This window comes from Thamnophis elegans, chromosome 6 (genome assembly GCF_009769535.1).
Source record: "Thamnophis elegans isolate rThaEle1 chromosome 6, rThaEle1.pri, whole genome shotgun sequence".
In the NCBI taxonomy this organism is placed as follows: Eukaryota; Metazoa; Chordata; class Lepidosauria; order Squamata; family Colubridae; genus Thamnophis; species Thamnophis elegans.
Window position 1 is genome coordinate 29,378,092 of NC_045546.1, and position 1,102,848 is coordinate 30,480,939.

Consider the following 1,102,848-nt stretch of genomic DNA (forward strand, 5'->3'; position numbering starts at 1 on the left):
GCTGGGAAAGATTGAGGGCAAAAGAAGAAGGGGACGACAGAGAATGAGGTGGCTCGATAGAGTCACTGAAGCAGTCAGTGTGAGTTTAAATGGACTCCAGAGTAGAGGACAGGAAGGCCTGGAGTAACGTTGTTCATAAGGTTGTGATGGGTCGGACATGATTTTGCAACTAACAACAATAGGATAATTGGCTCCAGCTATTGTATTAAAAACCTCTGTAAAGCATTTTATTCATCAAATATATTAGAATGCATGGGGGGGGGAGAGGAAGGGGTGGTACAGAAATGCATCACAGTGACATCATTATATTTCTTCTCCTTTATTATCATTTGTCAATTTGAAAAAGGAGCCGGGAGTCACAAGTTACGCTAATTGGCACATTTGCTTTATTTTATTTTATTAAACAAACTGGGCTTGTATTCTCATTCTGTGTTTTTCCCTTTTCTCTCTCTTTTTTTTTTGCTTTGTTTGTTGTGTCTCCTATAGTTCATTCCATCATCACATTGAAATGGGGAGAAAAGAAAAAAATGTTTGTTCTTTTTTTTCCCCTCTCTTAACTCACTCAATAGGTTTGGACTCCTCAGAGGAACATAACATTGCACACACACTTGGAATAGAGAAAAGGGGAGGCGAGAGAGAGAGAGAGAGAGAGAGAAAGAGCGCACTCGTGGTGGGCAGACAAACACACACACACACACACGCGCAGATCAAACAATTCTGATACAGTGCAAGAATTTTCCCAAAATGATTGAATCATCATTACCAAAAAACTCGCCATAACAACACCAAGAAACAAAATGTTTAAGCCACACTGTTTGACTGGGATTTTTCCTGCTTTTTTTTCTTTAAATGTTTGCCACACAGAGAGAATAGAGGTGGAAGGGGGCAGAAAGGGACAAGGGGGACAGACAGATTTACAGGTAAAGAGGGAGAAGATTGAAACCAGGAAGGGAGGGAAGATACAGGAAAAAGGAGGGGGGAAGGGCAAGAGGAAGTCATTTCTTAATGTTCAGGCATTTTCTTGGTCCGCCTTGCTCTCATCTTCTTTCACTTCTTCCTGCAGGGCACTTTCAGATGGTTTGGTTTCTTCTACAGCATCTAAGAAGTATAGATAAATAAAATTGTCAAGGAAGTGTATGGACAGAATTTGGTAGTTTCGTTATTTAAAAATATTGGAAATAGTTTTGCAGAGTACAAACTAAACAATTTCCCAGGGTTGTACATAGTCTTAACAGCATTGCTTTTGTGATCACTAAACTGAGCTGAAGACAAATTGCAGGTCTTTTTTTTTTGTATATTGGGTGAGTGGAGAAAGGGTTTGAAGGACAAAGTGGGAGTATGAAACCTTGGTCACAATCGCAGTATCAGTTCTTTCACTCAGAAAGCTTAGTATCATTTTCAAACAATCTTTGTAGTACATAACTTTCAAATGCAGTCCTGACATCGCCTGTAAAAGAATGCAACTTTGCAACCAATGCAAGCTGTTGAACCCTGTTGTTATGTGGAATCTGAAAAGTTACCTGAGCTCTCGAATTTTCACCATTGGCAGGTAAATTCCATTTTACCTTGATTGGCACTCTTCCTGCTCTTTTTTTCCCATGCAAAGAGCCACAGGTGTGTAAATTATTGCCTCCATGGAAATTATCTTGCATTTATTTCCAACAGTTATCAATATGATGGATAAGAACAAGGATTAAGGATAAGTAAAACTCTAAAGGCGGGTCTTGACATCGCAACTACACGACATGCAATCTTGGGGCTCCAGGATTGCTGTCGATATCTCTGTTGCTGGATGGTCCTTTTTGGATCTAAACCATTCTGAAGGAATGGTGATAGAGAAGAGCATGTCCTGCTGATCTCAGGGACATTGCAAAGTCCCTGATTGATTCATGAGAAAGCTCTTTTTGCCAGCTACAAGAGAAGCAGCCAAAATGGCTACAGAAGGTTGGGACAGACCCCTGAAATGAAAACAGAACAGGAGAGACAGTGTGTCAAAATGCTGAGAAAAATCTTTATTATTAGAGAAGAGAAAACCCAAAGACATAGAGTTAAAATAAAATTGAAGACAGAAGAAAGCAAGTGGTGAATTAACCCTGGTTTAAAACTTATCGTGTTATCTTTTCCACTTTAATTTTGTTTGTTTTCTATGGATGGACTTTTTATAAATGCCTCTTACTTTTAAACTGGACTGGTCTTTTTTTTCCTTCTTCCTCTATACTTTTCCCATTTTTTGTATTCGTGGATTAAAAGTCTCTTTCCTCGCAAGGCTTGTCCGGATCATAATCTTTAAACAATTTTTTCTCCTCTTCCAGAGTTCAGAGCTTAGAGAGAGAGGCAAAAACAGAGAGAAAAGATGTAACACTGCCCTCTAGAGGCTAGAGGCTTGGCAGCATCTGATATTACAAAGATTTTGGTTTTGTTTACTGAAAGGGTCAGTGGAAAACGTTTTGTTTATACAGTGTTCCTTTGAAGGAAAGAGAAAGCTTTGACCTGAAAAATGTCACTGAAGTTATTTGAAACCTAGCAAAAGCCTTGAATGTTTTAGTGGCAGTGTTTATAACCTGGAAAAATGGCACAATATGAAGAAGAAAAGGAACTAACATTGCAAAGAATTATGTTAGAAGTTCAAAAAGTTTTAATAACCACAGAGAGAATTGACAAGAAACTTGAAATTATAGATCAAAATACAGAAAGTACGGAGGGAAGAGTTGAGAATACTTTTAAAACAACGTTGAAATTTGAGGATAGAGTTCAAAAAAACCCAGAGACATACGAAAGTGATAAGAAAATTGTTGACACTGACAGCAAATTGAGAGTAGAGGGAAATGACAAGTGTGAAATATGGAAAGGAGAGATAGATGAACTGGAACTCTATCTCAGATGTCAAAAAATAGATGAAGAAAGGGGATAAAATTTGGCAGAAACAATGAGAGTAATTTCGGCAGAAGCGCCAATGATTACAAAAGTCAAGCTGATGAAAGGAGCAGATAGAGGGTTTCAAATCCTTATAAGATATGCAATGAACAATAAGTTGTCAAGAGAAGTTCACATAAGACTTATCAAGAAAACCGAATATAGACTTTACAAATGGCAAGAGATATTGGACTACACTATTTCTGGAAGGATACAGGATGATGAAATGAAATGTCACAATAAAACTTGTTAAATGTAGTTAAATTGTGAGTACTATGTATAAAACAAAGTAATAATAGCTATAGTCAAATAAATGGTCAATAATGATAATAAAGCATTTATATATACTAGATTTATAATATGAAATTTTATACAATACTGTAAGTGATGATATGGAGATGATGAAAAGTCTTTTTATAAAAGATAAATAATTCTATATAGAATAGAATATAAAGATGTAATATCATTGGATGATTTCAGGATGATGTAATGAAACACCATAATATAAATTTACTTCAAATTTAACATGCATCATATAAAAAGGATGTAATAATAGCTATGCTTAATGGATTCTTAACAATTATAACAATTTGTATACCTGCATATTAGATTGATGATACTAATAATGGAAAAAACATGGAATTGAACATTATTAGAGAATGTTATCTGTGCTAAAATAATAGAATAGAATAGGATATAAAAAATCTTTATTAATGGATATATTGAAGATAATATAATGAATCATTATAATATAAATGGATACATATTTAGAATACCTTGTTTAAAATGGAGAAACAATAGTGATAATCAAACAAATGAAGTATAATAATGTATACAAAGATATTTGATTGATAATATGTGATTTTTTATAAAGCTTGTGATGACTATGGAAAGGATGCAGAAAGACCTTGTAACCAATCGACACACTGTACGCAGTTGAATAGGTTTTATGTTATATGTTTTGTGTGTTTGTGTTTGTTTGAAAATAAAAAAAATATTTTAAAAAAAGTAATATTCCCAGATATCTGGATTCCTGCACAGATGCTTCCAATCAATGTTGGAATGTTGGGCTAGATGGATTAATGAAATGTCTCTTATAAATCAAATTCAATTGTTCTCTTTTATGCTTATGTGTTTTTCAAAAGACCGTGAAACCAAGGTGATTTTTATACTAAATTAATTACATTGCAGCTATTAAAATTTAAGGGAACCTTAAGGCTAGCCTTTTCAAATAAATTCTTCAATTAGCATATAATTTTCTAGAGAAAAATATAAGAAAAACAAGGTGAAGAAAATGTATTCTGATTTAGAATAATCTTATCAGTTCAATGAATTTGAATTGGGAAGAAATCTTTGAACTAAGGGATTTAATTTGTTCCAGCTCAGCTAGAGAGCCGAGGTGGCGCAGTGGTTAGAGTGCAGCACTGCAGGCTACTTCAGCTGACTGCAGTTCTGCAGTTCGGCTGTTCAAATCTCACCGGCTCAAGGTTGACTCAGCCTTCCATCCTTCCGAGATGGGTAAAATGAGGACCCGGATTGTTGGGGGCAATATGCTGACTCTGTAAACCGCTTAGAGAGAGCTGAAAGCCCTATGAAGCAGTATATAAGTCTAACTGCTATTGCTACTGCTATAAATTATCTTAAAATCTATATGAAATCCATTTGAAGCATATATTCAAGTTTTTGAATTTTTATATTTTTGCTAAACTTAGCCTCCCTAAATTTCACTTTGGAAATAATAAATATGATAATAGCCTATAAAAACTATTTGAAATTCAGTTCGAACGTAGACATCCCCAAAACATTTTGTTCTGCATTGTTTAATATACGATTTTAATATAAGAAGTTGTCTGTAAATACCATAAATTACAAGAAATTTTGTTTCTGTTCTTTACCTGTTTTACTAGTTTTTCCTCTAAACATCTCAGCAATCTATATTTAAGTGAAGTATTTATTTCTAATTGCCGAGGCTTCTATACTTAGAATACTATCAAAACTGTATTAAGCATACCATAAGTAAAGCTCCATACAGCTGTCATGCTTTCAAATATATAAAATTTAAAATTGAGTTCTAAATGCTGATATGCTCTCTTCAACATATGTGGGTCGCTGTATAGAACAGACCTTGAGTAGGTATAAACTAGCACAGTTTCTTGAGAATGACTACTACTTCCGCACTATGTGGTTCTTTTGAAAGGCAAGGTTATTGTGGATAAGCATTTATTACTGAATGAATCACAGCTATGAATATAAATGTGGTTGTTTGAAAACCAAGATGGGCAATTTTGTTTCCAGAAAGGGCAGATTTCTCAATTGACTCCAACCACATTATATGTTAATGGTTTATAGGCTCCGCTCCAAGTGCTTCTACTGCCTTACACTGCTGAAATTAGGTTAAATGGATTTCCGGTAAAAGACAGTCTCCTGGGATCTGCCCAGTTCTTTTTGTCTTTCTTGGATTAATTAAATTGGAATAGACAACGACACACTGCCTTTGTTACATTCCCATTCTTTCTTTTTGAAGGCTGATGGCTTTTGGCCTTGGCTTTACATTTGTGGTGACTTTAGAATGATTGGACATAATGGCAGTACATAAAAAAAATTTAAAAAATCATTTGTAGCTCTATGGACTCTGTATAATAGGAAGCTTTGTTTGTAAATTGTTTTCACATTTACAGCTGACCTCATTCATTCGGAAACAACTATAACAATTTCTTTAACATTCAGCATCAACTTCTTGATTGGCATTTCTCTCTCCTGACTTTTGTTCAGATTATTAAGTAAGTAGACAATTGTCTTACACTCACTTTCTCTATCTGCACTTAGAATCTGCACTTGGTTTCTAAGAAAATCTGTTGCTCAGCATTTTACCATGCAAGTGTCTTGCAAAGATGTGTTGCTTTTCGCTATGAGTAGTTAAACAAAAGTTTTGCCCGAGAAAGACAGGCCTATTACTCCTATTGGAAAAGAAAGCAGACCTATTATTTATTCATTTAAATGTATATTTCTTCCTCAGACAGGATACAATACATGCTCTTGCAAAACCACTATAGACAAACATTAAGGTCAATGCAAAACTACTTTTAAGTAGAGCAATAATTTTATAATTTATACATTATACATTTATAATGTATACGAATTATACATTTACACATTTATAAAATGTGTTACACTGGAACATAACATCCCAATTTAGCCCAATTATTTCTTGCAAAGATCGTTTAAGCAATTCCATAGCAAAACCTGCTGTGCACATTTTCAGGGGGGGGGTCCCTAAGAAAGAAGTTATTTTGGAGTGCTTGAGAATTCTCTGAGTGTGGTTTTGTGCTTATTTCATTTTTTGATTGGAAAGAAGAATTAGATGCTGTGCTAGAGATGTTTTCCACCAATCTAAAGACCTCCTGGCTTACTGCACATTCTGATTGGGGAAAACATATCCTGTAATAGGAAGAGTTTCCCCATAATCTTTCCATGAGATTCATATGAATTATAGAAAGCCACAGAGGCTATAGACTGCTGATAATTGTTCAATAAAAATATTCATCTACTTTTCTTCAACTTCAGTCAGCTTGTAACTAAGTGAACATTTTGTTCTTGGTACTACTATGTGTGTGTATGTGTGTGTATGTGTGTGTATGCGCACGCGCGCGCGCACACACACACACGCAGAGTGGTGGGTTGCCTATTTTTTTACTACCGGCTCGGCCACACTCCCATGTGAGCACAATGCTTCTGTGCATGGACAGAAGCGTCCGGGCGGTTGGGTGGAGCCTCCCGCCAGCATTACAACTGGTTTACCCGATCTGGGCCAAACTGGGAGCAACCCACCTCTGACACACACACCCTTCATAAATATCTTACACTTTGAAAGAAATTTCAAAATCAAATTCTTTTTACATCAAACTGAAGTACTAAGGGAAAAATCAACCTGATTGGCACTAATTATAACAGTTAATTTATGGACAAATGAAGCCTCCTAGGTTGCACATTCCATAGGGAGGCAGGGCATTCTAAAAATGACCTGGAAAAAGGTTGTATCCCTCCACCTCATTTTTAAAGTACAATACCATCTTAAATATTACCTCTTTTGCAAAAATTCTGAAGTTGGAAGGGGAGATAAAAAATATGAGGGTGAGATATTCATTCAGATATTCTTAACTTATTTATTATATTTTAATGCCTATTTTATCAAAATCTAATTATATATTTTCCATAAATGTATTATTTTACCATTTTTTCATGTACAAATTCTGGAAAAACACTGTAGTGTTTTCTCACTATCTTTATTTGTCCCACATAATGGAAAAGGTTTTAAAACTCTAAGACAGAGGTGGGGAATGATAGCCCTTTATGATTTTATGGCTGGTTCAGGAATTCTGGGAGTTGAAGTCCACAAGTGATAAAAGGGGCCTTATTGCCCAACCCTTCTCTAAAAGCAATACAACAAATTATTCTCACATATTTGTATGGAGTCATGGCACTTTAAGAATGATCATACATTGATAAGAAAAGATAATATTGTGTGAATTCATGAGAAGAATTTTAGATTAATGCTATTACGATAATCTTGGGCAAAGAATATAAACTTCCATGCCACTATGGAAGTAGAACAAATTCGATGGATTACACCACAAACTTGAAACCATAGTGGATTTGTAGAGCTGACAAAATTGTTGGAAAATATTTTTTGTGTTCATTCAAAAACCTGTACATAAATAATTGGAAAACTCATTTTATTTATTTATAGCTTGTACCATTTTATCTGGTGTTTGCACCTTAGCATTGCAGAAGATGCTGGGGCCATTCTCCCATTGGTAGAAATTGCTAACTTATCCTACCTTCTAAATTAAAGTGAAAAAATATTCCCTCTCCTCTTTTCCAGGTATTGGGAAAAGTTCCCACTTGTAAAAAGCTGACACGTTATTCTTTTAACATCACAGCTTATGTATAAAACATACATAATGGTGACCTTCCATTTGTGATGAAGACCATTGAGTCTTCCCTAATCGCTAGATATTTGCAAAACAAAGCTTTTCAAAAAGATTTGATAAACAAAACAAAATCCACACCCCAATCAGTGTGGTTTTTCATAATGATACGAAAGGCAAATTATCAGCCAATCATTGTGTTAACATTTTTCTTTCAAAGTTTAAAGATAAAAGAAAGACCATCAGTCGGAAACTTTACCTTAAAAAATATTTCACTATAGCATTATTCCATTATTTTCAAAGACAGAAAATGGAATTCAGTTATATTGCACACAGAGTTGTTATCACATTTCTTAGAATACAAATGAGAGAAAGTGCACCTTTTTTGCGCTATCCTAATAGATGCCTGTCATTTTCTAACCCATTTACGCACTCTTTTACAAACTCATCTAAGCACCCATCTCCCTGCTTCCCTAATGTGAACAGTTGGTTTGTTTCAGATTCTTTCCCTTCCCACTTTCCTCTTTTGAAACCTGTGGAATGGAATCTCCATACATGTACATCTGTAGTAAATAGAAAGGAAAGAGGTGGCAATGCAGACATGTGCTGTATGTAAAGGGTCGGGAAAGCACAATGAGAGCAACATTGCCAGGCATTTTGCCTATGTCTAGACACCAGCTGCCTTGTTGCCATGGAAATCCTCCAACTTTGGCTGATGAGCAGAAGCAGTAATGCCTCTCCAGAGACATCACTCAAAGGGGTGGGGTGTGGGTGTGAGAGAGGGAGGGGGACAGAGACAGGGAGAGGGGAAGGGAGAAAGATGTTATTTATAAATACAGAGCCTCATCCCTGTTACAACAATATTCAGTTTCTGGGAATGTGGGAATGGTAGTTTCACCCATCTGCTTCCAAAGCCACTTGCATTACAGAGAGAAGCCTGACAGCTGAGCAAAATATTGGGGAAATGCTTCACTGCTCATTTCTGAATGCTTCCTGCCCCCTCCCTACGCTGAGTGCTCATTCACCAGTACCATCAAGCTTCTTCCATCAGCAGACACCTTAATTGTACTGAAAGAAACACTCAAGGGAGGTGGAAATGGCAGACTGTCAGGTGCATTTAGTGCTATTCAGGGGGAAGTCTCTCCCTGATGAATGCCAGTCTCTCCCTCTTTCCATTTGTTCCTCAATTGTGAAGAAAAATAACACCCCTCTCTCAGCGACTGTGGTGCTGTCATCTTGAAAGCAAATTTCATCAACACTCGTATTTTAGTTCACCCAGCAGGTAGGTGAAAGCATGCAAATGCAATGGGATGGAGTGAGATGCACAGCAGCATAACAAGAGCAGTAGTTCAGGTAAGACACCAAAACACAATTTGTTATTCTCACACATTAAGAATCGGGATATAAAAGAACAAATAAGAATATTTGTTAGATTAAGCTATTGGCCAATTTAGCCCAGAATTTAGTCACAGTAGCCAATAGCCAACCAGTTACACTCTTTACAAGCACAGAAAGGAAAATGGATATTACTTTCACTACAGTGAAAGTATTTACTATTTATAATACATTGCACCTAATTCAGTGGTGGGATGCTGCCAGTTTAACAACTGGTTCAGTGAGCGCGCACTTCACATGCACACACGCTTTGCATCCGTGCACAGCACTGAAAATGGAGCATTTAGAAGCTCAGCTGTTGCTTACCTCTCAAGTCAGCAATGGTAAGTAAAACAGCTGGGGGAGGGGAATCAGCTGTGCCATGTGACTGAGATGAGCTAGAAAGCAGGAAATAAAGGACAGGACACAACAGGGGTGGGAGGGTGGAGCTAGCTGATCATCGGAGCTACCAGTTCACCAGAACCAGTCGAAACCAGCTGAATACCACTTCTGATCTAGTTAGAGGTAGGAAATAGCCTCCAAAATTATCTTGCATGACTTTGTCCATTCCTCTCAAAGCCTCAGATTATACCAAATTTCACTTCAATTGTACACTGTAGAAGTAACCATCTTTATGAAGTATGCCAGCCCATCCTTCTTCTCAGCCTAACCACTTCTTAATGCTATTGATCAGAAATTTCAATCAATTCACTAAGCAGCATGGAGAAAGATGATTAATGAAGAAATACAAAATTGACTTTCTGTGGCAACCCAGACACAAAAGAGACTGCCTTTGTGGGATGGTCCTTTATCTTTCCTTCTTGAGCAAGACTTCTGAGAACATTTTCTAACTGAGATGAAGAGTAAAAGGAACACACCTCCAATTTCATGTATAATAAACAACACTAGTTACTTAAACTTATTTCAACAGTGGCTATGAAACAGAATTTTCAACACATTCGTGTTTTACATCACTTCTGGATTGCTTTCAGGTTGACTAATCTTAATCTACTATTTTTGAGCTAATTTGGTTTATTTTTTAATTTGGTTTAGTTTACTGACATTGCTGCACACCTGGCATTTTTATTTTGATCACTGTAGGTTTAATTAACTTGTTAGGAAATCCAGTTTCTTCACTTAAACTTTTACTTCTAGGCTAAAACAGCCATTTCTGTCTTCTTCTTCCCAAACACAAAGAGGCTTAGTTTCCTCTTTATGAAGCATATCCTTTATTTCCACTCTCCACAACCTAGCTTCAATAACATGCGAAAAGTGTCTCCTTACAAATTTTCTGGCATGCTATTATTATTTAAGTGTTGCAGCTTATTGTCGGGAAAGGACGCAAGTTAAATGCATTTGATGAAAGGTAGCAAAGCACACACAAAGTCACTGGTGTTACTTTGTGACTGGAGGGGGGCACCTCTAGGAATCGATACTGACTGGATGACATTCTTGTACTTTTCTCTAGGACAATTGGAAAGTTAGAAGGGATTAGGTAATAGTGTTATCTGTATTCCAAAGTCACCAAAAGTGAAGACAATTGAAGGTCAGACTGAGCTTTGTGAGCATTGGGGGGTGGGGGGCGTGGAGATGCCAATGGTGTGAAAGTGCAGAACTGTCAGCAGCGACCATAATTATATTCTCCTATATTGCCTTTGCTGCTGAGCCAGTCATAACACTTTGCTTAGTGGTAGGGCTTGCCCCATACTGGAGTCATTGATCAGTAAATCTAATTGTGGATGATGGATATAACACATTTATATAACCGCACTGAAGAAAATGCAATTGAACATGCACTCCAAGTACATATGTACAAATAATAACTCCCCAGGAGATAGGCATAAATAATAGGTATTTAAATATTCACCGAAACAGGTAACCAGAAAGAATGATTTTAAAATGTCACAATCTCAATCTGAAAAAAAATATTACTTTTTGGCCATTATTCTACATTACATCATTTTTTGTAAATGGTCCAAATTAGTTAGTTATAGTCAGATAGATTATGGTTATAGACAGACAGAGCTTTGAAATGTTACATATTCTAGATATATCAAAAGATATATATATGATAGCTAGTCTTTGCCTTACAGTCATTTCTTTAATGACTGTTTAGAGTTAAAACGACACACATGACTTACAAATGGCTGCCCATTTACAACTTTTACGGCATCCCCAGTCATGTGATGAATAGTCAGGCACTCGGCAACCAGGACATATTTAGGACAATTGCAGTGCCAAAGGCTCATGTGACTGCCATTTGTGATCTTCCCAGACAGTTTCCAGAAAGCAAGGTCCATGGGGAATCACTTAAGGACTGCATGATTCACTTAATGATTGCATTGATTTGCTTTACAACTCTGGCAAAAGGTCATAAAATCATGACTCGGTTAGCCATTGCCTTTTTTAGCAATGGAAATTTTGGTCTCATTTGTGGTGGTAAGTCAAGGATTACTGGTATCCCAAAACATTTCCTTCATCTTCAAAGTTTTACTTTTAAAAATATTCAAAACAAAACTCTAGCGGATATTAATCAAATATCAAAATTATTGTTTTTAAAAAAGGGGGGAGGGAGCCAGAAGATTTGAAAATAGTAGGAAGATTGTTTTCTGGAAGTCCCAACACATTTTAATCAGATGTCTTCTGTAGGAGAACAAATGTCAAAACAGCAAGTTTTACTCTTCGAACACATGCAGATACTAATCAGAACATCAGGTAAAGGTAAAGGTTCCCCTAGCACATATGTGCTAATCGTTCCCAACTCTAGGGAGTGGTGCTCATCTCCATTTTAAAGCCAAAAAGCGCTGTCCAAAGACATCTCTGTGGTCATATGGCCGGCATGACTAAACACCAAAGGTGCACAGACCATTGTTACTTTCCCACCAAAGGTGGTCCGTATTTTTCTACTTGCATTTTTACGTCCTTTCGAACTGCTAGATTGGCAGAAGGTGGGACAAGTAATAGGGGCTCACTCTATTGCGCGGGGCTAGGGATTTGAACTGCCAACCTTTCTGATCGACAAGCTCAGCCACTCTTCAATGTTTGAAAGAATGATCTGTATAATGTCCTCTTGGAGGAGACAGGAAAATCCCAAAGAAGATTAAAATTATGCCAAGATGGCTTCTGATTCAAAATAGATGCATAGAGATATAATGGGTTATGGACTCCTAATGATGTGTTGTTCTACTAGAAGCACCTGCGGGAGATTCCTACCAAGTCTGGTTCTGATTTTATCAAAACCACAGCTGTGAACTATTTTTCACAGCATGACTATATAAGTCTAGATATGTTTCCAGCTGTGGGCTGACATCTGGCAGATGGCAAAATAATGCAGCTTGTACGAGACCTTGAAAAACTATTTTTACCACATGTGCTTGCTTTATACGGATTTTTTATTTTATTTTCTAGCCATTTGACATGATTATTTTTAAATTCTAGATTGTGTTTGAAAACTGTAAGTATTTGAGCTAACTTGGAGACATGGAGATTATTTTTAATCCAATATAGCACTGTCCTCTTTCCACACACTTGAATCAAATTTCAATTTGCCAATATTAGCAAATCTTGATACAGAATGAATAGGACTTCTATATAGTTGTGAATGATGTCCAAAATTAGGTTGGAGGAAGTTTTCCTGCCCAGCTTTTCAATGAAAAGTTAATGAAAACCCTTTTTAAATAGTTCTGCCTCTGCCCATTTTTTTAAAGCAATAGACCCTTGCAGACTTTTCAACCTTTTGTACTATTGCCAGTTTACATCTTAAAAATTTAATGGAGGTAAAGGTTACTTTAAAATCTTATAATAATTACTTTGGTTATCCCATATTACAGTGGTTCCCAAACTTGGCAACTTTAAGACTTGTGGACTTCAACTCCCAGAATTCTCTGCTCTCAGCTCTGCTGGCTGGAGAATTCTGGGAGTTGAAGTCCACAAGTCTTAAAGTTGCCAAGTTTGGGAACCACTACCATATTGGTTTCTAGTGAATTTCTTGTGCTGTTTTCAATGCTGAATTTATCAAATATTTATATGTATATTAATGTATATTAGCTGTATGTAAATTAAGCCAGTTTGGTCTAGTCCAGGGGTGTCAAACTGGCGGCCCATGGGCCGGATGCTTCACGCGCAGGCTATGCCCATCCCAGCTCCGCAAAGGGAGAAAACATTGAGCTACGTCATGTGACAACAACTTGATGCCGTGAGTTTGACATCCCTGGTCTAGTGGTTAAAGCACCAGGCTAGAAAAGTGTGAAACTGTGAATTCTGCCTTAGCCATGAAGGCCAACTGGATGCCCTTGGGCCAATAATTCTCCCTCAGCCCAACTCCCCTCACAAGGTTATTGCTGCAGGAAAAATAGGAGGGGGAAGGTTTGTTGGATATGTTCACTGCCTTGAGTTATTTGTAAAAATAATTCAGGTAGTATATAAATAAAAACAAACAAACATACATATAGGCAATTAATGCATAATAAATAAATAACATTTAACACTATTAACAAAAGCTTATTTCAACAACATTTGTCAGGTAATGTTTATGTGATATTTACGTGACAGTAAAAAAAAAAAAACTTCTGGGACTTCCAAATAATGGTTCCAATGATAGTCTTCCATAATTATATGCTATATAGTCATCTGTGTGTTTGTGGACAAACCATGTATTGGAATTTAGAAGTCCAACTACAAGCTATTGCTAGAAACTGGAAGAAATAGATTTCATCAGAAGTCCAAAATTATATTGATCTCTATCAAGGAAAGATAAGATGCTGGGATAGGTGATAAAAATATTTTCCCTTCTATATTTCTTAATATTTTTACCAGACTGAGTATGAGTTCTTTAATGATCTCAAGATAGCATGTTGCTACTGTCTGTAGTAAAGAGGACAAAGGTAATGATGCCAGCTTAGGATTTCAGTGCAATTGTTATAACAACCTTCTGATGCTCAAACCTAAAGATATAATCAATGGATTATTTCTGAGCTTCCTAGCAGCCTTGCTGACAAATGGCCTACTTGGAAACAATTTTGACTGTGTTAAGAGCATAGTATCAAATGTGTCAATGATCACAGCAACATTTACACCCAAACTATATGGGGGAAAACTACATAAACCTAATGGAATTGATTTCAAAATAAACATTTTTTAAGCTTGTAAGTCAATGTATGCCTAACTGCTGATTCTATTCAACACAGGTAAGTAGGGATAAAATACATTTATGAAATAAACATTAAATTAAAAACAGCAATTAAAAAGAAGGGAAAGGTGTACGTTGTAGCATCAAAGCAGCAATAACTATTTTAAAAATCATTATTTCTTAGACTTTTTATAAATCAGGTTTCTGTTTAATGTCTGAAAACTTTGGGTGTTCAGACTAGAGAGTCTCCAAGAAGGATATAATATAAGCTGCAATTATTCTTGAAAAGGACTTGCTCATAGTGGTGGCTCAACACAATAAATAGAATTTCATGGTATACTGAATTACTCATACAGTAAAAACATGAACAGAAGATTTCCAGATAGAGATTTTAAAAAATAAGTAGTACTCTAAAGTGAAAATAAATAAACAGGTAGCCAATACAGATGAATCAAAAGTTGGAGACACTGGATCAGTCCCTGCCAACAAATTGGCAGTAGCATTTTGCACAAATTGTATGTCCGGCAGTTACTATATCAGGAAATACCACCCTATTATATACACTGGGACATACCACTTAATTTCTTGAACAGTACCATGGTAAACACTGGTCTAATGAATTTCAGTTGGATTCCTCTTAGATGGTCTAGGTGTCACTTATGACATTTCACTTTCTGGACCTCAATTAACCAAGAAGCACCCAAGATTAGTGCAGAGAGATGCTCATGGAAGCAATCCAGTCCAGGGTCTCTATCACATGCATGTTAAAGGCTGCAGCTAAAGCCTTTGCCAGAGTGTCTTCTTTTTCTGGAAGCCAACATGGTCCATACATGGCCTGGGCCACTCAAAAAAGGCCTCTCTCCTTGTGAAAGTAGGTGGTCCCAATGACTCAGAGAACAACCCAAAAGTGATCCATCTATGTCCATAGACTGATGGTGATGTCCTCCAATAGCAATAGCAATAGCAGTAGACTTATATACCGCTTCATAGGGCTTTCAGCCCTCTCTAAGCGGTTTACAGAGAGTCAGCATATTGCCCCCAACAATCTGGGTCCTCATTTTACCCACCTCGGAAGGATGGAAGGCTGAGTCAACCCTGAGCTGGTGAGATTTGAACCGCTGAACTGCTGATCTAGCAGTAGCCTGCAGTGCTGCATTTAACCACTGCGCCAACATTAGAGCGCACTGCAACTGTCTCAAGACAAAAAGATTAATTGTGAAACTTCTGGAATGTTTCAGCCATCTATCATTTGGGACAGATTGATAGAAGCCTCGACCTCCTGAGTTGTCCTGCCTTTAACATCACTAGTAGGTTAAAGTCTTCCAGGATCATTACCCTCAACTACCAAACTGGCAAAGGAATACTGCAGCTCAAGCAGGGAGGATGCTAGTTACCAGGAAGGATGGTAAGCCAGCAATAGCCCAACTGTTTCTGAAGGTCTAATTTAAGCAAGAGACTCACATCCAATTGTCTGTGGAGCAGAATCTCCAAGCGCTCTTGATTATTCATGAATGACAATTTAACTCCCTTCCCTGAGGTCCCTGGTGCCAAATGTGAAACACAGGTGGGCATATTTCTGAGATATGCCATCCCCATTGGGCCACCTAGGTCTCAGCATGCCAGACTGGCACCTTCATCCACATCGTGGATAAGGGCAGATTTATTATATGCTGATCAAGCATTCAAGAGCAGCAGTCAGAACCCAGGCCTACTGATTTATATACCTGGTCCTAAATGTTGAGGGTCACTTTCAAACAGTGTTTCCAGCATCTCCAAGTGCAGCACACACACACACACACACACACACACACACACATATATTCATATATATATATATATATATATTCATTCATTTTTACAATGAGTTCTGCCTTCAACAAGTTTTCTAAACAAAAACATATACTTTCATGTTCATGAAAAAAACCCAGTTCATTTCCAAATCATTTGCTTTTTGCTGTAAACACGGGTTAAAATGAAAGCAGTAATATGCTTTCTTTCACCAGTTAATCCTGTGTGGGAGTAACTTAACAGCAAATGTCACTCTTCAAAAGAGAAATATGTTGTTCATCTGACAGCAGATGTCATCTCACAGTGATCCTGACATTAAAGCTCTACATTTCCTTAAATAATTTTAGGAGCAACTAAACTAGCACTTGGTAGTAATTCAAAGTGTTCTTTTAAGTCTGATAGCTCACCTATGTAGCAGTAGTAGAACATATTCTCATCAAAAGTAGATGAAAAATATTGATTAAGTTCACATTATGCACTGCGCTGTGGTATATTTATGATATTTATCATGATTATTTGGAAAATCTAATTGGCTAGACGTGCAAAACAAGATCAAATCTAATAAGACACAATACATATGAGGTTTAACCTTCAAGATAGTAGGGGTAATGTATTAGTAGACTAGAGTCAGCCACATTTATATTATGGAAGTCTAGAAATTTTCAAGAGATGAGACAATTATGTAACATTCATATTTTGGGAATATCTTTTTTAAGTGCTCTAAGTCTATTTTAAATGTTTTTGTTTCAGAGCGACAGAAAAGTACCATGAATTTTCAACAAATAGGATTGTGGAGTCTCAGAGCAATTACATAGTCCTAGACAAATAATTGCCTAACTAAAGTAATTTTTAAACTTCTTGCTGATTTCATGTATTTTAAAATGTAAATGTCACCTGATTTTAATTTGGTGATTGTTGAAGTCACCGAATTCATTTTTTTTTAAAAAAAAAATTGAACTACCACAGTGAAGGGATTCATAGAAAGTTACAATTTCAACAACAAAACATTCACTCTATAAATAACTTTTACATAACAATAAATAGTCATTTAACTTCTCTGTTAAAAGTTTCCTTTGTTGGTAAATGATACAACAATATAGAGTAGAAATGCACTTTTGGTTACTAGAGTAATTGAATGGAGAAAATTGTATTTGTCAAACTCCTCCTACAAATTGACGATAACACTTTCCAGATGTGCTGAGCTTTTTGGTTTGACCCAATTGATTTGGAATTCTCAGGCTTCCATTATAACTGTGGGATCCCAGGTTGGGGAAACCCAGCAGAGAAATATTGTTTTAGATCAAAAGCATAAGTATACTTGTATATAGACTTTTGCTTCTGATCTAAAAATAATAATAATTCCATCTCAGATTTCACGAACCCGATATCTCAGGATATGTAATGTGTGTGTGTGTGTGAGAGAGAGAGAGATAATAATAGCAGATTTGTTTCTCCCATATCCTTATTTAATTATTAGAAGATTTCTTCCATCAGCTTAAACCAAATAAATGCCACCCATTCCTGTAAATATTACTAGCTAAAGGAGTGCATGAGTGGTCACTGCTTGAAGAAGAATTGTTACAGAACAAGTTTCTATGAGTCTACTTAGACGGTAATTTACAAAATTCAATACAGCTGGCTTTCTGTAAAGGGAAATAAGATTACAGTTTTAATCAGATTTCTTGAGATCTTTTTTCCAGTATATTTGTAGACTATCATTACTCTTATGAAAAGAATACACCAAGTGATAAATACATAAATCTGCTTCAAACCACATACCTGAGAAATGCTACCTCTACTGTGAAATACTGCAGTAAGAACTATGAAAAAGACAGATAAAGATGCAGCTTAATGCTGTTTCTCACCATGATAATCTTAAACACAGTAATGCACAAAATAAAGTAAGATGTCATTTAAACGAAATACAAATAAAGAAGAAAAATGCATAAGGATTTCAGACTAAAAGAACTTACATTGTTTCTTGTTGCTTTTAGCATGACAAAATGGAAGTCATAGGTAGATGTACGTTGTTCTCACCAAAAGCAACAATCTGTGTTTCTTCCTTCGCTCTCCGGCTTGAGACTTAATTAAGGTGAAACGTGTGGCATGACATCACTGCACTGCAAGTTGTCCGACCCCAGCAATCATCAAAGCCAATGAGGAAAAGCAAAGGCAGAACAGCTCGCTGTGCAGTGATGTCACAGTTGCATCATTTATTTCCCATCACTGATATCTGGCCATACAGACAGTACGAGATGATGATTTAGGATACAACTTTTAGAGCCAACAATGATATGCAGTCTGCAAAATATTGTACAATACATTTGGGGAGTCTGTATTCAGCAGGAGAAACTTTGATATATTAAAAATATATATATTTTTTAAAAATAGTATTTCAAATGAAGAATGCAATGTATACATACATTCCACAAGTTGTCTTTAAAAAGCGATAATAATGTGAACATTTCTAAAGCATTTTTTTTTTTCAAAATGTTGTAATGTCCTACACAACTGGCAATTGCTGCAGCCTGTATATTTAATAAACATAGTGAAAAAAAACCAAGATACCACATTATAGTTTCACCAATTACTGTATATACATTTTCTCACAAAGCTTTTGTGTTCAGTATTTATTAGGAAAACAAATGTCATAAAATATAATTCTGGTAGAATCAGGATGTTTACATATAAATAAATGCAACAGACATCCTTTGAAAGCCATTTTTGTTGGTTACTATCAAAATTTGGCACGTAAGTTTAGAGTTTAGAGTTTAGAGTTTTTTAGAGTTTTATTAGAATTTGTAGGCCGCCCTTTTCCCTGAGGGGACTCAGGGCGGCTCACATAAAACCGGGAAAGGGGAATACAGACATCAAGATAGAAACATATAATAAAATGGTAGGCAACATACATTCATCATTCGGGAGGGGCAACTATCCTTATCCCCAGGCCTGACGGGCGAGCCAGTTCTTCAAGGCTATGCGTAAGGCCTGGACGGTGGAGAGGGTACGAATCTCTACGGGGAGCTTGTTCCAAAGGGTCGGGGCTACTGCTGAGAAGGCCCTCCTCCTTGTGGTTGCCAGCCGACACTGGCTGGCCGATGGGATATGGAGGAGGCCTAGTCTATGGGATCTTATTGGTCGCAGGGATGTAATTGGCAGAAGGCGGTCTCTCAAGTATCCAGATCCACTGCCATGTAGGGCTTTATGGGTGATTAATAGCACCTTGAAGCGCATCCGGAGATCGACAGGCAGCCAGCGCAGCTCGCGGAGGATAGGTGTTATGCGGGTGAATCGAGGTGCACCCGCAATCACTCGCGCGGCTGCGTTCTGCACTAGGATTTATTTAGAGATAAATCCAGGGAAAACTTCACTCCTATTGCTTTTTAGCCTATTATTGTTGTTTCAATTAATATTGTCATTTTAGGATATCTTTAAAAAAAAAACCAGTAATTGCACCAATACCTCTGTGGCTCTGTAGGAGTTCAGATAGTTTTATGCTGATCATGCTGTTACTTTGGCTTCCAGTCGAATCCAACAATTTAAATCTTTTAAAATTGCTTTTAAGTTCCTTTTACCCTATGTAATCTAATACATTTATTCATAATAACATGAATCCATTATAACCTGATCATAACTAGGGCATGATTGTGAGAAAGCACCTGTGGTCCCTAAATGGGCACAATGGTGCACAAGATGAATCTGTGCAAAGGCTCTCCAAGCTGCATTTGCCATCTGCTCAAGAAGGAACCATGAGTCCAGGAGTTGTTGCACACCAGTTCTGTTGATGACACACCAGCAGACCTCGGAGGGCCAAAAACTCACTCCATTTTGCTAGGTATGAGTCAAAGCCAGTTCTTCCCATCCAAACCCTTACAAACCTGTTTATGGGCAATTAACTAATTCCAGGACAGCATCACTGCTAATTCAGGGTGAAAACTTAGATATACTGATGATACTGCATTCAGTGCAATACATCTGCCAGCACTCATGTGGATATCAAAGAGGAGGGGCAAGAGATCCAACACCTAAAACATCCCATGTTGCAGAGACCTAGAGTTCAATCTGAGCCCATTCATCCCATGGAGTTGGTCACAGAGAAATGAGGAAAATGACCACAAAACAGTTCCTCTCTCCATTACCAAACCCTAGACACAATCCAGAAGGTTAGTACCAAAGTTGCTGAGAAATCCAGGAGACCTGTGACAAAGCCATCATGTCCATTCCAAGCTGAAACCTGACTGGAAAGGTCCTGATAGCCTGCTTTATTCAAGGCACGCTGAACCTATTATCTTCTCAATAACCTTTCTTAAAAGAGGAAGGTTGTTCACTGTACTATATTTATCTACTGTCAGAAATAGCCTCTTGAGAATATATATTTTTAATTCTTTTAATTCTTCAAAGCAGGTGATACGTTATCAATACTATCCGTTCATTATCAATATAATGGTTTATAACTTGAAAAACATCCTTAAATTTCAGTGAAATGGGAGTATTAGAAGTGAATCTCCCAACGGTTTATATATTAAATAGCAAGCAGGCAAGGTAAAAATCTGATAAATGCCAATGGCTACTCTCAGAAGCCATAGTAAGTTTTGAACCAATGTAAGGTTCGCATAGCCTTACAAGCACCAACAAAGGATACAAAGCTGGCAGGAATAGTCAACACCCCAGAGCCGTGATGACAAACCTATAGCACACATGCCAGAGATGGCACGCAGAGCCCTCTCTGTGGGCACATGTGCGCCATCGCCAACTGCTCTACTGCTTTCCAGCGCCCATGCTGAGCTTCATGCATGCTGGTGCCCTGGAAACCCGAAGACCAGATTGCTGGTGCGCATGCATGTGCTGGAAACCTGAAGGCTAGGTGGCACAGTTTCTGGGTTGCAAGTATGCACGCACATTCCTGTTTGGGCATTCGGTACTAAAAAGGTTCGCCATCATTTCCCCAAAGATAGGCTCCAGATCGAGATGGATCTTGACAGACATGAACACTGGGCCCTATCTAACAAAATTCAATTCAATTCAAAGTAAGGTTTTACACTTAGGCAAAAAAAAAAAAAACCCAAATGTACAGGTAGAGCTTAGGTGAAACATGCCTCAATAATAGCAACTGTAAGAAGGATCCTGGAGTTCTAGTAGAGAATCACTTAAATATGAACAAGCAGTATGCTGCAGACGCAAAGAAAAAGCACCACTGTAATCCTAGACTACATTAGCATAGGGTTAGAATGCAGATTACCTGAAGTGTTAGTACAACTTTATAATACATTGATAAGACCACAGTTGGAATACTAGACCCAGTTTTGATCACAATTGAAAAAAGATGTTGAGAGCAGTGGTGGGTTTCAACATTTTTTAGAATCTATTCTGTAGGTGTGGCCTGCTTTGTGGGAGTGGCTTGCTGGCCATGTGACTGGATGGGAGTGGCTTGCCTGCCATGTGACCAGGTAGGCGTGGCCAACTTGTAAAATGTGGTGAAACTCACTTAACAATGCTCTTGCTTAGCAATCAAAATGTTGGCTCAGAAACTCTGGCATTTGAAGGACACAAGTCTTAAGCTGTCAAGTTACAAGACCTTGCACCCCTAACCCTTTAGAAAAAAAAAAACACCAGGGCTGTTCAAACTTGACAGCTTTAAGACTTGTGGACTTAAAGATTGTGGACTCTCAGAATTCCTCCTCTCGCTCTTCATCTTGATGATGTGCGGACAGGCGGGAGGAGGGAGCTGGAACCGGTTCTAAACGGCACTGTAGATTTGTGGAACCTCTTCTATAGAAGAGGTTAGAACTGGCAGGAACCCACCCCTGGTTGAGACTCTGGAAAGTGTGCAGAGAAGAACAACAAAGATGATTAGGGAGCTGGAGACTAAAACATGTTATGATTTTTTGCGGGAATTGGGTATGTCTGGTCTAATGAGAAGAAGGACTAGAGTGACATAATAGCATATTCTAATAGACTTCCACAAAGAAAAGAAGTTGAACCTATTTTCCAAAGCCCCTGAAGGCAGGACAAAAAACAATGGATGGAAACTAATCAAGAAGAGGAACAACCTAGAACTATGGAGAAATTTCCAGTCAGTGAGAACAATTAACCAGTGGAACTGCTTGCATTTACAAGTTGTCGGTGCTTCATCACTGGAGTCTTTTAGGAAAAGACTCGACAGGCATCTGTATGAAGTGTTATAGGGTCACCCAATCAAACAGGTGGTTAGACTGGAAGACCTCCAAGGTCCTTTCTAATTCTATTATTGTATTCTGACTTTATTTAAAATATAAAAATAACTAATTCTCATGTAAAAGCAGAATCCTGCAACCTTCAACTTGAGATTCTTATTACAGCTAGTTCATGATTAATGCAAGTTTGAATAATGCAATATTCGATTTCATGTGAATTATAAATTGATACCAGGTCATATTTAATATATACCAAAATTCAGCAAATGCAAATGTAGAACAGGTACAGTTAAGACTTATGTACGTACAGTTGTCATTTGGGTTTTGATGACACTATAATTTTTATGTGCACACAATGAAGACGATTCCATCAGTGGAAAATAGCAATGTGCTAATTGAAGGAGTTTTCTCTGAAGGATTTTCAAGATGTCTTTTGCGATGTAAAAGTTGTGAGGCAAAAAAAAATATGGATGCTGATCATAATCTTGATAACAGCATGCAAATTCTGCAATTAGGAGATAAAGCACCTGAATCTACCAGCATATATATGAAGATTTAAAGAAAAACAGTTCAATCTACACCTTTAAAATATTTTAAAAGAATAAATGTTTTCAACTTACTATATATTCCTTGTATCCTCTAGTGTTATATTTCATTAATAAACATTTTAAAATTTCTGTTTTCATAAATGTATATTTCCATAGAGCTGGAATCAATTTCCCTGTTTTCCATAGAAGTATCACTTTGAATAGTTCAAATAATGTGACCATTTCATTGGATTAATTATCCATACTAATTGAGACCAGTCTGTTTTGAAAACTTCTAAATAAATGACTTTTTTAAAAAAAATGGAGGCCAATAGGAACTATCTAAGGATACAGAAGATTCAACTTCAGAGGATCCTTAAGGAAATGGATTATCTGGACCTGTTTCAGTCAGGTTTCAGATTCAGATATGGAACGGAAACAAATATGAGATATTGGTCACACTCATGATCTCTGATGAAACAGGGATAGAGGTAGTGCATCCATCTTTACTCTTCTTGATCTCTCATTAGCTTTTGATAGCATCAACATTGCATCTTTTGGGGCTGATTTAGGGTGTTTGAGATGGGTGGCATAGTTCAGAGTTCACACTCCTTCCTCCAAATCCAGTTCCAATTGATAGAGAGGAAAAGGTCCAGCTCACAACCATTGTTTGTGGCATGCTGCAGGCTCATTGCAGTCTTTTTTAACATCTTCATGAAAACACTGGGTGAGATTATCCATCACCATGGAATGAGTATCACCAGTTTGCTGATGATACCTAGTTCCACCCTGGAAGCTGTGGGAACAACACACTTCAACTGAATCCTGATAAGGCAGAGAGGCTGTTGGTAGTGCAGATAGCAATTGTGGATAGGGGGATTCACTCAACTAAATTGGGAAATTTTCCACTCAGTTACTCATGACTGTGTGAATGTACCTTCCACTTGGACTATTGCAATATGTTCTACATGAAGGCCACCCTTGAAAAGTATCCAGAAGCATCAGGTGGTGCAGAATGTGGCCATGTGAGCTATATTGGGTGCCCAAAGAAAGACCCATGTAATATCTCTGCTTCGCAAGCTGTATTGAGTGCCAGTTTACTTTAAGGACCAAGTCAGGTTTTAATTATGACTTAGAAATATCTAAATAGCATGGAACCAGGCTACCTATGGTTACATCATCCTGTTACATTATCCCATCCCACCTGATCAGGTAAGAAAGGTATGTTACAGACCTCCCAAAAATTCCAACTGGTGAGGTTCATATAGAGAGCCTTCTCTGCCATTGTTTCTGTGAAACACTCCCCCCCCCCCAGAAGTAAGATAGGGCCCCACTCTTCTGACCTTCCAGGGTGCATAGAGGAACAGACAGCCCTGGGGCTGGTTCGCATTCTGAAAGCCTCTCCATATTTTTAAAATAATTTTAACGTTCTTTGCCTCCTTTAAATTTCATATATGTTTTTATGCTTTGAATATTTCATTGTACACTGCCCAGAGTCCCTCTCTGAGAGAGATAGGTGGTGCTTAAATATGATAAATAAATAAATTGAAGCTATCATCCAAGCTTTTGGAGATAAATCATAAATATTTCTATATTTCTACGTCGTAACATTGAGTTTCCAACAAATGGACAAAGGACAGCTTCTGATACATACATATTTAAGATGACTAGTTGACAATCCCAATTCTCCCCATGAATCCCATTACTGTAACATGGATTTAATCAGCAATGATGGTGTCAGGCATGAGAATTAAAGGATTAGAAAATCTGTGGCTGCTGCAATTGCCATTGAGTAATGAATTTTAAAAGTAATGACAAAAGGGTTAGATTAATTTAACAATAGATCTTACAAATGTTCTAAAAGTATTTCCCATGGTATAATCCTATTACTCATCCTACAGAATTAAGAAAATCTTAGTAAAGGACTGGATAGTTACAAATGAGAAATATTTTTCATGTATTTGGAGGGACTGTTTTATTGTTGCTGGTGCACAGAGTGCACTAACATTAAAAGAAAATATCCAAGACTCAACTAAGTTATTAATTAAACTCTATGTAGGATGATGTAGCAGGGCAGCAATTCATCCCATGGTCTCACTCTTCCTTTGACGTCCTTTCCTTTGTTTTGTCATTTGCCCAGACACAAAGGCAAAACCTTTAATGATTGCATAGACACCCATTCTGCCAAATCTAATAATTACTATCCCCCAAAAGCCCAGAAGGGGAATATTGAGCTCTTGTGCTGAGTCATTGAAGCCCAGGTGTGAAAATATCATAGTAATTACTTTTGAGTCATGCTAACAGGCACATTTAATTAGTTCTGAACCAGGGAGATAGGAGGAGCAACAGGAAATTTAACAATAGAGAAATAAATTATTGCATTTTGAAATAGATGATTATTTTTTATTTATTAACATACTTGTCAAATTTTGTTTTGTAGAGTTTCTCACAAGACAAGAAGGTTCTCAGCAGGTGAATTTTTTTAGAATTCACTACCTATTCCAGGTCTATTCCATGGGTTTATTATCAGTACCTAAAAGAAAAGTTTACCAATATAAACTTTGGTGACCAGTTGCCATAGTAACAAAGCTGGTGATCAATGTTGCCCTCACTATTTTAATGCAGAACAAAACCTCTTTAATTGTCCCGGCTTCATTACTTCTCCACTAAGTGTAGCCTTTTTACTAACCAGTATCTGGAGCATGGAAAGAAGTAGAATTGGATAAATGCAGTCAGTTGTTTGGAATGGCATATTTAACATATTTAATCTGTCAAATTGTTCAGTTCGGATCACATTCACGGGAAAATTTCCTGTTCGTAATTCCATGATTTGTCAGTGGAACTATTTCACCAGTCTAATTTTTCACCAGGTGAAAAGTACTATTTGATCCCAAATAGTTTGGCTGACAGGTCAAAAGGGCAGAAGAGGCACAGGTGAATGGGTAGGTAGGAAATGATCATGAGCAAGTTTCATCTTCTACTAGTGCTGCATTGGAATAGCAGGGAATCCAGCTCTATCCCTTTGGCTGGAAACACTAAGACGTAACACATAGATAGCCATGGAACTAGAATGGAGTAGGCAAAAAAAAACAATCACATTGCCCTGTTAAAGTAATAAAAATAGTATAAAATACAGCGATACAAACCTCTTTCCATAAACCTCAACAGCAATGCCACCTCCCCACCCCCACCCCAATAAAAAAAAACAGGACCAGAATCAGTAATGCAAAGGGGACGTGCATAAGCGCACCTGCCTGTCTACCGTCCCTGTCCTACTGTACTCATTTCTTATGTTTATGTGTATACTTGCTTAGATTTATACGTTTATGTTATATTCATACTTATACTTGTTTTCTCATACAGGCTTGACAAACCAAATAAAATAAATAAATTAAAAAAAAACCACAAAGCTTGGGTAACCCAGCCTTGTTTGAAGTTCATAGCAAAGACAGCTGTAATCTGGTAGAGCCTTCTTTCTTTCTTCTCTTTCTTTTTATTCTTTCCATTCTTTCCTTCTTTTCCTTCCTTCTTTCCTTTTCTATCTTTCCACAAAATAGTGTTCAATTCATGTTTAAAATATAGGTCTTATGCTTTTTAAAGAGTGCTAAACCCCTGCTTATAAGGAGCCCAAGTAAGACCTAACAAGCATTCCAGAAAGCACCAGTCAAGCATAACATGGGCAGATGCCTCTGCAGAAGACAGATGTATGTTCTTCTGTAACACACACCAAAATGGCCCTGGAGAGTAATTCTTAACAATTAGAAGAGAGAGGGCATGCCTGCAGCTTCCTAATGTAGCAATAGGAGTTGGCAGATCCCACCTTGGTCAACATTAGCAACCACATCATTGATGAATCATGCTAAATCGGTCCATGACAAGAATTATGTCAAATTATATTTTAAAAAATTATAAGGATGGGTCATAAAATTAATGCTACCTAAATAGGCTTATGCCATGGTTGGAGAAATGAGAATGAGCCCTACATCTCGTTTTAAACTGTAAATTGAAAAAGAGATATGCAATTGATTACAAAATAGGTCTGTGCAAATGATTATCGTTTTTCATTTAAGAAACTAATATAAACAGAGCCTCTAAACATAGTGGCATCAGATTATTTATCAGTTTACCATTATGTCTGAAACAAACAGAATTTGTTTCATGCTGAATCTACGTTCTGTTATCCACTTCTACTTTCCTTTTAATTTATTGTCTGAGAAAAAGTTTTATAGAACTGAAAAACTTCCATATTGCTCCTTAGTAGGAGTCAGTAAATGTGTTGGTCAAATTTTGTGTTTTAAGTTTAAAACATTATACCTTTTTTTTCTTCTTGGATGGCAAATTAAAGTATTACATTTTCACATGCCATTCTCTTTCTTTATTTCTTTACCTCTCTCTCAAGATGATGGCTGTTTGTAAACTATAGATTATTTTAATTAGGAATTAACATAACCTAAAGTGACAACTAGAGAAACACAAGACGTCAGAAAGAAATAATGAAAAGCAGTATCAATATTGTGTGTTGTGCTGTAGCAGCTTGATTTTCTCTCAAGGTTTTCTGTTGCTGACCAATCAAATGGCAAAAAAAATCTTCCAGACATATTGCACTTGTTAAATAAAAAAAGGAAACAATCTGTTCTATCCAAGGAATTGATAGGCTTTCTATAGCAGGAGTTTTCATAAATTAAAGGCCATTACATTAAAACTGATTGTGTCAGAAGAAAATGGAGATGAAGCTGATTGCAGTATTATAACCTCTCAGAATTCTTAGGCTCCTTTTTTAAAAAAAAATAAACTTTTCACAGCAAAAGTCTGAGGTGAAATGTAGAAGAATGGATAGCCATTATTTTTGTTGCTAAGTAATTGGAATTATTGATTTCGCAGTTGGAGTAGGAAGGGATAATGATTTGCATTGTTCAATTCTGTGAATAGCTGACTTTCAAAAGAGAAAATCTAATTGGCTATCAGCCCCTGCCAGCATCTACAATTTGTGTTGCTAAGATGTATGCAATAGCACTACTAACTACTACATGTATTTAGTGATTTATCCCATTGTTGAATAGTTTCCATATTTTCATGAGATTTTAAAAAGAGAGGAATGTGACAACAAAGGGCCAATTTATGAGGGATTTGGCTGGATCCATTTCAGTATGTATTCATTTTCCTAAACTCTCAAATCTGAACAATATGGAAGTTACATAAGTCATAACCTCTTGCATAAGATCTTACATGTACAAAGATTTACATGACTGCCACGCCTTAGAGAAGAAGCAAAGGGTCGACTTTCAACATTAGAAAACTAAATTATAGTTTGGATGGAGGACCATAGGGCAACTGCTCCATTTGTTGGTCCCAAAATAAACTCTACAAAAATATTATATTGCCTGTGGTATTTAACAATTGTTCATAGGAAGCTATATGAAAAAGGCTTGCATATCATACATGCAGTTTCTACACCTGAAACAACACAGATTCCTTTAGATCAAAGGTCCTGAATAGTGACAAGAGATCCTTTGCTTTTTTTGAAGTTACCGTATCTCATTTTACTGACTCTAGCCGATGTTTATGATGTTGACAAGAGTTCCTTAATTCTATAGCTCTTTTGCTCAAGAGATAAGCATGTTTAAAAGTGGATCTTCATTGGGTTGCAATTTAAATGATGACACCCATCTCCCAGGATGAAATTTTAAAAAAACAATCACTATCTGTCTAGTTCTCAGAAAGCAATGTGGAAGCAAGAATTATTCACTGTGTTTTGTTTTGTTTAATTTAATTCATCTTTGTGCTCCATCTTTGGTCACTTGCAGCAGGCGTGAGCTGGCTTTTAAGTAGCTATGAAGAAGTCCCTTGATAATAGAACTTTTGTGCAAATTGTGATCAAGCCATTTTAATAAGATGAATTAAATGAATTTCTTTCATTTAATTAACACATCCATAAGTACACTTATTAAGGTGTCTCATTAATCTCGTATGAGATTATTAGAATCCCACTGATAACCTGCTACAGATAGTACTCTATTCTTAGTAATATTATTCATTCAGACTCTCATGTAAAGCTCAGTATAAAATATTATCTCTAACAAAATACTATTCAAAAAACTACATAATTAAAACTAAATAACAGCAAATAAATATAAAATAAAACACTAAGGAAACTTCGAATCCAGTGTCTGAATAGAGGATTCCTCCAGTGTTTAATGTCCATTAAAATGTTGACAAAAAAGATAACTCAACCCTTATGCTTAAAAGAGAACATAATGGGCATTAGGCAACAATTCCATAATAAACCTCACATTTTATTGGTGTCAACTGATGGAAGTAAACATCCATGGATGTCAGCAAGAGGCCAAATCTGAAGATGGTGGACATAGCATCACAAACCAAGCCTCAACATACATCTAAAAGGGGCAGGATATGGATCTCATGAAAACTAAGAAGTTGGTTCCATTGACTGATCCCTTCATCCTCATTTGAGGCAGAAAAGAGTTTTCATTTATTTCATTTGCGTAACTACTGTTTCTCCTTAACAAGCAGTACAATGGATTGTATAGGAGAAAATCATAATGGAGAGGTGGAATTAGGCACTAATGAAATCTATATATTAAGCATCATAAATATGCATTCGTTTATTTGTAAATATCATAGTTTTGTTCCAGAGAACAAGGCATAGTATGTCCTCCTCCGATATTTCTCCTGCAAAGTAGACTGGACTGAGAATTAGTGATTGATATACTGTCATACAAGGCTGAAGAGGGTTTAATCTCTGCATTTCTCTGATCCTAGTCCAACATCTTAACTACCACATTATCCTGTAATGTGTACTGAATCTTTATAACATTTGATATTAAATATAGTAATACCATTTTAAGAGACAGATAAAAAGGTAAAGGTAAAGTTCCCCTTGTACATATGTGCTAGATGTTCCTGAATCTAGGGAGCGGTGCTCATCTCCGTTTCAATGCCGAAGAGCCAGCGCTGTCTGAAGACGTCTTCATGGTCATGTGGCTGGCATGACTAAATGCAGAAGGCACACCAAATGCTGTTATCTTTCCACCAAAGGTGGTTCCTATTTTTCTACTTACATTTTTACATGCTTTCAAACTGCTAGGTTGGCAGAAGCTGGGACAAGTAACGGGAACCCACCCCATTACGTGGAACTAGGGATTTGAACCGCTGAACTGCCAACCTTTCTGATCGCAAGCTCATCATCTTAGCCACTGAGCCACCGCATTTGTAAGAGTCAGATACTGCTAGTTAAAATATTCACAATACTAAAACTAGCATGTATTTCTTAATAGGGACAAGAGAAGAATAATATAAGTAGAGTCATGCAAAACAAACTGAATAAAAATTAACATACAAAAAATTCATGCAGGGATTTTATTATAGATCCACGTGCAACCCACACCTTGTGAAAAAGAAAATTATCACAGACAGATTGCATATTATATTTAATCCCTGTAGTACTGCCACAAGGAAAGTGGTGTTTGCTCACTTAAGAGTAATCTCTATAAAGATTTCTGGATTAAATGGAGTGAAATGGAAAAGAGTACTAAATTTGTCCAGTGTGATAGCAGCTCTAAAATGAAGGTTTGTCATAGATATAAAGGTCATGTTATCTAAATTTGTAGGGTGTAGATTTTTGTGTACATTTTTACACAGCAAAAATACTGCCTGGAAACATGTGCAAGAAATACTTAAATGTTTTTGTCCCTTATTTTCCAATATGTGTTTGGAAATAATTTGTGGAAATTGGTTTCTCTGTGAAACTGGTATGGAAATCAATGTGATTCATGGATTACTGGAATGCAGAATAAAATATATGTTCATAGGATTATTTTATTATGAATGTGTAGGAAGTTTCCCACTCAAGTTAAATGCTTTACGTTTTTTTAAAAGATAAGTACCCGTCCTCTTACTTTAAAAAATATCAAAGCTTTTTATGAAACAAAAGTTATAATAAGTAATTGCAAGTCACCCCTTCCCTTCAAAAGCTATGCTTCTTTGAGAATATCTGCTGGAACTAAGGGCCTTGTACAGTTTAGGGCTGAGCTAAAAGTGGGCAGGGGGCCATCCTTCTAGCATTTTCTTTCTTGGGTTCATTTTCCCCCTTCTGTTGATGTTCCCTTCTCTTTCTACACACCTCTTTCTCTATATGACCTTTTTTCCTAGAAAAGGTGAAGGAAAGCTTGTTTCTAGAAAATTTATGAAAATAATCTAATCAAGCCAAAGGCTACACATTGCCCAACCCTAATAGAATGTAATATATTATTTTCTTTCAATAGATCCTATGGAGTATTTCCTTCAATTATGCTAAATGTACTCAAGGAAACATCCCAGAGGGTTTTGTTCTGAGAATATGTACCACAATTCCATCTTGCTTCAAGTCTTTCCTAATGACTTTTCATTCTAAGATACACATTTTTCTTATAACGTTTTTTCCAACAAAACCTGAATATTCATATTCTGTGGCCACTGTCTGAAAAAACCATTACACTGATTAATGTAAAAATATAAGGAATCCCGGAAGAAATAATCCTTAAAAGATGGGACATAGATAATAAGAGAATGGGGAGAAACCAAACTAAGTAATTTTGCCATTTTGCTGACATCTGATTGAATTGACATGTCCTTCAATCTATCCCCTTTCATGAAATATGTTTCTCAGACAAAGGACAAAGAAAAGGAGGGAGCTCATATGTTGTCAATGTCACTGATGAGATCATAGTCTTGGATTAGAAAACTGAGGTAACTGCAGAAACACTGTAAGAAAAAAAAGGTTGAGCTGCATTTACTTTTTGTATTAGTAATAGCCAAGTCTCAGTGGCTAGCCAATGTTACTGGCTTGTAGCCATTGAATTCATTTATTTATTGGCAGCTTTCCACAACCAATTACATTGATAGCTTTTTTTGCTCAGTGACTTGAGACAATATTGTACACCATTTTTACAGTAAGAGTCAGAACCTTTTGAGGAATATCCATGAATTTCCACAAAAACTCTTGTTCCATTTTTTCCACTTCAAATGTTTGCACTTTTATTTCTTTTACAGCAATGTAGGATAAATTTTATAGTGCTCTCAAACCATTGAGATAAAGGAGAAGAACTCACATTGTAGAAAATAAATAAACAGAAGGAATTGTGAAGAGACCAAGTAAAACTGAAATTTCTCTTTCAAAATATGTCATCAGCATTTCAAAAACAAGTTCTCTTAAGTGTTTCTCTTTGAATATTCAGATGCATTTTCAAGATTAACAAGATGCCATTCCTAGTTATGATGCCTCTAATTCTCCCTTCCTTGCTCCTGCACCAATCATTTAATGCACCAGAAATATGTGGGAGATAAAAGGGAAGCAACATTCTTTGATACCAAATCAGAAATATCAACTAAAAGCACAATTTCTCTGATGGGAAACCATTACATGTCAATTACCATTTAGAGAAAAGTTCTAGTTTTGTCCTTGGTGGAAATAATTTTGAGATTGTGGGAACTGTGTATTCACCCACTGGAAGCATACATATAGCATTTTAGTATGAATCCTATACTGTTTATGTATTGTCTACTAGCTATCGTAAAATTTTATACCCCTGCAAGAGATAATGTCCATCAAACAAAAAATTAATAATGAGCCAACTGTGCATAAAAAGATGAGTTCTATAGAGTTCTATAAAATTCAGAAGTATGGAAGAGCCTGACTATCTATGAAACAATGGGACAAGGATACTCTGTTGGAGACCACAGCAAGCAGACTTCCAGTGGCTGTCTCAATAAAGCTAACCTTCAAGAACCAGTGGGAAATACTTGCAGGACCACCTCTCCTCCACTGTTTCTGCTTAGCCTCCAGATGTAGTAAGAAGTACATACCCTGGGTCCCTTCTGTCAAACAGTACAATTTTGTTGAATCCAAAGGTCATGTCTTCTGTGTGGCACCATCTGTCCTATAGAATAGCACCCATCTTGAAATCTGGATGGCTCCAGTTCACTTAGCCTTTTTCATGGCACTGACAAACTGCCTGTGTTGTGGCCCAGCAGGAGCCGTTGAAGCTGGCACCAGATTCCAACAGCGAGGGGCCCTATAAGTCAGCCCTGGAGGATGTGGAGGACCCTGGACAGGGTTCTGACTCCGAGCAAGGTGCAGAGATACTGGTTGGCCACCAGGTGGTGCCTGAGCCTTGGATCAGTGGGGAGGAGACAAGGGAGACTGATCCAGAAACTAACAGTGAGTTGTTCCGGGATGCACGCCATCGAAGAGCTACTCAGCATCAAAAACAATTATGTAATTACAGGAGGTAATTACGCTCAGCTGATGATCATTAGGCTCCTCTCCAGACTATAAAAAAGACTGCTTGTGCCACGCCCTTCTTGCAGAAGTCAACGCTTTGACTAAAGAGAAACTAACCTGGCAGGCTGGATTGCTGCCAAGATTTGTCGGACTTGCTGCCAAGGTCCTTATCTGTTTGTTTACTTGGCTTTCAGCCACCGAGAGTCTGGTCTTGTTATTAAAGGACATTCTCATTAAGCGTGTCTCGGCTTTCGTTACTGGACAGAGGAGGGGGTCGGAACAGCCTGTTTCCCCTGGCATTGTCCAATGTGATTAGGTGAACTGATGTTGAAATGCTGATGTTTTCTAACTGGTTTTTTTTTTTAAACAGTCTTAGAATTTATGTGATATATATACCCAAGTATAGTTGTTGTTTTAAGCCCTGCATGTCACTCAGAGTCGTCGTTGTGAAATAGGTGGCCATATAAATTATTTAAATAAACTTTTTGCTTTGCAGTTTTAAAACTGCAACAAATGAACTCTGCCTTTCTGTTTACATCTGAAATCAAATTACTAAACAGCTAGGAAAGTATATAGAATAAGTGATTGGACTTCAAAGGCTGTAAAGGATAAAAAATAATATGTAAGAAACAGAAAAGAAACTAGTAACATCCATATGAAGTTTGAACCTGCTGTTGAATGAAGAAATGTTGACAAAATTGACAGGAGGTTGTCACTGTTTTAAAATCTGGTGTATAGTTTTGCCTCTAATCTGTAATCTGAGACTACATGCTGCCACTTAGTGGAAATTAAGGAAAATAATGTCTTTAAAAAAAACAATTTTTGCTGTTTTTGGGAAAAATGCCTTAGAAAGGAGTGGAAATGGGAGGGGAGGGCAATAGTTCATGTATCCATAGAGATTACAACAGGTAATCAGCTCATGGGTAGAAAGATATGTATATATTTGTTTTCACTATAAAACAGCATCATCATTTAGCCATTGTTTATCCACTACAGGATGAAGGTCTCTTCTGCATGTTTCCAACCAATACAGTCTTGAACTTTCCTTTCCCAGTTGGGCCCACAATACTCGCTCTATCTTGTTTTAGGCCTCTTTTTTGGATTGTTTTTAATCAAAATGAGATCCATTTTATAAGACTGCCTTAGAATACTTGCCTTCAGTTCTTTTTACTGTGTGACCAGCCCATTTCCATTTTTTTCACTCTTTTGATGGCATCGATATTTTTGTTTGTTCTCTAATCCACATGCAGGTATTTCTATCTTGTCTTGTGATGCCTTCAAGCATGTATGTTTTCATAGGTCTTTGTGCCACTCTTAGCTTTTGTACTGATTGTGAGGTCAGTGTCCATGTTTCGCTGGCATACAGTATATTTCTTTTCATTCTAATTATAGCTCATTATCATCTGATTTTTTTTAAAGAATGTAATGATCGATTCATTACACTTGCATTGATGCATTATTTCTGGGAACCAAATTATTAATTCTTCTAACTTGTTGTCATTTCTTTCCAGTGAACCTAGTATCACTTGATTCTCTTCAGTTGCCTCATTTATTTAATACTTAATCCCCCTACTATACAAAATTGCAAATAATACAGATATACAGTACATCTGTCCTATTATTACATTTTGATCCTAACAATCCATGTGTTCTATATTAAACAGTATAATAAAGAAACAGAATGTATCATATGAAACTTACTAAATTATTCCTGAATAATGGCTTAAAGTTTTGACAAACTTGTGGAAATAATCTAAACAAGAAATCATTAAAAAATTAATCTTCAAAATCTCTGCATTTATCTCAATAGTGTTTATAATGTGTATCATCCCATGCATAATAATTTAATTTTTCTATAAACTTTGTTCTATTTTGTGTGGGTTCTGTTGTTGAAGCCAGGCAATAGTCATCCAGAAGCCTAAAACCACCAAGTTGCCAAGTCAAGCTACAGGAGAGAACAATAAAATCACAAATACAGGGTTGTGGAAACATTCTGCAGCATGTTTCCTAATGGGCTGTAATCCAGCGTCCATTTATTCTGTCACACTGTCACTGAACTAAATGATACGTATTCCAAGAAAACAGGTTTGCAAATTTACTGATTCCAAATTCCTTATGCAACTTTCCTGCCATCCTTTTATTCCAATTTCTGCTCATAGTAAATTGCTTTTGGCAACTAGAACTGCAAAGTTTATTATTCATTCAAACACTATGCCCTTGTATAGTCAGCCAGAGGAGACACTGATTTCTCATGAGATGTAAAGACCAATTTGAAAGAAAGTGATTCAAAATCATATTTGGCCCATATCCACTGAAATCATTTGGAATTAAGCCAAAAATCATCCAGTTTGGCTACTTATCCTACTTTAGACTTTCAATGGTTATCAACCATTGAATGTGTGTTCCCCTAATTTCAATAGGTAATATTATTTACACAGATCAAATGTATCAGTCATAGAGACAGTGCAGGTACTATAAATCTATTTTGGCATTATATTTCCTACTAAAAAGGCAAGAGCCTACTCCACAGTTATCTCTGGATACTTGAAATATTAATTTAACTCTTTTGTATAAATGTTATTTCTATCCCAGATTTACAGCTATTTCAAATCAGGATGTTCAGGTATTTTTACTGATTAATACACACCTACCCTTAACCTTGATATTAACACAAGGATTTTTTATTTTATACCCTTACTATGGAGTTTACCATTCAGATTCCACTTTGATATATGACTGTCCATTTTATTCCACATTAATCTCATCAGCAGTCAAATTATGGGTTAATTCCTCATTTGCTCACTACTCATCTGTATTGTAAAATAGCTTACTCACATGCTGTTATAGCATACCTGTTTTCGCTTCATTTTGGCTACTCACTGCCGTGTCTGTTTGGGGTTGCGCTGTTGCCTTGGCAGTAGCATCTTCTGCAGCACTAGGGGAGACGGCAGTGGTGGCAGTAGCAGGCACATCGGCTTGTTTGGGTTCCTCCTTGACTTGGGCTTCATCAGCCTTCAAGGATGGTGAATTATCAGTGGAAGCTTTAGTGGCACTTTCAGTGGCAGCAGGATCAGGCTTTTCCTCCAATGGGGTAGCAGGAGTAGTGGCCTTTGTAACAGGTTGCTCTGAGCCACTGTTAGCAATGCCATCTGCCTGCTTTTCATCTGCTGGGGTGTTTTCCCCTTTGCTTTCATCTCCAGGTAGGGCATTCTCAGTTGGAGCAATTTCTGTAATAGTAGGTTTGCCATCTGCCAGACCATTGGCAAGGACTTCCTTCTTCTCTCCACCTTCAACATCAGTAGTCGGGGCATCTCCCTTCTTCTCTCCCTTGAGCTTTTTCCTTGTTATGTGTCCACGGAAGCTAGCCTGAATTTTGATGGCTGCCTTATGAGCTTTATCTTCTGGTTTGATGCCATCTTGTTCAATCTTTTGGTCAATGTCATCATTTTTTTCAACCTTTGAAATGAAGGGGAAATGAAAGAAAGGTAAAATAATTAATTAACAATTAATTCAAAATGTCTCCACCAAGCAATAGTGGAATAATAATAAAATGATAGTTGTTATATTTACATAACATATTGCAAAGGATGCAATAACACAGTAGCATAAAAGAATGAGCTAGTATTCTTTTTTCTTGAAAAATACAAAGTTCACAAATGTACAAATGTTAAATTGCTAATGCCCAAATAATTGAAGTATAAATATCTCATCCGCCCCATGTTTTATAAGGAAACAATATTGATACATATTACCATTTAATCTGGATTGCTATTATGCTGTAGAATTCAAATTACTAACAGTCTCACAACAACCAATTTAAGTAGTATTTCTGTTTCAGCATTCTATAAAAGTATTGTACAGGGAACCCAATTGTGAGGGTATGATGTACAATATTACAGTAACTTTTTCATCTTATTAAGCAGCTACAGGCTTGTGGTTCTTTTTTTTATTCCGTGTCTAGCACAAACTAATAGAAATGATGATAGAGGAACTTATTTATATGTGCAATGTTCACACTTGAGATGCAGTTTTGTGCATCATACCTTACATAAACATATCCCATAAGATTTTTTTCTTTTCTTTTTGCATATTAGCAATGTAGAACAACTCTGATCAACCTGAACAGCAATGGGAGTCTCTTTGGAACAGTATTTCAAGATACAAGAAAACATTTTCATAATTTTTAAACCCATTCAAACATACAAGAATCTAACATCAATTTGAATGTTTAAAAAATGGTAAAGATTTCTTCAAGTCAAACCTAACATGTAATTTCATGGTTTTGTTGGAAACAATGAGGAAGTGTCTTGGTCACTGCCTCTTTTAGTAGTGCTAGGAATCTTCAACCAAAAACCATTAAGCTACTACTTCACTTTCCCCTCAGGGAAAAGGGCGGCCTATAAATTATAATAAACATTCCAAACATTCCAAACTTTTTTTTCAGTTTAAATATTTTCTTAAGGAAAAATTCTGGAATAGGTTTCAAGGATAGAGGGAGTCTATTGTAGCCAATATAGTTTTCAACATTGTTTTAAAAGTGTATCCAATCTTTTTTATTAATTACAAAATCTTTAAAACAGAGAAAAAGGAAGTGATTCCATAATCCTCCAATTCCTTTAATATTTAAAAGGTAAAGGTTCCTCTCGATATTTGTGCTAGTCGTTCATGACTATAGAGGGCAGTGCTTATCTCCCTTTCAAAGCAGAAGAGCCAGAGCTATCCAAAGACGTCTCTATGGTCATGTGGCCGGCATGACTAAATGCTGAAGGCACACGGAAGATTGTTACCTTCACACCAAAGGTGGCTTCTATTTTTCTAATTTCATTTTTACATGCTTTCAAACTGCTAGGTTGGAAAAAGCTGGGACAAGTAACGGGAGCTCACTCTGTTATGCGGCATTAGGGATTCGAACTGCTGACCTTTCTGATCAACAATTTAGGGTCACAGCCACTGACCCACCGGATCCCTCTTTAATAGTTGCAAATATACAAAACACACTATTTGAATTACATTTTCTTACATACTTAGCTGGAACAACTATTTGCCAAAATAAACAAATAAAACAGAACAGGAAGAGTATATCTTTAGTGGAAAACTTAATTTTATTCAAAATAGAGAGCAACTGCTCACATAAATATACCTATATAACTCAATGTATACATAGCTTGCAAGAAAAATATTGTTAGTTCCTGTGACCTTAGAGGGAAAACCAGGTAATGCTTAACCATTAATGCAAAGCTTGTAAATTTTAGATATGATTTTCTTCAAATAGCTATTGCCCCAATGTTAGAACACAGCAAACGTGTAATGTATAAATGTATAAACGTCAGAGTGAAATATGTAACCTTAATAAAAATGACAAAAGCCCATGATTATTATTAATTTCCCAAGCAGAATATTTTTCTTAGCTTTTTTGCTGAGATAATCCCATTGAGTGAGGAGTCCAACTTCCAGATGGAAAATCTAAACATCCCATGAAATTAACCAGCTTCATGCAAGTGCTACATATTAACTTGGTCATATTTTTTGTCTGTGGGAAAAAAATCATGTAATCATGACAAGCAGTATTAGATCTGAATTAGATTCATCTTACAAAATGCTGTGAACAAAGGATCAGATCTAGTAGAAGAGAGTGAAGCAAATAAAACTAAGTCAGTTGGATTAGAAAGAATATAGCCATGATTTTAACCAACAGTTGTTTGAAGTGGATTTGAATATATTAGTTTGTGAAATTAGATCTAAGCCAATACGTTTTCTCTCCATTACATATTTGCAAAAATTAAAATTGGCACCCAGTTTGAATGCATGGAATGATTTGGTGGAAAAAGTCACAAAAATAGAATATATTATTAAAATGCACTTTGAAGTATATAGGATCAAGGTTTATTTACATTTATTTATAATTTATTAAAACTGTTCCATCCTAAAAATCTCTAAGCAGTTCATTAAAAAAAAACTTGTAGATTTTTTCATAATTAAAATGAGCAAACAACCCTCTGAAATTCATCATTGGTTTTAGCACCCTTCAGCTAATAATGGTCAAATACCAACTTATTGAAACATATAAAACTAATAGACCAGAACAGAAACAATGTTAATAAAAAATATACCTGTTACTTACATATATTTAATGTAGCAGGATTCAATCTGTGTTGGTCACTGGAACCAGAGAGTTAGTCTTCAAAGCTTTTAAACTCATCTGGAGCCCATCTTCAGAGAATTTCTCTCTCGCTCTCCAGAATACATTTTGCTAGAGAGGTTTCCTGAGAATAAGCTCCAGCACAAGTCCAAAAGCTCAGAAGACTAAACCACTGGTCAAGGTGACTGACCCAGATTGGTACACGTATATTCATCTTCATTTGTGATATTTAATATATGTTATTGCTGTTCTCATATAATTCTCTTGTAATATATTATTCTGGTGTCAATAAATTATTCTAGTTTTTTATTTACTAGAATATATAGATGCCACTATGATTTAATCTAGCTTCATCATCTTAAAAATGTTGCATTAGTTTTCATTAGTCTTGCCACATCAGTGAGAAATCAATAAGTAAAACTGTAAATAGCTTTGCATTTGTTTCATTTGTTTATTATTTTATAGAATGAACATTTTGTTTTTATTTATTTTTGAAGAAAAAGTTTATGAGTCTCATATAAAAACCATAATCTGATCCAGGTATGGTAAAATAGGTTTTAATGAAAACAGCTTTTGAAAATAAACACGTGATTTGGTTTCTGGCAGGAATTTCCAAATGAAAGAAGTTCAATTAAGAAGCAAAGAATCAAAGAATTAATGATAAATATTTCTGACCATAGATTATGCTTTGATTAGTTTCATATTTAGTCTGTTATGACTTTATTTTCTGTCAGTTACAAGTGCTTCTTTGCTGTATTTTAAAACTAAAGATTTAAACACCATGTTCTCACTGCAAGTTTCTATGACTTCATACCAGTGTGCCTATTAGTGTGCAGTAAAATTGATTTTCCTTCTAGATGCAATGTTAGTTCAGTGGTCAGGATCATCAACTCACTAAAGCAACCAAGAATAATATACTATATTATTACTATACTATAACTCGGCTTTCAGCATCCTTCACTATTAACTATGTACAATTGAGTAATTATTCATCCTTAGTGGATTTTTTTTAACAGGATTCTTGGCTGAATGTTGCACTTAAGGCCTTTCTTCCCCTATTATTAAAACCAAATGATTGGCGCTCTTGAAGTCATGAAGTCTACCACTCACCATCACCATTTGGTTATCTTTCATATACTTATGAAGTTTGTAGGTGGATTATTATTATTCACAGTCAGCCAGATGTTCAGACTGGATTTGGTATTTTTATCCACCTATCAAGTCTTTCCCAAGGACTTGGGTTAAGCAGATGTTGATGTTTTATGTTGTTATGTTCAAATTAGCAAATATATTTACAGTAGTTAAGATGATCTCTTAATTGCATATTTTCCTTTATAGAGTAGCCTGGCCATATTTATCAAATTATTAATTATAACTTTTTCTCAAAAACTATGTAGACTTCTGGTTCATTTCTAGATATGATTCAAACTGCCAGCTCTGACTTAAAGGTCTAAGCTGCTTAGTACCAAGTTATTTGGGTAAACATTTTGTACTTGCTGATCATTATCAGTCTTTCTTAGATGAGGTGATGATGACAAAAGACAGAAGCTCTTTGGTGGTAGCACTATGTCTTTTTAATTTCCTTTCCAAAGAACTGGTCTTGACCGGAATGATTCTTTTTCTGCAATAGTTTTAAGAGCTTTTTTCTTTGTACAGGCTTTCAAAATATCAGATGAGATTTTATTCTGTATTTTATCTTCTATTGTTCTGTCAAACTTTTAATTTGATGTTATTGCTTCTTTGTAGGATAATCCAAGACTAAAGGTGAAGAACACAATGTATTCCTTCCTGTCATCTGTTATTACCCTGAAATGTATTTGTTTAATATTCCTACATTAACAGATTGTTTCTTTGAAGTATGAACAAAATTGACAACCTATAATGATGACATGGTTTATTGCTTAGATTTTGAATTCTGTTTTTCTTCCAGAAGCCCAAGGCAAAGTATTGTCCAAATTATCCTCATTTTTTTTCTCAGAAAAACAACAAATTAAGCTCAGAAATAGCAGTCATCTTCAAGCATTCATTTCATTTAGGCATTTCTTGAACAGAATTTAAATGTGAGTTAAGCTGTGTTCTGACTCCTAGAAGTTCTTTTGGATGCCTTTTGTTGAGGTATACATAATTAACAAAAGGATGCTAGAAAAAGATCTGGAACTCCTACTTATCATAATTCAATACATGTTCTTCATGTCTACTATTAAAATGCTACTATAGGGATAATGGCAAAAGAAGACAAGTATACAAGTGCACAGCAGAACCTAAATGCTATTCTAATATTTTTAATGTATCAAAGTACAAAATCCTGCTCTAGTATCATGAATGGAATATGACAGTAAATATTTAAGCAACTCATACACTATTTAAGGACTTGTATAACATTGCCCTCTCTATGTAAATCTACTGGAGCAGCTGGACTGTATATTACTTAAAACCTTTTATTCATTTTCAAGTGTAATCCCACATGTAATACATTATGGCAATGTTTGCCAATCCTACCAAAACTGATTATAGGTTGTCTAAGACACTGGAGTCATTTGTCTGCCCAGGAAGTTCTAATATACCAAATCTCCTTTTTCACAAGATTTATGTTTATTTTCATGGCCCTTCACTGGATTTAAATCTAATAAAAGATTCAGATCTGTACAGTAGTTAAGGTATCAGACTAAAAACCAGGAGACTGGATTGTTCTGTTCTCTTCCTGCCGGGCACAAAACCAAAAATTAGATGACTTGGACCAGTCACTCTCTCTGAGCCCTAAGATGCAGACAATGGCAATCCACTAACAAAATCTTGGCAAGAAAATTGCAGACTCTTGTCCAGGAAGTCACCAGGAATCTGATTTGAATGCACGAAAACCAAAGACACTAAAAGCAATTAGCTGATATTGTTATTTATATCTATATATAGTTGTTTAACCATAGGATCCTATCCTGTGGATCCTATCCACAATCTCTCTAATTTTCCTCCATAAACTCAACCCTATAAAGGTAAACTTGTATAAGAGAAGGCAACTTGGCTACACCACCCCATGGATTCCATGGCTGAGAACGGACAAAAGATGCAATCTTCATACTGCAAAACCTGTACTTCAAGTGCTAAGACAACCTTACCTTACCCAGAACCTCCCCATAGATGATGTACAATATCAAAAACATCAAAACATGTGGTTCAACTGCCATAAGGTAAAACGAAATTAATCTGCTTTTAGAAACTGATCATATTCCTTTCTAATCCCTCCCTCAGAGGTTTGAATGAATGAGATGAGCCACTGCTTCCTTCATCATGATTCCTTTCTAGCTTCAAACTAGTAAAATAAAATTAATTCTACTTCCTTGCCTACAAAGCGTAATGGAAACAACTGACCTGGTGAATGATGATTACAGACAACAAATGTTTCAATGCAAAAAATGCTTTTATTTTTTCATGACTGACTTTTTCACTCAAAAGGGTTTCATTAGAAACGCTGTCTTTGCTACCTAGTTCTTCATAATTTCTGCCACTAAACTCAGGATATACAAGCAAGTAAAGAATTCAGCCCAGTTGTGAACAAAGTTGTGGATCAATTCTCTACCCTGAAATGATAAACAAAATATAAGTGTGGGGTGGGAAAAGTGACTCTCTAGATAGTTCTGAAATACACTTCTCAGCATCCTTTATTAGCTATGGTTGCTGTATTGTGACAGTTGCAACATCTGACAGGTGTTTCATCCCTTGTATTAATGATCTGTATATTCCATACAAATATCATAAACAATACAGAAATATCATGTTTCCATTAAAGAATTATTCATTTGGATTTTAAAAAATAATATCTTCTTTCATGACCGTTTGAGATTTTGATATATTCAAGGACCTTAAGGGGGGGGGGGAAACACGTGGTAATATTCTAGTCCAATCTCCCACTCAAGCAAGAGACCCTTTAAGGTATATGGCTGTCCAGTCTTTTCTTAAAAACCTCCAGTGATAAAATACCTACAAATTCTGAAGGCAAGCTATTTCATTGGTTAATTGCCAACATTGTTAATTCCAGGTTGCTTGATTAGTTTCCATCCATTGTTTCTTGTTTTGCCTCTGGTGCTTTGTAAAATAAGTTGAAACACCCCCCCCCTCCTTTTTGTGGCAGCCTCTCTAATACTGGAATACTGCTATCATGTCACCCTTAGTCCTTTTTTTTCTCTAGACTGGCCATACCCAATTCCTGCAAGCATTCTTGACATGTTTTTTGTCTGGGTCAATCACCTTTGTTGCTCTTCTTTTCACTTTTTACAAAGTCTCAACAACTTTTCTGTAATACGGTGACCAAAACTGGATGCAGTATTCCAGGTGTGGTCTTACTATGGCTTTATAAAATGGTACTAATACTTCACATGATTTTGATTCTATGCCTCTGTTTATGCAACCAAAGATTGCATTACCTTTTTGGCTGCTGCCAAACACTTCAACCTCATGTTTAAGCGATTGTTCACTAAGACTCCAAGGTCCCTCTCACTGTTTTTGAGGCAGATTTTGCCTAATCTGTACTTGTACACAGTTGTCTTGTCTTCTGGGTTATTGGCTATTCCTGCCAGCTTAGTGTTATCTGCAAATTTGAGGAATTCCCCTTCTATTCCCTCATCTAAGTCATTTATGAAGATAGTGAAGAGTACTGGGCCTAAGATGGAACCTTGTGGTACCCACTGCTTACTTTCTTCCATGTAGGCATAGTACTATTAAGGACTACACGTTGAGTATAGTTTTTCAGCCAATTACAAATCTATCTGGTGGTGAAGCTGTCTATCCCACATTTTTCTAGTTTACTAAGTTGTGTGGTCTACTTTGTTGAATGTTTAGCTGAAGTCTAACTATACTATGTTCACAGCATTTTGCTGGTGTACTAATTTAGTCACTTTGTCAAATAATGAAATAAATCAGTTTGGCATGATCTGTTTTTAACAAACCCCTGCTGGCTACTAGTTCTAACTTTATTTTTACATGATCACGGATCTATTTTTTTTAAATTATTTTTTCTAGTATTTTCCCATGTTAGGCTAATTGATCTGTAGTTCCCTGGGTCTTTTTTTCCCCCTTTTTTTGAATATGTGAAAAACATCAGCTCTTTTCCCTGGTGCTCTAAGATTTTTTATAAAGATATGGTACAATGGTTCTGAGATAACATCTACTAGCTCCTTCAGAACTCTGGGGTGTAATCCATCAGGTCCTGGTGATTGATATTCATCAAGCTTAGACAGGTGTTCTATTACCATTTTTTCTTATTTTAATTTTTATTTCTAGTCTGTCTTTTACAGTTATGATTTTGGTAGGTTGGGCTATAGTTTCATTTTGTGTGAAGATTGATGCAAAGAATGAGTTAAGCAGCTCTCTTTCTCTCTATTATCTGTTATTTCAATCAATCAGAATAGAGCTTGAAGGGACCTTGGAGGTCTTCTGGTCCAACCCCCTAATAAGCAGCAGATCTTGTGCAATTTCAGCTTTTTAGTGGACTGTTTCCTTAATTTTTTTCTTATTATTTATATGTTGAAAGAAACTTTTTTATTATTATTATCTTTGACATTTATTGCAAGTCTTTGTTCATTTTGAGGCTTTGCTTTATTGGCAGCCCTAAGCAAGAAAGTTGCTGTTGATAATTTCTTTCAGACAAAACCACATCACGTATATGGTCTAAAGTACTTTATACTCCCATATTGGGAAGAAAAGGCAGTTTTTGTTAACTTCCCTATTTATCACCTCTGCCAATATCAGTTATTCTACTTGTCCATTGTTAATTCCATTCTCCAATTAATATGATTTTTCTTTCCTTTCCTTTTCTAAGTTTCTGCTAAGTTTTTCTTGTTCTGGCTCATGAAGTATATTTATGATTATAATTTCCCATTTCAGGAAAGACCTCAGGGACTCTATTGACATATTTACTAATATGTCAATAGTATCATAATTTACATAATTTACTATGTGATTGTCTGGATCTATATATGGAAATGAACAGCAATTATGAGTCTACTTCCAATGTTTTCATTCATCAAAGAGCATATAAATTACTGGAGAACAGCAGCACTCCTTCAGGTTCAGTTAGGAAGGCAGCAATATCACGACAAAAGAGGTATCACTGAAGGAAAAGAAAGGTTATCAGCACCATCATCTCCTAAAATAGGAATAAAATAAAGTCATACATTATAACTGCATATGTCAGCATCGGTGCCCCAGTTGAAAACCGTTTTTCATAACCCTGTTGAAAGAGAATAGCTTGTTTTCACTCTTGGAAAAAATAAGAAAGGTATTAGAAAATAATAAATACAAATAACTTGCATGTGCTCTTTTAAATCTATCTCCTCTCTTTATTTCTTTACTGAAGCTTGATATAGCTTTTTTGGGGGGGGCAACATGGCCCTATTTGTCAGGATATTGAAAAACAGTCAAACTTCATAAAACGTTGTTTCATATGTAATCATTGGGAAAATAAGGTGAAAACGAAATGGTCCTTATATTGATTGCTACACTTAAACTTAGCAGAATATATTATTACTGATATACTGAAAAAGAAACATCCTCCAGTATAGAACCAATATCACTATTCATACCTACCTACCTACCTACCTACCTATATAGTATATGCAATCAAAGAAACTGTCCTGGAATGAGAAAGCAGGGAATAGATGAAACTACGTATATGTTTGCAGATAACTGCAAATGAAAAACTGAGAAATCCAAGAGAAAAATATTCTGCCAATTGTATAAGAATATGGACACATGAGGCAGGAAAAAAAATCACACCTTTTGAGGTGTTGAAGTAATTTAGCACCAAGAACATTTTCACTTAACCTAGCTAAACAGTGTGAGGCACGAGGGTAGAAAATGACAGCAGCTTCCATCTCCACTATGTCACAGTATGCTAACAGAATTTTACATGCCAAGATGATGTTTCTACTTGAAAAATAAAAAAGAACCACGAATTTTACTGATCCTAAAGTACAATAACTAACTGGGGAAAAAATGTGAAGTATGGAAAGTGGGCCTTCCATGTTCTTGATATTTAAAGCAAACCCTTCTCTTCCAAATGCTTTGGACCTCAAGTGTCTCATCTGATCTTTCAGCTAATATTAACATATAATATAAACTCTCATTTTCTGTTCAACTGCATTATGATTGATATGAATGATGTCTAAGCTTTTCAGCATCAAGTGCCAAACCTGGAGTACACCTGCTTGCTGGACCACAACCCAGAAGAGAACAGCTTGTCCGGCATGCATGTGCACTTGCCAGCTGCTCTCTTCCAGGTTCCGGTGAACGCATGGTCTTCAATCGGCTGTGCTGTGTGCATGCACATGATGGAACCCGGAAGAGCAGCTGGCGATGGTGCACGTGCCCTCAGAGAGGGCTCTGTGTGCCGCCTCTGGCACACATGCCATAGTTTCACCATCACGGTGCTATATGATTCATATAAGATATATTATTTGAATTTATTTCTGTGGATCCCGCCACCTATATAATGATTCTGATTCAATATGTCTGTGGAAAACTACTTCTCAGATTTATAAACCATGTCAAAACAATCAAGAGATACACTGTCCCATCTTTACAAACAAGAGACAAATTTATTTCTATTACACTGAAACACCACACAAGCAAAACAATCTTGTTGCCTAAACATAGGTTTCTCATTAGAAAGTAAAGTATTGACTAGAATCCTTGTGTTTTTATTTTACCTTTATTCTTAATAAATCTTAATAATCAAGAGCTCAGACAAATATGTTCTCTGTATTAACTATTCCCAGCCCAGGTTCATATAAGAATGTGATGATAGGGCTTGTTAGACAAACATAAATTCAGATAAAATTTTGTCACCTCTGAGCCATTAACACATCAGTTTTTCAATCTGAAATCTTAAGGAGAAAATAATTTATTTTATTTGAATTTTATATTCTGTTTTTCACTAACCACACAAAAATGGTAGTATAAAAAGGTAAATGGATCAAATGATTTGTAAAACACAAATAAAAATTTATGGAAATAAAACAGCTTTTGTAATAGCATAATAAATCAATTCTAAAAGTGCAAGGATATATGTAGAAGAGAACAGGTGTTTAATAAAACCCAAGATTATCCAAGGTCTATATAACCTGTAGAACTTCCCCAATATTTATTTTTTCATTTTTGTGTATAGACAACAAATAAGACTATTTTAAGACTGGGTGGGCGAGAGGGAGCAAAGAGCGGAATTATTATTTGAATCAAACCTAACCTACACTGTCACATTACATCATGTCATTATTTTTCTGTATTTAAAGAAAATATGTTTGTTATGCATATAATTTCTAAAAATCATTCACACTGAAATGAGATTTCGTTATCGTTAGTCCTAAACTCAGAATTATATTATTGGTTGATTTAATGTACAAATATATAAAACAAAGAGAGTTCTCTTTTCTACTTTTTCTATATCATTTAAATCAGTGTTTTCAAATTTGGTAACTTTGGTATTTGTGGACTTCAAATTCCAATACTGAATTCAATTCTGGGAATTGAAGTTCACATATGTTAAGGTTGCTATGCATGAAAAAAAACCACAACTACCTGTTTCCCCGAAAATAAGACGTCCCTGGATAATAAGCTCAATCAGGCTTTTGAGCGCATGTGCTAAAATAAGCCCTCCTTGAAAATAAGCTGTCCCCAAAAATATTGCATCACAGCAGCAGCCATGAGGTGACCATGTTCGCTGCCTCCTGCACCTCAAAAATAATAAGATTTCCCTGAAAATAAGGCCAAGCGCTTATTTCATGGGTCAAAAAAAAAATATGGTAAATCTACCATGTCAAGTGGATAGTGAAGAATTCTCTTCCCACCCCCAATAATTTGATATTTAGTTGTTTCTCAAATTTCTACACATATGTTTCACCTTACCTAGACTCCTTTCAGTCTGGCTTCAGGCTGGGATACAGAACAGAAACCGCTTTGGTTGCACTGACCGATGATCTCTGGTGGGCCAGGGATAGAGGACATTCCTCTATCTTGGTGCTTCTTGACCTCTCAGTGGCTTTCGATACCATTGACCATGGTATCCTTCTGCGACAGTTAGAGGAGTTGGGGGTGGAAGGCACCGTTTTACGGTGGTTCTCCTCTTACCTCTCTGACAGGTCGCAGTCAGTGTTGGTCGGGTGACAGAGGTCAACCCCTAGGCCCCTTAAATGTGGGGTGCCGCAGGGTTCGGTCTTGTCCCCCCTCCTATTTAACATCTACATGAAGCCGCTGGGTGAGATCATTCGACAGCACGGGGTTAAGTATCATCAGTATGCTGATGATACACAATTATATCTCTCTGCCCCGTGCCAGCTCAGTGTAGCAGCAGACATGATGTGCCGGTGCCTGGAGGCTGTTAGGATCTAGATGGGGGTAAACAAACTCATGCTCAATCCCAACAAGACTGAGTGGCTATGGATGTTCCCCCCGAAGGACAGCCCACATAGTCCATCCTTGATCCTGGGGGGTGAAAACTTACACCCCTCAGAGAGGGCACGCAATTTGGGGGTCCTCCTGGATTCACAGCTGACACTGGAACATCATCTGTTGGCTGTGACCAGGGGAGCCTTTGCCCAGGTTTGCCTGGTGCACCAATTGCGGCCCTATTTGGATCGGGAGACACTCCAAACTGTCACTCATGCCCTAGTCACCTCAAGGCTGGATTACTGCAACACGCTCTACATGGGGTTACCCTTGAAAAGTGTTCGGAGACTGCAACTAGTCCAGAACCTAGTCCTTGAACTAATTCAAGAGCCGAGGTGGCACAGTGGTTAGAGTGCAGTACTGCAGACACTTCAGCTGACTGTTAGCTGCAGTTCGGCAGTTCAACTCTCACCGGCTCAAGGTTGACTCAGCCTTCCGAGGTGGGTAAAATGAGGACCCAGACTGTGGGGGCAATATGCTGACTCTGTAAACCGCTTAGAGAGGGCTGAAAGCCCTATGAAGCGGTATATAAGTCTAACTGCTATTGCTATTGCTAGAATGCAGCCGCGCGAGTGATAGGTACACCCATGTTACACCTATCCTCCGTGAGCTGCACTGGCTACCCATTGGTCTCCGGACGCAATTCAAGGTGTTGGTTATTACTTTTAAAGCCCTACATGGCTTAGGACCAGCATACCTGCAAAAACGCCTACTGCCACACTCCTCCCAGTGGTCGGTAAGATCCCTCAGGGTTGGCCTCCTTCAGATGCTGTCAGCCAGACAATGTCAGCTGGCGGCTCCCCAGAGGAGAGCCTTCTCTGTGGCTGCTCTGACCCTTTGGAACGAACTACCCCCAGAAATCCGGACCACACCCACTCTCATGGCCTTCAGAAAAGCTGTCAAGACCTGGCTTTTCCGGCAGGCCTGGGGCTGTTGACCTCATTGTTGAGGTCCAGCCCCGACTGAAATGAGTGTATCTGTGTCATTTTAACTTGTCTTATTTTATTTTCACTTTCTCTTATTTTCTTTCTTTTCCCTTCTGTAAGCCGCCCGGAGTCCTTCGGGATTGGGCGGCCTATAAATAAAATTAAACTTACAAATTTACTAAACTTACCTAAGCAAGACTGGGCAGATATTAAGTGTTCAACTTCAAATATTGCTTTCAAATCCTGGTTAGTGGAATAAAGTTGACAATGTTAAGTTCAGATGATATGGAAAAAGTGAAAATAAAACAAGTGGATAGTATAGATGCTTCTCTCTAGTTACTATTTCATGCAAAGCTGCCCACTGTTTCATGCTGGTTGAAGAATTGGATTTGATTCAGTTATCTCAACCTCAGTCAAACCATGAGAAGGCAGTAATTGAATGGACCTTATGTTGATTAAATTTGTAGTAACAACAGGATTGCCATTGTTTATTGAAGTATGTAAGAAAACCCAAAAGGCTGAAATAACTCTTGGGATTACATTGCAGCTAATTGGTTCATCTGCCATGAAGGGAAGATATTGCTCCATCTGATTGTTTCGAATACTGAACAGGCTTTGGATGCCTTCTGGCCTCCATGTGTAAGTCTGAACAAACAAAATATGACAGCAGCTTTACAGCAAGACACAAAGATAACTAACTTAATAATGAAGGATTCTGATGTCCAGTTGAATGGAATATGTATATCTATGTTTCAAATCAAATAGCCCCAAACAAAAGGAAGCCAAAGAAAAACCAAATAATACAAACTTGCAGCTCGCAGGTATATGAAAATGATGCTGTCACACTAGCCTCTATCCTTGAATCTCAGTATACGCTGATAGTGCTGATGTTTTCACTAAGTCTAATAAATAGAATATGCTGAGTTCAGCAAAGAATCTTCCCCAACCCTTTTTTATTTGTATTTTTAATATTTCATGTCACTGGATATAAGAATGATTAACTTTCCAAATTTTTCTACAGGTTTCTTAAAATCAGATAAATATCTCAAGCAGTTAAAGAAAAGGAAGTTAGATGATTATTTTTCTTTGTTTAAGGAAAATATGTTGGTTATGCATGTAATTTCAAAAAATTATTCACACTGAAGTGAGATTTCATTACTGTTATTCTTAAACTCATAAAGTTGGTTGGGGGGGAGGGAATCAGAGACCTGGTTGTCTGCTTATTTCCTCAGAAGTAGCCGGTCAACAAGAAGTTTTCTAATGTGAAAGAGAATAAGAATGATGAAAGATCAATAATGATAAAGAGCAGAAAAGTTGGGTGAGTCTCATAGCAGAAAAGGAAAGAAAATGGGCAAAAGGAAGAAGAAAAATGAACAGTGAAATAGAATGTGTGAAGAAGAGGGAAGATTGTAATGCTAAAAGAGAAGTTCAAATAGGAAACTGAATACAAATTTGCCCAAACCAGAAAAACAAAATGGTTGCTGCTTTTGTTAGCATGATTCATTGTGTGCTTTTACAGTAGTTCCCAGATATCAGCCACATTGGTCCCAGGGATTGCTATGGGTTCCAGACACTTCTTCATTAAAATCTCCCTTGGCTAGCCACGTTTCCCCTCCAAGCACAGCTGGTGGTAGCGTGCCTCCATGGAATTAGCCTTGTCAGAGAGAATATTGATTTGTAAGTTGATGTATTAATGCATGGCTGCTTCGGGCAATGTTTCTTTCTCCAACCAGGATAATACCAACCTATTACTAAACAGTCAGGGAGGGTGTAGGACTCAGTGGTTGATGGGAGGTAGAAACTTGTTCAATAAAGGCAGCCTCTTGTAGGTGATTTTGCCATGACATGCCCTTCCTAGTACTCCCTGTGACCACTACAGTTCCCAGGGAACAGAACTTCCTAATGTAAGATTATAATTATTCATAATTTTTGTTAAATGGTTTTGATTCTGGCCTACCTTGTCCATTTCACAAGATTGGTGTGTGGATTAAACTTGAAACTATATGCATACCAAGCTGAACTGCAGGAAATGGATGCAGAAAGAAAAAAAGGGGGGGGGCATAGACAATAGTAGACAAAGAATAGCAATAGCACTTAGACTTATATACTACTTCATAATGTTTTACAGGACTCTCTGAGCGGTTTATAATGTCAGCATATTGCCCAATCTGGCTCCTCATTTTGCTGACTTTGGAAGGATGGAAGTCTGAGTCAACCTTGAGTCCATTGGGATTCAACCCTTGACCCTTAATCCTTGACACACACACATACACAACCTAGAACTAAGAAGAAATTTCCTGAAAGTTACAATTAATCAGTGGACTTGCCTTCAGAAGTTGTGGATGCTCCAACACTGGAGGTTTTTAAGAAGAGCTTGGACAACCATTTATCTGAAATGGTATAGGGTTTTCTGCTTAAGTGAGGGGTTGAAGACTTCCAAGGTCCCTTCCAACTGTGTTTTTCTGTTAGAATCGAACTTTAGGCTATGGGCACAGTTTTCCTACAATACTGTATTCTAAAAGCTGCATCATGAGTTTCTTAAGCCACCAGGAATAATCATGACTATATTTGCACATCATATATGATTCATGTATCATATTATAACTCAGCACCCAAAGAAGCTAAGGCATCAATTCTACATTAAAATAGCTTAGACAACTCTCTTAATAAAATCAATAAAATTAGTATTTTTTTATATAAAAGCCAACATCCTATAAATTCACTAAATCTTATGAGCTCTCATATGAGAGCTTGCAGAATTTTATTTTTTTATGAGATTTAAGCTACTGTTAAAAAGATAAATTGGGGGGACAGTGGGCAAACTATAGTATATGATCATATAAGACAGGCCAAAGACACAGTCTTGGAACCTGTGACTAATCTAAAGGATGTACCAATTTTGTTCACATCTGCTTTTTCTTTTACCAAAGCTCCAAGGCTATCTTGCCTCACCAAAACAATCTTAGAATATCACATCTGGAATTAAGTCGTGGAGTTAAAATCCCAGCTAGAAACTAATAGACAGGAAAAAGTTTTAGTCTATCTTTCTGTCTGTCCGTCCGTTCGTCCGTCCATCTATCTATCATCCATCCAGATAGATGATAGATAGATAGATATCTATATAGCTAGATAACTAGATAGATATAAATAGATAGATGGATAGGTGGGTGGATGGATGGATGGACGACAGATATAGAGATGTAGATATATATATATATTTTGAGTGAATCCTCAAGATGTCACTAGATCACACTGAATGAAATTAATGTATATCTTTTTTCCCCCTCATCAGGATTTTGGCAAAATCTGCTTTTATATAATTACTTTGCCTTGTAAGTAATACTGACAAAGATGCCAGTAGATGTGTTCCTTTAAATGTCTTACTGAAGCTGTTATTTTAAACTTTCAGTCTATTTAAAAAAATACTTAACACCATGAGGCTGCTCAGGTTCCTCAAAACGGGCATTTACAAAGATTGTATAAATTTGGCAAAGGTAGTGATATGATAGAAGTGCCTGTCCTTGACCTGCTAATCTGGCTATGCCTTCTAGAAATCTCTACTGCTTCAAAACTTCTTCAGTTACCACTTTGGTTTACTGGCAACCCCAGCATAGAGTAAATGATCTCTGTGCATAGATGGGGCTCATTTTTGCTTAACTATTATCAGATCCAATTTGACACTTAGTGTGAAGCAATGCACATTGGAGGAAGCAAAGATAAAGCTAATAACATAGGTGCACTAAAAGGGCTTGAAGTGATATCAGCTAAACTGGAAATAAATTGTGATTGTGTTTTGGTGAAAGAAACTCAACTTATGGTTTGGCAATGGTAGTGAAATAAGATATATTAGACATAATTAACTATTAAGAACCACGGTGACACGGTGGTTAGAGTGCAGTCCTGCAGGCTACTTCTGCTGATCACCAGCTGCCAGCAGTTTGGCAGATCGAATCCCACCAGGCTCAAGGTTGACTCAGCCTTACATCCATCCAACGTGGGTAAAATGAGGACCCAGATTGTTGGGGGCAATATGCTGACTCTGTAAACCGCTTAGAGAGGGCTGTAAAGCATTACGAAGCAGTATATAAGTCTAACTGCTATTGCTATTTTTTTAAAAAAGGTATGTCTGTATGTGTGTGTGTGTATGTGTGTGTGTGTGTGCGGACGGGGGGGGGTAGCCCCTCATGCAGGGAGAAGGGCTGCGCCCGATTCTCCTTCTCCTCAGACCACTGGACTCCACATGCCGATTTCCCGAAGTAGCACTGGCGGTCAGTTCCTTCTCTTTGAGAGCCTTGCAAAATGTCAGAAAATTCCCCATTTTGCAAGGGAATTAGTGAATATGTTACATAATACACATTAAAAGAAACAAAAATATTTTTATTCTATCAGCAATTGGGAGGAGCCAATTTGCTTCCAACATTAAATGTCTAAGGCTGTTCATACTAACCCATTCACATGTTCCAGAAAATTCTGTTAAAGTTCAACATTCAAATGTTTGAATGATAGTGTTTACAGCTAACAAGTATACACGGTTCAGTACATAAACACACCTGAATCCATCTAAAGTAAAGAAGAAAAACATTTAAGGTTGCCAAGAATCAGGTGGCATACATATTTAATAAATTATTGTTAAAACAATACCTTGTTTTCTCCTTTAATTCTTGCCTGATATAGGGCTGAAATGGAAACAGTCTTCAAGATAGAACAGCTAGCGAGGTGAGGTTTTTTTTAAATCAAGGGCCTTGCAAAGAAAGCAGTTAATATGACACAGGGGAAACAGATTACCTGGAGGAAATAATTTACCCCAAACAAACCCAGACTGCTTGGGGCTGAAACCAATTCCCGCAAGCTTAATTGGCTGTATCAATTAACACAATTTTAGACTTTGTTTGTTCTATGTCCTACAGGGGTGTCAAATTGGCGGCCTGGAGGCTAGATGCGTCACACTTAGGCCCCGCCCACCCCAGTTCTGCAAAGGAAAAAATGTCATGAAAATGTCACGTTACGGCAATATGATGCCATGAATTTGACACCTGTGTCCTACTGAGTCCTTGTGTCTTTTGATTAAAGACCTAAGAAGAATGTAGGGATGGTTTTAAGAGAGGAGTAGATAAATTCATGAATGGTATATAAATGAATAATTGTCATCCATATCAACCTAGAACAGAATTTTTTTGCCTTTTAGGACTGCTTTTCAAAATATCATTCAATAGGACAAAGTCCTGAACAAAAGGGTTTATTTCATATTAATAAAATAACATTACATCAAATGCGGTAAATAATTTTTCCATTCTGTCACATTTAAAAAATCAAACTTCTTTGGAAATTTGAAGGGTCTAGGAATGGAACCAAAACTTTAGGATCGGAGTAAGGAACTGTATGCAGTTCTAGATTCTCTCTGTTCTGTAGAATCCTTAATTGAGAGGAAGTTAACCAATTGCTGGAAATGAAATAGTGAAGTACATTTTGCCTGCTTCATACTTTTTCAGTGTCCAGTGTCTGGATCCAGCCCACAGGGTGCTTAGAACTGGTCTGTGGGGCCGACCTGGTAACAGCAAGGGCTGACCCACATGCAGCCCTCCCTAGCTCTGATTTCACTGGCAGAGGATTGAAATAGGACATCATGGCCAAAAACAGAGCTCAGGTGGCCCTGACGCGAGTGACGTCGATCTGGCCATGCCCACCCTGGCCGCCAAGGTCAAACATAACCTTGATGTGGTTCTCAATGAAATATAGTTTGATACCTCTGCAGTAGATGTATAAATGTGGAATAATCTTTTCTATAATCTTTCTAGTATAGGAATCCAAATTATAGAGCTCCAAATTGATACTATTTAGTCTCCACTTGAAGTGGAAATCTTCTGGACAATTGACTCCTGTGATTAAGTGCTTTTGTTGTTAGAAAGTGTTCCTAACATTCAACTGGAGTGTACTTTGGTGTAAATGAATGCCATTATTTTAGATTTAATTGTCCTGCTTTCTGGAAAAAGCAGAACACATCTTTGCAGAGTGTTTGCGGAGTGCTTTCTCCCCCAGCATTCTCTTAAGAATAAACATACCAAGTTCCATCAAATTCTCTTTATAAGGTTTAGTTTCTGGTCCTCTGACAATCTTCATTGCTTTTCTGTGAATCCTTCCTAGACTAGGGTGAACAGAAAAGTTCTTGGGATTGTGTTCAACCAAAGCATCTGGTTGCAATGAGCATTACATGGAGCTGCTCTTGAAGATTAGTCATAAGCTACATACAGTTACAGGTTGCATTTCAGTATGCTCATATAACAGTCAACTTCATCTGCTGCATTGGTTACCAGTAAGCTTCCAGTAAGCAATTCAACGTGCTAGTTATCATTTCTAAAAGCCTTGATGGCATATAGTCTCGCTATCTGGAGCCTCCCCTAGCCTACCATTTCTATTTGTCCCATAAGATTTGAAAGACCAAACATGCTTTGTATCTTTTCTCCTAATGAAAGTTATTTGATAGGACTTAGAAGTATGTTGTCTGTATTTTCTTTCCTTTGTAATGACTTCCATGTTCTGTCTCTACAAATCTTTAAATGATCTTTAAACACTCAATTTCTTCTCCAAGCTCAGGGAGCTATTGGCATTTTAACCATTCAGAGAATCATCTATCTTGGTTATTGTTTGCTTTCTCTGTTATATTTAGCACTGTGTGATGTTATTTGGTCTTGTGTTTAAGTATTGCATTACATTTAATTACATGCTGCCTTAATTTCTAAGCCTTTATAAATTTATTAAATATAAAGTATTACCTTCTATGATTTGCAATATTTTCAGTTGATGTAGGCCTTACACTATATTCACTTTTTTTCAGCCACATTACATTGCTGACTTAGCTAATATGCTAAGATCTTTTTCACAAGTATATTACCAAAGTAAAGTAAAGGTAAAGCTTCCCCTCCCACATATATGCTATTTGTTCCTACCTCTAGGGGGTGGTGCTCATGTCCGTTTCAAAACCGAAGAGCCAGCGCTGTCTGAAGACATCTCCGTGGTCATGTGGCTGGCATGACTAAATGCCGAAGGCTGTTACCTTCCCACCAAAGGTGGTCCCTATTTTTCTACTTGCATTTTTTACATGCTTTCAAATTGCTAGGTTGGCAGAAGCTGGGACAAGTAACGGGAGCTCACTCTGTTATGCAGCACTAAGGATTCGAACAGCGAACTGGCGACCTTTCTGATCGACAAGCTCAGTGTCTTAGTCACTGAGCCACTGCATCCTTACTTACTAATAACCTATATTTATATTTAGAAGGCCTGGTGGCACAGTGCCTGGTATGGTTAGAATACAGTATTGCAGGCTACTGGTGCTCACATCCTAGAGTTCAATCCTGACAGGGCTCAAGGTTGGCTCAGCCTTCCATTCTTTTGAAGTCAGTAAAATGAAGACCCAGATTGTTGGGGGCAATATGCTGACATTGTAAACCAGAGTGTGCTGTAAATTACCATGAAGAATTATATAAGTCTAAGTACTATTGCTATTCTACTTCTTTTTTTTAATCTCCCTGATGAAACAAAACTCTTTACACTTCCATTCTGTTTCTTTCAGCACGCTTCTCTAGCCCACCTCCTAGGAGATCAGTAATCTAATTTTGTGTCATGTATCAATATATTGAGCATTTCCTTCACTAGAATGATCTTTGTTTAATTTAATCCTGGTGAGCTTTTGTTATGTTCTGTCCTAGTGAATTGCTGGATGCTTTTTTGTTTTCTAATCACACACTACCTCCCCAATTTTTTGCCTTCTGGAAATGTTTATATTGCAAGCTCTCTGCGTTTCAGGTGGAATGGCCTTTACTGCACAGGGATTCTGATGAAGCCACATATCCTCATGTTAAATCATATTTTGCTCATCGAATGTATATCCTTTCTGCTTTGATTATACCTCCTCCTTTTCATCTGTCATTAGAAGTCTGACTTTGATCACTGAAGCCACATTTTCCCCCAGAAATGAATGAACAGTCACTGTAGCAGAAGGAGCTAATGAAACACAGGATGCTTATAATGAGGATAATTAGGCATGTTGCTAACTTGGTCAGAATAAACATGTGTGTAGAGAGCAAACTACAAAAAGTGAGCAGAAAGCAATGAAAATCAGATCAAAAAGAAATTACCACATGAATAGAAATAGAACAGGAAATTCTTAAAGCTGAATGAATCCATAACAACTTTCACATTCTAATAAAAACTAGCCCAATTGGGTATTAAACATGTTAATATAATATTATATAATATGAAGAAATGGGATAGCACTATCCCTGTCCATAATTTGTATTTATTATAGTAAATATATTATGTATAAATGTATGTATTATAGTAAACACAGTTTTTTTCATTATAGGGAAACACATTAACATCCAATAATGTGATAGCTTCTTTAGTATCTGAGAATCGAAATGCATACAATATTGTATGATTGGTCTGCAAATCTCTTTGCTTTTATTTTGCTTAAAAGTATGAGAAATCCATACAGATTAGATCCACAGTGGACAGAAGAAAGAGATAATTCCCGGCTGCAAATTGATTTAGCAACAATAAAACTAAGAAAATTGTTCCATATATTTAAAATATATATGCACAATATAGCACAGTGACAAGTACCTCATTTAAATCCATTTCTGCTCTTCATCTCTGGAGATTTCCTCTAAATTTCTTTGTGGAAAGCTAAACTCTTGTTTTTCATTTAGCCACTGAATTTCTAAGATAACCTTCACTCCTAAACTAAAGCTGTCCTTTTCCATGGCTCTGGGCACAGAGTTAAGGTTTTTGAGGTCTATACCACTGATATCTTTTTGTCAACACGTGCCGAAAGTGTGCATGCCCATCCCATAATGCAATGTATACACAATCCCCCGGTGTGTCCCATCCCCCTGTGCATGCATGCAGGACCCCCTCCCGCTCCCCCATCCTGTTTTGGACCTAGCTTCCCTGCAGCTTCCTGGGACCAAAAATGGCAGGGGGATGCTGCCCGCCCACGCTTCTCCCCACACCCTGCACGTGCAACCCCCCCCACAGACATGCATGCACATCTCCCACATATCCCCTGCCCCCCAAGCATGCATGCACATCTCCCACATGCATCATGCCCCCCCGCTTGTGTGTCAGAGACACAAAAATCAGCTGGCCGGCAGGAGGTGTGTGCACATGTGCAGTGGAGCTGAACTGGAGTGGCAGCTCACATGCTTGCAGTGAGGGCTCCACATGCCACCTGGGGCACACTTGTACAAGAGAACAACGAATGGAGTAGCCACCATTTTCAGAAGAAATTCCCTCTATGTGTCTTTAAACCTTCTGTAATGATGTTACATCTGTCATTACTAATTTTTTATGGAATTATTCTAGCATCTTCAACTGCTCTAACCTCATCAAGAATTGAAACATGAGTCTAGACTCTCTGAGGCTGAATGAAGATGAAATAGCCTGTCATACATGGTCATACTATACCCACATTTCTTCCATTCTCTTGCTCCTTCCCCAGTTGCTGCTGTTGTTATTAAACATTTGTATTGCCCAGTTGTTTTTCCTTGTCTATAGTCTTAGCTACATGATCCTGTGCTATAATTGCATTCTTACCAGAAGGGCAAACTAATCCTATCTTACTATTCCCTTGCAGGAAAAGGCAAAAGATTGGGGACCTTTTTTCTTGAAGACTTGGTGAAGTACCATGTAAATATCATACAGATACCATTCAAAATTCAGCAGAATTAGACATCCAAGGAGGACATGGAAAAGAGAGTTGCCAGAAACACGGGAGACAAACAGGAAGATGACATTCCAGCAGCAATAATGAGTTTTTGGAAATGTGTAACCAGGCAAGAGAGGATAAACTGGGAAGTCCATCTCCATTGGAATGGTGAGATTTGAAATTTTAGTGTGGAAAGCAAGCTTCAACCACCTAAAATAGTTGTATCATCCTAACCCTCCAATATAAGGTTCTCAACTCCAGCAGGGTCAACAAAAACTCTACCAAGGAATAAAAATGTGGTGATAGTGGGAGACAAAAGCAATTATGTGCAAGTCAAATACGTTATTGTGACAAGTATGCTAAGTTCCAGGTGCTGGGTTCCTTTTTTATTCCTTGGTAGAATTTTTGTTGACCTTCCTGGAGTTGAGAATCTTAGTCAAAGCTTGCTATCCGCACCAAAATTTCAAATTTCAGGACGTGGTAAAAATATTACCCCCCTTTCCAACTTATCCACTACTTATCTACTTATGGACAAAAAGTAAAGCAAGTTTGTAAGTGAACATCTGGCAATGGATGTTACCCTACCTGGATCGGGAGGCCATTCAGACAGTCACTCATGCCCTTGTGACCTCAAGACTGGACTACTGTAACGCGCTCTACATGGGGCTGCCCTAGAAGAGTGTTCGAAGACTTCAGTTAGTCTAGAATGCAGCCGTGCGAGCGATTGTGGGTGCACCCAGGTACACTCACGTCACACCTATCCTCCGCGAGCTGCACTGGCTACCCATTAGTCTCTGGACCTGCTTCAAGGTGGTGCTGGTCGTTACCTATAAAGCTCTACATGGCATCGGACCTGGGTACCTGAGAGACCGCCTCCTGCCGATTATCTCCCATAGACCGATTAGATCTCACAGGTTAGGTCTCCTCCAGATTCCATCTGCCAGCCAATGCCGGCTGGTGACTCCCCGGGGGAGAGCCTTCTCTGTTGCAGTTCCAGCCCTCTGGAATGACCTCCCCGTGGAGATCCGGACCCTTACTACCCTCCCGGCCTTCCACAAAGCCACCAAGTCCTGGCTGCTCCAGCAGGCTGGGGGGGCTTGTGAAACATCCAGCCCCACAGAAATTGTGAATGTTGCGTCTTTTTTTAAAGTGTTGTCTTTGTCTATTTATCCCCCTTCCCTTGTCTGTTGTGAGCCGCCCGGAGTCCTCCGGGAGTGGGCGGCATACAAGACAAATAAAATGAAATGAATGGTATCCTGGAGAAAAAAATGGATTTCTAGACCATGATATACCAACATAAAACAAAAATAAAAAAACCCTCCTAGGCAAGAAAGATCTGTATGTCAGAAAGGCATGAATACATGGAACAAGACTTATAAATCTTATCCAAAGGATTTCAAATGAAATAATAAAGAAAAAGGAGACAACATCACAGACTGCTAGGTATTGGAAACATACATGTACTTGCATATGGTAATGGAGGAAGAATGAAACAGGAAAGAGTACTCAGAAATCCTAGACACAATCCAGTAAAGGAGACCAATAAGCATAACACAGAGTAACAAACTGCAGGGAAGGGAAACAAATATAATCTGGTTTGCATCATGCAAATCTGCTTAGTTTGGAGTGAACTGATCAGAATATTTCTTCAAAGGAAAACAACACAGTAAAAAGATTTATGAAGAAGCAATATGAAGAAATCCATGTCTCTGAATAAGAGATGTCTCTGAATATTACTGCTTATAGGCAGTATTAGTCTGCTCATAATACTATTAGAGAATGCTAATTGAAAAAAATGATAATTGGAAATGTTAATAATCATCATAATGTTCATAGAAGAATATTAGGTTCTCTTCAATTGAAAAAAAATGATCAGCCGTGAATATTTTTCAAGTAAGATAATTTTTTAAAACTTGCATGCCACCTGACTCTCAATGAATTGTTGGTTACATACTCATATTTATTTAAAATGATTTCCTAAATTCATCTAATAAATAGACTATTTCTCAATAGTTTCAAAATTAAATGAAATATTTTATTACATATTGTTTTTATAGTTTATCCATACATTTACATTTCTTGTATTTTGAGCAGCTTAATACCACGCCCACTCAAATATAGTATTGTATTCCTAATGCTATTATTAAGCCTCTAAAATAAACCTTTTGCAGATGCTTACATCTTGCTAACACAAGGCCTTTTCTTGGCTGAAGTATGATTGGACCATCTGTTCACTAGCAGAAGGCATCTCAACTGGTTCTGAAGTTCTGAGGACAGGTGGAATTTACACTCACTCTTTGATTGCTTCAAATGAATAAATATACAATAAAAATGGTTTCCTGCTACTACTTACTGCTATTCCATTATCTAGTAGAAGGAGCTGTCTTTCTTTGAATCTAAAGAAAATTCCTTTTACTGTACACATTATTTTTATCACGATGCTAACCATTAGTTTTCCACAGGAGTATTGTTTTGTTTTGTTTTGATTTCTGATTTACCACTATTTTAATTCCCATGTTCTTCTTGTTTTGTAAATCACTTCGACCCAGGATAGCGAAACTGTGGCACGCAGAATTCTCTCTGTGGGCATGCAAGCCATTGCCCCAGCTCAGCTGCATCGTGCATGCGCACTCACCTCCCACCAGACAACTGATTTTCTGCCGCGCATGCATAGGTGATGGGCACATGTGTGGAGCTCATTTTTGTTGCAGGGTGCACACACACCCTGCAGGGGGCACACACACACACCCGCAGCCCATTTTTGCTTCCAGGAGACTGCAGGGAGGTCTACTAGGCCCAAAATGGAGGGCTGGGGGGGTCGGGTATGCATGCAAGGGGAGCAGGGCATGTAGTGGGGGGTCACACATGCATTGCATCATTGCTTTCAGCAGGCGACAATAAAAAGGTTAGCCATCACTGACTTAGACCCTTATTTGGATTAGAGCCACATATAAATAGTAATAAATAAGAAATAACTAGGGGAAACCCAAATAGACTTCATGAAACAAGCTCTGAGATAGGGTTTGGTCCAGTGGTGAAATTCAATTTTTTTTACTACCGGTTCTGTGGGCATGGTGTGGCTTGGTGGACGTGGCTTGGTGGGCATTGCAGGGGAAGGATACTGCAAAATCTCCATTCCCACCCCACTCTGGGGCCAACTGGAGGTGGCATTTGCCGGTTCTCCGAACTACTCAAAATTTCCACTACCAGTTCTCCAGAACCTATCAGAACCTGCTGGATTTCACCCCTGGTTTGGTCCAACTGTAATCCTCTTTGTTTGCAGCTGAAGCAGAGGAATTCAAGTGGAGCCAGTTTTCTTCAGAACTTGTCTTAGAAGTGAAACTCTGGAAACCAACTCTCCTAGTTAGGCAAGATGGAACTCTAGGAAAAGAGAGACTCATATAAAAAAAATCAACAGGACTTCATTCTCACAGCAGACGCCAACACACATGCATAAATCCAGTAATTTATACAATTGAACAGACACTAAAAATATTGGCTGTTGGTCTGTTGATCTTTAGTTTAACATAATGGTTTCTTTGAACATTATTCACATTGTGCTATATATGTGAACTGCATTTGTATTAAAACATTTCGTATTTTGTTCTAAACTATATATGATTTATTTTATATGTTTCCCATTTCCTACCCAACATCTGAAGAAATAGATTGCTATTTTTTCGTATACATTTAGCCTCAAATTGCCATTCATCAACAGTTGTGCTCTGCGTATAACATATAACCTAGCTTTCAAGATATTTTATATTATATTCAATGAAACTGGCTAAAGATTAACTTAGGAAGTCAGGTAATATAAAACAATCTTCCTTAATCTATAGCCTCAAGTATCATATTTCCTAGTAATTGGCCACTGTGGAGACAGAAATGAAGACTAGGTACCAGATAGACCTTTGCTACAGATTCAATCTGTACATATGTAATGAGGTTGCTCATACACAGAAAATTTCAGGCATGCTTTTTTCCTGTTTCTTCTAGCTCAAATATCACAGCACTACAGTATAAGGCAGTGATGGAGAACCTATGGCACTCGAGCTCCCCCTCACATGAGTGCTTCCATTTCAGCACTTGGTGCCAAAAAGATTCGCCAACACTAGTATAAGGCAACTAAACAGGGCACTGAAAATTGAAAACTTGCTTGGCTACCATATTTGTACATAATTAGATCCCACTTAGCCTTAGGGGAGTTATGAAGTCATGAAGGAGAAATGCTGAACAGCTTTTCGAACCATCCATAATCAACTGCTGTTCATAGTCATTTAAATATTTATATCTAAATATGTGCAGAATGGATGAGTTGCAGGCTATTGATTATTCTACACACACACACACACACACACACACACTTTTTTAAGGAAAGCAGACATAGGTCAGTTGCACAATAGTTGAAACACCAAAAGTATAGCTCATGCAAACCCCTATCTATGCAATGGGCAGTATCCTGACATGGACATCAACTACAATTTCACCAGATTAAGAACTACTAATATAAATTGTTATTTTTTAAAGTCAACTATAAAATTTTATGAAGTTGCAAATGCTGCATTTCATCACATTCTTGAATGCATTCCCTTGCCAGTGGCCTCACTTTGCCCCTCTCAAGCTCGATAATGAAACAGAAAAAGGTTAAAACAGGGGTCCTCACCCTCCGGTCCATGGACCGGCTCCAGTATGCAGCATGCCAGAAACAGGGCCATGCAAACAAGTGATGCCCCATCTGCAGGCAGCATGCAAAACCATGCCCCCTCAAGTCCAATGAAAAACCTCTCTCAACCGCTCTCCCAAAAGGTTTGGGTTGGGGGTGGGGGAGTTCTACTGGGTTAAAAGTATATTTCTGTTTTCCTCAAAACAAACACTCTTTTTTGTGTTCACGTTTAGCATTAAGTTGCATTTCTTAGCTAGCTTTTTCAAACAGCAGTACCAGAGGATGGCATTTATTATTATGAGGACCAAACCTACAATGTCCTTGCAATAATAAACTCTCTTTCTTGGCTGCACCGTAAGGATAATGGCTTTAGCTATGTCGGTGCCCCTCCAAGCCAGTTACTGCTCCTTCCATAAATCCCTATGAAGAGAAAGTATTGATTCAATCATGGGTCATGCCTCGACATTACAAGAAAGGCTTAAAAGCCTTCCCTGAATCTGGATGTTCTGATGTGATTAGTTCAGCTACAGTGTTACTAATTAGATAGCAGAAGGAAAAACATAAAGGAAATTATTAGGAAAACAACTTTAAATTCCTGATTTAGAGCAGCAGTGCAATTATGGTTATCTTATCTAGAAAAAAATGCTCTGACAATGGTATTTTTAAAAAGAAAATCTTTTTGGGGAAACACAAGACAGAACAGGCTTAGGGAAAAAAGGATGACTAAGGAAAACCTAACCAGTTTTTTTCTTCTTTTGTAGAAAACATGATCAGTGTGATAAGAGTAAATAAAACAGAATAACCTTTAAAAATTACAGATCAGTCTTATTACATGCAAGAGAGACGAAAAGAATGACTTCTTCACACATATAATTAACTGCAAAACTCATTTTCACAAGACATTTTTCCCAACAAAAATAAAATAACTTTATGGGGATTAGGTCAAGGGATAGCCACAGTATTCAAATTACGCTACCATTTTCTGAGACTGCAACTTTCTGTCAAATGTTGAGGATTAACAGCGGGTGATGGTTGATGACATTATGTTATATTGAATCAATATTGAATTCAGTAGTAAATTCAATTCACACCCAACTTCACCTCTTAAGAGACTACAGATTACACCTGTTTGGAACATGCTTTCTGACCTCAGCAGATGGGATGATGTACCTTTAAATCTGTAGGCAGAAATGTATGCAAATGCATCTTTTGCATTGGTTTAGTGCAATGAATACAAATTAGTTGTTTAAGCAGTCTGAAAATGGACCAAAGGAAGGAAGAAACCAGTATGAACATAGGAACACTGAGAAGGATTTGAAAAATTTGAAGATGACACTAGTAACTTAAAACTAAGATCACATTTTAAAGAGGAAGCTGGATAGACAAAAATCCAAAAGTCAAAACCAAATGAAGAGTAGGAGGACACAATACTACTAATTTTCTGAAAAAGAATAGCACATTTATTGCACTAACTGCAATACATCCATATTTTCCCTAATGAATTTTTTCCACATAAGCAAATCAGTATGGTTTCATCATGGAAAGATGCATTATTGTGGATGTGGATGAGTTGTCTGTGTAATAGAAATCTAAAAAAAAAGACCTAATAATGTAAAAATTGTCCTATAAACTAAAAACTCTTTATCATCCATATATCAATTTCCACAAGATAAAATAGATACTGCCTATAATAATGCAAACCCTTGCCTTCACTAGGTCCTAGACATCCATCTTCATATCCATATGGATGGATCAATGGGATGTTGAAAGTGGGATGTGACTTGGCATAAGAGTCCATATAATTGCAAAACCAAATCAGAGTACAGCTGATTCTCAGTTCTCATAGACAATAATCTTCAAATCACAACACTATCTTTTAAGTTGGAATACATCTCATAATCTTTATCCAAGATGACAGAAGATTCATGGAACCAATCAATTAATCAACCATATAAAAATATTAAAGACAAGATGATGCCACAGTATGTCTGTTAATATTTTATGCCAGGGGAATCTTTGTTGTCTTTGCTGCTGATGCAATAAATTAACACAGTTTAATATAAAGAACCATTATTTTCTAAGAAAAATAAACTTTGCTAAGTATGTTTTATTTATTCTCTGTCCTGAATGACTCAGACATGTAAAAACTGGAAGGCCCAGCTCTTTTTCACAAGCTCGCCTCTGCTTTTTCCTTTTTTATAACATTTTCCCCACCCACCTCTCACCCACATACACCAAACACCCACACAACACATACACACACTCATTAGCTTTTGCTCCTTCATTTTCACTGCATCAAGCAAGAATGCCTCTTGATTGACTTGAGTTACAGCTGGTAACTAATGTTTTGTACATATTGAAGAAAAACATTTTGTGGGCTTTTTTTCTTTCATAAAGACTATGTGACCCAGCATTTGAGAACTGTGAATAGTTATGCAATGTTAAGTACATTTATAACTCAGATTTCCATCCATTTCAGAATCACTGAAAGAAAGAATTACATGAACAAAAAATAAATAAACTCAGTGGAAATCCAACAGGTGAATGTAGTGCAGGAATAAGCATTTTGCTATTTTCACATGCTGGCTGTAGATCAGAAATCTCTCTTTACCAGCATTAAAATAGAGTATACAAATGGGGAGTCCATTAATGTATTCAGATGTCATTCAGGAACAACAAGCATGTACTGAATATCTTCACAAAATCCATAGCTGCATCTCTAACTAGCAAGGAATTCTGAAAGTCAGTTAGACATTTTGAAGTCATCCCAGTAATTAAAAGGGGATGCACTTCTGTTTGGCTGAGAATTATCTGTGAATGATGCAAGCACATGGACCCCTCCCATCTACCAGGTACTAAAGCAGAAGGGAGGATCTACCCAAATTATCCCCAGTTGCATCATTCATATGAAGATCATCACCCTTGAGAATACACTTCAGGAAAGATCCCACACATTTCAATAATATGCACAATATAGGAGGGAAAACCTAGGGAAGATACTTTAGTAAAGTAGTAATCGATTCATTTCTTTACATTACAATTTCACTACTTTAGGGATTTTTTTTTCTTTAGTCCAGAGGTCTGCAAACTTGGCAACTTTAAGACTTGGGGACTTCAACTTCAAGTTGAAATCCCCAAGTCTTAAAGTTGCCAGGTTTGGGCACCTTAGTCCAAAATTAATGAGAGAAATATTTTTTCTGAGGAAAGAGTAAGAAGAAAAAGATCCAAAGGAATCTTATTTTCCATTTGCAATGAGAGAAGGAGAGGGAGGGGGAAGAAGGGAGGGAGGGAAAGAGAAGGGGGGGTGACAAATTGTTTTCAAAGAACTCTTTTTTGAACTCAGCTGAGCAAAAACATGTCCATTTTATATCTTATGACCAGTTCAAATTTTGACTTGCATATGAATCTGTACTTCTTATGGCTCCCATGTACTGACCTCCATAGCTTGGATTTTTTTTCTCCATGATGTTGATGTATCCAGACCATTCAAAAGTGCCTGGTGTTGGAGAGCCTTTTTAGCTTTTATTTTTATTTTCTTCACTCCCTTTTCATGCACAAGAATACTGTATGGACAACTGCACAGAAGCATTTTCTCTTACACTGCTTATAATGCATATGGCTAACTGGTGTGAAAGCCCCCTAATCGCATAAGCAAGGCTAACAGCTCAGGCATATGATTGTTTTGCATTAAAAGCCATGGTGGCACATATATTCAAAGAACACGTGTAGGTTTTTTTTTCATTTTTTAAACAAGAAAACCACTTAAATTTGTACAGAAAATGATGGTTTTAAAAAGTACATTTAAAATATTTTTAAAAACTCTATACTTTTTCAACATACTTGTATTATATACAGTACTATAAAATAGTTAAGATATGCAACAGTTACTTTTTATGGGCTGCCTCGCAGATTGCATATAGTAGATTGCATATATATGGCACTTGCCACACTAGTGCCATATGTCCCATCAAAATTATCCCCCAATAGGTGAGTAAAACTGAATGATATGATGCTTTCCTATACACTGCCAAACCCAGTATGATAGCAGTCCTTGGTAATTCTCTGTCCCACCCATAACACTGAAATCACATGACATACATAATTTCATAAGCTCCAAAGGACTGGTGTATTTTTTTTTTCATTTTAAAATGCTGATCAATGGCCCCACTATATGTATTCTCTCTCATTGCTAATGATGAAGAAAATTTATTTATTTTGCATTCCTGAAAACAGCCACTTCCAAGAATGAAGCAGAAGGCAGCTGATGGCCAATGCAATATCCTTCTTTGAAAAACTGAACATCCTATTGATTTTCCTTTAACCCCATTCAAAATAGGATGCTCCAAACTCTCAGATGACTCCTCGGGAAGAGGAAAAACATGCAACTGAAAAAATTGCTAATTGATGTGGGTTTGTTAGTAGTTTTTTTTTAAGCCTTGCAATACTGCATGCCTGAAAATTATTGACCAAAACGTATTTGGTTTTAGAGATTTGCCAGGCTTGCAGTGTGGAACCTGCAGCTTATATTTATGCAAGCAATTATTTCTATATGCATAGAATTTCATGAACAGGAGATGCAGAGCCTTGCAGCCATCCACTACATCAACATGCAGGCAGAGCATCTGTATGAGACACAAAACCTGTCTGTCAGTTTATGAACAGCCTACTCCTGTTCCCTGCAGCAAGGAATGTTTCATACACTAATCACAGCAAAACAAGATGATATGTACTCTCATACTACAGAACTGTTTTGAAAAGGATATAGTGTATCTGCAGCCAAAGTAATGTATACTCAACTCATAATCTGAGAATTCTGCCTTTAGGAAAATCACATCATGTCATCCTTGCAGAGAGGACAGCTGTTGGCTAAGCAATATTTTCTATATGGGCTTGATACATGCTTTTATTTTATTATAAATAAATGACTTGGGGAATTTTCCCAATGACCAACAATAACGAATATATGTATCTCGATCTGAAGAATTACTTTCTTCTGCATGCACAAATATTTGTTGAGTTTTGAGCATGATATATTGCATGCATGCTCTCTCCCCACACCTATGACTATAGATTATTTCCAATATTTTATCAGAAACCCTAAACCTATGATGAGTGCTATTATAGAATGAATACTGATAGAAAAGTTGTGCTTGCAAGAAAATAATGGCATATTCCACTAATCATCTTTGTTGCTTTTTACATTATGGAAGAACTACATTCAATAAAGCCTCCTGGGATCTTCATACATGCAGTGAGAGATGGCTTACAGTAAGTGATTTATGAAAAATCAATTTCTATAATAACTAAGTAGTTCAGAAAATTTCATAGGGAGAGAGAGAGAAAAGGGAGAATCAAGAGTTAGTGTTTCCATTTGATTTATTAGAAGTCTTTAAAGACATCAGGGGGGGGAAAGGAACACATAATCTGCCAAATCATAAAAACCATGAAAAACTTGCATGCTGAAATTAAGAAGTTGTGAAAAATTACCTAGCATCACTAGCTGAGTTTGATTTCAATTTATGATGAATGAAATTGGCTGGGTTCTACTGGCTTATTATTATAACACACTTGCTGTAATAATCAGGTGTCTGCTTCCTCTTTTCAACACACTCTATCCCTAAGGAGAAAACTGTTTCACCTCTTCATTCCCTCCTCTCGCTTCAGCATTGAATGGTATAAAAGCAACACCCCCCATGAGTTTGCAATCTTTGTAGCATTGAGGCAGAATTCAGTTGTTTTCAAATGGGAGCAATAGGCTAGTATAATATAACCTCCTGTCAGAGTTGACTCTGCTTTTTTCTTCCCATTTTCATTATTATTATTATTATTATTATTATTATTATTATTATTATTATTATTATTTCTGGCATTTCTAGTGTAAATAGGCAGAGCACTAGCTGTGATAATATCCTCTAGTTTCCTTTCCAGTTACATTACATGATGATGCAGATGATGAGGATGAGGATTGTGATGATAGATAGATAGATAGATAGATAGATAGATAGATAGATAGATAGATAGATAGATAGATAGATAGATAGATAGACAGACAGACAGACAGACAGACAGACAGACATACAGACAGACAGACAGACAGACAGACAGATAGATAGATGATAGATACAATCAGACAGACAGACAAATGAGTCCTGCTTATCCTTGCTGCTCATGTGGAAAAGGAAAGAAATGCAGGCTTTCTCCTACTTCTTTCTTCTACCCCCTCCCCTTCTTTCAGTTTCATGGGTGTGGCATAGTTCAGACCACTCTTTCTCTTAAGCATTAATGTATTGAAACCAGGAATATATTAAGATAAGAATAATTTCAACTACAAGTGAAAATACAACTGATATTCCATTTTAATCCCTCATTTTGTTCACTATTGAGCATCCCACCTACTTATCTCCTCTATACATACATGCATACAGGAGATACTGTTTCATGGAGAAGCATGTCTAGTCAATTCCTATCTCCAGACCCAGAAAGTCATATCAGCTTCAGGGATGCATGATTACAATTGTCCAACTCCACAATCCTATTTGCCATCTGCAGTACCTGTCAGCATTGCAAGAATGTGTTTTGAAAGCCATTAGGGATATGTTAAAAATCAGGCTAGTGCCACTGTAAGGTCAGCAGGTTTTGTCACTTCACTACAACTTACAGACATTGGTTGGGACAAATGAGATGTATACTAAAACCCAATAATATTATAGAATTAAATGTATTTATATCTTAAATTTACCTTTATAGGATTCAATGTATCTTACAAACACATGGGTATGGACCAATGTAGACAAGCACCCTATACAATTAACATACAATTTCTGTTACTCGCATTTCTAAATCCAGGAGGGATTCCCTAGGTAGCAAGGAGACCTCCCTATGATTTAGAAACACCCACTTCCCATCATAGCAATTTGATGGCATCACTGTTATTTAGCTTTCCTTTTCTGAATGGCTTTAGAGAAAAGGGAGACAAGGGTCAAATAGGGATAAGGATCTGCTCTTTTTCAGATGGGAATTTTATGCAATGATTTAAAACTTTTTCCAGTTTTTTTTTTTTTTTTTTGATAAATGTAATTGGCTTATGCGTATGCAAAATGCAGTATGGCTCAAAGGGTAGGACTGGGGATACATGTGTATGTGGGTGTGTCAAAGTTGAAGTTGCACTTCTATGTGCAGTTATAAATATGTGAACCAGAATATACATGCCTGGGTGTGTCTCTTTGTGTCTGCCAAAAATACATTGGTTTATACATTGATAAGTATGTTTAGATCTATATAATTTCCGACTGTGTTCCTACATTTATGAAAATGTGTCACATAAAGAATGTATGAGGAAGTTTGCCTTTTGATTGTGCTTGTATTTTTATGATTTAGCAGCTTCTTTGCCACAGATTCATATATTCATTAGAAAAAAATCATGGGAAAAAATAGGATTTCTAAGGCAAGAAATAGATTTTTCCCATATCTTTTGTAGCTCCCTTTTGAGAAGATAATTGACATAGCTTTACAGCCTAACATTTCCAAACCTTGAAGGGATTCTACCTTATTCGAACAGTTACTAAGCTTCACCATTCACTGTGTTTAATTTGTCTTTCTGTCTGCCTTCTACCTCCTCCTCCCTTTTTTTCGCCCCATAATCTTCTGCTAATCCATGTCTCATTTCCATATTATTTCAGGTTTTACTAAGTGCAATATGAACAGAAGTCCCAAACATGTATGGAGAATAACAACACTATTGCAAAGGGAAGTTCCTTTCACCAGCCCCACCCTTGTGGTTTACCAGACTGCCTTTCCAACAATATTCTGCTTTTACATTTTTTTTAATTAAATATATATCTACAGTAATTATTTCAACAAAAAAAATTATAGAATTGTATCATTTTTCTTTATTGTTATAATACTGCATTAGGCAATATCAGTTTCTGAATGAGTAAATTTTCTTTCACTGAAAAAGTGCATTTTGTCTATAAGAAGCATGTCCTAAAACCTTTTTACAGATACAGATATCAAAAGGCCAAAAATCCCTTATGATTTCAATAAATCCATGGGGAATGGCATAAATCCATACTATTCCTCATAAAGCAGGATTCTGAGTACATTGATGATTCTAAGGAGAGAGAGTTTGGCATAATAAGTATTCTGACAGAAGAACAGAAGGACTGAGGGTATTTATGCCTTTTTTAATTCTGGCTCATCCTTGTTTAATGGTCAGGTGCAAGATGCCTTCCCAATTTCTTCACAATCCACCTCTCCTGCTATTAAAATAAATTACATGGGACCAATATCATCAAAATTAGGTTTCCACCAAGTTAATTCCATTTCATCTTTCCTATCCCATCACAGCTAAGACCTAACAGAGGCGTGGTCCTCTATCTCTTTACCAGATTGTGCACAGTTGTTCAAGTGCTTCTGGTATGAAAATTTGTGAAGAAGAGCGAATTCTTCTTAGCCATTTCTCCTTACCCACATCAAATTTCTCCTAGCACTTTACTTTCAGCTTAGTAAAATGTTATCATATTTAGGAGAAAAAGAAAATAAAAGATAACAAATGGTAACTCTCTTCTCATTTACATTATCTTACAATGGAAGATGGGGAAACACCCATGATTCAAAATCTCTATACAGCACGCCCTTTAGGATCTACCACAGCTAACACTAACATACAAAACCTTTCTTATATGTTTTTGGAAATATTTATATCATATCTTCAAAAAGAATGGACAGAATTGGAATTGCTACCCTCCTTCCTTCAGTTCAAGCCAAAATCAACTCTCTCCTCCTTGCAATCCAGATCTTCCAAATCCGAAACAGACCATTCTAAGAAATTCCATCTTCTTCCCCCACTTCCCCCCCTCTCAGGTGCTGCTTTTAGGGGGAGGGGGTTTCCCCCTTGCTTCTCCCCAATTCTGATCATTACACAGCCTTCCCACCATCCACCTTCTGACTCCACAGGCAAAACATACACAAAATACACACACACACACACAAACCATTGCTTTCATGGAAGGGGTGTGTGATCTCAGCCTTCGGTGCAAAGATGCTTAAAGAATTGCAAAGGAAAAAGCCTCTTAGAAACAGTTGCCTCTCCCTCCAAATGTCTGTTTGTGTGTCTGTCTGTGTATACACACAGACACACATTCAACACATACAGAAACATTTTAGCCAACAGCCTAGGAATTCCCCCAACAGATATATAGATATATATATTTTAAAAAATCTTCAGCTCTACCTGTTTTGTTCTTCTCATACAGCACAGCATGATTGTATTGTCCCCTTCTTCCTTGTGGTTCCTTCCTCCTCTCTCCTTTTTCCTCCTCTCTCTTTCACTCTCTCTTATCTCTCCCCCACCCTCTCCACTCCCTCCCCTCTCTCTTTCTCTCTCCCCCTCCTTCCTTCTTACACACACACACACATACACACTCACGGACGCACAAACACCGACACACACACACACTCTCAAACACACACGCACGCAGGCAGACAGCAGGGCAGTTAGCAGTATCTGTAAGGTTCACCGCTATTGCTCATCACACATGCTGTTTGCCCGTGCCTGCTCGCTCGCTCGCTCCCTTTCCCTTTCCCAGAATTGTTCGCTGGCAGCTCTCGGTGACTAGACTTCTCCCCACCCCCCACCTCCCACCCCCACTATCAAGGCAACCACCCCTTTCAGTCCTTTGCCAGCCTCATGAATGTTTAAACATATCCAATCTGGACCCAATTACCCAGCGACTTTCCCACTCTTCAGAGATTGCGAGGAAAAGGGGGAGAGGGAGGGAAGTCCATTGCAGATTGTTCGGAGGGGTGTGGCAAGGTATGGTGGTCGGAAGGCAGCTGCATTTCTTTGTGCTTCTTTAAAGAGAACAATAAATAACTATTAACACATCACACACGTAGAAGAAGAACAAACCAGGGCTCTAGACACCAGCAGAGATTTGTGTGGTGTGTGTGTGTGTGTGTTTATAAATGTCCCTCTCAAAGAAGTATTTGCATTACATGTTACAAGCATATGCATGTTGGCTGTGCATGGACAGAATATAGTTGACAAAACCCGAAATGTCCCAATAGCCCTCAAGCATATGTGCTCCTCATTTGCTACTTCTCTAGGTACATTTTCTAAGCTCATCCATTATGCAGCATTAGGGGGGGAAAATCCATGTGATGTCATTCTTTAAGTACACAAATCTATAGGCACACACTAGGAAGTCTTTCAATAAGATTTTTAAAAAATTCAACTTGTATACAAACTATGAAGTTCTTAATCCTTCGTACACTGAGAACAATCCCCACTTGACAGAGTGACAAGATGCATAAAATCAGACAAATATGGAGCAGGATTTGGTTTATCCAGTCCAGCCACATGGTCTATTAAAGAAATTAAGAATCACAGTACTCCAAGCAGACATGCTTAAGATATCTCAATTCTGTATCAAGTTCTCCAGTTCAACTTCTGTCCAAGGAAGTAGTCCCATTTACTGTGTGTATTGCTTTTACCATTATGTTATGTAATCTCTGAATGTTGTACTAAAATCTACCTTAAAGAGAATAAGTCTCTACAGGTAGTCCTTGACTTAAGACAACAATTGAGTGCAACGTTTCTGTTGTTAAGTGAGTTTTGCTCCATTTTACGACCTTTCTTGACACAGTTGTTAAGTGAATCACTGCAGTTGATAAATTAGTAACGTGATTGCTATGTAAATCTGGCTTACCTATTGATTTTGCTGATCAAAATGTTGCAAAACGTGTAACTTTGTAAGGTCACTAAATGAATTCTTCTAAGTTGAGGACTACCTATATTCATTCGTCCTTGCTTTGGGGTTATTAAGAAGTATGGATTAACTCATATCTCATCTGTAGCACTAATAAATGTATTCAGTCATTAGCCATCTATCATATATTTGTTTCCTGCTAAAAATTAAAAATAATGGGGAAAGAATATATATTTTATTCAATTTTTCCTAATGTAAAAGGGTAAAACTTCCTATTATGAAAAACGTACAATTATAGAATTAATATCATTAACTTTTCCTTAATGTATACACTTGGTAATATAATTTTTTAAAAAGTTAATTCAAAATGGTCTTTCTAAATTACAAGTAGTCCTTGATTTACAACAGTTCATTTAGTGACCATTAAAAGTTACAACAGCACTGAAAAAGTGATTTATGACCATTTTTTTAGAGAGTACTATCATAGCCACTAGAGTTTTCTATTGTCAACTTGTCATTGCATATGTGATTTTCATGGCCAAAATTTCATTACCCTATTTTGAAAATAAAGCTAATGAAGTGATAATTATTGGCCTTTTAGAATCAACTGTCAATCATAAAGGAACCAATGGTAAAAAATATACTTCAGATAACACTCATAAGGTAGCAATGAAGGTGTTGGTAAAGATATCTAGATATCTATAAGGCAGAATTGTGCAGAGAATAGTTTTCCCTGTGATACTCTATGGAAGCCAAATTTGGATCTTGAAAAGCAGGATAGAAAGATTATTGATGCTCTTGGACTTTACCAGAATTCAAGATGATTCAAAGTTCTTCCAATTTACACATGATACACTTAAATAACAGATGGAACTTTCATCATAGAGCCGAGGTGGCGCAGTGGTTAAATGCAGCCCTGCAGGCTACTTCAGCTGACTGCAGTTCTGCAGTTCGGCTGTTCAAATCTCACCGGCTCAGGGTTGACTCAGCCTTCCATCCTTTCGAGGTGGGTAAAATGAGGACCCGGATTGTTGTTGGGGGCAATATGCTGACTCTGTAAACCGCTTAGAGAGGGCTGAAAGCCCTATGAAGCGGTATATAAGTCTAACTGCTCACTGCTATCATTTTTATGGATACCATATTATTTCTTTTATAATACTCTAAATGCGCTGGTGGAGAAAACTCCTGGGAGCACCATGCTAAGAAAATTAACAAATGGATGATGGAATAAATAATTCTACAATTCTCCCTCAAGGTTCAAATGACCAAGGTCAATTTATCATATTTCAGATACATTCTGTAAAGACCCAGCTTTCTTGAGAAGTCTATAATGCTGAAAAAGGTAAAAAGAAAGAAAAAGATGACCAGCAATGAGTTGGGCAGACCCAAATATAGGTAAGCAATGGTTTAGCCATTGGAAGACCTGAAGGACACATGACGACAAATCATGTTTATCTACCGGTATGTGGTTATCAAGAATTTACTCTGATATGGTGTAAAAAAGATGTGGAGACTCGAGAAAGACTACAGAGAAGAGCAACAAAGATGATTAGGGGCTGGAGGTTAAAACGTCTGAAGAACAGTTACAGGAACTGGGTATGTCTAGTTTAATGAAAAGAAGGACTAGGGGAGACAAGATAGCAGTGTTCCAAGAACAAGAACAAGAAACAATGGGTGGAAACTAATCAAGGAGAGAAGCAACTTCGAACTGAGGAGCAATTTTCTGACAGTTAAAACAATTAATCAGTGGAACAACTTGCCTCCAGAAGTTGTGATTGCTCCAACACTGGACATTTTTAAGAAGACGTTAGATAATCATTTGCCTGAAGTGGTGTAGGGTTTCATACCTAGGCAGGAGATTGGACTAGAAGGCCTCCAAGGTCCCTTCCAACTCTGTTATTCTATTCTATGATGGTATATGTTCAATTAGCCCATTCAATGATATGTCCAAAACTGTAAGTGATATTATAGATTATTTTTTGCAACTGTGTCTCAGTTCAACCTGTGATTGTATAAGATCCTGAAGTCTTTTTCATATCTTCTATGGTCAAGCTAGGCAATACCATCTCTATCTTGTATCTGCAAGCAGTATAACTTATTCTCAAAATGTTATTTATTAGCTATCAAAATTATTTAAAAAAAATCAAATGTATTTGTTAAGATTTTGATATAAGGATTTGCTACCAAAATAAATGCTTTCCATGCCTGTGTTTTCTCTTACTTTTACAAACATAATTAGAATATTCAGTTTCATGGGTTTTCTGAGAAACTGATGCATGATGACTAATTCTAGAAATGTGAAAATTTATGTAAGCCAGGAAATCTGTGGATCAGAGCCATTTTGAAGTTAGTGAAATGAAAGTTTAAATAAAATCAATTGCTCCCCTGTCCCCCATGCAATTCTCCCTTGCCAATAATACATCAGCCAAAACAAAGATCATTCAGATGAAAGCAGTCTTTCTTAGCCAAATGAATTCTAGAGCTGTATTTCTACCCTCATTATCCTGGCTGGGAATAAGAGTTAAAGTTCCATAATGTAGGATTCCTGTTGAAGAACACTGTACAAAATAATCAACACACTTGCAAGTTTATGACACAGTTGAAGCCTAAAAACCAATGGTGGGTTTCCATTTTTTTTTACTACCAGTTCGCATGTGCGTGATGCTTTTGCACATGCACAGAAGCGTCTAGGTGAGCGGAGCCTCCTGCCACCACCACTACTGGTTCACCTGATCAGAGCCGATCAGGGAGCAACCCACCTCTGCTAAAAACATGTAGTCTATTGAATTCAATTAAAATTAAATTAATTAGAAAACATGTTTAGCTCTATTCTGGTTACCTTACTATTTTCAATCCCAGACCCAGATATGTAATTTATTTTGGAAAATGGCCAGCCATCATAGTGTCATATGGCTCCTTCAGAAATTGGGCTTGATCAGTAGTGGAAATAGGATGGCTTCATGTGCTTCCCAAGTTTCCTCTTGAAAGCCCTGGAAATTCTTCCATCTCTGAAGGTTTCTGTCAGCCTCTGCTTCGCTTACTTGTTATCGGCTGCCATAAAAATGGGGAGCGTGGGGGCATGGTATTTGGGATGGGAATAAATGGTACAGGAGGTGATATGGAAAAGGGAGTTTTCTTCTCACCATCTTCTGCACATGCTGGTGGCCAGTATTTGGACCTGGACAAGGTCAACTGTCCTGAATACCAACATGATGATGCCTTTTGGAGATGCAATCCACATGACACCTAAGTGAGTTGCAGATTGGACACTGGGGTGGGGTCATTGAAGGGAGGGGGCTGGGTTATCATTTGGTATGTACTTGTTCGTGCCTTTCTGGTTCAGATATTGCTTTACTTCCATTGCTATCTTTTCATAACCAGTAAAACTATTTTAATTCTATAAACAATGGAGTTGGCAGTTTTCTTTCTTGGTGGCACGTCTGACAGTTTCATTTCCTTACCTTTTGAAGCAGGGCTCTCAAACTCATGGCCCCAAGACTAGATGCATTAGATGTATTCAGCTGCTCCTGACCACTTCTGGAGAATTGGTAGCGGAAATTTTGAGTAGTTCAGAGAACCGGTGAATGCCACCTCTGACTGGCCCCACCCCCATCTATTCTCTGCCTCCCGAGTCCCAGCTGACTGGGTAGAAATGAGAATTTTGCAGTAACCTTCCCCTGAAGTGGGGAGTGAATGGAGATTTTACAGTATCCTTCCCTGCTACACCCATCAAGCCATGCCACACCCACCAAACCATGCCCACAGAGCCATTAGTAAAAAAAATTGAATTCCACCACTGGACCACCCATGATAGCAATATTCCAGTATTTGAGAGGCTGCAACAAAGAGGAGGGGTCAATTTATTTTCTGAAGCACCAGAGAGCAGGATTAGAAACAATGGATGGAAATGAGCATTTTGCAGTAACCTTATCTTGGAGTGGGGTGGGAATGGACATTTTACAGTATCCTTCCTCTGCCATGCCCACCAAGCCATACCCACCAAGCCATGCCATGCCCACCACATCACACCCACAGAACCAGTAATAAAATATTTTGAAATCCACCATTGGCCCATACCCAGTTTAGCAAAGGGTGGAAAGTCACTGATACCCCTGTTTTGAAGTAATAAACCCATGAAGTGGGTGAACATAAACTATCAAAAATAAATCACAGAAAAGGAAAGAAAAAGTACAAAGGACACAATAAAACCAGCTCTACAAATATATAATAAGATGACATCTACTTTGTCTTCAGCCATGCCCTCTATTGTCTTCATTTTTTTAAAAAAGTTCAGACCTTGCCCACCACAAAAATTGACCACTGCTGCATTTCATGGGAGGATATGAACTATTTTATCCTATTTTCTCCAAGTGATTGGATGACATATAAACCCAGCAAAAATAATTAAAAACTAACTAAATAAATTATTGAATGTAACATGCTTTAACATTTATGACTGTTAATTAAAAGATCTCTTCAGCTTCATAATTTCTTTTCATTCAAAACATTATTTTGTACGTTGGCAAAATTTTCTCTCTTAATTTTGATAACAAGCATATATCTCTTCCATCCTATAATAGCTTTGTCCCATGGCATTATGTAACAAAGAAGAAATACTCTAGTGCCATTCAGTCTATTCTTAGTTCTAAACAATTCACTGTTTTAATTGTGCATCCTTTTTACGAAATTGTTGGTTTCCGTCTTGAAAAATGTCATGGAATTCGAGTTGAGGAAAGTTCTTTCTGTGGAAATGAAGTTGGCCTTGATTTATCTTCCTTTTTAGTATCAGATCAACATTTTTACCAGAAATCTTGGCTTACTTCATGCTAGGAGACATGTCCTATCTTTTATTGCTTTATGTGTGAATTTTTTCACTGAATTGGAAGTGAATTTTGTTCAACGTTCTATACATCTTTAGCTTTACAAGAGTTGAACCAAAAAGCATTTAAAGTTTACTTAGCAATAGCAGTTAGACTTATATACCGCTTCATAGGGCTTTCAGCCCTCTCTAAGCGGTTTACAGAGTCAGCATATCGCCCTCACAGTCTGGGTCCTCATTTCACCCACCTCGGAAGGATGGAAGGCTGAGTCAACCTTGAGCCGGTGAGATTAGAACCGCTGAACTGCAGATAACAGTCAGCTGAAGTGGCCTGCAGTACTGCACCCTAACCACTGCGCCACCTTGGCTCTTAATTTCCTTGATTTCCTACCATATGATTGGATAATTGAATGCTTAGAAATAATAGAAGTCATTCAGAAGGCAGCAAGGCACAGCAAGTGCTGCTTCTGCAAAGAAGCTGAAGAAATGGTGGAACACCTTATTATCTGCTGCAAGAAGGTTGTACAGACAGACTACAAATAACGGCATGGCAAAGTAGCAAATGTAGTGCAACCATCTGCTTATCCCATGTCCTTGGAAAGGACTGGATAGCTGAATAAAACTGCCAAGCCCAGTCTAAACATCTGACTGATTAGGGACAAACCCCAGTAATAATGATGATAATCTATTGATTAGCCATTAGTCCCTATCAGACTATATAATATAAAATACATAATAGTAGTAAGACCGTAGTAGTTGTTTCAAAGATTGTCAAATCTATCTAGAAAATACTCTAGCAATCTATCAATCTGAATCAGCATTTTATTTTTTATGCAGAAAAGATCCAGAAAGAAGTGTATCACCTTGCTCAGAGATTCATATTCTTCCTATAATTGTTACAGTAGAAATACTGTTCGCATACAGTATGCCATAGCACTGTGAAAGAAATTAAGTAAGTCATGAATCATAGTGTCCAGATCTGACATTTTCAGGAATAGTCACCATCTTAGCTCTGTAAATGCTTTTGACATTGACATATAATCATCATCCAAGTTCTGGAATGAATCCAGGAACATACACAAATTGTGAACTTTTAACTGTAAGAACATTCTGACTAATCAAGAGCATTAATTGTTCTCATCTATTTCATTATCAATATCAAACACTTATTTAGAAGTAAAATATTTTTCCTGGAATTGAACTTGAAATAGAATGAATACACCACTCATATCAGTATCCTCATGGCACTGTAATTTTGAACTCTGGACAATCTCCTCAAAGTTTAATGTATGTAAGATATGTATGTATGTATGTGTGTGTGTATATACATACATACATACATATATATATATACATACATACATACATACATACATATATATATATATAGCACAGGTTCAAATCCCAGTAAGGGTATGGCTAGCTGATGAGAGCTAACTTGCTTGAAATAGATCTATACTAGTCTCCCTTTATTTATTTATTTATCAGCACAAATGCAACACACACACACACACACACACACACACATACACACACACACACATACACAAACACACACTGTATACACACACACACCACTTAAATATCTTCATGAGCAATTCTGAGATTGATTGCTGTATATGTTATTATTACTTTGGTACTTTTTATATTTAATTTTAGTCTCACATTTTTCAGTATGTTCCTTGAGATTTATTAGTAGAATTTGCAGATCCTTTACATTTTTGGCAATTGGAACAGTGTCATTATTATAGTACATGTTATTGATGTTTCTTTCTCAGGTTTTGAAGCCCATCTTCTTCCATCTAAAGATAAAGGTAAAGGGTCCCACTCACACATATGTTCTCTAGGGGGCAGTGCTCATCTCCATTTCAAAGCCAAAGAGCGAGCGCTGTCCGAAGACATCTCTGTGGTCATGTGGCCGTCATGACTAAATGCCAAAGGCGCACAGAAGGCTGTTACCTTCCCACCAAGGTGGTTCCTATTTTTATACCTGAAGTTTTACATGCTTTCAAACTGCGAGATTAGCAAAAGCTGGGATAAGTAACGGGATTTCACTCCATTGCACAGTGCTAGGAATTCAAAGCTCTGAACTGCCAACCTTTCTGATCGACACGCTCAGCATCTTAGCCACTGAGCCACCGCATCCCTTAATCTTACCATCTAGCTAGCATTAATATTTAGTATATTCAGCATATAGGTTGAATAAATTAGGAAAGTGTTTTCAGCCTTGTTGCACTTTTTTGGCAACAAGAGAATCTGTTTGCCATATTCTGTCCCTACAGAATATGGCAAATAGCTTCCTGATTTACCAGGACAAAGAAATATTCTTTTTTATAAGAACAAAGAAATATTTTGGATTCCCATTTTTCTAAGTAGTTTCCACAACTTAATATGTTTAATACAATCAAAGGCATATAACCAATAAAGTACATATTGATTTATTTTTGGTATACTTTGACTTTCTCAATTATCCAGAATAAATCAGAAAACATTACATCATGTTTCATCCTTTTTCTAAATCTAGGTTGAACACCTGCATATGTTTTTCTATGTACAGCACTACTTCTACAAATCTGCATTGCATGATCCTAAATATTATTTTGCTAGTATGTGAAATAAGGATGATAGTTTACACACATTGTTAAGTCCCCATGTTTTTTGTACTAGAATGTAGATTGGCTTCTTCTAGTTTCTTGGCTGGTTTTTCTCTAGATTTGCTGGAATTGTGTGAAGTCATGGGGAGATCAGAAGATTCAGGCCGTTCAAATTAGTATAATGATCTATTGCACGCTTAATCTGTCTGCAAGAACCTGAGCTACTAACAGCCAAGTGAAATTAATGGGAATTAAGAAAGGCATTCAGGGTGGGCTGGACTTAGATCTTTGTGGGCACACAGGGACTCATGACTGATTATGCATTGGACACCTCCCTCGGGCTCAGCCTTGTCATCTCTACACATAGCTTAATAAGAACTGTCACTGATTCTTCTTCTATTTCTTAGTATATTTCTCAAGGTATTCCATCAATTCTGCAGCCTTCAAACTTGGTAATGCCATGTGCTGATTTAATTTCTTCCAGTATTAGAAATTGTTGAGAAACACAGTATCTTTTAAGTTATTTGGGATGTTGCTTTCTCTTTTGTATAGTATTTCTATCTATTGGTACTCTTCCAATAAATTAAACTGATAGTATTACTAAGATTTTGATTGTATTATTTTTCAAACAGTAGCAATTTGGTTGCTCATTTTAATGATTCTGATTGGAACAGGGTAAACAATTTATTTTGCAGAGACGATCATTTCTACAGAATTAATTTTGGGACTCAATGTGTTTTAAGGCCCATTAATGGATGGCGCAGGGTGAAATCAACTTACCTTTGCTACCCGTTTGGTAGCAATGTGAGCGCTCGCACGTGCCCCTTCCATGCATGCTCAGGACAGGATGACCTTGATATTGAGTGCACCTGCAAGTAGAACAGCGAGGAGGAAGAATCCGCTGTGCCATGTGATTTAGATTAGCTATAAAGCAGGAAAGCCAACAATTCAAGCTGATACAAATCGTGCCCCACAGCTGATCATCGGAAAAACTGGTTTGCCTGAACCGGTAGCATTTTTACTACCAGTTCACTCAAACCGGTCTGAACTGGTAACATTTTACCCTGGGATGGCACTGAAATGCAGTGGGTGAAGTGAATGTTCACAATGGGCAGAACCAATTCCCTTCTCTAATATCTGTCAGGTTAAGTTATTTAGGGATTTTGCAGATGAAAAAAACAAAAGAAGATTGAAAATATTCAATGCAAAATGACTGCTTATAGTATTATAAGCCATAGAAAACAAGCTTTCCATATTTTTTAAAAAAATATTTATTTAGTTATTTTTCTTAATGTTAAAATGAAAGTTGGTAAAGAATAAAGTGTTTATTACAAATGTAATAAACAATGTTTATTACAGCATTTCAGTAATGTGTGTGCTTAATCACAAACTCGAATTCTGATACAGATCTAGTTCTAATTATAAGATGAACTGATTAAGCAACAAGAATCTTTAGTAGAGCTCAGGATGCTAAGATGCTCATTGGTTAATGAAATATAGCAATAGCTATAGCCCTTAGACATATACCAGCATGTAACGTGTTAACATTTACATATGAATGTTGCCAAATCCAGACATTGTACTCCCCCCTTTCCCTATTTGGTTTGTTAGCCGCCCTCAGTCCCCTCGGGGAATAGGGCGGCATACAAGTTTAATAAAACTAAAACTAAACTAAACATTGTAATGAACATTCAGAAGAACTATGCTACATTTCAGTTACCACCTTTAAACATTCATTAAAATAGCTCTGGGATGTTTCAACATTCAAAGATAGAATCATTAACATTTACATGTGAACATTATTAATTTCCAAAAATTGCATGTTCACTATATGACACAGAAATCTTGGTAGTCACTGTTCTGTCTTCTTCCTTCTTATGGAATCACAGCCCAAAACCTTCATAACAAATCCAAAAGAACAAAGCAAACAAAACATTAGGTAAAAAAAGGAGAAAAATTAAGTTGGAAAACCCAGAAAAATCTCAGGGCCTAAATTAAGATAATTCATCACTAACCCAAACTGCAAAATCTTATTTGGCAGCCTTGACAAGCAAAACAAAAATTAGCTCCTCTAACAACTGAGTCTACATATGCTAATAAAAAGGAAATATAAAACATCAAATCTTCCAAAGGAATTCAGGCCCTGAGATATGAGGTCATAAATATCTCAATAAAAGAAACAATGAATATGAATCAGGGTCTTAATTGTGTCCTGAGTTACAAAGACAGATCTAGTCTCCCATAGAGATAGTATAAAAATATTCTTCAAAGCTAAAGATCCCACAATACCTCCGGTTGTATATATCTGGTTAATGGAGTCCATATTTATATTCATTTATCTACTATAATCTAAATATCTTTTTTCTGGTTGGTTACAGAAACTTCAGACCCACATCAGCATAAATACAAGAAGCTAGAGTTTTTTCTCCCAGTGTTCATCACACATAGTAGTGTTGTTTCCCCCTATTATTAATAATAATCAATTAAATTTTAGTCCCATTCCCCTCAGGGTTAACTGATTTTTCACATGTATTGCAAAGCTGATTGTAAATATTGCTTTTGTTTGTCTCAAAAGTAGAATGTAAGACATGTGATGGAATAACAATTTTTGATGTCTAATTGTTACTATGACTCTAACAATTACATAGTTGATGGAAATAAAATAATTTAAAGTACCATGCAGTTTAAAAATATACACTATTAGGTGAAGTAAACCTGGTCTTTAATTTCTGTTCATGGAGAATCATTCAAAGTTTTGTCTTTATCAGTGATGAGTATCTTACCAAGAAATGAGAATCAGTTTATAGGTGACAAATATTATTGCTTTGAAACTACATAATTTCTTCCTTAAACTAGATTTAACTTATGTACTGTAACAAATAACAGTCAATGTAATAGAAAAATACTCTTCAACTTTACCCCATTCAAAAGTTCTTGGATTTCTGGAAAAACTCATGCAAATGAGTTAGAGTACAAGAGGAGGATAAAGTGGGAAAATCTCATTTTGTAGTATCTAGTTTGATATTTCTGTACTGTGTTATTCAAAAAATATGTCATATGAGATATGTGGTGCTGTCCAGATATTTGGATCAATTCTCATTAACCCAAGCCAACATGGCTGATGACAAAGCATTGTTGAAGCTATAATCTACAATTTCTGAGGGCAACAGGTTCCTTTCCTGATTTTGAAGTATGTTTTTTCTGCATAGCTGTTAAATGAATAATATATCTCCAAGATATGTAGAATTTCAAAATGTAGGAGAATTTGATTGTTTCAAAAAGCACAAGGTCACCAATTGACTGTTTAAAATGTAGGTCTTTCTGCATTTTACTTCTTTACCCAGCTTTATATTAGCTCAATTTAGCTGTTTCTGATTTCTAAACCTTCCAAGTTTTAGTACAGCTAAATTATGATAAACTCAGATAAATATTATATTGTAAAGAAATCAACTAACAGCAAAACTATTTATTTATCCCATTCAGTGCCTATGAAATGTTGGACAATCAGAAATAGCTAAATAAAATTGATGCCCTTGCATTGTTGCACTGGGGAAAATTGTTGAGAATAATTTGGACCATAAGAAGAAAAAATAAATATTAGATAAACTAAAGCCAGACTGCTTACTTAAAGCAGTATTAAGACTACAACTTAAATACTTGGAATGCATGGATGCAAAAACAAGATTATTGACAGGGAAAAATCAATGCTTGGAAATATTAAAGACAATAAAAAGAGCCTAACAGAAAAGATATCAGCATACTATCAGTGGTGACAAAAGCATGAGCATATAACAATACAAATATGGTTTTATACCAACAAACTGTATAAATACATGATGTCTATCAGATCACAAAATGATTGAACTGAATATGATTGAAACATGACAACATACTATATGATCCAAGTCCCTGAAAACCTTGGCTCCAACCTTTGAATTTCTATTGTAATGCAAGGAATTACAATAGATGCAAGTGTGAAATACATATCACTTTTTAATCTAATGCAATTTTAATAAAATTTTAAATCAAATAACATTAAACTTAGCTTTGGCTCTGCTTGATTTTTGCAAGCCCCAGTATTCTATCCAAAGATCAAAGACAGCTCTCAGCCCAAAATATAGGTTTTATTTATTTTATATAGACATACAGTAGATGGTAGAAATAGATATAAATAAATATCCCTTCACACCGAAGTGAAATCTGTTTATCTATTCACATTTTCATATTTTCAAACTGCTAGATAGGCAGGAGCTGGGGCAGGTAATTGTGTGGCACTTGGATCTCAAACCTAGGCTGCCAACCTTCCAGTCAGCAAGCTCAGCATTTTAACCACTGAGCTATTGTATATCTCTATCTATCTCTGTCATCTCTATCTCTATCATTTATATCTATAAGCAACTTTGGATAGGTAGGTAGGTAGGTAGGTAGGTAGGTAGGTAGGTAGGTAGGTAGGTAGGTAGATAGATAGATAGATAGATAGATAGATAGATAGATAGATAGATAGATAGATAGATAGATAGATAGATAGATATAGATAGATGATAGATAGATAGATAGATAGATAGATAGATAGATAGATAGATAGATAGATAGATAGATAGATATAGATAGATGATAGATAGATAGATAGATAGATAGATAGATAGATAGATAGATAGATTGATAGATAGATAGATAGATAGATAGATAGATAGATAGATAGATAGATAGAGATAGAGACATCTCCATCCATACTAAGCAAGAAGGGCATCACAGACAGACAGACAGACAGACCTATCTATCTATCTATCTATCTATCTATCTATCATCTATCTGTTATGCCCTACTTGCTTACTATGAATCTAACCATATGTTAACATAATCAACAGGGATTTTCTTGTATTTCAGTACATTTGATTTAATTTGACACAATATTTTTAGGAGACTCAGCCTAGGTAAAGGATATAGCAAAAGTAAATCAATCCTTTATTTTTTCCTATAACAGGGGTGTCAAGCCAAGGCCTGTGGGCCGGATCTGGCCTGTGGGGTGCTTAAATCTGGCCCACAGGGCTAGCCTGGAAATAGAACAGAACTGATCCATGGTGCTTCTGGCAGCCAAAATGGGACATGGGGGCTGCACACACCCCTTCCCCTGCACCCCATTCTGGCTGACAAAGTGCTGCAGGAAGCATCAGAGGCTGTCCAGGCTGAAAATAGGACACAGGGGCCACATGTGGTCCCTCATGACCCATTCTGACTGGCAGGGTGCTGCAGGAAGCGTCTCTCCCATCTCTCCCCCCCCATCTGACCCATGGAGGAGAACTACAATGTTGATCTGGCCCTCGAAGAAATCCAGTTTGACACCCCTGTCCTATAGGCATTGCTTCTTCAGGAAGTCCTAAGCTAAATTCCCCAGACATCTAATCTCTTTACAGTCTTCGATTTAGTAGAAACTTGTTTTTCTGTCCTTTTGCTTAACCTCTCTACTCTGCCTTACTTCATGTTCAGAAATATCAATGATGCCTTTTTGCACAGGTTTTTTTTCTTTAATGAGAAACAAGGGATAGAAGAAATTGTAAGAGAACCAGCAGAATAATTTAAAAACATATTTTGGGTATTATATGCACAACCTTTATTTGAAATGATAGTTACCGAATCACTGGAATTCTCTAACGCAAGACATAGTTAATAAATATTAGATTTAAAATATATCTTTTGGGAATTGGCTTGGTTGGTGATGGAATGAGTGTTTGTAACCCTTAAACATATGCTGGATACCTGTGTTTTATTCATACATTATAGATCAAAGCTCAGGCTTAATTTAAGATACATTCATCTGAGATATTTTTTAATAACTTTCCCTTGATTGAAAACAGTTTTGTGGCTCTAGATTATTTATTTGACAAATTATTTGTTTAATGGTTTTATTATCAAATAAATGAAGAGGATGAGGATAATTTCCAATGCAGAAAAATATATTTAAATTATAATGAAACACTGATCAATATTTCAAACAATTGTCCCTCAAGACAATAATATGACAATATGTCAAAAATAAGTACAAATCAACAACTCCTCTAAACAAGATTTAATTGTTTATTTAACTTAGAATCTCTCTCCCTTCTCTGCAACCTAACAGTTTTGGAGGCAGGCAACAAATCCCAGAGAAAGGATGAAACTGTTTCAAGACATTGGCTTAAGAAGAAAGGTTAAGGGGAAAACAATGCCTCAGAAAGAATAAAACACATAGATTTTGATGTTTTGATTGATTCTGACCATAAAGACCCAACTGAAAAATTATAATTCCCACTCAGTATTATGGGATTTTTATTATCAATTCTTTACTCAGATAGTGAATTGTAAGTAGATTTTGGGGAGCCTTCAGACGAATTAAGTTACGCAGTTATGAGGCTTTTATAAAGGGTTAATAAAAGTGTTATGGGAAGTTTTCTATAATTTTAATGGTGTGCGTATGCGTGCATACACACACATATGTATATCCGTGTTGCTTTGATAACTCAGTTTGTTTTGGTACTACTGTTATTTTTAGCAATGTTAATGTAACATCCAATTCTTGGCTAAAAGTGTGAAGGCCCAGGTTCTAATCTTCTTTCTTTAAGACATGAAAGCTAACTAGGTGACTTTGAGCCAGTTTTTCTTTTTCATCTCTACACTGGGAAGTCAGAAAAGTCCTACCTGTCAATGTGTACTGGACCAGTGTGTAAATTGTGATCATTCACCTTCATTGAAAAGGCATTCACTCAGTGGTGGGATTTAGCCAGTTCACACCTATTCAGGAGAACCAGTTGTAAACTTTCTAAGCAATTCGGAGAACTGGTTGTTGAAAGAAATCTCTTTTTGTTTTGTTTTTTTCCACTTTACAAGGCTAATCCTGTAAGGAAGGCAGGAAGGAAACATTCTAGTGTTGTTTCTAACCTAATCTTTATTGCCCTCCTTACAGAAACTGCCTCTCCGATTAACCCCTTTTACATTGTAACAGCTAAGGTGAAGTGCTATCGATGTGAATTATATTGATTTGACCACACTCACCCAGTCATATGACCACTGAGCCCCGCCTACCCAGCTGGTCATTAGGGCAGAAAACCGGTTGTTAAATTATTTGAATCTCACAACTGCATTCACTATACAACAGATTTATTTAGGTTGTTAATATTAATGAACTTTCTTATTTGGGTACTGGCCATCTAAAGAACCTTGGCTGCACTAATGGAACAAGGTATAGATTTTTAACAACTAAATACAAAAGAGGGAAAGTTTCAGTTAAATTCAGCGCATGGTTTGTATGGACAAGTCCAGATCATGTTCAATGCTTCAAATATCCCTATAGTTTTATATTGTCAACCTTAGGAAAATCACCTTTGAACAATGCAACTGCTAAATCGATAATTATGTAAACAACTTCATATGAAATAATCTCAGATAGGTGCCTTTAAATTGAACTAAATTTTCTCTCAGAAATGTTGCCAGATTTATTGTCAGTAGTACAAGTGTTACAGGGACGCAGTGGCTCAGTAGCTAAGACGCAGAGCTTGTTGATCGAAAGGTCAGCAGTTCAGCAGTTCAAATCCCTAGCATCATGTAACAGAGTGAGCCCCTGTTACTTGTCCCAGCTTCTGCCAACCTAGCAGTTCGAAAGCATGTAAAAATGCAAGTAGAAAAATAGGGACCACTTTTGGTGGGAAGGTAACATCGTTCTGTACGCCTTTGGCGTTTAGACATGCCAGCCACATGACCACGGAGATGTCTTCAGACAGCTTTGAAACTGAGATGAGCACCGCCCCCTAGAGTCGGGAACGTCTAGCACATAAGTGCAAGTGGATCCTTTACCTTTACAAGTGTTTCAGGCAGAAGTTGCTTATTATGGATAGATCTAGAACTCAATCTCAGTCCAGGACAGTAGTAAAAGGTAGCTTTTCCATATGCATTTAGGACTGCCCCATATCTGCCTAGTGCACTACTATTCACTTAGAAATAGAAAAGTCTATCATGACTATCTCTCACACCATGGTAGAAGTGGCTTTTCAAAATGTATTCATAAGAACATGACTACATTTTCTAAACAGTAGCCTGAAGTCTGTTTGCCTATTGGCAACATCCCTATTTCATCAAAGGCATTTTAGAGCTGAATAGCTTCTTGAAATATGGATAAGTGACACCAGCAAACAAATCATTTTTAACCACAGCAACCAAGCTGCATTCAGTGGTTTCACTGGGTCTTCTAATTTAGTTGAAGGATGCATGAACAACTTGAACTATAAGATTAATCCATAATATAGGAAACTGTTATGATCATCAAATGTAACACACTGCTATGTGCATTCATGGAGGGCCGTTTTGTAGGTATGTAAACAAATACCTGTTTATATGAACAATGTAAAGGAAAATCATTCAGCCATATATTTTTGAAATGACTTTCATAGAGATGTGCTTATAAGATTTATAGTCTCTATAACAGCAAAATACACTGGCAGATCCTATCTAATACTGCTTTTGGCAAATAAAAAAAATATTACAGAAGCGTAACTAAGGATCTGTCTTCTTGCTATAAAAGCTCATAAACAGTGCATAATGGCCTAAATTTTATCCTGGCTCATATGAACCATATGATTATTGGATATATGTTTGTATAAAGTTAACCAGTCTATCTGTTTTTTATTCACATTTTAAACGTTTGTCATTTTTATGCCTGTTATTGTAAGAAAAAGATTCAATTGAAATGCTATTTACACTGTCTTAGCTTTATTAGACTTCCTTAGATGTTTTATCTGAATTTACTTCAGCATTCATTTTACAGCAAAATCTATGTCATACTTTTACCAGGTCCACTTAATGTATAAGAGAAGGAGTAGTTTAGGAAATGTTGAAAAGCACTTCAAACTATCATCATAGCCCAGAGCATCCTAAAAAAGTAAGCATAAGGATTGAATTTACTGTGATCTTAAATGTATATTTGAATTCAGCCTGCACAGATTTTAAATGACAGGTGAATTTAACCCTTTGCATCTGTAGCAGTCCGGGGTGGGATGGGGGAGGGATCAGTCTTCTGAAGGTACTATTTATGATAAGTACTATTTCTATTGATACCAGTACAAACTTTACCTCAGAGCTTAGTGTCTGGTTTTCTCCCTAGAATTCAGATGGATTAAAGATAGTTATACGCCCTGTAGCATAATTCCTATCAAGGGCAGGAAATCAGGAGTCAAAACATTTGAAATGAATATAGGTTTATTGCATACTAACAGTCTGAACTACCAATAGTCAAAGCAAATTGGCGGTAGATAAGAGTCAAAGGAATTCAAAGTGGGCTGGATTTAGATCTCTTGTGGGTATGTAGAGACCCAAGCCTAATGAATTTATTGACCCCTTCTTAGGGCTCAGCCTGCTCATCTCTTACATCGCCAATGACATCACTGACTGTCACTGACAATTATCACTCTTCACCACATGGGTTTCAAACTCGATCAGGACACATGCCGATTGTGACATATCACAATGTTTTTTGCAGAGCTAGGATGGGCGTGGCCTGCACATGACATATCCAGCCTGTGGGCCACCAGCTTGATAGGCCTGCTTCACCAGGTCTCCAGGGCACATTAAATCTTCCTTCTCTCTTACTGTCCTTCTCAGTTCACAACCATTCCTCTCCCTCTAAAGATATGGATTCCACTTGAGATTTTCTTCAGAATCACAAAACAAGGTGAAAAAAGAGATAACAGTTCAACTTGCCACAACTTCAATTATTACCAGCTTCCAGGAGCAGTAGTTTACTTTTTTTTTTTTACTTCCAAATGCAATATATAGACACAGTTTAGGTGTCTTCTAAATTGTATCTTGTTAAACAAGATTGAAAGACAAAGTCTGCTTAGAGTTGCATTTGAGCCTGCTGGCATCATCATTTAGACCACCTCAAAATGGTTTGTCATTGTTTTCTTGCAGTGTGTTTTCAACTTCCCAATATTGCTTAAATCTTAGCATTTCTTAGTTGTCTCATATATAGCTTATGAAGTGATCCATTTTAGGTCAGCCAAAAAGTGCTGGGCTGAACGAAGTTCTATTTGACAACAACTGCCATTGTTTCCTTCCCATCTTAATCTGAATTCAATTAGCTTTCTTACTTCCAGTTTTTATCTGGAACCAGATACTAAAAGAACATATGCCTAAAACTGTGCATTCTCTCACTGAAAGTCTTTAAACATTTACCTCTCTTCTAAGGAAAGCACTGAGAATCTGTGAAAAGTTACAGATGTGATAGTGTGAATTACAGTGGAGTTTGGAAGTAAAATGTGACTATTTTGCATAAGTATTTTCATGTTTTAAAGTGTTTTTTTTCATCTGTGCTTTTAGTTTTTAATTTTTTTTAGTGTGAATCAAATGTTGCATATGCTTGAGAAAGCTAATCCCTAGAGCAGTACCTGGTAAAGTTATTAATATTTTTAAGTAAACCAAACCTGCTGCAGGTTTCTCCTCCTGTTAATCCTTTAATTAGCCATTTGTATGGAAGAGAATTTAATGCTGGATATCAGCTTCAGCTTTGTGCTTATTAGGCAAATGCAAATTTATATTTAAAAAATATCTTTAAAAGCTTTCTAGAGGGCTCTACTGAATTTTCTGGTATGAGACAATGTCAGAAGAAAGAACATTGGAAGAAGTAAATCCTATAGTGATTATGAGAAGGTTTGTTCTACCTATTATAGTTCTTTACAAATGTTGCAAATATCTTGAAGAAATTCAGATTAGTGAATTGTTCTTCAGTCTTCATTTATAGAGACCTTTCCTAAATCTGGTACCTTGTTTTCTTAGGAAGAAAGATTCACTGCATTTCGGCCAATAAATTATGTTTCTAAAAACCTTAAGTGATATGTGTTAGAGAAGAGACACTTTTATGGTAGCAGAGTTTTCAAGATGAATCGTTCAATCTGCTAAGGACGTGGCTTGCAAAGAAAACAAACAAAAACTCCAGGGCTGACCATCAAAAAACATGATTCAGTATCTGAAATTATTAATTACTACTTTTCAGGTTGGTAAAATTGATTAATTAAAATCGAATCCCAAGAATTTATTCAGTATTTTTGTATTTTCATACAGACTCTAAATTAAGGGATTATTATTCCAATGGATATAAAACTGTTGGAAGAACATAATTCATAGACAATTCAAAAAACACAGACTACAAGGAGTAGTCTATTGCACGATTGTACAATACAACGATTGATCAATATAGGAATCTGTTACATTGTTTGGTTGCTTATTATTATGTCCTTCAAAGAGTGTCTTGCAATTGATTTGATCACAGAGACATTATAAAAGATTTGACATGGAGTGAGAATAACATGTGTAGAGAAGTTAATAGATAATATTCCGTTATTGGGGCTTTCAAATTTTAAAAAGGCTTTTGGTGTGGAATAAAAAACATAAAAAGTAGAACTCTTTTAGACTACTCTACTGGTTTTATTTTCCCCTTTTTTCCTATTTCAAAGCAATGTACATAATGGCCTGTTCAGCAATTGTTCTCTCAGCATCAATTTTATTAAGTATTTGGGGTTGAGAGAAAGTAGTCAAAAGGCACAAAGTAAACATTCATAGCTGATGGAGTTCAATTGGTCTCTTCGATCCTAGCCTAACACCTTAAGCAATAAACCTGAACTTCCGGTCTGGCGTCACGCTGGAACGGGCTGCTGACAGACTCTCTGTTCGGTTCGCCCGGTCTTTCCACGAGCGTGGCCGTAATAGGCAAGGTCCCTTCGAGGTGCGAGGACCTTTGGAGAGGGGAAACCTCTGTGCAGTGGAGGGTGAAAGGCGATCTCCTCCCACGAAGCAAGAGGCTCCCTCAGAGTTCGTGCAAAAGAGGTCGGCTGATTAATGGCCGACCAGAAGGCGTGACTGCCAGCCACTAATAAGGAAGGGAGAGACAGCTGCAGGGAATATATAGCGGACCAAATGACGGTAATCACAAGATCTGACTTAAAAGCCTAAACCTAAAAGATAAACAACTTTACTGCAATAAATACAGATACGTGTGTGGGCGCATTTATCTGCAGCGGCTATTAAATACAAACAGTGAACTTTTGTGAAAGCTGATTGACGTTGTGAATAGAAGAAGACAGGCTTTGGACTAGTTAAATTTGAGGATTAACAGAGGACGAGACGAAGAAGAGAAGCTGGATTTGCCTGCCTGGGAAAAAGGAAAGAAGTTTAATCACAAGGGTTTGAAGTACCCGGTGTCATATTACAGCCAGAGACAGCAGAAGGAAAACACTACACTGACAACAGGAAGAGATTGATGGGTGAGTTCTAAATACTTTCTGGCCTCTCCTGCACCCTGTCGTATCACGCTGAAACGTTTCTCTTCCTGACTCTCCCAGATACTATAGAATTAACTGAGCCTATATTTCACAGCCCTGCTCCAGCTTAATTACCCTGTATGTACCCCGGGCTCTGTATAACTACTTAAGCAGCACTCAGAAGGTACTAGACTTACACCTTATAGGGGAAGAGCTGAATTAAAGCAAATGGCAACGAAAACAGTAACCTTAATTAAAGGGAGTAAAAAGCAAACTCCCCTATCTACCCCGGTGAGGGAAAAGTCCCCTGAGGGCAGGCAAACGGGAGATAAGGCAGCCCCAACCCTGCAAGACCAGGAAGTAACAATGGACTCCCTACAAGAGACAATATTGAAGATGGGGGAAAGTGTCGCCAAAGGCCTGGAGGGAGTAAAGAATGAAATGCGTGAAGTAAGAAACAATATGGGAAAAATTGAGGAACGTATAGGAGTAATACAAACAGCGCTGCTGAAAAATGAGCAGGAAATTCAAAATGTTAAGGGGAGAACGGAAATAGCGGAAAAAAGGATAGACAAAGTGGAGGACAATCTGGAATCTATAAACTCAAGCCTGGAGGAGGCCATCCTCCAGCTAGAATTAGAGCGATCAGCATATTATTTAAGACTACAAAACGTGGAGGAAGCAAAAGATGAAAACCTCCGGGAGCTGATTGGAGAAATCCTGGGATTAGTCCTCGGCAGGCCGAAAAAAGAGGTTATTAATGATCTGGACGAAGCCTATAGAGTCAATACAGGCTTCGCGAGACGCCACCGGCTTCCGAGGGAGATCCATGTGAGGGTGTTGAGAAGACAGCTGAGAGAGGACATTCTAAGTACAATAAGAGGGGACTCTCTAACATACAAAGGTAAAGAAATTCTCATCTTAAAACAGACTCCACGGAGAGTCAGAGAGAAGAGAAGGAAATACAACTTCCTCTCCACACGTTTAAACAGAGACAGAATTCAGTTCAGATGGCTCCTTCCAGAAGGAATGTTGATAACATGGAGGGAAAAGAAATACCGAATAGATACCTTGGCGAAAGCTCAAGAATTCCAGGAACTTTTACTAGCAGACGATGAGAGATTTAATAAAGAAGGACTTTTAAGACAGGGGGACACTATAATTGAAACTCAACCAGAGGGGCGGGGGCCAGGAGAGGCCAGAGAACGAGAGAGATATGGCAGAGAAGATTCGAGAGCAAGGTCACCCATCGAGACTCGATCCAAAGGTGCCCTCAAAGCGAATAACGTGTAAGGGAATTGAAGAATGGGAAACGAATGTACTATCAGCTAATGTAAATGGTCTTAACATAACTTCCAAAAGAAAACGAGTACTGTTGGATCTAGTGAAACAAAAGTTAGATGTAATCTGTCTTCAGGAAACCCACATTAAAGAAAAATACAATAACCTGTTGGTCTGTCCAAAACTAGGTAAAACATTCTGCTCGTCAGCACAAACCAGAAAAAGAGGAATTGTGATGTATATAAAAGAATGGTTGAACCCCAAATTAATATATGCAGACAAAGATGGTAGGGTATTAATGGTGGAGATAATTAATGGTGGGAAAAAAATTTTACTAGTTGGAATCTATGCCCCAAATCAAAAACAAGAGAGATTTTATATTAATCTATATAAGAGGATAAATGAAATAGAGTGGCAAAATATATGTATTCTAGGGGATTTCAACGCTATAGCAGATGGTAAGATGGACTATAAGGGTACCCACAAGAAAAGCACAAGAAGGAAACTACCGTCTGCCTATGTAAATATGGTGAAGGATTTAGATCTTTATGATGTCTGGCGAGCAATGAATGACAAGATGCAACAGTACACGTTTTACTCCCATCCACATAATTCATGGTCCCGTATCGACATGGTTTGGTCAAACTCGGAGCTACTCATGGATACTGTAAATATTGAAATAATAACCAACAAGTGGGCCGATCATCACCCAGTCTTATGGCAATGGAAAGGGAAGGCAAGGATAAAAGCTAGGTGGACATTAAACCAGAACATACTACAAGAGAAACAATTTGTACAACAAATAGAAAAGGAACTGGGCTACTTCTTTAAAGAAAACGGTAAAGAGCAGACCTCAATACAAAATGTTTGGGACACGATGAAGGCAGTTGTGAGGGGAATTTCCATAGCCTATATAATAAGAAGAAACAAAATGCACAGGGAAAAACTTAATACACTGAACAAAGAACTAAGAGAGACGGAACTGCTGACCCAGAAAGAGCCAGAAAATAGTAGACACAGGGAAAAAGGAGAGTTAATTAAACACCAAATAAATTTGATCTCCCAAGAGGAAATAGCACAAAACATTAAGAAAATGAAGCAGAATTATTTTGAACATGCAAATAAAACTGGGAGATGGTTGGCCCACAAAATAAGAAAGGAGAAGGTCAAAAGAATTATTAAACAACTGTATGACGAGGAGGGGAATCTGAAACAAGAAATAGGAGAAAAGAAAAAGATAGTACAGAACTATTATAGGAAACTATATAAACAAGACGAAATTAATGAACAGGACATTAGAAAATACCTTATAAAGCAGAAGCTTCCAGTCTTGTCGGAGGAGATGAGAGAGATGCTCGATAAAGAAATTACACAAGAAGAACTGAAAAAGGCCATTCAAAAACAAAAAAACAATAAAACACCTGGGCCGGATGGGCTCCCGTCGGAAATATATAAAAAACTTCAAAATACCATAGAAGACAAATTATTAGAACTATGTAATGATACATTGCAAAATGGTAGGGTCCCAAAATCATGGGGGGAAGCCTACATTACCCTAATACCAAAGGAAGAGGCGGACAGTAGCAAGGTCCAAAATTATAGACCCATATCCCTGTTAAATGCAGATTACAAAATCTTTGTATCAATATTGGCGGAAAGACTAAAAATAATATTAAATCAAAGTATCCATTCGGATCAAAACGGCTTTCTCCCAAAAAGACATATTAGAAACAATACAAGAATAATAATGGACACCCTGGAATTCTATCAAACAAGATCCGAGAAACAACTCGCATTAATCTTTGTCGACGCTCAGAAAGCCTTTGATAACCTAGATTGGAACTTTCTAATCACTCAACTAAAAATGATGAAATTTGGCGATAAATTTATTAAGATTATAGAATCTATATATTCACGGCAATCTGCAAATATTATAGTCAATGGGGAACTAACGGAGAGGATACAAATTGGAAAGGGTGTTAGACAAGGGTGCCCGCTCTCCCCACTACTATTTATTACGTCTCTAGAGGTCCTTTTAAATCGGATAAGATCAAATCAGGAAATTAGGGGCCTGACCATAAAAAAAGAACAATATAAAGTACAGGCCTTCGCGGATGACATGGTCTTTATCGTGGAAGACCCCTTACTTTCAGGACCGAATTTGATGAAGGACATTGAGAACTTTGGGTGTGTGGCCGGTTTAAAAATAAACAAGGAAAAAACAAAAATGATTATAAAAAATTTCCCCAAAAACCAGATTGGAGAACTAGAGGAAACAATGGAATTAAAGGTAACTAAAAAAATTAAGTATTTAGGGATCTGGCTGTCTGCGAAGTGCTCTTCCATAAAAGAAGACAACTATGATAAGTTGTTACAGAATACCCAAAAGGACTTAAAAACCTGGTCAAAACTACAACTATCACTGATGGGAAGAGTCGCAGTAATTAAAATGAATGTTCTCCCAAAAATCCTCTACCTATTTCAAACGGCACCGGTTAAGCTAGGGGAAAAATTTTATAATGATTTGGACAAAATGATTCGTAACTTTATATGGAATGGTAAAAAGCCCAGAATAAAATATATGCACCTGCAGGATAAAAGAACTCAAGGGGGAATGGGATTACCGGAATGGAAAACATATCATCAAGCAGCAACAACTATGTGGATAAAAGAATGGGTAATGTTAGCTAATAAAAGAATCTTAACAATAGAGGGCCACGACCTGCAATACGGGTGGCACAACTACTTATGGTGCGAGGGAAATAAAATCCACAATTATTTTAGTAGTCACCATTTAAGGGGGGTATTGATTAAGGACTGGCTCGAAATTAGAAGGAGATACTATACGCAACTACCTAAATGGATATCTCCGACGGAAGCCCTGATATACCCGAATTTGATAAACTTGGATAAAATTGTTACCTACCAACAGTTGCTAGACGACCAAAACAAACTAAACCCCAGGGAAAATTTGGCTGATAAGGGAATAAACATCGATTGGTGGCCATATCTTCAAATTCAAAACAAACATAAATTCGATCTAGCACAACCTGGCTTCCAGAACAAGAACCAGGAATTAGATAAAATTTTAATTGGACCAGATGAGAAATTAATTTCAAAAATATACAACTGCTTACTGATTCGAAAAACGGAAGCAGAAAGAGTAAAAGAAGTCATGGTAACCTGGGCCCAAAACATCGGCCACTCAATAGATCTAGACGACTGGGAAAGAGTCTGGGAATGGAATCTAAAATTGACAAAGTCGACGGCCTATAAAGAAAATATATATAAAATGTTCTACCGCTGGCATCTTCCACCGACAAGACTGGCGAAAATGTCTTCAAAAGTTTCAGCCATATGCTGGAAATGTAAAACGGTGCTGGGCACGTACTACCATATGTGGTGGACGTGTCCGGTAGCCAAAGCATATTGGAAGCAAATACTAGGATGGCTGAATGGAATCCTGTCAATTAAACTATGCTTTAAGCCGGAAACTTTCTTATTAGGAATAATAGATCAAAAAATTTGCAAATCTGACCAATACCTCCTAGTCCATATTCTGACAGCGTCAAGGATTGTTTACGCACAGTGCTGGAAGAGTGAAAATGCCCCCACCAACACTATGGTGATGAATAAAATTTTAGAACTAGCAGAAATGAACAGACTGACGATGCGAATTAATGACAAAGAAGACACAGACTTTTATACAGTCTGGGAGAAGCTATACAAATGGCTTGATGAGTCAGTGAAGACCTAGACATAAAAAGAGATAGCTAACTAACCTATCACGATTAAACCAATAACTCAAATGAACAATATACAACAACTGAGAGATAAACGAAAGGAGAAATGTATCAGGGGCGAGAACCCACCGTCGAGCAATTTTGTCACGCTACAATGCTGGGAAAACTTTAAAAAGCTGATAGGAAATTCGCTATAATTACCTGCATGAAATTAGTGATCAAACTTCATTTTAGATGAGGCGAGAAGACGTATAATCCTTGCCTCTTCAAGCAAGGAAAGGGAAAGAGAACCAGATTGTCCTCAGCAGAGGAAAATACGCAAATGTAACAAAGGTTAGAAGGGAGGGAAGGAGGATAGTAGGGAAGTCTGGATGGAGAGGAGAAAGGAGAGGAATAGGAAAGGCAGAAGAAGGGGGGAAGAAAGAGGAGGAAGAGAAAGAAGAGAAGGGAAAGAAGGTGGGAAGAAAGAAGGAGAGAAGAAAGAGAAGAAACTGGGGGAGGAAGGAGGGAGGGAAGAAGAGAGGGTAGTAAAGAGGGAAAGAGGGAGGGAAAGAAAGAGAGAAGGAGAGTTGAAAGGAAGGAGGGAAGGAGGGAGGAAAGGAGGGAGATTAAGAGAAAAGGAAGGAGGAGGGAAAGAGGCAGGGAAGGAGGGAAGGTATGTGTGAAGGAGGGGGGGAGCGAGGGAGGGAAAGGAGGGGGAAGGAAAGGAGAAAAGGAGAAAAGAAAGGAGGGAAGGCAGGGGAGAAGGAAGTAAGGGGGGAGGGAAGAAAAGAGGGAGGGAAAGATACCTAACCTTTGATGTTTATAATGATTTGATAGTATGGGAATATCTCGAAATGTAGTTGTATTGTTTTGTTACAAGTTATGGATGTTGTATTTTCTTTTTACCAATAAAATCTATAAATAAAAAAAAAAAAGCAATAAACCATCCTAATACCCTCCTCAGTTTAATCTATATACAACATTGTTGGACTTTTGACTGTTGTGAAATAAATTGTGGCTTATTCAATGACATAGTTTAAAAATCATGATCTAATATGATGTATAAATTGGGGCATCATTTGAATCCAGGACTCTTTTTTTCCTGTAATAAACAGCAACTCAGTCATGCTCTTTAATAGCATTAAATATTTGTAATATGAACATTTTATATCCATTGTACCTGCTATAAAGACACTGTACAGAGAAAAGGTTTTTTTTCTCATTTTATCATACAAATCCCCCAGGATTATATCCAATAAAGCTAAATGATGGTGATCAAAGCAAGTGATCAAACAGACAAAGGAAATGCTTCTTCACACAACCACAGTTGAATTATGGAATTCATTACCCAGGATGAATGTACTTAACACGTGCAGTTTTAAAAGGCAGTATATATTCTTTTTACCCAAATCTTTGACTCCAGTTCTCAAATCAGAGGTGGTATTCAGCTGGTTCTCTCTGGTTTGGGGCGAACCGGTAGCAGCAGCTGCGGGAGGCTCCGCCCACCCACCCCGGCGGTGCACATGTACAGACGTGGCACATGTGCTCATATTTGCGAACCAGTACGGAAAGTAAGTGAATCCCACCACGGTTTCAAATGTTTCAGTACTTGTGTTCATGCAATGTCAGACACTGATTATTTAACAGCTGAGCTAGTAACAGGACCACATTTTTAAAAAAATTGCAGGGGAACAACCAAGAAGTCGATATACCAGAAATCTCTGTGAAGATAGAGAAAAGCTTTGATTGCAAAGAAAAAGTAATTTTTTGGGGTGAATATCATTCTCTTGAAAATTCAGGGCATTTAGTAAGTGGTTAAAAACTGGAAATCTGAACTCAAGTCTCATCTTTGGCAGGAATTGATTTGTGGCTTTCTTTGGGCTCACAGCCTCCATTTCTGATAGGCGAAAAGTGATATTTCTCTACTTACAGCTTTGTTGTAAGGCTTCCTGACTATGTGAGATAAACTGACATTTTGGTACTAGTGCTACAGATATGCTAAGTCTTAGCATTATTTTTTGGTAGTGTCTTTGTGGGTAAGTATGATGAAAATAAATCAAATTAACACTTATCTGGATAAAAATAATAATATATCATTCTTCTCTCCCTTTTAATACATGCAGAGAGACGAGGGGATTGGCAAAGCTATATGCTCATTGTGATTATCAGAGCATACCCACGCCATCATCTCCACGGAAACACAGCATATTTCTAGGTGAAGCATCACCAACCTGTTGCCAAGGAAACAAGAGATGCAAAATCTCAATGACATTCTATTTTGAAGCATTCAAGAAACCTTTGAAAAGGGCTTTAAAAACTGCCTAGGAAGGGAGCGGAAATTACAGATTCTCAACAACCACTGTTTTATTCCTGGGTTATTCTGTCTGCTCACGTCACTCTCTTCCTGCAGTTCTCTGCTGAAGCACGAAAGCAAACACTGTGAAAACAAAAGTTTCATGCACTCAAAAGGGGAGGAAATGAAAATGGAGAAATATGCATTTGTGCAGGAATAAATATACATTAGCATGGAGACACAGAGAGATATTTCCAACCAAGAGTCTCCAGAAATGGTAGGATAGGGCCCACCATTTCTGTCTACAGTGTTGGGATGATATAAATTGGATTGTACTTTGGAAAAAGATGAGAATACATTGAACAGTGGGATTTATGTTTTCCTTGCCTTCTTTTGTTTACTGTTTTATTTACTGTTTTATTTAGTTGATATTTTTAAGATTTCAGCTATTGTATGGATTAGAAAGTCTTAACATCATCATCATCACCATGATCAGAAGCAAACATTGAGGTTCCCTTCTCATAAGAAAAGCCATTTTGGGACTGTTTATGTTTGTGTGTGCATTTTCTACAGAGTGTATGTGCATACATTTGACCACAAAAAAACTGTTTGACTAAAAACCTTTGAAATGGTTCATACAAATAAGGATCAAATTCTAGAAGGGAGGGGAGGGGAGGGGAGGGGAGGGGGAGGGAGGGAGGGAGGGAGGGAGGGAGGGAGGAAGGAAGGAAGGAAGGAAGGAAGGAAGGAAGGCCACCAAGTATTGGGTCTATTACTAACTCAAGTTATAAGGATGGAATTATTATAATGGTGGCATATGTTATTTCCAGTAAGAATAGATCTGCGCTCATAAAATGTCAAAAGGTTGATTCCCCCCCCCCTCCAACTTGGAGTGATTTTCTATGACCTATAAGTAGAACTTCAGTTTAAAAAAAAGGGAAATGAAAACTAATGTATTAGAAGAAAGAGGTTTGGTTTGTCACTTTGGTTGCTGTGCAGGAAAATATTAATGTACAGGAGTATTCAAAATAATGAGGTCATTTACACACAATCCAAAATGCTGTGATCTATGACATTAGTATTTAACAATATTCTTTATTTTATATGTGAAAGCTCCTGAAAACAACATGCAGAATTATATCCATTTTCTTTACATTAATTGGACAGAGGAGGGAAGAAAGTATGCTATATGGGAGATAAGGTTTAAACTTATTAGATAAATACGTTTGTCATAGTGATTAGTACACTGTGGTTTAAAAGGGCTATGCTTTGAAGAAAGAATCCCAGCATATTTAAACATTAAAATGTAATCCATCCAGGCAACTACTTTGCTAAAAGATAATCCATTTCCAACAGCTTGGGAAAACAGCTGGATTTTTAAGAAGGTTTTTAATTGTCTGGGACATACTACTTTAGAGATAGAAATATTATTTATTTTATGATCAATTGAAAAAAAACCATTTAATCATTCTGATGTGCTTTTCTGGTTTGGGGGATGGGATCCAAAGATAATGTGTCTCTTTTAAATAATTAAATAAATAAACATTAAGAATTTTCAGGGATGGTAAGATTTTCTCAAGCTGGTAAAAATACAGACATAGAGATTTGGAAATCTACCCAAAACCCACTTAATTTTTGCCCTACTTGGACTAGCATTATTATACAAAATAAAATGTTTGCTACCATCCTTTTGATCTTAAAACTAACTCCCATGTTTATAGTTACCGGTACTTACTACTTATTATTTATCTCAATCTAGGGTCTTCCTATTCCTATAAATTTTGTACAATTATTGCATCTTATTTAATTGTGAACTCTCCTATCTCAATATTCTTAGCTGTACATTTTCTTTTCTGGAAAATTTCCTAATCTTTCTTATTTTTAATGTTTAGGTCTTGTAGCCAAACACAGCCCATTTAACACCTTCTTCATTCTTTTTCAGTCTTGATATGGGTATAGACCTGTTCATATTATATCCCCCCCCCCATTTCCAAGCACTTGCTGTCCTCTCTTCCTGGTTTATGGAATTCTACCTTGGAATGTTTCCTGCGGTAGATTTGCTTTGGTTGCTTGTCAGAAGATGCCAGCTCAGCAATACTTCCTGCCTTTTGAATTTGGCTGAGTGGGCTTGCTTGTTGTTGCCTGTTTCAAGGCTTGCTGTTCCTTACGTCATCTTGGTATTCCAGCTCAGATGCCTGTCTTCCGATTGGAGGTTTTCAGTTTCCCTGCACTGAGTCTTCCTAACTCAATTCATTTGTCACCACACCCCCACATGCAACTAGGTTTCTTGTGTTTCTTGTTCATTTTATGGGAAACACTCCCCAATTAAGGAGAAGGTAGAACTGCTTTAAATGTCTTCACCAGGCAGCCTTGAAACTTTTGGTCTCAGAAGAGAAGGAGATACACCCACTCATTATAACTAAATCTCCATCTGTTCTTATGCCTTTACTTTGACAATTGTTTTTCAGATTCCTCATGCAAAACAGGAGGCAACTGGCCTTTCCTTCTGAATTGACATTTAGAAGCTTATTGGACCTTAATGGCCTCGCTTAGTAACCAGTCTTCCAAACTGATAGTAGGATAGAACTAAAGTCATAATGGATTTTCTCAAGGACCCTTATCTTATGGGTTCAAAAGTCAAGTAATACAAGTCAGCTAAATGACAGATTTTGCATTGTTTTTACAGAAATGCATTTGTATTCTACTCAAAAATATCATGAGCTGCAATTCTGAAGTTCAAGGCCTTCTGGCTCCATTGTTTACATATCCCATCTGCGTGTCTATATATCTTTGCCAGTTGAGGATAACCTTTCATCCCCCAGTTGAAGTTAATTCAATTAATGAATAGCTATTATCCAGAAATATTATGTTTGTCTTTGGTTACAATAACCTATGATGATTGCTGCTGTGAATTTCCAACTTTCTAAATTTTAGTCCTGGATCTTTTACCTTATGGCAGGTGTGAGCAAACCCAAGGAGTTTTCTGAAGGATATTCATTGTAGATATTACACTATCCCACAATCATTCCACAGTTATCATGTTTATTGATAGGAAAAGAGAAGTTATGTGGACATTGATTTGTTTTGGATGATACCATATCAGTAAATAAAAATAATTCAAATCTTATAACTCATTATATGAAAATTATCAATCTGACAGAGTTGTTTTAGATGTATAACAACATTTCCCTATTAGACATAGAACAGATAATAAGCATTGGAACCCTCATGTAATTCTCTCCTGGTGGAGTTTTACAATTGCAAATGTTGGGGTTTAGTCGAGAGGACTTGCCTTTATAAGTTTTGAAACTTTTTCACTCCAGTTTTGGAAGTGGATCTATCTCTCCTGTTTTTATTTCATTTCACACACATACAATAAACCTGGCAAAACCCAAGGAAAGAATTTTTTAATTTTCTCTACCTTTTCATCTTCTACTTCTAATACAAAAACCCTTTTCCCCTTGCCACCATCAATTATTTTGGGGAGGAGGGATGATAGGTGTGAAAGAATGTGGGTTTGACTCACAGAGGAATGCTGAGCTATTATAGAAAAGATATTTGAGGCTTGGGAAAGTAACGAAGTGTGAGAAAGAAACTCAAAATGACTCCATCTCTAAATTACAGAGAAGCTTTGACAGTTTTCCAGCTTCTGTTACAGTATGCTAACTGCATTAAATTACATTATAAGATTCCTAACAACTCTTGTTTCCTGATCTGACCTACTTCAAGAAGCTGACAATAGTCACATTGTAATTAGGATGTGCTTTACCAAGTCTCAGCTAGAAAGCAACATGTAGCAAAAGGTCAATAAGCTATTGCTGAAGACAAACATCAATTTTTGCTAAAGTGTAGGAATACTCAAGTGGTGGGATATGACTGGTATGCCCCAGTACAGGCGTACTGGTGCCTGCTGGAAGCACCAGATACCATTCCGAAATGGTGCTCCGCAGGGCCCACCTGCCCGCCCGTTCTCCTTACTAATATTTGAGCCAATCGGGACTTCCGCACATGCACATGGAGCGTACGCTGCCTGTGCGATGCTCCACCGAGCAGCTGGAGCATTGTGGAGCGTCATGGGTGGTAATTACGCATGTGCGTGTGTGTGCATGCTGCGCACGTGTTGCGTGCGTATATGTGGTGGATGCCCAGCCCCATTGCACCATACTGGTTGCAAAGGGGTCCGAAACCCACCACTGGAATACTCCTACAGAATGAACACTGAGATATCCATATAAATTTCAATTAGTATTTCCATCCAATGTCAAAGCTGAGTGTAAAAGACTGAGTTTGGGGTAGAACCTAACTTGATGTGAACCATCTCTCTAGAAATGAAAACATGTTGTCTAATAAATGTTAAAATATTGTATAAAATACAATATATTTTAAATACCGCATCCAATTTTGGTCACCACATTATAAAAAAGATGTTGAGACTCTAGAAAAAGTGCAGAGAAGAGCAACCAGATGATTAGGTGACTGGAGACTAAAACATATGAAGAACGGTTACAGGAACTGGGCATGGCTAATCTAGTGAAGAGAAGGACCAGGGGAGACATGATAGCAGTTTTCTAATATTTGAGGGGCTGAAATATAGAGGAGGGGATCAAGCTATTTTCCAAAACACCTGAAGGCCAGGCAAGGAATAATGGATGGAAACTGACCAAAGAGAGTTTCAACCTATAAATAAGGAGAAACTTTCTGACAGTTAGAACCAGAGGTGGGATATGACCAGTATGCCCCAGTACGGGTGTACCAGTGGCTGCTGGAAGCACCAGGTACCATTCTAGTATGGTGCTCCAGAAGGCCCACCTGCCCTCCTTACCTGTATTTGAAGCAATCAGGGCCAATATGTTTTGCTTTCTTGAGAAGTGGCTAATAATTATTTGTGCTCATTTCTTTCTCTTTTTTTATTTCTTTCATTTTTTCTTCTTTCCTTCTCTCTTTTCTTTCTTTCTTAGACTATGTCTCAAATTTCTTTGGACTTTTTCATGACATTGCATTCTAGGTATATAATCCTCCAGGGACCAGTTAGATGAAACTATTTAGTAAAAAAAAGTTTATCTCATAAAGCTATGCAGGATTAGGTTATTACTTTGATGGATGACTATTAGGCTGCACTGGGAATTTAAAAAGAAAGCATTAATGAATGATGACCAAAGGGAGAAAAAACATGGAAGTGTCTATGAAGTTACCAACTCAAAGAAACTATATTTTAATATTCTGAAGGAGGTCTTCATGAATAATATCAAGAAATGTAGAAAAAAATTGAGACCGTATCATTGCAGAAACACAGAAGTGGCAGCAAGTTTGTCAATGATTTATGAAAGATAAACAGCATTACTTCTTTTTAATGCAAATTTAGAGGCCACCTAACTCCTTAGTGACTCTGCATGACTCTGTAGTAATAAAAGAAAAAAAATGAAGATATAAGTAAGACTAAACATGGTCAAACAGAAAAATAATATACTAATCAATTTGGCAGATGTAACGAACAAACTTTCATACGTGGATATGAGTTCATCAGAAAATATTAGGAATAGAAGTTAGGTATGAAAATGGGGGGGGGGGGAGATCTCATATGATTTCCATAGTAATAAAGTAAATTATGTGGGTTTCATGATGAAATCACAATGAGTCAAACTTAACACAAGGGAGAATTACCTTTGCCTGTACAAAAATGGAGAAAAATATTTAAATTGTTGTCTTCCAGAACAGTTTTTCCTTAGGTTAAAAATCATGTTCTTCTTATTGCCTTGATCCCCAGACCTGCACAAGAAAAAAAATTGAGTGGTAAAGATATAGAACAACACATCCAGAAATAGGCTGAATTATAAGCATTATTTTAGCTTAGGATATCATATTTATTAAACAAACAAATTAAAATTAAATGGAACAGTGATTAACATTTATTAATGAGAATTCATGCTCATCAATCAGATGTTGCTCAAAATCCAAAACATATGCAAGATAAATATAAGACTATCATTCTTATACCTTGGAAACCTCACTAAAGAGAGATTTAATTTGACCTTTCATTTTATACCTGGCATATATTAATTCATTTTTTAATATCTTCTAAACTTTATGATGAAATATCCTTGCTTGCTCATTGTATGTGCACTCACCCAGTGGTTTACAATGTCAGCAAATTGTCCCCAACAATCTCATACCCATTGTAAACTAACATCAAAAGAAGCAATGGAATTAAACAAATCAAACTATCTCTATCAAAAGCCTCCAAATAAAGCAAGCTAAACATAATCTATCTCAATGCATACTCTCAGACCAAATGTCCAATCAAAAGCACCACATTTATCCTGAAGGAGGCATCCATCTCACCAGAAATCAAATTCTAGCGTGAAAGAAAAAAGAATTCATGGCTTGGAACCAAGTTATCTGAGAGACTGGTTTTTTTGCATTTTTTTTTTATTTTTAAACATAAAAACAACATAAAAAATTATCATCCATTACATACAGCATGTTTTTTGGTTACAAGCATTTTTGCATCCATATTTTCAATTACATATACAATCACAGATTTTCCGTCTAATATAACTTGATACCTCATTTTCACTGTACAGCATATATTCAATTACGATTAATATTTCTTTTTTTTCAACAAACCTAATTCCCTTGCATTCTTGATTGTGTGTTTAATAACAATATACCTTTATGTAATCACTTATCTCATTCTGAATATTTTTACAGTACTGAGGGACTGTTTCTTGCTGGTCACATCTACCTGACCCACCAGGGCAGGGAGGCAAAGAATGTTGCGGGTCCCATCCCCAAGGAGATGATTGGACCCAGAAGAAGGACCTTCTCTGTGGTGGTTCCCTCTCTCTGAAACATCATTTCCTCAGAGATAAGAAATGCCTCCATTCTAACATTTTTCCAGAAGGCACTGAAGACCTAGTTCTGCCAGCCTGGGGAATGCACAGTGGGATGGAGCCCATTAAATGGTTCATTGATGTGTTGTCACTGGGATGGGAATTATTTTATTATATTTGTTGTGTCCGGACCATGGCAACTGTGGGGTGTAAATCAACACCAGCGGTTGCCAGGATTGGCTAAGACGCGCAGGCGTTGCCAGCAAGACCTAGCATCATTCTAATTGGTTGCCGGTTTGACAGTTGCACTATAAATAGCTGTCAAATTGGAGTTGCTTGTTCTGTTCTGTCAGTAGGTGCTGTTAACAATAAACGTGTTCTGTTCCTGCACAAATCACCTCAGTGAATCTCCTTCAGCTGAGAACGTAATAATATTATTTTATTAATTTATTATATGTTTATTCTATTTTATTAGTTTTATTGTTTTATATATGAGGTTCTTATATTCTCGTAAGCCATCTTGAGTCAGCAGAAGCGAATAGGTGGCAATATAAATTTCCATAAATAAATTAATTAATTAAATAATTCTGGTAAGGTATACAATAAAGAATAAAGTTCTTCAAACAAAGTTTCAATATCCCATATTTCTTTTTTTAAATGATCCACTTTTAAAATAAATAATGGTTGAATTATTACTATTGTCAGATTCTTTACTGACACATCAGGATGTTGGGAAATCATAACATGCAGCTAACCTGCTATTTTCCTCAAGCTATAGTAATCACTGTCTAAAGCTGAAAAGAGCAAAAGGGAAGTACTGAATGTGACTAATTCTTTTAAGGCAATGTTCTCCCAGAAAAACAATTATAAATACTAAAGCTTATTAGTTTTGTTGAACTACCTAATAGAACTACTCCATTTTATTGATGTCCAATAAAGGATATGAAACAGTGGTGGGATACAACATACCTGTGCCTGCTAGGAGCACCAGGTACCATTCCGGAACCCCTCCCCGCTCTCCTTACCACTATTTGAGCTGATTGGGGCATTTGCGCAGGTGCACGGAGTGTATGGCACCTGTGTGATGCTCCGCCAATCTAATGTTCATATTATAATAGCCTTTCATTTATCTAAGATAAGTTTCTGCTGATATAATATAATATTATATCCATAATATTAATTAATTCACATTCTAATTTAACAATCATCAATAGATATGCACTGGGAAGAAAATAGTTTTCTGTAACTTAAATAATCTCTTTCAGCTCATGGTAAACTTAGGCAGGTATAATCTATGTTTGGATAGGCATTCACATGGAAACTCCAGATATTACTTAACTAAAGAGCACTGCACACCAGAACAACTAGACACAAGGACAGTTTTTTCCCAAATGCCATCACTCTGCTAAACAACTAATTCCCACAACACCGTCAAACTATTTACTAACAGTGCATTACTATTATTCTTCTCATCCTTCCTATTACTTATCTCTTCCCACTTATGACTATAATCTTCTTGCTTGTATCTCTGTGATTTATATTGTTTTACTTGTGCCTTAGTATGATTTGATTGCTTATTTAAAAACCTATGACTATCAGTAAGTGTATCTTATGATGCTTGATGAAATATTTTTTCTTTCTATGTACACTGAGAGCATATGCACTAAAGACAAATTCCTTGTGTATCCAATCACGCTTGGCCAATAAAGAATTCCATTCCATTCTTATTCCAATTTTTGAATCTAGAATTTCTCTAAGGGCTATGAGAAAACATTAATTTAAAAGTTTCAATTAAATAAATTAATAATTTAAATTATTTTTAAAAATTAAAGCTTTCCAAAATTAACACAAAAACTCACAAGGTGCAGGAAAACAATTATAAGAAGCCACCCATAATCACATTTCTTTTTCAAAACCTTCCAAAATAATGTTTCAGCTTTGGTCAAATAGCTAAAAGTATAATTTGGCAGCTTGATGAATTCCATCTGAAAAGACAATTCATAAAATAGAATTCTACAAGCCAAAAAACCCACCTTTTTTTTGCTAAAGCTTAGATAGCAAAATAAACTTTATCATATAAGAACTCTGATGATACTAGAAAAGATCATATTGAACAAGTCCTTAACATACTTGAATCTCAGACTTTAGATTTTGAACCCGTCTTGATTCTGGTTTATTGGTGAAGTTTCCTCATAGCTTGAACAAAACAATTTAATTCTTATCCATGAACATTCTTAGTGATAAAAAAGTATGTTGTCATTAACTCTTTGTAACTATTTCCCTTACTCTGCATTTTGTCAAATGAAAAAACGACTCACTAAAAGCTTTAGAAAAGTGGAGTAGACAAAGGAATGACAAGGTATAATTTTTAGACATTTTTAAGTGGAGGAAATCAAGTTTATAGAACAGATACAATAATATATAATGACAAGTTGTAATCTTGTACACTTCTATATGACTCTTGGATATAAATGTGTTTGAAGTGAAGAAATTCTGCCTGACCTTAAATTATTTATGTCTAATGTTATTGAATAAGAACTATACATGACAAGATCACAATTTTCCTTACTACTTCTGGCTTTCAAGTGATTAACATTAATCCATAGAAGGGAAAGTCCATTACTCCTATAACTAAGAATAAATTTCCTGTCAGTAAGAACAATTAATCAGTAGAACAGCTTGCCTTTAGAAGTTGCAGGTGGTTTTAAGAGGAGATTGGACAGCCATTTGTCCAGAATGGTATAGACCTGGGATGGCGAACCTATGGCACTCATGCCACAGGTGGCATGTGGAGCCATTTGTCAGGGCACGCAAGGTGTTGCCTGTCAGCTGGCCAGCGCACATGTGCGCGCTGACCAAATTCAGCCTTTTTTAAAGCCATTTTTCGCCCTCCCCAGTCTCTATAGGACCTTCCCTGAAGCTTCTGAAATGCTAAAAAAGACCATATGGGCAAACCGGAAGTTCAGGAATGGACTTCCAGCTTGCTCGTAGGGTCATTTTAAGCCCTACGGAGGCTTCAGGGACCTCCGGGAGGCTTCCTTGAAGCCTTTGGAAGACTAAAAAGGACCCTATCGGTTTGCTCGTAGGGTCCTTTTTAGTCCTCCAGGGGCTTCAGGGACTTCGGGAGACTTTCCTGAAGCCTCCGGAGGGCTTAAACCGACCCTAAGAGCAAACTGGAAGTGATTATAAAGCCCGGGGAGGGCGAAAAAAGTATGCAAAAATGGGAGAAGCACTTCTCATGCGTGCATGTGCACTGGGGGGGTTGTGCGTTGCATTATGGATGTGGCATGCCCTTACACGACCCCCCTGCGCTCTCCCCCCTTATGGCACACGAGCCAAAAAAGGTTCGTCACCAATGGTATAGACTCTCCTGCTTGAACCGGGGATTGGAGTAGAATCATTCTAAACTTCACTGTAAAAAAACTATTTTTGTAACAGCGTTATCAAAGTCTGAAATGATCTGCCTGATAAAGTTGTCTCAGCTATAAATTTTCACAGTTTAGCCACCCTCCAGTCCTTCCGCGCCACTTTAAAGATCTGGCTGTCCCGGCTGGCCTGGGGTTAAGATTGTAGCCCCACCCGAACTGTGTGACTGCTGTGCTCTTTTTTTTTAACATGTTGTATTGTCTACTGTTTGTCTCCCCCCCCCCTTTTTTTGAATTGTGAGCCACCCTGAGTCCCCCCAGGGAAAAGGGCGGCATACAAATAAAGGAAACTAACTAAACTAACTAAATTCACTTCGGTGGACTTCACTTCATACTTAAGAAGTCCGTAGAGTACATAAGTGCACTAATGTGCCTATCATCCCTGTGATTGTATTTTTATAATTATTTCTGTTTTTGTTTTTGTTTGACAAATTACAATAAATAAAAAATGAAAAATAGCATACCTCCAAGTTCTCTTCCAATTGTGTAAGGGAACTCACAAGATACTTTAACAAACCATAAGTTGTAACTGAGTTCTTGAATGTGTTTTAATGTTCTTCCCCCATAAAAAATGACAAAGAACAGATTCAAATTCCTGAATGAAAGATGTGTAAATGACTATAATTTTAAATTCAATTTTTGGCTAATTTGATATTGCTGAGGTAAAGATAATTTTAATTTTGGCATTCAATGCAAATGAATATGTATCTTTTTGTTAACTATTCACGGGGCATAAATTGGAGGGAATAGAATCAGAAACTGAGCCGTGGTGGCATAGTGGTTAGAATGCAGTATTGCAGGCTAATTCTGTTGACTCCCAACCACCAACAGTTCAGCAGTTCGATTCTCACTGGCTCAAGGTTGACTCAGCCTCCCATCCTTCCAAGGTTGGTAAAATGAAGACCTTGATTGTTGGGGAGGGGGTTAATATGTTGATGCTGTAAACCACTTTAGAGAGGGTTGTAAAGCACTGTGAAGTGGTATATAAGACTAAGTGCTACTGCTGTTCTAGAAAAGTACAATTAGCAATTGATATACTGTTTCAGCATTAGGAACAGCAGAATGAGCAAGTCAGCTAAAGTGTACGACATCATTAGCAGCTTAGCCAGTTCTAATTTGGTCAGATATTTGTGGCTGTGAAATTATTCTACTACGAAAAAGTAGTAGAATTTATTACAAAAAAAGAATAATGAGTAGGCTAATTCCAAGCCTAAAGAGCCTACAAATAATATAATATAGCAATAGCAATAGCAATAGCACTTAGACTTATATACCACTTCATAGTGCTTTAACAGGCCTCTCTAAATGGTTTACAGAGTCAGCATATTGCCCCCAACAATCTTGGCTCTCATTTTACCCACCTTGGAAAGATGGAAGGCTGGGTCAACCTTGAGCCAGTGAGATTTGAACTGCTAAACTGCAGCTAGTAGTCAGTTGAAGTAGCCTCCAGTACTGCATTCTAACCATTGTGCCACCTCGACTATCTGTATGATATTCTTTCAAAATTCATTGAAATACCTAAGGCAGGGGTATATTTTTAATATGAGAACATTTGCTATTTATAAAACATGGCTATAACTACTATCGTGAGCCTGCTTATGAACAAAGGTCAATCCTGTAACCCTTTTGCTTTGTGTAATTACCTCTGTGCAAAACAACCCCTCCCCCCAAAAAATCCAAGAATGTAATATAAATCTACTTATTTAATTCCCCAAAATATCTGCAGTATTGACTTGAACAGATTGAAATCTTGAAAAGTGAAAGAGTTTAAAGATGTTGAGCTCTAAGGTCTGAATTCTAAAGTTCAAGAATATTTATACCTTAATGTCACTTGTTATTAGATTTTCTCCCCTAAGTTATTCAAAATAATACCAATACAAGAGAGTCTTCCTTAGAACCTGACTACACTGTCTGTCTTTTGATCCATGCATATATCTAGCCATTCTCTTCTATTTCTCTTCTCCTCCTAATCATTGAACCTTATTTGTTTCTATTCTCTCCAAGTATGCAATTAGACGACATCAAACATAAATACTGTTATTTTCCATCACAGTGATTGGTTCTGTTGAGAATCATATCCAGTATCAGAAGGAGGACACAAAAGGGAGGCTGATAGCAATTAGCAAATGAAGGAATAAATAAGAATGAGACATGAGAATCTGTAATGTGGTCACTGGCAGCAATCATGAAAAATAAGTATTTAACCTTAGCTGTTCATCTGATTGCATTCATTGCCTGCCTCTGAACAGTTCCAAGCAGAAGGATTTAATATACATCTGCTCCATCATTATTCTTAACTGTCTAAATTGCCATAATTTGTCAAACGTGATCATATTTTCATAAAGTTACACCTGATTCATTGTAAGACTTTTGCAGTAGGAATTTAGTTTGTATTCCTGCACCTCTTCCATTGGTATCACTAAGGAGATTGGCCTCTGGTGTTTTTTGCATAACAGTTTCACAATGAGAAAACCTTATTAATTGAATCAGTTTTTTTTATTTTCCAATAAAAATATAGAAATCCTTTTAAGATGAATGAACATGACTGTACTTCGGGTGCTACACAACTGGTCCTGAATTGCAGCTATTTGCAGCCTTCCACAATCATATGATTTGCAGCATCCCACAATCATGTATTTTATGAAGGTTTTGCTTAAAAATGGCATTTTTATTTTCAGAAAAAATAATGTTGGTTTAGTGACTGACACAAGGTTATAAAATGAGAGCAGTTCTGTGACTGGCCTGATCTATAAGTTATGACCATGATGGTCAGAACCATCCAGTGGAGGTCATCTACAAAATACATACACATACTAATAACAGTCAAGTAATATGTAAAAAAAACCCTTCAAATAGGAAAGGTGAACATTTCTCATGATTAATCATGTCCAAAGACACTTCTGTAGGCATGTGTCTAGCAATTACAATTAGGTAACTTTATAGATAAATATTAAAACCATTACTTATCAGATTTATACAGCTGCCCCTAGGCTGAGCCATGCAGTCAAGATTATAAAAATTTCAATAATTCAATCAGTAAAATGCCATGGCTACAATCATTTGTTTTCATCTACCATTTCTGTTTTGGAGCTGGAATTCTGTGTTCAGCAAACATCCTCAGGGTCTTTCTGTCTTTCTGAACCTTCTTGATGTTGATTTATGACCTCCTGTTTTAGGTTCAGAGACAGAATTGAAAACAAATCCCTCATGGGAAAATGGCATTCCAAAATTTAAATATAATTTAGAAAATTGAGTACAGATATTTTGTCAATTTTAACTTTCTAACTTGTTTTACTTCAGAAGGTGTCTCAACATTTTTTTCTTAGATTTGAAAAACAATTGGCTAAATATATGTAGATGTATCACATGTCTTACTTGCCTTTAAGATTTAGTTAGGCAATGGAAGGTCTGTAGAAAGAAATATTAACTACTGTGAAATAATTGTCCTGCAATTCAGAGTTTGGGGAAATTTTTCCAAAATCCCGAGTGTATATATGTGTGTGTTTTAAACATCTTAGACTGAAGTAAGCAGATTTCAGCCAATAATGATCATTATAATGTCCATAATCATTTCTAGCAGCTCATTTCTGGCCTGATCCTTGTCGGTTTTCTTCTACAGGAAAAATTCTTTTTTTCTGGTAATCTTGTCAGGAGGTACAAGTTATGATTCAAGAGAACTGCTTACTACTGTAATTATATTTTCTACATCCCTAGATAACTTAAATGGACCCATTAATGACAGAGACAGACAAGTTTATAAAGACTAGAGCTATTTCTTCATGTTTTCTGAAACCTGAGGCACTTTCATAAAAAGCTTTTATCATGCAATCATCATTCCCTATTAACAAATATAAAGGAAAACCTGGACATCTTTTTTCATTTGCAAATTTCATGTGTACTCCCACTGCTGCCTTTGTCTTTTTTTCTTCTCACAAAGTCTCTTTTTTTAAAAAAAACCATAATCAAAGCACAATTATTATTAGCATCAGGAATCATCCATATGGAAGCACTCATAATTCACTAATTTGTTCTATTTTTCAAGATAGATGTGCAAATTTTGCAAAGCCTAAGATGCTGCCAGTGTAAATTTAATGTGCCCAATGCTTATACGTCACAAAGAGTGGACTGTTCCAAATATTAATTGTTATTATTCCATCTGGAGTAACAAAATCCATGCAGCTGGCACAGTCCAAGCCAAGGTTTCTACAATAAACTGATACTAGCTACTAACCATTTAATTCATGTTTAGAGGAAATCAATTATATAAAATTAATTTGCACTAGAAAAGAGATTCTCACTCCCAGATTTCGTTACTTATTTTCTAGAAGAGCAACAACATCCATCGAAAAAAACTGAAAACTGAAAACACATGTTTGGCTTCACCTGCTTTATCAGAAGGTTATTAAATGAGAACACAAGTGGTAAAAGGCTAAAAGTGAATATGTGAATAGACTCAAGAAAGAAGACCATAAAGGGAGAGACAGGCACCTTAGAGACTTATAATTTTGCAAGAAATGCAATAGACAAGCTTGTATGTGATGCTACTCAAAACCTGAGGTGATTTTACATCAATGCAAAGAGTATGGAAAGCAGATATGGAGAATTAAAGATCACAACTCTGGAAAATGTGATAAGCACTGTGTGATTCTTGAGGATACACAACAACTGCAAACTACAATTTCTTCAGAATGAACAGAGTAAACAAAAAAAAAAGAATGAAGGTATGATACTGCATATGAAGAATACACACACACAAAAACACACACACACACACACACACATATACATACATACATACATACTTGCACATAAATTCTACCAGAATGTGGAAATCCTTTGCAAAGTTTTGGGTAAAATTAAAAAGGGAAAGAAACACAAACTTTATTATAGGGGGAGTTTTTTATAGACAACCTAGAAAGGCAGAAGATTCAGATGATTCTTTTATATCAGATAACCAGTATTTTAAAGAGGCACAATGTAGTGAAAATGTAAGATTTCTATTATACAGATTGAAATTTAACTGCCAAATTTCAGGCATCCTTTATTGGACATGTATTATTGTGTGCTTTTCATTTTCTAGAACACAGGTATAAAAACTTACAGCATCAAATTGCCATCACATCATGTTTTGCAGTGTTTTCCCCCTTCACGGAGATGGGTGTGGCCTGCATGTGATTAATCTGGCCCACAGGACACCAGTTTGACATCCCTGTTCTAGAAGGTGGAAGAAAGAACAAGAAACATGGACCTAATTTTCATCAATAGGAAGGAACAGGTTGCAGAATGAACTGTCACCTTGAAAAAAAGACATTGAATACAATATCCTACTCTGGTTTCTCTTCAGATCGTATAAATCTTTCGCCTTTTAATATCCTTGAATTAGTAGTATCCTGAGGAGAAGACCTGAAAAAAGTCAGATTTACATGTTGGATTTCAAATGAGTAGACTTTGAGGGAAGTGTAGTCTATTCCTATGTTTTGAAATCCTGAGAGGGAATGGTGAAGGAGGTAAGCCTTATAAAACAAGATAATGAAGGCATAATCACAAATCAATTAAAAAGATTCCAGATCATGTGAAGCAATTATTTTACTATGCTCTGGTCAGATATGTCATGAAATACTGCATTCGGTCAGTTTAAAAAGAACAGGGATAAATTGTGCCATATTTAGAGGAAAACTACCAAGTATGGAAGGACGTGGTGGCTCAGTGATTAAGACACTGAGCTTGTTGATCAGAAAGGTTGGCAGTTCAGTAGTTTGAATCCCTAGCGCAGCATAATGGAGTGAGGTCCCGTTACTTGTCCCAGCTTCGACTAGCGCATATGTGTGAGGGGAACCTTTACCTTTACCAAGTACTAATAATTTAAAGTATGTTAAGGAAGTCACAAGAGGAACAGTTAAAGAACCTGAGTATGGATAACACCAGAGAGATAACATAATAATCTTAAAACATTGAAATATTATCACATTAAAAAGAGAGAGTAGTGTGTATTCAGTATTGCTCAAGGCAGAAAACTATACCCAGTGGATTAAAGCTACAAAGTATGCTAGACATCAAGCGGAACTTCCTGACTGTGTAAGATGTCAGCCAGTGGGACAGGCTGCCATATGAAATAGTGAACTCTCTCTTTTACTAGAGCTCTTAAACAAATCCAAAATTTTATGTCAACAAAACATGCTGTGCAAAAAACCTCAGTCAGCAAGTACATAAGTGGGGCCATTTTTATTTCATTTTATGACACAATGCAATAGAAAAAAGGAATCACCTTGAGGAACAGGATGACACAACCAAGTCAACAGTCAGATAAAAGAAATTGGAATGTGGGGTTACAAGACCCTCCCTAGTTCTCACAAAGATGAAAGAAAGATTTCCAAGTTGTTGTCACTGTAACCTAATAAAAGTACTATTAATACATGATTTTGGTTTCCTAGTCAGGTGTCCTTGAAGGACTGACACACTATTTAATTGGAGTTGATTCCAAAATAACTATCATAACTTGGATTTTTTTCAATCCTCAATCAGCTACTATCTCGAGTCCCTTCAAACTGGATGTTCCAACTTTCAACAACTCAGCTATATAAGAGCCACAGTGGTGCAGTGGTTAGAGTGCAATACTGCAAGCTACTTCTGTTGATCACTGACTGCCAGCAGTGTGGCAGATCGAATCTCACCAGACTCAAAATTGACTCAGCCTTCCATCCCTCTGAGGTGGGTAAAATGATTGTTGAGGGCAATATGCTGACTCTGGAAATCACTTAGAGAGAGCTCTAAAGCACTGTGAAACAGCATATACTGTAAGTCTAAGTGTTGTTGTTATTGCTATACAGTATCAGACTTAAATATCCAGGATAGTAGTCATTTACAGTTTGAAAAAAATAGTAATCTTAAAATCTTAATTATAGAGTAGTATTACGAGACTTTAGCATATACTTATTAATTCTTATTTAGATTGTTATGCAAACAAGCTCCGTCCCTTTGTCTATTATTTTTCAGTGGCTAAATCTTTGGAAACCTCAATCTGAAAAAGGATGGGCCAAAATATAAAATAGCTTCTTGGTGTGTTTGTTTTGCTTCTGGGAAAATATAATTTCTGATATAGAAATTATTCAGAAATGCTGTGTTTTGTTGCAAAATAACTTTACAAATGTAGAAAGAGATGCAGCAGGTTTTGTTCTCCTAATCATAATATTGGGAAAGGTAATTGTGGGAACATCGCGCTGGCCTCAGAGTCTTGCTCATACAGTTCCGCTAAATGGATTACAGATGATCTCATTCCCAGATGTGGGTCACATTCCATTAAAGGCAGGCTGGGTGCCAAGTGAAAGTGGTGCATAGATGGCAGCTATGATTGAAGGCATGTGCTGTCACTTACTATTGCTGTTGGTGATCTAACTATCTGCTCATAACCCACAAGATTTTTCACCCCACCTCCACACTTGCAGACACATCAGTCATTTTCAGTAACTGTATTACTGTGAAAATCAAATGGCAAGGTTTGACAGGAAGGGTAGCGCATAACCTTTCCCAGCCCAAATACCTGCTTCCATTGGCAGATTTTTCTAATCTTGGCACCACAGCCTTCTCCAGTTCAAAAGTATAAATAGGATGAATTGTTCTGGTCTCACAGCTTTTAAGGAGATTGCTTTGTCAAGACTCGCCTGCCTGAAACGCTTATTGTACTGGCCTAGTATCTTATAGAAGAGCAAATGGTACATAAATATACCTTAATAATAAAAAAGTATAAAAGTGTGACTCATGTCTAGCTCATACTAATACAGGTAATAAAAAAATATGTTTTATTTATTCTAAATGGAAAAATGGTAAATAATGCTCCTGCATTCTCGTTTTATAGTTTGTAAAAATTAAGACTTTTTTCTGTCTCCTTAATTTATTTTAACACATGCAAAAATTTATGTATGGAAAATGTCTATGTTTAAAGCAAGTGTCATATACAGCTAAGCAAATGAATATTTTTTCTGTATGAGCAGAGAATGAAAAAGCTGTATTTTCTTGGCCAGTTTTGGAAAGCAAGCATCTTTTATGCAAATATGCAGTCAACAGAAAATATCTGGCATTCTTTGAAACAACTTGAAAGAAGCAGACCGTGTTTTCTTGAAATATCCCAGCAGCAAAGGCTGTGCACCATCTGGTGCTTCTGTCGGTTGTAGCTCTCCAAGGTTCAAGTTCTACTTTATTCAGACCTCTATAATTCTTTCCTTCTCAATGTTTAACCAAAGAAATCCAAGCAGTTTGAATTTAAAGGTAAATTTATGGGATATTTAATTGCTCATTGATTTTCAGTTTAGAAGTGAGTTCAGGTAAAATTCAATGTTAGAATCCATGGTTTGAATATTAGGAGAATCAGTTGAAGATTTCAGCTTCAGCTTCTGAGCTTATAAATCAAGTAATGGTATCTTGTTATCCTAGAAATAGTTTTTTTTTTTTAAGAAAATAAAGAAACAAAGAAAACAGATGTGAAAGGAATTGTAAACCCACAAGGATTACATGACAAAATGTGAAAGGTGAATCAGCCTCTCAATTGCCACACTCTGAAAATACGAGTAAAGAAGGATATCAGAAATAAGGGTGGTTAGTTCTGGTATGGAGGTCTGACCCAATGTGCAAAATCGAAGAAGATAACATATAAAAAATATCTATCTTTTTAAAAAGCCCTTCTCTTGGGGTGAATAATGCTGACTAAAAATTATTCCTAATGGTCTAAAAGTCAGCTAAAGCCCTATCAAAATCTATCACATCCTCTTCCTTTTCAAGTAACCTTCATTTGATTTTTCTCATCCTGATAAATTTCTCCAAGGTTGAGACAAATTCTACTTTCCAAGTTGAAAAGAGATAATAAAGTCATAGTATTTGACTATGGAGAACTTAAATCCACAATGCTCTGTTCTTTTCCTGAACATAATCTGCATTGAAATTCTTCAGCACATACTTTATCATTCATACAAAACACAGAAAATTAACAACTTAATGGGACTGGATTGTTTGAGTATTGTAGGATAATGCCTAGAAATAAAGTAACATTCCAGAAAAATCATAACTAAAATGTCAAAATTTTATAGGCATCTTCTAGGTAAACTTTCCTGCCAAATACCACAATAGATATGCATTTTAATCTATCCTACCACTAAAATGATTGTTTATTTTTTAAAAATATACTGTAAATAACTTGGTTTAATACAACCCTGAATTCCAATATGATATTTCAGTGGAAAACAGGATAACAGTGTTGGCAGGGATCTTGGAGTTCTTCTAGTGCAACCCCCTGTTGAGACAGGAAGCCTATACCCATGATGACAAACCTATGGCATGCGTGCCCAAAGTGGCACACAGAGCCATGTCATCTGGCACGTGTGGCATTGCCTGTTCCTCTTCTGTGTTTCAGGCGCACATGCACATATAACGATCAGCTGGCCTTCGTGAGTGCGGCAATGCCGGAAACTGGAGCAGCTGGTCTTCCATTTTCTGGCTGGCATAAACATGAGTGCCGGCGAGCTGATCGGCATGTGCGCATGTGCAGCACTAACCAGAAGATTTCCCAGTTGGTGTGCATGTACATGTTGGACACCGGAAGTTCATTTCCCAGCGCGTGCATGCCCCCTGGCCAGCTGTGCTTCCTGGTTGCAGCCCAGATGAGTACGCATGAATTACAAAGCATGAATATGCCAACAAAGTACTCCCTTTTCAGCACTCAGTGACGAAAAGGTTCACTGTCACTACCTTATACCATTTTAGACAAACTTTTGTCCAAACATTCACAATTTCTGGAGGCAGTGATTAATTGTTCTGTCAGGAAATTTCTCCTTAGTTCTAGGTTGCTTCTTTCCTTTATTGCTTAAGGTAGGATTTGCCAGGCAAAAGCCTAATTTAAATCCTGATCAGAAGAAAGATCAGAGAAAAAACATAACTGGGAGAGATGGTGCATGGATCACTATTATCATATAGATTTAATAATATAAATATAATAATAATACCAGGCACCACATAAATACTACGCATACTGGTGCACACATTGTAGAGAGTGTGAAGTTCCCGAAGGATGGATTCCAGCATGAGTCCAAAAGCTCGGAAGACTAAACCTCTTGTCCCAGTGGAATTAGAGCCTACAGCATTATCCTGGGACATATTTGCCTTCATTTGAAAATAAAACCATTTGTTTTATTTTTGATAAGTCAGTCACTGATTTCTCAATAGTCAAAATATGATTCAAGATTTACTACTGTTAATTCTGCAGAATTGTTAATTCTTAATATGCTCTTATTCATTTCAAAATTAATCTTAATGTTTCATGTTCAGAATACACATAACTACTACAGTGCTATTATGTGATCAATTTATCATCTTTGAATTCTGCTCTTAGGCTTCCAAGAACTAATTGGAAGAATAGAAGTATATGTAATGTAGCGATTAAGAAGATGGACTAAAATCCACATGTAAATTCTGATAGAAATTCACTGGGTGACTTGAGCTGCTCACTATCTTAGCCATATATACTGTATATATCATAGGAGGTATATGAGGCTTTCCCCACAGTTGTTATGGGAAAAGATATTGGAGGAAGGACTACTTTATATGTTTCTTTGAAATCCTGTTTGAAAGGCAGGATATAAATCAAAAAATTTTTTAAAATGTAGTTTATTTATGTGAGAAGAGAAGTGATTTATTTTACAGCTGAGCCTTTTTATGGAATTCTTCCATCTTCTATCAGAAAACCAAGCCATTCCAAATTTGGTATAGAAATAAGGTGTTCCAATATTATGTTTCCTCAGCTCACCCCCTAAATTCCAGTTAACTATTTCTACCCTTTTCCAGGGTACTCCAGTTTCTTACCCCATAAGTTTCCATATCTGGGTTTGGACTTGTTTTTTTTCCTCCTCACATAAATCAGACAGGTTTTGTATGCTTCATTCTTATTTGTCTGGCATTGTGGAGAATCCTATAATATGCTGCATTTTTGCTTTTGTTTTGTTTTTTCATCTCTTTTTTTTTACTTCCTCCAAACTGTTATGGTGGAATGATGTCTTCCTTTATTTTGTTGATTTGAGGGATGGTTAACTATCCGATTTTGCATGTAGAGCAAATTCCCTGCCTTTGTTCCTTTATAAGAGAATACTCTTTCTTCATTTTGATACTCTTTCATGCTTTCAGTCTGTAGGCAAGTTTATAATTGCATTTTATCAATGAAGCATTTTAAGCTGCCACAGATATGAAAAGCTTTTTGTGAAACATATGTTGGTGTTGAATGTGAATAGTGAAAAAGTTTGTAAGAGTAAGCATAACAAGGCATTTCTTTTCTGTGTGAGTGCATGTGTGTGTGTGTGCGTGTGCGTGTGCACGCGTGCGCATTCAATTATTTATTTATATTTCATCTTTATCCGTCTCCCTCAAAAAGGGGCTCTGGGCATTGTTATTATAATTATGATTAAATTAATAACAGTAATTCTTCTATTCATGACAATTAGACAATCAAATAAACTCAATGCACTCACAAGGAAGCCAGTGTGTGTTTATTTGGAATAAGATACATTAGAATGTGAAAGCAGAAGTCATAATACCAAATATCAAATGTGTTCAGTTCTTTAGTACAAGTGTTATTAGTTCCAATATGACTTCAGATGCATACAACAATCCATGTGGGGAAAACCTATATAGGTTTAGTTCATGAAAGCAGAGCTAAGCATTATACTAATTAATGATATTATATTACTAATAGAAATCTTTTTTTTTATACTCAAACCTTTTGCAAAAGTCACAAGAAGAATCTTGCTATTTTTCCAATCAATAAACTGGGCAGAGGTAAACAAGCAAAAACAATTAAAACTGAAAGAGAAGGGAAGCTAAAAAGGGAGATGCTTAAGAACATAATTCTGCTCCAGCTTAACTCTTATTCAGTGACTATGGATTTACATTTTTTTTCATGCAGTCTGCACAGTATTCCAGATTGCTTGCAAGATAATATGCACATCCAGGCCTTGTACACACAGTTTATGTCCAGGTAATCAGCGAAATGCACAAAGGTCAGGATCTTTACCATACATTGAATAGCTGTCTGAAAAAAGGCTTAGTCTCTTGATATCCTCTTCTGGTTTGTCTCCAAAAAGAAACAAATGTCATCATCTACTCCTCATAATTAAGATTATAGTCATAGTGATTAAACTTCAATTTGAATTTTAAAAAATGCATGTTCTGATGTGATTCCCCGCCTTTGCCCTTTGCATTTTACAGCTTGTATTCTGGATGGAGCTGGCACTCCATAAAAAAGCAGCTGTATGGCTTGTGAATTCTTCTCTCACACAAATTGAATCACTGTAAGTTGAGAGGGTTGCAGTGGTTAGGATGTGGTCTCTCAGCATGTGGGAAAATTCAGGTGCTTGGCAAGCAGCCTATATTTACAATAACTGCAGTATACTGAGTTAATGTAATGACCATCTCCCAGTCAGAATATGTAATATGCAAAGTTAATGGGAGAAGCCCTGATTCACTTAACAACCATGGCAAAAGAGGTCATAAAAACAGGCACAACTGTCTTAATAACTGCCTTGCTTAGTGATAGAAATTATGGTAATAAATTGAGGAGTATCTGTAAAATGCGATTAAATCTAATTTTTTAAATAAAAATCTCATTTTCTATTCATGTATGAAGTAGGTTGAATAACTAACTAAGCTGATTAACTAACTTTCAGCCAGACTACAGAGATATTTATTAAATAGGAAGGCAGGAAAAAATGGATCCTTTAGGAATAATATCGCCGGTTTGAAAGCACATAAAAAGCTGTATTTTGTGCAATTAAAGAAGAAAGACATTCAACAGTGACATCTTTTTTAGATGTTATATTTGGATTTATGGGACTTAAATAATGTGAGACTATGACTGTCAGCCACTTTCCCTCCTTCTTTTCTCACCCAGCTTCATTTATTTGCTTATGGAGAATCCATACTGCCTTTCACTCCCTTTCCTTAAACCACTGCCTCTATTACCTTTATATCATGTTCTAATCACTATGGAAACCATAAAACAAGCAGCTGGCTGCTTCACAGCGAATGCCAAAATCCTTTCAGGAAAAAATCATTGTATACAACCAGCAGAAAAAACATGAGTTCTTCCTGATGTGGAGTTTTCTCTATGCTTTCCAAAACACTGCTGCATTTAGCAAGCAAGAAACTTGGGTTAAATGAATACCAGCCAATCTTTTTTCAGACCTAAAGAGTGAGCCACCTCTTGGGCAAACTGTCCATGTTAGTTCTGTGTGGGACATCACCAGATCTAAAACTGACAGAACATATGGGGTTCAATTTCCACGTCCATCATCTCTGCTCCTGGTCATTGACTAATTAGTTTTCTCTCGTTGAAATCAAGGTCTAAAATGGGCATCTTTTTGCATTCATAAGTTATAGGTTATGTAGAAAAATCATGGAATAAAACAGCAAAACAGTCTAAAGGCATGCATAATTTTAATAGTTCCTAAAGCTTTTCTGAGTCCAATTGGGTTCGTGCTGGGGGTTCGTAGAGGTTCAGGAGAACCTTTAGCTAAGATTCTGTGCAATTCAGAGAAACCACAAATCCCAGTTCTGGCTGGCTCCACCCACCCCACCCCTTCCAGGAGTCCTCACACAGCCTATTTTGGATAAGTGCAGGGCAAGCCTACCGGAACTTTGGGAAGGAAATGGCTGCATATAAGGTAGACTGGCAGGTCCATATTCGAAAAAGGAAACATTTCCAAAATCTCAGAACCAAGTCTTTGAGAGAGTTAAGGGCCTCAGAAAGAAATAGGATGCCAAGACGACAACCAAAATGGAAGTGACTCAAGAAGATCATTTTTCAATAACAATAGTTCCTGCCCTTTGAAATTAGTTTATCCCAGTATCTCGATCTGCACCTCTCCCATTGTTTAAAAGGGCCTCTGGTGAGGAAGAATAAGAACCCTCACTTCAATGCACTTACCATTTTTATCTTTATTACTTATTTATTTATTTTATTATAATTTGGTTTTTGAATTGATTGTTGTCAGCAGGGTTCTGCCTGGTTGCTGGGTGGACATGGCCAGTTGTTGGGTGGGCACGGCCATGGTGGGCCTCCTGCACCACAGTGGGGGGAATTTTTACCTTCCCCAAGATCTTAAAGCTTTCCTTGAGCCTCTGGGAGGACCAAAATTGCCTCCCCCGGGCTCCAGAGGACGTCCCAGAAGTTCTATAATGCCAGAAATGGGCCCATTTCCAGCCCTCTGGAACTTTCCAGAGACCCATTTTTCCCCCTTCCCATGTGGGCCCTGCATTTACCTCACATCCAAAATGGACCACATGGAGACTTCTGGAAGGGGCCAGGTGGTAGGAGGGGCAGGATAGGGCCAGCCAAGGGAGGGATTTGGAGGTACTCTGAACCAGCCATAACATTAGCTATGGGTTCTCCAAACCCAGGTGAACCCGTAGTAGCCCACCCCTATTTGTGAGCCATCTAAAATCATTGAGATGTAAGAAGCATCCAAATTTTGTAAAATATTATCATTGTCATTCCACTCAGCTAAGGGGTTTGGGAAGTGCACCTTGCCTCTATGAAAGTGGATCTCCTCTGTGTTAATATCCTGATTTTGAAACTGTTTCCATCTTCATTATTATAAGTGTCAAATTGCAAAGTTTATGTTTGACTATTTTGAGGAGAATTCAGACATTTAACAATTGAATTTACACCAATTTACCTTTGCTATCATTATAATTTCTGGTTCTATTATAAAGTCATATTTAAATGCATGTATACTTTTTATATACATCATCCTGATATTATCTTTAGCAGAGAAGTGGTTTATATTGTATTTTAAATAAAAGTAAGGAATGTCTTAAGAAAAGGCATGTTCACTGTAATTAAAATTGCTATTAATCTGTTGGGAAACCTCTCAAATAAAAGTAAGGAATTTCTTAAGAGAAGGCATGTTCACTGTAATTAAAATTGCTATTAAGTATCTGTTGGGAAACCTCTCAAATTTGCTAATCAAGAAAAAGATGATTATTTTTTTCCTATCAGCTCCTTGACCCAATAATGATTTGTATATTTATGATTTCTGGATATGATTATGATAATTTGTGAAGTTGTTGTATCTTGGAGAACAATGCTACTGACTAATGCAAACTTCGTAGACCCAATTTTTCTATTGTTCATGTCAGTGGTGAGTTTCAGGTGGTGCACCCCGGTACGGGTGTACCGGTGCCTGCCCGGAGCACCGGGTACTATTCCCAAGGGCCCACCCGCCCGCTCAAGCTCCTTACCTGTATTTGAGCTCTTTGGCACCTTTAAAATGCACAATACATATTAACAATAAAAATTCTTTCATCACACAATCAATTTAATACGTTTTTTTCCTATATGGTCCCAAGACATATGCCTAGAATTTCTTACCTCATTTTTCAAAATGCTTGTAAAAGGATTCTCTGTTCCTCTTCATTTGTAAACTAGAACACAATCATTACTGTTCCAGTAACGTGTGCTCTTCATCCTCAGAATTGCAAATTATCTTCTGTATTCATAACAGTTCTTCAAAATTTCAGAATTTATAGACAGTGTGCTGTGAACAGTAGCTTTAATGGTTTTGAAAATATGTATAACATCTAAATGAAGCCATTGGGTGAGGTCATCTGATGATTTGCAGTGTGGATCATCAGTATGCTGATGATACTCAGCATTATATTTTCACTGCAGGTTGCCTGAGTGATGCTACGGAGGTTCTATCTCAGTGCATGGAGACTGTGGAGGCGTGCAACAGGCTTCAGCTCAAGCCAAGCAAGACCGAGTGGTCCTCCTGGATCTGAGGACATTCTGTCTTTGGTTCAGGATAGGGTTGCACTGTGCAATTTGGCCTGGTGGCCCAGTGCCCAGTCTGGGGGTCCTCATGGATTTGCAGCTGCTGCAAAATAGAGGAGCCGATGGCAGCCATGAGTATGAGAGCCTTGGCACACTTTTTTTTAAATTTTATATCAGTTGTACCCATTCCTGGACTGGGGAGGTGTGCTCATAATCACTCATGCCCTTGTGTCCTTCAGATTAGACTACTGTAATCTTCTCTAAATGGGAACACCCTTGAATAATGTTTACAAGTGACCCTTGGAGAAGAGTATCTGTCTGCATTTGAGGGCAGTTCATAAATTCCTTAAATAAATAAAGACTATTTACAAGCACGTGAACCAGTGGTGGGTTCCGGTTGCAATGGGGCCCAATGTCCACCACATGAATCTGTGCAGTGCACGCATGCATCCTTACCTCTTGCGATGCCTCTGTGAGCCTCTGTGACACTCCAGCTGCTCGGCGGAGCGTCACATATGCACTGTGCGCTTCGTGCGCGTTGCCAAGATTAAGAAGTACAGTATTTTCCTAGTCCATTTCCTTGGACTAAGTCTGCCTTTGTTAATTGTGAGCAATGCTTATTTCTTTTCAGCAAGAAAAAAGCAAAATGGGGCACTATGTTAAGATGTAGAAATAGTTGGGGTCTGATAGGATTATTAGCCGCCCTGAGTCCCTCGGGAATAGGGCGGCATACAAGTTGAATAAACATTCCAAACATGTGGAGTGGAAAACTGAAGCTGGCCTCTGTAATGTTTTGTAGCATCAAGTGAAATTATTCTCATCATATTTCAGCTCCAAAAGTACAGTATATTTACAGGGCAGTGGGTTCAAGAAAGCCGCAATGTAGATTTAAAATTAGTTACTGAGGTCATATGCTAATTGAAACCTTATTAAATTATAGATATATGAAGGATGCTAAACACTGTATTCACTATTTTAAATGATCTTGGCCACTGCAATTCCTGTTCCTATAGCAATTTTCCTTCTCTTTGTACAGAGAGAACCATTAGTCACATAGTTAATTTTAATTTTTTTGCTCTATGTTTAAGGGGCAAAGGGCTTACCCTTAATGCAAAGCATCTTGATTTTTTTTCTTTTTGTAATTACCCTTGTTGCTTCAGTTCCTTAGTGAAGGGATTCTTTTGGTTCTGCTTTGCATACTTCTGTAATGCTTTGGAGTCGTGCTATATGTTTACTTATCCATTCTTTCAGTGAAAATCTTGTGTCCCACACAACTGTCTTGGAATTTTGGATAGATCAATAAAAGTATAAATTGGTCTTTTTAGTACTTGTCACTATAATAATAAATCAATGTTGAAATAATATGAAACTGCACTTTGGCTTGTCATGTTGGTGTAAATCAGAGGTGGGTTCCTACCAGTTTGGCCCGGTTCAGCGGAATGGTAGTGAATATGGCGGCCTGGATCACTGGAACCGGCAGCGACCCAGGCCTGCCACGCCCCCAAACCAATTACCCGGTCAGTGCCATCAGTGCCATCATCTTGTTTTTAGTTTTTAAGTTCTGTGCATGCGCAGAACAATTTTAATTGAACTGCACATCCAGCATGCATGTGCAAAGCACATGCACAAAGAACTGGTAGTAAATAGCAATAGCAGTTAGACTTATATACCGCTTCATAGGGCTTTCAGCCCTCTCTAAGCGGTTTACAGAGTCAGCATATTGCCCCCAACAATCTGGTCCTCATTTTACCCACCTCGGAAGGATGGAAAGCTGAGTCAACCCTGAGCCGGTGAGATTTGAACAGCCGAACTGCAGTCAGCTGAAGTAGCCTGCAGTGCTGCATTTAACCACTGCGCCACCTCGGCTCTTCAAAGCCAGCCGGAACTCACCCCTAGTGTGAATATATGTGAGATTTAGGAAGGGAAGTAAGAATGTTTTAGACAGTTGGGGAACAGTTATCGACCCTTTGAGACACACCCATTTACTGTTGACCCTTTGAGACAGGCCAGGTCAGGAATTGGCTTCTACTCAAAATACAAGAATTCTGCTTTACTAATATAGGGACATCACCAGAAAAGAATATCGGCAAACAGTCCAAATCTGCAAGGACAGAGTCAGAAAAGCTAAAGTTCAGAATGAACTAAGACTTGCAATAAATGGAAAAAAATAACAAAATGATATTCTTTCAATACATAAAGCACAGAAAAAGTCAAGGAAATGATTGGTCCATTAATGGGTGAAGATGGCAAGAAGGTGATGGGCTTCTGCTTATCTGCTTAATTCCTTCTTTGAATCTGCCTTAATGCATAGAAAAAAATAGTCCAACCTCTTATCGCTGGAGATTTGCAAGAAAAAAATTGGACAACCGTTTGTCCAGCGTGAATAAGGAATCCTGCTTTGGGCAGGGAGTTAAACTAGAAGACCTCCAAGTTCCCTTCCAGTTTTACAATTCTACTATTCTAGGTCAGGGATGTCAAACTCAAAACCCAGGGGGACAGATCTGGGTTGTTGGAAGAAATATCCTTCTGGGTTCAATTCCAAGTGGGGAAAAAGGCACTGGATTCATCAAAGTTGCTTGGAAAGAAGGTTAATTGATGATGGACTGGACCACATGTTTTGAGGTCCTGGGGGAAAAAGAGGGATCACATGCCTTGAAGATCTTGAAGAAAGAAAAGGGAGAGATGCTGAGAGTCCCTGGGTTTTACATCCTCTCTTGGGCCCCACCTTAGAGTTTCCTATTCCTGTACAAGAAATGTATCCCATTGGCTTTCAGACTCCCAAGGGGCAGGGATTTTAGCTAACTTTGTAGGCTGTCTGTGTCCCAGGCTTAGCTGAACCTTGCTGGGTGATGAAATCTCCCCAGCTACAATGTGGTGAGTTCTGTTGCTAGATGGGTAGAGTGCTAATCCTGTCATGTCCTGAGGGCCATGCCTTAATCCCATCACCCTGGAGCTGAAGAGGGGGGACACAGGGAGTTGCAGAAAGCTGCTTTGTCTTTAAAACATGTTTCTCCTTTTCTCATCCCAGGAAATATAATATTCTCTTTTTAATATTTCCTAGGATATTTCATTTTTTAGTAGAGAGGTGGATGCTAACTTCCTTCAGGCAAGATCTGGCCCAATGGGGCTGCCCTGGAAACAGCGAAGGACCAGCCTGCAGTGACTCTGCCAATGAAAACAGAGCTCTGTTCTCACCAGCAGAGGGTTGCAGGAGGCCATCACAGCTGAAACCGAGCTTGGGAGCCCGTTTCTTCTGGCAGAGCATTCAGGCCACCATCGGCGCCCCTGACACGAGTGACGTTGAGCTGGCCATGAACACGCCAGTCCCCAAGGTCAAACACAACCCTGATGTGGCCCTCAATGAAATCGAGTTTGACACCCCTGTTCTAGGCTACAATAACAGAATATTGAAAGCCTTACTGTAATCTCTTCCTTCTGTCTTATTCCAAAGGAAGCCGGAGGATGGCTATCTTGTTTTCCTGGGCTGAACCCATGTTTGCTGACAGCTATCACAATCTTCTCCAAGGTCATCTTTGTGGTTCTCTGCATTCAGTCCCTCAAGCACATCATTATCAGCTCTGTATCCACACAGCTTGACAACGCTTCCAAGACTGAGAAAGGGAGATACCCATAGTTCAAGGCCTTTTCTACTATAACATCTTTGTTCTCTAATCATCTTTAATTTTCTTGCTTGTGGTAATGCTGAGATTACTTTTGAGCAATTGGTTCCTTTTTTCATGATAAATGGGATAGTATAGACATTACATCATACCGGCATGCATATCCATTATGTTTTTCTCTTTCTGGGTAAGCAACATTATGCAGAAACATAATTATAAGCAATAATGAAAATTACACTGGCATGTACTCCTAAATTATCAGTACAAGCACATACTGTTGATCTCAGACATGTTAGCATTTGTTTTATTATATTTTTCCTCCAAGGAGCTCAAGATGACCTCTATCTCTCTCACACACACACATGCACACACATTTTTACCATAAACCTTATTCCCAGTGCTGTGAGATAGAATCCTGGGGTTTAAAGTTTTGCAAAAAATCTTTGTCTTTGTTCTTACAGCATCAGAAATACATTTTGGGTGGGAAATTAAGAGGGTTTTTCTCTGGGCTACTTCCAAGTTTTGCTTAAGGAAGTTCATTAACTCCTTCCCTATTATCTTTCTGCTAACAAGCCAAAATATTTTCATTCAAGTATGTCTTAGTACATAGACAAATTTACTAGTGAATTAGGTTTCAATCAGTTGAGGTCTGTTTATTATAAACAAACATTATTACAGCTAAGATCATAGCAAGTTTATTGATTCAGCCAACAAAGAATTCCATTCTTAAACAGAAACAATTTGTATGAAATGTTATTTCATGTGGGGAAGGGTGAGTTTTAAAATGGAAAAGAATCACAACCAGTCATTTGAATGAAAAGTTCAATAACTTCCCTTGAAGTAACTATAGACAACTTTTCAGAATAACAAAATGATAGAGTTGGAAGGGACCTTGGAGGTCTTCTATTCCAACCCCTGCTGAAGCAGGAAACCCTATACCATTTCAGACAAATGGTTGTCCAATCTCTTCTAAAAATCTCCAGTGTTAGAGCACCTACAACTTCTGGAGGCAAGTCATTCCACTTATCAATTGTTCTGTCAGGAGATGTCTCTTTAGTTCTAGGTTGCTTGTTTCCTTGATTAGTTTCCATCCATTTATTTATTAGTTTCCATTCATTGCTTCCATTCATTGTCCTGTCTTCAGGTGTGTTGGAGATTAGGTTGCCCTCTTTTTCATTGTGGGAGCTCCTTAAATATTGGAACACTGTTATCATGTCATCCCAGTCCTTCTTTTCGTTAAAATAGACATATCAATTCATGCAACTATTCTTGCGTGTTTTAACCTTCAGTCCCCTAACTATCTTTGCTGTCCTTCTCTACACTCTTTTTAGAGTCTTAATGTCTTTTCAAAGAACATAGGTGGGTAATATAGAAGACTGAGGAGCTCTAAAAACAATGATAAACATTTTAACCATTTTTAAAATATTACTCTTCCCATATAATTCTTGGAGTAATAGCATTGTCTTTCCTGTATTGTTTATATTGACTAGTGTTACTTCCTTGTTAATGAGGGGAAGGGAAGTGCCACTTCCCACTTAACCACAAGCTCTGAATTTGTTCTCATTTTGTGTGACAGCATTTATCTTGGACTTCAAATATTTAACTGCAATTCTGTGTTTCTTCCCGCTAGAAAGTCATAAAACTAACCTAAGATCATAGCTCCTGACAAGAAAAACTGAAGTCCTGTCAGGCAGATGCTCCTTGCTTTCTAAAGTAGGAAAACAAGAATATTATGTAGTTGTTTGTTTATGCAATACTATTTATCTATTATTTTACTCTACTAATTCTCCTACTGAAAACAAAAATATTCCTTTACATATGTATGGTTGTGATACATTCCGATAAGAATGAGTAACAAAGTGAAAATATGTTACAGAATCTTTGCATTATTTCAGGTCCAAATGACTAATATTCATTCAATCAAGAGATTCAACAGCAATGAAATTCAGAGTTGACTGATGAGGAAAATGTTAACAAATCTTTTTCTTTGTATTAAAAATTACTGAGGATTTGCAACCTTCTGCTTGAGCGGTCTGCATATCTGATGACTTCACTGAGTGTTGAAGTCATTTCATATTTTGGAGGATGATGGGAATAAATCCAGGAAATGTATTTAAATGATGTTTGTATAATAAATCCCATCAGCACTGTGAATAAGGAGAAAGGAATGGCAAGATACAAAAGAGTTTGTTTGTATGTCCACAAGCGTGTATGACTGTGAGAATGAAACTGTAAAAATTGAAGCCATAAATCATATCTGAGACCTCTCTGGAGGTCTATAAATAGGAAACCCAAAGCATTTCCTTCTATTTATTTTGTAAGTGCAATAAACTTTATCAGCTTTTAGTATTGGAAACTCCTGCAATATTGATGTGGTCTTTACTTTAGGAGTTATTTGTAAGTTGCCAGGAGGCTTATGAAAAGGAAAGGAAAGGAGAGGGGAGGGGAGGGGAAGAACTGGATGGGAGGGGAGAGGAGAGGGGAGGGGAGAGTTAAGGTTCCAGTGATGGAGTATCCACTATTCAGAAATGAAGATAATAATAAAGGACATAATTGACTAGAAATCAAATATGAGTAAATAAACAATATTTACAATTGTCATAACATTAAAAATTCATTATTTCATTGATTATTGTAAATATTTTATTTAATATATAAAGCTGAAATTATTATATATCATCTTGGGAAATATTGTTAATCTTTGTAAAGTTATAAACATTAGTATTACTCACTGATACTGATGATACTGATAATATCACTACTAATTAAATCATCTAAAATAAATGCACATGCTCTTATGAGAAAGGAAAAGAAGAGGGGGGCTAATTCTAAACTTTGTTTTTATATACTATAATAGCAGCTTGATTTTTTTTCTGCAAGATATGGAAAGATTACCAATTCCCAAAATTGAATGAATGGATGGTAAAGTTAATGAATTGACTGAATGGCAAAACTAATTATTTTGATCAAAGATAAGACATCAACTAACTTTGTTTCTATATGGAAACCACTTTTGGAGTTTTTGCTTAAAACTAAAAGCAATGAAAATTTAATTTTGGAATTTGACAATTAGAACTGTTTGTAATTATAGAAATGCTATGTACTATTGAATTTTAGAGCAAATGTATTTAGATACTCTAATTGAGAGATACTCTTTTTCTATTTTGTTTTCTTTTCTTTATTCCTTGCACTTTTCTTGCCTTACTTCTTCCCTTTTATTTTTATTTTCTTATATCTTTTGTAGATATTCAATAACGTATATAAAGTTTTATTTAAGAATCTGAATAATTATGTGTATTTCTTTCCGGGACTTTTGAATATTTTACAGCACCACCACATATAATAAAAAGTTTGGTAATCTTTCCTCTTATACTCAGTTAGAAAAAGAGCAGACATATTACAGAGCTCCTTGTGCAAAGATTTCCTCATCAATTTATACAAGCAAGCCCGGCATATAGTGCAGAATGAAGCCAGCTTAATTTTATGGACTAACTTCCAATATTCACTTACAGTCCTGGAATCCTATATGCGTGTTCAAAACAATAATGTAGAATTAAGGGAAACATTCTGCTCATTAAATAGCTGAATTACAGTCTAGGAACTGTTAAAGCACTTAACTAGAGAATAAATTCCATATTTCTATATATTTTAAGAGGAGATGATAAAGAGAATTGTCCTGAGCCACAAACATAAAAAAGAAACCATAATATGGTTTACTACTTAAAACAGCCAGATGAGCAACACTTTCCATTCAAACATTTAAAATATAGAGAAGTCACTGAGAAAACTATAGTAGTCAGAAATTCATAATATGGTTTTTTGTCATTTTTTATAAATCCTAAAATAGGTTTAACTTAATTTATAAAGTAAAATCCATTTAAAGATAGTCCATTTCTGCTGTAAATAAATAGCACAATAAGCCATGAATTACTGGATATAATAGTAGTGTATTGTCATATACTACTGTATAAAAATGTAAAAAATATCATTTCTGCATAATATAATAATAGTAGGAAAGGTAGCAGCTTGATATACATCCTTTCTGATAACATACCGTAGAGAAATACAGGTAGTTCTCACTTAGCAATCATAATTGGGACCAGACACTATCATTAAGCGAGACATCGTAAGACCACAATGGACTTATAAACTCACTTCCAGTGTTGTCATTAAGGCATCACATGACAGACTTCACTTCTGCCATGGTTGTTAAGCAAATCACCCACAGTTATTAAGTGAGACATCGCATGAATGTGACTTGTGACTTTACTGCTGCTTTCTCAATTGACTCTGCTTGTTGAAGCCAGATTGAATAAATGTGCACAATGCACAAATAGCAATTAGATAACTGCAGGTTGCTGTAACAATTGTAAAGGCAAGAACCAGTCATAATTTCCAGCGCTGTCATATGGATGGCCACTTAACAAGGCAGCTGTTAAACAGGTTTTCCTTTTTGGCTCTAAAAAGAGAGAAGAGTTGAAAAAGTCTAAAAGCAATTACAATTTTTGGCAGTTTGAATCCTAATCTTGCACTGAATATATTAATCATTTCTGAATGATTTTATTCTGAGATCTGGCATTGGTGTTGCATTATACCCAATAGCTGGGATTACAATAAGGGCAGTTTATATTCTCCTTCAGTTCCTTCTCAGATAAATATTTTCTTCTTACCCTTCATTAAATCTTTGTTTTAATATAGTTATGTATCCATAGAATGCATCTCATTATAAGTTCTAAACAAGCAGTCTAAAATTATTGCATTTATTTCAATATTCGCCTTAAGAAGAACTCAGTACTCCCCATCCCAACAAGTCTCCAGTGAGATGTTAAAGGTGTCTCCTAATTAAACCATGCAACTCCCAATTGACACTGTGGCGCCAAAGCTCAAAATTGCCCCATTCTGACATACTCCAGGGACAGTCTTAACAGGTTCAAACACCTTGCAGCTACTCCTTTGACAGACTTCCTATGTACACGTTAGTACCTTTGTTATTAGTATTTTCAGTTGACTTAATTTTCCTTTCAAGGCTACAGACAAAGGAATGAGATGAGACAGAGGTCATTCTGCAAATGGCCAGAGGGATAGAAATTAAAGAACTGTTGGAAGGACAGTTGACCCCTGAGAGTGGGAATTCACATGGTCATGAAGCAGAATTATATATTTCTATTTGACTAGTGCTTATCAATCACCATGTTTAAAATGTTGCATTCTATCCACAATTGTTTATACATCCTCTTCTGTACATTGTTTAGGTATTTAACACCACCATGATGGTCAACCTACAAGTGTGCAAACCATGCACTTTCTTCAGACACTATAGGACTGCTCAGCTACATCATGAAAAGCAGCCAAAATGTTAAATTAAAATACGTTTATTAAAAACTATCATGAAAATTTCAGCCCAATAAACAAAGAATAATATAGAGCAGAATATTCAGAAGCTCTGAGATGAGAAATGACACAAGAAATTTGAATCTGGCTCCCTTAGCTGTGCCTTTTTTTTCATTTCCCCCCTTAAATTTAGTAAGTTCCCTTCTTCTGTCTCTGCACAATAATCCTAAGGGCTTTTTGACAGACCATTTGAGATTGCTAAGACCTGCCTTGCCCTGTGGTGAGAGCCAAAGTGGCGCAGTGATTAGAGTGCAGTACTGCAGGCTACTTCAGCTGACTGCTAGCTGCAGTTCAACAGTTCAGATCTCACCAGGCTGATTCAGCCTTCCATCCTTCCGAGGTGGGTAAATTAAGAACCAGATTGTTGGGGAAAATATGCTGACTCTGTAAACTGCTTAGAGAAGAATGTAAAGCTCTATGAAGCTGTATGTGTAAGTGCTATTGCTACATTGGGGTTTTGTTGGGGTTTTTTTCTTATAGGTTTATAATTCCATGGTGTTTTTAATTGTTTTTGCAATGATTATACACAACTCAGAGTTTGCAGCAATGAAGGGACATAGTGATCCTGATGAGTAAATCAGTGAAGTAAGAAAAGAATAGGGCTAGGCACACAGATCTGCCATGTAGGCTTTCTGCATTCAGCTGGGGGATCTGAAAGCCAGATGTCCTTGCATTGGCTAGAATTAGATGCAACTTTCAATGCTTAGAACTTGAATACAATGGGGATCTCATTAGTAGTAGCATTATTTTCTACCCTTCCTCCTATTTTGTCCACATTTTGAACTCTTCATTCATTCAAGTGAATGTATGAGCTGTCAGGGTTCCAAATAACACCGCCAATGAAAGAAGAGTCCAAGGCTTGTTTCCTCAAAGTTCCATTTTATTAAGGATGTCATATTGACACATCTGGAAAAACCCGAATCTGAAAGTTTCCAGGTATTCCCCACCTAAGTGAAAGTTCAAGACCCTACCCAGCACCCACATGTCTATCACATGATCCAATCAGGTATCTTCCAAGCCAGTCATCCCATCACAGCTGCAGGGCCAGTTGACCTTGACTTTCTGAGAAAGAATGTTATTATAGCTACATATTACCTATACTCTGTATAATCCCCCTCCCATTTTCTCACAGTAGAAAATGTGGCAGGCCTGAAATCTAAAAGGTAAAAAGATGGCTTCCAGGTCTGACAGGAGCAGGGCAACATTGACTGTTTCTTTGAACTGGAATTTTAAAACCAGACATTAACTCTATAAACTGCACTTGAGTTTGAGGTAAAGAAGCTCAATTGATGTTCAAAACAGAAATGATTTTAAGACTTCCTTTGAAAGTCCACCAGTGTAAATCAGGACAGAAAAACACATTGTAAAGCATTAGATGAAGAACACATTTCACATTAGTAGCCCAGGAGGGTTCCTTGGCTCCACCTGGTTGCTAGGATACATCTTTGCAGAACTCTAATTAGGTGCACAATTCGTGTTTCTTAAATTTGTAAAGATCATAGAACTTATTTTTAATGATTCACACCTAATGATTATTTTTTTTAAAATGCAATAAAAGGAATACATAATATTATATTGTTGTTTCTTTTATTTTAATTCATTTATTATCATTCTTAATGGAGTATAGCAGCTTGCACTTGATGGCATAGTTCATTAATATCTGGACTGAAAATCTCTTTAAAAGCCAGCATAGTATTCAATCTATTTTGATATTTGGTCTTAGTTGTAATGAGTACTAAATCCATTTTCCATAAAGATTAAAGCTTTTTGAAAGAAAAGGTGGAATGGGCATCAATACCTTTGAGGATATTTACACTTTCAAAATATTTGGAAAGAGTAATGTTCTACAGTTTTATGAAACACTTCTCTAGATGGCTTCTGCTTTTGAACACTTGTTGCGCTGTTAAGAAAAATGGTTTGTTCCTGGGTAGATTCCTTATAGTTGCAGATAGATACATTGTTTAGCATGAGCACTACTTCCTCTTTTTATTTGTCTTCAAATGTACTAATTTATGCATGCAGACAAGGCAAGACTTTCTATGCTCAATATGTGTTATATATCTAGTCACACATCCTTGTATGAAGTTTCAAGGAAACCCAAATCATCATTTGTAAATGTTTGTCTATACAAGTATGTGCGTTTTTAATAATATAATTCAAATATATATGCAGTTCAAAAAATGGGTGGGCAACATATGTAATTGGTGGGCTGTGAGATCATGATCATAATTATAAGAGACATGAGATACGGCTACAACAATATGATAAGAGAAATCTGAGTTCCAAGCAACAATAAGGATGTAGAAAGCTTCTCAGAGCTGATTCTCTAATTCCCTGGAATGTAAAATCAGCAGAGTGAGAAAGTTCTTTCAGACTTGCAACGTTATTGTAACCTTGCAATAAAAATAACATTAGTGGTCTTGGTTTTGGTTTCTTAGTCTGGACTACCTAGAAGGTGGATAAAAAATGGTCCTTGGAACACATATAGCCCTTGCCAAAATTTCTGCCTAATTTAATGTGACTTAGTACTTGCAAGAATAGTTCAGAACCTTACCCAAGATAATCAAGGTGATGGATGAACTGTGTGTGTGTGTGTGTGTGTGTGTGTGTGTGAGTGAGTGAGAGAGAGAGAGAGAGAGAGAGAGAGAGAGAGAGAGAGAGAGAGAGAGAGAGAGAGAGAGAGAGAGAGAGAGAGAAACGGACAGTGGTGAAGAATGAGAAAGTGTAAATGAGAATAGTGATGGTCACACCCACTTTGGATTTTGTTTCTGCCTACTTAATGCATATGGCTTGGACAGATTACTCCATGGATTACCATTCTGATCCAAAATGATGGGATTGATAGGAGTTTCACTTCAAAACTTTGCCTACTGTTTGTCCTGGTGTAGAAATTTTAATCCAGCAAGCTGTTGTTAACTTCAGTACTCACATAATAAATAGGACATTCACTGACTTAATGATACCGTATGGATACCTGGCATGTTTTCTACATATATGGATATATGGCAACTCTTTCTGTATAAGTGGTTCTTGTTCAACAACCACTCATTCAGTGGACATTTGAAATTACAATAGCACTAAATGGTAAGACATATTACCAGTCTTCTTAGTTGCAACTGTCACAGCAGTCTTGTGATCACATGATCATAATTTGGCTGCTTGGCAACCCACTTGAAAGTATGACATTGAAAATGTGATTACTGTTTGCAAATTTCACTTCTTGAGTCTGACCAGATAAGTGAACAGGAAGCCAGCAGGAGATTGCAAATGGTGGTCACATGAAGTTGTATCTAATGATCCATGGGATTGGCCTAAGATGGCAACTGGAACTGTGGGCACTGCCATCATAGGTTGGTGGGGTCATTTGATATTATGCCTTTATGAGTGTAATGCTTAGTGATGGAGTTTCTGATACTAATTATCAATGTAAACTTGTAGCTTACTTCAGCAGCGCTTCCCATATTACTATTGCATAATCTATATTAAGTCTGGAGAAAATAAACCCCTAATGATATGAATTTTGAGTGACAAGTATAATGAGGAATATAGAAGACTTTTAAAATCAAAGTCAATGTTCTTCATACACAGAGTCTCTTCTGTTTAAGATATTAATGAGGAGATATATAGCACAAACTGAGTATGGCAAATATATGATACAATGCTTTAAAAAACTAATAAAAAGGTTCTGCATCTCCACAAAATGCAAGAGAAACCCACAAGTATAGATTCAGCATGAAATGTGGAAAGATTAATACTTTATGATAATAAAATATATATGAAGAGGAAAAAATGGCAGGCAAGCTTTTCTTGCATAGTTAACAATGTAATTTGTGTGTGTGTGTGTGTGTGTGTGTGTGTATGTATGTATATGTATATGTATATGTAAATGTATATGTATATATGTGTATGTGTATATGTGTATATGTGTATATGTGTATATGTGTATATGTATATATGTATATATGTATATATGTATATATGTATATATGTATATATGTATATATGTATATATGTATATATGTATATATGTATATATGTATATATGTATATATGTATATATGTATATATGTATATATGTATATATGTATATATGTATATATGTATATATGTATATATGTATATATGTATATATGTATATATGTATATATGTATATATGTATATATGTATATATGTATGTATAAAGTCACAACGCCCGGTATGCCCAAATATGGGAGGAAGATCACTACTTCCATTCTCTGTCCTTCGGCTCATCACAAGAGACCATCCAGACAGAAACCCAATATTTTTTACTGTTGCCTTTTTGTTACATTTGTTATATTTGTGCTGATAAATAAATAAAGGGAGACTAGTATAGATCTATTTCAAGCTATTTAGCTCTCATCAGCTAGCCATACCCTTACTGGGAATCGAGCCTGTGCTCTATTGCCTCTTAGGCAGATGTGTTAACCACTCAACTCCTTATCAGCCAAGCCAGAGTGAAAGGTATATATTTATTTGACTTTACAGAGTCGAGCTCTGTAGCTCAGTGGTTAACACATCTGCCTAAGAGGCAATACAGCACAGGCTCGATTCCCAGTAAGGGTATGGCTAGCTGATGAGAGCTAAATAGCTTGAAATAGATCTATACTAGTCTCCCTTTATTTATTTATCAGCACAAATATAACATACATACATACATACATACATACATACATACATACATACATATATATATATATATATATATATATACACACACACATACACATACACATACACATACAAATACATATACATATACATATATATAGCTGCTACTATGTTGCAATATTTTCAGGGAGGACTTATTTTGGGGGGCAGGGCTTATTTTAGCACATGCACTCAAAAGCCCAGTTGGGCGTATTATCCCAGGAGGTCTTATTTTCAGGGAAACAGCGTATTGAAGGGTTAGGGTTAGGGTTTTTATAAAATGTTAAAAGGTTGCTTTTGTATTCTTTTACAATGTTAAATATATAAGCCATTATATTTTTGCCTAAAATGTGTAATACATTATAATGTTTTTGCTAACTACAAAATGTGTTCAGTAAACAGAACAAAACAAACCTTTGTTATTCCAAAGTGTTTACAGGAAGCTACATACAAGTTAGATAGGAAGCCATCTGCTCAGACGAAAGGTACCAGAAAAACCAAATTAGCGATAGGGGCCTCTCAAGTAAATGTCAAGTTGATCCTTTAGAATATGGAATGATGAAAGAAACAATGTAAATGAATGGCCAGGAGGTGGGAGTTTCTGAGGAGTAGAATGTATAAAAGGTATTGTTTGAATGCTATTCTTTGCTCTCCTTGTACTCAATCCATTTGAGAGGAGACCTGGAGGCCACCTTTGCAAAGACTTTTTATTTTTCTGTAAATAAACTTTTTTGAATTGTGAACCAGACTTTTCTCTGTGTTGTGAGGATTTGATAATTGGGTTTTTATCTCATGGTATATATGTACAGTATGTGTGTGTGTGTGTGTGTGTGTGTGTGTGTGTATATATATATATATATGTGTGTGTGTGTGTGTGTGTGTGTGTGTGTATGTATATGTGTATATATGTATATATGTATATATGTATATATGTATTCATGTATATATATGTATTCGTAGATTTTCATGTGTGTAGGTATGCTGGTCTTGTTGTATTTTGGGTCTTTTCCCGTGTACAATACTCACACAGACAGGGTTCAAAAATGGGTGGGCAACATATATAATAGGCTGTAAGAGCATAATCATACGTTCTTCTATGATCAACTACGTCCATATAGGTTTTCAATTAAAGCAAGAAGAGGGAAAAGCTCACGGTCAAAATTGTCCATTGAAACACATAGATTAGACAAATCGTAATTCTTAGTCAAATCATTTCATTGCAAAAACAAAATGCTTAACATGCAACCTATTAGTTGTATGGAAGAACAATGAGTGGAGATTGACAAACAATCAAAAGCTACATTTGACCGAAAATACTGGGAAATCTTAACAAAGTTGTCACTGCAATCTCGCAACTACATTCTTACATAGGAATATTGTCTAATTTTATAAAAAGATTTAAAAACAAAAATAAATATTAATACAAACTAAAATCTATATTAATAAAGTAAGAAGGAATGTGGATTGAACAAAGACTTCAGGATTCTTAGTGTAAGGTCTTTTAAAATATATATAAAGAAACTGAAATCTTGTGAGATTATCAAACCTTTCAAACAAGATGTTGGCAGATTTATTTTCCAATATACAGTGAATTCTCATATGAAATTTCACAAGATGTCATATGACAACACCTCATGGGGCCTCCTGTGAATCAGGAGTCTAGTACTATTTACTATTAGTCCTGCTAAAACAATTTCATTAATTTCATCAACTTAATCTAATAGGAATTTTCAAGATTATAGAGGTTATAAATTTAAGAATAAATTCATTCTTAACCTTCTACTGTGGCCTTAATTAGAGTTGTTAATAATATTGCATTGCAAGCAGCAACATGGTATTAGATTCAATCTTACACTCCCAGCATTGCCCTAATGGTGTTCAAGCTCACCTGATAATTACAGCAAAAGGAAGTATGTTTGCTCAGTTTCAACATAGCTAATTGACAGGGTTTCACAGCACATCTTGACACAGAAATGATATAAAATTAATCAAGAAAACTACAACAATTTGTGAACTTCCTACTATATACTATCAGAATACATATGCAAAGAAACTGTGGAACAAGTTATATCCATCTTGAACTTTTTAATCCACTTTATGTTATAAACATGTTGAAATATACAATGCCAGCTAGTCTGAAGAAAATACCATTTCTATAGGAAAAGCTTTTTGCAATACTAGTTAAGGAGCAATATGAGATATGGCAGGACTTGCCAGGAAAGAACTGACATGAGCCACAACAGTAAGAAATATTGGGACATGATTATAAAGTTAAATAGTGACCCGAGGAAGATCCAATAGTATGACAGGATAAAAATAAACTGTGGTCTATCAAAAACTCTAACCCTAAAGGGCAAACCTCCAAATTATAGAAAAATAAAATGAATCAGTAGGAACATCAAGAGAATAACACAAGTAAACAATAATAACTTGAAGAAAGAGTGAATAGATCACATTGACTGACTACAAACAATAGCATACCAAAGTAGCAATAATAGTGCATTGAAATATCTGCATTTGCAATAATTGGTTGGACCGCAAAATTGACAAAATAATAGAAAATAAAAAAGCTAAAGTGCTTTGGACTTTAAAATTTAAATGGACAGGCGCCTGCTGCATAACACACCAGGCTTAAGATTCGTCAATACAAAAAAGTCTGGATAGTGGACATGACACCACCTGAAGATAACAGAAAGAATTGGAGAAAAAATCACAGATACAAAAATAAATAGAAGTAAAACCACTATGGCAAAAGAAAGCAAAGATAGTATAAAGCAAAGTGACAGATGCTTTAGGTACAATTCTAAAACATCTGGAGCATCACAATCACCATGACAAAATCATTATCAATCAATTGCAAAGGCAGCTTTTGTTGGAACAGTTTACATCACACCTTTAACACCATCAAACGCTAGCTGGCTATTTCTGGCCCTAGAGGACTCAGTAGGTGTACAAAAATGCCTAATCCAGTCTACACATCTGGCTGAAATGAAATTATAATAGTGGTAGTGTTGGTAAATATTGTTGTTAGTAATTAGCAGTGAAGCAAGGGGATGCTATGACACAAATGAAATTCAGCAAAATTATTGGGCTATCTACCTTTTTGAAGGATGGGAAAGCGTAATGTCATTTATAGCTTGTCCCTAACCTGCAAAATCTAACTAAACTTTCATATCAAAAATATTGTTTTTCTCTCCAGCAATAACAGCAAGGAATTCATTCTGGGTTTTTTTTAATTGCATCCATTAAATTTCATTCGAATTGTCAGTGTATATTCTGCCATCTCGACTTTCTGCCTTCTATAGCCATACTGCCCAAATGATGGAGGAATTGTAAATGTGTTATGGACTATTGTTTCTTTCATTCTTTCACAGAATAGAAAGCAATTGGTGCATCGGTAGGAAAGAAAAAGAAACCGGCAAATCATGATGTGCTAAATGAAATCCATCACTCTGGCCAAAACCGAAGAAAGAACAGAAATCCAACTATTTTAAGCCACATTTATTTCCATCTGATTTTCATATGGGAAACAACATCTAAAAGCTGTAGTAGTGTTCCTCAATCTCAGAGGCTTTGTTTGGACTTCACCTTCAGGAATTCCCCAGTCTGATCTAATGCTTTCAATGCCTTTGGCCTCAGTAACATTCTAACAGAGCAGATAAAGCATTTTGGAACAGGCACCAAGAAATGGTTTCTGGAACTCTTTAATCAACTGATAAAAGGCCAAATTCTGAATCTTATTCAATACATTTAAACAAGCACTGAGGCTCATGAAAAGATAGGCAAGAGTGTCTATCAACCTCTTGGCCTCATTTGACAGAGTTCACCATTACATGTTGCAATGGTAGGTGTTGTGGTCCGGCAGGAGCCGTTGGAGCTGCCGACAGACTCCAACAGCGTGGGGTTTTATGAGTCGGCCTTGGAGGAGATGGAGGACCCTGGACAGGGTTCTAACTCCAAGCAGGGTGCGGAGAGACTGGTTGGCCACCACGTGGCGCCTTAGCCTTGGATCAGTGGGGAAGAGACAAGAGTGAGTGATCCAGAAAACACCTGTGAGTTGTTCCGGGATGCATGCCATCGAAGGGCCACTCGGCGTCAAGAGCAACTGCGTAATTACAGGAGGTGATTACGTTCAGCTGATGCTCATTAAGATCCTCTCCTGATTATAAAAGAGACTGCTTGTGACACGCCCTTCTGCAGAAGTCAACGTTAAGGACTAACAAGAAACAAACTTGGCAGGCTGGATTGCTGCCAAGTTTTGTAGGACTTGCTGCCAGAGTGCTTATCTCTTTGTTTATGTGGCTTGCAGCCAACAAGAGTCTGGACTGATGAAAAAACATTCTCATTTACGTTGGTTTCGGCGTTCGTTTCTGGACGGAGAAGCGGGAGTCTGAACAGGTAGGTATATAAACTTAAGCAGGATTTCCATATAATACAAATTATCAGACACACTCTGCAAATTATCATTTCTATACTGAGCTTTTAAGTAAATGCAGATGGTGGTGTAAAAGGAACAGCTTATCACAAGAATATATGCCGGCTCTTTTCAACATCTAAATGAAAGATCAACCAATCCATCCAAACAAAAGAAAGTTCACTTACATTGACGAAGTAACCTTAGCAACACAGGCAACATCACAGAGCAGTAATACTCAGGTCAGGCTGTTCCAACTATACTATCAGGATACAAACCAGGAAAGGAGTATTAAATAGAATGAGACACAGATGAACCACATAAAATATCAGTTATACCTCACAGTGACAGGAGGTCATGCATTTTATTTTAAAACATATAATGTAAGAAACAAATCAGTGCCTGGAGCAGTTGTCCCAATACTTGCAAATTCACTTGGAGAGTTCGCCCAGCAACTGCCAAAAACAGTTATCCCTATTATTCTACTGCTGTATATTCACTCTGTATGAAAAAATCCCACTTGAGAAAGAACCATTGAACTTTTACTGAACAACCGCTCCAAAATTATATCATTCATTTATAGTTTGGTGAAACAAAGAACATTGCTAATTTTCACTGGAATATCCCTCCAGACATCTAAACAAGTGTAGCCAGTCAGAATAAGAAACCAGAGGAAGCTAGCTGTCATTTATATAATCACATCACAGAAGGGAAACCATTAAGGGCATAGAAAATCTTTCCCAGACAAAAAAAAAAAGCATTAAATGCCAGAAAACCTCTGCTTGAAAGGCACTATGGCAGATGTAAGTTATTAAAAGGGTGATCAGAGCATCAATGCAAAAAAGTATTTCCCTGCTGCATCAAGGAAGGAATTAACCCTCTGAAAGAGCTTGGCCCCCTTCACATCCAATGTTGAAGGTATACAGTTCTCAATATCAAGTAGGCTGCACCGCTGGAGTTCCAGTTATGGTGAGATGCAGATAACTAAACATTTCATGCTTTTCACCATTGAACTGTGTTCAATAATAGAAATAAATATATTTTGAAGAATGGGCACAAGATCAATAACTTATGGGATTCAGCCTTTTTTCATTTTTAAATTTTATTTATGGATTTGTTTATTACACACAAAGACTATCTTAAATAGTTCAAATGTTCTTCACACTTATCCAAATCTGAATTCCTATAATATAATCCAATTTCAAAATGCTGCTATAGATTAGCCAAACGTAAAAATGCTTTTGTCTCTAAATCTTCTTTATATTTGCATTATAATATTAGTGCAAAATTTAAGATGAACATCATCTTGCATTCACCGGAAAAAAGCATGCAAATCCAGCTCACTATTTAACAACTGTGTTGGATTTTAACTAAATATTGCTAATTTTATCATCATTACTTTTTATCATCATTAATCCTATGAATGATATAGCAATGGTCTTGTTTATAGGCACTTAGTCAGAAACACTTAAATAGTCATGAGCTACTTCAAGCAATTTCAAAGTGCTTTTTTCAGTAATCAACAAAAAAGTCTTTTTAAAAAAACACCTTTGAAGTTAATGGCACTTGCTCAAGCATTCCCCTCCCTGGAGTTGTTCTCGAAGGGAAATATAGGCAAATTCCTTTTGAAGCAGAATATTGTCCCTGTGGCATGTGTTTAATAAAAACCAGGAAGGCCAAGTCTTCCAGGGAATGTGGAGGATGAGACAGCCAGAGTTTAAGTGAGCTTTTAAGTCTTAAGTTTTAATTTATTTATTCTCTTTTTGAGAATAATCTCTAAAGTGATTTCTTATGAAACATTGTCTTCCATTGCTCTGAGGGAGGATAGAGTAAAAGAAACAGAAAGCCTTGTAAATTATCTGAAAGCCCTGGAAATAAACCTAGTTACGGTAGTTTATTGGCATACCTGAAGGCTCTTCCAAAATGTGTTGGTTTGAACAATCTGTTTGAAGATTACAATTGAACATAAAGAAACTGAAAGGGTGTGAAATTTGATATTTAAACTAGACAGTGTTCCTAATATTATAAAATATTATAAAGAGAATTTTCAATTTCAAACTATGCTTTTAAAGTAATAGCTCCCTCATTATAGAGCTCACAGAAGTGAGCATTTACTGAAAGTTGTTTACACACTGGTGATGATGAGGGAAAGGCCAAGGTACTAAAAATTGTTCCTTACTAGTAATGGCGACAAACACAAAGGGTCACACCCAATAACTGGAAGTGAGCGCTTGTTCATGGAATCTGAAAACCAGTCAAGAATTATTTTTTCTACAACCCCAATAAACTCTGGTGACCAAATCAGTGACATTAAAAAATGGAAAGAAGAACAGCCTATTGTGTAGATCACCAGTGTCAAACTTGATCACGTCACGTGACATTCTGTGATGTATCATGACATTTTTGGCTTTTGTGGATCTGGGATGGGTGTGGCCTGTGCGTGATGCATCCAGTCCACGAGCTGCCAGTTTGACAGGCCTAGTTGTACATGGTCTTTTGGCCCTTTTTGCTCTTAGAGACATATTACCAACATTACAGATTACAAGAATTTCCTGTATTCAAAATATTGCTGAAGGAAAAAATAGCTATTGCTGAGAAATAGCTAAACTCTGAGATTATGAAAACATACCCAGACAATAACATACTTGCAGTACAATCATGTACAATAAGAATTCAGCCTGTAGCAACAAAGCTCCTTACCAAGGCAAAGTCAATCTCCTCCAACCACATCCTTATTAACAAATGAGGCAAATTATTTGAGGAGTTCACAGGATTCTTGTTTTAAAAAAATTAGAGAAGTATTGAGAGGACAACAGAGGTTTTTAACAACTTTTCCATGAAGTGGTAATCTGATTTATTACAATTGATAGTAATACATTTAATAAATACCTCAACAAACTGTATTCTTCTGAGGACTAAGAGAAAAGTTTCATCTATAATTTCACCCCCTTCTAATCTTAAAAGCTCTGAAAATGTGGGATCAATCCATGAAACAATGGAAAATGTAAAAGAAAGGGAGAAGAACAAAGGTAAGACAACATGGGACAAAGCAGCCAAAACCACAATGACAGATAATATAGCCTTACAATCTCAACAGCAAACAGATTCAGGTGTTATATGAAAACAATATAAATGCCTTCCCAAGAGACAGAAAATAATATTACCCATGCCATGGTGATCTATAACCCTTGCATCCAGGTCAATGTATTTTCTCAAGAGCCAATCACAGTGCCATTCAGCAGTTGATTATTAATTGTTGAATAGCAAGTAGGAGATCCAAATGTGTCCCTTGGATTTAATAAGCAAACAAATCCAAGGCTGAAATATATCAGATAAAATCACACCATGATGTGGGTGACACCTAACCATTATTAACGTAGTTCAGTGGTAATTTAATTTAATTTATGTTATTGTATACAATATATTATACCTATTCACCACAATGTACAGGTATTGGAGCCATCTGAATAATTAAGACAATGTCCATTAAGTTTTTAGATCTTCTGTCATCTGTTTCCATGCCCCAACTAAAGTTCTCTAGTATACCATAGTATTACATACATTAATATTCAGTTTGAAATATTTTAGTATTGTTGCAGTTTTATATACTGTCTTAGCCATTATCATTTTAATATATATAGTTAAATAGCATGTCTCTTACAGAGATGTATGTAATTGCATTAATAGTTGACTTTGAAATCATATATTGGCTCAAAGTTCTATTTCTGAATTACCAATGCTTGGCCTTGAGACTATATACAAATCATAAATCATGGGAAAAACCTTTATCACTTAATGGAAATTTACTGGTATTATTATAATTTTAAAAATATACCACAGTAGAGAAATTGGTTTCTTGAGTGCTGTTCTGCCCTAGATTCTTTGACTTTTTATTCTGAATTCCTACACTTTGTTGTGTAAGACCTTTATCATAGCTCTTTCAAGCTGGCAGTTCTTTAATGAAAAGGGTTCCTTTTAGTAAATAATTTTGACGCATCTGAGAAAGTCAAATAGGTGGAAGAATTAACAAAATAGGAAAAATACTTTTTAGCTGTCCTCATTGTGGTGACAGAATTTCAGAGAGTTAGGGAGAGCGGAGAAAAAGAATTTTTAAAAGAAGAAAATGAAAAAAGAAAAATAAAGAAGAAAAAAGAAAGCACAACAGAAATGCAACCCAATTTTGTTAACTTATCATTAAACTTTGACCAAATGTACTAGTATTGATCAGTTTTCATTATGCCAGTAGAAAGTTCATTTATAGACAAAACTGAAATATACTGTCTTTTGAAGGGTAATCGTCATGTTGAGGCAATCGATAGATGTTCATAGAATTATCAAATTCCAAATGTACTAAAAAGCTTGGTGTATTCTAATATGCCCATAAAGAAAGATACAAGCCAGAACTGGTACTTCCATGGACTTTCCTCTATAGTAAGGATGTCTTTAAATAATAATAATACTGCTCAGAGTCGCCTTGAATAGCAAGATGGGTGGCATATACGTTTAATAAAAATGATAATAAATTATTAGGCTGTTAATAAATTAGGCTTTTATGAAGCCCTTAGGGGAGAGATTTGCTCTTATTTGCTCTAATTGGTTTGTATGCATAACTATATTATTCATTCTTCTTTATTGATTCAACTTTCTATTCAATATTAATTGGAATTTTGCATTCATCATCTGTTCCTTTATTTAGCTCACTTTCTGCACATCATCAGAACTAGATAGACTTTGTATTTGAACTAAAATGAAAATGTGATAAAAAGTCAGTACAATCTAAACATATATTTTAAAAATAATGTTACTCAAGCATGATATGAAATCATCATCAGGTCTGGTTCAATGTCTTTAGTGAAAACCTAAAGTTAGATTAGGGGTATAAATTCTGATTAATTAATAAGCAAAAGACAGATATAAGATATGCTTATTTTACAATTCACGTAATTGCAAAATGGGTTTTAACATGGCTCTATCCTAATAGTTGTCATCAATCTTTCATAATGTGGTTACACCCAGCAGCAGTATTGCACAGAGCAGCTATGATCCCAGAGTACTACTGCAGCTATGTCAATAATAATTGTACTGTGAACTGTTTTTATGTTCTTAATCCAGACTTTTTCAACCTCATGACCTGCAGATGAGACCATCTGTCACAATTCTTATATAGTACAATTACTGGAAAAGTACCTAGGGTACTCGATGTATCCCTAGCCCATACAACAAATGCCTTTTAAGATGTCTTCAGTTCCAAAAGCCATACAATGTGGACGTTGTAATCTAAAACATCTAAAGCAGGAATGTGAAACTCACGCCATCACCTTGCCGTCATGTGATGTATTGTGACTTTTTTTATTCTTTGCTAGGCTGGGGTGGGCGTGGCCAGTGCGAGATGCATCCAGCCCAGGGGCCATGAGTTTGATGTCCCTGATCTAGAATATACTAGCTTACCTGTCTAATGGAAGTAATTTCAAGGGGTTAAAGACATTAGTTATTTTATTTTTAGATTTGAAAATGTACTTTCTGCAATCTGATGGTGTTTTTTAGTGGACGGAGATTGTTGTAAACCTGCACTTTTAAAATATTTTCAAATATTAGGAGTTGATTAATTACATATGCTTCTATGTAACAACATCAATTAATTTGATTGCTTGGTTACTAGTTTATTTATTTTCCAACATTTTTATGTGGTTTACCCATCCAGTTTTAAGTGATATAAAATAAAAAAAATGAATATACCCATTCTAAACACAATACATTGTTTTGTCCATTTCTATGTAGTTTCTCAGTTCTGTTTATACCTTTGAAAATAATTTTCAATTGAAGATGGATCATTATGCGTACCCTTTGATCAGTACCAAATGTTGGATGCCTTCCATACCTAAATTATTGTTAAACACCTTCAGTTACCCGTACCTGGAATGTTCAAAAATCAAAATATATTATCAAATCAATACAAAAACAATGTGGGTGTTTATATTAGATCGACCAGTGGATAATAATGAGTTTTTATCATTTTGTGTATTAAAACAGAAATACCATTTGTCAGTTGCCACCTCCTGGCAGTATTTACAATTACAACATTTATTGACATTTCAATTTGGAGCAGCATTTTCAGCCTCAAAGACACCTCACTTATTACAGAGGATCATTAAATCCTATGAGGCTAAAAAGTCCACAATCAGTCTTTATAAATATTTATCAATAAATCAATTTAATTGGCAAATTTGAAAGACTGAATGGAATAAACAATTGGAAACACCCATTTTGTCTAAACAAGGGAAATGCCTTAACCTCAGTACCAAAAGTTGATGTCTTTTAGATTAAAATATATATAGCAAAAATAATAATTTGGACTAATTGGTCCCCTTCTCAGTTATATAGAAAAAAACTGATTAAATTATCATGTTATTAGATATGCAAGCAGAATAATGCTTCTTTAAAATATGTATGTAAAATATATAAACATATATTATGCTGGACAATAACAATCAAATATAGTTATCTTATCATAAAAGTTTCATATATATTTATATATGCATGAGAAACCCTTACATGGGTTTCTCATGCATATATAAATATGCACCCATATATGGGTGTATACACATAATTGTATTGTTTAAAATATTTTTATCTTTGTTCTTCATGAAATACAAGAGAACTAACCAAAATTAAATCAGTCAAAATCCAACAATTACAGAGAGAGGGACTGAAGGCCCAAAGTCTCAGCATCTGTAATAATACCAGAACCACTTTAATAATAATATTGACATTTATATGTGTCTAATTATTGCCTAAACACCAATCAGTGAGAAAATCCCTGTCTAGTTGGTATGTCTTGTGAATACAAGAACTATGAGAGAAAAATTAATTGCGTGGGTTAAGACTAAATTTGCCACAAATTCTAATATTTACATATACGATATTAAAATAAGAGAGATAGATCCATAGACTCTGATAAGAAGCTGCTGCTTTCTAGAACTTACCAGTAAGCTATTTTCTTTCTTTACAATAATTTTTGTTTTTCCAATTTGTCTCCTTGGTCCTATTCAAGGAAAGTAGCTGCATGGTATTTTAGCTTTCCTGCAACATAGAAAATGCTGATGTTTTCTATTGTTTTGCTTTGTTCAGGCAATTAAACAAGTAAGCACAATTTGGTGTAAGGCTATGCATTGGAAGAAATCATTAAGTGCAAAATGGCAGTGAAGCTTTTTTGGTTATATAAGACCAGTGTCAGCTTGGGATAAGACATTTGTTTTTTTTTCTCTCTTTGTTCCCATCTGAACAGTCAGATGTTTGCAGATTATCTTTAAAAAGAACCTTTCAGCATTAATGGCAAAATGGGGGAAGTATGGGAAGGATCTCAGGCTCAATTGAAGATGCGGAATCCCATATTAAGATTTTAGTGTCACATTACTTAGCATGGGGCTGGAGAGAGGAGTAATTTTACTTTCTTTTTTATTCTTTCCTTCCTTATTTATTAATTTCTTTTTTATCTAATAGAGGAGCAATTTTGATGCATTGTAATAGACCTATGCAATATTAATCTCAGTATTAATCTTTATGCATTACCCAGTAAACTAAGACTTCTAATGAAAAAGTATTTCATAAAAGCACATGTCTTCATGTTTTTCCTTTCTTGTCTTGGTTTACTTTACTTTCCTTTTCAAACATCAGGTCAGAGGTGATATTCAGCTGGTTATCTCTGGTTTGGGCGAACCGGTAGCAAGAGGGTCCACTTACCTGCCCCAATTTAACGTGCAAACACTGTGCATGCGCAGAAGGTTATTTTCTCCTTAGCCTTTTTTCACGAAAGCTGAGAAAATAACATGTAATTTGTAGTTTCATTTTGTACCTTTGATAGGAAGTGAAAAAAAAATTAATTAAAATGTGTAAATATTTACATTCATTTTCAAACAATAACAGAAACTTGCTGTAAATATATTTTATCAAACCTGTTTTTAATAAAGGTAGGATCAATAAAACCTTTGAGAAACCTTTTCATATTTTTAATGCACTGATACTTTTTTTGTTTGGTGGTTTTTTTTTCTTTTATTATTAAAAAGAAATTTAGGCATACTTTAAATTACTGACTGGAAGTGAACTAATGTGTACACAAACACTGGTGTATATTCAGAAATGACTTTGGGAAAGTCACAGGCAGGGGAATTGTCAGATAAAAGATAGCTTAGTCCACAGCAGTAAAGTGGGTATGGCAGATATTTCAGAAGAGAACTTCCTGGGCTAGGAAAGGGGTACAGGTGAAAATTACATTTGTCTGCTTTCTGTCTGGACTACTTTGCAAGACTGGTAAATAGATACATAAGAAAATACAGACGGGGGGGGGGGACCCAGTCCTGGCCATTGATGCAGGAAGCCAACCTGCTTTGCCACTGGGTAGAAGCCCACCTAGCATCCATCAGAGCGAAACATATATTGGGCGTCTCCAATGTCCAAGCAGACTGGTTCAGCCACTCCATAATAGACCAGGCGGAGTGGCGTGTCCATTCAGACCTCTTCCATCTACTCACCCGCTGATTTGGACTGTCAGTCCTTGACCTGTTTGCAACATCAGCCAACCATCAAGTCCCCAGGTACTATTCTAGGTTCACAGTTCCAAACACAGAAGGGATAGATGCCCTCAGATGCCAGTGACCCAGGGGCCTCTTATACACATTCTCGCCCCTCCCACTTATCCAATGGGTGGTCTGCAAGATGTTGGAACAGGAGGCAGAACTCTTACTGCTGGCTCCCCACTGGCTGCACCATCCCTTGTTCACCAACCTCATGACCCCATCAATCTTTCCGCTGTGGTGTATTCCACAGTTGGAAACTGCCTTCCACCAGGGATTTAACACCCAGACCCCCAGTGGCTACAACTAACCGTATGGCAATTGAGCAGCAGGCCTTGACAACTGACCATCTTTCCCTCAACATCATCGCTACTATAAAGCTTCTTGGAGAGACTCAACAATATATAAGAAAAGAACAAATGGTAACATCATTCTACTTATTCTTTGGCAATTTCGTGCACAAGTTACTCTGTTAAATTTCAAATTCCTTCATAACCCTTAAAGAAAATCTGCCTTTTTCAAAATATGTCAAAAGTATGAGAAATATGCCAAATCTTTGAGCAATAGTTCTTCCCATTAGTCAAGCCATTCACCACCAATTTTTACCCCCTACAATGAGGAACCACATTGTTGCCCCTTGAAATGCTGTTTCTGAGATTATATTTCAAGTGGAATTTTTGGTAGGAAAAATTCTTCCCTATATATTCAATACATTTTTTAAAAGATTATTTTTCATAGTTAATAATCTCCACGAAGTGCAGTCATACTGTAAAACATCTGCAGTCAAACAGTAAAAACTAATGGAATAAATATTCCCTGATATATTATTAACACAAATAATCCTCTCATAATGCATAGTAACCAGAGCATAAAGAACATCTATTCATCATTATATACTTTCCTGAACAATTATGTTTTCAAATGTTTCAGAAGAACAGTAATGTTAATACCAATTTTTGGATGGAAACTGTTCTGTAAGGTACATAATATTTCTGGAAAACAAACATCACACTCTCTTGGTCCATAGGTGGATTGATTCTGTTTGCAGAATGTCATATTGAAGATATTTGAAATTAGGCTAGAACAAGAATAGGATATGCACTGCTTGTACACTAGATATTTAACCAAAAAACCAAATATTTAACAAAAAATATTTTTCATTTTGCTATACATTACATTTATCAACTTAGTGGATGTGATAAATTAAAAAAGGAAAACTCATGTAAAATCTATATAGGTGATATTAAGATAGTGCTTACTAGAATTTCATTCATCTCATAAAAAGCTAAGGAAAAAAACCCCAGGAAAAAAACAAATACTGCTTTTGATCAAGTAATTTTTTTTTGAACCAATGGGATAACTTTTTTTCCTCTTTTTACACTCTAATGAGAAATCACTCAAGTAAAATAATCGTAAGTAAATTTAGCACAAAGACAAGGATGCTTACATTACATTTAAGCTTAGAGTTCAGTGCTGGTTTAAACAAGAGAGGGTTTAAACAAATGCATAAAGAATTATACTGTCAATGGCTAGTAAACATGGTGGCATAAAATTTCTAGTCTTCAGAATCAATATGTTTCTAAATATCAGGTTTGGCTAGCAACAATACAATCACAATTTACAAGATTTCTGGTTTGGAGAAAGTGTTTCCCACTACCCCTTTAAGAAAACAAAGAAAAAATTATTAAACCCACAGGATTAACTGGTTTAAATTTCTGAATCTTTTGAAATGAATGTACACAGGAAGCACAATGTTGTATGTTAGAGCATTTTATGATTGAGATGTGAGAAAGGTTGTTACATTGGTGCAAACATTTTTAATATATAATGCGGGAAATAGAGATGTTTGAAGTTAAGGCTAAAAGTAGAACATTGAAGCCTGAGGAGCAGCTCATAACCCACTCCAAATAAACACAAATTAATCTCTCTTGACTCCAGTGCCCTTCCAGCTTCACTGGGCATGGTGTCAAAGAGTTATTGGAATTGTAATCCAAAACATAGATGGAGGGCATCAGAGTATGAGTATGATTACGCTTCCACTTGGTTGTTATCACTCGGTAGGTGTTGAAATTGCGCTACATTGTTTACATTACCAGACATCACCAAACTATTATGGTGAGGTCTTGCTCACAGACACTTGAATAAAAGCCATCTTTAAAATTTGATAAGTATGGCCATAACATTAATTAAACTTTCTAGGCTAGAAGTAATGAGCTAGGCAGTGAGCTAGAAAGACACATTGCTTTGGGGGAATGGCTTCCATGCTGGAGAAAGATGTATATTCCCCTGCTTGCCTGTGTGCGTGAATGCCTGCCTGAAAATTATCTGAATGAATCACAGCAGTGCATCTGATCTCATCCTTGGTTGTTGTTTTTAATCTCCTTGCTGATTCTGCTTTTTAAACGTAGCCAAAGAAGCGTGTCTAAAAGAAAAAGAAGGGATGCCAGCCAAACAAAGATGTACTTAATGCAGATGCCATTAATAAATCACTGTTAGTTAAGATATAGATTAGGTGATGGGTGGCAGATGGGAAGAAGGAATGTCAAATTGCTTTTCTCATATAGATTATTGGATTAACAAGGAAGCAGCGGGTGTGTGGCAAACCAGTGTAACAAATTACCATTAAAAAAAATGGAGCTCATTGCAAGCTGGTAATAATGCCATGTCAGCCATTAGCTCTCTGGAGAGCTACTCAAAAGCAGAAACATCCATCTTCTGAAAAAGAGATGGCGACTGGCACTTTAGGATATACACGAATGTAGTTGGCTCCAGTTTCATCCCTCCTCCCTATTCTTCACAATATATGCCTGCAAGAGGTTATGATGAAACATGATGGCTAATAGCACGCATGCATCTAAAAGTGTCTTAGAAAAGAGCCTGTAGTAGACATAAATAGGGGAAATAATTCACTTCATTCAGTGAATTTCTCTATTTTATTATGGACAATATTTGGTTAGCAAAGAATGAAATAAATTGGATCATTCTTTTCAGTTATAAAAGAACAATATTTTGTAGCATTATATTTTCCATTTATCATTTCTCATCTTCCTTGTAGTATTCTTAGGCAGCATCCAGATTCAGTAGTGTTTGGTTTCAAGAACACAAGTGATATTATTTGGATAAATATCTTACAACCTCTATAGATGCTGGTTTTGTGCTATATCTAGTCACAGTCTCTTCCAGCAAGTGTTAAAATTGGAACTAAAACTGTCATGTCATTAAAGACTTCATTACTAATTGTCATGGCATCTTTTTAAACTCTATCCACAAAATAATAGACACTGAATAGTCAGTTTTTTATACAGATAGTTTTGTACAGATAATCTAGGTGAAATGTTAATATATTGCTCGCCCATGTATGATATGCCACAGATAATTGTGTCTTGCAACTACAGTCATAAGCCTTGATGGTCATAAAACAAGTAATCACATAACTGTACCCAATTTTACATCAATTTTTTCAACAGTCATTAAGCCAACACCACAGTCATAAAGCAAATGCTGCAATCATTAAGCTAATGCCACAATTGTTAAGCAAATACATTGTTCACTATAGGCTTTTTTTAGAAATGGGAATAAATACCCTTTCCAGAAAAGAATCATAGATAGTGATCATATGACCACAGAACACTGCAAATGGCCAAAAATGTGGGCTGGTGTCCGAGTACCAAAAATGTGATCATGTGACCATGGAGGGCAACTATCAGAACCTCAGAACCACTTCATAAGTGCCTTCTGGTGGATTTTTCATAATTTTGAACTGACTCTAAGCAAACATTCATAATCCTATCTTCCTATACAATGCTATATTTTGGGGGAAAAACAAGCACTAAAGTGAAACATCCAAACATACATTCGTGAGTGGTTTCTATTGCTATTATCTTATCCTGTACTCTATTGCTAGTAAGGTAAAGGTAAAGGTTCCTCTCACACATATGTGCTAGTCATTCCTGACTCTAGGGGCAGTGGTCATATCCGTTTCAAGGCTGAAGAGCCAGTGCTGTCTGAAGACGTCTCCATGGTCATGTGGCTGGCATGACTAAATGCTGAAGGTGCACAGAACGCTGTTACCTTCCCACCAAAGGTGGTTCCTATTTTTCTACTTGCACTTTTACATGCTTTCAAACTGCTAGGTTGGCAGAAGCTGGGACAAGTAGCGGGAGCTCACTCCATTACACGGCACTAGGGATTCGAACCGCTGAACTGCTGACCTTTCTGATCGACAAGCTCAGCATCTTAGCCACTGAGCCACCGCATCCCTTGACTATTTCTATTAATATTACTATTACAATTTTCTAAACACTCCCAAAGGTGTTTTTTCAAGTGGACTTTGTTTTTCTCTGAAGACGTTTCGCTTCTCATACAAGAAGCTTCTTCAGCTCTGACTGGGGTCTGGTGAGGAATGGAAGATTTATATTTTTGTTGTCTACAGGGAATATCCCCAGAAAGCCTCTGTATAAACATGCAATCTTAATACAGACTTTCTGTCAAATGTATGGATTTCTGGGTGTGAATTATTGCATGGTTACAGTAATAATAATGTTCCTACATGAATTACATACCTTTGAAAATAAATTAGTTATTATGCATATTTTCATTCACTGCAATGTGATCCAAAGCTTTGAAAAAAATGATAAAGGTTTTCCCTTTCCAGTCATGTCTGACTCTATGGGACAGTGCTTCTCTCATTTCCTACCTGAGAAAGCCAGCATTGTCCAAAGACACTTCCATTGTCATGTGGTATGTATTTATCTACTCACATTTGCATGCTTTCAAACTGCTAGGTGAGCAGGAGCTGGGCAAATAACAGGAGCTCACCCTGTCACCCAGAGCTCAGGTCTTGAACAAGAGTCAGTTTTCCAGCTGACAAGCTCAACATCTTTAACCACTGAGACATCATATCCAATCAAAATAGGTAAAGGAAGACATTTATTATAGATTTTAAAGTCCATAGGAGCAGTTGAGTTCAAAAAATCATGAAGCACTGAAGAAAGAGCAAGAAGTTGAAGAATATCTGTTGAACAGGACTCTTATAACAAAGATTTATGAGTTGGTATCATAGTTCAGAATTGCTTTTTTTTTTTTTAAATATATTTTATTCATTTTCACATTCCATTTTACAATCACTTATATACAGGGTATTTGCTATAAGAAAAAAAAAGAAAGATAAAGAAAAAAAAATAAAACAAAATAAAAAAGAAAACACAACTCATCATTCACAACCCCACCTGACACTTCCATCCTCCATACACCCCATCTACCCCCTCCAACTTTCCTTTCCTCCCTCTAACACTCCCCTCCTACTTCCCTTCCCCCTCAAACCTTCCTTCTCCCCTTACTCCCAACACCCCCTCCTTACATTCCCCTTACTCCTTCCTTACTCCTCCCTCTTCTTTCCCTCTACCTCCCTCCTTGGTGTATGCCTTTATTCAAGTGTTGTTTAATCTGATAAAAAGTAAAATAAACCAAGGAAAAAAAATATAAAGAAAGAAAAGAGAAAAAAAAAGGAAAAAAAAAAAACAACCGTATATAAGTGCATTCTTGTTCTTATTGAGACTATGTTAACACCCACCCACCCACCCCCCATAAATCCCCATCCCTAATCCTCCCGACTTCCCAGGGCCCACACCTGGCACTGCCTTCTATCTAAAGTATCTTGTGTTCGTATGGATTAAAAATAAAAGTAATATATTAAAGGAAAGAAAAACAAGAAAAAAGAAAGAAAAGAAAAAAGAAAAAAGAAAAAGGAAAAAAAAGAAAAAGAACTCTTTGTGTTAAGCTCAGCCCCCCATCTTTATCTATGCTTAAATAGTGTAAGTCATTCTATCTATATTTTATTCTCGTCTCTTGCTTCTTTGTTATTTACCCCAACCTCCTGTAGACTCTCCCGTTCCTCTTCCTTAACCTTGTATTCAGATAAACATTAATACAAATTTGTATAGGCATCAATATACAGTCTAACTCAAAAGTAATCCCTACCAGTAAAATTTAAGCAGCGTGGATCATTCCACATATTCAAATATTACTTTACAGAAGAATAATCAAACTTTCCCTTCTAATAGGATTTAAACAGCGTAAATAATCTTTCTTAACCTTATTTTCAAACAGTAATTCAAAATAATCTAACCAAACCTTCCCTTCTTAGTAAAATTTAAGCAGCGTGGATCAAGTATTACTTTACACAAAAATCAGTTTACATTCTATCTTAAGATGATCCCGACCGGCTTTCCCTTCTAATAGGATTTAAACAACGTAAATCATTCCGCATGCATTTTACCCTCATCCCTTGCTTGTCTGATATTTACCACTATCAAATTTATGCAGACATTAGTTTAAGATCTAGCTCAAAATAATTTCACCAAACTTTCCCTTCTAATAAGAATTAAATAGCATGGATCATTCCACATATTCAAATAATACTTTCAACAAGAATCAGTTAACCTTCTGTTTTAAAAAAATAATCTCGTCCAGCTTTCCCTTCTAACAGAATTTAAACAACATAAATCATTTTGCATCCTTTTACATATATACATTCAATATCACCCCACCAATATACGTAAATCATTCCGCATGCATTTTAACTATGCATGGTAAAATGCATAGTTCAGAATTGCTTGATTGCACTTAATTTTTCAATGGACTGCAGTCCTCTTGAGCACTCATTAACATTGCCAGGATTCTTAGGTAACCTATCTTAGAGTGAGACTGCCACAATTCCCTGAATTTCCCAGTTCTCCAAATACCAGGCACCTTAATGAAAACTATACCAGGACCAAATCATAGCTCAAGCTGCCATTGAAATACTGCAGTTGGAGTAGAATAACATTTTGCTTGGTTAAAATAAAAAACTGGCTCAGTATACAATTTGCCGGTCCATTTGTGTCACCTGAGGATACCAAACGGCAGCTAACAGATGTTACTGAATGAAATTTGAACTGCTAGAAAATTATTGATGATAATCACCAAGAGAATTACTACTGCTGGAATTCAGCCAAGGATTGGACAAAATAACACATGCGTACATGAGCAACTTGCTGTAAGCTATCTTCTCTCTTTGATAGACAGTATGTGTGAGAAAACATTCTGATTTCTGTACTATAGTAAGATGAAACTGTGGTGATTTCAAAAACATAATGACATTTACCTATTCCAATTTCATTTTCTAAACACTGTGCCTGGCATAGTACAAAAGTATAATATGTTCACCAGGTATATCCAGGTATTAGTCTGAAACCCACTAATTATATTTGATCACATAAATAAATCATATTATTTGTGAATATAAACTAATTAAACTTTTGTATTTTGCATTATCCAAGATTGAACATATAAGCCAAATTAGTTATTTTATTTTTTCTTATCTCAATGTCATATATTTGCCAGAACAGACTTTTCCGAAATACTGTCTAAAAGGAAAAAAATCAATCTCTGCTGTAGCATTACAACCTGAGAGTTTCTACAATGAAAAGCACATTTTTTTTTCTGTTCATGGAGCAGGACACACAGACTGAGCATTTCCACAGATTACTGCTAGTGGACAATGTTCACAAACATCTGTTTGTTGTTTCATCACTGTAGGTTTTTAAAAGAGACCGGGCACCACTTGTATGAAATAGTATAGAGTCTCCTGCTTGAGTAGGGGGTTGAACTAAGAAGTCCCCAAGGTCCCTTCCAGCTCTATTCTATTTTAACTTCTATTCTAACCCTCCAAAGCAGCAGCGAAGGTGGGTGGATGGATTAGTTTTAAAAATGACAGTTGAATAAGAATCAAAATAGCTAACCTCTTCAATACGTTTGATGTTCTAGGATCACAAAAGTTCAAGTATGCTTTTGAATGCTGGCACTCAGTCGTTATATACAAGTGTGCAGGAGTACCCTGGAAGACAACTGTATTGAATGATTGTGTTTCTTGATAGTGACAGTTGACCAATGGGAAATTTCTGTTTTTTTGTTTCTTTTTCAAGTCTCCATGAGCTTGGAAACAATATATTGAGTTATAAAGATATCTACATTAGTGTTCAGCCAGGGCATTGAAAAATCCAGGTGTAAGTCTCCACACAGAATGAGTAACATTGGGCCAACTTGTTTGCTATAGAGGAAGTAAAATAAGGGAATCATAATATAAGCCACGAAAACTCTTAAGGTTAAAATGCAAAATGTAATCTAAATGTTTATGTTTAATGCATGTGCATTATTTAAATATTTTAATAGCTGTATTTTTTCAGGATTCGTTCTAGTTAGGAGAAGCAAATATTAGGTGGATATATTCGTTTTTCCTACCAGTTACTATTTAATTTAATGAAAAATAATTTGATTTGGAAATTTATTTCATAAGAAAAATGTTGGTCACATCCTCAAGGGTGGAATATAATAACCCTTCACATATTTAATTATGAGCAGTCCAAGGGGTTCTGGTTTCAACCTACAGGCATCTTCTCAGTGGCCTGCTGATTTTCTAGATGCCCATGTTTCAGTTTGATTCCAGAGGAAAATATCAGATGACAACTCATTTCATGACACTTTCTCTGCAATAATGAAACAGTTTTATGTACATGACATTTTTCCCAGTAGAAATTGAGAAAGAGTTTCTTTTCTCTTTGAGACATTCAGAAAAATCTTCCACCATACTAGTTAATTTCTTTCTTTTCTTGAGCTATGGTGGCACCAGAGGTGGTTGTTCCAGTTCAGCCCAGTTTGGCTGAATTGGTAGTGGAATTCAGGTCTGGGTCGCAGAATTGGCAGTGACCCAGGCCTGTCACATCCCTAAATGGGTTCCGTCACCACCGCTGGGCCACCGCCATTTTGGTTTGTAGTGACTGCATGTGTGCGGTTCACTGTAAATTGTTCTACAAATTGTTCTCCACATGCAATTTAAATTGAACATTGCATGCGCGCACAGTGCACATCTGGAGCATGTGCATGTTGCATGCGGGTTGCAAATTGGTAGTAAAACTGGCAGCAACCCACCCCTGGGTGGCACAGTGGTTATAATACAGTATTGCAGGCTAAGTCTGTCAACTGCTAGCAGTTTGATCCTGACCGGCTCAAATTGACTCAGGCTTCATCCTGATAAAATGAGGACCCAGATTGTTGAGGGCAATATGATGACTCTGTAAACTGCAGAGAAAGTGCTGTAAAGCAGTATGAAGCAATATATATAAGTGTTATTGCTACTGCTATTTCTTGTTGGTGATAACTTCAATAGTTTGGTTCTCATCATTTCTTAATACCTAATCAAAGTAATTTTAATTCTGTGACTTGTAACATTCCAAAAGAATTGTTCTTTATTTAATCAGGATATCACAAGACAATTCTGCCATTTTACTTTATTAATCTTTTAGCAGGTACTTCTACACATATACATACACTTCTATTGGCTTTATAATTCCACTTACATCCACAATATTAAAACTGGTAAATCACCTAACTACGTGACATGCAGTACACCTAGTCTATGAATATTTATTCACATCTTTTAGGAAATATATGGGAACCTAACACTGAGTAATTTTAGTTTTTATGTTATGTTTGAAACTGTTTGAAGCAACATGTTACAATTAGATAGCTTAAACGATTTCCTTGGGAAATTATCATTTATGTTGTACCCTCTAGTGGTGAAAGTTTGCCTTTCTCTTCACTTTTCAGATTTCAATAATATTTTGACAATTATTGTAGACAACTGAACAATGTTCCAATATTGGATCAAAATACTTTAGATTTCAATCCTTGACATAATTTAGATCTTAATCCTTGAGATATTTGAGAAATATGTAAATTAAGAATATATCATTAGATTATAAATTTTTCAGGGTGGTATTGCTTATTTGTTAGGGGCTCTGGTTAGAGGTTGGGGTTTTGTTGAATTACCATTTTTAATAAATGTATTAAGTACCTAAAAGTTAAGCTAAGCTTTTTTCCCCCTTGCAGGCCTTTATCCTCCTGCTTATGCCAGGCCTTGACAATACAGTATAAGATTTGGAAGTAGGCTGAGACATCTATTCTAATACTTTTCGCTATGATCAATAAGTTGTGCAAAGGTTGTGCAAATCAATACAACCTGCTAGTGTTATGAGAAGAAGCAATTATAGTTAGAATTAGAAGCAAGGACAGTAAAATCAAAGAGACTTGGACATGAGACCAGATTGATGGAAGACTTAAAGCCCAAATGTATAAGGCTGCTATTATATCCATACACAAAATGTATATAGGTTTTAATTGGCCAGGGATTCCTAGGAAACTTAGTTTCCATGGCAATGTTGCTTCAGCATCACATATGAAAGTGCATTTCCATTTATCTTTGAAATGGCCCCAATCAGTAAAACAGTAGGACTCTCAAATCTAATTTTATGATGTACAAAGCAGCAAATGTAGGGCAAGGTAGCAATTAGGTTGTAGAAAAATGTTTAAGTTCATTTAGTATTTAATTTATGAAACTGGCCCCATGAGCCTTGATATTAAATCAGTCTGGGATCAATTTTGTGAAAGCTGACTGCATGATACTTTGTGTGTATGTGTGTGCTGGCAGAAACAATGACCCGAACCCCACCCCCAAGCTTCAGTTACTACCCAGTGCAGTTAAATACATGTTAAGCCTCACTAATGTATTCCCAATATCTATTTGATAGCTATTTAACATTAAATACAAATCATATTTAATCAAACACATATATCTGTAATTATAAGTAATGATAACAGTACTGCGTTCTGCTTCTATAGTTGCTATCCTATATTCATTTACTTGGGAATTAGTCTCAATGGAGAAGGTGTTACCTTTGAATAAACCTGCACAAACTATTGTCTTATGTTTATTTATGACCTATGTTTCTCATTAAATGGACATTATTTTTGTTTCTTAGCTAATATGGATACAATTGCCCCATAAAGAACTTTGCACTATAACCAAAGAGATCTCAAAGTTTGGTGGTAGGTTATAAGCTTGTATATAGGAGGACTAAGATTCAGACCATAGCGTTTTCAATTAAAGTAGCAAGTAGAAAATGGTGGGGATGGTATAGGGATTATAACATTAGATACAAAAAATTTGATAACACATAATGCAACTATATCTGTTCTTGTATTAGAAATATTTTAGTAGAGCTAATACATATTTAACCAACTATATATCAGATTAGAAACCAGGAGACTGTGATTTCTAGTCCTGTTTTAGGTAGGAAAACCAGCTGGGTGACTTTGGGCTAGACCAGGGGTGTCAAACTCGCGGTGTCATGTTGTCATAATGTGATGTATCATGACTTTTTCCTCTTCGGTAAAACAGGAATGGGTGTGGCCAGTGCATGACACATACGACCCACAGGCCATGAGTTTGACACCCCTGGGTTAGACTCTGTCTCTTAGACTTGCCCACTTCACTGGGTTGGTGTTGTGGAGAAAATAGGAAGAGGAAGGAGTACTAAGCATGCTTGCTATCTTGAGTTATTTATAAACAAAATGAATAAAATAAAATAAATGATTAAGGCTGGACTTCTAGGACTGAAATCTCAACATGTCTAAAGTGAAGAAAGTACATGGACACATTATGCTGGATATTTAAAAACAGCAGTTGAAGAAAAGAGGCTCATCATTATTTAATCATTTATTTACTTTTTCAACATGCAACACACCTGATAAAAATAAAGGGGGAAAAAACCCTTCAAATATAAATATTCAAAAAAAGAGAGCATAAGATAAGAAGATCCTAAACTCACATCCTAAACGATTTTCCTTGGGTGCCTAGCTTCATTATTTGAATGACTAAGAATATAAAGATTATTTTGAATCTTTCTCATTTTATTTTGGGATCCTAGCTTATCATATAATTTGACTATGACGTGGTGGGGGGGAGGTTCAGTCATTGTTTGCTTATTAGCTTGTTTGTTTGATTTAAGAAAGTGATATATGCAAATTAACTTTTTGGTACCTTTTCCCCCTTTTTTTGTCTGCCTCTCATGACATTGTATAAATACTACTCTTTGTGCAAGGTGAAACATGACTTCAAATTCATCAAGCTATTTTTAAATGACTAGTGTTAAAGAATTTCCTTGGTGTCACACTCTGTATAAGTGCTTAAGTTTAGATTTGAAAAAAATCTTCCTTCCCAGGGACTTACTTTTATTAATGATTTTCATTCATCATTGCCGTAGAAGAACAATATCATTCACAACCTGTCTGGACAGATGAAATTAGGTGTTTATGAAGCAGTCTAATACTGGTTTCCCCCAGGGGCACCATAGGAAAGAAATTAAATAGCTTTTTGTTTGTCATAAAATGGATGCCATTCAAAGATGTTTCTACCTTCTTTTAGTTTTTTTTTAATTTTGTAAAATTATCTATTCAACCTAGAGATTTTTCTTTGTTTGTACCTAATAAACATATAATAGCTGCTTTGTAATCTGCCCGTGCTGGAAATAAATTATCATTTAATACAGAAAATTACTGGAAGAATTAATGTCCTCTTTTTAAAAAAAAGGTTTGCAGTAAAGCTAGTGACAGAAATAAAGAAAACATGATATAAAAAGTTTTCTCCAATTCAGTACCTTCCAGATGAGTTGGACATCAGTTCCATAATTCCATCTGGTTTTGCTCACTGGGAATTTTGGGGAATTGGAGGACAGCAAATTGAGGATGTATGGTAAAAATAATTGATTTGTGCATGGTATTCTTAATTACAATATCAGATAAATGACATAATGCTTTGATACAGATTTCTGCTACCAAATTCTTACCTGATTCCATCAGTCAAAATGCTTAATTTCTTAGTGGCTTAATATTTCCTTGTATAAACATAACCACATTTATAACAAGACAGCTGTAAACATTCCAGCTAACCAGAAATGTATAAAACTCTTCATCAATGATTTATATATAAGTAATTTAAGAACCAATCCTCAAAAAGAGAGTTGCCAGCACAGAAACTACAAGTGATTCAATCCATTTGAAAATAAAATTAAATAGAGTTAGCACAAATAATCCCCTCTACTTAACATTTATTTTTTCTGTACTGCTAACATTACAATTTTGTGGATACTTTTAGATAACTTCAAGTACTTATAACCAGGTTGATACATTTCTAGCTGTAAATAAAAAATGGTTTCCTGTGTCTCCGGTAAGTTATCTATTTTTAAACTGATGGTTTCAAGAACACCTTCTAAAATTGGGTATATTTCAGTGTGTGGTCTTTAAAGGTTTTAGGAATAGCTAATGCTAACTCGAATCTAGAAATTTCAGTCCACATCTCTGATGATAGGCAGATTGAGAGAGACTGTGACATATTCCAAGATTTATGAAGATAAATAATTATGTAAGCATTACAAAAAGTGAATATTAAAATATCTCCATTATAGTCATTGTAATCATTGCTAAAGGTTTTGACATTCTCTGACAAGAAGATGCTAGCAACCAAGAAAACACTTTTCTCTTTTTCTAACTCAGTAAATCATAGCTTTCTTCTCAGCAGTTTCCATTTATTTTACATAGTAGTAACAAGATCTACCCCTTTGGCACTTGCCTAATTTATCATTTGCAAAATGCAAGTATAGTGTTGTCTCAATTGTTTCTTTCGACTTAAAATGTTTCAATTTAATTACTGGCTTAATCTTCTCCTAGTATTTGAGCTACTATTATCTCGACTTGTTTTCCCTTTAATTCTGTGTTGTACTAATATTTTGTAGAAAATCCTCCCAACACTGGAAAAGCAAACAGCTATTCAAACTTCTGTAAATAATGAATGGAATTTGCTTGAAAAGTCATATGAATGAAAAGAGTGAACATTTTCTCACAGTCAAATCCATTTCACTTGTTCCCCATATCCATTCTGGGCATTGCCTTCTCCTAGTAATTTTATGCACACTCACATTTCCGTGAGACTGGTCCCAAACAACCCCAAGATTTCTAACAGTGAAAACAATTGGTTCAGGAAAATCAGGTGTTTAAGCTGATATAACAATAAATGTAGTCCTCCACTTAACAACAGTTCATTTAATGACCTTTGAAGTTGCAATGGCACTTTAAAAAGTGACTTAGGGCTTCCTGGGAGGAGCCTGCTGGTGGTGGCAGCAAAAAAATCAGCTGCCTCCGAATTCCTGGCTACGTACCTGTTTAGAGGATCTTCCATCTGACATCTTATCAGGTTTTCTTATCCTTCAGGCAAGAAGGAAAGAAGAAATTGTTTTGCTGGCAAATGCTCTTCGATTTTTGCAGCTTTTGTGCTTGCAGGGAAAGGGGGGCTAGCCCAAGGCAGAACAGCTGTCCGTGCTGGGAACTTCAAACTGCCTTGTGCAGGACAAAGTAGGTCTCCCCCACTCTGTTCAAAGTTTTGTTTGATTTAATCTTATCACGAGCTGAATCCATTTCCGTGCACAATAATTGTTTATCAACATTTTAGCTTCTTTTCTTTTTCTTCTCCGAAAAATTATTTACTTAGAGGCTTTTAAAATGGCGCCGAGCAGGCTGGTTTCTCCGGTAATAATGAACACTTTTTGTTAATCCTCACAAGAATTCACAAGAATTCAAAACAAAAGAGATTGCTTATCATATGTTTTGGTTTCACAATAGGCCAGCAGAAGCTTTTTAATTAGTTATATTTCTACAAGAATTTCACTCCTTCATTAACTTTGCTTATCTGGAAGTTAAATGGTGATGAATCTGCTGAACGGTCTTGTTACAATGTTTACTCACTGAAAGTTTTGCCAAGCCTTAACTTCAAAATAAAAGGGGAACTCAGCCTCTTTACTTAAAGCTGCATATTCAGGCAATAGAGTTTTATTAACTGCAGGCAGATAAATTTTGAAATGGCTTCAAAACCAAATATTAACTTGAAGTTGTAAATTTTTTTCTTATTACTATTCAAAATACCAGCTTCAATTTTGTAAAAGGCTTTCTTATCCAGCTGCGTTACAAGATGGTGATTTTATAGCTTCTGTGTTTGATATATGACACACTCAATCAGCTCTATTCTCCTGAAGACTTCTCCTTATTAACTGTTAAAAGTCTATAAATAGTATCCCATTTAAAACCGAGGGGAGCAGAGACTTTGTTTGTGCGTTTTTTATAATGGCTCCCAAATCGAAGCAGTCTAAGCGTTTCCTTAATAATACATCTCAAGAAATTGTTACCAAATCGCTGCCCTTGCCTCCCACGCCCTCTACTGGAAATCTCTTAACGCAAGAATTTCTTTTTGAAACCCTTAAAGAGTTCAGACAGGAAATTAAACAACTTTTATCGGACTTATATGATAAACTGGACGCCAAGATTGCTCAAACAAGGGAAGATACGATCAGAGTTATGACTGTTATGACAGACTATGTTTCTGAAATGGAGGACAAATTGGAACTTTTGGAAAAAACTAATTCTAATTTGACATCTAAAATTCAAACGTTACAACAGGAAGTTGAAAATGCTCAAAAACAACTCGTTATGATAAATTACAATAAGACTGCGTTTGCAATAAGAGTCAGAGGATTGCGTGAAAAGGAACAGGAGAATTTGAAACAGACCTTTTTTGAAGCTTTCAGACGTTCGGTGGGAAGTCCGGGATTTAACTTTGATTGGCAGATTCAAAAAATTTATCGCCAGAACTCGTGTGTAGCAAAACAACGACAGCTTCCGAGGGACATAATTATATATTTCACCACAAGAGAATCCAGAAATGCGATAATACAGAAGTTCTACAATAACAGGCTGCGAATCGATGGACAGGACTTGATTGTTTTTAAAGAAATACCATCTCAAATATTAAGAGCAAGGAGAGACTACACTTTCTTAACTGAAAAACTCAGAGATTCTCAGATACAATATAAATGGGAAGTGCCATCTGGTATCACAGTCACATTTGAGAACCAAAAATATCGTCTCAATTCTGTTTGCGAAGCCCGAGATTTTTACTACAAAACTCTGAAGGCGGGACTTCCTGATTCACCCGGACTTGGAGAAAGGCAAGAAGAAGGAGAAGAGAAGCAGCGGGACACATGGCTACAAGGCGGAGGGTGTTGCTTTCCCTTTCCGGAAGGGCAGAAGAGTAAAGAATAAAGATCCAGCTATGCCTTTAAAATACTTCTTAAATTTTTAATTTGAATAAAATTTCAGGACTCCTGTCTGGTATAAAATGACAAAGCTGTATACCGATGAAGAGATATTGAGACTGAAAGAAGCGGTGCTGAATTTGGACATATATTGTATGGGACTTATATAAGACTTGTTTGAATCTTAATTTAAACTGCGCATGATCTATTCTTTGGGGCGAGGAGAGCGGAGATCATAGTTTTCTTGGATTGTGGTTTGGGATGAATGGAGTCGGGTGCGTGGGGTAGATGGAAGGGTAGTGAAAGTTCAATTAGATTACCTTGATCCAGAATGTAAGCTGATTTTTGTATAAATTGTTATTTGAATACAAGGTTAAGAAAGATTATCTGGAGAGTCTACACGAGGGTGGAGTAAATATGAGAGGAGCAATGGATGAGGATAAAATATATATGCAGACACGGGTAAAGGCAGAATGGGAGGTATAGAATTTATATGCGGAAGCAGGTAAAGACATTGTTTAAGATTTTTAAAATAATGAGAAGCTGAGTTTAATGTTAGAGAGTATATTGACTTCTCTTTCTTGGGGGGGGTTTCCCCCCCCTTTTTTTTCCTTTTTATTATTCTTTTCTTTTTTGTTCTTTATTTTTTATTATTTTTTATTATTTTGTAACTTCTAATCTATTTGGTTTCAATATACTCCAGACTTTGCTTGATAAAGAACGATGCCGGGAATGGGACCTGGGAAGTCGGAAGGGGGTCAGGGAGGGGGGTTCAGGGGGTGGGTGGGGGGGAGGGTGGAAACATAGACTCAATTTTCAGAACAATGAATGCACTTGGATACTGTTGCTTTTTTTTCTTTTTTTCTTTTCTTCTTTCTTTTCCTTTTATTTTTCTTTTGTTTTAGTACAAAACAAATAGACCAATGAATACTAGAAATACACCGAAGCGAGGTGTAGAGGGAAAGAAGAGGGGGGAATTAAGAGGGAGTGAGAAGGGAATGTAAGGAGGGTGAGATGGTGGGAAGGGGAGAAAGGAATGGCTGAGGGGGAGGGGAAGTAGAAGAGGGGATTGTTGGAAGGGAGAAATGAAAGTTGGAGGGGTAGAAGGAAGGGTGTATGTAGGATAGAAGTGTTATGAGTTGTTTATTGCTTCTTTTTTTTTTAACTGCACAGTATTTAAGTGATTGTATAAAGGAAAATGAAAATGTAATAAAAGAATCTTTGATTAAAAAGTGACTTAGGACCATTTTTCACCGTTGCAGCATCCCTATTGTCATGTGATTTACCTCCAGATGCTTGACAACTGGTTCATATTGATGAAGTCCCCAGTGTCCCTGGGTCATGTGATACCCTTTTGCAAACGTCTGGCAAGCGAAGTCAATGGGAAAGCCAAATTCGCTTAACAACAGTGTTACTAATTTAACAGCTGCAGTGATTCACTTAACAAATGTGGCAAGAAAAATCGTACAATGGGGCAAAACTCACTGAACAAATTTATCACTTAAGCAACATACATTTTGGGCTCAATTGCATCCGTAAGTCAAGGACTACCTGTACTGGAGTTAGACTTGCTAACAGTAGCTGGAGCCCATTAATCTTGAATGTCTTTTAAAGACAGGGGAAACCGAATTCCTCAGTTCCTTTTTACAAAAGATTCCCCTATGCAGGAACTTCTTCTAAGAAATGTCTTTTTCTTTGCTATCTCATAGAGAGGGAGAAAGATGGAAAGAAAGAAATCCCTCTCAGTGTGCACTTCCGTTCTGGAACAATTTCACTAACATTCACTTCTTACATGAACACAGTACATCACCGGCTTTTTGAATTTCTGACTATCCACTGATTCTTACCACAGAGATAGTTGAATACCTTGTTAGATTTGTTAGATTTTTTTTTTGCCAGAACTTTGACTCTTGGCTAAAAGAAGAATATAGCTACTGCTTGCTTCTCTGTGACTCAGACAGAAGACTAGACTTAATTTATGATTTGTTTAGCTTTTTAATAATACTAAAAGCCAGTTTGATATAATAATTAAAGGCATCAGACTACATTGTAAATTTTAATCCAAACTTAGACACAAAGCCAGCTGGATGACTTTGGGCTAATGACTTGCATAAAAAATATCATAATAGTATACACTCATAGAAAAGCTGTAAATCAAAATACATTGATTTTTTTAAAATTGTGATGTTTCTGATATTTTTATAATGATATCTTTTTTTTTACTAGTCTTTGTCCAAAAATAAAGATGAAACTGAAACTAATTTGCTGAGCAATTATAGCTGTTAGATCTTTGTGATTAATGATTTGGTCTGTCTACAATTATATTGAAGCTGACTTAAATTGTGAAACCTATTGAAAAACCATGAGTGCACTAGCTATTTATCACTGCTGCTACAATCTGAGCAGCAGAATCTCCTCAAAAGGTGAGTCTGGAAAGGTGGCTAGGATGAAACAAGTACACAGAAAATCCCTAGGGTTCCTGCATGGGGATAAGTATAGTATAGTATAGTATAGTATAGTATAGTATAGTATAGTATAGTATAGTATAGTATAGTATAGTATAGTATAGTATAACATAGCCTTTATTGTCATTGTACATCAATGAAATTGGTTAGGTGCAGCATTCATAATTATGCTTCTTTTAAAGACATCAGTCAATGAGTGCACAAGCTTCTGTAAACTGGTATGAGTGGTATAACTAATTTTGTGTTAATGCTGAGGGATTCTAACAAAATTTTCATTTGATTAATTGTTTTGGAGCTATTGAAGTCCTGCAATTCCAGGTTCCTGCTAATTGATTGTCTAAGCTTGCTTCCCTAAGTGAATATGCTCCAGGCTACAGTTTCCAGAATTTCCAGATAGTACCTCTAGCAGATGGCAAGATACCAGATTATAGAAGCCTTTGCATAGAGATATTTTATTGTTTATTTTAGTTTTCATATATTATCAGAACAGAATATATATCTTCTCCTGTCTTGAAATGAAATTGCTGGCTAAACAATAGAACAAGTACTGAACTAAAAGTTTTCTGGGACTGGAGGTAGAAATAGAGAATTTAAAATTCCCAATTTGCAGTAAGAGATTTCAGAATAGTAAAAGAAATTACTGAGGAGATCAAGTTAATTGATAGATATACAGTTTGCAAACAGTTACAGTATATAAATATTTGTTTAGAAACAGGTTTTTAAAGCCTCACCATAAGCACCACATATCTTTGAAAAACTCCTAAATTGAATTAAAAGAGGGATACAATCAAGATCAAGTGACGTACTAAGACTACTTTATAAAGTATGAGTAAGACCACACTAGAATACTGCTTCCAATTTTGGTCACATTATAAAAAGATGTTGAAACTCTAGAAAGAGTTCAGAGAAGAGCAACCAAGATGATTAGGGGACTGGAGGCTAAAACATACGATGAATAGTTGCAGGAACTGGGCATGGCTAATCCAGTGAAAAGAAGGACCAGGGGAGATATTGTTCAAATATTTGAGGAATTGCCACAGAGAGGAAGGGCTCAAGCTATTTTCCAAAGCACCTGAAGGCCAGACAAGGAGTAATGGATGGAAATTGAACAAAGAGGGATTCAATCTGGCAATAAAGAGAAATTTTCTGACAGTGAGAGCAATCAACCAATGGGACAGTTTGCATTCAAAAGTTGTGGGAGCTTAATCACTGGTCTTCAAGAAAAGTCTGGACTGCCATTGTGAGAAATGGTGCAAGGTCTCCTGCTTGGGCGGAGGGTTGGAATAGATGAACTACAAGGTCCCTTCCAATTCTGTTAATCTGTTATTTTTTAAAAAATAGGGTGGTGAATCTGGAAGGAATGTCAGAAGTTCAGCCTGAGCAGTAATAATAGCCTCACTGTCATAAAACATAAATAATTAGTTTTTTTTCTGACTTGTTTACAAAAGGTTCAAAAGTTGTGACAGTGAGCTATTAAAGAAAACTGGTATGCAATCAGGCTAGGTCTCAAAATATCCCTCACCATCTTTTTTTTTAAAGAAGAGAACATCAAAAGTCACATTTCATTTGCTGTTTTAAAGCCCTGACTTACTTTTCAGTCTCTGAAATTTGCCACCAATATTGAGGGAAGCAATATGTGCTCTCCCCCCCCCCCAAGACAAGGCATAAATGGGCTCAGAAAAGGACTTATAGCAATTTCATAGCTATCATCAGTTTTAAAGCTTAGTTGTCAATATTTAATATCTAGTGAAAAAGTTCCTCATTAATATGATCTATTTGTGAGAAGCAATGGTATGAAGTTTAAAGGTTGGACTTAATAAATTATGATTTATAGGGAGAATAGAAAGGCAATAGTCACATCCATTATAATACTTAGTTCCGTATGGAATGGGGCATAGATGTTTTCCCATAGATGTTTTCCTACATTGTATTGAGCTACATATTATGCATTACAGAGATTCCCAATTGTGAACAGGCTTTCTTATGCGCTATTTCTGAAGTGGGATCAGAAATTTTACATATCACAATTTCCAATAACATTATGATACTGATCTACCTGTATACATGACAATAATGCCAAATTAACTAAAGCTTGGCACTTTATGTTGAATCCAATCTCAGTGTAACTTTTAAGAAAAAATATATTGCAATTTATTGCAATAGCTGACTCTAAGGACTGCAGTCTTTGTAACTCTAAGGGAAAGAAAGCTTTTCCCAGAAAAACTCTTCGGTGACAAACAATGTATATTATGAAAACATTCATACTCTTCTGCAGGGCTAAGCAATAAAGTCTGAGAGTACATATGAGAGTTGTTCATAAATAGGTTAGATCTGCTGTGCTTTGGACCAAAATGTAAAATTCAGAAATATTAATTTCATAAGGTGTATCAGTCAGTTACTGACATCCTGAAAATGTAACATCTATTCTAAAGCAAATTAGGTAACATAAATTACTGTTCCATATTTCAGGGGTGACGGCTCTTTTCTTTTGTAAGATCTAGTAGAATGAAATACTACCACACCGACAATCTTCTCCTGTTCAGCACAAGTCACATCAATCACATTAATTCTCCAGGGATGTCAGTTGCTTCTCTTTATACTTTTATCAGTGAAAGTAGAATTCTTCTAGTGTGATATATCCCTAACAAATAGAGCATACTGGAAGTACCTCTGAACCTGATTAAAACTGTACAGAGAGATAGGAAGTTTGATTTGAAACAGAGATCAGATTCAGGGTCTTTAAGTTTCTAGTCAAGATATAATGTGGCAAATTTTCATGAACCAGATTACCCTAACACAATATGTTTAATGTACAATTTGATTTTTATATGGTATAGATTGTTTGTCTTTCTTCCAGAATACAAAATACTTTTTGATATTTGCTGAATTGATTAACTGTTACACAATTTTACGATTTATTTTATTGCAAGTTTAGCAATAATAACAAGTGTGAAGATAGATAGTCACAAGAGAAAAGATGCCTTGTACTTTATTACACAGAGAGTCAAACATATAACTATCAAACTTTGGACATAAATCATATCTCAAGACCGTGCTAGGCTGTAATCATGACTAAACAGAGTCAATACAGCATTTCTTCTTTAGTGCTAGTTACTATAGATCTGCTATCACTGTTTCAATAACCTTCTCCAAAAAATGAAAGGTAGGAGACCAGCAAATATTCAACTTAGTGTACTGAATCCCGGTATAGTCTCTGGAAGGGGACACACTACAACTAAAAGATAATGTACAGTTCCACTTATGGAAGAAGGATTTTATACAGTATAAGGTAACTTTAGCAATATTATAATATCTATTACTGTAGTGATGGAAGAATACTGAAATTTTCACAATGGCGGAATGGGTTGTGAAGTTGTCAGAACTGATGGAAATGGCAAAAGTGACCTGGTTGGTCAACAACAAAACAGTACACATTTTTATGAAAGACTGGAAACATTTTATGGACTTCTTCTTTTTTCCTGAAATGGGGAAAAGTGATGTGATAATTTATGGATGTTGTGATTGTAAAAAGTTTAAATAAGGGCCTGAAGGGATCTTTCTAATACCACAAGAGAGGAAGAATAATTAGAATATTTGTAAATATCTAAAATAAAAGTCACGTGTTTTTTCTAATTCTAGTTTCTTTAATTATCTTTTTTTCTAATTTACAGTCTTACTTTTGTTGTGGTCCGCTGGTGGCCTGTGGAGCTGGCAGCAGAGTCAGACAGTGAAAAGGTTGGGGAGGAACATGTGCCAGTCTTGAAGTCTGGGACAAGGCTCAGACAAGGGCTCTGCATTGGAAGCAGAGAGGGAGCCAGTGCCATCTGGTAGTTATGTGCTGCGTCCGGAGCCTCCGAAGTTTGACATCAGCGAGACAGAAGAACAGTGTGAGCCTGTTCCCAGTGTGCACAGGGGGAGAGCTGCCAAAAGGCAATAACAGTTAAGACAAAAATGGTGACTTGGGAGTAAGGCTTGGAGATGATTGGCCCCTCCCATAAGATATAAAAGAGGAGCAAATGGATGTGAGCCTTTGCAGGAAGCAATTAGTTCATCTAGTCAGTTTAAGGTCTAAGAAGTCCTATTTTACTCTGTGCTACATTTGGCCTTGCAAAAGTAATTGGCAATTAGGTCTCTGGCAGCATTTTGAGGGAGATAAAGGCGGGTGCTTATAAACATTATCCTGAAAGACTGCGGCAACTCGATCAGACATCTGTAGGACTGTTTACAGACTGTTTGTGAATCATTATGGATTGTGAATGACCATAATTCACCACTGTTTAAATAAAAGAAGGTTTTTGAGACTAAGATTGTGATTTATGCTTTCTCAGGGAGCCTAGGTCAGAACAGCTTTCTACTTCTTTACACTTCCTGTCTTTCTTTTTATATTTTTTCACAGTTTTAATTACATGATAGATAGATAGATAGATAGATAGATAGATAGATAGATAGATAGATAGATAGATAGACAGATAGATATTAGATATAGATGATAGATAGATAGATAGATAGATAGATAGATAGATAGATAGATAGATAGATAGATAGATAGATAGATAGATAGATAGATAGATAGATGTTGATGATTGACTGACTGACTATGGGAAGTTTCTTTCCCATATAAAAGCACTGATAATTTTCTGGATCCAGATGTGAACCAAGAACCAAGAATCCTAGCTATGGGTGAAATTGGATTGTCTAAAGAATACCCTATCCAGTTCTTCAGAGTTCATGAACTAAAATTAGTTTCAGGTAACATAACAAAATGGTTCCCTAGTCACTATTCAAATCTCAATATGAGATGAATCAAAATTTTAGCAAATCAGAGCCACTTTCTCAGAAAAATGCTGTAGAAATTGATTAAAGTTGCCAGGAAGAAGGTCATAATATTGACCTGCCTCTAGAAGGAAGTTTGTAGCCTATACAAGGCTATTGATTGACAAGGAAAAATAAGATTATCACATATCCATGTTTGGTCAAAATCACTTTTCATCTTCCCCCACAAGTGCTCTAGGTGTCATGCTTCATTTCTGGCAGTTCTCCACCTTTTGTTTAGAGCTGGACTCTCAATGAAAGGGAAACTGTTAGCCCAGAAATAACAGTTAATTCTTTGGAATCTACTGAAATCTTGATAAATGTGAGGATCTATTATTGCATTCCCTGCTAGACTAGATAGACTAATATAAAATCCAAATTTATTGGTTTCAGTATCTGAGCAAGAAGAAATGACAGTCTTTGAGATAATAGTCAAATTCAATCAATGAGAATGGATTGATGGGCTTACAAAATGCGAGTGATTCATGAAAAGCTTAGATGTTAAAACTCAGATTCAGAAGGATTTAGAATCAGTGAAGACTTAAGAGTGTGGAAGGAAAGGAGGAATGATAAATTAATTATCTTGAAAAGTGTTATGACCATTTGGTTACAAATTTGTAACAAGATGGAGAAATTAAACCAGATGTCATCCCCAAAATATGTGCTACAAATCAAATCAAAACTTTATTATGATCATATACCAGCATAAATATGTGGTCCATTTTGTTCAATAGCAACTCTAAAATTAACATGGAACATAAATGCTATATTATATAAGCTGTATGTGTGTGTGTGTGTGTACATGTGAAAGTATATGTGTGTGTATCTGTGTGTGTCATTCATTCATTCTAGGCCATCCATTTCCAAAAATGTGATTATTTTGATTATGAAAGTACTTAATTTTAACATTGCTTTGATTACCATGCATCCCCACAAATAATACTCCTATTTCCTCCAAATTATATTCTTTTAAGTATCAATATATAATTATATTTTGGCATTTCAATGCCATTTCACATTCTCAAATACAAATATTGCCCCACAAATAAATTGATGAATATTTGCCATTTATCAAATTCAAAACAAAGATATTGTACTGCTATGAAGCACATTAAGGGTATGTATTCCTGAGTGCACAATAACTTTCATCTCTGTAAAAATATATCTAGATATAAGTCCTACAAAGTTACTTTTTGTAACAAAAATGAAATGTTTGTTTAAAAATTACTTTTGTTCTATTCCAGAAACCCAATGAATCTCATAAAGCATTTATGGCAACTCAGGTTAAATAGGAGCAATTACATTCTGAACATAATCTGAATAATCTTTGAAATATATCAGTCAGAAATAATGGAAACTGGAAGTTTATTAGCTCATTGGTTAAAACAACAAAATCAAGGAATTAAGATACCCACACACAATATTTTGCTACAAGTGGACATTTCCTGGGAGACACTGAATTGAAAGACATTTCTAAATAACATAAAATTAAATTAGCACAATTATTGTCACTAAAGAAATAATTAAATCTATGACACTGGGGGGAATCTGGTCCCCCAATTTTCCAAATTAATGGCATAGAATTTTTCTAGATTCATTGGCATCTTTATTATCAGAAGCTAATCATGCATCATTTTATCTTAGATATTCTCCTTCGTTTTATGAGACCCACACTATGATATTATTAAGGCCAGAGAAAAATCCTATTAAATGTGCAAGTTACAGACCAAATATAACAGTAACATTAGTTAGATGATTATGGACTGTAATATATTCCACCAATTATCCATTACGGTCTCAATGAAGAAATAATAGATAAGCATTATACTTTTATATCTTTCTCTACATCTTTTTCTTCTACTTTCTTCTACTTTTTTCTCTTATTGCACTTTTAGCTTTTTTTGTTATTTCAGCCTTTTTCATTTTCTCTTGTCTATTTCAGTTTGTTTTAGTTCTTATTCTGTTATGTTTTTCAATTAAAAAAAAATCTATTTACATACCTAAAGACACTTATTTTACCTAGAAAGAAATTTTCACTTGTGCTGTTACCAAATGGATTCAAAATATATGTTTATCATTTATCAAAATGTCTTTATAGCCTATTAGACGACAATGCAATATGTTTGTTGAATCATTTAATAATGATTAAATATATGTTTAATAATAACTTTAGGAGTTGAGTTACTTTAATATTAATATTATATATTATATATTTTAAATATCCTATTTCCTTTTTCCCCCTTATATTTCAGGTTTTTTTTCACTAGAATATATGTATACTTTTATGCTACCATCATTGAGGTATTTTTGTTGTAGTAGTAGTAGTAGTAGTAGTAGTAGTAGTAGTAGTAATAGAAGTAGTAGTAGTAGTAGTAGTAGTAGTAGTAGTAGTTCACTAATAAAAGCATTTTATGTTTTTAAAAAGCAAAAGACTCCAATTCCAAATAAGTGGAGGTTATAATAGTATCAGATTTAACTTCCTGGACTTGGAAATTCACAAGGTTAGTTACTTTAACCAAAAAAACAACAACCCCTGCTCCTTGGAAGGAAGATTCTGACAAAATATTATATTGCAGAGGTATCAGAAGTGTGTATTGTCAAAGTCATGGTTTTCCCAATTGTAATATATGACTGTGAAAGCTACCACATACAAAATGCTATTTTAAAAAGCTGAATAAAATTGTTTAGTGTCTCTTGAACTCCAAGAAGGGCAAATCCTTAAGTACAAAATAAAGAAAAACCAGCCTGTTTATTGAAAAGCAAGACAGTGAAGCTAAAGTTTAAATATTTTGGACACATAATGCAAAAGAAAGTGTCTTTGGAGAAGCTCCTATTGCTTGGAAACCCTGAAGGCAATTGAAAAGAAGCTGACTGAAGAAAGGCAGCTGCATGCTAACCCTTATAACAGAAACATGAGTTTATAAAACCTCAGTGCTGGAGGTATCACAACCAATCCTAGTAAACTGATATCCTTTTGTCAGGAACAGCCAGAGGTGATTGATAGATTGAATAACAAGAAATGCCTTAAAACACACCTAAAGTCAAGTAGCAAAATATATACAGTAGAGATCCTGCACAATAATGACAGAGTGTTATGCGGTCTTTTCCCCCTTTACATATTTAAGATATACTTCCATAGCATGGGTGTCAAACTCGCTGCGTCGTGTTGCCATCACGTGATGTTCCGTGATGTTTCTCCCATTTGTGAAGCAGGAGTGTGTGTGTGGCCTGCATGTGATGCATCTGGCCTGTGGGCCACCAGTTTGACATCCCTGTTCTATAGAAAGGGTTACTACATTGAGATAATGTGCAACTCAGTAAGCCTTATAATTCTAAATGTGATGCACTTAAAAAAATATTATCCCAGAGGTGCTTTTGCAAGGGGCAACTAGACTTTCTGATTTTTCTTTGAAGATGTTTTGCTTTTCATCCATCCTTCTTCATCAGCTGAAGTAGCTTCTTGGATGAGAAGTAAAATGTCTCAAAGAAAAACCAGAAGTCCAGTTGCCTCTTGAAAAAGCATCTTTGGGACAGTCATGACCTGGATGACTGAGAATCTCCATAGACATTTACAAAAAGTTACTTCGCAATCTTTGTGGATTCCTATATTGAAAATCACTCTCACCATTGAGAGTGGTGTCTTTATCTGTCTGGCTACTTGTAACAATTAGTATAAATATAACAGCATGCCCTCACTCATCTAACCCCTGTTGAGGAAGGGGAGTCCTGAATGCACACTAGAAACATTCTCAATAAAAATATGCTTTAGTAAAACGCATGGTGAAATGCAATTTTTTTTACTACCGGTTCTGTGGGTGTGGCTTGGTGGGCATGTCAAGAGAAGGATACTGTAAAATCTCCATTCCCTACCCACTCTGGGGCCAGTCAGAGGTGGTATTTGTCGGTTCTCCAAACTACTCAAAATTTCCACTCCCAGTTCACCAGAACCTGTAAGAACCTGCTGAATTTCACCCCTGGTACAAGACCAAATGTCCAAGTTTCCAAGATGTGTCATCACACCATTTAAGGTACATAGTAGATGTGGTGGGTTTTTTTATTTAGGGTTGCCTAAAAATTTAAGCTACTTTTGCCTCATGGCAACAGCCAATGTTTTGTTGGCAAGATTTTAGAACTGGTTTACCATTTCCTCTTTCCTAGGGCTGAGACACGCACACACACAAACACACACACACACACACACACAGAGGGGGGGAACATATATATTAGTGGTGGGATTCAAAAATTGTTACTAGTTCTGTGGATGTGATTTGGTGGGCATGGCATGATAGGCATGGCTTGGTGAGCATGGCAAGGGAAGGATACTGTAAAATCTCCATTCCCACCCCACTCCAAGGGAAGGATACAGCAAAATCCCCATTTCCTCCTGATCAGCTGAGACTCAGGAGGCATAAAATAGATGTGGGCAGGACCAGTCAGAAATGGCATTTACCAGTTCTCCAAACTATTCAAAATTTCTGCTACCGGTTCTCCAGAACTGATCAGAACCCACTGATACATATACATATAAAAGCAAGCCACTAATAAACTTTAAATGTACATGCCAGGGATGCAAACTTTTTCATAGTTCCATTAGTCAGGAACTTTTTAGTGATATAAAGTTCATCCTGTAAAATTCATTGAAGCCTTCAACCATCTTAAATGTTAACTTGAATAAGAAATATAATCACTTTTGGGAAAAATATGTTCAATTTAAATGCATAGAACTAGATAATGTCTAAAGGCAATCAAATGAAGAATGTATGTAATTTCTGCTTGATTATTTTTTAGTCTGATTTCAACTTTTGTATCCCAAACAATGATAAAAATCTATAAATCTAAAAACAGGGGGTATCTATCAGTTAACCAGCATTCCAAGAAATGACACTTACTTTGTGTATTTATACTGAAAAGAGTTTTTGGTTTTTACTTGTGTTTTTCTTCTGCAATATAATTGCTAAGGAATTCTACTAGATTTAGCTTAAAAAAAGTCAATAGGCAACTAACACTGAAATAGCTGCCCCTTCACAGCCTTTCAGAAACAGTTTTCCCCAATTTATTTGAAGAAAAGAATTTCAAATCAATTAAGAAGAGAATTCATTTATTTTTTCTATTAAGATGTGGTATTCTATTCTAATAAATTTCCCCATATCCAGTTATGTAAGCAGACAGAAAGAATCTATGAAAACAGAAATAAAGCTGCAATTTAAGAGACCTGAATCTCATTTCTTTGGCATGCAATTAATTTTGTGGTACCCTCTAACTATTTCAAAAGAAAGACTATTGTTTAATTTATTGTACATATTTCATGAGCCACTGCCTATTTTCCTCATTTGTTTCAGCCCAAGGCTTCAGAAGGCAGAAGTTTAAATCTTACATCAGGTGCAAGACATGTTTCATTTAATAGCACAATAGGATGACTACAGGAAAGTCAGGGATTTGATGAGATATTAAATCAAGATAAACACTAATGTTGTAGACATGTCAATCTTGACACACAAACACCACCAACAAAAAGCAAAAAGAAACATGTGTCTTGAACTCTAGCTAAAGTTGGTATATGAATAAGAAAGACAGCAGTAAAAAAAAAATAAACCCAAAATATTCAGTGACATCAAAACTATAATATCTTATGCCATGAGAGGGAAAAAATACAGGAATTGTATTGGTAATTTTATTATATATTTTCATTTAAATTGTACAGGTACACAAATATTTACAGATTGTGTTTGTTTCATTCAGTGTGTCCATATTAATGTTGGAGAACACACCACCTTCAACTGATATGACACATTATTTGGAATCATGAAGACATTTCATAATAAAAACATCCAACTGTTCAGATGAATAATTTGTTCTATATTTTAGTCATTAGAGCCACAATTATTCCTTTAAATTTAGGTTCTGAATATCATAGCAAATTAGGCAGGCCATCTGCTGGTGGTTTTTAAATGCTTTAAGTTATACTAATTTTTTTTTTAGTCTGGTCAGTTTTTGCTCCTAAATATGGATAATACCGAATATTGGCAGAACCAGTATTATGGCAAGTAGATGGCAACAGAGGTGAAATGTTCATTGAGAGTTATGTTAAACTGCCTCCTCTCTCACAGTGGGGACTGTGTTTTCCAGGCTGCTGGAATGGATCATAAAGCTAAATGACTTTCTGTAGCAACATCCCAGCATAACAGCAAAAAAAAGTTTAAAGTTATGGACATCTTTTCTCAGTTATTGAAATAAACCTTAATAAATTAATTTCTAAGTAAATCTTCAAAGATAAAACCACCTATCTAAATATTCAAGAAAAAATAGAACACACTGATCTCTATGTTCTCTAAAGAATTTCTAACAATTTCCTAAGATCATGTACACTGAAGAATAGCACAATATTTTAATTGCTGTCACGGAAAGTATAATGGAAATTTTTATTCTAGCATCAATAATGGAATCTCCAGTGTATGAAAAGTTTACTTGTAAAAAAAACCTGCTATAGAGCTTCAGTGGTGCAGTGGTTAGAGTGTAGTACTGCAGGCTACTTCTGCTGAGTGCTGGCTGACTGCAATTTGGCAGTTCAAATCCCACCAGGCTCAAAGTTGACTCAGCCTTCCATCCTTCTAAGGTGGGTAAAATGGGGGCAATATGATGACTCTGTAAACCGCTTAGTGAGGGCTGTAAAGCACTGTGAAGTGGTATATAAGTCTAAGTGTTACTGCTATTGCTATAAACTTCCTTTGTTGGATAGGACAAGCATATTTTTAAAAAGATATGGAAAGGCTGTACTGCCAACTTTTAGCAACATGGTGGGCAAATTTTGGCAGCAGGATGTTCCTCTTTCCCCAAAAATAAAGAATAGAAATTGGACAGAGAAGGATGAGTTTTTCCCATCATCATAATTTCAATGCCCCCCAACTACCCTCCCCCCAAAACAGCTTATGTGCTAAAAGATTTTGTCCCTGCCTTTTTAGATGACATCACTTCATTACTAAATATTTGAAATCCTAGAACAGCCCCAACTTTGACAAGTTACCCAGGAATTTCTTTAAAAAATAATCATTAAATCAATTGGGAGAAGGCAAGTGGAGGGGAGGAGAGAGGGAGGGAGGGAGAGAGAGAGAGAGAGAGAGAGAGATTGCAAATTTACTTGAAGATCACCAGTATGTGCATTCATTTTTCTAAATTATTATCACTTCATCATTAAGTTGCCAAAAGCCTTTCACTAACAAAAAGAATAAAGCTAATACACATGCCTGCACTTTTCCCCTCATATAAAGAGATCACATACTTTCAGAATATTTGAAGTTTTTGAAACTCTAGCTTATGAGCAAATATACACAATTCAAACTTAATGAATAGTTCTACTTTTGCCAAAAATAATACCAAAAACAATATTGTACTTATATTGTGTATTAGGATCATGAGAATCTGCCAAATTCAATTTGGCTTTGAGACCAAAGACACAAAATTAAATTCAGCTATGAAATCTGAGTTTCAAACGTGACAAGATGCAATTCAAATCAATTTGGAATTTGATTTAAATATCAAACCATAAGCTAAAATGGGGAAGCATCAAAATGCTTATTCCTCCTCCTCCCTCTTTGCCTCTTCCTCCTCCTTCTCCAAAATCTGATAATAGATTGTATACTGTCAAGGTGCACATAGCAGCAGAAGTTTTACCACAATAATTTCTTTCATTATTTCTTCTGTGATTTTGTAAGGCATTAGCAGAAATTAGGAAAGCCAAGCTGTAGCTCTAAACTAGGGCTATCAAAACTCCGGCCTATGGGCCGGATATATCACGCACTGGCCACACCCACACCCAGTTTTGCAAAGGGAAAAAAAGTCCTGATATATCATCTGATGCCGCCATGATGATGTGAGTTTGACACCCCTACTCTAAACTGTCTGTCATAGCTTATACAAAAGTTTTGTGTATAAAATACAAAAGGTGACTTACTCCAATTCAATTAAAACTTTACAACACAGTTTTTAAAATAAGCTCTTACAGTAATAAGGATTGAAAAGCCATCATTGATTGACTGATTGGAGACTGGCAAACTTGTTGGTATAACTCACTGACAAGGTTACTCCTGTAAATTAGATGCTACTAAAACATCTAATTTAAAAATTACTTCTTAAAAATCTAAAAACTATATAAGTACAGATATAATGCACTATAATATAAAGAAATTAATTATATATCTGCAGTCTAATGGCATGTACCCAAACTCAAATCTACTTGGGAGAAAATCACTCAGAAGTCAATACTGAAGCAGACATGTAGTATTAAAAAAAAAAAAAAAGGATTTTGCCTTATTTTATTTTACTTTATTTTAATGGGAGAAGGAAGGAGTTGAATTGAAAGCAGTGAAGAACTGCTGATAGGTTTCCAGTCATTTCCACTCCACACTCATCAGTCATCAGAGACTTACAGGATTATATTAAAGGTCAGACAAATAGAATGAGAGTTAAGAGTAATGAAAAAAGGTATGTATATAAGATAGCTAGAAGATCATACAAGAGAAAGATCACCAGATAAAATATCAGCAACAGAAAAATCACAATTATCTAGAAATGACCCAGCCTAAACATATTACATCAAGAGAATAATAATAATAATAATAACAACAACAACAACAACAACAACAACAACAACAACCCCTCCAAGGAACTTTACCTTGTCGTGGTGGAGGAGCTTGCACACTCTAGTGATCCTAAGAGCTATGCTGAACAGGTGCAACCATATCAGACAGGTCTTAGGTGAAGGGCCAGACAAAATTTGCTCCACAACCCATTCAAACATGGTAAATATGAGAAAAATGAAATTTATGCCAGCTGAACCATCGCTTGCATTTACAACGGTTCTGTTGGATGCTATGGCTCCTGCGCATTCTGCACAAAATGAGCTACAGGGCTCAGCTCCCTCTGCTAGGCAACCAGGGCATGGAGCTGACAAGCTACTGGAAGAAAAAGCAAAAAAGTGAAAAATCTGGACTAGGGAAGAAAACTTCTCTATTATGGAAGCTTACTATCAGTCTCAGCCAGAAAAACATGGATTTCAAAAATGAATGTATCAGATTTGGAAGGTGAACCACATGGACTGTGATATTTGTGAACAAAGGCTAATGGACCAATGATGTGTAATTCTGAGCCACAAATTTTTCACTACAGCAGAAATAACAGGAATCGAAGAGAAAGCAACTAATGGTCTGAGTATACCAACAAAGAAGAGTAACATCAAGAATGATTTGCAGACTCAAAAGCAAACTGAGGAAGAAAGGGAGGAAGAGGCCGCTGAAATGGATGAAGATAAAGAACAAGGAAGCACTGAAGAACAAGCACCAACAGATAGTGTTCAATTAGCTGAGAAAATAAAGCATCAAATGGAAGATGCTGAAAGAACACGTTTCCCAAAGCTGAACCAAGTGAACTGGAAAGAATTGAGAAATGTACTAAAAAAGGTCAATGAGGCTGTGCAAACCATTCAAACCAGTACATTAGCTGAAACAAACCAGCTGATGTATGCAGCAGCCTTCATAACAACCAAAGAATTGGGTTTGAAAATACAAAGGAACCAAAGAGACAAGAAGAGGAAGCCTAAATGGAAAATTCGGTTGGAACTGAAGATCAAAAAATTTAGTGAAGACTTGAGCAACTTGAAGAACCTAAGGCAAGGTCAGCTAAAGAACAAGCAGGGCAAAAGCATCCTGGAAGCAAGATACGTTTTGGAGAATAAAGAGATTGTGATAGTAATTGAAGAGCTGAAGCAGAGGGTTGTTGTCATTGCTGAAAAGATTAAAAGATATGAAAACCGAGTAACTCAATTCAAGGAAAACTCACAGTTCAGAGCAAATCAGCACCAGTTATATAAGAGCTTAGAAAGTGGAGATGGAGTAACAACAAATGAAAAGCTTGATAAAGAGAAAGCTCTGAAATTCTGGAAGAATTTGTGGGAAAACAACAAGAAGCACAACAGAAATGCAAAATGGATCAAGCAGGTTGAGGATTCTATTAAAGTACATAAAATTGAAGATGTGAAAATAACAAAAGAAATGGTGCAAAGGCAGTCAAGAAAAGTGAAGAATTGGAGTGCACCTGGACCAGATGAGCTACATGGTTTCAGGCTAAAGGCACTTACAAGTGTGCACGAAAGATTGGCAGCCCAAATGAACCAGATCTTTAAAATACCTGAAAATGACAAATGGATGACAACTGGAAGGACATTTTTGATCCAAAAAGATAAAGAAAAAGAAAAGGAGACTGGAAACTCTACGCCAATCACCTGTTTGCCAACAACATACAAGCTCCTTACTGGTATCATTGCAAACCAAATTTACAGATACTTGGAAAGAAATGACTTGCTTCCTGTAGAACAGAAAGGATGCTGCAAAAATTCAAGAGAAACAAAGGACCAATTGCTGATTGACAAGCTAATCCTAAAGAATTCAAAGAAAAGACGAACCAAGCTGTTCATGGCTTGGATAGACTATAAGAAAGTGTTTGATTCAGTTCCCCACAACTGGATCAAGGATTGCCTGAAAATCTTTGGAATCAGCAGCAACATACAAAAATTCATGGAAACTTCAATGAACCTCTGGAAAATGAAGCTTATGGCTAATGGAGAAGAACTGGGTGAAGTTGAAATTAAATGAGGCATTTTCCAGGGTGATTCCCTTTCACGCCTACTTTTTATACTCTCAATGCTACCACTGACAACCATTTTGAAGAACGTGAACTGTGGATATGAACTTGCAAAGAAAGGACTGAAAATTTCACACTTGGTCTACATGGATGATTTGAAGCTGTTTGGTAAAACAAAAGCTGAAATGAATTTATTAATTGAAAGCACAAAAGAATTTAGCCAAGGCATTGGAATGCAGTTTGGAATTGACAAATATGCAACAATGGCAACCAAGGCAGGCAAGATCCTAGAAGATGATGGAATACAACTTAAGAATGAAGAAATGATAAAGGCAGTAAAACCAGAAGAAGGCTACAAGTACTTGGGGATTTTAGAGGCCTCTGACTTAATGCATAATAAAGTCAAGGAATTAACCTCAGCCAAGTACATTCGATGAATTCACAAGATATTAAAGTCCAAGTTGAATGGAAGAAACATCACAAAAGCCATAAATACTTGGGTTACACCTGTAATTTGATACTCTGCAGCAATAATTGACTGGACCCATATGGAGTTGGACAATTTGGACAGAAAAACAAGGAAGCCTATGACAATGAATCATGCTTTGCATCCTAAAAGTGATGTTGACCGATTGTATCTACCAAGAGGAGAGGGTGGTCGAGGACTCCTACAAGTAAAACAGACTGTGGAAGAAGAAAAAAAACAGCTTGAATGATTACATTCAGAAAAGTGAAGAACCAATGATTAAGGAAGTAAATAAAGGACGCCTTTTAAAGACAACTAAGTCAAAAGCTGATTATAAGAAAGAAGTAATTGAGAAGCGAGCTGAAAATTGGAAAAACAAAGCTATACATAGCCAATACTTGAAAAGTATTGCAGGCAAAGCTGACCAAAAGCTAACTTGGAACTGGTTAAGATCAGGAGTACTGAAAAAAAGAACAGAAGGGTTTATTTTGGCAGCTCAAGAACAAGCCTTAGCCACAAACTGCATGAAGGCAAAAATTCAACATGTTACCAGCAACAGCAAATGTCGCCTCTGTAATGAGAAAGATGAGGCAGTCGACTACTTGATCAGTGGGTGCAGCAAAATTTCACAAACCGACTACCTACAATGCCATGACTGCGTTGCTAAGATCATTCACTGGAAATTGTGCCAAAAGTTTGAATTTGAGTACAGCAAAAACCACTGGGAACATCAGTTTCAGAAGGTTTTAGAGAATGAGAAAGTCAAGATGTTGTGGGACTTCAAAATTCAGATTGACAGGCACTTGGCCCACAACACATCTGACATAACAATAGTTGAAAAGAAAAAAGTATGGTTCATTGACATTGCAATACCTATCTGGAGATGCACGAATTGAAGATAAACAGCAAGAAAAAATCACAAAGTACCGGGACTTGCAAATTGAAGTTGAGCCTTTGTGGAAAAAGAAATCATGTGTTGTCCCGATTGTAACTGGAGCCCTTGGAGCAATACCTAAAGGGCTACCTCGCTATTTGAAAATTCTAAATTTACCTGACTTGAACAGTCTGACTCTGAACTTATATCCTCTGACGTTACCTTAACAGTTCCTAGGTCCTTGGTTAGGACTCGAGCTGTTGAGTTACCAACCATCCCCAAAGGCTGTGAATCTCACGAAAGATTAACATAATAATAATAATGATAGTAATGATCATGATCATGATGATAATAATAATAAAAATACTGCCTCCTCATCCATCCTCATACATTTTATTGGTCAACAACTTAAAGAATTTATCATGTCACTCAAGGTTTGACCATATAATGGGGGGAAGGGACTGTAAAAATGTTCAAGACTGCAAAATGAGAAAGTCAACTGAGGCTCTAAATCATCTTTGAACCTTTCCAAAATTATTTGAAGATGACTGATCTGATTCAATCATAGCTGCTTTCATGCAAACAATCTTTTAAAAACTCCATAAAACTCTATTGTTTATCCAGTGAAAGCAATGCATTCTTTGTGAAACTGTAAAACAATGGGTTATGCAAATTTAATCATACTTAATTTATTGTCTGTTAAAAGTACCAAATAGCACATTTGTTTGGTTGCTTTATTAATCCAGTGTATATATTCTAGGAAACCATAGACTTGATCGTACTTAAATATGACTAGTATGTTTGACCCCTGAAATAGGCACTTGGCCTTATTTTCGGGGAGGTCTTGTTATTTTTTGAGGTGCAGGAGGCAGTGAGGGTCATCACCTCATGGCTGCTGCTGTGTTGCAATATTTTCAAGGAGGGCTTATTTTCAGGGGAGGGTTTATTTTAGTGCATATGCTCAAACGCCCAATTGGGCTTATTATCCAGAGAGGTCTTATTTTCAGAGAAACAGGATATGACCAGCCAAAGTCCATGTATAGTATTATGTCTAGAACAAGAGATAAATATGACTGTGCCACAGTGGAGTAAGATGGTGAAGAAATAGGCAACCAGGCCCAGGGAGGAACAGTGAAGGGGTTGAATATGTTTAACGTGCAGAAGAGAACACTGAGAGCAAGCATGTTACCAACTCTTCAAGATTGTCATATGTAGGCAGGGGTGGGCTGCTGTAGGTTTGTGTGGGTTTGGGAGAATCTCTAGCTAAGAATTTGCCCAGTTCAGAGAACCTACAAATCCCACTCCTGGCTAGCCCCACCCACACAGTCCCCATGCGGGGACTTGAGATGCCAGGTAAATACAGGGCCTGTGCGGAGGCTCAGGCAGGGGAAAAATGTCCCACCCCTGTCATGGTGCAGAAGGCCGACTAGGCGTGGCCACCATGGCCCCCCCCTCCCAGCAACCAGGCAGAGAACCTGTTGCTAAAATTTTTGAAGCCCACCCCTCTATATAGGAGGAAGATAACTTGTTCTGTCACCCCAGAGAGTAGAACCAATGGGTTGAAACTTTAGGGAGGTATATTTGGGATAGATATCAGAAAGAATTTCCTGACAGTAACACTGTCATTCAGTGCAATAGTTTGTCTTGTGAAGTGGTAGATGTTCCTTCACAGAAGTGGTGGGATTCAAATAATTTAACAACCAGTTCTCTGCCCTAATGACTATCTGGATAGGTGGGGCTTGGTGGTCATGTGACTGGGTGGGCTTGGCCAACTCATGGTCACTCAGGTCGATGGGCGTTTCACCTTAGCTGTTACAATGTAATAAGGGTTAACCGGAAAGGCAGTTTCTGTAAGCAGGGCAATAAGGATTAGGCTAGAAACAACACCAGAATGTTTCCTTCCTGCCTTTCTTACAAGATTAGCCCTGTAAAGTGGGAAAAAACAAAAAGAGATTTCTTCCAACAATCGGTTCTCTGAACTACTTAGAAAGTTACAAACCGGTTCTCCCGAATAGGTGCAAACTGGCTGAATCCCACCACTGCTTCACAGATAGTGCCTAACCAGAAGTCAAATGGCCATCTGTGTGCAAGATGTTAGCTGGTCCTTTACTAAGCAGAAGATTGGATTAAATAAGTCTTTGAGATACAGACATGTTCACACACGGAATAAAAAGGAACAAACATTATTTTGTGCAAAAAATGAAGTGTTATTCTATTTATTTTTCATCATCAATTAAAAAGAAATGTTAGTAAAACGTGATTAGGAGATGCTTAAATTTAAGACACAATGTATATACTATTAAGTAAAAAAATGTTCCTTTAGGGTAACAAAAACTTCCACAGTCTCTTAATAATGAAAGAACCTGAAAGCTTAGTCACTGCAGTAGCAATCAGTGGCTAGCATAAAACAGGATGGGGCTTTAGGGCCTTTCTCTGCATATACAGGGAAAACAGAGAAAGAAGTCCACACCACCTCCTAGGAGCTGGGTTGCAGTTTCCATGGCAACCTCACATCTGATTCAGAACTCTTAATGGTCACCATGGCAACAAGTGTCTCACTTGCCATTTCCAGAAAATTGACAGGTATTTAAACAGGAATCATCTTACCATACCTAAGGAGGCAGGCTTAAGACTACACCAGGAATCACACCAAAGCTCCAGTCTATCCTGGTTGTATCATTTCACTGACAGATGGTTCAAACGATTCCACCTGTAACTATGTTTGAGAGTGTTAGGTCAATGAATTCTATGCTCTGTTGCTATGTTCATAATGTAGCAGAGGGGAAGGCAGGTTTCAAAACAGCGAGTGGCTGGTGTAAATCTCTAAGCATAGAGCCAATGAGAGCAGGAGAGGCCCCCAAACTTCATCCTCCCAGCTAAACACCTACATTGCCAGTTATGCTTAAATTTCACGTGGTGGCAAGAAAATAAATTGTCATATCAAGAGAGAAAGTGGGCATAAATAGAGAAAAGATTTGGGAGCAGGACAAAGATTGCCAGGAGAGGACTTTGGACCCAGTACTGGCCAATAAGTAATAGTGAAATGCTTATAATTTAATCTTTCAATATATAGTAAGCAATTGAAAGTCACAGCTGCTTTCGTGCATTTTCAGCCTCAAGGCTGTGTGTAGCCATTGTATCTGCCCAGGGTTCACAATTCAAGGATTTCTATGGGAGAAAACAATAACAAAAGGCATTACAGTACTGCTGACCTCAGCAAAATACAGACAGAATGATGTAGTTGCACATGGCAACCATAGTACCTTAGCTTTCTTCTCTATCATTGGAGGTCAGAAGGGACCACCAATCTTTGCACACCTGTCAGGATGATCACCATTTAAATTTTCAGCTTCAGGAGTAAGCTGAATTGAAGTGTCTCTTATTGCACTTGCTAACAGTGTTAGCATACTAACCTCTTTCTGAATAACTGAGTTAAGGACTAACAAGTAAAAGAATTTAAGGAAAAATAATCTTCTTGTTCTTTACTCTTCTTCTAAGCAAGCAGAACTAATTTTCTTTTAAAGCAATCAAATAAAATCTGCATTTATTGAAGACATAATTAGATAAGCATCTAGAGCAGTGTTTCTCAATCTTGAAAGCAGGGGTGAAATCAACTTACCTTCGATACTGGTTCGCAAATGTGAGCACGGGCGCATGCACAGAGATGTGATGATGTCTGTGTGGGTGGGCGGAGCTTGCTACCAAGCAAGCCTGCAAAGGTAAGTAGAACAGTGGGGGGATGGAATCTGCTGTGCCAGCTATTTAGATTAGCTACCAAGCAGGAAGTCTGCTGATTCTAGCTAATATAAATCATGCATCATAGCTGATCATTGAAAATACCAGTTTGCCCAAACCTGTAGCATTTTTTAAACTACCGGTTTGGGTGAACTGGTAGCATTTTTACTACTGGTTCAGGCGAACCGGTCCAAACCGGTTGCATTTTACCCCTTGCTTATCTTGAAAGCTTTAGGATGTGTGGACTTCAATTCCTAGAATTGTCCGGCAAGGGATTTTTTTAGTAAAAATTTTAATTTTTTCATTTTCATAACATATAATCACATGTATACTATTACATAGTCAATATCATTTGTATTATTAAATTTTTTCATCAATTCATCTTACCATCAACTCCCAAAACACAATTATTAGCTCTTCTGCTCTCCATACACCATATTTGTCCTGATCCATCACTTCTTCTCCCTCTCTTCTCCTCCGCCCTACCTCCTTTCTTCCCTCTGTCATCCTTCCCTACTCTACTTCCCCTTCCTTTCTCCTTCTCCTCTCCTCCCTTTCCACTCCTCATTTCTCTTCTCCTCTTCCCTCCTCCTTGCCATCTCTCCTATTCTTCTCTTCATCCCTTACCTCTCTCCTTTTCTTCCCATTCTTCATTTCATTTTCTTGGTGTATTTCAGCTTCTGAGCAAGCTCCATTTTATGTTGATGGTATTTATAGATCCTTTTCTATATACATATTTAATTTTAACATATATTCTCCTCCTTTCTTAAAAAAAATAGAACAAAAAAGTATACATATATGGTCATTGTACTTTAAAAAAAACCGCCTAATTTTGGTTGAGATGTAGACCTGGTTACAATTCCCAGCTATTCTCATTATTATCTTTATATAATTATACATCCTTACACACGCCCAGTTTGTGATTCTGTCTTTAAATCTCAGTAATTTCCCATTGTAGATATATTCTATGTTCCCTTTCCATTTTTCCATATCTTAGATTAGATTACCCTTAAATTGTCTATAAATGACAAACTTCACTTTTCAATGTTCATTACAATTCCCTTAATCTATTATGTAAAATGACAAGCAGTAAACATTTCACTTTATTCATTATCTTAAAAATTCTATATATATCCATGTTTCATGTATTTTAACCCATGTTTAGTTATACTTCTGTTATCATTTTCAGTCAATTCGCCACTCAGTTTAATTATCATGTATAAAAGTGAAACACAAACCTCTTCTTTACAACCTTCCCATATCAGTTTCATAATTATCCATATCCCATATATTTTGGCCTTTGTTAGTTATCTTTCCATTATTATGTTCAACCAGTTAGCAACTTTATTTTATTGTCATATTTAGGAATAAAACCCTTATCTTGCTTTATATTTTCCCATATCTAGATATCTGATTTTTTTTTCATAGTAAGTCTTTTGTTCCACTTCTCTGTTCCTGTTTTCTCCCTTTTCTTTATTTTAACACCTCCACTCCCATCAATTTTTCTCACAAGACTTTTTTATATTTCTCTTTTTTGGGGCATAGTCTCCTAGTTCAATTTTCCTTATGCCACTAACAACTCCCAAAGCCACTTTTATCTGCTTTTTATTCCCTTTTGTTGAGATACAGCCTCTTTTTACAGTTTTCTCTATACCACTACTAAAACTGATGAAGTTTTTTGTCTGCTTTTTATTTCTTTCTGTTTCTCCCCCTTGATATCTTGCCCCCTTCTTCTTCTTTAAATTCTTCTTTAGATCTCTGCTTCCCTGAGTTCAGAATTCTATTTAGGCTTTATCTTCATGATTTATGCATATTTTTTATAATTTCACATAGTTCTTCTAATTCCCAGTTTTCCATGATGTCCAGTTCCAGAGTTATAGTTAATTATACAATTCTTGTTTCAGAGTTCTAATCCACCTTAAGTTTATCTACTTCAACTGCTCTGGGGAAAAGGAATGGGAGCCATCTTAGTCTTTTGTTCTTCCTTAATATCCGGTTCCAAGATTGCAGTTAATTATACAAATCTTATTTCAAAATTCTGGTCCACCTTAAATTTAGTTAATCCAACTACTTTGAAACCAGAAGAGAAGCTGACGCCATCTTAATCTTTTGCAGAAGAGAGCAGAAAAAGAAGAGAAAGGAGAAGAAAAGAAAATCTTCATATTTCCCAGGTCTTGAGACCAATGTTTATTCTTTCCTTTAATAACTGCTCAAAATAAATCACTTGTAGCAAGCTTGTTTCCAGATTCTGATTATGGCAGTTTATTAATTAAAACTTCCTGCACAGTCAAGGTTATCCATTATCAGTAAGAAGCCAAACTTAGAGTTTATAATTGCGTGGGTTTGTCACTTCTCTGCTTTCTATCCTTCTGTCCGAAAGCATCCAAAAGTGTTTCAAACAGAGCTTCTTGGGTGGCTGGTGTTACAACCCTCCACCTTTCTTTCTTCCTTTTCTTTTGGAGAAAGCAAGTCCCAATCTGACCATCAATATTATTTATGTTCTGAAGATTTCTTTCCATTTTCCAGATTTAATTTATAGTTCTGGGTTAGATAAATTTTCTTAGCCTTACTTTCATCTCCTCCACTCCGCTCCTGTTCCATTTGCTTTGACAAAAAGCCAACATCCTGTCAGCCATGTTGAAGGCTTTCACTCCGACGCCGATTCATAGGCAAATCTCTGACCTATGAGGGATCTGTTGCTTCCCTCAGGGTCTGGTAAGATGCTGCCCTTCTTCACCCCTGCCTCCAGTGAGGGCTCTGATCCAAAAGGATATTCGGGGATGGTTTGTCAGACAGGGTTCATGTGAGACTCTTAAGAGCCCACACACCCCATGTCTGTCCAACTGGAGAACTTCCTGTTGAATCAAATTATCCAGCAAGTTGAAGTCAACTTTAAGGGGGCAAGAGTAAGAAACACTTGTCTAGAGTTATGATTGTGCAGGATTGGGGCTGAATTGAGAAGACTACAGGATCCTGCAACTCCACCAGGTAAGCAAGCCCTAGCAACTTGCAAATTAAAGTCTTAAGAGTGTATTTATATAGCGATAAGCTGCTAGAAAGAAATAATGTTGTTCTTCTGTTCCAAATATCGACCCAACTGTAAATTCATCTGAGTCAGTAAATTAAATCCCATGTATTAGATGGGAAGTCAGCTTCCCATGTAATACATGGCCTTAAAGAAGGAAGACAAAGCTCTGTTTTCTATTCTCATTCTGTTTCTATTCAGCCTATTCAGTTTTAATTCCCCAGAAAAATAAGACAACAGAAGCAAAGTACAGAAGCAAAAGAACAACATGTGGGGTATACAGAGGCTTGTGAAGATAAGTCACACATATATGTTATACGCATTGAAAGTCTCCTGTCATTTTGAAAAGCATGCATTTAGTAAAACTGAATTGTAAAACTCTAAAACACAAGTAGATTCCATGTAGGAAATAAGCCAGCAAGCTACTGTATACCTGTCAAAAGATTAATCCATTTAACAGGAGCATGAGATATTGTGTTCCTTGGAGAGGGGTGCATAGTAAGAAGTATACCCAGCATTTCGTCTCTATATACAGTAGAAATAAATATCCAAATATAAATAAATAAATATGTGTAGGTTGATCTTCTCTTCTAATATATCTAGTCAATACTGTTTCCTCTGGCTGGCAGCAGCTCTAGAGTATCACAGCAAAAGGTTTTCATATCAGGTCCTGTCTTTTTTTCAACTTGAGAGTACCAAGAAATAAGTCTGGGACCTTATTTGTGTGAAGAAGAACTAAAAGATCTTGTTAACCACTTTTTAAGTGTCATTGACAACTTGCTGCCTTATGTGTAATGTTATTTCAGAAATTCCATTTTACTAACATATCATTTTACTAATTGTATCTGGGAATTTGCATCTTGGCAAATTGCAAAGGATATAATGTCATTATTATTAGGAAATAATATATTAAATTGTCTTTGTGAATAGATTTGCATTTGCTTTTATGTTCATCAAATTGTTTGAGAAAACCTGTATTATGAGTGGCACCATCTCATAATACAATATGAATCTGAATATTGCAAATGCTCAAAAGATCTGTGTTCTCAAAGCTGTAATTGTGATACATTTGTGCTTGTTCTTGTTTCATCAAATACGTCTAATTTTGAAAGTAAGCCATATACTATCGATGTACTGTATTAATGGCATTGATGTATATTCTGAAAAGATAACTTATGAGGTCACACAAATGAAGTAGTTTGATTTGATTTGATTTTCACCGCATCATTTTTAGGAACATGAGATTTATTGACCTTACAATCAGACTCTTTGTACAATACTGAACATTGCTCTAAGTTAAAAATAATTAGCATTTAACAAGAGTTTGTTTAACATTAACCTATCAACTTTATTTCTGCAACTGAATAACAGAATAACAGAGTTGGAAGGGACCTTAGAGTTGGAATTTGACCTTCCAAATGATTTACACCATCCTATTATTTGTATTATCTATTGCCCTTCAAAAGTAAAACACAAAAATTAGACATAAAAATACATGCATAAATTGTAACTTAGATTCAAATAATTATAAGAACCAAACAAACAATAATGCTTATTTAATTGCCATTTTCTTACTTTTCTAAAGGTCATACAAATTTTCTACTATTCTCAATATACATTTGATTAGCATTTTCAAGAAAAGTTCTCAGTCAAATTTCCTAAGAAAGGGGAAAGAACTAATATTATATTTTTAAAATTATCAAGTTAACTTCCAAATATTCCCATGCAAAGAATGTAAAACATCTCCTTTCTGCAGACATTCCTTACTCACCAAATTGTTGAAATCTTATAAAATTATCTAAACTATCACATGGCATTCATGATATAAGCAAGTTTCTCTTCAATGAGATCTTACTGAAATCTCAAAAGAATTTGCATGAAACTATGTTCATATTTCTTCCACAATGGGAAGCTTGCATTTTCCAGATTTCCAAGTGAGATCTTTCATACTTAATTATTTTATTAAAAGTACTTTTGGGGGGGGGGGAAGAATGGATATGCCTTGAGATAGTAGTTAGAGTAGAGGTCATTTGTGTGACCTCATAAGTAGTTTTTTCTTGTTTAAATTCTGTAATATTGATATATAATTTTTTAACATGTGGTGTATATAGCCAGGGAAGTCAATAATGCTTTTTACCATTGAGTAGGTCTGTCAGCCAAAGATTGCTAGTTTATTTTGTTCATGCATGTGTGCTATCTATGGTACACCACAGGGGGCGAAGTAGCTTTGCACCAGCTGGCTAGCAGCATTTAGGGAATATTGGATCATCCAGACTATTTTCCGCAAAGCTTGCCTCGCATCCATTCAGGTCTGGCACTGGTTTCCACTTCCACACAGAACGTTGTTAACTTTTCCCACCAAAGAGTATTTGTTTATCTACTTGTATTTTTACATGCTTTTGAACTGCAATGTGTGGAGGAGGTAGGGGCAAATTATGGGAGTTCACTCTACCACACAGTGCCATGAGCTCAAACTCCCAGAGTGCTGACTATCTCTGACCCAAAAAATCCAGCATTTTAGGCTGCTGTGTCATCACACTCTCCTCTAAAAATAAATGCAACATTTCCAAACCTGATCAGTAACTAACAAGGATATGAACCTGCCATCTGTCATGATTACTCAGAAGAAATAAAATATCATTTTCACTTTCTAACACATTTTTTTTGAAAATGTTTAAATTCTATTCATGAAAAATTCTGCAAATATGGAGAATTCAAAAACAAAGATATACTTACCCATCTACACTTGCCTAATTCATTTAGTAAACCTATTTTCCACATGCCTCAAAATGAGCCTGAGATCACCTCAAATGTGGGTTTATCCAATGGGTATTCTGAAAAATGGAAACCATGTGATATTTCTATTTCACACAAGCAATGTTTAGCAACAATTTAGCATTCTTAGAAATCTATATTGTATGATAAGGTTCAGACACTGTACATGATTCTGTTTAAGAAGGAAGGTGCCCAAGGAAATATGAATATGATGCTGGAGCTACACAGTATTAATAGATGGCCATTGAAAGAGAAAGTTGGTGTTACATATAAACTGACAGGAAACTGCATAGATACCTGAAAAATGCATCAGAGGAAACAGCAGTATTGTTCACTGACGTATCAGCTGGTAAGTAATGGGAAATATATCTCTTTCAAAAAAAATTGTTCTATTTTTATTTTATTCAAAAAAAGTTAAAATACAAACACTAAACTTTACATTTTTCCCTTTCAAAAAACAAAGAAAAGACATTAAAAAGTGCATTATAAAACCCAACACATATACACATATTATCCCCACTAGTTGAATAGTGATTAATATATTAGAACAATATTAGTTTCTCAGCTCTTGAGAAACAGGCCCCCAAAATTTTTAAACTATTTGCAAATTATTACCCTGTCATGGATGAGCAGGACTTTCCAATTGCTTTTAGAAGGAACTGGAATCTTCAAGATTCCTCTTCCCAGATGGATTGATGGCCTTCCAAAAGTCATTCCTAAATGTTTCCATTCAAATCCAGGGAGTAGCACTGCCAAAGAAACAACTTTGGCAGCAAAATTGGCAGTTTATCGTCAGGAAAAAGAAAAATGCCTACCATTCAGCAGTCATCTTGGGCAGTGGCGGGATTCAAAAAAATGTTACGATCGGTTCTGTGGGTGTAGCTTGGTGGGTGTGGCGTGGCTTGGTGGGCGTGGCTTGGTGGGCATGACAGGAAAGAATACTGTAAAATCTGTGTTCCCTCCCCATTCCAGGGGCAGGTTACTGCAAAATCCCCAGAGAATATATGGGGCGGGGCCAGTCAAAATTTCCGCTACTGGTTCTCCAGAACTGGTCAGAACCTGCTGAATACCACCTCTGATCTTGGGGAGGAGTCTCAGAAATGTATCTCTTTTAAATTCTTTGTATTGTAATATAAATATAGATGCAAATTAATGTGGTGTTGGACTGCCATTGGGAAGATCCAGATCAGCTACAAAAATGACTTTGGGCCATTCATTTTCTCAGTGTCGTCTCTGTGGAAAAAAATAGAAATACCAATATGATCTATTGCAGTGGTGTGTTGTCAATTTTTTTACTACTGGTTCGGGCATGCGCAGAATCGTCTGGGTGGGTGGGTGGGTGGAGCTTCCCGCCGCTGCTACTACTGGTTTGCCCGATCTGGGGCGACTTCTGAGCTATTGAATAAAAACCACAATATAAACCTAAGAAACAAATAAACTAAGCTATGAAACAAGAGTTTATTGAGAAAAGCATCAACTCCAAAAGGCTACTAAGGGAAATTTATGATCAATAATATGGATTAGCTACTATTGAATGGCCAGCTTCCCCATTGGGAGGTCTGAGAAATGCAATGGGCCCGGTAATAATGAAACATGGACAAGGCATACAACACAAATGACTTTTTCCAGATTTGGAAATATTTTTTTAAAGTTTCTCTGTGTGAGAATATTAGTGACATATTGTTCTGCTTATTCAGCATTTTTTCTGTATTTCTACCTTGAAGTGATAGGAAATCATTATATTAGATTTTGGCAGCTATGTCATTACCATTTGTTTGGTAGTGTAATGAGAGGCAGGCTAAGTGCATAAAAAGGGGGCTTCAATTGTATTCCATATTTTACGCTGTGTGGTTTTTTTTCCTCCCAAAAAATCCTTAGTATGCACAGTTTCCATTAGTTTTAACTCCATTAGCTTTAAATCCAGCTGCTTAACTTTCAAGAGAATTGTATAATCCTCTAAACCATTCAGAGGCTCACAGCTTTGGGATAATCTTCTAAACATGAAATGCTCTTTTGTAGATCAGAATAGTTGTGTGTTTATTTATCTACCTGAAATATTTAGCAGTAGCTGTAGGGAATGACTTACAAGCAAGATGGCACAAAGCAAAACTAACTTTTTTTCCCCCTTCCTACACTTGTAGCGAACCCGGGAAAGAGGAAGGGCAGGAAATTGCTGGAAGTGGTTTGTGGAGGAAGCTGTTGTAGCTAAACAAAGCCTCTAGGGAACACAAAGATATCAGAAGCTGTGAGAGAGCCAGCCGGCTGAGGGATATGAGCAGGTGGGGGAGAAAATGCTGCTGAGAGAGCAATGCTGGAAAAGCTAATAAACCTTGCCTGTCAGAAGAACTATATGACAGGCAGACAGGCAGAGAAAAGACTGCAGAGAAAAGACACTTCCCTTTTTCAGTTGGACTATACAGCAGTGTAATCCATTAAAGCTTGACAACTGTCTAGCCTGGATCTCTTCTATATAATATGCTTACATTCCACCAAAGGAGCAAAGAAGCAAGATAGTAACAGAGAAAGAGAGCTGAGTAAGGGAAATCTGTCTGAATTCTGGAGAGGACAGATTGGCTACTATGAGAAAAAAATGACCAACAAAAGTAAGGTAGGACTGAGAAATACCCAGACAGAAACCAAAAGCACTACAAAGTCAGGGAAACAGCAACTTATTTTCCATTTCACAAAAGGAAGAGATGGGAGAGACGTAAGTACATTTTTTTGCAAAAGTAGATTTGCTGCTTTGAAAAAGGGTAGCCTCCAATGTGCTTAGGAGAAGCAGCATTTGCCCTCATCTCTGCCATTTGAAAGGACTAGTCTTAGCATCACCAGAATAGAAAGGAAACAGCGCACTCTACCACATTAACTTCCAATATTTTACTGGGTGGGCATATGGAGAGATAGAAACGGGGGGGAGACATTGGTGGACAGAGAGACAGTCAGACAGACAAAGACTCTCCAACAGTTCAGAATCCCTTTTTAGTTCAATTCGGTGTAATTAGATTATTCCCAAAAACTGAGACACAAACAGCACCCCAAGAGAGACTTGGTGTTAATTTGCACTGTTCTGTCACAAAACCAAGATTATTAAAATGCCAACAACAAATTGAAGTTAAGGTTTTTAATTAAACTAATTTAAATATATATGCTAATTAAAATTTAATTTATTATCAAGTTTTCATGGGTCACAAAAAAATTCATCATATTTGTGGAAGATGGTCTTGGAAAATATTTACATATATATTTGGTAGGGATATTAGTCAAATACAATGTGAGAAATAATTTTACTTATGAATTGTGATAATTTAAAAAGCAATAATAGTGTTGCTTTTGATGCAGATATTCTGACGATGATGAGATGGTGTTTAGCATATCTAAAGCTTCTAGCTTCCAAGTGTCTGTTTATTCCATAAGAAATGGGGTGAAACCTCCTGATAAATTCAAATATTCAGAATGAGAATAATTTTTGAAAAACAGGTCCACACTGATGTCAGAGACAGAGTATCCCTCAGAGTTTAAATGTTTCTTCCAGTAGATTTATTTATTTATTAAATTTATATATCACCTCTTTCACCCATAAAGTGATACTGGGCAACTTACAGACAGAAAAACTATAGAGATAATTAAAAATTTAAATCCTATATAAAAATCTATGTGTACCTAAGGACCTAAGAATGATTAAGGTAGCATCGTAAAATTATAGGCAGTTTGAAGCAAGGTGAAAGGTTTGGGGGTGGTGTTTTTTTTTTGTAAAATAATAATGTTGAGGTCTGATATATATGGAATATTTGGTTATATCAAGGAAGTCCTTTAGGTATTGCTCAAATATTCAACTTCTATCTGCTAGACCAGGGGTGTCAAACTCATGACCCGCGTGCCAGATGCGTCATGCTCTGGTCATGCCCATCCCCATTTTAGAGAAGGGAAATAAAGTCATGTGATGACAATGTGATGATGTGAATTTAACACCCCTGTGCTAGACATAGTATTTCAATTGTTTCATCCTTTTTACTTGAAATCACTGTTGTTGGTTATATGTTGAATTTTCACCTTTATGCATTTAGTTGACAGCGCTTATTCTTGAATCAGTAAAATAAAGACTTTACTTACTTTCTTTCACACTCCTGATCTTAACCAACTCCCTGTGGTTTTTTTCATTAGCTTTGCTTTATATATCCTTCAAGTATTGACCACACATTGGCTTGTTCTTCCAATTAGCAAATTGGTTTTCAAGTTCATCCTTCCCCTTTGTTGTTCTCAAGAGTTTTCCATGTTTCCTTGCCTTCAACAAGGGTTCTTGGCTTTTTTGATGTAGTCATTCAGGTCACGCCTCTTCGTCCTGCACAATTTGTCTTATCTGTAGAAGTCAGTTCCCTAAGCATCTAAGAATATAAGTTGTTTCCAGCACTATAAAAGCTGACTTGTTAACTTTGAGGAGAGTCACTTTTTCTCATCACACAACATCAGGCTGTGATGTTTTGAGATGAAAGACTCAGTCAATTCCTATTGCAACCAATGGATCAACGCTTGCTTGCTCTGAAAAAGGCAGACCAAGCAAGAAATGCTAGGGAGAAAAAAATATTAAGACTATATATTGTCACTACCCTCAGGAAATTGAAGTTGTCTCAGAAAACATATTAAGAAAAATGATAGCTGGATTATGCTTAACAATTTACCTGGTTATGTTAGGGGTGGATAGAGGCTATTATTAATTCTTCCATGCCTCAACACTTTCAAGGACTCATCTGTAACACATATTCAGTAGTTCATTGGAGCCAACCCCATTTGGCTGCTCTTTCTTGCAGCAAACTCTGAACAAAAATCATCTTGGAAACTCACTGTAGGAAACTCACCTAGCTAGTTTGCATAAAACTGAGTTGTGGAAATCTGAAATTGATCCTGATTTTCCTCTAAATTTCTCTTGTAAATTCCTTTGACAGCAAAAATGACTGATTGGCTTCAGGTTACTGTATTATTCCTGGCTGAGACAAGCCTTGTCCCAAACATTGTTTGAGATATACAACATCAGGAAATAAACTCAAAAATGTTAAAATTCTGCTTCACTGATATAAGCTACATTAATTTTAAACAGAAAGTCTAACAGCACTTATCCTTTTTATTTTTTCATTTTACCAAGAGAGTCAAAATGAGGCAACTTTGAGTTTCTTTCTCACACTTTCCTGTTTTCTGAGATTAAACTCATGTTTATTAATGGTTGCCACATACAAAGGCCATCTCCATGCTACTTTATGTCTATGTGAACTGTTTCCTGAAATTGCACAGGATTTTATATAACCACTTCCTGTTGATATTGAAACAATGCTTTGGTAAGTTTTTCTGATCAGATCCCACTGAGCGTAGAGCCCACTGATTTAGCAGCCATTGAATCAAACAATGACATCTTCTAAGGTTCCTCCTCAGCCAGCACTGATACTTCTTTAGCCAATATGGGTGCCAAAAAGAGGGATACATACCTTCAGCCTGAGAATCCTGCATCCCATCGAAGTAAACATCTTTTGAGCAAACAGCAAGACACTGACTCTATAAGCAAGCCAGTGCCTCATTATTGACAACAGATGAGCCAGGAAAACCTCAGCTGTGCATACTTGGCAGCAAGAGGGTTTAAATTGTGCAGGGACTGCCTTTCATTGTAGGAAATATCTCAAACACTTGATTTTGTGTGTTTTTGTTCTAGATGCCTTGGTGTGTTCCTGACTAAGCCACTAGTTTTTTTTTCTCAAACCTTCTGAACCATTTTGAGTTTCTGATTATAAACTGTCAGACTTTGGATTATGTCTTCTTCTCAAGACTTTTGTAAGCTGCTGTGCACATGCACACTTTTCCTTTTTTTGCAACTCCTCTTCTGTTGCCTTACCATTGCCTGTCTGTTGCCATCTTTCCAGACAAGCTTTCTAACACTTCACAGACCTGGCTACAAATGGTCTTCTACAATTGGTTTGTTCCTGTCTCCACATTTTCCTTGTGCCTCTCAATGTTTTTTCCTACTTGCTAAATTTTACCAGGCTCCCTCCATAGCATCTCTTTTCCTGCCCACCACATCTGCAAGTTTTGCCTCAAATGCCCACATTTTGCCTGACAGTTGCATGGGTGTTTTTTTTTCTCCTTTGCTGAAGCCAGGAAACAAAAGAGAACCCATTCCTTTTCAGATCATGCATCTGTAACTGCCACCCTCTCAATTGTATTAAGAAAGAATTCAATATGGGTCCTTAATTTTGGAATTTCAGTAGCTTTAGAGCCTCCCTATTTTGAGGTAGGGAAGAAGGTCCACTCCTCTGCCAAGATGATGCAACACTGGTGGGACTAATCTCAGGAGGGGGGAAGAGCCTACCTATTGAGATGAGGTGGAACAGTTCCTTTCATGGTGTGTAGACCATCACTTGGTTCTTAACATAAATAAGACCAAGGAGCTTATAGTGGACTATAGAAGGAATAGATCAGACATCCAGCCCTTGCTTATCAATGGAAACAAGTGGAGCATGTGGCCAGTTTTAAGATTCTGGGTGTTATCTTAAAAGAGAACCTAACCTAGGGCACTCACATAGCAGCACTGGTCAAAAGGACCCAGTAGAGATTATACTACCTGAGACTTCTCAGGAAACAACAACTGACTGAAAAACTAAACTAAACTGAAAAACTAAAATAGAGAGTATTTTAACTTACTGCATCTGTGTATGGTTTTCCAATTGCACAGTGGCAGATAGGACAGTACTCCAGAGGGTCAACGTCATTGCTCAGAGGATCATTAGTTGCCATTTCCCCTCTTTGGAAGAGCTTTATAGCTCCCACTGCCTTATAAAAGTTCAAAACATTCTTAAAGATCCATCTCATCCTGAGCACACATTTTTTTTAACTATTACCATCCTGTACCATGGTACAGGATAATAAAAACAAGGACAAATAGGCTGAAAAACAGCTTCTATCCCAGGGCAGTAACCATATTGAATTCTGTGGTATAGTGCAATATCGGATTTTCAATTTCAATTATATAGAATGTAAAGGATGTATGTTTGTGTTTTTATTTTTATAGTTATAATGTGCACTGAAGATAGCATTTAATTTCGTTGTACCATGTGCAACGACAATAAAGTAAACTAACTACCGTAACTAACTAGCTAAATAAGAGCAGCTACTTGTATGCCTATGGGTATTTGGATCATTTGTTTAAAGATTGTCAACTAATTTTCCCTCTCTAATTTCTCACATTGTAGTCTATCGCATCTCTTGATTTCTCTCCAATACCTATTTTATTCTTGGTGGTTCAACATTTTAATCAATTCGTTTCATCTATGATATCCCTACCAATCAAAGCCTCTTAATTTGTTGCACTTGGTTATATACTTAAGGGCAAGATGATGACTTCTCTCGCATCCTTGGAGAAAACACAGTTGGTTGTCTACTTCTTTTTCTGAGCCTGACTTAGACACGTTACCTGGCTATTTATCTGAAAATGAGGTGGCCTGAGCAGGAGGATGATATAAGAGTATTATCAGAATATGGGAAATAAAAGAGTTGCTAAACTATGGGAAATAAGGAACAGTTGGACATATCAGTTTTGTCTCTTAAGTGAGGCCTCAATGTATAAGTTAGGAAATCTATGGGAAAGAAATTTTACTTTAATTGTCTCACTAATGAATGGGGATTTCTTATTTTTCTTATTTAGTTTCCAAGATTCTCTTATCTGTTCCCTTCTCCATGCATTAAACCTGATTAATAAAATGGTGAGAATCTTGCTTCCTTGGTTATGCTCTGCTGTTGAGACAGTACAGGTGATCTGTTGGACACCTCTATTTATTTTATAGTCATTTCTGTTTTCTGCAAGACTGAATTTGAAATACGTATCTTGATCATATATGTAAATGAATAGCAATATGAAGAATATTAAATATAGTTTATCATTTAAACAAAAGGCAATATGTGCAATGTTTGCTAACTATTTTTGCACAAATGCAACTATGTAAAAATGGAAAGCCAACTTTTTGCAGTCTGGAAGTCTTCCCTGGCTGCAAGCCCTTTTGCTAATTATCATAATAAGTAAATATTATTGGTATTCCAAATTGTGAAAGTTAAACAATAATACAATCACATTATTTTATGTCAATAAATTATATTTTCAGAAATAAATAATTTCTTCAAGTTTCATTATACAAAAGAAAAGATTCTCCAAGAATTTGTATTCTTCTTTACTCTGCTAAATCTTTAATAAAATGTGATTGATTAACATTCAAATGCAAACACGGAAAACTCTATCGACCCCCACACTAATCAATGTTTCCAAGAAACCAAAAGTCCCAGCCAGCGAATTTGGATTGCTTACAGCCAATAACAGTTCATGTTTGCATTCTGATATTTTTGGCTTAAGGCCTGCAACTGATGGATCTGTACAATCTGATGCGAGACAAATATGTTTAGACCTAACTTCAGGTTTACTGTGGAATTGACTAAAGATAAAATGTAGCACAATCATTTGAGAAAATGTGGATTTCCTTAAAGCAAGGATAAAGAAATGTTGCGCATTTTCCCTAGAGTTCTTCCAGATTTCATGATTGTGATTTTGAATGAAGTAGAAAAAGAAATCATTAACTACATATAATAATGCAACAAGGCCTCTGTTGCCCATGCCATTATATGCTGAACCAGATGCAGCTTTTGAATGCTCTTCAATGCATACAGCTTCATGTACAGTGTGTTCCAATAATCCAGTTGACTAAACCATAAGTAAATACAAGCAATGACTCCCAAATCTAAGAAATGGTACAGCTGATACACAAGATATATTTACATTCAAAGGCCATATTGGTCATGTCTGGGACCTGTTCTTGGAACAGGAGCCCTGAACCAGCAGAATCCTAGATTGCACTAATGGCTTTGACTGGGGGAAGGGGGATAACCCCAGCTATAGTTAAAATATGTGGGGCACTCTAAACCTATAACTACTATAACCAGTCTTGTCATGATTGAGCCCAGTTCTTCTCTATCCAGACCCATACATCTTCCAGACATTGGAAAACAAAATATCCACAGTATGATTTGAATGGCCTGGAGCAATGTTATATAATTCAGTATCATTGGCATACTGATCAGGGGTGGGTTCCTGCCAGTTCTAACCTCTTCTATAGAAGAGGTTCCACAAATCTACAGTGCCGTTTAGAACCGGTTCCAGCTCCCTCCTCCCGCCCATCTGCACATCATCAAGATGAAGAGTGAGAGGAGGAATTCTGGGAGTTGAAGTCCACAAGTCTTAAAGCTGTCAATTTTGAATACCCCTGGGTTTTTTTTTCCTAAAGGGTTAGGGGTGCAAGGGTCTTGTAACTTGACAGCTTTAAGACTTGTGTGCTTCAAATGCCAGAGTTTCTGAGCCAACATTTTGGTTCTAAGCAACAGTGTTGTTAAGTGAGTTTCACCACATTTTACAAGTTGGCCACGCCCACCCAGTCACATGGCTGGCAAGCCACTCCCACCCAATCACATGGCCAGCAAGCCACTTCCACAAAGCAGGCCTCACTTACAAAAGAGGTTCCAAAAATTTTTGAAACCCACCACTGATACTGATGATACTTGGCACCATGCTGGTGGAGGAACTCATCCAGCAGCTTCATTTGTCTGTTAGCAAGCTTAAAATTGAGTCCTGGGGCACCTCACAGGATATCTCACCCCTCACCATATTAACTGAAACCAGTGTTGGAAGACAGAGGAGAACTGCTGAAGAACTGTGTCTTCCGTTTTCAACCCTCTCGGAAAATCCAAGAAGATTCTACTGGTATGTAAAGACACTAAGATCATGAAAGGCCAAATGGATGCATCAACTCCATCCCAGTTCTGCTAGAGGTCATCCAGAATATGATTAATGCCATCTCATTGTTATATCCCAGCCTGAGCCATTCCTGTAATAGGTCCAGATAATCCCCTATCTCCAGAGCCCTTTGAAGCAATATCACTGTTTAAACAACTTTCCCAAAAAAGGGATGGTTGGAGATTGGGCAGAAATTTATGGTCTCTTGAGTAAGGGGTGAACCACCTCCTCCAAGGTCACAGAACAATGGAACTGTTCCTTTCCATAAAGAAGCATTTATGCCCAAGTTTAAAAAAACAGGCAAACAGAACCCCTTGTGCGTCTGGTCCCATCAATCCCCATGAAGCTTCTGAAAAATGCACATCTTTCTTGTCAAGGAGATTCATAGGGTCATGGAGGATGCACAAGGGTCTGCAAGAGGGGACATGCTAGTCTGGGAAGTGCATGGGAATAGGAAGGGAGTGGAAGAGAGATGCATCATGGGCATGTGTGCATGGGAGGGGTACCAAGTGGCTTGTGGGATGCACATGCAGAGGGGCTGGGGGAAGGAACACACGTCAGGAAGACTTACCCCAGACTCTTGCAACCTTCACTGCATGCGTCCGCATTGACTGTCTGGGTTGCCAAACACCCAAAGCATGATCCTGTGATTGTGGGTGTGCTGGAAGAGCCAGAATCTGAGGACTGGTCCTAACCATCATTTGTTCAACACAGTTGTAACTTTGAATGGTTGCTGAATGAATGGCCACATATCAAGAACAACCTGTAAATTAAACCATTGATAAGAATAAGCTAGGGATTAGGAAATCTGATAAGGAGAATAGGATTTAAAATAGAAAAGCAATGCCGTCTTGCAACGTAGAGAGAGAGAGAGAGAGAGAGAGAGGAGAGAGGAGAGATGGAGAGAGAGAGAGAGAGAGAGAGAGAGGAGGAGAGAGAGAGAGAGAGACGAGAGAGGGAGAGAGAGAGAGAGGTTTGTACAAATGACTAGTCTGATAATTTCCACGAAATTGAACAATTCTAAACACAAAGGTCACTGTCTACTTATTTCTTTAAATATGACTGCATATCTCAAACAATGACTCTTGGTGGTATACTGAGATTAAAAACCCAACAGTTAAAACAATATCCCAGTGAAGCCAAAGTAAATAACACCTTCCAATCATAAAATTGTATTTATTATATTTATATATTTATTATAAATCATATTAACAACAAACTAAAGGGCCAGGGCTAACTGAATCTGCAGGATGCTGTTCTACAAGGTAGGTCCTGCCACAAAGTAGGCACTACTCCTGGGACAAGCTGGTGTCGTTTGATGGTTCTAATGGGGTGAGCACAAACACTGTAGGTTAGAATAACAGATTTAGAAGGGGTCTTGAAGATCTTCTAGTCCAACCCCCCAACTTAGGCAGGAAACACTACATCACTTCAGACAAATGGATATCCAACATCTTCTTTAAAACTTCCAGTGTTGGAACATTCACAACTTCTGGAGGCAAGTTGTTCCACTGATTAATTGTTCTAACTGTCAGGAAATTTCTCCTTAGTTCTAAGTTGCTTCTCTCCTTGATTAGTTTCCACCCCATTGCTTCTTGTCCTATCCTCAGGTGCTTTGGAGAATAGTTTGACTCCCTCTTCTTTGTGGCAGCCCCTGAGATATTGGAACACTGCTATCATGTCACACACACCCCAGTCCTTCTTTTCATTAAACTAGACCTACCCAATTCCTTCAATCGTTCTTCATATGTTTTAGCCTCCAGTCCCTAATCATCTTTGTTGCTCTTCTATGCACTCTTTCTAGAGTCTCAACACTGGGAGACAGAAATGAGTTTCCTAGTACTATGCAATTCAGAACTGTATAGATGGCCACCAGCACTTTGAGCCACACCCAGAGGTCTACTGGGAGACAGGGTAGCCTATGGAGCAGCAATTTTATATGGACATAGCAAGAGACATTTAAACTACTCATACCACATTCTAGAACTGCTGTGGATTCCAAGAGTTTATCCAGAGATATTCCATGTAGAATGTATACTGTATTACAGTAACCCAAATGGAGGAAATTTAAGGCATAAGTCACTGTGAGCAAGGAGAATAAGCAGGCGCAATTGGTGCACAAGATAGTTCAAAGGTTCTATTGGCCATGGTGGTACCTGTCTTTGAGTAGGCATTGAAAGTCCAGAACTCCAGTTGACTAGGGAAGCATTGTACCATTTTGTTCTATTACTTATATTAAATATACCCTTTATTTAACTTATTAATAGTAATACTTGACAAATTATATATTCTTTTGTTGTTACCATTCAAACAAACTAGTGCAGAGGAAAGTTCAGAGCTCTTAATCCAGTGCATGCCCTACACCTTGGCATGAGAGCCAGATATTAATAACAGAATAGTTTCAGATTTAATTAATACTAGTGTCACGTTCCTGCATTCACATTGCATACAAACAGAGATTCGGTTTGTTTGGTGAAAAACTTTTATCTCTATCTAAGAAAACTATTTGATAACCAGCACTAAATGACACTGATACAAAGGTAATCAAATCCAAGTCAGTTCTAACCAACCTAACACCATTACCCATGTGTGTGTGTGTGTGTGTTTGTGTGTGTGTATGTATGTATACCATTAGCCCACCAGCTCCAGTCAGATGACACCCCCCCCACCATCACTAATCACCATAACCCACACCCTCAGCCACACCCCCACTCAGTGTCATCGTAGCCTCTTTCCTGGTTAGCTGCATCCAAGCAAAATAGTTACATCAGAGTAGGCAGTCGCACCCGAGTAGAAGAGCCACATGCAGCTACAGGCTCAACCAACATCAGAGAGACAACATCAACGTGGCAACGTTAGTGGTGTGTAAGCATGGCCGAGCTGGCGTGGTTATGGACAGGGTCCCCCTCAGACGTGGGTTCCTACCGGTTCGCACCGGTTCAATAGAACCGGTTCGTCAAATCTACGAACCGGTTAGAAGAGGTTCCACCAGTGGACCCGGAAAGCAGGCCACACCTACAGAAGAGGTTCCAAACTTTTTTGAAATCCACCACTGGTCCCCCTGGATGGCAGCCTGAGGGCTGACAACTAGATTATTTACTAAGATAAAACATTTTACTATAAAGAAAGAGGGGGTAGGAATTTTACCAAGAGGAAGCTTTGCAAGTCCTCCTTTGACTTACTTTGTTCATCAGTACGAATTTCAACCTCCTGGAAGACCTGCATTCAATCTTTCATAAAGAAGGTTGGTGTTCCCATACCCAGTCTCCCTCAAAATAAAATAAATAAGCTGTGCAAGAGGAATGGTTGGTCTCTCTCACAGCTATAGACAAAATGGCCAAGGGGATGCAGAGCCCACCAGCCAGATAAGAATGGTTGCCTAAAGCAGGTCTGCCCAGCAGGTTTATGTTGAGCAGATATCATTTTTATGAAGATTATTTCTTCGTCCACCTTAAAATGTTCTCATGAGAAGTTTTCTGGTGGGAAATAAGACAAAACACAACTTCCAGGCCAGGGTACCTTATATCATCTTCTATTGATGTGAGAACATAACCTCTCTAAATGGTTAATAGGACATCTTCACACATAAGCCCAGTGCATCAAAGTTGAACCCTACCACGTTGCACTCTATTGAAAATATTATAGAACAAAAGCAGCCCACTCAATACCTGGGGAGTTCTGATCCCCAGCAGTTGAAATTGGCTTTCTGGAGCAAGCTAGATATAGGAAGTACAGGACAAATAGCTGTCACCTGGCCAATGAAGTTAGGGTCGGTACACATGTAAATATATTGGTTCTACATAAGACTGGAGGGAGACTAGACCCCTGTTTTGTTCAGGGATCTACTAACTAAAGGCCAGAGTTTTCATCATTTAGGTAGATGTTTTGACTGCAATCTATACAAAGTTAGAATTTGGCCTTAAATATGCAAGATGAAGGGCAAATAGAGTTTTTAACACAATAACAATACATATTTTCCTTAAATTCTGGAAATTTCAGCTTTAACTAACATCAAAACTGTAAGTATATCAAAAGTTAAAATAATATTAACTTTATATAAAAGATGGATCAAAACTGTTGCCTTTGCAGTTCATGTAATTTTACAGCAATCAATGGAGGATTTATTTTTACAGCAGTTTCTTTTAGAATATGGGTTAGGAATATGAGATACATCTTTACTGAGCAATTGGTTGGCCCTAAATATTGACTTGACGCGCACAGAATTTACTTTTCTGTTCTGAGACAGAGAGGAACTTATGGCAGACATGAAATTTAGTTTGCAGCAATACCTGAAAATTATGAGCTATACAACGTCTTGTCTCCATACAAGTAATAAATAATTTTGACAAGCTTGCTAGTCAAAAGGCACTGAAGGAATACTTTAAGAGCATTTTTCCACAGAATTAAGATTTCCACATTACCTTTAACTTGCAAAGGAGTCAAGCTAGAATCTATTCTCATGTCATCTGAAGTTTTTTTTTAAAAGCGCCAAAAACAAATGGCTCATACAAGGCAATGGGCCATTTGTTAACTGTATGGGCCCTAATGGCTGCTAAAAAATTATCTTAATTTTTAATGTTACATTTTATTTGAAGACATTGAATAGAGCTTCCTGAACACTTCTGAACTGAAACTTTAACTGACAGAGTAGTCTCCTGGCTTTAAACTGAAAGATATTCATTATCATAACCACTTACACATTGAGTAATCCATTGAGTCATTATCTAATATTTGCTCTTCATTGTACCAATTCTATTTGCTTGCATGCATTTCTGCTTATGACAGAATGCACACACATACCACACACTTCTCTGAATGGTTTGTGAACTTTTGAGTACCAAGCTATTGTCAATACCAAATATCTTATTTCATCCACAGTAATAACACATATATATGAAAGAGAAGCTTTTGCACTGTGCGGTCACTGTAGTGCTTTCATCTCCCCTGCAGACAGCTCTGGGGAAATGGGAAAAAGATTTACCTATGTGGAGGAAGTAGCATTTTGTTCAGTTTTGTTCGACAGAGAAACATGAGGACCTAATTTACAACCTGAAGAGATCCTCCAGCAATCAACAGAGCCCAGATTATTGCTTTTCTCTTCAACTTGTTTTCTTCATAATATCTTTGAAATAATGGAGTCTCACGGTCAAGCAGAATATTTTAAGATCAACCATGGGAAGTGATTTTTATTAAGTACACAGCATGCTGAAAGAACATTTCATTCCTCACGCATAAGGCTGACAAAAATCCTCACCCTGGGAGGTGATTAGAAGAAAGTTGCAATGGCACCAGTGAGAACATTTTTTCCTTAAGGGTAATTCCCAGTTGTGGGAAATGGAGAGGAAGAAGAAGAAGAAGAAGAAGAAGAAGAAGAAGAAGAGAATACGAGAAGAAGAAGAAGAAGAAAGAAGAAGAAGAACGAAGAAGAAGAAGAAGAAGATCAAAATATCTGAAATAGTGGCTGTTTACACTACTAAAGTGATATCTAGTTTGGTTTTTTTTTGGTATCATCAATAATAGAGGAAAGCCAACAGCTTCATTACTTTATTCTTTTCCAGTATTATCTCTCTTGTTGTTCCTCACATTCCACCAACTGAAAGCTATTGGAAGGCTTCTGCTCTGGATTCTGGATGCCTGTTCCTTATCTTTAGGCACCATGTAGCAAATTTTCATCCTGGTTTTGGGAACAGCTACTCTCCTTCTTCCTCTCTGTATTGAAGCTTTCTCAATCGTGCCTGGCTGAAGCACAAATAAGAACTGTCACAGCAATTTGGACACTGAAATGGAAATACCAAAAAAACCACGAGACCCTGGCTGTCTGAACATTTTGAAAGCTGAAGCTTTTTCATTTTTGTGTTGTTTGTTTGTTTGCTTGCTTTTCTTTAGAAAACACTGCTCAATATTCTCCAGGGTGCCCATGTTTAGCAGTTCATGTTGACCTGGGGAACTTTGCCTCTTACTGGAGTGAAGAATAAACATTTCCTAGCGGAAGCATATGCTGTTTTATTATCTCTTTCTGGTCTAGGCATTTTAGACTAGGCATGATTACTCTAGGCATATCCAACAGGTTCCATATGGAAGATTGAGGAGTAGTTTCAATCAAGTCTATGTCAAGGCTGTGCTGTTTCTGTATACCTATTCCATTATTTCTGTTGTCATTTATTAAAAGGCACTAGAAAGCCTTTATTCAACAATTTCAATCAGTCTGAATATTGATAACTGTACATATGTTTATATTTTAATCTTTATACTACTCTAAGTATAAAACTTTATTATTGTCTGCCCATGTTATGGCACACAGTTGGTTGACTTGAGTGCTGTCATTAAATATTGAATTTCTATCCTAAATTGGTCAATTTATTAATAGAGGGATTCAATAAGCAGAATGGACACTGAATGACTGCCTTCTATTTCTATATCATTTTGGTGTCAAGCATCAGAGATCCTAAAATAGATTTTATGTTTAAAATTGCAAGCAACTGGGATCTAAAGATAGATTTTTTTTGTAATATGTTGTCCTGACTTTGAAACTCCTCAGGGGCTTCAGAAAAAAGATCTATCCTCTTTAGATAAGGAGCAAAGCCATTTATTTCTCCAAGCTTTTTGAATCAATTGCCATCTTCCCTAAGACCTATTCTTTGATAGTATCATCTGTGTCATTATGTTTCTGATTTTTACTACATTTAAGATATTTATTTGTTAAAATGTGTGATATAGCAGTTGGTCTGATAACCTGTCAAGAGAAAGGTATTACTTCTTTGGGATTCATGTTTGGACATGATGGAAAGGATCCCATGACTTTGGAGGCCATTTACAATTATCTCTTTCTGCTGATTAATATGGAAAGAAATGGCATAGCACTGAAGACACTGCAAGAGACTAGGAAGGAGGAGAAGAGATAGGCTGAGAGCAATAGATAAGATCTTTTTCTTCTTCTTCCTGTTGAATATATAACCCATTAAAAGAGGAAGAATGAAAGTAATTGGCTACATGGATAGTGCTAATGGGAATAGTTTGTTCTTGTTGTTGTTTTACAATGGGATGCATTTCTGCTGCAAGGGATTCTTGCAAGGCATCTCACAAGAATTGCAAAGTATGTGTTTGGAAGGCAACTTGCCAATCTGATCTGGAAAAGCTTCAAATAGAATTCTCTAAGGAAAAGAGAAGAAGCCAGAAAGTGGCATGATGCTGACTACAGGGAATGGAAGTGGGTATGATAGCTGCTTTTAACCACTTAGGGATATCTGAAATGGAATAGCATGGAAATCTTAGTAATAAATAAAAAATGCACAAGAAGTGAGAGCATCAACCATAATGAGCATGCAAATGCAGGGAAGACTAGGTCCAAGGATAGAACACATGGAAAGGGAATAACAATGATATCGTTACTATGCATTATGAACCAGCAAGTCAAACGGAACACCTGTTTAATGCCTTCTGGATCAGACTGCAGAATTTTCAGTGAGGAAAGATATCAAAATAATGGAAGATTTTACTCTGTGGACAGGGACATAGTGGGTCAGTGGCTAAGCATCTGAGCTTGTCCATCAGAGAGGTCGGCAATTGGTGGTTCGAATCCCTAGTGCTGCGTAACAGAGTGAGCTCCCGTTACTTGTCCCAGCTTCTGCCAACCTAGCAGTTCAAAAGCATGTAAAAATGCAAGTAGACAAATAGAAACTATCTTTGGTGGGAAAATAACAGCATTCCGTGTGCCTTTGGCATTTAGTCATGCCAGACAAATGACTACAGAGACGTCTTCGGACAGCACTGGCTCTTTGGCTTTGAAATGGAGATGAGCACCACCCCCCAGAGTCAGGAATGACTACTACATGTGCGAGGGGAACCTTTATCTTATCTTTTACTCTTTGGACATCTGATCTTTCTGTTAGAAAGTTTTTTCTATCATTCAGTCAGAATTTTTTTACTGTAGTTAGTCTATTACTCAGTATCCTGAATTCTAGAATGATAGAAAACAGGTATTGACCTTTTTTAATATCACCTTCTTTCAGTAATTTTAAAAGTGCTGTCATATTACCTCCAGTCATCTTTTCTCCTTCAATCTTTCTTCTTTAGGCCTTTGTTTCTAACACCTTGACGTTCCTCATTGCCCTTTTCTGAAACTTTGCCAATTGCTCAGAATTCTTTTAAAGTGTAGTGCTTAAAGACATTTCTTAAAGTATAGATGGTTTCATTTTACGCCTTTTTGAAACATTTGTTCTCCTCTAGTCATGTGGCACTTCACCTCTTCTTTAGACATACTCAAGAATAATATATAAGCTTTCAGCTAAGCTATCATCTATCTCTTCAGTATCCTAGGATATAATCCATCTTGTCATGGGAATTCAAAGTTAAGTAAAGAGGTATTACTGGAATGTATTATCACTAATCTCTAGCTTCAATGCTGCCCTTTCATTCAACACTTTATATTTTTCTTGTGGAACATAATTTCTTATTGGAAGATAAATCGTTAGTTATGAACAGTTCTATTTTAAAAGATAATTAGATTGTAGAATGTAATAGGCATGTTCTATTTTCTATTAAATATGGTTAGGATGAAACCAAGTCAAGTCAAGATAAATAAACAACAAATGAGCCAGATCATTATGGTGCATATATAGTACATGACCCCCTTTTTTACAGCTTTCATTCTTAAAAATAACTGAGCTTATCTGATGATAAACAAAGCTAGTTTTATTCAAGACAAACCATCATATTCAGAAATAATAAGTCATTTTGGTTTGCATATGGAAGCATATTCAAATTTTTCTCTGCCCTACATGAGACTATATATGTATTTTCCTCACCACAAGAGCCCTGGAACATAAATTCCCTTTCCTTTCTTTAAATTAAAATGTAGCATAGTGCATAGAATTGGGTCTTATTCAAATCCTAAATATTGTTTTAATATCTGGATAAGGATAGAGATAGATCTATTTTCAAGTTATTTGAGGAACTGCTGGTTTTTAGTGAGATTTCACCTGCTGTTTATCATCAATGTTACTGAAGTAATTACTGCTTTGAGCAAAGTAGTCATTGCATAGGAATAGGATTGTGCAACACATACATATCTAGATGCTTGACAAAATAATTCACATTACACTTTGATGTACAACTTGAAACTAAACTAATTCAGTCCAAACTCTTCTAGAGAGGTTTTTGAGTTGTCATCAGGCACTGATTTCATCCAGTCTATGCTTGGACCATGGTGGGTTTCCATTTTTTTACTACTGGTTTGCTTGTGCGCGTGCGCACACTCGTGCATGCACAGAGGCATCCGGGCAGGTGGGTGGAGCCTCCCGCCGTCACCACTATCGGTTCGCCCAATCTGGGCCAAACTGGCAGAAACCCACCTCTGGCTTGGACTCACTTTCTTTAAGTTCCTTGTTACACAACCAGTTGAATTCTGATCTGAATGGTTCTCCTGCTTTCAGAATTCTGAGTAAGAATTCCAAAAAGTTTCATGTCAAAAACAACCTTTCAATTTTAGTTTTTCTCTTTTGGGGTTTTTACATATTATCTACAATAATCAAAGCTCGAGAATATTACTAGGTAATGTATTGTTTCTAAATATTTAATGTTAAAATAATATATCACAAGTTTGAATGCAATCTGAGGCGGAGGACCATCTATTTGAATTGTGATATTTTCATTTTTGCTCCATGTACTCAGGATTGTGAGGTAGTTCTGGGGTGGGTGAAAGGTGAAAGGTGTGCCATAATTGCATATGTTAAGGGAGAAATATAAAAGTGCAGAAGGACCCAATTTGGTATAGCAGTTTAGGCATCAGGCTAAAAACCAGGAGACCCCTGAGTTCTAGTCCTACCTTAGAACATAACGCCAGCTGGCTGATCTCTCTCTCAGCCCCACTTCCAAAATCTTACTAAGAAAACTTGGGACTTGTCCAGGCCATTGCCAAGAGTCAACATTGTCTCAAAAGTAAAATAAACATAAAAAGTGCAGTTGGAAGAATAGATGTGGCTCAACAGCATGTCCTCTGACTTGAAGCCCCTGAAGATGTGTAGCACTAAAATGGGGAGAACACTATTTGGTGGAGTTTAAAGGAATTAAAGTTACAAAATAGAGCCTTTTGTCTTGTAGATATTTAAGTATCCATTTCAACTCCAACCCCCTCAATATAGGCTCTGGCATAATCTCCATTTGGAGTCCGTCCCCTCCTTTGATAAATTACATTGTCACTGTTATTGAGCTGCTAAAAGTTGTTCCTCTTGTCTTGGATAAAGAAATATGGTGAAGAAATTACATATGGGCTAAAAAGCAGTTCTGCCCTCTTTTGTATCTGATATGTCTCATTCACATGACTATGTCTCATTCACATGACTATGTCTAGACATAGACTAGAAATGACAACCTTTTTATAACATTGCAACAACTACTCAAATTAAGCAATGAATTTACATTGATTGTGAATTCACATTCATAATGAATTCACATTCATAATAGGGGATCAACCTATGCATAAGAAATGCTACCATTATACAATAATTTCTGATATGTAGAATGCATTTATACTCTCCTTTCCTTCTTTCTCCATATAGATATTATTTCAAGATTCTATTGTCCTTGTTTCAGCCTTCCATGGATTGCTCACCATTACAGCCACTGGGACATTATGACAGAATATGACAAGATATACCAGCTATAATTTTCCAGAGAAAAGTGTCCCATCTTTCTTGAGCAGGTACTATGACAGCATTTTACATCTCTTTTGTAGTCTTTTCCAGTAAAGGCTTTTAACTGTCATACATTTCTCTGTTTATCCACAGTCATAAAATACATGGATGTTAGAGATAAATGATTTTGTTCCATTTTTGTTATATTTCATTTCAGGTAAATGAACATCAAAGATGTTAAAATGAATAGCTGCAATTTAACGTAAATACCATTCTATAATGCAACATTAATTCCAAGGTTTTCATCTTGAAAGTATTTACATTTTATTCCCTATTTTCATTTTGTGATTATTCCATAATATCAATTTTATCTTGATTTATAAAATAGTTCTTTAATACTTAAGTTGCCAGGGTATTTCAGGGGGTTTTTTATATTGTTCTATGTTTTTCACAGCATTTAATTGTTGTTAGCTGCCCGAAGTCATGAATTTGAGTTGGGAAGCCATATACATTAAATAGTAAATATTTTTTCTTTCAACTATGGCACACCACTGTAACAATTACAGCATTCAATTACTAGATGATTTTATTTCTAAATACTTAATTTGGGACTGAATCACTTGGATGATGAACTTTTAATTTCAGAAATTTAAGCATTAAAATGTATTAAATAACCCTCTAAAAATCATATTAGATTATCGGTCAGCTTCCCTATCCCAAAAATATGCAAATGGTCTCATCATATTGGCCTCTGTTAGGCACAAACCAAGTTTTTGCAGAGCCTGATAATTTATAAGTATGTTTGGTATTTGATTTGTTAGGTTTCTTGATTTTGAATTTATGTTTGCATTTAACTGTTAGATGTCCAGCATTTTTTGCTGTATGTAATTTTAAATAAATAAGATTGACCGATTCTCCAAAGCACCTGAAGGCAGGACAAGAAGTAATGGGTAGACAATCATTGAAGAGAGATCTAACTTAGACTAAGAAGAAATTTTATGACAATCAGATATGTATATTTACACACATACACAAAACCAATTATACTTGCTGGAATGAGTTGAGTCTTAAAAACAAGTCTGCTTCACACTTAAGATCCATTGTATAATATCCATTAATAATGTGCCAAAATTCATCCTTTATTCCCATTAACTGATTGTTTCTCATGTAATTGTATCATTTTTTGTACTTGAGTACAGGGGTGGTTTGCTGCTGGTATTACTGCTGGTTTGCTTTGTGCAGGCTTCGTGCTGCGAGCTTGTGCGCAATTGCCTGTAAATAGTTCTGTGCATGCACAGAACATTTAAAAAGGACAAAAAACATGCTGGCAACAGCAGCAGTGACCGGGAACCAGTTTGGAGGTGTGGCCACCTTGGGTTGTTGCTGGTTCTGCGACCCAGACCAACATTCCACTAACGGTTTGTCTGAACCAGTGCAAACCGGTAACAACCCACCTCTGCTTAGGATTCATGCAAAATTAATTAAAAGCAGGGCATCCACAAATTCATATTCACTGCTACATTCCCCTTCCATGCATATTCGCACCTGGATTCCTCATTCCAAAATAAGTGCACATCTGGTACTTTAGATTTTGTTGCCCAATCTCCAGCCCTAGCCATTACCTTAATGAATAAAGGCAGCTGCCACACCCGTCTGCTTGTATAAAAGAAGGTTAAGGAATCATGAGTTGACATAACAAAAAGGGTCTTAGCTTTATTTATAGATGTGAAATAAATTGTCCTCAGCAAGTCAAAGGTGTAAATCAGGCTCTATCTCCATATACAGACACATTAAAAAGAGTTTAAAATGAATGCTGTTCTTAAATGCCACTTGATGGTGCAGGCTTTTTCCTAGAAAGAAAAGATCACTTTATTTATCCTACTTTAGGGATAATGTTGCCCCCTCTTGATCACGTACTGAAATGTCAAAAGGCTATGAACTTGAAGTATTCTAACTGTGAAGTCCATAAATGAGGTTACAGCTGTCCTATGCTAGTCTTTACATTCAAGTATGTTTGAGAGTTAAATAGAGAGATTAAGGATTCAGCAGTAATTTGAAAAAAAAAACCATCTTTTTAATCACTCAGTTTCACTTTAATTTAACCCCATCTCAATTACTTTCTTCTACACTCCTGCAGGACTGTAGACTTATTTGAGTCCTGGATCCTTGCATTGAAAATAGTGCAAGGAATGACAACAGCAGTGAAGCTGTTTTATAAAAAGGAGAAACCACCCTTCTAATTAGTCTACTGGAAGTATCTTTTAAAAGACGTCCTAAGTTTCCCCACCTTTACAAGGAACAAATTTCTGACAAATTTGGTAGAAGGTCTAATACATTGGCATAGAAGAAAATGTTACAGTGTTTGGTTGACCCATTTTCTTAATCTAAGCAAGGACTAGTATGTATACATATAATTGGATATGAATACCAAGTCACTTCATTTTGAAATGTATAAGGATATCATTGTTCCATCTGAAATACCTCAGACCATGGGGAAAATGCTCCCAGTTCAGACTGGTTTGCCTGAACTGGTAGTAAAAAGCCTACCGGTTCAAGTGAACCGGTATTTCCAACGATCACCTGTGATGCACGATTTATATTAGCTAGAATCATCAGATTTCCTGCTTTCTAGCTAATTTAAATTGCGTGGCACAGCCGATTCCCCTTCCTGTTCTACTTACCTTTGCAGGCATGCTCGGTAGCAGGCTCCGCCCACCTGCCCAGATGTCATCATGTCTTGTTTTTGATGGTCTGCACATGCACAGTATGTGCAAAATTGCTGCGTGCGAGTGAACCATGCACACATACACACATGCTCACATTTGCAAACTGGTAGTGAAGGTAAGTTGATTTCACCCCTGCCTCAGACTTTTCCAACTATTCTGCCTGACCACTCACAAAAATGCAAGCACAGTTCAACTACTTAAAAAATTCTCAACTATCACAACTTGCATTGCTGTTCTTCTGATTCCTAAAATCCAAGAGGTAAACGTTTGGAACCAAGGGGAAAAATAGTTGAAATAATCTCAATGTCATTTTTGTCAGAAAAAAGGTTTTATCAGAACATTGGAAACACCCACAAATACTGTAGCTATTCCATGCTCCAGGTGAATTACACGAAAAGAGAAATTAGAAAAGAAAGAAAAGAAAAAGTGAATTTTTAAAAGTGAAGTAAAATATGACAACTGGGAGAAGAATACAGTATATAATTTTAAGAATACATAATTATAATACTATATAGTTAATGCAAATTTTCAAATAGAAATATTTTTCTAATGCATTTATATGACTGTCATGTTTTAATCTACTGTACTTTGTATAATTGAATCCCATATTTTATTATGTTTTTCCATGAAAACTTTGCTTCTATAGACAATTCACTATAGGTGGCAAGTGTAATCAGGTTGTCAATCCATTGAACAAATGGAGTCATATATTTATTTTTCCAATGTACTAGGTGTATACTTCAAAAGAATATCATTGTTTGAAAATTTTAGCCTTTGTTGTACAAGCACATTTATACAGTCCTTTCACGTAGGATTTAGTTACCGGTAAATCTAGGACACTGTAAAGACAATTGTTTTAAAGAAGCATAAGCGTCATTATATATCCAACCAAAATGCTGTCATAGACAATCCTTTTCTATACAGATGTAATAGAGTCTAATAAATTTTAAATATTATTTATTGAGAAGCGCACAATCACCGAACCAGTTGTTAAACCGATAAGATCCCACCACTGCCTCCCTGGAGGAGAAAATGCTAGCAAAGACCAGAGTTCTAAAAGGTTTGGAATGCTGGCATTCTCTAGCATGTTTGCCAGAGTTGAGGCCTGTTCTTCCAGTATGTGGGAGGATTGTCCTCTCTGTATTGAGGGAAGGAGAAATTTCTTGGCATGCTGGGGAAACAGACCTCAAATTCATCATACCCTTCACTTACCTTCCCTACCAGCTTCCCTATTAGATTTTTGGGGAAGTCAATAGAGAAGATTGCAAATGGCGATCACATGACCCCAGAGCATTTGATAACCAGTTGTAAATTTGAACAGACTGCTAAGCACCCAAATGCAGTCATGTGATCTGGGGTGGCCTGGCATGACATCTTACGATGACCGGAAATGCTTTGCCAGCTGTAACACATGTTCCAAGGCCATCATCATTATGAATGATCATTAAGTGATCAGTCATAAGCCAAGGATTTCTGTGGATAAATTTTCTCCATGACGATCTATCCCTAATTTGGTATTTCAGGATTTCCATGGTATGCTCAACACACTTTAACTGAATCCATTCACTTTTCTGCTGATCATTCTCTATCTTTCCTCCTTTCCCAACACTAAAGCCTTCTTTGGAGAGCTTGTTCTTCTCATGATGTCTTCAAAGCTTGCATTTTACATGAGATGCACACAATTAAATATAAGATTAGTTTCTTCCTACATGCCAGTTCAGATAAACCTGTTAAGCTATTTTCTTTATAAGCTTCATGTATAAATATGTTAATGATCTGATTATGTAAATACTGTGCCATTCTACACTGATGTTGTAATCTTTTAATACGCTTTTACCCTGCTATAACCTGTAATAGCATTGCGTTTCAGTAAGAAAAAAAATTATAATATTTTTGCCTCAAAGAATGATTTAAGAATTTTAAAAAGATTAAAGAAATCTATTAGTATGGAGATTTGTGTTGCTTTACCATAGAGCTACAACTCCTGTTGATCTAATACATCCAAGGTTGACAGAACAGTAAGATCGACGAGCAGCAGCAATCTTCTGTTCAATCAGTTTTTTCTGTTTGTTTGTTACCCTACTAGTTTAAAGCAGCAACAACAATAACATGTAAACAATAACAGGTATTCAAGGAAAATATATTTTAAAGCATTCCAATGAATTTTCTGTTTTTTATTCCAGATTGTGGGTATTGGAAGGTATGGGGAAGGAGCGATTTAGATGTATTAAATCAACTCTTATGTACTATATATTTTATGGTTTCCAACTTTGAAGATTTTTCTTTCTTTCTTTTTCTTTCTTTCTTTCTTCTTTTTCTTCTTTCTTTCTTTCTTTCTTTCTTTTCTTTCTTCTTCTTTCTTTCTTTCACAATATATGTATTCTGCCCCAACACAAGAAGCTAAATGATACAAATTGGTTCTTCCATCAACAAATGAGATGGAATGTTGTATTCTGCCTTCAATATTGAACTATCTTCTCTAACCTCAGAGGAAGGAATGTGATCATTCCATTAAGATACAATTCCAGTCAATAACAATATTAACTGAAGTTGAATGGAGATAAAGTCAGTGAATCATAGAAAGAATGACATTGAAAAAGACAACTACACAATACAACAACCTAGATTTACAATAGTTCATTTAGTGACCGTTCAAAGTCACAACAGTTGGACTGTCCTGTGGGGTCATGTGATCAGCTTTTCCCAACTTTCTGCAAGCAAAGTCAATGGGAAATCCAGATTCACTTAATAACAATGTTACTAGCTACTAACAAATGCAATTATTCCTTAACAACAATGGCAAGAAAAGTTGTAAAATGGGCAAACTCCCTTAACAAATGTTTCATTTAGCAACATAAAGTTTGGACTCAATTGTGGTCATAATTCAATAACTACCTATAGGAAGGGAGGAAATATCTTATATTTCCATTAGTGAATCTTCAGGAACAGAAAAAGCTGAATTTGACAAGAAAAAGTTGAAAACATTATGTGTCAAGCTTTCAGAGAAAATAATATTGAAGTTGCACTAAGCTTGAATTCAAGCTGTAAAAATTATTAGACAGGAAATGGCTGAATATATTAGCACTTTTAATAGATACTTTGAGAATGGCTGTTAAATTAAATCTATGGCCCCAAGCAGTGCTTGTTATTGTGAATGAGATTCTTTATGGACATTGAATTGAAATTTATGGGATTAACATTCACCGCCCAGTTCTTGCAATATTTGTAATCTTTTGTATTTTGCAGGCTCAGCTCTGCCACATGAATTCTAGACAAATCTTGGTATTACAGCAATATTTCTCATCAGCAGGCAAGCTAATGCATTTTATACTATGTATATGCTGTTCTGGATGTGGCTGGTATTGGGAAACAGGGTCATTTGATTTAGCAAACTGGTAAGTGAAGCAGCCCTGGCCAGCAGAATACACTGACAGAGGCATCTTAATTGCACAGCTCCCACTTCACTGTTGTTATTAGGCCCAATAAGGCCGAGGAGGACCCGGTGGTAGAGTTCCAGAACCATACATCTGAAATCATGTTTATTACCATTTTAATTATCCCAATATATGTACATCAGGGGCAGTGTAATTAAGACAGTGCAACCCAGGAGAACAATCTGACAGTCTGTTTGCCAAATGCCAAATTATGGGAATAGAGTGCTGTGCACCCCAGGATTCTCATTAAAAAAGTGTCATATGCCCTTGAAAACCCAAGGACTGATTTTTGCAAACAAAGCTGGAAGCCAAGTGGAAGCAGATTTACACATAGAATGGACAGAGAAGTATATTTTGGATAATCACTTCCAGAAAAATGAAGCAAAAAAGAAGTTATGGACAGTGAAATATTACTCAACCCTGAATTTCAAATATATGGAAGTTGCTTATCTCAGCCCTCTATACATGTTGAATTTGAGAAACTCCTTATTCTCACTTCCTACATTGTGCTCAGCAGAACTAGTGAGAAGCTTTACTTGTCGTAAAAATGTATTTTTACCATTAAAAAGGAAGATTGCACAGTCAGATTTACAGCTGATATACTAATTTATGGAACATACCAACCATTTTTGGCCCCAGATATATTTTGTCAGCAAAGCTATAACATGAGCAAAGTATATATACTACACAGTGTTGGGATTCAATTTTTTTTATTACTGGTTTCTGTGGGTGTGGCTTGGGGCATGACATGGTGTGGTCTGGCTTGGTGGGCGTGGCAGGGAAGGATATTTAAAATCTCCATTAATCCCTCCCCACTCCAGGGAAAGGTTACTGCAAAATCCTCATTTCCTCCCCCAATCAGCTGGGACTCGGGAGGCAGAGAATAGATGGGGCGGCCAGTCAGAGGTGGTATTTACCGGTTCTCTGAACTATTCAAAATTTCCACTACCAGTTCTCCAGAACTGGTCAGAACCTGCTGAATACCACCTGTGTACTACAATGAAAAGCAAGAAATAGAAAGTGTGTGGCCAGGAACATTAGCATCAGGGAATAGAAGAGTAAAAAAATAAATGGAAGGAAATGCATCAATGAATTTTACTATTGACCATGCTGTGTGAGATTTGCTGAAACTTGTAATTTTTCAACATCATGTGGGTCTCAGATTGTCCATTCCTGTATTTAAGATTAAAATGCTTTTCATGAAATCTGTTTGTTTTCATTACCGCAAATTAATAGCTTCCCAACCTTCTGTTCCCCAGATGTATTGGATTTTAATTTCAGAATTCTCCCACAATTATCATTTTTTTATTTTATACACCAAGTTGAACTAACTTGTCAACCTGTATCAGTGCAAGAAAGGAGACAAAAAACAAGATCATAGTAAGATAGAAAAGGGTAGAGTCCTGAACATTCAGGTACAGTATTTCTGAATGGAATTATACATATGAATTTTACATAGGGTAAATCTGGTGCATTCCTAAAGCAGATTGCAAGTGAAACTGCAAGCAAAAGATAAATATAGTTTCTAGCAAAGGTAAATTTTGCAACTGTTTGTTAATAGCACTGAAAATTTAATCAGTGTTGTTTTTTCTCATTTGCATAATGAAGTTGGATTTTCAGTTTGCAAATATTTAGTCCAGACTGCAGATTTGCTACATTTTCCTGCACTCTCATTGGACAATTGCCCTTCTGTTGTGCCCTCCCGCCCAATTTTTCATTTCAGGAAAGCACTTGACAGTTACTTTCCTTCCTGTGGGAGATCTTACTGAACATATATGTCCTGTTTTCCTTTAAATAAGACCTCCCCGGATAATAAGACCAATCAGACTTTTGAGCACATGCACTAAATAAGCCCTCCCCGAAAATATTGCAACACAGCAGCAGCCATGAGGTGACCACGCTCGCCGCCTCCTGCACCTGAAAATAATAAGACCTCCCCGAAAATAAGGCCAAGCACTTATTTTGGGAGTCAAAAGAAATAAACCCTGTCTTATTTTTTGGGAAACACGGTACTACGATCAGTTTTAAATAGAAAATCCTTTCCTGTCATTCTTTAGTCCTCATCTCTTCTGCAGCAGTGATTGCTGCCATAGCATAATGATTATAACACCTTCCTAGTATATAGAAGATGTTTGTCTTAAAGCTCCACACAAGTGGGCTTTTTAAACAACAACAATCTTCTTTCCATGAATTTTCCACTTTTCTATAGACCTTTTCTCCTCTAATCAGTCTTTGGATACCCTGTTTTGTTTGTTCAGCCACTTGAGTTTGTTTAGTACATTGATGGAGTAATTATTTATAAAAAGCCCAGACAAAAAAAAAGGTAAGGAAAAGAAAAATAATAATTAAAATGAACTATTTCTATAATCATTTATATGCTAAGAAATGTTTTAACTATCATGCAGTAGAATTGCAGAAAAATCATAGCTCAAAAATATTAGAGATCTAGAAAGCTGAACCACTAATTCAGCTGAGAGAACATTCTTATCTCGTATGCTCATTAGGCATGGCTAAATTTCTTTCGGCGACTTCCTTAGGCTTTTTAAACATTCTGAACACTATTCCGTGGAACAGGTTGTACTCATCCATGTCACCCATGTCCATTTCCATAGCCACCAGCAATTGCACATCATTCTGTGATTTTTGAAGACAGACCCCATATTGTTCTTTGGACAATCAAACAAGATTAGAATTTTGAGATAATGATCAATGTATATAAAACCATGCACAGCAGAGTGGGAAAGATACATTTTTCACATTTTCTTACAACACTAGAATTTAATTCCCCTGGCAACAGGAAGGACAACCGGCCAGAAGTTGGGGTATTTCCACATATCTCATTGTTCTATTGGGATGCAGGGAGCATTAGTAAGCGAACACGAGTATGAAAGATATTTGTAACTCCAGTCTCTTCTTTAAAATGGCTAATTACCCACCCACTTAAAGATATATCTTTTTTTTTTTTACTTAGGAATGTGGTAGATCATATGTCCAATATTCTACGCATAGCCTCTGTTCCCTTAATTGGGCAATTTCTTAATTCATAACAGCCAATTGGAGCGTTAATATCAAATTCAAAACATGTCATTCATGTCTGAGGAAAGACAGGAGAATAATAATATAATAATAATAATAATAATAATAATAATAATAATGATTATATTCAACGACTATGGCACAAACCAGCAGTGGTAATTCCAGTGGTAATTGGCACACTGGGTGCTATTCCAAAAGCACTGGAATTACATTTAAAACAGTTAAAAATTGACAAAATCACCATCAGTCAAATGCAAAAAGCCGCACTGCTTGGATCTGCACGCATATTACGAAAATACGTTACGACGTCCTAGGCCCCTGGGTGGGGCCCGACTAGTAACCAATGCCAAATCCGGCGAAACAACTGGCCGCTGTGATACAATTGTAAATAATAATAATAATAATTTTTTAGCTGCTGTAAAAAAATCGCGCAGACTGATTATAAATTGCGGCACAATTCAGTAGCACAAATGATCCATTGGAATTTGTGCAAAAATTATAATATTAAAACAGCAACAAACTGGTGGGAACATCAGCCTGAAAAAGTCACCAAAAATCAGATGGTCAAGATCTTGTGGGATTTCCGTATACAAACCGACAAAATACTGGCGCATAATACACCAGACATCACACTGGTTGAGAAAAATAAGGTCACAATCATAGACATCGCAATACCAGGTGATAGCAGGGTCGCCGAGAAGGAACATGAAAAAATCGCAAAATACCAGGACTTAAAAATCGAAATTCAACGACTATGGCACAAACCAGCAGTGATAATTCCAGTGGTAATTGGCACACTGGGTGCTATACCAAAAGCACTGGAATTACATTTAAAACAGTTAAAATTGACAAAATCACCATCAGTCAAATGCAAAAAGCTGCACTGCTTGGATCTGCACGCATATTACGAAAATACGTTACGACGTCCTAGGCCCCTGGGTGGGGCCCGACTAGTAACCAATGCCAAATCCGGCGAAACAACTGGCCGCTGTGATACAATTGTATAATAAATAATAAAACAAACAAACTATGCTTTCAGAAAATACTTTAGCTGTATCTATTTCGTTCAAATTTATATTTAATTCTTAGTCACAAATCTCAAAGTTGAATTACAAACTGAAGTGTAAATATCAATCTCTGATTATTCCAATATGACTTTCTCTGAGGAGAAATGTTGCGTTTCTTTAGCAGGTCAGTTAAAGATCAATAACATTTTGAAAGAAAAATATTATTGAATTATTTTAGAAACTCTGTAAGTATTTTATGCATTGTTAATAGTTAATAGTTAATCAAGGACTAAGCAATTAAGCATCTTTAATATTTAGCTCAAAGGTCAACCTGAAGAAAGTCCCATGTTTACCTATTATTTCAAGACTGCTGAAGTCTTAGCAGGCCTTGAACATAATCAGGTTACTAGTAACTTGTTCAAAAGGAACAATGCCATCTAGTGTTACGTGCAAAAGTAATCACATTAAAAGTGCAAAAAATTTACTTGAGATCTTTTTTACAACTCTGAATGTATAGCTGAAAGAAGAAAACTGGAATAGATCAAACTAGTTTATCAAGTTTAGCATTGAATGTCTAGTTCTGTAATGTATTCATTAAGTCTAGAATAAGAATGAAGAAAAGTGGTGAGTTAGCATCTAATTTGTATTGGGGCATGAAGTTTGTAAATCACCCTATGTCTCAATGTAATTCTCCTAGGATTTCTAGGGGAACAGGAAACAGAAAAGCATAAGCACCATGAATTCTGATTTTATGTTTATATTATACAGTTTTGTATTACAAAAACACTTAGGCCTCTTCTATGGAAATTAAACCTGCACAATTCTTAGAATTCCTGTTTGTTCTTGCTGCCTGAAAATAGACAACGGTACTGATGTCAGAAATGAAAGTGTATTTCCTAGAAGACAGACTGGGAGCTGATATGCTAACACAGAATATCTAGCATTAGCATCCTACAAACAGAAGAACTTGCCAATTTAACAGCAACATGAGCTGGCAACTAAAAACAGTAAGTATAATTACAACAGAACCCGGAAATGAATAACTATTATTAAAATAACATACTTTACTATTTTTGTTTTAAACCTGAACCACAGGTAGTCCTCGCCTTACAACCACAAATGGGATCAGAATTTTCTGCTTTTCTCTTTTCTAATAAAGGAGAATATTTGTAACTCAGGGTTGACATGACGGGTTCTTGCTGATCTCTGAGCTTGCTTGTTTTCATGCAGACATTTCATTACCTACACAAGGTAACCTCAAAAGTACTCATCAAGCACATCACCAGCACTGATGATATTAACTAGTTGGGTAATGAAAAGCGTTAGATCGGGTGAATGGATGAGGCAGACTCAGGCTAACAGTAACCATAGCTCTTTATTAAGTGACAACTATATACAATCCAGCAAATACTCTGTCTGGCAGCAGGCCTTTTATAGGGAGCTGTCAGACCCTTTGACCAATCAGATTTGAATACTGTTCCTGCCAGAACAGAGGACCTTGGTAGAAACTACTATACTGATTGTCAGTATGTAACACCTCTCCCCCTTAGTTGGGTTCATCCAACTTGTGATGTAGTCACGCAGGTAGGCGAACTTTCTGGTGGCTCGCCCAGACCTGCGCAGTTCAGTCGGCACTGAATCTTCGGTCAGGTTGGGTGGACCTGTTGTCTCCCTGGCTTCGCCTGGTGGAAGCTCCTGGAACTTTCCACAGGGCACGGCTGGAGTTTCTGGAGCCAGTTCGCTCGGAACTCGTTGCAACCCTGCAACATCATCAGATAAGTAAGTAACCCCGGTACCTTCGGGCTTGAGATGTCTGTGGAAGGAGTGAATTAGTGTTCCTTTTGGTAGGGCTTTGGCTAACTTGTGCAGAAGTTACCTCTGGTTGCCTAAGATTGGATTAGGAGAGGCAGCCACGGAGTTGGTCAAGATGCCGCCTCAAGGTTCGACCGTCCTCGAGCTCCAATTGACGAGCGAGGTGGTATGGTAATGCTTGTAATCGTGGCAGGAATCCAGAGCCCCCCGCCAGTGTAGTTGTGGGTGTAAACTCAATCCCTTACGCTAAAATGTCTACGTTTGCCGGTCAAATCTGGGGACATCGCAGCAGAGTAGTTTGGGTGTAGCCGTTGTAAGGGTGATCTAAGCCGGCGACCCATTAGAAGTTCAGAAGGGCTTCTCCCGGTGGTAGCACATGGCGTGATATGCTGTATAAGGAGGAATTGATCAACCCTTGTTTGCCAATCTCCTGGCCCCATTCTAGAACCCCATTCGGCTTCTTTAGCGGATCGCACCATTCTCTCCACCTGTCCATTACTGGCCGTATTAAATGGAGCGACCAGGGCATCCTGATTCCCTGCTGTGCTAAGAAGGTCTCGAATTGCATGGCCGTAAATTGGGGCCTGTTATCCGAGACCAAGACATCGGGCAGACCATGGGTGGAGAAAAGTCTCCATAGTGCCTTGATGACCGCTTCTGCCATGGTAGTGGCCATGAGGACTATCTCTATTTTGAGTAGGCATCCACAACTACCATAAATACTTGGCCGTGAACTGGGCCGGCAAAGTCAATGTGCACCCTAGACCACAGTGCTTGAGGTTGCTCCCACTCCTTAGCGGGTGCCTCTGGGGGAGCTGGTCTGGACTCCTGCCATGGTGTGCAAGTAGCCACCCATTCCTCAATCTCCCTATCCATGTTAGGCCACCTCATGTAACTCCTGGCCAAAGATTTAATCCAGATGATTCCAGGATGCCCCACATGCAAAGCTTCTAATACTGCTGCTCTTCTCTGCACTCTTTCTAGAGTCTCGTGGCGACCAAAATTGGATGCAGTATTCCAAGTGTGGCCTTATCAAGCATTATAAAGTGGTATTAATACTTCACGTGATCTTGATTCTTTCCCTCTGTTTATGCAGCCTAGAACTGTGTGGGATTTTTGGCAGATGCAGCACACTGCTGGCTCATATTTAAGTGATTGTCCACTAGGATTCCAAGATATTCTCACAGTCACCGCTATTGACAGCACACATACTGTACATTTTGTTTTTCTTGCCTAAATGTAGAACCTTACTTTTTTCACCATTGAATTTCATTTTGTTAGATAGTGCCCAATGTTCATGTCTGTCAAGATCCTTTTGCATCTTAAGCTATCTTTCGGAGTGTTGGCTATTCCTGCCAGCTTGGTGTCTGCAAATTTGATGAGTTCCCCATCTATCCCCTCTTCCAAATCATTGATGAAGATGTTGAAGAGTACTGGGCCTAAAACAGAGCCCTGGGATACCTCACTGCATACCTCCCTCCATTTAGATGCAGTTCCATTGAGGACTTCAGGCTGAGTGCGGTTGGTCAGCCAGTTACGAATCCATCTGGTGGTGATGTTGTCCAACCCACATTCTTCTACTTTATCTAGTAGTAGGTTATGGTTTACTTTGTCAAATGCCTTACTGACGTCCAAGTAAACATGTTCAATAGTTTTGCTTAAGTATTTATTTTAATATACGATATATTGTACAGGTAATTCCTCATCTTACAGCCCTTCATTTAGCAGCTGTTCAAAGTTTCAACAGTACTAAAAAAGGGATTTACAACAGGTCCCCATACTCATGATTATCGCAGCATCCAAATAGTCATGTAACATGACTCATATTATCAAATTTCGGGCACTTGGCAACCAGTTTTGATTTACAATGGTTGCAGTGTTCAAGAGTCATGTGATCACCATTTGCAATTTTTCCAGCCAGCTTCTGGCAAGCAAAGTCAATGGAGGAAACCAGATTAATTTACCAACCAGATAATTCATTAACAACTGTGGTGATTCACTTAAGAACCATGGCAAAAGTCATAACTTTTTGGGTGACTCATTTAACAATGTTTTGCTCAGCAACAGAAATTTTGGTCCAAATAGTGGTCCAAAGTCAAGGACTATCTGTATGTCATCCTGTAAACTATTTAAAATGATGGGGAAGATAGATGTAATAATGAGGAAAGAAATGAAAAGGTTTTAAAATTAATTGCTACAGCAGTTGCTGGGAAACACTGCAAAGTAGGTTGGAAATTATCACATGATAACTTTAAGTGAAAGGTTAGCAGTAAAAAAAAATTACTGCACAAAACAGCAAATTCTTTCATTCTGTATATTGATTTGAATAAATGTGGAAAGATCGGTTTGTCCAATATGAGTTTTTCCAGCAGGTGGAGCTCTCTGGTTTCCTTTCTGCTCAAAGCTGAGAAAGCAGCTTCCATTTGCTCTCTTCAACAGACAAAATTATATTTTCTTCTTAATTTGCTTGTGACGTTCAAACAAACAACAACAAATGCATTTCACTAAAATGGAGGGACACAACTATATTTCACATCAATACATTTGGTAAAATGGATTACATAAGAGCTGTGATTTATTATTTATTTATTAAACAAATTTGTAAAGCCAGATATCTACCTGACAAATAGTTGGGTAGTGAAAATACTGTATAAAAATCATTAATAATAAAATGCAAACTCAAAGAATGACTAAGACCCTTCCATTAAAAATGCAAAAAAACTGTACCATACCTCTGTATTGGAACTCCCAATTTAACTGCCAGTGCCTAGGGCAGTGATGGCTAACCTGTTTGTTGTTGCATGCCAAAAGTGTGTGCAACAGCATGACAGCACACGGCACATGTGCCCACATCCATAATGAAATGCATGCGAGACAACCCCCTGTGCGCCCTGCCTCCTGCGCATGCAGCACCCCTGCACTCCCACACACATGCAAGTGGGACCCCCGAACCGCATTTTGGCCCTAGCAGACTCCCCCCATACTCCCCCACCCCACACATGCATGCATGACACCACCCTCTGCGCATGCATGTGCGTCTTCCACATGTGCCCCACCCCCCCGTGCATGTGTGGCTGTTGCTTGCATGCATGGTGGAGCTGAGCTGATGCCGCACACAGGTGGCACATGTGCCATAGGTTTGCCATAATGGTCCTAAGAGAACTACCAAGTTTTTATAGCCATTGGAAAGGCCAGTAAGGTTGATATTGTCTCTATTTCTGGAGAGAGACTGTTTCCTAGGGGCAGATGCCATTATAGAGAAGGGCTCTATATTTCTTAGGGCTCACAATGACTTTCCCCCACTTATGGGATCTGGACTCTCCAACATATAAATGGGAAGAAAAATACAGGTAGTCCTCAACTTATGGCCACAAAATTTATCTTGTTAAGTGAGTTTTGTCCTGTTTGTTAAGTGAATCACCGCAATTGCTAAATGAATAACATGGCTAAGTGAATCAGGTTTCCCCACTGACTTTGCTTGTAAGAAGGTCACCAAAGGGATTACACACTCCTGGACACTGCAATTGTCATAAATGTGAGTCAGTTGTCAAGCATCTGAAGGTAAGTCACGTGACCATGGGGATACAACAGTTGTAAGTGTGGAAAACAGTCATAAGTCATTTTCTTCAGTGATGTTGTAACTTTGAATGGTTACTAAATGAACTGTTGTAAGTTGAGGACTACCTGTAACTAATCTGGCCCCATGCAATGCATAGCTTTAAAGGTAAATAATTATCAGTTTTAAATGCATTGTCTACAAAGAGCTACTGCAGCTCATATAGCAGTAATGTAGATGTAGTAGTGTGTGCCTAATACTTCATGTGCTGCCAAATTATAGACCAGTTGAAGGTTCCAAATGCTTTTCAAGGACAACCCATATAGTGTGTATTATAATTTATTTATTTATAAAATTTATAGGCTGCTTGTCTTATCTCAAGGTAATCAGGACATAATTTAGGCATTAGTGACTGCGGAGTCTTGATTAGCACAACTGATGTACAAGGTATATTTCTGCAAATTTCTGGCTCTGTTTGCCCCCTGACCATTGAATAGTAGCCATGAATACAGAGAACCTCCAGGCTATTAAGTAGATCTGCCTGGAGAAGTTTAACCCATTTAGAGTAAAAAATGGAAAATCACGAGATATGGGTTGTCCTAAAACCCACAGTGACTTGTCAGGGTTGAATAGAAGACAGTTCCTCCCATCTATGCCCACATAGTTTCTGGGTCAGGGGTGGGTTCTGGCAGTCACTATTGCCAGTTATTTTACGGGCGTGCTGCGTGCGCGCATGTGCAGTACAATAAAATTGCTCTGCGCATGCACAGAAGCAAAAACAAGATGGCAGTACCTACGGTGCTGCCGGGGGAACCAGTTTGGAAGCGTGGCAGGAACGCTGCCAGTTCCAGTGACCCAGGCCGCCAAACCACTACCGGTTCAGCCGAACTGTAGGTAGGAACCCCCCACTATTCTGTGTTCTGTAAGATCAGGGCAAAAGCATACAACTGTATGCCATCAGCATACCCAGTTCTATCAGATAATATCTGTTTCAGAAGTACTTTGTAGATGTTAAATAGGAGCAGGGGTGGTATCCTTCATAACAGAGGCCGAGGCTGGACTTCTCCCTCCTACCAACACTGACTGCAAACAACCTTGGGAAAGGAGAAAATCACTGAAGAACTGTGCCTCCCACTCCCGAGTCCCTGAGCTTAAATATTATGATTAAAGAAGGCTAGAATGGATCTATTGACTTCATTCTGAGCCTGCCAGAGGTAATCCAGAAGCATGATGCAGCATCCCAAGGATACTCTCCATTTTCTTGGGAGAAATTAGGTTGAGCTCAGCCCAGATAATTAGAGCCATAGTTATCTCCATGGAGCCATCTCAGATGGAATCCATCTCCAAGTAGATCTGAGCAACCATCAGATGCTGATAATAATCCTCATATCAAACCTGCTAGGGACTATCTATCCACTTTGCAAGGTAGTCCAAACAGGAAGCACCCCCAGGAGTATTAGGTCTAACTTCATTGTAAGTGAGTCCTTGGGAGAAGGAAGGCATATAAATCTAATAATAATAATAATAAATCAAGTTTATTGTTTAACATAATCTTGCAAGTCTCACAGTACTCTCTCCCCTTGCTCTTTACAGTCCAAGAAACTAGACAGGGTGTCTTCTGAGAAGTTGGCCATGTCACCATTACTTTGTGGACTCAGCTGCCTTATCTAAGCATTGTCTACTCTGCTGCTCTTCCTCTTGCCTCCTGCCATTTCCAATATACCATTATAATTTCTGTCCCCTTATTACCCAAGAGCAGTCAAGTAATCTGAAGCAGGATTACATGGCACTATCTGCGGTTGCAAAAGAGGTGATGAAATAAGCATGTTCCGCAGCCCTTATTGCCAGATGGATCTTAATACATGCTCTTATCTGTGCTCTATTGGACTTGCTCTTTGTCTTTCCTCTGGCAGCATTCTAGCTGTCTCATCCATGACTTCATTTCCCAGAGTGCCTCTGAAAACCAACTCTGCAGTCAAATCTCGGATATTGTCAGTTGTGTCCTATGATAATAGAACTATCTAGAAATTTGCTCTTTGGCAGAGAAGGAAAATGCAAAGATGAACCACAATGCTGTCAGGACTGACTTTTACCAGAAAAGTCTCCATCTATGCTGATTTCCATCCACAAAGAAGGTTTTGCACCATTTCAATTAACATTAACAAACCTGGGAGTGTATTGATTTTCAGCAAGCTCCTATAATTTGAGGTGGTTGCAATCAAGTATTGTTGCAATAATCTGCTAAAAGGTGATGTATTTCAGAGACACAATTCTTCAACCTTTTTTTTCTAATGAAGAAAGTAAAACATGTACGTTAGCTGTTATACATTTCCTTTTTGAGTTTTTAATAATTTACTTAAACTCTGTTATTCTCTAACATGGTTGCAGTTTGCATTCATCCATCTCTGTTACAATGCAAACCCACAAAGTAGGTCTTATAGACCAAGTGTAGCCAGGTTGCCTGCAATTCTTTTCCATCATTAAAAGTCAGGATGGGTATGGGGCAAAGTTTCCTCATATTTTTGCAATATTTTTCTTTTATTGTGCCAAATGCTATAGTACAGCTGTGAGCAGTTTTTCCATCTGTGACCTCAACTTGTGTGAACTGCTAATAGAATAAAAAGTCTTGTGTATTGCTTTAGCTAATAAGAAGAGTAAAAGGCAATCTGAAAGGAACAAATTAGTGCTCTGTGCAATTATCTTTGTTTCATTACTTTGTTTGAACACAGTGCTGGAGGAGTTGAAATTCTATTCATCCTTGATGGACAACCCAGATAAAAAGTAGGATATTTTCTTATAGAATTACAGTACTTTAAATCCTGACTCAACTAAAATGAAGGTTAGGAAATAACTAAAGGCACTATAATAATGTCTGAAATGTTATACTTGTTTGCATTATTAATAGTTACAAGGTCCTTCTACTTGCATAAGCTGTTGCATCACTTTACAAAAAAACCAAGGCTTTTGAAAGAGATTGAAGAATATTTTCAGACAAAGATAATGTGAACATTCTGGCTCATTCACAGAATTTATGTTGAGAAATTTAGATGATCTCATATTTATTTGGTAACTGCTTTTTCCATTATTTGTTCTTTCTAGTTATGAAAGGGGGGGGGAGGGGATCATAGGAATTGTGTCTGAAAACACTCCAATAATTGATCACATGGAGATTCAGAAAATGGATTGATTCATTTGCATAACTACAAAAAAGAAGAGTGAAGTGTCAAGTTTTTAGTATTGCATGTCAAACTATGTACTTACTGCTATAACAGAGCATGTATAACTGTTGCTTTTACAAACCCAAATGAGAATAATTTGTTGTAAAAAAAGACACAACAGAAACAAGAACCTAAAACATGTAAAGAGATATCTAGGCCATCACATGCCTTTTTTATAAGAAGGCAATCCTTCCTTTTCTCCCCTGCTTCAAATACAGTTCTAATTATCATATTTATGTATTTGGAGGAAGAGTCCAAGTTATTTTGGCTGGATCTAGTTTTGCTTTCCTCTCCAACCTTTTTTTTTTTTTTGCTGAAAAAAAATCCCCTGCTTGTGCTAATGAGTTTGTTTCAGTAGACATATTCATTCTTTGTTCTTCTGGAGTCTGTCCTCTTCCTGCACTACCCTGCCTCCTATTTTCTGCAAACTGTAATTTGGGCAATCAGAAATTGCATTTTGTTTTTATTACATGGGATAGTTTTATAATATTCCAAATATTTAGAGAAAAGATAATGCTTCTTGAGTAAGGTTGTTCTGTATTTGGTACAATATAAATAAGATAACTTCTTTAAAACATACTGAGGCATATAAATTAATATGTTGAATGTATGAGACTGTTATTGTGAAGTGGTGGCACATTTGCAGATCAGTTTCTGGGTAGAGAAAGTTTATTTTGCACTTCTTTTTTACTGAAACTTGCAGCACAGAGCACACAGTGTAATAAAATTAGAGATGAGTTCATAGCCTGAGCTTTGGTGTGTCATGCTGCCCTTCTTAAAGAAGGAAACAATTATGTGTCTTTCCTGTCCACAGATTTCCTGGAATCTTGACCATCACTCTGTGAAAAAAATAGGCACAAGCTTAGCCAATGGCTGGCAAGTGATGTGAGCCATGGTTTGGCTTCATGCAGTCTTTGGCACAAACAAAGCCATCAGTTTTTTCTCTCACATTGAATTAAAAATTTCTCCCTTATATTTTGAAGCCTCGAGCAACGTAGGTCTTACAGATTTCAATGTACTATTTTTCCACATATATCCCGTTGCAAAGTGTATCTCTTTTTTTTTGAGCTGACAACTTGTAGCAAATTAAAGTAGCAACATCCTTTTTCCAATATGATTTAGAAATTCCAGAAATTCAACATTGCCTAGAGCTTGAAGCTATTTTGGAGTGCAGCTGCATATTTCAGTTGCTGCACTGATTGGTGAGCAGGGACTCTTTAAATACTAGAGTTAACATGAATGATGTACAAAGGAAAGTGACACAAAAGCCAGCCATGTTCCTTAAGGGAGGAAAATTCTTCATGCAGTTGTAAATAAGCCATTCTAATCTACTGCTTCTGATTCTTGATGCAGCACAGCACAACTAGCATGGTCATTGAGAATTCCCAGCAAACACATCTGGTGACACTAGGTTAAGGGAAGGCCTGCCATAAACCAATGAATTTACTTGAATTGCAAGGAACTCAATAAATTGGATCTGATCTTAGCTTTATCATTTTAAAGTAATGTTTCTTTCTATTTTTATTTCATTAAGCACTAGTAATCCCAACCCTGCAGTACTGGGGTATTAAAGGTAAAGGTACCCCTCGCATGTATGTGCTAGTCATTCCAAACTCCAGGGGCAGTGCTCATATCCGTTTGAAAGCCGAAGAGCCAGCGCTGTCTGAAGACGTTTCTGTGGTCATGTGGCCGGCATGACTAAATGCCGAAGGCATATGGAACGCTGTTACCATCCCACCAAAGGTGGTTCCTATTTTTCTGCTTGCATTTTTACGTGCTTTCGAACCACTAGATTGGCAGAAGCTGGGACAAGTAATGGGAGCTCAATCTGTTAGGCGGCACTAGGGATTCAAACCGCCAAACTGCCGACCTTTCGATCGACAAGCTCATTGCCAGCAAATAAATTACTTCTAATATCAGTGGCAGCATACTTATAAATGCTGATTGTTGGCAAATAAGAAAAAAATCCACAAAGAACGTGATGCCATTGTGTGAAGGAGGATGCTAGACTTGATAAGACCTTAGTCTGGTCAAGTATAGTCTTTCATATTTTCATTTTCTTGTCAGAAATGTTTTCATTTGGGTGCTCTTTTTATACAAAAGGCAGTGCTGTTGTTGTTGGTGGTGCTGCTCCCTGAAAGACTCCCTCAAAAACAGGTTTACCATGAGGTTAATATAAGCAGTTACCTTAGGCAGCAAGTGCTCAGCCGTGGTAGTAAAACACTGTAAGAAAAATCTGCTTGACTTATAGTTTGCCCATTAATTGCTAATTAATAGGCAAATTTATTTTACATTTCAGGAAAAAAAAATTGGCTGTACCTTTATATCACCTTTAAAGCTTCTGTGCATACAGCTGGCATTAGCTTCCAATTCCACTTCCAGTTTTGGTGTTGATCACTGTTAATTTCTACCCTCTGTCAGATATTAACACCACCACCTCCTTCTTCAGAGCATAGAATGCTAATTAACTACTATTTCATCCAAGCACACAAAGAAAAAAAATAAAGTACAGGATGTATTCACCTAAAGTACAAAGTATAAAAGTTTTACTGATCCACAACATCCTATTAATTGCAATAAAAAGAAAATAAATTATTTTTAAGTAGATGCCATTAATGGCCACGTAAATCAATTAGAATATTTGGATTCACATAATGCCTGGTTATCCAACACATATCAAAGACATGTACACTTAAATGCAATTAGCTAAAAGTAATTATATGAGCAGTTGCAGCTATTGGGTATGTAGGTTTAACTAGAGGTGACATGATAGCATTTTCTAAGGGGCTGCCACAAGGAAAAGGGAGTCAATCTATTCTCCAAACCATCTGAAGGCAGGACAAAAAGCAATGGATGAAAACTAATTAAGGACAGAACTAAGGAGAACTCTTTTGACAAAATAATTAATCAGTGAAACAAATTGTCTCCAGAAGTTGTAAGTGCTCCAACACTGGAGGGGCAGGGGATTGGATTAGAAGACCTCCAAAGTCCCTTCCAACTCTGTTACTCTGTTATTCTGATATGCTTTTTCTACATGCTGAGAGTAGGTGTCTACAGGGGTAATCAGAGAACAGACCATAGATGGGGAAGGTAGCCCCTACCTTACTAGTATCTATCTCTTATAGTTGGTCACTAGCTCCTCAGTGACTCTGTTATTTGAGTAAGGCATCTCACTTGGCATGGGTAACTGGGACCTGGGTGGATCTAGAGAGAGGCCTCCCCAACCAGAGAGATATGTCCACCTGGATTTTGAATCTGGCATTGGTCATGACCCCATAATAAGGATGTAAGCTTATAATTTAATAAAGCCCTAATGGCTTTCAGGGTCTTTGTGCTGCAGATGATTAGATAGAGAAATCCTGTGGTGGAAGCTGAGCTCTAAGGAGAAGTTGAGTTTGTTGCTGTACCAGCCTTCCTGTTTAAGCAGCTCAATTTCATCACCAAGAGAACGATCAGTCAAGAAAGACAATGATTGAAACCAAATGATTATGAATAAAAGCCCATATTAGAGGCTGCTTCATAATAATAAGAGCAGAAAAACATCTATTTGCACTTTATTTGCAATCTAGCTGCATCTACAAAGACAAGAAACACCCCCCCTTTAAGGCATTAATTTTTTTACATAGATGGTTTGGACTTTAGGTTCATAGTTGGAGTGAGATCACTGAGGAACAGTGTTGATCGGTTACCTGGAAAGGGTTTGATCCTGGAAATCTTTAAGAATTAGAAAGAGTCCTTGGACTGTTAACCTTGCCACCTGTTAGATCCATGTCTCTCCTTAATTAAGGCTTCCTAAGGACTAACATGTGGTTGAAGCCTATGGATTGGTGACTTTCTCTGTGAGGGAAGGGCTGGTTTCACCTTTCTTAATGGAAGCTGTGGTGCATCCCCTCTGAAGAGGCTATTGCTAGATCCAAGATTCCTGGATAATTTGTCTAGTGTCCATCTCCTTTTTCAGAAGATTGTTAAAAGATGGTTAAGCTGCACCTTCGCAGTTCATTTTTTAGTTGTGCTTCCAGCCAGGCTGAGAGGACAATCACACTTATTGATAACCTCTGTAGGAGCTGGGATGGGATGGTGCAACAATCCTTATTCTCCTTTATATCCCAGCAATGTTCAATATCAATCAATCATTTTATCTGTCTGGATAAACTAAGGAGATTGAGAGTGGATGGTATAAGGATTGCAGTGGTTTGCCTCCCATCTCTGGTTAGTTCTAATTGTTTAATATCTATATGAAGTCACTGGGTGATGTCATCTATTGGAGCAATGTCATCAGTATGGTAATGATATCCAATTCTCTCTCTCTCTCTCTCTCTCTCTCTCTCTCTCTCTCTCTCTCTCTCTCTCTCTCTCTCTCTCTCTCTCTTCTCCCTGTGTTTGTGTGTGTGTGTGTATGTGTGTAAGAAAACACTACTTCATTATCCCATTCCATCCCCACACAGATACTCGCTGCATGTGTATGCTTGCGAACAAGATCACAGTTTCCATTTTTTAAAGTACATTTACTACAGGAGCATTTTGCTATTAAAGAGTTCAACATCCAGGAAATGAAGGTGAGTGCACAGGTAAAAACTTGGATTATGTGGGTTTCCTTGACAACTGGAGGATCAAATTTGATGCGAACTATGAGGAACAATTTAGAACTTTGTCCAGCCTCTCCCACTCCCACAGTTTACATTAATACCAATCTTTTCTGCTAATAAACTGTTGTTTCATTACATCATTCTCTCTGCTTCTTTTCTCTGACCTGTGCCACAGTATTTCATACCATATGTTTACCCATGATTCAGCAGAGTGGTCTGGATTCAGAGAATTCAGGAGTTTGGGACTCTGAACTAGGCACTGGTTTGCTGAAGCTAGAACAACAACAATTCTCTTGATGGAATTGCCACACGGACACATTATCATTCTGGCAAAGGTTGGTGTTGCATTGTGGCCATACACGCAGGGTCATGACCTATGAGAGAGTCCAGATAGAAATAAATGCATTCTGCTTTTCCTTAGAATGGGAGGGCACTGGATATAGCCTCTATGAGCAACAGTTTCCACTCAATTGCTACATCACTTAATGAAATATTATAATCCTTGGCATTGTATGTGTTCATGGACTTCTTGTTGGGCAATAAGCCAATCATGCTGTCCACTATTATTACAGCCTTGAAAATGTTTGGCAACAATAAATAATGAGCAGAAGCAGATAATAATCTCATCATATAGGAGGAGAATAGTGTTGATTTTAAGAGATCATCCAATTCAGACATGAAAAGGCATTCAGTATTGACCTGTCTTCTATCACACAGCACTTGTGGCATGGGCGGTAAAGGTCTCTCTTTGTGGTTTCACTAGACCAGATACTTCTGGGCGGTTTGCAGGTATGAGATATCCCTTGTTCGTGGAAATGTCATGCATGGCAACACAGGAAGGAATGAGGCTTTCTTCTCGGAAACCTGCCACATGCCAAAATGGCACTAATGAGCCTTTAGACATCCAATGTTTTGGAAATGCTTGAAAATGCATTTATTAAGCTGCTGTCTAAAACAATAGACAGTCTAGGAAGGATTTCATGAGTTAACACTATATCTGTTATAGACTGATGATAGTGGAATGGCTATAGCCCTATAGGTAACTGTGGAGTCTCCAGGGAACATACCAGCCTCCATAATGCTTCATAGCAAAGAATTTTACTTATAGGGTCCATTAACTGGAGTGCAGTAATCATTGCAGTACCAAAAAAGTATATGAATTGTATCTCCTTGCAGACGTCCAATCTCTGGGAAGTAAAATAGAGATATCATAGATACACTATTTGCCATGCTGCATGAACCTTGCAGCCAGTTAATAAACATGCACTCTATAGGGCCTAGGTAAATAAACATAATCCATACAAGTGGATTCTGGCTGTCTTCCCTTGCAATGGTTTCCAAGGCAAACACATATTTTCAACCGTTCATTCTCAGTAGCCCTGATTCTCAGTCATAGTTGTCATGCAATTTCCCAGTAAAAAAACCTTGGTTGCCAAATCACTACACAATAACTGCTTTGTGTTATTGATGGCTTTCCTGATGGTGATAGTCTTGCTGATACATGTGGTGGCAAAGATGATGAGAAATTTCAAAAAGGCTGGTGCAGAAGTTGGCAGTCATTGTCAACCATATCAGTATCACTTTGGACCTTCCACCTTGGGTACCTGGCACTTTGACTGAATGGCAATAGCAATAGCAGTTAGACTTATATACCACTTCATAGGGCTTTCAGCCCTCTCTAAGCGTTTTACAGAGTCAGCATATCACCCCTACAGTCTGGGGCCTCATTTCACCCCACCTCGGAAGGATGGAAGGCTGAGTCAACTTTGAGCCGATGAGATTAGAACCGCTGAACTGCAGATAACAGTCAGCTGAAGTGGCCTGCAGTACTGCACCCTAACAACTGCGCCACCTCGGCTCTGTCTGGCAGTCAGTCTGCTTGTCAGCTGTCTTTTTTCTTTGATCATCTTTAAATGTCCTTCTTAAATCATCTGCACTTGTTCTTATTGTCCAGTTGTGAAGTCATGTATGACCCATCGCGACCCCATGGACAACATTCCTCCAGGCCTTCCTATCCTCTACCATCCTATGGAGTCCATTTAAGCTCACGCCTACTGCTTCAGTGACTCCATCCAGCCTCATTCTGTCATCCCCTTCTTCTGCCCTCCATCTTTCCCAGCATTAGGCTCTTCTCCAGTGAGTCCTTCCTTTTCATTAGACGGCCAAAGAATTTAAGTTTCATCTTCAGGATCTGGCCTTCTAAAGAGCAGTCAGGGTCGATCTCTTCTAGGACTGACTAATTTGATTGCCTTGCAGTCTAAGAGACTCGCAGGAGTCTTCTCCAGCACCATGGTCTCTGATGATTTTAGGCCTCTACACCAACTACTCCTGGCACATATTAATGCTCAGAAAAAGAATATTAAGTGCGTACTTTATGAAATAGTTCTTACCATACGATGGACTATCAAGCATGGAGCACTTGGATTTTCACAAAATATTATGAAGAATAAGAGGAAGAAATAGAGGGAAGTGGCTCTTATGTTCTTTTTACATATTGATTAATTTCTGCTTAATCTTCTTCCTTTTCATGATAAACAGGCATCTAGAATTTTATGGGTAGAAATATAAATGGGGCAAGTAGCAGAACCACAGACGGCAGAAGGATTCAGAACATGCATATAACATTTGAACAGCCACTCTGGAAACTAGTTTAACTGAGCTACCGAGGTTTCCCAACACTCATATGCCAGCAATGTGCTGTTTAATATACAACTTGGGAACAGCACAGATTCAGCTTGGTTCTTAATTGCCTTGTTTTAGTGATTAAGCTACCTTGGTTGATTTCCTATTTAAAGCCTATTGGCTAATGCAGGAAGGTGATTTTAGAAATATTTCATCAGTTATAGATCTATATCATATGTTTATCATCCAGAATTCCATTGAGCATCTTTTAAGTGCAGAAATCAAACAATAAGTAAGATTAAATTCTCTTTGTAACTTCCATTCTATAATTTGCCATGTAATTCTTGATGATGTTGATGATCATAGAAAAATTACATTCAGTTGCATTTAATAACATTGATTTTATAATGCAGTGATGGCTAACCTTTTTGCCCTTGTGTGCCAAAAGTGTGCGCACGCACATGACAGGTGGCATGCATGTGCCCACACCAATACAATGCACACACGTTAGTGGATCGGCGGAAGGACGAGGCTGGAGCCAGAACTGCAGAACGAGGAACGCTTTATTCAAGTAAGAACTATTTATAGGCGATTCAGCACCTTCCCTGCTTGACATTTATTGGAGCTGTCAAGCAGGAAAAGCCAATGAACACACCCCTAGCGGCCCACGCTCAGCCAAGCCGCGCCTTAGCCAATCAGGGCGTGGCTTGGCTGGTTGCTAGCCGCTAGGTCGTAAGTCGAGGACTTTCCGAGTCCTCAACACCCACCCCACCCCGGTTTATGCGGTTCCCCCTGCACCCAATTTTGGGCTTAGCAGCTCTCCCTGAAGCCTCCTGAGATCAAAAGGGGCGCAGCGGGCGGCCCCTGCACTTCTTCCTTGCATGCCTATGCTGTTACAGGTGTTATGTCAGCCTTGTATGCAGACTTATTCCTCTCTAGCATTCATCTCCATTGTTCAATGATGCATTTCCTGTCTCTCTAGAATTTACCTCTATCTGCTCCTTGTGAGGCACCTCCTGTTCCTTCTGGATGTATATAGTTATATTCTCAATGGCTCGTATAGTGTTTTGCAGAGATCCGAAAATCAGCTGACCGGCAGGAGGTGCACCACATTTGGTCGAGCTCAGCTGGGCGACAGCTCATGTGCCAGCAGAAAAGTCACCTGTGGCATGTGTGCCATAGGTTCACCATCACGGTTATGACTAAAGTTCCTTCTGCACCTTGTTTTTGCTCAAGGAATGTAACATTTACATCCCCCCCCCCCATATGGTCCTGCACTGGTACTTAAGGGTTCTGTGATTCATCAACTATAATTATACTACACCCTGACTAAACATGGGTGAGTTGAGCAGTGTTATCACAGCACCAAATGATCAAAATAAAAGTTGAGGCAGCAAGGAAAGCAAGTAGATGGGTATTTTCTTCTATGGGAGATTGAACCATAAACTGCATGTTCCAAAATAAATAGAAAATTCAAGTTCTTACTTTTGATCGTGTCTTCAGAATTCTGTAAAGAAATGGTGGGATGTCATACACTCTGGATCCAGTCCTTCCCATATGCTCTTCCACCTGGTTCAGAGTACCCAATAAAAGTCCTGATAACCATAGGAACATCACACTTCCCTATGAAATGTACCCAAGTTGGATGCCCTACATAACAGTACCCTCACAGGTCAAACTAGCTGAACAAAATATGTACTGCTCATCTGTACCCAAAGCATACTCACAATATCACTTGTCTACAATCCAGCATGATTTATGCTTAGCAGCTGTAGTGAAAGTTTTGGGACATTCAAAATATTTCTTTGTTAGAAGAAAACGCTGAAGAAAACAGTACCTTCTCTCATGACTCTGTAGACCGCTTAGAGTGCTCTGTAAAGCACTTTGAAATGGTATATAAATCTAAATGCTATTGCTATGAAAGTAGACAACTTGTTTGCCAGATGATAACATGGTTTAACAGGAATGTTATTGATCAATTGTAATGAACAAGAAATAACACATTGTTGCATTGTGTTTTCATGATCCTAACATGTAATGTACTAGTCAAGCTAAAAATGCTCTCCAAAAGGAAATAAGCAAGTTTTGGAGAAGTGATTCTGTAACCTAAATCTTATGTAGGCAAACCTTGAATGAGCACATCATAGGGATTGTGTGCCAGGAAAGGGGGTGGTGAAAATGTCCAAGGACATAGTTATGGAAATTACAGGAGGATGCTATAGTCTATAGTTACTGCAACTGAGAACATGTCATGTTCACAAACCTCCCCAATGGGCATTCAAGTGCCACACATTGACATTATATCAGTGGTGAAATTCATTTTTTTACTACCAGCTCTGTGGGCGTGACTTGGTGGGCGTGGCAGGGGAAGGATACTGCAAAATCTCCATTCCCACCCATTCCAGGGAAAGGATACTGCAAAATCCCCATTGCCTCCCCACTCCTGGGGAAGGATATTGCAACATCTCCATTCCCACCCCACTCAGGGGCCAGCCAGAGGTAGTATTCTCTGAACTACTCAAAATTTCTGCTACTGGTTCTCCAGAACCTGTCAGAACCTGCTGAATTTCACACCTGCATTATACCTTAACTCTTTTGTAGAAGACACACTTTGATGGCAAACTTAAAAGATGCTGCCAGGTGTTTCAGCTTCATGCCAACCTACATGCAGAAGAATCTGAACATGTCTGGTTTCAAGTGCATACCAATGGAGGTGGGTAGCTAGATAGATAAAGTCACTCTGTTCAGGTTAAAACCTGCCTTATTTCTTTAAAGCCACAATTACGTCTCTGTTCATAACTAAAGTACAGTGTTTGCAAACAAAGATGAATCTTAAAAATGCATTTTGAAGCTAATGACAATGTTGCAGTTTTGATCAAGTTTTGAAATATAAAGGGTGATTTTCATATAGTGCTTCAGACAAATCAACTGAATGCAGTATACTGCCTAAATAAGCAAAATTTATTGGTATACAACATACTGGAAGAGAAAATATATTTGTAGACAGTTAGAGAGAAATAATGTAAGTTTATAAAGGCAAAAACTTGGTAAAAAGGTAGTATATGTCATAGATATTAAGAACCAAGACACTAACACTGCATATGTCCCAAGTGACAGATCTTTCTGAAAACATTTTGCTAATTTTTATAATAGATTCATTCTATAATTATAGATATCCTTATCTCAGAGATTTAGTCAGTTATTCATGTTATGTAAAATTATATCCGTTAACGGAGTATATTTTCCTTTGCATCAATGACTTAAATATAGTTTAGATACTGTTTCTTAGATGTTTTAAAAATACAGATATATCCTAATGTGCCTGTTTGTTTCAATCATACATCTGTAATGCCTAGGACATCTGCACATTTTAAATTGATAGCATGGTTGTCAGTCTTCCAATTCAAAAAAGTTCCTGGTGAGTTTCCATCTATATAATGTGACTGTCATGCAGGTTTTATTTAGTGTTCCATTAACAGTAACCAGCTCCATTTCAGACAAGATGTCTGCAGTTTATTGAATTTCAGGATAGTGTGGTGTATAATAATAGATAGCAAGAACACAAAACATTTTTTGCACTAAGCATTAGCTTAAATGATCTCTATTTTAAATCGTTTAGACTCCCAGATACACTGAGATACACACTCAAAGAATTCGCAACCAATATAGCCTAAAGTTTGAGTTTGGGATTTCTGATAATTTTGTAATCCTCAACCTAGTATGTCAGATACGAGATTAGGAAGTATCTGCCTGTTTAACATAACAGAAACTGCATATTTACCTATTGTTTAAAAGTTTTTAAAAATGTTAACTATTACAGCATAAAAATAATAAAATTGAATACAATAAATACATTGTCTTGATAATTTATTCATTTCCTTGATAATTCTGAAATAGAATTACTTCATATTTTGACCAAGAAAAGAAAACATTGTATACTGATAATACCTAGTTATTATAATATATGGTAAAAATAGGCAAGTATTTAGACAAGCAATAGACAAGCAAGTATTACTTCTGACAATACTGAAACATTATCTCTGAGAGTTGAAACTATGTCCCACAGTAAATGGAATTAAGTGTTTCTTGGAAAAAGTAGACTTTAGTGGATTCTCTTTTTATCATCATTAGAAAATTATTAACTTAGAAAATTATAACATATGAAATTAGAATAGTGCCGGGGTTAGTATAAGTTTGTCCATTTACATGAAATAAGTTTCATTGAATTCAAAGGCGCAATAGATTGCAGCTTCTCTCTGCAAGGCAGACAAGGAAATTAATCACATTGTTTGTCCATCTCTTCCCTATTTTCGGATTATACTTTCTCCTTTAGAAAAACAAAGAAGGAAAAGTAAAGGGGGGAAAAAACCCAGCCCTCATTCCCCACCATTTGAAAAGTAAAAATTCGGCGGCTCCCTCCCTCTAACTTTGCATTCCTCCCCCTCCCTGTATCTACTGATGGTATCGTCCGGTTTCTTGCCAAATCCAGACAGTGATTAACGCCCGTCGCCGCCAGCCTCTGGTGCCGGGAGCTTCAAACTCGATTGGCTGGCAACTTGCTAAGTACGAAAGTAATATCGTGTTCTGATTGGTGAAAACCTTCTAGGCTCCGCCTCTATCCTTTCTGCTATTGGTCACCGTATAACAGCAAGCCTCCCTTCCCCCTCCCTACCGAGGTCATTTAAGTTTATGAAATAAATAAATAAATAAAGGAAGAAATAGAAATGCGTAGAAAAAAAGGGGGGAGCGGGCGAAGGTTCACAACCTAACATGCTAGGCAGCGTGAAAAAGATCATATAGAGCCAATCATTTGAAAGCTTGGGTCACTTTGGCAGCTAGCCCGGGCAAATGAAACACGAGTTATTAAAAAGGTCAGCCTTACATATGTATATCCTCCAATGATAAGCATCACTGAGGTCTGATTGACAAACGTCAAAACCAATACACTGGGGACATAACGGAGATTTATTTTCTTAAAGGCTGGAACCACTCCAATGAGAAGGCAGTAAATACAGGCGGATGAGAGGGAAGGATTGTATGGTTGTTGGGGGAAGCGGAGCTCACTCCGGAGTGGCAGGGCCGCCAGCTAATCGAAAAGTTGAGCGGGCCGAGTGGGCGGGGCTAAGGGCCAATGAGAGGTTCGCCTGAAGGGAGGGTGGCGGCGGTTCTACATTAAAGAGTTGAATTGGCGCGGGAGGCTGACAGAAGACGAGAGAGGTATCGCTCTTCCGGGGTCAGTGGGGGGTGAGGAGGTGTGGTTGGTTGAGGCTCCGCCCTCTCCGAGGGTAGCGAGAGGGGAAAGCAATTAGGGCTATGTGTAAAAAAATAAAAAATAAAAGCCCCGAAAGACTCACGCGCAAGTTGAAAGCTTCGCGAATCTCGTGGGAAGTCAAACCTCTCCTGCATCGGGGAAGTTTACTCCCGAGAAAATTCACTCGTGTGGATGTCACGAGTTGCGTGTATTGGATCAGGAATAAGCCCCTCCGAGTTTAATTAGGATTTCCTTTCAGGGAAGTGCGCGCTGTCCTTTAAGACTTTATACTTATACTGAGCCTGACTAGGTGGCTCAGTGGCTAAGACACTGAGCTTGTCGATCGGTTGGCATTTCGGCGGTTGGAATCCGTAGTAGAGGTCTCCTGCGTGAGTAGGGGTTGGACTAGATGACCTCCAAAGGTCCCTTCCAACTCTGTTACTGTTTACATACTCCATCCGTGGGAACGGGGGTAGCGAGGTAAGGCTGCAGTTCTGCGCGCACTTCCCCGGAAACACCGGGCTTGGGAGTTTACTTAGGAAAATCCCGCCTCAGGTTATCTCGCAACTTTGCATGCCGAGAACCTGTCTCGTCCGTGCACAGTTTACGCTTCTTTTTCTGTGCCTACGGATCCGCACTCGGACTCGACGCAGAAGCGATGAGCGGTGGGACTCTTTAAAAAAAATGTATTGCATTTTATCAGAATAAAGTCGGGTGACGTTTCCGTAAGGTCAATATTCTCGGGTTTGGATAAGTAGTCGCGAAATGCAGGGATGGGTCGCCTTTCCTCCACCCAAATTTCCTTGGGTCGGGCTGATTTTAAGGCGCGCGCTCCCCCCCCCCCAATTTTTTAAAAAGTGCTTTCTATTCATGTTCGAGCTGTGTAAAATATGGATCGTAAGAAAGCTAAATAGATCTTGCAGGACAAAGTTGGCATTAGCCGAACCGGACCCAATGCATGCTTGTTCAGTACAGGGGGGAGTTTGTCTTGGATATGACTGAACCCAGGAGTAAAAAATAAATAAATTCGCATGTTTGCAGCCGACTCCTATTCTCCATCTTGGAACATTGGCTTTCGTACTAGCTACATTTTTTTCTCACCCTCGCTATTAATCCAGTTATTTCCCCCCCCCCCCTTCCTCAATAAGATTTCGGATCTGGAATTCTTTCATAAGCGGCCACCTGATTTAATAAACATGCTTCCTTAATGATGGGCTTAAAATAGTAATGTAACTTGGAGAAAAAAGTAATTTAGAAAGTTCAGGATTAAACTTGGATGCTTTCAGTGAGTATTTTATTTTATAGTGAAGTTAATTTATATCCTCGGTGATCATAAATTTCAGCCGAGGCTAACGTGCCTCTGGCTAGAGAATAGGGCAATAATGAACGTGGAGACACTCGTTCCTATGAAAAACCTGCTGGTGATCAAATCTTTACTTTTGCTGTCTTGATAAGGAGAATTGAACTTTCTGCTAGAGCCTAATTGATGCGTTCATTTCTAAAGTTAATCTGCTTGGATTAAAAAAAATCAGTTTCTGTTTGAAACATTAGCTGGAAGTGGGTTAATTGGATGAATGCAGTTTGTGGCTAGCTCTCAGTTATTCTTTCACTCTTGTCCATTAGCTAAGATCTGCTTCACTTCACTTTGCTTCTTGCTAGACTAGGAACAGGCCTTGCTCCAGCTTCTTCTCTCCATCCCTAATTTAAATAGTTAAATTCAGTTCTGTATGTTGAAGGAGAGAGTTCCAGGAATGTAAGGAAGCAAAATAAACTAGTGTTGAGTTACGGAGGGAAAAAATGGTAAACTGAGTGGGGACCAAAAGGCTAATTCGCAAGCAAAGTTATGCCCATTGAAGAAAAAGTGTGAAGTTATCCTTGTTTGAACTTTGGATGTGGGGTAAGCAAAGATATACTATGAACAAAGGATCTGTCTGATGTACTTATTAAGGGTCTTCATAATTTTTTTTAATTTTATTTAAAAAAAGATAGAACAGAATCAGTCCTAAAGTGATTGATACAAATCGTATGTATATTTCTGAGTAAATTTCATTAAATGTAGTTACTACCTTATTTTGCAACCTGAAAAGTTAATTTAATAATGTTACACAAAAAGCATGTTAATGTTATTACTAAAAACAGACATTTCTGCACCAATTATATAAAGATTAATGTAGATTAGAAACAACTTGATTCTCTAGTAACAAATGAAATCCCTTCATATTGATTAGAATTAAGCATCATTGAACTCAGTGGACTACTTTCTAAGTAAACAAGTAATTAAATAAAGAAATATTTTAGGTAGTCTTGTTTTTTCCAGATTAGAGAAACCTCTTTAATTAATACAGGATTTTTCCCTTCACTTATCAGGTAACATTTATCTGTAGTGTTCTAAATCCACTTCCTTCCTGGATTAGATTTGAAAGCTTCTACACTATAAAAAATAGGTTTGGACTTCGAATTATTTTTCAAAAACAGCAAGTACAGCTGTTTCAACTGTTGTGGTTGCTATTGTGCCTTTGATTTGTATTTAGTATGGAATTTTGCCTATTGTTTTCCTTATGCTTTTGCCTTCTCTATCAGCAACCAGCTAGAAATTTCTGGCTGCTGTGCAATCTGAAAACAGATCATAGAAAGAAATGGGTAAAGCAGCTAAGCCCCCCCTCCCCCTCCCCATCTCCATCCTGATATGATTCAGGATCCCTGAAAAGGAGACAAGATTTCCCATTCTAAAAAAAACTGTGTGCCTGAAGTTAAGACGGCATCAGTAATATAGAAAAGATAAAATCTTTTCTGTGGATTTCACAAAAACAATTTTAATACCTTGCAGAATGAATTGTAATAAATACATTGTGAATAAATCTAATAAGGAGACACTTTAATGTTCTTGGAGACAGCTGGAGTTGCTACAAATGTCATGTATGTATGTATGTATGTATTTATGTATGTATGTATGTACATCTTGGGATATCATATATCTTGGAAGCTTAAAATACATTAATAACTTGGAAGTTTTAAATATGTGTTCTAAATTATTTCTGTGTTATACGTTTATGATAAGTATTAGTTTTTTAGTCAGTTTCCAGATGTGGATTATGTATGTCTGTTCTTCCAGAAAAGAGCTACATATTAAAGCAATTGGCAATTGTGATCCACCCATTTTATAAAAGAAATGTATTTGAAAAATGTTGGTATTATGCAATAGGCTTTGGAATGCATAAAAGCCATTTTCTCCACTGAGCTGGACTAATTCCCAGCAGTGCAACTATAGTGCATGTTGCAGTTTTATGTCTGTGAAGGACAGGGGGTTTGTAAATAGTTTGCTACAAGAAAGTTACTTCCAATTTATCTCAGAATACAGTTAAGATAAAGCTTAATAAACCTTGATTTTTTTTGTAAAATTGTATACTCATCTTGAACTGACAAAAATACTAATAATTACCATAGCATTATGATCTAAAATTGTTGATTTAGAATGTGTCTTCATTAAAAAAGGAGGGAACAAGTAAAATTCCAAATCATTGATTCATTTTAAAGATTCCAAAATAGATGGCATGCCAACCAACATCTAAAAATATTTTATTATTAATTTTTATATTAGCTGCCAGTGTCACATCATTCCCACTTCTGGTATCTTAGAGTAAACAAACTCAATGAAACTTCTATGATAAAAAAGTAAAATGTTATGAAGTATTCTTCAGAATGTCTTCTAATTAACTTGCATCATTCCAGCATGTAGTGAGTCAAGCCATACATAAGAGAAATCTTGGACTATTAGTAATTGAATCACTCCCTGGGAGCTCATACTTCTGCAGCAATCCTTAAAAAATCATCTATGCTTTAGAATGCTAAAGTTAATGCCACATATATCCACATTCTTACAATAGTATGGTGTTTATAGCACCATAAGGAAACTATTGCTAATATTTAGAAAAAAGATAAAAGTTACATTTTGTCACAGTCCGATAGCTACTGGAACCCTGTGGCATTGGGATTATATTCCACCTTCACTACACCCAACCTCTTTCTGAAGATTCTTTCAGCGTGTCAAATTCAAGGGAATATGAATGCTTGTAAATAATATCCCTGTCCCTTATATAATATATAGAGTTTCTATCGAGGATGCTGTATGAAAATGCAAAAAATCTCTTAGTTATTTTCTTTCTTTTTTTCTTCAAATGCCATCAATCCCTTGGCTCAACTGCACTTCTTTCAGGCTAAGAGGTGTACCTGCTTTCTGAGTGACATATTTCTTTTGAGGGAGAGTGAAGGTATCCACATCACATATAATAAATAATGTTGTCTTTCCATTATATTAACTATTTCAATTTTGCACCAATGCTATTAAGATATTATCCAAGCCTTCAGGAGCTACAAGTGGGTTTTGAGGCCATAAGTTGGCATTTTTAAGACTTTGACACTATAAGAAAGTTATAAGATCATTTAGGGGAGAAGTGGGGATGTCATGTAACTTCTCTTTTATTGATAAGACACCTGTAGTGATAAGGAGTCCACAAGAAACTCTTAGTTTTATATGGTGTACTTAAACCCTTCAGAAATTGTACTACTAAATTTTGAAAATTGTATGATTTCCCAGTGTTTTTCAATTTAAAAATATCTCCCTTCCCTATTATGCAGTAATTTACATAAGCTGAAAAATCTTTTCCCCACCCAACTCTTGGGGGAAAAAAGCTATGTTATGCTATCTCTACTTTTTTTTACAAAAAATCTATCCCTCCCATCATGTCCGAGTGGCTGCTGTGTTTCCCTCCCGCGAATTGGCCAAGTGTTCCATCTCTCAGGCTGGGGGGTCAAATTATACGCCCCTCAGACAGGGTTCGCAACTTGGGAGTCCTCCTGGACCCACAGCTGACCTTCGAACATCATTTGTCAGCTGTGACCAGGGGGCATTTGCCCAGGTTCGCCTGGTACACCAGTTGCGTCCCTACCTGAACCGGGAGGCCCTCACAACAGTCACTCGTGCCCTTGTGACCTCTAGGCTGGAATACTGCAATGTGCTCTACATGGGGCTGCCCTTGAAGAGCATTCGGCGACTTCAGCTAGTCCAGAATGCGGCCGCACGAGCGATTGTGGGTGCACTTCGCTTCACCCACGTTACACCTATCCTCCGCGAGCTGCACTGGCTGCCTGTCGATCTCCGGGTGCGCTTCAAGGTGCTACTTATCACCTATAAAGCCCTTCATGGTAGTGGGCCTGGGTATTTGAGAGACCGCCTACTGCCAATTACCTCCACTAGACCGATACGATCGCATCAATTAGGCCTCCTCCGAATTCCATCTACTAGCCAGTGCAAACTGGCAACTACCCGGATGAGAGCCTTCTCGGTGGCTGCTCCGACCCTCTGGAACGAACTCCGCGTGGAGATTCGGACCCTCACCACCCTCCAATCCTTCCGCGCCGCTTTGAAGATCTGGCTGTCCCGGCTGGCCTGGGGTTAAGATTCCAACCCCACCCGAATTGTGTGACTGTTGTGCTCTCTTTTAATATGTTGTATTGTTTCCATATTGGAATACTGTTGTCTTTCCCCCCTCCCTTTCTGAATTGTGAGCCGCCCTGAGTCCCCCCACGGAAAAGGGCGGCATACAAATAAAGGAAATGAAATAAAGGAAATGTCAATTCGTTTGTTAGGGAAGTTTTGTTATACTTCTAATTAGGCATTTAGTTTTCAAAGTTGGATTCTGTACCCAGATTACTGGAAGTAAGATCCATTAAACTGTTATGTGTATACTTAATGTGTGTATTTAAATTTACTATATTTTTATCAGTATGTATACATTACTTGTGGCTTAAATTCAAGAGTAGGCAAAATTTCATGATTATATGAAATAAAATGTGATGAAAAATTCTTTTAAAATTATGTTATTCTCTTTTGTAAAAGCACTGGAACAATATCAGCATTCCTAGACATAATAGGAATTGTAAGCTGGTAAAATAGACCTGGTTTAAAGAAGCCCTAAAAACTTTTTAAAAGCCCCAAACTTTATTAAAAATGGAATATTTATATTAGAGTTAATTGTTATGGAATGTAGTCCAGATTCCCAGGAGGGAGGAGTGCATTCCAGAAAAAGACAACAAAGCTCTGTGGAAGAAAAAGGGTGAAAACAGCTCTTCCCTAATAGTTTCCCAGAATCCCAGCATCTGTGTTTTATGGTGCAAGTAGTCAACTTTAGTTTGGCATGATTTCTGTCCATAAGTAAGGAAAATTAAAGGAAACTGCTTAGAAGAACTTCAACTGCCTTTCTTGATTTTTTGAGCCTGACGTTAAACACATTTAGGTGATTTTTAACATATTTTTATACAAAATTAACAGAGTAACATTCATTTCAACAGCAATTCATGTTTCTGGGTTTCAGCTTTGCAAACATTATTAAGTTAAGAAAACTTACTCCCTTGTACTAGAAAATATGCTAATTTTCAATAGATAATTAAACTATGGAAAGGTTAATAGCACTATTGTCTATAAAACTTTGTTCTTTGAAATTGGAGATAAGGTTAATGGGAAATAATTCCACATATTGACAAATCATATTCTGAAAATGGAGTCAACAAATACCCCTAAAATGAAAATATGTTGATATGAAATTTCTTGGACACTTCACTTTGTTATAATTAGCATCTTACAACCTAAAAAGTGCATCTTGATGTAAGGATCAAGTTAACAATAGGAAGTTGTTTTTCTTTTGCAAATGTCTGATATAAGTAAGTAAGCATGCTAGTGTTGAATCTAAACTAGATCAAGACAGGCAAGATAACTTTGTCTCATAGCCCTAAATGAATTTGCTTACTGATTCCAATGTTTCTTAGACAGAGCCAACATTCCATTAGATAATTTAAAATGTTATTCTAAGAGTGGAAAAGAGATCCAGTTGTTGTAGTGGTTCAGGTGCTGGTCTCAGGAGATTGAGTTCTAGTATTTTCTTAAGACAAGTTGGTGTTTTTTGTGTCATATAATGCTTTGTAAAATTTGCCAAATTTTAATGCCATGGAAGTCATGGATTTTGGATTTTTGACACATTCTATAAGACAGACCATTTGACGTATCTTGGTTCAAAAATTATTGGCCTATTATGCACCATTTCACTGAATAAAGATTGGAACAAGAGTTTTAGTATTGTATAAATATTCTTACAATCCATATAAGTAATTGGTATGTTAATACCAATTACTTATATGGATTGTAAGAATATTTGTATTCTTACAAATATTCATCAGTGTATTCCTGAATTAGTCAATACCCTACTTCCTTTAAAGTTAGAAGAATTGGTTTTTTTTAAAAAAAACTGTTCTTTATAGGTTAGTCCAATGTGTGTCTTATGAATTGGATTGGCTGAGAAATTCTGTATACATTGAAACAAAAATGTTTTCTAGATGGATGCTTATAATTTTTTGAATACTCCTGAATTTTGCATAAATATCACCTAAAATGTGATCTGTTTTCCACAAAGTTCTACAACTAGACAACCCAATTAAACCAATAAGTAAAAAAAAACATTATACGTTTATTGATTTATTGAGACAAAAGTTTCCAAGGCTACATATTAAGTTTGGTAAAAAATATATGAAACTTCACTTTCAAAAATTGCTGTACCCTCCTTGGGCAGAAGTAACTGCAACTAAACATTTCTGATAATTGTTGATCAATCCTGTACATTTGACTTGGAGTAATATTTAGCTTATAGAACAGATTCAATTTAGGGATATTGTTTGGCTTCTTCACATGAACTGCTTTAGGTCCTTCCACAATATTCCTAGAGAATTAAGGTCAGGATTTTGATTTGCCTATTCCAAAACATTAACTTTCTTCTTCTTTAACCATTATTTGATACATAACCACTTTCCTTTGAGCTTCACTTTATGGACTTATAGCCTGATATTTTTCTATAGAATTTGCTGGTACAATCCAAAAATTATAATTCCATGAATGATGGCAAGATGTCCTAATTTAGGGGCAAAAAGCTGGCCCAAACTTTGTTATTACCACCCCCATCTATCACAGATGGGATAAGCTTCTTATGGTGGAAAGCAATGTTTGCTTTTAGTGAAACATTTCATTCAAGCCAAAGATTTTTACTCATCTGTCCACAGAACACTCTTCCAATAGCACTCTGGCTTGTCCACATGGTATTTCTAAATTGTAGATGGGCAGCAATGTTCTTTTTGGACAATAGTGGTCTTCTCCTTGCATACCTGTTATGCGCACTATTGTTGTTCAGTGTTTTCTTGATGAATAAACACTGATATTCAGCAAAGTAAGTGAGACCTTTAATTACCCATACATTCTGGGCTGTTTTGAGAACTCCTGGAATGTTACACACTTTGCTCTTGTGTGACCTAGAATCAGGGGTGTCAAACTTACGGCCCGCGGGCCAGATGTCACATGCTGGCCCTGGCCCTTGTTTAGAAAGGGATGGAAGTCCTGATATGTCACGTGTCACTGCCATGACGATTCGAGTTGACACCCCTGCTAGATGGTAAATCACTCCTGGTGAGAATAGTAATGGTGTTTAATCACACAATCTGGATGATAATGAACTAGTGGAGACCAAACACTTTAGAAACTGATTTGTAATCTTTTCCAGATTGGTGTGCATCAACAGCAACTGTTTTTCTGAGGTCTTCAGAAATCTCCTTTGAGCCATTTCTGTGTGTATCTGTTATGAAGACCAGACTTAAACAATAAATACCAGAATTTGAATAAGGCAGGATCTCCCACACCCCCATCTGATTATCATCCCATTGATTGAAACACCCACCTAATTCTAATTTCCTGCTTAAATGAACTGATAATACCAGACATTCACCTACTTTTGCCATATACAAAGATGTAGCTTTCAATCATTTTTCTCAATAAATCAATGAAGATTAAGTCATTTAATTAGGTTCCCTTTATCTAGTTTTAGGACTTGTGTGGAGAACATTTAAGGTCACAGGTATATCTTGATTTACATATTACTGTTCGAAGTTACAATGGTGGTGCATAAATGATTTACAACATGTTTCCACACTTAAAAACATTGCAGCATCTCTGCGGTGAGGTGATCCGAATTTGGGCACTTGGCAACCAGCATCCATTTATGACAGTTGCAACATCTTTGGGTTACATGATTATCATCTACAACCTTCTGACAAGCACGGTCAGTAGAAGAAGCTGGATTCTCTTAATGACTGCAGCAAAAAAATCATAAAATCAGACAACTCACTTGATGACCACATCATTTAGTGACAGAAGTTCCAGGCTTAATTGTGATTCTAAATTGATGACTACTTATATTTATGAAGAAATATTAACTTCATAACTTCATAAAATTAACTTCAGGATCAATATTAACTATGTGTGTGTATGTGTGTGTACACACACACACACACACCACACACATATATTGGTTCTATATAAATGTATAATGAAACATATATAGGAGTTGCAAGAATTATAGGAGTCAAAGAAATGAACAATTGAGAGAGGAAGCAACCAAGTCATCATCTGAAAAAGCTTCAAATAAATGTATCTGTAAGCTAACACATTGCTCTTATTCTAACCAAAAATCTTATTGGTAATGGTACATTATGGTACATTATTACCAGTGTCTGCTGGGGAAAGTATCATAATTGTTGATGAAAACAACACAAGAATGTATGTCAGACCTCTACATAGAAATCCAGTGGCAACTTTGGAAACAAATATAAAATTGGACATTCAAACTGGCTTCTGCCTTTTCCAAACTTGTGATTATTGTTAAAAGTATTGATACATATAGAAACTAAATTTGAATAAGGTAACTTGGTATCTGGGGTCCATGAATGCCTGCCCCTTGGATCAGTACAAGTTCAAGGAAATCTGGTTTCTATCAATTTCTATCTGAACAAATAAGATGATTAGGTCAGAGGAGATGATTTGGGACAGATGTAGTACATTAACATGATGCAATTCTTAAAATTTTATGAAACAAATTTATATTAAAAACTAAATAAATATAAATTTTCAAAACAAATACATAAATTTCAATTGAAATAAATACACTTAAAATGAAGGTTACGATGGATTTTATTTTTCATTTGATTTTTATAGCAGCCATTCTTAGCAAACGACTGTATGGTGCATTTACTTTGTTCATTTTTTAAAAATGTGGCTAAATCCTGAATGTATCAATATTTTGGAAAGATCCTACTTACCACATTATAGCAAATACTGAACCATAATTTCATTTCTGTATGCATATATGTTATCCTTTTAAATTGTGGCCTTTTACATATGCATATTGATGGATTGTTTTGCACGATAGCTCCTAAAATATGACTGGGCTTTTAATTCATCATTCAAAATTTCTATGGTTTGCTAGTACTCATCCAGTAGTGGTCTATATAGATTTTTTTTAATACAGTTTCTTTTGCTAAAGAAGCTCCGATAAAGCAGAAATGGCTTTCAGGAAGTAATTTGATAGCAAGATAGCAATAACAAGTGGTTACAAAAAAAAAAAAAACAATTGCTTTAGTACATAGCTTTTCTAAGAAAGTAAAAATCACACGAACAAAAGGAATGTAAAGTGAAGAAAGAACAAACTGTGGAGAATGTCCTGTTTTTAAACAGTACATATAAAATCACAAGGCAAAATGTGAAGAGAAATGTGTGGCAGATTAGATTTCAGCTGTGGAAGAATTATTCATTTGAGAGGGAGGGCTATCCTCCAGCAGTCAGCAGTGTGAGACTGAACAAGAGTATGATTAAATTGTACAACAGGGAAGTGAATCCAAAGCTCAAGGTGTCATTTTTTCTATTGGGATTGTTAAACACATTATTTCCTCCTGTTACAACAGAAATTTTATACAAAGGGTTGCTTAGGCATATTAAACATCCTTAGACACCTTAATAAAACTCCAAATATGTAGGATTATGACTTTCTTTTTTTTAAGGAGTGGGTAAGAATTCTATTCTTTCCATTTGGAGTTGATACAAAAAATACATTGCAATTATCATATATAGGTGACACTGACAATAGTGTAAGGAGAGGCCTGCAAAAATGCTTTTGTTAAACCATTTTTCAGCACACAAAAGCATTTGATTGGCACTTCACTGATTTAATGGCCCATTTGTAATGCAGAAAGAACATCACCAAAGATTGTAGCATTATCCTAAATTTAATAATTGAATTTATAGCTGCAAAAAATTCAAGATTTCTGACACATAGAAAATTTTTGGAGAGCATGAATGGGAGAAGTTGTAATTTTGATGTCTAGTCTTTTACTTCTATGGTTTTTAATGTAACAAATTTGTGGAAAATTTGAATATAATGATTATATGTCTGAAAGTTTTTCAATGGCCTGCAACAATTCTTGGCTGCAATCTTACATTCACTTTACTACGGAGTAATTCCTTCAGAAAAGTTTCTCAGTAAATATGAACAGATGTATCAGTACAAAATGCTTCTATGCATTGCTTACACTTTCTTTGTGATTTTATATTTTTCTCCGTAAGCTGCCCTGAGTTTGCTTTTACAGTGAAATGAAAAGAGGATGTTCCCATCTAATTATCTTGGTCATTATTAAAAAATATTACAGCAGGATCTATTAGAGTCAAAAATATATTGGTTAACATTTATTTGCAGATGGCATGTAAACATTAGACTCTTTATACAATATAGTAATGTTTTTTGTGCTTTTTAATAATATGATTTTTTTCCCCAAATGTGTTTGCGTAGAGTGTTTAAAGAACTTAAATATGTCAGCATCTTCCTACCAAAATAGTTGAAGTCCAGAGATTTAGCAGTGTACAATATGGCAACTACATACCATGGCTTTTCTTAGTGGTGGCTTGCTTCTATGATTTTCTCAAATTGTGCTTCCTTTTGTTTTGTCAGGTAATTTTTCACCCTGCCTCATGAGTGAAATGTACATAGTTGTTTACCTTTTTTTAAAAGGCACTGGTACAAGATTGCATTTGCTGCAAATATGTATTCTAGTATACACAGAACACTAATCTGCCCGAAATTGCAGAGTCATGCTGCAGAGTGATTTTTGTTCATTTTCACTTCTATCTCTTAAATCAGTGCCATTCATAAAAAGCCCTTTTGTCAAGTACGTCCTACTGAGTTACTGGGAAAATCTATTTTGGACTTTTCCCTTGAATGCTTCTGGTGAACTCTATGCTCCTGGAAAATGGACATTTAGAAATGTTGAAAGTGTCATTGCTTTTAAATACTCATAATTGCAAGCCATGTACAGATGCAGTTCTAATTATATTAGGCTCAAATCACATTAACCAAAGGTAAAAGGAAAATGGGTACACATTCATGCTCATTCTCGAATTGTTTCATAAAAGACTTTTTTTTCCTGCAGTAGCTCTTGCTACTTCTGCTCACCTCTTGTGACAATATTTTAGACTTGCTTTCCACAAGAGCTTACAAATCAAGCAAGTTAATGTCTTCATTAAAACTGAATTGCAGTTTACTTTGGGAAAAAACATATTTAATATTTCAAGGTATTGAACACTAAACTGCCATTAAGCTCTAACTAATGCATTTACTTTGCTGACACTTGCTCTCCGATGGGACATGTAGCCTAAGTTATATCACTGGAAATGATTTTTAGAAAATGCTACAGAGAATGTTTTAAACCAAGTTTTAGATTCTTTTATTCTCAAACTCACTTTCTATACTTGAGAACCAATTTTAAATGGTCTAGTTTTCCTAATTAATTAATTAGCAATTCATGGGCTCCTTTTTATTGCTGTAACTTAAAATACTCTAAAAGTAGATACATAAGACAAAATGCAAAAACATTTGCTTTTGAATTTGGAAGCAATATTTTGTTTGAAAGAAATATAATAATAATTAAATAATTAAAACTGATAGATTATACCTGCCCCGAAAATCGGGTGGCAGAGGATTATTACAAGTGAAGCAAACAGTTGAAGAAAAAACATGCACTGGCTGATTATTTAAAAGAAAGTCAAGAACATCTATTAATCGAAGTAAAGAACAAAATCTACTTTTTGTAATTGGCACACTAGGTAATTGGCACACTAGGTGCTATTCCAAAAGCACTGGAATTACATTTAAAACAGTTAAAAATTGTCAAAATCACAATCAGTCAAATGCAAAAAGCCGCACTGCTTGGATCTGCACGTATATTACGAAAATACATTACGACGGCCTAGGCCCCTGGGTGGGGCCCGACTAGTAACCAATGCCAAATCCGGTGAAACAACTGGCCACTGTGATACAATTGTAGTATAATCATCACATCATCCACTGACAATAATCCTCCAAAACACCACTGACAATAATCCTCCAAAACACCTGACAATAATCTTACGGAACACAAAACTGGGATACAAATCTCAAGCCAACATGGCAAGATAAACCATCTACTATACATGGATGACTTTAAAATGTATGTGAAAAGCCCCACTGAACTTAAATCAATACTCAACACAGTTCAACTGTTCAGCAGTGACATCAAAATGAACTTTGGGCTTGAAAAATGTGCTATATTATCCATGTGGCGAGGAAAAATGGAAAAAAACCCAGAAGGAATAGAACTGGGAATGGAAATATAGTGAAAGCATTAGCAAAGGATGATGGTTACAAGTACCTAGGCATATTGGAAGCAGATAACATCTTGAATGGAAAAGTCAAAAGAGTCAATGCAAAAAGAATACATTAGGAGGGTCCTCAAAATATTAAAATCAAAGCTGAATGCTGGAAACATAATTAAAGCCATTAATACAAGGGCAGTTCCAGTGAAACACTACTCAGCTGGAATCACCAACTGGACTCTGGCTGAACTGAAAAGCTTGGACCAGAAAACACACGAACTTTTGAACGTGTACCACACTTTACATCCACAAAGTGACATCGAGGGTTGTACCTGCCAAGAAAAATAGGGAGCGGGGGGCTATTGCAAATCCATCAAACTGTAGAAGAAGAAAAACAAAGTTTGAGTGATTATGTGAACAGTACAGAAAATTGCTGCAGGCTGTGAAAATGGAGAACAGCATAAAAACAACAAATAAAGGCAGAATATAAGGAAAAACAGCTGGATGACAGATTAAATAGATGGAAAACCAAAGCTTTGCATGGACAGCACTTGAAAACATTGAAGGAAAATGTGATGACAACTTGACATGGACATGGCTTAAGATGGGAACTATCAAAAAGAAACAGAAGGTTTAATACTGGCTGCTCAAGAACAAGCACTACAAACTAATGCCATGAAGGCAAAGATACAAATATCCACTGACAACCCAAACTGCCGACTTTGCAATAACAAAGTCGAAACTGTTTCACATTTAATATGTGAATGCAGCAAAATTGCACAAACTGATTACAAAGCTAGAAATGACCGAGTTGGTAAATTAATCCACTGGTCATTATGTAAAAAATATGATTTACCTGTATCCAGAAAGTCATGGGAACATAAAGTGAGAAAAGTTATTGAAAATGAGAAGGTGAAAATCTTGTGGGACTTTCGAATACAAACGGATCGTCATTTGGAGCACAATACACCAGATATCACGGTTAGAGGGCCGAAGTGTACAGTTATTGATATCGCTGTTCCTGGAGATGCCAGAGTCGAAGAAAAAGAACTAGAAAAAAAATAAAATATCGCGACCTGGCCATCGAAACTACACAGACTATGGATGAAGCCTGTAACAGTGATACCCATTGTCATTGGGGCATTTGGCTCCATGTCCAAGAATTTTACAAACTACATCAACAAATTGCAGCTTCCTGCAATAACATCAGTGGAACTGCAAAAAACTGTGCCACTTGGAACATCTTATATTTTAAGAAGGTACTTGGTTGATACCTAGGACGCTGGCAGCAAACCGTATCAACCATTAGCACCAGTCACTGGTATTTGTAACGCATTTTTGAATGTTCAGTTGGCTGAGTTTCATGTTTAATGAATAAAGTAAACAACAACAACAACAACAACAACAACAATAATATCATCACATGGCTATTGTAACCATAGATACTATGAGTTATTAAAATTCTCTTGTATGTGAGGAAAGTTCTTCAGGATTGATTTTTTTTCTAATTGTTCTGATTGGTATTCTGAGGAAATAGCATTTTCTTCTACATGTGTGTGTGTGAGACCTTGGATATGCCTGGGTCTATGGAATGTGGTGAGGTATTTATTTTATATATTTGTTTAGAAATTTTGTATGTTACATGTATAATGTTCTATTAACACAGTTTCAAAGTGGTTTACAACAGGGGTCACCAACCCCTTGGCCATGGGCTATGGCCTATTTGGAACTGGGCTGTGTCAGCACGATATACACACACATGTGCTGCTCATCTTGCACAAGTTGATCTGCCCACATGTGAATGGCTGGTTGCCCTTTCCCCACCCCAGCTCTGCTGACAAGCCGCAAAGGTTGGCTGCTGGTTTACAACACAGGTACTCCTCTCTGGCTGCCTCATCTAATAGTGAGGACAATTAACCAATGGAACAGCTTGCCATCAGAAGTGCTGGGTGCTTCATCACTGGATGTTTTAAGAAGTGACTAGAAAGTTACTTGTCTGAAATAGTATAGGTTTTCCTGCTTGAGCTGGTGGTTGAACTAGAAGACCTCCAAGGTCCCTTCCAGCTCTATCTGAATTGAAATTGATTGATGACCATTAAAAATTATGACAGTGTAAATTAAATTTTTTTGTCACCAATCATTACATTTACATCATAGTGATCATAGGATTGCTACTTGTGTGTTTCCTAATTGGCTTCTGACAAGCAGAGTTAATGCAGAATGCATCAGTAAAAGTAAAACTCATGTTCATGTGATGTAGAGGTGGTATTCAGCCAGTTCTGACAGGTTGTGGCTGACTGGTAGCAGAACTTTTGAGTAGTTCGGAGAACTGGCAAATACCATCTCTGGCTGGCTCCTCCCCCATCAATTCGCTGTCTCCCGAGTCCCAACTGATTTGCTCTTCTGCACAGGAGAACGAAGCTGGAAAGCAGGTTAGTGGGGTTGGAGGGAATGGGGATTTTGCAGTATCCTTCCCCTGCCATGCCCACCAATCCATGCCCACCAATCCATGCCCACCAATAGAAATGGTAGTAAAACATTTTGAATCCCACCACTGGTGTGATGTCTTTCTTAATGACCAAATGGAAGTGACATAGGTTGATTACTGTCGTGTGTTTTTTCTTAGTGACCACAGTGCTTAGTGATTGTTAAATGAGAAAAACATGTAAATTACATAGTTTACAAAAAAAAAGATTTAAATAAAGTTTAAAGCAAGAGAGGAGAGAGGCTAAATAGTAGCCGCCCTTATACTTTTCAGAGATAGTGGCCTGTTGAGGTATAACAAAGGAATAGAGAATTTGCCTTCTCTGCTTTGCTTTAGCCTGTGAGGTATAACAAAGGAAGAGAATTTGCCTTTCTGCTTTGCTGCATCAATGGACTGTGGTGATCCTTGACCTATTTTCAAATATTGAAATGCATATTTGCAGAATAAGAAGCAAAATGCAGATGTTAAACTATAGTTCTTTATCCATATATCTAAACATACAGAATTATACCTAAATTGTTTACATATATGTGAGTATGTACGCAAGTGCAAATTTGCTTGAGAATGATGTATCTGTTTTACAGTATTGTGTGGAGAATATGCTGAATCACACTGCCTATCTTTTTTAATACCTACATGTAGCACTTCTAAAAATCCCCAGTTAGGTGTGAGCTTATTCAGTGGCTTTTAGAACATTTAAAATAGTATTGTCTCTCACTATTTCTTGAATATTTTAAATGTCCTTGCAGAAATATGGCACAGAGGCAGATGCTGCATTAATGATCAACTTCTATATCCCAAAAGCTGACACAACATTCTACTCTTCTGTGTTATGACCCATGATAATTACACCAGTAGAGTTGAGGACCGTAAAGAAGTTTGTTTGTTTTAAATTGGCCAAAGTCCCCATCTATAAAGACAGATCTTTAAAGGAAGGGTTTATTCTTATTTATTATTTTTCCCATCTTTATTGGACTATATATATTTCACTTTTCAGAGCAAAACCTAAAAAGGTCTGGTTTGAAGTGCCAGTAAAATGTGTGACAGGATTCTTGAATATTTTATTCTCATCGTGCTAAAGAATAATTAAGATGTAAAGAAAAGGGTGAGTCATTAGAATTTAAAAGAGAAATTTTGGGATCCTATGGCTGCAATACTAAATACACTATTATGGAAGTAATTTGTGACTGGCACTTCTAAATACGTATCTTTAAAAGCATCCTGTAAGCTTTTGTGCATTGGAAAATCAGACTTTCAGAGCAATTTGTCTAATGTTGAAGGCAGAACATGGTGCAGCTGTTTGGGATAGGGCTCGATCTTGTTTTTGCATAATAACTCTGAACAAAAATGATAATTTGTTTTTAAAATAATAACACAGGAATCTGGACTCTGACTGAAAAAGCAAGAGAAATGTTGCAAATTATATTATCAAACAATGAAGCCTGACTATTAAAAGTAATGGTTAATAAACTTGTTACTGTTTTGTATTTTTTTTAAAAACCCAATCCACTCTTAGATTATAAAAACAATACCATGAAATCTACTGTCTAAAGTTTAACATGTTTTAATAATTTTAAAGTAAGATGAGAATGCTGCCCATTCTATCACTGATAGTTCGACTTTATTTTGAACCAGATTGTGTTTGTTTCTGTAGAACAAACAAAAATGAAGTTAGAGGCCCTGGATTTAATTAGTTTAATTGCTAGTTTGTATTTTTTTCTTAGAGTTATGTAAAATTAAAGTAGTATTCAAAGTTTTTGAGGATTGCGTCCTTGAGAACAGATGCTTGACCAGAATTATCTAGGGCAAATTATAATGTAACAATTAATTTGCAAGTCAGCAATTATTTCTTTACAGAAATCAGAAGTCTTTGCTTTACATTTTTTCAAAGAAATTTTTGATTATAGAGCAGAACTATTGTGGGATAGTGGTGGTTATTGTTAGCTACAGAATAGTTGTTAGTACCGTAGTTAGAAATGGTATATACAACTACTGTTTTCTCATGTTGATCTCTTCAAACTTTTAGCTTAAAATAGGCTCATTCTGATGATTGCAAATTTAAGAATCCATGATAAGTGGATTTAAAACTGTAACTTTATATGACAGCTCTTTGTAATGATTATTGCAACAAAGCTTTCTTTAGATTTCAGGATATGTTCTTTCCTGTTTAAATTCTTGGAAATGACATGTCATACATATGCAATACTAGAGCATAATAAAGCTGATATTTGGGTTCACATTATTTTGTCAAACCAACACTAAGGATAATCTGTTGTATTATATAATATTTCCTAGAATATAACTGTATTCTAAGAAAACTTACATAATACAACAATTTATTGTATTTATTCAGACTCCTACCTGGGCTAAGTTTGTATCTATTTGCCAATCACCTTAGGAAACTTCATTTTAAGGAAGTAAGATATAAGCCTTATATTTTATCATATTTTTTTAAAAAAATTTGGCCAGTTATCTCTTTACAAATGAAATAATGTTGCTGCAAATGCAACATGCCTCAATTCCTTCAGACTATTTTCATAGAAAATATTCCTTAATTTTCACTATGAATTAAATTAAATAAGTAAATACAATTTGATTTATCAGAGGGAGATATGACATTTTTAATCACCTCATATATCAATAATTAATTAAGTACATATTCACATATATTTTAACATCATTTCATCATTAAAGTTGAAGGTAAGTTTCGGAAAGGCTTATTTCTAAACAGGTACATCCAGAAATACATACATACATACATACATACATACATTTGCATTGAAATTTATTTTGTTACATCCTTATTTACTTTGTGCAAAGTTTGATCTGGTGGCACAGCGAGATTGAAGACTAACCTGCCCATTGCAGTAGTTTGATTCTTACCGGCTCAAGGTTATCTCACTCTTTCATCCTTCTAAGGTCAGTAAAATGTGGACCCAGATTGTTTGGGGGGCATTATGTTGATTTTGTAAACCACTTAGCCTGTAAGGCACTATGAAGTGGTATAAAAGTCTAAGTGGTATTGCTAAAGTTTTATTGTGAGAATACTATTTAATGTAGTTTGTTCCCTATATGAGGGAGATGGGTGGTTAAGAGTGTGTGTGTCTCTGTGTCTGTGTATGTGTATGTATCCTGAATATGAAAAAGGCAATGTCCCAGACTGCAAGTTTTGTCCAGCTCATAGTTCCTAATGTTTCTATCCTAATCCTGCTGTTACTTAGGGATGCAATAACTTTACTAAGGTTGTCTTTGAAATTGCTGAAGAGACAGCACTGGTACTATGCTATACAGTTTAGTCCTTTCTTGCTGAAGAAGTCTCCTTCAATTACCAAGAGCCATAATCACAATCCCATGAAGGATTTTGTTGTTAAACTCATTTATTTATTGCTTTTGAAACATTTCCCACTTGACTCTTTGTTTGGCACTATATTGGATAGCCATTTTCAAAATGATCTTGTCAGACATTTTCTTGTTCTGATGTTGTCAGAATGATATCTTCTTTTCCTCCTGTTCATAAAATAAAACATGCCAAGTGATTTGTGGACATGAAATACATTTATTCGGAGGTTGTCAAGTAGCGTTGAGCGGTATCTCCCTTCTTACAGAACTTTTTTAGTTTAGATCTAGGCAATCATTATCAATAGAATGAAATGCATTAACTTATTTCAATAGTTCATTCTCTGTCAGCATGATCATCTCCCTCCTGTGCCATCCTACGTTGGTGGCCTTTCACCATCTTCCAAATTAATATTCCTGTTGCAAAATCATATAATGCACATACATCAATTTACATAGCTTTCCTTTACTTCCCACACCCACATAAAAACACCAAACAGTATAATGTATGAATAACAATATTATGCACTAATTATACAGCAGACTCTTTTATCTGGCACAAAAGTAAATGTCTGTATTAGAAAATGTATATATTTTAATAAGAACTGCATCTACATTTGTTTATGTAAATGTATTAGAAACATGGAAATTTTCCCACTGTTGTTCATTAGGTCTCTCCTAATTTCTTTTTTAAATGATACACAAAAATTGAAAAAGAAAAAATGCATAAATATCTGTTTTATGCACTAAATAGCCATGTCCTGTTAGGATATTAACTTTTAAGTTAACATTCAAGTCATGCTACTTAAGTATTTAAAGAAATAGAAAATTAAAGATATAAACACATACTTAGTTTCATTTTAAATAGTCTTATTTCCTGATACCTAATGGGTGTCTTTAGAATCTCTTGGGTATTTTTAAGGAAGTTGTTGGGCCATATCAACGTAAATGTGTCAATTCAGCTGGCCTATAATACTTTTAAACACTATTTTTATAAGATTCCAATAAGGTATTGATTGTTTCCAGATTTCTATAAACTCATATTCAATAAGGCACCTTTAACAAGTTCTATTGGCAGAATGTTAATAACAAAAGGCAATACTGTCTTTTATATGGTAGTGCCTGATCTTGAGTGGCACAGTGGTTAGAGTGCAGTACTACAGGCTACTTCTGCTGATCACCGGCTGCCAGCAGTTTGGCAGATCGAATCTCACCAGGCTCAAGGTTGACTCAGCCTTCCATCCTGCCGAGGTGGGTAAAATGAGGACCCAGATTGTTGGGGTCAATATTCTAACTCTGAACTGCATAGAGAGGGCTAAAAAGCACTGTGAAGCATATAAATCTAAGTGCTATTGCTATTCCAATATCAAATTAGAGCTAATCTTCTTGTGATACAGTTCAGGACACGGCTGGAAACATTTTGAGACATATCTAATTTTACTAAACTCTTTCATATTTTTCATAGTTTATTACATTTTTAATATTTCTGGATTTTAATGCTTTGTTAGTTTGATTTTTTATTGCATATGAACATTTATAAGCTGTTATAGCTTAAAAATGAGAAGATGTGGCATGTAGCTTCTGAATAAATAAATATGGATCAATTTTGCTCACGAAGAGTAAGATAGGTTGTTGAATAGCACAGAATTTCTGAAAATTTAGACAATCCTCTGTTTAGCTAACACTAAAGTTTATTTTGGACTCAGCATATTTGACCCCAAATATTCTAAGTGTGTAGAACTGGCCAAGTCTATTAAATTACTCCAGTGATCCCCATAATAATGAAATTTATTTCATAACTCTCTTCATAATTAATACAGGCTTCATTGTGGCCACTACTATTCTCATATTGATCATCTCAGCCATTTAAATTGGGACTGGTAAAGCTGTCTCTGTTTACTCTGCTGAGCAGACATTTATTTTATTTGGATAGCTCTCATCATTTGCAAATTATGTTGGGGATATTGACTGTCATGGAAACTACAGGTATTTCACTGCTCTTGTGATGCAAGAGCTGGAGCCTTTTTAGCATTTGAGGTTAATGTTTTGCTCTGATGTTTTTTGTTTTTTGTTTGCATGAAGACCTATAAGAGCTTTATGAACACTAATTAGTCAAGCTTTTCAGAGGAGCATTAGCAGCCTTGTTTTTACTCATGGCTAAGGCTGCATCTCCTCTCCCCACCCCCACCCCCATGTCTCTGAAATATGTTGAATGCTCCAAGAGCTTGACTTGTTCATTTACAAACACATGTTAATTGTACCATATGCACATTTTTCTATATATATGCACAGTTTAATTGTATGTCAAGACAGCTTATTTTGTGGGGTGTATACGTTCACATCTTACATCTTGAGTTTTGACTGGACTAATATTCCATAAAATACACTGGAGAGGTTACAGTAGAAATTTTTGCTCATTTTACAATATATGACAGTTGTGGAAGCACTGTTAACATTTCTACCTAACAGTACTGAATCAACAATAAGTTGGGTTTAAATTATATTTTGTTTGTAGTGTTTTTGTTTATAGATAATCATGGCACAGTTTTAACACTCGATTATTACATTCTTCCTCCTGTGCTGTATGTAAAACTGTCTTAGGAGAGTCATCAATAATTTATTGAAATTCCTGCCTGTGTCTTATATGGAGTTGATGAATTTGGTGTTCCAGCTTTCTATCAGCAAATGTTTAATGTTGTAATTTTATTGGGGGAAAGGTCTAAAGGGCTTTGGTTATAATGCCATGACTCCATCTTGCCTATTTTAAACACACCTTCCTGTGGAGGCAATTGTTAAATTACAGACCAGTTATCTTCAGACCAATTATAAAGTGCAATTGCCTCATCTTGCTTATTTGGGTAATAAGAATGAAGAGTGACCCACTTTGAAGCACAAACACTTTTGTGTGTGATTGTGATCAATATAAAATAGTTCTGTGGAATTGAAGAAAAGATTGGCACAAGTATCCCCAAAAGTCTAAGTCACCAGAACTATTTATTTGTGCATTTCTATACATTGTGAGGGCAAGAAGCCAGTTTACGTACAAAATTGATTTTGACCCAAACCTTATTTGTCCTGTAGTCAGTTTTGTATAAAATTGTTATTGCCCTCGCAATGTATAGAAATGCACCAATAAGTAGTTCCTGTGACTTGGACTTTTTCGGGATACTTGTGGCAATATTTTCTTCAATTCCACAGAACTATTTTATACTGATCACTATCACATATAATATTTAAACCTCAATGTATTATCTAAATTAATACAATATAGCAACAGAATGTGTCATTAGGAAAAATGCATTAATCAGTTTGTTGATTAGAAAATATTTTTTTAAATGTTTTAAAAATTTTTTAATGGATGATAATTAAAAAACCAGTTAACTAATTACTAAATTGCAGTCCATTTTAAAAATGTTTTGGGAGAGAGTTTGGGTTGAGAATGGGATTATTATCCTTGATCAGTCAATAAATCAATTCTTGTCATTAAAACCTTTCAAAGGACAGAAACAGAATATAAAGTGTCCCAAACTTATGAGTATCAATATATTCACATTTTATTGTTATCACATTTTCTTTTTGAATGACATAAATTGTGTGTCTCATAAATCCATATTGTTTTTAATATATTGATAGGCTACATATTCAGTTTTATCAACAATTAAAGAAGTTTAAAATGAATATGGATAATTTATATAATAAAATTAAGAGCTGGAGTTTCGTTTTGGCCATATCAAGAGTCCCAGTCCTTTAAAAAATATTGGATGTGTTTCTTACATTTTAAAAATAATATTAAGACCTCCAAAATGATTTAAATATATTAGTGGGAGGGCCTTCTCTGTGGCTGCTCCGGCCCTCTGGAACGACCTCCCCGTGGAGATCCGGACCCTCACCACCCTTCTGGCTTTCCGCAAAGCCGTTAAAACCTGGCTGTTCCGACAGGCCTGGGGCTGATGAGTTCCCACCCCCTCTCGAATTTGTGTGGCTGTTGGTTGCTTTTAAATTTTTTTGTATTTTGTTTGTTTGCTTTTTGTTTTTTGTCTGTATTATCCCTTTCCCCTTTGGTTTGTTAGCCGCCCTGAGTCCCTTCGGGAATAGGACGGCATACAAGTGCAATCAACTTATAACCTTATAACCTTAACCTTATAGTGTGCTGTTAATTGTATTCAAATGCAATTAACTTATGTCTTGATAAATGTGTTAAACCACATATTTTTTCTAAATCGAAATTAAATATTCACAAAACAATTTTGTTTTGTCGTAAGAGGTGAGTTTAGATGACCTCTTGATATTTCTAATTCAGCTTAACTAGTTTTTGTTTTCTAAGCATATGTGTCAGAAATTTTTATATTGATGTCGGATTCTTTTAAATAATATTCCTCTTGCATAAATTTTGAAATCTTTAGAAAGATCAGAATGTTATTCTGAAATAAGTGAAATGCTACTTATTTGAAATGGGATTTCTTGTGAAATGTGAATGTACATTTTATTTCTCTTGTTTAATTCTCATTTTGCCTTAACTAGACATTCCATGTGGATATTTTACATTTGCATTATACTTTTATGCTTTTGTTGGCCCCTGCTGTTAGAAATCAAATATACTGTCCTCTTTTTATTTGTTGGGGATAAAAACCCCAATTTTAATCTGTTCATACAGGTATCTAATTTGAATCAGACTGGCAAACTGCAGGGCTCTTGTGCTTGTTTAATTGGTATCGTTCTCATCACATTTGAATGAACTTGCACATGCACTGCAGGATACCACTAGAGACAACTGAATAGTTAAGGCTGTCACTCTGGAAACGGGATGGTGAGATGCAGCCAAGCTAAAGAAAAGCTCGGATCAGATAGATTTTTAAAAAGTGTTCCCCCCCCCCCTTCGTTTATGAGAGGATACATAATTCTTGGAAACTACTTGTCATGACTGATTCCATACATGATATGTATGGTATGTGGCATTGATAATTTTATAGACATCCAGTTTTATGTCTAGGTATTGTGCAAATTGTATTTGTCTGCCAACGTAGATAAAACTTTTATGTGGCAGAACTTCAGACTGATTTTATCCTTTCTTACCAAGATTGACAGGAACACACACTTTCTGGGACAATCTCCAACAACCTTTGCCAGAATTGATCAATGGACAGGAATGCCAGTTATAGTTCATCATTATTTGAGGATTAGGGGTATTCTGTGCCTGGTCTGCCAACTGACTGCAACTTTAGGGACGCTTATAACTAGCAAGTTGCATTGAAAACTCATTCCTAGCTGCTATACTGCACAAAGTTGCCGGTTTAGCCTACTTCTAAGATAACAAGGGATACGGTGGCTCAGTGACTAAGATGCTGAGCTTGTCTATCAGAAACGTTGGCAGTTCAGCGGTTAGAATCCCTAGTGCCGCATAACAGAGTGAGCTCCTGTAACTTGTCCCAGTTTCTGCCAACCTAGCAGTTCAAAAGCACGTAAAAAAATGCAAGTAGAAAAGTGGGACCACTTTGGTGGGAAAGTAACAGTGTTCCATGCGCCTTCAGCGTTGAGTTATGCCGGCCACATGACCACCGAGATATCTTTGGAAAGCTCTGGCTCTTCGGCTTTGAAATTGAGATGAGTACTACCCCCCCTAGAGTTGGGAATCACGAGCACATATGTGCGAGGGGAACTTTTACCTTTAAGACTACATAGGTCTTCTCAAACTCTCAGGTGCTGGCAGCAGGAAGAATTTTCTCTCTGTGGAGGCTCTTCATATAATTTAGTACCCCCAAAAAACAGGTAAAATAGCTTTTTCCCCAAAATATTAGCATAGTCTGGTCTGGTCTCCATTATTGGAGTTTGGATAAACTTCAGATTCTATATTTTGCCGACAGCAAATATTTGCTAACAGCCAAAATACTCCACTTTCAGATGTTTCATAATCACAGCAGATTGGTTAAATTGTGTGCCAAATGTTGACTTTTCTTTAATGTCGCAACTCCCTGAGATATCTTTACTATTTGGTATTCATTTTTAAGTCATAACTATTTCATGTGAAACATTGTATGCTCCCAGTGGTCATATATTTCTAGTAACAGGCATGTTTTTGTTTATGTATGCAACAGTTGCAATATAGTACTCACTGTGAACTGTTCTGCACCCTACAACGCTATACTATTTTCACCCAATTTTCAACCTTTTGGGGAAAGGTTGTGATTATCTGGACCATTTTCAGTCAGGATTCGCCTTGGATATGAGACTGAAACAGCAGTGATTGCGCTTATGAATGGTGCATCCATCTTTGTTCCTGATCTCTCGGTAGCTTTTGATGCCATTAGTCATGGTATTCTTCTGGATTAGCTTTAGGAACTGGGAGTGGATAGTAATCTTCCTTTCTCTGTGGTTGGTTCTAGTTGGTATTGATTGGGAAGGAGAAATCAAGCCCACAGTCTCTGCTTTTGGAGATTTAGTTTTCTTTCCTATTTAATAGCTACATAAAGATTCTGGGCAATGTTATCCAATGGCATTCAGATTTATATTGCCATTCCTGGCTGCCTAAATGTTGCAGTAACAGATCTGTCTATGTCTGGAGGAAAATTCTCAGAAAGATAGAGAACAACAGGAGATAGGTCAAACCTATCAAGTTTGAGTGGCTTTAGGTATTAATAGTAATAACATTTATACTTATATACCACTTCAAAGTGCTTTGCAGCCCCTCTCTAAGTGTTTTACAGAGTCAACCTATTGCCCCCAACAATCTGGGTGCTCATTTTAGTGACATCGGAAGAATGGAAGGCTGAGTCAACCTTGAGCTGCTCAGAATAGAACTCCTGGACTGAGCAGTGAGTTAGCCCTGCAGTTCTGCATTTTAACTATTGCACCACCACATCTTTTTAATGGTCCCTTTGTGGAGATTTTCCAACTTTAGTTCTGGGCGGGGATGTACTTTTCCCAACATAGTCAGTGCACAATCTGGAAGTCATCTTAGATTCCTAACTCCTGTTTGGTGTGACCAGGAAAACCTTTGTACAATTTAGCATTGTGCATTAGTTGTGTCCTTAGTTTATGGGACCCTGCTCCTAGTCACTCATGCTTTAGTTACATCCCAACTGTAACTACATATATCTGCAATTTGAAAAAAGCATCTATATCTGTGTGCCTTGAAAAATACACTTTACATTGTCTGCCATTGAAAAAAGCAACTACAACTGGTAACAAATGTGGCAGCAGACAGTTATGTGTGCTTTTTGATTAATGTACAGTATGTCAAACCTCTGCTTGAAACTCTATGATTTTGAAATTGCTTCAGGTTCAATTTAGGGTGCTGGTTGTAACATATAAATCCATTCTGGTATGGGGGTCCTAGATATTTGAGGAATCACCTGTTGTGGATTATGTCAACCTGTCCCATAGGTCTGGTAGAACAGGAATGTTGTGGGTTCCAGCTGATAAGGATAATCAGCTGGTAGGGCCCAAAGAGAACCCTTTTCTATTGTGGTGCTTTCCAATTGGGACATCATCCCTGGAAGATCAACATTTAAAAAGTTAATTTTGTTACTAGGCTTGGGGATTATGAACCACTTTCCAGTGGATCTTAAATACAGCAAACACTGTATTGCAAGGTGTAAAACACAGATCTTTTCAGTTGTGGCTGTGAAACCTTAGGACATTACCCACAGAAAGCAGGTTTTCTTTATCCATCTGAGAGCAGGTTAAGTTCTTCCTTTATTAGAAGGCAATTTTCAGAGTGGCTTACATAAAATACAGGTAGTCCTCAACTTACAATAATGTCCCAGGATCGTGTAACTGCCTTTTGTGACCTGACAAGCAAAGTCAGTGGGGAAACAAGATTCATTAACAACCATGTTACTAAGTTAAGAACTGGAGATATTCAAATAATGATTATGGGAGGAAAAGTCATAAAATGGGACAAATTCCCTTAACAAATGTTTCATATAGCAACAGAAATTGCGCTCAATGGAAGTCATAAGTCGAGGACTGCCTATACAACAAATTATCAGTAAAAAAGTTACAGGTTCGGATAAGATAGAACCATAATTAAAATTAATTATTTTATCATTATTTTATTTATTATTTTAAGAATTGATCACATGTAGATCAGAAATTTAATTGATTCATTTTCACAGTTACAAAAAAGAAGAGTGAAGTTTTTAGTATTGTATGTGAAACCTAGAGGGACGCTGAGCTTGTCAATTAGAAAGGTCGGAAGTTCAGCGGTTCGAACCCCTAGCGCCGCGTAACGGAGTGAGTTCCAGTTACTTGTCCCAGCTTCTGCCAACCTAGAAGTCAAAAGCATGTAAAAATGCACGTAGAAAAATAGGGACCACTCAATTCTTCCTGTTACCTTACTTTGGTGGGAAGGTAACAGCACTCTGTGCGCCTTCATGCGGCCACCTGACCACGACAGTCTTCAGACAGTGCTGGCTTTTCAGCTTTGAAACGGAGATGAGCACCGCCCCTAGAGTCGGGAAGGACTAGCACATATGTGCAAGCGGAACCTTTATCTTATCTTATATTTATATTAAAACAAATAAAATTTAGCATCAGCTACATCTCTTTGAAGAGTCACTGCCCCATTTCTAATTGTCATCTGCTTTACATTAGTTGGTGGGAAAATGAAAAGTAGGGTCAAGATCAGTTACAGCCTTTTCCTCCTGAAAAGGCATCAAGTTAATAAAGAATCACCACAAATTCTTAGAGCACTAAAATATTTATCGATAAAAAATATCTATACATAGTAAATAAAACTGCTTGAAACAACATATCATCAAGCATACCAAAACAGATTTGGATTAAGCTGGATTGGAAATAACTGAAGATTTCTGTGGGATAATTTATATTGTGCAGTAGAGTAACATTCAAATCTCTCTGAAGTTAATTGTTCCAAGATTTGTAAAGCTTTTGTAGGTTAAAACTAACTCTTTGCATTGTGTTCCGAACTATAGAATCAATATGGAAGGGGAAAAAAAAACGTATTTGACTTAGCACTTGGCTCTTTCTATCTGTTGTAACTAGCTTTAATATTCAGAACCAGAAGAATAGTGTATAGAATTTGATTTAAACTACCATTTTCTATAAAGTTGGCAAAATTCCTTTTTGGATGTTGAGTCCCTTAATATACTTTTTTTCTCTTCTGTCAACTAGTCATTTTAATTTTATGCATGTATTTAGCTGGTGTTAAAATATTACAGAAAAAGCCTACATGTAAATAAATTTCACAGTAAGTTGGGCCCAAATAACTGTATATTAAATTATATCCAATTCCTATTTCTATCCCAACTTTATGCACATGGAAGCTAAGATGGTATGCAGACCATGAGAAGATACAAAATGCATCTTCACGGAAAATGTTGTAGCTCAACCTTAGATGATATTTGATGTAAGTACTTTATATAAGTTATTAAAAAAACATGCAGGTTGGCAAGACTTTCTCCTTACATTTTAATGAATTTCATGCATTAGAAGTTTGCATTTTGGAATAAATATAACATCAATTTAACCTACAGGGAAATTGCAGACCTTAAGACTGCAGTCCAGAATAAATAGAATGTATGTTAGTAGCTATTATCCTATAGCACGTTAATAACGTTTACAATCATTTTAAGTTTTGGTAGTTTGGAAGGAAATGTTCAAATAAATGCACTATAACAGCCTTATTTGTTTCCTTGGTTTTTTTTAAATGAACATCTAACTATTAGCACAAAAACAAAAACTACTTGGTTACACCAGTTTGTTGCCATGCTTAAGAATACTGTTAACTTGAAAACAGTCTAAATTAGTAAATGCTATGAGACTGAATGAAAGGTTCAATATACTTTTATGTGGAAAAAGACTCCTAAGATGCCTTTTCAATCTGCACTAAACTCCAAGGTAATTCTTTCTATTAACAATAATATTTTATACTTTGAGATAGAGGTTTGGGGAGCATACTGAGCTAATTACCCTAGACCGTTTGGCTGTTAACATTACTAATATGTACTTGAGGAGTTGATAATTATTTAGTGCAAGCAAACAAGTTAGATGCTATTTTCAGATTAAAGAACTGATCAGATTCAAAATGAAAGTTTTTAATTCATTAAATCTTTTCAATGACACTAGAACATTTTCTATTTCTATAATACTTCATGAGAGTTATATAACTTAGTAGTGTTTTAAAATTATTTTTCTGTTAAACTCTGGATAAAACTAATGTAAGAAATAGAATTTAAAACATTAAAACCATGAAAAACAATTAAAATGTACCTATATCAAGAAAGAAACCTATAGCTGATGTTAGATGTAAAGGACATGTTAAGATAACATGAGGGGAAATGTTCTGCAATCTTTGGTTATAAAGGAAGCAGGATTGCATCCATCCAAAATTCCTAAAAACTTTAATATATACAACACACACACATACACTCACACAAACACAATATTTGTATTTCATCTCAACCATTGTTTAAAGATACTGCTAATTTGTCAGTTCCCTAGCATGATTGGCTACAAGTATGAGGAACAAGCATGGGCATGATTTAGTTAAATTGTAAGAACTGTGTAAAACGTTGATTTGGAGCTGATTCACATATTAGACTCTAAATGCAAGTATGTATGGAATTTATTCCAGAGCTGCCTGTCTTGACCTTCCAAAGAACACAGTGAGGTGAGCACTCTGTGAATCATTTCCTCAGTTCTTGTTGAAGAAATAAGTTTCATTCCCCATAAGAGAAAGTGAAATGACTTCAGCTTTTAGCAATTCCTTGGGAGAACTAATGGGAAAAAGAAAAAGAAAGAGACAGCTTTTGTCTTCCTTACAAGCAAAAATTGTACTAAGCAGCCTTCCAGAATTTGAGTTAGTCATAGATTGGCTGCATGAAGGATAGGATATATACTGGCAGGAGTGGGCTTCAAAAATTTCAGCCATGGGTTCTCCGCCTGATGCTACATGGGCATGGGCATGGTGGATGTGGCCTAGTCAGCCTCCTCCACCATGGCGCAGGGGGGGAGGTGTTTTCGCCTTCCCCAGGCTCTGAAGGCTTTTCTTGCTCTTGGAAGGGCAAAAACTGCTCTCCCGGGCTCCAGAAGCCTTCTGGAAGGCCTGCTTTTTTCCTATCCCTGAGCCTAAACGCGGGGCCCTGCACTTACCTCTCATCTCCTGAACCTGACAGAACCTGTAGCAGCCCACACCTGAATATGGTACATTTCTGATACTGTATATCTCTCTGGCTAGAGTGTTTGTCTATCAATATACTTCAAATTGCAGTACTGGGACAAATTATCCATTTTAGAATGAGATCAGAAATTGGGAGTTGTCTGTAATCAAGAAGAACCGGTATTGCATATGGTGGATAAATCCTGCACATCTGTCAGTGAAGCTTTACTGACTTCACATATACTTTTACTTCCATCTGCAAAAAAATCCAGTGGGAGCTATGAAAGCTAGCTGGGTGACCTTGGACAGTCACTCACTCTCAGCCCAACTCACCTCACAGGACTGAAGGCGTGTTAGATATGTTCTCCACCTTGAGTTTAGTTTAGTTTAGTTTAGTTTTATTATATTTATAGGCCGCCCTTTTCCCTGAGGGGACTCAGGGCGGCTTACAAAATATAGGGAGGGGAGTACAAACAGTAAACATAAAACAATACATAAGTAAAAATAGTACACAACATTCAGTCATCATTCGGGTGGGGACAGATTACGATCTTTATCCCCAGGCCTGACGGGATAGCCAGGTCTTGAGGGCTGTGCGGAAGGTCTGGACGGTGGTGAGGGTACGAATCTCCACGGGAGATCGTTCCAAAGGGTCGGAGCTACTACTGAAAAGGCTCTCCTCCGTGTGGTTGCCAGTCGACACTGACTGGCGGATGGAACTCGGAGGAGGCCTAATCTATGCGATCTAATAGGTCGCAAGGAGGTAATTGGCAGGAGGCGGTCTCTCAAGTACGCAGATCCACTACCATGAAGGGCTTATGGGTGGTAAGTAGCACCTTGAAGCGCAGCCGGAGGTCAACAGGTAGCCAGCGCAGCTCGCGGAGGATAGGTGTTATGTGGGCGAACCGAGGTGCACCCACAATCACTCGCGCGGCCGCATTCTGGACTAGCTGAAGTCGCCGGATGCTCTTCAAGGCAGCCCCATGTAGAGCACGTTGCAGTATTCCAGCCTAGAGGTCACAAGGGCCCGAGTGACTGTTGTGAGAGGCCTCCCGGTTCAGGTAGGGTCGCAACTGGCGCACCAGGCGAACCTGGGCAAATGCCACCCTGGTTACAGCCGTCAGATGGTGGTCGAAGGTCAGCTGTGGGTCCAGGAGGACTCCCAAGTTGAGAACCCTGTCTGAGGGGTATAGAGTTTGACCCCCCCAGCCTGAGTGATGGAGCACTAGCCGAATTTATTGGGAGGGAAACACAACAGCCCACTCGGTCTTCTCCGGGTTGAGTACAAGCTTGTTAGCCCTCATCCAGTCCTAACGGCTTCAAGACCCCGGTTCATCACGTCCACCGCTTCATTGAGTTGGCACGGGGCGGACAGATACAACTGGGTATCGTCCGCATATTGATGGTATCTTATCCCGTGCCTCCGAATGATCTCGCCCAGCGGTTTCATGTAGATGTTAAATAGTAGGGGGATAAGACCGAACCCTGCGGCACCCCGTATGTTAGGGGCCTAGGGGTTGATCTCTGCCCCCCAACTAACACCGACTGTTATTTGTGAAAACTATAAAGGTGGAATATAAATAAATAAAAAACTGAAATATTTAACTAGAAAGAGTCACATTTATACATTGTATAAAAGATAAGCATGCATGTTAGATGAATTCCACAGAGATATTTTTCAAACTCTGTTTCTATAGAGCAGGGGTGTCAAATTTGATGGCTATGGGCTGGATGTGTCACACGCTGGCTACACCCACCTCCATTTTAGCGAAGGGGGAAAAGTAATGTTTCATCATGTGACGACAACATGATGATGTGAGTTTGACACCCCTGCTATAGAGAAAGCAGATAAATCAGGATTTATATTATACGTTCTTAATTCTCTGTCATAACTCAACAGAGTCAACATCGTCTCAATCAAGCATTAGCTCAAATTAGGTCTTCGTCCATCCAACCTTGTTGGTGTGTAACTGCAATATGCTCATGCAGTGGTTTATCCCAGCTTAATTTTGTTGTAGGAGAATGTGAAGGAACCTATCCTAATATTGGTCTGATAATCACCACCAGATTATTTACTAAAAACACTGATTACAGGATTGCCAAGAGATGTAGAATAACAAATGGCAAATAACAAAAGTAATAGTTATTTGTGCTTCAGGCAAGAGAAAGGCTCAGATTGTATCCACAGTTCTGATAGTTCAAAGAATTGATGACTTTTTTTTTAATCAAAAGAAAGTTTGCTTCCATTGTATAAAATTATTTGTGACTGTGCCTTTATTACCATTCCTTTTGGGAGTTCAGTTGGCCCATGTTCCAGCCACATTTTGCTGGAGCAGCTCAGTCAACAATTTTGCGATCTGTTCCAGATCCCAAGATGTTTGCTGAATGCAATTGCAACCAAAAGAAGATCAAATACAGTGCAGGCTTGTGCTTGTCAGGAAAATTTCAATTTCTGGCTAAATTCAACTTTTGCCCAGTAGGTTTGGTTGCTTTAACAATCCCATGACAAGTATCAGTCTGACTGGAAAGAAGCCTCATGAACAAATTGTCATCATACGGTTTTCATGAAGATATTGTAACCATGAATACAATCAAGATAGAGGGATTCCAAACAAGTTATGGTCACAGAATTACAAATGATGCAAGATCTAACAACTATAGGTTTTGGAGACTGAATATTAATGTGAAGCTAAATGACTCTCTAAAACCTTATAGTTACGGTATCTAGGAGCAATTTATCTCTTGGGTTTTTATTGCACTGGCCTTGCAAGAAAACTAATTTAATAAGATTTTATATAAGACATGAACATGTCCATATAGATCATATGTTGTCAGAAGAGCTGTCCATGGCTTATTTTACTCTTATAGGGACAATCAGAGTAAATTACTTTTTATCCAATTGTCCTGGCAAAACAGATGAATATTATGTCGCCCTTTTGCTCTAGGCATTATATATAGTGCAGCCACAGTCTGTACAGCAATAAGCAAAACACAACAAGAGATAACAGAATGCACATGGTAATATTACTGTAAAATTGAGAATTCAGTTACAGGTAGTCTAAGTATAGTTTACTGTTCAAGTATTATCTTTGCTTTACGTATGCCTTACACTTAATATTGTGGGATTTTGATTTTAATAATAAAGTTTCATTCTAATCCAGACCATCTGGATTGAAACTGCACACTCTCTTACTTCTGACCATCCTGCTTAGTTGGCTGGTTGCTGTTATTGGCTGGTTGCTGTTATGTAAACAGAACAAAAATACCCTTTCCTTGTATTATTGCTCTATCAAATCTAGGAAAAAAAATATTTGCCAGTGTTCCTGGTGCTTGACTGTGCGCCAGATGGAGAGAGGTGGGAGACTGGGAGGAGATTTGAAATCTTAAGTCATATTGTAATAATTTGCATTTCTAAGGCAGGGAACATGAAATTTTACTGTGTCACTGGTAAGTAGCTCAAGTTCTTTAAAGTTCATGAATTAGAAATGTATAAATCAATTACTTAAATTATTAAAACATAGCAAAGGAAATAGGATTGCTAGTATATATGTGTTTGCACATTATTGTAATGCCTAAATGGAATGTGTGGATGACCTTGGGGAATAAGGGGAAGATACGATGCATAAGAAACAATGAGACTGGAGGCAGGAGTTCCCATTGGCTTAACGGTCAGAAAAAGAACTTAGGAAGGGACCCATCCTAATGGATCAAGCAATAAGAGAAGTAATGGGAAGTTTTGTACTTTCAGACTTGCAACAATCTGTATTAACAATAAATACATAATAAATACATAATAAATAGTCTTACAATAAAGTAGAATTAGTTCATCTACTTGGATCTTCTATCCAGTTTACCTGAAAGGTTAGACAGCAGAGGGCAGCACCTGGTTGACCTTTTCAGCTCAGAAATAAGGAAGATTAGTCTTGGTTGATACTGTTGGACATCTGATGAAGCAAGTGGTGAATTAAATATAAGTTTATAGGAGTGGAATCAATGGTCATGGTAATATAAGAAACCAGTGAATAGATCAGATCCTCAGAACTTTTTCCAGGACAATCGGGCTACTGTTGCCACAGGTATGCTCCATAAGAATCTGCACACAAAGGATAATAAAACATAATACCAGTGTTCCAATATCTCAGGAGCTGTCACATAGTGAAACTATTCTCAAACTATTCTCCAAAACACCTGAAGGTAGGACAAGAAGCCATGGGTGGAAACTAATCAAGGAGAGGAGCAACTTAGAACTGAGGAGAAATTTTGAACTTGCCTCCAACACTGGGCGTTTTAAGAAGATGTTGGCTAACCATTGTTTGAAGTGATGTAGGGTTTCCTACCTAGGCAGAGGGTTGGACTAGAAGACCTCCAAGGTCCCTTCCAACTATGTTACGCTATTCTATTCTATTCTATTCTATTCTATTCTATTCTGATAACCAGAAGGTTTGAAAATTCTGGGAGCTGAGGGAAAATAATCAAATCTAAGTCATTGATTGGTATCTTCCAACTGACAGTGGATTTGGTCACTTTCTCTCTTAACTGCTTTAGAAAATTGCTTATTATTTTTTCCTAAAGGCTCTTTTCAAACGTTTTTTGGTTTTTTCCTTGAAAACATTTCACTTCTCATCCAGAAGCTTCTTTAGTTCATTAGCTTCTTCATGCTTATTATTTATTTTATGGATGTTAACAACCTTCTCAAAGGAATGTTTTATACCAGGAAAATGTCCTTCCATTTTGGATGAAATACATTTTATGCAAGTTTAAGTATTACAAAGAATAACTTTGATTATTGAAAAACAGAAAAAGGCGAAGAAGAGTGTGATTTTGGAAGGGTACAGGCTAAGTTAGATGGATTTGAAAGAATATGTTCTGTGAATGTTTAAAATTTTATAAAAATATATGAAGACCTTGAAATTTAAGAAATTCTCCTATGGGAAAGTTTTGTTGATTGGAAAATAAACATGATAAGAAGAGACTTTCAAGTTGAGCTGACAGCACTAAGGCTTCCAAAGAAGGGGAAGAGACCCATTGATAAAAGGAATAGTGCTATTTGACTATAGAAGAAATTAATTAATTAATAGACAATATAAAAGAACAGATTTTACTGAGACTATAGTGGATTTGAAAATGGATTTTTAAAAAATCCTACACTACAAAAGTGATACGGCAAAACATATCGTGGATTTAAAATGGATTTAAAAATGTAAGACTACAAGAGTGATATAAAAAAAGATGCTACAATGGATTTGCATTTGAAACTGGCTGATGTCTTAATAACTAAAGAGAATGTCAAATAATATATAGGATGAATGATTTGGAATGCCTTCTTATCTTGGATTTACAAATGGGATACATTAAATTACTAAAGTTATTTCTGAAAGAAACAAAGAGAAAATCATAAATCAATTTGTGGAACAATATTTGATGGGATTAAAGATCAAGCTTTTTAAAAGTAAACTGAAGAAATATAAAGTAAACTTATCTGACTAGGTTTAAAATAAATGTAAACCTTAAAGATTTCTGGTAGCTACTAATGGAATTTGATTAGGATTGAATGACAATTGATTGAATGATTATTGGCCATTGTTAATTTTAATTCGATTTTTTTTAAAAAAAAATGTTATTGTCAATTCTTATTGGGTTTGTTTGGGTAATTCTATTTAATTTTTTTTAAACTTTTGTATGTGTTTCTTTTAATGTTGTACGCTGCCCTGAGTCCTTGGGAGAAGGGCGGCATATAAATCTAATAAACCTAAACCTAAACAAGGTTTTAAAGATCTGTTATAAATGGGAAGATTTCTTTTGTTTATTTCTTAGAGAAAGTGATAAGTTGGAATACAAACTGGATTTATTTGACTAAAGTAAGTGTGTGTGTGTATACACATACACTATATATATATATATATATATATATATATATATATATATATATATATATATATATATATAGTGTTTGTGTGTGTGTGTGTAGTTTAGTTATAGAAAATATATTTTATTGAACTATTAGAAAATATGTTGAGTTACTGAAAATATTTATGTTTGTCTAGATTCTAGAGGAAGTTTGAACCCCTAGCACTGGGTAACAGAGTGAGCTGCCGTACTTGTCCCAGGTTCTGCAACCTAGCAGTTTGAAAACATGTAAAAATGCAAGTTGAAAATAGGAGCCACCTTTGGTGGGAAGATAACAGCGTTCTGTTCATCTTCGGTGTTTAGTCGTGCCAGCCACGTGACCACGGAGATGTTTTGGACAGCGCTGGCTCTTTGGGTTTGAAACGGAGATGAGCACTGCCCCCTAGAGTCGGGAACGACTAGCATACATGTGCGAGGGGAACCTTTACCTAGAGAGGGAGCCATGTTTTATTTATTTTTTATTTTCTTTTTTCTATCTCTGTATTTTTCTTTTTTCTACTTTTTTCATAGTTTTTATTAAATTTTATCTTTGTATTTGTAAACTTTAATAAATTTATTATTATTATTATTATACAATTGTATCACAGCGGCCAGTTGTTCGCCGGATTTGGCATTGGTTACTAGTCGGGCCCCACCCAGGGGCCTAGGAAGTTGTAACGTATTTTCGTAATATGCGTGCAGATCCAAGCAGTGCGGCTTTTTGCATTTGACTGATGGTGATTTTGTCAATTTTTAACTGTTTTAAATGTAATTCCAGTGCTTTTGGTATAGCACCCAGTGTGCCAATTACCACTGGAATTATCACTGCTGGTTTGTGCCATAGTCGTTGAATTTCGATTTTTTAAGTCCTGGTATCTTGCGATTTTTTCATGTTCCTTCTCGGCAAACCCTGCTATCACCTGGTATTGCGATGTCTATGATTGTGACCTTATTTTTCTCAACCAGTGTGATGCCTGGTGTATTATGCGCCAGTATTTTGTCGGTTTGTATACGGAAATCCCACAAGATCTTGGACCATCTGATTTTCGGTGACTTTTTCAGGCTGATGTTCCCACCAGTTTGTTGCTGTTTTAATATTATAATTTTTGCACAAATTCCAATGGATCATTTGTGCTACTGAATTGTGCCGCAATTTATAATCAGTCTTATTATTATTATTATTATTATTATTATTATTATTAAAATGCATTGCACTTGTTTAAGAATGAGAATATGGTTCTTTCCTACCTCAAAGGGACAATGTAAAAATACAATTTGAAGACTATCATTAACTTTGCTGAAAAGTATCAAACTGTTCTTCAGTCTTCCTGGTATCAATGTGAACTAGGCACATAACCCATTGTCTGATTTAGTAACAAAGAGGTTTTTGTCCCAAAGCTATTTCGTTTGTTCACATTCACTCATTTCAAAGATAATTTGTTAATGATAGTCATAAAATTGGAACATATTAGGACTGTATCTACTTTCTGTTTGAACTTGTATATTGAACTGGTATTTCTTGTGATACTGAATTCTGCCTTGGTTATTCTATGATACATGCAGGTATATTAGGCTTATCTGCTATGAACTGCAAAAGATCTGGATGATGACTATACGATAGCAAAGAATTTCAAAAAACCTTAACTCATAGTAGTAATTTGTAGTTCAGATATGACATGCTTAATATTATGAACTAAATTCCTGATATACTGTTTAATATATTGTGCATGGAAAATACATTACAAATAGTTCCCTTTATTATAACATGGACCTCATTTTTCTAACAGTAGTTAGAGAACAGGCATAGGTAGCAATGATTTGAGAGAGAAAAGTTTGTTGACTTTTAAAAATTGTATTTGTGTGGAAGTTAATACATTTAGAGATGTGGGTTCCAGTTCCTTTGTATGTTGTTGGACTTCTCTCAGCTTCTGTATCATGATCAGTTATTATGAGTATATGAGACTCATCTTTACTTCTTATGCCTGTTTGTGAGCAGATGAATGAACCTTCAAGGGAACCTCATCAAGAGATAATATAATGCATATATAGATACATCACCTCACTATCCTAGTGCTTACAATGGTGTTTATTTCTGTCTTTTTATACTGTGTCCTGCACTACAAACTGTAATAACTTTGCACCTCTTTGGTTAGATGTAGAGGCTGTGATTATACTCATTATATACAGTATTACCCACATGTGCACACACATATAAGATATATATTTTATATATATAATTTGGGTGGGAGGAAATGCTGAGATAATGGCCTTTTTAAAATTTGCACTGACAGCATCTTTTAGAGCTTTCATGTCAAATAAGATCAGTTTTCCATGCTTCACTATTGTCTTGGGAAATCTATCTTCAGTAGTTGCTTTCTTAAAAGATTTCATGCCCAGCGTCGGTGAGCTTTGTGTAGTTTGCCTATCAAAAGAGATATGTTTACACCTTCCATGCATGTGTTAAAGCTATCAGGTTACAAAGCAGAGTGGCTGATGCAGTTCAGTCCTTCCTACTAATATGCACAAAAAATGCATCTATGGTAATTACATGGACTGCCTGGAACAATGCATTCCAACATCCTGTAACATAAATAAGGAAGGTGGGGCCAGCTGACATTAAACGATATGTTTGCCAGCAATCTTGATCTCCACTATATATATCCTTTCTGTTACACAGTCTGGCAGCGCTGAACCTGTTGCTGCATTAGCCGAGTTGTATTTTGCTGGATAGGGAAGGAGGCTTGTCTGCTGTCTGGTAGGAGGGCTTTGTCTCTCTCTCCCTCTCTCTCTCTCTCTCTCTCTGTCTTTTTTTTTCCACTCTCTGTCTCTCACACTCTCGCTTGCTCTTTTTCTCTCTCTCCCTCCCTCTCTCTCCCTCCCTCTCCCTCTCCCGTCTCTGTGGTTTGTAAGGTAGGTTGCAGTGTGTGTATATACACAACATCAAGAGCAGGAAAATGGACTCATTAGGGAGACAGGCAGTCATTACCATTCACACTGCACTTCCAGGGAGACAGCGACTATGAGGAGACAGACTGAGGACTGGGGAGCAAGGTAGGCCAGCCAACTTTTATAAAAAATGAAAAGAAAGAAAAAGAGAGAGAAATTTCCTTCCTCCCCCTCAACACCCCTTTCTTCTTGATACTCCTCTGTTAGCTCATCTCGTGTTGCTTTTTTGTTTATATTTTAGTGATGTAAGTTTGCGAGACCTGTTAGTGGGGCTTAGATTTTGGAACATAAATAGGCCTGGTTCTCCATAAATGCATGCCCCCTTCCCACTTATTGAAAGATATGCTTTTTTTATAATTCACTTTAATTACTTTTTATTTTAAATCAGTGAAGGAAACAAATATGTTTGTTTTTCCAACACTAGTTCCAAGTAAATCATTATCTTTCACTCCTTTAAAACAACCTTCTCCGTATGTTAGTGGGTTTCTGCTTTCCCCCCCCTTTCTGTTTATGCAGTTCCATCTGTCTGTCCATATATCATATACTTCTTGTTTACTGTTGCATGTTTTTGGAGGGTGTTTTTTTTATTAGTATTTGTAAATGAGTTTTACTGTAATGCCGGCAAGCAGAGATTACAGTGACTGTTCTTTGTTTGGTGTATGTAAGTTTAAAGTCCATATTTACTATATATAAAAACAAATTTTAACCTGGTACATAGGTTTTACTATTCAGAGAGGTTGTTTTTAAAGAAATAAAATAAAATAACATTCATATTTTGGGACTGAATGCATTGTTGCATATGTATTTCTCTCTAATGATATGTTTAAAAATACATTACTTTCAATTTGTTATATAGAAAAAGGGTTCTTAATTTTTCTTGTTTATTATATTAAAGAGAATGTAAGAATTCAAACTTTTAAAAGGGGAGCTACGAAGCTTGGTTTCTTCCTTTCCAGCCCCCTCCTTAATATACAGAACTCTCCTCAGCTGATTCTCTCCCTTCTAGCCTTCACTGTGTGTTTTGATCTGTGTTACTGAAGGGAAGAGATACCTTTTACACTGTCCCAGTATATCTTACATAATTTTTAAATTCATCTGCTAAGTTGCATATTCTGCAGGCACTGAAGATGGTTGCAAGTTTATTTTTATTCTACCAAAAAAAAAAAAGATGAAGTATGTGTATACGCTATTGAAATTTTTTTGAGCAGCTTTTCATATGAACTTCTGCCTCCTCCTGTTTTTAAGTCTGTTTAATGGCCTTCTAAGCCTGAATTTGTGTCAGGGCTGCCACAGAATAAAACTTCTACTCACTTGGTTCTTTAAAAATAATGAGAAAACTATAAGGGGATTGTGTAAAAGATTCTGAAAAACCATGAGTAATTACTATTCTTTGGAAAATAAATGTTACTCAGTAGAAGTTAAGTTTTTAATATTTAGTATTTTTAATTTGAATGTGCTTATATTTAAATGCAGTGAAATACCCTTTAATTTTCAACAGTGATAATCCATTAAAAACAAAAATGAATAGCAATTTTATATTTTTAATTGTATTAGGCCTTTCTTGATATCAGAGGCCTGAAAGCTAACTCAGCTTTATAATGGGCTTTCCATCATCCATATACTCCCCCCCCAAAAAAAATAAGTACTTGATGTTCTTAAAAATAAATACTCTGCAAAGTTTGAGGGGAAAAAAGTAGACAACTGCTCATATTTACTGAGATTGCTACTTCTTCTAGGATAACAAATAATCCAGAATGTTTCTTGGAAAACAGAGCTCCTTCTTGATTTGATATAAGCATCCATTGACGGAGTTTTCACTGTCTTATTCCATTTAGATTAAATGTTTTAGGACTGAGATTATTGATATAATTCTGTAGCATCTGCCATCCCCACAATATATTACTTGATATAGTAATATAACAAGACCTTGCAACCTTATTCTTCCTATACTTTATGAGCACATCAACAGTTGCCTACAAATATTTTTTAAGTTATAGTATATATATATATATATATATATATATATATATATATATATATATATATATATATATATATATATATATATATATACTAGGTTATGTATACATGTGTAGTTCTACTCTGAATTTCAAATCTTATAGTGTTAATCAGATATGATGAATTATTAAGAGAGCTCTGATGCACGCATTTAGTGTCATTGAAGTTAGAATACTTGGTAAGTTTTAGCAGTGATTGGGAGCCATCTAGCTCAATAGCATAATGTAATTTAACCGATATTGGTATATCTACTGTTTGGGATTTGTTTTTTACTTGTAGGGATTCTTATATTTATTTACTTTTATTGCTACATGTAATAAATGCCAAATAAACTAAATTTTACACCCATTAAAAAGTAAAATATATTATTTTAATGCCAGATATGGATGAGGAATATATTTCACTATACAGAAAGCGAAGTTGTATTTGAAAATGTTAATATTTTCTAAGTTACAAAATTTAAAAAAACTTGCCATTATAAAAAGTGAATTTGCCAATTAAATACTGACATTTTTACCCAAAATATTCTTCCAAAATTTATAAACAGAGAATTGGATTGTGAAGAACTTCTTGGAATGGATAAATGCTTTAATTAGCGATGGAAGAAGTACTTTTATAAAATATTGAAAATTCTTTATAATATTTGTGCTGAAAATGGATAAAAATGAAGGGAGAATTTCCCGACTGCCAAATTAATAAGACTATTAGTATGAGAAAAAGAGAACCATGTTATGTAATTTAGAAGGGAAAATGGTTTCGGGTATGCCTATGCTTGCTTTAAAGAAGATTGTAAGTTGTTTTTTTAATATTTCTTTTTCTTCGTTTTAATTGTTTTTAAAAGTTTTAAATGTATTTTATTTTTTTCTACATATGTTTATCTTTTAACTTTGTAAAAGAGTTCTCTACACTTTCATATATATATTAACAGACATTTAAGTTTGATAATTTACACAAAGAAATGAAGACTGTTTTATTATGAGCAGTATAGCAGTAACTCAAAATAACCAAGCTGGGTTTTATAAATTACGCACCTAGAAACTCTTTAAAGTCCCTTCCCATATAAGATTAGAGCATCCTATGGTACGATTGGTTCAGTCACAGCATGCTTTATTTTAGCATTGGAACTGACAGTTATCTAACACACCCACTTGAGGAAGTGCTCTGAAGTAGTTATTTTATGTCTTGCCATGCCCTGTAGCTAAAATAATGTGGGTTTGCTGTATGTGTATGTGTGAAAAAGTAAAGATAAAGGTTCCCCTTGCACATATGTGCTAGTTGTTCCCGACTCTAGGGGGCAGTGCTCGTCTCAGTTTTAAAGCCAAAATGTGTATGTATATGCATATGTAGATGTATATACTGTATGTATATTCATATTCACATTCACATTCATATTCCTCTTAAATTTGAAAGTTTGGTTACTGTGTATTTTCTAGTAAGGTCAGAATATAGAGATGCCAAATGGTAAGACTTAGTCAACAAACAATTTTTTTCCAGGAATTTTGGCTGCATTTGGTCAATAAACAGTTTATTGACGTCATTGGAATTTGATTAATGTTTTAGAAAAAATAAAACATGTTTATTTTGATGGAGTTGATTGTTTTGAACTTTTTTGGAATGACTCTATAAAATTACCGCAATATTAAAATGTCTTTCATATTTATATCCTATTTCAGTTTAACTTCCAAGTGAAAAGCTGTGCAGCAGCAATAACAATGAAAATCTCTGTTAAAATTTTAAATCACTTTAAAATCACTTTACCACATATCCATTCCTTAAGGTATTACAGTTTGCAAGAAGAATGGTTTTAACCAACATTTTGTCTATAATAAAAGATATTTAAATGATCTGTCTTGATGAATGTTATATGATAATATAGAATTATCATATATTGTGTCAAAGATATTCCAGTGGTAAGGAGATTCAACATATGAATAATTCATATTTTATACCCAAATTATTCAATTGTTTTTTGAAAAGTAAACATTTTTGTTATTTTAAAAATGTTTAATTGGAGACTGTTTTCTTATAACTAGCAAGTTCTCTCCCTGTGTAGACTTGGCAGTTCAGCTGCTGCAGCTAGAGAGGAACAATAGTAACAAAAGTGAAACTGATTTCTGCTAAAATGCTTATCCAGCTCAAGCAGTAACAGATTAAATAAATGGAAAAGGTTAAAAAAGTATTTCATCATTAATAAACTAAAGTTTTCTTGGAAAGCTGTGTTGCCGAAGTAAATTGTTTATGCCACGTTTTACCAATTTTATATCAGCAAAAGTTTCTTGTCGAGTTTGGGGCAGATTGCAATGTGCATGGGTATTTTGTTACTCAAAATTTTGAAGTATCATAGTAATATGAAATCAATATAGTACTGCTAAAAACAATAATATCAATAACAAGATGAGCATAAATGAACTATGCCACAAACTGTATTTTTCAATGTAACTGTGTCTTGATCTCCTGGTAGGGATTGTTTTTTTTTAATCAGGATTCAGACCAAAGAAGAATTTTGTGTGACCAATTTTAACTATAATTTTGTTTTAGGATAGATATAGCAATAAAAAGGATGGATATTTCTAAATTTCATTAGGTACAATTATGAATGACATCTAACCTGGTGCCTTTGCTAAGGGTTACTTCAAAATATAATTATACTAGTCTGTATGTCACTGGAATATGATCCTATGAATTATCTTTCATCTAAATTGCATTCAAGAATGAGGTTAGAATGGGGAAGGGGTTTCTGTTTTTATGAATTCTGTCATTTTTATTTTGGGTTGGCTGTCACATAAACGTTAGCCATGTTTCTTTAACAAAGGGAAGATTGTTTTGTTGCTTTTACCTTTGTTATTTTCAATTCTGTAACACTATGTTTTATGTTCTAATAGTATTTTATTACAGTGTTTATGTCTGAAAATGTGATGAAATGGGTTTTTACCTTTGCCTCTTGATCTCTATTCACAATTTAATTCAAGTTTTGGAAAATCATATGCTGTAATTTTCTTTAAATTGTAAACAGTGTAAACAGATTGAATTCAATATAATAAGGAATTAATTTCCTATATTCCATACTTGCTAATCTGAAACAAAACAAGACACATTATGGTTTAGCATATGAAGAACTAGTTTGTTGGTTTGATTTAGCATACAGGTAGTTCTTGACTTACGATCATAACTGAACCTAATTTTTTTGTTGCTGAGCAAGACAGTTGTTAAGACACAACCTGTCTTGCCACAATTATTAAATAAATCACTGCAGTCGTTAATTTTGTAAAGTGAATCTGGGTTTCTCATTTACTTTGTTTGTCAGAAGGTCACAAAAGGGGATCCCATAACCCCACGACACGACATTGTAATGGTAACAAATATGAAGCAGTTGCCAAGTGCCTGCATTTAGATCACATGACCATGGGGATGCTGCCACAATTGTAAGTGTGAAAAAAGGTCATAAATTGCTTTTTGCAGTGGTGATGTAATTTCTAACAGTCACTAAATGAAAATTTGTAAGACAAGTACTACTATTATTACTACTATTGCAATGAGTTACTTAATCATGCTTAAAGGAGTAACACATGTGAGGATGGTATATAGTATCTAATTTAACTACTAAATTTAAATGAGTGATTCAATCTCTGGAACATAGTTTTGTACAGTAGTAGGGTTTATCTTTCTGTAAATTCCTACATTCATGCAAAATCTCCCTCTGCTTTTTTTCCCTTCATATAATGAGCATCTGTTCTTATAAGTTAGTGTTAATTATGACTATAGTCAGATAATAGGATTCCCCAAACACGGTGTCAAATCATTTGAGGCAACTGTAATGGGCTTGTATGCATTATAGTTAGTATATTAACATGAAACCTTGTTTATAGAATACCCTGCAATCAAATAGGAATTTGACAAAATGAGAAGGAATAAGCTTCCGTGCTTTAGAATTTGGGACTTTATATATGAATGGAAAGAATATATCACTGGAATCATATGTTTTGGATATATACTAAGGCTAGTCATGATGACATACATCTGTGACAGAAAATTATTTGCATTCTAGTCAATATGGAGTGTTTTTATTGTTTTTGCTCAAATTGTAGTTTTTCTACATTTTACATGGAATAAAAGGAATCTTAACTTTTTTTCCGAATGAATATGACGTTTGTTTGCAAAGAATTATTTTGGTCTGATATTACATACATATGATCTCAGATCATATATATATATATATATATATATATATATATATATATATATATATATATATATGTGTGTGTGTGTGTGTGTGTGTGTGTGTGTGTGTGTGTGTGTGTGTGTGTGTTGTATTTGTGCTGATAAATAAATAAAGGGAGACTAGTATAGATCTATTTCAAGCTATTTAGCTCTTATCAGATAGTAAGGGTATGGCTAGCTGATGAGAGCTAAATAGCTTGAAATAGATCTATACTAGTCTCCCTTTATTTATTTATCAGCACAAATACAACACAAATGTAACAAAGGCAACAGTAAAAATATTGGGTGTCTGTCTGGATGGTCTCTTGTGACAAGCCGATGGACAGAGAATGGAAGCAGTGAACTTCCTCCCATATTTGGGCATACCAGGGGTTGTGACTTTATATTTATTTATATATACATACATACATACACACACACATATACACATATACACACACACATATACACATACACACACATATATACATACATACATACATACATACATACATACATACATACATATATATATACACACACACATATATATATATACACACTCACATATACACACACATACACACGCACAAGGTGGTAGGATCCTGCCAGTATAACAACTGGTTCGGGGATGTGTGTTTTACCAAAACTTACCTTCCACATTACGTCTTGGGTAGTGACACAGCTGAGGCATGGCAATCCGCTCTGCCATGCTAATCAGCAGAGAGTTTATAGGTAAGTAAAGTGCAAGGGTGGGCAGGCCACCCTGATAATCGGAATGAACTGGTTTGCTCTCAGCTGATTGTTGAGCTACCGGTTCACCTGAACCAGTCCAAATTGGCTGAATCCCACCCCTGTACATCTCTCTCTCTCTCTCTCTCTCTCTCTCTCTCTCTCTCTCTCTCTATCTCTATCTCTATCTCTATCTCTATCTCTATCTCTATCTATCTATCTATCTATCTAACTATCTATCTATCTAATATCTATCTATCATCTGTCCATCCGTCCATCCGTCTTTAAAATTATATGACTGGCCATTTCACATCAAGTTACTCTTGTCAGCCCACAATAAAATCTACAATTAACACTACAAAAACCAAAGCAATTTAAACATAGATAAAAATAAAACCACAAATGCTAGAAAACACATAATACAGCCAATATATGGGGTCCCTATTGCCATGGAGTCTCCAGATTTGTTGCAGGGGGGGAAACATTTTTTAAGGGCCTTCCAAAAAGTAATAAACATTGGGGCTAAACTTATTTTGGGATAGATAATGTTCCAGAAGGCAGGTGCCACAGAAGAAAATGTTCACCTTCTAGGTCCCATCAGATCTTTCTGATGTTTCTCAGATGGGGACCCACATTTGTTTCTCCTGCAAAATTTGATGGGACAAGTAGATATCATGAAGAGCTGGTCCCTCAGATAATTTGACTCCATGCCATCTAAGACTTTTAAAGGTCAGAACCAGCACCTTGAACCATATCCAGAAGCAAGCTGGCTAATAAAAAGATGCAAAGTGTGTAATCTTAGGAGCACATATAACTTCCTATGCTGCTGAATTTTGCACAACTTGAAAGTTCTGTGTACTCTTAAGGCCAGCCCATGTAGAGGCATTACAATAGTCGATACAGGAGTTGACTAGGCATGAGTTGAACTATGAGCAAACTTTATGATCCAGGAAGTGGTGCAGTTGGCATACAACACAAAGTTGCGGAAAGGCCTTCCTGGCAGTGACTGCAACCTGCTCTTTGAGCAGAGTTATAACTCCAGAAGGATCCTTCTATTACCAGCCAGGTCTGTCCGGGGCAGTGCTATCCCATCCAGTACCAAAGACAGTAAAGTCCAAGATCTGGAAGGCCTTAATCCAAAATCACTCGGTCTCTCTAGTGTTCAGTTAAAGCCTATTGTTCCATATAGGTTCCAAGACAGGATATCCACAGTTCAATTCACTAGGGATGGATAAATATAGAATATAATTAGCATAGTGATGATTTCTTTGTTTTTGTTTATGGAAATTTATATTGCCCCCTATTTGCACATGGCAACTCAAGGCAGCTTAAAAGAATATAAAAGCCTCATATAAAAAACAATAAAACTAATAAAATAGAGAATCATATAATAAATTAATAAAATAATGAGTTGGATGATCTCGCTCAGTGGTTTCATGTAGATGTTAAACAAGAGTGAAAAGAGCACCAAAGCCTACTATACCCGATACCCAAGGCTCAGACGCAGGATCCTCATTCTAGATCAATACTGAGTAGGGAAGACAAACAGCATAATATTATGCCACCCACTCCCAGTTTTTGGAGCTGATCTAGAAGGATACTATGGTTGATTGTATCAAATGCTGCAAAGAGATCAAGTAGAGCAGGATGGCTGAATTACTCCCATGCCGCTCCTGCCAGAGATCATCAAAAAGCATGACCAAGTGCCACTTCCATCCCATGTTCAGCCCTGAATCCTGACTAATTCAAATAATCCACTTCATCTGAGGTCTTCTGAAGTTAATGTGCAGTCACCTTTTCCACAACCTTTTCCCCAAAAGGGAGATTAAAATCTGACAAGTATGGTGAGATTTGGTAATGGATTCTGAAGAACGGGGTGAACCAACACCTCCTTCAGAAGGAACCAACTAACCTCTGAAGGATGAATTAATTACTACCAGAATTCATTTGCCCCCCCCCCCCCCCGTGGCCATAAGGACCAGGTGACTGGACTGAACTCAGACTCATAAGGACCATGTCCATATGGCCTATCAACTGTCCCCATATAACAGGCAAAACTCTGTCTCAGCCATATCCACTGGGCCTGTAACTGGTAACGAATTCAAGTGATTTTTGCCTAACAAACACTCTAAAATGTTTTCTGCCTGGCTTTGCAGATGAATCTACAAGTTTCCTTGTCTCAAAGAGCATAGGTAATGTGAAACAAGGCTGCTGGACAGCCATCTAGATGTACAAAGTCAGTGGGTATTGTAGCTTTTTATCCCTCATCATCCAAAAGTAATTCTTAACCATTATAGTATTCGGTGCAGTTCATCCTTTATTGACTTCCATCTATTCTGTAGCTGACTCTTCTCCCATTTCATTTCTCTCAGCTCCTTCGTAAACCATGGAGGGCAACAGGATCCATGGGATAGGTGAGGTTGCATGAGTTGCAGTCTGATTCAAGGCCACAGATGCCCTCTCTTTCCAAGAAGAATCTAATGCCTTTGTGGATGATCTAGTAGATTCTCAGGAACAACTCCCAATTCTCTTCAGAATCCTTTGTAGATCCATCTGTCAATGGTGATGGACTAATCTAATTGGGATAGGAGTCAGTCCAGAGGATCTTGTGGTTACTGAAGCGTGAACTGATTATGAGAAGGGAGTCACAGATAGCTCCCAAATTTTGTACTAATATGTAATTAATATAATTTGAATAAAGAAATAAATTTTAAGTCCAGTTCCTTGCTTGTCAGAATAGCCAAGATGTAACCCTCCCATTTTCCCTCTTTATTCTTCCTAGCATCTTAAAGCAGTATTTAATTATAGACTTGTAATGAAGTCTAATATTACACTTAAATATAAACATATTGCAGTATATTAGAACTGTAATATGCTATGTTAAAGTAAAATATTTGTATATGATCCCTATGAGAAAAATTAAATGTATTCTGCAAATACATTTATTTTTGGGATATTTGTCCCAAGCCGTTCCTGCCTTGGATAACAATTTCATAATTCCCTATATATTTTATATATTTTATACACTCTCGCCTTTGGTGAGTAACTGATTTTTATTGTTCTTGAATGGTTATACTGCTGTAGTCATGGCAGATATGAGAAGGTTATTAGAGGAGGTTGAAAATGTGGAAGAATGATGAGGAAATTTATGGATTTGATTTGTAATGCCAACTGCATTGAATTCAGTAGACTTTACTTTCAAATGCATAATATTGTATTGCAAATCCTTGTGGGGAGCGCTTACTTTTTACTTTGGAGGTATTTGTATAGCATAAGTAGTGATTATATAGGTATTTGTTGATCATTTTTCTTATTAATATTGGACTATTGGACTGTGATTCTGATTGATTTGATGATAGAAACTTTCATCTACAGATAATGTAGCCCAAGGATGGAAAATCTCAGCATGCCCTCTAGACAGTGAAATGATTATCAATTGAAATCTCCTGTTTAATGAATCGCTCTTTAAATAAATAAAAAAATCAGGCCTGTTAGTGTCATTGTATCACTGTTTGTAGACTCTGCAATCCCCAGAGTTCAAAATAATCAATTAAAAGTTTAGCTTCCCATTTTCCACAATGCTACCAAATACGTGATGGGTGCTGGGGTGCCTGGTTCATAATCATGATTTCTCAGAACGAGGTAGCAATGTCAATACCATTACACTTCCTTTGCCAACTTTTCACAAGCAAAGTCAATGGGGGAACTTGGAAGGGAAAGTCACAAGTATGATGCTTTTACCTGGAGTCTGTGCCAGCCTTCCCCAGCCTCCCTTGAGTTCCAGGCAGCCTGCACTGGACCTCCCAAACATTTCAAGCCTCCCCAAATTTATATGTTTACTGTTCCAGGATTCCCAAGCCTCTTTCAACTCACAAGCGGTCTGCACCAGGCCTCCCAGTGCTTCCCCTGGCCTTCCTTATGCCTCCTGGCCTCCTCACCTCATGCAGAGTTAGCTCTTAGGTTAAAGAGAAAAAATTCTGTACCTTTTGTGAAAAACTCTTTCTTTTAAAATGAAAGTTTAATGCTTTTTAAAAAGTGAATTCCTATAGGCTCAAGGCTATGGTACCAAATTTTAAGTACAGGTATTATTATTTTTTAAAAATCTATATTGCCATATTTACCTGATAAAATGATTTTAATTTCAAAATAAAGGAGAATATGAGGGGTTGTATTTAGGGGTTGCTTTTTAAAAAAAATGCTTTTTAAATTGGCCTATGGCAGTGGTTTAACCTCAAGCTGCCAAATGCCTATATGTAGGAAAGCTGAGAAGATTGCTATGGTTGCTATACGTGTGAGTACTGATGCAGTTTTCTGTTCTATTCTGGAGGAGGACAGTGTGAATGAGGAAGAGATTGAAGAAGAAGTTACATCAAGTAGTTTTATCAAAGTTAAAAAGAGTAGAACATATGGCAGGACACGGGAGGATGCTCACGGAGTTGACAGGACCAGTGGTTTAATCCCACCTTACCCTCCAGCTCTTACGATTCTTCCCTAAAGCCAGGTGTATTTTTTATTATTATTATTAATGGCCTTGTACTCTGACTTATACTGAATGTCAACTTCATTTATAATGGGACTATTGTCATCAGTGATTGGATTGTTGAAAAAGCACTCGATCTACTTTTATAATAAAGATCTGGCTGGGCCTAGTGGAAGGAATTTCTCTTTATAGATTTGTCAACCTGATTTCTGAGATTGGCACCAACCATAGGTTGGCAATTGTAACCTTTGACCTTGTAATGATGTCTAGAAGCTCTGTTCCCCAGATGATTGTATGTGACATCCTTGCCTGATGTGGGGCTTATCAGCTGAGCAGTTAAGCTTCTTGTTGAAATTCTGTTCCAGGAACAGAGGGTGGAAGAATGGAGGTGAAATAGAAATAACATTTAGCAAATTCTTTATTAGATCTAACAGCCAATCAGGATGAATCTCTCTTCCAGCTTGAACAGTGGACCCGAGTGAAGCCTTAATACACAACAGTTGACATACTAGTCCTTTTGATATTGCAGCAGCAACACATCTATATGATGTATTAGATTCTGTCGCAGGGTTGGCAATGTTGTAGACCCTTCCATTTGTACAACCAATTTCGTTGTATACATGATGTACGATGACAATAAAAGCTTTGAACTTTGATTTTCTGGAATTTGGACTTCAAAGCAACCATGGGCATATCTCAAATTACCAGGAACCAGATACATCTGGGAGAGGGAATTCACATGATAGATCTGGGTGATGTCTTGGGGTAGTTGCAGTATAACCTGGGAATGGGTATTTTCATTCAACCTTTTCCTTGGTTCCTGTCTTGTGTAGTTATCTGGAATTAGAGCCTATAACTTCTGAAGAAATGGACAAGATCCTTGAGGTAATTAACTCAGTGACCTTTATATTTAATTCATGCCTCTTACTGGTAAAAAAAAGCCGGGACTGTGTGATGTTCAGTTGGTATTGTTGGAGTTCCTTCCTTGAAAGAGGTTAGTGGTATGCCCCCCCCTTCCACAAATTATTTGCTGGAGCTAATTGCTCTGGTTAATTTTTTGCATTCTATCCCCTTTTACTGGATGATTGATGAGAAGGTGACTATATACCCACTTCAGAAGTACGTATTGGAGGATATGGATTATCTAAATTATTTTCTGTGAGGTTTTAAGCCAAAAAATATTATTGAAAGATCATTAGTTGCACTTGATATCATTTGCCAGAGCCAGAATGGGGATGGTGTAATTATCCTGGTTCTCTTTGATCACTCAGTTCCTTTAGGTGCAATTCATTCTCTTATCAGTCTGGAGGGACTCTCCAGACTGATGTTTTGTTCATTGGTGTTTTGTTGGTTCTCCCTTCTCTTTTGTCATGTTCAGTCAGTGTTTTTGGGACGGAAAGATCAAGTCAGATTCTCATCTCAGGTGCTTCAAAACTTGATGCTTTCACCCTTCATAAGGCCACTGGGTGAGGTCAGCTTGTCAGTTTGCACTCTTCTCTTTTAATATGCTGATTAGCCTATAGAGCAGTGATGGCTAATCTTTTTGTTGTTGCGTGCCAAAAGCATGTACACGCACCCATAATACAATGCACGTGCTACCTCCCTGCGCATGTGCATGCAACCCTCCTGTGTGTACACTGTCTTAGTGTCTCGACATGTCTGGGTCTGGTTAAGGACAAAGAGGCTCAAACCGATGAATTCTGCATTATAGTAGGGCAAGATCTGCCATTATTATACAAGGACTCTTTTTAATACTTTTTTTTATTACAGAAGCCTTAGGACATTGCCAACGTGAATTTAAACCACACAAAACATCATAGAAATAAAGACTTAGGATAATGGAAAATGGCCACCAATATCATCAACCAATTTTATTGATCAGAAGCCATATCCAGAAATGGCTTTTTAAACGAGACATTTAATTTATGTAGCATAACTTTTCTGTTCTTGTATGTTCAAAGTCACAATAACAATATGCTTTTATAGCTGAACTTTCTAATTTATATTATAAGAGTAGACCACTTATAAAAGAGTATCCTTTTTCAGGTTGTATGAGTATTTAAACTTTAGAGTCAGAATAAATAACCCAAGGTTATTGCAAGATACAGTTTAAAATATTTAGGTAAGTTTCTAAAAATATCTGTCAGATGGCAGTGCTATTTTTTCCTTCAGTTGCAGGCTTTATTTATTTATTTTTATTCTATTTGCATTCCATCTTTATTATTTTTACAAAGAACTCAAGGTGGTCACCATATCCAACACACCTTCCTTCTCCTATTTCTCAACCCTGTGAGGGGGTTGGGCTGAGAGAAAGTGACTGGCCCAAAGCCATCTAAGCTGACTTTCATTCCTAAGGGAGGATTTGAACTCACAGTTTACAGTTTTCCAGTCTAATGCTTAAACTTCTAGGCCAAACTGGCTGTCTTTTACACATAGAATAGATGTGAATAGAATCTATGGTGGAGTTCTCAAAATTAAGATTGGGAAAAGCTATCATTTTACTTTTCTATTTTGCAGTTCCTGTGTTGACAAACAAAAGTGGATTAGTCAGAAGGAAGCTTTTCTCCTTGAAAGCAGAGGTTTTGATAATGTAGGCTTTTTGACCTAGAAGATGTACAATAGATAGTAATTGCTGGAAGCAATAGATAACTCTTTAAAAAAAACACAGCTGGTTGATGTCCAAGTAATCTGTTTTGCAACTTCCAGCATTTCATTTGTACTGTTATCTATATATTTTTGTCTTTTTTCTTTTGTTTTCCTGACAGCTTCTTGGTGCTTCAGAGTTTGGTTCAATTTGACATAAAGTGTTGTATCTATTTTGTTCAGATTTTTAAGGTAGTAAAGTTTTCTAAATAAGCTGGTTTTTTCTCTGACATACAGACTTCAAACAATTTGCCCTGTGAACTAGTACAGTTTGGTCTAAAATGTTTAACTGCTGTGAAGGCAGCTGCTCCTGTCTTGTTCAGAGGTCTGTAGTGTTTTTTTTCCACAGTATGTTCAGCTGAATCATAACTATTATGTAAGAAAAAGTCTAGTTTTTCCTTACCAACGTAAGGACTTTATTAAGTTTTATTTTAGCTTGTTCCCGGTAAATGTTTTGTTTTCTTGCCAAAGGGTTTAATTTTGTTTGATCTGATTTTTTAAATATAACAATGGTGGGAGGATATTCCTTTGTTCATCAGATAGTTTGATCAATTATTTATATAGTAGTAAGGCTTGATTTATTTCACTGGAATTTACTAGAAATGTGCATTTTTATATTGGAGCACAAGAATATATGCTGCAAATACGGGGATTACAAGTCTTTCTTTTAAAAACTGTGGCAGCTTCCTGTAAATGTAATATATAGTTGGGATGATAAAGATATACAGAAGAAAGTGCTATAGTAGTAATCTTTAATGAATAATTCTTCAAATGTCTGAAATTATTTCTATTTGTGTTTGAAGATTGCTATTAGGAATCAGTATTGTACTTCCAGTTCTAGGTTGCACAAATTAGAAACACTAAAATAAAGCTGAAAATTTCTGAAATGAGAAGTGGATGAAATCTAGGAATCTATGTTAATGTTTTGCAATGTTTTCCACTTGCTTTTTAGAAATATATAATTGAAATGACCTATATTTTGCTTTGTTACTAATCCTGAATAAAGGTTTTACTTCTGATATAGTTTAATAGATAGGACTATTAAACAAAATTTGCTTTGTATCTGTTCCTGCTAAGTGTTAACAGGATCTCATGACTCTGTTTTAAAACTATAAAAATAAAGAAAAATAAAAAAACAAAGAAAAATGGAGTTAACAAACTGGCTATTTAGTCTTTGTATTATTTTTCACTAATAAATTATTTTAACAGAATTAAACATAATTATAAGCAATCTTCAAAATTAAACTATTTGGATTAGATACCAATATCCATATTCTCCTGTAATTTTTTATAATTTTGTAGTTTCACATTCTTGATATTGATCAACATCAAGAAATCTTACACAAAGGGAATGTAAGTGTTCTAACACAGTTAGTCAGATGTCTCTGGGATTAAAATTAATTACTGTTGAAACTACTCAGACATTTTTACCCTGCTGATTTTAGAGTCATAGACTGCATAACCTATTGTTTTCCCAAAATGTTAAATCCTACTGAGGGAGGTATCTCATTCATCTCCTAACCAGGCCTGATCCTGCTTACCTTTTTTAATATCACCCAGGTACATTATGATGAAATGTTTGGAAGTAGATCCCGTAGAATCCATCTTATTTCTAAATACAATTGATACATTTGAACTGCACAATACAATTGCATACTATAAATCCAAGTCACAATGAATTCTGAATCATTGGTGAAAATGATTACACTGATTTTTTTCCAACTTGTTTTTCTAGGTTTTCTCAAAAGTAGTTTATGATTACCTCCACGTATAAATATAAAATAATATCATTTAATAACACAATAATTTACATGGAAGAGAAGTTAGGCTTGATAGGTCTGCCTTTTTAAAAGACTTTTTCAGACTCGTGATTCTAGACACGTCATTTTAAAAAGTGTGTATGGAATATTTTCCCAATTCTTTTGGTCAGATGCATAGACAAAATTTGGTGATATAATATAGTACATCAAGTAACCATATAACTTTTTGAAATATTATTTGAAATAGCTTAGAGAGTTTTCTTTAGAAAGTTTAGATTTATTTTTTATAAAGTGGCATTATAAAGTGGTATTAACACTTCACGTGATCTTTATTCTATCCCTCTGTTTATGCAACCTAGAACTGTGTTGGCTTTTTTGGCAGCTGCTACACACTGCTGGCTCATATTTAAATGGTTGTCCACTAGGATTCCAAGATCCCTCTCACAGTTACTACTATTGAGCAAGGCACCAATGCTGTACCTGTGCATTTCGTTTTTCTTGCCTAAATGTAGAACCTTACTTTGTTCACCATTGAATTTCATTTTATTAGATAGTGCCCAATGTTCAAGTTTGTCAAGATCCTTCTGTATCTTAAGCCTATCTTCTGGAGTGTTGGCTATTCCTGCTAGCTTGGTATCATCTGCAAATTTGATGAGTTCTCCATTTATTCCCTCATCCAAATCATTGAGGATAATGTTGAAGAGTACTGGGCCTAAAACAGGTACTCTACTGCATACTTCCCTCCATGTAGATGCAGTTCCATTGAGGACTACACGTTGAGGTTGATCAGCCAGTTACGTACGAATCCACTTGGTGGTGATGCTGTCTAACCCACATTTTTCTACCGTATTTTCACGACCAAAAGCCGCACCGGATTATAAGCCGCAGTATCAATTAACGTTAATTTTTCAAACTTTTTCCACATATAAAGCGCACCGGGTTATAAGCCGCACATTTCCCGACGCTTCTGGACATCTGTTGCAGTCGCGAGGAGGAGCGGAGAAGAGCACGGAGGTTCTTGGCGCTCCAGGAAGCCGGGAAAGCAGTTGGGAGAGGCGCACGGCTTGGTTTCTCCTCCCTGGACGTCGCAGCAGCAGCCCCAAACTCACCGATCTCAGTGTTTTTCGCATCGGGGTGTGCTGCAAGAGCATGCCCCGATGCGAAAAACACAGAGTTCGGTGCGCTTGGGGCTGCTGCTGCGACGTCCAGGGAGGAGAAACCAAGCCGTGCGCCTCCCCCAGCTGCTTTCCTGGCTTCCTGGAGCGGCAAGAACCTCCGCGCTCTTCTCCGCTCCTCACGACTGCAATAGATGTCCAGAAGCGGCTTTTGGGGCTAATGGGGATTGGATTTCCAGCTCGATAGCCCCTGCCGCTTCTGGACGTCTATTGCAGTTGTGAGGAGCCGAGGAGAGTGCGGAGAACAGCGCGGAGGTTCTTGGCGCTCCAAAAAGCCGGGAAAGCAGCTGGGGGAGGCGCACGGCTTGGTTTCTCCTCCCTGGACTTCGCAGCAGCAGCCCCAAGCGCAACGAACTCTGTGTTTTTCGCATCGGGGCATGCTCTTGCAGCACACCCCGATGCGAAAAACACTGAGATCGGTGAGTTTGGGGCTGCTGCTGCGACGTCCAGGGAGGAGAAACCAAGCCGTGCGCCTCCCCCAGCTGCTTTCCCGGCTTCCTGGAGCGGCAAGAACCTCCGCGCTCTTCTCCGCTCCTCACGACTGCAATAGATGTCCAGAAGCGGCTTTTGGGGCTAATGGGGATTGGATTTCCAGCTCGATAGCCCCTGCCGCTTCTGGACGTCTATTGCAGTTGTGAGGAGCCGAGGAGAGTGCGGAGAACAGCGCGGAGGTTCTTGGCGCTCCAAAAAGCCGGGAAAGCAGCTGGGGGAGGCGCACGGCTTGGTTTCTCCTCCCTGGACTTCGCAGCAGCAGCCCCAAGCGCACCGAACTCTGTGTTTTTCGCATCGGGGCATGCTCTTGCAGCACACCCCGATGCGAAAAACACTGAGATCGGTGAGTTTGGGGCTGCTGCTGCGACGTCCAGGGAGGAGAAACCAAGCCGTGCGCCTCCCCCAGCTGCTTTCCCGGCTTCCTGGAGCGCCAAGAACCTCCGCGCTCTTCTCCGCACTCTCCTCAGCTCCTCATAACTGCAATAGACGTCCAGAAGCGGCAGGGGCTATCGAGCTGGAAATCCAATCCCCATTAGCCCCAAAAGCCGCTTCTGGACATCTATTGCACTCGTGAGGAGCGGAGAAGAGCGCGAAGGTTCTTGGCGCTCCAGGAAACCGCGAAAGCAGCTGGGAGATCTTTTTCCACATATAAAGCGCACCGGGTTATAAGCCGCACTGCCGGTTTTGGATCAAATTTTAGGATTTTCAGTGCGGCTTATAGTCGTGAAAATACGATACTTTATCTAGCAGTAGGTTATGGTCTACTTTATCAATTGCCTTACTAAAGTCCAAGTAAATTATATCGACGGCATTCTTCTGGTCCACTAATTTTGTCACTTTGTCAAAGAATGTAATAAGATTAGTCAGGAAAGTTTTTTTTTGACAAACCCATGTTGGCTTTTGGCTATTACTTTGTTTACTTCTAGGTGTTTGCTAATTCGTTGTTTGATTATCTTTTCCAGAATCTTTCCTGGTATTGAGGTCAGGCTGATAGTTCTATAGTTTCCTGGATCTATTTTTTTTTTCCTTTTTTGAAGATAGAAACCACAATAGCTCTTTTCCAGTCCTCTGGCAGTTCCCCGGTGCTCCAGGATCTCTGAAAGATATAGTTCAATGGTTCTGAGATCTCGTCTGCCAGTTCCTTTAGAACCCTGGGGTGTATTCCATCCGGTCCTGCTGATTTGAACTCGTTTAGGGTAATGGCTCACTTACCATCTTCTTCCCTATTTCAACTTGTGTTCCTAATCTGATTTTTGTGGTGCTGTTTTTGATAGGTTGGACTGTTTTTTCCCTTGTGTAAAGACAGATGCAAAAAATGAGTTAAATAGTTCTGCTTTCTCCCTGTTGCTTGTCACCTTCTTGCCATTTTCTCCCAGCAATGGACCAATTGTTTCCTTAACTTTTTTCTTGTTTTTAACATGTCAGAAGAAGCTTTTTTTTTTGGTTATTTTTTACTTTTGTGGCAAGCCTTTCTTCATTGTGAGCCTTCGCTTTCCTCACTTCATCTTTACGGGCTTGGGCTATTTGCTGATATTCTGTCTTAGTTATGTCCCCCCCCCCTTTCCACTTTTTATACTTACCTTTTTTGTCTTTCAATTTGTCAGAGAGTTCTTTATGCAGACATGCTGGTTTCTTTTGGGAGCTGTTATTTTTCTTCTTCATTGGTATTGTGTTAGACTGGGCTTTTGTAATCTCATATTTCAAAATTTCCCAAGCTTCTTGAGTTGTTTTCCCCTTGAGGATTCTCATCCATGGAATTCTTCCCAAGCTCTCTCTAAGTTTACTGAAATTAGCTCTCTTAAAGTCCAAGACTCTACTTTGACTTCGTTCTATTACTTGTGTTTGCATAATGTTGAATTCCAATATTGCATGGTCACTTGCCTCAGGGTTCCTGTGGCTTCAACACCTTCTATCATTTCCTCTCTGTTAGTGAGAATTAAGTCCAATATGATGATTGGTACATGATTGGTTTATTGCAATGTGCTCTACCTGAAGCTTGTCTTGAAATCATTTGGATGTTATAGTTGGCCAGAATTTAGTAGCACATATAGTCATGTGTGTCCATGTAGCATCGCTACTTTGCAAAGCTGCACTGAAAGATTCAATGTGTTAGCTCAATGTGTTAATTATATAAATTCCTTTATATAATATAGTAGGCTGATTTATGGGTGGGGCTTTCTATATCCAGTTACCTTTGCTTATTCCATGAGGTCCAACAAGGGTGGTCATGTTTTGAGTTCCTTTTATGAAACAGTTATTTTTAACGAGAACCTTCTGTCTTGTGGAACAACATTGTCTCTGAGATTTGGTGTGCCCTGACTCTACTGGCCTTTTTTAAAGATCTGAAAACCTGGTTTATCCACTGCGGGCAGATCATTGAATGACCCTGGCCATGATGAAGGATTTTGACTGAACTGTATATTTGTGGCCTCAATTATAGTATCACTCTATTATTATTTTTTTGTCTGTTTCAGATATGTTTAGTATTTTGTTTGTTTTGTTTGTAGTTCTATGATTCTAAAAAGTGAATCCCTTAGAATTGCATTGTGAATTTGATTGACATATAAATGAAATAAATATACAAATGCATAACTGCTGTATTGTCTGGTTGTAGTTCATGTCATAATTATTTTAGAAGTAGACTTTCACTGCTTACGATAGGGATAGAATCATGCTCCCTTATTCCTTATTTCTTGCTGGCTGGAGAACACAGATTAAAGCAAAAAACAAGGAAATCAGAGCAATTTTAAAAAGAGCAATTGAAAACCATGAAAAGCAATTGTCTAACTTTATTTCACAATTTTTATTTTTATGATAAGATGTAGCCATACCCCAGATGTCAGGGTTGAAATGAGAAGATCTTGGGTGTTCTCTAGGATTGATTGTTTTCTTGCAGGCATTTCATTACCCAAACTAGGTAACATGATCACTGCTCTTTTATTTTGATTATTAGAAAATGTCCCGCTTGCCAAAAACTAGCTATAATACTGCTAAGATAACTTTCTTCTATGTAAACTGGGATATGTAATGGTGTCCCTGTGGATGTGATTTCATTCACTCTGGTAAAATACGTATTTTTGACACAAGTTTTAATTGTTAGCGAATTGTAATCTGGATACTGTTTTTTCATCTTTTATTGTATAAAGTTACTGTCAAGGTTTTTATTTTGTAATTTGTTTCAATTATTTTGAGAAGTGTTGACTGCTAATTTTAGGAAAAAATGGTTCTTAACAGTTCAAGGAGAGGTTATGAATAGATTCTTTTACATTGAGAAATAAAAACTGACATGGAATGCCAGTCAATTATGTATGTGTATCTTTTTTTGGAAATTTTAAACAGGTTGGGACCTAGTTAAAACTTGAATGGGAGATTTGTAGGAAAAATTTAGCCTTTAGTAAAAACAAAAGGATGAGTTCTGAAAAATATCTGGAAGAGAGCAAACTATATGTTCCTCCCTTCCCCTCCCCTTCCTTTTCCTCCCTTCCCACATTAGAAAACATGATGCTTTTTCCATTTGTGTCCATCTGTCTGCTGGTCTTCATTAAACAGTGTAGCAAGACATCAGGTTACTATCTGTGTATGCGTGAAATTAGCTAATTGGTGTTAGCAGCAATATTTTCACATGTTTTATAAGCAGAGTGCAACAAGGTATATAAATGTAGATATGATCCAGACACACACACACACACACACACACACACACACACAAGCCTGTAACTGCTCATGCATAGAGGCTCAGAAGTAATTAATGTTAATAAGATTTTAATGTGCTTGTGAGATCATAATGAGAAGAAATGAATGCTCTGATTAGAAAAAGGTAACTGTGAGCGTGTTTTAGATTAGACAAGATTTCCTTTTTTTCTTTTTAATAAACTGCAATTTTAGAAGTTGTTTGTGATTGCACCAGTTTATTTTTATTTTCAAATTAGAGGTCTGTTTAGCCATTTGAATGATTATTCAAATAAATAGGCAAGAACCATGTAGAATTCTGTATTTGTAAAATAGTATTTATACAAGGATAGGCTTGGCTTGTTGGTTTTTCATAGCAGAGGTGGGTTCCTACCAGTTCGCACTTATTCAGTAGAACCGGTTTGTCAAATCTACCGAACCAGTTAGAAGAGGTTCCACTAGTGGACCCGGAAAGCAGGCCACACTTACAGAAGAGATTCCAAAATTTTTTGAAACCCACCACTGTTTCATAGTATTTGTTTTTATGTTTTAAATCAGTATTACAAGTTAATTCTAGAAAGAATTGTAATTTTTAGCCACAATCTGTATCCACAACACAAAATAAACAGAATTGTCCAATTATGTATTTATAATTCTCAGTTAATTGTCTTGCATTTACTTTAATTATACAGAAAAATAGATGTTGACTATGTTATTAATTCAAATACTTTTAAAACAGTTACATGTATTTCTCGTAAGAGTCAAAGAAATCAGTATGTTTTCTTTTGGTTGTACCTTCTCTGAAGGTATATGTGTATTTAATACCTCATACAAACTGTAGGGCTTGATCGCCAAACCAATTAGTTCAGTTTATTATGAACACGATATTTGCCTTTCATTTTAATGGTGGTCATTCAGAAAAAAACTAAAGAGTTCTGAAGAAATAGAAACATTCTGGGTTTAAATACAGATAGAAGCAAATAATTGTAGTACTTCAATAGGTTGTTTGGTAGTTTTGTTCATTTGCTAGGAAAGCAGATAAATTGTTTGAAAAACAGATATGCAAATGAAAAAAGATGTATCTTTAATTTTTTAACACAAATAACTTAAAAGTCTTTCAACTAGTATATCCATAAATCATCTGTTCTTTAAAAATGTTCAGACAACTTTGCATTAAGTTTTCAGACTTGAGTTATTTTGGAGAACTGGAAAATAATACTCCACCCAATTCATCCTGCTTAATTGCTTAATTACATAGTGTACATCATTGAGTATTAGTACAAAGCATGATTGGAGTACAAGTGACCACAATTAAAGTAATTAGTGTAGCACCAGCTTTTGAATAAATTATTTCAATCTCTAGAGTATTTTTTGTGAATCTGTTTTCTTTAAAAAAAATCTAATTTGCTACTATTTTTAAAATTAAACAAATATTTTATATTTCTGAGTATGTGTATCAGTCTACTGTGTACATATGTTCAATGGCATAGAGGCTACATCACAGTGGTCTGCAAGACAAATTTGTATTTAAACTTGTATTCTAGCTCGAATAGAAGAGTATGGGCATGTTTGAGGAAAAACTGATGTTTGATTTTGCTTATGGATACCCACAAAAATTTACCTGTACCTTGTCAAAGTGTCCTGTCCTGACCCACAGAAATCAAAGACACAAAGCTAAGTGCTATACCTTTATTTAAAAAGTTTTTAAAACTAATGACAAAAAGGTTGAATTAACAAGAAGGCAGCTAAGGAGTTGAAGAACACGATGGTGAGTTAAATGGAGAATTATCATCAATGAAACTGTGTAGCATGTGGGTCCTCTTATGTACGGTTGCATTATCCTTATTGGTTCCTTTGACACGGTAGGATTCTTTCTGTCCAGTGAGGCACTTGCTAAGTGCCTTTTTTCAGCCATCCTCTTCCCGCGGCAACTCCTTGTAGTAGGTGCAGATGTTAGCTCCTCCTCTTTGTCTTTTAAGGCAAGTGATAGCTGCCTTTCCTGGTTGCTAGGTAACATTGCTTTTTCTGCGTGCAACTCTTCCAACTGACTCCACTCAGGACGATGGGTCCTTTTCATATTCCAAATCTGACTGTTCAAGATATAGGGAATGCTTCAGTTGGCACAAGTGTGACTAAGTTGGCAACCTAATTTATATCTTTTCAGTTTTACAAAAATGGTTATATAAAATGCTGCATTGACCCAAGTCTTACTGATTGGTATAAAATAATCATCAACAGGATGAATGTAAAATGAAAATAAGAGAAGAGGTTATGCAAACTGTTTAGAATGTATGCTAGGTTTGATATAGAAGAGTAAGTATTTAAAGTAGTGGGAGATTTAAAAAAGGATGATTTGTAAAAGCTGAAGTGAAAAAGCCTGTGAATTCTTTTTAAAAATGAATATAGCCAGAGGTGATTGTGTTAATATTTCTTTGTCTTCTCTCATTACAATGAAGTTTTCATTATACAGATTCTAGAGAAATGTCTGAGATATTAAGTTTTTAGAAAAGATTCCAGATCCATTTCTAAAGCTCTGGATTTCCATTGATTTTTAGTTAGATACATAATCTTGAAATGGAACAATAGTAATGAGCAGTCAGTCAAAATCAGTAAAGAACATAATAGCAATAGCAATATAATAATAACAGTAGACTTATACACCGCTTCATAGGGCTTTCAGCCCTCTCTAAGCGGTTTACAGAGTCAGCATATTGCCCCCAACAACAATCCGGGTCCTCATTTTACCCACCTCGGAAGGATGGAAGGCTGAGTCAACCCTGAGCCGGTGAGATTTGAACCGCTGAACTGCTGATCTAGCAGTCAGCCTGCAGTGCTGCATTTAACCACCGCGCCACCTTGGCTCATAAGAATAAATAAATAAATAAATAAAAATAAGAATAAATCTTTATTACGGTCAAAGACCAGCAATACACATTAGTTTTTACAATATGTTAAAAAGTACTGACATTAAGATATAATTAAAAAGTATTGACGTTAAAAATGGAAAATAACATACATGTTCTCAGATTGTTTGGGTCACTCCCTGGTTTACATGGGTGCAAAGCTGTTAAGTATGGGAGTAAATACAATGATCCAAATATTGTTAGAGATATGTCCAGATAATTGGTATAAGATGACAACTATACTTCTGTAGCCATTTTTTTTTTAATGGACATTGCAGCAGCACAGAATTTTGCCACTGCATATGTGGTAACTGGGTTAGTGTCCTGGAGGAGAAAGCCTAGATAAAAATTGTCTGCCCTCCCTGGGAATCTCTCCAACAAGGGGACAATATGTGCAGACCTACAAGCTCTGTATAGCTCACAGTGTAATAGAACATGTGAATTATCTTCCACTTCTCCTTTACCACATATACAAACCCGTTCTGCTATAGGTGTTTCTTATATCTTCCCTGGAGGACTGCTGAAGGAAGAATGTTAAATCTGGCTCTGAAGAAAGCTATTCTTTGTTTTGGGAAGATCAGGTCATTCAGATATCTTGCCGATTCCCACACACCCTGTTTGATTCTGTTCCTACTGTGGAGAGGCAACCTATTTAGTTCTTCTTGGAACTCCATGTACTTCATTCTATTAATTACTACTTGCTTTGCTTGATCAAAGCCTAGGGACATTAAGAATACTGGTGAGAGTCCATAAGAACCCAGCTTGTGATCAATTGCCTGTTTCCAGGGGGAGGGGAAATTGTCAGTCAACACTAGTGGGCACAGTCCTTCTGGAAAGAAATGCATTTTAAGCCAATGAATGATCATCATCTTCCAGGCTCTTACCTGAATTTGAGGCATGCATGTCTCAATTCTTAACTGGGAACATAAATAGGTGAAAAAAGAATGGGGCAAAATTTTTAGACACTGTTGTGAGATACTGATTACCTCTTACAAGCATCATTTGGTTGCAGTTATTGTAGTTACAAATGATTCAACCATTTATTGAATGGTTTTCAACTTATTGGCATCCAGTAAGACATATAAAAATGTATGTTAATTTACTTTAGTTTATAAAAACAAACATTGTAATTTATTCAATTTCAGATTTACTTAAGTCTGATTCACATGAAGCCTTAGTAACAGTTAGTGTGAAAGATATACAAAAATTTAGAAAACTGAAAGGGATTGAATACTTTTTCACAGAATTCTACATTTTTCTTCTTTGTTATTTTCTTCCTCTGTTCATTTTTGTGGCACATAATGTTTTTCTTTAGTGCCACGACTACATATCTAGCAGTATTGGCTGTCTCTGAATAATGGCTGTGAATTATCCTGCTGTACTAGATGACATCCTGAGTTGGCTTGCATTTGTTGGCACAAGGCAACCAGTTCTGTTACTTTGCTGCTGCAGCTTTATTATTATTATTAATATTTATTATTTCTGTTATTCAAATATTCATGTGCCATGCATTTTGCAAACTGATTTTTAAAGAAAATCTCTGGCTTGAAAGTCACATTTAGGATGGAAATAATGTTTTAGATTTACGAAGTCCGAGTATAAAAGCCAGTTGTTTCCTCTTGTGTATATTAGAACATTTAGTTCCTTTTTTTCCTTTAACACTGTCTAATGAAAATTAGCTTATATAATTTATAAAAAGGAAAGTGGGGAAAAAATTATGCAGAATCCAAAGCAATCAGCTATTGATCTGGATGAAAAAGTTTGTAGATTTCTTTTCGCCTTCTGAAGCCCAGAGTTTTCAAGGCTCACCATTTTAAACCCCGTAAACACTTAATAAATGTCAAAATTTTCCATAAGGCAAATAGTCATGCTATCCAGATTGCACTGTATAATTAAGGGAAACATGAAGGCTGATTGCCACATAAAACTGGGATAAAACATATCCCATAGTATGCATAAGCCTATAGTTTTAAAAAAGAAAGGAAATACAGCTATTCAGATCCTCTTTCAAAAATGAACTTTTTAGTGATAGTTCATAGTGCAAATGTTGCTATATTACAAATTCAATGCTTCCTTGCCCTCTCTCTGTTTTAAAAGACTGGAAAAGTTAATTCGCTTTGGTGAACTGCGTATAGGCATACAAAAATATTTGTGATGATCAAATATGGGTTCACTACTTTTCAATGAATGCAGATTAGAGCTTGTCTCGCTACTCAGGTGGATCTAGTAGAATTCTCAATGAAAAATCTATTAATAACTTGAATATTTTTCTTTTTGTGGGTTTACTTTTTGTAATCACTCTCTTGTTCCACCTCCACCCCTTAATAATTATTGATCTCTTGAACAGGGAAAAAAGAAGAAAAATATCCAGTCTTCTTATGACTGATAGAATAATATTTTGAGTTATTCATATTCTGTTTAACCCTATTGTACTTATATTATATTAGTAAACTTATATTAATTGCCTTAGAAATATAACAGAATTGTCTTAGAAATATAACAGAAACTTAAGATAATGGTGCTATAATGTACGCATGCATCATAAAGTGCATGTTTAATTAATTAAACTTTTAATTGAAGTATCTAGCTGGACGAAATCTCACTGAATTGAATGAAGGTTGCTTCTAATATATAAAATTCAGAATTGTACTATAATTGTATGACAATCCTCATATATTTCTCTCTTGTAGCATGAGAGTGTTTCATTAAAAATATTGCTAAATATTGTTAAATGTTGCTAAATAATGCCTAATTTCAGTTAATTATAAAAAGTTTAACATATTATGGTGAAATTACATTTCATGTCATTTTTTGACATGAATATATCTAAAATATAATCTAAAGATTATAATAATTTAATAAGTTTTATTTGAATATTGGATTAAAGAAATTTTCTACTGCACAAATATAACAAGAATGCTTTAAAGATGGGCAGCTATATAAATTGTTTTAATGAATAAAATAAAATAACTCAAAATCTTAATTAAATTGCTTAATTAAATCACTTAAGTGTAGTATCTGTTCTTAATTAAATTAATAAATTGTCCTTTTCTTTTCTATTTGTATTCCCAACTAACTATAATTTGAAATTTGTATTTTATATTGAAGGTTAGTCATCTTTAACTCTATTTAAGATTTAAAAATTATACTCTAGATTTACTATATAAATTTGCCATAAGAAAGTTGATGCTACCTAAATTTAGTCAAATTTCAATAATGGCCACACCTGTCAATTTTTGAATTGCAACATATTCTTAAGTTTCAGTCTCCCAGTCTGATATTGTGGGCAAGGTAGGTGTTGTTTGTTCTCACTGCTGTCAACATACATCCTAGTAAATTATGACATTTTTCATTTATGTTTTCTGGAATCACACCTACCGGGAATATATGTTGTAATAAACTGTTCTCTAGGGGAATTGTTGTATTAGGTAACGTCTGTTATTATGTAGATATTAACTTATGTCTATTATGCCCATTCTATTGTTATTTTACTATTTTTATTGATTGTAGGAAACAAAAACAACAGAAACAGCATTCTTTTGACATGTTGTGCTGGACTTACCAGATAATTGAAGAGAGTTCTTTCTACAACATAATGCATAAAAGCATCTTTTGGGATGAAAATATCACTTATTATAACTGGGTAATATAGTATTTATGGTTTAGATTTAGCATACTGTTGATACTATGACTGAAATAAGGCATATCCATTGTGAGTAGGTTGCATTTTATGTTTACTTGTGGCTGTGGACAAGGCCATCCGAGCTGTAAGTGCCTCCACTTGTATTCTGGACCCGTGTCCCTCCTGGCTGGTGGCCAACAGCAGGGAGGTGACACATGGCTGGATCCAGGCGGTTGTCACCGCCTCCCTTCGGGAGGGGCACTTCCCCGCCGCGCTCAAAACGGCGGTGGTGAGACCCCTCCTAAAGAAACCATCGTTAGATCCAGCCATCTTAAACAACTTTCGTCCTGTCTCCAACCTTCCCTTTATTGGGAAGGTTGTTGAGAAGGTGGTGGCCTTTCAGCTTCGACGGGCCTTGGAGGAAGCTAGTTATCTTGACCCCTTCCAGTCCGGCTTCAGACCTGGTTACAGCACAGAAACCGCTTTGGTCGCATTGACCGATGATCTCTGGAGGGCCAGAGATGGAGGCTATGCGTCCATCCTGGTTCTCCTTGACCTCTCAGCGGCTTTCGATACCATCGACCATGGTATCCTTCTGCGACGACTGCGGGAGGTGGGAGTGGGAGGCACTGTTTTGCGGTGGTTCTCCTCCTACCTCTCGGACAGGTCGCAGTCGGTGTTAGTGGGGGGGCAGAGATCGTCCCTGAGGCCCCTAACATGTGGAGTACCTCAGGGTTCGGTCCTATCCCCCCTACTATTTAACATATACATGAAACCGCTGGGCGAGATCATTCGGAGGCACGGGATAAAATACCATCAATATGCGGACGATACGCAATTGTATCTGTCCGCCCCGTGCCAACTCAATGAAGCGGTGGACGTGATGAACCGGGGTCTGGAGGCCGTTAAGGACTGGATGAGTGCTAACAAACTGGTGCTCAACCCGGATAAGACCGAGTGGCTGTTGTGTTTCCCCCCCAATAATTTGGCTAATACACCAACGCTTAGGCTGGGGGGTCAAATTTTATACCCCTCAGATAGGGTCCGCAACTTAGGAGTCCTCCTGGATCCACAGCTGACTTTTGACCATCAGCTGTCAGCTGTGACCAGGGGGGCATTTGCCCAGGTTCGCCTGGTCCGCCAGTTGCGGCCCTACCTAGATCGGGGGGCCCTCACAACAGTCACTCGAGCCCTTGTGATCTCTAGACTGGAATACTGCAATGGGCTCTACATGGGGTTGCCCCTGAAGTGCATCCGGCGACTACAGCTAGTCCAAAATGCAGCCGCGCGAGTGATAGTGGGCGCACCTCGATTCGCCCACGTTACACCTGTCCTCCGCGATCTGCACTGGCTGCCTGTTGGTCTCCGGGTGCGCTTCAGGATAATGATGACCATCTTTAAAGCACTCCATGGTAGTGGATCTGGGTACTTGAGAGACCGCCTTCTGCCGATTACCTCCCTAAATCGACCAATCAGATCGCACAGACTGGGCCTCCTCCGAATTCCATCTGCCAGTCAATGTCGACTGGCGACCACACGGAGGAGAGCCTTTTCTGTTGCTGCCCCGACCCTATGGAACGAGCTCCCCATGGAGATCCGCACCCTCACCACGATCCAGACCTTCCGCGCAGCCCTCAAGATCTGGCTCTCCCAGCAGGCCTGGGGATAGGCTTCCAATTACCCGCCCGAGTGTTTGATTGCTGAATGAAAGTTGTGTTTTATTATTTTTCTTTTGTTCACAAAGTGTTTGTTTTGACCTTGCACTTCCCCTCCCCTGTGGTTGTAAGCCGCCCTGAGTCCCCTCAGGGAAAAGGGCGGCATATAAATCCCAATAAAACCTAAAATCCCAATAAAAAACCTGTGTGCAGGTATCTTTAAGAGAAAAGTATCTTATACATTTATAAATTCACATTATGAAGAGCTAGACAGTCTATGCTTTTCTTACTAATGGACAATGTTAAATTATGTGTTCCAACTATTCTTTTAACAAGAAAGTTTGACATATTTGCTGGCACACCCCTCTGGCACATGTGGGAACTGTAACCTAAATTCTGAGGAATTCTGAGGTTCTTTTTATCTCTTTGTCTGACACATTCGCTTTATGTGTTTGGAGAATATTGCTCTTCAAAACTAGTCGTTATTTTCAATAAGTGTTATGGATTCATCATAGGCAGAGATAGATGGCTGGTTTTGGAATAAGCCCTCTATACTGTATTACCTCAGAGTTTGTCACATTGGTGGCCAAAATCTCCAGAAATGAAAACAAGCAGAACAAGTTTGTGTATGTGAGATAGATTAATTCGATAGCTATATCTCATTATGTTTTTTTTCTTGAACAATTTAAAATGATTTAAGTTGTGAATGATGTCCGGGGCTGTCTGTTGTGCCATGTTTTTTTATAATATTGCATAGGAAGCACTAATTAGAATACCAAATTTTTATAACTTTATTTAGAATACTTTTTCACTTTCCAATAAAATATATAATAGTAATAATGTGAAAGATTCATAGTTACATTCTATGTTCTGCAAATTTATGTTTTTATTAAAAATTGGAAAGTGGGCAGTGAAAAACAGATAATTATTTTTAAAAAGTATTTATTAAAGATTTAAGGAATAAATCTATTGTTTATAACTTTAATGAGTAGGCCTACCATTAGAAAACAAAATATCTTTAAATTTGTTTTTAAAAATCTTCAGTATCTTTTAAGTGAATACATTTGGTATCACTCCATTGAAAAGAAAAACTACAAAAAAACCCCATTCATGAAAACATTATGGAATAGACACTGCTCTTATTGGGCAATAAAAATAATAGCACCTAAAAGCAGATATTTCATTGACTGAGGAGGGCTCGATATGAAAATCATAAAAAATTATGTAGTTTTTAGAATATTCACAATACAGTTTGCTAAAAATCTTAAAGAATTTAAGTAGTAGTAGGCTAGTGCCTTAAAACTGCGTGACATAAACTAAAGCAGGCATATCAATGTGCTTAGGGCAAATTGAGTGAAGTGGAATTTCACTCAATTTGCCCTATTGGTCCGCATATAAAATTTATAGTATAGTTAATGTATATTAATAATAAACTTTATTTGTTTTGTATTTTTTATTATGATCTTATCAGGTTGCATTACTAGTTGCCCAGGGTCTCATGAAGCTCATGGGTTGTGAGTTGGACACACCAGAGCTGAAGTGTCTTGAGATATGTCTTTTTAGCAAAGCCAAGTTTCGGAGCTATAGCAAGCAACATTTTGAGGGTACTTCCATGTAGTGATTATTACACAAGGAAATTGCTGAATCTTCATGATATTAGTTTGACATTTAGATATCAGCAATACTATTTACCTTCAATTAATACTTAGTCTCAAAATTAAAATAATCTAGTTTCCTAATTTTTCTGATGTATGGATTAAAATAGATTTTCCCATGTTAAAAGTAAAATAGCAATTCTTGAAATGTTTACTTTAGTAAAGGAGGGAAGGAAGAGAGAACCAATCCAGAATTCCAGTTAACTATCTCTTTAATGAGGTAATGCATTTCTAACTCTCTATAGAAGCTTCTGCAGACCGAAAAAAGATTGCAATGCTTCCCAGCCTGGTTGTCCAATCTCTTCCTAAAAACCTCCAGTGTTGGAGTATCCATAACTTCTGGAAGCAAGTCATTCTACTGATTAAATGTTGTAACTTCCAGGAAATTTCTCCTTAGTTCTAGATTGCTTGTCTCCTTGATTAGTTTTCTTCAATTTCTTAATTATTAGTTTCTATTTATTGCTCCCATCCATTGTCCTGTCTTTAAAAGGGTTGCCCCCTTTTCATTGTGGGATCTCCTTAGATATTGGAATACTGCTATCATGTCACCCCAGTCCTTCTTTTCATTAAACTAGGCATGCCCAATTCCTGCAACCGTTCTTAATATGTTTTAGCCTCCAGTCTCCTAATCATCTTTATTGCTTTTCTCTGCATTCTTTCTAGAGTCTGAACAATCAAAGATGGATGCAATATTCCAAGTGTGGTCTTACCAAATCATTATAAAATGGTATTAATAGTTCATGTAATCTTGTTTCTATCACTCTGTTAATTCATCCTAGGACTGTGTTGGTTCTTTTGGCAGCTGCAGCACATCTTCTGGATTGTTGGATAGTCCTACCATCTTGGTATAATCTGCAATTTTGATGAGTTTCCCTTCTATCCCCTTGTCTAAATCATTGATGAAGATATTGAAGAGTACTGGGATTTAGACGGAGTCTTGGAGCCCCATTGCATTCTTCTTTCCATATAGATGTAGTTCCATTCAAGACTAGACATTGAGTGCGATTACAAATTTAATTACAAATCCATCTGGTGGTGATGATGTCTATCCCACATTTTTCTATCTTACAAAGTAGTAGTTGTGGTTTACATTATAAAATTCCTTACTGAAGTCTCAGTAAATTATATCCTGAGCATTTAGTCCGCTAATTTTGTAACATTGTCAAATAATGCAATAAGATTTGTTTGTAATGATCTGTTTTTGACAAACCCATGTTGGCTTTTGGTTATAACTTTGTTCGCTTCTGGAGGCTTCAGATTCATTTTTTATTATCTTTTCCAGAATCGTCCCAAGTTTTGATGTTACCTGGGGACTTGTTTTACATCTGTCATGATTTATGACTATACAGAGCCGAGGTGGCGCAGTGGTTAGAGTGCAGTACTGCAGGCCACTTCAGCTGACTGCTATCTGCAGTTCGGCAGTTCAAATTTCACTGGCTCAAGGTTGACTCAGCCTTCCATCCTTCGGAGGTGGGTGAAATGAGGACCCAGACTGTGAGGGCAATATGCTGACTCTGTAAACCGCTTAGAGAGGGCTGAAAGCCCTATGAAGCGGTATATAAGTCTAACTGCTATTGCTATTGCTACTTGTTGGGCTTAATTACAGTTGTAAATCAAAGACTACCTGTATCAGCTTAGTCTTCAAGTGAAATGAATGGGTTTGAAAGTTGTGATGTCCAGGCCCCTTGTCTGGATACATGACCTCATTATGGGTGCTTGGAAACCAGCCTGCATTTAAGGTTGTTTGCATTGCCCCATAGTCACATGATTGTGATTTATAATGCTGTTGCCAAAAACAAGTGTTTAGTTTTAGTTTTCATCAAAAACTGCCCCATAGCCGACAGTGGATTGTCTTAATGACTTTAGCATTATCTAATGTCTGTGACAAAAAAAGTTATTAAAAGTCTATCTGGTCACATGGTGACTTGCTTTACATCTGTCATAATTTATGACTATACTCTCTCTGGAATCATTAAGCAAGTAGGCTGGACCATTTAAATCAGCTCTATTCCCTTATATAGAGATCCAGATTATGATCTGCAGTTTGATGAGGTAATATTGTAATAAATCATGACAAAAGACTCATGTCAGTGTTCCCATATTCAGATCAGTTCCTATCAGATCCAAAGTAAGGTAAGTAAAACCAGATATAGCATCTCCCATTTTTACCATATGAGTTTGGCCACAGTTTCTTGTGACTAATCCATGGTAGTCTATTAATTGACAAGTTATACTGGAATTATCCCCCAAGACATGGAGATCAAGTCATTGAAATTAAAAGAGATAGCTGCCTCAATATTAGCCTTTAAATGAGTTACAAGATCCCAAGAATGGCTACTGTGGGAAATCAGGGGATCATACCCCAAACTAATCCTAACTTGTCAAACCTTCCCAGTTCTGTGTATGCACAGGCCTCCTTATCCAGTCAATGTACTGACAAAAATTGTATGTACATACATTACAATAAATTTATAAATAAAGGAATATTTAATAGTTGGATAACCATTTGTCTGAAGTGGTGTAGAGTTTCCTGCCGGGGTTGGACTAGGGGTTGGACTAGAAGACCTCCAAGGTTCCTTCCAACTCTGTTATTCTATTCTAATCTAATCTAATCTTTTCATATACCGTATTTTTGGGAGTATAATACACACCTTTTTTTCTCAAAAAAGAGGCTGAGAATCTGGGTGCGTCTTATACACTGAATACAGCATTTTTTGCCTCCTGAAGCCCCGCCCCTTCACCAAAATAACCGTGGATACCCTTATGGAGGCTTTCAGAGAGCTCCTGGGGGCTAGGGAGGGCAGAAATGAGCAAAAATGGGCCATTTTTGCCCCACAGCAGTACTCTATAAGATTTCATAAGGCTATGCATGCAATTTTTTTGCCAAAAAATGGGCTCATTTTTGCGAAAAATAGTCCCATTTTTGCAAAACAAAATGGGCCATTTTTTGCTCATTTTTGCCCTTTGTCATTTTTTTGTCCCATTTTTGCAAAACAAAATGGGCCATTTTTTGCTCATTTTTGCCCTTTGCCCTGAAAGCCCTTTGGAGGGCTTTCAGGAACACTCTGAAAGCCCTCCAAAGCTATTCATGCCTTTAAAAAAAAAACGCGGGCCGTTTTCGTTAAAACAGGCCATTTTTAAACAGGCCGTAGGTTTGCAGAGTGCAAAAACTATTTTTTTCCTTTTAGAAAGCTCTTTAACTGATTGATGAGAATTACATTGATCAAGTGCTGTGCCAGCAGAAACACCTACCAATGTACAGTATTTCTCTCTATTTCTCTCTCTCTATCCCGCTACCTACCTACCTACACACACACACACTCTATCTCTCTATCCCTTTATCTACCTACCTACCTACCTACCTACCTAACTAACTACTCTCTCTCTCTCCCTACCTACCTATGTGTTTCTCTCTCTCTCTCTCCCTCTCTATCCCTCCATCTACTGACCTACTTTTAAAAAAAAGCCTCTTCAAAACCTTGGTGCGTCTTATACTCCGGTGCGTCTTATACTATGAAAAAATACAGTAATTACTCTTAAATGAAAATGTTATTTCCATCTTTCCTGTAACAAAGTAGAGATAGAGGTAAAAGCTATGATACAGTAAGAAAGATCTGTATGATATTCTGAATCAAGTATACAATAATATACTCTTGTTTATTATAGAAATAAGGCCAATGCTACATTTTTCAATATCAGATAGTTTTTAATATTTTGGAAAAAAAATACTTTCTTTAGCAAAGAAGAAATTAGTAAAATAAAAGTGTTTATTAGAAGTCTAAATATAGAAGTTGTTGACTTTTTCAATGACATTATGACAGGCATGTAACTGAATTTTGTGAATGCTTAAATTGTGTGGTTTGAATCATAAGATCATCATCTATGAGATTATGTCATTGTTTCTGATAGCAATAATTCTGCCAATTTAACATTGGAGATATGAAGTATTCTGTTGCATTCCATAGCATATTCCATAAGACATAATAAGGTAAAATGTAATAGGTGGATGAATAGATTATTTGTGATTCTGTGCTCATTGCAGAATTAAGCACAACTCTGTATAAATTCTTCTCCCACTGATCTTACTGCCCTTGTAAATGATATTTTATCTTTTAAGGATTTTTGACAAAAATATTGCAGTTGTTAATGTAGAATCTGCTCTTGAAGTTGTGAAGTACTATCAAAGGTCTAATGTAAATACATTGAGGTCTTCCTTCTGTCTCTTTTAGAAGCCACTGTTATGGTGAAAGTAACTTCTGTGTGCGCTTGCATGGTTAGGAGGCCCTCAAAGCACAACAGGCTTATCAAAGTTTAAATAGCATTGCAACTTCAATCACTGTTCTAGGGCTTTGAATGATTTGCACAAACCTAGTAGATGGCAATAATCTGTGCTTCTTGGCCTATATACAGTTTGTATCTAAGAAGGGTTTGATTAATATTTAATTTTACATCTCACTGCTGACAGAATAATTTTATTGTGGTATGGAAGCATTATGGATATATGCAACAAGGAAGTTGAGAACCATGGTTGCTCAGGAAGATATTTTAGCCACTCTGTTTAAGAGAGAGAAAGGCCCATTTCATGCAGATTTGAGATATAAAAAAAGAAAGTTGTATTTACTTTTGTTGGATTCTGTGTCACACCTTTCTATAAGTTAATGGTCTGAACCATTGTTAAATTGTTAGAATATTGTACACTATGCTATGAGATATTATGAGAATTCTACTATTTAGGTTTCTTTTGAAATTACACTGTATTTATGAACAAATACAGAATTAATAGGTTCTGAATAGGAAAAGAAGAAAATTATTTGGCAGAATTGAAACTATGCATTTTTAATTTGGCACAGAGAAATCCTAAAGAATAAACAACAACAAAAGATGAAGACCTGCCAGAATAGTCGGAATTTAGTACTGGAGCCAAGCCAAGATCATTTAATAGAAAAAGCTCTCTAACTGCTACTTAGACAAATAATAGTTTGATTCTGTATGCTATTTAAAAGAAGGTTGTTGAAACATGCCTTCACAGTATAACAGGTACATTTATTGACAGATTTGCACAGTACTTTTTATTTGAAAATGATTCCATTTGATCCACTAATTTTTGACAGGGTCAAGTACCATCATTAGTTTACTGCATGAAATCATGCCAGACTACTATTGTATTCCCTTACATAATCCTTCAATTTTTCTAATGGAACCCAGTAGTATTATATTATTTACTTTTCAAAATTTTAGCCACTGAACATTTATATTTATGTTACCAGTAGAGTTAATTCTATATACTTTTAAGGAAATCACCCTAACTGAAGAAATCTAGTTTCAGTAAGCCAATATTTCAAGTTGTAGGGTAATTTTCTATGAACTATGAACAAAAATGTCATTATTCATTATTGTTTGCTATAACATTATACAGTTCTATACATCCAAGCATTTTAATTTAAAAATAGTATACATTTAAACACAATCAATTACATTTTGGTGACTATAGGCACTTTGGTAGTAATAAAATGATTTTGAGGGATAAATGATAAGACTTTAAAGTTTATGATCCACTGTATGTATAGCTTGTAAGTACATATACTGTGCCACTTAAGAATATAGACAGACCTTTCCATAGATTAATTCCTTTTACCATACTTAAAAAATATAAACAAATCTTCCTTCATATGAAAAATATTTTTTCATAGGGAATGTTTTGAAGAAGTTTACATATAACTTTTCATTTTTGGCTTTCCTAGTCATGAATAGAGTCCATTTGACATTTCATTTATTTATTTAACTTTATTTTAAAACTGCCCAATAAGTGAATCTTTCTGGATGGTTTACAATAAAGCATACTAAAATACAATTTAAATGAAAACATACAGAATAAAATGAAATAAAATGCAAAACAAAAACATGTGCCAAGAAGAAGCAAAATATAAAACAATATAATTATGAGCCAATTAAAAAGCCTTGGAAAATTGAAAGGTCTTCACCTGCTGTCAAATTGATGCTAACGTGTGGGTATCAGTTGAGCCTTTCTAGGGAGCAATTCCATAAATGGTTGCCAGCACAGAAAAAACAAAAAACCTCCCTTAATAGAGATGTACTTTTTTATTTCGTTTATTTATATCCAATTGCCAGTAATATTGCTAAAATACTAAATAAAACAAACCTAAAAGCAGGCTCAAATACAATAAAAGCAATAAAACCCTAAGGACTGTCAATTTACATATATAGAAAGTAAGCAAAATAAAATCCATCAAAACAAAATAGAAAAATAATAAATTTAAACTAAAAGAATGAAAGAACTTCCTAATTGTAGCCTACGAAGATTAGGTCATGTTAACCCTTCTTATAGCAATAGTTGCCAATAAGAACTTCGCAATTCTGTTTGTGATAATGGGGTTTTAAAGTGTAGGAAATGAATCATATTTCTCTCATTCGAAGTTTGATCTCGAAGAAGGATAAGTATAGGTATATGTATACCTAGATTTTGTCTGACGGATCTGAGAAAGGCCTCACTGAATAATCTTAAAGTGTGGTAGATACATTTGGAAAAATTTAATTTTTGTCCTAGAGATACTAATATAATAAGATGTAGTTTGGAGATATGATCATCTTGATCTAGTAATGATCTAGTAAGCATGATCTAGTAAGATAAATAATAGTTTCTGTTTAATTCGCTACTTATTTTTAGACTGAAAGTACAGATAAATGCTTTTACTGAACATTGGTCTTTAGTTTTACCATTCTTCATGAATTGCATATTTTTATCAATTGAAAAAATAACAATTGACTTTTATTCGCTAAAACTACATGTGGTAAGGTTTATATATTAATTCAATATGCTCTTGTAAAACTTTTTATGCTAGATAAGTATCTCATATATAGGTTGATGTTGAAACATTGTAGGATTTTGCTTTAAAATGTATTTTCTTGAGGTAGAACAAATGATTATCTAGAGAAATAGGACACACTTCTTTAAAAATTACATGTCTTTTAAAGGACCTAAATAGTTACTTACCTTCTTTTACTTGCCACTTGTAAACAATAGTATAGAGGACCGATCCTTGTTCCTTCTACTTTGTTTTTGGTTGTCCTATTCAAGCCAATATTAAGTAGATGAATTGCATAGAAAGAAAAGGTTTATATACATAGAAGTCATAGGAAATTATTGAGTGATGAGATTTTTGATAGACTGTGGATAGTATTTTAAACTCTTGCTATCTAAATTTAAATTACAGCTGTCAGATGAAACCACTGGTGTAATTTCTCTGAGTGAAATGTGTTGGTATGTTAAGTTACTGTACATGATTCAGAGACGTACAGCTAGTAAAATTTCCTGGTAGGAGAACTGAATTTTCCTATCATTCAGACATCTATACTTTATTCAGAGATCATACTAAAAATGTAAATACAGTTTATGGGGAATGTAACTGCCTGACTTTACAGGACTGTGTCAGCCAATATGAAAGCTATTGCAGTTTGTTCAGTGACATTCTGAATGTTTATGCATTTCTAATCTAATTTTTTAAAGATAAAACTATGCATTTTAAAAAGGTTCCTGAACATGAGCAAAATACATCTCTCTGAATTCTTCTAGCACCTTTATCTTTTGCAAGTTACCTTTAGTTGCATTGAAAGCTGTTTTTGACTTTTTCACTGCATTCATTTCTGAAGCAGCCTTGTGACCCTCTCCGAAAAAGTGGCTGCTTTAAAATTTTGAAGAGAGGAGCTTTGTATTCCTGCATGTTGCAAAGATTTTCTTTGGAATCCTTTACAGAGCCCTATTAACCATTTTCCTAGACTTACATTTTCAAAAGCAGACAAAAGCAAACTTACCTCTCCTTGGGAGACCATTTTAAGATAGATATCTAGTTAATCCAGGATTAAAGTTCTTATAATATCTTTTTTTTTTAAAGAGCTCCTAAAGCGGAAAGTCAAAAAGTATTCTAGATGTCCTGGCAAAATATTTTTTTGTAATGCAGTCAAGCAAACAAGAGTAGCCCTCAGTGGAGCTCAGTTCAAGTGCTTCCCCTTTTACATCCCTGATTTTACAGCAAAGTTCCTTTGCAGCATATGGAGATGGGATACATTTTAATGTTAACTGAGACATGGCACAATAATCTTAATAATTTGCAAATGTGGCTTTTGAGAAATATTTTTAGAGGCAACTTAGTTTAGCCGAGTTCAGTTTTTAATTTTTTTTTAAATACAGTGGGAAGTATTTAGGTTTGCTTATTTACATTTTTCTATCTTATCTAATCATATTTCACAGATTTCATGGTATCGACATTTTCATTTGAAGAATTTGAATAACGTTCAAATATGTGTATGCCATGAAACATATTTACTCTTTCTAATGTCATATTCTGCCAACTTCGTCTTGCCTGCCAAAGTTTAAATGGAGCTGTTATAAGCAAGATTATTTTTCTCCCCATTCCCAGTCTCATACACCATTCTCATTATATCAAAAAATCTATTTTATTTTATGTATTCTTGTCTGCCTTGATTTTATGTAATGCTTGTGTTGATGGTTATACCTATTTAAACAGTCTAATAAAAACAGGGCAGCTTTAATTCAAATAGAAATTCCGTGCATTTTCCAGTTTCTTTTCTGTTGTAACAGGTCAGGCTGCTTAACAGATGTCTAAATAACTTTGTTAATAGCAGGAATTCTTCAGACCTCTTTGTTACTTATTGAAATGACCTATACATGCAGCAGATGGAGAGAAATTTCACTTACCCTAATATTGAAAGTAAAGCTTTTCTGAGTTGCAAGATTTGTGTTTTTGTCTGTTTTCTATTTTTATGAACACTTCTGTTCTTAACTGAAATATTATTTTAAATGAATTCTGCAGATTTTAAAAAAGGAATTGTCTGTGTGTGTGTGTTGAGAGAAAGAGGGGGGTGAAGAAAAAACCTAAAAGACTATATCTTTAGAATATCTTAGGCTTGTAAAAGCTCAATTGCTTGTATTAGAATTTTAAACTTGGGGCTGCGCAGGTATGGTTTTGGGATAAAGGCCTTCCCCTTTGAACATTTACAAAGCATGAAAAGCTATATATACTGGTAGATTCTGGAGAATGGCTCCCATATATTCTATATCGTGTTACAGATAAAAATTGTTCTTATTTGATTTTAATATGTTTGATAGGAATATTTATAATTACATATAAAGTAAAATAATGCATTAATAATGAATAAGCATGGCTACGTAATAATATGATGAACATCTCTATTAATATATTATAGAAAAAACATAGTAAACTTTATAAAACTATCAGGGATGTGACTATTTTCAGGCTAGCATTAGTGCTCATTTCAACATTAGCATTATTCCATTTTAACTCTTGGCAAAAATATAGAAATAATAATTTAAAAAACACCCGGTAATAATCCACTTATTTATACAATAGTAGAGTTGGAAGGGACCTTGGAGGTCTTCTAGTTCAACCCCCTGCCTAGGCAGGAAACCCTATACCGCTTCAGACAAATGGCTATCCAACATCTTCTTAAAGATTTCCAGTGTTGGGGCATTCACAACTTCTGGAGGCAAGTTGTTCCACTGATTAATTGTTTTAACTGTCAGGAAATTTCTCCTCAGTTCTAAGTTGCTTCTCTCCTTGATTAGTTTCCACCCATTGCTTCTTGTTCTCCCCTCAAGTGCCTTGGAAAATACTTTCTCTTCTTTGTGGCAACCCCTGAGATATTGGAACACTACTATCATGTCTCCCCTAGTCCTTCTTTCTATTAAACTTGACATACCCAGTTCCTGCAACCGTTTTTCATATGTTTTAGTCTCAAGTCCCCTAATCATCTTTGTTGCTCTTCTCTGCACTCTTTCTAGAGTCTCCACATCTTTTCTACATTGTGGTGACCAAAACTGAATGCAGTATTCCATGTGTGGCCTTACCAAGGCATTATAAATTGGTATTAACACTTCACGTGATCTTGATTCTATCCCTCTGTTTATGCAGCCTAGAACTGTGTTGGTTTTTTTGGCAGCTGCTGCACACTGCTGGCTCATATTTAAATGGTTGTCCACTAGGACTCCAAGATCCCTTTCACAGTTACTACTGTTGAACAAGGTACCACCTATACTGTACCTGTGCATTTCGTTTTTCTTGCCTAAATGTAGAACCTTACTCTTTTCACCATTGAATTTCATTTTATTAGATAGTGCCCAATGTTCAAGTTTGTCAAGATCCTTTTGACAATTTTGTCAAGATTTACCTCATAATAAGTGAAGTTTGGACAAAAAGTGCATTTTAAAAAATGCTGTTATACTTAAATAAAGATAGTGACTAGTTTTATAACATATACGTCCTTCCCCCTTGTTTCAGTGAAATAAACATCACTGTGTTCTAAAGGTAACTTCATAAAATTGAGGAAAGTTTCTTGGGCAAGACGTTCCTGTTGGTCATTATTTTCGTCCTTTGGATTGAGTTGAAATGCCTAATATGGTGGGGATAGAAGAATAATATTTAGCATCAATTTAGTCCATACGTATGCATGTATGTATGTATGTATGCATGCATGCATGCATGCATGAATGTAAGGGCAGAAAACATCTGGGTGACCTTGGACCAGTCACTATGTCTCAGTTAAACCCACTTCAGAGAGGTGTTTTTTTTGTGAAAATAAGAAGATAAAGGAGTGTAGGATATGTTTGTCACCTTGAGTGACTTGTAAAAATAATAAGGCGAGACACAAACAAGCAGTTGTTTGTTTGTTGCTGTCTGTTCTGTTCCTGTAACATAATGTTTGAGAACAAAAAATTTGCATTTATAGCAAATTTCAAGAAATTTCTTTCCAAAAGTAGAAGTACTGATTTATTATTTGAAAGCATTAATTGATGGTCATTATTATTATTGAAATGTTTACTTTAAAAAAATGAGGGATTATGCATGTAAAAACTCACTATTCAAAGATTGATCTATAAATTTCATCTGATGTGATCATAGTTATGGAAGATTCTTAAAATAAATACTTACTTACCTCTAGCTGCTTCAGGACTTTAAAATAAATTGTACACCTTTGCTTTCAGACAGTACAAAATGTCTCTTTTGAACATTTTTAAAATGTTAAAATGTTCTGTGTACATTTCATGTGTTATTTGTTGAGATAGAGAGAAAGAGATTAGTATGGAAAGCAAAGTAGAAATGAGTACATCCTGTGTTTATGAAGGAATGTTGGTTAGCTTCATTTACCACAGAATATAGATATGTGTCTTTGTATGTGTGTCTTAATTTTAATTGAATAGAAACATGAAAGATTATGATCTTTGTAGATATAGAATGAAAATTAATCTATTTGAAAAGAGAGTATGACACATAGCCTCTACAGAAAGCTATTTTTTTTAAAAATGATTAGATGACGATTCTTCCATCATGAATGTAATACCCTGAGGATATATTAATACTTCAATAGTATGTTGTGAGGACATCAGTGCAATCCTGTTTAATAGCTTGCTGGCTTGAACCCCAATACATAATGTTCTTATAATATTTTATAGGTGACTGCAGTAAATTGGTAATGAATGTATTCCATTTTTTTTTTGTGGCTTTGGGTCTTATCTGATTTGCTGGTAGAACATTTTGTCCTTACACTTTTGTATTTTAAAGGCAATTGATCTACTTTTGGATATGCTCAAAATTTTTGTCTTTAATTTTTTAAACAAAAAGCTCCATATTGAAAGATTGTGATCTGTAGAAAAGTGGAATATTACCAGAACTAGAAAGAAACCCGACCAGTTGGTTTAGTCCTGTTCAAATCCACCCACTCATACTAATGTTCTTCAGACACTGCCAAATAGGCACACATTTTCTTTTCCCTTTGTTTTAGTTGTTTCAGTTTGTTCAGACAATACTTGGAAAATTATAGTTGTCTATAATTGGGCAATGTTGCTTCACATATGTTAATTTTGAGTCCAAACAATTTCTTTAAATTTCCATTGTGCTTTGCTGAAAAAAAATAGCTCAAGATGGATGTTGAATTAAACTAATAGTAAAAGATCAAGATCTTGGCTAAAGATGTAATCTGATTGAATTACTATGCATGGTTTCGGCTGTCCTGAATAGAATAAAAGTCAAAGGTATTTTATAATATACACAAAGTTATTTATTTATTTTCATCCCACTTTTATTATTTTTACATATAGTTCAAGGGCCTCAGATACCTAATACTCCTTCCTATTTTCTCTACTATAATAGTGTGAAGTAGATTGGCTGAGAGACAGTGAGTTTGCCCAGCTAACTTTTATGCCTAAGGCAGGCCTAGAACTCACAGTCTCACAGTTTTTAGCCTGTTATCGTAACCACTAGATCAGATGGCTCTATAACAAGAATCTTTTGATGTCTTTAATATCAGTGAACATAGAATTAAGTTCTAACATATTTAAAAGTTGAAACCCAACTTTCCATTCCTGATTGTTTATTAAATTGTATCAGTTTCATGTAATGTTAACAAAAATCAAATTGGTAACCAGAATAATATGTTAGGGCTTTCTAAAAACTATACAATTCCGTGCCCTTAACTTACATGAAAAGGATTAAGTATTTCCCCTCTAAATATACGTACATTTTCCATGAATCCCAAAGTGAATAAAAGCTGACCCCACCTTGCTGGGTACAAAGTTATGCCTAGCTTCTTTCTGCAAATTTGAATGCAAATTTAGATTTGCATTCTAAATTCTTTATTGATTCAAAATAAAGATACAGTGAATATAACAGGTGCAGAAGCTTGGATAATTTTGTAGCAAGTAACTGTTTTCAAATGTTTCCTGGGGCCAGCAGCTGCTTTTCTGCTTTTCTTTTCTTTTTTTCTTTTTGGCCCTTTTTCCTGACTCTTCTTGATGAATCTTTAGCTGATGAACTTCTGAGAGTTTTTGCCTGCATGTTTAAAAGGTCTATGTAGATTTTAAAATAATGGCGAATTCTTATAATTGAAAAGCCACTCCCAATTTTTTTTCCTGTTTTTGCTGAAATAGGCAACTTTTTTTGAGTGTGGAACATTAATTTAAAGGCGGCTAAGAAAAATCACTGCTTGAATTTGAAGACAACTTGGGTTGTCTTCCTTGATTGCCTGTCCCTTTTTATACACACACACACACACACACACACACACACACACATACACACACACTCTTTTGGTGGTGATGTTTTTTATACATTAACACTGGCTTTTTCTGCTTTTTATTTTGGAATTGTTATTTTTAACAAAACTAAAGGCTTGTAAAATTAAATATTGTACAAATATATGGAAAAATAACTCTTAACTCTTAATTCAGATAGAAGTTCAGACAAAAGTATGTACATTAAGTAGCACTACAATATGAAAACATGATAGTTTCATATAAGAAATCATTGCTACCTCTCTCAAAATAGGTTATAGTTCCTAGTTTGAGATGATGTTGATGTTTAGACTAATTAATAGATTATGATTATGAACATATGCATAATCCTACAATAATAAGTTTTATTTTATTCAATGTAAATTTGCATTTTATATTATTAAACCAGCTTTCAAATAATTAATATATAATTATATTAAATAAATATAATAATTAATTTACCTTCATTGATGTATAATAATTTCTGAATAGAAAGGGATAAAGCCTTGGTTTAATTGTGGTTGAAGAAAAGAAAGTATGGACAATTGATTTGACAATCCCAGGAGACAACAGAGTTAATGACAAAGAATTAGAGAATATCAAAGAAAATATAACAAGATCTGAAAATCAAAATTGAAAGATAATGGCATAAACCAGTCTTGTTTGTCCCAGTGGTTATCAGCACAGTAGGTTCCATACTAAAAATCCTGGATGGCAGAAAATCTGTGCATTGACACAATTTCCCTCTGTCAATTGCAAAAGACTACACTGCTTGGATCTGCACATATACTATGCATAATGACACCTTAGATTGTTGGAAAGAACTAGATGCAAATGAGGGCTAACACCAGTTAAATAATTAGCTGTGATTTCACATTGTTGTGAATAGATAGTAATAATTCAGTAAATGTAGGTGCCATCCAATCCAACTCTGAATGGATTGCTAAAGCCTTTACAAACAAAAAATATAACCCCCCCCCAAAAAAAAACCAGTAGAAGGGCAAAAGAACAATGGTTTCAAAGAAAACAAACTCATAGTTGATCAGAAAAGAAGAAATTAATGCTAAATCCTTTATGCTTAGCGTTTGGGACAATAGTTAACAAAATTTTTGATCTTTCTTTTTTTGCAAATAATATACTGAAGTATATGTCAGGTCAACGATTTTTATAAAACAGCAAGAGTGTCTTTTTTATCCATATAGAAATTTGGTTTCTATTTTTTTTTCTGCTTCAGCAACTTGTTCAAATAAAATTGCTTTCAGTTGGTAGAAAGAATTAATTATATTTTGGAAAACTATAAAATGTTCCCTAAATATATCCAAAGGTGCTTTTTCAAAAGACACTAGACTTACTTTGTTTTCTTTGCAGACATTTCACTTCTCATCCAAGAAGCTTCTTCAATTAGAACTGAAACAGCTTCTTGGTCGAGAAGTAAAACATCTTCAAGGAAAATAAAGTCTAGTTGCCTTTTGAAAAAGCATCTTTGGGACAACCATGATCTGGATGACTGAGAATCTCCATAGACATTTCTTTAAATATATTTAAAGTTTTCCATATAGCAGCCCCTGCCCTGTGGACAACCTTCCTCCTCATATCCAGCAGACCCTCTTAGCCTTTCAGAAGGCCTTGTACAGCTGATTTTTCTGCAAGCAATAGGATTGAGTGAGGTTGGTATCCAGTAAAATGGAGTCCGGATATGTGAAAGAAGATTGACTATGCGGAAAAGAAATTCTTGTTATGGTTTTACAGTTTTTTGAGGTTTATAATTGTTTTAGAAGCTACCAAGAATTATGGTGTATAAAATTAGTGGTCATGTAAGTCTTTAAAAATAAAATAAAATGAAATAAATAATAATCCTTTTATACCACCGAGTTTAAAAATGTTTATAGAATTATAATTTGAAGAGTACATTTAGGCCATCAAGTCCAACTATTTGGAATCCAAAATAAACTATGCTCGACAGGTGAGTTGTGAGTTGATCAGTGCTACCATAGTCATGAAAATTAATAATGCCATATATCTGACATGTAACACATTGTATATTGTTCTGTAGGGTAGAAAATGGGCAATCAGCTTGTGTCCAGTTAACTATACCAGCTGTGTATCTTATAACTGGTATTGCCCAGGTATTTATGGCCTTGATTGTATTTCCACCATTCAATTTAGATTTCAAAATTTTCCTAACTCTGTTGGTGTACTCTTGCCTGACAATAGTTTTTACTTCTCCATGCTTGATGTTATCCAACTGCAGAATGCCTAAGTATTTGTAGGCTTCGTTTTTGTTGCATTTAATTAGTTGGCCATTGGGCATTTCAATTCTCTCACATGCAGTGATTTTGCCCCTTTTTATGGATACAGTGGCGCATTTTTTCCATGCCAAACTGCATTGAAATATCGGTGCTGAATACTCGGAATGTGTTTGTCAATGATTGGATTTCTATTTCTGACTTTCCATAGAGTTTCAAATCATCCATATATAGTAAATGTGAAATTTTTTCAGCTTCTTTGGCTGTTTGATAGCCTAATTTCATTTTTTTAAAGATTACTGATAGTGGGATCATTGCAATGATGAAGAGAAGAGGTGAAAGTGAATCACCCTGGAAAATTCCTTGCTTGATATTAACCATTCCGTAGATCTCATTCCCTACTGCCAACTCAGTTCTCCATTGTTTCATCGCCTTTTCAGTAAAAGATGTAATATTTTTGCTAATGCCAGTTGTTTCTAAGTATTTTATGCTCCAACTATGTGGCAGAGAGTCAAATGAATTTTTGTAATCAATCCAGACCATATTCAGGTTCGTTTTTCTGTTCTTACAATTTTCTAATATCATTTTATCAATTAGGAGCTGATCTTTTGTCCCCCTGCTTCTTCTTTTGTTGCCTTTTTGCTCTACTGGCAAGATGTTGTTTGTTTCCAAATAATCCATCATGTTATCTGCAATAATGCCTGTGAGTAATTTGAAGGTTGTTGGCAAGCATGCTATTGGTCTGTAGTTTTCAGGTGTTGTTCCTTTAGTTGCATCTTTCTGAATCAAGTATGTTTTTCCAGTTGTCAACCATTCATCAATTTGGCCCTTTTGTAAAATTTCATTCAGTTGCCTGGCCAATATTGCATGTAAACTGGTCAGATATTTGAGCCAGAAACCATGTAATTGGTCCTTTCCAAGTGATGTCCAATTCTTTACCTTTTTTACTCGATTTTTGACCATCTCAGTTGTTATTTCTAATACTTGCATTTGTTTGTTGCCAATGTTTTTCTCAAAGTCATGTATCCACTTTGTTTCCTTATTGAAGTCCTTAGCATTTTCCCACAATTCTTTCCAGAATTCAACTGTGGCCTGCTATTCTGGTTTTTCACTTTTGGTGTCACCATTCACATTAAGACTTTGATAAAAACGCCGTTGGTCTGATCGAAATTGCTGGTTTTGTTTATATTGGATGATTCGTGCCTTATATCTTTCAATTTTTCTAGCTGTTGCTGTTATCTGCTGTTTTACAATCTCTACAGCTTCATTGATGTTTCTTGTATCCAATCTATATCTTCTGATTAGCCGATCTATGATTTTGTTGTTTTTAAGCCGTTGCTCATGCATGTTCTTTAAGTTACTAGCATCTGCCCGTAATTTTTTGACTTTTTGTTCTAATCGGATTTTCCATTTTGGCTTTGATGCTTTTTCTGTTGTGTGACTAGGTACTTTAATTTTAATGCCTAGTTCATTAGTGACTATTACAGCTGCGCAGTACATTAACTGGTTCGTTTCCAAGATGGATCCCGATTCAATTGTTGAAAACACTGCATTAACCATTTTCATGATAGGGGCCAAAATTTTCTTAGGCACAGTTTTTAGTGATGGTAAACATTGCCTTTCCTCATTAAGCAGAAAATGCTCCATGATCTTATCCTTCAATTCTTTTTGTTTTTGAGTTAGTTCATTAGTTGGTTCAGTGATAACTGGTTCTAGTGATGGTGGTGTTATTTCCTCCCCGAGAGCTTCTTCTGGGAGTTCTACTATAATGTCTTTAGTTGTGTCTTGAATATCAGTTATTTCTGCTTGTGATATTGTGATATTATTATATATTTAAATATATTTAAGGTTTTCCATATAGCAGCTCCTGCCCTGTGGACAACCTTCCTCCTCATATCCAGCAGACCCTCTTAGCCTTTCAGAAGGTCTTGTACAGCTGATTTTTCTGCAACAATAGGATTGAGTGAGGTTGGTATCCAGTAAAATGGAGTCCGGATATGTGAAAGAAGATTGACTATGCGGAAAAGGAATTCTTGTTATGGTTTTACAGTTTTTTGAGGTTTATAATTGTTTTAGAAGCTACCAAGAATTATGGTGTATAAAATTAGTGGTCATGTAAGGCTTTAAAAATAAAATAAAATAAAATAAATAAATAATAATCCTTTTATACCACCGAGTTAAAAATGTTTATAGAATTATAATTTGAAGAGTACATTTAGTCCATCAAGTCCAACTATTTGGAATCCAAAATAAACTATGCTTGACTGGTGAGTTGTGAGTTGATCAGTGCTACCATAGTCATGAAAATTAGTAATGTCATATATCTGACATGTAACACATTGTATATTGTTCTGTAGGGTAGAAAATGGGAGTATGACTAGATTGTTGACTTCTGGAAATCCCAATGAATTCTAATAAGTTTATTAAGATGGAGCATGTATATAGCTTTGATACAGCACTGGCCTTTTCTCATTTAAGTCCTTTTACTACTTTGAAAATAGCAAACCTTTGAGAGTGATTAAAGTGTTAGAATTATATATTACAATACAATGATACTTCAATTTAACAGTTATCTCTTTAATGGACTTTGGATGCAACAGACTAAATCTGTGTTTGGAATTCATCCCCAAAATAATGTAAAAGTCTGCTGTTTCTGCAGGCTGCCCAGACAGTTGGCATAATTTATAGCATTTGCATAACGACATAATTGTCATTTTTTACATCATTTGCGTCAGTTTGTCATTTGCATTATGTAAAATGTCAGTTACATCATTACACAAATAACACAAATTGATGCAAATGATGTAAAACATCAATTGAATAATTACGTAAATGGCATAAATTATGTAAATTACATAGATTCGGATTTAACAAAAAATGGATTTAATGGACACCTCTTTTCCCCAAATGTCCTGTTACATTGAGATATTAATGTATGGATAATTATTCAAACTATATCCATTCATTGATGCTACATTCCTATATTGTGATTTCCTATAGATGGCAATATTTATGTATTGCCAAAAACATAGATTTCAAAACAAAACTTTGCTGAAATAATAATCCTTGTATTGCTGAAGCTTTCACCATCTTGCCTAAAGATCTATGTGTGCCTTCAGATTTACTCTAGATGCCTCATTGACTCTACCATCTGATTACTGATTTCCCTTCCTTTTTCTTTTCTTTTAAAAAAATATATTACAGCCATTTTTTTAATCTAGAAAGAAAAATGGGATGATGATATGATACACTGTTGGTCAAGAATACTGGTAAACCAAAATACGCATGATATAAGTGTTTGCATACCTTTTGCTTGAACATTAGTAAATCTGATGAGCATGGTGGAGGGGAAATTAAAGCAAATATTTGCTTGCCCTGGATAAGTCATAGCACCAGGTTTCTTGTTTTCATTTATAAAAAGAACTAGGCTGGACTCCTAGATGCTGAAGCATTATTATTATGTGGTTAATCTTTGGTGAGATTCACAGCCTTTGGTGCTGGTTTATAGCTCAACAACTCGAGTCCTAACCAAGGACCTAGGAACTGTTAAGGTAACGTCGGAGGATATAAGCTGTTCCAAGGAGGGTGGTTTTTTGTAGAATCAGAATGTTCAAATATGATAAATTTAAAATTTCCAAATAGCAAGGTAGCCCTCCAAGGGCTCCAATTACAATCGGGACAATACACAATTTCTTTTTCCACAGTTGCTCAACTTCAATTTGCAAGTCCCGGTACTTTGTGATTTTTTTCTTGCTGTTTATCTTCAATTCGTGCATCTTCAGGTATTGCAATGTCAATGAACCATACTTTTTTTCTTTTCAACTATTGTTATGTCAGGTGTGCTGTGGGCCAAGTGCCCATCAGTCTGAATTCTGAAGTCCCACAAGATCTTGACTTTCTCATTTTCTAAAACCTTCTGAACCTGATGTTCCGAGTGGTTTTTGCTGTACTAAAATCCAAACTTTTGGCACAATTTCCAGTGAATGATCTTAGCAATGCAGTCATGGCATTGTAGGTAGTAAGTTTGTGAAATTTTGCTACACTCACTGATCAAGTGGTCGACTGTCTCGTCTTTCTCATTACAGAGGTGACATTTGCTGTTGGTGGTAACATGTTGAATTTTTGTCTTCATGCAGTTTGTGGCTAAGGCTTGTCCTTGAGCTGCCAAAATAAACCCTTCTGTTTCTTTTTTCAGTGCTCCTGATCTTAATCAGTTCCAAGTTAGCTTTTGGTCAGCTTTGCCTGCAATACTTTTCAAGTATTGGCTATGTATAGCTTTGTTTTTCCAATTTTCAGCTGGCTTCTCAATTACTTCTTTCTTATATTCAGCTGACTTAGTTGTCTTTAAAATGCCTCCTTTATTTATTTCCTTAATCATTGGTTCTTCACTTTTCTGAATGTAATCATTCAAGCTGTTTTTTTCTTCTTCCACAGTCTGTTTTACTTGTAGGAGTCCTCGACCACCCTCTCCTCTTGGTAGATACAATCGGTCAACATCACTGTCAGGGTGCAAAGAATGATTCATTGTCATAAGCTTCCTTATTTTTCTGTCCAAATTGTCCAACTCCATCTGGGTCCAGTCAATTATTCCTGCAGAGTATCGAATCACAGGTATAGCCCAGATATTTATGGCTTTTATGATGTTTCTTCCACTCAATTTGGACTTTAATATCTTGCGAATTCGTCGAATGTATTTCGCTGAAGTTAATTCCTTGACTTTATTATGCATTAAGTCAGAGGCCTTTAAAATCCCCAAGTACTTGTAGCTTTCTTCTGTTTTTACTGCCTTTATCATTTCTTCATTCTCAAGTTCTATTCCATCATCTTCTATGGCCTTGCCTGCTTTGGTTGCCATTGCTGCGCATTTATCAATTCCAAACTGCATTCCAATGTCTTGGCTAAATTCTTTTGTGCTTTCAATTAATAAATTCAGTTCAGCTTTTGTTTTACCAAACAGCATTGCCAGTGGTAGCATTAAGAGTATAAAAAGTAGAGGTGAAAGGGAATTGCCCTGGAAAATGTCTCGTTTAATTTCAACTTCACCCAGTACTTCTTCATTAGCTATAAGCTTCGTTTTCCAGAGGTTTGAAGTTTTCATGAATTTTTGTATGTTGCTGCTGATGCCAAAGATTTTCAGGCATTTCTTGATCCAGCTATGGGGAACTGAATCAAATGCTTTCTTATAGTCTATCCAAGCCATGAACAGGTTGGTTCGTCTTTTCTTTGAATTCTTTAGGATAGGTTTGTCAATCAGCAGTTGGTCCTTTGTTCTTCTTGAATTTTTGCAGCATCCTTTCTGTTCTACAGAAAGCAAGTTATTTCTTTCCAAGTATCTATACATTTGGTTTGCAATGATACCAGTAAGGAGCTTGTCTGTTGTTGGCAAACAGGTGATTGGCCTATAGTTTCCAGGATCCTTTCGTTTTTCTTTATCTTTTTGGATCAAAAATAGCCTTCCAGTTGTCATCCATTCATCATTTTCAGGTGTTTTTAAGATCTGGTTCATTTGGGCTGCCAATCTTTTGTGCACACTTGTAAGTGCCTTTAACCAGAAGCCATGTAACTCATCTGGTCCAGGTGCAGTCCAGTTCTTCACTTTTCTTGACTGTCTTTGCATCATTTCTTTTGTTATTTTCACATCTTCCATTTTATGCACTTTAATAGAATCCTCAATCCGTTTGATCCATTTTGCATTTCTGTTGTGCTTCTTGTTGTTTTCCCACAAATTCTTCCAGAATTTCAGAGCTTTCTCTTTAACAGGCTTTTCATTTGTTGTTACTCCCCCTCCACTTTCTAATATCAGGTGCTGATATTATTATTATTCGCAACAAAAGAATTATATCACAGTGGCCAGTTGTTCGCTGGATTTGGCATTGCTTACTAGTCGGGCCCCACCCAGGGGCCTAGGACATCAGAACGTATTTTTGTAATATGCGTGCAGATCCAAGCAGTGCGGCTTTTTGCATTTGACTGATGGTGATTTTGTCAATTTTTAACTGTTTTAATTCCAGTGCTTTTGGAATAGCACCCAGTGTGCCAATTACAACTGGAATTACCACTGCTGGTTTGTGCCATAGTCATTGAATTTCGATTTTTAAGTCCTGGTATTTTGCGATTTTTTCATGTTCCTTATCGGCGACCCTGCTAACACCTGGTATTGCAATGTCTATGATTGTAACCTTGTTTTTCTCAACCAGTGTGATGTTTGGTGTATTATGCGCCAGTATTTTGTCCGTTTGTATACGGAAATCCCACAAGATCTTGACCATCTGATTTTCGATGACTTTTTCAGGCTGATGTTCCCACCAGTTTGTTGCTGTTTTAATATTATAATTTTTGCACAAATTCCAATGGATTATTATTGTTGTTGTTGTTGTTGTTAATCAACATTAATTATTATTCATTAGTCAACTTGCTATGTAACTTGCTTTTCTGTGTGTTTAGCCTCTGAATGGCTAAACATTCATCAATCATTTCAGTAATGACTGATATATACAGACTCTGGAAAAGAAAATGCCCAATGCAGGGATGCTCTGGGTCTTTCCCCACGATCCCTGGATAAAAATATGGTCCTTCTACCATGTTTTCACGAATATAAGACAGTGACTTATTTTCTTTTAACCTCCAAAATAAACACTTGGCCTTATTTTTGGGGAGGTCTTATTATTTTTGAGGTGCAGGAGGCAGCGAGCATGGTTACCTCATGGCTATGTTGCAATATTTTCGAGGACGGCTTATTTTCGGGGCAGGCTTTATTTTAGCACATGTGCTCAACGCCCAATTGGGCTTATTATTTGGGGAGGTCTTATTTTCAGGGGAAAGGGTTAAACAAATCAGAAATCCAGACTTTTTATAAGGTTGTGATTAGACAATAGTGTAGCTGCCTAAAATGAAAAAAGCAAAATCATGAGTTTGCAATTTCTTCAATCAGGTTTTTTTTTTAATGGAACATTTTTGTGAGTTTCCAAATATTTAAGAAAATTATCCTTCTGGTACCTGGCAGATGAAATTCATTGTTGCTCAATATAAATATATGCAAAATTAGCATGGTATTTGAAGGGCTGGGAGTTATTTCAGTCCTGCAAGGTAACTTGCTATTGTTATATCCAGGCAAAATGATGTACAACAATTCTGCATAGTAATCATGTTTTAGTAAACAGTTCCCTAATTTGCTGGACTTTGTAGAGTAATGTAGTATACATGTGTGAGAATAGCTTTGCAATTCTTTAAGACTGGGAGAAGATCTGTGTAATATGTATCTATAAGCAAAATGAAGATGCTTTTAATCTGTTCTTGGTGGAATGTCCTGTTCTGTATTAAAGCAAGTGGTGTTGAGGCAATATGGCATGTGTTACTCAAAAAATAATCTTTCCTTGGCGCCATAAATAGTTATGTTGTGACACTATCAAATTCTCTTATATATTACATAAAGAGCAAGATCAATAAGCAAACCATGCAAGAACTGAAGCTGGCAAGGTGAGAAGCAATTCAGTTCAGAGTGGACAAGACTGTTGTATAAACATAAGGCAGATACATTCCAGTATCAATGGTAAAAAAATCATGTCCCTCCCTCCCTCCCTCTCTCACACACACACAGAACCAGAGAAGCATAAATGAGCTTGGTGACACATCTGTGATGTAATGAAGCAAGTTCAATAGCAATTGTACTTAGACTTGTACACTGCTTTATAGTGCTTTACAGCCCTGCTTTATTACATCTTAGTTAAACGTCTTAGCCATTAAGCGATTAAGCTTAATGGCTAAGACGTTTGCCTAAGATGGAATATAGCACAGGTTCAAATCACAGTAAGGGTATGGCTAGCTGATGAGAGCTAAATAGCTTGAAATAGATATATACTAGTCTCCCTTTATTTATTTATCAGCACAAATATAACACAAAATGTGTAACAAAGGCAACAGTAAAAATATTGGGTTTTTGTCGTGATGGACTCTTGTGACGAGCCGATTGACAGATAATGGAAGCTGTTAGCTTCCTCCCATAATTGGGGCTTACCAGGGGGTGTGACACTATATATATAGTGTGTATGTATGTATGTGTGTGTGTGTGTGTGTGTGTGTGTGTGTATATTATTTATCAGCATAAATATAACATATATATATATATATATATATATATATATATATATATATATATATATATATATATATATATTGAATAGACATCAGTGAAACTCAGATTCAATGGACTAAAAACAGTGGAAAAATTAAACCCAAGGTCATTATAGTTACAGTACATTGTAACCTCGGTGAAGAAATGCTCTACTTGAGGTGGGAGAGAATAGAATGCACTGGAAATTTTCTAGCAGGTCACCTGGCTATTGGTAGCATTGCTGACTAAGAGGATTTAGGGAAAGAAAGATGTGGGAAGATCAGAACAGGCAGGCCAGTGAAAATGTTTCAGTTAGCTTCTTACTAATTCTAAGATGTTGAGTGTGTTTCTTCTGAATTCTTGTGGCTAAGGCCATGATGAACCTGAACCTGAAGAACTGTGAAACTGCATAGTTGAAGGGAGAGAGAATGGAATGGTTTCTTTTTCACTAATGGAAATGCAATTGCTCTATAGGTGGTATTCTGCCAGTTCACTCTGGTTCAGGAAACTGGTAGTGGCGGTGGCAGGAGGCTCCACCCACCTCCCAGACGTCATCCCAGACGCTCTGTTCATGCACAGAAGGTTCTGCACATACAGTGGGGCAAAAAAGTATTTAGTCAGCCACCAATTGTGCAAGTTCTTCCACGTAAAAAGATGAGAGAGGCCTGTAATTGACATCATAGGTAGACCTCAACTATGAGAGACAAAATGAGAAAACAAATCCAGACAATCACATTGTCTGATTTGGAAAGAATTTATTTGCAAATTATGGTGGAAAATAAGTATTTGGTCACCTACAAACAAGCAAGATTTCTGGCTCTCACAGACCTGTAACTTCTTTAAGAGGCTCCTCTGTCCTCCACTCATTACCTGTATTAATGGCACCTGTTTGAACTTGTTAGCAGTATAAAAGACACCTGTCCACAACCTCAAACAGTCACACTCCAAACTCCACTATGGTGAAGACCAAAGAGCTGTCGAAGGACAGAAACAAAATTGGGTACTTGAGAGACCGCCTCCTGCCAATCACCTCCCTACGACCAATTAGATCCCACAGATTAGGCCTCCTCCGAATACCATCTGCTAGCCAATGTCGACTCTCGACCCCTCGGGGGAGGGCCTTCTGTGTGGCTGCTCCGGCCCTCTGGAACGATCTCCCTGTGGAGATCCAGACCCTCACCACCCTTCCAGCTTTCCGCAAAGCCACTAAGACCTGGCTGTTCCGGCAGGCCTGGGGCTGATGAGTTCCCGGCCCCACTTAAACTGTTGTGACTGTTGTTTTGTTTTAATTTGCTTGTCTTGTGTTCTGTTTGTATTCCCCTTCCCTTTGGTTTGTTAGCCGCCCTGAGTCTCTCGGGAATAGGGCGGCATACAAGTTGAATAAACATTCTAAACAACAACAAACATTCCAAAATTGTAGACCTGCACCAGGCTGGGAAGACTGAATCTGCAATAGGCAACAGCTTGGTGTGAAGAAATCAACTGTGGGAGCAATAATTAGAAAATGGAAGACATACAAGACCACTGATAATCTCCCTCGATCTGGGGCTCCACGCAAGATCTCAGCCCGTGGAATCAAAATGATCACAAGAATGGTGAGCAAAAATCCCAGAACCATACGGGAGACCTAGTGAATGACCTGGAGAGAGCTGGGACCAATGTAACAAAGGCTACCATCAGTAACACACTACGCCACCAGGGACTCAGATCCTGTAGCGCCAGACCCCCTGCTTAAGCCAGTACATGTCCAGGCCCATCTGAAGTTTGCTAGAGAGCATTTGGATGATCCAGAAGAGGATTGGGAGAATGTAATATGGTCAGATGAAACCAAAGTAGAACTGTTTGGTAGAAACACAACTCGTCTTGTTTGGAGGAGAGAGAATGCTGAGTTGCATCCAAAGAACACCATACCTACTGTGAAGCACGGGGATGGAAACATCATGCTTTCGGGCTGTTTCTCTGCAAAGGGACCAGGACAATTGATCCATGTACAGGAAAGAATGAATGGGGCCATGTATCGTGAGATTTCGAGTGCAAACCTCCTTCCATCAGCAAGGGCATTGAAAATGAAATGTGGGTGGGTCTTTCAGCAGGACAATGATCCCAAACACGCCACCCGGGCAACGGAGTGGCTTCGTAAGAAGCATTTCAAGGTCCTGGAGTGGCCTAGCCAGTCTCCAGATCTCAACCCTATGGAAAACCTTTGGAGGGAGTTGAAAGTCCGTGTTGCCCAGCGACAGGCCCAAAAGATCACTGCTCTAGAGAAGATCTGCATGGAGGAATGGGCCAACATTCAAAGATACCCTCCTTTCCAAAGTACTATAGATTGGTGCAAGCATTCACTGTTGAAAATATTGTTCATATCATATAAAGCGAAGTGGATAAGAAGAAATTACTGGAGAATAACTGTACTCCAAGGACAAGAGAACACACAGCTCATGATTTCTGCAAATATATGCATTCACGGTCTCTATAAAGAAGCTTTTGAGATTCAGCATTGTAATGCCAGTCATGTGTTTGTTTTTTTTTCATGTATCTCTATTATATATTTCATTATTTCTTCAAGGGGCAAAGAAAATAATGTTTTGGTCCCAGTAGAAAGCACTGTTTCTCTGCAAATCTGCTTTCTGGCTGCCTGTTTACTGTAATAAACAAGTTCCCATCTGTTACATTAAACATGCTAATATAGGTCTACAAAGTACAATGACATTTAGTGCTTAAAATATCCAAACGAAATGTCAGAGTCCAATTGCATATACAGAGTTCAAAAGTGGTAGTGTCCTGAATCCACCTCTGTTACTAAAAGGGCATTTCATAATCCATGTAAGTATCTCACTAACATCTTTAAGTAATTGGCGTGTGTGGGACCAGATGTAGATATATGATTACAGCATTAGATTCTGACAAAAGATTTTTAACCACATCACAACCATATTTCAGCTAAGTGGATTTTTAAATGGTTTCCTTTCATGCAGTTGAGTTCTGAGATTTTATACAGGCATGTGCCTTTTAAACAATATAGTTTCATTGCTAAAGGATAGGTTCCTCTGGATAAATCAAGTTATTTTTAAATTCACTTAGTATCACAATATAAATACAGAAATAGGTTTGTGCTTTTTTCTCTTCAATTTTCTATAGATAGTTAATAAATGCTCATTTTAATATTGATCCTATAGTGAAAAAAATGAACAATGTGTTCTTTTTCTTCTTCCTGTTTGTCTCCATGCATTTTTAAATATACACGATACATTTGCTATGTAGTGTATCTACAAAACATTAAAACATCTGTATTTATCTCTGCTGTTTAGTTAACTGATTTTTGAGGACCGTTTTTAGTAAGGAAAAAATTGATCACTGCATAAAAAGGGATAGTTCTTTATAAAGAAAAGTGCTTTAAATATTTTTGACTAAAATGTATTATTTGTAAACTTAAAAGGACTTTAAATAACAGTTTCTAAGACCAGGTATAAAGAAGAAAATGTTTCTAATAATTTGTATTTCATAAACACGGAAATTAAAATTGTGAGCAGAAGCAACATTGATCAAATAAGTTTCATGAACAATTATTTTAAAGGAAATTGTCAGTAACTGGTGAATCTTAGAATTTCACTTTAGGAGTTATGATAAGCAGAATTAATTATGCAACATGAATTAATTTCACTTGCAAAATTCTGCTGTTCTGGTTAAAGTATTTGGACAATGCTATTTGTTTGTATGTATTTCTAGTGCAATGTAAAGTAATTGAGACCATGATAACCACAGCTAATTCAATCTATCTTTTAAAAATCTGAGGAAAAAATATCTGGTTTTTTTAAATCAAAGGCATACAGAAATGTACATATATGCAAGATTCACCTTTGTAAATATAATTGCACAAAATGTTCCTCCTCCATCGTCTGCTCATGCATAGAAAAATGACATAATTGAGTATGTTACTGAGAACAGAATAGCTTATTGATATGATGCCCTAATTAAACATTTCTCTCTTATACCATACAAAAGGCAATTATTTTTGCTGTGCTATGATTTACACATTCAGTGAAGAATAAATGATCTCCCATGGATGGTATAAATAGATGAAATCTTCCCATATATACCATGAAGACAATCCTTTGATGTCACTTTAATTTGATAAAAATGTCTGCACAACTTACGGTATCTAACCATAAATAGAATGTACACCAAAAGAGAATAATAAAGATGTCTATCAGCTTGCTCAACTCTAGATACTGACAGAATTGTGACAAAAACATAAAGTTAAAGTTAATGCAGCAATGGCTATTCTGTAATTCTCCTTTGAATTTTTTGAGCATGTACCTAACCATTTCTTTATACAAACAGTTGAGGAGGGGGACTGAGAGTCTGGTACTTTAGTAATAATAATTTGATCATGTGTAGAAGGACAAACACATCTATTAGAAGCACGAACATGGCCTAGTGAGAATGAAACCTAAAGTATACCATTGTGTATTGCTTAGTTAACTTTTTCCCATGATGCATGTGGAAGATCACTAAAATATGTTATACCACATTGATTTGTTTGAGTAACATTTCAAGAAAATCTTCTTTTACTTAAAAAAAGTATACAAGTGGGTTGAAATTATTTGTTTAAGAGATGGATGTGGCATGGAGATAGCTGCCGTAGGTGATGAGGAAACATAATGCAGGCAAAAAATGCTTCATTTTGTGTTTTTGTGTGTAACAGTTATTGCTTATTAACAGGTTTAAAGGCGGTCTTCCCATATTTTCATTTAAATGGCATAGTATTTTATAGCAGGCTTTCCCAATCTTGACAGTATTGGCAACCTTCAGATGTGTAAACTTCAGTTCCAGAATTCTCAACACCATCCTGGCCGTAGAATTGTGGAAACCAAAGTCTACATATCTGGAAAATGCTGTCTTGTAAGTTTATTTATTTACTTAGCTACTCAGTTACTAGTTTATAATAAGCTTTTCAATGAAAGCCCTTTCTAAGGAATATAATGAACGTTTAAAATGAATCCATTGAATTTCTATACAACTATTTTTTTTAGATGGCCTGAGAATTATTAAGCCACCTGTATTTTAGCTCTAGTCTATAGGCAATTTTTTCTCTTAATTTTGCAAATATTATTAAAACAGCTCTGTTTGGCTATGGCATCCACAAAGAAGGCAGTGTAAATGAAAATGATGAATGTTACTGCAAGATCAAAATCACCATCTTGCCTTTTTTTTTTTTTTTTACTTTTCTCCACAGACACTCCCTGTGTATATACATATCTATTTTTGCTGTTGGAGTTTTAAAACTATGATTTCTTGTAATTAACCTATGCTATCTATGAGAAAGCTATGATACATACATATATATTAAATAGTAATTTTGTAGGAGATGTTTATTATGAGACACAGAAGAAAAATCTTAGTTCTTCTCCGACTGACTTCTACAGCCATAATGATAATTAAATAATAATTATACACTTGATGTACTGAAAATATTCCAATGGAATTGTGATTGTGAGAAAATGCTTTATTTATTATAAGTGGTATATGTCTCTTTATATTGTAGGCACTGGACAGAAAAAAGTAAAAAGTTATTAGAATACACATTATAGTATGAGAATAAATGTGTTGGTTGATGGCAATTAAATATTTATAAGAGGCATGTAATGCCTTGCATTGTTTAGAAACCTGTCTGACATATATTCCTGAATTTTTTACTAGTCAATATGGGTAATAACTAAGGGAAGGATAATTGTTGCCAATCCAACTGGCTTAGAAAGGGCCACAGCTGGTATACTAAATGTAGTTATTAAAAAGTGCTCTATGCTGTAGCTGCCAGCCACAAATCCATTGACAGCTGAGGTCAAGGAGCACTCCCAAATTGTGAGCCTTTTTTTTCTGGGAGAGTGCTGTCCCATTTAGAATAGGGTTTACCTGAATACCACAATACTTCTCTCCTATCTAATACGTCTCTTTATATCTGAATTTTATTTCAACTTCTTCGTCATCTGGCCCTTTATTTATCTTGAGCAGAGTTCAAGAATACTGATTATTTCTTTGGAATAGAAATAGAGAGCCTGTAGTCCTCAGAACCATCTTCTAGAAAGATCCAAATACCAAGGACCAGAATTAGACAGCACAGAAAGATGGCATGATTGATAGTATCAAAAGCCCAAGAATCGAGGAGAACTAGTAAGTTTACATTTCCCCATCTATTTTTTGTTTACATAGGCCAACCACTAAGGCAAAGTTTTCGGAGTATCTTATCCAGATGAAACTGAAATGAGTTCAGGTAAATTGGTTACATCCAATTGCACATAGAGCTATAAGGACATCAATTCCTTGATCATTTTTGTAATGGAATGTGTGATTGACCTTAGACAATAAGGGAAAGAGATGCTACCTCGGTAACAATCTGACTAGAGGGAGGCCAAATAATTTAACAGTCATTAAAAAAGGTTAGGAAGGACCCACCCTAGTTGTTCAGATTGCTAGTGTCTGATGGGAAGTTTGTACCTTCAGATTTGCAAGAATTATAGGAGCCATACAATAAAGAATATTTAGCTCATCTAGTCATGTTTCCTGTTTTGGTTACTAAAGAGGGCTAGTAATTTTACCTGGGAATGAAATATTTGAGACTAGTTTGTGCAGTTTGTAGCTATAAAGAAGGTTAAAGAAGGACTTGGTCAATAGAGATCTTGTAATTATAACCATTAAGCAAATGGATATATTTCCCATGTTTAAATAGCGAGTGATAATCTTGTTTATTCATGGGTTACCTACTAATTAAATCCACCAGGAAGGACAATGGTTGAGCAAGCCAAAGTGGTCCTTATACTGCTTATAGTCTTTTCATGTTCTTGACATATATACGTTGAAAAAAAAATCATATGAACAGACAGTTGCTATATTTTCTTCTTCCCCTATGACCTGCCCAAATTTGAAGGATATGCTGATTCTGCAGGCTCAGAAGAAGAAAAAAAGTTAGCCTCCTTAACTGAATCCATTGTTGTGAAGTAGGATTACATATATGTCTTTTAAAAGGCCTTTGTATTTGATCCAATTCTGCTTATGAGTTATTACTATCAGTTTCATACTTATCAGATAAAGCAAGGTGATGGATGAGATCCGCCAAATGAAAAAGAGCGGTGAAGAATAGTATCAACCACTGGGCCATCTTTTGTTCCACAGAATGATCAGAATATTAATAGATTCAATTTATTGGAGCATATTCAGGAAACCACCCTGTGTAAATTCACATGTCCTAGGTGAGACCATTTTATTTTTCCTTCCAAAGTTGCAAATGTTGATAGTAGTTTAAATTGGTTTAAATTGTCCAGAAGAGTGATTTGTCCATGATGGAGAGCTTTTCTGCTCTCTTTACAGGTAATATGGTGGTCTCTCTGAGAAAGAAGAGGAGCGGAGTTGCACATATATCTCTCAGCAGTGAATGGAGTTTCTTCTTGCCTCTTGCTTTCTAATACAAAATATGCTCCCTAGAATCTTCTATGAAAAAGGATGATAGAAAGAATAACATGGGTTGGATAAATATTTTTCCTTGCCCATTTTCTACTAGAGTTCCAGAGATCTGGGCAATATGGTGGCTCTAAGATTAATATAGAATTGTATTGAGTGATTTGATTATTGATTTATATCTCGCCTTTTCTCTAGGAAGGAGATTGGGCTGGGGAATGGCCCAAGTTACTAAATGTGCATTCATGATTGACCGTACACTTGAACCTGAGTCTCTCTAGTCTAGTTGAAGTGTAGCTCTTAAAAGTTATACCATAGCAGCTCTTGGATACAACTATAAGAGCCATACAAGTTGTAATTGTAATTTTAGTGTGATATAAGGTGAATTTATAAAACGTAACTAAATATAAATTATAATAATTATATATTGATTAAATTTGAATCAGAATGAAATATATACTAATTTTGGATTTGTTCTACTTACTGTTTGATCAATTAATATAAATCTTTTGGTTGAAAAAAGTTGCATAATTTTAACTAATTGAAGAATCTGACTAGAATAATAATAATAATAATCAGCTAATTCATGGATTTCTTTTCCTAGAATGAAATTGGTAAGGAAGTTTCTCTAAAAATTAATGTACGTAAGTAGCTAGTATTCTGGAGAATTGAGATTACTTGAACTTGAACTTGACGCCTCTTCACCCATCGTGGGTATAGGCGACTTCCATGGAAATTTGACGCCACTGTTTTCGGTCCTGGGCTAGGGTTGTCAGGTGGTGCAGCCAGTCGCTATTATATGATTTTCCTCAAGAGATTTCATAAAGTGGTCGTAAATACTTTTAGCGAGAAGGGCCTGCTTCCCTGTTTGTAGCAATGTTTGCACATTGAGGCAACCGATATTGTTTAGCCCTAAAAAGGAATGGATATGGTGATCCATGGAACCTGTTTCGGCTGGATATACCCAAAGGGACGCCAGTCCCAAGGGTCGACAGAGCCCGATTGGTGGGAATTGAGATTAAGGACAGTATTTACTTATTGGCGGCCAATCATTTGATCATTTTTATTCAAAAATAAAAAACATAAGTACAAAATTACAGAAAAAGTAGGTGGAAAGGTTAAAAAAGAGGAAAAAAATTAAAAGGAACAAAAAAAGTTAATTTTCAATTTTCTTTGTACATATACAAATATAGGTAACATACTCTAAGTTATAATGAAAAAAATATATAAAGATACATAGTCAAAATAATATTAGAATTATATAACGAAGTAACCTATTACTCTAAGCTTAAATATAAAGAAAAAATATGGAGTATACATATCTAATAATAGTAAATGTATAATATTTCTATTATAACAAATTTAATCCTTATGTCCTAAAATCTAAACTTCATTTTTATCTTCTTCAAACAAAAGGCTAAAAGTTGTCTCTAAATTAAAAAAAATAATAATGAAATAGGCTTTTATTTTTCATCAAAGTTGTCAGTTTTACCCTTTCTACTGATTCCCTTAATTTCGGAATCCACCCTTCAGTTGTGGGAATTATCCCAGAGCTATAATTGCACTCAACAATGAACTAAAGGGAGTTGTTGGGCAGCATTACTTGGTCTGTATATGGATGTTTGGGTGGTTTAGGGGCGGGAAATTTTTGATGGGTGGGGTATGTGTATATATGTACAATGACAATAAAGTAATTTTAATTTGTGTATCTTTCCACCTCCAATATTTTTGATGCTGGCAGGTAAGAAAGAAGAGTTTTTCCAAGTCAGATAAACCTCTGGGCAAGATTGACCACTATCTTTCAGAAAAGTATAATTTAATCTAGTCTAAACTATTGCATTAGAAGACACTTTGTATTGTACCCAGAAGGAGTAGGTAGCTAATGAAACTGATGTAATATGGAAACTGGGACTCATGTGTTTCTTATAACCAGCCCTGGACAATAGCCTAACTTCAATTGAAATTTTGGATACTCTTCAAAGGCAGTTCAATTTAGAGGGCATTATTGTGGTCCAATTGCTAAACATATTTCCTGTGAGCCAGATAAAGCATCTTAGGTGTTCCTCTAGAAATGAAATGAGTCTGCAGTGTCACACAGTTCCATTTGTGGTTTCCAGCTGAGTGTACACTCTGCATCTGGGTTTGCTGCTGTGTAATATGTTCAGGGGCTATACAACTTTTTAAAGATGCTTGGAAAAAAGTATTTCTTCTATCTTGCTGTTAGCATTATGATCAGTTTATCAAAGATAATTTTTTATTTCTGTTGGGGACAACTAAAACATATTCCTAGGCATTTGAGTTTGAATATTTATTTATTTTATTTGTTTTATTTATTGTCTAATTTATTTATAATTTAAATTTATAAGAGCAGTAGTCAATGCTAATTCTGAGTTGTATAGAATTACAAACAGTATGTTGGTGTGATACGTACTAAAGAAGTTAAATATGTTTTTACAGCCTACTGCTTTTGGTGTATGTCTCTTCTGAATTTATTTCTAAGAAGATGAGAAGCAGTTTCGTGTAATGGTTAAGGTGCTGGCCTAGAATTCATGAGACAGAGTTCCAGTTCCATCTTAGACATGAAAGCCAGCTGAGTGTCTTTCACTCCTGTCTCAACCCAACTCATCTCCCAGGGTTGTTGTTGAGGGAAAAATGGAGGAGGAAGGAGTATTAGGTACCTTTGCTGCCTTGAATTATTTATAAAAATAATAAGTGTAATATAGTATAAAATAAATAAAATTTCTTGCCTCTAACAAAATCTCCTTATATTGAAATTACTACATTAGTGTACATTTTCTCCATTATCACTGATTGGTGGTAAACTGTTATCCTAGTAAATTGCCTCATTATTCATGCCGAAAGTATAATAGTCTTAAATATGGCTAAAGCCCAAAACAAAAGGAATTCTATAGATGAGCAACCAACTTCAATAAGTTTTCATAATCGCAGTGACATATTCCCCAGAATTCTGGGACTTTTGCCTGGAAACTTTTAGTAACATTGTTAAAATGAAAACAAAATGGTCATTTGTGTATTAAAGTATAGTTTTTGTTGACAAAATAACCAATCTGTTTGTGGATTACTTGCAAATGTGTGATGTGGTATTTTCTCTAGACAAATGTATTCATTAATTTGCATGGATAATACATTTTTTCCATTGGTCCAGAGGCCAATTTCATCTCTCGAGTTCAACTGGCCAATAAATTATTAGCTATAGATTTTATTTAAAAATAATTCCAGCAGTCAAATACATGAATAGAAGGTCATAATGATAACCAATTAGAGCTTTTAAAAATGGTATTAATAATTACTTTAATGAAATAATTTTTGATTCTTGAGTGTATGGACCTATAGTGTATTCATCTTCCTCCACCTCCATTCTCTTAAATTCTGGAGTATATACACTGTATTTTTAGTTGTTTGAGACTGCTTTGTAAACTTTGTAAGTAGAAAATTAGAAATTTGGTGAGGATTGAAACAGACTTCCTAATGTGCTAGATTTCTATATGTATTAAATTGAAGGTTTAATGTAAGGACGCATATAAACAATGTGTTAATATCTTACAATATGAACTAGTTATAATGCAGTCTGCTATAGCAAAGTTCCACTATTTTATTTTGCATTTTTCTATTTTTGCCCCTCTTGTGCATCATTCATACAAAGTCTTCAGATAGGTACCTTTATGGGAAAGTGACCCATTGTTTACTCTCTGATATAGTCATTTTATCTGCTCCTACAGGATTGGCTGATTTTGCATTGAAGACTGACTTTTCATTTCTTGGTTTCTTTGCTGTGACTGATCATGGTTAGAAAATCAAACAAAATAAAAGAATGATGGATTTGCTCTCCATGTCACTCATCTCAAGATAAAAGTAAATGTATTTTATTAGCATGCTCAGTGTATAAGGGTGGGTCGAGAGATGTGTATGTAAGTCTATATGTATATGTGTGTTTGTGTGTGAATGTTTGTGTACACACACATGGACACACACTGTTGAAATGACTTAGCCTCACCCTTTTTCTGTAAATAGCTAGCTTTTCTGCTTTAGAAGTTATGAACTCACAACAAAAGGCAAAGGAAAAAAAACAAGGTTATGGACATTTTTTTACAAATCAGTGCTATAATTTCTTGCTATTTTTCCAAAGGTTATATCTCTTACAAGTGAAAGTATGAATCCTTCTTAAGACCGCTCAGTCTGGTAGATTGAAAGAGAGAAAGAGGTTCATGTCCTTTGTTACAGAAATTCTTTTTGTTATGCATCAAGCTTTTTCAGATTTTTGAATGTGTCTGGGTGAGGAGGGGTTCTCTTTATGGAAAAGGGAGAAACTTGAAAAGCTCTTTTCCCTTTTAAGAGGGGAATTATACAAGAGTTAAAGAAAAAAATAGTCTTATTTAGAAAAGTCCAAGAAATGCCGAGTTGTTTTTAAGAGCAAAAAAGTTCCACTTTTCGTGAGACCTCCTACACCTTTTTCCAGGTGTACAATTATTGGAATAATTAACACAATGTTCCCTTACCACTAATGTTTCTTTCAGCTGTTATTCTGCACATCTATCTTTGCAATTTACTAGCTTACTTTTTGTCTAGCTGCTTAGGGAAATCATTCTTGAACAGACATTTTTGTATTCAGAGAATTCTTGACAGTACTGCTAAAAGAATTATACACTTGCTAAACAAGTTTCTTGGTAGAGACCAGGCTGCCCTTGCATACATTTTATTTAAACAATGACCACTACTGTACTTTAACACATACTGAAATACAATATGGGAAATGGCAGCATGGAGTTAATAAAAGACTTTTTTTTTAAAAAAAAAAATGCTTTTCTAAAGGAATTGTTTTGCATTCTTAAGGAAGCACGTATTTCATGCTCTAAAACTCTGAGGTTTGTAGTTGAAAAGGATTAGGTAAATAATTCAGGATGTGATGTGTTTACCTGTTAATAATTAAGTACATTTCTCTGTGTACTTTTTATAGATTTTTTAGGTTTATTTTATTTCTGGTTCATGTGTTCTGATTCTTAAGTTAATGAAGCTCCTTCCTTCTATGAAAGAAAAAGAAAGATTTAGTGCAATGGCTTATATAAAGAACGGAATACAGGTCTCTTCAGTTTAGAAGTCATTTTATTATGGAAATGTGATTACCCACCATTCCCCAGTTAAATAAATGTTAGAATCCATTTTTGCCTTTGAATCTGATCACAAAGGATTTTTTTAAAAAAATTATCTACCTTCCTTTTTTAATAATATGCTTTGTCAAATGCAAGTGTCGACTGCCCAGAAAAAGAAAAGGTTTGATATATGAAAGCTGCTGCTTTAATCTGTAATAATCAATTATCTTTAAAACACAAAGTTTCTCAAATGAAATTTTATCAGTGGCAATGATCTGTAGTTGTTTTAAAGTAAAAAGACCACTAACCTAAATAATATGCTATATATGTTGAGCTTTGAAGCTAAAAAGTTCAAGTTCCATGAGTGAGGAACTTCAAGAAATTGAATGAAGACTACAGGAGGAAAAACGGAACAGTAGCATAACAAATGACTAAGGTACATTCTCACTTGAAGTAGGAATAATTAGCTTATTATAGATTGAAAAGTGCATCTTTTCAGTTTTGTTCTGTATATTCTAGGACTAAGGTGTTCAGAAAGTACAGGAATGGGGGAATATTTCTGAAGGTGCTTTGATAGCCTAAGTGAGTGAAACTTCAACAAAAATGTAGCATGTGCTCCTTGTGACCATTTGGCATAGGATTGTTCTGCATATTTAGTTCTCATGCTAAGCTTATTCTCTTTGGGATCATCCAGAGGTGGGTTGCTCCCAGTTCAGCCTGGATCAGGTGGACCAGTAGTGGCGGTGACAGGAGGCTCCACTCACCCACCCGGATGCTTCTGCGAATACGCGAATACGCAGAAGCATTGCGAACACAAGCGAACCAGTAGTGCTGATTTGCAACCCCCCTCTGGGATCATCATATATAAACTGTACATTAATTTGGTGTGTGAAATTTGACAGCTTTCAGTTAACATTGTCTAGAAATTGCAGCCTGAAGGCGGTAGTTGTACTCCTTTTACAAACTTTCTAACTGTAAAGAAGCCCCACTTTTCTTTTTCTTGTACTGCCCACCTACTGCTGTACAATGAATAATAATTAAATTTATGTAGTTTACCAAATTTATAAATGTGCTTGACTCCTCTATAGAGAAATAATATAACAATTAAATAAACAGTATGAATGCATTTTAAAGGGTGCATGGTGATGAGGGGTGGGGAAGGAACCAGAGGTTTTTTTTTTTAAAAAAAAATTAAACAGTGGGAGTCACTAATGATGGATTTTTGAAAGCACCTCATGCATACCAAAAGCTTTCAGGCATTTTTTAAATATGACACAAGAAGAACAAAGAAAGTTATCTGGAAGGAACAAATGCCACATTTAAAGGGCTTTTAAAGATATTGGCATCTATTTGCTCATTTAATAAGTCTGATTTGAGCATCGATCAGAACAAGTCATAAACTGATAGGTCATCAGTTTGATGCACACAAATGAGCTGAGGTGTTGGTAAAAATAATTCTTGCTTAGACCACTTTCATTTGTCAGAATAAAATTCGAATTCTTAATATTTGCTTAAGAAATTATGACTAGTTTTGTAACACTTTGGTTAAGATTTCGGTCATATATATACTTAATTGAAATAAATCCATTTTGCTAGTTTTTGCTCTCCAAATCTTCAGAAACAGGCTGATTCAGAGTTAACAGAACCGTCAGTGATTTCAAAACATTGGGCATTAAGAAACAATGCCAAGCAATTATTCCCACAGGTCTTGAGTAAAAACCCTTCATTCCCTTTCCATGTGAGAGCGAAGTGAAATAAATAGCACTTTCTTCTTTGGGGCTTTATTTTGTTTTTTGCATCTTAACCTAATTACTTGGAAAAAACCTGAATGAATTGAACTACTAAGCCATTTTTATTATATAAAATATTTCAAGGTCTGCTGAAGTCCAGGAGCTGGGAGGCATAGTAAAACTTGTTCTCTCTAGTAGGAAAATGGACTGTTAACTACTGACTGGAATCACATATTTTCAAAGTGTTGCAAAAGAAAATACTGGATATACGTTGGTTTTGATTGTGTTGTAGCTAAGTCACAATTACATGAACTCAGTTCCTTTAATTAGAACTAGTAGTACGAATGCTAGAAGAAAGATTCTATTGGTGCATAATCTTTTAGTAAGTGCCCTAAATTCCATAGTATTATTAAACAAGCATAGATTACATTATGGCTCAGCAGTTATACACTGAGCTTGTTATCTGGAAAAGTGACAGCCTGGGGTTCAACAACTGATGGCTCCATTCATTGACCCATCTCTTATCTATCTAGAAGTTCAAAAACATGGAAATGTGAATAGATTAATAGGTGCCACTTCGATAGGAAAGTTAACAGTGTTCCATGCAGCTTTGGGGTATAACCATGCTGGCCACATGACTACAGAAAATTATTTGGACAACACTTGTTTTCTTGGCCAAGAAACAGATGACCACCACACTGTAGAGTTGGACAGAACTGGACAGAGAAACCGTCAAACCTATTTTTTTAGAATGCTTCTATTGTCCTAATAATCTGAAGCTTGGTTTCTTACAGTGTCCACTTCTTTTTCTTTTTCTGAGCAATTAGATTGAACCTAGTTTATTGTGCTACCTACATTCTCAGAGAAGTTTGGAAGAGATCGATAGATAGATAGATAGACAGACAGACAGATGTATAGGTATAGATAGATAGATAGATAGATAGATAGATAGATAGATAGATAGATAGATAGATAGATGATAGATAGATAGATAGATAGATAGATAGATAGATAGATAGATAGATGTATTCAAAAAGCAGCACTGTACAAAACAATGCTATTAGACTAAATAAGGCTTGGTGAACATAGTAGAAAACAACACTTAATTTTTTTAGAGTAGTAATTACAATACATTTCAATTAAATTTTTGTATTATTTTTTACTAGAGCAAGAATCTAGGAAGAATAAGAAAAATGATGTAGGGCTGAAGGCAGTGGTGGGATTCAGCCATTTCGCACCACTTCAGTAGAACTGGTTGTTAACTTTCGGAGCAGTTTGGTGAACTGGTTGTTGGAAGAAATCATTAGGGAAGAAAATTGATTGTTAAATTATTTCAATCCCACCACTGGATGAAGGGGCGTTCATAGTAACTTTATTCTATCTGATTTGTTTAATTTCTATTAGAGAAGATTTAAGATTTGGGTTATCTTAAAGTAGATGATAGCCATTTTTACTGTATGGCAAAATGCTTCTTATTAATTAGTTTAAAACATATTTTAAACTCTGGGGAACATATCTTCATGAGATTCTCAGTACAGCTGACAACATAATAAGGAGGGATAAGTATAATATCAAATTGAACTTCATAATTAACCATATCGTATAGACTAAATCTGAAAATGAGAGCTTGGTTTGAAATCTGGATGACAATATATCTAGAAGTGTAAGTTCTTGCTTAATTTTGGAGAATATGCTGGAACAAGTTCCCACCTATAGTGTCTTCAGAAAGTATTCAGACCTTCTTCACTTTTGTTAATTTTTTATGCTGCAGACTGATTCTACAGTCATTGAAATTCATTTTTCCTCTCATTACTCTACATTGAGTAGCCCATGATGACAAAGTAAGAACCGAATTTTAGAAGCAGCACAAAAACATTGACAAAAGTGAAGAGAGTTGAATACTTGCACTGTATATATTGAAATGAGGCAATAAACATACAATGATATGTGACCTATGCCAATTTCAACAATATGTTTAATTTAAATACAAATCCATAAATATATATATCAATATATTGGGGAATACCACTTTCCAGCTTAAGCCAGGTATTAGGGTAGCTTTTGAGCCATTATTTCTTAAGATTGTTTTGTCTTTCAGCCAGTCTTGGAATAGAGAAGTTTTCAAATGGGTGGTACTGAAAGACAACTGTCATCTCTAAAGATGAATCTGACTGTGCTATTTTACATTCAAATTTATATTTTCTGTGTCATTTCCTAGAAGTGGGTGTAATTTTGACTGTGTATTCATACGGATAAAATTACTAATTTACCATCTGGATGTGAAACAGTTTTCTTTTAGATGTCAGGAAAAGTATGATTTGTCCATTTTCTTGGAAGTCTAAATATGATGTACTGTCAGACATGGAAGCATTCTGTGATTTTCAGTTTATTGTGGTGATTCCGCTTAGAAGAATATATTGGACTGAGTCACATCCCTTGTGCTATTTAATATTTGCATACCACTGATAGACATCTTCAGAAACTTTAAATTTAGTGTCCCAAGACTCTTAATCAAGAATTTCTTTTGATGAAATGAGTGGATGGAAGATAATTCTGCACTGAAGTTCTGCATTTATAAGTTTATACTTGAGTTACACAAAGTTGCCCCAAATATTGTTGTTCATGCTAGCTAAAAATTCTCATAGCAAAATGCAACATAACTTTTCATGACTATACCATATACTTTTTATTCTTGGATTTAGCTACTGCTTTGGATGAGGTCATACTCTGTTTTAAGGATCAATTGAACTCTTTTTTTTTTTTAGCATGAGAAGGTTATTGTAAAGTATGCAAGAATTAATTCCTTAGGAAGAAATATATATGTGAATATTGTCACATATCTCATAAGAAGTTCTGGGTGGCGTACATCAAAAAAGTATACAACAGTAAATATGTCCCCTACCATCATATTTAAAAAGTTTTTAAAACTCACTCTAACTCAGTCCATAAAAATTGAGTAACTGTATGTGTGTGAAGTCTGGATTTGTATTTTTCAAACAGCCTTTTTATATGTTGTTTGTCCTAAACTTATGGAAGAAAAGGGTTTCATCAGTTAATACAGTAATGCTGAATGATTTGCTGTTCAAAAGAGAAATGCCAAGAAATTACCAGGCTGTGTAAAACCCTGGTTTCATTTAAAATAGATACTTGGTTTCTGGCTTTTGAGTAATTCTGAGGATTTTGAAGTTTCTGGCTGCAAAATGACTTGGGGCATATTATTAGGAATGCACACATTTTCTCTAAGGAGTAAATTACAAAATAAGGAACTTTCAAAAATAATTTTACCTTTTTTATTTTGTGCTGGTATTTTTTAGGGCTTTTAAAATAATCATCTTTACTCAAGAAAAAAATCTTTCTAATAAAAAGAAAAACATCTGAGATGTTCATGAAGTATCACTGCTCAATATAAAACCATTTGTAGACAGAGTTTAAAAGCACTAAATGCTATTATTCAGATTTTTAAAATATGTGATTTTAGCTTTTAAACTGTTTGAAGTATTTACTTGTAACATTTCCGATAAATGCATCTTTAGAGAGAGTAGTATAATTTTCATTATCACAAGGAATTACTTTCATAGCTAATAGAAAAATAAGCCACCCTGTAATTATAAATAAGTTACAGTTTTAACTGTGGTCTATTACTGCCTCCATAACATGACTCTATTTCTGTACTCTGCCTTTTCCCCCCTAACTCAGTTATATAACTGGCAGAGTTATTGCTAGTTTTTCATGCATACGTATTTATCACCTGCACAATAAATATGACTGAATGTAGTTTTGTTTTGTATTACTCAAACAGATGGCTATATGTTGATATATATACACACAGTAAGGCAGCTAAATGCCGAGTCTTTCAAATGTTATGAAAACGAAATATGTTGTTTAAGTAGATGCCTAAATACAAATATTTCTTTTCTTTACAGCAATACAGAAATGAAGTGTTAAGAATCTCTTTTAACTCTTTTGGAAACCAAAGGGGTAGTATTAATATGACCACTGAGTATATTTTAGGAAGATGTTGTTAGTAAGCGCTTATCCCTTGAGTGAAGACTCATCCTAGTAAATTCCTTTAAAATAGATCAGGAAGTTGATCCAGCCTTCTTGAAGGTATAATGTAGAAATCTGAGATCTTAATCTTGTAAAATGGCCTATTGTGTTATGACCTTTTTGAATACTGAAATGGAAGAAAACCTGAAAAATCTCTGTATTAACTGTCCATCTTTCTTTCTGTCCCTCCCTCCTTTCTCTCTCTCTCTCTCTCCCCCTCCCTCCCTCCCTCCCTTCCCCCCTCTCATTATTATGTCATATACTTTCTCAACTATATATTTTTCCTAATCTTTTCTCATAACACAGTTTAAAAAAAAACATTCAGTCCAGGGGTGGGTTATGGCAGGCACAACTGCTGGTTTGCTCATGTGCGAGTTTTGCGAGCATATGTGCGCTTCATGCACATTGTGCATGCATGCGCAGTACAATTAAAATTGTTCTGCGCATGCGCAGAATTGAAAAAAAAGATACCAACACCACCCAGGTAACCAGTTCGGGGGGCATGGCAGGCCTGGGTCACTGCCGGTTCCAGCGACCACTACCATTTATGACCGAACTGGTAGGAACCCACCACTGATTCAGTCTTTGTAGGATGGTAAGTTTTCATCAACATTAGAAGGCCTTGAACATATATGAACATCGTTGTACTGTATACATTAGATATTTCAAAATTTATTACAATTTATTTACAATGCTGAATTGAATGTGATTACAGTTGTGAACTCAAAAATATTGTGACATATATTCTATATTGGTGCTTTTCCTAGCACAGTCTTGCCGTTTCAACTGTAGTTTGGACAGAAGATCCATGGATATTCCTTGGAACTCTACTCAGAGTCACAATCTCTGTTAAAGTGGTGTTGGATCTTATCATATTTGCATTAATATTGCTACCAAACTGATTTTACTACCTGTATTTAACTGAAACATGTAACAGTAAATTGACTCATAAAAATCTCATTACAAAACTAGTTTGTATGTCCAGATTCCCTTTAGATAATTACCATTGCTTGTTATTTTTTTTTAAATGGAAGAACCTATTATTTTAGGATATTTTTATTTGACTTAAAGTGAATAACAAGAATAACAAGAAATTTCTTGTATCATTTGGTATATTTTAAAACATTATTCATTCATCTGTTTCTACAATATGACCCCAAGATGAAGTTTAATAAAGTATATTTAAGCAAAGGAATATTTAGAGAATTGGTTAGAAAATCTGAAATGCTAATAGATGATAAATAAGACAGATAAATTTATTTTATATAGCAAGATTTTTTTCAGTTTCATACATGAACAATATAAAAGTTGATCAAGGAAGCCTATTTTGTAATTTTGTGACATGCCAATAGACTAGAATTGAGCAATGGGAAAAAGACATTGCTGCTTTGTTGATAGAATTACAAACTTTGGAGATTATGGCATGTGGTAGAAATATCAGTCTTGAATTCAAGTAAGCACATGATAAATTTCTGGTGTTTTATGACTTCACAGCCATTTAAACATTGTACTGCAGCACGTGTTTGTCAGCCTGAAGAAAAAAGTTTCAAGTTGAATATTGGAGAATACTGTCCTTGCCCTGTGTTGCCTAATTTATATAAATAAATTAAATAGAAGAATAAAGATAAATATATGTTTATCAAATCTGAGGATGATATGAAACTAACAAGAAAATAATTGTGAGATTTAATGCTAGGGTTGGTAATAAATCTCGACACTGCAGTACTTTAGCGGCAGATGCTCAGGGAGAAGATATAACTAGATATGTTGATTTATTGCAGACAAGATAACAATCATGACTATATAGATGCTATAGCTCTTGCAAAATATAAGGAGTATGAGATACTGTTTGTGCATATACACACCTGCACAAGTAGAGAAAACTTTAGAATTCTTCAAAGAAATAGAAATTTGGTTGTTTTCTGCACATCTTAAAATTGGGAGTTTTTTTACATTACATTTCTGTTGATTGTCACCTCATTAACTTAATTCCTTATATCAAATCTATCTGTCTATTTTCTCCTTTTTCTCATCTTCTGAGTTTGGAGGTCTCAGATGCATCTTCAATTCCCCAATTCTGGTTGATGATCATTGGTAAATATAATATTGCATTTTTCATTTCTTTCCTGTCTGAATCTGTGACATATTCCCATTTTGGAGACCTCACTGCCTTCCTCTTTCTCAAGACTAATAGGAAGGGATTATTTTATTTTGTTGAATCAGTATAATTTCCATCCTTGGAAACCATTGTTTTATTTCTTAACATCAGACAGCAGTAATTCAGTGTATATCAATATCTTTCTTTCTTTAACAGAGACTTGTACTATTCACATTTCCAGGGAAATGTCTGCATCCTCTTTTAGTTATAGAAATGTCTCCCTCTCCCCAGCGAATCTGATGATAGTTAGTTTGTTGGTTATAGGCTTCATAGAATAATAAGTGTCACAAGACAAACCATAGATCTTGACATGAACTCTTTATGTGAGACATAAAACATATTACATAAATTGTGCAATCTGGATTATTTTATACAAATTATCTGGGGTGGCCTATAAATGTGCTGTTCTTCTCACAAGTTGATTATCCTGTCAGAGTGAGTGTTTGATGTTACTAACAAAAGTGTTATATTTGTTCAATTCCCTCCTGCATCAGGAATGGACTTTCTCATATTTTAGTTTTCTCTGTTACCATGTTTCCCCGAAAATAAGACATGGTCTTATTTTCTTTTGATCCTCCAAATAAGGGGTTGGCCTTATTTTTGGGGAGGTCTTATTATTTTTCTGGTGCAGGAAGCAGCAAGCCCACCAGCCCCACCCTCTACGTCCCACCACCTACTTGCCTGCGGCACAGTGACCCAAGTTCTCCTTGCGTCCTAGCCTTCACCTGCCCTGCTTGCTGGCCACGGAACAGCTGACTATGCTGCTCTGGCCTCGCAGGGGGGAGCTCTTCCTGGCAGAACGAACAAAAACACACACTCCCCCTCCAAGGCAGCCACATCCCTTCACTAACTTGCTTTCCAGATCCATTCTCTGCTCCACATGCAGGACAAGAAAAGTAGACTGTGTGCCTATGGTAAAAAAACCACAAAAACACCAGAAAATACCTTCCAAGTTCTCACAAAAAAAAAAAAAAAAAAAGATCTCGCGAAGTTGGAAGTAGTCCCACAAACTCCTTTTCTTGCCCTGCAGGTGCCAGTGGAGAATGCAACAGGAAATCAGGTAAGTGGAGGGATGTGGCTACCTTGGAGGGGGGCTAGGAATCTCTCTCTCACTCACCCACACACCATCCTTTCCTTGAGAACTCTGCACAGACGCAGAGAAGGTTTCGGATATAGTATTTGGGGGATGTGCCTCTGCGCTGAGATCCCAAGGAAAGAACGATTGCCAGGAAAAAAAAAGGGGGGGGGATTTTGCCTCTGATCCTGTTCTGAGTCTGTGCTGAGCTTCAGAACAGGGTAAGAAAAAGTAAAATGCCCCCCTCCACATTTTCAAGCTGTTTGCAAAAATGCCCCATTCCGATCCTTCAATCCTTCAATTCCGATCCTGGAATATGCTGAAGACTCAAAATGGGGCATTTTTGCGAACGGCTTAAAAATGTGGAAGAGGATATTCTGGTCTCTCCCCCTGTTCTGAAGGTCAGCATAGACTGAAAATAGGATAAGAGGCAAAATCCCCCCTCCCCATTTTCAAGCGGTTTGGAAAAACGCCCCATTCCATGCCTTCAATCCTGGATAATGTGAAGGATCGGAATGGGGCGTTTTTGCAAACCACTTGAAAATGGGGAGGGGAAATTTTGTCTCTTACCCTGTTTTCAGTCTTTGCTGACCTTCAGAACAGGGTGAGAGGCAGGAATATTCTCCACATTTTCAAGCCGTTTGCAAAAATGCCCCATTTTGAGCCTGCAGCTGTTACCGGTTTGCCCAAACTGAAGAGAACCGGCTGAATACGACCTCTGATTGGGTTTCTATAGTCTAGTGAAAAGAAGGATGAGGGGTGACATGATAGCACTGTTCCAATATTTTGAAGAACTGCCACAAAGAAAAGGGGATAAACCTATTTTCCTAAGTATCAGAAGGTGACAAGAAACAATGGATGGAAACTAATCAAGGATAGAAGCAACCTAGAAGTAAGGAGAAATTTCCTAACAGAACAGTTAACCAGTATAATAGCTTGTCCTAAGAAGTTGAGAGGGCTCCATTACTGGAGACTTTTCAGAAAAGACTGGACAACAACTTGTCTGGAATGGTAGGGTCTCAGGCTTGAGCAGGAGACTGGATTAGAAGTTCTCCAAGGTCTTTCGAGTCTGTTATTGTGTTATTACTGCATTGGAGAAAGAGCCATTGCGTTTAAATCAAGTTTGACAGATATCTAGAGAATGGAAGCTTATTTGAAAGCTAACAATAATAAAAAAATCTTTTTGACATTGCCAATCAGTTTTTTGTTTTGTTTTTGTTTGGAAAGTGCTTTAGGTTCTTATAGGAACTTTGAAGTCCTAGGAATGGCAAACCTGATAAGATGCTTGAATAATGGCCATAAAAAGACTAAACTGCAAAGAGTAGAATGAATTGAATTGTTATAGGTAAATTCAGGTAATGGTATTATTGCAAGTAGCATTCTTTCTCTTTCTTTCACTTCAAATTGTAGGTGATATGCTGAGAAGCTCAAGAATGTGAAGCAGAGCCTTTCTCCACTAAGCCATAAATTAAATTGCCTGTTCTGAATGGGTGGGCCTTTTTGCAGGAGAGCACAGTTTGCTGAACAATCTCTGGTACTACTAAGAAAGAAGTGGATCCTCTTTTTCAAAAACATATTTCAACATCAGTACAACCCTCTGCTCATTTATACATGGTCAATCAGTATTAAGATCTTTTGCAAAGGGGAAAATGTACAATAGGCTGGCTAAGTAGTCAGTGGGTTTATTATAGTACTGAGTGTTTGAAGAAGACGGTAACTTGAGAAGAGACATAAGCATCAAAATATAAGTAAAGTGTGACCAGTTTTGCACTTAAATAGCCAACTGTCATGGTAAAATTTCAAAACTATGGGAAAGTATGTATATAATTGCATGTATAATGAGTCAGGTGGCATATAATATTAACAAGTTAAGTTGGTTGCGATGATGTAATTCTCCCTATTTCCAGGAAAAGGGAAGGACAAATTAGGAGTAGTATTTTAATATTTCTGTTTCACCTACTTTACTTGTCTCCTCCAGCCTAGTAATTGTCAGGAATGGTCCTCAGCCAAAAGAACAAGAAGGTTTTCCACCTCATAAAAGAGTAATTAACTGTTTTAAATGGCTTAATTCTAGTATGCAATATCTATTCCCATCTAGCCATGCCCTGTCAAGTGTCTTCTGGAGTTTCTGCAGAATTTGAGCCAGTGAAAGGATTGGTTTTGGTAAACTCAACTAAATGGTATAAATGGTGTCTTTCTATAATATTATGATTCTACAAGTCTGTAGAATCATAAGTACTCTGAGTGGAAACAACATATTCATGCACAGAATTTAATGGTTCTGCTACAGATTCAGCAGTGTTGGGAAGCTGCAGATAGCTGCCACCGGTAGTTCTTGATTTATGATCACAATATTATGCCAAACCCTGTTGTAAGCAAGACATTTGTTAAGTGAATCACTGAAGTTGTTATGTTAGTAAGTGAATCTGGCTTTTCCATTGACCTGCTTGTCAAAACATTGCAAAAGGGGATCACATAACTTCAGGGCACTGCAACTATCATAAATATGAACCAGTTGCCAAGTACCCAAATTCTGATCACGTGACTTTGGTAATGCTACAATGGTTATGAATGAAAAACAGTTCTAAGTTCTTTTTTCAGTACCATTGTAACTGAACGGTCACTAAATAAACTTTTGTAAGTTAAGGACTACCTGTACTACTGCTATGTGAAATAGATGCAGAATAAGACACCTGTGTAAACATCATGTAAACACCACATGTGCTCATGTAAAAAGAACATTCATTGGTGCAAAAATATTTCTGTTGTGACAAATTATGGGATAGGGAAAGTTATCTGTCTTTTACTTTTGCTGGCGAAAGAATAAGAAACCAGAAAGATGTTTTTTTCTTTATTTGCTTTTTTTAATTTTATTTTGAGCACTGAACAAGTAATAGGAGGACTGCTTGGTGGAAAGAGGCCACCTGTGTTGTGCTGTGGTTGCTGTTCTTCTACTGCCATGAATGCCCAGGCATTGAGGGAAAAGGAAAAATTTGCAAAGCTGACTATTGCCTAGAAAATGTGGGCAACTACATTTTTTTCTCACGTAATTCAACAAAATTGTGTGCATTTGTTGGAAGTTTCTCATATACCTTATAAACAACATTTTAAGCATATGTTTCTCTTCTAATATAGAGAAACCAATAGTTGGCTGTGTTGATTTTCCAAAAGGACTACACCCACATTCTTATACTTAATGTTGAACTGCTTCATCTATTTATAAAATAGCCATGATTGTATTATTTACTTCTTTAAAACGTTACCATCCATTATGAAAGTAAATACTTTGTTTTAGCTATGTTGAGTAAATGCTGTGACCCACCACTTCCCCTGGTTCTGAGGATACATAAATTGGTTTTCAGAAAAAACAAACTCAGAACAGTTGGTTAAACTATACGTTTGAGTTATACAATAGTTAAAAACCATGATTTTGGTCTCATCTTTCGTCTTACACATAGGTGATCAAAACAAAAAGATTTTGGTGAAAGAACAAAAACAAATATTTCTTGGCACTTACTAAACTGAAGGCAGATCTCTCCACTTTTTTCTATATTTTTTATCACTTAGGTAGTTTTTCATTCTCATCTCTCTGTGACATTTCTTTTAGGTATCAGATTAAAATATATTGCACTGGCTGGCCTTTCAATGTATAACATAAAAACCTACTTAATGTCCACAATTTTGCTTTAAAATGTGTTTTAAGTTATCTGAATTATTGTTGTTACAGTTGCAACAAGTGAGTAGTTTTAGTCAAATATTGAATTTTTGGTTTTCAATTCTTTGAAAACTTTTAAACCATTGTCCTAAGTCTGAAAAGTATGGAAGACAAAGCAAAGAAGAAATCATTTTTCTTCTTGGATTGGTGCTTTCATATTTCTTAATTTGTCTGTTTAAATATATAAATAGTGTGAGAATGAACAGGGTATAAATAAGTTAATTATTTAATTAACTAATTAACAGTAGAAATAAGTGAGAAGTTTTATTGTACAGTGGTGTAATATTTAGTTAACTGTGGGGTTACATTTATACAAAGAATGCTTACATACTAGAAGGACATTTATTTTCTTGATGATAATATGCACAGAAATCTGCTAGATAAAAAAGCTTTCTTGTCTAGGCAAAGATGCTCCTTTTTGATACTATGTTAATTTTACTACTTCTCAGCAGAAGGGGTTTTATGAGTTAAAATGGCACTTATAAGATATTATTAAGGTAGCAAAATGAAATTGAGAGGTAATGTCATTTAGGAATTACATTCCTACCTACTATTAGTACAGTGAATCAGTAACTCTCATTAAACCTAATTAAATCTAATACTGACTGTAAGTTGTTACTTATTTTAATATTTTTGTATATGATTTGGGAACAGCTTAAACTGAAGACAGACACAGTAACTACAGTCTCTTTTACATTAAAGATATAATCAGAAAGGTCTGTATTCATAAATAAAACATACTATGGGATAAGAGAATGAGAAATATGTAAATGTAATGCATGATAAAGAGACCAAAGGTTAAAAAACAAAAAGGAAAGGAAACAGAGAGTGATGTTAAAGAAAGCAAAATACACTCTGACTAATTACCATGAAAAGCATGATAAATCATGGACATATATCCTTGACTTTTGACTGATAGAACCTGCTGAGTGCAGTTTTTCATGCATGGCTGCCTCTTCATCTAATTTAAACTAGCATCACTATCAGTACAAAAAATGGAGCACAAGAAAAAAAAGAGGGAATGCAAAAATATGCCCACTGCTGTTGCGTACAGCTTCTTAAATTATACATTTGGCTCCCCAAAATAAAATGCAGGAAGTAAGAGTTAAGTGTTTAACTTACTTTAGTAGGAAATTCTGGCTACTTAGGCTGTGAGCTGACAAACTACTTCATGGTTGGCTTTCTGCTAAAGTAGATTTCATTGGTGGTGAGCAGAAATGATTTCCCTTAAACTATATTCTAGCTTAACTTTCTATTCTATTCTACAATTCATATATTTCATGAATACTTTTCAGTTGTGATGGAGCTTGGATTTCTACTACTATTGCTAGCCATTGTCCGTGGATCACGTCTTCTTCTTATAGCCCGTGATGGTGAACCTATAGCAAACGTGCCACAGGTGTCATGCAGAGCCCTCTCTGTGGGCATGCGAGCAGTCACCCAGCTCAGCTGCACCCCGCATGTGTGTGTACCTCCTGCCGGCCAGCTGGTTTTCTGGTCTGCCACGAATGCACAGGGCATATGCGGGAGACGCGTGTGCATGCACGGTGATAGCACATGTGCAGGGGTCATGCATGCATGCATGGGGCAGGGGACTACATGCATTCATGGGAACACACATACATGGGGGCAGGGTGAAAGCAAGGGGTTATATGCACATGCAGGGGGCAGTGTGTGTGTGTGTGGGTCACATGCGCATGCACAGGAGTGGGGTGTCACATACAATGCACAGGAGTGGGACGCACATGGGGGAATCACATGCATGTGGGGCACGGGGGGATCACATGCACATTGTCCCCTGCATGCGCATTATGGTGCGCACATACACACTTTCAGCACTCGATTACAAAAAGGTTAGCCATCATTGTTAGTCATCATTGCCATGCAACACTTCTATTTTAGCTTATTCCGATTGCTGCTAGTGTTGGGCCCTCAGGTAGTTTGTTGTCTAAATGTTCCTCTATCACTTTAGCATTTCATTGCTTTGGTCTGGAGTCTTTCCTTGCTGAATTGTTATTCACTGGCACTCACCCATACTCTACTGAATCCCTTCTGCTTTCCTTGAAGCTCTTCCTCATAGGTTCCTCTTCACGGGTATAAAGTATAAGCTTAGCTACTGGAGTTCACTTTTGTTCCACAATACAGTAAGAGAAAACTAATAAAAAGTATAACTGAGAATGGCTATAGGAAGCACATTGGACACATTTGTTTTCTGCCTACTACTTTCATCCAGCTTTTTGGAAACCCAGCATATCAGAATTAATCAAGCGTTCCTTCCAAATAAATTGTGTTAGGTTAAATTAAGCATTTTTCTTTAATTCAGAGGTGAATGGAAGGATATAGCTAATTTGGAATGTTTCCACTTAGTAATTTTAATGGTTATAAAACGATACCTCATTCATGCACACAACATTTATCTATGAATCAAAGGGCTGTTATTTTATTTATTTGAATTGATTGGTAATGATGATTTTGTCCAACATTTTTGGTATAATAATTCTTAATTAAATTTGTCACCTTATTCAGGAATTGTTTATTGCTATATTACTGTGAAAACTTTGGCTTTATATGTTATCTATTGGGAATTGTACATATTTGTTGTGGCTGTTTATTAAATTGCTTGGGTTAAATGAAATAAATACAATTGTACATCATGGAATTACAAATAGGTCTTTATTTATTGTGTGATAATAAGACTTTGTGTTTATCAAAATTGAAAGTATAGTATCATAACAGAAACTTTTAAAGAGCAGAAGAGTTGCATATTAATGATGTCTTCTTGACGGACATTTAAGTTGTCAGAGGAGCATTTTAATGTATACTGTTTGTTTAATAGTCTGCAATGTAACTTGTTATCTGGCCATTCATTAAAATGAACACTAAACTTTAATGATTCTTTTGTATAGGTTTTTTTGGTCATTCATTATATTTGGATAGAAAATAAAGAAGTACTGTGGCTTTTTTCAGTGAGAAGAGTAAACACTTTATTTCAAAAGGTACCTCTTCTGCCTGCCTACCTGCTGTCAGTTGTGCCAAGAGTGCTAGATTTTATTTTATTATTTTAAGACAGTATTCAAGATTGAATGACAAATACAAGTCCCCAATCAAATAGTCAGTGACATATTGGGAATTATTTTTGTCTTAAGCCTGCCATTGATGTAACCTTCACAATAGTATTTTTTGTTAACTGAGACAGGTTTTTACAAAATTAGTGTTGACATGTACCGTGTATTATTTTCTGGATTTGTATGAAACTATTGAAAATACACGCTGAATGAAAAAAAATCTTTTAACAAAAAAGAGTTTTGTGATGCTGTGGGAAACTTCTTCGGTGCCTTATATTATTTCCTCTATGAGAAAGAAATTGGCTAACTACTTATGTAGACTTCATGTTTTGTGCTTTTTAAATTTTAGTTTCCCCGAATACAGTCATCTATATGAAACAAGGAGACACAGTTTAAATTGTTGTAAGTACTACACAACCATGAAGACCAGTTAGTGATAGCCATGCTGATTAGGTGTTAAGGAAATTGACATCAAATGGTACTGAGGAGATTTAGCTAAGAAACTTTCATAGCGCTGTAGTCTTGTAAAGAAAAAAGCCAATCTAAGCACTTACTATAATTATTTAATTGTTTATTCACTATTCTTTATGTATCATTGTTTTCTATATGTTTTAAACTACTGTGCTTAATGAGACAGTTTGGAAACTTATCATGCTAATACACTGAGAGAGTTCCAAAATTAGGAGACCATTAGCAATCAATCCTATACTGAACCATCTGGGGGTCACAAAGACAGGTTAATAACAAGCAGTTTCTAACAGGGCAATTGTAATACACAGGTTGGACAAAGTTATGATGTTGATGCTGCCAGAAACTATCTGAAACTGTAATCCTGGTTCTGCCAGAAAACCAGCAATGTAAATGCATGCTGTGTCTACCCACAGACAATATCTATTTTATCACATCAGTCTGTTGTGTGAACAGATTGATCCATATCAAGTCTCAATCTGATTTGGCATGTCTAAACCTTATGGCAAGTCTTTTAATATGAACACAAAATTGCTTCATTTGCTGAATGTGGTTCCATTCCTTTTCTTTTCTTAACAAGCAATTATCATTTTTAAGGGAGTAGTATGTGCCATGTGTGAGTAATATTTAAGATAGAAAAGGCTTTCTATGCCTTACAATTTCGTTCTCATGAACATGTATTATCTCAGCATCTGCCTTTTGGTTGGATATTGCAATATATGTTCCAAACCAAGCATTAAGCTAGGTAACATACCTTGAAATTTCCTGACAAATTACCTAAGAAATACATAACATTATATTCAGTATTTTATTATCAGAAACCATGAAAACTATTGTAAACTGTAACTTTGTAATTTTTTTCCACTTTTTTACTTTGATTATTAAAATCTTTTTCTTTGTTACTCTAACCTTCTCATTTTTCTTTTTTAATAAAATATTTATATTTTGATATTGGTGAGTGCTATTAGGAAATGTAAGGAATATTAAATTGTTATAATTTACATGCTTTATGAAGCAAATGGAAATTTGATTTTTAAATAATTTTTCTAATTATGCCATGTTAAATATTTTTATACATCTTTATTTCGATAAGATTACCTTTTCTTACAGATGTTGGGACTGCAACATTTTAAAAATGAGCACTATGTCGTTTTCCACCTTTTCAAATACTCCCACTATTATAAGAAAAGGCAAAGCCTTACATTGTTAGTTTTTACTTTTGCTTCAATACATTTTCAAAACAATGATCAAACTTGGGAATAAAATAGTTACATTTTTGTCCTTCAAATCAGTGTTGATGTCTGATGATTGCCTGGACAAATCCTTGTAATTTTCATGGCAAGATTTTTGAGAACTGATTTTCCATTGCTTTCCTCTTAGGGCTGGAAGCTCAGTCATCCAGCTGTCTTTATGCTTAAAACCATACTGGAACTCATATTCTCCTCGTATCTAATCTACTCTGTGATTCTCATATAGTTTTTATGTATAATTGGAATGTAATCAGTATATGACTTCTTTAATTATTACAAGTGTGTCTTAATTGTGCAGTCTGTTTGTCCTGAAAAGATCGAAATTGGGAATATTTTTATTTTTCAAAGTATTAAATAATTCATATAGCATAAATGGTAAACTTATAGTTTTTGATCCTTTTTATCAAGACTTAAAATATATATTCTTCAACTTAATGCTTTTTGCACAAAAAGATAACTTTACTTATGAAATAGTGGAAGGACAATATAAAATAATCTAATTAAATTAGGATAAAGTTAACTCTGCTTCAAGAAAATGGTAAATAGAATTGTGTTTGCTTCTTTCCTCCTTATATTTCACAAGAATTGCTTGTTGTTCTCAGAATCCTAACTGAATGCCTACGATATCACAAGCCTGATGGAAAATCACGATTGAAAAATGGATAAGAATGGATTGTAAAGAAAACATAATTAGCATAAATGACAAAATTGAGCTATTTGGTCAAAAAATAAATCAAAAAGTACTTTAATAAAAGACTGGAAACTTTTTATGGGCTTTTTGCTGAAAATGGAAAAAAATGAAACAGTGTTTTGTGGATTTGCTGATTGAAAAAGGGGTTGACTATGGAACAGATGGGATCTCTGTAATGTACTTTAAAAGAAGGGGCAGGAATAATAATAATAAATTGTAGCTGCTGCAAAGAACACTGGAAATTGCTTCTTTAATTATATTTTTCTTTTTTTCTTTACCTATATTGCTTCTTTGCTTTGATCTTTTTTCTTCTATAACTTTCTTTTACTATAAAACCAGTTTTATGTAGTAGTAAAGACATCTGGTTATAAACTGTGAGTCCATGAGTTTTAGTCCCACGTTAGGGACAAAACCAGCCTGGTGGCCTTGGAGTAATCATTGTGTCTTCACTGCTGCTCTAATGCAGGTATATAAAAAAATGTAATGCACATTCAGTAGACTCCAATAGTTGCCAAAAACAAATGACAGTCATGTGACCAGAAGAGGGAGTTGTGTCGCTAAATCAATATGTATTTATTTTTATTTGTATCCTTCCTTTATTATTTTTATAATAACTCAAGGCAGTGAACAGTCAATACACCCTTCCTCCTTCTCTTTTCCCCACAACAATAATCCCGTGGATAAGTTGGGCTGAGAGATAGTAACTGGCTCAGTTATCTAGCTGAATTTCATAGTTAAGATGACTAGAATTCACCGTCTCCCACTTCCTAGCCTGGTGCCTTAACCACTAGACATAACTGAAACAACTAAATAATAATATAAGAAGCAGACTAAATACAACAAGAACAGCAGGTTACTCAGTCATTTAATTTGTATTATAAATAATTAGTTAATTATATGGATTCATTTACTAACATTCATTTAGTTCACTTTAAAAACAAAGTAGCTGGACTACTCCCTTTTATCACAGTATTTATAAGGCCACAACTAGCATTTTTTAAAGTAAGTAAGAGTAAATTTAGGAAATATAACAAATATTTTTTTCAGAAAATTTAGTTTTATCAAACTTTACTTAGGTCTATAGTCATTAATTTGTTTTTAGTATGAAAGACCACTGTGTGCTAAGAATTACAGCAATAGTATGATAAAACAAATATGTATTAACAAAAATCCCATATGTTTCATAAAAAAGGTGGGATGAATTACAGAGGCTCAATTCTATATTCCAGAACTGAAATGGAACAAGACTAATATTTACCAAACTCTGAAATTTCTTAATAGCACACAGTATCCTTACAGCATATCTAGAAATACAATAGCAGAATAGTTACTTTGAAGACAGTGTATAGAATGATTTCATAGATTTCATTCAGAACAACACAATTGTATTAAAAGTACAATAGCATTGCTGTTGACATATTTGTAGGTATGTGTAGCTTCATAGATATATTTAAGACATAAATATAGATATGTTTTCAGCCATATTAGTTTTATTCAAATGTTCCCAGTTCTATGCTATCTGTTTTCTATAATCATATCACCAAACTTGTATCTGTCATATATAATTCATTTTCTTTACTGCCTTGACTTTACTCTTCCAAGAAATTTTTAAAAAAACATTTTAATGGGGGTTTTGCTCCTTGCCATATGGGAACTTATTAACTAAGTCAAGGTCCAAATAAATGTGCTTTGTATTGAAGGAAGAAAAATGGTGAGGTGGCTTTCTGAAGCTTGTGCAATTTGATTTCACAACCTTATTCCAAGTTGGATAAGCTCTACACAACCTGTCAACCATGTGCTTCATCTTGGTGCTTCAAGCAGTCAGTAAGATATCTTGGACTCAGACCACTGAATGCCTTGAAGACACACAGAGAGAAACAGAGTGTTCTTGAATTGGTGTCAATATCTGTAGTGTAATAACTGAAGGACTAGCCTGATGTACTCACAGTAGTTTGTGTAGATGAGCAGATGGGCTCTTTGACTATGAATGTAAGAATCTGGGATGAAGTAATATCAAAAAGATAATTGAATAAAATAACTTTTATTAATTGCAGAATAGTTTCTTGGGATTTAAAAATTGATTCCTGTAGGCATCTGTGATTTTTTGCTCTTAATTAAAAAAAAACATTTTAATATCAGTTCTGTTTAAAAACAGCTTTAGGTTTAAATTTAAAATCTAAAATAAAAACTTAAAAGAGTATAGTAGTGAGTAAGGCCTTTGCATTTTGGAGGCTCTGTACACCTATGTTCTCCATAATAATTTTCCAATGATGTCACTCTGATCTTCTTATTGATCTTCATAACCAGGAGTTATAGCTGATCTACATTCCATTTTAATTTTCTCACATCCTTTTTTTTTAATATAACCAGGTCATCCTAATCTAACTGGCTACAGCAGATGCTGAGCTAAAATATTTGACATTATATAATAATACCAATTTATATTTAAGTGTGAAGAAATTGTTTGGAGTTATATTCCTAGCTTTCATGGGGCAAATTTGAAATTAAGATAAATACTGGAAGAAGTTGAAAAATAGAAGTTATGGGAAATACATTTAGGCATTGAATTATAGCACCCACAATATACAGTTGCAGAAAACTAAAATTTTTAGGGAAGGTGGTCATTACTGAAGAAGTAGAGAATTTGAATTTTATGGTCTGTAAATAGAAAGTGAGATTCTGTACAACCTAGTACAAAATAATGCATTTTGGGAAAATGGTAAATGCAAAGTATAGAAAGTAGAATTGCAGTTGTCTGTGACTTATTAAGAAATGAGCTCAGAATTATATTAAAATGTCAACCCAAATTAGGATCATGGTTCCCTACCAGGGAAGATGAAAGTGTTTCTAAATTTTCAGCTTAAATTTAAAATGAAAAACATGAACTCTGATCAGGTCGGCATTGAATTGTGTGCAGAAGCTTGGTACAGAAAGGATCCATGTAGGCAGTCATATTTCAGACTTTCAATGAATTTACACAATTTCACTGGAGGTCTTAAGGAAAAGTGTACTAATTTGATTTTAACATGTGTTCCCTCTTCAGAGAGTTTCACTTGCATTCAATCAAAGAGAATGATTAATTTCCAGACTTGCCAGGTCTCGAAACCAATTCTATTGGATTAGGGGTATCGGGACTGTGATACTCTGAATGTGTAGTTGCAGTCTTATTCACAGCATCTATTTTGGAAAAACTTTATTGTAACAATAGCACTTAGACTTATATACTGCTTTACAGTGGTTTACAGCCCACTCTAAGCAGTTTACAGAGTCAGCATATTTCCCCCAACAGTTTGGATCCTCATTTTACCAACCTCGGAAGGATGGAAGGCTGAGTCAACCTTGAGCCTGGTGAGATTTGAACTGCCAAATTGCAGTCAGTCAGCAGAAGTAGTCTGCAATACTGAACTCTAAATCAATTACTGGAAATCTTCTTACAGACTTTTTGCTGAAAATTAAAAAAAAACATGAATTGATGGTTTATGGATTTGCTAATTAAATATGACAATGTGGGAAGAAGAGAACCAGGGGTAGGTTACTCCAGCCGCTACTGCCAGTTCGCTTAGGGACGTGCCATGCATGCACATGCTTCATGCTTGATGGTCGCTACGCTCACATGTGCAGTACAACAAAAATTGCTCTGCGCATGCACAGAAGCAAAAAACAAGATGGTGGCGACTACAGACCACAAGGAGAACTGGTTCAGGAGCGTGGCAGAACTGGGTTGTTGCCAGTTCCAGCAACCCAGGCCGCTAAGCTACTATCGGTTTGGCCGAACCTATCTCTGAAGAGAATCATGTTATAATTGGAGGGAGAGAAAATAAATTAGATCACAGGCCTCTTCTACTCTCTTCAATTTGTATATAATTTCATGCTTATATTAACATTTTAAATAATTGTTGATGAAAGGAAACATTTTATTGTAAATGTTTTTTTTAATTAAAAGTTTTTTTTTTTTTTTTTTTCAAAACAGACACAACACAAAAAATCCTTTCTTTACATACTGTAGAAAGTGTATCGGTTGGTTACAAAAAAAATTCATGCATTTCTTTCACAGTCACCCATGAGTCATATTAATTCTAGTATTTTAAATCAAATATATTTGTACATATTACCATCATCCTACCTCCATTCTCGTTTGACTATAATTGTTTAAATGTCCTTCATCATAAAACATACCAAAACTCAAGACATAACCACATACTGGCATCTCATTTGCTATTTCTAGTATCCCAATAACACTATTCCTTATGGCCTATTCTAGCTAAACATCAATAACATTTAGTAACAAAGGTTTCTAATCTTTCTTTCCAAATCACATCCAATTTTCCCATGTTGTACCCATACCTATATATACATTGTTATCATTATCGCTCCTTTATTTGACTATATTCATTATCATAATTTAGTTCTTTTTTATTAATCTTTATATGTAACCAAACAATTCCTCATCTTCCTTTCATTGGTACCATTCAATATTCATATCCAATTACTACTTGTTATACCAATACATATGTATACATTATTATCATTTTCAATTGTTTATTTAACCATATCTATTCTCACTAAATTTCACTAAGTCCAACTAGTTTTAGATTAAACATTTTCATCTATCAGCCTGTATCTTTCCAGTAGCGAAACAGTCTCATGTCTTCTGCCATTTGTGCATCAGTCCTCTAATCATCTCCTTAATCAAGTTTGTATGGACTCTTCTTTGCAACTCCTTGTTTATTGATTCTCTCATGTAATTTCGATGCCCTTCTCATTTTTCCATAATCAGCTTGTCTTTAATTGTCAGTGTTGTCATCGATGGTGTTACTAATAAAATTTCTCCCTTTAAATCCATAAGTTCTTTTATTTTTTCTTCTTCTGTGTCTTGCCATCTAGGTAGGGTTCCCATCCATCTAGTTTCCCTTTCCATATTCCACTTTTTCCATTTCCAGACCCAAACCATTCACCATAGATGTCAGCAGATTTGATTTCTTTGTAGTCATTTTCCTCTTTATTGCTTGGGACTCTACCCTCTATTTTTCCCATTTGATAAGCATCTCCATCCTTTTCATCATATTTTTCTGTCAGGTGCTCTAATTTTTCAAACATGTATTTGATAATTTCTGTATTGCAAACATTATCTCTTGCAAAATGTCAGTTTCTCTCTGTTGTTGGAAATAAGCCATTGTTTCCAGCTGTTAAAAAACTTGCTGCTCTGACTTGGAAGATTTTTACAAGGTTACACCTATCTTCACCATGAGATCTCTGGTTAAGGATATACTTCAAAGGAACATTTGTATAAACAAATGGTGCTTTACTTCTTATCACTTTCTATAAACAAACTGTGAGACTTTAAAGTTCCAGACCAGAATAATCAGTAGTGAAAGTAAAAGTATTTTGTTTTCAGTACTCAAATTTCCAGCCTTCGAGTAGCAGTTATCTCTCCCTTTGTTATTGCAATTATCTCTGTTCTTTTTGTATCTTTTAATATTCCAAGTTTAAAAAAGTCAAATTCTTACATGAAATAGAGAAGAAAGAGTAAAAGACACATGTAATGATGAATAAGGAGAAGTTTAGTCCGTAGGTTGTGAAAGTAATAGTAAAAATTTTAGAAGAAGAAAACTTGATCCATTCATTTCAAATGGTTTGCATAAATTCCATCCATGAAAATAATGTTTAAAAATTAAAATAACACAATGACCCAAACCATCCAAAGCTTAATTCCGCCGCTTATTTCTTTTATTCTTAGATTTAAATTAGCTTTAAGTTTTTTTTATAGGAAGGCTCTTTTAAAACGGATGAAAATTCATCACCAGCTGTAAACACTTTCTCTTCTGTTTCCTTCCATTTTGGAGCCGTCCCTACTTCATCAGCTTGGGGGCTGAGCTTTTAACGCCTGCTGAGAATCAGGGACTTTGCGATGTCCCTGTGATCAGTAGAAAGTAGGCTTCCTATTCACAATCTCTACGAGATGGCTTAGGTCCAATTGGACCACCCAGCAATAAAAGTATTGGCGGTGATCTCGGAGCATAGAGATCGGGCGACCATTTCGTAGCGACGTAGACTCCTCCTTTATTGTAAATGTTTTGATAAAAAATAAATACTCATAAATACGCTTGTTGAGTTTATTTTTGTTTCTATTGGTTGATAGCTAATTCTCAGAGTAGTGTACAATATAATTAGATTCATAAACAGAATAACTTATAATAGTAACAGCACATTGTTCAATAACATACATATACATTTATGTGTGTATTTATGAGAGAGAGAAAGAACGAGAGAAAATAAAGTTACAGTTTATTATACGTCATGATAATGATTATTGGAGAAAATTTCTAAAGCCAAAATACTTTTTTATCCATGTTACCTATGAATGTGGGTCCTTTGAAAAAGTTAATAAAGTTTTGAAATCTACATAAATATTGGTCTGAGTTCAAGCTATTGAAATAGATTTTTTTTCTCCATTCCTATGAATAGTTCATTTTTTTTACTTTCTCTTCTGATATCTTATACTGACAGAATGTCAACTTCTTAATCAGGTAAATGTCTAAATGTACTATCCATATTTCTAGTATAAAAGCAAAATAAAATTCATACATACTTATCATCATGTAATCTGGAAATTTAAGATTTTGTTATTCATATATGTTGTTTTATAGAGTTATAACTTTTTCCTATTCAATGTGAAAACGTTTAGTTCAAGCTGTATTCTGCTAAGCCTGCCACATTTACATCTAACTTCTTGGCAATCATCCCAAAGTATATTTGGATTAAGATATTACACATTATTTTTGTTGAGGCTTTAGCATTTGATCTTGCTCACACCAATCTTTGTTTCCATTTGTTCTCACAATTTACATTGAATAAATTCTGAATTGACATTTATTTTTGTTAGTTAGGAGGCCTTCAGACTTCAGTCTTCCATTGAAATGAAAAACAGAATTGGGAGAAGTAAAATATTAAGAGAATAGCATTATTTTTAGAAAGGATTCTCAATATGTATAATTAGTAATAGGATATATTTTGAACAAATTAACTGAGAGATTAAACCCTGCTTTAGGCATAAAGCCAACTGAGCAACCTTGGGCCAGTCACTTTCTCTTGGCCCTAGGAAGAAGGCAATGGAGAAACCACTTCTAAGGAATGGTTTGTCCATGCAGTTGTCAGGAGTCTGATTTGAAGAAACTATAAACACACACAATATAAATTTATCTCATATTTCTCATAAAGTCTAGATATTGATAAATCTAGACGAGTAAAGATAGTCTTCCATTGGGGCACATTGACAATTTTGTGTTCTGATACACAAATTGACAGTATAACCAGAATAAGATTAAAAAGTCTATTTCATGTGACTAGTTCCTGGAATTTCAACTACCTTACTATGGTTAATTCCTAGTTTTAAGCTATAATAAAATGTGCTTGTAATGTTGCACGAATTCAGCCAAGCTTAACAGCTAAAATGCAACTGATAAGGCCTGTCAATAATCCAAGACACCTTGTTCAAGAAAATTGTCTAAACTGTCCAGGCTCATATATGTGAGATGGGTGGCTATATATATTCTGCAGGAATATTGCAGGTTGAAGTGCATATGCCTTTTATGTCTGTCTGTCTGTCCGTCTCTCTCTCTCCCTTTCTTCCTCCCTCCGTCTCCCCCTCTCCCTCTCTCTCTCTCTCTCTCTCTCTCTCTCTCTCTCTCTCTCTCTCTCTCTCATTGTTAAGTGAGTTTCACCACATTTTACTCAATCCATGGCATCTCCTGGCCATGACAGAGAAATTGTATCTCCTTGACGCCTTTGAGGAGAGGAGGAGGAGAAGCCACTCAAAGTGCCCCTTGCTCAGCCAGTCACATGACAAACCAGTCACGTGACCAATAAGCCATGCCCACCATCACATGACCAACAAACCACACCCATCAAACAAGCCATGGCCACAGAATTGGTACTAAACATTTTGAAACCCACCCCTGCTTTAAACCCTAGAACAGGGTTACTCAAAAACGTTTCATGGTCACTAGGAGTTACCTGGGAGATCATGATTTATGTAAAAAATAAGGTTACCAAAAGAATTCACTCAATCATCAATATCTTGTGCCGGGGCGGGGATTGTGCATGTGTGTGCAAATGAGAATGTGAGAAAAACATGAGCAAAGTAGTGAGGAGAAGAGTTAGGCACAGCAGTTGGTGAAGGAACATACATCAGAGAGCTGCTGCCAGGACCATCATACTAGAACTCTTCTTGGTGCACCTCTGTCTTTCTGCAGGTGCCACAGCCTAGAGGACTCCATCACAGAGCAAGCATAGGAGAACTGGCCTGGGCACCACCAACAGCAGGCACTACCCACAAAGGTGGGGCAGAAGGAAGTGGAGGAAAGGAAAAAGTTTCATTCCTTATTTTTGATTTAAGAACAGTGTTAACGTGTTTCCCCGGAAATATGACATGTCCTTATAATACAGCCATGCCACATTTTTCTGGTGGGCAAAAATATAAGCCCCCCCTGCATATAAGCCCCCTGGACAACTCCCCACCTCCGGCCAGGCAGAGCGCTGCTCACCAATCTATCAGTAGCCCGAAGGTGCCAAGCCGCGGGAACCTGGGGGAAGGCAAAGGTGATCGTGTTGCTTGGCGCCTTCGGGATACCGCTAGGTTGGTGAGCAGCGCTGTGCCCAGCTGAAGAGCTGTAAGTTCTGCAGGCAGTTGGCTCACAACCATAGAGCGTGTGCCCAGAGCGGCCACTGCCGAAAGACTTGAGTTGGAAGCCACAGAAAAGGCCAGGCTGGCATGGCGGCAGAGGTGCCCTGGCTCCGTAATGAGAGCTGGGTCATACATCGTGAGGCTGGGAGGTGGCTGAGCGAGAGCGGAACAGCCGCTCATGCAACCCCCCTCTCCAGCTGTGCAGAGCGCCATTCACTGGCATTTGGAAGGCGCCAAGCCACAGGAGCCTGGTGACGGTGAACAGGTACTCAAATGGCTTGGCGATACCCCTAGGTCATTGAATGCGCTGTGCCCCGCTGCAAAGGGGGTTTACCGGGTGGCTGCTCGTGAGCGTGGTCCCTTCATGGCTGTTGTGTTGCGCTGCTGCAACAGCGCAACACAGCCATTCACCCATGGGGCTGTGCCGGTCTCTTTGGGAGCCCGCTCGCAAGAGAGCAGCCGCCTGGCAACCCCGAAACAATAAACCCTCCCACCATAATAAAGCCCAAGCTATATTTTGTAGGTAAAAAGAAAATAAGACCCTGTCGTATTTTCAGGGAAACACGGTAATGTAAGCCTATATATGAAGGAAAGATGATAATTGTGTAACTTACAGCCTGTATTTGAGTTGGAATGTGTAGGGGTTCCTGGAGGCCTGAAGAAATATTTCAAGGTTCATCCAGTCTAAAAAGTGTGATAAAAGCTATATTAGACAGTCTAATAGCAAAGTTCCCCACCCCCATCCCGACAGCTGGGTGTTCTTCTATGCAATACATTTTTTACACATCAGTGAAAAATAGTTTTACAGTTAGGGGCCTGTGGTTTGGTGGCATATGTTCAATGCAACAACTTCAGTAAAGCACATTGTTAAATGCATTGTGTGTCTTTAACTTTGGTTATAAATCATGAGTAGTGTCTTTAAAAAGCACAGCATCCAAACACTGCTTTCAAACATTTAAGATGTTAATGGGTTTTGAGGATTGGAACTGATCTTGTACAGCAGCAGCTTTTAATGCCAGGATGAAATGGACTATGTGTAAAAACATCTGCTGTGTTTTCTCTTGCATAGATATGATCAGAAGGACTTTACATCTGAAGGAGTTAGAAAAGGAATCTATAGTTTTTGAAACAACAGAGCAATAGAAACTGAGAGTCCATTTCAAAGTCAGGCTGGATGAATAGATGGTAAATAGCTTTTTTTGAAGATGTTAACCTGTCACATAAAACTCTTTTCCCCTTATAAGAAAGTGAGCATGGGAAGGAAGATTTATTTTTAAAGTGAGGGAAACATTTCTTGGGACTGACTATGTTTGATAGGTTGTTTTTAATTTCTAGACACTCTTCTCATCTCTGCTTTGCTTATTGTCCCGGGTTACTGAGCATGACAAAATGCTGAACTGGAACAGATATAAAAAAATCAGTTCCATAGAGAGGTAGTGTAATGTAAGATTGTATTCTCCTATTCTTTTGCTAAATTTTGAGAGAGGTTTGTCAATCAACTGAAAGAATATTACTTTTTGTTACTTATCTGTGTCAGTGCACAGAATCATGTAGGCTCTGCTGTTATGTGTTTTCCCAAACTTACTGTATGAAATAGGTATCTCAAAGGATTTGGACATGAGTTTATTTATAGATCAGCCCTTGTAATAGTTCTGAACATTTCAATTTTCCAAATTTGAGATATCTCTTACATCTTTTATTTAAATGAGACTTAATTCTATGTCAGTGATTGTCAAAAGATTCAAACAAGAACCTTATTTGGAGATCCCAGTACCTGGGAGTTACGTATAAATCATATAGTCAAATTGAAATACAAACTTTTATGGTTATTTAATAGCTCAGTACATAAATCAGTAATAGTAAACATCAGGCAACTATGTAATAGTAAACATCAGGCAATTAAAAAACTGTGGAGGAGCAAAGTACCTCAAACTGCTTTAGTTTATTTTTCTCTCTGTTGATTTAAAATGTGAATAAAGTATAATAGTACAAAGAAATGGGCATCTGGAACAGCTGATCCAGAATAAAGTTCAGTAATCACTCAGTCTAATTTTAATTAGAACACCATATAAGCAAAAAAGTTACATATTTTTTCCATGTACCTATGCCATATTTTTATGGCCTTCAACAATTTCATCATATTAGAAAATTGCAGTCATTGGATACAGTTCCATGCTGTGCTAACTTAATACATACGTACACTGCTTAATTGTAGAGTTATAGAAATAGTACAGGATGTAGTCAATATATTACATACACTGAGCTAAAATCATGACTAGCTGATCAAATTATAATAATTTACTTCATATATTTATAGTAGTCTGCTTCATACAAAATAGTAAGCTATAAACTCCAGCTGACCAACCGCTATGGCTGGATTCACACATTGTTCTAGCAAATAAAATATCAAATTTTCTTTAGCAGAGAGTGAGGACAAGGGCTACAAGTAAGACTATGACCTATTAGTATTGTATTTAAGTTTGGTTTAAGTAAACCTATGTTATACGGCTATTATGCAGCTTCATGCCATGGGTCATTTCCCAGCACATGTCTTAGGTGTCTTTTCTTTTATTTATCACTAGTAACAGTAATGTACCGTAGATATTTTAAATTCTAGATTTTCCATGTTATAAATGAAAATATTTCTTCCTTCTCTGGCAGGCGTTCAAAGGCAGAACTGATAGTGACCCATTTTAGTTAACAGGATTTTTTTTTAAACTAACCTCTATGCTATAATGTATTTTTTTCCATCTTTCATCTAATCTGGTTTAAAATTTTTATATACATCCTTTTAAAAATTGATTAGTTGGAGAGCTGCTTATTTTTTCTGTGCTGAATAATAAGAATGTTTATGGAGTCCTTAGTGCTCTCTGAGCTTGGCTGTTTGCTTCCAGATATTTCATTAGCCAACCAGGTAACAGCTTGATGATGTAACTTAGTCAAGTAATGAAACATCTGGAAGCAAACAAGTTTAGAGAGTATCAAGGATTTCACAATTCAACCCTGAACTACATACATTCTCTGCTATTGGAAGAATGTTTATATATAAAAAAGAAAAAAAGTATTGGACACCAGATTTGGTATGTAGTAATTTAAAATGACCCAGATTTGGAATTGGCGAACACTAGGATTTAGCTAGACTTGCCATGAGCTGATTTTAGACTGCAGATGGGAACTAATGAAGATGCACTGCACTCCAGAATTCCCCAGCTGCGTGGCTCTCTTTAGTCAAACAGGATTTGGAGTAAAATCCAAAGAGAATGGTCCCTAAATGTACCGAGCCCACGATTTTGGAAAGTTGGCAACCTTGGCAGTCCATTGCAGAGCCTTTTTAAGACCTTGTTGCCCAAAGGCTTTCTGGACACAATGAAATGTTATTGCAGTCACATTATAAACAAGCTTTCTCCTTTCCCTCCAATGCTGGAAAATATTACCTGCTTCAAGTTTTGCTTTGATTCCATATTTTCCTTTCTGTTGTCATAGAACAGAATTCTATTTTATTGGACAGGACACATAAATGTCAGAATGTAGGATTTTTGTTTGTTTGTTTCTGAACCTATATGTTTGTTTGTTTGTTTGTTTGTTTTATTGGTCTTGTATGCCGCCCACTCCCGAAGGACTCTGGGCGGCTTACAATAAAAAGGGGAAAGGGATAAATAAGACAGTACAAAAATTAAAATGCGACAACATTCACAATTTAAAGTGGGGCTGGATACATCAACAGCCCCAGGCCTGCCGGAACAGCCAGGACTTAGTAGCTTTACGGAAGGCCGGGAGGGTAGTAAGGGTCCGGATCTCAATGGGGAGGTCGTTCCAGAGGGCTGGAGCTGCAACAGAGAAGGCCCTCCCCCGGGGAGTCACCAGCCGGCATTGGTTGGCAGATGGAATCCGGAGAAGGCCAAGTCTGTGCGATCGAATCGGTCTTAGGGAGGTAATTGGCAGGAGGCAGTCTCTCAGGTACTCAGGTCCGATGCCATGTAGGGCTTTAAAAGTAACGACTAGCACCTTGAAGCGTGTCCGGAGACCAATGGGTAGCCAGTGCAGCTCGCAGAGGATAGGTGTAACGTGGGTGTACCTAGGTGCACCCACAATTGCTCGCGCGGCTGCATTCTGGACTAACTGAAGTCTTCGAATGCTCTTCAAGGGCAGCCCCATGTAGAGCGTGTTACAGTAATCCAGTCTTGAGGTGACGAGGGCGTGAGTGACTATCCGAAGGGCCTCCTGGTCCAGATAGGGTCGCAATTGGTGCACCAGGCGAACCTGGGCAAAGGTCCCCCTGGTCACAGCCGACAAATGATGTTCTAACATCAGCTGTGAATCCAGGAGGACTCCCAAATTGCGAACCCTCTCTGAGGGGTGTATAATTTCATCCCCCAGGCTAATAATAGCTGGACCATTTTTGGGAGGGAGCAGCAATAGCCACTCGGTCTTTTCGGGATTGAGTGCAAGCTTGTTCATTCCCATCCAGACCCTAACAGCCTCCAGGCACTGGCACATCATCTCCACCGCTTCACTGAGTTGGCACGGGGCGGACAGATACAGTTGTGTGTTGTCCGCATATTGGTGGTATTTAATCCTGTGCCGTTGTATGATTTCACCCAGGGGCTTCATGTAGATGTTAAATAGGAGGGGGGACAAGACCGAACCCTGCGGCACCCCATAGTTGAGGGGCCTAGGGGTCGACCTCGGCCCTCCGACCAACACCAACTGCGACCTGTCCGAGAGGTAGGAGGAGAACCACCGTAGGATGGTGCCTCCCACATCCCGTAACCGTCGCAGAAGGATACCATGGTCGATGGTATCGAAGGCCGCTGAGAGGTCAAGGAGCACTAGGATAGAGGAGTGACCCCTATCCCTGGCTCGCCAGAGATCATCGATCAGTGCGACCAAAGCAATTTCCGTGCTATAACCAGGCCTGAAACCGGACTGAAAGGAATCCAGATAATCGGTTTCATCCAAGGACCGTCGGAGTTGAAAGGCCACCACTTTCTCAACAACCTTCCCAACGAAGGGGAGGTTGGAGACTGGACGATAGTTACTTAAAATGGCTGGGTCCAGAGAAGGCTTCTTCAGGAGGGGTCTCACCACCGCATCCTTCAAGAGGAGTGGAAAGATCCCTTCCAGAGAGAGGTGTTAATTATCCTCTGGATCCAGCCACGTGTCACCTCCCTGCTGGTCGAGACCAGCCAGGAGGGGCACGGGTCCAGTATACATGTGGAGGCACTCACCGCTTCCATGGCCTTGTCCACTTCCTCAGGAGCAACAAGTTGAAACTCGCTCCATAAAATCCGCTCAAGACCTTCCCTCGGTACCTCGGCTGGTACCGTGCAATTGGAGTCCAGTTCTGTCCGAATCCGAGCAACTTTATCTGCTAAAAACTGAACAAAATTCCTCAGCTCTACCTTGTAAAGGGTCATCCGCCTCCCTCCCTTTCAGGAGGGTGCGGGTTATTCTAAACAAGGCGGCTGGGCGCGATTCAGCGGACGCAATAAGAGCGGCAAAATGCGCACATTTCGCCGCCCATATTGCCACGAGATAGGTCCTGATATAGGCTCTCATCAGTGCTCGGTCTGACTCAGAGTTACCGGCCCTCCAGCGGTGCTCTAGACGTCTCTTGGCGCTTCATCTCCTGGAGTTCCTCGGTAAATCAAGGAGCCCTCCTGGATCCGCAACCTCAGAGAGGCCGCAAAGGCGCAATCCGGTTTAGAGCCCCCGCCGCCGCTTTATTCCAAGCAGCAACTAAGGACTCCGCCGAACTGTGGACGAGAGCATCAGGTATTTATCCAAGTGCCGTCTGAAATCCCATAGGGTCCATCAGGCGCCTGGGGCGGAACCACCTAATCAGTTCCACCTCCCTACAGTGGGGGATTGGTTTCCGAAAGTCAAGCCTCAGTAGGGAGTGATCAGACCATGACCGTGGCACGACAAAACCGCGCTATGCAAAATAGCGGAGATTAAATCGCGTCGCTAAAGTCGCGACGTCATCACCGTGCGTCATCACCGCGGGGACAACAGCGCGGCGAGAGAAGGGCGTTCTTTGCCTCCAAAGGTAGCCCTCCTCCTCCAGCTGACAGCGGCAGCGGGCACGGGGCAAAGCGGGCTGCCCAGCAGCAGCAGCAGCCTGCGGGAAGGGTCCAGCACAGCCACGGGGGGCAGCAGGAAGCCCGCGGGGGGCCCGAGCAGGGCCGCCGACGCTGGCGGTGGAGGAGGACGCAGCAGCGGCGGCAGCTGAGGCTCTCCCGGGGCCGGCGAAGCGGGCTTGCCCGGCAGAGGCAGGCCGCCCTCTTCTTCCTCAACAACATCTCCTTGGATGGGCGGCCGCTGCCACCGGGCAAGCCCGCTTCGCCGGCCCGGGAGAGCCTCAGCCGCCGCTGCTGCCGCCTCCTCCTCCGCTTCCTGCTCCCCCCGCGGCTGAGCTGGACCCTTCCCGCAGGCTGCTGCTGCTGGGCAGCCCGCTTTGCCCCGTGCCCGCTGCCGCTGTCAGCTGGAGGAGGAGGGCTACCTTTGGAGGCAAAGAACGAAGCATGTAGAACACCCTTCTGTCACCGCGCTGTTGTCGCGGCGGTAGGGTCGTTTTTTTCTTAGCGCTTCGGACGCCGCGGATTTGCCTCCGCACTTATGTCGGCGCGGATAAGGGCATCGCGGTTTTGTGGTGGAACCGACCATGACAAGGGCAAGATCTCAATGCCCTTCAAATCTAGATCACATCTCCACTGCTCCGAGAGGAATACGAGGTCAAGTGTTTGACCCGCTGAGTGAGTCGGGGCCCGAATTACTTGGGTCAAGTCCATGGCTGTCATGGAAGCCATGAACTCCTGCACCCCATCAGAGTGCTCGCCGAGCGAAGGCAGGTTGAAATCCCCCAGCACCATAAGCCTGGGGAACTCTACTGCCAGCTCAGCTACTGACTTGAGGAGCGAGGGGAGGGCTGTTGCAACGCTGTTGGGAGGTAGGTAAGTTAACAACAAGCCCACTTGACCCACAAGGTCAAACTTCACCAGCAAGGACTCACACCCGGCAAGCTCTGGAGCAGGGATCCTATGAGGAACGAATGACCCTCGGATGATGACAGCCACTCACCCACCCCTTTTCTGGGGTCGCGGCTGGTGCAGCACCTGAAACCCTTCTGGGCACATTTCAGTGAGGGGGACTCCTCCCTCTGGGCCCAGCCAGGTTTCAGTAATACATGCCAGGTCTGCCCCCTCATCTAAAATTAGGTCCCAGACGAGGGGAGCTTTGTGAACCATAGACCTGGCATTTAGCAACAACAGCCTGAGACCAGGGCCCTGACAACTCTCACCATCTGGCCCTGGAGTGGAACTAACAGGGCCGGAAGAAGGGATCGCTGTGACGTAGCGAATTCTCCTTCCCCGGTAATGGCTAGCCCTGAGGTTCCCGTCGTGCCTGCCTCTCCCCATAGTGACCGTAATGCTCCGGCCCACCCCCGCATCCGTAGACCCCATTTCCCCTCTCACAGCCTCCGCTCTTTCCGGCAGGCAATTTTTATCAGTCATTCTAGGACGGGAGGTAGGCCTGGGCCCCCTACCACTTCTGCAATAGCACTCAGTGGAGGAGGCACCAGGCTGTACTCTACAACTCATTCACCAGCCTAAACTATTCAGCCAGATGTCATTGAATTGGGCTAAAGCAGCTATAGTTGATATGGGGTTTCTCAGATTGCTAGCACCAACTTTGTTGAGTTTGTTTAAACTCAACCATTACAGTAGTTGTGACAAATATGGGATAAAGCATTTTGCAACTTATATCCTGTTTCTTGTTAATAGAATAGAAGAGAATTCTTTATTGGCCAAGTGCGATTGGACACACAAGGAATTTCTCTTTGGTGCATATGCTCTCAGTGTACATAAAGAAAAATAAAATAGAATACATTCATCAAGAATCATTAGATACAACACTTAGTGATAGTCATAGGTTACTAATAGCAATCAAATGATACTAGGAAACAAACAAAACAATATAAATGGTAAAGGTACAAGCAACATGGTTATAATCATAAGTGGGAAGAGATATGTACTAGGAAGTGTGAGAAGAATAATAGTAATACAGTCTTAGTAAATAATTTGACAGTGTTGTGGGAATTAGTTGTTTAGCAGAACGATTTCTGCTAACGGCATTTGAGAAAAAACTGTCCTTGTGTCTTTTTGTTCTAGTGTGTAATGCACTTAATACCCGCAGAAATTATTTGGAAATGAGTGTAGATTGGCTTCTCCCTAGTCTGCTTCTTATCCAAGAATCACTTAACAAATGTTTTGCCAGTATAAAGTAGAAGTATAATCTTTAATGTCATTGTACTTAAATACAACAAAATTGGTTTTAACATCACTGGTACAAAATTATAACAAAAACTTTAAAAGAAAGAAAAAAAACCTAGCGTGTACATGAAGTGATTGTGGTTGTGTTTAAAAGTCTCACAGCCCAAGGATAGAAACTATCTTTAAACCTGTTTGTTTGGCTGGCTATATTTGATGTCTTCTGCCTGATGGTAGAAGTGCAAAGAGACACTGAGCAGGGTATGAATCATCTCTGAGTATCTTCCTTACTCTGCTAAAGCAGCGAGATCTGGCGATGTCATCCAGTGGTGTCAGAGGGCAACCAATGGTTTCTTGTGCCGAATTGATCACTCTGTAGTGCTTTTCTATCCACAGCTGTTAAACCAGCATACCATAGTGTAATACAATATGTGAGGACACTTTCTATGGTGGACCGACAGAAAGAGGTCATCAGCCGTTCCACTTGATTTTTTCACAGGACTCTAAGGAAATGAAGTCTCTGTTGGGCCTTTCCAATCACCAGAGACGTGTTGTTTTTCCAGGTGAGATCTTGACTAATAAGCACTCCCAAGAATTTAAAAGAGGAAATCCTCCCCACACAGCACCCCTTGATATACAATGGGGCAGGTTCCTCTCTGTGCTTCCGGAAATCTAGCACCATGTCCTTTGTATTATTAGTATTTAGATGTAAGTTGTTTCTTGAGCACCATGCGGATACCTTCTTGACCTCTTCTCTGTATGCTGATTCGTCCCCTCTAGTTATGAGACCCAGCACTGTTGTGTCGTCTGCAAACTTTATTATGATGTTGGATGGATCAGAGGATATGCAGTCATATGTATACAGCGAGTACAGGTATGGGCTGAACACACAGCCCTGAGGGGAGCCTGTGCTGAGTTTCAGCATGGAAGATGTAGAGGACCCAATCCTTACTGTACGATCCATCAGGAAGTAGATGCTCTCTTTTCCATAAGCCCTGACTGTTTTATGAAAAAGTGCTCTGGATTTCATTGCCCTCGTTAGAAAAATTGTCCAATCCATTTTTTTCTATTTCTAATTCAAATTCAAGGCATGGATTTTATTTGCCGCTTGAACAGTCTTATTGGCACAGTTAGTGGTTCTTAATCTCTAGCGAATAAATGCTTACATCTGCCCTCACCTGAGCAATGCAACATCCCAGATTTTTGTAAAGAAGACAATAACTTTGATTCTGATCTCTATTTTTTTCCAACAAATACTATGCTTCATAATGAGAAAACTGTATCAAGGATAGGCGTGGTACCTGCTTGATTGTTCAGCCCACACTACTTTTTATATTAGTTAAATTTTCCAACAATTCAACTGGTTCTTGTTTCTTGTGCTGGCCAGCTACAGGGAGCTTGATGTTAACCCTGAAAGCCTTAATGTTAACCTTGGAAGCCTACCAAAATAATTCTCTGCCTATTTAAGCATAACTAAGATGGAGTTGTTCAAGTCTCTTTCTCAAACTTATTCTCTCCCTTACACTAAGATCTCTTTACAGCAGTGTGTGTGTGTGTGTGTGTGTGTGTGATCAACCTAAATTAATTCACTGAAGCTTGAAGGCTTCTTAATCATTTTGGATCTTAAAGTATTGTGCTGATCTAGTATTGTCTCTCTCTGTGTATGTGCATGCTGTGTGTAAAAATATTTGAAATATACCTTGAAAGGTTCTAGTTACTAGGTAAATGCATCTTTAGAGTGCTACTTTTCTGTCTTCCATCTTTACCATCCCCAAATATCTAACTTTATAAATATGTCTCATGATCTCTGTACAAATATTTTTAATTAATAAGTTCATAATTGTACTGTAGATTTTATATTCACCAATTTTGTGGAATAACATCCATTATAATAATATTGGTTGCTATGATTTTTTTAAATCTGATGTTTTATGGATAGTAAGATTTTCATTCTACATTTGTAAACCTTAGAATAAAGTTATTAAAATCAGTGAGACTTTAGTCATGATTTCTTGTCGATTTCAGTGAATTCACTTAAAATCTACAATAATTTCATGTATTTGGAAATACTGGCATCTATCAGAAGGAATCAAAAGTGAAGATGATGAAACTGACTGTAAACTGAAGTTGTACTTTTTTAAAATGCATTTTGTATAAAAAGCAGTGGAGTGTAACCTTTTGCAGATGTGTATGTGTTAAGAAAAGATTGGATAACCATTTGTTCAGGATGGCATGAAAACTCCTGCTTTGGGCATGGAGTTGAACCAGAACAAGAGTGTCAAACTGCAGGCTTGCAAGCCAGATCCAGCTGACAGGGTGCTTAAATCCGGCCCATGGGACTGGCCTGGAAATACCAAAGGACTGGCCTGAGGTGCCTCTGCAAGCCAAAATGGGCCACAGGGGAGCAGTGTGCAGCCCCCCCAGTGGCCCATTTTCAGCCTCCACAGTCTCTTGCAGCATTCTATGACAGCCAGGCAAAAACAAGCCACATTGAACCCTAATAGGGCTTCAGCGTGGCCTGTTTTTGGCCAGCAGAATGCTGCTGGAGGCCAGGAATGCCAAAAATGGACTACTGGGGACCTCATGGGGCCTCTACTTGGCCCATTTTTGGGCAGCAGAGTGCTGCAGGAGACCATGGAGGACAAAAATGAGATGGGGGCATCCGTGGCCTCTCCGGGCCCTATTTTGGTTGGTAAAGTGCTGTAGGAAGTGTCCGTCCCCTTCACTACGGGCCCGTGGAGGAGAACTGCAATACTGATCCAACCATCGAAGAAATCCAGTTTGGCACTCCTGAGTTAGAAGATCCCCATAGATTTTAAACCTATGATTCTATGGAAGACAATAGTAATGGATTTTCTTTTTAAAAAAATGCATATTGTTTTGAGTTGTTAGCCTTTTCAAGAAAAGAGCAGTTAATTTCTGAAGTCCTTTGATCATATGGCCGAATAGGAGATTCATGTAGGCCTGATATTTCTGGAACTACTGAAACACATGACATAATTGACCACATATCATATAATACCTTTGCAATTTTGATTAAATTAGAATTGATGTGGAAATATGAAAGCAAATCTAAAGATAACATGTACATATCTCCTTTTCTATATCTCTTGTATTGTGGCAAGCCTAAGATTAATGCAGCTGAATTGTAAAACTGTGATTTGCATTTTTCTGTCAAAGAAAAACACAAGCTAGGTGGCAAAGCAGGTAAAAGAAATAATTTGTTGGCCCATCCCTGACAAAGACATATATCAAACAGCAAAAATAATTTAACAATGATAAACATATAAATAACATTTTATAAATGTACATTATGAAACAAGAGTGTCAATCAAGGAGAAGATGATTATACTATGTATTATATATTTTACTCCCAGAGGTCTGAGAAGGTTAATCAGCCCAAATAGAAGACATGGCATGAGATGTTCATTTTTTAAGTTATCTCATTACACAGAAGCATACTGTTTTACATGTTTTTGGCGTGCCCCATTGCTCCCCAGAAGAGAAGCCCAGCTAACAATTTAGCTTATTAGGATTAGGGTGATACTTCCAGGATTCCAGCTTGGCCTGATAACCAAACAGATGGAATAGGAGGATTTTAAATGACTAGAAGCTTTGCAAGTTGTATGAAAATATGGAATATTCTCTAGTTGTGCTAAATCATGAAATGTATTACATTGGGTTGATCTCCCAGAGAACCCATTTAGCCTAATGGCACATCAAATGACAGTACAGCTGAATAATCTGCCCAGAAATGGCAGTACTTTACTTTTGGCGAAGTCTTTGGGTTAAGTGATGTGTGGCCAGTTTAATGAGAGATAACATCTAGTATTTTAAATACACCATGTTAAATTTGTTACATCAATTTATAAAGCTCAAGATGCTTTCACATATATTTTTAAGTTCTATATGTTTGCTTTTTTACTTAAATGCTTCAGAATACAGTAGACAGGATAGAATTGATAACTGTCAAGTTTAATTAAATTCACCCAAACTCATGCTATTATGTTACAATAGAGTAATGAATTATCACTGACTTGTATTGCTTGTTTGATTTGTTATAGTAATCATTCATATACCAGTTCACATTTCAATGTGCTTTTCATAGGCCTTGACAGTAGAAAATAAGTCACCATTGGCCCATCTAAAGAAGAGCCAATCTCTGTTGTATACATTCAAACCAATATATGGCAAATATATCAAACGCTGGAGATATAGAATTGAAGAATTATAAACAAAATTTGCTTCCTAACACAGAGCTCCAAAATTCTCATTGCCATGAATATCTGCAAACTTGCAAGCTATCTGAGCAGGTTAACTCTTCCCAGGGTAAGGAAAGAATTCTTCAGAGCTAGACATAATGTAATAGCTTCTGCCTTTCTCTTTGGCAGTTACAATATAATAAAAAACAATAGCAATAGTACCTACAATTATATACCACTTCATAGTACTTTACAGTACTCCCTGAGTGGTTTTCAGAATCCGCATATTCTGGGTTTTCATTCTACTGACCTTGGAAGGATCGAAGGCTAAGTTAACCTTGAGTTGGTCAGAATCAAACTCCTGGCAGTGAGTAGAATAGAGTTAGTCTGAAATACTGCATTCTGACCACTATGCCACCACAGCTAAAATGCTTATACATGAAAGGTGGTTCTTGCAGTTCTAAAGAATAGAGATAGTTATCAATTCTATCTTAAATAAATGAAGCATACTTATTTAGAATAGAATAGAATAACAGAGTTGGAAGGGACCTTGGAGGTCTTTTAGTCCAACCCCCTGCCTAGGCAGGAAACCCTAAACCATTTCAGACAAATGGTTATCCAACATCTTCTTTAAAACTTCCAGTGTTGGAGCATTCACAACTTCTGGAGGCAAGTTGTTCCTTTGATTAATTGTTCTAACTATCAGGAAATTTCTCCTCAGTTCTAAGTTGTTTCTCTCATTGATTAGTTTCCACCCATTGCTACTTGTTCTACCCTCAGGTTCTTTGGGGAATAGTTTGACTCCCTCTTTATCCATTCATCCGTTTCACCATGTATTACAAAGAAGCACTCAAAAACTAATGTCTGGCATAGGTTTATGAGGAATTTATAGGTTTGATAAGGAGAAACAGAGATGAATGGCACCAATATTCATAAAATAAATATTCAAATAGAGTATCAAAACTCTATTTCCTGTGAATGCAGTTTTAGTTTCTTTTAAACTTTAAAAATCATAACTTTGACTATAATATTACAGGATCATCTTTTAATACAGTAAGAAAACATATGTTTCCTGGTGGGGCTTAAATTTTATTAGGTTCTACCTATAAATTCTACCAAATTAGGTAGAATCTAATATGGTGGTTGTGGGTGGGTTATTTTCCAACTTACCACATTTGCTAGTGTGTATATTATTATTATTATTATTTAACTTTTGGAGAAAAACATGTTTTTTTTCCTTATAGAAGGGTGTGTGTGTGTATGTATTCTATATGCTCTTCATTTATTCTTTAATAATATTTTGCTTTTAATCCTATGATAAAATTATCATAAGGGTATAAAAATAAAACAAATTATACAAATGTTAGGAAAAGAAAGAAATGTTAATTACCAAAACTTTGATAAAACAATACAACTTTTTACTAAACATTAAAGGCCTATAATGAGAAATTTTAATTGTATTAAGTCTGGATTGGGTCTCATAAAAGGCAAATAAATAAATAAAATGTAAAATTATAGTTAGAATATATAACTAATGAGTTTTTTTATTAGTAATTTATTTTACTAATTCTGGAAATTATATAGGTAATTAGTAACATCATGTCTTAACAAATGAAACTTCACTACCACCATCCTGCATTTCTGCTTCATTTTTTAATGTTTGAATATTATCAATCACTGCAGTTGTATTTATCTAAAAACTAGATAAGGTACTAGATGTAACGTTCATTTCCTATGCAAGATTTATTTACTTAAATTGTATACAACTTAGTAATTGAAGTATTGGTCATCTTACCAATTTAGGGTGTGGTCAGTGTGGAAATATATTCAAATTTGTTTTTTTTCCACATACTTTTCTCATGACAAGTTTTTTTACATGTAATTTTGTGTTTCTTTTGCCTCATCTTTTAGGAAATTTGAGAGCTTAACATCTCTGCTGCTTCCTGCTTTTGCTGCGACAATTTCTTCTTGTATTTTCAAACAGAGCTCAGCCTTGCATCCCATCCCATCCTGTTGATTTCTCTTTGGTTACATGGTAAGCACTGTATTTGCTGTGTACATAGGCTGAATAGTATCCCTTTTCATCATCATCATTTTATAATCCTCATAACAGAAATATTGAGCACTGAAATAAATATTGTATGCTGATCCAGAAACAGTCAGTCTTTCCTAACGATAGGGGAAAGGTGAACATACTGAATTAGCTCTCAGAGTTAAGCTTTTGCATAACTTTGTATATAAATAAAATGCGAATTAAAATATGTAACCAAATTAAATCCATCAAATCTAATAAAAGAAGCAAAGAGAAGCAAAGAAATCTTGGACCATAAATCCCATTAACCAGGCCAAAGAGAAAATGCGTTAAGAGGAAGCTGCACTGTATCTTTTTGCATTGTCTGTTGGAATAATCTTCTTTACCCATTAAGTGGAGTGTTTAAAAATCTTAGTATTTCTGAAACAAAAAGAATACACAGCCACTGAGCTAGCGGGTTTTTATACCTTCTTTTTCTGAGTATTGTCCCTTACTACAATACAGAGCCATTTCTTTGTTCTCAGAAGCAAGCAGTTAAATTGTATGTAAATGTATGCAAATTAGATGCTGTCTAATAAAGAGAGGCATTAAATGGAAAAATATTTAGTTTGGCAAAAGAAGAGAAAAGAGAGGAAAAGAAAGCAGGTGTATTTTGGAAGAAATAAATGTATGAATTGCTAAAAGCCCTCCAACTTTAGATGGAGATTTCTAAAAAAGACTATTTAAAATTCTTGAAGGAGGTTTATTCTTTTGTTCTTTCATTCTCTGCCAACATTGTATATGTATATGAAATTACATACATATACTGGTTATATAAATTTGACACCTTTGACATGCTGCACTTAATATCTTTTTATATGTCTATCATTCAGCTATTATATCTTTTCATACCTATAAACATGATGGCCTAAATAAATGGGACAGAATTTTCATACAGCTCAGTAAAAACAATTTTGTTAACATAAATTATATAATAATTAAATGCATCCATTGTGACTATTAATATATATTACTAATAATAGCAGAATGATTATACATTATGGTTAAATACAACATAAAATTATCTCTCCCCCCCTCTCCCTTTCCCCCTCTCCCCATCCCTCCTTCTCTCTCTTTCTCCCCTTCTCCACTCACCTCTCTCTCTCTTATATTTATCAAATTTATATGGCCACCCATTTCACAAAACAAACAACAAAACTAAAATAATGAGGAGACACTAATACACAAAGATCTTTTTCTCTCTCTTTCATACCACAATAACATAACAAACAAAATCATAAAATATAATATACTATGTGCCAGTAGTTAAATAATAATCTCCTATAGCCTCCTCCATGTTAAAAATAGTGACATGAAGTAGAAAGCTCTCTGAAGCAATTTTGTCTTGATGACCTGAATAAAAATTTCAGAGAATCATCTGAATTTGTAGATTTAAGCTATTCTACAAGAATGGAACACATATCAACTCAGTATAGACAGTAGCACTGAAGTTTCAGTAAAAGGAAGAATCATCTCTTTTTGCAGCCCAAACCAAAATCTATACTGATTATTATTATTATTTTATTAAATGTATTTGCAGTCTGTCTCCCAAAAAGTCTGGCATCCTTATTCCAGTTAGGGTCAACATATCTAATTTCAATTTTTGGAAAAGTTATGGGCTCTTAACATTTCCTAAATTTCTTATCAATATTCTATTTTCTTTATTGTGACAGAAGAGGGAAATATTGAAATATATGATTAGAAAATAGTTCCCTTTACATTTGTAATATGCATCTAGCAATAGCATTAGCATTAGGATATGTGTGTTTGTGTGTGTGTGTATGTGTGTGTGTGTATGTATGCATGTATATATATATATGTATATGTATATGTATATATCTCCCTCATAATAATTTACATTACCCTCTGGGCAGTTTACAGTGTCATTATATGGCCCCTGGGCCCTCATTTGCAAGGATGGAAGGCTGAGTCAACCCTGAGCTCTGTCAGGATCAAACTCAGGCTATGCGCAGAGTTGGCCTGCAATACTGCATTCTAACCACTTGTGCACTGGGGCTCCTCATTTATTATTTATGTACGTGACCTGTCTGACAAATAATACATTTGGTTTTTAGTCAAAGAAAAACTAAGAATTGTAATTAGAATTTGTAGAAATGCGAGTTTCCTTTCAGTGTAAGCCAATGATGCAATGTTACTTATTTTATGGCATGTTGCAACATAACCATTGTTGAATAATTGCAAAAAGGTAAAGAGAAACCTTCTGTGCTCTCTATTAGCTTTAGCCTTTCTAAGGAACTATTGTAGAAAACAGTGACGTGCAGTGAGGTTTATGGCTGGTGAGGCACTGACACAATTTTTTTTAGACTTGTGGATTTCAACTCCCAGAATTCCACAGCCAGGCATGCTCAGTTCCGATTTGAAGCAACAGCATTTGTTTTTCTCCTTTGCGAAATAAGTTTCCTTCTTTTTTTTTCTTTTTATTCTTCCTTCCCCTCCTTCCTCCCTCTTTCCCTCCCTCCCCCCTCTCAAATACACACACACACACACACAAGTTGGATTGGAGGGAGTCAGGGAAACCACAAGAGGAGGCAGGAAGCCAGTCAAAGAGCCATACTGGAGCACACACACTTTCCCCCAGCCCCGGAAGGATCCAGCCCAGCTTCACTGATTACAGGTTTGAAAAGACAACGTGGCTCTGCCTGCAATCAAACTACACTTGGGGAGGGAGAGAACTTCCATCCAGCCTTTGCCCAAGGCCCACACCAGGAGGATGAAGTTTGAATTCCTCGCCTTCTCTCTGACCCAAACGTAGCTTTTCCAGCTGTTTCAGAGAGGATTTTAACTCTTGCCTGTCATCATGAAAAGAAAAAAAAAGTAAAAGGAAAAAGGCTGAGCTAGTTGCTGCCAGAGTCACCGTAGATAACTCTGCTTAACTGTTTAAAAAAGCCTCTAAAAAGCGCCCTCTACAGGAGGAGGCAGGAGAACACGTGTCTCACCTACATCAGGAATTTTTAACGCTTGCTTAACTCTGCTCGAGTGATCATAAAATGTCTAAAGTCAGACTAGATGAAGCACATCGTTCTCCTGCCTCCTCCTGTAGAGGGCACTTTTTAGAGGCTTTTTAAAACAGTTAAGCACTAAGCAGAGTCATCCACAGTGACTCTGGCAGCAACTAGCTCAGCCTGACCTCAGCTCTTGCCTTTTTCCTTTTACATTTTCTTTTCATGATGACAGTGGTGAGGCTCTGCCTCCCCTGCCTCACCTGACTGCACATCATTGGTAGAAAATGATATAATACATAAAGTATAATATCTGTATTTTCAAAAATTCAGGCAGTACCAGTTTTGTGCTTCAAAATTTGGAAAGCTTATATAATCAGTAATAAACTTTCTTTGGTTCCAAATCCATAATTTGAATATAGCTATTTTCTCACACTTTAGTTTTCATACTCATATATTACTGTTGTTAATTTGACTAACTATTCTGATCTGGAAATGTCTTCAAAATAAAATTATTCTTCTTGAACTTGTTTAAGTTTGTCATTGCATCCCTCCTCAGGATTAATTTCCTGTTTGCTTCTTCATTACCCTGCTCATGTTTATTTTTCAGCACTACTCCAACCAAACGACATAGCCATCGATCACAATCTCCAGCTCTGTTTATGAAAGTTAAATCCTCTTCTTTTGTAATTAGAGTATCTTCGTATATAGAGTTCTCATTGTCTTGCAGTCAAACTCCCACTGAATATTTCAGTAATGTGTGTACACTTTTTTTTCTACCAGTAGTTAGGCATTACTTCTTTATTTGATTTTGGAGATCTTTCTCCTAAGCAAGTTGACTTTCTCTTCTTCAAATCTGCACAGTGAGTTTATCATCACCCTAATGCAGATTATCCTTAGCTCCACTGTTCCTTTTATTAACAAAGGTGAATTTATTTGGAATTTCCAATGATACTGGCATTACTTTCACAGTAATTGAAGATGCTCAGCACTCTTTCCCACATCAAGATGTTAATTCTTGACAAGGATGTTTAATATATATGTGTATTAGAATAATGTTTTAAAAATATTCATACATGAAAATATAACCAGGAAAGGACTTAATCCCAAATATTAGAAATTTTGGAAAAAATTGTCCCAGGACTATTTACTGTTGAATCATCTCCCTGACTGTAGTGCTTGCCAATCACTCCCAAATTTAACATTTTTATACTACAATCAATAGCTTATTTGTTCATTCATAACAATAAGAAATGGTATAGGGCGGTGGTGAAATTCAATTTTTTTACTACCAGTTCTGTGGGTGTGGCTTGGTGGGTGTGGCAGGGGAAGGATTTGACTGGACTAGATGATCTTCCAACTCTGTTAATCTGTTTATTATTTATATTGCAATTTCTTGCTAGTTGCAAATAGTGTATCATCATCAATGTATGTATTTGTATTTCTTTTGTACTCTCTTACTTTCCCATATGGCCACATACCCCAAATTAAAGTAAATTTATAAATGTAAATTTAAGGCATCAAAATATACATAAATGGAATAAACAATGATTTTTTTAAAATAAAAGCCATTTCTTACTGTCCTGTTGGTCTCTAATGTTTTCTATTTTTACAAAATGGTCTAACATAATGTTTTGCTTTGTAAACCAAAGATAGAATAGAATAGAATAGAATAACAGAGTTGGAAGGGACCTTGGAGGTCTTCTAGTCCAACCCCCTGCTATAGGAAATCCTATACCACTACAGACAAATGATTATCCAACATCTTCTTAAAAACTTCCAGTGTTGGACATATTTCACATATTAAAAGAATTCACAGCATTCTTTTAATTTACTATTTCTTTATTTTGTACATTGTTTTCTATGACAAAAAAGCCCACAATGAAATGGTATACCATTAAGAAAACTAAGCGGCTTAGAGAAGAAATACAGTAAAAATTGCAACTTTCAAACCCGTCACTTTTTATTATCAAGGCAGGTGTTGAAACTCTTTTACTGTTATAGCATTCTTGGTAGAAGTACCGTATCTCTAAATGATGTTAGAGACCAAGGCAACCATTGACTCAGCTCAATGTGCATTCCTGCTTTGTGAAATAGTTGGTGAACTGAACTAGTCATCTACTAAGGTACATGAGATGAGATAAGAAGAGGAAAAAAATACTTTAAAACCACAGCAGGAATGTACACAGAAATTGCATTTCCAATTAAAGGAATGTGAGTACAGAGCAACACGGTTCCCTCCAAGAATAGTAACTTTTGTTTGGCCACAGGACAGCTAGGGAGCCTGAATAATACCCCTGTCGTGGTCAGACCACTGCCTACTGAGGCTCGACTTTCGGAGACCAAACCCCCACTGTAGGGAGGAGGAACCGACCAGGTGGTTCCGCCCCAGGCGTCTTATGGAACCGTCAAGGTTCCAGACAGAGCTTGGGGTTATTCCTGACACTTTCGCCCACAGTCCGGTGGAGACTCTGGTTGCTGCGTGGCACTCGGCAGCATCGGAGACCCTCGACCGGATTGCGCCACTGCGGCCCCTCCGAGGCGGCGGATCCCGGAGACCTCCTTGGTTCACCGAGGAACTCCGGGAGATGAAGCGCCGGAGGAGATGCCTAGAGCACCGTTGGAGGTCCGATAAGTCCGAAGCGAACCGAGCAATGGTAACCACCTGCACCAAGGAATACACCAGGGCACTTAGGGCTGCAAAAAGATCCCATATAGCCACCTTGGTTGCGTCCGCTGAGTCCCGCCCGGCCGCCCTGTTTAGGATAACCCGCTCCCTACTGAATAAAAGGGAAGCGGGGGAACCCTTGCAGGGCAGAGCCGAAGAGTATGCCCAATTCTTAGCGGACAAAATTGCTCGGTTTCGGTCGGACTTGGACTCCACCCCTGCAGCTCCAGCCGAGGCACAGGAGGATCAATTTGAACAACTCTGGGTTGAGTTTCAAGACGTTACCCCCGGGGATGTGGACAAGGCCATGAGGGCTGTAAGTACCTCCACCTGTGTACTGGATCCGTGTCCCTCATGGTTAGTTATTAACTGCAGTGAGGTGACACGAGGCTGGATCCAGGCGGTTGTCACCGCCTCACTTCGGGAGGGGAACTTCCCCGCCGCACTGAAAGCGGCGGTGGTGAGACCCCTCCTGAAGAAGCCATCTTTGGATCCAGCTATCCTTAATAATTATCGTCCAGTCTCCAACCTCCCCTTTCTGGGGAAGGTTGTTGAGAAGGTGGTGGCCTTCCAGCTCCAGCGGTCCTTGGAGGAAGCAAACTATCTAGACCCCTTCCAGTCAGGCTTCAGACCCGGTTACAGCACAGAAACCGCTTTGGTCGCATTGACCGATGATCTCTGGAGGGCCAGAGATGGAGGACATTCCTCCATCCTGGTTCTCCTCGACCTCTCAGCGGCTTTCGATACCATCGACCATGGTATCCTTCTGCGACGACTGCGGGAGGTGGGAGTGGGAGGCGCCGTGTTGCGGTGGTTCTCCTCCTACCTCTCGGACAGGTCGCAGTCGGTGTTAGTGGGGGGGCAGAGATCGTCCCCTAGGCCCCTAACTTATGGGGTGCCTCAGGGCTCGGTCTTATCCCCCCTACTATTCAACATCTACATGAAACCGCTGGGTGAGATCATTCGCAGGCACGGGATTAGATACCATCAATATGCGGACGATACTCAACTGTATCTGTCCGCCCCGTGCCAACTCAATGAAGCGGCAGACGTGATGAACCGCGGCCTCGAAGCTGTTATGGACTGGATGAGGGTTAACAAGCTCGTGCTCAACCCAGAAAAGACCGAGTGGCTGTTGTGTTTCCCTCCCAGAGATTCGACCAATATTCCATCACTCAGGCTGGGGGGTCAAATTCTACACCCCTCAGAGAGGGTTCGCAACTTGGGAGTCCTCCTGGACTCACAGCTATCGTTTGACCACCATTTAATGGCTGTGACCAGGGGGGCATTCGCCCAGGTTCGCCTGGTGCGCCAGTTGCGACCCTACCTGAATCGGGAGGCTCTCACAACAGTCACCCGGGCCCTTGTGACCTCTAGGCTGGAATACTGCAACGTGCTCTACATGGGGCTGCCCTTGAAGAGCATCCGGCGACTTCAGCTAGTACAGAATGCGGCCGCGCGAGTGATTGTGGGTGCACCTCGGTTCACCCGCATAACACCTATCCTCCGCGAGCTGCGCTGGCTACCTGTCGATCTCCGGATGCGCTTCAAGGTGCTATTAGTCACCCATAAAGCCCTACATGGCAGTGGATCTGGATACTTGAGAGACCGCCTTCTGCCAATTACATCCCTGCGACCAATAAGATCACATAGATTAGGCCTCCTCCGTATACCATCGGCCAGCCAGTGTCGGCTGGCAACTACAAGGAGGAGGGCCTTCTCAGTAGTAGCCCCGACCCTTTGGAACGAGCTCCCCGTAGAGATTCGCACCCTCGCCACCGTCCAGGCCTTCCGCACAGCCTTGAAGAACTGGCTCGCCCGTCAGGCCTGGGGACAAGGATAGTTCCCCTCCCGAATGATGAATGTATGTTGTTTAATATTTTATTATATGTCTTATCTTAATGTCTGTATTTCCCCTTCCCCGATTTTATGTGAGCCGCCCTGAGTCCCCTCAGGGAAAAGGGCGGCCTACAAATATTAATAAAATCTCAAAAAAAATCTCAAATAAGCCTCAAGTTAGAAAATGGGATAATCTGTAAAAACACATAGACTTTTATATAAGGAAATTCAAATTTCATGATAATTTCACGTGTAGATAAAAGACAATTGGACAATCCTTTCAATACACAGAGTTTTAATATTTGCCTCTATATGGAGGATGCAAATTGGAATGAGTGTTTTTTTTAATTTTATTGATGTTGGAATAGGCATGAAAATGCTTCCATTTAATGATTTATCTATTTGGATAACTAGTCTCTAGTTATCATTCCTTGAATTGATTATTTTCTGGGTAACGGTCAATTTATTGAAATCATTTCTGGTATAAGTGCTCACCAATTAAAACAATGTTAAAGAATGGTAGTTGTGTACTAAAATAATTTTGATTCTAGTAAATTGCCTGTTGGAATATCAGTTATTCATATTAACTAGTTATTGTTGTTGTTGCTATTATTTCTTTTTAATTATGCAGAGTGGTAATCAGTTTGATTATGCACAGTGCTAATCAGGTTAATTATGCAAAGTGCTAATCAGTTGTTCTCTAAGCACATGGGGAGTGCAGAGGTGCTGATGGTGAATAGAATTGCTACATGGGGTAGTCACAGCAGTCTTTTTTTTTTGTTAAAAAAGAGCAAATGAAATGACACAGAATTTTGTCTCTTAAAATCACAACAATGAAGAGGGCTGTGTGGATCTGAGTTCTAGGAGAAGTTTGAGTTTAAAATACTCTTTCTTTTAAATTGATCCATTTATTAAGCAGGTTTGGATTTATTGATTAGGACAAATAAAGTGACTTTTTTCAGGTATTACGAATTTCCAGAAAATTAGTATGAATGTAACGTTCAACATTTCTAAATCTATTCATATCATGTATTTGTACAGGAGTTTGGCCATATGTCTGTGTATATCTTTTGCAACAATAACAATAACATTTGTGATTGATTCTTTCTAGTGCTTTAATAAGAGGCATGGATATGAGAAAATAATAGGAATTAAGTGATTTAAGTCATTAATTAGATAACTTATTATTGATTTTTTCTGTTTAAAGGATTTGAATAGTGGTTATCTATTCTCTTCTCTTAAACTACCTTTCTCGACTATATTAAGGTTTCGAATATTTCCTGTTGTTATTCAAGCATGCACTGATTACACATAATCTGTGTTTTTTATTTAATTTTTTTAGAAGAGTTTAGTTTTCAGTGGAAGGAAAAGCCATGTCCAAGAACTTTGAGTGAGCATCTTGACAGCAAAAAGGCCTACTTGTTTTTAACAAAATGCTAATAATTTTTCCTTTATAAACCTAACTTTTGTAAAAATGCTTCAGTGTAAGAGGATTGATTACATGGACAAGGAAAAAATTAGATATGGATTTTTAAAATACATGTGCTGATTTGATTATTGGTTGCTTTAATTCTTTGAAAATGCATGTAGGAATTTGATAATAGACTCTGTACCAATCTGTGGAATTTCTGTGGAACTTCATTTATTTTCTCATTAAAGTTAATATAAAGTGGACAATAGTTTCAATATATGTTTAAATTACACTCACACATACTGCTCCCAAAATACAAAAAGATAATGATAGTGTGAAGTGAGATTTATTCTTTTTAAAATAATTTTCTATTTTACAATGTAAAAAAATCAGTTGGTCCATTTATACAAAACAAAATATTAATATAAAAAGAAAGTTTCATTTTAGTAACATGAAGTCCTTAAGCATGTTGCAATTAGTTGTGATACCTCATACATCATCAGTTAATGCTAACACTTTGGCACGTAACATAATGTAAGATATAAGTAAAGCATTCTCTTTTCACATACACACTTTTTGTGCTTATTGTGTGTGCATATTAATGAAATAAGGTGGGAAGCAGTGGTGCGATTCAAAAATATTTACTATCGGTTCTGTGGTCATGGCTTGGTGGGCATGGCATGACTTCGTTGGCTGGCTTGGTGGGCGTGGCAGGGGAAGGATACTGTAAAATCTCCAATCCCACTCCACTCTACGGGAAGGTTACTGCAAAATCCCCATTCCCTTCCAATCAGCTGGGACTCGGGAGGCAGAGAATAGATGGGGGCGGGGGCGGTCAGAGGTGTTATTTAACGGTTCTCCAAAAGTACTCAAAATTTCCTCTACTGTTTCTCCAAAACTGGTCAAAACCTGCTGAATGCCACCTCTTATGGAAAGACATTTTTAAAATTTAATACCTAGAATCAGTGTCTGTTCTTTTTCTAACTTTGAATTTCACCCCAGGAGTAATATACATTCTGATGTAAGAAGACATTGAAGTTCTATTGAAATATGATTACATTTGCAATTAAACCTGAAGATAATTTGACTTCTATTTCACCATGTTTTATTGTGATCTTGAAAGCTTAAGATCTTGGACAGACTTAATGACTACTAACATGCTTAACTATGTTGGGGATACTGAAACTTACAGAGTGAAGAAGTTGTTAGTTCAGATTTCAGAATTGGCACAAGGACATTATTGTATATGTCATATTCATATCTTTCAAATTCTATTCTTAAAAATTCTGTGCTGTTACTTTGTTCCTTACAAGATCAGGGCTGTTAGAATAATTAGGAAGAATCAGAGATATTCAAAGGTGTTCTACATTTCTGAATTTTCAGCTTTAAAATGAAAGTAATTTTCTAACCTCTTTAGTTACATAACTATAAAATTTTCATGTGCTATTTGACCTAGTTGTTCACAAAGCATAAACCTCCGATTTCCAGCATTTTATCTATGAACTGCAGAAAGTACAAGATTGTTAGACAAGCTCTTTCTTCTGTATTTTTATTCAATAACAATTGAAATATAAGATTACTTTTTTTCTTATAGGCCAGTAAGTTAAGATATTCACTATTTTCATCCTGAAAATGAAAAATAGTTCTTTTAATTGTTATTTACATATACTACTGTACACTTTTAGTAGAGATTATTTTCAAATTACTTAAGCAATTGCTTCAACAACCCAGAATATGCTATTGAAAAGTAACCCTTTTGAAGAAAAAGTGTAACAATTCATAAACACCTAATACTTTTGCTACAAGTTAATTTTTTTACTTTCATAGTAGTTTGATCATTTACATTCAATTTTAGATCACACATCTCAAAAGCATTTTATAGTGCGGTATTATGTACACAGGTTCTCAATTGTAGCTTTGCCTCAACATAAATTATAATTTAAATTAGCACCCTTTTTTTAAAAGCAAAAAATGGTCTGTATACATCCAAGGAGAACTGTGGGAAGAATCCTGCAGTTGATAAAAATAAATTAAATAAGCTATTTGTTGTTAAGACCCAAAATTTGCTTTTTTTCAAAACATTTTTATCTGCACTAAGGTATTTGTGTTCAGTAGGTTGAAATAAATTAAATGAATTTGTCAACATACTATTATATATGGTGATGTCAGGTACGCTGTGACAGAGGTTGAAAAAATCAAGACAGTGATTGCAATCATGCAGTCAAAGCCCCTTTCCTTTTTTAGATGCATCACATATAAGAAAAGGAAAATACTTTTTTTAAGCCTACTTTTTCCCCTTTGCAAATGCTCATGTGTAATATTATCCATTGTTTGGTCAGCATAGTTGTACTCCTTTGCTCAGTTTCTGCACCCATTTTAAAAATGTAGTAAAGAATAATAAACATAAAATATGTGTTCATGAATATATATCATAGGTTTTTTTCTCATCTGCATTGTCATTTCATTTGGTGATTTCATTTAATTCATTTAGTTAAATGAATTAAACAGCTTCTGCAATTAGAAACATATGGACTGTTTCTTACCTAAGGATTTTTTTTTTGCTTTTGGAAATATAATTACTATTATGATTATATCATGTTGGGCAATTGATGCAGAAAAATCAGGAGTGACATTTCTGTCAAGGATAAATAGTAGTAGTGATATTAATGACACTGTTATTCCCTATTCTGAAAGTCAATGCAATAATATGTCATAGAAATAAAGAATTAAATGCATATTTATTATTTTGCTAATTGAATAGTTGTTTCCCCTCCTCCCTTTCAATCAATACACTAGTGAAAAACTAGAGCAAAGTATTAGCAGATTAATAAATGACCCATATGTTTTTAAAAGAATAAAATATAAGTTTGTTGTAATTCTTCTCATTTCCCACAGATTAAATAAACACAGAACTATGATTCATTGATTGATTGATTAATTGATTGATTATTGTGCTATCAAGGCATTTTTACTCCCAGCAATCACATAGATAGACTTTATTCATGACAATCTATCATTAACCTGGTATTTCTTGTCTCCCAACAGTGCACTGATTGCACTGTAAACTGTAAACACTCCATTCACTTGTTCTTGGTGGTCCTCTTTCCAAAAAACAAAAACAGTCATATAGGGACTTCTATCCTCTTGTGACGTTCTATCTCAGCAAGTAGAAATAGCTATGGAGTAGGCAGTGTATATTGTATTGAAATGGGAAATGGAAAGATACAAGAAAAGGAAAGGGAGATTTGCTTCCAGGATTTAATTCTTCCCATAAACAACAGAAACTTCAGAGTCAGGGAACTGTGGAGGTGAGTCTTGAGAATTTTGAGTTAGTCTTTCTTTCATTTTAAAGAAAGGATAAAACCATTTCAAAAGAATAGGTTGCAGTTGATAATTTTGGTTTATATGACGGAATGTTTGAGATCTCAAGGAAACATCCTGATTAAAACTGTATGGCTCATATTGCTCTAGAAATGGAAAGCAGAAATGTTAGGAATTATCTTTGTCTTTTTGCCATGACAGACATAAAAGAAGAAAACTCTCTAAACACATACATATCTTATTATGAAACACACACACTTGGAAGAAGCCCCATTGGCAAAAACTAGCATAAAGTGACACGTTGTTTAAAAACTTGTTTTGAATTTTTTCTTCTGTTGATCATATGTAATGGGGTAAATAAACACCCTGTGTGTGGGACAACCAGGCTGAGTATTCATGCTCCAGCAACTGTTTACATCTTTGGATGCTCCATGGCTGTTTGTTTATTGTAAACATCATACCTGTATATGTTTGCAATATATACATTAGCAGTTGTGGTACAATCTTGGCTGCCTGGAAGTTTTCTGTACCCACCCACGTACACACACCCATCCTTCTAATGCAATGAATTCATCTTTGTACTTCTGATGAAACAGAGAGACTGCTTATTCAAGCAGGACATGGTGTACTCTGCTAAAATTAATGCAGGTGGATATGCAAGAAAAGCAAATAATCAAGCTAGTTTAGTTTTTTGTCTAATGTTAAACAAAAGCAACACAAGTCCACTGAGGTATTGATTTATATAGTAAATATGGTGCATGTAGGAGATATGATGTTATAGATATACAATGAAATAAATCCTTGCTTATGTGTGCAATGTCATGTTTTAATAGTATTTTGAAACTACTACTTCTGTTGATAATGGCTACATTCAAAGGGACCATTAAGTATGAAATAAGGCTTCTGCACTTCTGTTGTAGTCTAAAGGAGGTTGTCTTTTTGAACCAACACTAACTATGCTTAGTTTTAACTAAAGTTTATAAAAGAATAAAAGTTTATCATATAAACTTTTAACTGTTTAGCTAAATTGAATGCAAACTTTTTGTACAGAATAAAAATTTAAATAAAAAAATTCATTTTAGCATAATAAAAATGTACAAAATGCTGAAAATTATGATCTACATTTTCCAAGGTTCAGGAGTATGCAAAGTCAGAAAAAGTCAGTTACTGACTAGGGAGACTCCCCTTCCGGAGCTGGTTGGGAAAAGGATAGAAAGATTTTCAATATGATATTTATTCCTCTGAAATTAGATCTATCCTTTTTTCCTCAAGAGGGAGAATGTGATGGCCTTGTGATGCTGATCCTGAGCTCTTAGAATCATATTTTAGAAGTCAGCATTTTAAAAAGAATACAAATTTTGAGGGGAAAAAATTCATGTATTCAAGTATAAATAAACTTACATGATTTTTACACATGTCAAAATACTGTACCTGGAAGGCACTATTAATAGGATTCCCCCCGCCCCCTGGTAAGTATGTGGGCACTTCAAAAGGATGTCAATGTGGGCTGAAGTATGCCATTCTGCAGACACCACAAAAAGGTGGAAATTGCAGTGCAATCGGATAAAAATTTCTTAAAATATACATGGTAGTACTGGTTGTATTAGCTGCATCTGCAATGGAGTAAAGCTATTTGACTTTATTAAGTGAATAAGTATATGAAATAATATGTTGCCATCAGTTTAATGATTGTAACCAGCTGTAATACATATTCAGTATGATTTTAGAAGCTGGTATTCAGTTATGATGTAGTTGGGTTAACCTACATTTGGCAGAAAAAACAGTAGCTCACACCGTGTCTAATACTGTGCCATTAATGCACAAATAAGAAATCCTTATTTCTTATTTTCATCTGATTTCTTTTTATAATGTTTAAAAAGAATTAATTAATTTGAATGGTATTAAGAGGGACTTAAGTTATGCTATTTTATTCTATTTATTTGAATTGAATTGAATTGTGGGTATGAGAAACAGAGCCTACATAGAATCTCAGTTTGAATAATTACTGACATAGATGCAATTGTGTATGTATGTGTGTTTGTTTGTTTGTTTGTTCGTTTGTTTGTTTGTTTTCTTCTTAGCACTTCCCAGGAGGCAAGAGATCCTTTTCCTTCCCAACAGGATCAAAGTCCATCTATTGATTTAGGCGGGAATTCACTGACCAGCTTGTCACTTGAGCCTGATATCATAGGTTGAGAGACTTAATGGTCCAAAGTCACCCAGCTGCCTTACATGCCTAAAGTGGGATTAGAAATCACAGTCTTCTGGTTTCTAGCATGATGAAACCAGAGGTTGTATTTTGCCGGTTTGAACTGGTTTGAACCAGTAGTGGCGGCAGCACGAGGCTCCGCCCATCCACCCAGACATCAATATGGATGTGCATGTGCGCACTCCTGCTACCGAACTGGTAGTGAAGAAAAGAGGATACCATTACTGGATGAAACCATGTTTTCTTGTAATATTTGTAGATGTTTCATTCAAACTAGGTAAAATCATCAGTGCTAGTAAGGAATGAGTTTTATTCTCAGTTTATATTGTACGGTAAGCCACTAGACTATAAACTGAGAGCCCCTACCTTACTCCTTACTAGCACAAACGTTACCGAATTTGAGTAACAAAATGTCCTCAAGAAAACAACCAAGCTCAGAGATTACCAGCCCCCCCCTTGATATATTATATGTGATATTTACAATGCACTTTGTACATGAGCAATATCACATACAAATCAATTATCATATTTGTAATAAAGACAAAGTAGACACAAGGGAAGTCTGAATTTCTCATGGCTTTTTTATCAATTTGATTTTAATTTTCCAAAATTGGAGGTGATACTGAAACTGAATAGATCATTGTGGCAGTTTGAATTCTACTGTCCTACCAACTTTGGTGGCGTATTTAGCACAGATAAATTAGAGATTGAAAGATTTACTTTAGTCCATGTCACAGTAAGTTCATTTTTTCATTTATGTTTCAATTTTATTGAATTGTTTATTTTTATTTCATCTTTATTATGTTTATAAACTGTCAGGGTGGCAAACATATCTGATATTCTTCCCTCCTCCTATTTTCCTCACAACAATAACCCTGTGAGGTGAGATAGGCTAAGAGAGAGTGACTAGCTCAAGATCACCCAGCTGGCTTTCATGGCTGGGGCAATACTAGAATTCATGGTCTTCTGGTTTGTACCCAGATACTTTGGTGACCAACTTGTCTCTTCAATAATTATATGTCATTATTATTTGTGGTCCTCATGCTGATTTTAACTCTTACTATAGATTTTACAAAAACATTGTAACTTGAAAAAAACCTACCATGTTAAAAATTACTTTCTAAATACTTATACCTTTTCCTTCAAAATACAAAAAACATTAGTACCATCTCTGTGTGAGTCAAGAAAAGGCCAAGTTAGGTACACTAATTTATAGATCTTTGTGGAAACATCATCTATTGATTTGCTTTTGATATCATAGTACAAATTTTCTCATTCATATGATTTTCTCTTTCATTTTCCCTTCCTCTGACCTCCCAACCCTTGACAAATCTAAATTTCTAGTAATTCTAGTTCTGGTTCTGACATTAACATCCAAATAAGTGCAGTCCAAGATAAAAACATTGTCATTACTGAAATAAATATATGTTTTAAGTCACAGTGAAAGCAGCAATATCAAACATTCAGCTTCCATCATGAAGAAAGGCATATTTGAAATATGTTTGATTGTTTCTCATTCTTTTATGTGATGCTTCTATGATATTTTGTCAGTTTTATAATGAGATTTATTTGCACCTTTTGTTTCATATTTATTTTGTCCCTCGCGTCTAACTCTTTAAGTATTATCATCCTATTGATACCAGGGGTATTTTAGCCCAAGTAAAATCCACCCAGAGAGTATTCCCTTCTTTCGACACAGTTGAAGATTATTTTGTCACGTATCTTCTTAGTTTACTGCTTGTAATCAACTAAATGTTTGTGTTTTTGTGTATGTTTTTCTAAGCCAGGTGAAAAAATAGCTGAAGACGACTACTGTGAAATTATATTTAGGAGAATAAACTGTCTACAAGAAACATGACAAGTGAATTGAAATTAAAACGAAGAGGTTGAAATAGTAATCAATCTAAGCCTCCTATTTCAATAAATTAAGGGCATTTTTCCCTTCACAAATTCAGGATAGATATCTCAGCAGTGCCACAACAACAAGCCTCCCTCCCCTTTCTATTAAATCGAGCTTTGGAGAATGGATGGTGCTGACTCATAAATTAAATTGGAGTAATACATACAGTGTATATATATTTCTGTCACTTTGTCTCAAATTAAACATGAACCTTCTCTCCTGACAAGATGATAGAAAAGTTAATTGCTCGCCCTGGCTTTAAATTGGAATTTGAATTTGCAAAATGCTAAAGGTTTATGAGATCTAAATCATGAGCAGCTTAAATTACATTCCTGTGATAAAATATTAATAAATCAATTAAAACATAAGCCGAGTATAATATTACTTTTCAAAGGAACCTTGAACACAATAATTCATTAAAATGTGCAGTAGCAATTATTGTATCTTTTTAATATTAGATTTTAGTAGTTCTAAAATGTGGCCTATACAACATTACAGTATAACAGGTTATACTGAGGGTGAAGTGGAATTACCTGGTATGGATCCAGAAACCTTTTGACCAGAGAGAGTAAGTAATGAGATGAATTTCTATACTTTTAATTCTGTTGTGATACTGGATTTTTCAGTAAGATTCTACACAATTTCTAACTGCAGGTTTTCACAATTGGTGAATGTTGGTATCACTAGAACACTGGCTTCCATGTGTTAGTTCATATTTGCCCATATTACATTGCAGAGAGATTTACGTTAACTATAATGCTAGAAAATCAACCCTGTAACAGATGTTATAGAATATGGCTGTACCTGACTCTGTGACATTCACAAAACCTGACCTTGCTATCTTTTTGTAAACTTTTAAAAGCCTGTCTCTTATCCTACGCCCTAGGATTTCTCTCTTATGACTGTGACTAGTTGGTTGGTTGATTGGTTTGCTTGATTGGTTGGTTTCTCCAATGTGGTGCATATATGGGACCACAAAATAGACAAAGTAATAGAAAATGACTATATTAAAGTGTTCTGGGACTTTAGTATTCATAAAAACAAACATTTGCCACATAACACCCCACACTTAGGAATTGTTGATAAGAAAGACAACCAAAGTCTGGATGGTGGATATTGCGGTACCGAAAGGTAACAGACTAAAAGAGAAAGAACTGAAGAAAATAATCAAATGCAAAGACCTTCAAATAGAGATATAATGATTATGGCAAAAGAAAGCAAAGCTAGTATCTATAGTAATAGGTGCCTTGGATGCAATTTCAAAACATATAAAGCACGGCTTGAACATCATTGGCACTGACGAAATCACCATCAAGTCAATTGCAAAAGGCAGCTTTATTTGGAACAACTAATACCCTGTAATGATAATTTTTTAATATTATTAAACAACAACATCTGCCTATCCGAGGTCCCTGGTCCACCTATTGCAAAGATTAAATAGGTGGACAAAAATGCCACACCCAGTTAAAACTTCTGTCTGATTGTGCAACTAACCATAATATTCAGCTTTTTGTTTACCAGGATTGCCTTAGTGATTGAGATGGCAAAACAAATAGCAATTCTCACTATGACAGAATTAAAGGGAAGCTTGCAGGTGGTTCCTTGTTCTGGAAATGCAATGTGTGACAGAATTTAGGGGGATTTCTCCCTCCAGCATAAATATATAAATATTCAGTGATGTCATTAGCTAAAAAGCCAAGATTGTCTTTCCTTCATCCAAACCTATTTTACTTTATTGTGAAAAAACATCTAACTAATTTCTTAGATCTGTACAACTGGTTTTGGTATTATAAAAAGAACTCTTCAAAGTATAGTGTGATCCAGGGAGCAACAGGAAGAAAGCAGAACTATTTAACTCATTTTTTGCATCTGTCTTTACACAAAAGGAAAAAAAAACAGTTCAACCTATCAAAAACAGCACCACAAAAATCAGATTAGGAACACAAGTTGAAATAGGGAAGAAAATGGTGAGTACCTGTCTACCCTAGACAAGTTCAAATCGAGACCGGATGGATTACACACCATGGTTTTGAAGGAACTGGCAGACGAGATCTCAGAACCACTGAACTATATCTTTCAGAGATCCTGGAGCATCGGGAAAGTGCCAGAGGTCTGGAAAAGAGCTGATGTGGTTCCCATGTTCAAAAAAAGGGTAAAAAATAGATCCAGGAAACTACAACCTGCCAGGAAAGATTCTGGAAAAGATAATCAATGAATTAGTGAACACCTAGAAGTAAACAAAGTAATAGCCAAAAGCCGACATAGGTTTGTCAAAAATAGAACATGCCAGACTAATTTTGTTGCTTTCTTTGACAAAGTGACAAAATTAGTGGACCAGAGGAATGCCATGGATATAGTTTTACTTGGACTTCAGTAAGGCATTTGATAAGGTAGACCATAACCTACTAGTAGATAAAGTAGAAGAATGTGGGTTAGACAGCATCACTACCAGATGGATTCTTAACTGGCTGAACAACCACATTTAACATGTAGTCCTCAATGGAACTGCATCTACATGGAAGGAAGTATGCAGTTGAGTACCCCAAGGCTCTGTTTTAGGCCCACTACTCTTCAACATCTTCCTCAATGATTTGGATGAGGGAATAAATGGAGAACTCATCAAATTTGCAGATGACACCAAGCTGGCAGGAATAGCCAACACTCCGGAAGATAGGCTTAAGATACAGAAGGATCTTGACAAATTTGAACATTGGGCACTATCTAATAAAATGAAATTCAATGGTGAAAAGAGTAAGGTTCTACATTTAGGCAAGAAAAACAAAATGCACAGGTACAGTATAGGTGGTACTTTGCTTAATAGTAGTAACTGTGCAACCATTTAAATATGAGCCAGCAGTGTGCAGCAGCTGCCAAAAAAGCCAATGCAGTTCTGGGCTGCATAAACAGAGGGATAGAATCAAGATCACATGAAATGTTAATACCACTTTATAATGTCTTGGTAAAGCCATACTTGGAATACTGCATTTAGTTTTGGTCACCACGATGTAGAAAAGATGTGGAGACTCTAGAAATAATGCAGAGAAGAGCAACAAAGATGATTAGGAGACTGGAGACTAAAACATATGAAAAACGGTTGCAGGAACTGAGCATGTCTAATTTAATGAAAAGAAGGACTAGGGGAGACATGATAACAGTGTTCCAATATCTCAGGTGTTGCCACAAAGAAGAGGGAGTCAAACTATTCACCAAGGCACTTGAGGGTAGGACAAGAAGCAATGGGTGGAAACTAATCAAGGAGAGAAGCAACTTAGAACTGAGGAGAAATTTCCTGACAGAACAATTAATTAATGGAACAGCTTGCCTCAAGAAGTTGTGAATGCCTCAAACACTGAAAGTCTTTAAGAAGATGTTGGATAGCCATTTGTCTGAAATGATATAGGGTTTCCTGCCTAGGCAGGGGGTTGGACTAGAAGACCTTCAAGGTCCCTTCCAATTCTGCTATTGTATTGTATTGTATTGTATTGTAGTATATAAGTTAAGCATTTTATTTTCAAAGACCTATTCACAAGGAACTATTTTGCATTGTTACTGTCTCATATCAAATATCAGCAAGCTTGTTTTATTAAGTAGGAATGTGCCAAACTCAATATGAATTACTTCGTCTTATAAAATGCTCAAACAAATAAATACAATTTGCCTTTTGTATAAACTCTATAGTAAATTTAGTAGGGAGCACAGTATACACAATAGTTTAAAACTGGCAATTTTCTGTCACCTCTCTATAAGCTGCTAGTAGAACTGTATTTTTTAAATAACTCTATTATCATGAACATTTTGAAATAACTTGACCATTTATCTTGACAATCATTACATTTCTCATTTCTTCATACTTCAAACTTCAACCTTGGCAAAAAATATAGCTTCGATATATTACACTAACACTTCAATCTTGACATTTAAGTTGTTTTTCAGGTTCTAAGTTCTTAAGAGAGAATGCCTTTTAATATTATGTAATATTCTATACTGTTATATGAAACATGGAAAAACATTATACAGATATAAACATGAAATGGTTGAGTTTATGAACTTGGATCATTATATTTACTTGTTTCAAAAAGAGGTGGCTACTTCAATTTGAAGTTGGACTTCCCTTAAAAAGTAACAGATTGGATTTCTTCAAAATCCAATCTGTTATTATTTGGGAGGCCTGAGGTAGTAGTATTGAATTTAAGTGATACCTTTAGAGTTTGTGGTGGTATTTTTACACTCAGGTAATATCCGTATTTTGTGAATATTATTTATATTCAATGATTTTTTATTTTGTTGCTTTCACAGTGAGAAAAACAAACTTTTTTTATGAATCTCTGTATATAACGTGCATGATTTAAGGTTTACTTAACTGAAAGAAAATAGGCTGACAAAAACCTCACTATTTTATATCTTAGAAATGAGGAATTAAGGTAATGGAACCAAATTAAGTTTTCCTTTATTTTCTTAGTGAACCTATTTCCCTATACGTTTTTAATTGGATGTCTACCTATCCCCGGCTAAGGAAGATTTCTTTCCATTTAGAGAAGGAGTATTGTAAGAATTTCTATGTCTGTTCAGGGCACAGAAGTTCTTCTAGATTATGGTAAACAGGATTTGGCTTGTATGCTTCTATAATCAGGCTGATTTAAACTGAAACAGAGATTGCTCTACTGCAGTGCCAGGCTTCTAGCAATACCAACTGTTAAATAATAAACAGAACCTAGTTATTGGCAGCGTCTTCTTCAGTCCTGACAAATGGAACACCCATTTTCCAGATCTCTCTGCCTGTATGTATTTGATACACCCTAGTATCTATATGGAGGTCAGAATGGCACAGAGGAATCAGCCTAACTCTAATCTGCTTAGTTTATTATTCTCTCAGGACCTTGGCTGATATAGCAAATATGCAGTGCCTTGGCAGCAGTAACTGTACTGTCATAGTAGATAATATTACAGACTTCCTTAATGCCTAGGATAATTGTCCTCAGTTTCTCCTTTTGATTGTGGATTTTTTATTTGTTTTCTTTGTTGAAGTCAACTCCTTAATCAGCCCCTCTTCCCTCTTTTTTGGTATGAATAATTCTTAAGCAGGTTTTCTTTCTTGGTGAAATAATTTTGGTGAAATAAGTCTTGCTGTCATCTTACGTTAGGAAGTTTAATTCAATTGGAAGAGAATAGAATGAAAAGCGTTGTATCTGTTCCTTCCTAAGGATCCAAATTCTACATTACAGCAATTATTCTGTTCTGTTTGCAGAATATGACCAACATGCTATATTTTTTAAATTTATTTTTGCAGAAACAAAGTGTTGTACAAAATAGTATAAAATTGAAAATTTTGTATTTTTTTCCAGATATATCATTATTGCTATGCAGAGAGATTCATTGATATGAATTTGTAAATGGGTTGAGACTAGAGAAAGACTGAAGCAGGAGAAAACAAATAATTAAGCCTCCCAATTTTGTTACAAATGAGATTTTCCAGTATGCATGTTGTATGATAGAATATTATGAGGACTTTTTTAGGATGCTATGTCATTTTGGAGGGCCTTCCAGCAACCTTAGAAAGTTGGCTCTTTAGTGTATATTTTGCAGTTTGATGAAGCAATCATTTAAAAATGAGTTTGTATTTTCAAGTGGAACAAAGACTTTTTTGGCACCATAAACTAGCTAATAAACTGATGTCACCAGCCTAGAAATAAATACAAATCTCATTGTTTTTATAGAATACAAAATATTATAGAGAACATGAAAAGGATGTATTGAGCAAAATTCTCAAACTTTGAAAATGCTACAGGGTAAAAGGTATAGCTTGATGTATACTAACAGCATTTCTAGTTTTAGTAAGCAGTCAGTCTGTCTGATTACTTACACATCCTTCTGCCTTATTGTTTCAATCCAGTGCAAATTATCCTTTCCTGATTCACATTAACTGAGACTCTCATCAATTCATATTAAATAATTAATGTATGTGCTCCTCTATGTCATGTTAAGGAGCTCATGATATCCTAAGGTTCCTGGCTTAATTGTTTACCTAAATGCAAAATTGTCTTAATAAGAAACCAAAATAGAGATTGTGCAGAGGAGTTGATCTTATGTCCTATTCTTTAAATTATAACTCTTATTGTGTGTGTTGGTAGGTGTTTGCAACCCACCCACCCACACATACATACACACACACACACACACACACACTTCTGTTGAATTGTAGCTACCCAAAGCTTGAGACACTAAACTGAACAATACAACAAAAACATCAATCTATGAGATAATACAGGTAGTATCGACTTACGACCACAATTGAGTTCAGAATTTATGTTGCTAAGTGAGAAATTTGTTAAGTGAATCACTGCAGTTGTTAAATTAGTAACATGATTGTTAAGTGGTTTCCCCATTGATTTTGTTTGTCAGACAGTCGCAAAAGATAGTCACATGACCCCTGTGTAGTAGAATTAAGAGACAATGAAGCCAAGCGATGCAATATAGGAAAAGTTTATTGAGTGCGCAGGTTCAAACATGCCAAAATAAGCATCAAGAGTTTGAACCCCGAAGGGTTCTGAAAGCCATACATTTATAGTGCAAATTACGTCATCATCTATAGAGGCAGTGTTTAAGCATATAAGGTCATGAAAGGAACCGAAAACTGTCTATGCCAGATGGCCAACTGTTACTATTCCTAAAATATACATGGTCAGCACCTTATAGATCATGCATGACATAAACAGGACATCTCTTGCAAGATAACAGGAAACTCTCCGTCTGGGTCGACTTGTTCCCAGATGTGTAAAAATATTTATTGCTCCTTCAGCAACTGTCAGCAATTGTTTTCTGCTTATTGGTGCAAAACCTCAGCTTTAATCAGAGTATTTGATATTAAACACGATCTATAGGCCATGGCTCATAATTGGGCCTTTTATCCCACCTTAATCCCCCCTTTGTGACTCATCTGATATTTCCAGAAGAGTCACATACTCAGGTTCATTGGACGGTTCTTCCACAGGACGCATTTTTTCATATTCCCATAAAGCCATTACTTGTGCTGTTGCTTTTCGCTCTGCTATTAAGGATAAACTATTAGAAATAGTGCGTACAAAAATAGGTAAAACACAAGGGATTAATACACATCCTGCAGCAATTAAGCCTATTAGAGCAACTATAGCTTGTAAGCCTGGCAATTTAGGAAACCAGGAACCAAAGACTTCCTTAAAGTTGAATCCTCGCCACACCTGGTCAGGATTGTGAGTCAATTGACGCAATTCTGTAGTCAATTGTTTAACAACAGTTCCAGTTTCATCTATTTGTAGGCAACAATTAGAAAGATTAAACTTACCACATACGCCCCCTTCTTTAGCTAGCAAGTAATCTAAAGCCAAGCGATTCTGATACACTGCTGTCCTTATTTTATCTGTAGCCTCGGATATTATATTAAGGGCCTTATCAATACGTTGGCCCGCTAAATCTAATACAGCTTGAAGGCGAATAATTCTATTCAGCATATAAATTGGCGTGCGATACCCATACGACCCATCCTCTGCCCACGTAGCCCTGCCATATGTACATACAATTCTCTCTGAACTCCAAACATCACTGTCTTCAAAGGCGGCCCAGTCCTTACAAAGGAAATTAGTAAAGACTGTATCAAGTTCCCGTTTCCTTCTAGTCTGGAGACCGACCTTCTCATACAGTGGGACCCCTAACACCTGGCGGGCTTTCATGGGTAACAAGAAGAATGAGGGCTTAATCCATCCTAAGATGCATGAACCAGACCAATCTCTAGGCAAAGTTTCATAAGCCAGCTTTCCACAAATCCAATACATAGCTTCTGGAGCTTTCCATAGGTTATCAATAGAGGAAGAATCTAGGTATGTCAAATAAGTCATATCAAAACGTGGGGGCTGAGTAATGTTAGCTGGCGAAGACCAGATACTATAGTCAGGATTCCAGGATCCTAGGCAAATCAAATCTCCGACATGAACTGATCCATTTCTTACGAAGCAATTTCTTCCTACCAGATTAGTGGATAAGGTCCATACAATCCCAGTAAACTCTTTCCTTGTTGTAATATTACCAGCATAGGAAAGATTGTTATATATTACAGGATCAGCTTCCATAGCTTCCCATGGCCACTGCTCTCCCATGTTAGTTCCTCCACAAACAAAGCAATTTTTAACAGTCAAGGTTTTAGCCACCTGTTCGGCCATTTCTATAAATAAATTATTTGCCTTGGTACTTATTGGTAGTGGGTCTTCTAATTTTTGCAAGGTATCATACACCGACCATCCGAGGGATTTTACTTCTCCGTCCTTAACCTTCTCAACTTTTATAGTCAGGTATGTTTTTGGGTCCAATCCTTTACCGTCAATTCCAAAGCCATACGTTACTATGGATGGGATGTTACGAGATACTTCCATTTGTATCATATTTCCATTGCCCCTTCTAAAGGAAGTTATATGGGTACATCCTTTATATCCGCCTCCTGTATAATCACAAACACACTGCCACCCAGTACATTGCACAGTGCCTGCACAAGGTAACCATTGGTTAGGATTACCATATTTCCAACTGTTCAATTTTTCACATAGATATTTATGATTATTTTTATAAGCATCAACCCAAGACTGATCCCCACAAGACACACTCCAGCCTCTCTTAGTGGCGGCGCATGCATCAAACCACAGAATCAGGGGTTGTTTGCCTTGTTGCAATTGTACAGTATAATTAAGGAAATACAGCTTGCCATCTCCTTCCGGATCATTTGTAGCACCCACTTTGGGCAAACCTGTCCATAGGGTTACATTGAGGCGAACTGGAGTGTTGGGATTATAACATACAGTCTTTCCTTGTAAAGTACATAGGCTGTACATGGTTTTGTTATGCAGGCAATTCATTCTAGTGGATTGACATCCTTGAGGTAGCTGTGTATGATATACCAAGGTGTTAACAGTTCGCGTCCCTATTTTAGCTTTAGTAATGCAGGGTGCGCAATCGTCTGACCCACCCTTGGTTGCCGCAGTTGGTACTCGTTTAGTTCGAGTAGGGCTATCATTATTCCAATAGGGTTTGATGTCCCGTGAAGGTTCCCATAATACTTTACATAACCCACTCCATCCCAATGGTACGTTTTGGCTCTTTTTGTTATTACAAAGAAATAGTATATCTTCAGGGCTGTGTTCTGTAGTTCTGCAACAACTAGCCCACAAGGTTATATGAATCCAAAGGCACCTTGGGTCTCCATTATAGAGATCTTTCTGGGTTGCATTTTTACATAATTCGTAAATTCCTTTCCTCCATTCATCATTTTGGTTTCCACATGACCAGGCTAATCCCTTTTTAGCTAGTTTTGGCGTTACTTCTATTGTGATATCACATCCCTTATGGGTTGTTCTCCAATACTGGAATTCTCCTTTTTGAACTCCTCCCTTGATACAAATGGTGCTTAGAGGTGGTCTATCCTGATAAAGGCCCACCTCTCTCTTATTTCTGCGTCTCTTAGCTTTTCCTTGTATAGTTACCCCAAATTCAATGGGACGCATTTGTACTATACATGCCCCTTGCCATCCCGATTTCAATTGTGATGGGGAAGTAATACGGGTCCAGCCCCAATAATGGGGGACTCCACAATCCAAAACTAGAGGTGGTTCTCCCCCCTTTTGTCGGGCTTTTATACACATTCCCTTTCGCATTAGATATCCCACATACGGGCATACCTCTGGGTTGGAAAAACCTCGAGACTGACAAGTAATTCTGGCAATCTTATCGAATAGGTCAGGGAGTTTGCAAGGGTGTGGTAGAACTCCATTCCAACAATTTGGAGAAAACATAATGGGGGTTGTCCCCTCCCCTTCCCTGGATCCGACATTATAAGATCGGATGATATGGGGTCTTTCCTCTGGGTTGCTCCACAATCCTAAGTTGCCCACATCAACAAGATTGCATTTGCTCCCAACACCGTATAACCATATCACTAATAGCGTAATAGACCAACCGAGCGGTATACCTTCGTGCATCCTGTTCGCACACATCGTGATCTCTCCGATCCTGTAATGCAAGCAAAACTGTAGGGGTTACTTTAAGTGTGTAGCATGCCGGGCCGGATCCAGTGATTAGATAGGGTGCCAACGCGTCTTCTATAATAACTATATCGCACTTAATGTTACAATAGCTATGCTGGACACAGTCAATACAGTGGGCACAGCAGCAGCATCCACATTTACAGGTACAGAACCAACACATATGGTTCGTAAAGGATGAAAGTAAATAAAGATTAGTATGCTGGTCCACTATTCTTCACCCGTGCGAAGAAAGTCAGCTTCCGGAGTGACTTAGCAAGGGTTCTCCACTGCTGACCTTTGGAAGATTCGCCGGGGGGAATGCTGCGCTGGCTCTCCGTCTTCCCTTCCAGGTGCGGGATCTGCTTCAGGTGCAGGATCGGCTTGGATTTCCCTTGAATGGTCTGTATGCAATTGTCCGTTAGCGAAGGGGACGCCAGCAAATGGCCACCAGTCAACCGCTCTCACCGTTCCGTCAATTGATTGTGGGACCGTCGGGTTGGCGTACTTCACAATACAAATAATGCACACAATGAAAGCAAGAATCACAATACCTATAGCAATACAACAAAGGATATAATTGGACTTTATCGACGAATCAATTTCAACTTCAACGGTTGGTCGCTGGGATGTGTGGTCCATTGTTTGTCAGCGGCCCTCTTTACACGAGTCCAATGTATCCAGGTTTTAGATTCCGCAATCTTAACAGCAAGTGGAGATGTCATAATTACCTCATAAGGTCCCTTCCACCTCCCTTCTAATTGTTCCTTTTTCCAATGTTTTACCCAGACTCGGTCCCCTGGCTTAAAAGAATGACACTTAGTTACCAATCTGGGAGGGGTCTGCTCCAACACATAATTCCTCAACTTTTCAACCTGTCTATTTAGTTCCTGCACCATTTCCATGGCCCACACTCCCCCTTTATGCCCCAAATCAGGCCATCCAGCCAGATTCCTCCGTAACAACGTCGGAGGCCGACCAAACATCAACTCATATGGTGAAAGTTTATGCTGCCGTCTGGGAGCACTCCGAATTGCATACAATGCAAGGGGCAAAGCATCGGGCCATTTCAAGTGTGTTTCAGCACAAATTTTGGTTATCTTTTCCTTTAAAGTTCTATTCATCCTTTCCACGGGAGAACCAGATTGCGGGTGGAAAGAAGAATGGAAGCGCCATTTCACCCCTATAGCTTGTGCAATGGCCCGATTAATATGATGGACAAACTCCGGGCCATTGTCTGATGAAATAAAGGAGGGGCTGCCAAATCGAGGAATGATCTCCTTAAGCAAAACCTTGGCTACTTCCTGTGCCTTCTTCGTTCTAGTAGGGAAAGCCTCTGGCCAACCGGTGTATAAATCCACAATAACTAACATAGCCCTATAAAATCCACTTCGTGGCATATCAGTAAAGTCAATCATGACTGTGTCCATAGGGTAATAGGCAATAGGTATAGCTCCTGGTGGAAGGGAAGGACCTTGCCTAGGATTAACTCTCGCACACGTTTCACAGGAAGATGCTACTTTTACTGCCATCCCTGCTAACCCATCTATATAGTAATCCCTCATAAGAGCAGATTCTAAAGCCGTTTTCCCCATATGAGTGGTTTCATGAGTAGAACGAACCAATTGCCATGCCACCGAGGCAGGTACATAGATTCTTCCATCTGGAAGAACATACCAGCCCCTATCGATGGCTGCCATCAAATCGTTAACTGCCTTATCACATTCGGATAGAGAATAAGAGGGTTGGATGTCTACTGGTATAACCCCTAAATCCAAGGCCACATTAATAAACACGTCTGGTAAAGGCTCATGACGCAACGCTGCAGCTCGTGCTTCAGCGTCTGCTGCCCTGTTTCCTAAAACAATTCTATCCTCACCTCGTTGATGGCCTCTACAATGCATAACGGCCACCTTTCTTGGTTTTTGGACTGCATCTATCAATCTCTGAATTAAATGGCTATGTTGTATATATTTGCCAGCTGAATCCCTAAATCCCCTTTCTTTGTATACAGCACCATGAGCATGTAGGGTCAAAAAGGCGTATTTACTATCTGTCCATACGTTCAGGCGTTCACCTTCAGCCCGTTCCAATGCCCGAATGAGGGCCCATAATTCTGCCACCTGTGCACTTTTTCCGGCTCCTAACGGCCCACTTTCAATTATCCCCTCATCATCAACAATGGCATAGCCTGCAACTCTCATTCCCTGGTGGATGTAACTCGACCCATCGGTATACCAGTTATAATCCACCTGAGGCAAAGGTATGTCAGTTAAATCAGGTCGTGTGGAATAAACGGTTTCCAATACCTGTACACAATCATGTTCCACCTCTGTCTCTGTAGGCAAGAGAGTAGCAGGATTTAATGAGGTAGATACCACTAGATGAACCTGGGGGTTTTCAATCATCATGGCCTGGTATTTGATGATTCGTTGGTTACTAATCCACAAATGTCCCTTCTGATCAAGAATTGCTTGAACAGAGTGTGGGGTGTGGACCTTAATTGGACAGGAAAAAGTGAGTTTATTACAATCTTGCAGCAATTCCGCAACGGCTGCTAAAGCCTTCAAACAATGCGGCCACCCTTGCGCCACCGCGTCTAGTTGTTTTGACAGGTATGCAACTGGTTGTTGCCACTGGCCAAGCTGCTGAGTCAACACTCCTAGAGCGACATTCTTACGCGTGTCCACATACAAATTAAAGGGCTTGCTCAGGTTTGGCAGAGCTAAGGCCGGAGCTCTTAATAGAGCTTCTTTAATTGCATCAAAGGCTTGATCCTGCTCCTTTGTCCAAATGAAGGGGTCTGTCTTACTTCCTTTGGTAGACGAGTAAAGTGGAGCCGCCATTAGTGCGTAATTTGGAATCCAAATTCTACAGAAACCTGCCAAACCTAGAAAGCCTCTCAATTGCCTCCTATCAGTTGGCCTTGCCAGATTAAGCAACGCCTGCTTTCTCTCGGGACCTAGTGCCCTTTGTCCTTCCATTATATCATAACCCAAATAACGGACTTTTTGTTGAACTAATTGAGCCTTACTTCTGGACACTCGATATCCACAATCTAACAACAAACACAACATACGTCTCGTATTTTCCCAACACCCATCCCGTGACTGTCCTGTGACCAACACATCATCCACATATTGCAAAATTGAATCTCCTTGTTGGAAGGGGATAAAATATTGCAAATCTTTGGCCAACGCGGTGCCAAAGAGAGTTGGGGAATTTTTGAACCCCTGAGGTAACCTTGTCCAGGTATATTGGCTCCTTGTTCCAGTATACGGATTTTCCCATTCAAAAGCAAACAATGGCTGGCTTATAGGATGAATAGGTATAGTAAAGAAGGCATCTTTTAAATCAATCACTGAAAACCACGTAGCATTAGGTGGGATGAGACTGAGAAGAGTATATGGATTAGACACAGACGGGTGAATTGTGATTGTCCTTTCATTAACTACGCGCAAATCTTGCGCTGGTCTAAAGGACCCGTCTGGCTTAAGAATAGGCAAGATTGGAGTGTTCCATGGAGATTGGATAGGAACCAAAACTCCCGCCTCTAAGTATGTTAGAATACAGTCATATATTGCCACGATGGCTTCCCTCCAATAGGGTCGTTGCCCAATGTGGACAGGAGTTGCCAGGGGCTTCAATTCTACAATAATGGGGGGGTGATGTGCTGCAAACCCCGGAGGGTTATCCTCAGCCCATAATCCTGGCACATCAAATTCCCTCCATATGTCCGTACATTCCTCCTCAGATGTCCTGACTACCATCAACCTCCACATTTCATCAGGACGGTGGCTAACAGTAAGATACTGCTTTCCCTCATCAAAGGAAATAGTTGCTCCTAACTTACTTAACAGATCCCTACCTAACAATGGGACTGGACATTCGGGTATATACAGGAACTCATGTTGAATTTCAGAGCCCTTGAAAGTACAGGTGACTGGTTTCAAGACTTGACGTCCTACAACTTGTCCAGACACTCCTTGTACTTGAATTTGGTATGGGCCAGGGGTGGTTATTGGGTTATTTATCACCGATCGTCCAGCCCCTGTGTCTACTAAAAAGGTAGTCTGTTGACCCCCAATATTCAACGTAACCATTGGCTCGGGGGGAGTCTGCTCCAAGCCAGGTCCCCGTCAATCTGACCAACCGATTCCGGCCAATCCAATACCCTCTACTCCTGCATTTACTTGAGTATTCACACCTCTTCCTCCTTGACCCTGAGCCGGTTGCGACCCCCATCCGCGCCCTGGATGTCGGGGTGGCCCTCCTCGGCTCATCATCCCTCGCCCAGGCATTCCACGACCTCCCATATTCTGGCCCCACGGGCGTCGCCCGGGCAGGCCCCTGAACACTCCACGTCCCCTAATAGTCAACCTCTTCGGACACTCTCTCTGCCAATGACCTTCAGATCCGCAATGGGCACATTGATTTGGCCCCAATCCTGTTCTGCCTCCCTGTAAGGCCAACGCCAACAACTCTGTCTTCTTATGCATACGATCATCTTTGTCCTTCTTCTCAACCCTATCCCTATTCACATACACCTTTCTAGCCACTTCTACCAATTCAGTCGTATTCTTTCCCAACGCTCCCTCTAACTTTTGCAATTTCTTACGAATATCCAACGCACTTTGTGCAATAAACCTCTCATTCAACATCCTCACATTCTCTGGAGCCCTCGGGTCCATTTGAGTATACAACTCATAAGCCTCAATCAACCTTTGCAGGAACGCCTCCGGACTCTCATCCGCTCCCTGCATAACCAATGAGGGTTTAGACAAATTCACAGGGGGTTTCCCTGCCTTCTTGAGAGCTGCCACTATCAAAGTTTGATACGTCTGTATCTTTGCCATGTCACCTGCTACCTTAGGATCCCATCCCGGATCCCGTTCCGGTGCCTCTTCCAAAAGTTTCTGAGCCCTATCTGCTTCTGTATGATAACGTTCTCTAAAAACCTCTCGCATTCCTGCTTTGCATTTCTCTCTCTCCTCTGCTGTTAGCAACGTAGTTAACAGCTGTTGTATATCTCGCCAATTGGGGTTATGACTATGCATAATGGTTTGAAACAAATCTGTCATTTCCGTGGGCTTCACGGACAATGGACCAAAATGCTTCCGCCAATTCAATAAATCCGTAGTTGAAAAAGGGATATATTGAAAACAAGGGCGGTATTCAAGATCTCCCTGGGCGTTGATGGCCACCTGTTGTTCTGTTACTCTTAACGGAAAGAGTCCTTCCTTTTCCTCTAACAATGTACTTTCCTCTTTCTCGGCTTTCGCCCTCTCCGCCTCCATTCGTCTAGTTACCGGCCCTTCTCTTCTAATTCCTGTAGCCCCTGAACCACCATCCTTGGGCTCCTTCCTTCTCACTGCCCCTCCTGTTGCCTGATGATCTCCTGCCCCCACAACACTTTCCTTATCTCCACTGCCCGCGACAGCAGCACCCATAGCCTGGGGCACAACAATGCCTACAGGTGCCGATGCATAGGGAGGGGGAGGTCTGAAGAGTTCCTCCTCGTCTTGGGCAAAAATCTTTTTCTTCTCTGACTCCTTTTTCTCTGAAGCTGCTATTTTTATGGTGCGTCCGGGAGCTGACCTCAACTTCCCCTTTTCCTTCGGTCTAGCCACACACAGGCGAACCATTTCAGCTTGACACTGTAATAATTCATCAGCCTGCCCTGCTACAGCGTCTCCCCACTGATCTATATATGGAAACTGATTAGGATAGCGTTCTTCGTTTGCAGCAATTAACGAAGTTAAATCATCTATAATTTGGTTCTGAAAAGTTCCTCCCATCGGCCATCCTACCCCCATATGTGGCCACTGGTTCTGACACAAGTAAATAAGCCTATCCTTGGTCAATTTTGGGTAAGGGACTCTATATTCAGTGTGGTTAAAATACGAGTCAAAGCCTTTAATCATGCAATCCAGCGGTGTGCTGGGTATGCTGCTACCCCCACCCATTCCTAACACACTACCAGCGACCTGAGGCCCCAGAAGCCGGAACTCAATGGCCACCTGCAGGAACTGCGCTGGTTTAACCACCCACACAACCTATACGGACTTCATTAGGAACGCCGTCCCGAGTCCAGGGGGGTGATCAGGCCCCCTCTTCTATCTTCAAACGAGATAGGTACAATACAATTAGTAAGATACTCGCCTGAGACGTCTTCTCCCCACGGATCCTGGCCAGGAAACACCACAGCTCCTTTCCTAAGTTTGCAGGGTTCTTGGGCTCACAATGCGTGTTCCCCTGGACGTGATCGGGCTGCTGCTACCAGCTCCCTGGGCAAAAGAAGGCCCGCGGCGCCTGGAAGGCAAGGAGCAGCAGCCCCACACCCCAACGGGGCAAAGTGGCCCTCAGCAAAATATTGCCTTAGCTTCTCTGTCCCATCTGGGGTGCCAGAAAATGTAGTAGAATTAAGAGACAATGAAGCCAAGCGATGCAATATAGGAAAAGTTTATTGAGTGCGCAGGTTCAAACATGCCAAAATAAGCATCAAGAGTTTGAACCCCGAAGGGTTCTGAAAGCCATACATTTATAGTGCAAATTACGTCATCATCTATAGAGGCAGTGTTTAAGCATATAAGGTCATGAAAGGAACCGAAAACTGTCTATGCCAGATGGCCAACTGTTACTATTCCTAAAATATACATGGTCAGCACCTTATAGATCATGCATGACATAAACAGGACATCTCTTGCAAGATAACAGGAAACTCTCCGTCTGGGTCGACTTGTTCCCAGATGTGTAAAAATATTTATTGCTCCTTCAGCAACTGTCAGCAATTGTTTTCTGCTTATTGGTGCAAAACCTCAGCTTTAATCAGAGTATTTGATATTAAACACGATCTATAGGCCATGGCTCATAATTGGGCCTTTTATCCCACCTTACCTGGGACATTGCAACTGCCTTAAATATGAAGCAGTTGTCAAGCATCTGAATGTAAATCATGTGACCATGGGGATGCTGCAATGGTCATAAGTGTGAAAAATGGTCATAAGTCACTTTTTTCAGTGCCATTGTAACTTTGAATGGTCACTAAGTGAACTTTAAATGGTCACTAAGTGAACTTTAAATGGTCACTAAGTGAACTTTAAATGGTCACTAAGTGAACTTTAAATGGTCACTAAGTGAACTTAGTCAAGAACTACCTGTATTGCCTTTTGTGGATTATAATGATTTGCAGAGTTATATCTTGTTTTTCTGCAGCCTTAGGGATACATTCTCCTAATTTCCAGATACAATTCAAGTTAGCACATATAAATCCTCCACGGAAGATTACTTAGTTACTCAGAAGTACTCAGTTACTTACAGGATTGCCTATTTCTAAATTAATTTGTATCTCCCATTAGATTTGAGACAGGGACATGCACTCACTAGAGGCAGGGGAGGCGGGGCCTCACCAGTCTCCTCAGGAAAGGAAGGAATTTTAAAGATTTTTTTATATATAATTAAGGCCAAGCTAGTTGCTACCAGACTTCAACTCACAGTGATTTGGAGTGTATATAGTGTTTAAGTATAGGAGGAGGCCAGAGAACTCGGGGCCTCCTTTGCATAAGGATTTTTTTGCCTTTTAAGGGTTAACCAAGGGTTAAAAGCAAAAAAATTTGTATGCAAATGAGGCCCATAGTTCTCGGGCCTCTTCCTGCAGAGGGCACGTGGTGGCTCTAGGAGCCACTATCCTAGCCTGCCTGGCCCTGGAGCCTAGCTAGACCGAATCTGGAATTTTGGCGTAGCTGGAAGGTATGTGGGTCAGAGGGAGGGGGGAGGAATTCAATTTATTTGTAATTTAAGTAAATGTAATTTGTTTTTATTGTGTTTGTGTGTGTGTGTGTGTTTCTTTCTTTCTTAACTTCACTCAAACAAACTCTCTCTCAATTTGAGAGAGAGTTTTCTTGAGAAGAGAGGGAAGAGCAGACGCAGGGAGGGGAGCCTTGTTTGTTTGAGAAGAGAGGGGCAGCCCTCTCCCCCCCATCCTGCTCCCCTCTTCCTTTCCTCCTCCTCCTCTCCCCTTTCTTTGCCGGCTGCCACCTCGCCCCCTCCGCCTCCTCCGTCCCCCCCGCTGTGTCTGCCAGGCGTCTCGCATTTATGGCGGGCATAAACGTGAGACGCCTGGCGGACACAGAGGTGGGGATGGAGGAGGTGGGGGCGAGGAGGAACCGTGGAGGCAAAAGGTGAAGAGGGTGTTTGCAGCCCTGGTTCCATCTCCCAGCAGCCCCAGGAGGAAACGGCGAAGAGGGGTGGGGGGTGTTCCAAGAGGCCCCCTCCCCTTTTGGAACTCCACAAGCCAGGCCCGCAGCGGCAAGAGGATCCGCTCCACTTCTATCGCCCCCCCCTCCGCTCCCTCTTCCAAGCCCCGAGTGGCCAGCCTTTTGCCTCCATGGCTCTCGCTCAAGCCTTGTCCGGGCTCCTCCTCGGCAGGCCTGCCGGAGCTCTGGGAGAAAGTGGCGGGAGCGGAATGCTGTCCTCCACTGCCAGAAAGTCTGGGGAGGGAAGCGGGGCTGGCCCGTTTCCTCCTGGAGCTGCTGTGAGACTGAACCGGGGCTGCAGAGACTTGCCCGGCCGGCTTCTCTGGAACGGAGGGGGGGGCGATAGAAGCGGAGCGGATCCTCTTGCCGCTGCGGGCCTGGCTTGCGGAGTGCCAAAAGGGGAGGGGGCATCTTGGAACACCCCCCACCCCACCCCTCTTCGCCTTTCGCCTCCGCGGCTCTCGCTCCAGCCTGCTGCCAGGGGGGGGGGTTTGCCTCACCAGCCAGAAGCTTCACCGCACGTCACTGATTTGAGAGTATGGCCATGCTCCGCATCTCTTCTATGAAACAATAATATTTGACAGAATTCATGCTTTTCTGTCTCAGTGTCAATCCTTTAGTACAGTATGCCACTCCACCAAAGTTTGTCTGGATTGACCCTGCTGGTCATGACATTCCCTAGCTAATGGTGGACAAACTTTCTATAATTTTGGAAACTATGAACTAGCCTCAATTACACAATACTTTTAGTGGTTTTACGTGTTGTTTTTAGTATTCAGTTTTAACCTTCCATTGATCTCCCAGAGTAAAAAATTGCAAGCCGGACAGCCATATAACTGGATTAAATAAACTGTAGATTTTAATATAGAATACTTTTTGGCTTTTAAGTCAGTGAGGTTTACCATTTGTTAGCTTAATCATCTGTATTTTTTTAAAAAAGTTACTTCTGCTTGTAATTTTTGAAATATACATTCCCTTATCCGGCTCCCTAAGTATTTATCCACTGATTTTGTGTCAGTAATCATTATTTGAAAAGGGCAAATACAATTATTTAAATATATGAAGCAACTAAGGGCTGAAATCATTGTAATACTCATTTCAGGACTTTCAGATGATCCGGAACATACTATGACTGTTTTACCATTTCTGCTAATTCTGTCATCTACACAGTCATTCTTCAATTCAGGATATTTCCGTTTTTCCATTTTTGAGCATATAATATATTATAATATATAAAATCAGTATTTTCTGTTTCCTAATTGTCCATCCATTAGTCTCAATAAACGTTTTGGTTGCAATTCAATATTAGTCTGAGAAATTCTTTGTACCACTGCATGTATTTGAGCCAGTTTTTCTACTTTTTTTTTTTTTAACCAGCAGGCGTGATAAAACATGCTGTCCACATTTCCACCATAAATTTGAGGTATTTTTAAGCATTATAAATTTTTCTGGAGTTATGTCCTAAGTGATTCTCTATATGATAATAGTAATTTGGTCTTAGAGAGTACTATTTTTTTTCGGACAATGGCATGTATGTATGTATGTATGTATGTATGTATGTATGTATTTAGTGTTACAACCCCTGGTATGTCCCAATTATGGGAGGAAGCTAACTGCTTCCATTATCTGTCAATCGGCTCGTCACAAGAGTCCATCACGACAGAAACCCAATATTTTTACTGTTGCCTTTGTTATATTTGTGTGGTATCAGCACAAATACCACACATATATGTATATATGTATATATATATGTATATGTGTGTGTGTGTGTGTGTGTGTGTGTGTATATATACATACATACATACATACATACATTTACTATCCAGTTTGTATATGACGATGATCAAAAAGTGAGAATAAAAGCAATATAGAAGCATACTAGTTTCTAGCACATGAGCTCCAGTCCATTTCTCCATTTTCTGACTGCATCAGAAATGGATTGTTTATCCCTGTTGATGCAGATAGTTCAGATAATAAAATGGAATGACTTCCAGCAACAGGAACTGAGAGAATCGTTCCACAGAGTTGATGGGTTATAATGAAAGTTAAGATAGGCAATTGCTAAAGTCATTTGTATTCAGTTTGGACTATTAAAAAATATTAGCTTGGATTTTGCATTATTGACTTTTAAAATTGCTGCCTCCTCAAATTCCATAATATATTGTTAAAGTCCAGGATCACTCCCCGTGAGTTAGAGAAAATTAATAAAACATCATTCATAAATAAGATTATAACATGATTGTTTTTTTATTAATCATGAACTTCACCTTATTCTGAATGGAGTTAGCAAGGTTTTCAATGACTGCTACAAATGGTAGAATTGAGAATCGAAGCCTTGCTTAGTTTTACTATGCAATTCAGTTGGTAGAGAGTCAAAAGCATTTGAACAGATCACAGCAGTAGAGGTGCAGTATAATGGCTAGATTATGTTCATGTTTTTTCTCCAAAGTTCAGTTTAGTCGACAATTTGAGTAGAAAGGACCATTCTAATCTGCCGAAAGCTTTGAAAGAATCCAAAGGGAACAATGAAATAAGGGTTTTGCAAAAGTTGCTATGGTGAATAATAATCAAAATGTACCATACTGACTCAGCTAGCTGTCTATTCAGTTGTAAACCAGTCTGATCATTGCATATGTATTGGGAGTTAATGAGAAATTGAATCTGTTTGTTAGTAGCACCATTAGAAGTTTGCCACTTTAACTGAAAATAATGGAATAATGGAACTATGAAATATAGATAGAAGATTCTTACTCAACTTAAATATAATTAAATCTTGTTTTTCAAGTTCAAGATCTTACTGTTATTTGCATTGTTAGGATCTTCAGATGTCTTGGTAAAATGTTGCTAAATTATAAAATTCCTTAATAGAGTTATTTTTGACACTTTTTATTATAAGTTTAATTTGCTATGCTATATTTCTGTTACAAATGTTACTTTACTTTGATATATTTTATTTTGTGAAAAACTGTAATCAAAGTGAGATTTAAGTTACATAGATGTTGTGTGATTTGATAAATAATTGGGCTATGTATATATGACAATTTAACACCAAAAATATTGAATATGTATGGGTTTAAAACATTGTAATTTTCTTTTTTAAAGTTGTATTTACCTTAGGAGAAAACTAATACAATAAGAAAGGGAAAACCTTTCCTTTCCTTTGTTTGCTTTGCTTTGCTCCCCTCCCCTTCCCTCCCCTTTCCTCTTTCCCCTTTCCTTTTCCCTTTTCTTTCCTCTCTTCTCCCCTTCACTTTAACCTTCCTCATTCCTTCATTCATTCCTTCATTCATTCCTTCATTCATTCCTTCATTCATTCATGACAAACAGAAGCATATAATAAATAAGAATTGAGTTATAAACAAAAAATATAGTACTTTTTGATATGAAAAATATATGTTGGTAAATGTCCTGTTGACAGAGAAGGAAGGACATCATTTTTAAGGAAGTGCTTTTAGTCTATAGTCTATTATCAGTTTATTTTCGCATGTAACCTTTTAAATAATTCCAAAAATTTAGTTCTTTGGATGAGTTATCTTAATTCCCAGATGTTGTCAAGAATTTTATCAGCTTCCATTTTCTTCAGCATTTCAATCATTATAAGGTAGAATAGAATGAAGTAGAAGAAAGAAAGAGTATCAATAAACTTTCAAGACTTGAGAATGGTATGTATATACCTTTGTATTTTTCTTCTTAACAAATTGTAAAGAAAATACACATGGCACAAACTGTCTATGAATATAATTGCAGGTGGTTTTGCAGTTATTGAAGCAATTCAAGGTATGTCATCAAATACTCATCCTTCCATCAGGCAAAAGAGAACACAAGTTTAATTGCTACAGAGTACTAAAATTAAATCATAAAAATATTTCTAAAACTATCTGTGTACATGTACCTGCAGAGACAGTATTTCTGCTGGAACTACCAATAAACATGCAAACATTCTAACACATGCAGCTGCTTTAAAAAGAAAGATGTTTAGCTTCTGTTAACTTGCATTATAAAGCATCTTATTTGAAGGGTTCTTAGATACTATTGTTAACATGATGGTGATGCCTTTTCTAGTATTTCATAAATGATGAAATTAAGTGCAGTGACAAAAGACAGGTTATGGACTGTGGCCCAGGTGTTTGATAATTTATTCACATGGCACTACCTATACACAGCTAAAATTTGAATTCAGATTTTAGTCCTCAGTTAATAATATTTTATAAGCTGTTTTATAAAGAAAAAAGAACATACAAGGAGTAATAAAAAAGAACAAAGGGCAGGCTGTCCCGGTAATATAGGAGTTTGTGTTCCAATAAAATAGCATGGGAGAACTACGAAGTATAGTATATATTGATGTGTCTCAGCGATGTTTGATTGCTATTTTGTTGCTATTTTAATGTAATTCTGTTTTTATTGTTGTATGGCGACCAAAGTTTTTTGTGAATATGATGGACATATAAATCCTATACATAAATAAAACAATATTTTCTAAGTACAATAATTAATTATCGTTTATTTATTTTGCTGCTACTGCTTAATTGTTGTCAGTATAATCCTTCGCAGTATTGTTTTTCCTTGAAAGTATTCGAAGTATGACATGCTAGATTTCTCTCTATTAAAATAGAGAAATTCCTTAAACCAACACTCCTTTGTTCTTCAAAAAAATGTGTTGAGAATAATTATGACTATACAGTTACATTTTTCCTGAACGACAAGATAATTCTGAGAGGGACTGCTAAACAAATTCAGTAGTATTTAATAAAAGTATGAAGCACTGTCAAACCAGAAAATAAAACAAAGGATAAATAAAGATTTTAAAGTCACTGAAGACCAGCTAAAAAACAATTACCTGTATGAACAAGCAATAAACTTATTTAAATATATATTTAGTATCGTCAAAGAAACATTTTGTGTGTAATAGAAAAGTGACGCTCTCATTTATAGAAAAGGAAGATGTTTCCTCACTTTTTGAAAAATAAATGGGACAAGCAATGTAACAGCAAGTGGGAAAGGAGCAAGTAGGATCTATGCTGTGTACATGCACAAGTGCCAGATTTATACAAATTATACATATTATATTATGCCTCCATCAGTTTATTTGATAGCCTTTCTTTAAATAATTCATGTAGAGAACTGATCACTTCATAATGCCACAAACTCACAGCAGGCAAAACTAATTTTACACAATATGAAAACAGATTTTATTTATTTAAGAGTAATATTTAAAAACAACAACTTTTTTGACACCAGCTGCTGAGAAATAAATAGAATATTTTATGACAAAAAATCTAAATGTGTTAAAAGCTGTTCAGAACAGACTGATGGTTTTCAATTGACAGATATATTTTAAAAAATCCAAAATTGGTCAGTAAAAAATTAACTCCTAAGAGTATGATCAATAGGGATATATTTTTATAGTCCTACACCATGAAGGATTTTTTTCCTAAGGAAATATGCTACATGCAGGTAGTAGGTTGTATGTATAGAGAGGGGAAAAAGATTTTCATACTTTGCTACTTAAAAGAAAATGTTATTGTGTCTCTTTTCTCAAATCACAATTAGATTCAGTATTCCTGAAGTTATTTTAAAGTACTTTCAAGAACAAAAAATACTTTAAAAATATTTAAATTTAATACAATGCTTTGCCTTGTCTTGCGAAGCAGTATTAGGATATCATTTATCTTAATAGCATTATTGGGTTTCCATCTAGTAGAATGTTAGTAGAAGGCAATACAAAAATGGTATTTGATATCTTACTTTTCAATACATAGATACAGTGAAATTAAACTAAAGGACATCTCATTGTTAAGAGGATTTAGTTTCATTTTGTTTAGCATTACGTTACAAATTCAGAAATTTACAGTGATACAGGAAAGTAGAGAGTATGCATAAAAGTTCTATGAATCAGCAGACACTTAACACTATTTTCATGCTTATAACTGTCATCTTCTGTTTTAAAATGTATAAATGGGAATTTTAATTTTAATCCTCCTTTTTAAAGAAGGTTGTATTCTAACCACAGAAATCTAGTCATTATGCAAATCTCAGCTTTAAGGCACCGCCCCAATAACATATTTGATGTGCTTTACAATAGCTATATCTAAATGGAAATAAGTATTTCCATGTATGTATGTTTTGGCTTCTATAGAAGCAGAATGAGACAATACATACGGATGTTTGTGCTTATTTCAAGACATTACAAAGTCTGTTCATTACACAGGTTCATACTATATAGCTAATGACCTATTGCAGAGACAAAATGTGAGACTTACTTCCAGATTCCTATACATGTTCGTTTAATAACTTTTGAACTGTCACATCATTTTAGGAAGCAGGTAACATGCCATTATCTGCTCCAGTACACATGACATCATTATTTTTATGTTTTGCGATTTGATACATCCAACTACCAATTACAACATGCTTATTTTACATTCAGAAACATTACATCAGTGATTTTTATAGTCTTAGCACCCCTTTAAAATGTGGTAATGGAAAGAAATGTGAACGTTGTAATTATGTGATGATTAATAATCAGGAACACATGATTATAACTATGAAATTTAGTTGTTCCTTACTTTATTCCCTGATCAGTAAATAAAACAAAGAGGTTATTTTGTCATGCTTTGCTTTCTGTTTATCTCTGAGCTCTGTTATCATGTTTCTTAAATGAGGCACATCTGTAGATGCTTTTTGACCTTGGTAAAATATTTAAAAGTTGCTGTGTCTAGTCATGACCAATGCAAGGGATGGTGCTTATCTTCAATTCTCAGCCAAGGGAGCCTGACAGACATTTTCATTATCACGTGGCCAGCATGACAATATAAAAAAGCAGTAAAAATAAAAATTAAAAAGCCGAAGCACCACCTATTTATCTTTCGGCATTTGCATGCTTTTAGACTGCTAGGTTGGCAGGACCTGAGGCAAGTAACGGGAGCCCCATCATGCTGCACTCAGGTCTCAAACCCCAAAATGTCACCTTTCCAGTTGACAACTGCTGAACCATCGCGGCCTGTCACATGGGTAGATTTTTGTCTAAAATACTTTTTGTTCTGTATGGTTATAGTTAAATCACTTAAATGTCCTACAGATTTCATCTCTAGTCTAGAGAGATTGAGGTCAGTAGTTGCATGCAATTTTACAAAGTATATTCAGGGCTGTACGTAGAACAAAAAACAAGGCCAGAACAACAAAAATCTTTGTCTCCGCAAAGTTCTATTATTTCTGTCCCGCATTCTGCCATTCTCGCAGATTAATCAAAACCTTCTGAGTTTATCACTTACAATTTTGCTTTGGTAATAATTTGAACTAACTTTTAAATCATAAGAAAATTTGTAGATTTTCCATATATTATTTGTTGACATAATTCTATAATGTACTAGTTTGTGAGGATGTATTTACCCTACATGCTTTCTTTTCTGAAATATTAGTTTTTTTTTAAAAAAAAACCCTTATTTTCTTATTTCATGCAATTTATTTTATTGATTTTGTACATATTTGTAAATAAATGCGGTCTTGTTTTTAATTCTAAATTCGGAACGACAGGCACTAATAGACTCAATTGCTTCTATTGTGTACTGTTCAGTCCACTTCAGTGGATCATTGTATTTCCTTTTTTTAAATTTCTGCTTGCAAGTCAGAGAAATAGCAATTGTTTGAGTTATAATTACATTTGGCTTCAGGCAAACCATAAATGTTTCCAGGCAATTTGCTGTGAAATTTGACAGCACTTTGATTGTCCTTATTTGTACCAATATTAAAGTAATGTTTTCCCCTTTAGGTGATTGCATCCAATGAAACTACAAGGTATATATTATCTATTTGCTTTGCCAGCCATTACTTTGAAAGTAAAATCAAGTGACCAGTGGTGAATAGAATCAAGGATAGTGTCTGTTATTTAAAGCTGTTCTAAGCACTTTTGGCTCCTTCAGCCCCTGGGTAGCCTAATCTTTCCCATTCTATTGTTGTTGTCCCACTAAAAAGCTACAGTGTAAGCACATTATTTCTCTAGCAGTCTACCTATTTCTCCTATATCAGAGATGTAGAAATCTGGAGGCCAGTATTTGGTACCTCTTAAGGAAAAGAGAGGAGTAGGTCATTTAAGTAAAAATGCTGCTTTGACTGATTTGTAATTTTTCTATTCTCTATTTCCCTCAACATTATTCAGTTCAGATTACAAGGTAATGGAATGTGGAGAACATACACAAGAAATGATGGACAGTCCTGCAGCCAGATCCATGGTGTTCTTTGATTAGCAGATGTTTTTCTCATTGACATTCAGTCTATTTATTTATTTTCTATGCTGCCAGTGAATCACAACAAAGCAAATAGGGGCAGCATAACAATGAGAAAAGGGAGCTAAAATGTACATGGTGCATAGAATTTTAACTTTTCAAAAAGAAAAGGACCCTAAAAAATAGTAAGCTGGTGCAGTTATAAAGCAAATCATCAAGTGACTAGATCCATTTTTTATGATAGTTTTTAAGCAAACTGGTCATTAAGCAAATCTAGCTTTTGTCTTTGACTTTGCTTGTCATAAGCCAGCTGGAAAATCACAAATCATCATCACATGACAACTGTTTTAAATGCAAATCTGTTGCCAAGTGCCTCAATTGTGACCATGTGACTATGAGGGTGGTGTGACAATTGTAACTTGATAACAGGTTGTAAATTATTTTTCCAACGCTGACATAACTTAAAACCTTTGGTTAAAAAAAATTATTATGAGGTCAGGAATATCTGTTTTGTGATACTTTTAAGTAATTCACTTGATGTTATTTGGGATCAAAACTTTATTTTGAGTTCTTAATTTATAATTCCATAAGAAAATACATATAGTATTCTACATATTTGCAATAATATTGCATTGATCATGCATTGATATCTAGCATTACTATAGTTGGGTAATGAAATGTTTTCAAGTAAACAACCAAGCTCAGAAAGCACAAAAGATTCCACAGAGGCAAGACAAATTTTGCAACAATAACAATGCTGTCTAACCAGTATGCATGATCTATGTTCTAGATACTTTCTAGTTATGCAATTTGTGGACCAAATTCTTATAAACTAGCAGTTCCAAAAGCATGTAATTTAAGAAATTGGATCTAGTAATATTTTTAATAATAAATCAAAATACAAGATATACATTTGCGGCGGGAAATAAGTTTGGTATGTTCATCTTTATTAGAGTAACTGGCAGTATCAATATTCTCCCAATGTGCTAGGTATTAGGTAACATTTCAAATATCCATGTGTCCTATAAATACAATAGACATATTTCTAACAGTCCAGGTGGGTTGTAAAAGTTGTCATTCTAAGTTAGCAAATTCCAAGTAGAAAAATGTAACATTCAAATAAAAATTTGGCCTGTGAAAAGGATTTATCTACGTCAGTAACAGATGTATCTTTGCTTGAAACAAACAAAACGATATGAAAATTGCACCTAGATGGGAGGCAAACGTTATCCAATATATTTGAAAATGTTATCTATAAATTCAGATTGTCCTTCTTTGAAAAACTCATTGGATTATATTTATATTAAATTTATAAGGATTTTAAACAGATTGCAAATGTCCAGATGAACAATGTTTGTAAGTAATTCTATATAACAGGGGTCCCAAACCGCTGGACCATGGCACACTACTAGTCAGTGAGCTGTTCAAAACCAGGCTGCCCGAAGCGGCCAGCAAGCATGCACATGTGCATTTCTCCTTGTGCAAGCAGTGAACGAGCACATATATGCACATTCCATTTGCATGAGTGGTGAGTGCACATACCTGCCACTTGCATCAATAGAAGTGCATGCATGTTCACACTTGCCCATTGCTTATGCAATGGGCAAGTGCTTATGCAAAACCATTGCTTATGCAAAACCATCACCCCTGCTCTATGCTGGTCTGCAAAGCCAGAAGTCTTGGTGAACCTGCTATATAAGACCAAACAGAATAAGTATGTAATATCAGAAGTAAAACCTAGTAAATTCATTGGAAGAGATGAGAAAAGGCAGGCTGGTGACCCTTTTAGCCTTCGAGAAGGGCATAACAATTTGCTTTTTACCCAGGTGCAAGGCTATAGTGATGGTCTTTGGGTTGTGAGACATTTTAAGGGAATGATGGAGGTTTTGGTTGTGCTTAGATTTTTATGGGTTTTGTAATTCAGATGTTTTATTTTAAGATAGGTAGCCATATAAATCTTTAAATAAAATAAAACTTATTTACTTCAGTCAATTATATTTTAAAAAGCAAGTTTGCATATTGATATATTAATGTAGGGCTACTATTGAAGAGCATTTGGAAACTACAACTGGTGCAGAGTTCAGGGGCACAGGGCAGTTTGGGGCCCCTAGAGTGGCCCATATTACGCTGCTATTTTGTAATGTTGCACTACTTCAAGGTACAATTGAAGGCATTGGTTATTATTGTTAAAGCCGTACAAGGCATGGATACAGGCTACTTGAGTAACCACCTCATCCCTATGAAACTGACCTGGCCCACCTGTGCCAGCAGAAGAGGTATGCTGATGATCAGGAAATGGTCAGGAAATTCTAGCTAGCAGCAACCAGGAGAAGAGCCTTCTCTGCTTTGGCTTCTGCCCTTTGGTGGAACATTTTGTTCCCATCCTCCTGTTCTTCCTTAGGGCCATGAAGACATGGCTCTGCCGATTGCTTTGGAACGCCAGTGGGTAGTTTCACACTCCCCCTCATATTTTAGTCATAATACATATTTTTATTTGGTGTGTGTATCTGTGTGAGAGTGTGTGTGTATGTTCCCATTCTAATTCTATATAACTCAGAAATAATAGCAAAATAATCTCAAAGGGTTGTCTTTGTAAAGTTTAGCTTCTTCATACATATTGCTGCCTCTTAATAATATTATTTTCCAGTTTAATTCCACTTGGTAAGTATTTTCCTAATACACAATATTTCAAATAAATTGCAAATCACTCAGCTATCAGTGAAAATTACAACCATCTAGATTTTCAGCAAGCATCTAAAGGACGCTTGCTCCTAGGGAGGAAAGCTATGGCAAATCTAGACAGCATACGAAAAAGCAGAGACATCACCCTGCTAACAAAAGTGCATATAGTCAAGGCTATGGTTTTCCCAGTTGCAATGTGTGACTGTGAAAGTTGGACCATAAGAAAGCTGAGCGCTAAAGAATTGAGGCCTTTGAACTATGGTACTAAAAAGACTCATGCGAGTCCCTTGGACTACAAGATGATCAAACTGGTCAGTCCTAGAGGAGATCAACCCTGACTGCTCTTTAGAAGGCCAGATCCTGAAAATGAAACTCAAACTTCATTGTCCACCTAATGAAAAGAAAGGACTCACTGGTGAAGAGCCTAATGCTGGGAAAGATTGAGGGCAAAAGAAGAATGGGACGACAGAGAATGAGGTGGCTGGATGGAGTCACCGAAGCAGTAGGCGTGAGCTTAAATGGACTCCAGAGGATGGTAGAGGACAGGAAGGCCTGGAAGAATGTTATTCATGGGATCGTGATGAGTCAGACATGACTTCGCATCTAACAACAGGTTTTCAGAAAAAAACCAAAACAAAGCTAGTAGTAATGAAGAATATATTTAACTCACTACACATAAGCCACAAAGTTTGTTGCTATGTTAGTGTTTAAATTGTTTATTTCTTCTTCCTAAATATAATATTTTCTAGGCTACCTTGGTATTTCTGCTTTATTTCATTCACTTGGTAGTGAGTAATGCAAAGTATGAGAATAAACCCAAAAAAACATTTAAATGCAACATACTACTGTTTAATTTTCAAATATGAATGCTAACATTGGAATTCATTTTTAGATCAAACGTTCATATGTAAAATAAAAAAATGATTCTTTAAAAAAACTTTCTTATATAGATGAAAGTCTGTTAAATTGCTAACAAGCAAAAAACTCTATACTTTCTACTGTAATGAACTGTTGTCCTAAGGTAAATGAAACTTGGATAGACAAAAGCCTTTGTTAGAAGGAACTGTGAACAAGAATTTAAAATGATCATTTTTTAAATCTCTGGAATAAATTATTTTCCTCCTCCTAATTTTAATTTTACATGATTATTAAGCTTCCAGTACTGTTACAGGATGAATCCACTGTAAGATAGATAAAGTTAAATGAATTGCCATTCACTTTTGCAACTTTTCTGATAATAAGTGCAGTTTAAAACTTTCCATGTGAATTGCTTAAGGGTAGTCAGCAGTTTTAAAGGGGGGAAAGCATTGACTCCTTTAGAAAAGGGGGAGGGGGGAATTCAGAATTGTTTTTTAATTTTATTTCATTATCCCAAAAATTGGTTAATCAATATTGATAGTGTACTATCTAGTTCTTTAAGTTATATATTATACTTTTTGGAATACTATTATATTTATTATAAACTAATACACATATCTATCATCTGTCTATCTGTCTATCTGTATGCTAACTCTTTATCTAGCCATTTATCTATCATAAAGTAAGATTAAATAAAAATTATTAAATTGAACCCTCTTAAAATCTTTTCAATCTCAGTCAAATGGTATTGGGATTATGATTTAATTTAAGGGTATTGTATGAGGAGTAAAGCAACAAATGTTTGTCTAACAGTTTATGCAGCACACTCTCTTAAATTGCTGTCACTTTAAGAGAAACAGTTTTAGCATATTGCTTTTCTAAAGTACACTTGTATAAACACTACATTGGAACATTTCATTAGCATTTAGAGAACAATAAAGAAACACAGTTTAATAGGGTAATATGTTTTAGTGGCCTTAGCAGAACCCTACTTAACACAGTGGGATTTTCTACAGCACAGAGACATAGGAAACTGTTCTGTATACATTTACTGTGTGGGACTTCCTCCTTCTGGGGAGCATGTGGTTTAGAGCAAAGGAAAATAACTTTCCTCCTGCAGTTTACCAATGAAAGAAGCATTTTAAAATACAGTGTCTGAGAGTGAGATCTAAAATTGTCTCTGGCAGAATTTTAGAACTCTGTTATATTTGTAAAGATGCTTTCATTATTAAGGAAAGAAATAAAATTAATACATTATTTTATGCATTTTGATTTTATATCAAATCATTATGGTGACCATTAAAGGAATCTATATTTAAAGATTTTGGTAACAATCCAGAAGATACGTCTATAGTAGATATACATTCACTTAAATATTGCAGACAACAATTATTGTTTTATTACTGGTATTTGGAATGTGAAAAATGTAGTGCAGTGAATTTTGTCATAGTGTACTGAAATACATTTCATATCCTCCTTATGGACACAATTCACTTTGTGTCCATAAGTGTGAATATTAAAGTGAGAGTGAAGAGAGATAAAGGAGGTTATGTTTACTTAGGGTATGAACCATGAATTTTGGCCCTCTAATCACATAAGGCATTTTTCGTTAAGCAACTTATTTTCCTTTTAAAAATTAGATTTTGTTTTTGGTCTAATTAAGCAGTGATGAGCTTTCAAAATATGCACAAAGTGTAGAAGATTTATGAAGGCTGGGTATCTTTTCATTTATCTCAACAAAAAAGTGGATTCAGTTTTTAACACATTTAACTGTTAAGCTTAAAGATTTTTTCCCAAATTGTCTAGATTGATTATTGTGCATATGAATGTCCCAATATTTTAACCTTTGTTATTTTCTTTGGGGTTTAAAGATGTGTTAAAATTTGGAATGACAATTAATATTTTAAAAAGTTCACAATTTGTAAAATTCTTCCCTAGACCTTAAAATTCTGCTTGCTTGTTTCCCATGAACAGTCAAAATTATAAAAATCAAATCATGTATATTTTCATGCATTTTAATTATTAAATATTTAGTCTGTAAAAGTGAAACTTTTGACATACAGCAATGAAACATTATATGAGAAATTTCAAATATGAAGGCAGTTTGCTGTTTCATGGAGAGCTATTGCTAAAATAACAGAATCTTGACCTCTTGGAAATCAAAATGATTGAAGAAAGTGCCTAGATTCTGGTTAGAAATTAATGCCTTAAGCCAGGGTTGTCAAACTGGCAACCCACGGGCCGGATGTGTCACACACAGGCCACGCCCACCCCAGCTCTGCAAAGGTAAAAAACATCACGATACATCACCTCACCCAAGCGAGTTTGACACCCGTGCCATAAGCTTTTAAATTTAAAAATTACATAATGACCACCCTAAAAATGGACACTGTGTAAAAAATAAAGAAATTCTGAAGTCCATAAAAATCCATAAAGAGGCATGGAATGTGACATTTGTATTTCTCTATTCTATTATTTTATTTATATGATTATGTACCTAAAGAAAGTTAAGGTCTGCTTTTTTGAATTGAAAATGTATTATAAGAATTTTCATATATCCAAATAACTTTTATGTACCAATTTCCATTATGTCAGTAAAGTAAAAAGCAGTAGTATGGCCCTATTCTAATAAATATTTTTCCTTGGAGAAAATTCCAAATAAACTATATAAAGTGGACAGCATAAATGTTGCAGCATAAATGTTACATGTATTCATCAGTATTATAGTTCATTGTGCCACAAAAATATTAAAGGAATCTTCATTTTCTAAATGGGCCATTTAGACAAGAAACAATTCAAGATATTTGAACCTAATCCAGTGCTAAAATGTAACAAAAACCAGATGTTGCATAAAAAGCTAAGGTCTATCCTGAAAGAACAGTGATTTTATCTTTTTTTTGAGCACTTTTCATATCTTTCATGCAGTATTTTAGATTATAAAACCCCTTAATTTGAATTGTTTTCTAGTTTTTGCTGATAAAAATGAAGTACTCTCATTGCCTTAAAGGTGATTACATTTAATTAGATTTTCCTCAATTTTCAACTAATATAATTAATGTTCCTATTGTCAGATCCTTTTATTTTTACATTGCATTCAGTGTACGTTTCCTTGGTTGAACCAATGTGAAAGGCATGGCCAAAATCTGAACAATTTATATCCAGCACATTTCCTTCATCCACCCAGTTTCCTACTGAAGAATGATTGTTACAGAAATACTTATTTATATTGGAACAGAATATTTGTAAAAGAATTTCAGCCCGTGTGTATTAATTCATATTATTTCTTTTTGGTAGTAATTTGAAGCATGGGAGACAATATCATTCTATATAAATTGAGGTTGTAAAAATCAGGGCATTTGCAACCTTTGAGAAATGGAGTCTCTTAACATTTTATGAAGACATGAAGAATATAAGCAAATTTGCAATGAACTGAAGGCTCAGACTCCGAGCATAATTTTTTTTATATCTTTACTTTAAAAAAAATATTTGTGCAAGGCCTCTCAAAAGCTGCATGCTGTCAACTGTTCCCGTTCTTTAGGAACATAAACAGGATCTAGGGACAGCTTGTGCAAGAAAACAGTTGGAATACTGGAATACTATAGTTTTTCTGTAGCCAGCTTATTTTTCGTCATCACCCTGTGTACGAGGGAAGTGTCAAGAGGTATTATGAAAAATTCTTAGCCCATTTAATCAGCAGTGTAAGAATAATTTAGTATATTTTAAAATTCCAGCCCTGGAATTTTTCAAAACATACATTAAACTTTAAAAAGATTCTTCTGCCAATGCTTCAATTACTCTTCAGTAAAATTCTTTATTTCTTTCTTTTTTAAAAAAGAAAAAGAAAGAGTAAGCTATAATAGACAATTCTTATGGTAACAAAACTCTACATGCTACACAGTCTTTATTTATTCTTCATTTATTCTGTATTTGTATCCTAATTCTGTTCCTGTAGTTCTTTTTACTTATTGTTTAAATACCTAATTGATAATTTATTGGGGTTAAAAGTATTTAAAACAAATACCTTAAAATAAAGTTATAAATAAAGAGATGATATATGATAGCAAAACTGGGAATGGGGCTGTTGTTTTGGGAAACTGCATGGTCTATAAGTTAGTTATTTAATAATAACTTTGACTTGTGCCGAAGATGACGAGTGTGACCTTGTCGAAACGTCGCCAAGATAGTCAATCTTACACGGGAAAAAATCTGAATACGCCAAGACCTGCATACCTATACCTGTGAAAATCGACGAATATATACACAAACACACACACACAAACTCACACACAAACACACAAACACACTTATATTATATACTTATATTAGCTATGTTGTCAATATTAATGAAAGATTAATAAATATAACCTTAGCATAAATATTAAACATGGTTTTGTAAATGTAAAATATTAATGGGAATATTTATAAAGATTATAAAAAGAATAAGCATTTGCAAATCCACATTGTTGTGATTTGTTGCTCCCCAAGACAAAAGAATAATACTACTATTAATTTTGAAAAATACAGAGATATCATAAATTACCGAATCAGTTGCCTAAGTCAGTACAGCTATCCTTACCAAACTATCTATTCTTCCAGTAATAGTATTAGTATTTACTAACTTGACCTTTTGTTATAATTAATGTCTTTATAAAAGTTACTTTAGCCTAAATGAATGAGAATAGAACCCATGTTACTGTATTTTTATATATGTTATTGCTATTGCTAGAAATAGTATGTATTGTCATGAAATAATTTCTATTATTAAAAAAAAATCCTATTAAGAAGAGCTGAGATTTAGTGTTGATATAACAAGGTACGGAACACATTGGAGGTTTTACCAACTTACCAGAAGTGGCCGTTGGAGATTTTAGTATTCTCTTTGTGTAATCAAAAACTCTAATAGTAGTTACTGTTGCATCTGTGTAGGTGTTTGGGTGAACATTTCTGCTTCCCACTGATGTTGTGACTATGTGTGAATGTTTGTAAGAGTACATTGGGAAGCACATATGCTGTCTTGTAGGTCATGTGAGCAGGAGGGAGAAGGGAAGTGGGCTTAGACTAGAGAAATCAACAGCATTCTGAATCAGTGCCAATACATTTTCTCTTGGGAATCAATTTGTGGTATTTTTCTTTATTTTTTTACTCTGCAGTTCTCAGCATGATCCAGCCCATTTTTAAATTTCATCTTTTTTCTTTTTTTTTTGCTAATTTTCCCCTGCATCATCAAATGTGCACCTTTCAGAGTTATTCTGTTGATAGAAGACAGAATCTTAATTGTCTATTGATGGAATATCAATATCTTAATAAAGAAACAACTGTTCAAAAATAATTTCTGTTGCCATTTAGTGTGATATGTTTGTGCATCATTTTAACCTTTATGCTATCTTCTTTTACATTATTAGAATTTTACTTTACTTTAAATAAGGGGGTAAAGGCTACAAAATTAATTGAACGTTTTATGAACGATCAGCCCATGTGCAAAAATGTATTTATTAAGTTTATATCTTGCTTTTCCACTAATGAATGCACATCTGGCTAAATTTAAAGAAATTACAATATCTAATTACAATTTAGAGACATTTAGATCTTACATGTTAAATGCTAAAAAAAATATTTTCCCCATTTTTGTACACCTTTTTTTCTTTTTTGACGTTGTTAGACTTGAATGTCATTTTGTTTGTTTGTTGCCCTGTTTTGAATTTTATTTTCTATGATAAAATAATAAACAATAAAGAGAAAATGTAGAGACAAATCAGTTTAAAGCATATAAATAAATAAATAAATAAATTGTACCTACAAGTTCAAGCTACTTTAGAAACCTGGTTAACTGGCATGTTAATTCTATTCTATTAACATGCTTTATTTTTTAATAGAACACTGTCAAAATTGGGAATGAGGAGCTAACCTTGGCTTCTAGTAAAACCAGGTTATTAAATATTTGCGTCCTTGTCTCTGGTCAGTTATCTGACTACAGTATTCTAGAAAAGCAAAAAAATGATTCCACTTAGAATACAGTAATAGTTTAGGAAGCAATCCTAGTCCTGTCCATTACTAAAGCGTTTAGCAGTACGTCCAGCTATGAAATTAAATCTTTATAAGAGGAGTGTAACCCCTCCTAGAATATTTGAATTCATATCCCTCTGTTAAATTTTAGTCTGTGTGCTCAAGCTGTATCATTATGCAAATTACCGGTAGATACTTTTTTGGAATTTTGAAAATTTCTTTGATTCCATGAGAGATTAGATTTTCTCCAGTATCTCTCTTCAGATTGAAGAACATATTAAGTATCCATTTGAGTCCGAACAGTTCTTTAGTTTACTACAGTAATGCAGTTAATCTGACGATAAAATCTTGCATGAGGAAATGTATTTGTATTTGTGGGTATTATGGGCAATATAGTTCACAAATTCCTAACGTGTAAGACTATCTTTTAGTTCACAAATTCCTAACGTGTAAGACTAATCTATACATTTAGACATCTGTAACTAAATGGGAATAATGAAATGTTAAATTTGTGGCTTATATTTTATCTTTGGCAAAATACAAAAAATAATATATTTTTGAATACTCTAATTTATCTAAGCTGGGTCAAATAATGCAAAATACGAAGAGAAAATTTTGCAGTGGTGATTATAAATTATTTGTTACCAGTTATCTTTACACAATATTGTAGGTGAGAGTGGATTTTCAGAACTAAATCTACATGCACATGACTGAATGCACAGTTTCAAAGTTAAAATTCAGTGCTATATAAGATTCATGTGATGCTAGATATATTGTTTCACGGGAGCTATATTTATGTATAGAGAAAAGCAAATTTTAATTATTAAATGGATGTATAACGTAATGTCCTACCAAAATCCTTTTTTAAAAACCGAAATAAATGGTTTTATGTGACTTCATTGTCTGCTGTTTCTACATATCCCAAAAACTCTTTGGTTATATGAACTGATTGCTTATATCTTATACAAGAGGAAATTTTGAAGGGGAAATTTGTGTTTTAATATTTGTAAATAACTGGCATCACATTTTGTTTATGCCTATAGTAAAAAGAAAGTAGGACAGGCTATTGTTTTTGACGACATAGTTTTATTTTTGCTTTTTATTCCTGCTTTGCTGCTTTAAATGTGTCAGTGTATTTGTAAAACTATGCAGCACTATACCCAGAATGGCATGACAACCCTGAAACTTTGACATCCCTATTTCACCAATGTATTGTCTATTTCATTTTTTAAATCCACAATATTTTAATCCTGCAATTATATAAACAGAACATCTAACTGCCCCCCCCATCCCCAACTGTAAGTAGTTATTGCTTATTGTTTTGCTTTCTTACATAGATTTTACATAATTTTGTCTGAGAGAAGAGATTTTTAAACAGTTGTTTAGGATAAAACTGTGCACTACATTTTGTTTTTCAAAGTATTTCCAGTTAAATATACCATAATTTTAAAAATGTGAATGTAATCTGCCTTAGGAGCCCTGAAGACAGAAATACATCTATAAACTGTGAAGAGTTCCCATTTAGTGCATACAACTGTATAAAAGTGCAGTTCCTTTTTCATTATAATTTTGTCCTAAAAATTGTGTGTGCGTTTGTGTGCATGTGTGTTTTATTGCTCATTCCTCCCACAATCATGCGTATGTAAATTCATCTTTTTAAAAAAAATATAATGCCTATTATTTTAATAAGTTAGATGTTGATATAAAGATTCGGGAAATGTTCCCCTCACTACCCCCCTTTCAGAATGCTATTTGCGAACCTTTATTTCAGAGCTATATTTTTCTACTCTGAAGTGTCTTCTTTATTTCCTTTCTTCATTACAAACTGCTCTGAAAGAGCTTTTCTAACTAAAAAAAGAGCTATGCTTGACTGATAATGCATTGCTTTGGATGGTGAAACATTATGAAAGTTTAATTTTTAATTAAATCTGAAATAGCAATTATTACTGAAAGAGATTTTAACCTGTTTCTTTTCAGAGTGCCTGAAGTTACATTTTAGATGCTGAAATCACTGCACCTTAAAAACAAAAAAAGATTGAATTGAATTGCATTCCTGTAAGTAAAAGATTTTCTAATACTTTTTGTCAAACACACATTACCAGAATATGTGGATTTAGGAATATATATCTTATATATACTGACACAGACAACATGCACATATCGATACATAACAGCAGTTATATTATATTATTTTTAGTAGGACTTATTATCTATATATTTTGTTTGTGCTTTCTGATTCATATGTAATTATGAATGTTTTAAAGCTTTGTCTCCATTAATATACATTTTGTTAACCTAACACCAATGATGACAAGTATTATAAAGTATCATAATGGCATTAGAAATAGATTTATTTCCCCAAGGTCAAAGCAGTGTTAAACTGAAACGAGAATAGGAAAAAGTGTCCTGGGAAGCCACAGGAAAATTCAGATATATCAAATAACAGAAGATGCATAATTCCTTGTGTTTGTTTTGGATATCTGAACTATTACACATCATAGTCAAAATAGTACAGTTCATTCCTTTTAAACAATTAAGAACTTATTTCCAAAATCAAAGATAGGTGGACATTAAGTTGCAGTATCTAATTTTAGTTTCTTGTTAGAACTCTTTAGCACAACTAAGTAAATCCATGGGCCCAAGAGGGTTAATATGAGGAATCCATTTTCACTATGTATTATTAAATAATTAGTAACCTTTGCAGATTTGTTTATAGTTGGCCATATATTTTCTAATAGATTCCAAACTATGTTTTATCTTATTTGCTAAAGATGCAAATTAGTGTACTTTTTGTCTTTTCTTAATTGGGAAAAGGTATTTATCAGGAATTGCAGAACTATCACAGTGTTTCTTATAGCTTTTCTGTTTATATATAGTATTACATCTATATTCTTTCTCTCTTGACAGATACAGGATAGTGAACTTAGTTTTATTATGCATGATACTATTTAGTTTCAATTCTTTAAAATGCTGGTTTCTTTTCCTTCTTTCTCATTTACCTTTGTGTATGTCAACATTCATTATCCTACTGTGCTTTCATAATCATTCCAATTTCTTTTCTGCCTTTGAATGTTTGTTCTATGTCATTTTCCAGTATATGACTTCAACTCATCCATCACTTTATGCAATTCATGACTATCTCTTATTCTTGTTTCCTTGTCTTAGCACCTTTATTCTTATCAGTAGGTTCCATATAATCTTGCTTTGCTTTGTCACATTTCTTGCCTTTATGTTCAGCAACTGGTTTACTGGTTGGAGAAGGGTTAAAGTATGATGGTTAATCAATTTTTAATAAGTAATGTTAATATACCTGCTCCTTCTGAAGTAGCAAGAATCCTAATAGTAATAGTATTAATATGGTTTTTATGTTGTTTTAATTCTTGAGAGGGATCCACACAAGGTTTGGTATAATATGGGTGGTTATATAAATGTTTTAAATATTATGTCTGATATGAAGGAATAAAAGCTTTATTTATTTAACAGAATTTTATTTGTAGTACATAAGGATTGGTTTAAAATTGGAATGACAATATTAAGGTATTATATTTAACTCTGTTGATCTACCTATTCTCCTTGTTTTATTAATCTCCACTTCTTCTTTGCATTCACAAATCTACCTTTAGCTAATCTCATACTTATCTTTTCTGGATGTATTCCCAATTTGTTGATTGTTTTGCAACATAGAAATTAATAACCTTTACTTTTATAGCAGAAGGTTATATGAAAATAAACTGAAATGCTTATTCCCAGACTACTCAGCATGGTTGGTTTTTACAGGTACTTATTAATTTTTGTAAAAGTACATAAAGTTGATTTTACTATATCATAGTTAATCTAACTAGAAGTAAGCAAGTTAATTATGGGCTGAATATGACTTACCAACTCCTCTTTTTTAGTTTGTAGAATATCTCCAGAATAGACAGGACAAAGGTTAGACAGTTTTTGTGCTTTTACTGATGTATTTGCAGGGCATTTTGCATTTGATGATGACTAAAGAATAAAACAGAACCTATTTTTTAAAGTTTGTAACTCTTCAAAATGTGATCGAAAAAAGTCAGGAAAACATATAATTGTGGGGTCATCATGTCTGATTAGCTATAGTTCCTAAAAGACTCAGATGAAAAAATAAGTTATACTTTATAATCCCTGGCAGAAGTTGTGCATCTATGATTTAGCTAAGTAGACAAAACTACTGATAATTTTACTACTTCCTTATACTTTGAAATGTACTATGGAAAACAGACAAGATACATTTACATTTAATGGATTTTATTTCAAAATAAAGAAGTTCAATAAAATGGAGGATGTAGTTTCAAATAAAAGCTTGTGAAATTCCACATCCAATGGACACAACCTTCGAAAACTGCATATCTGTTGTGCAGGATAAAATGTTATGCTTTAATAGTTGTTAGTCTCTCTATATATGCCTCTTTTTTTTTTTCTATTATAGTTTATAAACCTTGATACTTTTTATTGTTTCACTAAAATGATGTTTATGTAACCTGAATAGAAATTATTGACATTGTACTATTTAGAAAGATTAAAGTACTAAATATATAGAAAGTAAAGATGTCGATAGTAGTTACATTTTAGGTTGGTTATAGTACAAGCATAAAAATATTTGGCTTTTGGGTATAACATTAAAAAAAAGTAACCCATATGACCCTGGGACACTGCAACTGTCATAAATATGAGTCAATTGTCAAGCCCACAAATTTGATCATGGACCATGGACCATTACTTTTTTCAGTGTTACTGTAACTTTGAACAGTCACTAAATAAACGGTTGTAAGTCAAGGAGTACATGTAATCTAAGATAGTGTGATATAGAATATGTGTATTTCCAATGATCTGATATGTATATAACATTGTAAAAAGAACTAGGGTTAAATGATATCTCTAACAGAATAGTTTGTTTAAATGTAAAAATGTTTTCAATGTAACTCCTGCTTTCAAATACCATCTACACACATCACATGTATGGGCAACCTGAAGCATTATTAAAATAAATGCATTATTCTAAACACACAGACTCAGTCAATTTCTTTGAGATGTATTCTTTCCGGCCTTGAAGGTGGAAATCCAATCTATTTTATGACACTTAAAAAGTTGTGACAGAAATTGCTTCTTGTTTATTGAATTTATTTCATTTGAAGAAGAAAATTCACAAATAAGTTCTTTTGAGTTGTGATTTTCTTTTGGTATCAATTCTATATTAGCTCTATCCAAGGATCAGTAGCTTCCCAATCTGTAAAATAGAGTTCATCATGTGTTGCAACAATTATAGTAGTTTATCTTCGAAATGTTTATAATAAGAGACTAGTAAACCATCTGGTCCAGGCACTTTCCTTATTTTGACTTTTTTTTATAACTCCTCCCTTATTGTTAAAGTTGCATTTCTTTCCCCCCTTTTTGCTGTCTTTGATAAATTTTTCTTCTTTAAATAGAATTTTTTCTTCCTCCCTCCCTCCTTCCCCTTCTTCCTTCCTTCCTTTTCTACAAATAACTGAATGATAAACATCCAACATATCACCCTCTTCTCATTTTCTCAACTACAACCTGTAAGGTGAGTTGGGTTGAGAGAGAGCAACTGGCCTAGGGTCACACAGTTTTATATAATTTAGGGTAATATTGATGAAATACATTTATCAGTTATTATGTTATTTTCATCTTTTACTTTTGTGTATTTTTCTGTTTTTCTGTTTTTCATTTTATATGTCAGTCATTTCTCTGTTTATTTACAAATTCAAAATTAATTTAAGTTGCATAAATCATTTTTACCTCCATTTCTCTTACTGTTAACAAAAACGAGTGCAACATTGTGATTTTCCTTTTCTTGGAGTTTTCATTGCTGAGTGCAAGGGAAGAAACCCTTGCCAGCTGTTTGATTGAGTAGCTTCTGTCCCAACTGTATTCCACTTGAGATCTTCCTGCTACTACGAAGGCGCTATTCTTCTGGCTGCAACAGTGTGAGGGTTTAAACATGGTTTGGATATGTAGCTCCTACAATTTCCACATGTTACTCTTTTCTTCATTTATCTTAGTTCCTTTTGACTTGGATAACCTTTTGTCTGAAGTAGTATAGAGTTTCCTGCCTAAGCAGGGGGTTGGACTAGAACACCTCCAAGGTCCTTTCCAACTCTATTATTCTATTCTATTCTATTCTATTCTATTCTATTCTATTCTATTCTATTCTATTCTATTCTATTCTATTCTATTCTATTCCATTCCATTCCATTCCATTCCATTCCATTCTATTTGGACCTTAAACATTTTCACTAGTATACTCCAAGCTGAGCTTACTTTGCTAATGCTACACAATTGCCTGATCCAGTGCCAATTTCTATCACAGATCAGGATCATTGCCACTACTTTTTCCTGGCTACCTTGGCAATTGATCCCTGTGGCAAGGAAATGTTGCTGTTGTTGATAGCCACTAAGAATGACAATCCCCCAGAATAGGGTCCCATTATTGAAAATCCATTGGTAACTGACTGGATAGCTGGATTTTCTTACTATTACTATCTGAGGCCTACAGCAGCGTCTTACGTGTGGTAAAGCACTCTAGAACTTCGTCATGACTGAGAATTTATGTGGAAAGAATGCACTCTGTCATATTTTGCCATTGCCCAAAAACCACCTCTAATGTTTGCTGTGACCATCTGCTCTTAGAAAACTTCTCAGTGTTTTTATGGAGGAGCCAAATCATGCAATTAGAAGGCTACAAAGCATTTGAATCTAGCTTTTCACTAGCTGCAATACTTATTTGTGCTTTCTTATGACTTCAGGATTATAGCTACAATTATGCCTTTAGAAGAAATAGCATTCTGTACTGTCGTTTTTTTGGCTAAAGTTTCACTCTGTCAGAACAAAATAAGCAACCCTCCCATGCTTGCCAATTTTTACCTTTAAAGTAAAGCATTTATTATACCAATATTCCTGTTTGTGTTTTCTTACAGCTTTATATTGCAGCAGACTGTACAGGAATTAATTTTGGCTACCCAATAGGCACTGTTAAAAGATATATTAGTGCTGTACATGCTGACTAACATAGCATGGCAGTATGACTTTTTAAGATATACTTTTGTGACCACCTAAGTCATAATTTAACAACCGGGTCTCTGCCCTAATAACCAGCTGGGTAGGCAGGGCTCAGTGGTCATGTGACCGTATGGGCATGGCCAACTCAATGTCACTCAGGTCAATGGGCGCTTCGCCTTAGCTGTTACAATGTCATAAGAGTTAACCGGAGAGGCAGTTTCTGTAAGCAAGGCAATAAAGATTAGCCTAGAAACAACACCAGAATGTTTCCTTCCTGCCTTCCTTACAGGATTAGCCTTGTAAAGTGGGGGGAAAAAACAAAAGGAGATTTCTTCCAACAACCAGTTCTCCGAACTGCTTAGAAAGTTAACAACTGGTTATCCCGAATAGGTGCACGCTGGCTGAATCCCACCACTGACCTAAGGTTACATCTTTCTTGGCCTTTTCTTTAGATACTATATTTTGAATTACTTGAGAGCCATTTTTTGTTATGTGTGACAAATGGTTCTTCCAAGTTGATGAGATGTGCATATTTTATTGTTTCCAAAGCAAGAGATCACAAGTGTGAAATGAAATATTGCAGGAGGCATAAAAGTGCAGAGATGAAGGTAGAATTTGCATTGGCTTCACTTCAGCACAGATGGTGAAAAACTTGAAGCTACTTTTGGGTCCTGAGACCTTGCCCCCTCAGGCTAATAAATAATGGAAGAAACAGGGAAAATTAATTCCACTGAGATCAAATGATTCATACTCCTTAAAAATATGAGCCATGGGAAACCTGCCTGAGTTTCATTGTATTCTTGTATGCTTTGAAATATTTATTCAGTACCGTAGGATTTCTAATCAGCAGTTAATCAAGGCTTAATAAAATGAGATATACTTTTAATGCAGCATAGGCTTCCCATATTTCCTGTTTGCTGAATTGGAAGAATAACTGCATCTTTATCATAGCATAATGAACCAAGAATATCCAAGACTAAAATGTTGAATTGTAGGCACAATGAAGCTGAGCCAGGCCGATGTAGCAAGCAAAATATTCAAATTTCATTTCAGGAACAGGTGACTAAAGGCAGAGGGCTAATAAGCATTACATACTAGTTTGTGGTTTAGACAAAGGCAGACGGTCAGATCCATGATATTATATCAACGCTGTGCATGTCTTATTTTCAGTTGTACCAGCAGTCTTGTATGTATATTCACACTGTTGGTGGTGTTTTTGTGGTGCTTTCGACTGCCTGTACATGCCTTGTTGTATTGCTTTTGTGTATGTGTATGCATCTTTGAATCAGTTGTTTGATTCATTACAATTATCTGGGCAATTGCTTGCATTTTCTTGGCAAGGTTTTTCAGAAAAGGTTTGCCATCTCTCCTAAGACTGAGAGTGACTGGCCCAATGGTGGGATTCAACCGGTGTAACAACGGGTTTGCAGAACGTGCGACCCGCACGTGCGCAGTGCGTTTGAAAACAGCTCAAAAACTTACTTTCTATTGCAGCCCCGGTGAGTAAAACAGCTGAGGCGTGGCAATCCGCTTTGCCACACCTATCAGCTGGGCTTCAAACAAAGGAAATATAGGTCAGTATAGTGTAGGGGAGGGCAGGTGGGCTCACCTGATCATCAGAGCAAACCAGTTTGCTCTGAGTTGATCGTCGGAGCTACTGGTTCACCTGAACCGATCCGAACCAGTCTGAACCCTACCCCTGGTCTGGCCCAAGATTATTCAACTGACTTTGTGCCTAAGATGATACTAGAACTTGTAAGCAGAACTAGTATTTTTCTTAGGGGAGTTTAGAGGCTTTTTTGTCAAGTCATATCAAGTTTTAGTGGCACAGTTTTTTAAAGTGTTCCCACTTCAACACAGTAGTGAATCATGTTTTGAAATTGCAGTATGCAAGGGCATTATGGGGGGAAAAATAGGCTTGACTCCGTTTTAGAAACTATTTTGGTTTTTTTTAGAGAAATTAATTTTTTTCATTATGATTTATCAAGTATTTTATTATTCTTAGCCAACCCCATGCTGTATAAAAGTTTGGGATAGAAAGATAAATTATTGCTACCTGAAATCTTCAAAAGATATGTGTCTTCGAAAGAGATGCACCTGGCCTTATCCAGCCCAATTTCTGGTTGGCCTAGATTTTTGGAAGTTAGAAAAGACTTAACTATGTTGTCTTTTTTTCATGGGCCAGAGGAATTTATTTATGACACTGCTTTTAAACCTGAGGCTAAAAAAATCCAAGCTAAACACCGTAATATAAAATATTATATTATCCAAAAGCTCTTAGTACAATTAATTCTAGCTGATGAATGATTAATATAAAAGATGGCATAGAATATATTTTGAGAAAAGTCATTTGTTTGGAATCATCCTACTTCAGTTTCTGGAAAATATTAAAGCCAGTTTTACCTTGGATTATCTGAACAAATAGAAGAGAGTGTTCATAAAGCAAGAATACTTACAGTAAATTTTGGCAGGCTGAATAGGTGAAAGACATGAGCCTAGAGGTTTCTGAAACGCATTTTGAGAAAATCATGCCCAAAATGCAATGGCCTTTGTGAGACAAAATAAGTTGTCGTGCTGAAAAGTAGCAGCAGCTGCTGTGTTAAGCTGTTAAGAGCCTTTTAAAAAGAAATCAAAACAGTGTGGGTGGTTGTGTCATCTTCACTTATACAACACCTAGATGAATGTCTAAAAAATATCAGTAAAGAACGAATGCTTCCTTTATATTGGGTGTCCAAATGAAACAAACAAACAAATGCTTCGTTGATATAGATGGCAACAAATGGACATTTTAAAAGCATGTCTAATTTCTGAAGCAGCTTAAAATTAAATATCTGTAAAATGTAATTACAGATTTTTTTCCATATTCAATTAGAATACTTAATTTTCATTTTCATTGAAAATTAGTGTGATGTGAAATATCTTTGTACAATGTATTTTGTCAAAACATATTCCTTGAATCAGTCATTATCAAAGGTAATAATTGATTTAGGAATTTATCTTTTATCTGAGATGCTGATTTCTCAAGTGAACTTCTGATAAATTCATATGATTCACAAATGATATATTTTTAACAAAGGTAAATTTTAGGAGTCACTTCATTTTACAGTTTGTTGCCATCTTTGCCCATTTTTCTTTCTCTCCATTATGAGCGTTTTCTTTCCAGGATATCTGAGATGGTTTTTCTTATTTCTCTTTGAAACATCTATTTTCTATTAAATTCTATTTCCCTATTTTTTTTCATTACTTGATAATAATCAGTGCATTTCAGTAACAAAACAAATGTGAATAAGAATTTGCTTCATATTTGCAATGAAGCAACATTACTGCTTGATTTTAATTAGGGCCCAGATTGGAACATAGGTAGGTAGGTAGGTAGGTAGGTAGGTAGGTAGGTAGGTAGGTAGGTAGGTAGGTAGATAGATAGATAGATAGATAGATAGATAGATAGATAGATAGATAGATAGATAGATAGATAGATAGATGATAGATTAGTGCACCGGCCCATAAATATTTCCACCATGCTTTAGATACATAAAATATCATATCATCTGAAGCTTCTTTTAATTTTACTACATTGCATTTGGTCTGCCAGAGATTTCAGGAGGCTCTCATTTTCAGGGGCTGAACTAGTAATGGCTGTCTTTTTCACATACTATTCCTTAAGAAGGGAGAAACCAGTGCACATAATGTCTGCTAAAATACATTTTCTAATGCACTTTGAATAAGAATGGAAGATACTGTACTTCCTAGCTCTCAACACAAAGTCTAAAGAAACAAAGAAAATATTGAGCTCTTAACAGTCAGTACTTGTAAGGGTAGCAGACAACTGCTAAAAATGGGGCAAAAAAGACTTATTAACATGAAGAAAAATGAGTTCAGCCCATTCCATATTGAAACTTCTTAAATATCTCACTGTCAGCTATAGTGGACCACTCTAGATAAAAATTATTCTGTTTTATATTTATTTCAGCTGTGTGTGTGTGTGTGTTCATTCCCAGAGAGAACTTTTATCGAATGAAATTCATATAAATAGAAAGTAGAAATTTGATGTAACTTTTCGGTAATTATATGTTACCAAATCATTTAAGGAGAATATAATATTCTTTGAATATCATTTGGTTAATACCAAAATATAACAAAATGTAGGCACAACATCTATGATTTAACTAAGCCACAACATGATATAACTAATAAAGACTTACGTAATAAACAAAAAAATCAGCACAATTTTATTCCTTCCATAGGTGAATGACATTATTTTACACTTACATTCTTCGTCAGATCAGTTTCCAAATAATTTTAACCAAATGGTAGAAATGTATCATGTAGATTTGACATGATACTTGTCTTATATTGGCAAATATGGAGAGAGCTGACTACACTTTGCAGTTTTAATACCTCTAGATGCATTTTGAGATCTGCTTTTCAATCATGGATAAGAAAACTTGGAGCTATATATTATGAAGTAAAATGAGACATACATCCTCTGGATATTCTAGAGATAATGCTTTTATACTATGATTAGCTTTAAATATACAAAACCAAATAAACTTGAAACCAGTGTAGCGGTGAAGTGTGGATAGTATTTTCATAAATGCTGATATGTATGGCAATCTCATCTCTATGGCCAAACAGATCCCATAGGGAGATCTTGTTCAAAGCATCAGTTGACAGTAAGTACTGAATAAGTGCTTTGTAGATTGTTGCAAAGGACTGTAGAGATAGTCTTGACAAAGGAATACAACAGTCATTAGGATAATCATAAAGAGAAAATAAATAACAGCTCAATTCTGAAAAAGGAAGGAACATGAGAAATAGGTTTAAAAGAATTCTTGAATTGATTCTTTTTGGAATACTTCTTAGAGCTTTAGAAAAGTTAGTAATGCCAAAATGTCCCACAGAAACATTATCAATCTATGTGATTTACTTTAAATATAAACTGATTTTTTAATTTTGTTCAAATTTTAATATTATAACAATGGTAGTTTATCAGGCAAATAAACAAATAGGTGAAACTAAAAAAAAATAGAATATAGTGCAAAAGTTCATTTATTTCAGTAATGCAACTTAAAAGGTGAAACTTATATATGAGATAGACTCATTACATGCAAAGCAAGATAGTTCAAGCCGTGATTTGTCATAATTGTGATGATTATGGCTTACAGCTCATGAAAACCCCACAATCTGATATTTTCCACAATCTCAGAAAATTAGAATATTGTGAAAAGGTGCATTATTCTGGGCTCAAAGTCTCCCACTCCAATCAGCTAATTAAGCCATAACACCTGCAAAGGGTTCCTGAGCCTTTAAATGTCTCTCAGTCTGGTTTAGTAGGAATCACAATCATGGGAAAGACTGCTGACCTGACAGATGTGCAGAAAACCATCATTGACACCCTCCATAAGGAGGGAAAGCCTCAAAAGGTAATTGCAAAACATGTTGGATGTTCCCAAAGAGCTGCATCAAAGCACATTAATAGAAAGTTATTTGGAAGGGGAAAGTATGGAAGAAAAAGGTGCACAAGCAGCAGGGATGACCGCTGCCTGGAGAGGATTGTCAGGAAAGGGCCATTCAAAAGTGTTGGGGACTTTCACAAGGAGTGGACTGAGGCTGGAGTCAGTGCATCAAGAGCCACCACACACAGACATATCCTGGACATGGGCTTCAAATGTCGTATTCCTCTTGTCAAGCCGCTCCTGAACAACAAACAACATCAGAAGCGTCTTACCTGAGCTATAGAAAAACAGACCTGGTCTGTTGCTCAGTGGTCCAAAGTCCTCTTTTCTGATGAGATCAACTTTTGCATCTCATTTGGAAACCAAGGACCCAGAGTATGAAGGAAGAATAGAGAGGCACACACTGCAAGATGCTTGAAGTCCAGTGTGCAGTTTCCACAGTCTGTGTTGATTTAGGGAGCCATGTCATCTGCTGGTGTTGGTCCATTGCGCTTCATTAAATACAGGGTCAACGCTGCCGTCTACCAGGAGATTTTGGAGCACTTTATGCTTCCTTCCGCAGATGAGCTTTATGGGGATGCTGACTTCATTTTCCAGCAGGACTTGGCACCTGCCCACAGTGCCAAAAGCACCAAAACCTGGTTCAATGAACCCATTCAATCCTGGAGAGAAAATGGTTTTCCACTCTGTGTGTATGGAAAAGCAACTTTTTCTTCAAATCCATTTTATGCATTAAGAAAGGAATATTATTCAAAAAACATAATGTAGCAGTAAAGATATACTAATATTCTTTCTGTTGCAGAAATACATTTTAACATAGTATTTTCAATTTACCACCATCCATTGATATTAAGCAATATCTCCCAAGGTTTCAAGGAAACATTTCTGGAAATTGCAGTCTAAAATATATAAAGTCTAATGGATTATAAATAAATAAATGTTAGTTAGTTAGTTTCAAGAAAGCTATCCTAAAGCACTTGCTAAAGTATTATATCAAAACACTGTGAGTTTTTCAATGTTATGTCAAAAGGAAAAATCTTCAGATGAGGTAAATAACCAATGTATTACTGAATGCAGATTCATGCAAAATATGCTGCCAAATATCAGGATCAGGTGGACCATGCTTAATAGCAATCCCCGCACTGTACTTTTATAATGAATTACAGGTCAGCACTAATTTACATATTTTGTTTGCAAGCTTTATTTTAAGTAGATAAAATTATATGTTATATCCCATTTTGTTTTTGGGTGCTACTGATATTCTTTTTTAAAAGCACTTCACGGGCTGAATAATATAGTTAGAATAGAATATTTATCATTTTATATTTAGGAATCTCAATGCCAGTAAAATAAATATATATTATAGGAATAGAAGCAAAGTGTTTTGGTTTATCTGCCTGCATATAAGACACTTATATAACAGATTATGGAATTATTATAAGTCTTACATCTGGACAAGGTTTTAGAGAATCCATAAACATTAATTATATGTCACACATAGATTTCATTCAAATTTTGTCCTATGTGTTATATAATATGATGACCCCTATTTCAGTATGATTAATTATGAACAAGTACTTCTTCAAATTTATTTCCTCCATATGCATTGAATGACAAGTTCCAGAATTCTCAGTTAGAAATACCTAATAATTTATCTGAAAGGCATAAAATTGGAAATAGCTCACTAAGGGTTTCACAGTCTTCTGGTACATGTTGTCCAGAACATTGATGATGACAACTAAAGTATTTTAATATCGAACTATTTTAAGGAAAGAAAGAAGGCGAGAGAGGGATGGAGGAAGGAAATAAAAAGGAAAAGAAAAGAAAAATAAATGAATCAAAAGTGAGCACCAAGCTCAAGCTATTCATGAATGAACTAAGTAGTATTTGTTACAAATATACAAACATGTAAAGGTCCTAGTGAATCAATTGAAATATTTCACATTATCTTTATGGTGAGGTCTGTTTTTTCTGCTGTTCCTCACAGAGTATTGATTCGTAATAAAAGTAATTCTGCTAGCCTCAATCAACTCAGATAAATTTGGTGATCTCGTAATAGTTGCAAATAATACATCTGATATTAAAGCAAATACACCTTAATCTCCAACAAAATTGGAGTTACATCCCCATTTCAATGTTTTTATTTCTATGTAGTTAATTGTATTTTGTGCAGAAAGAATAAATGTGTGAATTTCTGTAGTGTATGCAGTATTTCAGTTGGGTGGGAATCTCCATGCCAGAAGCATCTAACAAAGAAAGGTTGTTTAATTAATTTAAAAAGTAGTTTTTATTTTGCTTAGAAAATAAATATAACAGCTACAAAATTAATTATTCTAAAATAAAGACTTCAGTATATTCACCTTTAATATCTCCCTTTTCTAAAAATGTGTTTAAAATGGAATAAATCCCTGAAAACAAGATAATTTTGGGCATTCAGAATATGTGCAATGATTTGACTTGGAGGACTGATATCTTGGTTGCAGATTCTGCCAGAATGTGGAGGTTGGATATCATACTAAAGCTTTGAGCTCCATTTGGTGCCTTTTACTTCTGTCTTGTTTCTATCTGTGCAGGAGATGTGAAAACTAGCTTTGTCCTGTTTCCACAGCAGGGTTTTGATTTATTTTGTTTTTTATAGCATTTTATTCCATGGCCCAACTCCAGAGCAGAGCGTATTGCAAAGATGGATTTGAATGTCACATTTAACAAAATGACTTGTGTATGAGACAGCCTTCACTGCTATACAATTTTAAAAACTGATTAATTAAGGGTGCAGCATAATTATTAATAATTTGTTGGCTAATACATGGAATAATTATATTTTACTTTACAGTTGAATTTAACTGAATAAACTTAAAATTGAAATGTGTAGGCTAACAGTTGTCTGGTTGTTTGTTTTTATTTTTAGGTAACAGAAGATTTACTGTCTACTTTTGAAGTGTAGTCCTATATTTTCATTAGTAACAGTGATTTTTCATATCATATGCAGGGTATTTATGTCTACTGCAGGTGAATACACATTTCTGTGTTCTCAGTTTAGTTGTAGAACCAAGAGTATGATTAAGAATCCTGTTTAAGTGAATGGTATGAATCTCATAATTTTTGTAAACTTGATAGAAACAAAGAAAACACATTGGTACTCCATTCTGCCAGAAAGTATATTATTTAGTGATAGAGTTATTAGTACTGAGAATAGAATTTAAAAGAATGAATGCACTTTATTATTGCCACATTTTTTTAAAAAAATGTGTTCATCACTACATATTACTGAGCCATATCTATACTGATAAAGTTCTTATAAAATGTGTTTCATGCATTAGTAGCACATTTAGTCTTCTGTATTTCAGTCCCATATATTATATTCTACCACTTATAACTGTATTTAATTTAAATATTATTACTACTATGACTATTGGAATAATGCAGTCAGAAACTAATGATAGATAGTTTGTATGCCACATGATTTAAGTATTCTCCAAGGAAAAACACTGAATAAATAGATGAATGATACCATTAAAACACTGGTTCCAGCACTAATGAATTTTGATCTATTAACTGGCTTCCAAAATAGCAGCACCATATCGTAGGAAGGACACTTCCAATTTCTTCAATATATCCACTATTTATTGGGAATGATTGGTGGATTCGAACTAGAAACAAAGCATTTTTGGACGAAGTATCTTATAATAAATACACACAATAGCTGTATCCCATATATGTTTTATCACGTTCTTATGCCTGTTTTCTTATTTCTGTGTCAACAATTCAATCTGATGCATGCTTACTTAACATTGAAAATTATTTGATTTTGGTAGGGTTCATCTCATTTCTGTTAACTATTAACATCAATTGATAAAGAGGAATATTTGTAGTCAAGGGTTGAAACAAGGTATCCCTGGTGCTCTCTGAGGTTGGTTATTTTTTTGCAGATGTTTCAGTATCCAAACAAAACAACATTATCAAGGCTAGTAAGCCGTGGGATTTGCTTTCAATCTATATTCTAGTGGTTTGCCCTGTCAGTGTTGGGGGAAGTAGTCTTAGGTTAGCGTTAGTATTATGGTATCAGCATAGCACATAAACCAATTAAAGCCCTCAAAACGTCCTAAGTAAACCAAAAGACACAGCAACTCTAGAAGAAAAAACAGGAGTCATCTATAACATTGTAAAGCCTGCAATAGCAATTATGTAGGACAAACAGGCAGAAAGCATCCATGAACATCAGCTAGCAATCAGAAGACATGATGAAAAGTTTTTAATTTCACAAGATATGGACAGGCTTAACCATAGTTTCAACTGGGAAACTCTGACTGTTCTAGACCAAGCCAAGTCCAAATATGCTAGAGAATTCCTGGAAGCCTGGCACTCTGATAAATTGGTCATTAAAAGATACATAGACATAAACAACATCTACATACTGTGCAAAAGAGACAATCAACAAGTCGAAAAGAGTAAAACATTTAAGCACTAGCAATCAACACTCAAATTAACAGTGATTAACACCCAAGATTAACATCAGACCAACAATCAAGAAATATTCCACTCAAGGACCTTCCAAAAAAATCTAATAGTAAAGAGGCTAATCAAAGAACATTTAAGACTGACAGAGCAAGGTAAAGTGAGAGCAAACCTCACTCCTTAGTAGCACTGATGATGTTACCTATTTTGGGTAATAAAATATCTACAAGAAAACAACCAAGCTCAGAGCAACAAGGACCATCACAACCTTTAATAAATTATCTAAAATTGAATGAAATATTACATTATTAAGAATAACAGAAATATATTATACTTCCAAAAATGTGGACTTCTCCGAGAATTTTCAGCAGTATTATGCTGGCTTCACATTTTGGAAGTTGTTAAGAGTGATAAACAAACATGTCTTCTCTCATAATTGGAAAATATGTATATCCTTTCTTAGATTTGTAATGCTTATTTTTTCATATTAGATATTTCAGTCTTTCTTTATCCGAGTTATTATAACTTTTTCATATTAATGGAAATAATTTTTACTGACATTGACATTATTCCATACTAATGCATTATATATTGTCATTTTAAGGTGAACACCAATCAGTTGATGCCTTTCTGTCAAGTGAGGGAATATCAGAAAGTCCAGGCAGTTTAAATTATTATAAAGGTTTATTGAAGTTTATGTTCTCTACAGGAATCTGAATTACTAATGGTAAAAAAAGGTGGTAGATAAGAGTCAATGGATTTCAAGGTGTTTCAGCTTTAGCTTCTGAAGAATGGAGAATTTCAGTTTCTCCATTCGTGGCAGGATGATGAGCTGAAGAGAGGTTGATCTTGACATTTAGGAGCTGGAAAAGGGCTTTCCAAAACCTAGATTGGAACTGTAGGCCTCTGTCTGAAATGAGTGCTGAGATTATGCCATAGTAATAAAAGATGTGGTCTAGAACAAGTTGGGCAGTGTCTATGGCATTGGGCAATTCCTGGGAGGAAATAAACCATCTTGATTAATGGTAATGAAGCCTAGAACAGAGGTAAATCAGTAATGAAATTCAGAGAGAAAGTATGCCATGGGTGTTTCTGTTGTGGGGTGTTGGTTGTGGCTGCAGGCTTTTGATGGCAGAGTTTGGCCCTCCTACATGTGTAGCAAGAGACCATGTATTCCTTTATGCCTTCTGCCATCCTAGGCCATCAGAAGTCTTTTCAGGTGCTATGCAGAGCTTTGAACACTTCCCTTGGGCTTAGCCTGAACTCTCCTACACTTTCTATCCTTTCTAAAAGTAATTTTAGTCAGCTTTATGTTATGATGGTATTAATACCATCAGTATGTTGTACTTGTTAATCTAAAGTGCAACAATATGTACTCTACTATAACTTACTTACATAAATTGCAAGAAGTTGTTTCCATTTTTTTTTAGCTAAAACAGATAAAAAATCTATTACCTATTGTCTGTAATTTCTTCAATTTATAAATTACTTAGAAAATAACAATATGTGTTGTAAATGTTTCTGGAAGAGGGAGTCAAAAAACAGGGTAGGACAAAAGGGGCTATAAGTCAAAAATAAAAGCTCAGCTAGGTAAGGATGAAATGAAATGGAAAAAAGTGAGTAACTGAGAAATGAAGTGTACACTGTTGGTTATTCAGTAAGAGAAAGGGGAAAAATCCAGATGAGCTACACTACTAAAAGTTAAAAGAGATCAAAGAATTATCTCAAATTGAAATCCAAAGAGACACGGAGAGCTATATGAAGAGAAAAAAGTATGTACAATGAGGTACAGAGGGAAAAGTAGTTTCATAGTTGATTAAAAAGCAAACATGATTAAAATAATAAACTTTTCTTCCAGTTAACATAATGATATCGTAGTTAACTTTTAATTAAATTGTAAAAATTGGCCTTAGAACATAATTGTGAATATCTACTGTATTGTAAGACAAGAATGCTGAAGTTGGTTCTGATTCCAATCCTTCAGAAATCTTGTAAGAGGAAGCTTTTTGTTGATAAAATACCCTTATTGTTACTAAGTGCAAACTTCCTTGGTGTGAATCTGAATTGCCATGCAAGAACTCCTTCTATCAGGATGCACTGAAGTGTGTTTGTATGTGTGTGTGTGTGTGTGTATGTATGTATATGTATATGTATGTGTGTGTGTGTGTATATATATATATATATATATATATATATATATATATATATATATATATATATATATATATATATATACATATATATATATATATACATATATATATATATATATATATATATATATATATATATATATATATATATATATATATATATATATATGCTCATGTTTGTTCAGTGAATTCAATGAACAAAAACAATTTGCCTTTATCTTAGAAAAATATATAATTTAAATTGCAGTAATTATGAGTATCAGAAGAATGGGCAGAGCCTATTGGCTCAGTTCCATAATTAATTTGTTTTTATGAATTAATTACCACAATGGTAATTAATTGGAATATCAATATGGAATCTGAATTTATTAAGCATAGCCTTCGGCACCTTGCTAACATGAGTATGCCAAGACTGTGAGGTCACTGAGTATTTCTTAGTTTCTGAGAATCATGGGAAACTATACTGTATTCTTGTATATGAAAAGGCATCCCAAATTTTTAGTTGTGGCAGTATGAATTATGAGAAACTGAACTTTGCTACTTGGAAAAAGATGTTGATTCTCATATTTCGGGGTTCTTAAACAATGATGATCAAGTTTTTCTTTCTGACCCAGTTAGATAATGCCCCTGGAGTTATCTCACAGAAAGAACGTGTCAAGAAGTTGAGGTTGTCAGTCTGTGAATTCCAATATCCTTGTTGAGATATGCAAATGCGTTTAATAATGTTGTAAATTTGACCAGATTCTTTCTTCCATTCTTCACATTTGTTGAACGGTTACTTCTGCGGAATATAATTACAGAAGAATAAGTCATGATACACAAGGAAAGCAGAATGTTGAAAGGCTCAAAGAAATAATCCTCAGATCCTTTTTAGGATGAAAGCAAACCAAAGCAAACAATTTTAGATTTCAAAAACCATCATCTATGTTGAAAGTATCAGATGATGGTGATATCCTCAAATAGGTAACTTCCAGGTTCATCTGAAGGTGGTCAGATTTAGAAAACTTTCCTTAATCTACTTTGCATTATTCATATTTTGTTGTGATTTTTCAATTTTTGTTATAATGAGTTTTGTATTGCAAATGGATACAAGAACACATTGACAATAATCTTTTTCACGTTTACTTCCTAATTACTGCTGTTTAAGTCATGCTGCCTTTCATTCAGACCATCAGTTATCTACTGAGAACCTTATGCTCAATGAATTTATGAAATGTTATTATAAGTCTTATCTATCTGTCAACAAATCTGATGGCATTGATCCCATAGTTTATGCATTGTATGAAAAAGTACTTTTTCTTAGCATCCTGAATATACACTTACCAAAATGGAAAAAAAATTAATCGTCTTTTATTGTATCTCCATAATGGCAATAAAATTAAATGAGAAGTCCTTTAGTTAAGAAAAATAAAATAAAATATAAATATGTAGTTTAGAAAATATTTAGCTTGATAGTAAGTCATGTGTAAAGCATCCTGGAACTGTAGGAGCTTATAAGCTGAACATAAGTCAACAATAAAATATTGCTACTAAAAAATCAAATGCAATATTAAATTGAATAAATACAAATTCTTGTTAAAATAATATTTCTGCTCTATTGTCCATTAGTCAGTCTCAGCTTAAGTGCTATGTCATGTTCTGGGAAACCCATCTGTCAAAATATCCAGGCAAACTACAACAGATTCAGAGAATTGCAACAGGATTGATTATGGAAATAGAATATCGGGAAGAAGAAAATCGATATATTTAGTGCAGTATTAGTATTATGTAAATAATTTGAAATACGTTTTGCTGCAGTAAAACATTGGGAATTCTTTATCTCTTGAGAAGCTTGAGAATCTTTCATCACCAAAATTCTATGCAACATGCTTTTGAATTTGAAAAAAAAGAGCTCACTCTTCTAAAACATTCATTTTCATCCAGATGTAACCACAAGGTGCTTTAAAGATGTTTTAAAGAAAAGTAAACAGACTTATGGACCTACGGAAAGCTACAAAGAACCAATGTTGGATAGAACCAACGAAGGAGCTGGCACCTGGATCTGATGAAAGCTGGGAAGTATCATTGAAGAGACTGTTCATGGGTACAACAAGATCCAGTGACACTCTGAGCAAATGGAGCTATCTGGTGGCTTCCTTTGCGATCAAGGTGATATGCAAAAAACAACACATATGTATCACTGTCTTTTGCACCCTGATCAGTGTACACTTGGGCAATGCAACCTCATAGCAATGCAACAGAATATATTTAATATTGCTAATTTTTTGGGCAAGATCTGTTTAACTTGTACATATTTCAATCTTGTTTTTTATATTTTATATCATATAGTATGCCTTATTTTAATCGTGATTCATTTGTTAAATATTTTTAGCAATATATTTGAATTTAAAACATAATCAAATCCTAAGGCATATTTGACGAAACCAGGTGTTTGTAGACTTCCTCTCTTTTAGCAAATGGAAGGTTTAGATATATCTTTAACACATATCTATAACATACATAACTTCAGCCCTGCTGTTAAATGTTATGCTGCATTTACACTTCCTCAACCAACAGGAAGGGTCTGTTTTGCATTACTGTCATTCCTAAGGGAAGGAATGTGAGAGAACTAAGTGCTTCAGAGACGAAGAAGAGACAGCGCTTTTTGCTGAAGGCAGCTGTTTGAGGTTACCTGAGGACAGAGTCTGTTCTACTGACTGAATACACACACTGTGTTTCACTAGTTATGGATATACTTTAGTGGACAAATCTCCTGAACAAATATGAAACATATTGTATTTCTGGGAAGCTTTCTTTTGAGAATTATTTGTAGTTTTAAGTCAGTAATTCCTTAATGTATTAATTTCACATATTATGTCTGATAGAATTAAAGAAGCAGTTCCAGTAATGTGCAATATAGAAAAAGAAAATATGCCTGGAATATGATATTATCAAGATACATTCTGTGGAAGATGCTTGTTTTGTTTTTCTGTCATCCAGGTGTGGATGTGTTTTGTGTAGTTGTTAAGCTATCGGTCTAGAAACCTGGAGACAATGATTTCTAGCGACCTTAAGCACAAAATCAGTCACTTTCTGCAATGGCAAACTATTCCTGAATTTCTAAAATTTTGTGTCCAGGAATCAAAGTCTTAAAAAAAATCCTGGATAGTTCTGGCTAAAAAAAAAGTCTATCTGGTAATAATTATTGGAAAAGGGTCTAAAATGGGACATTCCCCCTAAATGGTTATTTTGGTTTGTCTTAACATGTCAGAAAGATGAATCTGAGTCACTGATTCAAGGCTCAGGACTCAAGGCTGAGTTGAGGTCATTCCTATGTAGGGATTCCTAATGAGATACTTATACCTTTCATCTATTCCAGTGTTATAATGCTAAACTATCATTGCTAAGTTTAAGTTCCTACTTTAATATTGTTAATTTCTGTTTTTATCAGAAATGTTCATGCATATTTTTGTAAGCAACTGCATGTAGCTTATATTTCTTTAAAACAATTGATCTATATATCCACAGATACTAATCAAGTTTACTCTATGAATTTTGAATACTAGCCTAGTACAGATTCTCTAAGTTACCAGTTGTCTATATGTAAGCTTTTACCCATATATGTATAGCTAAAACATACAGGTTGTACACTAATACTGAAATTCTTTCTAGACATCCAAGTCTAGAAAGACAGACACGACCATTAAAACAACATATAAAGTATTAGTTAATTCATGTTAATTCATGCACAGTTATTATTTAAGAAGCATAAACTTCAATGGTGGATGAACAGTAGGTATAATGGCAATAAGAACCCAATTTATGAATTCTTGACTCCTGAAATTCTTGACTCCTGAAATTCACACAATATTCATAGCTTCTCTGGTACTTAGAATAGAGCAAGAAGGTGCAAAAACAGTGTCAATCTACCGTCAATAACCCATGCTACTTAAATGTATCACAAGAATCAATAAATCACAAGTGTCATCCACTGTGGTAAATAACATTCAAGCCACTAATAGTTATCAAAAACTTTGAAAAATACTTGTCCATTTAAGTTCCAAACACTTCTAATGATTTTATTAAAATAAAAGTTTAGACTCCTATTTAACGTAAATACTGAGTATAAAATATTAATATGATACTGATTAGGTAAGCTGAACTAATTGTCTATCATCATCTGAATTACGCCACTACATTAGATATGATTTTCATCATTCTTGGACCATTCCTCTTCAGTAAAGATATAATCTATCTGTTTTATCCTTAATACAGTGTTTTAGGATTCCAACATTGACTAATACACATTGAAAATTTTGTGTGGTTTTTAGGTTTCATTTACAGTTTTATAAAACATGATTTTTAATTTATTTTGTTTATCCCCCTCTGGAGAAAATTTACAAAATCATCTGTATTTCTATAGCCCTATAAACTAAGTGAGAAAGAACAGCAGGACAATGATGAGCAGCATTTTCCTAGGGAGGAACGTGGAAACTGTTGAACTTTCATTTAAAAAGTAAAGGATAACAAATGGGCATAGTGATAAAGATACTGTTATGAGTTATGTGAGAAGGGTAAATGGAGAGAGATTATTTTGTCACAACTCTGGATAAGCAATAAATCCACTGAGACGAAATAACAGGAGGTAGAGGAATTTTTTTTCACAACAGACAATATTGTGTTTTTGGAAGGGATTTAGCAAGTTTATGAAGAATACCTCTATTTAAAAACATTGGCTTATATTTATGCTCCCTGTATTCCCTGTTAAAATCTGTAGTAAGGAGGTGTCAGGAAAATTGTGAACTTTGTCCAATTTTTGACCAGATACTGTCCTTTACTTTACTTAGGACAGTACTTACTATATTTTTGGAATGTAAGACGAACCTTTTTCCCACAAAAAAAGAGGCTGAAAATCTTGGTGCATCTTATACACTGAATACAGCATTTTTTTGCCTCCCGAAACACCGCCCGTTCATCAAAATGGCCGTGTATAACCTTTAGCTTTCAGACTGCTCCTGGGGGCTGGAGGGCAGAAATGAGCAAAAAATGAACCATTTTTTTTACTCAATTTCCCCCCCCCCAGCCCTTAGGAGCACTCTATAAGCCTCCTAAAAACTATGTATGCCTTTTTTTGACAAAAAATTGGCCTGTTTTGGGGTTCTCCCACCCACCCACCAGGAGCACTCTACAAGCTTCCTAAAGGCTATTCATGCCTTTTAAAGGGGGGGCGGCATTTTCGGGAAAAATGGACAATTTTTGGGAGGTCTGCAGAGTGCAAAAACTTTTTTTTAATTTGCCTCTTCAAAATCTTGGTGCATCTTATACTCCAAAAAATATGGTAGGTACTTTTCTGTGCCTGTGGAAGAAGCCTTTCTGTTTGGAAAGAATCAACTTTTATCTTAACTATATATGACTTTCTTCACTTACAGATTATCTTATTATTGCCTATTAAAGTATGTTACATTTGTTTGTTGTATAATTGCTTTGAGTGTTGTGAGCTGTCTAAAGTCATTGAGAGTTGGGTATATAATAATTTGTATACACAACAGTGTGAAATCACAGTTGACAGTTCTTTAGCTGGTTTTGGCTCTAGTACACATCAAGTTTTTTCTGAGTGTCTCCCAAAAATGTAGGATATCATGATGTATTAGCATATAATATGTGTGAATCTAAGTAGTGTAGCCTTTTGTAATTAACAAAGGTCAATGTGCAGATTTTCTATCAAAGAGTTTTTGATATGGCATCCAGTGTGCCAATAGCCATTGGGAACCACAAAGTTGGTTTATGCCATAATCTTTCAATTTCAGTTTTCAAAATTGTCTCATTTTCTCCAATTTTTTGTCTTCCATTTTACTATTTCTTATATTGTGACATCAATTATCCATAATTTATTTTTTTAACCAAAATTAAATGTGATGTTACGTTATATGCCAATTTTTCATTACTCGTAAGCTGTTGCCAAATTTTATGTCAAGCCCCTAAGTAACATGTCCCAAAAAAGTCCAAGACATCCATCTTCCTTTTTAAATCAATTTATTAGGAATGCAACCTTAATAATAATAACAACAACAACAAGACATAAAAAAATTTCAGCTTCCTGCAATAACACCAGTGGAACTGCAAAAAATTGCGCTACTAGGAACATTATATATTTTAAAAAGATACTTAGTTTATACCTAGGATGCTGGCAGCAACCCGTATCAACCATTAGCACCAGTCAATGCTATTTGTGACACATCTTTAAATGTTCACTTGACTGAGTTTCATGTTTAATGAATAAAACAAATAACAACAACAATAAAATTATTGCATGTTTCCACTTATCAAAAATAGGCAAAAAGCTTTAGGTGAAAGAACTGTAGTATCAAAGATGAATATTATAAATGAAAATATTAACTTAATTTAGTTGTTACATTTTATTTATATATGGTCTTCCAATTGCACTGTTAGCTAAATAACCAAGAACATAAAATGCTATAGTTCAGTTAAAAGTACAGTTAAATGTGATGAAATACTAAATTTTCAGCATCATTGTTTTTAAAAATAGATTTAAAAACAATAACTGCAATAATGTAAAATAATAAAATGATCCTCCCCCAGAGGTGGGTTTCAAATCCTGGCGCTACTGGTTTGCTTGTGTATGGGTATGCGCGTGATGCTTCTGTGTATACAAAGAAGTGTCCAGGCAGATAGGCAGAACGTCCCACCACTATCACTGCCAGTTTGGCCAATCCAGGCCAATCCGGGAACAACTCACCTCTGCCTTCCCAAAAAAGGACTCATCAAATTTATTTACATGGATGCAAGGATACCTCCTTGGGAATAATTTTCAAAAAATAGGATATTATAGCTGATTACCTTTTGTGAGATGAAATTGCTCAAGGTAAAGTCTCTGATAAGAATTCTAGGACTTGCTTATGTGTGTGAGAAGTAAGACAACATCTGGAACCTAAAATAATAAGAGCATTGCAAAGTGAATCATGTTGTCTATACCACAGCTATCTCAGATTTAGGTAAGTACCTATTTAATGGGCTCCTAAAGTCTGTCCTAATCTGATCATCATCTCAAATAAAATGAGAACATTATCCATCAGAAGGGACAAAACCTATGAGAATTTCTGAGCAGCCTTGAATATCCAGGTATAGAAACAGTTGAGTCAGTTCCTGTACAAATCCCAAATAAGTGATCTCTAGGGAAAATACATTTTCACTGCTTGCCATTATGTTGTTATATCCAGAGGTGGCATTCATCAGGTTCTGACCAGTTCTGGAGAACCGGTAGCAGAAATTTTAAGTAATTCAGAGAACCGGTAAATGCCACCTCTGACTGGCCCCGCCACATCTATTCTCTGCCTCCTGAGTCCCATCTGATCAGGAGGAAATGGAGATTTTGCAGTAACCTTCACCTGGAGTAGAGAGGAAATGGGGATTTTGCAGTAACCTTCCCCTGGGATGGGGTGGAAATGGAGATTTTACAGAATTCTTCCCCTGCCATGCCCACCAAGCCCCGCCCATCAAGCCAGCCATGCCCACCAAGTCAAACCCACAGAACCGGTAGTAAAAAAATTTGAATCACACCACTGGTTATATCCAAACCTTTCCCCACATCAAAATCGAATCTCATTGTAAAATTCACTAAAATATACATTAAATAACTCAGTTTTACCATTTTCCCTTTTAGAAGCTGGTTTTCTGTTAACTTTTCTTATATTTTAATATCTGTAAAACTTCATTTGTACTACAGTGGACTGACTAAAAATTCACTGTAGTGTTCAATGTGAAGTTATAATACATTGGTTATCTGGCAATTCTAATCTAGCAAGTGTGCATAAATTGTTCTGAGACAGAATTAATGGCTGTAAGGTAAATCCAATTTTTCCCTTTGTATTTATGTATTTAGACTCAGAGGAAGCAAGAAATTGAGACCTGATTTTTCCGCATTCAGAATAAATAATTAGTAGCATAAGAAGGATCTTTAAAACTTGCGTGAAAGTGTCTGTGCCTTGTGGTGAGTGGAACATATTCCATAAATCGGAACTAATATGAGGTACAGTTTGTTCTGTGGCTTTTGGACCATTTGCAGATGACTAGTAAAGAGACACAGGGATACCAAATAAAAACATAATTGTGATATAATGGAAGTATGAATCAGCCATTCGGACATTCAAACTGGAAAAAACAGGCAAGGTCTGAGAATATTTCTAGGGTGGCATTATTATTCATTATTGACTGGAAAGACGTGAGGCTTTAAGACCAAAGACTGTGAAGTTTGGAAAGACATGTTTTTTTAGTGCAAGATGGTAAACTGAATCAATGTAAAAGGTATTTATTGTTTGTATGCTAGCATTTTTTTAAACAGTTTTCCTTGTAGATGAACACAAACTGGAAAACCATAATAAGAAATAGGAGGAATTAAGATCAGGTACATCAGATGAGCCTCTGAATAAAGAATAAGAAAAAATTAGCTTGATCTGAACAATATGTTGGTGCTTTTTCATAGAAACTATGAAAGGCAATTTCTTTTTAATTACTCGTTCTGTTTTTTTGGCGGGGGTTATGTTGACAATACGTTTTCTTTATTTGTATTCTAATTGGATATAAATATGTAGCTTCTTTTTCAGTGAAGGCTCCAATTCTAAATGTGCCTTCTAGGGAGTAAGCCCCATTGAACACAATGAGAATTAATTCTAAGCAAATATCATATAGTCATATTAAAATAATAGAAACAGAAAACGCAACCAAAATGAAATTATGTTTATTAGGCTTGAAAAGAAAACATGGCATTCTTGATTATTGAGATGTACTGGAAGTATGCGCGTATTTATTTTGAGGATATGAATTCGAAAGGTCTATGTTTACCTATTGTAAAAAAAAAGTGAATGCATTATATTGGAAGGATTATGAGTGAAAGAGAAACCAGCAGAAATGAAGGAAGGAAGGATTTCATGTACACTGAATTAGCTCTGACAAAATTACTATAATTTCAAATCTGAAGCAAGAATAAAAAATTAATATTGTTTAAACCCTAGAATTCTCATAAATTATTTTCCAGATATTATACAGGAAGATGTATCATTTTGTCATTTAAAATTCGTTGTTTGATTGTTTTTATATTGCACACTTTAGTCAGCAGGTCATGATTTCTTTTCTACATTAATTTGAATGTTGTGAATATAGTCTATCCTTCACTTTATTTTTAATACACAACTTAAATAACTGCAGCCAATTATGAAATATGGTAAACTGCTCCGTACAAAGCCTATACCACAACAAATGCATTTGTTTTGCATTTTTTTGCTTCCTGATAAATCTCTGTACATGCAAAATTTATTGCCTTATCATTTATGGTGAAAAGGGAGAATCATTCTATATAGCACATCAATGAAAAAAATATTCAATTAATATTCTGGTGCTTTGGCCAAATGCATCTGCAACTCTTTCCCTTGGGAACTGGTACTTAGATATAGAGCCATTTTTTGCAATATAGGGATGCTAAATTGTGCTTGACAGAGCTGTAGGAAAAAATTTACTTTTTCCATCATGCACTTCATCATCTGTTTTGAAACTTGAATTGAATTTCTTAACCAATGTTTTGACAAACTCATTGTAGTGGTATCATTTAAGAATTTGTTAGGATTTCGGCTGAAGACAGCTAAGCAGGCAAAGTTAATTCATAATTTTAATTTCAACTTCAATTCAGAATCAGGTTTTTTTTAAGCTATAGTATTTTCAATTATGACATCCTTTCTTAGATACTATAAAATTTACAATGGTTCACGATGGTATATATCACTTTAATATATCTTATGCAATATAAACACAATGTGCAGTCAAGCAAACTGCAAAAGATTATCTGAGAAATCCCAGGGCAATCCTTTATATTACGCTTAGTATACATCAGATGCTGGACCAAAGAATTAAGTCAATTTCTTTATTTCTCTACATTTGCCAATTTTATTAATTTAAGAATTTTTTTATTTTAATACATTTTATTTTCAAACTCACTAGAATTTGAGGTAATATAGAACTTTTTCAGGCTGATGAATGAGAGATGCTTGTTGGCCCACAAAACAATACAAGCTAAACTCATGATTGTATGGGATACTGTGTACCCAACTCATTAATGCAAACATCTTGCTTCTGTATGTCACTTATTGGCCCAGTTTGGCCTATTGCAGCTTCAGGTTTCATTGACTAAGGCAAATGGGAATATTTAAGGTGGCCATACTAAATGGTTGCTTAAGGTGACAAACACATTTGTTATGAGGATCAGTGCATGAATTAACAGAGGTAGGAAAATCATAGATTTTATTCTTGTGAATTTAAATTACATATTGTTGATTATTTACATTCTACAGGCTCCTACCCAAATTAATTTCATCTGTGATACATAGATCTGTCCTTGAAGTTCTGAAAGTTCACATATTTAAAAAAAATATGGCAATAAGAGCACCAACTATATTATATTATTATTATATTATGCTTTTAATGTATCCTATTTTACTTTATTGTGTCCTATTTTACTTCCAATTTCAATCAAAATATCTATTTCTATCATATATAACTATTCTTGTCCTAAAGTATGGACAAGTATTTGCTTGGCAATGGATCTTTTCAATGGTTTCTCAGTTCTGGAATACCCTGCACAATGAGGTGTGTTTTGTTCCTACTGTACCTACAAAAGTAATCCATCAAGAAAATAAGAAACTGAAGAAGGCCTAAACAATTATTATTGCAGAATTTGTTGATTGAGTCACTGTTTTTGCCTGCAACATAGCAAATAGCAAGACCCACAAAATTATATAGATCTTGTATAGAATTTTGATTAAGTAGAGTTTTGAGCATGTGCATGGGCTAGCAGAACCTAATTACAGAAAGAATTACAGGGAATAAGATTATTACCAACAAAGACAAGGGTATTTTAGGATATGAAAACATTGCAGGTAACTTCCTAGAAATGCAGCATAGCAGCTTTGATGTGTAATACAAGCCAACACCTTTATTATTACTCAAGTAGACTAACCCTGCATTTACAGCTTTGTAGGAGGAAATTTCTGTTAATCTGAGTAGTAAAAATCAGAAGTCTGGTAGTACTTTTCATCCATGCATCTGATGAAGTGAGCTGCAGTTCAGGAAAGCTTATGCCTTTTAATAAAATGTGTTAGTCTGAAAAGGTGCTACCAGACTCCTTCTGATTTTTGCATTTATAGCAGGAAGAGAAAGGGAGCCATGGTAACATAAATCCTTGAGTTGCTAAGGTGTGAACTCTACCATCAATTAGTTACTAACAGGGACAGATTGGCACAATAATAAAATTTCCCATTCTTAAGGAGTTAAAATACAGTAAAGGACAACTACAGTATAAATCTGAAGAAACAGGATTACAAGAAGGCTTCAAATCCAATTTGCAATATTCCCCTATTTTTTGTTTAATAAACATTTTAAATTATAAACAAATTAAATTCAAAGGCATAGGAAGAAGGAGCTTGATAACACCAGGACAATATTTTCTGTTCAGTTTAACATAGGAAAAAACAGATAATAAATAAAATGATTACCCATTATTGACAAAATCACGATTCACTAATTATATTGTCTAAAATGTAAGCTTTTAATGTTTATATATATATATATATACTCTATTTTTAAACCCACAATTTTTAATGGTGACAAAAATGGATTTCAAAATTATTAAATATTTTGCTTTTCATGCAAAAGTTACTGAAAAAGTATTTTTGCACCACAGCACTTAATGAGGACAAATGTCTAAACCTGAATCCATAATGGTTAGCTATACCGAACTATAATGGTTAGCTATACCATGTTGTAACTTTAAACAGTCACTGAACAAATGGTCATAAATTGAGAATTAAATTCCTTGTAATCTATGATGTTCATGAGATTCCCTTATAGATGTTCAAATATTTTTGCCCCATCATGTTTATTTAGGTCTGCCACTTTACTATTTTCTTTACTACTAATACGTTAGTAAGAACACTTACTGGTTCTTTTGGACATCATAAATTTTAACAGGTATATGAACTTTTCTGTAAATTTATTTCCCCTGCATATGATTTCTACTGATAATATTTTGATTTATATTTTGGTTTTATTTGATTTTAAAATGTTAATTAAGCAATCTAGTTATTTGCAGTGGCAGTAGAGTGGAATATGGACTTCATTTTATCATTTATTGCAATTCTAATTCCATCATTGTATCTATATATTAATTCCATTTTTCTACCACAGCTGGGAATACACACGTGTGTGTGTGTGTGTGTATATGTGTGTGTGTGTGTGTATACATACATACATATATACATATATGTTGCATTTGTGCTGATAAATAATGCAACACAAATGTAACAAAGGCAACAGTAAAAATAATGGCTTTCTGTTGTGATGGTCTCTTGTGACGAGCCGATAGCCAGAGAATGGAAACAATATGCTTCTTCCCATATTTGGGCATACCAGGGGTTGTGACACTAAATACATATACACATATATACATATATACATATATACATATATACATATATACATATATACATATATACATATATACATATATACATATATACATATATACATATATACATATATACATATATACATATATACATATATACATATATACATATATACATATATACATATATACATATATACATATATACATATATACATATATACATATATACATATATACATATATACATAGTCAGGCAGCCATCCTGAAATTTAGATAGAGTTTAGAACTTGTTATTTTCTTTCAAGATTTTAATAGGTGAGTTACTTTTTTAAAAAATGTGCTGTTTCAAAAATTGCTTGCTTTGTAAGATGGTCTGCAAGCATAAATAATACAGAATGTATAATGCATGTAAAAAACTTCTGATTCCTGCAACTCATAGGATATTTTTTAGAAGATTTTAAAACATCGCTTAAATAATTTTGTTTGTTTATCCTACTTTTTATGTATTTTGTGTTAGCTATATCTGCTGTTCAATTTTTTCTTTAGTGATTTAGCAAAATTAATTTTTTACAATGAAAGGTTATAATGCCAGAATATTAAATGCTTCTCATTTTTAATTTGCTTGTTGCACTTATCTTGCACTTTTTTTATAGAGCTCAAGGTATTTCACAGGGTATTTCTTTTCATATTATGCAACAACCTGCAACTAAGGCTAAAGAAAAAGAAAGGGGCTGGACCAAATTCAAGATGAGGATGGATCTTGTTCTTGTGTTCTGTGATGCGTGCATAGGACAAACAAAAGGAGAATAAATGCACGCATCGCAGAACACAAAAACGCAGTAAGAAAAAACTTCCTCCCTTTTCCAGCACCTTAAAGCTACAGGACATGAAATTAATTTTGAAGGAACCAGTTTAATCTCCAAAACAGAACACTTCAACAAGAGAATAATTATGGAAGCTATCGAAATAGAGAAACAACCCCACAACATGAATAAACGTGACGATACCTCCTGCCTACCAGACATCTGAAATCAGCCCTAGTCACAACAAACGAGCCCACCACCACCCAGGCTGTTACAACATAAAACAACAATAGACACACAGCCAGCACCAATCAGCACCAATCTACCAATCATGATACAACCACACAACCAATCATTCCATTTACTGAAACAAAGCCAGCACTCCACACACCCCCACCAAGATTTATAGAAAGACGGCAGCTCCGATCACACTTTAAGCCCAAAACCCAGCCTGAAGGTTGCGAGTGAGACCTCGCTAAAGCATTGCCGAGACAATCTTAATCTTAATCTTACATGGGAAAAGACCCGAATACAACAAGACCAGCATGCATATATGTATGTATGTATGTATGTATGTATGTATGTATGTATATATGTATATATGTATATATGTATATATACACACACACACACACACACATTCAGTATGCTTACATATATACTTTCCTTTCCTTCTCTCTATCTCTGAGTTCTTTAGGGTTCATAAAGGAGAAACCATTCCCCCCCTCTCTGTCTCTCTCCCTCGCTCTCTCTCACTGTCTCTCCCCCCCCCCCAATGATTTGTGTTGAATCAGACCAAAGATTATATAGTCCCCATAACCATTCAGAATAAGAGCCATCTGCTTCCTACACTGGCAAACCAGATACCTCTGGAAAGCTCACAGACAAGATAAAACTTTGGCTGTCATGTACTGCTGCTCTCCAAGAGCTGACATTCATTTTCATACTTCCATTGAACACAAAGTCATATATAGCCATGCTAATAAATGATATAGAGATGAATGTTATATAGATATCCTTTAGCATGTTAGTTACTTTCCCTAATTCCCTAATTTCTAGGTTAGGACTGAGGTGCACTGAATCCCCAGATAACAGGAACAGTAGTTTGGCATCCCAACTCAACATGTGCAGAATCCCATGTTGGAGAATGATTTAGTAAATGATTGGATTCAGTAATACAGATTTTACATTCTTCCTTACTGTACTTGTAGTTATCTGGGAATAAACCATTCTTAGTAAAATTTACTTTCAAGTAAGTAGACACATGAGATATAGCCTTACAGTTTATATTGTTCCAATAGCAAGTTTAACTGAGTTTTGTAGAATTTATTTCCAATAACTACAGCAGTACTTAAAAATTTGGAAACTCTTTTGAAAATTCAATATATTTGCAGAAATATGACATAAAATATGATCTGCTCTCCACTTAAGTCTAAAACTAGATAAAGAAAGCCCAATGAAACAAATCAGTCAAAAATATACATGTTCATTATTTAGGAAAAAGCCAAAGCTACATATTTTATGTGTGGCAAAAGTATGTGAACCTTTGTTTCAATAGCTTTGTGCTCCCTTATACAACAATAACAATTAAATGTTTCTGATAACTGTTGATCAGTCTTGCACATCAACTTGGAGGAATTTTAGGCATTTTTCCACTTCTTCAACTGCAACTCATGGATATTGAAAGGCTTTCTAACATGAACTTCAGGTCCTTCCATAATATTTCTATAAAATTAACACCAAAGTCACTCAGCTGGCTTTTATTCCTATTTTATTTTTTATCCAGTTTATCCATATTTGTGATGGATGCTTGCTCTTTAAGAAGTATTTTCTACTTAAATGTCAGTGTTCCAAATATCATCCAAAATTAAATCAGACTCCAAGGCAAAGCATTGCTCTAAGTTCCAATTAATTAAAAGAGACATGTTGCATATCTGTGGGAAACCCGAATCTGAAAGCTTCCTGGGTTTTCCACCCATTGAAAGTTCATGATCTTGCCCCCAAACCCACAAGTCCATCACATGGTCCAATCTTCCACTGCCACGCTGGCATTCTCCACCCATCTAGTTCCGGTCAGGTGCAGAAGTGCGGAGACAAAGAATGACCTTGGGCTTCTAGAAAGGAAGTTTTATTTTGATAACATCACATTCTGCTCCTTACTACTCCCTCTCCCAATTCCCCACTAATGAAACAGCATAGTAAAATAAGAGAGATTGTGGCAGACCAAAGATCCTAAAAGAAATATGACTGCAGGCCTGACATTAAAGCTATTTGCAATAACTATCATATTTTTACTAATTACTGTGCTTACTGCTTGTAATGTGCTTACCATTATTATAAAGACATGATAAAATAGTGATGTTTTGTCTAAATTGTTTGTCTGTATAGTTGAGAATAATAAAATTAATGTACATACTACTAAAAATTGTCATGATTTTAACTAGCAAAATAGTGCATTGCAAGACAACAATTTTTGAACCAAGTTACCTCAAGGACTAATTTACAAAATGTGTCCAAAATCCAGGATTCAAGACTGTCAAGGGAATGAAATCTGGGGAAATTGTGGCTCTTTCAACAGCCACTTTCCTGCCTCCTGGGAAGGAAAAGGAAGGGAGCAACAGGGAAGAAGGAACCCCATTTTAATCCAATGTCATCCTCCATGCACTTTGTCCAACCCATACAGCATCTCTTGAGTACCCTCATGTATCCTCCTTGACCTGTATTGCCCTGGTGCACCTACTTTGACCCACATGGCATTTCCTGACCTTTTCCAACTGTTCATTTTTCATCCTTATTCTCTCTCCATCAGCTCTTCTAACATTTAAGACACTAATTGGGTTATGTTCTATTGCTTGTGTTTGCAATATATTGAATTCTAAAATTGTATGTGGTCACTTTTGCCCAAAGTTCCAGCAATTTCAATTCCCTCTATCACTTCTTCTATTAGTAAGAATTAGGCACAGTATAGATAATAATCTAGTTCTTTATTTTCTTGGCTGTCCACAATGTCCACAATCTTCCTAGAAGTCTTCTCTAGCAACTATATTGGCTTAGTGCTTTGCCATCAATAGGTTAGCATAAGGAAGATTAAAACTAATTCCTATTATGAAATGTTTTGAAATTTCATCTTATAGAGAGATCTATCCCTTTCATATATGTATCATATTTATGTATCCAGGTGTATTTGGATTTGTGTGACTATATTTCCTGCCAGAGAAATGTAGACTAGGTTAAGGAGTTTCTGTGTATTTTTCTTATAAAAGCCTAATTCATTTTTGTTTAATTTATTATAATATTCTGAGTCTCAGTACTCTCATCCATTGTGAAAGATCTTCTTCAATTTCTTACTCATTTTTCTTTTTTTTTGGTGTTTGCAATTGATGCTTAAGATGCTGGAGGAAATAAAGCAATTATGATTAGTTCTCAATCCCTGCCATTTTTTTTGTCCCACACTGCACTGGGGATATTTATGTTCTGGGGCATTGTCTATATTGTGTAGTGGTGGTGAACTAGCTGCAATTATTTGAGCTTCTTTGATACATCTTTCTTAAATGAGTTATTTATGTGAGTAGCTATTTTATTTTAGAATAAAAATGAAATATAGTGACAGAAGATATGCCTGCAACTTGATAGTATTAAGGGTTTTTATTATTATTTTTAGTTAGCCTTGTAATGCTTCCCCGGGATAAATAAGATGGTATAAGACTTTTATTCTTGCCTGTTCTTTATTGTTGCACTAGAAGTCTTATTTTGAGATTCTGTATATTTGGCACTGGAGACATCTGTTGTATTTTGTTAACTACAGGTCTTTTGCTTTTTTATAATTATTTTCCATTACTGTGGCAAATAATTTGAGCTTCCTAAAATTACTGTTGACTTGGCTTATTAATTAAAAATCAGTGAAGAAATGGAAAGATGCAATTAGCACATATATGCTTAATAAAACAGGTGCAAAAAGTATAATATTATGAAACCCAATACATGAGTTATTGATTTTATGTACCATTTGGCAGAGCAGTTTATAATTAATGTTAGCAAGTATTATTAATATGGTTTTAATTCCTTATTTTAGCTTCATTGTCTGAATACAGATCCTTAGATGGTGTCATTCAGCAACAATTTAGTCGAACTCAATGGAATAATGCAAGCTTATATAAGAAAAGGTTCAAAACTAAGCTCTTTACTATAAGTTACTAAATAGACTATCCTGCGTGTTTGCCATTTGTGTGGTGGATGTTCATAATAATATAGGAATGAATGCAGTATCTTCCAAATTCTATTGAGAAACATGTAACTCCAAAACACTGTTTGCATATTTATTAAAACACTTACTTACTTAGTTACTTACTTACTTACTTAGTTACTTACTTACTTACTTATTTACTTACTTACTTACTTACTTATCAAAATCATATGCCAAACATCTTGGTGGCTTATGACATGATAAAAATATTATAAAACATTAAAATAGTACATTTAACTTTAGAATTAAAATAGAATTAACTAAAGGTTAATTCTACAAATTGGTGAAAGAGGGATCTTCTATTTAATCTACCAACCTCTTCCAAAATGGTACAGCCCCATCCAAGTCTATGCCAATCAGCAGAGCTGTGTTTAAAGACCCTTTTGGAAGTCAAAGAGGGGGGATTTTACCTTGAGGCTGGGAGCAATGGCATAAAAGGGTCTTCCAGCCAGAATTCATTGGCAACGAGGTCCACAGCATGCCCCTTCTGGCAGTCAGAGTGGGATAGGTCAATCCTAATAAAAAGGTTTCATAGGTTATAACCAGTGGTGAAATCTATTTTTTTGCTACTGGTTCTGTGGGCATGGCTTGGTGGTGAGGGTCATATGACTTGGTGGTGAGGGTCATATGACTGGGTTTTTCACTTTTTAAAATATTTTTTCCTGCTGGTTTGGGTGAATAGGCAGGAAAAATGCTTTAAAAAGTGGGGGGAAAGCTTCTGATGATCGTGAAGATCAGCTGTGAGTCACACGGTCGTCAGAAGCTTTCCCCCTCTTTTTAAAACATTTTTTCCCTGCCTATTCTCCTGAACTGGCAGGAAAAAAATGCTTTAAAAAGCGGGAGAGAAACTTCGAACTATTGTGCACCTCACAGCTGAGCTGTGCAATCCTCAGAAGCTTCTTTTTTTTTTACTACCGGTTCGTAAAACCAACAACAATCATCCCTACTGGTTATAAAAACTTGAGTTGGACCAGGAAGCAAACTGGTAGCCAGTTTAGCTCAAGATGTTATACGGGCTACCCTAGGGATCCTCAGAACTGTCCATGTAGGGTCATTCTGCAGCAGCTGTACTTGCAGAATACTTTTCAGAATGCATCATAGTAGTCTAAAAGCTTACCTGGGCCTGAATAACCTGAGGGCAGGAACTCTTGTTAGGAAAGAAAGCAACTGGCACAGAACATGAAGATATGCAAAGGCTCTCCTATCCACAGCTGTCACCTGCTCTTCAAGCAGGAATTTCCCTTGTGCAATGGCTCTGTCTGGGGGAGTTCAACCCCATTTAGAACTAAAGATGTTAAATTCCCAGATCTCAGAGCCCCATGCACCCATAGCTACTCGGTCTTATGTTATCCGCTATCCAGACCCCCATAGCCTCTAGGGGAGTGACAGCAACACCTGAGTCACCCAGGGGAGGAATTATAAAGTTCAATCACTCAATGGCTTCATGTAACTGTTAAGAATAGATGGAGAGATTACCAAGCCCTGCAGCACACCACAGAAGAGAGGCTATATGCTGGATCTCTCATTCCCTATCAGTGCCAATTGGGATCATTCTTGGAGAAAGGAACCAGACCAGGATATCATGGCCAATGGATTGAAGGCTGCTGAGAAGTCAAGAAGATCAATGAGAGATAAACTACCTCTGCCCACTCTTGCCAGATGATGCTACCTAATCAGGTAATGAAATGTTTGCAAGCAAACAATCAAGCTCAGAGAGCACCAAATACTCCAGTCCTGACTTACATATATTTTCTTCTGTTGGAAAGATGTTTTTGTAACAGCCCCTAACTTTACTTCTATATACAACAAGGAATTTGATGACTGGCAGAGTTTATGTGTTGATGGTGTGATCTTGTTCTTCCCATTGAGCTTTGGATGCTATCTTGCCTCCTTATTGTGATTCCCATGCAACAATAGGAGATCAGTTGTTGATGTCATCATCAGCCATTCAATGATGTCCGACTCTCAGCCCCTCTATACATTAGCACTCTCTATGCCCCTCTATTTCTCAGATCCACCATTGTCATCCTTTGTAATGTCCAGACAGTGGGTACTTGGGTAACCTGTGCATGTGACCCCTTGGCACTTGCCCTTGCATGTGCGCATGACCACCCTGCGCTCGTCCAACCCCCACCCCGTGCATGCGTGCGTGATTTTCGGCCTAGTAGGCCTTCCTGCAGCCTCCTGGGACCAAAAATGGATTGAGGGGGGAGGGGCTCCACACACCCGTGCATGCCACACAACCCAAAAATCAGCTGGCCAGAGGAAGGTGCACGTGCATGCTTAGTGGAACTGAGCTGGGGCGATGGCTCGCATGCCCGCAGAAAGGGCTCTACGTGCGATCTGTGACATACATGCCATAAATTCGCCATCACTGGTTTAGGACTTTTTGTTTAAAATCTTTGCAGTCCATGGGATGCACAATAGTCCTCTCCAGCATTACAGTTCAGAGGCACCAACCCTTCTCCTAATCTGCCTTTTTTCCAAGTCCAAATTTTGCAGCCATAAATAGCAATTGGAAGAATTATTGCATTAACTAATCTGCATTTGGTTGTGAAGCTGACGTCTTTACTCTTCCAGATGTTATACATGCCAGACATTGCAGTTCTTCCAGGTGCTATACACTTTCTGATTTCAGGGCTACAGTCACTACTTTGGTTGATTTTAGAGCCCAGGAAGATGAATTCCTTTACTGTTTCAATGGTCTCATTGTCAATCTGCACTCTTGACCTGTGGGTTCTCTGCAGTAGTCTTGACTGCAGCAGTCAAGGTAGTTGTAGCTAGTCTATATGTCTACTTTGTGACCCACAGGAAGTTTCACTCCATCAGTCTTAACTACCTTCCCTCTCTTAACTACTGTCTGGCCATATTTTTCAAGTCCGAATGGTATCTCAATGTCATCACTGTATATCTGTGTCTGTTTCTTAATATTGCTTCTATTTGTCCAGCTCAGACATGCACAGAATTGCTCAAAGGACTTAGTGAAGGTATCAGGGAGTTTGAGATAGCATAAGCAAAATCTCGCAACAGTTGAGCAAATGGTAAAATCAACAGCCATATGGAAGAAGCCTAAGAATAATAATGCTTTTATTCTGCTCTCATGGAATCCTTCTTTTTCATCTCTGATTCTATATATTATTCTTGTTATCCATTACTAAGAAATATTCAGATTAAGACATTGGGTGGCCGTTGCACAGGAGAAAAAAAAAATCCGTTTGTATATTACAATTCCTATGAATGAGATGACTATCAACAGCCTTTCTATTTATTCTTTTAAAAATTGCTCTTTTGCAAAATAAATTAACTTGTTACAGTGTTGACTGGTTTGTAGGTTTTGTGATAATCTCCAAAGATGGTAGGCAAAAAGGCAAACATTACTAAGATGTGAACTCTACAATCTGTCAGAGAGCCTTGTAAGCAACTCTTAATATAGAAACTTTTACAGCTTGGAAAATATTTCTTAACTGTATAATCTGGCAGTTCTTTCATTGTATAAGGGAAATATATGCTTTTCATTATCAAATGGCAAAGAATTTAAATCTAGAAAAATATTTTTATATATCTTGTATTGCTTTTTAATAAAAACATTCTCAAATATTCAAACATTAAGATTTTGCTGGGATTATATTAAAAGGAAAACACCCATTTCTTTAAAGGGTCTGCAGCCTAACAGATGTAGAGAAAAAACATAAAGAGCAAATCTTTTTCAATCTTCATTTTTCTTAAAGTAACTGCAGTCTATTGATAATAGCCAGGGCAACCATGTTAATCATGTTTGAACATTTAATAGTGAAGCTACCTTTACTGCCTAAGTAAATATAGCTTACAGACTTCTTCTTCTGAAGAAACAAGATTTTTTTTCTATTTATAAGTGGTTGGAAGGATGCCATTCACACTCATTGTATTATGTGATAGACACTGCATAATCTAGTCTTCCAGACTGAAATGCAAAACTAGCATACATATTCGATCCATTGATTTTGTCTTTAATTAACTTAATGAAAGATCTAAGAACTTTTAGTAACATATTGCATCTATAGTCTAAGCTTAGCTTTTAAGATAAATTTTCAGTCTGGAGACATAGATCGTGGAAGTGTATTCTTTAAATCTTCAAAGAAATATTTCTCTTTTTTGTAATCAAGGCCATTCGATAAAATTCACTTAAAAATTAATAATTTTTAAAACACCTTGAGAGCCCGCATTATAACGAGTAAAATGCTAGACTAGGGATAATAATAACCAAACTCTACTCTCTTTAGGGATGCGGTGGCTCAATGACTAAGACACTAAGCTTGTCAATTAGAAAGGTTGGCAGTTTGGCAGTTTGAATTCCTAGCGCTGCATAATGGAGTGAGTTCCCATTACTTGTCCCAGCTTCTGCCAACCTAGCAGTTTGAAAGCATGTAAAAATGCAAGTAGAAAAATAGGAATCACCTTTGATGGAAAGGTAACAGTGTTCTGTGTGCCTTCAGCATTTAGCCACATGACCATGGTGATGTCTTCGGACAGTGCTGGGTCTTCAGCTTTGAAACGGAGATGAGCACTGGCCCCTAGAGTCAGGAACAACCAGTACGTATGTGTGAGGAGAACCTTTACCTTACTTCTCTTTTGACCCAGAAACTAGTTGGATCACTTTGAGTCAGTTTCTGTATTTCAGTCCTAGTCTACAAACTAAAACAACAACAACAATAAAAATACTCCATTAGTTTGCAATACACCAGCAAGCTAATTTGTAGTCCATGCCAGGACTTCAATGTAGAAACAGTTAAGAAAGAGAAGTAGTTATCTAAGTAGTTTCTACTTTCCTAGAGTTAAATGTCTTTTTTACTGCTTTAATGGTTTATTGCTTCCTTACTCCTTCTCAAGACTAGTTATACATTTCTTTCTGCTCCATAATATTCAGTGAAAAGGCCTTTTTCCTGCAGTGGATGGATTTGGTGGTTTTGTTGTTGTTATTACTACTACTGTGCACAGTATCATTCCTATCTGAAGCTTTGGAATGGTGAACTTCCATGGTACATACATTGCTGAATTACATCTCTACCATTATTGGGCATTTATCTAGGGTTCTTAGAAGTTTGGTTGCTAGATCAGAAATTTGTAGATGATAAGTTTGAGGCTGATCCTTTCTTCTGGCCTTATTTTACCTTAGCTAAGTGTGGTTCATATAATCTTTTAGTTATTTCTTTTGAATATCAGCAGATTTACAGTTCTGCCTATATTAAATCTACCCTTCTCTGTGATTTTAATTATAGATGAAAAGGCAGAGTTGGCTTGAAGGAATAAGGGACATTGTCCCTTTTCCAAACTATGCCTGCCTGGATTTTGTGTTTTGCACCACCTGCAACCTAAAGGCTGTAGAAAAAGTGATCTGGAAAGCTTGACAAATTACTAGAAGTGCTATCATGAAGATAACTGGGCTTTCTTGAAAGATTAAGCTCAAGGGAAAAGCTAGGGATACAGCAATGGTCCACACTGGAGAGCTTTATCCTTATCTAACCTACAGAACCTCAAAACCAGGTTGGTGATTTATTTGTACAAGGCTTTTACTTCTAGAGATCTTCAATCTTTTTGTTCTTGATGAGGAGTCTTAGGCAACTTGGAAAATTATGGCTACTATGTTAACCATATTCCAAATTGCCATGGACTTAAACCACATCAAAGGCTGTAGATTGTTTTTGTTTTGGAGAGCTCAGACATAATCTGAAAGACAGGGTATTATTATCCCTTTTTGTGTGGCTACCTGTTCTCTGATTTATTTGAACTGCTTCAATGCTAATATATCTGCAGGGATATGGACTCATTTGATTGATCCATTATTCCAGGTTCCTGATAAAGCTATTTAGTTCTAAGAAGAGATTTGGGGAGTTTTATGAGACAATAGCAAGGAAACCTGTTAGGTCTGAGCCAGCTTTGGAACACAGAAGCAAGTGTGACTGTTAAAAAATTGTATCTGAGCATTTTCTTATTCTGTGCTTTATCTGCTGCTCATGATTTCATCAAGACATTTAAGTAAGAAATATCTGGAATGATAATGTACTGATAGATGAGAATATTTATAACAGGGTTGAAATGTGGGATTCTTGGTGCTCTCTGAGCATGGTTGTTTTCTTGCAGATTATCAAAATCATTATCAAAATAGGTAATACCGTCAGTGTGAGTAGGGAGTTGTGATGGCCCCCTATTCTGTCTTCTCCCTGCGGAATAGAGAATAGTTTCTTCTTTGTTAGCATGATAGATAACTATGAACGGGTGTATTTTTCATTTGTTTAATGTTTGCATTCTTTATATTTTAATACTGAATTGAGATTTCTGTAAGACACACAGAATTATTGAATCCGAATTACTAGAAAACTGGATAATCAAAAAAACAAAATAAAACAGTTCTGGAGAAGTTGTTGAATTATTTTACTGTTTCATTTTTTCTCTTTTGGTTACCCAATTTTCTAGTAAAAAACTAAAACTAAGAAAAAATAGTCTAGTCTTAAAATTATACTTTAACTATTCTTTCAATAATAAGTTTCATTGCTAACTTTTATGTGGACATAAATGACAAATATTTTTGAATAGTGGGTGAGCAAAGTCCTTGGAGTTGGAAAAGAACATTCAGTTTCTTGAGTCCAGTTCCCTAATCAATACAAAAATAAATTAATTTCCAAATATAGAAATGCTTTTGAGCCACTATTAGACTGCTTTTGAGAAAAGAGATTCTACCACCTCTATAGAAAATATAGAATATTGTTAGCATCTTTCCTAACATTAATCTTGAAATAATCATACTGTAATTTAATCATTATTTTACATCCTCCATTCTGAGATACAGATAATCCTCAACTGACAACCACAACTATGATTTGAAATCTAATCATAAGTTGTTGTGGTCGTAAGTCAAGGCACCCACGTGATTGGACAAGGGGATTTCTGACATTTTCTGCAGAGATTATTAAGCAAATCACGAAGTTATTAAGCAAATAATGTGGCTGTTAAATGAATAGTGTATTTCTTAAACAACCCTCTTCTTCTGAATAGCTGTTTATTATAGCAAAAAGTTTACATCATCAGAATATTGCAACCATTATAAAGACAATCCAGGTGCCAAACATCTGATATGGGGTCATTTGACCATGTGGGGAACAGGCACAACATTTTATGACAGCCGGAAATGTTTTACTGGCTATAAAACTTTCCAAATTAATGGATAAGTCCATAAAATTTAAGTTGGAGTACTTGTAATAGTTCTATATCCATGGCTTTCTTTACATTACAAACTTTCAGGTATTGTAAGCAAGGTGTCATAGCTTCTTTCAGAAGCATTTTCCCAAAGACATAGTCCCTGTTTCTATTACTCTAGAGGTGTAACATTTAGCTTTTAATCTTCTGATCATACACGTTGCATGCTTTTGAACCAGTTCCATCAAGCAAGATACAACTAGCATAGAATACACTAAAATCATTAAATGTGATTTTTGCTCACTTTTATAGGAAACATGTTCAGGTACAGAAAATATGGAGATGCGAAAGCTATGTACACTTCAAGACATGTAGAAAAAAAGAAATATTTATGCAATGTACAATTAGAAATATGATAGTCATGGAGGTAGGCTCCACCCCCCCACTCCCAGGTCACTGGAGAATTTAGTAATGAGTTTAATGGTTAGAAACTCTAAGCTTTTCTACCTTTCTTCTCTCAGCACTTTGCATGTCATCTATGGCTCAGTCTACACATCAATAATTTCCTTTTCCTTTTCATTAAGCTAAACAGCCAAACCATTATAATCTTTTCTTATTAGTTAGCTAATTGACAAATAGACAAATATATAGAAAACTATGTTTATTTGGAGACCAACAATTAAAGACCAACAATTAAACATCACACATGACCCCTCATTGTAGTTTCTAAACCTATATTTTTATTATCACCAGGTGTAAAATTTTCAAGTGAGATGCAGTTTATTAAAGATACACTATATTTTTAGTTCCTAAGGAAACACAAAACCTTTGGAAGATTTAACAACAACAAAAGTAATCCTAGCAATTTTGACTGCCTGATTGCACAAATGCCACCATAATTTGAAATATTCTTCACTGTTGCCAACATGAAAGGCAATTTTTAATCTGATGGTTTCCTTGTCTCACATTCTGCTTCAGTAACACTGCATCTGGGGTTCATATAATCATCTTTCCTGAACTAGCAGGAGCTTTGGGTGTGTGTCCAAATATTGTGGTAATTGAGAGTGTATCAGGATTATAAGATGTTCTAGGTGGACACTGAGAATCATGCAATGATTCTTGGAATTGGTTCCATGTAAAGAATTAGCATTGGGACAGTATTGTTAGAGCATTACAGCTCCTCAACGACTGACATTTGGATTTACATCTTTGGGCTTTTTTTTTTTTGATGAATATGTTAATTTGGAGATGGGATGTAGAACAGACCTGAACATTGCTTACTGAGGGCATTGCAGCCAGAGAATTATTGTTTCTAAAGCTATTGATTTTAGCAGCAGCTGATATTTCAATCTGGATGCAGCATGTCTGTGCCTCTACGCACACTGTCAAGAAGAAATATGATAGTGTCTTAAAAGATTAATAATATCGCTGGTCCTCAGGAGGCCTGTCTTAATTCACTGGCCTGTTCCTTGACATGTACTGTAATTTATCTAGTCTGATTTGAATAGCAAATGGCAATCGGCTGCCATTAGGGAAATAGGCATCATTCTTATTGATCTAGCATAGGCTGGATTTTATTTAAGGGGAACTGCAAAATGTTATTAACTTCACAATGAGAAGCAAGAACCATTCTCTTACCTACCCCCTCCCTAACTATGTAATGCAAAATATTTTCTCCAAAATAGCACCCCCAAAATACGTTAGATTACAAGTTTCATCTTTTCCAGCTAGTATGCCAGCACAGACTGGAATTTATGGAGTTTCCAATCTGACATATCTGGAAGAATAGAGGATTTTAAAATGACATAAAGTGAATCATGGGAAAAAAGAAGATGGAATCCTTCCTTTCAATGTATTTGCAAGGTATTTCAAATAGCTAATAAGTTATGTAAGTATGGATATTTTAAAAAATCTATTTGTACACTGTAGTTTTGGAAAACTATAACACGTAACTTTTGGGCAACCAGGTTTAAGCCTACATTCAGAGAGTTAGGCTATTATTTCTCTTCTCTTTTCTCTTCCCCTCTCTTCCCCGCCCTCTTATTTTTACTGACCCCAAATTCCCCATAAAGTTGAAGGCTGCTTCAGAAAACATATCCTCAATTTTTTGTTTGAAGTCACTTTCAGGATTGCCTTGTGAAAAAATAGTATCAATAAATGTTATAAACATCTACTTATGCTCTTGCAAGAAATATAGGATATATTTATTTTAAATAATAGTTACTTGGTGAATGGATAGGCTCAACCTTGACAGCAAGGTTATGTAAGTCCTCCCAAAACTTTTCCAAATGTATTCATTGGTTCAGAAATTTACATTTCTGGAGTGTAAAGTAAAAGGAATGCCTACTAGTCCTCCAACATTGTATCTTAAAACTGTAATTAAAAAGAAATTAAAATTATAATTAAAATTATAAAATTATAATTATAATAAACTATATGATTTAAGCCTTTAGTTAGCAATATTCCTGTTCATTTCTTCTTTTGTGTAACTAACTCTTAGCCTATTGGTTAGCCTAATTAGAATATTATCTTAACATGAATTTGATTTTTTTAAAGATGGCAACAAGGCTAGCTTTGCTTTTCACTTAGTCTTTATGAAAGACAAAGGAACAAAGAAAAACAGGATTTTTTTAGCTAATTCAGTTACAGCCTTTGAAATAAGAGGCTTTAATAAATTGTCTACTTTGTGCACATAGGATCATAGATTCACAAAATTTCAGAAATGATAGGTGTAGCCAATCAAAATATCCTTTTACTGAAAGGTGAGACTGCTTCCAAGTAGCTTGTCTGATTTCCTATAATGCTTTCTAATACTCCAGTCTTCCTTTTTTTCTTCAGTTCGTTCGTTCCTTGTTGGGCAGGTTTCAGATATAGCATTAGTTTGCAAAGTTTGAAAGAATATCTCTGGACCTATTGGGACACCAGAATAGGTTTACCAGATATTTGAATAAAAAACTGCAAAACAAGGAAATAAATAAAAGAAAAGCTACATGTATACGAACCTATTTTTTCTAGTATCAGTCAGATTAGTTTTTTTACTGGCAGGAATGAGCTAGAGCCATTATGTAGTGAAATCTGAGAATGGCTTTGAAAGATGGAGAGAGGGGGCGGAATGCTGCTTAAGGAAAGAGCAGATAAAAGAGGGAGGAGTAATGTACAGGGGGAAAAAAACCGTAGTGTTGGGAACTACCCAGCCTCAAAAGGAGGAGGGATTAAGAACAGAACTAGTCTAGAATCACTAAGCAACTGTTAAAGGTTCAGAACTAGACCTACCTCCCTGAATTCCTTAGAGGTTCATCTAATTCACAGGTGACAAACTGGCAACCCATGGGTCAGATGCGTCACGCGCATGCCATGCCAAGCCCAGCCCCACAACGGGAAAAACCGTCATGAGACATCACAATACAGGACGTGACATGATCGAGTTTGATACCAGTGATTTGTTTATTCTCAAGGAAAAGCTGCCAGTGTCAGGGTTCCAAGTATCTTCAGGGTCGACAACCAGACTGAGGAGATTCCTGTATTATAGAAAGAACATAATAAAGTAGTTAGCTTGAACTATTCACTGTGGTTCTGGTTTTTCCATCCAGACACTAGATCATCCTGAGCTAGTGTGTAACTGATTAATCTCTTATCAGTTTCAGGTAATGATGCATCCTGATAGGGTTTTAATCAACTAAATAAGATAACAGAGTTTGTTAACTTCCTGTTAGCACTTGTTAGGGAAGCATTGTGCCATGGAGACAAGTGGCTCAGGAAGAGATAAGGTTTACAAAATAAAATCTTGACAATGTTTGATTTTAAGGCTATGATTGCCGGATGGAGACTTGAGAACAAAAAGAAGGACAATTCTTTCTTTTGCTGGAGGTCTGATAACAGTACCCAGAAGCGGTGATAAAATGGAAATGAGAAATATTGCCATGTTGTTATAATTCAATTTGAAAATAATTTTTTAAAAAATTAAGTAGTAAGAACAAAAAACAAAACAAAATCCTACAAGCACAATGGAAGGTATCTGCTAGCTTCCAACCTAATGGTTAGCCAGTTTTAGTTAATACAGAAATATTATATAGACAATTACAAGCATTCTGATTACTGCAGTAGTATATATTCTAGTGGTAAATAAAATATCTTGAATTCAGATATCCAATTTCAATTTTAAAATAGCTGTTCTAACATTGCCAGAGGTATTACAGTACAATTTTGAATAGTCTGGAAATAGTCTATTAGTTATTTTGAGATAATAACATTTCTAAAATAGTCTGAATAGCATCAGAAGTTCCTTTATGCTTGAAACAATCTAGTTCAAATTTGAAATGTTTCAGAGCTGTAAACTTTTACACATGCTATACAGTATGTATATTAAGTATTTTATAGTGATCATCAATAAAAAACAAAAGTAAAAAAAAGTTTTATGGTTTCTTTTTGCACAATTTTAGGCATTAATATTTTTATTTTATTTATTTATTAAAGTATATCCCACTTTTGTTACTTTTTATAATATTTCAGTACAACTAACATTATTATGAATGATTCAATTATAATGCATATTATTCAATTATAATGCATATTGAATTGTAAAAAAATGTGAAAAAATTACCATAAAAATTATCTTCAAAGTTTTTTAGTTTCAAATCTCTACACTTCTTTGGGAGAAACTCTCACTGAATTCAAAGTAATGCAGACAAATAAGCCTACACTCTACTGGTCTACAGACAATTTTTTTCATTATATATATAGAAAATTATACTTCTGTTTTCTATATCCTGAAATGAAAAATGAAGACTTTTTGCTTAGCTCATTCCTCCTGTTGCTTTGAAATCTATTGCTAAATAAGACAAATATGCTTCAAAATGATCAAATACAAAGCAACAAAGTAGATTGAAAATGACTTTGTTATTTTGAGCGGCAGTAATTGCTATACATTGTGAAGCTTGCATAAGAAATGAGTTAATGTGTAGAAGAATGACGTGAGAAACTTTTAATTTTCCTGATGATTTCAGTTTCTGAATGAATGATTTCTTAAATTAATAAAGAAAAAAAATTGAGTGTTGACTTGCAATTAAGTAGAATCCTTTTGCAAATAATGGAAGATGAAACCTCATATAGGTTTGACTGCTTGCCTATTTATGATTTTATCTGCTAATAGAGCCTTGAAAACAAGCAATGAATCCTAAATTGTTTCTCAGTATTTTGCTGGCCTGTCTGAGCAAGAACACTACGGTTTTCTTAATTCTCCTTTGCGATTTATCATTCCCAATTCATTGTTTTGCATAACTCTGTTTAAAATGAAGAAATGTCATTATTTTGCAGTGAAAAACTTGTCATTTGCATAATGCCTGCCATTAATTATTGTGAGACTAATGCAGCTGTTGATATTTTTAGGGCACAGTGGTACAGCCTGCACCTTGTATAATGTCATTCTAAAAACATTGGTAGTTAATAGGTGCCATAACATTGCACAAATGCAAGAAAGGAAAATAAAAAGAAGAGGCACAATGGAACAGGCTGTGATCTTTATTTAGCATTTTCTCCTTGAAATACTTGGTGAGAGACAGCTTTAAAAGGAAATCAAGAGAACAGGAAGGTGCAAAATAGCAAAAAAAAAAATTTTTTTTTAAAAATAAAGGATCTGAATGTTATGTTTTTAATAACTTTTTTTGCTCCTATAAGGCAACTTTAATTTATTCGGATTTAAAAAGCTCCAATCAGTCTCTTAAAATATAAACAATTTCTACAAATTAAATTTAACTGCAGGGACTTGAGATTGGATCTTATTTTCCTACTAGTGAATCCCACTTTATATTTCTATAAAGCATATACTATTTTGGCTATATTGTTTATCTAGAGTCCCAGACATCTTAGAACACATTTTCCAAATCGTATCAACTTAGTAATACATTGACTTCAATGCAGGTAACTGCACCTCAGTTTTGGCTGAGAAATTCTGCACCTTCCACATGCCAGGACAATAATTCATATATTAAAGTAATCCCTATAGCTAAATTTGAATCTATTTTATAACATGAAGGTTATATTTTTTGTTTTTTTAATGATTAGTAATAATCTATAGAACTAGAAATAAAACAGTTAAATGATAAATATTCAGAGTATAGAATACATTGGAGTAAGTCAAATATGCCAATTGGCAGGAAGATTCTAAAGATTGTGGAGAAAATATTAAGTTTCATAAATAGTTCATATGCTATTAAATACTTGAGGACTATGAATCTCAAGAAACTACTCAACTTAGTGACTGAAAACATTTCAAATGTTTCATCCAGGTGAAAGAAGATATTAACATGACATAAATACTTTTAAGTTTGCAAGGACTGAATTTAATTTCAACGCTGGTAGAGATTTTGAGAGCAGTTCCTAAATTGGTTTTTAAATATTTTGAAAAAATTAAGATATTAATGATTAAATCTTTAGGAAATCTTTCTCATCATGAGAGTAGTTTTAATTTTAGGCTTGTTTGTTAATATTGATCATATAAAGGAATATATCATTACTCTTACTCAGCTGTTAAATGAAACTAAAAATGTTTGCTGTTTTATAAAAGTAGTACAATTTACTTGGATTTTTAAGTACACTTTTTATGCATATGGTTTAATCTTGTTAACCTAGAATCCTTTGAAATTCGTGTGTGTGTCTGTATCTGTGTCTGTGTCTGTGTGTGTTAGAGAAGGCCTTTATTGAACATATATTATTAGTAAAATATTTAGAATTTGAGAAATAAATTTGGATAGTACATAATTTGAATTAGAGAATAGGGACATCCTATAAGCGGCTACAAGTTTAAGATTTTTTTAAAAAAACCTAAACATTATGAAAAATATGATTTCATTTTGAATATGATTCTCATACTTTCTGTGCTGGACATGTAATGTATTTTAGAGAACTTTAGTATATATGTTATGCACTTATTTGTATTTCTTTATTATTAAATATTATCAGCATAATAAAGCAATAGTTCGACAGTATCTTGTGTGGTTTGATATTTAATAGTAGATTAATTTGTAATCAGAATCCTGCAACTGACTTTACCAAAAACTAAACTTGCAACATGCTAAAAACATTTATGTTTTTCAGTCATATTAATAGTTTTAAAGAGTTTTATTTTTATTTTTTCTTCTATGTGTACTATAACAACAGAAATTCAACCATATATCCTGGAATAATAATTCTATGATCTATTTGAAATCTACAAAGAAAATACAATTCCAAAACTGCTATTCTTTCTCCTAATTATTCTGCTGTCAGCTACAAGCTTTCAAATTTGTTTCTTAATATAATATATATAGGTATAGTTAAAGAATGGTATGTTTATTTATTATTTCAATTTTGATAATGATCAACTCCAAAGTAACTCTGGATGGCCATTGGCTGTGTATTTATGTATGTATATATGTGTGTGTTTATATCAAAATATATCTTGGGGGGGGCGGGGAAGGACACCAATAACCACAAAGCCAAAAAAATGCAACAAGTAGCTAATCAACTCCCATCCTTCTCAGGGTTTGGGAGCATTTATCAGTTTGAGATAAATAATAAGGATAGGAGCAATACAAATCTCGGGAATATATTCTATAGGGCAAGAGCCATTAATAAGAAGATATGCTCCCTGGTCCCATAAGTTGATACTTCTTAGTAGATGGAACCTAGAATATGCTCTCTCCAGCTGAACTGACTATATTGACATATGGAGAGATAATCAGGCTCCATGCTAGGTATTGGAAACACATTATAGCTGAGAAGGCTTTATTGCTGTTGATTTGTATGATGATGTTCTTCATGTGGAAAATATTGTATAGCATTGATTTGATAATGACTATTTAATAGTTTCTTTAACAAACTCTATGTGTGTAAGTTTCCCAAATCATATTTTGCTGCTAAAATGAAACTCAAGAGACTTAAAATAAAGTGGTTTGATTTCAGCATATGTCTCATGAGAATATCTATATAATAGAACTGTCCTCAATGTTAAGAAGACTGGAATTGTACTATGTTCTAAAGACACAATTGTATTAAACTAATACAATTGTGTTAACCTAATATAGTGTTCAGCTAGGGCCTCTTGACCAAGCACAACTCAACAACTTGTACATGCCTATTTGGATTGCTTTGAAAATGAGTATTTTGGACCTTGCAAAACCATGGTATATTTGTTCATTAAAATAGCCAAGAGTTGTTGTTGTTTTATTTGTTATTGATCTTTATATGAGAATGAAAAAAGCAATGTTTCTGTATTAATAAGTGAATTTCTTAAAACAACCACAACCTGTTTCTGATTTGCACGAAATGCAAATCACTTTTTCAATCATTTTTAATGTTATATCATCCAACTATATCTAATTAAGGCAATTAATAGAAACCTGTACCTATTGAAAACTATGCCAAATTTAATTTGGGTCAATTGATACCATTGATCTTAATATGTAAGAAACACTATTTGCAATAAAATATCTCTTCAATAAACAAACATTGGTTTGTTAAATAGTACTCAAGTTCAAATAAAAACTTGGTACCATTGTACTTTTGTGAAGTACACAAAATCAAGAACAAATATCTAAGGTTTGTCACACATATCAACAGACCTCTAATGCCACCTTCAATGTGTTTTTTTAATGTATTTTTCTGATTCTTATCTCTTCATTCTAGATAGTTTGCTAAAACTGACCTGGCTAATGAAATTTATTAGAGGAAATCCAAATTTTCCAGGCAATAGTGAAACTATTGTAATAGTAAACTAAGAATGGCAGTTATCAAAACATCATAGGAGCCAAGGTGGCGCAGTGGTTAGGGTGCAGTACTGCAGGCCACTTCAGCTGACTGTTATCTGCAGTTCAGCGGTTCAAATCTCACCGGCTCAAGGTTGACTCAGCCTTCCATCCTTCCGAGGTGGGTGAAATGAGGACCCAGACTGTGGGGGCAATTTTCTGACTCAATTTGCTAAAAATCTGTAAACCACTTAGAGAGGGCTGAAAGCTCTATGAAGCGGTATATGTCTAATAAATAAATAAATAAATAAATAAATAAATAAATAAATAAATAAATAAATAAATAAATTATTATGTTGTTATAATTATAATACGATACAGTAATAATTCCATACCAAAACTGAACAGTGATCTTGAAACCTGAATGTAGAAACAATGCTTACCTTCCACTTTTGAAAAACATATTTCTGTATTATAAGAATATAGTAATAAAAGTAACCATAATTCATTAAATTATACGTGTTTTGCTAAATTAGACAAAGAAAGACCACATTGATTATTTTATAACATATGACACCTTTAAACATGTGACACTATCTGCATATTAATTTTAAAATTATAAATATATATTCAAAATTAAATCAGTTCTATGTTTGGGGATTTCGCCTAGAATCCTTAAAATCTAGTTTGTCTACAATCTAAATTTATGGATCATAACATTTTTTATTATTAAAAAGGGTATTTTTGTTGCTTGCTTTTGAAGCACTAGTGTGTGCAAGATAAACACTACAGTATATCATAAAACATCTTGTACAACATTTGTTGTTTCTGTTTGCTTTTGTATGTGTTGTTTTCTTTTGCATCTTTGTGCTCCTTCTTTCCTCTGCTAGTCTCCCCTCTTGGACTTCTGTTTGCTATTGCATTTAAGTCCAAACAACCTATTTAAGTGGGTGAAAGTAGAGAAGGTATGCTGGAAATACACTATATTTCTGAACTGTGTAGACATGTTATCTTCTTAATGAGTTTTCTGGATCTAAAGCAGTCAGTGGTGTTTATCTTGTGAAATCTCACAGATATTCATAACATTAACACTGTAAAAAATAGTATTTCGCATACACGACAGTTAAGATTTGATTCTGATCTAATGCACCTGATGCATATAATTGCCTTCTAAAAAGCTAATTTGGGACTTCACAGCAACCAGGATCAGAGCTTATTATGAACATTTGGAACACTTTGTGACAGACAGTGTCTCTTTGCATCTCTACAAGATGGGAAGTAAAGTGCGCAAGCTTTTGCTTTTCTGTCTGGCAAACTTTTTATAGGTCTGTGACAAAATGCAATATAAAGTGCAAAATGTGGAATATTGAAATGGACTAAGCTGGTGAAAGAAAATGAGTGTATTTGAGGTGAACAGAGAAGCAATTTGATTGCTAAAAACTACTGTCCTTTTTTCATTTTGGCTCATTGAGTGTCTAAAAGTATGTGTGTGTGTTGTGTGTGTATGCGCGCACACACACATTCATGCAATTGTAGACATAACAGTATATACATTTTTAAAGATGACTTTTAAAAAGTGGGAATATCTATGTGTCTAATGTAAAAGTCTAACAATGTTTTCTGTTCTTATGTGGGGATTTGTGGGTCTATATTGATCAAAATGCAAATGAAGAGAAACTAATGAAGTTATAGTCTCCAAGGTTACTGTGTACAGAGTTCAGGAAACTGGAAATCTGCAGAGTGTGAGTTAGATTCCCTGACAGAATGTAGATTTCTGGGAACAATATTTTCATTGTTCTTCCAAATGTCATTAGACCTGGTGTAGATTTGTTGATTTGGAAAAGTTAACGAATTGTTCTTTATAATCTTCTCTTGCAGGCTACCTTTCATTATTTAAGTGTTAGCTTGACAATGTTTTAAGGAAACACTTATACACTTTAAAATAAGTTTGATAATAGCTGAAACATGTACAGTATTATATATGAATTTATGGGCTTTGAACGGTACGCATTCATGAGAATGAGTTTGGTATAATGTGTAAGGTACAGAACTAGAAATGAAGAAATCTAAATTCTAGTCCTTCTTGGGCACAGAACCCTAGCCTGATAACCATGGGCCAATCATTGCCTTTGCACTTACTACAAAACAGGATCAGGTTCTACAACAAGACGACTGAACAATAAACCCCTCATTCATTATCCATAGATAGCTTTGCTGTGTAAAAACTAGGTACCAACCAATGCAACCAATAAGGACAAACACACTTCAATAAGGACAAACACACTTCAAAAGCAGATTTTGCTTTTATGTTGTTTCATATTACTATTGGCAAAGCCATAGCAAATTTTAACTCATACAGCAGCTACAATAGCTACAATGCATATCTTTCTGTCCATCTATATGACTATCTTCAAAGCCTGTTGCCTTAAAAGGGAACCTTTAATTGCATATGTTCATTCAATCATTCAATTTTATGGTATATCTTTTTCATCAGATATGTAACAAATTAGAATTTTTGCACAAAAATTGTTGAATTTTTCACAGCATGATTTTGATAATAGCTCCACTTAATACATTTAACACATGCTTTAATTGTTCATAATCACTCTTGATGTGAACATTCCTGTCTATCTTTCATTCCTTTTTTTCACAATTCAATCATTTTATTACTTCAGCAATTATTTACTTTGTTTATTTTCTTGTTTTATTTATTCAGCAAAGTTATTAATATGAAACTACTTTCTGACTCTCTAAAAAGTCCCATAATAGGTATATCTGTTCATATCATATACCTATTATAATCCTTCTTTTGACGTCTGAAAGATACTGCAGTACCAAGAAGTTATTAATAATATAATGCAAAAGGACTATCAGTAATCTAAAATAAAAATTCCAAATGACATCTAAGTCTTAATCTCTTTCTTTACAAAAAGGCAAAAAGTTTAAATTATTTCTAAAACTATATTTAATTTATAAATCTAGTTGCTTTTTAATTTTCTGATCTAGAAAGAAATGGCTGGACGATAGGCTAGATATGTAGCATTAATTAAAACATTAATAGAATAAAAGAAAATACAACAAATGAAGTTAAGGTTTTCACCTGCTAAGAATGTTTTAGGGATATAGTGAATTTTAAATATCAACTTTTTAAAATAGTTTCAGTATAATTGAATTTGTTACTAAATATTAGGATTATTATAAATAAGAACTTGGTTTTGTTTTTTTTAATAACATTGTCACGTAAAATTGTACTGCTGGTGAAATCCAGGATTGAAGATTCAAAAATAGCCTACTTAATACTTGCTGCTGCATTTATCTTTTCCAAGAATCTGCAGTTCAAGAAAAAAGTACATTTAAATATTGCTATTAAAGATCACAGTATGAGACCCCCTCCTCCAAATATTTTTGAATAATGTTCATTAGAAAGTTGAAGTGCACTATATTAAAAAGTGCCAAGGTTTGTAAGTCACATCTATCTAATATTGTTTATTATTCCATAGTAGTTTGTTTTCACTTGGTTAAAATAAATGATTGTTTGGAACTTGGATACATTATGAAAATAACTAAATAATATAAAGGTAATTCACTGCATAAAGCTTTAAAATTTGTGTACCCATTAACATGACAACCTATGTCTTACAGTATTATCAGTATGAATGCATTATCTCAAAGCATTCAATAATTTTCTAAGTAAACTAGAATTAAGAATGGAAGTCCATTTGTATTTTATAGTTAGAAATGGTGTTATTATCTTCTAGATAATGAGATTAAATAAATACATTAAACAATAGAATTTTTGCTACCATTCTGTCAGATAAAGATACTACTTATTATTCTAAAACGTAGTGGGGCTAAAACATATATGTCCGTTATTAATAACAATAGTCAAATTCATTAGCAGTTAGACTAAAGTAGAAATATATTTAAATTGGTTGTTAGGTGTATAATATTTAGAATGTACAAAGCACATATAACATATAATGAACTGTAATACTTTTAGAAACCCTGCTATTGTAATTTAGTGTTGATTTCAGGAATCAAGCTCCCTTCTTATAATTACATAAAAAGAATATACAGAAATTAACTTGGAAATAGTTTAATGAGTAGAGATTTGAGGAATAATATGCAATATTATTAAAACAAGAGAAATCATAAATCTCATGTTCATTGTAATTTTCTTGTAATATCTTGGTTACAAATGAAAAAAATCTTATCAAAAGTAAGCATTAAAGCTAATTAGAATAGAATAACAGAGTTGGAAAGGGACCTTGGAGGTCTTCTAGTTCAACACACTGCTTAAGCAGCAAACCCTATACCACTTCAGACAAATGCTTATTTTCCAGTGGTAGTTGTGGGAGGGGCTATGCGTGGGTATTCTCAAAGCCTGATTGGTCCAAAGACTGAGGGAATTCTTTAATACACCTCCTTTCCCCTTTGGCTTCCAGTTTCCTCTCAGTTTTTGGTCCAAGCATTGTTTAAAATTTCCCTTTATTGGCTCCATTTGAGGAAATTATAGATATTTGACTAATTAGCTTCTACTCTAAATTCTAAATTAGTTGCTGGCATCAGAGACCATCAGTTACTGTTTCCTCGCGGGGGAGAGCGCTGGCCAGACAATCATTTCCTATCCTGCGGCCACTTGGAGTTCTGTCTGGCCCCTGTACATGTGGGGGTGACAGGCTCCCTTCTGTGCAGCTCGATGGGGGTGGCTGCTCCGGCGAGGCGAGGCTCAGCTATTGACTTGAGCCCAGTGTGGTGGCACTGGAGAGGAGAGTTTGGGGTGGCTATTGGAGAGGTACGATCAACTTGGGCAGTGGCCATTTTGTCTGTGCGTGCTCGGCCAAGAAGTGGTGTCCATCTTTGAATCCTTGGAGCAGCCACTGATTGAGGCCAGCAGGCCACAGTTGAAAGCAGCTGACAGAGCTCCCATGGCCACAACATCAGCTGGTGTAAAGCGGCGTGTTTTCAACTTTCCAGAGCGTGAGTTCCACTGTAATGGCGGTGGTTACTCCCAATGTTGAGAGGGCCTCTCTGGAGACCCACCATGCCTCAGATGGTGGGGGAGGACAACTCCAGTCCCCAGACAAGGGCGGCAGCCTCCAAAACTTTCTCTGCCCAGCGCCCATCTAGAGCTTCTGTGTGAGATGAACAGTACAGGCAGCGGGCGCTAGAGAAAAAGATTGCCAGAGACGAGAAGCAGGCCCAAGTCAACAGGCCCAGGTCTCCCCATAGATCTAGATCTTACACCCATCTCTTACCATTCTCAATCTCCCCCCAGGGGATTCAGTCCTTCATCACCCTTATTTCGCCATCCAGGCTGGGCAGGCATTCCGGGCATGAAATATCACCATCTCCTTCTGTCTCCCCGAAGGCGTCCAGGGATGGGATGGAGGATCCCCTGGAGGGTACCTCCCAAGATTACCTACCCACTATGATCCTGGCTCCCCAGGGCCCTCTCTTCAGAAGCCCATGGAGGAGGATCTTGATGACGTGGAACTCTTACCTGAAATATCAGGAGACTTATCTCATCAGCTATCTCTAAGGGCATAGCCACTGGCCTGAGTCAATGGAGGGGCACACCCCAGAAAGATGGAGGGTCCCACAGGGACAGTGGGTCCCAGATGAGGTCCCATGAAAGACACTCTAATTCTACACAAGAGAGGTCTCCATACCATCATCTCCCTCTATGGTTAGTGAGGGTTCCGCCTTGGGGGAAGAGACCCAGCAAGACATTGGGTTCTCAAAGGATGAGGAGGCCCTCCCTCATGATTCGCCCGCATTCCCTGATCTTTTCACCCTATCCATGTTTAAGACACTCTTGCACAAGGCCCACAAGACCACTAAATTAGGGACTGGGGCCCCGACAGCTTCTCTGCCACAGGATCCCAATCACACTATGTTCTCCAACACTACCACTGACAACCAGTACCTCCTCTGTTCTTAAAGGTACTAAAGAAGCAATGGTCATAACCCTTAACATTTCCCAACCCGGGGGATAATGATCACTGCTTCTACAACATGGAGCAGGCCTTCTCCCAGGCCCTATAGGTACCCACTGTAGATACCCCAGTGGCAGCTCTTCTCATGTTCTCGACCCTGGTGTCAGGGGATGTAGCTGACAAATTGAAACCTGAGGACCAAAGAGTGAACTTACCTTGCATAAGAATTCCAATACTTCCGCATGGGCAATTAAGTCAGCTGTCCCCAGATTAACGCATCAGCCTTCAGACATTGGGGTGGCAGATGCACGCAAATTGGTCAGTATCTATCTTTGACTGCTCTCAACTCCTAGGCAAGATGGTGTCATGCATAGGCATAGTTCCCTGGGCGCTCCTGCACACCAGGACCTGTACTCATTCTGTACCAGCGAAGACTCATGAGCAACTCACCAACGTCCATTCTTCAACAAGTGGAAGAGTGACTTTCTCTGCAGTGGTGGCTGTCATTGGCTCTAGTTACAATCACAGTTACAACAGACACAAGCTTATTCGGTTGGGGGGCTCTGATGCGCTCTCAACTGGCACAGGATTGTTGGACAATCTCAGACCTGTGCCACAACATAAACTGGCTGGAGCTGAAGGCAGTTCGACTGGCTCTCCACCATTTCAAGGACTTTCTGGTTGGTCACCACATACTCCTCCTGATGGACAATGTTTCCACTCATGTCATCCATCAGAGGGGCACTCACTCCAGGAGCCTTTGGCTCGAAGCTCTAAAGCTCGGCTCCTGGGCAGAGAGATACTTGTCATCAATAGTGGCGGAGCACATATCGGGGACGTCCAATCACCAAGCCGATTGGCTCAGCTGAGTAACCATAGACCACAGGGAGTGGCAGCTCCACCCTAAGTTGTCCCGCATGATCTGTCACTGCTTTGGCACACTATTGGTGGACCTTTTTGCGACCCCAGCAAAAACAGCTGCCATGGTTTTTCTCGCGGTTTCCAACCTGGAATGCAGAAGGAACAGATGCCCTCAGGAGAAGATGGCCAACAGGCTTACTCTACGCCTTCCCTCTCCTTCCCTTAATTCCGGGGACCTTGAGAAAGGTAGAAACAGAGAGGGCAGACATAATCCTAATAGTTCCACATTGGCCCAGACGGCCTTGGTTTATGGATTTGGTCCAGCTGTCAATATCCACCCCATGGAGGATCCCTCAGGAGGAGGTCTCCTTGTGCCAGTGGGTCCTGATCCACCTGAAAACACAGTGGCTCCACTTGACCACTTGGCACATGAGCGGAGCCTCCTGAGGCTCTCTTCTAAGGTCATTGCTACCATTGAGATGTCTAGACACCCGTCGACTACGAGGATCTACAATTTCTGAAAGGGAGGGATGCGGGCAATCCTTTACAAGGCAGAACTGAGGAGTTTGTCCAATTTCTCGCGGATAAAGTTGCTTGGCTTCGGACAAACCTGGACTCCAATTGCGCAGAGCCAGCCGAGGTACCGGGGGAAGGTCTTGAACGACATCTTTGGATTGACTTTCAGTCTGTTACTCCTGAGGAAGTGGACAAGGCCATCGGAGCAGTGAGTGCCTCCACATGTGTACTGGACCCTTGCCCCTCCTGGCTGGTCGCGAACAGCAGGGAGGTGACACGGAGCTGGATCCAGGCGATAGTTACCGCCTCCCTTTGGGAGGGGTTCTTTCTGCCCCCCCTAAAGGTGGCGGTGGTGAGACTCCTCTTGAAAAGGCCGTCTTTGGATCCAGCCATTTTAAATAACTATTGTCCAGTCTCCAACCTCCCCTTTGTTGGGAAGGTTGTTGAGAAAGTGGTGGCCTCCCAGCTCCGGCGGTCCTTGGATGAAACCGATTATCTAGACTCCTTTCAGTCTGGATTCAGGCCTGGCTACAGCACGGAAACTGCTTTGGTCGCACTGACCGAAGATCTCTGGAGAGCCAGAGACGGGGGCCATGCCTCCGTCCTAGTGCTCCTTGATCTCTCAGCGGCCTTCGATACCACCGACCATGGTATCCTTCTGTGACGGTTGCGAGAGGTGGGGGTGGGAGGCACCGTTCTTTGGTGGTTCTCCTCCTACCTTTCGGACAGGTCGCAGTCGATGTTGGTTGGAGGGCAGAGGTCGACCCCTAGGCCCCTTAAGTATGGGGTGCCACAGGGTTCGGTCCTGTCCCCCCTCCTGTTTAACATCTACATGAAGCCGCTGGGTGAGATCATTCGGCGGCACGGGATAAAATATCACCAGTATGCAGACGATACACAGTTGTATCTGTCCGCCCCGTGCCAACTCAGTGAAGCGGTTGACGTGATGTGTCAGTGCCTGGAGGCTGTCAAGGTCTGGATGGGGGTAAACAAACTTGCTCTCAATCCTGACAAGACCGAGTAGCTTGTGTTTTTCCCTTCTAATAATTGGCCATGTATTCCAACTCTCAGGCTGGGGGGTGAAATTATACGCCCCTCAGACTGGGTTCGCAATTTGGGGGTCCTCCTGGATCCACAGCTGACTTTAGATCACCATTTGTCGGTTGTGACCAGGGGGGCATTTGCCCAGGTTCGCCTGGTGCACCAATTGTGTCCCTACCTGAACCGGGAGGCTCTCACAACAGTCACTCACGTCCTTGTGACCTCAAGACTGGACTACTGCAAAGCGCTCTACATGGGGCAGCCCTTGAAGAATGTTCGGAGACTTCAGCTTGTCCAGAATGCAGCCGCGAGAGCAATTGTGGGTGCGCCTCGGTACACCCACATTACACCTATCCTGCGCGAGCTGCACTGGTTGCCTATTGGTCTCCGGATACGCTTCAAGGTGCTAGTCTTCACTTATAAAGCCCTACATGGTATTGGACCTGGGTACTTGAGAGACCGCCTCCTGCCAATTACCTCCCAAAGACCCATTAGATCCCACAGACTAGGCCTCCTCTGAATTCCATCTGCCAGCCAATGCCGGCTGTCAACTACCCGGAGGAGGGCCTTCTCTGTGGCTGCTCCGGCCCTCTGGAACAATCTCCCCGTGGAGATTCGGACCCTCACCACCCTTCATGCTTTCCGTAAAGCCGTTAAGACCTGGCTGTTCCAGGAGGCCTGGGGCTGTTGAGTTCCATCCCCACTCGAACTGGTGTGCTTGTTGAGAGCTTTTAAATTGGTTTTGTATTGTTGTTTGTTTTTGTTGTTTCCCTTTTGTATTGTCCCCCCTTCCCTTTGGTTTTGTTAGCCGTCCTGAGTCCCTTGGGAATAGGGTGGCATACAAGTTGAATAAAACCTCAACCCTCAAATCCATGTGGTTGGCGTTCGTCAAATGGTGTATCCTCTTCAACATCCCTCTGGCTAGGGCCTCGGTTTCTCAAATACTAGAATTTCTACAGAAAGATCTGGATGGCCTGTGACGGCAAGTGTTGGCGCTGTCTTTGGTAATTGCTGGGATGGCCCTTCTCCTCTTTCACAACTCCCGCTGGTCAGAAGGTTCCTGAGGGGAGTGGCTAACCTGTGCCCGCCCATGGTTCATAGGTTCCCCACGTGGGACCTCCCCTTAGTTCTTAGAGCTCTGATGGGGGCCCCGTTCTAACCATTATGGACAGTTCATCTTAGACTCCTAACTCTGAAGGTGGCATTCCTGGTCATGGTGACATCTGCCAGGCACATCTCTGAATTGGGGGAGTTATCATCTAAAGAGGATCTCTGTACATTCCATTAAGATATGGTGGTCCTTCGGTTGGATCCTGCATTCCTCCCGAAGGTTAATTCCCCATTTCACAGAGCACAGGAGATCATACTCCCAAATTTATGCCCAGCGCCTTTCCACGAGAGGGAGTGCCTTTGGCACCGACTAGACGGTTGGCATGCCCTCCGGATTTACCTCCAGCGTACGGCTGTCTTCTGTAAGTTCGAGGCTCTCTTTGTCTTGTTTCAGCCCTCCATCTTGGGCGCCAGAGTCTCTTCCATTTCTATTGGCAGGTGGCTGAGACAGTCGATTGTCACTGCGTATGACGCCTCAGGACAGACCCCTTCTTCGGGGATCACAGCCCACTCTATGCAGAGTGCTGTTACCTTGGTGACGTGGGCCACCAGAGCCCCATTTGAGGACAGCTGTAGGGTGGCCACGTGGTCCTCCCCAACATCCTTCATTCGCCAGTTTTGGCTGGATACCTTCGCATCTGCTGAGGCGTCCTTTGGATGCAGGGTCCTACAGCAGATACTGGTAGCCTCACTTCCTATTTCTTAGCTTCCCACCCTGGGTCTTAGCTTGGGTACATCCCATCCCCCTCCCACAATTACCACTGGAAAAAGAACATTGGTCCTTACCTGAACATTGCTTTTCAGTGGAATTGTGGGAGGGGCTACATCCCTCCCTAGTTAGACGTAGTCAGTTAGGCGGAAGGTTGGGTCTCCTGGTTGTCTTTCTGTCATTGCAGTGTTTGGAATTTGCAACATCAAGGAAACTGGGAGCCAAAGGGAAAAGGAGGCGTATTAAATAATTTACCTCAGTCTTTGGACCAATCAGGCTTTGAGAATACCCACATGTAGCCCCTCCCACAATTCCATTGAAAAGCAACATTCAGGTAAGGACCAACTTTCTTCTTCTTTAAAACCTCCAGTGTTGAAGCATTCACAACTTCTGGAGGCAAGTGGTTCCACTGATTAATTGTTCTAACTGTCAGGAAATTTTTCCTTAGTTCTAAGTTGCTTGATTAGTTTCCACTCATTGCTTCTTGTCCTACCCTCAGGTGCTTTGAAGAATAGCTTGATTTCCTCTTCTTTGTGGCAGCCCCTGATATATTGGAACATTGCTATCATGTCCCCCTAGTCTTTCTTTTCATTAAACTAGACGCACCCAGTTCCTGCAACCGTTCTTCACATGTTTTTGCCTCTAGTCCCCTAATCATCTTTGTTACTCTTCTCTGCACTCTTTCTAGAGTGTCCACATCTTTTCTACATCGTGGCGACCAAAACAGAATGCAGTATTCAAAGTGTCGCCTTACCAAGGCATTATAAAGTGGTATTAACACGTCACGTGATCTTGATTCTATCCCTATGTTTATGCAGCCAAGAACTGTGTTCGGTTTTTTGGCAGCTGCTGCACACTGCTGGCTCATATTTAAATGGTTGATCACTAGGACTCCAAGATCCCTCTCACAATTACTACTATTGGGCAAGGTGCCACCTATACTGTACCTGTGTATTTTGTTTTTCTTGCCTAAATGTAGAACCTTACTTTTGATAGAATGGTGTGTAAAAGAGTCCGAGGTGCTTGCTAAGACAGAAATAATTCCTTTATACTTTGAAAGCAATATTGCTGTAATCTAAGGGACAAATATTAAAAACTGACGTTTTCTTTGAATTAAAAAACTAAAATAGGTCAACATTGTCATACGTAGTCAATGCATGTGACCATGCATTGGATGCATGTTAAGCTGCCTGGAAAGTCTTTTTCAGAGCAAATGAGCACTGTCCAAGTTTTTCAGGTAGCCTTTAAGGTAAAGTACCCAAAATAGCCAGCATTGTCTGAAAATACTTCTGTGGTTATGTGGACAGCATGACTATACAACGAGGCACAGCCTGAACTTGGTGATAATTCTATTATCTATTTCTTTTTTAGAGATTTACAGAATTAGAGTATAGAACATTTAAGTTTGAAGTTCAATTTAATCTTGCAAAAACTGAGTATTTCTAGTATTAGACAACATTTTGCTATCTGCACATGGGTGACTATATATTTTGCTGTGTACTCAGTGATCTGTTCCCTTTTTACTGTAATTCCTCATAGATTCATTGGTATGTTATCTAATTGTTTCAGAAGACAGAACATATTTGATACAAGTCAGATTAGAAAGACAGTGGAATATCATTCTTTCATAACTTGCCATGTGGAGCTGTTATGAATTCTGCAAAACAGAGACAGTTCCAAACATATCAAATTACAGCTGCCCAGTTATAGAATTTCCAGTTCTGACAGTTTATAATTTATTTCTGTCTTTGGAATCTTGGTGCTCTTTATTCTTGGTATCATTCCATGCTATATACAATTGTTCCATGTTTCAATTTAGAATACATAATTTAATTGGATGAGCTTTGCATCCCTAGCTATGTGAACTTCTCATACTACCACTGACATGGAAAATTTGACTGTCATTTCCTGGATGATCATCATGTTCAATTCAGTCATATTTACATTAAAACTAAATATAGTTCTCTGGACCTCTAAGATATTTTAGTTCCATGAATGGCCTTTTGCAGAAGAAAAAAAAAGGAATTTAAAAGCAGTTAGCTTTTTTCTTAGTGCACTGCAACATCAGAGTCCAGAAAAGTTTTTTATAATTATGTCATCTATATATTGAAAAATGAGGATATATAACTGTATGATAACTTGACCTTTAATCTTAGAGCCTTGCATTCCAAAAACGTAAACTGTTAGTTTTAAATCAAACATCCCAGTTTTATTGTGAATCATTCAAGTTAATCAGGATGTCGGTGTTAAATTTGGAACAATATGAAGACTTATATTTGCTTTATATAAAATCCTTAAATAGAAATAGGAATGCTCATGTTATGAAAGTTACTGTGTAATGTAGAAATGTAGAAAGACCATGTTTGTTAGTGAATTACCGTATTTTTTTGGAGTATAAGACGCACCAAAATTTTGAAGAGGTAAATTTTTTAAAAAGGTTTTTGCACTCTGAAGACCTCCCAAACCCTCCCACCCCACCCCCTCATTTTTTGTGAAAAACAGGGCATGCAGAGAGTTTGAGAGGCCTACAAAGTGCTCCTGGGGGCTGGAGTTGGCAAAAATGAGCAAAAAACCCAGCCCATTTTTTGCAAAAATTGGCCTGTTTTTTGCCAAAAAAAGAGAGGATATGCATAGCCTTTAGGAGGCTTGCAGAGTGCTCCTGGAGGCTGGGGGGGGGGGGGGGGGGCAAAAACAAGAAAAAAACAGCTCATTTTTTGCCATAAAAGGGGCATGCTTAGCCTTTAGGAGGCTTCCAGAGTGCTCCTGGGGACTGGCTCCTCCCCAAAAATGAGCAAAATATGGACTGTTTTTCACTCATTTTTGACCTCCCCAATATCCAGGAGCACTTTGCAGGCCTCCCAAAGCCTCTGCACGTCCGTTTTTGTGAAGGGGGTGGGGTTTCAGGAAGCCTAAAATGCTGTATTCAGTGTATAAGACGCACCCAGATTTTCACTCTTTTTTGTGGGGGGGGGATGGTGCATCTTATATTCAAAAAATAGGGTAGTTGACTAATGAGAAAAGAGACCCTATCCCTAAACCTTTTGATTTAGATGTCTCTAGTTAGGCACCCTTCATGACAATATTCCTGTCAGTGTGATATTATTTTTTAATAATGGTCTAATATAATCAGGAATCAAAGGGGCGTGGTAGCTCAATGGCTAGGATGCTGAGCTTGTCAATCAGAAAGGTCGGTAGTTCAGTGGTTTGAATCCCTAGAGCTGCGTAACGGAGTGAGCTCCAGCCAACCTAGCAATTCTAAAGCATTTAAAAATGCAAATAGAAAAATAGGAATCACCTTTGGTGGGAAGGTAACAGCGTTCTGTGCACCTTCGGCGTTTAGTCATGCCAGCCACATGACCATGGAGATGTCTTCGGACAGTGCTGGCTCTTCGGCTTTGAAACAGAGATGAGCATCACCCCCTAGAGTCAGGAACAACTAGCACATATATGTGAGGGGAGCCTTTACCTTTAATATAATCAGAATTTATACAATTTCATTCCATATAAGTCTATTTTGACTGTTTATGTAGTAACCAAACACTTCAAGTACTCACAGTCACAGCACTATAAACTCTTGAAAAGATTTATAGAATACACACACACACACACACACACACAATCTCAGGAGATTTGCCATTTGGACAGTCCTTTATACCATTTTGAACTTCATCTGTCGATATTTCTGTTTCAAATGGAACTGTTTGTTCTTTATACTGTGGAGTTTTTACTTTTTCCAAAAAGCTATGCATTCTAAACTATTAAATTCTGTCATTGTGAAAATTCCTAAGGGTGCACAACGTGGTTGTTGATGTTGACAAATGTTTCTCTTACTGTTTTCTTTTAATTAATTTATTCTGTACAGTTGGGGGTATAATGGTTGGGGCATTAGTGGGATAGCATATTTTGAAAGCATACAATTGGCTATCCTTCCAAATTTTTAAAAAAATGGGCACATGAAAAAGCTGCTAGTGCCTAGAGATATGAAAATGTTGCCAAGTTGCAACATGAATGTCTTCAGCTTTAGCTTTTGTTTCTTGGGAAGTGTCAATGATCAGTTGTTGAAGAGATTTTAGCATCTTTTCCAGGATGATCTGTCGAGAGGGCTGCTTTGGTTTCCGTCATTTAGGTAATGGCCTTCCTCTTATATTTGGTATAAATTATCTGGGGGAGGGACCTCCACTCACTTATTTCATGTTTAGCTTCACTGATAAATTAAGAAGAGATTTCCTTTTTCTAAATTTTCAGAGAGAATATGGATAGCCAAATGCTGACATTGTGTTTTGTATAGAATGTTTGATAGGATAGCATCATAACACCAGAATAATATTTTTAGAGATTAAAACCTGATTGTTACAATCAGTTTGTGGTACTACTTCTACAGCAATATGAAAAATAGAGTTGCATCTTTATACTGTATATTTGAAGTCAACTATATATCTTTCCAGTCTTAATTGTTTAAAGGGAATTCATATTATTAGACGTGATTTGATTATAATTCTTCAGTGCTTCATTTACATACATTAGCTAATACTCCAAAATTATGCTGAACTCAAGATAACTTCTAAGTAATTGGCCAAAGTTGAAAAATCCTACATATGCTTAATTAGATATTATTTAGATGTAATAGCCAGTTGTTCTGAATATATAAACAGGTATTGCATTTAATATCAATGGACATTACATGATATTTGGAAAATATAAAATTATTTAAATAAAGTATTTGAAATTTGACAGTATATTGATGCAGTCATAAATTAAAATCTTGTAAAAATATCACAAATTGTTTCTGATGTCTTGCCCCTATGAAATAGGCATTCATTATTGTTTGTGAATTGTACTTATTGTCTGTTTTATAAAATATATAAAACACATATTTTGCTGTGTATTTTACAATTTTGGTTTAAAATAATAGAGTGTGATATTTTTTCACATGCATATTGTATGGACAGTACTTTTTTCACTGTCTTAATATTTTTATAAATATGTAATGCCACTAACCAGTAACAAAGTCCCTAATAATTATTATAATAAAATTAATGCATTTTATTATTAATTAATAAATAAATAATATAATAAAATTAAAATTAGCTAACTGTAACATCATGTTTTCAAATTTAGTATTTCATGAGTTTGCTATTTATGTTGATAAAAATAGTAAATACCTTTTGTAGGAATGTTTACATGTTCTATCAAACACAAAATTAATGATATTTTATAAAAAATATGAAAGATCTAAAAGTGATTTAAAGAATGAATTAAATTGTATGAAAGTTATTTAATATTTTCAAAAATTAGTTCATAGAAAAGGAAAATAAATGGTCTATAATTGAAATAAATCTGTGCACATATGTTTTACACATCCTTAGATAAATCTTGATATATAGATTTCGAAGTAGGAAAATTGGAAAATAACATTGTTTCTTGCCAATCACTTAGTACTATTTGCACATTAATTTCAGAAATTTCTAAGAAACAAGAGCTAGATAACTAGTTCTGTTTTAGTAAAAGCCACGATTATTTGTGAGAATATGAAATTATCATTCTGAAGAATATAGAGATCTTGAAAACTGTGTATTTTATTCATAGTTTCTTTATTATTTAGTTTAAAGATTTCTCTAAGGTTGTAGATTCAAAAAAATATTTTTTTTTCAGCTATCCCTTAAGAAAATCAGTTGTATTTTGGCATGGTATATAATTAACCCATTAGTTAGTCAGCTAACTAGAAGGATGGTTAGAAATGGTATTGACATTGTAATTTAAGGTCAAATCACAATGCCTTCTCAATCATTAAGAACCATTGACAGCAGTAATTTATATATTTTAATGTTTATATTATTATGCTAGTAAATAATGCCTCAATGTACTGTATATTGTTACAATAGTTAGTGACCATTTTTGCCCAGTGAACAATTATATTTCTGTGAGATATTTTGTCCGTAATAAAAAGCCTAGTTTGAGATTGAGATCTTACATGGAAATGCAACCTTAACACTTTTAAAGAAAGAATTACTATTGCAAACTGGCTATGAGAAAAAGCTGCCAGTTTCTTTGGCATAGCCCTGCTAATGGTTTTATGCAGAGGTAGTATTAGAGGCTATGTGCCAGTACTTCTAGCATTGTGACAGTGAGGTTAGCCAGAGTAACTTGGTGATATAACTCTGTAAGAATTAGCAGCTGTTGCTTTGCACCAATCCATAATTACATCATAAGGGAATTATATAGTGAACAGTTCTAAATCCCATGTTACATATGATGCCGAGAAGTTTGTATCATACCAAGTACTCCATTGCTTGGGCTAAAATTAGTTTTGTTGCTGTTATTTGTGAGATATTGTATGTTTTTGTGAGTCTGTGTATACTCTATGCATCTATATGAACAACATTAATTAGTCATATCTATCTTTCAACATTTTTATTATCCTGTTGCTTCTCTTAGAAAAATAGCTAAGAGCAGTGCAATGTGTATTTATATATATAAATATATGTATATTTGTATGTGTTTATATATATATATATTGTCTGTGTGTATGAGAAACAGATGCACTGTAGGCAGATAAAGTAGATAAATATAGTTTCAAATAGAAGCATAAGTGTATAAATATAGACACTATATGGAATGAAGACAGGCAGATAAGCACAGTTTCATTATTGCTTGTATTCTGTATAATAAAAGAGCAGCTGACATTAAAGTGACTGATTGAATGACACTGTCAGATTGCAGAAGACATAGTGTAAGGTAAGAAAATAACCTATCCAGCAGTTTGAAGAGCAATTACTCAGGAAGATTTAGTCTCCTTCATTATTTCGTTAATATAGTACTGCTTCCTGGATTTTATTTTTGAAATCAGAAGCTAGAAACAAAGCATGAATAATTCTTCTGTCCTAAAATGAATTACTAAATTAGTTAAATAATAATAGCAATTCTGGTTTTGTCACTTGCTGGAGATCCTCTGCTCCTTTTCTTTAATTTTGGTAGGCTTCATCTGTTGTGACTAAAATTACTTGGCTTCTATTACTGATGCAGAAACTTGTCGTATTGAGTAATTGATAAAGATAATAAAGCATAAAATTTTTCATGGTTTAAGAGATAGTTGGATCTTTGTGGTGTACATTATCAGTGCTATACTCTTCATATTTTGATCCTGTCTGTTCTGAGAACTCTTTAGAATACATAGCTAGGCCTCAGCTATAAATTGACTATAGGTTATTAATTAATGTAAAATGGAACTGAACACAGATGATGCTAGCGTCCTTTCTACAATAAAATGCTGCCTTCTTCACATTACTTTTTACTTTCTTCCTTTTCCCCTAGACAATAGTAGTTTTTTTAAAAGCATCAATTGTATCAAAAAACATTCTTTGTGATCAGTCATGTATTTAATAAATGCATTATCCATTTATACTGTAATCACATAAGCAACAAGAACTATGTGGATCTGAATATTCTTTTCTTGATGTAGCCTTAAATGTTTTTAAAGGATATACACGATATTTCAAAGTATCTCTGATACATTTGGACATGTGACTCATTCCCAACTGAATTTCTGCATCAAAAGGGAGCTTAATTTGAAATTTGGATTGAGAGCTTACTGTAAAAACCAAAATAATTGCTTCCATGTGTGAAATTCATCATTGCTTAGGAGTGCATATTCTTGCATCCAGAAATCTCATTGATATTACGGCATTGATATTATGGGATTCCCCCCCCCTATAAAAATTAGAATATTCATTCAGAACAAATCATTGGATTTGAAAAAAAAACACCCCACATTATGTGTGCATATTATTGTAAGCATGCAATATATATGGATGTACCATATTTTTATTCTTCACATAAAAATAATGTATTGACTTCTTAAATATTGCAAATACATAACTCAATAATATTTTTTTAATATTGGGAGGAAAATACATATGGCACCCATGTTTTACCTTAGTTTTTTTTTAAGTTTCCCTTCTGTTATAATAGATTTTAAGATGATGAAACTTTGGATATTCATTTTACAGCAACTATTATGAGATTTACAAGATAAGTTATAAAATTAAGAGCCAACATAGATGTATTGGATATGCTATCTGTTTTCTTGTTTTGTTTTGTTTTTCATCAACTTGTTATTTCCTGCATTTTCAAACCTGTAACTAAAGTCAGTTATGAATGTAAATGACAAATTACATAGATGATTGATAGTCATTGTACTTAGCAGAAATTAACACAATTAGATTTTATGTACTTGTAAATGAAAACTTTTATAGATCAATTTTTTAAAAAAAAAACTATTTCTATATATTAGGAAATTCCAAATGCAAGAAACCATAATCTTACTTTTTCCATTCCTTTTTGAAACTCTGTATTTAGCAGATCAATGTTTTCTTTTGTAGGTACAATATGCTATTTTCCTAAAAGCGTTAACTGACTTGAAAAATCTTTTGTTTCTTGCATGAAATCCTGTAAGAAAACTTTCAGGATGAAATCCTGTAAGAAAAGTAAAGAAAGTGAAATATGAATGAAGTTATACAAATTATAGACATGTAAAAATATGGTTGAATGCAAAGATTAAATATTCACCCTTTCTTTGCAATTTGATTTTTTTTCAGCTTAATTTTGGTGGTTGTATCAATTGGTTCTGACTTGATCATGAGACACCTTGAGAAAAAGGGGTGCACTTAGTGATAAAAAGAGTTCCTGTTGAATACTGCTTCATTAATATTTTATGTTGAATTAAGTTTGCTTTATAAAATTCTCTGTTTTATTCCATTTGAAATCAATATAAAATAGTGTTTTGAGTAAAGGGATGACAATAATCCTAGGTACATATTTGAGTATACCACTCCAAATGTATGTAAATCTGTAAAAATAATTTTCTGCTCTAAAAGCCATAAAGGTTTCTTAATAGGTAAGACAATGCATACTTCTTAAAACAAATTTGCTAAATTTGAAGCAATTATACATTCTGCTTCTACTTCGCATCCCAGATTCCTCATAAAAAGTTTGAAGCTGACGTTTGATTTTCTTTTTTTTCAAAACGACCAAGAGAGGAAAGGACACCATCATATCGCCAAGCTTCTACGAGAAATTAATGAGACTCTATCCCCCCTTAAGTTGCCACACTCATCCTCATACTGTGCAAAAGAACATTTAGATTGGTGGTGCCTGATTCGCAACCACATTTTAGTCTGTGTCTGTGTGTGTGTGTATGTGTCTGTGTGTGTGTGTAGTAAATTATCATATTGGAAAACATTTTCTGTTAAAAATTGATAGATATGATATTGGAGGATACTATGGGGATATTTTTTTTAATGGTTAGACTTTTATCCAGAGGCTTTGAACCATGGTGATGCAAGAGGGAATAGAAAATAGAAAGCGTATAGAAAAGGGACTGGAGGCTAAAACATATAAACAATGATTTCTGGAATTGGATTTGTCTAGTTTAATGAAAAGAAGAATTAGGGGTGACATGATAGCAGGGTTCCAATATCTCAGGAATTGCCACAAAGAAGAGGGAGTCAAGCTATTCTCCTAAAGAACCTGAGGGCTGGACAAGAAGCAATGGAAGAAAACTAATCAAGGACAGAAGAAACCTAGAACTAAGGAGAAATTTCCTGACAGTTAGAACAAGTAATCAGTGGAACAACTTGCCTCCAGAAGTTGTGAATGCCCCAACACTGGAAGTCTTTAAGAAGATATTGGACAACCATTTGTTTGAAATAGTATAGGGTTTTGTGTCTGATCAGGGGTTGGACTAGAAGACCTCCAAGTCCATTCCAACCCTGTCATTCTGATCCTATTGTAGGAATGCAGCAGCAATAACAACAAAAGTCCAATTTAAATCATCCAGTTTCAGATAAATTCTGGCACAAATCCAGAAAAATTATGAATCATCCCTCAAAGTAAAGTGACTAATTCATGGGAATTAGCATTTCAGGTGCTAATCATGGAGCTCATATATAAGTTACTTAGTGATTCTTTGCCCTTTCAGATCAAGCTGATTAATTGTCCGAATAAATGTTCAGAATAAATGGTGTAATGAAGTATTTTCCCACCTTTTGGATTATGGCTTAAATTAAAGATGTCACATATTTTTAATGTGTACAGCTATTTTACTAGTTATAAATATACAGATATGTAGAACTGTCATTAATAATACAAAATGCTTTTTTGTAAGTTGTCTAAAAGAGCGAGACTTTGAAAACCACCAGTATACTGGATGGCTATTTCCCCATGATTATTAACTAGGATGGAGGGAAATTAATAATAATTAAGAAGTGGTTTATACCTAGTTTAAAGAAGCCTAACGAAGCTTTCAAAGTGATGCAGTTAGAATTGTATGTTTGCATACACCTCATGCAACCCAGATGAATATTTGTCCAGCAAGATAGTGAGACTTATTGCAAAATTGGCCATAAAATGTAACCACCCTTCCCAAATGCCAGTAAGACTTTCTCACAAATCTGATTTTCATTACCTTAATAGAAAGCTTTAGTTGTGCATAGGCTGCACTTTTAAAAAAAAAATCTATTCATTTCAAATAGAATAATAGAGAAAGGATAAGAAAAGATGCAGCTGCTTTTAGAGTGTGGCAAAAGGTTCTGTCTTCACATTTCTCTGACTTTAAAGCATCTTTTAAAATAAAATTTAAAGCACTTCACAGTCCTAAAGGAAACTCAAATAATGCAAGTAGAGATTATAATGTTTCACATAATATAAATCATTATGTTTTATTATATAAATATATTATTGTATGTTTCTTTAAATGATAGCAACTGCTTTTATACTGTTTGAAAAACGAACTCTTAGATCGTTAAAAATTATTCAGGAGCATACGATTTAATGATTTCTTTCCAGACAGATAAATAAGTGAAACATGAATTTCAAAGCCAGTGTGTGTTCTGATATTGATGACCAAGAGTTTTGGAGGTATGAGCTAGTTGTTTCTAGAGAGTTGTTTACCAAAATAATGCCATATGAAGCGTGGTAGTTTTATTAGGAATATCACTCAAACACCTAAATTTGGTACAAACATTAATTTCTACCCAGATAATACTTCCTTCTGAATACTGATTTTCTTCCAGTTAAATTTTTATCATGTTTGTGAGTCTGTAGCTAATCAATATCTTAAAGACATTTCATGTATCTTTGTCTTTTGATTTTACTTTGGTTGTAAAGTGACATATACATTTGTATATTAGATAAGTTAATGTACTGTTTATAATTTACTTAAATTGTATTGTATTTTCCTGTTTCTGTTATAAATTAAGATTTATTTCATAAATATATAATATCAACCTGGCATCTTAAAAATTATTTCATTTTTGAAGGTTAAAATGAGTATATAAATTTGTTATATAATATATAAAAACCAAAGTCCTATTAGTTAAAAATTAGGGTTTTTCCTACGTAGAAAAAGATTAAAACAACAAAACAGAAAAAAAGGTAAAATTCAAGGTATCTCTTTGTAATTTATGTCTAGAATAAGAACTACCAAGAAGCAAAAGTCCCTTATGTGATTTAAGTAAAGTTCAGATAAGTCTTAGTGTGCACATAACTTGTAATGTACAATGTATTGATTTATTTTGTAAACAGGCTATGGATAATTAATTAAAAAGATAATTTAAAAATCCAAGTAACGTAATATTATTAGCTTTGCTTTTTACAAAAAGACATTCAGGACAATGAGTTATTCATGACTGATTATATAAGTTGCTAAATTAAAGATTAAATTCAAAATCAGATTAAAGGACATGTTACAAATAAGCAAAATTCTAAGTCAAGAAACACTGATGTGACATCAGCAAAGTGAAATATACAATTTTATATTTGGACTCTCTTGCGTTCAGTTATTCCATATGTTCCAATATATACCATTTTTTATGTGTACATCTGTTAGATTATTCCTTGGATAACATTTTAAAATATGGTAAATATGGTTTCATACCATTTTATCTTAAATAAATGTTAAGATATTTCATTTAAATATATATATTTACCTGGGAATCTATCCATTGTTCAAATACTAAACTCAAGAAAGACTTAAGGATGAGGAAGTACTTGAAGTGCTACTATATAAAACTATGTTGAAATATATTAATTTTTTTTAAAGGTTCATTAAGCTGAATTTAGATCAAATACACCACAGCTCTCGTGCTTATGTTCAATGGTACTTTACAGAAGTGATGTATTTAAACCAGCCACTTAAATAAATTGGATGATATTTAAGTATTGTATTAATTAGAAAAAATATAATCCAAATAAACTAATTATGGGATGGATTAAATCCTTCCTTTCTATCAGAATTTTTGTGTTCCTTTATAGTAATTATAGATCTATATAAAACATGTATTTTATGACTTCTATACAATTATAGTTTTTACTTAATTTACAAATCCATCTTTATCCCTTTTGCATTTTTTCTCTTATTATAATTCCAAAGGATATGTTAGGCTGTGATTTTTTACAAATTCCTACAAAGCAGCAAGTTCTAAAAGTTTGTTCTGTTCTTCTTTCAATTTTATATCTTTGTGATCTAACTCTGAATAAGTCCAGCTGTTTGATGTTAATGTGATATCCTTATGTTCATGGTATGTGTGTGTGTGTATGTGTGTGTATGTGTATGTATGTGTGTGTATGTGTGTGTATATGTATATGTATATGTATATGTATGTATGTATGTGTATGTATATATATTAGATTTTTACAACCCAAATTTATGCCCAAATATGGGAGGAAGATAGATCACTACTTCCATTCTCTGTCCTTCGGCTCGTCACAAGAGACCATTCAGGCAGAAACCCAATATTTTTACTGTTGCCTTTTTGTTACATTTTGTTGTATTTGTGCTGATATATATATATATATATATATATATATATATATATATATATATATATATATATATATATATATATATATATATATATATATATATTTAAAGTCACAACCCCTGGTATGCCCAAATATGGGAGGAAGGTCACACTTCCACTCTCTGTCTTCGGCTCGTCACAAGAGACCATTCAGACAGAAACCCAATATTTTTTTACTGTTGCCTTTTTGTTACATTTGTTATATTTATGCTGATAAATAAATAAAGGGAGACTAGTATAGATCTATTTCAAGCTATTTAGCTCTCATCAGCTAGCCACACCCTTGTTGGGAATCGAACCTGTGCTCTCTTGCCTCTTAGGCAGATGTGTTAACCATTGAGCTACACAGCTCGACTCCTTATCAGCCAGCCAGGGTGAGAGGTATATATTTAAAGTCACAACCCCTGGTATGCCCAAATATGGGAGGAAGGTCACACTTCCACTCTCTGTCTTCGGCTCGTCACAAGAGACCATTCAGACAGAAACCCAATATTTTTTTTTTTACTGTTGCCTTTTTGTTACATTTGTTTATTTATTTACATTTATTTATTTATCAGCATAAATATAACAAATATATACCTCTCACCCTGGCTGGCTGATAAGGAGTCGAGCTGTGTAGCTCAATGGTTAACACATCTGCCTAAGAGGCAAGAGAACACAGGTTCGATTCCCAACAAGGGTGTGGCTAGCTGATGAGAGCTAAATAGCTTGAAATAGATCTATACTAGTCTCCCTTTATTTATTTATCAGCATAAATATAACATATATATGTTATATTTATATATATATATATTTGTGCTGATAAATAAATAAAGGGAGACTAGTATAGATCTATTTCAAGCTATTTAGCTCTCATCAGCTAGCCATACCCTTACTGGGATTCGAACCTGGGCTATATTACATTTTAGGCAGACGTCTTAGCCATTAGGCCACAGGCTCTGATCCGTTATCAGCTGAGCCAGGGAGAAAGGTACATATTTAAATATATTTAAATATTTAATTAAACACTGATGTGTGTGTGTGTGTGTGTGTGTGTATCCTGTTTAGGCAACCAGATGGTTTTGCATTTGCTTTGAGAAAAGTATACCGTATTTTTTGAAGTATAAGATGCACTTTCCTCCCCAAAAAAGAGGGTGAAAATCTGGGTGTGTCTTATACACTGAATGTAGCCCCACCCGCGCCACCAGAGGCCAAAAACACGAAACATGGAGGCAGTGATGGTCAGTGGCAATCCCTGCAGCCTAGAACAGCTGATATTCCAGCTGCAAAAAGTGCTGAAGCTGACCTGGCTGATCAGAGTTTGCAGCAATAATCACATTCAGAAAGTACAGTAACTGATGCAGCAGGATTCAAAATAATAATAAGATACAATACATTACCAAAATCAGGTTTTCCAAGGTAGCATTAAATACAAGCAAAACACAAGCAGTTTCACTTTCAGTTCTCAACTAAGCCAGGCTCCTTCCTGTCTCCTTCTTGCTCATACAGCAAATTTCAGAATCCAAATACCCCTCATTGGCTGACTTAATTGCAATGCCTATTCATTGGCTGACCTTGTTATCATGTATCAGCTGAATACCATGGATTCTGGTTGGCAGAGGCAGAATTTTTTTTCTTCTTATTTTCCTCCCCAAAAACTAAGGTGTGTCTTATACTCCAAAAAATATGGTAGCTAATTATTATTGATTGGAATCATTGAACTCTAATTAGATGTCAGTGTGGAAAGAGTTCAGAAACATAAACGCTGTTTCAAATTTCTGCAAAAGGTAATGAATTATTGGAGCAATTATATTTATTCCCCATATAATGATAAAATTATTCACCAGGTGTACATTTTTGTGAATGAAAACAATTCAACACTTCATCTATACAATTTCAAATAATACATACTGAGAGAATTCCTTGAATTAATGGATTTAAGGTAGGAATCCTGTTTGAGCTGGTTTCATTTTCAGTGTCTAAAAATTACAAAAATAAGTTTGAAACAATCTAAAATAGGTCTGTAAAAAACTGTGTTTATTAAATATTGCTACAAGATAGCAAATGTCATCATAAAAGCATTTTAAGCATCTTTGTAGCATCTATAGGATAGTATTTAATGAATAATTTGTATCAAGTTATTTATTTAATGCTGTTACAATGTTATTTTACTCATGCAATATTAACAAGTGGATGACAGCCTCCTTGAGCTATGAATGCTCTGGAATCAGAATTTGCTTCCTATGGGAAATGACATAAGCATAAACAGTCAATTTCTTCCAAAACATTTCAACCGATCATTGTTTCTGATGCTTTTCCCATGGAAGCAGTTTTTAACTCCTACTATGAATTAAGCAATCACAATGTATTTGATAGACATTACTTTTCTAGTAAATGCATTCTTAATGAAAATGAAAACTTAACACAGGATATTATACTGTTTCACTGATTTTACGAAAACTAAAAAATGAGTAAGTTGAACACTATGGAGAATTTTATTTCTTTTTAAATGTTTTCAGTTATCTTTGGTGATTAAATAAATGCCTCCTTGGATTTTTTTTTAAAAGACTTTTATCCTATGTTAAACTAAAATGTATTGCCATTTTAGCTTTCCTGTGTCACAACCCAGTGTTTCGGTTACATGCCATTTCGTGGCATGTTGAAAATTTTTGAAAATTTTGAATGCTTTATTTTATCTACAGTAATAATATATTATATTTAGGACTGTCAGGATTAGTGCTGAGGAGAGTGTGACATTAAGTCCACCTCTGATATAACTCATTATTTCCAATATATTACTTCTGTGGTTGTTTGTATTTAAATTTGCATAATTATACAGGTACTTCTTGCTTAATGATCCTAATTAGATTGGAATTCGCAAAGCTAAACAAAGTACTTATTAGCTGAAACATCACATGACCACACATTTGTCTCCACTTCAGCTTTCCTATACATCTTACCATTCCTTGACCCTTTGGCCATCCTGCAGTCTACCACCACTAGTCCTGTTCACATCCCAGTCCCCAGCTGACCTTTGACATGTCCTTCATCTTGGTGTTGACCTTTCCCCTAGACCAGGAGTGTCAAACTTGTGGCCAGTGGGCTGGATTCATCACACGCTGATCACACCCACCCTATTTTAGTGAAGGGGGGGAAACGTTGTGATACGTCATGTGATGACAAAATAACGCCATGAGTTTGACACTCCTGCCTTAGACTGACAGAGATAGGCAGAGAGCAGTGCAGCTAAAAAGGCAGAGATCAAGAAGGAAGTAGGTGGCCATTGCAAAAAGCCAGTATCTGCTTCAGCTGGACACAATTCATCAGCGGGAGGAAGGAGATGGTGAAGGTCAATAAAGATATATAGTCGGGGGGAAGAATGGCCAAAAGGGCAGAGATGATGAAAGATACAGATTTGGGGGAGGTGTTGAAGTACACATGTTTTCATAAATGTGGGTGGGCTTATGTGGCCAAGTGACTTCTGTAGTCGCACCATTTTAACTTCAAATGGACACTGAACAAAGGTTGTTAAGCAAAGACTACCTGTGGTTGAAAAAGTTTAATATATATATATATAAACTTTGTCCAAGTAAGATATGGGTCTCCTGAGTCAATTGGCTTCATAGACAAACTCCATCTCTGTTCCAATATAAGGAACCCTCAAAATGGCAGGTATTCATGCATTTCCTTAGTCCTGCTATAGTTTTATTTTGGTTGGAACTGGGTTTCTTATATAGTGGATTGTTGGACCTTCAACAGTGTGCTTGCAAAAGCAATAGATGGAGGACTAGCAGAAGGAACTGAAGATACAGTTAGTCTGTTAGAAAATTTACAGTAGGTATATGAGAAACACATTAATAAAATTCATTGTATGGCTCCTTCATATAGAGCAGGAGAGGGTAACTTTTGGGTATAGCACTTTCCAAGCCTGTGAGCCTCTGAGAATTTTTCTCATAATTTTCCCTGCAGAGCCTGTCATTAGCAGTCAAGTAAGGACAATTTTACCATTCTTTCCCGCTGCTCTATTTTTTTCAATGCCAGTACATATATTTGTTATTCTTTATATTCCCTTTGAAGTTGGGAATCCAAAGGGAATCTAAAACCGAGCAGATGTTTCTAGTCCTAAAGATGCAGAAATTCTAGTTTAACTAAAATACAAGGTTGTGCAAATGCTATTGAAGCTAAAATTCCATTTGTTAAATGTATTTATTATTTATTTTTTATTTTCACTTGCTATCCTGAAGAGGTGATACCTCATGTCACTATCTCAGGAAGGAAAATGGATGAATTTATCCAAGTAAACAGCATTTCAACAGCTGCTTCTAGTGATTTCCCAAATGGGTTTTTTGTTCCACTGCACTGCATATTTCCCACCATCCTTTCTTTTCTAACTAGGAAAAATCATTTCTGAATCACATTGGTCTTGGAGGATGGATATACTGATGCATCCATTTGGCTGGCCAACATATAATGAAAGAAAGATTTAAAAAGCAGAAGATTAATAACATTTAATTACCTTTTCCATGTATTTTTTTGTAAGAAGGTATACTAACTGATGTAATTTATCTCTACATTTCTATGCTGCCTTTCTATACCTTTCTTCAACAGCTTATTGTGATGAACAAGTACAAAATATAATTTAAAAACATTAATACAATTGAAACTGAATTAGACATTGGAGTAAATTAACAATTAAACAGGTGGTGACAAAATGTGCTTTTGCCAACTTCCTAAATATTAACAGGATATTCTTATGCAGGAAATAAGACTTTTTTCCTGTGTGTCAGAAGATTGAGTTTTGGGAAGTGACGGGAACTTACAAAGAACTTCAAAAATAAAGTATGGAATTTCTATTGATATAAACATAGGCAAGCTATACATAAAATGTATGTTTTGAAACCACATAATTCTGGTCTTATACCATATCCAACTCTTTTCAATCTTTGGAGAAATTTATTTCAAAGTAATGTGGTGAACATTTTTTTATTTACCAATACATTTTGGTGTTTTAAGATGCTCTCCAAAACTCTGATACATAATTCATCTTTGGACATATATGACATGTTCTAATATTTTCACTTCCATTTGATTTCTTTGAGGTCTCGAATGCCTAAAACCTTTATCAGAGACATTAACAGACCTTTGTGTATACTTTAAATTTTACTGGTTTCCCACAAATGACTTTGTATATCCTGAGTTGAAAATAGTAGTAATGTTGTTTTTCATGCATCTGTAACTAGGCCAGCTCAGAATAATAAGTTCCAACATAAAAAAAGAATGTACTGACTCTCTATAATCTAATTTAAGATTACAATTAAAGTAAAAAAGTTAGATTCTTATCCTTATTTTTACAATATACATTTATTTCTACAATGCACAGTATAATAGTGTTTGCATTTCCCACTGTCTCCCCAGAAACAACGTTGGGAGGTGATTTTGGCCAAGAAAGAATGACTGGCCCAAGCATTTAGTCAATTTTCTAATCTAAAGGGAAACGAACCACATCTCATGAGCTCTCAAGTTTCAAGTCTTTGATCATTATTCCAAACTCTTAAACACTTGATATTCATTTCAAATAACTTTAGTAACCAGAATAACTTTTAAAACAAGCATAAAAACAAATCATAAGACCTTTCACCTGGATAACAGCACGTATCTGCATAAAGAATGGAAGTAGTTCATGGAAACCCATGAAAAAGAAATTTCTGAACACCTTTGAATATTTTAATAAATCAGATTCCAGGCAGAATTCCAAGTTGATTCCAAAGAAGGGATTATAGATAGAAAAAATCCCTCAACCATGCCTTATCTATTTTAGTACCAGAATATCAATCATTCTTGCCTGGATGAATGGATCATTGTCATTTTCAACATTTCATTGAATCTTTCCAGAAAGAAAGTCATTTGAATGGACTATACAGTAATTGGGAGTATTCTATTATTCCAATATTTTATCATTCTGTTTTTCTGGGTATTGTATTCTTTTAGCTCCTATTTTTCTATCCAATTATAAAATGTTTGTAGACACCTTTGCTAGGGGGTGGATCAGGGGTGGGTTGCTGCTGGCTTTGCTGCCGGTTCGGTGCCTCAAAAATTTTGCCTGCATGTACATTTGCAAATAAAAAGGTTATGCATGGGCAAAACCTTAAAAAAAGGGGGAAAAAACATTTTTTTTCCACTGAAAATTGTTCTGTGCATGCGTAGAACCAAAAAATAAGATGACTGTCCCATAGGAGAACTGGTTCGGGGCATGGTAGGCATGGGTCGCTGCTGGTTCCAGTGACCCAGGCCGCCAAGTTTCTACTGGTTGAGCCAAACTGGTCCGAACCGGTAGGAACCCACCTCTGGGATATATAAATCAAACCAACCTATCAATATTTTTTCCATATTTAATAAAAAGCAAATATGCAAATAACTAATTTTATAGAAGTATGAAATATATATTGCATGTATCATTTGCATTTTTTTCATTGAATGTTTCAGCAAACAACAGAATCTGAAAAAATGGATATCAGACATAATCAAATTGATTTTATTCCAAAATGAAAATGTTCTCTATGATTATAGGATGTCCAGTTCTTCACTGAAGAAGAGGGAAGAATTCAATCAAAATATTTACCAGATAATTATTTTTTCTTCATTTTAATGTATTTGAGATATGCTATTTACTTTGCTATTATTATAACTTGTATGGGGCTGTTTCTTTATTAAAGCAAGGATTTCTTTTTATTGCTTTTGTTACTGATGATGGTTAGCTTAATTATGTAAGGCTCAAAATTAGGACTTAAAAATATCCCAGGTTTTGTTTCTTCTATTCAACAATTGTAGAAAATTTTATTAACTGACAATAATCAGTAATTAATATCCTGCCAAGAAGAGATTTGTGCGACCCTATTACCAGAACACAAAGTCAGATCATTCTGGATTTTAACAATCTAATTGCTTTTAATGTGTATTTCTTTAAAAATCATGTACCACCTTTATGTCTTAATTTTAATGGACTTTCCATTAAAATGAAACAGAAGAAAATATATTAAGTTTCAGTAATACAGATTTTTAAAAAATTAAAGAAGGTAAACAATTCCTCATTCCAGAAGGCAAGCCTTTTATAGAGGAAGTGCACTTCTGGGTTCTTATAGATGGCATTATTTAATTGAAGCAACCTGGAGAACATCAGTCTTGCCAGATGGATACTATGGGAGATAACCGGTCTCTCAAGTAATCAGGCCATATACCATGCAGAGATTTATAGGTAGCAATGAGCACCTTTAATTGCAATTAGAAGCAAATTTAGAATCCATGCAGTTTATAAAGATACACTTTTGTATTCTGGAGCCTTTGAAGCTTCCGAATGCTGCCACAGGTGGTAGTTAAGTGAGATACCCAGGGCATGAGTGACTATTGGAAGGTTCCCCTGATCTGGGAAACGGTGCAACTTGCACACCAAATGAAGCAGTGCAGAGATCATCCATGGAAAAGAAGGAGCTGTGAATCCATGAGTCCTCCAAATTAACACCAACCTTGAATGGAATTACCACCCCATCCAAGGTCAGTAATGGACTATCAACAGCTAGATATTCCAGATAACCACAGGAATTCAGTCTTGGTAGGATTGAATCAGATATAATTTCTGAATGCACACAGCCTCCGGGTACTGAGACGGAACCGTGGCAAACTCAATTGGCCGATCTGGACTCAAAAGGTATAATTAGGTATCAATATTCTGAAACAGCAAATGACCTCACCCAGTGGTTTTTTTTTGTAGATCACAGCTGTCAAACTCGCCATGTCACATGATGTTTCATGATGTTTTTCCCTTTGCGGAGCTGGGGGTGGGCATGGCCCATGTGTGACGCACCTGGCCCATGGGCCGCCAGTTTAACACCCCTGTTGTAGATGTTACAAAGAGTGCAGAAAACAAATGAGAGATCTGGGGAATGATCTCTCCCTAGCTACCAACACTAACTGAAACTAGTCCTGCAGTAGGAAGAGAACCAACGTAAAATGGTGCCCCCAACCATAGTCAACTGTATTGAAAGCTGCCAAGATATCAAGAATGGATGCACCTCTCCCATCTCTGCTTTACCACAGATCTTCAATAAGTGCGACCAAAGCCACCTTACTACAAGTAGTCATTGACTTATGACCACAATTAGGCCCTGGAGTTTTTGGGGTTGTTAAAATTAAGTTTGTCTCAACTTTCACATTTTTAAAAAAAACGAGTAAGTTTAAATATTAAGTTTTTTAAATCAGAATCTCTGTGTATAAATACAATTCAAAACATTTTAAACAAATCAGGAATAAAAAACTATAAACATATTTTCAAATATATTTTACACTAAGAATTATTATTTCAGTTGAGCTCCAGATCATTAATTAATCATTAATTGGTAAGTGATTAATTAAAATAATGGTAAAAGTTAATACCATTATTGCTTGGTATATAGTAGAGCAATAATAATGTAACTTCTTGGATTTTGCTTCTTGGATTTTTTCCATAGTGTGTGTGTGTGTTTGTGTGTGTGTGTGTGTTTATGTGTGTGTGTATGTGTGTGTTTGACTTTGGGTATACAGTATAGTTTATGAAAAAGTACTCTTAATTCATGCTAGAAAATGTTTAGTAAATGTATCTATTGTAAAAAAAATCAAGAATAAATGCAAAAGATTCTTTATAAAAATATGAGTGAAAGATGTGTTAGAATTCCTAACTATAATTACAATCTTATTATAATGTTAATGACATTGATAATGTTTTTCCATGATAATGTCAGAATTAATTAGGACTGTTTTTAATAATTTGTTTTATCTGTTTATTGCTTCATTTTAATGATTGTACACTGCCCAGTTTCACTTTGTGTGAGATGATTGGCCAAATGAATTAATACATATATACATATGTACCTTGGCTATAGATGGAGTGGCTGCATAGGCTTTCTATTTCTTCTGAACAAGTTGAAAAATTGGAAAAAATGGGATCTAAATTAATTTCACACTGATTACCCTTTCAACCTTTTATATTTCATCATACATTTTAAGATGAAGATAAACAGTATCAAGGTTGAGAAAGGAAAGAACTTTATTAATCAAAAGGTTTATTTGATGGGGACACTATAAAACATGGGATAAAATATGCAGGAAAAGCACTTTAGTGAAAAAATTGATAACAAATAAAGAGGGCAATAATGTAATAGATTATTTTTACTTTACTTAACTTAAACTTATTAATAATGCACAACAAAAGGATAATGATTAACTACTACCCAGTTCCAGGTTCCATTAAAATAAGGTTAAATTTATTTTGCTCTCTGCATATATTCTACTGTATTAATCACTGTAGTAAATTTAACTAAAGGGGAAAAGGAATATAAACTGATACGACCTAACTGGAATGTGCTACTGTCTGTTTATCTGTCCTCTCCTCATCACCCAAAACTAACCCGATCTTCATTTTGCTCAATAAATACATCATTTGACTACATTATTTTTATTCTCATGGCCAATGTTGCTATTGTTTCTTATTTCTGAAATATTGACATTTATTTAACTGCAAGAGACTGTGTTATTTAGTCTTTTAGTTTTTGGATTCAAGTATGGGCAAGTCTATAACATCTGAAATCAAAAGCAAGATTCTAGTCTAGAAGCTATATTCTTTCATTTGGTGGCAGCTGTTTTACATCGCTAAATTTAATGGATAGTGATTACAACAAAACTGGTCTTTTCATTTATTAGTTCATATAAAGTGTGCAGTATTTGTAATATTGTTTTCCAGCTACCTACAGATTTTAGAAATTGAAAGAGAGAGAGGTTTTTTTCTACAGTAAAAAGTATCAAAACTGGTGAGGTTTGATTTAAACAGACATACTAAACTTTCTAACTGTTTGAAAATTATTTTTTGTGAATTGTAGTTAGTCCAAAGTTTTCAGCTGCTTCATACTTCCTAAAGTGAGCATTCTAAAATACATACATAGTAGTTATTCTTGTTTTAACTTTCTTGAATTTTGACAATGAAACATAATAATAAACTTGTGGGGGAGGGGGGGCAGTGAAATTGTCAGCAATCTAGTTCACTTATCCCCAAACAATTTTCTACACAGCATTATAATTTATGATGCTATCTGTATGAAATGTTGCCTAATGTCTCTTTCCTCATGTTCCAAAATGGAACTATGGGTTCGTTTGCTTTTTTATAATTTTAGTTTCTAAATATTATTGAAATTATAGGATTCTGCATGCTAAACAAGGAAAGGGCTTAGTATGGTTACCTAAGACAGTACCGATACCTGAACAAATTAATACATTTTCATTTGTCTTAGAATATACAAAATATATAGAAAAAGACATAGTATAAGTTGAAATATTTATTTTCATTTAAGCCATATATTTAATGCATACCACACTTATGGTGTAACTATTAGAGTGTATTGACGGATTATTTTCTTGGGTATTTTTTTTATTTGTCAGAATAATAATTTTTTTGATTCAGATGAAAAGATAAGGAATACAATTGTTTCCAATGTGATGAATCCTATTTCTTATGTGACACCCTGAACTGAGAAATAATAGAATTATTAAAAACTAGATCTATCACAAGTGGGAAAAGGAGAAGATATATAATTCCATGGCAAAGTAATTATTTTGCATATTACAATTTTGATAATTCATATTACAGATAGTATTTGACTAAACAACAGTAATTGAACCTGGCATTGAAATGATAATTTGCTCTGGTCATTAAGTGGGTCATTGTGTGACTTGCCGGATCATACAACATTTTTTGTGACAGTTGTTAAGTGAATGCAGTGGTCATTAAGCAAACATGATGGTCATTAAGAAAATCCATTGTAAACACAGGTTTCAGCAAAAAAAAAAAAAGTGTAAATCACAGAACACTGAAAACAGAAGTAAATGTGGGCTAATTACAAAGTGTCCAAAATGCACTCATGTGACTACAGCGAGGGGTAGACCATCAGACCTTTGAATCCAGATCATAAATACCTTTTGGGGGGGTCCATCATAACTTTGAATGGTTGCTATGTGATTGATCTTTAGGTTAGAACCACCTGTGTAAAAATTATGAAAAAACTGCTAAGGAAGACTGATCTGTAAGTTCTTTGTTTTGGCACTGGAGTACTATTGCACTACATCAGGGACATGCAGGTAGGTGAGGCAGAGCCTCACCAGTGTCATGAAAAGAAAAAAAAATGGAAAAGGAAAAAGGCAAGAGCTGAGGTCAGGCTGAGCTAGTTGCTGCCAGAGTCACCATGGATGACTCTGCTTAGTGCTTAACTGTTTAAAAAAGCCTCTAAAAAAGCGCCCTCTACAGGAGGAGGCAGAAGAACAACGTGCCTCATCTAGTCTGACTTTTTACTTTTCACTCGAGCAGAGTTAAGCAAGGGTTAAAAGCCGAAAAATTCCTGATGTAGACGAGGCACGTCGTTCTCCTACCTCTTCCTGTAGAGGGTGCTTTTTGAGAGGCTTTTTTAAACAGTTAAGCAGAGTCATCCACGGTGACTCTGGCAGCAACTAGCCCAGCCTGACCTCAGCTCTTGCCTTTTTCCTTTTACATTTTTTTTTCTTTTCATGATGGCAGGCAAGAGCAGAGTTGAAATCCTGTCTGAAACAGCTGGAAAAGGTACATGTGGGTCGGAGGGAGGGGGAGGAAATCAAACTCCATCCTCCTGGTGCAACTTTGTGTGTGTGTGTGTTTGAGAGAGGGGGGAGAGAGGGAGGAAGGAGGGGAAGGGAGAAGAAAAAGAAAGAAGGAAACTTATTTAGCAAAGGAGAAAAACAAATGCTGTCGCTTTAAATCGGAACTGAGCATGCCTGGCTGTGGAATTCTGGGAGTTGAAGTCCACAAGTCTAAAAAAATCACTGCCTCACCAACCATAAACCTCACCGCACGTCACTGCACTGCATTATGTTAATATTGTTGAGATGTGGAAGTGAGCTAAGATTTACAGTAATAGTAATAACATATTTCTATCTTTTTCTATCTCTGTCTCTCTCTTTTTCTCTCTCTCAACATGTCACTTCTGGAGTTCATGTAAGCATTTTACATGTCATCGTGTCTGCACAAAATATCCCTGCTATCTATTTCTAGTGCATCATGGTGACTTGGTTCAATATATTTATTTTCCACATGATTTAGATCTATATATGGGCATCACCACCTATGACTATGGTTTTATTTAGCTTATATGCAAAAAGAAAATAGCTGTATGTTAAGTGTAACACTGGGAAGAAACTGGTTAAATCCCTCACTCATCTTCAGTCAATAGACTTCCCGAACAAATAGGATATAAGATGAAGGGTACTGACAATGCCTTTTTTATGTTGTTCAGTCACACACAAACACACACATACACACACATACACACAAGTTGTTCTAACTACATACATAATTTTCAGTTTATTGTTCATTCATCAGTTAACTATATCAAATCATAACATATCAAGATAGTAAAATAAGGTAAAATCAATAAGGTGTTTCAAAATATATAGAAATATTTGATAAAACAATCTGAACAGAGGTTAGCCCAATCTGATTTAGATAAGAAACTCTTGGATTGCTTTACTTATAAATGTGGTGGTCTTTCTGACTGTCTATGTGTTTGTAACTTGAAGTAGGAAATTGATGGTCTGTTCTGTCAGTTAGTGACTTTAAATGTTGGACTTTGGCTGAAGAGTACTGTTGGCAGTCAAAGAGGAAAGCAAATATTATATTATTTGATTTTAATGTTGCATTTGGGATGGATGCAGCATTTAATAATATTCTATTGTTATCCTGCTTTCATTAAATTGTTTTATTTTTCAAATAAATGGACATCAGAGAGCATGGTTGTTGGAGGATTGACTAGTGCAGGTTATGGAATGAATCAATCAATGCAATTTGTGGGATAAATCAATTTCCACTTGGCCATTGGAGAGCATCCAGCTTCCCTCAATATAACTATCTCCATAGATCTGTGAGAAGAAAGTAAAGCAGGATTCAATATGGAAAACTGTGGAGGAGAATACAAATGCCAAAATCAGTAAAATACCTGATACATATATACTTGGGATATTGTAGTTTTAATCAATAATCACGACAAAATATATATGAAGAGAATTTTCTCAAAACACCCTTAATAGGTGATGTCCATTTTATAGGAAAAAATAATCCCTGTGTGTGATTAAATGTTTAGGAACATGAAAAGTACAGTATCTTTGTCAGAAAAAAGAGTATGATAATGTTAATTGAAAGAGAAAATTACAAGGCACAAATACCTCATGCTGTGCCTTTCATGCAATGCTGTCAGTTTCTTCACTTTGATAAGAAATACAGAGCATGTGGTGTTACTAGCAGGTATTCCCACTGGTTGGATGCCTGATGGATTGGGCAGAAGCTTGCCTTGAGATGCTACCAGAAACTATGGAAAACAAAAGAAAGAAAGCAGGATGCATTGAAGTTGTTTGATAAATCTGCTGAAGTAAAAAAAAAATCAACAACAAAACCTAGTTTATCCTATATTTGATTCACCAGACCTCCATTTTTCCTTAGGAAAAGTTTTCAATATTTCTTTGTTACTTGTACTTCCTGAAATCTTTTTAAGATTTATACTATGCTTTTCATAAATCTCTGACCTATGTACACTTTTCATGAGTTTACAATTGCCAAAATATTGTATTGCTGATTATCAATAATAGTATTAACATAAAATTCTAGAGATGCCAAAGAAAGTTGACAGGATCTACATATATTAAATCACAGATCATAATTTTGTTTGGAATATAGTCATTTGATGGACTTTACTCAGCCTAAAATGTGTAAGAAATAGATGGTAATAGGTTTAAAGAAGACCACCACATATTGCTTCTCTACTATTTTTTTGTTGTTGTTGTTAATCCTGTTGAATTATTTTATTTGCTCAATTTATATTCTGACTTCCTGTTTAAAAGTTTAAGGCAGTTTATGACATAAAGGAAGCAAAACAGCTATAATAAAAAAGATTAAAAAGTATAAAAATAAACTCTGAATATGGCACCACCTATCTCCTGTCTACAATGCAGTCCTTTCAAGCAGTTCCAAGAAGATTCCACACCCATTTGCACCTCAGGTGATCCTAAGGTCACACACATAAATCCCCAAGTGGTCTCAATGGCTCTAAGAGAAAGTGCTAATCTGACTGCAAAGAAATATAATCTTTCCATTCCCATTCCCCCTTTGCAATCCTTCCATTTCACCATCATCCAACCTGATGATGAACTGATGAAGCTTCTTGGGTGAGAAACAAAACATCGTTTTTGCTTTCTTAAGGGAAAAAAAGCATAATCTAGTTGCCTTTTGAATGAAAAAGCACATTTGAAACAGTCTGCAGTATAGATAACAATAAGGTAAAATAACAGAAATGAAATTGAATTAAATCAGGGGGTTTTTTTCCTTTGTAAAATAGGCAACAAGCATTGTAAATAAAGGTTTAGTTGTCTGTATTTTATTAATTAATTTAAAGCATTCGTAAATGCATTTATATTCTATGGATAATATTCATGCAGGTTGAGAATAGTGTAAATTAAAAATAGTCAGATATATAATATAATATATAATAAACCAATAGTATAAGTATATATTAACTATAAGTAAATAACAGTTCAATTTCACAATTAAAATGGCAAGTCTGTAGCAAAGTAAAAGTTAAAACATATTGCATTTATTTTTTAAATATATAGTTACCCTTGGATTGAAAACAGTGACCTTGTTTTCAATCCAGTTGTTATTAACCTATTTGCTTATATTAGATTTTTCTTATAAGTTACATTGGTATATTAAAATTGTCATTACTTTTTTATTGAATGATTGTGAAATCATTATATAGTGATAGATTTTAAAAATGAGTCTTGTTCCAACTTTAACTTTAGCTACATTGATAAGTCATCAGAAGAGATGCTTTTGACCAGCACTTCTAATTACTTTGCTTTAATATGCTCTTTAGCCTTAATGAGCAGAATAAAATGTCCCTATTCTTATCTTAGTTTGTCAAAGCATCTCTTCAAAGATTTGGCTTTAGTATTTTATGTTTTCTCCCTTGATTGCTCCAAGTTCTGACTAAATCACTGATCAGTTAATAGTTCACATAATGGATCCCCCAAAATGTAAGTTGTTAATTATTTTTTCAGTACAATGGCAATTTAATGTACCTCAACAGAGCATTTTGGTAATACCTGAAATAGCTTTGGACCTAGTTTAGAACTCTGAGAATTATTTTTGCTTACATAGCACTAGGCTTTTGAGAATATTGTGCACTTTGAAGTCACTAATGGATAAAGCTTTATGGACATCTTGGGTAGAAACTTGTGTAATATTAGTTTCATTGGCAGGTAAGAAAACTGGCACATGTACAGGACAAGTGACTTTTTAAACAACTTCCCGTGTATTAGTAGTACTGCTGGGAAATCAAATCTTTTCAAGGCTGCTAGGAGAATGAAACAAAAACTGAGATGTATGCATCTCATAAATCTGTGCTTCTGCTGTACCATTCTAGCTGTATGAGAGTATTCATCAAAGCAGGATCCAGGCACATGGGATATATTCCGTAGATTAAGATTTGCTTATTTGTTACACTACACTAAAAATGCAGCTCAAAGTTGGGACAAATCCTGCAAGATAATTGTTTTTTGAGTATGTATGAATCACCTTTTTTCCAATAAATAAAGCAGCCACATCTTTTTCCAGATTCACACGATGGCTTCAGGAGTACCCCCTAGCCTGGAATGGAAACAGCTTAGAAGCATCTTCTGAGACAGTTCTATGAGCCTGAAGAAAGGGGCAACTGCTATAACATTTGGAAAACAGGTGCTTTTTGCATGTCCTTGAATGTTTTTAAGCAACTCTTTTAAGGAATTTCTCAAAACCTAAACTGTAATAAATAGAAACTTATCAGAAACCTATATAGAATTCCTTCTTTCTGACATGAAACATGACATTTGGTTTCTTATTATGGTCCATTTGGTTTCTTAGTATGGTCCAGATAAGGTTTCTTTAACCTGTTGTATATGTTAAATTTTGCAATTAGACCCTTGGTTATCATATAGCTCTATTACTTTGATTCATGCTATATGTTTGTGGAACAGCATCCATGATATTTATAGCATTGTGCTGGGAGTTTTACAGAATTTAGAAAATTCTTAGGAATGAACAGTACTATAAAGCAAAGCAAAGCAAAGCAAAGTAATGCAAAAAAAGGCCAGTGTCAATTGACTTTATACATTAAAAACATCATCTTCAGTCTATGAACCAGTAGTGAAACTGTTGAGAAAAACTTGAGAAATATTTTGAGAGTTAGTGTAGAAAGAGACCGAAGATCCTTATTTAAAGAGATGATATAGGTACTAATTACATAATCAAACTAGCATCAGTTTGAAGGGGGCTAATTTTTAAAATAGGTGTTATATGTTATGGGGCATTATTTATTAAATTTGCACTCAAGATTTTATTTTGAATTTAAAATAAATTATTGTATTGTCTCCAAATAACTATATTGGGATCATTCGTACTGATGTTTTTTTCATAAGAGAAGTACTCCCTTTCAGTGTTCAATTAACAATATTTTGTGGGATATTTTGTGGTCCTCTAGGAGGATGAATTCAAAAAGAATAGTGAACAATAAAGACCATTTACAACTTCAGAACCAATTTGATTATCAGTATTCAGAATGCTTATGATACATAAATGTATTACACTGTATATATGTTGGCCTTTTTTAGGTATCCTGTTTCCCTGTAAATAAAACCTGCCCGGATAATAAGCCCAATTGGGCTTTTGAGTGCATGCGCTAAAATAAGCCGTCCCCTGAAAATATTGCAACACAGCAGCAGCCACGAGGTGACCATGCTCGCTGCCTCCTGCACCTCAAAAATAATAAGACATCCCCGAAAATAAGGCCAAGCGCTTATTTTGGGAGTCAAAAGAACTCGAAAATACAGTAGGTCAGGTTAGATAACACACAACACAAAGACTTCTGGAACTCTGCTTTATTCTTGGAGGTATAATAATAGAATCTTGCTAATTTGCCAAAATATTCTTTTACTTCATGTTATATGAAACGGAATCATATTCTTATCTTGATTTTTCACCCTTGTGAAAAGTGTCTTTTGCAGGACTGAGTTGTTTCCTTAACATTTCTTACATTCCTTCTTCAAAATTATCTCCATGTTCCTCTGTAAAGTAAAGGTGTTGTTTTTTGAGAATACTTCTTCAGCTCTTATTGGACATAGATTGTTTCTTTAGAGCTTTCTTTTTTATTTGTTCTTTCTTACGTTAGTTCTCAGCTGAATTCACATGTTGATGAATTCACACATTGCTGTAAACTATAATATGATTTGTTTACTGTTGGTTTAATGCATTATGTGGGATCATCCACTATATTTTTAAACCACAGTTTATAAAAGTGTTATATATGAGCCAGGCCACTATGGCTTCTTCAACAAATTGTCCTTAAATAATTATGTTGGCATGATTGTAAACCCAGACTTTCTCTTTGCTCATGCTGCCATGTTCCTTATCTTTTTTTGACTCTGGCAAACATAAGCATTCTGAGAACTATGAGATTCTTCCCAGACATCTTGTTTGTTTTGTTTTTTTAGAAAAAGTGGCTATATTAATGATTGAAACTGGAAGTTGTAGAAATACCTAACTTTCTGCTAAAATATATTGACTTGTAGTAGCTAGTTCTGGCAAAATCTACATATTTTATATGACTCACATTAATAATAATTAGTGATCACTAATGATCTGCAGTAAGATGTTAGTTCACATACCCCATAATATTTGTATAATGTTCTGACTCTTACAGAATATATTAGTTGATTAGGCTAAAGGAAGACAATTGTTTCCAGGAAATGGTTTTTAATTACCATTCTTTTTGTGTGATTTTCTCCATTTCATAGAGAAGCAATTCAGTATTTGTGATGTACTCTATCATCATCATGGGAAAGGGGAATACATCTAAAGCTAAACTACCATCAACATTTGAATTTTTTTAATGTAATATTTGCTTTGTGGCTAATGTGGTGTAGTCTTAATGGATTATCTCCTAAGAGCTCCAGTCAGTGTATGATGTACTTAGCATACATATACAAAGGACAAAAGATCAATATTTATTCAGTTGATTGAAATCCAGAGATATTTATGGAAGTAGGACACCACAGTCTAACTATTTCCTCAACAGTTCTGGATTACTAATTGTAACAGCTGAAAATAGTTTAGAATTCATGTTGAATGAGGTGAGTATGTATATAGGCCCTAACAAGCTTTTGAGAAAGGAATTCCACAATGAAAATTAATTACGTCTTTATTTTCAGCAGATGCGTCTGTAAGATACTATTAAAATTAATCAAGGCTGAATTGTGAAGAGCCTATAGTAGATATTAAGTGAAGGATAAAGACCAAGAAAAAATAATGTCCTTCTTTTCCACTCTATGCCAACCAATTTTATTTTCAACATCGATTTTGGATGTTGTTTTAAACAAATAGCCAAGATAAGCCACTAATAGACTTGTGATTTAAGGGTGTAGTGAAACGTTTAGTATTTTGAATGTAGCAAAACGTATATAATGATTGTTACTCTCCAGAACAAAGTTCATGGTCAAGAAATAGTAGGAAGCAAGATGCATAATGGTGGGAAAATGCATGAATTTAAGCTATTCATATACAAAGAAGAAAAAGCTCCTGATTAAGGGCATAAATCACCTTCTTAAAAAAAGCCATACCTCTTTATTTTTTCACAAGAAAAAAACATATTTGAGTCAAGGGAGCACAAACAATGCCAGTTGGTTGGAACTGGCAAAAGTTATTCATGCTGTGGTTCCATCAGAGTTAAAGGTATGCTTTTATTGAGGCTGCCTTGGAAGAGTAACTGGAAATTGTTTTTCGTGCAAAATAATGGAGTATACCAGAGTAAAATTGTTGCATGGCACTGTGCTAATTTCATTTTTATATGTTTAAAGACCTGCATGAAACACTGATTATTTTTGATGCAATTTAATATATTCATTTTAAAACCCTCCACATTCACCTGTTATTATCATTATGATTCTGTGTAAAGACATTGTATTCTTCAGAAAAGATATTTTTAAACTGTTTTTCTCCTGCTCCGAGTTGTCCAGTCAAGATGAGAGTTATGAGGCTGCAGTTGAAGCCCTACCTGTTTTAACGTGCGTTCTATGACTGATATAAACAAAGGCAGAGATTCAATCACACACATTTGGGCTGGTGACCTGATCCCTTTGTCAAAAAATTGCATGCATAGCCTTATGGAAGTTTATAGAGTGCTGTTGGGGGGCCAAAAAACAGCCTGTTTTTTGCTCATCTCTGCCCTCCCCAGCCCCCAGGAGCTCTCTGAAAGCCTCTATAAGGCTGTGCACAGCCATTTTGGTGAAGAAGGCGGGGATTCGGGAGGCAAAAAATGCTGTATTTGATGCATAAGACGGACCCAGATTTTCAGATTTTCTTTTACTATTAAAAATACGGTATTTGTCAACCAGTCCAATGTGTTCTTGTGTGCAAGAACCAATTAAAAAAACAAAACAAAAGAACAAACAAAATACAAAAAATAACTATATTTAAATATAATGCTTGGCTAAAATCAATCACTTCCAAAATGAGAATAGAAATGTGACAGCAGATTGCAAAAATTGTCAATACACTTTAAACTTCTTTTTTTGCTCACAACAATGCAAGGTGTGCTAAGCCTTCAAATAGATTCAGTTTAAACAACCTTACTAACAGAAATACCAAGCAAAAGTGTTCAAAAATTAACCCAGTCATATTTTGATGTACTTATTTATCCTGTAGACCCCGTGTACCAAAGTGATGTCTTTCACCAGATGTAATCTTGGTTTTAAAAGTTTTTCTGAGGCTGCACTAAGACACATAGGATGGCCATTTACAGTATATCACAGAAGTTAGTACACCTCCTCACATTTTGTAAATATTTAAGTATATATTTTCATGTGACAACACTGAAGAAATGACACTTGGCTACAATGTAAAGTAGTGAGTATACAGCTTGTATAACAGTGTAAATGTGCTGGCCCCTCAAAATAACACAACACAAAGCCATTAATGTCTAAACTGCTGGCAACAAAATTGAGCACACCCCTAAGGGATAATGTCTAAATGGGGCTCAAAGTGTCAATATTTTGTATGGCACCATTATTTTGCAGCACTGTCTTAACGCTCTTGGGCATAGAGTTCACCAGAGCTTCACACGTTGCCACTGGAATCATCTTCCACTCGTCCATGATGACATCACAGAGCTCCACCTTTCATTTCAGGTTGCCCCACAGATGCTCAATAGGGTTTATGTTTGGATATATGCTTGGTCAGACCATCACCTTTAACCTCAGCTTCTTTAGCAAGGCAGTGGTCATTTTGGAGGTGTTTGGGGTTATTATCATGTTGGAATATTGCCAAAATATGAGGTGGCATACTGTGATATACTGTATATACAGTAGCTATAGAGTGGATTAGAATGGTCCAGCCTGCAATATTTGATTTGCAAAAATGAAAAGAAAATTTGAAATAGCTTGAAGGCCATTTGACCTTAATACAGATGCCAGTTTTTTAAGCAAAGTGATAAAAGCCATATTTTTTGTTATAGCTCCCTTTTATTTTCAAAATTCCGAAATCCAGAACCCAGTTCTACTGTTAAAAAATCTGCAGTAGAATTGGTAATGAACAGAAATGGAAGCTGACAACCTATTTTCATTTCCCTGGATGCTGTAAAAAGTCAATTGCCTAAATACATAAAGTAGTAAATTAGATTTTAAAAATTGTTTCTGCTTAATAACCCAAAGTGTTATTAGTAATACAGGTAAGGAAATTACTTAATAAAAAAGTCTGTGATTTTTAACCTTGGCAGTATCCCTTTTAATTAAGTCATAAGAAGTTCTCAGATGTAAGATATAATAAAAGTGCAGTATGTAACTTCTATTATTTATAACAAAATGCAAAAGGTCTACTGAAACCGATTTAAGTTTAGCAGCAGCCACAAGTCACATGTGCATTTAAAAAAAATCTCTCTCTTTCCCTTTGTCTGTGTAGCAGTATCATACTAATATTCCCAACACTATATCTGTTTTTTCTTTGAAGCTACATCAAATAATCCTAACTTGAGTCTTATATATAAAAAGGATCCTCATTATACATAGTGGATATATAGCAAATATATATGTCCCAGTCAAAAAGGACTACATGTAGGGTTGCATTCCCATTTTCCCTTTAAAAAATATTAGTGATCAAGGAAATAAATATTTCCTGTTTCCCTCCAGGCTTTGTTCCTACACCACCATAGGGAATTAGCAACCTTTCTCAATCTGGAACCCTTTGCAGGAAGGTTAACGTTTTGAGGACTTGAAACCTAAGCAATTTTAAGGATATTTATGAATGTTGTTCTTCCTATAATTCACACTATTTTCACTTATCACTTAGTTTCATTTACTGTAGCAGGTACCAACCAGCGGTGAAATGCTACTGGTTCAGACCAGTTCGCCCAAACCAGTAGTAAAAAATGCTACCAGTTTTCCCGAACTGGTAGTAAAAAATGCTACTGTTTTGGATGAACCAGTATTTCCGACGATCAGCTGTGACACGTGATTTATATTAGCTAGAATCTTTGGATTGCCTGCTTTCTAGCTAATATAAATCATGTGGCACAGCGGATCCCCCCATTCTACTTACCTTTGCAGACTCGGAAGGCTTCAAAATGTTCCCCTTTTAGCGCTGTGCAGGCATACCTCATGCACACACAAAACACGCGCTCAGTAGCAGACTCACCGAACTGATAGCAGACACACCAAACTGGTAGCAGACTTCAGAGGATTAAACTGCTTGTACCAACTAAGAACAACTACCATGATAATTTTTCAAGATGTAACATATGTGTGTCTGTTCATGTTCTTTGGGCTAGTTTGTTCTTTGGGCTAGAGGGGGACTGATAGATTTGGATTATATATGTTTTTGAATCGGCCTGTTTTATATTGTTTTAAGTTGTTATCCTTAGTATACCTCTTAAAGTCAAAATGCATCCCATCATATAATAATAATAATAATAATAATAATAATAATAATAATAACTCCGCCATTGCCGGTCCCAAGCCCGGATGAGAAAGGAGGAAGGTTGGGATCAGGTTGGCATCTGGTCCCGTAAAAAAAACCCCCGCCAACCCATACAATATGGTGAAAAAAACAAATAAGAATTCCATACCGCATCGGTCGTCGCGCGGGTTAACAAGGGCCGCGGCGGATGTTGGGGTCCCTGGACATCCGTCGACAAGTGGGCTACAAGTGGACCAGCCAACAAAACGACAAAAATATAGTGCAGATGAAAACCGTGCCATAATGGCCTGTTACTACAACTCAGAGCCAGAAAAAAGAGGCTATTTAAAGCGAATGTATGAATTATGGAAACAACAATATCCAGATTCAAATGTTAGTGAACAACGACTAGCAGATCAAAGGCGATTTATTATACGGAATAAAGTGTTTAGTGAAGTTGAACATGAGGAAATTCAGGCAAATTGCAAAACCCAAAAAACAATATCACAAGCGGAAATAACTGATATTCAAGACACAACTAAAGACATTATAGTAGAACTCCCAGAAGAAGCTCTTGGGGAGGAAATAACATCACCACCACTAGAACCAGTTATCACTGAACCAACTGATGAACTAACTCAAAAACAAAAAGAATTGAAGGATAAGATCATGGAGCATTTTCTGCTTAATGAGGAAAGGCAACGTTTACCATCACTAAAAACTGTGCCGAAGAAAATTTTGTCCCCTATCATGAAAATGGTTAATGCAGTGTTTTCAACAATTGAACCAGGATCCATCTTGGAAACAAACCAGTTAATGTACAGCGCAGCTGTAATAGTCAATAATGAACTAGGCATTAAAATTAAAGTACCTAGTCATACAACAGAAAAAGCATCAAAGCCAAAGTGGAAAATCCGTTTAGAACAAAAAATCAAAAAATTAAGGGCAGATGCTAGTAACTTAAAGAACATGCATGAGCAACGGCTTAAAAACAACAAAATCATAGATCGGCTAATCAGGAGATATAGATTGGATACAAGAAACATCAATGAAGCTGTAGAGATTGTAAAACAGCAGATAACAGCAACAGCTAGAAAAATTGAAAGATATGAGGCACGAATCATCCAATATAAACAAAATCAGCAATTTCGATCAGACCAACGGCGTTTTTATCAAAGTCTTAATGTAAATGGTGACACCAAAAGTGAAAAACCAGAAAAACAGGCCACAGTTGAATTCTGGAAAGAATTGTGGGAAAATGCAAAGGACTACAACAAGGAAGCAAAGTGGATACATGACTTTGAGAAAAGCATTGGCAACAAACAAATGCAAGTATTAGAAATAACAACTGAGATGGTCAAAAATCGAGTTAAAAAGGTAAAGAATTGGACATCACCTGGAAAGGACCAATTACATGGTTTCTGGCTCAAATATCTGACCAGTTTACATGCAATATTGGCCAGGCAACTGAATGAAATTTTACAAAAGGGCCAAATTGATGAATGGTTGACAACTGGAAAAACATACTTGATTCAGAAAGATCCAACTAAAGGAACAACACCTGAAAACTATAGACCAATAACATGCTTGCCAACAACCTTCAAATTACTCACAGGCATTATTGCAGATAACATGATGGATTATTTGGAAACAAACAACATCTTGCCAGTAGAGCAAAAAGGCAACAAAAGAAGGAGCAGGGGCACAAAAGATCAGCTTCTAATTGATAAAATGATATTAGAAAATTGTAAGAACAGAAAAACGAACTTGAATATGGTCTGGATTGATTACAAAAAGGCATTTGACTCACTGCCACATAGTTGGATCATAAAATGCTTAGAAACAACTGGCATTAGCAAAAATATTACATCCTTTACTGAAAAGGCAATGAAACAATGGAGAACTGAGTTGGCAGTAGGGAATGAGAGCTACGGAATGCTTAATATCAAGCGAGGAATTTTCCAGGGTGATTCACTTTCACCTCTTCTCTTCATCATCGCAATGATCCCACTATCAGTAATCTTTAAAAAAATGAAATTAGGCTACCAAACAGCCAAAAAAGCTGAAAAAATTTCGCATTTACTATATATGGATGATTTGAAACTCTATGGAAAGTCAGAAATAGAAATCCAATCATTGACAAATACAGTCCGAGTATTCAGCACCGATATTTCAATGCAGTTTGGCATGGAAAAATGCGCCACTGTATCCATAAAAAGGGGCAAAATCACTGCATCTGAGGGAATTGAAATGCCCAATGGCCAACTAATTAAATGCAAAGAAAATGAAGCCTACAAATACTTAGGCATTCTGCAGTTGGATAACATCAAGCATGGAGAAGTAAAAACTATTGTCAGACGAGAGTACACCAACAGAGTTAGGAAAATTTTGAAATCTAAATTGAATGGTGGAAATACAATCAAGGCCATAAATACCTGGGCAATGCCAGTTATAAGATACACAGCTGGCATAGTTAACTGGACACAAGCTGATTTGGACCTTTTGGACCGAAAAACCAGGAAACTAATGACAATGCACTACAGTTTACATCCACGTGGTGATACTGATAGACTATATCTGCCCCGAAAATCAGGTGGCAGAGGATTATTACAAGTGAAGCAAACAGTTGAAGAAGAAAAACGTGCACTGGCTGATTATTTAAAAGAAAGTCAAGAACATCTATTAATCGAAGTAAAGAACAAAAATCTACTGAAGGCCCAACAGACAAAACAAGAATACAGAAAAGATGTGATAAAATCAAGAATGGAGAGTTGGCAGAACAAAGCACTGCATGGTCAATTTCTGGAAAAAATAAAAGATAAAGTGGACAGGGAACAAACTTGGTTATGGTTAAAAACAGGTACATTAAAGAAAGAAACAGAGTCACTAATCCTGGCTGCGCAAGAACAAGCTATCCGCACAAATGCCATTAAGGCCAAAATCGAAAAATCCTCTGATGATGCCAAATGCAGACTTTGCAAAGAAGCTGACGAAACTGTTGATCACATACTCAGCTGCTGTAAAAAAATCGCGCAGACTGATTATAAATTGCGGCACAATTCAGTAGCACAAATGATCCATTGGAATTTGTGCAAAAATTATAATATTAAAACAGCAACAAACTGGTGGGAACATCAGCCTGAAAAAGTCACCGAAAATCAGATGGTCAAGATCTTGTGGGATTTCCGTATACAAACCGACAAAATACTGGCGCATAATACACCAGACATCACACTGGTTGAGAAAAATAAGGTCACAATCATAGACATCGCAATACCAGGTGATAGCAGGGTCGCTGAGAAGGAACATGAAAAAATTGCAAAATACCAGGACTTAAAAATCGAAATTCAACGACTATGGCACAAACCAGCAGTGGTAATTCCAGTGGTAATTGGCACACTGGGTGCTATTCCAAAAGCACTGGAATTACATTTAAAACAGTTAAAAATTGACAAAATCACCATCAGTCAAATGCAAAAAGCTGCACTGCTTGGATCTGCACGCATATTACGAAAATACGTTACGACGTCCTAGGCCCCTGGGTGGGGCTCGACTAGTAACCAATGCCAAATCCAGCGAAACAACTGGCCGCTGTGATACAATTGTATAATAATAATAATTAATAATCTTGTGGGATTTCCGTATACAAACCGACAAAATACTGGCGCATAATACACCAGACATCACACTGGTTGAGAAAAATAAGGTCACAATCATAGACATTGCAATACCAGGTGATAGCAGGGTCGCCGAGAAGGAACATGAAAAAATCGCAAGATACCAGGACTTAAAAATCGAAATTCAACGACTATGGCACAAACCAGCAGTGGTAATTCCAGTGGTAATTGGCACACTGGGTGCTATTCCAAAAGCACTGGAATTACATTTAAAACAGTTAAAAATTGACAAAATCACCATCAGTCAAATGCAAAAAGCCGCACTGCTTGGATCTGCACGCATATTACGAAAATACGTTACGACGTCCTAGGCCCCTGGGTGGGGCCCAACTAGTAACCAATGCCAAATCCGGCGAAACAACTGGCCGCTGTGATACAATTGTATAATAATAATAATAAATTGAATGGTGGAAATACAATCAAGGCCATAAATACCTGGGCAATACCAGTTATAAGGTACACAGCTGGTATAGTTAACTGGACACAAGCTGATTTGGACCTTTTGGACCGAAAAACCAGGAAACTAATGACAATGCACTACAGTTTACATCCACGTGGTGATACTGATAGACTGTACCTGCCCCGAAAATCAGGTGGCAGAGGATTATTACAAGTGAAGCAAACAGTTGAAGAAGAAAAACATGCACTGGCTGATTATTTAAAAGAAAGTCAAGAACATCTATTAATCGAAGTAAAGAACAAAAATCTACTGAAGGCCCAACAGACGAAACAAGAATACAGAAAAGATGTGATAAAATCAAGAATGGAGAGTTGGCAGAACAAAGCACTGCATGGCCAATTTCTGGAAAAAATAAAAGATAAAGTGGACAGTGAACAAACTTGGTTATGGTTAACAACAGGTTCATTAAAGAAAGAAACAGAGTCACTAATCCTGGCTGCGCAAGAACAAGCTATCCGCACAAATGCCATTAAGGCCAAAATCGAAAAATCCTCTGATGATGCCAAATGCAGACTTTGCAAAGAAGCTGATGAAACTGTTGATCACATACTCAGCTGCTGTAAAAAAATCGCGCAGACTGATTATAAATTGCGGCACAATTCAGTAGCACAAATGATCCATTGGAATTTGTGCAAAAATTATAATATTAAAACAGCAACAAACTGGTGGGAACATCAGCCTGAAAAAGTCACCGAAAATCAGATGGTCAAGATCTTGTGGGATTTCCGTATACAAACCGACAAAATACTGGCGCATAATACACCAGACATCACACTGGTTGAGAAAAATAAGGTCACAATCATAGACATCGCAATACCAGGTGATAGCAGGGTCGCCGAGAAGGAACATGAAAAAATCACAAGATACCAGGACTTAAAAATCGAAATTCAACGACTATGGCACAAACCAGCAGTGGTAATTCCAGTGGTAATTGGCACACTGGGTGCTATTCCAAAAGCACTGGAATTACATTTAAAACAGTTAAAAATTGACAAAATCACCATCAGTCAAATGCAAAAAGCCGCACTGCTTGGATCTGCACGCATATTACGAAAATACGTTACGACGTCCTAGGCCCCTGGCTGGGGCCCGACTAGTAACCAATGCCAAATCCAGCGAAACAACTGGCCGCTGTGATACAATTGTATAATAATAATAATAATAATAATAATAATAATAATTATTATTATTATTATTATTATATTATCGCCGAGAAAGAACATGAAAAAATCGCAAGATACCAGGACTTAAAAATCGAAATTCAACGACTATGGCACAAACCAGCAGTGATAATTCCAGTGGTAATTGGCACACTGGGTGCTATTCCAAAAGCACTGGAATTACATTTAAAACAGTTAAAAATTGACAAAATCACCATCAGTCAAATGCAAAAAGCCGCACTGCTTGGATCTGCACGCATATTACGAAAATACGTTACGACGTCCTAGGCCCCTGGGTGGGGCCCGACTAGTAACCAATGCCAAATCCGGCGAAACAACTGGCTGCTGTGATACAATTGTATAATAATAATAATAATAATAATGCCTTGTTTTTACACTAGAAAGTGACATGAGTTAAATCACTTAAAATACAACACCAAGAGAACAGCATCTGAGAAGAATTGATGTGAAGAAATGGATTAGTTAGTTAATCTCCTATTGTTCTCTTTCAACTGATTTATTAATTCAAGTTACTTTAGCCCATTCATAGAGATCTGAAAGCCAATCTGGGGAAAAAGTGAATTTCTTTGAGTTTCTCATTGTGTTGAAATTAATTTTATTTTATATAGTTTGTCAAACATGTAAAAGATAACAGGTATAAGTATAAACATAAATATGAACACAATAAATGAGTATGAATAAATGGAGTCAGTAGGACAGGGATGGTAGGCATGCTGGTGCACTTATGCACGCCCCTTACAGATCTCTTAGGAATGAGGTGAGGTCAACAATACAGTCTTAGGTTGAAATTATGGGGGTTTGGAGATATAATAACAGAGTCAGGTAGTGCATTCCGGGCATCTACCACTCTGTTGCTGAAGTCATATTTTCTGTTTATTAAATTAATGTTTAAATCGGTTTTCTTTTTTCTAGTTCTTTACAGCCATTTTCCTGACTTGCAGTTCTATATTGTAAAATCAGTAAGGCACAGACCTTTTAAAAGCATTGTCGTACCGTTTTGTTTATTTCTACTTTTTGATAATTTCTTTCTTTCATGGAGAAACATAAGCATAAATAATGGGGGTTGCTTTAAACATATTCCAGTTTGTGTTCTGTAGCCTCAGATGCCCTACAATCTGTAAATTACTTTTGAGAAGATACTAAGAAGTAATGATACAGCCCAGCAGCATATTAATCATATGAACATGCATCTAATGTTCAGCTCATAGATGGAGTGGGTTTTTGAATTTGAGAAGTGCCAATCTGTTAATGTTAAGTAGTTGCTAAGCTGAAAACATTAAGTTCTCTTGTGACATCATTATACTGAATGAATAAATCCTTTGTCTTGGGCAATTGGTTCTTAAGTAAGGCATCGTTGATAGTTAGAAGATATGCCTAGCTTTGACAATGCACTGATCAGCCTTTTCTGTTTTAGGCTAGTGGTCACACATATATTTGACATTAAGGCTAAGAAAAATATTTTTAAAAGGTTCTCAAAAAAGATTCATGAGTGCCTATGAATCATCTGTTTTTGGATTGTTAAAGCAGCCAATTCATTTGCAGACTTTAGATTTGCCACAGAATTGGTTTTCAGTTGTGTCTCATTCGTGTAGAGACAACAAAGGGCAGTTTCAAAGCAGTATCACAATCTTGTAAATATAAAGTTATTTATTGACTATTTATTCCTGCAAGGGTTCTGTAAGGTGCAAAGTGCAAATTTCATATGCTTTGCACATGCATTTTCATGGGAGTTCTAATTCATATTTTGCATTTCACTGGAAGAAAGTATTGGATCCATGATTAACTTAAAGACTCTCTTGGGACCACATTCCAGTCCTTTTGATTAACTTTTCTGCAATAGCAAATAAAACTTCGCCTTTGAGAGATCCTGTAACTTTTATTTTAATTCTAAAGTAGGAACTTGAAGGACAATTCAATATGGAGAGGTACTTAGCCTACCATTATTTTACTGATGTAGATTCACTTCCTATCAAACTATTTGTTGTACTGAAGGAAAAATATAACACATAGGTTCTTTTAAGTGGGAAAATAATATGTGAAGAAAGAATTCTACATTATTTTTAGACACTAGTCTAATCAGGTCTTTTCTTTTGCTTTTCATTATGGAATAGAAAGATAGACAATATAGTATCACTTGTGCATTAGAATAAAAATAGTGTATTCATTTGATCTTTGTTTGCTTCGTTTCCTACTCCAATGTAATTATTGGGCAGTGGGGCCTGATTTTGTTATAAGATATCTTTTCTAGTTAGAAAAATGTACAATATGATTTTTGGTCTGAGATATTTCTTCATATATACCTAAAAGTATTCATTATTTAATATCTGGATTGTAGTTCAATAATGGCCATGGAAATAGGAAGGGATAAGATTCCTAGTAAAACACTCATCACCAACTACCTCTGAAAAAAAACAAAAAAAACCCCTCCTTCTTGAACTTGGAGAACTACTGCTACCAAATAATAATAATATCAGTCAATTGCAAAAGGCAGTTTTACTTGGAACAGTTTATATCCTGTGACAATGCCATCAAACAACTTCTGTCTAACCCAGATCCTTGGGAAGGACTTGATAGTGGATAAAAAGGCCAAATGCAGTCTAAACACCTGGCTAATAATGCAGTCAGTGATAATATATTAAACTTTAATGCAATTGACTCTAGATGACTTTGGGCAGCTCACAACAATCAAAGAAATTATGCAAAGACACAACACGATTTAATGGTCTAACAAAATAAAAGTAACTTTGTAGTCTTAAATTTTAATCTAGTAAAAGTGAATTTACTTTTTGTGGGACTACTTCAGGTTATGGAGCACCAAAGGAGGCTGTCTCCAATTAGGAACGTTCAGACTCAGCCCAAATCCAGTTGGTCTGTATTTTCATTATTTAATTTTAGAGCACTCCTATGCCGAGTATTAATAGCTGTGACTCAAAGTTCGCTTGAAAGCAATATTTTTTCTATAAATTGCCAAAATGCTCTAAAATATAAGTTCTGCTGCCCTCAGCCAGGGTGGGAAATTCCATTGTGGCTTCATGCCCATAGCAGGTAGAGTGGAATTTAACGAAGGAAACTGCTGTGTTTTTGTGTTTTTTGTAAGTTTTTCCTTTAAAACCAAGAGCTGGGCAGGCTTCCCATTTGACCTGATATGACCCAAACAAATTGCTTCTTACATAAAAACAACTGCAGGCTTAGAGAATGTAAAAATGTGCACTGTATCTTTTTTTTTCTCCAACTCTGGGGAGGGAGGAACGGAAGCCCCCAAAATAGAAAAGCTCTGTCAATGATCAGCAAAGACTTACAGTTATCTCTAAAGTTTGATAAAGGAATTTAAAGCAGATTTAGTGAAGCCCCAGGTTTTTTTGGAAGTTAGATTTGGTTACTCTTAAGTTTAATTTCATTTGCTTTTGTATGCTTGCTCTTCTATCACGCAAAATTTAGTTTGAAAGGAAATGCTTTTCCTGGTGCTATGATACGTTCAGAAAGGGGGGAGGAGAAAATACAACTCTTTAATGAGGAAGATACTTATATTATTCTGAAGCTAAAAAGGGAAGGGAATAAACTTAAGATGTTCTTCTAGTTTGGGATTCAGATGTAGAAAATTGATATTTTTATATCCATTGATATTGTATTCAGATATCCTGCCTTGGCACATATACTAAGATTTATTTTAAAATCAAGCAAAAAAGATGTAACGTGTTCTTCTGAAATGCTCCCTTTTATGGATTATTCTGATCACAAGTCCTATTTAAATTTTCTAAAGTGCTATGTTCCCCACCCCCATCTCCTTCTTTGCAGAACTGTCTGTTCTGAAGTTGGCACCTTCCACAAAGCAGCACACAAAAATTAAAGGCGAGGGAATAGAGAGGCTTTAATCTGCCTGGACAGCTAATGCAATGCATACTGAAGCTGAAATCTGCTGTGTGTAACAAATAAAATGAGTTTCAAGGTCTTGGCTTTGAAATGTGTACATAAATGTAAACTAAAGAATGTCTTTCTTTTTCTAGTTGTCCCCTTTTAATCAAGAACATTTTATCTGAGGTCTAAGTGAAGCTTTTATGTAAGTGTTTGTGTAACTTAGAATGATAGGTTGAAAGCATTGACAACAAAAATATTTCAACACTTGAAATACTTTATAAAAAGTTTTCCTGAGGCCATCCCATCTGTACTGATATATGTAGATGGGTCGAAGCTCTCTCTTTGATTTCATAGTGCTTTTAAAGTAACTGAAAATAGTCAGGCAGCTATGATTTTCCTAACAAAATTAGATTTTGCCATGATCACAAATACCTCTGCTATGAACATTTTTTATAATATTAATTTATAATTACTTGGGGATGCGGTGGTTCAGTGGCTAAGACACTGAACTTGCCAATCAGAAGGTCGGCAGTTCAGCAGTTTGAATCCCTAGTGCTGTGTAACAGTGAGCTCCCGTTACTTGTCCCAGCTTCTGCCAACCTAGCAGTTCGAAAGCACGTAAAAAATGCAAGTAGAAAAATAGGGACCACTTTGGTGGGAAGGTAACAGTGCTCCATGTGCCTTCGGCGTTTAGTCATGCCGGCCACAAGACCACGGAGAAATCTTTGAGCAGTGCTGGTTCTTCGGCTTAGAAATGGAGATGAGCACCACCCCTAGAACTGTAAACGATTAGCACACATGTGCGAGGGAACCTTTACCTTTTTATAATTACTTACTGACTTTCATATCAGAGCTAATACAAGTAATCTTTGGATAATGACTACTCATTGAACAATTGTTTGAAGTTACACTGAATGAGTGGTGCTTAAGGATTGGTCGTCCAGGTTCCTGCTGCCCCAGCCCCTACCACCCCTGTGGTCAACATGATCATAATCCGGATGCTTGGCAATTGGCTGCAGCTTCTAACAGTTGCAATATCCCAGGGACACATGATTGCCATTTGCAACTTTCCTTACCAGTTTCCCACAGACAAAGCCGGTGTACAAGCTGATAGGGAACATTTTAAGTTGCTCCTAAGTCACTCCCATACCTGCCACTTTTTCTCTGAAAGAGTCTGGCTATGAAATATGCATCCCAGGAATCTTGCTTAGCCAGTGTATCTGCACTGAGCACCTCTCCATTCTCACTCCATAGTGAATGCATTACCCAGCTTTACTTGTACCAGTAGCCACCTGTACATTTCCTTCTCCCAGTGAGCAGCCATGTCCAAATGTCCTCACACTACATTGTGGTGACCATCTTGCATCTTACCACCCTCAGCAGCAGCCACCCTCAGCTGTGCTTATATAACACTTTGGTGACCAAGATACTCTCCTATACCTGGCAGCATCCACTCTCAGCTTGTTTACTTGATGCCACAGTCTCCATCAGTGCATTCTCCACCCCCTGTATGCAGTACTACAACATCCACCTGCACACCTTGCCACAACCTGCAGCAGCCAATTCCACCTGGCTTCATGTATGTCGTGCTGCAGCCGCCGCCACTTACCTGTATTACAGTCTACTTGTAAGACATTCAGAACTTGCAATTTCCTGCTGGTTTCCCCATTGACTTTGCTTGTGGGAAGCCAGCAAGAGGTCATGAAGAGGTCCTTGCTTAACAACTCTTTATCCTTGCTTAATGCTGGCAACAAAGACTATATATCATGAAATGAAAAAAAAGTGGTGTAGGAACAAAGCATGAATATTAAATGAATAAATAATGCAAACACCAGGTATTCCTTGGATAAGGTCTAACTCAGAAGACCTTGTTGAGATTAGTAAAAAAAATACTTAACATAATAAAATAGAAATATTAATTTCTCCATGTTTATTGTTTGGTGAGAATAGAATGCATTATCTCTTTAAATTTATTTCTTTAACATTAAATATATATTAATGTTTCTTTCCCTATTTTCTACTGTTGAATTGGGGGATGGATAATGTATTCCTCCAGACAGTACTAGTGCAAAATAACTGCACCTGGAACTATATGTGCATTATACACCCAGACACATATTCCTACACAAATATAGTTGCTGGTTTACTTGGCATCTCAATTAGGATGCTGTGCCTGATTATGTATGGATCAAGTATAGTCATAGATTTTATTGAATGTGCCTGGTTCCAAAGAGAATTAATATAGGACTGTTACAGTTCTCATTGCAAATGAACTTTCTTATATTCATACTTTTTTCCCCCAATCAAAATATGTATGGCTGCCCATCTCACAAATTGACTGTCAAATGTGGCTTACCGAAAAATATACATCTAGTCTGAACATCACCTTTCTGGCATAAAGCCATACTGCAGATTGTCATTCTTGTCTCCTTTCAATCAAAATTTTGCTAAACACCTTCCCAACAATACTTAAGAGATTAATGCTCCTACAGTTTTTACATGCAATTTTGTCACTTTTCTCTTTATAGAGGGCAACAGTGGCTGCATTCTTCTAATTGTCAGGCACAGCTGCAATTTTCCTAAACACATTAAACCAGTTGGACGGGGGGAGGGGGGGCATCTATAAGCAATCTGTGTCTATATTTATTTCTTCAGGTATACCCTCTATATTTGAGCCTTACCATTTTTCAACATTCTCATACTATCATTTTTTTCTATTGCATTTGCAAGCAAAAGTGAATACACACTTGCCCATTTTTTTCATTGAATCCTTAAGTGAACAGGAGTGACATCCTCCTCCACATCCTTATTAAGTTAAAGACAATATATTTCTGCAAATTTGCATAAATTTGCATTCAACCCCACCATATCATGTCAGCCAGGCAACTAAGGTCTTTATATAACACTTTTTCGGAGAAAAGGAAAATGAGAACCAGTTTGGTGTAATGGCTAAGGTACTAAACTAGCCACTGGGAAGATTCTGAATTCAAGCACAGAATCAACCAGGTGACTTTGGGCTAATCTCTATCTCTCAGCTCTAGGAAATAGACAATGGCAAGCCACTTCTGAAAATCTTGCTAAGAAAACCGCAGGGACTTGTCCTTGCAGTCTCCAAGAATAAGACACAATTGAATATAAGCAGAGGCGGGTTTCTATTGGTTCTCCCCGGTTCGGGCGAACCAGTAGTGGTAATTTGGCCTGGGTCACAGAACCGGCAGCGATCCAGGCTGGTCCTGTCCCCAAACCAGTTCCCTGGTCTCTGCTGCCATTGCTGGCATTTCATTTAGTAGTTTTTCATATCCTTCGCACATACTCAGAACAATTTACAGTGAAATGTGCATACAGAAAGCGCCACATCTTCCTCTTAGTAGCGAACTAGACTGTAAAACAGAGACGACCAAAACCATCCACCTTAGAATGAAGTTGCTCAGGACCAGTCCAACACTGAATGTATCTGCACTGTGAGGAGGTTAACGCAAGCCGGTACCAACACTGGTAAGAACCCAGCCCTGAATATAAGGTTATACACCAAGTCACTAAGCGTAGCCATACCTGTGCCACAAACAGCATTCTTGCTGATAAGGACAGTAGCACAAATTTTGGCACACTTTGCCCTGTGTGCTACTAGTATAGCCAAAACCTAGTTTTATTCTCATGCTATTCTATGCAAGCCAAGATCTCCAATTAAAAATAAGAGACTACCTTGCAAGTCAGCATACTATTTCCTGCATCTAGACATTTGTATTACAGGAAGCCAATTCTAAATATATCTTCAAATTATTGGAATACTTGTTTTTGTGCTTAATTTATATTGTAGAGGCTTTCATCTTGTTGTTTTGGCCTTCAAGATATATATTCATTCCCACCATGTATAGACAGAAAAAGCACTTCAGTGCTTAGGCCAGATTGCTATTTCAATATTTGCAAGCTAGAATACAAAAATATTTCCAGGCATTAGATATAGCAGCTACTTTATAATATTACTTTTCAGAAGCCAAGTAACTTAAGATAATTAGTTATTTTTAATGACTACAAACCGAAGAAGTAAAAATAGTCTAAAGTAAAAACTTGCCTATGCTTAGTCATTTAATCATTTTTAAAAATTATAATATTTCACAGTGATTCAACCTCACATAACATTCATTGGAAAATTTAAGGAGAAAAATACCTACTTACATTCATCTAACAGTATTATCCATTGTAAATTCATGCCAGCAAGGAAGCATTATATTCATCCAATCAGCTAGCATTTGTCTCCTCCCAGGACATTTCAGATTTTTTTTAGGACAGTTTCAATGGAATGCTGATGATACAGTAGAAATTGCACTTTGCTTCAGGAATGATGAAAGCTCCCATTTCAGCTCTATCCCTGAACAGAGAACAGTGTAAAGAAATTTAGGAGAAAGCTGATTAGCCATTTTGATTACACTGTCTCCATTAGTATTTTATTTATTCAATATTCTGCCTCTCTATGTGAACAGGTTATCATGCAAACCCACAGATTAGTATTAAAATTTATTTTAAAATTAATAGCAAGTAAGTGCATCTTGGTTGCTTTTGGGAAGACAAATACTACTTTCCAGAGGATATCTTCCAAACTGTTGGACCAGCACTTTAGATGTCCATTTTTAAGTATCAGCTAAAGTATAAAAGTATGCTGAAGTGGTTAAAATGAAACAAAGTATGGATAACTTGTTAAATCTAACAGACTCAAGAAGGGTTAAAGTTGGCACCATAGCTAATGTGGATCCATTGACACTTAAATATGGAGCAGTCCCAAATTGAGAACTGGTAGATGCTCATCCTAAATTGTTTTCTTTTTAATTCTCAGCACCTTTGGATTTTTAGCCTTTTCACCTTCATCAATTTTTTTGCTCCCTTTTGCATGTTATGTGCTATTTATGGAAATATACCATCTTCTTTTTTTTTTTTTACTAATTTTATTTTGTGATGAACTCTGCTGGTTAGGTGAATGAAAAATACAGTGGTACATATTAATGAAAAGAGTGCCCCTATCTTGCAAAAAAAACCAAAAAATCTGGGCCCCAACAAGAACTGGAAAAATCATGCCACCTGAACACACATTCTCTAACTTGGATAGCATAGAAATATTTAAATCAATCAATCAATCAATCAATCAATGCTAGTCAACATAAAATCTAAAATAAGCTTTCAGTTTTAGCAATAAAGATTGCCAATTATTTCTAGCAGAGCTTTTCTTCTAAAATTAGGTCTAATTAGGAAGTTTCTGTATTCTATTTAGTGAATGTTGCCTAGCACATATATTTACATAAACTATTTAGAATAAGTAGATAATGTGTCTTACAATCTTTGGCTTTTCTCTGATGCTTTCTAATGTACTATGCTATCAAAAGAGTTCTCATGTGATTTTGAGTATTTTGATCAATAGAAACATTAAAGTTGCACTTAAAACATATATTATTGCAGTTCATTATCTCTGGGTCATTTAATACTAACAATTGTTTTAGACATTTATGTACATTGTATTAAGTTTCTGTTTGTTTATAAATTGAAAAATATGTTCTTAAAGATTATTTAGTGATATTAATATCCTAGTACTTTTGTTTTCCTTCTATAGTTTGAATTTCTTAAATTGTAATATACTGGATCTAGGCTTTTTATTTTTAATTTGACCATGTTGCTTGCAGGTGAAACATTTAACAGACATCAATTGTTTATGCTTTTTGTTCTGAATTAAATCATATTATAAAACTTTCCAAATTTTCTTTCACGGGTTTATAATTGGGACAAACAATTCAAATCAGTAATGAATCTCAGCTCATCAATTGGAATAATCAAGATAAATATAAGAGTGATATATAAAAATCCTGGGATTCAGATTCTTCCATCTGTTTTTGAATATGCACCAATTGGCCAAGGTTGCCTAGGCTCAGGAACTCAGAGGTTAGATTGGGTATGATTTGTCCTCACTTAATGCCTTGCTTAATGTTAGAACTTACAAAGTTGAACAAGAAGACTTATAACCAGTCCTTGAACTTCTAACCATCTCAGTGTCCTTGTGTCATGTGATTGTGATCCAAGCACTTGGAAGTCAGCTTGCATTTACATTGTAACATTTTGCAATCAGGTGATTGCTATTTGAGACTTCCACTGCTGGCTTCCAACAAACAGAGTCAATAGTGAAGCCAACACAGGGGTTGAAAATGGTGACCATGTGATATCTTAATAACATTATGCCCTTAACAATGGCAATCAGAACTGCCATCAGTAAGTGACATCATATTTTACCAATTTTACCAATAAAATATTTTCTATTAGCATAGAAAATTCTATTCCCAATTGCTGTCATTAGCCAAATGTTACTTACAATAATTTAAAAAAAAACATGGAAAAAGGAAACGGTATCTGCTAATCAGTTTGAATAAAGACAGTTCAGCTATAAAGCATGTAGAGATGGCAATTCCAGTATGATCTATTGGTGGTCAGTTGTTGCAAGTCATGGGAAAACGTTTCTTTCTCTTTCTGTATTTGTTGATTGGAAGAAGTACCGTAGTTGTGTTGCCAATCAAGAAGTGATTGTTAGACACAACCTAGGTTGAAACGGTTGAAGATGTTTTGCCTGAGAATAATAATTATCTATAAAAGGTTCACTCTATTTGGTTGAAGCAGATGACTGTTTGGGAATCCTGACAATTTGGAAAGGTTAATGCTTGATGGACTGGACAGGATAATGTTTGCTTGAATTGTTTTGATGTTCATGCATGCCTATTGTGGGAAAGAAAGCTTTATTTGATATGGCTATTTTGTTCCTTCATTTTTTAAGTTGCTGGACAAGAGTCATTCCTCCATAACCTCTACATTCTGCTATTACACCTCATAGAAGAGCAAAGTTACCTTAAGCTTAATGCATATAAACAGTTTAACTGGCTTTAACAGTTAAAACAGTTTAACTGTTCATTTGTGTAGATGTATATAGAACATTTTGTCTTGTTCCAGGCTAAGTTGAATATTTAAATCTCTGTCCCCGCTTCCCCAAATTATAATCAGTAATTTGAATGGATGGATTTTATGCCTCCTATTTTGTGTACACTATGTTACCTGTTGCAGATTTGAGTTTAGTTTCCACTGAATTTTAAGATTGTCATATAGATGACTATGTACGTGCATTTTCTTATTACCTCTGAGACCTTTAGAAGATTTGGTCCACTTTCCTTTCTCCCCTGTTCCACGTACAATTTCTATTTTGTAAATCTTAATCTTGCTAAAATGTATTTATTTAAAAGATATCCATTTCATTTTTTGATACAGCAGTAGCAAGTATTAGAAGCCAGTTTTGATTATTCTAAGGAGTTTTGACCTGAAATTTCAGCTTTGAAATATATAGGGCAATCCTGCCCCTCCGTCTTTTCCCAGCAAGAAAATGGGCATAGCTATAAAAAATAATAAAAGTGTTTAATGGAAAGCTTGTACTTCCTCCTAGATAACATTTAGCCAGAAGGGCTATTCTGCAGATGAGAGAGCAAATCCATTTCCTGCTGCTCTAGAGGTCATACTAAAATCTGTGGGTCTATATTGCAGAAGAGCAGAATTCAATTATGCTTAAGAATAAGTGTACGATTAATAAGTTTTTATCAGGAAGAGAAGCTTTAAGAAATGGTGATATTTTTGTTTGTAATATATAAACTATATGGCCATATTTTAAGGATTATTAAAAATTTTCCAGTAATATTGGTTTAGGCATTTGAGTTTAGCAATTGTGCGTATTAAAAGTTAGAAAAGAAATAACTTTGGAAACATGACGGAAAAATGATGTTAACAAGACTATGCTCCTTGGCCAATATAAAGTTTTATATTCTTTAACTATGTAGATAATCACTTTTCAAACCAAGTTAATTTGAATTGGCATCTTTCTTTAAAAAGTTTAAATTATCTAATGTGTGAGCTCCTTTTGGCACAGCAGCTCATAATATACTTGGTAAATTTTATTTTGGCAAGCATTCGTAGAACAGTGCAGTTCTCATGAACATTGGCATATTTTATTGGTCATTAAAGATTGATTGTTTGGTTTTGAGGGCATATTGTTTTCTGTATTGTGTAGTTTGGGAGTATTTGATTATGGATGGATAATTACACAATGCAAGACATTGTAATGTTTGGTCCTTAAAATTCTGTCTAGTGTCAGTCATTCTTACCCCAATTCTGGGAGTTTTTCAGTCTAATACCTTTCAGAATAGTTATCAACAATGTCTCCTCTTTTGGCTTCAATGCTAACTATATATTTTTATACAAAATATATGTTGTATTGTTTCATCCATTATATTTTTTCATAAGAGGGTATGCATTCATGCCAATAACTATTTCACAGTAAATCTGCAGCTAGAAAAAGAGATATGCGTGATCTACATAACAAATGGGGAAGTGTAGCTTTTTTTCCACATACCATGGGACCCAAAACATGTAAGTTTATATCACTTATTTGTCACTAGTAACAAGCTTATTAATTTTATTCAAAATATAATTGTAATACACAAAGTTATATTTAAAAAAAAACATTGAAATGATTTTGTTGGATGCACATCTTGGCTCTTTGGTGTGAAATTGTTTAAATAATATATATTTTGTTGACTAGTGGGGGTTGTCTTAAGCCTGTTTATTAGTTAATAACCTCCTCCTACCTCCCAGCACTAATCTTGTAAAGATCGTGATTTAATAAATCCAAGGAATTATTAAATAAATTAAGTATTTTATATTACTTGTCCTCATTGAACCAAATTGCAATACAACACAATTACATTTTATAAATAACACCTTTCATACTAGCACCACAGGGCATAGTACAAAAGAATCTAAATAGAATGTGAATACTGTAATCAAATGCAGACCCTAGGAAGGCAGATTGAAAAGGCCTGTTGCTGGATAGAAGAATAGACAGGGTAAGTATAGATGGTCACAGCAGAAAACTTGGTTTTTGAATAGAAAAGCTCAGTGGAATAAAATTTCATTTTCAACTGTTCCAAAATAGGAGTGGTTGGGGAAAGGGGAATAAATGACTTAGTTTTATGTGTAAGAGGTTGGAGGAAGGAATCCAAGAAGCATATTCCTTTGTTTATTTTATTCTTTTAGGTAGGAAAAAATAATGTTTCTTTTAATTATTTTTTATCATAATATCTTCTTTGGATTTGAGTGTAGATTTGCATCTTCTGATGCACAGTGAATGACCCTCAAATTCACTCCAGATTTTGGGACAAAGAATATCAATTAGGATTTGTAAAGTTGCATTTAGGAATATCTTTGAATGGTTTCAACTATTCAGGGAGCTGAAAAAATTATCAAAAGAAAAGGCATGTTTTAATAAGACTGCAAATATTTGAAATTATCCAATTATAACAATAATGTGATTAATAAAATTTAATTAATTTGTAATATATGTTTTACTACTTGTTTTCTATTTTGAATATCTTATTCTATTTATGCAAATACGTATATTCATACACTTTTTCAGTAGGTTATAGTGAAATTAAAAAAAGTTTACTTGAAAACTTCCACGTTTTGTCCTGTTAAATGTTAAGTTTGATAGTAATAGATACAACAGACCTCAATATAACACTTACTTCATGTAACTTCCTAACAGGTATAACTTCGTAACAGGTATACCCTGTTTCCCCAAAATAAGACCTCCCCGGATAATAAGCCCAATCAGGTTTTTGAGTGCATGCGCTAAAATAATTCCTCCCAAAAATATTTAAATGCATGTGCAGCCAGTCCCCACCATTTCCTCCGGTTGCTTGCCACGCAAACAATACGAGGTGAGGAGGCGAGGCCAGAGGGTAGGAAAGGGAGGGGGAACATGGCCTATGTACCCTACATCCTTATCTAATGGCTGCTCATGCAACCCTAGCAACCGTGCCAAGCACTTATTTCGGGGATCAAAAGAAAATAAGACCCTGTCTTATTTTCAGAGAAACACGGTATCCATTAATATATTTTTGTCATGTTCAGAAGTTGGATTGGCTAATATAGTTATTTTAGACATGGACTTCATATATTGATTAAACCATTAATTTTATAATCCTTCATCTTAGACTTTACTTGAGCCATCTCTCAGCCAAAACAAGTTTCACAACAATATAAAAAAATGTGACTTAGTATTATCCTGCTTGTAGAATTGTATGGAGAAAAGGATAGAGTAAATGGCAGTCTTTTTTGTGTTAACTTGTATCATCCTTACAACACCATATTTATGAAGGAGGGAGAGTCATTCATTAATCACTGTGTGAAAGGGAAAGTACTATTAATACTTAAAGTAGCATGATAAACATATTTTAAACTTTTGGAATGCATTAAATTACAATTCAGACAATCACCTATTAATTCCAAAAGAGTGACCAAGTAAATGACAGAATAGTCTTGCTGAGATGTTTACAAACCCGAATAAAACAGGTATATGAACTAATGCAATGTGCCCTATCACATATTTTTATTAAAAACAAACATTGACTTGTAAATTCTGACTGCCATCTTCTTGCATTCTATCAGTATCATTGCTTCAACTCTTCCTTTTTCAGTACATATCTTTGCCATTGAAAGTTTCCAGTCTCAGCTCTAAATGTATCAGACAATTTCTGATAGTTAAGAACTATTCTTTTGGTTCTAAGTGCAAGCCGTTAAAAAAAGTTTCCAAAATGAATCTCTCAGGACATATCACGAGAACAAGCAAGCATTGAAGGTGGCTATTTGATTACTTTTGCTTTATTAAGTATGAACAAACTGGTCTAATGCTGAGGAACAAATTCCCAGAATCGATCTGTAAGCAATGTCAGAGAGAAGGAAAATATGGGGCCTTTATAGCACCCTGCTGTTTTAAAGATAGATGAAATATTTAGTGGCACCATCAGGACACAATGAAATATGAGATTCTGCATCCCAAGTTATTTTTGACCTGTTCAGAGACAAACTTAAAAGCTGCTTTGCCAAATTAAAACTTTTAGAGAAGGGCACATCTGGGAAATTCAGAACACTGGAGGAGCATGATAGTCCTCTTGTCTCTTATTGCATTGCGAGTTGCAGCCATGCCCACAGCAACATAGATGATGCCAGAAGGAATGGCATTACTTGTATTATACATCTAGCATGGTGAAATGCGTTTTTCCTACAGTTCCTACCCATTCTTACAAGGATGTTTTTTTAGGTCATATTCCCCCACCGCCCCATCCTCTTTATTTGCTAACTTTGGAAGCTCTTTAACTTTCCTCAAGGACATCTTCATTTCTGAACCTGCCTTCAATTTCTCTGATGATCCCATCTGCTTTTTCATACGCTTGGAAAAAACTTCTGCTGATTACTGCTTCCAAAGGATATTTCTTATTCAGTGGTTGAGTTCACATATTTCAATAAGCCAGATTGTAGCCTATTTGATTTTGGCATAGAACTCTCAGCTAATTGTAGTTTACTCAATGCAACATAGGGAAGCAAACAGTGCCTTAGTTTAATGTGTGAATCAAGGTAATATATTTATAAGATGTAATCATCCTAAATCAGTTACTCATAGTTAGTCTTTTGGAGGAGGTCACCATGCCAGCCCCTAGTATTTTAGGAGTAGAAAAAAAGATCAACATTATTGAAAGCAGCAAAATGAAACATCTTTTAATGAATAATTCTGATCTATTCACTGATCTTAACCTACACGTCCGAGTGTACACTGCATATGTTTGGAATCACACGCTACATAATTGTTGCCTTCAAATAACAAAGAATAAATATCAGTACATTAAGTCAAATATTAAAGCAGTATAAAAAAAGGGAAAACATTTTATACTTGTACCCATACATTTTGTACTTGTTAGCATGGTGATAATTTATAAGAGCTCTATAAAAAGCCATGTGTTGAAGGCGTTGGACTAGAAGTAGGAATGCTTAGGTTCAAGTGCATCCTCAGTCATGGAAGCTCATTCACTGACTTTGAGCTAATTACTCTGTTTCAGTCCAACCAAGCTATTATGCAGGGAATGTATAGAAGAAGGAATGATATACAACTTGTCTTGAACTGAAGGAAGGGCAGAATATAAATGTAACAAATATAAGTAATACAAGTACTAAAATATATTCATCACGATTAGTATATGAATGATAGGGTAGGGCTCTTTTGGTATCCATATATAAGTAATACAAGTACTAAAATATATTCATCACGATTAGTATATGAATGATAGGATAGGGCTCTTTTGGTATCCATATTCATCCATATTTGTATAGATTTTAGATAGCCAAGGAAAAGAAGGAAGCAGGAAAAAGGAAGTAATCCAGACCTAAGAAGGTGAATTGGAATTGTCAGAACTAGCAGAGGTACAAGTTTGAGTCCATTTTGCATCTCTTAGCCTACACAGAGAAGTTTTATTGTTTTCTGTAGACAATGTTAAAAATAATGACATTGTGAGATGACAGCTATTCAGAAATAGAATTAAGAGGGTGATACATTTTTCGTTGGACAAATAATCAAGTGTGTGTAAATAAATTTACACTGAACTTGTTCAGGTCAAGTTATTCTGTACAGTTGGCTTAGTAGCCTGATGCCAATAAGAACATTACAATAACCGCTTGGGAGGTTGAGAAATTTGGGATTGTACAGCACATAGGAGCCACATGCTTTTGTGTACAATTAATAAGTCTGACAGAATCTATTGCAATTAGATTTTCCATTACTGCCGCTCAGATTTTTTTTACTTTTCAAGTTGATTTGTTTATGCTCTTTCTGCAGAAATCTTAAAACCTTGTTTCATTTTCTTTAAATTTCTACATTTTTCTATTCAAATGTGCTCTATCAATACCATTTCTTTAGTTGATTTGAACCAAAGTTTTGGTTCCTGCTGTAGGGATTTTTAAACAATTCTTGTCTGTACAGACAGATTGACACCTATGCAGCAAGTAACTTGGAAATGAGTTTATAGTAACTATGTACTGTGGTACTTCCTTTGGCACTTTCAGACGTTTTCTAAATACTTCATTTTTTATGCAAGTTGGCATGTCAAAATCAGTGTTTTTCTCTTTGGGACAAGCATAGTATGTCTTTTGTTGACAGATAACAGAGGGGTCAGCAATTTTGCCATGGCTTAGAATTAGATCAGTATTTGGCTGCCAGGCTGGCTGAAAAATTAAATAGCCAGGCTAAGGCCAACAGCTATGGAAACTATGAGATTACACAAGTTCTTATGGACTTTCATCCTGTTATACCTGCTCGCTATCTATGAAAATCAAAGTTGTAAGGGCTGCTAAATATTCCTTCTGATTACAAGCTCCCTTAGTAGGAATCCTATAGAGAAGATTCCTGATTTCCCATTATCCTGGTTTGGACATGTATCTTGCCCTACATTCTCTATATCTCTGTCCATTAACTTATTTCTATACCTTCTTTGCATGATTTGAAATCGAGGGTGAAGCTTTAAAAATAATTAACTAGAAGCCTTCTCTGGTTATGTCTAGAGAAATTGGTACACTAAGATTTGTGCTGATTGTTCAGTGGTTCTGTTCAAAAGTAGAGCTAAGAGTGAATGTCTGTACAAGATCATTACATTCAGTCTTTAGACTAAGTCTGTCCTTTAGACTTTAAATTCATAGCTGCTTAAGGCTTAGAATACTATCCCCAGTAAACCTCAAATATAGCATTTAGGTGATTATTAGTGCTGAAGAAATTTAATTTTGTAGGCTGTGATTATGCTGAATTTGAGCTGTTTGCTTTTCTACTTGAAAACTGCATGAACTTCTGAACATTTTTTTTCTTTTTATAGTTCTCTCTCTCTCCCCCCCCCCTTCTCTCTCTCCCGTTTCTCTGCCATTGTGTAAAATGCTCCATGAAGAGGCAATAATTTACATTCTTATGGCAGGATGGGGTGGATTTTTTTTGTTTTGTTTTTCTTTCTGTTTATTTATAAGACGTTTCCTTTTAGTTAGTAAAAGTTTGATCGTTAGGAGGCTCCAGTGATTTTCCTTCCCACCTCTTTCCTCCCTAAAGGGTTCCCCCCTCCCGGCACTCCCTGTGGATCCTTGTGAACTCAAAAAGCTCAGGCAGGCATCACAGCCAAGCCTTGTCACTCTCCGGAGGCAGAAAGGTTCCTTCGTCATCACTTGGAACAGGAACTACAATCATTGTGGTGAGTGCTGTGGATTTAGAAGTTAGTATGCGGATGCTGTTAGTGGCGAAGTATTTTCTCTCTCTCTCTTTCTCGGTTTTTCATATCACACTAGAGGCTGAACATTTTAACAGCTTTCACAGAGCTGAGAAACTTTGCCTTATATTCATTGCTAGCGACAGAACAATCAATACTGTTTAGGTTAACTTTAGCTTGCCTTGGTGGGCTTTCCTGCTGTCACCAGTGGGTGTCAGCCTTGGCAGTAGCTAACAAGGTGCTTGTAAAGAGACAAGAGTGTGCTGCTACAAGGAGTTGGAAAAAAGAGAAAATATTAATCCTTCACTTCAACTCTTTGTCTGGCAACTTTTCATGCCTGTGTTCTCAGCATTTACATTATGTTCTGAAGACCTGATTGTCCAGCCAAGCATAAAAGAAACTCTCCAGTGAATGCAACCTCTGGGAATAGAGCGAGGCGGGGCGGTGGGAAACCATTTATAAATGAGACTTCCACGGGAACAGTACAGGAGGATTTCATTTTTTTTTCAAAACTTTATCCCTTCTGTTCTTTTTCCTAGTGAGATGATATGAATGATTCACATATGTTATTCTGAAAGAATATCATATATAGGCTTTATAGCTGCTATGTATTTTCCTCTTCATGAAGAAAAGCAGCTGGAAAAGGGGGCATTGAGGAGGAAAACTCCCAGTGAGAAGAGACTTACGGAATTCTTTTCACTCCGCCCTTTCTTCATCTTTGCAGCCCCTGGAACTGTGTATTTGTGCATCCACAAATCTATGTATGTGTATGTGCATGTATATGCTGGCACACACATATATAGAGTTTTTAATAGTTAAAACAGCCATAAAATTGCAATTATTTAATTAAAACATATATCTAACCATTAATTAGTTGCATCGCTGATATTAAAAGCTACATTTATGTAGTACATTTATAGGTTTAAAATAAGCAGTGAATATACATATTACTTTTACTTAGTAGTAAAAATAGCTTAATATTTTTTAAAAAAACAAATAGCATTTTTTAAAATAGAAATCTATAATCTTCAAAAATTGAAATAATTCAGAATACAGTACTAGAAAAATCTTGGCTCAAAAATTCCAGTATCTCCATTTAAATAGAAAACAAAGCTGGAAAAAGTTTCAACCTGGCTGCTTGAAGGCCTACCATGCATTAAAATGGCATGCTTGAGAATTCATTGATGAAATGTTAAAACATTATTAAAAATATTTTTCCATAGAAAATGTTCATGTAATCACATAATACTTGTAATTTTGTTTGTAAAAACAAAAGGATGTAAATTATATACATAAAGTATAATAGGACGAAACCCAAGATGTGTAAAACCAAAAAAAGTAAAATATTACATTTTTAAAATGTAATATTTAAACATTATATTTGGGACCTAGTTGGTTTAGTGATTAAGACACAGGGCTAGAAGCAGAAGATTGTGAATTCTAGTCCCATGAAAATCAAAAGTGAGTTTGAACTATTCACTCTCTCTGCCGAGGACCTCAAGCTTGGGCCATAAGCTGCTCAGTTAATTCCTATTGCAAGTAGTTGGTCAACATTCAGTTCCTCTGAAAAAAGTGGTCTTGTATTTGCAAGAAAAACCTAGGAAATATATATGTATATACAATGTGTGCAGAGATGGGTTGCCAATGTTTTTACTATGGGTGCACGCAATCCTTCTGCGCATGTGCAGAAGCATCCAGACAGGTGAGCGGAGCCTCCCACCACCATTACTACCGGTTCAGCTGATCTGGGCTGAACCGGGAGCAACCCACCTCTGAGTGGGGGTGTCTGTATCTGTGCGTACAATATGTGTGTGTGTGTGTATATTTATATGTGCGCATATACATACATACACAGACAGTATATGTGTATGTGTGTGTCTTTGTGTATATGTGTGTGTGTATCTGTGTGTATCTGTGTGTATATATGTTTGTGTGTGTGTGCATATGTATATGTATTTGTGTGTGTGTGTGTGTGTGTGTGTGTGTGTGTATGTGTATATACATACATATAATGTATGTAGCAAAATCTCCTTAGAATTACAACTTGGTAACTGCAGTCAGGTTGCAAGGAAAATAAAAGATTGTCTATTCTAATCTAGTTATACCAGTCCAGATGATTGGTCATTGAGGCCCATATACGAGGGGAAAAAATAATATGTTCTGAACAATTTTGTCATTTTTGAATATTTTTTTGGAGCCGGGGGATTCCTAGGTTTGAATATTCTTCTTGATTTTTTAAAAGTCTTGTAGCTGCATGACTTCAGGAATATAATCACCATATAGACATACTCTTTCGTGGTACGTAAGAAACAACTGCATAGCCAACTCTCATAGAGACACTGGCTATATTCTGCTTTCCGAGTCTTACGTTCAGAAAAAACTAGATGATGTCACAGCCAATATCTTTTCCAATTCTGCATCTAATTCTATGTAACCGTTTGGTCAAAGAGCCACAGTTTCTAAGGGCTTGTCTATTGTCATGTTAGGGGTTTTTTGTTTTTTTTTTCCCTAGGAAGTTGCATTAGCCAGCTGAAGCCCAGTCTTTTCTTTACCAGAAAAGACTTGATTTGCCATGCCCTGGCATCATTACTAAATGAATTCCCATCTGTTTCACAACCTAATTTCCCATAAATATACAGCTAAGCTTTTTCTTATGGTCTTCATGGTGGAGTGTATAAACTTTTCAGATTTCACTGTTACAACTATTGCAAAATGTCTTTTCCCAGTTCACATCTCCATTTCAGGGGCAAATCAGGAGAAAGCATTCTGCCAATTTTTAGGAGGGGGTCAAAGAGAATTAATTTGTTCTGGTGGGAGGGAAAGCTGCACTTTTTTAATTATATGAAGCAGCTGTTGGTTGGCTAGCTGCCATTATGCTTACTGTAATAGCACTTTATGTAGAGCATCAATACCCCACTCACAATATTATGATGCTATACATGAGAATCAAACCATCTAGCTCAACTCCATTGCAACATTATTATCATTGTCATCTATATGTTAATTAATATCATTATTACATTTTATACAACTATAAAATTTCTTGGATGTTACAATAATCAGATTGATAACTAGGTAGCTAGTTTGTAGTTTTATTCCACAACAGTCAGAATTTGGAGGAAAGAAACATAAGCTTTCCGCAGTTTTTAAAATTATACTGCCTAAAATTGAAAAGAAAGATATTTTTTTTAATTCTATACTTGAATAGATTTCATCGTACTGTGTAATAAAACTCTCCTAACTTTTACATAAAGATTAGATCTATATTGTTTTAACAGTTGACTTTTCTCTGGTGTTCATATCTGTAGGTTGCAGCCTACTTGCATATTATGTCACCTTGGATAGGTATACGTAGTTAGAAACATTTTGCTCTTTTTGTTTGCAGTTCTCATGTTATGTGTGATTTTAATAGCTGTTTCTTCTATTGTTTTGGAAAGCAAACTCTACTTTTCTTTATCGTAGACTGCTTCTGAAACTCCTCTGAGTTTTCATCATGTTCAGAAGATTCTCAGATGCTTTAATAACTAGTGCTATCAAATGGAGTAATAAAGGCATCTAATACAACACCCCCATAGGCATATTATTTAGTTTTATTTTCCTCTCTGCATGTTCTAGGATTTACTATTATGTGTGCTAAGTTCCTGAGCTAGCGTGGGGTTATGCTGCTGGCAAAATAATGTCAGTGCAGATTACAGGGGAATTACATCGCTGAGGCCTTAAGGCATTGAATTTCATAGTGTACGTCAGGGTACATGTCTAGGAGTTCACTAAAACATGGGTATCGTGCACATCCTTCATCATTAGATGTGTTATGCAGAAAACAAGAAGGCTTAATCACATATTCAAAGAAACAATCTTACAATAAATTTTTGCCTTAGCAAACTGCCATGCATAGTGCAATTTCTCCTGCCTGTGCATATTACATGGTAAAGAAAAGATACCCCGCTGTATATCAGAAGGTTATAATTTCTTTTAGGTGTTCTATTGAAGCGGTAAACTGTGAGCACAAAGCTTAAGTGGTTATTTTAAATAGGGGTTTAAGCAAAACAGGAAAAAATGTGCCTGGCAGGAATTTCCCTTTTTCTTAAGGTTGCCAAAAGTTTTCTTTTTTCTTTTTAATAAATAACCTTTAAAATAAAATGGTGTGCTTTCTAAACCATGGCAGGTATCCATTTAAGCTGGCAAAACCAAAGTGGACAAAGGAAGATAAATTTTCCTCACTAGGAAAACTTTTGGCATAACTTCCCTTTTTTTATTTCTCTGTTTTTTCCAGTTATAGATACCGCTGTCTTTTCATTAAACAACTAGTATTGTAAACAGCTGCCATCCATTGTTTAGGCAAGAGAGAGATGGGGTGAGAAAAATAGAGAGAGAATGGCACCAAAATCAGGAGAAGGCTGCTGACAATTTACTGTACCTTATTACAAGAATTAACCAGTTATGACTGGTTATAACTTGATTCAAATGTATTGACTGCTTCTGAACTGTCACACTGTAAATTGGGTTAATCCTTGATTCATAATTATCTCCAGCCATTATTCCAATGAATTGTTCCAAATCTTCCTTTAAATTGCTTTTTTAAAAAAATTTCTCAGCAGAACCCCCATCTCCTGGCAAAGATTATGTGGGTGAAATTATGTTATTATGTGCATTAAGTCCTCATTTAATAACCGCAATTCCGACCTGCAAAACATTGTGTGACCAGAATTAAGATGCCTGTTCCATTGCAATCACATGTAGTCTTTAAGTGTGACATCACAAAACCACGGCTTGCAACTTCATGCCGGCTTCTCCTTTGACTTTGATGCTTAGAAAGTGACTCTGAAGCTTGCAAATGGTGACCATATGACCATGGACATTGGGACACTGCAACTGTCTTTAATGCAAAGCACCTGAATTGCAGTCATGTGACTGTAGGGAGCTTGTGATCTCATACATTTAAAGACCAGTTGTTAAACTGCTTTTTCAGTGCCATTATAAGTCTGAATGGTTGCTAAACAGGGCAGTTGTTAACTGACTACCTGTTTATCTTCTATCTCATTCCATTTTGTGTATAAAAAGAAAGCCGTTTTCTTTTGAAATGTTCCATGACAGCAGCAAGATTCGTATATTTTTACAATTTAGAAAATGTCTATTGTTATGTAAAACATTTCTCATCATGGCTCTAATAGGTACCTTTAGAATCTAATTTGTGTCTGAAACCAGCAAATAAAGCAAATAAAGCATTTTCCAATACTTTTCTTATTTCCCTCCACTTGTCTTCCTTATGGAATATCCAGTTTTCATATTTATATATACATTGCTTACAGCTACTCTTGTTTCATTCATTTTTCCAGATTCACACATTCAAATATATGTCGTTAGAATGGCTCTTCAATGCTGATTCAGCAAAATGCTGTCACTGTCAGAGCTACTTATCTGGAAACATTACTGAAACATTTATTGCTGTATTATCATTAGGCTTTGGATCCATGGGTATTCATTTCCATGTTTTAATACCGATTGACTTCTCAGCCTTTCTGAAGATTATTTATCTCCCCCTCTCTCAATCCTCCAGATGTGTGGGTATAGTTAGCAAGTAATTTTATTTCATTATTGTAGAGATGATAAGAATTTTTTTTTTCTAATTCAGTACTATAGATGCGAGATTCTACTGGCTAGCTGTGGAATTCCTGATGCTGAAATGTGCACAACCTTAAAGTTGCTAACTTTGAGAAACAATGGTCTAGATCAGGGCTGTCAAACTCTCAGCCCATGGGCCGGATGTATCACACGCTGGTCATGCCCACACCCGACTTAGCAAAGGGGAAAAAATGTTCCTATACGTCATGTGACACCACTGTTCTAGATTCACCAAAATTATATACTGCAGATAGGCAAGAAAAAATTACACTGATTATCAGCATAAATTTGCACTAAATGTAACATGAAACATGCACAAAGTGTTCCATCACTTTTTATTGCAAAGAATCCCAAAGTATTTAAAAGCTTAGAAAAGGATTGGAACAGTATTTGTAAGACAACTACATCTCTTTCAGAGGGAATGAAGCATAGTTGCATGATAGCAATATGCCTTGGCTAACACTTGTGGCTGTATTTATAAGTGTTCTATGATATTATTCTTGTTGAGTTTTTCTGTGACTAAAGTAATGTTTGAAGAGTATACTGTTCAGCTAGTGACAAGCAGTAATTCAACCTTTAAAAGACAAAAGGATATTTTTATCAAAAGAATTTCAATTACAGTAACATTCTGAAGATCAAACTACTTAATCTTCTAGTGGCTAGAATGCTGTCTTAAATTAGGACAGGATGAACAAGTGTCTTAGGATTTTTTAAAATCTTTTCAATTCTTTTTCAAGAAAAAATTCTCTTTCAGGCATACTGATATACAACATTTTAGAAGAGAAAGGGCAGATAAAATCAAGGACTAAAAGTTACTTATTGGAAAAATCACAACTTTGGCAAAAGCATCAATTAATTATTCAGTAATTAATTTTCACAACTATACTTGTATCTTGAGAACAAAACTGTTTTCTTCTGTTTTATGAAAAACAGATATGCATATTTTGATATACTCTTAGCTGCTTACCATACCACCAGTGAAATCTGCAGTAGTTTGAGTTCCTTTGATATAGAGTTATGTCATTTGACTGTTATCTTTTCAACAGTGATATGTGTCTACTTGTACCATGTGGAAAAATGAATAAAATATCTAAATGTTAAAAGACAGTTTATAAACACCATATGTACATTCATACCATGCAAAATGAAAACTTTAAAGATGAAAATGTAATGATTGGAGTTCTTTACTTCCAGAACAAAAATTAAAAAACTGTACATTAATTTTTGGTCAGGGTATAGGTGTCCAACTATTTCTATGGATTCTAATAGAATTATAAATAGTGTAAACATTTTTTTTATTTTGAACACCATAAGGTGATTAGTTTCAATATACCGTACTTGCTATCAAGAAGATAGAAGTAATTTCCAGTTTCAATTGAATATCTTTCTAAAAAATATAATGCTAATTATGCCATGGGAAAACACAAAAGTGAATTTTTGGCTTTGATGCATATGAATAACGAAAAAAATATGTTTTTCTGTGGTTACATTATTACCGGTAGGTTGCACTAATAAGAAATATGACCACAGTCTAGATGGTTAGGTCCTGTAGCAAGTGCTAGCAGAAAAACTGATTATGAAATTATATTCAAGGCCTCTTTAAGCCAACCTAGCAATCAAAGCTACATAAACACATTTTCTTTTTTCTTGCAATGATGTTTTGTGTTCCTGGGTAGGGCTGAACTATGTATGCAGAAGTAGTTGATTGAATCTAATTGACTTTATGACTATGATCGAAATTATGGCTATAACAATAAAATTAGAACGAGCAAGGATTGTAATGGACTTTTGCAGAGAATAGATGATCACATTTTGGAGAAAAATGACTTCGAACATTGTAAGACAGAAATATGTTATAAATGATCAAAGAATAGATCATTTCTTGGGTTTCATAAAAACACATAATATAATAAACCAATTATGATTTAAAGCAATGTTTAGTTTACATGTATTAGGTAGAGAAAGAGAAAAGGAAGACAACAAAGCAGGAAAGTGAGCAAGATATATCTTCCTTATTCATCCACTAAAAATCCCTTAAAGGGTGTGTCCTGGGGAGGGTATATTATGATTTGAAATTTTAAAAAACATTATTTTTATATTGTTATATTTGTAAAATATGTGTAAAATTTATATTATCAGATAAATTTTAATTTATTTGTCATATGTAGGCTCTGCCTTTTTGTTCAGGGATGCAATGTGATGTACATACATGATCTCAAAGGCTATAACATCCCATAGCCTTTTTCTTTTTCTAAATCTCACAAATACTTTCTCACTTTACAGTTTGTCAAAAGCTGGACAAAGAGAACAGCCAATGTTACTCCAATATTTTAAAAAAGGGGAAGACTGGACCCAGAAAACCACAGATCAATTATTTGGAGGTCAATATCTGGGAAAACTCTAGCAAAGATAATCAAACAGTAGGGTTGCAAGCATGTAGTATCTAACAGAGTGATTACCAGAAGCCAGCATGGATTAGTTAAAAACAAATTGTATCAGACAAATTTTACTGTTTTCTCTGACAGTGTGAATAGATTAGTGAACTACGGAATTATCAGTCTTGATAGATAAACCAGACCAGAAAATCAACTCCACAGGAAGGCCAAAACTATTTTTGTTGAAATTACCTATAATAACAGAATCTTTCAAGTCTGATTGCATTGTAGTTCTTCCCCTTTCTTAGGTTCTAGCGAATTAGGGAATATCTACCTGAGCTACTTCCAACTGTTACCTCATTGCTCTGCTCTGTACTTTAAAACACACACACACACACACACACACACACACGAAATATATATATATTTCATCCCTTTTCACTTAGACAGTCATTCTTGCACATTTCTACAGGAAAGCTTTGGGTACTGCATATTTACATTTTAGTGAGGCATTTGGTAAAGTAGGCCATATCTTCCTGCTTTATATAATGAAAAAGTGGCCGGATGCCATTAAGCATGGTCCTTAATGGGCTTATGTTCAAATGGAGGGAAGTATATAGCGGATACCTTAGAATTCTCTCGTGGGTGCAGTACACTTCAAAATCTGTATAAAAAGATGAGGCATTAGCATGCTCATAAGAACGTTTGCAAATGACATAAAGCTGGTTGTATTGCTAGTGCCCCAAAGGATAGATGGAATATTCAGTAGAATATTGATAGAATTCAACACTGAAACCTATCCAATAAAATGTTCAATAGTGAGAAAGGTTCTTCATATAGGCAAAAAAATAGATAAAAAATCCAAAAAAGGTAGTGTTTTTTCTTGCAGATAGTCTTCAACTTACAGCTATTCACTTAATGACCATTCAAAGTTATAACGGCACTTGAAAAAGTGACTTACGGCCATTTTTCACATTTACAATTGTTGCAGCATCCCCATGATCATATGATCAAAATTTGGACACTTAGCAATTGGGTTGTGTTTATGATAGTTGCAGTGTGCTCTCTCTCTCTCTGTGTGTGTGTGTGTGTGTGTGTGTGTGTGTGTGTGTGTGTGTGATGTGTTCACTTTTAAGCAAAGTCAAAGGGGGAAACTAAATTCACACAACAGCTGTTCACATAGTAAGCTGGGTTACTAACTGAACAACTGCAGTGATTCATTTAACAACTGGCAACAAAACTCACTCAAAACCTGTCTTGCTTAGCAACAGAAATTTCGGGCTCAGTTGTGATTGTAAGTCAAAGACTACCTGTACAAAGTGCAACATAAGACAGTGTCTAGCTTAGTACTAGTATCTGTAATAAAAATATATCTTGGTAAATCACCCATTAAGTATGATCCAACAATGTGCCGCAGCTTCCAAAAGAGCCAATGTGGTGTTAATCTGCATTGACACAGATATTTATGTATTTATATTTCATATTTCTAAACCACCCATCTGCTTCAAACATGACTCTTTGAGGTATAATATCACAATCACAGGCAGTGATAGTACCACTCTATACTGCATCAGTCATACCATGCTTAGACTATTATGTGCCGTTCTGTTGCTACAATGAAAAAAAGATGCTGAAGAACTGGAAAGAGTGTACAGAATAATAAGAAGTATGAAAAGACATTAAATCCTGCAAAGAATAGTTAACTTAAGGAAAAGAAGTCTAAGAGGAGTTGTGATTGTAATCTTCCAAAACATGAATAGATATCACAGGGCAGCTGGTGTGAACTTATTCTCCCTAGCAACTGGAGGGTAGAAGTGGGGTCCTTGGTGATCTCTGAGCTTGGTTGTTTTTTTGCAGACATTTCATTACCTAAATTAGGCATGGGGTAATATCATCAGGGGTTAGTCTAGTACTGATAATGTTACCTAATTTGGGCAATGAAACATCTGCAAGAAAACAAACAAAATCTGAGAGTATCAAGGATTCCTCAATTCAACCCTGAGCAACAACTATTCTCCTTTATTGAGGGTAGAAAGATTCAAAGTTGAAATAAGAAGGAAGTTCATGATTGTGATAGCTGTTAACCAGTTGAACAATCTGCCTTCTGAAGCTGTTTGCATCCTATTAGTGGAAGTTTCAAGAAAAGATTGGGCAGCAATTTGGTATGAAGATTCCTGCACTGGGTAGGGATATTGGATCAGATCAGAGGCAGGTTGCTCCTGGTTTGGCCTGGTTTGGCTGAACCGATAGTGGAATTCAGGCCTAGATCGCAGAACCAGCAGCAACCCAGGCCTGTCACACCCCCGAACTGGTTCCCTCACTGCTGCTGGGGTGCCGCCATTTTGTTTTTTAGGGACTAAGCATGCCCAGTTCACTGTAAATTGTTCTGCACATGCACGAAAAACAATTTACATTAGACAGTGCATGTGCATCTGGCTTGCGTGCGGGTTGCGAACCAGTAGTAAAACCGGCAGCAACCCACCCCTGGATCAAATTACCTTCAAGATCCCACCAATACTATAATTGTGATTCTGTGGCTAGCTGAAACATATGCTCATTGTTTTCTGTAACAATGGAGAACAGTTTCTGGTCATCATGTGTGCCTGAAAACTGAACTTTTTTCTTGAGATAGAACATCCAAAGTTTCTTGGCCCATACTCAGGGTAGGTTCTGAAGTCTCTACATCCTCCTCCTCTTTTCTAGTTGGTCAAAATCCTTCTGGAAATGCAGTATCCAAAATAGTTGTAGATACTCCTTGTACGAAAGGTGTGTGAGTATGCAGATAGAAAAACAGAGAGACAAACAAACACACAGTATTTTGCATAGGTTACTCTCTTCTGCTGTCTGCCAAGAAAATTTAGTTCAATAGTCTGTCTATAATGTAAGGTTCCATTCATAACTAAACTTTTGCAAGTAAGCAAAATCTTTCCCAGCCCTCAGTTTGCCACCATGTTCCTTTTTAATTGAAGATACCCCCATCTCAGTTCTAATACCATACGGGGATCGGCTGTCTGGGGTTGAACTCTTAAAAGTGCAGAGATAGATCTACAGATTGAAGGCTTCAAACTGAAGACTTCAAGTGGCAGCAGAGCCAACTAACAGCTTGCTGAGCTGATTATGTTTCAAAAGAAAAGAAAACCAGGATAGATCACCACCCACTGGAATTGTGTGTCTTCTCTTTTTTTTTTCATTTAAGGGGAGGGTAAGGAGATGGGTATGATGATTGATAAAGGGAATTAATTGAAAAGATATTTTGATTTTGAACCAAATCCATCTGTGAAAGAATTTGGACAAATTAATAGAAGAGGAATTCAATGAACAGATTTGGTGTGATCTAGGGGTGGGATGTAAATTATTTGAATAATTGGTTTTATTTGAGGAACATTAATTGGATTGCCCTCTTTAAAATTTTAATAATTCTAGTAATCCTTAATTTGCATATTTATATGTATAAATTGCCATATGCAAAGCTTAATGCAAGGGACTTGCTTAAATATTTTCAGTGCAGTAGCTAACAAGCTCCCGTTTGATATGATTTTAACTCAGTTTCTCCTAGTAGTAGCCTTACTGTTTTTATTTTACAGATGGATTTCTGGAACTTCAAATTAATAGTTCCATCAGGTTAGTATTTACCTACATTTATCCTCTGAAAAATTCTAGTATCCTGCTTTTTGTACTGTAGTATTTGAGAAAAAAATGTTCCATGGCTCTTGTTCAAAAGCTCTGACTAAAAAGAAAGCTATATGGGTACCTTTAAAAAAAACACTGATAATGTTTGCCTTCTCATATCCAGACTTTTTACAGTTTAACCTAAAATATTAACTTAGGCAGGGATTTGTTTTGGAAAGGACATAAGCAGAATATAAAGCAACAGCATCTCTTTATTGTTTGTTCCTTGCATTGAGCATTTATAGATTCATTATCTTTCAAATAATTTCTTCTGCCATTCTCTCTCATTCATAATTTTGCTTTACCCCTTTTTAAAGCTATCCAGTCTAATGGCACCTTCCAAGCAGCATCTGGTATAGACCTAGATTTTGTGTACTTAAAACAGAGGCAAATATGTTTTTTATATAATGCAGCAAAAATTATGAAACATAAACAGTGTTCTCTTTTTGCAGTGTGTGGGCATGTTTCATTGACAACTACAAGACTTCAAAACTGAACAAATAACAGCATGACAAGCCCCTCCCCAAAAATAAGAGGTCATGCTGACATTAAAATCGACAACTTTTTTTTCCATATTTGAATTTCATATTTAGTTTGTAATGACATGCCTTCTTAATTCCTTTAAGAAAACAGAACTACTACTGAAAACAAATTACTAATAAAAAAGTCCCCCCACCCCAAAAAAACCCCAAAGTCTTGGGGAACTAAAGAATGTATGCATGCACGTTATAGTAAGCATCCTTGAACACATAAAGGATATGGGATTATGAATTTAAATGAATCAAGACAGTAATAATTAATTCTGAATACAGTAATCTCAGGCTTTTAACAACTGGAAATCCCCGACTTGAATTTTATTTCTAAATATCTGGTTTAATAGAAGTAACACTGCTAGCCAGAGACAAGTGTTTCTTTAAAACTATAGAAAAGATCGTATTTCTCTTTTTTCTCCCCTCTTTAGCAGTGGGCAGCCCTTCAAACTTTTGATCATCCCGTCCTTTGTACATTGCATGACTGAACTCAGCTATGCCAAACATCCTCTGAGGAAGTTGACATTTGTGCAGTTTCTCAAAAAAGAGGGAAGAATGAATCCCAACTGTTTCCTTTTGCCCTTTTGATTGAGAGAGCAGTAAGTCAGCAGGAGAGGTGCGGCTTTTAACAAGGAGGGGTGGTAGAAGCTGATTTCAATCCTTCTACAGGCAAAACAGAAAAGAAAAGGGAAAAGACTGATGTGAAGCAACACTAATCAGAGCTGATTATGGGGAATGAATGGACTCATTGATGAGGGCAGACAAAACAAAGAGATTAAGCAATAGGGAAAATCCTGAGCAAGGGTGATGGAAGTTGTTTTGATGACCCAGGAGCTTCCTTTGAAATCTCATTTGTTTATTTGGAAGCTCTTCTTTGATTTCTTTTGCTTTGATTTCCACACACCAATAATTGGAGATATCCTAAATTGCAATATTTCTTACTTCTGCTTTAACAGAGCTCTGTCTGACCTTACTGTGCTAAAAGTCATCAAAGCTGCACCAGTGGAAGTTTTTTACAATTAAGATACTAGGAATAGGCAAATAAATATACATGTGATCTTGGTGTTGTTATAAAATTATTTTAAGAATGAATTAGAGATAAAACTTGGTTAACTATAACCCAACGTAGTTTAGAGTGGAAATGTGGGATAATTCCTTTAATCTGAAAGCCCTCCCCTAAAATAGTTCACATTTTTAGTGAAAAATAAGTGATATATTGGGATATCTAAAGCATTTACAATGGAAAAGTTCATTGCACGCAACCTTTGCAACAGATCATTCTATTATAGAGGATTACATCTTCCCGTAAAATAGCACCAGACTGAGCTGGTGCACAGGAAAGATATGGTTTACAGCCATGCTCACTTTGATGGTAGCATTTTTGAAAATGGATTTCAACTAAGAAAAAAGTAAATCAGAAAAAAAGCGACAAAGATAAGTTGATGAAAGAAATGAATGAAAGAAATCTTTCCACCCACTAAAAAAGTTGAATTCATATTGTGCATAAAAAATGATACCTCTACTGTGATATATATATAATGCAGAGAAGAAGGTTCATTAAGTAAGTCATATGTCTCTTTAGTCTTTTTCAGGCTGTTATTAATTGGCAACTTGAAGGTCCCATCTCTCATTTCTTAAAAGTCCTTATTATAAAATCAGGCCTGGACTGGACAGAAGCCTTTTTTTTAAGGAGAGTTATTTGATAGCTATTCTGGTGCTGTTCTAGAAGCATAAGTAAAACTATACATCTACACAAAACATATCACGTTTGCATGGCTATCTGAATTGAGCTGCCAATTAAATAGCAGTGTCTAGTTAATCTTGGCTGAGGTCAAGGTCAACATAACTTAGTATTTAGGCTAGAAGCCACTAGAAAACCCAGGAATTCATTTCCATTCCATTCCATTCTATTATTAGTCTTCATTGCTGGTGACACACAACTGGTTTTCTTGGCAAGATTTCAGAAATAGTTTGCCATTGTCTGCTTCCTAGGGCTGAGAGACAGTGACAGGCATAAGGTCTCCCTGTTGGCTTTATGCCCAAGACAGGACTAGGACTCACAGTCTCCTGGTTTCTTTTCTACACCTGGTTTCTTGTCTGGACTTAACTACTACACCAAATTGCCTCTGTAGGATAAACTAGAAAGTTTAACAACAACAACAACAACAACAAAACTTCAAACAAGGGCATCAGCAAAGCACTTGCATATTATTTCCAAGAAATCGGTTGCAGTGCATGCAGTTTATCAGTGGTTGAGTTCAACTTGAGAAAATATATATTTTACTTATTGACCATACGTTACTCATGACTGTATTTCTAAAAAAACTGAATTTTAAAATCAGTTATTTGACTACTGTAGAAATTGCTTGAACTACCATGGCATCACAATATGTTTGCAAACTGTTTTTAAAGTTTACAGGTTTATTCCTATTATTTATTTTATTAATTCAATTTTAATCTGTGTTAAACAAATTGATTGTATTCATGTATTATGTGCCATCAAGTTATTTTTGACTTTTGGCAACCACATAAATAGATCTTCTTCATGATGATCTGTTCCTAACCTGTTCTTTCAAGTCTCCCAACAGTGCACTCTTAGCAAGTGTAATTGAATTCATCCACTTTGCTGCTGGTTATCCTCTTCTTCTTTTTCCTTCCACTTTTACCGGCATTAGAGCCTTTTCTAGAGAGCTGAATCTTTGCATAATGTGTATCAAGTAGGATAATTCATTTGTGCCCTAAGTGAAAACTTGATTGATTTGTTGATGGTTGATTTGTTTGATGATCTGTTGTTTTGTTTTCTTGGCTGTCCTTGGTATTCTCGAGAGTCTTCACCAACACCAAAGGTCATAGGTGTGAATACTTGCTCCTTTAAAGTGCAGTTTTCGTTTCATATGATGTCATAGGGAAATACCATGGCTAGGAAGTTTAGATTTTTGTAGATATAGAGATATCATGTCATTCGAATATATTTTCCAAAGACTCCATGCTGCTTTACCAAGTGCTAATCTGCAGTAAAGGAATACAAATCACTTAAAAAAAAACAGTCAAGGCCCCTTTAAATGTCTTCAGTAGGGTACTTTACTAATCAAAGTAATTATGATGAGGTAATATCTTACAGGAGAAAGCTGATATCTGACTCAGGACCAAGAAAATTGATCCTGAAAGAAGGGGAGGACAGGGGGAGCATTGATGAAATTCTCTTGAAGAATTAGTAGATGGTAAAACTGGCCAAGGAATGCAAAGTAGAGAGTATAGGTTAGAACAATATTTCTCAAACTTGGCAACATTAACGTGTGGATTTCAATCATCAGATTGCCCCAGCCATCTTGCTTTTATGACTAAGAAACACTGTGCTAGTTGATAGATTGAAATCTATATTTTGTGGTGTAAGAGTAAGATTTGTAATGCATAAGTCTAAATTAGAAGCAATTTATTAAAGGGTACAAGTTCTCCAGTTGATATAACTCAATAAGCTGATGCTGTGTGTGCGTGAGTATACACTTTGTCAACCCTCAGTGAAGGAAAAACTAGACTTTAATACAATTGTAAAATAGAGTAGTTAGAGTGCTTACAGAGTGACATTTAAAGTAAAGATAAAGGTTCCCCACGCACATACATGCTAATCGTTCCTGACTCTAGGGGGCGGTGCTCATCTCCATTTCCGAATAGCCAGCACTGTCCAAAAACATCCCCGTGATCATATGGCCGGCATGATTAAATGCCAAAGGTGCCCAGAACACTGTTACCTTCCCACTAGAAGTGGTTCCTATTTTTCTACTTCCATTTTTACATGCTTTCAAACTGCTAGGTTGGCAGAAGCTGATATAAGTAATGGAAGCTCACTCCATTATGCGGTGCTATGGATTCAAACTGCCGACCTTTCTGATCGTCAAGTTCAGCATCTTAGCCACTGAGCCACCGCGTCACTATAGAGTAACATTTAGCACAGCGCAAATGGATTTCCACTGGTGCAATAGAACTTTTCCTTCCTGTTTTCTCCCTTCCTCTCTCTTTCCATGCTATATGTAACCACAATCTTCCTGGATAGTTTTGCAGTATTCCAAACTACCATATTTTTCGGAGTATAAGATGCACCTTTTTCCCTCAAAAAAGAGGCTGAAAATCTGGGTGCGTCTTATACACTGAATACAGCATTTTTTTGCCTCTTGAAACACCGCCCCGTCACCAAAATGGCCATGCATTTTGGTGACGGGGCCTGTAGGATGCTTTAAGAGAGCTTCTGGGGGCTGAGGATGGCAGAAATTAGCAAAATTTCTTACTCAATTTTGTCCCCCCCCCCCCCAGCTCCAGGAGCATTCTATAAGCTTCCTAATGCCCTTTTTTTGAAAAAAAGGGGCCCGTTTTAGCAAAAAAGTGGCCCGTTTTTGGGAGGTTTGCAGAGTGCAAAAACTTTTTTTTTAATTTGCCTCTTCAAAACCTTGGTGTGTTTTATACTCTGCTCCATCTCATAGTCCGAAAAATACGGTTCATTTTTGAAATGCCCATAGGAGTGGTGAGAGGGAAAGAATGCCATTCAGTCTTCAATGGGATTTCTTTAGGATAGAATAGACCACAACACCTTTCCAATTAAATGAGCAAGAATGTGTTTAAACAAACATCTATACATCTGCTTTGAGTTTACAAACTTAGCGTAAAGTTTTGGTTAATTACTATTTTTGGATTTGGGGAAGAACATGCCTGCCCATCTGTTCTTACATTCAGTTTTATTTGTATTTCAACCAACACTAACTTTTATTTAAAATCTCATCAGTAGTTAACCTGTGTTTCAGAAATTCGTAGTAACTAATTCTCATAAATCTGCATTGGGTTGTGAAAGGAAAAAATATGCTACCATATTTGCAAATTGTAAACGGTTATTGAGAGTCGCACTAGGAATCCTAAATAAAACCTTATAGATTTTTAGTGGCCATAAGTTTCTAAGAAAGTGTACCTGCTGTAAAAGCAGTGATATTGTACTTAAAGCCTAAGGCCATAGAACAAGAATTGATTTTCCCAAGTTAAATAAACTCAATAAAGTGTTACAAACCTCTCATATTAGTTCCTCATGTTGAGAGAAAAAAGGATTTTCCAGGCAATCTGAAAATAAGATTTCTATCAAATGTTACTCATGATACCATTTTGTCTTTAAAATTAACTTCACTGGTAGTCACCAAATCATATAATACCTAAGGGCCCATTGAAATACTAACTTGATGCGGCTTTTATTTTTCCATAGGGAACAGACTCTCATAGTCATCTTGTCTTGGCCACTCTTATTATGGTTTCACACTTGATGTAAACATTTACAGTGTATAGACAGAGAAAACATCTATTTCATTTGTGCAGTTATATAATTGCTGGGTATAAACTGTTCACAGCTGGCAACATGTCTAACTGAACTCATATCCTCCCCCAGTCTCTAAGATGCAGTTACTTTTAGTGCCATTGTACACCCGGGTCAGTTGAAATTGCCCTTCACAGATGGTTAGCTTTCAAGATCACGCTTTTTATTTTATTTCGAAAAATAATTCTGAGTTTTCCCAGACCTCTCTTCCTATTCTGAGTTAGTTTGGAGGAAATCTATCATTCTTGGTGCCGAGCAATTTTTTTTCTGTGGAATTTAAAATAATGAACAAGATGTATAACTACAAGCTGTAAAACTGAGAAGGTATGATTTGACATTCTTTTCCTGCACACAGAAACTACACTTTTTCTTTTAATGCTTGTAACAATCACCAGCAAAAACATTCTGCTAGGTGCACAAATGATGTTCACACACTGAATCTGTGGGAAATTGCACTATCTAACATATGTATTCATAGTAGTATATTTATTCATGCAGAATGGGCACACACAATTCTTTCTCCTACTCCTTTTGGACTTCATAATAACACCTCAAGGTCAGCCATGCTGAAACATAACAGTTGTCTAATCTAACACTCTAACCTTTATATTAAGTACCCAGATGTGTATATTGTTCCTATATGGGTATTTCAATGGTCTGTTGTTCATATTAGTGTTTACGTATGTCCCTGCTTTCTTTCAGGAATGACAAAATTCTTGACCGTGGCCTTGCCAATGTTAGTTTGGGATTACATATTTAAAACTGTGTTATTGACAGAAAGAGAGCATAATTATACTATTTTCCTGAAGGCAATAATCCAAAAGCTATAAATTGAACTGAAACCATTCAGTTTATGTTTTTATTTAAAGGGAGGGTTCCTGCAGTGCTTTACAGGTTATTCTTATTATTTTTTTCATTTTAAAGAAACTTAAGGTTTTTTTTTTAAACACTCAGAATTGGGTATTATTAAACCGGTTGTGATCTCAGCATCTGCATTTAAAAATCCAGCTATTGTAAGCAAACAAAGCCATTTCTTCCCACTAACTTAAAAATGTGATGATATAAGGAGGTTTCAAACAGTTCTCCGTCATCAGTCAACTATTCCTTCTTTTCCAAATCGGAAAGCCAAATGCTGCAAGTATGTTAACACTGCCAAATCTGTCTATGCACAGAAACAAATTTATTTATTTACGTTACATTTATTCTACTTTTTTTCAAACAAATGTCACTCTCCTTCTGCCAAAGTAATACACATCAATTAAAAAATCAGATTCAGCTAAAAAGATTTCAAAGTAGGATGGCAAGAGAAGGGAGTGCACGGAATAGCAAGGATGAAGAGAGAATAAGTTTGAAAATGCCAGAGCAAAGTTTATATCTAACTGAAACAAATCTGAACTTCCCTTCTGATGGTCTTGATTGTATAGAAGTACTTTAGTTTCCCTAACTACTGTAGTTTCCCTAACTACTGTTCCTCTGAATGAGCTCAGATTCTGTTCTGCATTGCAATCTAGTGAAGTTAAGTATTCTTTAAGGGGGAAAGTCTATTATGCAGTACCAAGATACTATTCTGGTACTGGTATTCCAGATAGTAGTGACAAGACTTGTTGTTAGTTGCGAAGTCATGTCCAACCCATCACAACCCCATGGACAATACTCCTCCAGGCCTTCCTGTCCTCTACCATCCTCTAGAGTTCATTTAAGCTCACACTGACTGCTTCAGTGACTCCATCTAGCCACCTCATTCTCTCCTGTCCCATTCTTCTTTTGCCCTCAATCTTTCCCAGCATTAGGCTCTTCTCCACTGAGTCCTTCCTTCTCATTAGGTGGCCAAAGTATTTGAGTTTCATCTTCAGGATCTAGCCTTCTAACGAGCAATCAGCCTTACTTATGGTCCAACTTTCATAGCCTTACATTGCAATTGGGAAAACCATAGGTCTGACAAGACTACACCTCTTCAAATCATTTATTTATATATAGCTATGTATGTATACAGCAATAGCACTTAGACAAATATACAGTTTCACAGTGTTTTACAGCTCTCTGTAAGCAGTTTACAAAGTCAGCATATAGTCCCTAACAATCTGGCTCCTCATTTTACCAACCTTGGAAGGATGGAAGGCTAAGTAAACCTTGAGTCAAAAAGAAAAGAAATGAAAGAAAGAGAAAGAAAGAAAGAAAGAAAAGAAAAGAAAGCATTTCAAAGACACTTTGCTTTAATTAACTCATTGTAACTGACGTTCAGATTCTATTCTTACACTCTGCAAGATTCTGTATTTAACCCAGATTAGGATTAATGTTACATTCCTGAAATCGTTGTTACTCTTGCTCTCTTGATTTTTCCAACTAAGTGGGTCTTCACATCCACTTTCCTATATACAGTTCCAATAAATCCAACAAGAAGGTCCCTGTGCTGCTCTACATAATATCTAGTGTTCAGGCAGGATCATGACACTTCAAGTTTCAAACCTTATGTTAGGTACTGTTACCCAGCAATATGATGGCAAATTATGCATTTTTCCAGGTGCCCTCCTGCAGCTACAATTATGCTAACAGATAAAGCTCAGTGAACTAACTGCAGTCCTCTCTGGAACAATTTACCTTTTAATGCCATCACAACAACACGCTCAGTGGCAGAGATCAAGATTTGCTATATTACACTGCCGGTACATTCCAGTCAGCAGTCTACTTGCTCTTAAATATTTACTTCTCAAAACCATTACTGTCCCACTATAAAGTCCATTCCTCATCCTATTTCATATATTTTAAAAGATCAACACCAATAAACTGACTCTAAAATTCTTCCAACTCTCCACATTAAATATTCTCCTGTTCTTCTGAGCCTAACAGCATGTTCAAGCACAAACTTACTTAATTGTCCTTATCAGAAGTAACACATTCTTTAGATTACATCTTGTAAACATAATCATGGAATATTATATGTGTAAGGGATCTCGCATATAATATTCCAGCTTTATCATTAAAAAAAAACATCCTATGTGTCAGGTCAAATTTTGGAAAAGTCAAAGCTGTAGACTTTGTATAGACTTTGAAACTTTTTTTAAAAAAATGTTCCCTTTTTCAATAAAACATATACACATGCAGGCACATAGTTTCATGAAAATTCATTAATCCATGACATTTAAAGATTCTGTCTGATAGGTGTCTGGAGGAGAGGCCAGCTGCGTACATCAGTAGTTTCTTAGTCTGGCACTCTGTCAATATGTGAGGGCCTCAGTAACAGCCCTTAAATGCAGTGCCTGAAACCATCATGCTCTTAGCATGTCAGTAAGTGTCTGAATGAGCAGATATTAGCACGTCAGACCTTTTTGTGACTGACAATAATTTTAGAAACAAAACACTTAAGAGGAAGATAGTTTTACCTCTTTGCCTTTGTTTTGCTTACTGTTTTTTCAACTGTTCTTTATCTGATGGGCCTCAAGTATTTCAATGAAATAAGTATCTTGCAAATAATCTATTATTAAACAGGATAGTAACAAAAGTGTTAGGCACCCAGATATTTTACTTGGCTAAATTTTGGCTAAACCTTTATATCAATAGAAAAATATGTTAGTACTAAAACTGACCTGACATCTTATTATTGGATTGTGCTGTATGGAGAAAGTCTCCTTATCCCAAAATGCTTTCCTCTGTCATATTGAAAACATATGCAAATATTTATCTTGTACCTCACAGAGAGAGTTTGCAAATGAATAATTGTGATGAAACATTTCAGCATTACTTACAATTATTACTTCCTTCATAACTGAAATAGTTAGTGATTATGCCAGCTGAAGGTTATAGTAGTCTACAGTCCAAAATATCTGAAGGGTAACTTGCTGTAAAAGGCAGCATTAACTTTTACCACACTTCGTAATAAGTCAAGCTTACAACAAAGGCTTTGCCAGCCCAGTATCCTGTTACTCATCATAGTAACAGGATAGCCAAAATAGCCAATAGAAAAACCCCAAGCAGAACATAATTGCACATGTCCTCTTCTATTGGTGTTTCCAAGGTTTGTGTCACTAATAATGGTAGCTGCGGTATAGAACTAATCTGTCTGTCCAGATTTGCAGTCCTCGTTATGGTTTTTGAAAGCGAATTCCATAATTTAAATCTGTATCATAAGTCTCCTTGGGACTGGCGCCCCCTTGGGTATATCCAGCCGAAACATCTTCCATGGATCGCCGTATCCATTCCAATCAACCCTTTTTAGGGCTAAATAGCGACTGGCTGCACCACCTGACAACCCTAGCCCAGGACCGAAAACAGTGGCGTCAAATTTCCATGGAAGTCGCCTATACCCACGATGGGTGAAGAGGCGTCAAGTACAAGTACAAGTACAAGTATCATAAGTAGGTGAGAGAGTATTATGAGAGACAGGAAAAATCCAACTTCTTATCCATTTTCATATGCTGTGCAGTTGTATTTTGTCGTTTGAATCTTGGAAAAAATAGAAATTAGCACACACTCTTTGGAATAACAGGTTTTGGATGAAGAGGAAATATTCAGTCTACTAGATAAAAGCCTTATCCTGAAAGGGAATTGTGCTTTTTTTAAAAAACTGGAGGAAGAATGATGATGATTTTATTATAAAAGTAGAAAGGGGTTTCAAAAAGCTTTGATTCATTGATTTGATGACAGAAAAAGAATTTACCACCAGGTGAAGATAAATCAAGGGAAGATGAAAGCAAGAGACATAAAGAATATGCTACACTAATTACAAAAAACAAGCAAAAAAGAGGTTTAAAGACTGAAACAAATTTACTTAGGACATTAAGAATTAAGAATAATTTAATTATAATTAAATACCATAAGTCTGTAAATACCATAAGACCATTTTGAAACTGTTTTGTAATAGGCCTGTGTAAATTGTATTTGAAAAGGCACTTCACTTCTATGACTCATCAAAGCATGGGCAATGTGATTTGACTACTAATTCATCTTATTAGGAACAACTTCAATGTTGCCTTGTACTCTTTGTGCATGTGCAAATAGCAGTCTTACTGGCTCAGAGTCTAGCTGCTTCCAGGACACCTCTTTACTTTTGAAAAGCATCACTTTTGATGGCATCACTTTTGAAGGGATATTTCAACAAAACTTTGATCGAAATAACATGGCACTCTGAAAATCAACACAATTTTACTTTTATGTCATTAGTCTCATTGGCTTCCCTCTATTCCTATAATATCCTTAACATGAGCCTTGGTGCTGATGAAATTACTATCCTATGAAAGCATCAAAATTAGATTGGGGGGAGGCTAAAATTTACCCAAAATAGATCCCCCTTCCCAAGTAAAGAGTTAAGCTAACACAGGGTGGCTTCCTGCCAGTTCTAACCTCTTCTATAGAAGAGGTTCCACAAATCTACAGTGCTGTTTAGAACCTGTTCCAGCTCCCTTCCCCCGCCCGTCCGCACATCATCAAGATGAAGAGCGAGAGGAGGAATTCTGGAAGTTGAAGTCCACAAGTCTTAAAGCTGTCAAGTTTGAATACCCCTGGGTTTTTTTTTTCCTTAAAGGGTTAGGGATGCAAGGTCTTGTAACTTGACAGCTTTAAGACTTGCACACTTCAATGCCAGAGTTCCTGAGCCAACATGGCCAGCAAGCCACTCCCACCCAGTCACATGGCTGACAAGCAATTCCCACAAAGCAGGCCACACCTACAGAAGAGGTTCTAAAAAAATTTGAAATCCACCACTGAGCTAACATCACCCAGTAATCAGGTTTTAAATCTGGTTAATTGACCCATTTTGTGTTAGCGCAAAAAAAAAACCCCAGTCCATTAAAAAGCTTATTGCCAATGATATAGAACACGTACCTTAAACTAGCTGAAATAGTAAATTTGCCTTCATTTGTGAAATAGTAAAGCACTCCTGTAGCTGTTTGCATGTCCAGTCAGAAAGGGGACGGTGATGTGAATATATTCACTCTTGAAGCAAAATATTAGCTACCTTGGAGCAGGAACACTTTATTCTAATGATTGACCCTTCCAATAATAATAAGCTGCTAAATAAATGAGGAAATTTGACTGAGTGGCTGATTGGATTGTAGCAATAGCCTGAGTGCTTCAATGAAAAGTAACAGTCCTACGACTAGAGGAGTCTCTGAAGATTGCTAAAATGGATAGGAAGAATTAGGAGGAAGAAAGTTCAATATTACAAACAATACAAAAAGAAAAAAATCATCCCAAAGGAGATGAGATAGCTTCATCCTTAATAGTATTTAGTTGGTCAGTGAAAACATTTCATTTCCATTAACAAGAACTTTCTATGCAGCTAATTGCAGCTAAATGTAAACTAAAATATAATATCATAATCAAAACTTAAAAGAAAAGTAATTAAAAACACTCTGGCATTCTTATTTTATTTGACTTTTAATGATATTTAATATGTGCCTGAAGATTTTAACTTTGCTCCATTTGATTCAAATCTTGATTTTTAATTATTGCTTGATAATATTTGATGTTCTGTTTTGCAAATGACTTTTTAGTCATTGGTACAGCTGAAAAATTATATGAAAATACTTCTATATATGGATCAAATAAAACAAAGGAACTCCAGAACTACATTTAGACATTGTGTTTCAGTGTCTGATGATGAGAAAATTAAAGAGAACTTTATTTTACTTACCATATTCAAAGGTGTTTTAAAGAAATGTACTGACAGTATTGGTAATGGATGGTACACTTACAGATATATATTTCATAGGAAAATTTGGGTTTTGATTTAGTATAATGTGTGAAAGAAGCCTTTGCAATTGGAAAGTCTTGGTTTTGGTTTAGGATGAGATTTAAATCCAGCCAACTGTGGCTTATTTCTGATTTTCAATATATAAAGCACTATTCCAGTATCTTATAGCAACGGTCCCCAACCTTTTGGACACCAGGGACTGCTTCCATGAAGAGAGGTTTTTCCATGGACTGTAGGAGGCGTGGTTTCACGTGCTGCTTGCATCCTGTGAATAGGCTTTGCTTGTTTGCATGATCCGGTTTCTGGCATGCTGCGGCCTGGTGCTGATCCACAGACCAGATGTTGGGGATCTCTGTCTTATAGGACTGAATTTAATCCCTGTCTTAAAGAACTGAAAGAACACAGTTCTCCTACATGCTGTTCAGGACTAAGGGAATTTTCCCATTATTATGTTAGGGTGGTATTGTTGTTGTTGGCTTTAGTGATAGGATATTTTGGGTTCCTGTTTAGTGTTTATTCTTAAATTCTCAAGGATTTTAAAAATCTCTTCCTTCAATTGCTGGATCTGTAGGAGCATTCTCCCATCCTATGATGGATATGGTCTCTGCCTTTTCTTTCTTGCTGAAGAACCAAGGGTGGGATTCTACCAGTTTGGACCGGTTCGGACGAATTGGTAGTGCTGATGATTAGCTGGGCCTACCCACCCCCTTTGTGTATCCTCTCAGCTGAGTCATGCGGCAGAGAGGACTGCCGTACCTCAGCTGTTTTCCTCCCCTGCTGTAATGCGGAATATAAGTTTTCTCAAAACCATGCATGCGCAATCACCGAACTGGTTGTTAAACTGGTAGAATCCCACTACTGTGTAGAACACATTCCTACATTGTTTTGTTTCATGAAGAAGACTACTGAAATAATTTCTCAGATCTTAAGACAACACTTTGAGAGTAGACTTTAAAAGCAACCAATACTTTAGCTTCTGCTTCATTAAGGAAGGAGCTTTCTCTCCGCTGTGCTGTTAAGAAATACCTACCTGACATACCTGAAAAAGGCTATGGTGGTAGCATAAGTGGGAATCAACAAGGAAGTCCTGCTTAAGGAAGAATTGTACCAGAAATTAAAACCATCAACATTATCAGTAATTATTTTTGCTTAGATAGATAGATAGATAGATAGATAGATAGATAGATAGATAGATAGATAGATAGATAGATAGACAGACAGACAGACAGACAGACAGACAGACAGACAGACAGACAGACAGACAGACAGACAGACAGACAGACAATATCCAAAAGTATGTTATTGAAGAATGATAGATGTGGAACAAATTTTACCTGATAGAGTAAGTACATAAAGTAGAACTACAAATGACAGACCAAGAGAATTTTGGAAAATGATGCTTTATTGGATGAGAAAATTCCAAAAGAATTTTCCCAAATAAATTTCCAACTGGCAAGAAGTGTACGGTCTATTACTCTATTGCATGCTAGTCAAACATATAATTACAACTTTTGCTGCAATATTTTAACAACTTGCTTAGTTTCACATTACCAATATATTATTCTAGATAAGGGGTGTCAAACTTGCAGCCCATGGGCCAGATGAGTCATACATTGGCCATGCCAATCCCTGTTTTAACGAAGGGAAAAGGTCATGATTTGTCACATGATGACAACATGCTGACACAAGTTTGACCCCCCCCTGTTCTTGATCTTAGATAGAAAGCCTGAGTTTTGGTGGAGGTGAACTGTCAGTGATGAGACAGGGTTCAAAAGCTACACATGACAGCTTGAGACTAGGATTTCCAGCAACTATGTAGCCTACATTATGGAAAGTTCCATACCAATTGCAAGCAGCTCTCATTACTTAAAGCTTTTATGGTTTATCATGTTCATTATTAAAGGAAGCTGCCATATGCAACTGTGAACCCTGCTAATGATCAAGGCTCGCTCCCCACATTCCAGGACTACATTTAGGGATATGAAGATTATTTCATGCTGCCCAACCGCAAGTCTAAACCCTTATTAGAGGATTATGATTGAAAATACTAATACTCTGAAATGCTTACACTTTATTGATGATGTCCCATTTTAAATGTACAGTTTATAATTATCTCTAAATCAGTTTAGCAGTTCTAATGCAAAGAAAAGTTAAGGGAAGCAAGTTAAACTCTAAGACTTGTTGTTTTAAAATGATAATACAGTGTGTTGTCCATACCCAAGTCTTCTTAGAATTCAGTGGCAGAAAAGAGTTCTTAAGAAGAAATCTTTAGATGCAAACAAGAAAGCTTCGTGATATCCCTAGGAAAGAATTTTAGTTGCAAACAACACCAAAGGAACTCAGAAATCATAAATCTACAGAGCAGGATGTTTCCCCCAGTTGTTTCCTAATTATTTTTGGAGAAGTCCTGATCCTGCCAATTCTTGAATTCCATCATGCATGCTGATTTTGCTTCAGCATTTTCAGTTGCCTCTATTTTCTCAGACCAGGGGCAAGAGCAGATTCCAATACAACATAATCCCCAGTTGTGTTCGCTTTTGGAGAGGTGGTGTCTCAAGTTGTTTTGATCCTGTTGACATTGTACACTTGGAGAAAGGCTTTGCAGAGTTCTCATTAAAAGCTCTTAAACTTCGAAAATTCAGGGACCAAGGGATAAGAAAGACTTTTCTTGGCTGAAAAACAAAAAGGATTAAATGATAATTGTCTCAAAAGGAGAAACGTGAAGTGTCTGAAGCAACTTTATTAAAACAAAGCTTTTTAACTTGTTTATAAACAACCAGTGGGGGTTATCGATATGTCCTGGTTACAACATGAAAATGCTCACTATTTGTAAGAATATATCCTCACAGTGAAGTCCCTATCTTATTCTATATTGCATGGAAGAAGGCAATCTGCAGAAGTGACCTTATCCTTCTAGCCATTGGTTATTATACCTACATGGTATTTGTAAGTTACCACATTTATGGTAATTATAATTAATATAGAAACTGGAGATATGAATGGTCTTTCTGTACATACATACATACATACATACATACATACATACTTCAAATGGACTCATGGAGGGTATATGGAATCAGTATTTCCACTGTTGGAAGATGGCCTAAATGTGTTGCAGAACTGCATGGCAGCCAGTGTTTTCCAGTGTACACAAGTCCTCTATCCTGACTTCTTGCTCCCTGCACAATTTCCTAATTTTTAGATCATCTGAAATGGTGCTTAAAAAAAACAAAACCCACCCCCCCTTTCTAATTCAGCTGCCAATCATTCTAACCAAGCAGTAACCGATGGTCACCATTGTTTACACCTTGAACTGTTTTCTCATCCTCTCTCCCCAAACCTCAGAAAAATTGCAGTTCATTTTCATGCTGGATGATGGGAGAGGGATTCTTCCAGTTGCTGGTCTGAAACTGTCCCATGATGTAGTACTGTATCTACAGGTGGGATATGATTTTGCCCCATTACTAAGACACAATAAAGGAAGTCTATGGAGGTTCATACTGACATTCTTTCTTCCCAATTTTTTTTTAAAAGCACATTACTGCCAATGTGAAAAATATTCCTTGAGGGGAAAGTGGTAAATGAGTCAAGTTTAAAGTATTTAAGTATTTAAGATGGTAAAACTCCAACTTGATTGTGATGAGCTACAGAGAATCTCTTTAAACTGGATAAATGGTTAACTAAATAGCAAATGAAATTCAATTTAACTACAGTGAAAGCTCATTTTAATGGTCATTTGCATCAGCTGATATCATTTGTGTAATGCTGTTATTACATAAATTACACAAATAGGGATAGAATTTGGCCAATAGTATGCAGTATCCATTACATCAAGGTCTGATAAATCAAAGCTTCATTGTAAATGCAAAGTGATGCACACTAAGATAAAAACTCTACCTTCGCATAGACATTATGAAGAAAGATCATTGGATCATAGTTGAAGTAAAGGAATCAACTTAATATGTAGCATCCCATCATATAAGGCAAAATAAGAATCTATCTTTACTTTATGCCATTCGTCCATTAGAATTTCAAAAAGAAAATTCCATATTACAGGTCATGTGTTTGTTAAGAGTTTGACCCCAAAATGATGGCATGTAACCAACTATTAGTAGTATGGACTACAAGAAGATGAGATCAATTTTACCTATATCAAATAAAGAATGTGAAGTTCTTTGAGCAAACAAAAGCTTTCCTATTTTTGCCTAGGGTGTGAGTAGATGATGGTTTAAAACAAATAACTATACTTGGTAGATAGAAGAATTGGAATGCCATGGACAGAATGTCCTTGGAAGCATTACAGATTATTGCTGGAGATGATATACAATACAATATAATAGCAGAGTTGGAAGGGACCTTGGAGGTCTTCTAGTCCAACCCCCTGCCTAGGCAGGAAACTCTGTACAGTTTCAGACAAATGGCTATCCAACTTCTTCTTAAAGACTTGCAGTGTTGGAGCATTCACAGCTTCTGGAGGCAAGCTGTTCCACTGATTAATTGTTCTGTCAGGAAATTTCTCCTCAATTCTAAGTTGCTTCTCTCCTTGATTAGTTTATACCCATTGCTTCTTGTTCTACCCTCAGGTGCCTTGGAGAATAGTTTGACTCCCTCTTCTTTGTGTCAACCCCTGAGATATTGGAGCACTGCTATCATGTCTCCCCTAGTCCTTATTTCTATTAAACTAGACATACCCAGTTCCTGCTTGATGTGTTTTAGTCTCCAGACCCATAATCATTTTTGTTACTCTTTTCTGCACTTTTTCTAGAGTAACATCTTTTCTACATCATGGCAACCAAAACTGAATGCAGTATTCCAAGTGTGGCCTTACCAATGCATTATAAAGTGGTAATAACACTTCATGTGATCTTGATTCTATCCCTCTATTTATGCAACCTAGAACTGTGTTGGCTTTTTTGGCAGCTGCTGTACACTGCTGGCTCATATTTAAATGATTGTCCACTAGGACTCCAAGATCCCTTTCACAGTTACTACTATTGAGCAAGGTACCACCTATACTGTACCTATGCATTTCGTTTTGTTGCCTAAATGTAGAACCTTACTCTTTTCACCATTGAATTTCATTTTATTAGATAGTGCCCAATGTTCAAGTTCAATGTTCAAGATCCTTCTGTATCTTAAGCCAATCTCCTGGAGTGTTGGCTATTTCTGCTAGCTTGGTGTCATCTGCAAATTTGATGAGTTCCCCATTTATTCCCTCATCCAAATCATTGAGGAAGATGTTGAAGAGTACTGGGCCTAAAACAGAGCCTTGGGGTACTCCACTACATACTTCCCTCCATGTAGATGCAGTTCCATTGAGGACTACATATTGTGTGAGGTTGGTCAGCCAGTTACAAATCCATATGGTGGTGATGCTGTCTAACCCACATTCTTCTACTTTATCTAGTAGTAGGTTATGGTCTACCTTATCAAATGCCTTACTGAAGTCCAAGTAAATTATATCGACTGCATTTCTCTGGTCCACTAATTTTGTCACATTATCAAAGAATGCAATAAGATTAGTCTGGCATGATCTGTTTTTGACAAACCCATGTTGATTTTTGGTTACTTCTAGGTGTTCCCTAATTCCTGGTATTGAGGTCAGGTGATAGGTCTGTAGTTTCATTGGATCTATTTTTTTCCCTTTTTTGAAGATGGGAGCCGCATCAGCTCTTTTCCAGTCCTCTGGTAGTTCCCCGATGTTCCAGGATCTCTGAAAGATATAGTTCAATGGTTCTGAGATCTCATCTGCCAGTTCCTTCAGAACCCTGGAGTGTAATCCATCCGGTCCTGCTGATTTGAACCAGTCTAGGGTAGACAGGTGCTCACTTACCATTTTCTTCCCTATTTCAACTTGTGTTTCTAATCTGATTTTTGTGGTGCTGTTTTTGATAGGTTGGACTGTTTTTTTTCCCTTTGTGTAAAGACAGATGCAAAAAATGAGTTAAATAGTTCTGCTTTCTCCCTGTTGCTTGTCAACTTCTTGTCACTTTCTCCCAGCAATGGACCAATTGTTTCCTTATATAATAGTTAGCTTTTGTCTAAATAGTCTTAAGAAGATACCTAACTTATTCTTTTTTTCAAGCTTGACTTTTTTATAAGAAAAACCTATGGGCACTCTATACCAGTATAGTTTGAGGGTTTTTTTCCTGTTTCCCAACAGGTATATCAACATGCTTCATAGCATGAGTTTTTAAGGTTTAAGTATGTTTCAGTGTAAGACAGGAATAGACTTACAAATATTGTACTTACTGATTGAGATAGTGACAGCCTTCAAAACCAGGTTTGCTTGTTGTATTTCTACTTTATTTTTCTTTTAATTATGCAAACTTTGGAGCAAGTATGGAAATTATGATTTAGGCAATAGATTTACTCTAACTAAAGTCCTGGATTAAATAGAATAAAAGGTTGATAATGAATCTCAAACCATGTACATTTAGGTTTTAAAAGGTTTTGCTCATGTTTACATTTCTGGTCTTAATATTTAGGGCTTTTCTTGGTCTATGTGTGAATGTTTTCCTTGTTAAAAATAGCAAGGGACAAATGCTGGCACATTTGTATGCACACTCAGTTTTAATGCATGAAGATCTCTTTTTAATTGCTTTTGCTCTTAATTTCGAATTCTGCATTGTCACATATTGTTTTCCAGTTTTGGGCAAGAAACAGAAAGCTTGTTCATTATTTCTGTTTTGACGAATTTTGTTCTTTTTTTCAACAGTCTATTTTATAATCCACTTCTTGGAGGGTTCTTTTAGTTGTAGATCCAAAGTTATTTGAGATTCATTCATCCCTGTGATCATCAGAAAATAACAAGGATTCAGGATAAATCAAAGTAGGCCTAATCATTTTCTTTGTAAAATGGAAAATATTTGGAACTTTCCTGAAATATTTTCATCAGCTTCAATAAGTCAAACTATATTAGCCAGTATTTATAACCTTTAATGTTCACTAACGTATAGCTAGTGCTTATAATAGAACAACACATTGTCGTTGTGAAATGCGGACTGAATGAATGAAATGCTTAACTATATTAGCATTTTAATTTAATTAGATTACTATTGTATAGGTTAATTATATTGGTATTGTAGTTTCGTGGCATGGAAAACCTGTAGAGTTTTAGATCTTAATGGCCAGACCAGATAATTTAAACTAAGTTAGTACCATATTGATAAAACTTAGAAACAGTAGAAATAGATTGCCTTGAGTTTATAGCTTCCTTGTGACTTTTAGTATCTCCAGACAAACAAAATCAGCCTAGTTTTTCACCACCACCACCCAGCTTCCAACAACCTAAGTATGCACACCCTCCCATCAAAAGATTAGACTCACTAACATTTAGGGCTGACTCTGCACTGGGTCTTGTGTTGTATACTGTAGTCAGCAAGCTTGCATTTTTATGTAATATACTTCTATACTGATTGTGTTGAGTTCTTCAAGCCAACAGAGAACCCAGTTATATTAGAAGAGCTATGTAAAGCAATTAAGGCCTCTTTGCTCCAATCATACCAAATTTTGTTTCCACTTTAGAGGCATACTTTAGCATCATATTGGTAAATGAATGGGCAGTTACTCAGTCATGCTTTTCCCATTAGCACTAATTAAGTTTTAATTAACTTCTTTAAAACTATGTCCACAATAAAAATAAAATATTTTAGACTATTTTCAATCAAGGACAACATTTTTTATTTTATAATGGGATAAATAAATTTGCTCTTTAAAACGTTGTTCAGGAAAATTAAGATTAAAAAATGTTTGGCAAACTTTTTTTAACTTGTGAGGTTGGAACATTGCTATTCATAAGTTACAACCTTCATCTAGAAAATCTAGCAAAATAGAACACGGTACAAGTGTTTTAAACAATAAGCTAGCGGTCACAAATATTTAATTGTGAGAAGAAGAAATGTAACAGCACATTACAGTTTAACTGTTCTGGCAAACATTTCAGTGTAATTTTAAAAAACGGCATATTCAATTCTGAGAGATTTAATTATCAAAACTGAGAGGTGAATTATTTCAAAGATACTTAAATTGCAGCTTCTTTCAAGAAGAAAGACAAAATATAGTTTAGTCTTTTTGTGAAATCATCAACAGAGGTCCATGTATGTGTTTTCGTGATACTGAGATAGATTTGCAGATCTTCGTTTCATTATTTTCTGGCTAGTCTTTAGAATGGATCTATAGTATAAATAGTTTATGGTTTTTTTTTAACATCATCTGTACAAAAAGTTTTGTTTTGGAAAATATAAAAAAATGAAAAAAATTACTATTGGTTACAGATGAAACAGTCATTGTCATTTGTTGAAAATGATGTGTTCCATAATTTCTTTTATACCCAATCATCTATTTCAGTGATGATGAAACTTTGGCCCTGCATTATATACTTCAACATAATTCCAAAAATGAAATACAAGTAAAGCAAACTAATTTTTGGAAACTTCAAAAAGCTATTCAGGCTGTCTTGTGCAATTTCCAGAAGGTCTGGAAGCTGTGCAAGAGCACACTCTTGCACAATTTTCTTTTTCTGCGACCTCTGAAAGTCTCACAAGAACAGGGCGTATTTTCAAGAATTGTTATTGTTGGGTGTTGGTGAGTTCTGGCTTATAACTCAAAATGTGGCGTGTCATCTTTGACACCCGTGTCATAGATTTGTGATAATTGATCTATCTTACTGCTTCATGGGGGAAATAGTAGGGCTATGAAATACTTCAGATTTGCTTTAGGAAAGATGCTTCCCAGTGTGTCAAAGCTTAAATACAGCATCTGTCTACAACTCTTTAAAGCAGCTACATTTTTTTTCAGTGTCTGATAGCTGCAGAAAATTGCTGTGTCCATGTCTCATGGATTCCAAAGCATCCCCACTCCCCAAATTGTATCTGAAGTGCTGCACAGATGGGAGAAATACTGGGTTTTTATTTATTTTTTCTTCCCACCCAATTCCCCATGTTGAAAGAGACTTGGCAAATTGGCAGGAGTGAAACTCCTCTCTATCCTTTTAACATGAAATGCAGGATTTGATCAGTATTATTTATTTCCTTTCTTCTATTTTTCCAAAACTAAAAGTGAAAGCCTGCGGCTTTAGTCTTGTTGCCAAACCACCTATTGATTTACTATCTAAAATCTTCTGGCAAGTCATTCTTTACCAAATCCAGTTGGAAGCAATTGAGTAGCAGACATTTGTGTCCCATCAGAACCTCTTAGTGCCAAACCTTAGGTGCAGAGGAGGAAAAAAAGTATAACTGCTCACCCAAAGAGAACTGGGTTCAAAGCAAGATTATATCAGAAATGAAAAGAATTTGGCAGAAACAGAACATTCCTTTGTTGACATTTTGTCAGCTTTACCTGATCACCTTATGAAACCTGGCATGTAATTTAGAAACATGTTTAAAGATGTTTTTTCCTCACTGAAATCAACCAAGACGTGTTAAAATGCAGTTTTGGAGATACTTTGGATTAATGAGGAAAAGAAATTGATGATAAAGCTGTTGTAGTGATGGGACTCTGAGGTGTACAGAGGTAAATACCCGAGAATGCTTATAATCTTGTTTCTTGCCCTACAGAGGCAGTACAGACATTGGAAGATAATGTCTGTACTGTTTTTTGATTGATTGATTTTGTGCCACAAGTCATTGTTGATTCTTAGCAACCACATAGACAACGTTTCTCCATGAATAACAGACTTAAAGTTAGAAAGAAAATAATTGCAAATGGAATTACACATATTTTAGTTTAAATTCAGTAACAGAATAGTTGGGGGATTTTACTGTACTAAAACATTTGAAAATTATATTCTCTGATCTATAGATTAACCTGAATAAATATTTTGCAGTGGTGGTATATTCTGGGGTATAGTAAACGCTGAGAATATATTAATCTGAAAAAGAAAAGCATCTTTTTGTGTGTGTTAAACATAGAATTAATTCATTGGATTTCTGCATTTTTTTAAACATTCAATTTGTAACTCATAATAAAGCTTTGCTATTTTCAGTTTTAAAATTTCATTATTACTGCTTTTATTAGAGCAATCAGTATGGCTTGCCTTAAATTGATAAGGCCAGGCAATTTCTCTGTATATTAGCCTTTGGGGAATGGAAAAAGTATTTTACCTAATATTGTTGATGCTGCTCTGTACAGAACTTGAATTTGTTGCTGCTTTGAGATTGGGTTTTTATTTTTTTATTTGTTTCCCCCTTGTCTCTGGCCTAATTAATTTTACAAGGCTTCCCTATGGACATAATTTATATGACAGATGAATTATAGTAACAGTCACTGATGTGGTATGAAAATTTTTGTTTATAGTAAGTTTAATATGTTCCTGCATTCCTTTCCTCTAAACTCTTTGATGTATTCATTTCTGCATTTTTTTCATTGCCCAATAAGCATGATTTTTTAAACAGTTTAGTTGGTGGGATTAAAAAGGAGTAAACAAGAAAAGAAAATTGCTATACTTATGTAGTTTTACTTTTAGATTTTAAAAATGTGAATGACATTGAATCCAGCTGTAAAATCAAATTTTATATCATTATTCTTCCATCTCATGCATTACAAATGAGAAGTGTTTCTCTGCTTTTTAAATCATTGGCCAACATCAAGAAGCATCAAATATAAAGCTGTGGAATAGGAAATCCACTTAGAAGGAAAACCTTTGTTTCTTTATGAAAATCTTACCAAAACTAGCAACAATACTGTATTTAATCCTAAAGAAAGGCAGTTTTGACACAGAAAGACAATTGATTGTGTATTCTCCAAGTATTGGCTTCTTTTCTATTTAGTGTTTCTAAACTGTCTCTCAAAGCTAGGGAGTGATCCTGCAGAACATATGTTCTCAGAAGACATGCAGCTAGCACAAGGTCCCACAAAGGCTTCTAATTTATATAATGGTGTCTTGGGACTTTGTTTTAAAGAATAAAAGGTCAGTTTGGTTTTCTGAGTTCATTTCTTAAACCAAAGCTTAATTTGTGTAGTGATATTGCAGCCAGAAAAGTAAGAGATTCTTAAGTCCAAGTTCATTTTACTCAAATCCTGAATATGTTGGTAGGAAGATAACAACTCGGTGGAACCCAAATCTTGGAAGGTTTCCCTAGTCCTCACCTTTAATCAGGATTGAAATTCACAGGTTCTAGAGAATTGGTAGCGGAAATTTTGAGTAGTTCAGAGAACCGGAGAATACCATATCTGACTGGCCAGGAGTGGGGAGGGAATTGAGATTTTGCAGTATCCTTCCCCTCCCATGCCCACCAAGCCATGCCAACAGAACTGGTAGTTAAAAAATTTGAATTTCACCACTGCCTTTAATGCATTTGAGCCATGCTCTCTTTGATTTGGGTATTACACACATGACTTGAATGAAACATGTGAGAAATGATAGATTGATAAGAATGTAGATGAAAAAGTTTTTATGGATTTGCTATTGCACATCCATCAACCTAATAAAAACTTCTGCATTAATAAAGTTTTACAATATTTACCCGAAAGGAAGATAACGGAATTTATAATTATCTTTCCTTTCACATAGTGGTTAGAAATAAATAATAAATAGACATGAAAATCTGGTGTAATGTTTCTAAATTGTGTTTGTGTATGTATATATATATATATATATATATATATATATATATATATATATATATATATATATATATACACACACACACACACACACACACACACACACACACATATATATATATACACACACACACACACACACACTGTATTTCCCGAAAAGAAGACAGGGTCTTATTTTCTTTTGACCCCTGAAATAAGCATTTGGTCTTATTTTCAGGTAGGTCCTACCATTTTTGAGGTGCAGGAGGGCCGCACCTCATGGCTGCTGCTGTGTTGCAATATTTTTGCGGAGGGCTTATTTTCAGGGGAGGGCTTATTTTAGCACATGCACTCAAAAGCCTAATTGGGCTTATTATCTTATTTTCGGGAAAAATACATACATACATACATACATACATACATACATACATATTGTATATGGAAAGATTAATGATTAATGCTTTTATTAGACCAATGAAGGTAATCTCTACATATAAAAAGATCTACATTGGGCAAAGAATTATATATTTAAAAAAAACCAATCACAGGAACAATTAGGATAGCTACATTACTTATTGCCTCCTTAGATAATAGTTTCAGAACATTGTAGGAGCTACAAAGAAGTTAATTAGACAGAAATCATCTCGCTTGTGGCTTGATGTTATTAGGCTGGATGTTTCTTTGTTGCTGCTGTTTTTTCAGACTTTGTGCTCACTCTTTCATTGACCAAAGCACAATCAAGGAAAAAACCCTGCATTTCTGATGTTCTAGGTCTAGACAGGAAATCAGAATTTACCTAATGACTCAATTCACCCTTCTAGTGACCTTTGTTGGAATGATAAATCTGCAAACTAATTTTCCCGTTACACAATCACATATAAAGGATTGTACAGGAAAGGCTTTTTAAAAATATATTATTTTTATCTATTCAGACTTCGTCTCTAATCATAAAGTCAAATTAGCAGGTGCTTTAGGGATCACAGTTGTGACATATCCCTGAAATGTGCCAAACAACCTCAGTAATTTGTTCCTGTGTATGCATCTAGATATGTTTTATATAAATTAAAGCTATATACACTTGGGAAAAATGAACAAATTCTTTAAAGGAGTGGAGGGGGGGGTTCAGGTGGAAACTTTTAAAAAGACCCAGCTCCTGTAATGAATAACAGAGTAGTATTATACTTGCTGAAGATCCAATGCATGAATCATTTTGCAGTCATACACAGCATTACGAGAGAGAGAGAGAGATAGAAAGAGAGAGAGAGAGAGAGATCTGCAGAAGCCACAATCCAAAAAAAGGCAAACTTAAGGTAAAAAACTTACTTGAAATAATTACTAATTAAAATTAATTTCCTATAAAGTAAGGCACCTCATATATAAAATTGGTTCTCTGTATTTGAATATCAACCATTCTCACAAACAAACAAAAAGCAGTACCCATCTTTTTTCCTGTAGAAAGAACAAGAAATAAGAGAAAAACAGGATAGAAATGGCTTAAGATAAAATGGTTGCTGAATTTAAAAGGAAAGAAAACTAGTTAGGTGTGAAGTCACAGGAAGATCACTGAAGAGAGAAGAAAAGTTACGAAAAGTCTCTACTTATGCAATAAAAAGAGTTACAATCCACAGGTAAACAGGGCCTCAAAAATGACTAATTTTTAAATGCATCTATGTCACCATTACGGTACTTTGAGGTTTAGAAAAGTGAAATATAAATAATACATTTGCAACCATTGGTTTCCATATCTATAAATAAATAGTTTTAAATAGATGGGGAAGAATAAGTTATAGAATGTTTAAAAAATTTGACCTCATAGATTTTCTCAGCCTAGGAATATTTTATATAAACTCTGATTCTTTAGATTTGGATTGGAGTTGGTCCATTCACTTCTATTGCTATATGTCTTCTCAAAAAAAAGTTTGTGTTTTTACATTTTATTGAAAATGGTTTAATATCAATTCACAAGATACGTTGAAAGCAAAGAAATAATTTCTATTAGTTCAAGAATGTTTCTTAATTTTTTTAACATAACCTTTATATAAATACAAAGATTCTCCCATCTGTCTGACTGAAGCTTAACGTAACTTACTAGGTCTTCTATTCCCAGGGCAAAATTTTAGTACTAAAATAAATTATAAACAAGACATCCAAGTTTAGGAATTCAGGTACCCATGGAAAGAATTTTATGTTACTCTTCCAATTGAAAAAAACCTAAAAATAGTTGAATGTGCCTCATTCAACTAAATGATAATGTGGTGGAAAATTGTGTTTTTTTTCAAAGGCATGTTATTCATTTTCATTCAGCAACACACTAGTTTTGATTTAAAATCTATAATTAGTGGTATATTTAAGCCACTTCTTACTTGCAGCATTTGAGACCTTGTTCATTCTTTTGAGTGTCTGGACTTCTGTTCCAAAGGCATTCCCTGATGACATCATCAGCTTTTGGACTTCATATTCCATTCCATTCTTGCATTCTTATCTTTCCTTCAGTCCAGTTCCTTCTCTGATTACTAGTTTGGAAGACAATCTGTTATCTTCATTCATTCAGTATAACTAAGGTGACCAGACGTCCCGCTTTCAGCGTGACAGGCACACTTTTGTACAATTTGTCCCGCGCCCTGCCCAGTTTTCAAAAAGTCCCGCTCCCCAGCCCATCAGCTGTCGCTCGCTCCCCCGCCCATTCACACGCTTTCAGTGGGGTGCATGCTGGGAGGAATCTCTCCTGTCCTCCCAGCTCCCTTTCGCCCGCAGCAGAGATCGGGCGGGCCAGAGGAAGCACTTTAATCAGTGGGATGTGTACAGGGAGGAGAGGAGACATTTGATCCTGCGCGCAGCCCACTGATTAAAATACTTGCTTTCGCTCGCCCGAGCTCTGATGCCGGCAAAAGAAAAGTCCTTTCCGCCTGAATCCCGCCCGAGCTCTGATGCGGGCATCAGTGGGGTGTGTGCAGGGAGGAGAAGAGAGATTCCTCCCAGCACGCACCCCACTGATTAAAGTGCTTTCAGTGGGATGCGTGCAGGGAAGAATCCCACCTGTCCTCCCAGCTCCCTTTCGCCCGCAGCAGAGATTGGGCGGGCCAGAGGAAGCACTTTAATCAGTGGGATGCGTGCAGGAAGGAGAGGAGATATTTGTCCCTGCGCGCAGCCCACTGATTAAAATATTTGCTTTCGCTCGCCCAAGCTCTGATGCCGGCAAAAGAAAAGTCCTTTCCTTTGCCTGAATCCCACCCGAGCTCTGATGCGGGCATCAGTGGGGTGCATGCAGGGAGGAGAGGAGAGATTCCTTTCTGCACAAGCCCCCCCTCTTCTTTAGAAGAGCCGGAAGCATTAGGGGAAGGGGCTTTGCGCATCCCCCCTCCCCCGAAACCCCGTGCCTGCTTACAGCAGCCCCAGATCGCCAATTGCACCGGGCTCCAGCTCCCATCCCAGCCCTCTGCACAGGGTGATGCTTGCAAAGGAGAGATGCGAGGGGCGCTGGGATTGGTTAGAATCGGATGAAGCTTGGCTTTGGAAAGGTTGGGGGGGGGGGACAAGCGAAAGTGAAAGCCCCATAGAGTGATGCCACCAAGAAGAGTTTTGCAGTGTTCCACGGCCCTCCCCCCTTGGGAAAGGAGGGTTGGGATCACAGGCACCTGACACTATTCGCTTTGGGTGTGCATCATAATGTTGTAAGCCGCCCGGCGTTACCTGTGTGTGAGGTGGGCTGCCCTATGCATTTGCGTGTGTGCGTGGGAGAGAGAGAGAGTGAAAAAGAGAGGGAGAAATAATTATATTAATTAGATAGATCAGTGTTTCTCCACCTTGGAGACTTGAAAGTGTGTGTGGAATCCTGGGAGTTGAAGTCCACATACTTTCAAGTCTTCAAGGTGGAGAAACACTGAGATAGATGATAATGAGATGTGGGAGGGAGAGCGAGAGAGAGAGAGAGATACCATAACTAGATAGACAGATAGGCAGGCAGATAGATGGACGGAGAGAGAGAGAGGGAGAGAGGAAGAGGGATACCATAACTAGATAGACAGATAGGCAGGCAGATAGACAGACAGACGGATGGATGGATAGAGAGAGAGAAGATATGTATAATTAAGGTGACCAGACGTCCCTAGCGAGGCTGCGGGCTAACACTAACCGTCGCGGCCTAGCTTCCTCCCCCCTCCCCCGGTCAATGGTGTCCCTCTTTACCAATCTGAAAATCTGGTCACTTTAAGTATAACATACCCTGAGAATAGCAGGGACCATTCTGTCCTCTTATAAAATCATGTTGTTAAAAGCAATAAAATGTTAGTCTCACTATTAAACTGTTGTGTGTAGCGTGTAGAATACATGCATGGCTTTCATAAAATAGGAAGCCTTATAATGCAGAATTTCTAATTGAGTGAGAACTTTTATAGTGCTTTTAAGTTCTATATGTTGTATGCGCTTGCTGTTCCATCCCAATCAGAATTGTACTTGTTACCCAACTAACATAAGGCACAAACCATACAGATATCAAGCAATAAATCAAAAAGCATGTACCTTTGTAAGACACGAAAATATGTAAAAGGCTGTATTCTGACATTGTATGTAAAATAACTATATTTATTTTCTACAGATACTCTTTCTTACTGTCTCCCACTACATGCCACCTGAGACTTACTATTAACACATTCACCTTTGTGACAAATCAGAGCCTATACCTGCAATCCTGAGAGACAGAATTAGCTACCAGTCCCTTCTTGTTATATTTCTTGACTGATACTCTGCTATATTTCTAGGGATTAATAATAACTAATAACTTTTAATTTAAATATATGAAAATGTGAATTGGCATGGGTCTTATTCAAGAGAAGGACCTGTCAATGTGTATTTCATTGGAATTAATAAATTTTTCTGTTTATCTTTGGCTACATTCTTTTGTCATTAGAAGCTAATGCTTGAAAACTGAATTATTTACATAGGTTGAGTCAATATGAGGAAGCAGTACAGTTTGTTACAATGAAGAATTTGCATTGCATTGCAACATTGGATTTTTTTTTAAGAAGGTGTAAGGATCAATCTTCCATAGCTCGAAAATAGAATTCATTATTAGATAAAATCATTTCCGGACTAACTGAAGTTTTTATTTTGTACTATTTTAAGATGTCTAAGAATGGTTGGAAGATTCGTGTTTCAAAGAAGTAAGGAAAAATAATAGCAGGATTAATTTCTCTTTGTACAAAATTTGTCTTCAGCTTTCAAAATGAGATTTGTATGACAGTGCATGACAGAGTAGTTGTCGTTCTTTAATTCTTGTCAAGCTAAAAAATTTATTACACCCAGTAAATATAGATTTCTCAGTCACTGTTGGGCTTTTGGATTGTATACCTACCAAAAAAAAAATCAATAACAGCCTTTCTCAGTTGGTGCGTATAGATAAGTTATACTATAATTTATGTCATCTCTAGCCTTCGTAGCCAATGAGATATTATTATTAAAAATTATAGTCTGGCACATTCAGAAGACAAGAAATGCTGGCAACTTCAACTTAGATTTCCTCAAATTAATTCCTTACTTTGAGATGAATTCATTTCTCAGAATATCAATTCCTGGATAACCTTGAGATCTGACTTATAGCTCCTTGGCATTAAAGCTGTAATATGGAATTCTACATATGTACCTCTGATATATTTTGGAACTTCATTGATACATATTTGCCAAGAGCCTCAAGCTGAATACATGAGTGTCCCTATAAAAGGGTACAGAATTATTATTGTTAATATTTTTGACTCTATGCCTGAACTTAAGACAATGCTGTTTGCATATGTAAGTAATTACAGCACCCTTCAAGGCATCTTGTTTTGTCATGCTTTTTTTCTCCATTTCTGCAAATTAAATTACAGTGGATAGATTTCTTTTACATTACACAATACACACACACACACACACACACACACACACACACATCTTCCTTTTATTATTTTTCCAAAGTTCAAAATAGAAGCATCCATGACTGCTTGAAACCACATTGCCTTATAAATCGTTCAACAACATGAATTGTACATAAAAATATATATTTCACCTATTTCTATGCACTAATACTTTGCAAATCAAAAACCAGTTCATTTTTTTTCTTAGAAGACATTTGACGAATGAAAGAGATACAGAAGTAATTTGTAATCTGAAGTTGAATCAGTTCAGAGGCACACTACAAGTTCAAATAGTGAAATAACAGCTGTTCTTCTACATCATAAAATTGTCATCAGAAGCTATAGTACATTTGGATAATATTTGGTCATTAGCTGTTTAATTTCAATTTTAGTTTGTTCAATGATGAGGGGAACATATGGTTAAGCTGATCTAACAAGGTATCTTCTATACATTAGAAGGAAATCCAATTCTGAATTTGGAAACAAAAGGGACTGCAGTTTTCACATCCCTTATCACTAGCACTTTTATATCTTGTAAAATGAAATCAGATATTTGTTAATGAGTATCGATTAAGTACAGCAAACCTATATCCCAAATATCCTTTGTTTTTTCTAAGTTGCCTGCTCTTTATAAAATTAGAGTCTAGGTAGCAATCAAAATACAATCACAAAAGTTGTTTAACTGGCAGAAATACATACACCACACACATAATGTAAGCTAGTCATGCTTAAATCTAACAGCACGCTATTTACTAGAATATGCTTGCATTTTACTAGAATAAGAAAAGACCAGTGGTGGGTTCCGGATCCCATTCCAACTGGTATGGTTGGAACGGGCCTGGCATTGCCCATAACTTCCCCTTCCTGTCTCCTTCTCTATCCTCCCCTTATCACTTCTCATTTCTCTCCTCCTCTTCCCCCCCTTGCCCTCTCTCCTATCCCTCTCCTTTTCCCTTACCTTTCTCCTCTACTCCCCGCTCTTCATCTCATTTATTTGGTGTATTTCAGCTTCTGAGCAAGCTCCCTTTTATGTTGATGATATTTATAATTCTTTTTCAATATAAATATTTAATTTTCCCCCTCCTTTTTAGTAAAAAAAGTGATATAACAAAAAATTATACATATATAGTTATCGTGCTTTTAACACACACACCCCAACCTAATTTTGGTCGAGCTGTAGACCTGGTTATAATTCCCAGCTATTCTCATCATTATCTTTATATAGTTATACTGTACATCCTTATATGCTCCCAATTTGTGATTCTGCCTTTTTATCACAATAGTTTCCCATTGTAGTATATTTCATGTTCCCTCTCCATTTTTCTATACCTTGGATTAGATTATCCTTAATTATCTCTAGATGACAATCTTTGCTGTTCAGTTTTCATTACACTTCTTTAATGTATAAAGTAACAAGCGGTAAACATATCACTTTGTTCATTATCTTAAAGATTCTATATATGTCCATGTTTCATGGATTTTGACCCATGCTTAGTTGTCTTTCTATTGTCATATTTACTCAATTTGCAACTCAATTTAATTATCATGTTAAAAAGGTAAATCACAAACCTCTGCTTTACAAGCTCCTCATATCAGTTTCATACTTATCCATATTCCCTATATTTTAACTTTTCTTTAGTTATCTTTCCATTATCTTGTTCAACCAGTTGGCAACTCCATTTTATTGTCATACTTAGTAATAAAGCCCTTATTTTAACTTTATATTTTCCCATGTAGTAGTTTCTAATTACCATATTTTTGGAGTATAAGACACACCTTCTTCCTCTAAAAAAAGGCTGAAAATCTGGGTGCATCATATATCAAATACAGCATTTTTTGCCTCCTGAAGCTCCGCCCCTTCACCAAAATGGCCATGCATACCCTTATGGAGGCTTTCAGAGAGCTCCTGGGGGCTGGGGAGGGCAGAAATGAGCAAAACATTGCCTGTTTTTTGCCCCCCCCCCCCGTCCCCAGCAGCACTCTATAAGCCTCCATAAGGCTATGCATGCAATTTTTTTGACCAAAAAACTAGCCCATTTTCATGAAAAATGGGCCGTTTTTTGCTTGTTTGTGCCCTCCGCAGAACACTCTGCAAGCCCGCCCCCCGAAGCTATTCAGCCTTTTATTTGAAAAAAAAGGGCCCGTTTTCGCAAAAAATGGGACATTTGGGAGAGATTTGCAGAGTGCAAAAACTTTTTCCCCCCTTTCTGAAAGCTCTTTAGCTAGAGTGATTGATGAGAATTACATTGATCAAGCCAGCAGAAATAAGTGCTGCAGGGAGGGGTGCTGCAGATTGTCAGTTATTTCCTTCTCCAGCACATGGATAAATACACCTGGAAACATCTATCTATATACCTACTCTCTCTCTCCCTACCTACCTACTGTATTTTTCTCTCTCTTTCTCTCTCTATCCCTCTATCTACCTACCTACCTACTTTCTCTCTCTCCCTATCTCCTGTATTTCTCTCCCTCTCTTTCTATTTTTCTCTCTCTATCTCTCTACCTACCTATTGTATTTCTATCTCTCTATCCCTCTACCTACCTACCTGGTCTCTCTCTCCACCTAACTACTGTATTTCTTTCTCTCTCTCTCTCTATTTCTCTCTATTAAATCCCCCTACCTACCTACACACACTCTCTCTCTACCTACCTACTGTATTTCTCTCTCTCTCTATCCCTCTACTCACCTACCTACTCTCTCTCTTTCCACCTATCTACTGTATTTCTTTCTCCCTCTCTCTTTCTATTTCTCTCTCTCTATTCCTCTACCTACCTACACACACACTCTCTCTCCTACCTACCTACTGTATTTCTCTCTCTCTATTTCTCTCTCTCTATTCCTTTATCTACCTACCTACCTAACTACTCACTGTCTCTCCCTACCTACCTACTGTATTTCTCTCTCTTTCTTTCTCTCCCTCTCTATCCCTCTATCTATCTACCTACTTTTTTTAATTTGCCTCTTCAAAACCTTGGTGTGTCTTATACTCTGGTGCATCTTATACTCCGAAAAATACGGTATCTGGTTTTTTTCCTGGTAAGTCTTTTTTTCCCACTTCTCTGTTCCTATTTTCTACCTTTTCTTTATTTTGACACATCCACTCCCTTCAAATTTCCCCAGATAACCAAAAGAATAATTTATAATTAAAAAGAATAAAGAATAATTTATATAAAGAATAATTTATATTCATCAAAAGTGGTCTTGGAGGCTATTAGTGGCATAACCTCCTGCTTCAATTTTCGTTATGCCACTAATAGCCTCCAAGACCACTTTTTTTCCGTTTTGTTGGGAAAATTTGCTCTTCCTTGAGACCAGAACATACAAGGTCTATAGAATCTTTTTAAAAAAAACACCTCTTGTCAGATAGAGAGGTTTTGCCACATGGACATGCCTATTTTTTGATGCCAACTGATAATGTCTTTTTTACACACCACCATTATCAGCATTACTATTGGCAGTGGGTCTCAGATAGGGGTCTTTTTGTATAATGATATATACAATTTTGTATAATCCAGCTGTGGAACTGGATTTCCCTGGAGGTTTACCAAGCTGCCCTATTCAGAACATTGGCTAACTTTCCAGACTGTGTTTCTGGATTTGAACAATTGTCATGATTGGGCACCGTTTAAATGATACATTCATTTCTTTATTCTTTGTTTCTAGTCCCAAAGATGCTTTCTTTCCAAAGGACAACTGGACTTTCTTATTTTGCTTGAATATGTTTTGCTTCTCATCCAGGAAGCTTCTTCAGTTCTGACCATGACCTGGATGACTGAGAATCTCCATAGAGTTTGTTGCTAGTCTTCTAGTTTTGGTTGTTGTTGTTGTTTTAAATATAATTCCTATATCTTTTTAACGATAGATTGTTAACTTCCTTTCTCTATTACCATGCTAGCCCTCAAAATGTTCCAGCGTATTTATTTTTTTAAATATTTAGACTCTTCCCACATTCCAGAGATTTCTATGGCAAATTACAATTGATCAATTACACATGTTGGCTTGGTTTTTTTAAAAAGATTGAATTTGAACAAGAGATATTTGGATCAATAGCACTAAAATGCATTTAAGTGCCATAATTTTTTCCCAAGCATCTCAGAAATATGTGCTAGTTGGTATGTTATTGCCCCAAATAAAAAGCTGTTGTGTATGCTAGTGTCACAAAAAAAAAGTTGGAATGAATTTTTCCAACAAAAAATAATGAATGTCAGTGAACAGACATACGTATAATCATTTACATCCCTAAATTGCACAGATAAAAGCTTTTAAGAAGAAATGTTGTGTGGGGACCTCTTTCAGAGATTTCTCAAGTAATGAAGATTTGCATTGATTTTTCCATAGAATATCAGTTTGTCTGTCCTCTATTAACAGGCATTGAACTTGCATACTTAAGGTTTAAAAAATGTGATGGAAGCACTAGTATATTATTGGTCTCACCCATTTCATCCTTAGACATGTTGCTTTTCTAAATGCAGAGATGAGGCATTCAGATATAAAGAAGTAGTAGAGTTGGTTTGTAGACTCTCACCCAACATCCTTGAAATGAAAGGAAGTAGAAGTTTTTTCTCAATCTTTGACTAATCATATTTCACTCTCTTTCCCAAACCATCCCCATTTTCCTTTTATGCTGCTAATCTAAAATTAGTACCAGTAAATAGTAAAAGTAATTATCCTAATCTATTTTCTGTTTACAAAAAAAAATCCTTAAATTAATCTGGCAATATTTGTTATCAGTTAGTTTGACTGTCTATTTTCTGAGTGAATTTCTATCCTTTATCTGGAATCCATCCATTATTCATTCATTTGAAATCAGTGCTCCTATATAAGCAAAAAAAATATTTTAGCAGACATTCATGCAACTGATTAGTTCAGAGTATGTACCACCAGACGGTCATTTATTTCTTATTTGCTTTGGAGCATTATAATCTGCTTCTTATCTCTTAACTTCATCCCAGACTGTTAGTGGAGTAAGCTTGGACAGAGATTATTTTGCTGTTTTTAAGATAAGCCTTTATAATTACAGGAAGTAAAATGTGTCAGTTTGGGTATGTGCTGGACAGAAGCAAGATTAGGATTTATGGGTAGATCTGCAATAGAAGATAATCTGCAGTAGTTTGGTAAACACAAGAAATCAGTAGTAGTAATTAAAAAACTTTTTGCTAAATTTGGTTGCTAAAAAATACTGAGAGAAACAGAAGTGTATGTTAGTCAAAGAAGATATAATTCACCAATTCCTGACATTAAGTTTGCTCAAAGGCTTCCTGTTTCCTAAATTTTCATGTGGATTTTTTATTCAGCACCAGTGATAACCTTCTTGATTTTATAAAAGAAATGGGAATATATAAATGCATCCTCTCTCATTGATTCTATAAAATATGCAGCAGCCCCAAGAAGTTGGACAAAAATTCTATTTGCATTGTCCAACAATACGAGAGAATTAATCATGGAGAATGTTTAATAAGGCTATGGAATTCCTGAAACCTTAAAAACAGTCTTGTACAGAAAAAATTCACTTCTACACAAAGACTCATAATGTCATGATTTAAATGAGCATGCTTTTCTAAGTGCACAGTACATTGAATAAAGAAATTTTCACTGACCAATCAGTCCGACAATTACGCATTTAGTTAAAGACTTGTACAGCATACCTAAGTAGCCATTGAAATTGTGCTTTCATCAGCTGGTTGACAGATGCACATATTAGCTTTTCTCAATCAGATGTCTTTCAACTATTGTATCATATTATAAAGTTTATTATAGCCCAAAAGACAAATATGTCTGTCAAATACACTGGACTGACTTCATTTGGACATGCAGTCCAATATGTTGGAATAAGTCAATTTGCAAAAAGCCGGCCTCCCTCATATTTTGCTTATATTTATTGGGAAATGTTTCTTTCTTCTGCTTTTCCACAAATACTGAACTAATACAGAATTAGTATCAATATTTATGTAAATATCCCAATGTACCTGCACACAATTAGATAATATACATTCAGCAACTTTTAGTAACTGACTTTAAGGAAAATATATTCATTTGTTTGTAAGATACTGCTGTATTGTAAAAATGAACATATATAATGATATATTGCACAGTAGGGATTAGCACTGATTATACCCAGTGCAATTGTCACACCTTGAAAATCAACATAAAAATTTAAAACAATATGAATTGCGTTCCTGAAACCTTATTGCAGTAGATCACACCAGAGTCAGGTACATCTGTTCACAGCACTAACCATTATCATTAACATAAAACACTTAAAATCATTAAGTTTCAGGTCTGGGGACAGATTATTCCAAGAAGAATCTGCTAAATAAATTTTTCAGCGTGCAGGGAAGGATCTTGGCTACACTAGGCTTACATAATTTTGCATCTCAAAGGCTTGTGAACTGTTTTCAGAGGAACAGTTTGAATGAAGAGTAACAGTCACACTGTATAGTAAATTCTGTATCACGTGTAATATGGATGTAAAACCCTTAGAACTGAGTAAAAATGGATAAAGAAGAAAATAGCTTTGAAAGCTCTGAATTATGGCTAGCAATAAAATCATTGAGCTAACAAATTGCAACTTAACAAAAGGAATAAAGTTGGTCACCATTTCTAGGAGTAACTTTGCACAGACTACTGCAAAGATAGACTAGCTATTGTATAAATAGCTTGCAAGAAAATATGCTTTAACTATAGTAAACCATAATCGGATGTCGCATTAGTTTAACAACAAAGATTATTGGGACACTGCAGCTGGTGCAAGATATAATTGCCAGAAGATAATATAATAGTATTAAGTTGTAGTTAGGGTTATATTATTATTAGTTAGGGTTATAATATATTTGTATAATATATTTGTGCAATTCTGTTAGTTAAAGTGTATGTGAAGTGATGTATAACTGAACTCCACAGGAGCATAAGACGCTTCTGTACTGCATGGTTATGATATTTTTAACTTGCAATACATTTAAAACAACTAGCTTACCTTATTGTACATTTAAAACATTCCCCAAAATGAATCTATCATTTTCATAACTTTTATGAAATCAGTTGTCAATAAATCAGAGGAGATATAGATTTGGTCTGGAATCAGACAATAAAATAACATTGAAATTGCGAACTTTGTTGGGACTTTTTGAAAGTTAACAGGGTGGGGTTTCTTGTTTGAATATGACTTTTGTGAATAACTAATTGGGGAAAACATTAACATTGAGATGATTTAAGTTCATAAAGTATCATGGATTGCATTTAATGACTGATTAAGATATGATTTGGTTAACAGTAAATGCATGTCTGGTGGAAATATTGCGGCATAAAATATCTTTAGAATTAGACTTCAGCATCCTAAATGTAACTAAACAAAGCAGATTCCAAGAACATACTTAGTAGTTCTCTTCATGCATTACTAGCAAAAAAGAGACTTCATGTTCCCCATGTTAGCTTTGCTGGCTCAAGAGCCTAGAAATAGTACAAGGCACTCAACCCACATTGAAATGGAAGTAGACTATTCAAACAGGGATTCACTTCAAGCTTCTTTGTTTCTATTATAAAGCATTAGTGCATGCCATATTAGTCATTCTGACTGTGTAATCAGTGAATAGAATGGAGGCATGTGACACAGTTCTCTTCTATGTAGATGGGAGACCACCTGAAGATTGTACTTCACTGCTCTGAACTAATTGGTGAAAGAACAAGGAATAAATATAAAAGATTATTACACACATTCTTATACAATTGGAGTGAAGGCATTTGGAAATCAGGATATCTGTCTTAATTCCAGTTAATTGAATTCATTTATTGACGAAGAGCAGGCATGATTTAAGGAGGATGAGTTTTGAGCAGGTGCAGTACATTTCACCTCTTCAAATTTAATCTAGAAATTAAGAGAGAAACAGGTTTGGTGCTACATATGATGATTCCAGTTGAATCTGACATTTATAGCTAATAAGCAATCAGGTACTGGGAAAAGGGAGACATTCTTTTTGGAGAGCCTCATGAGCCACTGTGTGTCAGCAATATTGAGTGAATGTGCAAATTCATGTGTAAAAGAAATATTAAAAGAGGTGACTCTCGTCATTCTGTTTTACTGTAAAACAATTTTCATAGTTCAGGTGTTTAAATAATCTAGAAGAGTGAAGGTTGTCGTTTTGCTATGTTCAAGTGTTTAGTTTAGGTATTGTGAATGTCTTTACAGCTATGCTGGACACTCGTATTTTAATAGTTAAAGTAGTTTATGTTTAAAGTAATCTGCTAGAAGGACACTATCGGTATTGTCAAGGGACAGGAGTAATACAAATATCTAATAACTATAACAAACATTGTTGATACAAAGAGCTCTTACTACAACAGCATTATTTGAGCCTTTTTTGTAAAGCCTTTCTTGTGCTTGTGTGTATTTGACAGAGAAAAAGAGAAAAAAAATGATAATATATTATCAGACTACTGCAGAGATAAAAAAAATCAATATTTTATTGAGTTATAATTGTAGATAGTTACTATATTCATGATGTAGAATTTATGGACATAAAAGAGATAAAGTTTTTGCAAAAAAAAAAATGCTAAACTTGCCAAGAACAGATATTTTGTGATCTGTGCTAAATCTCTGCTGGAAAAACATGAACAGCAATGAAGCTGAGAAGACACTAAAAGAAATTCAGGGCAAAGTGCCAGGCGCCCAGACGGAAGCAGAATGTGGACCAAAAAGATTGCGACAATCGGGTAATTATGGTTTATGAATTTCAGCTTTAATCTGTAGTTCAGTGAATCCTGATTAAATATCTGTTAAACACAATTAAAGTTTGTTTTTGTATTTCACCGTCTTGATCAGAATAATTAGAGACTGCGTGTTTCATGTCAAAAGTAGCAAGAGGAATTTAGTGAATGAACATCCTTTTTAAAAGCCATTTGTAGCACCAGCTGTTGGCATTATTTTATATTTTAGTGTTATCAGCATAAAGCTGGGCCTTCTCAGTACTGAGTGTTTTCCAGCAGGACAGGGATATTTCTGTCTGTGGTAGAACAGCAGACAAAAGTGGTGAAAATAGTAGCTGTGCAGGATAGTATTTAAAACACACAGAAGAAGTCCTTTACCTTCAGAAGCTACAATTATGAATACAACAGGTAGCAAAAAAAAATCAAGTTAGATCACAAGTTTCATCATAGTTTGTCAAAGGTGAATTGACAAATAGAAAGAATTTAGAACATATATCTCAAGAGATGGTGGCATGAATATAAAGGAAATATTTTGTCATCCCAATTAATGTCTCTTTACAGTTCTCACAGTCAGTCTACTGATTATGGCAAGATTATGGCAGATTGTTTAGTATGTTTATAAACAACAGTTTAAGGATTACTTTCTGGTGGCATTAAAGATACATTGGCTGGAGATGTCAGTACATCATCTTTGTTTGTAGATGATGCCACATTGTTGGTTGAGAAGCAAAGTGATTCGCAATCAAAATTTTGTTGGTACAACTAGAGCCGTGATGGCAAACCTATGGCACACATGCCACAGGTGTCATGCAGAGCCATATTTGGTGGACACCAGCCATCAGCTCTGCCACATATGCATGATTTTTTGCTTTCTCCATGCTTCAGGAAAGCCTCCAGAGACTGGGGAAGGCAAAAACGGCCTTAACGGGCCAACTGGAAGTTTGGAAATGATCCGTTTCCAGCTTCCAGAGGGCCTCCGGCGGCCGTGGGATGCCATTTTCACTTTCCCCATGCTTCAGGGCAGTCATGCATGCATGCACAGGTCAGCAGGGAGATTGAGTGGGCATGCACACGTGCGTGATAGCACACGTCTTTGCATTTTGGCACGCCATAAGAAAAAGGTTTGCCATCTAGAGCATAAATCTGAAAATCATGTTAATTGGCTTAAAGTCACCCATTGAGATTCAGTTGCTGAGGGTGGACTTGAAGTTGGAGTCTTCTGTAATAATAGTTGATGACAAGATGACATGTAACAACACAATGCTATGGCTGTTTTAAAAAAGCAAATGCAATGTAGGCTGTATCAAGAGAATTATAATTTCCAAATCATAGACAGCACGACAGCAATAGCACTTCTGTATCACTTCATAGTGCTTTACAGCACTCTCTGAGTGGTTTACAGTGTCAACATATTGTGGGTCATCATTTTATTAACCTCAGAAGGATGGAAGGCTGAGTAAAACCTTGAGCCCATCAAAATCAAACTGTAGTGGGCAGAATTAACCTGAACTACTGCATTCTACCCACTGTGCCACCATGCAGTGATCATTCTGCTTTATTTTGCATTAGTCAACTCTACCTAATATTTTAGTTCTGGGCACCATATTTTAATAAGGACTAAGCTAAAGTGAAGCAGATTCCAAGCTAGTAAAAGAGAATTATCAACAGACTAGAAACTGAGCTCTATGGGGAAAAAAGAAACTGGAAATGGTTAACCTTGAGAACTAAAGGCTGGGGGCAGAGGCAGAATATGATAGTACTTTTCAAAAACTTGAAAGGATATGACATAAAAGAAGGTCAGGATTTGTTTTCTATTATTCAATAGAACAGTATATAGAATAATGAATGTAAGTTACAAGAAGGCAGAATCCAGCTGAAGGTTAGAAAAAGCAGCAGAATAACTGTAAGTGCAGAAAATTATTCCATTGGATACATTCTAGGATGGACCAGACAACCATCTTTTAGTGTATATTTTAATTAAGAGAATGGACTCAGATGGACCAAAAAGAAAACTTACAATTTCATAATTTTGTGATTTTGTAATATTCTCTAAATTCTGATCTCTAAATGATCAGACTCTAAACTCTGAAGGGAAAGGGAAAATGAAAGCATAGACACATATTGTTAAGAGTGGTTTTTTAAAATATTTCTCTTCTGGTCTTTTAATTTGATCACATCAAAAAGAGAACTTGATACATTTATTCACAAAGCAATGCTGATGATAAAAAATGTCATATCAGTATCTTAATTAACTAGAATACAGTGTCAAAATCCCAAATTCATCTGAATTCAGATCTAATTACATTTAAAGTAGATCTAATTAAAGCCAGGAGATTTCTTATTCATTGTTAATATGAATCTCCTCAAAGTCTGGATCAAGTGACTTCACATTATAATTTTCAGTAATAAATCTTCAAGTTTTGACCCTCCAAGATACAGCTCATAAAATAAGAGTTGGAAGTGACCTTAGAAGTCTTCCAGTCCAAACCTCTCTTCAAGCAGGAGACTTTATACCAGTGTTGGCTAACCTTTTTGTTGTTGGGTGCCAAAAATGCGAGGCCATGCGCACAATAGTGTGCATGCGTGCCAGCACCCATAATGCAAATTGTACCCCCGCATGCACATATGTGCACAACACCCCTCCTCCCTCGCACGCCACACTACTTGCCTCCATGAGCTTGGTATTTCCGCGGGTAAGGCCATTTTTGCATTCCCCAGACTTCAGGAAAGCCTCACCATTGTTTTGAGGGAACTTTTACATGTAGAACTAGCTTACCAACTATCCTATTTTGTCACCATTCAGTGATATGACACTGGAAAAGTAACTTTATTACCTATCCTTGTACTTATGACCATAGCAGCATCCCTATTATACGTAATCAATAGTTGGGAATTTCACAACTGGAGTCATTTGTGATCATTGTGTGGTCACATGATGTCTCTTTACTTGCTTCACATCCAGATGCCAAAAAGTTGTTCTGACCCAAGTCACATGCATGGCAATAGGTGTGAGTAGAGTACGTTTAATGCACCACTCTACTTGTAATAGTGATATATCCAAAAATGCTCCTTCACAAACCCGCCTCACAAGCAGTTCACTGAGTAAGTCCAAGCATCTGAATGAAGTTGAAGCAGTAAGTTCCCAAGCAAAGACACCCCACAAGGAAATCCGGAATTAGTCCAAGTCTGAGATCAGATTCAAGCCAGGTCCAGGAGTAGCCAACAAGAGAAATCCAAGGATCACAGCACAAAATTAGGATACAAGAAACATGGGATAAAACATTACATACAGGAAATTGAACAGTTGCCTTTGCCAACAGTTCTCTCCCCTGTCCCTGAATAAATAATCTATAACCTAATATTTCTCATTGGGAGTGACAAGGCTGCTTCCTCACTCGACTCTCTGGGCACTCCTGGAGACTCTGGGTGCCCATGTCCGACAGTCCGAGGTCTTCCTCCTCCTCCAAATCAGCAACCGATGATGTCATCGCACAACCTGAGTCAATGGCAAAAGAGGCAATAAAATCACAAGCTGTGGTCATGTGATGTTTTGTTAAATGGCAGCAGGTGATTTACGTATTGGTGGTAGCTGACATGAAATCATAAGTCTTTCATAGTTGCATGATATTCCATTTAACTACCCTATCATTTAGGGATGAAGTTGCCAATTCCAATTGTGGTCATTAAGCAAGAACTGTTGCTATTTTAATTTCAAAATGAAAACTATATTTAAAGATAAAATTAAAATTCTATCAAACGTGGTAGCCATTTTATAAACTGCAGATTCTGTAGATATAATACCCTTAACAATGCAGAGGAAAAGGTACTAAAGCACTGATATTTTCAGTCTGTTTAAAAACAAAATTTATATTCACATTTGGTCTGTAGAGACACATATTAGAATTTAGATTTCCGTAGCCATGAGACTATTTACTAAATTTGCAGATAGGTTATTGTACGAAGAACAGTCTATCTCTAAGGGAAAAGCATGTTAGATTTGGAAAAGAAAGCTGGGGGAGCATTATTGGTGTTAAAGTACAAGTGTAATGAATGGTTTCTGTGAATATGAACATTTGAAACAATATTTTAAAATTAATTTTGATACCATTATCAAGTGGCAGGATGGATTCTTTATATGAATGTTCTAAATGTGCTTGGATTATTTTAGCAATAGTTGACTTGAGGTGTTAGTCCTTTGTGACAGGAGAATCCAGAAAACCAACTCCCAGAATTTCCCAGCCAGTTGAAGTTAAAGATGCTAGGCTTGAGAATCAGTGATACAGATTATACTAACAGAATCTTTAAAATTTTGCAGTGAGAAATATGTATGATTTCACTCAGTTGTCACCATGCATAGAGCATAGCCATGAGACTAGATTAAATAAATTAGCATTTGACTGCTACAGTTTATTTGGTTGAGTCAGTTGCCAGTACGAATCCCTTTCGGTGAACATCTAAGGTCCATACCTCCATATCATACAGATAGATAGATATCTGTTTGAAAGTCTTAATCATGAAGATAAAGATCAATAAAAGTTAAGAATGTCATATATTGAAATTTCCTAACATGCATGCACTAACAACACAGAAAGGGGGAGGGAGGGAGGGAGGGAAGGAAGGAAGGAAGGAAAGAGAGAGGGAGTGAGGGAGACAGTGATGGGTTCCTACTGGTTCTGCTGAACCGGTAGTAGCTTGGTGGCCTGGGTCGCTGGAACACGCAGCAACCCAGGCCTGCCATACCCACGAACTGGTTTTCCCGTAGGCGCCACCATCTTTTTATTTGCTTCTGTGCATATGCAGAGCAATTTTATTTGTACCACACATGTGTGCACAGCGTGCATCAAGTGCGCGCACACGGTGCATGCCTGAGCGAACTGGCAGTAGTCTCTGCTGGAACCCACCCCTGGAGGGAGAGGAATGATAGAGTATCTGGAGAAAAATCCTGCAAATGCTGCTATTTGGTGCCAGAAACAAATGCTGCTATTTGGTGCTAGACACTTCGCTATTATCAAAGTATTTATTTGTTTATAAATTTATAGTAAGATTTTGGTTTAGGTTTTTATATGAAGTTTGTTTATCCATTTCGTGGATGGCTTTTTAATGAAGCTAAATTGAATAGATGTGAAACAAATCTGAAAAAATATAAGGAATAGAAGCTTTGTTTTATTTGTTTTTCTCTTTTCTGATCTCAACAGTATTCCCTGGCAGGACATTTTGAACTTTTGTCAGTAAGCATGAACATTTGCAGTTTACAATAAAGTGAACTAAAATGGAATTTATTAAAAAAAATCTACCAAGTGCTCAAGGACCATATTTTGCACTGCTTGCAATAGACAGTTTGTCCAAATGTGATCCCAGCTAATGTTATATTATTCTGAATCAAATGCTTGGTCCATTTTGCCATATTGTCTTGTAGGAGAGAACATTTGGAATCCAGTGATTAAAATCTACTGCACTTTGGTTGCTGCAATGATTAGGAACTAAATAAAATTAAAAAGTTGTCTTAATAAACTGTTTGGATTGTTTGAAGAATTAAAAATAATTTTATGATTTTTAAAGGCATATTAAAGTGCTTAGTTCTTAGGGCTTCTTAAATGCACATAAACAATGTAGAATATTTGTTTAAATATAGACTATATTGCCAGTTTTTTTCCCTGGGTGATATTTTCTCAAATGGTTGTCTCCTTCACAATTGGAAATTTTGTTTATTTTTTTCCTAGAGTACACTTTAAACGTAGGAGCTGTTTTTATTGCAGTTGTAATTAAGAGAGCATTTTCATTACATTCCTTCTGCAATAATAACATTTTTGCTGTATTTTTCATGGATGTTCTTACATAACCTCTAAAAAAGTAAAACTATTTATGAGAACTAGACAATTCAGTATATATTAAAGTATATTTATTTTTTATGACTATTCATTCCAGTTACAGTAATTATATTCCTTTTCTTTTAAAAACTCATTTCTTAGTATCTGTACATTTGTAAATCTGTACACATTAATTTATTGATAACAAATATGTATAAAAACTAATAGTTTTTTTGGGGGGGTTAGTTTTAAAGATTTAACTAGTTGTTCTACTAACTCAGGTGGTGACTTAGAAGTAAAAAGGTGCTAATACAAACAATGTGGATAAAAAATGTTGTAACTGTAAATATTGGGTTACATCTGATAGATGGTATCAACACAGTATCTATTAAAATTCATTTTTATCATCTGACAATTGATTCAAAATCAGTATCTCAGCTTCCATCCAATTTTTCCAAATCACCATCTTTTCCCCAATGTTCCCCGATGGTTTCCCCATAACATCAATTTAACATGGAAAAAGGTTTTTTCAATTGGAAATTATATAGCAAATTATAACTTTTTAACCAACACAATTTTCAGAGTATTAATATACTCTTTATTAATATACTAAATTAATATCTTAATACTATCCAAATGTGCTATATGTATATATCCAAAGTTATCTAAATTGGAAAATTAGTATCAGTTGTTGGCTTCAACACTTAATACCTGACAATATTAGTGTAAGCATGATAATATAGCTCCAAATTCAGAAAATTGAAACCTCCATCACTGCCCTTTCTATAAAGATATTCTTGGAAACTCAACAAAATAAATAAATAAATTTATTTTTGGAATATATTTTTTCAAATATATGGATTGGGATTAATCTAAGAGCATAAATTAATCTGGCTATAATTTGAAAGCTTTCACTTTTTCCCCATAAGGTAAGGTTTCACGATTCCCATCTACTGGTATCTGAAGAAACCTCTTTATACAGTGATAACTCGGTGCTCATCATTAACTGTTTTTGGGAGACACAATGAGTACCAAAAATAATGAGTACCAAACAGATTTTTACCATAAGAAATAATACAGTGAATTACAGGGCAGCCTATACTGACAAGTTCTAGTTTGTGTGTCAGATAACAAATTATGAATATTGGAACAAAACTTCCACATCAAAATGAATTGAATACCAAATTTGATGAGTTTCAAAGCAGATGAGTATCAAGGTATATTGAAAAAAAAGAATAGTATCTGCAAATAAAACCTAATCTACTTACCAAGTAAAATAGATGCCTATGTAATGTAAGTATACTACACAGTTTAGGTTGTAAAAGGGGCATTGGAAGAATATCTAAAGGAGAGTGAAGAAGCTACTACAATAAGAGAGCTTACTGAATAGTGGAGAGACCAAACTGGCCTACAAGATCAGCTAAAGAACAGAAAAGAGACATGGCAAGGCAAAGCAAAATAATACATGCCTACTACATTAAAAAAAAATAGACAAAACAGATAACAAGATCTGGCAATGACCACCAGCAGCAAAAGTTTAAGAAAAAGACAGAGGGATTAAGATATATGCATTTGTTCTTAAGACCAAATACATACAAAGCCAGAATTGAGAAGACAGCCATAGACAGCTGCAAATAAGCTAAAGAAACATTTGACAGCAAAGTTAATTGCTGCTAGAATAGTACATAGACTGGCTACAAAGAAGGGCATGTGAAAGTGATAATAATAATGCATTAGAAGATTTGCAAGAAACACCATTTCCCTGCAAACAAAAACTTGTGGGACCATTTGCCGGCAAAAAGAATAGGCGGAACCACAGTTAACTGGTGGGATTTCAGAATTCAAACATACAACTACCTGTCACATAATACTCCAGATTTAACAATTGTGATCAAGACAGAAAAAATGTCTGGATAGTGGATGGGGAAGTACCTGGAGACAGCTGAATAGAGAATAAACTGGAGAAAATCACAAAATGTTAAGACCTGCAAATAGAAATAGAATTACTGTGGCAAAACAAACATAGCAACAATAGCAACAGGTGCCTTGAGTGCAATGCTAAAATATCTGGAGCACCACTTGAACACCATTGGCTTTGACAAAATCACCGTCAGTCAATTGCAAAAGGTAGCTTACATTCCTTCCAAGGAACAGCTTACATTCTGCAAGGATGTTTTAACACCATCAAACACCATTATTTTGAGAAGGACTTGGTAGGATAAAAATGCCAAATCCAATTTAAAAATTTGGCTGACTGGGCAAACCATACTATATTTTTAAGAAAACAAATATTTCACTTCCTAAGCAGAATATAGCACTATGATTTTGTCTCTTTGCTTATTAAGTGAAGAAATATAGAATGGTTTCAAACATACTAATTGAAACAAATATATTATGTATAGATATAAATGTTAGAGTTGGCAATATGCCCAGAGTTTTTATCATGAAGTTAACCATAATAAAAATAAGGAGGAGTACAAAAAAGGGACAAGAAATGTAGCCTTAAAAATATTCCAGTGCACCATTGGGCACTCAAATACAAACCGATTTCAAGGAATGAAACACAATCAGATTTGTCCATTATCATATTTCAAACTTAGGCTAAAGACCTTTGCATTCAAAGGATTTCAGATATATGAATCTGATCTTGGTGATTAATACAAAATATAGCTGGAAAATATGGAGCTTTGAAGCTATAGTGATCTTGCTTTTGTGAAAAGTCTTCTCTTTTCAGAGACTTTTTTAGTAAAATCAAACAAATTGGTATCTTGCTTCAGCTAGAATCCCAGTTCAGTGAAGTCTTAAGTAATATACATAAAATTTCATCTGTGGAATTCCAGTAACAGAATTGGAACAAGTTCCATTTCATTAAAGGAATTTTAATCACATGATCAAACTTGACTGGAAAATCTGCTCCTGCAAGGAAAGGCTTTCTAAAAAAAAATCTCCATAAATTCAGCCAGGTTTGATTGACTTGGAAAGTTTTCAATGCCAATCACACATAGTTTTTCCCCCACATAATTGTGACTCTAAGTAAGCAATTCGTTTATCCAAAATATTATGACTGGCTCGAGTAATCATCTTGTGGGCAACCAATCAATCCTCATATCAAGTCATTTTTTCATGCATCTGTTTTAAATCACATTTAAGCTCTGCCAGATCTTTTACCTGAGCCAGGATCTCTTTTAACAAATTAGAACTATCCTCTTCCATCATCTTTCTCAGTTTGGCAGACAGTTACACAGCTGGAATTAAGCTAGCTGTTGAACATTTGGGTTTAGTTACCATTCCAGTAGCTCATTAAAAGCAAAATAATAAAAGCAAAGTAATGAAAAGTTTTATTTGTGTAATAATCAGTTTTTTTTACATATTCTGATAATTCCAAAGTTTGAAAAATCTTTAATCAGGAGGGGGATGTGCACTTACAATGCTATCCCAAAGCAGAAGTAAGTGCAGTCCACAGGATAGGAATAAGATAAGAACAGTGCAGATCATCAAATTTAATTGACTTTGTCTTTGAATATTAATGTTCTTTGTGGAAAGGGTGTTTCTGTTTGTCATTAGGGACCAATTGGTTTTCTCCTTTTTCAAGAGAACTTCATTGGATAACTTTTGTGTTGTCTTGAACCTTCCTTTTTTAGAGAATTCAGTCTGGGTTATACTGTTATGACCCAGGCTTCCCGAGAAAGCATAAATCACAATCTTAGTCCCCCAAACCTTCTTTTATTTATACAGCTTCACAAACAGTCTGTGACGATTCCGACAGATGTCTGCTTAGGTTGCCACAGTCTTTCAGAATACTGAAAGAATACTGTTGATAAACACCTACCTTATCTCCCTTGAAATGCTGCCAGAGATCTAACTGCCAAATGCAGAACAAGGCCAAACTTAGCACAGAGTCAAACAGAACTTTTCAAAGCTTGAACTGGCCAGATGAACTAATTGCTTCCTGCAAAAGCTCACGTCCCATTCTCTCCTCCTTTATGTTTTATGGGAGGAGCCAATCGTCTCCAAGCCTTGCTCTCGAGTTGACTCTGTTTTCTTAATTGTTCTTGCCTTCTGGCAGCTCTGCGCATGCGCACACTGGAAACAGGCTCCTGCTGTTCTTCTGCCTCACTGATGTCAGACTCCAGAGGCTCTGGAGGCAGCAAATAACTACCAGATGACCTTGGTCCCCTCTCTGCCTCCGACGCAGAGCCCTCATCCAAGCCTACCCCATGCTCCAGGACTGGCCAAAGTTCCTCCTCAACCTCCTCACTGTCCGACTCTGTTGCCAGCTCCGCAGGCCATCAGCAGACCACAACATATACTACAGAGATGGCATTGTCTGTGCTTGTGGATGATCCTGTATGTCTTGGCACCTTTTGATAGTGTCCTTCTAGAATGACTTGGCACACTTCTTTGCCAATTCTTTGGTGGTTCTCTTTTCTCTTTAGCCGATTCCAGCCAGTATTGAGGGAGCATAGATGTAACCTAGGTTCGTCTTATGTTGGGTGCCCCTGAGCTCCGCAAAATTGTCATATTTAATTCCTGTGCAATTTGGTGGTCCTGCTGGACTTGTGCCAAGGAGTAGGTGGTAGCCATGGCTAGGGGACTCTTTGCACAAATTTATCTTGTGCATCAATTGTACCCATTCCTGGACCAGGAGACCCTGCTCGTGGTCCTTCATGCTATAGATACATCCCCTTTGGACTACTGCAATAAATTCACTATAGATGCAATTGCTACTGAAGACCAGTGAAAACTTTAACTGATTGAGAATGCAGTGATATATGCAATTTGAAATGGCTCCCACTTTGCCCATATTATATTGATGCTGGCAAGCTGCATAGCTCCCAGTTTCTTTACAATTTAAAATTCTGGCTATCACCTTCAAAGACCTGTATAGCATGGGGCCAGTTTATTTGCAGGACCACCTCTTGTGAGACATGTCCTTTATCAGTTGTTGTGGTAGGATCTAGGAAGCAAGCATTTTTTTTATAATTGCATTTTAACTAACAGTGTATGCACTAACAGTAACCTTGAGAACTATTTGAAATAACTTTATTGATACTGACTTAGTGTGCTCTCATATATTTCAAAAAGCATGTCCACTGACTTCGTGTATATGTGTTTATTTCTAGTTCTACAAACACATTTCTCTTATATCTGCAACCCAAACTGTTAATTGTTTATTTTCATTGCTGCAAATTAAAAATTATTTCCATTGATGGGAAGCAAATGTGTCATGTATTATGTAAAATTTTGCCCAGATTTCTGTGACTTTTATACATCTACAGCATGAAATAATTGATAATATGGCACTGATCTAGCTTTTCACATTTAATTACATCTATTGGGCTAAAAGCTCTAAAAGTTGTTAGTATTTTAAATCTTTCTACTTTTTGCAATTGATTTTTTTCTATTATTTTCCATCCTAATCAAAAAGACATTAACATGGACAGGAAATTAATCTAGCACTCTAGAGATTAATATTAATCTGATAATGCACTGTCCTCATGATTTCGGGAATCCTTTTTCTTACAGTGCATTATGGAACTAAATTTATAAGCTGTTGGGATAAAGGTTCCTTTGCTTGAAAAATAGAGCTCAAATTTCTTTCCCCTTTTTTTTCTCAGAGCAACATCTTTCCGTAATATTGCATATTTCAATTTAACATGTTAAAATTTTGAAGTGATTTGTATTCCAGCTGTACATTGATGAGGCTTTGGAAAATTCTCTAATTGCAATTTACAGAAGAATTAGAGTGTTGGAGTCCATCTGCTTGTATATTGTGGTGTAGGTGATTGTCTTGTTGCTACAAAACTATAAGTAAAATTGAGTCCTGAAATGTTATCTTAGTTAAATAAAAGAAGAAGAAAAAAGACTTATAGAAGATCCTAGCAATTGTTGAGCCATGCTCTGTTTTTACACTCAGGTTCAGCTAATGTATGTGGAATAATACACTTAGCTAATACAAGGTTAAATGCAGATGTCTTGGATTTGGAAGCCTCTGTAGAATCAAGTTAGCTGCAGTATTGTCCAAGGGGAAAAACCAGGAATTGCAAATGTCAGGATCAAATCAATAAGAAACCCAAAAGTTGTTTTACAAAATAAACTGAATTTACTGTGTGTGTGTGTGTGTGTGTGTGTGTGTGTGTGTGTGTGTGTGCGCGCGCGCGCGCGTTATGTCTGTTCAATTGAAGCTGTATGTAATTACAGTGAATTTAATGTTGGTAATGAAATATAAGAAAACTTTAACTATAAAAAATTATGCAATCTAAAGAGATGTCATTATCTTCATGTTTTGTTTATCAACAAAAATATATACTCAAATGATTGAAATGGATAGGTAGATTAAGAAAAAAAAATCTCCAGCAAAACAATTCTCATGCAAGTAACTCATACAGGTCCTCAATCTTTTGGCACACATTCAAATGTTATATTGGTGGGGGGATCGCACCTATTAATAAAATACTTGTCATAGTGCCATGACAAATCACAAAACTTGATATTTGAATCCACATCCTCCAGCCTAATATTGAAGAAAATATTCAGAATCTGATATTTCTTGAGAAAAATCACAGAATGACCCAATCATAGTAATAGTGATAAGAACTGAGTGTGGCAATGAATTTATGGGCCACACACAGCCTAGAAAAGATTTTAGTTTTCATCTGCATAATAGAACTAACTACGGTTTTTTAAAAGTTGTATAATATATATTAATTTCAGCAACAACAAAAATGCAGCTGTAGTACACAGAATGCCTATGTGAGAATCTAGAGTTTTCCAGATATTTTACAGCATCTACATAACTTTATTTAGCTGCCAAGTAATCCATGTAAAATCATTTGGAGGAATAACATTCTGCTGAATTGATTTCTACAGCACAAAATTACCTCTACAAGTTTGCTTTTTTTCCCATCAGGATATACTTATTTGGCCAGTTTAAACTGAATACTGTAGAGATTGCAAAGGCGATCATCCTATTTAAATGTCTTGTGAAAAAGTTGTTACAGAAAAACATTTGTGAGTTAGGTGGGGTCTATTAAACTTTTACTGATTTTTAAAAGGGCCTGTAAGTTCTAGATCTTTTCATTCTGAGCCTTAGCAACAGAAAAAAAATAGAAAATATTTTCCACAACACCCTGTGGAAAGCATTATTTGTGACTAACTGGAGATAGACATAAACATAGAGATGCATTTGTTACAATATGTATCCAGGGTGCTGATATTCTCTCCCTCTTCCCTCCCCTGCCCATCTATAAAACAGGAACTCTGCGTTTTTCATTCAGTAAATCTTCCCCTACTGTTTATGAAAGATAAAAAGAATCTAGGTTTTTGTGTAAGAAAAGGATTGATTAGTGTCATGTACATATGCGTTCACTTCTGTTTATGCAAGATAATAAGAGCATTAACATGGAGGTGGAATAATGGTGTTTATAATTCCATTGCCACTGTTTATATAAGATAAAAACAGTGCTTTTTTAAAAGTAAAATGCTAAGAGAACATTTGCTGTTATGTACATACATTAATTTTTCCCCACTTCTGTTTATAAAGTATGAGGATGAAAAAGTTTAACAAGTTGAAGTGAAGTCAATACTGTTTATAACATGGTTCTTGCTGTTTACCTAAGATAAATTAATTTAGAGTATGTAATTTCTGTCTCTTCAGAAAGGGGAATTGGGGTGACAGCATTTGGGCCTATATTGTGTACTTTTAGCAGCTTCAGAATTCTTTCCCTTATTAGGAGATATACAAGATATATGCTAAATCACGCCAGGCTGAGTATGATATGACTTCTTAAAATAAGGGACATGTTGAGATAACTTTCCAAGGAGCCATGACTTTCCAATCTTGTGATGCTCACATGTGCTCGGATAGAACTATCTTCTTAGCAGCTAATATGTCCAGTTCCTTTAATTTCTGGAATGATATGAGTTGTAATCCTCTACTTCGGAAAACAGCCAGAGTGAGAAAAGGGCAGAAGAAACTAGCTTGCCACAGGGGTTTAAAAGATACAGGGACAATTACAGGAGAGCAGGAATAAAATCCAAAGTGGCTTGCAAAACAAAACAAATAAGCGAAAAGCCACCCTAAATACTCCATTGTCGTGCTTTGCTTCACAAATACTGTACATGTTCCATATTAAATAATTGTTCCCCTTTATCTGTTTTACAAGGGACGTGGTGGCTCAGTGGCTAAGACGCTGAGCTTTTCGATCAGAAAAGTTGGCAGTTCAGCAGTTTGAATCCCTAGTGCCTCATAACGGGGTGAGCTCCCGTTACTTGTCTCAGCTTCTGCCAACCTAGCAGTTCGAAAGCATGTAAAAATGCAAGTAGAAAAATAGGAACCACCTCTGATGGGAAGTTAATAGCGTTTCGTGCACCTTTGGCATTTAGTCATGCCAGCCACATGACCATGGAGACGTCTTCGAACAGCGCTGGCTTTTCGGTTTTGAAATGGAGATGAGCACTGCCCCCTAGAATCGGGAACAACTAGTATATATGTGAGAAGGGAACCTTTACCCTTATCTTATCTGTTTTATTGACACAGATTGTGTTTAACCTTATTAGTTCATTAAGTTTATTGAAACATATATTCACAGTACAGAATACAAATATTCCTTTCACAATTTAATGCTGAATATAAGGGAGAGTGGCACTTCTGTGTAGTTTGACAAAAGCAATACAATTCTACTGGTAGAAAGTAAATATGTGTCTTCCTTCTTCTTCTTTCAAGATGTTATTGGGACACATAATTGAAGCAGTAGGAAGGTTTATACACAACTAAGTAAAAGCATTTTCCATAAACACTACTCATCAACACCAAGTTTGTCATGCCAAGTAACTTATTAGCCACTTCTGTAAGGGATAGTTCCAATGTCTAACTTAGTAGCAGATCATATATCAAACCTGAATCAGCTAAAACTAGGCATGAAAAATGTGCCATATATTTGTGCATGTCATTTTTTCTTGAAAATAATTGGTATCAGAAATTAGAATAATCCCAAAATGAAAGATATGCATGTTTTTTCCCAGATTTAACCGTTCAACTGTTGATACCATTTTAATGTTGCGTGGAAGTCATTACTATTTCAATTAATGAAATGACATTACAGACTAATTTTGTATAGATTATATTTATTTCTATTTATTTTGAAGCATTATTTATTATTTATGTAGCGTATGTCAGGGGTCCCCAACTCCCGGATCATGGTCCACTACCAAGCTGTGGCCAGTTTAGGACCAGGCCACAGAAAGTGTTGGGCAAGCGCAATGCACAAAATGTTTGAGGCACCGAACCGGCAGCAATGCCAGCAGCAACCCACCCCTGGTCTGAAAGGTCCTGCTCTAACTTTTCAGACTGTAAAGCAGAAAGCAGGAGGTTTGTACTTTCAGGCTTGCATGATTAATGCCAGTCTTCACAGGTAAACCAGAAAGGAAATAAGATCAGATGAGCTAATTCTATTTTCATAAGGATACATTAACAGACTCTTGCAAGTCTGAAAGTACAAATCTATTGCCATCACCTTTACAGAGGAAACGATGGAAAAGGGCCCTTCTGAGCCATATCCCTACCCATTATGCAGCTGCCAACTATGCCCTGTCTTATCTGACCATAGCTTAGGAAGCATCTCTTCCCCTATTTCTCAAGGTCTTGTTCACACACCAACTGCTTATAATGCTTACATATTACTGTCTGATAGAAGTGATAAAAGGTAAAATCTATATTTATGACCTACAGTTTGTTTTAATAATTTTTTTGTGTGGAGAATATACTAAAACCAGAGAAGAATGAACACCAAGTAATGAAGCAGATTATGGTCTGAATGATTTGAAGAAAAATAGGATGATTTATATGTATAATATCTTTAGTGTAAGATTTAAAACAAGTTAATTTTTCACAACTAAATTTGAAGGAAGTAACAAGTAAGATAGAGTTAATAAATGGAATAATCAGAGTTTTATTTTCATTTCTGGGCACATGTAACTTTGCAGTTACTATAGATCCTAAAACAACAACCTGTAGGGATGGCAGCTTTCAAATTGATAGGCATTTTATTAAGAATCTAGTAAGAATTGGGATTTGCCAGATTCCATTTATCTGGACAAAAAAATATTTTTATGAACTATCCCAAGGAGATTGTCTAAAGAGTCTTACACTTAGTATCTAAATTAATTATAGTGCTTTTTTTCCCCTGAGCAACAACAAAAGCCACTTTGCACTTTTATATATTATGTTAAAGGGTTGTTTTTGTCATGAGCAGGTTTTATAAAAGCTTTTTCTGTTTCATCATTTGACAAGTGACTTCTACTAAAGTTTTCTGATCATCACATTTTTTAAACTTTTTCAGTTGCAGAAAACAGCAAACGTTATTGAGATACGTAGAAGCAAATACGAAGAGCTTTATCTGCTGTAAGGTAAGTCATGTATGTAGAAAGAAAGAAAATCCAAGTCCATTTCCTATAATCTCTGCTTTGAAAATGTTGAGTTATCCTTGATCCTCGTGTCTATGATCCAGGTATCACCTGGACACAAGAACATCTGCTGCAGCAGTTAGAGCTGAATTGGGAATTAATACAATTCATGAATTAATACAATTCATGCACTATCCCAAATTAGAGCATATGACTACTGGTGCAAAGTCAATGAAATGGAGACAAATTCCCCAAGTTATATCTACTAGAGCAAATAAAATTTTGTAAGAAGCTATGGCCTAACAGGAGAACAACTCAAAAAAAGAGCTGCCCAAAGAATTAAGGATATAGAAGCACAAAATGAAATAGCTATCCTTAGTAAGGTGAGTAATTTGTATAAGGGGGGGGGGAGAGACAGGTACCTTGGTCTATATACCAAACAAATGACCCATTGGGATCCCTAAATCAAAATAACTTACCTTAGGTGCAGCAAGAAGCAGAAAATAACATTTAACACAGAGCAGTACTTAAACAAAATGGTTTGGTTTAGATCTGCATATGTGAGGCTGATTGAGATAGATTGCAGGGGTGACACCGAAATATAATTTTATCATATTTTATCTATATCATAAATTATTGTATTCTATTCCAATTTCATTTTAGACTGTATTTATTCCAATTCCATTTTAAATTGTATTTTATCAAATTCCATTTTATATTGCTTTTATCAAATTGTTATAATAATTTGTTTCTAGAACTTTGCACTTTGATATGGCGCAAGGGCTAATTAATAAAGATTCAATATTTCAAGTCAATAGACATTGACATGAAATATCATACCATACCTTTTGGAAACTATGAAACAATTAACCTTAGTAACATTGCATTTCTTAAATTCTTTGTAAAAATATGCTAAAATTACTTCTTAATTGTTTTTCTTGGCTATTTTCTTGACTATTTAGTTTACATTGTAAAATATATAGTGCCTCTGAAAAACTGTATTTTTAAATATCTATTGTTGCAGATCCAGCTTTTCTCAAGCTGATAATGATTATTATATTCCCTTTTTATGAATATGAAAAGGTCCACAAATGGAGAATAGTTAATACATTTTTAAACTTACACATTGATCCAGTGATTAACTTAAGTCTTGTTTACAAAAAATTAGTATCTTTGCATCTAACATTTTAATTTGTTAATCTAATACATTTCTATTCTTGATGAGCAAAAAGATTGACAGTAGATAGTATTTTTACTCCATTTTGTCCTAATGGTCAGCTGGCTTTAAGGCTTAATAAGTATTATAAAACTTTTAAAATTATGCAAAGTGTGAAAAAAGAACATAGACATTCTCTCTCATATAACACTAGCACCTTAGAAATACATAGAAAACTTCTTTGGGGGAAAATTTAGGATACATTAAAATTACTGTTTGTAATATATTCAGGAAATTTATGGAAATTGCTGTCACAAAATATGGTGACACATGCACAGGCTTAGATAGTTTTTAAAGAATAGATCAGAAACCATATTTGGCCAATGCTTAGAAGTTAAGAAAGTCTAGGTCAAATTAGTATTTGGATGCACATATAAACCCCTCTCCTGGAGCAAACCAAGGCCTAGCAAGTTTGTATTTTGTTTCTCAGCTTACTATTACCACCAACCCTGTTTATGGCATTATTGTTGCACTCTTCCCTCCTGAATGGCCTGGTCATCCATGAATCTATAGACAAATTTCATTCCATCCCAAATGGTATCTCTGAAATATTTACATCCTTTGAAACCAGATGTTCCCCAGTACCTATTAGTTCTTTCCCTGATGTCACTTTAAATACTCATTTTTAAGTAGATGCCATGTTTCCATTTTGGTTCAAGGCCAATTCTCTCATTCAGAGAGTTTGTCTTATAGCAAAATGTTCTCCATATCTAATTCTACATACTAAATATCATCTCAACCATTGAGTTCATAATGAGTTCTGTCAGTCTGGCTGGTCTCTACATGGAATAGGTAACCTTTATGAAAACTGGACTTCAATTTGCTACCTAGAAAAATAGCTTCTATGTCTGATCCTTTTAATTTCCCAGCATGATTGGTACTAGTGTGTATCACATTTATTAGTTCCTCCTCAATGCAGTTTAGATAGCTCATACTGTCTTATACCAACAATTGTCACAAATCTGTCTAAAATCTCTATCACTGATTAGTTAGTTGGTCAAGGAGTCACTTGAAACTATTAGCCCCTTTTCAGACTGTATGATCAACAGACAAGCAGACACATATATTACTTAACCCAAATAATATGTAAAAGGTAAAGGTTCCTCTCGAACATATATGCTAGTCATTCCCAAATCTAGGGGGTGGTGCTCATCTCCGTTTAAAAGCTGAAGAGCCCACACTGTCCAATGATGTCTCTGTGGTCATGTGGCCAGCATGACTAAATGACAAAGGTGCACAGAACACTGTTACTTTTCCACCAAAGGCAGTCCCTATTTTTCTACTTGCAGAAGCTGGAACAAGTAACGGGAGCTCACTCTGTTACACGGCACTAGGATTCAAACCACTGAACTGCCAACCTTTCTGATCAACAAGCTCAAAGTCTTAACTACTAAGCCACTGCGTCCCATAAAGAATATATAACTCTGCCCAATTACTCAAATAAGCCTCCTTAAATGCTACTAATGTTGCAAAAGCTTGTCAGCTATCTTACCAAACTTCTATTTGATGCTGCTTTCTCCAAACCCTCAGGGAATACCAAATCTGTATGCTAGATTTAGGAACCTAAAAAAAAAAAAAAAGACAGCAGGGAAACTATTTCCATATTGTTTTTTTAGAAAACAGCATCGTTTTGACCTTGTAGTCTCTAGAAAAAATAGATCATCTGAAGGATTTTATCTTTTTTTAAACAAGGCTTGGAGTCAACAGTTGGCATGAAGGATGCTATCATCTATTTTTAGTGATGTGTTTGGTTGCAAAGGATTTTTTTGTTGGTTTAATACTCACTAAAAAGCAGCAATTAAATGGAAACCCCATCCCTTCAAGTGGTCCTGTTACAGAAGACCTGTTACAAAAGACCGGAATGATGAAATGCTTCATGTACTTCATGAAGTCACAACAAAAGAGCTGTTCTGAACTTATACTGCAGCATTATAAAGGACAGAGTTGCATTTCAGTCTCTCAACAACTATTTCATGAATTCTATCTGAATACTTCAATACTGATAGGGCTCTTTATTTTTGATAGTCATGTTGGTTATAAGCAATCCCAGGATTAAAAGCTGGGTCTCCATGTTTAGTTAATGCTGACCCTTAACGTTTCCATAACATCCATTTATGTAGACATTTTATCATATTATTTAAATCATAATTCATAAATCAACTTCAAATCTGAATAATAAGGTTCATTGGGATCATCATGGTAATTCCAAAATATTGGGGGGGGGGGGGAGATTTAAATGGTGAACAACAAGCAGATAACGAAGGACAGATATATGTCCATGTAAAACATTCTGTTGCAGTATTATATGGATAATCTCATTGTGTCTTTGAACCCAATTGCAATTTCAATTTGAAACTAGAGCAACTGGAGAGTTATCATAGCTTTTTGATAATTTCAAGAAGCACCCATTCCTTTCCTCCCCTTTTAAGAAAATTAAGATACTGGCTAAAAGGGTATTTGATCATACATCTTTTTTTGTTTTTATATTCACTAGAAACAGGTGTGAAATCTAACATATTCGCTGAATAGTGTACCCAACCAATAACTGGCTTTCTTCTGTTTTTAATGTGCATTTATTCAAAATAATTTGCTTTGGTGGCTCCTCAATATATTAATTTCTTAATATTAGACTATTTTGTACTGCTGCTTTACCCTTTGGTGCTTCCTTGAGTACTTCATAGCAGGTCAAAGGCTGCAGCATCTGTTGAGAGTAGATTTATCTGATGTGAGGGCCAGTTAGTTGCTAAGCAACTTTTCGATTTAGCAGCATTGAATGCAAAGCAGTTACTTTTTAATGCAAATAAGTATAAGAAGTGATAGGCGGTTGGCTGCTGCTGATGACACATACACAAATGAGTATCACACATAGTAGAAATGATTTTCAATTCCTGAATCACAAATCACATATTCACATTTGTGGTGAGTGTTCTGAATAAAGGAGCTGGCTTATATGTTAAAGCATACTACAGTATATGAAAATTGAGGAAACATACAGTATAGCTTCTCTGATTTTATTTGGAACTTATGCTTCTCTATTTTTGAAACAATTTCTCTTTCAGAAGGATGTGAATAAAGAATCTTATCTCTTGGTACGTCTGTTCCGTAAATAAGGTCTGAGGCTGCAAATGTTTATAGCTACTGATTCAGAAAGAAAAGTCCTACAGAGTTTTATTTCCTTTTATTTTTTCATCCTTTCTAAAGGAAAGTGTGTAATGTAAAAGGGGGGGATGTAACATTATTTGCAAACAAACTTAAAAAATAATAAATAGGAAAGTCTTACTCCTAAAAATTAAGCTTTTTGCAGGAAAAAGACTAAAACATGGGGTGCCATTATTTACCCAGGTAACAAATATTCACAAAAATAATTAGGAAAGTTTTCCCCCCATCATTCAGTGCAATATAGCAAAAATACTGAATTACAAATAAATTTATGCTTTTTTATAAATACCTATGGAAAAATGTAGATTATAAAACACAAAATGCAATGAGGTGAAAAGTGAGTGAAGGTTATTTAAGCAGCATTTACTTTTCACAGATATAACAGCTTATTGATTGGAAGAACAAAGTCCTAGTTAGCCTTGTTTTCCAGCTTATGCTCAGTTTATTTCCCTTTTTAAAACCAGTAGCAAAAAAATTCTACATGGGCCATTATCGTCACTGGCTAATGAACAGTGTCTCTCTGTGTGTATGTGTGTGTATGGTCTTTCCTGTACTGAAGTGCCACAGAAATGTCCTTCTAGATTCTGATCACTGTAATAACTAATTTCAAGGAATCATTAGTGAGAGTTCAAACAATATCCCATAATGAGTATGTTGTGAAAAAAAATGGCACAGTTTATTCTGTGATTCATATTCATATAGAAATAATGGGTTGCAAAATAACATTGACATTTTTCTTGTACCATACAAAATCATTGCAAGCACTGTTAATATTTTGCCTAACAAATCTTGGATAAACCTTTTAAAATATTTTATTCCAGATACAGTTCACGTACAAAATTGTGGACCTAGGTTGTTGCATAGTAATTCTGGCATAACCAAAGTGTGTTTAGGATTGTTTAAGGCTTGTATTAACAGACATCAGATTATGGGATCTGATAAGTGAGTTAGTTGCTACCTTCTGTTAACCATGGTAATTTGTTATGTTCCTTATCCATTTTCATCATAGACCTAGAGTTGCTGAACAGTCTTTTTTTTGTTTTGTTCCTGGATTGTTTGGTTCTTCTTGAAATCTCTGTGTCCTCCTTGGAACTATCTCCATACTGATAAATGTCTGCCCTGTTTCCCTGAAAATAAGCCCTCACTGGATAATAAGCCCAACTGGGCTTTTGAACGCATGTGCTAAAATAAGCCCTCCCCCCAAAATAAGCCCTCCCCAAAAATATTGCAACACAGCACCAGCCACGAGTTGACCATGCTCACTGCCTCCTGCACCTAAAAAATAATAAGTCCTCCCTGAAAATAAGGCAAGTGCTTATTCGGGGTCAAAAGAAAATAAGTGTCTTATTTTTAGGGAAACACAGTACCTTATTTTTTTTGTTCCTTCATAACATTGAACTTTTAACAGCTAAATGTTGAAAAAAATAAGACTTTTATTATTCTTACCGTTGATATATATATCATATATATGTAGGTATATATACAGGTTATGGTGTATTCGGGTCTTTTCCCGTGTAAGATACATACATACATACATACATACATACATACATACATACACACACACACACACACACACACACACACACACACACACACACTTTTTAAAGTATATTATTAGCATATTCCCTAGAAATGTATGTCTCCACTGAACTATCTTTATAGATAGTCTTCAATTTAGGACTATAATGGAGCCTGGAATAACAGTCATAAATCAAGTCACTCACTTGATGTGATTTTACTACCTATCACTTGATGTGATTTTACTGCTACCTTTATTGCAGCAGTTATAAAACAAATTCAGTGGTTGTAAGCAAGTTCATTCATTCCTATGGACCTTTTTGACTAGACTGGTTTTGAATAGTAAAACTTGAAAACGGAATAGTAAATCATAATCACTTAAAGATGGAACACTGTCTATAAAAGTTGGTTGCCAAGGGTAAAAAATGTGATTTTGTGACCATGGAGGACGCTGCCATCACTCCAGAACTGGGTCATACGTGATGAACCAGGGTCTAGAGGCCGTTAAGAACTGGATGAGCGCTAACAAACTGGTACTCAACCCGGACAAGACCGAGTGGCTGTTGTGCTTCCCTCCCAATAATTTGGCTAATGTACCAACACTTAGGCTGGGGGGTCAAATTTTATACCCCTCAGATAGGGTCCACAACTTAGGAGTCCTCCTGGACCCACAGCTGACTTTTGACCACCAGCTGTCAGCTGTGACCAGGGGGGCATTTGCCCAGGTTCGCCTGGTCCGCCAGTTGCGGCCCTACCTAGACCGGGAGGCTCTCACAACAGTCACTCGAGCCCTTGTGATCTCTAGGCTGGAATACTGCAATGGGCTCTACATGGGGTTGCCCTTGAAGTGCATCCGGCGACTACAGTTAGTCCAGAATGCAGCCGCGCGAGTGATAGTGGGCGCACCGCGGTTCGCCCACGTTACATCCGTCCTCCGCGAGCTGCACTGGCTACCTGTTGGTCTCCGGGTGCGCTTCAGGGTACTGATGACCACCTTTAAAGCACTCCATGGTAGTGGATCTGGGTACTTGAGAGACCGCCTTCTGCCGATTACCTCCCTTCGACCAATTAGATCGCACAGACTGGGCCTCCTCCGAATCCCATCTGCCAGTCAATGCCGACTGGCGACCACACGGAGGAGAGCCTTTTCTGTTGCAGCTCCGACCCTGTGGAACGATCTCCCCGTTGAGATCCGTACCCTCACCACCATCCAGACCTTCCGCGCAGCCCTCAAGATCTGGCTCTCCCAGCAGGCCTGGGGATAGGTTCCCAATTCACCCGCCCGAGTGTTTGATTGCTGAACGAAAGTTGTGTTTTATTATTTTTCTTTGTTCACATTTTGTTTTGTTTTTTGATACTGCACCCCCCTCCCTTGTGATTGTAAGCCGCCCTGAGTCCCCTCAGGGAAAAGGGCGGCCTATAAATTTTAATAAATGAAATGAAATGAAATGAAATATGCCTTTGGGTAGGGTCAGTTGTAATTTTGAATGGTTGCTAAATGACTTGTCATTAAGTGAAGACTATCTGTTCTTGAGCATAGGAAACAAAACTGTTCATTCCTTATTTCTTTGTCAACAACTGTAAATTCATGTAACATGTTTAACATTAAATTTCTCTTAATATTTAATATTAATTTCCACTTTTACTTTTATAATGAGCTCTTTTATTTCTTACATATTAAATAGATGTAGATAGGGGAATCCTTGTCTGTCCTTTTGTTATAATAGACTATTCTATTTTTCCAAACTCAGTTCTTACCATTCTTGCTTATTGTAAATATTATTCAGAAGAATAGGCTGTGCTAAGCCATTAGCTGTTCTTGATGATATGCACAATTAAAGTCCTGCTATTTTCCATACAACAAAAGTAAATTCCTTTTATATTATCTTGCTTTTTTATATATCTTACATTAGCTATGTGAATTCACATCCTGTTGTCTTTTCTGAAATCGGTCTGTTCATTTGGCATATCTCACTCAGTGTACTTTTTACTTCTTATGAAAAACTTTATGTTTTAGTTATGTGAGGAACTTTATGTAACAATTTAATAATTCACTGGTGAATAGCCAACTAAATGGTTATATTTTTAGGGAAATGATTGGTGCCCTCCTACAAGTTATGTTTTTAATCATTTTATTGTTAGTGATTTTGCAGTTTTGGGGAATCTTTTCAGATGTTTTTATTCTTTTGTGTTTTTGTAAACTGCCTAGAGTCACAGCAGTGAGATGGGCAGCTATATAAATTTAATAAATGTTACAAATATTAATAAAATAACTACAATGCCTTCTACACAGGGCTGCCCCGAACAGCATTCTGCTATGTGTGGTCAATTATGTCAAATATACAACACTGTAAAACCACTACTGCGTAAGCTTGGTTACCGATGTGTTGGTGCAATTCATGGCTGTCACCTTTAAAGCTCTATGTGGCTTATCTGAGGAACTGTCTTTTTCCAAAAGTCTCTACCCCTCCAATTTGACCTAGCAGATTGAACCTGCTGCAGATCAATTCAGTCTGAGAGTGTCAGCTGGCAGTAGCCTCTGCTATGTACAATATCCTCTGCTCACTGATTAGATTGACCCTCAATCCTGTTGGCCTTTCATAAGACCTGGTTGTGTTCCTGAGCCTGGGATGCTGAATGTATTAAGCACCCCATTTCTTGGTTTTATTGTTAAGTGGCCCAGCATGTTGACTGTTGTATATATTTATTTGTGATAATTTTTAATTGCTTTAATTGTTTTTAAAATGAATTCTATTGTTTTAATTGTCCCAAAAGTGCTTTTTCAGGAGGCAACTGGACTTTTCTGTTGTTGTTTTTCTTGGAAGATATTTAGCTTCTCTTCCAAAAAGCTTCTTCAGCTCTGACAGGATGGTGGGGAATGGAAGGATTTATATTCCTTGCAGACAGCTGGTCATTTGCATCCTTTTAGAAGGTCATTGAAGCACTTGGAGGTTTATCTGTGTCTTAAGAGTCACCTGAGTGATGCTCCTGTTTCCTGTAGTCTGCCGTTTTTTCTCTCTGGAAATCCATTCCTACTCCCAAACCATTCAAAGGGTGTCCATTCCAAATTGTATAGCTAAAAGTCTGTAGAGATTGTCAGTCTCTACAGGATTTTAATTATTTCATACTTTTGGAGGCATTGATTGAGAGGGTCAGCTATACAAATTGAATAAATAAATTCACATATTCTCTTCCATCTCCCTCTTTGGTCTGACTGTATTCACGCATTGTTTCCAATTTCTGGCTATATTATTTGATTATATATTCATTATTACAGAGCTGTTAGAACTTTAATGGGCACATTTCTTAAACTTTAATTTAATAGGTATTTTATCTGCTGCTGGTACCTGTTTAACACTGGCCCTATTGATTCAAATATATTACTATTTAATACAGTTTGGAAAAACATATCCTTTCTCTAAATTGGTTTTATTATATAACTCTCTTTGTAAAGTTTCAGTATATTATTTGTATATTCTTTAAACCTAATTTATGTCTATTATAACCTCTTTCATAACAATTCCTGAGTACTCCTACCCAACCTATACATTTTTCTCTGCTTTTTTCTGATATTAACAATACCTACTATGATTGTACTGTATCCTAGAACCTATTCCAACTTATAATACCAGCTTAAGTGGTTCAATAATTAGATTGAAATTCAAAAGTTTTTTTTTTTTTGAGAAAAGAATGGCTCCCCCCCCACCCCCATTAAAATGTAGCAGAGTGCCACCTAGAATATAAGGAACACTAGTTTTCTCCTCAAGTGTTGTACTTAACGGAGAAATCTGTGGTAGCAAACAAGCAGTGATAGAAATGGAAGTAGAAATGACAGTCTAAATGTCATACAATACCCATCCTGAATATATTTTGGAAAAAGGTGGTGTTTTTCCAGTGATCGGCTGCAATTTTTAATAATACATTTTTCACATTGGCTGAAAGCTGCAGGAGTCATGACAAGACCATTCTCTTTTGTTCTCATCCTTACTCACTTTATTTTTTTCCTTTTTCTTAGCATCCGTTAATTTAACTTTCACCCACTTCTCTGGCACTTGAAAACAATTATTTTCACTTTTTTTCCAAGCAGTTTCTATAGAATCTCTCAATTCTCTAGTGAGATTTATACTTATTTCTGCAAGACTCTTACATGTTCTTTCTATTGTTGTTTTGGGTTTGCATTCACTTCGCTTATTACTTCGCTTTTCTTCCATGTCTGTTCCTCTCAAGGTATACTTATGATATTACCAAAAAATAACCTAGCCCATTTCTTAAAAGAAAACTTCTCATCATCCTTGCATTCTAACTAATTATTTCCATCTTATGTCATAAGCAATCAAATCTACCTTGATTTTACATTCATTCCTTTGCCATGGATATAGACAGTTACATTCATAGTATACAAAACTGAAGTTTTCTATGTAGATACTTAGCAACAATCACTGCTGTTATTCATTCATTTTTTCCAAGCTTTCCAATCACTTTTTCTTTACAGGTAGTCCTTGATTTAACACAGTTGTTTAGTGGCTCCTCGAAGTTACAATGGCACTGAAAAAAGTTACTTATGACCGTTTTTCACACATACAACCATTGTAGCATCTTCATGGTCACATGGACAAAATTTAGATGCTTGGCAGTTTAGTCATATTTATAATGATTGAAGTGTCCGGGGATCAGGGGTGGGTTCCTGCCAGTTCTATCCTCTTCTATAGAAGAGGTTCCACAAATCTACCATGCCATTTAGAACTGGTTCTAGCTCCCTCCTCCCCGCCGTCTGTACCACGCTTGCCCTGCCCACCTCTCACTGATTGGCTGGCTCAACAATCACCCCGCCAACCTCTAAGAATTCTATCTAAACCTTAAAGTCTTAAAGCTGTCGAGTTTGAACATCCATGGGTATTTTTTTCTAAAGGGTTAGGGGTGCAAGGGTCTTGTAACTTGACAGTTTTAAGACTTGTGTGCTTCAAATGCCAGAGTTTCTGAGCCAACATTTTGGTTGCTAAGCAAAAGCATTGTTAAGTGAGTTTCACCACATTTTACAAGTTAGCCACGCCCACCCAGTCACATGACTGCCAAGCCACCCCTTCCCAGTCACATGGCCAGCAAGCCACTCCCACCCGGTCACATGGCCAGCAAGCCATTCCCACAAAGCAGGCCACACCTACAGAAGAGGTTCTAAAAAATTTTGAAACCCACCACTGCCTGGGATCATTTGCAACCATCTGACATGCAAAGTCAATGGAAAAGCCTGATTCTCTAAACAGCCATGTTACTAACAGTTTTAAGACTTGTGTGCTTCAAATGCCAGAGTTTCTTAGCTAACATTTTGGTTGCTAAGCAAAAGCATTGTTAAGTGAGTTTCACCACAGTGATTCACTTAACAATTGGGGCAAGAAAGTTTGTAAAATGGGGCAACGTTCACTGAACAGATGTCTCACTTAACAATAGAAATAGTGGGCTCAATTGTGGTTGTAAGTCCAGGACTACCTGTACTCTCACATTCACATTTCTTGCATCTTTTCTTTTTACTTCATTTCACAATCAGTATATATAATATTTTCAATTAATTCAATAATTTATTATGTTTATATATATTATTCTTACATTGCAATTTACAATCTTCCATATGTTGTGGCGATCAACCTTGATCTCCACTGCCCTTAATGTTTTTAGTCTATCGAAGTGTTAACATTATGCTTTTTAGTAAGGACCTTGCAAGATAGCATACCAATATGAAGGATCAGGTGGTATACTAATGCTCAAAATAGCTCGCTTCTAAAAAAATTACATCTTTTTTTCTTCTTCACTCTTTTAGGCTGCATAAAACTATTCAGTTTATTGATCACTTCATGCATTTAATGAAGTGGGTTCTGTCCCAGAAACGATTAAACCAGAATAAATGCATTATGGTTTATGATGCAGTAGATGATTTTTATACTGAATATAGACTGGGTTGTGTACTGACACCATTTTTTCCTATGTCGGTGATTATTTTCTTTCTTTTCTTGTTATTACTGTTCTTGTCCATTAAAGTCAATTTGCCCTGTAAATTAATGTGTGTGGCAAACTAAAAATATAAGAAAATGATTCTTCATGATATATTTTAACTGTTTTGTTTTTGTACTTTGAATGAAAAACATTAATAGCTAATAATTTTAAATACTAAATCATAATATGGTTCCTTTCTACGTGTACTCAGCAAATTACATTTGTGTTTTTAACCACAACATAGGACAAGCATTAAAAGGTGCTAATAACAGTGGTAGAATTCAGAAATTATTGTCTTTATATCAAGAAGTTAGTAATATATGTATAATATATGCCCATATCTATATGGTAAGACTTTGTTGAATTGTGGGTTCAATCTTCTTTAAAAATAGAACCTTAGCAACATTAAATAAAGCTTTGAATGGTTCTTATTTCCTGTAGATATTTTATGACCCCAAATTTTTAGGTAAACTATTTTAATTTTTTTTAATGCCATTTAAGATATTCAATTTTATCTGAATGATGTGAATTTTACTTCCTCCCAACATCGTATAGCTAAGAAAACTCAGCTTACTAACCCGTGCCAGAACATCTCTTGATGTAATTGAAAAATGATTCTTTTAAGAATATTATCAGACTATGCTGGCTATGCTATTTTACTTATGGGGAATCTTTATACTCTCAAAGGAAAGGATAATTACTAATAAGAACCAATCAACTAATGAGTTAATTCATCTCCCAGGGTCATTTTCTCACATTAGTAACCTATTTATATGAATTACTGGACCTTTAGAGTAATTACCTTATTATTAATAATAAATAACAAGCAAAATTTCAATTATTGTGTTTATTAAACTATCATAAAATCTACTCAATGGTACAGTGTGTGCACAAAGTTTTCATGCTTTTACGGCTTCTACTATTTATCTGATTTTTATGAAAACTTAATGCTAAATTTCATTAATTTTACTTTTGTCTTCAAATATCATATTTTGAAAGTCATGCCCTATACGAGTTTCTTAAAAGGATCTGGGATGGATTTATTTACTAAACATTTTCCCAAATTTCAGTGACTACTTTAGTATAAAAATGTTGTCTCCTACTGTAGGATAATGCAATGAGGAAGACAGTAAACTCAATGTAGATTAGTCCGTACAATGTATTTGTCATATTCTATTTCTACCTCCTCAAGGTACAAACAACAACAAACAAACAGCATATCATTTAAAATATGTTTTACAAATATGCACCCTATGTATATTTTCTCTAAATTCACTTTAAAATGTTTATTTTTTTAATCTTGTGCTAAATCTGCATTTCGGTGTATTTTTGTTTAATGCTAATTTCTTCAGCATTTGAGCTGAAAATTACTCCAAAATTCCAAAAGGTTTTACAATACATTTTATATAGTGATATTTCAGTTCACTTAAAATATGAAGAGTATAAAATACTTGAATATTATTGCTTCTATATAATAGTAATTTCTCTTACACTCTGATATGTTCCTTTTATACCATCTTTGTGATGCCTGAGAAATAATAAGCCTTCATGGTCCTATTCCAACATGCTTGCTGGTTATCTTTTTATCAAGTTTGCCTCCTTTTTATCAAGTTTGATGCCTTTTTGTAGTATTGATTATTCAGGTTGATGAATGCTTTGGGATGTACGTTGAGCTTTATTTCCTTAATATGGCTTTAGAGACTTCATTAAATTTAATATTTATTTCAAGCGCTTTCAAATATCAGTTGAGCCAATGGCTACTCTTCTGCTAAGAGTAACAAAATGAGCAAACTAAAAGTAACAAAGAGAATATTAGGAAATACGTAATAAACTTCTTTATGGCTGGGTGTTTTTGCAGGGTTTTTTTTGCAAGCAGTGCCATTGTAAATTATAATTAACAACTATCATGTCACTATGTTAAATCAAAATACTTATACCAAATGTAGGAAATTGACTTCTGACTAAAGAAAAACAACTCCTTCTGGTGTTTTCTTGAAGCAACCGTTATTCATCAGGTCCTTCCCCCCCACCCCCCAACTTCCTTCCTGCAGAAGCAGAGAATATGATGTTTCTGCAAGAATTCTGTCTAGGTCTTTGATGCTTTTCTCAAAGGTGCTTTGCATAGAGACTTTCTCTTGATTGAGGATTCTTTTTAGACAGCTGGAAATTCCTGATGGATGTTAATTGGAGTTCAGTTTGAAGATACAGAACTGTTTTTATTGCATCTGTCTTTCATTGATTTCTGTGAAAACCATAATTAGACTTTTTTGTGGGTGGAGACAAGGAATGTTTCAGTTCAGTGCCTTCATCCATTTAAAGATGGACTTTACATGCCTTTGTTTTTCTTAAAGCTATAGCAGCCATTTTTACAATCAGAGTTCTATTACTTTCTAACTAGGTTTTTGGGTTCAATGTTGGAGATAAATAAATACATATTGATTCATCATCATACTATTACATACGTAATAAGTATCTAACATTCAATAAGAAGTTAAAAATAGTTCCATCTGGTTAATTAGATGAAAAATTACATGTATACAGGTATATTTGCTGAAGCTGAATGCAATTTCTTTTAATTATTTGGATGATTATATTAATTAAAATAAGATTTATATAGTATTAGATTTATTTGGAAATTTTGAAAGAAAAATAATGAATGTTGGGACTGTTTTCAGGATTAATAGGATGTCTGTTTTGCAGATGTATTCCTTCATAGCTGAATATGGCTCTAAATATTCAAATCCAGTGTTTTCCAACCTTGACAATTTTATTACCTATGGATTTCCAGTCTCATAGTTCAATTTCCTGAACTGCATTGGGAGTTGGAATCCACACATCTTAAATTTGCTAACATTGAGAAACATTATTCAAATCTGATTCTGTAATTGTTATATCACAAGTTCGTCTTCTTTTCATATTACTGGTATTGTAATACCAAAAAATATCTTCTCTCGAAGTTGGTGTTTATTGTTCCTAAATCATTTAATGTTGGTTTTGATTTGGTTTCATATTTCAAAACTGGCATCTCTTTTTTTCAGCTTCCTTTGAGCAGCAGTAAATGGATAATTTCCACAGAACAGGGCTACTGATGGGCATAGACAGGCATTGATGCTGTTTATAAAGATCACCAAGCTGCCTTAAAAAGGTTCTTCGTAATTTTGATTTTAATATGATTTGGAAGCAAGTCCATCTTGTTTCAGCTGTACAGCTTATATAACATACATACATATTTGTCTGTAGTTGGCGTTGGTGTGGAAATCCTAATTGTGATTTCTACCACAATTAGTTTTGATTACTTTGCTTTAAATTGACATAGATTAACTTCTAGTACCTCTTTCTCTTATTTTCTTACTAGTTGCAACGTTTGATTAATCATTAATTTATGCAGCTACAATGTGCTTATTCTGTGCTCTTTATGCTGGCTGTTTCTGCTCCATTGAATGTAAGATTGGGGGGCCAAACTTAATGTTAATGCATAACATATCTGGCTTTGGATTGTTATTAATTTTCCATGGTTCTGGACACATTTAAAATAGAAAAAAAAGGAATCTCTTTATAATCATCTCTGATTTTCTGGAATATTTTATACTACCCACTCAAACAACGTAAGGTGGCTTACAACTTGCATATATTAAAACATCATAAAAATCAATAAAACAACCAAATATTTTAGCAGTCTCTGTTGAACAATCCTAAGATGCCCTGTGGAAGAGAATGATTTTGGTCTGCTTCCTAAAAAGTAAACAGTTGTGGGCCATCCTGAATAAAGAGGATGGATTGTTTTAAAGAGAAGTAGTTGTCACCGAGAATGCCCTTTCTTCTTTTTAAAGAAATATTCCTGATTCAGTCCTCCAGTTATATTTCATCTTTTTTTCTTAACTATTTTTTGGGGTGGTTCCATTTATTACTTGCCTCACCAGTAAATAGCTGAACATTGTTCATAGTCTTTGGTGTTATTAAGAACATAGTAGAATGGCTTTGAATTCCTCCAATACAGCATCCTCACTTCCTGTTTATTGAATATAACTTCTGAAAATTATACTCCAAATGAGGTCTTTTATTATTAATGTTTTTATTAAACTTCATAATATAAAATGAAAACGAAAATATAGTAGGAAAACAATAAAGGAAAGGAGGGAAAAAGAAGCGTAAAGTAAAGGTAAAGGTTCCCGTCACACATATTTGCTAGTCATTCCTGACTCTAGGGGGCAGTGCTCATCTCTGTTTCAAAGCCAAAGAGCCAGTGCTGTCCGAAGACATCTCTGTGGTCATGTGGCCAGAGGTGGTTTCTATTTTTCTACTTACATTTTTACATGCTTTCGAACTGTTAGGTTGGCAGAAGCTGAGACAGTGAATGGGAGCTCACTCTGTTATGCGGTGCTAGAGATTTGAACCACTGAACTGCTGACCTTTCTGATCAACAAGCTCAGCATCTTAGCCACTGAGCCACTGTGTCCCTACCATAGAAGTGTAGGATGGCAAAGAAAAGAGCTTTCCTTTTTAAAACTTTTTTTCAGCACAGTAAAATAAAAATAGTAAGGGACAGCCTCAGCTTTTTTTTTTTACAAACTTACTATACTAGCCATTTCTAGAACATAATCCAAATGAAATATTTATAAAATGAGGTGAATATTGCTTCATGACAGGACACACTGTGCAAAAACCAGGAGAGACAATATGCTAGAAACAGAGAGAGTAAACAATCATTTATGACATCAAAAGAGCAGAATTGTATGCAATGTATTTGTACTATTCCTGCATTATCAATAGTTGTGAAACTTTTTAGAGCTGATGGTTACCAGTTAATAAGTAGACAAAATGAAATTTTAATTTTAGCTTAGGTTAACGTTTAGCTTAGGTTAATTTCATTAATATTTGCTTTTTACAAATAAAAAAATCATTGTAGCATCCTTCTCAAGCTACCTTTCAAGGATGGCTGTCATTTATTCTATCATATAAGTAAGTAAGGAAGTTACAGAAAAATGAAGTTTTGAAATAATTTGACAAGACTGAAAAGTGTAGTGCCCATCAAATACATTATATTTTTATCGTCTTCAGGAATCTTAATAATAATCTTGGACCGTTCCCACTGCTAAGAGTTTGTTTGGAATGACAGCTTGAGCATTTTATTAAAGTATAGTAAACTGTCAGTTGTTTAATTACTGTTTTGTCAATAGCGTAACCCAATTCAAGTATCTTTAATATTTTCTATTATTAATATGAAAAATTATATTAATCAGATACTGTAAAATAAGATACACTTATTGATGCTTGATAAATTTGCTTACAGAGATCAAGAAGTAGAAGATATTTTAGGAGTGACACAGGAAGGGAAGAAAGAAGAGAGGGAGGGAGGAAGGGAGGATATTGACTTTAGTAAGCTTATTTGCACTTTCACCTGTTAACTAACTCTGAAAAGCTTATTGTTAGGTCACATTTCCAGAATATATCTGCAGTCCAATATTTGGGGAGAGCTTAATAGGTTTTAGAGGTTGTGTTAAGCATTTAGCCAGGCATGAGCTTCTCTAGCTGAAATTTAGCGCTACAGAACAGTTGACTTTATTGTTGCGGTACTGGCCTATCTGCTAAGCAGCAACATCCCTACTTGGGTTGCTAGGTTTCATCACCAGGTTGACAGTGGAACTTCAAAGCTTGGAATTTCAATCCACTCGTAGTCATCAAGACACAACTAATGGGGATTATGTGTCACATTTGAGCTATTTTACTCTGTCCTATTTAGGGCTGCATCTCGGCAATGCAGGTGATTTAGAATATAGCAGCAGAGACAGTTATGAGCATGCTTCAGAATGGAAGTTGTACAGATTACTAGTAAAATGCTGGATGCAATTCAAGGTGATGTATGTTACTTATAAAGTTCTTTGTTGTATATGACCTAGGGCTTTGAGGGTCTCTCAATCTTCTGTAATTTATGCCTTTCCTATACAATTGAGCAGAGTGCAACATTCTTCAAGTCCCCCAGATGAAAAAGTGTCAGCTAGTTCTTCCCTCCAGCCTTGGACTATCATGGATGATGGCGTTCTTGTCGGATGTTTGTGATATTTTATTATTTAATTTAAATTGTTTCATGATATACACTGCCCAGATTGCAACAGAATCAAGTAGTAGACTTTAAAATATTTCTTTTCCATCTTACCAAACAGGTTATAGTCTATATTTCTATTTCTCATATCCAGTATGGATTGGTATCTGGAAAATCCTTAAGCAGCAATAATTATATAATTGTAAAATACCTAAGCGCCAATGACATAGATACTGCACTATTAAGAGCCGTCATTTTTATTGTACAGCATATATGTAAATTACATTCTAATCCTGAAAGACTTCAAAAAAATTGTGAAGTTTAAATTAACATTTATCGTTTTCTTTTAGTTTCACAAAGTATTTTACATTCCTTTAACTTTGAAAATGAATGACATAAAAGCAAAGGGGAGCATATTATATGAGTCATATTCTTCTTAAAGCATGAAATACTGGAAAGATATTCAAGTTTCATGGATTTCAATTTTGATACAATAGCTGTATGTCCTGAAGTTATCTACCATGTTAATATAATGTAATTAGGTTAAATGTCTCTCTGGTGGAAACAGTGCTGTAAGATTTTCTTAAGGTATATCCTAATATTTAATAGATCACATCCCATTCTTTTGATAAAATGAAGCCCATGCTGTTGTGGACAAATAGAGATAGCTTTTATGGCCTTGCATCTTTGTAACTTGCTTAGTTTTGATATAAAAGTTTACTTTTTTACACTTAAATATTTTGCTTACAGTTAGGTAATTTTATCTTCAATTGTTTGTTAAATTCGTCTTTAATGAATGAAGAAATAATAATTGGATCTAGTTTTAGTCAATTTAGATCCACTGATATTACTGACATACTGACAATTCTGAGTGATTTCAGTAAGTCTTCTCTAATTGGTTAAACTGAATTCATATCATTAAATGTATCACTGATATACCTTCTATGTTACTGTATATGCCTCGGTTTTCAATGAAATAACAATTTACCCAAACTGTATAGATGGTTGATAGCAATAGCAATAGCAGTTAGACTTATATACCGCTTCATAGGGCTTTCAGCCCTCTCTAAGCGGTTTACAGAGTCAGCATATCGCCCCCAACAACAATCCGGGTCCTCATTTTACCCACCTCGGAAGGATGGAAGGCTGAGTCAACCCTGAGCCGGTGAGATTTGAACAGCCAAACTGCAGAACTGCAGTCAGCTGAAGTAGCCTGCAGTGCTGCATTTAACCACTGCGCCACCTCGGCTCTTAGTACAACTACATCTAGTACAACCTTTCCAAATGTTCCTTGATTGTGTATGGACTTTTACATCCTCAAAAAATAAATTCAAACACATCTGTAGAGCCACATATTAGAGAATATTTGTGTATTTATGATATTTGTATAGGCACCCATCTCACATGAAAGTTATTCTGGGAAGCATACAGCATTTTGTTAAAAAATACATAAAAACAGTCACAATTAAAAAATAAGCATTGTGAATATACTTAAAACAGGGGAGGATGATAATAATCACAGTAAGGGACCATTACAAAATGGAAGGACTGGCATGTTGCAGACCCCATCAGTCAAAGTATTCTGGTTTGGTGGGATCTAAGAAAAGGTCCTTTTCTGCCATGCCTACCACTCTCTGGAGTTTGTGCCGCCCAAGGCGACATAAGCCTTCAACTCTCTCTTGGTCTTTTGAAAGATTCTTCATAACCTGATTCTGCCAATTGACCTGGGATCCAATGGAGGTTGTGACAGTGGAGATGGCTAGTGGAATAGAAAAAAGATCCCACTCCCACCGTGTTGTATTCTGGTTTCTAATTTACCTAATATCTGTTATTTTATTATTTAATATTTCAATGTGTTTTTTTACTTTTGCTTTTATAAGATTGTAAACTTCCCAGAGCTGCTTGACTATAGGAAGAGTGGCATATAAATTAAATAAATAAATCTCCCAGTTTCCTGAAACCTCCAGGCCTGATAATATAGCCAAGTCTCGAGGAACTTGCAGAGGGACAGAGCTAATCTCGCTTCTGAGGGAAGAAGATTCCACAAAATGGGCATTGTGGCAAACAAAGCTCATCTCCTGACAGCCAACAGATGTAATTCCCTGGCAGATAGGACCTGCAGCATGCCTTCTCTGCCAACAGGCAGATGTAATCAAGGACAGGTGGTGCTTCAGATAACTTAGTCCTATGCCATGAAAGGTTTCAAAGATCAAAAATAGTCCCTTAAATTGGACCTGGAAACAAACTGGCAACCAATGCAGCATACAAAGCTGAGATGTGAGGTTTACCCATCTAGAAACACACATAACTGCCCGTGCCACTGCATTTTGCACTAGCTGAAGCTTCCAGATGTTTTTAAGGGAAGTTCCATGTAGAGTGACTTACAGAAACTAAACAGGAAGTGATTAGAATATGAGTGATAATGCGCAGAAACCTCCAATCTAGGAATGAGTGTAATTTGTGCACAACACAAAGGTGTGCATAGGCCTTCCCAGAACAACTGCCAACTGAGCAGGAGTCATGAGTCCAGAAGGAACCCCAGATTATGCACAGGGTTACTCCGGGGCAATGCCACCCCATCTACCAAAAGTGGCATAATCCTAGAATCAGAAGCATCCCCCCCCCCCAAACCCATAGCCACTCAGTCTTGCCAGCGTTCATTGTGTTGTTCCTCATCCAGAGCTTCAGGCACCAAATAAAGACATTCACAGCATTACTTAATTGACTGAGGCAGATATGTACAATTACATATGATACAATTAGGTGTCGTTAGCATATTGCTAATACCTCCTGCATGTCAATGGATGAGCTCATCCAGTGGCCTCATGTAGTTGTTAAATAGAAGGCGAGAGAATACCAAATCTGGACAACATCATATAGTAGGGTCCAAGGGTGGCATCTCTCCTCCCCAAAGACCACTGACTGAAATCACCCTTTGAAGAAGGAGGGGAACCAGCATAACACCATCAATCCAGAATGATCACAAACCACAAAGAGAATGAATACATTCTCACCAGAGTTCATCCAAAACAGCAACTAATGCTGTTTCCATCCTATACCCAGGCCTGAATCCTAAGTGAAAGGAATCCAGATAATTCTGCTTTATTGGTTGCCTTCCTCTCCCCAAATGTTTTTATATTTGTTGCTGTTATCTCACCAAAACTACATGACTAATTAATTAATTTAAAGGAAAAGCAGAGTTGTCAGTATTGTTTAAAGAAAACAATTAATATCATATAATATATCATAGTACATTTAGTCTAATATATCATAGTTAAAGTTGTTGAGCCATTGGCTGGGTTTTACATGCCTGTTAATAAATGTAGGCAATTGTGAATGGACCTTTCTGCAAATGAACAAAATTAAGATCCTCCTTTTCCAAATTTGAATTATTTTCTGCCTGGTATGTATTTAGCATTTGTGTTCTGCAATGACATCTGTAATAATATTATAAGCATCTTAAAGCATATTCTGAATGAGATACGTCTATAAGAAACATGGGTTTAATATTTATCAAAAAAAAAAGCTCTTCTGTTGTTACAGTTTTAAATTAAACCTGCTTTGAGATTGTTTTTAACATCAAAAACTTGAATTTCTGGTTTGTTTTGTTTTACAAATAAATGACCATTAGAAAAAAACACTTTTTAAAAAGAAGGTAATTGTTGATTAAAACAAGAATACGTCATATTCAGTACAGCAAGGGGCCATTTCCTTTCTAGACATTTCTAGGTTACTTCCATTATAATTTGTAGGATGATATGTGGAATTCAAATAGGTTATAGCTGATCTGCCAATGGAAGATTCCTTTTTTTTTTTTTTTTTTGCATACTTGGGGTTTGGGTGGGGACAAGAGAGGGAAATTTATGTGTTCTTTTCTCTACTGTGTCATTTGCTTGACTAGGATGATTCAAAGCCCAATTTCATGGAGTGATATTTTCTGCTTCTTGTAATATACCTACAGTATTTGTATGCACCTATTGTAATATAAAAACATTTTAGGTACAGTATAATACCTCTTGGTTGTCAGTCCAACAAAAGCTCTATTCATTTTGCAAATTGAAATATAATTTCCATGATCCTTTATAGAACAGTCAATATTCTGTTTCCATGGATCTCCTTTCTTATATCTCTAATTTCTACAGTTTTTGACATATACAAATGTTTTCAAAACTTTTTTTTTTAATTTTCCGGCATAATGCCTATTGTAGATCAGATTAATCTACAATAGTTGAATGAAAAGTAATGCATCCAAAGTTATAAATCACTCACAGATGACAGTACTGAAGCTCTGACATATTCTTTAGAAACTCTTTCACTTCTTTCACTTGAATTTGTGAAAAGCTGCTGTGAAAGAAGGTTGTGTTGCTATTGCTCACGAAATGGAAGCCTGAGTATTTATCATTGGGCTTTACACAGGGTGCTTGAATTAAAGGTCCTTGATCCAATTAAAACAGTTTATTCGTTCGGACAGGAACAAAAGGGACAACCTATGGTAACAACAGATGAGTTTCACAGGAGAAAAGTTGGTGAGCTGATTAAGAATAATTGGGGCAGCATTCACAGGAAAATTGCTGTCAACCTTAACATTTCAAAGGAATGTGTTGGTCACAATATTTATGTACTTCAGTATCAGAAAGTTTAAGCAAGATGGATTTTTCACCTGGTGATGACAGAGATGAAAGCTTCAAGAGTTGACATTTGCCAGCAGCTGTTGTCCTACTAGGAGAAAAAGAGCATGAATTTCATCATAGCATTGTGATAGTGGCAAGAGGTGGGCTAATCATTATGATCCAGAAACAAAGTGTCAGTCCATGCAAAATTATCACAAAGTGACAGACTGGAGGTAGGGTGAGAATCAGAACCAAAACTTCAATGGGAAAACTCATATTTAGTTGTTTAGGATGCAAGTTATATTATTCATATGATTTCCTTGTTTCTCGCAGCACTTTCAACTCCAAACACAGTATGACTCTGAAACAGTGACACAATGGTTAAGCAGATTTTTAAAACACAAAATACAACGTGAAAATGTTTATGTCAAGAACCACCAAGAGGTAATTGCAAAGTTTGATCTCATAGTCTTACTTCATTTATTCTGGTGCCAGGAGGCTTCCATTTTTTCCTCAATTAAAGCAATACATTTTTGAATGTTTCTATTGATATGTGTGAATAGAAAAATACAAGTAACCAAAGAGCTCATTTGAAGGATTATTTCTTATTCCAGCTAGAAATATTCCTATTCAAACTAAAATTATAGGGGGAAAGCATTACTTTTCATTCATCCCTTATCTTTAGCTCTCTTAGATAATTAGTTTCTAAGAGGTTGTATAAGATATTGCTTTTGTTCTCTAACATATTTATTTTAGATTTTTAGAACATTAATAAACATTGTATTGGATGTATCGTACAGTAAGAGGTAGTTTATATGTATATGAAATAATTCTTCCATCAATTTATATCATTAAAAACTTCCATATTCCCTGTGAAATAACTCTTTTTTATTTTTTTATTTTTATTTGCTAAATCAAGTTTATGTGAAGGAGCTGGCAAATGTTATCTCAGAACCATTGTACCATATCTTTCAAAAATCCTGGAGCACTGGAAAACTACCAGAGCATTGGAAAAGAGCTAATATGGTTCCCATCTTCAAAAAAGGAAGAGAAAAAAAACCGACCAGGAAACTACAGACGAATCTAACCTTAATACCTGGGATGATACTGGAAAAATAATTAAAAAACAGATTTGTGAACATCTAGAAAAAAATAAAATCATAACTAGTAGCCAGCATGGGTTTGTTAAAAACAGATCATGACAAACCAATCTTATTTCATTCTTTGCCAAAGTGACTAAACTAGTATACCAGCAAAATGCTATGGACATAGTATATTTAGACTTTAAAAAGGCATTCAACAAAGTAGACCACAACCAATATCTTGGTAAATTATAAAAATGTGGAATAGACAGCATCACCACTAGATGGATTTGTAACTGGCTGACAAAGTATACTCAACTTGTAGTTGTTAATGTTACTACAACTACATGGAAGGAGGGAAGAAAGCAATGGGGTACCACAAGGTTCCATTTAGGGCCAGTACTCTTCAATATTTTCATAAATGACTTATATGAGAAATAGAAGGGGAACTCATCCAATTTTTAGATGATACTAAGCTGGCAAGAATAGCCAACACCCCAGAAGAGAAGCTCAGGATCCAAAAATATACTGATAGACTTGAACAATGGGCCCAACAAGATGAAATTTAATGTATAGAAAAGCAAGATTGTATACCTAGGCAGGAAAAACCAAAGATACAAGTATAGGTTAGGCAAAACCTGTCTCAAAAACAGTAACTATGAGAGGGACATTGGTGTACTGGACGATAAGCAATAATAAGCAATAAACAATTAGACTTATACAGAGCTTCACAGCCATGTATAGGCAGTTTGCAGTGTCAGCATATTGCCTCCAACAATTGGGTCCTAATTTTACCGACCTCAGAAGGATGGAAGACTGAGTTAACCTTGAGCCATTCAGAATTGAACTCCTAGAGAGAGCAGTGAATGGTCTGTAGTACTACATTCAAACCACTGTGCCAACACAGCACTTAAACATGAGCCAACAATGTTTGGCAGCAGTCAAAAAAGCTAATACAATCTTTGGTTATATAAATGGAGGCATAGCATCAAAATCAAGTGAAGACTGCCACAAAGAAAAGGGGATCAAGTTATATTCCAAAGCAACAGAAGGCAAAGCAACAAATAATAGATGGAAACTGATCAAAGAGAGAATCCATTTGGAATTAAGGAGAAACTTCCTAACAGTGAGGACAATTAACCAATTGAACAGCTTGCCTTCAGAAGTGGTAGGTGCTTCATCACTGGAGATTTTGAATAAAAATCTGAACAGCTGTTTATCTGAAATGGTATAGAGTCTCCTGCTTGACAGGGAGTTGGACTAGAAGACCTCCAAGGTGTCTTCCAGCTCTATTCTGATTGAGATTGATTGAGGTACTTCAGTGCTACATCAGTATTCATTTTCCTATTTTCATACAAAACCCGGGGTCCAGAAGTTTAAGAGAGATTTGTGAAATTTATTTTTAAGGTCCAATGTTATTTTATGAAATAGAAAAAAATCTCAGGCTCTATTAGAATAAGTCTTAGGATTATAATGCTGAAGTTGGGATGTACGAAAGAAGGCGCAAGAGTGAAGTGTGTAGGTACAGTGTTCATTGTTTGAAAAGAAATTATTTCCAAGAGAAGAGACTAAACACCTAACACCCAGCAGCCAACTCCGAAATAAGGAGGACTAATCAGTCAAGCAGAATACCCTAATCAAGAACCTACAAAGGAGAAAATGAAACCTTCACCAACACTGGCGGAATACTGTACATGTAGCTACTGTACATAAGTAGGAAGCAAACCTAAATTTCACCAGAACTGATGATGTTACCAAGTATCAAGGACACCACAAAATAAATTGTAAGCTAAGAGAATAGTGTCCGCATCAATGCAGTATATTCTTCTGGTTCACCTCAACTTCAAATAATCAAGAATATTAGTGACAGTTTATTTACTCGTATTTTAGCAGGATTTTTGCTCTTAGCTTATGATGTGTAATTTTGCAAGTTGTATAAAGAACAGAGATGAATATAAATCAATTAAGTAATACAATTGTTGTCAATTGCCATTGTAAATGTATAAGGAAATATTTTATTATTTAACATTGTACAACAAGCACTTGTGAAGAAAATGAATCAATTGAACAAGGTTTTATAGACTATTTCCCAGGAGTATGTTTGAATTGGAGACCAGAAAACAATTGCATTGAGGCAGACATTTGTTTTGTGCAGGAGAATAGAAAAGTTTATAGAGGATGAAGTTACAAGTTCCATCATGTAATTTATTCTTTTATTTGATAGGATAAGATAAAAGTAACTAAATACAGCCCTCATTCACACAATAGGTCATAGCACTCAGTGTGATTGATAAGGTTAATGTTATTGATGGTTTCATTCATATGAGTATTGGAATATGTAACAAGCATGTATAATGGCTCCTTTAGATTAAACAAAAAAAGTCTAAGAATTGTTAGAACTCTTAAGACTACTAAATAATGACTTTCCAGTGCTTTTGTGAATTCTTCTCAGCCAGGTCTTAATTCCTGATGTTAACACTTGTTACATTCAGTCAGAGAATTCCTAGTGCCTGCTTGCCTTGTAGCTGGGCTAACAAAACTGTTTTATGCAAATTACATCTATAGTTTAGAGTCCTGAGCTGGATTGCTACAGATTTTATGAAAAGGCATTATATACACTGAGCAATTGTGTAGATTAACAGTCCATAATGCCTTTGCTCTAGCTACTCAGTTAAGCATTTAATTTCTCTTCAGAAAGTTAAGATAAAATACTTAAATTTAATCATACCTATTGCCCAAGTTCAGGTATCTTTTTACAGATTAATCAATTTTTCAACCATATTAACCAATTGGAAAAGTCCTTTCTGGATTCATTTTGAAACAAATGTATGAATTAATTGAGAAATCCATGTTCTGTTAGCTCGAATAAAATTTTGGCCTGGATTACAATAATTGGATTGGGTACTGCCTACTTTTGATGGTATCTAGACATTATAGAATCACCAAGGAGCAAAAACACTTGAAGGTCATGCATTCCTGTCACTTGTTCTATGTACAAATTATTATACATCTTGTCCTTAGACAGATGGAAGAGACTATCACTTCCCAAGACAGATACTCCATCGTCAAGCAATTTGTTCCATTGGTAGTTTTTGGCTACTGTTAAATTGAAATATGCTTCCATCTAACTTCCATTTGTTGGTTCTAGCAGTTTTTTACCCATCTTGTGTTTTTTTTTTCTGAGTAAATGTACTCAGTTCTTCCATAAGTCTTTGTTTTTTTATCATTTATAATTTCATTTTCTCTACTTTTCCAGTGTAGAACATCCCAAAATATTAGGAATACTTACCTTTTCTATGACATAAATATCTTTGATCTACAATATTGCCTCTTATTTTGTTCCAGAATCCAAGAATCCAAAATGATAAGAAATGATTGCTGTGCATTATTAAGGCACACTAGCTACTGTAAATGGAAGCAAGGGCCTAAACTTACCATTGTTTTATATAAAACTGAGCAGGATATTTTATATATATATACTTGGAAAAGGTTTGGGATATATGAATTTGAGGCATGAACAACATATCCAAAATATACTTGAACCTGTAGATATAATATTGTGTAATATAATTTGAGGTCTCATTTATATATTCCAGTTAGCATGGATAGAATATCAAAGGAATATTATGTTTGCATCTATTTTTTTTAAAAAGTGATTTAGATTTTTCGTTTAAGAAGCCATGTAGGATGCTATAAAGAAAGAAGAACATAAGGAATCCAAAGAAAGTAGAACATAAGAAATCTAAAGATAAATGCTCTTCTCTCTAAAATTCAATCTCAGAAGCTCTTAGCTTAAACATAGGAGAAAAGAAAATACTGAATCAGGCTAGAACTGAACATGGCCCTTTCCTTATTGATGGTTTTTTTTTAAAGGAAGAATATTAATACTTGAGTTCCTACCTGCAATCAGTGATGGTGAAATCCAAAACCAAATGTATTACCTTAATAATAAGACTTCATGTGGTAGATTATCTTTATAGAAGTTTTTCAAATGTAACTGAAGATCTATTTTTTATTTCTCCCTTTTTAAAAGACTCAGATTTTATCTAGTTCCCTTTTCCAAAGGTATGATAGGTTTTAATGCTAAAAACGATAACCATAGCTCTTTTCAGAAATATATACGTACTTCATGTTAGAATTGGCTTCATGGTAATAACTAATATTTTCAGTGCAAATTTTCAATATTTCACCTGTACCTTTCAAAAACCCATTTTAAAAATGTGTTTATTCATTAAATGAACTAACCAGATTGCATACACGCCACTACAAAACACAATGAATTAAAAATGCACAAGGCTAAAGTGTTACATTTCTGACTTTACTTCTAAATTTAAAAAAGGAAAAGCAAGTGACCTTCTCAATTGTAATGATAAATTCTTAGATGTAGATTTCACAGATACACATAGCTCTAGATCAGGGATGTCAAATTGGCGGCCCGTGGGCTGGATGTGTCACATGCAGGCACGCCCACCCCAGCTCCGCAAATGGGCAAAACCTTGTGAAACATTACATGATGGCAACGTGATGCGGCAAATTTGACACCCATGTTTTAGATTCTCTGATTATATGTGGAATTGCTTAATGTAATTCCAGTAAAAGTCAGTTCATGCTGAGATTTTTCTGATACATCTTTGCTCCTTTTTCCCTAATTATGCCCTCCTTCTGTTCATTATATTTTCCTAGTTTGTCAATACCTGTTGCCGATCGGATGCAAACTTTTCATCTGAAACAGAATTTCCAAAATGAGTATGAATGGAAGCAGAGGACCCCATAGAATGCAGCATGCTTTACATCTAATGTGACATTTATTTGATGGCAGAAGAAAATTGATTCAAGTCCCACCAGACCTTTGCCATCATGTTTTATGTATTTATCCAGCAGTAGTGGATCATAATGTCCCTTGACAAAACCTATTATTCTGTCAGCTATAAAGCAATAGAAAGTGTTCGTAGTCTTAAAATGTGCATTTTTAAAATCTGTTCTGAGACATGAACATAGGGAATTACATAAAGTGTCTGCCCATAGATATTTCTGTGGAACTAGGTAAACATGTCTTAGAAATATATTAGGATTGTTTTAATGCTTTTTTAATTCTATCTTTGCAAAAAATTAATAATAATAATAATAGTAATAATAATCACTTTGGAACTGAAATAGTTTTTCCCATTTCCTATGCAGGTTCATATGGGCTTACTGAGGCAGAGGTGATGATTGAGAAAATGGAATATATTTACACTGTTGTTGTTTTTTTAAAAAAGATCCCTTTAAATCTTTAAACTGTTGCCTTCTATGGAGTGCTTTCTTACCCAATAATACTGACTGCTTATTAGTTTATTTATTTATGCATGCATCCTGGCGCAGAAGGAAGATTCAGACTGAAGAAATAGGCCTTACTCCTCAGCTCCCACCTGACCTCTGGCACTGGCCATTCACCCAATATTCCTCATTGGCTCTGCTGCTTGGTAGTATTTCTACCACCACTTATTTGTGGAGAAGGCACACGTCCTTACCCACTGGTGGGATTCAATTTTTTTTTATTACCGGTTCTGTGGGCATGGCTTGGTGGGTGTGGCAGGGAAAGGATACTGTAAAAATCTCCATTCCCTCCCCACTCCAGGGGAAGATTACTGCAAAATCCCCATTTCCTCCCAATCAGCTGGGACTTGAGAGGCAGAGAATCAGTGACGTGCGGTGAGCTTCATGGCCGGTGAGGCGGAGAGAAAGAGAAAGAAAAAACGCGGCTCTTCTTCGGACAGTTTTAAGTCAGCTTGAATTTCAGGAGACTTCTGGGCTAATCCAGAACTCATTCCCTCACTTCCAGGTGCCAAAGAAACCACTTTACCACTGTTTGCCATGAATCCAGACAGTTTTACCTTCATGTAGCCCTGGATAACTATTTTCCAGTTTTCAGAGTTGAATCTCACTGTTCCTGGAGGTTTCTTGTGTACCAGTTCAGGCTCCTTACATTTTCTGGTCTTTTTCTACCCACATCTTCCAGCAATCTCTTAATTTATTATATCAGCTCTTCAAGATAGTTCAGACTAGGAAACCAAAGGTATATTGGCCAATATTGCTTTTGTTAATACAGATCTTGAAAGTCTGAATATGCACCCCCTCTCCGCCCCTTTATTTTTGTGAACACTAGGGAAGATCTTGCATGGGACTTTTTGTCAGATCATAGTTCTGCCCCACACTCAAATTCTTTTGACAATTGTCTTGACAGTAGGCCTTCTTTGATCCCTCAAGGTCATTTCCTCTGTCCACTAATGTATTTGTTTATTGATTGATTGATTTATTAAATTTATATGCCACTTATCTCACAAACAACTCTGGTTAGCTAACAATATCACAAAATAACAATATAAAACAATTAGAACAATAAAATCATTAAAACCTTGGGTATTAAAAGTTAATACATTACAGTTAACAACAAATTGAATAAAAAGGGACCATTCTACATTATATAGTCTCATCTTCACTTTTTACAACAAGACTTTTTAAAAAAAGGTAGAACTGGGCAAAACGTCTTTTGGGCTTGCCCAGACAAGTCATGCTTTTTTATGCTCCCCTTTGAGACTTGAATTCAAAGAAGGATTTAACTTATGTTTGCTAGCCAAAGAGGAGGGTTTGTGAGTCATTTCCCTCAGTGTACATGTTATCCAGCATGTTCTATTCAGGAAGCAAAAGTGTTGATTCCTTGCTGGAAAATCTGTCTATTGTGTATCTGGGATGAGAAGGACAGACTGTTAAAGTCCCTTGCTTTTGTGCAGTAAATTTTGGAGGTGATCAGGAATTGCTGATGCATTGCATGATATAAAGGATCCTTCTACAAAGATACGGCCAATAAATGAAAAATGGAACATGAAAAACAGAAACAACAAAATTATTTTTAAAAATATTTAAATAACAATAAAAATTATGGAAATAAAATAGCAAGTATAAAAGGGCTTCAAATATAGAATATTTATTTATTTATTACATTTGTCCACAGAATATGCATATAATAAATTAAATAAAAAACAACCACAACTCAAACACTTCCTAGGAAACTCAGTTTTGAGGAACTATGTATTAAGGAAATAGAAGAAGATTGCAGCTCATCAGATAGGCGTAACAACTGAGAAGCAACCCTGCACAACCCTCTATGCCCTTTACTTTGCAAAATCAAGGGAAGACTAAGTGGTTCTCCTAAAACAGTGGTTCCCAAAGTGGGTGGTACTGCCCCCCTGGGAGTGGTTAGATGACTTGGGGGGGCGCTAAGAGGCAAGGGGGCAGCAAGGCGGCACTAAGAGGCAAGGGGGGCAGCAGGGGGCGCTAAGATGCAAGGAAGGTGGCCGAGGAGTGCTGGAGGTGCCCTCCTCGCAGGGTGCAAGATTTTACTTGGAATGACAGGGCAATAGAAGGGGATATAGTGTGTTATGTGTAAATAACAAGCCCCAGAAAGGACATCCAGCCTCCAGTGAGAGCCTCATACCAGCGATAGGGAAGAAAATGAAGAAACGCACACCTATGGGTGTGGCTATGGGTGTGGCTTTAAAAGCAAAGCAGAGAAGCCAACTCGTTTCTTTCCCAAGGCTCCTTCTCCCCGCTTGGGAGCTCCTCATGAAATCCTTACCCACAAACCCAAGGGCTTTGCCTGGCTATTCCTTTTTTGCCCCTCCTCCCTGATTTATTTATTTTTTAAAAACCCGGATTGAAAAAAGCGACCCAAGGTCACTATAGGAGCTGAGCTTCCTTCAGTGAGTTGAGGCACCAAAGCCTGAGCATATCGGCCTCTCGTCTGCATTGCAGCCTGGAAGTGGGAGAGCGGAGAGGCGGTTTCCTAAGCCCAGGAGGGAGAGAAAAGATAGAGAGAAAGAAGGGTCCTGGAGGGCTGCTGAATCTCTTTGCAAGAAGAGGCAGAGGACAGGCTGCCTCTCTTTCTCTGCCGGTCTGCGCTGGAGCAGCAGCCCTTGCCAGCCGGCAGCGCTGAAGAAGGGCGCTGCCCATCCCACTGTTGAACCTCTGTTTCTCTCCCCACCACATGTCAAGCCCACTCGGCCCACCACATGTCAAGCCTGCAGTGCCCTCCAGCTGCTTTGGCCCAGGCCCCGCTGGTTTCATTAAGCATGGAGCAGGCCAAAGGTGAGGCGGAGCAGGTTTTGAGAGAAGGCGGGCATGCAAAGGGGGCTGCAGGGAGACCTAGTGATGCAACGGCAGAGGCCTTCCTGCATGGCGAAAGAGCTTTATTCTCCTCCAAAACCAGGTCTTCCCTCCCTCCACGCCGCCTCCTCCAAAACCTCTGGCACAGATTTTTCTGCCGCTGCCTTTCCTGCCGCTGGTCGTCAGGCTTCTCCCTGGCCCCAGAGAGAAGAGCGCCCTGTCAATCATAAATACAGCAGGAAAGCTGAGGGGGTGGGTGGGAAATACATGGGGGAGGGAAGGAATCCATCGTATCCGCAAGGGAGATTTGCATGACAGTAAATGGAATGGTTTCATTGGAAGTTGGGAAGAAATGGGCCATTTCAATGTTTAAGGTTTAAATCTAGAAATCAGGGGTTCTAGTTTTGGGTGCCACAGGTTCCCCCTGTGGCTTGTGCAGACAAAGAGAGGATCATAGTCTTGAGCTCTTCCTCTGCCTGTAACCAGGTTTTTAAACCTCCGGGTCCCACATCCTGGAGTTCTACCTACAGTTTGGGAAATAGCTGATTGCCACTTCCTTTGAAAAGACATTTTTTTCTGGTATCACTTCATCAAGCCCATCCATCACATTAAGAATTTACTGAACAGTGAAGTAGTTACTAAATTTTACTGAGTTTACTAAGTTACTAGTTACTAAGGTTCTTGATAAATGACTATCAGACTTTGAAAATCTGGTATCACTGGATCATGTTCAACAATTTTGTTGAATTAACATTAACTAAAAAGGTTTTAAAATTGTATTTTGAATAAATGTGCAATTAATTGTTACAGTTTTGAATTTTACTGTTACTATCTTCCTTCCGTCATGCAAACCACCCAGTCACATGACACACCCCAGCCATGCCCACAAAGCCATGCCCACAGAACCAGTAGTAAAAAATTTTGAATTCCACCACTGGGTGGGGGGCACTGAGGATCAGTTTGTAGAACCCAGGGGGCAGTGGACTGAAAAAGTTTGGGAACCACTGTCCTAAAACAAAGGCAGATGAAGACTGATTGGAAAGGATAATCATGATGCTATTTCAGAGCCAAGCAATGTAGGGATTAATGGTGAAAAACAGGAGATTGAACTGCACTCCACAACCAATGGGAAACAAGTGCAAAGCCCATGGCATAGGTGTAATGTGCTGTTTCGGTGTCTACCTGTCAACAGCCAGGTCACTTCATTCTGTAACAGTTGACATTCCTGGTGATTCAATTTAGCATACAGGTATTCACATCTATATACAGTATGTCAGGGGCACAGTCATTTCCCACAGGAACAGATCTTTTCCTATATGCCCAGTAAATGTTGTTTGTCAAATGCCTGCATGTACAGAAGGCTTTTTCCTGCTGATCTTAGTAACCAGATAAGTTCATAAAAGGAACTTATTGTGGTCACATTTAAATGGGAATGTTATAGAAATGGATATTGATTGGACTGCTTTCTATCACCTCATAAGAAAGGCAGTGTGGTTACATGACATCATATTAGACAATATAGTTTTGATCTTACCTCTGTTTTGTTATTTATCTTTGAAACTTCTAGGGCTTGCCAACAGCTCTGGGTCTTCTCTAAATGCATTAAAATTTATAATAAGTTGTCATACGCAGGGTAGGAAACTGATATAAACATCTTAAACAGTATGCACAACTCATCTTAACCCAGAGTCTAGGAAAAGCCAGGCTTTCATGTATCTTGTATCTTCCTATGAATCAGTTCCTATGAATATGAGACTTATTAGGGCAAGATAACATTGGTCTTCTTGCAAATTCTGTAGTGGGCATATATTCTGTCTTTGCAAAATAATTGACGTTTGCAAAAAAAAAAAAACTGGTTTCATTTGCATTTGCAAGATGAAAAAAATTCTGAAAGCATGGATAGTACATTTCATGAGGGCTAACAAATGTGAAAAACCTGTATATCTTTTGTGTCAGCACTACTGGCACAGAGAATCTGATGATAATTTGGAATATTTATTAAGCATGGGCAAATCCTCAAATGCTGAATCTCTTTTCACAGCAATTTCTTTTTCAACACTAAACAAAATAGTACTAAATAATTTTACAAGCAAAAGCATGGCTATGAAATATTTTTTTAAAAAAATGTTTTCATTGCCTGCAATTCACATAGGAGTAATCCAATAGGCTTCTATTATATTTCACTGAAACTGTTCCAGAATGGCTTGTGGATTACATATTAAGACAAAGGAACCCCCTTTTTATTATTATTATTATTAATTCATATTCTCCTGTAGTCAACCAATATGGAGAATTGAAGCCAAAGTTTTAAAAAAGAGCTCACGTGAGGGAAGCTTATATGCACATTCATTGTGATTAGATTTGGCTTGTATACAAATACCTAGGAGATAAATATGCCAAACCAACCATTGCTATGAATGAATTAATTGAGATATATCCCAATAGCCTTAGTTTTTTTTTCTCCTGGAGTGGATTAGTGGAGGCATTTTGCCCGAGACATAAATAATAATAGCACTGTTCCCCCTGGCGTTGTTTAGACATTACCTGGAATAATATGCCCCATTTGGATACCTTAATTCAATAGGGGAATTGACAAAGACAAAAGAGTATATTGTGAAAAAACATAGTAGCAATTTTATTTTTACACAAAATGTATAAACTTTAGAAATTTGCAGTATTTAACATAAGAAAAGATTATTGACTTAGTAAAAGAAACAAATAATTTTACTTTATTGCAAGAGAACATTAAAATCTTGATACTTTCAGGATTATACTTAGGGGTCTGTTGATAGTAACAGTTTGTGTAAACTAGTTTACACAATTTATTCTTTCTAACCACATAGAACATTAAGTACAAGTTTAGGTTAGAAATGTGTAATTAAACATATGGCAGTTGTTTAACCATTTCTAATAGTGGTTTTTATGATTGTGTCTAGAAATATCAGGTTATGGATCAGTTCAACATCTTGAAAGACAAGGAAGAGATTTACTAGTTTATCACATCATATGCACACTATTTCCTCTTTGTGCACAGCTATAATGTGATAAAATGTTATGTTTCTGCCCACTTTATACATTGAAGTGGTAACTTCAGATATAAATTAAACGTATGCAAAGCATTGCTTGTTAAGTGTGGAGTCCCATCTATCAGATTGAAACAAATCTATAAGACCATTTGAAAAAAAAAACTTTTTGGGTAGAAGTTTAAAAGTCAAATTATTTTAGATATAGTAAGAACAATGCAAAGTGAAAAAAATAAAGTAACAACATGCAAATTAAAATAAAAGGTTAAAAGAAATAAATAGAGAAATATTTGTAAATAACATCAGTATTGCAAGTAGACTCTTCAGTAAAGTCCAGTATATACTGATTTCCAAACAGGATTGTATAGTTCAGAATTTAGATTGATAATGCCTATTTCAATTCAATTGCCTTTTATGTTTTCTTTTTTCCAATTTCTATTCTACATACTGTATTATTCATTTTAACCAGTTTTATCAGTAGTGTCTCTTGGAAGGCTTTTGTCTTATGTTTTAAAATGTTCTATCTACTGTTACAAACTTGGAACTTCCGAGAATAAGCTGGCATCACAATCTGAGTTTGCTGTTAAAACGGAATGATATAGATATTAAAGTCATCAGGGATCGTAATAAATAAATCATGACAGATGATTATTGAAATGTTTACTATAGATGGAAAATAAAGCTGAACATAGCAAAAGAAAAAAAAGAAATGCTCAATAGAAATTAAGATTGCTAGAATAAAATTCATATATCCTGCTTCTTCTATATGTGGGACAAATAGAGAGAAAACCGTCAAAGGATCTATAGGAAAATAAAAGAGGAATCCCTAAATATGAAAATAATCATATTTCAGTTACCTGGGACAGAATAGTTTTTTAAAAGTTTTTTAAAACATGCATTAAAAACAGTGAGAAGAATGAATATAACATCCAATATCTAAAGGGCTGCCACAAAGAAGAGGGGTCAAGTTCAGCCTATTCTCCAAAGCACTTGGAAGTCGGACAAGATGTAAAAAATGGAAACTAATCAAGGAGAGAACCAACCTAGAACTAAGAAGAAATTTCCTGACTGTTAGAACAATTAATCAATAGAACGACTTGCCTCCAGTTTTGCTCCAAAACTGGATGTTTGTAAAAACAGATTGGACAACTTTTTGTCTGAAATGTTTAGGATTTCTTGCTTGAACCAGAGGGTTAGACGAGAAGACCTCCAAGGTCCTTCCAACTCTGTTATTCTGTTAATATAAAGGAGGTTGGAATCGGTTGAAAAGAGATATGAGCACAAGTTATAGAAATATCACACTTCTCAACTGACAAACCAGTAAGTACAATTGCAACTAAGTGTTGCAATATTACATGAGAATACTTAGACCATGAAAGAAAAAAAATCCAAGTAAAATTGTATCTCTAACATAAAAACAATTTCAGAGAGGAAAGAATACAAAAGAAAGAAAACCAAAATTCATTTGGAAGGAAAGGAAAAAAGCATCGGGTGCAGATTGATTCATTGAGGGTAATTATTTTTCATATCAAGCCAAATCAGGACAGACTCAATGACTGATCACTGGAACAAAGTCACAAATCACAGAATAAGTGGTTCATGTAAGGAACATGTAAGAAATGTGCTTCATTTAAGATACCTGTAAGCCAAAGTTGGTAGAGCACTCAACCATGTGATCAACATCAGCATCAATTTTAAAAAAGCATTCTTCAGAAAATCAAACATAGCAGTTCTCTAAATGTTTTCTTACTTTCAAACATGATAATCATATAGCTGTTTTGCACATAAAAGTTCTTAAAAGTGGCTTTTATATTATTGACCCTTTCCTTCTATACTAGATTTTTTATTAATGAAAATGTATGAGATCATCAAATTCATCAGTGGTTAGTTTTCCTCCTATCTGTAAAGGTGTTAATACCTTTATTAAGAGACAATTTAAATTACTATTTAATAGCTCATTCCATGTTAGTAACTAATAAGTGAGCAGATTCTCAGCTTTGGCTGGAGAATGCTTGTAGAGAAGCCCGTATTTAAGACAGAATCAAAAATATCTACCTGCACATGACTATTTGAATACAAGCAGTTGTAAAACTTTAATTCATGTATCAGCAATGAAAATCTTAATTAAAGAAGCTGAATCTTTGTCCGTGAATGCTTTTTCTTCTCTGATGAAGTCCTTTGTGTATTGCAGCATCTACCTGGCCCAGACAGGCAGAGCTCTCCAAGAGCTTGTCTGGCAGATCTTCTCTTGATTATTAACAGCTAGCAAATAACAAAGTCTCCCTCTTTTGTCTTGTTGCTGAGGCTGGGAATAACAGAGCACATAACATTCTGTAAGGTTTATTTATTTTGTGAGCTTTTGGGGGGAAAACATTTTGCAGGTTGATTAAAAATATAGTTGAGGAAAACTAATTTAACCAATTCTATGTATGTTCCACATTATGACAAAAGATAGCTCTTATAACTTTTATTTTAGAAACAGTACAGTGTCATACTCCATACATTAAAAAGTAAAAACATGGGAAAGAATATTTACTAAATAAAAAGTTTATTTAATTTAATTCTCATAACCTCTAAGGGAAGGGTGTCAAACTCACGTCGTCAAGTCAGTGTAACGTGACACATTGGGACGTTTTTCCCCTTCGCTATACCAGACATGGACATGGCCAGGGTGAGTTGCATCCGGCCCGTGGGCGGGAGTTTGACGGCCCTGTTCTAAGGTTTTAAGATCCATTACTTACAATTATTCAGCATGTGATGTGTGTACTGGACAATAAATTGTAGTATTAAATCAAAAAAGTTTTCTTTTAGTCATTATATAACATTTATTTCTAAATTCTATTATTTTCAGTTTAGGAAAAAAAAGATCATGGAATAGGGATGTTGGGGATAGAAGTCCATCTAAAAATATTTAGGTAAACTTGAAGTTCAGTATCCAAAAGGATTCACATTCATTCTCCAGCAAATACCCTATTAGTTCTGTCTGACTCTGAGTTTGTTACTTCATGGTCATATCTTACCTACCTAAGAGTCAATGGTATCTGAAATTCTCCTGTAAAGATTCAGTTTTATACTACTAGCTAGTTGCTTCCTCTCAGCTTCCCCAAATTGCTCAGCATATGTATTATCTGGAGGAAGTACAAAATGGGAACAGATTCTAAATGTGACTCGTATGGATGTTTCAGACATGTGTCCTTTAAAGTGGCCATAAAATGCCAGATTCTGGCATTTAGAGTCTTGAATTTTCATTCAGTAAAACAAATATTCTTTTTTAACAAGGCATCCACAGGGCAGTTCAAGGGAAGCAAATGATAAAAGCATTATGATCCTTGTGCTGCAAGCTCTGCCCATTTTATACATTAAGACATTGCACTTTGATTAAAGTCTCTCAGCCTGTGGACACCTTGGCTACATAAAGCAAACTTGGCAAAGCAGGACGATAACATGTAGGTGTACATTGTTAACATCTCAGAAAGGAGACTTTGCGCATCCAAGATGTTTGATGTGCTGATATTGTATGCATACACTATAGCTTTATAGCTAACAAAAATAATAAGTCTGGAACCTCACAAACATTTTTTCCATGTTTTTAAATTACTCTGAGTGTCTCCACTCATTTCATCTAATGATTCCACTTCTTAAACATATAGACAGATCAGAGATTTTGTAGTGAATATATTTGATATTTCTTTCATATCAACTTCCTTGAGCTGATTATTAGTTACATATACTTCTGTAGTGCATTAATAAAATGTACGTCGCTATTTTTTTTAAAAAAAATCCAACTTTGAGCTATGTTATTGAAATGGCAACTCCTCTTTGAAAATGCTAATTTATTTGTTTTTTAAAAAAATATCTTTCAAATGTGCCAGAGTCACTGCTATTACTTTTCTTTCACAGCTATATATATATGTCATACCTGACATTTTAAAACACAGTCACTTCTTAATTAGCTGAGTATGTTTAAAAAAGAAAAATAGATTATGGAAAAATCTAACAGCTGGAAACAGTTCCACAGAGTTGCATGATTTAAAAACAAATGAATTAATTTCATTATAAAACTTCCCCAAAATGTCATATTAAAATGGGGGGGAAAAATCTTTAACATAAGAAACACTTTTGAAATGTTGCAAATTAAGTAATGATGAGTACCTGTTTTCACACTGGTAAAGCTGAAGTAGTGACTATTTTATAATATGTTGTTGCTGCTGCTGCTGTTATTTTTTCTTTGTGCTGTCCCACATATTGTTATTGTCTGTATTTCCAACTTAGTTGTCATTAGATAATTACAACAATAGTTTTATTTGGAATTTTTGTCTGTCTGTCTGTCTTGTTTCTTTTTTTCTTCTGGGCAACCACATTGCTCTGAATGATTTATTGTAATAGAGAGACATGTATGGGAAATTTTTGTTCATTCTTATTATATGTAAGTTTTTACTTTGCAATGAGCAATAGTCTGCCAACCCAGTTTTCTGAAATCAAACATTTAACAAGATAAACTGTTATATAAAGCTCTCTGAATCATCCAGAACAGAAATTCTTTCTAGAAGAATTATATGGTTAGAGATTTCAAAAATTGTTCAAAAGACCAGGAAAATAGCTGTAGTCAGAATGCATTTTTTTCTTTCAAAATTGGCATTGAAGTAGGCAAATTTCTTTCATTTGAAAATGTAGCTTGCCCAGATATCAGTTTACAGTTCTGACAAATTGTCTAGATTAGTTTAGTTGGGATTGTCTTATTTCATTGCATTTACAGTTTCCTCTTCAACTAAGCTTAGGGTATTTTTTGTTTATTATTGTTGTTGTTATTATCTCAAATCATTGTTGACTCCTGGTGGCTTCCTGGACAATTCCCTACAGTTTTATTGCAAGATTTCAGAAGTGGTTTGCCATTGCCTGCTTCTTATGACTGAGAAAGAGTAACCTTTGTGCTTAAGACAGAAGTTGCTTTCCTGATTTCTAGCTTGGTGTCTTTATCACTGCATCAAATAGGCTGTCATGAAAGCTGCGCCAGAAACCTTTCCTGATTTTACGAACCTCAATAGCACCTGTCCAAATCTTTAGCACACAGTCACCAAAATTAATTTAATCTAAATTGTGCAATTGACATATTTACATATGAAACTATAGAGTTGAGCAAATGCAGATAGTTTTATTTTTAAAGTATTCATTACTTAAACTACTCAGAAGTCAAGGAAGACTTGTATAAGAATAGCTGCTAAAGGCAGGTTTGTGAATATTTAATTGTTAAATTTATAACCAGTTTTATTATGAAAGATTACATTTGAAGTAGGAAATTTCTGGTTCATAGTTCAATACCTTAGTATCTATGCTACATCATTATATCAATTTTTAACATGTTATGTAGAAACCACTATTTCAACTAACAAGTAGAATATTTCAAGCATGTTGGATGTGCTTTAATCTCAAAATGGAGTTTGTTGAAATTGAAACATTTTAATTTGTTGCCATTCATATATTGTATATCACACACTATCTAGCCATCTTCATTTTTTATTGTTGCAAATCTGACAAGAGAAGGCATTTATCTAAGACAGGGATGTCAAACTCGTGTCATCAAAGCGGGATCATTTGACGTATCATGACTTTTTTCTCCTTCACTTAACCAGGCGTGGGTGTGGCCAGCGCATGATGTACCCGGTCCACGGGCTGCAAATTTGACAACCCTAAGGGTTTTTGTTTTTTTTTGCAGTAGGGAGCATCCTTCCATATTTCTTATCAGCCAGAATTAGTCTTTGTTTAGCAACCATAATTAGCACTGGCACTTAGTTTCACTAAGTGAAATTACAACTGTGGTTATGATCTAATTTCAGGTTTGCTCTCTGTTATAGACCTGTGAAGATTATAAATGCAAGGATTGGTCATAACCACCATTCTAACTGTGAGGAGTCATTAAATGAGGCAGTTGCTAAATGAGGAATACCTGTAATGTATTCATCAACACCTGTCCCCATTACTTTGACACTTTTATTCTTTGAATTGAAACCCTGAAAAGCCTGGCTTTTCAGCATACTCATTTGTCAAGAATCAGGATTTAAATGACTGTTTCCAAACCTCTAATGATACAACCTCCTTCTTATTGTCAATTATTTTTTTTCATCTGTCATATGTATTTGCATTGATACATTGATATTCCTTTAAATAACAGAATATTCAGCATAGCTGACATCATCAAATGTAAAGCATATTTATACATATATGAAACATTGCATATTAAATATGTAAACACATAAATACAAGCATTTATATATTTACCTATAAATAAAAAGAGATATATGGTGATTTTAAAAAAATGTCAATAAAATATAAATGCCCAGCTCAACTCCTAAATTGGAATTGAAAAAAGAGAAGGCCTACACACCTGATAAATGAGCTTCCTAAAGAAAGGCATCTTCCTGCAGATCTGAATGTCCGAACAAATCATTTCTCTTTTGCCAGTCAGGCTTGCCATGACAGTTCTGCCTGAAACTTCTTACAATCTAAAATATACAAAACTTAAACTTTAACCAAACACAAGTTTGTTTTCATAACATACCTGGTTTATTACATCCCACAGTCTTATAAATGTGCCCAAACCACATATTAGCTGTTTATATTACTTGAAATTTAAGAATGACATTGCATTTTTAAAGCGACATTGAAACTTTTTTTTTCATTTTAAACCTAAGTTCCTGTGATCTTTATGAAGCCTGCAAGAGTCTTGTTATATTTTTAAACCATCCAATAACTCAAGTCCTTCAGTGGTGTAAACTTAAAAACATTAAGTACTAGTAACAGTAAGTTTCATATCCAAAGGGCACTCTTACTCCATACATCAAACACTTCTTAAGATTCCACTGCAGCTATAAGGAGCAGTTGTGCAATATTTGAGTTACTTCTGGTGAGATGGGTGACTATATATAATTAAATAAGTAAACAGACACAATCCTGTTCTAAGGAGCTATAGTTGTGCTATTTGAGTATTTAGGCCCATGTCTGAGAACTAGTTTGTTTTGTAATCCTAAATACTACAAAATTATAATATCGTATATAGCTCAATCCCATTCACACTCTCAAACAGTTACTCTCCTTTGCCTCTCTCTTTCTCTCCAGCCATAGCAGGCAGCTAATGGCATATATAGCCGGTTTGGTATAGTTTGGTTAACTCAGTTTGCTAGAAACTGAGAAATCCTGAGTTTTAATCACAAATCCAGCTGAATGATCTTGGGATAAGTCAATGGCAAACCACTTCTAAAAAACCTTGCCAATATAACTACAAGGACTCGTCCCGGCAGTCTCCACGAGTCAAACAGGACAATATGGAAGAGGAGAAAAGGGGATGAAAGGGTGAAAATACTTAGTTTCCTGTTGCTTGGCTCATTAGTAACAGGCTCACTTGTCTCAGGCAATGGCAAAAGATTTATGGTGGCAGGTCAATTTGATTTTCCATATGATTCAGTTCCTTGCAAAGATCCTTAACAAGCAAGAGGGCAGGGGTCGGCAACCTATGGCTCTGGACCCGCATGTGGCTCTTTCATCTCTCTGCTGTGGCTCCCTGTCGCTGGTCAGCTCCACAATTGATAGGATTTCAGTTAGGACAGCTAGAGGAATAAGGATGCCTCGCTAGGAGGAGACTCTATGGTGGAGGAACCAGACTTCTGTTCAGCTCCAGAATTGAACCGGGGGGGGGGGGCTTCTGATTAGGACCTTTGTGGCTCTGAGTGTTTAAGGTTGCCAACCCCTGGGATGGGGCTGACCTGGGCAAAAGAATGGCAGTGGAAGTCAGGTATTGGCTGGACTGATGACAGCCATAAGGCCATGCCCTATACTGGACTTTGGGAGGTCAGTCCAGTAAGCTAGCAAAGTAGACTGCCTCCTTCATATCCCTTAGAAGAAACCTCAAAGGAGAATAGCTGTCTCCATGATTCCACACAATGCCTTGCTCTATTCCACCTCAGTTGCCTGGTACATTCAGACTGTAGAGGACAGGCATATATGCATTCCCCCCTCATATAAAGTACTTCCTGTTCTTGATCTGCTCTTACATTCTTGCCACACAGACTCAAATTATTTCCACTCTTGTTAAGATATAAGCAACAAATATGCACAAGTTTTACAGCTGAAGCTGTCAGTAAGGTGATACCTTCTTCTACTTTTGATTCCTCAGGCTGTTTGATTCACAGTCATATGGTTTTTAACTTACACAGTTTCACAGATCAAACTAGACATAACAAAACACATCATTAGGAAGTCTGTCAGTTTTATTATTATTTTTAATTAATAGCAGGTGGGGAGTACTAGAAAAAATAGAGCTGTTCCTTCATACCACAATTCAGGAAACAAATTATTGTTCTGTGAGTCTTAATAATTGAAATTGAAAATGTTAATACTTGAAATTGGAAATGTTAATGTGACCATGTTATGATCATTGCATCATTTTAACAGCCACAGAAAAAAGGGTTATAAAATCAGGACCTCTCATGGGATGATCCATTTAACGACCAGCATGACTTACTGCCATAATCCCAGGTTCATTTAGAGTGTAAGTCAAGGACTAATTGTATAGAAAACTGTGATTTGCAAACACACTGCCACATTATGCCTTACTATGACCAATGATTACAATCATACATTTTCTTTCTCTTTGAAAAACTTAGAAAAGTTATATAAATGTTGTTTTTCTGTAAAAAGAAAGAGGAATGCTTTGTGCTAACTGACTCCTTTAAATATTAACTTGAAAAATGGAGTCAAAAGAACTTTAACTAGATTAATTTTAATTTAAGGGAATAATACTGTTTCATTAGTCTTGCTCCAAAAATACAGTGCAGTTCCCAAAAAAAGCTGATTCCTTCTTCAGAACAGTAACTTTATCTGAAACAAAATAATGACATTTATTTTATCAGCTAAACTAAATGTTGATTACACTGACAGTAGTCTTCTTCGGGCTGATTAAAAATTCCACTTTCAACAACTCATAGGTCTTCTTTGGCTAAATTATACCGCTTTTCAGGATGCGCCTAAGACATCTAGGTTAAATGTTTGAAAGACTTTAAGACAAGTATATGGATATAGCATTAGAGTTACATGCTGTAGAAGCTTTTGCTTTCTGGAAACTTGCTGAGTTTGTTAAGTGAAGTTAAGTAGAGCCAAGGTGGCGCAGTGGTTAAATGCAGCACTGCAGGCTACTGCTAGATCAGCAGTTCAGCGGTTCAAATCTCACCGGCTCAGGGTTGACTCAGCCTTCCATCCTTCCGAGGTGGGTAAAATGAGGACCCAGATTGTTGGGGGCAATATGCTGACTCTCTGTAAACCGCTTAGAGAGGGCTGAAAGCCCTATGAAGCGGTATATAAGTCTACTGCTATTGCTATAAAAAAGTGTTACTCCTGTTAAATCATTTGGCTCTTGAAAATCAGATTAGAAAAGGAATATTAATGGAAATTTATTTTTTTTAAAGCACTATATAAAACTAGACGTTTCTTTTCAGAAGTGGAGATTGGAGATGGGAGTGTTATTAGAAATGTAGCTACAAACCCTTATGAAATGACCCTGTGTTTGGTTTGTAGCGGCCAAAGATATCCTTTAATCAGCTACATAAATATCTCAAAGGAAGATTACATTTCATTCCAGAACTGACTATATGTTATAGTTGAAGCTTACTTTTTTTATCTTCCCTATATTTTCATGCAATTCTCTAACCTGTTTTGTACAATATGATATTCTTCTTGAACGAAGAGAGTGTAGTACCTTTTCTTCTCTTTATATTTTTAGAAATTGTTCTAATGTATACTGGAACAATGCTAGTATAAAAATACTAGTCCATGGCTCAGTGTAAAAAAAGGAGCCTGGGCAAGCCTTAGATCTGGGCTTTGCACTGAGCTTAGCTACAATAAGGAATTTGGAAGTATTTGATGCCATTTTACCAAACTACAATTTACTATCTTTTGTGAATTTGGATAATCTATTAATTTTTAGTTTTGTTTTCATAAAATGAATCAATGTCCAACTATTGAAGTTATAGTGGAAAATACTAATTATAGCTTAGGCTATTTTATTCATTTGTTTGTTAAATTTAGAATTTAATATATTGAACACAAATTAATAAAAACTGTTACCTGATTTGGTAAGTCTGCACAACACATCATTTGGACATAAATTGATGCTTGATCAATGTGAAATTAGAGCATTAAAGAGAGAAAAAACAATTGGGCTTGTTCCTGTATCTACAACTAGCATGATGATCAGAATATGGGAGTGAGTAACTCTTGATTTCCCCAGGAATAAAATGTATAATTTCATCATTATGTACCCCTAAATTCCACTCTTTACCCGATAGATACTACATCTAATCAGAGTAGAAATAGCAAGCATCATGAATATTGGATTTGTCTGTATAGTAGTTGTATTTTCCAACTAAATGCCATTGCTGTACTCAGGTTTATCCCACAGAATAAAAGGCTATAGGTTACAATTTTCCTTGAAGATTAAAATGTATTTAGCATAGGAATATGTGGCCAAAACACAGACAGGATCAAAAAAGAAGTCCAGCTTTGGACTTATGATCAATCTTTACAGTCCACAAGTTCCAAATAATGTTAAAACATCAAACTAGAAAGCAAGATTAAAAAATATATACCTAGAGAAGTCAGGATGTTCTTCTTTGGTGTTAGAGACTACATCAGTGTATGTAACTGAAAGCATACTTTTTTGAAACACCAAAACAAAGGAATATTTGGTGGGAGGTATGGCAGAGATGTGATTACGTTGTGAAGAAGTATAATCTACTCTAAAGGGTTGTCTTCACACATATATTTTTAATTTCTCCATAGTCTTATTTGATATTGGTTTTAATCCCTTCACTTACTTCACTAGTTGTTGCTGACTCATCTCCATTCAAGGCTATTGAACCAGTACTATCTCAAGACATTTCAGCAATCATCAGGACAGCAGAGACTGCTGCTACTTTCCCACCAAAGTGATACCTATTTATCCACTTACATTTTCATGCTTTTGAACTGCTAGGTTGGCAGGACCTCACCCCATTGCATGGCATTTGGGTTTCGAACCAGCTTTCAGCCTATAAGCTTAGCATCTTATCAGCTGAGCCACCACGCTGACCTTTATATTAGTTAAGGTCATACAAAGCCATATTGTGCTATTTGAAAGATAGTAACAAAATTGTACAGATGTGATTTTGAAGTGGCTCCCTCATTCGGTGTTAGTTTGTAGGAATTTATAATAAGACAACACATGAATTAGAAAAAAATATTATATAAAGTCATATCCTGCTGAATTGAGTCATGTAAATAGAAAATCAATTGCTACTCCTCCTGTTTCTTTGTAGAGAAATAATAATCTTACAATAGGTAAATAGAATAATTTTTTAAAGAAAGAAATTAACATTTCCTTTTAGTTTTAAATAGCCATATGTAAATCATTCAGTGATTAAGAAGACAAAAGTATGGAGCCTTTAAAAACACAGATAGAATTCAAGAAAAACGTCCAATAGAAAAAATATACAAGGCATTATAAGGTTCTGAGGAGATCACAACATGCCATTGACTGATTATGAACACTGAAGCAATTCTGATGATATCACTCTTCAAAGTAGGCTGACAAGAAGCACAACCAGGAGCACCAACTCTATTGTAAAGTTACATTAACAGAAACTTGCAAGATTGGAAATATTTCTCCCCTCTTTTCTCTGGAAAACTAGGGAGGTCCATTCTGAAATGCCACCCCACTCACCCACCTCCTTCTGTGGAGAGAGAAATCTTTCACATGCCAGTTAGTCGGTCTGTGGCTCTTCCTCCTGTCTCCCAAGATCATTTCCACATACCAGATTTAAAATAGTGCCAATTTGTATAATGCACAACAGGACTCAGATTGCATTGAGACCATAATCAAACTGAATAGATTAAAGTAAAACACACACATACTCAAATGAAATCTTATTCATAATTGCTAGCTAAACATTTTCATGTATCCAATCAAAGAAAGCCATTTTTACTGAAACAGATTTTCTTCTTTTTTAGTTCTGTGGGAACAACTGTCTAGAACTCTGCAGTCAGTGAATACTATCTCAAATAGACATTTAGCCATGCATTTTGAGATGAACAAACTCATGTGTACATATCTGAATTATTAGCTCATGTTATATCATTCTGTTCTCAGTGACTTGTAATATTTGTCAAAATTTTAAAATTCAATGAATTTTAGCCTTAGGCTGATTTGAATCTTTCAGCAGATTTTTCTGTGGAGAAGGAGATGCAAGATTTTATTTGTCATTTTTACCAGTAAAGTAAAAAAAATGCATCTGTTTCTGTGCAACACTCAAAATTCATTGTTTGTTTTTGTTTTTTATGACTGCTAATAATGAGTATGAAAAATCCAGTATTTCTGAGCTGGAAATTTCATGACTAAAAATATGAATAACCATTTAGCTGCCCAAAACACTGGTGATTTTGTCTGTTTGGCATACTTCCTTTCTGATTGGCCAGCTTCTGATTGCCTTGCTCATCCATTTTCAGTATTTTGTGAAAGATATAAAAAGATTTAAAGGGTCTGTATAAGACAAATAATGTGTTCAATCCTCCAATGATGGAATATAGAAGTTTGATATTCATCTCCTCTGGAAAAAAATGAAATGAAGGAAATATTTAGCTACTTCCATGAAAACAGTTAATGGCCAAACAGTCAAATATTAGTGGAAGAAAATTAGGACCTACTTCTGTTCCGATAAAAATTTGTAGTGGCTCTAAGGCCATCTAATAAAAAGAATTGGAAGATATTTTCCCAGTTTTGAAAAACAGGACTCATGAATGGAGTGAAATTTGGGAGACAATTCTTTACAGTTTACATAAAGTATGGACTTCATTGATGCAAGATACAATGAAGCTTACTTTAACCCTTTTAAAAAGAATTTCAAAAAATAATATCTACTATTCATGATGGCTGTATATTACTTCAAGGGTTAAGTCAATGTACTTCTGAATACAATTTTCTGAAGAATTCAAGCAGGCCAACATTATTACCTATACCTTTCTAGGGTTCCCTTGGGTATGTGAGGATGATAATTATGTATTATATTAGTTTTTGATGTCATAAAATGTGATTTTATAGCCGAATATTCTTAATGTGTTTCCCCACTGATATTTTATTTTAAATGCAAGATTACATAGATGTTGTGAAGCCTTATAGAATGTAGTTGGTAACTCAAAATCACTTTAAAGAAAAAACTGATTTCTTGGATTAATAGGTCTTCCATTAGAAGTTGAAATCCAAAAGTTAAGGTTTTTTTCATTGTAAACAAAATATTATATTGGTGTGTTGACACTTGTTATATAATTGCTAATTTTACAAACTACATGAAGCAAAAAAAGTTCAAAAGCTACATTGAACAAAATTTATTGGTAAGAATTTAGAGTTAATTTCCACATATATGCTGTATAAATTTGGACTTTTTAAATAGCTGACTTCTGTCATATCTAAATTTACTTTTATTCTCCATTAAAAAAATTCAGACAGCATTTGAAACTGCTAGTTGAGAGTATTTTTTTCTCTCTACTAGTTTTTAGTATTTGCTCTTTGAATACCTTTCATACAGACAAACAAAAATTAATTTTCAACATATCTTTGCATCCTGAATATCTATTGGAACAGTTATATGTTGTTTCTTTTCCTAATGTAATATGAAGCAAGAAATTGGGCCGTTAGATTATAATGGAGTAGAATGGGATTTCTGGGAGTATATAGAGATTGTAGAGAAACTAAAAAAGTTCTTTGTGTCATATATTAAAGATAAAGGATAAATGTCTTCTCCTGATTGGTTTCTTTAAGGAAAAAATTAGTACAGTTAAATGTTTATAACAAAAGACATGTTAAGAGGCTACACTGTTAAAAAATTATGGATCCTGATGTCATTCATGTAAGACTCCCATGTAGAATTGCTTGTCTTGTTGGCTGCTGACCAGGAGAAGACCAACATCATGATGCCATTTCAAGATTTTATTCAGAATAGATAAGACAAATAAGCTCGTATAACTTGCCATTAATAAGTCAAAAAATAAACCAGCCCAAGGAGCCCTTTACATTTTGTGTGAATGCAACCAAGGCAGGAAACAATATCTCTAGAATTAAAATTGAAAGGTAGGGAAACAGGAAGAATAGCATTTGCAGACTTTTGTGTAATTACCCTGCCAAACTTCTCAAAGAAGAGGTAAAGATGAGCAAAAGCAGCATAGCTAAGGACAACTAAGGGAAGATTGCCATATTTTTACATGTATATTTCTTTAAAATATTTACCTAAAAATGAAGGGGTGTCTTATGCACAGGGGCCAAGAAGAGAACTATGGTTGTGAAACTGCTGCTACCTTATCTCTGCAAACTAGCCTCATGAGCAAAACTTTTGATTACCGAGAAGCTAACCGGTTTCCTTCAATCATGAGCCTTATGTAATTGATGTCAACTGATGCTGTGGAGAGCATGTAGCCGATGCCTAGATGTGATAGGAAGCAGTAATATCGGACCATTTTGAACCCATAAAAATGTCAAAAAACCAAAAGAATAAAAAATACTGGTGTCTTTTACTCTGCAAAATAAATGTCTTATATTTAATGTTTAAAATATTGATTTTGGAATTTTGGGTAAGAAAAGTGGGGGGGAACATCCTATAAATGGGGCATCTTGTAGATGAAAAAATATGGTATTTCAGCAGTGTAGAAACTTATGACTGTATTCTAGCTGGGCCAGATTTAGCAAGCTCCCAAGACTTTTTGCTGCATCCATTGACAGTCTTTCAGACTCTGAAGTTCAATCATCAAGGTCCTAAGCAGAGATATGCTTTAAAGATACAACAGCAGAGGGCTAATATCAACTGGCCAAAAGCAGACAACAGGAGAATAGGTCTATTATGTAATCTGCCTTAGCTGTACATTTGGGTGGAAAGGTGGCCTAACGGGGATATTTATTAGCCTCTCTCCCTGAAAGAAAATGCCAAGAACATTTTTTTAAACCTTAGCTCTGAGATGTCCTGCAAATTCCGGATTCCACTTCATCTTTTGTGTGAGTACGCGCACTATATATCTCCCATCCATCCAATGTATATAACATAACTCTGGACAATGGATTTGTTGCTTTTTTGTTTGACTCCTGTCCTTGCCTTGTGCAAACTGTGGGACTATGTTTATAATTGTTGTTTTAACATATTGCTAAAAAGTATTAGGTCTGCATCTCACTGGATTCTGGCAGGTGTCTTGTTGGCTATCTTATTGGCTGTCAGCCGTCAATGCCAACCTGACACCCAGAAAGGACAAGACAGAAGTAGTCCATGACACATATTGCATATGGACCTGGCTGACAGGGAAAAAACACCCAGGTCCAAGCATATACACAACGGGAACAAAGTTATATGGAGCCAAACTTAGTTGTCAACTCTTTATGTGACTGCTGTGGTAAAGGCAAGTTATATACAGGTGAAACTCAACAAATTAAAATATTGTGCAAAAGTTCATTTATTTCAGTAATACAACTTAAAAGGTGAAACTAATATGTGAGATAGATTCATTATATGCAAAGCAAGATAGTTCAAGCCGTGATTTGTCATAATTCTGATGATTATGGCTTACAGCTCATGAAAACCCCACATCCACAATATCAGAAAATTAGAATATTGCATGCAATCAATAAAACAAGGATTGTACATAGAACAATATCGGACCTCTGAAAAGTATAAGCATGCATATGTACTCAGTACTTGGTTTGGGCCCCTTTTGCAGGAAGTATTGCCTCAATGTGGCACGGCATGGAAGCTATCAGCCTGTGGCACTGCTGAGGTGTTATGGAAGACCAGGATGCTTCAATAGCGGCCTTCGGCTCTTCTGCATTGTTCGGTCTCATGTCTCTCATCTTTCTTTGGCAATGCCCCATAGGTTATGTATGGGGTTCAGGTCAGGCGAGTTTGCTGGCCAATCAAGCACAGTAATCCCATGGTCATTGAACTAGGTTTCGGTACTTTTGGCAGTGTGGGCAGATGCCAAGTCCTGCTGGAAAATGAAGTCAGCATCCCCATAAAGCTCGTCTGTGGAAGGAAGCATGAAGTGCTCCAAAATCTCTTGGTAGACGTCTGCGTTGACCCTGGATTTAATGAAACACAGTGGACCAACAGCAGCAGATGACATGGCTTCCCAAATCAACATAGAATGTGAAAACTTCACACTGGACTTCAAGCATTTTCCAGTGTGTGCCTCTCTATTTTTCTTCCATACTCTGGGGTCTTTGGTTTCCAAATGAGATGCAAAAGTTGCTTTCATCAGAAAAGAGGACTTTGGACCACTGAGCAACAGACCAGGTCTGTTTTTCTTTAGCCCAGGTAAGACGCTTCTGACGTTGTTTGTTATTCAGGAGTGGCTTGACAAGAGGAATACAACATTTGAAGCCCATGTCCAGGATCCATCTGTGTGTGGTGGCTCTTGATGCACTGACTCCAGCCTCAGTCCACTCTTTGTGAAAGTTCCCAACACTTTTGAATGGCCTTTTCCTGCCAATCCTCTCCAGGCTGCGGTCATCCCTGCTGCTTGTGCACCTTTTTCTTCCACACTTTTCCCTTCCACATATCTTTCTATTAATGTGCTTTGATAAAGCACTTTGGGAGCATCCAACTTCTTTTGCAATTACCTTTTGAGGCTTTCCCTCCTTATGGAGGGTGTCAATGATGGTTTTCTGCACATCTGTCAGGTCAGCAGTCTTTCACATGATTGTGATTCCTACCGAACCAGACTGAGAGACCATTTAAAGGCCCAGGAACCTTTTGCAGGTGTTATGGATTAATTAGCTGATTAGAGTGGGACACTTTGAGTCTAGAATAATGCACCTTTTCACAATATTTTAATTTTCTGAGATTGTGGATTTGGGGTTTTCAAGAGCTGTAAGCCATAATCATCACAATTATGACAAATCACGGCTTGAACTATCTTGCTTTGCATGTAATGAGTCTATCTCATATATTAGTTTTACCTTTTAAGTTGCATTACTGAAATAAATGAACTTTTGCACAATATTCTAATTTTCCGAGTATCACCTGTAAGCATTAACACAAAAATGTCAGTGTTGAAATTTCTTTATAGTAATCTATTTTATTTACATCTGGAACTGCAAATTCTAATTGTTTGGAAGAAGATAGAGCTGGATAAAATACACATATAATATATAACATACAAAGAACAATGTTTCACACTGACCATAATTAATCTTAAAAGAGTCATTACTACAACATGTAGTGATAGCTATAAACTTAGATGACTTTACATATGATGAGATTCATAGATTGAAGAAAGGGAGTTGATAAGGCATGTATATTTGTCACATTCAATCCCAACATCTAAAAAAGCATATGTTTTCTCCAATATGATCACTTGTTAAAAACATTTTAAAAAACTATTATTGACCATAGTACTCAATGAATTTTAAAAAGGATCAAATTTAAGTGAATATATCTTTTTTTTAATTTATTAAATGCGGTTCCAGTCTTTTCTGTCTAGGAACTATTCAAAGTGGCTTAGCACAATGAAAAATATCAACTAAAATAAAAATAAAATGTAATAAAAAGAATTGTTCATAATTTTGATTATTCTGTGGTAAAACACTGAAATTGTTGCATATGCTGTTATCTTGATTCGTGAGCTATCGTATTTAGCTGGTAAAAATATTGATATTGATTTTGTAAACTTCAGTTAAAATTACACTATAATGCAATTTTTGCTTTCACTTAAAGTATTGGAACTTTTGGGTCACAGAATCACTTTTCACAGAAATTATTAATGAAATTGCTATACTGGGTTTATTTATTTATTTATTTAGCAATAGCAATAGCAATAGCAGTAGACTTATATACCGCTTCATAGGCCTTTCAGGCCTCTCTAAGCGGTTTACAGAGAGTCAGCATATTGCCCCCAACAATCTGGGTCCTCATTTTACCCACCTCGGAAGGATGGAAGGCTGAGTCAACCCTGAGCCGGTGAGATTTGAACCGCTGAACTGCTGATCTAGCAGTAGCCTGCAGTGCTGCATTTAACCACTGCGCCACCTTGGCTCTTTATTTATTTAGCGTGTGGCAAATACATGGACTTATAGTAGTTCAAATGTTAATATCCAGTCCACCCAGGCATTCAAGGACAGGGTGGTCAATGTTGAAAAAATCAGACATTGGGCCGGTGTAAGCTCTTGATAGACATTCGGACACAATGTGATGGATATTTTGTCGAGGAGCACCACAGTCACACTGAAAGGTAGAGACAAGACCCCACTTAAACAATGAGTCCTGGCAGACACCATGGTGATTACGGATCCTGTTCAGAGTTTTGACTATTGCCATGTGAGACAATAAGTGTTTAATTTTGGTTATTCTAATTATGAAAAGTTTTTAACAAATGTTTTGTAATAAAAATACAGACAATATTGGTGCATTCCATAAGAATTTGAAGCTTATATTTTTGTTGGATAAAATTAAAATGTTGTTTGAATAGAAAGAGTTATAAATTCTATTTTAGCAACCATCATGTAATTAATATATATTTCCAAAATGTGATAAATATGTATTCTATAGGAACATGGAAGTCCTGACCTCCATAATTGAAATTTTGAGAAGCAAAGATCCCCTCTGTTGCTAGAATGAAATCTCCTTTCTTCCTTTTTTTCTGTGCCTAAAATGAGTTGTCTAGTTAGAGCTAAAATTAGAATGCAATGGATAACTTTGATTAAATTCACTGAAATTTTCTCCTGAGAAAACAGTTTTCTACTTTTATCTATTCAATTTATAAGTACTTAAACCAATGATTCAAAACATGATATAATTTTGTAGACCGATTTCAGTCAGAGGTCTGTACTGAAATTGTTTTAGTTGGGCTGGTCAGTGATCTGTATCTAGAGTTACTCAAGAGAGTAGGACCTGTTTGTTCTCTAAGAACCTTCAACGTCTTGAATGCCTTGGGATACTAAGAGACAGAATTGGAGCTGGACTCTCCACTTCTAGTAATTGGATCAGCCTTAAGAGCAACAAGAAATTGTCATTCTTGTCACTTTTGGGGGTATTAACTCTTCTCAAATATGTTTACATATTTTATGCAACTTTTAGAACATATTGTCATTACAGAGTACACAATAATAATTATCTGTTTTCTCAGATTCAAGAATAGTAGCTAATTTCTAATACTTACAGTGATTAACCTTAATCGATGCAGGAAATGTAAATGCTTACGTTGGACCAATTCATAACCAGTAGCACAGCCTCTGGAGATTAAAGTTTTAATGTTTGATAGAATTCCTGGGTTTTATAGTAGTTTTGGATTTTGTTTGCTAGCTGTACATGTACATATCCTTTACTTATTTAGTAATATCCTGCTTGGGTAAGTCCATTATATTCTATACAGAACAACTTTTGGAGCTGTTATAAAAGCTGCAACTTTAAAACAGAGTACTGTGGTTCACTGTTTAATAGGAATACAGTTAAATTGTGCTGATTGCTTTTATTTCCCAGTTCAGTTCAAAATGTTTTTTTTGGGTAAGTTAGTTTACTGAAACTCAGAATGTTGATTTCTGTGATTAAAGTCCTAAACATCTGGAAACCACATGGAAGAGTACCTTTTCCCGTACATACCTCACTATGGTTTCAGTTCTGTAAGGAAGCTATGTTTTGTGTCTTCATTTGTTTTAGAAATTATAAGAGTGAAAGAGGGGCCATATTATAAGCTGAGAGTATGGGAAGCAGTGTACTGTATATATTTCAGCCCATTGAGGCTGCGTGAGTCTCAGCATTTTGAGTAGGGCAAATAAGGATGATTGACCATTTTAACTAAAATTTAATGCTGGTTTGTGTATTTTTAAGAGTGTAATTAATTACGCCCTATGCATTATTAAACATAGGGATATTGGGAATTACTGGGAAATCTGAATTGCCTTGAGCCTATTAGATTTTCACAAAGTTCTGTAAACCTGGGCTAGTAGGTTAGAGGAGCACAGCTGTTGTTTGTTGTGTTTAAGAGCCAAGGTTGTTTGTTGTGTTTAAGAGCCAAGGTGGCGCAGTGGTTAAATGCAGCACTGCAGGCTACTGCTAGATCAGCAGGTCAGCGGTTCAAATCTCACCGGCTCAGGGTTGACTCAGCCTTCCATCCTTCCGAGGTGGGTAAAATGAGGACCCAGATTGTTGGGGGCAATATGCTGACTCTCTGTAAACCGCTTAGAGAGGCCTGAAAGGCCTATGAAGCGGTATATAAGTCTACTGCTATTGCTATTGTTTTGTTTTTGTGATTGGGGTTTTTGTGATTGGGTTTCATGTTGTGTTTTTTGTTATAATATCAGGTTATTTCTATAAGACAGGGAACCATATAATAAATATTTATTGATTCTTAACTGATCATAATGATTTCTATTATCATGTACAATGATTATTTGTAAATGGAATTTTATTGAATTACTGTTTATAAATTTAATGCATTTATTTATTTATGGCTGATATTTACTGAATCTGAAATTTATAGAATTAAGATAATTTTCATAACATTATTCAGAATATTAATGTATTGCATTTCTTGAGAGAAATTTATTTGAACTGATAATGATAGGAAGCAGAAGCCTAATAATAAACTGTAGGTACAAAATATTTTTATCATTATCATATTGGTATTAACATATTAAATGGAAACTTGCCTATATATCATAGAACATACAAATAGCATGCTTTGCAATAGCATGTTAAATGTTTCCCTGTTTCAGGTACAATTTATGGCAGGTTTTCAGAGGTGTCATAAATATTTCACCTGCTTGCTGTACAGCACTCTTTGCTATGATGTCTTATCACCAAGAGTAATCCATTTGTACCTCAGATTGCATCCAAGGTTTGAATGAATAAATTATTCTGCACCTGTATTTTTTTTAAATAAGAATTTTCCACTTTACTGAAAGATTTTCTGTACTATAACAAATTGCTTATTCATACTACATAGCATTACCTTTCAGGCTATAGAACTCATGAACCATAAGTAGATACTTATTACCATAGACTTTGCTCTTTTTTAATTCTATGGTTTGTTTTGCTTAAGTGAATAGATATTGAGAAGCTATAATATCTATAAACTTGCTAACTAAAAAAGAAGTTGCATACAGTAAGAGATTGACCAGAGTAGTAAACTATAAAGTGCATTTTTATTTACATGGGCTATGGTTATTTTTCCATGTTAAGTCTTCTTGTTAAATAGCAATTGATAGTTCTCAGTCTCCTGGCCAGTAGAATGGGCCAGAATGTGCTGCTAGTCAGCTCTTTGTTCCCAGAGCAGTTGTCAATTGGGTGAAAACAATGGTGAACTGATCCAGGTTGGGACCACCAAATGGAGGGTGTGAAAAACATAATCCTTATCCTTTTATTTTAAAAAAATTGCAAGCAACTCACAAAGATATGGGGCAAGTATAAATGATTGGTTTCATTGCAATTGTTTTAAAACCTTTTCCCTAGATTTGTGAATTTTTGTAAACAAGGAGGCTACAAGAGGATTGGCCTTTCACCATACGAACAATGATTCCAAAATATATAGTGCCACTATTTCCTAACAATTAAGAAAATGAAAACAAAAAGTAAGACAAGATGACACAAATGTCTTTTATTGTCTAATTTTCCCCTAGTGTTCTGTCTAAACAGCTGGTTCTTTTTTATCAATAAATTCTCTTTTTGGGAGGCAGAGGGTCCACTTGTTACGCTATGTTATGTGTCTATTGGGGTAACAAGATTGGTATTATATGTGAGGAGAAAGCATTTTATTTTTGTCTCCAATGTGAGAAACAAAAGTCACTTTCATGGAGTCGCCTACTTGTATCAAGAAGGAAAATCCAATTGGCAGCAATAGTGATGATCTACTGTACTTATTCTGATTTTGTACTGAGTATATATATATAAACTTTAACAATCTCAAGCTACAAGAACTAGATGGCCAGTAGATGCTGTATAAGATGGGCCTTTGGTCTTACTGAGCTATGTTTCAGGAAGAAGCAGGCACTGTTTTCAGTCTTTATTGTTTTAGCCTCCACAAATACAGTAGGTAATGTTCATCTGATTCCTTCTGGTAAAGGAGGCCCTGTATTATTGTGACTGTAGTCCACCATAAGTTAGGTATATACATTTGACCATGTTTAATTTTTTTTGTATAGGAAAATTCAAAAAAGTTTTTGTAGATTTTATTTTTAAAATATTGGCTGCATCCCCTCCCTCCCTCTCTCTCTCTCTTTCTCTCTCTCTCTCTCTCTCTCTCTCTCTCTCGTTCTCTTTTCTTGGCCAATTTACAAATCTGAATATCTTTGGAATGTATATATGTTTGCATTTAATCTGCATCTAACATAGGTAAAGGAGGGGCAGGGAAAAAGATGGGGATCTACAGCCGTTAGGGAATTAGCTTATGCTATAATTTTATTTGTATTTATACTTTTTGTTTTGTGCAAGTTTTAATAGTTACCCTTTGAGGATTTCCAGTCTAGCTTATCAGAATCCACCAACAGCTTTTTTGTAATATTCTCGTTTCCCTTTTGGTTCAGCCGAGCCCACTGACAGATCATTCAAATTCAATTGTTTTATGTCTAAGCCGAACAGCTAATTAAAGTAGGGATGATTAACCTGACTGGCAGTATCGCTCTCTCACTCCCTCCTGTTCCAATCAGTCTCTCTCTCTCTCTCTCTCTCTCTCTCTCTCTCTCTCTCTCTCTCTCACACACACACACACACACACACACATTCACACACACACTAACACACAGTCTTTTGCTCTACTGTTGTGTGTGTGTGTGTGTGTGTGTGTTTTTCCTCTTCTCTCCTAAACGTGGTCTGCTTGCTGATGGCAGAATGGCACTCGGAGATTTGTGCATTGTGTCTGGTTTCCTACGGGCAGGCTGACCCAGTGCCTCTGGGGACTTATCAATAGACCACTCAGAAGAGACAGAGACAGGAGAAAGGAGGAGGGGTGGGGGGAGACAGAAAGAGAGAGAGAGAATCAATATCAAGAATAGAAGGAGCTCCGAAGCCATTTTTTTTATTTGAAAAAAAAAGTCTATCAGGACTTGGGAAGAGGGTGACAAAGAAGGTTTTTGAAAGAGGCAGTGGAGGAGGTTCTAATAAATTTGGAAGGATACAGTTCCCTGTCTTGGGGAAAAAGAAGAACTCCTGGCTGATTAGCATTCACACCAGGTATGAGATGTTCGCTACCCCTTGCCATCGCGTCGCCACCGAGAGGAAAGGCGCCTTTTCTTTTATCTTTTCTTCTTCTTTTTTTTTTTGGAGGAGATGGAGCGAGCGTGCATTTTTGTGTGTTTGTTATTGCTGCGAGGGGTGGGGGGGGGAAGAGCCGTGGGCATTGGTGTGACGGGAGCAAAAAGAATGGGAGCAGGGCAGCAGCGGCGGAGGGGAAAAGAGTCTGGAGTAGGTGGTTCTCTTCAGACAACCCCCCCTCCCCAAGGGGTTACCCAAGTTCATTCTGAGCAGGTGGATTTAGGCGGGGAGTTACTTAACGCTTGACCGCCAGTTTTCAAAAAAAAAAAAATCCCGCTTCCTATGTCTATTAAAGGAAGCGCCAATGTTTCTCTTTCTTCCCCCCCCCCCCTCCGCGCTTCCCGCTCTCTCGCGCGCACTGCCTCTCCCCTCTCTTTTTCCTCTTTTCCTAACCAGACAGCGGGAGGGTTCTTGGCTCCTAGCCAGCCCAAAAGCCTCTAAGTGTTTTGCACTTGTTTCAGGGAGTCGCTGCCCGGCGATTTTTTTCCCCTCTCTCTCTCTCTCTCTCTCTCCTTCCTCCAGCATTTTCAGTAGAGAACAAAGAGTTCTTTACAAAGGAAAAGAGGGGACTGCGAGCTTGACGCTTAAGATGTTCCCCCCTCTGTTTTTAAGGTCCTCCCTCTCCTTTCGAACAGAAAAGAATCCGTAGCAGCACCAAAAGAAGAAAAAAGAAAAAGGATTTCCCCCCCTTCGTAATGCAAAAAAGGAGGAAATAGTTTCATTTTTTTTCTGTTAGCCCTTTTCAAAATAACATTTTTTTGAAGGAAAAAAAATGTAGCTGTTGCTTTGCTAACTTTTACCTGATGGGGGTTCCTTACATAAAAGTTAGGCTGTGTTCTCTGCCTTTTCTCTTCCTTCCTCCCTGTTTTCTTTTTTTTCTACTTCTCAAGGCATTTTACCTGGGCAATAGAGGTAAGGGGAATAGGAAAGATTCAATTAAGCAATATTAGAATGTGAATGGGAAATTCTGTCACTTTTGGCCACCTGGCCTTCAAAACTTAGTACTGTAAGGAAGGAACGTATGTATGGCTTGTCTGCTTCTGAATAAAAAGGTTTGCAAGGCTTTTCAGAATTGTAAATTGTTTTGCTATCTACTTGTCACTTTTGCACCTGGTTATATTTATATTACATGTTTTGGGCACACATTATATTTTATGTATATTAAAATATGTATTTGGATGTCTACGTAAACAGCATTACTTTGGTTAGTAATATAAATTAATGAATCAAATGATCGATTAGTCAAAAAAATATGCTACATAGAAGTATACTAAGACCAATAGTTTTTCATGCTATTAAATATATTTCAATCATGCAAGCTTCGGAACATTTATAAGCTCAAAAGGAGTTGCTTTTAATGAAAGTCATTCCTACTAATACCCATTTCTAATAAGAAAAAATGCAGTTTAGTAAAGCAAGTAGGAGTATGTGATCTGTATCATTGTGTCAAATATAATTTTAAATAGATGAAAAATATGAAGTAATTGTAGCAATTGTTTTAGGATACAAAGGCTGATAATATTACTAGTAATATCTTTTTCTTTAAAGAGACGATAAGTTACATTTTTTGCACATTTTGGAATCTCACATATTTAATAGATATTATTTTGGAGGAAATATGTGTACACATGAGGTTGAAAGATAAGTTGTTGTACATTTTACTACTACAATACTGCAGTAACTTTATTGCAACAATAAAAGTGAAACTAGCTACACCATGTAAATTATAAGTTACCTTAGGAACCCTCCCTACTCTTAGGACTCTCCATGAATGAACCTGAAATATTCTGTGGGGGGAAAAAGATGATTCAGAAATACTGGAAGCTAATATATTTGGCTTTCTGAAAACAGTAGAAATTGAGTAACTTTTAAATGTGCGTTATTTGCAATTACCTTCATGAAAATAAAATTAAATACCAAATTGCAATATTTCCATATTTATTGTTTTACATTTTATATAATAAAATAAGTAATACCTTTGAACTTCTTTATTAATAGGAAGCTTATTTATATTTTCAGCCTTTTTTATTCTTTTGTTTGCTTTATGTTGTTCTGTAGAATGTATGTCTATTTTCTATCTGGAGTCTCAGAAGTAGCAACAGAAGGGAGTGATAGTCAGTGCCAAAATCTATATAAATCCCTTCTTACTAAGCGTAATCTTCCATCAGATACCTGCATGCAGAAAAGGAAGAAAGAGGATAGGTTTTTCCTGAGATTCTTTTTGAATCTAACCTAAGACTAGGGCATTCACAGTTGAGAAGAAAAGAGAGGGAAACAGATGAAGGAAGGAAAAAAAATAAAACGGAAAGAAAAGCTCTTTGAGCAGGAACACACTGGCTCTTTCTTCCTTCAAGCAATCCTTTCCAGCTCCTGGCGACATGTCCTGCGCTTTTAGATATCATATGACTCTTTAGCTGGGCTCCTGTTAGCAGAATGGGCCTGTTTTCCTTTAATTCTTTTTTCCCTGCTCCCTTCTGTGTTTCTGCCTATGTGTAATCTTTGCTTTCCTTTCCTTTTGTATGTGCTTCACATAAAGACAAAACAATTTCATTCCCTAATTTGATTTAACTTCCCAAATTTAGTTCATATAGGTGTGGGCTTACATTGCCTTTTCTTAAGTGTACATATTCATATGTTTACATATTTCTGACAGTCCTCCTTTGCAACAGTGTCTAGGAATCAGCATTGCTAATGTAAGATACAATACTAGACTTTATATTAATATATAAATTAGATTTGCATAGTTATTTATACCTGTGTAAAATTTATGTCACCTTACTTTGAAAATTAACTTCCAAAGGTTTGTGATCTCTATGTATCCAAGTGGATTATAGTGGAAGTTCAGCCAGAAGTAAAGTCCTGCTGATGGGGGGGGGGGGGAAGGGGCTTATATTACTTAAAGTTACATAAAAATGTATGGATTTGTTAGCATTTTGAAATATATTTATTCCCACGGGTAGAAAAAAAAGGTATGTGAATCACAAGTCTTAGGAAGTTCAAAATACTTTAGGAAAGTAAAATGTTTATAATCTTTATTTCTCCTTTGCTTAACTTCCCAGAAAAGTTCTTGTTAGTTTTTGCCATGATACGGTATATTTAGAGATTATAAATTTGATTTACTGCATTAGTTTTTATGTTGGACTTGCCTTATTATTTCATATAATTTAACATGTAATTCCAGGAAATCCAAATATTGATAGTGTTGCCATTTGGAATGTTGTAACTGAAAACATTTTGTGCTTCTGTTTCCTATGTATATTTACTTGAAAGTTATACAACCAACCAGTATTTTATATAAAATTGTACAGAATTGGGATATGTGAGAAACTTGTATAATAATCAGAAAACTGTATAACAAATCACAGAATATAAATCTTCTTTAACAAATGCTATTTTCCATGCTGTCTTCTAAAATTGTTTTTGCATGAAGCTCCTTCAAATCCAACTTGTTACTGTGTATGTGTACTATATACAATCTATATATATATATATTTGAGAAAACAAATACTTAGTTGTCTAGAGTTAATTTCCCCCCAAAATTAAAAGATCCCATGTTTCATTTTGAGTCAAAAGATATATTTTAATTTTGTGAGCCAAATTGGATATGTATCATCTGTGTCCCATTAATCATTTATATACTGGCTTTTATTAACTCTGTTTCCATTAACACTACTAGTTTAAAATTCTGAGATCGTCCTTTTTTAGTAACTTCCTTTTCTGATTTTCCCCAAATAAATAATAAAATTAGAACACTTGCAGAAATATATATAATATCCGAAAAGGTGTTGGGAAACCTTTATTTCAAATTTCCTTTAGCTATATTTATTAGGTATCGTTATTCAGCTTCCAGTCTCCATTCTTAAACAAGGAATAATGTATTACTTGTGAGGTAAGAAAATATAAGAGATGCATCTTAATGCTGCTTATACGTTTTAACAAAAAGTAAATCCAGTGTTGACCCATTATAGTATCATACTTCATATGCTGAAAAAGCAGACTTTTCTTCAGAAATTATGACCCCTTGTAATAATTTTAAGCCATTTTCAAATATTTCTTTTCTTCCCTCTTGACCTATTCTCTGCCATATAAATATGACTAGAAACTCTAATTAAATGCAAAGATTTTGTTTGGTTTTGCATTAAAGCTTCATTTAATATCGACATATCAATTCTTTTTTTCCTGTTTAGAAAAAATGATTTTGAAAGTAAGCACAATATATGATATACATATGTGTTTTTATATGTACCATAATTACATTATTCATTGATTTATCTGCCTATGTAAAAACTGTGAGTGTGACTAATCTACACTATTCAGCATGTAAATACATATTTGTGACATTTTCTCATAAGCAAGGATAGAAAGAAATTCTGTCTTCTGATTTTATGAATTCCTAACAATTTGACAGTGACACCTGTTCAATGTATATATTTATTCCTCAGTGTATCTGATAATATTTTCTTGAAAAACTTCAGTTTGTCCTTTGGAAAGGTAAATATTTTCCTGTCCTGTAATAAAGTGTTACTTTTGTTGATTTGTCAAATCAGTACAAATGAGAGTAAAATTACAATTGAGAGCCTTAACGATAGAAAGAAGTTCTATATGTTATGCTTAACAGAGTTTGTTTTGATTTTTAGTAATGAACATGGAAGTCTGTGATAAACTATCCAAATATATATGGTTGGATTTTGGCCAAGTGGAAAACTAGCTTATGTTACATGAGTGTCATTGGTACATATCAGTATAGTTTAAAGGCCAGTAACAAGATAACTACTAAAAATATAATAGATTCTCCTTTAGCATGATAAGCATTAAAGTTTCACAGATTTATAATGAAATATTTTCCTGAAATATAATAGTGTCTATAGAAATAAAACGTAGCGGTGATTCACTAGTGATAAGCCTCATTTGAGGCTTATCATAGGAAGCTTTGTAGTTTGGGTTCAGTTTTGCTGTTCTTAATATTACATAAGTAAAACATTTCTTCCTAGGAATCAGTGACTGTAATCTTACTCTTATTTACCTATACGTAGTTCCTTCAAACCAAGGCTTATTTTTGCATAAGGTTATATTGTTAGAACTTTGTTTTCAGGTAATACTTACACACTAATATGCTCTCCTTTTTCTTTAAGAATAATATATTGGACAAAATAATGTCAAAGGAGTATAGATGTGATTTTATATTAAACTATAATTTTTCACCATTGTTAATTCATAATATAGCATTGCCTTTTTTAAAACATCAGATATATTGTTTGAAAAATACTTGGTACGTCTTAACACTGGTTCATTTCAACACTGCCTTAAGTTTTGAGACTAATAAAAGTTCAGATTTAAATGTTACTATGCAACTTTTTTGTGTTGTACAGTATATTGCCCATTGATTTTCTTAACTTTTTTTAACTTTTTTTCTCCTGAAGTTACAAAATACAATTTTTATATTACAGCTGAGATGTGTAAAGGCTATTGTTCTCAGTGAATTTTTGAATTGAACTGGGTCGTTCTATTAAAAATTATCTTGGCATACCTGAGAGACTCATTTATACTCAAGTCTTTTAAAGTTCTGACCATATTATGAGTAGCAAAGGAACTAGTTTGTTAATGCAATCTTTTCATTACTCTAAATAATACAATTTCTCTGTGATCTGTTAATCTCTACCACGTATCCCAGAAAGCATACAGATGTAGCGTGAGAAACAGTTTCTTCTCCTTTCCTGCAGAAAATAAGTTCTATAATTATTTTTCTGGCCAGAGAATCAGGATGTACCAAAGAAAATTATGTGTGTTTAGAAAGTTGCCAAAAGCTTTGCCTGGGAGGGGATCAGCTGTTGTTTTTCTTTAAAAAGAAATTAAGTACTTTCCGAGTCCTGAACATATTCTTAGCATTACAGAGTTCATACAGCAATCTTAGATATGACAACGTAATAAAGATGTAACAAGTAAAATAGGACAAATTCTATTCATTTTATCGTCCGGACATTCATTTTTTCCCTGAAATAATAGTAGGATACATGAAGGTTTTTCTTTTTTTAAAAGTTACATTTTACTTTACTTTTTACTTCAACTTTCTCACTGATGGGAATTCCTTTTTCTTCTTCCTTTTATACGTTACTTTTATATCCTAGGCTGTAATATCTGCATCATTCTCTAAGAATTTTGTTATATGATGATTAGTAGTTTCAAATTATGAAGTGCACTTTAAAATTATAAACTTAAGGAAAAACTATATATTATTAACTTTTAATATTATACATTTTTTAAAAAATTCAAATAGATAAACTATTTAAAAATATCTAAGATATAAATATGCATAACAAGCTGCTATCAAAATGGCTACATTTCACTGAAAAGCACAAATATGGGAGAACCCGAATGAGGATGGACATTTAGAGTTAAGAACTTTAACCAATCATATTTTGTTGAATCAACCTGGTCATTGTTTGGGAATGTTGGGAGCTGTAGTTCAGTAATATGAACTGCAGATTCAGAATACTTGATAGAGCCATCATTTAAAAAACAAAACAAAACTTCAACACCCTTCCAACAATTCTATAATAATTAGTGATGTTGAGTTTTATGATAATTTCAAATATGAATCTTGAATGAAACTTTAATCCATTATATCTTGTTGAATCAACTTGGCCATTCATAGGGAATTTTGGGAGTTGTAGTTCAGTAACTTCAACTACAGATTTAGAATGCTTGATATAATTGTTTTAAAAAAACACCCTTTAAACAATTCTATGATAGTGATATTGACTTAATTTTTTATTGTTTGATTTTGTTATTTGTATTACTTTTGAATTTTTTAGTATTCAGTTGCTGAGAATTTATTTCTATTTCTTGAAAATTCTGGCATCACTTTTGTGATAACATTTCTGATTTGATTTCAATCAAATCAAAAACAGACATTTTTCTTCAGGAAATACTTGTGTGAAGATATAAGTGACTTACTAAAGATTAATGTAGACAAGACAAAATTGCCTAAAGGTGGTGTGTCTTTGATATGGTTATATTTCCCATAAAGAACACATTTTTTATAGACTGGAGCACTTGTTAAAACATATTGTTGCAATGTTGCTAGATAGCAGTTGTGTGTTTGATTAGTGCTTTTTATCAGTCTGATAAGTTGCCTGCAGTCATTTCCATCAAATCAGGGTTTGGTTCAGGAGATTCAGGTTACAAAAATTTCCCATGTGGATTACTGCAGTATGCTAGGTGTGGTTATCTTTAAAGATTGTTCAGAAATTGCATCTTAATTCAAAATTCTGCAGCCCACTAACGTATGTAGATGAGCCATAAGAGGCAAATTACTCTTTTCTTAACACACCTGCACTGATTGCCTGTTTGCTTTCTAGACCCATTTCTAAATGCTAGGAGAGACTTTTAAAGTATTGAACATCCTGCATATATTAGGTTGTGCCTTTTCCTTACTCTGTGTTCATGTGTCACTAGTTCTGTAGGAAAGGCCTATTTTCTTTCTATCTTTCATAATCTATAAACTTTAGTTGTAGAAATGCATCAGGCTTTGCTATTTTATCAACAACTAAGAAATAGGTTTTTCCCCCAGAAAGTTCTCCTAGCTATACTGTTTGAAATAAAAGCATTGTTTAATAAAATTGTTCCATTCTGTTTTTGTTTAATTTGCTGTAATATGTTTTTTTTCAGACATTTGTTTGTGATTTGCAATTTAAGTACTTCTATAAATTCTTTAGAATTATTAATAAATTTCCAGAGATTGTCATATAAGTACTTAAGTAAATACGTTCTATTTTACAGGTGAACAAGCATTGTCACACAGCTTTGTTGAGGTCCATGTTGGCCAGGCTACATAACAACCAGAGCAGAATTTGCAGTCATTCATCCTGAGCTCTTGTTCTGATTATAGGGCCCACACTTGTTCTTCAAATGTAAGTTGGACTTGCTCCATTTGTTATATTTTCTATTAAATGTCATGTATTTTTCTTTTTTCATTTTATTATTTCAATATTTTAAACTTTGCTCTGTTAAAAAGTTGGTCTTGAATCTACATGTGGATCAGCTGTTATAACCACACATTTGTTTGTCATTTGTTAATGCCTAATCATTCAGAAATATGGTATGTAGAAATGCTTGTTTTGCAGATGGTGAAGATACTGCTATTTATCTGTGCTTAAGTGTTGAGAAGATCAATTGGCAGAGATACAACCCTAATCCAGACTTCATTCAAGGGAAACATCTATTTAAAACTGTGGCTTTCATCCTCATATTATCAATATTTATGCTATACATGTACAAACATTAGTATTATATTTTGTATGTTTAAAAACCCAAAATTATTTTGTGGTAAAATATTTCAGTACATAGGATTGATCTATATTAATACTAGCAGTGGCTGGCTTCACAGAATATACATAATGGCTTTTATTACAGAATAATTTTATGAAAATGTTAATGGTGGCATTCTTAGATTACATTTAAAAAAATATTTATTTTTTATATTTTGAAGTTACATGTGAGTTTTTCTCACAACAGAATTTATTAGGTATTTTCTGATTCTAGAAAATAAAATGGCTTCAATTCGTTTTTAAATTTTTGCTTACTGAGAAATCATTTTTCTATAATGGTATAGAAAATGAAAATATTTTTATTACTTTTTTACACAAATCATGTTGTAATTGCATAGTTTACACAATTAATGTAAAACAGTAATTACAATGATTGCATCCTGAACAAAATATGTATACTCTGAAGATTAGAATTAAACTGGATTTTTAAATCACCTAATCTAATGTCTTCTTCAGTGCAGGAAATCCAGACTAAAGCATATTGTATGATGTTGAGAAAGCATATCAATGGTTTACTAGAAAACCTCCAGCAAAACTGAGTCTACCTTCTTTCCCAATTGTTTGTTAAACTGCTCTTGCCATGAAGCAGTTTTTCTCTACTGTTTAGTCAAAATCTATCCTTTTGTAACATAAACCATTAGACCTAGACTAATTCAGGAGCAGGTCCTTGCCCTCTACTTGTAGCAGTCTGTTATTTTCTAGGCTACTGTTTTTAGAGAAATTTCCTTCAAAGGGAAAATAGAAGATAACAGTTAAAATTGACTAGCTACGTTTAAGTGTCTCCTTTTTTTATTGAATGAGGTGTCTCTTATGTAATTTTAGTACATATTTTCTAACAAAAATGTTTACAAAGTTGAAGGCCCATGAGATCTCTGCTTTTACTTTAAAAAAAAATGTAAAAGAAAAGGAACATTTTATTTTAAAGGTCTGCAATATGAATCCACATTCATTAATGCACAGCAAGCAATAGATAAAGAAGGTACATGTAATCAATCTTTTCCAAGAACAACATGTACCATCTTGTCTTAACTCTAGGTTTTTGTCTGCACCTGCTGAAAAATTGCATTTCTTGTTTTGCTCATTTCCTCCTTACTGTTCTTTTTCCTAAGTAGTTTGAAAACGAATAGATCCAATAAAGAGGAAATCCAAGCTAATTATATATTAATCATAGTGTCATCAAGACATTCCTAACTCTTCTTACATTTCTAACACTAGAGCAGAATTGGTGCAAAATCAAAGCAAAATCTGGAAGTATCCAGGATCAGATTAGCAAAGAATAAACAGGAACTTGTAATTTCTATGTCCCAGAATGTATTATACTATTTTTTAAATAAAATTTTTATTTTCAGACAAACTTTAACACACAACACATATAACATAAAAGCCTCTTCAATTACACACAGTGTGTCGATTGGTTACAAAGTCTTTCTGTGTTCTTTCCGTAGTCCTCACTTGAATTTTATCAAAATTTACATATTGACAATCAACATATCTTTGTATACATTGTTATTATGCTTCTTCCTATTCTAAGTCATTCTATCATTTTAGTGTTGATAACATTCTCTAATAGTTTCCAATTCCATGTTTTTCCCATTATTAGTATCAATCTAATATACATGTATAGAAATTGTTATAGTTATTAAACATCCATTAAGCCCAGCTGTTATTATATCCTTACAACATAAGGCATATTAAATTTGAAGTAAATTTATATTATAACCTTTTATTACATTATCCTGAAATCATCCAATGATATTACATCTTTACCGTGTTTCCTCGAAAATAAGACAGGGTCTTATATTTTTTTGACCCACGAAATATGGGCTTGGGCTTATTAGAGGGAGAGGGCTTATTATTTTTCAGGTGCAGGAAGCAGCAAGCCCACCAGCCCCACCCTCTCCGTCCCACCATCTGCTTGCCTGCGGCCACAATGATCCAAATTCTCCTTGCATCCTGGTCTTCGCCTGCCCTGCTTGCTGGCCGCAGAACAGCTGACTGTGCTGCTCTGCCTCGCGGGGGGGGGGGCTTTTCCTGGCAGAACGAACACACACAAACACCCTCCCCCTCCAAGGCAGCCACATCCCTTCACTAACTTGCTTTCCAGCTCCATTCTCCGCTCCATGTGCAGGGCAAGAAAAGTAGACTGTGTGCCTATGGTAAAAAAAAAATACCAGAAATACCTTCCAAGTTCTCACAAAAAAAAGATCTCGCGAAGTTGGAAGTAGTCCCACAAACTACTTTTCTTGCCCTGCATATGGCAGTGGAGAATGGAGCAGGAAAGCAGGTTAGTGGAGGGATGTGGCTTCCTTGGGAGGGGGGTAGGGATCTCTTTCTTACACACACATACACACCATCCTTTCCTTGGGAGCTCTGCACAGACGCAGAGGAAGTTTCGGATAGAGCATTTGGGGTATATGCGTCTGCTCTGAGATCCCAAGGAAAAAATGATTGCCAGGAAAAGAGGGGGGGGATTTTGCCTCTTATCCTGTTCTGAGTTTGTGCTGAGCTTCAGAACAGGGTAAGAGGAAGGAAAATCTCCCATCCCCATTTTCAAGCCGTTCAGAAAAATGCCTCAATCCGAGCCTTCAATCCGGCAATCCTGGAATATGCTGAAGGCTCAAAATGGAACGTTTTTGCAAACCATTTGAAAATATGGAGGGGGATATTCCTGCCTCTCCCTCCCCCCCAACCTTTCAAAGATCGTCCTTTCAAAGATGAGTTTCACCAGGACGAAGAGGTGGCTGAAGGCAGCATTTGTGTTGCCTTCATCCTGGTGAAACTCCTCTTTGAAGGATGATCTGCAGGTGAGGGGGGGAGATTTCCTGCACTTCGGCAGCAGCGTCCACTCGCATGGCGGCTTCCGATTTCCCAGGTGTATTGATTTCCATGTCTTTTTTTCCTGTTCCGTGGACGGAATTGCGAGCTGTGATTGTCACCGTTAGGCAAGGAGGGCATGAGGCATTTGGGTTGTGTTGCTTGGCCTCTAGCTTGTTTGCTGGAGGCAGAGGCCTGAGCAGCACCCACAAATCAGCTGTTTTGTGAAGGGAGCGGCCCAGCTGATCCGATTAAGGGGCCAAGAAGCCCTGAGGTGACCCAGGAAGGGAAGGGCTGCCCCCTGTTCTGGCTAAAACCACCCCTTCACTAGGGCTTATTTTCAGGGCAGGGTTTATATTTTGCCCACCACGAAAATCTGGCATGGCCTTAGTTTCAGGACATGTCATATTTTCGGGGAAACACAGTATAATCTATTCTATATAGAATTGTTTAATCTTTTATAAAAAGGCTTTTCAACATCATCTCCGTGATCCTCACTTACAGTTTGTATAAGACTTCATATCAGTCTAGTATATATAAATGCTTTGTTATCGTTATTAATCATTTATTTGACTATAGCTGTTATTATGTACATTGCACTCAAAATATAACTATAGTTAACTAAATTTATTGTGACATTCTATTATTTTAGCATTGATAACATTCTCTAATAATTTTCAATTCCAGGTTTTCCCCCATTATTAGTATCATCAATCTAATCTACTTCTATACAAATTGATATAATTATTAAACATCCAATAAGCCTAGCTATTATTATATCCCTTCAACATAAAGTATATTAAATTTAAAATAAATTTATATTATGACATTTTATTACATCATCCTGAAATCATCCAATGATATTACATCTTTATATTCTATTCTATATAAAATTGCTTAACTTTTATACAAAGGCTTTTCAACATCATCTTCATATCCTCACTTACAGTATTGTATAAAATTTCATATTATCAATCTAGTATATATAAATGCTTTGTTATCATTATTAATCATTTATTTGACTATAGCTATTATTACGTTATACATAGCACTCAAAATTTAACTACATTTAACTAAAATTTATTGTGACATTTCATTTCATCATCCTGTATCCTTCCAGAGATAGTGTCTCTGGATAGTGTATCTCTCGCCATTTGTAAAGTCTGTATTCTAAATGTTTTCTTGATAAGTCTTATGTGGACTTCTCTTAAGAACTTGTTGTTCATTGCATGTCTTACAAGAATTCGAAATCCTTTATCGGCCTTTTTTTATCAGCTTCACTTTTGTTATCATTAGAGCTTTTGCCAAGATTATTCTCATTATTTCTGCCAAATTTTATCTCCTTTCTTCATCTATTTTCTGACATCCGAAATGAAGATCCGGTTCATCAATTTCTCCTTTCCATATTTCACACTTGTCATTTCCCTCCACTCTCAGTTTTCTGCCAGTGTCAACAATTTTCTTATCACTTTCATATGTCTCTGTTATTTTTTCAGCTCTGTCCTCAAACTTCATCGCTGTCCCCGTACTTTCTGTATTTTGATCTATAATTTCAAGTCTCTTTTCAATTCTCTCTAATTATTAAAACTTTTTGAATTTCAAAAAAAATTCTTTGCAAAGTTAGTGCCTTTTCTTCTTCACGTTGTGCCATTTTCCAGTTTATAAACACTGCCAAAACATCCGAGACTTTTTAGGTCAAACAAATTCATTGGAGTTTTTTAAATCAAAGCTTTCTCTTTCCTTCAAAGGAATACCTGTATCAACAAAATGTTTTCACTGAGCTTTTTAGTAAACAAAGCTTATAGCTTTATCAGATATTGCCAAGCCTCTAGTCACTAGATGCAGTGTTACCTCTTTTCCATCTGTTTCTGCCTTTCTGTCCAAGAGAGGAAAAGAAAAAAAAAGTGTAAAAATTACGCTCCGTCCCAGCCTTACGAGAGAAGAAGCTTTTAATCCACGAATACAAAAAATGGAGAAAGTATAGAGGAAGAAAGAAAAAAAAAGAGACCAGTCCAGTTTAAAAGTAAGAGGCATTTGTTAAGAGTCCATCCATAGAAAACAAACAGAGTTAAGGTAGAAAAGATAACACAATCATCTTAAACCAAAGTTAATTCGTTGCTTATTTTCTCCTGTCTTCAATTTTATTTTAAATTCTTTTGGGTTTTCCCTTCTCTAATAATAAAAAATTTTCTCACCAATTCAACTGCTTCTGTTTCAGAGGCTTGTCCCAACCTTTGGCAGCCATTTTGGTTGCTTCTCTTGTAGCTGGCAAAAAGAGCTTTCTCCTGGATCAATCAGGGGCTTTGCGATGCCCCTGAGATCAGCAGGACATGCTCTTCTCTATCACTGTTCCTTCAGAACAGTTTAGGTCCAAAAGGACTGTCCAGAAACAGAGATATCGACAGCAATCCTGGAGACCCAATATTGCATGTCGTGTCATTGCGACTTCAAGCACCACCCATCAGAATGTATTATACTATTGTTGCATCCTGAAATTCATATTGGTCTTCTTTATAATTGCAAAAAACACTGGTAGATTATATTATGATATTTATAGTAAACTTCCTTCCCATCTGAGAGTTCTACTGTAGCAATTTACTTCATTGCTTCCCATTGTAACATTCCGCTTATTATTTTTTAAATGATTAGCAAGGAATGATCAAGTGATATTTTAACTTGTTAAACTCATTGGTTTGGAGTCTAAGATAGGAAGTAGCAACTTCTGTGATTTTGTATGCAATAAGAACATTAATTTCAGATGGCCATGTATAAACATCCCTAAACCAGAATTTAGGTTAAAAGATGCCATTTGCCAATCAATCATAGAGGAACTAGGGAGTGGAGGTTTGAGGGTGGGTAGTTTAATAAGTTTTATCATAGAGTGTATTTTTTTTAAAAAGTGTTTAAATTCTGTGTTTTCTGAAGTCACTTTCACTGTGAGTTGGATGACTAAATAAATATGCTAAATAAATAAACACGTAAACAAATACTAAAATATAGATATTGAGATTCACATTTAAGTAAATATTAAGATATATACCATATTATGAAATAAGTGTGGTTCATCATCTTTCCACACAGTTGAATAGTTTGAAGCTATTAGTAATAATTTAATTAAAAATAAGTCCATTAAAGTAATTGGACTAACCTAGAAATAGTAAAAAAATGTTTATGAGTATATTTGCTACTTTTGATGTTTCTGGTAGGTAGCTGAATCATCCTGATGGCATGCAACAGGAACCAGCTGTTGAGAATATTAAAATGCAAGCATTTATTCCTCTAGAGAGACAGTAACATCTGCAAAGTTTTCCTGTCTTGATAATTCCACAGAGCATTCCCTAGTAGTTTTAATTTTTTTTCATCTTTCTGCAATTGATTTGGATCTCTTTTTGTTTCATAATATGTCAAGGAATATTACACTATGTGATTGTTACTGGGATTAAAAATAAAATTAGTTTAGGAAGAGTTATAATTTTAAATATGGGAGATACAGTACATTATTGGTGTAGAAAGAAAATGAGTGATTCTATGTGACATAAATCATTTTTGCTTCTGGTATGTAGTATATTAATGATGATAGAATGAAGAAATAGGCGCTATACAGGTAATTCAACAGATTCCATTTCTGCAATATTAGTGTGAATAATGTTTAAAAAATTTCTAAAAAGTTGTATCCCATTTCTGTGCCTTTTCTTAATTTACCTTTACTTATTCAAACTAATATCCTGGTCTTTGATTAATTCTCTTATAATTACTTCTGGGTTTAAAATTTTCAACATTATAGCTATATAGACCATCTACAGTTAAAATGAAATACAAATGAAACAAGTTCATTGCATCTAATTCAAATTTCATTGCTTGCAATAGGACTTGGGTTTAATAATTTAACTAAGCTGTACTATTGTGAAAAAAATGCTGAAATGTGTACATTAAATAAATACATAAACACAATATTTAAATACCAAGAGAATTACTTGAATGTAATGTGTATAGAACTACCAAAGATCCAGTTGGGTTTAGTAGTTAAGGCACCTGGTTAGAAACTGGGAGACAGTGACGTTTAGACTGCCTTAGGCAGAAAGCTAGTTGGGTGGCCTTGGCATAGTCAGTCTCTCTCAAGCCGGAAATGGCAAGCCACTTCCAAAATCTTGCCAAGAAAACTGCAGAGATTTGTCCAGGCAGTCACTAGGAGACTCAAAGACAAACACACACACACTAAAAAAGAACTATGAGGGATAAGAGGTATTGATAGAATAGGAATGTTAAGAGGCAATATAGGCCCATAAATCTGACCTAAAAAGAGGCTGTGAACCAATTCAGGATTGTAAAATAAAAATATTTATTTTTATCTCTTAGATTTCTAGTACCCATTCTATCTTTTGTTCATAATATTAGTATAACATAGATAGCATTCCATCCTCCAGTTTTTTCCTACAACTATATTTAGGAATAATTAGGCTGAAAGAAAGGATTGACTTAAACATGGAAACTCCCAATCCCAGTCCAATATCTTAAACATTGCATTTTAAACACCACACTTATACATTGTAGATATTCTTAATCCATTCAGTTCTTGGTCCATAGTAGGTGGTATGATGTTGCTTTGTTTACTGACTTTTTCCAAGCCTGGACAACTACATTATACTATTCTCTGCAATATACATTGTCAAAATACAATGAAAAATAAGCTGATGAGTAGACACAAGACCCATACTTTGCTTGGTACCATGAAACTTACCTTATAAAGATCAAGCTACTGAGGCCAGCTGAAAGTCTTACATGGATGATATAAAACTTTTAGCTGGCTTCAGTAGCTTGATACTTTATAAAGTAAGTTTCATGGTACAAAGGAAGTAATGGGTCTTGTGTCTAATCGTCAGTATATTTTACATTGATGTATTTGAATTACATCAGCCATGTAATTAACTGCTTCTCATGTCAGGGTTCTGCTTTGGAGTTCCATTTTTACTTCCTTTTGCATTTGGTTAAGAGCTGACTATTTTAAACAGAGCGCTTCTGAACTATTTACTTTGCTGTATTTAATTCTTTTCATGGCCAGTCCTGATTTTATATTTTATTATCTATACAGACTTCATAATCTATAGAGACCTAGAACCACAAAGGAAGGAGAAAATAATCTAATTATACAATATTGAAGGCATTGTAGCAGTTTATCCAAACTGGATCAGTCACTGGTAGCAGAGATTTAGTCTTCCGACTTTTTCAACTCATGATGGAGCCCATCTTCAGGAAACTTCTTTCTACCGGAAGTTTTCTGAAAACTTCTCTCTACATTTTACACATTCTGGTATAGAGAACTTCTTTGAGGATGGACTTCAGCAAGAGTCCAAAAGCTCGGAAGATTAAACCTCTGGTTCCAGTGAACAACGCAGATTGGATCCTGCAATATTATCCTGGGACATGTATATTTGCGTTCATTCATAAGACTCTTTAATACAAAAATGTACAACCACATATTTCAACTGTTTATATAACAACGCATTGGCTAGTAGTTAATTACCTACTATTTTTAATATATGAATATGTCATATATTAATGTTATTTTACTTCTCACTTACACTGCTTTTCACCAATTAAATGTCCAGTACAATTTATGTATACATCATTATACTCTTAAGAATCACACCCTTTTTATTTGGAGTAAATGTTTTGCATAACTAAAAAGCAAAGCAGTTGCCATGTAAACAGCATAATTCCCATTTACAGGAAATTCATGCTTGATTCTACCTTGGATTATTCATAGGCTTCATACTATATGCATTTTACTATGCAACAATCTGATAGGCTGTCAAACATTCATGGTTTTGATAACATCCTAAATATACAAAGGTAGAGTTCTCTATTGTAAAGTTTATTAATAGTCTCTTCTCAGAATTTAATAGACTAGGGAAAGTTCTTGTAGAATAAGTTGTTTCTAACTAGCAGACAGTTTAATGTTGTTTTTGATATCCGCAAGAAATTCAATAAATAAAGTTAATATGTTGGATCTAATGTTTTAAAGGGGGTGATTTAAATATATGGTCACCTTAGAAATGTATTAATTAGGGAATTGTTCTTATATGCATGCATACATATAAACATATACTCATGTTTTTAAAAAACAACTCTAATAGAATAACCTTGGAGATCTTCTAGTCCAAGTCCCTGCTCAAGCAGAAAACCTTACCATTTCAATATATGATTGTCCAATCTCTACTTAAAAACTTCTAAAGGTCAGAAAATTGTCCATAGTTCTAGATTGATTCATCAATTGCATCTTCTTCTTTTTTCAAGTGCTTTGGAGAATAGATTGATCCCCTCTTCTTTGTTGCAGTCCCTTAGATATTGGAACACTGCAATCATGTCAGACAGATTCCTTTCTTTCATTTCTTTTAAAATATATTCTCTTGGTTCCTATTAATATGAAACATGTCTGCTGAGAAAACAATTTAGGGAAAGCATGTAGAGCATGGATTCTGGAATTCTTTCATACAGCCGTTAGCATTAAAATATATGGGGTTTTTTTGTATAACAGTGTGTGTGTGTGTGTGTTCTCCTTTTGTTGTGGCACCCGTATGTGCATATTAGGAAGCACATGACAAACTTTATGTATAGGTGTATTAGGAAGAAATGACAGACTTTAAGTGATGGGACAATGAGGGACAGGGCTCAGACAGAATATTGCCAATATTCTGACTTGCTATCTAACGACCTCTCTCATAGGAATGCACTGAGGGTTTTTTCCCTGAATATTTCTCTTGGTAAACCTGGTCGCATCTCAATCTGTGCTTTTTTTTTTTTTTTTTGCTATCTTCCACAGATCTATTTTTATCTTGTCCTTATCTTTTAGTTTCAGATACATTCTCTTGTGTTGTAAAGAATAAAAATTAGATTTAATTACATGTGATTTTTATTAGGGAGCATGGATATGGGTAGAATATGGAATGTTTTAGGAGAGACAGTAGATAATGTCAGTAGATAAGAAATAGACTCTGCAGAAGAGAATAAAAATTGACCTGTACCTATAGACATATTTTAAATTTTTGTTTTGTTACCATATTTTAGCTATCTCAATTCCAAATGAGATCAATGCAAAGAAATTTTTTCCTTGTATTGATACCAGCAATTTTCTATAGTGAAGGTGTCAATATCCATAATAATCAGGTTCAGTGTGTTTTATGAATGAAACATTATTCCTACAGATTTTCTTCTCCAGATCAGAACGTTAAACAAGATACTGTACATATTTGTAAGCATTCAAAGATCTGTGCCTACATTGACTGCAAGAGTTTAATTTTATTTCATTTTAGTTCTTCATTCTCACTGAATCTCTTATTGCTATGAACTATGTAATTAGACAGTCCATAGGCTACTATATTCAATTTGATTATGTTTTCTATATTCAGAAAATATCTGTTGTTTTGGTGTTGAGCAGACAGTTAAATCTCTAAATTTTCATTATGATTGCCACTATACAGTGAGCATTGAGCAAGTGACATCAACATACACTCTCAGAGAGCAATGGGATGATGCATTAGTAACATAGCATAGGCATGTATTCATGGATTACTAGCATTATAAGCTTGAAAAAAAATTGAGCTTTTTCAGCACTCAAAAGAAGTAATAAAATTAATAAATATTTTAGACTGAATCCAGGTATTATTCATTACTTATTTTGAGGATGTTTTTTTTTCAATAAGTCCAGTCCCATAATTACATAGAATATATCCTTATTCTATTTTAGTTGTTCTTTAGCTGTATGTTCTGAAGAAATGCACATCAGAGAGCTAGTATATCTGCATAAACAATTCATCCTATATTTATGTATATGTACAGTTCCTAGGGGGAAAAATGGGTCCTGAAATCATACAATAATTTTTTTGATGTTTTGGACTTCAACTCCTATCAGACTGAAGAATGCCAAGGAATTGTTGGCATTCTAATCTGAAGAAGGCAACAGGTTTCTCGTCCCTGCTTTATGCAAGTATTAGTGAGATTTTATTTATTTTTTTCTCCCGTCCCCTAAATTCTGTTTTAGGAACTAAGGCCCATTGTGTTCTTTGTAGCATTAGATGGAATCATACCTAATATTTGCTTGTAATGTTTGGGTAGTTAATCTATACCCATAGTAGCAGTTTCAAATAATTGTGATTGTCTAGGTTAGTTCAGTATTCTTTCTTACCTTCATTCAACATAAAATTTCAGTATCCAGAGATGAATATTATTTCTCATATATGAAGCTACAGTGAGAAATGAGGTGCAGTTACAAGTATAAACAAAGGCATTGCTCAGAACTACAATAATGAGTTTTATTCTGAAGGAGAAGAGAGTAAAAAGTTGCCAGTGCATCAAGTGAATTGCTCTTGAGCTATGACCCTATTGTCTCATTTCCATCCACCTGTTTGCAAATGAATGAAACAGAGTGAATTGATTTGGCATAGGGTCAAAAGATATTTTAAACTTTGAAGTTCTTTTTTGTTGTCTTAGCTTGTATTTGAAAAGTCGGGGAACCTACTTTAGATATGCATTTTAAATTTAATTATATATAATAGACATACATTGGTGAATATTTTTAAACTTTTTTATTTGGGTTTTATAAATAATGTCATTACAATACTGATGCAATATCAAAAGCATACCTTTTGAAGCTGCGAAGATTTTTTTTGTTAAATTTGTACTTCTCTTTTCTCCAGGGATATCAGGTGTTTTACCTCAGAACAGTCTTACTATTTTCTATCTTGTATCTTTTTCTCTATATTAACATTTCATATAAAGATAATTTGTTAAATGAATCAACAAAATGTGTTCTGTGGAAAAATATTCTGAAATTTTGTTAGGTCAATTCATGGATTAGCTTCTCAGTCAGTAGTACAAATTAGTAAGATTGTATTGCATATCTGGATTTTATGCAGTATATTATCCTAATGGAAATAACAGTATCTGAAGCACATTTGTGAAAACTACAGGCAGAACAGATAATTCAAAGGATTATTTTGTGATGAGCTTCTATTATTCTAATCAGTGTTTTCTCGAATTATATTTTAATATAAAAGGTCATACACTTTCTTAAAGATCTTAAGCTGAGCCATGTACTATTGCCAATAACAGAATAAGTTTCCAAATAAAGTAAATGGTGTAACAGACTTGAGTGACATGTGGTAGGCTTGTTAGAAAAGTAAACTGTGTGGCACACACCTGCTTTTTGGCTGTGCTGTACCACAAGTCAGCATTTTGGATGAGCAGTTTCCGTTCTGTTGTTTTCTCTCAACACATGGTGTTCAAAACAGTTAAAAAGAAAACCATGCCCATTTGTTCATCTCAGAAGCTTGCAATTTCTGAAAATTCTGCCAGATTTTATGCATGTACTGTATGTATATGTGTGCATGATAGATAGATAGATAGATAGATAGATAGATAGATAGATAGATAGATAGATAGATAGATAGAATATCATAAATGCATTTTAAATACATATCTAAAATATGTACATATCTTTTTGAAATAGTGGTGTATATACACATTAAAGAATATAGCTAAACTTTAGAAAGTATCTAACAATGCCTGTTCCAGACAATGCATTTTTTGTTGATCAACAAAATACATTTCAGTTTCTCAGTAACTTGAAAACTTTATAGCCATTTGGGTACCAATTACTCTTTCGTTTTGTGACATTAGTAAAGATGTGCTATGGCTCTAATGCATGACATTTTTCTAGAAGCCAAAAGAATTGAAGTATTAAGGTCATAGAAGGTATCTTGTCATCTATAATTTGTAGGGCTGCAAATATAAAATAATGCCACTGAATTAAATATTAACAAATTTGAACAAAGCAATTCAAGTGAGATTTGATATAATAAATATATTTAACTGAGATAAAATAATATATTTTGTGATGTAATTTTTTGATTCTTCAAGCAAGCTAATATACAAAGCTGATGATTTTGTAATTTGAAAATGGAATGATTTCTTCACCAAATCTAATTGATGTTCACTATCATTGACAACACCCTATCTTGGTGTATTATTATCTGGAAAATGTAGCTTTATTCAAAAACATAAAAGAGTTCAATCCAATACATATTTACCGTATTTTTGGAGTATAAGACACACCACACCTTTTTTCCTCAAAAAAGAGGCTGAAAATCTGGGTGCGTCTTATACATCAAATACAGCATTTTTTGCCTGTCGAAGTCTGCTCCCTTCACCAAAATGTCCATGCATACCCTTATGGAAGCTTTCAGAGAGCTCCTAGGGGCTGGGGAAGGCAGAAATGAACAAAAAATGGGCTTTTTTTTCCCTCCAGCCCCCAGCAGCACTCTATAAGCCTCCATAATTCTATGCATGCAATTTTTTTACAAAAAGCGGGCTCGTTTTCACGAAAAGTGCCATTTTTGCTTGTTTTGGCCCCACCCCCCTCAAGGAGCACTCTGCAAGCCCCCCCCAAGGCTACTCATGCTTCTTTTTAAAAGGGGGGGGCACTTTTGTGAAAAAAAATGGCTGTTTTTGGGAGGTTTACAGAGTGCAAAACCTTTTTTTCCACCTTTTGGAAAGCTCTTTAACTGATTGATGAGAATTACATCGATCAAGTCCTGTGCCAGCAGAAACAAAGTCTTAGGTGCTGCTGATTGTCAGCGATTTCCTTCTCCAGCACATGGATAAATACACCTGGAAACATTTACCTACTACCTACATTCTCTCTCTCCCTACCTACCTACTGTATTTCTCTCTCTATCCCTCTATCTATCTACCTACTCTCTTTCTCTCTCCCTAGCTACCTACTGTATTTCTCTCTCCCCCCCCTCTATCTACCTACGTACCTACATACCTACTTTCTCTCTCTCCCTATCTACTGTATTTCTGTCTCTCTCTCTGTCTATCCCTCTACCTACCAACCTACCTACTCTCTCTCTCTTCCTACCTACTGTATTTCTCTCTGTATTTCTCTCTCTTCCTACCTACCAACTGTATTTCTCTCTCTTTCTCTCTCTCTATCCCTCTACCTACCAACCAACCTACTCTCTCTCTCCCTACCTATCTACTGTATTTTTCTCTCTATCTCTTTCTCTCTCTCTATCCCTCTACTTACCAACCTACCTACTCACTCACTCTCTCTTCCTACCTACTGTATTTCTCTGGGTGAAAATCTGGGTGCGTCTTATACACTGAATACAGCATATTTTTTTTGCCTCCTGAAACTGCCCCTTCACCAAAATGGCCGTGCTAGCTTTTAGAAGGCTTTCAGAGAGTTCCTAGGGGCTGGGGAAGGCAGAAAAATCTTCAAAATCTTGCTGCGTCTTATACTCTGGTGCGTCTTATATTATGAAAAATGCGGCATGTGTTTTTTCTGTGAATGTTGACAATTCTTTATGTCTAATCCTTTCTGGAATTGTTTTTAGTGGCAGTGATATGATTAGTGTAAAATGAATGAGAATTAAGAATTTGTAAAAATATAAATAGCTCTACAATTATTTAAGGAAATTGAATTGTTTTGTGTATGACTGCAGTGCAACCAGCATTAAATAAATAGCGTATGATAACAGAAGTTTGTTTGGTTATTCTTGCTAAGAATCAAGACAAATTCTTTATTTTGTAAAGATTGTCAAGGATACACATAAAATGGGATTTGCCAATTTTATTTGCAAAAATATGAACTAATGACCTCCAGCCATTTTTTGCCAGAATGTAATAAGGAAATTACTAGAATAAGAAAAAACATTTAAAAAGCATTTTATAATGAAAGACTAAATAAGAAATAATTTATTTAAAATATTAGGTTTGGCTTTTGAAAGGAAAAAATAAAGCCACTATGAGTCCGAATGAAATTGGAAGTAAATGCAATTAATAATTATCTACTAACTTAATATTACCGGTATCTATTAAAAATTATTCTGATTTCTACTTTTTAAAAGAAATACTGGCATTCTAGAATGCCTGTTTGGACATTCATTATTTAAGTATTGGAGAAAGCTCCTTCCTTTTCAAATCTCCTATCACTTTGCTAATGAAATTCCCTGAAGAAACTGTTACCTGTCATCTATTAGACTGAGCAAAGTATAGGGATAACTTTGTGATGAGGTGTCACCTGCTAGACCTTACTGAAGTTTTCAGTCCCTCTTTCTTTTTTGCAAGTCCATAATTAGGCATTTGCTTTATCTGAACATAATAGGATAATGTTTTTTAAATCGTATTTCTTTCAGGACTGTTTCCCAATTTTTAAAATTATAGAGAGTTTTTGTTTATAGGGCTGTATTGATCAATATATACAATATTAAAAATTAAAATTGATGCATTCGCTATTCTAGTACTTCCCATGATTGTTTGATGGGATTTTGTATTATTTTTCAACATAGACTGGCAAATAATTTTGATTTTGATGACTTCCTAGAACAACACTTTAAGAAATTCTGTAATAGGATACTAGAGTAACAAGGTATTCGTGTTAGAATCAACAGCATTATTGATTTTAATTTTCACATTCCTTCTATCTGGATGAAAGAGTTTTAGATAGTTATGCCAGCACCATTCTCGAATGGGCTGATAGTCTGTAAAGTGGGATGAAGAATGACAGAATAGGAAATATATTTTTAAATAAATTGTTCCAGTTTCATCTCCTCATCAGAATTATTATGCCTAAGCAGCAAAGGTAGGTTGCTCCTGGTTCGGTCTGGATCGCGCAAACCAGTAGTAGCAGCGGCAGGAGGCTCCACCCACCCGCCCAAATGCTTCTGTGCATGTGCAGAAGTGTTGCACTCACAAGCAAACCAGTAGTTTAAAAAATGGAACCCTAAGCAGATGTATATTTAATTGTCCAATTTGTATGATCTCCCATTCATCCCCAGAAATTATGGACAGCAAATAAAATAAAAACAAAGAATTGTATTAAAGCAAATCAAACAAGCAAAACCCCTAATCTTACATTGAGCCTCAGTAAAACCACAAAATCACTAATCATATATGTAATACATATAATCCCATGTCACATACAATCCCATGTCACAGCATGCTAACACACTGACCCCAACAGTATGTTAGCATGGGGTTACAGAATTGAAGAAGCAAAACATCTTCAAGGAAAACCAAAGTCCTGTTGCGTTTTGAAAAACACCTTGACACAACAATGACCCAGATGACTGAGAATCTCCATAGACTGAGCCCAACACTTAACTAGATCATAAAACCAACACTAGAATATTTAAGGAAAGTATTTTAATAAGAGTAATCAAATTATAGTTGTAAATAATAATTTCACTGCTGTGTGAAATGGAGAATTCTACAGACCAAAGTTGGCATATAGTCATCTATAAACTCTCTGAGCAAACAATGAGAAACACATAGAAAAACAGTGTGATAAAAACAGTTAGAAAATTGCCGAAAATTGAGTGAGCAATACTGAATATTTTTTAAAAATCCCCTCAAACTCTGTATTTTCCCTCCCATGTTTATCTTATAGTTCCAGATCTCCTGGAGATTTTGGTCTCTGAGCCTGAAATAATAGATTTTATCCCTGTTTCTCACAAGAGCTCAGCCAAAATTCCCTGAGAAGAAACTTCTTGTCCCACTGAATCCCATTCTACTCTCCACCCTCCCATGCTTCATTGAATGGACTGTGGCTGTAATTTGAAACTGTTTTAAAGCCCATCAAATAACCACTATGGTATTCAAAATTATAAATTTTCTTAATTCACTGCAGTATACATGTGAAAGTTTTGACAATAATATTCAGAATCCAGTAACTCATCGAGAATTAAGGTGGCTAATTCAGTTGAAGAATTGTAAACTTTTGAGTTGATCCATTCCTATATAGATTCATTGTTTAATATTAGATTTTACAGTTTATCAATTGCTAAGGGAGAAGCTCTTGGTACATGTACTGTATGTATATGTTTATGAATATTTAGTTTATCAAGTGTGCTAAAAGCTGTATACTTCCTTGATTAACTTGCCAGTGTGCTTTTCACAAAAATCTTTGTCAAGAATTATCATTGGTACCATGCCAATGATAGAAAGGAAGGAATCATACACAATAATAAAGTTAACTGAGTTTAAGTTGCTACTTGGCTGAGTTTAAGATACTACAAGACTTTGCTTGTTGCAACAATCTACATAATAATCTTTCCTGATGATTTTTTTAATGTATTGTTATGTCTAATGACTTAGAATTGTGCTCTGTGTCTTTGTAGGTATCATTATATGAAAAGGAACAGAAATAAAATATTTCACTTGATTTCATCAGTTTGTTACTCCAAGCAAAGTTGAATATTAATTCTTCTTTTCCTTTCTGTTATCTATTAACTTAATTTTAATTTGCTTCCATGCAGGCCAAACCAAATACATGCAACTAATTGTAGATGTTCACATATTGTAAAATGAGAAATGCATCGTCAGGATATTCTATGGTGTATGTTTAATAAGCACATCATAGCAATCAAACTCCAAATCCCAGGGAGCAATGGGATGATACATTAATGTGATCACGTGCCACTGGCATATAGACTCCAACATAGTAAATCAGAGAAGTCACAGGTAAATTAGCCTTGTTGCTAGTCACCTGAAAAATTAACTGAGTATGAGTGACAACAGGCTTGAATTAATCAACATATCAATGGTAGTTTTATCACAGGCATTAGATTTCTACAGATTTCTGGGATGTTATAACAAAACCATTTCTATTTTGATACATATAGTATTGACATGGATCTTATAATAGTCTCTATGATTCATACTTATGTGATTCAGAGCTTGTGTGAGACTTCTTGGCAGACGCTTGTCCCCAGCTTGAACTTTTAGTGGAGTTTTGACCTGTCTCTTTCACTTCCTTTTTGACTGCTACTATAGTACTCTGGAACATGTTATTGGCTATTCACATTTCTTTTTGTTCTTTTTTTTTTCATTCTACTTTCTTTGATTTATTTCTTCTTCTATATTTTTCAGCATTTTGATTTTTTGTTTTCTGCTCTCTTTTTTCTTTCTGAGCATCACTTAGTTCTTAAGAATGCAGTTTTAAAGCTATGAAGACACTGTTTAGTATATTAGGTAGGATAAAAGGATATCATCTCCTACATACCCTATGTCTGATCATTCTTAGAGGAGAACATAAAATTATATCTTGTCATTGTTAGTAGGGATTTAGAAAGCAGACTCGGTGTGACTGCTTCTTTAGATTAAAGGGAAAGGAAATGCCACCAGAAAACCTGCATGTGAACTAATAAATCACACAAGAATAAAAAAGAGACATAAAGAGAAAGATCTTTGCAAAGAGATGACGTCATCTAAACCCAACCCATCTTTGTTTATGTCATTTCAACCTAAGATTGCTATAGTTCACCTCTTTCCATTTCCACTGCTCTGATTGAGGTATTCACAGATTATCCACTTCAAGAAATCAATTACATCTCTCTGGAAATCCCTCTGGAATTCTGTAAGTTTCATCTTATGGAACCTGTTTCTCTGCAGTGAAAATTCACATATGATTATACATGCCAAGTTGACCCATTCTTCACAATTAAATTGTGAATCAGACCAGATTTATTGGCATTCAAAAGTAGAAGTTATCAAGGATATAATCAAACGTTATAGAAGGTGAAGGCTGAATACCAGACCTTGGGACTACTCTACTGTTCCATTTTGTATTATATCATCATCATTCTCTCATTCGCAGCCGGGGTCCAGCAGCTCTGGGAGCCACCATGACTTTACCTTTCTGCCATCTCTTCACTAACCAAGGACAAACACAGTTACCACATCGATAATAATAATTTAAAAAAAACAATGTGAGGCAAATGCTATAAGGGCATGCTATCTGAGATATAGGAAGAGAAACAGATCACAGAATTAATTGCTGTACTGTATTGAACCCTGGTCAGACTGGCTTATGGATTTTTGTATCCAGTTTTGAATAGTGCAATTCTGAAAGAACAGTGGAAAGTAAAAATAAGATTTGAAGAAGCGAAAATCAAACCCTAGAAGGAATTGGTAAAGAAAGTGGGTATGTTTAGCCTATAAAAAAAAATGACTAAGGGAATATACTATCACTGTTTTCAAAACTGAAATATGAAATTGTCAGTTGCCCCAGAAGGTAGGACTATATCCATCGGATTAAAATTATAACAAATGAAGTCTAGGCTAAACCTCTGATTGTCAACCAGTACATAGACCGCCACACAAAGTGGCAAGTTCTCCTTAAATAAATGTTTTCAAATAGGGCCACTATGGTCAGTTGCCAGAAAAGCTGTAATAGAGAGTTGGACTAAAATAATATGTAAAGTCATTCTAACTATGATTCTGTGAGGCTATCTGTTAACTTCCATACTGTATAGATAGTTCTCAACTTATAACCACAATTGAGCCCAAGATTAGTGTTGCTAAGTTAGACAGTTGTTAAGTGAACTTTGGCCCATTTTTACAATCTTTCTTGTTACAGTTGGTAAGTGAATCATTGCAGATGTTAGGTTAATAACACGATTATTAATTGAATCTGGCTCCCCATTGACTTTGCTCATCAGAAGATGATCACATGATCCCAGGATATTGTAACCATTATAAATATGATATATTTATAAACCACTTGCCAAGCATCTGAATTTTGATTACATGATCATAGGGATGTGCAGTGGTCATTATAACTTCAAACGGTCACTAAACGAATTGTTGTAAGCCCAACACTACTTGTACTAATACACCATACACGTATAAAGTAATATATACATATCTATAGATGCAGACAGACTAATCTATGGTTTGCCATTTTGGAAGGGGGAAATGCACCTGCATTTGCATATATACATACTATGCTGCATTTGCATATATACATACTATGCATTGGCACCTTTCACACCTAAGATTTGTTATATATATATATGAATTCATAGTCCTATAACATCTATTTTAAAACAATGTTGAATATACTTACTTTTCCAATTCTTAAACTATGACCCACCAGAAAAAAAATTCAAATGTTTTTCCATTTTACTAACCACTAGCTCACTGTTGTAGCCTGGATTGAAGTTGTTTACAGCTTTGTGCTAAGTAGAAAGTTCAAATCAATTATTGTCCATTAAAGTTAGCTATAACTGATGGAATATCCCCAGAGGAGCACTGTAAATGTATCAAAATGTCTTCCCCCATTATAACAATGAGAAGGTATGGTGAATTACTTACCTTCTCTTTTACACTTAATGCTCTGAAGTGCTGCCAGCCAAAAAATGAAAAAAAAAACTTATGTTGTCTTAGTAGGATTTATGAGAGGTCAACATAGTAATTTTGTCCAGAAATTATCCGAGTTTACATCTATGTTAGTTTTAATTCACAGATTAACCAAAGTATAGAAGATGAAAATTCTTATTTAATATTTGGAAATGGATTCATAATTCAAATATATAGTGTATTTGATATATAAAGTTGAGACTTTATATTAGGAAAGTTTTAGATATCAGCAAATTGAATGACTTGTGAACAGTGAAAACACAGAGAGAGAGAGAGAGAGTGAGTTTGCATAAAAATACAGATATGGGCACTAATTTTGAGCATGCTTCAACATCAAATATATAAAGCCAAAGTTTTAGGGTCTTGTATAATATGTAGTGAAGTCTTTATTGAAAGTTCATTGCTTTACCAAAGATTTATAATCCATTTTAATTGTATTAAAAGTAAAGTTGAACGAAACCAAGAGAACGATTGTGTTTTAAACATTTGTGTGTAATCATGTTTTCAAAAGCAAAAGTATTTTGCCCTCTCAGAGATTAATAACTCTTTTCTATCCTGTGATCAGTGTGCAGCTTTTAAGAGACACTATAAAGCAAGGATGGGGAACCTGTGGTCTGTGGTATTTTTGAACTGCTGTAATTATGGTTGGGTGGTTGACTAGCAGAAACAGAACTATAGTTCTGTAACATCTAGATTGCCACAGATACTTTGATAATTTCTAGTTTTTCAACTATGTAGCAAACTGTTTATCTATTTTAACAATTAATTAAAATGCACAATAAGCGCAAAACTGCATTCTGGTCACTTTTCTACATTGTAAAGTGATTATATCAAAATGCTACAAAATTCAAATTGATTTTTTTTAAAAAAAAATCTGTCTTCAAGAGCTGAAGTGCTCCTTTAAAATATAGAATTAATTTATTAATTATAATAGTGATTAGTATAATAATAATGTACTAAAAGGTAGTTGTATTAAATTGCTGTAGCTTCTGAAAAATCTCATAAATTAATGTTTAATTATAGTTTCTTTTGTTAGTACATCTTACTAAAACTCTTTTTCTTTTACACTTGGGAGTACAGAAGAATATTTGATGCTTCATTTAAATTAAACAATAATTTCTGATAATTTCAGGTGAATTTTTGCTATTATTTAAAAAAATCTCCCTTTAAATTTAGTTTAGGAATAAAGATGATAATATAGGAAATGCAAGGATGGTGGGAGATTAAAAAATATTCTTACTCTAATGCAACAGTGCATTAGTATGTTTATTCTTACTTATTATAATCTTTATTGGATAGCCAACGCAAGCTAAGTATGGCAGACCATTTCTGACTAGATTAACAAAGATCTGAAAAAAATTCTGAATGTGAAAAGCAAAAGCATCCATACTTTTTATACTGTATATGCATCTAGATAAGTGTTACATTACTATATCTCAAAAATCAGTAAGAGTAGTGATTAAGGAAGCTAAATTAAGGATATAATTTTCAGGTTCAAGTCACTACTGAAATTTATTATATGAATACTATTTATTTTTTAAATAAATATAAGAAGCAGGTAGTTTATCTGTTTTCATTGCAAACCAAAATGCTCTCAGATTGTTAATGTACTGCCAGATAAATGATGAATTGAATTTAGCACATGTCCAGATCAAGTTCTGACTGATAAAAAAGTATCTACTGATATTGTTACTAATTATTACTAGACTTAAACTACCATAGTTTAACTGAAGAGTTGCATTAAAGTTTATGGCTATTACTTACAGTTTGAAAGGTCTGTATATACAATATAACTCATCTGATCAACTATAATATAATCATTTAGCAATATCAATTGGTCATTGGAAGCTGCTCAGACAATACTATTAAATATAAGAATATATAATTCACTTTGAATAATATGATCTTTATTCATTATTCCTATTCATATTTGGAATTTTTTTCAGATGTAGTAGTTTTGAAATTTAATTCATTTCCACCTTCCATGGCTATGATTAGCACATATCCAGGGTTTTCTGAAGCAAAGAATAAAAAGAGCTTCCCAGCAGCAAAACTGATATAACTTCTCAATATCAAGATTATTTTTAATTTACAAAACAGCAAGTAGGACAATGTAGATTAGAAAATTGTGATAGACTGGTAAGAAAATACAAGGTTTCGAATATCTAAATATTGTCCTTACTCTTTTATACTGGTATGGTCAGAGCAGTCCACTCTAGCTTTAGAAGATACAAATTTAGACAAATTTAAATCTACAATATGTTAGTCCATGCTTTCCTCTTTCCATATTGATATTAGATAATTTTAATTGATTTTGACTATTGTATAAAATTGGAAGCTGTATCTATACTACAGGGAAGTAAAAGTGATACACTAAAGGGACAGGGTGGGTGTTTGTAGAAGAGACGAAGATGAGTGTATTGGAAAGCTAAAGTAACTAGTCATGCATAGAGGAGTTCAGAGCAAAATAGTTGGGTGAAAGAACAAAGAGATTCAGAAGCTGGTATAGCTGAGAAATGAGTAGCCAAACACTGTGGCCTCAGAAGTCTTCCAGAGATGCAGACCAGTAACAAGTAATTGTTTTTTTTTCCTTACTATGAACTGATAAGGACTGAGAGCCAAAGAAACAGCTCAGAAATAGGGAGCAATTACAAGGCTACTTGAAACTTCAACAGCACCTACTTAAGTATAAATGCTGAAAGGTAGAAGATCATACAGAGCTAAATGTAGGGGAAAGGACACTAAGCCCTGGATAAAAGGAACAGAACTCTTAGTCCTTAAATATGAAGATTAGGAAAGAAAATACAGGCAATTAAAAATGGCAATTAAGAACATACACAAAGCTTCCCATTTAAGAGATTATTAATTGCAATAAACTTAAGGAAGCTGTATTTCTTTAGATATTTACGTATGATACTTATATTCAAAAGCAATCGTATACAAACTGTCAGGGGCTCACTATATTAAAAAAGTAAGAAAAATATAAAATAAAACTGAATGTCAAAGACAAATCTAAACTTGAAAAGGCATCCAAGATCAGCTTACAAACATCCTCTGGAAAAGCTCTGTTTTAAGAAGCTTCCACCAAGTGGCCAGAGTTGGGTCCAAGCTCCTTTCTCATGAGAGGCTATTCCAAAGGACTAAGTTGAAAATGTAAAAATCTCTGGGTATTGTTTTCTTTCTTTACCCCACCCTGACTTTTCAAAAATGAGGGGACAACCAGCTTATTTCCTAGCATGATTCGATTCAAGACCTAGATTTTGCACTTGGAAACTAATAGGAAGTCAGTGGAGGCCTCTAAAATGGGTGTAATAATTGCCATTGGCAAGGTGCCACTTGGACTCTGCATTTTGCATCGATTGAAGAATGGGTGGTCTTTAAAGCCAGCCCTGTATAGATCATGCTACACTAATTTATGCACACATTGATGATAGTATGAGCCACCATAGCCAGATCTTCCTGTAACCTTCCAACTTAATGATCTAAAGTAAACTACTAGAAGTTCTTGTAAGGAGTTTCTTCTAAGGTATCTTGGATGTTAACATCTCTACTGCACAATATTTCAGAACTATTTCCTTCTTAGTTTCATTTTCTTGGAATCAGTTACTATCAGTCCAAATTCTTTCATTATATCTTTTTCTTTTTAGTTTTGTTTACTTTTGTCATTTTGGCAATTCTGATGGTTTGTTCTAACATCCCACATGCTTTCTTCTGTTTCTTGGTGTTTGACATTCTCGTTTTCCAGTTATCCTTAGCAATTTACTTGATTTCATTCCACAGTTCTTCTGGCTCCTTATCAAGTTCAGGACTTAAAAGGAATTCTTCATGTTCTCTATGAAAATGATGGGTATATGATCTAGGTTATATCATGGAAACTTAACTGGCTTTCTTCATTTTAATATAACTTAGAAGTTGGATTTTTATGATTGCCAAGTCTTTGCTATTATAACTGAACTCTTCCAGAAGGAAAAACATTTTTGCTGTGATATTTGCCTTCTGGAATATCCTCCCCCCCCCCAAACTTTTGGCTTTTTGGAAAACACTGAAGACATGGCTTTGCTATTAGGTCTGGGGATTCCATTAAGTTATGGAGCCTGTAAGATGGCCAAATTGTTGTAAATTACTGGTTGGTTGGAGCTCTCCCACATTTTATTTTTAATTTTTAATTGTTTTACTTGTTTTTAATGTTTTGTTGTCATTGGTTTTGTATACTTATCTATATAGGTTTTGTTTTTTGTTCTTTTAACTCTGAATTGCCCAAATGAGATGAGCAGCTCTATATAAATTGAATGAATAAGATAAGAAAACGATTAGATTTTATTTCAAGCCATTTACAGTATATGTAGGTGTAATATTGGTTGTTAGCAATAAAGCTTATTGGATTGATATAAGTTGACAAGCCAATTTCTAAGATAAATCAATCTTCTTTATTTTTTATTTCTTAAGCCATCTAGTCCAACCATATTTTCCTCTTTAATATTTCTTATTTTGGCATGTCAATTTTTAACCATTTTGTTTGCACATTCTTTCAGTTTCAAATTAAACATGAAATTTATCAATTCCTCATCTGCATTAGTGATTTCAGCACAAACATGGACAATCATAATATTAAAAAGTCATTCAAGGTCTTATATATTTCATTGTAACCATGTACTTGTTCTTAATAAATCCTTCCTGATTATGAAAGCAAGACTGTTCTTTCTTTGTTTTGGTATCTTGAGTTGTAAACAGTATAATCTTCGGGCTGAACATTCCTAATTCCAGTCCAATCTGTTTCAATTTCTAATTCCAATCCAGTTCACTAAAGTCTAAGAAGTTTGTCTAGTTGATAAATTTCATTTTTCACTGCAGTGAACTTTCCCCATGGTCATGGCTTGAGCCAATCACATTCTCAACCCAATCAACTCCTGGATATTTGTGGGTAAAATAGGAGGAGTTCACCACTTTGAAATATTTCTAAAAACAGTGAAGACAGGATAAAACCAGGATAAAAACAGATAAATAAAATAATTTTTTACATTTCTACTGTAATTCTGTCTTTGCAACTTTAGATTTTCTTTTCCTGCATGGCAACTTCATTGATTGGAAGACTTCAATCTAGCCATGTCATAAACACCATTAGTACTCCAAAATATCCTCAGCTTTTCCTCAATAGCACATTGAATGCCCTCCAACCACATGGTTATCACCCTCACTTTATATTTCACTTTTATCACCTTATATTGTTTTATCAAGTTTTCTTGGTAAAATACAGAAGTGTTTTACAATTGCCTTGTCCCATGCAATATGAAATGATGCATTTGCAGTTATCACTAAAGTTGTTATTTACCTCCAGTATCTTAGTATATAATTGCTGGATATCTGCATTCTTTAATGGGGCTACTGAGATTATGTACTTGAATCCCCTCCCCACTGTGAAGTAGCAGAGAAGCTCTTGGGGCAGTGTCCTGAAATACTGGGTCATTTTAAGAAATGCAAAGAACATGTAGGTAATGTACTTTCAAAGACCAATAGAAAGAAAGCAATGTTGTTGAAGCATCCAACAGTCTATTCATAGCATGCTATTTTTCTTACAAGGAAATCAAGAAATCCTTATAGAACATCCCTTATATCTTGCTGTCACAAAAGTCCTGCGTGAAATATTAGTATGAGAAAAAGCAGCTAAACCTAAACCACCCTGTGAGCATTATAGGTACACAGGAATTTGATCTTCAGATACTTGAAACATAGCCAAATACTGTAATATACCACATTAGCTGATGTACCACAATGGTTCTTGAAGAATAAAAGAAAGGTTAGACTCTTAATAATTCCTCAAATAAGTGGAAAATGTTCTTTTCATAAATATGGAAAATTTTGGAAACAGATTTTTAGATGTTGGAAAACCAATTATTTGTCTTACTAGTATGATAACGTGGAAAGAGGAAATGAAGAAGATAGAGTTTCTGAGCTAATCCCAAATCAGCAGTCACACCATAAATGTATGTGCAGTCAAGAAGGGCATAACGAGTTCAGAGGTTGTACTTTGCTCTGCAAATCATAGTGTCTCGGTGCTTTCAGCAATGTGCTTTCTGTCAATCAGCCAGTGACAGATAACACTTGGCTCTATGAGTACTTAATTCCCTCCATGCTCGGTGTGAGCTGAGCAGAAGAGAAAATCAGTGTCAAGTAAAGGTGAGAAAGCAAAGCTGAAAGAATTTATCATAATAAATGAAAGCTAGATGTAAACATAAACACCCTGGCCAAATGCTTAGATATTGCAGTGATGTCTGACACAGAAGAACTTATGATTGACTTAAAGACTGATATAAATAAAATAACATGGTAAAATGCAGTAGGGATATTCTTACAAGGAAAACAAATCTGACCTTAGAAACGAGAATGGAATTATACTTTGAAACAAATCAACTAGAAACAAGAATAAACCAATGAAGACTCTTGATCCTGGGAATAGTCTTTCAAAATAAATTATAACTCCATTCAGAGGACAAGTGGTAAGAGTGGCTAATATTAGGTACTACTGAAAGTTCCTCACTCTATTAAATAGAAGCCTTTAAATTAGAAGAAAATCATTTGAACTCTGTTGCTCTGGAAGAAAAATTAGATATATTATATTGTTTCTATACAGCAAAATAAAGCCATTACCATGAAATCTAATTTTATATTGGTATAAAAGAACCATGGTGAGTTTCTAATAAACAATTGGAAAGAAGGAGTTTGATTTCTTCAAGAAAAAATCTACAAAAACTATAGTAGAAAGGGAACATGTATGCATCTATAAAAATATAAGGTTGCTAAAATAGTTCTATGGATATGTTTGCGAAGATAAATAAAAGAGACTGGGGCATGTTGGGTGTCATCTGTAACATATGTGTATGCTTGTTTTCTGAAATAATACACGGCATATTGAGGAAGATAAAACACAGGGTGGATTGAAGTAAGAAATTCAAATAATCTAACCCAACTGGTGATTTGCAGATGCATTAGATTGCAACTTTTGTTACCCCAATAGTATACCTACCTATGGACCGTGGAAATTATAGTTCAATAAAATTTGAAGAAACAACCTACTTAAGATTGAATACCTAGAGCAGTACTTGCTTATATCGGCTATTGAAAGAAAGAGTAATTCATAGGATGAGTCACATGTTTCCAATGGAGGCACTTTGTCCTCTCTTATTAATGTTGGAATAAATCTGATTTCTAGTTTTATATGTGATAAACCATGACTGCATATGCTGGATCTCTATGCCCCTTATTTCCTTTATTCCTAGTACTCTGCTCCCATATATTCATTGGCAAGTAGTAGCCATAAGGTTTCATCCAAAGAGCTTGGGGTGTTCATTTAAAGGTAGCAAACTTGTTCATTTTTATTTAATATATGAGGAAGAAACGCTACTAGACTTTATTGAACAGAGTTTGCAGTTTACCTGTTTAAAAAGGCAGGAAAATATAATGAAGGATTTGCATATGCATGAAGGAGAGTTTGAATAGATATGAATGCTATAGCTAATAGTCCCAAGGCAAAGTCTTCAAAATCATTCCTTCAGTAGGAAATCCAACAAATATCTTAATTCAAACTTTGTAGATAGCCCACTCAGAACTATACTTTAAGTCTAATCACTTAAGGTTCTCTAAAGCTTATTTCTAAGAAAAGGTATCTAGATTACAACTTGACATGAACTTGGATATGTGGAATAAAAACTATCCCTTGACGCATTGGACTATAGGGGGATGCTGATGGTACAAATGGTTTTTTTTTTGCATATCTTTCCACTCCTCCTTTCTCTCCTCACCTTCCCCCCATCCTCTCTCCTATCACTCTCTTCTTCCCTTACCTCTCTCCTCTACTTCACACTCTTTATCTCATTTACTTGGTGTATTTTAGCTTCTGACCAAGCTCCATTTTATGTTGATGGTATTTATAATTCCTATACATATTTAATTTATATCTTCCGCCTTTTTTTTTGAAAAAGAGGACAAAAAAGTGTACATATATAGTCATTGTGCTTTTAACCACCACCACCCCCAGCCTATTTTTGGCCAAGATGTAGACCTGGTTACAATTCCCAGCTATTCTTATCATTATATTTATATAATTATACATCCTTAAACGTCCCCAATTTATGATTCTATCTTTAAATCTCAATAGTTTCTCATTGTAAGTATATTTCATGTTCCTTCTCCATTTTTCCATATCTTGGATTAGATTACCCTTAATTGTCTATAAATAGCAATCCTTGCTGTTCAATGTTCATTACAATTACCTTAGTCTACTATATAGAATAACAAATAGTACACATCTCACTTTATTCATCATCTTAAAGGTTATATATATACTTTACTTTATATATATAAAGTAAAGATAACGGAGGACAGCCTGTGGCTTAGTGGTTAATACATCTGCCTAATAAGCAATACAGCCCAGGTTCGAATCCCAGTAAGGGTATGGCTAGCTGATGAGAGCTAAATAGCTTGAAATAGATCTATACTAGTCTTCCTTTATTTATCAGCACAAACACAACACATACATACATACATACATACATACATACATACATACATACATACATATCCATGTTGCATATATATTTAACCCATGCTTAATTGTCCTTCTATTGTTATATTCAATCAATTAGCAACTTAGTTTAATTATCATGTAAAAAAAATGAATCACAAACCTCTGCTTTACAATCTCCCCATATCAGTTTTATACTTATCTATATTCCTTTTTTTTTTTTAGCTTTAATGTTTTGGGAAGTCTCTTTTATAACAATAAGATTTCCAGATGGACACACTTTCTCTTTCCGCTTTCCTCCCGTTCTGGAGCTGTCCCAACTTCAGCAGCTTTTGGCTGTGCTTCTGTCGCCGGCAAGAAGAGATTCTCTTGGATCAATCAGGGACTTTGCGGTGTCCCTGAGATCAGCAAGACATACTCTTCCTGTCACCATCTCTTTGGGATGTTTTAGGTCCAAAAAGACCATCCAGCGGCAAAAGTATTGACTGCGATCTCGGAGCTCTGAGATCGCATGGCGTGTCGTTGCAATGTCAGTGCCTGTCTCTTTATATTTATCCATATTCCTTGTCTTTTGATCTTTATTTAATTTTTTTAACTGTAGTGTTTATAAATTACTGCAGGAATTGCTTGGAAGCCCCCCTTAACTAGAAATATTTCCTTGATAAGATTGCTTTGCATCCAGCATATGTAATTGGCAATAACAATCCAATGGAAGATAATACATGTAACTCAGGTGGACTCCTTGGTGCTCTCTAGGTTTGGTTTTGCTTGCAGATAATTTGTTACTCAACTAGGTAGCATCATCAGTACTAGTCAATATTGGATTGCTCCTTATTATATGCAGTAGTTTACACTGCCATTGCTGGTGAGGTTGGTTTTCTGCTTGATTAGGTATTGATCTCTGCTTGATTCTGATGTAATTTCTACTTATCAGGGTATTGATTTGTGGAGAGGATGTGTTCTGGTCTTTTTATTTACTTATTTATTAATCATATTCACATGACAGGCCATTAAACCATTGGGAACTCTGTTTTTGTTTCCTTAGCTTTTTTTATTGTTTCCTTTATTTATATTTTATTGTCTCCACACATCATTCAAAGTAGAGATACACAAATAAGTAATCCACATCATTCTTCTGATATCTTATTTAAATTGAAATATAAGAGGTTTACTGGAGTGTCTGCTTTGAAATTACAAATGGACTTGGGGGGGAGAGGTTACCAGATTTGAAATAGTATTTTGATGCATACTGTCTGCCCTGGTTAAAAGAGTGAGTGAACCTCCAGAACAAGCAGCTACTTGATTTAGAGGGCAGTGAATTAAGCTTTGGATCGTATGGTTATCTATGATAGGACAAAGTTAAAGTTAATTTTAATAATCACTTTACTAGATGTGCCATACTAAAAGTTTTGAATAAATATAAAACAAAAGTTTTCTACAAAGGAATTAGAAATCTTACTTTGTGGTAATGATGAACATATTATTGCTAAGGTTTATAAAACATTACTGAAACTTAATTTGGAAAGTGAACATGTAAAACATTGTAAGATTCAGTGGGCAAGGAACTTTGGATATAATGTGATGCTTGAACAATTGGAAAATATGTGGACGAAAGGTTTAAAATTCACAGTGAAGTATAATTTAAAATAATATTTGATAAGATGATGCATCACTGGTATTTTATACCGTATAAGTTGTCTAGAATGTATAAAGGCATTTCAAATGAATGTTGGAAATGTAAAAGTAAAGAAGGGACCATTTATCATTTATGGTGGATATCTGATAAAGCAAAGAAATTTTGGAGTAAGATTCATATTTTAATACATAAAATTCTTAAAACATGGATAAAGATGAAACTGGAAACTTTTCCTTTGGGTTTAATGGAAAAAGACTTGCGCCGGGGTGGGGTGTGGAATTTTGATGTGATATATGTTGTTGGCAGCAATACTACTGTATGCACAAAAATGGAAGGACATTTCGATTCCCACCATAGTCAAAGGGCTACAGCAGCTGATGGAGTTGGCAAAGATGGCTAAATTGACCGTTTTTATCAAAGAAAAAAATATAAGAACTTTTGTTGCTACCTGGAAACCGCTTCTGGACTTTGTGCTGAACAGAAATGAAACTTTGATTTTGGGTTTTACTGATTAGATTGATTTGTTGTTATAGAAATGGCTAGTTTATATTATTATGGAGTAATTGAGGTTCAATGTTAATGCTTTATTCTACTGTAACAGAGGGTGTTAAAAGTCAACGTTTTTATTTTATTTTCTCCCTCCTCTCCACAAGTTGCACATTATGAGGTGCAATGACACTAAACTAAACTAAACTTTTCCCTTCTCCGCCACACTGTCCCCTATTACTTGCTTTTGTAATTTATTCTATATTCTAATAAAATGTTTTAAAAAGTTTAAATAAAGAAATTACAAATGGACTTTGATAAACATGGCAAAGACTTTGAAAGAAGAGACAAAGATAGCAGAAGGTAGTAGCTATTATAATTGGGATTTAAAGGTGAAAACGTAAAGTTGGTATTTGACTATAGTTGCTATTTCTGGTGTTCCTCAATGGCTATTTTGATAGGCTGGGTGTAATGGTACAGCCGATGTTATCTATTTTATTACTTTTGATATGTGAATGAGAGGTTACTATACTAATGTATCACTGTCTCTGGCGATGTTTAAGGTTAATTTGACTGATTAGTTTTTGTTTTGAAACTGTTTAATTGGGCATAATAGGTTGATTTGCAATATCTATATTAGTACTTTTGATAATAAGACCTGATGGTAATGTTTAATAATTTTTTTGTTTTTGAAATATTTAAGTGTTAATTGATGTTAAATTTAATAATGAATTAGTTAATAAATGTTACTAATCAATTAGACTTTAGTTACTACAGAGAAGCATTATGTTTTCAATTGAAGTAGGACAATGTATTTATGTTAGATATTTTAGTTAATTTATACTGGACTTCTGGTTACAAGGAGGTAAGAATTGAGAGATGAGCTTATGGAAATAGAGTGAGATATGGAATCAAGATATTTTTTGTTGTATTTTAAGAGACTGTGATAAGTTGTTAATGTTGAATATATTTCCTAATGATGATGGGGGAAGTGTCTTTTTCCTACATTTTATTTCTTCACTTTCTAAATATTTTTCATTTTTTTAATGTACTTTTGTGATAAGTTTTTGTATATGCTTTATCTGTTTCATATAAATCTTAGTAAAATTATTGAAAAATATTATTAATACTCATATAAATATTTGTATCATTACTTCATTAGATTTGTTTTAAAAAACAATAAATATAGAAACTAACAAACTATTCATTCAGATAGGAGAGAGGCACAGTGCTCAGTGGCTTCATGATGTTGGAGCTGGTGTCTGATCCAGTGGTGTGGCAGGGTGAGCTCCTGTCACTCAACTCACCCTTGGGTCCTAAAAGTTTGAAAGTATGTTCTATAAAAGTAGATAAATAGGTATCACTTCTGTGAAGAAACAAGTTGATCTCTGTGCAGACAGTCAGATTCTTGGTGGCTCCCATATGCAAAGCAGCTCTAGGGAAAGGAGGGGGACTTGGATGAAACTGTGAGGAAAGCTGCTCGTATTTCTTTCTGGTGTTACACTTTAGGAAGTGCATGGGAGTGTCCTACAATAGCACTGGTAAATTGGCAGCCAAATTACTACAAGGAAGGAAGGATGGAAGGAAAATAGGGGAGGAAATACTTATATGAATAGAGGCGAACTTCCTAAATTCCTATGCTCAAATTATCTATTTCCTTTTGGTACAAATGTGTATTGGTCTGACTGAAAATGGCTTGGACCTGTTGTTTATCATCCCAGAGAAATAAAGAACAATCCATTCAAGTTCTAAGAAGGAAGATTTTAATTAAATGCTAGGTGGTCTGGAATCTGAGGTGTATGACCAGTTAAACATTGGAACCAATTACCAAGACAGGAAGTAGGGTGTCCTTCACTGAACGTATTCAGCAGAGGTTGGATAGCTATCATTGCAGATATTTTAATTTGGATTCTTGCAGGGAGCTAGATTTAGTGGCCCAAATAACTCCTTCCAATTCTGAGGCTGTACCTCAGAATTTCCTTCTTAGTATATTTTAGATGTTCAAAACAGCTTCAAAACCAAATTACTTAGAATTTTAATTCTGGTTACTGGTTTGGATCGCCAGTTTGGTTCCAGGCATGCTTTCCTTCGGCAATGTGAAATCGTTAGAATAATGAATTCATCTAGGCATGTTTTCCATAGATACTATAACTCCAGTATACTATATCTTCCATTTGCTCCCTGCCATTAAAAAATCCATATGTCTGTCTCCAGTTTATCCAAGAAAAATGCATTCAAAATGTTTCAAAAAAACAGCAAAAAATAAAGTAGAAAAAGGCTTTCTTGTGGGAAAATTAAATTTAAATCAACATAAATAAAGAAGTAATTAAAAATACATGCATGTTAAAAAGACATAAAAATTTAAACTGTTATAAAAAATTAACCTGCTTTTAATGGTTGAGTTTTGGTAATATAAATAGTAAAATAAACTAATTTTTTACTGGTTTGCACACCTCTAGTATGACATCTATTTTGATTACCTTATTTTCTTTTGAAAAATCTAAATTAACTTTTTGTACATGTCACACTTCTTGTTCAGAGGAATTCATCAGAAGATCAAGCAGGAACTGCCTCTAGGAACTTTTAATATTAATTACAACTAGTTTAAAGAGAGTACTACTTGTTCTTTGGGAAGCAGCCAGCTGTGGGCTAACTCCAACTCCAACTTGAAAGGCAGAAGTTGATGTTTTGTACTTTCTACTCCTACTTAGGGCTTATTTTGATTTGTTCTTAGCTTCACTGGAGCAAAAGCCACTTCCCATAGTATTTCTAGAAACTAAATCTGCCTTTAGAGCAAGTTACCCTGTGAGAGTCACTGTCATACCATACCATACCATACATATTTCATATATGTGATCTATGAGGTCAGCTGGGAATTTTTCATTAGTGATATAAGAGGAAAAATCAATAAACATATGAAAAGTTACTGAATCATAATATGGTGTGTGCAAGCTAATTACGCCACCCAAAATGCAGTCTTCAAAGGCTAGAAAAATTAATGGGAATTGGGATCCCCATTAAATGGTCTTCCCTTCAATAGGATAACAGACAAAGGGAAGTCAGCCAGTACATCTGAATGTGTGTTGTTCCTACAGCAAGATAAAAAGGAATCTTATGGTAACACAGTGAGAAGGAATTTATGGTTCTTTGACATCAACCAGTGGTCCATTCCCTGTAAATGAATAAGATGCAGATACACTATGTTTTTTGTCCCTAATGTTTATTGCTGAATGAAGGCTTGAACAGAGGCTCAGCTAGTGTCTAAACCAGTGTTGGCGAACCTTCTCGGCACCAAATGCCGAAACAAGAGCATGTCCATGTGTGTGCTGGAAACCAGAAGAGCAGACGTCCGGTGCACATGCGTGCACCAGGAAGATGAACTTCTGGTTTCCGGCATGCAGCTTGTCTCAATGTGCATATGTGCACCAGAAACTGGAAGAACAGGTGTCTGGTGCGCTTGTGCATGCCAGAAACCAGATGATCATCTTTCCGGCCCTCACATGCACACTGGGTGGCTGCTCTTCCGGTTTCTGGCACTCCTGCACGCATGAAGACCAGTGGCCAGCGGGCCAGAACAGCAATAGGTGATGATTCGCGTGCCCAGAGAGATGTCTGTCTGTCTGTCTGTCTCTTTTTAAATGGTCTCGCAGTCTGCTTCACTAGGAATCACAATCATGGGAAAGACTACTGACCTGAAAGTTGTGCAGAAAACCATCATTGACATCCTCCATAAGGAGGGAAAGCCTCAAAAGGTAATTGCAAAATAAGTTGGATGTCCCCAAAGTGCTGTATCAAAACACATTAATAGAAAGTTATGTGGAAGGGAAAAGTGTGGAAGAAAAAGGTGCACAAGCAGCAGGGATGACCGCAGCCTGGAGAGGATTGGCAGGAAAAGGCCATTCAAAAGTTTTGGGGACTTTCACAAGGAGTGGACTGAGGCTGGAGTCAGCGCATCAACAGCCACCACACACAGACGGATCCTGGACATGGGCTTCAAATGTCATATTCCTCTTGTCAAGCCGCTCCTGAACAACAAATAACATCAGAAGCGTCTTACTTGGGCTAAAGAAAAACAGACCTAGTTTCCCCTGTTAAGTTGCATTACTGAAATAAATGAACTTTTGCACAATATTCTAATTTTTCGAGTTTCACCTCTATGTCAACTAGATGTTTTTGCATTTCGGCATTTAGTCATACCAATCACATCATCATGGAGACAATGCTGGCTCTTCAGCTTTGAAACGAAGATGAGCAGCTCCCCCTAGAATCAGGAACGACTAGCACATATGTGCGAGGGGAACCTTTACCTTTACCTTTTATGTCAACTATGTTTCTGAATGTACATATGAAGATATGTATGAACATTGATCTAGCAAACTATCATTCTCAGAGCCAAAAAAAATCTTTTTTGCTTTTTTAAAAACTAATGGGTGGTGCTTGTTTCAATATTATGTTTTGATTATATGTGACTCGGGATGGATTTCATGGCATGTACATTTTATTTTTCAGAAAGAGAGGTTGGGCATTCATTGTTAATTCAATCAGTATCAATATGACAAATTAATAAATAAATTTGTATGGCTGCCCATTTCTGCAAGTGATTATATTCTCATAATATCCATGGAGAAACACACTTTATGCTTATGGTCATATAAAATTTTGTAGCGCTTTATGTACAGCTGGCTTTAATTTTAGGTGTATTTTGTAGCAGTTGTACTGGATATTGAATTAACTAATGAATTTATTAATTTATTATATAGTATTTGTAAAGTATCCCAGTCAATCTGACTGTTCCATGATATGCTATTTGCTTATTTAAAAGCCTGCCTATTTTCACTAAATTACTGGAATTTTAATACATATTAAGAACCAGAGGCAATATACTTAGAGATGTATTCTGACCCCTCTCTTTGCTCGTTCACAAATGACAGACAGACAAAACTTTGAAGGAAATATCTTTATCAGTCCCGGCTCAAGCTGGCTGCGAGCCCAAAATAAACATAGATAAAGTTTCTGGCAAAAAGTTACACAGCAAATGCAAAAACAAAACTCTTATAGCAAACCAGATTTACAGAAAGCAAATCACTTATCCAAGTGCCTCTTTGAATCACTGAACTCACGAACAAACAAACGACGTTGACTTCTGCAACCAGGGCGTGGCACCATCAGTCCTTTTATCCATAGGAGAAGACTCTAACGAGCCCCAGCTGCATTGTAATCCTGCATCCCGAAACAACTCACAGGTTTCTGCTGAGTCACAACACTATCCCCCACCGCAGGGCCCTTCCCCCGGGTCTGACGGTCCGGATGTGGTCGGAATGGATTGTCCATAAGATGGCCCACACTCATTTCCTGTGTTTCCTCCTTCGTGATTCCCAAATACCTGCAGAAACATTCCCCTTGATCCAATGCTCCCCAGGTATCCAGTGGCCACCACATCTCCTTCTGCCCTGCATGGTATTGACACCCTGTCCAGGGTCCTCCATCCTCTCCAAGGCCGACCCACCTGCCCCCTTGCTGTCGGAGACTGGCGGCAGCTGTAACAGCTCCGGCCGAGCCCTAACACCCTGTCCAGGGTTCTCTACCCTCTCCAAGTCCGACCCACCAGCCCCTGTATTGTCGGAGTCTGGCGGCGGCTCTAACAGCTCCGGCCGAGCCCTAACACCTGTCCAGGGTCCTCCACCTCCTCCAAGGCCAACTCATAAGACCCCTCGCCATCGGAGTCTGGCGGCAGCTCCACTGACTCCTGCCGGGCCACCACACTATCCCCCACCACAGGGCCCTTCCCCCGGTTCCAACACTCGGGATGCGGCCCAGAAGGATTGGTGACGGCCCCCACGGAACACAGTCCAAGACACTGGTACCCCGCCGGGATCCTAGCAACGAAGTCCTGTGCTGCGGGGACCGGGGTCGGCAAGGGCTGGAATCTTGGCACTGGACACACGACTCCATGCACTTCCGCACGTCATTTCTTAAATGGGGCCACCAAAACTGACGGGATACCAGGCATAATGTCTGGGAAAAAAACCAATGTCTCGCTGCAGAAGCGCCACGAACCTGAGAGAGCACCCGTCTACGGATGTGCCCTGCAGGAACATAGAGCTGGCCCCGAAACTTCAAAAGATCCCCTTCCAAAGTCCACAAGGAAGCCGGCCCTATGGTTCTACCACAAAACCGCGGACGACAAAATCGCGGTCGACGAAAGCACGTATGTGACGTCATCACAGCGCGACGAAAAAGATCGAAAAAGATCGAAAAATGTAAAAATAAAGCTAAAACCTTCCCCTAACCCCCCCAAACATAACCCTAAACCTAACCCTAAACCTAACCCTTAACCTAACCCTAAACCTAACCCTAAACCTAACCCTTAACGTAACAAAAAACCTAACGCTAACCCTTAACCTAACGCTAAACGTAACGCTAACGCTCTAACCCTAACCCTAACCCTTAGCCTAACCCTAACCCTTAACCTAACCCTTACCTTTATGTGAATCGGCTTGCTGTAATTTAATTTTTATTTCAATTTTTTGATCTTTTTCGTCGCGTTGTGATGACGTCACATACGCGATTTCGTCGACCGCGCTTTTGTGGAACGTGCTTTTGACGGGTCATGGGCCCTACTTCCGCCTTTCGTCGCTCCACCCATTCGTCACCCCGCTGCGCATCCCGTATCAGAGACTGTATGCTCACGGGATGATAAACTGCAGCGCAGGATGCAACGGGTAGAACAGTCCGAGGTGGAAGCAAGTCCGCAGGGTCAGAGTTCTCTGATTTCATAGGCAGGGCATCTGCCCTGGAATTCCACACCCCACGACTGCACGCTACATTGTGCGAACGGGGTATCACAGCCGCACAAATGTGCCGGTTGTCTGACACGATAGTTCGTTGCTGAGGGATGGCCACAGTCTGCACAACCCTTCTATTCTTCTTGGGGCAACTCCCTGCCAGGTGTCCAAGATCCCCACAGTAGAAACACAATCCCTCAGCACGTTGTCTTTCCATCTCTGTACGTGACACTCGAGGTCTGACAGCACCCAACTCCATGGGCTCCTCCCAGTCCACTGCAGTCTCTTGATAAACTGGCATGCTGGTGTTCTCCTGGAATGCACGGCGAGGCCTTCGCCTCTGCAGCCGGGCGTCTATCCGGAGGCACAAGTGGACCAATGCATCTAACGACGGTGGCCTATCCACCCTTGCCAGTTCATCTTGCTAGGCATCTGACAATCCATCTTGGAAAGTGTCCATCAGAGCTGGTTCATTCCATGTTGAATCCTGGCTACGCAGCCTGAATTCATTTACATAGTCTTGCAATGAACCACTCCCCTGCTGCAGTGACTTCAGATGTCTAGTTGATGTTTCCCCCTTAATAGGATCCTCAAACATCAACCGAAAATGCTGACAGTAACCCTGGAAGTCATTCAACAAAGGGCTAGGCTGGGTTAACAAGGGGGGTAGCCCAACGGGCAGCTGTGCCTGAGAGCAAACTGATAATAAATCCCACCTTCATCCGGTCAGTGGGAAAGTCCTCCACTCTCAAACTCAGGAACAGCTGGCATTGTCCCAGAAACACGGCAAACATGGCCTGACTCCCATAAAATTTATCCGGCATGGCTACTGGGCACTTCCTCCTTGACTGGGGGGGGGGGGGGTTGCAGCTCTCTGCAGCTGAGCAATTTGGTCAGCCAATACAGCTACTTGCTGGGTCAGTCTGGCATTTTCAGCGTACAACTGCTCCATATTTTTATGAATGGAGGTTTGTCGTGGCAGAAGTCAAACTGTTCTGACCCCCCTCTTTGCTTGTTCACAAACAACAGCCAGACAGAACTTCAAAGGAAATATCTTTATCAGTCCCGGCTCAAGCTGGCTGTGAGCCCAAAATAAACATAGATAAAGTCTCTGGCAAAAAGTTACACAGCAAATGCAAAAACAAAACTCTTACAGCAAACCAGATTTACAGAAAGCAAATCACTTATCCAAGTGTCTCTTTAAATCACTGAACTCACGAACAAACGAACGACGAACGACGTTGACTTCTGCAACCAGGGCGTGGCACCATCAGTCCTTTTATCCGTAGGAGAAGACTCTAATGAGCCCCAGCTGCATTGTAATCCTGCATCCCGAAACAACTCACAGGTTTCTGCTGAGTCACAACAGAGATGTATGGATATGGTTTAAGGTTTAAGGTTTTATTTAGTTTGTATGCCGCCCTATTCCCGGAAGACTCAGGGCGGCTAACAATCTGAAAGGGAGGGGGTACAAAGTAAAAATAAAAAGACAAACAATTTAAAATACAGCAACAGTCGTAACCTCAGATAGGGCTGGAAATTTCAACAGCCCCAGGCCTGCCGGAACAGTCAGGTCTTAGTTGCTTTGCGGAAGGGTGGTAAGGGTCCAGATCTCAACGGGGAGATCGTGTTGGTGTCACTACTGCTTAATTAGATTAACCTTTCTGCCTTCAGTTTTTTTTTGTGTGGGGGACTTACTACTTATTACTCCTTTTCTGTTCTTTGCATATTATTGTTCAGTATGAAAAAAGATGTCTAAAGCAAGAGATTCGGCGGTTTACAAATTATATAGTGTTAAATAAACATTGATATGAATTAAAATTAGTAAAGTAAAAAGTTAAAAGTCAGCTTAACTGATTTGCTCTTTTTATATTTATTATTTTATATTAAAATATTAAATTATCTGAGAGTTTTATGCAGCCTAGATGAGAATTTCTGCCCTATTCGAGTATACTCTTTCCCATCTCTGCAAATGTACTTCAAAGTAGAATGGACTAAAATCAGATTGTAACAATTGTAACAAAACTTATATTGAACAGAGAATTATACCTTAATTAAGGACATTCCAAGATTTGTTTTCTCTTAAATAAAATTGTTTATGCAATGAATAATATCCTTAATTGAAAATGTAAAACTGTGTAAAACTTCCTTTCCTAGTTGTGGTTGAAATATGGGTTGCCTTTCATATAAGATTGTTGAAGAAAGTTTCTACAAAACAAACAAAGTACACTTTGTTTCTCACAATATGTACAATATGCACATAATATACAGTCTGTAGTGCTGATTTGCAATCAACAAGGTTTCTTTAAGCAGTAGAAATCAATGTAAATAGAACAAAAGTAGAAATAGAGAGGTGAGAAAAGTATTTAATCATAATTCTTCCATATTAAAAAAACAAGGAGAAGTCATGTATCATGCACATGAGTAGCATTCCAATTGAAATCAATCAGAAATGTGCTCAGGTGATGAAGAAAAGAAAGCAGTTCTTTTTCCAAGAGATTATTAAATAATGTGTATTTATAAATGTGATGGTCCAGTTTCAGTATTGTGCATTCTATTTACTGGTATAGGCCATACGTATTACCTAAGTTATATATGTGTAGTGATAAGAGTACATACTGCTTACTTAATGGATCTAATCTATTGAGATATAACTAATTCTTGTTAATCTTGAAATGTATTGTTTAAGAATGTGAGAAATATTGTGCTGTATCAGACAACAATATATAGAATGCTGTTATTCATAAAATTACATTAATGACAGTTTAGATTAATGGTATTTTTGAATTGACAAGAAAATCTCTTTTCTGAATAAAGGTCAATAAGTTATTTCTAGCCATTTATTATAATCTTGTATAACAGTTCACAATTGTTCCCAATCATACATACAGTAGTATATCATTAGCTTGTCGGTTAAGCAACATTATACAAAATACAGAAAAGAAACGGTAATAGTAAGAGAGAAAAAAATGAAAAGCACAAGCTGAAAAAGAAAAGAAATATGGGTAAATTCAGTTTTTGGCCACACCATTCATTCTAGTCCATACCTTTCTATGCTTGCAAAGTACCTTGTTTCTACATATGCTTTATATAGTCTTTTTATACTGTCACTCAACTTTTATATTTAGTCCACATTCATTCAACACCCATGTATTTTTTGATCATATCTTTTCTCATTTTGCTACATACACTTAAAATGTATAAATCCCTACTACATTCATTTCAATCTTTCTGTTTCCCCTTATTTACGTATTATCGTGTTTCCCCCCAAAATAAGACAGGATCTTATTTACTTTTGAAATGCGCTTGGCCTTATTTTCGAGGCGGTCTTGTTATTTTTGAGGTGCAGAAGGCGGCGAGCGTGGTCACCTCATGACTACAGCTTTGTTGCAATATTTTCAGGGAGGGCTTATTTTAGCATATGTGCTCAAAAGCCCAATTAGACTTATTATCTGGGGAGGTCTTATTTTCGGGGAAACAGTACAAATTGGAAATAAACATGCTCTTATACGTAGTCATTTTTGTAGTCCTCACAAAAGAGCATATACTATTTTTTTCTCATATCCTATTTCAATTATTTAATTATTAAATTTGTGTGCCATCTAAGAAATCCAAAGGTGACTATGACCATCTTACAAACAATTTTTATTTTTTTGCACAATCTTTGTTTTCCTCATTTCACCAAGGGTCCTTTTGCTGTGAGTGGGGCTCAGTACACAATTCATGGCACTGTCTTGTTACTTGTTTTAAAGCACTTTCTTTTTCCATTCTCTTTTCATTTTGTTGGGAAATTAATCTTATAAAACTTTTTCCATATAGGATTCTCTTCCTGCACTCTTGTTTTGCCACTTGATCTCCACCTCTACTGTCCTTCATGGTGTAGGACTTCATTATCTGAGAGACCACCAATTGTTTCTGTCCATCTGGTATGTTCACATAGAGTAGCTGCATTCCAACTTCCTTCAATTAAGAACATATCCCCCCCCCCCAAAAAAAATTACAGAGTTTCAGAAAGCCCAAATTCTATTTCCAAGCCTGCAATTAACATGGTTATGTGTTAAGGATGCTCCTGTCTTGTTTTTTTTACCCTTTGGTTTTGTATATATCTTAGAAAGGCTGCCAGTTTAAGTAGGTTTTAACCATTTTAGTTGTTTTAGTTCTTTATTTTGTGGTTGGAGAGGTTGGTATTGCAAGCCTGGAGACTTCTGAATGGGAGGTCATTTTAATGGGAGGCCATTAAAAATGTAGAAATAACACATTTTATTCTCTCTTTTTTTCTGTGCTCATTTTTCTCAAATTTAGTTTTTCAGTATTCTTTCATCTCAGAACTAACAATATATTCATGTCATGTAACGGAATACTTTTTTCCCTCATGGATAAAATTCTTTCAAAACATTACATTTTTTTTCCAGACAATGTATCTGTATTTCTTTCACTCTCACTGTTCATTAAAACATAACATGCAACTATCTCCAACCTATGAATTCCTACCTTTATATGCAAAATGTACGTGATACATAATTAATATCTTCATGTGTGTGTGTGTGTGTGTGTGTGTGTGTGTATTGTGTTATATTTGTGCTGATAAATAAATAAAGGGAGACTAGTATAGATCTATTTCAAGCTATTTAGCTCTCATCAGCTAGCCACACCCATACTGGGATTCGGTTTATTTATTTATCAGCACAAATATAACACAAAATGTGTAACAAAGGCAACAGTAAAAAGATTGGGTTTCTGTCGTGATGGACTCTTGTGACGAGCCGATTGACAGATAATGGAAGCTGTTAGCTTCCTCCCATAATTGGGGCTTACCAGGGGTTGTGACACTAAATATATATATATATATATATATATATATATATATATGTGTGTGTGTGTGTGTGTGTGTGTGTGTGTGTGTGTGTGTGTGTGTGTGTGTGTGTGTGTGTTGCCCTTTCATAGTTTTATTTTTTATTTATTGAATTTATATGCCACCCATATCACTATCCAAAGAGATTCTCAGAGGGTAAAACTCTTCATTTCCTTGCATATATTCATCAATTACACCCCAGAAAATCTTTATTCAGCTCTATTGTATGCTTCTGTTTTTTCTTATTTTTAAAGACTGAAATCACAAATAGATACTGTACATCTATTTTGTTGTTTGTTACCATTTATTGTTTAATTAATTGTCTTTCATATTGATCTCTTAGATTCCAGTCTCATATATGACAATATTGTCCCCAGAGTTGACCTCTATTACACTCATGATTTTGATTGAATAAGATTTTTGGATAATGTTTTGGCAAGTTAGATAAACAATTGAAATGTGTTTGAATATTAGTAGCTTGAGTTGGTAGTTACAAGGTTGGGTTGAGCTCCAAACTTGGCAATTTAGTTGCAAACATTTTATCACCATTTGACGAGACATCGTCAGTGCGTTTTGAATTGTGCTTGTCTGTCAGCACACAGGTCTTTAAATACCTTTTTATGAGATGCAGATGTTGTATGTTCGTATATTTCTGAGTCATGGTTTGATTTCTGACAGTTTGATTTAAGCAATATCAGCCAGCCAATCAAACATTTTGAAATGAGGCCATGACTCAGAATTCTCTTAAAAGTAAGAATAGTATAAGTGCAACCATTTTATCCCAAGCATACCTACATTATTTCTCGCAAAATATGACCTCCCATTTGGAGACAACCTTGCATGACAATATACTGTCGTCCAAATCTCAGTGCCTTGATACTGATACCACACCTACTTGTATCCCATTGTATTTCATTATTTGGTTTTAATCTGATCTTATGTATTAAGAGTCAGACAAGTAAACATGATTGGATACTTTTTAAAATACTTTCTTAAAGACGTTAGTATTAACTCCATTAGTCCTCTTCTGTTTCAGTCTATGGATCATACATAACCCCAAACTAAATTATTCATAACAATTACAACTATAATGTTTCTGTCAGCTCCAGCCAGCTCCGAGGCCTTAAGAATTAAGAATTCTTTTGCAAGATATACAAGCCATATTGTTTTAACTGTCTTTTATATTTGATGTCTGACAAATGTTATAATTGAAACTGAACTATTTGAAATCAATTTCCACTTGCTCCCAGGAATGTGTTCCAGTATTGAAGAATCCTGTCTGGGTCGGTCACCAGGACCAGAGGTTTAGTCTTCTGAACTTTTGAACTCAAGCTGGAGCCCATTCTCAGAGAGAGAGAGAAAGAGAGAACTTCTCTCTCACCAGAATATATCCTTCAGGCTATTCTGTGTGTAGTATTCGGTGAGAGAGAAGTTCCCTGGAGATGGGCTCCGGCACAAGTCCAAAAGTTCAGAAGACTATTCCTCTGGTCCCAGGGACTGATCCAGATTGGATTCGGCAATACCGAATCAGATACCTGGGAGCAAGTGGGAACTAATTTCAAATAGTTCAGTTTCAATTATAACATTATCCTGGGACACATAAATTTTCCTTCATTCATGATCCAGTATTATTAGACATATTTTATATCATGTTCTTTTAAGTTAAGGATCTGGTAATAGAAATTGTGGTAACATAATATTATCATCTAGAATAAAACATTTATGCATATTTATCTGGGTAACTTTGCAGTATGTCATTTCAAGTAAACAAAGCATAGTACAGGAAGTTGTGTACTTATTTTGATGACTTATGCAACTCTCAAGTAGAATATGTTCTTGACACCATATGGTAAAGCACTGTTAGTTACAAGTTCCAATTTCCTGATGCTCCTATTTTTCCTGTATGTTTGAGGACAGTTCAATTATGTTTTGCAATTTTTCCATCCAATTTCTTTGACTATATAGCTATCTGTTTGCAGAAATCACAACCAAAGTTAAGAAATAGAAAAGTCTAAGTTAAGGTTTAATTAAAGACTTTTCTGTGTATACTCTAATGAGATTGAAATACATCCGATCATGTAACTATCTTTTATAGTTAATTAAAGAGCTACAACCAAGGAAGCTGTAGAATTCTGTAGAATTTGTTCAGATTTGAGCATATGTGTTTAGAGCATGATAGAGATTGTAGGAGATGACCAGGCTGAGCCCAAGGGAGGGATCAAGGGCATCATCAGTTTGGAGTCCCTTCATGCTCACAAGAGATCTAAATCCAAATCACCTTTAATTCCATTGATTTTTATCTACTGCCAATTTGCTGTGTATGTTAGTAGTTCAGATTCTTGTAGAGAGCTAGCATGGATTAAATTTGTATTCATTTGAACAACCTGGTTCCTGATTTCTTGTGCCTCATATTTTTTAATAGTGTGAGGATACACTTTTCTAATATACCCATTTTATGAGGCTATCTTAAAATAACTAATAGAGTACTGTACTATGTGGCAATAATCCTTCAGAGGTATGGAAAAGAATGTGCTTGTTATTTATAATTCTTATAAATTATTAAATCTGTACTACTGTATAGGAAAAAAATTTGAACAGTCATATTTCTCACATATTCACATATTCTGTATATTAAGAGTCCAATGTACATTTACGCATGCCTATTGAAAGGAAAATCTAGAACATGTGTGTGTGTGTGTTTATATAATGTTAGCTTAGACTATAATTATAAATACATTTAACTTCTATCTGTATTTGTATTTCAGTAATATAAGCATATTTCCATAAATATGATTATTTTGTTTTTCCCAACCACACCTACCAAAGTAACAACCCACTCTCAGATAAGAAGCAAACAATACCCCATTCAATAAACTACTAATTCAGACACACAAGCTAATAGCAAACAACAGCCCAGTCAAAGAACTTCCAACATTCCATCTAAGATCAGTGGTCCTCAACCTGTGGGTCGGGACCCCTTTGGGAGTCGAACGGCCCTTTTACAGGGGTTGCCTAATGCCATCGAAAAACATATATTTTCAAAAAAATACAGAAAACATAAAACAATTTTATGGTTGGGGGTCACCACAATATGAGGAACTGTATTAAAGGGTTGCGGCATTAGGAAGGTTGAGACCCACTGATCTAAGACTGACAGGACTATATAGAAAATGAGAGCAAACCCCATTCTCTATCAGCACTGATGATATTATCTAGTTTGGTAATGAAATGTCTGCAAAAAAATAACCAAGAGTGCACCCAGAAAACCCCACAGTTTTCAAAGCCATTAAACATTGTAATGGAAATTGCCCAATCTAATATTTCTGTTTTAAAGTTTGAGTACTCTATTACATTTTATGCCATAATTAACAAGAAATTTGGGATAGCATTAACTTTTAAATAGGAAAATTGCAGAAATATCCTTTAAATACGTTCATCTTAGAATATTTTCTATTACATGTAAAAAAATAACAACTACCAGGCAGGCAGAAACATTTTGCAACTGGAAATATCTTGGTATTAGTAGATATTCAGTTACCAGTGGATAACTGAATATAAACGAAACTCAGTTTTTTACAAAGACTTATTCAAACTACTTGTAACAGTAACCAATTCCAAATAAAATAAAAGTTAGAAGAGATCAGTTTGGCTGAAAACAGCCATTCTGCTGATACATTTCCTGTATAACATTCTTGTGATTGAGACTGGTGTTTATTTCTAATTCTAGGTTTTATTTGCTAGCATGAGACATCTATAACTGACTTTCTGTTGAAGAAATTGTGTCTGCAGAAGTTAGCTTCCCAGACCTTCTTTTGTTGCACAGAAGGAAGTAGCAATAAACAGAATTAGCACTATTTTCTTAATTTGTGTTGATGCTTAAGAATGAAACCAAAAGTAATAGCAGTTCTTCCATTCTTTCCCTTTAGTCCAATCCTGTCTGCCTATTTTGACAGATCAGACCAAGAAAGCAACTCCACAGGAAAGTTAAAACTAGTGCTTTTGAGACTGAATATAGTAGTCAAATTTTGAAATTTTGATTGCATGGTGCTGCTTCTACTATTCATATAGTTCAGAGAATTAGGAAGATGTCTGTCCAAACAATTTTCAAATATTATCTCCACTCAAGAATGTTAAAATGTTTTAGCCCTTGCCATCCTGGCAACAGAGGCATATCACGGTAATGATTCAAGGTAATCTTCCATTTGCCCAGGTTCGCCTGGTGCACCAGTTGCGCCCCTACCTGAACCGGGAGGCTCTCACAACAGTCACTCGTGCCCTTGTGACCTCTAGGCTGGAGTACTGCAATGTGCTCTACATGGGGCTGCCCTTGAGGAGTATTCGGCGACTTCAGCTAGTCCAGAATGCAGCCGCGCGAGCGATTGTGGGTGCACCTCGCTTCACCCACGTAACACCTATCTTCCGCGAGCTGCGCTGGCTACCTGTCAATCTCCGGATACGCTTCAAGGTGCTACTTGCCACCCATAAAGCCCTTCATGGTAGTGGATCTGGATACTTGAGAGACCGCCTACTGCCGATCACCTCCGCACGACCCATTAGATCTCATCGTTTAGGCCTCCTCCGAGTTCCATCCGCTGGCCAATGCCGACTGGCCACCACGCGGAGGAGAGCCTTCTCGGTGGTAGCCCTGACCCAATGGAACGATCTCCCCGTGGAGCTTCGTACCCTCACCACCCTCCAGACCTTCCGCACAGCCCTTAGAATCTGGCTATCCCGTCAGGCCTGGGGCTAAAGATTGTAACCCGCCCGAATGGTATGAATGTTGCGTTTTAATCATGTACTGTCTTATATGTAAAAGTCTGTTTTCCCCCCCTTCCTTTTGATTGTGAGCCGCCCTGAGTCCCCCCAGGGAAAAGGGCGGCATACAAATAAACAATCTAATCTAATCTAATCTTATGCTTTAGGGGTCTCAGTAGATTATGTCTGAGAAAAAGAGATCCTTAGTTGAAAATGTCTCTTCCTCTATCCTATAAGCTAAAGATACATTTAATATACTTATTTCTAATAAGGCTGTTTGACATTACTTACTAAAGTATTTATGCCCAATTAAAATAATATAGAAGTAAATTATTCCACATAGTTCCTAATACTGCCTTATAGTAAAAGTGAAATTTATTGCAATATGATTATATCCTAAGTAAATAAACAAATAAATAAAAACACAGTGAATATTTCTTTTTCAAATCTAAAATATTCAGGGAATAAAATTGACAACAAATGATAATTTAGTGCATATACAAGATTTTATAGAACTGACTAATAATTATATTAATAATTTGACTCAGCCTTTGGAAAAAGCCTCTGTGCGTCAAAAAGAACTAAAAGAAATGCTGATAATTAAATCCCAAATTAAGCACATGCTCAAGATGATAGGTATGTATAGTCATCAGGCCCAGAATTATAATAATAAAAGGTTAGTTACATTTCTTTGAGGAAGATAACATCTATATTGAAGGGGGGAAAGTGATAACTTTGTTATTCCACAAGTAGATACGTTTCAGGTAGGATGTCAGACACTCCTTTTAACCAAGAGCAGTGAATTTAATCTAATCTGGGTGCTGGGCCCAGACTTCTGTTCATCTGTTTAGAAGGAAAACGAGAGCTTTGTCTCTTTTGCACACAGTGGTTGTCCATCTTTTTTTTTTCCTGAACAAGGAAGATGCAAGGTGACAGAATGGGCACAAGCTGCATTTTGTGCATGTGGGAATTGGTTTCCACACAAGGCAGTAAAAAAAAACAACACATGATAACAGATTTAATGGTTACAAAGGCAAAAGAGAGTCTGGCCATCCAAAAGAGGGGGCAAATAATTTTACAAAGGGCTGGAAGGAAGAAAAACTGTAAAAGAGTTTTTAACATTATTTATGTTTAAAGAGAGAAAGTTTGTTGTTAAATCCCAGAAGTTGCTGAAATTATTTGACCACGAATCCCTGCTATAATCAATAAATTTTACTTACCTGTAATTCCTGGATTGCTTATGAGCTTGTCTAAATGTTTCGCTTCTCCCCATAGGATAAACCCGACAGTGCAGCTCATATTTGTTCACTACATTTTCTCCCAACACAGGAAGGTACACAATAGCAACAAATCACAGCTCTTGAAGCATTTAACCCCTTATTTAGCTCTTGTCTTTACTTGGCAGAAGATTCAGACACAATTCAGCTAGATTAGAATCCACTTTAGATCCTGCAACAGGTGCATTTACAAACAAACACACAGAGATAGATATATTAGTCTAGTCTTATGCTGATTTAGTTTTCGCCAGAGGCTCTACATCACTTTTAACAATTCATACAGAAAGGAGTAATACCTTCCCAAAATTTGAAAATGAATGACATAACAAATGGAAGGGCAGTTAGGACCAAATCTCAAGACCAAAATATCATTATCTAGAGAACCCAGCAGTGACTATCCAGAGAATGAAAGGGATTGGAACAGAAAATAGGAAGCCAAGTAATAGCATTTTAGATAAAACAAGTTTATAATGATAAAGATAATTTGATGTGTGTGCAAAATACTATATCTATTCTTTTTTTAAAAAAAGCTAAATTGAGATAGTCTCAAGTTCTGCCATTAGTGTTAACATGCAGGTAAGGGTAGAAGTGGGCCAAAACAAAACAAAAAAAGATCTTTTGGCCCTAAAATGAATTTGGTCGAGAGATTAACCCAAAGAAATTTTGGTTTAGGTAAAATATTAGTAAAGTATTATCAGCAAATAGGCTAGCCATTCTCTTCCAGTGTTGTTTTTGTTGTTGTTTTGTGCTTCTTGAAAATAATGTCCTCATCTCAGACTTGACATCTCTGCAATTTTGAACAGATTTGGAAAAATCACCAATATTTTGACAGAGTTTCTTGGCAATGGAATGCTCTTAAAACTCATTTGTCATAACTAGCCAAAGCAATGGAATGGATGGATACATTATTGTGACACTGCCAATTTTTACTAATTTTCATAATCTTTGGTGATTTCAGGTAGTAGCAATCTTCTTTCTAGTAATAGCAGCTTTTGGTGAAGATAATTAAGAAAGTTTGTAATCCCAATCTCTTCAGTAATAAAATAGATCCATTTACGATACAGTTTAGGAGTAAACTACAATCTGCCATTTAACTAGTTAGTCAAAGGTACCATAGAATTAATCTTCTCAATTTCTTTCAAATATTTTGACCATTTTTATATTAAATAATAATTTACTTTATTATTACTCAAATTTATTTTGAGAAGGAAGAACACATTTTTCTGATTATTTCAGTGTGCCCAGATCTCAATGATCCAAATTCACCACTTAAATTAATTGTTTTTCCCTCTAATATAATGATATATGCATCTTACACTATTGGCTTTTGGTTATAGACTTTGATCCTGCTTCACTACTTTATCTGTGGATTCATAATCCCAGCATTGTCCTGCTTGAAATATCTTTGAATTTATCTTCCTTGCTCCATAGATTGCTCCTCTAATTCTCTATACTAGAATTAGAGCCGAATGTTCATGTAGCAATTAAAAATGTACAACTAAAATTAAACTGAAATATACAAATAAAATTAATACTGTCAGTTCTTCCTTCTCTATATATCACATAAAAAAATTTTAATTGCTCTTTCCCTAGTTTTTTACATCCATTTCAAAAACATCTAATTGGAAATTTCCCATTGTTTGTCATTTTAACAATTCAAATGTTTGCGTAAAATGCTCAAAGTTCTACTTAATTCATTATCTTTTAGTGTACTTAATTTTTGGTTAATTCAGATGTGTCTAAAATATTATTGGGTCCATGATACTAAAATTGAAATGTATTCACTTTTAATATGTAGATCATAGCTTTGTGGAAGTTTTGTGATTCATAATTTTTTAAAATTATGGTAATAAACTAATCATCAAAACTGACAATAACTGTTGATAATATATTATATTAAATATATTAATATACCTTATTTTTATGTTGGAATATCTCAGACTAATTTACGTTTATAGTTCATAGCTGTTAAATATATTATAATAATATATCAAAATAATATAAAACAATAGTAAATAAAAATCTATTTCTGTTTCCTGCAATGTAAACTCAAAATTCTTCAATTGGACATCACAAAATGCACACATCAGAATTAAATATATTACATAATACAAAACTTTAAAAAAGGAAAAGTATAATCCAGACAACCAGAATATTTCCAGGTGCAGATTGTGAAACAGCAAGTCATGAATTATTGATGTAAAATATACTAGTTAATGTTGAAAAGATAAACATTATGTTCCAGTAAGGTTGACTTGGAGGACATACATCTAAATGTAAAATTCATATAAGGAACAAACTGTTCAGGTTGCTTAATTTGTGTGAAAGAAAACATGAAGAATTATATGAAGAGAGTTGAGACACGTTGAATTAAGGAATGTATAAATTACAAGGGATCTTGGAGACCATCTAGTCCAATCTGTTGTGCGCTTCAGGAATTAGCATTACAGCTTGCTCAAATGATAATTATGTAGTGTCTATTTGAAATCTGCATCAAAGAGTTCACCACACTAGCCCTGTTTCATTGTTTACATTTTTCACGATGGCCAACTAAATCTTCTGTAACAACTCTTATTTGTTAAATCAGATTATGCCAGCCAAAAACTTACTGATTTAGTCAACAAAAGTCTTTGGTTAGTAGACAAGAGTGCAATGTTCACCTGCATCAGTATAGTTATAGTATCATAAACATTGATAATATTGTGGTATGCTGAATTGGCTAAACTACACCTTTGTCAGTTTGGTTGGCAAAATACAAAAAGGTAACTAAACAAATGGAAAGAGTCAGAGAAGAGCAACAAGGGTGATAAGAAATTTAGGGGCTAAATTCTACAAGGATCAGTTAAAGGAATGAACTATATTTACCCTTAGCCCACATGATACTGTAGGTGCCTTCCAATAATACTTGAAGGAATTCAGACAGAGAGTATGAGTTTATTCTCAATAGGAGCCAAGGGTAAAGCAAAAACTAATGGACAAAAGCTTTATAGAGAAATATTCAAACTTGTAAATAATAGCAATAGTATTTAGACATATACCGCTTTATAGTTCTTTAAAGTCCTCTCTAAGCAGTTTACAGAGTCAGCATATTTCACCCAACAAATAAGCAAGAATTTTCATTCTGTGACATGTATTAAGCAGTGGAAAAACTCCTATTCCAGACGTTTAGGTACACTATCACTTGAGGTTTTCAGGCAAAGATTGGACAGTAATTCCTGCCTGAACGGGGAAGTGGACTAGAAGATCTCTAAGATTCTATGATTCCATATCAAATAAGAGAGGTTAAAAATTGGCAGTTTACCAAATTATTGGACTAATACCTCATAGAGGAAAAGTTTTGTTTATGGATCTTACAAATAGCATGCAAAAGATTAACAGAAAAAATTCCCAAAAGACCGAAGGACATGAAATCAAATAACTAGCATAAGATAGATAATGGACAGAGCAAGAGAATATAAGGAGGATGTTCCTTTATCATTTATGTATTTTATTTATTTATTATTTAGCAGCAATGTTTTGTTTTTTTAGATCATGCCAGTATATAAAATGCATTAGGACTAAATAGTGTGTAAGAATGCTTAATTATTTCCCTGTAGAACCTTTGTGATGAAGAATTGAGAAACATGGTTATTCAGGATAAGAAAGGTAATAAAACAAAGATAGAAAGCGAAAAAAACCTCTGAATTAACATTAAATATTAGGTACATAGGAAAAAAATGATAATTAGTATGTTGTGATCTTACAGTTGACAACAAAGTAGTGAAAATAGACCATAGTATTATTTTCTTGGAAATAAGAATAGATAAAGATATAAACTGTGCTGAAGAATTAAGAAGGAGATTAATCCTAGGGAGGAAGAAAATGAAAATCGTAGATAAGATTATGAAGGGTAAGGATATTTCTATGGCAACAAAAATCAGAATAGTTAACACAGTAGCTTTCCCAGTGGTAATGTAAATTTTTGAAAGCTGGACACAGAGAATGAGAAAATAAAACTCCTTTGAACTTTGAATCTGGAGATGGTTATTAGAAATACCATGAACTACAAGATCCAATCAATCAGTCCTGGGCAACAACAACAGAGAAAGGACGGACTGCTCCTTTGAGATGATGATCAGAAAGCAGAAAGTCCTTTCCTGCAGGCATGTGATTATATATTTTCACATTCCATGGTGTGTATGTGTGTTGTCTGTTTAAGGAAAGCGGAAGAGAAAAAAGATAAGGTGGACTGGTGGTATCAAAAATATTACAGAACTTCTCTTTAACGAACTACAGTTTACTAAAAAGATAAGTTGGTAAGATCCATGTATTCACCAGAATTTGATCTGACAGCATCTAACTCTGCAGAGAATTGTACCAATGAACATCCTGAAACTGCTCAGAGCATGAATAGTACTTTTAAAAATGGTACATTCTTTCTATCCTGGAGTGTTGAATTATGAGAATTCTTAGGTTGCTAATATTACAATATTTCTTCACTAGTTCCCAGAATTCACAGAAGAGAATTTTGTGGGCTAGAGTCTCAATTGACTACAGTTTTCAATTTATATTAAAAGTAGTTTTATGTTGAGGATGCAATAGAACTTAAAGAACATTAAAAGAACTAAAAGGTCGTTGGCTCTGTTCAGAATTTAGAGGATACATATAAATTGAGATTATAATTGATTTGAATTCTCAAGTGCTGGCCAAGATTAACACTATTAAAGATGCTGTTTCTGTCAAGGCTATTGAAAGTTAAAATACACAATAAAAAGTTCTACAGGTTTCTCAGCCAGATAACATAGTACTTCAAAATCAATTTTATACATAGAGAAGCAATAATTTTCTTGGAGCTTTTTGAATAAATATCTTGGGTTCTTGCCTGATCTGTAGAAATCAAACCTATGTATGTACAAACACACACACACACACACATACACACAAACACATGGGATGCGCACACATATCTGTGACAAAAGATGAGAAGATGATATTTAAGTTTAATATTGTGTTTCTAGATTTCGATAAAACAGAATGTTGAAAGACAGGAAGAAAGTATTTTTATAGACTTTTGGTAGATGCTGCTAGGAAACGTCTCCACTTTTTTCAAACCATAGCAGCATAATATCCTATTTGAATGGTTCACTTGCAGTTAATAGAGACATAATAAATATAATAATTAACAAATAATAAAGAGACAGAAGCTAGATGTTTGTATGAATAAATAGTATGATAGAAATACTGGTCTTTCTTTTACTGAATATTATACTTTTTCTGATTGGAAACATAATCTATTAACTTATGGCATAGTTCACAAAATATAGAAGAACATTTTCCCCAAATTTTAGGTAAAAGGAACTAATTTTTCACGCAACTAATTTGGAGATGGTATAGAATATCTTATGAACCTAACTTTGTTATTCTTGACCTGTTTTCTTTTTACTGTACTGATAAATTATTACTAAATATATATATGCTCTTTCAACTAATTTTGAAAATAACATCTAGAATCTGGGAGTTAAAATTGGGCGGCATGTTGCTCTTCTTGTTAGGGATAATGTTACATCTAATAGTAATTTAATTTTATTCTTTGTGAATGTGTCTCTGTAAAGCAGTATAAGTGGACAAGAAGCATTTCAAATGTGGCATCGTAAATTTGTTTAAAGAATTGTTATTTTGGCAATTTTTAGTGCCTTTTTTAATGATCTTCACCATGGAATTATCTTTTTCATAGGAGTTACCTACATTATGGTTCAACATATTATCAAACTATGAATCATGATTCCAAAAACTCAGGATGACACTAGTTTATCATCAATGAGGGCAAGCATTTTGATCCTCCCTCCCCACTTTCCTCAGTCAGTTAGACCAGATGAGGAATGATTTCAGAGGTGAAAAAAGTCACAATGAAGATAGAATAAATATTATCAGTAAACTGTAATAATACTGCAATGGGAATTAACTAAGTGCAGATTGATTACAGTTTATTTGTGCAGGACAGTGAAACAAAATAAATTTAGACACCTTCCAGCATGCAATATATACTGTGGTCTCAGGGCTAATGCACCTTATGCTTATGTGCATGGTAGGTAATATGATATGACAGACCATATCATACAAGTGGGTCTGATTAATGAGCAGCTCAGAAAAGGAGGCCAATAAGCAAAGAAGGGTCACCATCCAATTTATGGAAAGGGGAAATAGAAGTATCAAAGTATTTGTATGAGGAGTTATGCAGAAAGGCCATTAACCAGCCTTTATAAGAGTCCAAAAAATGTTTTTGCTAGCTTTATTCCTTTGCAAGCCCACCCCATGTGTAAGCCAAAGTAAACAATTGAAACTGCCTCTTCGAGGGCCTCAATGTTATATAAGAAAATGAAGGGCCTTCCTTAAGTGGAAAAAAAAACTAACACTGAAATAAACACATATGTGAACATGTGTTGTGTTTGTTTTTAAATTCCTTCCTGGAATAAAACAAATGCTTTTTAATCCTTCTTAACAAAATAGGTAGAATTTCATCAACTGTCCTTCCTTATGTGCAAGAAGATGAGTTCTTTAGTTTGTCTAATTTGGTAGACCTATGTCCTGTTCTCCTCCAAGAGCTGATGGCAGGTTAGCTTTTGCTGCCAGAAGGGAAAGAAGAAGAAAAAAAACAATGGATGTCTCACAAAATGCCTTCTATTTACATTTTTAGTTGGTGTATGTATTTTAGTGTCACTTGGAGTCCTGAACTATTGGGTTTTTTTTCTGACAGTATTGTGCATTATTATTTATTAATGCTGTAAGTGATTAGGCACTGCCATGTTAAAGACAGTTGAAACCAATTAATGATATTCATAGAAAATACACCTATCTATAGCCACTATAGTTTTATTGTACAAATGACAGCATCCCTGAGTACCAAAAAAATGATATTGTTAAGCCAAATGGCATTCTCCTACTGGAGTCTTCTTGGCCTCCTTGGTTCTTAACAGGAATTACCAATACCTGGAAATGATATCGAAAGAACATTCAAATACATTTAAAAAAATGAATACAAAGTTCCTTATATTCAATCTAAAATTTCTTCACTGAATGGATAAAATACAGAATGAATAATTATTTTCATAACAGGAATGACAATAGATCTAAAGAGACCTGATCCAGTTCACACATATAAAATAATATTCAATTGATAAATTCTGTTACTTCTTCATACACTTACAGTTCTTTGCATTATCTATTTTTTAATAAAAATATTTAAATTATTTTTTAAATTTTTATTATCTGTAGCATTTGATCACAGTGAAAATGTCTCAACTTATTATTTTGTTTATTTAAGAGGGAGCAATGAGAAGAATTCTAAGTGACAATATATAAAATTATACTTGTATTAGGAAATTTCTTTTTTGTGTTTGCAATTATTATTGAAAAACATTATTAAGTTAATATCCAGGTTTGAATTTGCTTTTTTCCCATTATGATCCCTTAATTTAGTGTTCTGTCATAGCCAAATATACCATTAGTGCATTATTGATCAGCTCATGTTGAATTACTTAGTGTGGAAGACTGATTTTGGAAGATATTATTTCTTTGGCACTTTGCTATCAAAATGATTTGAAATCCTTTGCTAACTGTTCATCTTTTCTCCAGATAATTTATGAATAATTCCCTCATATTTCATCTTGTTTCTTTTCAGTGCAGGCACAACTTTTCCCCTTTCCCTGCCTCAATGAATGTCTGCACTAAGTCCAAAGCTTGGAGTGATTTACCTGAAGAGTGATATTCATAAACCACTGTAAGTTAATTTTGTAAACTCAACATAATATTACAAAAATAAAGTCTCAGAACCTTGTAAGAATCTAGAAGCCAGCATATGTATCAAAAGTTGGGTCATTTGATCCAATCATAATTTTGGGTTTCATATAAAATATTACTGATACTTTAGTGGTGATCAAGAGTAATGTCTGAAATGAATAAGAAAGTTTTAGAAGAAAATGACAAAGAATTGAACATTTATTGTAAATCACATAAAAATCTGTCGGTGGTGCCTGATCTTTTATTTTCACAGCATTACCAAAGAACATAGAAACAAAGTTGCCATAGTTGTTTCAGTTGCATTTTATGAGATTTCTGCTGTTCAGTAAAGTTGGTTTTGGCATTTCAGGTCAGCTGAAAAGCCAATATTAAATTATGTACAAGGCAGGCTTAATGATCAATTGGTGTAATGTAAAGGCCATCAATTTAATAAACATTTGTATGATTAGGAACAACAAACGATCATTCACATAACATTGTCTAATTCTCAGAAAATATAAATTGGGTTGTCTGAGGACCTTTTCCCTCTGTGTAAGGACTTTACTAATAGTATCATTGGAGTCAATAAAGCAACATATATAACCTAAATCTGTAAAATAAAACATACAAATCTTAATGTGTTAGTATTCCAAAACATCATGAATGGAACCCATGTCTTTCTATGAATATGTTAATGCACATATTTTAGCATTTCAATAACTAGGGCAGACAATAATCGATAAAATAATTCAACTTGAAAATAACTCTAAATTTTGGAGTTCCAGATCAACAATGGCAAGCAATTTTATGCACTAAATTATTCATCCAACAATTAGCTAAGATAATTGTAAATTTGACTGACAAAATAGGTATGTATTTTCTCCAGCATTCCTTGTTTACCAACCCAGATTAAAAAGAGGCAGTTAATGTACTGTATAATTGGTAGAATATAGAAAACAATTAATCTTGTACCATCAAGTCAATGTTGACTTTTAATAAACACATATAGATAGATTTATATATGTTAGATATCTGAATGAAGGTAGTCTGGTCTTTTAAAGTAGAGCTGATGAACATACATGAAAATGAAAGTATAGGTGTAATTATGAGTAAAAAATTATGTGGAGGAAGATATGTATTTAGGTTGTTGCAGGGAGTTCATGAAACTAGGAGTTGATAATGTGGTTATGTTAGAGATGTGTTTGTTGATATTGCAAATGATGCTGTATTTCTTGGATAGTCTTTATTATGATTCTGAATACCAATATAAAACATGGAGTTCATGGGGTTGACTTGATTCCACGTCCACAAGGGTAAAATCTAGAAATGTAAGGTTTTTTGTTTTTAAAAAAAGTCCTCTCCAGGATTGTTGCTAGGACCACATTAAAGCAAGTTAAGGCTATGACTCTTCAGAATTTTGGAGCTGTAATTTGATATAAATATTGCAATGGTTATAAAAATAAAGATTTTTCACAGTCATCATTATCTCTAGGCAGGGATGATGTTTTGTTATTAGCTAAGAACCCAAAATATTTGCACTAGATCTTAAGATTGTGTGATACAATAAGGAATATGGCAGATCTGAAAATTAATGTCTGAAAGACATTAAGATGTGGGATAGAGAAAATGGAGTGAACAATTCCAGTTTATACTTAAATAGCAAATATTTGGAGAGAACTGTTTGATCTCTCCAGTACTCAATAAGCCTTTATGTTAAATTAGCTTCAGTGCATTTTCTTCACTGTCCTTCAGATAGTCTTCCATTGCTATTTATTTTCTTCAACTTTCTGACATAATTTGCAACACTCCACACTCACATATTTTCTTAAGTAGAGTTTTGAGTTCAGGCAATTCTTCCAGCTGTGTATCCAATGACTAAAGTGGCTTAGCAGTTAATTCTCTTTGCAGTATTTCCTCACTGAGCTTGGGTTTTCTTTTTCACTTTCATGATGTATTCATTTCTAACCTTATTATTGTCTTCAGTATGCTTGATGTTGCCAGCTTGAAGGTATTTATAGTGATCATCTTCATTCAAACTCTGGAAGTTATTTCCATTGGGCATCTTGATTCCTTCAGTTTTCTATTTCTATTGATGGTGAAGAGTGACTAATTTTTCAAGTCCAAACTCCATTGCAATATCTAGGCTGTACAAATGACAATGTTGAGCAGTGCTTCTATTTCAACTGATGTTTTTTTACATTCATCTTTAGATCATCTATGTAAAGAAAGTGGAATAGCTTAGCAGATTTTTTGGATGTTTGGTAGCCATGGTTAGCAGAATTTGCCCAGTCTGTTGTGTTTCCCATTGTCACATATCCACAAAGTTATGGATGCTACTGATAAAAACATTTTAAAAGCTATGCTTTACATACTTTGCCTATCTTGCTTGTGTGTAAAGATCTGTTTTGAAATTATCACGATTCTAAGTAAAAAAGGAAAACAATGAGTTGACTCACTCATTATTTTCTGCTATATTGAGATTTAGAATCAGATTATACCCAATCTTTACAAATAATTACATTATCTGGAGCATACATTGTGTGATTGTGCCCATTAGATTCTGTTCCACATCTAAAATAATACTTTGCTTTATAAGCAATACATATAGATATCCAAGAAATGGATATACTAATAGCTGATCAAGTTAGAAATAACATTCTTGAAATAAAAAAATTACCTTTCAAATATTTTATTTATTATCTAATTCACATCTCACAAGCAAGCAATTCTGGGCAGCGTACAACAAAATTAAAATAATACATAGCTAAAATGATTACCAATAACAACAAATAACTCCCTTTTTACAAACTGTAATCCCTTAATTTGGGGTAGAGTTGGATATTAAACTATAGAAACAGCTAAAAAATAATAGCTATAGCTATAAATAATAGCTGAAGGGATGTTAATCGGGTGGGATTGAAAAATGTTAGCAACCGGTTCTCTGCCTGGTTGCTGGGTGGGAGTGACCTACTCGGCCTCCTGCACCATGGTGGAGGAGGCATGGTTTTCATCTTCCCCAGACTCCAGAAGTTTTCCTCAAGCCTCTGGGAGGGCGAAAACGGCGTCCCCCAGGCTCCGTAGGCTGGAAACAGGCCTGTTTCCAGACTTCCAGAAAGCCCCTTTTTCACCCTCCTAGAGCCTCTGCATGAGCCCTGCACTTGCCTGGCATGATGAATGGGCTGTGTGGTGACTTGCAACAACCAGTTCGGTGAACAGGATGCAAAATTAACATCCTGTTCGCCTGAACCGGTGCGAACTGTCTGAATCCCACCCCTGATGTTAATAATGATGGAGCCACCTCAACAGTTTACCAATAGCAATAGCAGTTAGACTTATATACTGCTTCATAGGGCTTTCAGCCCTCTCTAAGCGGTTTACAGAGTCAGCATATCGCCCCCACAGTCTGGGTCCTCATTTTACCCACCTTGGAAGGATGGAAGGCTGAGTCAACCCTGAGCCGGTGAGATTTGAACCGCCAAACTGCAGATAACAGTCAGCTGAAGTGGCTGCAGTACAGCACTCTAACCACTGCACCACCTGGGCTCTTACCAGTTCCCTGGCTTCACCAGGCATAATCTTTGGCAGCTTAGAAGTGATGACAACATGCTCAGCTCGAGAGAAAGAAGATTCCACAGTGTAGGGGCAATAGCAGAAAAGGCCAACTCTCCTAGATTCTGCCAACCATATCTCTAGATTACGAGACCCCAGATTTTATTCTAATACTTGATCCATAAAAGTATATGCTACTTTATAGAGTGACAGGGTGAGGAAAGACTGAAAAAGTAATGCATCCATTTTTTTAAATGAAAAATTATAGTTTTCATGGGATTTTGCTACAACAGCAACTCAAAACTGAAAAGAAAAGATTGCTTTAATCATGAGTGTAGCCTTTTAGTCTAATTAAAATTAATAAATATAAGAACATTGATTTTTACAAATATTTGAGGAACATGCTTATTAATATGTAAGCTGTAGAAAGTAATTTGGAAGCTAACACTAAAATAATCTTGTTATAAAGTTCAAGCATTAACTATTTATTTATAACTAGCTAGCTAGCGTTTTATATACCTATCCAACCTAACCAAAGTGCCTGGGTCACTTAACAAACAGCAACAAACTTAAAGAACACAATATAAAATTGAATAAATACACTGGGGAAAGAGCTCTTGACCGCCTTTATATAGGGCCACAGGGCCTTTGACTGTGGTGAGTTTTCAATTATGGTGGGCTATAGATTTTGCCAGATACTTTGGCATGAATCCCTTGCTGTCCCCATAGATCTGGGTTTTTTGCATACCGTCACCTCATTGCTTACTAGCAAGACTGCTTTTTAAGAAGAGAACAGAAGTTGCTCACAAGGTAAATTTCCTTTTAGTTGCAAGAAATAATTTATAGTTTGGTAATATTTTATTGTGTGGTAGGGACACGGTGACCTAGTGGTTAAGATGCTGGGCTTCTGGACCGAAAGGCTAGCAGTTTAAGACCTAAGCACCTGCAATAGGATGAGCTCCTGTTCTTGCCCCAGCTCCTGCCAACCCAACAGTTCAAAAGTACACAAATGCAAGTAGTTAAATAGGTACAACTTCAGTGGGAAGGTAACAGCATTCCTTGGGTTGTTGTCATGCCAGCTACATGACCACAGAAGGATCTTTGCTCCCTCAGTTAGGAAATAAAATATGACCACTGACCTGACTGAACAGGGAAAAACTTCACCTTTACCTTAATTGTATGGTAAACTTTTATGGGAAAAGTTGCAGTTTTATACATATTCTTAAGTAGGTTGTATTCCATAACCAAAATTGTTACGAGAATACATTTCATAATCTTTAAGATGCCAGTGACATAAAAAGGTAGGAAATTGATATACTTTGTTTGGTACATAACCTTTATAATATTTTCTTAACACTTTAAGAAAGAAAACATTTTAGCTTCAAAAAAGTAATGAATTAGAATTCAAAAATAATTTGATTATGGCAGGTTTCAATATTGCCTAGTGATCCTGTAATCGTGGGTTTGTTAATTGTTTTTAGGTATGGTCAATCAACATATTTATTTACCCTGTAGATTCTTGCATACCATGATTTTTAAAGAAAGGAAAGAGGAAAAGAGATTCATATCTGTCAATTTGTTTCAGTTCAGTTTTCATTTACTAACTGAGCAAAAATATCATTGAATTGTGTAATTTTAATACTTAATGGCAAAGATTCTTTAAAGGTTTTTTAGTAAACCAACATAATAACTAGGAGCAAAAATCTGAAGTTCTGAAATTAATGTAATTTGACACCAGCTGGTCGCCTGCTGCCCTCTAGAGGCTATGTTTTATAAGTGTCAGCCACCATGGTTTCACAAGAACATGTGCTGTGTTTTTTCATACCATACCAAGCTTATATAATTCTTTTATATAACTGGAGACAATGTTCTTGATTAATAGCAAAGTGGCTTGCCCTTTGTTATGCTATAATGTGTTTTTCTGCCTATTTCTTCATTTCTGATTCCATGAGGGTACAGAATTGCTTTGTAAATCTTTTTTTTTCCTACGAAAAATCTTTGGGGGAGGCGGAAGAGAGGTAGGAAATTTAAAAAAAAAGATTTGTTGTTTTATTGAATATGTTATTTTTTTATAATAAAGTCCAGATTTTGTTTGTACAATTCCATCTTATTTTAATGTTAAATGCAGTACTTCATATAATGTGTATTTGCTTATGTGTACAACTCAAAGGAATGCTAAATAGCTCTAAAAGAGTTCTCTTTTCTCAAAACTATTTTTTTACTTCTCTGTACACAAGTGATCTATTTTAACTTTTGTCCACTTTTTAAGATTCTCTGTCCACTAATATATTAGTGTTTATAAAGTCAACATATTGAGGTCATTAGCTTCATTGTCCATTCTAAACAGTATAATTTTTGTGAAGCATGCAAACCATCCTAAACTTGAAATACCAGCTTGGAATATTTAGAGCTTGAACAAGACATGACTTTCCAGAAAGTTTGCCCTGATTTCTTGAAAACTATAAAATGATTTTAATATTGGCTTTGAAATGGCACAGGTCCCATTCAGAATTATATTGTTTTAAGAGTCTCGTACAATAACTCACTTTTCAGCATAGACAATAAATTAGTTTAGGATGAAACTAGATTACAGCAGAAGAGAGTTGAGATATGGAAAACAGTGGTTTAACTGCATTAAATAATGATTTAATGCAGTACCCATTAGTGATGGACCTCAGTCATTGAATAACTTGGTTTATGCAGAATATCACATTGACAGATAATTTTGGATAGCTACTCCTAATTTGAGGGCCTCATAATATACTTTCCTTTCTCTATGCCGCTGTCTGGAAATATGATGCTTTTTTTCTGAGTGCATAGATTTTTTTTTCTGTATTTTTGTGTGCTACAAAATATGTTTATCCAATATTTTAAAAATATTATTTCTGTGGGAGGGAGGGGAAGCATATAGTGTCCTTTATTCTATAAATTATATTAATCTTGTTTTGGAGTATAAGCATGTATGTGTATGTTTCATTTTAAAATGCAGCAGGCTATGATAGTTTCTGGCAAATTGTGCGTGTGGGTGTCAGATTGCTAATCGCTAATGTATAGAATCAAGAGTAGAGATCATTTAAGAGAAGCAAGCCATTATACTTCAAGTATTCCACCAGATATCTAGAAACTGGTACAGAGATGCTCATTCTCTTACTTGCTAATGTCCTACATATGCTACATATCAGTTAAAGTCATTGGCAATGCCCTATACAATTGGTAGGTATGACATCTTCAAAAGCTGCAGAAGCAGTCACGGAATGATCTGTTTAATTGCAGCAGACACTCTGGTACAAAGAGAGAGATGAGCTAAGATGATAGGAGGGGAGCTGATGGTGATGGCTACAGATATAACCACACCAAGTACTACAAACTGATCTCCATTTTTAAAAAAATGGATATGGCATTGCAAAACAGCAGCTATGATAACTCCTCATCCCATGCTTCTTATATAGAAGAAATTATTTCTAGGAGTGTTTTGAGACTTCCCAGAACAAGTCATGGAAAGGTGAGCTGGCTAAAAAACCATATATCTTGACAGTTTAAAGAAGAGCAGTAGCTACAGCTACCCTGAGGAAATTAAAGCTCTTATTGTCATGGCATGGAAAGATAGAAAGCAAGGGTAGTTAATATGCTAAGTTAGGAAAGATATCATGCAAAGAGGGCTTGCATGAGGAACTGGGCCCAAGAGCAATTTCAAGAAGATATTCTGAAAGTTCTGGAAAATACATGAACAATTGTAGTGTCTTTTGTGGATGACTGCAGAATCTCTTCATCTTCTAGCACAGACATACATCATAAATGTTCCATACGCAGCTATTATATAAGGCTTGGCAGTGGTTGGCATCAGGCACCACACTGGAGGCATCCTTAATTACAAGGCTCTATTGTTGAGATCTGAGTGTAAGGAGTAGGGTGGAAATAATTTCTGGGTGTGACTAAGGGAGAATGTGAGAAGGAATATGGTACTATAGCTCTCTAGGACAGCTGTTAACTAAGCAAGTGGGACCTAAACTCACTTCATTTGTTGTGTTTGTGGAATTGCTTTTGGTTTTGTCTCACAGGAATGGGTGGTAGCAAAACTATTACCCTCCAACTGAATTCCATACTTTTTCCAAAGAGGTTAGATATCAAGAGAATTCTTCCTTACTTTACATAACTGACCAGCTTATATAAGAAAACAAACATTAGAATATAGCCCTAGTATTCAGTGGGAGAGATGATTAGTGTTCTGGGTAATTGAAAAGGGGTTAATTGATCAAGTCTATCGATTCAAGGATGAATCTTAAATCTAGTTATATATGGGTTAACCAACTCTATTCATTTACCTCTACCATGAAAACCCCAAAACACAATGAACTGAATTGGTCAAAAAAATTAATTGCACTGTAAGAATCAAATTTGCCATTATACATGCCTCTCTAATGCCCAGTGGTTGTAGGCAGAGGTGGGGTCCCCCCAGTTTAACAACTGGTTCTCTGAGTGCGCATGTGCTTAATGTACCTGATGTGCGCTGCACGCACATGCATAATTCACACGAACATTTCTGAGGCACGGCAATCCACTGCTGCGCCTATCAGCCGGGCTAAAAAACAAGGAAATATAGGTGGGTATAGCCCAGGGGTGGGCAGGCGGGCCTACTTTAAGATTGGAGTGAACTGGTTCGCTCTCAGGCGATCTTTGGAGCTATCAGTTTGCCTGAAATGGGCCGAACCAGTAGAATCCCACCCCTGGTTCTAGGGGCAAACAAACCACCTTCCCCCTGGCAGACTGCTTGCAGACACAGCTCCTGTAAGCACTAACAACCAGCATTGAAAACAGATTAGAAAAACCTCAAACAATAAAACATGTTCTGAAAGGAAAACAAACAATAATGCACAGTTATTCTCGTTCCTGCATACTGTAGGTAACTGCTACCTTCAAAGGTCTCTGTTTCCTTTTAGAAAGAAACCCAAGACAACTGAAATACCGAAGTCTGAGGAGAATGAGATTACGCAGACGGGTGCCTTCGTTGCCAAGTCAGGCCTTCCATGCCTGAACTTTGAAGCTATCTCATCTCTGAGCCCAGATCTCATCCATTCATCCCATTCACTAAGAAACCTGCACGTATACACAGGGTCACCTGATTGTAAGTACAATAGTGTCATTGCGGATAGTTGAGTGAGACATGGTATTTGTTGCAGTGTCAAAACCCTCTCAAAACATTGAAACATGTACCTAATTAGTAGATAAAGTAAGGTTATAAGAAGTAAATTTTTACACTTTGGAGCAGAAAGTAGCAGAATATTGTGTCGGTGGTAATATAAGAGGACAAAATTGGATCATTACAGTCTGCACAATTACTAACATGGAATTGCATTTTCAAAAATTAATGGAAGCAACTGGGGAAGGCCCTGTTCATTTATTTATTTACTATGCATATTTGTGTTGTTGTTGTCTAGTTGCTGTTTTCCAGTACTGAAGGTAAAGTCATTTTGACATGAATCTCCTAAACTGATGGTGCTTACTTCAGGATGTATGGAATTATTACCATTATATAATGGACGAAAAAAAGATTTGAACAAATTTAGATAGGAACTAAACAGAAGATAAATCATATTCACATTATTAGATATGAGAAATAGATTGCAATTGTGAACTGTGGAATTCATAAATTCTTTCACTTGTATTTAATTGCTACTTTCCCCCGTCTTGATTTCAAAACCCTGGGAACTAAAACTAAATTTCAAGAAATCTTAAACTTTAGCCAGCTATTTGAACTATTAGATATCTTTTGTAATAGTATATCTATAGTAATTCATTCTGCCAAATGAGTTGTATGTATGTAAAATCTCACTTTCCCTTATGATTAGCGGTGTTCTGTCATCTCTGAAATGGTTTAAAAATGAATATTTTCAAAAATAAAGAGAGATTAAGACCAACTTCCAAGATCTGGGGTACTGTTTAAAAGTAATCATAAGAAAATTAGGAATACAATTGTTTAAAACGTAATTATAGAATGTCAAAATAAATTCTATGAGGACTGCTAGTATATATCTGAATACTAGGTGTAGTAAATATATTACAATCATATTTTCTTAAAAATCAGAGGGATCAGTCTATAAAGTATGCTGAAATTGGTCCAAATAGGGTCTTATATTTTTTATGAATTTAATTGAAAGGGAGGAAGTAACTAATTTCAGATTTGTATTGAAGTTGTACCTAAGGAGTTTTAGTCACAGAAAATAACCTTTAACAAGTTTAGAATCATCAGGGAGAAATAAGAAAGGAATATTATTGGTGCATAGGCATATTGAATCTGAGCAACTATATTACACTTACAAGAACTGTAAACAATCTGGCAATACACTATTTTGGATTCAATGTTTTTGATATAAAAAGGGTAAGGATTTCACAGATTTCAAAATCTTCTAATGAAAAACATCATCTAACTCAGTCACTTCTCTGGAACCAGCAAAGTAGCTCTCATTATAAATGATCAGAAAGTCACTTCAGGAAAAATATTTAATTTAGAACATATTTTATTATGAACAGTACAGTATATGTAATTTTTTTTAAAAAGCTGTGAAAGTGTTACATTAGTTTGCACTAGCAAAAATATTTAAAATTTGTTTCTTAGAGCTTAAATCTGTGCTACTTCAGAAACTCAATTACTATATTCTTGCTCACTTAAATAGTTTTCAGTAAATAACATAAATCTTTAATCATTCATAGAATCAAAAGCACTATTTCCAACATATATATTTTAAACAATATAGAAAAGTAGGGAATATTAAAAAATTCTACTCGTATATGATTTGTAATGCTTTGTTTCACCTTCACAGACCTCAGTAAGATAATATAATATCTCTCAATTTGAAAAGCATTGAAAATTCAAATGAAACAATATATGTTCACGAAAATCCTTGGCTTCTATTAAAAAATCTTCTGAAGTTGACATTCTGCTATTTGTGGCTCAGAGGATGGGACCTCTTCTTCTTTCTCCTAAAACTTTATGCCAAACTTTAGTACAGTACTAAAGGGATTAAGTTAAGCTTTCTGCTAAACAACTTTGTTGTTATCCAAGAACAAGATAAAAAGTTGGAAGTTTTCTTTAATTTCATAGCATATGTGTTCTTATTTCTACACAATGTTCTCTAAAAGATCTCAACAAACTATTTCATTTTTTTCATTTTTTTCTCCAATTAATGGTAAATAATACTTAGCAACATCTCATTAGCCCACTTTCTTTTTGTCCTAATCGATATGTATATCTTAAAACTATATAATTGGCACAATCAATATTTCCATCTACATATAAAACATTTTAACACCTTTTACTCAATACGGTGTAGAAATCCATTTCCATCTTCAGGTTGCATAGCCATGCAAATTGGACCCCAGAAAAAGAGAGGCCCCCCAATAGGTAAATCATAATAGCAATTTTCTGAAATCATAGAGGAAATATAAGCATAAGCTTTTTTTTAATAAAAAGGATGCCATCATGTGGCAATTTTTATGTGTATACAAAATCCCTTTATAAGAATAAAACTACTTAAAATTTCCATTTATGTAAAATATATTAATAGCAATAGCAGTAGACTTATATACCGCTTCATAGGGCTTTCAGCCCTCTCTAAGCGGTTTGCAGAGAGTCAGCATATTGCCCCCAACAATCCGGGTCCTCATTTTACCCACCTCGGAAGGATGGAAGGCTGAGTCAACCCTGAGCCGGTGAGATTTGAACCGCTGAACTGCTGATCTAGCAGTAGCCTGCAGTGCTGCATTTAACCACTGTGCCACCTCGGCTCATACATCATCATACACCAATTGAAATTGATGTGCATATTGTTTTTAAAATTTCAAAATAAGAAAATGCTCACATTTTTTTTGGTTTTGGAAAATCATCATAAATTATATATAAATTCAGATCCAATAAGAACTACAACCTTGAGTGGTCCTGATTAAAATACTTTTGAAATAAATACTATTTATATATGTTCAAGAATTCTTGTTTTTTTGCATTCTGTTCATTATTTCACGAGAATATTTTGAAATAGGAGCAGGGGTGAAATTCAGCAGATTCTGATAGGGTTTTCAGTAGTACAGAGAACTGGCAAATACCACCTCTGAATGACCCCAGAGTGCAGAGGGAATGGAGATTTTGCAGTACCCTAACCTGCTACGCCTACCAAGCCATGCCCACAGAACCAGTAGTAAAAAAAAATTGAATTTCACCACTGAATAGGAGGGATTCTGTATTACACTTGATGGAAAGTTTAAATTAGTTGATGTACATAAGATTATAATTTCTTGTACATTCCAACTTAAAAATAATTATTCAGTAATCAACAGTTTAAAAATTCCCAAATATAAAATACATGATTAGACCAGTTAATAATAACTTCATTTTTTACTTTGCATAATTCCAGTTGCATAGCAGCAAAGAAATTATAAAATCTCATTGCTCCTATCTTTTTATTAGGTTCTAAAATGGTTTACCCTCTAATATTGCATACATTTGGCTTCCCTGCAATGATGTGTCTGTACTTAAATAGGCTGCTGTGGCTATAATCATGTAGGCTACCTATGTGGGAAGGTGACTGTAGACTTCAACAACCAATTTTCTTTATGGGTAAAACACAGATTTTCTGCTGACAGAGAAATATCATTTACAATTCACAAAAGGTTGTAAATGTGTATATACATATATCTTCAAAGACTGCATTTCTATACATATTTATTATGCAGTAGTTTCCAGTAAACCAGAGGCACTGACATTTATTTATTTATTTGATTTCTACACTGCTGTAATTATAAGACTCTCAGAAAAACATTTTTAAAACCCCATAAAATATCCATGGCACAACAATAAAGCATCCACAGTAAAATCAATTGTGAAGTCAGACAAATCAAACATTCAATTATAAATTGAAGCAATATATAAAAACATTGTATGATGCATCTTTTCATATTTAAAGTGAAAAGAATTCCACTCTTCTAGACGATCATCAATTATCACATCAAACTTTCTGGTACAGGAGCTTGTGACAGAGATATACTTTTTCCTTTTATCATCCCATTGATTTCATGGAGGTGGAGAATCGCAAGCAATTTTTTTTTTCTTGAGATTTTCATATCAGACAATTTTATTACAGGAAACAAGTTAAATCAGCACTTTGAAAACCTTTCTGGCAGTTTTGAAGATTCACAGTACAGATATAATGTACAGTTGGCACCTAGTTCTGGTTAACCACTACTGCATTTAGAACCAACTTGGTGATCTTTAAATGTAGTCCCCCACTGCAGTAATTCTAAGAGCTGGTGATGACAAGCCCTTGTGATGAGATCTTACTCAATGTAGGCCTACAACTGGTATACCAGATGAAACTGGATAAAGGTTTCCTGCCCATTAATTTTATTTGCCAATCAGCAATAGTCATGAATCCAGAGGAACTATCACTGCAGATCTGCTCCTGAACAAGAACTACTACTTCTTTACTAAGATAAAAACCTTAACGAGCAAGCAGTAGCTCCATCTTGTTTGCTTTCAGCTTCTTCCCAACAGGGCTGTCTATCCTTCATTGTTGATAATGTACACTTGGTTATCCTCAGCATATTGATGATAGTATATTTCAAATCTATTGTTGTCCTCTCCTAATAAATTAATACAAATGCTAAAAGATAGGAGGGAAAGATGAGTTCTGACATACTCTGCAACTGAGAGACTACCAAGCAAATCCCCTCTCTCAGTGGAACCACTCACTGGAAGGAACGGAGAGGCAATCAGGATATCATGGCTGCATGAATTGAAGATGCGAAGAAGTCTTATAGGTTCAGAAGATGCATAAGGCTCCTTCAAGGGAGGGAACACTCCATCTCAAGATCAGGCACACCATCATAAACAATGCAGCTGGAGAGCAGAGTAAGAAAGAGGAATGTAGTCACTTTACTTTTCTTACTGCTTTGGATAGCCTTGAATTTTAATCTCTACCTGCATTCAGTCTGTTTGTTTGTAGACTTCTCAGAAAACATATATTCAGTTAAATCTGACCCTAAGTAGACACTGTAAAAAATAAAAGTTCCTATAGGCACCATGAAGAATTTCTCAAGCTTGATGTATAATAACTCCTGGAAGTTAATAATGCAAAAGCAGACCATATGTGATTCCTTATATTTGCATAATCAAATAAAAACTAACCTTCCAGATGTGCAGCAATATAAGTCCACCATACCCCAATCAGTAAGGCAGCTGGCAAATTCTACTGGGAATCTTAGTCCCAAATACAGTATATGCAAAGCATCAGGTTAAAAAAAACCCTTTTGAAATAGAAGTATAGTATCTTTCTAACATAGAATGTCAGTGTTTTGAAGTGGTACTAGTGAGCTTTTTATCTAGGCTCCAGTTTATCAAAATCCAGCATTCTGTCTTAACAAGTTTCTGAAACCACAACCTTAATTGTGCTTGGGAATTATAATGACTAGATTCTCTGTAGCTCTGAGTTACATTCCATGCTCACTCATTCAAACTGTACAATTAACTCTTCCATCATTCAGAATTCAGTACCTCCTAGTTCTTTAGCATAAAGAATCTGGCATATTGTGATATTTGTCTTCAGTGTGGTATAGTACATGCAGATTCCAGACTATTAATAAGTTGTAAAGAATAACAAAAACATTTTATAGACTCTTAAACCCTGGATAAAATCTCTTGTCTTGCTACAGTTCAAAAAGACTGGTACATGTGAACAATCAGTGTTAAGTTCAATTTTTCCCTCAGGCTCCTTGCCCATTCATTGCCTACTTGGATAAGAATAGCCTTTGCATTTTTACACTCTTTCATTTGTGTGCCATTTCTAAATCAACCTGCTTTCCCAACCCTTCTAACAGTAGCTTCACATGTGAGGTCCTTTACGATTGCTAAATGCACTGGGCAGAAGAGAACTGTTTGACAAAGGCTGCTTCAGTTCCACAGAAGCATTTCCCACTATATTAACTAAAATGAGAGTGGCAGGTCTGGGAACAGAATGAGTCAGAAATCTCCACATATATATGCATACTATTCTGTGATGACAATTAGAATAATAAGAATCTGTATATTGTAATTATAATGTTTAAGACTATTGGTCATTTTCTTACTATCAGTCCTGAGCTGACTGACAGTTAATAATTTTGAATATTTTGATCAGAAATAATACTCTTTTCAAATAATCTAAAAATACTTGATGTATTTTGTGTCCAATGAGCTGGGTTTTTAAAATAATTAAATTTCAGGTGGTAATTTTTTTCTTCAAAAGTGCTTAGTCTTTTGACAACTGAGTTTCACTACTCAATCTGTATGTACCTTTCTCACATATTAACCTGGATTGGACAAAACATTAAAAGAGATGCCATGAAAGTACATTAGCATAAACAAAGACCCTTATTAAGACCGTATATGACAGCTTCAAAAACCCTTGGCTGTCTCAACATGATGTCCATGCAAACCACTTTACTTCATTGGTGGTCCTTACGTAAGTGACATTTGCATGCACATACATGGCCTGGCAGCTTGAGAAAGCTTTTGAAACAGCCTTGTGCTTTAACACTTAAAGACAGATGTCTCATTCATGCCAATACTTTTTGCAAAGTGTCTCTCATGCGTTGTACAATCTGTGTATTATAACAGTAATACATTTCCTAAAGCATAAAGTGGCCTTGAATTCTAATTAAAGCTAATGAAAAATGTGTAACGGGTTTAATTGATCTTCAGTAGGAACCTATAATCAATTTTTTAAATAATAGCTAGAATAAAGTATTGTTGAGCTATAATACTATTTATTTAAAGATACTGAAACAATTTCTTTATTACTAATTACATTGATATGGTATCAAAATGGGAAAGGAACAAAGTATTATTTAAATCAGCATTAAAATTTGTTTTAATACTGCTAACAGGTACTTTTGTTATTTAGACAATATAGAATTACACATTTTTCATTCTGTATGCTTGTATTTAAGAGGAGCGAAAGGATGACAAAAATTATTGGATACATTTTTTTAAAGAGATTTGGGATGAAATTATTCTTGACACATTTTGAGAGGTAAAGGACTCCAAGCTTAATAAGCAATGTATTTTTTCAATAACTAAGACACAAAATCCTGATTCAAAGCAATGAAATTTACATTTGTTGAGAAGGGAGAGAAATCCATATACATATTTCAAACACCAATTTATCTTTATGTCTTTTTCTATGGCAGGTAACAACAGTTGCAAGGGGATGACAGAGCGCATTCACAGCATCAACCTCCACAACTTCAGCAATTCTGTGCTCGAGACCCTCAACGAGCAACGCAACCGTGGCCACTTCTGTGATGTGACAGTCCGCATTCACGGGAGCATGCTGCGTGCCCACCGTTGTGTGTTGGCGGCTGGCAGCCCCTTCTTCCAAGATAAGCTATTACTGGGCTACAGTGACATTGAAATTCCTTCTGTGGTGTCAGTCCAGTCAGTGCAAAAGCTCATTGACTTCATGTACAGTGGAGTATTGCGGGTCTCACAATCAGAGGCCTTGCAAATCCTCACAGCAGCCAGCATCCTGCAGATTAAAACTGTGATTGATGAATGCACACGGATTGTCTCACAGAATGTGGGTGACATCTACCCTTTGATTCAGGATTCTGCACAAGAGACACCCCGAGGAACTCCCGAATCAGCCACTTCAGGACAGAGCAGTGATACAGAGTCTGGTTATCTGCAAAGTCACTCACAGCACAGCGTAGACCGGATCTATTCAGCTTTGTATGCATGTTCTATGCAGAATGGCAGTGGTGAGCGTTCATTCTACAGTGGAGCAGTGGTCAGCCATCATGAAACAGCACTAGGCCTTTCTAGAGACCATCATATGGAAGATCCAAGCTGGATTACAAGGATCCATGAGCGTTCACAGCAGGTGGAGCGGTATCTTTCCACCACTCCAGAAACCACACACTGCAGGAAGCAACCACGTCCTGTTCGGATCCAAACTTTAGTGGGCAATATTCACATCAAGCAAGAGATGGAGGATGATTATGACTACTATGGACAGCAGAGAGTACAAATCCTAGAGCATAATGAGTCTGGAGAATGCACTGAGGATACTGATCAAGCAGAAGGTGCTGAAAGTGAGCCCAAGGGAGAAAGCTTTGATTCTGGAGTCAGTTCCTCCATTGGCACTGAACCTGACTCTGTGGAGCAGCAATTTATGACTGGCCTAGGTCGAGAAGGTCAACAAGAGCCTACACAACCAGAACAAAATGATGTTTCTGCTGAAAGCATTCAGCAGCAGCACACAGATACTAACTCTTCTTCACCAGAAAGAGGAAATGATGTTGAAAGGGACAGCGCACTAATAACTGTTTGTAACAGTACTGAAAAGGGGACTTTACAGCCTATCACTACAACTGTTTCCCAATCATTGCCAAGTACACAGCTCTACTTACGCCAGACAGAAACCCTCACCAGCAACCTGAGGATGCCATTGACCCTGACCAGCAACACACAGGTCATCGGCACAGCTGGCAACACCTATTTGCCTGCACTCTTTACTACACAGTCTGCTGGCAGTGGTCCTAAACCTTTCCTTTTCAGCCTTCCCCAGCCTCTAGGCCAACAGGCACAATTTGTGACAGTGTCCCAGCCTGGGATTTCAACTTTTACTGCCCAACTGCCAGCCCCACAACCTCTGGCTCCTTCTTCAGGCCACAGCACAGCAGGTGGGCAGGGTGAAAAAAAGCCTTATGAGTGTACCCTCTGCAACAAGACTTTCACAGCCAAACAGAATTATGTCAAGCACATGTTTGTACATACAGGTAAGTATATGGCCACTTGATATATGAGCAAAGCTATGAACCCAGAGAGATAAAGCATTTAACATTATATTGTTGATCTGGAGAGGTATTCCTCTGCTGCTATTTTAACATGTTCATATGATATAAAAAGCAATGTTTAAAAAATGGACTCTCTCTTTTTAAGTTGTTCTTGTCCATTGGAGGAATGTAGTGTTCTTTTGAAAATATTAAGGGTTTTTTTATAATGTTTGCTATAATTTGATAGTTTTAAGTGGCTTACTTTTATTCCATCCTGTGATAGCTGATCTTCTTTGCTTTTAAATACTTTTGGGCTTTCTATATATCCTCCCTTGAAACATTTACAAGACTAAATTTACACATTACCTTTTGTTATCTGAGTAGGGTTGCTTTTTTTTCTTTTTAAAGAAATGTTTCGAACCAGAATTGAATCAAATATTGTAATTGAATCATGGATATGATTATGGGACTATAGAGAAGTGCATTGTTCTGGATTTTGAAAGTGATTTCCAAAGTTACTTAAAATTACATTAACTTTCCACACCTGGGGTCCCTAACCCCCAGTCCGTGGCCCACTACTGGGCCTTGAGCCATTCAGAGCTGGGCTGCAGAAGGGGGGGGAAGCATGCATAGTCTCTGCTCACTCAAATGAAGCTGTGTATATGTTAGCTTGCCCGCTGCTCATGTGGACCCCTCCCCCCCCCAGTCCCCAAAACTGGAAAGGTTGCAGAAATCTGTTCCACACCATAGTTTCATGTCACAGAGAAGTTATTTTTATTAAGCCTTGAACTGATATTCTCTCATCTGTACATTCCCATCTAATTTTTCATTCCACTTTGAACTTGTGATTTTATTCTTTTACCAACTGTCTAGTTTTTGAATATGTCCTCATTTTAAATGCAGTCCTCAAAAATGAGGCCAAGCTGTTATAAAGGGGCTGTTAGAGTAATTAGTGGGGCAAAATTAGCACCTTCACTATTTTCTCTGGTATATCATGGCATCACAAACCATCTCCTTACAAGCCCTGAGAGGCCAAAAAAATTAAAACATAGAATCTGTTCACACAAAAGTTTCCTATGTAGTACTATACTTCGGCTTATACTTTCTCATTATTCTCAGTTAGACAGATTTACAGAAGATACCAATTATTTAAGGATATTTAATGTTTTGACTTTACTATTTCAAACTAAAACAACCCGAGTTTGTGAAAGCAAATTGTTATGGAGTTTGTATCTCTATTTTGAATACTTTTTCTTATTATCCCTAACGTGCTGCTGGTCTTTTTTTTTTTTTTAACAGTGGCTGTTCTGTATCGACACCCTCATTGAATTGTTTACCATTATCCCAAGATTTATTTCCTCATCAGTCACTGCTCTCTTAGGTCCCATTAGCTTGTATGAATATTTAGGATTTTTGGCGCCAATGTGCATCATTTTTATTGGCTCAACTTGAATATTGATGCCCAATTCCCTAATGAGCAGAGATCATACTAAAGCTCTTTGTAGTACTTCATAGTTTTTACTATTTTGAACAATTCAGTGTCCTCAGCAATTTGGCTATTCAACTAGTTATGTCTGATTCCAAAACATTTATAAGTATGATAAAAAGCAGTGGTCCTAGAATAGAACCCTGGGGCACTCTGCTGGTTATATCCTTCCATTATTGTAAGAAATTCTCACTTAGTCCTATTCTTTGTTTCCTATTCTATAACCACTTTCTTATCCACAAGAAGACTGCCCCTTTCATTTCATGGCTTTAAAACTTACTATTAAGTCTTTGATCTTGGACTTTTTGAAAATCTAAGTAAATTGGGTCTATTGACTTATTCTTACCCACATGTCTATTCACACTATGAAAAACTTTAATAGATTAGGATCTTCCCTTAGTGAAATTATATTGGGTATCCATAAGCAAGGACTGTGTCTCCAAATACTGTACTTTTGGATTATAAGACGCACCTTTTTCCCTCATAAAAGAGGCTGAAAATCTGGGTGTGTCTCGTACACAGAATACAGCATTTTTGCCTCCTGAAACCCCGCCCCCTTCACCAAAATGGCTGTGCATAGCCTTTAGGAGGCTTATAGAGTGCTCCTGGGGGCTGGGGAGGGCAGAAATGAGCAAACAATGGACCGTTTTTCCCTCAATTTTGCCCCTCAGCCCCCAGGAGCACTCTATAAGCCTCCTAAAGGTAATGCATGCCCTTTTTGACATTTTTTGCTCAATTGCCCCCCCCCCCCCGCCCCAGAGCACTCTAAAAGCCTCCTAAAGGCTATTCATGCCCTTTTTAAAAGGGGGGGGGCATTTTTGCGAAAAATGGGCTGTTTGTCTGCAAAGTGTAAAAACTTTTTTTTTTAATTTGCCTCTTCAAAATCTTGGTGCGTCTTATACTCCAAAAAATATTTGGAGTATATTTTATCTTACCTGGAACATAGGTTAAATTGACATGTCCGTAATTTCCTGGATTTCCTTGTGAACCTTCTTAAAGTCCTTGACTTACAGCCATTCATTTAGTGACCATTCGAACGTATAGCAGCACTGAAAAAAGAAACAAGTAGTTTTCACATTTGCAACCACTGCAGCATCCCCATGGTCATGTAATAAAAAATTGGGCACTTGACAACTATCATGTAGTTATAACAGTTACACTGTTATAAAAATAAAATCAATGGGGAAATCTAGATTCACTTAACAATCATGATTCACTTAACTGCAGTGAGTGATTCATTTAACAGCTGTGGCAAAAGAAAGGTTGTAAAATGAGACACAATTTACTTAACAACTGTCTTGCTTACCAATGAAAATTCTGGGCTCCATTGGGGTCATAAGTCAAGGACTACCTGTATTCATGTCATCAAACTACAGGGGCTGAATGTAATGACAGATTGCATATTTTACTTAGGCGATCCATAGTTTTATGTAAAATTTGTCAATAAAAGCTCAATGCCTCTTCCCTTGACACTATTATAGGGCTCAATTTATCTGTGTCCCTTCCTGATACGAGAGCTCCAGCTCAGAAATCTGTCTCAACTTTTCTCAACTTTTCTCATGTGAAGATAAATAGCATAAATTATATTATTCTTTGGCCTCTAAAAAATAAAATAAAATTTCAAGAACTATTAATCAGCTATAAATACATTAAGTTAATTTAGATTATTTTTTTTCTTCTGTTTAATTGTTTCTAGTTCTCAGAGGCTGCCTGGACAATTCCCTGCAGTTTTCTTGTTAGAAGTAGTGTTCCATTGTCTCCTTCCTAGGACTGAGAGAAAGTAAGTGGCCCAAGGTCACTCAGCTGAATTTGTGCCTAAGTCAGAACTAGAACTCACAGCCTCCTGGTTTCTAGCCTGATGCCTTAATCACTACACCAAACTGGGTTTCATGTTAGACATATATTCTTTAATTTTCTTTTTCCTTCCTAATGGTTTTCTGCAATTGCAGTTGCCCACGTTTTTCAGGTCAACTGAGTTTTGATCCATTGGTTATGACAGTAATTGACTAACTGGTTTCTAACCATTATCAGACATTATTCTCATTTTGAAGTAGTAGCAATTCAATGAATGTCAAGTGTTTATTGTGTGACACAAGCTGACAGCTGTTTAACTCTGATACTTCATTGTGAAAACTTACCAAGATACAGGGTTAAAGAACTTTGTGTCAAGGCAGGATAAATATGTAGAAAACCACATTGTTGCCTTTTTTCTGTCAGTCTGATCTGTGTCATTCACACTGATGAAAGTGACATTTATTTTATTCTGAAAAAATGGAATATTAAACCCTTCAACAACTACTGCCAGTATCCTGCATTGCTATATTCTTCATCGTGGACTATTTGTATCCCACATAAGAAGCTCTGTGTTGAAGCTTTATTGGCATATAGCAGAGGTGACTTTGGCATGAAAATTATCTGTACTGCATGAGTTCTAAAGCAATTATTTGCCTTCCCTTTGCTATATTTCCAACAACGCTAGCAATTGCATCATAGGAACTTTTTCTCTGTATTTTCTTGCTATGTAGCTGCAGACTAATAGTCTCTATTATTCTCATGTTTGCTTACAATTGTAATCAAGATGCACAGACTTAGTCTGCAAAAGAGAAAGTAAACCATAAGCATTTGGTGGGAACTTCTGTGAGTGGACTCCGGTGGAGCTGTATCTTCAGCTGTAATCAACAATACTCTAGCCTTCAGTTGTTCTCTGTTTCAGGCTTCCACAGGCCATACAACAACTGTCAGATTTCATTGATATGTAGCATGCTCTTTCAATGGGATTAAAGTAACCTGATCTAAAGTTTCTACAGAATGCATATTTTCCAACAGTAGAACATTATTCGTTTTATCTGTCTTGAGCAAAAGAATCTAGGAAGGAGTCATGTATTACCCTGAATTTATGAAGAAAGAAGAAAATAAGAGATGGGGAGTGGGATTGGTGATAATAGAAATGACTGAGGATTTTAATTCAGGTCAAGTGTAGAGATCTGAAAATTGCATATCATGGCTACAGTAGTAATTCCATGACTTTCTAATGGCAATATAAAATTGTCAGATAGGTATGGATTCAGCATTGGAAGACTTCTTCCAAAATGAAGATCAACAAATAAAACCTTGAAGGAAAATATTCTTCCAAATCTGAACATGAGACATTGAAAACCCATATTTTGCATCTCTAGTCTATCTGAGGATGCAAAAGCATACAAAACAATTCTAATGGATAGAAAATGTTTTTCCCTCACTTTAGCATATTTCTTCTTCAATGAATAACCCAATTCATATTGATGCACATGAATCAGTGCATGGTTGGCACTTATTATTGGTACTTAATTATTTACTTAATACCACCCAATTGCAATCAAATCTGGGCAGTTCCATGCCATGTAGGATCAGTCACAAAGGAGGGGACAATGCTATATAAATGAATATGACTACCTGATCATGATAGCCTGCTATTTGGTCCATGCTCTTGGACTTTGTTAAACTTTGTCAGAGTTTGTTGCAAAAATCAAATCCAGAAAGCACACACAGATAACTGATTCAGCAGGGTTCACTAACTTATTTATGTACATAATAACATATGAATAAATATACAATACCCACAGATGATTCTTCCAACGTGGTAGAAAGGAGAAATTGGTTTTTAGTTTGAATTCAGAGAGCAGACTAGATTAGTTCTCTTGCACATAGGTACATAGGTAAGTCATACCCAGGCTCCAAGCCGTCTAGCATGGCTCTCAGTCATCAAATAGTTCCCATTGACTGACCCAGTTGCCATGCCTATACATTGGCTGACCTTGTTACCATGTCCTATTCCAGCCAGTCCCCAATGGTGACCTGTTGCTATGTCCTATTCCAGTTCATGAATATTCTGACAAAGTTTACCTACTTGGTGTCCAGACCAGAGTTGATGCCAAGTTTGACAGAGCAGTGGTGCTGTCAGTTTTCAACTAGAGCATTTTCCCACAACCATCAGATAGGCTTGCTATTCAACATAAGCACAGAGACCACAAGTATAGATTGCTTATCTGTAGCCGTCTCTGCATTCACACAACTCACTTCCTTCCCTTGTTTATCCATCCTAATGAGTATTATTGATTCTGGGTTCTTTTATAGTTTTTAATGCTTTCTAAAACAATTATACATAATAACTTTAGATAATGACTGTTTTATATTTCTGTTGTTTTATTGGATTATTCTATGCCATCCCAATTTACTTTCCAAACAGAGATGGGCAGCCATATGAATTTGATTAATAAATAAATAACCATGTACTGCATAACTAGAAAATATGTTACAGGAGTATTCATTCCTAATTAAATGTTACTTTTCTTTCTCCTTGTGTTTCCATTTGTGATCATTGTGTAGGTGAGAAGCCCCACCAATGCAGCATTTGTTGGCGATCCTTCTCCCTAAAAGATTACCTAATCAAACACATGGTGACTCACACTGGTGTCAGAGCCTACCAATGCAGTATCTGTAATAAGCGTTTTACGCAGAAGAGTTCCCTAAATGTGCATATGCGGCTCCACCGTGGGGAGAAATCTTATGAATGCTACATTTGCAAGAAAAAGTTTTCACACAAGACCCTGCTTGAAAGACACGTGGCTCTACATAGTGCCACAAATGGAACATCTAACACAACAAGCACTGGGGCAAGGGCACTTCCAGCTGGAGTGATGGCCTGCACGGAGGGAACGACCTATGTTTGCTCTGTCTGCCCAGCTAAGTTTGACCAAATTGAGCACTTCAACGACCACATGAGGCTGCACGTTTCAGATGGGTAAATAATATCTATTCTGTTATGAACAACAACAAAGCCCAAATAGAGAAACAACGAAAAGCTATGGCACTAGATTTTTTTTTCATTTTTCATTTTTAGTTTGTTTATTTTCATTTTTGTACTACATGATGAACTGTTTTTTGCCTGCTGGTACATTACATTTCTGGAAGCTGGATGAATAGTAATTATCTCAGCCTTCCTTTGATGGTGGCCTTAAGGCCAGATAGTGTTTCAGGAGATCTACTGGTTGGATCTCTAGCTACTGGCCTCTAAATACAACCCTTCTTTACTACAAAAAAAAAAAAAAAAAAACTTAAAAAAATTGTCACTTGTGAAGAGCACTACAAAAACAACAACGAGAAATATGTTATGAAATCTACAAGGCCTACTGTCGTAAGTACACCGCTTGCAGTGTTTCAATGGACAGATTCACAATTCTGACCGCTTTGGACTTCACAATATCGTTAAAACTGTGGAATAGAAACATAAAAATTGATCAGCAACACACACAATGGGCCCTATTGGTTTCCACCATTAGTCTTGCTATCATAAAAGGGCTGTGGAAAATGGCACGGGAGTTTGGGTTGGATGGTGTGGAGTCCCTGCAGGATGGGGAAGGAGAATAATAGATTCCTCTTGTGGATTCGGTTCCATTCCACCCGTTCAGATTTATAACCCCAACTTCTTTCTCCCCCACTAACACCAATACCATCTTTCATCGGACTTAGGAACAATAAGTAAGAATGAGGTGAACAAAGGTAGCTTTTCTGCAATTACATGTTGTCTTTGCTGAGCATAGGGCAAACTTGGCCAATCTGGCATCCTCCAGGTCTTCTAGCATTGTGACTCCCAAATGGGAGCTGCAAATACAACAACTCTGGAAGTGCAAGACTAAGGAGGGATGACACAGAGCCCCAGCCAAATAGTGGGACTTTGCAAATGTCAAAGAGAAGTACAAAAAGAGAAAAAATTGAAAGGTTTTTTTCACCTACTAGTCTAGGTATAAGGAAAGGATTACTTCCTAAAAAAATTAGGGATAAAATTTAAAAAAGGCTGTGTCAAGCCTATCCATGATGAGACAGGTAGAGTAATAGACGAGCGGAGGAGAAAATAAAAAGAGTTCTCAAGATTTTTTTTAATTCAGTTTTTTTAGAGGGACAGAAGTGTTTACCAGGTAGAATGCTGATTTTTTAAAATATATATATATATTTACTTCAGTATTTCTGTACAAAAACAGAAGGAAGGAAAATTGTAACTTTTTAAACATAATTTTCTTCTCTTTTTTTGCGTACACTGCCACTAATATCTGCTCAGTTATATAACTGAATGTGTGTATACACACACATTCATACCTTATTGTTAATACAGACTGTTAAGGTTAGATGTCCTACTTTCATATAGCAAGTGGGCAAAGATGAGATGGTCCTGATATTTCTTTCTGATGAGAAAAATATGTTTCACCATATTTTCTGTTGTTTCCCTTATGCTTTTATTACTTTGAGAATAGCACCTTGAAATTGATTGATAATATATGTGATATCTTCCATCTAATTCTGTCCATATTGTTGTAGTGTCACATGAATAGCTGTTCGGAAGTCAGATTATTTTCTAAGACTTTTGAGTTCCATCTAAAATGTAAACGAATTAGTTTTAGAAGGAAGTATTTTAACACTATTTATATCATTGGAATGATAAAATATCATTTTGACTATAGTTTCTGGAAGTACCTAGAAAAAGGGCATTTATTTAAGAATTGCTTGCAGAGATTGGTTTGTAAGATCTTTTATCCTTCCTGAAATATAGATCAAATCTACTTAAATGCTAAACCTTCTTTTTACTTATAAAAGTACAGATAATCTTCCTTCTTTCAATCTGCAAAAACATTAAGATAAGGGCCATGCTTTTCAATTTCGACTTCACAAAATAGGGCAAGACATTCAGAGTTGCAGGTTTTTATTGATCACTTCTTCCGTTCTTAGCGGACTTTTGAGAATTACCTGAAACAGTACTTTTTATGTATCTAGTTACATTGGATTAATGTTTAACTATTTTATTAAGAAGTTTCTTTCCTGTGAATCATAGTACATACTTCCTATTTCAAATGAAAATTATCTGAAAATAATATGCAAATGGAGAGTCAAGAAGAAAACATTTAGATAAATTTTAAACATATCTTTGTTTCAGCTAAATCTTATGAGATTGCATTTCTGTGTAGAAATCAATGGAAAACTTTATATAAAGTGTTCTGTAACTTTATATAAAGTGTTCAGCGACAGGATGCTAGATTTAATCATGTTTTGTGAGACACTCCTCCTTGCACAACATCATTTATTAGACATTTATATTCTGTCAATGTAGGTCACAACTTCTGTTATATTGCACAACTTTTTTCATGTCAATTCTGAGATAAGGCCCACTAAATTCTGGGATTCATTTTCAACAAAAATATATAGGATTGGGATCTTAAATATTTCATAATAATTTCATCAGAAATAATATACAAAAATGTAAGAAAAGACAGAACCTGGATATACAACACGATGCTATCATGTAAAAGAATGTCATTTTTATAACTACTGAAAATCAGTCAAGAATTTAAGTTTGTTTAAGCAATAACATGGCTTTATATGGCTCATTTTCCAGATGAATTTTAGGAACAAATTGATTGCCAATAATAGAAACAATAGTTTGAGTCAGTTTTCAAAAATTAGACATTTCTGTGATCTAAGATAAGCAATGCACAGACAAGAAAAAAATGTAGAAGATGTTAGTAGAGAATCAAAATTAAAAAAATTAAAAATTTCAAATTAAACACTTATTTTTTTTTTAAAAAAAAAACTGTTTTTAAATAGGTTTGATGTAGAACTTGCGTGCTATTCATTAAAGATGAATATTGCCTCAAAGCAAAAATAGATTTTGTTTGGTGAAAAAAAGTATAGATTATCTTCATTCATTGACCCAAAATAATATATAGACCTCAAAATAATGTATTCCATGCAGAAAATCGTTGTCACTCCTACAGGCCTTCAGATGCTATACCTGCAACGTGTTTATTTAGGAGAATATTAAAAAAATGGATCCTTGCATCAATCCTCCTGTAAACATTTGTATTTGAGGATAAATTAAACTAAATTAAAACTAAGATTTGTAAAAATTAGATCAAGTGACAAATTATATAAATCAAGATTTGAATGTAATTTTAAGATATAAGGAAACCAGTTACTCTGACAAAATTACAGTTTTGGTGATCTATATGGAAAAAAATACTGCAGTTTTCATTGTACAGTGGCTTTAAAAAGGTGATTTTTTTACATTAACTATATTACTGCTTCTTAAATCTCTTGTTCTGGTTTCTATTAAGGTCTCTTTTCTAATACTACAGCTTTTATTTAGTTTTGATAGGTAGCATTTATGCTATTCCAGTTTTGTGAAATAAAATCCAAAGGTTTGAAAGGTTCTTTAGAGAATGAAAAGCTATAGTCACGTGCAAAAAAATCCTAAATTCCTTCATTCCTTCCCCCTCCATCCATATTGAAGCCAATTAAATTGGATTCTTGCTAATAATTAATTTTTACTCAGTTAATGTTCTGTCAGTCACTAATTATTTTTATTCTTTCTATACATTTTTTGTACTTTTTATTCTTGCTTCCATAAATACCATATTTCAAAACAAATGCAACAATAGTTCAAACTGTGTGGCTATAGGATAAGTATTCATATATCTGAATTTTCATTTTATATAACTATTTACTTACTTGTTCCCTTATTATGGTCACATCACAGACCAGTATGGACCCAATATTTTCCACTATGACTAAATACTAGCTCTATATTTATAGCTCATGCAAATCATTAGAGCATAATTGGAAGTACAGACATTATCCAGATGGTTTTCTAATATTTTTCCTTCACTTTAAAAACATTCTTTCTTATAGCCAAAGGTCACTGCAGTCCAAAAAGCCTATAATTTTGTGACCCCAATGATTTCTACAATAATAATATATTTATTTATGTTTAATGTTTCAGGTATATTTGCACTAAACGTAATTGAACAATTTATTTCATTTTAAATTAAAATGCTCAATAAGAAACCTGAAATAATCTTCATTTTTTTATTGTTTTAAATGTTTGCACTGAAAGCTTTTTATTTATAGAAGAATAGAAGGATTCAAAACTCATTGCTTTTTAAAGAGAAACACATTTGCTGGCATTTTGTGATTATCTACATACTCCCATAATTTCCTACTTGCAGGTAGTTAAGTTATATAAAAATGATATACAGCAAGCAGTGCAAGGCTCTTTCTGTACAGTTAATTTTTTTTCACATTTCTGATTATGTGGAAAAGTGGGTTCTTAAATTTTTAAGTAAATCTCATCTGAATATATACATATCCCCTTATCAGGGCAAGTAACATGCCTTGAAGACAGAAATGCTATTTGGCCCATATTTTAATGTGCAAAACATATTTTAGCTCATCGTAAACAACAGTAAACCTTCATAGAAAAGCAGATCTAGCAGATCTAACTCTTACTGAATTAGAGATTCTGTGGTTCATGGAGTGAATTAATGAGGTCATCAAAATGTAGTAAGAGTGCCATTTGATTTGTAAAAGTCAGAATAGTAAATTAATTCAACCAATGCTCAGAAAATGTATTTGAATTTCAGTATTCAAATTAAGGTCACATGTTTGATAGAAATAGCTGGAATTAATAAATTATGTCTACATATACTTAATTTAAATATAGTGGATGCAACTCATAACTAGAAAGTGACATTTGAGGGCACCACTATAAAATTAATAATGGGCAATTTTATCCAAAGAAAATAAAAAAATATGACCATATGAAACAAAGAGATACACGTTTCATTCACATCACACAAACTCCATGTCTTACCATGCTCTAAGTATTATTAGACTTCAGGGTTTCTATCCTTCCTAAGACCATTTTACTACTGAAATAGATACCAAAGTGTACCCTACATGCTACATGCTACTTCCATCATCCCATTTCTGTCCCTGTAATCATCTAGCCCACAGGCTGAGCTTGACCATTTTATTAATATTTTGTGGGTATTTTAAGAGGCAAGATGGATGCCTTAACCCTATAAAATCTGTGGCATTTTGGAGTTTAATTCCATATTTTTGGAGAGCAGATTTGATAAGTTATGCAAACTGATTCAACTGTAGAGCTAATGAAAGCATTTATTTCATTAAAAAGAAGAGAAAGCAGTTGGAAGCAAAGCCAGATTTTCAGTTCTGAGTGTAACTTGCAGCTTTGTGGTTTAATACCGCTCTTTCCTGTGCCTTTCTTACCTCTTTCAATGCTATTTCATGCCTCTCTCTGCATTTTAGGCCCCAGCAATGATGGTCTGTGTTTCCTGAACAATAGTTAAGCTCTAGAATGATCTAGTCATTTTTCTCAGAATAACATGATCTCTTCAGAAATGTCACCTTCCAGTTATCTTAGCATCCACAACGATGTTGAATTATTATAAGATTTTATGAACTCTGGTGGTCATTTTCTTGTTGCTACTTAATGGGAAATGTGTATGAGTTTAGGCTGTGCTTTTAATTAGACAGAAATTCAGTATCTGTATTTTAAAGTCTTGAAATCCAGACTTGTAAGATCATTAGTTAGTATTTTTACAGGGCCTCTAAATATTAAATTTCTTATTTTTTATGATTACATTCAAGTGAATCAGAACATAGAGACGAATTCAAATTCTGTTTCCCATATTTGGATTATAGTATATGCATGTACATTGAATTTCAAAGAGAGATTTGATAGGTGACAAGTATGGCTATTAAAAGAGGACACTTGACACAAAACTTATTTCTACAGAAACAAAAGCTAATGTTTGAAGATATATCAATTTTTCTGGATACTTAAGCTTTTCTGGGTAATGTTGCTTTATGTAAAAATTTAAAGCCTTCTGTATTACACAAAAGTTAGAAAATGGAATAGATTATTCCACGTTAGTTCCACAATTCATTAGCTATTGGGAACCATAAATGGTAATAATTAAACTAAATAAGATTAATATTTCTTAAGACTATAGAACATGTAATCAAATAAAATTACCCCTTAAAATTAGTTTATGCGGTTGTAATTTCACAACAAATAAATATGTCATAGAATACTAAATTGCCAACTGGAACACATGTGCAAATACATACACACACATGTTAACAGAAGTAAAACTAAAGGATTGTTGTGCTCATATAATGCAAGAGGATTACTGATTAGTAAATATAAATGACAGACATAGTCAAAATATGTATTCCTTTTCAAGTGGCTAATGCTAAAATAATTTTACTGTTTGTTTCTCTTTCCCACATCCAATAAAATATTTTGCAATTGCAGTTTAAAAGTTACACTAGGAGGTGCTAAGTTCCTGTTTAAGAGGACAAAAACATTGTCCAAATGTAAATTTATCATACTATTTAACTATCTAGGCAAATATTGCTTTCTTGGGCAGGCAGTTGTACTGCTACCATGATAGTTTTGTGTAGCTGGAGATATACAGGAATTGATTTTGGGGTTTCAGCCTGCAAAATATTTGCTACCATACCACTGAGCTATGGCCCTTATCCATTTGGTTATTGATCCTTGGAGTAGCACCTACATAAAACTTATGGATATGACAGGAGAAAGGAGATTAAATTTGAGAATCATACCTTCAGAGAAAGAAAAAGGAGCATTTCATCTGTGACAAGTATTCATTTATTTCACATCTAGCTACTTAATAGTATTAAGTTTAGTTTCATAAAGTTGTCCCTAAAATATTAGTACTATAATAAAATTCCCACAAGTTGGCATGATTAATTTAAGTGGGCGATGGAATAAATAATGTATTGCAGCCTTATATAGGACTGCTGCCTTAAAACAATAAAGAAGGAGTGGGTATTATTTTTGTATACATACTTAAATGTATATATAATTTTAAATTGTTATTTCATTCATATGAAATGCGGCATACTTTTGCTTTCATTTAAATTTGTAATACAATACCTGGGCAACAAGAGCTGTGAAAAAAAATCATTTGCTGAGAAGTATTATTACTACTAATAAAGTAGCTGCTATGAATTTGCACTTGACTATGCCTGATGGGCATTAGTAAAATAACTGAGTTTAACAGTAAGTTCTAACAGTTTTGAGTGAACAATGGATGGCTTCCTTCAGTTACCTTAATATGATCTTCAACCCCTATTTAGTGTCGTATCATAGTTTTATCCATAGTTTTTTTTCTATTTGTAGCTTTTATGATGTAAGTCAATTGGATGTCACAGATGGCATAGTTAATCATCTATGGAGATTCTTAATCATCCAGGTCATGGTTTTTCAAAAGCCAACTGGACCTTCTTTGCTTTTCCTTGAAGATGTTTTGCTTCTTATCCAAGATGCTTCTTCAGTCCTGACTGAATGGTGGAGAAGGAAGGATTTATATTCCTTGCAGTCATTTGGTCACTGTTTCTGAGAGTTATTGAGGCCATGTGGAGGTTTATCTGTGGCCTCAGGGTCTCTGAATAGTGCACCATTCAGGTGACCCTGAAGACACAGATAAACCTTCAAGTGGCCTCAAGAATGACCAGATGACTGCAAGGAATATAAAGCCTTCCATTATCCGCCATTCAGTCAAAACTAAAAAAGCTTTGTGGATGAGAAGTGAAACCTCTGCAAACAAAGGAGGTCTAGTTGCCTTTTGAAAAAGCACCTTTGGGACAGATGGCATAGTTGTTATCATTATTCTTTTCCAGTAACAGAACATTCACAGCAGGGATCTAAAGAGGCAATGTTTCAGGGTGGTATAGCTTTCACTTGCCAGTTATCTCTTCACAGTCCCATCCAGTACAGCTCTAGCTACCCTCACAGCTTGTTTGGTCTTGTCATTTGCACTATATCAGAACAAAAGAGAAAATCAATTACTGTCTGTTTGCTAATTTCTTCTGAAATGGAATCAAATATTCTTGTGGGCTTTTTTCCCTTTTAGTTTAGTTTTAAAACTTAAATCTTATAGCCAGGTTAAAAGCAGTTGCATTGTTCTTCTAACAGAACATTTTAAGGGCCAAAACTTGTTTTAGTTCACATTTGAATTATACATTAGAGCCAAAATATGTTACCAGTGACAGAAATAGACAAACTTAACATCTAGTTATAACCATGGTAAAGATATACTACAAGCCAAAAATAATGTGAAAATAATTAGATGTTACGGTTAATACAAAATAACAAGAATGTAGCATTACTGTTAATGCTAGGACAGCAAAACAGGAATAATAATCAGACATTTAAGTGTATAATGAATTGATTTACAGCGAGTAAAGTCGCAAAAATACTTTAACTGACTAGTCATAACTGACATATTTACAAAACATATATAGCACTTTGAATGTTGTACAATTATATAACTCCCTAATCTTTAGTAATTGCCAAACTTATTCCACATTACTACTTAGAACTAGGAAGATCTGTTCTTTGCATTGCTAATATGTGCCACTTATATCATTTGAGGATTTTCTGATACTGAATTACTTCCAAGAATACTGAGATAATGTATTATGCAATATTTGAAAGTGTTGAATTGTAACAGATGCTGTTACCAATTCTATACATTCCCTGTTAGTGTTTTTTTTTTAGGAAAGTAATGCCTAAGTAGAAGCTTTCATATTCAAAGAGAAGCTGTTATCACAACTTTATATATGGAAATATTAGCAAGTTTTATTGTAAATCATTTGTCACTGTAAAATTCACCTGAAAGCGCATGTGCAGAGAGGTCCAGGTGCTGCATTACTGAATGAAAAGTTCTGCAGAACAAGCGATTCTTTCTCTGTGCACAACATACCTTTCAAGGCTTGCTCTATTAAAATGGAAAGGATAAGGATCACTGCATTCCTTTTCCTTGCACCAGAGTGGAAAATGGAGAACATAATGATCCTTCTCTTTTTTCTGGACTCCAGGAAGAGAAAAAGTAATTGCTTCTCTCTCCCTTTGGCCCTTTTGTAATGTGTAAAAGATGAGGAAAGAGTCGTATTTGTGGGGCACTCTTTTCATCTGCCTTCTATTAAACAAAGAAAAGCAGGAAAAAAGTATATTGTCAGTGCACAATTAAACCCGAAATACGCTATAGACAGAAGCAGTTTTTACTTGTAACACTCACATCTGACTGGCTGCCTTGAACCTCTGCCTTCCTTTCATATAATAGCGTAGCTGTCAATGAAGTAGCAATGATTGTATGTGTTAATGTATTATTTTCCTCTTTTACCTAGAAAAGCGAACAGATTTTCTTCCCACAATAATCTACTTCCAATCTCAATTTAAATATGTATAAAATGTAATACTGATGTCAGAGGGATTTATTCAAACTAACTCTTTATAATTTTGCAGCAATCCTATACACACAAGCATTATTTGATCTTCCAAAACTACCTAACCTATATGAGATTATGCTGCTGTTTGTTCTAATACTCAGAGTAGCAATGCAGAAATTTCGGGCCCCTTGTCACTCTTTACATTAATAAAACATTTTATTTTAGTACAAGGGCATGGTTCTTTGATACAGGTAGGAAAGTATGTAGACTGGAAACCAGAGGTGAGGTACTAGTAAAGGAGTGTGGATTTCGCAGATGGTTTTTTGAATTAACAGCAAAATAATTCTTCAATGGTCTACAGGTGTTCAATGACCTCATTCTGTATTGGGAACAAATAGGCATTTGTTCATAAGTTTAAATATATTGTAAGAATTAGCTAAGGTCATCTTTGTAGACATAGATACAATGTATTTCCCAAACATTTATGTCCTGCTGCATTGGACGAGAAGACCTCCAAGGTCCCTTCCAACTCTGTTATTCTATTCTATTCTATTTTTACTTGCAACATTACAATAATATCATTTTTTTCCAATAATGCTAAGACTTCCCTTAAAATGAACTGTTATTTAATCTCCCAGTCATAACTTTTATTAGATGAAGGAAGAATCAGAATAATGATGTCAGTGTATATTCCCCATAAATTATGTACCTCAAACTTCCACCTATCAAAAAGGTTGGTTTATTATTAATCATTTTTAGACATCGGTGTTTTCTCCAGAAAACTGAGTCCATTTTCTGGTGTTTATGGCATTTAATATGATTCTCTTTTTTCATTAGGGAAGGGCATTTTTGTTAGTTATACATTTACTCTTTCCATAATTAAAATATTGAATTAAATGGTTTTTTTTTCTGGAATGTTTTTTTTTAAGTACTAATAATTTAGTGGAAGAGGACAAGGTGCTATTTAATTCTGCTTAGCTCAGCACATGCAGTATAGGACAGTATATTTTCACAGTTTGTAACATTGCTATCCATATATATTTACATAGTATACATACACACTACATTGCAGTATATTTGTGCTTTTGAATCTGTTTGTGATGATAGAATAACAAAGATGTTTGCATTTATTATTCTCCTTTCACCTGCAGCAGTTAATCAGGATAATTTAAGAATTAACATATTATTAAAATGCATTTATATTAGGAATCTAGATATTAATATTATATACTTCCCATTTTAAAAAATTAATATAGGAGAGGCTGATTAATGAAAAGAAAACTCTCCAATATGAAAGTTTTATGAATAAAATTAATCTAGTATGCTTATTTAAAGCCAAATACTACCTTTTTAGGGGATCAGAAGGACATGAAAACAAAATGAAAAATTGGTTACATCCGTGTTGTCATTTTGCTTTTAAAATGACATCTGCCAATGAAATGGATTCTTACTGCAGCAAATCTGTTCTGTAAAGAGTTGAAATAGGGTAGAAAGAAAAAAAGAAGTCCAGCTTTAGAATGATGGGAGAAACAGTCCTATATAACTTGTCGAAACTAAATCCAATTGAATATTGTGGTGTTTAGTCATTACTATATGAAGGATTGCAACTTCAAACTTGTTAGCATATACATAATTGAAGACACTATGGTGAAGAATAAAGAAAGGAGGAATTCAAAAGAAAATGGGCTATCCTAGATTCATTGCCATTCTGTTTAATTTGCTGTTTTAGGATTAACAAAACTGGATCCACACTAGCTAAAAGACAGTTACATTATCTGTAAAAATAATCAGTTATTAACAGAGATCTCCATCAATTTTTATACAGTGGTTTCAAGCACATCTAAGTTGCTTTATTAATTATCTTATGTTTCGGATCATTAGTTGTCTTCCTAGTGAAATTATTTACCAGATTGTTTGTGAAGCAGTAAAATGTGAAATATCTACCGTATATTTTTACCCAACATTTCTGGAAGCATTGTAGATTTTCCCATTTTATTCTTTCTAGTACAAAAATATAGTTGAACAATCAGGCTCAATTTCAGCTCTTATGGTGATTTCATAAAATTTCTAGAATTTTCTAATTAGAAATTTGGCATTTTATTTTAATTAAACCAAGTTTTAATGAACTCCTTTGCCTGAAATTAAAATCATTGATTACTCAGATAAGATTTGCAAATATTAGTCTTGGTTTCTTGTTAGCAATAAGGTACTGGAAGTTTTTAACAATGCTTTTTGCATTTAAACTACAAATAAGTAATATACAGTAGGCTTGTAATCAGGAACATTAGTAGAAATTGTAGATTAATACTAATATGGACTAATCTGGAAGATTGGTTTCATCCTTAGAACTAATTAAATGGAGATAAAATATCCATTGGATCAAATATATAAACAACATTATATAAATGTTGCTAGGAATGAATTGTCAAGACATAATATTCAATTGTCAAACATACAGTGCTTACAGTTCTGATTATACTAAATGCAGTAAAGTAATATACCATTTAAGTGTGAACTACCAACATGGACTGGCACAAGTTTGAGTTGGCTTAATTATTTCAAATGCCAAAAGAGGCTGACTTGATCAGGTCTGGAGAAAGAAAAGTCCTTTTCATCAGTGATATTCTATTTTTATAGTTCTTGAATCAGCAACTTCAGTCAAGCAACTTTAGCAATGTTTTCTCATAAACATTATCTGAACCTTGCCATCTGTTGACTTCTACATTATTCTGGTTGAATGCTTTCTTATCTGCTTCTGGTGCCTGGTTAAGTATTCTGTGCACTTCCTTTAACATGCTTGCATTATGATCATTCAACTGATCATTTAACTGTTGTAAAGAGGTTATTAGCTAATTCTGATGTGTCTTATTGCCTCATTACTGCCTTAAGTGCATAATTTTTTTAACAGCCTTTGCGCTTTGCATATTTTACATGCATATTGTTGGCTACTTGCAGTTTATAAGTAAAGATTGGTCTTGCAAACCAGATGGTACCAAATTTGTAAATATTTTGCATTAGAGTTTGCATTTTCAGATGTCAGTGTGTCCATGAGGCAATTTTCTATAAGAAAGTGAAACTAACAAAGAAATACCTTAAACATATGTACAATAGTCAAAGGATAACCAAAGGATAACCAACTTAATTTTCATAACAGTATTTTTAGGGTTTACTCTGGCTTATTACCTGAATAAACATAAAAAAGAAAATTCCTAATCTTTTGCTCCTAAAACCGTGTAGTTATTTTTACTTAGTTCCCGATATGTAAGTTTATTCTGTAGATCATCAAGTCTGAATCCTGACATTTTTTCCTTACTTTGTCTAACAAAATCCTTTATTCTTAATATCCTTTTAATCTTTGGGTAGATTCAACAGTTGTATAAATTGTATTGCAAGTGCACATTTCTGTAATATGTTAGACAGCCTACAACCCTTTGGCCTTCTTTTATCAATACTTACTTACCTAAAGAGATACAGTATATAAAATTAGTATGGGTAGGCAAAAAAGCAGTGGGAATGGATACAACTTCCAACTTCCAGTTAGCTTCCGCATTACTTGTGGGAAGCTGTCAGAGAGCATTGGGAATCATGATCAGTGATCATAGCTGACCATAGTGGCCCAACAGTGCTGCAGTGCTGAATCAACCCGAAAGTATTTTAAATTCTTGATTCCTGCTTTGTCTTAAAAGTAACAAATAATAGTTTCTTTTGATTCCTTTAAACAGTATACATTTCAGAGAAAAATATTTTAAAATGATTATGGCCATAGGTAATCAGTGACAAGAACTCAAAGCCCCTTGACCAATATGAATCCATCGTAAAATCAGGTTCTCAGTTTTTATACTACTTTGCTTTTGGGCATAAACTACTTTATAATCTACTGGAAAGAATAGAAATGTTTCATCAAACCTGCACAGCAATTTTTCTACTTTTGTTCATATATAAAGTCATGGTAATAATTATTAATTTTTTTATTTAGAAGCTCTAACATAAAACTGGTTTATGTAAATGAATAATTAATTGGGAGACATTTTCAGGAAGGAAAAAGGTCCTTCTAAAATAATAACTTTTGACCCTGGCATGTAATTTAAAATTTGTGTCTGTGTTTTCTTTTTTTCCTTCTTTTATTTGAAGTAATATTTTTTAACGAGAACCAAAATTTTAAAATGGACAAATGAAAAGAGGAGGACTTTTCCCTTGCCACCCTATATAACATTCGAAGCTGTTTCTCCATTACAAAGTTTGGATATTCTATATCCTCATATGTAGTTTGGCGGTGGCAAATAATATATATCTACTTTATTGCTTCTCCCTTCTAAATATTTCTCATCCAAACTGGTACCTGTGTCGCTCTTTACCAAATAAACAAATTAATAATGATACAACTTAACAAAGATTACTGCAAAAATTTGCCAATTCCAACATCTGTGTCTAAAAATAATTTAATGCAACTTTACATTCGCTTCAGTTATCTTATTTAAAGATTTTTATATTAATTTACAAAAATTATGTTGCAACCAAGAAAATACAGTGGATAATTTTTCACAAAGAAACCATTCTTTTGGCAATGTTATGTTTACCAATTATCCTACTTAAGAAACTATGGATATATACCTTATGATTTGGAATCTATATGTACCTAAAATCGCTGTATAAATTATGAAATTCAAAAATTTTAAAAACAATACAATACATAATACATTAAAATATAAAGTATGCATAACTTCATTAATCAGATTCCTTGTTAATTAACTCCAGAATTAAGCCCCAAATGACCTAAGATAAAATAAAACCCTAAGTATCCTAAAATAAAATAAATCTCTAAATGCCCCAAAATAAAATAAGACCCAATGAGCTGAGCAAGATTTCAGAAAATATACAGTGAGATTGGACTATTAGTTAGTCTAAGGACATGATTTATTTTTATTCTCTTGATAAAATAAAATGTCATAACAGCATCTACTCACATTAAAATGTTAATTATAATACATAAATATTGTACTTATAATAGAAATTAATAATGCTACAGATTTCAGTATGGATAGATTGTATTCCTTAACATTAGAAGATTATCAGACTGTAGTTCGAAATGAAAATCTGTAGAACGTAATTTACTCACGGGTGAACTTTAAGTACTCACCTGAATTTATTTGGTTAAAATCAATTATAAATTAATGGTTATCAATTTGAAAATGAATCTCACACCAATCTATTGTTTTCAAGTGTTCCTCTTTATAATTTTTTTAAAAATCAAATATGCTCTCTTGAATAAAAATATATATAATTATTTCAAAATCAGAAAAGGAAATTGAAATTAACACCAAACAATAATTATTTTGTAAACTTTAAGAGATTTGATGGAATGGGGGATAAATAATATTTCTTCACTACAGTAATATTTGCCCACACGCTCATTCCAATACAATTTATTCTGCTTATATAATGTTAATATTTCCATTGTTCAGTTAGTCATATTTCTGAAGCCTGGGAAGTAATGGAAACATTCCCTAACTCTAGCTCTTCCTAGTGGTTTAAAATAATGTACTAATAGTCATTAATACAATTGTTAGTCTAAGAATTTAATTATACAAAAAAGAAACTAACAAAATAATTAAATAAAGGTTATTAAGCCACTGGTATTTTTAGTTAGTTAAATTTGCTTTTCTTTTGCAATCCTTTTCCCATATAAGTGTAGGAAATATGTAATGTGCACCTGAATACAGTTTGGAAGATAAATATAGGAATTATGAGTTTATTTCATATGGACCAGGGCAAAGCGTGAAAATAATATACTTTGCCATTCAACAATTGCAGTGACATTTTCTCCCACTCCTACTCCACTACAAACAGAATCTTGTGTAGAACATAGAATCATAGCGTTGGAAGGGACCTCAAGATCTTCTAGTCTAAACCTCTGCTCAAGGGAGTAGCCTTATATCATCTCAGTCAAATGGTTGTCCAGTCTGTTTTTAAAACCTCTATTGATGGAGTACCCACAACCACAGGAGAAAAGATATTCCACTGATTAATTGTTCTCACTGCCAAAAACTTTCTCCTCCTAGGTTGGATCTCTCTTTAAAAGCTTCCACCCAATTACTTCTTGTCCTGCTTTCTGGTGCTTTAGAGAATATGTCAATTCCTCTTATCTTGTGACAGTCCCTCATGTAGTGGAAGACAGTTATCACATCCACCCTAATCCTTCTCTTCAATAGACTAAACATACATAGTTCCCTCAACTATTTATCATACAATTTAGCTTCAGATCCTTTAACATCTTTGTTGCTCCTCTCTGAACTCTTTCTAGGGTCTCAACATCTTTTTGGTAACATGGTGGCCAAAACTGGACTCAGTATTCCCAGTGTGGTCTTACTAGTGCAAAATAGAGTGATACAATCACATCCTGTGGTCTTGATACTATCCCCTTGTTGATGCAGCCCAAGATTGCATTAGCTTTTTGGGACATCGCTGGCTCATACTTGTGGGATGGTCCACTAGGATACTTAGATCTCTCTCATGGAAGGACAAGTCTCTCCTTGTACCAAACTCTGCTGTTTCGTAGAACAAACAACAAAACTATTTTCATTGGTCTGCAACACTGTGCACCCTCACAGCCCAAACTCAAGGAACCATTTTTCAAAAACAGAAAGGCAAACCAACTCTTAAAATGTTTCAAGATTTTTTAAAAAATCATTATTTTCCTGCAATGGAGTCCTTTAACAGAAATACCGAACTGAGCTGAACTGAACTTTGCACTAACACTCACCTTTATCATTCATTTGCCATTCCTGTATGATGTTTTCCTAGGCTTCATATATTTTACATCTTTAAAGTGGCTTCTTTTAAAAAATGATATGAAAGGATTATGTGCTGACCTTAGACTGAATAGAGAGAAACAGTGATGACTTGAATGAGAGTATGATTGAGAAATTGTAATTTCTGCATTAATTGTTGACTTTTCTAATATTTGGAAGGCTACAAACATTATCCTTACCTAGGATATAAGGTTTTGGTTTGCACTAAGACCACTGTATTGCACACTGTAAGGTAATTATGGGATCAGATAGTGTATACAGAGGCATGGGAAAATAATTATGTCTGACAGGGCATTTATAACTGTTTCTAATCCAATCTTATTTGTCAAGACAAGGGGAAAAAGTATTTATAGAACTAGAAGCTACACTTAAAATATAAATACAGCTATTCTTTCTATAATTAATTGAATAAGATAAAAAATGTCCTATTTACTTAAAGATTACTTACTTCCAAAGATGAAGTCTTCTAAATAAAGAACTGCTGTCCAGAAACAAAGGAGTTTTTAATGTATAGTTGGCATTACAGAGTTGGAGAGACCAAAAGGTTATCTAGTCTAAAAAGCAAGCATCAGTATCTAATAAGATGTCCTATGCAATGTATATTGCTATGTACCACAAGCAGAAAAAAATAGTAGAACAGAAATAACTCAAAGCATCCAGACTGTACAGATATGTTATATTATTTATGTTGATGAATATGTGCATGGAAATATCCTGCAGCTAGTTGTTGCTCTGACACCAACAACTGAATTTAATTTTCAAACTCAGAAATAATCAATCAAATTTAGACAAGCTGTTGTATATTACAAATATTACTGTTAATTCATACTCTATTACTTGTCCAAGAAAATAAACATAATTGAATTCTGAATAGGTCCCACAATTCAAAATGCTAACATGATTGACTTACTAAGGGCTTATTGCACTTAATATAAGGTATCACTTCATAGATGGTAATCCGTATTAATTTCAGACTTTTATATGATGAAGCTAATTCACTAAGACTATCCAAGGCTTCATAATTTGGAAAACTTCAAGACTGTTCCTGATATGCTGATCAGATTGATCAGTAAAGATGGCAAAATAGCAATTGACTTAATAACACAGTTTATGAAAGCTAGCAGAGTGAGTATATTATATATCCTAGTGCACAAACAGCTTTTGTGTTAAGTGAAAGCATATTACTGACTGTTATATGAAAGAAACTAGCTAGATTTTTATGGTGTTTTTCAATATTTTATTCAACAAATCTTCAAAGAGGTCCAGTATCTCTGAATGTCTTAAAACAAAAAAAATATTTAAGATCATGCAATTTAGTTGGAAGATTGTGACCTGCAACAGAAGTAGATATGTTGTGCTAATTCCTTTTGAAGAACTATATCTCATTCCTATTATTGAACTCCTCTAATGGAAAACATTGAGTTTATCCTGTTTAAAGGGGGAAAATTGCAACCTTTGCCAAACATTTATTTAAAGGATACTGAGAATCTATCACTAGGATTTTAATACCCAGTTTTCACCTTTACAGTACATATCTTTTATCCTGCCTAACCAATACAGTATTTCCATTCTGCTCAAAGGAATAAGATTTAAGTAAAATGACTTTTTATTAACTTCTATAGTGTCTTCTTGAATGTGTTGCTGAAATATTAGGATAGTATCCTTCAATGCATGGCACAGCTTTATTCTTATTCTACATATTTTGATTTAGTGTTTTAGTTGTCAGGAAGTGCAAAGATAAAAAGTCACTTCCAGAAATTTCAAAGTAATAAAAAACACACATACAGTATATTGGAGGGAAGTATAAACTTGTCTAACTAGAGTTCTCATAGTTGATATTCTAGAAGTGATTAAAAACATCATGATAGTTTTATAATATAAATGAAAGTTATTGAAGACCAACTTTTCAAAAGAGAATAATGCTTGAAAAACAGCATTATATTTAAATTCAAGCAGATTATACTGATTATTGTGTTCTTCCTTAACGGACAGGCTATCACTTAGAGTAGTGGAAATTCAGGAATTTGTATCTTCATGTTTCTTATTCATGTTTTCCTTAAACACCCAGCATTTAGAATGTATTTTAGAAATCTGTTTCATTTTTGTTTGGCATTAAAGTGGCATAGTTTAAGTGACCTGCAAGGTGTTACTGTTTTAAACAAGGGCCATACTGAGTTTGAAGGAAATTTTAAAACTACTAAAATTGTACTAGACGTCAGATTGAATATACTAGGAATTTATGCAAACCTACAGATTTTATTCCAAGAGAGTTTTGCCCTTGAATATAGTTATTGTTGTTGAAAGAATCTGTTCTACATCCACAAAGGTAGAATAGCAAAGATCTACTGGTAAAAAATTTTTATACGTAGACCAAAAACAATGTTGTTGTTGTTGTTGTTAATTTCAAAAGCTAAAGGCCAGTGAGTGAAACGTGAAAATCTAATGGGTAGGAAACAGGAGCATACTTAATTATGCTGAAAGAGAAATATTCAAGTAGCCTTACCCCATTTCTTAACCAATGCTTATAATTCATCCATTTGGAGGGTTAGATAGCTTTCTTAGATCATTCTTACTGTGTTTATAAGGTTGATTTTGTTGTTTTTGTTTTGGCTTTGCATTTGCACATTATATTCACTTTTAAAATACCTGATTTATAGTATTGTATCTTTCTAAATTTGATGATTCATTTTGAAATAGTCTGAGGGAAGAATGCACTGGAAACTAAAAAGCTGAAATATTTTAAGTTTTAGAAAGGAAAATGCACAGTTACTAAAGGAACAAGTTACAACTTTTTTTCCCAGGCCTCCTTTGCAAATTATCCAAAGCACTAGAGGCTAGAAACAAACTCCCACATTTTGGACAGCTTTGCTGGTTCTGTCTTACATCCCTGAAGCATGTACTCCTGAAAGTTTTCAGTAACAGACCCAAGATATTTTCCAGTAATAGAATCCATACATATTTTAAGTATCAGGTGAAATGTAGAAAGAAATAGTACAAGAGTTACTTGAGCCAATGTAAATCTGGTTAATAAGTTTGCATTTAGACATTGCAGTTTATCAGTTTCATCACATCCATTTTAATAATGAGGTGAAGTGCAGTATTACACAATATTCACTAGAAGATTCTTGGCTAGTAAACGATGTTGTAGAAATGACTTCCATTTTTGCATCCCCCTTTTATTTATTATGTTATCAGATATCCCGCTACAAACTGATAAGACTTGACCTTAATTTGAGATTGTGTCCTTGATAGAAAATGGATTTATCCTCTTATTTAACTACTGTGATCGAGAGAAGATCCCTTTTATCTTGCACTTTGAGGGTATAAGGAAATATATCCCCTATTGTTAAAATATGGCTACAAAGATTTTAGAAAGTAAACTATTTAAAAACAGCTATTCTCCCTATAGATTGTTAAACCAAATTTCTTTTTTCCTCCTTGTTTCTCTCCGTCAAGTACAGTGGACTTGTATGTGTTGAATTAATATATTCAAACTATTATTTTAAAAGATACATTTTCCCTACTTGTCACAGTATCTGAGTTTTATACTGTAGCCAATCAATTCATAAATATCATTTTCCTTTCTTCTAAAATATGTAGAACAGACTAAGGAAGTTGGCTGTTTTTAACTACACAATCTTAATAGTTGCTTTATATCTTCCATGTTTTATGCAAAAATTAAATTGATAAATACTTGTGCCCTAGGTTGAAGGCTACATGTTTAAGAAAGCAACAAATAGTTGGAATCTTTTCTACATTTTTGTGAAGACTCTTTTTGGAAAGGAAGGGTACATATTTTTGTTGTGTAATATTTTCTATTTTTGAATGCATTTTCTTGGTACAAGACTGTTTTGTGGGATTTTTTTGGTGAAAACATTATTTAAAAAAAAGAAAAGAAAGAAAAAATAATTGAAAAGTTTGCCCTTAAGGATATGCTGCAGTCTTGAGTTTAAAAAAAAGAAATGTTAAAGTTGGGGAATTGTATTGTTGTTTTCTTTTGTAATTGTTACAAGAAGTTTGTATCCACTGCTCTTTATTTTGTTGCAGATGAGGAAGTAAAGGGATTGTTTTTGGTTGTTGTTTTTTAAAAAAAAGTTATTTATGAAATGTCTAAAACACTGGACTGTGACTTTGTGTACCCCTGTGTCTTCATGAAACTGTTGGTGATTCCATTTTTCTCCTTCCTCCTTAAGACTGGCTTAATTAGGTGAAAATGATACATAGGATATGTATTATTTAGTTCATATTTGGAAAGGGAAAATTCCAAAGGTGAAAATAATTTATTTACATCTGTTATATACAGTCATCCCTTCTGGATATCACTTCTGAATTATGTTTTCTAATGAGCAGTGTGATTCCAAACTGCCATTTTTTAATGAAATTCACTATGAAATAAACAACCTGGATTTCTGATATTCTGCTGATTCAATTATTATAACAGAGTTGTAAGGGACCTTGGAGGTCTTGTCTTCTAGTCCAGCCTCAAGAGCTACTTTAAATGAATATTTTCGGATTAAATTAGGAAGATAGAGCCTACTGGGCATTTTATGTCTGAATAAAATTTAAAATGTTTAAAGATAAATGTTGTGATCGGATAGCAGGAAGGAAGAGAACAGGAAACACCAACAGTTGTAACACCATAAACTGGAGATATGTAACTGGGATATGATCAAGGCCAAGCAAAATCTTTTCCATTTTTTGACCTACAACACTGCCAAATCCTGAGCATGTCATGCATATAGAAAGCAGAAGAGTGCTCTTCATTTTCCTTTCCTTAAAAAAAAATCTCTGATTCTTTCAGTTTCTCATCATTGTTCTGTCTGCTGCCGAATTCTTTTTTTGTAGCTATATGCTGTCACAAGCACTTTTCCATCTTCCAGCAAAACTGTCCTTGTTTTCCAAACTTGAGTTCAGCCAAGGTTGAAATCATGTGCCTTCTTTCCCTATTTTATAATAAAACTCCTATCTTTCCTTTTACATTACACATGAAAGAGACATAGAATATTGTCATCTTTCTGTTTTGTAAATGATTTGGGAAGCTGTGCTAATCAATTCCCTCTTTATATTCACGTTTAGGTCTTCCCACAGAAATATCTTCCCTAATCCCCATGCACACTATTCAGTTTATTCAAAAGTAATACTAAAGGGCTTGAGGCATTCTGCTCCACTTTCACTGTTGCCCAGTAAAGCTTTCCTTCTTAGAATTCATGTTTTGCCCAGTTTGTGGCCTTATAAGACTTAATGGCACTCCTGCGTTTGCCCCTAGTTGATGCTGTCTTCAGCAAAATGTCGATTTACTCTCAGGCTCTTCTGAGACCAAGCCTAGAGATCAAATATACTTATGCTTCATGACTTAGTGCTTCCCTCACTAAATCCAATCCAACTGAGTCCAGAACTTTGCTGCCTCTTTGCTTCTCTCACTTTTCTACTGCACTCTGTGCTTTCTGAATCATATCATGTATTTGTGAATGGGTAAGGAAAAACAAAGGGAAATTCCTGCTGAGACAATAGCATGAGAAGACAAGATTTCATTTCACTCTAGACCTAACGGGTGGAAGGGTAAATTAACTGCCCCAGTAATGTTACAAATTCATTTGGGTTCCCAAATCGTAAAATATATAGACATAAATTTTAATCTGGGCCTAATGGGCAATCTGATCAAACTTCTCCTGTACAAAAAAAATTAAAATTCACAAACATATCCAGTAGTAATTATAAATTACTATTGTTTCTTTGGCAATTATTTAGCAACTGCAGCTGTGTAGTTGCATGGGTGTTTGTATAAGCAGAGAGTGTTTTTTAAAACTGTTTGATGCTGATGCTAAAGATTAAATCAATTTTCCAAGACTTAATTCTGATATAAAATATACAAAAATAGATGGTATCGCATGCAATATCTTAGCATGGTTGAAAAGAGTATGCTGAGATTTCCATAGTGCCTTATTCCTAATAGATGTTGGCACGTAAATAGAAACACACACACACTTCTTGGAAAAATGTTTTTTTTCTTTAGAATTAGCTAGTGGCAGAAGTAAACTAAAAAAGGAGAAGTCACTGAAGCTCTGTACAAATTACTGATAGTCCTGATATAAGAATAAAAACAAGTCCCTTCCACCTTTTTTATATCACCTTCAGCGCTGCTGCGTTGGAAAATATTTGTCTTGAGAATAGCCACATGTTTAATCCTGGTATTGCCCATTTGCTGCTGGCATTGTTGAATTTACAGAAATTAGACATTTTCACTTTCTGAAGTGTTTCCAAAGGGCAAATGAATGCCCAGTTTGTTTCATGTTAATGCACTTTAAAAAAAAAAAAGTTAAGAGACTGTTTCAATGCATGGGGAAAGATAGTGCACTAATGTCTGAACCCAGTTCACTTTATCTCCAGTTAATCTATGCTTTTGTGTATGATGTCCTTACACAAAGCCTGAAATGTGGAAGAGATTAACATCTCTTTCCATAGCAACAAACCCAGATCTTACACAAATGTAGAAGCAGCAGAGGAATAAATGGTTGGATTCTTGAAATAGATCACAGATACAAACAGCTACTTGCAAGTGACTTGGACCTTTCTGTATGTTCAATAACTACAGAATGGATTGTAATCGGAAGAAAAAGGAACGGTGCTAAGTGAAAGCAACTGAATGATCGGGCAAAACAATTACTGTCAAACACAGTTCAGGTTCCGAACTTTGGATTTGTTTTTCTTCATTGGCCTACCGACAAAAGTAACCGTAAGACAAAAAGTCCTTGTTTATAGATGTCAGAAATCTCTGAACTTTTGGCCTTGCTCTCCATCACCACGTGCAAAAATCTGTACTTTTCTAAACTAAATACTTAAGAAAAAAAAAACCTTTTGAAGCACCTTAATGTGGCTTCCCATTCCAAGAGTGGCAGCCACTCTTTTCCTTTGAGCACCTTATTGATGTGTTATGCTATCTGCTGTCTTTATGTTACCTGTTAGGTAAATGGCTGGCTGTTAACATACATGTGTGCAGGAGCAGGTATGGCTATATGTGTGTCCAGTGCATTCTACACATGCAAGCCATCATACAAGACAATGCATATACACTTGCACACGTTCAAACACAAACCAGTAATGTTTTTAATCAGTGGAGTTATCTCCCTTTTTCCCATTCCTCAGTACGTCATAATAAAGAGTGTAACTAATCATGAGACTAATGCTAGCAATTTAATAATTATACTTCTTTCTATGTCAAAAAAAATATAGATTTCTTGCATATCTGAGGAGTGGATAATTTCATTTGTTGAGCAAAGAAATGCTCCTAAGCCAAGAACTGAGTGAGTGGGAAAAATTATACTGAAGACTAAATCCTGCAGTCTTTATCTAATGTAAAGACTTCAAGATATGGTTTCCCTGAGGCAAAGATGCTTCTCCTAAACAAACTACTTTCTGCCTAATCCAAAGTGTGTTGTAGTGGTTGTAAGTGTACTTATATATATATCTATATATCTATATATAAACACAAAACACACACACACACCTTTTTACAGTGCAACATGGTTTGAGAAAATGAGATGAGCAGGTCAAAAGTTTTGAGGAAATATGGAGTTCCTTTTCTCCCCTCTCATTTCTCTCTGTAAATGGTATGTCAGTTATAAAGTGAATAAACTGAGATTTTTTTAAAAAAAGAAACCTTGCATACGCCTTTTCTATCAAGTGCTTTAAAATATAGAATAACTACACACATCCTGCCAGTTTTTTCTTACAGTGAGAGTATCCTTACCTGCCATTTAATATTAGCCTCGTATTTTTCTCACGTATATTTACCTGTGACTTGTATTTGTTATTTAAAACAAAAAAAAAGGAAAAAAAAGAAAATTAACTGTAGCGCTTCATTATACTATATTATTATTGTGACATTTTGGAATACTGTGAAGTTTTATCTCTTGCATATACTTTATACGGAAGTATTACGCCTTAAAGATACGGAAATAAATTTTACAAGGTTTCTGTTTTGTGTGGAAGAGTAATCGATGTTGCTAAGAATGATGTTTGTTATTTTGAGTTTTTCTTTTTCCTTTTTTTAATGTTACCAGCACTTTTTTTGTAAGTTTCACTTTCTGAGGTATTGTACAAGTTCACACTGTTTGTGAAGTTTGAATATGAAGGAATAATTAAAAAGAGAGAAAGAATTTGGTTGTCTTGGTTATTTTATTATTCTATTGGCTTAAGATTGTGGTATATGCATATGAACATTCTCCTGAAGATTTAACTTCATGCAAAAGCATATTGTATATTTCTGGGGCTGATTTAGTTCTCTACATTGAAAGCTTCTAGGCTTTCTAACTTCACTGCACAGGTTTGTATACCTACAAAGGTATGAAACTAGTTGGTATACCTACAAAGACATTCTTTTGTATATCATGTCAGGAACCCAATTCCCAAAAGCTGTGGGCAGCTAACAACAATTAAAGCAAAGAATTTACAAGAAAACCATTTTTTTTTTTACAAATAAAAGATGACTAGAAAAACAGACTGGGCAGAAGCAAAGAGGTCTCTTTCTCACTAGCTAAAGACCTAAGTGAAAAAGGACTTCTCATCAAGAGCAGAGTGGGAACTATCTGGATCTTGCGGGAAACTTCACTCCAGAGGGAAGGCACTGCTACAGAGAAGTGCACTTTTGAAGTCCTGATATGACATTATTTAATCAAAGAATCTTGGAGCATGCCAACCTTGCCACATTGAACTGAACAGGCATATATTGTGGGAAACAGATGGACCCTCAAATAACCAGGCCCTGTGCTGGGTAGGGCATTATAAGTAATTGAATCACACCTGGAAGCACCATGCAACTTGGGAGTCCTCCTGGACCCACAGCTGACCTTTGACCACCACCTGTCGGCTGTGACCAGGGGGGCATTTGCCCAGGTTCGCCTGGTGCGCCAGTTGCGACCCTACCTGAACCGGGAGGCTCTCACAACGGTCACTCGGGCCCTTGTGACCTCTAGGCTGGAATACTGCAACGTGCTCTACATGGGGATGCCCTTGAAGAGCATCCAGCGACTTCAGCTAGTCAAGAATGCAGCCGCGCGAGTGATTGTGGGCGCACCGCGGTTCGCCCACATAACACCTATCCTCCGCGAGCTGCGCTGGCTACCTGTTGATCTCCGGGTGCGCTTCAAGGTGCTACTTACCACCCATAAAGCCCTCCATGGTAGTGGATCTGAGTACTTGAGAGACCGCCTCCTGCCAATTACCTCCCTACGACCTATTAGATCACACAGATTAGGCCTCCTCCGAGTTCCATCCGCCAGTCAGTGTCGACTGGCAACTACGCGGAGGAGAGCCTTTTCAGTAGTAGCTCCGACCCTTTGGAACGATCTCCCCGTGGAGATTCGCACCCTCACCACCGTCCAGACCTTCCACACAGCCCTCAAGACCTGGCTATCCCGTCAGGCCTGGGGATAAAGATTCTAATCTGTCCCCACCCGAATGATGAATGAATGTTGTGTTCTATTTTTACTTATGTATTGTCTCATGTCTTGTCTTGTATTCCCCTCCCCACAAATTGTAAGCCGCCCTGAGTCCCCTCAGGAAAAAGGGCGGCCTATAAATAATAAACAAAACAAACAAACAAAAAAACAAATCTTGAATCATACCTGGAAGCAAAGTTGCAACCAGTGCATCTTACCAAGCAGAGCTGATATATATGAGAATAATGCTCTGGTTCAGCTGGAGTTCCAATCCATGCAGATTGCATTGCACTACTTTAGACCATATCATGAATCACTATCTGAAGACAACAAAACCCCTCCCAATTTTAAGATAATTATAAGTCCATATTTACCATAAAAGATAACACCCAATGGGGCTTTTAACTTTCATACAGTGCCAAATTAATATCTGGTATTATCATCTTTAATTTAATATGAAAATAATGACAAATTATAACAGCTAATTTGCATTTACAACTAACACAAGGAGCTGATATATCCATATTTAGTATTTGTATATTCAATTTATTGCAAAATAATTATTTCTGATTATTAAAAAATCCTTCCTCATCATTAAGCATGTAATCAGACTGGCTGGAAAGATTCGTTGCAATGTGGGCTATTGTGTTGACTTTAAAATTCTATTTTTGTATATTAACATTTGTATCAAAGTGATGATTTCCAGCCTTCTTAGGAGCTTATTAGCAGTTAAATCATCCCACCTAACATATTATCTAAAGGGCAAATTGCCAAAGAGGGAGAAATAGTGTTATCAGGGTTTCCAATGGAACTATCAAATGTTAAATGTCATGATTTGGCTATCATATTTTTTCTTCTGTTCAATTATTTTCTCATACATTCTCATAGACTGCCTGGACAAGTCCCTGCAGTTTCTTGGCAAGGTTTTTCAGAAGGGTCTAAGACAACTCGCCATGACCAACTCACCCAGAACCATCTTGCTGGGGCCAACTCACTGCGGGACAACTTCCCATGGAACAACTCACCATGGGGCAAGAATTTCACTAATATCCAAGAAATAGTCAAATGGAATAATTAAACAAAGGAGCAACAAAATAAAATGTGAATGACAAAAATTACAATTATTTTTTAAATTATGCTAAATAACTAAGTTCAATTGTTGAATTGTCCCACATCAAGTTGTCCCATGGCAAATTGGCCATAATGAGATAACCGTGGTGAGTTGGCTGAGGCAAGTTTTCCCATTCCATTTTCAGAAGTGGTTTGCTGTTGCCTTTTTCCTGGGTTTGAGAGAAAGTGACTGGGCCAAGGTCACCCAGTTAGCTTCAAAACCCCAGGCAAGACTATACTCACATTCTTTCAGTTTCTACCCTGATACCTGAACCACTGAAGCAAACTGGTTTTCATTTACTTTCTTAGAGCCTTGCTAAATACCAGGGTAGGAATGTACTATGCAACACAATATGGTTTTCTTCTGGAGAACTGAGTGACAACTAAAAATGTGAACATTAGTTTTCCCTGTTCTAATGTTCATGTTGAAGTGAGACTGGCTGAGCCAGTGGGAATAGTCAAATGAGAAATTAATCTGGAATCTCTATGGCGGCATAAACGAGCAAAGCCTGATCCCTGCCCAAATGCCATTGAACCTTAGCTAGTCTGACCCAAGTACCAATCTGAGAAGATTTTTATGTTATAAACTGGGGCAATAAAATAGCTAACTGAACTCTTTCTGTGTTTTTATATACCTGACATACACACACACTTCAGTTATATAAAAATACACAGAAAGAGTTCAGTATATGAGATGGGTGGACTTCAACTCCCAGAATTCCCCTCACTAAAATGCTGGCTAAGGAATTCTGGAATTCCATCCATATTAACATTACCAACACTAATGTAAAGGCACCTTCACCTTGAACTTGATTCTAGGAAATGACAGTTATGCCATTTGTCAGCCAGTATTTTTTGTATTCTTAATTCTAGCTAAAAATATAAATCATGCTATAAATCACTGGCTAACTAATAGCATGTTGATGCACCAAGCATATAAAAGTTTACTAAACCAGAACTACCCAAGGGTAGTATGCGTGTGTTATCTTGGGCTGTCATGCATATAATGGCACTTTAATTGAGTTTTATCAATTATGGCAGTGGGGGTGGGGCACTTGTGAGATGGGCAGGGAGGCAGGGCTGTGGCAGCCCTCAACAGGACTAGTTTCTCACGTGGCCCCTTGGGAAAATTAATTGCTCTCCACCCCGAGCAAAGTGGACAACCTGCAGGTACAGGGCTCAAGGTAAATCTTGAATTGACTTTCCTGTGTTGCTTCTGGTACTCCATCTAATTATAATTGCCAATTGGTGGTGGTACAAACAAGAAATACATGAACACTTGTAGTATAGACCCTAAAGTATTTTTATCATACCTTAAACTACAAAGGAAAAAAAAAACCACTGGACCTCAAAATACAAAGAGAAAAATTTCTCAACTATATGTATATTATTAGTCTCTTCCCTCTTTACACCAGGAATATTGCCTCCACCCAAAGAAATGGGTGCCGCTAGATTAACATTATTTCTGCTACAGTATCAGGCTATTCCTGTGCTGCATAACTGGGTGGGCATGGGGAGGAGCAGGGCCTGCAGAAAAGGTTAGCAAATCATGCACAATTGCCACAGGAAAAGTAACATTGGTGGTCTTTCAAGCAGAAAAGTGGACTGTTCTGAGTTTCAACGAATATTGGTGGAGCGGCCAGCATGGCGGCCAGCATGACCTCACAGAGCACTGTTACCTTCCCACCAAAGTGGTACTTATTTATCTACTTGCATTTGCATGCTTTTGGACTGCTATGTTCCAGCTAACAAGTCACCACGCCACCTCTACTCCTTTTGAACATACCTAATTCTTCTGTCATTTTTCCATTTTTCTATATACTGACAACAAACTCTCTCTCCCTCTCCCTCCCTCCCTCCCTCCCTCCCTCCCTCCCTCTCTCTAAAAGCTGCTTGTCCTCTGTCCCCTTTGGTGGGAGACAGATGCCCTCTCTCTTGTGAACATGAGGTACAAAGTGAGAGGGATGGAGGCGGAAAGAGACTGTGCAAAGTCATCAGTCCATTTCACTCCCTTTTGGCATTTTGGTATTTCTACTCAAACTTAAGAGTTACACTATGGATTCAAACACACTGAGCAGCACGTTGAATGGAGGAGGGGTGAGAAAAGATCTGAACTGAAAGACTAAGAAGTTGCTCCAGTGGAGGTGAGTCTGTTTGCTTCTTACATTTTTCTTTCTTTGCAATGAAGGCTGTTGTACCTCATCAACTCAAGGGAAATGCCCAGGAAACAACCAAATTAGGCAGGGAAACAGGAGGAGGAAAGGGGAGGAAGGAAGAGAAAGGAGGGAGCAAGAGGAGAAACTTTTCCCCAGCTCAAAGAAGGGATTAAGATTCCATGTACATTAAAGAAACAAACTCTAACTTGTACTATTCCATCCTTCCTTTTCCAAACAAATAAACAAAAACTAATTGTTCACCACTAATCCACAGGTGAAACCAGGGTAAAAAAGCTGAAGATTCACTTATAAACTGTAGAAAGTCCCCTTCAAAATGGGATAGTCAGGCAAGTATTTCAAGACAAATTGACCATGTGAGGCAGTGAGCAGAGAAAGGGGACATTCATTTCTACAATAAAATGAAGCACAGCAAGCAAACCATACAAAATACCTCAGGGTTCAAAATACTTCTGTGGGCACAAGCTGGAAAATACTATATTTCATATATAGCAGAAACAGACAAATTGAGGTTGCCTTTTGCTGGGCTGAAGATGGATACTGAATAATATGTGTTCCTGTTCTGGAGAAAGAAGTCAAAGGCCTATATTTGTTCCGTGACAACCTAGTCATGCAGATCAGCCCTAAGTGAAAGTACAAGGTGAGAAAAGATTGGATTTCTCTGACAGACCACATTTCTGGCTCATGCTTGCTATTTATGCATCCTTGGGGCATAGGTCTACATCAGTGGTGGGTTCCGGGTGGTCCGGTCCGGGCGTACCGATGGCAGCTGGGAGCAGCAGCCACCGTACCGGAAGGGTGTTTTGGTGGGCCCACCCGCCCGCCGACATTCCTTACCTCTATTTGAGGGAAACAGGCCACTTGCGCATGCACGCACAGCTTACAGTGCCTGCACGACCTCGCCGAGCAGCTGGGGTGTGGCAGAGCAGTGGCATGTGCTTGCGTGCGCAGCGCGCGTACCCGCAATGGACACCTGGCCCTGTCACACCATACCGGCTGCGACTGGATCCAGAACCCACCACTGGTCTACATACTATACTCAGTTCATGAAGCTACACATATACATTTGTTCCATAGATATTGAACGGGATGTAACTATTCTCCTGGACTATTTAGTAGTTTTCCATTTGATGAACGGCAAGCTTCCATTTACATAGAACTTCTCTCTGCAAGTTGCCTTGGTACAAAATATTTTTGGATTCTCCTCTTTCATTCTGATGGATTCTGTTTACAGATACCTCAACTATTGTGGCTGTTTCTGAATGAACTGATACACCATCCTTCTCTAGAGCTGTAACAGCTCTTTATAAAGTCATTTTATTTATTAAACATTACTTGAAGAACAAATTCTTGTTTTGGTTTCCAATCAGGTTTGGGTCACATTGGTAGATAGATTGCAGGCATATACCATGGAAGAAGGATATCTTTGTCCTATATTTCTGAAATTTTGCTTAGCATGCTGTAGTACCACTGAAGTGTTCTGATTTGGGATTACTTGTAGTCATGAATATGAACTCACCTATTTAGTTATAGGAAGTTTAACTAAATATATATCTTAAAGTTTAGAACGCCTTTTTTTAACCTCATGGCACACATGAGATTTAAATGCACATTTTTATATATTATAGACCAGGGGGGTCAAACTCAATTTCATTGAGCCCCATATCGGGATTGTGTTTGACCTCGGGGGGGGGAAGAGTGGGCGACACTGGGGTGGGCATGGGCAGATCAGTGTCACTCGTGCCAGTGGCCCAAGCACTCTGCCAGAGAAAATGGGCTCCCAAGCTCCGTTTTCAGCTGCAATGGCCTCCTTCCGAGCTCTGTTTTCACTGGCAAAGGCACCATGGGCCAGTCCTTCACTGTTTCCAAGGTGGCTTCAAGCACCACGTGGGCCAGATCTGATCCCCAGGCCTTGAGTTTGACACCCCTGTTGTAGACGGTCTAGGTTTGTTAAAGCTTCTGTAAGGCAAAGTGAAAGAGATTGTTGAGTACCGTACTAGAAAATGTCCAAGACGTAAGATATTTTAATAGAATTGGTAAACGCGTTTTCACACATTCCTTCATTTATATACACTTAAGTAAATGCTCAGTTTGCATATCTGCACCTCTGCAAAAAAAGGAGTTAGTATTTGGACTAAATTGTCTGTTCGCTGTGGGATCAAAATGGACTGCTTTCCTGAAAAGCTGCAGAATAGTGCAAATTTTAAGTACGGTTGAAAGACTACCGTATTTTTCAGAATATAAGATGCACCTTTTTCACTTAAAAAAGAGACTGAAAATCTGGGTGTCTTATATACTGAATACAGCATTTGTTGCCTCCCAAAACCCCACGCCGTTCACCAAAATGACCATACATAGCCTCTAGGAAGCTTTTAGAGAGCTCCCGGGGACTGGGGAGGACAGAAATGAGCCCTTTTTCATGAAAAAATGGGTCATTTTTGGGGCGGTTTGCAGAGTGCAAAACCTTTTTTTATTTTCCTCTTCAAAACCTTGCTGCGTCTTATACTCCGGTGCATCTTATATCATGAAAAATACAGTATGTCACCAATTCTACCTTCCAGGCTTAAAAGGGGAGGTACATAAAGAAAAGAGTGCATTGAATCCAACAAATATTCCATTCTTAGGAATTCTTACATTGTAATGTCTAGAATTCAAGCCTTCTTGTCCATGTCCCAAAGTCACTATTGAATAACAGTGCTTTTAAGGCCTCAACACAATGATAAATTCAGAGGAAAAGTTATACTGGTATATTCACTGTTCTGAACTGGGTCATCCTGGCAAGGACAGATGCTAGTTAGAGTCAGTTTATTGCATAGTGACAGATAACCCATCCTCCCGTGGCATTAATAAGGCTATACTCCAAGCCCCCTAGCAGCAGACTTCCATTGTCAGTTCTACATGGTCCCACAACCTGAGTCCTGAGGCTGTAACAAATCAAAGCCCTAGGTTCCGAAAAACAAGAAAACAAATCTGAGGTTAACCTGCAAAGTTCAGTGTCCGAAAGTCAAAGTCTGAGGTTCTGAAAATGCAAGGCAACGCCCAAAGTTCAAATTCCCTGAAGCCAGGAAATATGATTCAAGGTCCACAAAGGCCACGAGGTTGCCTGCTGAAGCAAACAATTATTCCTGACAAATGCATCTTCCCCCGCCTTCACCTAAATCACCTCACATCAAGGTGTTCCATGTGATGAGGGTCAGGGCTGCTTCATCACAAGCAACCTCCCTGACCTCTATGCCTCCCTCTGCTCGGCTCTCCTCACCTGCAGATCAGACAGGAGAGGAAGCTGTTCCTCAATAATAATACTTCCTCATAATACCAGTCCTCTGTAGCCTTTCATCATCACTAGCCTTCATCAGCTAGTCTTCTCTTGCAGGTGGCTCCTGGTCTGATTGCCATCCCTCTCCATGTCAGACAGGCATGGAACTTAGTCATCCTCAGTTCCAACTGTTTTTTTGTTTGTTTGTTTTTTAAATATATTTTATTCATTTTCACATTCCATTTTACAATCACTTATATACAGGGTATTTGCTATAAGAAAAAAAAAAGGATAAAAAAAAATAAAACAAAATAAAAAAGAAAACACAACTCATCATTCACAACCCCACCTGACACTTCCATCCTCCATACACCCCATCTACCCCCTCCAACTTTCCTTTCCTCCCTCTAACACTCCCCTCCTACTTCCCTTTCCCCTCAAACCTTCCTTCTCCCCTTACTCCCAACACGCCCTCCTTACATTCCCCTTACTCCTTCCTTACTCCTCCCTCTTCTTTCCCTCTACCTCCCTCCTTGGTGTATGCCTTTATTCAAGTGTTGTTTAATCTGATAAAAAGTAAAATAAACCAAGGAAAAAAAATATAAAGAAAGAAAAGAGAAAAAGAAAAGGAAAAAGAAAAAAGAAAAAAAACAACCGTATATAAGTGCATTCTTGTTCTTATTGAGACTATGTTAACGTTCCTCTTCCTTAACCTTGTATTCAGATAAACATTTATACAAATTTGTATAGGCATCAATATACAGTCTAGCTCAAAAGTAATCCCTACCAGTAAAATTTAAGCAGCGTGGATCATTCCACATATTCAAATATTACTTTACAGAAGAATAATCAAACTTTCCCTTCTAATAGGATTTAAACAGCGTAAATAATCTTTCTTAACCTTATTTTCAAACAGTAATTCAAAATAATCTAACCAAACCTTCCCTTCTTAGTAAAATTTAAGCAGCGTGGATCAAGTATTACTTTACACAAAAATCAGTTTACATTCTATCTTAAGATGATCCCGACCGGCTTTCCCTTCTAATAGGATTTAAACAACGTAAATCATTCCGCATGCATTTTACCCTCATCCCTTGCTTGTCTGATATTTACCACTATCAAATTTATGCAGACATTAGTTTAAGATCTAGCTCAAAATAATTTCACCAAACTTTCCCTTCTAATAAGAATTAAATAGCATGGATCATTCCACATATTCAAATAATACTTTCAACAAGAATCAGTTAACCTTCTGTTTTAAAAAATAATCTCGTCCAGCTTTCCCTTCTAACAGAATTTAAACAACATAAATCATTTTGCATCCTTTTACATATATACATTCAATATCACCCCACCAATATACGTAAATCATTCCGCATGCATTTTACCCTCATCCCTTGCTTCTCTGATATTTACCACTATCAAATTTATGCAGACATTAATTTAAAATCTAACTCAAAATAATTTCACCAAGCTTTCCCTTCTAATAAAAATTAAATAGCATGGATCATTCCACATATTCAAATAATACTTTCAACAAGAATCAGTTAACCTTCTGTTTTAAAAAATAATCTCGTCCAGCTTTCCCTTCTAACAGAATTTAAACAACATAAATCATTTTGCATCCTTTTACATATATACATTCAATATCACCCCACCAATATACGTAAATCATTCCGCATGCATTTTACCCTCATCCCTTGCTTCTCTGATATTTACCACTATCAAATTTATGCAGACATTAATTTAAAATCTAACTCAAAATAATTTCACCAAGCTTTCCCTTCTAATAAAAATTAAATAGCATGGATCATTCCACATATTCAAATAATACTTTCAACAAGAATCAGTTTACCTTCTGTTTTAAAGTAATCCCTTCTAACAGAATTTAAACAACATAAATCATTCCGCATTCATTTTACATATATACAATCAGTATCACCCCACCAATAAGTTCCGCTTTTTCTACCGGAGAGAGGTCGCAAACCCCCATTCAGTCCACAACTTTGGCAAATATTTTAAAATGTCTAAATCCTCGATCTCCGCTTTTCTGCTTCTCCGAGGGAGGAAAGGCTACCCCCTCCATCTTGCAGCCATGTGGTCTGTTGCTTGCCTTCTCCTTCAGCTTGTCTCTCCTCTTTTCCAAGTGAATCAGGAAGTCCCGCCTTCAAAGTCTTGTAATAGAAATCTCGAGCCTCCGAAACAGAGTTAAGACGAAGTCTTTGATTCTCAAATGTGACCGTAATGCCAGCTAGGGCCTCCCATCTATATTGAATCTGTTGATTTCTAAGCTCTTTTGTTAAAAATGCATAGTCTCTTCTTGCTCTCAACATCTGGGAAGGTATTTCTTTGAAGGCAATCAAGTCCTGGTCATCAACTCGCAGAGTGTTATTATGAAACTTTTGCATAATCGCGTTTCTGGATTCTTTTGTGGAAAAATATATAATTATGTCCCTCGGGAGCTGTCGCTGTTCCACTACCAACGAGTTCTGGCGATAGATTTTCCGAATCTGCCAATCAAAGTTAAGTCCCGGGCTTCCCACCGCATGGCTGAAGGCTTCAACAAAGGTCTGTTTCAGATTCTCTCGCTCCTTTTCGCGGAATCCTCTGACTCTTATTGCGAATGCCTTCTTATTAAAATTTATCATCACGAGCTGTTCTTGAGTGTCTCTAATTTTTTGTTGTAATATTTGAATATTAGTAGTCAAATTAAAATTAGCCTCCTCCAAGCTTTCCAATTTATTCTCTATTTCAGCAGAATAATCTGACAAGGCAGACACGGCTGCAAACGTATTTGCCTTCATTTGGTCAATTTTAGACTTTAAATCATCATATAACTCCAATACAAATTCCTTAATTTCTTGTTTAAAATCATTAAGCATTTGAAAAAAAAATTCCTGTGTTAAAAATTCTCCAGTAGAGGGCGTAGGAGACAAGGGCTGCGATTCCAGTATAGATTCTTTAGATTCTTTAGGCAGATTTGTAGAGAGACGCTTCGATTTTGACCTGGGTGCCATTATAAATAAACAAATAAACAGCGCTTTCGCTCCCCTCTGTTTCCAAAAAAAAAAAAAAAATTATTTTGTTAAGGAGCGGTCTGCAGGAAGGTAAAACCGGCTAAGTACATCCCCTATCAGTCACCAATGGAGAGAAATCGCCATTTTGAAGTCCGTTTAAACAAGGAAGCCTCTAAGACAAATGGTGCTGGTATTTAAGATAGTAATAAAAGCATAAATCTCACAGGAGTGGGACCCGCCCGTATTAATCCTAGCTTCAAACAACTTTGCTTTGTCCTGGGGGGGGGGGGGCTCGCCTGTCTGGGGCTGCAAAAAAGGCAGCTGAGAAGAACTGGCTGGAGATAAAAGCTCCACTCACGCTGGGTCTAATCTCTGTCCACAGCCAAAAAAAAAAGAGAAAGGCTGTGGATTACGAATAGACCCTAGCACACAGAGCTACTCCCTGCCCCTTTCTTAGCCAAAAAGGGGTGATATCTATGATCTTATTTAGATATACAAACCAGATCTCTGAGAGGAGCTCGGTTGAGCCCTCCTCGGCAACAGGCTCCGCCCCCCCGGCTCCCCTCAGTTCCAACTGTTGTGGCCCACTAGCAGAGTTTGTGGCAGACTCAAACAGTAAGGAGGTTGGGGAGGAACATGGGCCAGTCCTGGAACCTGGGGAAGGCTCTGAGGAGTTCTCTGCGTTGGAGTCAGAGATGAGCCCAGGGCCTTTATTGACAATTATCAGCTGTCTTTGGAGTCAGAGATCAGTGGAGCAGAAGAAGAGCTGGAGTCTGTTACGGATATGCGCATTCACAGAGCTGCCAGGAGAAGGGAACAGTTAAGGAACAAGGACCAACTCAGGAGTAAAGGCACAGATGGACAGTGTGTTTGGAAGATATTAGCCTGGCAGGTCTCCAAGACTGATAAGGTATGCGGCTGTAAATTCACTCTTGAAAGACTGTTTGCTTGGACTTTGTTGGATGTGAATGAGAGGAATTCACATTAGCTTAATAAAAAGGGGTTTTGTCATGACAAGGAGTCTGCTTCGTGATTTTGTGAAGCCTAGGTCAGAACACCGACTGTCCAGGCATTCTGAAGGAACCATGCCATCCCCATAGAATGGTCCTACTTCCAACTCCTACTCCTATTCCTCCGAGCCAGCATCTGACAAGGCCATCATGTTCACAATTAAATAAAGATTTTTTTTCTCCCAGTGACTACATTTTGAGATCTTTTTAAATAGCTTACCAAATCCTCTGATTGCCCAATTATCATGATCTGTTACAACTCTGGACTAAAGAGCCAAGCCCCAGACATAACAAGTGACTGCCTGGGTGTGGGAAATTCCATTTAAGACTTAGAAAATTAGAAAACTGAGAGATTATGTGCTAGGGAGTTGTTTAGCATTTGTAGTGGATGAATGTGGTAGATGTTATTGTCTCTCTCTCTCTTTCTTTCAGTACTATCCCCTTGTTGTTTCTTAGACTGTTGTTTTCTTATTAATGTGCTCTTGGTGATCTAATGCTCCTATCTGGTTTTTTTACTACATTCTGGGGTTCTTGTTTTAGTGCTGAAAAATGTGGCCTGGATATGAGTCAGGGTTGACTCAGCCTTCCATCCTTCCGAGGTGGGTAAAATGAGGACCCAGATTGTTGGGGGCAATATGCTGACTCTCTGTAAACCGCTTAGAGAGGGCTGAAAGCCCTATGAAGCGGTATATAAGTCTACTGCTATTTACCTTTCTCTGATAGTATTCAAGTAGTAGGTTTAGGTTTATTAGATTTATATGCCGCCCTTCTCCCAAGGACTCAGGGCGGAGTACAACATTAAAAGAAACACATAATACAAAAGTTTTAAAAAATTAAATAGAATAACCCAAACAAACCCAATAAGAATTGACAATAATTTTTTTTAAAAAAAATCAAATTAAAATTAACAATGACCAATAATTTATTTTGTTTTGTTAAGGCCAGGCTGGCTTGCTGGAAAAGCCAACTTTTTAGGGCGTGTCGGAAGGATCGGAGGTTGGGGATTATACGAAGCTCCGGTGGCAGCTCATTCCAGAGGGAAGGCGCTCCTACAGAGAAGGATCTCCCCCTGGGGGTCGCTAGCCGACACTGTCTGGCTGACGGCACCCTGAGGAGACCAATCGCACTGGACGATGGGAGGCTACCGGTGGCAGTAGGTGGTCTTGCAGGTACCCTGGGCCTAAGCCATGGAGTGCTTTAAAGGTCATAATTAGTACCTTGAATCGCACCCAGAAGACAACCAGCAACCAGTGCAGGCCGCCTAAAAGGGGTGTAACATGGGAGTACCTGGGTGCCCTCATGATAACCCTCACAGCCGCATTCTGGACCAGTTGAAGCCTCCGGGTACTCTTCAAGGGCAGCCCCATGTAGAGAGTGTTACAGTAGTCCAGGTGAGAAAGGATGAGGGCATGAGTGACTGTGCACAGAGCATCCCGATCCAGGAAGGGGCGCAACTGACATACCAGGCGAACCTGGTAAAAGGCCCCCCTGGTCACGGCCGTCAGGTGTTCTTCTAAACTAAGCCGCGTATCCAGGAGGACACCCAGATTGTGGGCCCTCTCTGAGGGGGCTAAAATATCTCCCCCTATCATCAAAGATGGAACAAGATGCACAAATCGGGATGACGGAAACCACAGCCACTCCGTCTTGGAGGGTTTGAGCTTGAGCCTGTTCCTCCCCATCCAGATCTGCACAGCCTCCAGGCATCGGGACATCATGTCGAGGGCATCATTTGGGTGGTTTGGGGTAGAGAGGAAAAGTTGGGTATCATCAGCATATTGATGATACCGTACCCCAAAACCACGGATGATCTCACCCAGTGGTTTCATATATATGTTGAACAGGAAGGGTGAGAGAACTGACCCCTGGGGCACCCCACAGGTGACACGCTTCGGGGTTGATCTCTGCCCTCCAGTCAACACAAACTGCAACTGATCCGACAGGTAGGAGGAGAACCACCGTAAAACAGTGCCCCCCACTCCCAACCCCCCGAGTCATCGCAGTAGGATACCATGGTCGATGGTATCGAAAGCCGCTGAGAGGTCTAATAGGACTAGGACAGAGGAGCTGCCCCTGTCCCGGGCCCGCCAGAGATCATCGACCAACGCGACCAATGCCGTCTCCGTGCTGTATCCGAGCCTGAAACCCAACTGAAATGGATCCAGGTAGACAGCTTCATCCAGGGACTGGGGAAGCTGACGTGCTATCGCATTCTCAACAACCTTCGCTACAAAGCGAAGGTTGGAGCACTGGACGATAGTTGGCTAAAGAAGCTGGGTCCAGGGAAGGCTTCTTAAGGAGGGGCCTCACCACCGCCTCCTTCAAGGCGGTGGGAAAAACCCCTCTCTCAATGAAACGTTGGTAATCGCCTGGAGCCAGCCTCATGTCACCTCCCGGGAAGCCGAGACTAACCAAGAGGGACACGGGTCCAGCACACAAGTGGCAGCACTGAGTCTCCCCATAATCCTGTCCATGCCCTCGGGGGTCACAGGATCAAACTCATCCCAGACGGTCTCCACAATATTCATCCCCGTCGACTCGCCTGAATCTACCCAGTCAGAGTCCAAGCCTGTCCGGATCTGAGCGATTTTATCCTGCAGATACTGAACAAATTCTTCAGCCCTACCCTGCAAGGGGTCTTTCCCACTTCTTGGTTAAGTAAGGAGCGGGTCACCCTAAACAGGGCGGCTGGGCAGTTATCTGCGGACACGCTAAGAGTGGGAAAATGTTGCCATTTTGCCGCTTTTATCACCACTAAGTAGGATTTAATAGGAATTAATAGGAATTCTTACTAGTGTTCGATCAGATTCGGACCGGCTGGCACTCTCTAGGCGTCTTTTCTGGCGTTTCATCTCCCGGAGCTCCTCGGTAAACCAGGGAGCTATCCAGGATCACACCAGGTCAGAGGCTGCAAAGGCACAACACAATCCAAAGCCCCAGTGGCTGCCCTATCCCAGGCTTCCACTAGGGCTTCGGTCAAGTTGTGAGCAAGGGATTCAGGAAAAGTCCCAAGCTACATCGGAACCTTTGAGGGTCCATCAGGCACCTGGGGCGGAACCATCTAGTCGGTTCCGCCTCCCTGCAGTGAGGGGTAGCAGTATGGAAGTCAAGCCTGATGAGGAAATGATCCGACCATGACAAGGGTTGGATAGAAATATCCCCTAAATCTAGATCATTCGTCCACTGCCCAGAGACAAAAATCAGGTCGAGCGTGTGTCCCCCATTATGGGTGGGGTCTTGAATTAACTGAGTTAGGTCCATAGCCATCATGGAAGCCATGAACTCTCGAGCTGACTGAGATGTCTCGCCAATGGAAGGCAGATTGAAATCCCCCAGGATCATAAGCCTGGGGAAATCAACTGTCAATCCAGCTAACACATGTAGCAGCTCCGGCAGGGCCGATGAAACGTAGCAAGGAGACAGGTACGTGACAAAAAGGCCCACCTGAACTCCAAGGCCCCATTTCACAAAAAGGGACTCACACCCGCCTATCTGTGGCACAGTGACCTCCTGAGGTCTGAGACTTTCCCTAATAACCACCCCCCCACCCCTGCCCTGGGCTCTTGGCTGGTGAAATGCCCAGAAGCCTGGTGGGCATAACTCACTAAGGGGGACACCCCCCTCATGGCCCAACCAGGTCTCCGTAATGCAAGCCAGGTCCGGTCTACCCTCTTGTATGAGGTCGTAAATTATGTACCAGGGACCTGGCGTTAAGCGACACCAGCTGGAGACCAAGGTCCTGTAATCCCGAGCACCCCAGGGGTGTGAGAAGGGTCATAAGGGTCGGAACGCGCTCGCTCTTAAACAGCGAACCCGCATCCCCCGAACATAATTTGGCCCTCGGCCATATCTGCCTCTCCCACAAACAGTAGTGATGGTGAACCCCCCCAATGGAATGGCTTAATGTCTCCCCTGTAATCCCAACCCTTCCCAGCACTCCTGACCCATGCCCATTAGTTAGCTCTGGCCTGTGCCCTGGCAGACTCCCCCCCAAGCCTGTCTGAGCAATCCGTATCAACCCCCCGTCCTCCCCTTAAAATTTGATTTAAAAACCCCTGTAAAAAACCCCTAGGAAGTCTCTTCTTCGCATGCCACCTCTCGGGATTCCAAGATCCGTCATTAAGGAAGTGTCTTGATAGGCAAGAAGGCCATCCCCGGAAAAGGGGAAGTTCCCGGAGGAAATAAAGTTCTGTCGCAGTATAGCATAGAGGAGAGTGTGGCATCAACCAAATGGGATGACATCACGGGGAGATGGAACAAGGAGATGACATGTCCACAGGGGGGGGGGAGCTGACAGTGTTCAATGGGGGTGGCAGGAAGCTGCTGCTGGGCACACCCACGCCGACTGTAGAGATCCCAAGCCGGGCATCCCACCGCCCCTGCCGCTGAGCACACCCACACCGGCTTCAGAGACCCCAGGCTGGGTGTTCCGATGACCACACCCACGCCAGCTGTTTTCAAGGGGGGTAGCGGGAAGCTGGTGCTGAGCCCATCCATGCCGGCTGCAGAGATCCCAAGCCGGGCATCCCGCCGCCGCCACTGACTGCACCCACATCAGCAGCCACTGATGCTCTTCATTCTCTTCTCACCGCCAGCAGCCCCCTTTCATTCATGATGTTCCGGCTACGAAGCAGTAAATCGCAGCTCAAGGGTATCCCCGAGGTCCCAGGAAATTCTCATAGCTAGACCTGGAACCAATGATGGAATAGGGTACCCCTGCAAGCCCCCAAGAAGGACAATCATCTCCCCGAAGCTCTCCTCAAACATGACAGGACACCATCTTGGGCATGCGTAAAGAGGTTAGGTCACTGGGAGAAGCTGGAGAGATGCACTGCACGCCTTCAGCTCTGCTTCCTTCTGAGCGACCCCTGTACATTGACTTGACAGATGCTAGGAAAAAGACAGATGTTAGGTAAAATAAGATACTTCCAATTACAGTTATTTCCTTCTGCTTCTTTTTACTGGAGTTGGGAGAGGGGCATGCAAGAAGCACATGTCTTGTATATTGAATGACAAGATGGGCAAATTTGCTACTGGCTAAGCATTCTATGCAAGTATGTTGCTGAGAAGGGAGAAGACCAAAGCACCTGACTTTCCAGTCTGGGACTAGAATTTGATTAATTTCGAGATTAGTCTTTGAGATTCAAGAGAATGTGGGTGTCTTGTCAAGCATGGCTGGATGAAGAAATGAAAGAGAAGTATGCATGACTTTCAGATCAGATGCCATCACATTTTCCCTCACAGAAACATCTATAAATCCTTAGCCCAGCCTTTCACACTCACTTCGTTACCACAGATGGCAGAATTGATACTAACAAGAGTCTTAGCTACTTTTTCAGGTTTTAGAAGCTCAAAAAAAGTATCCTACTTTATAATACCAGCCCATCTGTTCACTAAAGCAGACTTTGTCTGCAAGGAAACGAGCAAAATTATCCAACTAACCTGCCAACATCTTGTTCCACCCATCACTACCTGAACAAGGCTAAGCAGGAATCCATAGATGCATTAAGAACAGAGAATTTATGCTTTGCTATTCTTATTGTTCCCATGTGGGCTAGAACATGAGTTCTTATCAGTGCGTGCTCATATTCACTTCTTGTTTTATGGCATCATCAGCTGAGGGATAATTTCAGTTGCTTAATTTTATTCAGTTCCTCGACAAACTAAGGAGCCACCTGGGAACAGTGTTGGAAAAAAGGCCTTGTGGGAGCAATCTAATTCAGTGCTATGACTTGCTATGACCAAGAATGAGATGGTGCTGCCTACCAAATTGTCAGGGAAATTGCCAAGTCTTTATCTTCTAGATCCATTACATAAATAGGTGAATAATGCTAGCAGATCTATTAGCTCTGGCAAAGGCCATAGCTCCCAAGATCTCTAGTTTGAAAATGAAGGGCAAAAAATAAAGTCCTATTTTCCATGTTTCCATGTGATTTATTTCAAAACCAAAATCAAATCATGTGTGGGCTAACTGAACCACTTATCTGAAATGGTATAGGGTTTCCTGCCTGAGCACAGAGTTGGACTAGAAGACTTCCAAGTTTCCTTCCAACTCTGTTATTCTGTTATACTTGCGACACGGTCATGAACTCATCAACTGTAGTAGGTTCGAGAGGGGGGTTGTTCGGCCGCAGTTCAGCCGAACTGGTAGTGGAATTCAGGCCTGGGTTGCCCCTGAACTGGTTCCCTCACTGCCGCTTGGGCGCCGCCATTTTGAATTTCGGTGACTGTGCATGTGCAGTTCACTATAACTTACTCTGCGCATGCGCAAAAAACAATTTACATTGAACAGCATGCACACACATGTGAGCAAAGCGAGCGCACACGTGCATTGTGTGCGGGTTGTGAACTGACAGTAACACCGGCAGCAACCTACCCCTGATGGGTTCCTTCAAAAACAAAGATCATGTACATGACTATATGGATGTCTGAGAAGCTGGGCTATATTGGAAAATAATTATAAGTTATTATTTATTCTTTTTGAAGTTATGGAAAGTTCTTGGGACAACATCCACTTAAAAAGGGGTCTTGTTTCAAGGTGTGAGCTGTAATAAAACTTTGGGTTGTAATGGACTACAGCTTGGATTTTATAATAACATATTTTATTTTTATAATATGTACTGTGAGGCAACTTGAAACCACTTTTCCAACTTTTTCAGCAGAAGGTCTATCTTGCAGACATTCTAGAACACATTGCTGTCACATGATCTTTTGCTATGTTTTTCCTATGCGTGGAGCTAGGGTGGGTGTGGTCTGCGTGTGACGTATCCACCCCATGGGCCACCATTTTGACACCCCTGTTCGAGAACAAAGAAAGAGTAGTCATAGTACTCTTGAAGAGGTACATGAAGAATCCTGGTAAATGGAAAGTGTTCAAGGTCATGGTTAGTGTCCTGATATTGTTGGTTTTTGTTATTTAAGGTATGGTCCACACAGCCAAATTCCATGTTCAAACCTTTCTAAGCCCTTCCCACCTGCATAAGGTGACCAGACGTCACGCTTTCAGCGTGACAGGCACACTTTTCTACAATTTGTTACATGTCCCACCACGTTCTTAAAATGTCCTGATTTTTTTTAAAAAAATTATTTTTACCAATGTAAAGAGGCTGCAAGGCCGTGGCAGATAGGGGCCGCCAACGGGTCTTACTGATTTTCTAGGATACATACAAGTTGCCTGCTACATCCTCCATATTCGGGGAGAGACACTCGCTCCCGCGCAGCACGATCACGCTGCAGGTTTTCAAAGCCACACTCTTGATTGGCTCGCAAACATCACGAGAGACGGCTTCCGAAGGAGGACAAAAAGCACTGTAGCTTTGCCTAAAGAATAGCCGTCTCTGTAGGAATGAGAATGTCACTCATCCCAATCCGTTGAGACAAATATTTAATCTCTCAGTTCAATGCTTTCGGAAAGCAGAAAGCCTAGATATTCAAGGGAAGACTTATCCTACTCAGACGTCATTAAGCTGTAAGTCCTGAACTAATATATTAAGGAGTAAGCCTTACTGAATTGCACATTGTTTTCTTGCCGCCTCGCTTAGAACTACCCGCCAGAAACGAAGCAGTCTTGCGGGGGCCCCCAGCGGCTCCTTTGCTCGCGGGGTGCAACAGCCCACCCCTCGATTTGCTGTTTCCTTCCAGGTGGCTGGAGAGCCGCTTGGGCCAAGGCGCGCCTCCTCGAGCTACCTGCAGCGGCGCTTCCCTCCCTCTGCGCCCCGCCTGCCTGCCTGCCTGCTGGCACTGTCGCTCCAGGCGTCTTCGTCACCGGGCAAGCCCTCCGCAGGGCAAGGGGGTGTGACCAGGCAAGGTGGAGTCGGGGGGGGCAGACAAACTCCATGGCCGCCTCTTTCTTCCAGCAGCTCCGAGAGTCGCTGGTGGCAAAGAGCTCGGTGGCGTTGCCCGGCTGGAGGGGAGGGCGTGGGGTGCAGGACACCAGCCTCCAGGAAGCTTGCCTCTCCGGATGGCCCTGTAAGCCCCCCCCTAGCTTGCTCCGTCCCATGTGCCAGAACTTCTCCCATGTGCAGCCTTCCTTCCTTCCTTCCTTTCTCTGTCTCCTCCTCCTTCTCATCTTGTTCCTTCCTTTCCTTCCCCCTTTCCTTCTTATTCCTATCACCTTCCTTCTTTCCTTCATTTCTTGCCTCCTTTCCTATCTCCATCCCTCTCTCGATCTCCTTCTCGTCCCTCCCTCCTTCCTTCCTTTCTCAGGAGGGGACGAGTAGGGGGGGGCGAAAGGGTGACAGGCCAGGGACCCCTCCCCTTTGGAAACAAGACGAGAGACCATGAGGAAAGTCCAGGACGAGGGGAGGGCGAGAGGTTGGCAGAGCCACGAGCGGCGGTGGTTGTCCCAGGCAGGGGCGTGGTGGAGGTGGTGTGGGTAAAAGGGAACCGGTGGGGGCTGCGGGGCCAGCGAGGATCAGGCAATGGAGGTGGCCAAACTCCATGCTCGCCTCTTTCTTCCAGCAGCACTGAGAGTCGCTGGTGGCAAAGAGCTTGGCGGCGTCGCCAGGCTGGAGGGGAGGGTGTGGGGTGCGGGAGACCAGCCTTCAGAAAGCTCGCCTCTCCAGACAGCCCTGTAAGCCCCACACCCCCCTCTGGCTCACTCCGTCCCATCTGCCAGGACTTCTCTCATGTGCAGTAGATCTCTGAAGATCTGCCTCTGAGGAGGCTTCCTTCCTTCCTTCCTTCCTTCCTTTCTCTGTCTCCTCCTTCTCATCTTGTTCCTTCCTTTCCTTCCCTCTTTCCTTCTTATTCCTATCACCTTCCTTCTTTCCTTCATTTCTTGTCTCCTTTCCTATCTCTATCTCTAAGAGGGAGTGTGTGCACAGGAGTGGGGATTTTCTAAAAGTCCCATTGAATCCAGTGGAGGGGAGAGAGAGAGAGAGAAAGAGGGAGTGTGTGCACAGGGGTGGGGATTTTCTAAAAGTCCCATTGAATCCAGTGGAGGGGGGAGAGAGAAAGAGGGAGTGTGTGCACAGGGGTGGGAATTTTCTAAAAGTCCCATTGAATCCAGAGGAGGGGGAGAGAGAGAGAGAGAGAGAGAGAGAGAGAGAAAGAGGGAGTGTGTGCACAGGAGTGGGGATTTTCTAAAAGTCCCATTGAATCCAGAGGAGAGGAGAGAGAGAGAGAGAGAAAGAGAAAGAGGGAGTGTGTGCACAGGAGTGGGGATTTTCTAAAAGTCCCATTGAATCCAGAGGAGGGGAGAGAGAGAGAGAAAGGGGGAGTGTGTGCACAGGAGTGGGGATTTTCTAAAAGTCCCATTGAATCCAGAGGAGGGGAGAGAGAGAGAGAGAGAAAGAGGGAGTGTGTGCACAGGAGTGGGGATTTTCTAAAAGTCCCATTGAATCCAGAGGAGGAATGTGTGTGTGTGTGTGTGTGTGTGTGAGAGAGAGAGAGAGAGAGAGAGAGAGAGAGAGTGAGAGAGAGAGAGAGAGAGAGAGAGAGAGAGAGAGAGACTATCACTGTGTTGTAGCTTATGATTCTTGATGAATGTATTCTATTTTATTTTTTTTATGTACACCGAAGACAAATTCCTTGTGTGTCCAATCATACTTGGCTAATAAACTATTCTACTCTACTCTACTTTACTCTACTCTACTCTACTCATTTCTATTTCAATTCTAATAAGGAGTTTAGCTTCTCTCTCTTGAAAATGTAAGCTAGCATAATGCAAGCTAGCTTTAACTTTCAAACAGTTCATTTAGTGACCAAAGTTACAATGGCATTGAAAAAAGTGACTGATGACCATTTTTCACACTTAGCGACCATTTTTCACACTTAGCTACCGTTGAAGCATCCTCATGGTCACGTGATCAAAATGTTGATGTTTGGCAACATTCATATTTATGATGCTTTCAGTGTCCTGGGGTCATGTAATCGCCTTGTGTGACCTTTTGACAAAATATAAAATTTTTAATCAAGTCACCCCCCCCTGCCCCTCCCCGGTCAATGGTGTCCCTCTTTACCAATCTGAAAATCTGGTCACCTTACACCTTCATCCCGTTTTAAAAACATTACAGGAAGAGTTTGAGAAATGTTTTTATGACAAATCAATGTGTAATTCATCTTTTTGTGTGATTTACTGAACTGGCCAAGTAGCCAACCATCTTGTAATCAAAGGACACTCCTGAGAAGTCAGTTCCTTGGGGTTCAGAGCAACTTTTTTCTTTGAAAAGGTTCTTTGCTTTTTCTTTTTCTTTTCCCATCACTTTCTTGCTCTCTCTCAACATGGATTTTTTCCACTCATCCTAACCTTATTCATCTTTCCTGCAACCCACACCCATTTCGAACAATATTCTAAAAGTCACTAAAGTAACAGGCTGATATTTTATTGAATTACAGGAGGAGAATTCCGTGAGTTGGGAGTTCTGCACATGTTACTATAACATTAAACAGATAGAAAGTCCTTTGTGGGAATCTGATTAAAAACTCTGAGATTTCCTGACCAGAATGGATATTTTATGCCAACATCCTGCTAAGAAAGAGGAGGATCTGGAATCCAATCATACTCAGATTTAAATTATGAAATAAATTATGTAACAGATAAATTAGTAAGGAAAGAATATGTTTTCAGGATCTATTTCTGATTGTAGTTCCTGAATCATCCTTCATTTTGAGTTTTTGCAGTAATTTTTTAGTGTCTTGCAGTTCTCTGAGTTCCCACATGGTGTCCCAGTGGAATCACAAAGAAGCAGTCAACATAGTTGAAAAGTAAAGATCAAAACAGATGGAGTTTTGTAAACGGAAATCATTGCATTGAATTTTTTATTATGGAAACTAAAGCATGAAATGGAAACTGTGACTAAACAAATTGCTCAGCTTGATATAATTATTTGAATCCTGATTTCAAGAGAGACAATAAGGATTTCTTCTAGGAAATACTTGTAAAAACCATATCTAATAATATACAGTATGACCTTGCTTTACTATTGCTATTGCTATTGCTATTGCTAAAATATATAAAGTAATATTTGGAAATAAAAGAATAAGATTTGTTTTATACACATTCCTGGCATAATAACTACATTCCAGAGGGCTTTTCTAAAGTATATCAGAGTCACGTATTCTATAACTGTTTTTCTGTATTATATCAAGTTTTTGAAAATAGATATAAATGTGGGATCTATTTAATTATTTCTTGAAACCTGATGTCAGGTGAAAACAAATTGGGTTTCTCTTGCATCTAATTAATGAAGCTTGTTTAGAAAATTTTCCTGATCTTTAGTATCAAAAGATAAATGCAGATCATCTGTCAAAGAAATTCAGAAATGTTAGTTTGCAAAATGCTTGATTTCTTAAGATAAGTTGCCAAAACAGACATACAGCAAACTTACTGTCTCTATACTATATGTACACGACCATTTGTATATACCTTCTGTGTTAATTCATTTCATTTGTTGGATTTCTATGCCGCCCAATCCCGGAGGACTCCGGGCGGCTTACAGAAATGAAAAAAAATTAAAAGGAATTATTAAAAACAATGGGACACAACAAAGTTAAAAAGGAACACAACAGACACCAAGTCAGGAGGGGGCTGGACCTCAATCAAGGGGTCAACAGCCCCAAGCCTGCCAGAAAAGCCAGGTTTTAATGGCTTTGCGAAAGGCCATAAGAGTGGGGAGGGCCCGGATCTCTGGGGGCAGCTCATTCCATAGGGCCGGAGCGGCAACAGAGAAGGCCCTACTCCTAGGCACCGCCAGCCGGCATTGTCCCGCTGAAGGCACCCGGAGAAGGCCCATCTGTGCGATCTTATTGGTCTGAGGGAGGTATGTGGCAGAAGACGGTCTCGGAGATACCCAGGTCCTAGGCCATGTAGGGCTTTAAAGGTGATAACCAGCGCCTTGAATCGTGCTCGGAGACCAATGGGCAGCCAGTGCAGCTCGCGGAGGATAGGTGTGATGTGGGTGTACCTTGGCACACCCAGTATCGCTCACGCGGCTGCATTCTGGACTAATTGTAGTCTCCGAACACTTTTCAGGGGCAGCCCCAAGTAGAGTGCATTACAGTAATCCAGTCTTGAGATGACGAGGGCATGAGTGACTGTCTGAAGTGCCTCCCGGTCCAAATAGAGCCACAATTGGTGCACCAGGCGAACCTGGGCAAAAGCCCCACTGGTCACAGCCGACAGGTGGTGCTCCAAGGTCAGCTGCGGGTCCAGGAGGACCCCCAAATTGCGAACCCTCTCTGAGGGGGGCAATTTTTCTCCCCCCAGGGTTAAGGACGGACTGGATGGACTGTCCTTAGGGGGCAACATCCACAGCCATTCGGTCTTGTCAGGATTGAGTGCGAGTTTGTTCACTCCCATCCAGACCCTAACAGCTTCCAGGCACTGGCACATCACTTTCACCGCTTCACTGAGTTGGCACGGGGCAGACAGATACAACTGAGTATCATCCGCATACTGGTGGTACTTGATCCCGTGCCGGTGGATGATCTCGCCCAGTGGCTTCATGTAGATGTTAAATAGGAGGGGGGACAGGACTGACCCCTGTGGCACCCCATAATTGAGGGGACTAAGAGTCGACCTCTGTCCTCCGACCAACACCGACTGTGACCTGTTGGAGAGGTAAGAGGAGAACCACTGTAAGACAGTGCCTCCCACTCCCACCTCTTCCAGCCGTCGCGGAAGGATACCATGGTCGATGGTATCGAAGGCCGCTGAGAGGTCGAGGAGCACAAGGACAGAGGAGTACCCTCTGTCCCTGACCCGCCAGAGATCATTGGTCAGTTTGACCAAAGCGTTTTCGGTGGAGTAACCAGGCCTGAAACCAGACTGAAAAGGATCTAGATAATCTGCTTCATCCAAGGTCCGTCGGAGTTGGAGGGCCACCACCTTCTCAACAAGCTTCCCTAAGAAAGGGAGGTTGGAGACTGGACGATAGTTTTTAAAAATAGCTGGGTCCAGAGAAGGCTTCTTGAGGAGGGGTCTCACCACCACCTCCTTAAGAGGCCGTGGAAAGGATGCCTCCATCAAGGAGGCATTCGTGATTCTCTGGAGCCAGCCTCGTGTTACCTCCTTGCTGGTCGAAACCAGCCAGGAGGGACACGGATCCAGTAAACAGGTGGAGGCACTCATCGCTCCCATGGCCTTGTCCACTTCATCAGGGGTGACAAGCTAGAACTCATTCCAGAAAGTCTGAGCAAGACCCTCCCTTGGCATCTCTGCTGGTTCTGTCCAAATGGAGTCCAGGTCTGTCCGAATCTGAGTGATTTTGTCCGACAGAAACTGAGCAAACTCCTCAGCTCGACCCTGCAAGGCATCCCCCGTTTCCCCCCCATTCAGGAGGGAACGGGTTATCCTAAACAGGGCGGCTGGGCGAGATTCTGCGGACGCAATAAGAGCGGAAAAATGTGCACATTTTGCCGTCTGTATTGCCACTAGATAAATTCTAAAAAAGGATCTTAGCAGTGTTCGGTCGGATTCGGAGTTACTAGCCCTCCAGCGTCGCTCTAGGCATCTCTTTTGGTGCTTCATCTCCTGGAGTTCCTCAGTAAACCAAGGAGCCCTCCTGGATCCACTGCTGAGGAGAGGCCTCAAAGGCGCAATCCGATCCAGGGCCCCAGTCACCGCTATGTTCCAAGCGGTGACCAGGGACTCTGCCGGATTGTGGGCAAGAGAGTCAGGTATCTCCCCAAGCTCCTTCTGAAAAACCAATGGGTCCATCAGGTATCTGGGGTGGAACCATTTAATCGGCTCCACCTCCCTGCAATGGGGGAGTAGCTTCTGAAAGTCAAGCCTCAGCAGGAAGTGATCTGACCATGACAAGGGTGAGATCTCTATCCCCTTCAATTACAGATCACCTCTCCACTGCCCCGAGAGAAACACAAGGTCAAGAGTGTGTCCCGCTGTATGAGTCGGACCCTGAATTACCTGGGTCAAGTCCATGGCTTTCATGGAAGCCATGAACTCCTGGGCCCCATCAGACATTCGCCTAAGGACGGCAGATTAAAGTCCCCCAGTACTAACAGTCTGGGGAACTCAATCGCCAACCCGGTTACCGACTCCAGGAGCGCAGGCAGGGCTGTTGTGACGCAGCTAGGAGGTAGGTACGCCAACAGCAAGCCCACTTGAACAATCTCTGGAGCAGGGCTCCTGCGAGGAGCTAAAGATTCCCGGATAATAATTGCCACTCCCCCACCCCTTTACTGGTGTCGTGGTTGATGGAGCACCTGAAACCCTTCTGGGCACATTTCAGAGAGGGGGACTCTTCCCTCATGGCCCAGCCAGGTCTCAGTAATACAATCCAGGTCTGCCCCCTCGTCTAGTATTAAGTACCAGACAAGGGGAGCTTTCTGGATCACAGACCTGGCATTTAGCAACAGCAACCTGAGACCAGGGCCCTGGCTTCTCCTGCCACCTAGTCCTTGAGTTGAGCTTACAGGGCCGGAATGAGGGATCGCCCTGTAGCCCCCGTTGTACCTGCCTCTCCCCAACATGACCAGAATGCTCCAGCCTGCCCCCATCCCAGAAGGCCCTTCCCCCCTCCCACAGCCCATGCTTCACCCGGCAGGACACGTCTATCACTCATTCTAGGATGAGGGGGTAGGACTGCCCCCCCTACCACTTCTGCTTGTGCACTCAGTGGGGGAGGCACCAGGCCGCACCCTCAATCCTCTTAGATGCACTCTCAATCACTCTCTCATACATACCCCACTAAAATCCATTAAAACATATAAAAATACAATAGTATAATAAAAAATAGTTAAAATTATGTGGGTTCATTCATTCAGCAATCACCCCATACACTCTCCATACAAAAAATTGTGCAGATCTTAACAAAAGGTACCACTCAAGTGGGATAGTGCAGAAATCATGGTCAGGAACCAGTGATAATAAAAAGGAGGGAGAGTTCCACAGTCCCTCTCCCCCTTGTAGGTCCGTAGATGCCAGGAAGGGGGAGGGGCCAACGGTCCAGAATCCAGCTGAAATGGCTGGAGTAGTTGTAGGGGCGGGGAGGGTAGACGCCTATTGAAAGCGGTAATAAGTTCGCAGTCTCATCCCCCCCCACTTCACGATGATGACCCAGCCGACCCAGCCCGGGGTGCAGTCGCGAAAGGTCTTATTGAGGAGCAGTAGATGGCGGGTAGTAAATAGAAAGAGAGGGAGGAGGGGAGGCCGGAGGCCTAGAAAGGCTGATGCAACAGCAAAGGCCAACCGCCCAGTCCTGGCAAACATGGTTAGTCCGCTCACCACTCCTCCTCGGGGCGCCACTCCAGTAACACCAGGTCCAAAGGTCTAACAGTCTGAGTCTGGAAGTCCAATAGGCCCAAATCAATAAGCTCACTTCCTTCTGACCACGCCGTTCAAGCGTCGTCGCCACCGCTGCCACCACTCACAAAACGCCGCCGTCCAGGAGCCGCCCAAGAGCGACGCCCTCCAGCAAGCCAGCACACCTGGAAAGTCTAGGAAGCCAAGTGCAAATGGAGGCTTCAATCTCGCACTCAGTGCCCAGCACAAATGGAGGTTCCAAACCAACACTCACTCCAGCGTTCCCTCCAGCAATGTGGTCCAGCAACTGCGCAATTATTTTCGTTTCTTTCTTTTCTTTCATCTTTCTCTTCTTTCTTTGTATGGGATATGCATGGGATACATATGAGATGAATGAATGTCCCACTTTTTATTATTATATTGTTGTAATTTTCTGTGTTTTAACTCTTACGTGGGGACTGTTTGGGGGAGTGCATGGGTATGTATGATTCGGAGGACCTGCCGGGAGATGCGGGGGCCATGGGGGTGGTTGAGGGGACCAGAGACACGGGAGAGGGTCGGGGTATTACGGTCGTAACAGGGAGGGGCAGATATGGCGGGGACTTTAGGGCAGGCCATTACCGGGGAAGGAGGGTTCGCTACATTACAGAGATCCCTCCTTCCGGCCCTATGGGTCCCACTCCGAGACCAGATGGCGCAAGTAGTCAGGACCCTGGACTCAGGCTGCTGTCGCTAAATGCCAGGTCTGTGGTACATAAAGCTCCTCTCGTCCGGGACTTAATTTTAGACGAGAGGGCAGACCTGGCATGTATTACTGAAACCTGGCTGGGCCCAGAGGGAGGAGTCCCCCTTGTAGAGCTGTGCCCAGAAGGATTTCAGGTGCTGCACCAGCCGAGAGTCCAGAGAAGGGGTGGGGGTGTGGCCATTGTTATCCGGGAGTCGTTAGTTCCTCGTAGGGTCCCTGCTCCGGAGCTTGTCGGGTGTGAGTCTCTGCTGATAAAGTTGGACCTCAAGGGTCAAGTGGGTCTGCTGTTAACGTACCTGCCTCCCAACAGCGTTGCAGCAGCCCTCCCCTCGCTCCTCGAGTCGGTAGCCGAGCTGGCAATTGAGTTCCCTAGGTTGATGGTCCTGGGGGACTTTAATTTGCCGTCGCTCGGTGAAAACTCTGATGGGGCGCAGGAGTTCATGGCTTCCATGACAGCCATGGGCTTGACCCAAGTAATCCGGGGCCCAACCCATTCAGCGGGTCACATGCTCGACCTCGTATTCCTCTCGGAGCAGTGGATTTGTGATCTTGGTCTGAGGGGTAACGACATCATACCCCTGTCGTGGTCAGACCACTGCCTACTGAGGCTCGACTTCCAGAGACCAAACCCCCACTGTAGGGAGGAGGAACCGACCAGGTGGTTCCGCCCCAGGTGACTTATGGAACCGTTAAGGTTCCAGACGGAGCTTGGGGTCATTCCTGATACTTTCGCCCACAGTCCGGTAGAGACTCTGGTTGCTGCTTGGCACTCGGCAGCATCGGAGGCCCTCGACCGGATTGCGCCACTACGGCCCCTCCGAGGCGGCGGATCCCGGAGACCTCCTTGGTTCACCGAGGAACTCCGGGAGATGAAGCGCCGGAGGAGATGCCTAGAGCACCGATGGAGGTCCGATAAGTCCGAATCGAACCGAGCAATGGTAACCACCAGCACCAAGGAATACACCAGGGCACTTAGGGCAGCGAAAAGATCTCACATAGCCACCTTGGTTGCGTCCGCTGAGTCCCGCCCAGCCGCCCTGTTTAGGATAACCCACTCCCTACTAAATAAGAGGGAAGCGGGGGAACCCTTGCAGGGCAGAGCTGAGGATTATGCCCAATTCTTAGCGGACAAAATTGCTCGGTTTTGGTCGGACTTGGACTCCATCCCTGCAGTTCCAGCCGAGGCACAAGAGGATCAAGTAGACCATCTCTGGGTTGAGTTTCAGGATGTTACCCCCGGGGATGTGGACAAGGCCATGAGGGCTGTAAGTGCCTCCACCTGTGTACTGGACCCGTGTCCCTCATGGCTGGTTACTAACAGCAGTGAGGTGACACGAGGCTGGATCCAGGCGGTTGTTACCGCCTCTCTTCGGGAGGGGAACTTCCCCGCCGCACTGAAAGCGGCGGTGGTGAGACCCCTCCTAAAGAAGCCATCTTTGGATCCAGCTGTTCTTAATAACTATCGCCCAGTCTCCAACCTTCCCTTCCTTGGGAAGGTTGTTGAGAAGGTGGTGGCCTTCCAGCTCCAGCGGTCCTTGGAGGAAGCAAGCTATCTCAACCCCTTCCAGTCAGGCTTCAGACCCGGTTACAGCACAGAAACCGCTTTGGTCGCATTGACCGATGATCTTTGGAGAGCCAGAGATGGAGGACATTCCTCCATCCTGGTTCTCCTTGACCTCTCAGCGGCTTTCGATACCATCGACCATGGTATCCTTCTGCGACGACTGCGGGAGGTGGGAGTGGGAGGCACCGTGTTGCGGTGGTTCTCCTCCTACCTCTCGGACAGGTCGCAGTCGGTGTTAGTGGGGGGGCAGAGATCGTCCCCTAGGCCCCTAACATATGGGGTGCCTCAGGGTTCGGTCTTATCCCCCCTACTATTCAACATCTACATGAAACCGCTGGGAGAGATCATCCGCAGGCACGGGATAAGATACCATCAATATGCGGACGATACCCAGTTGTATCTGTCCGCCCCGTGCCAACTCAATGAAGCGGCAGACGTGATGAACCGAGGCCTTGAGGCCGTTATGGACTGGATGAGGGCTAACAAGCTTGTACTCAACCCAGAAAAGACCGAGTGGCTGTTGTGCTTCCCTCCCAAAGATTCGACCAATATTCCATCTCTCAGGCTGGGGGGTCAAATTTTACACCCCTCAGAGAGGGTTCGCAACTTGGGAGTCCTCCTGGATCCACAGCTATCTTTTGACCACCACCTGACGGCTGTGACCAGGGGGGCATTCGCCCAGGTTCGCCTGGTGCGCCAGTTGCGACCCTACCTGAATCGGGAGGCTCTCACAACAGTCACTCGGGCCCTTGTGACCTCTAGGCTGGAATACTGCAATGTGCTCTACATGGGGCTGCCCTTGAAGAGCATCCGGCGACTTCAGCTAGTCCAGAACGCGGCCGCGCGAGTGATTGTGGGTGCACCTTGGTTCACCCACATAACACCTATCCTCCGCGAGCTGTGCTGGCTACCTGTCGATCTCCGGATGCGCTTCAAGGTGCTACTAGTCACCCATAAAGCCCTGCATGGTAGTGGATCTGCGTACTTGAGAGACCGCCTTCTGCCAATTACCTCCCTGCGACCAATTAGATCTCATAGATTGGGCCTCCTCCGAATTCCATCGGCCAGCCAGTGCCGGCTGTCAACTACAAGGAGGAGGGCCTTCTCAGTAGTAGCCCCGACCCTTTGGAACGAGCTCCCCGTGGAGATTCGTACCCTCACCACCGTCCAGGCCTTCCGCACAGCCCTTAAGAACTGGCTAGCCCGTCAGGCCTGGGGACAAAGATAGCCGCCCCTCCCGAATGATGAATGAATGTTGCTTATTATTTTTTACTATATGTGTCTACGTCATTGTTTGTATTCCCCTCCCTGATTTTATGTGAGCCGCCCTGAGTCCCCTCAGGGAAAAGGGCGGCCTACAAATGTTAATAAACATTTAAACATTTAAACATTGAGAGCCATCGCCGCCGCCGCACCATTCTCAAAACGACGACGCCATCGTTGCAAGCCAGCATGGGGGGGAAGAAATTCAGAAGCGCTCAAAATGTCATACAGGGGCCGCTTAAAGTGACCCCCTCCCACCAAACGCTCCTCCGGGCCTGCCCAACAGATAGTCACTCACGGGGGGCTCCTCCCTTCCAAAACTTAGGAGCTCTGTCCCTCGGAATTTCCATTTTCCACTCTTCGCAAAGCCCGAGCGTTCAGCTCGAGCAGCCATCTTCCATTCCTGCACATGCGCACTTAATTGAAATCATCACATTAATAGGCATAAATATCATGAATTTCTTTTAAATGAAAGTTGTCCGGCAGCATTTGCAGCCCACGCAGTGTAGGCAGAGGTGGGTTCTGGCACAGACTACTGCCTGTTTGCTCAGGGGTGCTTCGGTGCAGTGATTAGAATGTAGTACTGCAGGCTACTTCTGCTGATTGCCTGCTGCCAGCAGTTTGGCAATTCAAGTCTCACTGGCTCAGGGTTGACTCAGCCTTTCATCCTTCCAAGGTTAATAAAATGTGGATCCAGTCTGTTGGGGACAATATGCTGACTCTGTAAACCGCTTAGAGAGGGCTGTAAAGCACTGTGAAGCTGTATATAAGTCTAAGTGCTATTGCTATCCAGATCTAAATGCTGTCTTCTCAATATCTATTCTCTGAAACAGTGAGGACAGGCAAGGATTCAATGAACACATGGATTCCCAGTCTTAAAGTCTGATACAAACAGCAATCTAGCTGAGTTCCAGCCAAAATGAAATAGGTCCATAGTACAATGAAGCTCATGTTAGACATTTACTTGATGTAATGTCTCAATGGTCTCACTCGTCAACTGCTCTGAGTTTGTTATTGCATGTATGTAAAAAATACATGCTAAAAAAATATACTTGGGGTATTTTTAAAAATTAAGTTTGCAGAAAATTTGGCTACATGTTATTGATGCTTCCACGACAGCATGAATCAATATAGACATTTTCAGTTTTATAGTTTGCAATTTGAAACGTGAATAAAGGCAAACAGCAATCTACTTAACAAATGAAATGCTTTTCACATATCTCCCCTGTTGTACATTCTTTTATGTAATCCAATTTCAATTTGGCTAATATGTGTTAATGTCTTATTGTATATGGAGAGCAACAAGTAATTTTAATGATGCATTTATTCATGCTGAGTTACTTTGACCTATCCTATCGTGAACAGTTGGGAAATTGTACCCCAAAGTAATGATCTTGGTTGCTGATACAGCTGCCTATAGGGATGCTAAACATTTTTATAACCGTATTTTTCACAAAGTATTTAAAATTGGCTGAGGACAAAAATTCTGCACGGCCTGAACAAACGCTGTTACTTTTCATTAAAGTCTTTTAATGAAAGATTTTGGTCTTTATTACCAAACAAGAAACAGCTAAAATATTCAATTTCTATTTTATTTTATTTATAAAATGTATTTGTCGCCCATCTCATAGCCAATGACTCCGGGCAGCTTACATCATAAAAAACATGGAAAAACATTAAACCAAATCAGTTAGTCGAATGCCCTGCTTTGAGTAGTCAAATTTGCTCTTCTAATATATTTTAGATTACTTCTCTCCAGCACTTTTATGTTATAAAAATGTATCTTTATTATAATAATTTCTAAAGCTTGTGAAGAGTGCTATGGTTAAGAGATAATTGCTGTAGCTACATATTAAGCACACATTTAGTAAAATACCTATACAGGGAACAATAGCTACTCTGGACAATGGGACTGTCTGTCAAAATAACTGGCAAGGGTGAAAGCTGTTGGAAATGAATGGTTCATCAAACCTGCTATGGTGGGCTTCCATTGTTTTTTATAATTTTACACCAGAAGAATAGTATTATATCCTTCATATCCATAGAATTGCCGTATTTTTCAGAGTATAAGATGCACCTTTCCCCCCCCCCACCCTAAAAGAGAGTGAAAATTTGGGTGTGTCTTATACACCAAATGTTGCCCCACCCACCCACCGGTCTCCACCCTTTGGCCTCTGCCTCTCAGCAATTTACCTCCTTGCAGCAGACGGAGAAAATAGGGCTTGCGGAGACGACAATAGGCTATGGCAATCCCTGCAGCCTGAAACAGCTGATCATCCATACTTAAACTGAAATTGAAAGTGAAACTTGCTGTTTGCTGCAAGGAGGCAAATTGCTGGGACGCAGAGGCAGATTTTTTTTCTTCTTCTAATCATACTAAACTGAAATAGGCTGTTTGCTGTTTGCTGCAAGGAGGTAAGTCAATAACTATAAATGCCTATAGAATGCTCAAATTATTAGACTTATTTTTAAACACTGCTTTATTATTGTTCTAGACAACTTAACAAAATGAAGAAATTTTTTAAAATAAATGCTTGATCTGAAGAGGCCCAGTGCTATTGTATCTTCTTTTAAATAGCAGAGAATAACATATACTTCCAGAAAGCCACATCAATTTTAACAGCATCTGTACAAGTATAGTCTGAAATGTAATACCACAAACAGTGTATATCTTCTGTACTGTTTGCTGTTTGCTGCAAGGAGGCAAATTGGTGGGAGGCAAAGGCAGATTTTTTCCCCTTGTTTTCTTCCCCAAAAGCTAAATGTGTCTTATACTTCGGAGGGTCTTATACTCCAAAAAATACGGTATTACCTATAGCTATAGTGATAAGTTAGGGGACACAGCGGCTTAGTGGCTAAGATATTGAGCTTGTTGATCAGAAGATCAGCTGTTCAGCGGTTCAAATCTCTAGCACCATGTAACAGAGTGAGCTCCCATTACTTGTCCCACCTTCTGCCAACCTAGCAGTTCGAAAGCACATAAAAAGTGAAAGTAGAAAAATAGGGACCACTTTGGTGGGAAGGTAACAGTGTTCTGTGCGCCTTTGATGTTTAGTCATGCTGGCCACATGACCATGGAGACATCTTCAGATAGCACTGGCTCTTCAACTTAGAAACTGAGATGAGCACCAACCCCTAGAGCCAGAAACAACTAGCATGCATGTGCTGGAAAACCTTTACCTTTTACCTATAGTGACAAGGTAAAATGGAATTGTATAAATATAAAAATTGTATTAAACGAGCATCCTTACTTCAGTAGTGGCTTCTGTCTCCTGGATCATCTTTACTCCTGAGATGAGTTGGTTGGTTTGAGGTCCCAGTGGGAGTGCACTAGGCTGGAGGTGGTTGATTGAGTGACAGGCACAAATCTATTGTATTGTCTGTGCTCTTTATTTAAACTTTTATTTAATTGTTACTAATCTTAATTGTAATGTTTTTATACTTATGTTTCATTCTATTGTAATCTAGCCAGAGTCAGTCAGGACAGTGAGATGGGGGACATATATGTTTATAATATAAATTTAAACAAACAAACAAACATTTTGGAGGTACCACCACTATCAAAAACCTAGACAAAACAAACATCCCCTTGCAAGAAGGAAAAGCAGGTGTGCTGGGAAGAACTGAGGGCATTTTTCAGCAATCCATCACTCCTCTCATAGATTTCAAATTACAGCTGTGATTTTATTCAAAAGAATAGACTGTGACTGCTATCTTGTTTTTTGTAATCTCCCTCCCTGTAAATAGTCTTGCTTCTATATTCACAAAAGCATCTTGAAGAGATGTTGGTGGCATCTTCCTCTGAAATGGGAAAAGAGGGTTTCTTTTTGAATAACCTCATTAAGTCAAGATAATCCCGTATTGGTAGAGATAGCAAATGTGCATTGATTTTCTGGGTTGTTCTGTGTGCTCAGCTATTATTCAGAATGACAAGACCCTGTTGACCAACAATCCTCTGAGGACTTGATTCATCTACTTATAATTGTGTACATGCCCATGAAGTCCTAATATCTGAAGATAAACACACACACACTTCATGGTGATTAAATGGCCAGTGTTTGGACAATGTTGCCAACTGTAGAATTCCATCATTTGGTGGCCAACAGCAAGGCAAGGAAAATTCCTGGCACCATTTCACCTCCCAGCACTTCAGATGTTTGGAGAGGGGAAGTGAGGACTTGGTATGATAAGGAAGAAAGACGGTGATGGAATGAAGTGACAGAGAGATGAAAAGATGCTGCTGAGGAAAGGAAGGTGAAGGAGAAGAGAGAAGAGCAGAAGAATGAGAAAGTGAGCATAGTAATGTAAATTCTGCTAAAAGAGAAAGGCGAAAGAGTGAATAGAGAAGGGAGAAATGGTGAAGGAAGAGTGATATGTGGGCAGTTGTCCCCCATAGAGCTATAGCTTGGAGAAGAACATTCTCTGTATAGGTTTTTCTATGTTATCCATGGACCCGGACATGTTTTAGAGGGAAAAATGTCTAATCTAAAATGTTTTGTTTTCATTTCCATCAAACAGGCATCCTGGAGACATAATCTTATGGGAGGGAAAAGAAGAGCTAGATCTGCACAATGCACTTGTAGAAGGCTGTCCTGGGAGTAGAACCATCCTCATCCTAAAAGAGGCCATGTATATGTCAGTGTGAATAGTAGCCCAAGAGTAGCAATTAAGTGCGTGAAAATCAGAAGCGGGTGTATGTGTATATAACTGATTTTATTAAATGGACTACTTAATGTCTCTTATTTTTCTGTGCTAAGTTAAAAACAATATTGCACTCACAAAAAATCACTGGTAGGTCAATGGGGAAAAAAGTCCCCCTTCCTATAGGTTTGTTAACCTGATCCAATGCTTGCCAAGAGAAGAGAGCTGACCTTCAGAGGAAGGATAATTCTTCTGCAGAAGAATGTGGGGCACTTGTCCACTCATGTTGTTGGCAGTGATGTGCGGTCAGCTTTAGGCCTGGTGAGGCACTTTTTAGACTTGTGGATTTCAACTCCCAGAATTCCACAGCCAGGCATGCTCAGTTCCGATTTAAAGCGACAGCATTTTCCCCCTTGCAAAATAAGTTTTCCCACATTCTTTTTCTTCTCCCTCCCCCTCCTTCCTCCCTCTCTCCCTCCCTCCCCCCTCTCTCAAACAGACACACGCACACAGAGAACTTTGATCCCTCTCTCATTCACTCACTCTCAAACACAAACACAGAAGTTGGATTGGATATATTTTCCAAAGGCTTGAAAACAGCTCCTCTGCCATACCCCCCCTTCCCCTGCTGCCTTCCGATCAAACTTTTTGAATTCCTCCCCCCTCCCCACACACGGACCTTTTCCAGCTGTTTCAGAGTCGATTTCAACTCTGCTTCTCCCTGCCCTGCCCTGCCCTCCCGTCATGAAAAGCCAGAGCTCTGTCAGACTGAGCTAGTTGCTCCCAGAGAACTCTAAAAAGCCTCTAAAAATTTACAGGAGGCGAGAGAATAGGTGCCTCATTTGCATAAGGAATTTTTTGCTTGTTAACCCTTGCTTAACTCTTAAAAGGCGAAAAATTCCTTATGCAAAAGAGGCTCCTAGTTCTCCGGCCTTCTCCTATGGTTAACACAAGGCACTGTTCCAAGTCACTGAATCTGGCAGCAATTATCTTGGCTTTAATTATTTTTAAAAAATTCTTTAAAATTCTTTTTCTTTTCCTCATGACTGGTGAGGCCATGCCTCCCTTGCCTCTAGTGACTGCACATCCCTGGTTGTTGGATTCAGAGATATCCTGGGAATGTTCCCCATTCTCCACTAACCAATCTTTTGGCGTGGTCTAGATCTGCCTGTCCTGCTTTCCAGGTTCTGATTCATATCTAGATTCTACTATGTTAACAGTAACAGAGTTGGAAGGAACCTTGGAGGTCATCTAGTCCAACTCCTGGGTCATGCAGGAGACCTCTATTAGGGATTAGAACTGCCAACCTTTCTGATCGACAATCTAGATCTCTACTTCCCAGATCCAGGGAGCGGGGTGGAATGCACCCTTCCACTACCTATTTTTGGTCCCAGGATTCTGCAAGGAGGCCTGCTAGGCCCAAAACAGGGCATGGGAGGTTTGTACACACATGTGCACGGGGTGGGGGGAGTGCAGGGGTCACATGTGCATGCACGGAGGAGGGGTACATAGAGGGGTGTCAAGCATGCATTTCATTATGGGTGTCGCACACGCACTTTCGGCAAGCAACAACAAAAAGGTTAGCCATCACTGTTCTAGATTATTTTGTACAATTAGCAAGTGGGTGGAGTTTAAAATCCTCCTCTGTTCAGCTGATTCCAAGTAGTAACTTGTGTATTTTCCATCAAACCAAAGGAGCTCTTCCGGCCTGGATGGGGCCTGCACAGAGGTTCAGGAGAGCCTCTGTTTGTCCTCCCTTTCTCCTACAGAGTTTCTGGAAGGACAGCAAACAAAGATCATTGGACAAAGGAAGCAGTCTGGAGAGTTGACTTCTGCCTCAATCGCCTTCCCAGGAGACCCACACTAAGCACAGAGGCCTATTAGCTTTAATGAGCTTTAATGGACAATCCCACTGAGCCATCCAGGACTGGCTGGCACCAAAGGACCCAGGACTGCTGCAACAATTGCCACTGTCTCCCAGGGCCAACAGGTCCAGCCTCTCCTTTGGGCCCTAATTTGTTAGAGAAAACTTTTCTGGAAGTTTGTGAGACAACTTGGCTCTCTCCCTTGCACCTGCCCTGTCTGAGTCCTAGCTGGCATTTCCCCTTTGGCTTTTGCTAAGAGTCCGTTAAGTTTGCTAAGAGTCAAGAGGGCTCCCATTGCAGGTTCCCATGGAAAGTAGGACTTTGAAGCGGAGGGGGGAGGGGCGCATTTTCTAGGAGCAAATTCTGGGCACTCGTGTGAAAAAAGCAAACACAAACCTTGAAGATCAAGAACCCACCCCATCTTCTCCTTTGGTGAACATCCATGGATCTTCATTGGCCATTACGTTCTCCATGTATCCAGTATACTTCTATCACTCTTTCTGCATCAGTTTGCAAACTGTTCCCCTAAAGCTCAGGTGCCTTTTGGGACAGGTTTTGTAGACCTTTTTCCCAGATGAACGTTTTGTGGAACCATGTCCTCCACTTCCTCTCTCCAAGACTTAGCAGGGAATCCGACAGGCTTTGGAAAAGGAGCAGATCTTATGATGCTCCTCTCTTATTTTCTTCTAGAAAAGCTTTAGAACTTCTTGTCTTTGATGCTTTTTGGACTGCTAGTGCAAAACACAGATGGCTATAATAGAATAGAATGTGGATAATTTTCTTTTATTAATCGGGGCTGCTTTTGTACTTCCTAGCAAGGGTGAAATGCTACTGGTAGTTTTAAAAAAAAAAAAGCTACCAGTTTGCCCAAACTGGTAGTAAAAAAATGCTACAGGTTCGGCCAAACCAGTATTTCTGACAATCAGCTGTGACACATGATTTATATTAGCTAGAAAGCAGCTAATCCAAATCGCATAGCACTGCATTCCCCCTCCCTCACTGTTCTACTTACCTTTGCAGGCGTGCTCAGTAGCAGGCTCCGCCCACCTGCCCAGACATCATCATGTCCATTTTTGATTCTCTGTGCTTGCACAGAAGGTCCTGCACATGCGCAGAGGTGGCGTGCGCCCTCACATTTGCGAACCAGTAGCAAAGGTAAGTAGATTTCACCCCTGCTTCCTAACCATATACCAATGCAGGCATCTCACTTATATTTAGGGAACTTTACCTCAGAGTGTCATAATATCTGACAATCAAACAAATAATACTGTAAAATAACAAGCTTAAAAGCAGATGAAATATTACAGTAAATGAGAAAACAAAAAATGGATATGATGTCTGATGAAATCAAAAAATATCCCAAGTGTCATTTAAAGCTGCAAATAATCCTTTTCTGAATAGAGTAGGGCTAAAGGCATGTTATTCTTCTGCACTCAGTGAATCACATTTTAAATGTTGAGGTTGTTGAATGGGGAGGAGGAAAAGGAGCAAAGGCCTTTCCAGCAACCTCCCCTTCCTCGTTGGGACTCTCTCCCCAGAAAGCACCTCCCATTTCTTTTGGGGGACCCTGGGCAGGAAGAAACCATTCCCTTATTCCAGGACCATTAACTTCCTCAAAAATCTCAAGGCTGGGTTAGTATGGGTTGTATGGATTTCACTTGAGATTTTGAAGCTCAGGCTGTGATCCAGATTTTTAGGAAATTCCACTGGACACCCCACTGGATTTTCCTTGCGAGAGACACAACGGCACTCGTTCTTGGTACTACATTCGTCTGTTCTCTTGATTTGGGCAGTTAATAGTTCATTCAAACTCTATTTACTATGTTTTAAAAATTGTAACCGGAGTCACACATTACAGGCAGTCTTCAACTTACGACTGGTCACTTACTGACTATTTGAAATGACGATGAATCCACCAAAAGGTATTTCCAACCTGATTTCAAAGTTATGATGGCTGAACACACACAGGCAGTCAAGTGATTGCATTTTGGCTGCTTGGCAACAGGCCCATGTTTACAGACTTTTATGGTGTTCCACAATTGTTGCTGTGTTCCTGCAATTTTTAATGTTTCTGCCTGCTTCTGGCATTTACTTTCAGTTTCCAGCAAAAACACCTGCTGAGTATAATAGATTTTCTTAACACTGCAGCAAAAAATGTCAAAAAGTCTGGTTTGGTCTGGTCACATGATGACCCAAATTAACAACCACATCGACTTACAACTATAATTTTGATTTCAGTTACATTCATAACTTGGAGAATATTGGTTGCTAAGAAGCCCTGACATAGGCTGTTTTCTTAAATTCAGTTACTCATCTATTTTTTTGGTTGTCATTTCACAAAACGTGTCTAGGTTAACACCAATCCAAGTTTAACACATATATAAGTGTATTGTAGGAACTAAGTCAATATATCTGTCTGAAAATGCTTATGTATAAATTTACTATATGGAGCTAAATACTACACATCTAAATAAAGTGATCTACAAGTGGAAAATCTCATCTGCAGAATTTCATCCATTGTTACATAATATCCACCAGATGGCAGCATGGCTCATTTACCAAGATTCCAGTACAAAATACATTACCCTTAAAGCTTTTTTCAGATTTATGAAAATGGTACATTATCTTTAATTTGCATCACTTAATGCCACCGTTTTACACCTGTTATTTCATCTTTCTCAAATTTCTCTGTTATGACTGCAAGTTTTCACAATAACTTCAGGATTAAAACATAAACGTCAAATTTCTGTTTCTTATCCTTGCCTTGGTGTTCTTTTCTGATCTCTCTATCTCTCTGTCTCTCTGTCTCTGTCTCTGTTTCTGTCTCTGTCTCTCTCTCTCTCTCTCTCTCTGTCTATGTGTCTGTGTGTCTGTGTGTCTGTTTGTGTGTGAGAGAGACAATTATTCTTGTTTGAATTTATGACAATCTTGGTCAAGTCATGATTTAAATACACTTATCTCTCTCTGCAGTTAAAGATGGCTAGTAGGAAATCATTCAAAGTCAGCAGGGTATGTTGTTATTAAAAATGATTTCTTTTGACCTTTCAGCAAAATGAATATTTGACTTTTTCCACCGGCTCTAGGACTCATGTTCTAGAACTGAAGGCTTGGAGGACATGGGACTCCTTCCCTGATGCAACTCTCACTTCTCTTGGTTGTACTTGCCTCCTCTTGGCCATCACCCAGACAAGGAGAACCAGGGCAGCTGGGCCAAGGGCCTGACTGGTGCCTTCCTGGCAAGCTGCCAAGGAAGCCACAGCTCTGGATTTGCTTCCAGGCTGGATGTGGGTAGCCACATGGAGGTACAGTTGGCTCATTTGTCAGTCACAAGGCTGTCTGAATTATTCCAGACTTGCTGTGTTCCCTACATGTCCTCATAGCTGAGGTCAGGACTGCAGGGCAACTATGAGAGAAGAGAAATATCCAGAAAACTCTGAATGGCACCCAGAATGCTAAAAAAAAGTCCCTTGCGACATACCTTCTCGATCAATCAGCCTCAAAACTTCCAACCAGCAGTGCACGACGGTTTTACAGGGTAGAAACCACCAAAGAAATGAAGAGCCAACCTATTATGGGGCAATTTATGGGAAGTTGTCTTGGACAGGCCTGGCTGGGCCCCCTTTGCCCTCCTCATGAAACTCCCTCTTACGGTTTCATTATGTCTTTCCGTTGGGGTTGGAAGAACCTCATGACCAGGCCATCTTCAGCACCAGCTGTTTGCTTGAGGATCAATTCAAGCAAGGCAGCGCTTGGGCTTTGGGTGAGGGCTTTGGGCTTTGGCTCTTTCTATCATTTCTAAGGTCTTGCTGTAATTATTGGGTGGAAGCTGTGAAGTTGCAAGCTCCCATATGTTTTACATTCATCATATTCATATTCATCAGAGGTGATATTCAGCCAGCTTCTGGAGAACCGGTAGTGGAAATTTTGAGTAGTTCAGAAAATGGGCAAATAAGGCTGGCCCCACTCCAGAGGTGGGTTGCTGCCAGTTCGGCCCAGTTCAGCTGAATTGGTAATGGAATTCAGGCCTGGGTCACAGAACTGGCAGCAACCCAGGCCTGACATGTCCCTGAACCAGTTCTCCGCTGTCTTCTGCCGTTGCCAGCATAGTTCTGCCCATGTGTAGAGCAATTTTTAGTCAAATGTGCCCGTGCGAGCAACGTGCGGCTGGTACGTTACAGCCGCACAGCAAACTGATACTAACCGGTTCAGGAACCCACCCCTGCCCCACTCCCACTGCCTCCCAGCCTCCTAGCTGATCTTCTTTCGTTGCCCTGAACAGGAGAATGGTGCTGGAAAGCAGGTTAGTGGGGCAGGGAGGGAATGGGGATTTTGCAGTAACCTTCCCCCAGGAGTGTGGAAGAAATGGGGATTTTGCAGTACCCTTCCCTTCCCATGCCCACAGTGCCACACCCACAGAACTGGTAGTAAATTTTGGAATCCCACCACTAATATTCAAGCTCCATCTGTGAAGCCTCTGGACTATTATCCCTTTTCTCTTTCACCTGGGATGGGGTGGGGTCAGGGGTGGGTTTCAAAAATTGTTCGAATCTACTCTGTGGGTGTGGCCTCCTTTGTGGGAGTGGCTTGCTGCCCATGTGACCGGATGGGAGTGTGACTGGATATGAAGATGCCGACAACATTTGTCAGAACCACCTTAAATTACCTCATACACAGCACTGGCATGCATAAGAATATGATGTAAACTTGTTTTTTTAAAGGCATCTTTGGTTTGCGTTAAAACAACTTCAACACACGCAATATTCTGATTGCACCACAAACACAGTAGTCATTCTTACATCCTTCCAAGGACCAGTGGTGGGTTTCAAAAAAGTTTGGAACCTCTTCTGTAGGTATGGCCTGCTTTCCGGGTCCACTGGTGGAACCTCTTCTAACCGATTTGGTAGATTTGATGAACCGGTTCTACCGAATAGGTGCGAACTGGTAGCAACCCACCTCTGGGTGGGGTGAATCATGACAAATGCCTGGCAGCTAGCAACCATCTCCCTCCTTCAACCCCACCATTTTCATATTACAGCAGGGAAGGATATATGTTCGAAACACCACCTTGGCAAGTTGTCCTGTCCTAGAGAGTCATGGGAGAACCATCAAAAGTTTAGTTATCCAGAGATAGTTGGTGCCAATCTCCCTTATTTCTTTATTGTGCCCTGTATCCCTGTTTAGCACCAAGAAAGTTGCCAGCATGAACACTAAGCAGCAGCTCAATGTGGGACGACTTGCCTGGTTGTGTGTGATCCCCCACCATCATGAACAGACCAACGGCAGGATAAGAAATCTTCCATCCATCTCTTAATGGAGAGTCATCAAAATCTCTTTAGCATTTGCAGATGCAGCTCCTGCACACAATCCAAAGTGAAAAGGTTCCCATTATTAGCTGACTGAGTTCATACTTCATGCTAAGCCATTATTACTTTAGTCATCATTTATTGAACAAACTACAATGGTAGGATGTACACAACACACTATGTCCAAACCAGAGAGGTCACAATGGGACTTCATATTTTAAGCTACTCATCAGGAACTTCCTTCTTCCCTTGAAAGGAAACAATATAAAAAACCCAAATGAAATTCCCTATCAAGGCAATGCTAGTCTTTCATTCAGCTTGAAAAAGTGTGCCATGAAACATAGTTTTCGGTAGTTCTTTGCCGGAGTACATTTGGCCTGGAGAGTTTAGAATTGACTATCAGCAGTTCTGGGAATGGCAGCCAATTGGTTGTGGGTGGTAAAAAGTATTTGGAGTGGATCCTGGGAGATCAGGCAGTCACTGACTCTTGTCTAAAGGGCTTTTTTCCAGCTCATGAATCCAAGGGAGCAGCAGCAGCTCCATAATAGTAGTTTCTGGGGAAGAGGTGAGCATGGAGCTCCCCAAATGGATCTGGTGGGGTCTGAGGGACCCAGAAAGCTAAACCAGATGATGGGCCTAGGCCCTAGGGCCTGGTCTAGCCTCATGGCTCTTATAGAGCTAAAGTGGTATGAAGATTATTCTTGCTTACAGGAAAATGTATGCATGTATTTAATAACAAGTTTCCTATTCCATTCCAGCTTTGAGTCTCTGGATGGTTAAGTTTGGACAAAGTGGAGTCTTTGAAGATGTGGTAGCAGTAACACCATTGAACTCCAGATAATCTGCTGGCATTTGCAGGTGTCTCTATATTATCCATCTCCCCTCCAACAGTGCCTTTTGCAGGGCCCTGGCAGAAGGAAGGAGTGGGATTGGCCACCTTGGCAACCACTTTCTAATGTCTCCCTTGGACTTGAAGATGTTCCTTAGTCACCAGCTTAAGCAACAGTAGCTGTTTTTGCATGCTGAACCCAAGGGTCACATTGAAAGTGTGTAAAGTTTCTCCAATGTCTAATGAGATGAAATGTCCAGGGCTTAATTACTGGGCTACCACACCTAACTCTCTGGCTAAACTCAAGTTGGCCACTTTGGTCCAGAGGCACTAATGAGGGCCAGGCTATTAACTGTTGCAAGAAACAAACAACAGTACTACCTCCTTGGGGTCCCACTTAAATGGTGAACAAAACTTGCTGACCTCATGGGGGTTGGTCCGCTATCAAGTTCTCCCAGATGAACAGACAAATCCCTGAAGCTGGCCATCCGGAAGACCAGAGGAATAACATATGAAATGATTTTGTTTTCTATATCCTTCCAAACAAATGAGATTAACAATAAATAAATAAAATGTGAGTTCTCTATTAATGAAAAGAGTCATCTGTCAACCACTCCCCAGCCTGGCTCTTCCTGGTCCCTTCACAGAAGGGCTCTTGAAGTGACAAAAGGAGCAGGACCTGGATAGTTTCATATCATGTAGGAAAGGATATATGTTGGAAACACCAAGTTGTCCTATCCCAGGCCATGCACACCTCCCCAGGGACATGGCTGACTGCTGAGTTCATCTTGCAACCCCCTTTTGTGAGGAGGATGGCTCTTCTTGCCAGCCATCAGATGGGAAATGGCTGCAGGGCTCTCTGCCTGAGGGAGCCATTTTTACAAACAAGGCTGATCCAACTTTCCTTTTCTGTTGCTGCAAATTGAAAACATGATTTTATAAAGGCCTGCAATTATTTTGCCTATCTCTGCACGTAAGCTGATTTACAGAATGGACGACATTTGGAAATGTGTACATGTATGTTTGTATGGGCACTGCAAAGCATTTGTATATCCCCTCCCCAAATACACTATTATATTTATATCTCTGTGTCCATTCATCCATCCGTCCGTCAATCATGCCCCCGGCCAAGAATAGCTTGTGCTCTACATGTTGCTAGTGTGAAAGGTTTGAAAGCAAAAAGGGGGGAAATGAAATGGATGAGATTGTGGGTAACAGGAGATGACAACTGGGAACTGAGTCAGGGTTCTACTGACACCATATAACTAGTTTTCTGTGTAGGAAACAGAGGTCGGATATTGGTCTTCCTATTTACTCCTGGAACAAGGATTTGTACAAACTATGTTACTCACTTCTATTCAGGAGTTGTAGAATCAGTGAAGAGGGATGTGGTGGCTCAGTGGCTAAGAAGCTGAGCTTGCCGATCAGAAAAGTCAGCAGTTCCGCGGTTTGAATCCCTAGTGCCGTGTAATGGAGTAAGCTCCCGTTACTTGTCCCAGCTTCTGCCAACCTAGCAATTTGAAAACACATTTAAAAAATGCAAATAGAAAAATAGGAACCACCTTTGGTAGGAAGGTAACAGCATTCCATGCGCCTTCGGCATTGGGTCATGCCAGCCACATGACCCCAGAGACATTTTCAGGCAGCACTGGCTCTTTGGCTTTGAAATGGAGATGGGCACCTCCCCCTACAGTCAGGAACGAATAGCACATATGTCTGAAGAGAACCTTTACCTTTTAGAATGAGTGAAATGGTTGGACACTCATGCTTTCATTGTCATAATCATAAAAAGTTATTTACGCTATATTCAGGGCAGGGGGAAGCAAGAAGGATGTGGAAACACCTCTCAAAACTATCCCCTCCCCTGAAGCTTATTGGGATAGTGGAAAGCAACCTTTTTTGTGGCCCCATAATTATCATCACCCTTACAATAGGTTGCCTCTTCACACACACAAAATGCATTTTTTGTAGATTCTTTTCTTAAAATTTGGCACCCAGGGCAGCTGCTTAGTTTACCTTTGTGGAGAGACATAGCTGCCAAAGGAGCCATGGAGGCCTTAGAGTGTCAAAATCTAAAAAGCAAAGTTGAAAGATGATGTCATAAAATACTTGTGGTGGTGGCAGTCGTTATCAGCACAATCAAGAAATCTTGGATGGTATCTTATTAATTGATTTTTTTTTCAGAATATGTTATAAAGGTGTAATGTTATTGGAGGTTTATTGAAATTGCGAATGAATGCCAGTAGGTGGTTGTGTCTTTAAATACAAATGATTTCAGATAAAAGCACGTTTAAATAATTGTAGTTAAATGAGAATTGTGGTACATTGATAGTAAAATGCATAAAGATTTTTGATTTAAAATGTACATTTCAATATGAATGAAGTATAAGTAATGATTGTGGAAGAAACGCAAGAAATGTATTTGTAACCAATCGACACGCTTTCCAGAAGATGTAATGAAGGATTATTCTTTTTTGTGTGTGTTTTTGTTCAATTAAAACAATAAAAAAACTTTTCAAATAAAGAAATCTTGGATGGCACTTTGAGAATCTGTATATTGACAAAATTTCAATCCGTCAATTGCAAAAGGTCACTCAGCTTAGATCTGCACCTATACTACAACAATACATTAGGAGATTGCAGATTGTTGGGAAGAACTCAATGTGTATAAGTCAATGTGCCAACACCAGCTAAAGAATTGTATGCTGTGATTTTACCTTGTTGGATATATAAGCATAACAACGATACCTCAGAAAAAGAGATATATGAAAGATTACAAAAATACAGCTATCCAAGTTAAGAATCAAAACAAAACCAAAAAGGAGGGAAAGGGGAAAACAGGTCACCCCTGTTAATCAAATTTGGAACAACATTAGTCTCAGGCTACAAGTCTGATTGAAATTCTTGTTGCAACCAATGGATCAACACTCGGCTGATTTGAAAAAAGCAGAATCTGCACTTGCAGGAAAACACTAGGAAGAAAAAAAAATCAAATGTTAAGCACCTTTCTGTAAAAAAAGAAATTTAAAATTATGCTTCTATAACATCACAAGATATAAAATCTATGTCATAAAACAGTGCTGGATTTAGGCCTAGAATATACAAACTACAGCTTAGGGTCTTACAACCTTTCAATATTTTTTTTTTGTTTTAAAATTTGATGTAGCTTTTTATATGTACTGTAATCTGTGAAAGATATCAAACCAGCCAAATGATAAATGCTAAACATACATTAACATCTTTAAATATTCTTCTTGTCTTTTATTGTTCTCATCTTTCCTGTTACCTGTTCTTACTGATATCTTATGATTTATCGCTTTGTTGATTACATCTTATGATTTATTATTGAAACATGATTTATGATTTATCATTTTGTTGTTTGTATGTACACTGAGAGCTTAAGCACTAAAGACAAATTCCTTGTGTGTCCAGTCACACTTGACCAATAAAAATATTCTACTCTATTCTATTCTATTATCATATTTTACATCAAAACAATTCCACATCAATCTACTTATGGACATTATTATTGATTGTGAATGACCTCTCTCATTTTTCAGAGTCTGCTCAGCCATTTGATAGATGTTGCAGTTACTCATTTATTTTCTGCATCCAGAATGTATGTTATAGCAATAACAATGTCCATAAGTAGATTGATGTGGAATTGTTTTGATGTTAAAGTTCTTACCCTGTTTCCCCGAAAATAAGACCTCCCTGAAAATATTGCAACGCAGTAGCAGCCATAAGGTGACCATACTCATTACCTCCTGCATCTCAAAAATAATAAGACCTCCCTGAAAATAAGGCCAACGGTTATTTCAATGGTCAAAAGAAAATAAGACAATCTTATTTTGGGGGGAACACAGTAATGTTATGGTTAACATGTATCATTTGGCTGGTTTGGTATCTTTTGACCAATTTACCAAAGCACCTGTAAGCAAGACAAGAAACAATGGATGGAACTAATCAAGGAGAGAAGCAGCTTGGAAATACATCATCCCAACTCACTGCAGCTTTGGGGTTCCTGATTTGTTTGGGCCACGTGATAGGAAGCAGAGTTTCACATGGTTAGACCACCCTCTATGGACAGGTGTCGGGGTTTCAATAAAGTTTTAGGCCTAGCACTGTCCTGGGACAATTACTTCTCAGCAGGCAGCTTTCTGAACTCCAGATGTCTTCAGCCAGAAAGGGTGGAGATGCAAGAAAGGAAACAGTGACGTGCGGTGAGGTTTATGGCTGGTGAGGCAGTAATTTTTTTAGACTTGTGGACTTTAACTCCCAGAATTCCACAGCCAGGCATGCTCAGTTCCGATTTAAAGCGACAGCATTTGTTTTTCTCCTTTACTAAATAAGTTTCCTTCTTTCTTTTTCTTCTCCCTTCCCCTCCTTCCTCCCTCTCTCCCTCCCTCCCCCCTTTCTCAAACACACACACACAAAGTTGCACCAGGAGGATGAAGTTTGAAGTATTTCTATCAGGCCACTTCTGGGATGGGGAGATTTTGTGGGGGAAGGGACCCCCGATAGTACATTCTTATCTTCCAAGGTGAAAAGACAGGATAAGCAAGAGTTTGGTGCTCAAGAAAGTGGACCTGGGGTAGAAAATCTTCCGCTTGGAGAATCTGCTAAAATGGTTTTTGCTTACTAAGGAATTATGCCTACACATAGTCAGACTAAGCGAATTATGGAAACCTTACTTTCCATTTAAGCGGGTCTATCAAAAGAATGATTTGCTCAAAAAAAATTTTTTTTAGACCTTATTGATGCTTTGAGGTTTTCAAGCCAAACCACCACTTAATTGCCACTGGCCCCTGCTGGCTTCTAAAATCCCTCAAGGTGCTGGAAAGCATAAGTATTTCACCAAGAAGTGCCAGCCAACATTCTTGCAGAAGTGACCAAGCTGACTTGCCAATTTGGTAAGTGAAATGGGTGATCATCTTTGTGGGATGGAATTTTAGCAAAAGGATTTCAGATCTCCACAGACTGGGGTGGGGGCTTGGAAGGATGGGTCCCCTTGCAAAAGTGCAGGGATCCTGGCCAGCTTCTGGTGGGTGGGTCTTGCTGCTGTGACCAATTGCTAGGATCGACAGCCCTGCTCCCTGCTCTGGCTTCCTTGATCACAAGCTGATTACTTCATGGTTGCTAGGGAAGGGAAACTGCAAGAGGGCTGGGTCTCAAGAGAAGAAGGTGGTCTGGGAACCAAAGAGCTGGGGCAGCACTTGATGGTGGTTGTCCTCAGAAGAGGCTGATCTAGAGTCCTACAGCCAGTTTAACTGAACAGGGCATCATACGATATTTTAAAGGCAGCTGCTCTGCAAAATTGTCAAAACTACAGAATTGTGCCAAGTAATTCATTCCCATGGTTTTCCATTATGGGTTTGTTCGGGTAACGAATGCAATAGATTGAAAAATATGGGTTTCACTTTTAGGAATGAATGCATCTGAGTTTCTTATCCAGGTTTTTCCACAGAAGGTCCACATTTTAGTGTAAGAAATCTGAATCTGCCTGCTTTGTTGCTTCCAGGACTGTCTACTCAGAGGTCTCAACAGAAGCCCATGGACGGAACCCACCTTTCTTTTCAAAGGATTGTTCTTTACCTTATAGTGTGGGGGGTGGGATATGCTGGGCAGTTTGTTTTAGTGTGATGCTCCTTCAATTCATTTCTTCCCTACCTTGTTTGGGTCCGCATGTGTATCTGGCAGGCAGAAAATGTGGCATAAGAGTACATTTGTAGAAAAACTTTTTGTGGGGTGTTTGATGAATGACTGAGGGCTGTTAAGAACATGCTGCAGTGCTGATGGGATGATCCAGATACAGAGGTTGTGGGAAACTCAGCAGAGAATCAGAACAGGGGCTTCTAAGAAGATTATCACAGTTATTGATGAGGCTGGAAAGCCATCTTTATCTATTTTCCCTTTCCTCTAAGCAAGACCAGGCTAACAGGATTGAGTAGCTGGACATCCCCATTATTGGAAGCATATGAACATACGAGGAAAGCTATGAAGACCTGGATTTCACCCTAGGAAAAGTTGGAGTTAATGGATTCAGGTATGGCTTTATATGATAGGTAGAGAGAAGAGCAACAAAGATGATTAGGGGACTGGAAGAACAGTTGCAGGAACTGGGTATGTCTAGTTTAATGAAAAGAAAGACCAGGGGTGACATGATAGCAGTGTTCCAATCTCTCAGGGGATGCCACAAAGAAGAGCGAGTCAAACTATTCTCCAAGGCACCTGAGGGTAGAACAAGAAGCAATGGGTGGAAACTAATCAAGGAGAGAAGCAACTTAGAACTGAGGAGAAATTTTCTGACAGTTAGAACAATTAATCAGTGGAACAGCTTGCCTCCAGAAGTTGTGAATGCCCCAACACTGGAAGTTTTTAAGAAGAGATTGGATAACCATTTGTCTGAAGTGGTGTAGGGTTTCCTTCCTAAGCAGGGGGTTGGCCTAGAAGACCACCAAGTCCCTTCCAACTCTGTTATTCTCTTCTCTTCTCTTCTAAGTGTGCAGCATATGGATTTTAGGATCTAAACTGGCTGCTGTCATGTTAGCATGAACTAGCAAATGGAGAGAGAAAAGTGGAGAAGAAACTCAGTTGAAGGACAGTTCTGATGCCAAAGGGGTCCATGAGCTAGCCAGAGCTATTATGGGGAGATGTCGAGGTAGCGGATCCATTGTTCTGGTATCTAGGTGTTAGAGCCTGGAGCCTTGGAGGACATCCACCTCTTTAGCTGCTAGGGAATACTGGCCTGATCTGACCCAAAATTAGAAAGAGGAAAAAGAGGAGAGAGAAGGAAAAAAAAACCAATACAGAACTGGCTGAAGAGAAAAGTTGAAGTTACATGAGTGTGCAGAGCAGTCATCAGTTCTTGAGTTATGAGGAAGAACAAAGATCCATGGGTGGCTTCCCTGGAAGAAGGGAAGCAAAGACCCAAAGAGATGACATCTTCACCCAACATGGGAACAAAGGAAGGGTTCATTGGTCATCAGCAAAGTCCTGGTCTCTGGAGAAGGACTGGGCAGAAGACCCTGAAAGAGATTCTTCTCCCCCCCCCCCAAGTAGAAGATGAGTGGTTCCATAAGGAGTCAAGCTGCACAGAACATGACAGTAAAATCCCAGCCCATTGCTTTCTTTTCATTCTCTCTTGATAAGCCCAGAAACAGGGAAGGGAGATGGAGAAAAAAGAGAGCCAGTAGGAGAGATAGAAGGGAGTAGCCTCTCGGAGAAAATTAGGATGAAATCAGACACCAGGTGAAACCCAGGATTGTGTTATATATGCCTGTTGTAAATCCTTGTTTCATTTTCTGTGTTAATTACCACACTTGCAAAGCCACATAAAACCTCCAGTTCAAAAATAATCCCATCACACTAAGAGAAGGTATTTAGACTTGGTTTTTCCCTTCTTTTCAACTTGCTTTAATAATTGCATTATGATTTTATTTTAGTTCACTGCCCAGAGTTTCATTGGTTAGATAGATAGTGGTATAAATTTTTTAAGCCGGCAAACAAATAAATAAATAAACTTTAAATATTCATGTTTCCAACTGCAGGAATGATGGTTTGCCCTGGGATGTGTTGATGATATGACCTCTGCTTTCTACAACACCTGTCTCAGCCCATCTAGCTTCTTACTCATGGGTGTTCCTCAACTGGAAGCAGTCCATGCATGGCTGTCCATCCCCTTTGGCTCCATGTACATCATGGCAGTGTTGGGGAACTGCACCATCCTCTTCATCATCAAGGCAGAGCCCAGTCTCCACCAGCCTATGTACCTCTTCCTTTCCATGCTGGCTGTCACTGATTTGGTGCTCTGTTCCTCGGCTCTTCCCAAACTGCTGTCCATCTTCTGGTTCAACAGCAAGGAGATTGGTTTCCACTCATGCCTGCTCCAGATGTTCACCATTCATTCTTTTGCCACTGTGGAATCAGGGATTTTCCTTGCTATGGCTTATGACCGTTATGTGGCGATATGTACCCCATTAAGACACAAGACCATCTTAACCCATTCAACTGTTGTTAAGATTGGGGTGGCAGCTCTCCTGAGAGGCGTCCTCTATATCTCACCCCTTCCTTTGCTTGTGAGAAGACTGACTCACTATCGCACCAACATTATCGCACATTCTTATTGCGAGCACATGGCTGTGGTGATGCTTTCCTGTGACAACATCTCCATCAGCAACATCTATGGCATGGCAATTGGCTTTCTGGTACTCATCATTGATTCCCTGGGCATTGGTCTGTCTTATGCGTTGATCCTCCGGGCAGTGATGAATTTAGACACAGCAGAGGCCCGTCTCAAATCTTTTAGCACTTGTAGCTCCCACATTTGTGCCATCTTAGCTTTCTACATCCCTATAGCAGTCTCCTCCCTGACCCACAGGTTTGGCCATCAGGTGTCTCCTCCGACCCATATTCTTCTGGCCAACTTCTATCTTATCTTTCCCCCTGTCTTAAATCCCATTGTTTATACTGTCCGGACTCAAATAATGCAGAAGAAGTTAGTCAAGATGTTATCCTGGGCCCGGACGTTAAACTGAGGTCTTTTGTAAGCTTTTTAGAAAGGTTTTTTTGTTCTTTAATAACTTTAATGAAGTAATCTCAACCCTGAGAGGTCCAGATAGTAATTTCAGTCTCCTGACATGATGCCTGGAGGTTGTTTGAATATACCAGTGGGGTGAATAGGCTCAGGGAGCTCAGTTCTGCCAATACGAAGTAGCTGTAATTATTTGGACTCTCCTGGAAATGGAGATCTGGGGAGTAATCATCATTGATCTTGGGTGGGGTGCCACTCCCCCATTCAAACTGGGGACCCACCTGGACTCACTGTTCCTGCTTAGGAGCCTGTGGCACTGTGACTAAGGAAATCCAATTGATCCAACTGATGTAGCAATTGCTCCTACTCCGACAACAGGAGGCCTTTCAGATTATCACTTATAATTAGTCACATCATCATTGGACTATTGTAATTGCTTCTATAATGAGCTGCCCTTAAAACATCTAGCAGCTACAGCTGGTCCAAAATTCAGTGATGCACGCCATGATGACCTATTATGATCAACCTATGCATCATCTCCGTTTCATGAGTTGCATTGGTTACTACTTCTGGGTGTAATTCAGTGTGCTGGTTTTCACATATAAACCCTTGACATGCAATGGACAATGGTTTCAACAAATATGCAATTGCATGATTGGAAGTATATCTGGCCAATGGAGTCTCTTTTACATTAACTTCCCCCTTATCTCTTCCACATCATTGAGCCAGAGCAATTTCTAACTTTGTGGTCACAATGCCCATAAAATTGGAGCATTCTGAAGCCAATGTTTTGGCTTCTAAGTCTTAGAGATTTTTCTTAGTTCACATTCCCATTAGTTGGCCCTAGTCCCCTTCTGGAAATGTGTACCTGCAATATGATGGATGAAGAAATTTAGTCACAGGTATGGAGGTTACCACTCAAGTAGGTCTGGTCACTTCTCTAAAAGAATATGTGGGATATATTTACTATGCCCACAATGCCAGCCACCAAATCCAATTACTTTCCAGTTATTCCAGTTTCCCAATGCTGCAGTCCAGAATAACAAACAATACTGAAAATGTTGAAGCTTGCCATGGCAACCTCCAACCAATAAGGTTTGGAGGAACCAGTAATGTCACAAGAATGGCTTTGATTTGGCCTGGAGCTGAGATTTGAGTAATAATAATAAAATAGTTGCATTCATATGATGGCCTGGCCTGTTAATTTATTAGCAAACTATTAAGGGTTTTTTGCAAGTGAGCCATAAATTAGCTTCAACTAGAATAGTCCATCTGAATCACTTTGTCTATGAATTTGATTTTTTTTAGCAGTTAGCTAAAAACTTTCTCTGACACTTAACTGAAGATGCTAAAGAAGATAACCATAAACACTTCAGTTACAGGAAGTGTTAGTCTAGCTGGCCGATTGTGGCTTTATTTTGCAAGGGACCCATTACTTTAGTTTAAGTTGGTAGACAAAAGTCCCAAGGTAAAGATGTTATCATTAGCATGCTAAAAAGCACACTCAAGAGGTATAGAGCTTACTAATTAAGTGCACACACTTACCCCTATCAATGGTGGAATTCAATTTTTTTTACTACTGGTTCTGTGGCCATGGCTTGGTGGGCGTGGTGTGGCTCGCTGGGCATGGCAGGGGAAGGTTACTGCAAAATACCCTTTCCTTCCCAATCAGCTGGGACTTGGAAGGCAGAGAATAGATGGGGGTGGGGCCAGTCAGAGGTGGTATTTACCGGTTCTCCGAACTACTCAAAATCTCCACTACTGGTTGTCCAGAACTGGTCAGAACCTGCTGAATACCACCTATGCATATTATGAGATGGTAAATTGCACATGTCTTCAGCAAATTAGGAAGAAGTGGTGAAATATCAGAATGTATATATGTGGTTTTAATGCTATAAAAACAGACTGCTAAATACCATCAGGCCTGCTTGATTTGGACTTGAGTTCCAAGTGTATTTCTCTTTAATTCTGCACAGAAATAAAGTGTTGAACCTCGGGTTTCCTCTCTCAGCATGATTATTGACTCAAATTATGCCAGATAAAAGGAACCCAGTCTTGGACTGGGCCAACACACAAAAGATGATTTCCTTGATTGCTCAGTAAAACAGGTGCCTGGAGGGGCAGCACCAAATCTGATGCTATTTTTAAAATGGGTTTGCGTTCAAAACCTAGCACCTTTGGGAGATAAGCTCAATGTAAAGATGTTATCAATTTTCTATTCTTTTTTCCAATATATTTTAGACTGTTTTTGTTAAAGATTTATACCGTGTATGGGTTCTGGGAAGTCGGGGGAGGGAAGACTGGGGGGGAGGGGGGGAGGGAGGATGCATATTAGGCTTGATGAGGGGTGTTAAATTTTAATGTAATATGATTGCACATGTATACTGTCTTCTCTTATTTTTTATTTAAAACTAAGATATGTTAAGTATATTGATATGGAAGCATAAATACCATCAACATAGAATGGAGTTTGCTCAGAAGCGGAAATACACCAATGAGAGGAAGAGTGGGAAACAGAGGAGAGAAGAAAGATAGGAAGAGAGGGATAGGAGAGAGGGTAAGGGGGGAAGATGAGGAGGATAAGGTGGAGTGGAATGCAGAGAGAGGAGAAGGAGAAAGGAAGGGGAAGTAGAGTAGAAAAGGATGGTGGAGGGAAGAAAGGAGGTAGGAGAGAGGTAGAAGAAAGAGGTGTATGGAGAGCAGAAGAGCTAATAATGGGTTTTTATATTTCTGGGCGTTGATGACAAGAGGAACTGATGTAATTACTACTTAATACAATAGGATATTGGCTATGTAATAATATACATGTGATTATATGTTATGAAAATGGAAAATAAAAATAAAAATTTAAAAAAAAGAAAACCTAGCGCCTTTGGGTTTCTTAATTCAGGGGCCATCATGAGTTTCACCTTGGTGCTCTGTAGAATTGCATTTCCAGGACTGTAGCTTTGCCAATACCATCATACTGTTCAGAAAGGCTTTGCCTTAGTGTGCTGGGGGTTGTAGTCCAAAATGGCACCAGGCTAAGTGTCTGTCAGAGTTTGTTGCAAAAATCAAATCCAGAAAGCACACATAGATAGCTGACTCAGCAGGATTGATTTAAATAAAAAACTTATTTATATACAAGAATATATTGTATATACAATGCCAACAGCAGAGAACCTCCTCTATACAGGTCAGTTAAACTAAGCCTAAGTCACACCCAGGCTCCTTGCTGTCTCAGCTCCCAAACAGCCCTCATTGGCTGACTTAGTTGCTATGCCTATGCATTGGCTGACCTTTGTTACCATGTCCTATTCCAGCCAATGGCTGACCTGTTGCTATGTCATATTCCAGTTCATGAATATTCTGACAGTGTCCTTGGATCATGAACGCATGAACTGGATTGATGTGAGATTTCAGAAATTGGGTGATTTTGGATCCCCCATTAAATTCAAAACCAATTAAATCCTTTTGAGGTGGGGCTCATGGCCATAAAGTGGTTGGGACCACCACACAGATGGGGAAAGTTGGTTATTTTAGGGTAAAGTTTTGCCATTTTGCTTTGGTAGTTGAATTGTGGTATGCCAAGTTTAAGCATGCTACTCAATTTTCATGGGCTTCCTCTCTCAGCGTGGCAAAAGATCTACGTAATTCTGATCCACTTGTCCCCAATGCAATGGGTTTTTCAAGCAATAGATAATATTTATACAATGATTGATACCAATTGTGTAACAATGTCATTGAGCAAAGGACAGAGAATGATGCCAATGATGTAAATTCACACCTGCCTGAGGAAATGGCATGGCTGAATAAATGGATTCTTGCCTCTGTGCCCCCAGCCCATCCCTGGGAATGTGCTTAAAGGAGGTTTCATTGTTCAATTTTTGGCAATCACAGAACAACAAAGCAACGGTCTGCAGGAGGTAAAAACGGGGGTGGTATTCACTTACTTCCCTACCGGTTTGCAAACGGGAGTGCATGCGCACACATGCTCACTTCAATCGCACACACCTTATCCAAGCATGCGCTCAGCCTTCTGTATATGTACTTTGGCTTAAAAAAATTGTTTAAATGGGATGGCAGAATACCACCTCACAAAGCATTTGCATGTCTGTTATAAGATGCCATGGTGAGAAAAGGAGAGAGAGCGCATTCCACACAGGCCTACAGCTAGAGTCAGATCTCAGATTACTACAGCAGGCTTGTGAGATATGCACCTCGTTGGAGAATGTGATTTATGACACAGACTGAGGGAAGGGAAGAAACTGGCAAAGTTCAGCCATAATTTAAATGAGGTCAGATCTGACTGCAATGGGGTATTGCTGAAATGGAGTTCTTAATAAATGACTGGATTTCTTTTGAAACTTGGCTCAAGGCTCATGAATTAATTAAATTTCTTTCAGAAACCTGACACTGGTAAAAAGAGTCAGAATTGTGGGTACAACCATACAGTGGAAATCCTGCCTCTTCTTTATGTCCATTGCATTTTAAAGAGTTGGGATTTCAACGATGGGGACATTAGCAAAGAGCAGACAGATGAAGAAGAAACTTGCTTCCTTTCTGTTTTTGTCCCCCTGCACCTGCCTCTGAACCTGGAGCCACTGAAGGGTGAGGTGTGTGCTCCAACCACAGGCCTTGTAACCATGGGCTGTCTCTTTAACAGCTATATTGTTCCTGCTTTGTCTCAGGATCGACGCTGCCCAGCTCTTGGGTTTGGATTGGGTCCTCCTGCAGCAAAGGGGTACTCTCCTGCAGCCCTCTGTCAACATCCCTAAGCACCAGGAGACATAGAAGGAGAGGTGAAGGGAGCCTAGCAGGAAGGAGATCTTTACTTTTGGATCACACAGTCTAGCAATGTTCCAAGAGATGGACACCCAACTTGCCCCAGCTGCTTCCAGACCTGGAGCCCCAACAAAGTGTTCATTAGGAACAAGAATGTTCAGAGAGTTTAGCAGCTGGGTACCCTCTTGTCTGTCCCTTATCTTTTGTGTCTTCTTGAAAAAAAGTGAATCCATAGTCAGCCTATCCAAGGATGTTCAAAGATAGGAGTGTATGGAACCAAATGGTAATTCTCAACAGGTCAACACTTGAATTGCAGTTGATTCAGTAATTGTCCTGACTTTCCCTTCCTCAGTTTGTATCAGGCACCCTTCGATCATATTGTAGCACACCAGGTTCTCAGCTGACATGGGCAAATTACCCAGATGGCACCACCTTGGGAAAGACTAACCCTGACAATGTGTCCTATTAGCATTAATAGAGATTGAGGCCATACCAATTATTTTAGATTTTATTTTTTATCCTGCTTTTATATATAGATATACAACTTAAAATGGTCAACATATTTGGTACATGTCCCTTTCTCTATGTTCCTCACAACAACCCTGTGAGGTGGGTTGAACTGAAAAACAGTTACTGGCCCAAAGTCACCTGGCCAGTTTTCATGCCAAGGCAGGACTAGAACTCACCATCTCCTGATTTCTAGGAAGAACCTTCACTATTACACCCAACTGATCCTTAATTTTTAAATTAATTTTGCATAATCATTCAGTGAAACAGTGGTAATAATGTAATTTTAGAGCTCAGCCCAATTCTATACTGTTATACCATCAACATATGTCCTTTGGGCAACTTAATTGTCTGCAAATCTTTGATAGAAGGATCTTTTGAATCCAGCTGCATTGTTACATTCTCCAGGTTGTGGGAAGATTTAATAGCTGAGTGTTAAAGCTTTCTGTTAGATGTGAAGTTTCAAAGTTTTCTGAGGAGAAGAAGGTTCTGAAAGGCAGGTGATTGAAGAGAAAGACCACCAAATATGCCAATATATAGGCCAAACTTGGAGTTTCTCCAAAGTATCCTTTAGCAAATGACCTGAATATTAACATTGAAACATGAACATCTAACACCTGCGAGGTGCCCTTCTCACCCTCTGACTTCTAACACTTGGAATCAAGACTCAATCTGGGTTGCAAAGAAGGGCTTCAGCATTTGATGGCGGAGTTGTTTGGTTTTCATGCCATAGATAATGGGATTCAACATGGGGGGTACCAGAAGATATAGATCCGCCAACAAGATGTGGATATGTGCAGGAATGTTGTGCCCCCAACGCTGAGTGTAAAAGGAGAAAAGGGCAGGCGTGTAGAAGATCAGGATAACACAGATGTGGGAACCACAAGTGCTAAAGGATTTCTGCCGGGCTTCTTTGGAGGAGAGTCCCTGGACTGTTCTGAGGATGAGTACATAGGAGACAGCAATGAAGATTGAATCTGAGCCCACCACAAAGGTGGCTGCTGTGATTCCATAGATGTTGTTGGGCGTTGTGTTTCCACTGGCCAGCTTTACCACAGCCATGTGCTCACAGTAGGAATGGGCAATGACATTAGGCCCACAATACGGGAGATGGTTAACCATGCAGGTCAAGGGGGTCATGAACCCAATGCCCCTCATGAAGGCGGCACATCCAATCTTGGCAATGACAGAACTGGTGAGGATGGTAGTGTAATGTAAAGGGGCACAGATTGCCACATAGCGATCAAAAGCCATGGCGAGCAGCACACCTGACTCCACAGCTGAGAAGCCATGAATGAAGAACATCTGGATCACACAAGCTTTGAAGCCGATTGTATGGGACTCAAACCAGAATATGCTCAGGACCTTGGGCACAGTGGAGGTGGTCAGTATCAAGTCAAGGATGGCTAACATGCAAAGGAAATAATACATGGGCAAGTGAAGACTTGGTTCCCTTCTGACCACAAAGAGAATGGTGATGTTCTCCACCAAAGAGACCAGATACATGGAGCAGAAGGGGAAGGCAATCCAGAAGTGGGCACTTTCTAGGCCTGGAATCCCCATTAGGAAAAAAAAGGAGACACCTCTTGATTGGTTGTAACAGGACATGGCATCTAACTGGTCTCAGCAACCATTTCACTACCTGCAACAGAGAGAAGAAGATGGTCACACTGGTGAAATTGCAGAAACTTTACAATTGGAGAAGTCCATTCCTGGGAATGCCATTGGCCCTTTTCTTTCCCATCATTCAGTTTAAAATTCTTCATCACTTATTATAATTGGGATTGGCTTCTACATTAAACATTTGTTCTGATGGTTTGTTCTGTTGGTTGAATCTTGTCACATAGATTATTAAAATACACAAGATTAAAAAAATGGGGACCAAGTTGCCCGTCCTCAAATATTTACATTAGCTTTGCAGTTGACTGTTGGAGGAAGATTTTTTTAAGCTTTCTCTCATGAAATTGCAAAGTGCCAAAGCAGCATACTTTTGCTGGGAGCATCCAGCTCAGAAAGGGAAGGGGCTACTCCGAAAGGATCTGACCATGCTAGGACCACTGGGGTGATTACTAATCTGATAGAGTCTCATATGCATGTATATGCGAATAGAATAGAATAGAATAGAATTCTTTATTGGCCAAGTGTGATTGGACACACAAAGAATTTGTTTTTGGTGCATATGCTCTCAGTACATAAAAGAAAAGATACATTCATCAAGAATCATAAGGTACAACACTTAATGAGAGTCATAGGGTACAAATAAGCAATCAGAAAACAATCAATATCAATATCAATCATAAAGATACAAGCAACAAAGTTATAGTCATGCAGTCATAAGTGGGAGATGGGTGATAGGAACGATGAGATTACTAGTAATAGTAATGCAGCCTTAGTGAATAATTTGACAGTGTCACATATACTGTACATATTCCCACATGGAATAGGTCTTAGACATCTGAGATGATTCCACCACATCCTTAAGGGGTTGATGAAAATGGTCTAACTCACTTCATCAGATAAGTGGAGGGCTGAACTGATGTAGTATTTAAATTGGGATGGGGAGGGAAGGAGAGGAAGACAAGTAGGTGTTATGCAGATTTATATTCCATGGGAGACAGTTTACAATCCCCATATCAATTGTACAGACTACAGATATAATACATTAGGAATTTATTGTGATCGGTAGTAACTCTTTCTGGATCTCCAGATAGATTTAAGCAGTGTTTCTCAACACTGGCCACATTTAGATGTGGGAATTTCAGTTCCCAGAAGTTCCTAGCAATTTAAACCCTAAAATATAGGCAGCATCCAAGTGAACCTCCCTTGCACCAGAATGGCATAACATCAGCAAAAGCTGCTGTTTTGTCAGTACTTAACAAATTCTACTTTTAAACCAGCTTCAATTACATTTAACTAAATTGGATATGACACTCATAAGTCCTGGACAAATACTATTCCAGCAAGGGGGTTAGGCAGAATGGGGCAGCTTGGGTTGAGTACATCTAGCATGGCTTCTGGCCATACCCCTGGTGTGACTGAAGCCACTCAGGCTGATCGCCTCCATCCCTCAACCATTACTCATCCTCACCCTTCTGGGCCTTAGCTTCTGCACCCCTCTAGTGCCAGATTCAACTACTACAGTATAATCCATTTCTTGCACAACAGGGGCACTACTAGCATATTATCAGACCCACAGCTGCAGCAGATCATACTTACCTGGAGCTTGTTCCTGGGTCACAGCCGGGGGTCTACAGATGTACACATCAAACCTGCCACAAGGAGACTGGGAGGAAGAGGGTGCCTTAATAGTGTGGCTCCGACACCTGTGGGATCAGTAGTCTCCACACATTGCAGGAGGGAATACCATGACTGAAATCAACATGTCTGGTAACTAATGCAGGAGGGAATACATATGCGGAAGAAAATACAAATCCATGTGGGTTGGTAGAAAACAAACTTTGGGAAAGCCCATAGGATGCAATGGATTTGTTGGAGACCTCATTGAGAAATGGAAATATGGTTTCCTTCAGGCTATTTGCTTCAGACTAAACTGCATGCCCCAAAGGGTGCTTTCTTGCTTTCTTGCTTTCTTGCTTTCTTGCTTTCTTGCTTTCTTGCTTTCTTGCTTTCTTGCTTTCTTGCTTTCTTGCTTTCTTGCTTTCTTGCTTTCTTTTCTTTCTTTTCTTTCTTTTCTTTCTTTCCTTTCTTCATTCATTCATTCATTCATTTATGCATTTATATAGCTGCCCATCTGTTAGCCAATTCTAGGTGGCTTCCAATGAAAAGTTAAAACAATACATATGAAGTCATATTAAAAGTATAAAATTAAACAGATTGAAAAATGGAAATATTAAAAACAGCAAAGACCATTTGACACCCAATTATCTACAGTAGTCTTCTTTTCTCAGTATTCAGAGAAAGACCCAGATCTTTGAAGCTTTAGGGAAGCATGTCATATCATGTAGGGCTTTAAAGGTGATGACCAGCACCTTGAATTGCACCCAAGAAAGAAATAAAAGCTGTGCAGCTCCTGCAACCCAGGTATTACATGGGCAAAACCAGGAGCCCATTACAGTTACATTCTGCTACATTCTGGACCAGTTGAAGTCTGAGATGCATAGAAAGAATAGCAGTCCAGGGATGCACATCTCAGTGAGGGACTCCTTTTTCCTTGTGAAGAACATTACACCTCACAGATGTTTCATTCTTCTGTTTTCAGCCCTGTATCTACTCTAGCAAGATCACATTGAAGTTTATTTCTGTTATTTCTCACCCAGTTTTGCATGCTTTCATCCTTAGCCATACAAAAATCAATGTCTATTTTTCTTATAAAGACCTTGGAAGGATGGAAAGATGAGTCAACCTTGAGCCAGTGAACTCAAATTGCCAAACTCTTGCAGCCAGCAGTCAGGAAAAGTAGGCTGCAGTACTGCATTCTAACCACTGTGCCACCATGGCTCTCACCACCTGAGACACTAAAATATTTTGGAACACAATGTCCATCAGCAGCAACTAGCTGGCAAAAATCAAAGAACTTTAACCAGAAAAATGTAATGTGCAGGAAAACCAGTTAAACCATTCTTAAGAGATGGCTGTCCTGTCTTTTTCTTCAAAACCTTTGGAGAGGGAGAACACACAATCTCCAGACTTTCCCAGTTCCTCTATTGTTTAGTACAGATCTTTCTATCAGGAAGATTTTACAGCTGTTTAAATTAACTCTGCAGTAACTATTTGTACCCATTACTTTTCATCCTTGTTTCTATGCTAATGGAACTTTGATTATTTTAAAAGACTATAGAATAGAATAGAATTCTTTATTGGCCAAGTGTGATTGGACACACAAGGAATTTGTCTTTGGTGCATATATTGAGTGTACATAAAGAAAAATAAAATAGAACGCATTCATCAAGAATCATAAGATACAACACTTAGTGAGAGTCATAGGTTACTAATAAGCAATCAAATTATACTAGGAAGCAAATAAAACAATATAAATTTTAAGATATAAGCAACATGGTTATAGTCATAAGTGGAAAGAGATATGTACTAGGAAAGGGATAGGTACTAGGAAGGAAGAATAATAGTAATACTGTCTTAGCAGATAATTTGATATTGTTGTGGGAATTAGTTGTTTAGCAGAGTGACGGCATTTGGGGGAAAACTGTTCTTGTTTCTAGTTGTTCTGGTGTGCAGTACCCTATAGTGTCATTTTAAGGGTAGAAGTTATGTCCTGGATGTGAGGGGTCTGTAGATATTTTCACAGCCCTCTTTTTGACTCATGCAGTATACAAGTCCTCGATGAAAGGCAGGTTGCTGGCAATTGTTTTTTCTGCAGTTCTAATTATCCATTGAAGACTGTGTCTGTCTTATTTGGTTGCAGAGCCAAACCAGACAGTTATGGAGGTGCAGATGAGAGACTCAATAATTCCTCCATAGAACAGAATCAGCAACTCTTTGGACAGTTTGAACTTTCTGAGTTGGCGCAGAAAGAACATTCTTTGTTGTGCTTTTTTGATAACATTTTTGACATTGGGCGTCCATTTTAAGTCTTGAAATATGATAGAACATAGAAACTAGAAGGTTTCTACTGTTGATACTGTACTGTCTAGTATTGTAAGATATGGTAATATAGGAGGGTTTCTCCTAAAATCTTCCACCATTTCTACGGTTTTGCATGTATTTAGTTCAAGATTGTTCTGGTTGCACCACAAGGCTAGCTGTTCAACCTCCCATCTGTATGCAGATTCATCATTGTCTTGAATAATACCAATCACTGTTGTATCATCTGCAAACTTCAGTATTTTAACAGAAGGATCTTTTGAGATGCAGTCTTTGGTATAGAGAGAGAAGAGAAGTGGAGAGGCCACACAGCCTTGGGGGTCTCCTGTATTAATTGTACAGGTATCTGATGTGATTTTGCCTAGCTTCACCTGCTGCTTCCTGTCTGTTAGGAAGCTTATGATCCATTTACACGTGTGAACAGGTACAGCTAGCTGATTAAGGTAGTTAGAAGAATATTGTGAATGATGGCATTGAATGCTGAGCTGAAGTCTACAAAGAGGATCCTTGCATAGGTCTTTATAGATGTTCATGTTGTGATGGCTCCACATGACCTGAAGAAGATCAAGAGTACAGTATTCTCTTCAAGTCAAACAAAGTTTGTTGGAATTACAGTCATTTGGCTACTGTATTACTGAATTAGGTACATTGGTTTAAAGGATTCCTCAAGGTGCAATGCATGACTCCATCTTGCAAGAAATATGTACACAACTCCCACCCCATAAATGGTTAAATTCATGAAACAAAGAGAATAGGGCTTTGGAGGAAGAGATGCTTATTGATTGTCTACCAGCCTGCCACCATGCTTGTAAAAGTTAAGCTCATTTAGAATGCCTGAAGGGTGCAGAATAGATGATGAAATATTAGAGAAGAGAAGTTTTAGAAAGAACAGTTGGCTTTGGGATGGGGGAGAGAGAGAAGACTGGTGGTTGCAATTAGTGACAACAGAGAAATGAGCTATTGAAGTTGGATGTGGAGAGATCCATTCTGTGTGGGAGAGTCAGCCAGTTAATATTTTCCATAATGTGTAAAGACTTCTATATCAGAATTAGGGAGTCTGTCAGTGGTGGGTTCCGGACCCTGGTGCAGCTGGTACACTGTGCATGGGGTGGGGCATCTTAGATGGGCATGCGCACTGAGCGTGCATACACATGCCATCACCCTGTGACACCCAGCTGCCTGGCGGAGGTTGCGCAGGCACTTTATGCTGTGCGCGCATGCGCAATGGGCCAGTTGTGTTATTAAATGTCCATGGAATGTGGCTGGGTGGGTGGGCCAAACGACCTACCATACTGGTACAATGGCTGCTTCTCCCGGCTACTCCCAGTGCAGCCATACCAGGCCATACTGCTCAGAACCTACACTGGAGTTTGTTCTTTAAATCAGGGGTCAGTTCAGCCTTGAAGCACACTAGGCAGGGGCAGAATAACAGGAAATCTCCCCTGAGAAGCTTCCTGCTGTCCAGCTTTGGTCTCTGAATGCTCTCTACAGTCTCCCACACAGCTGATTCCAGGAGACTCCCAAAGGGACACTGTATCTTGAAGGTCTATAAACCCTCTTCTGTTTTTTCAGACAAGGGCAGAGACTAGCTGTCAAGGATTTGGCTGATCATGAACAGGTGTTTTCTGAGTTCCTGCATATCAGTTTGCTCCTTTAAGGAGGGCCACCTGCCACTAAGGTACTTCAAAGGATGAAACTCTGTGGGATACACAGACTTGAGTTCTGAAGTGGGAACAGATGCAGCCAAAATTTGATTCCTGCAATTTTGTTCTCCAAGGGCTGCATTACAAAGTGGGTCTGGATACATGAAGGAGCTGCAGCTGAGAATGCAAAGGTATTACATGAGAATGTTTTTAGGAATGTAGCATTCTGTTTTGATCCTTCAGCTTGTCTGCTGCATAAGCTTTGAGCATTGCAGACAATTCTAGAGAAGCCCAGACCTTTCTTCAGACAATTTCTCCCCTAACATTTGGGTCTAGTGAGTTATATTTGAAGTTGCTTCTGGGAATACACAAAATTACATTATTTTAATCATGACTTCATTTATTATGCTCTAATTTTTTTTGAGAGAGAGAGGGAGATCACTCTGCTGGGCTTTGCCAAAATTTGGCTAATTTGTATTTGTCAGTTCATGTACCCAGGAAGGGATAGTAATGGTATATACAGAGCTATTATATATTAGGTTTGCTTTTATTATGCATCCTAAAGCAGGATGTGTAAACGTGGGCATTAAATGGGACAGAAGTTTAAGACTGCATCAGAAAAGCAAATGAATAAATAAACAAAGATAATCTAGACTAGATTAATCTGTATAGTTCACTTCCCCTTAAGCTTTCAGAGTACAGATGTTAGATTATGTCATGACTGCATGTACAGGACTTTACATGACTTCCATCAATCTTCTTGTAGAAGATGGTTAAAACCTTTATTTTTGTAGTGTATATCCTGTCTGATATTTTCAGTTACATCACTACCACAGTTACCAGTTTAAATTTATTGAAAATAATCAGACTTGATAATCTCTCTGTATCTCTGTACTACGAAAGCCTTGGAAGGTGGACTGAATAGACCTTTCTGGGAGCTTCTAAATGTCCTTTCCTGTAAGCTACTGAGTGCCAGGATCTGGGCAGCTCCTATAGCTACTACTATATTTGTAGTTATTCAAGTGAAAAGGTCTGCAACTTTAATTCTCAGAAGAAGGTTTGAAACCCATAGAATAACTGGAAGCTACCCACATCTGATGGTTCCCAATAAAGATGAGACTGGTGACATGGGGAGTTATGATGGACAGTGGAAGTACATATCTTGCAGGAATTAATATGTTTGGGAATGTGAGAAAAATTGTTTAGAAAAGATACTATTCTATTAAAGTGCTTGGAATGAAACCTAACATTGGTTTGATGTATTCCTTCTGTTTCTCTTCTCAGACATTTTATCTTTTAGGTATCTCATGTGCCCTTTCTCTTCCCATGATGGCCCTAGTGAATGAAACTGACTACAGCCTCGAGTACTTTTTCTTGAAAGGGGTCCCAGGTCTGGAACACGCTCATCTCTGGATCTCCTTCCCATTTTTCTCTATGTATTTCATTGGCATGTTGGGGAACTGTGGACTTCTCTACATCATCTGGGCTGAGGAGGCCCTTCACAGGCCCATGTACTTCTTCCTCTGCATGTTGTCTGTCACGGACATAGTCATGGGAACCTCTACCATGCCAAAAGCATTCTGCATTTTTTGGCTAAACCTGGGGGAGATCAGCTTCGGGGCCTGCCTGGTCCAGATGTACATTGTTCACACCTTCACAGGGATGGAATCCGGAGTCCTCATGCTCATGGCTTTGGACCGCTTTGTAGCTATCTGTTATCCATTGAGGTATGCTACTATCTTGACCCACCCAGTCATTCTTAAGGTAGGAGTCATCACCTTCCTCAGAGGAGCAGTTCTCATCCTCCCCTTTCCTTTTCTAGTCAGGAAAATGATATATTGCAACAGCAGAGCTATTGCTCACACCTATTGTGACCACATGGCAGTGGTAAAGCTGGCTTGCAGCAACATCCGAGTTGATGCTATCTATGGCCTGACAGTTGCCATGTTGATTGGGGGCTTCGATATCTCCTGCATTACAATGTCTTACTTCATGATCCTGAAGGCAGTTGTGGGCCTTTCCTCCCCGGAACAAAGGAGCAAGGCATTTGGCACTTGCACTGCTCACCTCTGTGCCATTGCTATCTCGTATACACCAGCCTTCTTCACATTCTTTGCACACCGTTTTGGTGGCCATCACATCACTCCTCATGTTCACATCATTATGGCCAATCTTTACCTCCTTCTGCCTCCCATGATGAACCCCATTGTTTATGGAGTGAAGACGAAAGAGATCCGTGAAAGTGTCCTGAGGTTGTTCCATAAGGAAAAAAATATGGCAGCCCCGAACCATTGATGGAGAAAAGAAATCATCCATAAGTATGCCATCAGCAGGATAGATAAAACCATATATGGGTAAAACTTACACTTAAATTAGCATCTTTATTTATGAGATCTTAGTTTTCTTTTTATTTATTTTCAGACCTGACACTTCTCCGTATTCTTCTATTTTTTAAAATTAATTTACGCCCTGATTCTTGTGGATCTTCCAAGTTAAAAACTAAATCATCTGCAAATGCCTGTAGTTTATACTTTTCCTTTTTTATTTCCATGACTCTTATCTCTATATCTTGTCTAATGTTTCTATTTAATACTTCCAAAGTCAATATAAATAATAGCGGAGACAAGGGGCATCCTTGTCGTGTGTCTTTCTTAATGCTAACCTTCTCAGTCATGTCTCCATTTACCATCACTTTGCAGTTTTTTTGTCATATATCACCTTAAGCATCTTTATTTCTAGTGAAGGAACAAAGCTTACATCACTGGTTGGCAAGAAGGGAAATCCAGCCATCAATCAAGATGCTTACAAGACCCCACTCTTCCATCTTTGCATATAAGTGCCCAGAGAAGATTATACTAACTCCCAATGATTTTGTAAACTTTCTAGAAGAGTTGGCATGAATAACCATGCTGAAGAAGGAGCTTTGCTGAGAAGCCTGCGGCATCATTATTCCCACTGAAAGTAAAGTTTTCTATTCTCAGGGATGGGGCATTGCCTTATATTTTGTTCTCCTAAAATTTGAGACCCGTACCATCTGGAAAGAGATATAGAAGCGTAGGCAGCCATACAAACAGACTGAAGAACAGTTTTTATCCATGGGCTGTCAGACCCCTGAATGAAAAATAACTCTACAACAACATAGTACGATTGACTTGCGGGGCTGGCCCAACATGCAATAAGTTCACATGGTGTAATAGGACTGGGTGTTTGTTAGTAAGATTCTCTGGGCTAGGGATTTTTTTGTCTTCCACTGTGAGTTGTATTGTGTTGGGGGGGGTGAACGCGGGAGGCTCAGCCAATCTCATTGTACACATGTTGTACTCTGACAATAAAGGTTTGAATTGAATTCTAATTAGATTAGAAATCCAAAGGGAACTCTGGGATGCTTTTCTCTCAGAAATCACCCCTACCAAATATCCATGTAAGAGAGAACAGTTTTCTACTCTGCTCTGGCTTATTTACAGGATAATGTTCAAGCTTAGGAAGACACTCTGGCATGTTTTCAGGCAGCTGGAGCCCATTAGAAGGAGCTCTTTTAAAAAAAGCAATGAAGATACATTGAAGATCATGATTCCAATTGTGAAGGGTCCTCTCCTGCCCTCCCAGACTACCAACATAACAACATAATAACATAAAAACAGAAGTAACATGATTAGCCAATGGGTTTTACAGACATAGTATAAAGAAACAAAAGAAAATGAGATATATTAAAAGAAGACAAGGGACATATTATAAGAGAAAGTCTGTTAAAAAATTGGAATTCGCTAAAAGCAAGGGTAAATGTAACAATCTCATCCATAGCATCATCATCAAATGTTTTCTCTTTCAAAGATGATTACAGCAAGAAAAAATTAATCACATATGCTGATACTGAAACAGACTAAAGACACAACATAAATGTGTCTTTTGAGGAAAGAATAAATCTAGCATGTTAATGTCTTTGCAAATAATTACAAAATTAAAAAGGAGGCATCCTGAGGAAGAATTTGAAATATTTACACAGAATCAAGATAATTTGATAGAATTATTTCTAATTTCTACACATGATGGGATTTGGGATTCCACTTGAACTTCCTCAGTCTTGTTTGCTCTTCCAGTTTGCTCACTCATGAAGTTTAGGATTATTCAATTTATAAAGATAAGAAAAGAAAAAACATGTTAGAAATATACACAAATTTGAGAGAGAGAGAGAGAGGGAGGGAGGGAGAGAGAGGGGGGAAGATAGGTGGTAGCAGAGGTGGCATTCAGCATGTTGCATGTTCTGACCAGTTCTGGAGAACCAGTAGCAAAAATTTTGAGTAGTTTGGAGAACCAGTAAATACCACCTCTGACTGGCCCTGCCCCCATCTATTCTCTGCCTTCCAAGTCCCAGTTGATCAGGAGGAAATGGGGATTTTGTAGTAAACTTCCCCTGCCACACCCACCAAGCCACACCTCACCTTGTGATCCTCACTTTACAGACATCTGATTGACCATGGCACACCAAAAGACTTTGTTAGCTGAGTCTTTGATTTATTCCAGCTCAGCTGTTTCTCTACTCTTAGTTTGTCACCTTATTTGATCTGTTTACAAAGATCATTTCCATGCCCAAGCCATAATCTGGAGTGCCACTCCCTCTTCTTATGTCTAGTGAAACAGAACTCATGTATCTTCCATAATGATGGTCTTTTGTTTCTTTATACTATGTCTGTAAAACCCATTGGCTAATCATGCTCCTTCTGTTTTTGTTGTTTTTTACTATTAAGAAATATTATTCATTCTGTTATCTACAAGTGACAGCTTGCTTTATAACGTATAAACTGATTATATGATACTGGACTATGTTATTTGGATTATCCTTTAACTGAAAGACATTGATGACTGACTGTCTTATCCATGTATGACTTGGACTGTTTGATGGACTCTGATATCTCTATTTCTATGAAAGTAAAAGCCTATTTAAACTGCAGTGTCTCTGTATGCTGGTTTGTGTGTTCTCCAACACAACTCACACAATGCTTCACTGAACGTACTCGCTCTCCCAATGGGGAGCTTACCTAACAGTCTCTCACCAGAAACTTCAAGATGACCTTTCCCATTGGCAGGCAACCAGGTACACCATAATTCCTACAAATTCTAGCCAGCATTGCAAATTTTCAAGGTTTATAGAAAAGGTAGTCTAAGACATCTGCCTACCTCTGATGTTGATGTTCAAGCATAGAGAAAGAAACAGATTGTTGTACAGTGGAATTAGCATTTCAAGTACAGAACTATCATTAATGGTGCCTCCACACACAAAGATGCTATCTGGAAGGGTGATGTGAGGGGGATTGTCAATCAGTTTTTTATGTAGGAAAGAAATGCTGGTTATGAGAGATGAGTTTCCATATCCTTTTCTAGGAACGGAAGCACTTTATTTCAATAAAATACAAATCCTTTTTTCTTATTTTCAGAATTTTCTACCATCAAATCCTGGTTTGCTTCCTTGGAAAAATTTTGTATATTCTCTGCTGAATCTGTTGGGTCTTTATGCTATACACAATGGGGTTAAGGAGAGGTGGGACCACAATGTAGGCATTGGCCATCACCACGTGCACAAGGGGGGAAAGGTGTTTCCCATATCACTGTAGCAAACAGATACTGATGATTGGGGCATAAAAGATGAGGATGGCACAAATGTGAGAAATACAAGTGTTGAGAGCCTTGAGACGTTCTTGATGGGATGCAATACCTAAAACAGTTTTCAAAATCATGATGTAGGACACAAGAATGAAGGCAACATCAAATCCCAATGTAAAAATCATCACAATCAAACCATACAAGATATTGACTTTTATATCTACACAGGATAACTTCATTACATCAGGATGAAAACAATAGGGGTAAGAAAGTATATTGGATCTGCAGAAGTGTAGACGTTTAATCAGAAAGGGAGCGGGGAAACAGACACAAATACATCTAACAGCAGCAGTTATTCCTATTTTTGCAACAACAGTGTGTGGGAAGAGTGTTCTGTATCTTAGTGGCTCACGGATTGCAACCACATGGTCAAAAGCCATTGCCACCAGAATGCCAGACTCCAACCATTGAAAGGCATGGATGAAAAACATTTGGGTGAGACAAGCATTAAATGTGATTTCCTTCCAATTACACCAGTAAACCTTCAGCATAGTTGGTATGGTGGACATGGAGAGACCCAGATCTGAGCAGGCTAGGATGGAAAGGAAGATATACATGGGTTCATGAAGACCTTGGTCAGTTTTAATGACAAAAAGAATGAGGCTATTTCCAAGCAATATGAAGACACAGAGCACAAACAGAAGAAAGGCCATCAAAGCATTCTTCTCCTCCATCCCAGGAATGCCAGAAAAGACAAAGGTTCTCAGATTCAGGCTGCTGTTATCGAACATCTTGACAGCTGACATGCTTCCCATGGGAACATCTGATACAGTCATAACTAGAGAGTCATAGAGATGAATAAAGAGATTCTTGTGCTGTTATGTATTTTGGAAACTATAGTCATTCTAAGCTGGTGAGTGTTTGGTTTACTCAGATAGGCTAGTTTGTTAGAGATAACAAACAAATTTAAAGAATGGGGATCAGCCTGATAATTTGTTCAGCTTTCATCCTTCAGATAATCAGTGTTCTTTCCTCTTTCTAAAATGTAGTCCTATTCCTTTTATCAATTCTTGGCATTATGAGCAGCCTAGAAATTTCAGTGTTTTGAAATTCCTTTGAGTTTGGATCCTGAATTTAAAGACTTCCTTTTTTAGCTAGCTATCAATCTTATATCTGAAGACTGCTATCACATCTCCCGTCAGTCATTTTCTCTGTAGATTAAATATACCACATCCATTAGTTGCTCTTCATAGGAGTTGGTTTGTAGACCCTCCTTTTTCATTTGAAAAAGTCTTTTTAGATTCTTTTACATACAATTATAGGTATATATTCACATAGTTATTCTTCTTCTTTACATTTGTCATTCTTATACATTTATTATTCCATTTAAAAGGTTATAATATACAGTTTGGGTTGCTTTATTTACCATCCCATTCACCTGTTTTAACACCACTTTATTTTCCCTTTCTTTTCTCCCTCCCTCCCTTCTCCAGTTTCTTCCTTCCTTCTCTCCTTCCCCTTCCTTCTTCCCTTACCTATCCCCTACTCCTACACTTCCTCATCCCCTTCCTACCCTCTCTCCTTCTGTTTCTCTCCCTTCCACCCTCCTCTCCTTACCTCTTTCTTCCTTCCCTCTTCTTCCTCTTGTCCTCTCCCCTCTCCCTTTCTTTTTCTGTTTTCATAGGTGTCCTTTCAAATCTCAATTTATGTTTTCTTGGGATGGTATTTCCGCAAACCCAAATATAGTTTAGTATAATTTATTCCCTTTCCTTCGTTAATCTATCCTAACTATGCCCCCACCTTTATATCTCATTCTTGAATATATACTTGTATATTTAGTACTTTCTTTTCTGTTTTCCCCCTCTCCCCCCCCCTTTGCATTTAATAGTGTATCGTCTGGGTTCTGTATCTTCCCCTTACTTTCTTTTCTAGATTTCTTTCTCTAGAAAGTCATAAAATCTTCCCCATGTCTTGAAGTACACCAATTCCTCTTTATCCTTTATTTTCAAAGTCAACCTGGTCATCTCTGCACAGTCTAATTTTTTTATTATCTCTTCATCTGTTGGTAACTTATTTGATTTCCAATTTTGGGCAAATGCAATTCTCGCTGCTGTAGTTACATGTATAATCAAATAAGTATCTTCTCTCTTGTGTTTCTCTGGGAGAATACCCAATAAAAATGTCTCTGGTCTAAATTATATTTTTTGTAACATTTTCTCTAGCCGTGTTCTTATTTTAGTCAAATAATTCCTTGCTTCTGCACATGTCCACCACACATGATAATATGAACCTGTTGCTCGTTGACATTTCCAACATCTCACTGACTTGTCCTTAAACATCTTTGCTAATTTTTCCAGTGACCTTCCTTTTTGTTGCTGGTCCTGCTCTGAATGTGATCTATCACTGTCCTGGACACCACTTTTCAAAAAGGGCAGTGATACAGGACTCCAAGTGCAATCTGACCAGCACAGAGTAGAGAGGAACAATGACTTTTTATGGTATGAAATCTATCTTCATTAGATGTTTTAATAGTTGTGTCATATTATTTGGTTTTGATTAACTTTGGCTAAACCAGGATAACAAGAGCTCCTTCACATGGGCTGTTGCCAAGACAGGGATTCCCATCCTAATCATGTGTTTCCATTTTTCCTATCCAGATGCAAAACTCAATGCTCTACATGGGGCTCCCCATTAAGAACATTTGGAAGCTTCAGCTGGTCTACAGTGTAGTCACATATGCAGTTTTGGGCACACAACACAACTCATATTAAAACACTGATATGTGACTTGTCCTGGTTTCCAATGGGATTCTGAATGCAGTTCATGAAGTTGTTATTTTTAAAAACCCCACAGGGTGTTGGGTCAGATTGTTTCTGATTTCTGCCTATCCCAATTAATTTGTAGATAGAGGTAGGCATGCTCTAGATTCTTCTTGAGAATCAATGAGTGGGACCTAAAAGTGAATCTTCCCTTTTGTGGCACCTGCTGTAGGGAACAACTTCACCTCTGACTTTATGGCCTTCTGGAGGGTCTTGAAGACTTTATGTCCCAGATAGTGCTGGGATGTTAGTGGAACCAGCATATGTGTCTTTGTTTTCTTTTAAATAAATGTTCAAGGGGACATTGATTAGGCTTTTATAATTGATTCCATTGTGTTTTTATCATTCTATTTGCCATACAGGATTCCACTGATTACAATGAGCAGCCATATAAGTTGTTTATAATAAACGAATACAACTTGATATTCTCCTTGTTCAATTGCATCTTATAAATTTCAGCCCCACAGTCTTAGCTAGCTTAGATATTTCCATGCCTTTCTTTCTCATCTCCTCTAATATTTGGAAACCTTTCTGAATTTTGGGTCATCTGCAAATCAGTATTTATTTATTTGCTGCATTTACATGCAGCTTCAATCTAACAGATTGAGATAATGCATTTTTTCTCCCACTGGAGAAAAAAATGGTAAACATTAAAACCTTAAAAACTGTTAACTATAACCCTCAAATTGGATACAAAATGATGAGCAGCCCCATAAGTATCACACCATACTCCATAAGCTCAACAGACAAGGATCCTAGATGTTAACAGAAAGAGAGCTGAAAATCTCACCGTTGAAATAGTAAGCGGTGAGTCCACCCTACCTTTACCAAAGCAGCAGAATCCTTCTGCTTTTCAGACCCTTCCACTCCAAAATGGCCAGGAAAAAGTCCCAGCATCTGGTGCCAAACATGCTTATAAACAAGTATCTCCTTTGAAAGAAACTCTCATGGGACATCTTGTGCCCAAACTTTGTTCTTCCCCTGATAAAAGTCTAGGAGACTCACTTCCTAGGTTAACTCTTTAGAGACTCAGCAGGATCTTGGAGAAATATTATTTATTTATTGTATTGCATTGTATTTTATTGTATTTTATTATTTGTATGCCGCCCTTCTCCAGGAGGACTCAGGGCGGCGAACAATTCAAGGGGGGAAAAGGGGAACATAAAAAGACAAAATACAAATAATAAAAGTAGACAACAGTCGCACAACCATACATGTCGAGAGGGGAGGGAACTCATCACCCCCAGGCCTGCCGGCAAAGCCAGGTTTTGACGGCTTTTCGGAAGGCCTGGAGAGAGGTGAGGGTCCGAATCCCTGCGGGGAGTTCATTCCAGAGGGCCGGAGCTGCCACAGAGAAGGCCCTCCCCCGGGTAATAGCCAGGTGGCATTGGCTGGTAGATGGCACCCGGAGGAGGCCAACCCTGTGAGATCTAATGGGTCTGTGGGAGGTAATTGGCAGCAGGCGGTCTTTCAAGTACCCTGATCCAATACCATGAAGGGCTTTATAAGTTACGACTAGCACCTTGAAGCGTATCCAGAGACTGATCGGTAACCAGTGCAGCTCGTGGAGGATAGGTGTAACGTGGGTGTACCGAGGTGCACCCACAATCGCTCGCGCGGCTGCGTTCTGGACGAGTTGAAGTCTCTGAATACTCTTCAAGGGCTGCCCCATGTAGAGCGCATTGCAGTAGTCCAGTCTTGAGGTCACGAGGGCGTGAGTGACTGTTGTGAGTGCCTCCCGGTCCAGGTAGGGACGCAACTGGTGCACCAGGTGAACCTGGGCAAATGCCCCCCTGGTCACAGCCGACAAATGGTGTTCTAAAGTCAGCTGTGGATCCAGGAGGACCCCCAAGTTGCGAGCCCTGTCTGAGGGGCATAGATTTTCACCCCCCAGCCTGAGTGATGGAATATTGACCAAGTTTTTGGGAGGGAAACACAACAGCCACTCGGTCTTGTCTGGATTGAGTACAAGCTGTTAACCCCCATCCAGACCCTAACAGCCTCCAGGCACTGGCACATCATGTCAACCGCTTCACTGAGTTGGCACAGGGCGGACAGATACAACTGTGTATCGTCCGCATATTGATGGTGCTTTATCCCGTGCTGTCAAATGATCTCACCCAGTGGCTTCATGTATCATTTTTTAATCATTTTATTGAGATTTATAGGCCGCCCTTCTCCCTGAGGGGACTCAGGGCGGCTTACAATCACAAGGGGAGGGGGTGCAGTACCAAGAGACAAACAATAGTGAACAAAATAAAATGGTAAACCACAACATGCATTCAACAGTCAACACTCGGGCGGGTAAATTGGAAACCTATCCCCAGGCCTGCTGGGAGAGCCAGGTCTTGAGGGCTGTGCGGAAGGTCTGGATGGTGGTGAGGGTACGAATCTCAATGGGGAGCTCGTTCCACAGGGTCGGAGCTGCAACAGAAAAGGCTCTCCTTCGTGTAGTCGCCAGTCGACATTGACTGGCGGATGGAATTCGGAGGAGGCCCAGCCTGTGCGATCTAATATGTAGATATTAAATAGCAGGGGGGACAGGACCGAACCCTGAGGAACCCCGTATTTCAGGGGCCTAGGGGTCAACCTCTCCTCCCCAACTAACACCGACTGTGACCTGTCCCAGAGGTAGGAGGAGAACCACCGAAAAACGGTGCCTCCCACCCCCACCTTTCGCAACCGTCGCAGAAGGATACCATGGTCGATGGTATCGAAGGCCGCTGAGAGGTCAAGGAGCACTAGGATGGAGGAATGACCGCCATCCCTGGCTCTCCAGAGATCATCGGTCAGTGTGACCAAAGCGGTTTCCATGCTGCAGCCAGGCCTGAAACCCGACTGAAAGGAGTCTAGATAATTGGCTTCATCCAAGGACCGCTGGAGTTGCGAGGCCACCACTTTCTCAACAACCTTCCCAATGAAGGGGAGGTTGGAGACTGGACAATAGTTCTTCAAACTGGCTGGGTCCAGTGATGGCTTCTTCAGGAGGGGTCTCACCACCGCTACCTTCAATGCCGGTGGGAAGAAACCCTCCCGAAGAGAGGCATTCACCATCGCCTGGATCCAGCCCCGCGTCACCTCCCTGCTGTTCGCGACCAGCCAGGAGGGGCACGGGTCCAGTACACATGTGGAGGCACTCACCGCTCCCATGGCCTTGTCCACTTCATCAGGAGCAACAGGTTGAAAATCAGTCCAGAGGTGTCGTTCAAGACCTTCCCCCGGTACCTCGGCTGGCTCTGCGCAATTGGAATCCAGGTCCATCCGAAGCCGAGCAACTTACTTCTCTACAAGTATATAGCCAGCTCAGTAAGACTCCTGATGGTTTGCAATAAATATAAGAAAGACCCTCACTAAGAATGTAGTATATAGCGTCCTGTTTCAAGGGATGCAGACTTAATCCCTGCAGGGAATGACTAAAAGTGTGGGGACAGTTCAGAGTCCAGACTTCTTTTGGGAGTTCAGCCCCCCTGGATGGAGTGATTTGCTCAGCGTTGGACTTTATACTTATATATTTTAATTAACAAGATTTGTAATTCACCGCACTCCAAAAGAACTCTATTTGGGTAACTGCAAAACACAAAGCTTATTAAAGCCATAAGACAGAAACAATATAAATACTATAAAGCAAAAATACTTTGCTAAATACTTTCCATAATGGCTATCCACAAGTAGATAGATCCAAAAGCATGTGATATTCAACAAACATTGGGATAGCATAATCCTAGGGAAGAAGGGAAGAGTGATCCTACCTTAGAAAAAGCCCATCATTTGAACAGCACAGAATAACATAGCTGAAACGGACCTTAGAGATCTTATAGTTCAACCCCATACTCAAGCAGGAGATCCTATACCGGTGATAGCGAACCTATGGCACGCTTGCCACAGGTGGCATGCAGAGCTCTCTCTGCAGGCACGTGTACCATCGCCCCAGCTCCGCTTAGCAATATAGCAGTAGACTTATATACCGCTTCATAGGCCTTTCAGGCCTCTCTAAGCGGTTTACAGAGAGTCAGCATATTGCCCCCAACAATCTGGGTCCTCATTTTACCCACCTCGGAAGGATGGAAGGCTGAGTCAACCCTGAGCCGGTGAGATTTGAACCGCTGACCTGCTGATCTAGCAGTAGCCTGCAGTGCTGCATTTAACCACTGCACCACCTTGGCTCCACCACACTTGCGCACGCTCCCCCCCCCAGCAGTCTCTGCCATGCATGTGCGGGAGCAGGGCACTTGCAGGAGACGCGTGTGCATGCGCAGAGAGGCGGATGGCAGAGGGTGCCTCTTCTCCCCCCCCCATGGCCTGTTTTTGCTCCCAGGAGGCTGCAGGGAGGCCTACTAGGCCTGAAATGGGATGTGAGGGGTGTGGCACTCCCCCCATGGCCCATTTTTGCTGATAATATGGGAATAATAAGGGAACAGGGGATCATGTGCACATGCATTGGGGAATGGGGAGCCCATGCGCATTGCACTATGGGTGCGGGCACGGGCACGCGCTTTCAGCACACAACAACAAAAGGGTTAGCCATTACTGTTCTATACCATTCCAGACCAGTGGCTGTCCAGTTTCTTTTTTAAATCCTCCAGTACTGGAGCACACACAACTTCTGAAGGCAAGTCATTCTACTGGCTGTTCTCATAGTTAGGAAATTTCTCCTTAGTTCTAAGTTGGTTCTCTCCTTGATCAGTTTCCATCCAGTGCTTCTTATCCTGCCTTCAGGTGCTTTGGAAAATAGACACACACACACCCTCTTTGTGGCAGCCCCTCAGATATTGGAACACTGCTCATGTCAGTCCTAGGAAATTTCTTTTTAATTCTAGGTTGCTTCGCTCCTTGATTAATTTCCATACGTTGTTTCTTATCTTGCCTTCTGGTGCTTTGGAAAATAGATTGGCACATTCTTCGTTATGTCAGCCCCTCAAATATTGGAATATTATCATGTCTCCCGTAGTCCTTTTTTTCACTAGACTAGACAAACCCAATTTCTAAAACTGTTCTTCATATGTTTTACTTCCGATCTACTAATCATCTTTGTTGCTCTTCTCTTCACCCCTTCTAGAGTCTATGCATCTTTTTTCTATCATGACAGCCAAAACTGGGTGCAATATTTCAAGTGTGGTTTTACCAAGGCATTATAAAGGGGTAATAATACTTCACATGATGTTAATTCTACCCTCTGTTAATGTAGTCTAGGACTGCCTTAATTTTTTTGGCAGCTGCCAGACACTGCTGGCTCATAATTAAGTGATTGTCCACTAGGGCGCCAAGATCCCTGTCACAGTTACTATTATTGATCCAAGTACCACCTATTCACAGTCACTACGATTGATCCAGATACCACTCTTAGATATAGAGTGAATGATAGAATTGATGAAGAATGGTTTGGAAAGCAGGTAGATTTCAGGGTTCCAAGAAACACCCCCAACAAAAGAAGACTGAGGCTTGAGTTTCCTCAAAGTTACATTTTATTAGAGATGTCATATTGGTACATCTGGGAAAACCTGAATGTGAAAGTTTCCAGGTTTTCCCTACTCAAATGAAAGTTCAAGTCCCTGCCCAGCACCCGCATGTCCATCACATGATCCAGTCAGGCACCATCCATTTTTTAGACCAGTGTTTTTCAACCTTTTTTGTGCAAAGGCACACTTTTTTCATGAAAAAAATCACGAGGCACACCACCATTAGAAAATGTTAAAAAAAATTAACTCTGTGCCTATATTGACTATATATAAAGTAATTTTCCCACGGCACACCTTACACTATGTCACAGTGGTTGAAAAACACTGTTTTAGACTATATATCATCCATACTCCATATAATCCCCCCTCCCATTTTCCCACAGCAGAAAATGTGGCAGGCCTGAAGGCTCAATGTAAAAGCTTCCAGGTCTGACAGTAGATTTCATGGGAATTAAATCAAAATATCCAGATCATGGTGGGCAAAGTGGTGGCAGTTCCTTGCTAGGTTGCCTTTAACTGACCTGAGCTCATACACTGGCTCACGCAAGCTTGAATCTGTACAGATGGAAATCGAGGGATGGTCTCTCTTTAATTAGTCAAAATCTGCCTTTCACTGAGCTGTGATTCTTCCAAAGAAGACATATGTAGTGTGTTTGGGGGAGGTCATATCGTCTGCCAGGAATCTGACAGACAATATTGTAGAAGGATACCTAGAAATATCAGACTAAATGATACAGCCATTCTTTATATGTAGAGAATGCATGCCTGTTCCATGTGGCTGCGTCCTTGAAGCTCATGGGCAAAGGGTCTCGTATTGGTCTTCAAGGATTCTGCTATTATTCTCTGCAGGAGAACCTGCATCTTAGATGAAAAATTGGCCAAGATTTTTCTAATGGAGGCAGATCACATAGGGCATGAGACCAAGAGAAACTGAGCCTCCTTTAGAGAGGAAAGAAGAATCAATCAATAGGACCTTCATTTGGGCATCTATTGAGTGAATTTCGGGTGCAATGGATCAAGGTTCTGTGGTAATAACCATAATCCAAGTCAGGACAGTACCTGAGTCAATTTTCTTCTGGACAACTCTCTATTTAAAGATGTCTTAATATGTTCTCAAGATCTCTGGCACAAGAAGCTAATTCTAAGAGGTCATAGTTGACTCTTTACTTTTCAGTAGACTTTTAAAGATTCTCATCCGAATTTGTTTGGTTTTTATACTGTACACAATGGGGTTCATAAGGGGTGGTACTAAAAGATAGACATTGGCCATGAGGATGTGAACAACCGGGGAAGCATTTTTCCCATATCGATGGATCATGGAGAGTCCAATCATTGGTGTATAGAAGGTTAGGACAGCACAGATATGGGAGATGCAGGTATTCAACGCCCGGAGACGCTCTGCCTTAGAGGCAATACTTAACACGGTTTTGAGGATCATAACATATGACAAAACAAGCAATACAGAGTCAAGAACCATAGAAGACACCACTACCATCAAGCCATAGATGCTGCTAATTCTTCTGTCTGAGAGCACTACCTTCAGAATATCCTGGTGCAAGCAGAAAGAATAAGAGAGGACATTCATCCTTCCATACTCCAGACGCTTTAGGAGAAAGGAGGTTGGGAACACAAGTAAAGCAGCTCGAAGAGTCACTCCCACTCCAATCTTGATGACCATCTCATAGGTCAAAAGGCTTGTGTATCTCAGAGGGTTCCAGATGGCCACCAAGCGATCAAAGGCCATAGAGAGTAGAATACCAGACTCAACAATGGAGAAGGTATGGATGAAGTACATCTGGACCAAGCAGGCATCGAAATAGATCATACGGTGATTGAACCACAAGACACTTAGCATCGTGGGCAAAGAAGCAAAAGATAAGCCCAGGTCTGAGAGGGCCAGCAAAGAAAGGAAATAGTACATGGGCTCATGGAGTGTTTGATCTGTCTTGAGGACAAAGAGGATGGCGCAGTTCCCTGTAATGGCTATTAGGTACATGGAGCAGATAGGAATGGAAATCCAGAAGTGGTGTTTTTCTAATCCAGGAAAGCCTGTCAGGAGGAAAATTGGGGAGCTGTCAGTTTTATTAGAGGATGTCATAATGCTCCCCCAAGCCATATCTCCTGTAGTCTTTGATGTGTGCTGTAAAAAAAGAAGAAAGAAAAAGAAAGAAAGAAAAGAAGTCATGTGTTAAATGATCAACTCAAAGATCCTTACATCAAATATATTAATTTGAACACACTATAAAAAGACTCAACTCTCTGGAGAAGATTATAATACTGGGAAACATGGAAGGAAAGAGAAGAAGATGACCATCAACAAGGGAGATCAACTGAGATACAAAGGGGCTGGGGACAGATCATTGTGGAGAAAATCTATGGAAATCAAATGGAGTTGCTAAGAGTCAGACAGCAATTGGGGGCACATAATCAATTGATTTATTACATTTTTATATTACCTGACTTCCAGTGACTCTGGGAGGCTGCAAAAGCTACACGAAACCTATTTTCTCAAACTTACAGTTTTTTTCCAAAATGTACCATATTTTATGTACAGTGAATGTATTACCCTTCACAACTATGCAATAACAATTTAAATTTTTAAAAGGAGAACAATGAAAAAACATAATGGGTAATTATATAATAAAATGAAGGTAAATGACTTTGGTTAATTGCAATTTAAGATTAAAAGATAATAGTGGGTCAAGATTGGGATCAATAGTTTTGGAGATCACTCTTTTTTCCTCTTTCTGGATGAGAGGAACATTTGGTCTCTTCTAGTATCTCCTTCAGAATACGTTTGGCATTCTGGTGAAGGCACTCAGCTAGAAATCGAAGACTATGAATTCTAGTTCTTAGGCACAAAGCCATCTGGAGCCTCTTGGTCTGGTCCCCACTCTCAGCCTCAGGAACGAGACAATGGCAAACCACTTTGGAAATCTTGCCAAGAAAATGGCAAAGATTTGTCCAGGATTAGACACAATTCAATAGAAGAAAAAAAAGAGTACCTCCTTAGTTCTCCAGTCATTCTCTAAGTTTCCAACAGCTCTTCAGGCAGTTCCTTTAGTATCCCATAAGAAGAATGTCCTTTATTAGACCTGGGGACTCAAATCAGCTGGGTGATCCTTTTTCACATCTTTTCTGATCTGTACTGTTTTTTATTCTTTTCAGTATTGCAGCAGTTCATCCTTCCATGTAGAGATCATCAGCCCAGACAACTCCTCCCTGGTCCAAGAAAGGACCCTGCAATATCCACCAGGCAAGAGTTTTTATATGAGGGAGGTGTTGGCTGCTTATATCGGAGAAAACTGCCTCTGGGAGCTACTCAAGGCAATGTTCTTTGCCCATGTTGTCTCTAAAGAATTCCCGGGATCAACAGTGAGAAAATATGTAGCTTGGGTCGAATTGTAGATCCCTTGGTGCACTTGAGCTTGCTTGTTTTCCTAAAGAGCTGTTTTCATTATCCAACTAGGTAACATCTTCAGTGGTAGCTAGAATTCCAGGGAACCCAGCTATTAATCAGATTTATGCCCAGCAGACTGAAAAGCAAACACTGATGACAGCTCACTATCAAGAGCAACTCTGGCTGGCTTACAATACAATAAAAATAGAAGTGTAAAAACAATTATAAATATAGGACAATTCTCAGTCATTCAAGTCAAGCTTGTCCCAAAGATGCCCTTTCAAGGGACAACTGGACTTTCTGGTTTTTCTTTGAAGATGTTTCATATCTCATCCAAGAAGTTTCTTCAGCTCTGACTGGATGGTGGGAAATGGAAGAATTTATACTCCTTGCAGACAGCTGGTCATTTGCATTATTTTAGTGAGTCGTTAAGGTCACCTGGAGCTCCACACCCATTTGCACCACTCAGGTGACCCTGACGACACAGAGAAACCTCCAGGTAGTCTCAATGACCAACTTAAAAAAAATGCAAATGACCATCTGTCTACAAGGAGTATAAATCCTTCCATTCACGACTATCCAGTCAGAGCTGAAGAAGCTTCTTGGATGAGAAGAGAAACGTCTTGAAAGAAACACCAGAAAGTCCAGTTGCCTCTTGAAAAAAACATCTTTGGGACTCCTTGTCATTCTTTTCTTCAAGCATGCAGGCCTAGTCTATATCCTGGGCTTCCTGGGGTATGGAGGGGAGGGGGAAAAGGTCTCCTATCCAAGTATTTAGGAAGCCAGGAAAATTGTTTTCAAAGTCAGATAAAATTGGTAGGATGACTCCTGCAACCCTCCCCCCCCCCAAGTCAGAATATGTTCTTCTCCAAACACAAATACTCACAAGAAATGAAGGGTGAGGACATATCATTTCAACTTCATTCCTGGAAAGATGAAGTTCTTTGGCATAGTATTCCTCCCAGCTTGGAAAAATGGTCCTAAAAATGCAGTAGGCAACCATAAACAAGGCAGGAATCACACTGACAGGTTAATTTGAATATCTTTTCCCATGCCTTTATTGTTATCCTATGAAACACAAGTTTGTAGTGTATTTCTTAATTGCTACTTCAGTTAGTGTTGATAATTGATCCCAAGAGGTAGAATTCATCCATCACTTCAATGTCTTTGTTGTCAATACTAAAATTGATTACTATACTGATTACCATCTTTCAAATAAATTATAATCCCACTTTCCCTATGCCGTTGACTTTTATTACAGGTATAGCTTGCAGGTTATTTGTATTTTCAATTAATCAGCATAATACATATTATTGATTTTTCCCCTCCAATTTTAAACTACATTCATCTTCCAGTCCAGTTTCTTTTGATATATATATTCTGCATATAGGTTGAATTAACAAAGGGAGAGAATATAGCCTTACCACACTTCTTGACCAATATTTCTGTCCTGCTTCTTCCCAGCTGGATGGTGGTTTCTTATCCTGTGTGTAGACTTTACACGAGAACAATGAGATGTTCTGGGATTCTCATTTTTCTAAGAACATTCCAGAGCTCAACATGGTTGACACTATCAGCCTTGCTAATACTATAGACAGTGAAACGGATATTGACTTATTTTTGGTATTCTTTCTGTTATCCAACATGCATCAACATCAGCTATATCCCATCCCCAGAGAAGTAGCAGGATCAAATTATGAAAATAAAACTGTGAAAATGTTTAGGAAATATATTTTCAAGCTACTGATTTAATACCCAGGCTGATGATCTGTACTGACTTGCTTAAAAAAATTCAAAAATCCTTCTCATTTACTGCCATTCCTTAAACATGGAATAGGTCTATAGACATGGAATATATGGCCTGCGACCTTGTTGTATCCAAAACATACTTGATTTACAAAGCAATTTCTTTACAAGTAGCAACTATTTGTTTATATCAACTGATCTAAAAAATAGCTAAGTTGTTGGACCCGATGAGTATTTTGGTAAACAATTAAATTCATACAAGTTGTATTTTGGCAGTGTCCATTATTCCCTGACAATGCATAATGTCATATCTGCTACTTGAAGCCTGTAAATTGTAAATTAATTACAAAACATGAAACTATTCTAGCATATTGTGAGCCATTTTAAGAACATTAATTCCACCATCTACGGTAAATGTTTCCACCACTGTATAGTACAAAGGAATTAACTCTTCTGACAAGCTTTTAAGAAAAAAGTATACTGAGAAAAAAAACTTTTTATGTATGCAGAAAAAAAGTAATAGGGAAAATAGTAATTGTTAATCAATTAAGATTAATTAGTATATCTTGAGATTAGAGCTGAAATCAAGTTTTGTGTAAGCAATCATCTTAGTATATTTACAGAGGGCAAAGGAACACCAATTGTTCAAGAAAAAAATCAGTAGCAAGCAATTCTGCTGCTTTTGTGAAGCAAACATTTCATGATGACACAAAGGATATGGTTGTCACAGAGTTACAAGATCACATTCAGCTAGAAAGGACCTAACACAAAATATTTACTTTACCCATTTAAATCCATAACCAACTTGCTTTCTATAAAATCTATCAGCCTATGGCAATACCAGTATTTTGTTTTGGCTCACAAGGTTAATAGGTTGAACCTGCTTAATACTTGGATGTTGAAATCTAGGGACTAGCATGATTGTATGCTAAACTAAGAAATCTTTAAAAATCCACTTTCACATTGTTGCCAAGATCACCAATGGACCTGTCCATGAACTTCTTACACATCAAGTTCCAGAATTATTCAGGGCTTTGTAAGTATAGTAAGTACCAGCAACTTCCATTGTGCCCAGGATAATATTAGAAACACTGATAACGTGCACATATCTTCCAAGCCCAAACATTACAGTGGCTTCAGTTTTCTGCACAAGAATTTTGTATCTTTAAGTGCATCCCTTATAATAATCCAATGGAGATGTTTTGATGTCTGCAGTATAAACATGACTTTTCCATTAATTTTCCTTTGGTTTCTGCCCCAACATTATACATCCCAACATTGCAAAGTGCAGACATCTTTCAATACTGTTTGAATGGATGGGATCCTAATTCCCATCATAGTGGTACATAAAGGCATCATGTTCTTTGTCATTTCTATGTGTTTGATTAAGAAGCTATGAAGGGGTTTCTTAGGAAGGACCAAGTATTGACCAATAAGAGAATAGAAGAATTGAAAAATAAATATGAAAAATGCTCAAAATGCTCGTGAATCAAATGCTCAAGAATCAAAGAAAGTGGCTGTCATTGAGATCAAATTAAGTGAATAAAATAAATAACACAATATTGCATATCATAGTTTTTAGTAAATATACTCCAGAGGCAGTAAAAGGAAATATTCCATTTACAGTGAAAATGCCAAGCCAACTATAGTTTAATCATACAAATGTTTTAGTAGGCAAGAAGGCAGAGTGCTTGGAAAAAAACAACCTTAATCTTTGGCTATTCTCCTTATAGAATGAATTGAATCTTGTTCTTAATTCTGGAACTTTTTGCTTCACCAAGGACAAGTGACCAAATCACTTTTTATCTCAACTGTTCCATCTGTTACTGAAATAGAATAGCACTGTTGAGAATCCCAATTTTGACATTTCTTTTTAATATATAATGCTAGATCTACATTATTATTTCTGCAATTATAGACATTAAATATTTTCAGTGGAACAATTTTTCACTACTGCAGTAATCATCCCATATTTACAAGATTCTTCCTTTTTTATTTGCTTTAAATTGCATGCAGTCTAATAGAATAAAGCACACACTGTAGATAATGCAGATAGTCCTCACTTAGCCACTGCCTCATTTAGTGCCTGTTTGCAGTTATGGCGGTAATAAAAAAAACTTTGGACCAATCCTCATGTTTACAACCTTCCCAGCCTATAAAGCAAAGAAAAGCTAAAGTAAGATTTTAAACATAATTGCAATTTCATTTTATTGTTTACTTGTAATTTTGAAAGGGTAATAGCACATCTGTCATCACAAAAAGCTAATTGAAAATCTCCAACTTTTGATCAGATCTTGAATCACTTTTTTTATAAGCTGGAGATTTTCCAGGACCATCTTCCCAGATCTTGATCAGGACATCATTTTTTAAAAAAAAAAAAATACTTCCTACAAAAAAGCAGAATGAAACATTCAGTATTTCCTTTCTTCCTTTGGCATGGAGAAGGATGTTCTGTGGGAGGATTGGACTACAGACTCAGCTCCAAGCAACTCATATTAAGAATTCAATTGTCTGTTCCATTTTTATTATTTAAGCTAAGGGAAACTGAGTGGCAACACTGACAGCTAAAGTTCCTATTAAGTCACAGAGCAGATACAACCCAGGCAATTAAAAATTCTAACCATGCTGTTCATTTTGTTCATTATCCTTGAGGGGACAACTCTAAAGAGATAAGAAGTCTGGCCTTTACTCCTATTTCTGCCATTTATTTTTATGTGAATGTGGATTACAAATATTGCCACCAAATTATAATTTTGTCTTTGTATTATTGTGTTTTGTTTACATTCCTAATTTATCATACTTTTGATGGGAATAGTTCTAGGTAGATAGGATTGGCTTTTTGTTTACAAGCATACACGATCCACAAAAATATAATGAAAATAAATAAAAATTAGACGGCACTGTGTATCATAACCACCAGTACCATTTAGTTATTAAACAGCAGAGGAAAAAGACCTAACTTTGGACCTCTACAAGGGAATAGCCAGTAAACCAACTTCTCATCCCCTTAATCACCAGTTGTGCATTTAGGAGACAGTAGACCAATATGCCTGTTCCTTACAGGCAATCGAAAAGGCTACCATGGACAATGGTATAAAACACTACTAAGGCAGCGATCCCTAACTTTCCCAACACTGCAGACCAGCACTGGTGGCAGTGGTTGGGGGAGGGGGGGAGAGATTGTTTCATGCATGCATCTGCCATTTGCACAAATGGAGCTTTGCATGCTTGCATGTTCATCTACCACTTTTGTGGCCCAGTTCCCAATGGGCTATGGGCCAGTACCAGGCAATAAGAATTTTCTTGTCTCTGTCTTAATGCAATAAATAAATATTTGTTTAAAAGACAGCATTCTTTTGCCTTAAAGTTTGTAGTCCCTCTGAAATACTTTTCTGCACGTTGGCTACATGTATTTTACCAGTAAAAATATGTGTATTGTGTATAGAAAATGTTACACAGCTGTGTCAAACTATACAACTACTTGTAACATTCCAATTTTGAGAAATCTTTAAATGTATTCAAATTTTAAATGTGTTTCAGTTGTTTAATTCGAATTGTATTAAAATTAATTCTGATTTTAAAAGGACAGAATTGCTTCTAGTGAATCTTTTTCTTTGAAAAATCACTGGTCTCTTTTAAAATGCCAGGGAAAAAATCATTTGGATTAAACCAGAAAATGTGAAGAACTGATTCAAAACTTACCAGAATTAAACATCTGAATTTGATTCAAATCTGCCCATATCTCAACACCATTTTAAATTGTGGTCTGTGAAAAGCAAAGCAAATGTTTTGTTCACAGGCCTAACCTTTTTTTTTATTACAGTGTTTCCTTAGGAAAATGTGTTATTGTGAATTTGTATTCAGTAGACATCCGAGTTAATAGGTTTTAAAGACAACTGCTTTATGCATGTATTAACAAAGACACTAGACAGTCAGTTTTAAAAAATATCTGAGGAAGGGGGACTGGTTGAGAATGCAAGCAATATGTAAGAGAGGCTTATATTGTAAAGTTAAAAGAAAGAGATTATAGGTATAACCAGAATCACATGGGAGTTGTTTGGAGAGGGGCCAGTTTACAGCATGCTATCAGCACCAAGGACAGAGATATGAGCAGCGTGGTTGGTGGTGGTTTATAGAGATCTTCAGAAAGCTGATTGGAAATTTGGGGGTATAAAATCAGATCCAGAGAGATCCCATTCTGTAAATACTATCTATAAAATTGTGAAATAGCTTGGAAGCAACATGGATGGTGCCTGTTTTCTTACACTCTTGCTATGCTTCTGGAGGAAGGGTAAAGTTTCACCTCCCTGTGACTTATGGTTCCAGAGCCCCATGAATCTATCATATTCTCTTCATTCTTTCACAGCATAATCAGACCAAAGAGGGTAAGTCGTGGTTTTAATGTTTTTTTGCATTTTAATGCTAAGTTATTCTTATTTTAGCATGCTGCCTCTAGGCATTTTCAAATGTTAAGAAGCTTGGGACAAAAATATGATTAAAATAAAGCCAATAAGAGTCTATCTACAAGGGAGAATTTAAAAAAATACTCAGTGGATGCACCCATAAAGAATATAGGCATAAGAACAGATTCATTTTCTCACTCAATATTCTGCCTTTCTTAATATTGACTTTTTAAAAAAATGTTTTCATTTTTCTAGAAGTAAATATCTGGAATTATTTTTTTTTTAAAATAAAAAGATGCATGTGTTTTACTTAACTAGTGACAAAGGGGCACAGATAATACTGAGGTAGTTTTATCCTGAAACTATATTTTTCCATGCAGCAAAAAAATAATTGCCTGTTTGAAAGAATCATGTTTTGAAAAGTGAATATTCTGAGTAGAAACTTCCACTTCTTCATTTTAAGGAAGATCTATGAAAAGGAATGACGGTGGTGGAAAGAAGTGGGTATAAGAATCTGGAGAGGAAATAAACAGGCTGGGAATGAAGTAAAAGATAAAATGAGAGTTAAAGATAAAGAAATAAAATACAGAGAAAGTCTGGGCCAGTTAGTGAGCTTTTATTTGCTTTTCTCAGCTAAAGACGGGGGTGGGGGGAATCACTCCCTCTCTATTGTCACAATTATTCAAGAAAGAGATTCTAAAAATCATGAAGGTTTTTCATTGTATCTGAAACCAGAAAAAAAATATATATACCTGAAAACATGGCCACAAACAATGTCATTCAGTAGTTATTCTTGCACTAAAGACGTTTGTTAGCCAGACTGATATTCTGCTTTCAGGAAAAGCTGAGAGTTAAAAAGTTGAAAATTGTAACTAAAACTTGTAATTAGGAACTTGATTTGGAGTTCATATACAATAATGAGGAAAATAATGTTGTTGATATGGTTGTATTGTTTGCAGTTTTTTGCAGATTGCAGTTTTGATAAACCATTTTAGATTATAAAATCATACACAGATGCCAATAAATCTCAACATTTATTTAATTACCAAATTGCGATTTCAACAAATTGAAAGGATAATAGATTGTAGCAGTTTCTAGACATTGCAGTATAAATAGCTTTGCAGAAAGAAATACCATAATCAGAAACTTTATATCTTCTGCATCATAATATATGCAAAATGTACTAATGTCCAGATGTTTAAAAGTATTGCTGCAGTTCTGGAAGTTTTTATGGTTGCTTTGGGAACACAATGCAATCTGGGTCCATTAATGTAATTATCATTAGAAATAATGTCTGACTCCATGGAAGAACAACTCATAATTTTCACTTATAAAAAGGTATGCAGAGATTTAACTTAAAAGATACAATGATGTTGTCAAAAAGGATGTTTTAATAGAATAATTCCCTTTGCCTTTCTTGGTTTCATCTGACAAAAATCCACCAATTTTGAGAAGTGTTATTTGCTAAAGAGATTTTCAGCGATGTCCCATGGTCAGCTTTGTTTTCAAGCCTCAAAACTTCATTCTTGAAAATTGCATATGCACATCAGGGGTGGGTTTCAGGGGGTATGCCCTGGTACAAGTGTACCGGTTGGTCAAATTTAACATGTCTTCCAGTACCTGTTCTTCAGGAGGCCGCGTACCGGAACGCTCCCTCCTATGGCCTTCCCCCTTGATCGCTCCTCCTGCCCACCCAGTTGCCGCTCACTTGCCCCGCCTGTCTGCACCATTCTTGCGCCATCAACAGCCGCCTCGTTACCAATAGGGGGTGGGAAATCCATGCAGAGGGAGGAAAAGCCCATGGGCACGCGCTGCCCTCTTCTCTCTGACAGCTGCCTGGTTAAGAAGCCATCCCCCACAGTGTTTTTCCTTGGGGGGCTCTGCAAAACATCCCAAGACCGATGCCACCACATCTGCCCTCTTTGGGGAAAGGTCCTCTTCAGAAGAACGGGGCCTCGCTGGTCCTCTTGCGTTCCTCTTCTTCTGGCTGCAGCCCCACAACATGGAAAACATAGGCACATGCACACCCGCACAATTACAGCCCCGAGCAGGACCAAAGCCCCTCTCCCAACTGGCCCTTCCTCCATTGGAGGGCTTCAGAGGGAAGTTTCTGCAGAAGCCCGAGTGAGAACAAGTTCCCTGTTACTAAGTCTCCAAGGCTGTAATTGTAATTGGGCTGTGCCTGCGAGCCTATGTTTTCCATGGCGTGGAGGCATGGTGAGGTGCTGTGTGGCCGGCGATAACTCCGAAGCCCATCTGTGGGAGGGGCGGAGTCCCCTCACATTCCTTGTCTTCCTGGATAGGCTCTGGAGTCATCACTGGCTGCGGAGAGCCTTGCCGTGGCTCCACCCCATGGAAAACATAGGTGCACGCACACAGCTCATACAATTACAGCCTCGGAGACTTCGTAATGGCAGGAACTTGTTTTCACTCACCCAGGCTTCTGCAGAAGCTTCCCTCTGAAGCCCTCCGAAGCCCTCCGAGGAAGGAAGTACCAGTTGGGAGAGGGGCTTTGGTCCTGCTCCGGGTGGTAATTGTGCGGGTGTGCGTGCGCCTGTTTTCCATGGTGTGGGGCCATGGCCGAAAAACGAGGAATGTGAGAGTAACAGTGGGGCCTTGTCCTTATGAAGAGGACTTGTCCCCAAAGAGGGCAGATGTGGTGGCATTGGTATTGGGAGGTTCTGCGGAACCCCCCAGGGAAAAACGCTGCTGCCAGGTACTTTTAACCATATATTTTGGTCCTATGACTGCAGAATGCTGCAAAAAACCATAAATGCAGGCCAGTTGTTGAGTGTTTAAAATGTGATTGGAACACTTAACAAGGTGACCACAGTATATGTGTGTCTGTGTGTGTGAGACAGAGAGTGAGAGAGAGACAGACAGACAGACAGAGACATAGAGAGAGAGAGAGGCACAAAGAGAGAGAGAGAGACAGACAGACAGAGAGGGAGTGAGAGAATCAGAGAGTGAGACGACAGACACACAGAGACAGGGGGAGGGAGTAAGGAAGGGAGAGATAGACACACAGAAACAGAGAGAGAGAGACAGAGAAACAGAAAGTGAAAGAGAAAGAAAGAAGAAAGAAAGAAAGAAAGAAAGAAAGAAAGAAAGAAAGAAAGAAAGAAAGAAGAAAGAGAATGGGAGAGAAAGAAAGAAAAAAGAAAAAAGAAAGAGAAAGAAAGTGGGAGAGAGAGAAAAAAGAAAGAAAGAAAGAAAGAATTTATGACCATAACTGAGCCCAAAATTTGGGTTGCTAAGCAAGAGCGTCATTAAGTGAGTTTCACTACATTTTCCAAGTTGGCCACGCCCATCCAGTCACATGACCACCGAGCCACTCCCACAAAATGCACACCATGCATTGGTTGCGCATGTACAGTTGCCTGGAAATTCTTCTGCGCATGCACAGAACATTATAAAATGACTAAAAACCATCTCGGCAATGGCAGGGCGACTGGGGAACTGGGCCAGGGGCATGGCCAGCCTGCCATCATAGCTTTCAGATGCTAAATTGGAGGAGGCAATCTTATCAATCTCTTCATTATTGCAACTAAATAATTAAGAATAGCAAATAAATTCATTTAGAAAATGATCAAAGCTAAATTGAATATTTTCAGAAAATAATCATTAATTGATTGGGAACAAGAGCTTTTGAATGTCCTGCTATGCACCTCCTGCTGAATGCTGCCTTGAACTTACAGTTCATAATATATAAAAGATGTCTGATTTCTTTGAAACTTTTAATAACTTTATTGAGATGCTTAGGAATCCGAGGGAGGAAGGAATGATTCCTAGCATGGAATTTGCCTTTTGCGGAGCTTCTGTATTCAAGTAGTCCTTGATGTCCAACTATTCTATAAGAGCCATGGTGGCACAGTGATTAGAATGCAGTACTGCAGGCTACTTCTGCTGACTGCCGGCTGCCAGCAGTTTGGCATTTCAATTCTCATCGGCTCAAGGTTGACTCAGCCTTCCATCCTTCTGAGGTTGGTAAAATGAGGACACAGATTATTGGGGGCAATAAGCTGACTCTGTAAACCACTTAGAAAGGGCTAGAAAGTACTGTAAAGCAGTATATATGTTTAAGTGCTATTGCTATTCATTTAGCGTCTATTCAAAGTTACAAAGGCACTGAAAAAAGTGACAACCAGACCTCATCATCTTCATAGCATCCCCACCACAATGACATCATCAAAATTTGGGTGTCTTGCAACCAGCATTAGCAAGCATATTTATGATTGTGTGGAATCACACAATGGTCACCATTTGTAACCTTTCCAGCCAACTTCCAACAAGCAAAGTCAATGAGGGAAACTGGATTCACTTAAAACAGCAGTGATTGCTTAATAATTGTGGCAAAAAAGGTTTCAAAATTGGGTGTTCCAAAGCCTAGGTAAAGGAATGATAGAATTCTTCATGAATGGCCTATCAAGCAGGTAGTAAATTACCGTATTTTTGGAGTATAAGATGCACCGGAGTATAAGGCGCACCAAGATTTTGAAGAGGCAAATTTAAAAAAAAGTTTTTGCACTCATGAAAACGGACCCATTTTTTCCCCCAGAAAATGGGCATGAATAGCTTTTAGGAGGCTTATGGAGTGCTCCGAGGGGCTGGGGGAGAAAAATTGAGCAAAAAACTCCCCATATTTGCTCATTTTCTCTCCCCAGCCCCCAGGAGCACTCTGGAAGCCTCCTAAAGTCTATGCATGGCCATTTTGGTGAAGGGGGTGGGGTTTTGGGAGGCAAAAAAATGCTGTATTTAGTGTATAAGATGCACCCAGATTTTCAGCCTCTTTTTTGAGGGAAAAAGGTGTATCTTATACTCTGAAAAATATGGTATCTGGAAAATACAACTTTTCTGTCCTTCAGCCTTTGAAAGCACTCAAGTATTTAGAAGAATTCCAATATTATGGTTTTATGAAACTTACTATATCTGTTATTTACAAAACTATGAAACAAAAAAATAAAATGAATTTTTATAAAACCAAGTCCTCACTGTCCCTCATTCTCTATTTTCAAAATGTTCAGCAAAAATTCAATGACAAGATGGAAGCTGTTATAGTCAATGGAGACTGAGCTATCATGTTTGAACATTCTGGAATTTAATCTATCATTAAAGAAATTATTTTGTTGGTACTATGTTGTGTGTATGTGTGTCTCTGTGTGTGCGTGTGTGTGTATGCGTGTGTGTGATTTCATACAGACTTTTAAACAGATATCACTGTTTTGCACCTCTCCTTCATCATAATGGAATTGGCAGAATAGCAGACTTGAATTACCACAGCCCCATGCCTACTATGCTCTCTTTTCCTCCATCTTCATTTTAGTCATTGTTTTGGGGAATTATCTGACAAGATAGATATTATTTTGAAAGTGGATTTTTAACTCATAGGCCAAGAGAATGACATAGAAGAGGATATTTCATTGGATTTACAAAATAATCTGACTGAGGTTTTAAAATGCAAATGGAAAATACAAAAGATAAACCAAGAGAGTAAACTGGATAATTTTTTCTTCTTGGATTTATAAAAGAGGTTTGTTAAAGCTTTGGGACAAAAAATCAAAGAGAAATTGAATCTTAAGACAATTTTTAATTAAGACTGTTAGAACTAAAAGGAAGAAATATAATATTGGTTTATTTCATCAAGGTTAAAATAGATGTTATTAGTTCTGGCAACACTTTTATGGACATTCTTCTGACACTAGGACTGAAAATATGATCTTTTATGGATTTGTTTATAGATAAAACATGGGATATGGGATGAAGAGACAAATGTTTGTAACCTTAAAGGGGGAGGGTGAAACAATGCTAATTTTTCCAACTGAAGTTTGGAAGTCATTTCTTTATATATTTCTTTTCCTCTTTTTCATTTTTATTTGTCTCCGCCTTCTCTCTCTTGTCTTTCTTTTTGCTTTTTCATTTGATTTTCTACTGTTTTCTACTTTTTGTGTTTAAGTTTAGTTTGGATAGATTTTACTATTATAATCAAAATTTGTAATAAAATTATACATAAGAATTCTGGCATATGATATATATGAAGGTCATCACACCGGGAACTTCTGTATTTTAGTAAGAATGCCACACTTTCCCCCCCTGAAACATTTATTAAAAGATAACTTAAAGGCTTATATTGGTGATAGGCAACGTAATACAAATGCTGGTAGTTAATTATTCATATCATGTCACAGTAGCTCAAAATAAAAAAAATGAAATAGTACAATGCAAATCCAATTATGTTCACACAATGAAATGTGTACCAATATACTAAACTGTTCTGGAAAAGAAATTATCTCTGTAAAATAGCTGAAAAGCCATAAAGTGGATTGACAAAGAGAAAAGAACTTTTGTGAATATAAGTGGGGATATTAACAGAGAATAAGATCTGATTTAAAGGCTGTAATCTATTATAAACCAGAACATTTTTCATCTCAAGAATTCAAAGCACTGCATTGTTATCAGGTCCTTTCTACCTGGCTCTGAAGATGGGAGGGGTGTTAAGTTTTTATCATTAAATAATTAGTAAGCGAAGATTGTGCTTTAGCTAATCTCTTATTCAAAGGAAGTAACTGAATCTTTTTTTAAAGAGAATTTGGAAAGAATCAGTAAAGAATGATCAGTAGATATATTTAGAGGAGCTTGCATAGGTACACCTGCCAATGTTTTAATATAAATGATAAAAAAGTGACTTTACCTTCTAAAGATCCAGTTAACTAGATCTGTGGCTGAACTTCTTATTTGAGCTATCATATTTTCTAGTAAAGCACTGGTGGACATCCAATAAACGAATTTCAAATTGTCAGAAAATTCTATAATCCTATTCCTTTGAAATAGTTTGTGTCGATGGAGAGTGAACATTTGAAACACTATCCTTTCTTTAGCTTCAGGTTTACACATAATGACCCGGCTCAACAGAATCACGAAACAGACTTCTTGTCACGAAAAGAAAACCTTTTTATTTGGTTAATGGAATTCCTGGCATTCACATCCAGAAAAGTCCCGGCAATAAGCCTTTCAAGGTTTAATTGCAAAAACAGACCTTATCAGTCCTTGGATAGTTGCCAGGCCAAGAGCTTCCAGTCGCACTGCTGTAAAATGAAATATCTGGCAAGGAGTCTCTGTGAGGCACAAACTCAGATGAACAAATCTTCACAATAATAAGCGAATCAATTGTCTCCTGCAAATATCACTCTCCTTTTACTCCTATTTATTCCCTACGGAATACTCTTGCCCGCAGTCCGGTGGAGACTCTGGTTGCTGCCTGGAACTCGGCAGCGACGGAGTCCCTTAACCCAGTGTTTTTCAACCACTGTGCCGCGGCACACTAGTGTGCCATGACATAGTGTAAGGTGTGCCGTGGGAGAATTACTTTATATATAGTCAATATAGGGACAGAGTTAAATTTTTTTAACATTTTCTAATGGTGGTGTGCCTCGTGATTTTTTTCATGAAAAAAGTGTGCCTTTGCACAAAAAAGGTTGAAAAACACTGCCTTAACCGGATTGCGCCTCTACGGCCGCTCCAAGGCAGTGGATCCCGGAGGGCTCCTTGGTTCACTGAGGAACTCCTGGAGATGAAGCGCCGGAAGAGACGCCTAGAGCACAATTGGAGGTCCAGTAAATCCGAATCGAGCCGAGCACTTTTAACAACCTGCATCAGAGAATACCTTCGAGCAATCAGGACGTCTAAGAGATCACATATTGCCTCTCTGATTGCGTCCGCTGAGTCACGCCCAGCCGCCCTGTTTAGGATAACCCGTTCCCTCCTAAATAGGAGGGACACGGGCGATCCGCTGCAGGGCAGGGCTGAGGATTATGTCCAATTCCTCGCGGACAAGGTTGCTCGGCTCCGGGCGGACCTGGACTCCAATTCTGCAGAACCAGCCGAGGCACTAAGGGATAATCTGGTAAGCCATCGCTGGATTGATTTTCAAGCTGTTACCCCTGAGGACGTGGACAAGGCGATGAGAGCTGTTGGTGCCTCCACATGTGTGCTGGACCCGTGCCCCTCCTGACTGGTTGTAAACAGCAGAGAGGTGACACGAGGCTGGATCCAGGCGGTTGTTACCGCCTTCCTTCGGGAGGGGGTCTTTCCGCCCGCTTTAAAGGTGGCGGTGGTGAGACCCCTCCTGAAGAAACCATCCTTGAATCCAGCCATTTTAAACAACTATCGTCCAGTCTCCAACCTCCCCTTTGTGGGGAAGGTTGTTGAGAAGGTGGTGGCCTTTCAGCTCCAGCGATTCTTGGAGGAAGCCAGTTATCTCGATCCATTCCAGTCCGGCTTCAGACCTGGCTACAGCACAGAAACCGCTTTGGTCGCATTGACTGATGATCTCTGGAGAGCCAGGGATGGAGGCCATGCCTCCATCCTGGTGCTCCTTGACCTCTCGGCAGCTTTCGATACCATCGACCATGGTATCCTTCTGCGACGACTGCGGGAGGTGGGGGTGGGAGGCGCTGTTTTACAGTGGTTCTCCTCTTACCTCTCGGACAGGTCGCAGTCGGTGTTAGTCGGAGGGCAGAGATCAACCCCTAGGCCCCTAACACATGGGGTGCCGCAGGGTTCGGTCCTGTCCCCCCTTCTTTTCAACATCTACATGAAACCGCTGGGTGAGATCATCCGGCGGCACGGGATAAAATACCATCAATATGCGGACGATACACAGTTGTATCTGTCCGCCCCGTGCCAACTCAATGAAGCGATGGACGTGATGAGCCAGGGTCTTGAGGCTGTTAGAGACTGGATGGGGGTTAACAAGCTTGTGCTCAATCCAGAAAAGACCGAGTGGCTGTTGTGCTTCCCTCCCACGAATTGGCCAAGTGTTCCATCTCTCAGGCTGGGGGGTCAAATTGTATGCCCCTCAGATAGGGTTCACAACTTGGGAGTCCTCCTGGACCCTCAGCTGACTTTTGAACACCATTTGTCAGCTGTAACCAGGGGGGCATTTGCCCAGGTTCGCCTGGTGCACCAGTTGCGTCCCTACCTGAACCGGGAGGCCCTCACAACAGTCACTCGTGCCATTGTGACCTTTAGGCTGGAGTACTTCAATGTGCTCTACATGGGGCTGCCCTTGAAGAGTATTCGGCGACTTCAGCTGGTCCAGAATGCAGCCGCGCGAGCGATCGTGGGTGCACCCCGATTCACCCACGTAACACCTATCCTCCGCGAGCTGCACTGGCTGCCTGTCGATCTCCGGGTGCGCTTCAAGGTGCTACTTGTCACCTACAAAGCCCTTCATGGTATTGGATCTGGGTACTTGAGAGACCGCCTACTGCCGATTACCTCCACTAGACCGATAAGATCGCATAGATTAGGCCTCCTCCGAATTCCATCAGCTAGCCAGTGTAGACTGGCAACTACCCGGAGGAGAGCCTTCTCGGTGGCTGCTCCGACCCTCTGGAACGAACTCCCCGTGGAGATCCGGACCCTCACCACCCTCCAGACCTTCCGCGCCACACTTAAAATCTGGCTATCCCGGCTGGCCTGGGGTTAAAGACTCTAACCCCTACTCGAATTGTATGACTGTTGAGTTCTTAAATGATGTAGTGTCTTTATGTTGTAAATTGTTTGTCCTTCCCCCCTCCCCTTTTTGAACTGTGAGCCGCCCTGAGTCCCCCCAGGGAAAAGGGCGGCATACAAATAAAGTGAAACTAAACTAAACTAAACTACGGGATGGGCCATTCAGTATCCACTTGTGCCTTTACCTCTGAGTTGACCCCTGTGCCTTAGTTGTTCTTTTCCTGACAGCTCTGCGCATACACACATCTGGAACACGTTCCAGCTGTTCTTCTTCCCCACTTATCTCCGACTCTGAAGGCAGCTGATAAATGTCTCTGCCTCTGATACAGAGCATCCATCAGAACCTTCCCCAGACTTCAGGACTGGGCCAAGTAGCTCCCCAACCTCCTCACTGTCCCGAGTTTGCCACCAGCTTTACTGACAGCTGGCGGGTCACAACACATAAATGAACCAAAAGAGAATACTGCATATAACCATATGCCAGTGAACTATAGAAACAAACTATACTTTACAAGATGCTGCATTTGAAAGTAAACATTGCTTTTTGAAATGAAATACCTAATTTTGTAATATAAGGCTATAGAAAGTAATTCTGGATTTAAGTTATGAATATTAGTTTGACCATTGATGTTTTATCTTGTCTATAAAACATAGCTGAAGATATCTTCATCTTATTGTCAAGGCTTTCTTTAGATTATACATCTCCAATCCATTAGCTTGTATATTTTGCCAAGAGCTGAAGACATAATACCCATGAATAGGACATCTGTGAGTGACCTATATAAACTCAGAGAGGTCTTCTCCAGAAAAGATATAAAACAGTTATTTAAATGGTGAACCACATATAATATATCTTGCCTTGATATCAACACAGCACATAACCAATGTGCAATGCAAGATTTATTAATCTAACACCAATTGATGAGCTATAAATGGTGGTTGTTAGGGATTTGGAATTTGACAAAATGATACGTTTTGTGTTAGCGATCTGCAAAATCTTCATTTCTCTTTAAATCTGATCAGATTCATTCATTAGAACAGTAAATGTAGAATTCATGATAGTATAAATGGATGCTGAATGGGGTCTATGACAATTTGCTGCAGGCAACTCACTGTGGCCAACTCACTATGTCCATCTCACCATAGCGAATTTGCCATGGCCAACTTGCTATAGGACAACTTGCTCAGGACAAGAGTTACACTAATATCAAAGAAATGGTGGAATAGAATCATTAAAGAAAGGATGCAAATTGAGGGACAAAATGAAATGTGAATGACAAAAAAAAAAACTTTTTAAAATTTATTTTAAATAATTAAATTGAATTGTAAAATTGTCCCACAGCAAGTTGCCCTATGAGAAGTTGGCCATGGCAAGTTGGCCATAGTAAGATGACTGCAGCGAGTTGGCCGTGGCAAGTTGTCCTATTCCATGCTGAGTATGTCACTTCTTTTAAGTAATAGTATTTTTAGAAAAATATAATCCTAACCTTTTTGTAATTCATGTATTGGAATAAAAAACATTATCCATAAATATGGAAAAGCTCACATGAAAGATGACAAAATTAACTAAATTAATATGGCAATGAATTAAGTATTTAGGACTTTAAATGAAATACCTTGGTTAAGTGTGCTACAAATTAATCTATTATGGGCTCCGATTTGTATTTTTCTAAAAATAGAACACAATAAAAATGGACAGCTATATGATTGATGTGAGATAATGTATGAAAGTCACTGCTTTTAAAATACTAGTGATACCTTGCTAAGCTCAGGTTTTGGCATCATTCAGTGTAGGAACACACTCATTATGCATTAGCATTAACCATTAATTAAAGCATTAGCAGTTAGACTTATATACCGCTTCATAGGGCTTTCAGTCCTCTCTAAGCGGTTTAGAGTCAGCATATTGCCCCCAACACTCCGGGTCCTCATTTTACCCACCTCGGAAGGATGGAAGGCTGAGTCAACCCTGAGCCGGTGAGATTTGAACAGCCGAACTGCAGAACTGCAGTCAGTTGAAGTAGCCTGCAATGTTGCACTCTAACCACTGCGCCACCTCGGCTCTTTTTACGGCATTACAGTTTGTTCTACAAAACATGGGTGAAAATCTTGGTCTTCTGTTTTGGTAAACACAGTCTTAGTACATGATGAAAATCTCTCCAGAGGTAGAATGCTGAGGCAGAATACAAGGCTAGACTCAGGCTTCTCTGCTTATGCTTCTAGCCTCTGTTTAGGCTTCCTCAGATTTGCATAAAACACTCACAGGATCCCAAACCCCAGTTTAAGAGCCCCATCTGATAGCAATGATTTCTTCAACAATGTGAAACAGTGTCAAATAAACGATGCTGCTTCCAACGTACTACTCTTATTTCTCATTTTGTAAAGGAAACATTCTATTTACTGTTTTAGATTTATAATCCTAAATGACATTATTGCAATACTAAAATCTCAGTTGGAAACCCAGAATGTCATTGGCAGTAATCTCAGTCAGTCTGCCTCAGGCACTATAATGAAGAAGAGATGATGGATATTTTTGACAGCAGATGTTAAGTTTTGTTATAAACTTTATAATTGGTAATTACACCAGAGACACAAATTGTTCAGAATACTTGCATTTTAAATATCAGAGTTACTAGGCCTGTGCTGATGCATTAAAGATCTCTATCGTCAACAGCACACTGTGGGTCAGCTTAATATTGGCCTTATGCTAATTAATTGCCAAAAATAGTTATTGAGGTAAGAACTGAAGCAGATAACATATTTGTGTGACTTGGGAAATGCTTTTGAAATAAAAACATTTCAGATCCAAGGGTTGCAGTGATTGTGATACCAACAACCAATATCGTACTGAAAAAAATTATCTGGTTAAAAAAAAAATATTGTTTTAAAGGCAAAAGTTTGGACATGAAAAATGTATTATCAAAGATTAAGGCATATATACTTGTTAGGCAATAGGAGAAGATTATTCAAGTCATTCACTTAGTTTTTCATTAGTATTTCTCTTTATTTTAAAACTTTAGGCAATTTCTTTTGCAAATTCAGTGAAACATCCTTTTCAGAGTCATTCTCTTGGTCTCTCAGTTGTAAAAATACTGTTGATACATCTCTACCTTGTCAGATAAAATATGTCTACATCTGTCATTTCTTCCATAACATTTTTGGATATAGTCTATTTGTAGCAGACATCATCACTGACATTGCTGATATTCTAGCTACTAATTTCTGACCCCATTTGTTAAAAGTATTCTTCATAAGCAGATTTTAATTTTATTGCCTTTTTGTATATAGGCATCAACAGGGAGAATTTTTTTGTACAAAAATCCTCCAGATGCTCTTTCATGTTGCTTAGTGCTAAAATGTTCACACCAGTTGTTTGCTGAAAAGAAGTGTCTGACACCCACAAATTTACCAGAATATTGTGGTTTTTGTGAAGAAGTTTCCTTCTCCAGCAGAGGGGATAAAGAAATTGATGAACTAAAACAGGAATAAAACCAAGGAACAAAATGTAGAAGTGCACAGGCTCAACAATGGCAAAACAAAAACATCTTTGAAGCTACCATATCAACGACAGTGCTCATTACAATTTAGAGAAAGGAAAACCACTCAAATGCTAGCTATTGTTCTTAGTAAGCAGAAGGTTTCCACCCTTTTAGAAATGTAATTATTCTGTATCAGTATAAAAAGGTAAAGGTTTCCCCTGTCTAGTCATGTCCAATTCTAGAGAGAGGTGCTGATCTCCATTTCTTACCCAAGATGGCCAGTGATTTCGGAAAACACTTCTGTGGTCATGTGGACAGCATGACTATACACCAAGACACACAGAATACTGTTACCTTCTCATTAAAGTGGTACCTATTTATCTAGTCACATTTGCATGCTTCTGAACTGCTGGTTAGCAATACCTACAGCAAGTAACAGGGGTACACCATTATGTGGTGCTCATATCTTGAACCCAGGCTATCAGCTTTCCAGATGACAAGCTCAGCTTCTTTAAACACTGTGCCATCACCCACCCCCCATATCAGTATATAGCATATTGCTATAACTGTGGTATGAAATGACATATTATTCATAGTTTTGTGCTACCAGTCTTTGGGTGAAGTATGTAAAGATGTGTATGAATGGTGGTATGCATAGGACCCAGTTAAAGTACAAAGTTATGACCCCATTAAAGCAAGAAGAGTCTATTTTGGTATATGTCAGTCAATGCAGTGTATGAAATAAAATAATAGAATAATGACTTCTACAACTCACCAGGAGCAAGCTCCCATAACAAGGGATGGTTCTAGAGGTAATTCTAAAAGAAAATATGGTTCCCATATATAAGGTGTTGACCCTGAAGATGACATGTGTGTAGCCATTTTTATTGTCTATTCTTTTCTTAGCTTGTAGGTTTGCTAGTAAAGGAATTTAATATTACTTCAGGCTCACCACTCTCTGTTAAGAGGAGGGTTATAGAGATAAAGGGGGAATGTTATGTCTAGGTGGCTTTCCTTTCCATGGGACAAAGAAGATGCCTGCAGCTGGAAGAAGGTGGAGTTTGGAGTCACCTGACTGATGGCCTTAGAATTGATTGGAAATTGTGACTTGGGGGGAATATTTTCTGTCTTTTGCTTTTTATTGGGTGTAATTCCGGCTCAGAGTCGGAATTGCACCAAGTGCTTGCCCATTTGATATGTTCCTAGTACATAGACTCTAATGGAAAATGAATGCCTTGGATTTTATTTCATGGGACATGTCATGTGGAAGCTTGACATAAGGATCATACAATGGCATTTAAGCTGGAACTGGCAAACCCACATCAGAAGTTGTAAACATCAATGGTATCAAGCTTGGTCCTGGTTTCACATGGCAGAAGCCTTTTAGATACAACTCTGCAAGAGTGGAATCTTTATTGTAGACAAGAATGAAGACTTTAAGCCTGATACTAAATTGGTTACAGCAGAAAAAAATTCAGAACCTTAATATATCAGTTTAAGCTCTCAGCATCTTCTTCCTAACTTTCTGATTAATAGAGTTTACCTAGATGGTTGATATATATATCAACTTCATGTGACATTAAATGACGATATCTGAATGCATTAAAAACATTTAAATCACCCAAAACACAAAAGATAGTCAAGGTTTATGTAAACTCTGTTTCCATATGAAATCTCCTAAGAGTTGACTATATGGCTAAATTATTAATAGTCAAAATAATTTCAGTATTATTTTCCATGTTTAAACATTTTTAAAATTAAATGTGTACATTGTTTAAAAATAATAAGTTTTTAAAATACACAATATTTTGATTATATTTTTAAAAGTTACATTTTGGCACCATAAAATGGTGTGAAATTGTACAATGGCACCATTTACAGAACAGGTGACTAAGACTTATTTTAAGGAAAAGTAGACATAGCAGTTTATGAAGCCAAAGAACGAGGTACTTAATACTGCTTTGGATCAAGTTTTCTCCTCAATTTTTTTCCCAATCATAGAGAAAAAATAATCACATGTTTTCTCAATTCAGATTACCAAGAAATTTGAAGTACCTTGCTTTGAAGGGGAATAAATTAACAACAAAAAGACTCACATTTAAATAGCTTTTTCCATTATCTTTTAAAAGTAAATTTACTGAATGTTAGATAAAATTATATTTAGTTTTATTACTGCTAGCTTCCTCATGGGCTTTGCTTTTAATAAGATATGTGAACAGATACAGTGAATCAAGGATCTCCAAGTATTTTCTAGAGTAATGTGCGGTTACCTTAAAAACAGACAGAATTAGTTTGACCTTGTTCATTTATTATCTTCAAAGTGGCAGCTTGCCTTTAGATGAGTGCCTTCAGATTTATGTGAATGAAGATTTATATCCACAATTAAACACCGCTGAGCAAAAATGTGTTGCTTTCACATTTTCTTTCATATACTAGGGATTTTTATAGTCTGATGGCTGCCTTTCTTCGTGACACACATATTGAATATTCACTGTCAAGCCTGCCATGTCTCTCCAAAACTCTAGTGTTACCACTTGGCTTGGTTACATCAACAGTGCCCTCAAACCTATCATCTAAAACCACCTTCAACAATGAGTTCTGTAAAGCTTTCCTTAAGATTCTGTACTGCTGAAATTTGTGGGAGTGCCTCAGCTTTGTATTCCTTGCAGAAACAGTGAAGGAAGGTATAGCTGAGATTGATTAATGTACATCAGAATGAATTTCCTGTTATTGGTGAATTTTTGACTATTTTTTCTATGGCTTTTCTCTATCATTTAATGTGGGAAATATTTTTGTAATAGTGGGATTCATGAACTTCATGATATGCGGTAGAGAAAACTCCTCTGAATTGCGCTACAGCTATATGTGATGTTGTAATATATTTTCATTATTTACAGAATTCGAGTGACACAATTTGATGAACACAGACGGTGCCCTGGAATTTGCATCCCTGGCAAACAGATATTCTGACATTGTTTTAATGAATCCAATATGCAATATTATTATGATTGCTTGTTGAGCACTTTAATAGAATTACACTTTAAGATATCTCCTAGCATAAATATTAGGTGTGAGTCAGATGATTTGCCACTTAAAATGGGACGATCTTTGGTAATCTTCACTTTTTCTCTGCATGTATATTCCATAAACATATTTAGTACCATCATTGGCTGCCTATAGACATCAGTCTAAAGATCCTGTGGGAGCATACTCTATAACCACCTTATAGTGTATCATTGGGAGGACACTTTCATAGGGACACATATAGAACAATTGGTCAAACAGACAGGTTTGTCTGTTTGACTATTTTTCCTGAAGCACATATCTGTTCATGTTAATAAATGCACTTGTCCAACCAAATTTGCTGCTTCTTTTCATAAAAAGAAGTCATTGTAATTATTTGTAATATATTTACTAGGTCAACAAATTGAATTCAAACAGTACAAAATGGTTTGGATTGTAGGTACATAGGACTTAACAAAACAACTTGAAACTAAACGTACCTTCTCCAAGGATTGAAGGTTAGTTGCAGAAGAAAACTCCATGATCCCAGGAAATAATGCATTTGGTCAATATGTCCCGAACAGTTGCTTCATATATTGCCTATTTTTACTAACTCGACAACTACAGTGATTCCTTTAAAAACCTTTAGTAAACTGTGGTAAGAAAGGTTGTAAAATGGGGCAAAATTATCTCACTTAGCAACACAAATTTTGGATGCAGAGCTCCTTGGTTCTTGGGGAATTGCCATCTTATAGATCGGACAGCACTACCCCAGACACCTGTTGCATAACCTGGGGGTTCTCCTGGACTTACAATTACTGGTGGCGGTAATGGTCAGGAGAGCCTTTCCACAACTGTGTGTTGTGTGCCAGTTACATCCATTCATCACCAGGCCCTTCTCAAAGTCACTTGTGTCCTGGTCATCTCTCCTTTGGACTATTGCAATGCGCTCTACATGGAACTACGTTTGAAGAGTACCTGATAGTTTTAGTTGGCTCAAAACACAGTGGCTCACACAATTTTGTCCAAGTGAAATCTGTATACCTGCCATCTTTTACACTGATTGCAAATTTGCTTCTGGGTTGAATCTTGAATTGCATCTGGAAACACAGGCAACCAATGCAGCTCACACTGTAGCGGTGTTACATGTTTAAATACATGGTAAGTCCCTTAAGATTTGTTCTTGACAAATTCACATTGACTTCTGATAATTACTGTGTTGTTTTCAGTAATGCTTAAACTTCAGCTCTTTTTTAAGCCTATTAGACTCTCTTACAAGAGAGATAAGAAGTTTATTGCTCTAGTCTTCATATTGGCTTTTTGAAGGATCATTTTGCCTGGTCTTCCCACTCTCACAGTTTTTCTCTATTTTATGAGTTCCTTCCCTCTCTTTCTCTCCCTCATGCCTTACTGCATTTCCCAGATATAATACAAAAATTTAAAGGCCTTATTAAAGTTCCCCAGGCAGTATAATGAATTTAATAATATAAAAACTTTTGACATTCAAATATAGTATAAAAAATCCAGTAGAAAAGAAAATTGCATCAAATAATCTAAAGAAACCTAAAATACATTATTTGCTGTATTTGCTTTTACTATCAAAGCCTTATGCATACCCCCCCCAAACATTACCATAAAAGGATATTGTTGAAAGAGTGCAATCCATACCCTTGAGATAAAACAGCTATCTTTTGACATTATTATAATCAGGGTTTCTAACAAGCAACTTATAACATATTTAAAAAGCTATCTATCTAACAAGAATACACAGGACTTTAAGGAATGCGTTATTTTAAAATGTTTCCATCATCAGAAGTGTCCAAGTGTGACATAATTCATAACAAACTATTTTTCCTATGATTTCAGCTACTGTATGTCACTTCTTCCTGATATATTAAAAAAAATCTAAAATAAATTAATATACAATAATAGTACACCTGTATTTCAAATAGATGTCGAGTTGTTTTGCCATTGTCCCGATTAATTTTTTTTTTTTTTTAATACTAAATGTTTTATTCATTTTCATTTTCAATTTTGTACATTCACTTATATACTGGATATTTGCAATAATAATAATATAATAGTAAGAAAAGAAAAACCCCAACCTAAACACAACTCATAAACCCAACCTATCGCTTTCATACACCCCTTCTTCTCCCCCTCCAACTTTCCTTTCTCCCTCCAACGATCACCCCTCCTACTTCCCTTTCCCCTCCTATCTTCCTTTCTCGCCTTCCTCACCCTCCTTCCCCTCTCATCCTCCTTACATTCCCCTCTTCCTCCCTCCTTACTTCTCCCTCTTCCTTTCCTCTACTTCTCACTATGGTGCATTTCTCTATTCCTTAATCTATTCAGTTACGCTAAAAAGAAAAAAGAAAGGAAAAAAGCAAAAAGAAAAAAAAAAGAGAAAAATAAAAAGAAAATATAAGGATCAACAGTATACAAGTGTATTCTTCTTATTCTATATATTGAAACTATATCTCCACCCGCCCACCCACCCCCAATGAACCCCCCTCCCTAACCCCCTCCGACTTCCCAGGTCCCACACCCGGCACAGTTCAGTACCATTCACCTTCAAAATATCTTATTAACAATAATAATGAAAATAAAATAAAAAGAACACTCCGAAAAAGAAAAAAAGAAAAAAAGAAAAAAAAACGAAAAAGTAAATAAAAAAAAAAAATTAAAAATCTTTTGCATTATGCTCAGCCTCCCATCATTCTTAAAATTCAGTGTGAATCATTCCATTTATATTTTGTCCTCGTCCCTTACTTCTTTGATATTTATCCCCATCTTCCTGTAGACTCTCCAGATAGCCTTTCTTAACCTTATATTCAAATATTAGTTTATACAAAAATCAATTTATCTTCAAATACAGAGCAGTCTAATCATACTTTCGCTACTCATCTTCCTACCCTTCGTTTCACGTCTCCATTCCTCCCAAGCCCAAATTGCATAAGATTAGGATCTCGCTCTTCACTTTAAAATCCTGAGCTTTTTATGTTATACTTCAAGCATGTAAATCCGTAAAATGTGTGCCCAAAATCCATACCAGTTCATTCAATCCCAAGATCCCTTCATCAATATCCCGCTCCACCTTCCTTTCTGCCCCACTCCTCCCAACTCCATTCATCCCAAACCGCAATTCAAATAAATCTTAGTCCCCGCTTTCCTCACAGAAAACACTTCATGCGCAGTTTGGATTGAGATTCAAATAAGTCTTGTAAAAGTCCCGTATAATATCTGTCTAGAATAAGCAATGCTTCTTTCCATTCCTCATCAGTACACAGCTTTACCATTTCATACCAAACAGAAATCCTAAAGTTTTAATCAGTCCAAAAGCTTAGAAAGTATTTTAAAGACATCGCTGGATCTATATTCTTTACTCTTCTGCCCTTTCGGAAAGAGAAGGCTACCCTCTCCCTTATAACCACGTGTCCCGCTGCTTTGAAAATATGACTGAATCCTCAGTTTCCGCTCTTCTGCCTCTCCAGTAGGGGGAGAACAACTCCCTCCTTCTTGTAACCAAGTGACTTGCTGCTTGTCTTTCCTTCACCTTGTCCTTCCGCGTTTCCGAGTGAGTCAAGAAGCCCCGCCTTCAGAGTTTTATAATAAAAGTCCCGAGCTTCCGAAACAGAATTAATACGAAATCTTTGATTTTCAAATGTAACTGTGATTCCAACTGGAGCTTCCCATTTATACTGTATTTGACGATTTCTAAGTTCTTGGGTTAAAAAAGTATAGCCTCTCCTTGCTTGCAGCATCTGGAGCGGGATTTCTTTAAAGACAAACAAATCATGGCCATCGATTCGGAGCCTGTTATTGTAAAACTTTTGAGTGATCGCATTTCTGGATTCTCTTGTGAAAAAGTATATAATTATGTCTCTTGGAAGCTGTCGTTGCTCTGCTACACGCGAATTCTGGCGATAGATTTTTCGAATATTCCAATCAAAATTGAGTCCCGGACCTCCCACCGCTTGGCTGAAAGCTTCTACAAACGTCTGTTTCAAGTTCTCTCCTTTCTTTTCGGGCAGTCCTCTGACTCTTATTGCAGACGCCTTTCTGTTATAATTTATCATTGTAAGTTGTGTTTGAGTATCTCTAATCTCTTGTTGTAATGCTTGGATATTAGAAGTCAAATTAAAATTAGCCCCCTCCAAAGTTTCCAGTTTAGTCTCCATTTCTTCGATATAATCTGTCAAAGTAGACGTAACTTCAAACATATCCGCCTTTATTTGGGCAATTTTAGTCTGTATTTTATCGCATAAATCCAGCACAAATTCTTTAATTTCTTGTTTAAAGTCATTAATTATTTGAAAGAAAAGCTCCTGTGTCAAGGAATCTCCAGTAGGTGGTGTAGGAGACAAAGGCAGCGATTTACTAACAAGTTCTTTAAGCACATGCGGGGGGGATTTTTTTGCCTCCTTAGACCTGGGAGGCATTATAGATAAAAGCTGAGAATAAACAGATAAACAGTGTCTTCAGCTGGTCAGTTCTCAATAAATTATTTGTAGATTTTGCTTGTTAATGAGTAGCAGTCTCCGGGGAGATAAAGCCGGTTAATTATGTCATCAATCACCAACACAGTAAAAACGCCATTTTGTATCCCAATTGCACAGAGAAGTTTCAAAGGAAAAACAAGGCTGGTGTTTAGATAGTTATAAAAAAAAAAAACATCACAGGAGTGAGACCCGCTCGTGTTAGCTTAAGTTGCTTTAAACAATTTATCATTGTCCTGAGTGGGGGGGTCGCCTGTCTAGGGCTGCAAAAAGGCAGCTGCGAGGAACTGGCTGGAGATAAGAGCTCAGTTACGCTGGATCTCTTCTCCGTTCGCAGCCCAAAAAAAAAAGAAAGGGGGCTGTGAACTACGAATAAATCCTAGCACCTGAGCTTCTGCCTGCCCCTTTCTGCCAGAAAGGGGTGATATCTATTGATCTTAATTAGATATACAGACCAGAACTCTGAGAGGGGCTCCGTTGAGCTCCTTCGGCGACAGGCTCCTCCCACAGGAAGTCCATTGTCCCGATTAATTGATGTTCTTTTCTTCTCATTACAGTTCAAATGTTCATAAGTTAATATCATTAATACATATCAGAAAAGTATATGAATTCTTCTACAGAATATCCTTACTTTTATCTTTTTCCAAGATTAATTCTTCTGGAAAAAAATCTCAATCTTTCCTAAAATTATAAGGAAAGTTATACTCAGATACGAGATGGCAGGCAACATATGGGTTTTCTTTTATCATGGATGTCTACCCTCATGGTATTAACAGCTCTTCTCCATAATCTTGATCCAGAAGGGGAAGCGAGGTTGGGGAATCTCCTTTTTATATTTGACCTCAGAGGGCTTGCCTGCTGATAACCTTTCTTAACTGATCCAACTTATCTTCTTTCAAAGCATTTCGGATAGAAGAAAAGAAGCCAAAGTAATGCTGAAAGTTATGCATCATAAGAAGCACATAAGCCAACAGCTCTTTGGTCATGACGAGGTGATGGACGTAGGCACGGCTGTGGTTTTGACAGCAATAGCATGAGCATCCATTCACTAAAGGATTAAAATCATCCTGGTACCTGAAAGAGAAAAGCACATTCACGGATAATAAGTCAATTCATCCATGCAGCTAAGGCTACACTTTGAGTCCAGTGGAGTAACTTTAAAAACTAACTATAAGACAATTGCTGAACACAGCATGAACATTTAATGACTGATATTATCATCATTATATGCCATTATCTATATACACGGTACTTCACAAAAATGTCAGAAGAGTCATCAGTTTCAGTTTATAATCTAGAGATGTGCTAACATATTTTGCTGTAATACTGTGGTTGAAATTAACAACTGATATGTTGACAAAGGACTTATCAGTCATCAGAACCCCAACCAGAATGTTATGGAGTTTAAAAGCATGTGCTGTCACAATTCTCATAATGAAAAAAATTAGCAAGTTCTTTTCGGTATGAATTATTGTTCCCTGTGCTTTACTACTTTTATTCAAACTTATTTTTGACAATGATTATATTATTCTATTGTATTTCCCAACGGTCCAACTTGCATAGAAAAAGGATGAAAAGGATAAATGTTTAATATGAGGAACTGCCTTTACAAGTTTGGCATGTTGGGCTTTTTTTAGAACTTTTTTTAATACATGGCATGATTACAGCAGGACCATGATAGTGGGGGACAAGCAACAAGACAGAAGCAGCAAGTGTGACCTTGTTGTCTTCTAAATAATGACACTCACATGGAGAAAAAAATACTCTGAGAGAGCACTATTATATTTTTAATATTATAAGAGATCCATGTAAACAAACTGCTAAGCACAGAGTTGCAAAAACATCATGATGAAGATATCTAGGAGCCCTGTTAACCTCAGAAAATTATATGGCTCAAACCATCATGTCACAGGACAGCTAAGGTTTCATGAATGTTCCTAACTATAAGATCAAGAATGTCCAAAGCACAGCATCAAATCCCAAGCCATTAAAAATGTTTTTAAATGGCTGTGATCTAATTTTTCTTTGCCCAGACATACCTACAGTTTTAAAATCATCACCAGGATTTAGTAGCAAATAGGAGATAAGATACTTATTCAATAGCAACTAGGAATGAATGATTATTGGCATTCTGTGGAATTATTGATCAGCGGTGACTTTACTCAAGACACAGTAAATTCCTATGCAAACTGACTTAACAGTTTCTTTCAATTCAATGGGACTTGTTTTCAGATAAATATATATAGCATCAAAAGGACCCTTTTGATGCCAAGGGTTTCCATGTAATGTTGTCAGGTCATGCAAAATTTGAAGACCCAAGGTTTTCTCAGAGAAAAAGTGTGAATTTTTCTCTTCAAATTTTTGTTAGGGCTAAAATTTCATTTTTGAGTGACATCGGTACGTAACCAAAATATTAATTTTCAGCAACTATGGTCAGAAAATGTTCTCAAAATGGCAAAAAAGGTGGGAATAGACAAGCAACTACCTGTTTATGAAATTAGGCCAACAATGTTCAGCAGAACATATTTCCCAATTAATGCTACTTCCCACTATTTCCCACTATAATATTACTCAGGACCCACCCATACAAAAAGATGGAATTTTAAGTAAACAGAAACCAACATACTTTCTGTCTTTCAGATGAATTTCAAATGAAGTCATTTCCTGAGCTTCCCTGCATGTTTCATCTTTTGGATTTTCATCATCTTTTTCTTGAGCTCCACTGAATGTTTCATCTTTTGGTTTTTTATCATCTTTCCTCACCTCTGTTTTTTCATCTTCCTCTATATCTGCAATAAAGGAGAAGTTCATACTTAAAGGCTATGGCACTATTTCAATGTTTAACTAGTTGTCACAAAATGTGGAATCAAATAGTTTTGATACTTACAAAGCAGTAAAATAGGGAAAAGGGAGGCAATCTAATGTTTTAAGTTAAAAGCTTAAAATGTAAATGACTGAATTTCTCATTGTTTTGTAACTATCTGCCCACTCAAAATAAGCAATACAACATTCTAACCAAATGTTATTAATTGCAATATGTCATTATACTTATTTCCAATTAAAATATATTCATGTTCTATCAATTTACTTTTACATTTTAATCAGAAAGTTGAGTTTGGGCCCTCAAGGCAATGATTTAATCTTAAAAAGGAAAGCTTCCTATTTTCCAACTGTAAATGTCTATCAGGATGAATCTTTCATAATCATGATCAGAAAAAATATAAAATACATAGAAATCCTCTTCACTTTTTGAATATTCTAAAGCTAGATTATGAGTTTGTATAATATAATGACAATAGCTTGTCTTACAATGGTGGGCAAAATAATAGATCGTTTATTAGCACTTTATTAAAAAATCTGTATGACGTTGATTTGCGAGAAGCTTCTAAAAAGGTGATAAATGATATAAAAGTGTGACCCGACAAATGCGTGCCGACAAAACTGCCGTGACAAAACGGCGACGTTGAAAGCGCGCCCACAAAAGCGCGCCGACAAAACCGCACCCACAAAAGCGCGATTAGGGTTTTTAGGTTAGGGTTGTTACCGTTATTTTTGCGTTGTTTTCAATGGCGCGCTTTTGTCGGTGCGCATTTGTTGACACGCTTTAGTGGACGCACTTTCAACGTTGATGTTTTGTCGCGATGGTTTTGTCGGCGCGCATTTGTCAGGCACGCATTTGTCGGTAAACCATATAAAAGATCTGAGCTATCAAGAAATGAAAATCCTCAGCCATTAAGATCTCCACGGATTTTTAAAAAAATCCTCACGCTTACTCTATTTGTGAATGACAGCAACTTCACTGTTTTGGAAAATATTTACATTTTTAAAAGGTACAGTCCTTAAAATTTTCTTTATCAACCTATGTATTTCAGGTATGAAGGCCAAAGAACAAAACAACAAATTGTGCACATAAGACTCTGATTAACATATAAGGTTTGTTGGTTGGTTGAAGAAAAAGCATCAGCAGCACAAAGTCAAAAAGAAAAAGTCCTTAAAGAGTATCTTGGTTTCTTCAACCATATGGGTTTGAAATAAATAATGATAATAATAAATAAATAATACTATAAATAATAGGGGTCTTACTATAATCTTAAGCCTCAGTTGAAAGTAGCACTTCTAGTATATAAAGTTTTGTTTGCAGTACAATAGGACAAAAAGGAGAAGGTGATTAACAACCTAATTAGAACATTCTCAGAAGGAGGTTAAAACAGAATAAGCATACAGATTGGAATCTTAAGAATTTTAAAACTCACATTATCAATATTGTATTCAAATAACCCCATGCACATAGGTTTATCAAGACCAGTACCTGCTGATTCCGGATTCAGTTGATAATCAAAACTGAAGCACAAAGCACAGTGTCGTTCTGTCACCTGGTAAGGAAAAGAACTGTCAAAAATATCTATTCCTCTTTTAATGCACTCCAGAATTTCATCTGGTTTACCAATTCCATGGATTAGTCTGCAATAGACCAAAACAAAAAGCCGTTTTAAAATAATACTTGATACATATTTTTGCAATTCATTTTGTTCTCCTTCTATCCATACACTCCTTTCCCATTTTACCTTGGTAAATTCTGGAATTATACTTACAAGTTGTGTTATACTTACAATAATTATGCCTAATAATGAAGTCAAGTAGATATTTATATCTAGTCCCAAACAACTAACGAAGTTTCTGAGTAATAGGTGAGGCATGACTTACAAAGCCTGAGAGAAGTGGAAGGCCTTGCATCCTCTCTAAATACCTTGGGATTCACATACTCTGATTTATCAGAATTCCAAAACAACCTTGCTCCAAAATTCAGAAGTAGATGAGAAAAATCTCAAAGGTTAACTTCCTATCCTACATTATTAGGTAATTTATGTGACAGTTACTCCTTGTTGTATATATTGTGTATAAAGCATTCTCTCAAAATGGAAGGCCTCCAGAAGTGTTTTACTTCTTCCCAATCTGCCTACAGATAGGAAGACTAGATGGAAATTCTGGGAATCATCTGAAGGACACTTAATTGGGGGAAAAACTGCTATAAGGATCTGTAAGTTACCAACCATTTCTTGAACATCTTGAGCATCTGAAAATAGTAGCTGAATCTACTAGATTTAATCCAAACTCTCTCTACAATGCAACTATTTTCTGTTTCTAAGTCCTTCAAAATTCCCCAATGAATATCAAATTTCCTTGCATCCCAATGGACATTATATTTGACCAATGACAGTAACTATTTTAGTGGCACACTGGAACAGGTACTGTGTTCCCCAAAAATAAGACAGGGTCTTATTTTGTTTTGACCTCCCCCAAAAATAAGCACTTGGCCTTATTTGGGGGGAAGTCTTATTTTTGAGGCGCAGGAGGTGGGGAGCGTGATCACCTCATGGCTGCTGCTGTGTTGCAATATTTTCGGGGGAGGGCTTATCTTAGCACATGTGCTCAAAAGCCCAATTAGCCTTATTATCTTGGAAGATCTTATTTTCAGGGAAACAGGGTAATGAAATTGTTACAACCAAGAGACTGCACTTTTAATTTCTTGAACGTGCTAGTTTATGCCTATTGCGCATTCATGATATACATTCCCTTAACAGTGAAAGAAAATGGAAAATGGAACACTCTCATTGCTTAAAACTCTGAAGGATACATTATACTTATGTGTGTAATGTGGCCCTAAACAGTTGCAGATTCCAATATCCTCAGATTCTTGGTGGTGGGGTTATTTTTCCAAAATAAATGGGAGACAAAATTCAACCATTTTTTCAGAGGGTATTTTAATAATATTATTGCATTGCGAGAAGCCTCTGTACCGTTCTGGAAGGATGGAAAGCTGTACTGGGCTCCTGGCATTATTACACTACCACAGAATTATATGTAATGATGGCATTGTAATTTGCAGAACTTCTCAAAACTGAACATAAAAATATACCTGCAAGTTCATTTGATCTAATGGCTAAGTACAGGACTTCGACTCTTGCTTTGGCATGGAAACTAATCAAGGACTTTCTACCAGTCATCTCCCGTAGCCCTAAAATAAGCTAATGGCATGCCACTTCTGATAGGCTAACTAGACTTGTCCATACCATCATCCTAAGTCAAGTTTGGTTAAAGGCAAACACACAAAAAAACTACACACAAATACACAATGCACTCACTTTTTAGAATTCTCTTGTTGCAGTGGAAAACCAAACCAAAGAAAAAGGATAAATCACAGCACTAGTATGTTGCAAATTTGATTTTCAGAATTTCTAACTCAACCTAAGCTTGTTGTGATCAAAATAATATTTTGGAATATAAAGGAAACAATGTTTTACCAACAGTATACACAAAAGTCTCCTTGGGGCTTGAAAATGTAGCTGGGTTATTAATGATGCCAGACTCGAAATTCATTTGGCAGATCTGATAAGACTAAAGAGGTGAAGGAATAGTAATTTTGCTCTCTACAGGAGTAATGTGCTGACAACTATATAAACTAGTTTTTAAGCTTCCTGAATAAGATAATTACATTCTGTTAATAAAACAATTACATAATTCATTAACATTTGTAGTTTCTTAAATGCAACCTTTTTAATAGCAAACTAAGATACTTATTAAAAATAGCATGATGCCTGCAAAAGTTGACAGACATACTATTGTCCCCTATTATTTATACAATACATATCTTTATCTCAATGTGAGAAAGAAGATAATTATTGATACATTATTGAATAATTATAATGTGTATAATAATTGTATGTATCAGTATTGTTTTCACTAACTTCAAACTTAATGGGATCACAAATTCCAACCTTTTCCCCCTGATTTTGAATGCAATTGAGTGAATGATACAACCTAAGTTTTAAAATATCCCCAAATTACTTTTAAACGTGGCCATTTTATTACTTCCTTGCATAATTGTGGGCATTCTAGGCAATAAAACAAAGGCAGCTCATGCAGCAAACATCAACTGAGAATATTCGAGCCTGTCTTAAGTTACCAAAATCTATTTTTGTAATACCACCTAACACAATATCTCATCAAAGATTCAAAACTGCTCTGTATTTGTGAAAATCCGTCCAAGTGCTACATTAGATATGCTTAAATAAAAATCCCATTTAGCTCTGACCTTGGTTTATCTTCTGGCAGCTCAGCTATAACTGAGGTTAAGAGCTCCAATTTAGTCTCTTTAGTCATGGTATTTCCTTGAAAGGCATCCAAAAGAAATCCAGCCACTGGTCTCTTGGCAGTCTCCCTGGCTGATCTTAGTCTTTCCTCCAACACATCTCCACCTTCAATAACTCCAAACATCAAACTCTGTTTCAATTCCTGGTATGACAGAAAGTCATATGTAAAATATAAATACATCCCCTGGTTCATCAGATGTTGGACAGAGTCGGAAGGGAAAGTAGTCTGCTTTCCCGCAAATTGTTGCACTAGTGCAGGGGTCGGCAACCCATGGCTCTGGAGCCGCATGTGGCTCTTCCATCCCTCTGCTGTGGCTCCCTGTCTCTCATAATATGTGTCACAACCGCCAATGTGCGACACCTGCCAGCCCACAATTTATTGAACTTTTCGGGCCCCGGTAGGTTTTGTGGCTCCTAGTGTTTTTTCTGTGGGAAACTGATCCAAATGGCTCTTTGAGTGTTTAAGGTGGCTGCCCCCGCACTAGTGATATCAAACAATAAGTATAGAATGAGCAAAGAACATACAACTTAAAATAAGCTCATGTTTATTTTTTTCTTTCATCCCGTATTATGATTTTAGGCAATACTTTAAATACATGTATGATTCATAGTTCTACTATTGATAGCTCTAGTTAAGAATATTTTAACTTTTTAAAGCTATTTTTCCTAGCAAATTGAAATTTTCTTTCATCAGTGACATGTAATTACCCATTCAGGTCTAGATTGCCACATCTTTATAAATGACCTCTGGACATTATTTTTGCTACCTGAAGTTTAAACTGTTTTTCTTTTTCTTTTAAAATGCCAAATGATTAATACAAGAGCATTTTTTGTTTTGGAGAGAAAAGACAGGGTACGTTACTAATTATAATTGGCCTTTCTGCTAACACAAAGACATAGACTTCATATGAAATCTATTTGGTATTATTATTTTAAAAATTTATGCCAAGCTTCAATGGTTTTATAAAGACAAGATGTAAACATTTTAAATAAAATGATATTCACAGATTCTGACACAGAGAAACTGGAACGGCTCTAATTAGAGTGCTGCAGTATTTTTTGCAAAGGGGTTTGTGGAAGAGTGCACAATGCGGCCCTAAAATAATTTGGTTTATCAATATAAAATTAAATTAAAAATATAAAGAGGATGAATCATTATACTAAGTTCTATACAACAAAAAGAAAACAGAAAGAAAGAAAAAGACAATGTTCTATAGATTACATAAATATGAGTTGTCAGAAACAATGCAGGAATTCTGCAAGCTGCGTTTACCAAAATATCTAAAACTTAGCAAGTAACTGCAACGTGTATATAAACCTCAAAAAGATTTAACCCTTACTGGGGAATTTTCTTGCAGCTGTAGACATTCATCCAAAAAGTACAATGATCGATCTACAGATTTCTTGGCTTTCTTTTTGGAGATGTCTGCTGAAATAGTGTCTCCATCTGATAAACACTGGAACCAGTCTGGCTGGATAGCCTTTTGGATATCCATGAACTTTGATGCTGTGAGTTCTTTCCGTCCTCTATTGTTCCATATAGATACAGTCTGTCAGAATTAAGGGGAAAAAAATTACCGTATATACTCGAGCATAGGCCGACCCGAATATAAGCCGAGGCACCTAATTTTACCACAAAAAACTGGAAAAGTTATTGACTCGAGTATAAGCCTAGGGTGGGAAATGCAGCAGCTACCGGTAAATTTCAAAAATAAAAATAGATACCAATAATGTTTTTGAATATTTATTTCAAAGAAAAACAGTAAACTAGCGGTGTATTCAATGAAATACTTCACTCACCTCATGATGCTGATGTCCCGCTGTGATGATGATGTCCCGTGCAGCCGCGGGAGCGATGTCCCGCCTCCTATGACACACGGCACAGTGATTCCTATCATTGGATCACTGTACCAGAGGAGGTGGGACATCGCTATATGGCTGCTTGCCATAACAAGGAGGAGGTGGGACATCGTTGCAGAGCGGCAGGAGGGGGAGGAAGGGGAATCGTAAGACAGCCCTGCATTACATTAGAACGTGAGGAGGGGGGATGGTGCGATGCGCGCTGCGCGGCAAACTGACACAGAGGGAGGGGAAACTCACAGGGGCACTGGGCCATTCACGAGTGTCACCCAGCGGCATGGCCCCGCCCCTTTTTCTCCTCCATTTCGGGCAAATTTTTCACTGACTCGAGTATAAGCCGAGGCGGCTTTTTTCAGCCCAAAAAGTGGGCTGAAAAACTAGGCTTATACTCGAGTATATACAGTAGATGATTTTATCCACTATGAATTAATTCCATTCTTCTACTTGTTCTCCATCTGGCTATGCAGGAATAGAGGGATGTGGTGGCTCAGTGGCTAAGATGCTGAGCTTATCGATCAAAAAGCTTGGCAGTTGGGCGGTTTGAATCCCTAGTGTCATGTAATGGAGTGAGCTCCCGTTACTTGTCCCAGCTTTTGCCAACTTAGCAGTTCGAAATCATGTAAAAATTCAAGTAGAAAAATAGGAACCACCTTTGGTGGGGAGGTAACAGCGTTACCACGGAGACATCTTTGGACAGAGCTGGCCCTTCAGTTGTGAAACGGAGATGAACACCACCCCTTAAGAGTCGAGAACGACTAGCACATATGTGCCAGGGTAACCTTTACCTTTTATGCAGGAATCTTCAGTTGATGCCACTATTACTATCATGCCTTAAAAAATAGTAGGGAGGAGAGTGAATAGAGAAGATTGAAAAGTCACAAAAATTATTATACCTTCATGCTGTTGTAGCCATGAGGGGAGCAAACCGCAGGGTCTTGAAGGGAACAATATAATATTGATTCTGGCATACCTAAGTCCAAAATAAATGTTATCCTTAGTATATTGACAATGAATTTTTCTATCATAATGCTGTATCATTTAAATAAACTATTAATAGCCAAGTCTCCAAAAACTATAACATTCCACTAAATATTTCTAGTTACTTTTCAGGACAATGTAAGAAAAAAGATCTACATTGTTAGTTTCTGGTTAAAAAAAAACCCAGAAGGAATCTGATAGCAACTTATCATTTTTTTTTAAAAAAGAGCATATGTTTTCAGGAGCTAAAGCTCACTTCATCAGATGCACAGAATGGCTAGACTGTTGTATGATATAAATGGTATAGGATTTAAAGACTTAAAATTAAATAATAAAAATGGGGAGGACTCTAGGTTTGACACATCATAGATTACAATAAAAATATGTAAAACGTATTCCAAATAAATCTTAAATCATTTAATCAACATCCTTTGCAGCAAGCAAAAGTCAATCACCAATGCCACCTCTATCCTGTAATTTCAAATGGAGCATGTCTTTATCCACCTCATCCTTATTTAAATTCAAAAGTATAACTCCTGGTTCATAACTGATCAGAAATTAGTAAAGGTTGCCAAAAGCATGCCTTATTAGGGTCGCCCATAAAGAGAATTAACTCTATTTCCAGGGATTCAGCTCTCTAAGCTTTCAAATGGGAGTATCTCATTTAATGATTCCACTTAGACAAAAAACTTTTGCAATGTCAACTAGTAGCATTGCAAGAAAACATCAAAAGTTCTTACTAACTTTCTTACAGTTAGTTAAAATGCAAGAAATTTACTATTGCTGATAAAGGAGAATATACATAGCTTAAGAGTTGAACTTTGGAGTTCTTGATGCTCTCTGAACAATCAAGCTGAGACAGTATCAAGGACTCCACATTTGTCATTGTTCCCATCATAGGGGCTGAACAATTCATTCCTGCTCACAGATTTATTTATTTTTTACTTTGTCCACTGTTCTTCCCTCCCTCCATCGCTCACCAGGAGTCAGATAAGTGGCTGCTGCTAATTGGGGGACAGAGCGAGAATTATGCAAGAGGCCTGCAAATTATTACAGAATTGGTGACAATCAGGATCACACAGCAGCCAGGCAGCACTGAACCAGTCACAACGTCCCCAAATTTCATTTCTTTGGGAGTATTGGGTCCTGGCATTCTGTAAGTTAGCTCATTTGAGGTACTTTGTTGACAAATGTTTGCCCTATGATGCACCTCTTTGCCCAGTTAAAGATTAGAGACATAGAGTTTTATGGCATATGGATAACATTCTATTCCAAATGTTAGATGCAATAACACATACTTTAACATGCTTCATTAATGATGAAAAACCACCTCCTATACTTTTACCTATAAATTTTCCAATTCCTTCTTTATATTCCTGCAAGACCTCTTGAAGATCTGCTCTGCATCCAAATAGAAAAACATGTTAAGCAACTGTATAATTCATGCATGTTAGATATTAATGCACAATATGTAAATAATGCAGTTTGGAAAACATCTCAGCGCATGAATTCACTTTATTTCTAAATGATAGCTGTTTAACCATTGACCCAAGTGATTCTAGCCACAAAGAGAGCCCCTATAGTTTCTCACTATCCAACAAATATCTTGTATCTAATACAGCTGAGGAATCATAATGCAAAGTACTTCTTAAAGTGCAAAACAGCTTCCTCTTAAATTACTAATGTTGATATATATGACCAGCAAATTAAAAGATTATGCAATTTAATGGTAGCATATAAAACCACCATTGAAATCTCAGACTGCAAACCTAGAGCAAAGAAGAATTTTGAGAATGAATTTTGAGAATGAAACTGTTGAAATTAAAGGGGTCTAGATTTGCACAAATAAGACAGCAGTATTTGAATGTAATTCTGTAACGAATGCAAAAATTATTCCTACATATGTATAATATATAAAACATACACATATCAAAAGAAATCAGATCAAAGTCTGCATTTGCCTCATCTGTTATACCTACAAAGGCGGAAATTGCACTCACAGTGTTGTAAGTGAAATCTGGACAACTACAGGAAAACCTTGAATACTGTGTAGTGTATCATGGGTAAGGTGTGGTGCCGTTCCCATTTTGGTATAAAGCAGACACCCTGGAATTTCCATCGACTGAACCTCTTTCTTGCCGAGATTTGTTAGTGTCCCAAGGCGACAGCCATCAACTATTTTGCAGATATTTAATTTCATCTTGATGAATACACCTGAGAGAACAGCAAATGATCAATAAGCAGAGCCCTTAATCATCTTGAATCAGCTTTCTCTAAGTGTAATAGTAATGATGTATTATTTATCTTACACTGATATTCCATAACATTTTGTAGCATGGAGGGCATTACTATTTTCCCTGCATTCAAATAAAATCAATGAATTACTATGCACAAGTTGTTTTCAACTCTCATAAGCACCAAGGTGAATAGACTGCTTGAAGTAGAGTCCAAAATGCATAGAAGACATCAGGTTACCTTACTTAATTTATACACCAAACCATGCCACTTATATGGACTAGAAAACAATAAATATGTATAACACTGGTACTGGACTGGAATAACAATCTGTGGTACGACTACTAAATCTGGGTTTCATGCAAAAGTCTGTATCAGCACTAAAGGGACAACAAGGGGTATATTTTCTTGCTTCTTTATATTAACATCTTGTGGTCCTCTGGATTTTTGCAACCCCGATTTGGAAGGCCTTAACTACAGCGAAGGTCTCGCAATGCTGAATGCTTTAATTCCATTAAATGAAAAAGTGTTTTTAATTAAATAAAAAGGGCTTGATACTTTCCTCTATATCAATGGCTCTCCAAACTGCAATAGTGAAGAGAATATACAGTAGAAACTTTTTTTAAAGCGGATTTCGCTTGCAATGTACAGAAAAGCCAATCCAATGTCCTCCAAACGTGCTTTTTTCAAAAAGCAACTGGACATTGTTCAGAACTGAATAATCTTTTTGGAAGAGAAGAGAAACATTTTCAGGGGGGGGGGGGTGTCAAGTAAATTCAGTTGCCTTTTGAAAAAGCACCTTTGGGGTAACCGTGATCTGGATGACTGAGAATCTCTATAGCTCCAAACATGCGGCAACAACGTTTCCAGAATCAGAATCATATATGTTGAGGGATATAGAAGCCATCATTACGATACAACTGAAGGCATCGGGGTTTTTCATTTAGGGGGTGGTGGTGGAGGTATCTAGTCCTATGCACAGACTAGATTTTAAAAAAGTAGGAGACGAAACTAGCAAGGACCGGAATTCCACGATCTGGTACCTGCTTTTAGACTAAAGCGTAAATAGCAATTGAACCACGCGCAATTACACTTACACATCAATCGCCGCACGCGACAACCCGCCGTTTCCGTTCCGGCTTTTGATTTTTTCCGTAACTCTGGTTCTCCAATGGAGAATGCGTACGTCATAAATGGTCGACGGCTCGGGTTTGATAGTAAGGAGAGAGGGAAGCGCCCACTAATGGGCGGAAATGTTGCCATGACAAAGCTTAGGGACGCCGCTCTCCGCTCGAGCGACGGAGCGTACCGACTTGGGAGTTTTGCCTTCGAACCATCGGTTTGTCGGTCCGGCTTTAAGGAAAGGAGTTCGCCTCCCAACCCGAACTGCACGGGTAACAATCGCAGTGCGAGGCAGAGAGGAAATCGAGAGGTCTCCTGTGGGCTTTTTCAATGGCGGTCGTGCGATCCCGTCCTGGGCTTTATCGTTGGCGACGCTTCAATCGGCCAGCATCGCGCCAAAAGGTAAAAAAGGAAGCCTGGGACGTCATTGCTGAAGTCGCATTCCAAACAGTCCATGCCGGCTATTCGATGGTCACATCTTTGAATAATGTTAAAGAGTGGAAGCGCTTTAAGCAAGGAAGCGGCGTACAATGTAGTCCACGACTTATGACCACAATGAAACCCCAAAATTCTGTTGTCAAGTGAGACATTTGTTAAGTGAGTTTAGCCCCATTTAACGACTTTTCGTGTCACAGTTGTTAAGTGAATTGCTGCAGTTAGTAACCTGCTTGTTAAGTGAATCTGGCTTCTCCACTGACTTTGCTTGTTGGAAGGTGTCAAAAAGGGATCGCATGACCTTGGGACACCACAATGCTCATAATGTTGGCAAGCATCAGAATTTTGATCAAATTATAATGGGGATTATGGAAAGGTCGTAACTCAAAAATGGTCCTATGTCACTTTTTTCAGCACCGGTGAACTTTGAATGGTCACTAAATGACCTGTTATAAGTCAAGGACCTACCTGAACTCACATAGTTGCCACAGGATACAGTGAGGCCAACTGAAATTGAACCAATTCATTCAAACTCAAAGTACCAATGGTATCTATCAGGATAGATGTAATGAGAAGTAGCAGTTGTTGGGCAGTAGCAGATTTCTAGTCCCGCAGGGGCTTCCTTAATCGTCTGGTTCTTGCTATGCAAAACTGGGCTCAAAGGACATTACATTCAAAGGACATTGTTGCACTGTGATAAAATTCAGGGAGTGCCTTATTACAGAAAAGATAAAATCTACTTCAAGTCAAGTTCAACTAATATGAACGCATTGATGTTGTTTTTCTTGGAGTAATACAGAAGCAGTTTTATGAGTTTTCTATGCAGCCAGCATCCGAGTTGCTTTTTTGACTTCTCAGTCTATCGTACAGCCCTGATGTCTCAGTGGCTTCCCATCTAAAAAATAATAATTAAATTTGACCCTATGTAACTTTTTGAGATCAAAGCCAGCTTTGCACTGCCATGTAAGTGAGTCTTCTTATGAATAACCACTAGAGCCCTTTGATCAAAGAAAGAAAACAGAAAAAAAAACATTTCTCTGTACACGCCCAAGTATGTGTGCTTCCATCATTCCTTTAAATGTTCTTGGAGTAATAACTAATATTTTTCTTCATATATTTTGAGAATATTTATGTAAAATTTGAGTTAATGTAAATCAAGACTATGCCTATCGAATAGCATTATATAAATATAGTAAATAAAACTATAGTAACTAGTTTCATTAAAGTTTTACAAAATGGGAGATTTTATATAAAGGCATCCATAGGGATCTGTTAATTTTACTTTAATTTGATCTTTAATTGAAAATTAAAATATTTTATTCTTTAATTCCCAGCCACAGTTTGATGCTGACAGTATAGAGCACTGGATAAAGGTAAGGAAAAATAAAGTAATGTTCAGTCTCAAATATCTGAAAAAGATAACTTCTTACTCAGTAAGAAATATTGAGTAAGATTTGGTAAGATTCATTTAATCCAATGAGATTCATTTTCTGAATAATTATGAATGATACTGGACTGTTAATTGCACGGATGTCAAAGTCTATTCCAGAGACGCAGTGGCTTAGTGACTGACGCTGAGCTTGTCAATCAGAAAGGTCGGCAGTTTGGCAGTTTGAATCCCTAGCACCATGTAACGGAGTGAGCTCCCATTACTTGTCCCAGCTTCTGCCAACCTAGCAGTTCAAAAGCATGTAAAAATACAAATAGAAAAATAGGAACCACTTTTGGTGGGAAGGTAACAGTGTTCCGTGCACCTTTGGCATTTAGTCATGCTTGCCACATGACCACAGAGACGTCTTTGGACAGCGCTGGCTCTTCGGCTTTGAAACAGATATGAGCACTGCCCCCTAGACTCAGGAACGACTAGCATATATGTGTGAGGGGAACTTGTACCTATACCTTAAAGTCTATTAGAATTATTATTAAAAGAAAATAAACATATAAATTTAATTATGTTGAGAAATGTGTATAAATCTATAAATCTACTGATACAACCATAATGGTGAAGGGTTGGACTAAGACAGTCCAAATTCATTCCCACCTTAGTAATGGAAATTTTGAGCCAGTTACTCTTTCAGCCCAATCTACTTCATAATATTGCTGTTATAAAGATAAAATGAAGGAAAGTACACTTATAAACTGCCCTGAATTCTTGGAAGAAGGTGGGATATAAATCTAATGCATGTGCGTGTGTGAACATACACATAAACACACATAATATATCTGTAGTACCCTATTTCCCCGAAAATATGACCTGTCCTAAAACTAACGCGCCACATTTTTCGCTTGGGCAAAAATATAAGCCCACCCCCAAAAATAAGCCTCCTGGACAGCCCCCCCCCTTCCAGCCAGGCAGAGCATCGCTCACCAACCTAGCGGTATCCCAAAGGCGCCAAGCCACGGGAACCAGGGGGAAGGTGCTCATGTTGCTTGGTGCCTTTGGGATACCGCTAGGTTGGGGAGTGGTGTTCTGCCTGGCCGGAGGGGGGACTTATCGGGTGTCTGCTCCCTTGCGAACTGGCTCACAAAGAGCCGGGTACAGCCTCGGGCGAAGCAGCCATGAGGTGGCCATGCTCACGAGCAGCTGCTGGCAAACCCCCTCTCCAGCCAGGCAGAACACCATTCACTGACCTAGGGGGTATCCCTAAGGCACCAAGGCACGTGGCGCTCCGCCCGCTTCCTAGCTCCTGTGGCTTGGCATATTCGAGATACCCCCTAGTTCAGTGCATGGAGTTCTGCCCAGATGGAGAGGGGGTTATGTGAGCGCCTGTTCCGCCTCCACTGTGCTCCGAGCATAACTTCTCCGGCTTCCAAACTCCAAAACTCGGCTGCTGAGTCTTCCAGCAGCAGCCGCTCTAGGAGTGCACTCTATGGTTTTGGGCTGGCTGCTGGAACACTCTCTGTCTGGCACCCGGCCCACAACCATAGAGTGCACTCCTAGGGCAGCCACTGCTGGAAGACTCGGCAGCTGAGTTTTGGAGTTTGGAAGCCGGAGAAGAAGTTATGCTTGGAGCACGGTGGGAGTGGAACAGGTGCTCGCGCAACCCCCTTGTCCAGTCGGGCAGAGCTCCATGCACTGACCTAGGGGGTATCCCTAATGTGCCAAGCCGCGGGAGCTGGGGAGTGGGCAGAGCGTCACGTGCCTTGGCACCTTATGAATACCCCTAGGTCAGTGAATGGTCCTCTGCCCGGCTGGAGAAGGGATTTGCCGGGCGGTTGCTCATGAGCGTGGTCACCTCATGGCTGCTTCGCCCCTGAGGCTGTGCCTGGCTCTTCGGGAGCCAGTTCTCAAGGGAGCAGCTGCCCGGCAACCCCAAAACAATAAGCCCTCCTCCTATAATAAGCCCAAGGCCATATTTCGTGGGACAAAAGAAAATAAGACCCTGTCTTATTTTCGGCGAAACACTGTAGGACAGATAACTTAAATTCTAACATTTTATTGGATGCTATATTAAGTATTAAGTATTAATATGCTTCTCAGTTTCAAAATACTATGTGGCTAACAATTTTAATATAAAATAATGCATCAATAAAAGAGATACCCTTCAATACATAAAAGGACCAATTAAAATCAAAAAGATAAAGCCAGCAGAATAAATACCATGTGCTTCCAACCTTATTGCCAATCAAAATATCTTCTCTTGCGCTGGACAGAATAAGTGGTTCTTAATAACTTTTCTATTATTTATTTTTTAAAATTCAGCGAGTGGAACAAGCGTCCGAATTTGCTGTTTCTGAAGCTTTTTCATTAAAAAAGTCATCCTATTCTCATGGACTTAATGGTCCAGTGCTGGATTTGGAAACAACAGAGCAGCTGTTAGATCATGATGAAGCATATGTAGAAGGTATTTTCTAAACATTTTGTTATGAACTCCAGCTGATCCAAAATAATTATGCTTTTTTATTGTATTGTAGAAAAATGAGCAATAGATTACCCATCCCTAGAAAAGCAGGGATATATTCTCTCAACCCCCTATTGCAATTTTGTAATTTTGTGGGAGATGCAGCATCCCATTATTCCAAGAGATTGTGAAAATACCTGATTTATGTATGATGGTGGAAGGGAATATCATTTTAACTTTATTGACAAAGCACGGCTCTATTCAAACTGTATATGTAACTGAGGGTAGTTTTAAATGGAGACCATATTGTATAGATGTTTTTAAACTAATTTAATAATAAGATTCATACTTTCCCAATTCCACCTAGGCTTGTGAGCTTTCAAATATAAGATCAACTATAAATGATACCAAGAATTTTTAACAAATCAGAATAAAAATCTTGGATAAATCTCCTTTAGAGTTATACTGCAGAAGCCAGATTGATTTGCCTGTAAGCAGAGTTTAGATTTGGGGTGTAAAACTCCTTTTCAAATTTTAGTTGCTAATTCTGAATCTGGTAATATTTTTATTTCTTTCATCAATGCAGCTCAAGAGTTGCTTAATGACTGGATGAATTCAAAGTTGAAATTGGAACTGGCAAGTGATGAAGACAACGATGTTCAACATTCAGCACCCAACTCTGTTCCTTTACAAGAGCCGGTTGCTGGCTTTCAGAAATATAAAAAATTTGATGGTGAGGCTGATTTTAAATTTATTTGAAGTATTCACATAATAGCAAAAACTCCTGGTACACTATTATAATAACAAGACTGGTAAAATTCACACAAAACAATTAAATTGAAAATAAAACATTATTGTATCTAATAATCTAAATAGTCAATAAAGCCCGTTTTGAGAAAATTGGATTGTTGTGGCATAACTAACCCCCAAAAGTATTCTTTTTCCAGAAAAACAGGATTGTTATAGAAGAGCCCTCCCCTTTTGTTGTATTCCTTATAGGCAAACTTACAAAAAGAGATTAAAATGTTTTTTAGAAAATGATGTAACAAATATTACTTTGATTTGGATCCAGTCTTTCTGCCCTCAGGACAATCAAGAAAATTAACTATTAAAAAAATAGCCACTCATGTTTCAAATGCTTTGCACATGTATTTTCCATTCTTATTTTAACATTCTTAAACTGAAAATCATGCTGCTGGAAAATAATATTTTGCTACTGAATTCCAGCGTTCAAAACTCCATATAATTGGGCTGTATATGGAAAGCTTTTAAGGATAGAAATAAGCGTATTTCAGCTCACAGAGCCTTATGATTTCCGCAATGGTTTCACCATTTCTAAATATATATTTTTAAATGTAGCTCATTTTTGGTGTTGTGGGATGACTGGGAAGCACAAATAGGACCTTGGAGATGGCACATGTCGAGACTACAAGTTGCAACTCCTGATTCAGGACAAAGTTTAAAATATCGTTTTACATTCAATTTCAATATGATTTATGTATTCTAGATTTCTATGGTTATTTGGAGCAAGAAGTGGAAGGCACCACGGTACAAGATTTTTTACAGCATCTATTGCAAAGTGAAATTGTGAACAGTGGTATACTGGAAGGCCTTAAAACTAAAGCTGTCAGAGAGGAAAAGGAACCCAGAGACTTACGAATTAACATGGAACTAAGGCATAAACAGGTTAAATATATAATGTTTATGGAAAACCTTCTAAAATTCACTTTACTTCATAAATTTGTGAAGTTTTGATATTGTTTAAATTAATCCCAAAGAGGAAGGAAAGAAGTGCAATCTGAAAATAATAAATTGAAAGTATAATGGCCTAGTTGAGTCAACTGTAATGTCGTTTGTTAGTTTTTGGCTTCCACCTACTATTGCTCAGTATCATGTGCAAATCAGATATAATGGCTTATTCAGGAAAACATGGTGTAAACATTAATAGCATTTTTGTGCGTTCAACTTTTATTTCCCCTGATCTTCCAAAAGTGCAAAATTATGTTGTTCTGGACTGTTGAAAAGGAAAGAAGAAAGGAACTTTTTTCTATCCCTTTCAACCGTTGGCTCTGCCTTCTCAAGAGCACCTGCAGAATATAAATCAAACAGTTTTCTCTCTTTGACTTCTTTGTCTCTCTTCACTCAACAAGAGAAGCAGGACAAGAAAGGGTAACCTCACAAGGGACAAAAGGAAGAACAAGGCTAAATAAGAAAAAGAAAATTCTAGCAGTAGCAGAGTCTGCTTAGATTCCTCAATCCACAGTTCAAAAAATGACTTCAGTCTTAGTCCATTCTTTAAGAGAAGATTTCATATCCTTATTTCAGATGAGAGAGCCAGGGAAACTCCCTGCTCTTTAGACAATTTCAAAAAAGGAAGAATATAAACTTTCGGTCAAAGAAGCACCTCCATCAATGTCCTTATATTGCAGGCTATTTATGATGGTACAAGACTCAGTATCTTTAGATCACGGTGACAAACTTGATTGCATCACGTGACGTATTATAATGTATTGTGACCTTTTTTGCCTTTGTGGAGCCGGGGTGGGTGTGGCCTGTGTGTGACACATCTGGCCCATGGACCGCCAGCTTGATACCCCTGCTCTAGATGGTTCAATAAAAATTATTTAACTGAGGCAGGCAAATGTTGCAACATCTCCAGCCTTGCACTCATTTCTCAGATTCCAGGTATTCCAGAGAAGGCACCATTGGGTTCAACCGTTCAAGGAACGGAGAATTCAGCTAAGCCCATCTTATTTCTGTTTATCCCAAGAATAGCCCAAAGTATTCAGCCCCAAATTAGACACTGAAGGAATCGCCAATGTATAGACATCCTACTTGTAGCGCTAACATCTAAGGCAATAGTATCACAGGTTAAGGGGCAACTTCCTTACAAACCCAGGTACTCAGTGAATCAAAGGATGTTGAGGTACATCTCTTGATTCACTGTAGTGCAGGACTTTTAATGCAGTCCTTGCAGTCCAGTTTGAATCAGTCATAGCCAGTAATAATATAAATATATAGTTTATTGTGTTTATAGCAATAGCAATAGCAGTTAGACTTATATACCGGCTTCATAGGGCTTTCAGCCCTCTCTAAGCGGTTTACAGAATCAGCATATTGCCCCCAACAACAATCCGGGTCCTCATTTTACCCACCTCAGAAGGATGGAAGGCTGAGTCAACCCTGAGCCGGTGAGATTTGAACAGCCGAACTGCAGTCAGCTAAAGTAGCCTGCAGTGCTGCATTTAACCACTGCGCCACCTTGGCTCTTATAAACTACTGGAATTGGGATATACACCCTCAAGGCTGCAGTGGATGTAGAACAAATGTCTGAACGAGCTGGCCAGGACTCCTGCATTCCTCAATAAGTTTTGCAGTTTTTTCCAAGGCCTCAGGCATGACAGTCTACTGGGGTTTATTACTCAAATGTTGGAAGACAGATAATCAGTTCTAAGCCTACCTCACATTGAAAAAACTATTCTAGAAGGAAAGCTATTTTGTTAAATTACTAGTAGTGGATCTTGATCTAATCAAGAACAAAGATCAGAAAAGAAAATACCTGCTCTGCTCATGAAAAGGAAAACAGCAGAAGAAGAAATAAATCTTAAGTTACTTTTGCAGTAGAGACATGTTATCTTCTCTTCTTGGAACCAGCATTTTGAGTCTCACTAGTTCTTCTTTCACCAACATTTGAGTGAGTTCCTTCCAGATCTAGCCAAGGTGATGCACCAGAGGAAACAAACATCAATGTAATGTTCCAAAAGCCCATCCAGTAACTCTGTCCTTTCTCATTCTCTGTCTGTTTACACAGTCCCACAGGAAAAGAAAGAAGCAGGGAGCAAGGCACTGAAAAGAAAACTGAATGGAAAGGGCATCTTCTTCAAAGCATTACAGAGAAATAGACAAAAAAGTGAAGTGAGGATAAAGCTTATGTGCAAGGACTTCAGGCATACATCCTTTACAATGTGGAAGGCCTCCCATGTCAAATAGAGTAAGCAAGGGAAGAAACATCAGATGCGTTTGAAGTTCATTCTGCACTGGGGTCAGATAGGAATAACTTGTTGAATGGTGCCCTCACATGGATTAGCATACAGTGAAATATTTCTCAGGGAATAAGCTGTTCGGTGAAGCAGCTAATTCAACCTTCATGTAAAATGAAGAAATCATTGACAGTAGCTCAGAGAAGAATCTATACTGACCTTTCAGGTTAAAGATCATAGCCAACTTTTTTTTTCAGGCAGGAAATCCAACTCATGTTTCCATGTCCAGCAACAGAAGGGCACAACCAATAGAAAAGGCAGAGAAGGCAGGAACTAAGGAAATATCGGAGACTGTTTTGTCTTCACCTGCAAGATGGTGGGCAGCTGCAATAATTTTAATGTCCTGTAATATTCCTGTATGGACAGATGGATGTCAGAGCTGGTTTAATGAGAACAGTTCACAAGAATCCCCTATCTCTGAGAACAAAAAGAAACATTTTAAGATGAATAATACATTTATTAGACTTTAGAATTATATAAAATATATCTGCATAATAATTCTGGTGTGTTTTCTCTTTACATGATGCTAAAGGAAAATGGACCTTGGAGTGTATTTTAAACCTCAGGCTGCTAAACTAATTCATCAGGCATTGAACCTCCAGAATGGAGAAATTAAGGTCTATACCAGAAGCCGACACAGTGGAATATTTCCAGCCTCAATAGATCTATCAGAAGCCTACTTGCATATTTTGATCAGAACTTTATACTGATAGAAAAGTTAACACTCTTCTGTATAAGTCCCTCATCTAGTGATTAGAAGTTATTTGGCAATCAGGTTCAATGACTGGGCTGTGCTTTAACACTTCTTTTTGTTCTTGTTTTCCAGGTAAAAGAAAATCGTTTGAAACGGCAGCAGGAGCTTGAACTTCTAAAACAAGAAAAAGCCTTGAAAAAGTTAGCAATGTCAGAGGCTCAAAAACAATTGCAAGAGGAGACGAAGAGGAAAGCTCTGAAAGCCAAAAAAGAAGAAGCAGCGATCCAAAAACAAATGGTAATACTGCGGAAGGAGTTGGGAGAAAAAAGACATCTCATGGAAGAAGCACGGAAAATGTAAGCTTTGGAGAAAAATCAGTTCATTCTAGAGCCTAAAACAGAATCTGAACAACCATGATAGAGCAAATGTAATGCAACTAAATAGATGAAAGATCATCTAAAAATCATTGTGAGGTCTGAGGAGTGAGGGAAGATATAAATGTAAGACAGGTTAGAACATCATCTCCAAAGATGCTGTGGAGATTGATTAGCTTCCAAGTGTAATTAAATTTATTTGAGATTTGTAGACAGAAGAAACTACTAAATCTTCTTTTCCAAATCATCTCTATATGCTTTTCAAAACCACTGACCAAGTAGGTACCATGTTATATGAACTGTAAAAATTAAATCAGAAGTCAAATCTATTTTTCATGTGTATCCCTATTTGATTGCAATTGTTTTTTTAAATTGTCAGCTTTTACAGCAGTGTATGACATTAAAATGACTGAAAATCTCTATAGTTACCTCTATGGGAGCCTACCAAAGCAGTTTTCCTTTTATACCCCTATATAATTCTTCTTTAAGAATTATTTAAGGACATATTATGTAATACTAGCTTATGAAATTGAGAACATTGCAGTAACTAAATATATTACAACAGTGCTATAAAACGTGCTCAGTTTAAATAAAAAGTATATCAAATAAGGATTGTTAACTAATAAATTGATTAACATGCTTCTCTTTCTCTAATATTTTTCTCTAACCTCTATTTTTACAAACTCTTTATTTTAGGGAAAGAAAAAGACACAATTTAAAAAAAATCCAGACTCTGATAGAAGTTGGCCTGCCTCCTGCTCAGCTTACCTATCTGAATTGTAACAATGAAGAACAAAAGGAGGAGGAACAGGTCAAACAGCAGGAACTACTGAGCAAGGTCAACACTGCTGATCAGAAGGTGAGGACATTCATGATCTCGTCTTCAGCACTTTGAGATGGATTGTTGCTTTAGCTAGAATTCTGAACAGTTTTCACTGAATAAAGATGCTCAAGGTGTCATTTATGTTAAAATGAACTGAGGATAAATGGATGGATTTGAGGTTGAAATGATATAAGAGAACAGATGGATGCCAAAAACTAGAATCTGCTATGAAAACTGCTTCATGACTAAGCTTAAACATGAGGATACATACAGCACAATGTTATGTTAGCCCAGGTTTTCTTATAAACTTTTTTTTTTCTTTAAAGCAATAAAATCAAGAGAGTCATTTTGCACTTGCTAAAATGCAATATGTTTGAGTATGATCTGGTGTTGTAAAGTGCCACACATGTTTATACCATTTAAGCATGGACTTGAAAACAATAAAATAGTAAATGCGAAATAACAGACTGCAGGTGCTATATAGCATCGACTTATATTTATTAGCCACACAGCAGTTACTAATCAATAGTCATGTATAAGATTATAGTATATTTGCTATTTGAAGACTTATAGCTGTCCTGCTTTAATTTATTTTGATTCAATTAAATATAAGTTCTCACTAGGTGGTATTTTATACACATGTCTTAACTGGCCATTGTATAAGTGTGTGTGTGTAATATTTGTTTAAGCAGTTTTCCTTTTCATAAAACATGCAGCTTTATGAGTGTTCTGTTAAAATAAGTAAGGAAGTTTTAGGTCAAAGGTCAAACAAAGTGCTAGAAGTCATCTCTTCTAGCACTTGGTGAATAAAAATCTGGCAAAATTTTATGCAAGGACATTGAGCTCTCATGAGAATAATGACATTTCAGACATTTAAAAATAATATTTAATTTGAAAGGATTTGTGGATGATTCTAGGGATAACACACATGCTTAAGCAGCTAAGAGCAATGCATCCTAGATTACTTGCTGAAATGAGATGTAGGTTCTCATTAAAATGTTAGTTATGTGATCATTAAATTATGATGGCAATATATATGAAATAGCATTAAAATATTAAGGTTAACTGAAATAGACAATTGATATATTCTTTAAAAAGAGTTTTTTTTTTTTAAAAAAGCAAAACCTCACCACATATGAGTTTGGGCATGGGGGTTGAGAGCTTTCTAGTTCTTTAGATCTACTTTTTAAAAATGCCAGTTTCTACTTTTTCAGTATTGGCAATATTATGGAAAACATAGAAAAAGAAAGTAGTAAACAAAAGAAATGAAACACAAAAGAGAAAAGAAAATCTAGATTACACTAATACCATTTGCTATACTTCTCAATACCTTTTAAATCTTGTGTTTCGTACCATTTCATACATTTATATTTTATGCATTTACTTTTTATCAACTTCATCCTCCCCTGGCTTTCTCAAGTCTGCTTCTCAACCTTCATATATTTGTTTTACAAACATCAGTCCTCATGCTCTCTACACAACATATCTAGTATATTTCTTACATACTTTTTTATTCATTCTGACATATCTAAGATTCCCTTCCACATATATGTACAGTAACAAATAATTACAATTTATGAAGGGAGCTACAGTTGTCAGTGAACATTGAAGGTATTTAGTGTAATACTCCAATATTTTACATTATCAGAAATGTAAATATGATACAATGGAACATGGTTACTTGATTCTCAAATGTAGTGCCTACGGAAATATTTCTCTGCCTGGTACAAGTTTATTCTGGACCTCAGAATTAAAATGGGGAAAGCAAGAGCCCTTGCGGACTGGAAGTGCCAGCTGAAGATTTTGCGAGCCTGGAGAGATTATTCATGGTCTCACAAACTGGAGAAGGAGACTCAAAAAATGGAAAACCAGCTTCGGGATCAAAATAGGTAGCAATTTTAACACAATTCCTTCCTGTGAAGTTGAAAGCTACTCTTATGGTTGGTTTAATTATTTCTATTTTTGTTTATTTATTGGAGTACTTAAAAAAAAAGAAAATATAAGATGCATCTCAAAAGCCATTGTGATGGTATATTTTCAAACTTTTCAGCAAGGCTATTGGTGGTAGATTTAATACTATGATTATTAAAAAATTTCAAAGCTACCCTCCCCCTCCCCCTCTTTCCCCAAACTTTATTTATTTCTTGGCTCTTGCAAACATGAGAATGGCCCTCTAATTTTGATGAGTAACCAACAATTCCTGGATGAATCTATTGTTTCATTGAGTTCCAATAAATTACATTAGGAATCCATTAACCCAATGTAGGGAAAGCAAAGTACATTTGATCTGTCCCAATCAGCAGGTTGCATCATGGCTGCAATCATTATTGAATAAAAATGTGTTAGAAAAAAAATTTCAATAGGCTTGTGAAAGGCCTAATGGTTTCCCTTAGAAATATGCTGACATGGTTCTTACTAACAGCAATTATTTTATGCTTGACCCATACTATTGGTAATATACTGGAAACTACAAAAGCAGAACAATATATTTATCAAAATAAGTCATTACAAGCGAAATACACTATACTTTTTTTGTCTGAGGGCTGCATTCCGTTTTAATTTCCTCTGAGGACTGCAACAGCCATGGTTGCTGATACCAGGATATTTGGAGGACTGAAAGTTTTGGGTGGAGGTAGAGACCAAATGGATGCAAGACTTAAGGCATCCATTTTATCGCTTAAGCTCTTATTATGTAAACAAGTCAGTTTTGCCTACTGCAAATAGGGTACCACATCCAGTAATGCATGCTCAACTCTTTTATAAATAAATAAAAGTCAAACAGTTCTATCAGGGATTCTAAACTAATGTTAAAAAATGTCTTAATTTAGGAAAAACCAGCTGGCTATAGAGTTTAACCGGAAATGCATTTTGCGTCATTTCTTTGCTGAATGGCAATGCTGGAGCCGATTAGAGATGGAAAAGAGAGAGCTAGAAGCGAACAAAGAAAAAATGAGGAGAAAAATGGCAAAGCTCTTGGAAGAAGTATCACTGGGGCAACTAACGGCAGCTTTCTCAAGATCTACCAATAAAATCCTTGAGAAAGGAGTTACCCAAGATAAACCTGCAAGTGATACAGAGGTAAACTGTATAGAGGTTAACCAGCTGGCTGAAATCCCGTGTGTTCAGAACAATCCCACAACTGCAAAATTGGACAGAGAAAATTCCTACTCTCCAGGGATAAGTAAAAAATGCAACCTCCATTCACCAAGTCAACCAAAATGCCCATGGCAAATCACCAGAAAACATGCTGCTTTGAATCTTCAGGACCATGCCAGGTTTGGGAATGAAACAAAGCATTCCCTGCAGCATCTTGATCTAGCACAACAAAAGAAATCTTCCACTATTTGGGGTCCCCTGGAACAGCAACGCCTGATTGAAGAACAGCAACAACAGCTTCAAGAGCAGCAAGAGCTGATCCGTAAACTTCAGGGCCTTCAGAGGGTACGCACTGCTTGGGAGGAGGTTGAGCAAACTACAGCTGCTACCACGGCACTTAACATTAACACTCCAAAAATTAAGGAAGAAAAGCAACTGAAAGAAAATCAATCAAATTACAAGAATACTAAGCCTGTAAGGTATAATAATAATATCACTGGGCTTTTGTTACCTAGTAGCTAAAAGAATGTGCTTGGAGCAGCACACTTCAAAAAAGCACTATGATGCATTACTCCGCCACACTCCCCTCGCCCCCTTGCATGCGCGTGACCCTGCTGCACCCCATTTTGAGGCTAGCAGGCTCCCTGCGGTGTGTCCCCCCCCTGCACATGCGCACATGTCTCTTGCATGTGTGCAGACCCCTGAAAATCAGCTGGCCGGCATGCTGAGCTGGGTGACAGCTTGAGTGCTGGCAGAGAGGGCTCCACGGGCAACCTATGGCACGCCATCATGGGCCTATTGTCTACTATTCACAGATTTTTTTTCTATTTGAAATATTTGTTTTGTAGAATCTTTATCCCAAGCCCAAGACCTTTCTGTTCAATTGTCTTTTTTTCCCCTCTCTCCTACACTTTGGTTTATTCAGGTCAGAAGTTCAGCAGCCAGTCACTCATAAGAGAAGGACTTTGAAAGCATTAGTTACACCACATCCCTTGCTTAGAGGTATGTACCTAAATGTCTTTCTTGGATGGCTATAAAAAGCTGTAGTAAAATATATGATTTTTATAATACAAATATGCATATTATATTATAGCACAGGAACAGTCATGAAATGTTTAATAAATATAGCTGAACAGCTCATTTTTTATTGGCCTTCTTGGCAAACTTTTTCAATTCCTATGTGTGAATTATTTGAAACCCTAAATTTTGTGGTTTTGTTTAAATTAAAAAATTAGTGCTCTTTTTTTTCTGGGCACCTTGTTGAATAACATTTTAACTGGATAGGGTGAAGTCACTAGCATTGTGACAGCATAATATGATTCATACACTTTACCTGACCACTGAAAAATAATGCCAGTGTATTTCAACCTGTCTCAGAAAGAGTAGAACAACTACAGCAAGAAATAATTGTAAGTACACATATTTCTTCCTGAAATATACACACAAACGTACTTACATGTTTTCTTTAATTAAGTTGATGGTTATTCAGAACTACATTGCAATACATGTAATGTGCATTATAATCAATAATTTGTTTTTCTTAATGTGCTATATTGTAAGTCTAAGTATTCTTTATTGTTCATATCAAATTACTTATTAGTTATTAATAGTCTATAAAACCAGATAAGACAAGAGGAAAAGTATTCTTGTGGTTAGTTATGAAGAATGGCATAGACCTGTCCAACTTCTTTAACTGGTAAATAAATTGCCTAAAAATACATGTAGTCTTTGACAATCTTCGTTCAGTGACCTCTCAGAGGGAGGGTGGGAGGGAGGGAGGGAGAGAGAGAGAGAGAAATATTGAGCTAGTTCGATATATATGGATCAATCAGAAACAAAATTTAAAGCAAAACTGCATTTTTCAAGTCTCAAATTTAATTTATCCTCATCATTGTACATCTTCTGAATGTTTAGCTATGGAAGAAAGAGCAGTTCAACGAGCAGAACGAAGGAAACAATTGGAAGAAGCAAAAAAAAAGCGAGAAGACGAAAAGCTGGCAAGTAAAACTAACTTCTGACTTAAATATCCAGCAGGTAGACAATAATGTTTAAAATACAAACATGAACTTATTAGCCTTTTATTAGTTTAATCAAATTTCTGTGGCCATCTAGTCAAGGAAATTAGGCAGTGAATATAAAACAAGTTACAAACCACTTAAAGCAAAATAAAACCACATCCAAGCTGAGGCACCTATAAAAATTTCAGTCTCACTCTATAAAACATATACACATGCCAGAGATTTAATAAATTAATACCCTGGCCCCTGAAGTTGGCTTGCCTTAATAACATAACAATAAATTTTTATACTGAAGATCAGATGATAAGTTTTATAGAGGAGGAGACACTGCATGCAAGCAAGAGAGCATGTTGGGGGAGAAAGGCACTTCATCTTTTTCTTCTTCCCAGGATTTTGTGAGAAGATGGATACAATAGAAAGTGTATTAGTTGCATCTAAAATCTCTCTATTTTTCTTCAATAAAACAGCAAACAATTTTGCAACCCACTAGTTTAGGCTTTAAAAATAAAACTTTTTACCTAACTAGCCTACATCTCCAACTAACAAGTTATAATGGTGGTTATTTGTTTTTGATATTTACATTTTACAAGTGAAACCCTGCTTTGAAATGTGTAGATTTCCTGACGAATTACTGCTGGTAAAGCTATTCTCCACCATTACTGAAAAGGATTCTGAATAAAATATCATTTTAACCCCTTTGTGTGTAAAACCCATATCATTATTTTGGTAGGCGTCTGCTTTGGAACTTCTGTATTTCTTTGGGACATGGATTTAAATATGATTTGGCTTGTCTTATTCTATACCATCCTAAGGCTGAGATGGAAGCCAAAGAAGAAGAACGTCAAAGACAAGAAGCAGCAGAAAAAGAGGCTAAATTAGAGAAGAAGCGAGAAGAGAAGAAATTGCAGCAAATGGTGAGTGGAAGATTGTGCTACCAGATCTATTACTGATAAAACACTAGTTTAAACTGGCTTTTCAATATGATTTTGTACTGGCACCAATCTAATTCAAGCAGTGTCAAATCTGCCAAGGAAAAATAATAATTACTTTCACTATTTCAGAAAAAAATATTTTAAACACCCCTATATCAAAGCCATATTAATTGCTGTAACATAAAGTAATAGCTCCAGTCCTGTGTTTTAGAATTAAACTAGCCTGGCGTTGTTGCTTAAAATGATTCAAAGCTTCTGAATGAAATTGTATTCAAACAGTTGGCGGCAGATTGGGAGGAATATTTTAGACTGTATGCCCTCGAATGAACCTCCTGAGGTATGAATGAGTGACTTCTTTGCTACTGTCATTTGATGCCCTTGCTCTTTCAATCTCCTCCTGTCTAGGAGGAAAGGGCAAAGCAAGTGAAAACTGCTGCTACTGCTAGTTGACTTTTTTTTGTTAAGTCTTAGAGCTGACAAGTGTAAACAGTACATAGAGAAAGCAACAACAGACACAGAGATAAGGCCTGGAAGATCTGAAGTTCAAAATGGTAATGCTTGAGGGTTTGCAATTTCCCAAACGTGATATTCATGAAAGTGCAGTGGCCATTCTGTGTGTACAGTCCCTAATCACAAAAAGATGGCCTATTTAAAATGATGCCGATTGGCATGAAAGAAATGCTTTTGGCAATGACCTTTGGAGCTATGTAGGTGACCACAACAATATCTCCATTTTCTGCAGTTCAGAAAGAAATCAACAACTGAGCACATGAGTTTTACTTGTTTGACCAATAAATAGTAATATTTTTAATGAACTGGTCAAATTTTGCTAAACTCTGCTTCTCTAATTTATTAATTACAGAAAGAACTGGAAAAACAGAAAAGGCTAGAGAGAGAACAGCAACTTTTTTCCAAAGCTGAAGACCATTACATTATGGTTCTGCTCAAACAGGGGTTAAAGGCCTGGAAAAAACTTACAGAGCAATCTGAAGAAAACATGGTGGTAAGAACTAGACTAAAACTCATCATCTTGAAAAAGAAAGTTAGTTTCATGTGCTGAAGATGAATCCTCTGCTATTTTCTAGTGTGTGAAGTGTTGGTGAGTGAAAAGGTTTTTTTCATCAGATCAGGTTTCTGGGTTGTGTTGATACTGCATGGACTAACATAGCAAAAAGGAATCATTCTCTAAGCCTAGTTTGCCTTGGTGGAAAAAGCTTTAAAAAATTATGTGGGTCCAACAAAATATCTGAAGACAAGTTTAAAAGAAAGGGAAAAATATAATAGCAATCGAAATTGAGTGTTATGGTTAGCATCCCCAAAAGTTCTGGCCCAAAAGAAAATGTCAGATTGTGACAGTACTTGCAGAAATGGCTTGTATAGCAGGGGCAATGTTTTCCAAAACTGGTGCTAGCAGCTCATTTACATTTAAGTTAGTGTTTAATTAACAATATATTTTGAGCATTTTTTTAAAAGAAAATATCTGAACTACCTACAAATCAGGTATATGTATGAGCCCCCTGAGTTCTAGGCCTATTTCCAGCTAAAATAAGTGGAGATGCAACTGTGCTGTCAGACTATAAAGTTGAAATGAAGAAAAAAGAATGTGCTTGCTCTGGGAATCTATATAGCTTGGTCATTGGACATAATAAAAAGGGCTCGATCAGTGATGTTTCAATGACCTAACCTTAGTTACAGGGCGTCCTTGCATCCATTTATACCAGTAACAATGGCTTTTCTTGATCTGGAATTTAGATGGCGCAAAAGCATCATTGTATGAGGTTGCAGCAGAAATGTCTTCTTGCCTGGCTTCATTATATGCAAGAAATCCATTCAAGGAAAAGCGCTCAAGCTGAGGATCTCCATTGTTCTCAATTGCTTAGAAGATCTTTCAGGGGTTGGATAAAGGTGAGCAAGAGGGAGGTGTGGTGTGTGTGTGTGTGTGTGTGTGTGTGTGTGCGCGCATATATGTATATGTTTTCATAGATTTTCACAGGTGTAGGTATGCTGGTCTTGTTGTATTTGGATCTTTTCCCATGTAAGATTGAGATTGTCTTGGCAACGTTTCGGCGAGGTCTCACTCGCTATCTTTCAGCTTAAAGCGTGGTCGGAGCTGCCGTTTTTCTATAAATCTTGGTGGGGATGTGTAGAATGCTGGCTTTGTGTCAGTAAGTGGAATGATTGGTTGTGTGGTTGTATCATGATTGGTAGATTGGTGCTGATTGGTGCTGGCTGTGTGTCCGTTGTTTTGTGTTGTGTTGTAACGGCCTGGGTGGTGGGTGAGTCTCGTTTGTTGATGCGTTGGTTTCCAGATGTCTGGTAGGTGAGAGGTATCATCACGTTTATTCATGTTGTGGGGGTGTTTCTCTATTTCGATAGCTTCCATAATTATTCTCCTGTTGAAGTATTCAGTTTTGGAGATTAATTTGGTTCCTTCAAAATTAATTTCATGTCCTGTAGACTGGAGGCCAAGAGTTTGGAGTAATGAAGAGGGAGTGTGCATAAAGCATAATTTTTGTGTATTACACCACATGAATTATACATTCACATTTGTGCATTGTGAGGGTTTTTTCCTTTGACGCATGCAGTAGAATATTTTGTTTCTTCCACCTACTTCTGTTGCTATATTGTTATGTAAAATGTAAACATAAAGTAATTGAATGACATCTTTTTCCTTTTGTTGGACTTCTTTCAGTATAAGGATTACAGACTTACTCTTGAAGAGAGTGCAAGCAAAGTCCATGAAACTACCCTAAAGAAGAAGTTATTTGGCTCTTGGTTTGATTTGGTAAACGAGGAGAAAAGTATATTGTGGGCAAAACAAAAGACTGCAGATGAATACTTTAATAGGTAAAAATGAATATATCAAAGGCATTTTCTTTTAGGTTGTATTTATTGCAAGAATTCTACAGAATGTTCCTTGTTTTTTAGGTTCCTTTGGAATCATCTGGACATTGTGTGCATGCCTGCATGCATTTTTTATACTTCTTTGTCCTGGGAAATGATGCAAATAATGCTTCTAGGATATGTAATTTAGATGCAACTTGTATGTTAAACTTAACTTTGTGTACAAACCAGCTATATAATGATACCACTAAATAGAATGAACCATACTAGATTGAAAATCTGGTTCTTCCCTTCTTCTAGTAATGTGCTTGGGCTGTTGGCCTCTTATTGCTTACTGTTCAGCCCTCTTTTGCTCTAAAGAAAGCTAATACTCCTAACAATACAATATTATTCAAAGGTAGCCTTTGCTAAATTCAATGTTTTAGAACTTTAACTTCTACATTACACAATGTAGAATTGCAGCTCTAGCACTAGCATATGTCTATCTTCTTGTCATTTGATGCAGACACTGAGAATCATCAGCCATTGAATAAATTTGGAAGAGAAAATAATCAACCCAGTACCAGGGGGGGAGGAGAGATTAAGTTTTAATAAACTTAATTTCAATCCATTTTATGTATCAACACTTCATTTTGAAACTCCATATTCATTTATCATCATAGAAAAAAAATTCTAAGCAAGTCTTTCTGTAAAAAATAAAGTTACCTTAGAGTTATACATAACATTTAGTTTCTTTTAGTGGAACACCTATGGTCCTTTTTTTTTTTGCAAAGAATAAATGTAGTTCTGGGTTAGTTCAGAAATGTTAAAAACAGAATAACTCTAGTTCATGCCACTATTGCTTTCTGGAGTGTTTTTAAATTTCTGAACTAATCCTGAACTATGGTTATTCTGTTTTTTAAAATTTCTGAACTGACCTCTAGCTTTAAATTATCTGGATGTCTCAGGTTTGACTCTAATAATTTCCAATTCAAGAAAAGGCCAGGCAGATATTGTCATTCACTCTCTCATGTGAAAATTACAGGTAAATAGATTTTATTTTAAAAAAAAAAAGTTGATTACTCAAACTCTACTGTATTCAGCTTTTTCTTGTAAAGTACTGAGATTTATCAAAATTTGTCTTGCATTATTTACAAGGCCCATTTCTGTTTGAAGACAGTATGTTTAATGACTAAATATGTGTCTAATGATAGATCTTTGTACTAATATATGGGCTTTGCTCTATGCTAAACAGACCAGCCTTATTTTAGACTGAATAAAATCTGAATCTTACTATTCATGGAGAAAATTATATTACAAAATATAGACAAGATTCCAAATCCTTTTCTTTTAAATCTGTTGAATTAAAAAGGAAGAGGACTCTGGGACTTTTCAGACCAAACCACAGAGAATACTAAATGTATTTCTCAGTCTATTTGAGTGTATCACTTAGTTTTAAAAAGCCACAAATAAAAGTTATAAATAGAAAAGAAGCATCTCTGCATAAAGGTCTTTTGGAAGGCAATATGATTGATTAGTGATAAAGTGAGTTGAGAGAATCACATCCTCACGTAGCCACAAAGCTCATTCTCTGTTTAATTTACCTCACAGGGATAGAAAGGTGTGGGATTTATATATTTTTTGGGAAGAAATGCAACCTAATAATTAAAAACTATTAGCAATATATTCCACTTGTTAAGAATGATGAACAAAGTAAGAAGAAAACTTTTCTGATGATATTTAACTATTTAAATACCTGTTTTTCTAGAGTAAGTGTAGTTACTGCCCTCTTGTCCCTATCTTTGAGGTATAATACAGAATGCTGGATTACATAGGCCCTTCACAAATATTCACTTCACTTTCATGAAAATGAAACAATTGTTATGTTTGAGATACCCTTTCAGACATAAAATCTTGGCAACTAGCTATCTACATAGACAGGGAAAAACTTTCAGTATCTAATAATTATAAATATTGAGATACTGTGGTTTCTGAGCACAACAATGTTTCCCTTACATTTGTCTAGAGCAGGGGTGTCAAACTCACATTGTCACGCACGGCTGCATTACGTGACGTATTGGGACTTTTCCCTCCTTTGCTAAACTGGGCGTAAGCGTGGCTAGCATGTGATGCATCCAGCCCATTGGCCAGGAGTTTGACAGCCCTGGTCTAGAGACTAGGGACATTTAGCATCTCTTTTCTCTATGGAAATTCCCTATCCAATAAGCTGACATGTTCCTGAAAACTAAGGAGGAAATAGTACATTGTTTCATAATCATCTCTGCCTTAACATAATAGCATATTTTAAAACTGTTTATTAAGTATGGGAACAATGTTTTAAAAGTTTTAATAAACATATGCATGCCTGCTTACAATTCTACTGCCATTTTCCCTCTTGTAAACATTGTGTGATGCAGGAGAATGATACTACTTGCATTCAGAGCCTGGCAAGAGTATCCAGCTCAGATGAAAGACGAAAGAAAAAAAGAAGAAAGACTAGAAAAGCTAAGAAAGAGAGTATCTGAAATTTTGCCGGATTTCCAGGCATGACAAAAGGATTTCAGACCAGAGGACAATTGGAACTTGGAAGGAGGAAAAAGTCCATGTGGCAAATACCCTCTCAGACTGTCTCTCTAGCACCATTTCAGTAAACTCATTTGCTTTTTTCCTTCTATCAACAATGTGGGAGTATCTTTGATTTGCAAGGGAAACCCTACTGAATGTCTGCTTTGCAATCAGAATTGACTTTAAAAACAGAATCTGTCTATTACTGTTCACCTGTTAAGAGCTCATAGTGTGAACATAGTGATGGTCCTTACTATTTGCATACACCCACATCAAGGCATTTTGTTATCTATCTCAAACAGCTCTAATATAAATGCAAAAGCAACCAGTTAATCAATACCAGCTACCCTTGGTCTTTTCCCTAATTGCTGTGAGACAATCAGTTTCCACAATGTTGGAATACACTTCTATGCTCTCTAGACGACTAAGGTTATCCATTCAAATGCCTTTCACTATTACTGTAAATAGAAATACAGTAATAACTATTATTTTGGCATTCATGACACCAAATAACTGCCTAAAAGGGTCGTTATATCTATTTTGAAAAGTACAGTAGTCAATCCCAGATTTGAGGTACCTGATAAAGATCCCTGTGCTATATTTACACATTTGTAAGTCAGTCACTTTTAAAGGAAGATTTGTGTTTCTCACATTCATATGCATCCTCCTTCAGCCATCTGAAGCCCTGGAATTTTTGCCAGTTGTCAGTCTCCCTCGTTGGCTACAAAATTCTGCTGCTGCTTCTGAGTTTCTAAACTGTTAACAAACACTTCAACTTCTAGATGGAATTTTCATTCTACAGCTGATAATTTTTGGCTGAAAACTGAATTAGAAACACAAAAGTCAAATCATCCTAGTAACAATTATAACTACAAAAAAATTATGATAATAGAAAAACAGCAAGGGAATAAGTTATCTCTAAAGCTGGATTAGTAATTTGTATTAAGAAAAATGTTAAAGTGAGAATACAAGAATTCCAGCCACCAATTTTGCTTTCAAGTGTGGGACTTCTTTAGTTTTGGAAGCTAGTTTTGGCTCCCTTTGTTCCACATTTATAGTACCATGGGCAAGTCACTGATTTCTTTGCAAAACGTAGCCCAGTTTGCCCTTGCTTATTAATTATATATCAGTATGAGACTCCTTTGTGGCAAACCAACCATTATTGGTTTATGTGGTCACTAAGAGTTCACATTAACTTGATGGTTCACAAACAATCCATATATAAGACATTTAAATCTAAAGATCCATTTGCTGGTCAACCACAAGTTTACTTTGTCTCAAAAAATATTCATTCTTTAAGGACAAATAGGGAAAACTTTAAATGATATTCTTCCATTTGTAGTTCTAATGTATTAATCTATTATTAGAAATCACATCAGAATAAATTTATATATGTTTTTTTCTACAGCTTATACTTTATAGAAATTCAATATTCAGTACCCTAACTATATTCAAGTAACCTTTAAGTGGACAATTAGTAATTATATTTTTTTAATTCTAGCTTCAAAAATTCGGAGTATAAAACAGTTTAAATTCTCTCCATTCCCTGGAACCTATTAACAATTAGGTTTATCAGTATACATATAAAACTTAAACCATCTTCCCCTCACCTTCATATTTAAAAAACATAAAAAGAACAAATGAAAAAGATATCCACTGTGGTTTATTGAATCACTGTTTTTAAATGATGAAATTGTGCTACAGCTTTATTCACTTGAGTAATATATTTTAAACATTTAATTATTAATAGCAAACATTAAGGTTATAAAAATAAATACTCCATATGCAATCAAATTTATAGATAAAATATTTCAAAATTAAATAATTCAGATAGAAGCAATTTTATAATGTACATAACATATTCCAACTGGAAAAAACATCTAAGAATTGTAAACCAACAAGAAAGGAAATGTCCTGTTTTCTTAAAATTCTCTAATTCTCTACAGTGAGATGGAAAAACAGATTTTGAAAATGATAGCTAAATATATACAGGGGGGGGGGGAGACTTTGGTACTATCCTGCAAGGGTAAAATACATTCATGATTTGATTAAAATCAGAGAACATTTAAGATTAGATTGTTAGGCAGTTATTACTTGCTTTAGAAAGCATTTTTACCACAAATTATTTTTGAAGACTAATTTGGTATAAAATAAAAAAGCACCATTAAAATAGTATATGTGTGAAAAGTTGTTGATCCACTGAGCTGTGATATATATTACTTAAATCACAATAATTGCATAAGTGCAAACTAGCAGCTTCTGCTTCCTAATGAGCTCACAGCAAGATTTTCATATTACTAACATTTGATCTTGATCAACGAAAACAAAACAAGCTTGCTCCTTAAAAATCCACCATAACCTCTGGACTGGAACTGACTGAGTAACACAGAAGAGATTTTAAATAGAAAATGCTATAATACAATGTTAAATTTGTCAGAATTGTAGAATTCCAAAGGCTAGTTGGTATTTATCAAATTTAGGCACTGCTCATCTCAGTATCTAAGTGACTGTGGTTTCACTCTAGTCTAGATTATATTCTACTTCACTGCAACACACAATTAGTGCTTAGAAGCCACTTTCAGTTAGCTTAATTGTATCTACATTGAATTGTATTTACATGGTAACACTTTCTTCAAAAAATTGTGCTTTATATTTCTGACATTCAGTCCTTTTAACTTTCCCAAGAAAAGCTAAAAAGTTGGGGATTGTAGAGTTTTAATACATTCCATTCAGTGATAGGATTCAATTTTTTTTTACTACCAGTTCTGTGGGTGTGGCTTGGTGGGCGTGGTTTGGCTTGGTGGGCATGACAGGGAAAGGATAGTAAAATCTTCATTCTCCAGAACTGGTCAGAATCTGCTGAATACTACCTCTGATTCTGTTGTTCCTTGCAACATTCCTTCATGCCACAAGATATTGTCAATGTCTATCCAGATTGCGTTTTGACAGCAATATTGTACAGCTTCTTTGGGGTTCTATGAGGGTCAGGCATGGAGACAACATTGCCCATTTTATGCCTTGGAGAGGGAGGGAACCCTCTTAAGCATATATCAGTAATAATTTCTTCAAGTATATCTACACTATCTAAAATGTATTTTTGGTTGTTATAGTTAAATATGTACATTTTACCATTTCAAACCAATATTAAAAAGAGAAGCTGGAATTATATCTATGTTTTAAAAATTTGAGGATTTTGTTTCTTGTTACTGGCTAGCTACTTAGAAAATTAGCAGGTTTTTGTTGGACTTTAGCATGTACATAATCCCATAATACTGTTAATATCTTCTTTAGAATGATATTTCTGTTGAAATGTGTATGTGTGTGTACATGTATTATATATCTGATATATATATATATATATATATATATATATATATATATATATATATATATATATATATATATATATATATATTAATTAGATTTTTACAACCCCTGGTAAGCCCCAATTATGGGAGGAAGCTAACTGCTTCCATCATCTGTCATTCGGCTCATCACAAGAGTCCATCACGACAGAAACCCAATATTTTTACTGTTGCCTTTGTTATATTTATTACAAATAAACTATTAGTTTATAAATTATTACAAATAATTTGTTACAAATAAAAAAACATACATACATACATACATACATACATACATATATATATATATATATATATACACATACATATACATACATACATACATACATACATACATACACTATGTATATCAATCACAGCGAATTTAGCAAATGCCAACAACTGCAAAAAATAATCTACCATATGTTCATCTTTATAACAGAGAAAAAGAACTGGAGCTACATTTTCTACATTCCCTAGTTCTCCAAACTGTTTTTTCTTGGTATAATTGGACCTTTTTTACAATTTGATTGCATTGTAGTCCTACAAATCATACTTGTATGATTTAAAATGTATAAAATTCAGTTTGATGGATTTTTTTTATAAGGCCCTCAAACAAGATTACGCTTAGGCTGATGATCCATAATCAGCTGCGATTTTAATCGTGCGCAATTTGCAATATTCATTTTCAATCAAAAGTAGTTGATTTTACATTATTTTTGAATTTGGATGTTTTAAGGGCTTTTACTAGCTACTTCATTTATTAATTAAATATATGAGAACTCAGAGTTTGGTGTTAAAACATCAGGCTAGATACAGGAGGCTCTAGTGTGACTTTTATTCTTGTCTTGGGCACAAAGCCTGCTGGGTGACCTGGGTTAGTCACTATCTCAGCTCTGAGAAGGAGGCAATGGCCCCTGAAAAAAGCCTTCTCAAGGAAATTGCAGGGACTTGTCCAGGCAGTCTTCGAGAATCAGACACGAATGAAGGAAAAAAAATATATACGCTATCTGACTCTCAGTAACTCTGGGCAGTTCATATAAATGTATAAACCACTTACATTCATGCAGAAATAGCTTTTGCAATTCTGATCTTACGTTGTTCATTATGAGCCATTTTAAGGCAAGGGATAAATATATTAATTAAAATCAATCATATTCTCAAAGTTAAGCAGGTAACGAAAAAAATATTAAATCAGCTATGCAAATCACAGCTTTAAAAAAAGCCCATCCTATAGGCACTTATATATCTCTGCTCGTCTAACGCGAAGATATTAATGAGTACAATATTGGAGAGCTCTTCCTTTTTTTGGTAAAAACACAAAAATGAGGGAAGTTCCCTTTTTAATTCCTTATATCTATTAACAAAATTCACGGTTTATAGCAAAGTTTTTAAAAAATTAAGTGTTTTGGCTACAATATATCATGATTAAGCGACACTGAGAACCTTCTCCACTATCCAGTTAATAACTACCTTTGCGTCAGAGAAATGCATAAAATTAAGAATGCAGCCTGTTAAATTTGGGGTGTACAAAGACGACAGGAATTCCACATAGAAAAATCAGAACCAGAAAATTGCAAATCAGGATCACTCCTATAACCAACCTGCTTCTCCACCAAAACAAAAAACCCAGGATCAAAGAGATTCAACCAATGGAACAGGCTTGCCTTCAGACGTTGTGGGAGCTTCATCACTGGAAGCTTTCAAGAAGAGACTGGACTGCCATCTTTCAGAAATAGTGTAGGTCTCCAGCTTGGGTGGGCTGGGGGGTTGGATTAGATGACCTACAAGGCCCCTTCCAACACTATTATACTGTATCTAATTCATAACTGACATAGCAGATTGTGGTATGAAACTCTTCTGAGTTGAATACCCTTGCCTTCACAATAAATGCTCCTCTTTAGAGTCAAATTTCTTGAATCTTTCCTGGGAGGTGTACCTGGGGGGCTATTCTACATATAAAGAAAGAGTCTATAACTTCCCAGCATAATACTCTGACCACCTGATTGATATATCCATATATGCCACAGAATGAGCCGAGAACAAAAAGTATGAGCTGCCTTCAAGGAAATGCTAAAACCTCAAGGTCACATTAACCTCAACAGGGAAGTCATTGCTTCTTTCACTTGTGATGGTTGTTTTTATATTTCCGTTTCCTCACCTGACACTAATAGGTATGGCGTGAAGAATATAAACCATCTCAATCATACCAAGGTCTTCCTACAAAACATTTGGTATGTGCATGTTTTTGAGAAAGTGGTATTGCAGTTTGCTGTATGGCTTAAAAGGATCTTTGTGCTCCAGTCTTCATTTGCAAGAGAATGAGAGCTATTTGCCCAGAATGCCTTTAGATACATGATAAGTTAAGTTAAGTTAATAAATTAAAAACTCCTTCATACGACATCTTCGGCAGACTGCTGCAGATCAGATGAGCGCAAGGTGAAAAACTGGATCCAATTGTACAGAAAACCTTGATTATATTGGCCCGTGTCAACCATCATGCCCCATAACATCCTCCTTCCAGTATTCTCCCGTAATGCAATGCGAGCTTCTCTCTCAGTCATGTTATAGCTGATATTCAAGAGCTGAAGAAAAAGGATGTAGCTCATACCAGAAGTTACAATGGCGCAATACCATACACAGGTGAATGTCAGGGCTGAACTAAATGAGGAACAGAAAGGCACGATTAATACAAAAGTTAATGAACAAAAATAATTTCCCATTACTAGTCTGGAGCATTCTCCTATTTCTGGTAAACTAAAATAGCAAGTAAGCTGTGCAATTGTAAAGCATCGGATCCTAATTTGTTAGATTAAATATGGGAATAGAATGGATATCCTTATTCTAACAACATACAACCCAATCACTTCTCCCCCAGGTGATATGTTTGTTTCCCCTTTTTTAGTATAAAGCTGATCTAGAAGGATACTTCAGTCCTTTGGTATGCAACTGTTACTTGCTAGATGGCCTATTAATGTTATTGCCGGTTACTTTTTGTGAATATCATTTTACTCTTTTTAGCACACATGTCTATGACTATTTTAGGGAGGAAAGATAGAATTAAATAACTGCAAATAAATGGTTTAACTTTTTTCTCCAGAAATAACTGAAATAAACTCAAGATTTTAACCCAACACAGATTATTTAAAAATAAGCCAAGGTGGAAGCACACCCCATATAAGCGAAGTTACAGAATTATTGTCTTTTCAATTAAAAAAGACAAGAAAGAATAAAGTATGAGAACTCTCACTAGCAGACAAAAAGAACCCAGGACATTTGAGATGATGGAAATTTCCTCCACAGAAGTGTGTGTAACATTAAGCTCCCAATGCATCACATTGGAAAGCAATTACATTTTCCTTATGAAAGTGCAAAATTTCTCATGTAAACGAGCAAATAAAACTATTACATAGACTAAAAAAAAATAGAATTCCCACAATTTTCTTCTAGGGATTATCTTGACTTGAACCTATCAAGTTAGTGAGCATTCTCTCACCTGTATTCGCCATAGACACCAGGACAGTAGAACAGAGCACTGAGAGTGTTTTTTCCCCTACAAATGGTATCCAAAGTCAAAGAAATTCCATACATTGAAGTGACTAGAAAAAGGAAGAGGGCAAGGACAAAAGCTTGATGGTTCTGTTCTCCAACACAGTTGTTAATCCTTCAAGAAACAAAGGGGAAATATGATATTACAGTAACATGATTTAGAAAAAGGTAGAATCTAAAGTGCTCATTAAATACTTGTCTTCATTTTAAAAAAATCTGAAATAACTGTCTCTTCACAGCTTACAAAATAAACACAACTACTTTGTGATTTGGACAAAAGATAGGTACACATGACAAATGAGAAAAGAAAGCAGATTTTTTGGGGGGTGGGGTTCAAGAGACACTTGTGTAAATATAATTCAGGAACAGCATGTTATATTGCTTAATAGGAGCTACTATCCCCAAAAAAATCTCATTGCTGAAACAGGAACAATCTCAAGCAGAAGTGTTTATAATCTATATTCCAAAAGATTGAATGCCCCAAATGTGCATAAATTCTATTCATATACTTCAAAGACTATGTGCTTGCTGTTTAACAAATGCCTTGCACTAAGGCATTTGGGTAAGACTTGTCCAAATTGTTAGCAAATGCTGCACACAATTCACTGTCTGCTTATCTTAAATGCCCCAATCTGCTCTTCTGTTCACCTCTGCCAAGTTCCATGTCAGTTTTTTAAATAAAGAAATCATTCCAAATCTTGGATAAGCCTTATATCCATGGAGGCAATTTAAATCACAGAAAACAGGCCCAAGATGATGTGTGCAGATAACTCTGATTTTCCACCCTAAAGAATACATGAAGCTCTGAAAGAAATCATTCTGGTTTCTTTCATGCGAGTTGGAAGATTAGTGGTGCTCCGCGGTGGTAGAGTTCATCCTGCATTAAACAGGGGGCTTTAATAGATGATATCCAAAGTTCCTTCAACTCTTACATCCTGATGGTATGATTTACTTGCAGAAAACCCTGCATTTCACTTCTGCCGCCTCTGGTTAGAAATGGGAATACTGATATTTGTAACTTTGAACAGAAATTCCCCAAGTAATGGCAAACACAAGAAAGCCTAAAGATAAAGGCTTAGGAACACAATCTGTTCAACAGAGATAACAAGTCAATGGAACCACTCATGTACAGATAAAACCAAGGTAGAAAAATATTTCAGAGAGAACTACAGCTTGCTGCAAACAGAAAAGTTAGGAAAAAAATTCAAGGCCAACTAAGAAACGTACCAGACACAGTGATGATCCAGTCTCTTCACACACCTGCCACATATTCGGCAATGTCCAGCTCGAGCTGGTCTAACCAACTGGCATATGGTGCACCAGTCTTTTGTGCCCTGACTCTTCTCTGCTTCCAATGTTCCGGAGTAGCTCTCAGTGTTAGTGTGTACAGCAACACCTAAGACAGGTACTCTGCAAAGCCCATTGGAGTTTCCCAGGCCATTCTTATTGAACATGTTATTACTGCAACTGTCTTGGCGAAGTGTTTTGTCGCTGTTCATTTGGCTGAAAAGGTAGCCAGGATCTTTCTTGGCTCGATGTAGGGCTACAAGCATCAGAATTAACCCACAAGTAAGAAGAGCCACCTGACTGTATTCCACATGGCCCCTGGGAACCACTTCCTGGAGAAATACATAGTACATATAACCTAGGGAGAATAGGCCCAGGCTTAAGAAAAAGAGAGTCTGACCTTTCTTCCTATGTGTGAGGTAGTAATACCATAGTACTAGTATAGGAAGCGATATCAGGATAATGAGGGCCAAAAGGAAGTGCAAGGCTGCTATGTGAAGGAAAAAAGGAAGCAAGATGATTGGCGGAAGGAGGCTGATATCGATCTTTACAGCCCCTCGAATCCATGGAAAACGGAAACGATCCGTGAAGGTTTCTGTGATTCTCTCCAATATTCCGGGAGGTAAAGTCTTGCAAGTCATCCATCTGTTAGGAAAAAGCACAGACTCTGCTCATAATATACCAAACAGAACAAGAAAAACATTTCTGCTAGCTTCTGTCACATTAACTTGCACCGCATCAAACTTGCAGGGAGAAAATCTTTAGATTCTACTTTTACAGGAGAGAAGCATACTTTTCTAAGGACATGTTCATACAAGAAAAAGCAGTAACACATTTGGACAATCACCAGCTTCAGACAAGTTTCTGTTCTTTACACCCCACCCAAGGGAAGCAGAGTCATAGTCCAGCAGATAACACATGTCACATTACAACACTTCAACCCTACTGTCAGCTAATTGAACTGGACCACAATTCCCATCACTTTCAAATCTAGCAATGATGAATACAGTAATCCAACACACTTGGGGGGCAGTGATTCAGGGAAAACCGTTCCATGCTATCAGCAAAAATACAACAGTTGGTGGGAAGTTCGTCTTCTGCTTTTACATTTTAACCTACGCAAGGCAATAGCATCTCTAATCAACAAGACTATTTGCTCAGAAAGAAGGGACATGTAGACCCAATGAGTCAGAATGGGAAGGCAGAATCTTTTTTTATCTACCTGAACTAACAGGTAGTAAGTAGTACCAGGTAGAGGTAGTAGAGTATCACCATAGTATAAAGTATACAGTATAAAGAGCCGAGGTGGCACAGTGGTTAGGGTGCAGTACTGCAGGCCACTTCAGCTGACTATTATCTGCAGTTCAGTAGTTCAAATCTCACCGGCTCAAGGTTGACTCAGCCTTCCATCCTTCCGAGGTGGGTGAAATGAGAACCCAGACTGTGGGGGCGATATGCTGACTCTGTAAACCGCTTAGAGAGAGCTGAAAGCCCTGTGAAGTGGTATATAAGTCTAACTGCTATTGCTATCAAGGATGCAGCTGTAGAGGTGGTCAACAGTATAAAGTTATTTGCGGGTGCAGATAACTAGCAATCTGAACTGGTCTCTCCACAGGTCATCCTTAGTGAAGCATTCAAACCAGCGTCTGCATTTCCTGCATCGGATGAGGAGAGGGCATCTTTCTCCCTCTATCCTAGCCACTTTTTACAGAGGCATGACTGAGAGTGTTTTAACAAACTGCATCACAATTGGTTTAGTAGCTGCAGTGCCTCAGAGAGAAAGTCCATTCAGAAAGTGGTAAGGACAGAAGAGAAATTATAGGAAGCTCGCTTCCTGTCCTTCAGGATACCGCTTATAAGCACTATGTGCTTAGAGCTCAAAGCATTGTTAGAGACCCCACACATCCACTTCACGGTCTGTTTCTGTTGCTCCCCCTTGGGAGGAGGGTTTGAAGTATTTCTAGGAAGACTACCAGATTCTGTAACTGCTTTGTTCCCTATGCCAGCCGTCTGGTAAACTCGCAAGATTCGTTTCTTTCGCTATGTACATGTATACATCCAAACTAAACTGTGTTGTTTCTCCCTGTCATGTAATATACATGTGGGTACATGCATAATTTTGTATTTATTTATTTTGTCACGCTTGTGTAGTATATACTAGAGGTGGAGACCCTTTTGAGAGCTGTATGCAATGAAATTTCATTTTAATGTATGCCGATTAGTGTACATTCAAAGTGACAAAATCAGTCTAAGTCTACCAGCCATGAGGGGAGGGGGCGACAATCTATCCCAGTGGTCCCCAAACCTGGCAACTTTAAGACGTGGACTTCAACTCCCAGAATTCTCCAGCTAGCATAGTTGTATGCAACGAAATTTCATTTTAACATGCCGATTAGTGCACATTCAAAGTGACAAAGTAAATCTAAGTCTACCAGCCATGAGGGTGGGGGCCGACAATCTATCCCAGGGGTCCCCAAAGTTAGCAACTTTAAGACTTGTGGACTTCAACTCCCAGAATTATCCAGCTAGCATAGCTGTATGCAATGAAATTTCATTTTAATGTATGCCGATTAGTGTATATTCAAAGTGACAAAGTCAGTCTAAGTCTACCAGCCATGAGGGTGGGGGGGCGACAATCTATCCCAGGGGTCCCCAACAGCATAGCTGGCTGGAGAATTCTGGGAGTTGAAGTCCACAAGTATTAAAGTTGCCAGGTTTGAAGACCTCTGATCTATCCTAACAGGTACTATATACTAAACCACGCGGAAATCCAGAGCTAGCTACCAAGGCCAGTGACATGCCCACAAGCCACCAGTCTCCCCGCCTCCTCCCTAACGAACTCCCAAGCTTCAGTAAATCCTCTGAAACAGCCCCCCTCCCCTCCTCCCCCCCTCTCCTCACCTTTCACAGCACTCGTCGAGGTCCTCGCAATCGCAGAGACAGGCCGCTAGGTGGCTCCTTTGGCCCTTCCGATTGAGATACTCGCAGCAACAGAGCGTCTCTTCCACCTCCTGGGCTCGGGCTCTTTTCCCCGGCCTCTTGACCATGTTTCAGCCACGCACGGCAGCAGCAGCAGCAACAACAACGGGACCTTGCTCCGACCGCGACCCGCATCGGAATACAAGCGTGAGAGTGCGTGGGTGGGTGGGGAGGGACCGAGATCCGTTCAACGCTTTAAAGAACTCGGGGGAGGGGAGTAAGTCGCTGAACGCTGAACGTTGAAGAAAAAAAGATTCGGGCAGACAAAAGTCGTCAGTAAACGCTGATGGGCGGAAAGACTTTCTCCAAGGTAACTCCACTTAGCGGTAACTCCACTTAACTACCTGCGACCGTGCACCGAGCAATACAGGATTCCTGTAAGGAATGGATCCTTTAGATAAAGCAACAGGATTCCTTATTACACTTATCAGTAGTAGTAATTATTATTATTATTGAACCATGTACCATGAGAGCAAAGCACCGCCACTGTTAACCTTCATTGCAAGCGATTCTTGCCAAGTCCGTGACACCCCCGCCCCGCGATTCCCGTGGCCGTCCTTGATTTCCAACTCCGGGAAGGCGAGGAAAGAAAGGCTCCCAGCCTTAACCACGACGATTGGTGGGGTTCTCGACGCGCCCCGCCTTGTTTCCTTTCAATCCCTCCTGCTTTCGAGGCACCGGCTCTCCCTTCTTGCAGTTCTCCCCTAAGTGTCCTCACGGCAACCTGAAGCTTCCGGCTTCTTTAGAACGCCGGTCTTTTCTTCGTTTTTTGTTTCCCCTTTGTGACATCACGGAGATCGGCCCACTGCCGGGAGGATAGCGAAGGCGTGGTTTGCCTGAATCTCAGTTAGTGCCCAGGCTTGCCTTGTAGAACAGCTGCGAGCGTAGACCCAACGGTGCTTCCTCAGGAGGCAGCAACGGTTCTTTCTTTGAAGACGTTTCGCTTCTCAGATTAGAAGCTTCTTCAGCTCTGACAGGATAGTAGGGAATGGAAGGATTATCCTGTCAGACCTTCTTGGATGAGAAGGGAAACGTCTTCAAAGAAAAAACAAGAAAGTCCAGTAACCTCCTGAAAAAGCACCTTTGGGACAACCATGACCTGGATGACTGCGAATCTCTACAGGCTTTTAGCTATACAATTTGGGATGAACACCCTTTGAATGGTGTGGGAGTAGGAATGGATTTCCAGAGAAAAAATTGCAGACTACAGGAACCAGAAGCACTACTCAGGTGACCCTGAGGACACAGATAAGCCAGAGGTGGTATTCAGCAGTTCTCTCCCATTCAGGCAAACTGGTAGCGGCGGCTGCAGGAGGCTCCGCCCACCCACCTCCACATAATGCATGACCTTCTGCGCAGGTGGCAATTGAGTGAGCACACTCATATTTGCAAACTGATAGGGAAGGTAAGTGAATCCCACCACTGATACTCCCACTGCTTTAACAACCCTCTAAAAGGATGCAAATGACCAGCTGTCTGCAAGAAGCATAAATCCTTCCATTCCCCACTATCCTGTCAGAGCTGAAGAAGCTTTTTGGAAGAGAAGTGCAACGTCTTCAAAGAAAAAACAAAGAAGTCCAGTTGCCTGCTAAAAAAGCACCTTTAGGACAACAATGACCTGGAGACTGAATATCTCTACAGACTGTGAGCATAGTCTTTAGAGAACTGGTCCACAATATACTTGGTGAAGATTCCATTGACTATAAATATGGAGAGCAACACATACTAGGTTAACAGTATAATTGCCAACTACTTTGTGGTCTTGCATTCAGATCCAACCCATATACAGTGGTTAAATTATGTTGTCAGGAGCTAAATATGTTGAATTGATGTACAATTTGGATCTTACTACTTTCATGGCTCAAAAGTTTTTGCTCCCGAGTTTCGCCCACCAATCGATTTGGTCTGCTTATTTTGGCTGTCTTGCATTTCTTCCCCATCAAATGAGTTAGGTTCATCGATTGATGGTTAAATTACTTCAGCAAATTTACGATGCCATGCTGTAATTACAAGAAGGATATTGGATCGATTGATTTTATCTGCGGCAGGCAAAAACCTTTCAGGTCTATTTTGCTAGTGGCAGGCAAAAAAGAAACAATTATAAGGAAAAACACAATGCCATAAAAAAGGAACTTATTGGTATCCATTTTGTAGTCAAAACATACATTTATTCTTAGTTCTTAATATTCACACATAAAGGCAAAGCTAATATAGGGTCTGCCCATTTCCTGCCACTAAGATGCACTAAAACAGAAAAATCAAATTTCTTCTTAAACAGTTCAAATTATAAACTAGTGATGGTTTTTAGCCCTGCCTTTGATAATGTAGGTGGATGAGTAAGATCTCAGATTAGTTAAACAGCCATTATGTATATAGTAGTCCTTGGTAAGCCACAGTTGAGACCAGAATTTCGGTGGCTAAGCAAGGCAATTATTAAGTGAGTCAGCCCCAATTTTATGATCTTTTTTGCCATGGTTGTTAACGTGAATCATTGCAGTTAAGTGAATCATGTAGTAAGCAAATCTGGCTTCCCCCATTGATTTTGCTTGTTCAAAGACATCTAGGAAGGTTGCAAATGGCCATCACATAACACCAAGATGCTACAACTGTTGTAAATACATAAGATAAAGTTAAAGTTTCCATTGTCCAATTGTGTTCAACTTTGGGGACGGCATGCTCAGCCATTTTTTATCCATGGGAGTCAGCATTGTCTGAAGACGCTTCCATGGTCATGGAATACTATACACCAAGCTCACCGAACACTGTTACCTCCCCACCAATTTTACCTGTTTATCTTATCATATTTGCATATTTTGAACTGATAGGTGGGAAGGAGCTGGGCCAAGTAATGGAAGCTCACCCCATTATGCGCTAATAGATGCCAGTTGCCAAGCACCCAAATGTTGATGAGATGATTGTGGGAATGTTGTGAGGAACAATTGTAAGTCATTTTTAAGTGTTGTTGTAACTTGAAATGGTCACTAAACGAATTGTTGTAAGTTGACCAGCTGTATTCCATTTTTTAAATTTCCATGAAAATGTTTCTATTGAGCCATACATTTGTGGGAAGACAAACAATATAATAATAGATCCATATAACAGAGGTAGTTTATCAACATTTACTTACAAGATAACTGGTTGATATGAGTCCTTACCCCTATTACAAAGTGGCAGTAGAAGAAATACAAGTGATCTAGTTTTTTTCACCTATTTGTAGTACAAGACAGCTATTTAATTCTGGTGGGTGGAATATCGAAACTTTTTGCCTAGGTCTATGACACAAAGTAACAATTACATTAAAAGATTCAGGATTAACTAGCTTAATAATATTCTTGTCTTTAACCATGTAGAGATTTCATTTTCTAATTGCTTTTGGAATGGAATGGAGTGGAGTGGAATGACAGTTGGAAGGAACCTTGGAGGTCTTCATTTCAACCCCCATACCATTTCAGACAAAGCGCTGCCTAGTTTCTTCTTAAAAAATCTCCAGCGATGGAGCACCCAGAGTTTCTGAAGGCAAGCCATTCTACTGGTTTATTTTTCTCCTTGTCTGGAAATGTCTCATTTCTAGCTTGGATCTCTCCTTGATTAGTTTCCATCCATTGCTTCATCATATCACCCCAAGTCCTTCTTTTCATTAGATTAGACATACTTAGTTCATGCATGTGTTAATATCCTTTAGCCTCCAATCTCCTAATGATCTTTTTGCTTTTCCTTGCCTTTTTCCAGAGTCTCAATATTTTTTATATTATGGCAGTTAAAACTAGATGCCATAGTCCATGTGTGTTCTTGCCAAGGTATTATAACACTTTATCTGCTCTTGATTCTGCCCCTCTGTTAATGCAGCCTAAGCTGGTGTTTTTGGCAGCTGCAGCATACTGCTAGCTCATATTAAGTTATCTACCAGAACTCCCAGATGCATCTCACAGTTACTGTTGAGCAGGTACCATCTATTCCCTTAAGGTTTTTTTTTTGTAAATTAATCTGGCAAAAACTACAGTATATGTTTTGAAGCACTTATATTCATATTCCCTTTGATTTGTTTAATATTTTGAAATGACACATAACACATTTATATTTAATATTTTCTTTTTTAAAGGAATCTAACAGAGTTACATTTTCATGCCAAGAGTTAATCACAGGTGTCGAGTCATATAAGGCTTTTTGTCTTGTCTTTAGTCATCTTAGAGGTGATCCTACTTACCCTGAAGTTAAATCATTAATTTTTAAAATTATATTATAGTCAATCTAATAAGAAAGATTATTTAGTGAAGTTATGTGAAATTAGAAAACAATAGTCAATAAAAAACAAAAACAGACAACTATAAACAATGCAATGTAGAACTAATTGCATGGTCTAAAATCAAACAGTAATGTAAAAGGAATGCTTTTGCTTGGCCTGAAAATATCACTTGTTTTCCTTAGGACATCACAAGTGAGAAGACTCTATTGCCATTCCTTTATATTTGAGTAACATACAGTATTTCAGTAACATAATATGGTAAGGACACTTGGCAAAGATGAGACAGCAACTTTGTTTGTTATTTTATCAAATTATAAACTAAGAAACTGTAGTAGCTTACACTTACTAATACATTGCCATCCACATTAGTACTAGTTGTACTGTGATTAATAATTATTTTTCAAAATCCCTTGGGTGTGTCTGGTTCATCAGTTAAACTAGTTTTATATATAAGGACTATAAAGCACTTTTGATAAAAGACAAATGAAAATAATGTCTCCTAACCAGAAGTCACAAATAGGATTACTTCCTTTCTTTAACAGAAAGAGACACAGCATAATCAAAGTACTGTATGTTCATAATTTTATTTGCATCACACTTTCAATGTTTTTGTTCTTTTTTATCAGAAGTACAATTAGAATTTTTTATTGGATAGTTAATTTTCTTTATCAGAACAGAACATTTACATATCACAGTCTGCATCTTTAATTGTTACAAGGGACATGATCCCCCAGGCCTTGAAAACTATAAAACTATAAAATTATACGTATATTCTTACAAAGAGCTCTCTAAGGTTGTAATATATAAATCAAATTATACATTAGTTACTTTTTAAAGATATGTAGGGTTGTCATTTTAAAATATGACTTCCAGACATGAATGAAAATTCCCTGAGAATTTCTGAGAATTGAAATGATAGTGACTAAGGAGAAGAAATGTTATAATCCATAAAACAAACTCCTCCCAAACAGAAAAAGCTACATGTAAAATTTAGGTTTATTCATAGAAATCTGGAACAAATAAGCCAAATGTTGGAACAATTTAGTTTTGAAGATTTTTTTACATAGATAAAAGAAAAATGTGAAAAACTTTGCATGTGATAAACCAAACATTTTATATTGCATTTTATCATTTCCATATAAATCCAGTGTTTATTACTTTATACAGTACAGTGCAGGGTTTGCTGAAGTGTTTATCTCTAATGTACATATAATTATCAGCTCTCATTGTGTTCTCAAACATTCATTTCCACCAGTATTCACAGCTCAAGAAAGTGTTTTCACACATACACACACACATATACACAGAAACACACATATGAGACATCAAGTGGGTCAGGAAGATTCATAAAGTTTCACAATTTCACAAGAAAATTCTTTTTAAAAGAAGCTTAATTCAGAACAACATTTATTTTATATAAAAGTATTGTGATGAAAAGACTAATAAAGTAGCAGCTTTACCATCACAGCAATATATTTTCATTCTTCTTAGTAGCTGGTTTTGGTGACATCAACTTTCAGGCTTCCCATCTTTGGTTGTGTTTAGGTGATCAAAACTATGCTGGAGCATAGACAATGAGGTCTTCAGCTGAAGTGATCAAAATTGCATGAGAAATACTCAACAAAATTATACTTTAAATCAGAAATGTAATTATTTCCAACTCAAAGCAATTCTAGGTTTTACAGGAAAATATTCTTATATCCCCTTTTCAGTTGGAACCCTTAATAAGGACTTGCAAAGATAGAAAGAAGGGGAGGACACTAGTTTACTTGGCAGGTAGTGCTGTTTTAATTATCAGACTGAGATAACATCATATATAATACCAATGAAAGTCAGCCAGCATTTATTTAAGCTCTAGCTTTCTTCTGTATTACTCTGTACTTTCTTCTGTACTATTATTGGCACCAAGAGTTCCGAACCTTTAAGAAATCTTCCTAATTCTAATCAACGCAAAATGAAAAAAGGGAAAAGATAAAGCTCTCCCATCTCTCTGATTTTGGCTTCACCAGTCTCAACTTCTGTCTCCATTTATGTTAGTGTCCTGCCACTGATAAGACTCTGCAATTTATATTCTTGTATGCTTAAGGACTCCCCTAGATCTGCTTCCCTAATCTACCTTCTTATTTGTCAGGATAATCAGAAGGAAGACCTTTGATTATTGCAAGATCACTATATTGATAGTTGGTCACCTCATATCCAAACTGCTTTTAAAAGCTGTCTCTTTCGGATAATGATTGGTTCTATGTCATCCCCCTCTTCTAGGGTGAATCACCAGTAATTAGAACAATGAGCTTTTCACAATCCTCAGCATCCTCTGTCGTCATTTGGTTTCAGATTTTAGCAACTACTGTACTAACGATATTAAACCATACAAACTTTCCTGTTTAAAGATTGCACAATGCATCCTTCAGCATTATTCTCAGGTGACAGCATATTCAGTATAGCAGTTAGTTCATACTGTTACAGTTAAGGCTAGGCCATTCTTGCTGAATATAATAAGAGACTTCTGAACTAAACCAGTTTTAATACCATTAACTTGCTATAATCATCAAAAATTGTTAGAAAGTAAATGAAAAGCAATGTTGTTTCTTAATCCTCTAGATCAGTGTTTCTCAACCTTGGTAACTTTAAGATGTGTGGACTCTAATTTCCAGAATGCTGACTTGGGAATTCTGGGAGTTGCAGTCCATACATCTTAAAATTCTTAGGATGGGTAAAACTGCTCTAGTTATTCATAATAATGTCTGTACTTACATATACAATGGCTCAAAACAATAACACCAGAATACTTACCTGTTCAAGCAATGCTATAGAATCCTTTAACAACCCTTTCACATATTGGGCTTGATTCATGTTATGATGAGTTTTCTCCTTTGATGCCACATTAAGGGCTAGACTAAGGAAAGAACATAACATTAAAATGTAATATATTTGCTTCATCAAGCATGTTATTTAATCACGCTCTCATCTCTATATTAATTTTACTAGAAAAATCCACATTGAGACATATCCTAGATTACAGCATGGTGGATAGTATTTCAGTTATCTTATCAAAAATATTAAGGCTGAAAACTTTCAAGGAGAGAATATTACCATTTTGTACATTTTTTTTGCAAACCTAAGACATTGTTCTATTACAAGTACCATAGAGTGCACCATCATTTCCCATATTGTTGTGAAAATAATAGACTATAGGATCATTCAAAATGACAAATAATCAAGTGACTTTGCAAGTAAATTGCCAGGACTGGCATAAAAATAAATATTATGCATTCAAATCTTCCATGCATTATCTAGTGAACTCATGTTAGTGACAACAGTTGTACTAGAGATTCCTAATTTATTTTTTCCTGTGCTACAGCAGGACAGTGAGTTATGATATTTTTTCAGGCTCTCTGTCATGACTTTCTGGCCTTCCCCATTACTAAGAACTTTCTCATTTGAAAAAATAAATAAATGCCCAAGCACTCCAAGTATGCAAGTTTTCTTTTTTAATAAAAGCAAAGCTTAAATGAAAGGAAATTCCTCTTAGTACTGCTTCCCTAGAGTTGGGTCTTTTGAATGTGGCTGAATCAGAATTTATTTATGTATTTATAAAATATTTCTTCACTATCTCAATTTCTCTTAACTAAGATCAATTTACAAAACAGTACAACAAACCAAAATTAATACAATAAAATACACAAGTCAATCCCAAAAGGTTACTGGAAAAGAATGATTTTCAGACCTTTGAAATGTGAGCAAAATGGATGAGACCTGTATCCTGACCAAAAAAAGATTTAGATAATGGGTTTAGAATTTTCCATAGCTTTTTCCAATACCGTTTTCAAATTCTTTCCCCAAAATGGAAGGTCACAAATTGTGGTTGCTGTTTAATACTGCTGTATTGAGTGATAGTTTCTTTAGGAGAAGACACATCTCTGCTCCTTCAAGGTAGATGGTACCTCCCATCTCAAAAAGGTTTAGGCCACCTCTCAAATCCAGAAATATACATACTGTCTGGCATTAATTTCCAAATGAATGCAAGTTCTTTCATCCATGAAGAAACTCACATAAACATCATAGTGGCCATTCTTCCTCTTCTCTACCAATAAAGGGTAAAGGTAACATTAGGGTCACTAGACTCAAATCTATAGCTGCAGTAATAATGGATATTGGTAAGAATACTTGTTTGTTTGTTTGTTGTTTATTATATTTATATGCCGCCCTTTCCCCCCGAAGGGGACTCAGGGCGACTCACAACTCAAACCAGGGAAGGGGGATACAGACAAAAAATAAAAAACGACACATAACAATGCATAATTTAAAACACACGACAGTCATACCATTCGAGACGGGGGCAACAGCTCTTTAGCCCCAGGCCTGTCGGAACAGCCAGGTTTTAAGGGCCAGTATTATTGCCAAAAATATTAATAATGTTGAGTATATAACCATGTTGATTGCAATCACAATTCATTTCTTCCCAGCATTGGCCTAAGCTTTATTTTCTTGAAGTCTTTATATAATTAAGGAATCCCTTTGGTTTCTGCAATTCAGGGGAGATGGCTTGGGGCAATTATTCACCTCTGAGTTGCAAAGTACAACCTGGTGGGCATCCGGAGAAAAAAATCTAGACATCCCCAAGACAATCTGAACTGATTAGGTGCCTTCAGTGAAATATTTTAACTAGCCCACCACCAATCAAGCAAAGTGGCAACATAGATATGCACCAGAGAATGTTAACCGTTTTCTGCCATAGATGGATCAATGTCCTCAATTTTTATGATAAATCATCAACCAAAAATAAAAATTAACAAAAGTCAGCAATATCAATAAGAGAGTACAGTAGTACGGTATTACAGGAGACCTAATGCTTTTCTTAGGTGACTGCACAGCAACTCTCTGACAAATAAAATACCATCCAGAGTCCATTTCTGTTGAATCTCAGTGGAAAAAGTTATGCATTATATATCCTGCTTGAAGATCTTAATGAGCATAATACATCTAAAACCACCTGGAAGTGCTTTGGTAGCATTCCCACTTCAATACAGATCTTTTGAACAATTTTAAAGTGTTTTTGCTAAATTGTACATTTTTCACTAGCTTCAGTTTTCAGGTGAACTGCAATATGTAAATCTAACATTTGCACTAATATTAGGCCACTGAGAGCATGGAGAAAGACAAATGACAGAACAAAACAAAAAAATACTCACGTTGTTGACCCTTCATCCTGAAGTTGAACATGGTACAATGACTGAGCTGCACGCTCAATCTTTGACAATTTCAAGAACAATACGACATTCAGAAAAACCAGTAGAATTAAACTGGAAAAAAAATCCAGAGAAATGAACAGTTCACTATCATCTTGCAAAAGCATTCTTAATGGGAAGAACAAATACTATAAATATTTATAGCTTCATGACAAATGTAGCAAGATAATTAAAGCTTTGAAGTGTAAGGTATGTATAGTACTGTAAAAATGATACAAACTGTGTTCTCACAACACATTAGTCATCTCACATTCAAACTTAATGTGGCATTTGAGTCCAACTGTAAACTAGATTGTGGGCCTAGAACAGGGGTATCAAACTGATGGCGCGCAGGCCGAATGTGTCCCGTGCGGGGCCATACCCACCCCAGCTCTGCAATTGGGAAAAACGTCACGTGACAGCAATGTGACGTGGCAAGTGTGATACCCTTGCTTTAGAATGTGGATAAAGAAAACATAATAGACAGCAAACCACACTCCTAACTAGCACCGATGATGTTACCTAGTTTGGTAATGAAATATCTTCAAGAAAACAAGCAAGTCCAAACGAGCCCACATTTCAACCCCGAGCCACAAATATTCTCCTTTATGCAATCTGTTTGCAGATCATACAGAAGAGAATCAAATTCAGTCAATTAAATATGTCTCCTTTCACCTTCCTGGACCAATCCACCTGATATACATTCTCAGGATAATATAGGACTACCACAATTATAACTGATTTTGATCACTTTGGAGAAAAGACTGAATGCAAATCTCTATGTGGTATGTGCTATTTGATATTGACAATGAAATTAAAAGATTGTCTGTGTGAAACTGAAAAGGGCTAATTTCAAAACATTCTGCATTTTCCTTTGTACAGCTTTTAGGTGTGCTCTATTTCAGTGTTATGTTTTTATTCGGAAGCTCAAGGCAATATACATGGCATTCCCTCCTATTTTTCCCATAACAATCACCATGTTTACCTCAACAGGAGTGAGAATGACTGGCTCAAAGTCATTCAGTGAATTTCTTTGGCTAAGCCTACACTACACTGGTTTCTCCATGCACTGTACAAGGGTTTCCTGTGTACATTGTTGTGATATACAGACAATTTTTTTCCTGGCAAGCAGGGTGTTTCCATGCAGACCCTTTATAAGCACACCTGGGGGGTTAGTTGAAGAAATTGGGAGTCTCTCTCTTTTGCAGAGACGTTCTATAGCCTGAAGAAAACACCTTCTTGCAAATCAAACAATGCATGGACCAGTGCATCTCTGAGATTTGGAAGTAATTCTGCATCTTAATTACAAATTTTCAGGTTCTTGCTTGGGGCAAGAAACAGGATCTTGCAGATAAGAATGGTGAGCAGCTAATTATCAGAGTAATAACAACAAACCTTTCTAGGCAAACATTCCAAACATTATTTGGAAAGTATGAGGAAGGAAGATACAACCTATATTTTCAATTCCACCACTATCACCTACAATCCTCATGCCCAGTAAATGTTTAAAGCACAGAGCTTATTTTACTCCCGATGGCTTTAGTACAACATAGGACTCTAGTTTTCCAAAGGTTCATATCACTTCTTAAGTGCACTATATCCACAAAAAGCTTATCTTTTCTGCTCTCTTCTGCTCAAGAAAGGGTCCATATACAATATCAATCTTCTTATGGCTCAAATATCAATAAGCTAAATTAATTTTTTCTTCATATTTAATTGTTTGTTAAATAAACCATAAAACGATGGTAGATGGAATCAAAGGCTGCTAAGAGGTCAAGGAAAGTGAAAATGATTGCACGCAGAGATTGTCCATAAGTGCAACCAAGGCTGTCTGTGTCTCATAGTTAGGCCTAAATCCTGACTGAAGCGGTCCAGGAAATCCATTTCATCAGAGGAGGGTTGCTCCCGGTTCAGTCCAGAACGGCCGAACTGGTAGTAGCGGCGGCGGGAGGCTCCACCTACCCACCCAGACGCTTCTGCGCAGAAGCCTGAATCAATAGTAAAAAAAAATGGCGACCCACCTCTGCATTTCATCCAGGACCTGCTGGAGCTGCCAATTTCACCACCTTCCCCCAAAAGGAAAGATGACAGACTGAATGAAAGTTTTCCAGGCAGATGGGGTTAAGAGATTTTTTTTTTAAAGAAGAGGACAAACCAGGGCCTCCTTAAAAGATCTCGGGAATGTCTCCTGTTGCAGTGAGGAATTTATTACTGCATGAACCCCTACCAGTCACCCTCCTGGAAGCTTCTATCAGACGGAAAGGATAAGGGGCTAATTGACAGGTGTTTGCATTGAAAGCACAGAGGGTCCAATTTGTTATATCCAACAGGGTCATACTGTTACCAAAGTACTGGGCAAGATGACTTTCTGGGTATTGTTTCACCACTTTTACTGCCACGCTATAGGTCTTAATAGCAGCTGAGTCAGAGCCTGCCTTCATTTAGTTGCTGTAAGAGGTATTAGAAGTATCAAGCAAGTACTTACAAAATACTCATTGCCACTATGATGATGATGGTTTTATTTGTAGCATTCTTCTTCATTCCTGTTAAGCAAGGAAAATATCTTTACAACATTCTAATTTTGAAATCCAATTACTAAATCCCTTTGCTGAAGATTTATCTCCCCCAAAGCAGGAAAACAGTTCAAGGTTATGCCTGACCTGGATACTTTAAAAAAAATTATTTACAAACATATAAAATACACATACACAAAATTTAGACATACACCACATTTACCTAATACAATAGGAACAGGAGCTTCCTGTTCTTTCTAATAGCAATTTCCAATCGATATCGCTCACCTTATATTGTTTCCCCTTCTATTATATTTCGTTTGTATTTCACCATTCTTAACCCTCTTATCTTACTTCTCTGTCTGCTATATTGGCTGATTACCTCTAGTAAGTTTAAACCACTTGGATACATAAATATGTGTTAATTCTCCTTAACTACTTTGTTGTCTTCCTTCATTGATCCTTGTTTCGTTCCTCCATTTATCCCATATCTAGTAGTATTGTTTCTTCTTTTCCCTGGATTTCTTTTGTTAATTTGTCCATTTCAGCACAATCCATAACCTTTCTTATTATTTCTTCGCTCGGAATTACTTTGTTTTTCCATTTCTGGGCAAAGGCAATCCTTGCCGTCGTAATTATATGTAATATTAAATACTGAATTTCTTTTTTTATATTTCACAGTCATTATTCCTAATAAAAAAACTTCAGATTGACCTGGATACTTTTTGAACATAAGATAAAAAACTTGCTTGACTTAAACTTGAACCTGATGACTATATGGACAGGCCCATGATATTTTCTTGGTAACAGTACAGAACTGGTTTGTCTCTGCCTTTTTCTATGTTGTGTTTTATTTTTAAATTTCCTACTCTAGCCCACAGCTTCATATATTGAGTAGGCCTCCCACCCATAAACTAGGCCAGAATCCTGCTTAGTCTGTTTCAGAGCAGCGAAGGTCACTAAATGCTGCCACTTAAATTGTCTAAAATTAGAGTTGGAGGGTGCAAAGGGAAATCTCATTCAATGTGCTATAACTCACATAGCAAGAAAAGTTTCAGTATTCTAGAAAGTAAATGCAATTTGATAAAAAGGCTCATAATTATTTCAGAATTTAAAATGGTGGTTCTAGATGGAAAAATACAAACATAGCTGCATAAGTAATAAATCAAGTAGCTTATGTCAATTATCCAAAATATAAGGCTTTGTATGCCAACAGCATTTTTCTTGAACTTTATTTACAATTAGCTGCACCACACATACTTATGTTGAAATACTCTGGATTTGCTGCATATGGACAAGCAAGAAAAGCCTGTATGACACTTGTGCAGAAATACTATGACCTCTAGTAGTAAAATGAACAATGCCTTCAATTTCATAAATTGCTGGAAAAAGAAGTATTTCTACTTGAACCCACCTATATTCCCAAGAGATATTGTTCTTTTGTCTTCTGTAGAATCATGTATAGAGTGTTTAGGAAGTATCTCTTCTGAATTCCGCTGTAAAATCCACCTTCTCCTCCTTAGGACTCCAGATTTTGCAGGATCCTCAATAGGTTTGTTTATTGCATATTCTTCCACTAGTAATTCTGATTCTACAAATGACAGAATCGGTTTTCCAGTTTCTGTTTTTACTTTATAGTTTCTATTTTTTTTAAGCTAACCTTCTGGAACAGTATCTACTGTTGAGTTTTTACTTTATAGTTTCTATTTTTTTTTAAGCTAACCTTCTGGAACAGTATCTACTGTTGAGATTTCTGTTGTCAGAAATCATAGCTAAATTTAATGCCAGCTAAGAATTGTGGGAAATTGGTCTGATAATATCTAGTGGGCAAGTGGAAGGAGTTTTATGACATTTACAGATTGCTGGCCCAAACTCCACTACTAAGAAATTCATTAATTTTACTCATGCCTGTTTCTCTTTATGTCTCTCTCTATTAACACATAATCAGTTATATTTACAAAATGATAATTTAAGTCAGCAGTATGACAAGAATCAGATCTGCCTACTGAAATACAGAAACTGCACTTTCCACTTAAGAAAAAACAAGAAATGTGCATTTGATATACTGATAAATGTTACATTCTAGGAAAAAAGAAAATGAATCCAAGATAAGCTTTTCTAAAAAAAAACAAAAAACACCCAATTACTTGACTTTGAAACTCAGTAAATCTTGAGTTTCATACAGAATCAACCCTCAAAATTTCATTGATATATACAATAGAAACAATACTGGAATAGTAATATGATTTTATTTTATTTTTTGCTGCCTTGGAATTATCATAAACTGGTTCAAGATTTCCAGGAAAGAAATAGCAAGCTGAACATGGCTCCATTAAGACCATGATGGAATAAAGATGACTCCTCTCTAGACAAGGAGATTTTGATTTTGGAAAGTTATAAATGGATAAATGGTCCAGATGGATTTGAAGTAACATTTTGAAATCAATTATAAAACTTTTGCCTGGGAAATGCTATTGTTTTACATTCTTAAACAGAAAAAAATGATTGCTTGGAACTTTGAAGCATGAACACTAGAGGGATCAGAATGAATAAAAATTTACAATTAAATTTGACTTATTAATACCGAATGGAGCAAAATACTTTTGCATTGATGTATTGAAGTACATTTGTGACCAATAGACCCAGAATACAGCAGTTCACTTCACTATTTCTTAATAGTCAAGCTAATTAAATATAAAAGTAATGGATACCATTGTCAAGAATGATGACAAAATACTTACCAAGTTGTTTGAAATTTTCCTGGATACTTCCCCATGTATTCTTTTCAATTATATTCTTGACAAGCCCCCATGGTTGTTTTTTGTATTTCACATCTGAGGAAATCCTGTAACAAACAAGAATAGAGCTAGCAACTGATTGGAATACAACTATAGGTAAGGTCAGTATTTTCATCCATTTTGAGAGCAATTTTTTAGGCTTTCAGCTTCAGGTAAGAAGCTGTATACACAAAACAAAGCATGATCACTAAGGTAACATCTTGTCTTGAACACAAACACTGAGAGCTGAATGAGGAAATAGAGAAAATAGTTGCTTCAGAACTTTCTGTTGAACTATAACTTTGAATGATAGATGTACCCATAGATTTGTAAGGTATGTAAATCATATAGCCAATATTAGTTTGTTGAAAAAAAATCTACTAAAACTTTCATAGGGGAAAAAAGTGAAACTAAAAAAAGAGCAAATATTTTTTCTATTAAGAGATCATTTTCCAATCATCTAAGTGTACAAATTAAAGTTGGGCATTCCTACGCTTCCTTGTTTTACCGAAAAGCTGTCTTTTATGATTTCCAATTTTATTACTGTCATTAAATGAAATGTCTCACCGGAGTCTGCATTTTTGACCGGACATATGAGAGATACTAAAACTGTTCACAATGTAGAAGTAATCATGGTAAGGCACATCATGTGTCACCACCTCTGCGTCTACTTGGTAAGACCGATCTTTGTGGCTTCGTTTACGGAGCACCTATTATGGAAGCAGAAAAGGACTTTTTTTTAAAAAATGCTGATGTTCAAAAACTAACTGGGATAAATTTTGCACCACAATTAATGTAGAAGTCTTGAAAGAAAGTATACTTTTAAAATGATCGCACAATATCCTAACACAGCTTTTCTCAACCTATTGCCTCAAGTGGAAATTGGACTTCGTTCTCTATAATTCCAAGCCAAAATACTGATCAGGAATTAAGGGAATTGTTGCTCAAGGCCAGCTGTAGAGCATTAGTTTGGGGGAAAGCAAGTCTAGAATAAGATTAATGATGCCCAACTTCTTCTATTTTTTTCCTGATATTCTGTTAATGGAAACTAAAGATAGATAGCACATCTTTGCAATCCTTTCTTTTAAAGCTTCAGCTGCTGCAAAATAGCAATAGCAATAGCAGTTAGACTTATATACCGCTTCATACGGCTTTCAGCCCTCTCTAAGCGGTTTACAGAGTCAGCATATTGCTCCCAACAACAATCTGGGTTCTCATTTTACCCACCTCGGAAGGATGGAAGGCTGAGTCAACCCTGAGCTGGTGAGATTTGAACAACCGAACTGCAGAACTGCAGAAGTAGCCTGCAGTGCTGCATTTAACCACTGCGCCACCTCGGCTCCTATAAAATGTGGTGGCATGAACAGTGATGGGCTTGGCTCAGCATTTCCACATAATACCAACACTCCACAAACTGCACTGCTTCTAATTTGCTACCAAGTGCAACTTAGGGTGCTGGCTGTCACCTGTAAAGCTCTACATAGCATAGGGCCCAACTTTTTGTATGCTGTAGTTTCCGCCAGTTCAGTGTAATCTGACACACTTGCATTTTATACCTGTTTTTCTGTTGCAGTTGTGAATTTTCCAATAAGTGGATTGTTAAGTATAATTGTGTAAGTCATGGTCCTGAGTTGATTGCCTCTATTATCTTGGTTCCAAGAAGTTGACACAATATCTAAAGCCAAAAATATAAGTCATTATTGCTATTCATTTATACAGTATCATTTAGAAACCTTAAACATTCCATGAAGGGCAAAGTGAATTGAATTATGAAATTTTCATATAACATGTGGTATACAGTAATGGGTTTTAAATAATTAATCTCCAAATTTATCATTGTGAAACTGGCTTGAAACATTATAATAAAAAATGAGATTGTCCATAAATTAGTGCTTTCTTCTGGGTTTTTTTCTATGTATATTAAACCTTTTGGGGTTTTAACCCCATCAAATTATAGCAGTAGTTAATTCTATATGTGTTGGGTTGAGGCAGGAAAACATACAACAAATCTATTCAGAACAGAAAAGTAAATATGTAACCAGGCAAATGACATAAAACAATAAATAAAACAAAAGAAAACAATGAAATAGCAATGAAATAAAATAAACAATAAAAGCAAAAGCAAAATGATGTTGGTATTTTTAACAGCAGCCTAGGATTAATTGCAATACCCTAAAAGAAACCTACTATTAGCGCCACTATTTTCTGCAACAGTCTATTTTTATCTGCATCCATACCTAATGTTTGGATGCACTTCTGCTTTCTCTACTCAGGTGATCAGTGCTCAATTTTATAAGTTCATTCTTCTATTTACAGTATGATAACCTATTGTATCCAGCTGCATTTTGTTAATTCAATATAACTTGCAAAGAAATATCAAATTGTGAATTCAAATCCTTATGTGTTGGTGGCCAATAAGCCAAAACTTGTCAGCATGTTTATATTCTGACAGTGACTGCGTTAAATAATCATTTCCTAGCTTTAAAAAAAAGTCAAAATACTGCATCCAAATGTTCAGTTATATCTAAAGGCTGAATAACCTTCTCAAAAGCCAAGATCTGAGCTAAATTTAAACCATAGTTTGTTTCAGAATGATTATTAATTATTAATACATTCTCAATTCAGATGTTATCCAGAAGATATAATTGCTTATAGTTTTTTTACTTGCTTGCAAAGGGAGCAAAGGGAAGAGCAAAAGAAGTGTATATAGCTGCAGGAAACTAGGCAAGACCTAATTATCTGAATGCAACCATGAAAAAAAATGGGTTTACATTATATTTGAATCCAGCCTTTGTACCAGATGCTTTTCACAAAATATTCATCTTGTTAAAAGGGAAATTAACTTGTTTTTTCTCAATGTAGACAATACAAATTAAAATAGTTTACCTGTTATATTTCTAGTCCTGAGATATGTCTGCATGAAATGGGAATTGGTGAAAAGCATTTCAAACAGCTTATCTGCACCAATACGGAAAATGCGATTAATAAAGAGTTTTCCATGGAGTTCACACTCAAGGGTGGCTTCCTCAGCTACTGGAGAAAAATTTAAAACATAGGTTAAAAACTCTGTAACAGTTACATCAGGAAAAAAAAATCCCAAAATATGAAATTGTCTGCACTACTTAAGGGACGTCAAAGGTACAATTATGTGAGACAATTTGAATCAAGCTACGAAATGCAGGTTCCTATAATAGTTCCTATTCCCAGCAACTTTCCTGACAAAAATCCCCTAACTGGAAATCTCCAAGTTTATTTTAGAAAACTCCTTAAGCATTTATGGAAGTTTAGAATTAGAAGATTTAATGAAAATTTGTCAGTTTACTAGCCTATAAAGTGTGAAAGATTCTAGAAATCTACAGTTATGAAGGGCTTTAAAAAGCATTCCTTGATGTTGAAGGTGGTGACAGGAGAAACAAAAACAAAACTTACAAAAGAATAATCAAAGATACTATGAAACATATAGAGAGAGGAAGAGGAGGAGAAGATGTTATCAGCTTATCATTTAATCTTAATTCATCAATGGACTGAAAAAGAAAGAAAATAGCTGAGTTGTAACTGTAAGTATGGAAGGAAGATTCTTCATCATTAAAATAAAACACTAGTACCACAACAGTAGGATTCAGATTATAATGCCAGTATGATCATTATTACTGAAATAATAATATAACATAGAGAAATTGAGATTGTTGTCTCCTGTCTTTTCTCAACATTGGCTTCATGGGCGAACAGCGGAAACTTCACATGAGATGGTAGGTTTTTCCAGAATAACGACAGGCAAGTACTGAAAATACCTGCAAAATTAGCTAGTAAAGTAATTAATAGCACTGGCCATATGATTAATATAAATGAAGATAATTCATAAGTCATGTCTTCTCCTGCTTTAAGTGCAACATGTTTATTGCTTTAAGAATCTCACAAAAATTAAGCACCCACTGGTATTTGCAGAAATGGACAAATAGAATAACAGAGTTGGAAGGTCTTCTAGTTCAATCCATTCCCGAAGCAGATACTCCTATACCATTTCAAAAAAATGGATTGTCCAAATCAGAATTATTTACTAGAATTTTGGAATTATTTACTAGAAAAGTAAAGCAAACAGTACTGTTGCATGAAATGACTTACGTTCATTGCAACCTAGTGCTCATGTCATGGAAAGCTTTAGTGTTAGGGAAGATTTCATTTTGGAACAATTTGCGGGCTGTTACAGAAACTTCACTGTCTGTAAAAGGTCTTATGGCAGTATCCGCATCACCATCATTATGTGCTGAATAGTGCCCCTCATCCATGGCTATGACAAAGGCTTCATCAATACTATAATTGTGGTTGGCCTTGGAGTAGCCAGGGATACTGGGAAGGGGGAGGGACAATTGACGCTATGTCTGCAGTAGCTTTGTTTCTAATTTATATTGTGTAGATCACATAATGACATCACATTGATGTAAAAGATAAAATAGCAGCCATTGGCAGAATATGATTTCTGAGTGGTGAAGCACCAGGCTAGAAGCCAGGAGACTGAGTTCTAGTCCTGTCTTGGGCATGAAAGCCTAAGTCAGATGATTTTGGACTAGACGTTGTCTCTCGGTCCAATCTTAGTGCACAGGGTTGTTGTGGGGAAAATAAGAGGAGGAAGAAGTATTGTGCACATTCTCCTTCAGTTATTTATTTATGTATTGATTTGACTAGTTATATTCCACCTTTAACATTTTTACAAATAACTCAGGGCAGTGAACATATTAAACACACCTTCCTAATTAAGAAAAGGCAAGATATAAATCTTTTTAATGATCTTTAGACAATATTTCCACATTCTTGTTTGTACAGAAGCTCTCCAACTGGTTCTATTGTCTCTTTCTTTCAAACCTGACAGTAAGTAATAAACTATTGAAGGAGAAACAGGATGGACAGTTTACATGTACTGACTGTGTCCTCCAACCTGACACTATCTCTCAAGGTCTTCAGGATCTATTGCCTAAGGCAGCCACAATACTCAGCCATTTTCTATCAGTTTTACTAGCCGTAAGATAAGCAGAAGTAGATTCCATAGATAAAGACAATTTGTTTTCTTTTATTGCTGTAATTTGTACTGTACAGAACAATAAGACTGGAACGTTATTTACCGTCTTCATCACTTTCTGAGGCACTGCTCTTCTCCTTAGGAAAATTCTCATTTACATCCAAGGATTGTAATAAAACTTTGTGTGGTACAGCATCAGAGAGCTTCCTTTCTAAAGGAATCAATGAATTCCTCTTGTCTTGTTTATCATAATAACATTCCTCTGGTTCAGCAACCTAATAAAGTAGAATATCATTCTCACAGCCATATTAGTTAATAACATGACAATTCACAATCCTAGCTATCCAAAAAGAAAATACAAAAACCTTCTAAACCCTTCCAAAACCACTCACAAACTTCTAAAAACACACATATCTATACACATTTCAAATACAGATAGTCCTCAACAATTCAAACACTTAATATACTTTAGATAATATTATAAGTGGGGCGTGACTTTTAATATACTTTAGATAATATTATAAGTGTGGCCTGATTTTTGGTATACTAAGATAGATAGATAGATAGATAGATAGATAGATAGATAGATAGATAGATAGATAGATAGATAGATAGATAATTGATTGATTGATTTGTGGTTGTTTGTGTGAGTGTGTACGTGTATCTTAGCAGTATCAAATGCCAAGAAAAAAGCATTTGATAGTCATGTTGGAGTGAAAGTATAGTAATATAATATGTAATAACAGGATTTTGTTATATATAATGACAATACTTTGAAACCTGTTAAAAAATCCAAATTTCTAACTATATACATATTATCACCATGCTATGCTACATATTTTCAGTATATCCACAGTAATAAGAATTTTAGTCTACAAGAGCATGACTAGCTTGATTTCTATTTTTCATTTGATTTTGTAGGTTACTTTTAAAAAATTCACTGAATAATAGCAAATATGTTATATAAGATTATAATTCATTTGAAAAAGAAATTAATGGTCATCAGTAATTTCATAAAATGTAACAATAAAGAGTATAACAACAAGGAAAATGTGTTACTAAATCAGAAGGGCTTATTTATGAACCAATAAGGAATTCACTGAACTATATTCAGTGTAGGAAGCTATTCATTTTATTTATTACATTTTAATGCTGCCCAACTCACTAATATAGTAATTGGGAGGCTTACAATATAAAAAAAAGTAAAAGTGCTAAAAAATAATTAAAATTAGAATAAAAACGTTAAAAGTTAAGAATCTAGACAATGGGCAATCTGGTGATGAGAATCTTTTCTGTCTCGTCATCCTTCCCCAATGAATAGGCCCCATCAGCTCCCAGGCCAAGCAACGAAACAAAGTTTTAAGGCTCTTCCAGAAAGCCAAGAATGTCGGTGTGGAACTCACCTGTGATGAGAGAATATTCCAGAGGATGGGGGCCACAACAGCTATTTTATCATACTTTGGATATAGCTTATAACACAGTTCATTTAACAAAACTGATTTCTCAAAGAATATGGGAAATCTATTAGCAGATAGGCAATCTGCATTTGTGTAGCTATATAGATTGCCTTGCATTAAAATATTTATTTGATTATATTTTTATATTTAGCTTTGATAAATTCTAAATATTTAAACTATATTGTTGTTAAACTATGGTGTATATTTAAACAGTATATATTTATATGCAGGTATATAAAACAAGTTAATAAAGTAAATAATGCATTTATAGTGAAAAGCAATGTTTTAAAAGCTTACTTCTAAAAGTGAGTTTCCAGTAAGAAATTCCGTCTCAACTTCAGTCAGAGCAGTGGATTCTTGAACTATACCAACAGCCTTAGCTGGTTCCTTATCTCCAGATTCATCACTAAGGCTAGATCTGTACAAAAATAGCAACAATGTTAATTCGTACTTATTCTATAACTATTTGTTAATACAGTAGTATTGGATTTAAAGTAGATTGGAAAACAAATCTGCCTTAAACATTCAATCTTTCTACCATAAAATGATGTCTTTATCTCTTAGAAACATCATTTTATAGAACTTGTCAAAAAGTAGTCCCATTGTGTTGTATTTGTTGCATGAATGAGGGAAAAAATCCCTTTCTCATCTATAGTTTTATTTTCCCAAATATCTTCTGTATAATTACTCACATCTAAGATGACTAGGCAAAAGGACAAACGGGATAGGATAGTTTTCTCCAAGCTAAAGCTCATCATATATGATCTCTAGCTAGCAGTTATTGAAGTTACCAATTTGGGATTGCAGGAGTTGAAATCCAAACTACCTAAATAAGTACTTGGTAGAACAAAGCCTAAGTAGAGGCTTGGTTTGAAAACAAAGTGTTTCCCAGCCAATGCCTAAGCACATACCATTTGTTGCTAGCTATTGTGAAGATTTGTGGCAAATGGGGGGATGGGGAACAGACCATGTGGCAACGGGATAGAAAGCATGTTCAGTTCTGCTTTAGAAACCTAATAGTTTATAGCTAAATAAGTCAATTTATGATAAGGTCCAAGGTCCAAGCATTAATTTGAAGATGTATTGCCTACCTATTCAAGTGGACCAGAAACCTATACAACCTGAATTGATCTGCTCTTAATCATGACAATACCATTGCATGCAAGCAACCATACCAATGCCATATTTGTTGTGCTTATATAATAATCTTCTATAAAGATTCTGTAAAATGAATCTTCTGTCTATAACTAAACAATTTGCATATTCAAAAACATTTAAATACTACTGTTTCATTATGTAGTGACACCAAAGATAAAAAGTTTTCAGCAACCTGGATAACAAGCATTAGTACCTGATGGAATAAATTATACCAAGTTTATATCGACAGATGATCCTATCAAAAAAACACAACCTCCAAAAAAGCAAAAATCACAGTAACAGTGTGGCAATCTATAGTATTTCCTTACCTTAACTGTCCATTCTCTTCAGATGATGAATAAATGCTTTCCATCTCTTCTATATTCAAGCCAAGCTCAGAGCCATAGCTCTGGTGGACAAGCTGCCAGAATTCCTGTTTGGTTAATTTCTGGGAAACAGAAGAAAATGTACATGAACAACAATGGCAAATTGTTCACAAATTAATTATTGATTGTTAGTCAGTAAATCATTCTAATAATCTGAAAGGACTGTTTCATAAGAGCATTCAATAACCTCAATATTAGTATACACAGGCATCTTGTTTTGGGGCTGCCAGAACTATTCAGTTTAGCCATCCCAACAGTCTTACACACACACCCTGGGCCCCCTCTATCCGATTCCTGAAATAACACCCCAAGACATTTTAACTATTGAGAACAGCTGCAACTTCTTAACTCATATTAATTGTACAAGGCCACAATCATTGTCAGCATTCTTAGGGTCAGAAGCTTCTCTCCTCAAATGTTAAACAGACCCTGATCAAAGACCTGTAGCAAAATAGCAAGTGAAGCAGAATAATGTATACTTAAGAGCTATGTTTTTTCTAGATCTGCAGTTTCAGAATATTCTACTTTTGTCCTAATCACTACTAAATTGTTTTCCGCTTTGCTATATCAGAAGAACACCTGTGTCCTGTGCTGTGGAATAGAGCACATATTCGACTTTCCATAATATTACATTTGTACCAAATTATCTTTCAGTAGTCTTGTCTTGACATTAAAGATATAACTCCTTCAATCCCTTTTCCAACACAGCACTTCATTATTTCTCTAATCACCCTCCTTGCTATAATATGTGGGAATGACCTTGGGAGACAGGGAGAAGAAATGCAGCCAAAGAAATGGTCAGATAATAGGCAACTTCACCCACAATTGGAGTGGGATGAGGCAAGCAGCTCAGAAAGGACCTCACTCCTAGTTTTTTGCGTTGTAAAAGGGATGTGAGGAGGGAAAGTGTGATTTCAAATTTTGCAAGGTTCCTGTTACATTGCATTATAATACAATAGAATTAGCTCATCTGATCATGTTTACTATCTGATCTACCTCTCAAGATGATTGCCTTTCTCTGAATCCATTCTAATTTATCTGAATCCTTCTAAAAACATATCAAGCAGAACTAGAAATTGAGCTCAAAGTTGGGACTAAGCGAAGTAGAATAAATATTATGACACGTTTGGGTCATATTTACTTTATAATGTACTATTGTTCCAACCTTTTTCACAAATACCAATCTAAGTCAGATGTTATATGTGTGTTTTTCGTTTTCGCTTCCTACATAGAGAATTTTGCACTTGCTTCTGATAAATATCCTTCAGTTACTTTCAAGCTATTTAACTTATGAAAGTTTTGAATGTTATTTTTCTCTTCTAGGATAGGTAGCTAACCCAGTTTGTTTCATTTAAAAAACTGATAAGTGTTCCCTCCATTTCTTCATTCAAGCCATTAATAAAAATAGATGTTTAGAGAACCCAAAACTAAACCTTGGGGGTCCATGCTTGATAATTTCTCTTGAATTTAATGAGGACTATTCATGTACTGAGCTACATTTTTGAGCCATTTTGATAGTCACTTAATTATCATGCCATCCACCTACTATAACTAGCTTGCTGATAAGAATTTCTTGAGGTACTTTATCAAATGCCTTGAAGCTAAGATGTACTGTCAATAGCATTCCCACAATCTATTAAGAAAATTATCTGATTGAAAATGAGTCAAGGTTAGTTTGGCAAGCCTTCTTCCTATACATTCATTCCACTTCATTAAATAATTTGGAGATTTCATAATTACAAACAAGGAATCAGGGAAAAGAAAGTTGTATTTATGCTTCTTTCTAACCACACAGAATAAATTACAAGCATATAAAAATGATGCTTTAACTTGGACTCCTTATTGGTTTAATAGTAGTACTAAACCATAAAGAATTTCCATGTCCACAGAATAAAATGTACCCTAGTTAATAATATTAAATATGCCATGAATTCTAATAGTTTATAAGAGTTATCTATTTGAAGTGTATTACCCAATGTTTAACATGGACATTCCTTATTATTTCCAAGGTTTATCTTAAGTTTTTATGATTGCAACAAAATCATATTATCTGTCATAAAGCAATGAATGCAAACAAGCCATGCAAATATGTAAGCAAAAATGCAATTTACACAGTATTACACTAAATCACCTTAGCAAGGTGATTTAGCAAGGAATTTTTACAATAAACGCTAATACAGTGAACCTCATTATCTGCAGGTTTTGAGTATCCATGGTTAAAAAACAAAGATCTAATTAAATTGTCCATAGCAAATGGTTTCGATATTATCTGCATTTTTAGGTTTGCAGTTTCCTTTCATCCATCATTTGGTGCATTCATAGAATTCTCTTTGATTTCCTGGTGATACTAGCAAACTGCTGCATTCTGATGTTATACTGTCATTCTCTTTCTGCAAGGTACTTCCCCACAGTAAAAATAAGCAATGTGCAGGGGAGAACTCTGCTGAGTAAAATGGCATATGATCACAGAACATATTTCTCTTTATTAACCAAATAAATCAGAGAACTTTTCAATTGTTACGGAATTTAAACCCCCATTTAGCTTAGGTTCAAACTTCTGTTATCCGCAGCTGCACTATCCATAATTGCATGGGGTTGCAGTGGATTGTTTCCACATTATTACAAAAAGATTCAATAACCATTTGTCTGAAATGGTATATGATTTCCTGCTTGAGTAAGGGGTTGGACTAGAAGACCTGAAAGATCCTTTTCAACTCTGTTATTCTGTTATTTTCCTGAGATGTAAAAACTGTCCCCCAGCCTCAGAATACAAGAGTGATCAGAAATTGTGAAAAAGGTACCCTTGTATAGTTGACAGCCTAACATATAGAGATATTAAGCAGGGTAAATAGGGAATACTTTAAAAATGTATATGGGCCTTCCCATTACAGATGAAAAGTAGATGAAAAATGTAAGAAATAAAGAGAGGATAAAGTACTTACTGTAAGTCTCTTCTGAATGAAAAGTCAAACAGAAATACATAGATGAGACTGTACTCAAATTTTGCTGAGCATGCAACAAATAAACTCATTTAATGCAGGTGGAGCAGATTTATTCTTGTGATGTGCTACAATCTTCACCACCTTGGTACTCCCTGGATAAGATGAGATATTTTCTCACGGATGATGGCAGCTATCTTTGCTTTGTTCCCACAATGTGAGTAGTGTGGCTTTTGTTGCCACATTGCAATACCACACTTACTGAAAATGGCTTAGTTTTAACTAAGCACGATGTATGAAACAAACCATTGCTATAAATCATGTTTTTAAATTAGAATTACACATGAATCAGGACAATATGACAGTCAATAAACCAGAGTAAAACCGAACAGTAGCTTAGTATATTAAATGAACCCAGTAGCGTCACTGCTATTATTCTGCAAAGATAGCATGTACTTAATGCATGACATTCAAGGAAGATATGATATACCCAGTCACTCCATAACTTTTTCTAGTTTCTTAATAGCCATCAACAGGTATTTCAAACAGAGATCTCCCATTTAGATCTAAAGATGTTAAGAACTGAATCTACAGCTTTCTGCATTCTAAGCATCTACTCTTAGCTTATGGCCATATTTTAATGATCTCCTAGATACAAAGAAGCAGCATCAGTGCTTGCTCAAAGACAACCCATACAATTGTGCCAATTCTACATATTGAAACACTATGTCTGTGTTCATATAACTTGCTTATCATAATTATTTACCTAATCGCTTTCTGGATTTGCACAATCCCTAAACCAAAAATGTATTAAATGTCCCTAACAAACAAAATTAAAAGCAATCATAATTAATATATAAATATAGCTGTTAGTAAAGTGTTGGTTAAACTTGATTAAGCCATGCAAATATTTTTCTTCAACTCAAATAACAATGATATTCTTTCTGATTTAAGAGCAAGAAAAACTAACTTTAACTTTAATAGAAAAAATCTATTGAGTCTAAAGAAATTATGGATTTAAGAGCAACAGGTTTCTCATGTAAGCCTGAGGTCCTTTTTTCCTTCCACATTCATTTACCTGCAGTCCTCTGCATGAAAAGAGATCACATTCATAGATTTACAATACCAAAGCACAGCGAACTTCATAGTGATACTCAGGAAACTGGACATATCATTAGGGCAAAGTTAACAAAGGCAACTTCAGGGTTGAAGCAACTTTCCGTCACTGAAAATCAGCACTTCCTGTAGTGTCAGAATGCCTCCTCCTCAAGCCATTTAACTAACAAAGCAAACTAGAAGCCGGCAAGGGAAGTAAAATCTAATCTAAACTTACCTTGTACAGAAGTTTCTTTCCAAGAGTGGCAAAAACTATAGAGGTACCGCTTTAAAAGAATCAAAACAAAACTCCACTTTGAGCAAAAAGTGTTGCATTTATACAAATTCTACTCCTGGCACTCGGAAAGCTGTTAAAAAGTGGGCAGGTCTGATTTTAGTTCTGTAAGTTGTTCCTTGTACCAGCCCGGTTTCAGCTCCTCCCATCAAGGAAACAAATCTACATCTGTGAAGCACACAGATTAAAATTTCTAAAGATCTGTTGAGGCTTTTTTCTGTCTCGTACACAGGTTACCGGAACATGCATAAGAAGAACCGATTCAGAGGAAAATTTCTCTTCTGCTCCTTTCCAAAGAACTGCATTAAGTTATTACAGTATCTCCTAGGAGCGATTTGAAAGCTGCATGTGTGATAACGTTGCTAATAATTCTACTCAAAGTTCATCAACTGTACTTTGATGCAAGAGAAGTACCCAATCTACATTCCTAGGCATAGCCTCCTTATCAAATTTCTCTTTAACCCTTTTGCCTTGATCCACATAGATACAAGTGCTATACCTCTGGAAAAACAAACAGCTCGAGTTTTCCCCTGAAAGCGATCAGCAGTAATAAAATGCCATTTGATGAGTCTGTCCTCCACCTTTCCATTTTCTTCCTGGATTATGTATATTGTTAATTGTTTATTAATCATTGTTTTAAGTGTGTGTTTACACTTGGTAACATTTGCTTTAGAAGTATTTTCTTTCAGAAAACTGCTAACACTGAAATATGAAACTTTGTGCAGAATATTTAACAGAATAACAGAATTGGAAGAGACTTTGAATGTCTTCTTCGCCAATCCCGTGCCCAAACAGGAGACTCTATACCAGTGGTTCTCAACTTTCCCAATGCCACGACCCTTTAATACAGTTCCTCATGTTGTGGTGACCCCCAACCATAAAATTGGTGTCTCAGTTCCTAAGACCATCAAAAATATGTGTTTTCCGATGGTCTTAGGTGACCCTTGTGAAAGGATAGTTCGACCCCCAAAGAGGTCCCGACCCACAAGTTGAGAACCACTGCTCTATACCATTCCAGGCTGTTCAATCTCTTCTTAAAAACTCCAAATATAACCAACCACTATAATAATGACAATTTTTTTAAAAAAGCTGCATTACTGTCTTTCAGAATTCAAGTGCATCAAGTGTATAATGCATTTTAAATTCTAGTCATTTCAAAAGAAAATACCTTGGGAGTTAATGACATTGTTTCTTGAAAGCAAATTCAATTGATGCTGCTCCTTGTGCTTGTTTGCATAGCTTTAATTCTAACCTTAACGTGAATCAATATGAAGTTGAAATCTTAGCTAGCAGACTCCAGTAGGGACATTGTTTTAATGCTTCCATTCCTCATCAATGAATGCAGCATTTTAATTTATTTATTTTGATAAGGAAATTGTAGGCCCTTTCACTTTCTTTTTCACTCTCTTTCATTGGAAAAATTATTGATGTCTGCATTGTGGGAGTCTCCAATAAATATTTTGCAAAAATTAAGATATAAGAAACACATTTTGCTTATTTAATAAGAGAATGTCCTGCACCCACCTCTACTTTGTGTCAAACCAATAATATTAGTGATGCAATCTAAATATAAATGATACATTCAAGTAGAATGGCTGCCTATTTACTACATACTTTATTACATAGCAACAACAAACATTCAGGAGATTGCTTGAATAGTAGATGTCCAAAAATGATAAAACTTTTTGAATAGAATCCAATGCAGATCTACTTTCTATCAAGTTGAAAGATAAGCCTATTGTGTACATAGTATGTGTACATAGGACTGCAGTCTACAAGCACCACCCAGATTTTACCCAGGAATTAAGGACTCATTAAATAAAATTTGCTTTCAAATAAAAGCTGGATTACATAATAAAAAGTATCAGCCTAAACATAGGAACTACATCAATTCTGAATAAGGCTGTGGTTCGTAGAGTGTTTGACTCAATTACTCTTTTTCTTGATCTGGAAAAATATCATTACTCTCCCACACAATCACACCCAAAGCAGGCTGTTGTTTTACCTAAGGGTTTTGGTAGTGCTAATCCCAAACTAGATCCTCAACTCATAGTAAGGTGTATATAAATTGGTGACCCCCTAGACAGAGGTGGGGTTCTACCGGCTCGCAGTGGTAGAACCGGCTCGCAGTGGTAGTGGTAATTTGGCCTGGGTCGCAGAACTGGCAGCGAGTCAAGCTGGCCACACTGCACAACTAGTTCCTCGGTCTCCGCTGCCATTGCCAGCATGTTTTTTATTAGTTTTTCATGGTCTTTGCTCATGTGCAGAACAATTTACAGTGAACTGCACACACACGGATGAAGCGAACCGGTATCAATGCAGGTAGGAGCTCACCCCGCCCCTAGGATATGCCACATAACCCCTTTGGGGATAATTCTGCATTTCCACAGTTTTAAGAACCACTAGGGCTGGGGTCAGCAACTCGCGACTCTCAGCCAGTCTGCTCCACAATTGATAGGGCTTTAGGTTAGGACAAGTAGAGGAAAAAGGACACCATGCTAGGAGGAGACTCTATGGAGGGAATCGGACTTCTGGTCAGCTCCAGAACTGAACAAGGGGCTTCCGGTTAGGATCTTTGTGGCTCTGAGTGTTTAAGGTTGCTGACCCCTACACTAGGGTAAGAGATAATGTTTTTGAAGTCTTTTCTAATTTGGGAAAACCCTGCACACATAAACATTTATTTAGGGAAAAGGTACATTAACATTATTTTACTACTATGTTGTAAAATATCAATCTTTCAAACTTGTGATCTTCCATACATAGAACAGCATCTGAAAAATGCAGCCCTCCCTCCAACATTTGGATCTCAGAATGTGTTATACGTAATCCTCAACTCACAACCACAATTGAGCCCAAAATTTCTGTTGCTAAGTGAGACAGTTGTTAAGCGAGTTCTACTTCATATTACAACCTTTCTTGCCACAGTTGTTAAGTGAATAACTGCCGTTGTTAAGTTAGCAGCACAGTTGCTAAATGAATCTGACTTTCCCATTGACTTTGCTTTTCTGGAGGTCATCAAAGATAGCCACATGATCTCAGGATACTGGAACTGTCATAAATATGAACCAGTTGTTAAACCAGTTGAATTTTGATCACATAAACATGGGGATGCAACAATGGTCTTAAGTGAGAAAACAGTCATAACTCACTTTTTTTCAGTGCCGTTGTAAATTTGAACGGTCACTAAATAAACTGTTGTAAGTTGAGAACTACCTATACTTAATTACAGTTGTTAATGTGACACAAGAGGAATGTTATTTAACATAACAAAAGTAACTACCATATTTTTCGGAGTATACGACACACCAGAGTATAAGACGCACCTTAATTTTGGGGGAGGAAATCAGGAAAAAAAAAACCTTTCTGCCTCTTTCCCAGCAGCATCCATCAGTATTCATCTGGCTAACAATTTTGCTGCCTCAGTTGGAGCCTGATTCCCGAAGCTATCTGGGGAACCGTGATGAAAGCCTTTTCAATGAAAGAGTTTTTGGGCTGCAGGGACCCCTCCCCAATTCCAAAAAGGGCACGTGTAGAGGCCAAACAAGTGAATCGTGTTTCAGGTGGCAGGCAGCTCCAGCTGCCACCTGAAAATGCTTTCTTTCCCAGTTCCCCGATACACACCGCAGAGCCATGCGCCTTCCTCCTCCTCTACAGACTCGCTGCCTGTTTTCTCCTGGCCAGCACCGTCGGCTGGGGGAGGTGGGGAGAAAAGCGAGAGGACAGCGCAGTCGGGTGAAGATTAAGATGCGCATTTCACTGTGGGGTACAACATGGGGGTGCCAGGTGAGGCAGGGAATGGGGTGCCCTGGCAGCCACTTCTTAGAGCCCACGTTCTTAAGTTTCACACCCCCTCTCCCAGATAACAGCCAACAGGAGAGGAGAGGCAGCGCGCCGGGCGAAGTTTCACCACTCCCGCCTCAATGAGCGAGGGGAGAGTCCAGCAGCGCCTGGGGCACTTCTTCGCCACTGGCAGGGATGCCGGGCACCCATCTCTTGCCCCACTTGCCACCCCCAAATTGTACCTCACTGTGAAATGCACATCTTAATAGAGCCACGACACGGGTTTCCTTTGCTGCCTGCACAGTCCGGGTGGCCAGCAGCCAAGCCGCCAAGCTGGCAATCGGCCGGGCTGCCTCTAATCTGCCTGCCCTCTGTCTGCGCCCAGCTTCTGTGCTTTCTCCCGACTGTGCTGCCCTCTTGCTTTTCTCCCTGCCTCCCCCAGCCGACAGTGCTGGCCAGGAGAAAACAGGCGGTGAGTCTGTAGAGGAGGAGGAGGGCACATGGCTCTGCGATGTGCACCAAGGAACTGGGAAGGAAAGCATTTTCAGGTGGCAGCTACATTCAGAGTATAAGACGCACCCAGATTTTCACCCTCCTTTTGGGGGTAAAAAGGTGCGTCTTATTTAACTTTAATTACAGATACATATAAAATGAATGTTGGGATTTGATCTGGCTCCATCCATTACTTCCTTTGAAGTTCTATCTCACCTAACCCAGAATCAGCTCTTTACTCATGAATTTGAAGTTTAAGATCAGGTGAGAATTTAGTCTAAGGATGTAAGCAGAGAAAGATAGAAAAGCTTCTTGTTTCTTTGGTGAGTGATTTTGGCATTTCTCCAGCTAAAAGGACTCTAAATCAGCCCAAGATTATCTACATAAAAGTTATTAAAATCTACATCAACCAGTCTGTCCCGAGATATATCATACGTATAGACGATTAAGAGCAGATGATAGATATAAACACATACAAAAACATCAAATTATCCATCATGTTTTCCCTTTTCTTGAACATAGATATATTTTTTTAAAATAAATTTCATTTGCCCTTGTCAGATGTTAGTTTGAGAATAAATAAAAAATATGTGGAAATTTAAAGTGCTAGTCAACATCCTGCCACTTCCATATTTTACCATGATTGATTTTAATTTTGGGTATTATGTCTAACTCAAAATATTTTTTAAATAAATACTCAGGCCAATTTATTTATTTCTATAATACTCCAAATTTACAACCCTGCCGCTCATATTTATGCATAGATGATAGTTTCAATTTAAAAATAATTATTATGTAAGAGAGAAAAAATATTTTAAAAAAAGCTGTGAAATATCAGTGGAAATAACCATTGTATAAATACAAAAGGTAAAGCAACAGTTTCAAACCTATCTTACTAGTACTGTATTACTGATATTGGTATTGTTAGATTACAGCATCCAAAATAAATCAAGACCTCAGATATTTCTCAGCTATATAAGAACTTACCTTCTCCAACAATGCATTTTGCCATAATCTAAATATACTGAGGTAGGCTCTGTCTCTGGCACTGAAGGAAGTGAAGAAAAACTGTAGAACAAAATGATAATTCACATGAAAAGTATTGAAAGTAAGTCAGAGCCAATTGATTTTTAGAAGTCTCTAAGAAAGACTAAATTATACAATCTTCAGCCATTTATCATCCTATACATATTTACTTAGATAAAAGTTTCATTAAGTTCAGTCAGGCTTATTATTATTTATTCAATCTGTTTGTTTGCCTTCCTGGCTACAGAGTATTTACTACCAAGCAAATGGGCATACTCCAAATTTATATTCACACTATCATAAAAGTGTCAATAAACTTAATGGGTTCATCAGATCTAAATGGATATATAAAAGATATATCAATTTTATATAGATAGACAGACAGACAAGATAGAATGGATAGATGGATGGATGGATATAGATATAGTTAAATTCTAAGATGATTTACAAATTATTACTATTATTATTATTAACCAATTTATTTGTCGCTCATTGCACAGTAATGCTAAATAGTAGTATTTTAAAATTCAAAATTTTCCTTTCCAGGCACAACATAATAAAGCATTTTGGCTCTTACATGCACATGCCCATTCACATATTCTACAGTAAAAGCCTAGATATATTCCTGATTGACAGAGGAAGAGCCTCAACACAAAGTCACTGATACATTCCCATACATTACTTGAGTTTGAGTTTGAGTTTTATTAGAATTTGTAGGCCGCCCTTTTCCCTGAGGGGACTCAGGGCGGCTCACATAAAACTGGGAAGGGGGGAACACAAACATCAAGATAGAAGACATGTAATAAAATGGTAGGCAACATACATTCATCATTCGGGAGGGGTAACTATCCTTATCCCCAGGCCTGACGGGCGAGCCAGTTCTTCAAGGCTATGCGGAAGGCTTGGATGGTGGAGAGGGTACGAATCTCCACGGGGAGCTCGTTCCAAAGGCTCGTTCCACTTTCTCTTTCCTCCTCCTACTTTCTCCAAAGCAACAACCCTCTTAGATGGGTTGAGCTGAGAGAGAGAGAGAGACTGGCCCAAGGTCGCCCAGCTGACTTTCATGCCTAAGTCAGGACTCAAATTCCCAGTCTCTTGCTTTCTTAACAGCATCTTAACCTCTCACCAAACTGGTTTTCTTTAGTTTAGTTTCAGACAATCTTCTCCAGACTCTTAGACACATAGACTAGTACATCCTTCATCAAGCACATTCCAGTAGTACAGGTAGTCCTCGACTTACAGCAATTCATTTAGTGACTGTTCAAAGTTACAATGGTTACAAGTTGAAAAAAGTGACTTATGTCATGACCATTTTCACATTTATGACTGTTGCAGCATCCCCATAGTCATGTGATCAAAATTCAGATACTTGGCAACTGGCTCTTATTTATGACGTTTGCAGTGTACCAGGATCATGTAGATCACCTTTTGCGACCTTCTGATAAGCAAAGTCAGTGGGGAAGCCAGATTCACTTAACCACCATGCTACTAACTTAACAACTGCAGTGATTCACTTAGCAGTGGTTAAGTGTAGTGGTTAAGTCACCAGACTATAATTCAAGTGGTCATAATTGTAGTTCAGGCACAAAGACAGCTGGATTACCTTGGGCCACCCAGCCCAAAAAAGGAGACAATAGCAAGCTACTTCTGAAAATATTGCAAGAAAACTTCACTGACTAGTCTAGGCAATCACTAGGAATCAACACTGACTCGAAGGCACATGTATATACACACTGAGAAAGAAAGCTAACTAACAAGAAAGACTGGCTTTGTACAGGAAGGAAGGAAGGAAGGAAGGAAATTGGCTGCCTCAAGAAATGTCTCCATTAAACAGAGATACAAGTAAGAATACTGAACCTTTTCTCCTTCTGTAGCAATTTGGATAGCATTTGGAATAAGCCGAGCTGTCTTCTCTTTTGTCATGAAGGTTATGTCCTTCAAAGCGATAGAAATCTGAAGTTTGAAATAGACATAAAATAAGACATCTAAAAGGTAATGCTGAAACTAAAAAAACAAACTAAAATGAGGATAATTAAAGCTATAGTTTTCACATGATTTCATTTAATTCAGCATTACCACTCATATCAAAACCCTTCCTTTAAAAATAAATGGAAGAGTCGAGTCAAAAACAACCTAAACAGATTGCGTTTCTTTCTTTCTTTTTCCTTATGAAAACAGTACAAACTAAAATATCTTATCATAAAAATTAAAACTTAAAATTCTTAGTGTGAAAATATACTGTCTGTTTCAATATTGTCTGTACATGTGTATGAATGTGTGTAGGTATTTATGTGTACGTAAAAAATACACAATGTATTTTGGACACACACATTTCTTAAAGCACACATGCCTTACCATAGTTTCCCATCTGAAGATGTTACTGTAGAAACAGATCCAGTTTTCAGACAGATATAAGCGTCCTTGAAGAAGGATATCTTTTTGGAGGGCACAGGCATAATCTAAAGAAAAGCATTGCATTTTTATAACATTTTAAAAATGTAGCCAAATACTTAATTAAGTTCATCAAAATTATTTTATTCATTATTTATTTGTTAACTATTTTGTTAAATTATAAAACCATTCCTACATTACCTATACATTTTATTTTGAACAGCTTCAAATACAGATCCCTGATCTTTACATGCATCTTATAACATACCTTGATGTTAGCTTAAAGCAAAGATTGCCTAGAGACAAAACTAATTTTGAATGGAAAGCCTATTATGAGCGTGAAATCATTGAATATTATTATAATGTGCAATCTTCTCTCTCATAACTAAGTTCAGGAGAAACTAGATTTTTTTTTACAGCAAATAGTGGGTGTGTACTCTAATTGACTATAATGATTAAAAAAAGATGACTTCACTTAAACTTCTCACTCCTTCCTAAGTTTGTTAAATGATTTAATTTTCTCACCTTCTATCAGCTATGGCACTCTTAGACATGTGAGCCTAAATTATTATCAAAAGCAATAAACTAAACATTAAATTACCCCTCAAGAAAGCTCCCTAAATTTAACAATTATATTAATTTCAAAAACTTTTTTCTCAGCTATATTAGAAAATACTATAGATATTAAGTAAAAGAATTTTTAATTACAACTTTCAGCTTCTAAATTCTTGCTGTGATATTGTTTGAGAAAATTAGTACTGTGAAACACGATTCAAAGGATAAAGCCAGAGGATTAAAATACACGGAATAAGACAAAGATGCACACCTGCTTGCATAATTTAATTACAGTAGTTCTGTGAAATGGTTGCAGATGTAGTGGCTGGGAACATGAATGTGTGCATACTTTTGGATGCAAAAATATCATGTTGATTGAGATTTAGAAAGATTTGCAGTCAGTGATTGTATCATGTAGTTAAGAGCATAAATCTATCAAAAACCAAAATAGTTGTGTTTGTCAGGGAAATGGAATGGGTAACTGCAAATTATATATAAATGGTGAAAAACCAAGTAAATAAATGAAAGCATATTTCTGGGAGTATTTATTAAAGATGGAGAAGTGTAAATGCTGGTAGAAACAGCATTAAAGAAAAACATTTGCCTATATTGCTGGGAATGTAATGGAAATGAGTTGCTGTGTAAAACAAAAAGAGAAAGAAAAGAGAAAGACTCTAGAACAGGGATGTCAAACTCGCAACGTCATGGCAGCATCACATGATGTATCAGGATCTCCCCCCCCCCCCCCGTACACTAAACCAGGCGGTGACGGGGCCAGCACATGATGCATCCAGCCCATGGGGTGCAAATTTAATACCTGTGCTCTAGAATGAATTTGCACTAGATTGAATACAAATGAGTAAACCATATGAAAACAATTCAAATAGTTGAGCTACTTAGAGAAAATGAATGCGAGTCAAGTTACGAAACAAACACATCAAGGAAGAGTGATATACTAAGGTCAAGATAACGAGAAAGATTTGGAAATTCATAATTGGATGGTGCTGAAAAAAGAAAGATCAGCATCTTGAACAAAAGACAGCATGTGAAGCAATATATAGATATGGTGGTTTTCAAGGGTGGAAAGATATGAAAAAGTATAATGAATAGCGTTGGTATAAATTAGATGTATTCCTTCTTTTTTCTTATCTTATATCTTTAATTTGTTTGGTTACTGCCTATTTGTTTTGTACATGTTGCACAATATCTTTAACCCAAAATGGAACAGCATGATGAAAGTGTGTGTATATGTATCTCTTGTGGTAGGTATAATCTCTGTTTGGCTTCCACATTTTAAAAATTCTAAAGTAGCATGTTAATCCATCTATATTAGTATTGCTAGTTAAAAAAATATCAGCTATAAAAGAAAGTTTTTGGACACTAAATTTGACATACTGTAGTTATTGGTATAATAAAATAGGACATCAAACACATTGCGAGTTTTAAGATTCAGAGTCAGAGTTTTAACAAATTGTGGATCCAGAATCATAACCCCTGTCTCCTTTTATCTGGGAGCTACACAGGTTTCCTATTCTTTCTGTAAGAGAGAAGCTATAAGAGTCTCTATCAAAAAAGAAATTACTTCTGACCATTACATAAGTGTTAAGAGGAAGGACTGACTTCAGGGAATCTTGCATTTTCTTCTTGTTTCTAAAATGGCCACAGCTCTTTTTGTTCTTGAAAATACTCTAAAAACATGAAAATAAATATTTATAAGTGCTAAAGAATTTCTGTCTTTAAAAAAAAATCACCTGCAATAATCTCAGATTCTGCATTGCATGTTGAATGGCCAATGAGCATGGTTGTGAAACTAATTTGGAATCACAAGACTCCAGACTGTCTACTGTGCCTAGCAGACTGCATACATTCTCAAAACACAATCATTTATCTCAAATGTAGAATTTACATCATCAGAAGGGAGATTGATATGCTTTGAATCATATTTAAAGTCAGATTATATGAGCCTTTTTAGCAAAAGGAATTCAAGTTGGGGTTTGTTTTTGTTTTAAAAACAAAAGAAACTCTGAACCCAAGGCTGAACATCATGGAATTCAACATTTCTCCACAGCCTTAGAATTAGCTGATTGGCATTTGTAAGGAAGGAAGGGAAAACTAAGTACAGCAGAACCAGGGATACAACTGTTTCAAGAGTTATTTTTAAAAGAATATAGAAAGATTTGGTTAGGAATCTGCAATTAGTCATTTGATTTATTTTTATGTATCCACCCTAGTTAATCTTTTATTGACTTTTGTCTTCCCATCTCTATATAAATTGGGGGATAGAATGCAGAGTATTATATTTTGAATTATGTTAATGAATATAGCTTTACAGACTTTAATATTTTTTCCTTGATAAACTGTAATTTTGTAAAATCTTAAATCAAACAATAAGCAGTTTGTAGCAAACTAGCACCATCCTGTGGTTTCTGAATAGCATTGCATATTATTTTAAATTTTGTTCCTCTGGAATGCATCCCCCACTTTCTGAGAATGCACCTCCTTATTTCATTCCATCACATTACCTAAAATTTGTATTGGAAAGTTCAATTATATCTTGCTGCCGTTCTACTGAACAATGTCATTTTTCTTACCCACTACAAGTCTTTCCAAATCAGGCAGGTGTGAGAATTGTTTCTTAAATTCTTCATTCCTATATTTGTAAGTAGAACTTGAGATCTGCAAAAATAATGAACTTTAAGAACAAATCCAACTTATAGATAAAAATAAAACATCTGGGGAGCTAGCATTCCATATTTGTTGTCTCTTAATATTCCTATTATATCCCACCTTAATCCTTTATAGCATTGTGTCTTTTTCCTGTGAACTGGATACAAAACCTTTTTTTAAGTGCATTTAAATAAGCATATGCTTCTTTTAAGTAAAGAATACAGGTTATCCCATTGTTATCTAAAGAAAATATTGTGGAATGTGAAGTAGCTCAAGTTACGTTTTTGTTTTCTTAGAGGCAAGATATGCACCTTGAGAGTAATCCACAAGTTGATTTTTCCATGCACAATCATTTTTGGTAAAGAACCCAAAGAGAATGGAAGGACAAGGAAATACTTTTTAACACAACTGCTCAAACAATTAAAAGGCAACTTTCTTATCCCTCACTATGAGTGTTTCCATCCACCTCAAGAACACATAAACAGAAGTAAAATAATGTACAATTATATTCTCTCATTTTGTTACAACAATAGGCATAGAATAATGAACCCCCCCCCCCTTCATCATTTCTTCTGATCCTAATATAGTGCACTCCTAAACTTCCACTAATTGGAGAATGAAAAAATACAAGCCTCTGTAATTCTGCATGGAAAATAGAAAATAGCATTTGGAAGGAAAATCAGTATCAAGCAAACTGTCCCTGTTCCCACAGGCTTAATCTCATTTTCGTTCAGATAAAAAGAAAACCACAGAATGGTTTTCCAGAAACAAGGCTAAAGAGAACTCTGGGTAAATTTCTCTGACCTGACTACCTCAGGAGGCTCTGCTCTCCTCCCAAGTATTCCAAATTGATAGGTGCTAAAAGGGACAGCAGTATTCAGAAAAATCTCAAGGAGTATGTAAAGCCCCCACGCTCCCACTCACATAATAGTAGAAAACACAGCCATACATTTCCTTTGGCCAAAGTAGAAAAATACCTGTTAACAAAATTGAGACAGAAACCACAATATGTAACTGAGGTAACCTTTCTTTCGAGGTATAAATCAATCTTTTTAAAACTTAAATGTGCCACGCTTTGAAAAGAGCATTAGTCACATGATTTAAAGCAGATCTAATTAATGATCTTCCAGAAAAATACTAGACACAGATTTATAAGGAGCCTGAATAATTAAGCCCCCCAAAGAAGTCCTGTGGTAAGATGGGCAGCAAATAAATTTAATAACAAATATTACCTATATGATTCTTTGTGAAGCCAGTATCTATGTATCACATGTATATAATTGCCCCCTTCATATAGTGACACTATCTTTTATACAGCCTGACCAAAATAGTTATGGCTATGCCAAGTGATTTGGGAAAGGGGGCATGTCAGCAACGTCAACATCTCTGGGTTGAGTTTCAGGATGTTACCCCCGGGGATGTGGACAAGACCATGAGGGCTGTAAGTGCCTCCACCTGCGTACTGGACCCGTGTCCCTCATGGCTGGTTACTAACAGCAGTGAGGTGACACGAGGCTGGATCCAGGCGGTTGTGACCGCCTCTCTTCGGGAGGGGAACTTCCCCGCCGCACTGAAAGCGGCGGTGGTGAGACCCCTCCTAAAGAAGCCATCTTTGGATCCAGCTGCTCTTAATAACTATCGCCCAGTCTCCAACCTTCCCTTCCTTGGGAAGGTTGTTGAGAAGGTGGTGGCCTTTCAGCTCCAACGGTCCTTGGAGGAAGCAAACTATCTCGACCCCTTCCAGTCAGGCTTCAGACCCGGTTACAGCACAGAAACCGCTTTGGTCGCATTGACCGATGATCTCTGGAGAGCCAGAGATAGAGGATTTTCCTCCATCCTGGTTCTCCTTGACCTCTCAGCGGCTTTCGATACCATCGACCATGGTATCCTTCTGCGACGACTGCGGGAGGTGGGAGTGGGAGGCACCGTGTTGCGGTGGTTCTCTTCCTACCTCTCGGACAGGTCGCAGTCGGTGTTAGTGGGGGGGCAGAGATCGTCCCCTAGGCCCCTAACATATGGGGTGCCTCAGGGCTCGGTCTTATCCCCCCTACTATTCAACATCTACATGAAACCGCTGGGAGAGATCATCCGCAGGCACGGGATCAGATACCATCAATATGCGGACGATACCCAGTTGTATCTGTCCGCCCCGTGCCAACTCAATGAAGCGGCAGACGTGATGAACCGAGGCCTTGAGGCCGTTATGGACTGGATGAGGGTTAACAAGCTTGTGCTCAACCCAGAAAAGACCGAGTGGCTGTTGTGTTTCCCTCCCAAAGACTCGACCAATATTCCATCACTCAGGCTGGGGGGTCAAATTCTATACCCCTCAGAGAGGGTTCGCAACTTGGGAGTCCTCCTAGATCCACAGCTATCGTTTGACCACCACCTGACGGCTGTGACTAGGGGGGCATTCGCCTAGGTTCGCCTGGTGTGCCAGTTGCGACCCTACCTGAATCGGGAGGCACTCACAACAGTCACTCGGGCCCTTGTGACCTCTAGGCTGGAATACTGCAATGTGCTCTACATGGGGCTGCCCTTGAAGAGCATCCGGCGACTTCAGCTGGTACAGAACGCGGCCGCGCGAGTGATTGTGGGTGCACCGCGGTTCACCCACATAACACCTATCCTCCGCGAGCTGCGCTGGCTACCTGTCGATCTCCGGATGCGCTTCAAGGTGCTATTAGTCACCCATAAAGCCCTGCATGGTAGTGGATCTGGATACTTGAGAGACCGCCTCCTGCCAATCACCTCCCTGCGACCAATTAGATCACACAGATTGGGCCTCCTCCGTATTCCATCGGCCAGCCAGTGTCGGCTGGCAACTACAAGGAGGAGGGCCTTCTCAGTAGTAGCCCCGACCCTTTGGAACGAACTCCCCGTGGAGATTCGTACCCTCACCACCGTCCAGGCCTTCCGCACAGCCCTCAAGAACTGGCTATCCCGTCAGGCCTGGGGACAAGGATAGTTGCCCCTCCCGAATGATGAATGTATGTTGCTTAGTGCTTTTATTATATGTGTCTATGTTACTGTTTGTACTTCCCCCCCCCCTGATTTTATGTGAGCCGCCCTGAGTCCCCTCAGGGAAAAGGGCGGCCTACAAATGTTAATAAAATCAAATCAAATCAAATCAAAGTCAAAAAGAGGCCAACATTTCCAGCATTGAAAATGAGGTGTTTCAGGACATTCTGATAACAAGGATTGTGCTGAACAAACAGGAATGGCTAAAGATCAGTCCACATACTCACTGTAAATGAGACATATATTCCATACATTCATGGAATCCAAGTGTGGTACACAGTCATTGTGAGATACCTGGAAAAGGGTCTTGCTCCATGATTTGGGAACCTAAGGAAGTGTATACAGGGTCCTCAGTGCTGTCAATGCAACTACCTTTCAATCAGGCCTTTGTTCTTCTGGTTTGGTAAAAGCTTCCAGGAAAGTGAACATCAAGGTTCATGCAGTGATAAATTCCTCATTGCAAGAGGAGACATTCCAAGCCCCTTTTAAGGAGGCCCTGATTTGCCCTCTCCTAAAAAAAAAATGATTCCACCTGCCTGGACAATTTTTGTCCATTCTCTCATCTTTCCTTTTTAGGGAAGGTGATAGAAAAGGTCTGTGCTAAGATTTCCTAAACCACTTTCAGTCAGGTCTCAGGCCCAGCTATGGGACAAATCATCCACTGGTCGCACTTAAGGATGATCTCTGGCAAGGGCAGAATGGTAGTAGTGCAGCCATCCTAGCTCTCTTTGACCTCTCAGCAGCCTTCCATATTATTGATCATGATAGCCTTTGTGGCCAGCTGAAGTTAGGGCTGGGTGGCACAGTTCTGCATTGGTTTAGTTTCTTTCTCCAAGGCCGATCCCAATCAGTACTGATAGGGAGTAAGAGATCCAGCCCTTGGCCAGTCTCTTATGGCATACTCAGGACCCAGGACTCTCTCTACTCCTGTTTAGCATCTACATGAAGTCGCTGGGTGAGATCATCCGTCACCTTGGGTTGAGATCAGTAGTGAAATTCAATTTTTTTTACTACCAGTTCTATGGGCATGGCTTGGTGGGCATGGCAAGGGAAGGATACTGCAAAATCCCCACTCCCTCCCCACTCCTGGGGGAAGAATATTGCAAAATCTGTTTTGCAATCTGCTTTGCAAACAAGCCACCTGTTTAGGAGCTCCAGCCACTCCCTCAGAGCGCCTTGTCAGAGATGCCCTTAGATTTTGCCTGTGCCGATGTTGCTTGCTTGGAGGGGGTGAAGGTTAGAGGAGCATAGGCCAGATAAATTGCTTCGGCAGGCCGTATCTGGCCCTGGGTCCGTAGTTTGGTATGAGCAATGTGTTTATTTCCTTGCTGTGCCTAAGTAGAGGAATACTTTATACAAACAGTCAAATGTTCCCAACTTTCTGGGAATGCTACCCAAATACCATAGTTCCAAACCACAGTTTTCTACAGCTCGCCTCAGGCTACCTCCTTCACCATAATTTCCTTCATCTCCAGCACTCTGGACAAAAATCAGGATGGTATATAAAGGGCATAGAGAATAGCTTTGAAGGAAAGGAAGAAGAGATGATAAAAGATCAAGAGCTGAGGCCAAGGAAATAATGTGAACACAACAAACATCTCAGACAAGCCTCCGTCCCCCAGTTCACAAAGATGAAGTGAGAAAGGGAAAACACATTCAGGGTGGCAATAGCTGTTACAGTAAAAGTAGTCCTGCCCTACAACACATGGCATTGCTTTCTTAGGCTGCTTTGCCTTGTTGTGCTAACATGCTCCAATCAAGTTTGCTTCAATTCTCACCATTTATCAATCTGGTGAGGGTTGGAACCCAATGACAACCGGAGGACAATCCATTCATTGCATTTTGTATATTGAACTGACTTGCAACATCCAACTTCTTCCCAATCCACTAATGGAAAAGTGTTTCAAGAGTTCAGTCTGGATGCTTTACTTACAGTAACTTTCCATGACTCTTCATTTCCCCAGAGTTGCTCTGGGAAGAGCAGTCTCTTAAGCAGAAGATATTCTTCCTGTGGGGCACTGGCAGACAGAGGTCTGGACATTAGTGAGATTTGGTCTCCGTCTATGGCCCAGCCTCACTCTTACTTGTAGAGACTGGAGGAGAAAGATTTTGAAACATTTCAGATTAACTATGCACCAATTGGAGAAGCAAGAATGTGACCAGGGTAACAATGCTCAATGGAATCAGATACTTCTGTGCAATTAATTGTTTTTCTAAGATGCAGATCAACAGATTTGTAATGTAGAAATATCATTCTTCACCCAAAGAAGCAAAATAATTGATGTTGAATTGTAAGATATGGACATCAGATGTTGAATAATATGAAGACAAGTAAAAAGGGTAATAATAAAGGAGAATGGGGCATTTTTCTGTATTAATATTAGTATTAGTATTTTTTTTTAAGACCCTTATCTGTAGTCCTGTGCTAAATATCCCAAAGATATCCTAGTAATTCTGGGAAATGGATATTTTCAGTAGCTGCATCCAAATTTACTAATCCTCTCAGGGCAGAAACCTACTGTGCTGGGGTGGGTTCCTGCAGGCAGTACTGCTGGTTCACGTGCTGCAGACACATGCACACACATGTGTAGTGCAATTAAAACAAGATGGTGGTGCTGATGGCGCCACCCGGGGAACCAATTCGGGGGCGTGGCAGGCCTTGGTTGCTGCTGATTCTAGCGAGCCAGGCCACCAAACCACTACTGGTTTGGCCGAACCAGTCCAAACCGGTAGGAACCCAGCACTGCTACTGTGCAAATTTGTTAATAGTGTGGCTGCATGGTAAAGTCCCCCTACTGTATAGTAAGTAAGACTAGTAAGTAAGTAAGACTTAAGTCTGGAGAAACCTTTTTAACTTAATTTCTTTGAATGTTTTTTTAATGATTCTCTATTTATATAGTCTATTTCTATAGATTTTTTTCCCCATAAAATCATACAGTTGGAAAGGGCCAGAGAAGTCATCTACTTCAACTCACTTTCAATGTGATATCCGATACAGCTTATCTCACAAAAGACCATTCTGTTGATGACATCTAGTGAACAACTCATCACATATGTGTCAAGTAGATTCCATTAGTTGACAATGTGTATAGTCAGGATTTCTCTTCTGAACCTTCTTTGTAGTTGTAACTCAATGGTTTTGATTTTGTTCTCTGAGGCAATAGAGAATACCTTTATTCACTCAGATATATCAAATAACTTGAAGAGTTATATCTCTCCTGGGACATCTTTTCTGTACAGAGATTGTCTATTTTTCTCAGTGCTTGGTTTCAGGCCCTTTTCTGAATTTACTCCAATTTGATACTGTCCTTTTAACTGTGGTGCTTAGAGCTGGATGCAATACTATACTCCAAAGGGATCTAAACAAGGCAAAATTTACTGGAAAAATTACTTCCTGTGATCTGGATCCTATGTTCTTGTTATTGCACCCCAAAATAGCATTTGCCTTTTTAGTAACTCCATCATACTCTCTCACACCCACATACCCTACATATTTCCTATTAATATGTGAAACTTGACCTTTCTCCTGTTGAATTCCATCCTATTCATTTAAGTTCACTGCTCAGGCCAGCCTTGATTTTTTAAAAACATTATATTTTGCATCTAATATATGAGCCTTTCAAACTTACATGATCTGCAAATCTAGAAAAAAAAACCAAGACAAGCACAGGACCCAGTGCAGAGTGTTGTGATGATCCACTTAATAATTCCTTCCAAGTTGAAGTAGAGCCCCTAGTGAATCAAGTATGATTCTATCTAACAGTAGTGTTATATTTTACTATTTTCTTAGTAAAAATATAAGGCACTCTGTTGAAGTTTTGGCTGAAGGTCAAATATGCTGTGTCTATTTATTATACTATTGTTACTTTCTTCAGTAAATTATTAGATATCTTCAAGTCTCTCAGGTTATAAAATCGACCTCAAGATGGATAAGACCAAACAAAAGCAATAAATTGCTTTTGGGGGACTGAAGGTGAAAACACATAAAGAATGGTTGCAGAAATTGGGTATGTCTACCCCTATGAAGAGAAGGACTAGGGGTAACATGATAGCAATCTTCCAATATCTAAGAGGCTGCCACAAAGAAGAGGGATCAATCTATTCTTCAAAGCACCTGAAGGCAGAAGAAGCAATAGTGGAAGCTATTGAGATTCAATTTAGAATTAAGGCATAATTTTTTTAAACAAGACAGCTGAGGTCATAATGATGAAAGGAAAATTGCCCCACAGATTCGGTCCATTTTGAGCAGGAGTAAGACATCACAACCCTTGCAGAAAAGGGATATTTTATTTATCTCACCCCTTTCCTTGCTTCCCCTTGGGTACCTAGTGGATCAGAGACAACATTTCAAATTTCCAAGCACCCCATTTTATGTATCCCATAAAATGGATGGGTGGATGTTTTGTCTCTTGGTTTTTGTTTCAACCTGTCATATTCAGGTTCTGGATTTGACATGAGAAAATGCAGTGTTTAACACTAGCTTAATAGAGAGTTGAAGTCCATGGAACTTCCTGCTTTCTAACCTTCAGGTAGACTTCAGCACCCAAGGAGCTCACAGTGAGTATAAATCAGCAGTCTAATCTAGAGAAGAATTCTGTCTTTATTGCGTAGCATGATAAAAATGAGATGCCTCTATTTACATCTGAAGATTAGATTAAGAGATGAAATGTTGCCTATGCTGTTGCCCCTCAGCATTAGGATTTTCACTGCTATTGAGTTATATCACTTTCTACCCATCTTTGAATCAGCTGCACAGCACTGAAAGCTGTTGTCCCACTGAGGCTACTTGACTCTAGTCTCAATTCTTTGTCACTGCTAGTCACTTGACTTTCTCTCAAAGTAAGGGATGACAAAGCCTAACTTTTTTTTTTTAGTTTTTGAGGTGGTCATTGGACAGTGTCAAGATAAGGGGAGAAAACATTAAGTCTGTTTCACTCATGGGCTGGTGAGAAGATGAAAGCAACAGATAGAAAATGTTCTAAGACAGGTATATATGGTACTTAGGTACCAAGGCATCATGGTAATAGTCTCTGATCTGATTATGGTTGGCTATAAGTTACTTAGCGCACAGCAATAATAGCTAGCAAAGTTTATTGGTTCCTGCTACTAGGAGGTTATTTACAAAATCTCCAAATGTTTAATCCCTATAAATTAGTTGATGTAAAGAGAAAAAAAATCTTCCACTCCATACTTTTTGATAGTTAGAAAAATATTTTATAAATGTCCCTTTTTCCACATATCTAACTAGTTAAATTGCGTGAATGAAAGCTTATTGTAAAATTGGCTAATCTTTAAAATGGCACAACATTCTTTGCTCTTCTGCAAAAGTGAAAGGTAGTAGTGAAATTAAACCCTCAATTTTGGAACTTGTCTACTTTCTAGTTTTTCAGGGGAATCATTACTAATTGTTCACAAAATAACAGATGACAGCATTTTCTACAGAGGGGATTTTAATGAGGCAGAATTCCCATTTTTATTTAAAAGCCTACATGGTATATGTGTAAGACATGGCAGGAAGAAAGGTAAATATGAAAAAAATTAAAGTAAAAAGGCCTAAACATATTCAACAAGCAATCCTCCTCATAGCAGTCATGTTCCCCTATGCCAAATGAATGTGACAAGAGCACCAGCCAAGCGTTTTGCATAATGACCGGTTGCTTAAGAGAAACATCAAAACAAGTTCTTCCAGATATGCAGACAAACTTTGTCCAGCTTCCCAAACCTACTATTTTCTTTGCATGATACAGAGATGAATAATCTCAAGCTCCAGGTTCACATGTGACTCTCAGATGCCTTTAATGCAGAATTATAACCCCATCTCACTTTAGTTATTCAGCAAATTACAAATGTAATAAACAAATTTACACTTTACACTAGCTATAAAATTATGAAACTCTTTTATATATACTTGTATTTAATCACTTTTCATCTTTTTATGAAAGCGATAAAAGGCTTTGAAAATAGCTTTTTAAATGTGATTCACCATGTTTTAACAAGCTAGTATTACACACAGTCACAGTAGCACCGTTTTTATGACACCGCAATCACATTTCCTCCCTAATATAACTATCTGAAAAAAATCTCATTTGATTTCCCTACTTTATTTGTACAATAATTTTTATAAAGCTGAATTTCATGGGATTTTAAAATAAGATTTTTAAATGCATAAATTGATTTTAAAAGGTTCTTTCTATAAATGGGATGTGAGCAACAGTATGTTGGCTTCTGTGACTGACTAATTTAGACATCTTAGCTCATATAGAATGAATATGCTTCTTTTTTGTTGTTTTTATGGCATATTGCCCCAAAGGGGTAAAACAGAGGAGTTTATGTCATTATCACTGGCAGAGAATGCTTCAAATGAGGTGGGTCAAAATAAAGTTCCTAACCTACTCTTCACTGTGCCATTTAAAGCTACATTAAAGTTTTGATGGACTAACTAAAACCATGATGGGAGGCAGAAATCAATATTTATGGGCCCATCTGATGGTAATTTCTTTTTCTATTTTTCTGCAATTGCTGGAATGCTGCTTACACAAAGGGGACTTTGTGTATCTGTGAGAGAGGGAGCATGCCCTAGACCTGGAATGCTCCTTTATTCTTTAAAAAAGGGAGAGAAAACATTGCCCCCTCCAGGTAATCTGATACTTTGCCAGTTTTCAGCATTTCTCAAATGAGGTGGGGGGGGGGGATACCAGACCATCAGCAAAGTCCTAGAGATCAGAAGTCATATGAAGTAGGCAAATATTCCCTGATAATATATCTATGAAGTTGAGCTTGAAATCCATGCTTTAAAATGTTCCTCTTTAGAATTCCCTCACTAAGCAAAGACAAGGCTGGACTCCTGTAATCACGACAACCAGGCTGTTCTCTTAGCAACAAGAGAAGGGATGGTTTGCACTTGCCTTCTGGGACATTTTCATGACTTTTCAGTCTGGTTTAGAACGCTCAGCTTTCCTGGATGCCTCTCCTTAGTTCCCATTTTAAAACAAGGATGGCCACAATAGAGAATGTTTGTAGCTTAGGATTGAAATGTGGAGTTGCTGATGCTCTCTGAGTTTGATCATTTTCTTGCAGTGCACTGATTATATTACCTAGTTTGGGTAATGAAGCAATCTGCAAAAAGCAATCAAGCTCAGAAAGCACGAAGGAGCTCTCAAGAATAGCTTCACCTTTCTGCTGCTCTATATCCAGTGGTGGGATTCAACCGGTTCAGGCCAGTTTGGACGAACCAGTTGTTAAATTGCTGGCTATCTCCGTCCCTTCCAGGAGTCCCCAATTTGGCTTTCAGGTGAGTAGGGAGGCCTACTGGAGCGTGGGGGTGCAGCACCCTCCCTTGACCTGTTTTTGCTCCTAGGGTAGTACAGGAGGCCGGGAGGAGGAGGAGGAGGAGGAGGAGGAGAAGGAGGAGGAGGAGGGGGAGGAGGAGAGCTGTGAATCTTTGTGCCGGCCGGCCAGGCAGGGAGCAGGTCTTTTTGCTTTCCCATCAACCACTGAGAATATTCATGTGGAAAATGTCATGTTATCGCTAATAATAGACCACTATTTTTCAGTTTATTATCCTTAGTATTGAATCAAATACTATGCATCCAGATAAACATTTATAATTTAAACATCATAGTTTGAATATTAAATATCACAATTCCTCAGCTTTAGTCAATTATGGTTTCATTAAAACACACAAGTTTTAGATATTTATCAGTCTCAAATTATCTTAAATATCCACATTCAAATAATATTGCCAAAAATGCTATATTTTCCACCCCCATAAAAAGTAATATTAAAAGCTTCCTCTAGAATACATGTAAGAAACAAAACAACATACAACCAACAGAGACAACAAATAATCAAACATATTCATTATCACAATTAGTATACTCTCATAAAGACCCTGGTAAAAAAAAACCTAAAACTTATTTAGGATTGACACCAGAATATTTGTAAATTAGTACCAGTACACTTGTTGGGTTAGGTGAATTTCTGATCCTAGTAAGCAGGCTCTATCCCATCCAATGTACTTCTAATGACCTGACAACAAGCTGAAACCCCTTCCCTCATTTAAGAACAATAGCTGATAGAGAATCATAAGATTTCACAGAACCTACCTTGAAAAGAGGAATATGTCTTCTAAAAGCAAATCAGCAACAAATCCAGGGAAATGACATAGCAAATATCCCATTACAAAAGCATTCGATACTGTATGTGCCGTGGCAGGCATATCATTGTTCAAGAGGCATACTAAGTACCCATAAGAGTTGGGAATATATTGTTCTTTTTTGTTTGTTTTTCACTGATTGACCAGAATTACTTTAAGGAACAGCTGGGCTTGCCATAAAGCAACATACTGTTTATAGCATTAGGAACTGACTGCTTTTTTATGTTTGAGAATATGCAGTCAGAGATTAACATTCATAGGTTTGTTATGAATCAAGTGTAAGAACATGCAGTAGTCACTTATTCACCTGGCAAATGTTACAGAAGCATCTAATTAACATCACGTAAGATGAAATACATTAACTGTTTGCTACAAGTAGACTTTTAAAAGTTAATACGGTATTTTAAATGAGGAATATTAGCACCTGATCAAGTCATGCTAGCTCATTTCCTTCAACCTATTATTTTATGACCAGTCTAATCATCAGTCACGTTGTCAGGCAAGAAAGGAAATAGAAAAGAAATCATTCCTGATTATCCCTCGACATCTCTTTGTATCAACAGAGGGGTGGGGCAAGGGAGATGGGAGATAATCAACACAGAAATGTGTTTAGTGACTTATATGGAGACTAGAATTTTGCATTCTTGTTTCATGGTACTGATAACATGGACAAGTTAAATACTTAGAAGAATAAGTTAATTATAAAAAGCTATTTGGCTTTTAATAATTAAATTATCAAATGTCTCTTTTATATTTTAGATAATCAAGAATAATGATATATCATAAATTTAGCCTCATCAACAAGGCACTTTAAAAAGCCATTTATAGTTTTAGACAAAACTCTCTAAGTAGGCTCAGAAATATAAACACACACATATATATACACACCAAGCAGAGGACAGTTGGCTTATCACTTATTTCTCATGACTATTTCAAAACTCTCTTTTGAAAATCCATATCTGTTAGTAGGTTGGCAGCATCATCTCTTTCTAATTTCTAATGGACTAAATCACAGTAAGCCTCCAAGGGAGCAATTAGAGTTTTATGGAAACCTTTAAAGACAGTCTGGCCTACCACTAGGACTTAATTAACAAATCTTGTTCTTCCTTTCCACACAGTTATATTGGATAGCTGAAAACAATGTTCCCTGCAGAATGTCTTCCTAGTATTCCATTCAAGAATCACCATTAGCAAACATGCAAAATTAAACAAATGTCTTATTATTCATTCTAAAATTCAAGTTGACTTCAAAAGATGCAGGCAGTTTTTCTGAGTAAATACATTCAAAATTTTGAAAACTTGTCAGGGGTATCTCACAAAATGGCTACCCCAGAGCAGATGACTAGTTACAAAATATTTACTATTAAAAACTGTCTCCTCTGTGATATGTGTATTCTACCACTCTTGCTTACCTCTATTTTCTGGACAAAGCATGTGTTACGACCATTTTTATTTTCAAATTGAGCTGATGTATCCCATCAAGTGGATCTCATAGCATTTTAGCAAAAGAAAAGTAATCTTTGAGACTAATATATTGTAGCACGCCAGCTTCCAATGTATTCTTTTAAAAAATCTTTTAAAAATAACATTGCTGGGCAGGGAGCTTGGTTAACATTGGGGATGTACAGTATCTCCAAACCAGTGTTCCTTAACCTTAGCAATTCTAAGATGTGTGGACTTCAATTCCAGAATTCCTCCAGCCAACCACTAACTCTGAGAATTGTACATATATATAACTGCTGGGGTTGAGAAATACTACTCCAACAAATCCTAGGCCCATGACCACTACACTGCAATCCCAACTAGGAGACTGCTTTTTTTTTAAAGAATACTGGTGGTCTTATTTGTACAGGTTAGTCCAACATAGCTTAATTAAAATGCCCACCTGACCTGACAGAAAAAAAATGACTAAAGATGAAGAGCTTCCATAAATGGGCATTTTTATTAATTCTCTAGCATCATTATCTCAGAAGCCCAACAGTGCTCCCATACCTGAAGGTATGCTTACCTGTAGCTTGAATTCAGGCAGTAAAATAGCTCTTACTGTTAGTCATCTAATTCCAGCCCAAGAGAAACTGTGGGATACTGAGAAACAAGCATGGGACTAAATCCCAAATTGCAGCTGATTCACTTCATCAACTCGGATAACTACAACACATAACTACTGACTCAGATTTCCCATGCCCAGAGTATGATTAATAATTCAAAACTCTAATCAACAGATAGCTCAGATAATGTTTCTATTCTTGGAGAAGTTCGATGTTTGTATTGTTAGCACAAACAGATCCCGGGTATTGCATGGTTTACAAAAAAATACATATTTTAAACTTGAGAGATTCTTGTCATCTTGCAAATAGAAATCATTTGGAACTTACATTTCAAAGTAAACCTGACAGTTATATTAATTACAAAATTTAAAAATATGAATATCAGGGCTAAGAGATTAACTACTGCCTGTTAATCATACATAATATAGCCTATTCTGTAATAATAGTAGCTTATAAGAAGTTTCCAATCCCAAGTTTGATAAGCTTTCAGTAAAAGATTTTTATCAACAGATTTATAAATGCTAAAGTATATGAAACCTATTGAGTCACTTCTACCCAGTGCTTGTTAGCATATTAAATAACTGTAAAAGATTGTTGCATTCTGTGATATAAGATAATTGTTATGGAAAGGAAGTGTAGCAGTATTGCCCCCATTTCCCCCTAGACACTACATTTCTTTTTAGGGCTTAGATCTTTCTGGTCAAGTTTAGATATTTATATTTTATTTCTCACTAACTGCTTAGTTGCATTCAGTCCATCAACTCTTACTTTGGCTTTTCTTTGCTTTACAAACCTGTGAAGTTCATAAAAAGAAGGATTGATTATAAATTACTTTTTTATCACTATTATAACTGCAAATGGTTGTTAAATGAGGTAGCTGCTAAACAAGGACTATCTGCAAACCTATCTGACCCTGCTTAGGTACATGTGAAGGATCAGCTAAGAAAGGCTTATTCTGCCACTTATAATGCTTGCCAGCTATTTGTCTGAAACAAGATGGTTCACCATGAAATTTGTAATTTCTTGTCTCCTTCCAAATATGTAAGTATAGTCAATTCATGTTTTGTTAAATTTGAAACTGCCATTCTTGGAATTTCATTTCTTGACAAATAGATTTCTCTTAACTTCTCAAATGCCTCTCCTTACCAAAATATTCAGATAAAGATATCTATCCAATTCTTTTACAGTGGAGATTATCCCAAATATGCCTACTTCTTCTAGAAATATCTATTACTTTAGCAGTTCCTTAAAACATTTGTTTCCTTGATTCCAATTATTTCCTCAGTTTGTTTGCTACTTGAAAAATATTTAGAGGTCTATTTCTATTTTTGTAGATGCGGAATTGCATTTCAAAGTTTTAGCCCCCCCCAAAAGCTAAATATGAAATAGCAAATGCCATGAGACTGTAAAAGTGGGGAGGATCAAATTTGCTGCCTTTTAAGGGCTGGTCTTTTTAACAAAGAGGAGGTCTTAACCCTTGCTGAGATGTATATTGTTGATTTGGTTCTTCAATTCTGCCATGATGAAAAAAAAATCAGTATAATTTTGAAAGGGTTTGAGGAACCAAATATACATGTTAAGCATTGCATAGGTTTAAGGCAGCCACTTTGCCCCTTAAAATCTTTTCTTTCCAACATAAAAAACCCTAAAAAATGTAAGCACCATTCAGTTCAAGGGTGTTCTTAGAGCCCAAAGAGATCCCGGGATCCACATCCTGCTAACTCCTGTTTTGTTCTTCAATTTAACATTTCTTGCAATATAATCCTTGTCTCCATATGGCTTTGAGAGTGCTTAGCTTTTTCTCATTTGGCCACAAATTAAAGTTACCTTAGTTTTTTAAGATCCCTTAGTGCCTTCTATTAATTACTAAGTAACCATTCAGGGTTTTTAAGTATGCTGTGAAATTTTGTTTTAGTTTAAATAATCTCCAAAAATCTTGGAACGATACCTTTTTAAACCTCCTTTTCAGTGGAGGTTTACTTGTATTTCACTGGCAGAGACATTTTGTTCTGAAGTCTCTGTACCAGTTGGCTACACTGTGTACTCAGGGCTCACCTGACCATGATAACTAATATAGAAATGACTCTCAATATCAAATAGCAGACAACTTAGTAATGTGATTCTCCTTACTATGATTATAGGTATTTCAAAATTAAATCTCAAGTTCAGGGGAGTGTATCATTTTATTTATGGTATCTAAATCTAAAAATATAAAAACTAAATAGATGCTAATACAAGGTAAGAAAAAAAATACAAATAACTAGCTTCCAATCATTAAAGCAATTAAAGTATAATTATAAATTTATCTCTTGCAATGAGTGTATCATAGTACGTTTAAGATTATAACCTCAGAATTAATGGGTATCTTTGATTTATTTCTGGTACAAACGCTACAATTGTCCATAAATTCCTGTGATCCAGAATGTAAGAATACCTATTCAGAAGTTAATTCAAATTTCTAGTATGCTAAAACATGCAGCCCAACATGTGGCCAACAGTCACAAGATTAAGAAAGAGTCAGTTTGGTATAGTGATTAAGGCACCAGGATAGAAACTGGGAGGCTATGAGTTCTAGTTCTGCCTTTGATATCAAAACTGCCTGGATGACTGGGGAAGTCATTCTCTCTCAGCCCAACTCTTCTCACAGGGTTGTTATTGTGGAGAAAATACTGAAGGTGGGATAAAAATATCTAAAATTAAAAAAGCCACATTCAAGTGCAATATAAAACAACTAAGGTTAAGTTAGTAAGAAAACAACACCGTCTCCAATCTCTCTAGAATAGCCAATTGAAACAGTGACATGGTATAAAATATAACAGTGAAGTCATTCCTCAATTACTCAACAAAGAGACACACTAATACATTAAATATTATTAAGTATACATTTTCTCCAAGGCAGAGAATAAGATTGACTTAATGAAACAGCGTAATAAACACACATTCTTGAATAAGAAAACACTTCTCTATAATGGGGGGGGGAGGGGGTATAATCTGAATTTATACCCAGGAGCTCCAATCTGCGTTCCAGTTGTATGGAGATGTGGGCTGCATTTTCTCTGTGCAAACACTAAGATTCTCTTCTGAATCCACCAATATTTGGCTGATGAGGCCATGATCTGCTTCATGAAGGGCCTGGTGAAGAAGGAATACAATTGGTATTTTAACAAGGCAAAGGTAAAAATCTACAAGTCCTAAATAAAATGTGAGGATCAAAGAATAAGTATCCCATTCTGCGTAGATTAGAGCATTGAATGGATTTTTCTCCTCCAGTTCAATGCATTTTATTATTCTTGTATATAATCAACAAGCACTAAGTGCTGTATTTTAATTGTTTATCTTCAATTTTATTTTTGGTACATATGGAAAGGTCTTAATAATTTATGATATCAGTTTAATAGGTGAAATATCCACCTGGAGAAATATGTTTTAGTTCTAGATTTCCTGTTATTTTAGACAATTCCAAAGCTAAAAGGGTGTGGGCATATCTACAAACAAACAATTGTTTTACATCTCAAAGAAAAGACAGTTTTTACAATTACTAGTTAAGCTTCCAAAACCTTTAGGTTCAAAATAATCATAACTCTTACATTAAGAGTAGCTGACAACTACACCTTGGCAAAACCCAGGCATCTCTGGCAGGGCAAGAAAGCCACCAGGAATTCTTCCCATTCCCCATCTGATAGATGACAGAAAATCTGCTCGTTTTAAAATATATGCCGTTTTCTTCCGTTTGTAATGCTCCGCGCTCAGAAGGGAGGGGGTGAATGAGAGCCGAGGCCCAGGCCGACGGGACGAGGAAAGTTTTGGCGATCCTAGCCAGTGCCGGGAAAAGCGATCGAGAAACAACTTTCCGCCTTTTTCTTTTAGGTCTCCGCCACTTTTTCAGCCACCTCGCCGGGAGACGGAAAGGCAGCAGCGGGCAGAGGGCGGCTGAGCAGACAGACTTTCCACCTGGCATCCCCAAAGACCCTCAGTTGTTTTTATTGTAGGCTAAACTTTCGACCCAGCTGCCCATAAAAAGATGGAGGGGGGAAGGGGGGAAATGCCGCGCCTCTTACCATGGAGAAGAGAAAGATGCGAGCCTCAAGCGGACCCGAGCGCCATTCGCTCGCAACGCTTCTCCTCCCCGCGGCTTAAAGGGCCAGCGGCACCCGAGCAGAGCGACCACGCATGAGCTTTCTGGGCCGAAGACCAGCAGAAAGGCACAACTGCACAGAGAGATTCCTGGGCTCTGCTAGAGATCTCTGCGTGACGCGTCCCCGATGCCTGTCCCAGGAAAATGATCTGGAGAGAAGGTCCTGCGTGAGATGGGCGAATTTAATAAATATTGTTACTGAGATTGAGCAGAACATAGAATTGAAATCAATCTGGAAGTTCTGCTTTCTTTTTATTTTGAAAAAGCAAAGAACGTAGGTGTACCCTTCTTATCCATACCCAGTTTTTTTTTTAAAAAAAAAAAATTATTTCTGTTTTTCTGTCTTTTTTTATTCATTTAGTAAATTAGTAAAATTAAAATTAACCCATTTTCTTGTGAGTGCCCTTGGTGAAACGTAACATGGAAGAGTTGGGACTGCAGCAATAAGGCCACATTATATTCTTCCACAACATCATGGAAAAAGTTTCAGTTGCCTTCTTCCTACATGCTTTTTTGATTTTGCAATCTTGAGTCAGGTTTCATTTATTAAAACATAAAAGTGAATTGAAGTTTTCAGTCCATGTTGTGTACATCTAGTAGTGAACATTTTTCCATTTTATTGGATTGTAGAAAAAATTAAATTTGCCCTCACACTTCACTTAAGCATAGTTAACCAAACAATTGTTTACTCAACCCATTTACCATCAACTGTATTTTTTGGAAGGGAGATAGGATGCTCTGCAGTGTATGGACTATTTGGTTCCATATGAAACCCATGTCCCTCCCCCCCTTGAGGAACTGGTGGCCCGTTCAACTGAGCCTTAGTTTTGGCCTGGGATGAGCAGGGGACAAGGGTATGCCTACATTAGGGATTTCATTGTGGTGACAAGTCCAGAAAAACCTATTTTTCCATTCTTACTGTACTCATGGATATCCAACCAGCTGTATTTTTAGAATGACTCATTCGTTAGTGTGGAGGGATGGGTCATAGGACTATCTTGTGGATTTCTGTGAACAATATCCTAGGTACCTGGTGAGTTACGTTATGTAAACTAAATTGGTTGCTAGTAAGCCACTAGGCAATTCAAGATATGATTAGCCCTACTTGGCATTCATTAAGAAATGTCTGATCAGTTCTCAGAAAAGAATATCCTAGGCACCTGGTGGGTTAAATTTCTCAAATACACCCACTGTTAGATTGGGCAGATCTAGTTGAGATGACAGAATAATAGTCTTGCTTCACTAGCTGAGAACAGTTTAACTGTGTGTTCCTGAGGAATTGGCAAGATCTTCAAGACTGTTAACATGGCCACCTGTTGGTTAGATCCATGTCCTGGATCAGTGAAAGCCTCCCAGAAGAGAAGTAGTTGGGTCCATCATATAGCTACAGCTTCTTTTAAAGATGGTGTAATATATAACTTCAAGAAGCACACATTGAATCCAATGGCTTTTGACAAATTTTGTCCAGGCTTCTTTCTGACAAAGTTTGAAAAGAGCGTAGTCAATTTGTAACTCAGAGAACCCTAGAAGAAATGGATTGACCTTTTTCTGTTCCTTTTAGGTTGGAACATAATGTGGAGGTTATACTGATTGCAAATATTGTGGTGGTTCTCCTTTCTCCATATTGGTTCCAGTCCGTACTCATAGGAGGGAAATGATAGAATTGAAAGCCATTTAATGTATTCATGGAATACCACAGGACTCAATGTTCTCATCTCTCATGTTTAACCTACATGATACTGCTGAACAAAGTCACCCATTGGTTTAGAGGCATCATCAGTATGCCAATTATACTCAGACAGTTTTTCCCAAATCAAGGCTGATCAAAAAATGCAAATTCTTATTCCAATGCCTGAAAGCTGTCAGGGTCTGGACAGGAAGGAGCAGACTTATGTCCAACCCTAACAAGGCCAAATGACTGTGGGTGTAGGGTTATGCCAGATTTGGAGAATTTTCAACCTTAGTTCTGGTTGGGAGTCACACTTCTCCTTTCAGGATTGATGTACAATTTAGGATTCTTCTGGAGTTTCAGTTCTTGTTCAAAGACCTTTTATGGATCCATCTAGTGTATCAGATGTGCTCGTTCTTATATGAAGCGGCCTTCTTCATGATCACCCATGCCTTGCTTGCTATACTTGGGGATAAACTTGAAGGCGGTGCAGAATGTAGCTGTGAAAGCAATTAACAGGGAGACCTTGATATGGTCATGTAACATCCCTTTGTAAACTACAGTGGTTGCCAGTAAGCTTCCAGGCACAATGGAAGATGCTAGTGATTACATTCATAGGCATTCATTAAGAAACGTCTGATCAGCACTCAGAAAAGTGCCTTTACTGGAACTGGTATGGATTGAGTGGAATAGATCCTCTAGAGATCTGAACAGCGTGCTTCGCTCTTCTCCAAGCAAGCCTTAAATACCTAGAATTTTCCTCCAGACTTGGACTATGGATGACGTCTTTGGGGAGGAGAGGGTGTGGCATATGTCATGCATGGGTTGTTCTCTCTAGTTTAAATATTTTGACTCTCTCAATGGTTTTCACAGATTGTTTTAATTATTCTCTCCTCAGAATTGCCTAAAGTTGGACAACCTTACAAATATGATTTATACCGTATATACTCGAGTATAGGCCGACCCGAATATAAGCCGAGGCACCTAATTTTACCACAAAAAACTGGAAAAGTTATTGACTCGAGTAGGGTGGGAAATGCAGCAGCTACCGGTAAATTTCAAAAATAAAAATAGATACCAATAATGTTTTTGAATATTTATTTCAAAGAAAAACAGTAAACTAGCTCTGTAAGTGGAAAAGAGGGTCAATAAAAACAATATGGTATCAACAATAACTTTAAAAGTACAAAAACCTTAGCTCATTCAGCAACCAAGCTAAAACACAAGAGTTAAAATCCTTCAAAACTCATACAAAGCGCTGTCATACAATGCCATCCATAGCATTACTAATGCCACATTTCTTGAAGGCGCGTTGCACCATGTCCTCCAGAATCTCTTCCCATGCATCACGAACCCACTTTGCTATCAATTCTATGTCGGGCTTCATCAGATTTCCACCTTTTGTCAGTCGGGCTTGACCAGATGACATCCATTCATGCCACATCTTTCTCACACGGTCTTTAAAAGGTTTATTTAAACACACATCTAGCGGTTGCAATACAGATGTAAGCCCACCTGGAATAACGGCCAAAGTAACTTGAGAAGATTTTGCCATTTTTTTTATGTCATCAGATGTGTGGGCTCTGAACATAACCCATTTATGCAATTCAGTCTCTAGAGCCCCATATGAAGTTGTTAAACCACGTTGAGCTTTTTTTGCCTTTGGAATCTTTTCCAAGTCAGCTTTCTTTTTCCGCCATTCCCTCACTTGTTTTTCATCAACACAAAATTCCCTACTTGCAATACTGTTATTGCTTTCTTCTGCTCTTGACACAACCTTAAGTTTGAAACCAGCTTCGAATGACCTGCGTTTTTCTTTTGGTCCAGGATTACCGGTAGAAGTATTGGGATCCATTTCTAACAGGATTAAAAAAAAAAGACTTGTTCGGGTACCGTATCTTTTGAGGCCTAATGCAGGCTGATATTACAGAAAGTGATGACATGACTGTTTGCATAGAGCAGCCTGTGTTAGGGCTCATAATATACATTCTACCAGTGTCCTGCCTGTGCCCATTAAATATACAGCCTGCCCTGTGTCTATTAATTATACAGCCTGCCTATCTGTCTATCTAGTTATGGTCTCGCTTTCTCTCTCTCCCTCCCTCATCTCATTATCTGGGAGTTGAAGTCCACACACTTTCAAGTCTCCAAGGTGGAGAAACACTGATCTAATTAATATAATTATTTCTCCCTCTTTCACTCTCTCTCCAGCGCACACATGCACATGCATAGGGCAGCCCACCTCACACACAGGTAACTCCGGGCGGCTTACAACATTATGATGCACGTCTCCCCATAGCAGAGGAGATGGGGAAGCCGGGGGCCCAGAGATCACCCGGGGGATGCCGAGGATGCCCCAACTCAGCCCTCTTCCCACTCCAATCATGTGCCGCTACTTCCTCCGAGCGCGGTGTTTTACTCACTCCTCGGAGCGTTCGCAACTTCGCTCCTTCCAATTTCTCGGCCCGGGAGGCTCGCCGGGCTCCGCCTACCCCGGGCCCCCATTGGTTCAGCGGGCCGAAGAACGCGAGAGGGGTGCGGTTGGGAGGGAAAAGCGCTTGGCGCGAAGGACTTTCTTCCAACCAGCGGAACCCCCTGGTGCAATTGGGCTGCGATCGGCGGCCGTCCTTGCTACAATCCGCACTGCCTGCCGCATCAGCGGAATCTAATTCAAGAGATCTTAATCTTGACAGCGTTGTTGGGATCTGCGGGTGAAATTACTTTAATCAATGGGGTAAAGTCCTTTCTCCCACCCCCCCCAGCTCTGATGCGGGCGTAAGGAAAGTCCTCTCTTTCCCCCTCATCAGAGCTCGGGCGAGCGAGCGAAAGAACTTTACCCCACTGATTAAAGTAATTTCACCCGCAGATCCCAACAACGCTGTCAAGATTAAGATCTCTTGAATTAGATTCCGGCTGATGCGGCAGGGGCTTGGAGAGGGGATTCTTTCCTGCGAGACCCCATCCAGAAAATGCGGGGAGCGGCAGTGGAGCCCCGGGGCTGCTTCTGCTGCATCCGCTGGACTGTGGGGCTTGGAAGGGGGCGAGAAGAGCGGCGGGGCTGGCGGTGGCCGGCGATGGCAGGCTGGTTCGCCTCCTCCTCCTCCAACAGTCTCGCAGGAAGGAATCCCCTCTCCAAGAGATCCCCGTCCAGAAAATGCGGGGAGCGGCAGCGGAGCCCCGGGGCTGCTTCTGCTGCGTCCGCTGGACTGTGGGGCTGGGAAGGGGGCGGGAAGAGCGGCAGGGCTGGCGGTGGCAGGCTGGTTCGCCTCCTCCTCCAACAGACAACAGCACTGCCGGATCCAGTTGTAGACTCGAGTATAAGCCGAGGCGGCTTTTTTCAGCCCAAAAAGTGGGCTGAAAAACTCGGCTTATACTCGAGTATATACGGTAAATACTTTCCCTAAAAACAAATTTAGCAGAGCATTTCAAAACCATTTCCTTAATTAGTGTTAAGTACTAATTATTCATTGCTGTAGCATATTCTTCATACAGGAACTACAACAGGAAAAAAAAAGTTTGGTTCCAAACCACTGAGCAAGAGCAGTCTGGAGACCCTAGACAGAAGTGCAACTTCCCAAATCCCAAGGCAGGGTAGGAGCAAAAGGTTAAGATCTATTGTCAGTATCTTTATGCAGGTTTTATTTGATGGGTTTTGTGAAGTGTACTAATAATTGAACATAGCATGGTGCTGTATTTTTATATTTCAGCACATCATTCAGGGCTAGATGAAGAAAAGGGGTGTTATATAATGTGCTGACCAGCCTAAGATGATATTAACAAGAATCTTAAAATAACAAACAGTATTTGTTCTTTTTTCAGGGTTTCTCCCTAACCTATGAATTCATTATGATTAGAATATATTTATATGAAAACCAATATTCACAGTTTTATAAAAAAAATGTGTTGTTGCCAGAGGTCTTTCAAGTCATAAGGTTCTGTATCTGTGAATTAAATTTAATAAAAGTACTGCAAATATAAATCTAGGCCTGGAATACTGGCATTTTTTTCAAAAGGGGAAAGTAAGGTTATAAAAATGAACGTAAATGTTTCCAGTAAATAAAGTGCTCTTTTGAGGGCGAAGGTTCATTCTCCAAGCTTCTGGTTTGGTTTCCAAACATTTCATTACCAGGAGAGGTAACATCTTCAGCAGAGTTTAGGAGATTTCAATGTTCTTTGTTGTTTGTTTTAGCTTTTATGTTGACATTAATTCCAAACTAACCATACATTCTTATGCACTATACCAGAATAATTCAAATCACACTATTCATGAGTCATGAATCATGACATACTATAAGAACCTATGGAGATTATCAGAGGAATATGAATTCCTGTATGTGAGCTTCTGTATGTTCAACTTCAACTGATAATAACAGCCCAATATGTGGACTTTAAAATAAGCCATATCTGCTAGTCATTTCTTTGTGAGCTTAGCAAGAATGGCAAAAGCTACAAGTTTCCACAAGTGAGATAATAAGCTCAATAAGTGAGAAACAAGTGAATCAAGGACATAATAAAGTGGGATTTGCTGTATCTTAAGTAGCTCTCCTCAAACTGTGCGCTTCAAAAGTATGGGAACGTCAACTCCCGGAATTACCTTTCAGAGTGAGACCCAGAATTTTTTGGCCGTTGCCATCCCAACCTGGCTGAAGAAAGGGAGAGGAGCTGGACCGCTTATTTGGGAGTGCTTGGACTGGTAGTTCAGCAGAAGGCCAGAGCTAACAGTCTAACAGGAAGGCTCCCTAGCGGCTTATATTTGGCGCAGCGCTGCAATGTTGTCTGAAGGCTTTGGAACCTCAGTAGCTGTCATGGGCAATCCGAAGACGCTTGGCCAGGCGGCAGGCACCTTGAGTTTAGGGTAGTCCTCTGAGAGACTGGATGCCAGAAGACGGTGCTGTTACATCAACACAATAGGACTGCATATCAAAATAGGACTGCGTATCTCCATCAAGTGGCACTTGGCGGTAGAAACATGCGCCTCGCACAGCTGCCTTTGTAATAAGTCCGTGGAGTTTCCTCACGCTGGAAAGATTGTATTTTTCATTGGGTTTTGTCCATTAAGCAGAAAGTGGGAAAAAATGTTGCTTTGATTATATTTATGCATAATTAAGATACAGACATATTTATAGTGAAAAGTTATATGTATCCTGGGAAGCACATTTGGCTGTTTTCCATGTGGTCATCTATGGATATGAGATCTTCAGGAATTTGGAGCCAGTGTACTTTTTGGATTCTTCAGAGAGTATCTACATCCAGTAGTACTTTTAATCTGCTAATAAACTGTCTGAGCTCCTACCTGTTGAATGATCTAGGCAGAGTTATCTCCGAACAGGTAATTTTTTAAAATCACAAACTGCAGTATGTTGCAGAAGTTCTGGCCTGATTCAAGTTGCTAATTTTGTTCTTCAAAACTGGCAATCTTTTTGAATTACATTTCTTCTCTATGTCCAGAGGAGCCACATTAAAAAAAGTGAAAGGTTAGAACCAAGAGGGAAACATCTTGAGAATCCTTTCCAGCTGATTGGTTGCTTCCATCCCATCTCCACATTTGTCTTTTTCTCTACCTCCCGCCTCCCTCACCTGCCCTACCCTCACATCTTCCTCTTCCTGCTAGTGCCACCATTCACATCTCATCATCTGTCACTTTGTCCTATCCTGTTTGATCTTGCCCCTGCAAGATCAAACAGGATAGGTCAGTTTGCAACCAATAAACTCTCCTCCTTCTCGGTGATCAGCAGAGGAATTGCTGATCTGGCCAGTCAGATGCTGCAGTCTACATTAGGGCAGCTTTAAGGTGACCAATATATTTTGCAGGTGGCAGGTCTTCTTGGTGGTTTCCCCCCCCCAATTTGGCAACACCTTGTTTTGAGTTACTGAATCCCCTGGACTCATTTAAGTTCTGACTATTCCACAGAGGATTTGGAATTACAAAAACAATTAAACAGATCTGATTACCTTAGCTATAATCCACAAGGATTACTGGATTACCAATGAATAAAAATGTCCCAATTTCAATCTTGGTTTAGGAGGGTAAAGTTGATCATGTAGAACAGGAATCTCCAACCTCCAGTCCACAGCTTGTTGAAAGTGGGCTGAGCAAGCGGTGGGCAAGCACGCAAAGCTCCATTTGCACAAGTGACATGCACGCAACCATCTCCTCCCGTCCGGCTGCCACTGCTGGTTCACCGAGTCAGAAAGGTTGGGGCTGCTGATGTAGAACTACAGTAGAATTCAAATGATTAACCCAAGGTTGGTTTATCAGTTGTGTGCCTGACCAATGAGAAAAGGGCTTCTGATGCAGTAAAGCAGTGTTCCCCAACCTTTCCGGCTTTGCGGACTGGCAGAGGGGAGAGGGGTTGGTTCCATGCGAGCAGCAGGTGAGCGCGCATGCAGCTCCATTTGAATGAGCAGCCACTTCTGTGGCTCGAGGGTTGGGAACCACTCCCGGCAGTAAAGACTTGGCAGTAATCTTGTGGTGTAACCTGGTGTTGATGAGACAGTAGGTACTTTCCAAAAAGATTGGTGCCTTTGATCAAACTAGTGAGATTGCTAGCCAATAGTCAAAAGACCTGACGATGTTAGTAGCTGGTCAGGTGAAGCACATGTTTTTAATTTTAAGCAACGGCTTGTTAATATGGATGAAAACATAATGGCCTTTTAAAACAATGTAAATTAATATTATATTTCAGACTTTGAAAAACTGAGACTGGGAAACCAAGTAAGTGGTTTGAGAGGAAAGGGACATAAGGAGGGGGAAGGAATAAGGACTGCACCCCTACTCCTTCTCTATTCTCAGAATATTCTCTCCTGCCATTGCATTTCTGACTATACTGGCAATTGGGCAATTTTATAGATGTATATTCAATTCTGTCCTATGCAGGTTATTATTTACACATTGGATAGGGTAAATGTAGGAAATGTGGGGAGAGGAGAATAAAACTTTCTGAAGAGTATTTCAGTTTCAGATTAGAACCAAACATATATACACTTTGTGTCACATATTGATAGCTGAGGACTGGGAGCAAAAAAAAAAGTGACACGGTGTTAGGTTTAAAGAAAGAAATGAGGGCAAGGTGGGAACAAATTAAAATTGATAAAGCCAGTGTGAGAAAGCAAATATGCCTGAAAAATAGATTTATTTATGTATGTATGTATTTATTTCCTAACTTATTTATTTTTATAAATAATTCAAGATGATGAACACACCTAGTAGTTTTTCTGCCTATTTTTCCTAATTAGATTAGATTAGATTTATTTATTTATAGGCCGCCCTTTTCCCTGAGGGGACTCAGGGCGGCTTACAATCAAAAAGGAAGGGGAGTGTAGGACAATACGAAAAAAGAAATGTGCACAAAGTAAATTAGACAATAAAACTCAACATTCACTCAGCATTCGGGAGGGGCGAAATAAGATTATCCCCAGGCCTGACAGGTTAGCCAGTTCTTGAGGGCTGTGCGGAAGGCCTGGACGGTGGTGAGGGTACGAATCTCCACGGGGAGATTGTTCCATAGTGTCGGAGCCGCAACAGAGAAGGCTCTCCTCCGAGTAGTCGCCAGTCGGCACTGACTGGCGGATGGAATACGGAGGAGGCCAGCTCTATGCGATCTGATGGGACGCAGGGAGGTAATTGGCAGAAGGCGGTCTCTCAAATAGCCAGATCCACTACCATGGAGCGCTTTATAGGTGGTGAGTAGGACCTTGAAGTGCACCCGGAGACCAACAGGTAGCCAGTGCAGCTCACGGAGGATCGGTGTTATGTGGGCGAACCGTGGTGCGCCCACGATCACTCGCGCGGCCGCATTCTGGACTAGCTGAAGTCTTCGGATGCTCTTCAAGGGCAGCCCCATGTAGAGCACATTACAGTATTCCAGCCTAGAGATCACAAGGGCTCGAGTGACTGTTGTGAGGGCCTCCCGATTCAGGTAGGGCCGCAACTGGCGCACCAGGCGAACCTGGGCAAATGCCCCCCTGGTCACAGCTGAGAGATGGTGGTCAAAAGTTAGCTGTGAATCCAGGAGGACTCCCAAGTTGCGGGCCCTTTCTGAGGGGTTTAAATTTTGTCCCCCCAGCCTGAGTGATGGTATGGTGGTCAAATTTTTGGGAGGGAAACACAACAGCCACTCGGTCTTGTCTGGGTTGAGTATCAGCTTGTTTGCTCTCATCCAGTCTTTAACGGCTTCCAGTCCCCGGTTCATCACGTCCACCGCTTCATTGAGTTGGCACGGGGCGGACAGATACAACTGTGTATCGTCCGCATATTGGTGATATTTTATCCCGTGCCTTCGGATGATCTCGCCCAGCGGTTTCATGTAAATGTTAAATAGTAGGGGGGATAGGACCGACCCCTGCGGCACCCCATAGGTTAGGGGCCTCAGGGACGATCTCTGCCCCCCCACTAACACCGACTGCGACCTGTCCGAGAGATAGGAGGAGAACCACTGCAAGACAGTGCCGCCCACCCCTATCTCCCGCAGTCGTCGCAGAAGGATACCATGATCGATGGTATCGAAAGCCGCTGAGAGGTCCAGGAGAACTAGGATGGAAGCATGGCCTCCATCCCTAGCTCTCCAGAGATCATCAGTCAATGCGACCAAAGCGGTTTCTGTGCTGTAACCGGGTCTGAAGCCAGACTGGAAGGGGTCAAGATAGTTAGCTTCCTCCAAGGTACGCTGAAGCTGGAGAGCCACCACCTTCTCAACAACCTTCCCTACAAAGGGGAGGTTGGAGACTGGACGATAGTTATTAAGGACAGCTGGATCCAGAGACGGCTTCTTCAGGAGGGGTCTCACCACCGCTGTCTTAAGCGCGGTGGGAAAGTACCCCTCCCGAAGAGAAGCGGTAACAACCGCCTGGATCCAGCCTCGTGTCACCTCACTGCTGTTGGCAACCAGCCAGGAGGGACACGGGTCCAGTATGCAGGTGGAGGCACTCACAGCTCGCATAGCCTTGTCCACATCCCCAGAGGCAACTTCCTGAAACTCAACCCAGAGATGGTTTGCCAAGTTTTCTCCTTGTGTCTCGGCTGGATCTACTGGGGTGGAGTCCAGGTCCGCTCGAAACCGGGCAACTTTGTCCGCCAAGAACTGGACATACTCCTCAGCCTTACCCTGTAAGGAGTCCCCCGTCTCCCTCCTATTTAGGAGGGAGCGGGTTATCCTAAACAGGGCGGCTGGGCGGGACTCGGCGGACGCTACCAAGGAGGCAATGTATGTTCTTTTTGTTGTTCTTAAGGTCCGAATATACTCCTTGGTGCATGCTGTCAAAAGTGCCCGTTTCGACTCGGACCTATCGGACCTCCACGAGTGCTCTAGGTGTCTCCTCCGGCGCTTTACCTCCCGGAGCTCCTCAGTAAACCAAGGAGGCCTCCGGGGGCCGCTGACCCGGAGGGGCCGTAGCGGCCCAATCCGGTCTAGAGACTCCGAAGCTGCCGAGTGCCAGGCAGCGACGAGGGTCTCCGCCGAACTGTGGGCGAGGGTATCAGGAATAACCCCAAGCTCCGTCTGGAACCTAACAGGATCCATCAGTCGCTTGGGGCGGAACCAGCTGGTCGGTTCCTCCTCCCTACGGTGGGGGTTTGGCCTCCGGAAGTCTAGCCTCAGTAGGTATGTCACAGTAAGGATTTTAGCTAAGTACATAGAAAATAAAAATTGATCCTAGTGTTATTATGTCAGTCAGTCAGTCAGTCAGTCTGTCTGTCTGTCTGTCAGGGTTCCGAGTGAACTCGAGAGCAAGCAAGGAGTGCTTTGTGAGTTGGCACAGTCATATGAACAGTGCTGGATGTCAGCTACTGAAGGGCTGAACTGACATCAGTTTCTGTCATTCATATGGGTTAACAGGACTACAGAAACTTTAAAAATCTATAATGGCAGATATACCTAATAGTTGTAGAGATTAATTTGTTTTGAATCAGCATCCTGCTGCTTTTGTTTGTGACAGATACTTTGGTGAAAATTATCATTCCTGATCATTTGATTAGGTTGGCTAGGGATCTGTAGTTAAAAAGATTGTGAAGGTACCACATTGCACCTGGCTATTTTGTCAGCCTCCTGTAGATCTGTTTAGTTTCTAGTGAGCCTTCTTAAATTTACTGTACAAAACCATATCCCAGGGAAAATGAATCGTTCACTAATAAGAAAGCACTATTCTCTGCTGCCATCAACTGGTTGTTTAGATATTTGCAGAATTCCAAAATATGATTCATAATTTCAGGAGTTGGAAAAGTGTAAAAGATCAGGAAGCCTGTAGCCTTTAGGTAGAAAAACCTGGAAATAAAGATCCTAATATTAAAAAAAAATCAACAGTTTTAAATTGATTATTATAAAAATCTATTAATGCTTATAGCCACATGAAGGATATATCTGGCCACAAAGATTATTTGGCCAGAAGATGTAACGCTTATTGAATGGGGCAAATCTCCAACATCGAGCTCCTTCTTTGTCGCACTGGCAAATTATGTTTTGACATCTATCTAGAACAGCATCTGAAAAAAAGGAATTAAGAAAATACTACTGCTGGTTATGTTGAAGTAGAGCACAAAAACAAAATAGTCCTCCTTAACTATGAAACTGGCATTTATTAAGATATATAATCTTAAAAGATAAAGGATTGTTCTGTTTCAAACTTTTTTGAACACCTCAAAATGCGTAAAATGATATTCATACTGCTTAAAGGCCATTTTGGACATTTAAAAAAAACAAAATTCATGATTGGGAATTAAAGCTTTGCCTGGATTTAACGTGTGCATTAACCCACTATATCTTACAATTGCAAAATATGTATCAATGTATATGTTAAAACAATGCACTGTATACTCCAGGTCCATTTTTATTTATTAAGTCCTATGTCACACATCCTCTTTTCAAACAAATATTTTTCTAGTCCTTTCTGTGAAAAGTCATTCCGGAGAGCAGTGTCTCAGCAACACGTGCCTCTCCAGAAATCTAAACTTCTGAGTAATATGAAGTATGAAAAAGAAAACACCTCTTTCACTAAGTGGGCAAAGGATTGTAACTCTTGCTGCTCTTCTGTACTTTGATTTTTAAGAAATCCACAGTCATGAATGATGGTATAGTGGTATATATGGTATAGCAATATTGCAGCTAACTCTGCCCACAGCCAGGAGTTTGATCCTGACCAGCTCAAAGTTGACTCAGCCTTCCATACTTCCGAGATCAGAAAAATGAGGACACAGATTGTTAGGAGCAATTTGCTGACATAGTAATCCTCTCAGAGAGTGCTAGGTGCCTCAGTGGCTAAGACAATAAGCATGTCAATCAGAAAGGTCGGCAGTTCAGCTATTTGAATCCCTAATACAGGTCTCCTGCGTGGGCAGGGGGTTGGACTAGATGACCTCCAAGGTCTCTTCCAACTCTCTTACTGTTTACTTAGTTGTTTACTGCTATAAAGCACTTTGGAGCAGCTGATAAATCTAAGTGCTATTGCTATTATGGTGGTTGAGAATCAAGATTTGCCCTTTAGGTTGAGAAGTGTCCAAGAGCAAGGACCACAGTAGGCAGGGCATTGGAAAGGGATGGGGTTTTGCAGAGGTTTCAGGACTGGTTTATTTTTGAAAAGTTCTGTTCAGCCTATTTTTAAGTGTAATCTACAATTTAAATATGTCATAAACCTCAGAGAAACAACACTGTATCACTATTTTAGCCATCATAGTCAAGTAGTGGCTACAATGAATGGCCTGCATCCCTAAAATCACTGGATTTTGCCCACCTGTTTTATGAATTGCAGCAATTCAACACTGTTTATATATTTTACATATTTACATATTAAGATTTCTTCCAAAACGTTACCCTTCCATCTTCAAACATCACAGATCTTGGAAAATTGACAACATGCTACAAACAGCTTGAGTAAAAGTACATGGCATTAAGTTAGCACAAGACACTAACAGTATATTCAATATTCAATACAGCCATTTTTTTCACCACTAGACTCTACAAAAAGATTGAAACTCCTTTAAGTTAAGGTCATAAGTATAAACTTTCCAGCCCAGTAGTGTGGCCTAAAAAGACTGGCATGTCCCAGCAGCATGCTGAGCAAAATGGAAAAAAAACAAAATGATACTCTGGCTAGGCATAGGATAGCAGTATAATGCTATTGTTGGTCAAATCTCATTTGATGAATTAATTAAAATATCCAATATCAAAATCAATATCCTTTCAGAATCACTTTTAATCCAAGAAACATTTAATCCAATTACTATTACATTGTTTTTTATAAGCTGAATCCTCAGGCAAGTATGAGAAATTGTGTTAGTATTAAAGTTTTTTAAAACAGTCTGCTTAGAACAGTGTTGTGAATATTCCAAGATCTCTGAGAAAACCAACAGGATTTTCTGAAATTAAAGCTGAATGTTTCACCTCTAGAACATCTATTATGTATTTGTGCCTCTCTAAGATCAGATAAAAAAAATAATGACATTCAGGTTGTACCTTACCGCATATCACAGTATTGTTCTGACAAGTCCACTTATATCTGTCTGTTATGGGGTGACAGCCTTGTCGTTGTGCAAAGTCATAACAGCAGTCATGTCTATGGCAGCACCTTTCAGCAACAGAGACTGATTAATATCATTGATGTGAACCCTGATCATCAAGCAGTATGTGGGGCACTGTGAAACTCTCATCTCTAGATCATAATGCTTTACAGCCCTCTCTAAGCATTTTTACATCATATTGCCCCCAACAATCTGGTCCTCATTTTATCGACCTCGGAAGGATGGAAAGCTGAGTCAACTTTAAGCCGGTCAGGATCCAATTGCTGGCAGTCAGCAGAATTAGACTGCAATACAGCTTTCTAATCATTGTGCCACCACAGCTCTTAAAATAAAGCTGACTTCATTAAAATGTATTAAATAGAGTGGGATTAATTCAATTGAAGAAAGTAATGGAAATATGAACTTAATAGAGAAAGGTGTACAGTACATACCAATCTGTTTCATCCGTAGGCCATCCGCTTCCCCCTGAACCACAATAGCATCCATAATTTATATAGGCCAAAGGAAATCGCCTTGTACCACATTTTAGGGTTTCATATAATTCAATGAGTCCTCTTTTTTTCACAAAGTGTTTTTTTCCAAGAACACCATTCCATACTGCAAAGGCAGAAATTAAGATTTTACTACATTGAAGTAGCACCATCCAATAGTTGCTTTATCTCTTTTTATACAATCTGCATCTGCATTAATATATACATTATATTCTGTTTGGCTGAAGTGTTGGGCAGCTGTTAGAAAGAAGGGGGAGTTTAGATTAAGCTTTGGGTTGGTATTACCCCTCTCACGTCTGAGGTTGTCTTAACCTCAGTTATTTAACATAGCATTTAACTATAAATCAAAGTAAGTATTGTGGTATTTTAAATAATCTACTTGAAATAGTACTAAATGTGAAGCAACAAGAGAAAAGACATTTTAGAAGTAGAAAAGGAGAATACTATGGAAGTCCCAATCAACTTCTTGTGTCATCCCCAACTTCCACTGGCTTATGGTCCCCATCAGATATCATGGGGAAATGAAGCTTTCAGAAAATAAATAACCCATCTTTGTCCTCAATATTGCTCAAATCTGCATACAGAAAGTTGCAACATTGCTATTTTGGAGGAACCAACTTCTTACTTCCCATGCAATAGCTTTCAACAAACTCCCTTCCTACATTGGATGATTAAAGATGAACAGAGCTTTCAAGGCACTCCTTATATAGTCTATATGAGTATACTGTTTATCTCACAACATTTGCTATGAACTGTGTGTATTGATTTTAAATCTGCACAGGTGTCAAGAAATATGAAAATTAAAACCATGTTAGGAGTGCATCAAATCAATGGAAAACCCAACAAAGTAGAAAGGGCAAGCTTTCAACTTCCTGATTTGAATATAATTCTTTGCTGTTATCTTGGGCACATTTTCAAGACAAAAACAAAACTCCAAACTGAAGAACTGTTTTACAATTGACTTGATTTTGTTTCCCAGGACATTATTTGACTATCAAATATGCATATATGAAAATACAATATTATATTTTTATTACACAGTATTCAACCATAATTTTAAAACTAAAGACAAATATGTGGTTTTTGTTGTAAAAAGAAGATAAAAAACTTAGCAGCCATTGCAACCACTGAATCATAATAAGCGGGTATATGCTTATACAGAAACAGTCTACTTCTACTTAAAGCATGGGTCTTCCAACCCCTGGTCCGTGGATCGGCACCAGGCCACAGCCTGCCAGAAACTGGGCTGCACAAGCCACATCTGCAGGATGCAGGCAGCACGTGAAACTATGCCCCTCCAGTCCATGGAAAAACCTCTCCCCATGGAATAGGTCTCTGGTGCCCAAAAGGTTGGGGACCATTGATTTAAAGGCATGATATTAAAGCATTAAAACTTTAAAGCATATAAATATGCATTGTAGAATTGCTCAAAAGTCATAGGAAAAAACATCTATTTCACGGATAGAAAAATACGTTTGTGTGTGTAGAATCTTAAACCCCTAGAAAAATCTTCTAATTTATTTTTCATTAAAATGTTTTTATTTTCCATTTTTCATTTTCATACAGTCACATATATACTGTGCATAGCCGGGGCCATACAACATTAAACAATAATCACAGCAATTCCTCTTGTCAACAATACCCCCCAAAATAGAAACCCAATATACCTCTTCCACTCTCCATACACCTCTTTCTTCCGCCCCCCTCCAACTTTCTATCTTCCCTCCTTCATTCCCCTCTACCCTACTTCCCCTCCCCCTCTACCACTCCTCTCTCCCAGTCCACTCCCTCCCTTCCTTCTCACCCTCCCTCCCATCCTCTCTCCCGCCCCCTCTCCCCCTCTTTCTTCTATCCCACTCCTCCTCCCCTTGGTGTATTTCTACTATATGTCAATGTATTCAGCTTGTCCTATTTTTACAGAGAAATTAAAGAGAAACAGTATACATGTGAAATCGCATTACATTGAAATCTAACACATAGTATATATCCCCCCAACACCCCACCTCCCTCCCCCCCCGACTTCCCAGAGCCCGTACACGGTATAGATTTTTAACAAACACAGTCTAAAATATATTGAGACAAAAGAAATTAAAAAAAGAGGTTAGTAACATCTCTACATTGATCTTAGCTTCTTCATGTTACACTAGCTTTGAACAGTTTAAATCATTCCTGATCTTAAGCATAGGCTATCTGGAATTTCTTAGTCCCGTATTTGTTTTGTATATAATCAATCCATTTTTTCCAGTCTCATAGGAAAGTCATAGGGAAAAAAATCTATTTCACGGATAGAAAAATACGTTTGTGTGTGTAGAATCTTAAACCCCTAGAAAAATCTTCTAATTTATTAAAAGAACTATATTTACATTAAGATAGGCAAAGTGATAAATTATTAGTACTGAATTCAGTCTGTGAATATTTATATATTTCAAATCACAGATTTTGGCCTCCAAAGAATTAAAAAGGAAATAAGGCAAAATTTCATTATTTTACTGATTCCTGCCACCCATCAATCAGTTCAATTAAGTATCATTTCAGAAAAGTATCACATTTTAAACACTTATCGTAAGTGCAGTTTCACAGGTGACTATTGTATTACAGTATGTATTTGGCAAGACAGTTTTGCTGAAACCTTAGAAGTTTAAGAATGTACAGAAGTCCTCATGTTTTCTTTTACCTGAAAAGATTAATAGTCTCTTTTTTTAAAAAAATCTGAAATTTTGTTGGGCTATCTGGGAATCTGAGCTTTCTTAACTCTGGAGTTTGGACAGATGTATTTTAAAGTGCATTAATTAGGGATCTTTGGATAATTTAAAATACATTGTGGTAATGTTCTTTTATTTTTTATTATTAAACTTGTATGTCACATGTTCCCTGAGAAAACTTTAGTTATCTTATAATCATTCAATTAAAATTCAATATAAAACATTAAAACAATAAGTAGGGACCTTAAATTTAAAATTCATTTAAAATAAAGTTAACCAGTTTGGAGAGGGAAGGAGCAAAGTGGGCATGGGGAGGAGATGGGTAATATACCTAATTCATTAGCCACTTCCAAAATTGCACACCACCATTCGGGCTTCAGGCCAGTTGGCACAGCTATGTCTTCAAGGCCTTTCAGAAGGCCAAAAGGGTGAGTGTGAATCTCACCTCAGGGTGCATGATGTTCCATAGGGTGGCAGTCACGACAAAAAAAATGTTCTTCTTCTGGACCCTTCCACAAAAAAAATCCTTCATTGATAGGGCTCACAGTATCCCCCTTCTGCTAGTACAGAAGGGTGGACTAATCCCACCAGTGTGAGCCAGTTTCTCAGGTAGCCTGGACTCATGCCATGAAGGGCTTTAAAAGTGATAACCAACGCTTCAAATTGGATTAAAAGCAAATTGGCAACCACTGCAGCTTGTGGATTAGCAGTGTAAAATGAACCAACTTAGGGCCCCCAAGAAGTGCTCATGCAGCTGTATTCTGCACCAGCTGAAGGTCCCAGATATTTTTCAAGGGTAGCCCCATGTAGAGTGCATTTCCGCAATCTGAGTGTGAAATGATCAGGACTTGAATGATTGAGTGCAGAGACTCTCAATCCAGCAAAGGGCACAACTTGTACGCTACACAGAGTTTTGCAACAGGCCTCTTAGGCACAATTGCCAGCTGCTCATTGAGCAGGAGTCATGAGCCCAGGAGAACCACCAGATTGTGCATCAGGTTTGTCTGGGGCAGTGCAACCTTATTGAGAATTAAAGATGTTAAAAGTCCCAGAACCAGAAGCTCCATGTCTTACAGGGTTTATTAATGCACGTGCAAGTTTTACTGTTATTTTTTTTTAATCAACAAACTTTTTCTGCTGACATTTGTTCACTTCACAGCCTACACATGAAAGTAAGAGCCGAGGTGGCGCAGTGGTTAGGGTGCAGTACTGCAAGCCACTTTAGCTAACTGTGATCTGCAGTTCAGCGGTTCAAATCTCACCGGCTCAAGGTCGACTCAGCCTTCCATCCTTCCGAGGTGGGTGAAATGAGGACCCGGACTGTGGGGGCAAGTTGCTGACTCAATTTGCTAAAAAATTTGTAAACCGCTTAGAGAGGGCTGAAAGCCCTATGAAGTGGTATATAAGTCTAATAAATAAATAAATAAATAAAATAAACCTTTCTAAAGAAACATCACTGCAGGAGGATTGAAAAAAAAGGTAAAGTGATATTTAAAAAGTCACAAACACATGCACAAAAAAGTGGAAGAGATATTCAGCTATGAGAATTGTTATTTGCCTTTGTGCAATCTTCAAGTAACAAGTCTTTACCTCAGTTTGCAAGTTTTCACTATTATAATTTTTTTAAAAATGTACATATTCAGTGTGGGATTCAAGTAATTTAACCACCGGTTCTCTGCCCTAATGATTTCTTCCAACAACCAGTTTTCCAAACTGCTCAGAAAGTTAACAACCGGTTCACCTGAAGTGGTGTGAACTGGCTGAATCCCACCACTGTACATATTTCCTTACTATTTAAATGCTCAAACAAGTTATTATGACATGAAGTGTTTTGGGGGGTAAGGACAATATGAAAAAATGTACTTACTCACCTATCCATGTCTTTCTTGCTTCTCTTGAATTTAACAGCAATTTAAGACTCATGTAATGCATTGTCAGCGTTAAGTGAGGAAAACAGAAGGTGAAAAGGATTGGCATTTCAGGCCAGCATCAACCATCAATTGCACTCACAATTGCACTCACCTGCCTGAAACAGCAGCAGTGTCACCAGCTGGCGTTCCATGTGGAGATCAACTCTGTATGACCCCACTCTGGCTGCAACACCTACAGTCTGTTTAGAGTAGACTCTCCCTGTATGTTCTGCTGTCAAATTGAGTGAAGCAATGGGTGTGTCTAAACAGTCTTACTGGATGCTCCTTTATAGTCTCCAAACTAAATATATGATTCTGTAAATTTCAAACACTTTCTAAAAGAGATCATTATTCAGAGGCTTATGGAAGGACAGTTCTCTGATGCCAGGGCTTCTATTTGCAGATTGTTCCTTTCATCAAATCTTGCTAAAAGGGAATCTGATTGAATCTGCTGGACAGGTTGACATATTACAACCACAAACCTGGGGTTCTTTTGCTTGCAATCCCCAACTGCACCATTTGTTTCACAGCTCTTAGTGTTAAAAGACTTAATTTACAAGCAACACTTAATTAATTAATGTGTAACATGTAATGGCAGCATTTAAGTTAAAGAACTATTAAAATAAAAATCTTTTGTTTTAATGCTTGAGATTTTAGCAAGCTGCTTAAAGTGAAAAAATGTAGTTCAAAATCTATTTTTAAATATTAATTCAAAATTACTGGCGTTCTCTATATGCCTAGGGGCTCCTTGAAACATCTGATTTTTGTTTGGGATTTTCCTTCCTCCATGATAGTCATTTTGTGAAAGAACAAGCTCTCTCCCATCATAGACATCATGAAGATCCATATGAGTGAATGTTCCAGTCTCTCTCTCCTGCAACGAGGCTGACAATGTATTCTTCCTTGGAGCCAGCTATTTCTAATCCATGAGGTTTAATATTCTTCAGGAAGAATTATTAATTAATTTATTGTTTAAATGAGATGTATGGTATTGAATTGTTTCTTCAATTCTGCCAAAATGAAAAAAAATCAGTATAATTTGGAGGAACAAAATATATATTCCAAGCATTGCACAGGCTTAAGGCAACCACTTCGCCCCTTAAAATCTTTATTTTTCAACATTAAAAAACCCTAAAAAAGTAAGCACCACTCGGTTCAAGGGTGTTCTTGGAGCCCAAAGAGATCCTGGGATCCACTAACTCCTGTTCTGTTCTTCAACTTAATATTTCCTGCAATATAATCCTTGTCACCATATTACTTTGAGAGTGCTTAGCTCTTTTTCTTATTTGGCCACAAATTAAAATTACCTTAAGTTTTTAAAGGCCCATTAGTGCCTTCTATTAATTACTAAGTAACCTTTCAGGGTATTTAAATATGCTGTGAAATTTTGTTTTAGTTTAAATCATCTCCAAAAATCTTGGAATGATACCTTCTTAACCCTCCTTTTCAGTGGAGGTTTACTTGTATTTCACTGCCAAGAGACATGTTGTTCTGAAGTCTCTGTACCAGTTGGCTACACTGTATACCCAGGGCTCACCTGACCATGATAACTTATACAGAATTGAATCTCAATATCAAATAGTAGACTTCAATAATGTGATTTTCCGTACTATGATTACAGGTATTTCAAAATTAAATCTCAAAGGGAGTGGATCATTCTATCTATCTAAATTTTAAAAGAAAAACTAACAGATAAATTTATCTCTTGCAATGGAGTGTATCATAATGTGTTTAAGATTATCACCTCAGAATTAATGGCTACATTTGATTTATTTTAGGTACAAACTGTACAATTGTCCAGAAATTGCAATGATCCGGAATATAAAAATATCTATCCAGAAGTTATATATTTCTTGCTGTGAGCAAAAGCCACAAGGCAAAAAACAGTCAGTTTGTCTAGTGGTTAAGGTACCAGGATAGAAACTGGGAGACTATTGAGTTCTAGTTCCACCTTAAACCTGAAAGCTGCTTGGATGATTGGGACACTCACTCTCTCTCAGTCCAACCCGCCTTGCAGGGTTGTTGTTGTGGAGAAAATAATAAAGATGGGATAAAAAAATCTAAAATAAAAAGCCACATTCAAGTGCAATATAAAACAACAAAGATAAGTTAGTAGGAAAACAACACCCAGTCTTCCATCTCTTTAGAGTAGCTAATTTAAACAATGACTTTGTATAAAATATAACAGTGAAGTTATATCTCAGTTACTCAACAAAGAGACACACTAATACATTAAGTATTACTAAGTATACATTTTCTCCAAGGCAGAAAGAAAATTGACTTAAACAGCTGTAAAAAACATACATCCTTGAATTAAAAAATCATTTTCTAAAATTGGGGTGGGGGGGGGGAGTAAATTTACCCAGAAGCTCCAATCTGCATTCCAGTTGTCTGGAGATGTGAGCTGCATTTTCTCAGCGCAAACATTAAGATTCTCTTCTTTATCCACCAGTGTTTGACTGATGAGGCCATGACATGCTTCATGAAGGGCCTGGTGAACGAGGAATATAATTGGTATTTTAATGAGGTAAAGATAAAAATCCATAACTCCTAAATAAAATAAAGAGGATCAAAGAATAGTAACAAATCATTCCATCTACCACATCATCCAATAAAACCGATGAAGCTTCCAGAATAGGAAGCGAAATGTCTTGTTTTTCCCCTCAAAAATCATCCAGTTGCCTTTTCAAAATAAAAACTTTTGATATAACTATGACCTTGATAACTGAGAATCTTCATAGACATTTTGATCAAAGAATAAGCATCCTTTTATCCCTTGGTTAGAGCATTTAATAAGTTTTTCAACTCTGGTTTAATACATTTTATTATTCTTTTATATAATCAACAATCTACTAAGTTCCGTTTTTTAATTGTTTTCTGCAATTGTTTATCTTCAATTTTATTTTTATTTTTTGGTACACATTGAAAGGTTTTGGTAGTTTATGGTGTTATCAGTTTAAAAGATGAAATAACCACCTGGAGAAATGTTTTATTTCTAGACTCCATGTTATTTTGGACAAGCCAAAGTTGAAAGGGTGTGTGGGCATATAATAGATTTACATCCCAAAGAAAGAAGAGCTTTTACATTTACTAGTGAAGTTTCCAAAACCTTTAGAATCAAGGAATTCTTCCCATTCCCCATCTGATAGATGACAGAAAATCTGCCCTTTTTAAAATATATGCCGTTTTCTTCCGTTTCTAATGCTCCGCACTCAGAAGGGAGGGGGTGAATGAGAGCCGAGGCCCAGGCCGACGGGACGAGGAAAGTTTTGGCGATCCTAGCCAGTGCCGGGAAAAGCGATCGAGAAGCAACTTTCTGCCTTTTTCTTTTAGGTCTCCACCACTTTTTCAGCCACCGTCGCCGGGAGACGGAAAGGCAGCAGAGGGCAGAGGGCGGCTGAGCAGACAGACTTTCCACCTGGCATCCCCAAAGACCTTCAATTGTTTTTATTGTAGGCTAAACTTTCGACCCAGCTGCCCATAAAAAGATGGAGGGGGGGAGGGGGGGAAGGGGGAAAATGCCGCGCCTCTTACCGTGGAGAAGGATGCGAGCCGCAAGCGGACCCGAGCGCCATTCGCTCGCAACGCTTCCCTCCCCGCGGCTTAAAGGGCCAGCAGCACCCAAGCAAAGCGACCACGCATGAGCTCTCTGGGCCGAAGACCAGAGGGGAGCACAACTGCTCGGAAAATGATCTGGAGAGAAGGTCCTGCGTGAGATGGGCGAATTTAATAAATATTGTCACTGAGACTGAGCAAACCGTAGAATTGAAATCAATCTGGAAGCTCCCCCTTTTTTATTTTGAAAAAGCAGGGAACATAGGTATACTTTTCTTATTCATACCCAGTTTTTGAAAAATATTGTTCAAATTTTTATGCGCACACCGAACCGGCAGTAATGCTGGGAGCAACCCACTCCTGATCTAATAATGAACTTTTTTTTGCATTTTATTGGGTTGTATAGCAATTTAAATTTTCCTTCACACTTCACTTAAGTATAGTTAACCAAACAATTGTTTACTCGACCCATTTACCATCAGTTGTTGTATTTTGGGGGAAGGGAGATGGGTTGTTCTGCTCTGGATAGTTTATGAACTATTTGGTTCCAGATGAAATCCATGGTTTTTTTCCCCTGAGGATCTGGTGGCCCATTCAACTGAGACCTTAGTTTTGATCTGGAATGGGCAGCGGACAAAGATATGCCTATATTAGGGATTTCATTGTGGTGACAAGTCCAGAAAAACCTATTTTTCCATTTTCACTGTACTCATAGATATCCATCCAGCTATATTTTTACAGTGACTCATTCATTAGTATGGAGGGATGGGTCACAGGACTATCTTGTAGATATCTGTGAAGAATATCCTAGGTACCTGGTGAGTTAAATCATGTAAATTAAATTGGTTGCTGGTAAGCCACTAGGCAATTCATGATGTGATTACTCTACGTGGCATTCATTAAGAAATGTTGTCTGATCAGTTCGCAGAAATGTACCTTTATTGTTGCAGTATCTACCCTCAAGAACTGGAATGGGTTGACCAGCCTCTACCTTTTTTTCCTACAAGCAAGCTTAAATATCAAAATTGGACTATGGATGGCTCCTTTGGGGAGGAGAGCGTGTGGCACATGTCATGGGTTGTTCTCTCTAGGTTAAGAGATTTGCTCCCTCAATGATTTTCATATATTGTTTCCATTGTTCTCTTCTCAGAAGTGCATAGAGTTGGACAGCTTGGACAGTTGGACAAATATGATTTATAAATACTTTCCCTGAAAACAAATTTAGCAGAGCATTTCAAAAACCACTTCCTTAATTAGTGTTAAATACTAATTATTCATTGCTATAGTATATTCTTCATACAGAATCTTAAAATAGAAAACAGTAATTAAATACTGTATATATTTTTACTTGCAGTATTTTTCTGCCCTCATTTTGTTCTCATTCTTCAGGGGTTTTCCTTCCCCTTCTATGAATGCATTATGGCTAAAATATATTTATAAAAAAGCTGATATTCACAGTTTTATTTTAAAAAGTGTTGCCAGAAGTTTCTCGTGATAAGACTCCGTAAATTAATTGAATTTAATAAATATACATCTAGGCTTGGAATATTGGCACTTGTTCAAAAGGAGAAAATAAGGTGATAAAAATGAACGTTTCCTGTAAATAAAGAGCTTCTTTTACCTATTATATTGACATAAATTCCAAACTAACCATAGGTTCATATGCACTAATTCACATTTTCTGAATTCCTATGTGAGAGCTTCTGTGTGTTCAACTGATCATAGCAGCCCAGTATGTCGACTTTAAAATAAGCCATGTCTGCTAGTCATTTCTTTGAAAAGTGCTGTGACCTCCGCAAGAATGGCAAAAGCTACAAGTTTCCACAGGTGAGACAATAAGCTCAATAAGTGAGAAACAAGTGAATCAAGGACATAATAAAGTGGGATTTGCTGTATCTTAAGTAGCTCTCCTCAAACTGCGCGCTTCAAAAGTATAGGAACTACAACTCCCAGAATTACCTTTCAGAGTGAGACCCGGAATTTTTTGGCCGTTGCCATCACAACCTGGCTGAAGAAAGGGAGAGGGGCTGGGCCGCTTGTTTGGGAATGCCTGGACTGGTAGTTCAGCAGAAGGTCGGAGCTAACAGTCTAACGGGAAGGCTCCCCAGCGGCTTATATACGCAGCGCTGCAATGTTGTTTGAAGGCTCTGGACCTCAGTAGCTGTCACGGGCAATCCGAAGACGCTTGGTCAGGCACCTTGAGTTCAGGGTAGTCCTCTGAGACCCTGGTCGCCAGAAGATGGCGCTGTTACATCAACACAATAAGACTGCGTATTACAATAGGACTGCGTATCCACCAAGTGGCACTTGGTGATAGAAACACGCGCCTCACGCAGCTGCCTTCGTAACAAGCGCACTGAGTTTCCTCTCGCTGGAAAGTTTTATATCGGCCCCATTCAGCGAAGGGCTCATTCTGAGCAACCAGGATTATAGCTTAGTTCAAGTAGTTACTAGGACCAAGAAATATCTGGACAACTGCAGAGTTCTTTTTTTTAACCAAAAAGGAATGGAATACTTTCCCTAAATCTCCGCAATATTTCACAGGTTTTAAAGTATTCACAAAGCAATCATACACAGTAATACGGGCAGAGGATTAAGGTTGACCCTCATCTAAAGTCTTGGAAGAGGAAATGATAACTTAGACACAATAGTGTCTTACACAGCTCAGACAGCACTTTTTTATTGTTAATATTTTGTAGTTGAGTTGTGTATCCCTGGACCTGAACATAGCAGCACAGTTAATGTTTTCCTGTTTTTGAAATATATTAAATATTTTCACTAGAAAGCAATGTTTATTCCTAAGTAATATGCCTAAAAAGGCAGAGGCAGGCCTTTTTTGTAAAGGTGCCCAAAAAACACTATGGATGGGTCAGTGAAGTCACTAGCAATCACATCTGACTCTGGAGAGGCTTTGCTAAGAATTGCAAAATAAGAACCTGTCACTGCAATTTTTTTAAAAAAATGTTATGATAAACTACATCAATTTATGGCCTCCTGGAAAGGCCCAGAATGCTCATGAAGTTGTTTGGCTGCAGTCATTGTCATCTGCTGCTCCCTGGTATATGCAAGGGAGTGATTAGTGATTCTTTCCTTAATGGATTTTAATCTTGATGTCTACTATCATCAATTGTAACTGAGTTCACCCCAAACATTTGTAGGCCAAATTATGGGTGGTAAGTTAGTAGCCTACTATATTGTGAAAGCTCAACTACTGTGGTTGGTTTGTGGTTCAGTGTGATAACAACTCAATTAGATTAATTCAATAGATCATGATTCAATCATGAGCCAGGTTCATAACATAGCTAATTAGTTCATGATAAACGCCACATTAAAAATGCCATATTCAAAGCAATGTCAAACCCAAGGCCTAGGGGCCCAATTCAGCCCACGCGGTGCTTACATCTGGCCCACGGGGCTGCCCTGGAAACAGCGAAGGACTGGCCCATGGTGCCTCTGCCAGCGAAAACAAAGCTTGAGAGGGCAGCACGCAGCCCTACCAAGCTCTGTTTTTGCTGGCAGAGGTTTGCAGGAGGCCATCGCAGCTGAAAATGAAGCTCGGGAGCCTGTTTTCATTGGCAGAGCATTTGGACCTCCACAGGCATCCTCAACACAAGTGATATCGAGGCTGGCCATGCCTACCCTGGCCTTGCCACGCCCAGTCCCTCTGAAGTCAAGCCCAACCCTGATGTGGCCCTCAATGAAATCGAGTTTGAACAGCTGTAGGCACAACAGGTACAGTCCTTATTTAGCAACTGCCCAGACAGCAACCATTCAAAGTTACAACGGAGATGCAAAAGTAATTTTGAAACCAAAGCTTCATTTATATGTTTGGTAGTTTCTTTTAGTCATGTATTTGCCATTACAATCAGTTAGCACTTGTAGTCCTATGGTATCAGTGGTGGGATTCAGTTCATTCAGCCAGTTCATGCCAGTCTGGGAGAACCGGTTGTTAACTTTCTGAGCAGTTTGGTGAACTGGTTGCTGGAAGAAGTCACTAGGGCAGAGAACCGGTTGTTAAATTATTTGAATCCCGCCACTTTATGGTATGTAGTTTCCTTCACAGAGTGGAAAGATTGCATAAGTAAGCTTCTTGAGCTGCTTTTTTCTGCAGGGCAGCACATTCCCTAAAAACTGCTAACCAACTCTATGAACTTAACTAGAACTTCATGCTGTTGCAAGACCCAACAGTAGTTTCACACTAAAGAGTCTTTCACACTAAACCTTCTATCAACTATCCAGTGCTATCACAATCCTTTTATGTGTATTCCCCATTGTGTGTTTGCTTTCTTGTAACCTCTTTCTCTCCAATAAATGTAAATACAAAGATTAGTTTTCTCCTTGCTAATTATTATCACTTCCCCACAGTGAGCACTTTAAAGGGCAGGGAAAGGGCTATAAATTTGTCCTTTTACCTGATTTGTGAGTCAAATGTCCCAACCATTTGGGCTAACCTGGCTGTTTCACTTTTGACATAATAAACCAAAAGGCAGTTGAAGTAAAATTGTAAGTACAGTTGTAGTCACCTGATTTTTCATTTTGTGACTATTTTGCTTAATGATTGCATTGCTGATCCCATTTGTAGTTACTGCATGAAGACTACATGTACCTTGTAGATGTTTTTTGTTTATACTGTGTAGCTCACAACGTTACCAAAATGGTTATGTGCCAACACGTTGTCACCAAATATATTATAGTCAGTCCTTCTCACTATAATATATTTATTTAATATAAATATTAAATCAAATTGGTTTTGTTGTGATGTCATAGCTAATATATCTGAGCAAATTAGAATAATTTTGTTGGTTTTAAGCATGATTCAAATCTCAGGTCAGAAATAGAAAGTCACTGCTGTTAATGTGAGCAATTTATTAAATATGAAATAATTATTGGTATTGATCAGCCAACATATGGGCAATTGGTAGCTAAATGTATTACATTACAATACCAGGAAGAATAAACAACTGAAGTTATTGCAGAGGCTTAAGCTCAAATATTACCAGTGACGTGCAGTCAGGGGAGGCAGAGCCTCACCACTGTCATCATGAAAAGAAAAAAAAGTGTAAAAGGAAAAAGGCAAGAGCTGAGGTCAGGCTGAGCTAGTTGCTACCAGAGTCACCGTGGATGACTCTGCTTAACTGTTTAAAAAAGCCTCTAAAAAAGCGTCCTCTACAGGAGGAGGCAGGAGAATGACGTGCCTCATCTAGTCTGACTTTAGGCATTTTATGATCACTCGAACAGAATTAAGCAAGGGTTAAAAGCCTAAAAATTTCTGACGTAGGTGAGGCACGTCGTTAAGCAGAGTCATCCACAGTGAGGCAGAAACTAGCTCGGCCTGACCTCAGCTCTCGCCTTTTTCCTTTTACATTTTTTTTTCTTTTCATGATGGCAGGCAAGAGCAGAGTTGAAATCCTCTCTGAAACAGTTGGAAAAGGTACGTGTGGGTCAGAGGGAGGGGGAGGAATTCAAACTTCATCCTCCTGGTGTGGGGCTTTGGGCAAAGGCTGGAGGGAAGTGCTCTCCCTCCCCAAGTGTAGTTTGATTGTAGGCAGAGCCACGTTGTCTTTTCAAACCTGTAATCAGTGAAGCTGGGCTGGATCCTTCCGGAGCTAGGGGTAAGTGTGTGTGCTCCAGTATGGTTCTTTAATTGGCTTCCTGCCTCCTCCTGTGGTCTCCCTGACTCCCTCCAATCCAACTTGTGTGTGTGTGTGTGTGTGTGTGTGTGTGTGTGTGTTTGTTTGAGAGATAGTTTGTTTGAGTGAGAGAGGGAAGGGGGTAGGAGAGATAGTCCAATCCAACTTGTGTGTGTGTGTGTGTGTGTGTGTGTTTGAGAGGAGGGAGGGAGGGAGAGAGGGAGGAAGGAGGGGAAGGGAGAAGAAAAAGAAAGAAGGAAACTTATTTGGAAAGGAGAAAAACAAATGTTGCTTTAAATCGGAACTGAGCATGCCTGGCTGTGGAATTCTGGGAGTTGAAGTCCACAAGTCTAAAAAAAATTGTGTCAGTGCCTCACCAGCCATAAACCTCATCGCACGTCACTGAATATTACAATATCTGCAGTTTTATCTTCCCCAAAAAACCCATTGTTCCTGTAAAGTAGCAGTACAAATAGAAAGCATTTAGAAAATAAAAATAGAGACTGGCTTTCATAGCTCAAGCAGAAGTTATTATGTAAATCCCTCTATAAGGGAAAGACTATCCTTTAGCAATTTAGGAGAGCAGTGACAAGAAAGGATCATGAGCAGATAGAGCACCTTGTTTTTCTGAAAAAGGAAGAAATGGTATACAGGAAATCCTCAACTTACAACCAGGGTTGGGATTGCCCAAACTGGTTCGAACCAGATGCTAATTTTACACCTGGTTTGCCGGATGAGTAGTTGCAAGGATTGGCTGGCCCCGCCCACGCCGCCCTTCCCAGGAGTCTCCATGCGGTCCATTTTGGATGCCAGGTAAGTGCAGGGCCTGGGTGGAGGCTCTGGGAGGGTGAAAAATAGGTTTCCCTGGAGTTCGGAAATGGGCCTGTTTCTGGCTTCCGGAGTGCCTCTGGAGCCCTGGGAGGCTGTTTTCACCCTTCCAGAGGCTCAAGGAAAGCTTCCAGAGCCTGGAGACGGCGAAAACTCCCCCTCCCTCCATGGTGCAGGAGGCCAAGTAGGCCACGCCCACCATGGCCATGCCCACCCAGCAACCGGGCAGAGAATCAGTTGCTAAAAATTTTGAATCCCACCCCTGTTTACAACTATTTGTTTAGTGACTGTTCAAAGGCACTGAAAAAAGTGACTTATGATGAATATTCACTCTCATGATGACTACAGCATCCCTATGGTCACATGATCAAATTTTGGATGTTTATCCTGGGTCATGTGATCACCTTTTGAGACCTTCTGACAAGCAAACTAATGAGGAAGCCAATTCACTTAATATTATAACCGTTTTACTTAGCAACAGAAATTTTGGACTCAATTGTGATTGTAAACTGAGGGCTATCTGTGCAGTATGGAGTCAGGCAATATTCTAGCAGTGGAGAAAAAGTGGAGCAAATTGCAATTTCACAGTTTCAGATCAGATTCACAGAAATTTATGAAAATCCTTGCCACTGGCCCAGTTTTAAATTACTAACCAGAGCAGTGTACATATAATAGCACCTTGCCTGGCAGTGTGGGAGGTGAGGTTTGTTTCAAGGTAGCTTCATGTAGTTGCTGTAAGTGCTTAGTGCTACCTGGTAACAAACAGGGTTTTTTATCCAGCGAATTAAGGAGTTGCTGCTGATTTCAAATATATGCAAATAGTGATAGCTTCTTTGGGCAAAAGATTCTATTCTGCAACACAATGTATTTTTGGAAATAAACAAAATCTGTGGTATATATAATGTTTGAAATTATTTGTAGATTATAGTATTAACACATTAGGATACAATTTGAAAAACAGAATGTAATAGCTTTGCAGTAGCCATGACACAATTTGAGATTTATCCAGAATGAGTCAACCTCAATTTCTTTTCCAAAATAACCTCAATTTAAACTTTACGATACATAGCTAAGATTAGGGATGAAATGCATGGAAATTTGTACGGATGCACAAATATAAACTTGCCAAGAATTAGAAGCTTTGTCTTCTAGGTCACATGATACAACTTCCAAATAGGCTTTGAATTAACAACCATTTGCTATAAATGAAGTATTGGGGAGGGGGGGTGTAATTATATGCCACTTAGAGTAAGAGCCCAGACATGGGGGCTAGTTGCAATTACTTGATGGTGAATAAAATATATTGTTAAAGCCCTGACATTGGAAATAAACTGAAATTAAACCCCAGCTGTTCCTTGGGGCAAAGATTTGTTAATTACTATTGGTCCTCCATGACAAAATGCAGGTTTACTTGGGTTGTTTTCAAAACCTCAGTTGGACAAAGGCAAAATTAAATTAATCAGGAAGGTTGAAGTAAATTCACTTTAGAAAGCTTAAAAAATGTTATTCAGGTCTACTTTTTGAGATTGAGATTTATTAGATTTATATGCCGCCCTTCTCCCAAGGACTCAGGGCGGCGTACAACAGTTAAAAGAAACACATTATATAAAAGTTAAAAAAAATTAAATGGAATATCCCAAACCCAATTAAAATTGACAATACATTTTTTAAAAAATTCAAATTAAAATTAACAGTGATCAATACTGTATTTTGTTTTGTTCAGGCCAGGCTGGCTTGCTGGAAAAGCCAACTTTTTAGGGCGCGTCGGAAGGACCGGAGGTCGGGGATTATACGAAGCTCTGGGGGCAGCTCATTCCAGAGGGAAGGCGCTCCCACCAAGAAGGCTCTCCCCCTGGGGGTCACTAGCTGACACTGTCTGGCCAATGGCACTCTGAGGAGGCCAACTCTGTGGGATCGCACTGGACGATGGGAGGCTACCAGTGGCAGTAGGTGGTCTCACAGGTACCCTGGGCCTAAGCCATGAAGCGCTTTAAAGGTCATAATTAGTACCTTGAATCGCACCCGGAAGACAACCGGCAACCAGTGCAGGCTGCCTAAAAGGGTGCCCCCATGATGTTTGTTTAATGTTTAATGTTTATTAACATTGATAACCCGCGCAGCTGTATTCTGGACTAGTTGAAGCTTCCGGATGCTCTTCAAGGGCAGCCCCATGTAGAGAGCGTTACAGTAGTCCAGGCGAGAAAGGACGAGGGCATGAGTGACTGTGCACCGAGCATCCTGATCCAGGAATTGAATTGAATTGAATTTATTATATTTCTATGCCGCCCTTTTCCCCTAAGGGGACTCAAGGCGGCTCACAATCCAAGTCAAGGGAGGGGGTACAGATAAGGAATAAAAAAGACAAACAGAAGAATACACAATTTAAAAGCACACAACAACCATACCATTCGAGAGGTGGGGGCAAAAGCTCTTTAGCCCCAGGCCTGTCGGAACAGCCAGGTTTTAAGGGCTTTGCGGAAGGCCTGGAGTGTGGTGAGGGTTCGAATCTCCATGGGGAGCTCATTCCAGAGGGTCAGAGCAGCCACAGAGAAGGCTCTCCTCCGGGTGGTCGCCAGTCGGCATTGGCCGGCGGATGGAATTCAGAGGAGGCCCAATCTGTGGGATCTAATCGGTCTATTGGAGGTAATTGGCAGCAGGCGGTCTCTCAAGTACCCAGGTCCAATACCATGAAGGGCTTTATAAGTGACGACTAGCGCCTTAAAGCGTATCCGAAGACCAATAGGCAGCCAGTGCAGCTCGTGGAGGATAGGTGTTACATGGGTGAACCGAGGTGCACCCACGATCGCTCGCGCGGCTGCATTCTGAACAAGCTGAAGTCTCCGAATGCTCTTCAAGGGCTGCCCCATGTAGAGCACGTTGCAGTAGTGGAAGGGGTGCAAATGACATACCAGAAGAACCTGGTAAAAGGACCCCCTGGTCACGGCCGTCAGGTGTTCTTCTAAACTAAGCCGCGTATCCAGGAGGACGCCCAGATTGCGGGCCCTCTCTGAGGGGGCTAAAATTTCTCCCTGTATCATCAAAGATGGAACAAGATGCACAAATCGGGATGACAGAAACCACAGCCACTCCGTCTTGGAGGGATTGAGCTTGAGCCTGTTCCTCCCCATCCAGATCCGCACAGCCTCCAGGCATCGGGACATCACGTCGAGGGCATCATTTGGGTGGTCTGGGGTAGAGATGAAAAGTTGGGTATCATCAGCATATTGATGATACCGTACCCCAAAACCACACATGCTCTCACCCAGTGGTTTCATATATATGTTGAACAGGAGGGGTGAGAGAACCAACCCCTGGGGCACCCCACAAGTGACGTGCCTCGGGGTCGATCCTTGCCTTCCAGTCAACACAAACTGCGACCAATCCGACAGGTAGGAGGAGAACCACTGTAAAACGGTGCCCCCCACTCCCAACCCCCCGAGTCGTCGCAGTAGGATACCATGGTCGATGGTATCGAAAGCCGCTGAGAGGTCTAATAGGACCAGGACAGAGGAGCAGCCCCTGTCTCGGGCCTGCCAGAGATCATCGACCAACGCGACCAATGCCGTCTCCATGCTGTATCCGGGCCTGAAACCTGACTGAAACGGATCCAGGTAGGCAGCTTCATCCAGGGACTGGGGAAGCTGACGTGCTACTGCACTCTCAACAACCTTTGCTACAAAGCGAAGGTTGGAGACCGGACGATAGTTGGCTAAAGAAGCTAGGTCCAGGGAAGGCTTCTTAAGAGGGGCCTCACCACCGCCTCCTTCAAGGCGGTGGGAAAGAACCCCTCTCTCAATGAAGCATTGGTAATCGCCTGGAGCCAGCCTCGTGTCACCTCCTGGGCAGCCGAGACTAACCAAGAGGGACACGGGTCCAGCACACAAGTGGCAGCACTGAATCTCCCCATAATCCTGCCCATGCCCTCGGAGGTCACAGGATCAAACTCATCCCAGATGGTCTCCACAAGATCCATCCCCGTCGACTCGCCCGAATCTACCCAGTCAGAGTCTAAGCCTGTCCGGATCTGAGCGATTTTATCTTGCAGATACTGAACAAATTCTTCAGCCCTACCCTGCAAGGGATCTTTCCCAGCTCCTTGATTAAGTAAGGAGCAGGTCACCCTAAACAGGGCGGCTGGGCAGTTATCTGCGGATGCGATAAGAGCGAAAAAATGTTGCTGTTTTGCCGCTTCTATCGCCATTAAGTAGGATTTAATATGAATTCTTACTAGTGTTCGATCAGATTCGGACTGGCTGGCCCTCCAACCACTCTCTAGGCGTCTTTTCTGGTGTTTCATCTCCTGGAGCTCCTCGGTAAACCAGGGGGCTACCTGGGATCAACACCGGGTCAGAGGCCGCAAAGGCACAACACGATCCAAAGCCCTATCCCAGGCTTCCACTAGGGCTTCGGTTGAGTTGTGAGCAAGGGATTCAGGAAAAGTCCCAAGCTCCATCAGGAACCTTTCAGGGTCCATCAGGCGCCTGGGGCAGAACCATCTAGTCGGTTCCGCCTCCCTGCGGTGAGGGGTAGCAGTATGGAAGTCAAGCCTGATGAGGAAATGATCTGACCATGACAAGGTTTGGATAGAAATATCCCCTAAATCTAGATCATTCATCCACTGCCCAGAGACAAAAATCGGGTCGAGCGTGTGTTCCCCCATTATGGGTGGGGTCTTAAATTAACTGAGTTAGTTCCATAGCCGTCATGGAAACCATGAACTCCCGAGCTGACTCAGATGTCTCACCAATGGAAGGCCGATTGAAATCCCTGAGGATCATAAGCCTGGGGAAATCAACCGCCAATCCAGCTAACACATGCAGCAGTTCCGGCAGGGCCGATGAAACATAGCAGGGAGACAGGTACGTAACAAAAAGGCCCACCTGAACTCCAAGGCCCCATTTCACAAAAAGGGACTCACACCCGCCTATCTGAGGCACAGTGACCTCCTGAGGTCTAAGACTTTCCCTAATAACCACCGCCACCACCACCCCGCCCCTGCCCTGGGCTCTCTTACTAGTGTTCTTTGAAATGTTACATCTCATCTTTCTTTTAAAAGTAGCTTATCTTACATGCCCTATAGAATTACAATAACACAAAGAAATATGAATCATACATGTTTCATTTTAGGGGCACACAATCTTGTTATAATTCTCATGATATAAATAATAACTGGGACACATGTATTTTGCGATAAATTAAGGGGACAAGGGGTTTTGAGGAGAGACTACTTCAAAAACTGTTTTTCAAGTGCAAATTCTAGATTTAGCTGAGAGACTATTCTTAATATATTCCCCACCTCTCCCTGCAGCTTTGCTGATAGAGATTAGCGCTTTTTCCGACAAGGAGCTTCAGCAAATCCAAAAGTGACACTCCTTTATGCAACAGACACAGAGCTATGAAGTGAAAGCTGTGGTAACATTAGTAAGTGTGACATTTGCTGGGCAGAATGTGAGTTCCTATTCTTCTGCAATACCAACAGGCAAACTTCTTTTCGTTTGCCCATATGCTTGGTACAAAAGACAAAAAAAGAATGGGTGCATATTCAGCTATGCATCAGGAGATTCCCAAATGTTATCTCTGGGCAATGCCCTTTCGTCTGATCTCTCTCCTATTAGGTAAGTAATTATTCTAGCAATTCTTTTCTTTCACATTAAGAAAGATGACAATGGCATTTTCTTCTCAAATTATTGCTTATGATAAACATAGGCATTTTTACTTTCTTGGGAGTAAGCTCCACTAACCTTAGGGAGATTAATTTTGAATAAGATCAGGTGTTAAATGTATGTGAATCCGGTTCCTTTATCCAATTGTCTCCATAAATTATTGTATAAAATATTACTTGAACAATGTAGAAATTTTTTTGCTAGACAAGCTTTGTATTTTTCACTTGTTTATCGTAAAATTTCTACCTTTGCACTTGTTCATTTGTTTTTATGCCTGTTCTTCTAAGAGATACCTCTATAAAATCTAGTGGCATAGCAGTTTTTTCACAGACCTAGCAGCATATGGGGACTTTGAAAGGAGAGAAAAAGGAGCAAGAGGTTGACTCATTCTGTCCTTGAATTAAGGGAATTTTGAAAGGTTTAGCTGCCTATCTAAGATTAAGAAAATATGCAGCTTCTATACAGCCATGAAGCATAGAAGCATTATTATTTTTGAATTTTACGACCGCCACCGTGTCATAAGACAAGACATGCTACCTCAGGAAGTTGGTTTTGGATGTCATGAAAAATCAGCTATTTCCCATTTCTTCTCCCAGTATCTGAGATTTTCTGTTTTAGCTGCCAGAATAATTTGGCTAGTTTTGAATAGCATGCACTTTCACTGGTGAGCTGATTGAATATTCCATTGTACTTCAAGCAAAAAAATAAAAACAAATATCTCCCCTTGAATTGTTTCTGGGCATTTTATCTTCAGATTAAGCCCATTAAAAAAGGTATTAACATATAAAATTAGAGGCCCTTTTTCCAGTAGAGTTCTTTGTAAATAATGCCTACCAAGTTTTATTGATTGTTCTTAATAAGTAATATTAAATATTTTATACACATCAAAATTCTGTACTATTTTATTTATGCAAGAGGTTTTTAATTGCTAATAACAATCTACTTGTAAGTAGAGCAGCAATATTTGTTATATTGATATACATGATGTAGTTTTAGTTACTTGTATTCTTAATAAACTCAAGTAAAATTGATTATTTGTGCCTATGCGGACACAGCCATGTGATGTTCTTGTGAATAGAACAAAAGTAGCTTGCCAATGCATTTTTCTGTGATATTGTTGTCTTCCCATCTAAATACACATAGTCCTTCACTTACAACCACAATTGAGCCCAAAATTTTTGTTGCTAAGCAAGACAGTTACTAAGTAAATTTTGCCCGGTTTTATTACCTTTCTTGCCACATTTGTTAAGTGGATCACTGTAATTGTTAAGTTAGTAACATGGTTGTTAAGTGGATCTGGCTTCCCCAATCATTTTGCTTGTCAGAAAGTCGCAAAAAGTGATCACATAACCCTGAGACACCGCAACTGTCATAAATATGAGTTAGTTGCCAAGCACCTGAATTTTGATCATGTGATCATGAGGATGCTGCAATGGTCATAAATGTGAAAATCAGTCACAAATCACTTTTTTCAGTGCCATTGTAATTTCGAACAGTCACTAAACAAACTACCTGTACCAAACCAGAGCATGTTTAATTTCTGAATGTAGACAAAGTGGTCCAGAGACCATCACCTGCACAGAAAGTGACTTTTTAGCATTGGCATTATGAACTCACAGAAAGAATTACCTGGTGCTACATACCCCTCTTAACCTTATAGTAGGTGAACAACCAGCACCTTCACAGATAGTGCTGGTAAAAAAAAAAAAAGAAGCTTTTGCTTTTGACTGGCTGTGTGATTTCTCAGAGTGAAGAATCCTTCTTCTGTGGTGAATTAAACCTTAGAAGGAAGTAGGTAAGAACTGGGAAGAGAGTCCAGGAGACGAGGAATTCAAGGAGCAAAGAATGAAAATGTTCAATAATAAATCAAGATATAATAATCCCTACAAAAGGGATCAATGAAAAGGAACCAACTAGAAAATATTGTCTATAGGAAACAGAAGCAAGAAACTCCCAATGAAAAAAAAAGCTGTATCCTGGGAAGGAGATGACAAGTTGGAAAAGGCCATGAGGTTAATCAATAGGGCAACTAAACAAAATTATATAAAGCTAACACCATCTGGAAATCAAGAACCTGAGGGGGATGGAATTCACAATATTAAAAACTGAAATAACTGAAATAATCCACTTAAGCTAAATGCAGGGAGACTCTGGATTGAAGAGAGAAAGTATGTGTTGAAGCTTTAGATGGCTTTAAAAAGATGATTAGACAAATTCACATAGAAAGAGTCTATCATTGCTATTAGCCTTGAGGTCAGAATAGCATCTTCTGAATCACAGGGAGCATGCTAAAAATGCTATGGAGAAACAACTATCATGGCCTGCATATATATTTTCTGGATGCATCTAGATTACCAAATGTTTCTTGACAATGGGCCTCTGGACTAATCTAGTACAGCTTTTCTTAAATTCAAGAATGAAGTATAGCTGGGCAAAACTTCTTATAGATCAGTGGTGGGTTACAGGTGGTACGCCACGGTACGGGCGTACCGGAGCCAGCTCGGAGCACCGGATACCATTCCGGTAAGGTGCTCTAGAGGGTCCGCCCAAGCTCCTTACTGGTATTTTAAGGCTTCTGTGCTTCCGCGCACGTGCATGGCGTGTATAATACCTGTGCGACGCTCTGCTGAGCAGCTGGAGTATTGCAGAGATGCTAAGACGCATGTGTGCATGCACGCTGCGCGCATACATGTGGACGCCACCGGGCCCGTTCCAACCATACCGATTGGAACAGGATCCGGAACTCACCACTGCTATAGATGCAAGGAAGAGCTGTGTGTTAAGGACAAAAAATAACAAACAAGGGATAAAAACCTTACAAATAAGTAACTGCCTCTGAAATCTGACAAGAGGAATCTGTCACTTATAACCACAGCTTGGATGAGACATTTTAAGTAAGGAAGTGAGTGCCAAAACACAGAAGTAGGATCAATGGTAGCAAGAAAGATTTTTCTATAGGCCATTCTCTCTCTCTATCTGTGTGTGTGTGTGTGTGTGTGTGTGTGTGTGTGTGTGTGTGTGTGTATCATTGCATGCATCACAGATGAAAATAGGACCCACTAGCTTGGTTTTATATTTATAGGAGATGGACAATAGAAATAAATACCTCTAGACTACTGACCTTTTGCAATATTAAAAGCCAACCCTGCATTGTGACCTTTATGATGAAGCCCCAAGAGAATGAGCTGGAATATGATATCACAGATGTGAATCACAAGCTTCCTCCAATGCTAAACACAAATAAATGTACACTCTTCCAACAAGTTCTGATATTGCAACCTAATCAGACCTGGCATTGATTTAAATTTTAGAAGGGCATAATCAATATACAATAATGCTGACATCTCTTCTATATTTAAAAATATTATATCTATAGAGGCAACCAGTATGTATAAGGGAGGGAGGAAGATTTCTGATGCACCCCCTCCCTCCCAGCTTCTCCTAAACAAACTCAGTCAGGAAACTGGCAGAAAGTTGGAAGTCACTCCTGCTTCCTACTGCTTTTTTGCCTCTTCATGGCCATTCTGTTTCTCTGTTTAAATAAGGAAATACTGTATATCTGATGACCTAGCAGGGCACAGATTGTCTATGGGATATAAACATGTGCAACCACAAACACATGTATATGCAAAAAGACATCTACAACCATTATTTGATGTGAAAAATTGTCATAATTTAAGTACATTTGTGCTGAGTCACACCACACCACTTATTCAGGGTAATGGTATTGCTTTGATTAAACTTGAATGTCTTATTCTTCTATTTAAAAATGCTTAAATCATATGATTCATTAGCTAAATGTGTTGTTTCTTATTTCAGTCTGTTACAATTGTACATAAGAGGCATTTGGGGGAAAAACTATTTTAAATATTTTCTTTTTCAGACCATGTAATTTCTCCTTCCTGCCACTTTACTCCTACCTACCTCCATATATAAACTTTGAATTTGCAAGAGACTGACAAAAATAAAAGTGTATGGGTAGTTCAGAACAAATCTTACCAGCAGAGTTACATATAGTTGCCCAGATGATGATTGACCTCTTTGTAAAAGACCAATTCAAAAAGTTGTTGTAGTAGCCTTTCCAAATGGGGAGCAGTGGGATCAATTTTTTTTTACTACCGGTTCTGTGGGCTTGGTGGGCATGGCAGGGGAAGGATACCGTAACATTTCCATTCCCTCACCACTCCAGGGGAAGATTACTGCAAAATCCCCATCCGCCCCCCCACTCTGGGGAAAGGTTACTGCAAAATCCCCATTCCGTCCCAATTAGTTGGGACTCAGTAAGCAGAAAATAGATGTGGGCGGGGCCAGTCAGAGGTTGCATTTACCGGTTCTACGAACTCCTCAAAATTTCCTCTATCAGTTCTCCAGAACTGGTCAGAACCTGCTGAATACCACTGGAGCAGTGACAACTCTACATTGAAATTAATCACACCCTTCAGCTTCTATAGTGATTGATGAAATATGTCCAGAACCCAGTAACTAAGAAGACTATCATCTGAGAATAGTATGTCCAGGAAGGAAGAGGAATCAGCAAATGGACAACAAATGTTATCTCAGGATAATTATCTGCTGGTTAGGAGTGGATGGATGCTACTTCAAATGCCCCATGAAAAAGTGCTTTTACTTCAATTGCCTTCCTCAAATTTTGCTTCATTTAAATTGTGTAGTCAAAAGTAATGGGATAATAGTATGGTTGGTTGTCTGCAAATGCTCTAAGGATCTTTCCTGTGAAATCCTGAAAATGTAGGTTAGATTTGTTTCAAATATACTTATTTCCCAAACTCATATAGTGTAATCATTCCTTTCTCATCCCTTCATTTCTTGATTTTTCTAATCTATTCTGAAGATCTTCCATTGAACCCCTAAACTATATAATGACCCCTCCCCACCTTCCTTCCTTCCTTCCTTCCTTCCTTCCTTCCTTCCTTCCTTTCTTTCTTTCTTTTGCAAAAACTTCCCTTTGAAACAAAATGCTTTACTGACTGGAAATTATGGAAAGTGCTAGATAGGGGAGTGCCAGTTTGAGAAAGACTATCCCAGAGTAGGGACGCGGTGGCTCGGTGGCTAAGATGCTGAGCTTGTCAATCAGAAAGGTCGGCAGTTTGGAAGTTCAAATCCATAGCGCTGCATAACAGAGTGAGCTCCCGTTACTTGTTCCAGTTTCTGCCAACCTAGCAGTTCGAAAGCATGTAAAAATGCAAGTAGAAAAAATAGGAACCACCTTTGGTGGGAAGGTAACAGTGTTCCGTGTGCCTTCAGCATTTAGTCGTGCCAGCCACATGACCATGGAGACATCTTCGGACAGTGCTGGCGCTTCGGTCTTGAAATGGAGATGAGCACTGTCCCCTAGAGTCGGGAATGACTAACACCTATGTTCAAGGGGAACCTTTACCTATCCCAGAGTATTGTTACATTCTGAAAGAGTTCAAAATGTTGATCTGTCTTTCTACCTTTGCAGTGCTTTATGCTGGTGTTTCTAATGCCACACAGGAGAACACAGCCACTTCAAGCAATTCCTCTCTTCACCCTACAGAGTTTTGGATGAAGACAATGACTGCCAAACCATGGCAACCATTTCTGTCTCAGACTCCAGAGAAAGAGAAAGCCAAGGAGGGTGAAACAGTGGTCTTTGGATGCCAGTATCACAGTCCTGTAGGATCATCTTTGAATAACTTCACAGTGAAGTGGTATAAGCGGGATGGAAAAGGACAGAAGGATGTCATGGAAAATAATGTCACTGCCCTGGAAAACAACACTAGAATTTTCATGGCTGGGAATTTATCAGAAGGTGATGCTTCACTGACTATATTAAAAGTGACAGCCAGTGACCATGGCACTTATTACTGCCAAGTCATTCTTTCCAATGGTGATGTGGTGACCGGCGATGGCACAAAACTTAGAATCCAGAGAGCACTAGGTAAAATGTTGTTCTGCTTTAAAAAAAAATGTTTTCAAAGATTTTCTAGAATATTTGCAAGTAGACTATCTGTTAAAGAAAGTATAGTGGTCTCCTCCTCCTCCTCCTGACATAATGATAGCCTAACAAAAGCCTTTTCTGAATGCATCTGAGGAGCATTGTAAAAAGTAAGTCACTTGGCTTTAAATATTATAGTCTGAGAATACATGTTTAATCATGTTTTTTTAAAATAAGCTAGGTTCACAAAGCTCATTAAACCATAACATATGGTTTAATATTGTAAATATGGTTTACAAATTACAATGAGAAAAAGCACATAACTTAAAGCATAAATCACAATGTGTAAATGGGTGGGGAACCTTAAACACTCAAAGAGCCACAAAGGTCGTAAACGGAAGCCCCCTTTTCAATTCTGAAGCTGACCAGAAGTCTACAAATTTAAATGACTAATCCAAGATTAGTCAGTTGTGTACGCAACCAATGAGAAAAGGGCTTCTGATGTGGTAACAACTTGACAGAAATCTTGTGGTGTAAGATTGTGGTGTTTATGAGACAGTAGGTACTTTCCAAAAAGATTGATGTTTTTGATCAAGCTAGTGAGATTGCTTGCCATTATTGAAAAGATCTGACAAGGTTAGTAGATGCTAGGAGAAACATGTGTAACACTGCTATTATAACTAAAGGAAAATACTCTCTGTTTTAAGTTCAGCTTGTGAGATGGGACCCATCAAAGGCAGGGAGACATGCAATTCTAAATATGATTTTCTTACTTGTATCGCATAATGAAGATTTATTTATAACCAAAAGAATGTTGTTTCTTTTTATTACATAAACAATATTTTTATTTTCTGGACTAATTGTTACCGGTCTTATCTTTAATTACAGGTAGTCCTCAACTTAGGACCACAACTGAGTCCAAAATTTATGTTGCTAAGTGAGAAATTGGTTAAGTGAATTTTGCCCCATTTTACAACTTTTCTTGCCACATTTGTTAAGGGAATCACTGCAATTCTTTAATTAGTAACACTGTTGTTAAGTGAGTCTGGTTTCCCCATTGATTTTGCTTGTCAGGAGGTCGCAAAAGGAGATCACATGACTCCGGAACACTGCAAACGTCATAAATGTGAGTCAGTTGTCAAACATCCAAATGTAAATCACATGACCATGGAATGCTGCAATGGTCATAAGTGTGAAAGATAATAAGTCACACTTTTTATTGCTGTTGTAACTTTGAACAATCACTAAATGAATAGTTGTAAGTCGAGGACTACCTGTGTTCCCTTTGGTCTATGCTTTTCTCTAAGTTTTTCTTATTTACTTCTATTTCACTCTTTTGCTTTGCTTGACCCTTTTTCTTTAAGTCAAATAGAACTTCAGATTTATGCATGCCACAGTCCTAAACCCACAGCCCCTTATAGTTATTTACATGGCTTCTGTTCTGTTGGCTGCTGGGTAGGGAGTTGACATCATTGCTAGTTGCTCCTGGAAGATTGTAGCTCATTTGTGACTCCCAAAGGGCCTATTACTGGCTGCTGCTGTAGTCTGGCTCCTTCACTGCCTGTTTCTGGAGTGCCAGATATATATCAGCACTCAGGGCTACTGGGAAATTCTCACCACAACCTGGGCTCCCCTGGAAATGCTGACACCTAGGTGATCCGGTTATCCTGTGGACCACTTAATGAACTTTCAGTTCCTGTATCTTTGGTGGCTGGGTTATCTTAGTCACAGAGTTTATTTGATATCCTCTTCTGGTGCTTTGTCCCTGTCAAAGTTGTCTGCTTTTGTTTGCTGTCACTAAGGTTGCTGCCTGACTGGCTATTTTATTCTGTTTCTGATTTTCTTTCTTCTTCTGTCTTCTTGCCTCTTTTCTCCTTTTTCATCTTCCTTCTGCAGTATTATCATCATACCATTTGCCTTAGAAATGGTAAGAATAAGGACTGTAAAAGGAAGAGGCGAGGACACACCAGTGCTTTATCTCCCAAATGCCCTTCCTTTCACACTCTTTCCATGTCAAAGCTATACAGTCACTTTATTGTGTGGATTGGGTACATATTTAAGTGCTCACAAATATAAATAAATGTTACAAGAACCACTAGCCAAGCAAGCTTCTCTCCTTCACTTTTATACTATAGTGTCTTATACTATATCAAGTCTTTTGACTCTTAGTAGCTTTCAGCAAAACAAAAAACAACATAGCAAATACAAAATTGTCATCAACTCAAATGTTTTAACATAACACCTGTGTTATAAATATATCTGTAATAAATTTCAATAAATTACATCTATACTGATAACACAATCTTATACCTTACATACAGTATTTGCTGTTCCTTCCTGAAAAATCTAGTTTTTAACAACTTCCTGAAAATCAATATTTTATTTGGAGAAAAAAGTTTGTAGATGACAAGGCCTTTCATAAGCTCCTTGAATTGCACACAGAATTTAATAGTCAGCCAAAGACGTTTCTTCAAAATTGTATTACATGGTTATATCAGGTAGTCCTAATGACTGCATAGATAGCTATATTCTACACCAGAGGTCTTCAAACTTGCCAACTTTAAGACGAGAATTCTGGGAGTTGAAGTCCACAAGTCTTAAAGTTTCCATGTTTGGGGACCCCTGTTCTACACTAATTGAAACTTCTAACTGGACTTCTGTGGCAATCCAAACTAGACCTTTTTTACAGTTATGAGGTTATAAGGACTAGATGGCTAAATTCTCAAGGAATACAATGAAACCCACCTTGGAAGTTAAATAGCCAGGAAAGAATTTACTAGAAGCTTTTGTTTTTGGAGACTTCGTGGGAGTTTTCTTTCCTAAATACAGATTCCATCTTGGAATATTTTCTTCCAGCATGCTTGGAAGAAAAGATTGTAAGAAGGAATCTGTATTTAGGAAAGAAAACCATATTTACCCAGATTCAGTGAGTAGCCAACTAAAGAGTGTGTTATTTTATTCTTGAAGTACTTAGGGTTTGTCTATTTCCTTTGGCACCTCCTTTCTATGAGATTTGAATGTACAGCCATTATTTTTGTGTATATACGATATTGGAAGCCAAGTTATTTTCTCTCAATGTCATCCCCATCTACATTTCTGTTTGCTGTTGTGTATTTCCTAATCAACCATTGAACAATTAAGTACTATTTTAAGAAGACATTTTGGTGCCAGTTTGTGTCTTGGGAGTTACAATGATATGCTTCATATCCCTAGGCCTCAGATGGCTTAGGCCTTGACCACCAGTCCAATAAAAATTGATTTTATTTATTAACTAGAATACCTACTTTTCATTTATGTGCTAAGGAAGCATAAAGGTAAAGGAAAAGGTTCCCCTTGCACATATGTGCTAGTCATTCCTGACTCAAGGGGGTGGTGCTCATCTCCGTTTCAAAGCCAAAGAGTCAGCACTGTCTAAAGACATCTCTGTGGTCATGTGGTCGGCATGACTAAATGCCAAAGGCGCACGGAACACTGTTACTTTCCTACCAAAGGTGGTCCCTATTTTTCTACTTGCATTTTTACATGCTTTTGAACTGCTAGATTGGCAGAAGCTGGGACAAGTAATAGGAGCTTACTCCATTACGCAGCGCTAGGGTTTCGAACCACTGAATTGCCGACCTTTCTGATTGACAAGCTCAGGATCTTAGCCACTGAGCCAACACATCCCTTTTTAAGGAAGCATACCTCCTCCTATTTTTCCCCTACAATAACCTTGTAAAGGAGCTAAGAGAAAGACCTGTTTTTGTCTCAATTAGCAAAAAGGGGCAGCCTTTTTCTTTCCTTTAGCATTATTGTGTGTTTTTTTTAGTTGGCAGAGAGTTAAAAATGGTGGTAAGGAATACTAATGAAAGCATTAACTGTGGGTTCATTCTGGACTGTCCTAATTGGGTACTGTAGGTCAGTCCTGACAGGATGCATTAACTTCTTTTATATATGTACAAATATCAAAGCTCAACAGAATGATACTTTCCATATTTAACCAAGTTCCATTAGAGATAGGCTCAAGTAAGATGAACCCACAGAAACATTTACAGTGGCAACATTTTACCATGTGGATGCCCTTGTGTTTTATGTTGAATGCAGTACATTTCTGATTAGGGCATGAATTTCCCCTTAGGTTGGCTTGGTATAGAAGAATCCATTGGAACAATCATTGGTGTGGTGGGTGCTGGAATTGGAGGCCTGGTAGTTCTGATTGTAGTCTTAACTCCTCGACTGCGAAAGTGTCTTCCATGTGCTAAAACAACAGCCCATGAAGGTAGAGTATGAAATGCATGATAATTTAATCAGTTAAATGCTGTATGCAATTCTAATAAATGCAGGGCATCTGTGTGGTCCAAGCACCTTTTTTTTTGCTTGTTCAGAATTGTCACCTAAAAAGTTGTGTAAACATATTTTTGTTGTTTCTTAAAGATGTTTTGCCCAGTTACAACAATCTAAGTGTAACATTATATGATATCTTTCATGTGAAGTGTTAATGAATACTAAAATATAGAAGCATGCCTTTACTTGGCTAGTGTATTTATTTATCCAAACCAATATTATTTACGAAATTTCTTCTCTGCTGAGCTGATGTCCTATTTCCCCATCTATGTTTGCCAGCATATCAATTTCCATCCTCCTTGCCAATCCGTTTACCATCTCTATTCTGAAATGTTTATCATGTTTTGTAAGTGTGATTCTAATTATAACCAAGGTGATTGGTTTCCTTCCTCTGGCTTTGTTGCTATCTCCTTTCCAATTATCAGCCAAAAGGAAAACACCCAGTAATCAGGATCTACCAGTCAATATGGATGGTCTTACTTTAAGGTTCAACATATCTTCTCTAACCTGGATTGCCATCTACTCCTTCTACGTGCATTTGGACATTTCCCAAGTTGAAATAATGTGATTTTAAACATGCATAGGAAAATACCCTGATCAAAATTTGCTTTAGAAGGGGGCATGGTTTAATTAAATTGAACTATGTACACATATGGGAATTGAAGTCAGGAAAGCCAAATTCCAACAGATTCTCTGCCATTAAAGTTCTCAGGATGATTATCTTAGGCCTCTCCCCCCCCCCCCCCCGCATCCCCCACACCTATTCCACCCAACTGTTATTCTGAGAAAAAGTAATAAGGGGAAGGAATGCGATGCATGGCAGTTTAGATTCCTGAAATGAAATTTGAATGGAACTCTAACAGATAAATAACATACAATAAATTGGAAGGTTCATAGATTTTTTTTAAAAGAATCTTTTCTTTTGAAATGTGCTCATCTGCCAAATAAAAAAATTAAAACCTAAGAATTAAATGGAGAGGTAAAGAATAACTTGGGTATTTTGTAACTGAGAACCCCAATATGATCGCTTCTAATGAAGAGAAAATCTCCACAGCAGCCCTTTTAAGAGAGCATCCATAACATTCCAGAAGACCCCAACATTTTAAAGTTCTCCCCATTCCAAAGATGACTACATCCTTAATTTATATATGAGTAGATTATAATCTATTTATTTTATTCTATTCTAAGTTTGATTTTAAGTTAGTTGCAATTGTTTCTGTATATATCTGTATCTCATTTATATGAATGGGTTTTTTTTGGAGGGGCGGATATATTTCATACCAGTTTGCATGCATTTTTAAATTGTTGACTGTCTAGAAAATATATTGCAATTAAAAAGAAAAGCATTCTGATATATTAGAAAGCCTCAATATTGTGCACCCAAGCCACAAATGGAAAAAAATACTTGTATTGGAGAATTAAATGCTAAAATCACCTGTGCCAAGACCATTTTTTCCTATTCACTTATAAAATCATCCAACCATAATAGTGTTAATATAATAACACTAGTGAAGACAGATATTATTTGTCCTCAGTGATGGCTGGGTGAAGCTAGAAAATAAATTACTAGTGGGGGAAAAGGCTCAAAGCGGCATCTTAAATAATCTTAAATGTCTGGAAAGGATGGGACTCTAAAACAAATGGAGTTCATTAAGCAGGATTACCCATGGTTTAACTGTGGTTTATTGACTAAATAACAGCCGATTAAAGCATATTGCAGAGTTTAGAAATCCGCAATGACTGGATTTATAGAAATGTGGTAGCATCTTCTGGCTAGGAGTTTATCCAGGCATGTTAACATCCTTTTGTCAAATGAGCTGCACTTCTGCAAATCCTGATGAGCTCTTTAGAGGAGTTTGCAGCCTGCTGTGAAGGCATTTGTATTCAAGATCTTTTCATGTTATTCTGTATTTAGTCCCCAAAGAAAATAACTCTAAAAATATGCTGCATATTAAAAATAATTTTGAATGGTTTCTTTTGATACTGCAACTGTTTTTATTCCATTTTTAAAATGTGCCAATAAAATATTAGCAAAAGTTTTGAAGCAGAATAGAGGACCAATACAAAGACTCAAAATGCAATCAGATTGACATAGATTTAGTTCATGAATAACATGCATTTTGACGTATTTCCATTTATAATTGCAGGAGAATAACCAAGGATTAGTGTTTTAATTTCACAACTCAAATACGTTACTGCAATACATATTATCAGTGTGAGCTGTAGGCATTATACTTTAATTAGTGCATGATTAATCTGTTCAATAAATTACCATAATCTGTGCTGATGGTCACTAACTTGGATGGCTTTAAAAGGAAATTGGAGAACAAGTCTTTTAAGACCTATTAGTCTTGAAGAGTCAGTACTACTCTACAACCAAGGCAGCCCACTTTAGTATATCAGGTGCAAGTGGACAGTTGGAGAGAGGTGCATTTCATGTTCTTCTTAACATCCCAGGTGCTAAAATGCTTTTGGTTGGCCACTGCAAGAAACAAAATGCTGAACTGAAAAGACCCTCAACCTGATCAAAATTATTACATTCTTAACCAGAAGTCTTAGATCATAGTGGTACATGAATGGATAAAAGAATAGACAGACAGGCAGGCAGACATGCCTGTGACAATTCATGGGTAAATGCTTTGGGTATTTCTAGATAGGCTTTGAATTGCTTTATTTGTAGAAATTGAATTTGTCTCTGACTCTAACCACAGAGAGAAGAAAGGCAAACTTGCTGCCCAAAGTCTTTTGACTGGGATTGACTCCTACATCTGGAAGAATTTTCAATTGATTTATATTATTTGTCACTATTTTCACTTTATTGCTCATTTACTTTCTTCTTTTTCTTTCCCCTTCAGCATAATTTGGAGCAATGGACTAAAGAATAATATCAGCTATGACAAGAATTGCATAGTTACTCAATAAAAACAAAACTATTGTTGTTCATGTATTTTATTTTTAAAAAATAGAATAAAATGTTTTAGCATCATTTTAGATCATATGCCTTTTAAGAAAAATATAAAGTTTATTGATAAAATGAGTGTATCAAAAAGTTTACAATTTTAGATTAATTTTAACCAATGGCTTACTTGTCAGTTACTTGTCAGTATGGACAATGGCCTTCTAGTCAATATAAGTTAATGATTTTATTACAGACTTTGAACAACTGAGATTGGGAAACCAAGAAATTGGTTTCAGGGGAAAGGGACAGAAGAAGGAGGAAGGAATAAGAACTGCACCCATAATACTTCTCTTCAGAGTATCCTCTTCTGCCATTGCATTTCTGACTACACTGGCAATCAGCACATTTTTTATGAATGGATGTTCAATTCTGTCCTATGCGGGTTACTATTTATACATTGTATAGGCAAATGGAGTAAAGATTGGAAAGAGGAGAATAAAACTATCTGATGCATAAAACGTGCAAATATTTTTCTAATTAAAGAATGCACTTAGAAACTTGCAACAGATAGATTAGAACTAAATATCAATACATACTTTGTGTCATATATCCTGTTTTCCCCAAAATAAGACCTCCCCGGATAATAAGCCCAATCGGGCTTTTGAGCACATGCGCTAAAATAAGCCCTCCCCTGAAAGTAAGCCCTCCAGCAAAATATTGCAATACAGCAGCAGCCATGAGGTGACCACACTCGCCGCCTCCTGCACCTCAAAAATGACCTCCCCAAAAATAAGGCCAAGTGCTTATTTTTTTGGGGGGGGTGTCAAAATAAAATAAGACCCTGTCTTATTTTAGGGGAAACACAATATTGATAGCTGGGGACTAGGATATTTTACCAAGGTAAACTAAAAAAATGGGAGAAAACCTGTATGAAACAGCAATGATTGCAATGATCAACAGCAACCTCATTTCTGCATAAAGGGGAAGAAGCTTGGGCATGATAGTCAAGCAGTGGCACCCATAGAAACCACACTGACATTAAAATGGTGATATATATGATGTGGTCATGCAAATGCTGTCAAAAACATCAGTTTAAAATAGTAATGACAGTTTATTAAGGGCATAAAATAACAAAAAAAAGTGACACAGTGTTAGGTTGAAAGAAAGAAAATAGGCCATGTGGTAACAAATTATAATTGGATAAAGCCAGTGTGAGAAAGCAAATATGCATGAAAGAAAGATTTATGTACTTATTTACATCTTGCCTTATTTATTTTTATAAATAACTGAAGGTGGCGAACATATCTCTTCTCACTTTTCCTAATTTCACAGTAAAGATTTTAGTTAAGTACATAGAAAATAAAAATGGATCGTAGTGTCATTCTATTTAGGTACTGGCTTTACCTAGAATTTCTATGGGGTTAGATTCCTGCCTGTATATTGGAAGTTGGCGGTTTAGAATCCAGCTTTTCCCTCCCCTGCCTGCTGTCCAGCCGGCTGCTATTCCGAGGAAAAATTCAAAAGAGAAAAAAGTTGGTCAACTAACCACACCAAACTTTTCTCTATAAATCTATTATGGATATTTTCGGACATGACAGGATCCTAAGAACATCAATGGTCACAGTGCCCAATGCAGCCATACACACAAAATGGACTCTTTACAAAAGTTTTTTTTTAATCCATTAATGCACACAGTCATATGGACATTGCTGGATGTAGGCTACTGAAGGGCTGAACTGACATCAGTGTTTGTCATTCATATGGGTTAACAGGACCACAAAAACTTAAAAGAATCTATAATGGCAAACATACCTAACAGTTGTAGAAATGAATGTTTTGGATCAGCATCTCCCTGCTTATGTTTGTGACAGATACTTTGGTGAAAATTATCATTCCTGATCATGTGATTAGGTTGGCTAGGGATCTGTAGTTAAAAAGATTGTGAAGGTGCCACATTGCACCTGGCTATTTTGTCATCCTCCTGTAGATCTGTTTAGTTTCTAGTGAGCCTTCTTAAATTTACTGTACGAAACCATATCCCAGGGAAAATGAATCGTTCACTAGCAAGAGAGAACTTTTCTCCTATTTTTGCACTGAAGTTACATGACAATCCCAATTCTTCTTTTTTCTTGCACTGTACTGATTTCCATTGCTGTTTTATATTGTTTTCTCACTTAACTTTTTTTTAAAAAAGAAGATTTGATATTTGTATAAAATATTATTTTTCTAAACAGAATGGAATCATATGGTGAATATATATTTTATCATGTTAGCTTCTTAAACTGGTAGATGCACTTTAGTAACACAAATGTTCATATGCACATTTTCTAAACCTACAGCATATATTTCTAAATAAATAATTCTGCAATAGTGGAGCCCCTCTGTATCTGGTTGATGGCTTATAGCCTTCAGGTTGAAAAACGTGCAAATAAACATCCTAATATTAAAAAAAAAACTCAACAGTTTTAAATTGTTTATTATAAAAATCTATTAATGCCAATAGCTACATGAAGGATATATTTGACCACAAAGAAAATTTGGCCAGAAGATGTAGCGCTTATTGAATGGGGCAAATCTCCAACACCAAGCTGCTTCTCTGTCGCACTGGCAAATTATGCTTTGACATCTGTCTAGAACAGCATCTGAAAAAAAGGAATGAAGAAGATACTACTGCTGGTTATGATGAAGTAGAGCACAAAAACAAAATAGTCCTGCTTATCTATGAAACTGGAATTTATTAAGATATATATGGTAATATTAAAAGATAAAGGATTGTTCTGTTTGAAACTTTTTTGAACACCTTAAAATGGTTAAAATGAAATTTATACTGCTTGAAGGCCATTTTTAGACATTAAAAAAAAATTCATGATTGGGAATTAAAGCATTGTCTGGGTTTAACAAATGTGCATTAACCCACTATATTTTACAATTGTATAATATGTATTTATCAATTTATATGTTAAAACAACGCCTATGTCACAAACATCCTCTTTTAAAACAAACATTTTTCTAGGCCCTTCTGTGAAAAGTCAGCTTGCAATTTAAGAATCAAGAGAGTCATTCTGAGAGCAGTGTCTCAGCACAGGTGACTCTCCAAAAATCTAAACTTCTTAGTAATATAACATATGAAAAAGAAGACACCTCTTTCATTAAATAGGCAAAGGATTCCTAATCCTTGCTGCTCTTCTAAACTCTGAGGTAAAAAAAATCTGTAATTTTTAAGAAATCCACAGTCATGGTACTGTTACAAATAATGGTACAGTGGTTAGAATGCAGTATTGCAACTAAATCTGCCCACAGCTAGGAGTTCAATCCTGACCAGCTCAAAGTTGACTCAGCCTTCCATCCTCCTGTGGTCAGTAAAATGAGGACGCAGATTGTTAGGGGCACTTTGCTGATACTATAAACAGCTCAAGGAGTGCTGTAAAGCACTATGGAGTAGTCAATAACTCTAAGTGCTATTGCTATTGCTGTTATGGTGGTTGATGATCAAGAGCTGCCCTTTATATTGAGAAGAGCCAGGGTTTTGTAGAGTTTTCAGGACTGGTTTGTTTTTTTTAAAAGTTCTGTTCAGTCTATTTTGACGTGTACCCTATAATTTTATTATGTCATCAACCTCGAAGAAACAACACTGCATCACTATTTTTAGCCATCACAGTCAAGTGGTGGCTACAATGAATGGCCTGCATCCCTAAAAACACCGGATTTTGTCCACCTGTGTGTTATGAATTGCAACGTATAAAATCTATAGCAATTTAACACTGTTTATAAATTTTACATATTAAGATTTCTTTCCAAAACTTTACCCTTCCATCTTCAAACTAACCACAGACCTTGGAAAACTGACAATATGCTACAAACAGCTTGAGTAAAAGTACATGGCATTAAGCACAAGACAGTATATATCTGTATTCAATATTCAATATAGCCATTTTTCCCACCACTAGTCTCCACAAAAAGATTGTAACTGCTTTAAAGACATACGTATGAACTTTCTAATTAATTAAAATATCCAACATCAAAATCGATACCCTTTCACAATCACTTTTAACCCAGAGAAACATTTAATTCAATTACTATTACACTGTGTTTTATAAGCTGAATCCTCAGGCAGCTATGAGGAATTGTGTTAGTATTAAAGTTGTTTAAAACAAAGTCTGCTTAGAACAGTGTTATGAATCTTCCAAGATCTCTGAGAAAACCAATAGGACCTTCTGAAATTAAAGTTGAATATTTCATTTCCAGAACAACTGTATGTTCTTGTGCGTCTCTGAGATCAGATAAAAAATAATAATGACATTCAGGTTGTACCTTACCGCATATCACAGTATTGTCCTGACAAGTCCACTTATATCTTTCTGTTATGGGGTTACAGCCTTGTCGTTGTGCAAAGTCATAACAGCAGTCATGTCTATAGCAGCACCTTTCAGCAACAGAGACTCATTAATATCATTGATGTGAGCCTTGAACATCAAGTAGTATGTGCGGCACTGTGAAACTCTATCTCTAGTGTTACAGGGCTCTGGTACGTGCAAAATTCATAAGCCCTGTCAAGTACTTCCATGAAGCTCATTACAGTCTGGATATTTTAAATAACCACTTCTCTGAAGTTTCTTAGGAAAACATAGCAATGGTGGTTCAATTTTCACAAATACATATTGTGTATATGTGTAGGGTGAAAACATAATAATTCAAACTAAATACCTTTCTAGTTACACTGCAACAAGAGATCACATGGACATGGTCATATCTTTTCTCTATTGCCTTCTCTATTTAGTAACATTATGATATCACCCAACATAATAAAGGACAGGGTTTGTACTAATCATATCATGTTACTGTTCTGAGTACTCACAATTATTTTGTTACAATACAATACAATACAATAGCAGAGTTGGAAGGGACTTGGAGGTCTTCTAGTCCAACCACCTGCCTAGGCAGGAAACCCTATACCATTTCAGACAGGTAGCTATCCAACATCGTCTTAAAGACTTGCAGTGTTGGGACATTCATAACTTCTGGAGGCAAGTTGTTCCACTGATTAATTGTTCTAACTGTCAGGAAATTTCTCCTCAGTTCTAAGTTGCTTCTCTCCTTGATTAGTTTCCACCTATTGCTTCTTGTTCTACCCTCAGGTGCCTTGGAAAATAGTTTGACTCCCTCTTCTTTATGGCAACCCCGAGATATTGGAACACTGCTATCATGTCTCCCCTAGTCCTTCTTTCTCTTAAACTAGACATACCCAGTTCCTGCAACCGTTCTTCATATGTTTTAGTCTCCAGTCCCCTAATCGTCTTTGTTGCTCTTCTCTGCACTCTTCCTAGAGTCTCCACATCTTTTCTACATCGCGGTGACCATCGTGGTGTTACTTGCTCTCCTTTTTCTTATTACATTATACTATTATTTTTCCATATGTTCTTGTCTCAAAGTAAATGTATTAGACAGAGTGGGATTAATTCAGTTGAAGAATGTAATGGAAATATGAACTTAATAGAGAAAGAAATGGCGTACGTACCAATCTGTTGCATCCTTGGGCCAACCTCTTCCTCCTGGACCACAATAGCACCCATAACCTACATAGGCCAAAGAAAATCGGCTTGTACCGCATTTTAGGGCTCCGTATAATTCAATGAGTCCTCTTTTAGTCACAAAATGGTTTTTGCCAAGAACACCATTCCATACTGCAAAGGCAGAAATTAAGATTTTACTGCATTTGAGTAGGTCCGTACAATAATTGCTCTATCTCTTTTTACACAATCTGCTTCTGCAATTATACAAACATTATATCTGTGTTTGGCTGGAGTGTTGGGTAGCTGTTAGAAAGTAGAGGAAGTTTAATTAAACTTTGGGTTGCTGTACCCCTCAATATTGCTCAAGGCTTCAAGCAAGCCTGCATGCAGAAAGTTGCATAGCAACATTACTATTTTGGAGGAACCAACTTCTTATTTTCCATGCAATAGCTTTCAAAGAACTCCCTTCCTGCACTAGATGGTGAAAGATGAACAGGGTTGAAGGCATTCCTTATAGGCAATATAAATATATTGTTTATCTCAGTACATTTGCTATGAACTATGTGTATTAATTTTAGTCTGCACAGGTGTCAAGAAATATGAAAATTAAAACCATGTTGGGAGTGCAGCAAGTGAATGGGAAACACAACAAAGTAGAATGGGCAAGTTTTCAACCTACTGATTTGAATATAATTATTTGCCATTTATGTTGGGCACATTTTCAAGACAAAAAAGAAACTCCAAACTGAAGAATTGTTTTAAAATTCATTTGCTTTTTTTCTCCCAGGATATTACTTGACTATCAAATATGCATGCCTGAAAATATCATATTCTCTTTTTATTACACAGTATTCAACCTTAACTATATTTGTTGTAAGAAGAAAATTAAAAACTTAGTAGAGATTGCAACCTCTGAGTCATAACAGGCAAGCATACGCTTAAATAGAAACGGTCTACTGCTACTTCAAATATATAAATATTAAAGCATGTTTGTGTCTGTGTGTGTGTGTATGTGTCTGCTGCAGAATTCCTCAAGACACAGAGAAAACACTTCTATCTCATTGATAGAAAAATACATGTGTTTGTGATTCTATACACACCCATACAGTGTATGGGTGTGTATAGAATCTCAGAGCCTAGAAAAAAATAGAAGGTTTTTTCAATAGAAGTTTATTAAACGAATTTTATCAACATTAAGATAAGCAAAGTGATAAATTATTAGTAATGAATTCAATCTGTGAATATTTACAGATTGAAAATCATAGCTTTTGACCCTCAAAAAATTAAAAGAAACTAAGTGTCAGCTTCTGCTTTGCTGCTGCTTCAGCTGCCATGAAACGGGAGGGGGGGGCGTGTGTGTGGGAGGGTTTTAATTGATGTGCTGGAGGTCTGCTGCAGGAATGTTCTAGGATGTTCCAGTCGTTGGGGTTTACGCATGCGTACGTGTTTCCCGCCTGCATCAACGGCCTTCACATTCCATCTTGGCCTGTCTTTTTGAAGTTATCTCACACCTGACATTTGAAGGACTTATGATTGGACTGGAGCTTTGATCCTAAGGGGGGGAACGGGCTTTGCTATATATCAATTGCTTTCGCGCCATATTATTCAGATCTTGCTTCACTACTGCTCGCTTACCATTTATAATTAGTAAAAGTACTTTGGATTTCCAACCCATGGAGTCTCTTGGTCTTCTTTCCTAATTATGGAATGGAGTGGGGCGTGACAAGAAGCAAGATCTCTGAATAATATCCCTTTCCAGGAGATTTACGTCTACCGAGAAGGGACATGATGTCTTCTCCGACCAGAGAAGAGGAAGGCGCCGTTGGAGGGACGGATTCCAGTGAACTGGGACCTCCCGACCTTTCTTTACACCAGCCCAGCCCGTCTGACCGACCTCTGCACGAAGATTTATTTCAACTACAAATTTCCAATCAGCCTGAGCCTTCCCCCCTACCCCGTTGGTCAACTTCAGTGGGGCAAAGAGAAATAGAGACAAGCTGGAATGCTGGACTCACCCAGAGACCACCTCAACAAACTTCGCTGGAGCCAGGGGCCGTGAGGAAACCTCAGGCGGGTGATTTCCCTGACTATTGGAGCCAAAGAGGCGATGAAGCTGAATGGAGAAATTATCAACACCAGGGCCCCGTGAGAAAACCACAGCGGAGTGAGTTACCTGATTATTGGGGTCAAATATTTTTGGAGGACAGGAGGGGGGAGGAGGAAAAAGACTGGAGAAGTTGGCAACGTCACCCACGCCAGGATTCTCCCCCACCCCCCCCTCGGCCTGTATCACCCCCTGCGGCTAGAGGTTTTGCTGATCAAAGGGGACCTCCCCTCCAGGCCCCCCCTCGACGACATCGGATGGCTAAAATTCCTCCCTTGCCTGTGCGTTTTAATGGTGCTTCAGCCACCCTTCCCTCCTTTCTTATGCAAGTCTTTAACTACATGGAAATATATGGGCGGGACTTTGAATCTGACACTTTAAGGGTCAGAATGGTTCTTTTATCTTTGGATGGTGACGCGGCTACGTGGTCAACTGCTTTGCATATGTCTGGTTCTCCCCTCTTGGGGAATTTCAACCGTTTTATGGCGGCTTTCCGCCAACGTTTTGATGACCCGTTAACTGAGAAGCGGAACAAATTAAAGTTTTTAACCTTTGACCAAGACGATAGACCGGTCGCCCAATACATCCAGGAATTTCAATGTCTGTCTCAGTACATGAGAGGCTGGGGGGAGGATGCACTTCTGGACAGATTTGCTGAAGGCTTAAACGCTGACATTTATCAACAATGTGTCAATCGTAACCTGCCGAGGCGTTTAATCACTTGGTTTGAACATGCTGCTGACGCTGAGCTTGACTTAATTCGTCTGCGTTATGCCACTGAAGAAAGAAGGAAGCGAAAAGAAAGAGCTGCCAAGTCCCTCCCCCCTCCTACTACTCAAGCGCTTTCCAAACGCCGAGGCGACGCGAGGGAGCCCCCTTCTGGCTCCTCCAGACCTTTAACATGTTTTCGCTGTGGGAAGCTTGGGCATACCGCCCCCCTCTGTCGGGCGAAATCACCCCTCTCTGCCCAACCCCCTCCCAGACGTGAGGAGAAACCTGCAAGAGGCTCTGAAAAGAAAAAGAGGGAAACGGCTTTCGCTAGGGAAACCAACCCCCCTCCTCTTCCCCAACCTTTGAAGGATGACGCGGATGCTAACTCCTCTTCTTCTGATGACTCAGATGACGACACTTCACCTCACTGGGTGAGTTCAAACAAGGGGCCCCTTCTACTCCCTATTGAATTAAAAGTTCCTCCTGAGGGGACACCTGCCACCCTCCTAGCATTACTGGATTCCGGCTGTTCCCGGTCCATGATCAACCCAGCCATGGTTGAGAAATTAGGCCTCAAATTGCGCACTTTGAAAACCCCTATTGTTTTTTGCCAGATAGACGGATCGGTTGCGGGGGGGGGCCCGCCCATTTTTTTACTGAGCCTTTGGAAATGAAAATGGGTACCCACACTGAATTAATCTCTTTTGTGGTCGCACCTGGCATGGACAGACCACTTATTTTGGGCATCCCGTGGCTCCGGAAGTGGAACCCTCACATAAATTGGCGGACAGGCCGCTTGCGTATTCGCTCCAAATTGCCTCCAGTGGGGGAGGGCTCTCCAAACCAACCTGACGTCACTAACGTTCCTGAAGTAGCTGCTAGGGGGCAGGAGAGGATTGCAGGAGAGGAGAAAATTCCGAAAGAATATTTGGATCTTAAGGAAGTCTTCAGCGAGCAATCTTCGGACATTCTGCCCCCCCCACAGGCCTACTGATTGCTCCATTGACATTTTGCCCGGGGTCAAACTCCCAAAACCCCGCATTTACTCCATGTCACCCAGGGAAATGGAGGAGATGCGTTCTTTCATTGACAAAAATTTGAAACGTGGTTTCATTGAACCGGCCCGACCCAAGGTGGCGGCCCCTGTGCTGTTTCGTGAGAAGAAAGATGGGTCTCTTCGTTTATGTTGTGACTTTAGGAACCTTAACGCCATATGTTCTCAAAACCTCTACCCACTCCCATTGATGAAGGACTTATTGGCGCAACTGGGGAAGGGCCGCATCTTCACAAAATTGGACCTGCGTGAAGCGTACTATAGGGTTCGCATTAAGGAGGGGGACGAATGGAAGACCGCCTTTAACTGCCCTCTTGGTTGTTTTCAGTTCCGGGTCATGCCTTTTGGCCTACAGGGGGCTCCTGCTGTATTCATGCAGTTTATTAATGAGATCCTGCACGATCATCTCTATAAGGGCGTTATCGTATATCTGGACGATATCCTCATTTATACCCGCTCTCACGACCACCACGTCAATCTGGTGCGCACTGTTTTGAAAAAACTCCGTGCAGCCAACTTGTATGCCAAATTGTCTAAGTGTGAGTTTCACCAAACTACTATTGACTATCTGGGCTACCGTATCTCCCCTCATGGAGTTGAAATGGACCCTGAGAAGGTAAAGGCCGTCACTGAATGGGACGCTCCCAAAACTCGTAAACAACTGCAACAATTTTTGGGTTTCGCTAATTTCTACCGTCAATTTATTCCCTCTTTTGCCGACATTGCTCTCCCTATTACTAATTTGCTCAAAACTAAAGGCGACCCGAAACCTAAACCCAGTAAGCCTTTGGACTGGACCATGGAATGCCAGGCGGCGTTCGAAAAGCTTAAACGCCTTTTTGCCGCTGAACCAGTTCTTAAACATCCTGACCTCAACCAACCCTTCGTTGTCCAAGCTGATGCCAGTGATGTCGCAGTTGGGGCTGTTCTGCTACAAGCCAATGACCAGGGTACCTTACAGCCTTGCGCGTACACCTCACGTAAACTCACTGACACGGAACGACGCTGGGCGGTCTGGGAGAAAGAGGCGTTTGCAGTTCGTTGGGCCCTCGCTACTTGGCGCCACTTCCTTGAAGGCTCTAAACACCCTTTTGAGGTGTGGACTGACCACAAAAATTTGGAGGCGTTGCGCACGCCTCGCCGTCTCTCCCCAAAGCAGATGCGTTGGGCCCAATATTTTAACCGTTTCAATTTCACTCTAAAGTATATCCCGGGTGGAAAGAATTTCATGGCCGATGCTTTGTCCCGGTTACCTCAGTATAATTGTTCCAAGCTGAGTATCGTCCAACCACTCTTGGCGGCTCCGGTGCTCACACGTCACCAGACCAAGGCCCAAAAGGACGTGCCTCACGACCTGCTTTCTGACCTCAAAGCAGCTCTCCCTCAAGACGACTGGTTCCTGAACCATCGGGACGAATGCACCATGAGAGACGATCTACCGTGGATTGGAGCTAAATTATACATCCCCGCTTCCTTACGTCTTGTGGTCCTTCGTCGCGCTCATGACTCCAGGATGGCGGGTCATTTTGGATTCGTGAAAACTTTGCACCTCGTGAAGAGACAATTCTGGTGGCCCTCTTTAAAAAAGGACATTGAACTTTATGTCTCCAGTTGCCCGGTTTGCGCTACCGCCAAAAAACCTCCGGGGAAACCACACGGACTTCTACAGTCCGTCGCCCGCCCCATTGCCCCGTGGAAGGAAATTTCAATGGACTTTATTGTGGACCTTCCCGAGAGCCAGGGGCACACGGTTATCTGGGTGGTTACTGATTTGTTCTCCAAGCAAGTTCACTTCGTGCCGTGCCACAAGATTCCTTCCGCCAAGGCCTTGGCTAAGCTCTTCCTTTCCCACATATACCGCTTGCATGGCGTTCCCGACCGTATTATCTCCGATCGTGGAGTCCAATTCACATCCAAGTTTTGGAAGGAGTTCCTCACGCGTATTGGCTCCGCCCAGGGCCTTAGCTCCGCCTACCATCCTCAGACTAATGGCGGCTGTGAACGTACTAATTCCGTCCTTGAACAATATTTACGTTGTTTCATCAATTATCAACAGGACGATTGGGTGGACTTGTTACCACACGCTGAGGTGGCCTATAACAATTCGGTTCACTCCAGCACTGGGTTCACCCCTTTCAGGGTCGTTTATGGCCATGATTTTGTTCCTATCCCCGAACTGCCTACGGCCCAGCCTCAGGTTCCTTCCGTGGCGGACTGGAGTGAACGTCTCAGTCGCCTTTGGCCCCTCACTCGTTCCACCTTGGACGCAGCCCACAAGGCTCATAAGAAGCAGGCTGATAGGAAACGCTCTCAGCCTTATGAGTACCACGTTGGTGATTTAGTGTATTTGTCCACGAAATTCTTGCATACCACACAAAAGTCTAAGAAATTGGGTCCCAAGTATGTTGGCCCTTTCCCGATTTTGAAAGTTATCAATCCTGTTTCGGTTCGTTTGCAATTGCCCAAACATCTTAACCGGATCCATCCGGTATTCCATATCAACCTCATCAAGCCAGTTCGGGTGTCTGACCTGCGGCCCGCAGATGACCCCCCGCCTGCTCCGTTGCTTGTTGATGGGGAACGTCATTTTGAAGTCCGGGACATTCTGGATTCCCGCAGGCGCCGCAATCGCATCCAATACCTTGTGGCTTGGAAACATTTCCCCCCCTCCCACACGGAATGGGTCGATAAGTCCCACGTTCGTGCTCCCCGCTTGCTTCGGAAATTTTATGCTGCTTATCCCGACAAGCCTTGACTTTTCTCCTTTCCCTCTCTTGTTTGTTTGTTGTTTGTCTGTTTTGTTCTGTGTTGTCTGTTTTGTTTGTTTTTTTCTTCCAGGCCTGACAGCCTTTTTCCGGGGGACGGCCGGATGTCAGCTTCTGCTTTGCTGCTGCTTCAGCTGCCATGAAACGGGAGGGGGGGGCGTGTGTATGGGAGGGTTTTAATTGATGTGCTGGAGGTCTGCTGCAGGAATGTTCTAGGATGTTCCAGTCGTTGGGGTTTACGCATGCGTACGTGTTTCCCGCCTGCATCAACGGCCTTCACATTCCATCTTGGCCTGTCTTTTTGAAGTTATCTCACACCTGACATTTGAAGGACTTATGATTGGACTGGAGCTTTGATCCTAAGGGGGGGAACGGGCTTTGCTATATATCAATTGCTTTCGCGCCATATTATTCAGATCTTGCTTCACTACTGCTCGCTTACCATTTATAATTAGTAAAAGTACTTTGGATTTCCAACCCATGGAGTCTCTTGGTCTTCTTTCCTAATTATGGAATGGAGTGGGGCGTGACACTAAGGGTGAATGTCATCTTTTTTTAAATTGATTCCTGCCACCCATCAGTTAAATTCAAAACCAAGTATCATTTCAAAATGGTTTCAGTCACATTTTATATTCTAAGTGTAGTTTCAAAATTGGCTATTGTGTCACAGTATTTATTCAGCAAGGCAGTTTTGCTGAAACCTTAGAAATTTAAGAATGCACATAAAGCTTTGTTTTCTTTGTGTTTTCATGTGACAACATGATGCCGCAAGTTTGACACCCCTGCCCTAGGGATCCCAACAACTGCCGATGCAGCTGTGTTCTGAGCCAGCTGAAGCTTCCAAATACTCTTCAAGGGTAGCCCCATGTAAAAGGCACTGTAGCAATCCATGTGTGAGATGACCAGGGCTTCAATGACTGAGTAGCCAAACTCCCAATTCAGGAAAGTGCAGTACACAAAGTTCTGCAATGGGTCTCTTAGCCACAACTGCCAGCTACTCATTGAGCAAGAGTCATGAGTCCAGGAGAACCCCCAATTGTCTGGGGGAGTACAACCTCATCCAGAACTAAAGATCTTAAAGTCCCAGAACTAGAAGCTCCTCATCTTACAGGGTTCATTAATCTGCATGCAAGTTCTACATTGTGAAACAATGCTTCTAATATCTGAAAGCAACTACTATCATTATTTAAATCAACATTTTTTTCTGCTGACATTTGTTTACTCCATTTCAGCCTACACATGAAATAACTTTTCTACAGAAATATCACTGTAGGAGGATGGAAAAATAGGTAAAGTGGTATTTAAAGCATCACAAACACATATACAAAAAAGTGGAAGAGCTATTCAACTATGAGAATTGTTATTTGCCCTTGTGCTGAATTATCTATTGAACTAGTTCCACCAAAGTGGTTTTAATTGTCTAATAAAATGTTTAGGTTTGACACCCACTTAACTGGAATATGTACAATCTTCAAGATACAAGTCTTTATCTCTGTTTGCCGGTTTTCACACAAATAAAACAAATGTACCTATTCCTTTATTATTTAAATGCTCAAACAAGTTTTTTATGACATCATTGTTTTCATGACTGAGGACACTATGAAAAAGTGTGCTATCCACATCTTTCTTGTTTCACTTGACTACAGCACTTTAAAGACTCATATAATACTACATCATCAACATTAAGTGGGGAAAACAGAAGGGGAAAAGGATCAGCATTTCTTTGAGGCCAGCATCTACCATCATTTAACATTTCATTTGCACTCACCTGCATGAAACAGCAGCAGTGTCACCAGCTGGCGTACCATGTGGAGATCGTATCACCTTACTGTGTCTGCACACCTACAGTCTGTTTAGATTCTTCCTGTAGTTCTGCTGTCCAACTGAGCCAAACGATGGGTGTGTATAAACAGTCTTACTGGATTGCTCCTTTATAGTCTACTCTCAGAACTAAAGGTATGAATCCATAAATTTCAAACACTTCCTTCTGAGCAAAACGAGATTGTTATTCAGAGGCTTGTGAAAGGACAGTTCTCTGATGCCAGGGCTTCTATTTGCAGATTGTTCCTTTCATCAAGTCTTGGTAAAAAAGAATTTGACTGAATTTGCTGGACAGGTCGAGATATTACACCCACAAAACTGGTGTTCTTTTCCTAAGCTTTTGTTTGCAGTCCCTAACTGACCTCACCATTTGTTTCACAGATCTTAGTATTAAAGATTTAGTTCTGGTAACTGGTATATTGGCAACATTTAAACTAAAGAACTATTAAAATAAAGATCCTTTGTCTTAATACTTGAGATTTTAGCAAGCTGTTTAAAATGAAAAACATGCAGTAGTTCAAAATCTGGCAATTTTAGATTTCCCAATATATCGGTGGCCCAACTTTGCCTAGGGACTCCTTGAAATGCCTGACTTTTATTTGGGACTGTCCTTCCTCCATGATAGTCATTTTGTGAAAGGACAAGCCCTCTTCCATGGCAGACATCATAAAGGTCCATATGATTGAATGTTCCAGTCTCATCTGTCCTGCAATGAAGCAGACAATGTATATCCCCATCTACTCATTGGCGCCAGCTATCTGTAATCCATGAACTTTAACATTCTTCAAATAGAATTATTATTTATTGTTTAAATAAGTCATTTAAAGGTACTAAATAAAGTAGAATTAATCTACTTGATTAATTTAATAGAAAGGAAAAATGCAGTTTTAAAACTGGTGATCTTTTCTGTCCTTGTTTAATAACCCTCACAGTGAGTCTTCGACAACTCGGCATGGCCAACTTGACACAGCCAACTTACCAATACCTCTACCAACTCAGTGCTGTCAAGTTGTCACAAGACAACTAAACTGTGCCAATTCATTGTGTAGACAACTCGTGGCAGATAGCCAGAGGGAGAGGCAGGCGGACAAGCAAGCAGGTGGGCAGAGTGCAGTGCGGTGGTGGTGACCAGGAACAAAGCATTTTCACACGCACCACTGCTGAAGGCTGTTTAGTGGCAGCGGTGTTTGGGATGTTTGGGTCAGCAGTGGTGGGAAGGACAGGTGGGAGCAGATGCAGGGCATATCTCATTTTCATACTACCGGAGAGATCAGTGCAGCAGCAGCAGCAAGGGGTGTGAAAATGATAGTCACCTGGCCCCTAACACCCACCCACCCACCCCCGAATGGCCCAAACATCGCCACTACTTTCAAATGGCCTATGGCAGCAGCAATGATAGTAAGTGTGTGAAAATGGGAAGTGCCACTCTACGCTTTGCCCACCCACTCACCTGTCTGGCTGTCCTTCTAGTTGCCTGTGCCAAGTTGTCCCCACAGTGAATTGGCCATGTTGAGATGTCTTGTGACTTGGCATGGGTGAGTTGATAGACATGACTTGGCAATGGTTAGCTGGCCGCTTTGAGGTCGCAGCACTGAGCTGGCTGCACCAAGTTGTCACATTCCACTTCACAGTAGTATATGTGGCTTAAAAGAATTTTAAAATCAAAATCAGGTTGGACATGAAAACAGTAACCTGTCATCTGAAATTATTATCATATAAGTTTTTACTGGCAACAGGCAATTTGCAATTGTGCATACCTCCTTCAGCTCCTAAACTCTGCCTTTAAATTACAGGAAAGAAATGCTCAAGGATGGGTGTGTCTATGTACAAAGCTGGGAACTCTTGCCATGACTTGACCCCAAGAAAACAATAATTTCCTTATGTAACTTAGAATGTGACATGTGTTTGTTGAAATATCAAGCCCTTTGATACATGAGGCTAACTCATATCAAAACCCTGGGAAAACTAAAATTATTGCAAAGGGGAAAGGATTTCAACCTTGCAATAAGAAGTAATAGTACAAATGAGGGTATGGCTATACTCCAAACAAGTCTTTAGCACCTCGTAGGATCCCTGCTCCGGAGCTTGTCGGGTGTGAGTCCCTGCTGGTGAAGTTGGACCTCAAGGGTCAAGTGGGTCTGCTGCTAACGTACCTGCCTCCCAACAGCGTTGCAGCAGCCCTCTCCTCGCTCCTCGAGTCAGTAGCCGAGCTGGCAATTGAGTTCCCCAGGCTTATGGTCCTGGGGGATTTCAATTTGCCTTCGCTCGGTGAACACTCTGATGGGGCGCAGGAGTTCATGGCTTCCATGACAGCCATGGGCTTGACCCAAGTAATTTGGGGCCCAACCCACTCTGCGTCACATGCTCGACCTCGTATTTCTCTCGGAGCAGTGGACTTGTGATCTTGGTCTGAGGGGTAATGAGATCATACCCCTGTCATGGTCAGACCACTGCCTACTGAGGCTTGACTTCCGGAGACCAAACCCCCACTGTAGGGAGGAGGAACCGACCAGGTGGTTCCGCCCCAGGCGACTGATGGACCCTGTGAGGACCCTGTGAGGTATTCCTGATACTCTTGCCCACAGTCCGGTGGAGACTCTGGTTGCTGCCTGGCACTCGGCAGCATCGGAGTCCCTTGACCGGATTGCGCCACTACGGCCACTCCGAGGTGGCGGATCCCGGAGGCCTCCTTGGTTCACCGAGGAGCTCCAGGAGAGGAAGCACTGGAGGAGACGCCTAGAGCACCTATGGAGGTCCGATAAGTCCGATTCGAACCGAGCACTCCTAACCACCTGCACCAAGGAATACATCAGGGCACTTAGGGCAGCAAAAAGATCTTATATTGCCACCTTGGTTGCGTCCGCTGAGTCCCGTCCAGCCGCCCTGTTTAGGATAACCCGGTCCCTCCTAAATGGGAAGGATACGGGGGACCCCTTGCAGGGTAGGGCTGAAGACTATGTCCAGTTCTTAGCGGACAAAGTTGCTCGGTTTCGGTCGGATTTGGACTCCACTTTTGCAGATCCAGCCGAGGCACAGGTGGATAATTCGGTAGACCATCGCTGGGTTGAGTTTCAGGATGTTGCCCCAGGGGACGTGGACAAGGCCATGAGAGCTGTGAGTGCCTCCACTTGTGTACTGGACCCGTGCCCCTCCTGGCTGGTTGCCAACAGCAGAGAGGTGGCACGGGGCTGGATCCAGGTGGTTATTACCGCCTCTCTTCGGGAGGGGCACTTCCCCGCCGCAGTTAAAGTGGCGGTGGTGAGACCCCTCCTGAAGAAACCATCTTTGGATCCAGCCGTCCTTAACAACTACCGTCCAGTCTCCAACCTTCCCTTTGTTGGGAAGGTTGTTGAGAAGGTGGTGGCCTCCCAGCTTCAGCGGTCCTTGGAGGAAACCAGCTACCTAGACCCATTCCAGTCTGGCTTCAGACCTGGTTACAGCACAGAAACCGCTTTGGTCACATTGACCGATGATCTCTGGAGAGCCAGGGATGGAGGCCACGCCTCCATCTTAGTTCTCCTTGACCTCTCGGCGGCTTTCGATACCATCGACCATGGTATCCTTCTGCGACGACTGCGGGAGGTGGGAGTGGGTGGCACTGTTTTGCAGTGGTTCTCCTCCTACCTCTCGGACAGGTCGCAGTCGGTGTTGGTCGGGGGGCAGAGATCGACCCCTAGGCCCCTAACATATGGGGTGCCGCAGGGGTCGGTCCTGTCCCCCCTACTATTTAACATCTACATGAAACCGCTGGGCGAGATCATTCGGAGGCATGGGATAAGATATCACCAATACGTGGACGATACGCAGTTGTATCTGTCCGCCCCATGCCAACTCAATGAAGCGGTGGACGTGATGAACCGGGGTCTGGAAGCCGTTAGGGACTGGATGAGGGCTAACAAGCTTCTACTCAACCCGGAAAAGACCGAGTGGCTGTTGTGTTTTCCTCCCAATAATTTGGCCAGTGTTCCATCACTCAGGCTGGGGGGGTCAAATATTACACCCCTCAGACAGGGTTTGCAACTTGGGAGTCCTTCTGGATCCACAGCTGACTTTTGATTACCACCTGTCGGCTGTGACCAGGGGGGCATTTGCCCAGGTTCGCCTGGTGCGCCAGTTGCGACCCTACCTGAACCAGGAGGCTCTCACAACAGTCATTCGGGCCCTTGTGACCTCTAGGCTGGAATACTGCAATGTGCTCTACATGGGGCTGCCCTTGAAGAGCATCCGGCGACTTCAGCTAGTCCAGAATGCGGCCGTGCGAGTGATTGTGGGTGCACCTCGGTTAGCCCACATAACACCTATCCTCCGCGAGCTGCGCTGGCTACCTGTTGATCTCCGGGTGCGCTTCAAGGTGCTACTTACCACCTACAAAGCCCTTCATGGTAGTGGATCTAGGTACTTGAGAGACCGCCTCCTGCCAATTACCTCCTCACGACCCATTAGATCGCATAGATTGGGCCTCCTCCGAGTTCCATCTGCCAGTCAGTGTCGACTGGCAACTACGCGGAGGAGAGCCTTTTCAGTAGCAGCTCCGACCCTTTGGAATGACCTCCCCGTGGAGATTTGTACCCTCACCACCCTCCAGACCTTCCGCACAGCCCTCAAGACCTGGCTATCCCGTCAGGCCTGGGGTTAAAGATTATAATCCATCCCCGCCCGAATGTTGAATGAATGTTGCTTTACTCTTTTAATTATGTATTGTCCTATATGTCATTGTATGTTTCCCCTTCCTATATAAGTTGTAAGCCGCCCTGAGTCCCCTCAGGGAAAAGGGCGGCCTATAAATAAACTTAACCATAACCATAACCATATTAATGTGAAAAAAGAAAAAAAAATAAGAACATTAAAATATTTAGTGAAGTGACTTCTGATATTCATTATAAGTACAAACAAATATACTAATTCTTCGCTCCCTACAATGTAGCCTTACAAACTTTCTCAGAAAATAAAATTGATTACTAATTACAGGCTAGTTCTTTATTCTGAAGTATGGCACTTCCTTAGGCAAATAGTAAGTAAATAATAAAACAATAAATGAATTCTAATAAAACAATAATTGGTAACTAGTTATGTCCCTCATAGCAAAGAGACTTGCCTCCCCCTGGCACTGGTAACATGCTCTCTAAAGTCCCAAAATGTTCACCAGTCCCCAAAGTTGATATCTCTGAACTATATGCAATAAGATGACAATGAAGGAAACAAAGAGAAAGATGTAACTTTAAAAACATACATATGCCCATGCACACAAAAGAGAATTTTTAGGAGTAGAATGGAGAGGCTGGAAGACGAGACAGAAGAATTAAGCCTGCTTACAGTGCAATTGAGTTCTGCTTGGAAGCCATTGTAAGAAGTTACCTAATAACCTCTATATGCATTTATCTGCCTTCTAGACCTGTTCATGTGAATTGACTGAGTGTGGGAAGCAAATTGATGTTATATTAAATACTGCAAAAAATAAAGTATTAAGAACAAAATATCAAAGGTAGGAGGGTATAGCTCTGAGATGGCAAACGTGTCAGAGGTGGCATGCAGAGCCCTCTCTATGGGCACACCATCGGTAGCTGCCCTCCCGGTATGTTGCACACATGCACGGCGGACAGCTGCTCCCTTCCGGGTTCCGGTGCTCCAGTGCATGCGCACAGACTCCAGTTTCAGCACTTGGTGCTGAAAAGGTTATCTATCACTGGTATAGCTTGTTTTTTATCCTTTCATAATGCAGAATTCAAATAATGGTTTTAAACCATTTACTGTATTTTTCAGAGTATAAGACACACCAGAGTATAAGATGCACCAAGATTTTGAAGAGGCAAATAAAAAAAAAGTTTTTGCACTCTGCAGAACTCCCCCAAACTGTCCATTTTTCATGAAAACGGGCACATTATTTTTCAAAAAATAGGGCATGAATAACCTTTAGGAGGCTGGGGGGAGAGAAATTGAGCAAAAAATGGCCTGTTTTTCGCTCATTTCTGCCCTTCCCAGTCCCCAGGAGCACTCTGAAAGCCTCCTAAAGGCTATGCACGGCCATTTTGGTGAAGGGGGGTGTGTGGTTTCAGGAGGCAAAAACTCCTGTATTCAATGTGTAAGGCTTCTTTTTTGAGGGGAAAAAGGTGCATTTTATACTCCAAAAATACGGTAACTGAATCTTTGGAAAGTGAATATCTCAGATGATGGTTTCTCTACAATGTTTGGGCTGCCATGCATTGATCAATAACATGGACATGATGTTCTGTAAACTAGATTACTCACAATGCACATTCCCAAAACCCTTGACTCATCCCACCTGACAAAATGAATGTGCATGTTGTCACCCTCAAGATTTGGATAAAACTTGTATTACAAGTTACGCCTGCATTAGTGGGCCTTACTTTTCCTACGGGAAAACCTGCCTGCCATGTCTCTTAACTACCAGCTCCCAGTTCATGCTTCATTTATCTAGCAAAGGAATGCCTTCAAAGGGAATTTTGCTGGCATACTGCTCACACAGGATTTGCTGGATTAACATACCTCGCGGCTTGCTAGAACAACATGTGCATGGCTGATTAAGCACTAAATGAAAAGAAAATTTATAAGGCTTTTCAGTATGTTTATAAATAATTTTCAAAAAATACTTGCAATCATATCTCTGGCAGCCTAATTAGGAGAATGCTTTGCAGATAACCAAATGTATACAAATATATGTGAACAAGGCATGGGCACTGTGTGTTTGCTTCTGTAGGAGTGGGGACCCTTAAAATAAATGTGCATATTTTTTGTGTGAAGTAAGGAAAAAAGGTGTTTGTTAATTCAAAGAGCAATAAAAACTCACTTTGAAACAGAAAGTGAGAATCAATCTGCTGTTTTTCTGCAAGGTGCGCAGACAGGCAAGCATATTGACATCGTTCTGAAAGTATTTGAGATCTCCCGTTAATAAGAAAAATGTGAAGAAACTGTGTATTGGTTTTATATTATGTAATCAGAAATTTAGCACCTAGAAAGACTGGTAGCAGGACTGATCTGTTAGGATTGGAGAACCAATTGCCCATATAAGTGATGGAGTGCTCTAATGTGTTTGATAAACTGCTTAACAAATTCATTACGCCCCTTAGTTTGTCCACTCACACACACTAATATTGCCAAAATTGGCAGAGTGGTTTAGTTATACTCATAGGATCAATTGCCCACACTGAAAAAATTTAAATGCATGATAACCATGCATAATACAGGTCATGATAATTAAACTCTTTTCAATAAAATCTGTTTCATGTTTTCTCATGGCAACTCATCTATTGGAAATGTGAACATTTTAAATACGCCCAGTTGTTTAAGCTGCCACAAACTTTAAATAGATTAACAGTACATGTGCATTTTAAAATAACATTTAGAGCTATTTGAATACACTTTACAGAGGCCTGATGATTACATTATGTATAACATGTACAATGTGATATAAAAATTAAGGATTCTATATCCTTGTTATAATCAGCTATTTTAGATTTCAAAAATGCCTGTATTCCATCTCAAGTTACATTATGGGAAAAGATTAAGGCCATTAATGTTGACAAATGGCTACTGCTCATTAGCAAGTTATATATTAACACTAGGGGTAGTGGTGGCTCAGTGGCTAAGACACTTAGCTTGTTGATCAGAAAGGTTGGCAGTTTGGCAACTTCGAATCCCTAGCACCGTGTAACAGAGTGAGCTCCCATTACTTGTCCCACCTTCTGCCAACCTAGCAGTTTGAAAGCATGTAAAAATGTAAGTAGAAAAATAGGGACAACCTTTGGTGGGAAGGTCACAGCATTCTATGCACCTTCGGCGTTTAGTCATGCTGGCCACATGACCATGGAGACATCTTCGGACAGCACTGGCTCTTCGGCTTTGAAACGGAGATGACCACTGCCCCCTAGAGTTGGGAATAACTAGCACATATGTGCCAGGAGAACCTTTACCTTTATATTAACACTAATTGATGCAATCCACATGGAAGACTCTGGCTCAATGTTGGAGCAAAGGTGTGTCCTTGCACCCTTATTGTTCAATTTCTATATTAATACCATAGCCAGACTCTCCAAAGACCACATTCCCACCTGCTCATGTTGGTGGAGCAATCCTGATGGATGCATATAACCAAGTCAACTTTAGGATCTTGTAGAGTCTCACCCAATATTGCAGAGAAAATATACATAAATTATCTGCCAAAAGGCAAAATTAATGGGCTTGGCTCCCCCAAAAGGTCTAACATGCATAATTGATTGACTGTCAGACATTTAGATAGAACAAACTGTTTCAAGTATCTTGAAGCCTAAAAGCCTTCATAGAATGTGCAGTGTTTTATCCATTTATATTATTTCATTCAGAAGCTGCCCAAATGACTCAAAGCTCAGCAGCTGTCCTACATTTTCCCTACTTACAAGGGGAAAGATTCATAGATTTATATTAAAAGGAAAAAATGGTACCCACTGTTATAGTTCCAGGCAAAACCATTGGTACAACATCTTTATGATGCACAACTTCAGTGGTGGGATTCATTTTTTTTTACTACCGGTTCTGTGGGTAGGGCTTTCTGAGCTTCATGGGGCTTTTTGGGCGTGGCTTTGTGGGTGTGGCTTTGGAAGGATACTGTAAAATCCCCATTCCCACCCCACTCCTATGGGAAGGTTACTGCAAAAACCACATTCCCTCCCCACCCCACTAACCTGCTATCCAGCTCTGTTCTCCTGTTCAGGGCAACAAAAGAAGATCAGCTGGGAGGCAGCAGGGGCGGGGCCAGCCTATTTGTCGGTTCTCCAAACTACTCAAAATTTCTGCTACCAGTTCTCCAGAACCTGTCAGAACTGGCTGAATTCCATCTCTGCACAACTTGATCCTTTTTCCAAGTAGAATCAAACTCATTGGAATGATTTTTATAGCTGTTTAAATGTGTACCAAATTCTACCTTTGTGGCTGGAGATTGGCTATCCAAGGGTGGGAACAAGAGCTGACTAGTAATTGCCAACTACTGGTTAAAGAATAAAGTCTTCCTAGCAGGCCTAGTCTCACACATAATCTCCAATAACAATCTAGGTGGAAGTAGGCTATATTTTTCTTGGAAAAGAGAAATTGGTTCTAGTATTACTATGATGGAATTCTCTGAGCTTGAGTATAAAAATAGAGATTTTCAAAATATTGCAAAATAAAAACATATAGCTATTTTTGTGGTTTTGGATAAATATTGGTATCTCCCCATTAAACCAAGACCTACAAATAAAAGTTAGTAGGGAGGCCTAGGTTCCTATAAATATCCTATAATGTCCCCCCCTTTTTCCCCCATCCCATTTTTCCCTTTGGATATACACATACCAGAACATTTTTCTCTTATTTCTTTGTTGCAATTGGTTGAATCATAACTATCATAATCCCAGCAAATCCTAACAGGACTTCTGCAAATATTAGACTTGATATAAATTAGCATAACTGTACATTCTGGTAGTGTCTTATAAATAGAATACTTCTTTTGTATGGGAGCCAGTTTGATGACATAATCAAGGCACCAGGCTAGAAACTCTTTAAGACTGTGAGATTTAGTCCCACTTTAAGCATGAAACCATCTGAGTGACGCTGGGTCAGTTATTCTCTCTCAGCCATAAGGAAGGAAACAGTGTCAAAACTATTTCTAAAAAACTGTTGTCACTCAGCAGATGTTTTCTGTGAGTCTTTTCAGGATGCAAGATTAACACTGCAGCTGGGGCTCGTGAGTGGCGTGTTCTGGGGATAAAAGGACGGATGGTGCCATGCCCTGGTTGCAGGAGTCAACGTTCCTTGGTTCGTTCAACATGGTTTGATCATTGGTTGTGGTTTATATAAGATACACTTGGATAAGTGCTTTGTTTTTCTGTAACCCTGATTCGTAGAGACTTTGGAAGAAGTGCTTTGCTTCCGTTTTCTTCAACTTGTGTTGCCGTAAGAAAGATTTGTTTTTCATTCCGTTATCTTCAGGCAGAAACTGTAATTATGTTATTTTTGGGCTCACAGCCAGTCTGAGCCAAGAACTGATAAAGAGAGTTCCTTTTAAGTTGTTTGCTTGTCGTCTGTTTAACGAGCGGAGAAGGGGGGACAGAACAAAAAACCTTGCCAAGAAAACATTAGGGACTTATTAGGCAGTTGCAGGATTCAACACTGACTTGAAAGCACAACTTATATATTTATCTATAGTTATGTACTTTAATAATTTATAATATTCTGATTGACTGTAATTTTATAAGTCTCTTCCTGATTTTAATCCCCATACTTTCTAATTTTGCACTAACAATGTTGATTTTTGGTGTATTTTATTCTACCAATATATTTAATTGTTACTTCTATTTTAGAGTGATTTTTATTAGCTTTATGCTGGTCTATGACCAAAACAAATGATTAACCAGCAAACAATAGTAAGGCTCCACCTTATTATTTTATACAGACCAAATGTTATATGAGAGCAAGTTAAAATATCCTGTTTCCAGTATTCTGTAAACGAACTTCTCCTCCAAATCTATTTACTCTTACTTTTTCTTTACAATAAATCCACTGTGATAGCTTTGCTTTCTTTGTTGCAGGTGAACAGGTAATTCAAGTTATCAATCACTGTGAAGTGCTTAAAAAGAAATTACATGATTTATGGAAACTTGCTAGCTATATATCCTTTCTTTAATTTTTCAAACAGAAGAATAAGGTTTAATATGTTTCCTTAATTCTCCTATAAATTCTAAAGTAAACTGCCCTGGCAGATTAAGAATCATAAAAAAACATGACCGATGTTTGACTATACTCTTTAAAGAGATTGCCACATTAACTTTATCCCACTTGATCATCATCCAAGCTAATTAAAGCAATCCTATACTATTATAATGCTTTCAGACAAAAGTAACCTTATTATAATTCTTAGTGTGATAGTTTATATACCATAGCACAGAGTAAGAAGGCCTCTTTTATGAACAGGCCACCTGACTGTTAGCTGATCACAGTTTAGTGCCTATCCTGCCTGCTTTGGAGTGATTTAGGATTGCAAATGTTCACTAGTGTAGATATGTTCATCTAAATTTTGAGGGAGAATCTTATCCTAAATCTATTAATGGGTAATTTCTACAGTTTTCAAAGTCCACTGTCTATTGCTGGTGTAGTTCTTTCAGGGAAGCGCCTCAGATTGTAAGAAAAAATGGGGAGGAGAAAGTGCAGCACAGCTATTGGCAAACCACCTATAAATCACTCTGCACATTTTGAAGGAAAGGGAAATTGTTTGTTATGAATACTTCAACTACTATATTTAGATATCATGTAGAAGTCATTTCATAGTTAGGCAGACACACCTGCTACAGAATTTATGGCAGTTTTTGGTTGCTGAAGTGTATAGTGATGAAACACTGACAAAATCTTATGTTCCATTCAGTATTTCTATATATGTGTTGGATTTCTATATATATATGCTGTTGATCAGTGGTGGGTTCTGGATACTGTTCCAACCGGTACGGTTGGAACGGGCCCGGCGGTGTCCACATGGACGCGCGCAGCACGTGCATCTTAGCGTCTCCACGATGCTTCAGCTGCTCCACGGAGTGTTGCAAAGGCGCTGTATGCGCGTGCACAGAAGCCTTAAGACAGGTAAGGCGCTCGGGCGGGTGGGCAGGCCCTCTGGAGCACCGTACCGGAATGGTATCCAGTGCTCCGGGCAGGCTCCGCCTGCAGCCCACTACTGCTTTTGATATCTCTTTAAGTTTCTGAGAGCTCACACAACTATTTTTTAAAATTGTTTTCTGACAAGTAAAATAGAAAACTGTGCCTCCATTGTTTGGAGTTTGCCACTAAATTTTGCTGACACCCATTTAAAAGAAGACCCAGGATAGCATAGTGATAGAGTAGGACCAAGGAGACCAAATCTGAAGTCTATTATTAGCTATGCATGCCAACTAAATGATTCTGGAGCAGTCACTCTTTCACCCCAATCTACCTTAACATGTTTGTTGGGAAAAATGAGGAAGGAGTGTTATACATGCTACTTTCGGTTTTTGAATGACATCATTAGAGTGAAGAGAAGAGCAACAGCACTTTATGTTCTATTTCCGTGATAGTGAACCTATGGCACACGTGCCAGAGGTGGCACATGGAGCCCTCTCTGTGGGCAAGAGCGTCGTCGCCAGCTGCTCTTCTGGTTTCCAGTGCACATGTGTGCCGACCAGCTGGTCTTTGCAGGTGCTGGAGTGCTGGAAAATGTCCCCCCCCCAAGCGGCTCCCAAAACACCCCCAAACCATACTGTTTTTCAGGCTGTTTTCAGGCCATTTTTGGGCCATTTCAGACTGTTTTTCAAGATGGAAAATGCCCCCAAAACAGCCAAAAAAGGGGTCCCAAAACAGCCAAAAACAGGCATGCATGTGCCAGCTAGATGGTCTTCAGGTTTTTAGTGTTCCGGTGCATGTATGTACGCATGTTCTGGTTTGGGCACTTGGTGCCGAAAAGGTTCACCATCACTGTTCTATTTGAATGCGGACTACATTGCAGTTTGTGGTATACATGAGACTGCAGTATATTTTCCAAAGCCAGTTCCCTCATTTTATCTAAAACATTCTCGTTATAAAGATATATTTGATGTTGTTGAGAGCTGTTTGTCCTTCCCTTCCTAAATTTCCCATGTCACTTGAAAAGGATTCAGGACTTTTCAGTCAAATAGTAATTTAAAAGGGTGTGGGTGGGTTTTTCGGTGCACTTGAGTTTCTAGTTTGCCATCATAAATGCCATCTAGTATCCATTATGCTGATCAGCAGAGACTATGATGGCAAACTAGAAATACAAGTTTACCGAAAAACCACCCACACCAATCAAGTGCTTCACTACCATAATAATAACCCTACCTCCCACAAGAGAAGCTGTGTAAGAACTCTATTTAGATGAGCACAAACACACTGCAACTACCCTGAACAGCCGAAAAAGGAAACAGATCATCTATATAACATCTTCCAACAAAATGGATATCCATGCAACTTCATCAGAAAGCGCCTGACCCAATGTAGCACAATCAAATCAAGCTGCAAAAAGGATAACAGTGCCATATACCAAAAAAATCTCAAAAAGTAAAGTAAAGGTTCCCATGCGCATGGGTGCTAGTCGTTTCCGGCTCTAGGGGCGGTGTTCATCTCAGTTTCTAAGACGAAGAGTCAGCGCTGTCAGAAGACGTCTCTGTGGTCATGTGGCCGGCATGACTAAACACTGGAGGCGCACGGAACGCTGTTACCTTCCCACCAAAGGTGGTCCCTATTTTTCTACTTGCATTTTTATGTGCTTTCAAAGTGCTAGGTTGGCAGAAGCTGGGACAACTAACGGGAATTCACTCTGTTACATGGCACTAGGGATTCAAACTGCCGACTGTCTGATTGATAAGCTCAGCGTCTTAGTCACTAAGCCATTGCATCCCTTCTCAGAAAGTACCAACAGACTATTATAACCACATGGAATCAGCACAGCACACAAGCCAACTAAAGTCCTCCAAAACATTCTGAGTATCCAAAAGACCCAACAGCCCCAGAAGAAAAAAACATGTGTCATCTACAACATACAGTGTAAAGATTGCAACAGCCATTACACAGGACAAACAGACATAAGACTAGGAGAAGCATGCATGAATGCCAACTAGCAGTCAGATGAAAACTCTTTAATTTCACAACATAAGGACTTAGTTTCAACTGGGAAATTTACCATCCTAGACCAAGCCAAGTCCAAAAATACGAAAGAATTCCTGGAAAAATGAATCTCTGAAAAAATGGCCTTCAATAGACACATAAACAATATCTATATACTGTGCAAAAGAGACAGTCAACAAGTCAAAAAGGGAGCAAAAAGAACAAAACACTTCCCCACCAGCAATCAACCTCCAGATGAGCAGAGATTAACACCAAGATTAACCTCAGACCACAAATGAAGAAATAAACAAGATCCTAATCAACTACAAGCTAACAGTAAACAGCCCAACCAAAGAATCTCCAAGACCACTCCCACAATATTGACAGAGCAAGCCACTGGAATATAAATTGAGAGCAAATCCCACAGCTACAAGCACTGATGATGTTACCTGGTTTGGTTAATGAAATGTCTGCAAAAAATACAACCAAGCTCAGAGAGCACTCATGACCCTACAAATTTAATTTTGCAATATATCATATTTCTTTGCATATGTGCACTGTGTACACTTCGTGCATGCAAATTTATATAATGGATAGTTGGGTTATGGTTGTAAAACCAATTTGTTAATTATAAGATATTCACAATGTCTGATGAATTCAGGGAGCAATAAGAATATTTTGGGACATACATTTCATATGTCAGTCATAGTTTCATCTGGTTGAAGGTTCTGAACAGAATTGGCTTATTTTCAGCAACTAGAGTTATTTTAGAGATATCTTGAAATATTGCAATTTATTTCTCCAATGTGTTTTCAGCATAAAAATAAGACTTTAGTTTCTTGAAGAACTAAAACTTCCTGAAAGAATCTCTAGAATGGATATTATTGTAGCCTACTATTCAGCAAAAGTAAAACTCTGTTTCCACCTAGTGGAAATTACCAGAAAAGATTTAGAATGTGCTTTACAATGGAATGTGAATTTACAGTCACTAATCTATGGGACATACTCTCTACAAAGAGTCTTAAAAGACAATATTAGGAAAATATGAAATGTATGGAATATCCATGTACTCTATGAGTATTAAGAACCAAAACAGTGGCATTTCACTATATCAAATCTATTTTAAAGTTATATTGCTAACTGTGATAGATGTTATTAACTGTACCAACAATATGTACTGTATTTTTTGGCATATAAGACACATCTTTTTCCTTCAAAAGAGGGTGAAAATCTGGGTGTGTCTTATACACTGAATACAGCATTTTTGGCCTCCTGAAACTCTGTCCACTTTGCAGAGTGCTCTTGGGGACTGGGGAGGGCAAAAATGGGGGGAAATGGGCTGTTTTTTGCTCATCCCCCCCCCAGTCCCAGGAGCACTCTATAAGCCTCCTAAAGGCATATCACTGCCAATAATTTTGCATGAAATCCTAGAAGTTCATTTTTGCTCAATTACTCTCTATTTTCTAGAGAAAGGCAATCATATTGTGATACTATCGGATTTGCTCCTTCTGCAGCTAGGCCAGCCTTCCCTAACCTGGATCCCTTCAAAAGTGTTGAAAATGTAACTGGAGTTGCAATCTCAATTTCTGGAGGCAACCAACTAGAAAAAAGACATGGATATCAGGGGTGGACTGCTGGGGGTTCGCAGGGGTTCGAGAGAACCTCTAGCCAAGATTCTGTGCAGTTTGGAGAACCCCCAAATCCCACTCCTGACTGGTCCCACCTATCTCTCCCTTCCCAGGAGTCCCCAAGCAGCCTGTTTTGGATGCAAGTAAGTGCAGAGCACACGCAGAGGCTTGGGGAGGGGAGAAAATGGGTGTACCGGAAATTCAGGAAGGGCCTCTGAAGCCGGGGGAAGCTATTTTCGCCCTCCCGGAGGGTCAAAAAAGGCCTCTGGAGTCCAAGGAGGGCAAAATCCCCCCCTGCTGCAGGAGGCTGACTAGGCCACGCCTATGGCCATACTCACCCAGCAACCGGGCAGAGAATCCCTTGCTAAAATTTTTGAAGCCCCCCTTATAGATTATTACTTTCTCTGTTTTTATCATTGGGCTTGGTGTGTGAAACAGACTGAGCTCAGAGCATTTGTTGCATTACACCACACACTATGGTCTTTGTTGAATGAAAAAAAAACCCAGAACTGGGTTTTTCCATTTCTAACCTTTTCAACCTCTTTCTCAGAGCTGTACACTAGTAAACATTTACTTTGTTGAGTTAACTACCAACTCTCCCCTTATTCTTCCCTCCTCAGTGTATCACTGAGAGAGAAAAATAGGAAGGAAATCGGCAGTTACATTGGCACATGCTTAAAGCCTCCTTCCTTCCTTTTCCTTTGTGTAGGTTGCAGGACGCACTTCCCTTTGATTCTTCTCTGAGCCCTTCCCTGTTTAGGATTTCCCCATAGATTCCAGGTATCTGTCCAGGCAACTACCTCCCTCTGTTCTTGACTGCCTTGACGCCTCTCTGTTGGGGGGGTTTCACTTCTCCCTCTGGGGCCAAAAACACTCTTTGCCTTGATGCTTTAAAGCAGGGGTGTCAAACTCAAGGCCCGGGGCCCAAATCTGGCCGCGAGGTGCTTAGATCTGGCCCGCAGGACTGCCCTGGAAACAGCAAAGGACTGGCCTGCAGTGCCTCTGCCGGCGAAAATGGAGCTCGGGAGGGCTGCCATCACCGCTCAAAATGGAGCTCGGGAGCCCATTTTCTCTAGCAGCCCAGCCGCCCCTGGCCCCAAGTGTTGTCGAGCTGACCACGCCCACCCTGGCCCCCCAAGGTCAAACACAACCCTGATGCGGCCCTCAATGAAATTGACTTTGACATCCCTGCTTTAAAGCATCGCAGGCTCAAATGTGCTAACTGATCTCTACAACTGCTTCCACCCTTTTGTTTTCAGCTCAAGCCACGTTTCCTCTAGCAGCTGAGGAGACAGGCTTTCTCCAATGTTGTAGTTTCCATATTTGAGGTTTGGTCAATGAGCAGGCTGCCTCCCTCTTCCAGCAATAGACCTGGAAAGCAATCAGGGTGGGATTGGAACAGCAGAACCACCCTGCAAAGCTATATCGGAGTTTCCCCGCTATGCTCTCTCTCCTTTCTTTCTGCTGACTTGTGCCAGCATAGCCACAACCAGCTTGGCCACAAAACCCCCATGACACATGCATACCGCATACCACAACAGGAGATAAAAACAGACAAAATTGTAACGCCTTTGAGCATTAACAAAGGATATTAAAGGGAAAGGTGTACATAATAAAAGGGCATATGTGGTTTCATATTTACAGAGCGGTTTCTCCTAATTGCTCAACAGTATTTCTGCCAACAAAAATATTGCTTTCCTAACAACCCTCTCGACTCCGGTGATTACAATAAAACCATCTTGTACAGATTAGAAAATCGGCTGAATCAGTCTACTGGAGGAAGAAGGTCTTTTTATGGAAGATTATGGATTATAATCCATCAGGTTGGACTTCTGTGAGTTGGTAAATGGATTTTTGAGACCCCAGCCTAGGGCTGAGAGGAATGACTTACCCAGTTACCCATGAACTTCCCGACACATCTTAATCACATACTGTATAACATTTTAATAAAATTAAGCTAAATACTAAATTCTTTCAATTCCTAGCAGTTACATTTCTTGATAGATAAATCAATTGGTATTAAGAGAAGGCAGAGAGTTGCAAATGTTGTATGTTAAAGACACCCATAATCCAAGTAGAAAGGGAGAAGAAAGGATACTTTAACATGTTTGAGAAATTCATTACAGTTCATTACATTACAGTTAAGAAAAGTGAAGTGGACATATACAACATGTCTAAAAGTATTCACAAAAATTTACTTATAGAGACAATCACAGGCCGTTAAGTTACTAAACAATATTCTAAATAGTGCATTGAAACTTCTCTAGAACTGACTATGCCTGGTTGTATCTTTATTGTAAACATAGAATTATGCTTCTTAACATCACATAATCCTGCAAACAAGATCTATCCATGCATAGGAAGCAACTGGTAGGAGGAACAGAGAATTATCAACGCCCTTCTGTTGATTTGTAAGGTCAAACTTTGGGTGAGCTGTATGCATCTCTTTCTTGGAAACCTCTATCTTTCTATCTATTTTTCCTGGAATCCTAGCACTCACCCCTAAATAGGTACATAGATAGATATAAACAACATCTACATTCTATGCAAAAGAGACAATAAACAAGCCAAAAAGGGAACAAAAAGACCAAATACCTTCTCACCAGCAGTCAACACCCAGATGAGCAGAGATTAACACCAAGATTAACCTCAGACCAACAACCAAGAAGTAAACAATATCTCAATTAAGAAATTGCCAAACAAGATAAACAGTGAACCTCCAAGACTACTTCTACCAACATTGATCACAGTGTTGTGATGGCAAATCTATGGCACATGTGCCACAGGTGGCACGCAGAGCACCTCTCTGAAGGCACATCACCTGTTGCCCCAGCCCAGCTCCACTGCACATACATGCACGCCTCCCGCCAGCTACCTAGTCAGCCACTTGGTCTACAGGTCTCTGCTGCGCATGTGTGTTGGGGGGGCATATGGGGGATGCATATGAGCATTGCGCAGCTGCATTGCACATGCATGCACGCCTCCTGCTGGCCACCTAGTTGGCCACCTGGTCTACAGGTGTCTGCTGCACATATGTGTTGGGGGGGCATATGGGGGATACGTGTGCGCATGTGTGCAGCTCCACTGCACATGCATGCATGCCTCCTGCCAGGCTTCCGCCAGCCACCTGGTCCACAGGTCTCTGCTGTGCATGTGTTGGCAGGGGACATGTGGGGGACGCGTGTGCGAGCCCCACATGCCCCTGAGGTGGCACAGTGGTTAAATGCAGCACTGCAGGCTACTTCAGCTGACTGCAGTTCTGCAGTTTGGCTGTTTAAATCTCACCGGCTCAAGGTTGACTCAGACTTCCACCCTTCCGAGGTGGGTAAAATGAGGACCCGGATTGTTGGGGGCAATATGCTGACTCTGTAAACCGCTTAGAGAGGGCTGAAAGCCCTATGAAACGGTATATAAGTCTAACTGCTATTGCTATTGCATGTGTGGGGGTTGGGTGCATGCATGGGGGGCGCTCACATTGTATTTTGAGGCTTTGTGCAGCACCCCTGCACAGTTATGGCTTCCAGATTGATGCAGGAGGCCTTCTAGGCCTAAAACCGGGTGCAGGGGAGCCTCACATCGTGTCCCTGCACTGTTTTGGCTTCCAGGTTGGTGCAGACCTGGCCCAAAAATGGGGAAGGGGGGCAGGGGAGTGTGGAGGGTTGCATGGGCATGCACGGGGGTCACATGCACATGCATGAGGGCGGGGCATGCGGGGGGTCACATGCATATTGCATTGTGGGTGCAGGCACACATGTGCAGTGTCATGCATGCACGCTTTCAGCACACGACAACAAAAAGGTTAGCCATCACTGCACTAGAATATAACTGAGGGCAAACCCCACTCCCTACTAGTGCTGATGATGTTACCCGATTTGGGTAATGAAACGTCTGCAAGAAAACAACCAAGCTTGGAGAGCACTAAGGACGCCTCTTCTATCTCATTTCTCACACATGTATCTCATCAGTCGTTCAATTCTTCAGAATAAAAAATTCTTTAGTTTGATTTAAGCAACTTACTAACTAGGAGTGTTCCAGAGGAACTGCTAGAGGGGTGCATGGATAAGTTGCAAAACTAAATTTGTGAAGTGTGAGGAGTGGCTAAATGCAATGTAGTCTAATGTTTTATCATTTAAAAATTACAAGTTTAATTTAAAAACTTGAAATTTTTGAATTGTATAATTTTAGAACAATTTGGCTTTTCCTACATGCTATATATAACTCTACTTTTCCTTATTCCTCCCCTTCCTGATATACTTTAGTTTTCCTATCCACATTTAGGGGAAATTTTATTTGTACAGATGAGAAAACAAGAAAACAAAAGCAGATTTGAGAAGAAAACATAGAGAATATCAGCATGTTAATTGTACTTTAAGGTGGCTTTCACTAATCTGGGAAAGAAATCTAACACATCATCTGACATATATAAAATCAGACATACAGTATGTCTGATGGAAGTGATGGAACTTAAGTGTCAATTAATGTGTTTCATAAATTGCAATAGGGGGTATCTACTAATATTAACAAACTTACTAAATGCAACTAACTCCAATCAACACAACGGAGGCAGTTACTCAAGATAAAGTAAGTCTATTAAAAGTGCACTACCTCTGCTACCGAAAATGCCAGTGATTCCCAATACCATAGAGTGTACTACAATACCACAAACACACTCTTATAAGTAGATTATTGAGCAACCCACCCAACAGAGCTTCATTAGCAATATTTCAGTTTTATTTCAAGGCAACTCCACACATTTCACCTTTCTAAAATTAAAATTGTTTTTTTGTTTTCCAACATTGTACACATATTTTCTGTGTACTCAAGTGTTCCAATTAATGCTTTAAACTCATTTAAATATTTGACCAATTTACCCCTCGCAAAACTCCTTTACATGTTATGGAATTCTTAAATGAGCAACTCTTCTTTGTGGGAATTGGCATGGAATTTTTTAGATTACAAAAGCATATCCTATTTTTAATTCTGCTTCAAAAATAATTATTTCATATTAAAAATTCAACTTACAGATGTGTAATTACTAGAGGGGCAAAAGAAAGATCTGGCTCTCTGGATAATTTAAGGTAATCCATCAAGGATTCCATGTGGCTTTCTTGGCAAAAAGAAAACCATGACATCAGTCCCAAGTTAAGGACAAATCGTCATGAAGAAAATCTATCTCTCTAGTCAGTAAGAAATAATAATGACTTCATGTCACATAATCAATAAAGAAGGAATATCTTAACAGTGGAATATAAATGATCCCACACCATAATATTTTTAAAAAAATGTAAGATCAGTTTTAATCAAAGATCCCTGGGAGGGAAGTGTGAAAAACTCATGATGGGAACCACAATCATGCAAATAAACCCACATTTTTACTTTTTTGACTATCCCCAATTTCCCTTAGAATAAATTCCTGAGTTTAGAATATTTTAATAATTAAGGGTCCCTCAAAATATAGCTTAAGCAAATAAACAAGCATGCACTCACATGTGTTTTAAATTGATAGCATGTTAGTCAACTTAAAGTCTAAGTCAGGTTTAGTTATACATTTCTAGGCAGAAGTATGTTCCAGTGTTAAGAAAAACCTATAAACTTGAAAAAGCAGAAAAAAGAAATGTTACACAAAAACTTTATAAGGGTTGAATAACAAGTAATGCCGCCAATATTATAAACTGCCAACAAATTGCCCGCATTAAAAATCAAATTGCCCCACGTTGGGAACCACTGATCTAGCTAAACCCAAATCCTGCAGCCATTCTTCATATGTTTTAGTCTCCAGGCCTTTGTTCATTTTAGCTGCTCTTCTCTGAATTTTTTCCAAAGTCTCAACATCTTTTCTGTACGTTCTTTAGATTTGTTCTTTCACTTCAATTGGCAGGAAGTGTCTCTGAGAAAATGCTGTTTATGGTTTGTGAAATGAAATCCTGAAATGAGTATTCATCAGGGTGTTTTAAGCAACGTTATGATTTAATTTTTGACTGCTGAAGGAGACTTTCCAATCAAAGAATGCACAGTCTTATTTTCTATAGTTCAGAAGAAAAAATATATTTCTCAATTTGGATAGAAAATATTCAGTATCAAAGGATTTCCAATATAGTATTCCAAGCTGTTGTCTTCTTTTTTAACAAACTGCCCATTCCTGTTCTGCCTAAATTCACTATATTCAAATGAATTGAAACCTGTTCTAGAACACAGCAAAGCAATATTTATTCAACACACGCTCTCATGTTTAGAACATTTAGGTTTTGAGCCTCAGGCTAGAGGAGTTTAAAGTATGCAAATTATTAATCTCAACTATTTTGAAGTAAAGTAGGATAAACCTCTGACAATTAAAAACAAACAGTAGGTTTCAATTAATAAAAATAAGAGGCTGATGTAATGCTATTTACCATAAATTCAATTCAAACTCATTTTTCAATCATCTTGCTTTTTCTCTAAACTGCTAAATGGAGTTGCCATTAATTATGAGAACCAGACACTTCTCTACTATATCAAATTTTCCCAGAAAACTTCAATAGCTTTCTCTTTGCTCTCAGAATGCCATGCAAAACTAACTGCTTTATTAAAGATGTCTGTGAAAATATATTTGAAACATATCACTTAACATTTTTTAATTCTTCAGCGAGAAGGCTAATTCCACCTCTCCTTTCTCCCACATTGTACTTTAAAAATTTTTTTATTGCACATACATATACGTTTAATGTCCTCTGTATAAAATAAGAAAAATATATTTTAATTTCAAGTTGTAAGGCTGGACAGTCTTTGCAAGATACATCCTAAATGTAGCTATTGATTTGTAAGGATTCTGGTACAACTATTGAAAAACTTGGTAGCGTTGCCTAAATTTTCTTACTCAATGTGTATCTTTTTGTTATCTTGGTTTTATCATTTGAAGCAAAACCAATGCACTCTTCATTTTCACCCTATGTTTATCATATGATTTGAAAAGGGAAAGGATGGGTGTCAATATTTTAATAAGTGCATTAAAATGAAATGTTATATCATATG

The 1,102,848-nt window shown here is 37.1% G+C and overlaps 13 protein-coding genes across 18 annotated transcripts; 4 read left to right on the forward strand and 9 right to left on the reverse strand.

The window, feature by feature from the left end:
• Window positions 1–363: 363 nt before the first annotated feature.
• On the reverse strand, window positions 364–73,306 carry GAP43 (growth associated protein 43). Its single transcript, XM_032220109.1, has 3 exons — window positions 73,209–73,306; window positions 35,963–36,566; window positions 364–1,098 (listed from the first exon to the last, which is right to left on the reverse strand). Exons 1-3 carry the CDS (start codon window positions 73,236–73,238, stop codon window positions 1,010–1,012), a joined length of 723 nt encoding a protein of 240 aa, XP_032076000.1. The 5' UTR covers window positions 73,239–73,306; the 3' UTR covers window positions 364–1,009.
• A 216,789-nt stretch (window positions 73,307–290,095) lies between these two features.
• On the forward strand, window positions 290,096–791,255 carry ZBTB20 (zinc finger and BTB domain containing 20). Of its 4 annotated transcripts, XM_032219991.1 has the most exons (10): window positions 290,096–290,318; window positions 398,499–398,622; window positions 453,001–453,078; window positions 542,237–542,356; window positions 638,425–638,491; window positions 704,343–704,473; window positions 760,873–760,971; window positions 769,457–769,641; window positions 776,733–778,322; window positions 784,171–791,255. In XM_032219991.1, the coding sequence occupies exons 7-10, from the start codon at window positions 760,910–760,912 to the stop codon at window positions 784,587–784,589; spliced, it is 2,256 nt and encodes a 751-aa protein (XP_032075882.1). In that variant the 5' UTR covers window positions 290,096–290,318; window positions 398,499–398,622; window positions 453,001–453,078; window positions 542,237–542,356; window positions 638,425–638,491; window positions 704,343–704,473; window positions 760,873–760,909; the 3' UTR covers window positions 784,590–791,255. The 4 variants fall into 4 exon arrangements, 2 of the variants coding, with proteins under 2 accessions (XP_032075882.1, XP_032075883.1); XR_004255641.1 differs by lacking the exons at window positions 760,873–760,971; window positions 776,733–778,322; window positions 784,171–791,255 and having other exon boundaries at window positions 769,457–769,524; XR_004255640.1 differs by lacking the exons at window positions 760,873–760,971; window positions 769,457–769,641; window positions 776,733–778,322; window positions 784,171–791,255 and adding an exon at window positions 704,687–705,057.
• Window positions 791,256–859,725: 68,470 nt separating this feature from the next.
• LOC116510277 (olfactory receptor 52M1-like) lies at window positions 859,726–860,661 on the forward strand. Its single transcript, XM_032219767.1, has one exon. It carries the CDS (start codon window positions 859,759–859,761, stop codon window positions 860,659–860,661), a length of 903 nt encoding a protein of 300 aa, XP_032075658.1. The 5' UTR covers window positions 859,726–859,758.
• A 185-nt stretch (window positions 860,662–860,846) lies between these two features.
• LOC116510455 (putative olfactory receptor 52P1) lies at window positions 860,847–867,491 on the reverse strand. The gene is made up of 2 exons (XM_032220026.1): window positions 866,636–867,491; window positions 860,847–860,857 (listed from the first exon to the last, which is right to left on the reverse strand). Exons 1-2 carry the CDS (start codon window positions 867,489–867,491, stop codon window positions 860,847–860,849), a joined length of 867 nt encoding a protein of 288 aa, XP_032075917.1.
• Window positions 867,492–874,456: 6,965 nt separating this feature from the next.
• LOC116510278 (olfactory receptor 52N4-like) lies at window positions 874,457–875,425 on the forward strand. Its single transcript, XM_032219768.1, has one exon. The coding sequence runs from the start codon at window positions 874,457–874,459 to the stop codon at window positions 875,423–875,425; it is 969 nt and encodes a 322-aa protein (XP_032075659.1).
• A 3,305-nt stretch (window positions 875,426–878,730) lies between these two features.
• Window positions 878,731–879,462, reverse strand: LOC116510594 (olfactory receptor 51H1-like). The gene has a single exon (XM_032220203.1). The coding sequence runs from the start codon at window positions 879,460–879,462 to the stop codon at window positions 878,731–878,733; it is 732 nt and encodes a 243-aa protein (XP_032076094.1).
• An 8,682-nt stretch (window positions 879,463–888,144) lies between these two features.
• LOC116510279 (olfactory receptor 51G2-like) lies at window positions 888,145–889,101 on the reverse strand. The gene has a single exon (XM_032219769.1). It carries the CDS (start codon window positions 889,099–889,101, stop codon window positions 888,145–888,147), a length of 957 nt encoding a protein of 318 aa, XP_032075660.1.
• Window positions 889,102–917,601: 28,500 nt separating this feature from the next.
• QTRT2 (queuine tRNA-ribosyltransferase accessory subunit 2) lies at window positions 917,602–930,426 on the reverse strand. The gene is made up of 9 exons (XM_032219216.1): window positions 930,368–930,426; window positions 929,036–929,249; window positions 928,381–928,436; window positions 926,951–927,027; window positions 925,538–925,747; window positions 924,140–924,339; window positions 921,356–921,507; window positions 919,673–919,835; window positions 917,602–918,120 (listed from the first exon to the last, which is right to left on the reverse strand). Exons 1-9 carry the CDS (start codon window positions 930,369–930,371, stop codon window positions 917,889–917,891), a joined length of 1,308 nt encoding a protein of 435 aa, XP_032075107.1. The 5' UTR covers window positions 930,372–930,426; the 3' UTR covers window positions 917,602–917,888.
• Window positions 930,427–930,526: 100 nt separating this feature from the next.
• On the forward strand, window positions 930,527–953,613 carry CCDC191 (coiled-coil domain containing 191). The gene is made up of 16 exons (XM_032220467.1): window positions 930,527–930,794; window positions 932,162–932,200; window positions 934,531–934,672; window positions 935,256–935,402; window positions 936,177–936,355; window positions 939,536–939,759; window positions 940,474–940,636; window positions 942,299–942,489; window positions 943,429–944,175; window positions 944,622–944,698; window positions 945,611–945,693; window positions 946,527–946,628; window positions 947,509–947,649; window positions 948,399–948,551; window positions 949,339–949,493; window positions 951,887–953,613. Exons 1-16 carry the CDS (start codon window positions 930,723–930,725, stop codon window positions 952,017–952,019), a joined length of 2,748 nt encoding a protein of 915 aa, XP_032076358.1. The 5' UTR covers window positions 930,527–930,722; the 3' UTR covers window positions 952,020–953,613.
• Window positions 953,614–955,762: 2,149 nt separating this feature from the next.
• On the reverse strand, window positions 955,763–963,982 carry ZDHHC23 (zinc finger DHHC-type palmitoyltransferase 23). 2 transcript variants are annotated; one of them, XM_032219261.1, is made up of 5 exons: window positions 963,932–963,982; window positions 963,116–963,225; window positions 960,155–960,859; window positions 958,875–959,042; window positions 955,763–958,039 (listed from the first exon to the last, which is right to left on the reverse strand). In XM_032219261.1, exons 1-5 carry the CDS (start codon window positions 963,980–963,982, stop codon window positions 957,772–957,774), a joined length of 1,302 nt encoding a protein of 433 aa, XP_032075152.1. In that variant the 3' UTR covers window positions 955,763–957,771. The 2 variants fall into 2 exon arrangements, with proteins under 2 accessions (XP_032075152.1, XP_032075151.1); XM_032219260.1 differs by lacking the exon at window positions 963,932–963,982 and having other exon boundaries at window positions 963,116–963,896.
• A 4,057-nt stretch (window positions 963,983–968,039) lies between these two features.
• GRAMD1C (GRAM domain containing 1C) lies at window positions 968,040–990,355 on the reverse strand. Of its 2 annotated transcripts, none has more exons than XM_032219256.1 (13): window positions 990,221–990,355; window positions 985,892–986,010; window positions 984,723–984,843; window positions 983,072–983,243; window positions 980,841–980,984; window positions 979,511–979,629; window positions 978,522–978,664; window positions 977,919–978,022; window positions 976,592–976,768; window positions 975,150–975,207; window positions 972,629–972,739; window positions 970,230–970,332; window positions 968,040–969,023 (listed from the first exon to the last, which is right to left on the reverse strand). In XM_032219256.1, the coding sequence occupies exons 2-13, from the start codon at window positions 985,933–985,935 to the stop codon at window positions 968,946–968,948; spliced, it is 1,374 nt and encodes a 457-aa protein (XP_032075147.1). In that variant the 5' UTR covers window positions 985,936–986,010; window positions 990,221–990,355; the 3' UTR covers window positions 968,040–968,945. The 2 variants fall into 2 exon arrangements, with proteins under 2 accessions (XP_032075147.1, XP_032075146.1); XM_032219255.1 differs by having other exon boundaries at window positions 980,841–980,987.
• A 40,186-nt stretch (window positions 990,356–1,030,541) lies between these two features.
• Window positions 1,030,542–1,037,979, reverse strand: LOC116510280 (phospholipase A2-like). Its single transcript, XM_032219771.1, has 4 exons — window positions 1,037,940–1,037,979; window positions 1,033,156–1,033,321; window positions 1,032,665–1,032,771; window positions 1,030,542–1,030,693 (listed from the first exon to the last, which is right to left on the reverse strand). The coding sequence occupies exons 1-4, from the start codon at window positions 1,037,977–1,037,979 to the stop codon at window positions 1,030,542–1,030,544; spliced, it is 465 nt and encodes a 154-aa protein (XP_032075662.1).
• A 31,153-nt stretch (window positions 1,037,980–1,069,132) lies between these two features.
• Window positions 1,069,133–1,080,594, reverse strand: LOC116510281 (phospholipase A2-like). The gene is made up of 4 exons (XM_032219772.1): window positions 1,080,555–1,080,594; window positions 1,072,158–1,072,323; window positions 1,070,959–1,071,065; window positions 1,069,133–1,069,284 (listed from the first exon to the last, which is right to left on the reverse strand). Exons 1-4 carry the CDS (start codon window positions 1,080,592–1,080,594, stop codon window positions 1,069,133–1,069,135), a joined length of 465 nt encoding a protein of 154 aa, XP_032075663.1.
• Window positions 1,080,595–1,102,848: the final 22,254 nt, after the last annotated feature.

Bases quoted from the DNA above. Each gene is read 5' to 3' on its own strand.
- GAP43 (XM_032220109.1), bottom strand. From the start codon at position 73,238: ATGCTGTGCTGTATGAGAAGAACAAAACAG. The intron at 36,567-73,208 runs GTAGAGCTGAAG...TTCATTTCAAAG, and splicing joins GTATGAGAAGAACAAAACAG to GTTGAAAAAAATGATGACAT. The intron at 1,099-35,962 runs GTATGCTATAAC...TATACTTCTTAG, and splicing joins CCAAAATGAAGCGAAAACAG to ATGCTGTAGAAGAAACCAAA.
- ZBTB20 (XM_032219991.1), top strand. From the start codon at position 760,910: ATGTCTGCACTAAGTCCAAAGCTTGGAGTGATTTACCTGAAGAGTGAT. The intron at 760,972-769,456 runs GTAAGTTAATTT...GTTTCCTTTTAG, and splicing joins AGTGATATTCATAAACCACT to AAAGAAACCCAAGACAACTG. The intron at 778,323-784,170 runs GTAAGTATATGG...ATCATTGTGTAG, and splicing joins GCACATGTTTGTACATACAG to GTGAGAAGCCCCACCAATGC.
- LOC116510277 (XM_032219767.1), top strand. From the start codon at position 859,759: ATGGGTGTTCCTCAACTGGAAGCAGTCCATGCATGGCTGTCCATCCCC.
- LOC116510455 (XM_032220026.1), bottom strand. From the start codon at position 867,491: ATGGGGATTCCAGGCCTAGAAAGTGCCCACTTCTGGATTGCCTTCCCC.
- LOC116510278 (XM_032219768.1), top strand. From the start codon at position 874,457: ATGATGGCCCTAGTGAATGAAACTGACTACAGCCTCGAGTACTTTTTC.
- LOC116510594 (XM_032220203.1), bottom strand. From the start codon at position 879,462: ATGGAGGAGAAGAATGCTTTGATGGCCTTTCTTCTGTTTGTGCTCTGT.
- LOC116510279 (XM_032219769.1), bottom strand. From the start codon at position 889,101: ATGACATCCTCTAATAAAACTGACAGCTCCCCAATTTTCCTCCTGACA.
- QTRT2 (XM_032219216.1), bottom strand. The intron at 925,748-926,950 runs GTATAATAATTT...TAATTCTGACAG, and splicing joins ATGGCTACAACAGCATGAAG to ACTGTATCTATATGGAACAA. The intron at 918,121-919,672 runs GTATGTTGGTTT...TTTCTCTTTCAG, and splicing joins ATTCATCTGAAAGACAGAAA to GTACCAGGATGATTTTAATC.
- CCDC191 (XM_032220467.1), top strand. From the start codon at position 930,723: ATGGCGGTCGTGCGATCCCGTCCTGGGCTTTATCGTTGGCGACGCTTC. The intron at 939,760-940,473 runs GTAAGCTTTGGA...TCTTTATTTTAG, and splicing joins ATGGAAGAAGCACGGAAAAT to GGAAAGAAAAAGACACAATT. The intron at 948,552-949,338 runs GTGAGCAAGAGG...GACTTCTTTCAG, and splicing joins CTTTCAGGGGTTGGATAAAG to TATAAGGATTACAGACTTAC.
- ZDHHC23 (XM_032219261.1), bottom strand. From the start codon at position 963,982: ATGTCACAAAGGGGAAACAAAAAACGAAGAAAAGACCGGCGTTCTAAA. The intron at 963,226-963,931 runs GCCGGAAGCTTC...GCCCGAGCCCAG, and splicing joins AAGACCGGCGTTCTAAAGAA to GAGGTGGAAGAGACGCTCTG. The intron at 959,043-960,154 runs GTACGTTTCTTA...TGTTTCTTGAAG, and splicing joins CTGGATCATCACTGTGTCTG to GATTAACAACTGTGTTGGAG.
- GRAMD1C (XM_032219255.1), bottom strand. From the start codon at position 985,935: ATGGAAAGCATTTATTCATCATCTGAAGAGAATGGACAGTTAAG. The intron at 984,844-985,891 runs GTAAGGAAATAC...ATTTTTGTACAG, and splicing joins GAAGAGAATGGACAGTTAAG to ATCTAGCCTTAGTGATGAAT. The intron at 980,988-983,071 runs GTAAATAACGTT...ATTTTTCTCCAG, and splicing joins CTCAGAAAGTGATGAAGACG to TAGCTGAGGAAGCCACCCTT.
- LOC116510280 (XM_032219771.1), bottom strand. From the start codon at position 1,037,979: ATGGAACGCCAGCTGGTGACACTGCTGCTGTTTCAGGCAG. The intron at 1,032,772-1,033,155 runs GTATGTACTGTA...TGTTGCTGAAAG, and splicing joins CCTACGGATGAAACAGATTG to GTGCTGCCATAGACATGACT. The intron at 1,030,694-1,032,664 runs GTAAGGTACAAC...CCTTTTTTTCAG, and splicing joins GAACAATACTGTGATATGCG to ATGCTGTTCTAGATAGATGT.
- LOC116510281 (XM_032219772.1), bottom strand. From the start codon at position 1,080,594: ATGGTACGCCAGCTGGTGACACTGCTGCTGTTTCATGCAG. The intron at 1,072,324-1,080,554 runs GTGAGTGCAAAT...CTGCCTTTGCAG, and splicing joins ACTGCTGCTGTTTCATGCAG to TATGGAATGGTGTTCTTGGC. The intron at 1,071,066-1,072,157 runs GTACGTACGCCA...TGTTGCTGAAAG, and splicing joins CCCAAGGATGCAACAGATTG to GTGCTGCTATAGACATGACT.